Here is a 1011013-nt window from a genome sequence, read left to right as displayed (position 1 = left end):
CCACAGGCTATACATGTAGTTTTATGGTTTACGAGGGCAAAGATAGTCACGCAGAGCCGACAAACTGCCCTGACTACATAGGAAGTGCTGGCAAGATAGTTTGGGACTTGGTGTCACCCTTATTCGGAAAGGGGTACCACTTGTACGTGGACAATTATTACATGAGCATGCCACTTTTTAGTCACTTGTTTGATCAGCAGATTGGAGCATGTGGCACCGTGCGACCTAATCGCCGGGGCTTTCCCCAGCTTGTAGATTCCCATCTTAGGCTGGGGGAGAGAGCCTGCTTGAAGTGTAATAACTTGCTCGCTATGAAGTGGAGGGATAAGAAGAATGTTTTTGTTCTCACCTCCCTTCATGCAGACACGACGACCCAAATTACTACGGCGACTGGTGTTGTGGAGAAACCCCTCTGTGTCCACGAATATAACCAAAATATGGGAGGGGTGGACCTCAATGACTAGTTGTTGGCGTCGTACCTAGTTGCCCGTAAGGCCAGATGCTGGTACAAAAAGTGTCTTTTTATTTATTTCAATTGGCTTTGCTGAATGCTTATGTGCTATACAGAGCTTCAGGACAGACTGGATCCTTCCTTAAATTCCAGGAAGAGACCAACCAAATGCAGTAAGCCGGCTGCATGAGAGCCATTTTTCTTATGCCCTCCCAAGTACCCCTACCCAAAAAGCCCCCCAAAAAAGATGTCGTGTCTGCAGCAAGCACGGATTTAGGCGTGACACCCGGTGTTATTGTCCCTCCTGTCCTGGCAATCCTGGTCTTTGCATGGGTGAATGTTTTGAACGCTACCATTCACTAGTTGAGTATTAGCGTAGGGTACAGCACTGCACAGACTAGGACACACTTTCACAGGGTCTCCCAAGATGCCATTGCATTTTGAGAGACCCAAACCTGGTACCAGTTACAAAAGTTAAAAGTTACTAAAAAAAGTGTAAAAAAATAAATAAATAAATAAAAACACAAAAAAAATATAAAATAAAAAAACCAAAAATAGTTGTTGTTTTATTGTTCTCTCTCTCTCTATTCTTTCTCTATTGTTCTGCTCTTTTTTACTGTATTCTATTCTGCAATGTTTTATTGTTATTATGTTTTACCATGTTTGCTTTTCAGATATGCAATTTTTTTATACTTTACTGTTTACTGTGTTTTGTTGGTAACCATTTTATTGTTTTCAGGTACGCCATTCAGCTGCAGAGCGGATTTATTTATCTTGACAGCAACACGATACATAAAGCCGTGACTCCAGCGCTGTCGGAGGTGATTTCACCACCACAGTTACATACTTCAGCATATATGCCGAAGCGTGGGGGCAGCAGTGGGTGGAGGAGCGATTTGCTCCTGCCTTTTGTGGGAGGATGCCCCCATGCTTCAATATATATATATTTTAGGCACAGGTTGCGTTAAATGTTTTATTTTTTACTATGTTTTTTTTGTATTTGCTTTGCAGGTATGGTAAGTCTTACTGTTATACTGTAATGTTACTTTTTTTTATTGTTAACCATCATTTGCTTAGCAGGTAGCCATTCAGTTGCAGCGCGGATTTATTTATCTTGACAGCAACAGCGTTTGCTCCCACGATATATAAAGCCGTGACTCCAGCGCTGTCGGAGGTGATTTCACCACCACAGTTACATACTTCAGCATATATGCCGAAGCGCGGGGGCAGCAGTGGGTGGATGAGCGATTTGCTCCTGCCTTTTGCGGGAGGATGCCCCCATGCTTCGGCATATATAAATGGTGCATGTATGCCCATCATTAGAAGTGGGTGGATGAAGGGAGGTATTCTAATGGTGGGCATACCCACCGATCAATATCTTTTTTTCGTCCCCACAGGCTGCATGAAAAAAAAGTTTACAATATATGCCCAACAAGGACCAGCAACGTACTGGTATGTTGCTGGACTTTGAGTGGTTATACCAGAATGATGCCTGCAGGTTTAGGTATCATCTTGGTATAATTCTTTTCAGCCAGCGGTCGACTTTCATGTAAAAGCAATCCTAGCGGCTAATTAGCCTCTAGACTGCTTTTACAAGCAGTAGGAGGGAATGCCCCCCACCATCTTCCATGTTTTTCTCTGGCTCTCCTGTCCCAACAGGGAACCTGAAAATGCAGCCGGTGATTCAGCCAGCTGACCATAGAGCTGATCAGAGACCAGAATGGCTCCAAACATCTCTATGGCCTAAGAAACCGGAAGCTACGAGCATTTCATGACTTAGATTTCGCCGGATGTAAACAGCGCCATTGGGAAATTGGGAAAGCATTTTATCACACCGATCTTGGTGTGGTCAGATGCTTTGAGGGCAGAGGAGAGATCTAGGGTCTAATAGACCCCAATTTTTTTAAAAAAGAGTACCTATCACTACCTATTGCTATCATAGGGGATATTTACATTCCCTGAGATAAGAATAAAAATGATTAAAAAACATAAAAATGAAAGGAACAGTTTAAAAATAAGATAAAAAATAAAAAAAATAATAAAGAAAAAAAAAAGCACCCCTGTCCCCCCCCCTGCTCTCGCGCAAAGGCGAATGCAAGCGTCGGGCTGGCGTCAAATGTAAACAGCAATTGCACCATGCATGTGAGGTATCACCGCGAAGGTCAGATCGAGGGCAGTAATTTTAGCAGTAGACCTCCTCTGTAAATCTAAAAGTGGTAACCTGTAAAGGCTTTTAAAGGCTTTTAAAAATGTATTTAGTTTGTCGCCACTGCACGTTTGTGCGCAATTTTAAAGCATGTCATGTTTAGTATCCATGTACTCGGCCTAAGATCATCTTTTTTATTTCATCAAACATTTGGGCAATATAGTGTGTTTTAGTGCATTAAAATTTTAAAAAGTGTGTTTTTTCCCCAAAAAATGTGTTTGAAAAATCGCTGCGCAATTACTGTGTGAAAAAAAAAAATGAAACACCCACCATTTTAATCTGTAGGGCATTTGCTTTAAAAAATATATAATGTTCGGGGGTTCAAAGTAATTTTCTTGCAAAAAAAATAATTTTTTCATGTAAACAAAAAGTGTCAGAAAGGGCTTTGTCTTCAAGTGGTTAGAAGAGTGGGTGATGTGTGACATAAGCTTCTAAATGTTGTGCATAAAATGCCAGGACAGTTCAAAACCCCCCCAAATGACCCCATTTTGGAAAGTAGACACCCCAAGCTATTTGATGAGAGGCATGTCGAGTCCATGGAATATTTTATATTGTGACACAAGTTGCGGGAAAAAGACAATTTTTTTTTTTTTATGCACAAAGTTGTCACTAAATGATATATTGCTCAAAGATGCCATAGGGATATGTGAAATTACACCCCAAAATAAATTCTGTTGCTTCTCCTGAGTACGGGGATACCACATGTGTGAGACTTTTTGGGAGCCTAGCCGCGTACGGGACCCAGAAAACCAAGCACCGCCTTCCGGCTTTCTAAGGGTGTAAATTTTTGATTTCACTCTTCACTGCCTATCACAGTTTCGGAGGCCATGGAATGCCCAGATGGCACAACCCCCCCCCCCCAAATGACCCCATTTTGGAAAATAGACACCCCAAGCTATTTGCTGAGAGGTATAGTGAGTATTTTGCAGACCTCACTTTTTGTCACAAACTTTTGAAAATTGAAAAAAGAAAAAAAAATGTTTTCTTGTCTTTCTTCATTTTCAAAAACAAATGAGAGCTGCAAAATACTCACCATGCCTCTCAGCAAATAGCTTGGGGTGTCTACTTTCCAAAATGGTGTCATTTTGGGGGATTTTGTGCTATCTTGGCATTTTATGGCCTTCGAAACTGTGATAGGTAGTGAGGAGTGAAATAAAAAATTTACGCCCTTAGAAATCCTGAAGGCGGTGATTGGATTTCGGGGGCCCCGTATGAAGCTAGGCTCCCAAAAGGTCCCACACATGTGGTATCCCCGTACTCAGGAGAAGCAGCATAATATATTTTGGGGTGTAATTCCACATATGCCCATGGCATGCTTGAGCAATATATCATTTAGTGACAACTTTGTGCAAAAAAAAAAAATGTGTTACTTTCCCGCAACTTGTGTCAAAATATAAAATATTCCATGGACTCAACATGCCTCTCAGCAAATAGCTTGGGGCGTCTACTTTCCAAAATGGGGTAATTTGGGGGGGGTTTGTGCCATCTTGGCCTTTTATGGCCTTCAAAACTGTGATAGGTAGTGAGGAGTGAAATCAAAAATTTACTCCCTTAGAAATCATGAAGGAGGTGCTTGGTTTTCGGGGCCCCGTACGCAGCTAGGCTCCCAAAAAGTCCCACACATGTGGTATCCCCATACTCAGTAGAAGCAGCTAAATGTATTTTGGGGTGCAATTCCACATATGCCCATGGCCTGTGTGAGCAATATATCATTTAGTGACAACTTTGTGCAAAAAAAAAAAATTGTCACTTTCCCGCAACTTGTGTCAAAAAATAAAATATTCCATGGACTCAACATGCCTCTCAGCAAATATCTTGGGGTGTCTACTTGGGGTCATTTGGGGGGTTTTGTGCCATCTGGGCATTTTATGGCCTTCAAAACTGTGATAGGTAGTGAGGAGTGAAATCAAAAATTTATGCCCTTAGAAATCCTGAAGGCAGTGATTGGTTTTCGGGCCCCGTACGCAGCTCCCAAAAAGTCCCACACATGTGGTATCCCCGTACTCAGGAGAAGCAGCTGAATGTATTTTGGGGTGCAATTCCACATAGGCCCATGGCCTGTGTGAGCAATATATCATTTAGTGACAACTTTTTGTAAATATTTTTTTTTTTTGTCATTATTCAATCACTTAGGACAAAAAAAATAAATATTCAATGGGTTCAACATGCCTCTCGGCAATTTCCTTGGGGTGTCTACTTTCCGAAATGGGCTCATTTGGGGGGGGGGGGGTTGTACTGCCCTGCCATTTTAGCACCTCAAGAAATGACATAGGCAGTCATAAACTAAAAGCTGTGTAAATTCCAGAAAATGTACCCTAGTTTGTAGACGCTATAACTTTTGCGCAAACCAATAAATATACGCTTGTTGACATTTTTTTTACCAAAGACATGTGGCCGAATACATTTAGGCCTAAATGTATGACTAAAATTGAGTTTATTGTATTTTTTTTATAACAAAAAGTAGAAAATATCATTGTTTTTCAAAATTTTCTGTCTTTTTCCGTTTATAGCGCAAAAAATAAAAACGGCAGAGGTGATCAAATGCCATCAAAAGAATGCTCTATTTGTGGGAAGAAAAGGACGCAAATTTCGTTTGGGTACAGCATTGCATGACCGCGCAATTAGCAGTTAAAGCGACGCAGTGCCAAATTGGAAAAAGTCCTCTGGTCCTTAGGCAGCATAATGGTCCGGGGCTAAAGTGGTTAAAGGCTCCGATGTTGGTTTCCAGGTTGAGGAAGGGAGTAACGTGAGCCTAGATAGAGGGGGTGCCCAAGAAGGACAAGAAACTGTCAGTCATGTTCCCCCAGCTGCAGCATACTGCCAGCTTTGCTCCAGTGATGAGGAGGGGGGATGATGAGGTCACTGACTCTACTTGGGTGCCTGATAGAAGAGAGGAGGAGGCACAACTCCAACAAGGCAGGATGTCCTCTAGGGGGCAGCTTAAGGGCAGCCACCCTATTGTATCACACTGAAGAGCTTCAAAAGTGCAGAGCGCTGCTGACTCCCCACTGACTTTGAAAAGTTCCTTGGCGTGGACCTTTTTCGACACGTGTGCAGTAGATTGCACCATTGCTGTTTGCAACCTATGTCTGAAGTGAATCAAGCATGGCCAGAACAGCAGCTGCTTGGGCACCACATGCTTGACCAGACATATGACGACCTCCCATGCAGTCCGTTGGCAACAACACTTGAAAGATCCACATCAAAGAAAAAGGCGGACTTCTCCTTGCTCCTCATCTGGGATCTCCAACCCCACTATACCTCCAGTCCTCTCAAAAACTTGCACTGAGAGGAATGAAGGTATAGCAATAGGTGTCCCAAGTACTTGCAGCCAATCTGCCACCAGTTGTGAGGTACCTGGTAGTGAGCCTGACTGGTAGAAGGAGACCTCTCTTAAGCGCTGGTTCAGGAGCCGCTGGAAGTGGGAACAGTGGTCTCCTGAGCACAGTGGGTAGGAGGGCCTGATGCAGGTTCCAGCAGAAGCAGACACCGGAATTGGGAGGATGTCCCGCAGGGATGGCTGAGCTGTGGATGCAGGTAACTGGTGCAGGCTGGTAGGTAGGCTGGCAGCCGGATGCGAAGACAGTAGCTGGAAGCAAACAGGCAGGCTGGAAGCAGCGTTATAGGGCACAGGCAAGCAAGGTCAGACAGTCCGTATTTGGCAGGAGATCAGGCAGGGTATAAGCAGGAGGGATGATCCAAGGGTAGTCAGACAGGCAGGAATTCGGCAACAGGTAGCAGAGTAAACAAGGTCAGACAAGCCGGGTCGGATGGGAGACCGGAGAGTGGTCAAGCGTAGCCGGGTCAATAGCAAATAACAAGCAGGCAGATACTGGAACTTTCAGGTGCAGAGCTGCAGACGAACAGCAGCTAACATGAGCACCTGTCACCTTTTTAAAGGCCCCTTGGCGCCAAACGGCGCTAGCGCGCACGGGCGCGCGCGCGCACCCGCGAACGCGCGTACAGGCATCCGCGGGAGCGCGCCGGCGCCCCCTGGTGGGGATTTTGGCTGAATTCGCTGGGAAACACTCCTTGTGGACCTACGTGCATGCAGATTTACCCGACGACTGCTGACATGCCCCTGACATTGCCCCCCCCAACGGGCAGCCTCCGGATGCCCAGATACGCCTTTTTTTCAGGATGGGTAGAAAAGTATGCATGAATTAAACGTTTGGCATGAATATTACAGTCAGGTTCCCATGAGTTGTTTTCCGGACCATACCCTTTCCACTTAATTAAAAACTGTACTTGCCCAGACCTCTTTCTGCAGTCAAGGATGGATTCCACTTCATACTCTTCATTGCCGTCCACCAGAACTGGTTCAGGGACCCTGGTGCCCCTATCAGGAAAAGGATCATCTACAGCAGGCTTTAAGAGTGATACGTGAAATACAGGGTGTATCTTAAGTGAATCAGGTAAGCATAATTCATACGATACTTCGTTAATTTTCCTTTTCACATTGAAAGGTCCAATAAATTTTGGGGCAAGCTTCTTGGAAGGACATGACAATCTGATATTATTAGTAGACAGCCATACCTTGTCGCCAAGCTGAAGGTTTAAATCTCCCCTTCTTTTCTCATCAAAGAACCGCTTATTATCCGCTTGCGCTTTGGATATCGCCTCCTGCAAGATCCGGTTATTATGACTGAAGAACTGTACAGTGTCCTGGACTGCTGGAACTGAAGATTCTGAAAGAAAATCTGGTAAAAAAGATGCATGAAACCCATAATTAGCAAAGAAAGGAGATTGACCTGTGGCAGAGTGACTGGCATTATTGTACGCGAACTCTGCAAGTGGCAGCAAGGATACCCAATCATCTTGTACAAAAGATGTAAAACATCTAATGTATTGCTCCAGAGTTTGATTTGTCCGTTCAGTTTGCCCATTAGTTTGGGGATGATATGCTGAGGACAGGGCTAGTTCAATCTTCAAATTTTCACAAAGGGCTCTCCAGAAGCGTGAGGTAAACTGCACCCCCCTATCAGACACTATATTTGCGGGAATCCCATGTAACCTAACGATTTCCTTAATGAACACACGAGCCGTCTCTACAGCAGAGGGTGTTCCTTTTAGGGGCACAAAGTGGGCCATTTTGGATAGCCGGTCGACGACCACAAAGATCGCCGAACACCCCTCAGAATATGGCAGTTCGACTATAAAGTCCATAGCTATCATCCTCCAGGGCCTATCTGGTATAGGCAATGGTCTTAGTAGTCCCCACGCTCTGTTCCTGGGGGTTTTGTTCTGGATGCAGACAGAGCAGGAGTTGACATATTTCTTGCAAAATTCCTTTAAGTTAGGCCACCAAAACGTGCGCTGCACCAGCTCAAGGGTCTTACGGACCCCGAAATGTCCTGCAAGTGGGTGGTCATGCAAAAGTGTCAGCACCTTGACTCTGACGTTTTCTGGTACGAAGATTTGACTTCCCCTCCATAATAGTCCATCTCGAGGTGTTAAGGAAGACTCCTGAAGACTTGAAGGTTCTGGGGATGCTTCTCTGATCATGGATAGCAAATCTGTCTGAAGGAGAAGAAAACTGTTTGCCGGCAAAATAGTGTCAGGGACAGAAGAGTCCTTAGGATTATCAAACATGCGTGACAGTGCGTCTGGTTTTATATTCTTGGAACCCGGCCGGTAGGTGATGTGGAAGCAAAACCGTGTAAAGAATAGAGCCCAACGGGCTTGTCTGGGTTTCAGTCTTTTAGCAGATCTTAGATACTCCAGATTTTTGTGGTCTGTATAAATCAGTACTGGATGGACTGCACCTTCAAGCAAGTATCTCCATTCCTCCAAGGCAGTCTTGATGGCAAGTAACTCCCGATCCCCCACATCGTAGTTCCGCTCAGCCGGCGAAAGTTTCCTAGAGAAGAACCCAACAGGATGCATCAGGTCTTTGTTGCCCTGACGTTGGGAAATAATAGCACCCACAGCTACTTCGGAGGCATCAACCTCTAGAATAAAGGGCAAAGATGGGTCTGGATGGCTGAGAATCGGAGCTGACGTGAAACGCCTTTTTAATTCCTCAAAGGCCTCCTGGGCTTCCTGGTTCCAGTGGAAACGAATATTCTGCTTGGTTAGCTGTGTAATGGGGGAGATGATGGCAGAGAACCCCCTGATAAACTTTCTGTAAAAGTTCGCAAATCCAACGAAGCGTTGTATGCCTTTCTTGTCCATGGGTGCTGGCCATTCTAACACAGCAGACACTTTCTGAGGATCCATTTTAATACCGGTCGGGGAGATGACTAGCCCCAGAAACTGAATCTCTTCTTGTTCAAATTCGCACTTTTCTGCTTTGGCGTACAATCTGTGCAAGCGGAGTCGAGCTAGGACTTTACGGACATGTTCCCTGTGTTGTTCAAGGGAACTGGAGAAGATAAGGATATCGTCCAAGTAGACAATTAAAAAGATGTCCAGGAAATCTTTAAACACATCATTGACCAGATGCTGAAATGTGGCAGGAGCATTGCAAAGGCCGAAGGGCATGACCAAATATTCGTAGTGTCCGAAACGGGTCCGGAAAGCCGTCTTCCATTCATCCCCGGCCCGAATGCGGACCAGATTGTAGGCCCCTCTCAGATCCAATTTGGTAAAGATAATGGCGGTCCGTAATTTTTGAAACAGTTCTGGTATTAGGGGCAACGGATAACGGTTCTTGACCGTAACCTTGTTTAATTCCCGATAGTCCACACAAGGGCGGAGCGTAAGATCTTTCTTAGAGACAAAAAATATTCCCGCCCCAGCTGGTGAAGTGGACTGTCGAATGAAGCCTTTTTCTAGATTTTCATTGATGTAAACCTTAAGCGCCTCTTGTTCCTTCTCGGATAGCGGAAAGATGCGCCCAAAAGGAATCTCAGCTCCAGGAAGCAATTCAATTGGACAGTCATAGGGGCGATGGGGTGGCAGAGAATCTGCTCCCTTCTTGCTGAATACATCTGCAAAGTCTTGATAGACCTCTGGTACGTTTTGAAGCAGATCTGGGTCAGAGTCCATACATAGTAGGGTGGTAGCAGGATTAACAGGTTCAGGTAGGCAATGTCTTTGACAATAGGGTGACTGGAACTTGATCTCGCCCGTGGCCCAATTGACAAGAGGATTGTGGGCTTGAAGCCAGGGCATACCCAAAATGATTGGGAAAAGAGGTGATGAGATAACGTCCAGGATTAAGATCTCTTGATGCTGGGATGAACAGATAGCAGACAGAGGAAGGGTTTCTTGAGAGACTTGCCCGGATTTTATATGGGACCCATCGGCCAGAAAAATTGAAAGTCTATGTGTTTTATCTTTTAAAGGAAGATCTTGCTGGGTAGCAAAAGTGGAGTCAACGAAACAGCTACATGCCCCGGAATCAACAATGGCGTTGACTTGAATTGTTCTTCCCTGGAGCTGTAATGAGAGAGGGAGAACAAGTTGAGTGGCATTGGCTGTTAAAGCAGACAAACTGGTTGGAGCTGAAGAAAAACACTTACGGATCTTCACTGGGCAGTTGTTCACGTAGTGGCCCGTTCCGCCACAATAGAGACAAAGGTTCAGTTGGCGCCTGCGTGCCCGTTCTTCAGGGGTCAGAGTAGTACGCATAAGTCCAAGTTGCATGGGTTCAGAGGCATCAGTTGCTTGATTGACTGGACTTGGCCCGGCAGAAGGTAGATACCGGGAGGCAGGCAGCGGGGCTCTGGCAGTCATCCACATAGGCCGATTTTGTTGGGCAGATCGTTCAGACCGGCGCTCACGAAGGCGTCGGTCAATTTGGATAGTGATGGCAATGAGCTCTTCTAAGGTGTCAGGCATTCCTACTCGGGCAAGCTCGTCCTTAAGACCCTCAGATAACCCCATGCGGAACTGGTGGCGTAGGGCTGCGTTATTCCACTGAGTATCCGCGCTCCAGCGTCGAAAGTCCATGACATAGTCCTCGGCCGGTCTACGGCCTTGCTGGAGCGCGATCAAAGCTGCCTCAGCGGTGGCAGCCCGCTGAGGGTCCTCATAAAGCTGGGCCATGGCTTCAAAAAAGGCAGGTAGGGTCTGGACCTGTATGGCGTTGGATTCAAGTAAGCGATGGGCCCAGGTCTGGGGTTCCCCCTGCAGGAGGGATACAACAAACCCCACTTTGGTGGCTTCCAAAGAAAAAGTCCGTGGCTGTAATCCAAAGTAAAGCTGACAAGCGCTGCGGAAGGCCACAAACTTAGTTCGGTCACCGGAAAACTTGTCAGGAACAGGTACTCTTGGTTCTGGTGGAAGCATGACCACTGAGGGTGGTGCCGCGGCCTGTACTGGAACAGCTGCGGGTGCAGAGGCCACACCACCGGAACCACTGAGGTTTAACACTTGCCCTTCCAGTCTGTTATAACTGTCTTGTAGAGTTTTTACTGCTTGGGTGAGGGCCGCCAAGTGTGTACAGATCTCCTGAATAGGAGAGGTCTCTCCTGCAGGCTCAGTCATGGCTGTTCGTACTGTGAGGTACCTGGTAGTGAGCCTGACTGGTAGAAGGAGACCTCTCTTAAGCGCTGGTTCAGGAGCCGCTGGAAGTGGGAACAGTGGTCTCCTGAGCACAGTGGGTAGGAGGACCTGATGCAGGTTCCAGCAGAAGCAGACACCAGAATTGGGAGGATGTCCCGCAGGGATGGCTGAGCTGTGGATGCAGGTAACTGGTGCAGGCTGGTAGGTAGGCTGGCAGCCGGATGCGAAGACAGTAGCTGGAAGCAAACAGGCAGGCTGGAAGCAGCGTTATAGGGCACAGGCAAGCAAGGTCAGACAGTCCGTATTTGGCAGGAGATCAGGCAGGGTATAAGCAGGAGGGATGATCCAAGGGTAGTCAGACAGGCAGGAATTCGGCAACAGGTAGCAGAGTAAACAAGGTCAGACAAGCCGGGTCGGATGGGAGACTGGAGAGTGGTCAAGCGTAGCCGGGTCAATAGCAAATAACAAGCAGGCAGATACTGGAACTTTCAGGTGCAGAGCTGCAGACGAACAGCAGCTAACATGAGCACCTGTCACCTTTTTAAAGGCCCCTTGGCACCAAACGGCGCTAGCGCGAACGGGCGCGCGCACGGGCGCGCGCGCGCACCCGCGAACGCGCGAACGCGCGTACAGGCATCCGCGGGAGCGCGCCGGCGCCCCCTGGTGGGGATTTTGGCTGAATTCGCTGGGAAACACTCCTTGTGGACCTACGTGCATGCAGATTTACCCGACGACTGCTGACATGCCCCTGACACCAGTACACCAACATCTGATTTTAGCAGGCAAATTTCCCTACTCCAGTTGCTGAACTGTAAAAAGAAATTTGGTCCCAGCCATTCACATGCTTAGCGTCTGAATGCTAGCTTGGCCAAATTGCTAGCACTGCAACTGCTGCCTTTTCAGCTGGTAGACTCTGCCCCCTTTTGTGAATTTGTGAAATGTGCTGTACCTCAGTGGCAGGTTCCAAAATGCCATTTCTTTTCACGGAAGGCCATTCCGGCTCTCTACCGGCATGTGGAAGGCAATGTTTTGGCCTTGTTGGACAGGGCGGTCAGCATATTACCACTGACTCATGGTCCAGCAGGCATGGGCAGGGACATTACATCACAATGCACTGGGTAACTTTGCTGCCAGCTGGGAAGGATGCAGGACAGGGTTCAGTGTTGTTGGTGCTTGTTCCGCCACCACGCCTACAAAATGCTAGTGGTGATTCTGCCACAGCTCTCTCCTCCACCCTCTCTTCTTCTTCTTCCTCTATGGCTTCTTCTGCAGATTTGTCCTCTGAACCAGCGGTGCTACGCTGCAGTCAGGCAAGCAGTCAGGCAAAAAGATGCCATGCGGTGCTTGAGTTGGTCTGCTTAGGGGACAGGAGCCACACTGGGGCAGAGATTCTGTCAGCTCTGCAGGGGCAGGCTCAGAGGTGGTTGACGCCATGCCAGTTTCAGCCAGCAATGGTTGTATGCAACAATGGCACCAACCTTCTCTCCGCCCTCTGACAGGGATACTTGACCCATGATCCATGTTTGACACACGTCCTGAATTTGGTGGTGCAGCAGTTCTTGAGCAGGTACCCAGGCTTACAGGACCTCCTGAGGCAGGCCAGAAAAGTCTGTGGTCATTTCTGCTGATCATACAATGCCAGTGCTCAGCTGGCTGACATTCAAAGGGAATGCAACCTGCCCACCAACTGCCTCATTTGTGACATGCCCACCAGGTGGAACTCAATGTTGGCAATACTGCAGCGGCTGCACATGCAGCAGAGGGCCATCGATAAGTACCTGTGTGGGTATGGCACCAGGACAGGGTCAGGGTGGCTTGGCTTCTAAATGCCACGCCAGTGGATACTGATCAAGGATGCATGCACTGTCCTGTCACCATTTGAGGAGGCCATGAGAATGGCGAGCAGTGACAATGCATGCATTAGTGACACTGTCCCTCTCGTCTTCCAGTTGGAGCAAACGCTTTGTGAAATAATGGACAGGGCACTTGAGGCAAAACAGCAGGAGGAAGAGGAGGACTTCCTTACCTCTCAAGGTCCCCTTTATCCAGATATTATTCCTGCGGGCCCACCAAATACACAGGAAAAAGAGGAGGAGGAGGATTGTGTCAGCATGGACATGGATGATAACACTCAGCAGCAGTCTTCAAGGGATGGTTTTCAGTCCTCAGAAACCCAAGGAGTTGTATGTGGCTGGGAGGATGTTGTTACGGATCATGTGACCCAGAGGACTCAGAATTGAATGCCTCTGCAAACTTACACTGCATGGCCTCCCTAAATTCTGCAAAGCCTGCGAAAGGACCCTAGGATTTGTGGTATCAAAGAGAGGGATCATTACTGGCTGGCGACCCTTCTTGATCCACATTACAAGGGTAAGGTTGCAGAACTCATCCTGCCTTTGCAGAGGGAGCAGAGGATGAAACATCTTCAGGAGGACTTGAAAAAAAGGTTTATGCAATGCATCTCCAGACCCTGGGAGGTTACAATTTCCTGGTGCGGGACAACGTCTTGCTGAGGAGAAGGTGGCCGGCTGACCGCTGCGTTTAGACAATTTTTCAGTCCTCAGCGCCAAGGTCTGATCGGTTCAAGCAACCATCGCCAGAGTCTGCATTACATGGTGCAGGAATAGAAGTAGAGAGAGAATATCACCGCTCCAGGTGGGTCAGATCAAACTAAGAGTGCTTAGTCATAGCTATGACTAAGCACTCCTTGAAGTGCGAAATGCGTAAGCTTTGTTCCACTTTGCTGTGACCTGTATTTTGGATGACACCTTATTGAATAAAGGCAAATATCTTTGGAGTGCGGCTGTCCAGAATTTCTTTGAGATCTATGGTGCAGGAATATCTAGGGGCAAGAGCAGACTTGGAGACCTTTCCAACAGAGCATCCACTGGGTTACTGGGTCTTGAGGATTGGCCGCTGGCCAGAACTTGCTCAATTAGCAATTGAGCTACTGGCCTATCCTCCATCCTGCGTTCTTTCTGAACACACATTTAGTGCTGCTGGAGAGTTTGTAACGGATCATAGGAGTGTGCCTGTCCACAGACTCAGTTGATAGTCTCACATTCATAAAAATGAATCAGTAGCTATCAAGCACCTGATGCTGATGTAACTGATTTAATTTTCTATGGATGTGGGATCCCTTGAAGACTGCCTATGCTGAGTGACTATAATATTCCTCCTCAATCTTAATGATGCTAGCTTCCAACAATATTTTTGGTTCAGGGCACCACCACCACCGCCTAAGGCCGAATTTTTCTGCCCCTGTTTAACAGGGTCATGTAATTACAATTCTTGATATAAAATTTCACAGCAGGGTCCGTTCCTGTGCCCAACAAGATTAACTGTGAGGGCTTACAGTGTTCTGATACCACCAACACCTAAGGCCCAATTTTCTGCAGAGTATATAAGGCAAGCCATATAGTATATATACTGCTGTTCAGAGTATATAGTGCCTGGGGCACCCCAAACCATTTTTGGGTGTGAGGTTCCCCTTAATATCCATACCAGACCCAAACAGCCTGGTAATATGGACTGGGGGGGGGACCTATGCCATTTTTTTTCAATGATTTTCATCTATATTGCCGGGACCTGACAATACATTATAGCTAGGGTTGTCCCGATACCGATACTAGTATCGGTATCGGCACCGATACCGAGCATTTGCCCAAGTACTTGTACTCGGGCAAATGCTCCCGATGCTTCCCCGATACCTGGAGGACAGCTGTGATCGGCGCGTGGGGGAGTTACAAGATTCTCCCCCAGCGGCTTTCACCAGCTTTAGTGACATACAGCGGTGATCGGTCACAGCTGACTGTCACTGCATCCTCCTCCGTGCCCCCTCCGTTCCTCTGTGCCTCTCCGCTGTCCCCTGCATTCCTCTCTCCTTATCTGTCCCCCTCCGTTCTCCCCCTCCGTTCCTCTCTCCTTATCTCTCCCCCTCCGTTCCTCTATCCTTATCTGTCCCCTGCATTCCTCTCTCATCTGTTCCCTCCGTTCTCCCCCTCAGTTCCTCCGTCCTCCCCCTCCTTCCTTTGTGTATGGAGAGAGTCAGCTGACTCTGTCCATTCACATAACTGAAACATTGTAATCTTCTGTGATTACGATGTGTCAGTTTATGAATGGAGAGAAGCCGCTGTCATCTCTCCATTCATTCTCAGTGCAGCTGAGGCTGCAGAGAAAGGGACTGGGGAATCTCTATCCTCTGTCTCTTTCTCTGTCTCAAGGGGGAGATATCAGAGGTCTGTTAAGACCCCTGATATCTCACCAAAGCCCCCCAACAGGGCTGATTTAAAAAAAAAAAAAAACAATAAATAATAAAAAAATATTATTGTAAAAAATAAAAATTGTAAAAGAAAACAAAAAAAAACCACACACACATACAACGTTCACCCCCCCCCCCCCCCCCAAAAAAAATAGCAAAAAAAAAAATGTCACGTGACATTAAAAAAAAAGTATCGGTAATCGGCATCGGCGAGTACTTGAAAAAAAGTATCGGTACTTGTACTCGGTCCTAAAAAAGTGGTATCGGGACAACCCTAATTATAGCCACAAGCAATTTTAAATTACGTTTTTTCCTTTAGAAATGTCATTTTGTTGTGGTATTGTCCTAAACATGGGAAAAATGTGCCACTTCACAGACATACTATAGACACCCCCCAGGGACGATATTTAAAGGAATATTTCATGTTTATTGTTTCACTTTAGGCATTATTAAAATCACTGCTCCTGAAAAAACTGCCGTTTTTAAAACTTTTTTTTGCATTGATACATGTCCCCTGGGGCAGGACCTGGGTCCCCAAATACTTTTTATGGCAATAACTTGCATATAAGCCTTTAAAATTAGTTCTTTCCATTTTTCACGTTCGTGTTCCATAGACTTTAACGGTGTTCGCATGTTCAAACAAATTTTTTGCCTGTTCGCATGTTCTGCTGCGAACTGAACCGGGGGGGTGTTCGGCTCATCCCTAGTCAAAATATGCCAATGTTTGACTAGGGTGGACCTAACTTCTTTTCATTGAGATCCATAGCGGGTAATAATATGGACTGGATTGGACGAATGCTTGAAAGCCTGGGTTGTTTTTTAAATTATTTCCTGACAACGTTGTCATGAATATTTTACTAATGGTATGGTGAAGGTTTTTATTCTGCTTTTTTGGTAACTATTTGAATTGCTGAATTAAATATTTTGATTGTATATCTGCTGCAGTAAGCTTCTATATTTTTTTGACTGAAGATTTTTTGACTGGAGTTCCTTTCTAAGCTCCAGTTATACATTTTTGCATATTGATCTTTATACTAGCACCTTAGGGGAAATTCTACAAACAAGGTCATTTGCTATACATATAAATAGAGGGAATTGGGGTGAAGTTACCCCTGGGACTTTTAAGGTGCTTATAGTATCAAATCAAATGAACAATGTATGCAACTATATAAAAAAATATATATAAATCTTTTATTCAAAATTTTTATTACAAAATATCACCACAGAATGAAGAAACCAGCAATCTTTCAATCTGAATCAATCAATTATTACATGAGATTGACAAAACCACTTCATGAATACCACTCAACATGTTTCGCTCAATTCATGAGCTTCATCAGGAGTTTTGGTACATATGTGGCATACTATGAATAAAAGAGAAAGAATACATGAGTCAAACAACTCAAAAACAACGCATACAATACATATGCTTCTTAAACTAAAACAGAAAATTTGCATACATAAGAAAAGAATATTATTATATAATTCATATATATAATTCAGGAAATTTAAATCATCATAGATGGAACTCGCTTACCCAAGCACATCAGCAATTGAAGAGAAGTAGCAAGCAGATTGTAGATGTGAAAAAAACAAGACGTGGTTCACATTCATAGGTGACTGGATGCGTCTCACCCTTTAAGGATCTCCCAACCCATTATGGTCGACAGAGGGGCTGATATGTAAAATACATTAGCCAAAGGCTAAATGGAAATAGGAAAAAATAAAAAAATAAAAAAACAATAATGAATAAAATTTTTTTTTTATATCCATAAATGATTCATAGCACACTCAAGGGGCAGATATCAGAAGAGGGTTAGGGATATAGTTTACCTTAAATTGAATCAGAGTATATTGTTGAGGGCTAATAAAGCCTTATAAACAAAACTAGAAGGAGAGCATCGCTGCTTCAAAGTCTCCACAAGGTGGTACTCCAAATGGCAGCCTTAGAATATCAGTACGGGAGGTCCATATTTAAGCAGCCTTAGTGTACTATGGATAAAGATTAAAAATATATATAGAAAATAACTAAAAGTCAAGCAACACTCACCATCAGTAAATACAACTGAAATGGTGAATAAATTTCATTACCTGGATAGTAGAGTGGATGTACATAGGAGGGGAGAACGGCATCTACCTCCCCCTAGAGCCTCAGAGCCACTGTCAGAAGGATAGGGGCTGACAAGCCGCACTATATAAGTCCCTCCATCCCGGCGGCGTCTGACGTCACCGCTTGGATGCGGACGTGCAGTGAGGCCCTCCCATGGGTGCATGCGGCCAATGGCGAAAGAAGGGACGGCGTCTCACCACGCTCACGCCCCGCTCACCGCGCACGCGCGCATCAAGTCCCAGCGCACATAATGTGAACAAAGTCGCCGCGCATGCGCCAATCGACATCACACGCAGACAGGTCGAGCGTCGCCTTAGTAAACGAGGCCCTCGCAGCCATCTTAAATGGGGGAAACAAGAGGGGAGAAAGGGCGCAGATATCCCTAAATCTTGGATGTAGTGAAGAGTTGGTCTTGTCCAAAAGTAGACAATTCAATTAGATGTCTTTCAACTATAAAAACAACTAATGAGCGGGGCGTGAGCGTTGTGAGACGCCGTCCCTTCTTTCGCCATTGGCCGCATGCACCCATGGGAGGGCCTCACTGCACGTCCACATCCCGGCGGTGACGTCAGACGCCGCCGGGATGGAGGGACTTATATAGTGCGGCTTGTCAGCCCCTATCCTTCTGACAGTGGCTCTGAGGCTCTAGGGGGAGGTAGATGCCGTTCTCCCCTCCTATGTACATCCACTCTACTATCCAGGTAATGAAATGTATTCACCATTTCAGTTGTATTTACTGATGGTGACTTATTTTCTATATATATTTTTAATCTTTATCCATAGTACACTAAGGCTGCTTAAATATGGACCCTCCCGTACTGATATTCTAAGGCTGCCATTTGGAGTACCACCTTGTGGAGACTTTGAAGCAGCGATGCTCTCCTTCTAGTTTTGTTTATAAGGCTTTATTAGCCCTCAACAATATACTCTGATTCAATTTAAGGTAAACTATATCCCTAACCCTCTTCTGATATCTGCCCCTTGAGTGTGCTATGAATCATTTATGGATATAAAAAAAAATTTATTTTTTATTCATTATTATTTTTTTATTTTTTCCTTTTTACATTTAGCCTTTGGCTAATGTATTTTACATATCAGCCCCTCTGTCGACCATAATGGGTTGGGAGATCCTAAACGGGTGAGACGTATCCAGTTACCTATGAATGTGAACCACGTGTTGTTTTTTTCACATCTACAATCTGCTTGCTACTTCTCTTCAATTGCTGATGTGCTTGGGTAAGCGAGTTCCATCTATGATGATTTAAATTTCCTATAATAAATTGTTCACTATCATGGACAAACAACACAACATATAATATTTATAAGATGATTATCATAATCATTTTTTGAATCTTTTGATTATTGAGATTCTATTGGAGATATATTTTTTTGAATTATATGATAAGATTCTTTTCTTATGTATGCAAATGTTCTGTTTTAGTTTAAGAAGCATATGTATTGTATGCGTTGTTTTTGAGTTGTTTGACTTATGTATTCTTTCTCTTTTATTCATACTATGTCACATATGTACCAAAACTCCTGATGAAGCTCATGAATTGAGCGAAACATGTTGAGTGGTATTCATGAAGTGGTTTTGTCAATCTCATGTAATAATTGATTGATTCAGATTGAAAGATTGCTGGTTTTTTAATTCTGTGGTGATATTTTGTAATAAAAATTTTGAATAAAAGATTTATATATATTTTTTTATATAGTTGCATACATTGTTTTTTTGATTTGATTTGATACTATAAGCACCTTAAAAGTCCCAGGGGTAACTTTATCCCAATTCCCTCTATTTATATGTATATCCACTAGGGATGTGGTGCTAAGGGTTTACTGTCCCTGCCCTCTCAAAATAGGAATTGTTTATTTTAGGGTGTTACAAACCCATCATCGCTAGAGGCCAGTGACAGTCCCTAACCAACATTTTTTCATACCAAACATTAGTTGAATAGAAATTGTTGCCTTTATGGCACCATAGACATTCCTCTTTACTTGTGAGTTGGGAAAACCATTTATTACTGCTGTCATCATTGTTTATTAACATTGTATATTGCTAATTGTTATCTTATTATTTGTTAGATACATTGTCTGTATTCATATAGGTTTGTATCATTATTTTTCATTTCTTTTTTTCTGTTATTTACAAACTTTGGGAACAATGACCAATTACTGTGGCAGTGCATTCAATGGCCTCATGAATCATATTCAGAGGTCTCAGAATGCATTCATGGGTGGGCTAACCATGGATCGTTTTTTCTCGAGACTCCAGCAGATGCTCGAGAAAAAATCCAGGATTTTTTGGAATAAGTGGTACTTTTCCAAGTACATTGAGGACCATATAGTCCCATGGGGCCTTAGAATTCAGATCTTCCCCTCTAGTGCCCACTTAGACATTGACTTTCGACAAGAATGGGAGGAAAACTTACAGACCTGCTCTTTCAAGATGATGGAGTTTCTCTGTAAAGAATACTCTAATGAACTTATTTCGGTGGACAGAGAGATTGAAAGACTATATGGGGATAATCAAGCAAATACCACAGATGGTCTTTTCTCTACGCGAGAGGGGACTTTAAAGACAGACTTAGAGGGATATGTTACCGAAATCCTTAAAACAAAAGAGAAAAAATTTGTAAGGGACAAATTGGCCTATGACAACAAACAAGCTTACCATTGGGGTCAAAGAAATAATAAAATGAAGAAACGTAATTACCAAACACGAAACCCTAAACAACGTAATAGTGAACCCAATGATTCAGATTCATCTATTTCTTCTGCTTCCTCCTCTCAGGCACAAGACACCAGAAGCACCAGCAATCAGGAGGCAGCTAAATGCACCAAGGATCACACCACTACGGGCACTGTAAGACGCACTTTGCACACAAAAGCTCCTATGGTCACACGAGCCAGTACGGCTAAAAATTCATCTGTTCATGCACCGGGCCACTCGGAGGCACACACGAGCACTTCTTTTGTCAACACACCTTCTCTATCTTTGTCTCCCAATACACAGGTATGCAATACTAATTCTGTATCCATGCACTCGGATTTTCGTCCAGCACCCATATTCTCCCAACCAGTGATAGATTCAAAAAAGACAGTGAATTCGGACGCACCAAATCCGAAAGGGCCGAGAATAACTTCGAAGTGATAAATTTATCCTCCTACCCCCTCTCAGCTGAACAAATGTCAATTTTAAAACTTGGTTTGACCTTTTGTCCAACACAAAGGATTGACCAATTTGAATTAATCAAAGACATAAATCTTTTTTCTAGAAGGTTAATGTTTAAAATTCTATATGATAAACCTGATGCTTCTAACAATGGCCAAGCCTTGGATGATTCTGCTTGGCGGGACATGACCATTGCAGATATAAAAGCTATGGAGGAGTTGATGGAGCTATGGGAGGAGGGGGGCCTGGAGGAGGAGGATCTGCTTGAGGCAGATTCTCTTCTACTTGATGCAGACTCCCCTTCTCCCCTATCCCCATCCTCCGTCCCCACTCCTCTTCCTCGCCTTCTATCCAAACATAGGGAATACAAGCCCAAATCTCGTACTTTTCCAACCCTCCAAGGGAACCCCAATGTTTGGGTGTTCACCAATCAGGTTACCAGAGAAATTGCTTAAACAAAATGGAAGGATGTATCCAGGTCAAACCTAACCACTTCACAACTAGAGGCCCTTAAACTTTTACAAAGTAACTAAGACATTGTGATCAAGCCCTCCGACAAGGGGGGCAACTTGGTCATTATGGACAAAAATCACTATGAAGCCATGGTATTGGCCATAGTTCAAAACTGTCATTGGTATCGAAAAGACTCCCCCAGTTACCTTGCTCTACCAGCTACCAGATACAAACATCTTATAGGTACTGCATATCACAAAGGTTTAATAACTAAAAACACTTGGGAGTTCCTCAGTGTGAGTGCACCCCGTACCCCTACCTTGTACGCACTTCCCAAAATAGATAAAGACACAAAAAAACCCCGGGCAGACCTATAGTATCAGGGAACGGATCCCTGACTGAAAAGGCAAGCAAACTGGTGGATGACTTCCTAAGGCCTCATGTGGAAGGCCTAACCTCTTACCTTCAGGACACGGGGGATCTCCTCCGTGTGCTAGATGGTATCTCCATACCCATTGATTCGTGGCTGGTGGCCCTGGATGTGGAGGCCCTCTACAACTCCATTCTTCATGCATTGGGGGTGGAGGTTGTGGGGGCTTCCTATCCGAGGATCCTGATACCTCGGTGGAATACAATCGATTTATCCTTGATCTCCTCCTCTTCATTTTGTCCAACAATATCTTTTTGTTTGGGGGCTCCCACTACCTCCAGATACAGGGAGTGGCTATGGGGCCCAAATGTGCCCCAGCGTATGCCAACCTGTATCTGGGGGGGTGGGAGCGCGATTTATTTGATAGAGATGACATGCAGGCATTTTTTGAGCATATCCTAGTGTGGAGACGTTTTATCGACGACATTTTTTTTATTTGGCATGGTAGCAAACATATTCTCCTTTCTTTTTTGGACAGCCTAAAGATCAATAAATACAATCTGAATTTTACTTTTGAAATGAGCCAACACCATTTGACTTTTCTGGATGTCCAAATTTTGGTCGATCAGGAAGGAAATATTGGAAATACCCTATACCAAAAACCATCGGCGGGCAATTCATTGCTACATGCCACTAGCTCACATCCCGCCCCCCTTATCAATAATTTACCATTTGGACAATACCTCAGGATCAGACGGAATTGTAGTTCAGAATCAGACTTTGAACGTGAAGCAAAATTGCTTCAGGCTCGTTTACGTCAACGAGGCTATAACAATAAATGCCTGAAGAAGGCTTATTTAAAAGCTAAGAATCAGAGGAGATCCTCACTTATACATCGAGTAAGGTCCAAAGAAGTAGATTCAGGTGTCAGAATTATTACTAGATTTTCGGGCCAACAAAAACAGGTTTGAAATATTGTTCAGAAGTACTGGTATCTCCTGATGGGGGATGAAAAAGTATCCAAACACTTAAAATCTTACCCAGAAATTAGGCGTTCCAGATCCTTGAGGGATACTTTGGTGCATAGCCATCATGACACACCTACACAACCAGTGGCAGAATCTAGAAAGGGCAGTAGACCCTGTCATAAATGTCAGTTCTGCAGATTTATTTATTCTGCCCGGAGCATCATGCTCCCCAATGGCCACTTTTTTAAACCAAAGTTCTCTGTTACATGCCAATCCATTGGGATTGTATACATTATGATTTGTGAGTGCCAGATGTTTTATGTTGGCAAAACCAAACGCCCCTTTTTCTGTAGGATCAGGGACCATGTATCCCTGATTCTGAAGAAGAAAATGGAGACACCAATTAGCAGGCACATTGGCCTATACCATAATTTCGATAGTAGCAAAATGCATTTTTATGCTTTGGAACACGTCCCCCCAGGGGACCGTGGGGGTGATTATGACAAGATACTCCTGCAGCGGGAGGCCCGCTGGATACACACCTTATCAGCTTTGAAACACCCAGGCCTCAATGATGCTTTCAGTTTTAAACCATTTTTATAGATCTGCGATGTAGAAGTAACCCCCTAAATGAGATGGTTGCTCTGATTCTCATTTCAGTTTGTATAATTGTATGATACACTACTGTACTATTCGTTTATCTTTGTTTATTCTTATTTTGTAATTGTTTTTGTGTATTTATTTTTGGTGGTTTTCCCTCTCATCATCTACAGCGGATTCTTTTCCCAAGCACATACTATGTATTAATTTTAAAATCTATTGACCTAATTTAATTATGACTAGGTTATTGGATAAGTGTCTCCCCCGCTGGTGGTTTTTCCCCTTCCCCCTTTTTTTTTGGTCTACACGGACACCAGGGGCACCTACGGGCGGAGTGAGTAATCAATCGCCCGCCCCTAGGGGCCCTAGAGGCATTGATTCCTAATGGTTTGCATAGCGCGCATTGGCGAACTGGCGGTTTGAATCATTCATTAGCTTTCCCTATATTTTTTTATCAATATATAAATTTTTTCATTTGTTTATTATTTTCTTCTTTTTCTCATTAGTTATTTTTATAGTTGAAAGACATCTAATTGAATTGTCTACTTTTGGACAAGACCAACTCTTCACTACATCCAAGATTTAGGGATATCCGCCTCCTTTCTCCCCTCTTGTTTCCCCCATTTAAGATGGCTGCGAGGGCCTTGTTTACTAAGGCGACGCTCGATCTGTCTGCGTGTGACGTCGATTGGCGCATGCGCGGCGACTTTGTTCACGTTATGTGCGCCGGGACTTGATGCGCACGTGCGCGGTGAGCGGGGCGTGAGCGTGGTGAGACTCCATCCCTTCTTTCGCCATTGGCCGCATGCACCCCTTACTGCACGTCCGCATCCCGGCGGTGACGTCAGACGCCGCTGGGATGGAGGGACTTATATAGTGCGGCTTGTCAGCCCCTATCCTTCTGACAGTGGCTCTGAGGCTCTAGGGGGAGGTAGATGCCGTTCTCCCCTCCTATGTACATCCACTCTACTATCCAGGTAATGAAATTTATTCACCATTTCAGTTGTATTTACTGATGGTGAGTGTTGCTTGACTTTCAGTTAATTTCTATATATATTTTTCATCTTTATCCATAGTACACTAAGGCTGCTTAAATATGGACCTCCCGTACTGATATTCTAAGGCTGCCATTTGGAGTACCACCTTGTGGAGACTTTGAAGCAGCGATGTTCTCCTTCTAGTTTTGTTTATAAGGCTTTATTAGCCCTCAACAATATACTCTGATTCAATTTAAGGTAAACTATATCCCTAACCCTCTTCTGATATCTGCCCCTTGAGTGTGCTATGAATCATTTATGGATATAAAAAAAAATTTTTATTCATTATTATTTTTTTATTTTTTCCTATTTCCATTTAGCCTTTGGCTAATGTATTTTACATATCAGCCCCTCTGTCGACCATAATGGGTTGGGAGATCCTAAACGGGTGAGACGTATCCAGTCACCTATGAATGTGAACCACGTGTTGTTTTTTTCACATCTACAATCTGCTTGCTACTTCTCTTCAATTGCTGATGTGCTTGGGTAAGCGAGTTCCATCTATGATGATTTAAATTTCCTATAATAAATTGTTCACTATCATGGACAAACAACACAACATATAATATTTATAAGATGATTATCATAATCATTTTTTGAATCTTTTGATTATTGAGATTCTATTGGAGATATATTTTTTTGAATTATATGATAAGATTCTTTTCTTATGTATGCAAATGTTCTGTTTTAGTTTAAGAAGCATATGTATTGTATGCGTTGTTTTTGAGTTGTTTGACTTATGTATTCTTTCTCTTTTATTCATACTATGTCACATATGTACCAAAACTCCTGATGAAGCTCATGAATTGAGCGAAACATGTTGAGTGGTATTCATGAAGTGGTTTTGTCAATCTCATGTAATAATTGATTGATTCAGATTGAAAGATTGCTGGTTTTTTAATTCTGTGGTGATATTTTGTAATCAAAATTTTGAATAAAAGATTTATATATATTTTTTTATATAGTTGCATACATTGTTTTTTTGATTTGATTTGATACTATAAGCACCTTAAAAGTCCCAGGGGTAACTTTACCCCAATTCCCTCTATTTATATGTATATCCACTAGGGATGTGATGCTAAGGGTTTACTGTCCCTGCCCTCTCAAAATAGAAAAGGTCATTTGCTAGAGCAAAGTCTTGGTACACTGCAGCCTGAGAGACCCAAGCCTCAATACACATTGTTTAAGTGTTAAAAAAAGTCAGTGCATTTAATGTTACAGTTAGGTGTGACATACATAATTATGCATCTTACATATAAGAGGTGTAGTAGCTTATGTTTCTTACCCTTTAACTAATTAGTACATAGTTTTGCTACTATAGTCTGGCAATACACATACATGTACCTACAGCTTGTAAAGCAAAACTTAAAGAAGAGTTCCAGGCTCCTTCAGAAAAAATTAAAAGTCAGCAGCTACAAATACTGTAGCTGCTGACTTTTATTAGGGCACATATCTGTCCAGGAATCCAGCGGTGTCCTCACCCAAGATGACTTTTCAATCAGCATCTGCACTAAGGCTACTTTCACACTGGGGCTGCCCGAGCTTTAGCACTAAAATGCCGCTCGTTTTAGCGCTGTTTAAGTGGGGCGCTCCCAAACCGCCCTGAAGATGCTGCTTGTGGGACTTTTTCTGATCTCCTGCAAGAGTACTGCCCTAGTGTGAAAGCACTTGGGCTTCCACAATCCGGTAGCATAGGAGGTAGTTTGCAGGCGCTTTACAGGTGTTATTTCTAGCGCTAAAACACCTGAAAGCTGCCTCAGCGTGAAAGGGGTCTAAGTGATCCTGGTAGTGAAGCCTTGCAAACGCAAAGTGTGCTGCCCTTTCTGAATGGGCCGGCTGCGGAGGAAGGAGGGGGGCTGAACTAAGCCGGAGGTTGGAGTGGGTACCTGTGAAAACCAGGTACCCGCTGCCCACCCAAAAAGGTGCCAAACGTGGCATCGGAGGGGGGGGCGAGGCAGATAAGCGGAACCTCCCCTTTTGGGTGGAGCTCCACTTTAAAGCAGATCTTCAGCCTCAAGCACAACGTGCCTCCTCTCCACCCGTCCTCCCTTCCCTGTTCATGCAGAGTGCACTTTTTTTCTTCTCATGTGTTTATTTTTTTCCCTAGGAGAAAACTTCGGGCCTGCCTCCACATTATTGCCCTACCTCTCCACCTTGTCCAGTCAGAAAACCATTTGCATTCATTAAGAGAAATGATAGGCGTTCTCTGAATGGCGCCTTTGCCGAGTGGGCAATGGGATCCTGAAGACAGCAAGGATCACTGCAGTAATAGTGGCTACCACAGTGATTCTGCACTTCCACAGGGTATGTCCAGGTATGGAATATGTATACTTGTATTGGTCCAAGCTGGACTAATGTAACTATGCAAAAATAAATAAATAAATCATTAAAATTCAGCTTTAAAAATTGCTTAGTACCACCCATATCACTGAAGCCACTGAAGCACATAAATCAATCCTGAGGAATAGTCCTTTATTTTGCATTTCACATTTCCAGCCCAAATTACATAAGTCTAATAAAGTGCTTGGTAGTCTTACTAGGTCAAAGACCTAGTGGAATTTGAACCAGACCTGGATGTAAGGAATTCCCTTTTCACTCATAATGATTACTCTACTAGTCACAGTATATGTTTGCACTATTAGGTCCTGGTAAGAGGAATACCAGAGCTCAGCTTTCTTCAGGAACTTGAATTGAATTCCCTGTGATTCTGATAGTCCTTTGATCCAAATTTGAACACCTATTGCAGGCTGCAATTCTAAAAAAAAAAAAAAAAGAGAAAAATTATATTTAATATATAACTAGCAAATACATCTACAATTCCCTACAAAGTCAAAATGTAGACTATTTTGTTTGATTCAAAATGTAATACTCCGACATGAAAATTCAATAAAATACAGGCCCAGATGTGTGGAAGGGTCCCTTGACCTCCAGCACTACTGTAGAAACAAAAGTGAGGATTGGGCTCTTGTTCCTCCCAGATGATCATCTTTATATAGCTGTAGTGGTAACACAATTCAAGACTGAATGTAGCTTGGAGGATAACATGCAAGCATATTTGTTAAGCAGTGAATGTGACTTTCACCAAACATTCACTGGTTGTGAATCAATCACTAATTTAAAAGCATTATAAACCTTCGTATCTGCATTTGCATTGTTCATGTAGTTTCATGGTGTCATTTGTTGCCCTGTATGCACAGCCTATAGTAGGAATGTGGCACTGCACAAGTTAATGTATGACCTTTGTCTGTAGTTTAAGAACTGACAATTTCTGTGAAGAATTGACATATCAAATAATCCCTGGGTCTCACAGTTTAGTGCTCATCAAGTGACAACTAATTAATTAGATCTGAAAAAGACACAAGCAGGCTGAGCAAATAACAGAGCTCACTATGCAGTTTTTTTTTTCATTTAATTTTTTTTAAACATTAGCGCTCCCATATTTGTGATGCAACATAGAAGAAATGTTGAGGCATGTATTGTGACCTGGAACAACAAGATGCCTATCCCTTTAGTTAACAGGGACAAGCTAGGTGAATGATAACAAGGACATATGAGGATTGATCAGCCATGACACTACAAAACTGCAGCCTCAACATGTGAGCCGATCATTACAAGGTACGGCAAGTTGTTCAGGGATTGGAACTACACTAATATCTAGTTAAAAACTACAAAAAAACATTTGAAAGGGTACAATACCTCTTGTGACGGGAGTCACTTTGAGCAGGGGGCTTGTGGAACCCAGCTTACCTTTATTTGTGTTCCTAGCATGTAAACCGGGGGGCAGGGCAGAGAGGGGAGGGGGAAATTCCTCCAACAGCCCTCCCTGCCGATAAGGTGGTCTATTGTTCAAATGTTTGAATACCTGTTGCTGATTGGACAGTTTACCCCAACCCTGAATCCAAGGGAGGGGGCATTGTCCCTGAGTGGATATTTGTTGTTACATGTGTTTCAATAAATGGTTCATGTCCCAGTTTCTAAACAAGCTAGTTTCAACTGGTTCTTGGTTACATTATTCAGCTGTAAAATCTGATATCTGAAGGTCCAGATTGGAGGCAGTGTACTGACAGAAGCACTCAAGCGCACTGCGACGGGGATCCGTTACACGTTTAAGAGAAATGAACCTAGAAGATTCCCTGCAGTGAATGTTTGGTGATAGTCAAATTCACTTTTTTATAAATATGCCCCATGAGATTTGCACTTTGCATTTTTACACTGCTTACTGTGGTATTCATACAGGTAATAAACCCAAAAACAAAAATATATAGCAACTTAGCAGCTCTTAGATGTGGTGGCCAAATCGTTTTTTATTTAAACTTTTTTCTATCCGGTGATCTGACCAGTAAGTCTGTTATATTCAACTTCCTCAAACAGAACAAGCTGTCCAGCAAAAATGGCAGTTAGAGGGTTGAGACAAACCACTGACAGGGCTTCTTACAATAATCAAATTTTATATAATAGTTGTAATGTATTACATTTTTGTTTTTGGGTTTAACACCATTTTAACGGTAAAGATTTCAGTTCACATGTTACATTTAGTCTCCCACAATCACCACCTTACTTGCATGAATAAATTTGCATATCATTCACTAAACAATATTAAGATTTTTGACAGCAAAGCTTACTTCTCCATGCAAGTACTACCTGAGTTAATCTGTGGATATAGATTGCAGTAGCCCCTGCACAAAGAAAGAGAATGGATTCCCTTTTTAAGAATTCTTATTGCGCATTGTATGTGCATGTCGTCATCTTGTTACATAGTCAGTATGGTGGATTAAGGACACTGGTTCACCCAGTTCAACGTGTGTGCGTGTCTACCATTTTCAATATCCCTGTACATTGATTTTGCTCAGAAACACATCTAAAAGGGTTTTTGTTTTACACCAACTGTGGAAGGGAGTTCCACAACCTTACTGCTCTTACAGAAAAGAACCCCTAATGCAGTTTAAGATTGAACCGCTTCTCATCCAACTCCATTCTGTGGCCACGTGTCTTCTTGGAAGACCTTGGATTACAATATTTTCTCCAAATGATAAAATCACCATTTAAAAAATGTTATATTCTGATCGTTTACTCTGTCAGGACCTGGACTTGAACCTGGGACCTCGGCTGTGAGTCTTCTCACTGAGCTATCTGAGATGCTGGACAGTGCCTTTTCAGATCCTTTGGACAACCCTGCCTTGATTTCTGCTAAACCTTGAACTCTTTGCTCCTCCCACGAACTTCCTGATATAAGCCATGTCTCTGCACTACCTCTTTGCCAGAATATTGTGCTATCGCCAGCCAGTATCTCGCTCCTGTCTTCCCTGCTGTCGTCCATATTTGCTACCGCTCGCTATCGACCCTTGGCTTGTTCCACGACTACGCTTCTGCCTGATCCCAACCTGCAACTACTCGTTACCGACCTTTTGGCTTGTTTACTGATCACGCTTCTTTTTGATCCTTACCTGCTTATCCGCTACAGGACCCCGGCTTGCTCACCTCCTGGTGAGGAGATCCTGAGGACTGCGACCTGGTACTAACACGCAGCAAATTCCATCTCCACCATCAGGAGCTCTGGTGAACACCCGTTAGTGCTTAGACTCTGCACCTCAGGTGAGCCTACATCATCTGTTAGGGTGACTGCCTGTAATAACTATCCTGTTGGTCAGTGGTAGTCCTGCAACTGCTATAGCAACTGGTCTTCGAGCCTGGTGTAAGCCATCTGGTCCCAATGAGGAATTCACACTAAGTTTTTCTAGTCTATATTTAACATGGGTTTCTGTCAGCCAGAAAGGATACATTCAATATATTGTAATTATCATTACTGTCTTATTTAGTATACCCCTTCTTTTTGTTGTTGTGAAAGGTCCTACCAAAATGTGTGGTCAAGAAGCCACCAGATGTCTGCAACAAGTTGTACCTGCAATTATAGTTGCCCATTTTGCCTCTGCCTTTTGCTTACCTCTTACATTTGCTGCTCAATACTTTTTAACAACACCCCACCCCTGGCAGCCCCAGAAACCTTTTCTGGAAGATTATCAGTACCAAGAGATAAAGTCGTGTCAAAGTAATGAAGTTGTTAAACATGAGAAAAGAGAATGTAGAGAATTGACTAGTGTGAGATTACTGCCAACATCCTAAATAGCATCACAAAGAGAAGATGCAGCAAGTGCATTGGGAGACGCCCCCTTGGACTTTGATGGCAGAAGTAACGTGTAAGGAATCAAGATAGATAAAAATGGCACAAAGGTGCCAACTTTATTGAATACAAAAAAATAGTAGAAAAAGTATATATATGTTGTATCACGTACAAACAAAATAGCTTAAAATGTATCGCAATAGTACATCAATGAATATATGGAAACAAGAAATAATTGGTACATATTAACCCAAGCTGATAGTCAAAAGATCACTAGTCAGACCAAAAAAAGGGATTTAGCCAACTGGACTCTTTAGACATATATACCCGACATGTTTTGGAAATTGCTTGTGCAATGGTGTGCATATTCCTTCTTCAGGGGTAATTAATCACCTGCCGGCTGCTGACCTGGTGTCTCCATCACTCACGCCATCACTCCTTGAAGTGCACATTCTGCTGCCGTGGCGACTGTCAGGCGCCTTTTGTGAACACGTTCCGACTATTGGGCTGTGGGTGCACGCTTCAATCATTCTTATCGTGCATGTGTGTGGATGTGTACAGCCAGCATGTAAAGTCTCCCTGTATTGTCCAGCATCTTTGCTAAACTTGCAGTGAATCTGTGATATACAAGAACATAATTACCCACCCAGCAATTACACCTGAAGAAGGAATATGCACACCATTGCACAAACAATTTCCGAAACATGTCGGATATATATGTCTAAAGAGTCCAGTTGGCTAAATCCCTTTTTTTTGGTCTGACTAGTGATCTTTTGACTATCAGCTTGGGTTAACAATTATTTCCCGTAAGGTAACCCCCCGGGAGAGTGCTTCTCCTAGGGGGTTTACCGATGCAGGGAAGAGCCGCGAGCGCCGCCGGGGATCCCAGAAGATGAGGTTCGGGGCCACATTGTGCAAAACGAACTGCACAGTGGAGGTAAATATGATACAGTGGGTACGGAAAGTATTCAGACCCCCTTAAATTTTTCACTCTTTGTTATATTGCAGCCATTTGCTAAAATCATTTAAGTTAATTTTTTTTCCTCGTTAATGTATACACAGCACCCCATATTGACAGAAAAACACAGAATTGTTGACATTTTTGTAGATTTATTAAAAAAGAAAGACAGAAATATCACATTGTCCTAAGTATTCAGACCCTTTGCTCAGTATTTAGTATAAGCACCCTTTTGATCTAATACAGCCATGAGTCTTTTTGGGAAAGATGCAACAAGTTTTTCACACCTGGATTTGGGGATCCTCTGCCATTTCTCCTTGCAGATCCTCTCCAGTTCTGTCAGTTTGGATGGTAAACGTTGGTGGACAGCCATTTTTAGGTCTCTCCAGAGATGCTCAATTGGGTTTAAGTCAGGGCTCTGGCTGGGCCATTCAAGAACAGTCATGGAGTTGTTGTGAAGCCACTCCTTCGTTATTTTAGCTGTGTGCTTAGGGTCATTGTCTTGTTGGAAGGCAAACCTTCGGCCCAGTCTGAGGTCCTGAGCACTCTGGAGAAGTTTTTCGTCCAGGATATCCCTGTACTTGGCTGTATTAATCTTTCCCTCGATTGCAACCAGTCATCCTGTCCCTGCAGCTGAAAAACATCCCCACAGCATGACGCTACCACCACCATGCTTCACTGTTTGGACTGTATTGGACAGGTGATGAGCAGTGCCTGGTTTTATCCACACATACCGCTTAGAATTAAGGCCAAAAAGTTCTGGCTTGGTCTCAACAGACCAGAGAATCTTATTTCTCATCGTCTTGGAGTCCTTCATGTGTTTTTTAGCAAACTCCATGCGGGCTTTCATGTGTCTTGCACTGAGGAGAGGCTTCCGTCGGGCCACTCTGCCATAAAGCCCCGACTGGTGGAGGGCTGCAGTGATGGTTGACTCTCTACAACTTTCTCCCATCTCCCGACTGCATCTCTGGAGCTCAACCACAGTGATCTTTGGGTTCTTCTTTACCTCTCTCACCAAGACCCTTCTCCCCCTATAGCTCAGTTTGGTTGGACGGCCAGCTCTAGGAAGGGTTCTGGTCGTCCCAAACGTCTTCCATTTAAGGATTATGGAGGCCACTGTGCTCTTAGGAACCTTAAGTGCAGCAGAAATTTTTTTGTAACCTTGGCCAGATCTGTGCCTTGTCACAATTTTGTCTCTGAGCTCTTCAGGCAGTTCCTTTGACCTCATGATTCTCATTTGCTCTGACATGCACTGTGAGCTGTAAGGTCTTATATAGACAGGTGTGTGGCTTTCCTAATCAAGTCTAATCAGTATAATCAAACACACCTGGACTCAAATGAAGGTGTAGAACCATCTCAAGGATGATCAGAAGAAATGAACAGCACCTGAGTTAAATATATGAGTACCACAGCAAAGGGTCTGAATACTTAGGACCATGTGATATTTCAGTTTTTCTTTTTTAATAAATCTGCAAAAATGTCAACAATTCTGTATTTTTCTGTCAATATTGGGTGCTGTGTGTACATTAATGAGGAAAAAAAATTAACTTAAATGATTTTAGCAAATGGCTGCAATATAACAAAGAATGAAAAATTTAAGGGGGTCTGAATACTTTCCGTCCCTACTGTATGTTTGTTATTTTTTTTAAAAAACAAAGGTTTACAATCGCTTTAAGTATATTTTTCAAATGGTGTTTGCATTATTTTGTTTACCAGGTGTAAAAAGTGTAAATATAAAAGATAAGAAATATGTGTAAACCCAAGAACAATCATTTTATATATTGCAGCTTAACACTCTTGGATGTGATGGCTGCATTCGTTTTCATTTCTCAGGTCCTATTTTCAGCAGGTACAGAAAATAAATGATTTGGTCAGAAGTGCAGTGTCCTAGTCACTCCCTGGATGATGAGATGGAAGCATAAAACAGTTATCTTCCTTCTGTAAACCACTAATCCCAGAACCCCATGAAGATGGAGAGGAAAGCATGCCTAAAGTCCAGCCTGGGTGACACACATGGCTCCCTCCATAGATACTGTGCAGAAACCAGCATAGCCACTTGGAGACATGAAGTGTGTTATTCACAAGATTACCAGGTGAAAATAAAAGGAAAAAGCCTAAATAACACAGGCACCACATCCAAGGATTGGTAAACTGCAATATATTACATTTTTGTTTTTGGATTTAGACAAGCTTACGGACTCCTTGCACACATATACCAATATCTTTTGTGTTTGTTTGTAAATTTCATTTTATTACACAGGATTAACCACTTAACCTCTAGAAGATTTTACCCCCTTCATGACCAGGGCATTTTTTGCTATTCAGCACTATACCAATTTACCTGCTAATTGCTTGGTCATGCAACACTGTATGCAAATTAAATTTATATCAATATTTTCACACAAACTGAGCTTTCTTTTGGTGGTATTTGATCTCCTCCCTTTTATTTTTTGCTATACAAATGACAAAACGTTGAAAAAAATATATATATATTTACATTCTACTTTCAGTTATAAAACATATCCAATTTCCTCATAAATGTAAGCCAAAATGTATCCTGCTACAGGTCTTCGGGTAAAAAAAAAAAAAATCCCCAATAAGTGTATATTAATTGGTTTGTGTGAAAGTTAGTGTCGTCTACAAACTATGGTATACCTGTATCTGAAAATTGATCAACCTTGATGTACTGATGGCCTCTCATTTCTTGGGTTCATTAAAATGCCAGGACCATACATATACCCACCAAATGACCCCCTTTTGGAAGGTAGAAAGTCCAAAGTATTTAGTAAGGGGCATGGTGAAGTTTTTTTGAAGTTGTAATTTTTTTGTACAATAAAGAAATTAATTATTATTTTTTTTAACCACTTGACCACTGGGCACTTAAACCCCCTTCCTAACCAGACCAATTTTCAGCTTTCGGTCATGCAACACTGTACCTATATGACATTTTTGTCCTTTTTTTCACACAAATAAAGCTTCGTTTTGGTAGTATTTAATCACCTCTGGGTTTTTTATTTTTTGCGTTTTAAAAGAAAAAACACAGAAAATTCTTAGTTTCTGTTATAAAATTTTGCTAATTAGTAATTTTTCTTCATAAATTTTGGCTAAAATTTATACTGCTACATTTCTTTGGTAAAAATAACCCAAATCGATGTATATTATTTGGTCTTTGTGAAAGTTATAGAGTCCACAATCTATGGTGCCAATCTCTGAAAATTGATCACACCTGATGTACTGATGGTCTTATTTCTTGAGACTCTAACAAGCCAGGAAAGTACAAATACCCCCCAAATGACCCCTTTTTGGAAAGTAGACATTCAAAGGTATTTAGTAAGAGGCATGGTGAGTTTTTGAAGTTGTATTTTTTTCCCACAATTCTTTGCAAAATCAAGATTTTTTTTTTTATTTTTTTTTTCACAAAATTGTTATATTAGCAGGTTATTTCTCACACACAGCATATACATAGCACAAATTACACCCCAAAACACATTCTACTATTCCTCCTGAATACCACGTGTGAGACTTTTACACATCGTGGCCACATACAGAGGCCCAACATGCAGGGAGCACCATCAGGCGTTCTTGGAGCATAAATTACACACATAATTTCTTGACTACCTCTTACACATTTGAAGGCCCTGGAGCACCAGGACAATGGAAACGCCCCCAAAATTACCCCATTTTGGAAAGAAAACAACCCAACATATAATCTATGAGGCATAGTGAGTCTTTTGAACGTGTCATTTTTTTCTACAAGTTTCTGGAAAATGGGTAAAGAAAATGAAAACACATTTTTTTTTTTACACAAAGTTGTTCATTTATACAATATTTCTTCACGGTTAAAATCTCCATTTATTGATAAATTTATACAATATTTTTAACACATAGCATGTACATACCAAAAATGACACCCCAAAATAGATTCTTCTACTCCTCCCGAGTACGGCAATACCACGTGTGTGAGACTTTTACACAGCCTGGCCACATAGAGAGGCCCAACATGCAGGGAGTGCCATCAGGCGTTCTAGGGGCATAAATGTCAAATCTAATTTGACTACCTATTACACTTTTGAGAGGCACTCTAGCAGCATGGATGTGGCATGGATGAGCATGAATGGGGATGGATGAGCCGTGGATGGGGGTGGCTGAGTATGGATGGGATGACTGAGCATGAATGAGTATGGCTGAGTAAGGACGGGTACAGCAGGGTACGGCTGGGCACGGCCAGGTATGGCAGGGTACGGCTGGGTACGACTGAGTACGCATGGGATGGCTGGGTATGGCTAAGTACGGATGGGATGGCTGGGTATGGCTGAGTACGGATGGGATGGCTGAGTATGGATGGGGGTGGATAGGATGGCTGAGCATGGATGGATGGATGAGTATGGATGGATGGATGAGCATATATGAGTATTGCAGAGTATGGATGGCTGGCTGAGTATGGATGGATGGATGAGTATTGCAGAGTATGGATGGATGGCTGAGCATGGATGGATGGATGAGTATTGCTGAGTATGGATGGATGACTGAGCATGAATGAGTATTGCTGAGTACGGATGGATGAGCATGAATGAGTATGGATGGATGGATGAGCATGGATGAGCAGGGATGAGTATTGCTGAGTATGCATGGATGGATGAGTATTGTGGAGTATGGATGGATGGCTGAGTATGGATGGATGAGTATTGCTGAGGATGGATGGATGAGTATTGCTGAGTATGGATGGCTAGCTGAGCATGGATGGCTGGCTGGCTGAGCATGGATGGCTGGCTGAGCATGGATGGCTGGCTGGCTGAGGATGGATGGCTGGCTGGCTGAGGATGGATGGCTGGCTGATTATGGATGGATGGATGGCTGAGTATGGATGGATGGATGGCTGGCTCAGTATGGATGGATGGATGGCTGGCTGAATGGCTGGAGTGGGCACTAATCAGCGCTGTGGGCATTACACATCCAGCCCACAGTGCTGCAGCAGCATCTGGTCTCTCCCCTTGCCCCTCCCTGTACCGACCTGTACAGAGAGGGAGAGAGGAACCGGATGTGCCGGAGCGATCACGTGGTAAACGGCCGCTGTCAGCTGTCACGGTCATGGATGTTCCCAGGCGCCCGGCCCAGGGGGCGCGCGGGAGCAAGATTCTGGGAGGACGTCAATGTACGCCCTCCCAGAGTTATCGAGCTGAGCTATAGCCATAATTCGGCTATAGCGCAGTCGTTAAGTAATTAATACCTGTACAGTACAGCATTATCAGTGTCTGGTGTGGCTGTGACCAGGGATACTGTCTGGTGCAGTATGTAAAATTTACATACTTTTTTTTAAGCAATAGTAATAGCTGTCATGAATTGGTTAACATTCATGAACAGCTTGTTTATGGTTGTGATCTTGTGATTGGCTACATCTAATCACATGGTACAGGTAGCCGGGTACCATGTGACTGCTGTGGGCCAATCACAACGGTAAGCAAGCTGTTCACCAATCACAGATCACAACCATAAGCAAGCTGTTCATGAATGGAAATTCATTCCTGACAGTTTGTTCACTATGATTGGTCATAGCGACCACATGATATCCCGGCCGCCAGGGCCGGTACAAGGGGTGGGCGGAAGGGGCGGGTGCCCTGGGCGGAGCAATTTATTGTAGGAAGGGGGCGCAGCGCTGGCAGGCAGTGTGCTGTTAAACTTTCTGGGCAAGTGACTATCACCAGCCACCCCTACAACATTGCAGAGCTGCGCCTGCTTGCAAAGCTGAGCAGAGGCGGGCCGCCCCAAGTACCACACACTGGGGGGGTGTCAGGCTGGTCCCCCCTCTGCGATTGAAGTGGTGGCAGCGCCGCTGGTTTAGGCAGTGGCGCAGTGACAGGCACAGGGAGAGGCGATCTATATTGTGATGCGAGTGGGAGGGGTGTGCTGGGGTGCAGGGTGACACTGCTGCACCTACCATCCTCTCCTCTCGCGGCCGCGGGCTGTCTGTCTGTGCGATCCGGGATGTCACACAGGAACAGCCAAGCAGAGTGAAGCTGCTGCCCCCTCCTCTCTGTTTATGTGTAAACAGGGGGAGGGGATCTGCTGAGCATGTAAGGTACTGAATGGGGGGGTCTGCACACTGCACTGAAGGGGGGCTACACTGAAGGGGGGGCATCTGCACTAAATGGGGGGCTACACTGAAGGGGGCATCTGCACTGAATGGAGGGGCATCTGCACTGAATGGGGGGGCTACACTGAAGGGGGTGTCTGCACTGAACGGGGGGGGCTACACAAAAAGGGGGCATCTGCACTGAATGGGGGGGCATCTGCACTGAACAGGGGGCTACACTGAACAGGGGGCTACACTGAATGGGGGTGTCTGCACTGAACGGGGGGCTACACTAAATGGGGGGGCTACACTGAATGGGGGTGTCTGCACTGAACGGGGGGGGGCTACACTGAATGGGGGGGCTACACTGAAGGGGGGTCTGCACTGAACGGGGGACTATACTGAAGGGGGCGTCTGCACTGAAGGGGGGTCTGTGTAACATGCAGGGGGTCCAGAGCTGTAGGGTGCTGTGTAATGTAAAGGGGCCCAGAGGTGCAGGGTGCTGTGTAATGTAAAGGGGTCCAGAGATGCAGGGTGATATGTAATGTAAAGGGGTCCAGAGATGCAGGGTGATATGCAATGTAAAGGGGTCCAGAGATGCTGGGTGATGTGTTATGTAAAGGGGCCCAGAGATGCAGGGTGATGTGTAATGTAAAGGGGCCCACATATGCAGGGTGATGTGTAATGTAAAGGGGCCCAGAGATGCAGGGTGATGTGTAATGTAAAGGGTCCAGAGATGCAGGGTGATATGTAATGTAAAGGGGCCCAGAGGTGCAGGGTGCTGTGCAATGTAAAGGAGTCCAGAGATGCAGGGTGATATGTAATGTAAAGGGGTCCAGAGATGCAGGGTGATGTGTAATGTAAAGGGGCCCAGACATGCAGGGTGATGTGTAATGTAAAGGGGTCCAGAGATGCAGGGTGATATGTAATGTAAAGGGGTCCAGAGATGCAGGGTGATGTGTAATGTAAAGGGGCCCAGATATGCAGGGTGATGTGTATTGTAAAGGGGCCCAGAGATGCAGGGTGATATGTAATGTAAAGGGTCCAGAGATGCAGGGTGCTGTGTAATGTAAAGGGGTCCAGAGATGCAGGGTGATGTGTAATGTAAAGGAATCCAGAGATGCAGGGTAATGTGTAATGTAAAGGGGCCCAGAGGTGCAGGGTGATGTGTAATGTAAAGGGGTCCAGAGATGCAGGGTGATGTGTAATGTAAAGGGGTCCAGAGATGCAGGGTGATGTGTAATGTAAAGGGGCCCAGAGGTGCAGGGTGCTGTGTAATGTAAAGGGGCCCAGAGATGCAGGGTGATGTGTAATGTAAAGGGGTCCAGAGATGCAGGGTGATGTGTAATGTAAAGGGGCCCAGAGGTGCAGGGTGCTGTGTAATGTAAAGGGGTACAGAGATGCAGGGTGATGTGTAATGTAAAGGGGCCCAGAGGTGCAGGGTGCTGTGTAATTTAAAGGGGTCCAGAGATACAGGGTGATGTGTAATGTAAAGGGGCCCAGAGATGCAGGGTGATGTGTAATGTAAAGGGGCCCAGAGGTGCAGGGTGCTGTGTAATGTAAAGGGGTCCAGAGATGCAGGGTGATGTGTAATGTAAAGGGGCCCAGAGATGCAGGATGATATGTAATGTAAAGGGGTCCAGATATACAGGGTGATGTGTAATGTAAAGGGGCCCAGATATGCAGGGTGATGTGTAATGTAAAGGGGCCCAGATATGCAGGGTGATGTGTAATGTAAAGGGGCCCAGAGATGCAGGGTGATATGTAATGTAAAGGGGTCCAGAGATGCAGGGTGCTGTGTAATGTAAAGGGGTCCAGAGATGCAGGGTGATGTGTAATGTAAAGGAATCCAGAGATGCAGGGTGATGTGTAATGTAAAGGGGCCCAGAGGTGCAGGGTGATGTGTAATGTAAAGGGGTCCAGAGATGCAGGATGATGTGTAATGTAAAGGGATCCAGAGATGCAGGGTGATGTGTGATGTAAAGGGGTCCAGAGATGCAGGGTGATGTGTAATGTAAAGGGGCCCAGAGGTGCAGGGTGCTGTGTAATGTAAAGGGGTCCAGAGATGCAGGGTGATGTGTAATGTAAAGGGGCCCAGAGGTGCAGGGTGCTGTGTAATGTAAAGGGGTCCAGAGATGCAGGGTGATGTGTAATGTAAAGGGGCCCAGAGATGCAGGGGGCTGTGTAATGTAAAGGGGTCAGTGCGGGGGATCGCTGGACTCCAGGTTAGCAGGACTGGGAGGGATGGGAAGGGGGTCCAATGTAAGTTTACCTTACAGATTTTCTGTAAAGTGAACTTACAATTTAACCATTTGCCGACCCGCCGCAGTAGATATACTGCGACGGGGCTGCAGCTACAGTATTGTATTGTTGTATTGTTTTTAGTGTTTTCTGGTTTTGAAAGGACACTGACTCTTTCTTTATACCAGGGGGGATGGGGGGGGGGGGGGCGCAGTTTGCCATCTTCGCCCTGGGCACCAGATGGCCTTGTCCCAGCACTGCCGGCCGCTCATAGCTCTGATGGACACAGCGGTCACAGGAGTGCGGGGCTGCACACCCTGGGGGAATGCTAATGCACCCGTGCAGCTCCTGACCTACAGGTACATGATTGTGCCTGTATATGCTGCATGGTCGGCAAGTGGTAAAATAAAACTTTAAACGCTTTTAAAATGGTTCTCAAAAATATCTAAATGACTCACCCAATTGGAATAATGCTGAGAAATCCCAGGGTGCCAAATACAATAAAACAGAATCCACTGTACCAATCTAGTGTAGCTTGATAAAGCTTGTTGAATCCAGCTGAAGTGCTCACCGCCACAATTTCTATTGTGAGCTGAAGTGCCACAAACACTTTGCCTAAAATAAATGTCAAGACAAGTTCCAGTTATCAGTATTAACTGTCAAAGTGAAGTCAGTTTTATACAGTGAAGATTCTGAAAATAGCATGGGGTAAATTTGTACAAATCATACATTTTATTATTAATCAAGAATGTGGTGACAGTAAACAATATCCTTTTTCTCCAAAAACAAAAAACAAAAAAAAAGACTATATACATCCACTACTTAATGGCCCAGAAATCTGTTTTTCACTAAAACAATTCTTACTGTGTTTTTACACCTTCTGGTAATGTCCTCTGTGAGCCCCCAAGCCTCTCCTTTTTCCCCTCACTTCTATTTGTTTGGAATGAGCAGAGCATGTTAGCTGCAGTCATGTGCACTGTTCTATGTATACTACAAATTCCATAGTCAATAGACCATCTCAGGAACAAGCAAGAGAGAGTGGCTATGTTCCAACATACAGTGTGAACGTGGAGAACAAATGTAGCCACCCTCTAACCAAAATCTGGATTAGAGCAGCAGAGCTGATGAGGCTGGGAGCACTAGAAGGTACTTTGAGTTAAAAGTGAATTTAAAGCTTTCCATTTTTTTTGTAAACATGTCTTACTTACCTGCTCTGTGTAATGGTTCTGCCTCGCTTAGTGTCCACCTCTGGCGCTCTTGGTTCTACCTCCCCGCCAAGTTCCCCCATAGCAAGCCACTTCCTATGTGGGCACTCGTGCATGCTCGATGCCAAACGGGGCTGTTTGCGTCTATTTGTCTATTTAGACACAGACTGTTTCGGCCATGCCTACCATTCTCTGCTCGTGGGGGTTTTTACTGACAGCAGCAGGAGTCAATGGCCAAGCCTGAGAGACAGGGGAGAGGGGAGAAGAGCTGCTATAGACATGCACAGTGATGGATTGAGATTGGGCTCAGGGGGAGCAGGGAGGGAAACTACTATTAAAAGTTGTTCTTTTTACCTACATGCCAAAAATGCAATAAGGAACAAAACGTTTTACCTTTACAACCACTTTAAGAATTCATACTTGAATAGATTTTTTTTTTTTTAACACCAGATGTTAGTGTGACTAAGAAACCCTGGGGGGGTGATTAACAGAGTGGTGCAAGCATAATGCATAAAACATATATGCATGCACCTAATTAACAAAAGCGGTGCAAGACCCATTGTTAATTATGGGTGATCAGTTCTCATTTCTGCTGCGTTAATTGCAGACACAGCACAGAGAACAGAAGAGCTGGAGCTGCATGCTCCGATCTTGCTTCCCACCACCCCCCCACCACTCAGGGAGGAGTATGGTTATTAACTTTGCAGGCTCTGCTCCTGTAGTGTGTTCACTGCGTGGGGCAGAGAGGAAGGAGAGTTGTCTCCCAACAGTTCACATCCCATATACGCTCGTTCTGAGCTAGGGGGATCTGCTGCAGTTTTCTATATAGAAAACTGCCACATTCCCTCTGTGAATTAGGTGCAGACTGTGCTAGTTGCTATTTCTATCTGAAAAAGGGCACGAGTGGCACAGATAGACCTGAAACAGGTCATTCTGCTTGGTTAACATGGCATACCCCACTCCTATTATATTGGCACAGGAAGTATAGTTAATTCCCCGGAGTGTGCCGTTTATCCATTTTAGGGCTTTGCTACATGGGTGTTTTTGCTATGCGCCATTATATAAAACTAACGCTACAGCACTCTGCATCCTATTACTTAACATTTTCTGTTTGCATTTCAAATTAAATATTACATCTCACCATATGATGATCCTTGAATTTGTTTAGATATCACTGATCTGATGGTTGGCATAGGTATTTGTGAGAACATCATTACACTTCGAGCTTAAAAAAACAAAATATATGATTATTCATACATGCAGGTTTGGAGAGAAAAGTTTATATTAAAATATATGTTAGTGCACTATGTATCTGTAGGGACAAACTGCAGGCAGCAGGTGAAATGTGTAGTCACAGCTTTTTGGCAACTTTCAAATGTAGTGAAGGCCACACTGTGTGCATAAACAGCTCAGCAGCAGGCTGAAATATTCAATCTAGTATACTTAGCTATCAGCATTCCTGGGAAGTTTGTAAAACAGTGGGCCTGAGTATGAGGGTGGATATGGGTGCAGAACCAATAGTGGCACCTGAAGCTTGCCTAGCCAAAACATATGTAATGGTTGTGGCTTTTTCTAAACTGGTTCCAATGGTTGTGGCACACCACAGTGAAATTTAGAGTTTAATAGTGGTGCACTCTTGTACTGCAGTAAATGAGGAGATTTAACAGTGGAGAAAGAAGAAATACCCCTGCTTCAGTGGTGTGACTGGAAGGAAAAAAATGTGGCTGCTCTGGCGTCAGTGGGAAAAAAACGTCACTGCATTGATGTATGTGGGAGGAAAAAGATGCACCTATGAAACTGATGTCAATCTGAGGAGAGCTACTTTAGCGTACCTGTCAGTGGGATGAAGGAGGAGGGCTGGAAGGCTGATTGAAGCTCTCTGGGGTGCACTGAACCAAGGGACCCTGGGTGGCTCTAGGGGAAGGAGTATGGCTGAAAGATACTGAAGGAAGTACGGTGGCCTTGAGGTTCTTATGGGCTTTAAGGGGAAGAGGGGAGCTATGGGGCTCAATTGCTCCCCTATGCTCTGTGTGCCCACGGTTCAGAGCACACAGGAGGCAGCAACTCAGGAAGGAAGAAAGATGAACCAGGAAAAACATAGTTACATAGTTAGTAAGGTTGAATAAAGACACCAGTCCATCCAGTTCAACCTGAGTGAGCGCCCACAATTGTCCCCATCCCCGCACACTGCGTCCCATCAAGATGCCCATCAACTATATATATATATTTTTTTATATATATATTTAAGGTACCCATGTAGCGCCATCAATCTACGCAGTGCTCCACACACACCCACACCGGTGCCCACCCCCAAGGGGCCCACAATCCAAGGTCCCCAACTCACACCCATACATCAGGGCCAATTTTGGACAGAAGCCAATTAACCTAACAGCATGTCTTTGGAGTGTTGGAGGAAACCGGAGTACCCGGAGGAAACCCACGCAGGCACAGGGAGAACATGCAAACTCCAGGCAGGTAGTGTCGTGGTTGGGATTCAAACCAGCGACCCTTTTTACTGCTAGGCGAGAGTGCTATCCACTACACCACTGCGCTGCCTAAATGTTTATATAGGCACATTTATCCTTTAAGTAGAATGTTTTAAAGTACTTAATTTAGCAAATATTTGAATATTACTGACTGTATCAAGAATGCATTCTACTTACCAATATAGTACATAAAGGTCCAGCGCACAAAGACCAATATTAGAAGTCCGGAGCTGAATGAGATTATTCCAATGACAATCATTGCCAGGTCTCCCATACATTGGCTCAAAATAAAAACTCCTAGAAAGCTGGTGATGTATGTCATGTAAGCTGCAGCATTGCCATAGCCAACATCAACAGGACCCCAACTCAGTGGTGCTTTTAGTACAAAAACATTGATCACATCATCAGCAGCAGTGAAAGAAATATTAAAGAGGACTGAACTAGTAAACATAGTTATAAATATAAGTTTGGATGGAGACAAATCTGTAGATTCCTCCGCTGAGTGCCCCTGTATCGTAGTATTATCAGTGTCGTCGATCAACGATGCTCTGCTCTCAGAGCAATGATCTTCCTCAGGTGTCCGCAGAATAAACATACTATATAGAAAACATAAGGCATAGCAGCCAGTGCTGCAACACACAAGGATAGTCCCTTCGCGGTTTGCAATATTTAAATGAACAAATATGTGTCCAGAAACCAAACTTCCCACAAATCCAGCCAAGCCATACACCATTTCAATGATGATGAGTCGTTGAGAACGTCTCCTCTCCGAAGAACATAGGGAGGCCCAGGCCATAACCCCAGCCCAGTAAGTTGTGAACCAGCCAGTTAAACCATTTAGAGCAGCAGAGCCAAACATGACTTCTATAGGCCATTCCCAAAGAATGATGAACAGCAAAAACATCCTTGATAGAAGATAGCCTAGCAATGGTACACATATAGTCACTTTCCTGCTGGTGTTGTCTCCAATTTTTGCCAACATATAAGCAGATAGTAAAGGAGTTAGTCCCATAATAACATTGTAAATGATGTAAAAGTTTGAGATGGCTTTCTGCAACACATCATCAGTACTAGAGTTGGTAGAAACCAGTTGGTTGTTGATGGTCTTGTTATAGTGATTTCTTACAACCATAAGAAGAGCAGTGTCATAAAAAGAGCTGCCAATCTGTGTCCCAGCAACCACAGGCTCAATCCAAGTCCTTGCTGTGTCCATTGTACCGGAAAAAAATAGTATATATCAAATAATCACTATGAAGTATTCTTGTGTGTCAGTATGAAGGTTGCCACTGAGCCCATCGAGCTGTAAAGAATATTTGTGTTATTTATGAAATTTTTAAAATTATCATTCTAACTAAAGATATTTTACAAAAATACATACTGGAGAATTCAATAAAGCTATAATAACCATTTTCTAGTTTCCTCAAGAATTACCTGCACCGTATTTAATCAAGCATTTGTGCTAGTTTTGCTAACATTTTCAACATGTGGCAAATTCAGACAGTTTTGAATACTGCAACTCTAAGAACCTATCACTATGGCAGCAACAGATTTCTGAGGTGGAAAGCAAGTCAAACCCAAACTAAGCTTAAGTCTACTCCAAACCTGATTCAAAGCCTATTCTAATTACTCTGTAAAGGAAAGACACCTATACCTATTCTGAAGTTACTTCGGTCAATGAGGGGGGATAACAACAGCCAACAAAGGGTGCCCCATGGTAAGCTTTTGTGTGATGATATCGTCCAGTGCAGACTCTGCAACAGTTGCCATGGACAATCTCAAGTTTCCAGGCAGAAAGAACAGTATATATATATATATATATATATATATATATATATATATATATATATATATATATATATATATATATATATACACATACTGTTATGTTTTTTGAATTTGCCACGGGCTCCGCCCCCATACGTTGCGACGCTCACAGGGAACGGAGCCCGGCACACAGAGGCATCAGGCGGAGGACACAGCCCACAGACACAGCAGGGGGACATGACAGGATCCTGGGGACAAGGTAAGTAACCTGGACCATGATCCTGAGATGCAATCCCAAGTGTGGCTCGGGGTTACGCTAATGGTACTGAAATGTAACCCCGAGCCACACTCGGGAATACCGCCAGGGAGGTTAAAGAATTGCCACCAGTTCTCAGATTAGGAAACTGGTGGTAATTAGGACCAACTCTGAACTGGCATGCGACATATCTATGCCGGGAAGCTGCTGTGTTTGACAGTTACCAACACAATGCTGTATGCCTGGCCTCATTAAGCTGTTGTCCAGGAGAATCCCTGGTGAAAAGATCAATGTAAACAAAGGGTTTGGGGACACAGGTGATGTTATTACCAAAATATGGCAAAGCCCATGACCCAAATATAACAAAGCCCACTGGGTAGGCCGAGCCTGATGGAGAACTGAGAGACTAGTTCCCCATCATGTCCACTTTTCATTTGACTTACAGCGCACACAGTATGCAGATTACAAAGCTGCTATTGCATTAATAGAGGCAAGGGATCTGTCCACTGCTTTTTCGCTGTGAAACATAAGTAAAATGGACCTGATGGGGAATAGTCCCCGAGTTCCCCAACAGGCTCAGCCCACCCCTAGTACAAAACTCCTCAGCCATGCACTTTTCAGTGTCATAAGCGCAGTGGCCTATGAAGGAGGAAGGAGTATACACATACGAGTGTGCAACCAGACAAATAAAAGTCCACAAACATCAAGTGAAAACATCAGTTATTGTATGTGCAAATCTTCCAAAAAAACAGTAAAGTCCAGGAACAAGCGAAAATATTCAACTATCCACAGAATGTATGAAGAGATGACCAATACACTTGTGCCCTTCACCACAAATAAAGTCGGCCTCTTAACAAATATGAAAAAAATCTACACCACAGAGAACAGCCAGGGATGCGATGAACAGACCTTCAGACATTCATCAATGGCAATAGGACACCAAGTTCCGGTTTCAGTGATTCCAAGGATCAGCATGTCAGATCAGGCTGCATCCATACTCATGGAAGCAAACCGAGGCCACACATAGTGTAAAACCACCAAACAATTTATTTAAGACAATAGACAGGTACTTAGAGGTGAGGCTGGGTTCAGGCAGGGGTCCAGTGTGTCCCTATTATCCATTTCAGGGACGAACCAGGCCCGAATTTTTGCCTGAATTTGGACTGAAACAGAGACAAAAATGCACAGGACCCCGGTACACCTCACTCCACAGCCACCCCAGAGCTGTGTGAACCGGCTCCAATGAGAGCGAAGAAACCGGCATCCAATTCGCACTAGTGTGAATTACACTAGAAAATAGAAAATACAGTATACAGAAAATACAGCATGTCACAGCATTTACTGATGCCTCGCCGCCGGCCACACAGTGAGCATGCTAACGTCACATGTTATGCCCCGCCCAACCTGTTTTGTCGTCAAACAGCGTCATCAGGAACTGAGGTGACATGCTGGTCCTTGAAATCACTGAAACCAGCAGTTGAATGTCTGGAGGTCTGTTAATCCAGTGTTTCTCAACTCCAGTCCTCAAGGCATCCCAACAGGTCATGTTTTCAGGATTTCCCTCAGATGAAACAGCTGTGACAATTACTAAGGCAGTGACACTGATCAAATCACCTATGCAAAATAATGGAAAGCCTGAAAACATGACCTGTTGGGGCGCCTTGAGAACTGGAATTAATAAAAACTGTGTTAATCACATGCCTGGCTGATCTCTGTTGTGGGGATCTTTCTAATTTGGTAAGAGGCCAACCTTATTTGTGGTGAAAAATAGGAGTGTCTTGGTCATCTCTTCATACATTCACAGAGTCTGTGGATAGTTGAATATTTTCACTTGTTCCTGGACTGTTTTTTAGAAGATTTGCACATCACTGATGTTTTCATTGATATTTGTGGCCTTTTATTTGTGTGGATGGGCATTCATTGTATATGTATATCTATATATATATAGAGTCTGACATCCAATATTTAGATGTTTAATGGGTGCTGCTCTGTGTAAACTTTTTCAGACTAAGCGCAAAATAGAATTTTTGTAATGAGGAATGGGTGTCTAGTATGGACACTGAGGGGGTTATTTACTAAAGGCAAATCCACTTTGCACTGACAGTGCACTTGGAAGTAAAGTCGCTGTAGATCCGAGGGGGGCATGCAAGAAAAATAAAAAACAGCATTTTAGCTTGCACATGATTGGATGATAAAATCAGCAGAGCTTCCCCTCATTTCAGATCTACCACTTAGATTTAGAGCAACTGCACTTCCAAGTGCACTTGCAGTGCAAAGAGGATTTGCCTTTCGTAAATAACCCCCTTCGACTCCAGTGTGGACACCAACAGATGTTGGTACTGGTGATGTTCATGTACTTGTCTCCGACAGATATACGAGTCAGGCACAAGCACTGATAATTTTGGCGCTATGACCCAACAGAATTCTAAAGGATGTCTACAAAAACCTTCATGAATTCCCCTAACCTCAGTGCAGGCAACAGATTCATGTACGGTACCTCCTTTCCAAGGGTGAAAACGCTGCTCCTCCATAGATACAGTCAGTCACTGTGTAAGCCTTCTCACCCCAGGACAGGAAGTATGTGGCAGTATCGCCAAATCAGTTACGCCTGGAAAAAAACAAAACAAACAAATGCAGTCACCACATCGCAGGACTAGTAAGCTGCAATAAGGAACTTTTTTTTGTTCTTGAGTATTGACACATATTAATCACTTGCCTAATGCCGTGTACACACGGGCGGACTTTTTCGACCGGACTGGTCAGACGGGACGAATCCATCGGACAATCCGACCATGTGTGGGCTTCATCGGACCTGCAACGGACTTTTTCATTCGAAAATCAGACGGACTTTAGATTTGGAACATGTTTCAAATCTTTCTGATGGACTCGAGTCCGGTCGAAAAATACGCTCGTCTGTATGCTAGTCCGACGGATGAAAACCGACGCTAGGGCAGCTATTGGCTACTGGATATCAACTTCATCAGGTACGAATCCATCGGACTTTGGTGTGATCGTGTGACACATTTTCCTATTGCGGTGAGCACAAGAGGGAATTCCCCTCTGGGGGCATGCCAGGCCCTTAGGTCTGGTATGGATTTTAAGGGGAACCCCCTACGCCGAAAAAACGACGTGGGGGTCCCCCCCAAGATCCATACCAGACCCTTATCCGAGCACGCAGCCTGGCCGGTCAGGAAAGGGGGTGGGGACGAGCGAGCACCCCCCCTCCTGAGCCGTACCAGGCTGCATACCCTCAACATGGGGGGTGGGTGCTTTGGGGGAGGGGACGCCCTGTGGCACCCCCACCCCAAAGCACCTTGTCCCCATGTGGATGAGGACAAGGGCCTCTTCCCGACAACCCTGGCCGTTGGTTGTCGGGGTCTGCAGGCGGGGGGCTTATCGGAATCCGGGAGCCCCCTTTAAAAAGAGGGCCCCCAGATCCTGGCCCCCCCACCCAATGTGAATGAGTATGGGGTACATGGTACCCCTACCCATTCACCTAGGGAAAAAAAGTGTCAATAAAAAAAAAAAGCACAGTACACAGGTTTTAAAAGTAATTTATTAGGCAGCTCCAGGGGTCTTCTTCCGACTTCGGGGGTCTCTCAGGCCTCTTCTCCCTTTCTCCAGTGTCGTCTTTGCGCTCTCTGGTTCTTCTCCGGTGCCTTCTTCCTTCTGCCGGGCTCCTCCGCTATCGATGTACCCCATACTCATTCACAAAGGGTGGGGGGCCGGGATCTGGGGGCCACCTTATTAAAGGGGGCTCCCGGATTCCGATAAGCCCCTCGCCTGCACACCCCGACAACCAACGGCCAGGGTTGTCGGGAAGAGGCCCTTGTCCTCATCAACATGGGGACAAGGTGCTTTGGGGTGGGGGGGCACCTCCTTTCCTGAGCGGCCGGGCTGCGTGCTCAGATAAGGGTCTGGTATGGATTTTGGGGGGACCCCCACGCCGTTTTTTCGGCGTAGGGGGTTCCCCTTAAAATCCATACCAGATCTAAGGGCCTAGTATGCCCCTGGAGGGGAACCCATGCCGGTTTTTTATTTAAAATTTGGTGTGGAGTTCCCCCTCAAGACTCATACCAAACACAGTGCCTGGCATTGGCGGGGATCCAAGTCGGATCCCCGCACCAGTGTGAACCCGGCTCGCAAGGTGTCAATCTCGCCAATAAAAGTGGCGAGATTGACACAATATCATACAACAATACAGAAGTTGACCAAAGGGTGGTGGTAAAGAGCTGAAAAACCATGTGATTTGGTGAAAGTTGGCTGGAAAAGTCCTGTCATTTGTATGCAAGACAAACTTCTGGCCAACGCCCTTTGTACAAAGTCCTATCGTGTGTATGGGGCTTAAGGGCTCAAGACAACAGGCGTTCTTGCAAAGAAAAGACTGAGTTTGAACTGCTTTGCCTGTAGTTTAACTGTACCTCAATAGGACATGCTGCATCCAAAGAAGTGCAAAGCAGGTCAAACACAACCTCTGAATGTGTACTACTGCTGACATTTGAGTCTCAGGTGCTCCAAATGCACATCAAACACTTGAAAACACTGCCTGTCAACATGAGCCCTCACAGGGGCAAATACCAAAGTACATTTTTAGCAGAACAGGAAAGGTCTAAAGGTCTTGCATTATGTTTATTGCTTTCTGCATTTTATTGTACCTGTGACAATTGATACCGCATTTTTTAATACAGGTTTACAAGGATGTTATTGTGGGGAAAATCTCTCCAATAGGGTCACAGATTTAGGAAAAAACTTGCAAAAATTCTGGACAGAAAAAAAAAAAAATTGCCTGGAGTTAGGCTTATATGCTTTATTATAAAAGTAGGGTTATAATGTGTCTGAGAAAGGAACCTAAAAAAGGTCCTGAAAGTTTGCATCTTTAATATGTTTAAATTTTAAAACGTAGCCAATAAAAATGATCAAGGGGACAGAACAACATTGTGGACCTGGCTGAGAATTTTCAACTTGGCTGATCAAAAACTGGTTTAACCACTTAAGGACCGAGCCTCTTTTTGAGATTTGCTGTTTACAAGTTAAACACATTTTTTTTTGCTAGAAAATTACTTAGAACCCACAAACATTATACATTTTTTTTCTAACACCCTAGAGAATAAAATGGCGGTCATTGCAATACTTTCAGTGTCACACCGTATTTGCGCAGCTGTCTTACAAGCGCACTTTTTTTAGAAAAAATACACTTTTTTGAATTAAAAAAAATAAGACAACAGTAAAGTTAGCCCATTTTTTTTTATAATGTGAAAGATAATGTTATGCCGAGTAAATTGATACCCAACATGTCACGCTTCAAAATTGCACCCGCTCGTGGAATGTCGACAAACTTTTACCCTTAAAAATCTCCATAGGCAACGTTTACAAAAACTCTACAGGCTGCAGCAGCGCTTTGCGGTGGTTTTAACCCTTTCGCGGCTGTTTTTTAACCCTTTCTCAGGCGCTACCGGGGGGTAAAAGCGCCCCGCTAGCGGCCGAATAGTGCCGCAAAATTGACAGTAAAGTGCCGCTAAAAATAGCAGCGCTTTACTGCCGACGCACCCACCGCCTCAGTGTGAAAGGGGCCTTATTGTCAAAGCTTAACTGAACAAGCTGGCGTTAGAAGGCAATTGACTACCATGCACAGCTGCACCAAATTCTGAGCACTCCAGTTTTAGTAAATCTCCCCTATAATGTCCTAAGAATGTGTCCTTAACAGAGCTATCAAGCAGAAACCCTTTCTACCAGCCTTACGAATGATACATCTACATAGGCTGTGATTTGTAGCTCCAAACATATCATAGGCTATCCTGCATGGAATAATCAGAAATCTAAAAGGAACATTTGAGTCTAGATGATCTTCTAACATTTTTGTAGGCTTGTTCACACACTATGCACTGCACCATATTCTTGTTCAATTCACATGCAATTATGGTTGCCACCTCATCCCTTTAAACCCGAACACATATTAATCTAATTAATAAGTTCTGTGGCTGATTAAGTTAATAATTTAACTCACTTGGCGCCTTATCTGCATTTAATTAGTCTCAGAACCTGTGTTATTCAAAGGTGTTCAGGTTTAAAGGGATGAGGTGGCAACTCTACATGCGATTCAGTGTGAAGCAATGTCAGCCCATTCATTTTGAGTGGGCCCAAATCACACCCAAGATGTGCATGCAGCAATTTTGGAACCAAACTGCAACCGGATCGCATGGTTTTTTTGTACCATGCTATCCAGTGCCAGCAAACGCACTGCAATTGCGACCTGCGTTTGGGGTGTTGTTAAGATTTCACTGACCCCAGCTGTAGATCGCAAGGGCAGTGTGATTTCAACATGGCGCAGGAAATGCGCATGGATCATGCACTGCATAGTGTCAACCTGGCCTTAAGGTAACCTTTTTGTAGTCATTCATACTGCATACACTACAAATTAACTTTCAAGCATGTTAAAGTCCTGTGCGTCATGTAATGATTATCTAGAGTAAATTTTAGTTAAAAACCTGATCTGTCGTTCGGTGTCATAGACAGTCATATCATCTAATAATGAAAAAACAAATACAGTCATGCCAAAACATTTCCTATAAACGTCATACAAATATTTAAAACCTGATTTAGACATCTAAATGCAGTACTGACCTTAAAGTGTTACTAAACCCACAACAGTAAAATCAGTCTGTATATGCAGTAAAGCATGCTTGTTATAACAACTGTGGAACCTAAGGGGTTAATACTCTACATTGTGTAAAAAGGCTGTTTAATCCTGTATGCACTGATCCTCCTCTTCTTCCACTGACTCCAAAATGTGTCTGGATAAGACAGTCACTCTGCACATGCTCAGTTTGGTGTGTAATGCTAGAGAGTTTTTTTTTGTTTTTTTCTTGGGCGAGTGAATGTGATCAGCACAGGGCCAATCAGCACTGTCCAGACAGAGGGTCAGGGGTCCTGCATCCTGATAGAACAGCTAGTGCAGTATGAAAACTCCTCCTACAAGCTTAAACCAGACACTGATCAAAGTCACTGCTATATACTGCTGATTAGAAAAGTTATTTAGCAGTATATATTTATGAAAATAATTGCACTTCCATGTTCTGTGTACTGTGGGAGACCAGCTATAGTGAATGCAGGGGCATGGGTTTAGTAACACTTTAGGAAATAAGCAAAGTTTAAGTGCCACATCTGATTTAGTCACTCAGCTGCAGGGAATACAAAGGTTTATACTCACTTTTTTTGTGCTCAGAAAACAGCCAGGCACACACTGGTCTGCACTAGTTCTGTAATGCCATTCTTTGGTATTTGAAAGTGCTGATTGCAACAGACTCTGCTTTGTTTTACTTCCCGACTTCTGGTTTAAAAAAAAAAATCAAGCTGGATTCAAGGGAAATCCCTCCTCCTGGTGTCATCTACGCAGAAGATTTTTTTTAAGGCATAGAAGGCGGGGAAACGTTACATTTTCTTGTTGCTTCACACTGCACTTCCCATCCATAAACCCTGATGTACTCCTTGTTGTATTTCATACCCTGGGATTAATTAGCAGCAGAGCTATTAGGTCTAGTACTTATTTTTTGTGCAAAATGCTGCAAAATTTTAGGCGGACACCAGTAATAAAGTAATAAAGATTCTGTAAAAGTTTTTCATGGCCATTTACTTTTTCAGAGATGGCCAGTTTATGAAGGTGAGATCTGAAGATCTTACTGGCCATCTCTGTACATTATATCTCCTTCCAAGTTTCTCCAGCCCAGAGGTGGAGAATCTGCGAGAGAAGCTGCTTTCTTTCTATATCAGCACCAGCAGAATTTAAAAGAGAGAGAAAGAGAGAGAGTGATATAGAGATCTAGATGGATGGATAGAAAATAGGCAGAGAGAAAATAGGCAGAGAGAAAATAGGCAGCGCGCTTATGGGTGCTATTCATGGTTTAAGTGCTAAAATGTGTGTTTAGAAAAGTGACAAAATGCACATTAAAGAACCTGCACCAAAATGAGCATTAAAAATAGATGGCAAAATACACATGCCCAACAGTGTGTTAGAAAGCGCGCCAAAATTCATGCTAAAAAGCGCTATAATGCATGTAAAAATGCACAATACAAAAAAGACAAAAATACACATTTAACCGCTTCAATAAAGGGCATTTTCACCCCCTTCCTGCCCAGACCAATTTTCAGCTTTCAACCCTGTAACATTTTGAATGACAATTGTGCGGTCATGCGACACTGTACCCATATGAAATTTTGATCATTTTTTTTTTTTCAGGTTTCTTTTGGTGGTATTTAATCACCTCTGCAGTCTTTATTTTTTGCACTATAAACAAAAAAAGAGCGACAATTTTGAAAAAAACACAGTATTTTTTACTTTTTGTTATAATTTATATCCCAACTTAAAAAAACAAAAACAAATTTCTTCCTCAGTTTAGGCCGATATGCATTCTTCTACATATATAAAAATCGCAGAAAGGGTATATTGATTGGTTTGTGCAAAAGTTATAGCGTCTACAAAATAGGGGATAGATTTATGGCATTTTTATAATTTTTCTTTTTTTACTAGTAATGGCGGCGATCTGCGATTTTTATCGGGGCTGCGATATTGCGGCGGACAAATTGGACAATTGACACTTTTTTGGGACCATTGACAATTATACAGCGATCAGTGCTATCAAAAAATGCACTGATTACTGTATAAATGTCACTGGCAGGGAAGGGGTTAACACTAGGGGATGATCAAGGGGTTAAATGTGTTACCTAGGGAGTGTTTTCTAACTGTGGGGGGAGGGTACTTACTGGGGGAGGAGAGACCGGTCTGTGTCCCTATATACAAGCGACACATGATCTGGCTGCTTTCCCCTGACAGGACGTGGATCTGTGTGTTTACACACACAGATCCATGTCTCATCGGCTCCCGTGTGATGTGATGCGCGCGTGTGCCCCCTAGACGGCCAGGAAGCCGAGGACCTCACATGATGGCCACCCAGGATGAGAGAGCCACCTTGCGGCTGTCATATGTCTATAGGGGGGATGGGAAGTGGTTAAAGAACTCACCAAAATGTGCTTTCAATTATTTATTTTTTTTAAATACTGTACGTTACAAAAAAGTGCCATTGCTCATTGCTTATTCTTTTTATATAATTTTTTTTTTAAATCAGAAAGGTGTTTATTGAGCAAATTCACATAGCTTCCATTGTACAAGCATCATGCAACAACATACATTTATGTAAATATTGCATAGTACATTCCACTCATCATTTGTTACTGAAAATCTTGTAACATTTCAATGCTCTACCACTTTACGGTCAGCAATCATTTACAGAACCTCATGGGCCCCCCCCGGGGCACTGCAACAGTCTGGACAATACCAGCTCCCTAGGACTCAGTCCAGGGGTATCTAACCATGGTGCCCAAATCTTCTCAAATCTATTGGAACTGCCTCTGTGTTGGTAAATATATTTTTCCATAATCAGGGTGTTACCCATATGCGTTATCCAAGATTTCACTGATGGCGGCGAGGCCGATTTCCAGCCAAGTAATATAAGTTTGCGTGCCTGGAACAGTGCCCTAGTAAGTGCTAGTCTAGTCATCTCTTCCGGCACAATATCTTCTAGGACTCCTAAAATACAGTGAATTGGATCAAGGGGAATAGTGGTCTGGAACACTTGATTAAGTGTTCCAATAACCTCACTCCAATACCTATGGAGTTTTGGGCATCTCCATAGTAGGTGAATGAGATCACCTTGATGTCGCTCACATCTGCTACATATAGGATCAGGCCTCCTACCCATATTGTAAAGTTTAAGTGGGGTGTAATGCACTCTAAGTACAATATATAGTTGGGATACCTTTTGGGCCACATTGAGAGAACATATATTAATGGATTGCAGAATTTCCTCCCATTGATCTCCCGTAATTGGGCCTATGTCCTGCTCCCATAGGGACGGTGCCTTAGTCGGGTGCGCTTTTAAAAGTTGCATCAATAGCATTTGATAGCAATATGAGATAAATCCTTTAGTTTCTGTGCTGGACTGTATCAAATGGAAAATAGGGGTGGTTGACAGTGTCCAGGGAGCAGCTTTTCCCTGTGTGTCCACCGCATGTTTGAGCTGGATATAAGAATAGTACATAGTATTTGGGAGGTTGTATTTATTTTGTAGCTCTGAAAACGTCAGCAACTTGCCGTTTCTAAATATGTGGGATAAAAGGATAATACCAAATGAGCGCCATTTGGGACCCTGTTGCAACTTTGCTAGCTCGACGTACGAAAGATTCCCCCATATTGGGCTGTATTCCGTGAAACCTGTCACTTCCTGTAGCTGCCTTCCCTTGTTCCAGATTTTCTGTATTAAAGTAAGAGTGGGTGTTAGTTTATTGGACTTGTGAAACAATTGAGCCTCCAGGCCTAGTGGGATTGTTTCCGCTCCTGTCCCAATCAGCATTAACTGCGCCGATGAGCCAGCAGGGTCTCGGTTCATAGATCCAACCAAGTGCTGCAGCTGAGCTGCTATATAGTACAGCCAAGGGTTGGGTACTGCCAGCCCTCCGCTGTCCTTAGGGTTTTGTAGCTGTTCCAGCTTGATTCTAGGTGTGCCTGAATTCCACAGCAACTTCCGGAAAAGAGTGTTAACCACCCTAAAGATCTTCAGGTGTATCACTACTGGGGAGTTGTGTAAAAAATAGAGTAGCTGCGGCATTAGAATCATTTTTATTAAATTTGCTTTGCCCGCCAGTGACATTTTGAGCCTGTTCCATGTGTTGATTTTGTCCCTAAATCTGGATAACAGGGGGTGTATGTTTAGTGGGCAATATTCCGCTAGTTTAGGTGAAATTTGTATGCCTAGATATTTAAATGATGACGTTACTGGAACCGAGCAGGAATCTGGTAAATTCACCTCTCCCCCCTCGTCCAGCAACATCAGAGCCGACTTAGACCAATTAATTGTCAGGCCAGAAAAATGGCCGAACCCAGTTATGATTTTTGTCACCTCCGCCAAAGACATTGTGGTGTCCCCCAGGAAAAGCATCATGTCGTCAGCATACAGCATAATCTTTTCGTGGAGGTTCCCATATTTAAAGCCCGTGATCCCCTGACTGGCCCTTACTGCAGCCGCCAATGGCTCAATGGCGATGGCAAAGAGCAGGGGAGACAGGGGGCATCCCTGCCTTGTGCCCCTGCCCAAAGCAAACGCATGAGACATCCTACCTGACATCCTGATAGTCGCCTTTGGGGAGTCATACAGCAGTTTGACCCATGCTATAAAGCGACTTCCAAACCCAAGCTTTGACAGTACCGCCCATAGATATCTCCAGCTCACACTGTCAAACGCCTTATTGGCGTCCAGGGAGAGCAGAGCCCTGCTCCCTTCATTATCTGACTGCAGCTGCATATTTAAAAATAGGCGTCTGAGGTTGGTGGCAGTGGATTTTTGCGGCATAAACCCAGCCTGATCGGGATGTATTATGGAGTCAATGATCCGGTTGACCCTAAGCGCCAGGGCCTTAGCCAGGATTTTAACATCACTTTGCAGTAGTGAAATAGGCCTGTATGAGCCCGGGTCAACCGGATCCTTCCCAGGTTTCAATAATAAAATTATATTAGCTCTAGTCATGGGGATTGGCAAACTGCCTTCTTTAAGCGAGTCATTGAACACTTCCAGAAGGTGTGGCATTATCCACTCGCCATACTGGGCAAAAACCTCCATGGGAATACCATCCTCTCCTGGAGCCTTGCAAGTAGGAAAGGAACATGCCGCATGTTGTAACTCTTCCAGTGTCAGGGGAGCTTCCAGTGATTGCCTAGCCTCCTCAGATAGAGAGGGCAGATCAATCCCTGAAAAGTATACCTCTAGCTCGTTATCTGTGTAATCATCCCTCGCACTATAAAGATCTTTGTAAAAGGATGCTAGCTCTGATAAAACTTGATCCAGGCCATTGACCACCTTTCCACCGGCTGTTCGAATCGCCCCAACCGCTGGAGACAGTTGCTGGGACTTGGCTATTTTTGCCAATAACCGTCCCGTTTTTTCCCCCTCTTCATAAAATGCCTGTTTGCTAAAGAATCTTTTGCGTTCTGCGGCGGAGGTTCTCAAGCGGTCCAGTGAATCCTGGGCCGAAATCCAAGCCTCCCTCGCAGACTCTGTAGGGTCAGTTACATATGCAAGCTCCAGCTGGCGCACCTGATCTCCAACCTGCTCCAATAGTGCTGAGGAATTTCTCTTGACCGTGGCTATTTCGGCAATAAATACTCCCCTAAGGTAGGCCTTAAAGGCTTCCCAGGTTTGAATTTTACCTGTTAAATGCTTATGAGAGTTAAAGAATGTTTCTATTTGATTAGGAATTCGCTCTGGGGAGTTAAACAGTTTCAGCCAAAAGGCGTTGAGCTTCCATGGCGCCCTAGGTAATGAGGTTGGGGGTTGAGCAGTCAGCCATATAGCCACAGGTGAATGGTCAGATATTCCACGAGGGAAGTACTCTATCTTAGAGATATATTCTAGCAAGTTGGGGGGTGCCTATACTAAGGTCTATACGGGACAGGGATCCGTGAGTTTTAGAGAAGCATGAAAACTACTTTACATTAGGGTTGCGTATGCGCCAAAAATCGGTCCAACCTAATTCCAGAATTAGGCGGCTGAGAGCTGTACCCCTACCACCCCTAGGAGAATGGACTGGGGGATGCCTATCCAATTTAGGGTCTAGGTAGCAGTTAAAGTCTCCCATGATCAGCAGTGGGACATCAGGTTTGCCCGCCAGGTACATCAGCAGCAACTGTAGCACCTCCCGTGAAAACGGGGGTGGAATATATATAAAGGCTATAATCAATGTTAAGGTATACAACTTGCAGTAAATGAATACATTTCTACCAGCACCATCCATCAGCGAGTCCAGCTCCTGGTATGTCAAAGTTTTGTGTATCAGTACACTCACCCCGCGGGAATAGGCGGTGTGAGTGGAATGATAGGACTTGCCCACCCAGGCATATTGCAGGCAGTTCACATTATCTCCCAGGAGGTGTGTCTCCTGAAGGGCAATAATGGCCGGATGGAATTTGCGCAAACCAGAGGAGATCATGGTCCTTTTTAAAGGGTCATTCACTCCGCGCACATTCCATGAAACTATGGGCGTGGATACCATTGCAAATATTTAAAAATACAATGAGAGGAGATTCTTCTGAGAGTCAGAGCTGATCTGGTTATATGGTTACCCATGAGCATTAGAATTTGTTGCATCAAAAAGCGTTTTTTCAATAAAAAGTTGTCCCAATGGAAGCTCAGTGTTCCGAAAGGATGGATACTCTCGCGCAACTGCGCGGCAAAACAGTGAAAAAAAAACAAAGCAAAAGTAGGAACAGATTGTGTTGAGGGCCCTGGATCCCGCCACACCGTGGCTCATACATCCAGAACTGTCCTGAAACTGTAGGGTATGTGATCTGTCCTGGATATTAATGCCAACAGGGCATTGAAACATTAGCCATGTATCCCATGACTTCAAGCATTTTCTACTTATTCTGCACGATATCGTCCCCTGTGCGGGTCTGTGCTTCAAGTGAACAAAACTGGTTGTGAAAGATATAACGGTATTTCAGTGGTAGTCACTCGCTGTGTAAACAACTGGTATAGTTCCTCTTCAGACTGGTATACATAAAAGGGAAAAAAAATGAACGCCTTGCTTTCTCTTGCATTTCTTCTGCCATCTCTGGTTTATCCGGCTCCGTCGTCCCGGCCCTGGCGGCGCAGCGCTTGCTCATTATGATCTAGCCATGTTGCAGCATCATGTGCATTTTCAAAAAAGTGGTTCTGTCCGTTGGCCGTTACTCTCAGCTTGGCTGGGAACATCATTGCATAGGATAGTTGCAGCCTCTGTAGCCTCTTTTTAACATCTGCAAATTTTGATCGCCTGCGTTGTACTTCGGCTGAAAAATCTGGGTAAAATGATACTTTAGTGCCGTTGTGTTTAATGCTGCCTTTTTCCCTGGCCATTCTCAGTATCACCTCCCGATCCTTGTAGTTCAGGAGCCTGGCCAGCACTGATCTTGGGGGGTTCCCAGGGGGAAGAGGGCGTGGGGGTACTCTATGGGCCCTTTCCACTGTGTAGATCGGAGAGAAAGCTTCTTTACCAAAGACTTCCTGTAGCCATTCTTCAATAAAGGCAGTGGGGTCACGTCCTTCCACTTTTTCAGGGAGTCCCACTATGCGCACATTATTGCGTCGCAGGCGGTTCTCGATTTCGTCGGTTTTACTAAGGGCTTGAAAGGCATTTTGAGTGGCCATCCTGACATCTCTGTGAAGGGGGGGCAACTGGTCCTCCACGTCGCTCACCCGGCCCTCCACTGCTGTGGTTCTTTTCCTGATCTTTTGTAGATCTTGGCGCATAAGGGACACTGCTTCTTTCAGGCCTCCAAATTTCTCCTTCAAATCATCAACTGAAGCAGTGCATTTGTGCACAGCATGCAGGATTTCACTCAGAGAAGGCTGTCCTCTGTGGGGGAGTCAGATGGATCAGACATGAGATCCTGCTGCAGATCTAATGGCACTGTGTCATCTAGCATGCTTGTATCCTCCCTGTTAGTCAGCTCAGAGGTGTATAAGGGCTGGGGGGAGTCATGCAGAGGGGAATTAGAGTGTCCGGCCAGCTTTTGAGCATAATAAAGTATGTCCCTGGATTGCTCCTTGCTTTTAGGAGGTTTGCTGGACTTACCCCCCTGTTCGGATTTCTTTTCCAGGCCGCGCTGTGCTTTAGGAGGCCGGGACCGGCCGGCGCCATCTTGGTCAGCTTGGGACTCCCAGGCCTTTTTATATAATTACATGGTCTTTTTAACTTTGGTTTCACAGGGGCCTCTTCCTGACAACCCTAGCCGTTGGTTGTCGGGGTCTGCGGGTGGGGGGGGTGGGGGGCTTATCGGAATCCGGGAGCCGGGAACCCCCACCCTATGTGAATGAGTATGGGGTACATGGTACCCCTACCCATTTACCTAGGGAAAAAGTGTCAATAATAAAACACAGTACACAGGTTTTTAAAATAATTTATTAGACAGCTCTGGGGGGGTCTTTCTCCGGCTTCAGGGGTCTTTCTCCGGCTTCAGGGGTCTTTCTCTGGCTTCGGGGGTCTTCTTCTGGCTTCGGGGGTCCCTCCGGTTCCTCTTCTCCCGGCGTCCGTTTGGTTCTTCTCAGCTCTCTCTGGCTTCTTCTCCCGGTGTTCCAGTTCTTCTGCCGGCTCCTCCGCTGTCTTCATGCCGCTCTTTTGCCCGCGGAGGCCCGGACTTCTGGGCTTCTTGTCTTCTTGGCTTCTTCCCTCTTCTCTTCTCCAGATGTTGACACGACGGTCTCTCCGGCTGGACTGCTCTCTGAGCGCTCCGCTGTGACTTATATAGGCGGAGACCCCGCCCCCTTATGCCGTCACAGTCCCTGGGCATGCTGGGACTGTGACGTTTTAGGGGGCGTGGTCAACATCACCTGGACTGGAACACCAAGAGAAGAGGCCAGAGAGAGCGGAGAAGAACCAACCGGACGCTGGGAGAAGAGGAACCGGAGGAACCCCCGAAGCCGGAAGAAGACCCCCGAAGCCGGAGGAAGACCCCCCCGGAGCTGTCTAATAAATTATTTTAAAAACCTGTGTACTGTGTTTTATTATTGACACTTTTTCCCTAGGTAAATGGGTAGGGGTACCATGTACCCCATACTCATTCACATAGGGTGGGGGGCCAGGATCTGGGGGCCCTCTTATTATAGGGGGCTCTCGGATTCCGATAAGCCCCCCGCCCGCAGACCCAACAACCAATGGCCAGGGTTGTCGGGAAGAGGCCCTTGTCCTCATCAACATGGGGACAAGGTGCTTTGGGGGAGTTGAGGGCATGCGGCCTGGTACGGTTCAGGAGGGGGGGAGCGCTCGCTCGTCCTCACCCTCTTTCCTGACCGGCCGGGCTGCGTGCTTGGATCGGGGTCTGGGATGGATTTTAGGGGGGATTTTTTTCGGCGTAGTGGGTTCCCTTTATAATCCATACCAGACTTAAGGGCCTGGTATGCCCCGCAAGGTGTCAATCTCGCTGATAAAAGCGGCGAGATTGACTTCCTTTTCTAGTCCCATCGTACCCGAGTCATGTTCAAAATGAACGGACTTGTCCGTGTGTGGGCAAGTCCGATCATTCTGAAAGTCCGCTGTAACTCTGGCGAAAGTCCGTCGGAAAGACGGGCGGACTTAGCCTGCCGGAAAGTCCGGTTGTGTGTAGGCAAGTCCGTCCGTTCATGTAGTCCACCGGAAAGTCTGGCGGAAAGATCATCGGACCAAGTCTGCTGGAAAGTCCGCTCATGTGTACGAGGCATTAGTCCCGCTGCGCGTAAGGGCCATTACAGTGATCCCCTACTTGGACGATGTTCTGTTTGTCGCCCAATCTTATCAGCAGCTGGAAGAGAACATACAGGAAGCACAGGATTTCCTACGCTCCCTTGGTTGGCTAATCAATCTGGACAAGTCCCAGCTGATCCCAACCCAGGAAGTACAGTTCCTTGGCTACAGGATATCTTTAAACAGAGAAGAAAGTCTTTCTCCCATTGGAGAAGATAGAGAAAGTGGGTCTAGCGGTGGCGCAGTTTCAGAGCAATCAGGAAGTCCATATCAGAGATGTCATGAGAGTGATGGGTTTAATGACATCCTGTTTCCCAGCAGTCCCCTGGGCAAGGTTTCACCAGCGCCCATTACAGGCTCTCCTACTACACTGCTGGGATGTCAGCCAGCAGAGTTTGCATCAGTCCATATCGGCCAAAGTCAAAAGGGCGATGTGGTAGTGGCGAACCAGTCACAATCTAGACAGGGGCCAGTTCTTTTGGTTGGGGAGCCCATCTGTAAAAGGAGTTGGCTCAAGGAACTTGGTCTCCAGTGGAAGCCAGGTGGACCTCGAATCAGAGGGAGCTACTGGCAGTTTAGAGGGCTTTAGAGTCCTTCCAGCAAAAGATAAGGGGGCAGCACCTGCAGGTAAGGATGGACAATGCGGCAGTGGTCGCATACATAAACAAGCAGGGGGGGACCGGGAGCCCTGCCTTACAGTTGATAGCAGGCAAAATTTTTGGTCGGGCCAAATTAAACCTGGCATCATTGATGGCAGGCCACTTTAAAGAGACTCAGAACTCTCTGGTGGACTTTCTCAGCCGCCAGCGAGTAAGAAAAGACGAATGGTCGCTCAACCAGGAAGTGTTCGAGCAGATTGTGAGGACTTGGGGCAGGCTGTAGGTGGATCTTTTAGCCTCAGAAAGCAACAAGAAGGTTTCCCAGTTGTTCTCCCTGCATCCGCTGGATCAAGCCAGGGAGATGGATGCCTTCGCCAATACATGGAACTTCAGCCTTTGCTATGCCTTTCCCCCAGTAAGACTAATTGCGGCGGTTCTCCAGAAGTTTTTGAGCGAGAAGATGGATCCCATTCTGATAGCTTCATTTTGGCCGAGGAGGGCCTGGTTCGCTGTCCATATATCCTCAGATTTTTCTCCCGGTGAGGGGGGGATCTGGTCACACAGGGACCTTTTCGGCACCCTCAGGTAGAGACCCTCATACTTACAGCGTGGTATCTGAGGAACAGCTGTTAAGGGCTCAGGGGTTCTTAGAGAGAGTTATCAAGACCCTTTTAGAATGCCGTAAGCCAGTAACCAGGGCCATTTACAACAAAATCTGGAGAAGGTTTAATTCCTGATTAGCAGAACAAGGGCAAGAAGAACAGGGAATTCTGGCAGTACTGGACTTTTTCCAGGCAGGAGTAGAATTAGGCCTTTCTATTAGCACCCTAAAGGTGCAGGCTACCACCTTGAGTGTGTTTCTTCAGGTCCCCCTAAAGCAAGATCAGTTTGTAAGGAACTTCTTTAAGGCCCTCTCAACGTCCAGACCAGTAAGGGTCCGGGCCTGTCCCGCTTGGGATCTATCCATAGTCCTCAGGGCACTTACAGGGAGTCCCTTTGAATTCCTGGAGTAATCTGAAATTAAGTGGGTGGTTCTAAAGGATGTTTTTTAGATTGCAATCACTTCAGCCAGAAGAGTGAGTGAGTTGCAGGCGCTCTCAATCAGAGAGCCATTGTTGTTAATTTTGAAGGATAGGGTTGTGCTCTAAACAGATCCTAGTTTCCTCCTCAAAGTATCCTCTAAGTTTCACGGAACGCAGGACATTATCCTGCCAACATTTTATTCCTCCTCAGAGGTTGATGAGGAAGGAAGGTTTAGTTTAGTAGATGTCAGGCGAAGCATTTTAGTTTATCTAGAGATCAGCAGAGACTTCAGGAAGTCATAATCTTTATTTGTGAACTTTGCAGGAGCACGCAAGGGATATACAGCGTCAAAAGCCACTATTGCCAGATGGATAAAAATTACAATTACAGAGGCATACAGGTTGGCAGGAAAGGTCCTCCAGGCAGTGGTCCCGCCCTAGCAGAGTACGTTTCTTGCTTATCATCTCAGAGACTTACCAGTAACTCTTTATCTAGGAGTCTTCCAGGACAGCCTGGTTTCCCACCCGGTGTTTTTTTGTAGCTGGTGCAAAAGGTATATACTGATGTTACGCCAGTGTTTCATGTCTTTCAGGGCCTTCCGAGGGTTCTTGTGGAAACTGAAGGGGAAGGCCTGGAGGGCCGCCTTTTAAGCAAATTGGGTGAAGGTGTTTCCTGTCGTGGAGAGAGGAGCCCTATGTCTCAGAGGCTGTCCTGGAAGATTCCTAGAAAGGGTTACCGGTTTTCCTATATACAGTCTATATACATGCCTCTGCTTCCTCCAGCACACTTGCTTGCAGAACTCTGCACTGATAAAAAGTATATGACACAGCAGTCAGTCACATTTTTGCACAAATGCCTGTTATAGGCAGGAACCTGAGGCCCCTTTAGGTGTGTAGCACAATTCAGTGTTTCAGTGTCCAGCTTACATCCATGTGGCTACTAATCCCAGCACCACCTCTTCAGGCACTGCCAGCCCACCTGGCTGCAGCTTCCCTATTCACTAGCCCTCCTGGCTACTTCTCCACAGTCCTCCCAGATTTACACTCTCTCTCCACAGTCTCTCTCCCAGACTGAACACCCGGCTGACTTGTCAGGAGAACTCCTGGATGTGCTGATCTGCTCCTGCTGTCCTCTCCTTGCTCCTGTGCCTCCAGGAATGATTCCTCCATGTGTTGTAGAGGGTCCCTTTACCACCTGAGCCCCAGGCCTGAGGTCACCCCCCCTCTCAGACTAGGGGGAACCCTCAAGGGCCATCAACAGCCTCCTCAGCACTCATTCTCCATCTTCCACCCGACTGCCCCTGCTGGCATGACTCATGAGTATTTTTGAGGTGGCCTGCCCCCTGCCAGCCCATTTTGCTGGGGATTGGCTGGGACCCTCATGAATACTCCAAGCAGCTCCTCCTAGACTCCACCCTTTATCTTTGGAAGCTTCTCCAAGGTTCCAGAAAGCAGGGGGTGTCACCAGAGATGCTGCTTGCTGAGTCATCCAGCCTTCCTGAGTCACTCAGCCCTGACCCAGATTCAACCCAGACCTGGCTTTCAGTCTCAATTAAACAGTTAACAATAATGCATAAAGTGCATACAGTGCTTAAACACATACTGTAATGAATACAACCAATAAATATATAAAAAAACAAAAACATTCATCCATTCATCCAATATGTCTCAGTGAAAATGAAATTCCTAAAGTCTGTGCTATCATGCAATAACTGAAAGTGCAGAATCCAAGGAGAAGAAGATTATTAAAAGTCCCAAATGTAATTATTTTGAAAGTAGTGCTCAACACGTGCACATTTACATTTCTTAATGCTGCAGGATCACCAGTTAGTGCTCCACTCCAAGATGAGTAAAATGAGCCTCTTACCAGATAATAAGATCTTTTAAGGGTCTAATTTCACTTTAGTGGGTGCACCCCTCATGGTGGGTATGTCTCCCTTCAGGAAGGCCCATAGGATATTAATGGTTTGAAAATGATCTACGTAACTCTCCACCATATATTACTCACACAGGATAGTATGGAGCATAGTAGTATAAAGAGAAAAAAATGCTCATTGCGCAACGTCCTCCATTAAAAATAGTTTATTAAAAGACATCTACTTACAAGTCAGATGAACAAACAGGCATTCAATACTGATACTCATCCAGCGCCCCGGTGGGTGTACTGATGTCAGCGCTATTTCCTCCACCCGACGTACGTTTCATCATATTAAACATCGTATGTAGGGAAATGGGGATACTCCTGACATCATCCTGGGATTCTGACAGCTGGTGGTTTAGTGTGCCTCTTCCCTGGACATGCTGCTGCTGATCGATGTGGTGGTGCTGTGCATAATGGAGTTTTCAGTCGCCTTTATAGACATAATGGATTGTAGGATTGACTTATGCCGCGTACACACGGTCGGACTTTCCGGCATACTTGGTCCGGCGGACCAGAGTGTGCCGGACAATCCGCCCGTGTGTGGGCGGCGGCGGACTTTTCCGGCGGACTTCTTCCCAAAAGCCCGCCGGACCTAGATTTGAAGAAAGTTTCAAATCTTTCCGTCGGACTCAGTTTCGGGCGGAAAGTCCGCTCGTGTGTGTGCTGGTCCGACAGAAAGCCCGCTCGTGTGTAGGCTGGTCCGACGGACCAAATACGACACGAGGGGATGGTATTGCATCTCGCGCTCGCTGCAATAGGAAAAACAAATCTTCCTATTGCGGCGAGCGCGGGGCATACCAGGCCCTTAGGTCTGGTATGGATTATAAAGGGGAACCCCGCTACGCCGAAAAAACGGCGTGGGGCCCCCCCTAAAATCCATACCAGACCCCGATCCGAGCACGCAGCCTGGCCGGTCAGGAAAGGGGGTGGGGACGAGCGAGCGCCCCCCCCCCCCCTCCTGAACCGTACCAGGCCGCATGCCCTCAACATGGGGGGTGGGTGCTTTGGGGGAGGGGGGCGCCCTGCGCCCCCCCCCCAAAGCACCTTGTCCCCATGTTGATGAGGACAAGGGCCTCTTCCCGACAACCCTGGCCGTTGGTTGTCGGGGTCTGCGGGCGGGGGCTTATCGGAATCTGGGAGCCCCCTTTAATAAGGGGGCCCCCAGATCCCGGCCCCCCACCCTATGTAAATGAGTATGGGGTACATGGTACCCCTACCCATTTACCTAGGAAAAAATTGTAAGTAATAAAACACACTACACAGGTTTTTAAAATATTTTATTAAACAGCTCCGGGGGGGGGATCTTCCTCCGGCTTCGGGGGTCTTCTTCCGGCTTCGGGGGTCCCTCCGCTTCATCTTCTCCCGGCGTCCGGTTGGTTCTTCTCCGCTCTCCGGCCTCTTCTCCCGGTGTCGCAGGTCTTCGGCCGGCCCCTCCGCTCTCTTCATGTAGCTCTATTGCGAGCGGAGGTCCGGACTTCTGGGCTTCTTGGCTTCTTGGCTTCTTGGCTTGGCTTGGCTTCTCTTCTCTTCCCCCAGATGTTGACACGACGCTCTCTCCGGCTGGACTGGTTTCTGAGGGCTGCGTTGTGACTTATATAGGCGGAGACCCCGCCCCCATATGATGTCACAGTCCCTGGGCATGCTGGGACTGTGACGTTTTAGGGGGCGTGGTCGCCCCCCTCCCCCAAAGCACCCACCCCCCATGTTGAGGGCATGCGGCCTGGTACGGTTCAGGGGGGGGGGGGGGCGCTCGCTCGTCCCCACCCCCTTTCCTGACCGGCCAGGCTGCGTGCTCGGATCGGGGTCTGGTATGGATTTTAGGGGGGGCCCCACGCCGTTTTTTCGGCGTAGCGGGGTTCCCCTTTATAATCCATACCAGACCTAAGGGCCTGGTATGCCCCGCGACGGGGCTCGCAAGGTGTCAATCTAGCCGATAAAAGCGGCAAGATTGACATCCTTTTCTAGTCCCGTCGCACCTGAGTCACGTTCAAAATGAACGGACTTGTCCGTGTGTGGGCAAGTCCGTTCATTCTGAAAGTCCGCCGGAACTCCGGCGAAAGTCCGTCGGAAAGACGGGCGGACTTAGCCCGCCGGAAAATCCCGGCGTGTGTGGGCAAGTCCGTTCGTTTTAAAGTCCGGCGCACCTGGCGGACAAAGTCCGTCGGAAAGTGTGCCGGACCAAGTAGGATAGAAAGTCCGCTCGTGTGTACGCGGCATTAGAAATCAGGTCTACCAGTCAGCAGGAGCAGCCTGTACTTACCTTAGTACTGAAGCTCTTAAAGCTTTTACCTTAGTACTGAATGCGATCAAGGTGTGCACCCAAAGCATTGAGGCTGCTATCAAGGAGGGGGTGGCATGAAAAAATATTTTATGGGTGTGGGGAGGTACAGCCTGGTGCAGCAGCAGTAAACATCAGAGTCCAGCTGCAGGAAACAGAACTTGTATTAAAATTTGGCAATTCCCAACAAGCCCAGCAGGAAATCACCCGACTGGGAACACTCACAAGTTGTAACAAAGATGTGCCAAAAGTGTCTTTCTCGAGGGACTGAATGAGACCTGGCCGGTCCATAATCAAATGGGAAGGTCTCCAGGAAGGATGGCATGTCCATAGCCTTTCCCTACTCATCTGGAACCCGCTCACTACCACTAATCACTGTACCTGAAAGACAGGTGACCTGTCCCTACACTACCCACATGCAAAATGCAAGTTAAGCCCAGGAGTCAGGGTCTTAAATAGACTCTAGGTAAGCTTCCTGATGACGCATATCCTGTGGGGACTATCTCTTCACTTCCGGGCATTGGAGTGCACGCCAGCTCTATAAGAGTGGCAGGCAGGGATTGATCCCAAGGCTGTTTATCTTGGTGCTAACTGTAGCACCAGGAAATGTAAATGTAAACTTTTACCCATTTTATAATAAAATGCTACACTAAACTATATTTTTTGGACTTACTGTTGCTTTCTGGCTCCATCATGTTACCATCTGGGGGCCACTTGAAAAATGATCGAAGGAATTCCATCGGCTTCATCTAAAATGCTTGAGGCTTGAGGCTCACAGTTGGTGAGTGTGCACTTTATTCACACTGTGGTGGAGCACTTATATATGGTTAAGAAGTCACCAGAGATCTGTGAGCACGGTGTTTGGAAGATTTTTGAACGGATTGTTTTCACATTGTTGGACATTTACATTTATTATTTAATTTTCTGATTTGTTAACATTTTGAATCATTTATATGATTGATTGTTATATAAGAGTAGCGCCTTATTTTTTCATTTTTTCCTTTTTGGCTCTTAAATAGACTCTGCCTGACCCAAGATGGCCACCAGAGTCACATGTGCTGGCAGCATCCAATCGGATAGCTTCCTCAGTGACCCAGGAACCCATAGAGGAACCATGCTGTCTCAACCACAGCAGCCGCTGTGGTTGCGACAGCAATTTCAAACGTGACAGGTAGAAAATCAGGTCTCTTTCCCCAAGACAGGAAGTTAACTCCTTCTGTAGTAGGTTTTAAACAACAAGGTCTAGTGATCCCAGGGTATCGTGCCAGGCTAGAGATACTAGAGAGAGCTTGAGAGGTACCCTGACAATCTTTCTAAAATCACAGAAGCAGGAGACCTTGACTGTTTTGCAAGATGCCTCAAAATCATTTTGATGGTAAGAGCATCCAGACGTTTGTCCCTTTTTTCAAGGATCTGGCCGAAGTATTGAAAAGTCAAGTTGATATTGTATGCAATCACACACAGCCACCTTGGATGTTTGTTTGTCGCCTGACTGCCAATTCTTCGTGCCCACAAAGCTCCTCAGCAGAAATATTCTGGATCAGTACATTTGTATGTTAATAGACCAGGGGGCCGTGGTACTGGATCCTACTTCGGAAAGACTCACCAGGTTTTATTCAATTATTTTTCTAGTCCAATGCAAGAATGGCAGTTGGCAATTAGTCGTAGATCTCAAGAAATGAAATCTGTGCATTTTCTTGAAAAAATCCAGGAGTCCTGGCAGGCAATAGGCAGTATAGCCAGGAGACTGGATGCTTTCATTTGGTCTGAAGGGCGTCTACCTGCACATTCCTATCTTGTCATCCTTTCAAGATGATCTCCGATTTGCAGTAGACTTTACTCCTACCTCTCTATCTGTTTCACATCTGCTAGACTCTCTACAGACCGAACTAGAACTGAGTCTGTGCCTGAACTCCCTGAAAGTACAGGTGGCTGCCATCTCAGCAATAACTAAGGTCAAGTGGGCAGAAGATCTGCTAGTAATCCAATTCCTCGTACTCAAAATCCATTTCCCCAGGAAGAGATCAGTTCCTCAATGGGATCTGTCTGTGACTTACATGAACTCATTGTTTCCAGAACATTGAAGAAATACCTCTTGGCCACAGCTTCATTTTGGGCATCAGAATTGCTGTTCATCATACAAAGCAGGAAGAACAGAGGGAATGAGTCTACCTCCAGAACCATAGGTGGATGGATTGTAGATTTATCCAAAGGGCATGCAGGGCTGTAGGAGTGGATCTGCCACTGGGGGTGATGGCACAATTGAAGGGGTATGTTGCAGTTTTCTGGACGTCTTATTCCAGGGTCTTCATGGAGACAATTTGCAGGGCTGCTTCTTAGTCATCGCATTATACCTTTCAGAGGCATTGCAAGTGGATCCAGGGATCTTGTCTATGGTGGATTTTGGTAGGAAAGCTATCAGAGCCACTGTTTCCTCCTTAAAATACATTTCCTGTTTTGGCATCTACCCACCCTGTCAGCTAGTTATTTATCACAGGTATGCTGCCATGTGGGCACCAAGAAAATGGAAAATTGTTTCAAATATTGTAATTTTCTTTTCCTGGTGCCAATCCATGGCGGCATTCAAACCCACCTTCGGTATGTAGCTTATTACAGAGAACACTGGGGACGTTAACTGTCTTTCTTTTATGCTATTTACTGGCCCTGAGGGAGTGGTTAGAGAGCTCTATCACAGGTATGCTGCCATGGATTGGTGCCAGGAAAGGAAAATTATGGTAAGTATAAGATACAATTTTTCAGTTTTTTTTTTACCACTTTTAATTTGTCAATATATAAGACATCTGAGACTTTCTGCCTGATGTAGTGTGACAGATAGGGAATCATCTGCCTGCCCCTATTCACACTGCTGAATCTCACATGTTCTCCTAAACTCTGTTATTGTGAATATGGCACATGGATGATGAAAAGTGATTAGCATCTGGGTCACATGTAGGTTTTTCTCAACATGCTAAAAACATTTTTACGTATGGTAGTCACTACCAAGTCACTAAAAACTCAGAGCTGTCAGACTGCTTTTAACTACAGAGCTGTGCCAGACTTCTTTAGCATACACTGACAAATGTTAGAGGACCTCTTCAAGCAAATTGCACTATTGAAGAGTATCTACCCATGTGAAAGAGAGATATATTTCTAATATATTTAGAAAAAAACAATAATTTATATATATATATATATATATATATATATATATATATATATATATATATATATATATATATATATATATATATATATATATACAGTATATATATATATATATATATATATATATATGGTAATTGTTTTTTCTATACATATTTGAAATATATTTCTCTTCCATGTGGCTAGCATTGTGGATATTTTGTAATGAGAGTTTTATCATTGCTATGCCAGGTCTCACAAAAGATTGTAATTTATCTAGGTCGATAAGTAGGTTTCAGTTGACTAGGGTTAGCATTTGCTTTTTGATTTGGCCAGCAGTATTTGGGATCACATTACCTACAAGGTGAAAGAAGAGAGTCTAGTTGTTAAACAAGGGGCCTAAGGGCCTGATATATTTTTTAGCAGCCACTTGAGTTGTTGCCTCCCATCTCATGATGCCTGCATAGTTCCAGGTCCAATGCCACTTGGCAGAGCCAGCAGCATGACTGCAAGGGTGTCATTCTGGCCACACTGCAAGTTAACTTAGCAGCACCATCATTTTCCCAATGACCCCCCACTAAACAGATCCTACCAGGGGTTTCCTGACAATCATTTCAAGGGGTTTCTCGGGGGGTAAAAAAAGTTGAAAAAAGGCTGTTTTATACCATTATAATCTAAGCTCAGTTACTCGCATATTTTATTTTTGGAGTTCTTTGCCCTGGTAGGTACATTCCCTATTTTGTGCCTATAGAACACTTGTAAACTGAGCTCTGTATGGCCTTCTTAAATGCTCTTGAGGAGATGCTGACGCTTAATAAGTGTCTAAAAATATAAGTCACCCGTAGACTCTGCCTGGATAATGATATTTGCTAACACTTCAAACTGAGCCTTGGGCAAACATAGAATGTCTCACTAGACAGTCCCTATTTGTCTCACTAATGAACTTCATGAACCAGGTCATTCCATATTTATTTATTTTTTTTTTTTACTTGCTTAAAGTAGAATTAAACACTCAGCATTTTTTAGCTGAACACATTGCGCACAATAAAATAAACATTCCCAGTAAACAATTAGTAAATTTCTCACCTCAGCTCTTGCAGTTTACAACTATGGCCCCTTACATATGGACAATCCGATCAGATCCACCTCTCGGTTCTTAAGGCCAATACATTCCTATGGACAGGCAGGTGTAAACAAACTCGTGTCTGTTTACACCTGCCTAATTTCAGGTCAGATCCAGTCTGCTAAAAAAAATAACAGAAGGGGATCTGTCTTCTTCCATTTAGGCGGATTAGATCAGAGGGTAGTCATATGTAAATGGACAGCAGAGTTTGTTCACTCCCAGCCGCCCATAGGGCAGAGTGGGTTCTGTCTGTGTCTGCTCTGCTGAAACTGAATGGACACAGATGTGTCATCCACCCACTCTGTCCAGATCAGCAGGGGATCTGTGACATTCACTGGATTTAATAGATAGGTTTTTTCAAGTTAATTATATATAAAAGTAGACATTTGTTGATTGCAGGTATTTTTCCCACAGTAAAAAAACTTAAAAGAGCCACTTTGGCTAAAATATAGAGTTTTTTGGGGCTGATGTCTACTATCTTTGCACATTTGGACCCTATGTTTACAATTCTTCTGATAAGTTTGCTCTCTATCTCTGTCAGGTTAAATGTGGGTAAAAAGAAACATAAAATCCTCAAGCGCTAAATCATGGATCATGTCATAAAAGTTTGATTGGAGAATAACTAGACCCAGTGCAGCTGACCAAAAAGCATATGGAAATGTGGTATACAAGGAAGATGTAGGTAGACAGCTCTCGATGGGTTGGATGTTTAAGGTAAGTACAAAGTCAATGGGACCAAAAGTGGTAAATTTAGAGACAATGTTTATTATCTTCAATATATGATAATAACTTTTTATAAAATTGCAAATAAAGGAATGTAAATGAAAGGCCTACGATACCACTGGAGGTCCCCCGGGCAAAGAGGAGTTAACATCATCCGTAGATGCAGGTTGTAGAACACAGGGGGGGTTGTCATAGGGACTATGACAAAGCACATGTGCGCAAAACGCGTTTTCACGGCAACAGACGAGCCTGCGTTCCACGCTGGTTCCTGGGTCTTCACATCCCCTGCACTTCCAGCTGACATCACCACGCCTGTTCCACCCAAGGCTCAGCTCCCCTGGCTTCTGGCTCCAGGTTTTGGTCAATTGGTCGACTGATCCCTTCCCCCATATGATCAGCGCTTACGAGGCAGCACCATCAGGCTTCCCCTGGGCTTCCGAGGTTCACTTACCATCCCGCGGTCTGCGGCAACACCAACCTTCATGCCAGCCCGCACTTTCACCTCCGGCCAGTGGGCCCTCTCTCCCCCCAGTTTCCACCCTGCATTGCATGGGCACTGGTGCCCACCTTGCTCTACAACCTGCATCTCCAGATGACGTTAACTCCTCATTGCCCAGGAGATCTCCAGTGGTATCGTAGACCTTTCATTTACATTCTTTTATTTGCAACTCTATTACAAGTTATTACCGTATATTAAAGATAATAAACTATGGGGGTTATTTACGAAAGGCAAATCTACTTTGCACTACAAGTGCACTGCAAGCGCACTTGGAAGTGCAATCACTGTAATTCCGAGGGGGACATGCAAGGAAAATAAAAAACAGAATTTTAGCTTGCACATGATTGGATGATAAAATCAGCAGAGCTTCCCCTCATTTCAGATCTACCCCTCAGATTTACAGCGACTGCACTTCCAAGTGCACTTGCAGTGCACTTGTAGTGCAAAGTGGATTTGCCTTTCATAAGTAACCCCCATTGTCTCTACATTTACCACTTTTGGTCCCATTGACTTGGTACTTACCTTAACATCCAACCCATCGAGCGCCGTTCACCCACATCTTCCAGGTAAAATGTGTGTGTGTGTGTGTGTGTGTGTGTGGGGGGGGGGGGGGCATTTTTCAAATCTTGACACAAATTCTCTACAGAATTTTGGTTTGGGCTTTAACAGGGCTTCTATATTATAAATCTCTCCAATTCAATTTTGACTTTTCTTTCAGGGTTATTGATCTGCTGAAAGGGACTTTCTATCCCCAGCATTGGGTCTCTTGCATACTAAAGCAGTTTATCCTTAAGAATTGCCCTGTATTTACCCCCACGATCATGTCCTCAAATACTGATCACTTTTCACTCTCTGTTGATCAAAAGAATCAACAGAACACAATGCTATCACCATCATGCTTCACTCATGGAATTCTCAGGGTGATGGCCAGCATTAACTTTCTTACCCACTCAGAGTTTTGTGATAAGACCAACAAATTAACTATGGTTTCATTACACCTAAGTTCACACAAGGGAACCAGTGAACCATAGTTCACAGGAGGCAGGTGGGATTTGACATTTTCAGATTTGTTTTACAGAAATGTGTTTCTTCTCATCAGTCTACCATGACCTAGACTTTTTTTCACAGTACGTTTACAAGTTACAGCTTTCATACAAAAAGTTCGTCTAATTTCAGCTGTAAATTCCTACAGGTTTTTGCCTTTGGCTTATTAACTGCATTTCTGAATAATGCCCTCCGGGTTTTGGTTCTTCTCCAGAGCTTATCTTAGACTTGGTTTAACTGAAACATTATTATTTATACTAACATCATATGACAATTTAATTGCACAAAGATAGACTCTCTTCAGGTAATTATGTGACTTCTGAGGGCAATTAATTGCACCACAGCTTTTTTAGGGGTTTCTCATCAAAGTGTTGATAAATAACTAACTAAATCTGTTAAAATAACTGAAAGCAGGACCTTCTAAGAGAATAATCATTTACAAATGTTTCCTATGGCTAATGTACATCCAGCCATTTACATGTAATGGCAGTCATAAAAGCTTTTTCCATAAACATACAAAAAGATACTGAGGTTGAATATTCATGTTACTACATCAGCTATAGCTTAGAAAAACAAACAAAAAAGTGCCCATTTACTCACCATTCCAATATGTAGGCTCAGGCCTCTCTAACACATTTTCTTACAACTCCCTGGTTTCCTGGACATGCCCAGGGAAGATAACTTTCTCAGTTTCTTAGCTTCTCTCCCCCAGAAGCTCAAAGAGACCACGTCTGATGGGGCAGAGATAGCTGGGTAAATGGTCTGCATCCAGGTGAAAGGCCCTCCACATCCCCCCTCCATGTGGCCAGCCAGGCCAGAGCCTAATAGAACACAGTTTTTCTCAATGACTCTGCTACTGTAGGGGCCACCCACCCCATTGCTACCAAAGTACTGCAGTTCCAGTGTGGGATGGGGGGGGGGGGGTATCCTGTGTCCTCAAGTCTAGGACCCCTTCAGCTGTTAAGTTGTGTTACCAGAGCTACCCCGGTCTTTGCTGAGAGCTTGCCTCCTAACTGTCCCAGTTTGCATGAAACTGATTGTATGACAGGCGGAAATGACCACAGACTTTTCTGGCCTGCCTCAGGAGATCTTGTAAGCCTGGGTACCTGCTCAAGAACCGCTGCACCACCAAATTCAGGACTTGTGCCAAACATGGAACATGGGTCAAGTGTCCCTGTCGGAGCGCGGAGAGAAGGTTGATGCCATTGTCGCATACAACCCTTCCTGGCTGAAGCTGGCATGGTGTCAGCCACCTCTGGGCCTGCCCCTGCAGAGCTGACAGAATCTCTGCCCCAGTGTGGCTCCTGTCCAGAGGAGGGGGGTTGAGGAGAGAGCTGTGGCAGAATCACCACTAGCATTTTGGAGGTGTGATGGCGGAACAAGCTCCAACAACACTGAACCCTGTCCTGCATTCTTTCCAGATGCTAACAGAGTTACCCAGTGCGCTATGAAGGAAAGGTAACATCCCTGCCCATGTCTGCTGGACCATGAGTCAGCGGTAATATGAACCTTACTGCTGACTGCCCTGTCCAACAAGGCCAAAACATTGTCTTCCACATGCCGGTAGAGAGCCAGAATGGCCTTCCATGAAAAGAAATGGCGTTTTGGAACCTGCCACTGAGGTACAGCACATTCCACAAATTCACGAAAGGGGCAGACTCTACTAGCTGAAAAGGCAGCAGTTGCAGTGCTAGCAATTTGACCAAGCAAGCATTTAGACGCTGAGCATGTGGATGGCTGGGACCGAATTTCTTTTTAGGGTTCAGCAACTGGGGTAGGGAAATTTGCCTGCTAAAATCAATTGGTGGTGTACTGCTAGCAGATTGGCTGCAAGTACTTGGGACACCTATTGCTATACCTTCATTCCTCTCCGTGCAGGTTTTTGAGAGTACATAATAATGCAATCTTATGCGATTAAAAGTTGCGATCATAAACAATTAAAAATTGTAATCCTATGGGATCCTCCCATTGACAACCTGTGTCGCATGCACACCTCTATATACACATGTTGCATTCATATGCAATAGAGAAATTTACAACCCTGTACGATAATTGCGATAAATGAGATAATTGCAGAGACAACCTGTAATTTACATCAATCTATATAAAAGTGCATCAATATATAATAATCAATATAGAAATAAAGTGACCCGTGTTTAAAGTGCTCTTGTGCCAAACTAATTCATGCATTAAATTAATCTGTCTCCACAGAATCGGAATATAAAGTCCATTCATAACTATTCCATTCTTCTGGTACTTATTGCAGATGATAAAACAGTAAAGTGCTCGTGTCCACTCTTGTGCTCCCCCTTTGGTGTATGCGCTCACCTTTAGAGCGTGTGACCTTGTACCTAAGCTCGGTCAAACCACGCTTTTAAACCCCCTCTGGGTTTATGGTCAGCATTCAGATCCTTGGATAGTTGCTTGCAACAATATTCATATGGAAAACAGAGGAAACTGGATAGTGTATTACCGTTTTAAAAGTTTTATTTAAAATGACAATATTCCCTATATTAGGGTACTCACATTTAATAGGTGCTATGAGCGCACCACTCTGTAACAAGCCAAACAAATCAAATAGAAGACGCTGTACTGATGTATCCTCTCCCACTCTGAGAAAACTGCACTGTCTCTCAAACAGTCTTGTCCCCTCTCCAACATGTGTCGATACCAGGAAATAACGTATCTTCCTCAGGGGGAATTCTCAGAAGTGTGTTAGAAACAGTACACCACCGAATGCACTGTAGATGTAGGCTACACTGGATGCAGAGTGAGTGTGTGTATATGTGTGTATATATATATATATATATATATATATAAAATAAGACATGTGACAACACTTTGGTACAATGTAAAATAGTAAAATAGTGAGTGTACAGCTTGTATAACAGTGTCAATTTGCTGTCTCCCTCAAAATAACTCAACACACAGCCATTAATGTCTAAACTGCTGGCGACAAAAGTGAGTACACCCCTAAGTGAAAATGTCCAGATTGAGCCCAATTAGCCATTTTCCCTGTGTCGGTGTGTCATGTGACTCATTAGTGTTACAAGGTCTCAGGTACAGTATGAATGGGGAGCAGGTGTGTTAAATTTTGTGTTATCGCTCTCATTCTCACATACTGGTCACCGGAAGTTCAACAAAGGACCTCATGGCAAAGAACTCTCTGAGGATCTGAAAAAAACAATTGTTGCTCTACATAAAGATGACCTAGGCTATAAGAAGATTGCCAAGACTCTGAAACTGAGCTGCAGCATGGTGGCCAAGACCATACAGCGGTTTAACAGGACAGGTTCCACTCAGAACAGGCCTTGCCATGGTCGACCAAATAAGTTAAATGCACGTGCTCAGTGTCATATCTAGAGGTTGTCTTTGGGAAATAGACCTATTCAGGGCTTTTTTCTCAGAAAATAGGTACAGGAACTCAACCACGACAACCCAACCCCCCTCACCTCTAAATCACATCAAGTAGAGGGTGTGGTCAAAGTTCACCACGAACATTGGGAGGGCCTTAAAGGGGCATTAAATACAAGGAGTGCACTACTTGCAGAGTTTGGGGGTGCTTTATGTACATAGTGCCGTGTTTAGGGGTTTACTGCATATAGAGTGACGAGTTCAGGGGTGCGCTGCATATAGAGTGCAGAGTTCAGCCTTCTTCGAGAACTGCTCACCGTTGCATCTCCCATCCACATCTCACTTTCACCCCTCTTCAGCTCTGACCTCTGCATGCAACCTCCCCTCCTTCTTAAAAGCTCCATTATCTTCCACATGTCTTATTTTTGTTGCTGTATTAAACTGAAGCACCCAGCTGGATCTAGTACCTCCCTGCACACTGTAGGTGGCGCCTCCTCCCTCACTTGGAGATCATCTAGTGGGAAAGACAGCATACACAAAGGACCCCGTGCACTTGCATCTCCCTTGATCCCATCCTGCACTCTGGAGATCTGTTGGAGAGAAGCTATCACTGGTCAACACAGAAGCCGGACTTTTGTGTTTACAAGTTATAGTGGTGAGCAAGGAGCAGGAGGCCAGAGGTAGTGAAACGGAGTTCCACCAAGTTCCAGCTGAAAAAAAGCCCTGGACATATGAGTGCTGCCAGTATTGCTGGAAAGATTGAAGGGTTCAGCCTGTCAGTGCTCCGACCATACGCCGCACACTGCATCAAATTGGTCTGCATTTCTGTCGTCCCAGAAGGAAGCCTCATCTAAAGATGATGCACAAGAAGGCCTGCAAACAGTTTCCTGAAGACAAGCAGACTAAGGTCATGGATTACTGGAACCATGTCTTGTGGTCTGATGAGACCAAGGTAAACTTATCTGGTTCAGATGGTATCAAGCGTGTGTGGCGGCAACCAGGTGAGGAGTACAAAGACAAGTGTGTCTTGCCTACAGTGAAGCATGGTGGTGGGAGTGTCATGGTCTGGGGCTGCATGAGTGCTGCCGGCACTGGGCAGCTACAGTTCATTGAGGGAACCATGAATGCCAACATGTACTGTGACATACTGAAGCCGATTATGATCCCCTCCCTTCTGAGACTGGGCCCCAGGGCAGTATTCCAACATTGTAGCATTTCCAACATTTCTTGAATGCTGTCACATGAAAAGATATAATAAAATATTTACACAAATGTGAGGGATGTACTCACTTTTGTCAGATACTGTGTGTGTGTGTATATATAATATATATTTATGGTTGAAGCCCTATGACCAATATGGATATGAGCAACATAGACTTACCATAGGACCTACAACATGAAATGGACCTGAAGTGTCCCCTGGTCTGATGGACGGTATGCCAAAATAAGGGGGCATACTCAAGATTAGAATTGAATATTTTGTGAAGAGAAATTGATTTGAGAAATGCCCTGAAAAGGGGATGGGAGGGTGGGTATCGCGCACAGGAAACTGACAAAGACCACAGACGAGCGGGCTGGTTAAATACCCCCGGGCTCCTCCCATAAATTCAGGCCACCATACTGGCCTTCTTACTTATGGTTGAAGCCCTATGGCCGATACGGATATGAGCAACATAGACTTACCATAAGACCTACAACATGAAATGGACCTGAAGTGTGCCCTGGTCTGATGGACGATATGCCAAAATAAGGGGACAAAAACATTCAGGTAGGGATGTAGTTTTATTAGTTTTAGCTTTATTTATTGAGCAAGTTTGGTGAATGCTTGTGCCATTTCCACCTGAGGATTGGGGATGTACCGGGTGAGGTAGGCAGAGTTCCACCTGCTTAGTCTCTTAATGACGTGATCTGGGACCCCATGCGGGGATGCTGCCGAGGCTGCTCCAAAACGAAAGAGTGACCGGAGTACTGACTGGGGTCGAGGTGTAGGCTGCGTAGAAGAACCCCCACGTGTTTGATGAACTGGCAGGCACTCAAGGGTTTGATCGGAAAAGGTAGTAGGGGACTAGAGTTTGAGTGTTCTGGTAGGAGTGACAGTAGACGGTTGAGTATGGTTACTGGACACCGGATGTTGTTTGTTTTATAGAGATGGATGTCTACCCGAAGCCTGATTGCTGGGTTTTAGACACTGCAAGGTGGAGGATGTAATGGTCTTGGTAGCGAGCCAAGTGACGCCTACGCAGAACTTGGCCTGCGGGGTTGCTGCAGGTGAACTCGCTAGGCAGCCAGAACCCATAGTAGGCTAAGTAAATGGCTGCTTGTATGAGCAGGCTGGGGAGAAGGCCAAATGGCGAACTAGCAAGGATAGTAGACATGTCCCAGAAGATGGCACTTGTTATAGGCAGACGTTTGGCATTGATCATGGATTGTCGTTTTTTGGATGCTGCGTAAGACGGCTCGGATCGAATGGATGCGAATAAAGATGGTTTTGGGGGATCTCGTAAGGCCAGAAAGAGCTGGACGCTGGCTAAGTATAGTCGGATAGTGTTATGGGATAGGGCCAACTGATTATGGCAATATGAGATAAAAGCCAGTATGTGCTTGGTGTCTGTAGTTGTTTCGGTGGAGCAGGACGTTAGGAATTTGCTGAACACGTTCCAAGCTGTGTGGTAGGCTCAGTGTGTTGTGGGCAGATACTGGTTGATGAGCTGGGTCGCTCCGTGCAGATGCTGTACTAGTCCAGAGTCAGCTGAGACCAAGGAGGGATAAGGGCTGGTACTAGGTCGGCTCCAGGTTTCTGCTGAAAAGGGAAGTGTAATTAAAGTGGGACAGTGCGTCTGCTGTGAGGTTGCACTAGCCCGGAATGAACGTACAGTGGACATTAAACTGATGCTGTAGAGATAATTGTACTAGCCTGCGTAGGAAGGACATAATAGAGAGCGACTTGGGCTTGCCTTTATTAACAAGATCGGCCGTGGCCTGGTTATCGGTGGTGAAAGCCACGGTTTGTCCTGTCCAGATATGACTCCAGAGTTGAGCGGCTGCCACGACCGGGTATGGCTCGAAGAGGGAGGAAGTCCGGGTAAACCCGGGGTTTAGGAGTATCTCTGGAGGCCATGGTCCTGTAAATTATGGTGGCCAAAAATTGCAGCGAAGCCTGTGGAGGCTGTGGCATCTGTCACTACTAGGGTGATAGGGGCAATATTGATGGTATAAGCATTGATATACCGTTCCACGTAGTACGGAATCCTCCCACATTGGAATGATCCGTATTGCAAAATTGAGCATTCACAAGAGAGACTGAAGCTGCTTCTTAGCACACCCCCGTGTATGGGTGAAGTCTTGAAGAACTGCCTGATGTGGGACAGCTTGTCAAGGGGGAGGCTGGCCTGCATGGAGTTGTTAGTTTGAAAGAAGTTAATGTAAACGTCGGGTCCAGATTGTTGAGTTTTGGAGACCGCAAGCTGAAGGACGTAATGGTTTTAAAAGCGAGTCAGGTGTCTATATAGTACCTGGCTGCCAGTGCCACTAAAGGTGAATTCGCTAGGCCATAGAAAACCGTAGAGGGCCAGGTAGATGGCCGCTTGGATGACTAGACTGGGGAACGTGCGAGGATTTTTGACATGTCCCTAAAGATGGCACTTGTGATGGGCAAGCGTTTGCCGTTGGCTATTGGCTAATGCTTCTGGATGTCACGTAGAAGGGATCTTACTGTATGGGCCGTAAATACAGACAGCTCTCCGGGATCCTGTAAGGACAGGAAATGCTGGATGCTGGCTAGGTATAACCAGTGTTACGAGAAAGAGCCAGCTGCGTGTGGCAATGCGATACCTGGTGCAGGATGGAACTTGCCACTGTGTGCTTGCAACGCTTGCAAGGGAGTTTATGTCACTGGAGATGGAGTAGTGACTGTGAGAAGTTTGTATTACTGCATGTGCTTGCAAACACTGCCAGAGTTGTGCTTGCAATGATTGCAAGGAGTTATGCTTGAATGCGTGCTTGCAACTATTGCAAGAAGTTGTGCTTGGATGTGTGCTTACAACGATTGCAAGGGAGTCCAAATCACTGGAGATGTGTTTGTAGTGACTGTGAGAAATTCGTGTTACTGCATGTGCTTGTAACGATTGCATGATGTTTGTGCTGCTGGAGGCGTGCTTGCAACGATTGCAAGAAAGTAACCTACTGATAGGCGAAAACAAGGATAGCAGAAAAATTGAATGTGTATGAATGAACTGTGACTCTTATGCCGTGTACACACGACTGGACTTTTTGTCGGACTGAACTCTGAAGGACTTTTTGACGGAGTTCCAACTAAATGAACTTGCCTACACACAATTACGTCAAAGTCTGATCGTTTCGAACGTGATGACGTACGACCAGACTAGAATAAGGAAGTTCATAGCCAGTAGCCAATAGCTGCCCTTGCGTCCTTTTTTGTCCGTCGGACTAGCATACAGACAAACGGATTTTTCGAACGGACTCGAGTCCGTCGGAAAGATTTGAAACATGTTCTATTTCTAAAGTCCACAAGATTTTTCGACAGAAAAGGTCCGATGAAGCCCACACCATCGAATTGTCTGACGGATTTGTTCCGTCGGACCAGTTCGGTTGAAAAGTCCGGTCGCGTGTACACGGCATAACTGGTTGTACCTGTGCTCAAGAGTGTAAGAAAATAAATCCGAAATGAATCGTTGTGCCGCCGGCGCGACTGGATTCGAATCGGACTGTGATGGGTATGAAATGGATCCGACACAAATTGTTGTAGAATGTATGAAATGAATCTGATACGAATCAGTTGTATAAAATGAATCTGATACGAACCGGTTGTAGAGAGTATGAAATTAATCTGATATAAATCGGACTGTGGAGAGTATGAAATGGATCCGATACGAATTGTGCCGCCGACGTGACCAGATCCGAATCCGACCGTAGCGTGTATGACAATGAAACCAATACGAATCACTCATAAATTGCATGCAATGAATCCTGACACGAATCGGTTGTAAAGTGCATGAAATGAAACCAACACGAATCGGACTGTGCGACTATAAGTGGAAGTAGCAGTGAGGCGAAGGTTTTAATGAATGAATTGAGACCCTGACTGAACTTCGAAGGAAGACGGGGTGTGTTTTTTTTTTTTTTTGTGCCGTAGAGGCGTCAGAGGTCGAACATCCGTGGAGCCGTGTTTAAGAAAATAGAGAATGCACGAAGAACTCGATATGAAGTGACTGCTGGACCTGGGGGGAATGATAGGCAACATGCGAATGATACCTGTAAGGCTGAAATGATGGGTGCAAATCGATGCGTTGTTGGTTTGAGTGGATTCGACTCAAAGCGACAGGTGTGTAAAATGAAATGAGTGAAATGTTTTGCCATGATATAGGCACAAATTGGTATGCCGCGACTGCAACAAACAATGGGTAGGACTGTGGAGCACAGAATGAAATGAGGCCAAGACAACTGGGGTGCGCCAGGATAAATCGGTGCATCTCGGATGCTACTGGATTCGAATCGGAGCGCGGTACGAGACAGTGAAATGAGTGAAATGATTTGCCATGACAGAGGCACGAGTCTGTTGTGCAGCAGCTGCAACTGACAACGAGCCAGGCTCTGGAGCATGTACTGAAATGAGGCAAAACAACTGGGCCACGCTGGAAGGAATAGGTGCATCAAGGATGCCACTGGAATTGAATCGGAGCGCAGTACGTAACAGTGAAATGAATGAAATGATTTGCCATGACAGAGGCACGAATTGGTGTGCTACGACTGCGACTGACAATGAACCGGACTCTAGAGCATGTACTGAAATGGGGCCAAAAAATACCTGGGGCGCACCGGAACGAATCAGTGCATCACGGATGCAACTGGATTCGAATTGGAACGTGATACGTGACAGTGAAATGATTTGCCATTAAAGAGGCACGAATCGGTGAGCCGCAAACTGCGACTGACAACGAACCAGACTCTGGAGCATGTACTGAAATGGGGCCAAAAAATACCTGGGGCATGCCGGAACGAATCGGTGCATCACAGATGCGACTGGATTCGAATCGGAACACGGTACGTGACAGTCAAATCAGTGAAATGATTTCCCATGACAGAGGCACGAATCGGTGCGCCACGACTGACGACCGGTCTCTGGAGCTTGTACTGAAATGAGACCAAAAAAAACTGGGGCACACCAGAAAAAATCGGTGCATCACGGATGCGACTAGATTTGAATCAGAGTGCGGTACGCGACAGTGAAATGAGTGAAATGATTGAAATGATTAGCCATGACAGAGGCACGAATTGGTGTGCTGCGATTGTGACTGACAACGAACCGTGGTATGGACATGAGGCAAAGGAAAGGAACGTAAAATGAATGAAATGTTTAGGCATAATAGAGGCACAAATCGGTGACTAAGTACTACAGCTACGTGCAGGCTTTCTTTAACGAATGACTCGCAAGTTCCGTATCAGGGTTTGGGCGACACCAGATGTCTAGCAAATGATGATGCATGAAATGAAATGTTTATACGAAACCCTACCTGCGACGGCCGAGCCAGACATGTCGTACGGAAAACTGCGAATGGGAACCAAAAGCCTCAGATAGTTTCGAACACGCAACTCACGAATGCCAACGAATTGGAAGAGTTGGCCTAGTGACGTAACATATCGCGCACAGGAAACTGACAAAGACCACAGACGAGCTGGCTGGTTAAATACTCCCCCGGGCCCCTTCCAAAAATTCAGGCCACCATACTGGCCTTCTTACATATATAGTGTATTGTAATATGGGAGAATGTAACTCAGTGGTAGTAACGTTTTCAGTGAGCCCACAATAGTCAGAACTGTAATAAATTTGTTTAATAAATTGTTTTAATTCCATGCTTAGGTAATGAAAGTAAGGATGCTGCCTCCCCCAGAAACTCTACCAAGTGAAGTAATGATATAAAATGTATAGATATGGAGGAGTAGATGGTGCTGCCAATAATCTAAAATGTGTAAGTGACTACAATAATGTCAAAGCAAAATCCTCATGATTACTTATAAACACGAACTTCATATAAATCATCAAGTGTAATCTAGAAAAAGGTGCATATCAAAGTGCAATGTGCTAGTATGTGCAAAAAGTATAAAATACAAAAGTGGCCATCAATTAATTCATAAGTAAAGCACATATATAAAGTGCTGGTGCAAAATAATAGCCCAAATGTTGGCAGCAAGAAATGACATGTGAAAATATATTATGATTTATCACGCTGCGGAGGAGGCTATTCCACTGAGCACCAAGATCAAAGGCTAGTCTGTTTATATGCGATTTAACTCTGCAGGGGTGCTGCTTTCTGGTGAGTGTGGAACTGAGAAGGGAGCATGTGTGAAAATTCACTTTTCTGCACAAAAGTTGTTTGATTTTCTGCACAATTTACTTTGGAAAATCACAATATTAGGGACATTATTAATAAATTTGTCATTTATTGCTGCCGACATTTGGACTATTATTTTGCACCAGCACTTATATATGTGCTTTACTTATGAATTAATTGATGGTCACTTTTGAATTTTATACTTTTACTAGCACATTGCACGTTGATTAGCACCTTTTTCTGGATTACACTTGATGATTTTATATGAGGCTGATGTTTATGAGTAACCATGAGGATTTTGCTTTGACATTATTGTAGTTGCTTACACATTGACTTGTCGGCCCAGTTTTGTTTAAAAATAAAAAAACAGGAAAAGGACAAAATAATACCAAGTCTCCTGGCTCAATCTCTTCGCAGCACGACTTCTGAGGCCTTTTGCCTTGGTCCTCCAGACTGATTAACAGCACACTAGTGCTCACTAGGGATGAGCTTCGTGTTCGAGTCGAACCCATGTTCGACTCGAACATCGGCTGTTCGATCGTTCGCCGAATTGCGAACGTTATGGGCCGTTCGCGCTAAATTCGTGTGGCGCGTCACGGCCCATAATTCACTGCGGCATCGCAGTGCATTGCTGGCTGATGATTGGCCAAGCATGCACTATGACCCGCATGCTTGGCCAATCACAGCGCCGTCAGTAGAGAGAGCTGTAATTGGCCAAAGCCAGGGTGGCTTTGGCCAATTATGGCTCAGGGGATTTAGTACACACCCCACACTATATAAGGCCGCCTGCACGGCGGCCCTGTGTAGTGTGTGTTCCGGTGTGCTGAGAGATAGAGAGAGAGAGAGACAGTGTCATTTGATTTGAGTTAGATAGATTAGGCAGAACAGTCAGTCAGTTAGCTGCACTTACAGTGTATTGTGTATATATATGCATCCCAGGTGTTGCATATATATATATACACTGTATTCAGTTTAGCTAGATCCGTTCCTGTTATCTTCTATCTAGACTATTTACATTTAATGCAGTGCGTCCTGCTCACAGTGTTCAGCTAGATCCGTTCCTGCTATTTACATTTAGTGCAGTGCGTCCTGCTCACAGTGTTCAGCTAGATCCGTTCCTGTTATCTTCTAGACTATTTACATTTAGTGCAGTGCGTCCTGCTCACAGTGTTCAGCTAGATCCGTTCCTGCAATTTACATTTAGTGCAGTGCGTCCTGCTCACAGTGTTCAGCTAGATCCGTTCCTGCTATTTACATTTAGTGCAGTGCGTCCTGCTCACAGTGTTCAGCTAGATCCGTTCCTGCTATTTACATTTAGTGCAGTGCGTCCTGCTCACAGTGTTCAGCTAGATCCGTTCCTGCTATTTACATTTAGTGCAGTGCGTCCTGCTCACAGTGTTCAGCTAGATCCGTTCCTGTTATCTTCTAGACTATTTACATTTAGTGCAGTGCGTCCTGCTCACAGTGTTCAGCTAGATCCGTTCCTGTTATCTTCTAGACTATTTACATTTAGTGCAGTGCGTCCTGCTCACAGTGTTCAGCTAGATCCGTTCCTGTTATCTTCTAGACTATTTACATTTAGTGCAGTGCGTCCTGCTCACAGTGTTCAGCTAGATCCGTTCCTGTTATCTTCTAGACTATTTACATTTAGTGCAGTGCGTCCTGCTCACAGTGTTCAGCTAGATCCGTTCCTGTTAAATTCCTACTGACAGGCAGGCTTGTCTGGTTACAGTATATAAAGCTACCTGAAGAAAATTACAGGTGTTCTATTTGATCCTATTAGTACCACGGTCAGGCAGCTAGACTATTTACATTTAGTACAGTGCGTCCTGCTCACAGTGTTCAGCTAGATCCGTTCCTGTTATCTTCCTACTGACAGGCAGGCTTGTCTGGTTACAGTATATAAAGCTACCTGAAGAAAATTACAGGTGTTCTATTTGATCCTATTAGTACCACGGTCAGGCAGCTAGACTATTTACATTTAGTACAGTGCGTCCTGCTCACAGTGTTCAGCTAGATCCGTTCCTGTTATCTTCCTACTGACAGGCAGGCTTGTCTGGTTACAGTATATAAAGCTACCTGAAGAAAATTACAGGTGTTCTATTTGATCCTATTAGTACCACGGTCAGGCAGCTAGACTATTTACATTTAGTACAGTGCGTCCTGCTCACAGTGTTCAGCTAGATCCGTTCCTGTTATCTTCCTACTGACAGGCAGGCTTGTCTGGTTACAGTATATAAAGCTACCTGAAGAAAATTACAGGTGTTCTATTTGATCCTATTAGTACCACGGTCAGGCAGCTAGACTATTTACATTTAGTACAGTGCGTCCTGCTCACAGTGTACAGCTAGATCCGTTCCTGTTATCTTCCTACTGACAGGCAGGCTTGTCTGGTTACAGTATATAAAGCTACCTGAAGAAAATTACAGGTGTTCTATTTGATCCTATTAGTACCACGGTCAGGCAGCTAGACTATTTACATTTAGTACAGTGCGTCCTGCTCACAGTGTTCAGCTAGATCCGTTCCTGTTATCTTCCTACTGACAGGCAGGCTTGTCTGGTTACAGTATATAAAGCTACTTGAAGAAAATTACAGGTGTTCTATCCCAGCTTAGTGCAGCTACAGGCCATTAGTATGTCTGGAAGGCCAAGAAGGAGAGGCAGACAGTCACAAGCCAATAAGAGAGGGCAAGCAGGCTCTGTGTCTAGTGCTGGTCGTGGAGACGGTGCATCCTCATCAGCACGTGGCCATGGGACACGCTTGGCCTTTTTTTCGGCAGCTGGCCGCGTTGAGCCGCAACATGCGGAAGACTTGGTCGAGTGGATGACCAAGCCGTCCTCATCCTCCTCATCCTCTCTCACCCATGCCCAGGGTGCTTTGTCTGGCAAAGCAGCGGCCTCTTCCCTCAGCTCAATGTCATCAGTGACTCCTTCCCTAGCTCCACCATGTCCTCATGAGGATTCCCTCGAACTGTTTGACCACAGTGTTGGGTACATGCTCCAGGAGGATGCCCAGCGTTTGGAAGGCTCTGATGACGATACTGAGCTCGATGAAGGCAGTAACATGAGCGCGGACAGAGGGGGTGCCCAAGAAGGACAGCAATCTGGCAGTCATGCTCCCCCTGCTGCAGCATACTGCCAGGTTTGCTCCAGTGATGAGGAGGGAGGGGATGATGAGGTCACTCACTCAACGTGGGTGCCTGATAGGAGAGAGGAGGAGGAGGAGGAGGAGGAGGAGGAGGCGGCAGCACATCACCAACGAGGCAGGATGCCCTCCAGGGGCCAGCCTAAGGGCAGCACATTGACTGCATCACACCCCAAAGCTCCACATGTGCAGGGCGCTGCAGTCTCTGCGCGTTATTCAAAAAGTTCTTTGGTGTGGGCCTTTTTTGAGACGAGTGCATCAGATCGCACCGCTGCTATATGCAACATATGTCTCAAGCGTATCTCGCGTGGCCAAAACATCTCCCGCTTGGGTACCACATGCTTGACCAGACATATGTTGACCTGCCATGCAGTTCGTTGGCAAGCGTATCTAAAAGACCCACACCAAAGAACAAAGAGGATCTCTCCTTGCTCCTCATCAGCTGAGATTTCCAACCCCACTAGACCTTCAGTCCTCTCTGAGACCTGCAGTGAGAGGAATGAAGGTGTAGAATTAGGTGTGTCACAGCCAAGTACTTGTGGGCAATCTGCTTTTGGTACACCGACGTCAGATTGTACCAGGCAAATTTCCCTGCCCCAGCTGCTGCACCGCCGAAAGAAGTTTGCTCCCAGCCATCCACATGCCCAGCGGTTGAATGCTAGCTTGGCAAAATTGCTAGCACTTCAACTGCTGCCTTTTCAGTTGGTAGACTCTGCCCCCTTCCGTGAGTTTGTGGAATGTGCGGTTCCTCAGTGGCAGGTACCCAAACGCCACTTTTTCTCACGGAAGGCGATTCCGGCTCTCTACCGGCATGTGGAAGGCAATGTCCATGCCTCGCTGGACAGGGCGGTCAGCGGTAAGGTGCATATTACCGCTGACTCATGGTCCAGCAGGCATGGACAGGGACGTTACCTAAGTTTCACGGCGCATTGGGTGACTCTGCTGGCAGCTGGGAAGGATGCAGGACAAGGTGCAGTAGTGTTGGAGGTTGTTCCGCCACCACGCCTCCAAAATGCTGATTGTGACACACCTCTCTCCTCCACCCCCTCCTCTTCTTCTTCCTCCATGGCCTCTTCCTCGGAACCAGCGGTGCTCCGTAGGCGTTCAAGGGGCTACGCAAGTACGCAGGCCAAAAGATGCCATGCGGTGCTTGAGCTGGTGTGCTTGGGGGACAGGAGCCACACTGGGGCAGAGGTTCTGTCAGCTCTGCAGGGGCAGGTTCAGAGGTGGTTGACGCCACGCCAACTTAAGGCAGGAATGGTGGTTTGCGACAATGGCACCAACCTCCTCTCTGCCCTCCGACAGGGACAAATGACCCATGTGCCCTGTTTGGCTCACGTCCTTAACTTGGTGGTGCAGCGGTTCTTGGGCAGGTACCCGGGCTTACAGGATGTCCTGAGGCAGGCCAGGAAAGTCTGTGTGCATTTCCGCCGGTCATATAATGCCAGTGCTCGGCTGACGGACCTCCAAAAGGAGTTTAACCTGCCCAAGAACCGCCTAATCTGTGACATGCCCACCAGGTGGAACTCAACGTTGGCCATGCTGCAGCGGCTGCACACGCAGCAGAGGGCCATCAATGAGTACCTGTGCGACTATGGCACCAGGACAGGGTCAGGGGAGCTTGGTTTTTTTTCCCCACGCCAGTGGGCCATGATCAGGGATGCATGCACTGTCCTGTCACCATTCGAGGAGGCCACAAGGATGGTGAGCAGTGACAGTGCATGCATCAGTGACACTGTCCCCCTTGTCCACCTGTTGGAGCACACGCTGCGTGGAATAATGGACAGGGCACTTGAGGCAGAACAGAGGCAGGAAGAGGAGGACTTCCTTAGCTCTCAAGGCCCCCTTTATCCAGACAGTGTTCCTGCGTGCCCGCCGATCACACAGGAAGAGGACGAGGAGGAAGAGGAGGAGGAGGAAGATTGTGTCAGTATGGAGGTGGAGCCTGGCACTCAGCATCAGCAGCAGTCTTTAAGGGATCAGTCCCAAGAAACACATGGACTTGTACGTGGCTGGGAGGAGGTGGCTGCGGACCATGTCGTTCTTAGTGACCCAGAGGACTCCGGACCAAATGCCTCAGCAAACCTACGCTGCATGGCCTCCCTGATCCTGCAAAGCCTGCGTAAGGATCCTCGTATTCGTGGTATCAAGGAGAAGGACCAATACTGGCTGGCAACCCTCCTTGATCCACGTTACAAGGGTAAGGTTGCGGACCTTATCTTGCCATCGCAGAGGGAGCAGAGGATGAAACATCTTCGGGAGGCCTTGCAGAAAGGTCTGTGCAACGCGTTCCCAGAGACTGGGAGGTTACAAACTCCTGTTTCTGGACAACGTGTTGCTGAGGCTTCGGTCAGTCAAAGAAGGAGCGGTGGAGAAGGTGGCCGTCTGACCGATGCGTTCAGACAATTTTTTGGTCCGCAGCCCCAAGGTATGATCGGTTCCAGCAACCATCGCCAGCGTCTGTTTTACATGGTGCAGGAATACCTAGGGGCAAGATCAGACTTGGACACCTTTCCCACCGAAAATCCTCTGGGTTACTGGGTCTTGAGGATGGATCACTGGCCAGAGCTTGCACAGTATGCAATTGAGCTACTGGCCTGTCCTGCATCCAGCGTTCTTTCGGAACGCACATTCAGTGCTGCTGGAGGCGTGGTAACCGATCACAGGGTGCGTCTGTCCACCGACTCGGTCGATCGGCTGACCTTCATAAAAATGAATGAGTCTTGGATCACCACCAGCTACCAAGCACCTGATGCTGATGTAACCGAATAATTTTTTTTGAAATCTCAGATCCCTTCAAAGACTGCCTATGCTGATGCTGAGTGACTATCCCTGAGTAATTATCCTCTTCCTCCTCAATCATCACGCTGATAGCTTGTAAGAACATTTTTGGTTCTGGGCGCCACCACCAGTGCCTAAGGCACAATTTTTCAGCCCCTGTTTAACAGGGGCGTGTAATTACAATTTTTGATGTAATACTTTGCAGCAGGGCTCGTTCCTGCATTCCAACTAGAGTGTCTGTGAGGGGTTGCAGTGTTGTGGCACCAGCACCAGTGCCTAGGGCCCAATTTTTCTGCCCCTGTCTAACAGGGGCGTGTAATTACAATTTTTGATGCAATACTTTGCAGCAGGGCTCGTTCCTGCGTTCCAACTAGAGTGTCTGTGAGGGGTTGCAGTGTTGTGGCACCAGCACCAGTGCCTAAGGCCCAATTTTTCTGCCCCTGTCTAACAGGGGCGTGTAATTACAATTTTTGATGCAATACTTTGCAGCAGGGCTCGTTCCTGCGTTCCAACTAGAGTGTCTGTGAGGGGTTGCAGTGTTGTGGCACCAGCACCAGTGCCTAAGGCCCAATTTTTCTGCCCCTGTCTAACAGGGGCGTGTAATTACAATTTTTGATGCAATACTTTGCAGCAGGGCTCGTTCCTGCGTTCCAACTAGAGTGTCTGTGAGGGGTTGCAGTGTTGTGGCACCAGCACCAGTGCCTAAGGCCCAATTTTTCTGCCCCTGTCTAACAGGGGCGTGTAATTACAATTTTTGATGCAATACTTTGCAGCAGGGCTCGTTCCTGCGTTCCAACTAGAGTGTCTGTGAGGGGTTGCAGTGTTGTGGCACCAGCACCAGTGCCTAAGGCCCAATTTTTCTGCCCCTGTCTAACAGGGGCGTGTAATTACAATTTTTGATGCAATACTTTGCAGCAGGGCTCGTTCCTGCGTTCCAACTAGAGTGTCTGTGAGGGGTTGCAGTGTTGTGGCACCAGCACCAGTGCCTAAGGCCCAATTTTTCTGCCCCTGTCTAACAGGGGCGTGTAATTACAATTTTTGAAGCAATAATTTGCAGCAGGGCTCGTTCCTGCGTTCCAACTAGAGTGTCTGTGAGGGGTTGCAGTGTTGTGGCACCAGCACCAGTGCCTAAGGCCTAATTTTTCAGCTCCTGTTCAACAGGGGCATGTAATTACAATTCTTGATCTAATATTTCACAGCAGGGCCCTGTGAGGGCTTACAGTGTTGTGGCCACAGCAACACCTAAGGCCCAAATTTCTGCTGAGTATATAGGGCAGGACCCTACTTTCAAACATCTAACTTACAAACGACTCCTACTTGCAAACGGAAGGAGACAACAGGAAGTGAGATGAAATCTACCCCTAGGAAGGGAAATTCTCTCCTGTAAGAGTTAATATGGGAAAACAATTTCTCCTTTCCACTGATGCTTTCCAATCCTTGTTCCACAAAAAAACCCAAATTTTCAAAAAACATTTTTCATTGGGACAAAAAAGTGAGGTGAAATCTTCTGAAGAGGAGGAAAGACAGCAAAACAAATGTCACAGGGGTGATAACCCTTCCCTATGTTTTCCAAAAAGCTTAGAAAAGATTTTTTGGCTGGAGCTAAACACGTTAAAAATGTTCAAAATTACAAACAGATTCTACTTAACAACAAACCTACAGTCCCTGTCTTGTTTGCACCGCCTGTATACTGCTGTTCAGAGTATATAGGGCCTGGTGGCCCCACACCTTTCCTTATTTTAATTTGGGTGCGGGGTTCCCCTTAATATCCATACAAGACCCAAAGGGCCTGGTAATGGACTGGGGGGTACCCATGCCGTTTGTCTCACTGATTTTCATCCATATTGCCATGACCCGACATGACATTAAACCCGCAAGCAGTTTTAAATGAGATTTTTTCCTTTAAAAATGACATTTGGTGCAGGGACTGTTCTAAACATGGGAAACATGCGTCACTTTACAGGCATACTATAGACACCCCCCAGGTACGATATTTAAAGGAATATTTCACTTTTTTTTTTTTACTTTAAGCATCATTAAAATCACTGCTCCCGAAAAAACGGCCGTTTTTAAAAGTTTTTTTTGCATTGATACATGTCCCCTGGGGTAGGACCCGGGTCCCCAAACCCTTTTTAGGACAATACCATGCAAATTAGCCTTTAAAATGAGCACTTTTGATTTCGAACGTTCGAGTCCCATAGACGTCAATGGGGTTCTAACGTTCGTGCGAACTTTCGGTCCGTTCGCGGGTTCTGGTGCGAACCGAACCGGGGGGTGTTCGGCTCATCCCTAGTGCTCACATACAACACTTGCAGCTTCCTCGGATAACTTTAGTTGCTGCTCCCTGCTGCATGAGCCCACACCCTAGCATCTCAATAGTGGAGTCTCCTGGCACCCAAATGAAGCCCTCCTGTCTCCTATCCTGAGACCTCTTGACTTTTGGGTGAAGCACATCTTTCCCCTCAACAGAGTACACCTGTCTCCTAATGGGAGCCCGAACTATGCACAAGTCTATGCTTATAAAGGATGTGCACACCTGCACACACAGCCAGCCGGTCCCCAGTAAGACCTGGGTCGAAGGTTTCTTCCCTCTCAAAGCATTTTGAAGCCTCTAAACCCTGACCCTTTGACCCAATTCGGGAATACCAAATCCCACCTTTCTCCGCTCAGTACGAACGTTCCAGACCCCCCCTTACTCTGATTCTGCATTCACGAGAATCCTGTGCACTTTCTACCACCATGTACATAGTAACAGGGCCCAGCCCTGTCACAAAATATATCTTGTGTTTAGGGTTCCCCCATAAGTCAAGGCCCAGGGGGTTTGGAATTTGTCCCTTTTGAGCTAGGTTTCAAGTACCCTATGAAATTAGGTTTGATAATATCTCTTTTGTAAATTGTTATTATTGCAAATGCTATTTGCTATTATTTGTGGTGATTGTCCTTGTTATTTAATCCACCAGGCGTCTTGCCCAAATAAACATCTTTTCTTTCAACCTTGGTATGTCAGAGGATATGGTATTGCCTGACAGGTCTTTATCACTGGAAACCAGGGAACCCAATCATCCAGCGGCTTAATCGGGGGTAGCGCTACACTCCTATTATAAAATAAGTGGTACAGAAGTCACCCAGCTTCTAAAACTTAAAGCAAAATCTGCTTTACCTACCTTTTGTCTAGCTCCCGTCCCCCTTAATCTAATTAGCTTACAACCACATAATGTCCCCATTGTGGAAAATGTTCTCTATTAAGACATCACTTTTATCCATCATGTTTCTAAAGTAAATAAAAAAGTTTTCAAATGAAAACATTACTTTCTAAAATTGGAAGTCATTTTTTTTCAATTGTCCAATTGCCATTGCTAGATGCCAACACTTTAGATTCCATTTTCAGTGCTCTGAGTCTCAGGCCTGGCATTGCCTCTTTTAATGTCATTTGGTTCAAAATTTATAGCTGTAGGCAAAGCCAGTTCACCCGCCATGTCAATCGTTGAACATTTTATATTATATAATATTTTTATATATATTAAATTCTCTGTCAGTTATCATATTACATGTAAAGTGCAGCACTAAATTAAAATAAGATGACACCATGCATAAGTAGCATGTGATAACTATAAAGTGCAAAAGTGCAATAATCACTGTAACTAATGTGCAATATGCAAAAAAAATATTATATATGACAATGCATAAACATACGTTAAACTGTAAAATGCAATATCAATAAAAAAGACAAATGTGATGGCAAAAACAGTGCACATATATAAAGTTAATTTGTGACTGAAATTCGATGAAAGGGATCCCCTGTGGAACATATAAGTGTGGATCAAATACTTGACCGCGTGATGCCCGTCACCACAGTAAGATAAAAGGCTTACCAGAAAGCCTGCGACCACCCTTATTCAGGGGGGTCATACAGCGATTATTGGATCAGAGATTCACAGAAGAGATGTCTGGGCGTCTCCCACCAGAAGTCTCCATACCTGCCGGGTGATGATCAAGTAGCCCCAGCAACAGGATATATGGATATGCAAGGAGAAAAAAAACTCTAGATAGTGTAGTATTGTCCCTTTAAGTATTTTTAATAGCACTGCTGCATAGCTGCATATATAATTTGAGACTCAAGATAGTTCTCCAGTGCAAACAAAACAAGAAGAGTTCCTTACAAGTGAACAGTCCGTAAAACGTCTGTAAAAACAAATGTGCATGCACAGAGCGTGTGTGCGTAGCGTCCCGACGATCGTTTTGTCAGATATGACATCATCAGGGGTACTCCCACACACCTGCGCCCACGCTGTGTATATACTCTCTATTGGCAAGACAAGGGAGCGTTGCCATTGGTCATACAAAATGACCCAAAAGCGCTCATTGGATAAGCGAACTAAGCCTATCATGACTGGAATAAAGAAATTGCTCTATACATCGTATTGGCAGAGTTGGTTAGTTTGTTATCCCAGGAGAGCACATACATAGCCAAAGCTACAAACCCATGGTGAAGGGCGCATACTGCCATCTTGTGGTGAATCAAAAGACTTATTTGTCCTTTATTTACAACATTTTACAAGATAACATTTTTGTTGTATACATTCTAAACAAATCATAGCAAACTCAAATTTTATTTAGATAAACCACGAGATCGGCAGACCTATATACATATATACATATGTACATATAAGTTCTTAAATGCTAATGGACCTTAATTTGTACATTACGTGTCTGTGGGAAACTGTATTGAATGCTTTAGCAAAGTCCAGATAAACAACATTTACTGGCCTCCTTCTATCTAAATTACTGCTTACTTTCTCATAGAATGTTAGTAGAATGGTCTGATAGGATGGATTCATAAATCCATTCTGGTTGTTAACATTTTTGCTGGCAAATTCTTGAATATTGTTCCTTACCATACCCTCCCATACCTTTAATGCATTGATGTAAGGCTAACTGGTCTATAGTTACCTGGTATACATCTTGAAACTTTTTTGAATATCAGTACAACTTTTGCTTTTCATCAATTGGTTGATACAATTCCTGTCTGTAAGGTCTTCTAAAAATTAGGAAACATGGCCTAGCAATAACTATAACTAATTTCCTTGAGGACTCTTGGATGTAAACCATCTTGACCTGGAGATTTGCTGATACTAAGGTTAGGTGTAGACCTGCGTCTAAGCCACTGCTTCTCTGAAAAGCGATCAGTGCTTGGATCATTTGTGACAGCTGTTTGACAGGCAGTAATAAGGAGATGTGACTCCTCTTCACCACCTGTTTTAACCCCAAAATTGCCGCACAAACGCCCTGCTGGGTGTTTGTGGTGCTTCCTCATTCACCTGAATGGGTTTCCTGCGGTGGACTTGCTGCCTGCTGAGCATGACATGTTGGTTAGTTTTTGTCATGGGTGTGAAGCGAAGTATCACAATCGGGGTGAGTCAACACCCCTGTCTGCTGCCATTACAGCTTAATCAGCTTAAGGAGGGAGTGGTGGCTGGGGGGGCTCTAAAAACACGGCTCAACCATGTGTTCTTAATGCCCCTCAACCAGTGGCATCGGCGGGGGGGGGCTGACAGTGGCTGAAGCCCCGAGTGGGTCCGCAAAAAGCCCCGGGTCTCGGGTGGACACTGTTCTATTATTATAACCGAGCGCCGTCACCGAGCGGGGACCGATCTCATTCTGAGTGCCGCCGAGTGTGGCCGAGTCACATAGCAGGTTCCGCCTTCTGAAGCCTACAGCGCCTATGATGGAGCTCTCACTGGTCCAATGGTGGGACAGTGGGATGTGTGACCTCCATCATAGGCTCTGCAGGCTCCAGAACGCGGGAATTACAATGCAGCCGCCGCACCACAGCGATCCCCGCTCAGGTGGGCAGCTCTCTTCCTCTCCTCAGGCTGCCTCGCACACCACGGCTGAGCTGAGCTGCTGCTGCAGGACACATGAAGTCTGTCCCCTGGTCAGGTAGATAGGTCAGTGTGTGTATGTCAGGTAGGTCAGTGTGTGTATGTCAGGTAGGTAGGGCAGTGTATGTCAGGTAGGGTAGGTCAGTGTATGTCAGGTAGGTCAGTGTGTGTATGTCAGGTAGGTAGGTCAGTGCAACAACCAGCAAGTGAGCTTACCCCCCGCCACACAACCCTACCACCCAGCCAAAAAACCCCGACACCGCTACTGCCATCGACCCCCCCCCCCCCCGTGCTGGCCTTGGACTTCAGGTTGAAGCTTCTGGTCTTTTTGCCACCTAGCAACTCCCTTGCCCCCAACCACAAGTCTAAACAAGCTTGAAAGTAGTTCTAAAGTCTAAACATCTTGCAACTTAATGCATTCTCTGAATTAAGGTAAAAGAACGCCTCGCTATCTGTCCTACCCCACCATCCCTACTAAACGCTGTGTCACCCTTCAGGGGCTGTCTCCAGCTGCAGCACAGCTCCTCTCACTTCCTACCTCCTCAGGAGAAACTGAGGGCAGTGGAGCCATAGGCCCCTTCTGCTGTCAGTCAAGTACTATTGATATTTGGGAATATTTAATATTTAATATTTATCCCCTATCCCCACAAGTAAAATAAAAGTTAGGCATACACCAGTTAGGCCTATTATCCTTGATGATAACTGTCTTGCTGCTGGACAATTTCATACTGATGTATCCTCTGTAGTATCTTATTTCTTGTAGTAAAGACCCAGCTTGTGCATTTGTCTATAGTAGAATTTGGGCCTATTCTTGCTATTTAAAATTGTCATATTGCTGGCCAATTTTACAATGCTGTGTCATTTGAGATCGTAGTTCTTGTTGTAAAACATCTGCATGCACTCTTTTTCTCTAGCACATTTTCAGCCAATTCTACCGCATTAAAATGTCCTGCAGCTGGCCTATTTTAGACTACCAAATCATCTACAGTCTTTAAATCCTTAAACAAAGCTTGATAGAAACTGGCCAGGGGCAGGACAGATTTTTTGCATCAGCAAAAAACAGGGACAACAACAGCAAACTAATGGCAATCTCCATTTATTACCATCTATTAAAAAAGCATGTGTCACTGCTAAAGCTACCTGCAAAAAGCCTTTTTTTTTTTAAAACTGAAATGAATCAGATTGCGGAATTCTAAGTTCGGGTCTGCAGTATTTCAAACACTTTTGCTGAACCCTTGGCGAAGTCAAACCTGGGCAGATGCATCATCATTCTGATTCACCAACCAAACACATGAAGCAATTCTATTCACTGTTAATTGTTAGAACACATGTGATACGACAGTCAGGAAAATGATTAAGTAAAGCATATTAAGTAAAGTTATCCTTCTGTGGGTCGTCCATTATCCCTGAGTTGCAGGTGATTCCTTTCTTGCATACGTTTGCCAGGCTATAAAGCTGTAAAATATGATTAGAGAACTATAAATTATTTAACAACATAAAGAAGCTAAATGTTGTTGCTGAGCACAGTATTTGTTTTAAAACAGACATACATAATATAATTAATTGCATAATAGTTGTTGATAGTATAGGATTGTGAGCATTATTACATGGAAATTAGTTAGTCTGTCTTAGCAAATGTTAGGTCGATTGTATTTATAAAGACAGCTATGAGTTAAAGTGTGTGTAAAATATTTTTTTCTTGTTTTGGATTAAAATTCCTGTGGGGCTTTTACTGTTATCCGGGGCTCTGAGATTTACCCTACTGAGGGAAAATCTGCAACAGGAACACAGACAATCAAAATCAGACAGGGGATCTAGTTATCCCATACTCTGTTAAAGAGAAGTTGCAGGGAATATTAGAACAGGGTGGGAAAATAGACATGTGACATACATTGGTCTGGCAAAACAAACTGAGAATATGAAAAATCCTGCTCAGATGTAGACTGCCTATAAAATACATCTGTACAATCAAGGGTCTAGCTAATGTATCCAATCAATATATACCCAATCAGGCAGGTTTTTTTTTTTTCGTTGCATACTTGTTGGTAAATCTAAAGAAGATTCTACAATCAGATTGTAACATGTGTGGTGAGCTTTAGTCTACTAACTCTGCCTCTCTAGCTTTCACAAGTGAAAAAAAATGATAACAGCTGGTAGTAGGTACAATTAGTGAATGTACTAACTGTGACTATGATGGGATGATGATGTTAATAGCAATAAGTGAAATCCCCAGCAAGCTGCAAATACCTGAAAAAAAATCTATATAGTATTTTGTTTGTTTGTAGATCAAACATTTAGATCAAGTGTTACAGGTGCCAATTATGACCTGCCAAAGAATTTTAACTACTATGCAATCAGTTTTGTGATCCGGAAGCACAGCCTCTCAGTGAAGAGAGCTCTGAGATCTGAGTGCAGGAAAAGCACACACCTCCTTCACACAGAAACTGAGGCTATCAATCACAGGCAGGGTGCTGGAGCTTCCCCGTCACCTTTTTTTTCTTGGTGTCAGGAAAACTTGTCAGAAGTTTTTCATGCGGATAGCAGAGGAACGAAGCAGCAGACAGAAATGTCACACAGTGCTCTGGATAGAGACAAGTACTGTACACACTATGGAGTGAGTTACTTTACTTTGATCATATTTCATGTCTGAGGTTTACAACCACTTTAACTGTCAGCATATTGGCATGCAGAAAATCTGATTGTCTCTCCCTCTCCCAATTTAAATGCTACTGCACAGAGTTATCAGTAAGTTTTAATAAATACAAAAGCAGGCACTTACACTGGTTGCAAGTATTAAACAGGCTTTTTTATCAAAATGAATATTTAACATTTATTGATGATTTTTATATCTGCCTGGAGTTAAACTATAGATACTGCACATGGCACAACGTTGAAGTTGTTGCTAGAGTATGTTGTATTAATCATTTACAATGTTGCAACTTAGTTCTGCATTTTCATTTAAAAGCGGGGCTGCCATCTTGTGGTGAGTTATCTGTACAGCTGTGGGGTTTATTTACTAAAGCTAGAAAGTGCAAAATCAGACTCACTTCTGCTTAGAAACCAATGAGCTTCTAACCCCAGCTTGTTCAATTAAGCTTTGGTAATAAATCCTGGAAGTTCATTGGTTTCTATGCAGAAGTAAGCCTGATTTTGCACTTTCCAGCTTTAGTAAATAAACCCATAAAAACCCCATTGCGTACTTAAAAGTGGGGTATGCCTATATATATATATATATATATATATATATATATATATATAGTCTATACATATATAGTCTATATATATATATATATATATATATATATATATATATATATTCTCTATGTACAGTGCCTTGCAAAAGTATTCACTCCCATTGGCATTTTTTATGTTTTGTTGCCTCACAACCTGGAATTAACATGGATTGTTTGAGGATTTGCATCGTTTAATTTACAGAACATGCCCACAACTTTGAAGATTTTATTTTTTAATTGTGAAGCAAACAACAAATAGGACAAAATAACAGAAAAAGTCAATGTGCATAGCTATTCACCCCCCTAAAGTCAATACTTTGTAGAGCTACCTTTTGTGGCTATCACAGCTCGAAGTCACTTTGGAGAAGTCTCTATGAGCTTGCCACTTCTTACCACTGGGATTTTTGCCCATTCCTCCTTGCAACACTGCTCCAGGTCCTCCAAGTTGGATGGCTTGCACTTGTGAATAGCAATCTTTAAGTCTGACCACAGATTTTCTATTGGATTGAGGTCTGGGCTTTTAGGCCATTACAACACATTTACACGTTTCCCCTTAAACCACTCAAGTGTTGCTTTAGCAGTGTGTTTGGGGTCATTGTCCTGCTGGAAGGTGAACCTCTGTCCTAGCCTTAAATCACACACAGAGTTGAGTTGCATCTTGATATAGCATGGTCCTTTACCCTGCAGGGTCCCGACATGCTTACAAACACATACACATATACACATACTAGGGCCAATTTGTAGACAGGATATGATTAACCTACCAGCATGTCTTTGGAGTGTGGGAGGAAACCTGAGTGCCTGGAGGAAACCCACGCAGGCACAGGGGGAACATGCAAACTCCAGGCAGATGGTGTCGTGGTCGGGATGTGAACCAGCGACCCTATTGCTGCTAGGTGAGAGCGCAATATCCGATCAGATCTATACTAGCGTCCCCAGCAGTTTAGGGTTCCCAAAAACGCAGTGTTAGCGGGATCAGCCCAGATACCTGCTAGCACCTGCGTTTTGCCCCTCCGCCCGGCCCAGCCCTCCCAAGTGCAGTATCGATCGATCACTGTCACTTACAAAACACTAAATGCATAACTGCAGCGTTCGCAGAGTCAGGCCTGATCCCTGCGATCGCTAACAGTTTTTTTGGTAGTATTTTGGTGAACTGGCAAGCACCAGCCCCAGGCAGCGTCAGGTTAGTGCCAGTAGCGCTAACACCCATGCACGCACTGTACACCCTTAGTGGTATAGTATCTGAACGGATCAATATCTGATCCGATCAGATCTATACTAGCGTCCCCAGCAGTTTAGGGTTCCCAAAAACGCAGTGTTAGCGGGATCAGCCCAGATACCTGCTAGCACCTGCCTTTTGCCCCTCCGCTCGGCCCAGCCCAGCCCACCCAAGTGCAGTATCGATCGATCACTGTCACTTACAAAAGACTAAACGCATAACTGCAGCGTTCGCAGAGTCAGGCCCGATCCCTGCGATCGCTAACAGTTTTTTTGGTAGCGTTTTGGTGAACTGGCAAGCACCAGTGGCCTAGTACACCCCGGCCGTAGTCAAACCAGCACTGCAGTAACACGTGGTGACGTGGCGAGTCCCATAAGTGCAGTTCAAGCTGGTGAGGTGGCAAGCACAAGTAGTGTCCCGCTGCCACCAAAAAGACAAACACAGGCCCGTCGTGCCCATAATGCCCTTCCTGCTGCATTCGCCAATCCTAATTGGGAACCCACCACTTCTGCAGCGCCGTACTTCCCCCATTCACATCCCCAACCAAATGCAGTCGGCTGCATGAGAGGCATTTTCTTTATGTCCTCCCGAGTACCCCTACCCAACGAACCCCCCCAAAAAAGATGTTGTGTCTGCAGCAAGCGCGGATATAGGCGTGACATCCGCTATTATTGTCCCTCCTGTCCTGACAATCCTGGTCTTTGCATTGGTGAATGTTGAACGCTACCATACACTAGTTGAGTATTAGCGTAGGGTACAGCATTGCACAGACTAGGCACACTTTCACAGGGTCTCCCAAGATGCCATCGCATTTTGAGAGACCCGAACCTGGAACCGGTTACCGTTATAAAAGTTAGTTACAAAAAAAGTGTAAAAAAAAAAAAAAATATATAAAATAAAAAAAAATAGTTGTCGTTTTATTGTTCTCTCTCTCTCTATTCTCTCTATTGTTCTGCTCTTTTTTACTCTATTCTATTCTGCAATGTTTTATTGTTATTATGTTTTATCATGTTTGCTTTTCAGGTATGCAATTTTTTATACTTTACCGTTTACTGTGCTTTATTGTTAACCTTTTTTTTGTCTTCAGGTACGCCATTCACAACTTTGAGTGGTTATACCAGAATGATGCCTGCAGGTTTAGGTATCATCTTGGTATCATTCTTTTCAGCCAGCGGTCGGCTTTCATGTAAAAGCAATCCTAGCGGCTAATTAGCCTCTAGACTGCTTTTACAAGCTGTGGGAGGGAATGCCCCCCCCCCCACCGTCTTCCGTGTTTTTCTCTGGCTCTCCTGTCTCAACAGGGAACCTGAAAATGCAGCCGGTGATTCAGCCAGCTGACCATAGAGCTGATCAGAGACCAGAGTGGCTCCAAACATCTCTATGGCCTAAGAAACCGGAAGCTACGAGCATTTTATGACTTAGATTTCGCTGGATGTAAATAGCGCCATTGGGAAATTGGGGAAGCATTTTATCACACCGATCTTGGTGTGGTCAGATGCTTTGAGGGCAGAGGAGAGATCTAGGGTCTAATAGACTCCAATTTTTTCAAAAAAGAGTACCTGTCACTACCTATTGCTATCATAGGGGATATTTACATTCCCCGAGATAACAATAAAAATGATAAAAAAAAAAAAAAATGAAAGGAACAGTTTAAAAATAAGATAAAAAAGCAAAAAAATAATAAAGAAAAAAAAAAGCACCCCTGTCGCCCCCTGCTCTCGCGCTAAGGCGAACGCAAGCGGCGGTCTGTCGTCAAACGTAAACAGCAATTGCACCATGCATGTGAGGTATCACCGCGTAGGTCAGATCGAGGGCAGTAATTTTTGCAGTAGACCTCCTCTGTAAATCTAAAGTGGTAACCTGTAAAGGCTTTTAAAGGCTTTTAAAAATGTATTTATTTTGTTGCCACTGCACGTTTGTGCGCAATTGTAAAGCATGTCATATTTGGTATCCATGTACTCGGCCTAAGATCATCTTTTTTATTTCATCAAACATTTGGGCAATATAGTGTGTTTTAGTGCATTAAAATTTAAAAAAGTGTGTTTTTTCCCCAAAAAATGCGTTTGAAAAATCGCTGTGCAAATACTGTGTGAAAAAAAAAAAATTAAACACCCACCATTTTAATCTGTAGGGCATTTGCTTTAAAAAAATATATAATGTTTGGGGGTTCAAAGTAATTTTCTTGCAAAAAAAAAAAAACATTTTCATGTAAACAATAAGTGTCAGAAAGGGCTTTGTCTTCAAGTGGTTAGAAGAGTGGGTGATGTGTGACATAAGCTTCTAAATGTTGTGCATAAAATGCCAGGACAGTTCAAAACCCCCCCAAATGACCCCATTTTGGAAAGTAGACACCCCAAGCTAATTGCTGAGAGGCATGTCGAGTCCATGGAATATTTTATATTGTGACACAAGTTGCGGGAAAGAGACAAATTTTTTTTTTTTTTTGCACAAAATTGTCACTAAATGATATATTACTCAAACATGCCATGGGAATATGTGAAATTACACCCCAAAATACATTCTGCTGCTTCTCCTGAGTACGGGGATACCACATGTGTGAGACTTTTTGGGAGCCTAGCCGCGCACGGGACCCCGAAAACCAAGCACCGCCTTCAGGCTTTCTAAGGGCGTGAATTTTTGATTTCACTCTTCACTGCCTATCACAGTTTCGGAGGCCATGGAATGCCCAGGTGGCACAAAACCCCCCCAAATGACCCAATTTTGGAAAGTAGACACCCCAAGCTATTTGCTGAGCGGTATAGTGAGTATTTTGCAGACCTCACTTTTTGTCACAAAGTTTTGAAAATTGAAAAAAGAAAAAAAAAATGTTTTTTCTTGTCTTTCTTCATTTTCAAAAAATACGGAAAAAAAAATGAGAGCTGCAAAATACTCACCATGCCTCTCAGCAAATAGCTTGGGGTGTCTACTTTCCAAAATGGGGTCATTTGGGGGGGGTTTGTGCCACCTGGGCATTCCATGGCCTCCGAAACTGTGATAGGCAGTGAAGAGTGAAATCAAAAATTTTCACCCTTAGAAATCCTGAAGGCGGTGATTGATTTTCGGGGCCCCGTACGCGGCTAGGCTCCCAAAAAGTCCCACACATGTGGTATCCCCATACTCAGGAGAAGCAGCTAAATGTATTTTGGAATTGTATTTGGGTGCAATTCCACATAGGCCCATGGCCTGTGTGAGCAATATATCATTTAGTGACAACTTTTTGTAAATATTTTTTTTTTTTTTTTGTCATTATTCAATCACTTGGGACAAAAAAAATAAATATTCAATGGGTTCAACATGCCTCTCAGCAATTTCCTTGGGGTGTCTACTTTCCAAAATGGGGTCATTTGGGGGGGGGGGGGGGTTGTACTGCCCTGCCATTTTAGCACCTCAAGAAATGACATAGGCAGTCATAAACTAAAAGCTGTGTAAATTACAGAAAATGTACCCTAGTTTGTAGACGCTATAACTTTTGCGCAAACCAATAAATATACGCTTATTGACATTTTTTTTACCAAAGACATGTGGCCGAATACGTTTTGGCCTAAATGTATGATTAAAATTGAGTTTATTGGATTTTTTTTATAACAAAAAGTAGAAAATATCATTTTTTTTCAAAATTTTCGGTCTTTTTCCGTTTATAGCGCAAAAAATAAAAACCGCAGAGGTGATCAAATACCATCAAAAGAAAGCTCTATTTGTGGGAAGAAAAGGACGCAAATTTCGTTTGGGTACAGCATTGCATGACCGCGCAATAAGCAGTTAAAGCGACGCAGTGCCAAATTGGAAAAAAACCTCTGGTCCTTAGGCAGCATAATGGTCCGGGGCTCAAGTGGTTAAAAAAACATTGAACTAAAGGCTGTAATGTAACAAAATAGGTAAAAAGCCAAGGGGGTGAATACTTTTGCAAGGCACTGTATAGATCTATATCTATAGATATAGATATAGATCTATACAGTGGGGACGGAAAGTATTCAGACCCCCTTAAATTTTTTACTCTTTGTTATATTGCAGCCATCTGCTAAAATAATTTAAGTTAATTTTTTCTACCTCATTAATGTACACACAGCACCCCATATTGACAGAAAAACACAGAATTGTTGACATTTTTCAGATTTATTAAAAAAGAAAAACTGAAATATCACATGGTCCTAAGTATTCAGACCCTTTGCTGTAACACTCATATATTTAACTAAGGTGCTGTCCATTTCTTCTGATCGTCCTTGAGATGGTTCTACATCTTCATTTGAGTCCAGCTGTGTTTGATTATACTGATTAGACTTGATTAGGAAAGCCACACACCTATCTATATAAGACCTTACAGCTCACAGTGCACGTCAGAGCAAATGAGAATCATGAGGTCAAAGGAACTGCCAGAAAAGCTCAGAGACAGAATTGTGGCAAGGCACAGATCTGGCCAAGGTTACAAAAAACATTCTGCTGCACCTAAGGTTCCTAAGAGCACAGTGGCCTCCATAATCCTTAAATGGAAGACATTTGGGACGACCAGAACCCTTCCTAGAGCTGGCCGTCCGCCCAAACTGAGCTATCGGGGGAGAAGAGCCTTGGTGAGAGAGGTAAAGAAGAACCCAAAGATCACTGTGGCTGAGCTCCAGAGATGCAGTCGGGAGATGGGAGAAAGTTGTAGAAAGTCAACCATCACTGTAGCCCTCCACCAGTCCGGGCTTTATGGCAGAGTGGCCCGACGGAAGCCTCTCCTCAGTGCAAGACACATGAAAGCCTGAATTCTAAGTGGTATGTGTGGAGAAAACCAGGCACTGCTCATCACCTGTTCAATACAGTCCCAACAGCTAAGCATGGTGGTGGCAGCATCATGCTGTGGAGGTGTTTTTCAGCTGCAGGGACAGGACGACTGGTTGCAATCGAGGGAAAGATGAATGCGGCCAAGTATAGGGATATCCTGGATGAAAACCTTCTCCAGAGTGCTCAGGACCTCAGACTGGGCCGAAGGTTTACCTTCCAACAAGACAATGACCCTAAGCACACAGCTAAAATAACGCAGGAGTGGCTTCACAACAACTCTGTGACTGTTCTTGAATGGCCCAGCCAGAGCCCTGACTTAAACCCAATTGAGCATCTCTGGAGAGACCTAAAAATGGCTGTCCACCAGCGTTTACCATCCAACCTGACAGAACTGGAGAGGATCTGCAAGGAGGAATGGCAGAGGATCCCCAAATCCAGGTGTGAAAAACTTGTTGCATCTTTCCCAAAAAGACTCATGGCTGTATTAGATCAAAAGGGTGCTTCTACTAAATACTGAGCAAAGGGTCTGAATACTTAGGACCATGTGATATTTCAGTTTTTCTTATTTAATAAATCTGCAAAAATGTCAACAATTCTGTGTTTTTCTGTCAATATGGGGTGCTGTGTGTACATTAATGAGGAAAAAAATGAACTTAAATGATTTTAGCAAATGGCTGCAAAATAACAAAGAGTGAAAAATTTAAGGGGGTCTGAATACTTTCCGTCCCCACTGTATATATATATATAAATATCTACAGTATTACATCCCTCACATTTTTGTAAGTATTTTATTCTATCTTTTCATGTGACAACACTGCAGAAATGACAATTTGCTACAATATAAAGTAGTGAGTGTACAGCTTGTATAGCAGTGTAAATTTGCTGTCCCCTCAAAATAACTCGACACACAGCCATTAATGTCTAAACCACTGGCAGCAAACTGCATCAAATTGGTCTGCATGGCTGTCATCCCAGAAGGAAGCCTCTTCTAAAGATGATGCACAAGAAAGCCTGCAAACAGTTCGCTGAAGACAAGCAGATGAAGGACATGGATTACTGGAACCATGTCCTGTGGTCTGATGAGACCAGGATAAATGTATTTGGTTCAGATGGTGTCAAGCGTGTGTGGCGGCAACTAGATGAGGAGTACAAAGACAAGTTTGTCTTGCCTACAGTCAAGCATGGTGGTGGGAGTGTCATGGTCTGGAGCTGCATGAGTGCTGCCGGCACTGGGGAGCTACAGTTCGTTGACGGATCCATAAATGCCAACATGTACTATGACATACTGAAGCAGAGCATGATCCCCTCCCTTTGGAGACTGGGCCACAGGGCTGTATTTCAACATGATAACGACCCCAAACACACCTCCAAGACGACCACTACCTTGGTAAAGAAGCTAAGGTGATGGACAGGCCAAGCATGTCTCCAGACCTAAACCCTATTGAGCATCTGTGGTAGGGTGACCAGATGTCCCCAGTTTCCGGGGACAGTCCCCGGATTGAGGACACTGTCCCCGGACCAAGTCTGTCCCCGGATTGGATTTCAATAGCTGGGGCAATTTCAAAGACAGTGCAGAATTGAAAAAAAAATCTGATTTAGACACCCCCGCTCTGCCGCTTCAACTAGCTTAGGGGGATTATTTTTTCCATTATCTGTGCCCCTTTCTGATGATCATGTGCTGGTCGGAGCGGAGGGACTATTTTTTCAGTTTCGGGCGCATGCCCATTCAGCTCCGCTCACATGTTCTTTTGCCTTGGCTCAAATCCCGGCCAGCCACCTGCCTGCTTATGCCTTCCCCGGCAGAGTGATCTTCCTCCGCTCCCCACCCAGTAGTAGCCGGTGCCCAGAGAGTGAGACTTGAGAGGCTGTGAGACAGGCGGAGGTGACGGGCAGAGAGAGGCAGCTGAGCTCAGCTGACAGTGTCCAGCAGCAGGATCAGAGGGAAAGCGGATCCGATCGTGGGGCTGCCAGTGCCTTCAGGGCTTCAACACAGGTGTACTTTGGGGGTGTCTGTGAATAGACTACATTGCACTTTGTCTGTCTCTCTGGCATAATGGATGGTATCAGAACTCACAGGCAGCAGGCACTTATTGGTCATAAGTTAACAAAATCAGCACCTAGCAGCCATGTTATATGACACACTGTGACAGAGCCAGCCAGAGCCATGATAGCGTGCCTGCTGCCTGTGAGTTATCATAATGTTGATGATCTTAACCAGTTGCCGACTGCCCCATAGCAGAATTACTGCTACAGGGCGGTTACGCTGCGCAGGGTCACTCATATACGTGATCCTGCATTTTTGGGTATTGGAGCCAATCAGCGGTTCTGGCGGACTCAATGATCAGTGGGTACCGGTGGTCATTATGTACACAGGCAGAACGGTGGTCTGCCTATGTAAACAAGGCAGTTCGCCGTTCTCTCAGTATGGAAGACATTGATCCTGTGTTCCTGCAAAGCAGGTACAGGGATCTATGCCTTCCCTTAGTAAAAGCACCTCCCCCACAGTGAGAAAACACTTGTTGGGCACACATTTAACCCTTTGATTGCCCTAGATGTTATCCCCTTCCCATTGTCATTATACAGTGACAGTGCATATTTTTAACACTGATCACTGTATTAGTGTCACTGGTTCCCACAAAGTGTCACTTAGTGTCCGATTTATCCACCGCAATATCGCAGTCCCGCTATGAGTCGCTGATTGCCGCCATTACTAGTAAAAAAAAATATGTCCCCGGATTTCATTTTAAAAATCTGGTCACCCTAATCTGTTGGGCATACTCAAACGGAAGGTGGAGGAGCGCAAGGTCTCTAACATCCACCAGCTTCGTGATGTCATCATGGAGGAGTGGAAGAGGACTCCAATGGCAACCTGTGAAGCTCTGGTGAACTCCATGCCCAAGAGGGTTAAGGCAGTGCTGGAAAATAATGGTGGCTACAAAAAATATTAACACTTTGGGCCCAATTTGGACATTTCCACTTAGGGGTGTACTCACTTTTGTTGCCAACGGTTTAGACATTAATGGCTGTGTGTTGAGTTATTTTGAGGGGACAGCAAATTTACACTGTTATACAAGCTGTACACTCACTACTTTACATTGTAGCAAAGTGTCATTTCTTCAGTGTTGTCACATAAAAAGATATAATAAATTATTTACAAAAATGTGAGGGGTGTACTCACTTTTATGAGATACTGTATATCCTAATGCCTGTATCCTTCATGATGCCTGTCACATGAAACATTTGACTTATAAAACAGTAGTTCTCAGTCACATATAATGGGGCGTCACACCGCTTTTTTCATTTACAGCATGGCATGGGCATACTGAAATTTGTATATGGCAACATGCATGCATTATCTATCAACCCTTTTGGGTGTATGATGAAATAGTACAAAAATAAAACAGCTACATTGTTACCTGATTGGAATAAAACTTATAAAGGCAACAATAGAGATCACGATGAAACTGAAGCCACTAAACCAGTCTAGAGTAACTTGATATATTGCAATATATGCTGTTGATGTTGCCACAGACACAACTCCTATGATGATCTGAAGTACTGCAAATACTTTTCCTGAAAAAGAATACCGTTGTCATTCAGTTATCTGCCAACAGGAGTATACAATAATGCTTATGTTTCCTAAAAGCTAACCTGTGCAAGGCCCTGCTCATCTTCATTCCCCAAGCTCCCCCACCACTCAATTTAGCACCGAGAGCCAATGAAAATACTAGACATGTGCACTGCCAAAAAAATTTGTTTGTTTTTGTTTCATTTGTTTTTTGTTTTTTTTCGGAAATTTGGAAATTTGGAAATTCGAGAATTCAAAAATTTGGAAATTTGGAAATTCTAAAATTTGAAAATTTGGAAATTCTAAAATTTGAAAATTTGGAAATTCAAAAATGTAAAAATCCGAAAATAACAATGGAAAATCCGAAAAATTCGAAAGAACGAAAATCCAAAAATTTGAAATAATACCTAACTAACTAATAATAACTAACTATTAAATTATAGGTATTGGAATTTTCTTTCAAATTTGGCTGTTAGGGAATGTAACGAATTCAAATTTATCTGACGTTACGAACTATCTGAAATAAATAATGACGCATCTAAACAAATTGAATGGAACAAAATAATAATAAATAATAATACATTTTTATTATTATTATTATTATTGTTATTTATTATTATTAATTTGTTACATTCCATTCGTTTAGCATTCGTTGTTACGGATAATTCATAACTTTGGATAAATTCGTATTCGTTACATTTACTAACTTTGAAAGGATACCTATAATTTAATAGTTAGTAATAGTTACGTTATTATCAGTTAGTTATTATTTCAGATTTTCAAATTTTCGGGTTTTTGAATTTTCGGATTTTCATTCTTATTTTTGAAATTCCGAATTTCCAGATTTCCGAATTTGCTATGGTATAGGAACATCCAGAAATGTTAAAGTGTAACTAAAGGCAAAACTCTGTTTTGTATAGAGTAATGGAGGGTTTAGGGCAGGGGTACACAACCTTTTGAGCATAGTGTGCCGAAAATGTTTTCAAAGAGATTGAGCGTGCTGATTTTATTACAAAAAAATGTCAACTTCACATTCTCAATCCAGTGTCCCCATTGGAAGATCTCCTCTCTATACTGTTCTATGTCAACCCAAAATTTTGGATATTCTTATACTTTCACTTTCAATGATAATGGTAAACAGTACAAATAGAGAGGGTGACTCTCCCTAGACAGCAGTAAAAACCTGACAGGTGATCTAATCCCTCTCCACTCTATCCAAAATGGAAAAAAAAGTCATACTATCTGCGTTTAAGCAATGAATTATCAGAGCACTAGGCGGAGCAGTAGGAGCTGGTCTGAAGTGAACCACAGGGACGCACATGCAGATATATGTATGAAGATTTTACATTGTCACAAGAACATTATATATTAATTTTCCAGCAAGATAGACATGTGTTTGATTTTTCACATAAATGGTGGAGGAGTTTTTTTGGGGGAAATTTGTGTGAGTTGCTCCTGAGCTGCCCTGTCTGCGTCTATAGTGCCCCCTACTCCATCTTCACAGAATTTGATTGAAAGCAGCAGGAGTCAATGACTCCCACTGCTATCAATCTGCCCTGTGAGAAGAGAGAGAGAGCAGAGAAAGCTGCTGCTTTTGGGCACAGCACTTGAGAATGAGCTCAGGTAAGTAGAAGGGGGTGCTAGGGAGGTCTTCTGGCACAGAAGTTTTTTTTAATTAATGCATAATGCATTAATGTAAAGAACGTTAAGGCTTTATAACCACTTTAATTTAGTCTTGGAGTGGGGAGGGATACAACTTCTGTTTGTTTTTTCTTTCTGCCTGTGACCCCATTGGTAAGACTTTTTGCCAATTCCTGTGTGGTCACTGGGAGAGGATTTGGGTAGAATCTCTCCAGCAGGGCTGTACAGGGCCTTGCAAAAGTATTCACCCCCCTTGGCTTTTTACCTATTTTGTTACATTACAACCTTTAGTTCAATGTTTTTTATCTGAGTTATATGTGATGGATCAGAACACAATAGTCTAAGTTGGTGAAGTAAAATTAGAAAAATATATACATAAAACTATTTTTCAGAAATAAAAAAAATGATAATTGGCATGTGCGTATGTATTCACCCCCTTTGTTATGAAGCCTATAAAAAGCTCTGGTCCAACCAATTACCTTCAGAAGTCACATAATTAGTGAAATGATGTCCACCTGTGTGCAATCTGAGTGTCACATGATCTGTCATTACATATACACACCTTTTTGAAAGGCCCCAGAGGCTGCAACACCTAAGCAAGAGGCACCACTAACCAAACACTGCCATGAAGACCAAGGAACTCTCCAAACAAGTAAGGGACAATGTTGTTGAGAAGTACAAGTCAGGGTTAGGTTATAAAAAAAAATATCCTAATCTTTGATGATCCCTAGGAGCACCATCAAATCTATCATAACCAAATGGAAATAACATGGCACAACAGCAAACCTGCCAAGAGACAACCATACACCAAAATTCACGGAGGGCATTAATCAGAGAGGCAGCACAGAGACCTAAGGTAATCGTGGAGGAGCTGCAGAGTTCCACAGCAGAGACTGGAGTATCTGTATATAGGACGACAATAAGCCGTACACTCCATAGAGTTGGGCTATATAGCAGCATCATGCTGTGGGGATGTTTTTCAACAGTCGGGACTGGGAAACTGGTCAGAGTTGAGGGAAAGATGGATGGTGCTAAACACAGGGATATTCTTGAGCAAAATCTGTACCACTCTGTGTGTAATTTGAGGCTAGGACGGAGGTTCACCTTCCAGCAGAACAATGACCCCAAACACACTGTTAATGCAACACTTGAGTGGTTTAAGGGGAAACATGTAAATGTGCTGGAATGGCCTAGTCAAAGCCCAGACCTCAATCCAATAGAAAATCTGTGGTTAAACTTAAAGATTGCTGTTCACAAGAGTAAACCATACAACTTGGAGGAGCTGGTGCAGTTTTGCAAGGAGGAATGGGCAAAAATCCCAGTGGTAAGATGTGTCAAGCTCATAGAGACTTATCCAAAGTGACTCGGAGCTGTGATAGCCGCAAAAGGTGGCTCTACAAAGTATTGACTTTAGGGGGGTGAAAAGTTATGCACATTGACTTTTTCTGTTATTTCGTCCTATTTGTTGTTTGCTTCACAATAAAAAAAAAACATCTTCAAAGTTGTGGGCATGTTCTGTAAATTAAATGATGCAAGTCCTCAAACAATCCATGTTGATTCCAGGTTGTGAGGCAACAAAACACGAAAAATGCCAAGGGGGGTGAATACTTTTGCAAGGCACTGTAGATGGCAGTAAATCCCCTTTTTCCTAGAAGAATTAGGAAGTTTTAAAGCCTCCACCATGCTTGTATTATTCTGCATTCCTATTAGTGGGACTTTTTTCTTGTGTCACTGGGACAGGATGTGAAAAGAATCTCTCCAACAGGGACACCGGCATCATCTGTCAGGTTTTTAGTCTTGTCTGTATCCCCTTTGAGGATATTTTCACTCAATTCCTGTGCAGTTTATGCTACTGTTCTAAAAACCCAACACAGGTTCCTGACCCGTCCCCTCTCTATTGAAAACCAAAACAAATTGTATTGACTGTAGCGTGAATCCACAGAAAGAATAAGTAAATAACTATTCACAAATAATATTGATGACAGACTATAGTGATTGCTCTGCATGACAAGCTTAGGTATGTAGTTGTCAATCATAAGAAGTATATTTGTATTCCCCTTACCATAAGATGACTCCTTTGTGAGTTTGGATAATATAGCCCTGATTGTTGGCATGGGGATCAGAGAAAACATCATGGCAAGTCTGGCTAAAATATAAGAACAATAGTAAAATAGTATCAGAAATAACAAAGTATTAATTTTAGAGTTAGAATTTTTCACTTGCTGACTTAGCAGTGTATTTAGTTCCCATCAATCTGATTTATGAACGTGGCATAAATCATTCTTTCCACAGTAAAATCTAACAAAAGGGGAACTAAATGTGATTTATATGCTCCTAAAGGGTTGATCTGAGAAACCTAAGAATATCATATGCACACATCATTCTTTTATAAAAAGCAGGATCCTCTGTCTCACCAAAAGTAAAAATGATTATACACGTTTTTGATGATGATATGATGTCATGATGGCTTATGTAAGGGTGTCATCTGTTGCAGTTCGTTTTCGGCTCAATTTAATATGCATCCATTATTTACATAGTTATTTAAAAAATAGAATGCTGTTTAAGAAAATATTATATATACAATTAGGAGATACAGGTTTATAAATGTACCCTGTGTAAAGGAATTGAGTGAACTAAATTGGGGGGGGGGGGGGGGTGTGAAGGTAAACCTTGGCTTACAGGCTTATAAGCTCATAAGCCTACCTATACTGATATAGTTTGAAGGTGAAAAAATGGGCTATAGCATAAAAAGGACCACAAGGTCTATGTAAATATATGTGCATATATAATAAAAGACCACACCCATATTTTTACCACAACCACAGTTCACCCATCTGGTGCACCAGGGTCTGTAAATACAAAACAACCCAAGTTTTTTTACTTACCAATGTAATATAGATAGGTCCAGCGTACAAAAGCCATTATAAGAATTCCAGCCAAAAATGAAAACATTCCAAAAATGACCAAGCTCAAATCTTGTAAACATCTAGAGAAAACAAAAACACCAAGAAAACTGGTAACAAAGATCATGTAGGCCGCAGCATTTCCATAGCCAACTTCTACTGGGCCCCAGCTCAGTGGTTTCTTTAGCATAAAAAAATTGATCACATCTTCAGCACCATTGACTGCAGAATTATATAAGGTAGCACTCAAAAACAGGAGAAAAATAGTAACTTTAGAGGAAAATACATATGTTTTCTTGAGCGATGCAATCTCTTTGGAAGAATTAATTAGTCTGCTGCGTTCTGTAGGAACTTCTTGAGGAACTGCTTGGTCTTCAGCTTGGTCTACAGCGCTTTCAGAGATAATCTCCTCTTTTTTAATAATCTCACAATGAGGAGTCTTCAAAATAAAAATGATATACAAGTGACAAAACGCATAACTTGCAAGGCTGCAGCACATCAAAATTATCCCTGGGTGATTATCAACTTGGTAAATAAATATATGGCCGGAAATTAGGCTTCCAATGAATCCAGCCAAGCCAAACGTGCACTCTGTGATAACAAGTCTGAGAGACCTTCTCATAGTGGAGGAATCCAGTGAAGCCCATGCCATAACCGATGACCAGTAAGCTATGAACCAACCACACAAGCCATTGAAAACAGCTGGGCCAAACATGACTTTTATGGGCAAGTCCCAGAGAGTTACAAAGAGAAGACATAAACTGGATATAAAAAACCCAACAAGTGGAACACAAAGTGTTATCTTTCGTTTCCCTGTATCTCCTATTTTTGCCAGAATGTAGGCAGAAGGCAGAGGGGTCAGTCTGATGATGAGGTTGTATATGATGTAGAAATTAGAGATGGACTTCTGTAGTACATCTTCGCTGGAACTGTTCGATAGTGTGTTTGTCTGGTTGTAGTAATTTTTTACCACCAAAAGTAAACCAGTATCATAAAAGCAGCCAGCTAACTGGGATCCAGCTACCACTGGCTCAATCCATGTCCTCATTTTTATGAACTTGAAATTGTTTACCTTTTGAAATAAGAGGTCTTCTTCAGATGATTGAACACCAGCTAGAATTCGGAGCTTCTTTTGTAGCCAAGTTTAACACGTAATCAACTAGCCTAGATTTTCCATAGTCTAAAGAAAACTAAAGCCTAAATTTCACTGTGAATGTATTCTAAATAGGTTGCAAAGAAATGTTGAATCTTTGTGTTTCTTTCTATCATCTTCTGACATCTTCTAAAGTATGAAACCATAAGTAATGGTTACAGAGAACTATGTCTGCAGTAAAGTGATGAATGTTTAAAATAATCTGAGGAGCTTTGTTTGTAGGTAGTCGTGACAAAACAAACTGGTTTTCAGATATGTAAAACTTCCTCCTTTGCCAGACTATTGTGATTCGCTGACTTAAATAGAGAAGTAGGTATTGCAGTCTGTGATGCAGCTTGGCATGAGGAACAAGGAAGAGATAAATGGTTGCCACGTCATTTTAGAAGCTGAAATGTTGTAGCAGAAATGTTCCTAAAACATTGTGGTAACCTTATTGTGGAAAATTCTGAGCTGAAATATGTTGAACTTTCTGCAGATAGTAAAAAAAACACTTAATGTAAAAACATGAAATGTCTTTCTAGATGCATAGATATTAAAGTGTTTGTAAAGATTAATTTTTTTAAAAAATAACAAACATGTTATACTTACCTACTTTGTGCAGTGGTTTTGCACAGAGCAGCCCAGATCCTCTTCTCGGTGTCCCCTGCAGGCGCTACTGGCACCTCCCCCCTGCTGAGTGCCCCCACAGTAAGCTGCTTGCTCTGGGGGCACTCATGTGTGCTCACTCCCGAGCCACTTGTGTGTGTGTGTGTCTATGAGACACACAGAGCGTGGTTTGGCCCCGCCCCTACTCACTGAGTGTAATTGACAGCGCTCCCTTTTTTGCGCTTTGCAAGCCGAGAAAAGTAAAGAAGAAAGATGACCTCGCAGTCTAGGGCAGGGTTCTGAAAAAGATGAACTAACTCTATTCGCCCTCCTCACCCCCTGCTGCACTTACGTCTGGAGATGCTGATACTTCTGTGACAGATGTGATTTACTGTGCAGGTGCTGACCAACTAAAATCGCTCTGGTCCATCCTGGAAGTGCTGTACAGAGAAGAGGGAGAAGAGCAGGGATTTCAAATCCCCAGACCTCTGGACCGGCTGTGTGGGTATTGACAGCTCAGCATCCCTACAGCTAAGTACAGCAGGGGCCGGGTGGTGGGTAGGGAGGGTGTACAGTGTTAGTTCATCCTAATTTTTTTGCAGAGAAAAGTGAACTAACACTAACACTTTAACTGCAGCAAAAAAAAAAAAATAGGTCAGCGGCCTGGCTGTGTTACCTTGTAGGGCTGTCTAAATATCAGGACTGGCTGGACAAATTACATATCCTCTGGCAGTAGTAGAGTATTATTCCATGTTAGCCATCAGTTAATGCAGAAAGTTTGGAGTTTAAGTTATACCTTTTTTTGCTGAACAACCACACTCAAATAATTTCACATGGACATTAAACAGTTTGCCCATAAAACAAATGAAAGCACTGCAGAAATTGCATTCTGTAAACACTTAAGCACATGCATGTTTCATCTGTAGGCACACAGCAGAAACTGTTTTTACTTTAACCGCTAGCAACCGCCTTAGGCAGATATACTGTGGCAGAATGACACGGCTGCGCAAAACCCCGTACGGGTACGGCGTCCCCTTTAAGAGCCGCCAGAGAGCCCTTTAAGAGCCGCCGGCCACGCGCGATCGCGTGCATGAGAGCCAGCACGGGGATTTGTGTGTGTAAACACACAAATCCCTGTTCCGTCAGGGGAGAGGAGACCTATCGTTTGTTCCTACAAAGTAGGAACAACAATAGGTCTCCTCCCCTAGTCAGTCCTATCCCCATACAGTTAGAACACACTGAAGGAACACACATTTAACCCCTTGATCGCCCCCTAGTGTTAACCCCTTCCCTACCAGTGACATTTACACAGTAATCAGTGCATATTTATAGTACTGATTGCTCTATAAAGGTCAATGGTCCTAAAAATGTGTCAAAAGTGTCCAATCTGTCCGTTGCAATGTTGCAGTACCACTAAAAATCGCAGATCACAACCATTACTAGTAAAAAAAAAATGCCATAAAGAAGCCAATATATATTGACACAAACTGATGAAGAGATTTGTTTTTTAAAACATTTTTTGGGGATATTTATTATAGCAAAAAGTAAAAAATATTGTCTTTTTTCAAAAAGTTTTTTTGTTTATAGCGCAATAAATGAAAAAAGTAGTGGTGATCAAATACCACCAAAAGAAAGCTCTATTTGTGGGAAAAAAGGACGCAAACTTTGTTTGGGTATAGCATTGCATGACCGCGCAATTGTCAGTTAAAGCAACGCAGTGCCAAATTGTAAAAAGTGCTCTGGTCAGGAAGGGGGTAAAATCTTCCGGAGCTGAAGTGGTTAAGTCACACTGTCATCTTCAGGAAATCAGCAACGTAAAATCATTTATTTATTCATTTATTTATTTCTCTGACAATTTTGCAGCAATCAATTTTACCAACCACATGTAATCTGCAATGCTTTCTGCACTTGTCTGTTCTCTGCTATGCTCTCTGCACTGCTCAGTGACTAGAAGCTGCATGGAGTAATTCAGAATGAGTATGCTCATTACATTTTTTCCTTTAACGTTATTCTGGACTCTATTACAGTAAAAAAAAAGAGGAAAAAAATACATACTGTATACTACTCTGTGTAATTTGTGTATTGCTGTATGAATTATCATTTTATAGATTTTAGATTTGAAGGAGCAAAGCTGTGATATATAGGAAAAAATTATATTTAGGTCAACCTCAGATTCACTTGTCAGTTTTTCCAGGCAAATCTGATCAGATGCCTAATGTAAAGCCTCGTACAGGCGCTTTGATTTTTGGACGACAGAACGTCTGATTTTTGTGGCATGCTAGTCTCGTATCGAAAGTGAAGAGGTTACAAACAATACGAGAATTTTTGTTTGACAGAATACGTCAGAAGTGACATAACTTGTTGAATAGTTTTGTATGTATTCTTTCGTTTCTGAGCATGCGTAGTCTTGCGCTTACGATTTTTTTCGTACGAAAACCGCACTGAGGAAACAAAAATCAGACGTTGAGTTCACATCCTCCAAAAATGTTATAGTCTGCACATCCAGCTTTTGTCTGACGAAAAAGTGAAATCGGCTGTCGAAAGCACCGTACTAACGGTAAGATTTGCGGACGATCGGTCGTCGTCACACAATTGACGTCCGAAAATCAAAGCGTGTGTACGGGCCTTAAGTCTATGGGCAGACGGATGTAAACGGACACATGCCCAATTACCTCCAAGGTTGTCTATGTCCAAAAGCTAAGAACAGGAAAGGTTTGCATTCATTTCTGCTTTTGCGGACCTAAATGTGACAGTAAAAGGATGTAAACAGATGCACATCCATTTACATCTTCCTGCCCAAAGACCTAACATGGGTCAGTTTGCCTCTGGTCACAGGCTGGTGGAAAAAAAAAACAAATGGTTCAGTTTTTCTTCTGCTGAACAGATCCTCTGTTGAAGGGTACAGAGGATGGCCACTAAAAAGGGCCCTAACACCTGAATGGACCAGAGAGAAAACTTAGGATAGTTATGCACAGCTCAAATTCTGGCTATTTCTTGCTGAATTGGCTGAAAATGGAGCAATACGTGGCCCTGTCAGCGTCATCAATGAACTTCAATTGAAAAACAGAATGAGTGAGGTGAAAAATTGTTGCCTGAATAGTAACTGCATCCAATTAGATGCAGTCACAATTCGGCTATTCCGACAGCTGCTTATGCTGCAGCTGTCTGAATACAAGGGTTGGCAGTGCAGATTCCTCCATCCAAGCTGCTTAGCATGGATGGGGTAATCAAGTGATTTCTCACGTTTAGCCCACAGCGATGAAAGAGTGAAATCTACAAGTGTATGACTAGCCTTATCTCCTTGCTCCCCTCTACCTGCCTGCTTGTTTTAGAGACAAAGCAAGCACATTTCTATTGTAATCTTTCTTTAGGAAACCCATAATGACACAGTTGACATCGGTGCAAAATATTTATTTGTAAAATAACACTGTCATTTCCCAATAAGATTCTGCAAATTTAAGTGTGACCGGTTAAAATGTCATTCATCATCTCAAAAATGTCACCAGACCCGTCCACATCTCCGGCTCTTCACAATAGCCATACCAGGTAGAGAAACCTAGAGGTAAGAGGTTATGCATGTGTGTAACTTAATTGTTATGGGAAAATACCTTTCAAAATGCTCTATACCATAACTAAATGAAACATTGGCAATACCTATCTTTCCTACTTGCTGCCACTACATATTAATGTTTATAATACTAATAACACATCATGAAGGTATCACTATGCTTACCTTCTTTCCATTCCCCAAGCATTTAAACATACCGGTATTTTTATAGATTGCTGCTTCAGCTATTTCAAATACATTCCTCCTCCTCCTCTCTGCCTAAGCAGACTAAACAATACTGTTACTAATATAGCCACTTTTTGTCTAAAGTCAGCAGTTAAACCTTTATTTTTTCTTTAACCACACCTGCTGACAAATGCAGAGCGTAGTGACACATAGCTTTCAGAGCGAGGACAGAGGTCTCTTATATTTGGGCAGTGAGTGCCAGTCCTGCTTCACCTTCATAATTCTGTGGGATAAGTAAATTGAGGGAATAACTGGATCTCTGAGAAAACAACAAGCAGCGTTTTGGTTCAAAGAATATGCACCAGTGGGCATGACCTTTCATGCTGCACCCCTGCCTCTTCTCAACATCCATATTGTGGACCCTCTAAAAAGCATTTCTGCTGCTGAAGGCATCGACTCTGTGAACCTCTGGCCGCACACTATTTACCCTTGGAGCCTTCGTGCTGCACAGCATCATCCCTTTGAGACTTAACTGAGCATATCCTCAGAGTTGACTCTACTCAGGGGGGAGACGCTCAATGGGACTCTGGGAGAAGCTTCCGGAGCTTAGGGAGGGAGATTCAAATAACCAGCCTAAATATTTATCATGCTCCAGCCAATCTGTGTAGAGGAGTATCCAGAAGGGGGGTGTGAAGGTGATAAATAGTCTGAAGCACTGGAGAGCTGGGTTCCCTCTCCACATGAGGGTTCCATAGCCTGGGGGGGGGGGCTGTTGCCTTCAGGCAGCCCATGGACTAAGCAGGTTTTTAGAGGCCTCAGCAGTGTCAGGGCCGAGGGCCTGGCTGGACCTTAGAAGCTGATTGCAGGACCTCACCACAAGAGATCTGGTGTGAAGATCTCACTCACATATCTGGAGGAAGCTGGAAGGTGGCAGCTGCTCTGGGGATTTGTGTGTAAACACCCTGTATTGATCCTTGTGACTGTGTAGTCTTCTGAACATTGTACTGGGTATCAGCAGTTGTGCACTGGCATAAGGTAACCAGATGTGAGGTCTTGGACTGTCCAATACCCACAAATGCTTAAGGAGAAGACTGTCCTCTAATTGCTAAGTACTGATTGCTTTGGAGTATCCCATGCCCTTACCTCTCTCCTGTTAAAGTTTCTTCAAGCAATAAATCTTAAAAAACATCTTCTGAACTGTGTTATTGAAGTTTGTGTCAATGGACTGGTGCTTGGGGGGACGGGCAGCCTCTGTAATTTTAGGGAAGAACCAGTTAATACTAGTGGCTCCTGTGTGGGGGTAGCCCTACATGTAAAAAAAAATGTTTTTGACTTTTTTCAGATTTTTTTTTTTAATTTGCCATTTTATCATATATTAAAAATGAATACTAAATACTCTTCTGAACATTTGCATGCAGATTTATTCAGTCTGCATAGAACCATCCAATCTACAAACCTGGTTTTCTGAACTGTATGATTCTCTGTGGACAAAACTACATAGAAATATTCAGGAGATGGATGCGTTTAGATGGACTGCTGTTTTTTTGGAGTCTATTTCTATGAAAATGAAACTGAAATTTTTTCCTTTTTCTAGGAAATAATAATTCTGATAGTTTCACTTAATGATACGGCAGATCTGGATAATTTGTTTCATATCTAAAGCCAAAATGTTAGATATGCACATCGGTTGATGATATTCTGCTGCTTCGTGATCAGTGTTGTTTTGAGGTATTTACATGAGATTTGTACAAATAAGTCACTTGCGCAGTTCTCCCCCACACTTTATATTAAAATATATCTTTAAAGTGTATCTAAAACCAAAAGGTTTTTTTGTTTTTGTTTGTCTAATATAGTGATCAGAGGTTACAACCCCTGCTGGGTCTTTTATGTCTGTCTGTTGGGGAGATTCGCTCATTTTATTTGTCCTGGTGACCCTTGTAGCAGTGCAAGGCTGACAACATTCTTACTTCAAATTAAAAGTCAGGCTTTAACTGATTCCCATCCCACATCCACAGCTGATGTTGTTTTTTTTTTTTTTTTTTTTGAACAAGGCGATTACACACACAAAAAAAATGTGTGTACTTGCCTCCAAAGCTCCTAGTGTGATTTCTGTCTGCTGTCTCCTTCCTGTGCTCTCTGCCTGAGTCACTTCTGACAGGTTTTGAGACTCCAAGCAATCACGGGTGATGGAGTGGGAGGGCTCCAGCACACAGCCTGTGATTGGTAGCCTCAGCTGTGCATGTTTCTCTATGAGACTGTGTAGAGGGGTATCTAATTCCTCCACTCAGGTCTCAGAATACACTCAGCTCTCCTGTGCTGTATAGTGTGTGATGTCAGATCCCCATTCCCACCTCTGGAAGCTCGGTACTGTTGTGTAAACTGTACACTTTCAGTGGCCCTGGAGAACAGAGGGCTGCAGATAAACAGGTACAACTTATGCAGGAGTACATAAATGTGTATCAACTGGGGTTTCACTTCACTGGGTATATGTAAGGGTGTATAACCACTTTAATTTCTGGTTTCAGCAAACTCCAGTGCAGTTCTCAACCTCCTGGCTGTGGGCTGTCCATTGGCATTGTCATGTCCAGTGCAGGGTATTTGGCCTGCATTATACCTCATGAGGCAAGTCTGTGATAGGTACCCAACGTGCCGTAGGTAGGACGCGGCGAGGGACCAGTCACATGGATTGAGGAAGTCTGCTAGAGCCAGGATTCAGGTAGATATTACACCTTTTCCCTGCACCCCTAGACTAAACAAGCATTTACCTCCCAAACGTCCCGGATTCCACGCAACTGTCCCAGGCTATCAAGTAAGTCCTGCGTCCCGCGGATCTGAGCTGAAGTCCCGGAGCACACTGCTGGAACGTGTTCCAGCAGGGAGCTCCACTCAGTGGGATATCCTCAATGAATGCAATGTGTACTTTCACTCATTGCACCCAATGAGGAATCCTGCATGCTGTGCTCTCGCTTCTCCCCTTAAGCTTCAATCTTCTTCTCAGTCACTGGTTTCTAGGACCGCTGGGATCCTAGAAACCGATGACGTGTTTTGTCTCCAACCACTCTGACGCGGGACTCTAGCTTCCGCTAACTGCCTCCAGCATCTCCCGACGCCTGCACCCATGGATAACAGATGCCAGGTGCTACAGCTGCAGCATAGTTTAGTGTCCCTGCATACAGTGAGCATCCCCTCTACTGCTCCCCGTCCCCTCCCGTGTCAGCTCCTTCTCTCCCTCTCAGCTCAGTGGGAGTCTCTTTCTGGCAACGTGCTTCCCTCCTTGGGGCTCCTCTGCAGATATCTGTCCCGGATGACTGCTCTGACCGGTGAGTACTGTGCCCTACAGTGAGCCAGACTCCGACTTCCCCCACCTCTGATAACTTTCCCTGGGTGGGTTCCAGACTGAGCTGCTGCAGTGCAGAGCTTCATGGAGGGTGAGGGTGGGGCTGCTGGGTTTTATAGTGCAGGGCAGTTATTGGCAACTGTGGGGTTCCCAAATACCCCCCTTGCCTTCCCCTGTCCTGCATTCCCCCTCCCTGCCTCTCCAGTGTCTCCACCCTAAACTATATCCCCCTCCCTGCCTCTCCACTGTAAACAATAACCCCCTCCCTGCCCCCCCACACTAATTAATAAACTCCTCCCTGCCTCTCCACCCTAAACAATAACTCCCCATCCCTGCCTCTCCACCCTTAAAACCCCCCATCCCTGCCTCTCCACCCTAAATAATAACCCCCCTCCCTGCCTCTCAACCCTAAACAATAACCCCCCTATCCCTGCCTCTCCACCCTTAATAATAACCCCCCATCCCTGCCTCTCCGCCCTTAATAATAACCACCCTATCCCTGCCTCTCCGCCCTTAATAATAACCCCCCATCCCTGCCTCTCCACCCTAAATAATAACCCCCCTGCCTGCCTCTCCACCCTAAATAATAACCCCTGCCTCTCCACCCTAAATAATAACCACCCTCCCTGCCTCTCCACCCTAAATAATAACCCCCCTCCCTGCCTCTCCACCCTAAATAATAACCCCCCTCTCTGCCTCTCCACCCTAAACAATAACCCCCCTATCCCTGCCTCTCCACCCTAAATAATAACCCCTGCCTCTCCACCCTAAATAATAACCCCCTCCCTGCCTCTCAACCCTAAACAATAACCCCCCTATCCCTGCCTCTCCACCCTTAATAATAACCCCCCATCCCTGCCTCTCCGCCCTTAATAATAACCCCCCTATCCCTGCCTCTCCGCCCTTAATAATAACCCCCCATCCCTGCCTCTCCACCCTAAATAATAACCCCCCATCCCTGCCTCTCCACTAAATAATAACCCCTGCCTCTCCACCCTAAACAATAACCCCCCTCTCTGCCTCTCCGCCCTAAACAATAACCCCCCTATCCCTGCCTCTCCACCCTAAATAATAACCCCTGCCTCTCCACCCTAAACAATAACCCCCCATCCCTGCCTCTCCACCCTAAACAATAACCCCCCCGTCCCTCTAAAGTTGGGAGGTATGATTTAACCTCTGCAATGTGGGGAGCTCAGCATGGCAAGAGAAGATTTTGTCCGCTCTCAGAGTTCAGTTTTAATGTACCACCCTAAATAATAACCCCTGCCTCTCCACCCTAAATAATAACCCCCCTCCCTGCCTCTCCACCCTAAATAATAACCCCTGCCTCTCCACCCTAAATAATAACCCCCCTCTCTGCCTCTCCACCCTAAACAATAACCCCCCTATCCCTGCCTCTCCACCCTAAATAATAACCCCCCATCCCTGCCTCTCCACCCTAAATAATAACCCCTGCCTCTCCACCCTAAATAATAACCCCCCTCCCTGCCTCTCCACCCTAAATAATAACCCCTGCCTCTCCACCCTAAATAATAACCCCCCTCTCTGCCTCTCCACCCTAAACAATAACCCCCCTATCCCTGCCTCTCCACCCTAAATAATAACCCCTGCCTCTCCACCCTAAACAATAACCCCCCCATCCCTGCCTCTCCGCCCTTAATAATAACCCCCCATCCCTGCCTCTCCACCCTAAACAATAACCCCCCCGTCCCTCTAAAGTTGGGAGGTATGATTTAACCTCTGCAATGTGGGGAGCTCAGCATGGCAAGAGAAGATTTTGTCCGCTCTCAGAGTTCAGTTTTAATGTAATGTAATGTAATGTATGAACACACACCCAGGCAGGTTAAGCTAAATAGACTAGTGATTTTTTCGACCTTGCCAACTATATGTAACAATGTCATTTACATACTACTCCCAACTCCCTGACCTTTTTAATGTGATTTTTTTTACAATTATATACTTTCTACCAGTGACTTTGCATTAAGAAACTGCTCAGACACACTCATATAAAGTAAATTGTGGCTTGCAGGTTTATATATTTATCTTGACTGCTCAAAGGCCTTGTTCAAACCTAGCTATCAAATAAAATAAGAGCTTTGCGAGGCACCCTTTAGGTGAGAGGCATTAAACTATTTCCTTTGTCAAAATAATTATACCAACAAACAATATATAAAATTTAATTCACTTATTAAAAAGAATATACAATATATATATAAACATTCAAGATAAAAGGTAAAGAAATGATTATAGTGTGATGAGTTCTGTTTATGCACCCCTGGCACGATGGAATATTGAAGAATATTTAAAGGCGGCAACACTGAAAAAACAAAAAACAAAAAAAAATATTTAGTTAAATACATGAAAATAAAGGTACAGTTTATATCACTGATTTTAAATCATTACATGAAATTAAAAGACTGATATATATATATATATATATATATAACAGCCAGCAATTTCATAGGTGCCCCACCCCCGCCCCCCCATATTTCACTATAATAGGCTTTCCTTTAAGAAAACCTGTGCCTAAAAGAATACAAAGGCTGGCATAGCTGGACCCTCTTGCTGAAATTGCTGTCATGCTGAGAGGAGGTCCTACACTTCTTAAAGTGGTTATGGGGAGAGAAGTATGGGGGCTGCTATTGTACACCTCCTTCTGAAAATGCTAGATGCCTGGCTATGTCTGACTTCTGTATGTTTCTGTAACATTCCAGGAACATGCATGCTTTAAATTAGTGGCAGGAAAGTGTTGGAACTACTTAGCCTTATACTTGTTCTGGGTTAGTGATTGAGGCTGGGTTCACGTATGGTGCGGACGCGGCTCACAGCAGGGGGTCCAGTGCGTCTCTGTTCACCGATTCAGGTGCATATCCGGTCCAAATTTTTGCCTGAATTTGCACCTCAATCGGAACCAAAGATGCACAGGACCCTTTCTAATTGCGGACCGCGGTCCTCCCAGAGCTGTCTGAACCGGTGCGACTTCTCATGCGAAATCATGCAAGTTGTGGGCGGGGTTACTCAGTCTGCACGTGGGGTACCTTTCGTCCTGAATGTGCTCACCAACGTCTGGGACCAGGTGGGGACTGCAGTCATGTGAAAATCAAAAATCTAGGAAATTCCCCAACTTAGAGATAAGCCATGTCACTGTGTGCAGTCATAAAAGTACAGAGCTATTCTGAAAGATACTGTCCCATGTAACTACTCACTGATGCATGTCGCATTTAGAAGGGACACTGCTGAGCCCGTGCCCTCTCCACTAGTCCAGCATACCTCTGTTACCTCACTCCCAGTAACAGAATGGGATCCTGCCGTGCACATAGCATGGACCTCATGTGTGCACTTGTTAACTTCTTCACTCCTGTGCAATGTGACCAGGTCATAGATCTGTTATGTGGGTTTGATTATGATTGCTACTGGAATCTGACTGCTAGGGAAGGAGCCAGAGCATTGACCCCCTCGATACCAGAGGACCTGGCACTTATACCAGGTACCACACTTCACGACTGGCTGCAATGTACCTTGCACTAGTCCTTGGTTACCCATAACAACTGCAATACCCCTCTTGCCTGCCTTGTTGAGCGACTAGACCTTTGGTAGCTTCACTTCATACCCCGTATGTGCTTTACTGACTCAAGTTCTTTTGATACTCCAGAACCAACATGCACCCCTTTGAATAACTTTAGACCAGGCTTAGAACAGTTGATGCAAATTTACTTAAAGTCTTTGACAATCCAGTTCAACATGAACAATATATATAAAATGGTGATACTCTCGCGCCTTCAGCTACCTAATGAAACAAAAAAACCTACTGCAGCAAGCACCTAGTCAGCTGATCCTAGCAGATAATAAGATGATTGGTAATAATGATGCTGCATTGTGGGCTTACTGATAATTACTGAGAATAAACATAAAGTGCAAAAATACAAATAAAGTATTAATAAGAAAAGCTAATAAAAAACACAGTATGGTCTATGATAAAGTGTGTGTGCAGGTGAATCTGAAATATCATCCCAAAAAACAGTGACACATAATAAGGCTAAAGTGCAGAGTGCAAAACAGTGCCAGTGCATCCATAAAAAAGTAACACTAGTGATGTGATCAATTAAAAAGGAAATTAAGAATAAACATTCGAGGAAGCACCCCAAACTTGGGTGATCAGTAATAAACTGTATTTATCAGTTCCAAATGAACTAGTATAACAGTGCAGGACATTTCATAAAACAGTGTCCAAAGTGAATAATAAGTGATGATTCCCTTCACTGTGGATGGTGCAATGAAAATGGCCGGTGTCTAGCCAATCCAAGCTGTGGTGGCACCTGAATATGCACTAGCCCCTCACCTTACTGCTGTAAGGTTACAGCATAACTTGAATCTGATGCTTGAAAAAAACCAAGGGGTCTTCAATCGGCCCCTCTAATGGTAAACACACCGGTGCCTCTTTATCCCATCTCCAGTACTCCAATATACCTCAGGTTGGGTACAGCCTCCTTTCAATTGTGGTACACTCGGGACAGTATGGATGAAAGAAAGATCCCAGATAGTATAATACCGTATTGACTAGCGTTTATTAAAATAACATAATACAAACACTCACATTAGAAAAAAATGATCGGATAACACTCCACGAGCCGCAAGCTCATCTACCTGTGTCACCTCTGGTCTGTGCCTATTGCTCCAATCCCGACACGTATCGTCACACCACGTGACTTCATCAGGGGATCTCCTACACGCACTTTATCATAGACCATACTGTGTTTTTTATTAGCTTTTTTTATTAATACTTTATTTGTATTTTTGCACTTAATATTTATTCTCAGTAATTATCAGTAAGCTCACAGCGCAGCATCATTATTACCCAATGAACAATATATAACCTAACCCTAGCTACTACTGGTCAGCTGATCAGGAATACCTTCACAGGTGGTCCACAGCTTGCATATTTCATGACTAGGCTGTCCACCAGATCACCGATGCAAGGCGCTGCAGTCCTACAGCATGTCTGCTCAGAATCCAAAATGCCACTGTGGAAGTTGCTCTTGGGCCCCAGCCTTCCCCCTATTTTTATCACAGGTGGGAAGGCTGTATTACAAAGCCCGGGAATAGCCGCACACAAATTAACTCTTTCCCCCAGCCTGGGCCAGCCACTAACTAATCTAACATACCTGTGGGCAACCTGCCTACAAACCTCTGAAACAATGTTGATCAGGGGCGGACTGACCATTGAGCCACTCGGGCACTGCCCGAGGGCCCTGGGCCACTAGGGGGCCCCATCAGGGTTGCCAGCCTCAGTAAAACAAGGGACAGTAGGTATAAATCTGTGTTTTTTTTACATCTGTCTGTGTATACTGTGTGTGCATGTATGTGTATATTGTGTGATTGTATACTGTGTGTGCGTATACTGTGTGGCCCCATAATCTCTGATTGCCTGGGGGCCCCATAATCTCCTATTGCCCGGGGGCCCCATGAGTTATTAGTCCGCCCCTGATGTTGATACATGTTTGATAAAAATTAATTGAAAGAGACAAAAAGCATCAAGCAGCTTTACTGTAGCCACTTAAACCCCTCAAATCTAGTCTATTTAAGGGCTGGATCACTTTAGGAATCGCGCAGGAATGCACTGCGCGTTCCTGTGCAATTCACATGCAGTTCAGTGCGGTGCAATTTCAGCCCATTCATTTTAAGGTATGGCAAATGCTTGTTATGTACAATTATGAGTGATGCCTGAATAAATCACCTCTAAAATATATTAAAATTTTAACTAGTTACCAGAAGTACAATAAAAGGCTATATAGTATGTGTGGTGCTCACCTGATAGGGATGAGGCTCAGAATGGAAAGAATGCCTGATATAATAAAGCAAGATCCACTGAATGAGGTTAAAGTGGCTTGGTAGATCTCATTGAATACAACTGATGTCAAAATTCCTGTAATTGCTAATGACAGTTGGAGTACAACAAAGACTTTTCCTGGAAAAAAAGTATCATGATCACTTGAAAAAAAAATACAAAACTATTGGTCTTATTCAATAAAATGTATTCAAATTAAATGCTAATTCTTCAATGCAGTTCCTCCTGGCAACCAATCAATCAAAGTACAATGAATTCTGATTACTGCATTTAAAATGAGCATTTAGGACTGTGATATTTATTTGAAACATTCAAAACAAAAAAATGTAATTCAGTATTTGTTTATTCTATATAATCATAATTCCAATATTTGTTCATTGTCAATATATATCTATCTATATATATATATATATATATATATATATATATATATATATATATATATATATATATATATATATATACACACAGTGGGGACGTAAAGTATTCAGACCCCCTTAAATTTTTCACGCTTTGTTATATTGCAGCCATTTGCTAAAATCATTTAAGTTCATATTTTTCCTCATTAATGTACACACAGCACCCCATATTGGCAGAAAAACACAGCATTGTTGACATTTTTGCAGATTTATTAAAAAAGAAAAACTGAAATATCACATGGTCCTAAGTAATCAGACCCTTTTCTGTGACAGCAAGTGATAGCTAGCTCTTCAATTGCCAACAGCCCATTCAAGAGATACCTTTTTTTCTCAGCACTTCATTGCATCTTTAACCACTTGCCAACTGCATGCCGATACACGTCGGCACAATGGCAGCGGTGGGCAAATGGGCCTACCTGTACTTCCCGTTTAATTGGCAGGGCTAGCAGGCGCGCGCCTGCCGCGTACAGCGTGACCGTGCCCGCGGGACCCGCGGACTCGATGTTCGCCGGTGTCCCGGCAATTGTGTCACAGAGCCGCAGAACGGGGAGATGCAAACAAGGCATTTCCCCGTTCTGCCTTGTGACATGGCAGTGATCGCTGTCATGTGAGTTAAAGGCTATCTCCCCCACTCCCTAGGACACACTTAATCCCTTGATCACCCCCTAGTGTTTAACCCCTTCCCTGCCAGTGTCATTTACACAGTAGTCAGTGCATTTTTTAAGCACTGTTCACTGTATAAATGACAATGGTCCCAAAATAGTGTCAAAAGAGTCCGATGTGTCTGCCATAATGTTGCAGTCACGATAAAATTTGCAGATTGCCGCCATTACTAATAAAAAAATAATAATAATAAGAATGCCATAAAACTATTCCCTATTTTGTAGATGCTATGACTTTTGCACAAACCAATCAATATACGCTTATTGCAATTTTTTTTTTGACCAAAAATATGTCGAAGAATACATATCGGCCTAAACTGAGGAAAAAAAAATTTTTTTTAATATATTTTTTGGGGATATTTATTATAGCAAAAAGTAAAAAATATTGCTTTGTTTTCAAAATTGTCGCACTTTTTTTGTTTATAGCGCAAAAAATAAAAATCGCAGAGGTGATCAAATACCACCAAAAGAAAGCTCTATTTGTGGGGCCAAAGAGACGTCAATTTTGTTTGCGACCGTAGTCGCAAGCGGCGTAGTGCTGAATTGCAAAAAGTGCTCTGGTCAGGAAGGGGGTAAAATCTTCCAGGGCTGAAGCGGTTAAAAAAAAAAAAGTGAAAACACTATACACCCAAAATATCACACACCTTCACTCCAGGTGCATTGCAACCCCTTGCTTTATCCCCATATATCATTTTTTTCAAAAAAAATCGGAGCTAAAGCTATTAGGCATTGTTGGGTCAAAATTGGCCAGCACCATGACAGTACCTAAACCTGACCAGGAAAATGTGCTAAAATGTGTAAACACAAACAAGGCGGGTGCTTTGACACAGTAAAAAAAAAATTAAAGTGTATCGTTTCAGAGACACTTGATAATATAATGACCAGCACCAGAATAGTTTTGTTGGCAGATTGAAGGAAGAAAAGACTTATGCCACGTACACACGTTCAGACTTTCCGGCAATAAAAGCATAGATTTTTGTTCGAAGGTTGTTGGCTCCAACTTGTCTTGCATACACACGGTCACACAAATGTTGGCCAACAATTACGAACGTAGTGACGTACTAGATGTACTATGTGGTTTTTCAGCTCTTTAGCGCCAACCTTTGGGCTCCTTCTGCTAATTTCGTGTTAGTAGAAGTTTGGTGAATGTTGATTCGCGCTTTTCTTTTTGCGTTTATTAGTGTGCGCTTCATTATTATCCCATTAAAGAAGAAGAGAATTGTGTGTTGAATTTGGAGATTTCCTAATTTGCCACGTCACGAAAGTTAATTCTTCATTACGAACGCTAGTTTACAAGACCGTCCGCTTCTGCTTCTGATTATGCGTGGACTTTTGTGCGACGGACTTGTTTACACACGATCGGAAAGTCCGACGACAAAAATTTGTTGGCGGAAAATTTGAGAACCTGCTAGCCAACATTTGTTGGTGGAAAGTCCGACAACAAATGTTTGATGGAGCATAGACACGGTCGGACTTTCCGCCAACAAGCTCACATCCAACATTTGTTGTCGGAAAATCTGATCGTGTGTACGCGGCATAAGACACAAGGCAGGTGTTTTGTTACACTAAAAATGAAACTGTCAAAGACACAATACAAGGCAGTGTTTTTTTTTTTTTTATGTCAGCAATTTAATTTTTTTTTTTAATGCCAAGAAAAGATGCCTGTCTGAGTGTACCCAAGAGCTGCAACCTGGGAGTTGGTCAGCGGAAAAATCTATCACTCATGGTGTGGTTGGCTGTGAATGCGAGGAGCTCTATAGACTTGTGACTTGTTTCTTGGGCAAACTGGACAACTGTATCATGTTTTCAAGACAACAAGCACATGCCTAAATTTTGCTTGGTGATAATATACTTTTTTTTTTTTTTACTTCTACTTATTTCCTATCGCCTATTAAAATACAGCTATTGGTAGGGATGGAGCTCCATCCCTAAGCCACATGCCATGCCATGTTTTCAAAATTCCTTGGCTCTTTTAAATATGAGGATACTAAAATACAAATCATACATACTGTATACAATAGTATTTAAATAGTAACAACTTTGCCAGAAAATTTACCACATCCAGTTTTGAAAAAAAAGTGACATTCCAATAGTGTTGGACCCAGTGTGCTTAGTAATCTGCATTCAGTGACAGACCTGGTCAGACAATTTCAGGTTTTCCTACTCTTCCAACATAGTGAGCTAGAAATTTGTCCAAAATTAGTAAGTAACATAAAGGCACACGTCTACTCACCATATGATGATCCTTGTATATGTTTGGATAAAACAGACCTTATTGTTGGCATTGGTATCAAAGCAAACATCATCACAGCTCGAGCTACAAAATAATTAAACGCAACGTTTAATAATAATGTTTGCTACAAACATTTCTGCCTTACAAAATATTATTTATGCCTTCTTTAAATCGGTGCAATGTATCGCAAAGTCTCCTTAAATAGGTAATAAAGCCTCTTTTTTTTTTTTTATTAAACTAAAAAAGAGGTTATACTTGCCTTCCGGCTCTATCCACTGCTGTCCCTTTCCTCTTCTTCTGGAGTAACCTGCCGGCTCTATCCACTACTTCATCTTGTGGGTGCCCCATAGCAAGCTGTGTGCTGTGTGCTTTGGGGGCACTTATGTGGGTGAGCGCCGATACGGGCTGTGTGCATCCATAGACAAAAACAGCATGGCTTGGCAACGCCACCAAACCCCTCCTCTCCTAAGATTTGAGTGACAGCAGCAGGAGTCAATGGTTCCCACTGCTTCCAGAGTCTCCTGTGAGAGCAGGAATTGAAGGCAGAAGACCTGCAGCTGGGACAGCGCTGGATCACCAGCAGGACTCGGGTAAGTATTTCGGGGGAGGGGAAAAGTTAGTGGGGAGTTTTTTACCCTAATGCTGCGAATCCATTAAGGTAAAAAACTGCCTCGTACACACGATTGGACTTTCCGCCAACAAAACCGTGGAATTTTGTCCGAAGGGTGTTGGTTCAAACTTGTCTTGCATACACACGGCCACACAAATGTTGGCCAACAATTCAGAATGTAGTGACGTACTATGTGGTTGTTCAGCTCTTTAGCACCACCCTTTGGGCTCCTTCTGCTAATTTCGTGTTAGTAGAAATTTGGTGAGTGTTGATTCGCGCTTCTCTTTTTACGTTTTTCAATTTGCGCTTTTCAGTTCACGCTTTTCATTTTGTGCTTTTCAGTTAGTTTCTGAACGGCCGTTCGTCAACCAGACATGTTGCGGAATCGGAGTAGATAACATGTTATTTATTATTGGCCTTGGAGTTATTGCTTTGACATTTTTTTTTGGTTGAATAATGATTTGATTTGGTATATTTTTCTATATTTTTGGATGCATAGAATGCACCTTTTGGTTAAGTTCTATTGGCAGATAGCATGTCTAATTTATTTTTTTTAATGCACAATAAAAAAATTGTGTAGAATAATACTTTGCTATGTGTTTTACTTCAAATGACAGTTTGGGAGTAGGCAGTTACATTTTAAAAAATACAATGTAAAATTAACAAGGGACACCAACATAGTTGTATCTTTGATCTTAAAAACTATGGGATAATGGTGTTGTGGTAACTTGCCCAAATAAAAAAATAAACAAAAAAAACTCATAATATTATTCTTGATATCACTAGAAAAAAAAAGCCTTTAAAAATGTATTTGCAATAACTCCATCAGTATCAAAAGCAAAGCAGCTTCATTATTACCCCATTAAAGAAGAAGAGAATTGTGCGCTGCATTTGGAGATTTCATAATTTGCCATGTCACGAATGTTAATTCTCCATTACGAGCGCAAGTTTACCGACCGATTCTGCTTCCGAGCATGCGTGTTTGTACTTTGGTCTTTTGTCCGATGGACTTGTGTACACACGATTGTAAAATCCGACAACACACATTTGTTGACGGAAAATTTGAAGACATGCTATCCAACATTTGTTGGCGTAAAGTCCGACAACAATTGTCCAATGGAGCATACACACGGTCGGATTTTCCGCCATTAGCCTGACATCCAACATTTCCCGTAGGAAAATCCGATCGTGTGTATGGGGCTTTAGACTTAATAACACCTTTAGTATTTTCAGAAGTTTAGCAAGAACTCAATATTGTTTTTCACAACAGAAACCACTGTGTGCCAATATCAAATGTTCTGGTGCAGGCATGTCACATGACCAAGGAACAGCATAATCGCTGACACTTCCTGATTGGTCACGTACAAATGTAAGTTTCAAATAAGCACAATAGAAATACTATATATAAGCACATTGAGGAAAAAAAGTGTGAGCTAAAATGTTTTTTTCATCCCCAAAGGTGTCATTGTCTAGTTTGGCTTACAATGTCAAATATTTTACATATAATTACATAGTTAGTAAGTTGAAAAATGACATTAGTCCATTTAATTCAACCAACAATATTTGTATTATTATTCTGATCTGTAAGCAGGGCTTCCTATATAATTGGAAGTCCATGATGCCTAGATTTTCTTGTAGATTATCCATGTCTGTAACATGATCTGTGAAATATGAGGAAGGAAAAAAGTGGAAGTGATATATATGAGAGCAAATAGAGCAAAACTGAAAATTCTTTGGTCATATTTTAAAATGAATGCAAACTTTATCAAACACCGTATGTAAGGTTTTTTAAGAATATTACACTCGTATGTCTTGTCAATGTATGTAAATTTATAAATACTAGTGCTGTAAAATTAACCAAATACAGTATATTACTGTAGATTAAATCATCTCATTTTGTCTAAAAAATGCTCTGATGATTTCTGTTAACCACCACAGAAAAAAAACAATAGATCTATGGTTTCGTATTTGAAAAGGAAATTAGACAATGTTTTATTTCCATAATGCATTGGAGACATTACAAATGTGATATGGAACTAAACTTAAAGTGTAAGTAAACCCTCCTGTTGTTTTCAGCCAAGGAAGCTGCCATCTTTGCCTCTGTTTAATCCACAACTGCCATGATGCTGCACATGTGATCAATTATGACACCAGCCATTGGATGGTTTGACAGTTTGGTTGAGAGCATAACCAATGGGAGTGCTGCATTTCCGGCACATGCCGGAAATTAAACTGTTTTATGGCTGGGTTTACTACCGCTTTAAGTTCCTAAGTTTTTGTTTCAGTCTGTGTCTTGACATAGACATGAAGGACACAGACTGCAAAAAACACACTTTTTTTGTCTGTAAAAAGTCTGCAAATAAAAATCTGACAGTTTTCATTCCTTTCCACTTTGTCCAAAGATAAAAACCTAATTGATTAGAATTCGACAACAATCAGACGCTGGGGGAAAAAAAAAAAAAAAATGATGCAGCCATGATCAGGTGCCTAAAGAAAAAGTACCGGATTGAGTTTAACTGTTGAACTTACCAATAAAATACAAGAAAGTCCATCGTACAGTTGCCATAATGAATATACCAGCGCAGAAGGACAATATTCCCATTATAATTAAAGTTACATCCTTTAGACATCTGGAAAAAATGCAAACTCCCAAGAAACTGGTGACGAATATCAAATAACCAGCAGCGTTGGCATAACCAATGTATGTAGGACTAAACTTTAGAGGTTCCTTAATTAAAAATAAAGAAAGTACATCCATGGCTCCATCCACAGAGATATTGTACACTATAGCAGTAGCAAAAAGAAGAGCAATGAAAAATTTGGATGGAGTCTGAGCAGGGAGGCCCCCCAAAGGTCCATTAGTTTCACCCAGCAGGTTAGATCGCTCATTTGGTTCAGGTAAGTTTCCGTTACTGACTTCTTGTTCATCCATTCCATCAATTGAATTCTTACGCAGTGCTGTTTCATTATAAGGCTCTTTTAAAATAAATATACTATATAACAGGCATATAAAATAAAGTGAAACACTGCATATAACTAGGACTGCACCTGTATTATGTGTTATTGTATATGATACAAAGATGTGTCCAGAAGCAAGGCTGCCAACACAACCAGATAGTCCATAAACTAATTCAATGACAATGAATTTGAAAGATCGTCTTTTTTCAGTTGAATCCACGGCTGCCCATGCCATAACCCCAGCCCAGTAGGTTGTGAACCAGCCTGTTAAACCATTTAGAGCAGCAGAGCCAAACATCACTTCAATAGGCCAGTCTAAAAAGATGACAAGCAATAGAAAACACCTAGATAAAAAATACCCAAGCAATGGAACACATATTGTGACCTTTCTTCTCTTATTGTCACCAATCTTTGCTAGGATATATGCTGACAACAATGGGGTAAGTCCCAAAATTAGGTTGTGAATAATATAGAAGTTTGATATAGCTTTCTGTAGTGTGCCTGAATGAGATGTGTTTAAGGATGTAGCAGTCCGGTTATAATAATCCTTGACCACAAAAAGTAATGCTGTATCATAAAAAGAGCTAGCAACCTGTGCCCCAGCAACCACTGGCTCAATCAAAGTCCTCATCATTATCATGACTGAACACTATACTTACTACAGTTAAAAGTATCAATCCTTCAGACAAAGAGAAAGTTGATGATTAATATAAGCTCAAACAGTAGAGAACCTTTCAATGCGAAGAGAAAAAAAAAGAAAAAAAATCCAGTCCAAGATATTAGATCTGCTTCCTGCCAATGTTTTCTTCTGAGTCGTCTTAGCTGGGAACTTTAAGCATGGAAATGATAAACAAAAGTGCATTTGTGAATTATGTGCATATATAATGACTAAATTAGCCAATACAGGAAAAAAGTCTGACTGCACTTACTTCCTGATATGAAATACATTGCATATGTGGGTGGGACAAGGGTTTGTATGCTAGAGTTCAGATGAAGTTTAGACAGGAATGTGGATTGGTCACATAATTGACATTTAAAGACATTTTTTGCAAAATGGATATAAAGATTACCTGGACTTACACTGCACTGGACTTACAAGGCAGTAGGGTATGCAGGAAAAAGCCAGTGAACACAGTAATTGTCAAGACTCTATCCGCAGCAGATGCTCAAGAAGACCTGGCATTCCTGCCAGTATCTTACATGGCCGCATGAATGCACATTGTCGCACACAAATGGGCACACAGATGCACACTGGCACACAGGTGTATGCACGAATGCACGAATGCGCGCTGACACATGTCCGGCCTGGACTGACGCCAAACAGGCTTTATAGGGGGGCCAGTCCCTCTCTGTGGTTGCTGGTTGATTTTGGATCTCCCAGGAGTTTGTTCCTGTGTTACCTTGCATCTGTGGATATCTGTTATTGACTCGGCTTGCCCCTGGACCTGTCTTCTGCCTGCTTCTTGTTCTGACCCCAGCTTGTTTAACAGATTCTCTTCTGCCTGCCACTTGATCTGTCCCCAGCTTGTTTTATGGACTGTCTCTTCCTGCTCACCTGTGCATGACCCTGGCTATCCTCCTGACCACGCTTGCTCTTGTCCACAGCCAGGACCTGACCTTGGCTTGAACTAGCTTCTCTCCTGATTTCTGCTCTTCCTGAGCCCTGCTACCCTGGTGTTTTACCTGAGTATCCAGACATCTCATCTGACAACACTCCAGTCAGAGCATCTCTGCAAGCAATTCCAACAGGTGCCCTGTGCTTCTTTGAGCCTGACTCCTCCTGTTCCACCTTCAGGGGAGTCAGGAGCTTAGCCGCAAGGGAAGCCCTCTCTCCATTGGCCTCCAGCATCAGGTATGTGATAGTAATACACAAAGAGACAAACAACACAGGCTCTGTGTGCACAGGTGCAGTTAATGAGGCTGGCTGAAACTGACAGGGGAAACAGACTGGTGCAGAGAAAAAAACTGAAGAGCAGAGTGAGACATGGAGGTGAAGGAAGACGGGCTGCAGGTAGAAGTGCATGTAGTGACAAAAGCAGGATACAGACAAATGGACACATGGCTTGGCTGCATGGGAGCAATAGGAACACTAGGGATCACAAGAGGAACAGGGAAACACTTGATAAGAACACAGAGGGGAATCCCCTGCAGACAACTGCACTACTGGAACCACAGGAACTCTTTTGTCCTTTCTTCAGTCTCTTGTGATTCCTGGCTTATAGGAAGCTATTTGTGACTCTTCACTAAGCTATATTTCCAGATCACTCGTATAGTGGTGACCATTACAGTAAATTGTTTTGTATACAGTGTTGGTTGATACACAAGATGCAATGTAGCAGAATATGTTTTGGGGTATAATTCTAAGTATGCCTATGGTGTGTGTGAAAAATATTTTATTCATTGACAACTTTGTGTAAAAAAATACATTTTTACGCTAATGAATTTTCCAAAAACTTGTGGCAAAAATTGCATTTTTAAAAGACTCCTTTTACCTCTTAGAAATGACTCTGGGGTGTTTGCTTTACAAATTGGGGTAATTTTGTGGGTGTTTCTACTGCCCTGGTGCTCCAGCACCTCTAAAATTGTGATAGGTAGTCAGGAAATTAGACATGTAATTTATACTCCTTGAAAGTCCAAAGGTGCTTTTGGGTCCCTCTATGCATCTAGGCTGTGAAAAAGTCTCACACATGTGATATCCCCAGACTCAGGAGGCATAGCAGAATGTGTTTTGGGGTGTAATTGTACGTATGCCATTGCTGTGTGTGCGAAAATTAACTTGTTAAAATGAAAACTTTGTGAAAAAACACATTTTATTAAATTTTTTCATTTACTAAAAAATTGTGACAAAAATGACATCTTCAAAAAACTCATTATACCTCTCACTAAATACATTGGACTATCTACTTTCCAAAAGGGGGTTATTTGGGGGATATTTTTACTGTCCTAGCATTTATTGCCTCAAGAAATTAGATATATCAAATATATACTGTATAACAGTTTGTGGACTCTAAAACTGTCACACTTACTAAATAATATAGACTGATTTAGGTTACTTTTACCAAAGACCTGAAACTGAATACATTTTACAAATCTACATTTTGGCATGATGTAGATTTTATTTGCAAAATTTTATAACAAAAATGTTTTGTTTTTTTTAAATATGGTCTTTTTCCCCTTTTATATAACAAAAAAAAAAAAAAAAAAAACAGTGCTGATTCAATATCACCAAAAGAAAGCTCTATCTGTCTCAAAAAGTATTCTAAAATTTATTTGGGTACAGTGTTGCCTAACAGTAATTGTCATTCATAGTGTGACAGAGCTGAAAACTAAAAAAAGGGCTGAGCAGGAATTGGTTGAAACTGTGGTTTTCAAGTAGTTGAAACGACCTTGTCTTTGTGTAGCACAAGTAAATGTTCCCAGCAGGTTAAGGTCAACAACTCAGCAACTTTTTAAATCCAGACAAGACTGGAGAAAAGACAGGTAACAGGTATGAGCTTCAGATGTTGATGGACAGAAGACTTTGGATTAAACAGTTAAGGTCTGGCAGATGAGCTTAGAAAACATTTTATACCCCTGGTCTTTAAAGAAGAACTGCAGTCTGCTCATATAATTTGTAATAAAAACATCTTTGCCATTCTGAAGCTTCCCTCCAACCACTTTGTATATTATTTTATATATACTGTGATTCTGTACTTGCCAAATATGCTGCAGAAATCTCCCTCCACTGAGTCTGGCTGCAACCATTTTAACTGTGGGCAGTTGAAGGTGCTGCCTGTTCACTTCCTGGATTTACACAGAGGCACACCTCCAGCTCTGCAGCCCTGCAGCTCTCATTGGCCCTCTTATGACTCCCCCCCCCTTTCCTGTCATAAGCCTAGGCTTTTTACAAGAAACAGGAAGTGGGCTGTATAAGGTATTTACTGACAGAAAAAAATGTTTTACTATCCAAAGTTAAAACAACAAGGGCACAACAAGATGTAAAGATGAAAAAAGGTCTGAAGGTTTGCTTTAAACGTGGGGATATTATCAACAAGGACAGTCAGAGCCATGTTAAGACAAGAACTTGCTGGGTCCATGACGGGGACAGACCACTTTTTAGAAATCTCTCTTCTATAGGGCATTGCTGAGCGCTTGGGAGGAACACATACTGTACTTTTTCCAGTTTCAGCCAGTAATTACACAGGACCAAACACAAAAGGAAATGCACTGGAAAAGGCTAAACAGTTTAAGGGCTCTTAAGAGACCATAGGCTTGTCTCCTTAGAAGTAGCCGATGCAGACAGCTTCAGAGTTCGGCATGGGCATGACTGTGCCAAAAATAATTGAGATGATATCCTTGAGTTTTGGAGTAATGAGTAATCTGTACAGCCTGAGGCTCCTTGTGCATTAATCTAAATCTACAATCATATCTCAGGCACTGGCTCAGCTTGTCTCCACCAAAGCAATCAATTGTACCAGCAACAGGAATGCCACACACTGAGATGCAAAATAATATTCTTCCTTTATAAAAATGGCCAGCAGGAACAAGCTCTATTCTGACATGTTTCACAGCGCTTTCACATATAAATGTACGTGTGTGTATATATAAAAATTAAAAACATTTTTACATAAATAGTTAGCACATTTGCATCAGGATGTGAAATTGGGTGTAACAAATGCAATTTACTCAATTTTACAGCACGCCAAGGGCTTAAAAACATGGAATGCATTTTGTAAAAATTTACATTTTTCGATGCGTTTTTGGTGCATTTCCTACAGAAATCAATGGGAGGTGCACAATGCAGGACTTTTTAAAACACAGCAAAAACACAGTGCAGAAATGTAAACAGTTACATAGGAATTAGGGCACATTCTAACCAGAATGTGGTGCAGGAAACCCACATTCTGTGCACGTTTCCCTCAAACACATTCAGAATGCACTGTAGTTGCAATCGGCAGCAAGTGTAAGGTTAATGACACCCCAAACGCAGGTTGCAAATGCAATGAGTTTGCCCGCACCAATTTGCTTGGTACAGAATTCCTATGAAATCCAGTTGCTATTCCTTTTTTAAAGTAGTGCATGCACTACTTTTGTGCTGTGCCTGTGCGATTCAGGCAATTCAAAATACCACACTCAGACATACAGACACTTTGAAATGGTTAAGCCCCCAAAAGTTAATGGGTATTCTGAAGAGAGCTGTGACAAAGACACTGATCTGGACAATCTTTGCCAAGATCTTTAGGGGTATGCTACAAGCTGGTCAGGTCCAGTGGTTTCCTGTTCTTGAGCCTGTGACCTACCATTTGTGTTTGTGTGGGAATACCACTAGGGGTAATTGTGGATCAGTCTGCTTGGGCAGAAAGAGTTAAATACTGAATGAAATAACCATTGGAGGCAGCAAAGAGCTCAAGTCAGGATGGTGGCAGTGGGGTGGAGTGAAAGCAGGGAGAAAGCAACCCTGTCCTTATCATGGTTCAGAAAGGTGTGCGTGCAGTTGCCTCATCTACATGGAGACTACATGAGCTCAGTGTGGCGTACGGGCGAGAACTGGCAAAGGGCATCAAATTCAAAAAATGGTTGTGTTTGTCTTTGTCCCCTCCAGTAATGTGACAACGGCAACACAGAACAACATAACCGCTAAACATCACAACCCTCTTGATACTCCATGTTCATGGGACCACACCCCGCACCCTCATCCCCCCCCTTTTCCCCCCCGCTTCCCCCTAGCTTCTGTTCTCTCCCTCCTTCTTTCTTACCTTTCTCTCAATTTCAACTCTACCATCCTTTACAACTTTCTATTACTCCAGGTAAAGGAGCTTTCCCTGATTAAAAAAAAAAAGAAAATGTAGGGACCGGACAAACATGGTCCATCGACACCACACTTTACTATGAAACCGAGACACAAGCAACCTCCCTTATACTTCTGCATACTTAAATAGCAGAAGAGAAACCAGGGAATTTTCCGGGGACACATGAAACACTTCTCAAACACATTATATTGCTTGTGTCTACCACGCTACATCATGAGGTTACAAATGTTGTTCAGTTTGTGATGTTAATAACATTAATACTCTATGTATCTTTGAATGGATAGTATATTGTTCAAAGTATTAACCTGTAACATGTCGACCTGTGGGGGTCTCTTCCCTGTCAAAAATAAATAATTTTGAAAAAAAAAAATGGTTGTAGCCCTCAGTTCCTGCCACAGAATAGTGAGGCAAATGGTCCAGCAATGCAGAGTTAACCCAGTAGGAGATTCAGAAGGTGAACATCCAGGTTCCCATAAGGGTGCAAGGCCCTGTCTTATCACTGATTTCTTCTCCTGTACCTTCCCACCAAGCAGAAGGATTGGGAGAATGGGACATGCCCCCTCAGGATCTTTGTCCTCCTGGTGGGCACACCACCTAACCTGTCTTCAGGAAAACAGTTTCACCAGATGGGTGTACCAGGGCCCTGGAGCTGTAAAGCAATTTGCAACTACCTATGTGATTGTCCGTAGCAAAGTCCAGTGCTAGAAGACACATTACAGGCTGGCCCTGCATCTTCCTCGTGGCGGGGTCTGGGTAGAGCATCCAAGGCTATTCTGATCTGGAGAACTGTAAACTGGAGCTCAGGGCTCTGCAGCTACTGAATAAACTTAATACAAGGAAAATGCTATTAATAAAAAGAAAAGTGTGTAGCTTCTTGCAGAGATGACAGAAGACATACTCTCTCCTAGGGCACTAGCAAAAAAAACATGCATGCTGGAAGTGGAAATATATTTTAACACACAAACATTAGATCTTTATTCAAACAGTGCCTATAGCTAAAGGTGGTATACTTCAGTGGTTCTCAACCCTGTCCTCAAGTACCCCCAAAAGGCCATGTTTTGGGAATTTTTCTTAGAAACTTACCCTGTTTCCCCGAAAATAAGACCTAGCGTGATTGTCAGTGATGGCTGCAATATAAGCTCTACCCCGCAAATAAGCCCTACCCTGTTTCCCTGAAAATAAGCCCTACCCTGAAAATAAGACCTACAAGGACTTTAACTAGGGCTTATTTGGGGGGTAGGGCTTATATTGCAGCCATCACCGACAATCACGCTAGGTCTTATTTTCGGAGAAACAGGGTAGATGACCTCCAAACATAAAGTTCATTTCCACCTACTACTCAAATTTGATATCCCAGAAATCTAGTAAATGTGAAACATTATATAATACATGGAAAATAGATGTCCCTGACATTCAGAAGTAGGACTGGGATAATGTTTTGTCTCAAGCTACCTCTTTAGTTATTTCATTTAGAGATAAGTTGGTTCAGCTTCGATCTTCATACTTTACACTTAAACAACTTTATTATATGAGAAAGATCTCATCATTCTCTTGCTTTAGGTGCTCTAGTAAGGGGGTATGATTTCTCTATACGGTGTGATGTCACTGCCCTGGTATTAGACTGTGTTGGACATGTTACTAACTATATAAGTGAAACATTTGGCACTTCCAATATTTGCAATCCCCTTTAGAGTATTCTGGGACAAAGGTGGTTATTCCATCTACCACAACACTGAAAATTCTTGTAAAATTCCTTTTGTTTTATGCTAAAAAATGTACAGCTTTAACCTAGTAAGGGGGTGAGTCCACCCACGATTGGTAAATGGAAAAGGCTGGTTAACCGTAACCATATGCTTCAATTTTGCAAGCTTACATATGAATCTGTTCCCAACAATTTGAGGCTATATGGTCTAGATGGGTGAATATACCAGACAATATTGAACCCTTTTACTGTCAGGAGGGATGGTTTCTGGGCATTAGCTGAACTGACAATTTGCGCAAGCTGCCTTTGTCTTCTTATCCCTGTAATGCTCCTTTTATTCAACAAAAATATCAATAGATGTCATGGTTTCTTGTGGAAAAATAGGTACACCCTTTGCATCAATAGCTGCTAACACCCCCTGTAGCAGATATTACTTCCTGTAGGCATTTTGTGTAACTGTCCACCAATCTCTGATATTTTTGACTATTCCGTGCAAACTTTCTTCAGTTGCAAGATGTTTGTAAATTTTCCTTGCATGAATGGCCTGCTTCAAAATCTTTCTACAAAATGGGCATCTATTGTGGGCTTTGATTAGGGCATTCCATTACCCTATTTTTCTTGTTTAGGACATTGGGGGATTTGTTGGTTTGCTTTGGATCTGTACCAGGTTAAAACATTTTGTGTTAGCTTCATCTTTTGGATAAATAGCCTCAGATCCTCATCAAGAACACTTTGCTATGATGCAGAATGTCTAGCGGATTCAATGACTTAGCTAAGCCCTATGTACACTGCTGCTGGTAAACGGACGTTCAGAGGCAGTTGGATGCTTTTTTCAACTGCCCCTGAACTCATCCAATGTTATCTCATGTGTACATGTACACAGGTTTGTTTAATGTCATTTTTAGGCACTTGCGTTTAATAGGCTTTTTTTTTAAGGCAAAAAAATTAGTTCAGACGCCGAACTTTCCGACGTTTCAGACGCCAAACGCGGCTAAACGCGGTAACTCGCATTTAGCCACATTTCGTTTACAGGTGTTTTTCATTTTTGGCTATTTTGAAAAAAAAAATTTTTTTTTTCAAACGCTTCTAAACGCAAACGCGGCTAAACGCAGCTAAACGCAGCATGTAAACACGGCAAAATGGTTTAAAAGTGGGTTACGATCTGTCAAGTTAAATCGTTCAGGAGAGGTTGTAAAAACGTCCCGTGTATATTAAGCCTTAAGTTTCAATTTTATATGTAATGTATTTTTTATAATAATGAAAACTGTTAATGCAACATAAAAACAAAATGGATCCGAATCAATTCGGATCATTCGTTATGTTACACTTTTCTCATGCTTCAAACATTAACATAAGGTCCAAATGAAACCAATGAATACAAATACATTTTGTTGTTTTTGTTATCATTTATTTCAGATTCGTTGATATTCATTATTTTTCTGATTCTGAGGTTTGGATACATACGAATCTCCAGATAACAAACTTTGGTTCGTAACAAGACGAATCGCACATGTCTATTCCATGATCCCCAGAGGCTAAATCTGCTGCAGACTTTTGTTTCCCTTCTGTTGAATTAGATTCCCCCATGAGCTCGGGATAATGAGACTCAACAGACACAGCAGTGCAATGTATCAACTCAATTATCAAATATTTATTCCGTGAGTCAGATATTTCTATAAAGCAGTGGCGGAACTACCAGGGTCGCAGGGCCCTGGAGTTCCCCCACAGTGGGGGGACCCGAAGCCCAGAATGTTGCTCCAGGGTTGCTGGCTGCAGCTATGAGAAGAGAGTGTCTATTACACTCTCTTTTACACTGCCCAGACCCCGCACTGACAGCCTGCCCCCCCTCTCCTTACAAGGACAGGAGAGGAAAGAGAGAAAGAGAGAGCAGAATCTTCTCCTTCTCTTTCTGCCCCCCTCCTCCTGCGTGTGCCCGCGTCCCCGCCCATATTCCAATCCCCGGCAGCTCTGTGCCTCTCAAAGGGAAAGTCCTACAGCCTGCAGGTGGACAGTGGAGGAAAGGCCAGTGTTCTGCCGAAAACTCCAACTCACCAAAATCTCCAACCACGTCACTTCCGGTGACTCTCCAGCAGCAATAATTGTCTGTTTTCACAGAACACTGGCAGTGTATACACTACGGTACACGACGAGTTGGGTAAGGAGGAAAAAAGTTGGTAAGGCGGCCATGTTTTTGGTTAGTAGCGGGCGGACTAACAATGTCCACTCATTATAATGTGTACTGTTGTGTATACCTAAACCCTATTGAGCATCTGTGGGGCATCCTCAAATGGAAGGGGGGAGGAGCGCAAGGTCTCTAACATCCACCAGCTCCGTGATGTCATCATGGAGGAGTGGAAGAGGACTCCAGTGGCAACCTGTGAAGCTCTGGTGAACTCCATGCCCAAGAGGGTTAAGGCAGTGCTGGAAAATAATGGTGGCCACACAAAATATTGACACTTTGGGCCCAATTAGGGGTGTACTTTTCTTGCCAGCGGTTTAGACATTAATGGCTGTGCGTTGAGTTATTTTAAGGGGACAGCAAATTTACACTGTTATACAAGCTGTACACTCACTACTTTACATTGTAGCAAAGTGTCATTTCTTCAGTGTTGTCACATGAAAAGATATAATAAAATATTTACAAAAATGTAAGAGGTGTACTCACTTTTGTGAGATACTGTATACAGTGCGTATATATATATATATATATATATATATATATATATATATATATATATATATTAGCAGAGGCCCTAGGGAATACAGTGCCTTGAAAAAATATTCACACCCCTTGAAATTTTCCACATTTTGTCATTTTTTTTTTTTTTTATTATCAAAATGTTTTATTTTTCTTTTAAAAATACAACTTATCTATTCATTATTATACATCTTTGAATTCCAATGTATCATAGACAAAAACTGTACAATTACAATACATTTCATTCCACAGTCTAACATGTATAACCCTCCACCCTAACAAACAAAAAAAAAAGAAAAAAAACTCCTTGACTATCTCCCTCCTTATGCCGTGTACACACGACCGGACTTTTTGTTGGACGGAACTCCAAAGGACTTTTCAACAGAGTTCCGACTGAGTTCCGACGAATCGGACTTGCCTACACACGATCACACCAAAGTCCGATCATTTCGAACGTGATGACGTACGACCGGACTAAAATAGGGAAGTTCATAGCCAGTAGCCAATAGCTGCCCTAGCGTCGTTTTTTCGACCGTACTCGAGTCCGTCAGAAAGATTTGAAACATGTTTCAAATCTAAAGTCCGTCTGATTTTTCAACAGCAAAGGTCCGATGAAGCCCACACACAATCGTATTGTCCGGCGGATTCGTTCCGTCGGACATTTGCTGTCGAAAAGTCCGGTCGTGTGTACACGGCATTACACTCGGTTGTTTAAAAGAAAATCGATCAATTACGCCCTACTCTTCCTAGAGATTATCCTTCATTCTACCATACACCCTAACCTATTTTATACCAGTACATATAATCAAATGTTATGCCCTGTACACACGACCGGTTGCTGTCGGAATAAACTCGGACAGTGGCAACCTGTGAAGCTCTGGTGAACTCCATGCCCAAGAGGGTTAAGGCAGTGCTGGAAAATAATGTGGCCACACAAAATATTGACACTTTGGGCCCAATTTGGACATTTTCACTTGGGGTGTACTCACTTTTGTTGCAAGTGGTTTAGACATTTATGGCTGAGTGTTGAGTTATTTTGAGGGGACAGCAACTTTACACTGTTATACAAGCTGTACACTCACTACTTTACATTGTAGCAAAGTGTCATTTCTTCAGTGTTGTCACATGAAAAGATATAATAAAATATTTACAAAAATGTTAGGGGTGTACTCACTTTTGTGAGATACTGTGAGACCCCTGTGTACTACAGTAGCAGAACAACAGATCAGTTTTTTATGGAGGTTCCGCAGGCCAGGGTTTTAGCGAGGTATCGTTGTTTGAAAAGGGACAAGTTGGTGTAGAAGTTATCCAGGTATATGTGGTAACCTTTGTTCAGCAGTGGGTATGCCAGGTCCCATACAATTTTTCCAGTTGTGCCCATGTAGGCCGGGCACTCATGGGGCTGGAGCTGGGAATCTCTTCCTTCGTATATGCGGAACGCGTAACAGATATCCCGTGACTCTCTCGCAAAGTTTATAAAATTTGACTCGGTATCTGGCCCTTTTGCTAGGAATATATTGTTTTATTCCTAGCCGGCCTGAAAAGGGTGCCAGGGACTCTACACATATATGTTGATCGGAGACATAGAGTTATGCAAATCGTTGGGAAAATAAATTTATGAGTGGGCAAATTTTATATAATTTATCCTAATTTGGATGATTTTGGGGAAGGCACTGGGTATTGTTGCTGAAATATAGAAAGCACATAATCATTTCATATGGTGACCTGGACATTACGGCAGAATAAATGGGCATGTGGTGGATGGGGTTAGTGGACCAGTAGGCATGTCTTTCATTTTTTTTTTTTTTTTGTAAGCCCCATGTTTATGGTGAGGCCCATAAACAATTTGAACTCCTCCAAAGTTAAACCTCTCCACTCAAACAGACAGGCATATGATGATTGGGGGTTGTTGGCAATATACTGCTGGGCATATAGATTGGTCTGGTCCACGATAAATTGCAGCAAAGTGTCTGGCAATAACAGATAAAAGCAATTAATTTCTGTGAAGTTTTCGGTATTGGCCTGCACACCTGGCTGTGCGGTGAAATTGGGAATTCTTGCAGATCCCGAGTTGGGAGGCAGCCATGTTGGGTTGGCAAGACCAGCTGGGAGGTATGTATCGGCCCTGGCTCTATGGGGACATGATGCTCCAGTGCTGGTAGTTGAAGGATTTGCAGGTCCTGTGCTGGGACTTGGGTGCGATACGGCACCGCTGGTACTGGGCATTTGTTCCTGGGGCCTATCGCTGGTGGCAGCGCTGGTACTGGGCCTGGGCATTTGTTCCTGGGGCCTAGCGCTGGCAGCAGTGCTGGTACTGGGCCTGAGAATTTCTTCTTGGGGCCTAAAGCTAACGGCAGTGCTGGTACTGGGACTGGAAATTGGATCCTGATTGCTGACAGCTGCCTGGTTTCCTTTTAGGAGGGACCCATTCTTCATCCAAATCATTTGCCGATCCACTACTCTCGATTGGTTCAAATGCCGAATTTGATTCAGAATCAGAATTGGCATTGGAATCTGATGAGAACTCCCCGCTGCTCTCATCAATCATGGAGAGGATCTAGAACGTCTCCTCACTGTTGTATACTCTTTTGGACATGACGCTGATGGCTGTGTGACCGGTGGCAGGTGACAGTCACTGATGGGCTGTGCGACGGGTGACAGATAGGTGGCAGGTGACAGTCACTGATGGGCTGTGCGACGGGTGACAGATGGGTGGCAGGTGATGGTCACTGATGGGGTGTGCAACGGGTGACAGATGGGTGGCAGGTGACGTTCACCGATAGGTGATGATAGTGTGATGGGTGATGGTCACTGACGGGTGACAGGTGATGGTCACTGATGGGTGATGGTCACTGACAGGTGACGGGTAATGGTCACTGATGGATGATGGTCACCGACGGGTGATGATCACTGATGGGTGACGGTCACTGACAGGTGACGGGTGATGGTCACCGACAGGTGATGGGTGATGGTCCCCGACGGGTAACAGGCCATGGTCACTGATGGGTGAAGGGTGATGGGTGACAGGCCATGGTCACTGATGGGTGACGAGTGCACTGCTGACGGTCATGATGGTCACTTTATAGGGTGACAATGGGGGGGCATGTGACAAGTGTTGTGCTTGGTGCAGACACTACAGAACACAGATCTGTAACCCACTACTCCTGGCTCTTCTCTCCTCACACTGGAAACAGTGGGAGGAGGTAAGAGCCGGTAATAGCTAGTTACCGGTCTGTGTTTACATTTCGTGATTGGCTGTGAATGGATCACAGCCGATCATGTGGTAAAAGCCGCCAGCCAATGGTTCTTTACCACTGTCGTTGATGAGCAGTGTTCCTGGGAACACGCCGCCACCAACATGCGCACAGTGTGCAGTGGGACAGTACCATCCATGACTTGATCATGGCCGATCACGTGGTAAACAGCCATGCCCAATGGCTGTTCGCCCCTGTCGGTGACGAGGTGTGTCTCCGTGACACGCCGCCACCGACAGTGCAGGGATGCGCGCAATCCCTGTTTGAATGGTAGGACGTCATATGATGTTGTCCCAGAATGAGAGCCGTTTGACGGTGGGTGGGGCAGCAACTGGTTAAAGATGGCAGTGCGGGAATGGGCCCCCCGGCAGCACAGAGGTGGGACAGAAATAGGTAAGTATGAAAAAAAAGTCACATGATATTTAATAGGGTCTGCACACCCAGGGGAGGGGAAGGATCGACCGATCACATGACCACGGTGAATGGCCAGCACAGTGGTCACATGATTGGGAGCCTGTCCCACTGACTCTCAATCATTAGCATTGAATGAGAGGTGTCTCTGACAACTTAGTTACTGTGCTGGGAGCGTGATTTCAGCACAAAAAGCTCTGCCATTCATGGATACATACATGCATGCAGCATGTGAGCAATAAAGCACACCCTCTTTGCCGCCAAACATACAGTATGTGGTGCATATGTGGTTAATCACGTCATGGCTCCTTGGGGCCCATTTTTAATTTTTTTTTTTTTTTTTTGCAGAGGTTTAAAGTGATAATAAAGGCTTTTCTTTAAAATAACAAACATGTTATGGGTAAAAAAACTTTGACCCATCCTCTGTCTGTATGCTCGATGATATATAAAGAATTTGCAAAAAAACCTTGAGCTTTTAGAACCTCTTTAATTCTGCTTTAAAGAGATAGTAGGAAAAACAATAGGCCCAAAGGGATTTATGGGGATATTGCCCAAAGATGTGCACGGACAAGGGTGTAAAAAGTAATAAACAGTTTTATTCAATATGATGGGTGACAGGTTAACGAGCAGGTGATTGGTTGCTAGGATGGTTCTAGCAACCAATCAGCAGCTTGCAGCTCCCACTCTCTGCCGCTGTACCCTGCACCCTCTGCCCTGTCTGTGTAAGGGTACAGGGGACTGAAGACAGTAATGGGGGGATGAGGAGGACAATAACGTGACGAGGGCGACTGAGGATTCTGATGCAAGAACTAGATTGTGATATGAGGCTCTGTTCAGATTTGCACGTGTAGGCAGGGCTGCTGTTAGAAATCACGGGGGCCCTGTACAGCCTACCTACTTGGGCCTGGGGCCTTAGCCCAACCACTGCTCCCCCTAGCCCAAAGACAGCAGAGAAAAAGGAGACAGCGTGGACTGTGTGCCTTGGAGTAAATAAGCATGTGGCAAAACTGCACTAACAGTGGGGGGCAGGTATCAGGTGTAGGTATGTAATTTACAAAATTCAGGTGTCAAGAATATGTAGTGTACAGAGTGCAGGGGTCAGGACTATGTAACTTACACCGTGTAGTTTCAGGAGTATGTACTGTACGCAGGAGTCAGGGGTATGTACATAGTGCAGGGGTCAGGAGTGTTTAATAAACAGAGTGCACGGGGCAGAAGTGGTAATGCATGGAATGCAGGGATCTGGGATATGTAATGTACAGAATGCAGTGGTTAGGAGGGGATAATAGCAAAGGCAGCCAATGGGGGTATACAAAAATATCCCCCCATCATGTTCAGTGGCCAAATGCATCCTACTCCACTGAATGGGGATGCCTCACAACCATGTACAACCAACACAGTTGCAGCGAGGTGGTGCAGGTTTTTAGGGATAAAATCAGATGGTGAGCAATATAATGCTTCTTTGCCGCCTGTCAAACACCTTCTGAAAAGTGATCCAACGTGGTTCACTCTTCAGAGGGCAACACTAGCGTACCCTAATCTACAGTAATGTCCCTCAGACGTGTCACTCCAAACGTGTTTGATATTACCCAACAGTGTTCAAATGCAGCACTTTTAGTCCCCCCCCCTCAATACCTGCTCTGGGCAGCAGGTGCAGTGCTTCTCCTGCAGGTGGTTCCTCCTGGAGCTGGGGGCCCGGGACCAGCTGAGCACTGCTAGTACAGTGCCTTGCAAAAGTATTCACCCCCTTGGCATTTTTCGTGTTTTGTTGCCTCACAACCTGGAATTAACATGGATTGTTTGAGGATTTGCATCATTTAATTTACAGAACATGCCCACAACTTTGAAGATGTTTTTTTTATTGTGAAGCAAACAACAAATAGGACAAAATAACAGAAAAAGTCAATGTGCATAACTATTCACCCCCCTAAAGTCAATACTTTGTAGAGACACCTTTTGCAGCTATCAAAACCACTGGGATTTTTGCCCATTCCTCCTTGCAAAACTGCTCCAGCTCTTTCAAGTTGGATGTTTTGCGCTTGTGAACAGCAATTTTTAAGTCTGACCACAGATTTTCTATTGGATTGAGGTCTGGTCATTGTCCCGCTGGAAGGTGAACCTCCGTCTTAGCCTCAAATCACACACAGAGTGGTACAGGTTTTGCTCAAGAATATCCCTGTATTTAGCACCATCCATCTTTCCCTCAACTCTGACCAGTTTCCCAGTCCCGACTGCTGCAAAACATCCCCACAGCATGATGCTGCCACCGCCATGTTTCACTGTGGGGATGGTGTTCTTTGGGTGATGTGATGTGTTGGGTTTGCGCCAGACATAGCGTTTTCTTTGATGGCCAAAAAGTTCAATGTTAGTCTCATCAGACCAGAGCACCTTCCTCCATACATTTTGGGAGTCTCCCACATGCCTTTTCACAAACTCAAAACGTGCCATTTTGTTTTTTGCTGAAAGTAATGGCTATCTTCTGGCCACTCTGCCATAAAGCCCAACTCTATGGAGCGTACAGCTTATTGTCGTCCTATGTACAGATACTCCAGTCTCTGCTGTGGAACTCTGCAGCTCCTCCAGGGTTACTTTAGGTCTCTGTACTACCTTTCTGATTAATGCCCTCCTTGCACGATCCCTGAGTTTTGGTGTGTGGCCGTCTCTTGGCAGGTTTGCTGTTGTGCCATGTTCTTTCCATTTGGTTATGATAGATTTGATGGTGCTCCTAGGGATCATCAAAGATTTGGATATTTTTTTATAACCTAACCCTGACTTGTACTTCTCAACTACATTGTCCCTTACTTGTTTGGAGAGTTCCTTTGTCTTCATGGCAGTGTTTGGTTAGTGGTGCCTCTTGCTTAGGTGTTGCAGCCTCTGGGGCCTTTCAAAAAGGTGTATATGTAATGACAGATCATGTGACACTTAGATTGCACACAAGAGGACATCATTTCACAAAGTATGTGATTTCTGAAGGTAATTGGTTGCACCAGAGCTTTTTATGGACTTCATAACAATTGGCATGTGCATATGTATTCCCCCCCCCTCTATCAGTTTTTTATTTCTGAAAAATAGTTTTATGTATACATTTTTCTAATTTTACTTCATCAACTTAGACTATTGTGTTTTGATCCATCACATATAATTCAGATTAAAAAAAAAATGAACTAAAGGCTGTAATGTAACAAAATAGGTAAAAATCCAAGGCGGGTGAATACTTTTGCAAGGCACTGTACATCTGGTCCTCACTTCCTCCTGGGCACTACCGAGCTGGGCAACTAGGGCTGGAGGGAACGGGGAGAGGTAGAGCAGGCAGGGACTCCCAAATCCTGTCCATCAATGAGTTAATCCCCCGCTGTGCAGTTATGTAGAAAACAAACATCTCCGGGCCCCCTGTATTCAGTGGGAACCTCTACCACAGCATATGAGCCTTGGTCCATTAATTAAGAATAAGCTGCCCTACACGCAGGACCGCTGATAAGGGGGACCACCAGCCCTCCCGTACTGGGCCCAGATTTGCCAGGGGGGCCCCAGATGTAGAGCAGACAGGGACTCCCAAACCCTGTCCACCAATAGGCTCATCCCTCGCTGTGCAGCTATTTAGAAAACAAACGTCTCTGGGCCCCCTGTGTTCAGTGGGAGCCGGGGGACAGAGAGCAAACTATTGCTTCATTTTCGGTTTAGGCGGATTAATCCGTTGCAGTGCTTCCGGCCGTGGTGTATTCCTATTGAAGAGGCCGGGCTTCAACTGTGTAGTGCGCTGCAGCAGATTAATCCGCCTAAAACTGAAAATGAAGAATCAGTCCGCTTACTGTCCCGCAGCTCCCACTGAACACAGGCAGCCCGGAGACATTTGTTTTCAAAATAGCTGCACAGCAGGGGATGAGCCTATTGGTGGACAGGATTTCTGAGTTCCCGCCCGCTCTACCTCTGGGCCCCCCTGTTGAGATAGCAAATCTGGGCCCGGTATGGGAGGGCTGGTTGTCCCCCCTTATCAGCGGCCCTGCGTGTAGGGGAGCTCATTCTTATTTAAGGGTCATATATTATAGTTTTTTCTCCTAGGTGAGGAAGCGTCTTCCATGCTCAGCTCTGCTATCCCTATTCTGTCTGGGGAGAGGAGACAGATCGTTTGTTCCTAGTAAGTAGGAACAGCAATATGTCTCCTCCCCCAGTCAGTCCCATCCCCATACAGTAAGAAACACTAACTAGGGAACACATTTAACCCTTTGATCACCCCCTAGTGTTAACCCCTTCCCCGCCAGTGACATTTACACAAGTGTCCGATCTGTCCGCCGCAATGTCGCAGTCCCGATAAAAATCGCAGATCACCACCATTAGTAGTAAAATAAATAAAAATGCCATAAGTCTTTCCCATAGTTTGTAGACGCTATAACTTTTGCACAAACCAATCAATATACGTTTATTGTGATTTTTTTTTTTTTTTTTTACCAAAAATATGTAGAAGAATATATTGGCCTAAAATGATGAAGAAATTTGTTTTTTAAAAACATTTTTGGGGATATTTATTATAGCAAAAAGTAAAAAATATATATATTTTTTTTTCAAAATTGCTGCTCTTTTTTTGTTTATAGCGCAAGAAATAAAAACCGCAGAGGTGATCACATATCACCAAAATAAAGCTCAATTTGTGGGAAAAAAGGATACAGCATGGCATGACTGCGCAATTACCAGTTAAAGCGATGCAGTGCCAAACTGTAAAAAGTGCTCTGGTCAGGGGGTAAAATCTTCTGGGACTAAAGTGGTTAAAACTTGGACATGGCGGACGGACCGTCCGGCGGACACGCTGAGCACGGGAACAGCAAGCACCAGCATTTTCTCAAAAAGAGAACATTTTTTGGAAAAAAGTTTCCTGAAGCAGAAGCGGTTCCCCCAAAGGACCCCCCAACAAGAAAAAGGAGCAGCCAGCAAATTCCTGGGCCCACAGCAAACACAATGCACAGCACCGGACTGACAGATCACATAGCAACCGTGCCCCATGCCAGTCCGGGACTCCGACGCTAAATATTCTTGCATTACAACATTTACGCCATTCAAGGGCCACAGTATACAGGACAGAAAGGAGCAGAATACAGAGGGAACACTTAGTCAACGCTTTTCCATTCTTTGCCGCACAAAAAAGAGGTGAGAAGCCGCCGGTTACTGATAGTCAGCCAGGAACCCTGTTTATGTTTTTCGGCTAAAAAAAAAAGTTACCGGTGCTTGAAGTGTGATATTAAGGGTTCAGTTTCTTTTTTAAACTAACATGGTATACTTACCTGTTCTGGGCAGTAGTTTTGCACAGAGCATCCTCTTCTTGGGCCCCCATCCCCCCCCCCAACCAGCGCCCCCCCCCCCCCCGACCAGCGCCCCCAATAAAGTTGAGGCTCCTGTGCACACCGCCGGATTGAGAGGGGGCTCAGGTAACTATAAGGGGGCTGTGGGGGGGGGGGGGGGGCACAGAAGGTTCTTTTACCTCCATGCATAAATGCAAACCTTCAGCCTTTACAACCACTTTGAGTGCAGCCAGGGAGGATATTTTCACTGTTTGGGGGATATTTGCACTGTTTGGGGGATATTTGCACTGTTTTGCCGCGTACACATGATCGGAAATTCGGCCAGCAAAAGACTGATGTGAGCTTTTGGTTGGAAAATGTGACCGTGTGTATGCTCCATCGGACTTTTGCTTTTCCTCAGCGTTTTGCAAAGTCCACTTTGGGACCTGGAGCTCGGGGATTTCTGAGAGATCCAGGTGGGATGAAATTCCTAGTCCTGGGTCCTGATTTTGAGAACAGCCAGCATACTGATTGGTCAGGTGTGTGCTGGGCTTTTAGTAGTAACTTGACCATGATTCTGGGCTCCACCCCGGCAGTCAGGAAGTCTGAGTACCAGGAGTCAGGAGGGCTCCACGTGGGAGCCAGTGCAGCAAGAGGCTGCTAGCTATATGCACCAAGGTGGTCGGTGAAACAGTCTGTACAAGACAGACAAGGGCCTGAGCGGCAGTGCGGCAAGTGAGAGCCAACTAGGCTGAATGTCATTTTGTTGATAGAAAAAGGAATGCTGAAAACCCCTGCGAGGGAAACCTATGTTTGTTTGCTGAACTTGCTTTTAATAAAAATGAGCAAACAAAGCCCTTAAAAAGAAGAACCAGCGAGTGGCGGTGTCCTTAAAGCTCTACATTTGACGCTAGTCCTTTACAATATATACACATTATATATTACATCAATTCATATACATACAGAAAATAAAGTGCAAAGTTTAAAGTGCTCCCAGTGTCAGTGCAATATTCATAGGCGTGCACAGCCTATTGCATTAGGGTGTGCACCTCAAACCAAAGCTCAAACACACGTGCGTCTATATATATATATATATATATATATATATATATATTTAGTGACAGTATGCGAGGTGAGATACACATTAATAGGTACATTTCACCTTGCATTCGTTCTATTGTAAGGGACTGAACTGGAATCCGGCCCGGTTTTTCCAGCCTCTGGTGGCAGGCTAGGTTCCGGTCTAGATGTTCTGGTCCACTGGAGTCCAGACTCAGCTGGACTTTAAATATGCAGGAAGAGAGCACAGCAGAGGCTCTGGTTTTGGAGACTCAGGAAGGAACCTGAGTGAGAGGAGCTCTGGCTATTGGACTGTAAGGTTTGCTTTATCGCATGTTTTGTGGGTGACGGGGACCAGCCCCGCACTGTCTAGAGAGGAGACTGTTTGTTTAGTTAGCACCGGATGGCAAGGATTTACTTTACTGTTTTATTTTTATTTTGCAAACCTCCTTGTAAATAAACCTGGCAACCACCAGACTTTTAAGAAAGTGTGGTTTGCTGACTGTCCTTCAGAAAAGGTGATCCCCACAAACTAATCTTCCCACACGTGGTGAATTCAGCGGGCACTTTTCTGAAAATGGAGGAAATGTTAAAAGCCCTGCTACAGGCCAATGCAGCTCAGCGGGAAACCAACCGCCAAGTAGCAGAGGCTGCTGCAGCACAACAGGCAGCCCAGCAGGAGGTGAACCGCCAAGTTGCAGAGGCCGCTGCAGCACAACAAGCGGCCCAGCAGGAAATTAATCGGCAGTTCGCAGAGGCTCTGCTGGAACGGAAAAAGGGGTCCACACCTCCTATGTCAGCGGAACCAAAGATGGTACGTGCCTCCTACCACCTGCAAAAGATGACACCTGCGGATGATGTTGAGGCATACATTGCAACTTTCGAGAGAGTCGCTGTCCGTGAGAGATGGCCAAAAGAGCAGTGGGCGGGTCTGCTGGCCCCATTTCTAACAGGAGAACCCCAAAAGGCCTATTCTGATTTAGAACCAGATAAGGCCCAGGACTATGAGACTCTAAAGACAGAGATACTCGCACGCTTGGGTGTCACCAAGGCAGTCCGGGCCCAGCGTGTTCATCAGTGGTCCTACTCCAGCAACAAGCCACTCCGTTCACAAATGTTTGACCTGGTCCACCTCACCAGGAAGTGGTTGCAGCCCGAGACCTTGACAAACCCTCAGATCGTGGAGCGTGTGGTAATGGACTGGTACCTGCGTGCGTGCCCTGCTGCCCTGAGGAAGTGGGTCGGACAGGGGGACCCCAAAACTGCAACCCAGTTGGTGGACCTAGTGGAGAGGTACACTGCCACTGAGGACTTGGTGAATCCATCTACGCCCCACTTTGGTGTCTCTAGAGGTGCAAGATCACCCAGCAGTTCTGGTAAGACTGTTCCGGGGTTCAAGAGCATGGGGAAGGTGGATAAGACTGTTATTACAGCTGATGAGACTGTGGGTCCTAGACCTGGAGACTGGCCAAAGAAGCCAGGAAGGTCTTTGGGGCCGTTAAGAGGACTGGGGGTAGGCCACATACGGTGTTTTCGTTGCCATGCGTTAGGGCATATTGCTGCAAACTGTCCTATAGATGATGAACCTATGCAATGTGATTATGCTTTTATGAAAAGACGCATTTCCTGTTTGCACAGGTCGCATGTACTGCTTCATGTCAGAGTCGCATTGAAAAACAGATGTGTGTTTATTTCAGTGGATGGAAAGCCACTCACAGCCTTGCTAGACTCTGGTAGTGTGGTGACCCTAGTCAGGAGTGATTGTGTGAACCCCACAAAACTACACCCCAATACTATTGGGGTAATTTGCATCCATGGGGACACTTGGGACTACCAGACAGCGGTAGTTGAGGTTGATACCCCCTGGGGCAGTATAACACATTCAGTGGGGGTGGTACCTTCACTGCTTCATGACGCTTTAGTGGGGAGAGATTTTCCCCATTTTTGGACTTTATAGGATGGCAAGGGGAGGCTGGTAGATAGAGCTCCCCCTACTGGGGAAGCACGGGAACTCACACCAGACCCCTTTTGCCAAAGGGAAGGGGATCCTGTTGGTGGGATCGAGGAAGTCGGAGATCCTCTTCCTTTCCCTGTCATGGCTGGGGAGCCGGAGGACCTAAAAGCTATCTCTTTGCCTGAGGGTAACGAATAGGAGATCCCCCTCTGACCCTAACATTTAAAGTAGCCAAAATGTCGTACCTGACTTAGAGGTCAGGAGAGAGGATTTCTGTACCGAGCAACTGCAAGAGACCACCCTCATGACAGCCAGGGAAAACATTAACATGTTGGATGGGGAACCGGTGGATCCTGATTGGGTGGTGTCTTTCCCCTACATGGCCGTTAAAAACAATTTATTGTATTGAGTGATAAAACATGGAGAAGACGAGGTAGAACAGCAACTGGTTCCCAAACCCTTCCTTAGGGTGGTGCTAGACTTGGCCCATGGTCATGTAATGGGGGGACATCTCAGGGTCGAAAAAACCAGGGAGAGAATCACCGAGAGGTTTTTCTGGCCCGGGTTGCATGCGGATGTCAAGGAGTACTGCGAAACGTGCCTCGAGTGCCAAATGTCGGCACCGTCACCCCATTTTCACAGCCCTCTTGTCCCTGTACCTATAATCGAGGTCCCCTTTGAGGGGATTGGCATGGACCTCGTGGGGCCGGTTGTGAAATCTGCCCAGGGTCACCAGCATATTCTGGTGATCCTAGACTATGCAACGCGCTATCCTGAGGCCATACCCTTGTGCAACACCTCCGCTAAGGCTATCGCCAAGGAATTGGTTCAGGTGTTTAGTCGAGTGGGGATTCCAAAAGAAGTCTTAACCGATCAGGGCACCCCATTTATGTCTAGGGTCACCAAGGAACTGTGTAGACTATACAAAATCTCCCATCTCTGTACCTCTGTCTACCACCCCCAAACGGATGGTCTGGTTGAAAGATTTAATAAAACTTTGAAAGGTATACGGAAAAAGGTGGTCGACAAAGATGGGAGAAATTGGGATTTTTTGCTACCATATCTCATGTTTGCCATACATGAGGTTCCACAGGCATCCACAGGCTATTCCCCCTTTAAACTTTTGTATGGTAGACATCCCAGGGGAAGTGGGAAGGGGAGGCCACCCCATATAGAAGCATCATAGAGCATGTCTCCTTGATGCAGGATCGAATCGCAGTTGTCCTTTCCCTGGTGTGAGAACATATGAAGCGAGCCCAGGAGGCCCAGAGGAGGGTCTATGACCGGGGTGCCAAGGTTCGTACCTTCAGTCCCGGGGACAGAGGGTTAGTACTGGTTCCCACGGTGGAAAGTAAGTTCCTAGCCAAGTGGCAGGGTCCCTTTGAGGTTGTCGAAAGGGTGGGGGAGGTAAACTACAAAGTCTACAAGCCAGGGAAAAGGAAACCACACCAAATTTACCACATGAATCTCTTAAAGCCCTGGAAGGACCGAGAGACTTTACTGGCCATGTCCACGCCTCTAACAGACTGGGTACTGGTGACACCTGACGTCCCCATAACAGATACCCTGTCCGTGGCACAACAAAGTGACGTTGGGGCGTTTGTGCATAAAAATAGAGACTTTTTCTCCCCCTTACCCGGACTGACCAACATGATCCAACATGACAGTGACGGAACCAGGGGTTCTCGTAAATGTAAAACCGTATAGAATCCCAGAGGCCAGACGAGAGGCAGTCGCAAAGGAAATAAAAAGTATGTTAGAGTTGGACATGTTAGAAGAGTCCTACAGTGAGTGGTCGAGCCCCATAGTGCCCCGGGTCAACAAACTCATGGACAAGTTAGGACAGGCTCGCTACGTAACGACCCTAGACTTAACGAAAGGCTATTGGCAAATACAGCTAAGTGAATTGGGCCAAGGAGAAAACGTCCTTTTCCACTCCTGAGGGCTCGTTTCAGTATAAGTGGATGCCTTTTGGTCTGCACAGAGCCCCTACTTCATTCCAGCAAATGATGGACAAAGCCTTGAGACCACATAGCCCGTATGCGGCTGCATATTTGGAGGATGTGGTCATCCACAGCCCAGATTGGGAATCGCACCTGCTCCGTGTACAAGCGGTGATAGGAAAGCAGGTCTTACAGCTAACCCAAAAAAATGTGTCATAGGCCTGGAGGAGGCCAAATACCTTGGGTACATTACATCTTCCCACAATATATATACAGTGGGGCAAAAAAGTATTTAGTCAGCCACCAATTGTGCAAGTTCTCCCACTTAAAAAGATGAGACAGGCCCGTAATTGTCATCATAGGTATACCTCAACTATGAGAGACCAAATGTGGGAACATATCCAGACAATCACATTGTCTGATTTTTGAAAGAATTTATTTGCAAATTATGGTGGAAAATAAGTATTTGGTCACCTACAAACAAGCAAGATTTCTGGCTCTCACAGACCTGTATCTTCTTCTTTAAGAGGCTCCTCTGTCCTCCACTCATTACCTGTATTAATGGCACCTGTTTGAACTTGTTATCAGTATAAAAGACACCTGTCCACAACCAAACTCCACTATGGTGAAGACCAAAGAGCTGTCGAAGGACACCAGAAACAAAATTGTAGAACTGCACTAGGCTGGGAAGACTGAATCTGCAATAGGCAAGCAGCTTGGTGTGCAGAAATCAACTGTGGGAGCAATAATTAGAAAATGGAAGACATACAAGACCACTGATAATCTCCCTCGATCTGGGGCTCCACGCAAGATCTCACCCCGTGGGGTCAAAATGAGATTTTATGTGCAAACCTCCTCCCATCAGCAAGGGCATTGAAGATGAAACGTGGCTGGGTCTTTCAGCATGACAATGATCCCAAACACACCGCCCGGGCAATGAAGGAATGGCTTCGTAAGAGGCATTTCAAGGTCCTGGAGTGGCCTAGCCAGTCTCCAGATCTCAACCCCATAGAAAACCTTTGGAGGGAGTTGAAAATCCGTGTTGCCCAGCGACAGCCCCAAAACATCACTGCTCTAGAGGAGATCTGCATGGAGGAATGGGCCAACATACCAGCAACAGTGTGTGAGAACCTTGTGAAGACTTACAGAAAACGTTTGACCTCTGTCATTGCCAACAAAGGATATATAACAAGGTATTGAGATGAACTTTTGATATTGACCAAATACTTATTTTCCACCGTAATTTGCAAATAAATTCTTTCAAAAATCAGACAATGTGATTGTCTGGATTTATTTCCACATTTTCTCTCTCATAGTTGAGGTATACCTATGATGACAATTACAGGCCTCTCATCTTTTTAAGTGGGAGAACTTGCACAATTGGTGGCTGACTAAATACTTTTTTGCCCCACTGTATACACACACACATACACACACACACACACACACACACACACACACACACACACACACACACACACACACACACACACACACACACACACACACACACACTCTTATAAATAAATGTTAACAAACATTTTAAAATGTATTAAAACATTTTTAATAAAAAAAACATTTATCAATGTAAACAAACACAATTTTTTAACTTATTAATTAAATAATCTTTTAACATAAACAAAGCTTTTAAATAATTCTCTGAATCAAATAAGCAATTTTAAAAACTGCACTGCAAGTAGGATTTTTTTTATAAGTGCCATGTTTTAATATCCTGAATTGTATTTACTGCATTAAATACATTTGTTAGATTCCCTCAGCAACAATAGATCCCCAAGAACAAGACATCTCCCCAGCAACAATAGATCCCTCCTAGCAACAATAGATCCCTCCTAGCAACAATAGACACCTCCCCCGCAACAATAGACACCCCCCAGCAACAATAGATCCCTCCCATTAACAATAGATCCCTCCCATTAACAATAGATCTCCCCAGCAACAACAGATCTCCCATCATCCAGTATCAATATACTCTCCAGCAACATAAGCCCCTTCCAGCAACAGTAGTATTTTCCCATCAATTGACCCCCCAGAAACAATAGAAAGGGCAACTGTGTTTTCAGTTTTGGATACCTATGGTGTCGAACTGATATGCCTGCAGGAAACCCACCTCACCAACGCTACTAAATTATTAATTTGGAGTAATAAATTCCAGGCACAGTATCATTCAGTCTACTCCTCCTATTCTAGGGGGGTGAGTGTGTTGGTGGGGAGAGGGGTATTATTTTCCTGCAGGCATGTCAGGATAGATCCATTGGGGTGTTATGTTTTTCTTTGAGTTGTTTGATAGAAAACAGACCCTTTGTGATAGCAAATATCTATACCCCCCGTTCAAAATTGAGATTTTGCTTGATTTACTAAAGTTTGTGGAGGATAAGGCAGATATCCCGATTATAGCAGTAGGGGATTTCAATGCAGTTCTTGATAGCAGCTTAGATAGGTTTCCGCCAGGGTCCCGACCAGAAAGGGTATCAGAGGGGCGTTTTTTTTCTCTGTGGAGATGGCATAACCCAAATACCCAGCAGTATTCCTGTTACTCAGGGTCACATTCTACTCTTTCGCGTATACATATGGCAATGGGTAATAGTGAAGCTCTGCAATTAACAAAAAAAATTGAGTACTTACCAAGAGGAATATTAGACCACTCTCCCCTAACATTAACTATACAATTGGGAGATAGACATTATCAAAAAATGTGGACAATAAACCCATTGTGGTTGGACCTGATGGGGAGCCCAGCAGAAATAGCCCTCAGATTAAAAGAATTTGTAGCACTCAACTCTGGCACCGCATCAGTGGGGGTAGTGTGGGACACCTTTAAAAGCCTTTCTTAGGGGGTTACTACACCAGCAGGTGGTAAAAATGAAGAATAAGTCAAGAGAACTGGAGGTTAGGGCTAGAAAAGAAGTGATGGAATCGGAAGCACAGTATGTGACAGACCCAACCCCAGAGAAATGTGAAGAATGGCTCAAGAGGCAGCAAGAGTATAAAGAAGTAATTAATAGAAAAACCGAGAACAAGAGACTCTTTCAGAGACACAATTACTTTGGAGAAGGGGAAAAGACGGGTCGTATGCTTGCACTCTTAGTTAAGTCCAATACATCTCCTTCAGCTATCTCCTCAATTAGGACCTCATTTGGAGAGATTACGTCTGATCCCGCGGCAGTTTTGGAGGCTTCTTTTTACAGTTTATAGGGACCTGTACAGGTCACGCCGGCGTTCGGACAGGCATTACATGGATAGGTTCCTGGAGGGAGTTGACTTACCTGTGCTTTCGGAGGTAGAAAGGAGAGAGATGGAGTCCCCTCTCACCCTAGAGGAGCTCAAAGAGCAGTTGCGGAGCTGTCTGGTAAGAAATCTCCGGGCCCGGACGGGTTGCCATTGGAGATTTATAAGCAATATGGAGAGGTCCTGCTCCCGGAGCTCCTAGAGGTGCTGGAGTGGGCGGCAAAGGAGGGTAGGCTGCCCTTCTCAATGACAGAGGCTAATATAGTAGTAATTATGAAGGAGGGTAAGGATCAATCGGAAGTTTCCTCCTATAGGCCAATATCACTATTGTGCTCCGATGTTAAAATCATTGCAAGAGCGCTGGCATCTAGATTAAATAAATATATTGCAAAACTTGTGCATTCGGACCAGTCGGGGTTTATCCCCGGTCGGTCCACTAGCACAAATATTAGGAGGGCGTATTTGAACCTCCAGGTGCCAACAGAGAACACGGGCTCCAGAGCTATCTTGTCCCTGGACACGGCCAAGGCCTTTGATAGCCTTGAGTGGGAGTACCTCTGGTGGTCACTTGAGAGGTTCGGATTTGGTCCAGTATTTATCGGATGGTTGAAATTGCTATACAATTGCCCAAGCGCTAGGCTCAAAATAAACAATGGTTACTCAGAACGTTTCTGGATTGAGAGGGGGACAAGACAGGGGTGCCCTCTGTCCCCCCTCTTATTTGCACTAGCTATGGAGCCTTTAGCGGAAGCGGTGAGGGCATCGGCTGAGTTGCGGGGTTTTCAGAGGAAACGGATAGCGTTAGTGAAGAAAGGATTGCATTATATGCAGACGACGTTTTATTTTTCCTGGGAGATATTGGACCCTCCTTGGAAAAAGTGATGCACATAGTCGAGGAATTTGGCACCTTCTCTGGCTTATCTATTAACTGGGAGAAATCGTCCCTTTTGCCAGTTGACCCATCGGACAATCCTATCTCGGTGGGAATCCCCCAGTTGAAGATTACAGAGAAGATGAGATATCTCGGCATAGTGCTGTCTAAAGACCCAAACTTGTTTATCGAGGATAATCTAGCCCCTTTACTACTGAAATTCAAGAAAAAACGTGATATTTGGAGCAGACTACCCCTGTCTGTGGCGGGACGGGCTAGTCTGGCCAAAATGATATGGTTGCCGCAGCTGCTGTATTTATTCCACAACTCCCTGACTTGGAGAAGTGGTTTCAAAAAATCCAAGCTCTCTTCAGAGAGCTAATATGGAAAAAAGGACAGGCTAGGATCGCTCTGCAAACGCTGCAGCGCCCTGATACGGAGGGGGGTTTGGGCGTTCCTTACCCGTTTGGTTATTATTTGGCAGCTCAGCTACAACAGTTGGGGGGAGGTGCCAGTGGGGGAGGAGGAAACAACATGCCAAAAACATGCTACAGGGGAACCCGCATAATTCATTAGTTGAAGCACTAGAGGCAGGTTCAAGACCAGAGCAGATCCCGACACTTAAGATGATTATTAAAGTTTGGCAGACAGTTAGAAAAATCATGGGGTATAAAGGAATCTCAGAATATTCACCAATCTGGAATAACAAATATCTACATGAATTACTAACCATAGATAAAAACAAGCTATGGGAAAGATGCGGGGTGAGCCGTTTGATCCAACTGTATGAAGAGTATGGGATACCAAATCAAATATTTTATAGCTACCTACAGATTAGACACGCTCTGGGTAAGCAGTTTAGTGCTCAGCCGCTTGCCTAGACCAAGATCTCATTATTACAAAAAATAATTAAATCAGACACCACCAAGGGACTTATAGCTGAGATATATGCTCAATTAATGAACAGAATCATCACCCAGGCGAGGCCCCTTGGGAGCAGGGACAGATGGGAGGCAGATGTGGGGCAAATAACAGATGCTCAGTGGAAGAGAATATTAGAACTAGGCCCAGAGACATCGATTTCTCCTTCACAAAAAGCCTTGCACCTGTTACTACTGCATAGAGCTTATTACACCCCCAAGAAATTATACGTTTGGATGTAGGCCTGATAAGTGCCCTAGATGTTGCGATACAGGGGACTTAACACATATGACGTGGAGATGTCCAAAATTGGTTAGATACTGGCATGAGATCTTAGAAATAATTAACACCACGTTTAGAGTCAAATTAGAGCTTGAACCTAAAATATGTATCCTGGGTTGCATAAGCCAAGAACTAGGCGATAGGAGTACGGTAATAGCTATTGCAAGGTGCTTGTATCAAGCAAGAAAACTAATTGCTCAATTTTGGCAATCAAGAACACCTCCGACCCTGGAAGATTGGGTCAGCACCATCAATTCTTTAGTGTGGAAAGAAAAAACATTCTTCACCAGGTCGGGTAACTATAACAAATTCACAAAGTTATGGAACCCATGGGTACTAGCGATGGCGGGCTCTTCGTCAGTGCTACACTAGTGCTTATGAGTAACTGTTGTCCTAACTAGGAGAGGCGACACAGAATAAATAGTCCCTAGTAGAAACATTTAGAGAGTGTAACAAGAAGGGTTGTATGTTAGGAACTAGGTATGTAATGGAATAGTTTTTTTTTACTGCGGCCAAGGCTTCTGCTCTGCATGCCCATCTTGTAGTAGATAGTGACTTTAAAGATTTCAGCTGAGTTTCTACTTCTTTTGAAATCTTCTCCATTACAGCATGCCAAACATGACTTGCCTCTATGAAGGCATACAGAGTCCGAATAATGCCAAAAAATTCAAACACAGTTCTGTTTTGCTTACTTGAAGTGCAAGCATCTACTAGGACAAGGTTCAAACAATGGGCATAGCAGTGTGCATAGATTATTTCACAATTTTTTTCTTTACGCCTGCAGTGCATCCAGACATGGTAGCTGCTCCATCAAAAGCATACAGAGATCACTGATGACCAGTCGGTTTTAAGAATTCCAAGAACTTTGGTTATCTGGTCAAAGATTGACTGAGCGTCAACTGTTAAGAGCCTCTGAATCGACACAAAATGTTCAACTGGACTATGAAGTTTACTATTAAAATACCGTACTATGACAGACATCTGTTCATGGTGTCCACAGTCAGCAGTATTATCTGCAATTATTGAAATCGTTTCTCCATTTATTGATGACACAATTTTTTGTTGCACAACATTGTGTAAGGATGTAATTAAATCATTTTGGATGCGATTACTCAGATACGTAGCATTTGAAGGAGATTCTTGCAAATGTCTTTCCATGACTGGATCATATTTTTTTAGTAGATGGACCATATCTAGAAACAAACCTTTTTCATGGCTGTCAGTTTTTTTATTGTGACCTCTGAATGGTCTGCCACCTATTGACAAACACCGAACAATGTCAATTAGTCTCTCCATAACAATTTGGTTTTGGCACCTTTGTTCTTCTTTTTTGGATAGGTAAGCCTGCTTACTTTTATCCAATAACATGTCAATAGGTTGTCCTTCATTAAAGCTTGACCATGCAGAAGTGCTTAGCATGTGGGATTTTGAAAGTTGGTGAGTTTTAAAACATTCATTAGCCCTTTGCCAGTTTCTGAATCCCTTTTCAGTGAATGCTGGATCCACATGACCTTTCTGCCTTGCATCACTACAAGAGAAGAAACGGCAATAGAAACAAAATGCTGCATCCTTTGCTGGACTGTATTCAATCCACCTATATTTTTCATACCAGTCACTCTGAAAATTTCTTTGTTTAATCCCTATTTTAGTTCTCAGAAACATGCTCAATTTTGGCTGAAAAGGGCCTCTAGCAAGTCGACTCTGGCGTTCCAATCTATTTGTGGGAATACTACAGACAGGATCATCAGCTGCTATGGTTGATGGCTTTGTTGAACATGAAGTGCTTGGCTGTGAACTAACAGAAGTAATATAATCCTTTTCGTCATGACTTATTGCTTGTAACACGCTGGAACCACACATCAATTGGTATATCTGATGCCTGGGAGTGTACACCACACTGATCAGTAATATAAATAGTATCTTCTGGGTTGTTACTTGATTCATTACATGCATTCAAACTGTTGTCATCCTGCACAGTTTTAGCCATTGACGAGTCTGAGCTATTCGATTTTTTGGGCTTCTTGAACACAAACCGATCCATATTTTGGAATTCTGTATGATACCATTTTTTTTTTGCTAGAAAGCAGTGTATTTCAAACTGGACATACGCAATTAACTTAGTATATCAAGAGTATATAACCTATAAAGAAAAAGTACACACTCTGAATGCAAAAATATAACAGAGTAACCAGCAGGACAGGCTAGAGGAGAAACATGATGGTGCCTAAGCTACTACAGTATTTCAGTTTGCATTTGACTTTAACTAGATGTACGAAAGACCTGTGACTCGCAGGCACTGACACATGCCTAGTTGTTTACACTGCACAGCTGTAAGCACCTATGTGCATGAGCCCTGAAGGCCAATACACATGATCGGACTTTTTGAGAACAAACATGCAAATTAGCTGTTTTAAGGCAACATCCGACCGTGTGTACGCTCCATCAGACAAACGTTTTCAGTTTTCATCGGGCAAATGTTGGCTGTGCGAACAGACAAACTTGGTGGCAACAAAAGTCTGACATCGGCAAGTCCGATCGTGTCTACACAAAACCATCAGACTTAAGTACAAAGTACAAACATGCATGCTCAGAACCAATGCAAAAGATCAGACAACAATACAGAAGTTGACCAAAGGGTGGCGCCGGAGAATTGAACGTCCTCTTTTGAAGTGTCGTCAGTACGTTGAAACGTCACTACGTTCGTGTTTGTTGCCTAAAAAGTCCTGCCGTGTGTATGCTTAACAAGTTCACGGCCAACGCCCTTTGTACAGAAATCCACGGAAAAGTTTGTATAAAGTCCGATCATGTGTACGAGACTTTACAGCGCTTTATTTTAGCAGCAGCACTAATAATCCCACTGGCCCCAGCAAAAAATAGCCCCCCAGCAATAAAAGATCCCCCTACAGTAACAAAAGCTTCCTTCAGCAGCAACAATAGATCCACATTATCGACTGCAACATAAACAATAAATCATTAGGACCCCGTTTATATTTGAGTGTTTTGTAGTATGTAGCTCGAAGCTCAAAAACACTCAAAAAGTAAAAAAGAGATGTGAAAAATAAATAAATAATTTATTTAAAGGATAAATTCACCTTTCGGAAATTGTTACATGTTCCACCCATTTTTAGTGCTGCAGCAGCAGCTGCCCGCTGTCCACCTCCCTGTGGCAGCAGTATAGGTAGAAGTTCCCCGGACTAGCTGTCACTGTTTGAAAACCAGCACAGCTGTGTGGCGATCTGCCCCCACGGCCGCATCATTCAGACACACCTCTCTGTGTGTCTGAGTGAATTATAAGCCTTTGGCTTTGCATCCTTAGCAGCTGTCAGCTTGTAGTTCTCAATGAACAACCACGGAGCTGTGGAGTGCTGTGGTAGATCATTAAGTGTTCCTGTCTGGGAGTATCGGCTTACCCGTATGGGTAAGCCGATACACCGACAGTGTACATGAGACCTGCATGGCATCAGTGATCTGCTGATCGCTAGTGCAATGCTTTCCAGGCATCTGCAACAAAAAATAATAAATGCAATTTTTTTTTATCGATGGGCACACTGGCAGAAATTGATGGGTACTGTAGCTGCGTTTGGCACAGTGGTGGCAATTTATGGGTACAGTAGCTGCGTTTGATGGGGACAGTGGCTGCAATTGATGTTTTTTTTTCAGTTTGCGCCCCCCCCAAAAAAATTTTGAGCACCAGCCGTAACTGCTCCAATGTGGGCTGACGTACAGGCACGTTATCCCACATTGGCACATACCAAAGACATGTAGCAGAATACATTTTGCCCCAAAATTTTTGAAGAAAATTGATTTTATTGGACAGGTTTTATAACAGTAGTAGTAGTAGTAACAATCTTTTGTTGTTTACCAAAAAATAAAAAACCTAGTGGGGATCAAATACGACCAAAAGAAATCTCTATTTGCATGAAAAAATTATATAAAATTCATTTGGGTAAAGTATTGCATGGCTGCGCAATTGTCAGTAGTGCAGTTAAATAGCAAAAAATGGCCTGGTCCTGAAGGGGGAAAATCTTCCAAAGGTCGTGGTTAAGTTGATTTTTAAATGTCATTTGTTTTAAAAATAACATTATCGAAGCGCTATTTTAACACATGTGAGAACAATTAAAAAAAAATTAAAAATGACATTTAAAAATCGACTTTATGTATGGGCAAATTTATATTTATAAATTTTTTTTTATGTACGTTACATATACTATACTATATATATATATATATATATATATATATATATATATATATATATATATATATATATATATATATATATATATATACATATACACACACACACACACACACACCTGCGCTGCCGGAACTATACAAGACCCATCGGAAAATGCGGCTGGATCACTCTGCCGTTCCTGTGGTCCCAGCAATTCCCTAGTCCCTGCAGTGCAGGCTGTGCAGCAAACAGATGCTTTTACTTGCAGGACCAACCCAGGCCAGTGGTGACATGAGCAGTAGTCACAACTACTAACACCAGTCACAACTAGCAATGAGAGCACAAGGATGATTAGGGTGTGCCTGGGCACACCCGGCACACCCCGTGACCCACGCCTATGACAAGACCCATCGGAAAATGCGGCTGGATCACTCCGCCGCGCCTGTGGTCCCAGTGACTCCCTAGTCCCTGCAGTGCAGGCTGTGCAGCAAACAGATGCTTTTTCTTGCAGGACCAACCCAGGCCAGTGGTGACATGAGAAGTAGTCACAACTACTCACAGCAGTCACAACTAGCAATGAGAGCACAAGGATAATTAAGGTGTGCCTGGGCACACCCGGCACACCCCGTGGTCATGCCTGCGGTGGTGGTGGTGGTGGTGATGCTGGTGCCACAACACTGTAAGCCCTCACAGTTACTCTTGGTGGGCGCAGGAATGGGCCCTGCTGTGAAATATTAGATCAAGAATTGTAATTACATGTCCCTGTTGAACAGGGGCAAAAAAATTGGGCCTTAGGCACTGGTGCCACAACACTGCAACCCCTCACAGATGCTATAGTAGGAGCACAGGAATGAGCCATGCTGCAAAGTATTGCATCAAAAATTGTAATTACACGCCCCTGTTAAACAGGGGCCGAAAAATTGGGCTTGGCCACTGGTGGCGGTGCCCAGAACCAAAAATGTTCTTACAAGCTACCAGCATGAACATTGAGGAAGAAGAGGATTGTCACTCAGTGAAGGCATCTCACATTAAAAAAAAAAATCAATCAGTTACATCAGCATCAGGTGCTTGGTAGCTGGTGATCCAAGACGGATTCATTTTTATGAAGGTCAGCCGATCGACCGATTCGGTGGACAGGCGTACCCTGTGATCGGTTCGCTGCCTCCAGCAGCACTGAATGTGCGTTCCGAAAGAACGCTGGATGCAGGACAGGCCAGTAGCTCAATTGCATACTGTGCAAGCTCTGGCCAGTGATCCATCCTCAAGACTCAGTAACCCAGAGGATTTTCAGTGGGAAAGGTGTCCAAGTCTGATCTTGCCCCTAGGTAATCCTGCACCATGTGAATCAGACGCTGGTGACGGTTGCTGGAACCGATCAGACCTTGGGGCTGCGGACTAAAAAATTGTCTGAACACATCGGTCAGACGGCCACCTTCTCCACCGCTCCTTCTGTAACTGACTGAAGCCTCAGCAACACGTTGTCCAGGAGAACCAGGAAATTGTAACCTCCCAGGCTCTGGAAACACATTGCACAAACCTTTCTGCAAGGCCTCCTGAAGATGTTTCATCCTCTGCTCCCTCTGCGATGGCAAGATAAGGTCCACAACCTTACTCTTGTAACGTGGATCAAGGAGGGTTGCCAGCCAGTAATCAACCCTCCCCTTGATACCATGAATACGAGGATCCTTCCCCAGGCTTTGCAGGATCAGGTAGGCCATGCAGCGTAGGTTTGCTGAGGCATTCGGTCCAGAGTCCTCTGGGTCACTAAGGATGACATGATCCGCAGCCACCTCCTCTCAACCACGTACAAGTCCATGGGTTTCTTTGGACTGTAAATGATCCCTTGAAGACTGCTGCTGATGCTGAGTGCCAGGCTCCACCTCCATGCTGACACAATCCTCCTCCTCGTCCTCCTCCTCCTCATCCTCCTCGTCCTCCTCCTTGTCCTCTTCCTGTGTGATCGGCAGGCTCGCAGGAACACTGTCTGGATAAAGGGGGCCTTGAGAGGTAAGGAAGTCCTCCTCTTCCTCCCTCTGTTCTGCCTAAAGTGCCCTGTCCATTATTCCATGCAGTGTGTGCTCCAACTGGTGGACAAAAGGGACAGTGTCACTGATGCGTGCACTGTCACTGATCACCATCCTCGTAGCCTCCTCAAATGGTGACAGGACAGTGCATGCATCCTTGATCATAGCCCACTGGCATGGGGAAAAAAAAAACAAGGTCCCCTGACCCTGTCCTGGTGCCATAGCTGCACAGGTACTCATTGATGGCCCTCTGCTGTGTGTGCAGCAGCTGCAGCATGGCCAATGTTGAGTTCCACCTGGTGGGCATGTCACAGATTAGGCGGTTCTTGGGCAGGTTAAATTCCTTTTGGAGGTCAGCCAGCCGAGCACTGGCATTATATGACCTGCGTAATGCACACAGACTTTCCTGGCCTGCCTCAGGACATCCTGTAAGCCTGGGTACCTACCCAAGCACCGCTGCACCACCAAGTTAAGGACGTGAGCCAAACAGGGCACATGGGTCAGTTGTCCCTGTCGGAGGGCGGAGAGGAGGTTGGTGCCATTATTGCAAACCACCATACCTGGCTTAAGTTGGCATGGCATCAACCACCTCTGAACCTGCCCCTGCAGAGCTGATAGAATCTCTGCCCCAGTGTGGCCCCTGTCCCCCAAGCACACCAGATCAAGCACCGCATGGCATCTTTTTGCCTGCGTGCTTGCGTATCCCCTTGAACGCCTACGGAGCACCGCTGGTTCCAAGGACAAATCAGCACAGGAAGAGGCCATGGAAGAAGAAGAAGAGGAGGGGGTGGAGGAGAGAGGTGTGGCAGAATCACCACTAGTAGAATTTTGGAGGCGTGATGGCAGAACAACCTCCAATACTACTGCACCCTGTTCTGCATCCTTCCCAGCTGCCAGAAGAGTCATCCAGTGCACGGTGAAAGATAGGTAACGTCCCTGTCCATGCCTGTTGAACCATGAGTCAGCGGTAATATGCACCTGACCGCCCTGTCCAGCGAGGCCAAAACATTGCCTTCCACATGCCGATAGAGACCTGGAATCGCCTTCCTTGAGAAAAAGTGGTGTTTGGGAACCTGCCACTGAGGAACCGCACATTCCACAAACTCATGGAAGGGGGCAGAGTCTACCAACTGAAAAGGCAGCAGTTGAAGTGCTAGCAATTTAGCCAAGCTAGCATTCAACCGCTGGGCATGTGGATGGCTGGGAGCGAACTTCTTTTGGCAGTGTAGCAGCTGGGGCAGGGAGATTTGCCTGCTACAATCTGACGTCGGTGTAACGATAGCAGATTGCCCGCAAGTACTTGGCTGTGACACACCTAATTCTACACCTTCATTCCTCTCAGTGCAGGTTTCAGAGAGGACTGAAGGTATAGTGGGGTTGGAGATCCCAACTGATGAGGAGCAAGGAGAGGTCCGCTTTGTTCTTTGCTCTGGGTCTTTTAGGTACGCTTGCCAACGAACTGCATGGCAGGTCGACATATGTCTGGTCAAGCATGTGGTGCCTAAGCGGGTGATGTTTTGGCCCTGCAAGATACGCTTGAGACATATGTTGCAAATAGCAGCGGTGGGATCTGATGCACTCGTCTCAAAAAAGGCCCACACCAAAGTTCTTTTGGAATAACGCGCAGAGACAGCAGCACCCTGCACACGCGGAGCTTTGCTGTGTGATGCAGTTGGTGTGCTGCCCTTAAGCTGGCCCCTGGAGGGCATCCTGCCTCGTTGGAGATGTGCCTCCTCCTCCTCCTCTGTCCTATCAGGCACCCACGTGGAGTCAGTGACCTCATCACCCCCTCCCTCCTCATCACTGGAGCAAACCTGGCCATATGCTGCAGCTGAGGGAACATGACTGCCAGATTGCTGTCCTTCTTGGGCACCCCCTCTCTCTGGGCTCACGTTACTGCCTATATACTGATACTGCAGCTAACAGAATCAACTGCCTGCCTGTAGTATTAATAGGATCAGAACAACAGCAATTGTCTTCAGGTAGCTTTAGGTGCACACTGTGCAGCGGACGCAGTACACTAACTGTAAATACTGCAGCTGCCTGCCTGTGGTACTAATAGGATCAGAAGAACACCACCAATTTTCTCCAGGTAGCTTTAGGTGCACACTGTGCAGAGGACACAGCACACTAACTGTAAATACTGTAGCTGCCTGCCTGTGGTATTAATAGGATCAGAACAACAGCAATTGTCTTCAGGTAGCTTTAGGTGCACACTTTGCAGAGGACGCAGTACACTAACTGTAAATACTGCAGCTGCCTGCCTGTGGTACTAATAGGATCAGGAGAACACCAATTTTCTTCAGGTAGCTTTAGGTGCACACTGTGCAGAGGACACAGAACACTAACTGTAAATACTGTAGCTGCCTGCCTGTGGTACTAATAGGATCAGAAGAACACTACCAATTTTCTTCAGGTAGCTTTAGGTGCACACTGTGCAGAGGACACAGTACACTAACTGTAAATACTGCAGCTGCTTGCCTGTGGTATTATTAGGATCAGAACAACAGCAATTGTCTTCGGGTAGCTTTAGGTGCACACTGTGCAGAGGATACAGTACACTAACTGTAAATACTGTAGCTGCCTGCCTGTGGTATTAATAGGATCAGAACAACAGCAATTGTCTTCAGGTAGCTTTAGGTGCACACTGTGCAGCGGACGCAGTACACTAACTGTAAATACTGCAGCTGCCTGCCTGTGGTACTAATAGGATCAGAAGAACACCACCAATTTTCTCCAGGTAGCTTTAGGTGCACACTGTGCAGAGGACACAGCACACTAACTGTAAATACTGTAGCTGCCTGCCTGTGGTATTAATAGGATCAGAACAACAGCAATTGTCTTCAGGTAGCTTTAGGTACACACTGTGCAGAGGACGCACTACACTAACTGTAAATGCTGCAGCTGCCTGCAGTACTAATAGGATTAGAAGAACACCACCAATTTTCTTCAGGTAGCTTTAGGTGCACGCTGTGCAGAGGACGCACTACTCTAACTGTAAATACTGCAGCTGCCTGCCTGTGGTATTAATAGGATCAGAACAACAGCAATTGTCTTCAGGTAGCTTTAGGTGCACACTGTGCAGAGGACGCACTACACTAACTGTAAATACTGCAGCTGCCTGCGGTACTAATAGGATCAGAAGAACACCACCAATTTTCTTCAGGTAGCTTTAGGTGCACACTGTGCAGAGGACACACTACACTAACTGTAAATACTGCAGCTGCCTGTGGTATTAATAGGATCAGAACAACAGCAATTGTCTTCAGGTAGTTTTAGGTGCACACTTTGCAGAGGACGCAGTACACTAACTGTAAATACTGCAGCTGCCTGCCTGTGGTACTAATAGGATCAGGAGAACACCAATTTTCTTCAGGTAGCTTTAGGTGCACACTGTGCAGAGGACACAGAACACTAACTGTAAATACTGTAGCTGCCTGCCTGTGGTACTAATAGGATCAGAAGAACACTACCAATTTTCTTCAGTATCTTTAGGTGCACACTGTGCAGAGGACACAGTACACTAACTGTAAATACTGCAGCTGCTTGCCTGTGGTATTATTAGGATCAGAACAACAGCAATTGTCTTCGGGTAGCTTTAGGTGCACACTGTGCAGAGGATACAGTACACTAACTGTAAATACTGTAGCTGCCTGCCTGTGGTATTAATAGGATCAGAACAACAGCAATTGTCTTCAGGTAGCTTTAGGTGCACACTGTGCAGCGGACGCAGTACACTAACTGTAAATACTGCAGCTGCCTGCCTGTGGTACTAATAGGATCAGAAGAACACCACCAATTTTCTCCAGGTAGCTTTAGGTGCACAATGTGCAGAGGACACAGCACACTAACTGTAAATACTGTAGCTGCCTGCCTGTGGTATTAATAGGATCAGAACAACAGCAATTGTCTTCAGGTAGCTTTAGGTACACACTGTGCAGAGGACGCACTACACTAACTGTAAATGCTGCAGCTGCCTGCAGTACTAATAGGATTAGAAGAACACCACCAATTTTCTTCAGGTAGCTTTAGGTGCACGCTGTGCAGAGGACGCACTACTCTAACTGTAAATACTGCAGCTGCCTGCCTGTGGTATTAATAGGATCAGAACAACAGCAATTGTCTTCAGGTAGCTTTAGGTGCACACTGTGCAGAGGACGCACTACACTAACTGTAAATACTGCAGCTGCCTGCGGTACTAATAGGATCAGAAGAACACCACCAATTTTCTTCAGGTAGCTTTAGGTGCACAATGTGCAGAGGACACACTACACTAACTGTAAATACTGCAGCTGCCTGCGGTACTAATAGGATCAGAAGAACACCACCAATTTTCTGCAGGTAGTTTTAGGTGCAAACTGTGCAGAGGATGAACTACACTAACTGTAAATACTGTAGCTGCCTGTCTGTGGTACTAATAGGATCAGAAGAACAACAGCAATTTTATTCAGGTAGCTGTAAATACTGTAAAAACACCCACCTGCCTGCCTGTCAGTAGGAAGAGAATAACAGGAACGGATCTAGCTAAACTGAATACAATGTGTGTATTATACACACACACACACACACACAACACCTAGGATGCATATATATATATATATATATATATATATATACATACACACAATACACTGTAAGTGCAGCTAACTGACTCACCTGCCTACTCTATCTAACTTAAATAAAATGACACTGTCTCTCTGTTTATCTCTTTCCGCCCCCGCAACACACTACACAAGGCCACCACGCAGGCGGCCTTATATAGTGTGGGGTGTGTACTAACCCCCAAGTCATAATTGGCCAAAGCCATCCTGGCTTTGGCCAATTACGGCTCTCTGTGCAGACGGCGCTCTGATTGGCCAAGCATGCGGGTCATAGTGCATGCTTGGCCAATCATTAGCCAGCAATGCACTGTGATTCCGCAGTGAATTATGGGCCTTACGCACCCCTCGAATTTGGCGTGAATGGCCCATAACGTTCGCAATTCGACGAACGGTGGAACATGCAATGTTCGAGTCGAAGCTCATCCCTAATAGAAGCTTTATTGATCATGGCAAGTTGACACCAAACATGTCAATAGCAAAGAGAACACCAAACCCTAGGTCATATTCCTGAGTTGTGCCTGTTGTACCACGTACTTGTGTTAAATAGTATCCTGTTGTCATTGTATTGCTTCTTTTGTGTAAAATACCTGGTGTTCCTGTCAATCTCCCTGCACTCCTATTTAATGTGTGTAAGTCTGCACCTGCTAAACTGCATATTACCGCAGTAGCATGGGTTTGGGTATGGCACAATTTAAAAAATTATGTCAGAACATTTTTTGCATGTTTCACACGCATAAAGCAGCCCATTAAAAAAGTGATAGGCGGAAAAGTGTAAAAAAAAGTGACGAGCCCTGAAACTGGTGTGCCCTGAGTGTGCACATTTCTAAAGGTTGCCTTAACTGAAAAAAAGGTTGATAAGCACTGAATTAGCTACTCATTCAGGAATTTAACCTAGAACCAGTTGTGTCTATATATTCATCTCTAGGACACCCAAAACTTTTTGTCTGAACTAAGTTTCTAACATTCTCTTTCGGAGTTCTAAACTGTATATCTAGGCCAAATCTTTTTCTTTTTTTTTTAAGGAAAGGATTGGAACCATTGCCAGGTTTCCTTTGTCCAACTAGGTAGGAGTTCTCTATACCCTCTGTCCAGGAGACACAGCAGAAAGTGTGAGAAAATCTCCGCAATGTGAGGTGAAATCCCCTCTCTATTCAAAAAAAAAAATTTACACTTTAAATATACACTTTTACAGGACTCATTAACATCAGGACAGTTCTCCCAATATCTTTCAACTACAGACACAAATATATTTTCAATAATTTAGGGGAATTCTGGGGAAGTTCCAGAATGAAGTGTTACACTACACATTGGAATGCAACATGTCAAGCTACATTCCTTACCAAACTGAAAGTAGATTGCTATTTTTTTTTTTTTTGCTCTTAACTAAATATTGAGTTACTCAAAAGGGTTATCATTTTGCATTGAAAAAAAAATATTTGACCTCAAAGGCAAAAATGAAGCCACAAAACATGAACGGTAGGACAGCTGGAGTGTCTAAACTAATAATCTATAGGGGGGGGGGGGGGGTTGGGGGGCTGGAGAGACAAAAAGAATAAGGCTTGATTTACACTTTTGCACTGTGTTGCATTGCATTTATGAACACTTGTTGCATTATTCATTTTAATTGGGCTGCTAATGTACATGACCTTTTTTTACAATGCAGTGCACCACAACGCATGCCATTTGTGTTGTGATATGCTGCAGTCAGGTGCATCGATCATTAATGTATTAGTGTGTTGGGTGCGTTATCGGAAAGCACAAGTCTGAATGAACCCGAATAAGAAAAAAAAAAAAGCAGAAGATGATCTGCAGTGTTGCAACTGACCCAAAATTGGAAGAAAACACATGCATGCACATCATGCATCAAATACTCTGTGAGTAAAGCGCACATAGGTTGCTTATATCTATGTTGCTTCATGCTCAGTGTTGTTCTGACTAGATTAGCTAAATACATCCCAGATGCATCAAAAGAAAGGTGTGTAAATTATCAGTTATTTTTTTTTGTTAGAAGCTGTCTGAAGGCTTAAAGTGTTACTAAAACCACAACAGTAAAATCACTCACTGAGGACCCTAAGGGGTTAATCCTCTGCATTGTTTAAAAAAGGCAGTGTGATCCTGTCTCTCTGATCCTCCTCTTATTCCATTGACTCCTGTCCATTTCATGAGAGAACAGAGCCTTGGGGACAAGCTGCACATGCTCAGTTTGATTTTATAAACACAAGAGATATCATTTACAATTAGCATCTTTTAAAAAAGTAATTACCTTTTGCAGGATCTGCCCCAAATTGCCCCCATCAAAACTTGCCCCCTGCATACTGCCATCATCAAAACTTGCCCCCTGCATGCTGCCCCATCAAAATTGCCCCCATCATACCTGCCCCCATCATAGTACTCTTTTATAAATGATAAGTAGAGCCTGTGCTGTCCCCCAGGCTCTGTATGTAATCAGAGATAAGATGTTCCAGCTGCCTCTCCCACCGCCCATCATTGTGTATAAGAAGCTATGGTAACAAAAGCCTGTACATCCCTCCCTCCCCGTGGGCGGGGGGCGCAATTGTGCCCCCCCCTCGTGCCCACAGCGGTCGTGTTCGTTAGAGGAGCAATTAGTCTCCAGGGCGAGACCAATGATTTATGGTCTGGACCTGGTGATTGCTCCCAATGAATGAAAACCTTCCCCTGCCTGTGTAAGTGTAAACACAGGCAGGAGGAAGTGATGTCATCTCTCCTCGTGGAGTCTTTTTCGATTTCAATGAGAGAGAGGAGACATCTAAACGTGAGTTGCACCAACAGTACACTGACATTAGCCTCTAAACACCCCTAATAAAGGTTTAACCCCTTGATCGCCCCCCAGTTAACCCTTTCACCCCCCGTCGCCAGTGTCACTAATCGATTGCCGTATTTGTGTCACTGGTGACGCTAGTTAGTCAGTTAGGTAATTAGTTTCACCATCAGGTTTTCATAGCCTCAGGTACCCCCATATATTACCCAATAAAGGTTTTAACCCCCTGATTGCCCCCTAGTTAACCCTTTCACCCCCCTGTCACCAGTGATCACCGTATTAGTGTTACAGGTGATACTGGTTAGTTAGTTTGCTTTTTATAGCATTAGGGCATTCGCCGTATATTACCCAATAAAGGTTTAACCCCCTGATCACCCGGCGGGTGATATAAGTTAGGTTTTAGCACCAGTCAGGGTCTGCATCACCCCAGGCAGCGTCAGATTAGTGCCAGTAGCGCTAACACCCATGCACACACCATACACCTCCCTTAATAGTATAGTTTCTGAATGGATCGATAGCTGATCTGATCAGATCTATACTAGCGTCCCCAGCAGTTTAGGGTTTCCAAAAATGCAGTGTTAGCGGGATCAGCCCAGATACCTGGGAGCACCTGCGTTTAGCACCTCCACCCAGCCCAGCCCAGCCCACCCCAGTGCAGTATCAATCGATCACTGTCACTTACAAAGCACAACACACATAACTGCAACATTTACAGAGTCAGGCCTGATCCCTGTGAACGCTAACAGTTTTTTTGGTAGCGTTTGAATCAGTTGCTGACAGTCAGGAGCTTTTTTACCTGTGAGTCTCACTAGTGTATCAGTAAATTTAGAGACCAAAATGTCAAATCGAATGTACACTAGTGAAGAGGCCTACACGTTTCTGAGCATGACAGATAGTGAAGAGGAAGTCACTCATCTGTCAGATTCAGGTTCATCTGTCAGATTCAGCCCTGATGTGCCCCGTGCCCTGTGCCCTGATGTGCCATGTGCCCCGATGTGCTATGTGCCCCGATGTGCCCTGATGTGCCCCATACCCTGATGTGCTATGTGCCCTCGTGCCCTGATGTGCCCCGATGTGCAGTGATGTGCTATGTGCCCTGATGTGCTATGTGCCCTGATGTGCCCAAATGTGCTGTGCCCTGATGTCCTATGCCCTGATGTGCCCCGTGACCTGATGTGCCTTGTGGACTGGCCGTGCACCGCAGATGCTCCTGAAACTGGCCCACTGGGAAACTCCCGGTAGTCCCGATGGACTGGCCATCGGGACTACCGGGAGTTTCCCAGTGGGCCGGTTTCAGGAGCATCTGCGGTGCACGGCGATCTACCCTTCAACTGCCAGCAGCTGGCGCCTGACGGGTAGATCGAGATTTAGCCAGTATGCAGAGTAGCGCAGGAAGCGTCTGTACTAGTAAGGTTTCTCTCTCGTGTCATCACGCTGCTCCCCGGTGGCCCCTCCTCACTTCTCGTCTATCCCAGATGATCTTACAAGCTAATGGGGATAGACGAGAAGAGAGGAGGGGCCGCTGGGGAGCAGCGTGATGACACGAGAGAGAGAACTTACTAGCACAGATGCTTCCTGCGCTACTCTGCATGCTAGCTAGTAAGATCCCATAATGTGCCATGTGCCCCATAATGTGCCCTGATGATGTGCCCCATAATGTGCCCTGATGTGCCATAATGTGCCCCATGCCCTGATGTGCCATGTGCCCTGATGTGCCATGTGCCTTGATGTGCCCCATGCCCTAATGTGCATGTGGCCTGATGTGCCCCATGCCCTGATGTGCTATGTGCCCTGATGTGCTATGTGCCCTGATGTGCCCCATCATGAGCCCTGATGTGCCATGTGCCCCATGTGCCATAATATGCCTTGATGTGCCCCGTGCCCTGATGTGTCCCAATGTGCCATGTGCCCTGATGTGCTATGTGCCCCGTGCCCTGATGTGCTATGTGCCCTGATGTGCTATGTGCCCCGTGCCCTGATGTGCTATGTGCCCTGATGTGCCCTGTGCCCCATAATGTGCCATGTGCCCCATCATGTGCCCTGATGTGCCATAATGTGCCCTGATGTGCCATAATGTGCCCTGATGTGCCCCGAGCCCTGATGTGCCCAGTGCCCTGTGCCCTGATGTGCCATGTGCCCCGATGTGCCATATGCCCTGATGTGCTATGTGCCCTGATGTGCCCTCGTGCCCTGATGTGCCCTGATGTGCAGTGATGTGCTATGTGCCCTGATGTGCTATGTGCCCTGATGTGCCCAAATGTGCTGTGCCCTGATGTCCTATGCCCTGATGTGCCCCGTGACCTGATGTGCCTTGTGCCCCGATGTGCTGTGCCTTGATGTCCTGTGCCCCGGTGTGCTGTGCCTCAATGTTTTGTGCCCTGATGTACTGTGACCTGTGCCCTGATGTCCTGTACCCTGATGTGCTGTGTCCTGATGTGCTATACCCTGATCTGCTGTGCCCTGTACCCTGATTTGATGTACCCTGATGTACTGTGCCCTGACGTGTCCTGATGTGTTGTGCCCTGTACCCTGATGTGTTGTGCCCTGTACGCTGATGTGCTGGGCTCTGTACCCTGATGTGCTGTGCCCTGATGTACTGTGACCTGTACCCTGATGTCCTGTACCCTGATGTGCTGTACCCTGATGTGCTGTGCCCTGTACCCTAATGTGCTGTGCACTGTACCCTGGTGTGTTGTGCCCTGATGTGCCCTGTACGCTGATGTGCTGGGCCCTGTACCCTGATGTGGCCTGATGTGCTGTACCCTGATGTGCTGTGCCCTGATGTGCTGGGCTCTGTACCCTGATGTGCTGTGCCCTGATGTGCTGTGCCCTGTACCCTGATGTGGCCTGATGTGCTGTGCCTTGATGTACCATGCCCTGATGTGTTGTGCCCTGGGCTGGTCTGGATGAACTCCAGGGCCACATACAGACTACAATCCTGTAGACAGCAATGGCACCCTGACAGATAGCTCTGACAAAGGAGTTGTGGTCCCTGCCAAGGTCAGGCGTACCAGACCCTGATCTTCTTCTGCTGTTGTTGAGGTGCAAGAACCGGTAGGGTTTTTGTATGGAGCAGAGAGCCAGTACTAGCACCGCTCATCCTTCTGGAGAACTGACAAGCAGGGATGGACTGACCATCGGGACTACCGGGAGTTTCCCAGTGGGCCGGTTTCAGGAGCATCTGCGGTGGCGCCTGACGGGTAGATCGAGATTTAGCCAGCATGCAGAGTAGCGCATGAAGCATCTGTACTAGTAAGTTTTCACTCTCGTGTCATCATGCTGCTCCCCGGTGGCCCCTCCTCACTTCTCGTCTATCCCAGATGATCTTACAAGCTAATGGGGATAGACGAGAAGAGAGGATGGGCCGCTGGGGAGCAGCATGATGACACGAGAGAGAGAACTTACTAGTACAGATGCTTCCTGCGCTACTCTGCATGCTAGCTAGTAAGATCCCATAATGTGCCATGTCCCCCATAATGTGCCCTGATGATGTGCCCCATCATGTGCCCCATCATCTGCCCTGATGTGCCATAATGTGCCCCGAGCCCTGATGTGCCCCGTGCTCTGATGTGCCATGTGCCTTGATGTGCCCCGTGCCCTAATGTGCATGTGGCCTGATGTGCTATGTGCCCTGATGTGCTATGTGCCCTGATGTGCCCCATCATGAGCCCTGATGCCCTGATGTGCCATGTGCCCCATGTGCCATAATATGCCTTGATGTGCCCCGTGCCCTGATGTGTCCCAATGTGCCATGTGCCCTGATGTGCTATGTGCCCCGTGTCCTGATGTGCTATGTGCCCTGATGTGCCCTGTGCCCCATCATGTGCCCTGATGTGCCATAATGTGCCCTGATGTCCCCTGAGCCCTGATGTGCCCCGTGCCCTGATGTGCCATGTGCCCCGATGTGCCCCGTGCCCTGATGTGCCCCGATGTGCAGTGATGTGCTATGTGCCCTGATGTGCTATGTGCCCTGATGTGCCCAAATGTGCTGTGCCCTGATGTGCCCCATGACCTGATGTGCCGTGTGCCCCGATGTGCTGTGCCATGATGTCCTGTGCCTCAATGTTTTGTGCCCTGATGTACTGTGACCTGTGCCCTGATGTCCTGTACCCTGATGTGCTGTGTCCTGATGTGCTATACCCTGATCTGCTGTGCCCTGTACCCTGATTTGATGTACCCTGATGTACTGTGCCCTGACGTGTCCTGATGTGTTGTGCCCTGTACCCTGATGTGTTGTGCCCTGTACGCTGATGTACTGGGCTCTGTACCCTGATGTGCTGTGCCCTGATGTACTGTGACCTGTACCCTGATGTCCTGTACCCTGATGTGCTGTACCCTGATGTCCTGTGTCCTGATGTGCTGTGCACTGTACCCTGGTGTGTTGTGCCCTGATGTGCCCTGTACGCTGATGTGCTGGGCCCTGTACCCTGATGTGGCCTGATGTGCTGTACCCTGATGTGCTGTGCCCTGATGTGCTGGGCTCTGTACCCTGATGTGCTGTTCCCTGTACCCTGATGTGGCCTGATGTGCTGTGCCTTGATGTACCATGCCCTGATGTGTTGTGCCCTGGGCCGGTCTGGATGAAGTCCAGGGCCACATTTTTGTCCCAGTCCAGCCCTGCTGACAAGCACCAGTGGCCTAGTACACCCTGGTCGTACATCCAGCACTGCAGTATCACGTGGTGACGTGGCGAGTCCTATAAGTGCAGTTCAAGCTGGCGAGGTGACTAGCATGAGTAGAATCCCGCAGCCACCAATAAGAAGACAAAGACAGGCCCATCGAGCCCATAGTGCCCTTCCTGCTGCATTCGCCAATCCTAATTGGGAACCCACCACTTATGCAGCACCCGTACTTCCCGCATTCACTGGCCAACCCGGAATTCAGGTGGAAACAGTTGATTTTACATCACTTGATTTTTATTCGCTGTTTTTCACCGAAGATCTCTATAGATCTATTGTGGACCAAAGCAATTTGTATGCTGGTCAATTCATCATCCCTAATCCCCATTTGGACCCTTGCCAGAGACTGGAAACCGAATACGGTTTCCAAATTTAAGACCTTCCTGGGCCTATCCCTCCTCATGGGCGTAACTAAAAAGGAGTAAGTTGCGGTCATATTGGTCCACTGACCCAATTCACCATACGCCCGTGTTCTCTGCTTCCATGACCAGGGCACGATACGAGCAGATCTTGCGGTTCATGCACTTCAATGACAATGAACTCTGTCGTCCTCGGGGTGACCCTGAATTTGATCAGCTCTACAAAATTCGGCCCCTCGTAAACCACTTCAGCCAACGTTTTGCAGCCTTGTTTACTCCCCATCAAGTTGTCTGCATTGATGAGTCCCTGATTACGTTTTTTGGCCTGTCTTTCAAACAGTATCTTTCCAGCAAGCGTGCCAGATATGCGGTCAAGATGTATAAGCTCTGTGACAGGGCCACAGACTATACATATAGTTTTATAGTTTACGAGGGAAGAGATAGTTACATAGAGCATGGAGAACTGCCCAGATTACATAGGGAGCGCTGGTAAGATTGTGTGGGACTTGGTGTCACCCTTATTTGGAAAGGGGAACCACATGTATGTGGACACCAACATTATTGCCACTTTTTAGTCACTTATTTGATCAACAAATTAGAGCATGTGGCACTGTGCAATTTAATCAATGGGGCTTACCCCAGCAGCTTGTAGATTCCCGTCTTAGGCTGGGGGAGAGAGCCTGCTTGAAGTGTAATAACTTGCTCGCTGTGAAGTGGAGGGATAATCGTAATGTTTTCGTTCTGTCCTCCCTTCATGCAAACACGACAGTCCAAATTCCTACGACGACTGGTGTTGTGGAGAAACCTTTCTGTGTCCACGGATATAACCTTAATATGGGAGGGGTTGGACCCTAACGACCAGTTGTTGGTGCCGTACCTAATTGCCTGTAAGGGCAGACACTGGTACAAAAAAGTGTCTGTATACTTATTTCATTTGGCTTTGCTGAATGCTTTTGTGCTATACAAAGCTTCAGGACGAACTGGATCCTTCCTTAAATTCCAGGAAGAGATCATCACAGCCCTTCTGTTTCTAGACGGTGCTGTGGCCCAACTTCCCAACGCAAATGCAGTAAGCCAGCTGCACGGGAGGCATTTTCCTTAAGTCCCATCTGGTACCCCTACCCAATGAGCACCCCAAAGAAAATGTTGTGTCTGTAGAAAGTGCGGATATAGGCGTGACACCCACTATTTTTGTCCCTCCTGTCCTGACCATAGGCGTGCCCATGGGGTGTGCCCAGGCACACCCTAATCATCCTTGTGCTCTCATTGCTAGTTGTGCCTGCTGTGAATAGTTGTGACTATTGCTCATGTCACCACTGGCCTGGGTTGGTCCCGCAAGAAAAAGCATCTGTTTGCTGCACAGCCTGCACTGCAGGGACTAGGGAGTCGCCGAGACCACAGGCGCAGTGCAGTGATCCAGCCGCATTTTCCAATGGGTCTTGACCATCCTGGTTTTTGCATTGGTGAATGTTTTGAATGCTATCACTCACTAGTGGAGTTTTAGCATACGGTACAGCACTGCACAGACTAGGACAAACTTACACAGGGTCTCCAAAGATGCCATCGCATTTTGGGAGATCCGAACCCGGAACCGAACCATTACAGTTACAAAAAAAAAAGAAAAAAAAGTTAATAAACTGTTCTGCTCTTTTTTACTGTATTCTACAATGCAGTGTTTTATTGTTACTATGTTTTATCATGTTTGCTTTTCAGGCTTTTATACTTTACTGTTTACTGTGCTTTATTGCTAACCATTTTTTTGTTTCCAGGTACGCCATTCAGCTGCAGCACGGGTTTATTTATCCTGACAGCAACAGCATTTGCTCCCATGATATGTAAAGCCGTGACTCTAGCACTGTCGGAGGTGATTTCACCACCACAGTTAAAAAAAAGAGCATATATGCCGAAGCATGGGGGCAGGGGTGGAGAAGGGATTTACTCCTAACATTAGGGGCGGATGCCCCCATGCTTCGGCATATATTTTTTAGGCACAGATTGCGTTAAAAAATGTTTTGTTTTTACTATGTTTTATTGTATTTGCTTTGCAGGTATGGTAAGTCTTACTGTTATACTGTAATGTTACTTTTTTTATTGTTAACCATCATTTGCTTAGCAGGTACGCCATTTAGCTGCAGCACTGATTTAATTATCTTGACAGCAACAGCGTTTGCTCCCACGATACGTAAATCAGCGACTCCAGCGCTGTAGGAGGTGATGTCACCACCACAGTTAAAAATAAAATGGTGCATGTATGCCCATCATTAGAAGTGGGTGGATGAAGGGCGGTATTCTAATGGTGGGCATACCCACCGATCAATCTTTTTTTGTTCAGCCCACAGGCTGCATGTAAAAAAAGAACATTACAATGTATGCCCAACAAGGACCAGCAACGTACTGGTATGTTGCTGGACTTTGAGTGGTTATACCAGAATGATACCTGTAGGTTTATGTATCATCTTGGTATCATTCTTTTCAGCCAGCGGTTGGCTTTCATGTAAGAGCAATCCCAGCGGCTAATTAGCCTCTAGACTGCTTTTATAAGCAGTGGGAGGGAACGTTCCCCCCTCCATCTTCCATGGTTTTCTCTGGCTCTCCTGTCCCAACAGGGAACCTGAGAATGCAGCCGGTGGTTCCACCGGCTGATCAGAGACCAGAACAGCTCCAATCATGTCTATGGCCTAAGAAACCAGAAGCTACAAGTATTTCATGACTTAGGTTTCACCAGATATAAACAGCAGCATTGGGAAATTGGCAAAGCTTTTTATCCCACCGATCTTGGTGTGGTCAGATGCTTTGAGGGCAGAGGAGAGATCTAGGGTCTAATAGACCGCAGTTTTTTTTAAAAAAAAAAGAGTACCTGTCACTACCTATTGCTATCATAGGGGATATTTACATTCCCTGAGATAACAGTAAAAAGGATTTATTAAAAAAAAAAAAAAAAAAAAAAAAAAAAAAAGCACCCCTGTCCCTCCGTGCTCATGCACAAAGGCGACCGCAAGCGTCGGTCTGGTGTCATATGTAAACAGCAATTGCACCATGCATGTGAGGTATCACTGCGAAGGTCAGATCAAGGGCAGTCATTTTAGCAGTAGACTTCCTCTGTAAATCTAAAATAGTAACCTATAAAGGCTTTTAAAAATGTATGTAGTCTGTCGCAGCTGCACATTTGTGCGCAATTTTAAAGCATGTCGTGTTTGGTATCCATGTACTCGGCCTAAGACCATCTTTTTTATTTCATCAAACATTTGGGCAATATAGTGTGTTTTAGTGCATTAAAATGTTAAAAAAAAGGGTTTTTTCCCAAAAAATTGCATTTGAAAAATCGCTGCGCAAATACTGTGTGAAAAAAAAAAAATTACAACACCCACTATTTTAATCTGTAGGGCCTTTGCTTTAAATAAATATATAATGTTTGGGGGTTCAAAGTAATTTTCTTGCAAAAAAAAAAATATTTTTGCATGTAAACAAAAAGTGTAAGAAAGGGCTTTGTCTTCAAGTGGCTAGAAGAGTGGGTGATGTGTGACATGAGCTTCTAAATGTTGTGCATAAAATGCCAGGACGGTTCAACCTCCCCCCCCCCCCCCCAAGTGACCCCTTTTTGGAAAGTAGACACCCCAAGCTATTTGCTGATAGGCATGTTGAGTCCATGGAATATTTTATATTTTGCCACAAGTTTTGGGAAAATTACACTTTTTTTTTGGCACAAAGTTGTCACTAAATATATTGTTCAAACATGCCATGGTTATATGTGGAATTACACCCCAAAATGCATTCTACTTTGGGAGCCTAGCTGCGTACAGGACCCCGAAAACCAATCACCGCCTTCAGGATTTATAAGAGTGTAAATTTTTGATTTCACTCCTCACTACCCATCACAGATTTGAAGGCCATACATTTCCAAGATTGCACAACCCCACCCCAAAATAACCCCATTTTAAAAATTAGACCCCCCAAGCTAGTTGATGAGAGGCATGTTGAGTCCATGGAATATTTTATATTTTCCCTCTTAGATTGTAAGCTCTAAGGAGCAGGGCCCTCTGATTCCTAGGGTGAAAAAAAACAATGTAGCGCTACTGTTTTTGCACCCTTTGTATCGATGTTTGTCACATTTAGTGTAGCAGCTATTATTATTGGTTTCTGAGCAGTATTATTTCACCTTCTTGTTACCCTCTGATTCCTACTTTATTAAAGTGTATTGTATTTGTACTGTCTACCCTCCAGTTGTAAAGCGCTACGTAAACTATTGGCGCTATATAAATCATGTATAATAATAATAATTTTGCCACAAGTTGCAGGAATTTTTTTTTTTTTGCACAAAGTTGTCACTAAATGATATATTGTTCAAACATGGCATGGTTATATGTGGAATTACACCCCAAAATACATTCTGCTGCTTCTCCTGTGTACGGGAATACCCCATGTGTGGGACTTTTTGGGAGCCTGGCTGCGTACAGGACCCCAAAAACCAATCACCGCCTTCAGGCTTTCTAAAAGGCGCAAAATTGTGATTTTACTCCTCACTACCTATCACAGTTACGGAGGCCCTGAAAATGTCCAGATAGCACAACCCCCCCCCCCCCCCCCCCCAAATGACCCAATTTTGGAAAGTAGACACCCCAAGGTATTTGCGAAGAGGCATGGTGAATATTTTGCAGATCTCATTTATTTTTGAAAATGAAGAAAGATGAAAAATTCATTTTTTCTTTTTTCGCTTTTCAAAACGGTATCAAAAAGCAAGATCTCCAAAATGGGGTCATTGGGGGGGGGGGGGGGGGGGTTGTGCTATCTTGGCATTTTATGGCCTTCTAAACTGTGATAGGTAGTGAAGATGAAATCAAAAATTTACACCCTTAGAAATCCTGAAGGTGGTGATTGGTTTTCGGAGTCCTGTACACGGCTAGGCTCCCAAAAAGTCTCACACATGAGGTATCCCGGTACTCAGGAGAAGCAGCAGAATGTATTTTGGGGTGTAATTCCACATATAACCATGCCATGTGTGAGCAATATATCATATCATTTAGTGACAACTTTGTGCAATTTTTTTTTGACGTCATCACTTGTGACAAAAAAAAAAAAAAATATTCAATGGGCTCAACATGCCTCTCAGCAATTTCCTTGAGGTGTCTACTTTCCAAAATGGGGTCATGGGGGGGGGGGGGGGGGGGTTGTACTGCCCTGCCATTTTAGCACCTCAAGAATTAAGATAGGTAGTCAAACTAAAAGCTGCATAAATTCCAGAAAATGTACCCTAGTTTGTAGACGCTATAACTTTTGCGCAAACCAATAAATATATGCTTATTGACATTTTTTTACCAAAGACACGTGGCTGAATACATTTTGGCCTAAATGTATGACTAAAATTGAGTTTATTAAATGTTTTTTTTTTATAACAAAAAGTAGAAAATATAATTTCTCTTTCCAAATTTTCGGTCTTTTTCGATTTATATCGCAAAAAATAAAAATCGCAGAGGCAATCAACCACCCATGAAAGCTCTATTTGTGGGAAAAAAGGACGCAAATTTCGTTTGGGTACAACATTGCATGACCGCGCAGTTACCAGTTAAAGCAGCGCAGTGCCAAATTGTAAAAAGTCCTCCGGTCATTGAGCAGCCAAATCCTCCGGGGCTGAAGTGGTTAAAATGGTGCTGGCCGCCGCCTTGCATTGTGTCATTTGCAGTTTTGAAATAACGAGATGCTACGGCCCAGTGATGCCTATTGGGATTGAGGGCAAACATCTCCCAGGAGGCATTGCAATCAGGAAATGAAGTGCCCGGCCGCGGCCAAGAGGAGGAAATGAAGATTTCAATCTTCATTATAACAGTAATAACAGGGATATGCCAAATTGTTTTCAGCACACACAGTGGCTTGGGATGCAGGGAACTTTAAAATGTGTGTGGAACTCCGCTTTAAGCAGTTTATATTTACTAAACATATTGCATTTCCATGTTCTGTGTACTGTGGGAGACCAGATATAGTGAATGCAGGCTATTGGCTTTAGTAACTAACTATTGGATTAGTATTCTAACTAATAGAAAAGACTGTTCCTTGCCAGCTTGCTTCAGAGAGGGACTGTGGAAGCAGTGGTCTCTGCAGAGATCTGACACACCCCCTGCTGAGTCAAAGCCAGAGCTCTACAATCAGCCAAGCTCACGTTCCCTGATGACTGGACAGCTAAAAGCTGACTCACAGGGGGATGTCTGATCTCTGTAGATATACCACTGCTTTCACACAAAGTGCAAGGGTCCTTTTTTTGCAGCATTCTGGCAGTGGACAGACTTTAAGAATGTGACTGCTTTATAAAGACTTTGAACAAAATGACCCTGACCCACTAAACAAGCAGTAGAGTATTGTATCAGCCATCAATTATTGCAGAAAAGGAAAACTTTTGATCTTTTGAAATAATTTAGATCCCTTTGTCAGGCTTTGTGCATTTCTGGGAAAAAAAAGGGAAGCAATTAAATATAACTATTAAAAAAAAAAAAAAAATATGTTTATATTTTACTGATCATCCTTGTAACAGTGGGGTTGACTTACTAAAACTGGAAAGTGCAAAATCTGGTGCAGCTCTGCAAAGAAACCAATCAGCTTCCAGGTTTTTTTTTGTGTCAAAGCTTAAAAGGGTTGTAAAGGTTTGTGTTTTTTCACCTTAATGCATCCTATGCATTAAAGGTGAAAAAACACCTGTCAGTGACTGGCCCCCCAGCCCCCCCATTTTATTTACCTTAACCCTCAAACTTGTCCCACAGGGACTTGCCGTCTCTCTGGTAAGGGGTTCTCGGCTGTTGATTGGATAGATTGATAGCAGCGCAGCCATTGGCTCCCGCTGCTGTCAATCAAATCCAATGATGTGGCCATCAGGGGGGGGGGATGCATTCGGCATCTATGGACGTCGAATGCTGGACGCGGGAGCGCACCTGCTAGGTAACCCCCCGGGAGAGCGCTTCTCCCAGGCAGTTATCTGATGCGGGGAGGAGCCGAGAGAGCCGCCGAGGGACCCCAGAAGACCATCATCGGGGTCACTTTGTGCAAAGTGAGCTGCACAGTGAAGGTAAATATGATAGGTTTGTGATAAAAAAAAAAAAAAACGAACCTTTAGTGTCATTTTAATTAAACAAGGTGAAGTTAGAAACTGATTGGCTACCATGCACAGCTGCACCAAATTTTGCACTCTCCAGTTTAAGACCCCTTTCACACTGAGGCGCTTTGCAGGCGCTATAGCGTTAAAAATAGCGCCTGCAAAGCGCCCTGAAACAGCGGCTTCATTCACACAGGAGCGGTGCGCTGGCAGGATGTCAGAAAAAGTCCTGTCAGCAGCTCCCTTGGAGCGCATTAGGAGCGGTGAACTCACCGCTCCTAATGCGGCCCTACCCATTGAAATCAATGGGCAGCGCCGCCGGACCGCCAGCAAAGCGCCGCTGTAGCAGCGCTTTGCAGCTGGTTTTAACCCTTTTGCGGCCGCTAGCGGGGTTAAAAGCACCCCGCTAGCGGTCGAATAGCGCCGCTAAAGACGGTAAAGCGCCACTTAAAATAGCAGCGTTTTACAGCCGATGCGGCTCAGTGTGAAAGGGATCTCACACTGCCAGCGCCCGGGTGTCGGCGGTAAAGCGCTGCTATTTTTAGCGGCGCTTTACTGCCGTTTTAGTGGCTCTTCGGGTGCTAGCGGGGCGATTTTAACCCCTGCTAGTGGCCGAAAAAGGGTTAAAACCGCCCGCAAAATGCCGCATTCAGAAATGTAAAAAGCCTGACAAAGTTAGCCAAAAGTTTAATAACTTAAGTAAGCCAATAAAGGGTATGAAACGTACTGTTGATTTAAACTGAAACTTCAATTGGACTTTAGGAACCTTGTAGTAAGTAAACTCTGGGGGCAGCTTTTGCTGACCTCCTTCTGAAAATGCTGGTTGCACGATTTCCTCTGGCTTTATTACTTTTTGGAGTTGATTGAGTAAAGGAGTAGATAATGTTTGAATTAGTAATTAGATAAAAGCTGTATATATGCAAAAAAAAAAAAAAAAAAAAAGTATTTTTCCTGCACATGGTTGAATGATTAATGTAAGCACAGCTTCTCCTTTTTCACCAAGCTAGGTGAACATTCACTTTGCCAGATGAATATTCTCTGCTCCTTCAGTAAATTAACCCCTCGGAGTCAGTGAACTAGAACAAGCATGCAAAAGTAAAGTCCTAGACTCACAATCTTGATACTTGTTCTATTCAGTGACTCTGAAGCCAGCCTCGAAGTCTCAGATCAGCATCACAGACAAGTAACTGGCATTTTTAAAAGAAGAGGTCAGCAATGGAAGCTTCCATAATTTTTCTCAGCTCCTTTTAGGTGTCAAAGGGCTGGCGAAGAAATGAAACCGTGGAATTAAAAAACACCAGAACTCCAGTTTGTGTTTTAATGAGAAAATAATTATATACTTGCATTGTATGCTTCACAATCACTATAAAACAAAAAGCTGAATAACATGTAAGTGGTTAACATATATATTTATATATAAAGCCAAGTACAATATGATTGTTTTGCCTGCCATTAAAACACAGCCATCATTTCATTGAGCTATTAAAAAAAAACCCTTTCCTCGCAAAGTATTTTGGTATCACATAAAAGCCTGCCTTTCAGCAAAGAAATATAACACAGCCAGAAAGCAATTATCCTGAAGATGCGATTCATATTCTTTTTTTAAAATACACATTTAGCTTTTCTATACATATGATATAAAAACATTTTCCTGTTCTTATATTTATGCACCCCATTTTGAAATCAACTGGAGCTTTCCAAACTTTTAAGTTCTAAGGAAAAATCAGCAGTAAAATGAATTGCATTACCAGAATCCATCTATGGATAAACAATATTTTGAAAACTGCTGATAACTACATGTACTATGCGTAAGATACTTAAAATTTTGATTTTGCAGTAGTTAAAAGGCATAATGGCAGTTATTGGTTATGCATTTCTGTAGTGTGCATCAAATATGTGATGTATCCCTTTCTAATGCTGCGTACACACGACCGGACTTTACGGCAGACTTGGTCCGGAGGACTGGAGTCCGTCGGATAATTCGATCGTGTGTGGGCTCCAGCGGACTTTTTTTCCCAAAAGTTCGACGGACCTAGAAATGAAACATGTTTCAAATCTTTCCGACGGACTTAAGTCCGGTCGAAAAGTCTGCTCGTCTCTATGCTAGTCCGACGGACAAAAAACAACGCTAGTGCAGCTATTGGCCACTGGCTATGAACTTCCTTGTTTTAGTCCGGTCGTACGTCATCACGTACGAATCCGTCGGACTTTGGTTGATCGTGTGAAGGCAAGTCTGTTCATTCGGAAAGTCAGTCGAAAAGTCCGCCCGTGTGTACGTGGCATAAGTAACACTAAGCTGCACCTTTGATGAAGTTGTCTTTTAAGCTCCCCTACCTCCTAAATGCAGCTTGTCCAGCAATGTACTTACCTTGGCCTTGATCAAATAATATTTGTTGTGTGGCCCTACCCAGTGCAGCATAGCCTTCAAAGACCAGCTCTTCTTCCAACTGAACAGGCAAACCCAGGCCCCACTCATTCCTATAAGAGAGCTGCACTCTGCAGGACTGCAGAAGATGTCATGAGTCTGGTGTAAATGCAATGTGAATGGAATGTGCAGCCAATGATTATACAAAGAAAAGCAGCCTCTTTTTCTATCATACCTATAGGCAAACAGTGCTCAATGGGAAATCCAGCCCTGACTAGGGGACAGTAATGTAAAATGTGTACAAGTGCAAATCTGCAGCAACCCCATACCAACCAGTCAAAGGCAATTGCTGACTGGTTGCAATAAACTTTAAAAAGGTATGGATAAGAAATATGAAGGAAGAGAACCTAAATCCAAACTACATTTTATATTATCAGCTGGTGCTGCAACACAGTCAACTTGGCTAAAACAAAATGAGAAAATCATCCACAGACATCAATGAACTTTGCAAACAGCATACTTTTTTCAGTTGAGGAAAAGTAACCTTGTTTTGTTCAGCAGTCAGAACACTCCAACATAAGCTTTTTTTTTGAGAATACACTAACTGTTAAATTGTGGGCGCTTTTATTTTACATAAAATAAATATAGGCAATACATTCTTGTTGCATAAAAATAGTTTTTAGTCCAGAAATTTCTTTGAAAAGTTCCCATTGTTATAAGTGATATGTAAAAACAAACAACTGCTATACTTAGGTGATTATAAAAACACACAAATAAATATGATTGTTTTCTAAAAATTGTCTTCTATCTTTGCATCTGTGGCTCGTGCGAATACCATTGTCTAGAAATACTGATTTACATGAGTGCATTAAAAGTGAGTACACGGCTTACACACAGAATAGCCAGGCTTTGTGTTCATACAGGCCATGACAAAATAAATCAGAGGCCCACTAGTGGCAATGTTTAGGAAATACTGGATATGCCTTGTAAAGTAATATTATAAGCTTCAACTCAAATAGGTTAATTTTTGTAATATTTGTTTTTTTTTTTAAGTAATCGTCTTTTCTCACAAATATTTTTAGTATGCTTAAATGTCACATGCATTAAATCATTCTCACAAGTGTCACCTGCTTTTTTCCATTTTCTACCCATAGCAAAAAAAGAAAAAAAAAAACAAAAAACGACAGTAATCCTAGAGCTATATTTGTACGATCACCATCACACCACCCAGACACACCCCACTAAAATCCCAGAGCAAGAATACAAACACTTATATTATCACTCGCTTGGTTGCTAACCCTGTCAAACCATCTACTTATGAGAAGGTAACCTTGGACGTTTTTGTGAGTAACAGTCATATTCGATAAAGGAATGCATAGTACAATGAAAATATACAAGTGCAGTAAATTAAAAAAAAAAAAAAAAAAAAAAAAAGGGAAGGATCTCAAGTGAACACAACCAGATCAGTAAAAAATAATAATTCTGACAGATTGAAGTGTGTTACTGCACTGCTTACATCCTCATTGTTCTTTGCGCTGCTTTATTGAACTCTAACAATACAAGTTGCAAGCTGCTCCATATACAGTTAATAATAAAATTATTGGTTCTAAGTATTTGCAATGCAAAGGTTCAGACTGTCAGGCAATCAAAACAGATTTGGCCACAAAGATAAAATGCATTGGAGTTGATTTACTAAAGGCAAATAGATTGTGCACTTCCAAAGTGCAGTTGCACTCGCCAAGTGCATTTGCTTAAGAGCTTAGTAACTGAGGTAAAGCTTCTTTTTACAATGAATACCCAAGGACATGCAAGGAAAATAAAAATTAAAAAAACTAGTTTTTGCTTACACATGATTGAATGATTGAAATCCACAGAGCTTTACCATATTTTACTAAGCTCTGGAGCAACTGCACTTGCAAAATGCAGTGAATCAACCTCATCTTGTTGCTAAAGGGTGTATCCCATGGCTATCTTTGGGAAGCAATGCATCGCCTCAGAAAAGCACAAAAGGACTGTTTCAGCAGTGGATTCATGGTATGTGTAAAAAAAGTTATTTTCATCTTTAAAATTAAAAGAGAAGTATGGGAATGTTATCTTTTTTCCAGAATCATACTTACTTGGGTGGATGCAGCATCGGTCCAATGCTGTATCTGTCTTCCGGTGCCTCTAAAACTGAGAACCGAGCGATCAAACCCCTCCAAATTGCTCAGTTCTCAGAGCTCCATGAGCAGAGAGCTGGTGACTGTCAGTCATCGGCTCTCTGCTCCCCCACTGCGCTCACTGGAGCACTGGGCTGTGGAGGCAGTGGGAGCGGTTGGCTCAGCCTCTCAGCAGAGAGCTGAGAGGCTGAGCCAGCTGCAGGTCCAGGCATGTGGGCAGATCCCAACCATATGGCCGTGATCTTTCCTGAGCCTGGACCGCTGTCTGCTGAAAACAGGTCACAGGAGTGCAGAACGAACTGCACTCCTGTGATCCACAGGAGAAGTGCAGCCAAATCTTCTCCTTTAAGTTATGGCAGCCCGACACAAATAAGCAGTGTTAATTTCAAAAAGCTGAAAGTTCACTAACCGTGTAACTTGCATCATTCAGGTCATCAAGACAAAAGGATGGGTAAGATGCTTATGCTTTAACTGGATATCATATACACAGTGGAAAACTGCTTTCCAACCCAATGGCACTTCTGTGTTTAGAATTTAGAGGATTTTATTACTAAGAACTGAAATTTATTTTGTAGCCAACAATTTTGACCAGTACTTTTACAACTGTCCTTATACTAAAACAATACAGTCTGCTATACAATTAAGACACTTTTAAATAAGAATGTCGCTATAACTGTATTAGGAAACCTTACTCTCTTCCAATTGTCTATATACTGGTAAGAATTTCAAATTTGTATTGCTTTGTCATATGTCAATGTATTACTAAAATATTTACAGTAAATAACATTTATACTTCCACTAGACTTGCAATGCTTCAAAAATGGCACATCATTTCAAAAATAATTTTGGAAATAATTATCGCATTGGGATGATTATCTAAAGGAGTACATTTTTTAATTAAAGCTAAACTCCAGGCATTAACCCCTTCACACACATTTTGCCTCCCTACAATTGCAATGTTTAAAAAATCCTAAACTAAAAGTCCCCTTACTTACTCAAATTTGTGGTTATGTGAGGTGCTGGGCCCAGAGTCTTCTGACATCCTAAATGCAGAGGAAGTGGGTCCTGTGCAGTGACATGGACACTTCCTACTGGCTGTTAAATGGCAGGGTAATTTAAGACTACACAGTCTGATGACCCCATGATGAGGTTACCGATTGGTGTAGATAGAGACTGCAGCACTGGATTACTGGTTACTGATTACTGTACAGAAGCAATGCCCTTAAGGGGCACAGAAGCCAGGTGTAGGTGAGTAAAATACAGCTTTTTTGTTATAGCTGGTGAAAGAGTGGGAGTAATGGGAGGGAGGAAGAGGGCTTTAACCACATGAACCTTTACTCACTTCAAACAACTAGTCATATACAGGAAGAATAGAAATATACTTCTATCACATAAATGAATGCCTGGTGTAGATACAGCTTCACTGAGTGAAGTGAAAAAAAAAAAAGTCTTCCGTATATTCATCCCCTTAGTGTCATTTAAATTGGACTGTGCTTCTGGATTTAATACTGAAGTTTGTCTTGTGTACAAACATATCAGAAAGGTTTGAAATTAAAAAATATATATATATTTATATATCACTTAGCATATATATCTCCCTACATTTTACAACTAGGCCACATTTAATCCATGATTTCCATCCCTTCAACTTATGCCTGTATTTAGTGAAAACACATCCAATATGGGGAACCCTCAGCCCTTTCGAGGTTTCAGAACATGCTACCTCTGAACAACGGTGATAACTGAGAGGCGTCATTGATTGCATCTGAATGTGCTTATCCAAGCTGAATAAAATGTAACCAGAAGAATGAGGAAACATGGGTTACGTTTGTTTGCACTTTTCTGTGCCATAATTATGGTTATATTAACAAAAAAACAAAAAAAACACAAAAAAAAAAAATGCAAAAATCTGGTTAACCCTTTAGTCCCTGAGAGCCACAAAGTGTGAACACGCATACAGTTCTTGATTATGGTGTTGTGCTTTAAATATGGAACCTTCAAAGTTGCCACTGTAGTATATATGTCTGCAATATTGATGTAGGCCTCTGAAATAAATATAGGCATATCTGGCATAAAATACCACAGAAGCAATTTATGTCAAACTATTTACAGACAAAAATCTAAGCAATAAAGGGCCAAATGGTCTTTCAGAAAAATAGAGGAACTGTTTTTTTTTTTTTCTAATTTCCTCAAACCTCCTTCAATAACCCTGTATTGTTAAAAGCAACATGTCCAATACTGCATTGTTAGATATATTGTAAATTGTTTTGTAGCACCCTGCATGTAAATGAACCTGCAAATGCATGTAAAGGGCCAATCTTTTGTCAAACGGGTGCTGCTTCCAACATGCATGTAAATACGGCAGGGCAAGACAAGGGTAAAGAATTTGAAAAGCGATCCAAAGCTGCATTTTCAAAAAAAAAAGAAAAAGAAATTGCACTGCATGTTTGGCTTTGTTCATTGTCCATGCCGAGTCCTGTTTTTAGGATCAGCCTGTGTGAGTGATCCATCTCCATTTCCTGAGAGTCCAAAGCTTAGCTGGGCCTGGCACTGCCTCCAGTGCCAGTCACTTCAAGCATGTCTTCTTTCTTATAATGTTCTGAGTAATCTCTATATGGATTGCAGAGGCTGCTTATCGTTCAATAAATATGCAATTAATGGATTCATTTTTTTTGGTTTTCTATATCTTAAATGCAAAAAGGTTATTCATCTTCTTCACGGTTGGCGTATATCCCTGCTTCCCACCGCAATGCCTGGGCACTTTTTCTACGGCTCACTCTTACTGCCTCAAGAACCTACAACAAAATAAAATAAGCCATCAATGTTCACCTGTGTAATATGTCAGTTCTGTGAAGACTGTACATGTGCACTAAACAGTCATACTTGGCAAAATTACTTGACACAAATGTTTCACTTACTAGTATTAATAGTAGGGTATATGAGTAGCTGCAACAGAAATCAAGTTATCGTATAGACTTTGATTTAATGCTGTATAAAAAAAGAAAAATCAATCCTATAATCATTGATAGCTTTGCCCAATCAAATGGAATTAAGCCCAAGTAAATTTTATGTACTTGGATAAATTTAGGAGACAGAACACTGTCTTATACAGGTGAAATACTGTCTTACAGGCCCATTGCTGGGGTAGGCACAGGTTCCTTTGACTGGTGCCAGTTTATAACAACAAGGCTATAAGTCTGTGGTTTCAGGCCAATAGAGCTGCTTACAACTAAAACATTAAAACATCCAAAATGGTTACTTTTAGCACTTAATGGCTGCGTGCTTGTTCCAACTCAGTGACTGAGTAGATCGCAGAGCCTTTAAAATTAGTTAGAAATGGCAGCTTCCATATTTCTTTAATCACAGGTTTACTTCAAATACACTACAGAAAGAAAGGGCAGCAGGGGGAGTCAGGCAATGATTGGCAGGATCAAGCAGAAGAGACTATTTCTCCAAGGGAATAGATAGTATTGTGTAACCAATATGCCACACACACACACACACACACACACACACACACAGTAACCAATAAAACTGATTATGCCAATGTAGTACTTGAAATTACTAATAATGTTTATGCTAGTCATAAAAAGTGTTGCAACAGACTAGACATAATATAAATACTAGTCTCTGTTATGGGGTCTACTCCCAAAAGACAGACAATGGGACACAAAAATCCCTACAAAAATTCCACACATTGAATTTAAGACATGCAACAAAACATGTAACTGAAAATACAACTATCTTTATAAAACACTAATAAAAAGTAATGCATATTTACAATATAGAAAAATGCAATTCTGGCCATTTGGCAGCTGGTCACTCTTCTTTGTAAGGAGGCTTTGCTGAGCCCGTGGAGTATGGATTATGCATCTATACGGATTCCAACCCAGTTCATTTTTGGATGCCAAGAATATGTACTGGTCGTTGAGGCAGGGGTGGAAGAGAGAAAAGATCCCTGGTGCCACACAAACGGAGTCCTAAGGTGGTATGAGAGAGACAACCTCAGCCTAGGCTCCCACCAGGCCACACCCAAACGTGTTTCACTCTGCTCTCCGGTGATTAGTCATGGGGAGGTGCAGCACCAGGGATCTTTCCTCTCTTCCTTCCAGTGACTACAGGAGCTGTGACGAGTGCCATCCCTTGCTGGCACTCCTGCAGCAGTTGCAGCATCGCCCACACTACTCCCTATAGTGATCAAGCCTGAGCAGCACACTAAACAAACCCTGGGTCTCATTGTGGCAGGGGTGCCAGGCTAATATGCCCTGACACTTTCTAACATCTTTTGGCAAATGCCAAAATTACAGTCCTTCTCTTATATAGAATAGGTTTGCTATGAAAAATACATCACTTTGCATAACAGTGTGTACTGCTGGATAACCTTGCATGTCAAAATCTGACAGCAACTCTGTCTACTAACTACCTTAGAATCCACTGTTCAGTTTATAGATGCACAGTGCATTATTCATTAACAAATTGTTCACTTCTTCAGTGCATAGTTTCCTAGAAACACTAATTAGACATCCATGATAAAGTCCTCACACCCCCAGTAATTCTTTGAAAAGCCAAACCCTTTTAGAAAATCCTGCTTAAACAACTTTGATATTTACATTAGTTGGGGTCTGATGCAATGATCTATATGCTTGAAAATCAATTTGGATCACATTATGCTCTCACTTTATGTCGAACAGGCTTTCCTGCTTCATGACCAGCTTGGTTTTCACGTTTTGGAGATGTTAACGTTTGTAGAAGACCAAATGTGGTATTTATAACATAATAAATGCCACAGCTAGCTTTTATTTCATGGTCCCAAATTAAATTAGGCATTAGAGAGTGGGGTTTTGTACAGAGACAAATCATTTACAAAAGAATGAATTCACAGTATCTGAGCTTGTAAAATTGATTTATTTCCAACTTACTGTCGCAGCTACACTAACTGGCTCTTCCTGGCCATATCTCTAAGAAGCATATACATTAGTTCGCTAATCGGGTTGATGTCATGGCTATGCTGAATGTTGGGCACCAGGAGCTATAAACTTTTCTTTGATATTACCATATTGCTTACAGCTGAGTCCTTCTCCCCCTGAACCCTTGTAAATATTTACCCCCCTTGAGTATTATGAGGTCTCCTTAGAACCTGTTTGATGGGATCCCTCACGGATTTACAGTGCCACCTTACATTGAGACAGGCCCCTAGACCCCTATTGCCCATACTTACGGTATTCATATCATATCATGTGAAACCTAGCCCAATCTAGGCCTGGCCCCACACTGAATCTTACATTGTTCATGTGACCTCAACAGCAAACAAAGTTGCTCAGGTTACCTTTGTAGTTCGCACTTAGACGTTCACTGTCATACATAGGAGTGTTTGCATTCGTCCTATTTTTTTTTTTAATTTTTATTTATTTTTTTAATATATCCTTCCTTTGATTTTTGTACTGCAAAATGTGAAAAATAATAAATCCCCCCCCCCCCCCCAAAAAAAAAAAAGCATATACAGTACGTCCTGTGATAGATATGGATGCTTTTTTTAAGACAAAGATCTACTATGGGCCCTTATGAGCTGATCAGTTTTACAACTGTGTCCATTCTGTATATTATATCTATATCTATACACACACACACAGCAATGCATGCACAAAAATTAAGCTAACAGTCAGATTACAGCCAGCAATTTTCCAGCCAGTTGCCAGTTTAAAAAAATACCTAAATAAGTTGTAAAAGGGGTTCGGTCTATGAAAAAATACTTTAAAAAAGCAGCTAACAAAAGAAGATCCTTAATGCAGAATCTTCTGCTTCGAGGTGTATCTGAAGCCTGGTCTCCAACTGTTTGCTGTGGTTTCTTCTGCCACCTCCTATGTCAATACTGTGTCAAGGGGCAACAGATGCAACGGGGTTGCAGGTATGTGTCACAGTCAAAATGTCAGATGCTGAAGATTCTCCTTGAGGATGTAACGCTTGAAGAAAGTGATGACTCACTTCCCACTGGAAAGGTAAGAGTTAAGCCTCTCCTTTTGCTATATATATATATATATATATATATATATATATATATATATATATATATATATATATATATATATATATATATATATACATATATACATATATATACACACACACAGCACAGTGGTGTAGTGGGTAGCACTCTCACCTAACAGTAAGAAGGGTCGCTGGTTCGAATCCCAGCCACGGCACTACCTGCCTGGAGTTTGCATGTTCTCCCTGTGCCTGCGTGGGTTTCCTCCCACATTCCAAAGACATGCTGGTAGGTTACTTGGATCCTGTCTACATTCTCCCTAGTATGTATGAATGTGAGTTAGGGACCTTAGATTGTAAGCTCCTTGAGGGTAGGGACTGATGTGAATGTACAATGTATATGTAAAGCGCTGCGTAAATTGACGGCGCTATACAAGTACCTGAAATATATATATATATATATATATATATATATATATATATATATATATATATATATATATATATATATATATATATATATATATAAACACACACATATATACACACATACAGTATCTCACAGAAGTGATTACACCTCTCACATTTTTGTGAATATTTTATTATATGTCTTCCTGTGACAACACTGAAGAAATGACACTTTGCTACAATGTAAAGTAGTGAGTGTACAGCTTGTATAACAGTGTAAATTTGCTGTCCCCTCAAAATAAATCACACAGCCATTAAAGTCTAAACCTCTGGCAACAAAAAAGCGAGTACACCCCTAAGTGAAAATGTCCAAATTGGGCCCAATTAGCCATTTTCCCTCCCCGGTGTCATGTGACTCGTTAGTGTTACAAGGTCTCAGGTGTGAATGGGGAGTAGGTGTGTTAAATTTGGTTTTATCGCTCTCACTCTCTCATACTGGTCACCGGAATTTGGCACCTCATGGCAAAGAACTCAGAGGATCTGAAAAAAAGAAATTGTTGCTCTACATAAAGATGGCCTAGGTTATAAGAAGATTGCCAAGACCCTGAAACTGAGCTGCAGCATGGTGGCCAAGACCATACAGCAGTTTAACAGGACAGATTTCACTCAGAACAGGCCTCGCCATGGTCGACCAAAGAAGTTGAGTGCACGTGCTCAGCGTCATATCCAGAGGTTGTCTTTGGGAAATAGATGTATGAGTGCTACCAGCATTGCTGCAAAGGTTGAAGGGTTGGGGGTGGGGGTCAGCCTGTCAGTGCTCAGACCATATGCCGCACACTGCATCAAATTGTTCTGCGTGGCTGTCGTCCCAGAAGGAAGCCGCTTCTTAAGATGGTGCACAAGAAAGCCTGCAAACAGTTTGCTGAAGACAAGCAGACTAAGGACTTGGATTACTGGAAGTCCTGTGGCCTGATTAGACCAAGATAAACTTATTTGGTTCAGATGGTGTCAAGTGTGTGTATGGCGGCAACCAGGTAAGGAGTACAAAGACAAGTGTGTCTTGCCTAGTCAAGCATGGTGGTGGAAGTGTCATGGTCTGGGGCTGCGTGAGTGCTACCGGCACTGGGGAGCTACAGTTCATTGAGGGAGCCATTAATGGTAACATGTACTGTGACATACTGAAGCAGAGCATGATCCCCTCCCTTTGAAGACTGGGCCGCAGGGCAGTATTCCAACATAACGACCCCAAAACACCTCCAAGACGACCACTGCCTTGCTAAAGAAGCTGAGGGTAAAGGTGATGGACTGGTCAAGCAAGTCTTCACACCTAAACCCTATTAAGCATTTGTGGGGCATCCTCAAATGGAAGGTTGAGGAGCACAAGGTCTCTAACATCCACCAGCTCCGTGATGTCATCATAGAGGAGTGGAAGAGGACTCCAGTGACAACCTGTAAAAGCTCTGATGAACTCCATGCCCAAGTGGGTTAAGGTAGTGCTGGAAAATAATGGTGGCCACACAAAATATTGACACTTTGGGCCCAATTTGGATATTTTTACTTAGGGGTGTACTCACTTTTGTTGCCAGCGGTTTAAACATTAATGGCTGTGTGTTATTTTGAGGGGACAGCAAATTTTCAATGTTATACAAGCTGTATACTCATTACTTTACATTGTAGCAAAGTGTAATTTCTTCAGTGTTGTCACATGAAAAGATATAATAAAATATTTACAAAAATATGAGGGGTGTACTCACTTTTGTGAGATAGATATATCTATCTATCTCTCTCACACACATACACACAAGGTTTGTCGTCATCTGTTCACACCAAAGTTTATATCCTTTCATACTAAAAATATACATATTAAGAACAAATATGTTATAAATGCCTACATTTACAATACCTACATATACAAGACCAGTTTCACAAAGTGAGGTATAAGCCTAAAAGCCTTCAAACCTGTCCAGACTGGGTAAGGCTCTCAGAAGATGAGAGTTTTTGGTCTAAGGCAACTCACATGGCTTCGCCTATAAAACTGGTCCTGAATACGTATATAATCTTGGAGGAAGGGAAGATTATAATGGGATCCCCAAATATCTATAGGACTTAACAAAAGTAATGACACAAAGATGGAACAAGAAATGAGGGGTGGAGGAAACCATGCATTGGAGGATATGCATGCTGCAGTGGAGATAGGCAATTCACAGGTACCTCAGTAGTAACTCTGTAAGACAGTAATTTACTGGTGTACTGGTGAGAGAGAGAGGAAAAGAAGAAAGTTAGTGCACTAAACAGATACTGACAGGTGACAGATAACAGTAAACCTAGCACATTAGATGTAAGACAATCTTTTAGCAGGGAGGCCAAGCCCTTTCATCCTATTCAAGGTGTTTGGTAATAACATGCTTTCGTAAATTCTTCAAGATAATTTCTAAATAATTAGAAAGAAGAACATGTTGATGGTTAATTTTTCCACAACACAGAATTACACTGCATTAGACATTATTGAAATATTTTATACTGATTAAAATGTTAATGTATTATTGAAGTGTTAAAGACACTGTACAAGAAACATGTTTAAACACTCATTTATTTTAAAATGCAAGTGAAAAGCACATCTGAATTTTGTATTGTAATACATCTGATCAAAATTTACAAAACAAGTTGCAATTTGTGAACTAATGGACAATCTGATCTGGTTAATTCTTTTTCTGCGTCTCTTTGACATGCCTGATAAATTAGCTTCTTCCTAATATTAAGTGGAGTTTTAAATCACAAACAAAAAATGTTAGAGGCGTTAAAAAATCATGAACTCAAAAAATTCTTAATAATGGAAACTCAAGTAGATTAGACTGTGCAAATGTTTTAGGGAAGGTGTGAAGAAATGATGTAAAGTCAGAACCTAGAAGAACTGATGCGGTTTTGAAGGCAAAGGGCGGTCACACCAAATGTTGATTTGATTTCTCTTCTGTTCATTTTACTTTCCATTTTGAGAATTGGTTAAAAAAACTATACAAACTTTTTTTTTTTTACTTTTTAAGTATTCTTAATTGAAGGCATTTTTTCACGCCTGCCTAAAATGGTTTACATAGTGCTGTACATCATCTAGAACCCGATGTCAAAAGGGTTTCTGACTGCTGCCTGTGAAGCCTCTTTAACCTGGGCCTGTGTATGTGTGGGACAGCATCTACACATTATCAGTGAAAGCAGCAAGCTCTGATGGCTGGCACAAGCAGAGACAATGTGCTGCTTCAGAACACCGGAGGGCTCACAGGCAACAGCCAGGCTTCCTGGTATCATCAATGCTGGGAGGGAGGTAGCAGTGTAGGCTATCTGGTACAAAAACTCTCAACACTTCAGAAAATGTCAGAGTGACACAAACTACAGAGCCGTTACAAAAAATGCATAACAAATTACTTTTACAAGGGCAGCATCAGTAAGTGCGAATTCTAAATATTTTATTTATGTGCCTGAAGGTTTGGCAGTTAAGTTATACCCTTTACTGGCTTCTGTAAACCACATCTGAACCCTTTCGGAAACCTTCCTGACCAGGCCATTTTTTGTGATATGGCACTGCGTTATTTTAACTGACAATTGCGTGGTCGTGCGATGCTGTACCCAAATAAAATGTATGTGTTTTTCCCACAAATGGCTTTCTTTTGGTGGTATTTGATCACCTCTGTGGTTTTAATTTTTTGCGCTATAAACAAAAAAAAAAAAAAAAAAAAAAAAAAAAGCGACAACTTTGAAAAAAACCTAATATTTTTTACTTTCTGCTATAAAACATAGCCAATACAAAATTTTAAAAATTAAATATTTTTTTTTATAATATTTAGGCCAATAAAGTAGTAAAAAAAAAAAAATAAATCCCAATAAGTGTATATTGATTGGTTTGCGCAAAAGTTGTAGCGTCTACATACAATGCAATATTTTTATGGAATTTTTGTTTATTTTATTTTTTTTACTAGTAATGGCGGCGATCAGCGATTTTCAGCGGGACTGCGACATTGCGGCGGACAAACTGGATATCTAACTGACACTTTTGAAACTTTTTGGGGACCAGTGATACCAATACAGTGATCAGTGCTAAAAAAAAAAAAAAAAAGCACTGTCACTGCACTAATGATACTGGCAGGGAAGAGGTTAACATTAGGGGCGATCAAAGGGTTAAGTGTGCTTACTCTGATTGGGGAAAGACAGAGATCCAGGTTCCTGCTTAGCAGGAACACAAGATCTCCATCTTGTCTCCTTGCAGAAAGGTGATCTGCCTCGTTTACATAGGCAGATCGTCATTCTCCCTCTCCCAGGAATGATTGTGGGTGGCTAGTGGACATTGGGTCCGCTGGACCAGTTGATTGACAGCCCCACTAGCCAATCACGGTGTGATCGCGCCCCCCCCCCCAGTGGAGCCACCTAGTGGCTATTGAACAAAACAGTGTACTGGTTCATCGTTTCATGCAATGGTGCCACATTGCTGCAGTAAATACATGGAGGCTGGTCGGCAAGTAGTTAAGGAGAACCTCTGCTTCTTCATTTATTTCTCTTTTTTAATGTTTTTCTATGCAATCACTTGACTGCAAAGCTCCAGCTCAATACCCTTTTTCTTTGTGGTTGTGGGCTTAAACTCTCTTCCAGCCAACAACCCCTTATGCCCTGTACACACGGTCGGACATTGATCGGACATTCCGACAACAAAATCCATGGATTTTTTCAGACGGATGTTGGCTCAAACTTGTCTTGCATACACACGGTCACACAAAGTTGTCGGAAAATCCGATCGTTCTGAACGCTGTGACATAAAACACGTACGTCGGGACTATAAACGGGGCAGTAGCCAATAGCTTTCATCTCTTAATTTATTCTGAGCATGCGCGGCACTTTGTGCGTCGGATTTGTGTACACACGATCGGAATTTCCGACAACGGATTTTGTTGTCGGAAAATTTTATAGCAAGCTCTCAAACTTTGTGTGTCGGAAATTCCGATGGAAAATGTGTGATGGAGCCCACACATGGTCGGAATTTCCAACAAGGTCCTATCGGAGTTATGGATGCCGTGGGAGGGATGGATGCTGGTGGACCTCCACAGGACACACAGATTGCCTGAAGCTTTGCGGTCATGCATAGATCTTTAAAAAAAAAAAGCTATTCAGATGGGAATGTATTAGAAAATGTATGCAGGAAGTTTGAGAGCAATGAGGAAGCAACATTTAACAGGTGTATATTATGTAGCCTTTCCTTCTACTGTAAATGATTAAAGATGCAAGCTTTTGTGATCTCTTAGTTTCCATCCTCAGGCTTCATGCAATTCCGTTTTGCATTTGAATTGAAAGGAAAGAAGAGGCCTAAGGGGTTCTGAAAGCTTGGGTAAAGGGTATCACTAAAACTCAATTTCTGCATTAATCAATGGCTAATGTGATACAAGACGCCACTGTGAGCAGCCCGAACACGGTTACTTGATGACAGTGTCTCATTAAGGACAAATGTTTATTTGAAAAGCATAAAGAAGCTGTATCAACAGAAGTTTAATAGTCTTGGGGACCCTGTACACATAGCACTTGATCCTATTCAAATCTGTTCAGTGGTTTAAAATTAAAATGCCAAAGCTCAAACTATGGGCAGTCCATTTTGCCTGCATTTATGAGGAGAGTACACATGTAACTGTCAGCTTGTGTTGTTCTTGAGGTTAACTTTTACACAGCAAATAATGTGTTTTCCACTGCCATAAAATGTTTTCAGTGAATGCAGCAAAATGAAAAAAAAAAATACTGAACTGAAATCATTTGCAAATGTTACACAATAATGAAAATAAGACATTGCTGTAAAAATTTATATGAACATTTATATTAAAGTTTATATTACACTTTGTGTAAAAAGTCAGCTATCATATGATCAAGATTTTGATTTAAACAATGTTCTCCAAACAAATGCCTTATGTCACTTTTACTGACATTATGCATTTGTTTATACATTGTACGGTTATTAGGTGTTTTTTGCTTACTTGGATTTATAGCTTTTCTTACTGTACATTCGGTGTCTGTATGTTTTTTCAGGTATTAATTGCTCTAAGATTGAAAATGTCTGTCAGTGAACTTACAGTAGAGTCATCCACTCGCTCACGCCTCTTGCTTTTATGTGTCTCAAAATCATCCATAAGCGTTTGCATGAGGTTTCTTGGACGCTGGGAGGCAGTGGCATCTTCTAGTAGAACATCGGGTGGTGTTGGGGAACATTCTGCTTTTGATGTAGATGAAGTCCTTACTTTCTCGATTTTGCCTAGATAGATCAAAACATATTAGCTAACTGAACAATTGGTCATATTTAGTATCATATGTTCTCGAACTCACCATTCTGAGTTCCTAAATCACTGTACTGCCTCCAGAAACTAAAATTAGAATGGTCACTATGGGCCCTACACTAACTAGTAGAATTTCATTCAAATTTTTTGGATTTTAAAAAAGGACAATCAGTCAATTTTCTAATTGTTAGTGGGGTCAAATTGATGTTCGTTTTCAACCGCAGGGACAAGAAAATTCAAAGCAACAGAATGGACAATATTTCCAAAACAATTGGATTTCTAACAGCGTAGATGTGCTTTGTTCAGGAAAGTCCATTCATTCCAAATGTTAGAACAAAACAAGAGTTTGAAGTACTTTCAAAAGGTTAGTCGTCAAATAATCGGACTTGATTTACTGGAGGCAGATAGACTGTGCACTTTGCGAGTGCAGTTTCACTCAGCAAGGGAATTTGCGCCAGAGCTTAGTAAATGAGTGGAATCTCTGCTGACTTTCATCGTCCCACCATGTGCAAGCTATTTGGACTCCGTTGAATAATTTAATACACCAAATTCCACACAAAATCCCAAACTGCAGGAACAGGATAACAGTTCTCCCCAACCATTCCCCCTTTCCCATTTGTTCCGGGTTAGAACCATAAAAAGTTGACTTAAGAGGGAAAGGTATAAATCTGGCCTGCAAAAGTATGGCTGGTGACCATGCAAGATTTCCAAAGCCATGTGGTACATCCATGTTTTAGGAAGCCATGTGGCACATCCTGCACCCTCTAGCTGACTGACTGGGTAACTTAATATTTCTAAAGAGATGTTATAGCTCTCCCGATGATAGAAGCGATTTCTCACTCTATAAACATATAGCCAGTCGAAACGAGTGTGTCACAATCCATTTGCAGAATGATTAAGTATTGGATTGTGATGTTCTAACTGCATTACTGGTGTACATGGGTAGACTAATTCAGTCCATATCCATAATAAGCTATCAATGGCTCATAGATTCATGCTCTACAAATTATTGTTTGCTTGGAAATATATTTAGTATAAAAAAAAAATTATATATAAATTTGTGTTTAATCTTATTGTATTTTCTTGTGGAATCAATTCCCTTTAAAATAAATATATGGTTTTGTAGTCCCAGCTGGAATGAATAAACTGGGCATTATGGATATACAGTATAGAGAGAGGGGCAAATGAGGGAATAGTCCCTTTAGACTTTATACAGTAGGTTTGCATTTGTCCCATTGTGCGGTTTTAGGAGATATATATATATCCCCCATTCACTTCCTGGGGTCATTTTTCCTACGCACTTGCACCAGGGACATTTTTAGCAACTATGCCTCTCGGAGTTTGCAAATGTTTCAGAAAGAGAGAGTATATATATATTTATTTTACATGCACAATGTGATGTGCATTGGTATATCATTTGAAATGATACAGCACACCACAATGCACACATGCATATACCCATGAATCAATGTTCACTGTTAACATGCAGTAAAATGTGCATTTTACCATACATCATTGTAAGGTACATATGAGAAAGTGGCCTAACAGTATTATTGGTGCTTAAATTCTTAGAATTATAACCGTAAATGAAGACAAAAAGATAAATTGGGTGACTTAATCTGTCAGTAGTGTTAGCCCTCTAAATAGGTAACGAACAGAGAAAGCAACACAGAATTAGGTCAGACTCTGTTATGTCCAATGTCTTTTTTAGTATTCTGCACCAATTTCTATCAAAATTATTCTCATTAATAATTATAATCTCATTAAAATACTTAGTAATTGCATTAACCAATGTTTTAAGTTCCATTCTTCATACGAGGATTGGCTTACTGCTACTTATATATGGATGTGGGTCATCACCATTTGACAAAAGAATGCAATCTTTCTGTCCTGAATACTTTAAAGAAACCATGTTGGGTCTAAACAAATCAAAATTCCCCTGCAATAGAATAGGTAGTAATATCTTTCCTCTGTTCCAGCACTATAGCCCCAGTATCTCTCTCATCGCACATTTACTTTTTACAGTAACACTTTTTTTCTACATAATATACTGTATGACCACTAGGTGTCACACTGTTAAAGTGAAAAAAGATTTCTCTTCAAAGAGCCATAACATCCTGACTTCATTATAAAAGTGTACACAGGCAGAAAACACATTTTTTTCTAATGCTTCTTAATGTAGCTCTATTTCAGCCAATATGGCCATGCACATTGTGGAATTTAGATTTGTATTATAGAGCAGCATTCAGGAACATAAAAAAATGTCCCAAATCTGTATTTAGAGGAAATTACTAGCATAATTTACACAAAAAAAACAAAAAACAAGAAAAAAAAAAAAAAGCGTGGTTAAAATAAATGAATATCCTAGCCAATAAAAATGATGCGCTTAAGCATACACTTCTAACTGCCATATACCCATACACACATATAATTACACATCAGTTATACTAAAGGAGCCAAGAATGTGTGTAATGCTGACAATTGATTAGGTGGCTGTACAGCTCCCGGATCGCTTCTAAGGACCCCCCTGAACAAGGGGGCCTGGAAACCACATGTTGGGAGTCACTAAGTAGAGAGGGAGAAGACCAGGGAATGTCCGTCCGCTGATCCTCCCTAACAAATAGGAACCTGGAAGTGGTTTATTACGTCGCTTCAGTTCCGACAAAGTGTCAGACTGCCTGCCATACAATCGCAGTCCCATTATAAGTCGCTGATCGCCGCCATTACTAGTATAAGAAAAAAAAAAAAAAAAGAAAAAAAAAGAAAAAAATTCCAGTATATTTTTTAGCAAAAATAATGTAGCAGAATACATATTAGCCTTAATTTATGAAGAAATTTGATTTTTTTTTTTTATTGGATAGGTTTTGGTTTAGCAAAAAATGTAAAAAATATTTTTTTTAATTTTTGATCTTTTTTTTGTTTATAGGGCAAAAAATAAAAAACCCAATGGTGATCAAATACCACCAAAAGCAAAACTATTTGTGTGGGAAAAAAAAAAAAAAAAAAAAAAAAAAAAAAATCACATATTGTTTGTGTACAACGTTGCATGAGCGTGCAATTTTTCAGTTAAAGTAACCCAGTGCCGTATACCAAAAAAATGGCCTGGTCATGAAGGAGGATAAATCTTCCAAAGGTCAAGTGGATAAACAATCTAAAATGGCTTTAAATTCATGGTATTAAATGGTGTTTGCCTCTGTCCCAACTCTCTTTACCAGCTTCTAGGGGCAATGTACACATTTTACAATAGGAAGGAATTGATTTCTATTGTGAGTGTAGATTTAAGTAACCACTGCCGCATACCTCCCAACTGTCCCTGATTTCGAGGGACTGTCCCTCATTGGGAACAAAGTCCCTCTTGTCCCTCTTTCCTCCTCATTTGTCCCTCATTTTGGTCTGATCTATATAGTTGTATATAAAATGCACTTTTTATCTTTCAAAAAGTGTTTCCCAGGTGCTAAACCTTTCATCCAATTTCTAAATTGCTACATTTGTAAATTTCAAAAGCCAATATAAAAGGAATAGTAGTGGCATAAAAAAAAAAAAAAAAAAAAAAAAAAAAAAACACAACACTTGTGGGTTTAGCTATTTATTTTTGTATAATTCACCTTTAAAGGGGTGTGGTAGGGGGCGTGTCCTATGCCTACATACTTTTGCTAATAGGTGTCCCTCATTCCCATCTGAAAATGTTGGGAGGTGGAGTGTACAAGGTGTGTTCATTAGTCAAAGTGTCAATGAGTAGAGAGACTACCCTAGAGATGAATTGTATATGTTAAAAGGAATAAAGAAGATATCCAGTTAGAATGGGACTATTATTGTCGCTTTCCTTGTTATAGCCTATACTCAGGCCCTTGCCAACAATAGTGGGATCACATTGCACTTCCTGTTTAGTTTTTGGAGGGCAGAAGTGAGAATTCCTATTGGAGGCAAGGTTCACACCTGTGCGGGTGATTGACGCTGCGGGACTGCACCCATTTCCGCAACCACCCGCACAGAAAAATGCGCTGCCGTTCGGAAGATGTGTGGGGGTGCCATTAATCCTAATGGTACCCCCCACACACTAGAAACCGCAGTGCAGCTTCCTGCACTTGGAACCACATTGTTCTTGTTGTTTCTGTGCAGCAAGCATTTTCAAAAATGGAACAGGAACCTTTTTAAATGAATGGGCTGCTGTGCCCATGCAAAACGCGGCTTCCAGAGCCGCACAAGTGTGAACCTAGCCTAAGGGGTCCATTTATCAATAGTCTCAAGGAATATTTACACAACTTTACCCAAGACTTACCAAAATTGAATCTTATGTTAAAAATGGGTGAAAATTGTTTAAAGTTTAAGTGAAAACATTAATAAAACTTAGATATTCTAATGGAAAACAAACAAACACACACTTGTTGGAGGTTTCATACGATTTTTGCCAGCGGCTATAGCTGCTAGCTATAATCACTATGTTCTCCCGGTCGGGACAGCTCTCCACTGGGAGAACACAACAGCTCCGCAAGGGATTCCCCATAAACACTGTTGATGGGGGAATCTAGCAATTTTCTTTCCTGCAACCCGTGGTTGCAGAAAAAAAAAAAAAAAAAAATCAAAATCACACCATTTTAACAGAATAGGTTAGGGTTTTGTAGTCATAAATTATATGATTGAAGACTGGCTGAGCTAGCTTATTCAGTAGGTAGTGTGTGGCACAATCATAATGTACAGCACAGAACCCTTAGGCAAAAAAAGTGATTTTTCTTTTTTTTTTTTAAATAAACATGTTACACTCATGTGCTCTGCGCAATGATTTTGCACAGTGCAGCCCCAAATCTCCTCCTCTGAGGTCCCCTGGTGGCGCTCCTATTCCCCCCCCCCCCCCCCCCATGTTTGTGCATGCTTGATCTCGAGTTGCGCTGTTTGCATCTATTCAGACATGTAGCCGCTCTCAGCCAAGCCTGTGACAGTAGGGAGAGGGGAGAAGAGCTGCTGCAGACGTGCACATTGCTGGGATCAAGATCACACTCAGGTAAGTATATAGGGAAGGCTGCAGGGGGAGCTACTATTTTTTTTAACGCTGATGTAAACCCTTACAAACCATTTTTCACTACAAGTAAGCCTATAATAAGGTCTACCTGTAGCTACCCAGGATATCTCCTAAACCTGCACGGTGTAGGCGATATACCCTGTATCAACATTCGTGCTGTTGCTTCAGCTAAAGTACCATTAGCAGCTACTCCCGTGCACATGCACGGGAGTGACATCATCGCGGCTCTGGCAATCACAGCGCTGGAGCCCCCCCCCCCGATACCTGGAAATAACTCCGGGAGACATGTCACCAGGCAGAGCAGTGTGCCGGGACCACTGCAGCGGCTTCGATCTAAGGTGAGTATTTCATATTGAACTAGTATCCTATGCATACTAGCTTAATATGCCTTTGTCTTGCAGGGTTTTTTTTTTTATTTTTCTGTGGGTTTACAACCACTTTAATGCAGATAATGCATTAAGCTAAAAAAACTTTTTACCTTTACAACTACTTTAATTCATTCCCAATGAGCAGACATCATGGGTGGCTAACTTAACCATTTAACATTGCCCACTGCAATATACTGTGGCAGGGTGGTGGCTCTGCGCCAGATCACGTACCTAATATGTGATCTGACACTTCTGGGTCTGGGGCGCACGCTGGCGGTGACCCGCTCCCGCTGTGATTATACACAGTGGGAGCCCAGCGGCGGGTACCGAAGACCGGATGTCCGCAGGCACCCGCCAATTACACAGGACACAGGCAGATTGTCGTTCTGTCAGAAGGGAAGGCATTGAACCTGTGTTTCTGAAAAGCAGGAACACGGATCTTTGCCTTCCCTTAGTCAAAGCACCTCCCACACCATGAGTGAGCACAACCTAGGCACAGTTAACCCTTTGATTGCCCCTGATGTTAATACCTTACCAGCCAGTCTCATTGGTACAGTGACATTACATAATTTTAGCACCGATCACTTTATTAGTATCACTGGTCCCAAAAAAAGTGTCAGTTAGGTGTCCGATGTGTCCGCCGCAATATCGCAGTCCCGCTAAAAGTCACTGATCGACATTACTAGTAAAAATGAATTAAAAAAAAAAAAAAAATTATCCCATATTTTGTAGACACTAACTTTTGTGCAAACCAATCAATACATGCTTGGTGCGATTTTTTTTTGGTGCGATCGTTTGCCACTACCCCCAAAAATATACCACCAGCTCTGAAAATACTCCTCTCTCCGCTGGGTAGAAAATTCTACCTCAGCTGTCCTCAAGAGTTACAGCCTCTGGCAAGGTCTTTAGCATTGACACTTCCACCCATTGTGGTTCTTCCCACTATCTCCTTATTCTCCATAGGACACAGTAATGATGTAGAGGCCATCATGACATGTTAGAGGTCCCAGAAGACTGCAGGACCATTCACAATGGGAAGCTTGCAGCTTCACAGCCGAGTGCTCACAGTTAAGATGCCGCCACCGGGGACCAAAGACCGGTGGAACAAAGGGCTCAGGTGAGCACAGTGCTGGATCCTAGGACAGGCGAGTATCTGTTTATTACAGTTTTGTATCTGCTGACTTAATTTTTCAAAATGCTACTGGAGCTCCTCTAAGACTGGGTACACAAGGGCCGAATATCACAAGGACACAAGCAACAATTGAACCACATTTTCTAATAGAATAAGAATAGTTTAGAGCCCCTCCACCAGGATTGTATTGCTTTCTGTGCACTCATGAGGCATGCCAAGTTGCACCCAAGACTAATAATGAATAATTGCTAGATTTACCACTCTCTTTAGAAATATACTTGGCATTAGAAGGCTGGCTTCACATTTTGTTGATGGTTGTTTTTCTTGTCACATCAGTTCAATGTGGGCTTATCCACTAGTGCTTTGTAGAAAAACCTCTATTGAAAAGAGATTTAGCAGACAATACTTATGTACATAACACACATTTGTTTGGTGAACTCTTTCCCAGTGAGCTAATTGGCTTGTAATTTCCAACAGATGGCATGAAGCCAGACAGAGGAGAAAATGCAATGCAGCAGACTATTCGTGGAAGACTACTGCATATATTAAAGAGGTTGTAACCCTAAAAGAAAAAAAAAAAAAATTCTGTTCCTTTAAAATCAGGTTAAAAATGGCATAGTGCTTGTGCTGTCTAATCTATCCCTTTCTATGCTGTTAATAAAAATCTGGTTGACCCTGCCTGTTCGTGTGTCCCCCTAGGTCAGTGTTGGCGAACCTTGGCACCCCAGATATTTTGGAACTATGTTTCCCATGATGCTCAACTACATTGCAGAGTGCATGAGCATCATGGGAAATGTAGTTCCAAAACATCTGGCGTGCCAAGGTTCGCCATCACTGCCCTAGGTGAACTGACCACGGTAATCATGGCTTCTGATCCATTATACCATGGTCAGTTTACGTGCCTCTGTCACCCCGCAGTGTTAGAGTCTCTCCTCCCTCTCCCTCCTTGCCTGTCAGCTCCTAGTGTGTGAGCGATCTCCTCTCCGCCCCTCCCGTCCTCTCCTGTCGCTAGTAGTAACTGGCAGTGGAGTCAGGATTACTGTCAGCCCCTCTGCTCTAATAAAGTATGCTACACCGTGCAAATTTTTTTCAATGATGCCGCTATATACCTTATTTTAGATTGCCGACCGCCACTCTCCTCCCAGATCTAAAGACTACAGCGGGGGGGCTGAGCAGACAGCACAGTGGTCACGTGATCTCATGGCTGATGTCAGAGGGGAATCTCATCTCATTTCCAAAGGCTCCTGCTGCCATCAACCTGTCCAATGAGGAGAGACAGCGGCTGTGCTTGTGCTGGATCAAATCGGGCTCAGGTAACTAAAAAGGGGGGTCTGGGGAGAGCTGCAGCATAGAAGGTTTTTCACCTTAATGCATAGAATGCATTAAGGTGAAAAACCTTGAGGCTTTACAACTACTTTAAGCCAAGCACACACGATCAGAAAATAATGTGAAAAATACCGCTGTAGGAAGCAATCGTACAATAATCTGATTGTTAGTACACAGCTTTTGAGAACCGATCAGGACAGGTCGTGCAAAATGATCTGATGGGAAAAGGGCAGCACCCTCTACCAGAAGGTAGGTGCTAGTAAGGGTTATTTTACTAGGTTGTTCAACACAGGCAAATTTAGGCAGGCTTATGCTGCAAGCTAGGCCTGTCTGTTTTGATCTGAGGGCTGGGAGTGGTCAGAGTAGCAGTGGGTGTGATCACCTGGGCTCCAGTTCTGAGGCGCCTCCCCTGCTTCGAGGGAGAATGTTCTGGAAGAGGAGGCTGGGCCTAGAGGTAGAGTGGCAGGCAACTCTGTGGGAGCCCTTAGCAATCCCTAACTGGTGTTGGCAGGGGGCGGGCCTCCTATATAAGCTGAGGACACATGCTGCTGGGGAGGTGTAGTCGGCTGGGTGACGTGAGGAATGGAGTGCTAGAAAGCCGCAGGAGTACACCCCCATCTGGGGGGGTGTAGCGATTGCAGGAGGAGGCCTGAGGGAAGATTGCCTCTACACGGTCATTGGCAAGGTCTGTCACCACACGGTCAGTGGCAGGGAACTCCTGGAGCAGAGGGGCAGGAGAAGCTGTCGGAACGCATGGTCCAGACAAGTTCCTCAACAAGGACTCAGGGCTGGAAGGTCGCTTAGTGTTACCACAGTGGATGGCTGGAGGTGCCAGGGAATCTGTGAGCGAACTCTGCTTCTACACGGTCACTAGCAGAGTCCTTATCATGCACACGGTGGATGGTAAAGAGTCCTGTATCAGAGAAGAGACTGTGGAGATGTGTGTCAAAATAGTGTGGCCGGCTGGCACATGGTTTTCAAGTTGGACTGGCTGGGAGCAGTAGTCCATTTCCTAGAAGATAGACTTTAACCTACTAGGCCTCCGGGGAGAGGTTCTGCAGGCCTCAGGCTTAGTAGCAGTGAGTCATCAGAGCCAGTAGAGGGGCTTATTCAGAGTTCATACTACCCAATAGAAGAGGATGTATCATACTTTAATTAGCAACTACAAGATTGTGCAGGAGGAATCAAGTTGGTACAAGAGGAAACAAGTTTGGGCAGGAGTTGAAGAGATCTAAGACCATTGCTTTTACACGGTCAAAAGTGATGTTTCTGTCCCTCACATGGTGACGGATGGAGAACTCTTAGGAACTGTAGTCTGCACGGAGATGCAGGGAGCAACAGTCTGCATGGAGATGCAAAGGGAGTAACAGTCTGCAGGGCGCTGCAGGAGAAGAGTGCTTTGGATTCAGGTTAGTACACACTATAGTGGGATGTGCTTTGTTAATTTTTCATGTTTGAGGTTTACAACCAGTTTAATTCTTAATTTCTTAATACATGATGAAATCAAACTACCGTATTTATCGGCGTATAATACGCACTTTTTTACCCTGAAAATAGAGGATAAACCCTGGGTTTTTTTACCAACAGGGGGCGGAGATCGGTCGGTCCGCCCCCGGGTGCCATCCATTGGGAGGGTGTCAGGCCGGCCGCTCTGCCTCTCCTGGCCCTGGGACAGCACTGCCAGTAAACTTTAAAAGGTCAGAAAACATTGCTGCCAGCCCTTTGGTGTCCTTTTATGAAACTGAGATCAGCAGCGATCCCGAGTCTCACCGCTGATCTCAGCTCATTACCAGTTTATGAAACTGAGATAATCAGCGGAGAACATGCTCTCCGCTGATTATCTCAGCACAGTGAGAATTTGTAACTGACTTCACAGAAACAGCCAGTTTATGAAGGTGCGATCTTAGCACCTCACTGGCGATCTGTGACAGAATTCTCACTTTCTGATTCACCATTTCAGAAGTGGAGAATCAGAGTGAGAAGCCTGAAACTGGCTGATATTCTGGAGAAAGCAAGAAGTCTTTTGACTTCTTTCTTTCACCAAACAGTCAGAGCACACCTTCCCCACCATTACACACCCCAAAACCAGCAGGATAGGAATTTATAGTGTATATATACATATATAGATATAATCTATAGCTATATATATATATAGATATATCTATATCTATATATTTTTTTTAGATGTTCACGTCTCTGGCTGGGTTCACACTTGTGCGATGCGTGAACCGGCGTGATTCCTGTGCGGGTTTTCACATCGCACCTACATTGACATCTGCGCACCACTGCGGGTGTCAATGTAACGTTAATGACACCCCCAGATCATTTCACAGATCGCAGTGCGAACTATGTAATGGTGCAGGAATCGGATGGCATGGATGTTCACACCCATGCCATCCGATTCCAGTGCGGACCAAATAAAGGGTCCTGTACCATTTTGGTGCAAATGCAATATGATTTAGGGCCAGTTCCCACTGCTGCGGTGTCCAAGATCGGATGTGATTCGCACCGCACTGCAGTGCAAAATCACATCCGATCTCTGTGCGATGCGATTTCAGCCATACAGATAGTATTGCTAAATTTGCATTGCCCTCGGACCAAACTCTTACAGGACCCTTTTTTTGGTCCACAGCAGAATCGGATCGCATGGGTGTTCACACCCATGCGATTCGATTAATGTCCGAGTTTGCAGATCGCACTGCGATATGCGAACTGATTTGGGGGTGTTGTTAACTTTTAGGCCCAGTTCACACTTGTGCGATGCCGAACATCGCACAGGCATCGCATGTTATTCGCAGCACACTGCCATTCACATTACATGCGATGTCTGTGCGGTGCGATATCAGCTGTACAGATAGTATGGCTGATATCGCACCGCATTCGGTGCAAACACGCACAGGACCCTTTTTTCTGTTTGGACCAGAATCGGATCGCATGTGTGTTCACACATATGCGATCCGATTCATGTCCGAACTGTCAGTTCACAGTGCGATATGCAAGCTGATCTGGGGGTTACAATGTATTGACACTCCCCAGCGATTCGCATATGGCAGTGTGAACAGACATGGATTTGCAGTGTTCTCGCATCGCACCAGTTAAACATAAAAATTGATAATCTATAATGAAATATATTTTATTTTAATTTATTGATATTTATAGGTATACTTTATTAAAATTATTTTTTTAATGATTATAAATGTGTTTTGCATTTATATGAATGGTGTATAGCTGCATTACATATGTGCATTACATTCATTTACTATACACCATTCACATTTAAATAGGGACATGTATGATCTTTAAATATTGATAAAAACAATGTTTTTTTTTTATAATTAGGTTAATGTATATTGTGTAGGGGGAATTTAACTTTATTATTTTATTAATATGTTGGGGAATAATGTGTGCTGAATGTGTTAAACATTTGTATTTTATGGTTACTCATACTGTAATCCCGCTACATCACACGAGATTATAGTGAGAGGAGCCATTCTCAGGAGTTCCTGGCGTTTGTAGATCGCTCCTCAACTCAACATGAGAAGCGATCTACACACTTTCATAAACAGGCACTCAGAGGAGAGCGATCTCCTCTGAGAATGCCTGAGAACTGAAAAGCGGTATTTTACGGCACTTTCATAAAAGGACACCTTTGTCATATACCGCTTCTCCTGTGTCACCGTCAATGTAAATCTAAGCCTCTGAATCCCTCAATTAATGCCGCTCGTAGTGGCCATTCTCCTCCTCGTGTAGTAGCTTTTGATTGGAGGAGAAGAGCAGTAATGTGACCATCAATGAAAGAGGAGAGCAGTCACATGACCGGGCCCGGCATTAATGGAGGTATTTAGAAGCTTTGATTTACAAATGAGAGCGACACAGGAGGAGCGGTGTATGAGAAGGGGCTGACAGGTTGACAGTGTGAAGTTTTCTCAACCTTAGAGTATGCTGGCAGCACTGTCCCAGGAGACTGGGAGTGCAGGGGTGGACTTTATAATGAAAGGGGTCTGTGTACTATGAAGGGGGGCTGTATGTTGTGCAGGTGGTCTGTGTACTATGTGCAGGGAATATGCATAACTATGCATATTCCATGCTTGGCTGATCCCCCTGGAAGCTGGAAATCACTGAAGTAGACACCGCTACTCCAGTGATCTCCATTTTCTTCTGCACCCTATGCTGAGCAGTTGCCCTGCTGCATTCCGAACACAAGAGGTCAGCTGCTTGGCACGAGAGCCATTTAGAAAATGCTTTGCATTTTCTGAATATATGTAAAGTGATTGGACGAGGTGGAAAAACGGGGCGGCACAAATTCACTCAAATGTGATGCAAGATCTTTTAAAAAAAATAATTAATTTATGAACATTTAAGATAATGGTAAGCCTTCCTTTATTCTAGTAAAGCAAACATTTTTTTAGCTCCAAAAACTCATGAAGGAGGTTTTCCTTTTTTCATCGATATAAAAGGATATGTATGTATAGCTCAAATCGTTTTTTTCATTTTTGGACGTTGGACCCTTTGTCCAGATTTTTTTTTTAGCTGTCTCCAATGGGTAGATTACACCTGTCTATTTGTCCTGTTGGCCATTATCACTAAAATACAAACTGATGGGAAATCTAAACAATTTTACAGTTCCCTAAATAGGAATGGAGGGGAAACATTTTAATAGGGATACTTATTCTGGGCACTTTCTAAGAGGATAATGGAGCACACTTTGTAAAGATTTTCTTTCCCTTTCAGTTCCAATTTCACGATTGAAAGTAAAGGGAAATCTCCCAAATTGGACAACATACAATAAACTGAAAAAGGGTTTAACCCCTCCCTAAAATTGAAAAAAAGTTTGTTTTTCATTTAAGGATTTGAGAAGCATAACTTACCTGGTGCTGTTTTGTAGGAGGCTGTTCGTGTTGGCATCACAGGTACATTCTTACTTAACGGACTTGTTGGACTTTGCAAGCTTTGCCTTTGTCTCTGCTTCTTCAACTCTTGCTCCCTCTCCTGTGCAGCTCTGATCTCCTCTTCAATCATTGAGAGTGTTCTCTGCTTCCTTGATCTAAGTTTAAAAGGGCCAACTGTTACCTCGGATTCTTGTGTTGCCAGAATAGAAGCAGTGCTTCTGAGTTCAGCAGCTTGGGAATACTTGCTAAAGTAGCTCTCCTGCCTAGTTTCTTCAATGGGATCTTCTTCAGTTACTGGAGGTATAGACAAAGGTTCAGGGATTTTGTGTTGCCTAGTTGGAGGCTCCTGCTCTGAAGCCTCTGATGTTACTGTTGTACCTCTTGTTTCTTGCACTGGTGAAGAAACTTGAGGTGGCTCAAATATGGTTTCATCTTGACCCTCTGGAGTATATGGCCTTGGATCATCTTTTACTATGTCCTTCTGTTCATTGAAGTCCTCCCTCCTTTCATGGTTGGGCACTGCTGGATGCTCTTGTATACTGTAGTCTCTTATCCCAGCTTTTTCAGCAAGAGCCTGTTGAATTACATTTTGTACCAACACACCAGCCTGATATTCTATCGGATCCTCAGAAACAATAGAGTCATGCAGCATAGAAGATGGTGAATAAAAGCCTTGATCACTAAATGATTTTGACACTCCCTCTACGGAGTAATCATTCTCATGTAAAGGTGTTTGTGGCTGTGAAAAGTCACCAAGTGAATGTTCATGTAAGGTATTAATAGTTTCATTTGATGCACCACTGTCACTAATATTGTCCATACTGAAATCATTTGAAAGTGTCTCCATAACTGTGGTGTCCTGAGATTTTACAGATAAGTCATCTAAACCAGAGTCCAGCTCCTCAGGTATAGAAGACACAGTAACAGATTTAATAAAACCATCTGAAATGTCAGTATCATCATCCTTCACAACAGTAGGTTTTGCTGAAGCACTGACAAATTCATGGTCTTCTGTCAAGACCTTACTAGAGTGTTCACTTGATGACTTTGGTAAAAGTGTCTGATAGGTCCTTTGCTGTTCTTCAGAGGAACAGAGAACTTTTTCTGCTTTGACTAGTGACACGTCATCAGGTTTGACTGTTTCACACTCATTAAATGGATTCGTAGGTGTGACAGATGAATGAGCTTTATTATCATGGCTTACTTTATAGAAAGGTTTCACAGAAAAAAGGTTGGGAGCAACTGATCTCTTTGGTGGAGCTCTGAAGCTGGTCTGGCTTGTATTTTCCATGTTTAAAAACTGTTTTCTTGCCGCTGAGAAATCTATTTGTTCAGTAACAATGTCTTCCTTATTCACAGTAGGAGATGTTTCTGAAGGTACAGGTGAAACAGAAGCACTTTTAATTGGTGGTGAAGGTATGGCCTGCTGTTTTTGTTTGCGCTCTTTATATTTCAGGTGGGACTCCAAGTGGTCAGAATCTAGCTGCTCCTCTATTGTTTTTTCTTGAGGTGGATTCCACCACTTGGTTGCAATACCTGGGTTCTTTTTCACAGCTTGGCTTTTAATAAGCTCAATTCTCTCCTTTTCTAGTTCTACAACTTCCTCTGATGGTCTGACTTTTCTTACTCTTATATGTTCCTTCTCATTGAAATCTTCAAAAAGTTTTGATGGCTTTTTTTCCTCATGGAATGCACGAAGTTCAAACTTTGCTTCTTTTTTAATGACTTTTGGAATATTCTCTCCATCTTTTGATGACCTCCGTGAACTATTTGAGGAATTTGGGCTGGCAGGGTATGTAAATACATCAGTGTGATCATCTTTCAACTCCTCTCTAGAATGTCCATTAATTTTAATTGGTTCCATGCTTTCTGTGGATTTATCAATTTCTACAACTGGGAGAGGTTTACGATCCACTGCTATAATATCCATTTCTGAAGTGCAACGGTCATTGCTAATGCTAACAAAAGGACCTGAGCCATCAACAGTTATAGTAGCAGCTGGTTCTGGAGAAGTCGATCCATTGAAGGGGTTGTCTGCAGCAGTGTCACAACAGTTTGCTTCTAACACCTCATCTAAGTATTGTATCTCTTTAGCAACATCGCTGTCTAGCGATTCATGTCTGTCCTTAAGTCCATTATGGCTTGCAGCAGTAGAGAGTAGGTTACTCTGATTGTCAGCTACAAGATCTGAACTGACTACAGTCACTCCTCTAAGCTCTGACACCTCAAAATCCATAGTTTCGTTGCTTGTCAAGACAATATCTATAGGTTTTGAATGGTTGGCACTAATTTGTTCCTGGTCCCTCTTCAATTTAATATCATCCTCTGGAATTGGTTGTCTCTAAAAAAAACAAAAAAAAAACAAAAAAAACCAAAATGTTATCAAATGAACTTCAGAGGACACATTATACATAGTTGTTGGTGGACTGTTGTGAAAGAGGTGTGTTCTACATTATTATGAATATTTTAATGTACTTAATGTATAAATGCCTTTTTTTTAAAAGACTAAAGTGGTCAGCTTGGCCGACCAACGTGGTCACATCCCTCAGCTGCCCAACAGCCATAAGATTGCATTGAGTAAATTAGGTGAGACACTAACATGTGTATGATGGTTACAAAGCTCCTAACTGCTTTATATTGACTTTGACATTTAATTCCGCTTTAAGTGTTACTAAACCCAGGACCCTGCATTCCCTATATCTGGTCTCCCACAGTATGCAGAACACGGAGATGCAAGCATTATAGTAAATCTAAACTGCTAAATCCTTTTTTCACCAGCAGTTAGAGCATTCTTGTGACTTCTATCATTGTCTGTGTAAAGCCTGTAAGAGGAGTTTTCATTCTACTGTGACTGTCCTATGGAGGTTGCAGGACCCCTGACCCTCTGTCTGGACAGTGCTGAAGGGAGAGTGCATGTGATCCGCACAGGGCCAAAGAAAAAAAAAAAAAAAAAAAAAAACTCTAGCAACACACCAAACTGAGCATGTGCAGCTTGTTCCCTAATGCTCTATTCTATCAGGAAATGGACTGGAGTCTGTTGAAGAAGAGGGGGGTCAAAGAAGGCTGGATCAAACAGCCTTTATACACAATGCAGAGAATTAACCCCTTAGGTTCCACAGTATGAACAAGCATGCTTTACTGCGTATACAGACTGATTTTACGGTTGTGGATATAGCAATACTTTAAACCCAAAACAAAAAGAAATGTAATATATTACAGCTTACTAATTATTAGATACAGTATCTCACAAAAGTGAGTATACCCCTCACATTTTTGTAAATATTCTATTATATCTTTTTATAATGACAGCACTGAAGAAATTATATTTTGCTACAATGTAAAGTAGTGAGTGTACAGCTTGTATAAAACAGTGTAAATTTGCTGTTCCCTCAAAATAACTCAAACACACAGCCCTTAATGTCTAAACCGCTGGCAACAAAAGTGAGTACACCCCTAAGTGAAAATGTCCAAATTGGGCCCAATTAGCAATTATCCCTCCCTGGTGTTATGTGACTCATTAGTGTTACAAGGTCTCAGGTGTGAATGGGGAGCAGGCGTATTAAATTTGGTGTTATCGCTTTCACTCTCTCATACTGCTCACTGGAAGTTCAACATGGCACCTCATGGCAAAGAACTCTGAGGATCTGAAAAAAAGAACTGTTGCTCTACATAAAGATGGCCTAGGTTATAAGAAAATTGCCAAGACCCTGAAACTGAGCTGGAGCAAGGTGGCTAAGACCATACATCAGTTTAACAGGACAGGTTCCACTCAGAACAGGCCTCACCATGGTCGACCAAAGAAGTTGAGTGCACAGCGTCATATCCAGAGGTTGTCTTTGGGAAACAGCCTTATGAGTGCTGTCAGCATTGCTGCAGAGGTTGAAGGGGTGGGGGGGGGGGGATCAGCCTGTTAGTGCTCAGACCATACGCCGCACACTGCATCAAATTGGTCTGCATTGCTGGCATCCCAGAAGGAAGCCTGTTCTAAAGATGATGCACAAGAAATCCTGCAAACAGTTTGCTGAAGACAAGCAGACTAAGGACATGGATTACTGGAACCATGTCCTGTGGTCTGATGAGACCAAGATAAACTTGTTTCAGATGGTGTCAAGCATGCATTGCAGCAAAACGAGTGAGGAGTACAAAGACAAGTGTGTCTTGCCTACAGTCAAGCATCGTGGTGGGAGTGTCCTAGTCTGGGTCTGCATGAGTGCTGCCGGCACTGGGGAGCTACAATTCATTGGGGGAGCCATGAATGCCAACATGTACTGTGACATACTGAAGCAGAGCATGATCTCCTCCCTTCGACTGGGACTGAGACTGGGCCGCAGGGCAGTATTCCAACAAGATAACAACCCCAAACACACCTCCAAGGACGACCACTGCCTTGCTAAAGAAGCTAAGGGTAAAGGTGATGGACTGGCCAAGCATGTCTCCAGACCTAAACCCTATTGAGCATCTGTGGGGCATCCTCAAACGGAAGGTGGAGGAGCGCAAGGTCTCTAATATCCACCAGCTCAGTGACGTCATCATGGAGGAGTGGAAGAGGACTCCAGGGGCAACCTGTGAAGCTCTGGTGAACTCCATGCCCAAGAGGGTTAAGGCAGTGCTGGAAAATAATGGTGGTCAAAATATTGGCACTTTGGACATTTTCACTTAGGGGTGTACTCACTTTTGTTGCCAGCAGTTTAGACATTAATGGCTGTGTGTTGAGTTATTTTGGGGGAACAGCAAATTTACACTGTTATACAAGCTGTACACTCACAATTTTACATTGTAGAAAAGTGTAATTTCTTCAGTGTTGTCACATGAAAAGCTATAATAAAATATTTACAAAAATGTGAGGGGTGTACTCACTTTTGTGAGATACTGTATGGTAGCTGCATTGTCTTTTTCCCCCCTTTTATTTTCACCTGGAAATGTGCTCAGTAACACACCTCCTGTATACCTTTTGGATATCAGCATTTTTAATATGGGGAGAAGGGAGCGTTAGATGGACTAAACAGACTTCGACAAGCCATAGATGATTCTATTTGAGTGAAAAATTACTTAAATCCCCCATCAATATGAAAAAAGAAGAAAAGGCTCAAAAACAATCTTATGTAGCTAAGCTACATCAAAAACATGGCAATCTGTAATATAATAAAAAGTTTGCTTTTGGGGTTGATACTTCTTTAAAAAAGAATTGTTAAAAACATAAGGCCATTTTACTTTCATAGTAACTTTATCAGCAAGATACTTGAGTTATGTATGCAATATGGGATACTATGTTTAATACCTATATTTTATCCTTTATATTATCGGCAGCAGCTATGTATACAATTATCTATCACTGGACAAATCATTTAAGCAGAGGTTTAATATTTCTGGGACATGTTCCCAATCTCTGCACCTGTGAAAGCAGAATTCATAAACTGCTCACTCATAAAACATTCTCTCCTTGATAAATATGACTTCTAGCCTTTGACAAGAAAAACATATGCAGGCTCCAGAAAATGTCTATTGTAACAGTTTGGGACCGATGAGTGTCATGTAAACATTGTTAAAGCAGGATGTTGGTAAATTCTTCGCATGCTTTGCTTGTCCCTAGGCAGTAACATATGACCTACCATACGATTGTGGTATTGGAAGTCACTTCAAGAAAACCTTATTTTTGTTTTGTCTGGGAGCTCATTCACACAAGACTAATACAGACTAAGACTTTGCTTATATATGGTTACTGCTTTTTAAGCTCTAAAAAGTAGAATTCCACACTAATGTTTTACGTGGATGGGCTTTAGGATAGATAAATATGAAATATCAACACCTCTGACAATTGTAAAATTGTTAAGCACTAGAACCTCCTTTTACTTCTCCCATTAGGATCAGTCATTTTTAATACAAATTGCACTGGTGGAACTTTCTCAGTGCGGAAGGATTCTAGTGCAAGTTGCTGATGGCCAACCTAGTGACATTTCCCCACACATTGCCTGTGCTTAACTATGTGAAATTACAGATCAGATTCATGATTATTTTTACAGCACTCATCTGCTTGGTGTGCAGGAAAAAAAAAAAAAAAAGTGAATTTTCCTGAGGGACAGTAAAGGGCACAGCAGCCACACTTCGGTCTCTTGGAAAGAGGCCCAGTCACAGCTACAACTGTCAAGACCCAAGATACTATGCTCCACATATGAATATATATTAAAGACCTAAAATCTGTGCTTTGTGGCTTCCCCCCCAGCAAGGGATGGAGGTCCTAAGTCAGGCACCATCTTATTCTGGGCTTGGGAACCAAAAGCTATATACCAAATTCACACAGGAATTTTTATTTCCAATTGGTTTTACTGTATGAAGCGGTGGACAAGTCTATTTGATGAAGCAAAGGGGCAACAGATTGTCCTCCTCTACTCCAGCACCTTCCTATTTGCCCAGATCCTCCATTATACCAAAAGAGGCCAGTGCAAGAGCCGTTAGGGGATGAGCCGTACTATGGTGCTGCAGGAAAGTGACGCTATTTTCATACTAGAATGCTCCAAGATTTGGGGCATTTATAGAATTGACAAGTTACTTATGCTCACATCTAACTTTTAGAGAACCTTGCCCCACTGACTTTGTCAAGTGTCATTATATTCGCTGTTTTATAGTCCAAATCACATCCTCCTAGAAATTTATAATAGGATGTTTATGTGAAAATTATGCCTATTATATAGTAACACCTTTCATCCCAAAGACATAGATAGATTGAGGAGTTCTGGCTCTGTATTTAATCTTTTATTACTACTTTTGTTATTTTCTACCCTACGCTATTGTGAAGGGTTTGTCAAGCCACAGACGAATCTTTCCTATTTCCTGAATAGAAAGAAGATGGTATTAGCTGACACAGTGGGTGATGAGGGATTCTTTAGTTGTGGTGTATGCAAACAGAAGAGCTAATAACTGGCATTTACGAGAGATTCTTGACTACAGTGATGCATTAAAAAGAGAACTTTGTCTGATGTGTAGGTTAAAGTTATTTATGAAAGCTGTAACTAATGGACTTATTTTTGGTAATGCTAAAATTAGTCGGATTTAGTCTTCATGTTTTATCCATTTAAAACAAACAATGTCCTGTTGAAAGAACTGAAAGCTTTTTGCATGTGAAAGTCTGTTTATTGTGGAGATAGATACATACTATATTACCAAAAGTATTGGGATGCCTGACTTTACACGCACATAAACTTTAATGGCATCCCAGCCTTCATTCGTAGGGTTCAATATTGAGTTGGCCCATTCTTTGCAGCTATAACAGCTTCAACTCTTCTGGGAAGGCCGTCCACAAGGTTTAGGAGTGTGTCTGGAAATGTTTGACTATTCTTCCAGAAACGCATTTGTGAGGTCAGGCACTGATGTGGACGAGAAGGCCTGGCTGGCAGTCTCCTCTTTAATTCATCCCAAAGGTGTTTTATTGGGTTGAGGTCAGGACTCTGTGCAGGCCAGACCAAGTTCCTCCACCCCAAACTCACTCATCCAGGTCTTTATGGACCTTGCTTTGTGCATTGGTCCAAATCATTTGATGGAGGGGGGATTATGGTGTGGAGTTCTTTTTCAGGGCTTGGGCCTGGCCCCTTAGTTCCAGTAAAGGGAACTCCTAAGGCGTCAGCATACCAATACATTTTGCACAATTTCATGCTCCCAACTTTGTGGGAACAGTTTGAGGTCGACCCTTCCGGTTCCAACATGACTGCGCACCAGTGCACAAAGCAAGGCAACTGCCGGTTGCGGTTTTGCTCTATGTTACAGATTGTTAGCTCTTTGCATGACACTGCCTCCTTTTCATCAATCAAGAGCTGCATGCTGCATAAAATCTATCATCCATGTGTGAGATACAAGTAGCTTTCTGTTATTCTCCTTATGGATTTGTTGGCAAGATGGCCAAAAAAAAAGAAAGTATTTTTTTTCCTAACAAACCTTTTGTTTTGGATAGAACTGGAGATGGGTTAAAACCAATGTCAGGTTTTATCATTGGTGAGATCACACAGCACACAGGGACAGATTTGTCCAATGAGGCGGAGACATCAACAAAAATCTCAAAGTTTCTACCCATTCTACCTCTGATTAAAAAATATTCAGTTTGGTCTTGCATTGTAATTAACATAAAATTGTGTTGACCCTCCCTACACATTTTCATTACATACTGTAAATATTGCTTGATTTAAATTATAGTGGCATATTGTGAGGCCAGGTCTATTTCTAGAGTATTGACATGATGCCCAAATAAAGCAATATCCAGATGTTATCATACCACTGGGAAAAGAGAAAAATAAAAAAAGCTTAAATAAAATGCATCACAAGAACTCATTAAAAAGAAAAAATAAGCCTATTTCTGCACCCAGGAGTCATAAGCGTTTCCTGTAAAAACTTATGACAGGGTGCGGCTGTACGTGTCGCTGGTAACTGCACATCTGAGCGTCTACATGCATACAGGGACTGATGTGTGCTGCCCCCCCCCGGATGCAGGCAGTTTTCGTCCAGGGCCACTCATTGATCCCTGTAAGCCAGCAAATACTTTGACGTGCAGTTACCAGCAAATTGTTGCAACCTGTCATTCATTTGTGCAGGTTGCTGCCCATGGCTATATACATAGTCCTGTACTCCAGGATGCAGAAATATACGCTTCTATTGATAGTGTATGGCCCACTGCACCCATGTGAATGAGCCCTAAGAAGCAAGTAACAGACTAGCAGTATTCCCTGCCAGCGGTCATCACAGAGTATAAAATCCTAGCAAAATGGTTAATTCCTGTATCCCAAGCAGACTGCAGCTTCTGACAGCTCGTTTCCAATAGGATATTAGTAATAAATAGGCCATATCACTGAATTTTCCAGTGTAAAAAAAGTCATACATAAGGCTAAAAACACAGCCCTGCAGGAAAAGCTGACAGGTTTCATCTCAAAACAGCCTTAGTCATCACACAAGGCGTGAGTATGTTTGGCTGTGAACAAATGGTCTTGGCCACCTAGGTAAATGTGAATAGGTACACCTGGAAACGTTGAAACCCAAGCACAGCCCGCATATAAGCCTTGACTAAAGCCTAGAACACACTAGTAGTTTTTTTTTTTTCGTTCAACCCAGCAGAGCTGAACAAAAAAAACCTGCCAGGTCAGGAGGAGCTACTGTACTACCTGACATTCGTACAGCAATCTTCCTTGCTGTTCTTGTGTCCTGAAAAACGGAACAAATCAGTGCAAATATATATACTAATAGATGAAAAAGCAGCTGAACACCAGGGTCAATATATCAAATCCCTAAAAGTAATAGTATAGCAGGAGGTGCAGCGCTGAGAAAATAATGAAAAATAAAAAATAAAATCAACATAATAGTCCATAAACTTCAAGATCCCAAAAGTGTTGTGACATCATGCTGAAAAACTTTGTGGATATAAAAGTGATCCCTCCACCAGCATATGAAGTGGCCTCTCACCTCAACAACCGGACCCTTTCGTTATAGAGGGTCAGATAGGCTTTCCCTTGCGGGTCAAATAAAGCAGATATGCAGAGGATCCGACTTGATCAGCAGCAGTACAGGATACACAATATGCAGAATCAATTCCCAAACGTGTATATCATGAAAATATAAAGGGGATAGACCATAGTGCTCTCCGTATAAAAGATTTTTAATAAGATAAATGCAAAGATAAAAAACTTACAAATAAGGCACTCATCCGGTGCCAGATGTACGAGCATGGATAGATAAGCTATGAGACGGTTGCGGGTGACTTCACGGCGCTTCCTTCCTTTCAAACTCGTTGCGTCCCAGTGGGCGGGGACTTCGTCAGCAGATCCGGAAGGGGCGTGATCATCCGCGCTATATACACAACGGTCGCCATAGCAACCCAAAGCTGCGTAAAGCAACGTAACAAAGGCGAACGGAGGATAACTATACAGGGACGTAATCCCGGAAGTGTCCCCAATGATTAAAAAAGGCCAACGAACGGAGAAGAAACCCTGCAGGTGGATATATGCTAGCAGTCAGCATATAATAAAACATTTTAAATGGTTAAGGGGACATGCTCAAAAACCTCAATATTCAGAGTATGGTAGATGAAATATATAGAAATAAAATTTGAATAAAAAAGAAAAAAATTAGATAAAATATTAAAATATGTCACCCGCGACCATCTCATGCTCCAGCCTATAACTATAAAAAATTAACGATCAGTGATAAAGCAATTAATGTCGAATTCAACATTTAATCCCTAAGGACAGAGAACTCGGGTTTCGTGTATACAATAAGATTCTCTTTTGCTTAGCTGTCGTATAAAATTGCCCCCTCTCCAGTGTTTTGTAACCCTCTCAATACCCCAAAACTTTAAACTTTTGGGGTTCTGCTGGTGAAACAATTTAAAATGCTTGGACACAGTGTGGGTCTTAAGACCCTTCTTAATGTTGTTAACATGTTCTGCTAACCTAACATGTAAGGGTCTGGAAGTGCATCCAATATATTGGAGCTCACAATCGCACTCCAACATATAGACAACTCCCACTGTGTCACAGGTGATAAGTTGCTTGATGTCGTATTCTCTGTTGGTAGCAGATGCCAAAAACTTTTTTCGTTTTTTGATGTTTACTTTAGAATGTCTGCACGGAACACATCGTCCGCAGGCATAAAACCCACCCAAAAACGAGTGGCCAGCTTGGGAAGGGGGGGGGGGGTTTAGTTATTCTCAGTAAAGAATACTATCAGTCTGAAATGCATCGTCTTTTGGACGACCGTGATACTTATAGTATTCTTTCCAGAGACCCTATGTTGAAGTTCAAGGATGAGCTACATGCCATCATTGAGGATGGCAAAGACCAAAAAATTCTGACTAAAAAGGAATCTATGTATTTGGACCCCTTATTTTGCATAACTCCCATTATTTATTTTTTTACCTAAAATTCGTAAGGACACTACCTGTCCTCCTGGGAGACCCATTGTGAATGGGATTGATTCTGTATCTGCTAGGTTGGGACAATACATTGATTTTTTTCTACAGCCATTAGTCATGAAATGCCCGGCCTTTTAAAAGACACCAAGCACATCATACAAATCCTAGAATCTCTAGTGTTTTCACCTTCCATAATATTGGTCACTGCGGACGCGAGTTCACTCTATACTATTATAGGACATAAGGATGCCATGGCCTCGGTGGAATGGGCCCTCTCCTCCTCCCTCTCTGGCAAACACCAGGAATTCCTTCTAAATTGTTTAGATTTTTGTTTAACAAGAAATTTCTGGTATGATAAAGAATTTTATTTGCAAACCTGTCCCCCTGAACTCCTATGTTACCGTAGGTTCATAGACGATCTTATAATGATCTGGAATGGTGAAAGATATAAGCTTGATGCTTTCATCGAATCCTTGAACGATAAAAACATTAGTTTGACATGGACCATCGATGTTGAGAAAGTCGTCTACCTCGATTTGGTTATTAGTGTTGATACTGATCGTTTCAGATTGACCAATTTTTTCAAACCCACCAATCGTAATTCATACATTCCCCTGGGGAGTTGCCACCACCATTCCTGGTTGTATAACATCCCCAGGGGATAGTTTATAAGATTGCGTCGGAATTGCACAAATGAGAATGATTTCATCTCTCAATCTCAGGTTTTGTTATCTCGGTTTGAACAAAAGGGTTATGATAGATCAACTCTTGAAGAGTTCATGAATATCAAAACCATGGACAGATGATCGTTGGTCTCTGATCATATTAGGAAGCCCAACGCTGATAATCACAATTTCAAAATGATTCTAGATTACAACGTGCAATTTGAGAAAATTATCCAAAAAAAAACTGGTACATTTTAAAACCAGACAAAGTTTTAGGCCCAGTTCTACCGAACGCCCCCAGTTCATTTAAAAAAAAGGCACCCTCCCTCAGAGATCGCCTTGCCCCTGGTGTTCTCAACCCTCCCAAGCTGGCCACTGACTGTTCTCGTTTTTGGGTGGGTTTTATGCCTGCGGACGATGTGTTCCGTGCAGACATTCTAAAGTAAACATCAAAAAACGAAAAAAGTTTTTGGCATCTGCTACCAACAGAGAATACGACATCAAGCAACTTATCACCTGTGACACAGTGGGAGTTGTCTATATGTTGGAGTGCGATTGCGGGCTCCAATATATTGGACGCACTTCCAGACCCTTACATGTTAGGTTAGCAGAACATGTTAACAACATTAAGAAGGGTCTTAAGACCCACACTGTGTCCAAGCATTTTAAATTGTTTCACCAGCAGAACCCCAAAAGTTTAAAGTTTTGGGGTATTGAGAGGGTTACAAAACACTGGAGAGGGGGCAATTTTATACGACAGCTAAGCAAAAGAGAATCTTATTGGATACACGAAACCCAAGTTCTCTGTCCTTAGGGATTAAATGTTGAATTCGACATTAATTGCTTTATCACTGATGTTAATTTTTATAATTATAGGCTGGAGCACGAGATGGTCGCGGATGACATATTTTAATATTTTATCTAACTTTTTCTTTTTTATTCAAATTTATTTCTATATATTTCATCTACCATACTCTGAATATTGAGGTTTTTGAGCATGTCCACTTATCCATTTATCCACCTGCGGGGTTTCTTCTCCGTTCGTTGGCCTTTTTTAATCATTGGGGACACTTCTGGGATTACGTCCCTGTATAGTTATCCTCCGTTCGCCTTTGTTACGTTGCTTTACGCAGCGTTGGCTTGCTATGGCGACCGTTGTGTATATAGCGCGGGTGATCACGCCCCTTCTGGATCTGCTGACGAAGTCCCCGCCCACTGGGACGCAACGCGTTTGAAAGGAAGGGAGCGCCGTGAAGTCACCCGCAACCGTCTCATAGCTTATCTATCCATGCTCGTACATCTGGCACTGGATGAGTGCCTTATTTGTAAGTTTTTTATCTTTGCATTTATCTTATTAAAAATCTTTTATACGGAGAGCACTATGGTCTATCCCCTTTATATTTTCATGATATACACGTTTGGGAATTGATTCTGCATATTGTGTATCCTGTACCGCTGCTGATCAAGTCGGATCCTCTGCATATCTGCTTTATTTGACCCGCAAGGGAAAGCCTATCTGACCCTCTATAACGAAAGGGTCCGGTTGTTGAGGTGAGAGGCCACTTCATATGCTGGTGGAGGGATCACTTTATATCCACAAAGTTTTTCAGCATGATGTCACAACACTTTTGGGATCTTGAAGTTTATGGACTATTATGTTGATTTTATTTTTTATTTTTCATTATTTTCTCAGCGCTGCACCTCCTGCTATACTGTTCTTGTGTCCTGGCAGGGAAACGCCATCGGCTGAGAACGCTGATCAGGAGTCGATCGGCAGACCTTTTTCCTGTCATGCCCCTTCGAACCGCCAGTTTGTCAGACTGAGTGCAGTACACATTGGCCGAATATCAGTCAGTTTCTATTGAACTGGCTGATGCTACCCGACATTCTGCCAGTGTGTACTAGGCTTTAGATTTGGAGCTCTAGCATGTTCTCTTCACCTCTGAATTCCACAAGCTATTGGAGTGGCTTAGGGTACCTCTCTACTGGCAACAATAGGCCCAAGGTAAACGTTTTCCTGAGAAAAATATGGAGCCTGCCAATGCTGACCACCTTTTGAAAATTCTATTTTCTCTGCTATATTTGAATGCGTTTGTCTTTAATACTTTTCACTGACTGAACAAGTACAGTATGTGGATCAGGAAAGTGAATGCAAAGTCAGATGTCCTAATCTGCATTCTTGTTCTGGGTTATCGATATACTGTATAGAATTCAGAAGGGTCAACATGATAGCCAGTCAACTAGCATTTGTAGAATGAGAAGCCAGCATCAACAGCCTTCAGATTTCCCTCGAGATAGGTTTGCCCATCTCTCCAGGTCATAAATCTTCTGCTGGTGGAACTTAAGGGGTTAATGTGACTTCCTGAGTTTGTGGGACATCTGTGCATGTAATCAGCAGGGTGGGCCCTCAGTCAGTCACAGGACATTCATTAAAAAGTCTCTATTATTAGTAAGTGATATAAAGCTTATAAATTGCTCTCTGTAGCTACAGAGAAAAGCTTGTTTCCCATAGCAAAGAATTTGGGGTTTGCCTTGATCTTCAAACTCACAACCCCTCAAAGTGCATGACAGAGCAAGTCCTGAACTTTGAAGGATTGCATGGTTTTGGATCAAGTGAATGCAGATGAATCCAGCTATAAGTGTATTGCTGATTTCCATGTAAAGCACCATATATTATAAATTCCTACACAATCTGGTTGTTAAAGGCCCATTAACATCTTTGGGCTGGGGAATACATACCAGTTCAGTGTACTCTTAATTGGTTTTTAATGAGCTATGAAAGCCAGACTACGTGCAGAACAGGGACTCTAGACTGGTAGAAATTAAGGGAAATGTTAACCTCCTTTGGGAGTTGATACTTGCAGTTTTGGCGTCTATAGAATTCTGTTTTAAACAAAAAAAAAAAAGACGATGTCTAGATTAGAGGCTTTTCCAGAAATAAGGGTAGAGGTAGATGACATTGATTAGAAGTGCTTGGACATTATTCTAATCAGTCACCACTATAGATACCTTTGCATACGTGCAGTTTTGTTTTTGTACACCTACATACCCAATACAAAAACCTACTAAAAAAAGACAAAGCGCTCACAATACTACCACTGGATAGTAGATCATAACTATTTAAGTATCTGAGCCTCCAAAACTGAATACATACTTACCAACATTAAAGTAAAATTAAAAAAAAAAAAACAAACAAACACTGTCAGGACACATCCACAAAAGTAAAAATGGCAGTGTGATTCCAAAGCCTCCTGCCATGGCACATTGTGTCCACCACCCTGGCAGTTTTTTTTTGTTTAATACATTTTTATTAGAGAAAAATATAGCAAATGTACAAATCACAGCAAAAAATAGATAACAGTTCTATTTTTATAATAACACAGAATACAGTACTCATAGAATCCACCAATTAGGAAATTATATTATGTACATCCAGGAAAATGCATTAAGTCAGTATAACAACTAGTTGGACACAGGATATTAACTAGGTAAGTACTATAATCTAAACATAGTTGAGCAGAAAATATTGTTTTGGTTTAATAAAGATATAAGAAAGAAGAAATAAAGAGGGGGAAATGAAAGAGGGTATGTTGAAGAGGGGAGGGGAAGGGGATAGGTAGTTGCCGGCATACAAGACCAAGTATTGAGAAGAGGGGAGAATTAGTGTAATTAGGTGCTGGATGGCTAAGCTAGAGTGTTGAGTTTAAGCCTTAAACTTTAAGGGGTTAGATCAATAGATTTGTATATGTGGCGGTAGACTGGAATTTTTTCCATGGGTCCCAAATTAGGGAATGTTTCTGGGAGGTCCCTCTAAGATTGTGGGCGATGCTCTCCATGAGGTGTACATGGTCAACCATTTGTAGCCAAGCTTTTATAGAAGGAATTACTGGTTGGCCCCACAAAGTGGGAATTAAGGCCTTGGCAGTATTCAGTAGGTGAGGAATGATTGAGCGTTTGTACGACCTTATGGGAGTTTTTGTGACATGAAAAAGAATAGCCCACGGGTCATTTGGTATATGAACATCAGCAATCTGAACAATCAGATTACGAATATCATCCCAGTATGGACGAATAAGAGGGCAGAACCACCATATATGTGCGTGAGTACCGCCCTGGCAGTTAGATGTTCTGTGGGGCATGGAGGGAATATGACCGTTTGCAAAATGAGGGGAATATCCTGCAGAATGCGGGACACCTGGCAATGAACAAGCCATGGTCCTTATTACTGTCGTGTTGTCCTTTGGGAATCCACAAACCACCCTTGTGTTTTTAGAGGTCTCTGGTGAACCTACAAAATGCCAGGAACACAAAGTTTTACCAGGTCCATGAAAGAGTTGTAGTAGTACTCAGTAAACACGATATATGATGATAAAGGAGCCAAGGTTATTGTCCTAAAGCAGTACTATTAGTGATGTCATTTTTGTCTCTATTGGGAGCATTATCCCTCACTTCCCGTCAGGACAGGAAGTAATGGGAAAGCTCTCCAATAGAAACCCCCCCAAAAAAAAAAAAAAAAAAACACATTTTTAGTAGAGTGAGTAAGGATAAGGCCGTTTTTATGGCTGTCCATGTGCCAACAAAAAATACCCCCATTTCTTGTATGGGCTTCACAGGGACAGGTAACAAGGGGTCACAGATAGAAATAAACATCTGACAGTTATTTTAACTCATTCCCCACTTCAAATCCAAAATTTCCATCAAAATGATTGTATTGAGCTAAAGCGTTACTAAAACCATACATTTAACAGTTTCAAAAAACAGTTACATTCCTGGCATGCTGGGAATGCCAACTGTCACATTTGCTTGTGATCTCAACCAAACTGTCAAATCATTACATGGCTGGTGTCATAACTGAACTCACATGTGCAGCACCACGGCAGCTGCAGATCAAACAAAGGCTAAAGCCTCGTAAACATGGTACGATTGTTGGCCAACCGAGCGTCTGATTTTTGTCAAAAGGGCGTGTACCGGGATCTTGTCCTGCATACTAACAGTACACAATTGTCATGCAAACACAAACATAGTGACGTACTACGAGGAATTTCAGCACTTGAGCGCCACCCTATGGGCCCCTTCTGGCAATTTCGTGTTTGGTGAGCATCGATTCTGAGCATGCGTGTTTGTACTTTCGACTTGTGTGACGGATTTGTGTACTGACCATACGAAAATCTGACGTCAAACCGTTGTCAGCCGAAAATTTACTAGCCTGTCATCCAACATTTGTTGGCCGAAAGTTGGACAACAATTGTCAAAAGGAGCGTACTAACGGTAAGATTTTAGGACAACAGTCTGTCAACAATCGTACCGTGTGTATGAGGCTTTAGATAGAAGCTTTCTTGGCTGAAAAGGATAGGAGGGTTTAGGGTTTAAACTGCCCATACACTCATAAATTTCTAATTACCAGCTTCCTTCATCCCTGCTAAACAGCCTGATTTGAGGAATTTCTCCTGATAACTCCTCCTCCTCCTTCTCCTGATATTATGACAGCTGTTACCCACTGTGACTGCATCTGATTGGATGCAGATGCTATTCAGCCAACAATTTTCCACCAGGTTCCTCTGACAAAAGTCAATTGAACACTCAGCGTTTGTCAAGCTGGGATGGTGCCAATACAGGCACCAACGACTCGAGTTTGTTGACTGAGCAGGAGTCGAGTTGTATAAGGGAGCCTTTAGGCTTTAAGTGTCCATGACTTTACTTACTAGTTCTCACAAGATCAGGTTGTGATGTGCGGTAACCCATAGCAACCAGTCACAAATTATCACTGCTCTAGTATGTGGAAATCGATTATCTATGGTTGCAATGGGTATGCACTCTATGCAAGCCCTTTAGATTAAGTTACTAAAACTGGAGAGTGCAAAATCTGCTGCAGTTCTGAATAGAAACCAATCAGCTTCCAGTTTTTTTTTTTTTTTTTTGTCAAAGCTTAATTGCACAAGCTGAAGTTAGAAGCTGATTGGCTACTGTGCAATGCTGCACCAGATTTTGAACTCTCCAGTTTTAGCAAATCATCCTCCCAATAAAGAAAAGGGGGATTGTCCCAACCAGGGACAAATCCAAACTGAATCCTGATTTTTTTTTTTTTTAAACAAATAAAACCGAACGCTACCAGAAAACTATTACAATTTTCCACAATTCTCAGTTACTAGTATTTGAAGCAGTTTCTAAAGTTTAGAGTGTTGTGCCAGGTCTTCATTAAGGGTCCTCCAGAGATACTGGACAGCTGCTGCTCTCTATGAAATGATGTACGGAGCACTTGGGCTACTGACTGCCGCTTGTTCTGAGTAACTGGATATAACTGTACTACCCCAACGCACTCATTTTCACTTTCGTATGTAAAATCTGATCAGACTATTGCTGAGAAACAGAAACTGCTTGTGGTCAGTCCTAAACAGACAATTGTTATTTCCAGCACATCGAAAACATACAGATGCTAAATCCTTTACTTTGAAAGTACTTTGTCTTGGTTGAAGCTGGCACTGCGAGGAAAACAAAATCGCAAGCCAATAAAATAACCAAAAATGGCAAGTCAAAACACTACATCAGCTTAGGGGGCTCTTCCGCTAGTATTGTTACCAATTAGACAGACTATTTGGAGAAAGACCTCCAAATACTGTGTGTAATACAGAAAAGCCTGCTTAGATTCACAATGAGTGGTCTCTAAAAGATAATAGACAAAGACCCCCCCATCCTTGATTGCTCTTCACATGCTGAGTAAAGGCAATGAGCCTATAAAACAAGTTTACGAGCAGCCTTTCTAAACAGGATGCAGGTTGTCACAAAAAGGGAAAGCGGTGCTAATGACACAAAAGTAAAGCTTACCCCCTCGGATTGTCCCAAATCCAGTATCCGAGCTGTCCCAATCCTTCCTTCTCTCTATCCAACTCAAAATTCCATCCCTGCTTTCTTGCAAGGAATGATGTCACAGGAATGGGGGCTGGGATTTACACAGAGGGCAGCTCTGACTTCAAGTCAGTTTGTACAATGAGACCCTTCTAACACTAGTCAAAAAAAAAAAAAAGAAGTGTGTGTGAGGGCGGGGAAGGGAAAGGAAATCCAGGCCTCTTCTTTACATACACAGGCTTGTGACAGCGTCTGCCTGCCTTAGACCTTACTTCATTAGTCAGTAAAGGGGGATTTCTGGGCAGCTTGAACAGACAGATGTTGGAGTGTCAGTCAGGACAGCCTGAAATATACATCATGGAGGAAAAAGGGGGTGGAGGGGAGGAAGCACAGCAAACATTTCTATTGTGATTAAGTAGCTAGGAAGGATATATGCTTGGCCTGCTTGGCTGCTTTCTTGCGGCTATTGTATAAAACAGGTGATCATTTGAGAAAAGAAAAATAAAAGTTTTATCAATATATTACAAAGATTACATGTACCTAAATGGGTTTCTAATTTTGATGGAGTTATTCTGTCCCTGATAGAAAAGTGCAATTTACTGACGATCTGATGACTATTTATTATAGTTAGGGCTCTTTCACACGGGCGATCCACCCGACGGACTCCGCTTTGCTCAGCGGGGAAATCGATCAGTTGATCCCCGCTGAGAAGACGGATGACAGATCTGTCTCCGCTCACTGTGCAGAGACCGACCTGTCAGAGCCCCGCTCTCCTCTAAGGGAAGATCGGATGAAAAATGGACCACCTGTTCGTTTTCATCCAATCCGATCGACGGATGGAAAATAGGGTCACCATTTATCTGGATTTCACAAACCGGATCGGAGTGTTGCGGGTGTCAGCGGTGTTACCGCTGACATCTCCCACACCATAGGAGTGAATAGAGCGTCCGATCAGGTCCGCCTGAAAGACTGACAGGCAGACCTGATCGGAAAGCCTGTGTGAAAGGGGCCTTACTTATATAGTACCGTCAATTTATGCAGCGTTTTTACTAGGGATGCACTGATACCAGTTTTTTTTGAGCGATTACGAGTACCAACACTTTTCCTCAAGTACTCACCGATACCAATTACAGATCCCCATTTTTTTCCATGTGGTGCGGTGCGTTTTGGGCCCATACAAAATGGACTCAAATCACACTGCAAAGAATCACATGTGATTGAACAGGCATGCTGTGCGATTTCGGTCTGAATCACATGTGGGGCTTCCCACACCTCTCCTGTGTGAAACCAGGTTGAAGTCACTATGACAAGCCTGGGTTCACACAGGAGCGGTGCGGAAAACCGCGCGTGGTCCAGACAGGAATTGCACCGCTTTCCTATTTAAATCACATGCGATTCTTTGCAGTGCGATTTGAACCCATTTTGTATGAGCACAAAACAAAAAAAGGTATCAGTTTTAGGTATCGGAGCATTTGCACAAGTACTCGTGCAAATGCTTCGTTTTCGGCACCAATACCGGTATCAGTGTAACAGTCATTTTTATATACACACACACACACACACACACACACACACACACACACACACACACACACACACACACACCCACCTGCTGGCTTTAAGACCGTTCAATAGAAGCTGGTTGTGAGAGACTTCTGTACACACTGTCCAAAAGTCAGCCAGTTCCTGCTGAACCAGCTGATGTTTGGATTCACCTACCAGCATGAAGTTTGAGAGGAAATCAGAGTACCTGGGAGAAGACCAATACAGGCACAGGGAGAACAGGCAAACTCCACGCAGGTACTGCCATGCTTTGTATTCAAACCGACGACCCTAGAACTGCTGGCGGAAGTGCACACCACTTTGCCACTGTACTCCTAGGTTATACTCAAGCATTCTGTAAATGCTTGAAATCACGTATTAGATTGAGAATTTTTTTTTTTAAATCACGGAATTTGATATTTAAACTAAGTACTGCTTTAGAAAACTGCCCACATTGATTCAGTGGTCAAGCTGCCCATACACAAATTGAATTTCGGCTGATTCCTCCTGAAATCGGCCAAAATTTCTTCCATCAGCACGACCCATCTCAACAAAATGAAATTTTTCAATTGACTTTTCTTGAAGGAGCTGGGTAGAAATTTCTAAGCAGAACAGCGCCTGTACCCAATCAGATGCAGTCACAGTCGATGCGGAAGATTCTTCCAACCGCGTTTATTGTGGATGGCGAATCTGTTAGATTACAAATGTATGAGTGTATGGGCAGGTTAACTCTGGACAGAGTTCTAACAGCTGTGGGTGCTGTCTGTCAGAATACAATGGGCAGCACCAGCACTGCAGATTCTACGCTTTATAGCATGGATATGGGAATCAAGTTATTTCTCTCATTTAGTCCATGGGGTCAGGGCCGTCTTTAATTTTGATTGGGCCCTGGGCAAACATTTTCTTGGGGCCCCCCCTCCATTCTAAGACATACAAAAAATAGCAGGTAGACTCAAAATCAGTTTACTGCAGCAGATCACGCAGCGATTGCAATTGTTTGCCAGAGGTTACAGCCTATCATTACTGCTCAATGGCTGGTTTCTAGAGGTTACAACACATAATTTCTGCTTGCCGATTGGTTGCTAGAGGTTGATGTACATTATTAGCGCTCACTAATTGGTTGCTAGGGGTTACAGCACATCATTAGCACTTACTGATTGGTTGCTAGAGATTAAAGCAGATCACTACTGTTTGCTGATTGGTTGCTAGAGGTTAATGCACATTATTACCTCTCACTGAGCAGGGGAGCAATCCCAAATGATTGAGCAAGTAAAGGGGCACATTAATACACATACTACAGGAGAGGTTCAGAGACTGCGACATACTGCAGGAGACAATCAGAGACTGCGGACATACTGCAGGAGACAATCAGAGACTGCGGACATACTGCAGGAGACAATCAGAGACTGCGGACATACTGCAGGAGACAATCAGAGACTGCGGACATACTGCAGGAGACAATCAGAGACTGCGGACATACTGCAGGAGACAATCAGAGACTGTGGACATACTGCAGGAGATTACCAGAGACTGCGGACATACGGCAGGAGACACTCAGAGGCTGCGGACATACTGCAGGAGACACTCAGAGGCTGCGGACATACTGCAGGAGACACTCAGAGGCTGCGGACATACTGCAGGAGACACTCAGAGGCTGCGGACATACTGCAGGAGACACTCAGAGGCTGCGGACATACTGCAGGAGACACTCAGAGGCTGTGTACATACTGCAGGAGACAATCAGAGACGGCGGAAATACTGCAGGAGACACTCAGAGACTGTGTACATACTGCAGGAGACAATCAGAGACTGCGGACATACTGCAGGAGATTACCAGAGACTGCAGACATACTGCAGGAGATTACCAGAGACTGCAGACATACTGCAGGAGACAATCAGAGACTGCGGACATACTGCAGGAGACAGAGACTGTGTACATACTGCACGAGACAATCAGAGACTGTGGACATACTGCAGGAGACAATCAGAGACTGCGGACATACTGCAGGAGACAATCAGAGACTGCGGAAATACTGCAGGAGACAATCAGAGACTGCGGAAATACTGCAGGAGACACTCAGAGACTGCGGACATACTGCAGGAGATTACCAGAGACTGCGGACATACTGCAGGAGATTACCAGAGATTGCGGACATACCGCAGGAGACAATCAGAGACTGCGGACATACCGCAGGAGACAATCAGAGACTGCGGACATACTGCAGGAGATTACCAGAGACTGCAGACCTACTGCAGGAGACAATCAGAGACTGCAGACATACTGCAGGAGACAATCAGAGACTACAGACATTATACAGGTGATGGTCAGAGAACTTTCAGCAATGCACAGCTTTACAGTTAACCACTTCAATACCAGGCACTTAGACACCTTCCCGCCCAGACCAATTTTCAGCTTTCAGCGCTGTCGCAATTTGAATGACAATTGCGCGGTCATGCTACACTGTACCCAAACAAATTTTTTATCATTTTGTTCCCACAAATAGAGCTTTCTTTTGGTGGTATTTGATCACCTCTGCGGTTTTTATTTTTTGCGCAACAAATATAAAAAGACCGAAAATTTTGAAAAAAAACAAGTTTTTCTTTGTTTCTGTTAAAATTTTTTTGTAAATAAGTATGTTTTCTTCTTCAATGACGGGCACTGATATGGCTGCACTGACGGGCACTGATATGGCTGCACTGACGGGCACTGATATGGCTGCACTGACGGGCACTGATATGGCTGCACTGACGGGCACTGATACGGCGGCACTGATGGGCACCGATGAGGTGGCACCAATGAGGTGGCACTGATGAGGTGGCACTGACGGGCACGGATGATGGGCACTGATAGGTGGCACAGATGGGCACTCATAGGCGGCACTGATGGGCACTCATAGGCGGCATTGATGGGCACTCATAGGCGGCATTGATGGGCACTCATAGGCGGCATTGATGGGCACTCATAGGCGGCATTGATGGGCACTCATAGGTGGCACTGATAGTTGGCACAGATGGGCATGGATGGGCACTGATAGATGGGCACTGATGGGCACGGATGGGCACTGACAGGTGGCATGAATGGACACTGATGGGTGGCACTGACGGCACTGGTTGTTTGCAGTGATGCCCCTAAGGGTGGCATTGTTGGGCATCACTGCAACATAATTGTGCCAATCAGTGCCCATTTGTGGGCACTGATTGGCACTGACTGGGCACACTGGGCACATGTGGATGGCCATGGGGTACATACCTGGCCATCCACATGTTGCCCCTTCCCTGGTGGTCCTAGTGGCGATCCCTGGTGGTCCAGTGTGGTGATCTGAGGGGGGGCTGCGCTGATAAACAATCAGCACAGACCCCCCCTGCCAGGAGAGCCGCCGATCGGCTCTCCTCTAATCGCGTCTGTCAGACGCGAGTGAGGAAGAGCCGATCAACGGCTCTTCCTATTGACAGCGTGATCAGCCGTGATTGGACACGGCTGATCACGTGGTAAAGAGCCTCCGCCGGAGGCTTTTTACCAAGATCAGTGTAGCGGTGTGTCAGACTGACACACCGCTCCACCGATCGCCGCGATGCGCGCCCCCGGGGGTGCGCTGCGGCATGTTATCCTGCTGGACGTCATATGACGTCCAGTCAGGATAACAGAACCACTTCCCGGACGTCAATCCGCTATAGGGCGGGCGGGAAGTGGTTAAATAACACAGCTCAGGGTTTAAACAGTCAGGCATTCTATGGTTGTAAGGACATACCTGGCCAGCCAAACTCACTACATACATTCAGGTGTGTGGGCGGGGCTTCCACTCTCTGCTCTCACTAAAGCAGCTGGGAGCTCCACTGATGCTTTGTTGGGTGGGCCCACATCACCCGTGAATGGTCGCCCCGATGACAGCTTTGCAGAGCGCACAGAGGACATGGGAGGATGTATTCCGCGCTAGCCAGCTGAGAGGGGCGGGGCCGGGAGCTCCACTGACCCACATGCAGCCTGTGTACTGGGAATAGAGCTCCTGTAGTGAGAGCCAGTGATCGGAGTGGGAGTGTCATTGGAGCTCCCGGACCCGCCCCCGGACCTCTGTATTCACCAGCCAGTATAGAGGGGGCGGGGCCGGAAGCTCCACTGACACTCCCAGTCCGATCACTGGCTCTCACTACAGAAGCTCTTTTCCGAGTACACAGGCTGCACGTGGGCGGGGTCAGAGCGTCAGTGGAGCTCCCGGCCCCTCCCCCTCTCAGCTGGCTAGAGAGGAATACATCCTCTCGTGTCCTCTGTGCGCTCTGCAAAGCTGTGATCGGGGCCCCAATTCACGGCTAGCGCGGGCCCCCCAACAAAGATTGGGCCCAGGGCAAGTGCCCCGTTTGCCCTGCGCTAAAGACGGCCCTGCATGGGGTTAAACGAGAGAAATGTGTCTAGTTCAGCTGGATCAGTGTGTGGCAGTACCTGCTCAACAGAAGTTAATTGTTTCATCAACGTCTGTCAAAAGGACATATTGAAAAATGTATCGATCATCAGGTGCAGAGTCTGACTGGTGTATTTTGACAGCTGCAGGTGCTGCCATCAGAATACAATGTCCTGGTGGGGAGGATTCTTCCATTCACCTGGTTTGCGTGCATGGAGATATCTGTTCTTTGCTTTTAAGCTGAGCCCACTGACTGAATGAAAAAAAACGTAAGGTCTCTTTCACACAGGAATTCTGATATTACAGGGGTAATATACATTTGTCAGCCTCGACTCTCTGCTTTGTAACCGTGACAAATATAACACGGGCTACAGAGTTTGAGAGGCGGCACCGCCTCTCAAACTTGCCCTCCGAGATCAATGGTGCTGCATTCACAACCGTGTGCCAAGCTTGGCTCACATTTGTGGCACGATCCCACAATGTAAAATTGCTGCCCAGGCAAGTACAAAAAAAAAAACAAAAAAAAACCACTTTGTCAGGAGGTGGCAATAGCCCCTCCTGAATGCCTGCCAGCCACCATGGACTGCTTTTTCTAGGAGCAAGAAACCAGTATGAAAGAACCCTAATGCCCCGTACACACGGTCGGACTTTGTTCGGACATTCCGACAACAAAATCCTAGGATTTTTTCCGACGGATGTTGGCTCAAACTTGTCTTGCATACACACGGTCACACAAAGTTGTCGGAAAATCAGAATGTTCTGAACGCAGTGACGTAAGACACGTACGTCAGGACTATAAACGGGGCAGTGGCCAATAGCTTTCATCTCTTTATTTATTCTGAGCATGCATGGCACTTTGTCCGTCGGATTTGTGTACACGCGATCGGAATTTCCGACAACGGATTTTGTTGTCGGAAAATTTTATATCCTGTTCTCAAAATCCGATGGAAAATGTGTGATGGAGCCCACACACGGTCGGAATTTCCGACAACAAAGGTCCTATCACACATTTTCCGTCGGAAAATCCGACCGTGTGTACGGGGCATTACAGTATATGGCCATTTTCGCACATAGCTCCCAACTATCCCGTCGTTCTTTGGAACTAAATCATTCTGTCCCAATTTCTTCCATAGTTGTAACTCTTTTTAGTCTGATATATAGACCTTTAAAAAAAAATAAACAATTGTAGTATTTAACTATAAAAGTTTTCATCCTTCAAACCTTTCATCCAACCTCTAAATTATTGGATTTTCTATTTTGAAAAGTCATTATTATAGGAAAACTCATGGTGAAAAAAATGACAAGTACTATTTTACTAAGTAGCAGGGGTGTAAAGTTCATGCTTTATGCTAGAACGCGTCTTCCTTTACTATCTCAGAAAGTTGGAAAGTATGGCTTAGGTTCCCTTTAGCAGCAAAGTAATGATTTAAATATGTTCTCAAGGTTGGTCAATATGCTCTAAAATATCTAGATCCTCACACAGAGCAAAACACACAATGTAAACTCTAATCAGCAATGTGTGTATGCACAGTATTATTTATTATTATTAAAAAGGTACTTATATAGCCCTGTCAATTTACACAGCCATTTACATATACATTGTACATTCACATCGGTCCCTACCCTACAATCTAAGGTCCCTAAATCACATTCATATACTAGGGGCCAATTTAGACAGAAGCCAATTAACCTACCAGCATGTCTTTGTAGTGTGGAAGGAAACTGGAGTACCCGGAGGAAACCCACGCAGACACAAGAAGAACATGCAAACTCCAGGCAGTTAGTGTCATGGTTGGAATTCGAACCAGTGACCCTTTTTACTGCTACATGAGAGTGCTACCCACTACACCACTGTGCATGGTATATATACATACACTAACACCAATGATGGTAAATGCAAGTATATTATTATTTCATGTCATTTAAGATGACATCATGGTAGATGACAGTACCACAATTCCCTGTAGGCCTTATATTACTGTAGCGCTGGTAGATTTTTCAATCTACCGCTTCTAGGTAAATTTAGTGGATCATCTGTTCTGTATATAGTTCAGATTTCATTTACAGTTAGATTAGCCTCTGTTCTAGTTTGGCTGTGTTGCGTGCAGTTCCGCATTCTGCCTGTGGGAGTCGTTGTCACCATGGGTCGGTGTTGGAAAGCAACAAGCTGAAGTATATGAGTGCTCTTCTGTCCCGTAGACAACTCGGCGGAGGTGGTCCTCCGGGTTGCATTCTGGGAGAGAGTATTTATGGGACAGACTCCATGTTTCAGTGAGCTTTACCTCAAGGGCCTCCTGGCCTAGAGGCATGTGTTAGCGAGTTCTACCTCGAGGCCCTCCATCCTGGAGGGTTGCGTTGCGGCAGCCGAGCGGGTAGACCCAGAAGCCTGTCTGGGGCCTGCTCTTGCTGGGATGGTCCTGGTCCTGTGCTGTCTGTCCTGCGGGAAGAAGCCGGACAATCAAGAAGATCCAGGGGAGGACCCATCTTGAAGGGACCATGCAAGGCTGGTCTTAAGAAGGGCCTGGTGACTCGATTGGAGGACGCATCTTAAACTAATCTACCGCACAAGTACTGCCGGGTCGGCTTAAAGGTTCTGGTACTGTGTTTGCTGTTCATCAAAAAATTCTACATCCTGTGGCAGAGGATCGTACATTTTTGTTTCACCCAAGTCTGTGGCAGAGACTTTTTGTTTGTGCTGCGTTCCGGCTGCTAGGTTAGTGAGAGAAACCTATCCGGGCGGGCAAAGATTTAATCCTGAACAGAGGATACATTCATCCTTGAGATTTAAATTCCTTAATGCTATGCCAAGAAAAGGTATTTGAACTTCCATGCAACTCTTCTTCTACCTCTTTCCTGCTACTTCTTCCAGTTATCTCCCATTAAAGCATTGGAAAAGTACTCAAGTGACTGGTGCCTACATTGTCTGACAATAAGCTCAACGGGACCCTAGACCCGGTACTGGTGACATTACAGGTAAAAAGGTGACTGTAACAGCCCGCTAAAAATCAGCAGCTCCACTGTTAGTGCTACATTACACATTGCTAACGTTTTTCAAAAAGGGATGCTTGCTGCAAGCATCACCTTGACCTTCTGCGCGCTCTTTAAAAATATTGTGTACTGAATCTACCCAATAAGATGCAACTGGCTTTGCTTTGTGATAAGGCATGTTAAACATATCTTGGAATACTGAGTCTGTAGGTGCTAAAGTTGTGTATTTCTTTCTTAACTGATCCCATGGCTACAGATAATCAGTATGCAGCATACCGTGCCTGTAAGTGGCTCTGCAGGACCAAGGACCACAGGTCTCATGTCACCCATACAGCAGACTAAAGAATACATAACATTATAAGCTTTAGATATGCTGAAGCACTTCAGGCCATGCACCGTATTTAGCAGTAGAAAGGCCCCTATCACATGGGCAGAAGCAATTAGTTTATTAGGGGAACCTGATTGGAAGAATCATGTTGGTCTATGGGAAACTGGACTTATATGGCCTTCCATCCATTTACAAGGGTCCATCCAGTTCCAAAACAAATTTTTCAGACCTACACATTACGAATTGGAAGTAAGCAGATGTTATTGGATGTAAGTCCAGATCTAATACGGGTCTGGAAAGCTCTGGTATTTACGTGCAGCAAAAAAAATAAAATAAATCCATGAACACGGACGTCACAAAAGTGATATCCATATCATTCTGCTCCAATTCAGCAGGGGATCTGTTCATGGATCTAAAAGGCCCATGTGAAAGAGGCCTTTAGAAAACTCTGCTCCTTCTGTATTTTCTTTTCTCCATACAACTTGTGAGTATTGCTCACACTTTATCTTTCTGACAAAAACTCCAACAAAGCCACACAATGTAGCCTTTTTCAAGCAAACACACCTTTGTTTATTTGGAGGCTGGCATTCCAGAACACAATATGATATATCAGGACTGCCTAATGTTTATTTACATAAGGCAGTCCAGCACATCTAGTCAATTTCGGCTATTAACATTTACAAACAATATCCCCATTGGATAGTTTTATTGTAATGTTAAAAGTATTTCCTTCTGCTTTTGTGTGTTAAACATCCTTATAAAGCAATGCCAAGATCTCTCCAGCAAGCAGAGAAAAAAAAAAAACTGCTGGTATTTGGAAACACAGACGTGTTTTATTAGTACTCTGCATGAAAGACACTTTGAAATAGGTTAAGGATTGGATATGAGGTATGTGTACAGTATATGTGCCTCTAAATGAATACAGTGTTTGTGGGGTTACCGGCCAAAATCAAAAGGCGTGTAAATCTTGTTTTTGACAACATCTAAGAAGTGTCTTTTAAAATGATATTAGGTGTTTTAAGCATTTCCAGCAGCTGACTTAAAAGAGAAGTTCAGGATTTGACAAAAAAAAACCCCAACAACATTACTCACCTAGGTGGATGCAGCATTGGCTCTGTAGTGAGAGCTGAGCAATCAAACCCCACTGATTGCTCACTTCTCCCCTCCGCTCTGAGCAGAGACACGGGACTGTCAGTCACTAGCTCCTTACTCTACCCTCCAGCGCTCACCGGAGTGCTGGGCTGTGAAAGAGGATAGAGGGGCTGGCTCAGGCTCTTGGTGAATCGCTGTGAGGCTGAGCCAGGTGCCGATCCAAGCATCTGAGTGGATACCGACCATATACCGCCCATATGGTCTTTTTCTTTCAGCCTGCTGTCAGCTGAAAATGGATTACAGGAGTGCAGAAAGAACTGCACTCCTGTGATCCATAGGAGTAGTATGACAAAAATAGCTTTGGCCATACTTCTTTAAACACTGAGTATGCAGATTCTTTACATTTTAAGCCTTGCCTATGTCCCAGTTTAAGCTAGTGCCATGACCCTTGCCCCAGGTATCCTATTTCAGGGTGGCTCCTTTTTCTTGCAGCATCCTTTGGAGCCACCCTTACACGGAGGGACTAGATTATTTTAACTCTACACAATGTGCATCAATAGAAATTGATAGCCCCATAGCATAGGGTGGCAAAGCACTCTTCTGCTCCTCCCTCCTGCTGCTTCCCCTCCCTTTTCTAAGCTAACAGACTGACTCCAGACTGCATTGTCTACTTTTAAAGGCCTCTGGCATACTGCAGTTTGAAAAAGCTCAGTACGGCATTTTTTTTACTGATCTAGAATTGTTTACAATGTGCCTGTACACACATGCACATAAACATGCGCTGCGCACTCTTGGGTAAAAAAAATAATGGAAGAAATCTGTGTTTGTCAGTATTTTGTGCAAGTACGCGCAAATAGCATAAATTAGCATAAATATTAACCACTTCCCGCCCAACGACATCGACTGAGTGGGGATATCTGAAAGATGCCTGCAGCTACAGGCATCATTCAGATATCTTCTTTTAGAGTCGGCAATTTCCTGCACCGTAAGAACAATCATAGCGGCTGTTCAGCTGCTTGATCGTTCTTACAGGCAGCGGGAGGGGACGTCCCCCCCCCCTCCAGCCGCCCTCCTGTGCTTCTCCCGGCTCGCCTGTTCGATCGGTGAGAGAGAGAAGGAATTGGTCCATGCCGGAAGTTTACCATAGAGAATCAGGCGGGCCAGATGGCCCCCGGACGTCTCGATCTTTCGGTGGCCCTGCGCGCAATGTTATGACGTCACGCCCGGCCTCTGCATTTGAAAAAATGCCACCGCCTCGGCTAGGAAGCCAGGATCGTTTTAGTTTTTTTCAGGCTTCCTAGCCTAGAGGCGAGATGTGGGGACAAGTTATTGACCCCAGATCTCGCTGTAAAGAGGATCTGTCATGCACTATTCCTATTACAAGGGATGCTTACATTCCTTGTAATAGGAATAAAAGTGATAAAAAAAAAAAAAACAAAACAAAAAACACACAACAGTAAAAAGAAAGTGCCAAAATAGAGGTAAAACAAACAAAAAAAAGGAAAAAATGTAAGGCACCCACATCCCCGTGTGCGCGTGCACAGAAGCGAACGCATACGTGGGTAACACCCACATATGTAAATGACATTCAAACCACACGTGAGGTTTCACAGCGAATGTTAGAGTGAGATCAATAATTCTAGTGCTAGACCTCCTCCGTAACTCTAAACAGGTAACCTGTAAAAAATTTGAAAGCGTCACCTAAGGGGATTTTTAAGTACCAAAGTCTGGCACCATTCCACCAGTGTGTGCAATTTCAAAAGCATGACATGTTAGGTATCCATTTACTCGGAGCAACATCATCTTTCACATTATGTAAAAAAAAAAAAAATGGGCTAACTTTACGTTTTTTTGTTTTTTTTAATGCATGAAATCGTTTGTTTTCCAAAAAAACAAACACATTTGAAAAATTAGTGCGCAAATACCATGCGAGATAAAAAGTTGCAATGACCACCATTTTATTCCCTAGGGTCTCTGTTAAAAAAACATATATAATGTTTGGGGGTTTTGAGAAAATTTTCTAGCGTAAAGATCATAATTTTTTTTATGTAGGAGCGACGTGTCTGAATTGGACTGGGTAGCAAGTGGTTAAATTTTCCCTAGGGGCATATTGTGCGCATATACGCACATAAATAAGCATGAATACGCACAAACCAAATGCCTAAATCACGTCCAAAAAAAGCAGATGCTCCAGGTGGGTGCTTGGGTGTGCTGAAGCACCCCAAAATTCACAAGCGGCTTCTTGCACACTTTTTTTTCTTTTTTTTTTTTTTTTTTTAATAGCATTGTACCTGAAAGTTCCCTTATTGATGCCAGAAGTTTGGGAACTCTTTTTTCCCTGTGGAGAGATACAGCAGCTCTGGCTGCAAAAGCCGCTGATCCTTAGTCCCGGCAGGGGTGGACTAATAGGCACTCCAGTGTCAGTAAACATGCAGAGCCTGCAGCTGCTCCACTCCTCTGCTGCCTCCTCAGCCAATGGGAAAGGCACTGTACCTGCCCCCTTCCCCAGCTCACCTTATTTGACTTGCAAGCCGTACAGGAAGAGGTGCTGGCAGCTGGATCAGGCTGGAGAGGAGAACACAGCCTGGGGGAGAAGCTTCAACAGGCAGAGAGATAACCAAGCACCTATGAGTTTTCTCCCTACAAATGGTCCTAAGGAGGGGCACAAGCATTTTCTGTCAGCATGCAGAGAGCAGGCTATAACAGTGTGGGATACCGAAGGTTGAAAAAACAGCATCAGAGGACAAGTCCATTTTCTCAATCTATCCATGCTCCATTGTGACACCAGCAAGGCTTTTGGTTAAGATCCTCAGTGTGTTCTTTCTATATTATTGCACTACCTAATATCTCATACAAATAACTTGCAAACCAAAGTCAGTTGCCAGCCATTACCTTTTGAATGCAATGGCTTCATATACTTGAAAAATAACAACATCAACCAGTTGTCGATGAATGTAAAGTGCTTGTGCTACAAATAATGTGCAAATCCAGTCCACAGTTATTAGCCCTAGTATATTTTTATCTGAGACACGGAGGTTCACCTCATGCATGCACTCTGTACGTAGCCCGCGCCACACTCTGTACGTAGCCCGCGCCACACTCTGTACGTAGCCCGCGCCACACTCTGTACGTAGCCCGCGCCACACTCTGTACGTAGCCCGCGCCACACTCTGTACGTAGCCCGCGCCACACTCTGTACGTAGCCCGCGCCACACTCTGTACGTAGCCCGCGCCACACTCTGTACGTAGCCCGCGCCACACTCTGTACGTAGCCCGCGCCACACTCTGTACGTAGTGCAAAATATACAAGTAGGCACTTGGTATTCACTTTTAGTGTAGAGAGAGGAAGAGGTGGAGCCTAAAGAGGAAGGGGTGTGGTTTACAAATGACAGAGCGAGTCATAAACAGGAAGGGTGTGGCCTTGACAGGAAAGGGTGGGTCATATTTAAAATTAGGGGGTGCACGAGTTTAGTCAGGCCTAGGGCAGCACAAAACCTAAATACATCACTGGAAATACATAACACACTATTCCTTTTATATTGTGTATGCAGAGCAGCAACTTTCAGAGGAACTCCAGCGCAAAAAAAAAAAAAAATAATAATTATGAACCTTGCAGTGGCCCCCTCCCCACTAAGGTGATCTAATAACTTTATTCCTCGCTCCTGAAGGCCTCCTCCTATTCGTGCATCAGGTCCTTTAAAGCCTCTTCCCTTTGCTGCCTGACCAGTCACAGCCCTCTGACATCATCCCATACAATGTAAGACCAGAAGTCCTGTATTGTATGAGAGGATGCTGAGGGTCCACATGCAGAACTAGAAGTCCCATGAGGCATAGCAAGACTCTGACAGCCACAAGCATGACACCCAGAGGCAGAGGCATGATGGGACTTGTAGTTTTGTAACAGCTGGAGGTCCGCTAATTGCATATCCCTGCCCTAGGCAAAACAAGCAATTAAATTGGACGAAACGCCTAACTCTTAATCATTCTTAAAAACATTCCCTCCTCCCCTTATCTATCCTGCATACCGAGTATTAAAAAGGTCTGTGCACTAGGGATGAGCTTCGTGTTCGAGTCGAACCCATGTTCGACTCGAACATCGGCTGTTCGATCGTTCGCCGAATTGCGAACGTTATGGGCCGTTCGCGCTAAATTCGTGTGGCGCGTCACGGCCCATAATTCACTGCGGCATCGCAGTGCATTGCTGGCTGATGATTGGCCAAGCATGCACTATGACCCGCATGCTTGGCCAATCACAGCGCCGTCAGTAGAGAGAGCTGTAATTGGCCAAAGCCAGGGTGGCTTTGGCCAATTATGGCTCAGGGGATTTAGTACACACCCCACACTATATAAGGCCGCCTGCACGGCGGCCCTGTGTAGTGTGTGTTCCGGTGTGCTGAGAGATAGAGAGAGAGAGAGACAGTGTCATTTGATTTGAGTTAGATAGATTAGGCAGAACAGTCAGTCAGTTAGCTGCACTTACAGTGTATTGTGTATATATATGCATCCCAGGTGTTGCATATATATATATACACTGTATTCAGTTTAGCTAGATCCGTTCCTGTTATCTTCTATCTAGACTATTTACATTTAATGCAGTGCGTCCTGCTCACAGTGTTCAGCTAGATCCGTTCCTGCTATTTACATTTAGTGCAGTGCGTCCTGCTCACAGTGTTCAGCTAGATCCGTTCCTGTTATCTTCTAGACTATTTACATTTAGTGCAGTGCGTCCTGCTCACAGTGTTCAGCTAGATCCGTTCCTGCAATTTACATTTAGTGCAGTGCGTCCTGCTCACAGTGTTCAGCTAGATCCGTTCCTGCTATTTACATTTAGTGCAGTGCGTCCTGCTCACAGTGTTCAGCTAGATCCGTTCCTGCTATTTACATTTAGTGCAGTGCGTCCTGCTCACAGTGTTCAGCTAGATCCGTTCCTGCTATTTACATTTAGTGCAGTGCGTCCTGCTCACAGTGTTCAGCTAGATCCGTTCCTGTTATCTTCTAGACTATTTACATTTAGTGCAGTGCGTCCTGCTCACAGTGTTCAGCTAGATCCGTTCCTGCAATTTACATTTAGTGCAGTGCGTCCTGCTCACAGTGTTCAGCTAGATCCGTTCCTGCTATTTACATTTAGTGCAGTGCGTCCTGCTCACAGTGTTCAGCTAGATCCGTTCCTGCTATTTACATTTAGTGCAGTGCGTCCTGCTCACAGTGTTCAGCTAGATCCGTTCCTGCTATTTACATTTAGTGCAGTGCGTCCTGCTCACAGTGTTCAGCTAGATCCGTTCCTGCTATTTACATTTAGTGCAGTGCGTCCTGCTCACAGTGTTCAGCTAGATCCGTTCCTGTTATCTTCCTACTGACAGGCAGGCTTGTCTGGTTACAGTATATAAAGCTACCTGAAGAAAATTACAGGTGTTCTATTTGATCCTATTAGTACCACGGTCAGGCAGCTAGACTATTTACATTTAGTACAGTGCGTCCTGCTCACAGTGTTCAGCTAGATCCGTTCCTGTTATCTTCCTACTGACAGGCAGGCTTGTCTGGTTACAGTATATAAAGCTACTTGAAGAAAATTACAGGTGTTCTATCCCAGCTTAGTGCAGCTACAGGCCATTAGTATGTCTGGAAGGCCAAGAAGGAGAGGCAGACAGTCACAAGCCAATAAGAGAGGGCAAGCAGGCTCTGTGTCTAGTGCTGGTCGTGGAGACGGTGCATCCTCATCAGCACGTGGCCATGGGACACGCTTGGCCTTTTTTTCGGCAGCTGGCCATGTTGAGCCGCAACATGCGGAAGACTTGGTCGAGTGGATGACCAAGCCGTCCTCATCCTCCTCATCCTCTCTCACCCATGCCCAGGGTGCTTTGTCTGGCAAAGCAGCGGCCTCTTCCCTCAGCTCAATGTCATCAGTGACTCCTTCCCTAGCTCCACCATGTCCTCATGAGGATTCCCTCGAACTGTTTGACCACAGTGTTGGGTACATGCTCCAGGAGGATGCCCAGCGTTTGGAAGGCTCTGATGACGATACTGAGCTCGATGAAGGCAGTAACATGAGCGCGGACAGAGGGGGTGCCCAAGAAGGACAGCAATCTGGCAGTCATGCTCCCCCTGCTGCAGCATACTGCCAGGTTTGCTCCAGTGATGAGGAGGGAGGGGATGATGAGGTCACTGACTCAACGTGGGTGCCTGATAGGAGAGAGGAGGAGGAGGAGGAGGAGGAGGAGGAGGAGGAGGAGGAGGAGGAGGAGGAGGAGGCGGCAGCACATCACCAACGAGGCAGGATGCCCTCCAGGGGCCAGCCTAAGGGCAGCACATTGACTGCATCACACCCCAAAGCTCCACATGTGCAGGGCGCTGCAGTCTCTGCGCGTTATTCAAAAAGTTCTTTGGTGTGGGCCTTTTTTGAGACGAGTGCATCAGATCGCACCGCTGCTATTTGCAACATATGTCTCAAGCGTATCTCGCGTGGCCAAAATATCTCCCGCTTGGGTACCACATGCTTGACCAGACATATGTTGACCTGCCATGCAGTTCGTTGGCAAGCGTATCTAAAAGACCCACACCAAAGAACAAAGAGGATCTCTCCTTGCTCCTCATCAGCTGAGATTTCCAACCCCACTAGACCTTCAGTCCTCTCTGAGACCTGCAGTGAGAGGAATGAAGGTGTAGAATTAGGTGTGTCACAGCCAAGTACTTGTGGGCAATCTGCTTTTGGTACACCGACGTCAGATTGTACCAGGCAAATTTCCCTGCCCCAGCTGCTGCACCGCCGAAAGAAGTTTGCTCCCAGCCATCCACATGCCCAGCGGTTGAATGCTAGCTTGGCAAAATTGCTAGCACTTCAACTGCTGCCTTTTCAGTTGGTAGACTCTGCCCCCTTCCGTGAGTTTGTGGAATGTGCGGTTCCTCAGTGGCAGGTACCCAAACGCCACTTTTTCTCACGGAAGGCGATTCCGGCTCTCTACCGGCATGTGGAAGGCAATGTCCATGCCTCGCTGGACAGGGCGGTCAGCGGTAAGGTGCATATTACCGCTGACTCATGGTCCAGCAGGCATGGACAGGGACGTTACCTAAGTTTCACGGCGCATTGGGTGACTCTGCTGGCAGCTGGGAAGGATGCAGGACAAGGTGCAGTAGTGTTGGAGGTTGTTCCGCCACCACGCCTCCAAAATGCTGATTGTGACACACCTCTCTCCTCCACCCCCTCCTCTTCTTCTTCCTCCATGGCCTCTTCCTCGGAACCAGCGGTGCTCCGTAGGCGTTCAAGGGGCTACGCAAGTACGCAGGCCAAAAGATGCCATGCGGTGCTTGAGCTGGTGTGCTTGGGGGACAGGAGCCACACTGGGGCAGAGGTTCTGTCAGCTCTGCAGGGGCAGGTTCAGAGGTGGTTGACGCCACGCCAACTTAAGGCAGGAATGGTGGTTTGCGACAATGGCACCAACCTCCTCTCTGCCCTCCGACAGGGACAAATGACCCATGTGCCCTGTTTGGCTCACGTCCTTAACTTGGTGGTGCAGCGGTTCTTGGGCAGGTACCCGGGCTTACAGGATGTCCTGAGGCAGGCCAGGAAAGTCTGTGTGCATTTCCGCCGGTCATATAATGCCAGTGCTCGGCTGACGGACCTCCAAAAGGAGTTTAACCTGCCCAAGAACCGCCTAATCTGTGACATGCCCACCAGGTGGAACTCAACGTTGGCCATGCTGCAGCGGCTGCACACGCAGCAGAGGGCCATCAATGAGTACCTGTGCGACTATGGCACCAGGACAGGGTCAGGGGAGCTTGGTTTTTTTTCCCCACGCCAGTGGGCCATGATCAGGGATGCATGCACTGTCCTGTCACCATTCGAGGAGGCCACGAGGATGGTGAGCAGTGACAGTGCATGCATCAGTGACACTGTCCCCCTTGTCCACCTGTTGGAGCACACGCTGCGTGGAATAATGGACAGGGCACTTGAGGCAGAACAGAGGCAGGAAGAGGAGGACTTCCTTAGCTCTCAAGGCCCCCTTTATCCAGACAGTGTTCCTGCGTGCCCGCCGATCACACAGGAAGAGGACGAGGAGGAAGAGGAGGAGGAGGAAGATTGTGTCAGTATGGAGGTGGAGCCTGGCACTCAGCATCAGCAGCAGTCTTTAAGGGATCAGTCCCAAGAAACACATGGACTTGTACGTGGCTGGGAGGAGGTGGCTGCGGACCATGTCGTTCTTAGTGACCCAGAGGACTCCGGACCGAATGCCTCAGCAAACCTACGCTGCATGGCCTCCCTGATCCTGCAAAGCCTGCGTAAGGATCCTCGTATTCGTGGTATCAAGGAGAAGGACCAATACTGGCTGGCAACCCTCCTTGATCCACGTTACAAGGGTAAGGTTGCGGACCTTATCTTGCCATCGCAGAGGGAGCAGAGGATGAAACATCTTCGGGAGGCCTTGCAGAAAGGTCTGTGCAACGCGTTCCCAGAGACTGGGAGGTTACAAACTCCTGTTTCTGGACAACGTGTTGCTGAGGCTTCGGTCAGTCAAAGAAGGAGCGGTGGAGAAGGTGGCCGTCTGACCGATGCGTTCAGACAATTTTTTGGTCCGCAGCCCCAAGGTATGATCGGTTCCAGCAACCATCGCCAGCGTCTGTTTTACATGGTGCAGGAATACCTAGGGGCAAGATCAGACTTGGACACCTTTCCCACCGAAAATCCTCTGGGTTACTGGGTCTTGAGGATGGATCACTGGCCAGAGCTTGCACAGTATGCAATTGAGCTACTGGCCTGTCCTGCATCCAGCGTTCTTTCGGAACGCACATTCAGTGCTGCTGGAGGCGTGGTAACCGATCACAGGGTGCGTCTGTCCACCGACTCGGTCGATCGGCTGACCTTCATAAAAATGAATGAGTCTTGGATCACCACCAGCTACCAAGCACCTGATGCTGATGTAACCGAATAATTTTTTTTGAAATCTCAGATCCCTTCAAAGACTGCCTATGCTGATGCTGAGTGACTATCCCTGAGTAATTATCCTCTTCCTCCTCAATCATCACGCTGATAGCTTGTAAGAACATTTTTGGTTCTGGGCGCCACCACCAGTGCCTAAGGCACAATTTTTCAGCCCCTGTTTAACAGGGGCGTGTAATTACAATTTTTGATGTAATACTTTGCAGCAGGGCTCGTTCCTGCATTCCAACTAGAGTGTCTGTGAGGGGTTGCAGTGTTGTGGCACCAGCACCAGTGCCTAGGGCCCAATTTTTCTGCCCCTGTCTAACAGGGGCGTGTAATTACAATTTTTGATGCAATACTTTGCAGCAGGGCTCGTTCCTGCGTTCCAACTAGAGTGTCTGTGAGGGGTTGCAGTGTTGTGGCACCAGCACCAGTGCCTAAGGCCCAATTTTTCTGCCCCTGTCTAACAGGGGCGTGTAATTACAATTTTTGATGCAATACTTTGCAGCAGGGCTCGTTCCTGCGTTCCAACTAGAGTGTCTGTGAGGGGTTGCAGTGTTGTGGCACCAGCACCAGTGCCTAAGGCCTAATTTTTCAGCTCCTGTTCAACAGGGGCATGTAATTACAATTCTTGATCTAATATTTCACAGCAGGGCCCTGTGAGGGCTTACAGTGTTGTGGCCACAGCAACACCTAAGGCCCAAATTTCTGCTGAGTATATAGGGCAGGACCCTACTTTCAAACATCTAACTTACAAACGACTCCTACTTGCAAACGGAAGGAGACAACAGGAAGTGAGATGAAATCTACCCCTAGGAAGGGAAATTCTCTCCTGTAAGAGTTAATATGGGAAAACAATTTCTCCTTTCCACTGATGCTTTCCAATCCTTGTTCCACAAAAAAACCCAAATTTTCAAAAAACATTTTTCATTGGGACAAAAAAGTGAGGTGAAATCTTCTGAAGAGGAGGAAAGACAGCAAAACAAATGTCACAGGGGTGATAACCCTTCCCTATGTTTTCCAAAAAGCTTAGAAAAGATTTTTTGGCTGGAGCTAAACACGTTAAAAATGTTCAAAATTACAAACAGATTCTACTTAACAACAAACCTACAGTCCCTGTCTTGTTTGCACCGCCTGTATACTGCTGTTCAGAGTATATAGGGCCTGGTGGCCCCACACCTTTCCTTATTTTAATTTGGGTGCGGGGTTCCCCTTAATATCCATACAAGACCCAAAGGGCCTGGTAATGGACTGGGGGGTACCCATGCCGTTTGTCTCACTGATTTTCATCCATATTGCCATGACCCGACATGACATTAAACCCGCAAGCAGTTTTAAATGAGATTTTTTCCTTTAAAAATGACATTTGGTGCAGGGACTGTTCTAAACATGGGAAACACGCGTCACTTTACAGGCATACTATAGACACCCCCCAGGTACGATATTTAAAGGAATATTTCACTTTTTTTTTTTTTACTTTAAGCATCATTAAAATCACTGCTCCCGAAAAAACGGCCGTTTTTAAAAGTTTTTTTTGCATTGATACATGTCCCCTGGGGTAGGACCCGGGTCCCCAAACCCTTTTTAGGACAATACCATGCAAATTAGCCTTTAAAATGAGCACTTTTGATTTCGAACGTTCGAGTCCCATAGACGTCAATGGGGTTCTAACGTTCGTGCGAACTTTCGGTCCGTTCGCGGGTTCTGGTGCGAACCGAACCGGGGGGTGTTCGGCTCATCCCTACTGTGCACTTACCCATTTTTAATCTGCCCTAGTCCGGTCACATAATCCATCAGCTCTGGCTCCCCTGTGTCAGGGAGTGGCTGTAGTAGGAGAGGTAAAGGAGTGCCAAAAACACAGTGCTTCCTTACACAGGGAAGCTGCGGAATCACATCACCAGACCGGACCAGATTACAAAAAGTTAAGTACACAATCTTTTTTTATACAGGATAGGTAGGAAGAGGCAGGAGGGAACATTTTTTTTTTTAAATGGTTTAAAGGTAGGCTTTAATACCAGGTTACCCTTGCAGCAAGGGTAAAGGTTTTTGGTCCCCAGAGTTCATCTTTAAGAACAGTATTTATAACCAAAATGGCCACAGAGCAGAACAGTGATTGTTTTAGAGTTATAATCCTCTAAATAAACAAAAAACAAAATTTTACGTTGTTCTCGTATCTCCGCTAGTCAATACATTATGTAAGGGAGTCTTTTTTATCCCAGTATGTGACCCCTTTCTCCTCCTTAGTATGTCAATGAAACAAAAACAAAAAAACCTACTCCTAGAGAAATTTCTATAAAATATTATATTTAGTGATTTTAGCAAATGGATTCCAAGAAATGTTTCACATTACCTTTTGTGCCTCTTTTAGACTGCAAGCTCTCATGAGACGGGCTCCCCTACCCTTCTTGTATTGTATCTGTACTGTCTCTCTTTTTTAAAGTGCTGCACAAACTGAGCACTCTAAAAATTCTGTATAATTTCTAGCACCCTTTATTATGAAATTACTCCTAGCCTTATGCCCCGTACACATGGTCGGATTTTCAGACGGAAAATGTGTGATAGGACCTTGTTGTGGGAAATTCCGACCGTGTGTGGGCTCCATCACACATTTTCCATCGGATTTTCCGACACACAAAGTTTGAGAGCAGGCTATAAAATTTTCCGACAACAAAATCCGTTGTCGGAATTTCCGATCGTGTGTACACAAATCCGACGCACAAAGTGCCACGCATGCTCAGAATAAATAAAGAGATGAAAGCTATTGGCTACTGCCCCGTTTATAGTCCCGACGTACGTGTTTTACGTCACCGCGTTCAGAATGATCGGATTTTCCGACAACTTTGTGTGACCGTGTGTATGCAAGGCAAGTTTGAGCCAACATCCGTCGGAAAAAAATCCTAGGATTTTGTTGTCGGAATGTCCGATCAATGTCCGACCGTGTGTACGGGGCATTACAATTTTAAACTGGTAAAAGGCATGAAAAAAAAATTATTATACAAACACTATTGGGTTGCCTGCCTTTACACGCACATGAACTTTAGACCCCTTTCACACTGGGTCGTTTTTCAGGCGTTTTTGGGCGAAAAATAGCACCTGAAAAACGCCTCCCCTGCTGCCCCAGTGTGAGAGCCCGAGTGCTTTCACATTGGGGCGGTGCGCTTGCAGGATGTTCGAAAAAGTCCTGCAAGCAGCATCTTTGGGCGGTGGAGGAGCGGTGTATAAACCGCCCCTGCCCATTGAAATGAATGGGCAGCGCTGCTGAAGCGTCTGTAAAGTGCTTTGGCGCTCTTCAGGAGCTATTAACCCTTTCTTTGGCCGCTAGCGGGGTGCTTTTAACCCCCGCTAGCGACCAATGGGTTAATAGTGCCCGAAAAGCGTCGCTAAGACGATAAAGCGCCGCTAAAACTAGCGGCGCTTTACTGCCAACGTGGCCTGTTGTGAGTGTGAAAGGGGTCTCAATGGCATCCCAGTCTTAGTCTGTAAGACTAATTGAATATATTGAGTTGGCCCATCCTTTGCAGCTATAACAGCGTCAACTCTTCTGGGAAGTCTTTCCACAAGGTTTAGGAGTGTGTCTATGGAAAAGGTTGACCATTCTTCCAGAAGCGCATTTGTGAGATCAGGTACTAATATGGACGAGAAGGCCTGGTTTGCAGTCCCTGCTCTAATTGATCCCAAATGTGTTTCTAATTGGGTTGAGGTCAGGACTCCGCGCAGGCCAATCAACTTCCTCCACCCAAAACTCTATCATCCATGTCTTTATGGACCTTGGTTTGTGCACTGGTCCAAATAATTTGGTGGAGGGGGTATAATTGTGTGGGGTTGTTTTTCAGGGGTTGGACTTGGCCCCTTGGTTTCAGTGAAGGGAACTCTTAAGGCATCAACATACCAAGACATTTTGGACAATTTAATGCTCCCAACTTTGTGGAAACAGTTTGGGGATGGCCCCTTCCAGTTCCAACATGACTGCGCACCAGTGCACAAAAACAAGGTTCATAAAGACATGGAGTTTGGGGAGGAGGAATTTTACCGGCCTGCACAGAGTCCTTACTTCAGCCGATAGAACATCTTTTCGATGAATTTGAGCAGAGACTGCGAGCCAGGCCTTCTTGTCCAACATCAGTGCCTGATCTTACAAATGCACTTCTGGAAGAATGATCAAACATTCCCATAGACACACTCCTAAACCTTGTGGACAGCCTTCCCAGAATAGTTAAAGCTGTTATTGCTACAAAGGGTGGGCCAGCTCAATATTGAACCCTACAGACTAAGACTGGGATGGCAATAAAGGTCATGTGTGAATAAAGGCAGGCGTCCCAATACTTTTGATAATATAGTGTATATATCTCAGATAAATGGTATGTGACCAGGAAATCATAGGAAACAATTGATGAACAGCACAATCTGTTCAATCACAAAACCAACAATGGAGCAACAGCTTCAAGTGTTCCCACTCTCTCATGCTTTGATTGTGCTGTACATCATTTGTTTTCATCTTTAGAAGAATTAAAGTTTAAATTGCAGTGGATTTCTGGTCCCACTGCCATAAATTTGATCTAATACCGGAGCAGTGAGTACAGAGCCTGCTTGATATGGAGATCATACATCAGATATGACATTACTATAACGTGCAGTAGACCCAAGTTTATCACCTAGGTAGCACAAATACATTTTTCACATAATATAAAACAAAGCTTACTTTAGACTGCCTCAAATCCACTAACTAAAACTCAGCCCACATGCCTCCAGCTCCAAAGGTGCTCTTTTAATTACATGCTGGTATTGTACATTTGTTTTTCATTTTGGATAGAGTTGAGAGAGAGTAGACACCCGTGGGGTTATTATTAATGTCTGTGCCTCCATTAGGGAGATTTGCCCTCTCTATTTCTTCTGTCATCACCAAAAGTGAAAGTGGAAAAAAAAAATCCAGAGCAGTAATAGAGGGGAAATCTTTCAATGGAGGTCACTAGTTCTAGTGAGCCTGGTGACAACCAGGGATTTTCCTCACTTCCCGTTTAGCTATGGGATAGGAAGTGAAGGGCAATCTCCCCAATGGAACACACCCGAATGGCAAGAAAAAAAAAAAAAACTGATAGGGGTTATAACCCTCCCTCACTCTATTCACAATGAGAAAAAAAAAAAAAGAAGTTTGCCTTTAGTTCTTCTTAAACCCAGTTTTCAGAGTTTCTTTGGCTATCCTTATTCAGTTTTATTCCATATGATTCCAAAGCACAGAGGTCATACATAGATGTGGTAGCCAGCTTACTGGGAAATAATGCTAATGGTATATGATGGGGTCTTGGGATGGTTCCTGGAGTAAAGGGGGGGGGGGGGGGACAAGGATTTTAGCACAGCAACCAGTCAGAAATTAGTATTGGCAGTCTACTTTCAGTGGGCAAATGATTGAAGCTGATTGATTACTAAGGATAAACACACAATCTTTCTGGCTTCAATCATGGAAATTCTTACAAAGCACACAGTATTGCTGGTCCTTACTGATAGAGTGATTCTGTCATTAATTGTACATTACTTAGCAAATTAGTTTAAGCACTATTGTTGCAAATGGCTACGGATAAATTAAATGCCTTTTTTTTGGGACTGTAAAGTAAATTTTTAAAGTTCTGTATATAACTGTATTCTATTTTATATGTATTGCACACTGCCCTCACTGTGCGCACGGCACTAATAATGTTTTCAGTACAGTACATGTTTACATTCTTTCGAGTCCTGATTAGAATTAGCCTGCCTATGTTACGCCCCTTGTTACCTTAAAAGTACAATTGTAATATTAATGCGATACCTACGTAATCATGTGTATAAAAACCTTCAATTCCATCATAATAAAAAGCAGTTATTTGGAAAGATGCGGAGTGTATCTTTTGTGTCTGTTCCCTACTGCAATAGTTATTAATTTGAAACCACTAATCAATATGAGGATAGGAATTGCCCATCTATAAATTTCCATGTCAGGGCTTTAGCATTCTTTCTAATTCACACGGTACGAAAATCAGAAGGGGATTGACGTTTGACAGGCTGTTGTCCGAAGTTCTCACCGTTAGTACGCTCCTTTCAGCAATTGTTTGCCAATTTTTGGCCAACAAATGTTGGATGACAGGCTAGTAAATTTTTGTCAAACGACAGCTCCACGTCAGATTTTCGGATGGTCAGTACACAAATCCATCACACAAAAGTCAAAAGTGCAAACATGCATGCTCAGAATCAACGCTCACCAAACACGAAATTAGCAGAAGGTGCCCAAAGGGTAGAGCTCAAGAGCTGAAATTCCTCATAGTACGTCACTACGTTCGTCTTTGTGGCACGACAATTTGTGTAATGTTAGTATGCAAGACAAGATCCTGGCACACGCCCTTTTGACAAAAATCAGACGCTCGGTTGGCCAACAATCGTACCGTGTTTACGAGGCTTTAGACATGGTCCACAGTGAATATTAATGTCACAAAAAACAAATCCCATTATGTGCCTTACAGACATGAAGCAATACAAAGGAATGTGAAGACAACTACTGATGAATGAGATCCATTTATTTCATCAATGAGATATGCATTTTAAATGTACAATGTATATTTTAGTAGACTAAGAATAATATAATGTGTTTACCTTGCTTCTGTCAGGACAGTTTAACATCACTGAATTGTCCATGCTATTTATAATCAGTGCTTAGTCTCAAGGACACCTTAGCAGATGCCCGCGTCTCATAATTACCTAATGCTGACACTCTGGACAGGATGAGCTTTTGTCACCGTCATTTGCATTTTACAAATGAAAATGGTGACTACAGATTCTTGCAGTACACTACATCACTGCTACTTTTAAGCATGTTTATTTTCAGTGCCAAATCTTGTTCCTTGCAGTTATGTAATTCATAGTTAGGATCACGTGTGTGAATACCACAGAGCATACATGTCTAAGGCCTCATATACATGGGCACATAAGGCATAGGGCACATACAATGTAAATCACAGGCATATTTCCACATCCAGGTAACACATCTGCAGTGTACAGCCACCCAAAATAATAAAAGGTTGAAGATAGCTGTACATGGGTAACTATTTTCATGTTACTGGGTTTAGTAAACCCACAACAGTAAAATTAGTCTGTATATGCAGTAAAGCATACTTGTAACACTCATTGTGGAACCTAAGGGCTTAATCCTCTGCATTGCGTAAAAAGGCTGTTTGAACCTGTCTTCTCTGTTCCTCCCCTTCTTTCACTGTCCCCAATTTATCTCTTGATAGAACAGAAGCTAGGGGACAAGCTGCACATGCTCAGTTTGGTATTGATTGCTAGAGAGTTTAGTTTGTTTTTATCTTGGAAGAATGCATGTGATCAGCAGAGGGCCAATCAGCACTGTCCAGGCATAGGGTCAGGAGTCGAGCAGACTTATAAGACAGTCGGAGAAGAATGAAAACTCCTCCTACAAGCTTTAACCAGACACTGATAGAGGTCTCAAGACTGCAATATACTGCTGATGAGAAAAGGTATTTAGCAGTTTATATTTAATAAATCTATTGCTTTTCCATGTACTGTGGGAAACCAGATATAGTGATCACAGGGTTCTGGTTTTAGTAACACTTTAATAACAATTGGGTTTTCTAAATAAAAGGAAAGAGACCAACATTTAAAAAAACAGCTTCCCTTGCGTTCTACGATAAACACAGATCATATAAAAAAATGGCAGAAGAGTACAAACACAATTTTTGGAAATGAAGAAACGTGCTGGTATTGTGATGGTTAAAACATGGAGCGTTGTAATGTTGCACTAGATACAACACATCATTAATGTACAGGCCATACACAGAAGGAGGTGGAGGTGAAGGGGTTAATATACAAGTCCCATACAGAGAGAGGTGTGGGGAAGGGGAGTGTTAAAGCCGTTCTCCAGAATAAGCAAATTTGCTCTATATTCAAAAGTCATGTGTATTCTTCCTTGAATTTTGTTTTGTGTATTTCTTCCAGATCTGTGCAGTAATCCAGTGTGAAATGTTACCGCTGTGCAGGAACTTCCTGTAATAAAGACCAGTCACTGCTGCTCTCTCTGCAGTGCAGGATGACTGGTCTTGTCTCCTCCCCATCCTATAGTTTTCTGTAGGCAGTCTGTAGTGGGTGGAGTCTGCTTGGCCCTTCCCACATCTCTGCTCTCTGCATTAACTATGTACAGCAGTGATGTCGTCACTGCTACTTTTACAAGGTAATGTCCGTGTTTGCAAAGGCATTATGGTGTAAAATAAAATATGTAGCACTAACTCTCGGTGGAGCTGCTGGTTTGAAGCGGGCTTGTTACCTTCACTCTCGATACCTCTGTTTCACCGGCACCGGGTCTAGGGTTCCGTTGAGTTTACCTCTGGACGATATAAGCACCAAACACTTGGGTAGATTTTCCAATGCTTTAATGAACAAATAAAGGAAGTAGCAGGAAAGAGGCAGAAGGAAAGCTGCAGGGAAGCTCAAATACCTTTCCTTAGTATTCTTCAGAACATTCTTAGCAGTCGAACACTTGCAGTTGAATGCGCTCCCCTTGTGGGATTTAATCTTTGCCTGCCTGGATAGACCTCTCTCACTTGTCTAGCAGCCAGTACGTAGCACGAACAAAAGTCTCTGCCACAAACTTGTTTGAAATAAAACCTGTACGATCCTCTGCCACAGGATGTATTGGTTTGTGATGAATGTCAGACACAGTACTTGAACCTTTAAGCCAACCCGGCAGTACTATGCAGTAAGACTACTTCAGGATACGTCCTCAAACTTAGTCACCAGGCCCCTCTCCAGACCAGCACTCTGCATGATCCTTCCATGATGGGTCCTCCCCTGGGATCTTCTCGGTTGTCCAGCTTCTTCCCTCTGGATAGACAGCTCAGGACCGTTCCTCTGCTGCTGTGGTAGGCCCCAGACAGACCTCTGGGCCCACCCACACGCCGCAGCGACGTGGGCCTCTGGACCGGAGGACCACGAGGTGGTACTCTTAACACATACCTGTTGGGCAGGAGGGCCAGCAGGTGGCTGAAACCGAACCCCTAAACATGGCGTCTGTCCCATAAATACCCTCTCCCAGAATGCAACTCGGAGGACCACCTCCACCGAGTTGTCTCCTGGACAGAGGAGCACTCATACGCTTCAACACGTTGCTTTTCCAACACCAGCCAATGGTGACGACACCCACCGGCACAGTGTGGAACTACACGCAACTCAGCCAAGCTGGAACAGAGGCAAATCCAACTTCCTATAATAAGTGACCCACTAGATTTACCTATCAGCGGTAGATAAAAATCTACCAGCGCTACATATATTATTTGTGGCTGTTGAAGAATGTATTTAAAATGCAGTTTTTTTTGTATCCAGAGATCAGCTAAAAATTAAGATGTTATAAATTGTTTTTATGCAATCAGTATGCCTGCATGCTGGCTCTATAAAAGGGAAATACCAGTTATGAATTTAGGAAGTAATGACAGACTTGTAGAAACTGCTGACCAATGTGTTTGGCAAAAAATGCGCTTCCCATGTACACGATATATTGAAACTTTGTACTGCTTACGACAACGCCAATTCCTCATTTGATGAACATCTTGTTTCTACCACTTTCCTGTAAAGCTGGTCATACATGGTTTAGTTTCTTTTTTTTCGTTCCAGCCTGCCAGCCGGCTGAGCGAAAACATAACTGAACCAGTTCCTCATTCACCCATTTGATGTAGATGGGGGAATCCTTCCCGCTGTATCATTGTGTTCTGACAGTGGGACTTCCCCAGCCATCAGCATTCACTGATCAGCGCTGCAGCCAATTTGCATGATCAGCAAATCTAGCCAAACAAGCTGGTTCACGAAAAGTCGATCGATAGATTGACTTCTCATAAAGGGAACAGCCATAAAAGGATCAAAACTTGGCCAGTTCCTGCTGATGATGCCAAATTTGAATCAATGTTTGGTCAGTTTAAAGACTGATAGAAGACAGATAATGTCAATGCCTAAAGGATATAAAACCCCAAACCTCAAAACCATCCTACCCTAAATCTGCTGCTGTCTGTAATCTGGAACTATAAATTGTTCAGTCATTAGGCTCTCCTTCCTCCCCTTCCTTCATTGTGAGATAAAGGGGAGGGCTCTCCAATGTAAATACTAGCATGTTTACATTCATCATTGCTGTGATTGGTCATCAAGCTGTCACAAACAAGCGCACTGGCTGAAGATTGTGTTTCCCTAAGTGACAATGTTAAATGGTACTCCAGAAACACACGTCCACCTCCCCCTTGTTTTTTCACAGTATGGCTGATGGAGTTGGTTAAAGAGAACTGAACTCTTATGCCACGTACACACGGCTACAAAAAGCTACAAAAGTCAGACAACCTGTCCGACAGACTTTCGACAGACTTTTGGCGGACTTTCTAAGGACCGGACTTGCCTACACATGATCACACCAAAGTCCGACGGATTCGTACGTGATGACGTACACCGGACTAAAATAAGGAAGTTGATAGCCAGTAGCCAATAGCTGCCCTAGCGTCGGTTTTTGTCCGTCGGACTAGCATACAGACGAGCGGATTTCTGGGTCCGGCGGAGTTACGACGTAAAGATTTGAAGCATGTTCCAAATCTAAAGTCTGTCAGATTTGCGACTGGAAAAGTCAGCTGAAGGTCCGGTGAAGCCCACACACGATCGGATTGTCTGCCGGATTTGGTCCGTCGCACCAGTCCGGTCGAAAAGTCTGACCGTGTGTACGCGGCATAAGCAGTGCCCTAAAAACAAAAAACAAAACAAAGCACCTGTGACCAGTGATCTCCCTGCAGCTGATCTTTCCCCATTACTGACCAACCATGCTTTTTTCTACACCAAGTCTCTAAATAGAGGCAGGATTTTATTTTCTCATGTCAGAGCATTCAGCAATAATATCAGTGAGCAGTATAGCAGATAAATGACCAAATCTCCCTTTAAATCTCCGTAGATTAGAAGTAACATGCAGCGGTGCCTTAGATCTTACAGATATACAACTATGAGATTGTAGGCACAGGAGTGCCTAGGCACCCTCACCTACCAGGAAGTGCACTGTCATTTTTCAGGAGGAATTCCAGACGATTCTAAAATTTTCCCTGCGACATAGCAAGTCTTCACTTTTTGAATTCTATCCCATTATAAGGAACTTATAAGGTTTAAATTACTGAAAGGATTATGCAGCTGGCCTCATTCTGAAAATGTTAGTTGCCTGGCTGTTAAGCTGATAAACTTTAAGCTATTGTAAGTTAACCTTTACAGAAAAAAAATGTAAAAGGTGAACTACCACTGTACACCCCCCTTCCTCCCCACTGTACTTACCTCCAGGGGTACTGAGCTGTCAGCACTCTCTTAGCCAGTCAAGTTGTCCAGGGATTTGAGATCCCCGCTTCTGCGTACATTGCTTTGGGGATCGACCAGATTGATGCACTGTGATGGCACGGACCAACCACAAACATTCTGGTCTGTTCCAAAAGTGCTGCACAGAGAAAAAGGGAAAAGAGCAGGGATTTCAAACCCCAGAATCGCTGGAGTGGCTGTGGGGCTTCGGACAGCTTAGCAACCTTGGAGGTAAAGACAGGGGTGACCGGGGTGATGGGGAGGGTGTACAGTGTTTGTTCACCTTTTAGACATGTGCAATTCACTTCAGGCCTAATATATATTTGGACAAATTTTTGGTTATTCGGAGATTCTGATTTATCCAAATCTCTGAATGAAATAGTAATGAATTTTGTTGAAATTCATTTAATACATTTGTTTTCCAAAGAATTCCAAATTTTCGGATCTAATTGGTCGAGAATTGTTCGACCGGTTCCAATTCTGTATTAAGAATAGCTGGTTGTTAAGGAGCCATGCCGGGAAGCTGGCCGCCTCATCCTTAACCACCAATGACTCATCAGCTGTCAGTGGGCTTCCCCATTGACAGCTGAAAAATAAACAAGAGAATGCCTGCAATGAAAAAGGCAGGAAAAAAAAAAAAAACAGCATGCCCCCCACCCAATCCATACCAGGCTACTTCATAGGACATTTTTTTTAAATAAAGGAATTGTCAAAAACTCGTGTTGTGTCTTCATTCACTTTTTTGGCGAATGGGTAGGCCATACTCATTCACATGGGGGGGCTGGGATCTGCCCCCCCCCTTGTTAAATGGAGCTTCCAGATTCTGATAAGCCCCCTGCCCGCAGACCCCCACAACCTCTGGCCAGGGTTGTGGGGGAAGAGGCCCTTGTCTCCATCAACATGGTGACAAGGTGCTTTGGGGTTGGCTCCCATGTTGAGGGCATGAGGCCTAGTATGGTTCAGGAGGGAAGGGGGGCACTTGCGCTTCCCCCTCCCCCCTCTTTCCTGGCCTGCCAGGCTGCATGCTCAGATAAGGGCCTGGTGTGGATTGGGGGGGGCTCAATGCCATTTTTTTCTTTTAAATTTTGCCATGTGGTTCCCCTTAAAATCCATACCAGACCTGAAGGGCCTGGCATGGATTGAGTAGGGCCCCACTCTTTTTTCCTGACTTTCATTGCCGGCATTCTTTTGTTTACATTTCAGCTGTCAGTGGGGAAACCCGCTGACAGCTAATGATTCATCGGTTGTTAAGGATGCGGCAGCCGGCTTCCCGACCCTCTTCTGAACAACCAGCTATTCTTCACACAGAATTTGAATCGGTCGATCAAATGAATTCAGAAACAAATCAACAAAACTAAATTTATAACATAACGAATCTATCCAAAACTAAACAAATTTTTCCATTCTGCACATGTCTATCACCTTTACATTTGTTCTCTAAAGTCAATATTCTGAAACAAGAATTGTTTATATAGTTATACAGTGAGCAATCCAGAGAGTGTTGAACCCAGGAACAGCCAGCATTTTTTCCCAAGCAGGTCAGCGGGGACCAGGGGGGCGGGGAGGGTGTACAGCAGGGGTTAGGCAACCTTAAAGAGGTGAAGAAGATCTACCTGAACAACATGGGAGAAGTCAAAGATCACCGGGCACAGTGTCGCTTCCTCACACAAGTTTTAAACCTGTAATTGCTGTGTCGCAATCGTGTGCATTGCACAGCAATCATGGGTTTAAATCAAGTGATGAGGAGGCAACATATCTCCTCCTCACCACCTGTCAAACACACTCAGATCACTTTTTAGAGGTGCAGCAACAGCACTTGTAAATGAGCCTTTAGTTGCATTCGGTAGTGGCACTCTTAGAGCTCGTTCACACGTAAAACCCTGCGATTGAGTTGCAGTTTTATTGCCCCAATCCCTACCCCCTTTAGCTGCTGAAGCAGCAGCCAAACGGTGTACACATGCTGCAGCAGGAATTAAGCCCCCTGTTGCCTTTGGTACATGCCACCACCTGCCAATTACAACCCATTCAAGTAAATAGGGCCACTCCACATGCAACAGGAGCCAGCATTACAGAGGAGGCATTGGCTTATGCGGCTCTTGCTCTCTACTACAGCTGCAACTTTACAAGTAGTCCTTCTGCATTGCACTCTGTTTTATGCTCTAGGATGGCGGGTAAGCAAGCCCAGACTGCGATCTACCAGTCAACTGTCTGATCTACTGGTAGATCACTGTCTACAGGTTGCTGACCCCAGGTGTATGGCATTAGTTCACCTTTACATTTCTTCTGTGAAGTCAATCATATGAAACAAGAATGCTTTATAGTTATTCTCAGTTAGTAATCCAGAGAGTGTTGAAGCCAGTAACAGTCAAGCAGCCAGTATTTTATTTATTTTTTTTACAGACAATCCCCAAATGTCTCTCTGCAAGAGCCCATTCACACCTTGGCATCTTGGTGTGTTGTATATCCCGCCCCCCCCCAAAAAAAGCAAAAAAAACACACACCACACATGCGCCATTTTATTGCAGTGCTACAAGAATGGTTCACAGAATCAAAAGGGTTCTGTGGACAAGGAAAGAGGAGGGCCAGATGAATATCATTATGGCTTCTGTGTATGACAGTCACAGTGCCAAAGTATAGCAAGAGCTAGACTATCTGGCATAAATGAAATTGTAAGTGGCATACACCGTGTAAACTTTTTTTTTTTTTTAACGCAGCAAAGTTTGATTGCTTGAATTTCTGCTTTAAGGTTATCATTTTTGCGATTAATTTGCAGTTGGTGACCGGTTAACTCTGCCTGTAAGTTGCAAATGGAGTAAACTGAATCCCCAGGTTCCCTTTTTTTATAATTGGAAGGGGCAGGCTGACTTTTGTTCTACCTTAACAATTTTTAGTCTAATGTAAGCATGCAATCATATAACACATTAGATTGTCCTTGTACACTACTTTCAGTGTGGCCACATAATAAAGTTTCATGTTCCTCTAGAACTCTCTAGGGCTCATAGAGAAGTGTGGCAGAACAAAGGTACAGCAGGCCTTGGCATAGCATTCATGAGAACGATTCCAAATACTCTTTTAGCCTGAGGTCAGAGAGTGCTCAGTGGGAGTGCAGAATGTGCTCTGGACATTCCCTTTCAACTTGTGTGTAAGGGGACTTTTTTTTCAGCTTCCTCGCTGCATTGGCAATCCCCTCCTTGCCCATGATAAATCTTGCGACTATGAGTGAATAATAGACTCAATTCCTGTGGCTGCTGTGCCTTGCTTTTAAAGGAAGAATAACTAAAATTAACTTGATGCTCTATGGCTTTTTGGCACAAGATGCAAAATCTTTCTGAAGCTTGACCCCCTCAGGCTCTATTTTCCCAACCAAGCAAAACAAGGAATAGCAAAAACAGGCCAAAATCTATCCAAAAGCACATGATTATCAAAAGGTTTTCTATGAGTTGTCTCTTAATACACTAAATCAATTTTCTTTAACAGAAATCCAGGCCATCAGGAAATGTGCACACAAATGCAATTATTGCAGGCTTGAAAAGCTAAATGCTAATGTGTCTGCCACTGTCCTCAGCCTGGAAGCATTAAGATGGAATGACATATGCCCATTAACCTATTGTTAGTAAACCTCCTGACACAAGAGTAGTAAAGTGAAAAAGCTGAAATACAACAAAGAAAACAGTGGCCTGCAAATAGATAGGGTGCTCAGTAAGCCACCACATTCATCTGGCTTTACTAAAATGTGTTGTAGGGTGGTCAAATGCATGGTCATAAAAGTGCGGATGAAGATTCAAAGTTGTCCCACTATAAGACCAATTGTAATCAAATGAACAATAGCAACATTTACTTTGCCATCATTTTAAAGTCTTAAGGCTGGGTTCACACGGAGCGGATCCGCTAGCTCAGTGGGGGATTGCTCCATTGATCCCCACTGAGCAGGCGGATGACAGGTCTGTCTCCGCTCACTGTGCAGGGACGGACCTGTCAGAGCCCCGCTGTCCTTTATGGGGAGATCGGATGAAAATGGACAGCCTGTCAGTTTTCATTCGATCCGCTGGATGGATGGCGAATGTATCGCCCTCCGTCTGTTTTGAGCGGATCTTGTCAGATCGGATGACAGGGGGGTGTCAGTAGACACAGCTCCGCTGACATCTGCTTGCCCATAGAAGTCAATGAGTGGCCCGCTCAGATCCGCCTGAAAAACGAACGGACGGGTCAGAGTGGGCCGATCGTGTGAAAGGGGCCTTAAAGGGTGACACAGTTTATGATAGCCTGTGTTTTGTCAGAAACAAAGGTCTTTAGAGAATGATGATTATCATTGCCTCTGATATAAAAGAATACATCTATCTTTAGATATATTTAGTAGATACCGTTTTTTTTTTTTTTTTTTTTGCACCTATATTGTTACAGCTGTCATTCCTGTTTTCTAAAATCTGTGTCTTATTGTAGAAACATGGTTCTGTGCTTGGCCTTAATAATTAACAGCCCCTTTCACATGGACGTCCCAATCAGACCTGCCTTTCAGTTTTTCAGGCAGATCTGAAGGAAGCTTAAAGAGGAGCCCCATGCGCCCCCCCCCCCCCCCCAAATAATGAAAAGTCAGCAGCTACAAATACTGTAGCTGCTGACTTTTAATATTAGGACACTGACCCATCCAGGGATCCAGCTGTGTCCTCACCTTGCAGCTTCACAGAAGGTTTCCTACTGTGCATGTGCGAAGTACACTGCGCTTTGTCAATGGGCTGGCTGCGGGGGGAGGGGATGGGAGAGACGAACTTCCGGTTCAGTTCGCCACGGCAAAGTGGAAGCGGGTACTTGTCAAAATCAAGTATCCACTCCCCCCTCAAAAAGGTGCCAAATGTGGCAGTGGTGGTGGTGGTGGTGGTGGGGGGGGGGGTAGACAAGCAGAGCTTCCCCCTTTTGGGTGGAGCTCCACTGTCTATGAGCAGGTGAATGTAAACAAACTTGCATCTTTACATCCAGGTCAGCCCAAGTCTGAAAAAAAAAGGTTTGAAAAAGTAAAGGATTGCATCTATTTACATCCCATTACCTCCTATATCGTCTAGGTATGAAAACAAACGGAATGGGTCCTTTTTCTGTTTTTTTCAGACCTGAAGTATGTAAAACAGATACATATCCATTTCTATCCTCCTGCCCATAAACCTACCACGAGTCCATTAAGATTTGTTTTTTCCTCCACTACAATATTAAAGAAAAACGGAACTGAGAACAATGTCACAAAAGTGGCATCAGGTTTTGTTCAGTTCTGATTCAGCAGGGGATTTATTCAGGGGTCCCCTGCTGATTGGAACAGACAGTGCCAGTGTGAAAGGACCCTTAAGCTGGCCATAGATGGTTTGAAATTTGACAAGTTCAGCAGGGACCGGTCAAATTTCAATCCATCTATGACCGTACCCATTCCGGCTTATTGGAAACTTTTCTTACGATCAGCACTGCACCCAATTGGCTGCAATGCTGATCAGTGTATTCTGAAAATGGAGGAGTCCCTGCTGTCAGAATACAACAACACAGTGGAGAGGATTCCTTCATCCACCTCAATTGTGTGGATGGGGAATGTGTTCAGTTTTTTTTCAATCAGCCTTCTGACTTATCGAAAAAAACTGATCCATGTATGGCCAGCCTAACACACACATACAGTATCTAGGTTTTAAAAAGAAGGCCCTAGGAACCAAGCCTAAATTACCAAGTCTTCTGATGTTGACTATTTTATTAACGTGGCTTATTGGTTTTGTGAAAGCCTAACTCAACATTTAATGTCATTTTTAAATAGCTAGTTTTAGGCCACCTTGGCCCAAATAAACTATTTAATGTCACATTAAATGTGGTTAGGCAAGCCATACATGGGTTAAATTTCGTGCGAAAAAGAAATGCGCATGTGCAAGAAAAGAAGATTTTTTTGTAGCAACAGGAGGTGAAATAGAAGGCTTGGTTGGTCGAATTTCGAAATCAAAAGGTGGCACCATCGGATCACAAAACACACTAAATTTCTGGCTTTCAAAAGAAAATTCTTTCAAAATTCGACCAATGTATGGCCAGCTTTAGGCTTTTAAAAATCCCCATAATCCTTGGAATAAAAAAGGTTTCACCCAGCTCACTATGTGTCATGATGCTTCTTGGATGGGCTTTCAATTCACCACACAGTCATAGATCTGTCACATAGTGGTTTAGACAAATGCACAGTGCAGTTGGAAATCTTGACTGGCAGGAGAAGTTAAACAACATGTTTTACGCTGATATATTATGTTAATCTCAGTTCTGTAACGTGATGCATTTCCAAACCTGGGCATGTTCTAACTTTGCTAGATTCTACGTAGCTGTGTTTCTGACATCTGACCAGCATATTCTGGGACTGGCGATAACCACATTAATGCCTTGTTACTGAGGAATTTAATCTGTCTTCAAGACAGAGGTTGCTGGCTTGTTTTCATTTCTTCCTCTCCATATCTGGAAACAGTGCTGTCTCTGTATCTTTGCCAATCAATGAGCCAGCAGTAAAAGAGCTGAATATAAACACATACATACAGGCCGCAGGCAGAGCGAATAATGCTGCTTCAGTACAGCTTATTTTTCACTTATGATTACCAAGCAGTCCCTACCTTATTGCTGATGACACACAACTCTTTTGTAATGTTTCAGTTTGATACAATGTAAGGTCCTGTACACATATCGCATTGCAGGTACAAGGGTTCCCGTTCGCAATTTCTGCTGCTTGATTTTTACGCAGTTTCCCATGTCATGGATAGGGCAGTCTATTCACTTCCCTGTAGCGTTTTTGTCGCCCCAAAGAAGCTCCTGTTCATTCTGTTGTGCAACAATTGCACTGCGTTTGGAGTGCCATTAATAATAACTATTATTTAAAAGTACTTCTATAGCGCCGTCAATTTACGCAGTGCTTTACATATACATTGTACATTCACATCAGTCCCTACCCTCAAGGAGCTTACAATCTAAGGTCCCTAACTCACATTCGTACTGGGGCCAATTTAAACAGAAGCCAAATAACCTATCAGCATGTCTTTGGAGTGTGGGAGAAAACCGGAGTACCCAGAGGAAATCCACGCAGGCACAGGGAGAACATGCAAACTCCAGGCAGGTAGTGTCATGGTTGGGATTATGGCATCCAAACACTAATTGCACATTGCGATTCTGCCCGAGATTCCAAATCACGTAATGTGAACGAGGCCTAAGATCCATCCTTTGAAAGTTCTTAATATTATTGCAAAACACCATATAGAAGATATCAAATATACAGATTGCACATCTTATGATGAAATTACCTACAACTATCGCTGCTGCACAAACAATATCCGTGAGATCACCATACATGCACAGAGTAGTAGATATGAACAGCAGGTAGAAACCAAACCAAAAGTCCTCCATTGCAGTGGGTCTGCATCCACAGTGCAAGGATTAACGATTAGTCTAGGTCTAGGGTAGTGATGGTGAACCTTGGCACCCAGATGTTTTGGAACTACATTTCCCATGATGCTCATGTACTCCAGTGTAGTTGAGCATCATGGGAAATGTAATTCCAAAACATCTGGGGTGCCAAAGTTCGCCATCACTGGTCTAGGGAGATCAGGAAAAGCAGTTTTAGTTACCTCATCTTCTGCTCCTGCATGCTCCTCCATGTTGCTGCTAGAACAGTCCTAGCAGCCTCTTCTCCCCTGAACTTTGGTGGTCTAAGATACACTGACATGAAGACCGATGCAGAGACCATAGCTATGCATTGTACATGAGGATGCAGAAGGACGGTCCATTGCTAGAGTGGATAAGGTTGCCATTTGTCACAGGAGTAAAGGATCTGATAACTAAAAGGAGCTCCTACCATCCTCTAGACCACATGTGTCAAACCCAGGGGCCAAATCCAGCCCTCTAGACCATTTCATGTAGCCCTTGTATCTCTCCCGCAGCTGCGATACCCCCTTCATCTCCACCCCCACCTTGTCTTGGCAACAGAGGAGGACAGAACTCCTCTGCCAGATCTTGCGCTTCTCCCTGTAGGCATGGAGAGCCCTGTGTCGGCCCCCTCCCATCCTCAGCAGTCAGCAGCAAAGAGGAGGCCAACTCCTCATACACATCAGGCGTCTCTCGGTGCAGCTGTAGCACTCCGTCGTCTTCACCTCCCCTAATCTTAGCATTCAGTAGACACCAGCAGCTGACTCCAGCTCTCCTCTGGTCCTTCTCCAGATTCTGCACTTTCTGCTTCCCAGCTTTGCAGTAGCACAAGTTAAGGGGGGTGAACTGTGATGTAAGGGATGGTGGGGGGGCTTGACATCTGATGTAAGGGGGGTGGAGTGCTCTGGAAGTCTAGTCCTACTGCTACAACAGGCCCTTTCAGGGCAACCAAAACGCTGATACGGCCCAAAAATGAGTTTGACACCCCTGCTCTAAGCTAAACAAGCAGTTAACCCTTGCAATGTGGGGGCAGCCCAAGTGCAAGTAGTGCTTTTTGTTTTCCTGGAGTTGGCCTTTAAGGCTCCATGCACACTGAAGCTCATAAAACAGCTGTTTTTGGGAGGTTTTTTTTTTTTTTTTTTTTTAAACAGCCCATAAACTCCCCTCAATGTTATCCTATGTGTCCATGCACACATGGACGTTTATTAGCAGTGGAGTTTAAGGGCTATTAACGCCCTAAAATCATGTTCAGGAGCTGTTTTTCTGATCACAAAAATGCTTAAAAATGTTAAACGCGCATAAACGCTGAAACGCTGAAAAACGTGGCTCACCAGCGTTTAATGTTTTTGAGCTATGAAAAAAAAAAAAAAAAAACCCACAGCTAAAAAACAAAAAAGAAAAAAAAAAAAAAAAAAAAAACACACGACTAAAAAAACGCTATTGCAAAAACGTTAAAAACTCACTGCAAAGCTACTGGCGTTTTTATAGCGTTATTTTAACGTTGAGTGTGCATGGGGCCTAAAGCTGTATTAACCCCACAAGCAAACCTTTATTATATTGCAGCTTAACAATTTTTAGATGTGATAGTTGCATTAGTTTTCTTTTTTAGGCTTGCTTTCTTTTATTTTCATCTGGTGATCCAACCAGTAAGTCTGTTTTTCAAAAGAACAAGCTCTCTTGCAGATATATCAGTTTACAGAGATGAAACAAACCATTTACCACTGACAGGTGTGCTTAAAACATTTTATCCCAAAAGAAAAAAAAAATTGCTTGCTGTACCTGCTTATAAAGTATTAGCCGGAGTTTGGCTTCAATTTGTTAGTGTATCTAAACCTGCTAGTACATCTAACACTTCCCTCCCTCCAGACTGACAATGCTGCTGTCTGTTGTGCCCCTGTGCTCTTTTATCCAGAGTGGGGGCACTGTAATACAGGAGGTGTGTTACTGGCCAGATCACCAGGTGAAAAAAGCCATAAACAGAAATGCAGCCAACAAGGCTAAGCTGCAATATAACATTATATGCAATATAAGCTGCAATATGTAACATTTTTGGTTTTGAGTTTAATACCGTTATAAAACCAACCTCTACTTTTTAACCGTTTGCCGACCAGCCGCCGTCATAATACGGTGGCAGTTCGGTTCTCCTGCGCAAATCGCCGTAGCTGTACAGTGGCGCGGGCGGGCTCCTCCGCACGCTACGGGAGCGTGCCCGTGGGTCGGGCGGATCGCCTATTATAGAGGCAGAACAGGGAACTGCCTTTGTAAACAAGGTGGTTCCCTGTTCTGACAGGCGAAATGACAGGGGTCTACTGTTCCCAGTGATCGGGAACAGTGATCTCTGTCATTTCCCTGGCAGCCCATCCCCCCTACCGTTAGAACACACATAGGGAACACATTTAACCCCTTTGATCACCCCCTAGTGTTAACCCCTTCCCTGCCAGTGACATTTACATAGTAATCAGTGGGCATTTATACCACTGATCACTGTATAAAATGTCAATGTCATTTTTTGGGGGATATGTATTCTAGCAAAAAAGTTTTTTTTTTTTCGAAATTGTCGCTCTTTGTTTATAGCGCAAAAGATAAAAACACGCAGAGGTGATCAAATACAACCAAAAGAAAGCTCTAATTGTGGGGGGGGGGGGGGGGACGCCAATTTTGTTTGGGTACAATGTCTCATAACCGCGTAATTGTCAGTTAAAGCGACGCAGTACAGTATTGCAAAAAAATGGCCTGGTCATTAAGGGGGCAAATCCTTCCGGGGCTGAAGTGGTTTTTGCACCAATTTTTTATTTATTTTTTTTAATTTCCGGTTATACATACCCTAAATACAGCAGGCTTCTGGCTTCTCATTGAACAACTTTTCTGGTTGGCATTGGTGGTGGATGTTCATCAATGAAGCAAAAAGCAGCGATGACTTTATGACATTAGCACTGCTGTCTGCAGTATTGTACTGTGAGCCCAGGCCAAAGTGGTGGCAAACTCCCAAAAAGTCTGTCCATGGCCATCAGGGCTCATGAGAAGTACACAGAAGGCAAAGTGAATTTTATGCAGAGACAGCACCAGCAATAAGGTGAACATTCTACTATTTATAATTGATTCAGTGGTGAAGATTGATAGCTCAGGTATTAAAAAAACAAAACAATAAATCGGTAGATACAGCATAGTAAAATCTGGTCTTGTTTGTGCCACATTAAAGCGTTACTAAACACACAACAGTAAAATCAGTCTGTATATGAAGTAAAGCATGCTGGTTATACTCACTGTGGAACCACAATACTCTGCATTGTGTAAAAACACTGTTTGATCCTGTCTTCTGATCATCCCCTTCTTCCACAGTCCCCAAACCATCTCCTGATAACACAGCCTATGGAGTCAGGCTGCACATGCTCAGTTTGGTGTGTGCATGTGATCAGCACAGGGCCAATCAGCACTGTCCAGACAGAGGGTTAGGGGTTCTGCAGCCTTATAGGACAATCAGGGGAGAATGAAAACTCCTCCTACAAGCTTTAACCAGACACTGATAGAAGTCACAAGACTGCTCTAACTGCTGATGAGAAAAGGTATTTAGCAGTTTATATTTACTAAAACTATTGCATTTCCATCTTCTGTGTACCGTGGGAGACTAGATATAGTGAATGCAGGGTCTGTAAGGGTTTATGACCACTTTAAGTGAAGAGTGCAAACAGGCTAAGAAAAACTTGCCTTGCTTAACATCACCCGATCTAAAAAAAAGGAATATAAATTTATGAAGTCCGTGAAATAATGAGCCGCAGCAATTGAACTTCTTTTTATCTGACTGTACACTGAAAGCTTTTACTTTTAAAGTGATACTGCTCCTTTAAAGAAGTAAACGTGACTTATTGACTTTCAGCTAATTAAAACACTCAATTGGCTTGTTGAATTACAAAAGTGTCATGTATTCAAGTGGTACTAGCTTAATGTAGCTTTGTACAATCTGCCTGAAACTCATCTCATTACAAAGGTGGCTCTCTACATAACAAGGCTTGAGATGTTGATGTGAATTGGTAACACTGCATTCTGGGGACTCAGCAGGGTGCAGTAAAACAGGATCCATTCACTGGTACACAAGAGCTTTTGCTGCACATATGGGACTGGGGTCAACTGAGCACCATCCCAGAGGACTGGATAAACAAAACAAAAAAAACAAAAAACTGAATGAAAAACACAGTACCAATTTGTTAATGGAAACTGCATACTTCAGTTATATTAGGATATAAATCCATTGGTGGACCTTTGCATATAGTATGTAGCTGTGTTACTAGACGATAAAATTAAAATATACACAGACAGAATCAGAAACAAAATTTAAAGTTCTGCTATATTTTGTTGGTTTCTGATTCTAATGCCGCGTACACGATTGTTTTTCTCGTCGGAAAAAGATATGACGGCTTTTCCGACGGGATTCCGCTCAAGCTTACCTTGCATACACACGGTCACACAAAAGTTGGCTGAAATTACGACCGTCAAGAACGCGGTGACGTACAACACTACGATGAGCCGAGAAGACGACGTTCAAATGTTTCTGAGCATGCATAGGAATTTTGCGCGTCGGAATTGCCACAGACAATGGCATTTTCGGATAGGAACTTTTCCCGACCGAAAAATTGAGAGCATGCTCTCAATCTTTTGCTGGCTGGAATTCCGCCAGCAAAAGTCTGATGGAGCATACAAACTGTCGCATTTTCCGACGAAAAACTCTCATCGGTCTTTTGCGGGCCGAAATTCCGATCGTGTGTACGCAGCATAAGTCTATTTTTGTGATCAGTATTGGTATTATTTATAGGAACATTTGGCTCTCTCCGCGGTGTCCCTTGAAGCTTTCCCATAGCCTGGGATGGCATAGACAACGTATCCTGCTCTGTGTGGATGCTGGCGAAATTTTGGTTTGTGTGTATTCATGTTTAATAATTTTTTTATTTGTCTTTCTTTTTAAGTGCCATTTACTGTTGAAATGTATCATTGATGGTATCTTAATATTTAACTATTTGGGTTAGTGTGTTTTTGTAATTGAACATTCTGCTCTTATTGTAGATTATCTGCTCCATTATGCTCATGTCCTGAACATACCTATAGTCTTGAAGAAGCTGCTTTCCAGTGAAACATGTAGACAAATGCTTGGATTAGGTCATGCCTGTTTAAAAATTGTGCTTCCAGCGATTTTAATTTTTTATTGTATTTTTAAAAGTTTGTAATAAAGTATTATGGTTGATTTTATTGAATATCGTTAAAATTGAGCCTCCTATTTGCAGCCTCTTATTTATTATTTCTGGTTGTCATCCATCCCCTTATTTTATTCTTTGCTTATATTTGGTTTGGGTTTCCTGCAAACAGCTGTGGGAGGGAAACCAGTCCCCCTCTCTCCCCCTCGACATGGTTAAGGGATAGCAGGTGAGGAAGAAAGCAGAGACTAGCTGAAAACGCACTATAATCGTACTAAATTAGGACAGCTCAGCGTTTTGAATGCAGTTTCCATTCAACTCTATGGAGCTTCGAATCCCAACCACGGCACTACCTGCCTGGAGTTTGCATGTTCTCCCTGTGTCTGCGTGGGTTTCTCCGGGTATTCCGGTTTCCTCCCACACTCCAAAGACATGCTGGTGGGTTAATTGGCTCCTGTTTAAATTGGCCCCTAGTATGTATGAATAAATGTGAGTTAGGAACCTTAGATTGTAAGCTCCTTGAGCGCAGGTTTTGATGTAAATGTACAATATATATGTAAAGCACTGTTTAAATTGTCAGCACTATATGCGTACCTGTAATAAATAAAAATTGATCGCAATGTAGCAGTGGAATAAAGCGCTCTTAAAGTGCAATGCATATATGCACTTTGAGCTTTACCAAAATGTGATATTTTTATTAAAATACGGGGTGACTCGCTCCCCTAGGTTTGAAAGGCAGTGCCACATCCAACGTACAAATACATATAAAGAAAAATTCTGCTAAGTGGACTTTAACGGCACTTGTAAGAGATTATAGATAGTAATATATATATATATATATATATATATATATATATATATATATATATATATATATATATATATATATATATATATATATATATACACACACACATATATACACACACACACACACACACACATATACACACACACACATATATGTAGCTTCATTTTGAAGCCCTTTTATACCAACATCAATTAAAGATTCTCTATCCCCCGAGATTCACTTGAACTCCCCTTTCTTACTCACAGGGATCTCTCTTTTTGCCTCAGTATACCGCTCTGGCCTCTACGCATCCGTGGAAGACGGGGGTAGGTGAAACAATATACCCCTTAATGAGATTACTGTCTAGTGACACTATTGTGCAACAACTATGATGTTAAAGGGACAGCAACCCCACCAGCACTAATGTCCAATGCCACTCTATCTTCAAGTTCTTTTAAAGCAAATCAACGAAACATACCTTGTAAGGGATTTGTTGATTAATCTAACTTCAAGTGGATTAATATACACATATCCACGTGCTGTGGTAACTCACTCATGATTTCATATTCTAATTACCCTAGATGAATTTCTCTTTTCTTCTACACCCCTGAAGAAGGACTGAAATACTGTATATCCCGAAACGCGTTGGATGTGAAAAGAGCGTCTGTAAAAATCCACCATTTGGTGATAGTACTGAATCTATTATGTAAATGTTTCGTTGAACTTTATGTATACAATGTTTTAATATATGTTGTTTTCAAATAAATAAACTTTTTTACTTTTTATATATTACTAGATCTTTTTACTATCTATAATCTCTTACAAGTGCCGTTAAAGTCCACTTAGGGGAATTTTTCTTTATATGTATTATTTTAATCAACAGACTTTATTAAAAACATCTTGGGATAAATATAATGGGGTGTCCAAATTAAGTAAATGTTGCATTAGGAAAAATGCATGGAATGCCCTTTGTCCTCTTTTTTTTTTTTTTTTTTTTTAACTATTTGTTCCCAATACAGACCTAGGAAATAAAATGTACTGTATATGTATCCAAACTTGCAACCAAATTAAAGACCAATCTGACCTGAAAAAAAAAAAAAAAAAAAAAAAAAAAAAAAAAAAGGGACTCCTCATTAGTGCTCACGGTGACTGGATGTGAAAATTAACACCCAGCTAGGGATTATACTGGCTGATGCACTGTGATTAATGCTGTCTAGTGATGCTAGCAGGAGTCATTCTCCATTGCTTTTCATGTGTATTCGAATGACCTCAGGGACATGTCATTTGACATATTAAACCCAAATATTACTTAATGAATGGTAATTAAAACTGGACGCCATGCTTGGTATCAGCTTCTTGCAATCCCTGTACAGAGAGCTCGGACTAGGAGATGTAGAAGCAGCATTAAAGCGGGGGTCCACCTATCTATCGTTTTTTTTTTTTTTTTTTAGTTCATTCACAAACTTTTCTTCTAAGCATTACATACTCACATATTGTGTGTAATATGTCTGCCTGTGTCAGATTTCATCGGAAAGAATAACTTATATTATTCACTGCAGGCGGTTTCCATCTTCATTGTGGGCATTTGAAGCCCACAAGCATTTATTTCCTGGATGTGGTGAATGCTGTGCTCCCAGCATTCACTGCTCATTCCCGCACATGCTCAGTGGCATCCTGGGAAGCCTGAGACTAGCTCCCAGGAGTCTGGGAGAGGCTAGAAACACGCCTACTCCCACGGGAGGAGAACCAGGAAGTGCAAAGAAGAATAGAAAAATAAAAGGTAATTACGGCGATTTAAATTTTTTTAAACGGCATGTCAGCATCTAGGCAAGGAAGAGAATACATACAGATATTGTTCAAAATTTGGGTGGAACTCCGCTTTAAGGAGCTAATCAGTTGTGAGGGAGTAGAAGACAGAAATAAGCTCATCAGTCTGCTGCTTCTCCTTTCACGATCCAATCACAGACTGGAGGGAGGAACATTCCCTCCAAGGGTTACTTAACAGCAGTAAATAAAAATGAGATCGTCTCACCTGCAAGAGGGCGGTGCTGTGTAAGAGGCAGTTCACACTATGCAGTGCGTTCCCATTCAAATCACATGCGATTCTTCAGCAGTGCGATTTGAGCCATTATTCTGTATGGCTCAAAACCATCCGAATCTGCACTAAAATCGTGCAGGACCCTTTTTGTTTACACCCATGCAATCTGATTCTGCAAATCGCACTGTGTTTTGCAAACTAATTTCAGGGTGTTAACACACGTACCCGAAGCGGTTCGCATGAACAGGGTGCGATTTGGATGCGGTGCGGAATCGGCACATATTTTGCTGCAAATTCACAGCGCACAAGTGTGAACCGGCACTTAATCTCAGGGCCAGGCGGACATACGTTATGTACATTTGATCTATGTATTAGGCCTTATTCACATGGGGCATTTCAATGCTTACCCTGTGCAAGGGTTGCGTTTACCCACATGAGGATCTACAAGTCTTCTGTGTATCCCCATGCAGGCTGTCCTGTTCATTTCAATCAGTGTGGGTACTCGGCCCTAAATGCAGACAGTGAGTTCGGGAACATGTACCTGCTCCCACACAGATGTCATATTAGGGACTACCTACACAAGAATGCATGGAAATCCTGTGCATCCCTGTGCAGGTAAAGACGCATGGCCCTTGCACTGGCCAAGCATTGATACACCCTGTGTTAAATGAGTTGTTTGGCCAGAGTTAAACTTAGAAGAAACTATGCAACATATCAAGACCAATGAAAAGCAAAAAATGATAACCTACCTTATGATTTCACAGTTAAATGCAGTTACTGCTAAATTTTGCCACTTTATTATAAAATTAGGTTTGGAGTATTGCAAGTTGTAAAAATTGAATGTAAAGTAGCACTATTTAGGAATTAATACTTGCAGATATACATTGTTACATGATTGTTTATCAGTCAATAGATACAATAGAGTGCTTGGTTAGGCTAACAGGTTTAATTCTTAAATGTATTATTTTAATCGTCATGCCAGCTGCAGATATTTCTGATTCCAGCTGAGGCTTGGTTTACACTGGAACTGGCTGCAGATCGCACAGGAGCGCTGTGCGTCCCTGTTCCCCATTTCAGGGCCAAATCTATGCCTGAACTTGGCCCTAAAACAGAGCCAAAGACGCACTGTGCAGTGCGCTCCGCAGCCACAACAGAGATATGTGAACTGGCTACATAGGGAGCCAGTCACATTCTCCTGCTATGCAGAGAAAACTGCATCCAATTTGCATAGGTGTGAACCCAGCCTAACTGCTTGTAGAGAAAAGTACCCATCTACCACTGATACCCAGGGCTTTTTTTCAGGGGGAACTTGGTGGAACTCAGTTCCACCACCTCTGGCTCAGACCCTTTGGTGCCTGCTCACCACAATCACTTGTAATCACAGAAGTCTGGTTTCTGTGTTTACAAGTGACAGCTCTGCACTCTGTATGTAATGCAATCTTGGTATTTAATGCCCCTTTAAGACCCTCCTTCTGTTTTTGTGAAATTTGACTGAACACACCCAATATTTGATGTGATTTGGAGGGTGTGTTTAGGGGGAGGGGTTTTGTGGGGCCGTGGTTAAATTCCAGCACCTATTGTTTGAGAAAAAAAGCCCTGCTTATACCCATGTCCAAGCTGTACCCAACAGCTCATCTTTTCTTACTAATTTGTAATTGACTGTCAGCTATGAAGCATAATGGCTTCTATTAGGCAGCAGACTACAAAATAGAAAAGTATATCTGTCAAACAATCCTAACTAAAACTGGTCACACGCTATGCAATCTGATTGTACAATCTCTGTACAATTTCCTTTAAAATTTACCAAAACTATGGAATAGGAAGACACCTGAATAATCTATTCAATGTCTATCAAACCTGGCAAGCCCTTGGTGGTAGATCTAAATGAGATTTTACAATTAGATTCTCCAGTGTACGGCCACCTTAAGACACGTTCAACTGTTTCAGGAGACAAATTGGCTGAAATAAATCAATCTCTAGTTTATCATTCTTTCCCTTCATTAGCCCAGGTTCACACTGAGCTGCGGGAATGAAGCCGTGCAAATTCACTCCCGCATGTCAGTCCCGATTTCGGCCACGATTTCAGAGACATCTGTGCAGGTTTCTGCACAGATGTCAATGTAAATCGCAAACCGAAATCACAAAAAGTAGTACAGAGACTACAGAGACACTGAAAACGGTGCAGCGCCGCAGATGTGGCATTGCACCAATTAAGATGGTGCCATTGACGGCAATTGCCACCAATTTGACATGTCAAATCGCATGTCAAAATGTTCCAGTGTGAACCAGGGCTTACACCTTACACCTAAGTGAGAATAAGATATTGAAATAGACATTTATAGGTAAACCAGATAAAATATTAGGAAAACGTACATCATATTTAAAACGTTGAAGATATCATTTTATTTTTTAAATAGTAAATATGTTATACAGAGCGCCACCGAACCTCTTCTTTTGGGGTCCCCTGCCTGGGCTCCAGGCTCCTCTTCTCTGGTGGCACAGCTGTAGGCCTGCTTCTGAGCTGGGCTGTGTGCATCTATAGACACATAAAGCATAGCTCAGCCCCGCCCCCCACTCCTTCCTCACAGGATTTTATTGACAGCATCAGGAGGCAATGGACCCCACTGCCGCTTCCAAGTCCTGTGGAGGAGGGAGCTGCTGCAGATGGGTGCAGCGCTGGATTGAGACTCAGGTAAATATACAGGGGGGTGAAGGAGTGACAACTGCTAGGACATTTTTTACCTTAATGCAGGGAAAGCATTAAAGTGTTACTAAAACCCAGGACCCGCCATTATATCTGGTCTCCCACAGTACACAGAGCATGGAAATGCAATTATTTTAATAAACTGCTAAATACCTATTCTCATCAACAGTTAAAGAAAGTCTTGTGACTTATATCATTGTCCAGCCAAGCACTAGTTTAAGATTGCAGGAGGAATTTTCTGACTGACCTACGAGACTGCAAAACCCCTGACCCTCCGACTGGACAGTGCGGATTGGCCCGGTTAACATGTACTCTGATCAAAAAATATAAAAATTGTCCTGCCTTTACAACAAGTTAAATCTGTTTATTCTAAAGAATCTAGATTTTGATCTTCTGAACTTGTATTTCCAGACTGCTTTAAACTGATTTTAAACAGTAAACAATGTATCGAAACTATTTTACAATAAAAGCAGTATTAAACTCAAAAGCAAACATTTATTATATTGCAGCTTACCAATTCTCAGATGTGATGGCTGCATACATTTTCTTTTTTAGGCTTTCATCTGGTGATCCAGCCAGTAAGTCTGTTGTTTTTCAACCATTTACCACTGAGAAGGGTGCTTACAATGATCAGCTAACTCAGGTATGATCAGGTAACTGATTATAAAGCGTTCGGTGGAGTTCAGCTTCAATTTGTTAGTATATTTAAATCTGCTAGTACGTTTAACACTCCCTGCCTCCTAGACTGACAATGCTGCTGTCTGCTGTGCCCTGTGTGCTCCTTCATCCAGAGTGGTTTCTCACTAATACCGGGAGGAGTGGTACTGGCCAGATCACCAGGTGAAAACAGAAGTAAAAAAGCCTAAAGAAAAAAAACAAAAGAAAAAAAAAAAAACGGATGCAGCCATCACATCTAATGGTTGGTAAACTGCAATATATTCAGCTTTTGGGTTTGATAGCGCTTTAACTTTGTCTGCACATACATGCTATATTGAAGCTAATGCAAAAATTACTTAAATGGACATTAGTAAAAACAGATTTGGATTGGTAGAGCTTAAATGTTCTTCTTGAGCTGGCTCTGGGCAGTCTGATGACATTGACAATTAGAGGGATCATCACCTTTCACTGAGTCATGTGAACAGCGGTGATTAGTAGGCGTTTCACACCCACCAGAACATAATATAGTTTTACTTATACTCCGACTAAGCCCTCGTTCACATTGACTTTGGCTTTGAAATCGAGTGACTTCATCTGAAATTGCACGATTTCAAAGCCGCATGTCAGTGCGACTTCATAGAAATCTGTCCGGCTTCACGTACAGATGTGTATGTAAGTCGCGCCCGAAATCGTCAAAAGTAGCGCAGGAACTACAAAACCGGCTTCGCACCAATTGCCAGCAGTAGAGTGTAACTTTGCGATTTGACCGGTCAATGTGAACGAGGGCTAAACACGTATTCAAAATGAGTAATACGACCTGATGGTCAGTCATCACTCTACCTAACAAGCACAATTTAGCGCTTGCCATGCATTTCTCCATTAAAATATATTAGACAGCAATGAGAAACATCAGGATATCTTGATCTGGCTGAATTTTAGCAGGAATAAGCATTGGGGGAGACATTTGCACAATTGCTTAACAAAACATTGCATTATGCTGCTAACTCTGCGTGTGTATGACCACCCTAGGGTACAGCTAGGGTTGCCACCTCATCCCTTTAAAACCGAACACATATTAAATTACACAGGTAATGTGGCTGATTCAAGTGGTAATTAAACTCACTTGGCATTTTATCTGCATTAAAATTAGCCTCAAAACCTGTGTAATTCATATGTGTTTGGGTTTAAAGGGATGAGGGGGCAGCCCTACACAGGACCTGTGTAATTTAATATGTGTTCGGTTTTAAAAGGGATGAGGGGGCAACCCTAGTTCTGTGGCTGATTAAGGTGGTAATTAAACTCACTTGGTGCCTTATCTGAATTAAATTAGCCTCAGAACATATGTAATTCATATGTGTCCGGGTTTAAAGGGATGAGGTGGCAACCCTGGGTACAGCGGTCAGGATAGAATCCTGTAGGCTGCCATTGTTGACCTCCATCTGAAAATAATACCCGTCTGGTTTCCATAGCTACAAGTCCCAGACCTGGAACAAGCAGGCCACAAATCAAAAAAGTCAGAAGAATTCCTTATCTCTATTACTTTATCTAGTCTGGGACCAAGACAATATTGAAGCCAAAGCATCAGCCTGGAAGCCAGCCAATTAGAATTTTTAGAAGAGGTCAGAAGTACAGGTTAAAATATTTCTCTCATGACAAGGTACCCCAAGCTGAAAAAGCTGTACATCTATACAGTAGATAAAATCGAAGTATCATTCATCTTACCCGAACACCTTGATCCATAGAGAGACAAAGCACCTGCCATGGTGCTGTGTACCTGAACATTTTTGGGAGTACTTAGGACTATAAAGAAGCTGAAGATACAAGAAGGTTCTCAAGGCTGCTTGTTACAGGCACTCATTTCCTTGGATGCAGGGTCCTCGTAATACCGTGAGCTGCTCTTGGGATATTTTACAGCCTAGAGGGACAAAACTCCATCTGCATTTGAAGCTAGGGAGTCAAACTGTGAAAGTAAAGCAGGATAAGTAGCTTTCTCTCTCAGGAGGAGCTTAGATCAAACTCAATTATCACAGCAGCTTGAACCTACCCACCCCTTTTCAGGCTCTGTTTCTGACAACTGCAGGTAATGCTAAGAGCCAAGCTTTTCCTCCCTGCTGTTCTTCTACTCACCCAATTCATTAGTACTGAAAATATTCTAAAGCCTACTACACACGATGAGATTATCAGACGAATGATTGTCTGATTTTTTTTTGCATGCTAGTCTCATAGCTCCCAACTGTCCCTGATTTTGAGGCACTGTCCCTGATTTGGAGCAATGTCCCTCATTTTGGTCTGATCTATATAGGTGTATATAAAATGCACTTTTTATCTATCTAAAAGTGTTTTCCAGCGCTAAACCTTTCATCTGATTTCTAAATTGCTTCATTTGTAAATTCCAAAAGCCAATATAAAGGAATAGTAGTGATAAAAAAAAGCACTTGTGGGCTTAAGCAATGTTTTTTTTTGTAAAATTCTCCTTTTAAGGGGGCGTGGCAAGGGGTGTGTCCTATGCCTGCATGCTTTTGCCGATAGGTGTCCCTCATTTCCATCTCAAAAAGTTGGGAGGTATGTAGTCTCCAAATAGGAAACGAATAGGTTACTAAAGTACAAAAATTCTTGTACAACAGAATAAAAATTTGAAAGTAATGTAATGTATTTGTATTGTATTTTTAGATGAAAACTGTACTGATTAAATGAAAATCGTAAGAACTGGTATCGTACGAAAAAAACGTTGTCTCTTCGAATAATTTCGGACGAAAGCTGTGTACTAATGATCAGATTATCGTAGGATCGATTCGAAAGCAGTATTTTTTTGTACAATATTCTGATCGTTTGTACTAGGTACTAGGTTTTACTGTAGACATCCAATTTATTTTTACATTTTAAAATTAGGTTGAAACAAGACACAATTCCATCTGGTTCAACCAATGGAAAAAATAATAAATATACATTTCCAAAATCTCCATATAAAGAACACAATACTCACAGTTGAAGTATTACCTTCCAACATCAAAATAGATGTTATTGGTACATAACAAAACTGATTTATTATTATGTATTTAGAATTAGTACAGAGAGTAGTGAGTAAGCATGCAAAGTTTAGTTGTTAATCTGTTTCTCCTTTAGCCACGTACACACGGTACAATTGTTGGCCAACCACGCGTCTGATTTTTGTCAAAAGAGCGTGTGCCAGGAACTTGTCTTGCATACTAACGGTACACAATTGTCGTGCCACAAATACAAACGTAGTGACGTAGTACGAGGAATTTCAGCTCTTGAGCGCCACCCTTTGGGTCCCTTCTGATAATTTTGTGTTTGGTGAACATTGATTCCGAGCATGCGTGTTTGTATTTTTGTGTGACGGATTTGTGTACTGACCATACGAAAATCTGACGTCAAACCGTTGTCCGCCGAAAATTTACTAGCCTGTCATCCAACATTTGTTGGCCGAAAATTGGACAACAATTGTCAAAAGGAGCGTACTAACGGTAATATTTTAGGAGAACAGTCTGTCAACAGACAATCCCCTGCCAACAATCGTACCGTGTGTACGAGGCTTTACTATAAGGGTGGTCATAACTTTCAAATTATGTTAATGATCTGACGCCCTATGTAATGCTTCAATGAGGGTTGGGCCATTTATGATTGCGTCTTGGAAATCAAAAAAGATTGCTTGTGTTATTGGAAATGAATATGCTGCAGTTGCACTCTGCAAGGGCATTCGCTTTGGAGCTTAGTAAACAAGGGGAAGCTCTGCTGACTTCTATCATCCAATCGTGTGTAAGCAAAAATGCTGTTTTTGTACATTTTCCTTGCATGTGATTGGATATTCTTTGCTCCGCTTCCACCCGACTTAACATGTGTATGTGGTCCCACTGCAATAGGGTTTTTCCCATGGGGCCGCATGGGAAAAAAAAACAAAGAAAAAATACCTGGATCAAGGTTTGATCTGGGTTAGTGCCAGGGCTAGTGTTTGGGTCAAGTAAGGGTCAAAGATCAAGGTCAGTATATTTTGGGCAGGATTTTTATTTTATTTTCTTAAATTAGCATCAGTGTCAGTTAGTGTCAGTGTGCTTTAGGTAGGACAAAAAAAAAAAAAGCAAAATGCTTCTGGGCTGTACTAGGGGTGCAAACAACAAATAACATACACATATGTGGTATCGCTGTGATCATCAGGAGCCGGAGAATTTATTTCGGGTTGTTCTTTAGTGGAAGGTTATGGTAGTAACAAGAAATATACAGCTAGATTTAAAAAGATATTTTTTCTTTCTATTTTCGACCGGACTCGGTCCGTCGGACCAGTCTGGTCGAAAAGTCCGCTCGTGTGTACGCGGCATAAGCCTAGTACATGTGGGCTGAATGTTGGGCAATATCAGCTGGTTCAATAAAAACCGGCTGATATTCGGCCCGTGTGTATTGCAGCCGGTCTTACAGAAGCCGGCCGTTTGTTTTTTATTGAACAGCCGATGTTGCCCGACATTCAGTCCGTGTGTGCTAGGCTTTAGGTGTGAAGGGGCTAAGCTCTGGAGCAAATGTCCTTACAGAGTGCAACTGCACTTGCAAAATGCACAGTCTATTTGCCTTTAGTAAATCTACCCCATTAGATTTTCTAAAATAATCATGACGCAATTATTTAGGTGTGCTTAGAGTGGCATTTTGTCCGAATAAACCCTGCTCTCCACCCAGTATTCTTGGGAAGATATATGGTATGTCCCTTCTTTGACCAGTCTTAAAGTGGTTGTAAAGGCAGACTTTTTTTACCTTTATGCATGAAGGTAACAAACCTTCTGGGTGCAGCTTCCCCCCCAGCCCCCCTAATACTCACCTGAGCCTGATCTTGATCTAGAAATGTGCATGACAGTCAAGGCTCTCTTAGCTCTCCCATTGCTCACTGGTTTAGAGACAGCAGTGGGAGCCATTAGCTGGGCCCCCACTGCTGTCAATCACAGCCAGTGAGGAGGGAGCTGTGAGTTGGGGCTGAACTGCATTCTGTGTGTCTTATGAACATTTTGGACACAGAGACCCAGCTCGGGAGCGAGCACGCACGAGTAATCCCATAGCATGTGGCTTGCTATAGTGGGCACTCGGCAGGGGGGAGGGGCCAGGACTGTCGGCGGGGGACCCAAGAAATAGAGGATCGGGGCAGTTCTGTACAAAACCATTACACAGAGCAGCGAAGGTATAACATTTTTTTTTATATAAAAATAAAAATCAAAAAAGTCTAGAATTACTTTAACCTTGATCACAGTAAGAAGTACCGTATTTAGGATAATCATGACAAGTATTTTACCATTTTGAAGAATACAAGTATATTTGCATCTTAGATTGTACCAAAACCTAAAGGATGTTCCTGTCTAAACTTGCACCAACATTAAAGAAAATTTTATTTCCCTAAAAACATTTGCTAAATATTTTGAGTGCCAAATCAAGCTTTTTACCACATTCACAGTCTATATGTGAATTGTATAACATTCAGTGGAGTATACATGATGTGTTGGAACAATAAAAGATCGTTCCATGACTAATTGGTTGGCCAATCTCCAATGTACTGTATATAGAAAGCTTAATGCCCCGTACACACGATCGGACTTTCTGCCATCAAAACTGTGGATTTTTGTTCAAAGGTTGTTGGCTCAAACTTGTCTTGCATACACACGGTCACACAAATGTTGGCCAACAATCCCGAACATGGGAACGTGGTGACGTACAAGATGTACGACGAGCCGAGAAAAAGGAAGTTCAATAGCCAGTGCGGCTCTATTTGCTTGATTCTGAGCATGCGTGAACTTTTGTGCGACCAACTTGTGTACACATGATCGGACTTTCCGACAACAAAGTTTTGTTGACGGAAAATTTGAGAACCTGCTAGCAAACATTTGTTGACGGAAAGTCCGACAGCAAATATTCGATGGAGCATACACACAGTCGGACTTTCCGACAACAAGCTCACATCCAACATTTCTCGTCGGAAAATCTGACCGTGTGTACGGGGCATTAGGCTCCATGCACACTGAAGCTCATAAATGGCCGTTTTTGAGAGTTTGGGCGTTTTTTTTAGCAGTCCATAACTCCCCTCTATGTTATTCTATGTGTTCATACATGCACGTTTTTGGACGTTTATCAGCAGTGGAGTTTATGGGCTGTTTTCTGAACACCATAAAATCACATTCAGGAGTCATTTTTCTGACCACAAAAAACGCCAACTGCTCATAAACTCTGATAAACACTGATGAATGCTCAAAAACGTGGCTCACCAGCATTTTTTAACGTTTTTTATCCATTGAAAAAAAAAAAAAAGAAAAAAAAAAAAACAAACAAAAGAAAAAAAAATGCTAACGTGGAAAAACGCTAAAAAACGCGAATAAAGGCTATTGCAAAAAATGTTGAAAGACTCACTACAAAGCTACTGCCATTTTTATAACGTTATTTTAACCTTCAGTGTGCATAGAGCCTTACACATCTGCTCAGCTTGCTCAGTGCTGTGAGACTCTCAGTAGCTGGGTAAATCTAACTCAAGGGTAGTAGCTAAAACCCATATAAGCTACAGTACAAAGAATATCATAAAAACGGGCACAAGAAGCATCAGAAAAGCAAAATTCGACTGTGCAGATCTCTACAGAGGTGCTTTTATAGAAGGCTACTGAAAAAAGGAAACATATTGTCATTGTCATTTTTAATGTTTGTAATGATATATCAGTGTAATACCTAGAAAAACCTAGTAGTGTCAATGACAATACATTTTTCTACAGAAAAATACAGAAAAATCCTTCCATATAGAATAGTATAAAATTCACGTAGAGACACTTCAAGCTGCATTCCATAGAGAGGCCTATAATACAGGAATTCCAGCACCATGGCAATGTAAAACACTCAAGTATTGTCTGCGTTTCAGGTCCCACATATTAGTTCCTCTGGGCAAACACCTCTCAATATTAGGATTTCTGCCCTAAACAGTGCAGTACAAGGTAAAAAAAATCTGCTTTTACCAATTATTGACTTTTTAAATGAAAAAAATATTTAAGCTAAAATCCCAGACAGCTTAGCAATATAAACACGTCTGGTAAAAAGAATGTGTCAAAAAAACAAACATGACATCACAAGCCTGAAGATTTTTATTTTTGTATCGATAGTGGCTGCATAGCTGTGTGAATCCTATATACAGTATTTACAGATATGGGAAACTAATCCTCATCTTATCACTACCTTTCCAATTTCAACCATTAGACAGATTTTTCATTTAGGCATATTCACAAATAAATTACTGCATTGAAGACCATTATTAATAAAAATGCAAATAATTGAAATGTGTTGGTTTATATATCGAACATTGTTATTTCTATTATAGTACTATACATATTAATATTAATATAATACATAGTGTTTGGAGTTTAGGTGATACTCTTTAGGGGAAAGGTTAATTTATTCAAGATGCAAGCTTTCAAGATATTCCTTATGTCCCTTTTTCGGGCATTGTGCCATTGCTATAATAATAAAAATATAATGCTAATTTCAATGTTACAAAGTATGGGAATCTTCACACATTTTGTTGTTCAACGGTGCTTGCAACGTAACCTATGACCTAACATCCATATACATTCTTGGGCCATTTCAGATAGAAAAAGAATGAACTTACCAGCATGTTTTCAGATTCTGGTCCGATTCCAAAGCAGTCAAAGGAAACACAAGGAGAACATAGAAGCGCCATGCAAATTATGATCTAATTAAGACCTAGCACTGGAAAGGCAAAAATACTAACCACGTTAGCACTGTATGTGGAATATGTTTCCACCTCTATCATCAAGTGGTGAAATATCAAATATACTAGGAGCACCACCAACTGAAGAAGTTGTCCAAGGTCAATTATAAAGTCTATACTTTAGTCTGGTACGAGAATACCAGTGTGACAAGCACAGCCCTACTGAAACTGGGATCAAAAAGCAGTGGAACAGAATACTTATCCTGCTATTCGATTAAAATTCCAGGAGACGCCTATTTCACCATTGTTTTCATTGTTTACCTAAAGGTTTCTGTTGACAGTGCTAACACATGCTATTAAGTTCTAGGTGTCTCATAGGCACATCCCTATCTGTAGCAGACATGTTAATAAAGCATTTAATTGTACGTGGATTTCAATTACCCTTAGAAAATTTTCACATTTCTGGCTCAACATAGTAAATCATAAAAATAATTGTGCCTGCGCTGAAAAATAAACTAAAATAACGTGCAAAATCGGTAAATTAATCCACTATAAATAAGTTGTAAAACCATATATGTGTAATATAATAATTGTATATAAAAGTGCAATATATAGCCTCAAAGTGCATATAACATTGTGCAAAAAGCAATATAACCCATTGAAAGTGCACCATACATAAGTGAAAAACAACAACAAGTGCACAGGTATCCTGTGTATTGCAAGTGTCCAGCTCAATCCACGGGTTAAAACCTAAAAAAATGTGTACAAACAGTGTCCATAAAATAGAAGTTCCTCAGAAATCTTCTGAAAGGTGCTCAAATCACAGCAAACAATACGTGCTCTCCCGTGACACCCCACATGTGCTTGCGCTCACCTCTGCTTGTGTGACCCAGTAACTAAACTGTGTCAAACACGCAATGGGGCCACTCCTGGGCTCCCTCAGGATGGAATGATATGAATACAATCCTCACAGGTGCAGTCAGAATCCACATGTATAGGAGAGAAGTAAGAACTCCATAGTGTAATAATGCAGGGATATTTTATTTATTTAAAAGAAAATCCTCCAGGAGGGTACTCACATTGAGTGGGTGCTCCAGTGCACCAAACTTTAACAAGCGTAAAAAACTGCAATTCAAATGGCGTGCGGTGTGGTGTGTAATGTCTCCTCCACTGCTGACAGCGTATTCGGCACAGGGATCACGTGCCTTCCTCTGGGGGATATCCCCCAGAGGAAGGCACGTGATCCCTGTGCCGAATACACGTCGGGGAGGGGTAGGACGGAGCTGTCAGCAGTGGAGGAGACATTACACACCACACCGCACGCCATTTGAATTGCAGTTTTTTACGCTTGTTAAAGTTTGGTGCACTGGAGCACCCACTCAATGTGAGTACCCTCCTGGAGGATTTTCTTTTAAATAAATAAAATATCCCTGCGTTATTACACTATGGAGTTCTTACTTCTCTCCTATACATGTGGATTCTGACTGCACCTGTGAGGATTGTATTCATATCATTCCATCCTGAGGGAGCCCAGGAGTGGCCCCATTGCGTGTTTGACACAGTTTAGTTACTGGGTCACACAAGCAGAGGTGAGCGCAAGCACATGTGGGGTGTCACGGGAGAGCACGTATTGTTTGCTGTGATTTGAGCACTTTTCAGAAGATTTCTGAGGAACTTCTATTTTATGGACACTGTTTGTACACATTTTTTTAGGTTTTAACCCGTGGATTGAGCTGGACACTTGCAATACACAGGATACCTGTGCACTTGTTGTTGTTTTTCACTTATGTATGGTGCACTTTCAATGGGTTATATTGCTTTTTGCACAATGTTATATGCACTTTGAGGCTATATATTGCACTTTTATATACAATTATTATATTACACATATATGGTTTTACAACTTATTTATAGTGGATTAATTTACCGATTTTGCACGTTATTTTAGTTTATTTTTCAGCGCAGGCACAATTATTTTTATGCTTTATATTACACGGTATGAAACGTGGTTGAGTGTTTGCTGCTAATTAATTAATGATTGTCACCCCTTAGAGGCATTGATCCATTTGTGGCTCGCAGGAAATTTCTATTTTTTGTCAACATAGTAAATGGCAACTTTCTGATGCCACCGAGAAATTACTGTATATTTTAAATGTAGGCTTGGGAACACATATTAATTAGGAGTCTTAAATGCCAAATTAAAGAGTACATCCATGTATCCATTATAATGCTTGTGGATTTTTAACTGTCAAACATCATGTCAGCTATTACAAATATTGACATAACTGGGATGAGGCCATTTTACTCTGTTTTTTTTAGAATTCCAATATGGGCAGCACAGTGGTTAGCACTTCTGCCTAGAAATACTATGGTTGTCGGTTCGAATCCCAACCACAGCTCCACCTGCCTGGAGTTTGCATGTTTTTTCTGTGCCTGTGTGGGTTTCCTCAGGGTACTTGGGTTTCCTCCCACACTCCGAAGACATGCTGGTAGGTGTTCTGTCCTAGTATGAGAGTTAGTGACCTTAGATTGTAAGCTCCTTAAGGGCTGGGACTGATGTGAATGTACAATATATGTAGAGCACTGTGTAAATTGACAGCACTATATAGATACCTGTAATAAATAAAATACTAGATACAAGCTGCGTTTGGTGAAATGCCTGTATCAGTGGAATGCTGAATGCTCCATGATGCCTGGTTGGTGCTACTGTGCCCTGAGGCTGAATGGCTTAGCTAATTGTGGGCTATGCTTTATGTCATGTTAAGATGAACATAGTCTATGGTGTCTGGAAAGATGGCCAGAGAAGCTCAACTTTAACAACCATAGTTTCCTGTAATCACCTCTGAGACGTCTAAGTACCATTACCAGCATTTTAAGGGGGAGAATTTTCCTTATGAAATTTGAGATTGTAACTGTGTGTGTGTGGAGGGGGTAACAAAGTGGCAAAAAATCAATAATCAGTAATTACTGGATGATGTAATGTCTGGGACCGCAAACACAGGGTGACTGCACACAGAAAAGAGCTTTGTCAGAGCAGAATGGGGCATAATGAATTTGTTTTCTTATGTGTAAGCCTTTCTTCATATTCAGAAACTGTTATTGTTTTAGTGATACATATATACAATATATACCTACTGTAGATGTTACACACCAAAATTGTTAGCATCATGGGACAATCTCATCCCTTAAACCTGAATTATATATGAAATATACATATAAAAGGTATACTGTATATTATATTATTTCAGTTTTTTATTTTTATTTACTAGTAGATCACTAAATGTATTTTTGTACATTTGTACAAATACTATTGTATTTGTCTCTGTACAGCACAGCTGGAGCGTGAGACTAAGAAGCAGCACACTGAACCAATCAGGATCAAGATCCATGTGAATAGGAAGAGAAAGCAGAGTGATAGAGAGACATAAGCTCATCTCTGTGCACCTCCTTATTTCACTGCCAAGTCCCAAGCTGTGGTGGGTCCAAGATGACTTGGGCTTAGAGGAAGTGGGTCGATTGATGCTGGCCAAGGACATCCAGTGGCAAAAAAAATTGCTGCAGAGGAAATCTATGGACTGAAACTGAATATTACAGAAATAGCTGATTTTGTTATTATTGCTTTTAACCTGTTGTTACACATGTAACACATATATGCATCAATAAGTAATGGGGTTGATTAACTAAAACCGGAGAGTGCAAAATCTGATGCAGCTGTTCATAAAAACCAGCTTCCAAGTTTTTTTGTCAAACCTTAAAGTAATATTAAAGTCTCTGGTTTTTTTTAGTTAAATATTGCACAAAGCAGCCCGAATCCTCCTCTTCTCAGGTCCCTCTTGGCTCTCCTGGCCCCTCCCTCCTGTTGAGTTCCCCCACAGCAAGCAGCTCCCTGTGTCCATTCAGACATGGAGCTGCGGCCTGGCCCTGCCCCCTTTCTCTCCTCATTGGCTGACTGATTTTGATTGACAGCAGTGGGAGCCAATAGCGCCACACTGCTGTCTCAGCTAATAAAGAGCGGAGTCCTGGGCAGCCGAGACACTCCTGCAACATAGTTGGATCTAGATGGACCTCAAGTAAGTATTAGGGGGCTGAGGGGGGCTGCTGCACAGAGAAGGCTTTTTATCTTAATGCATAGAATGCATTAAGATAAAAAAACCTTCTACCTTTACAATCACTCTAATTGAACAAGCTGCAGTTAGAAGGTGATTGGCTACCATGTACAGCTGTACCAGATTTTGCATTCTCCAGTTTTATTAAATCAACCCCCCATGTTTTTGTGTTGAGAACATGCTCACTGTGTGCTCACAGCACAGAGACCGAGCTGCCAAAGACAGCTCTCAATCCCTATTAGCAATTGTTAGCAGGCAGGACTGGCTTCCAATCTTGTGACCACTGTGAAAACCAATGAAAGTGGTCACGTGACTGTCGATCTTTCCCACCCCAGGGCATTCAGAACTTTAGCGCCTGAGTAAGTGGAAAACGATTAATGTCTTGTTGTTTTCGGCAGGAGTTCTGCTTTAAAGCCAACAGCTTGCACACATTAATATTTCTACCTAAAACAACCTGTCAGATGAACATGCCTATAGAATATTTCAGATTAACAATAAACATTACCAATAAGCATTAAAGACAAGTCAAAATGTTTTTGCATGTGCTGACCTATAAAAAATAGGTAATTATATTTAGAAATATGAACACAAAAAAAGGTAATTAACAATTTATAAGCTAGGGGCAAAATGGGCAGCTGCCCAAGGCTCAGTCATTGTTGGGGGACCCAAAGCAGCTGCCCTTGAGACTGCCAGAGTTTGGCTGCTAGATGCTCACTACTGTCACATGTAAATACAGAAGCTCTGCTTCTGTACATACATGTGACAACGCTCCTCTCCCGGCTGCTGCTCTGATTCCTCAGGTACACACCGATCTATGAGAGCAGAGGAGGAAGGGGATGGGGAATCTGCATAGGGGAAACTGCTTCTGAAACCGGCAGGCTGCACAGACATTGGACATGCTATGAGTAGGATTTGGGACAGAGCAGAACTCTGTACTGGAATCTGGGGGGTGAGCTCTGAACTGGAATTGTTGGTTGGAGGAGGGGGGGTGGGAGGAGAGACTTGTACTTGGAGGAGTGGAACTCTGTACTGGAATCTGGGGGAGGAGGAAAGCCATGTTCCCTGAACCCTGCACTCTGTACATAGCGCACCCCTCAACCCTGCACTTAGCGCACCCCTCAACCCTGGACTCTGCATGTAGCGCACCCCTCAACTCTGCACTCTGCATATAGTGCACCCCTCAACCTTGCACTCTGCACGTAGTGCATCCTCCATCCCTTCACTCTGTACATAGTGCACCTCTGCACTCTGTACCTAGGGGGGGCGTGTTCCCTAAACCCTGCACTCTGTATGTAGCGCACCCCTGAACCCTGCACTTAGTGCACCCCTCAACCCTGCACTCTGCATGTAGCGCACCCCTCAACCCTGCTCTCTGCAGATAGAGCACCCCTCAACCTTGCACTCTGCACGTAGCGCACCCCTCAACCCTGCACTCTTTACATAGCCTAACCCTCAATGTTAGGGCAATTTTGCCACACCTGCAATTTGATGCAGAAGTTATGATGTGTAGTAACCTCTAGCAACCAATCAGTGAGCAATAATGATTTGCAGTAACCTCTAGAAAACAATTAGTGAGCAGTAATGATGTTCCGTAACCTCTAGCAACCAATCAGTAAGTGGTAATAATTTGCAGTAACCTCTAGCAACCAATCAGCAAGCAGAAATGGTGTGCTGTGACCTCTAGCAGCTAGTCAGTGAGCAGTAATTGTGTGCTGTAACCTCTGGCAACCAATTACAATCACTGCCTGATCTGCTGCAGTAAACTCTTTTTGAGTCAGCAGCCCTTGCTAAGACTGTACCTTTTTTCCTGCAGTATGGTGGATGCTTAATATCAATTGCACAGAAAAGCTACTATGGGCAGTTAGCATCTATGTCATAGCCTTGCCTTTAAAGAAAAATGGTTTTATTGTTTATGAAAAAATCAATAAGCACATTTCTAAACAGAGTGACTCCAAGATGATGCCCTCCAATGAAAATCCTTTTAGCATATCTTCTTCCAGCTCTCAGCCCAGGACCTGCTGAGGCCCTATTAGCAACTCCAGTACAAAGGCTGCATCCCAGGGTCAGCAGCCCTAGGACAAGAAAGGCCTGAGCAGACCCCCCAAACATTTATCACTTCTCCAGCCACCTTCTGGGCACCCCCTTCCAAGGGATTGGCTGGGGTCTGATAAATATCCATAAATCAGTGGTCAAACCTCCTATTCTGTTTACTGAAAGCTTCCTCCAAAAGCAGGAAGGCATAATTAACCCTGACCTTAGGGAATCCCTGACCTTCATTAGGCTCATTGTTTGGGTTTTCATACATTGAGTGTCCTGGGTTTTGCTGGTCAAAGGATGTAGGGCTTCACTGCCGGGCAGGTCTTCCTAGTTGGTTTGACATGTAGCAGGAAGTTCTAGCAGGAAGAAAATTTTCTAGGTGTGAGTAGAAAGGATATTATGTCTTTAATAGGTTTATACTGATCAGTATAAAAGGTACACTTAAAGCTGAATACAGTTACATATCTGATAACATTTCCTCAGATTTTTTTTATTTGCACCACTTCACTACCGAAACCTGTGTTTTTGGCTGTTTGGGCACCCGTTGACCCCAGAACCCTCCAAGGCTAGCTGATCTAATGGGAAAAGTGGGTGATGTTGGCGCTTTAATTTTATGTTATATAAATATGTTTAGCCTTGTAAAATATTAAAATGCACATCTATGTGCTGTAGTCCAAACAAAATGCTATCTAGCATACTGCTAGCTTATATCCAGCCATAGATACCAGATGGTCTTACAAAAGTTCTTTCTATAATCATGCATGGTTGTGTTGGCCAAACATACAATACATGTTAAGCTGGTTATATACAGCTTGAATTACCTTGCCCTATTGATACCACCCAGCTCAATAAACTCAACAAATCATTGGCTGAACTGCAATTGTCAGTGTCTGTCAGAATACAATAGTGTGGATGGAGGAACCTTTTAGATTTCAGCCCACTGGCTAAATGAGAGAAATCTATGTGTTTATGACTAGCATGAATGTACTGAGCAGAAATGTTTGTAATGAGTCCATTGATATGAGCCTTCTTCCCAAAACAATAGTCATTGATGGATTGGCAAATAATCATCTCATGTCTAAGTAAAGCTGGGTTCACACTAATGCCCTGTACATGCGATCTGAAAATCGGACGAAAAATACCGCTTTCGATGCGATCGTACGATAATCGGATCATTAGTACAGAGCTTTCGAGAGCCGATCACGACAGTTCATCCGATATTTTTTTATCGGACATGCACGAAAATTTTTCTCGTACAATACCAGATCGTACGATTTTTGTTTAATCAGTACAGTTGTCGTCCAAAAATACAATACAGATACACTACAACACATGACATCACTTCCAATTTTTTTATTCTGTCGTATGAGAATTTTCGTAACTTTAGTAAACTCTTCTGGTTCGATATACGACTAGTATGCAAAAAAAACAGACGATCTGTTGTCCGATTTTTGGATCGTGTGTACAGGGCATAACAGTTGGTCCAGCGATCCCCTGCGAGGTTAGTCCAGTGATCTCCCCGCTGAGCTGTTGTCTTCTGACGGGAGAACGGCCCCCACCAGAACACTCCGATCAGCACTCTCTGTCATTGGCTGAGAGAGCTGATCAGGAGTCGGTCAGCTGCTGGTTTTCCAGCTTCTGTTGGACAGACCGACATACACACGGCAGAATGTCGGCCATTTGGTTTTTTAATTGGAAAATGTCTACCGACATTCTGCCCATGTGTACGGGGCTTAAGAAACATAGGCCAACCATAGACGGTTTGCCAGGAACTGGCCGAGATTCAAACCATGTATAAGCAGGCTGAATGTACCTAAGTCGATCAATCGACTTGAGTACAACCAGCCTGCCAGATTTTACATGTGATTTTTTACTAGTGGCTGGTATAGCTGTTCTCCCAGAAGGGATGGCTTCCCCTGCCCCCCCCCCCCCGGGAGAATACAATGGCTCAGTGGGAGGGATTTCACTGTGTTGATGGGGGAATAAAGATGTGGTTGCGGAAAGAAATTTGCCCCTTGTATGGCTTGCATAACTTGCAGACTTGAAGGACATATCCTCTGCCTGAGACTTTTCAGGTGTAGTCAATTGTATGGGTTGTATTCTTACTGACTGATTTCCGTAAGATAACCTGGCCTAGGGATTGCCTTTAAAGTGATCCAATGTGGATATGCATGTTTGTACTATGTGCTTTGTTAGTACAATTGCTCAACATCCACATTCATGATATGGCTGCTGGATTATAGATGTTTGTAGATAGGTTTATGCTATTTCAAGCAATTTTGAACACAATTAACAAGCTTTCAAACAGAAACCAACCTACTACCAACAATTATAATTTCATGGTGGTGTAAGAAACTATTAGCACCGAGGTGAATTATTCTGTGCATTCATTTTTGTGTTCACGAGCTTCTGGAAGTGGTCAAAATTGCCAAACGTACATTTCCATGTTGAGATGACCATCATTATGTCTTAGTGCACCATAGCATGAAGCAAACATAGATAGCACTAAAACCAACCTACTACCAGCATTTCAGATAATTTCATGGTGTTGTAAAAAACGATTAGTGGTGGGATGAATTATTCTGTGCATTAATTTTTGTGATCACAAGCTTTTGGAAGTGGTCAAAATTGCCAAACGTACATTTCTATGTTGAGATGACCATCATTATGTCTTAGTGCACCATAGCATGAAGTGAACACAAATAGCACCAAAAAAAAAAAATAACATCTATTTACATCTACCTAGGATGCTGACTGATTTGAAATTAAATTATGTGAATCTATTTTTACCCGTCTTCCGATTTCTAATCTTTGAAACAAAATGTCACTGATTGATTGGTAGATTGAAAATGCTCCCTGTAGGTATGTTGTTGGTGAGTGTTTTATTTGGCGTTTTGTATACCTTGAACTCTAAAACAAGAAATTATTAGTTATCCCTTGAGATATTTGCTGAGTTATTTGTAGGCACTAGATCCTTTCTCAGCAACAAGTGTGGGAGTTAAACTACAGAATATGTTTTACTAGCAGCTGTGTACAAGTGGCAGTCTTAAAACCAACATTCCTTGAAAGGAATGTATGAGGTCATTAAGGGCATATTCATATGATGAAAGGAGTCAAGATTCTCAATTCCCCTCTCCCACTGAAAGCATTAATAACATTTTCATAAAATAATGCAGACCTTGTTAGTTTTGTGTGGCATGAGGTTTCATGTATTAATAACTGCTCCTTAAAGAGCTTGGTGGTAGGCAATATGATAGCATTTAAAGTGCCCAATATGTAATTCTTGTTCACTCAAAGTAGGATTGCAGGAAGTGAGCATTTAATAAATAAAGCTGCAAAGCTGTTAATGCTAAAATCTCAAAATATTATTAAAAATGAATTAGTGTATGTATGTATTAATTGTTCCAGTGAGTAATGATTGTAATGCCGCGTACACGCGATTGGAATTTCCGTCAGAAAAAACTTGGATGGTTTTTCCATCTGAATTCCGCTCAAGCTTGCCTTGCATATACACAGTCACACAAAAGTTCTCTGAACTTTCGACCGTCAAGAACGCGGTGACGTACAACACTACGACGAGCCGAGAAAATGAAGTTCAGTCCATCCGAGCATGTGTCAAATTGTTTCCGAGCATGTGTGATTTTTTGCGCGTCCAAATTGCATACAGACGAACGCATTTTCGAATAGGAACTTTTCCCGACCGAAAAATGTTGCTCTCAGTCTTTTGCTGGCTGGAATTCCGCCAGCAAAAGACCGATGGAGCATACACACGGTCACATTTTCCGACAAAAAGCTCTCATCGGAGTTTTGCTGGTGGCATTTCCAATCGTGTGCACGCGGCATAACTGCTACTGGCAGAGAGAGGAGGCATTGTTGACCCTTTTCAGAAGGATTCCTACAATTAGTGTTACTTGAGGCAGCACTTAAGCTGCAGAAGCTGGCCCCAACTTTATGTGATAAGTCCCACCTGCACAATAAGCCCTTCAATTTCCCTTCACTTCCTTGCCCACAGCCAAAACAGGAAGTGAGTGGAAATCCCTTCGAAGTGAAGGAATCCCAGTGTGTCATCAGGGTCAGCAGAACTAGTCTCGCTATTGAACTAGTCTCCCTCTGTTCCTGTTTTGGTGGCAACCCAAATTTTGGGATTTCCTTTCACTTTCAATGATAACAGTAAACAGGACAGATAGAGAGGGTAGATCTCCCTAATGGGGGCACAAACAGTAGTAAAAAATGGACAGGTGTTCTAATCCTACTTACTCTATCCAAAACGTTAAAAACATTTTGCCTTTAGTTATACTCTAAAATAGCATCCTCCACCTCTATTTGAGTATTAGCTGTACTAGTCAGATAAAAAAAGCACCATAAGACAAGTTTGCGTCTATAACGAACCGGCTGGTACAAATTGATGATGATGCCTTGAGCTTACATCAGGGTGGAAAAAAGAACATGTCCATTTTGTACCACTTCTGGGCCCATATTAATCAAAACTCAATCAAAGAATGAAAGTGATTCACTACCAATGAATGTTTGGTGAAAGTCTCATTCACTACCTTATAACTATGCCCCAAGTGTATTTTTGCTAAATGGACACAGCTAGTAACTCAAAAAAACTGGATGACAATCAGAAAAATTATCTGGACGGAAGGACAATCTTGAAGACTTAGGGATTGATTTACAAAAGGCAAATAGACTGTGCACTTTGCAAGTGCATTTGAACTCTGCAAGGGAATTTGATCATTAGTAAATAAGGGGATGCTCTCCTGACTTCCATCATCCAATCATGACTTCTATCATCCAATCATGTGCAAACAAAAATGCTTTTTTTTTACCTTACACGTGTAGCACTACCCCCGTAGGGGTTGTAGATGACAGAGTTCCCCACTTCTGCACAGCCTGGCCACGAGTAACTTTCATGCTTTCTCCAGAGGCAAGGAACAGTCTTTGAGCCTTGTTTTGATGTTTTATTAGGGGGTAATAACTTGGATGTGAATAGGAATTGTGGGATGCCCAGCTTGATAGCAACAAAACCTGGTACAACTCCCTCCCTATGTACAACTCCAATTGATTCTTCTCCTTTACTCTGTATAACTCTGATTGATTCCTCTTCCTTAGTTGGTATAGCTCTGATTGATTCCACTTTTGATAGCCAACAGTCTCTGTTAGAAAAGCAACAGCCCCTTATGGACTAGGAATGCTCAGTCCCTTTAGAAAGTAGCATGTGATGTGAACTGCATCCTAGGAGCAACCTCCAATTCCCTTGCAGACACTGGTCACTGCAGGAAATACTAGCTCACCTGGCTGCTTCTTCACCAGTCTACCCGACTGACTCTCTTCATCAGTCTACCCAACTGATCTCCCAGGGCATGGCTAGGGTAGATTTAAGCACACCGCTGTCTTCCAGAGAGACCCGCTACATGTGGCGTTGTAGTACTCTCACTGTCCTCCTTGCTCCCGCTGCCTCTCTGGGAAGACTCCTTCCATGCTTCTCCTGTTGTCAGAATCCTCCTAGGCCAGCACCTGAGCCCATGGCCCGAGGCAGAGCACCCCCCCAGACTAGGTGGTTCGCCTTAAGGACGAACGACAGTCCCCTCAGCACTCCATCTTCATCTTCCACCGACTCTCCTGCTGGCATGACTCCTTTTTTTATATTAAAGGGTTGGCTTAGCCAAATGCCAGGCCCACTGCCCAGGGATTGACCAAACTCCCCCAAGTATGCAGAACAACCCTCCTAGCCTCCGCTCTAGAGCTTACAGAACGTTCTGCAACTTTCCAGAACCAGGGGAAGGCACCAGGGGGTTGACTGTATGAGTCACCCAGCCCTGACCTAAAGTGAACCCAGGACCAAGTTAAAGACTCACAGGTTTATGCATGACCCAGACATAAATTTCCCTGTACTTACACTAGTAGCACGCTAGAGGGTGCTACACATGTGATTGGGTATTCTTTACAAAGTGAAGCTTCATCTCATTTACTAATCTCTGGAGTAAATGCCCTTGCAGAATACAACTGCACTTGCAAAGTGCACAGCCTATTTAGTAAATCAACCCCTATGGACCAAGGCAGATTAATTTGTGCTTCTATAATTGGAGGAGGGGGATAAAAAGTATGGACATGGCAGTTTTGACAGGTCAGGTGGCTTTTATCAACCCTCGCAGCACCGGAAGATTAGCACTGTGGGGATATGTGGAGGGGCAGAGGACAAGAGATTTAAATGAAGAGAGCAGCCACCAGCATGTGGAACACTTCTCATTCAATGTAAGTACTGTTCCTTGTGCTGATAGAAAAAAAAAAGGTTAAGGGCTCGGATGCTTTGGGGCCCCCTTGCAGTACCCTAGTTAGCCTGTCATGTTTTTACAATAAAAGTTATTCATGAATTCTAAAATGCTAGATAATAATTTTATCTTATATATTTGACTTCATTTAAACAAATGTCTTTATGGCCAGTTCTGGCAAAAGATAAAACATTTCATGTGTCAACTGACTTAAAAGAATTAGTAAGGATTTAGTTTCTTGAACTAATGACTTAACATTCCAGAGCATTCTATCCAACTATGTAGGTTGAGATGCTAAAAAATGAGACTTGGAAAACATTTTAATGTATACTCCATTGCTCATAGAAAATTGAAGGACAACATAACAGGCACAAAAGCAGACTTACAATTTCCATCCTGGAAGACACCTGAGTATGTGTGCACCATACATTGATTCTAATAAATAAGTTACTGGGCTACATGTGGCATTTTTAAAATTAATTATTTTTTCATGCTCAGCATATGAATACAAAGATACTACATACGTTACAGCAGACCTGGGAAAATTGCGACCACGGGGCCACATTCGGCCCTCTGGCTGTCCCTATTGGGCCCTCAATGCCCCCACTGTCAGCATACTTCTCTGAGCCTGTCAGCTTCCTCATTACGGAAGATGACAGGCTCCGAGAGGCATGCTGACAGATGTCCATGTGAAGAGATGCAAGAACCCGAAGGAGAGAACCTGAGGAGCTGATTGCTACAGCGGGAAAGCTCAATACTGGTGAGAAGGCATTGTTTAGGAGAGTCCTAACACTCTCCAGCCACTCTGCTACCTTCCTGCATCAGTGCCTGCATGCTGCATACTCCAGGAGCAATGCACCTGTTCTTTTGTCCAGGTCAGGACCTGCAGAAATCCCTGCTGTACTGATCTGAGGCTCTCCCCTTCCAGCCACAATGCTTTTCAGAGGACATTAAATAGGGGGTGAGGAGGTGGCCTTTGCACCGCCTGATTTAACCTTATAATGCCACACTACTGCACAGCCTGATTTAACCATATAATACCACACTACTGCGCTGTAATTGCGTGCATTACATGCAGTTGCAGAGAGGCCCTATTGCACTCAATGGGCGAGCTTGACAATGTTTCCTAAATAGCAATAGCAGGTCGCTGATTTTGCTAATTGCCTGAAGGCTTATAATAGCTATACAATTAAAGTAGCAAATTGTTTTGTGTTTTTTAATGGTAGCAATTTGTTTTTAGTATATATATATATATATATATATACACTACCGTTCAAAAGTTTGGGGTCACCCAAACAATTTTGTGTTTTCCATGAAAAGTCACACTTATTCACCACCATACGTTGTGAAATGAATAGAAAATAGAGTCAAGACATTGACAAGGTTAGAAATAATGATTTGTATTTGAAATAACATTGTTTTTACATCAAACTTTGCTTTCATCAAAGAATCCTCCTTTTGCAGCAATTACAGCATTGCACACCTTTGGCATTCTAGCTGTTAATTTATTGAGGTAAGCTGGAGAAATTGCACCCCACGCTTCTAGAAGCAGCTCCCACAAGTTGGATTGGTTGGATGGGCACTTCTGGCGTACCATACGGTCAAGCTGCTCCCACAACAGCTCAATGGGGTTCAGATCTGGTGACTGTGCTGGCCACTCCATTACCGATAGAATACCAGCTGCCTGCTTCTGCTGTAAATAGTTCTTGCACAATTTGGAGGTGTGTTTAGGGTCATTGTCCTGTTGTAGGATGAAATTGGCTCGAATCAAGCGCTGTCCACTGGGTATGGCATGGCGTTGCAAAATGGAGTGATGGCCTTCCTTATTCAGAATCCCTTTTACCCTGTACAAAGCTCCCACCTTACCAGCACCAAAGCAACCCCAGACCATCACATTACCTCCACCATGCTTAACAGATGGCGTCAGGCATTCTTCCAGCATCTTTTCATTTGTTCTGCGTCTCACAAACGTTCTTCTTTGTGATCCAAACACCTCAAACTTGGATTCATCCGTCCACAACACTTTTTTCCAGTCTTCCTCTGTCCAATGTCTGTGTTCTTTTGCCCATCTTAATCTTTTTCTTTTATTGGCCAGTCTCAGATATGGCTTTTTCTTTGCCACTCTGCCCTGAAGCCCAAAATCCCGCAGCCGCCTCTTCACTGTAGATGTTGACACTGGTGTTTTGCGGGTACTATTTAATGAAGATGCCAGTTGGGGACCTGTGAGGCGTCTGTTTCTCAAACTAGAGACTCTAATGTGCTTATCTTCTTGCTTAGTTGTGCAACGCGGCCTCCCACTTCTTTTTCTACTCTGGTTAGAGCCTGTTTGTGCTGTCCTCTGAAGGGAGTAGTACACACCGTTGTAGGAAATCTTCAATTTCTTTGCAATTTCTCGCATGGAATAGCCTTCATTTCTAAGAACAAGAATAGACTGTCGAGTTTCAGATGAAAGTTCTCTTTTTCTGGCCATTTTGAGCGTTTAATTGACCCCACAAATGTGATGCTCCAGAAACTCAATCTGCTCACAGGAAGGTCAGTTTTGTAGCTTCTGGAAGGAGCTAGACTGTTTTTAGATGTGTGAACATGATTGCACAAGGGTTTGCTAATCATCAATTAGCCTTCTGAGCCAATGAGCAAACACATTGTACCATTAGAACACTGGAGTGATAGTTGCTGGAAATGGGCCTCTATACACCTATGTAGATATTGCACCAAAAACTAGACATTTGCAGTTAGAATAGTCATTTACCACATTAGCAATGTATAGAGTATATTTGTTTAAAGTTAGGACTAGTTTAAAGTTAGCTTCATTTAAAAGTACAGTGCTTTTCCTTCAAAAATAAGGACATTTCAATGTGACCCCAAACTTTTGAACGGTAGTGTATATATATATATATATATATATATATATATATACCCTGTTTCCCCGAAAATAAGACCTAGCGTGATTGTCGGGGATGGCTGCAATATAAGCCCTACCCCCCAAATAAGGCCTACCCTGTTTCCCCGGAAATAAGCCCTACCCTGAAAAGAAGACCTACAAGGACTTTAACTAGGGCTTATTTGGGGGGTAGGGCTTATATTGCAGCCATCACCGACAATCATGCTAGGTCTTATTTTCGGGGAAACAGGGTATATATATATATATATATATACATATATATATATACCAATCATAAATTAACTTTGTATGTTTAAAACATGCTTGTTATCAAGAATTATTTTGGCAGTAATTTTATCTAGGGTATAGGCGTATAGTTTGAATTTGACATCTGTTTACATCTGAATTTATCCATGAAAACAGGTCATGCATCACAGTTTCTGTAAAGTTCCATAATAGAGTGATAAAAGTTAAACTGCTAGTATATTAGGCTTTGAAGGCTAATTATGTGCTTAATGCCGCTTGATCTTAAGTTCCTAAAAAAATTTGTAGCAGCTAGAAATGCTCAAAGTGATAATATAGAAAACATTGCACATCTTCGGCTAGAAATCAACCCTTGTTTGTTGTAGATTTGTATAACTCTAGCATAGTGTCCCTCTTATATACAGCAGACAGAAGAATGTAAAAGGCATCTAAATCAAGTTACTTGTGTTAACGTAATAAATTATACATTGGTACTTGATAACATTTCTGCTTTCATGAATAATGCCCTTGTTAGTCACGTCCTGGATATATTCACCTAGGAAATACTGACACACTTTTATGTCATTTAGTGAATCTCTCGCGTGACAAGCAACAGAAAGTAGATCATTTCTTAAATAAACTTGGAATAAAGCTAGGATCTCAGAAACGTTCCGAGGAAAATGAGCACAGAAAGTCTAATGCCCTGTACACACGGTCGGACATTGATCGGACATACCGACAACAAAATCCATGGATTTTTTCCAACGGATGTTGGCTCAAACTTGTCTTGCATACACACGGTCACACAAAGTTGTCGGAAAATACGATCGTTCTGAACGCAGTGACGTAAAACACGTACGTCGGGACTATAAACGGGGCAGTAGCCAATAGCTTTTATCTCATTATTTATTCTGAGCATGTGTGGCACTTTGTGCATCGGATTTGTGTACACACGATTGGAATTTCTGACAACGGATTTTGTTGTCGGAAAATTTTATAGCAAGCTCTCAAACTTTGTGTGTCGGAAATTCCGATGGAAAATGTGTGATGGAGCCCACACACGGTCCACAACAAGGTCCTATCACACATTTTCCGTCTGAAAATCCGACCGTGTGTCCAGGGCATAAGGCTACATTCACGTGGAAGTTTAGCAGTGCCGGGGGCACTGCTGGCAAGGACAAGTAGATTCTAGCTGGTGGTTGAAAATGCTGCCTGAACACACTGTGACTTCTGTCTTTGTGTGCAATGATCTCTGCACATGAAAACCTGACCCTACTCAACTGGTGTATAGGAGCCCCAGTCCAACTGCTGGGGGCTATGGCTCGTGTGTTACCACGCATTGTTGTGCGGTGCAACGTACGTGCTTTTCTTTAGCACACTGGGGTGCCATTTAATATGGATGGCAGCACAAAACAATAAACCATAAGCACATAGGTGTGAAGTTGACCTTAGTTTATTGATTTATTTATTTATCGATTTGTTCTTTTGTTAGCTCACTTCAGACCAAAGGAGAAGCCTTCTTTCAATTTGTACTGTCAGAAATCCAGGGACCTGCATTTTTAACCTTCTTCTAAAAATACTAGCTACCTGGCTGTCAGGTTGATCCACTGGCTTTAATATTTTAATATTTTGAGTCCCTGCCCTGACCTTGCATTTTTATAGGCAGAGATCAACTATGGCAGCCACCATAATACTTCGGTACAGAACTCAACAGCTATTATCCAAACTGATAAGAGGCATGGAGGAGCTCAGCTATGAGGAAAGATTAGAGGAACTGAATCTATTCCCTCTTGAGAAGAGGAGATTAAGGGGGGATATGATCAACATGTACAAATACATAAGTGGTCCATATACTGAACTTGAGTTGGGTCATTCACTTTAAGGTCATCACAGAGGACAAGGGGCCCTCTTTACGTCTGGAGGAAAAAAGATTTAATCTCCAAATTCAGAAAGGTTTCTTCACGGTAAGAGCTGTGAAAATGTGGAATAGACTCCCTCCAGAGGTGGTTCTGGACAGCTCAGTAGATTTCTTTAAAAAAGCCCTGGATTCTTTCCTTAATGTACATAATATAACTGGCTACTAACATTTATAGGTAAAGTTGATCCAGGGAAAATCCGATTGCTTCTCGGGGATCAGGAAGGAATTGTTTCCCCTGCTGTAGCAAATTGGATCATGCTTTTCTGGGTTTTTTTCGCCTTCCTCTGCATCAACTGTGGGTAATGGATTGTGTATATGGAATTGTATGTTTTTTTTTTTCTTTATTGGTTGAACTAGATGGACTTATGTCTTTTTTCAACCTGACTAACTATGTAACTTTGTAACTATATATTCACACTAAAGAAATGAGAATCGTGAATTGTGCGGGTAATTTAGTCGTTATATGTTTAACCTTTCATTAGGGCTTACACAAAGTACAATGTATCCAATTTTGGCAGTAATACTTGTACATACCATATGTTCACCAATACCATGAAAGGCAAGGATTTTCACTTTGTTTCTAGTGGCCCTTTCACTTTATCCTGCATTGGCATAGCAATGGGTCGCATTATGGTGTGGACAGGCATCTAAGAGTGTCTTCTTTTGACATCTGGGCAGGTTAACTAGTTGTATGTTGTAACGGGTGTATATTAAAGCAGAGAGATGCTTATTTGGGGCTCCCACTGTTACTGCCATTTAGTGCAAGGATGCACAGCAGACTCACTCAATTAACTGACTTAAAGGGTAACTCCACTTTTATGGGAAAAAAAATGTGCAAAAAAATAAAAATAACATAGCATATACAATCGTGATACAAGTCATATTGTAATTGAACGTTATTAGAAATTACTTTTCCTCTTTAATCTGCAGCACTGTAATTTTCAGTAAAATGCAATGCAATAAGGCAACCTGGAGGTATTCTGTAAACAGATGGTGTACAGAACGCCCCCCAGAAATGTAATTTCCTGCTTGTGTGATTGGCTTACTGGTTTTCCCAGAAGTCTATACCAAGATACAAATCAGATTTTGAGCATCGCCTACAACAAAAATTTCTTTTTTGGGTGAGATACTCTATATCTGCAACAAAGCTTGTCAAAATTCTTGCAATGTACACCAATTACCTAGAAGAAAAATGTTTATTTCTCAACAGTTACTCTTCAATTATATAGTTTGCTAATCTCCTTCAGCAACATTGCTCCTTTTGCTGTCATCATTTAGAGCCCATTCACACCTGAGCATTTTGTAGCTTGAAGCCTGAAGCTACAAAACGCTTGAGGGGAAAAAATCCATTATTCTCTATGGAGATGGTTCACATCTCCACTCCAAGTCGCCTGAAGCCCTATGCCTGAAGCTCTGGACCCTTTTTTGTCACGCGAATCGGGCAGATTTGGGCGTTTTTGGAGCAGGAAGCAGATGACAAAATCTAAAAACATAGCAACAAATGATGAAACAGATGATCATTTTTCCTATTGGCTAATAAAAAAAACGCCAAAGCTCAAAAACGCCGGACAATGCTGCATGGAAACGTGCAAATATGCCAGAAAAAACGCGCTACAAAACGCCGGAAGAAACGCTCAAAAACGCTACGCTCAGGTGTGAATGCTGCCTTAATAGTCTTCTTCTGGGGCTAGAGTGTTCTATCTGTTTTATTCGTTCATTTCCAGCACCTGGCTCTTACTCCTGGCATCTATAAGATCCACATGTGTGGCATTCAGTGTAAAGTTACAAAGACATTTTTAGCAGACAGGGAAACAAAATTATGCCAGTAAAGATGGGAGAAAAGACATAAGGGTTGATTTACTGAAACCAGAGAGAGCAAAAACTGGTGCAGCACTGCATGGTAGCCAATCAGCTTCTAACTTCAGCTTGTTCAATTAAGCTTTGATAATAAAACCTGGAATCTGATTGGTTACTATGCAGAGTTGCACCAGATTTTGCATTCTCCAGTTAGAGTAAATCAACCCAAAGAGTCTTTTCTCACTATAAAATCTGACCTGCTAGCAATTTTTTCATATGTAACTTTAGTTCTGCTTTACAACGGTATCTTAGCAATAAATAAATACTGTTGCTGTTTACACTAAGAAAACATTTGTAAATGTTTGAAAACAAAATTCAATAAATACAGCAATTACTGTATATATTTATATAAAAGCAGTCCCATGTGCCACCATCAGATGTGTTTGCATACAAAAAACAATCATTGATTGCTGAAGGCTTAGTAAAGGTAAGATAAACAAAAGTAGTATTAGTAGCGTAATAGTAGTAGGAGTACTAATCACAAGATTGGAAAAATTGCAGAAATAAACATTTTATGAAGTCAGCATCATAGCAGTTAACAGATCTGGAGTATAACCACAAACAAAAACTAATTATATTTAGGAGTAGAACAATGTTTCGGGGGGGGGGGGGTAAAAATAAAAATACAAAGCAAGAGAAAAAGTAACAGAGAGCAAGATCATCCATAGGTAGGTGCTATCTCCTTGAGAACAAAGTGGGGGAATACTCATGAATACTCATACCTCAATGAATGACTGGAGCAGCAGGATATACTAGGTTTGATTGACTAAAACTGCAAAATCTTTTGCAGCTCTGAATAGAAACCAATCAGCTTCCAGGTTTTTTTTTGCCAAAGTTTAATTGAACAAGATGAAGATGAAAGAAGCTGATTGGCTACCACGCACAGCTGCACCTGATTTTGTACTCTTCAATTTTGGTAAATCAACCCCAATGTTCTCCTCACCTGATAATGACAATGACAGTTACAGGCTTTTGATAGTTTATGCTTCTCCATAAGGAAGATGATCAAGCCCCACTCAAGTAATAATAGGGTTTATTTTTTTAACAGTCAGCCACTGTACTTATTCATCTTAATTCATTTTTTTTAAAGTTGGCCATAATAACACATTTAAATTCTGATTTTACAAATTGCAGGCCATCATTAGTTGCTTTTATAGCCTACAAAAGTAAAAAATACGATCTGATAATTGCCATTTTTTCACTAATTAGCTTGCAGAGGATGTCACAGGACAAGCAGAGAGTGCACCCTACATTCTGATTTAACTGACGCATTTTGTGCCCTCTGTCAGGCTTTCATGATATAATCAATGATTCTATGACTAAGTCCTGGGAGGAGGGACAAAATGCATTAGTGAATCTAGGAGGTGGAGTGCCCTCTCTGCTTGCCCTAAGCAACAACGTTTGTTGAGGTAACAGACTATACAGTGTACCGCTTGATTGAAGCCCTTCGACAAATAGGAGGGGTAAAAGCTGGAGGGAGACCTGAACATATGGCTGGAGACATGGGGCTCTGGAGGGACTTGGAATTCTGTTCGGAGGATAGTGTCACTCACATAAGATTTCTTTTGTCTACTTTTGACATGGGGCTCAAAATATATGTCTCTTCATTAATACAGTGCTGATAAAAGGAAAACTATTCTGATTTGTGATTAGGTTTATTTTTTTGTTATTTAATTTAATTTTTTTCATATTATTTAATTTATATAAGCTCTCTGTTTTACAAATAAACATTTGATACATGGCATATCGATGACACTGATTTCAAAGGGGATTGTGGCTTTTCTAAATAAAGAATTCAGTAGAAGCTGTTTGCCTTCATACTCTCTGTATCCAGCTGACAGTCTGTAGGGCACTCATCTTTAGTCATTTAGTTGTATGTGTGGAAATATGTGCTTGTGTGCTTGAGCTTTTCTCAACAGGACCTTTTAAAATCCAAATCAAAAGGGGCAAAGCAGAAAATTGTCATCACAACAACTTTTGCATCCTATCAGATGCAGCCACCGTTTAGGTACTTTGACAATTTATGGGGCGTACACACGGTCGGACTTTTCGGCTACAAAAGTCCGACGGACTAAGTCCGGCAGACAATCCGATCGTGTGTGGGCTTCCCCGGACTTTCAGCTGACTTTTCCAGCCACAAATCTGATGGACTTTAGATTTGGAACATGCTTCAAATCTTTACGTCGTAACTCCGCCGGACCCAGAAATCCGCTCGTCTGTTTGCTAGTCCGACAGACAAAAACCCACGCTAGGGCAGCTATTGGCTACTGGCTATCAACTTCCTTATTTAGTCCGGTGTACGTCATCACGTACGAATCCATCGAAAGTCTGTCAGACAGGCTGTCGGACTTTTGTAGCCGAAAAGTCCGACGTGTGTACGCCCCATTAGGCTGGCGGTCAAAAGACAATAGCCACAGTGGGAGATTCATCCATCCATGCTCTATATCATAGATCAGGGGTCTCCAAACTTTCTAAACAAAGAGCCAGTTTACTGTCCTTCAGACTTTAGGGGGGGCGGTCATTGGGAGTAGAAAATGTCCCAGCATCAGTGGGAGTAAACAATGCCCCATTTTTGGTGTCCCATCATTTGTGTTATAGGGAGGAATTGTGCCCCATGGTTGGTGTCTTTGGTAACAGTTGTGCCCTATCATTGGTGTCATTGAGCCCCATTGTTGGTGTCATTGGGAGGAACTGTGCCCCATCATTGGTAGGAATTGTCCCTCATCATTTGCGCTATTGCCAGGAATTATGCCCCATTGTTGGGTGTCATTGGGAGGAATTGTGCCCCATCATTTGTGTCAGTGGGAGGAATGCCCCCCCTCCCCATCTTTGGTGTCATTGGGGCCCATCTTTGGTGTCATTGGGAGGAATTGTGCCCCTTCATTGGTGCCATTGAATGAAATAGAGCCCAGAGGGCTCGATAAAAGCAAGCAAAGGCTCGCATCTGGCCCCCGGGCCACAGTTTTGAGACTACTGCATAGATAAAGGAATCTGTTTGTACGGTGTCTAAAGCTTAAACACTGAGGCAGATTTATTTAAAAGTGGTGCACACAGAATCTGGTGCAGCTGTGCATAATAACCAATAAGCTTATAGGTTTTATTGTAAAAGCTTACTTGAATGAGCTGAAGTTAGAAGCTGATTGGGTACTATGTAGAGCTGCACCAAATTCTGTGTGCACCAGTTTTAGTCAATCTCCCCCATTGTGTTCAGATTATCAGTGGTCATACAGACGGATTAATAACCAACTTTAGATCTTATGCACAGACAAGTTAACTGCAGTGATAGGTTCTCTGGAAAGTCATCTGACCTGCTCTCTTTAAAGGAAATTGTCTCTGTGATCACAATGTTTTGTTTTGGCAAACTGCAAGTGAGGCAGAGAGGAAAAGATTCTTACTGTATCCAAGGCGGATCAGCAAACAAATAGTGCAGTCAATGGTCTAGTACCTGCAAAGCAAACTTGATTCCAGGCACGTAATTCGCAGAATTTCTCTAGCCTGTTTCTAGTAAATATCAGATGATTGCTTGCCTTACTGGCTTCACTACAGAGCACTTTATGTTCTAGTTCCTTCCCTAAAAATATTTTATTACAGAAAAGCTCAAGTATAAATATACCAGTGGTTTCTAAGGACAGGGCTCTTTAGAGCTCTGTAACTTATTATTGTGTTGTCTCTGTGAAGGTATGGAAATGAGCTCACCTCCTGATCCAGTCACCAGAATAATGTGTAGTCTGTGCCCACGGTTTCATACCATTGGGACTTAGTGTCCACCCTCACCACTGCATCACTATACCTGACACGTAGATACGGTTACTGTTTCAAGGAAGAACTGGGTTCTTGATTCAGACCTGTTCAGTCATTTCATAATGAGTACAAAGAATGAGCACATACACATCCTATTTTTTTTTATATCTTTCCCATGTGTATGTCTACTTGAATCATGGGGACACAATAAGAATGAAGTGTTTTTTTTTTTTAATGCATAAGGGTTATGTGGCCAGTTTGGATGCAAATACTACTCAGTAAAGTTCTTTGTAAAATAGGAATTAAAGCGAAGTTTCACCCAAAAAAGGAACTTCCGCTTTAAGTGCAGGTGACTCCCTGACGTGCCACATTTGGCATGTCATTTTTTTGGGGGAGGAGCAGGTACCCTGTTTTTATGGGCTTCCACTTCCTCCCCTGGCTCCGTGGTACCAGAAGGAAGTTCACCTCCCTCCCTGCAATCTTCTGGGACATGTCACTGGTCCTAGAAGACTGCCCGGCCATTCACAGCACGCAGTGAGGTTCATGCATGCGCAGTGCGTGCCCGGTTGTGAAGCCACAGCCGGGCGCCCACAGTTAGAATGCCGGTGCCTCAGAGAGGAAGGGGAGAGGAGCGAGGCTTCCTGCACCCTGCACAAAAGAGCTGTTTGTGTGATACAATAAATGAAAGAATAGGATGTGGGTGCAGATTATAGACCTAATAATAGCAAGTAATGCCGTTCAGAGGCTTCTAGGCCGAGCAAGATATTTTCTTGTATTAAAAAAGACATAGACACGAGAGTAAGAAACATCTGGGTTGATTTACTAAATGCAAATATAGATGCGAAAGGAAAGTTTCCCGTTAGAGAAAATTGAACTATACTTTATATGGTTTTTCACCTGCCTCTGGATCAGCTGAGGGGTTAGAATTCCAAGGAGCAATCAGTGATCAGATGTAAATAAATGTGAACAGGAAAAATGGGGGTGTGACCTGGTACAGCCGAATGGCAGGCCTCCATCCCTACTAGAAATAGTTTGGGAAAGAGAGAAAACGGGAATTTAAATGAGGCCCGCCATAACAATTATAATAGAAATGGTGTACACGCATGTATGTACAATGAGTTATGAAATTAATTCATAACTGTTGAAGATCCCGTCTCAGCTCCGGGGGAGACACCGTGCTTGAGATCCCCACAAGTCCCCATGTAGAGGCTGAGCTTATCCTCGGGGACAGAGTTGTAAGTTTTTGACCTGTCACCATTTTTGTAAACTTTTTCGTTCCCTTTAAAAAGGCACCATTATTAATAATTGATATCTCTTACAGTATATCATTATATCACACTCCTGATGAGTGGTTGAAACACTATGAAACGCGTTGAGTGCTATTTGATACCAAGTTTTATCTGACTCCATTGTGCGTACATGCATTTCTAGTGTATCCCATTGTTGTTCATGTCTATTATGTCAATTCATTAACTGTATATGCTATGAGCAAGATCATTTTAGTGTAAGTCATGTGACTACCAATTATTTGTTTTAATATATCTTCAACAGTTATGAATGAATTTCCAGACTGTGATTAATAAACCAATTCATTGTACATACATGCGTGTACCCATTTCTATTATAATTGTTATGGCGGGCCTCATTTAAAGTCCCATTTTCTCTCTTTCCCAAACTGTAAATAAATGTGGTTTTACAATAGCATTGTCAGAAAATGAAGTCCTGCTAGATCACTTCAGTCTGGCCTATTTTGCAGGTATAGCTATGTAAAACGTTAAAAATAGGTGTTTATACTATTTAAAATCTAGTAATACACTGTCTCACCCTGCTCTGTACATGCTCAGTTTCTCTCCATTTTTAGGCATTTTTAGGCACTGCAGAGTTTGTAGAGGCCGATCTGCTGACAGCCTTAAAGAGGAATTAACCCCCCCTATCCTTTACAGCCAAGGAAGCTGCTTCTGTTTGATCTGCAACTGCCATGGATCCTGCACATGTGATCAGTTAGGACACCAGCCATTTGATGGTTTGACAGTTTGGTTGAGGACACAAGCAAATGTGACAGTTATGCCCTGTACACGTCGGATTTTCCGACAACAAATGTTGGATGTGCGCTTGTTGGCGAAAAATCCGCCCGTATGTATGCTCCATTGAACATTTGTTGTCCGACTTTCCACTAACAAATGTTGGCTAGCATGCTCTCAAATTTTCCGCCAACAAATGTTTGTTGTCGGATTTTCCGATCTTGTGTACACAAGTCCGTCGGACAAAAGTCCAAAGTACAAACAAGCATGCTCAGAATCACGCATCACTATTGAGCTTCCTTTTTATCGCCTCGCCGTACGTCTTGTACTCACTACATTCGTAATTGATGGCCAACATTTGTGTGACCGTGTGTATGCAAGACAAGTTGGAGCCAACAACCTTCGAACAAAAATCCACGGTTTTGTTGTCAGAAAGTCCGATCGTGTGTATGGGGCATTAGCAATCCTGGCATTCCAGAGAAAGGGTTAAAACCGCCCACAATGCGCCGCAATAGACAATGGAGCAGCTGTTTGAGGGCAGATGTGGATTTTTAACACTATAGCACCTGCAAAACGCCCTCGGTGTGAAAGGGGTCTCAGTGTTGTGGGAGGTGAGCAAATATTCTGTTTTTGCTTTCTTAAATTAATTATTTAAAACAGAAAAAAATGTGTTTACCGTGCTACCTGATAAGGAAATGTAAAAAGCTGCAGCTCAAAAATGTGAGATATACACAAATAGAATAATAATGTAAAAACGTGAGCAGCGCTACAAAAAGTGATTACAATATATGAAAATTATATAAATACATATAAACCAAAAGTGATGGACCCAAAGAATGAACAATATAAGTGCCAAAAACATAAAAAGGGTGGTAAAAATTAGTCCCAACAGTGAAAAATATGAAAATAATAAAGAATCCGTGGGTGGAATCATCCAAAAAGTGTTCAAAACGAATGAAGGTGAGGTAAATTGATCACATAAACAGCAACTTGTGAGAAGATCCACCACCGTATGTGATAAACGCTTACCACACGGCAAGCTTTGGTAAGCCTGATACTCAATGGTAAGTAACGTCACACCACGGCTTCTCAGTGAAGAGCCAGAAAAACACAGGGTAGCTCCCTCCAATAAGGCGATCAGTAGGCAGGACCCAAAAAGATAACAAAACAACGGCTCTCCATAGTGTAAATTGGTAAAATCCAAGTTTAATAGAGATTAAAAGTTACACTTACATGAGGAATGTAGGTAAAAGCATGAAAACAAACAACAGCAGTAGCCGGCCGGCTTACAGACACACGTTCGGGACGAGGTAGTCAGCGATGACGTCAGTGCGTCAACCTTCCAACGTACGTTTCGTCTCACGAAGACATCGTCATGGGAACGTTCACCTTCACCCATTCTACCAATGCGGCTAAACAACCAGACATGCCCTACAAGAGGCTGGCGAGTTTGCAATTGTTTCTCTGCCATAAGCAGGAAGAATAATGTGCCAGAATGCACAATGCACTGTTGCTGTTGCTTTCTGAAAGTCAGGATGTGCATAATCATAGCCACACCCAAACTATACCTCTTATGTTTCAAGATTTTCAATGGGCAATGCATTGTGTAAAGCTGGATATACACTATACAACTTTTTTTTTTAGTTTAGATTTACCAAAACCATATAACATGAGGTCAAACCTAAACAATTTCAATTTGTGTACAATCAAGCAGGCCCTTGCACTATACAGTTGAAGGTAAATCTAAATCTGACGTTGGAGATGATACCTCTTATGTGTAGTGCAATCAGTGTTACCAACCAATTCGATTGAAATTTACTGACAAGACACCCGAAATTTACTGGCACAGCCACGTTTTTACTGGCTTTTCCAAAAGTTAAAAAATTACAGTTTTAAGTGACAATTTCAGTATTTAGGCTACAAAATCATCTGGGACCTGTCACGTGTCCCAGATGATTGCCTAGAGGAAGGGGGGAGAGCTGATCTCCCTTCCTGCACCGAGGGAAGTGACGTCAGGAGCCCAGGCGCCAAAGAATGCAGATTAAGAGGGACCCCCTATCAACAGGCATTAAAGAGGTGAGTAAAAAAAAAAATATTCTCCAAATGTTTTGTTTTTTTTTTTTTCATGCACATTAATGATTTTTTTTTGGGTGGAACTCCACCTTAAGGTAGATATTACAGCAAAGAACATAGTTCTTGTTTTATTTTCAATATGATAAGTAAGTAGCTCAGGGACAGGGGGAAAGAATTTAGAATGGGAGGGTGCACATGAAATTGACTCTCGCATTGAAGCTGACACCAGTGTGCAGCAGCACAGATCACCGACCCGACATGTCCCCTCCTAAGTCACAGTGACAGTCTCTCTCCACGCAAGGTGGTCCCTTCAACCCACTCTAGTCCAAACAGCACTGACAGTCCCTTTCCCGGCTTGCCTTGCTTCTGTCCTGCAGACCCGCATACGGGGTTCCGGCCGCTTGCCTCGGCTCCCTTGTACCATGACCTCACACTACGCACTAAAGCATCCCTTTGCCAGTTCCACCCTCCCACCAGTGGCACAGACATATTTTTTACTGGCAACCTTTTCCTGTCAATGGCATTTACTTGCAGGTGAAAAGTGCCCGTTTTTTACTGGCTGCTAGTAAAATTACTAGTAAAACACTAAGTGCAATCACTGTTTACATATGACGCAGGACTGACGGACTGACTAAAGGAAATTGAACACCAAAAGTTGTATAGTGTGTATCCAGCTTTAGGGGGGAGGTGGTGTGTTTCTTTTCTTACATCCCAGAAGATGAAATAGTTTGGGGGCTCCGGAAGAGCTGTAAAGATATTTATTGTATCAAATTAGAAAGAAATGAGTACCTTATGTTCTTAAAGTCTAGCAGAGATGTTTGTTTAAAAGATTTTCTCCACTTCAGGTTTATGTTACAAAAAACCTTCGACCTCTTAGGTATTTGCCACCTTTGATGTTGGATTAGCTATTAGGTATGTTAATAAACTTCAAACCAGTTCTTTGGCAAGCTGATCTTGTGTTATGCACCTCAATAGAAATGTATTTAAAAGATCGTGCTGCATGTATTGATTATGATGTCCATCTACAGTCAAAAAGAAAGTCAGCATTCACTTTTGAGGGCACATTGTCTTCTTTCCATGCAGAGAAAAGCATACAACATGACCCTGAGGCAGTTTTCAAGTGTTTTAGCGCTACAAATATCGCTTGTAAAGGGCCTGGAAACTGCCTCCCATGCCGCCCGAAATGTGAAAGCCAGAGTGCTTTCACACTGGGGCGGTGTACTTGCGGGACGTTAGAAAAAGTCCTGTAAGTAGCATCTTTGGGGTGGTTTGGGAGCGATGTAATGTATACAGAGCTCCCAAAACGCAATGAATGGGCAGAGCTTCCGAAGCGCCTGAGAAGCTGCAACAGGGTTTTTTTTTAACCCTTTCTTTGGCCGCTAGCGGGGGTTAAAAGCACCCCGTTAGCAGGCGAAGAGCACCACTTAACCACTTGCGACTGCCCGCCGTCGATTGCCGGCAGCAGAATGGCACTCCTGCGCAAATCGCCGTAGCTGTACGGTGGGCGCTTTAAGGAGTATAGGGGGCGCACACGCACCCACCGCATCCCTAAGGAGCCGATGCATGTGCCTGGTGGCCGCTATGTCCACTGGGCACCCGCGATCGCTCCTGACAGAGCGAGAACGAGTATTTGTGTGTGTAATCACACAAATCCATGTCCTGACCATGGAGAGGAGACAGATCGTGTGTTCGTAATATATAGAAACAATGACCGCGTCTTCCCCAAGTCAGTCCCATCCTCCCGCAGTTAGAACACACAGTGAGGGAACACATTTAACCCCTTGATCGCCCCCTAGTGTTAACACCTTCCCTGCCAGTGATATTTATACAGTAATCAGTGCATTTTTATAGCAGTGATCGCTGTATAAATGTCAAAGGTCCCAAAAATGTGTCAAAAGTGTCCGATTTGTCCACCGCAGTGTCGCAGTCCTGATAAAAATCGCAGATCACCGCCATTACTAAAAAAAAAAATAGTAATAATAAAAATGCCATAGATCTATCCCCTATTTTGTAGACGCTATAGCTTTTGCGCAAACCAATCAATATGCACTTATTGCAAATTTTTTACCAAAAATATGTAGAAGAATATATATCGGCCTAAACTTAAGAAGAAATGATATATATATATTTTAAATTGGGATATTTATTATAGCAAAAAGTAAAAATTATTGTGTTCTTTTCAAAATTGTCGTTCTTCTTTTGTTTATATCGCAAAAAATAAAAACCGCAGAGGTGATCAAATACCACCAAAAGAAAGCTCTAAAAAAGGACAAAAATTTTGTTTGGGTACAACGTCACATAACCGCGCAGTTGTCAGTTAAAACGCCGCAGTGCCATATCGCAAAAAATGGCTTGGTCAGGAAGGGGGCTGAAGTGATTAAACAGCGCTAAAGCGCCGCTAAAATGAGTGCTAACGCACAGGCCGCCCCAGTGTGAAAGGGGTCTATGGGTTGATATACTATAAGCAAATTTTGCAAGTGCAGTTACACTTTGCAAGGGCGTTTGCTCCAGAGCTTAGTAAATGAGGTAAAGCTTCACTTTACAAAGAATAAAGTGTATATCTGTTGAGTGCTGTAGAGGAGAATCTGCAGGTAGGTCACATTAGGTTCATACAAGGAGATGATATAAGGAAAGAGTCAGTACATAATAGTGGTTATACACATGTAATAAAATGCACATGAATGAGAGTTCAGGATAAAATGTCCATGAGCACTGGTGTAGATCACAATTAGGAGCACTGTGATGGAGAGACAGCCAGCTGTCAGAGTTAGAAGCAGCTCTGTGGATTGAGGCCTGGTTAACACCTATGCATTTTTTGGTGAGTTTTCCGTTTTGCAGAAACACACTACAGTCCATTTAACATTTTCTATTCCTATGGATGTAGTTCACATCTGTGCATTTTATGGAAAGGACCAGGGACTTTTGTCAGGTTTTTGGTTCCTTAGACTTCAATGGATCAAAAACGTGTATTGAAAAATGCAAAATGCACCTGGAATAGGCAAACTGCAAAGGGCAGACAGCATAGCTAAAGTCTACACCATGCAGTACACTGCTCTCTCCCTGAAACATGCAAGTCTAAAAGGTCCCTGGGCATGCAGTCTTTCACTTTTGTAATCAGCAGGAAGATGATGTATCACTCCCCCCTTCTAGCTGTTATGAAGAGCCAAAAAACAGCAGCTGCAGCTAAAAGAATGGACTGAAGATTTGCACATATTTTTATAGTAAGAAAAAAATATTGAAACAATACTAATATAATATTTTCTGTAACTGAGTAATGCTCTTTATTAATACTTAAAGTAGAACTATACTGAAAACTTTTTTTTCCAATTTGGATAGAGCCAGGCAGGTTTATAACCCCTGTCAGATTCTTTTTTTTCGCTATCTGTGTCCCATTGCAGAGATTTACCTTCACTTCCTGTCCCATAGCCAAACAGGAAGTGAGAGGAAAACCCTACAAATTAAGGGCATTCCTTGGAGACCACCAGGTCCAGAACTAGTGTACCTATTGGAAGATTTGCCCTCTATTACTTTTTTGGAGACAACCCAAAATGTGGGATTTTCTTTTACATTCACTTTCAATGATATTTGTAAATAGGACAAATAGAGAGGGTGAATCTCCCTAATGGGGGGCATAGACAGTAATAAAAACCTGACAGGTGTTCTAATACCTCTCCACCCTATCCAAAACAAAAAAAAAAGTTTTGCCTTTAGTTATACTTTATTGTAATGAATGTGACTTTAGTACTCCTTTAACCTGAAGCAAGCATACAGAATAGGAAAGTCAAAATGACGTCAGCACCTCTAATCTGCATATTTGTTCCATGTCAGCAATTCAGAAAGTACTTAAGCCATTGGATAAACAGGACAACAAGCAGCTAGCATTTTCATGCATAAGGAGCTCAGAGAGCTGGGGGGAGAAGAATCAGCAGAACACTGGTCTTCACAGTGAAAGGTTGTGCAGAAGGGGTGTGTCTGATCATTAGAGAAGGATAGACAGAGTTCTCAGCAAAGCCAGAAAACTAACCACACTGGGATGGATGTGCCCTCATGCCTAGTGTGGTCGGTTTTTAATAGGAAAGCGGGGGTGGGGGTGGGGGCTGGCAGGAACACCAGGCATTTCATACAATGGGATTGAAACAAAGAGAACAGATTACTTATTCATATATGCACATGGTATAGCGGGCACATATAAGAAATATGAAATGTTGGGGTAAGGTATTCTTTAACCACTTCCCGCCCAGCCTATAACAGATTGACGTCCAGGAAGTGGTTCTGTACAGTGTTGTATGACCGCGCAATTGGGGCGAAAGGGGCGAAAGTGTCTAGTATTGAAGTGGTTAAAGGAGTTGTAAAGACAGAAGTTTTTTTATCTTAATGCATTCTATGGATTAAGATTAAAAAAAAGCCTTCTGTGTGCAGCAGCCGCCCCAGCACCCTATATTACTTACCCGTGCCCCATCCCTGTCCAGCGATGTCTCTCCACAGGAGGGAGGGGCCAGGAGTGCCAGCTTCCTCTGGCTTTATGCAGGCTTTGTCCACATAGTGTGTTTACCACATAGACAGAGAGAGACCTGTGAGCTATCTGCCACGTTATTGGCAGCTAGTTCATATTCCATACAAAGGAATTTAAACAAAGAGTTTTTATTCATATATGCACATGGTACAGCGGGCACATATAAGAAATATGAAATGTTTGGGTAAGGTATTCTTTAAAGGAGTTGTAAAGACAGAAGGTTTTTTTTATCTTAATGCATTCTATGCATTGAGATAATAAGAAAGCCTTCTGTGTGCAGCAGCCGCCCCAGCAACCACTAATACTTACCTGAGCCCCCTCTGTGTCCAGCAATGTCCACAAATCCCTCGGCCGTTCGGGGCTCACCACCTGATTGGCTGAGACACAGCAGCGGTGCCATTGGCTCCCACAGCTGTCAATCAAAGTCAGTTATCCAATCAGGAGAGAGGGGCGGGACTGAATGGCAGCTCTGTGTCTGAATGGACACACGGAGCTGTGGCTTGGCTCGTGTGCCCCCCATAGCAAGCTGCTTGCTGTTGGGGCACTCAACAGGAGGGAGGGGCCAGGAGTGCCAACAAGGGACCTGAGATGAGGAGGATCTGGGCTGCCCTGTGCAAAACCACTACACAGAGCAGGTAAGTATAACATGTTTATTTTATTTTTTTTAAACAAGACTTTCCAATCACTTTAAGTGCTGGCCATATAGACAGGAAATGAGCTTTCTCTGGCTTTATGCAGGCTTTGTCCACAGTCATAGTGTATTTACCACATAGACAGAGCGATACCTGTGAGCTATCTGCCATGTTATATTGAAAACTGCTGCGATACATTTGTTAATTAGGCGCAGATCTGTTCCAGTTTATATTTTGCAACCTGAAATGGGTCTTTCCAATTTGTTCACATGGCACGCTCCACTGCAACCAGCTTCCTGCATCATTATAATGGTGCAAAAAAAGCTTTGTTACTTCCCCAGCTTATCACAGAAAATCAGAAAAATTACCAAAACGCTGTAACAGCATAGCAGCTAATGTGCAATGGACAATACAGCATTTGATGATTTCAGTCTGCAGATATAACACCTGCCATTACTTTAATAGTATTATATAAATCCAGCTGGAACAAGTCATTTAAGAATTTTAGACAGAACCCAGAGATGACAAGTTTAAGCTGTAGATCAAGGAGTGGTAAATACAGGACAATACAACCTACCTTGAACAGACACCAAAACATCCACAAAGCAATCATGTTTATGTTCTTCCTCACGGAACGCTGCTTTCCATAAACATACAGCAGAAAGGTAAGGTATGATTCCTAATTTATAGTGCTTGCAGGGACATTTCTAGAAACGACTGTTATCAGATAGCTGGCACAAAACAAAAGTCTCTGGATAACACGATATACAACCCAAACAACTATAAGCTACCAGCTACGACTAGGTTTAACGAGGAAGTAGTTTAAAGTGGATAAAACACGTTCATACCTCAAGGACACATCCTATTAAAGGAAACTATGCCACACCTATATTACTAATAAAACAAAGCAACAAATGAAAGAATGACATTTAAATAACATTAAACATAATATCTCTCAATGGCGTATATAATTTACTGCTCAGACTTCAAGACTATATGCTTCAGGGACTGGGATACAATATTCCCAAAACACCCAGACATCCCCAAACATGTGGAGAGCAACCTGTATACGAACATCTATATTGAAGCAGGTGCACACGGATTAAATAATACAATGTATAATAAGGCATAATAAGGCACCCAGCGTTGTCTAACATGTTCAACCTTTACACTGAAATCCCCAGCTATTCTCCAGACAAGTCACTTAGACAGCTGATGCTTATGGTTGCTGGTTGCTGATGCGTCCAATTCACTCCTAGGAACAATTCTCACACTTGAATGTTCTAGCCAGGAAGGAAGTATCACTTGTAATGTTTAGAGGTAACACCAAACTAAACAAAAGAGAACATCACACACACATGCAACATGGAGTTCCTCTCATTTTGTAACTTCAAGTGCTGGAAAAAACAAAATACTGTTTCCATGTGAAAATAGTAATGCTTGTTTTGCATCCAGACTTAACAGCTGAACTTTTTTAATGATGTTCATTAAAAAAATTAATTCAAATGAATGTCATACGACATTCATTCAAAATGGGCACAGTTCTACAAGAGGCATATTGGTACCCTATTAAACAATGTAATTTGAAAATACTGTGTAGCGTCTGCTCCGGGTGCCAAGGTATCAGATTATTACTTTAATCTCTTCACCCCAAAGCAACTGCTAATTATTTTCTTTTGGGCTTACCGTTACCTTCTTTTCAGTGTCCCTCCTAGGGGTACTCATCACTCGTTTAATTGAAACACTGGCTCCAACACTTAGTCCTTTTTTTCTTTCCAACTTTTATTTAGTAACATCATACACAATAGAAAGACAGAGGGTGAAAAGGGATTCAGGTACCTTGGACGTTGCGGTTGGAGATAATTTCTACATCCAGCGAATAACACTTCCACAGCTGGATTCAGAAATCACCGGATAGACCCCTCTCACTGACCTAGCAGCCGATGCAATGCTCAAACACAGTCTCTGCCACAGACCTTACCATTCTGGGTGAACAAATTGTGGATGATCTAAACGGTCTCTGCCACAGACCGTACAGTCTTGAAAGAACTGACTGTGGTACTAATCAAAGATGCGTCTCCGACTGAATTCTGAGGCTCTTCTCAAGATACCAGCCTTATGCTCAGTCATCTCCCGAAGAGTCCTCCCCTGGTCACTGCAGTCCCTTGCTTCTTCCCGCAGGCCTGACAGCAAAGAGAACATCATGCCGACCCATAGGCCACCAAGACTCTGATCCTTCCTTTAGTAGATAGGCCTTTAAGGATTCGTAGTCTCCCAGGCCAGGAGGGCCACGAGGTGGGGAACGCCAGCCCGCCCCCCGAGCTCAGGGGGTCAGGAAGCGCGGACCAACCGATCGCAAAAACCAACCCGATGGCTTCTGTGCCTTAAATACCCCTACCCAGAAATGTCCGGTGTGTGAACCACTCCCACCGAAAAGCCTCTGAGCAACGAGTAGTCAATGTGTTTGACCAGACTGTATTTACCGATCCACCAATGATGGCAGCACCAACCATGGGTAGATGGAAATCTGCACAGTCCAGCCAATCTGACACAGAAACCATTAAATTTAGGCAATAATAAGTTGAGCCTAAACTATAGCTTTAACTAATTTAAATTAAAAAAAAAAATAGCGTCTGCTCATTAGGAGCAGGGCGCTACAACTGTATATACAATATCATAATAAAGGCAGAATCATAGCTAAGAAGGCAAAAATAAATAAATAAATAATTAAACAATGCAACTTATGTTATTGTACACCTACATACCCATTACAAAAAGCTACTAAAAAGACAAAGCGCTCACAATACTACCAATGGATAGTAGATCATAACTATCGAGAATTATCTGGGCCTCTAAAACTGAATACTTACCAACGTTCCTTAAAATTAAAAATGTCAGGACACATCCACAAAAGGAAAAAATAGCAGTGTGATTCCAAAGCCTCCTGCCATGCTAAAATGTGTCCACCACCCTGGCGGTTAGATGTTCTGTGGGGCATGGGGGAATATCCTGCAGAATGTGGGACACCTGGTAATGAACAAGCCATGGTCCTTATTGCTGGGATATTTTCCTTTGGGATCCCATATAAACCACCCTTGTGTTTTTAGAGGTCTCTGGTGAACCTACAAAATGCCAGGAACACTGCCAGTCTTACCAGGTCCATGAAGGAGCTGTAGAAGTTCTCAGTTAACACGATATATGATGATAAAGGAGCCAATGTTTTTAGATGCTCTATTCTGGACCCTCCAACAAGCAAAAATTCCTAAGTAGTTACTTGTTTATGAGAAGGCTAGGTGGATGTGTTTGCCATAATTAACCCTCTCTGTACTGTGCAGGCAGATCTTCATTATCAATTGTAACTAGATTTGAACACTGCTACTTGCATTGTATGTTAATGAGGACAGACTTGGGACAAGCTCGCTCTAACATTGTTCAAAAAAACCTTGCAGTCAGCCATGACAGCTACTCCTGAGAATCTAAATTTTAAACAATCCTAAAATAAAAAAAAAGGCATGCTGTGTGAATGAGAACATATAGCAAACATTAGAGATTTCTCAAATTCGACTGCAAAAGTGGAAATACCCTTTAAGAAATACTTTAACGGTAAAACCGTTCCAATGTATGTATTTCAAATGTGTCTGTATCTGCTTGCTTGGAGTCCAGCAATCATTGGTATTGACCAAAGAATACTAAGCATATTCTATAAAATAGTACAGCCAACTAAGCAAGGTACTCATGTGCAAAATCATCCCTTAATCCAGTGGTTCTCAACCTGGGGGTTGGGACCCCCTCGGGGGTCATATGATGATTTGCCAGGGGTCACTGATCCCTGGGCTGTTCCTCTCCCAGCCTTCTTGCGGCCGCCAAGCTGGGCTGTTCCTGGAGCTTTGCAGCCACCCATTCCGTTCACGGCATGGCTGGGGGGCAGAGACTAGAGGTCAGCTGACTGGTGAGCAATGTGAAGTGGGAGGGGCTGGAGGAGACCCTATCTCCTGCATAGGTGTCACTGCTACGAGACACCATAAAGTCGGAGACACAGTGAATAACACTACCTGTGTTTAGAGTTGTCATTAACCACTTGAGCCCCGGACCATTATGCTGCCTAAGGACCAGAGGTCTTTTTCCAATTTGGCACTGCGTCGCTTTAACTGCTAATTGCGCGGTCATGCAATGCTGTACCCAAACGAAATTTGCGTCCTTTTCTTCCCACAAATAGAGCTTTCTTTTGATGGTATTTGATCACCTCTGCGGTTTTTATTTTTTGCGCTATAAACGGAAAAAGACCGAAAATTTTGAAAAAAAATGATATTTTCTACTTTTTGTTATAAAAAAAATCCAATAAACTAAATTTTAGTCATACATTTAGGCCAAAATGTATTCGGCCACATGTCTTTGGTAAAAAAAATGTCAATAAGCGTATATTTATTGGTTTACGCAAAAGTTATAGCGTCTACAAACTAGGGTACATTTTCTGTAATTTACACAGCTTTTAGTTTATGACTGCCTATGTCATTTCTTGAGGTGCTAAAATGGCAGGGCAGTACAAAACCCCCCCAAGTGACCCCATTTTGGAAAGTAGACACCCCAAGGAAATTGCTGAGAGGCATGTTGAACCCATTGAATATTTATTTTTTTTGTCCCAAGTGATTGAATAATGACAAAAAAAAAAAAAAAAAAAAATATTTACAAAAAGTTGTCACTAAATGATATATTGCTCACACAGGCCATGGGCCTATGTGGAATTGCACCCCAAAATACATTCAGCTGCTTCTCCTGAGTATGGGGATACCACATGTGTGGGACTTTTTGGGAGCCTAGCCGCGTACGGGGCCCCGAAAACCAATCACCACCTTCAGGATTTCTAAGGGTGTAAATTTTTGATTTTACTCCTCACTACCTATCACAGTTTCGGAGGCCATGGAATGCCCAGGTGGCACAAAACCCCCCAAAATGACCCCATTTTGGAAAGTAGACACCCCAAGCTATTTGCTGAGAGGCATATTGAGTCCATGGAATATTTTATATTTTGACACAAGTTGTGGGAAAGTGACACTTTTTTTTTTTTTTTTTTTTTTTTTTTGCATAAAGTTGTCACTAAATGATATATTGCTCACACAGGCCATGGGCATATGTGGAATTGCACCCCAAAATACATTTAGCTGCTTCTCCTGAGTATGGGGATACCACATGTGTGGGACTTTTTGGGAGCCTAGCCGCGTACGGGGCCCCAAAATCCAATCACCGCCTTCAGGATTTCTAAGGGTGAAAATTTTTGATTTCACTCTTCACTGCCTATCACAGTTTCGGAGGCCATGGAATGCCCAGGTGGCACAAAACCCCCCCAAATGACCCCATTTTGGAAAGTAGACACCCCAAGCTATTTGCTGAGAGGCATGGTGAGTATTTTGCAGCTCTCATTTGTTTTTGAAAATGAAGAAAGACAAGAAAAAACATTTTTTTTTTCTTTTTTCAATTTTCAAAACTTTGTGACAAAAAGTGAGGTCTGCAAAATACTCACTATACCTCTCAGCAAATAGCTTGGGGTGTCTACTTTCCAAAATGGGGTCATTTGGGGGGGGGGTTTGTGCCACCTGGGCTTTCCATGGCCTCCGAAACTGTGATAGGCAGTGAAGAGTGAAATCAAAAATTCACGCCCTTAGAAAGCCTGAAGGCGGTGCTTGGTTTTCGGGGTCCCGTACGTGGCTAGGCTCCCAAAAAGTCTCACACATGTGGTATCCCCGTACTCAGGAGAAGCAGCAGAATGTATTTTGGGGTGTAATTTCACATATTCCCATGGCATGTTTGAGCAATATATCATTTAGTGACAACTTTGTGCAAAAAAAAAAAAAAAAAAAAAAAATGTGTCTCTTTCCCGCAACTTGTGTCGCAATATAAAATATTCCATGGACTCGACATGCCTCTCAGCAAATAGCTTGGGGTGTCTACTTTCCAAAATGGGGTCATTTGGGGGGGTTTTGAACTGTCCTGGCATTTTATGCACAACATTTAGAAGCTTATGTCACACATCACCCACTCTTCTAACCACTTGAAGACAAAGCCCTTTCTGACACTTGTTGTTTACATGAAAAAGTTTTTTTTTTTTGCAAAAAAATTACTTTGAACCCCCAAACATTATATATTTTTTTAAAGCAAATGCCCTACAGATTAAAATGGTGGGTGTTTCATTTTTTTTTTTCACACAGTATTTGCGCAGCGATTTTTCAAACGCATTTTTTGGGGAAAAAACACACTTTTTTAAATTTTAATGCACTAAAACACACTATATTGCCCAAATGTTTGATGAAATAAAAAAGATGATCTTAGGCCGAGTACATGGATACCAAACATGACATGCTTTAAAATTGCGCACAAACGTGCAGTGGCAACAAAATAAATACATTTTTAAAAGCCTTTAAAAGCCTTTACAGGTTACCACTTTAGATCTACAGAGGAGGTCTACTGCAAAAATTACTGCCCTCGATCTGACCTTCGCGGTGATACCTCACATGCATGGTGCAATTGCTGTTTACGTTTGACGACAGACCGCCGATTGCGTTCGCCTTAGCGCGAGAGCAGGGGGCGACAGGGGTGCTTTTTTTTTTTTTTTTTTTTTTCTTTATTATTTTTCTGCTTTTTTTATCTTATTTTTAAACTGTTCCTTTCATATTTTTTTTTTTAATCATTTTTATTGTTATCTCGGGGAATGTAAATATCCCCTATGATAGCAATAGGTAGTGACAGGTACTCTTTTTTGAAAAAATTGGGGTCTATTAGACCCTAGATCTCTCCTCTGCCCTCAAAGCATCTGACCACACCAAGATCGGTGTGATAAAATGCTTCCCCAATTTCCCAATGGCGCTATTTACATCCGGCGAAATCTAAGTCATAAAATGCTCGTAGCTTCCGGTTTCTTAGGCCATAGAGATGTTTGGAGCCACTCTGGTCTCTGATCAGCTCTATGGTCAGCTGGCTGAATCACCGGCTGCATTCTCAGGTTCCCTGTTGAGACAGGAGAGCCAGAGAAAAACACGGAAGACGGTGGGGGGGGGCATTCCCTCCCACGGCTTGTAAAAGCAGTCTAGAGGCTAATTAGCCGCTAGGATTGCTTTTACATGAAAGCCGACCGCTGGCTGAAAAGAATGATACCAAGATGATACCTAAATCTGCAGGCATCATTCTGGTATAACCACTCAAAGTCGTGAATGGCGTACCTGAAGACAAAAAAATGGTTAACAATAAAGCACAGTAAACGGTAAAGTATAAAAAATTGCATACCTGAAAAAGCAAACATGATAAAACATAATAACAATAAAACATTGCAGAATAGAATACAGTAAAAAAGAGCAGAACAATAGAGAGAGAATAGAGAGAGAGAGAACAATAAAACGACAACTATTTTTTTTTTATTTTATATATATATATTTTTTTTTGACACTTTTTTTGTAACTAACTTTTGTAACTGTAACCGGTTCCAGGTTCGGGTCTCACAAAATGCGATGGCATCTTGGGAGACCCTGTGAAAGTGTGCCTAGTCTGTGCAATGCTGTACCCTACGCTAATACTCAACTAGTGCATGGTAGCGTTCAAAACATTCACCAATGCAAAGACCAGGATTGTCAGGACAGGAGGGACAATAATAGCGGGTGTCACGCCTATATCCGCGCTTCCTGCAGACACAACATCTTTTTTGGGGGTTCGTTGGGTAGGGGTACTCGGGAGGACATAAAGAAAATGCCTCTCATGCAGCCGACTGCATTTGATTGGGGATGTGAATGGGGGAAGTACGGGCGCTGCAGAAGTGGTGGGTTCCCAATTAGGATTGGCGAATGCAGCAGGAAGGGCACTATGGGCACGACGGGCCTGTGTTTGTCTTTTTGGTGGCAGCGGGACACTACTTGTGCTTGTCACCTCACCAGCTTGAACTGCACTTATGGGACTCGCCACGTCACCAAGTGTTGCTGCAGTGCTGGTTTGACTACGAGCGGGGTGTACTAGGCCGCTGGTGCTTGCCAGTTCACCAAAACGCTACCAAAAAAACTGTTAGCGATCGCAGGGATCAAGGCCTGACTCTGCAAACGCTGCAGTTATGCGTTTAGTGTTTTGTAAGTGTCAGTGATCGATCGATACTGCACTTGGGTGGGCTGGGCTGGGCCGGGCGGAGGGGCAAAACGCAGGTGCTAGCAGGTATCTGGGCTGATCCCGCTAACACTGCGTTTTTGGGAACCCTAAACTGCTGGGGACGCTAGTATAGATCTGATCGGATCAGATATTGATCCGTTCAGATACTATACCACTAAGGGAGGTGTATGCTGCATGCGTGGGTGTTAGCGGTACTGGCGCTAATCTGACGCTGCTTGGGGCTGGTGCTTGCCAGTTCACCAAAACGCTACCAAAAAAACTGTTAGCGATCGCAGGGATCAGGCCTGACTCTGCGAACGCTGCAGTTATGCGTTTAGTGTTTTGTAAGGGACAGTGATCGATCGATACTGCACTTGGGTGGGCCGGGCCGGGCGGAGGGGCAAAACGCAGGTGCTAGCAGGTATCTGGGCTGATCCCGCTAACACTGCGTTTTTGGGAACCCTAAACTGCTGGGGACGCTAGTATAGATCTGATCGGATCAGATATTGATCCGATCAGATACTATACCACTAAGGGAGGTGTACGGTGCGTGCGTGGGTGTTAGCGCTACTGGCTCTAAACTGACGCTGCCTGGTGCTTGCTTGCCAGTTCACCAAAATGCTACCAAAAAAACTGTTAGCGATCGCAGGGATCAGGCCTGACTCTGCGAACGCTGCAGTTATGCGTTTAGTGTTTTGTAAGTGACAGCGATCGATCGATACTGCACTTGGGTGGGCCGGGCGGAGGGGCAAAACGCAGGTGCTAGCGGGTATCTGGGCTGATCCCGCTAACACTGCGTTTTTGGGAACCCTAAACTGCTGGGGACGCTAGTATAGATCTGATCGGATCAGATATTGATCCGTACAGATACTATACCACTAAGGGAGGTGTATGCTGCGTGCGTGGGTGTTAGCGGTACTGGCGCTAATCTGACGCTGCCTGGGGCGGCGCATATCACCGCCCGGGCGATCAGGGGGCTAAACCTTTATTCGGTAATAAACGGCGGGTGCCCTGACACTATAAAAAATAAACGAACTAACCAGCGTCAACCGTAACGTTTATACGGTGATCAGTGGTGAAAGGGTTAACTAGGGGGCAATCAAGGGGTTAAAACATTTATTAGATAGTATATGGGGGTCCCTGACACTATAAAACGCTGACGGCGAACCTAAATATTTACCTCACTAACTAGCGTCACCAGTGACACTAATACAGCGATCAGAAAAATGATCGCTTAGCAACACTGGTGACAGGGGGTGATCAAGGGGTTAAAACTTTATTAGGGGGGGTTAGGGGGGTACCCTAGACCTACAGGAGGGTAATACTAACTGTCCCAACACTGTAACTGTCACAAACTGACACTATGCAGTAATCAGAAAAAAAAAAAAAAAAAAACCTGCTGGTGTCAGTTTGTGACGGGGGGGGGGTGATTGGGGGGGGATCGGGGGGCGATCGGGGGGGGGGGATCGGGGTGTTTTGTGTGCCTGGCATGTTCTACTGTGTGTGTAGTGTGTTGTGCACTTACATTGATGTCTTCTCCCCTCGGCGCTGGAACGGAATACCGAGCCGAGGGGAGATGACATAATTTCCTTTGCTGCTGTTTAGCATACAGCAGCAAAGGAATGTTCCCATTGGCCGGCGGCGATCGCAAGGGGGGGGCCACGAACGGATGGCCTCCCCCTCATCTCGGATCGCCGGGGAACAGAACGGGACCGCCTCGGGCACCGGGGGGGGTTCCGATCGGACCCCCCACCCGCGGAAGGCAAATCACGTACCTGTACGTGATTTTGCCTGCCCGTGCCGCTTTGCCGACGTAAATCGGCGTTAGGCGGTCCTTAAGTGGTTAAAAGTCTCCACTACAGTTCTCAGATCAGCAGATGACCTTGATCAAGAGTACCTAAGTTGGCTGATCAGAACTCCCCCCAGCACTGCCACTGATGCCAACTTCCCGCCAGCACTGCCACTGATCCCAACTCTCCGCCACCATTGCCACTCATCCCACCACCAAGGAGTAAGAGAAGGAATAAAAATAGAGAATACATGGAAGGGAGAGAAAAAGAAGGGGAGGAACAAGGAAAAAGGGAGAGAAAGAACAAGAAAGACAGCTAGAGAGAGGGATGGGGATAAAAAACAAGAAATTAGGATAGAGAGAGAGAGAAAAGGGAAAGAAAAAAGAACAAAGAGAAAGAGTGGTACATCCGAAAATGTACCATAAGGGGTTTTAATACTGTACGAATGGAAGGGACTCAGGGAGCGCTAAATGTCCAGGGGTTAGGGGTGCAAATTACTTGTCTTGCCTTGGGTGCTGACAACCCACGCTAATTTTATCAAAGGATCACGACACTAAGAGCCCATTCACACAGGGGCAACTTTGGATCCGACTTCAAGTCGCCCCAAGTCGCCCCTAGTCGCCTCAAGTCGCGCTACACGAAAAAATCAATGTAAGTGAATGGATCTGTCTTAATGCACACTACTGCAGTCGCTCCGACTTCAGAAAAGGTTCCTGTACTACTTCAATCCGACTTGAAGGCAACTTGTACCCATTGATTTCAATGGAAGTTGCCTCCAAGTCTGATCACTGTTCATACTGAGGCAACTTTACAGGAAGCAGAAAAGAAACAGAAAGTAATTTCCTCCACTAAACAGCCAGCCCCCTCCTTCTCACACACAGCTGATAAGCTCTGATTGGCCACTTGTAAAGTTCCCTGTCCTGGAGGTGACCAAGTTGTGTTGTAAGTTGCCCCAAGTCGTGCTGTGATTCATACTCAAGTCGTGTCCAAGTTGCCTCCCAAAGTCGTGCTGGAAGTCGTGTTGCCCCTGTGTGAGTGGGCTCTTAAAGGTTGAGAACCACTGCCTTAATCAAATAAAGCCTGACACAAAGTCTGCAGAAAAGAATAAATGAGAATCTATTTCTTGCAGGTTTTAATGAACTATCACCTAAGTGGATACTTTGCTATTTTCCTAAATACATGTGATAGAAAGCATAAATCCTGTAGGACCTCATTTTAACAAGTGTCCGTTTAAAACAAATTGCAAATTGCTTTGAAAATCTCTGCAGCCTGAACACACACATTCAAACACTGTCAAGGTCAGAGCTACCTCTCACTTAAGTTTTCTATTATCATCATCTGTCTTATCTTTCAAATTCTCTGTCTAAAATTTTCTATATTATACTGGGGGTTATTTCCGGAAAATATAAGGTTACATTTAGGAAAAATTAGCTTCTGAAAGATTTGAGAATGTCTAAAAACATTAAAATTTTCATAAATATTTGAAAAGCTATCTTTTCTTTCTTAAAAATTAGAGATATTTCACAGGATCATTTATATGACATGAATGAAAGCAATACACAAATGACATGACAAATTGTGAAACACGTTGTACTGCATTGTTTTTGTAAAGGCTAAAGTTTTTTTTTTTTTTTACCTTAATGCATTCTCTGCATTAAGGTAAAAAAAAGTCCAAGATTAGCTCCCACCCAGACCCCCCTAAACACTTACTTGAGCCTGAACTTGATCCAGCGCTGTGCATGAGAGAAACATTGCTGCTCTCTCTCTTCGCACAGGATATGAAGGCAGAAGTTGGCTTCTGTTGTTGTCAATCAAATCCAGTGAGGAGGGAGGATTTGTCTATAGACACACACAGCCGGACTCAGGAGCAAGTCCACATATATGCCCCCATAGCAAGTGCCTCCATAGCAAGTGGCTTGCTATGGGGACAGACACCGAAGAGGTAAGTATAACATGTTTGTTATTTTAATTAAAAAAATAGCCTTTAGTAACACTTATTATTATTATTATTATTCAGGATTTATATAGTGCCAACAGTTTACGCAGCGCTTTACAACATTAGGGCAGACAGTACAATTACAATACAATTCAATACAGGGGGAATCAGAGAGCCCTGCTCGTTAGAGCTTACAATATAGGAGGGAGGGTGAAGTTATACAAAAGGGTAATAGCTGTGGGGGGTGAGCTAATGGAGAAAACAGTGCAGTTGTTAGATGGAGGAAGGATAGGCTTCTCTGAAGAGGAAAGTTTTCAGGGATCGCCTAAAAGTGGATAAATTTGGAGACAGTCTGACAGATTGGGGTAGGGAATTCCAGAGGATGGGCGAGGCTCGGGAGAAGTCCTGGAGGCGGATATGGGAGGAGGTGATGAGGGAGCTAGAGAGCAGGAGGTCTTGGGAGGAACGAAGAGGGCGATTAGTTTGGTATTTTGAGACTAGGCTAGTGATGTACCTGGGGGCAGAGTTGTGGATGGCTTTGTAACTTATTGTTAGTATTTTGAATTTAATTTGTTGAGAGAGTGGCAGCCAATGGAGGGATTGGCAGAGAGGGGTAGCAGACATTGAGCGGTTTGTAAGGTGGATGAGTCTGGAAGCAGCATTCATGATGGACTGAAGGGGGATAGTCTATTTAAAGGTAAGCCAATGAGGAGGGAGTTGCAGTAGTCAAGGCGAGAGATAACCAGGGAGTGAATCAGGAGCTTTGTGGTATTATGTGCCATTTGATTAATAAAGTAAAGTACAAATAAAGCAAAGTAGAAATGCAATGAAAACTCTGTATAGTATGTTGGTATAATTTTTTCTTCCATTAGCAACTCAAACGAAAAGCATGTTTTAAGAACAGAACTTGCAAATCAATATTTATTTGTGAAGTCATCATTTGTAAATATATTCTGGAAAGATTCCAAAATCAATTACATTTACTGTATGGTGGCAGGCTTTGTAAGCATATGGTGAATTCACCATTGCTTAGTTTCTAACTTTTACAGAAAAATAATCAGTAAGCCCAACTTCTAGTCTAGGGGTAGGCAACCTTTTGAGCACAGAGTGCTGAAAAATGTTTTCAAAGAAATTGTGAGTCTCAATCACAAAAAGGATTTTTTATAAAGTAAATGCTTTAAACTAGTAGAATAGTAGTGAGAACTTAACATCCTGCACTCTCACGCCTGAGATCATCCCCAATTCCTGCAACTTCACACCTCAGATCAGTCCCAACTCCTGCACCTTCACACCTCTGATCAACCCCAATTCATGCACTTTCACACCCCAGATCAGCCCCAGTTCATACGCCTTCACACCTCAGATCAGCCCCGATTCATACACCTTCACACCTCAGATCAGCCCCAATTCATACACCTTCACACCTCAGATCAGCCCCAATTCATGCACCTTCACACCTCTGATCAGCCCCAATTCATGCACCTTCACACCACAGATCAGCCCCAATTCATCAATTCATGCACCTTCACACCTCAGATCAGCCCCAATTCATCAATTCATGCACCTTCATACCTCAGATCAGCCCCAATTCATGCACCTTCACACCACAGATCAGCTCCAATTCATCTATTCATGCACCTTCACACCTCAGATCAGCCCCAATTCATGCACCTTCACACCTCAGATCAACCCCAATTCATGCACCTTCACACCTCAGATCAGCCCCAATTCATCAATTCATGCACCTTCACACCTCAGATCAGCCCCAATTCATGCACCTTCACACCACAGATCAGCCCCAATTCATGCACCTTCACACCTCTGATCAACCCCACTTCCTGCACCTTCACACCTCAGATCAGCCCCAATTCATGCACCTTCACACCTCAGATCAACCCCAATTCATGCACCTTCACACCTCCGATCAGCCCCAATTCATGCACCTTCACACCTCTGATCAACCCCAATTCATGCACCTTCACACCCCAGATCAGCCCCAATTCATACGCCTTCACACCTCAGATCAGCCCCGATTCATACACCTTCACACCTCAGATCAGCCCCAATTCATACACCTTCACACCTCAGATCAGCCCCAATTCATGCAACTTCACACCTCAGATCAGCCCCAATTCATGCACCTTCACACCTCTGATCAGCCCCAATTCATGCACCTTCACACCTCAGATCAGCCCCAATTCATCAATTCATGCACCTTCACACCTCAGATCAGCCCCAATTCATGCACCTTCACACCACAGATCAGCCCCAATTCATCAATTGATGCACCTTCACACCTCAGATCAGCCCCAATTCATGCACCTTCACACCTCAGATCAGCCCCAATTCCTGCACCTTCACACCTCAGATCAGCCCCAATTCATGCACCTTCGCACCTCAGATCAGCCCCAATTCATACATCTTCACACCTCAAATCAGCCCCAATTCCTGCAACTTCACAGCTCAGATCAGCTCCAATTCATGCACCTTCACACCTCAGATCAGCCCAAATTCACCTGCTCATCTGTCCCACCACTGTACCCCCCTGCGCATCTGCCCCACCACTGTACTACCCTGCATATCTGCTCCACCTCTGTGCCCCCCTGCTCATCTGCCCCACACTGTAATCCCCTGTACATCTTCCCCACCACTGTACTACCCTGCTCTTCTGTCCCACCACTGTAACCCCCTGCTCATCTGCCCCACCACTGTAACCCCCTTCACATCTGCCCCACCACTGTACCGCCCTGCACTTCTGCCCCGCCACTGTATCCCCCTGCTCATCTGCCCCACCACTGTACCTCCCTGCACATCTGCTCCACCGCCATACCCCCATGCTCTTCTGTCTCACTGCTGAACCATCTTCTCAACTGTCCTAACACTGAACTTATCTGCTCATCTGCCCCACCACTGTAACCCCCTTTCTCATTCGGCCCACCACTGTAACCCCCTTTCTCATCTGCCCCACTACTGTACCTCCTGCACATCTGTCCCACCTCTGTTCCCCCTGCTCTTCTGCCCCACCACTGTAACCCCCTGCTCATGCGTTCCACCGATGTACCCCCTTTCTCCTCTGCACCCCTCTGCACATCTGCCCCACTTCTGTACCCTCTGATCCTCTGCCCAACCACTGTAGCCCCCTACTCATCTTTCCCACCAATGTACCTCCTTTCTCATCTGCCCTACTGCTCTACCACCTTGCTCTTCTGTCCCACTGCTGAACCCCCTTCTCATCTGCCCCAACAGTGAACCCCGCTACTCATCTTTGCCACCACTGTAACCCCCTGCTCATCTGCCCCATCACTGTACCCCCCTGCTTTTCTGTCCCACCGCTGAACCCCCTTCTCAATCCTCTCACCACTGTACCTCCTGCACATCTGCCCCACCAATGTAACCCCCGTGCTCATCTGCCCCATCAATGTACCCCTTTTCTCATCTGCCCCACTACTGTACCTCCTACACATCTGCTCCACCACCGTATCCCCATGCTCTTCTGTCTCACTACTGAATCACCTTCTCATCTGTCCTAACACTGAACCCATCTGCTCATCTGCCCCACCACTGTAACCCACTTTCTCATCTGCCCTACCAATGTACCTCCTGCACATCCGTCTCACCTCTGTTCCACCTGTTCTGCCCCACCACTGTTACCCCCTGCTCATCTGTCTGACCAATACACCTCCTTTCACATCTGCCCCACTGCTCTACCCAATGCTTTTCTGTCCCACCACTAAACCCCCTTCTCATTTGGCCCAACACTGAACCCCCCCTTCTCATCTGGCCCAACACTGAAGCCCCCCTTCTTATCTGCCCCATCACTGTACCCCCCTCCTCTTCTGTCCCACCTCTGAACCCCTCCTGCTCGTTTTCCCCACTGCTTTATCCTCCTGCTCATCTGCTCCACCGCTGTACCCTCTTCTCATCTATGATATGTGTGATATGCAGAGCGGTGAAAGGAAGCAGAGATAAGACACATTTACCTGTCCTGACACACTCATTCTGCTGATCCACCTCTTGCATGCAGCCCACATACTTGTATGTGATGTAAGTGATGTATGTGATGTCACATACAAGCAGCTGGAATGGATGCGCAATGATGAGCTCAGGTCAGGGGCATTTTCTGAAAGCAGTGGGCCTGTGTGCAGGATCATAAGTTGGGCCCCCGCAGCTGAGGAAAAGTGTAATGTGAAGCACTGCAGCAAAAGTTGGGTGTGATTTTCATTGCGCTGAATACTGGCTGTGGCTTAAAGGGACACAGAGTGCAGGGGTTCAGTAGTAAGTGATGCAAAGGTTCAGGTATAATTTCAACAAAATTCCCAGAAGCTCAACAGTAATTCCACAAACTGTCACCTGATTGTGGTTTTCTCAATCACAGTGAAGTCCCTTCTTTCTGAGATTGGTAGTGGCAACCAAGCGAGTCATCTTCCTCCAGATGGTGGATGGGGCTAGCAGAACTGTGATTGGTTTAGCAGTGGCAAATGACAATCCTCCTCCTCCTGGAAACAGGGACTGCCACCCCCCCACCAGAACTACACCCAATCTGTTCCCCATCACAAAAGCTGACGATTGCAGCTACAGCAAAATTAAGAGGACCAAACAATGTTTCCCATCTTTTACAATGTGTGGGGGCACAGTGCCTTCCCCTCAGTGGAGGTGTGGCGAGGGGAATTCTGAAATTGGAATGCATTAGTCTTTCACTGACACTTCCCTGCGCTGCTCAGCTGATGGGGAGGGAGTCCAGTGTCAGCAAAAGATGCTTGGAGTCCCACTGGCGGCACCAGTGTCGGGGATTGCCCACCCCTGGTCTAGTCTATACTGACCTGCATATATCATAAATGTAATGTTGATAATATAAGTTGACAATAGTAATGGCAGCTGGCCATTAGTCATTTATAAAAAAAAGAAGAATAATGTTGTTTCCCAAGGCAGAATTCCAGGCATATATAAAGATACAAACACAAAATGCAGCTGCTCTGTATTCATTCCGAATGGCACCTCAAAGCAATTTACTAATGAATGTGCATTGCAGCGAGATGTGCATTGTGGTGTACTTTTGAAAATGCTACATGCACCTTTTTTGGTGCATTTTGGTGTGATAGGCAGCTGTTCAAATGAATCATATGCATTACCACAATGCAAGTTAACATGTAAGTTAACATGCAGAATACCACAGAGCAAGAGTGTAATTGGGCCCTATGTGTTACTGAATTACAGCAGAGAAAATCATATTTCCTGCTGTGAAAGAGCTATGTAGGCATTACATCTTATTATGCTGAGTGGACAAGTGAGGCAGCAGAAGAAGCTGACAGACCAGACTGTAAAATAACCAAGGTGTTCACCACTAATAAAAAGAAAAATTGACAAGACAGAAAGTGATTAAATAAAGAAAAAGGCAATTGGGAACCATGATAAAGTTGATGAGAAGGAAACACAAAGAGCATGCACTAAAGCAGTCACTAAAAGCCAGCATGGACTCAAGGCAATAAACCTTCAAATCTCCTCTGCATTGTTTAAATATATAAATATAAATATATAAATATATTGGACCTGGTTGCTGCAGGCTAAACACTTAAAATCTCAGCAACTGAGTTATTGACAGACTAGCAGCAAGCCAATCTATCAACCTTTCTTCATACTAGTGAACTGTATCTACAGGTTGGAGGAACAAATTTCCTTCCTACTGGCCCGATGAAGACTATACTGCCTATGCATGCTCAGTGATAATACCGGTGGTGTTGCCAAGGAGGATGACAATGGTAGACGAGATCCCAAGTGCTGACCATACTCCTAACAGTTTGGACTCGTCTTAAAGGAGTTGTAAAGGCAGAAGGTTTTTTTATCTTAATGCATTATATGCATTAAGATAAACAGCCTTCTGTGTGTAGCAGCCTCCCCAGCACGCCCCCAATTATCTACCTGAGCTCCTTCTCTCCCCAGCAATGTCCTTGATCCCCTCAGCCATCCAGTACACTCGTCCTGATTGGCTGAGACAGAGCAGCAGCGCTATTGCCACAAATCAAAGTCAGTCAGCCAATCAGGGGAGAGAGGGGCGGGGCCAGGTCAGGGCTCTGTGTCTGAATGGATACACAGAGCTCTGACTCGGCTTGGGTGACAACAAGCTGCTGGCTGAGGGGCACTTAAAGGAGGGAGGGGCCAGGAGCAGCAAAGAGGAGGATCCGGGCTGCTCTGTGCAAAACCAACTACACAGAGGAGGTAAGTATAATATGTTATTTAAAAAAAAAAAAGCGAGCCTTTACAATCACTTTAATGCTGGGTCCTACAAAGGCCTGGAAAGTGCTTTTTATTGTATTGTTTTTGTCATTGTGGTGAAGGATTGGAAAGTTTACAGAGAATGCCACAATATGCCTAATGAGCCACAATGGACACATACAAATATTTCTTTAAATATTTTGGCCTATATGGTTGCAACTCACCTCCCTGGATCCAAGGCCTGGATATGTATTGAAAAAAGCTATAGAAGAGGAAAATGCGGGAAAGGGGCAAGTAGGGGTGCAGACAGAGGATCACCTGGTCAAGGTGTGGAAAGGATTTAAGGAGCACAAACCAATAAGAGGAAGTGGTTTAGACTATAGTGGAATATTAGTAGTACTATTCTTAGCTTGTAATCTCTAACGATCAGGGCCCTCTGATTCCTACTGTATTAAATTGTATTGTAATTGTACTGTCTGCCCCTTTGTTGTAAAGCGCTATATAAACTGTTAGCACTATATATATATATATATATATATATATATATATATATATATATATATCCTGTATAATAACAATACTATTAATAGTAATATTTATTATAGACTACAAAGACTAGTGGGATAGGTCGTAAGAGCAGTACAGTTAAAATATATATAGGGGGCATTGGATGGGAAAGTATGATCTTTTACAATGTTGCAAGTAAGGAAACATGTAATGGGCAATAATGGCACAGGATGAAATGAGTCAGTGACCACCAGTAAAGTGGGTATCAGTAGAGTGTGTTGGAAGCATTAGTAGGAAGTTTATAGACTAGCTGTGATTTAAGTAGGTAAATAACTGTGTATAATTCTCTAGAAACTACAGAAAGTCGTCACTTTTAAAATCATTTGTAATGTTACTTGCTTTCTTTTCCTCCATTTTATTTTGTTTTAAATGTAGATATTTTCAGATTAACCCCTTGAGGTAGGGAAGATTAGTTACTACAATGGCTTTTAACACCTGTTGATTCAAAGTATCAGCCACACACAAAATGCACTAGTTGCAATGAGTCAGCCAATAAAAAAAAAACAGGCCGGGAGGCGTCCAAGATGGCCGCTGGCTGCTGAAGCTCCGCTCCACCACGGCCCTTCTCTAGCCTCAGGAGCTGACAGAGCGCTCCGTTCAGCGGCATACCGACCCCATCCTGCGGGGGACACACCAGGGACCCCTCCGATGTCAGTGGGACACGCCAGAAGGAACCTGACGAGCCAAATGACGGCCGCGGTGGGACCGGTCAGCTATGCCAAGATGGCGGCCACTCCACGAGGCCCTCACACAGCTGAGACAGAGGAAGATTCCATTGCCGACCAGGACCTGACCCCAACCCCTTCTCCAGGTACTGTACACCATCTACAGCCCCAGATCGCATCGCCATCCTCCACGGAATCCCTGCTATCTAGAATGAACTCAGAGCTCCCATCTACCCCCATGATGGATCCTCACACAGGATTGCTGATTTCTGTCAGTGAAGCACAGGAGGCAGCACCCACTCCCACAGACTTTCCCTCTATGATGAAAGCCTTTGCACACATGTTGTCTAAAAGTTTGGCACAAAATGCAGCGCAGATAAAGTCATCCATCCATGCTGACCTGCAACAGATTGGGATGAGAATTGATGTTATTGAGAAAAAGGCCGACCAGGCGGGGGCTCGGATTAACCAAAACTCTGCAAGGCTTCAAGAGGTTCAGGTTCAGCTTGAGACCGCCTGGGTGAAAATAGACAACCTTGAAAATAGGTCCAGACGCTACAACTTCAGGGTCCGAGGGCTCCCAGAATCTGTGAAAGAAGTGCATACGGCTATCAAAACTCTCATAAAAGACCTCATCCCTGGGATCGCAGAACACCGCCTTGAATTGGACAGGGCTCGCAGAGCTCTACAACCTCCCCGCTCTGATGGCCTACCACGAGACATAATAGTGAAACACCACTTTTTCACTGTGAAGGAAGAGGTAATGAAGAAAGCCAGGTATGCAGACAACTTAACGCTGCTTGGACATAAAATCCAGATCTTTGCGGATTTATCCCCCTATACCAGTGGTTCTCAACTCCAGTCCTCAGGACCCACCAACAGGCCAGGTTTGCAAGATAGCTGAAATACATCACAGGTGATATCACTTGCTGCTCAGTGATTGCAGTATTCTAGTCTGCAACTCCCCAAGGTAATACTTAAAAGCTGGCCTGTTGGTGGGTCCCGAGGACTGGAGTTGAGAACCACTGCCCTATACGGTGCAGAAAAGAAGAGCCCTAAAACCTCTACTTCAACTGTTTCTGGACAGGGACATTGCTTATAGGTGGTCCTTCCCACTGAGACTGAACTTCTCTTTCAAAAATAGAAATTACAGTTTCGCCACTTTTGCAGAAGGGGAACGTCTCCTACAGCAGCTAGGCCTGATCCCACAGGAGCCATCTTCCACGCAAGCAAGCAGAGGGACATCATCATCTTCCACGAAAAGACCTCCACCAGCTAGCCCGCTGCAACCCTCCTGGCTGAAACAGAACACCAAACGATCTAAAGAGAACCTTCCTCCATGACCTTCATCCTCCCACCTACTGATTGGGTGTCCCGATCGGTGCTGTTCACTCTTAGTTCTACGGAGCGGGGAATAGTCCCCTATTTTACACACGTTTCAAACCCAGTCGGGTTTGATACCTTTTTTCCTTTTTCTTATTTTTGCTCACATGTTACATTTTGTCACCGGTTATGTTTATGACTTCATGACTGTGTCTTCCTTCTTGGACAGGGGGGTCGGTCCCAGAGTAGCGTTAATGCCCGGGACAGTACTCCATGGGATACACGGGGCTGAGTTACCTCCTTTATCACACAGTCATCCGGCTATTAGGGCCGGGAGTCACGGAGGGATCTCTGGTTCTAGAAAAAGTCTCCTGTTAGGCTTTGTTTCTTGTAATACTTATAAGGTTTTAGTCTTACGTTTGTTCCTTTTTGCATTTTGATTTTCTTACTTTCTTGGCTTTAGGACGCTCGGTCATATGTCCATCATAGACTAGAGGGTAGTCTTCAGTTAGCGAATTACGAGGTGCTGGGGCTGTGGTGGACTCAGTGCGCTTCCCTTAGGGCCCAGGCTTTCTTAGGAGATCCTGGTCTCTCTTCGGTGTCCCTTATTCAGGGTTCACCAGTCCACTTTTTGGTTGTTGTTGAAATGTCTCACCATTTCTTCCTCCGGGGATTGGCGGGGTCAGGGGACCCCAATGTTTTTTATTTTCAGCAAATGTTCATATATAGTAAAGGTATGGCACACATGCTTCATGGTTTAACCCGCTTCTCTCTCTTCATTTCTCTCTTCATCAACTTCTCCCCCCCCGTCTCTTCTCACATCTTACTACAGGCTTTCTTGGGCATCAGGAGGTATCCGGATCCCAAATCCCGGGCTCGATCGGGTTGACATCACACCGAATTGGGTCTCTGGGTGGACCTGCCCAGCGACTCAAAGGTAAGAAGCGGAGATTGGGGTTGCCCATCCCCCCTCTGGACCATGGCTGATACAAACAACTTTCCCTCACCCCTCAAAATTATCTCACACAACACACAGGGGATGAACTCTCCTATCAAATGCAGAAAACTTTTCCAATCCTACCACTCAATGCACTCGGACATCTTACTATTACAAGAGACACATTTTCTAGCCACCTATAATCCCAAATTTCTACACCAGCACTACCCCCAATTCTTTTTGGCATCAGCTCAAAATAAAACCAAGGGAGTAGCCGTCTGTTTTGCTAAACACATCAATATGTCACAGCCGGATGTTTTAGTTGACCCGCTAGGCCGTTTCTTGGTAGTGTCAGGACATGTAGATGGCAAACTTTTTACTTTTGTATCTTACTATGCACCTAACAAGGGACAAAAAAAAAATTTTCTTTAATTCTATGTTAAGTACAATACGTCCACACCTGAAGGGGACGGTGATTATGGGAGGAGACTCAAATACCGCCTTTGACTGAAACTGAAACCAAAAAGACCCTCTAAGCAAAGCACCAAAATTGCTAATCTTCTCCATGAGGAAGGGTTGATTGAAGTATGGAGGGAAACCAATCCACACAATAAGGACTATACCCATTTCTCAGCCCCCCATAACTCATTCGCCAGGATAGACCACATCTTCACCAGGTCACATACCATCCCACTTATCTTAAGCTCTAAAATTATAGACTCATCGCTGTCTGACCACTCGATGGACTCTATGACGATCCGGAGACCGGGAGGACCAAGAGGACCTCCCCGTTGGTGCCTACAGGAATCCCTTCTAAGTGATACGATTCAGTGCTCAGTTCTGGAAGCAGCCATTAAAGAATATTTCCGATTAAATCAAACGAGCGTTGTATCCCCCTTAACGGTATGGGCAGCCCACAAAACAGTTATCAGGGGACATATCATTCAGATAACCTCAAAACTCAAAGCTGAACACAAAGCTGACATAAGGAAACTAACGGCGGAATATCGTACGTTGGCTCAGACACACAAGACACACCCCACTCACGAGATGCTGAGAGACTTTGACAGATCTAGAGCTCTCCTTAACCTTGCCCTGACGACAGCAGCTGAAAAATATTTAAGGTGGACTGGGGCTAAATTTTATTCCCAAACTGACAGGATGGGATCCAGACTGGCTGCAAAGCTCAGTCCTAAACAACGTTCCTTTGCATTTCCTAAAATTAAGACCTCTTCCGGGGACTTAACCCAGAACCCAACAAAGATAATGGAAGAATTCTCCCTTTTCTATTCAATCCTAAACCCCCCCCCCCAATCAGATAACTGACCAGTTCCTTGATAATATCTCGTTATCCTCCCTAACAAAAGACCATAGGGAGCTACTGGAGAACCCTTTCTCTACCACAGAGATACTAGACACCATTAATTCCCTTAAAATTGGCTCGGCCCCTGGCCCGGATGGCTTTTCTACAGGCTATTACAAGAAATTCGGTCCATGCTTGGCCCCTCATATGGCCAAGTTTTTCAACTCCCTCAGGGATTGAGCCCTCCTGGGATCTGATCTCAATTCTGCTTAAATCTCAGTTATTCCAAAACCGGATAAAGACCCCAGCGAGTTAAGTAATTATAGACCTATTTTGCTTATAAACAATGATATTAAAATAATGACAAAGATTATGGCCAATAGAGTAGCAAGCTTCAGTGCAGACTATATTCATGGAGATCAGGAGGGCTTCATCCCTGGGAGACAGGTTCCGGACCAGATTCGCAGAAAAATAGACGTTGTTTCTATACTCAAATCAAGGTGGGACGGGACTTCGGCCCGTACTTCCTGAATCTGATTAAAGCCCTTTACTCGTCCCCTTCAGCCCAGGTTCATCTCATGGGCAGATACTCAGAACCATTCAAGATTGGGAGGGGTACCAGACAGGGATGCCCTCTCTCCTCTCTCCTCATTGTGACTGCGATTGAAACATTGGCAATAGCAATTAGAACTAACCCAGACGTTAAGGGAATACGGTGCGGAGAACAGGAGCATAAATGTGCACTCTATGCAGATGATCTCCTCTTATATGTCACTTCCCCCCCTAACGTCTACTCCTACTATATAAAAACTCTTACGGAATTTTAGTGTAGTGTCAGGCCTACAGGTAAACATGTCCAAATCAATAGCGTTAAATATAACAGTCCCTCCAGACCTACTAACTCAAACCTCTAACAACTTTGAATTTACTTGGGCCAGATCGAAATCCCCTATGTAGGCATTAAAATCACCCCAGAGATAGATAGTCTCTTCAAAGCCAACTTCCCACCTATATTTCAAAGATGTAGGAGCGACCTGGAGAGGTTGTCACGATGTGGTCTGTCCTGGCTGGGTAGGATTCACGCTGTGAAAATGACCCTGCTCTGCCGGGTATTGTATTTATTCCGTTCCCTCCCAATCCTGATAAGGAAACAAGTCCTTAGCAAATTTCAATCGGAGATCACCCGATTTGTGTGGGGGCGTAAGGGTTACAGATGTCCTTCTAAGACTCTTTATCGGCTGAAATCTCAAGGGGGATTAGGATTGCCCGACCTGTGGGAATATTACCGGGCGGCACAATTGTCCCAAATCTCGGTGGTCTTTTCAAAAAGACAGAAGCCTGAATGGCTTTCGATGGAGAGATGCGCCATTCCGAGGAACACCATTGACTATCTCCTCTTGTGTAGTCTGAAACTCAGGCCTGCCATTATGTCTCCTATCCTCTCCCATTCTATGGCCCTGTGCTCTAGACTCCTTTCTCACCATAACCTGACCTCACCAATGAAACCATTAGCCTATTTATTCCACAATGCGGACTTTTCACCTGGGTTAGCCATCAAAGATTTCCAATGGTGGACAGACAAAGGCTTATATAGAATTGGTCACTTCCTCTCCCCTAATGGTCCGATTAAGTTATCTTACTGCAGAAAAAAACTAGATATGCCAGAGTCCGAGGTATTCCGATTCTCCCAAATCTCCCACTTCCTTAATTCGATTTGGTCCCACAAAAAGGATCTTCCTTCGATTACCCCCTATGAAAACTGGTGTGTAAACACAGAGGTCCAGAGGGGGGATCTCCCTGATTTATTCTGTTCTAATGTCACACACAGACAAACCAGCCTACGCTCGAGCCTGGGAGAAAGAATTGGACATCTCTTGGTCCACACAGGCATGGTATAACTCATTTAATAGAGCCTAAAAGGGAATCCTTAACGTCTCTCTTATTGAGGCCAGTGTGAAGGTAATGACGCGATGGTACTATGTCCCCGCTAGATTAGCGATTATCTTCCCAGGGTCCTCCCCCCTATGTTTTAGGGGATGCGAGTTGGAAGGCACGATGTTGCACACTTGGTGGTCCTGTCCACGCATTCGATCATTCTGGCGGAAAGTCTTTAGTACAATCAGCAAAATCATGAAAGTCTCGATAACCCCAACCCACAGGTAGCTCTTCTAAATAGCAATATCGTAGTTCTTACCAGACACTCACAGGCACTAGTCTATTTCATCCTCTTAGGAGCCAAAGTAACAGTCGCCAAAGCCTGGAAAAAATCTGGTGTATCCTTTCTGGGGTTCAAGAGAAAAGTCTCTTGGATCATGGCCCTAGAACAAATTGTGGCAAAACTCAATGATAAATTAGGTAAATTTTACGGTATATGGGAACCTTGGGCTATCCACTGCAACATTCCCCTAACTCCGGAGTAGCGCAGTACACTGAGGGATCTTCACCTCCTCATTGAATCCATCCCTTCCCTGTCTTTCCCCCTTTCTCACCTTTTCCTTTCTTTCACGGGGCATCCTAGTCCCTCTCATCATTGTTGTGAGCCAGTAGCTCAGTAGATATGACAGAGGCCTTGAGAACAATTCCCATTTAATCTCTAGGGTATGGGATGCCCTGAGCACTCCACAGGCTAGATCTTCAAACACATCTCGCTGTATCGGGGGGTTCTGAGGTTTCCCCAGGACCACCGGTCGGCGGGCACTTGCTTCAATAGAATGGCGGGTCGGGGATCTCCTGGAAATGCTACGCACTACCACAGTAAGTTCCCAGAGGGGTGGGGTGCGTGGGGTCCCGGGGGGTAGACTATTGTTGCCAGCGTTGACATTATTTTTTTTCTAAAGGCTATGTCGTTTCTCAGGCTCTTCTCTCTACCCTACTCTACTGGTACACAGATGTTTTTCAGGAGCTTAATTCATAAGTAAAACCATTACTAATTATTCTTAAAAAAAAAACAGGCCATACATGTTACAATTTTAAATCAGTTTAAACCACTTTCCATCCAACAGTAATCCCAAATATGACCAACCAAGTAATTGTCATAAAAGTATCAATCTACCACCCATGAGTTCAATCCACCAAGAGAATATGGTTGCTTGTGAAGTGTGAGATTAAAACCAGCATATAAGCTGACAGCTGCAATACAGTTTATTAAAAAAGTGAATCGAAAACAGAAAAAAAAATATTGCACGGCCTTTGAAAGTGATTGTTTTTTTTTTGTTTTTTCACAAGGTTTGTTTGAAACAAATGCAATCCCATCTCCATGCAGTTGATTGAAACTGCCATTGTAAGTCTTCTATTGCTTTGCAATTTTGACAAAAAACAAAAACAAAAGTTTGATCACATTACTGATTTGCCACATGTATGGTCAACTATTGCTTTGCACTAAGAGAAGAAGCAGAAAAACACAACCACTGTGTATCACTGACTGGCAAAATATGGCTACCTCCATGTAGTTTATAATTACAAACATATAATATACATAGAAACATTGTTAAGATTTTTGGATCAGTGGATCACTTTTACATGCTTATTCAAAAATAATTATGGATTCCTTTTAATAAGCTGCTGCTGCTAATATGCCCATTGTTATATGTGCCCCAATGTTTTGTTTTTTTTCCATAACTTTTATTGTTTTCTGGATAATTTGTACAAACAAGAGGTTATAGTGGTAATATTATAACAACATAATAATAATAATAATAATAATAATAATAATAATAATAATAATATTATCATACAGTCTTCTCAAAGTGGTACACCATAAAACAAGTGCATGTTTTCATGGTATAGTTATGTAGATGTAAGGCTGAATCTTCTAAAGTTACATGAACGCTGATAATCTTTCAAATGAAAGGTCCATGAAATACACAGTTCACAGTAAAAGAAAAACTGTACAGTAAACCATCCAAATGGTATTATTGTCTGTGTATTAGCGAGGCAATCCATTTACATGTAGGTTCATGCTGAAATAGATGCGTTCTCCCTGAACTGGCCAAACAATGTAACAGATGGTAAATTTTGCTATACAGTAAAAAAAACTTTGTAAAGCATGGGTGGTTTTTCTGTTGATTGTCTGATGGGATTGCATCAAAAAGAACAATCACCTCAATTAACATTGTTTAATTTTTGGAGAAGAAAGAGAGCCATAAGAAAATCTAAAACTAAAAAGCTTTGAAGTCCCAACGCAACTTTTCTACTTTTGACATAAGAGAGGTTGACAAAATAATGGAAAATTACCAATATAGTAATATCAAAGACTATGCCTTTAAAACAGCGTCTGTTCGCCTTGGAATGCTGCCTAACAGGTTCTAACTGAGTACATTTGGATGTTTGTGAAAATAACAGTCATGTAAGATGTTAATCAGCAAGCGTATAGGGGCATTATTATACTGGAATATAGAAACATCACTAGATAACAGTGCTTTCGTCATAGCTTGCTATACCTACCCCTCCCTCCTGCATCTTTAGTCTGCACCTGAACCCCACATCTGGGCCAGAATGTTTAATAAGACCTTACAACAGTGCACTCAAGGGGGCTCTTTGCTAGATTTTAACAGGTACAAATACCCACTCTGATTACCAAACTGAATGTTTTCCAGATTTCTTCAACTGAGACTTGCAATTTATGCCACATTTCTGATACCAATAACTCTGGCCTCTGATAGAAGTGAGAAATTTTTAATTATTAAACTGACTGGTAAAACGCTTCCCTCTCTCTGGGACAGATATTTACAGCTATACGTCCCCAATGAGATCTGCCATGGATAGAAATCTATACAACCCAAGTTTCTGCACAGGGTGTTGAGGCAGATGATAGATACCAGTCTGAGATAGGCTCTTCATAAATGTGGTGTGGATTTTTTTTTTTGCTACCTTCTTCAGCCTTATGGTAAAATGCTGCATTTCACTTTACCATTATCATTACTTGATTTTAATTTCCTTATGTACCTCAGCTTTGTTTTTGCTGTGTTTCTGTGTCAAAATTCCTAATAAAATCTTTGCAAAACAGACTCTGACCTCAGATAAATGTAATTTCCAAAATGAAAACACTGCAATACATTGCAGCTTTGGAAAGTTCACATAGTACTAAGGGTCTCTGTTGGAAGAGGGGAAGAATAAAGAGCCACAAGGCCCTAATTCGGACTTTACAGGCAAGATAGACAATGATATAGCACAAAAATATATTTTTATTCACAATGAAACATATTAAACAGGTCAAGTGGAAAATAATTAAAAACATATGATAAACATTTGATAATTGGTAAATATCTAGTGTAAACAGGAGAGTTGACACCAAATAAATGGCAGTGAGCCGCTGTGCATCAACGTGTTTCACTATTTCGCTTCGTCAGGACACACTTGGGGGTAGTTGAACGGAACAGGTCTCCCTTGTCAGCATAATGTTGTCTCCACATGGAGAACTCCCGATGATCACTAGAGAATCACCATGTAAAGCAGGAAATAGTTTCTTACTAATGCCAGCGACCATATATGGGGCTGATGGCTTAAAGATATATAAATATACACTCGTATGGTTCACCGGGGGAGGAAGGAGACAAATGTAAGGATCCAGTTCATGAAAAGGAGAGTGAAAGAAAAGGTAAGGGTAGAACAAACAACACCTTTCCACCTGTTTCCAGTCCACAATAACAGGGGCTTCAATGTCACTCAACACAACAACACAAGCAGGAGTGGTCTGCTTGTTCCTGGGGGAGATACTGAACCTCATGCCATTGTGGCGTGTTTAAATATACCTATGGAGTTTGTATGGTCATACTGACTGCAGGCAGATGTAGAACAGTTTGATATATCCAGCCTTAAAGGAACATATATTTGTCCATATGGAGTGTTGTTGAAGCCCCTGTTATTGTGGACTGGAAACAGGTGGAAACGTGTTGTTTGTTCTACCCTTCCCTTTTCTATCACTCTCCTTTTCATGATCTGGATCCTTACATTTGTCTCCTTCCTCCCCAGTGAACCATACCAGTGTATATCTATATTTATATATCTTTAAGCCATCAGCCTCATATACAGTCGCTGGCATTAGTAATAAACTATATCGTGCTTTACATGGTGATTCTCTAGAGATCATCTGGGAGTTCTCTATGTGGGGACAACTTTATGCTAACAAGTGAGACCTGTTCCTTTCAACTACCCCCAAGTGTGTCCTGACTAAGCGAAATAGCGAAATGCGTTTGAAGCACAGGGGCTCACTGTCGTTTATATGGTGTCAACTCTCTTGTTTACACTATATATTTACCAATTATCATATGTTTATCATATGTTTCTTTTCCACTTGACCTGTTTGATATGTTTAATTGTGAATAAAAATATATTTTTGTACTATACCATTGTCCATCTTGCCTGTAAAGTCCAAATTAGGGCCTTGTGGCTCTTTATCCTTCCCCTCTTCCAATTCAATTATATACGCATGTGGCTTTAGGAGTGTTATTCCAATTTTTGTAAGTGTCTCTGTCGACAAACTTATAACCTCTTTTCTTTATGGAAGCGGGACATGCAAGTCCATGTTTGTCTAATGCTGTTGTTTTGAGACTGTTCCGTTTGCCACAATACAGCATTTTGCTAATTTATTTTAGCTCATAATTACTGCTAATTGGCAATCGACCTACTATGACTCACCCTTACAACTAGGTTTGTAATTGGGCTTTAGATATTTTAAACTTAAAATCTTGTTTCATGTTTTGCCTTTGTTATTTGTCCACCCCTGTATACCTAATTTTTATGCGTTCTATGTGAGGAGGACAAATAGCTGCTGCAATTATGTTAACCAGCCTCTAAGTGCCAATACCTGCCAGGCAGCCCACATTGGCTACAAAATGAAATCCGTGCACAGAATTTTTTTTTAAGTAAAGCTAGTAGCTACACCCACATAATTACAAAACCTGAGAAAACTGCCGATAGATTTGTATAATTAATCAAAATGTTAAATTCTGAAGTCTGTTAAAGTCTGAAGGAATAACAATAAAGTATGAGCATATGGGAACAATTTTATTTTACATTTTTGTTGTTGGAAGGTGTGGAGTTTCCCTTTACAGTTTGAACACTGAAATACAGGCTTACCAGCTGTTCAGCAACTAATGCAAGATATATCTTTCATTACACTACAATTTGATTTGATTGTAGCCGTGTTACAATTTGTAAATGTATTATGTTTCATTCAGTGTATATTAAATGTACAATTGAAACAAATATTGCCTATTAAAGTTTATAATAAATTCACAAAGATTTCTTTCCTATATTTTGTTTTATAGGTGCAGTTCTGCCCTATTGATAAGGGATGTAAAATATCTATGGGGATGTAAAACACCCTGTTTTAGGGAATTTACAATGAGTATTGTTTAAGACATGGGCTTCCAATGTAGCATAGTGCTAATCACTGGAAAAATGAAAGCTACAAGTTTTCCTTCATGTTCCGTGAGATCAGAAGTTGGCCTATTTAACAAGACTTACCAGGAGACAACACGATTATGGGACAGATCTGGCTAAATTGTATCCTCAAATCAAGAGTTATTGTGTTTTCGGACACTGTCATCGTTCATGGCAAAGCATGCATTATTTCCTACATCTGTAGAAGTAAAATGGTGAGAATGGTGAGGCACTTGGGGTAAATTTTTCTTACATAATTAGGGGTCATATACCAACTAAATGGTACTATGTAAATTTTCTTGAGCTAAAAGTGTTTGCAGTGCATTTTATCCCAATCAGCTATATCCATGTGCCCCAGGTCATTCTCCAATTTACACATACATGAAAATTTAGAGCTGGGGATGCAAGGGCCATTTTAATAAAGATATTAGACCCACCACTGAGATGAAATAGCATTTCTGAAATATTTGATTAAGTTACTTGGTTTTGGGAATTGTTGCAAAGTAGAAAGTAACAAAGTAGATATTTGCCAGCACACCATGGATCGACAAAAAGTAGCATCCAAACAGATAGTTTATCATAACACAAGGAGAGTGCAACGTTTCGGAGTCACGCAGGACCCCTTTATCAGGCATGTGATAAACGTCGGGTTAGGCCTCATGTACACTGCTGCTGCTAAACGGATGTTTAGGAGCAGTTGGGCATTTTTTTCAACTGCTTCTGAACTTTCCTCTATTTTATCTTATCAGTACATGTACACAGGGTCGTTTACAGTCGTTTCTAGGCAGTTGAGTTTGGAGGCCTTTTTTGGAAAGCAAAAAAATTAGTTCAGATGCTAAGTTTAGAGGCATTTCAAGCGCCAAACGCTTCAAAAAGTGGTTTTGTTTACAGGCGTTTTTCATTTTTGGCTATTTTGAAAAAAAAAAAGTGTTTTTTTTCAAATGCTTCTAAACACAAATGCGGCAAAACGCAGCTAAACGCGGCGTGTAAACGCGGCAAAACGGACGTTTTAAACGTGGGTTACTATCTGTCAAGTTAAATCATTCAGGAGAGGTTGTAAGAACGTCCCGTGTACATTAAGCCTAACAGTGAAAAAAGAATTTAAATAACCATCAACCAATCAGAAAAGTAAGAAAACCAAAATTCCTCCCACCCCCAGACAGGTATGACGTCACAAATCCTGTCAAAAGACTCAAAAAAATTAGCACGGTATCACAGATTTCAGAAGAAACGTATGAAAAGAGGGGGTTACCAAATAATATACTATCACTACCTGTGTATTGTCATAATGGACTTGATGATGTGGATCCTTAGTCACTGTAAGAACAGACCTGTTGCTAGGGAGCATCTGTATACAGCGTACAATATGGATCTAGATCAACACCAGTGCAGGGATCAATAGTTGCAGGACAGATCACAGCAGTGATCAGCGGCCGCGTATGCGTGATGCGGCAGCAGTAACCAAGCAACGGGGGATGCTGCAGTGCTGGGGCCATTGATGCCATTCCCCTTTTCATCGCCCCATCCCCCCTCCCATTTCTCTTCTTCCTCCTCCACCCCTAATTTTCTTCCTCCTCCTCTTCTTCTTCTTCCCCTTTTTTATCTTCTTATTTTTTCCTCTTTTCACTTTTTTTTTATTTATTTTTTCTTCTTTCCTTCTTTTCTTTTTCTTTTTCTTTTTTTCTCTTTTCCTTTTCTTTTTCTTTTTCTCTTTTCTCTTTTCTTTCTTTTTTCTCCTTTTCTTTGTTTTCCTTATTGTATTTATTTATTTATTTATTTATTTATTTATTTATTTATTTAATTTCTCTGTATTTTTATTTTTACTTCCATTGTTTATTGGTTAATATTTTTTATTTTTTTATTTTTATTTATTTTTCATTTATATTTATTTCTATTTTTATTTATTTCTTTTCACCATTATGAATATCTCTTTTCTTTTCTTCTCCTCTCTACACCCCTCCTCCTTTTCTTGACCTGGTTTACTAACCCATATTTATTTATATCTCTTTTTGTTTTCTGTTACTCATTGGACCCAGTCTTTTTCTTCCTTTCTGTTTCTCTCTCTTTCTTTTGTCTGTTTTCATTTCCTGTTCTCCTCTCCTTGTTCTAACGCTGCTTTGACGGCTGTGTTTCTCTCCACTCACTCACGTTCCTCACATTCACTTCTCTTCCCCACTTCTTTTGATTGGACGCAATCAACCTTGATGGGCGGGAACCTTGAAATAATAAAGCAATTTTGGGAGGTAAGACATCCAGATTGTACTTATTCTTTCAAACCACAATATGGTAAGGAGTTCTAGGTGGTTAGGACACTTGAGAGTTCATTGTAGAGGGATGGGTAATTCACTTTCTATAGTGAGTCGAAGTAGAGGGATATATAAATACACAGAGAAGTTTTGTAGGCCAAGTAAAATAAAAGTTTGTTTGAATTTGATGGAGAAAGGATTTTGTTAAAATCTTTTTTTTGTTTAATTGACCTTGAGTCCAAGATTGCTTTGAAATCCAAGAGTGCTAAATAAGTTGAGTAAGGTGATGTGGGGAGAAGTACTATTCAACAGAATATTGTTGGTGTACAACATGATTTTATAGTAAGTATTTGAAATTTCAGGGGTCCAGGTTGATGGATCTGTCTGAATTATCACTGCAACAGGCTTCAGGGCTAAAATAAAAAGGATCAGGGTTAAAGGGCATCCCTCCCAGTTACTCTGGATTACAGGGAAACATTTGTAACTTATCTTATTGAAGCAGATAGGCAAGAACAGAATTGCTATAAAATCATCACCAAAACCCCATTTGCAGAGGGCAAAATGCATATTTTGCCAGGACAATGTAGTGAAAGCTTTACACACATTGAGGAGAAGCAGCAGTGTTTTCAAAGGTCTAAAACAGGCTAGATGGATGAGCTGTATTACATGATGCACATTGTCCTTGTCTGTCTGCAGGGCACACTTGGTCCTTTTGTATAAGTCGGCCCAGCATCTGTGAGGTTTTTATAGCCTTCTGTGTTCTAACTAGGTCATATCCTATGTAGAGTGTACAGTAAACCCTTAGTGCCCTTAGTGGATGGAGCCTTGAGAGTGGGCATGAAATCTGCATCATCCTCAGCCCGGCCTATAGATGCAGAAAGAAGGTGCCAGCTGCAGGTAAAGTTTCCTGGATAATAGCTCTGGTTGAGAGTAGTAGAGTAGTGAGATAGGGAGCACAGAACTGCACAGGGGGAAAAGTATGTTGGGCATACCTGCTTCAAGGTTATTGTTCCAGGTCTTCTTTACTATAATGATAACTGAGCTACAGAACTGTATCCTTGTTTTATCAATTCACAGTAGATTTACATGGTTGAGGCTGTTTTTAATACACTGGACACTGGATGAACAGACTGTCAGGGAAAATCCTCAGAATATGCATCTTTACTGACATGAGCATCCGTTTCTGACAACACAAGGCAGACGTTGATTTTTAGATCACAACATTTTTTTTCATGCCCTGCTCTTCTCAGAATTTAGATGAGCTGCTCTGAAGTGAGATATTACAGCAAACATTGAAACTTAAAAATATCAAATAGAGACAATTTGACTGAAGTTGGGGGATTTCCACCAGGGACTTAATATGCACAGTTTTGCTTGAGGTAGCAGGTGAAGGACATTTTTCTTTAAAACTTATGTCTGAATAACAAACTTTCATTTTCAGAACTTTTTTTACATTATTAATGAGGATTTCCAGTTGTGCTGGAAGTCGCTTATGTTTTTTTGTTCCCCACAGATCTAATATGATTGTGTCCAGGAACTGTACTTGCATGTTTTATCTGAAGTGTCTCCTGCTGGTGAAAATTGGTAATGACTAAAAAAAATACTAGAAATAGTTTTTCAACTTTGCAGTCCAATAAGCACCAGACTTAAGCTCGCCATATATGGGTAATTTTTTTTTTGCATTCAACCAGTAGGCTGAATGATAAAAAACAACAACAAAGAAAAAAACTGATTCCTTCATTCACACAAACAAGGACACAGGACAATGTCCACAGGACATTGAGTTCTGACAGCGGCAACCGCTACCTGCATCCTAGCAACCGAGAATGTTAGGAGGCAGGGGCTGCTTATGTCTGAGCAACCAAGGATGCTATCTTACAAACAAGATTTAATATTTCTGCCAGCAAGTTCCTATGTAAAATCATGTGCCCCATGTACATGGGGCCCTAATCAAATGAGTGTTATGTATAACATTTCTAACAGGCATATTCAGAATCTAGTTAGTTATGCATTAAATGAAGCACTGGTAAATGAGAAAAGAATGTAAAAAAGGAAAGCTTCTCTAATCTGTACTGACTGCAGTTAATTAGTTCTCTTCCTCGCTTGTGCTGCTTTGTGCTTCAGAAGACTCAGAACAAAGTGTCCTGTATCATGCAAGGATCTCTTCACATGCTGTGTCATTATTTCTTACTGCTCTCTAGTCATCACATACTTTCTTGAAGTCATATACTTCTATAAGAGCCATACCAGAAGCCATACAGTGTTATTAGGCAAAAAGATTAAATCTGGGTAACAATCATTGTTATTGCATAGTCATAACATTCTATAATTACTGTATTTTATAGTTTAAAGTGATTAACACATTTAGGGCTGAAACAACTAATCAATTAATCGACAACTAATCGATTATGAAATGAATCGATTACTATTTTCATAATCGATTAATCGTCCAGTAACATAATGGGGTTAAAAAAACTAAAATGAGCCCTTTATAGTACAAAAAGAAGAGCAAATAATCGCTACTGTAAATATTACTTTCACAGTTCTACAGTAAAAAAAAAATGAACCCCTTACAGTAGTGATTATTTGCTTTTTTGTACTATAAAGGGCTAATTTTAGTTTTTTTTAACCCCATTGTGTTACTAAATGTCTTAGACCTGGTTCACATCTATGTGTTTTTTAGTGCTTTTTGCAGAAACGCACTACAGTTCATTTACATGGTTTCCTATGGGACACATTCACATCTGTGCTTTTTTCAGCCCCTGCGTATTTGGAAAGGGTCACTTTTTTTTAACGCAAAAAGGTGCTTTTTTGGTTCAATATACTTCAATGGAGAAGCTGCAGAAAAGCATGTAATGCGTTTTTGCAGCAATTTGTGTTTTTTTTAATCTGCCCAACAACAAATTGGCCAAAAAAAAAAAAATTCAAAACCGCAAATCGCGTGCGCAAAAATGTAAAACGCACAGCAAAAAGCACTGCAGAAACAGATCAAAAGCTCAAGATCAAAAACTGCATAGGTGTGTACCAAGCCTTATGTTGGCCACACGGATCAATTTTCAGACAAGAATATTCTGATGAAAAATCTTTGTACATTCGCTGATTGAAGGAATGTTGTTTGAAATTTTCACATGTTTTTAACATTCTGTTTTTAAAACGAATGTAATTTCAGAACGAAAACCACATACACTGTCTGAAAATTCCTGTAACCAAGAAGTTTTCTATTTTTTCCAAATGTTCCCATCACTGTGGTTGAAAAGGAATGTCGATTTGACCCCACTAACGACTAGAAAATCGAACAAACGTTCTTAAAATGAAATTTTTTTGAAGGAAGACATTGTTTGTTTGTTAAATAAAAAAATTTGATCTGAGTCTGATGATATTTACCAGATTCACCCTTTAATAGTATATACAGTATATATCCTCTAATAGTATATACAGTATATCTCCTCTAATAGTATATACAGTATATCTCCTCTAATAGTATATACAGTATATCTCTTTTCTAATAGTATATAGTATATCTCCTCTAATAGTATATACAGTATATCTCTCCTCTAATAGTATATACAGTATATCTCTTCTGTCTGTTATTCGCAGAGTGGATTAGAGATTTTGCTCCCTAACCATATAGTTGGTTATTTATATTTACCACTGCATAGAGAAATTTAAGAATAAATTGCCTTTTTTAAAAACTTTACCTATTAACCTAATTATACACCACCATTTTTTTTAAGGTTATTAACCGATTAATCGATTAATTGAAACAACAAGCAGCCAATGAATCGATTATGAAAATAATCATTAGTTGCAGCCCTAAACACATTAAAACATTGATAAGGTTAATGACATAGATCTTAATTGATAAGGTTAAAGCGGAGCGCCCCCAAAAAGGGGAAGCTCCGCTTGTTCGTACCCCCCCTCCACTGCCACATGTGGCACTTTTTGGGGGAAAGCGGGTACCTGGTTTTGACAGGTACCCGCTCCCACTTCCTGGTAGAATTGCCACACAGTGATCTACATAATTTCCGGCCTCTCCTCTCCCCCCCCCCCACTGCCTTCTGGGACACACAGAGGTCCCAGAAGATGGCGGGACCATTCAGAAAGCACAGCGCAACTCGAGCATGCGCAGTAGGAAACAGGCTGTGAAACCTCAAGGCTTTAATTCCTGTTTCCCTTACTACAGATGCCGGCACCTGCACCCAAAGCCGACTGATGAATCGGCTAGGGGTGCTGACACTGTGGGGTCCCTGGACAGTCCTTATATTAAAAAGTCAGCAGCTACAGTATTTGTAGCTGCTGACTTTTAATTTTTTTTTACAGACTGGAACTCCTCTTTAATGACATGGAAACATAGTTTCTCTTTAATAACTTTTTATTTATTTTTTATTTTTAAAAAGGTATCTCCCATGGGACTGTTGTAGCAATAGAAATCACACAAAAATAGAAATTCTTTATTATACAATGGGTTAAAATTGCTGGTCTATACATTCTATGTCCTGGTGAATTAGAATCATCACATGCTAACCTCACAGGGGTCAGGGACTATCAAAACACTGCATATTATAAAATTGAGAAATTGCATAACCTCCAAGATCTCCCAACGCGTTTCAACTATGCGTAGCCTTCTTCAGGGTGTAATAAAGTGGAAGCAATCAAACATGGACATGACCCAGTGTTCAAACCAGAAAAAAAGCAGCTAAAAGCACAACCCGTCCGAGTCGCAGTTTGAGATGGACCTATACACCCACAGGAGATCAGTGATCTTCAGGATGGGGCAACCAAAACAAGCTCCACCATAGGGGCTGTATCTGGTTCAAGATTAATGACTATGTGAGAGTGAACTAAAAAGTCCAAAAAAGAATCCAAAAAAGGAGAGAACCCCCTTGTAGGCCATGTGGCACAAGCTATCAGCCTGGGACTCCATCATATCTTTAATAACTTTGTCTAAGAACATATCTATAGCCAAACATGAATTTTCAAAAAAATGCACGATCATGCATACTGACACTATTCTTATAATTCTATAGTCAATAAAAGCAGCATTCTGTTTCCCATATGTTTAATTATTAACCTGGAATTACTACTGCTGATCCTATTGGCTCATATTTGGTTTATTAAAGCTGGCCATAGTTGGATCAAAATTTGCCAGTCTTGCTGAACCTGGTCAAATTGTGATCTAGCTATAGGCAGGCTGATTGTACAGAAGTCAAACTCTTAATAGACTTCTGTACAACCAGCCTTTTGTTTTTTTTTCTCGATCAGTGACGCTAGCTATAGCCGGATACACTGGACCCAAGGTCTGCTCAGTTTCATTCTTTACTATCTACTACAACTTGTTCCTTCCTTTCCAAGCTGTGGGTCAGAAAGTATTTCATAAAATAAACCTGACTTTTACCTTATTAACGTTTTCAACCAATGTACAAAAACAAAGCTATTTCTAACTGTATCACACACACATACTAATCACTTCTTTATGTCAATGGAACATACACGCTTATAGGTAACAAAATTATTTACAATATATCCAAAGTCAAAACTTTGTAGGCCTTTTTCTGACATTTGTTGCTTACAAGTTAAAATCCGTATTTTTTTCTAGGAAATTACTTAGAACCCCCAAACATTATATAAATATTTTTTAGCAGAGACCCTAGAGAATAAAACGGAGGTCGTTGCAATATTTTATGTCACATAGTATTTGCGCAGCGATCTTTCAAAGGCAATTTGTTTGGTAAAAATACACTTTCATTAATTTAAAAAAAAAAACAGTAAAACTAGCCCAATTTTTTTATATAATGTGAAAGGTGATGTTACGCCGAGTTACAAGATACCTAACATGTCATGCTTTAAAACTGCGTACACTCGTGGAATGGCGAAAAACTACAGTACTTAAAGATCTCCATAGGCGACGCTTTAAAAATTTCTACAGTTTACCAGTTTAAATTTACAGATCACTTTTATTGCTGTCAGAAGGAATGTAATCATCCCTTGTGACAGTAATAGGCAGTGACAGGTACTCTTTATGGAGAGATCTGGGGTCTATATGACCCCAAATCCCTCCTTTGCACATAAAAATATTTAAAACGCCAAGTTTGGCTGTTTTGAATACTGTCATTTCTTTTAAATTTGGCAAATTTAAGTCTTCTGTAAACCGGAAGTGATGTCATGAAATCGCGTCCGGGTTACTAGATCCGAGACCCGATCATAAGCCGATTCCAGCTTCATTTGGGTCTCTGGCCAGCCGATGAACATTTTGGCTGGTCGCTCAGGCCTCCCGGTGGGATGGGAGAGCCCGGGAGAGCCGCAGAAGGCGGCGCGGGGGGGGGGGGGGGGGAGACGTTTTTATTGTTTTCTTTATTTTTCCTTTTTTAACTTTTTTTTTTCTCTGAGCATACAGTAGATTTATGTTTGTCTAAATTCAGTACATGTTAACTGACTTACTACCTCTACTGGAAGTCTGTTCCAAGCACTTTCTACCTTAAGATAGTTCAGATGTTTTCAGAAGAACTGTTTCCTTCCTGTGAAAATTGATTAGAAGAAATATTTTATGATCTAAACATGGCTAGTTTAGTTATAGTGATAGTGGCCCTTAAGGGTTCTGCTACTTATGAGACTTTAAATAATAGCATATGATCAACTCCTGATGTCAATTTGCCTTCAAAAAACTGCTGAACATTGATTAAAATCTGACACATAGCAGTCTGTAGTATAAGGCTCCTTTTACACTTGTGTTGTTGTCTACCACCCCTTGAAAATCTGTGATCAGTGGTGGATCACTTTTCATAAATGAAGAGAGGTTTGCAGGCATTCAGCTAACTCCTAATGCCTGTTTTTTTTTTTGCTTCTTCTGTTTTTTTAATTGCCAAGTGGTAGGTAATTGCGGGGCAGCCCCATTGACTTATTTTGTAAAGTTTAACAGGTAGCACAATGCAGTGTATAGAAATTGTCTCAATGTGTACCCATCTGAGCAGCACCATGTGTGCTTGCAGGTGGGCAGTAGAAACATGGATCAACTGCCTGTATTAACTTTTCCCAGGCTACAAGTAGTCAAAAGAATCGGTTCTTTGCTGTTAGCTCTTGGGGAAGAGACTTTCAGTGCTTACAACAGCTCTCTGGACAGAAATAAAAGACACAATTTAATACAGCTCTGTGGTCATTAATTTATCATTCAATTTATTTATTTAAAAGTAGAGTAAATATTTGAATTTGACCTGGTATCTGCCTCCTGCAGTTCCTGTACAGCAGAGCCCAGATTGGGGGAGAAGCAGCACAAGGAGCCAATCAGTTGTTTTGAGTGCAAGTAGCATGCTGATAAGACTAGGGAGCTCGCTCATAGAAAGATGAGCTCATCAGTCTGCTCCTTCTCCATTCACTGTCCAGTCACAGATTAGGAGGGAAACCTGTAATGCCGCGTACACACGACCGGTTTTGCTGTCGGAATAAACTCCGAAAGTTTCTCCGACGGAACTCTGATGGAATTCCGCTCAAGCGGTCCTGCATACACACGGTCACAACAAAGTCCGACTGTCCAAATCGCGGTGATGTACAACATGTACGACGGTACTAGAAAAAGGAAGGGATAGGAATTGGTTCAGTCGGAAATATTTAGAACATGTTCCATTTCTAGGTCCGTCAGAGTTTTCGAAAAAAAAAGTCCGATGAGGCATACAAACGATCGGAATATACGATGAAAAGATTCCGTCGGACTTTTTCTGTTGGACATTCCGCTCGTGTGTACGCGGCTTAAGGGAAAGTGAATTTGCAACAGTTAAAAATCAGTTCCCCTGCTAGGCAGGACTGTGCTGTGGGCATAACTGTTTGCCTGGAGTTCCAATTTAAATAAAAGAGTTTGAAACTATGCTCTGACCTATCTTTAAACATTTACCAGACTCCAATGATTTAACTATTGTAAACTGGCATGTTGTAAATGATAACTGTCACATTTGCTTTTGCTCTCAACCAAACTGTCAAGCTATTTATTCTTGAAACATGAGTTACCACAATAATTCCTAATTTTACCCTTAGCAATGAACCCTGGCCATAATATTAACATTTAAGATGAACCCTTAGGCCCCATTAACACTTTGCGTCATGGCAATGCACGTTTCTGCTTGCTTTTTTCTTTTCGTTTTTCTCGTGCATTTCTGTGTGTTGTGTTTAGGGCAGCCATTCACTAAATCTCCAGGAGCTTTTTAGGCATGGAGCATTGCACATTTTTCAGCGTGCATTTTTGCCACGCTTGTAGGGACAAAACGCGCACCTGCTAACCATGTTTAGGGTGCCAATTAGGAATTAATGTGAAGAATTAATAACACGTGTTGCATGTTTTACCACAATTTTAGCCTCATTTGGAATCATGTGCATAATCACGCAGTTCTGCCAGCGATTCCAAGTTGCTTAGGTGTGACTGGGACTTTAGTCCTTGCTAAAATAATAAATTGAAAATTGAAATACCCTTATCATCAACTGTTCTTTATTGCAAACTGCAATATTTAATTAACTAGCAAATTGACATACTTGCTTTAAAAGCTGTCAAAATATAAGCACCCAAAACTGGACAGTCCCATTGCATGATGTTAAGGTGGCAAAGGGAAATGATTCTCCCAAATATTCTAAAATATTTACCAATATCAATTATATTGCTATGACCAGGATATGTACACAAGAGTTTCTAAATTAAGGAAATGTTCTTGCTTTTCATAGACAGTTTCCATGTCTTCCAGTATTTTGTCCAAACACAAGCTAAAACACCATCCACACCACCTTCAACGATAGATCTGCAATCAGTCTCACTGCATGCTTCCTACAGACTGTTCAATACCTTTTATAGAACAGATTATACTGATCAAACAAACAACTGCTGTTGTTTACTTGTGATTTTCACATATATTTATAGCTTCAATATAATAGGTGCTAGCATTTTGAGCCATCGGCATGTTTAACTAATTCAACTCTCAAATTTGTGTATGCCGTACAGAACAATCGTCACATTTTAGCTAGGGGCCTAGTGATTAATTTTCTCATTGCATAGGATTCTAAAGTGATACAGAGAAATATTTAAAGACTAATAAGGGTTTCTTTGCCGTTATTGTCCTTTATAACAAAAAAAAAATTCCCATTAATTTTATGTGTAAAATACAGATACAGTCAGTTAAAATAAAAAAATAAAAAAGAACATATGCAGCACATGCCTGCAATACTTGTACTTTGTAAGTTTTATCAGAATGCTACAGGTGCAGAAAAATAATAATGATAATCCTGACTGAAATCCAGTGATCGCCTAACCTTACCATTGGGGGTTGCTGCACAGAAATCTCAAGCAGCGTTGTAAGTGTTGCCTTATGGACTACTTAACATTAACACATTGGGGTTAGATTCAAGAAGCGCTAAGGAGCCCACATGGGAGCTCTACAGTCCGGACAAAGGGAGCACCAGACAGGACCAGGAGGGACAAGCTGTCCCTTGAGGACCATGACCACTGATCCATTACTTGCGCTGATATGGCACAACCACCAGTTGTTATGTTCTGTTAGAGACCAAGTTCCTTCCTCTTCCTTGTCGGTGTGATTAGTCAAAGCCATCAGGTGCCATGGGAGGAGACATTTCAAGCACGGGCCTTGGAGGTACAGACTCTAGCTTGCCAGTTGCCATTGATTATGCAATGGGGGTCCAAGGATTGACTCTGGGGTGTGTGTGTGTGTGTGTGGGGGGGGGGGGGTGGTTAATTGTTAACACTGCCTCCAATGAAGCTGGAGAAAAAGATGGTTCTGCAGTTTAATTACAATTCCCCTTTCCCAGCTTTATTAGTGGCAGTATGATTGACTTTTCTTGAGGAAGGGAGCCCAATGTATGATCTTGCACAAAGGCCTGCTGCATTCAGAAAACATCCCTGCCACAACTGTTTTATTTCCATTCTGTTTATATTAATGATACGTATTTTCCATATTTTTTACTTTTTACCTCACAAGACAATCAGAGTTTGGCTGTATCAGATTCTGAATGTTTATTTTGAAAGTGGCTGCTTTCCAGTGTACTTTTCTACAGTTATACAGGAAGCTGGCCTGTCATTACAAATTAACATTGCTGTTTCCTATCTAAAGTTCCTAAAGGTCACCTTTCATAGTTACTTGCAAGAACAAAAAAAAAACTCTTAAATTGTATATGGGGTCACCTCACTATTTGAAAGTTTCAATCCTAGCACAGGTTGAGGTGGTTTGGGATTTTAATTTCATGACAGATTTTCTTTGAATGCTTTAATGCTTTGTTTTTTTTACAATAAACTAATCTTCCTCCCTGTGTCACAACTAGTTCAGCCAACTTAAAGTAAAGGTATCACCTAATATCATACAGTACAGGTACCTGCAGAAAGCATGCTTATAAGCCTGAAAATGTTCATCTCTGTTCCCATCTGAACTAGTTTTACTTTGTTACTTGGTTGATTCCTTTGACTTCAGGATAAATCCTGAAAACTGCCATTCCCTGTCTAGTAAAAGAACCTCAATGTCATATGAGGGCATTTTCATTTGACAGAGAATGAAGCCAGGAAAGTAAGGCATGGGATGAAACAATTTTCAGAGGTGCACACAAAGGAGATTTTATTGACTAATATATGAAATAGCAGGTATATTGTAGTGTCTGTTTTCTTCTTTTAAAAATTTTAAATGTTTAAAATGTGCCTTAAGGGTTTCAGTGCACATTCATATAGCTAAAATTGCATTTGTATGGTTTAAATCAAATGTTCTTAAACGTGTTAATCCAATGACCCAAATATGAAAATGAATACTGTACTGGGACCCAAGCAGAATGATTACCAAAATTTCAGCAGTGCCAACTAATAACAATTGCTGATGATTAAAAAAAATACATGAACAGTAAACGTAGTTATTTCCATTCCAGTATAGTTCTCAGTGTTTTCACTGATAATAGAATAATAATTATAATTCAAAACTGAGAAGAGAATATATATATATATATATATATATATATATATATATATATATATATATATATATATATATATTATATACATAACATATACATAACAAAACATACTTATGGTAATATGGGGAGCCAAGGATCACCAGCCAGCCGCTTGTAAAACCAGACAGCTTTCTTCAATTCTAATGGATCACTGCCAGTTTACCAGTCCCACATTAGAGTTTAGAGTTCCCATCTGCTTCGGGTGCTCGAAAGGCTGCAGGAGTTCAGCAAACAATGTCCCAGTCTCCAGACAGTCCATACTTTGTCATAGCTCTGAACTACTCCACTTCACCTCACAGACAGGTGATAACTCCTTCCTGCTCCTTTTTAAGCCTCCCCTGCAGGCAGGTTAACCCCTTTCAGGACCAATGTCCATGCATTTAGGATTGGAGGCTTATTCCCACCCAAAGTCTCTCTGAGCCTCATAAATTGTGGGTCACAAATGCGGACTTACCAATCCCGAGAGAAGTACAAATCAATCCTCTCCTCTCCAACCGGTCTACCCTGCAACCCCTCACCCTGCATGTGTGAGAACCCCTAGGCACTCAAAAATGTCTTTTATCGCCCCCCTTAAAGGAGCCACATCCTAAATAATGGGGAAATATACCTGCTTTCCAGGACGCATCCCTGGTGTCTAACATACAAAAACTATTTTGAGGGCAACTTCAGGCAGATATAAAAGACAAAAATGTATGCAACTCTGTATTTGTAATACATCAGGTATTTATTTAAAATATGAATCAGCTTTTTGCAGAAGAAACCAGATGTTGATTGTGTACTCCCCCCAACAACTCACATGCGCTCTAGTTCCGTATACCAGTCTGTGCTGTCAAACATAGTCAACATGCTACTGTGTGTATCATTCACCACTGATCCACTGATATAGTGATTGGGCAAACTAGGCTACACAGTGACCCCTCACAAACATGTTTAGGTTATACAATTTGGGTCTTGACCCTTAGTTTAAGAAACACTGGTTTAAATAATGCTTTTAGTTGATTACATGTCATCCAGTTGGGTTTGTTTTCATTTAGTCATTTAGCAAAAAGATTTCACCAATTGGAAGAGGGCAGCATTGGTTAAGCATTACCAAATTACTGTGATTATTTTGTTTTTTCCCCTTACACTGAGGCAGTTTTTGTTCTCTACGACAGTGGTTCTCAAGCATGTCCTCAAGTACCCCAACAAACCATGTTTTGGGAAGTTCTCTTAGAAAAAAAAACTGTCCAAAATACCAAGCCATTGACTCTGATTTAAAGCACCTGTGCAAGATAAAGGAAAACCTGCAAACATGGCCTGTTGGGGGTACTTGAGAATAGGGTTGAGAATCACTGCTCTACAATACCATAGCACTGGTGTCAGCATCTTGACTTTAACACAGGTCCTAGACTTCATGGATTATGTCATAAGAATGGGGTGGTTTCATAAACGTTTACAGCTCCCATACTGTTTTTGGACAATTAAAATCTGCCTTAACACTTCCTTAGTAATTGTATTATGGTGAATAAGTTACCTCCGTGACTTTAAGGCTGACCATACATGTTCAATTTTCTTGTACAATTTCTCTTTAGATTTACCCTAAACTATGTAGTGTGAGGACCCGCCTAATTAGATACAATTGAAAGTTGTTTAGTTTTGACCTCATATTATATGGTTTTTGGTAAATCTAAGCGTAAATTGTACAAGAAAATTGTGTGTTCCTGACACTCATTAGATCTGAACAAGCCACTTGGATGAGGAGGGAAACGTCCTTGAGAGAATAAGTTCAGTTGACTGTGACTAACTTCTTCAAACTATATCTTCAAACTATGTCAACTTTGACATGATTTTGTTTCTACACCATTTCCAGTATCACCAGAGATATTAGTTAACAAGAACCTACATAAAATATTTGGGAAGAATATGAGTAGTTTGTCAATGCTTATTTTAGCAGCATGCCACAATGTCTTGTAACTCCAACCATTCCATTGTGACTCCTATAGCTGACACAGAGGCTGGAGAGGTCTGAATAGTTATGGGAGCACCGAGAATTCCTGAATGATGTTGCAGATGATTGCTAGTGTTTTGGAGGGAAGTGGGAGGGTGGAATTTCCTTCTAAAATTGGACATTTGACAGATCGCCTGCCATGCACTCCAGCAAATACTTTGTGCAACATCTCCAGCTTCTCAGGAATGTGTTAGTTTAAAGTCTTATTGTAACAAATACTATATTATGTACATCCACTGCAGGATATGATTTTATCTGCTGGGAATGAATTATTTCTTAGATGGGAACAGTCTCAGTATGCTACTCAGAAACAGGATATGTGATAAATTGTTTTCATATGGGCAGAAAGTACCAGAGTAGTTATACATCAAAAGCCCCAAGGAGCAAAAAAAAAAGTCTATTTTTTCTACAGCTGCTCGAGAATTTCACATATTGAAACAAGGTTGTACAATAGCTGAACTTTCCTGGACTAGAAAAGAATTGCAAATAACAGTGCTTAATAGATATTTTATTTATTTATAACTTATAATATATGGTTTTCTCAGAAAGAAATGACTAAGCAATAAAAGCTTATCCTGTCCTAAGATCCCTATATAACAGCATCTGCCAATTTAAAGAACTGTTACTGAAAATTATTAATAAGTTGCTATGAGCTTTGTGGTCTAGCAAATAATGAGTTCTCCCTGCTACAAGCCACTAGCTCAAAATTAGAAACAAAAATTGAACGTATTTCAATTTAACAGTCCTTTGATTCTGTGGCTAAATTCGTATTCTTTTTTTTTTTTTTTTTACAGGATTGTTTTCTTTTATTCTTATATGGTAATCAAAATAATGCACTTTCTGTTCTTGGGTGACTACACTCACTCATATCATTGTATATATGTGCCACCCAAGCTGGGCTTCAAACATGTCTTCCATGCTTCATCTCCATAACACCTCATACACATTTATGTCAAAAATTGATTGTTCAGGTTCGCAAAACAAAGATTCATGATTGGATTTGATTGCATCCTATGGCCTTCTATTTACATTTGTACACTTAATGTTCAGAAATGTTTACAAGTTCAACCTTTTGCAAAGTTGAACATAGCTGAATGGATGTGAACGCATCTAAAAACGTTTAAACGTGTCTAAACATGTTTAAAATCTTTCTGTCGTGTGAAAGTGCTGGTGCTCGGCAATTGGTGTGACACTGTTGCAAAGGGTCAGTCATAAAGTGGTTGTAAAGGCAGAAGGTTTTTTTTAATCTTAATGCATGCTATGCATTAAGATAAAAAGCCTTCTGTGTGCAGCAGCCGCCCCAGCACTCCCTAATAATTACCTGAGCCCCATCTCTATCTAGCGATGTCCACGAGTGCTTGGGCCGTCTGTGATTCTCCCTCCTGATTGACTGAGATAATCAAAGTCAGTAAGCCAATCAGGAGAGAGAGAGGGCAGGGCCAAACTGGGGCTCCATCTCTGAATGGACACACCGAGCTGCAGCTCGGCTCAGTGCCGAGTGCTTTCATCCATCTGCCTTTAAAGCATCAAGCACAAGCAGTTAGAAAGTGTTCAATACCTTTACATAACAAAAGATTATTGACACAACGATTTTGATCAATGTCATGTCAGGGATTGGATATTAAAAATGTAACAAATTAACCCTGAAAAACCAACATTACAAAAAAAAAAAAGGATCTGTTTACATGAAAATTTTTATCTAAAGTATCATTATATTTTTCTGTCCAATGAAACCACATACTCTAACAGTCATGTGTACTGGGCTAACGCATAGCTGTGTGTGCGTAGCAGCCATTTTGTCATGTCTCAGCTCACCTCAGCCATGTTGTCTTGTGAAGGGCACACCACAGTGACCTTGCCCCCACCTTTTTCTTTCAGTTATCCAATACATAAACTGGTGACTGAGGCCAGGACCTTATCAGTTCAGTGATCAGACACCCAGACTTTTCCATTACCCAATCCACAATTTAAGGCTGGAAACCCTAAAAAAACTGTCACACTCTCACTCCAGAGAACCAACAGATCCCTGTCGTAAATAACACAATCTACAGAGAGGGCAGACAGTTTAGTATAGTTCTGAAACTTCAGCATGTTTTATAACTTCCAAAAGAATAATAGCCATAATATGGACATATTTAGTTTCCTCAGATAATTTGTAACGTTTCAAGTTTAGACACCTCTATGTCAGATCATATGGGGAACTGCTGGCACCACTTATTTCTCCTAGGTAAACTAGACATTGGAAACCTGCCCTGTTTATATTTGTTTTGAAGCAAATGTCATGCTGCACTATAACATGGATGTTAGCAGTCTGTAAACTGTAGAGATGCAGAGATATGAATATTTATCACAAACTGTACCTGGGACATGGTCATGAATGTAGAGACCTCCCAGCAACCAACCCCTAGACAAGATGACCAGACGATTGGTCGGGGGCATCTGTCAACACCCCTTTGATCTCAAAGAAAAGAGATGCCAGGACAGTTTGAGAGTTTTCCTTTACCATAAAATCAGGAACATCTGTCAAGTTTGAGAACCGATCTCACCTGGCTCATTGACTGAACTCTGATCAACCCAAGGACATTGATTGCAAGCATCCTTCCTCCTCAATTCTACTTTTTTCTCTGTTGCTGTATTATGTCTTTATTTCTTTGAAACACCTTTTTTCTGTAAATATTTTATTTGCACCAATTTTGACCTTTTCATTATTAAAACCTTATTTTGAAAAGTGTTTCTTGAAGAGTGCTACTGTATAGGATAAATCCTCTTAACATGCCTGTCTGTGGTGGTAGTGTGTGTTGCAGACAATTATTCTAAAATCATAATTGTAATGCTAAATTGGTGGAAGTTCTGACTCTTCAGTAAACAAAAGTCAGTGGTGGCAGTTAAAGGGTTAATTTCTTGATTAGCCCAGTGACAATCGCTCTCAGGCTGCTGGCACCTAGATTGTGGTCCCGTAAGCTGGAAAATCTTTGTGTCGGGTGCAGTTGAGAGTGTCATTGTCACGTAAGTGACAGCGCGATGTGAGAGGTCCTTTGTCATGAGTTAGTGAGGAGGGCAGGGATTCGCTATCCGCGTTCGTCACACATACTACAAGCATAAAAACATGGAATAGGCATGTCAGATGAAGGTCTGTTCCTGCTTCATATTGCTTTCCAAAGAATGGAGTCGTTTTTTTCAAGTTATTGATCGGAGACTTTTGTATCAGTGCTACATTATTGTTATATCATTGACAAATGCATCAAACTTTTGACGACTATTAGTTATATTATCATTACATTATAATTTATATTACTAAACTAATACGTTTTACTAGCACTTGTTTGTTCTTTTTCCTGCTTCGTGCCTTGCCTTGGGCTGTGTTCTCTAGGTGGAGTAGCAGTTGCGAGTGATGATGTGGGGCGTTACCTGGCTCACCCATCTGGCCTGAAGGCTTACCCTGTAGGCTCATATTGTTCAGTGCAACATGCGAGAAGGACTAATGATTAGCTGTCTGCTTTCAAACTTTGTCTAAGTGAACGTCGGTAGTTTTCTTGTGAACAGAACTGGAGCTTTGCCATGCATGCATGTGCGGGTAAACGTCAATGCACAGAAGAATGAGCGTTTACACAACTACGGCCACATAGAGGCCCAGTGCTGGGAATTTTAGCCCACATTCACTTTTGGCTCATTTCCATACGCCTGATTATGCTCAACATGCAACATCTTATTATTCGTCCAATTGTCTCAGTTCACAGTTGTACACCTAGGGGTGGATTTACTAAAGTCAAATAATGAGTAAAATATTCAATTTGCAAAAAATACCCAATCACATGCAAAGAAAATTAAAAAAAAAACAGCTCTTTTGCTTGCACATGATTGGATAATGGAAGTCAGCAGAGCTTCTGCTCATTTACTAAGCTCTGAAGCAACTGCACTTTGCAAAGTGCACAGTCTCTTTGCCTTTAGTAAATCAACCCCTGAGTCTCCCGACACTCTAGATCCTATGCTCGAAAATGTACATGAGCTTTTTTTGGGACATATTCAGGTGTTTTTGGCCCCATGGATCAAATGGAGTGCCTGTAAACACAGAATAAGCATTTTTTGTGCCAGAAGCATCCTTCTCCCCCTCAAGGACTGCCCTCCTCCCCTTGCCTTGCCCAGGAAACAAATGTCTGAAGCCAGATAAACATTGCAAAAAATGCCTGTAAAATGCTTGTAGAACAATTGTAAAACCCCTGAGAATGCCTGAAAAAATGCTAAAAAAAACCCCAACAGGAATATACTCTGCTCAGGTGTGAATTCAGGTTTACACTAGGCAGGTTTACACTAGGCATAAAAAATGTCTGTATGCATGAGACCTATATGTCTATATGTGTAATTTGAGCATAAACTAATGAGGTCTGTAAGCAACTGGCTTTTTTTTGCAAAGCGGGTAAACTTAGCCTGGTAAATGTGTAAATAATCACCTGCTGACTGGAAAGGGGTGCGTATTAAATTTAAATAGGCAGTGGGGTAGACCTACTAAAGTAGTAGAGACGGTTCACTTCTAAAAGTTGATGTTTACTGAATTTAGTATATTAATCATTTCAGTAAATCAACCACTCATATGCTAGCAAAATCCTGTTTTTTTATTTAAATTTCCCTTAAAAAAAAGATTAGGTAATTCATAGCAAATACTGTATATTTATTAACATTCTCTTAGCAAAGTAAACATACAAGTGAATGCAGCCTTTATTCCCATTGTAAATAAACTCAATATTTTTACTATTTACCAGACACAAATAATAATATTAATAATCAGGTAAAGATATATTAAATAAGTCAGTTCATCGCAGTAAAATATCAAATTTGCACTATTTATCTAAAAGTGTCACCAAGGAAAGGGAAAGCAATATTGCACACAAAAATAAAGGTCACTTTGACATTATAACCTCATAAAAGTAACACCAAGTGAAGAGAACTTCCTCTACTTTACCTATCATCCAAGTTGAAAAACTGGAGAAAATAAGTAGAACTGTTGCCTACACAAGCTAGTTATATTTCTTGTCATCTCTTTAATTTCATAATGCTGGCTACAGAATGAAAGCATTTACCAGATTGTTGCTTCTTTTCCTTGTAGTTCAGTTTTTCCAGTTTTTCATTAATCATGCTTTAAATGCTTTGATTAAATGACCTTGGTAGCCTTTCCAAACTAAGGAAAAAGTTATACACAACAATTATTTACAAAGTATATAGTGGGTGTGTATATATATATATATATATATATATATATATATATATATATATATATATATATTCAGTATATATATCCATTAGGAGCCTTCCCCAGGTATGACAAGAATGCTTTGACCTGAAGGATTGTATTTCTTGCTAGGTGAGTGTTGAAGGATTAGAACCTTTGTCAGCATTTACTGTAGCTGTCATCTGTGTCCCAGTTGGGTAAGTTCACCCTATCTGTATGTCTTGGTACCCTCTGTCACTGAGACAAGTGAGATCCAATGATGGTAAATGAGGACATCTGTTTAGGCAGCAACTGTCTCTTTCACATAGGCAGTCTGTCCATTTTTTAGACGAACCTGACCAAACCCTCCATTTTCCTCAACCTCCCTAGCGGTATTCCCGAGTGTGGTTCGGGGTTAACTTTCAGTACCAAAAGCGGTAACCCCGAGCCACACTCTGGATTACACCGCAGTATCCAGGTACAGTTACTTACCTTGTCCCTAGGATACTGCAATGTCCTCCCGCTGTATCCTCTGGCAGATCCTCCACCCTATGTACCACTGTTCTGGGCTATGTTCCCTGCGAGTGTTGCAACGCATAGGGGGCGGAGCCCGGCACCAAATTAAAAAAAGTACAAAAAACATAACACACCCAATACATTGTAATCTGTTAGGATTACATTACTATATCAAATCATGTCACCTCAGTTTTGGTCCTAGTGCTTTGTCCAGTGCCCTGCCTGCACCCTTACCATTCTTTCTGCCTGGAAACATGCACATGTATGGCATCCAAAAAGTGTCCCTCTACATCAAAAGTGGTTTTAGACCAGCTAGAAAACAGCGATAGTAAATTAGAATCACTTGCAGAATTGAGCGATAGTGATTTGTGGGGAAATTTGTCATCAGACACTGAAAGTGACAACAGCGACAATTCTGCGACTGAGCTCAGCGATGCGCGAACTTGGTGCCTTATTGACTGTGGTACGGATCACGCAGCACTGAGCTCAGTTGCAGAATCATCGATGCCGTCACTTTCAGTGTCTGATGGCAAATTTCCCCAAGAATCACTATTGCTCAATTCTGCAAGTGATTCTAATTCACTATCGCTGTTTTGTAGCTGGTCTAAAAGCACTTTTGATGTAGAGGGATGCTTTCCATTGTCCTGATTGTGACGTCGGAGTTTGTGCAGTCCCATGTTTCAAAATGTTTCATACCCGTGATGTTTATTAAACCCATATGCAGTGTCTAGTATTACAGTGACTAGTAATATTGCACCCTTGTTTGGACAAATTTCAGTGTTTTTGATTTGATTACATTATTGAATAAAATGTATTATTATTATATTATTATTTTTTATAATTATTTATAGTTATTTATTATATTATAATTTATGATTTCGTGTTTCAAACTTTATCATACCCGGGATGTCTACTAGACTCTTGTTGGGACAGATTTAAGTGAAGGGGGATCCGTTCTCCTCCCTATGGCCGAATTCGATCGGATGGTAGTTGGGTGTAAATGGACAGCTGGTTCATGCACATCCAACTGCCCATAGAGGACAGCGACCTGTCATCATGGCAGCTCTTGGCAGCTTAGCAGGGCATCAGTGGACTAATCCCCTGCTGAGCAAAAACGGATCTAACCCCTGTGAAAGGGGCCTCAGAGGGGAATTCCTCTCCTTTTGAAGCTGCTTCTCCTCTTACATTGAACTTTCTGTTGTGTCACCAGGACAGAAAGTGAGGGGAAATCTCCCCAAAGGGACACAGATGCCAAAAAATAAACTGATAGGAGTTTTAAATATCCCCTGCTGTGTCCAAAACTAAAAAAAAAAATGTGGCTATACATTTGGCTATACATTTCAATGTTGCAATTACAGATACCCACTCAATTTATCCTACTGACCATTGCCACTAAGACAAAAGCGATGGGAAGTCCAAAATGTATAGCTGCCATCAGAACAGAAAATGGATAGAAATAAGGATACCTTTAGTGACAACGATCTAAGAAGGGAATTCCCTTTACCCAGTAGAGATTTCTACTCTGTTGAGTCTCTGGGACAGGAAATGAAAGAGAAATGAAGATGAAATGAAGAGAAATCCCCCAAACAGGAAAGCAAAAGATAAACTGACAGGGGTTTTTAAATATTCATTTAAATCTAAAATATGACTGAAGCTAAAAGAACAATGTTGGGCTATATATTGCAAACCAACATGGATACAAAAAGCTCACCTGAAAAAAGCTAATAAGGGAATTTAATACAATTTATTCGGAGACTGTGATGAAACACAATTTTAGTTTAAGATTTTCTCATTTGATGAACAGATGTTTTTGAATGTTAATTATGAAGCTATCAGTATTCTTAGTTCCCAAAGAATAAACAGGAACGTGGGAATACATTTCAAGCAGGCGGACTATTTCCTCTCATTTGTAAGCTACAATAAGTAGATATCCTATAATCCTGAGTAGGCTGGAAGGTATTACAATTATTTTACTTATATAACTTTATACATACCCTAAGATGACTTTATGGATTGCAAAGGGTCACACCTAAATAATATAACTGAACAATAATTTGAGAATTGTCTGATTGAAACAGCAACCATTGCTATATACTGTGGATATATAAAGTGAACTTGTCATTCATTTTTACATTTTGGAGTCAAATTCCTGCAGGCAACACAAGATTACTGTTGTTTCATCATTCACTTCTCTGTTTGAAACTTGTTTCATTTGCACTTCTTCCGTATTTCTCCTTGAATGATAGTAATAAAAATTATTGGAAACAAAACTAGTTTCATTTAATTACTGGGATCTGGCATCCATACAGGGCTGCCATTGGCCATGGTCTTAATTGATGAGAATGCATTAAAGTGGTTGTAGACTCTCTAACATGAAGTATATCCCTCTGTAGCGTGTACTTGTTTCAGTCCAGAACACAAATGTCATTTCTGTCTGCTGTTTCATTTCTCTGCTATCAGCATGAGTCACTTCAGTTCAGTTTCAAGTTTTTCTGACACCAAGAGATGAAAAGTTGTCAGGGGAGGGGGCGCCAGCACACAGCCTCTGACTGACAGCCTCAGCTTTGTTCCTGTGTGCTGTGTGAAGTGGGGGGGGTCCCCCTCCCTTCAATCAGCTCTCCTTACTGTGCTCTGCAGAGTGTAACTTCAGCTCCCTGCCTCCTGCTTCCTGAAAGCTCAGGCAAGCTGTAAAAATTCTGGACTTTGAAAGGTTGTAGAGAAGACTGCAGAAAAACAGGTACAACTCATGTGGCGGATTTGTTGCATCTCTGTGTATTACCTGAGTATAGTCACTTCACTGGGTATATGTAAGGGTTTACAACCACTTTAAAACTATACTGTACTCACCTACCCTCTAGTCTAGCATTATTAGGTCCGCAAGCTCCCTCACTGGCCCCCGCATCTTTGTTCAGTCTTCCTCCAGGTTTAGGATCTTGGGCCATCTTGATTGGCTCTGCTGGGATGACATATCTCCTGTGCATGTCTCTTCTGCAATAAAAAGCATGCCTGCGTGCACTTTTTAATATTTTTTGTAAAGTTCTACTTCAAAGGACAGTAAGACCTCTCCCTCTCTTGGACAAGGGGAAGACAACTGGTGGGGCATCTTGTGTTGTCTTTACTTGTGGCTTTAAACAAGGGGTCTCCAAACTTTCTAAACAAAGGGCTAGTTTACAGCTTTTCAGGCTTTGAGGGGTAGAAAATGCCATGGTGTCAATAGGGACATTACTGGTGTCAGTGAGAGGAATAGTGCCCCATTGTTCGTGTCAGTGGGAGAAATAGTGCCCCATCATTTGTGCCAGCGGGAGGAATAGTGCCCCCCTTACTGGTGTCAGTGGGAGGAATAGTTCCTCCTTCATTGGTATCTGGGGAAGGAATAGTGCCCCATCATTGGTGTCAATGGGAGGAATGGTGTCCCATTGTTGGTATCAGTGGGAGGAATGGTGCCCCATTGTTGGTATCAGTGTGAGGAATAGTGCTCCAATTTTCTTCAATAACAATGCAACCTTTAGGAAACATGTTAGACTATTGCTTACTGAAACTATCTCTAGGTTCAAACGAAATTCTAAAGCTGATTATGTTCATGCCTCAGTTGAAGATGTCGGAGGACCGTTATGCCTCCTCGCCGTCATCTGACTCCTTGGACCAACTGAAACTGCAGACCAGGGTGGTGGACCATCTGTGTCGGGAATGGGCTAAACATAAATTGTTTTTTAGCAAACAAAAGATCTTTAAGCAGGGTGAGCCCTCGGGTAAATTACTGGCCTATCTGGCGCATCTGCACTCCAGACCCCCAGTGGTAAATTGCCTTAAGTGCATTATCCCCCACAAGATCTCCTGAACCTTCTTGAGACACTGGATCTCCCCAAACTATCTGCTGAACAGGTGGATTTGTTGGAGCCCACGATCTCAGAGGATGACATTACCCTTGCTCTAGCTCAGTTTGCAAAGGCTAAAGCTCCTGGCTCCGATGGCCTGCCCATTGAATTCTATGTCCATTTTTCTGATGTCCTGGTCCCTAGACTTCTGGCCCTCTATCGGGCTATATTCGAAGCTGCAACCCTTCCTGAATCTATGAGGGAAGCAATCATAGTCCTTATCCCTCAACCGGGTAAGGACCCTCATCACACAGAATCTTATAGACCTATTTCCCTACTACAAACAGACATCAAAATTTTGGCCAAAATCTTGGCTCTACGCTTAAACAAAGTAATTCTCTCATTGATACATTCAGATCAAACTGGCTTCATGCCGGCAAAAAACACAGCATTCAATACCAGACGTCTCTTCATGAACCTTCAAGCCTCCCATGACCAAATCCGCTCTAGAGTGGTAGACTCCCTTAATGTGGCCAAAGCAATTGATTCGGTTGAATAGCAGTACTTGTGACAGTGTCTTCGCTGCTTTGGATTTGGCCCCCAACTTCGTCAAATGGCTCACCATACTCTATGATACATCACAGGCTAGGGTGGTAGCAAATGGCTTAACGTCTGACGCTTTCCCGCTTTCAAGGGGTACACTGCGGAGTGCCCCATTTCGCCCCTTATATACGCACTGGCTGTAGAACCCTTAGTGGTGGCCCTTAGGGAACACCCTGATATTAGAGGGTTAACATCTGGATCTGTGGGGGAAAAGGTGGGGCTATATGCAGATCCCATGATCCTTTACCTGGCTGACTCTGGCCCCTCCCTTTCAAATGCATTACAGATCATAGACAATTTCAGTAGATTTTCAGGCCTTAAAATGAAGGCCTGAGAAGTCCCAGATTCTCCCCATATATGTTTTCCCCATCCAAAGACCAGGCTAATGTGCCCTTACTAAGAGTTAGCACTTTTAAACACTTGGGAGTCCAGGTTTCTAGAGATGTAGCTGACTATATCTCACTGAATGTAGAGCCTCTTCTCCCGCTGATTAAAGCCAAAACACAGACGTGGGCCAAATTGCCATTGGGATGTTATGGGCCGCGTGGGACTAGTCAAAATTATACTTTTGCCTAAAATTCTCTATGTACTATGGCACTCTCCGGTCTACATTCCACTTAGAAACTTTAAAACTATGGACACTTTGCTACAATCTTTCATATGGGGTCCTAGCAGACACAAACTGTCCTGGAATCTCCTGCAGGTCCCAACTTTCCTAGAGGGCCTTGCAGTTCCGGAATTCGGATCATATTACTTGGCGGCACAGCTCTCGCATTTTTATCATATTGCTAAGACTGACAAATGTAGATACCTGGCCTTGGCATGTCACTCAGCGGACTCACAAATTCCACATCCATTCTGTGATCTGCTGCGTGGCCTACATGGCTCATTTGTGCTCCTAAACCGCTCGGGCCTTATATTTCAGCACAAGCGAATCTGGCATCTGGCAATGTCCAAGATGGGAACAACTTCTCCCAGAACTCCTTCAGATACCCGATCCCACTATATGGCTATCTAGGGGAGTTTACTTACTGTCCCACATTCTCATAAATGGAGCACTTAAAACCTTTGATCAATTAAAGGCAGAATTTAACCGCCCCAACTATATGTTCTTCTGTTTTCTCCAGGTACGCCATGCCCTATATACCCAGTTCACGGGCTTCTACCCCAACCTACCATCCCTGGATGCACTTGACATAATCTGTAGTAATGAACCACGTCAACCCATATCTATTTTTTACAACATGCTCATTACTTCAGCTGCCACTAAACTTACCTACACTATTAAGAATAAATGGGTTGATGATGTTGGGGAGTTGGATGATGAGGACTAGGGCGAGGCTCTGGAGACCTGCACTCTTGTGTCAACCAAAATGTTGGATAGGCTTACACAAGTCTACATAACACATAGGGCATACTTGACTCCACATGAGCCAAATTCTGTCCTTCGAATAGTTCCACGTGTCCCAGATGTTTGATATCAGTTGGCACCTTTGGCCAGCTCCTCTGGCATTGCCCCCATATTCAAGGATACTGGTCACAGATTGTCCAATTCCTACATGATCAGATGGGCTCCCCCGGTATCCCTTGATCCTAAGCAATGCCCGTTGGGAATCTTTCCTGACTCTGATATAGATAATCACACTCTCAGATTCCTACATGAAACCTTGTTTGTAGCTAGAAAGATTATAGCTCGGAATTGGATCCAGGCTGTGGCTCCTACGGTGGCTGCCTGGATTGCTTAAAATAATAATACCCTACCATACAAAAAGATTATTTACATCAATAGAGGGTGTCCGGGCAAATATAATAAAATCCGGGACAGATGGCTCCAGTCCTCGTCAACCTGTGTCTCCTGAATCCACAATATGTATTACTAGCTGATTGCAACTGGCCTTGTGTAGCTCGTGTGAAATATATACATCATATGGTCTATACTGTAAATGGAAAACAATCATCACCAGTATTGTTACCTTTTATTGGTTTATTTATTTATGTATGCATATATTTGTTTTTCTTTATTGGGTTATGGCTCCTAATGCTTGAATACCCTGTATACTTTTGCATAAAACTCAATAAAGTTTGTTTCCAAATAAAAAAAAAATTAAACATGCTTATTTTCCTACTACGAGTCACATATCCCAGAGGAGCCCCTCACCATGTGTAAGAACGCTTGGTGACATCAATATCTTTCATGACCCATGAGATACACTCCCACCTCTGGTTGCACCTGCCATCAACTGTTTTTTTACACTGTAACATCTTGCTAGCCTGTACCAATACATACACATTTCCACAAAAAAAAAAAAATTTTGAAGTACTAAAATTATTTTTTAACCAGCCCTAAACTCAATATGTACAGAGTGTACTTTCAATAGTAAGGGAGGCATTAGGAAGGACATGTCGTTGTAATAAAATCAGTATAAACATACCTTGTTACAGCCATAACAAGTCATTTGTTTCCACGACAGTTGACTTAATGCCATGAAGCCTGTGAGCAAAGGTCTTAATATCAGCAGAGGCTACAGTAAAGGGCTCAATCTCCTTGCACTGTCACCCAAGCAAAAAACAGGTGTAGCTGGCAATGAGGAAAACTGTATACCCTCAATGGGCTCAATATGATGACTGCAGAAAAAAGCATAGGAGACAAAAACCATGCTTACCTTGCTAATATTTATTGTAGTGACAGAGTGAACATTTTTACTGGGTATTTTCACAAGAAACTTTTTATATGGTATCTGAGGTGGGCGTTGTAATGAGGACAACCTTAAAGTCCTCGTATAGGCATTGAATAAGAGCTTGGCTGAAAATATGGAAATAAAGGAATAGGAATAAAGTGAACCGAAGTGCAAATGCCAACTAATAGGAAAGGAGGGAAAAATAGTTGTCGGCTCTATGGTGTGCCCCCACACCCCACCCCACACACACACATACATACACAACTTCCCTTACAGTGACGGAACAATCACGGTCGCAGAAGTCGCACTTGTGACTGGGCCCTGCCGTTCCACCACTGTGGGGGGGGCCGAGCAGTGTTGCCAGCCTCCCATTATCTACGTGACAGTTCGAGAAAACAGTTATGTCCGTAGGGACATAACTATCTAACTGTGCAACTATGTCCACAAGCTGTCAGAAAAGCGTTTTCCTTTTTTGTACACCTGGCATCTATCACACTGCCTGAAAAAGCAAATTGTCTCTAATACTTTCTCTGGAAGAATAAACTTGATGTACTCCTTCATCACCAATCAAAGTATAACTAAACGAAAAAATTTATTTTATATTAGATGTGGGTAGAGTGGCAAGCATTTTATGCTGTTTGTGGTCCTGCTAGGAAAATTCAGTTGTTCTAATTGTTCTGATCACCAATGTTGCCGGGAATGAAAGTGAGGGCTAATTCAAAATTCAGATCTACCACCAGAACAGTTGCCACCAGAAATCTCTATCTCCCAATGGGAACTCCTGTTGCAGTGACAACTGTCTAAGAGGACAAAGGATATAACCCTACCAAGCCCCCCAGTGACATAAATCATAAAGAATTCAATTTAAAAGTATTTTCTACCTTTATTTTTCAAAATATCAAAATAAAAAACAAAGTATAGGTTAGATTAAAGTTTGAGTGTAGTATAGTATAATAATTTTGGTAGGTAAATACTACGATTATTTATAGAGGTCTATGCATATCACATCAAAAATTGGCCAACTGAGAAAGAGAGACAGAGGGATTTGGTTCCAGAAGATGGACTGCATTTGCAAGATATGAAAAATTATCAAATTAAGACTGAAATAATGAAATTACTCACATTATAAACACATGGAAAATAATTTGCGTTGCAAAGTAATGTCTATATTACTTACCTGAAATTACTTTTATAGTAATAATTTAGATGCAGCAATGCAGATATGATCAAGAATAGTAAAATTTTTAGTCAATACGATGTTTCTGTCATATTGATGGATAATGGGATAACATAGCATACAGTTGACATCCCGTGGCAGCTTAATGTCTACTCCATGCATTTTTCATCTTTCATAATCCATCAGCCCAGCCATCAAACTATTCACATAGACTGCCTGCCACACAGCTGTCTTTGGATACAAACATCCCTAATTATTCAAAGTGAATTTTCTGGAATCCTCAGGGAATAAAATATTACATGATTGTGACCTAATTATATCTAGGTCTTCTGTGATGTTTCCCTACTATATAATATGAATGGTAATGTCCCAAGGTTATTTGCTAGGACAGAACTCTTCCTAGCTGACGATGAAGAATTTAATTGTTCATTTTATACAGGCTTTTATTCAAGTTACATTTGAAAACAGGGTTGTGGTATCTGATCTGTGAAAAATGATTTTGTTCATAGAATTAAAAAACAAAGATTCCCTGCAAACTTAAGTTGACTCTGTAACGAGAAGCATGGGGGCAGCCATTGCTAGACTTCTTTATATAATGCTAGTTGCCTGGCTGTGTTTGACTGAAAGTGGACCTTCACCCTAAAATATAAGTCATGTTTCCATGCCTCCTCCCCACTCCCTCTTTTAAAGTTGGACGTGAGGCAAAGACGCCTATTAGGGGAAGTCAGGAGACTTTGTCATCTTTGCCCATGCGCAAGAATTCACCTGCACATGTGCAGATGTGCCGAAGGGTTCTGCCAGGACCCAAAGGCTGGGAAGAGCCTTTTGACACATTTGCACATGCATTATGATTGCATTAAAGAAGGGGTGGGGGTGAAGCTGGTACAGAGCAGGAATTTCACTAAGCACTTTTGGAGTCAGAGATGGAACAAATATGCTGTAAATGGGTGTTGGGAAAATAGTCTGATTTACTTTTCTCTATAATCACAAAATAAACAGGGGGTGCACAGGCCTAGTGCATTATCCTCAATAATATATTTAATGAATAAAAGAGGTGAGTATTATACTCACAAATACACACATGTCACAGCTTTAAAAAAAAAAAAAAAGCTATAGGTCCACAATGCAGCTTATCACATAACAGATCAAATATCCAGCAGTACAGGCTAACGCATTTTGAGGCCTTTCCTTTCCTCAGAGCCAACCCTATCACTATACCTATTCCAGGTTAGCAGCTTAGACAGAATTATAGCCAAAGCATAAGCATTAAAGCCAGAGAACTAACATTCCCAAAAAGAGAGTTTGCAGCCTCCATTGTTCTCTCATGGTGAGTCCCTAAGTTGAGCCAAAAAAAAAAAAAAAATCAGCACAAGGGAAGTTACTTACAGTCAATGGGATGTGTTCCTTGTGTTGCTGGCTGTGAGATTAATTGAAATCTCCCACCCTCTGATTCCTCCTCTACCCTTGCTGACAAATTCCTCCAGTGCAGAGGGGGTTAATAAAGCCAAAGGACCTGTCATATGCAAACAATGATCTATGAATTGAGGACAGGTGGATAAATGATAGCTCATTTCTCATTCATTGAAGCTATAGTGCAGTTTCTGTGAATAGAGGAGGGGGGCAGAAAGGGCGGGCATAGTCAGCACTTTTGTTTTTGTATTCTTTTGCTTTTGGCTAAACTTAGGCTTTAAAGGAGAAACATAGCAAAGGCTATACTTCCCCTATGCATCACAGGAATGCAGTTTGTTCTAAAACCGGCTGTTGGCTGGCATCACTCAACCGGTCCAGGCTTGGGAAAGATCACAATTTAAAGTCGGGATCCACCCAGATGCCTCGTTCGGCAGCTGCCATTGTTTTTTTTTTAGACATTCCCAGGTCAATAACCCCATAAAAGAATAGATTGGGCCTTCTGTCTTTCCTGGCTTCAAGATCATTTGGGGTTATTAAATTACAAAGTAATGAAAGTATATATTGAGCATAACAGCCAGGGAACTAGTCACTCCTCACAAAAGTCAACAACAGGCTCCCTCATCTCTCTCATTCAAGGTTCACTATAGAGTTTTACACCAGAAAGTCCACGATGATGTGAACTTCATTGACATGCATTTCAGATGCATTGAATTTTTGGAGGACTCAAATTGAATGGACTTGTTTGGACCTGAACATTCAGGTCAACCCACCAGACTGGGGCATGCAAGGTTTTTTTCCCAACTAATTGATCAAGAACCTTTAAAGTCACATTAGACACAGACTGGGAAAAACATAATTGATTTAAGTTCATTATATATTCATTACCAATCATCAAATTGATTTTACATACAAGCAATAAACCCAAATCCTTTTTGATTATCAGTCTCCTTTATAATTTGTAGCATTTGCACTGGCAGAGGGAGGGTCAGAAATCTAAACCAATCAGCACTATTTTGCTTTTTGATTGGCCTTCTTGGTCCAATCAGAGTTGGTGTTGGTGATGCTAGACCTTTACTAATCAACTGCAGTGTTGTCTACAGAGGTCTCAAGGAATGGTAGACCTGGCTGTGCTCGTTGGAAGGGGTTCATTAGTTTTTAAACTGACTGAATTGAAGTAAAAAAACTTTGGCAGGTAAATCATTATACGTAACTATGCACGTGGATGAATCTAGCTTTAAAGATAATTTGCCGAAAAGCTAACATTCACAGATTTTTTTAGGCTATAAACTGATACCAGGGTAGTAAAGCTATGAACCTATTTGACTTTACTGCAAGTAATGTCTCTGTTCCAAATTTACGCTGAAGAGGAGGGAATAACAGTTTCCATCCAAATCTTCTCCTGCAGATATTTTGATACATTACCGATACATATAAGTGATAGATCGGATATCGTTCTTCTGATGACTTATAAATGGCCCTTGGCCACAAAAAGGCCTCATATCATCCTCTAAGAATGGCACCAAATTGAATTATGAGATCAGATTAATACCTATTATGAAGCTGTTTTAGATGATAAAATCTGCATACAAAAAGAAAGGTCACCTCCAGTTTGATGACATCCCAAATGTATGTGACCTCTACAAGGCCTACATGTGCTTAGAGTGTTATATATTAGTATAGTAAGGTTCAAAGGTATATCATGACTTTACTAGCCTATCACCAAAGGCAATTACCTTTTACGGCACATAAAGTGTCACATAATTTCCTGCATCTGATGATATTGATAGGACATAAGAGCTTTTCACTTTTTTAAATGCGTATGTGAAACCTGGGCCCGACACAGCATAACTTCAGCATTGTGATTAGGAATAAAGAGCAGATCATTCCCAATTACTGAAGTCTCACAAGAGTCACTAATACATGAGGCATGCTTCTATCATTGTGTCTGTCAAAAATGAAGTGGCTGTAACTGCAGTTTCTAAAAATATGTCCTTCAAGTACCCTCCGTGGACTTGGAATGTGAGCATTAAAGCTTCCATCACTAAACCTCACGTTTGGGACATGGATGACCCTGCTGCTATTGATGTCGCCTTACTTTACATAGCATGAATTAAATGATGTACAGATCATGTAAGTCACCTGCATAATGTTACTACACAAAAGCAGTACTTCTCAGCTTCTTCTGCTGCTGCAGACTTATTAGTCCTAGCCCATGCTATCATTGGCTGTCAGATAGGATATACTGAAACTTGTAGTACTTCATTAGTTAACCTTGCCAGTACTTAACCTAGTGATCTATCTATATTATAATCTCCAAATATGTAAAACTAAATATAAGGAATGGGTAATTAGGTAACGACTTAAATTCTACAAAATTCATCCTATACATACATCCTATAAATCAACAATCAAAGATTTAAGTTTATAGCACTAAGTTCTCAAAATGACAGTATAATTTTAAGCACATTACCACAAGTAGAAATGTATTTTCTATTTATTCTTGCCATGATTTTATTTTAGAAATGATGCCTTGTCCTTAGATGTCATTGCATCCCAAAAGCCATCCTGAGTCAGTAGTCTAGTTTTGGTAGAAGCTGCAGAGTCTGCAGGATGACTGCTGCATTCTGTTAAAAGTACCGTACCTTAGTCCTCAATGTGTCCGCTAGATCCAGTTGGATGCTTTATCTCCCCCCGGTATCTTTTATAACATCTCAAGGATTTCCTATTAGAGGGATCAGACAGCAGCCGACGAACAAGAGCAGCAGTAGCAGGCAGCTTTCACTTAATGTTGTATAAACTCCTCCAGTCAGAGAGTTATTTGGTTGCAGCCCATCATCAGTGGGTGTGGATGTTGTTGAGGACAGTATGTGTGGGCATAGACAGCAGCAGTGTCACTGCGATGACATTGAGCTCCCCTGTCTCTTGCCTACCTCCCTGCCGCTCTCACTGACTAATAAATAAATGAATGGGCTGGCTAGAGCTTTCTCACTCATTCCAGAGCAATCAAGCTGTGTGTTCCGAACTAGAAAGGGTGTATGTATGGCTGTGGGATAAGATCCAAGGCTGCTCACATTACTAGCAGCTTTCCAGTCGAAGCATTGCTGCATTGTACAGCTATTAGAACCAGAAAGCAATCAGATAGTGCAAAGCAAGAGATATTAACATTCAGCAAGCTTCCTAGCTGCATGATTTTAACATTTTGCACAGTGCAGAATATGTAGGTCTTTATTCTCTTCTAATTTCCCTTGTGGTAACTTTATATTTGCTTGCTCCACATGAAGAAGACCGTTGTTTAGTAATCACAGGAGGGAGGCTGTTACAAACACTTTAAAGGAGATCTATGGTCACAGAATACACTTTCATTTTTATAACATCAGCATTGTAATAAGAATACAAACAATAGTTATATTTGACAATCCAATATAAGCTTACTTGAAAAATTCTCCTTTCATGTTGTGAGTTCTGCCTGTCTGCTGATCATCTCTTTCCACAACTTCCTGGATTCCCAGCATGCTTTATTTCCTCTGCTAATTCCCACACTTTCAATTTCTAAGAACTACATATCCCATGGTACCTTGCTGCATACAACCTGTGATTCCTGTACTGTTTCCACCTCCTCAAACTCCTCCTCTCATCACCTCTGTAGTTCAGAAGGCAGGCTCTGTGAAATGTGTGACTCAGCAGTGTCTGCTCACCGGGCATTGTGAATTTACAAGGAAGTAAATGTGTGGGGATCTTCACAAAGTTTACAGACTTCAAGGCCATTCACATTAATAGGAGTAGACTAGAAGTAATTGAATTACAATGTGGAAATAAATATATAACATTTACATTTCCGTGAGTGTCGGGCGATCTCCCGGGCGCAGGGCCTATCCTGGACGGCAGTGGGGTATCATACCCAAAAAAAAGAAATAAAAGAAAAAAAGGCGCCTCTAAGTGCAGAATTAAAACTTTTAATAACAAGATTAAAAACACTTACAGAATCAAGGATAAGAAGAGGCATAACATGGATGTATGAAGCAGGTGATCCGGCATCAGGAGGTCCCCGTGTATCACAGCTCTCCAGTTGTCCCCTCCCGCTGAAATCATTTCCGGGATTCATGCTCCATGCTGACTCAGACAACGCGATTGCTTCACCAGTGTTTCCAGAGCCTGGGGTGTTCACCTGCTGGTTATCCTGGGACCTTCTGCTGCTGCATATCGTTATCCCTGGAGAGCTGTGATACACTGGGACCTCCTGATGCCGGATCACTTGCTTCATACATCCAAGTTATGCCTCTTCTTATCCTTGATTCTGTAAGTGTTTTTAATCTTGTTTGGGGATATTAAAAGTTTTAATTCTGCACTTAGAAGAGGCTTTTTTTCTTCTATTTGTTTTCTATTAGAGATTGCTTCCCTCTTTGAGTGCAGCCCTAAGTGTTTGAAGACCACTTCATCCATCCAACAAAGACACTAACTGCCTGGCCCTGACATTCTGAGCGCCCTTGACGTTTTATCTGGGTATCATCCCCAACCTGCACACATGGAATGCTCCCCAGCTTCACAGCCGGGGTGATCGATGTGGCAGAGGTCAGCTGTGAGCACCGATGTCCCTGTATAGCTTTTCAGCTGACAGCATCAACGTCTCCCCTCCCTCCCGCGGCTACACAGGGAGATCGGTGCTCACAGCTGTCCCTCCCAATCATTCCCAGCTGTTTCCTGTCCTTCCCCCGTCCCCCGTGTCCTACTCTTCTGCTCCATGTCCTCCTCCTCCGGCTCCATTCCCTCCACCCCCGTTTCCTCCTCCTCCGGCTCCATGTCCTGCACCCCCCCTCCTCCCCTGCAGCCGGCTCCCTCCTCTCCTCTCTCGCCGGCTGCTGTGGGGGATGTCAGGACGGAGAGCGGAGGAAGAGACTAGTAGATCTGTCATTTACTGGTCCCTTCCTTTTCTGAATGGGACACAGTGAGCGAGATCCTGTGTTTACTCTGCTCAGTTTATGAATGGAGAGGAGACTATGTCTCCTCTCCATTCATCTTCAGTGCTGAAAGGGACTGGGGAATATGTGTCCTCGGTCCCTTTCTCTGTCTCAAATGGGAGATGTCAGGGGTCTGTTTAGACCCCTGATTTCTCACCAAATAGCCCCCCAACAGATACAAAAATGCAATAAATATTAAATAATTAAACTGTAAAAAAATTATAAAAAATAAAATTGTAAAAAAATATATAAAATTAAAAATTACTGACACCACTTCACCCTGCCCTACCTACACTGCCCCAACCCCCCACCCAACCATAAAGCATTGTGAAAAAAAATTAAAAATTTAAAACAAATTAAATTGTAAAAAAATAAGACACTACTGATACCATCCACAGCTGTACTAGACACTACTAATACCATCCACTGCTGTACTGACACCATCTGCTACCCCCCAACCCCAAAAATAAAATTGTAAAAAATAATTTAAAAAATAAAATTGTAAAAAAAATAATAAAAATAAAATAAATTCTGACACTGTACACTGCCCCACTGACACCATCCACTGGTCCCTAAAAAGCATTTTGAAAAAATGAAAAAAAAAATACAAAAAAATAAAATTGTAAAAAAATAATAATAAAAAATAAAGAACTACTGACACTTTCCACTACCCTACTGACACCATCCTGCACATACTACCCACCGCTGCACACTCCACACTCCCCACCTGCACATTATACTCACTTACATACACTCTGCACTCATCTCCTGCACATACTACCCACCTCCATACACGCCACACACCTCCCCTACACATACTACTTACTGCCATACACTCCGCACCTTACATTCCCTATTTAACATTACTGCATTCTGCACTATGTAAGTCATCTCAGACTATTAAACCACACCCCCTTTAAGCCACGCCCAGTATGTAGCGCAATTTAAGCCATGCCCACATTTTGCCACGGTGGGTTGCCACCTCCCTGAAATGAGCTTACCACCTCCCTGAAATTCGTTTTTGCAGGTTGGGATATCTGGAAATGTAACAAGCCACCTAGCTATTCAGTCCACCGAGCTGTATATAAAACTAAAGTATCTCTTTTAAGTAGACTAACCCTCCTAATAGACAACATCAAGTTGCAAGTGAAAAGATAATGAGAGGAATTTATTAAAACTGGAGCATCCAGAATTTAGAGTAAGTATATTTACCTAGGGAAAACTCTCATACCCAATCTTTCTGACATTTTCACTGCCAATTATCCTCCAATTTTGCATCAAATATCTAATCTTCTGACACAATGTTCCTCTCTACCATTATCTTGGATAGGTAAAATTAACGTAATAAGATGGCTATACTGCCCAAAATTCTTTATCTTTTTCGAGTTTTACCTATCCCTGTTCCAGCATACTTTCTCAGAATACTACAACGTAAAGTATTAACTTTAGTTTGGGGCTCCTTGAAACCCCGTCTATCCAAACACACTCTTTACCTTCCAAAGCCCAAAGGGGGACTAGGGTTTCCTAATTTTACAACCTATTACCATGCAGCTCAATTAGCCCATATCCCTAAATATCACGTGAATAAAACGAAATTCCGCCTTGGGTTGCGCTGGAATCAATAGATTGCGACCCACTTTCAATAACCAAGCTTGTATGGTCTAATTCCTCTGACCGTAAAAAACGAATCCTATAACTAAACATACACTAGCCATTTGGGATACATTTAAATTAGTAAATGGACTATAATCTCCCCATATACCTGTTTTATCATTTCTTAAAAATCCACTTTTCTATCCTGCTTGGTCTTGCCCCAAATCTTTTAAAGCACGGACCTCCACTAATTTAACTCAACTCTGTGAACTAGCATCCTCTACTTCATTCAAAACTTTCCCTGACTTATGCGAAAGTCACAAAATTCCTAATTCAGAGCTCTTTCGATATCTACAGATTAAATTTTTTTTTTTTATGCCCTACATACAAGAAAGAATTAATTTAGATAAATTAACGTGCTTTGAAAATATATGTAAACGTGACCCACACACCAAGGGACTTAATTCAACTCTTTACACTCATCTTATTACTAAACCCAACTCAGACCCACCATCATATGTGGCTAAGTGGGAGATGGATCTTGGGTTTTCGTTGGAAGCATTCATCCTCACAAAACATAGCTGCCTTAGAGACAAATTACAAAGTACTCACACTGTGGTATTTGGTCCCTGTCAGAATTGCGAAATATGCTCCAAATTATTCCCCATCTTGTTTTCGTGGCTGTGGTGATCTTGGATCACATCTTCATACTTGGTGGGATTGCCCGGTAGCAAAAAATTTCTGGAAAGATGTATGTCTTATGATTTCAACACTGTTTGAAATCCCTATCAATCCTGATTCTACAATAGCACTTTTAAACTTAAAACCGGCCACTCTCTCCTACCGCCAATTCAAACTCCTATTACAGATCACTACAGCCGCGAAACAAACAATTGCGAAAGCTTGGAAATCCCCGTCCTTAATTGCTGAAACTAAAAATAGAGTCAATCAAGCAATGATCCATGCCAAACAGAGGCTAAAACTCAAGATAAAATATCCAACTTTGAGAATATATGGAATCCCTGGGTGACTCTCTTTTTGCCTTCCAATTTTGATACTTCCCTACTAAGACCTTGGTAATCTCGATTTATACTTCCATTCTCTGCATTCATGGTATGTGTTTATTACCATGTACTACCCTGGGGACCCCTACTACCTCTCATTTCTTTCTTCATTTCTTTCTCCCCTATCCTACCTAAGATTACTTTTATCTTCTTTCTCTTTTCTACTTTTTCCCCCTATTCTCTCTCTCCTCTTATAATTTACTCTTTATATAGTCCTGGTAGCAGAACTTTTATTTCCTTGGTTATCATTATACCAATTGTACATTCCAATATGTACTATAATGGGGCGTACACGCGGTTGGACTTTTCGACTGGACTGGTCTGACGGACGCCGACGGACCAAATCCGGCGGACAATCCGATCGTGTGTGGGCTTCACCGGACCTTCATTTGACTTTTCCAGTCGCAAATCTGACAGACTTTAGATTTGGAACAGGCGTCAAATCTTTACGTCTTAACTATGCCGGACCCAGAAATCCGCTTGTCTGTATGCTAGTCCGACGGACAAAAACTGACGCTAGGGCAGCTATTGGCTACTGGCTATCAACTTCCTTATTTTAGTCCGGTGTATGTCATCACGTACGAATCCATCGGACTTTGGTGTGATTGTGTGTAGGCAAGTCCGTTCGTTAGAAAGTCCGTCGGAAGTCCGTCAAAAGTCAGTCGAAAGTCCGCTGGAAAGTTTGTCAGAGCAATCCGGTCGAAAAGTCCACCCGTGTGTACGCGGCATAAGTTTTTAGATTCTATAATAAATTATTTTTTTATTTTTTTATTTCAAAACTATACTCTTGATAATAATTAAGACCTTTTTTTTATCTGAGATCATCTTATATTAACCTGGTCTAAGTTGGTTTTATCCTCTCTTATACTATGTATGACGCAATCTTTTGAGTAGTTAGATCTATGCTAAAATTCTTTTAGTTAAACTATTTTTAGTTTATGTTGGAACTACAACTCAATATTATTACCATATATGTGATCTTTTCTTTTGCTGCCACCATATGTACTTATGTATACTAATTGTTAAAATTTAATAAACAAATTTGACAAGAAAACTTACCTCCTGCTAGTTTGAGGTCATGTCCCCGTGTTCTTGATCTTGGCTTCATAATGAAAATACTGGCCTCCTAAACCTTATTTACACCCTTAATGTATTGAAAGGTTTTAATCGCGTTTCCTCTTTCCTTTCTTTCCACCAGACTTTACATAATAAGTTCCTGATGTTTCTCCTGATGTGTTTTATCCTCCCAGACCTTTCACTAATTTTGTTGCCCATCTCTGGTTCCGTTCTAGTTTATCAATCTCTCCTCGGAACTCCTCTAGTGATGCACCATAGAATTCTGTTTGCTTTTCCCACTGCCTGGCCACACTGTTTGTTCATTTTTCAGTCATTTGGAATAAGGACTCCCATGACTTTTTCCTCTATAGTGCTGGCCAACACTGTACCCCCAATAGTGTAGTCTATCAAGATATTCTTTTTTCCTAGGTGCATTTATTTTACATTTAGAAACATTGAACTCCAGTTTGCACTGCTTTGACTAATCTTCCAGCAATTCCAAATCATATTCCATGTTACAGACACCTCCAGGGATTACACACCTTTATATAATCATCTAAAAGACAAACCTTACCCACAAAACTTTTATTTATATCACTTACACATAGATTAAATAGAACAGGACCTAGTACAGAGCCTTGTGGTACACTACTAGTGACTGCTCTCTGTTCTGAGTGAACCCCATTTACAGCCACGCTCTGGTATCTAACCTTTAGCCAACTGCATATCCACTGAACCACCTAAAGATTAAACAACTATGTGGAATTGTATCGAATTCTTTACTGGAATCAAACATTAGCGATAAACTAAAAAATCCAATCAGAGTAGTCTGACATGATCTTCCCTCAATAAAGCCATGCTGCTTTGGGTCTAGTCTTGTGTGCTTTTAGGTGATACATTTTCCTTCTTTTTACTTGTGATTCCATTAACTTGACTACTTGATTTATAGATTTAGCCATTTTCTCCTTTTTTTGTGTTTTGGTAGCACTGATCTTGTATTTGGCCTCGTTTTTTTTTTGTTTTTTGTTTTTTTTTTTATTCTTCTCTGTCAGCTACACTTCATGTTTCCTTGAATCTCCTATATGCTGATTTTTCTCCTTTACTATCCTACTTACCTCTTAAGTAAACCATATTGTTTTTTTTTTCAATTACTCAATTAATAATTTTTCTGACATACAGTAGAAGAAAAAGAAGTCCTCACCGGGGATACCATTGCACAAAACATGATAGATATACAAACTTTCACATCTTACATTATGTTATTGGACAATCAACATCTGCCTTGACGCATTCCCTGGTGACTGAGTACCTGTGTGCCTCTAAATGCTTGGGTATGTTACTAACACTCAATACAGTTGTGGAGACTGTAGGAAAATGTGTTCAACATTATAGAACAAGTCCAGTTGAATGTGACAAACTAGTAGTAATTATACTATTACTACTAGTTAAATTAAAATATTTGGTGATTGCTTTTTCCTTTTTAAAAGGAAAACATTCAATGATTCCCAAGAATGATTTTAGCATCAATGAAATCTCTTAGAAGACCCACAGGTAAGGATTCATATCTCATATAACAATCAGCTGTGTAAGCATTGCTTAAATTGGTTTAATTGTTTCCAGGTATTGCATACTCTATGGGCAGGGCTATAGCACATCTTACTGAAGAAAGGGTGAGCCTACTGAATATCATTAGATTAAAGGAGGACTGAAAAGGGGGGGTTGCAAAAACTATATTGCCCCGTACACACGGTCGGATTTTCCGACGGAAAATGTGTGATAGGACCTTGTTGTCGGAAATTCCGACCGTGTGTAGGCTCCATCACACATTTTCCATCGGATTTTCCGACACACAAAGTTTGAGAGCAGGATATAAAATTTTCCGACAACAAAATCCGTTGTCCGAAATTCCGATCGTGTGTACACAAATCCGACGGACAAAGTGCCACGCATGCTCAGAATAAATAAAGAGATGAAAGCTATTGGCCACTGCCCCGTTTATAGTCCCGACGTACGTGTTTTACATCACCGCGTTCAGAACGATCGGATTTTCCGACAACTTTGTGTGACCGTGTGTATGCAAGACAAGTTTGAGCCAACATCCGTCAGAAAAAATCTTAAGATTTTGTTGTCGGAATGTCCGAACAAAGTCCGACCGTGTGTACGGGGCATAAAAAACATAGAACTGAAAATGGCACACTTGTCTATCTACTAACAATCTGTCTTTCATGTTATGTTTGAACAGGCCATCCCAAGATGAATGTAAACTGTACACTTACTGTTAATTGCACAACACTTGTCTCTTGTTCTTCAGGTTTTTCAACATCCCTAAATTGCACAATCTTTTTCTTTGAGCCTAGAAGTAAAAATAATTGTCTTTATAAATTGTTGAGCCTACTGAAAATCCTCTGTAAAATTAAAACATATACACAACCAATCTGATCAAATAACGCCTGTATACCACCAGGCCAAATAGTTTACATGAATTTTGGATATAGATGAGATTCAGAAGCCCACAAATGACTAGGCTTGAAGGAGATTTTGCAGTCTCCTTGTTAGATGAACTGCTTTGTATGTGTGTTGCAGTAAAAAATGCTAGCATTAAACAAGTTAATGGAAAAGGTATTCTCCTTAAAAATACACTAGGGACACAGTGGGGTTGATTTACTAAAACTGTAGAGTGCAAAATCTGGTGCAGCTGTGCATGGTAGCCAATCAGCTTCTAACTTCAGCTAGTTCAATTAAGCTTCAACAATAAAACCGTTAGGCTTCTATGCACAGCTGTACCAGATTTTGCACACTCTAGTTTTAGTAAATCATCCCTCTTTGTGTGCATAGTACCTCTATTGTTCGTTATTGATTTTATAAAGCAAGCTGCTCATTTTACATAACATTGGTTGGCCTCAACTTAGCCACCAGGACTACCTCTTTACCTATGAATAGGCCAGCCAGTGAGCTCCACCCATAGGGAAAAATATAGAGCTGGAAAATATAAAGCAATCCAAGTGTGCATTCCCCGAAATAACATGTAATAAATAAAGCTTACAAAACAATTACATATGTTTTAAATAAATAAAATACTCATCATCTGTAAATTTTTTTTGAACAGCGGCAGTACTGTATACCTTGAAGCTGCCCCCTAGGGACTAACCATATCAAGAAACTTTGTTAGAGACTATGGAATTGACTTACTAAAAGCGAAGAGTGCAAAATCCGATGCAGCTCTGCATGGAATCAATCAACTTCCAGTTTTCTTTTTTGTCAAAGCTTAATCGAACAATCTGAAGTTAGAAGCCGATTGCAGAGCTGCAGCAGATTTTGCACTCTCAAGTTTTAGTAAATCAACCCCAATATGTGTACCTTACACTCAGAATCTCAGAAACTCCCACAAAATAAAACCCCTGGTCCAATATGGTTAAATTTTGTTTCTCAGGCAGAAATGTTTCTTTCTGTCCCAAGCAAGGCAATTTTAATATTTTTCTGGACCAAAAAAATGGCCACAGTATAAAATTACTTGTTATAATTACTTAGTTGTCATAGCTTTACATTCCACTTGTTCTAAGAAAATCATCCAAACCTTTTTAAATTTGCATTATATTGACTTCTAATAAATGTATACATATTATAATATAACCTTTAAAGCGGTATTAAAACCAAAAATATATTAGATTGCATCCTACCAATCATTAGGTGTGGCTGGTGTATTACTGTTCTTTTTTTATGTCTTTTTTCCCTATGTTTTCACCTGGTGATCTGTAACATACCACCTGTTGTAGAGAGAAATAACTTTGGAAGAATGTGCACAAGAGGCCCAGCAGCAATGTCGGTCTGGGGGGGGGTTTAGGTGGTAAACGTATTAGCAGATGTAATTACACTAACAAATCAAAGCCAAACTCCAGCTCACACGTTCTAATCAGGTACAGCAAACTATTTTTTTCTTTTTGGGATAAGGGTTTTACATAAATAGATAACAGTTAATTGTTCTATTCACACTTGTGGCTTGTCTCATCCATGTAAATGGATGCATTATGCTTGAGAGCTTGTGAAAAACAATGGATTTGCTGCCTGGATCACAAGATGAAACTAAAAGAAAAGAAGCCTAAAAAAGGAAACAAATGCAGCTGTCACATCTAAACATTGATATACCATATTTATCGGCGTATAACACGCACCCCAAGTTTAGGAGGGAATTTTAAGGAAAAAAACTTTTAGGAGGAAAGTTTATGGAAAAAAACTTACATTTAAATGCCCATCAATGCAGTCTCATCAGTGTCCATCTGCAGCCTTGTCAGTGTCCATCTGTAGTGTTGTCCCTGATTGCAGCCTTGTCCCCCATTGCAGCATTGTCCCCCATTGCAGCCTTGTCCCCCATTGCAGCATTGTCCCCATTGCAGCATTGTCCCCCATTGCAGCCTTGTCCCCCATTGCAGCCTTGTCCCCATTGCAGCCTTGTCCCCCATTGCAGCCTTGTCCCCATTGCAGCCTTGTTAGTGTCCATCTGTAGTCTGTGCATCTTTGAAAATGGCGCCGCCGTTCTCGGCCGCTTTCGGCCATTCTCGGCGGCTCTCGGCCGCTTTCAGCCATTCTCGGCGGCTCTTGGCCGCTCTCGGACGCACTCGGCCGCTCTCGGACGCACTCGGCTTTCGGCAGCTCCCGCGGGACTGCGAGAGGCACTGAGAATGGCCGAAAGCGGCCGAAAGCCGTCGAGAATGGCCGAGAGCCGCCGAGAATTGCCGAAAGCGGCCAAGAGCCGCCGAGAATGGCCGAAGGCGGGCGAGAGCCGCCGAGAATGGCCGAAAGCGGCCGAGAACGGCGGCGCCACTTTCAAAGCCGCCGAGAAAAGCTAAAAGCCGCTGAGAGCGGCCGAAAAGCGTACAATCGGCGGGGGATCGGCGTATAACACACACCCACAATTTTCCCCTGATTTTCAGGGGAAAAAATGCGTGGCCGATAAATACGGTATATATATATATATATATATATATATATATATATATATATATATAAAATATAATATAATAAATGTTTGCTTTTGGGTGTAATACTGCTTGAAGTCATCTTTTTTAAACTAAATAAACCCAGTCTGTCCACCTTTGCACCCTCCTCATATCGCCTACAGCATTTATATAGTATGGTGCATTAAACTGTCCTCCATATTAAGGCTGGCTTGCATCACACGTTTTTATTTCCTTTTTCATACATCTCAAGAATTTGTTGGCTTCTGCAGCTGCTATTTGCTTTGAGTGAGGCAACATTGCTTACTGTTAAACAAGATTCCCAAGTCTTCCAGCAGCCTGTTTTATCACTTACTGTAAATTCCATTTATTGCAGGGGTAGGCAACCTTAAAGAGGCGGAGATCTACCTGAACAACATGGGAAAAGTCAAAGATCACTGGGCACAGTGTCGCCTCCTCAATTCCATACTACCTCTAAAAGTCTAATTGCCATACTACCGTGTTGCAATTGCGTGCATTACACGGCACTTATGGGTTTAAATCAGGTGGTGAAGAGGCAACATATCGCCTCCTCACCACCTGTCAAATAGACTTGGGTCGCTTTTCGGAGGAGCAGCAGTGCAGTGCCTGCTGCACTTGTGAATGGGCCCCTAGTTGCTTTCAACAGTGGCACCCTTAGGGGCTGTTTACACAAAACTTTGGGGGGGGGGGTGTTAAAACCCCTGAGGTTGAGTCACGGTTTTACCACCCCCAATCTCTACCCCCCTTAGCTGCTGAGGCAGCATTCAAAGGTGTACACATACTGCAGCAGGAATTAAGCCCCCTGTTGCTTTTGGTGGGTGCTACTGCCTGCCCATCGCAACCCTTTCAAGTAAATGGGGCCACCCTGCAAGTGCCTATTAAAGCAGGTGGTGAGAAAGCAACACAATGTTGCCTGCTTTAAAGGTTGCAGGGCACTTACAGAGTGGCCTCATTCAATTGAATGGGTCATGCTTGGCAGGTGCTACACCCACCAACCATGACAGCCTGTGCGATAATGTCCAGTGTATTGCTTCACACTGACCTGAAGATCTCTTCTTTCCTGCTTCTGGTACCACTCTGGAGACCGGTAGCAGGAATATAAGGTAGAGAGCAGATGGGATCACTCCGCATGCGACAGGATCCAGCACTACAGAGGAGGCATCGACTTATGTGGCTCTTGCTCCCTACTACAGCTTCAACTTTACAAGTAGTCCTTCTGCATTGCACTGTGATGCTCTGGGACAGTGGATCAGCAAGCCCTATTGCATAGGGTTGCTTTCATTAGTACACCCACGGTGCAATGCATTGGTTACATTTTTGCTTTTTTTCCCCTTTTTAAAAATTATAGTTATACACTTAATTTATCCCTATGCACAGCAGCTTGTTGCATTGTGTTATAATGCGTGGAAGGCTCTGCATGGTGATAAAACATGACCTATTTGTCCTAACACACTCCAAGCAATAGCACATAAGGCATATTGACTTTTCAATACAGTTACGCTTGCTTTTGTCTGGTGTGAATCAGCCCTTATGGACCAGAGCAATTTTTATATTTTTGTTATGGGGCTAGTGATTCAGCAATTCTTTTGTCTACATTTTGTAGAACAAGTGAGACTTTTTTCAGGTTAAGTAAGGCTTTCTTTTGGTGATTGCCTAGCAAAAATAGCAAAAAATATTTTCTTTTCTTTGTAATCTATAGACAAAAAAAATAACGCATCTTAAAAAAATTCTAGTTGATCTACGTTGTGTTTGTTTTGAAACAACTAGTGTCACTGTAAATAAAAAGTATACATTTTATTTAATAAATTGTCGTTATTATAATGACATATTTTACACATTTTTAAAGTGGCACCAAAAATTCATAATCCACAGTTTAAATAATAATGGTTAAAAATATATAATTAAGAAACAGAAAGTCAAATGCAATATAATAGCTAAGAGGAGAACGGGAAGAACGTGTTAGTTATTAGTCTAGGACTAATTTAAATTAAAGTGATACTAAAGTCTTCTTTAAAAATAAACATGTTATACTTACCTGCTCTGTAAAATGGTTTTGCACAGAGAAGCATGGATCCTCCTCTTCTCGGGTCCCTCTTCGGTGCTCCTGGCCCCTCCCTCCTGTTGCGTGCCCCCACAGCAAGCAGCTTGCTATGGGGGCATTCAGACATGGAGCTGCGGTTCGACCCCGCCCCCTTTCTCTACTGATTGTCCAACTGACTTTGATTGACAGCAGTGGGAGCCAATGGCGCCACTGCTGTGCCTCAGCCAATCAGGAAGGAGAGTCCCAGACAGTCGAGGCACTCATGCACATCGCTGGATAGAGAAGGGGCTCAGGTAAGTATTAGGGGGGCTGAGGAGGGCTGCTGCACGCAGAAGGTTTTTTATCTTAATGCATTATAATGCATTAAGATAAAAAAAAAACCTTCTGCCTTTTTCAACCACTTTAACCACTTGCCGACCACCTAACACAGATATACTGCGGCAGCATGGCACGGGCAGGCAAAATCACGTACCTGGTACGCGTTCTGCTTCTCACGGGCGGGTTCGTTAGGGGGGCGATCCAGGCTGAGGGGGAGACCACTCATTCGTGGCCACCCCCTTGCAATCGCTCCCAACGAATGACAATCTTCCTCTGCTGCTGTAATGTAAACAGCGGCAGAGGAAGTGATGTCATCTCTCCTCAGGTCAGTATTTTCCGTTCCGGCGCCGAGGAGAGAAGACATCTGAGTAAGTGCACAACACAACACATACAGTAAAACACACTAGGCACACATTTTACCCCCCATCACCCCCCGATCACCCCCTGATCACCACCCCCCGTCACAGTGACACCAATAGCAGTTTTTTTTTTTCTGATTACTGCATTGGTGTCAGTTTGTGACATTTATAAGTGGTATGGCAGTTAGTGTTAGCCCCTTTTAGGTCTAGGGTACCCCCCTAACCCCCCTAATAAAGTTTTAACCCTAAAACACACATGCGCAATGTGAATAAATATAAATAAAAAATCTCTGTGCATGTGAAAATAGTGTCCCAAGGTGACGTATTGTCAAAGTAAAAATAGTCCACAGTGAATGTGAATAATCCGTGTGTCAGTTCTATCTGTTTTCTCAACTGTCAGCTCAGATGTCATCAAACTTGGCGAATAGATGAGATACGCTTACCCGAAATGTTGGATTCTACTGCCATGAGCATAGAATCAATTGAGCTTTGTGCCACCCAGGGCAAAGATGTCGGAGGCAGGGTAGAGCCTCTGCAGGACCGAGATGTCACCTCTTGATCCACGAAAACAAGGCAAGATGGGTTCCAAAGTAAAAGTGGTTTCTCAGTTCCCCGAAATATGTGGAAAGAAAGAGGAATGCTTCCACATAGTGTAACTCAGGGTATATTCGTGATCACTTTTTATATGTATTACGTTTTTTTTAGTAATAAAATACCCTGAGTTACACTATGTGGAAGCATTCCTCTTTCTTTCCACATATTTCGGGGAACTGAGAAACCACTTTTACTTTGGAACCCATCTTGCCTTGTTTTCGTGGATCAAGAGGTGACATCTCGGTCCTGCAGAGGCTCTACCCTGCCTCCAACATCTTTGCCCTGGGTGGCACAAAGCTCAATTGATTCTATGCTCATGGCAGTAGAATCCAACATTTCCGGTAAGCGTATCTCATCTATTCGCCAAGTTTGATGACATCTGAGCTGACAGTTGAGAAAACAGATAGAACTGACACAGGGATTATTCACATTCACTGTGGACTATTTTTACTTTGACAATACGTCACTTTGGGACACTATGTTCACATGCACAGAGATTTTTTATTTATATTTATTCACATTGCGCATGTGTGTTTTAGCGCTACAATTTATTTAATATTTGTTCACATTTTTGTCACATGGTTTGTAGCAGCTTGTTTAGTTTTCTTGGGAAGCGCATTAATCATCCCTTCTTCTAAAGTTTTAATCCCTTGATCACCCCCTGTCGCCAGTGTCACTAAGCGATCGTTTTTCTGATCGCTGTATTAGTGTCACTGGTGACACTAGTTAGGAAGGTAAATATATAGGTTCGCCATCAGTGTTTTATAGCGTCAGGGACCCCCATATACTACCTAATAAAGGTTTTAACCCCTTGATTGCCCCCTAGTTAATCCTTTCACCAGTGATCACCTTATAACTGTTATGGGTGACGCTGGTTAGTTAGTTTATTTTTTATAGTGTCAGGGCACCCGCCGTTAATTACCTAATTAAGGTTTAACCACCTGATCGCCCGGCGATGATATGAGGTAAGTTTTAGGTTCAGATAGGGTCTGCGTCGCCGCAGGCAGCGTCAGGTTAGTGCTAGTATCGCTAACACCCACGCACGCACCGTACACCTCCCTTAGTGGTATAGTATCTGAACGGATCAATATCTGATCCGATCAGATCTATACTAACGTCCCCAGCAGTTTAGGTTCCCAAAAACACAGTGTTAGTGGGATCAGCCCAGATACCTGCTAGCACCTGCGTTTTGCCCCTCCGCCCAGCCCAGCCCACCCAAGTGCAGTATTGATCGATCACTGTCACTTACAAAACACTAAACACATAACTGCAGCATTCGCAGAGTCAGGCCTGATCCCTGCGATCGCTAACAGTTGTTTGGTAGCGTTTTGGTGAACTGGCAAGCACCAGCGGCCTAGTACACCCCGGTCGTAGTCAAACCAGCACTGCAGTAACACTTGGTGACGTGGCGAGTCCCATAAGTGCAGTTCAAGCTGGTGAGGTGGCAAGCACAAGTAGTGTCCCGCTGCCACCCGTCGTGCCCATAATGCCCTTTCTGCTGCATTTGCCAATCTTAATTGGGAACCCACCACTTCTGCAGTGCCCGTACTTCCCCCATTCACATCCCCAACCAAATGCAGTCGGCTGCATGAGAGGCATTTCTTTATGTCCTCCCGAGTACCCCTATGAAACGAACCCCCCCAAAAAGATGTCGTGTCTGCAGCAAGCGCGGATATAGGTGTGACACCCTCTATTATTGTCCCTCCTGTCCTGACAATCCCGGTCTTTGCATTGGTGAATGTTTTGAACGCTACCATACACTAGTTGAGTATTAGCGTAGGGTACAGCATTGCACAGACTAGGCACACTTTCACAGGGTCTCCCAAGATGTCATTGCATTTTGAGAGACCCGAACCTGGAACCAGTTACAGTTATAAAAGTTACAGTTACAAAAAAAAGTGTAAAAAAGAAAAAACACAAAAAAAAAGATATAAGATAAAAAAAACAAAAATAGTTGTTGTTTTATAGTTCTCTCTCTCTCTCTATTCTCTCTCTATTGTTCTGCTCTTTTTTTACTGTATTCTATTCTGCAATGTTTTATTGTTATTATGTTTTATCATGTTTGCTTTTCAGGTATGCAATTTTTTATACTTTACTGTTTACTGTGTTTTATTGTTAACCATTTTTTTGTTTTCAGGTATGCCATTCAGCTGCAGCATGGATTTATTTATCTTGACAGCAACAGCATTTGCTCCCACAATACATAAAGCCGTGACTCGGAGGTGATATATGCCGAAGCATGGGGGCAGAGGAGTGATTTGCTCCTAACTTTTGGGGCGGATGCCCCCATGCTTCGGCATATATAAATGGTGCATGTATGCCATTCATTAGAAGTGGGTGGATGAAGGGAGGTATTCTAATGGTGGGTATACCCACCAATCAATCTCTTTTTTTTGTTCAGCCTACAGCCTGTAAAGGCTTTTAAGGGCTTTTAAAAATGTATGTAGTTTGTCGCCACTGCACGTTTGTGCGCAATTTTAAAGCATGTCATGTTTGGTATCGGCCTAAGATCATCTTTTTAATTTCATCAAACATTTGGGCAATATAGTGTGTTTTAGTGCATTAAAATGAAAAAAAGTGTGTTTTTTCCACAAAAAATGCGTTTGAAAAATCGCTGCGCAAATACTGTGTGAAAAAAAAAATTAAACACCCACCATTTTAATCTGTAGGGCCTTTGCTTTAAAAAAATATATAATGTTTGGGGGTTCAAAGTAATTTTCTTGCAAAAAAATAATTATTTTTTCATGTAAACAAATAGTATCAGAAAGGGCTTTGTCTTCAAGTGGTTAGAAGAGTGGGTGATGTGTGACATAAGCTTCTAAATGTTGTGCATAAAATGCCAGGACAGTTCAAAACCCCCCCAAATGACCCCATTTTGGAAAGTAGACACCCCAAGCTATTTGCTGAGAGGCATGTCGAGTCCATGGAATATTTTATATTATGACACAAGTTGCGGGAAAATTACAAACTTTAAAAAATTTTTTTTTTTTTTTGCACAAAGTTGTCACTAAATGATATATTGCTCAAACATGCCATGGGAATATGTGAAATTACACCCCAAAATACATTCTGTTGCTTCTCCTGAGTACGGGGATAACACATGTGTGAGACTTTTTGGGAGCCTAGCCGCATACAGGACCCCGAAAACCAAGCACTGCCTTCAGGGTTTCTAAGGGTGTAAATTTTTGATTTCACTCCTCACTGCCTATCACAGTTTCGGAGGCCATGGAATGCCCAGATGGCACAAACCCCCCCAAATGACCCCATTTTGGAAAGTAGACACCCCAAGTTATTTGCTGAGAGGTATGGTGAGTATTCTGCAGACCTCGCTTTCTGTCACAAAGTTTTAAAAATTGAAAAAAGAAAAAAAAAAAAAAAGCATTTTTCTTTTCTTTCTTCATTTTCAAAAACAAATGAGAGCTGCAAAATACTCACCATGCCTCTCAGCAAATAGCTTGGGGTGTCTACTTTCCAAAATGGGGTCATTTGGGCGGGTTTTTGTGCCATCTAGGTAGTGAGGAGTGAAATAAAAAATGTACGCCCTTAGAAATCCTGAAGGCGGTGATTGGATGTCTACTATCCTAAATGGGGTCATTTGGGGGGGGGGGGGGGTTTGAACTGTCCTGGCATTTTATGGCCTTCAAAACTGTGGCGGTGCTTGGTTTTCGGGCCCCGTACGCGGCTAGGCTCCCAAAAAGTCCCACACATGTGGTATCCCCATACTCAGGAGAAGCAGCTAAATGTATTTTGGAGTGCAATTCCACATATGCCCATGGCCTGTGTGAGCAATATATCATTTAGTGACAACTTTTTGTACATTTTTTTTTTTTTTTTTGTCATTATTCAATCACTTGGGACAAAAAAAATTAATAATCAATGGGCTCAACATGCCTCTCAGCAATTTCCTTGGGGTGTCTACTTTCCAAAATGGGGTCATTTGGGGGGGGGGTTGTACTGCCCTGCCATTTTAGCACCTCAAGAAATGAGATAGGCAGTCATAAACTAAAAGCTGTGTAAATTCCAGAAAATGTACCCTAGTTCGTAGACGCTATAACTTTTGCGCAAACCAATAAATATACGCTTATTACATTTTTTTTACCAAAGACATGTGGCTGAATACATTTTGGACTAAATGTATGACTAAAATTGAGTTCATTGGATTTTTTTTATAATAAAAAGTAGAAAATATTGTTTTTTTTCAAATTTTTCGGTCTTTTTCCGTTTATAGCGCAAAAAATAAAAAACGCAGAGGTGATCAAATACCATCAAAAGAAAGCTCTATTTGTGGGAACAAAAGGACGCAAATTTCGTTTGGGTACAGCATTGCATGAGTGCGCAATTAGCAGTTAAAGCGACGCAGTGCCAAATTGTAAAAAGTGCTCTGGTCAGGAAGGGGGTAAATCCTTACGAGGCTGAAGTGGTTAACTAAAGGTTAATAAAGGGCTATTAGGAAAAAAATTTATTTAAGAAAAAATAAAAATACATTATTGTTACGTTTGCTTCAAATTATATCATACTCAAATGAAAGGTCACATATTTGATCTGCAAATAAATAAAACAGAGATAATGCAATGTAACAAAATGCTGTAATTTTGTATTTCTGAATGAATCTTCTGAACAATCTTCTGGACATCGTTGTGACTGCTGGGATTTGCCAGTAAAAGCGTCAGGGAATGTGATAGCAGGGGGAGATAGACAGGGTGTATGACATACATCTTGTGTACTTTGTTAAAGTAAAAAACACATGCTGTATGTTGCATCCCTTAATCCACCACTTTTTTAATGTAAGCTATATTTTAACTGTAGCACCCTTGAGGTAGGTAGGTGCTAGAGATAGATTTTTGTAGGATGGGTACATTTAGGCAGGCCTGGCTGGCAGCCAGGCCTGTTTGTTTTGATCTGATCTGGGCTGGGAGTAGCTTAGGGTAGCAGCTGGTGACTCACAGGCAGAATCACTCTTTCTAGAAAGTTTTGTAAAATGGGGAGGAGAGGAGAGGTGGAGCTGCCTGGGGTGCCTGCTGCCTAAGGTGAATGTCGGGCTGGGCAGGGTGACAGACAGACCACAGTTTTTAGCAGCCCCTACAGGGGTTCCACTTCATTTGGGGGCTCATTCCAGGGTAACCTGCCAGCCATTGCTCCTAGCAACCGAAGTTGATCGGGCCGGGGAACTGTGCTTTGTTCCACCACCAGTTGAGGAATTGAACCTAGGGGAAGGACTTATGTGCTCTGCCTGCTATTCAGTAGTACAGTAACAAGTGCTGTTGCCCATAGCAACTAGCGGGAGCCGTTTGCCAACTATTGCTACCTGCTTACCCAGTTGCTCCAACTGGTGCTGGAAGGGACACTTGTGCCAATCCTGCAACTTAGGAACTGTTTACTATGTGCTGTCACCCGTGGCAACCACGCTGGGTAACCGCACCCATGGATTACAAATACATCCAGCGTTCTGCTATTACTGGACGTCCCTACATGGATTACAAATATGTCCAGTGTTCTGCTAATGCTGGAAATTCTGAACTTTTTCTCCAAACTCCTGCTTTAAACAGTAAAGTGTGCCTGGAAGTGTCTACTGTTGCCTGGGTGATTGGGGTCAGCCTGCGGGTGCCTGGGGGGCAGGACTGTGCTACAAATGTTCCCTTCAGTGAGGCATGGGCTACAAACTTTATTGCTGCTACCGGCAACCACCGGAAAAGTCAACAGTCATCTACTCCCAGTTGCTCGGGCACAGTTGGTTGCGGAGCGACATGCCTGGACAAGTCCTGCTAGTCTTAGCATGCCTGCAAACTTCAGTTAATCTAACAAGGGGTTACAACAGCATGCCAGGGGAGGTGCCTGCCTATCAGTTTCACAGACGCCAGCCTGTCTGGAAGCGAGGGGGCGGTGCCACATCCTAGAGGAGACCCAGCGTTCCTTGTTAGCAGACAACACGAGGCGGAAGAGCAAGATGGCGGAGGGTGCTCATGTATACCCAGCGCTGACTTGGTTGCCTGATCTGCAGGAGCGGACACTGGTGGACACTGGTGCCGGATTCACCCTCGGGATGATTGATGGGATGGAGCGACTGTGCCTGCTGTGTCCAGAATGCCGGATACCAACCGTGGTGGTCAGTGCCTGGATCTGGTGCGGTCATTGTGGTGAATTGCTCACCCGGCTTGCATCCAGCCAGCAGGAGCCACAATACTACAATGATGACCTGCACTCAGGATCGTGTCACATGCAGGCCGGAAGGCTGGAGTGGGCCTGGAGTCATAGCTGAAAGGCCGGGTAGAGTCTGAGCCTGGTAAATCCCCTGCAAAGGCAAGTGACATAGGAGAAGAGGAGTCTGTCTTGGCCTGCAGCCTGGTCGGGGACCTGGTAACTGTAAGTACTGCCATGCAGGAGCCAGATAATGTCGCTGAAATGCCGGCTGTTTCTATGTCCCTTGCTATCCCTATCTGGAAGGAGCCAGTGCTGGAGGGAAGTGCGCCCTCAGGTGAGCTGGAAGGGGAAGGCAAGGGCAGGGCCATAGATTGGGGTTCCCCCAGATTGCAAGCGGAGTTCGGGTCCCTGGAAGAGATAGCAGATTGGTCGTCCCAAACCAGCTCGGAGGAATGGGAGATAGGAGGCTCCCAGGTCCAGGATATCCAGTCCGGGGGGGTAGATGTTCCAGATCTGGCTATGGGAGCAGAAGAAGTTGCAGGAACCCCCATCAGTACAGACAACTTTTCCTGAACAGACCCTCCACCACCCAGACCAGAGCAGCTGAATACAGGCAGTGGGTCAAGAGGTCCCCGGATGCTTGTGTCCTCCCTAGAAAAGGAAAGCCCAGAGAACTGCCCAGGTTTTCCCAGTACCAGAGGGAGGTTCAACGCAGAGTTGCTCTGGAGTGGGGTCTGGACTATCCCTATGTCCCTCCTGAGATCATGGATGTCATCGAGAGCTCCAGTGGAGAGTGGGAGGATGATTTGGTCTGGTGCCAGAGTGTGAGGAGACCTGGGCTCGCTTTGAGGACATTCGGGTGAATGGCGGCTGGGGAGAACAATCCATAAAGACCGGGTGCTTATCGTGAAGGCAGGACGGGAGGTAGGAAGAGACTGCCTGACCCACATTTCTATGCGTAAGAGGACTGTTGCAGAGAACAGCCTACCATGGAAATTTGCCACATGAACTGCTGGAGGGTGGCAGAATGTGTCCTTTCTCCCTGACTTTTTGCAGGATCAGACCGGCCTGCCACCCTACATTGTACCCGATGGATGTACCCTTTCCTGTTGCAAGGACACCGAGGGTAAGGTCTGATCCTTGAAACTAACTCTTTAAGGAACCTGTTTGTCCGAGGAGGGACCCCTCCCATCAGGAATTCCAAGAACTGTTGCCTTTTAATACTGTGTTTTTCCCTTAAGGCCTACGGGCATTTTAAAAAACAATCTGTAAAGCTAGTAATGACGCCAAGAAAAAAGCGGCGTTAAAAACACAATTTTATCCGCGCTTTGTATTGGTGTCAATGTGCGTTTAGCTGTGCTAGCTTTAGCTGCGTTTCTCTGTCTCTATTCGAAATCAATGGTTCCCTATGGGAGCCCATTGATTTGAATAGAAGTCGCACCAGAAGTCAGATCAAGATGATCCGACTTGCCGTGCAACTTGTGTGCTGGGAACCCCACCAAAATGTAAAAAAAAATTTCACGTGAGGTTCCCCCCAAGATCCATACCAGACCCTTATCTGAGCACACAGCCCAGAAGGTCAGGAAAGGGGGGGAACGAGTGAGCTCCCCCCTCCTGCACCATACCAGGCCACATGCCCTTAACGGGGGGGGTTAGTGCTTTGGGGCAGGGGGGGCCCTGCGCTTCCCACCCCAAAGCACCTTGCCCCCATGTTAATGAGGACAAGGGCCTCTTCCTGACAACCCTTGCCCGGTGGTTGTCAGAATCTGCGGGCGGGGGCTTATCAGAATCTGGAAGCCCCCTTTAACAAGGGGGCCCCCAGATCCCGGCCCCCACCCTAGGTGAATGAGTATGGGGTACATCTTGCCCCATACTCATTCACCGGGAGATCGCGTCAAGTCAACATCGGAAGAAGAACAGAGGGAGAAGACCCAGGAAAAGAGCGAGAAGACCCTGCAAAAGAGCAAGAAGATAGCAGAGAGAGAGGACAGCGCAGAGAGGAGAAGAACCGGAGAGGGGAGAAGGACCGGCAGAGGGAGAAGAAGTCACCAAAAGATGGAGAAGAGCCGGAGCTGCCTTAATAAAATGCTTTAAAAACCTGTGTAGTGTGTTTATTTTTGACACTTTTTTTTAGGTAAATGGATAGGAGTACCATGTACCCCATACTCATTCCCCTAGGGTGGAGGGCCGGGATCTGGGGGCTCCTAGATTCCGATAAGCCCCTGCCCGCAGATCCTGACAACCACCTGGGAAGGGTTGTCGGGAAGAGGCCCTTGTCCTCATCAACATCAAAAAACAACATCAAAAAACTTTTTTTGCATGGGGGGTTCCCCTTAAGATAAATACCAGACCAAAGGGTCTGGTTTCGCTTTGGGGGGAACCTCAAGCAAATTTTTTTTTTACATTTTGGCGGGGTTCCCTTTCAAGATTCTCAGCACACAGGTGGCACCGCAAGTTGGATCATCTTGATCCAACTTCTGGTGCGACTTCTATTCAAATCAATGGGGTACCATTGATTTTGAATAGAGACAGAGAAACGTCGGATGAGGCTTAACGCTGTGTATACAGAGTTAAGCCTCGTTAAATTGAGTTTGACACCTTTTACCAGTGTCTGGCGTTTTTACAGCTCTAGCGCTGGAGCCCTCGAACACGCTGGTCCTGGGTTTTTTTGGAGCTTAAAAATGTCTATGCCACTTACAGCTCCTAAATGCCTTGGTGGGCATGAGGCCATAGGCTAACATGGAAAGGCGTTTTTAAGCGGTGAAAAACGCTCCTAAAAGCGGATGTAAAAACGTCCTCAGGCATGAGGCCTTAATGTTCTGATATAACCCCCTCCTGACAGAACCACAGGTGGAAATGTATTTTGAAGTGACCCATGTTCTATTGTTGTTGTTATTTCTGTCAGTAGGTTAATAACCCCCTCCTGACAGAAATTTTGTAAAGTGTACAGGTAACTGGTAGAATAGGATGTTGCTGTGTTTGTTTTACAGGACTCCTTTGGGTGGGACTGCTGTCTACCTACCTCTGGCTGGAGCTGCGGATCCTGTGGACAGAGGATTTCCGTTGAGGGGGGGATGCTCTGGTCCAATGTATATTGTGTAATTGTTTTAGTGGTAGGGAAGTTGTAGTTAGGTGTGTAATGTATTGTACATGCTGTAAATACTGAAAAGAAATACGATTTTCTACGTATTTATTTGTACATATTCCCCGTCCAAGTTTGTTCCATCTTCCCCCCCAATTTATCTTATGGGATGCCCTTGCTCCTGGGCCCAGGAACCATTTTTCCAGATTTTACCAGCCAAGGGACTGGCTGGATTTTGGTGAGGGGTGAGTGTAGCACCCTATAGGTAGGTAGATGCTAGAGATAGATTTTTGTAGGATAGGTAAATTTAGGCAGGCCTGGCTGCAGGGCCAGGCTCCCTTCTTGAGTTCCTGAATCACCCCCCCCCCCCCCCCCCCCCCCAGATCGGAGCTGGTACAGTCTCAGCGACAATACATGTGGGCAGGGCAGAAAGAACCTCACACTACAGCATCGATCATTAGGTCCCACCCAGCACACAGCAGAGACCTCCTCCAGGGCAGAGTGAAGATGTGTACAGCACTAATGGGAGGCTGGATCCTCCGCTATTGTAAGTCTCCACTGCCCTGCATACTGTGATGTGAACCTCCTCTGTACTTTTCAGTGCAGGTTTATTGAAAGTGACAGTACAATTCTTGAAAAGGTTAGGAATTATTGTGACATTTCAGGTGCTACATAGATGTAATCCACATACACATTATATCTTCTAAAAATAATGATTTTTTAAAGAAGATATAATGTGTATGTGGATTACATCTATGTAGCATCTGATGTCACACTAATTCCTAACCTATTCAAGAAAATAGGAATACACATCCACTCTTGCAGTGTGTGTGTGTGTGTGTGTGTGTGTGTGTGTGTGTGTGTGGGGGGGGGGGGGGTATAGCCTTTTTTTACTTACCTGATTCTATGCTCCAGCCAGCTCCAGTGTTCTCCTCCTCCCTAGACCTCCCTAGACATCATCACATATAAAGGAAGATTAACCCGTATGGTATAAGGTGGAGGCTGGAGTGTGACCAATGTCAGTCCTAACATACACAAGAGCTGCAGGGGACCAGTAACAGAACTGCAGAGAGCCCGCTGAAGCAAAGGATAAGGTAAAGCTGGGTACACACAGATCAGAATTCATCGGGTTCAGCAGGGGCTGAAATTTGATTGGTGTGTAACCCTCTCTGTTAGGCAGAAACCCATTGTTATATCATCTTCTGCTGGAAATCCTTGCTCAATTACCTGCTTTCAGCCAAACAGCACCAGTGTTGACCAGTGTATTCTGACAGGGGACCGTCCCTACTGTCAGGATACAATGTCCCAGTGAGGGGGGATTCCCACATCCACCCACTTGTGTGGAGGGAGGAATATGTCAGCCACTTGCTTGAGCCCCGTCTTCATCCAGCAATGTGCACAAGAGCACTTGCTCTCTGGTGGATTGTTTGTTTTAGGTGTATTGCTTTGCACTGTACATTTGATTTGCAGCACTGGAAGTTTGGTAGTAACTCCAATGAGCTGTGGGTCCTGCTGGGAGCTGGCCATGGCCTGTGGGTCCTGCTGGCCATGGCCTATGGGTCCTGCTGGCCGTGGCTGGCCTGTAGGTCCTGCTGGGAGATGACCATGGCATGTAGGTCCTGCTGGGAGCAAGCCATTGGCCTGTGGGTCCTGCTGGCCATTGGCCTGTGGGTCCTGCTGGCCACTGACCTGTGGGTCCTGCTGGCCTGTGGGTCAGTGGACCACTTTCCTGGACTTGCCTCCCAGGCTTAAGGCTGCCAGCCCACCCCTGCCTGGCTGCCAGCCAGGCCTGTTTGTTTTAAACTGATCTGGGCTGGGAGTGGTTCAGGGTAGCAGCTGGTGACTCACAGGCAGCATCACTGAGACCTCCCTCTTCTTTCTAGAAAGTTCTGGAAAGAGAGGACGAGAAGAGAGATGGAGCTGCCTGGGGTGTTTTAGGGAGCCCTGACCAATCCCCAACCTGGATTGGCAGGGAGCAGGCCTCTTTAAATACCTAGGGTCAGCCCAGCTGGGGAGGAGTAGTTTAGGTGGAAGAGCTGGAGATGGAGTGCTCGGCTGTTGGGGCCTTTGAGGGAGCTCCCCAGTCTGGGAGGGTAACCTTGGGCTTGTGTGCGGACAGGACCCTTGTACAAACCACAGGGGTGTCCTGGATAGGAGGCACAGGAGAGAGCACTGCCAGGCAAGACTCCAGGGAGAGGAACAACTGGTCACAGCCAGGAGGGCTGGTGATTGACATGCACAAGCCTGAGTGGACTGGAGAGGCACTCCTGAGAGGACTGGGAGGATGCTGTCTGGGATGGGTGCAGAACCAGCGGTGTGGACTGTGGTGTCATGGGTAGTGGAGAATGGCAGCTGCAGCCAGGAGGGCTGGCAGGGCCTGAAGATGGGTTACTGGGCTCAGTAGCCGCATGTAGAACAGCTAGCACCAGGAACTTTCTACTATCTGCTACACTATAGGGGCCAGCGGTCCCTGCCTGCCTGCAAAAGGCAATTGCTAAGGCCTGGCTGAGTCAGTGTCAGGCCTAATCACTTTGTGCTAGCTGTGCAGCTGTGAAGATTAGAGAGGAAGTGATGTGCAGGAGGAGAAAAACATGAAGATCAGAGCGGAAGCGATGTGCAGGAGGAGAAGTGGAGTGTATATACAGGGCTGTATATAGTTGTCTCAAGCAAGTTCTACCAATTCTAATGGGCATCCCATACTTTCCTTACACCATCCAAGTTCAGTCCCCTCAATAAAACAAAAAAAAACCAAAGTGCATGGACTGTTCTATGTCTCTGACTGTCTGAGAGGTGAATGCCGGGCTGGGCAGGGTGACAGGTGGACTACAATATTCAGCAGCTCCTACGGGGGTACCGCTACATAACCACAGAGGATTCCATTCTGTCAATATCATTCTGTAATGCAAAATGTTGCTATCCTTTGTTACCATTCTTTTTAATAATACTAATTAGGTTTGTGTCATTAACAAACATGGCGACCTTAAGCTGGCCATACAAGTATAGAATTTCAGCCGTTTGCAGTGCAGTAGTGCACTGATAGAATAAAATAGTTTTTTTTGTTTCTAATATAACATATACAGTTTGGTTGAAACAGTAAAAGTTTTCGCTTTGGATCCATTGAAATTAGCCAGGCCTACTGTCAAAATTGACAGTAAAGTCGAGTTCACTAACGGCACAAATGTCAAACGATCTTTCCGAAAATGACCAGATTCGGCCGAAGTTCTATACGTGCATGGCAAGCTTTACTCTCATCAACTACATCACAAACAAAAAAGCCTGAACAGAACTGGGCCAGGGGCTATTCCTTGTGGAACATCACTGCAAGCTTTGACTTTTTAAAATATATTGAGGTCAAAACCATGTCTTTTGTCTTTTTCAATATCAGTGGCGGCTGGTGTTAAACCTTTTGGGGGTGGGTGGCAAACAAAACCCTTCAGGTCCGCACTCACCGCTCCACAGTTCCCCCGCACTCACCCCTCCACAGTACGGTCCCCCCGCACTCACCCCACCACAGTCCCCCCCGCACTCAGCTCCTCCGCGGCTTCCTCGGCTGCTCCTCCCGGCCAGCCCAATCTGCCTCCTGTCCTGATTGGCCGGGAGGAGAAGCCGAAAGACAGTAGCAAATATTGATCGCTATTGTCACTAGTGGGTGGGTTGGGGATGTGGTGCTCTGCGCCCCGAGCCCAACCTTTTTTAAGCCAATTAGAGCCTCGGGCTCTAATCATGTGGCTTGAAAACAAAAAAACTCAAACAAACGTGTGAGTCCGATGCCCTGCATGCATCCCCGCATGCAAATTAGGTGGGCGGCACTCCTGCATCCCTAATGGACCAGCTGCTCCTGTTCAATATCCAAATTTGATCTTTCCTATTCCTATAAACTGATCGTGTTAGGCATCACCAATCTTTCATGAGCCCTTGCTAAATCTTTGTACAGTTCTCCTTCAATATACAGTATATTTGTTGATGATCTGTCAAAATGCCCTCAAATAATTTGCACAGCAAAGTTATCTGGTTTACTTATCTATAGTTTCCCAGATCTAGTGTTTTAGCTTTTTTTACGTAATGGTGCCGTATAAGCTTTATGTTTTATTGAACTGACCAGTTAAAATATAGTCCAAAACAACAGCAGCTTATCAACAACTGTCTTAAATTCCTTCAGCACTTCAGGAATGAAAGTAATTTCGCCAGGATCCTTAAATAATAGTTTATGAACAATTAAAACAGGTATAAAAATAACTCTTCCTTTACTAGGTAAGTATGATTCAAAGTATCTAGAGAGATGCTTTATTGAGCTACTGAAGACTGCTTTCTCACAGATACTCATACCCTATTTTTGAACCATTTAACCTTTTCAGGTTTGACATTACTCTAGTGCAGTTTTTAACCAGTATATTGAGTACTAATGAAGAGGATCCCTTAGAACATCCAAAATGCTTCTTCATATATACTATGATACAATACAAACATTAATGCCGCGTACACACGGTCGGACTCATACTACAATGATGACCTGCACTCAGGATCGTGTCACATGCAGGCCGGAAGGCTGGAGTGGGCCTGGAGTCATAGCTGAAAGGCCGGGTAGAGTCTGAGCCTGGTAAATCCCCTGCAAAGGCAAGTGACATAGGAGAAGAGGAGTCTGTCTTGGCCTGCAGCCTGGTCGGGGACCTGGTAACTGTAAGTACTGCCATGCAGGAGCCAGATAATGTCGCTGAAATGCCGGCTGTTTCTATGTCCCTTGCTATCCCTATCTGGAAGGAGCCAGTGCTGGAGGGAAGTGCGCCCTCAGGTGAGCTGGAAGGGGAAGGCAAGGGCAGGGCCATAGATTGGGGTTCCCCCAGATTGCAAGCGGAGTTCGGGTCCCTGGAAGAGATAGCAGATTGGTCGTCCCAAACCAGCTCGGAGGAATGGGAGATAGGAGGCTCCCAGGTCCAGGATATCCAGTCCGGGGGGGTAGATGTTCCAGATCTGGCTATGGGAGCAGAAGAAGTTGCAGGAACCCCCATCAGTACAGACAACTTTTCCTGAACAGACCCTCCACCACCCAGACCAGAGCAGCTGAATACAGGCAGTGGGTCAAGAGGTCCCCGGATGCTTGTGTCCTCCCTAGAAAAGGAAAGCCCAGAGAACTGCCCAGGTTTTCCCAGTACCAGAGGGAGGTTCAACGCAGAGTTGCTCTGGAGTGGGGTCTGGACTATCCCTATGTCCCTCCTGAGATCATGGATGTCATCGAGAGCTCCAGTGGAGAGTGGGAGGATGATTTGGTCTGGTGCCAGAGTGTGAGGAGACCTGGGCTCGCTTTGAGGACATTCGGGTGAATGGCGGCTGGGGAGAACAATCCATAAAGACCGGGTGCTTATCGTGAAGGCAGGACGGGAGGTAGGAAGAGACTGCCTGACCCACATTTCTATGCGTAAGAGGACTGTTGCAGAGAACAGCCTACCATGGAAATTTGCCACATGAACTGCTGGAGGGTGGCAGAATGTGTCCTTTCTCCCTGACTTTTTGCAGGATCAGACCGGCCTGCCACCCTACATTGTACCCGATGGATGTACCCTTTCCTGTTGCAAGGACACCGAGGGTAAGGTCTGATCCTTGAAACTAACTCTTTAAGGAACCTGTTTGTCCGAGGAGGGACCCCTCCCATCAGGAATTCCAAGAACTGTTGCCTTTTAATACTGTGTTTTTCCCTTAAGGCCTACGGGCATTTTAAAAAACAATCTGTAAAGCTAGTAATGACGCCAAGAAAAAAGCGGCGTTAAAAACACAATTTTATCCGCGCTTTGTATTGGTGTCAATGTGCGTTTAGCTGTGCTAGCTTTAGCTGCGTTTCTCTGTCTCTATTCGAAATCAATGGTTCCCTATGGGAGCCCATTGATTTGAATAGAAGTCGCACCAGAAGTCAGATCAAGATGATCCGACTTGCCGTGCAACTTGTGTGCTGGGAACCCCACCAAAATGTAAAAAAAAATTTCACGTGAGGTTCCCCCCAAGATCCATACCAGACCCTTATCTGAGCACACAGCCCAGAAGGTCAGGAAAGGGGGGGAACGAGTGAGCTCCCCCCTCCTGCACCATACCAGGCCACATGCCCTTAACGGGGGGGGTTAGTGCTTTGGGGCAGGGGGGGCCCTGCGCTTCCCACCCCAAAGCACCTTGCCCCCATGTTAATGAGGACAAGGGCCTCTTCCTGACAACCCTTGCCCGGTGGTTGTCAGAATCTGCGGGCGGGGGCTTATCAGAATCTGGAAGCCCCCTTTAACAAGGGGGCCCCCAGATCCCGGCCCCCACCCTAGGTGAATGAGTATGGGGTACATCTTGCCCCATACTCATTCACCGGGAGATCGCGTCAAGTCAACATCGGAAGAAGAACAGAGGGAGAAGACCCAGGAAAAGAGCGAGAAGACCCTGCAAAAGAGCAAGAAGATAGCAGAGAGAGAGGACAGCGCAGAGAGGAGAAGAACCGGAGAGGGGAGAAGGACCGGCAGAGGGAGAAGAAGTCACCAAAAGATGGAGAAGAGCCGGAGCTGCCTTAATAAAATGCTTTAAAAACCTGTGTAGTGTGTTTATTTTTGACACTTTTTTTTAGGTAAATGGATAGGAGTACCATGTACCCCATACTCATTCCCCTAGGGTGGAGGGCCGGGATCTGGGGGCTCCTAGATTCCGATAAGCCCCTGCCCGCAGATCCTGACAACCACCTGGGAAGGGTTGTCGGGAAGAGGCCCTTGTCCTCATCAACATCAAAAAACAACATCAAAAAACTTTTTTTGCATGGGGGGTTCCCCTTAAGATAAATACCAGACCAAAGGGTCTGGTTTCGCTTTGGGGGGAACCTCAAGCAAATTTTTTTTTTACATTTTGGCGGGGTTCCCTTTCAAGATTCTCAGCACACAGGTGGCACCGCAAGTTGGATCATCTTGATCCAACTTCTGGTGCGACTTCTATTCAAATCAATGGGGTACCATTGATTTTGAATAGAGACAGAGAAACGTCGGATGAGGCTTAACGCTGTGTATACAGAGTTAAGCCTCGTTAAATTGAGTTTGACACCTTTTACCAGTGTCTGGCGTTTTTACAGCTCTAGCGCTGGAGCCCTCGAACACGCTGGTCCTGGGTTTTTTTGGAGCTTAAAAATGTCTATGCCACTTACAGCTCCTAAATGCCTTGGTGGGCATGAGGCCATAGGCTAACATGGAAAGGCGTTTTTAAGCGGTGAAAAACGCTCCTAAAAGCGGATGTAAAAACGTCCTCAGGCATGAGGCCTTAATGTTCTGATATAACCCCCTCCTGACAGAACCACAGGTGGAAATGTATTTTGAAGTGACCCATGTTCTATTGTTGTTGTTATTTCTGTCAGTAGGTTAATAACCCCCTCCTGACAGAAATTTTGTAAAGTGTACAGGTAACTGGTAGAATAGGATGTTGCTGTGTTTGTTTTACAGGACTCCTTTGGGTGGGACTGCTGTCTACCTACCTCTGGCTGGAGCTGCGGATCCTGTGGACAGAGGATTTCCGTTGAGGGGGGGATGCTCTGGTCCAATGTATATTGTGTAATTGTTTTAGTGGTAGGGAAGTTGTAGTTAGGTGTGTAATGTATTGTACATGCTGTAAATACTGAAAAGAAATACGATTTTCTACGTATTTATTTGTACATATTCCCCGTCCAAGTTTGTTCCATCTTCCCCCCCAATTTATCTTATGGGATGCCCTTGCTCCTGGGCCCAGGAACCATTTTTCCAGATTTTACCAGCCAAGGGACTGGCTGGATTTTGGTGAGGGGTGAGTGTAGCACCCTATAGGTAGGTAGATGCTAGAGATAGATTTTTGTAGGATAGGTAAATTTAGGCAGGCCTGGCTGCAGGGCCAGGCTCCCTTCTTGAGTTCCTGAATCACCCCCCCCCCCCCCCCCCCCCCCAGATCGGAGCTGGTACAGTCTCAGCGACAATACATGTGGGCAGGGCAGAAAGAACCTCACACTACAGCATCGATCATTAGGTCCCACCCAGCACACAGCAGAGACCTCCTCCAGGGCAGAGTGAAGATGTGTACAGCACTAATGGGAGGCTGGATCCTCCGCTATTGTAAGTCTCCACTGCCCTGCATACTGTGATGTGAACCTCCTCTGTACTTTTCAGTGCAGGTTTATTGAAAGTGACAGTACAATTCTTGAAAAGGTTAGGAATTATTGTGACATTTCAGGTGCTACATAGATGTAATCCACATACACATTATATCTTCTAAAAATAATGATTTTTTAAAGAAGATATAATGTGTATGTGGATTACATCTATGTAGCATCTGATGTCACACTAATTCCTAACCTATTCAAGAAAATAGGAATACACATCCACTCTTGCAGTGTGTGTGTGTGTGTGTGTGTGTGTGTGTGTGTGTGTGTGTGTGGGGGGGGGGGGGTATAGCCTTTTTTTACTTACCTGATTCTATGCTCCAGCCAGCTCCAGTGTTCTCCTCCTCCCTAGACCTCCCTAGACATCATCACATATAAAGGAAGATTAACCCGTATGGTATAAGGTGGAGGCTGGAGTGTGACCAATGTCAGTCCTAACATACACAAGAGCTGCAGGGGACCAGTAACAGAACTGCAGAGAGCCCGCTGAAGCAAAGGATAAGGTAAAGCTGGGTACACACAGATCAGAATTCATCGGGTTCAGCAGGGGCTGAAATTTGATTGGTGTGTAACCCTCTCTGTTAGGCAGAAACCCATTGTTATATCATCTTCTGCTGGAAATCCTTGCTCAATTACCTGCTTTCAGCCAAACAGCACCAGTGTTGACCAGTGTATTCTGACAGGGGACCGTCCCTACTGTCAGGATACAATGTCCCAGTGAGGGGGGATTCCCACATCCACCCACTTGTGTGGAGGGAGGAATATGTCAGCCACTTGCTTGAGCCCCGTCTTCATCCAGCAATGTGCACAAGAGCACTTGCTCTCTGGTGGATTGTTTGTTTTAGGTGTATTGCTTTGCACTGTACATTTGATTTGCAGCACTGGAAGTTTGGTAGTAACTCCAATGAGCTGTGGGTCCTGCTGGGAGCTGGCCATGGCCTGTGGGTCCTGCTGGCCATGGCCTATGGGTCCTGCTGGCCGTGGCTGGCCTGTAGGTCCTGCTGGGAGATGACCATGGCATGTAGGTCCTGCTGGGAGCAAGCCATTGGCCTGTGGGTCCTGCTGGCCATTGGCCTGTGGGTCCTGCTGGCCACTGACCTGTGGGTCCTGCTGGCCTGTGGGTCAGTGGACCACTTTCCTGGACTTGCCTCCCAGGCTTAAGGCTGCCAGCCCACCCCTGCCTGGCTGCCAGCCAGGCCTGTTTGTTTTAAACTGATCTGGGCTGGGAGTGGTTCAGGGTAGCAGCTGGTGACTCACAGGCAGCATCACTGAGACCTCCCTCTTCTTTCTAGAAAGTTCTGGAAAGAGAGGACGAGAAGAGAGATGGAGCTGCCTGGGGTGTTTTAGGGAGCCCTGACCAATCCCCAACCTGGATTGGCAGGGAGCAGGCCTCTTTAAATACCTAGGGTCAGCCCAGCTGGGGAGGAGTAGTTTAGGTGGAAGAGCTGGAGATGGAGTGCTCGGCTGTTGGGGCCTTTGAGGGAGCTCCCCAGTCTGGGAGGGTAACCTTGGGCTTGTGTGCGGACAGGACCCTTGTACAAACCACAGGGGTGTCCTGGATAGGAGGCACAGGAGAGAGCACTGCCAGGCAAGACTCCAGGGAGAGGAACAACTGGTCACAGCCAGGAGGGCTGGTGATTGACATGCACAAGCCTGAGTGGACTGGAGAGGCACTCCTGAGAGGACTGGGAGGATGCTGTCTGGGATGGGTGCAGAACCAGCGGTGTGGACTGTGGTGTCATGGGTAGTGGAGAATGGCAGCTGCAGCCAGGAGGGCTGGCAGGGCCTGAAGATGGGTTACTGGGCTCAGTAGCCGCATGTAGAACAGCTAGCACCAGGAACTTTCTACTATCTGCTACACTATAGGGGCCAGCGGTCCCTGCCTGCCTGCAAAAGGCAATTGCTAAGGCCTGGCTGAGTCAGTGTCAGGCCTAATCACTTTGTGCTAGCTGTGCAGCTGTGAAGATTAGAGAGGAAGTGATGTGCAGGAGGAGAAAAACATGAAGATCAGAGCGGAAGCGATGTGCAGGAGGAGAAGTGGAGTGTATATACAGGGCTGTATATAGTTGTCTCAAGCAAGTTCTACCAATTCTAATGGGCATCCCATACTTTCCTTACACCATCCAAGTTCAGTCCCCTCAATAAAACAAAAAAAAACCAAAGTGCATGGACTGTTCTATGTCTCTGACTGTCTGAGAGGTGAATGCCGGGCTGGGCAGGGTGACAGGTGGACTACAATATTCAGCAGCTCCTACGGGGGTACCGCTACATAACCACAGAGGATTCCATTCTGTCAATATCATTCTGTAATGCAAAATGTTGCTATCCTTTGTTACCATTCTTTTTAATAATACTAATTAGGTTTGTGTCATTAACAAACATGGCGACCTTAAGCTGGCCATACAAGTATAGAATTTCAGCCGTTTGCAGTGCAGTAGTGCACTGATAGAATAAAATAGTTTTTTTTGTTTCTAATATAACATATACAGTTTGGTTGAAACAGTAAAAGTTTTCGCTTTGGATCCATTGAAATTAGCCAGGCCTACTGTCAAAATTGACAGTAAAGTCGAGTTCACTAACGGCACAAATGTCAAACGATCTTTCCGAAAATGACCAGATTCGGCCGAAGTTCTATACGTGCATGGCAAGCTTTACTCTCATCAACTACATCACAAACAAAAAAGCCTGAACAGAACTGGGCCAGGGGCTATTCCTTGTGGAACATCACTGCAAGCTTTGACTTTTTAAAATATATTGAGGTCAAAACCATGTCTTTTGTCTTTTTCAATATCAGTGGCGGCTGGTGTTAAACCTTTTGGGGGTGGGTGGCAAACAAAACCCTTCAGGTCCGCACTCACCGCTCCACAGTTCCCCCGCACTCACCCCTCCACAGTACGGTCCCCCCGCACTCACCCCACCACAGTCCCCCCCGCACTCAGCTCCTCTGCGGCTTCCTCGGCTGCTCCTCCCGGCCAGCCCAATCTGCCTCCTGTCCTGATTGGCCGGGAGGAGAAGCCGAAAGACAGTAGCAAATATTGATCGCTATTGTCACTAGTGGGTGGGTTGGGGATGTGGTGCTCTGCGCCCCGAGCCCAACCTTTTTTAAGCCAATTAGAGCCTCGGGCTCTAATCATGTGGCTTGAAAACAAAAAAACTCAAACAAACGTGTGAGTCCGATGCCCTGCATGCATCCCCGCATGCAAATTAGGTGGGCGGCACTCCTGCATCCCTAATGGACCAGCTGCTCCTGTTCAATATCCAAATTTGATCTTTCCTATTCCTATAAACTGATCGTGTTAGGCATCACCAATCTTTCATGAGCCCTTGCTAAATCTTTGTACAGTTCTCCTTCAATATACAGTATATTTGTTGATGATCTGTCAAAATGCCCTCAAATAATTTGCACAGCAAAGTTATCTGGTTTACTTATCTATAGTTTCCCAGATCTAGTGTTTTAGCTTTTTTTACGTAATGGTGCCGTATAAGCTTTATGTTTTATTGAACTGACCAGTTAAAATATAGTCCAAAACAACAGCAGCTTATCAACAACTGTCTTAAATTCCTTCAGCACTTCAGGAATGAAAGTAATTTCGCCAGGATCCTTAAATAATAGTTTATGAACAATTAAAACAGGTATAAAAATAACTCTTCCTTTACTAGGTAAGTATGATTCAAAGTATCTAGAGAGATGCTTTATTGAGCTACTGAAGACTGCTTTCTCACAGATACTCATACCCTATTTTTGAACCATTTAACCTTTTCAGGTTTGACATTACTCTAGTGCAGTTTTTAACCAGTATATTGAGTACTAATGAAGAGGATCCCTTAGAACATCCAAAATGCTTCTTCATATATACTATGATACAATACAAACATTAATGCCGCGTACACACGGTCGGACTTTTCGTCTACAAAAGTCCGACAGCCTGTCCGACAGACTTTCGACGGACTTTTGTCGGACTTTTGGCGGACTTGCGGCAGACTTTCTTACGAACGGACTTGCCTACATACGTTCACACATAAGTCCGACGGATTCGTACGTGTTGACGAACACCGGACTAAAATAAGGAAGTTGATAGCCAGTAGCCAATAGCTGCCCTAGCGTGGGTTTTTGTCCGTCGGACTAGCACACAGACGAGCGGATTTCTGGGTCCGGCGTAGTTACGACGTAAAGATTTGAAGCATGTTTCAAATCTAAAGTCCGTCAGATTTGAGGCTGGAAAAGTCCGCTGAAAGTCCGGGGAAGCCCACACAGGATCGGATTGTCAGCCAGCTTTAGTCTGTCGGCGTCCGTCTGACTTTTGTAGACGAAAAGTCCGACCGTGTGTACGCGGCATTAGAGTCAGCCATTGGTGTCATGGTCTTTTCTTTCCTACATTTCTAAGAACCTCCCTAAGTACCTTACATACCTACATTTCAAAGTACCTCTCAGAGGCTTCTCCATGCAAGAAAGACATCTAGAAATCTAACAAATCTAGTTAATGCATTCTGCTTCAAATATTTTACTCCACAATATAAGAGTGAGTTCACTTTTGACCCAGCACTTCCAAACCTTTTCTTCTTAAATTTTTATTGTTGTCTGTGTCGCCACTGGAGAGATTTACACCTACTCCTCGTACTGCTAATCACACAGGGAGTTAGGATTATCTTGCTACAAATCCCTCATACAGTACATATAAAATGTGTGTCTTTTTCCCAGCACTATTCAGGGTCTTTGTGTGGATAAGAGAGGGCAAATTGGGAGATCGAACCCTTGTGGCAGGCTCAGGGATATACTGTTATGGACTATTGACAGGTCCCTGACCAGCGTGCATTAGGGACTCATAAGGGATGATTGGCTGAATCTTGTAGGTAGTGTTAATTACCAAACAGCAAACACTTTATAGGTGGTGTCCCTCAGGTTCAAATAAACCTTTTTGCAAACAATCTAGTGGGTGTAGCTAACAATGGATAAGTCACTGTGGATTAGAGCATCTTCTTTCATCCCTCCTTCCCCCCTCCCAAGGGAAGGCCTTTTAGCCCTGACATTAAAACATGTCACATATATGCAAAAACAACATTTTAATACCTCTATGTTCCTCAAGCTAATTGTGAAATGCTTAGAACTGCGCCACTCCCACTTTGTGGCTTCAACTCATCATTGATTTGGATATTTGGATGGTACCTCAATTAACCTTATGGTCAAATTGTACCAGCTTTGAAAGATTTGGCTAAGAGTGTATTGACAGGGGGTCGTTGTTTGGAATTGATGTACATGTGCATACAAATGAATATATATAGATATATATCTATATATATAGATATATATCTATATATATATAGATAGATAGATATATCTATCTATATATATACATCCAATTTTATATATGAAACATGGATTTTTTTAAAGTATTGTACAGAATAAACAAATTAACTTGAATTTTAGGGTGGCACCTTTAAAGTCCCATTGATTATTTATTTTTATTTCGGATGCACAGTGGTTTCTTCATTAGTGTCAGCCACCATCTCACAGTGAAGACATGTAAAAAGCAGCAGAAGATGGCAATCAAAGCTTTCTGCTCTTAGCTGAAGGTGGTGTCAGCCTGCTACACAGCCCTGGTCAGATGGACAGGAGGTGATCATAGGGCCCTGCAAACTGTCAGTCCCACCCTAATTCTGAAATAGAAGCGCTAGCGTGCGTTCCTCACGGCAGTGGAACACACGCAGACCTTCGAGCGTGAGCCTGGCGGTATGTGGTTCCTTCCAGCGTTACATGCGGGCTATCCTCAATGCTGGAAAAAGGCACCTACACATGGAAGCAGGCACTCTGTTTTTGCTTTTAATAAATTTAACAAAACAATATTACACTATTGGTTCCCTCCCTCTTTTTTTTCAATGGGTCACCATGGTGGAGAGGAGGACACATAAATACTAATCTCCTGATATATCCCTAAGAACATCCAAGCAAGCCCCAAGATTACATCAATTAAGCACCATTTGACCTTCTTTTTAAAGCGGGGGTCCACCTATCTATCGTTTTTTTTTTTTTTAGTTCATTCACAAACTTTTCTTCTCAGCATTACATACTCACATATTGTGTATAATATGTCCGCCTGTGTCAGATTTAGTCGTAAAGAATAACTTATATTATTCACTGCAGGCGGTTTCCATCTTCATCGTGGGCATTTGAAGCCCACAAGCATTTATTTCCTGGATGTGGTGAATGCTGTGCTCCCAGCATTCACCGCTCATTCCCGCACATGCTCAGTGGCATCCTGGGAAGCCTGAGACTAGCTCCCAGGAGTCTAGGAGAGGCTAGAAACACGCCTACTCCCACGGGAGGAGAACCAGGAAGTGCAAAGAAGAATAGTAAATTAAAAGGTAATTACGGCGATTTAAATTTTTTTAAACGGCATGTCAGCATCTAGGCAAGGAAGAGAATACATACAGATATTGTTCAAAATTTGTGTGGAACCCCGCTTTAAGTAAAGAGGTCATGGCTGTCTGGTCAGTAGGACATTCTAATTGAGCACATTGGGTGTGTGGTTTGGATACACTGCCAAGTGGTGATGTTTTTTTTCACAACACGTTCTATTGAAGATACATCACTGAACATTATATGGACTGTTTAAAGGACTTTTACTTTCTTTTTACTTACTTTTATTATTGGTTTACAATTCTAATTTTTTTAGCACTTTTTTTTTTCGTTTTTTTATGATATTACTGGTACTTTAATATAGTTGGTAACACATTTGTATCACCTAGTGCCCCCTTTCAGGGGAGAGGCTATCCAATTTTATTCATTTATATTAGAATTAATTTTTGGCGCAAGGTTTTTTGTTTTCACTGTTAGTGAACTGCTTAAATAAAATAAATAAAAAACAAGACTTTCCATTACAATTATTTCGATTTAATGGTTGAAATGCCAAATTGCTTTGTGCAATATGGGCCAAGTCACACCATTGTATTGGCTCATGTTATGCCTTGTGTTTGGGCATTTAAAATGAATGGGCTGCTAATGTGCCATAGGGTGCATTGCTGAGCGGTAGACTCACAAAGCATGTACCACATCAAGACAGCGAAGAGAAATTTTCCTGGAATGTTTGGGAGCAGGATAAAGACAAAGAAAATCAATGTTCTGTTAAAGCTGGAAGTAAGAAACCACCAAGGGAAAAAAGGATATCTTAGGCCTTAATACAATCTAATACCTGTGTAACACTAAGAAGGGCTCTTTATAGGATAAAGCCGCCAACCCAGAAACTCGCCTTGCAGAGGTGATAGAAACGAGTAAGGCAACCATATGAGCGAGGGAATACATGGTGATATCTCCTATAGACTTGAATGGTAGTGTCTGAAGAACTGTTAAAACCAGGTTGTGATCCTATTGTGTCACTAAGGAGTGTGCGAGGGAAGTAGTGGTGAGCCAAACTTCTCTGGGTTCAAGCGGAGTTTGGCGAACTTCAAAGATGTTTGGATGCTGAATCCAAAACCAGTTGAAATCAATGGGAGCCAAATCTGTCAAAATGGGAATTTTCTGGGCTAATAGACAAGGGAGTGTCAAAAAATAGCTTGTTGGGTGGGCAATGACCTGGGGTATATGTACCACAGCAAAAAACAAAAAACAAAAACAAAATTCCATTCAGCTGGAAGCAGTGATTTTTAAAAAGACAATAAAAAATCCCAAATCCTTTAAATGACATGTCTGAGGTGTGCCCTAGTCCTGCATGTGAAGGGGTGCATCTCTGTAATGCACAAAAAATGGCACTGCACTGATATTTACAAAGTGAAAAAGTGTTTAAAATTGCTGCTGAAAGACATTACTTTGACAACTTCTTTTTTTTTTTAAACAGTACACAGACCCCTCCAAGGGTCTGCTATGTATTTTGGGGAACCTGTGGAGCTCTGGACCTTTGGACTTTCGACCTTTTGGCCCCTGGGACAGAAGATCTGGATGATCTGGGAAAGCCCACAGAGCGTCCACAAGGACTGAGAACCATGTCCATCAGAACAATCTCCATCTCTATCCTGCAAAACAGACACGGAGATGAAAAAAGAGGAGATTAGGCTAAACTGATCCTAAAGAGTCGCCAGGGCAAAATCCTGAAGATTCCTGGTCCTGGCAACAAACTTTTCCAGCCTACCTGAAAACCTCCCTCCAGCCTAGGTGGGTGTGTGGTTGCAGGTATATCCCCCCCAAACATGGCTCCAGCTGCATGAACAAACCACTCATTTATGTGGCCAGAGTGCCTCTGTAAATGAGTGCCTAATTATGTTATTTTTTTGTTATTTTTTAAAAAAATTTAATAGCCTTGGGAATATTTGGTGAAATATCAGGGGTCTAAAGACATTTGAGACACATAAAAAAACTGAGGATACAGATCGGCAATCCTTTCTCTGCAGCAACAGTTGCACTGCAGAATGAATGCACAAGAAACGCGCAGTACAGAGGCTCCCTGTTCATTCACAAACTGAACCATAGTAAACACAGTTTACTATGTTTCAGTTATAAATGTACACAGGAGTGATTGGTACCAATCACTCACTGTGTTAATTCAGGGAAGGTAGGAGCTTGTAAACATGACATGTTTACTGACACCCTGCTTCCCATCCTAAAATGGATCCCCTTGTATGCTTGCAGCTGACAGCCAGCAGGAGGGAGAGGAGGAGAAGCCGGGAATGCAGCAAGGACACACACAAAGGCTTCAGTGCTGCAGAGGAAGGGGTTTGTGGAAAGGAGAGGAAGTGATTGGAGTGGCAGGGAAGGGGGGGGGGGGGCTGCCTGCACCATAAAGCTACCCGGGCCCAGGCCCTGTACAGGAGGGCCTGTGCTACCCACCTATCAGTGGCCCTACCTGTAGTGTACAACTACGAAAAATAGGATTTTTATAACAGCTTACCTATAAAATCCTTTTCTTGGAGTATATCACGGGACACAGAGCCACAGTAATTACTGTATGGGTTATATGGCACCTTCTGATGATGGACACCCTAGACAGGAAGTTTAACTCCCCATATAACCCCTCCCCTTACCGGGAGTACCTCAGTTTTGTAGCAAAGCAATACACGTGTAACCAGAAAGGGAGTGACCTCTGTGTCCCGTGATGTACTCCAAGAAAAGGATTTTACAGGTAAGCTGTTATAAAAATCCCATTTTCTTTATCGTACATCATGGGCAGGGCCAGGACAAGGTCATTTGGTGCCCAGGGTGAAGATGGCAAACTGCGCCCCCCCCCCCCCCCCCAAACACACACACACACACACAATATTTTCGAGCCAGCAGCACAGCATTGGAGCTCATTGTGGCAGTCAGTAATTGCTTAACCTGCTATCCTCTAGCCTGCAGAGGCAGTATTAGGGCTAGAGGATAGAAGGTTAGGCAGTTCCTAATGGCTCAGTCCCTAGGATCAGGAAAGGATAATGGCCGACAGGCCCTCTTACCAGACCCAGGGAAACTGCTGCAGTGATCCCTCCAGCTAGATGTTTGCTCACTCTGTGTTGCCCAGGGCGACTCTGGTCAGTAGTGTAGCATGTCTGTACCCTGGTAGTGGCTCAGCGTGGCTCTCTCTGGTGGTTCTGGTTAGCAGCGTGGCTCTCTCTGGTGGTTCTGGTTAGCAGCACAGCTCTCTCTGGTGGCTCTGGTTGGCAGCGTGGCTCTCTCTCGTGGCTCTGGTTAGCAGCGTGGCTCTCTCTGGTTGCGCTGGTTGGCAGCGTGGCTCTCTCTGGTGGCGCTGGTTGGCAGCGTGGCTCTCTCTGGTGGCGCTGGTTAGCAGCGTGGCTCTCTCTGGTGGCGCTGGTTAGCAGCGTGGCTCTCTCTGGTGGTGCTGGTTAGCAGCGTGGCTCTCTCTGGTGGCGTTGGTTAGCAGCGTGGCTCTCTCTGGTGGCGCTGGTTAGCAGTGTGACTCTCTCTGGTGGTGCTGGTTTGCAACGTGGCTCTCTCTGGTGGTGCTGGTTAGCAGCGTGGCTCTCTCTGGCGGTGCTGGTTAGCAGTGTGGCTCACTCTGGTGGCGCTGGTTGGCAGCATGGCTCTCTCTGGTGGCGCTGGTTAGCAGCGTGGCTCTCTCTGGTGGCGCTGGTTAGCAGCATGGTTCTCTCTGGTTAGCAGCATGGCTCTCTGTTTGGCTTCCCCAGGTACACTCCTCTCTCTCTGTTTCTGTCTTTTGGAGCAGTTAAAATATAGCAATCATTCCCCCAGCTTGTTTCTGGGTTCCGGGCTCTCTCTCTCTTTTTCCTCCCAGCAGAGTGCATGCTGGGAGCTGTAGTCTCTTCCCTGTGGAGAGCAATGGGTCGCTGTGATTGGCCCTGCGTTGTGGCCAATGGGGAGGGGAAAAGAGTGGGCAGGAAGCTGGGCTGCAAACCTAATGAGAGAGCCGCTATCTCTCCTCCCGCACTGCTGACAGGAGAAAGGGGGGGCGAGTGGGGGAAACATTCTGACATCCCGCAGCTCGCCTCTCCCCTGTCACAGCTTCACTGATGGGGGAGGGAGGGAGGCTTGATAGCACCCACTACACCTGCCAGCTTTCTTTATGGCGTCACCCAGGTGCGGTCGCCCCCCCCATCCCTATAGCAACGCCACGCCACTGCTCCCATCCCGCCTCCGGCCAGCCTCTCAGTGTGTGACGCTGGGCAGGGAATACCAAGTGCCTGTCAGGGGGAGTATCTCCACTGACAGGGGAGTGAATAGGTGAAGCGCTGATCTGTTCTAGGCTTGTGCTGGGTGCAGGAGCGCACTCAGCACATCTTTGCAAGTGTAGGTATTAGCAGCTGGTGTGTCCAGACAGTTTTAGAAGCACAGAGCCAGCACTTCACATGCGCCCCCTTTCCTCCAGTAAATAGTTCCGCCCAGGGCATCCGCCCCTTCCGCCCCCCCCCCCTTGTACCGGCCCTGATCATGGGACACAGAGCCACAGTAATTACTGTATGGGATGTCCCAGAGCAATGCTATCTGAGGGGAGGGAGACACAAACAAAAGTAAGGTGCAATCAGACCTGAGGACCTATACTGCTGCCTGCAGCACACTGCGCCCAAAGGTGATATTCTCATGTCTTCTTACATCCACCTGAATCTGATGAATGTATGGACTGAAGACCAAGTTGCGTCCTTGCAGATTTGAGCCATGGAGGCCTGATGATGCACTGCCCACGAAGCACTAACAGCTCTGGTGGAGTGCGCTTTGATTTGAAAAGGTGGAGCTTTCCTCTTCAAACCATAAGCTTGAATAATTACCTGCGGAATCCATTTAGCAATAGTAGATTTCGACGCTGCCTATCCTTTTCTAGGACCTTCAGGCAATACAAACAAAATATCTGTTTTCCGAATCTAAGCAGTCGCCTTCAAATAGATTTTGACTGCTCTCACTACATCCAAAAAATGTAGTTGACTTTTCTTCTGTAGAACAGGGTTATGGAAAAAATGAAGTAGAACAATATCCTGGTTTAGATGAAAACCTGAAACCACCTTTGGCAGAAAGCTAGGATGAGGACGCAACACTACTCTATCCTTGTGAATGAGTAAATATGGCTCTTTACAAGAAAGAGCAGCCAATTCTGATACCCGTCTTGCAGAAGATATGGCTACCAGAAAAACTAGCTTCCTTGTCAACAGGACCAAGGGAATATGTCGTATCGGCTCAAAAGGCTTTTTCTGTAATGCCACACAGAACTAAATTCAGGTCCTAAGGGTCCAGGGGTGCTCTAACCGGTGGGTTACCCCCTGTATAAAGCTTTGGACCAAAGAATGCTAAGCAAGCGGTTGTTGAAACATAATCGATATGGCCGAGACCTGGCCTTTGATGGTACTCAAGGCCAGCTTCATCTCTAACCCCATTTGCAGAAAGGCAAGGATTCTACCTACAACATACTTTCTAGGAGGCCAACCCCTGGATTCACACAAACATACCTTCCAGACTCTATAATAAATGACTCTGCAAGCTGGCTTCCTTGCATTAGTCAAAGTAGATAACACTGAGCCTATAAGCCCACGATTCTTCAGAATGTGGATTGCATTAGCCAAACCATTACATTTAGCGTTTGTAAGGTAGGATGGAATACTGGTCCCTGCGATAGCAGGTCTGGACATGGTGGTAGGGTCCATGGGGCCCCTACTGCCATCTTTATTATTTATTCATACCAAGATCTTCTGGGCCACGCTGGGGCCACAAGAACTACCAACTTACTTTCCTCCTTGATCCTGCAAAGAAGTTGAGGTAGCAGCAGAATAAGAGGGAATGCATAAATCAATGAGAACTGATCCCATGGAGTCACCAAAGCATCTGTTCCGCATGCGAGTGGATCCCTTGTTCTTGACACAAAGTTGTTGACTTTGTTGTTGAACCAGGACACAAACAGATCTACGTCTGGGATCCCCCATCTTTGGCATATGGCCAGGAAGATGTCGGGTTGAAGGGACCATTCCCCCGGGAACAACTGCTGGCGACTTAAGTAGTCCGCCTGCCAGTTCTCTACCCCTGGAATGAAGATTGCCACTATGCACGGCACATGCATTTCTGCCCAGGTTAGGATATGGTTTACCTCTCCCTGGGCTGCATGACTTCTGGTGCCTCCTTGGTGATTGATATAAGCCACTGCTGTGGCATTAGAAGGTGGAATAATACTGCGCAAAAATATGAACCAAGTGAGACAGCTGCTACACTAAATGTGACAAAATTCAACAGGAGGTATGGGAAAAAAATGTAGCGCTAACACAATGATAAGTGCAATAAAAGAAAACATCGCGTAAAGTCCAAAATATGAATGGGTGCAAGGAGTGTGTAACATCCACAATGGTGAATCCGGAAAGTAAAACAAATGGGTACTCTTACCAGTGGACCCGGATGTCAGCGACACCGAATCGTAAAGGCTTACTGCTCCCCACATTGCTTTTTATGTACTGTGATCACTTTTATTTGTTATTGTGGTTTTAATAAACCTACCTTTTTGATCCGCACTATTGGAGCCCTCCCTCTCTTCTTTTTTATACACTGATTTTTTGATGAGATTTGTTGTGGAGGTTCCTTTCGTGATGGCAATTTCCTGGTCGAGTCGAGGTCATTGAGATCCTTTGGAGCCACCCTTAGGAGATTCCAAACCCCTACCTCCATTTGAGAGAGCCATGGATTCCATCCTTAAGCCTTTACGATTCGGTGTCGCTGACCCGCTCTGGTAAGAGTACCCATTTGTGTTACTTTCCGGATTCACCATTGTGGATGTTACACACTCCTTGCACCCCAAGAGGATTTACACTTCATTGTTTGAAGATTTCCACCCTTTTGTTTTCCCATTTCTTAGCCAGGATTTGGGGCCAAAGACTTACAGTCACATCATTGTTTGTGTTTGACTTCACACATATTTTTGTATTTATTGCACTCATTTGTTTGCACATATCCATATTCATATTTTGGACTTTACGCAATGTTTTCTTTTACTGCACTTATCATTGGGTTAGCGCTAAATTTTTTTCCCATACCCACTGCTGTGGCATTGTCAGATTGAATCCTGACAGGAGAATTCCACAACCTGAATGTCCAGGCCTTTAGGGCTAGGTGCGCTTCCCGAATCTCTAGAAGGTTGATGGGCAAGGTCCTTTCGGTTCAGGCCCATTTCCCTTGGACAGACGCTTCTTCCAGGACTGCTCCCCAACCCGTAAGGCTGGCATCTGTTGTTACCACCTTCCAGGTAACTGGTAAGAAGGATTTCCCCTTCTGCAGATTCTCGGATAAACTCCACCAACTGAGGCTCTGGCGCACTTTCGGCGACAAACGCATCAGAAAATCTAGTGCTTGGACTGCCTTGTTCCAGGCAGACAGGATACTGTTTTGCAGCAGTCTCGAATGAAACTGAGCGTAGGGAAACGCTTCGAAAGAAGCCACCATCTTCCCCAACAACCTCATACAAAGGCGAATAGAAGGACCCTTCTTCGCCCTGACCACCTGAACCAGCTCCTTTTATGGTGCTGATCTTTGCCTGGGGTAAAAACACTCTCTTCTGGGCTGTATCTATAACCAGACCCAAGTACTTTAATCTTCTTACTGACTTTAAAGAAGATTTCTGTAGGTTGAGGACCCAACCTAGGTATTCCAGGTAGTTGACTGTGGTGAGCATACTTTGAACTAAGCGGGCTACCGACCGGTCTATCAAGAGCAGGTTGTCTAGGTATGCTATAATTGTTATACCTCGAGTCCTTAATCTGGCTAGAGGAAGGGCCAGAAGTTTTGTAAACACCCGAGGTGCAGTAGCTAGACCGAAAGGCAAGGCTACCAACTGAAAGTGAAGTTTTTCTACTTCAAAATGCAGATATTTTTGATGAGCGGGGAAAATAGGCACATGCAGGTATGCATCCTTGATGTCGATTGACGCCAGAAGCTCTCCTCCTTGTAGGATAGAGACTACTAATCAGATTGATTCCATGCGAAAAGAGCAACAAAAGTTGGTCTAACTCTTGAAAGAGAGATTTCTTTTTCTCTGGATCTTTGGGAACATTTGACCTGAGGAAACACAGAGATGGGAATTCTCTGAACTCTAGTTTGTAACCTAGAGCTATAGTAGAAACCACCCATCTGTCTCGAAATTCCTCCTGCCAGACCCTTCATAAAGAGACTTTAGCGTTCTGTCTTGCAGGTTTCCTCCCCCAGGACTTCTTTTGTCCCTGAATGAATGAGCCCGTTTAAATGAGGGATGTTTACTCCTTTTTTTAACTGGCAAAAGGGTACTTTTCCCACTTGATATCTTTTGGATATATTTATCCAAATCATCCCCAAACAGCTTTTCACCGCAAAAATGAAAACCAGCCAGGAGCTTTTTGCATGGCGCTTCGGCTGACCAACTTTTCAACCATAAGATTCTACGCATATGCACCAACCCAAGCGTAAGGCGAGAGGTTTGAATGATAGAATCTCTGATTGTGGCGATTGCAAAACACAAAGCCTCTGGCAGCTCGGCTAAATCCTGGCCTGCTGTTCAGGGAAAGCCTTGAGCACCTGTTTCAAATGGTCTCTCAAGGACTGACATACCCCAATTGCCGCCACTGCAGGTTGAGCCACTGAACCTGCTAAGGAGAAATTTTTTTCTTAACAGGAATTCCAATTTTTTATCAGTTGGATCCCTAAACATTTGTGCATTGTCAACCGGACAAGTCAAGCTTTTATTCACAGAGGATATAGCAGCGTCAATTGCTGGTATACTCCACATCTTAGTAATTTTTTCCTCCATAGGATAAAGTGTTGAAAACTTTTTAAGGGGGGAAAATGCTTATCTGGGTGATCCCACTCAGAATACATAAGCATTTCCAGCAATGAATGGACAGGAAAGGCACACAAAGCCTGAGGAGGTTTTAGTGAACCCAAACAAGAAGTTGGCTTTTCAACCGACTCAGTTAAGGGTAGCTTAAATGTGGAGCAGACAATTTTAGTAAGAGAATGCACCAGCAATTTCTCAGCTTGTCAAGCTGAAGAAGGTCCTTCCCCACTTGATCCCTCGGAAGAGGAGACATCAGTCTCTTCACGGTCCCCTGAGGGGGATTCATCTTCCCTCTCCCATTGTTCCTCTGTTTGAGGATCCTGGGTGGTAGAAGGGGACCTAATGCGTTTTTTCCACTATGTGAAAATGCGATTAAAGCCGCTAATCTTTCCTCCAATCCAATCATGGCTGAGGAAAAAACCTCCTCAGTAATATAGACAAGGGCTGAACTGTCGGAAGCAATTGCAACCCCTGACAACCCTGAGGACTCACTCTGACCAACCTCCCTAGGCCTTTCAGGGGGGGTGGTGTTGCAGAGGGACTATTCTTAGAGCCTGAGGGCGACCCCTTTGTGCCCTTGTTTTTTGAAGTATTTGTACCTCCCCCTCTGGTCATAGTGCCAAACACAAATGCAGAGGTACTACCAAAATGCACCCACTGCAGAGAAAATAGTCCAGCAACTGCCGCTATTAATGCTCAGCCTGATGCTAAGTAAATGTGCCCTGGGAATGCCTGTGTCTCCAACACTCACATGCCCCCATCTGCTCTGTGTCCCTCCGACAGCTGAATGCACCTGAAAAAAGATGCACATCATAGCTTACACAGCCCCGCGTTTGTGAACGTCTGAGGCACATCAACGCTGCGCTAAGCCCCGCCCCCCTTTCTCCATCTTCCCACCATCCCCCCCTACACTTTTCAAAAAAATACTGTTTTCCCGCGCGAGAAGGCCCCTGATTCGACCGGATCACATGTGGAGGGGGGGCTGGGGTGGAGGAGAGGAGGAAAGCTGATGGACGAAAAAAAAACCCTTCCCACGTCTTACCTGGGCTTGGGCTGGAGGAAGCGTGCAGCTTGTATTGACACAGAGCGAGACTGACAAGCATGGAATCAGGTACTTGCTCTTGACAGCCCCTGGTGGCGACTTTAGGCATGACAACATTTACTTTAAAGGGGAAAACCCACAAGAATTAGAAAAATTCCTTAGGAATCTTCACTTACCTCATCCAGCTGCAGGGTTCTGTGGTAAACCAGACAGACCCATTCTTCACCACTCACGGTGGGCTCCATTTAAAAAAACCTTCAGGGACCGGGGCTCCTTTTTACGGGGGGTTCCACACCACTGGACCTGTAAAGCACCCAGGAAATATGGCTGAAAAAACCAAAGCACTGGATCCCGGGGTCCAGCTCTCTAAAAAGAGAAGCGTTACAGGCAAAACCTTGTTTCTTCCGCCACAAAGACCAAGTACCATTCAATTCGGCCTGAAAAGACACTTTGAATGGATCCGGTTGCATGGCTTGCCCCAGCAAGGATTTTTACAGCGGAGCCCAGCACAGCACATCTTTACTCGTGACCAACACCTAAGACACTGGCGAAAAAACAGGTACTCCCGGTAAGGGGAGGGATTATATGGGGAGTTGAACTTCCTGTTTAGGGTGTGCCAGCGTCCATCACCTGAAGGTGCCATATAACCCATACAGTAATTACTGTGGCTCTGTGCCCCGTGATGTACGATAAAGAAATGTATTTGCCATAAAATTACCATATTACAGCATATTACAAGGGTATCCCTGTTGCATAAATGTTACATAATGTTACGAGTCATTCGACTGTAGTCTTATGAATAAACATAATATCTAAGCAAAAAATTGTTTTTTTCTATATTTTTTATGTGTCTGATAAACTGTATAATTTGAATACTGATATATTAATCTTCTCTTCCAAATGCAGCAGAAGTAAAGATGAAAAGCAAAATCTGTAATCTGTCACTTTGTAAGTGACCTAAAATTGCAGCCACAGCTAAAAGAGAAAAGGAGGGATGCCATGCAATTGAGTACAGGTTTTCTAAAATGCCATACCCTGCCTGGAAACTTAAGAAGAATATGCTGCAATAATTTCAGCTACAGTATGTGCAAAGCACTCACTAAAGCTTTTAAACAATCAGCTGCCTAGAAAATCACATCAGCAGTTGTGGACAGAGCTTTTGATGTGCTCCAGCTTCCAGCTTTTGTCAACATTGTGCTGATTTTTGGTTTTCATTTGAGTTGCTTTTTAATTATGCCACTGGAATAGCAGACCAGGACAAACAATATGTGTGCAAACAGGAAAAGCCAAAACATCATACCTGCAATACACATTTATTTTAGAAGAACACATATAGTAAAAGAATATCAGTATGCTTTGAAATACATATGTTACATATGTCATTTGCATATAGGGTTGCCACCTGCTCGGGATTCACCCGGACAGTCCTGGTTTGGAACCATGCGTCCAGGTTTCAGACTGTCTGAGACCCGGACACATTATTCAGACCGGACTAAGTCTCTCCTCTCCCCCCTTTTCTCTCCTGCCTCTAAGTGAGTACGCTAAGGTAAATCAGGGTTCTCAGAGAACTCATTACATCAGAGTTCCCCTTTACACCAGAGGCCACAGTGTTCCTCCTTACATCAGAGTCCTCTCCGTTCACCAGAGCATCCTTATGTTAGAGTCCCCAGAGTTCTCCCTTACATCAGAGTCTGCAGAGTCCCCCCTAATGCCCCGTACACACGGTCGGATTTTCTGACAGAAAATGTTCGATGGAGCTTGTTGTCGGATATTCCGACCGTGTGTAGGCTCCATCGGACATTTTCCATCGGAATTTCCGTCACACAAAATTTGAGATCTGGATCTCAAATTTTCCGACAACAAAATCCGTTGTCGTAAATTCCGATCGTGTATACACAATTCCGATGCACAAAGTTCCATGCATGCTCGGAATCAAGCATAAGAGCCTCACTGGCTATTGAACTTTTCCTTGGCTCGTTGTACGTGTTGTACGTCACCGCGTTCTTGACGTTCGGAATTTCCAACAAGATTTGTGTGACCGTGTAAATGCAAGACAAGTTTGAGCTAACATTCGTCGGAAAAAAAATCCATGGATTTTGTTGTCGGAATGTCCGATCGTGTGTACGGGGCATTACAGTGAAAGGGAACTCTGCGAGTTCAGATGTAAAAGAGGAACTCTGCAGGTTCAGTTGTAAAAGGGGAACTCTGTGGACTCTGATGAAAAGGGGGAACTCGGTGGACTCTGATGTAAAGGGGGAACTCTGTGGACTCTGATGTAAAGGGGGAACTCTGTGGACTCTGATGTAAAGGGGGAACTCCGTGGACTCTAATGTAAAGGGGGAACTCTGTGGACTCTGATGTAAAGGGGGAACTCCGTGGACTCTGATGTAAAGGGGGAACTCTGTGGACTCTGATGTAAAGGGGGAACTCTGTGGACTCTGATGTAAAGGGGGAACTCTGTGGACTCTGATGTAAAGGGGGAACTCTGTGGACTCTGAGGTAAAGGGGGACTCTTGCGATTAACTTCATATGTTATTTAATAGCAACATCTATGCATAGTTTATCTATGCATACTATGAAAAAAAATTGCTGTGTGACGCTGAAGTGTTCGGGTTTGACTTGAAGAAAAGGTGGCAACCCTATTTGCATATCTATACAGACACAACTTAATATATACTAATATTTTGTCAAAATCTATATATTAAAACATACCTTTAATTACCTTGCAAACAGTTTTAAATATGTGTTCTTGTCATTTATATTAAGGACCATTTTACAAAAGACCTTCCATCCTGTTTATACTCAGAGGACCCATGCACATGGAAGTTTTTAGGTCCTGTGTCCTCAAGCATGAAATCTCCAGTGCCCAGGGAGCTGCAGCTGCCGATGTGGTGCATTTGGGGAAATATGCTATATGCACATGCATAACACTAATGCAGACATGATTTGGACAAGTGCGGCCGCTTACAACCACTTACTTGTAATGTCGGCTATACACACCTCTTCTGTGGCTCTCTGGGCTCAGAAAAGCATTGGGGATTCTACATTTGAAGACACAGGAGCTAATAAAAATCCATGTGCACACAGCTTTACATATTCCTAACCACCAGTACATGAGCTTCAAATCCAGCCCCCGCTGACTTTTGTAGCTGAAGGATCTGTGGAGCAACTACTTCTCAGATTTCACAGTAGAAGCACTAAAGTCGTTTTTTCAGCAGCTCAGCTCCCTTCTCCAAGTGCACCTGCTCTAAGTTTACATCTTACCACTTGAAGACCAGGCTTATTTTGACACATTTTGTTTACATGTGTAGCACTGTCCCTGTAGGGCTTGCTTAATGTTGACTTCTTAGGCCTCTCTCTGGTTACCAGCAGCTGGGTGCTAAGAGTTCCCACTTAGTTGCTAGGGGTTCCCGATTGGTTGCTGAGGGTTCCCACTTGGTTGCTAGGGGTTCCCGCTTGTCCCACTCTTACACCTGCTTGCTTGTTACTCAATGACCTGTCCAGGGTATTTGTGTTTTTGTATTTTATTTTGGAACTTGGATGAGAGACTGGATTAATGGGATATTCCAACTGGAACTATTCACAATGGATAAGGACAACTCTCACTGGACCTCACCAGATTACTTGCGGAAGCAGTCACACTGCTTTAACCATACAGCCACATGTATGGAGGAATTAAGACTTCTTGCTCTCACAAGCAGCAGACTTGATGCACTACATTATCTTCAGGATACTCTATAGCAGTGATGGCGAACCTTGGCACCCCAGATGTTTTGGAACTACATTTCCCATGATGCTCATCTACACTGCAGAGTGCATGAGCATCATGGGAAATGTAGTTCCAAAACATCTGGGGTGCCAAGGTTCGCCATCACAGCTCTGTAGCATCACCTTTACTGACATCCGTCCACTGACTCTTCTAGCTGAAGGGGGTGGCCTTCACTCGACAGGCCCCCAAAAGACACATATCGGTACTCACAGTAGGCAGAATCAGATCCTTCCTGGTGCCTCCCTTCCAGTCAGCTCTGCAGGACCTCTGGGTTCAGCCTCTCTCTCTCTCTAGGTCCCTGGGTCAACCACCCAGGACCGCATGACCACCTCTGCGGAGGAGAGGGTAGCAGCCCCCTCCCTCCTGGATTCTGTTCCCTGGCTCAACTCTGTGCCCAGGCTTTAAATACAATTTTCCAGCATGAAATGCAGCACTCTTCCTATGCCAATGGCCAGGACTGTAACAAAGCCTGTGCACTTACTTGTCAGGTCCTCTCCCACTGTCCAATATGCCTCCCTATTGGACCAGTGAGGGACAGTCAAACAAGCTGAGCTGCACTTGAGCACAATGAGCAGACCTAACCAATAGGTCCTGTTCCCTGGTAGGCAGAGAGCACTCTAAGTTTTACCTGACCATCTTCCTGGTAAGCAGAAAGATCAAAAATTATATTCTCTTCTAGCACCTACCTAGGAGGGTGCTACACATGTAAAAATCTGTATTTTTTGCTAGAAAGTTACTTAGAACCCTTAAACATTATATGTTTTGTTATTAACAGAGGCCCCAGAGAATAAAATGGTGGTCAATTTTTTATGATGCATTGTATTTTCGTATCGGTTTTCTAAATGCAATTTTGTTTGAAAAAAAATAATTTTATTGCAAAAAACACAATATATAACTCATTTGATGATGTTACGTCAAGTAAATAGATACCTAACATGTCATGCTTTAAAATTGTCCATGCTCGTGGAATGGCGACAAACTACAATACTTCAAAATCTCCACAGGCGACAATTTAAAGATTTTTACTGGTTACCAATTTAGAGTTACAAAGGAGGTCTAGCAGTAGAATTATTGCTCTTGCAATACCTCACATGTGTAATGCAAATACCATTTACATATACATGTGCGACCTACGTATGAGTTTGCCTCCGCACGCAAGCATGTGAGGCGGGGGCGTTTAAAATTTATTTTTATTATTTATTTTATTTATTTATGTTTTACGCTGATTCTTTAAAAAAAAAAAAAAAAAAATTGTAATCACTTTTATTGCTGTCACCAGGAATGCAAACATACCTTGTGAAAGAAATAGGCAGTGACAGGTACTATTAGACCCTAGATGTCTCCTCTGCCCTTAAAAACATCTGATCACACCAAGATCAGGTGTGATCAGATGCTTTCATTATTTAAACGTTGTGCTGTTTACACCTTAGGAAACCAGTAAGTTACAAAAATGCTTGTCGCTTCTGGTCTCCTAGACCAGGGGTCTCCAAAGTACGGCCCGCGGGCCACATCCGGCCCCCTAGGACGTTTTTTCCAACCCGCAGCTTGAGTCTTCAGACTCACTGCAGTAAATAGTCTCTGCTCAGGCTTTTTGGAGTTGCGGGTCTTCCGCTGCATACTCATCCAACAAAGCTCGCCCCTCCCGGCGCCACTATTGATTGCTAGGACAGCTGCACCTTTCGGCTCCTGCCTGTTGTTAATATAAGCGTCTTTTACAGTGCCTGTTCAACAGGAGGATCAGAGCAGGAAGGTGCAGCATTTCTGCACTAAAGACGTTGGTTGGATGCTGTGTTTTTTTGATAGGGAGGCAAATGTACATTGGCGGAGCTCTGAGGGGGACACAATAAATAAGCAGGGGGAGGCTTAGACGGGGACATAAATGTGCATGAGGGGGCTCTAAGGTGGAACACAAAAAAGTGGGTGGGGGCTCTGAGGGGACATAAATATATGTGGGGGACCCTGAGGGGACATAAATGTGTGTAAGGAGGGCTTTGATGGGGACACAAATGTGCAGAAGGGGGCTCTGAGGGGAGGGGGCACAAATGTGCATAGGGGCTCTGAGGGGGGGCACAAATGTGTATCAGGGGCTCTGAGGGGTACACAAATGTGCATGTCAGGCTCTGAGGGGTGCACAAATGTGCATAGGGGCTCTGAGGGGGGGCACAAATGTGTATCAGGGGCTCTGAGGGGTACACAAATGTGCATGTCAGGCTCTGAGGGGGGCACAAATGTGTATCAGGGGGCTCTGAGGGGTTCACAAATGTGCATGTCGGGGCTCTGAAGGGGGGCACAAATGTGTATCAGGGGGCTCTGAGGGATATACAAATGTGGTTTTAGGGGCTCTGAGGGGTACACAAATGTGCATGGAGGAATCTGAGGGGTAGACAGATGTGCATCAGGGGTCTCTATGGGGGACACAAATGTGCGGGGGGAATCTAAGGAGGACACAAATGTGCATAGGGGAATCTAAGGAGGATACAAATGTATGTGTGTGTGTGTGTGTGGGGGGGGGGGGCTCTGTAAGGACACAAATGTCCGTGGGGTGGGGGCTCTGAGGGGGACATAAATGTGCATGGGGCTGTGATTGGGACACATATATGTATGAGGAAGTCTATGAAGGGGACAAAAAGAAGTGGGGGGCTCCGAGAAAGACACAGATGTGCAGGGGGGCTCCAAAGCAGACACAAATAAGCGGGGAGGCTCCAATAGGGACACAAATGTGCACTGCACTGGAAGTTTAGTCCCAGTACATGAGGCTCTGGCATTTAGGTGCGGGCGGAGGATAAAGGAGCACCATCCAGCACCACTGCCAGCTGCCTGTCAAAATCTATCATATTCTGCTGCTGCGGATCATTTATAATTAACAATTAACAATTTTTTACCCCGCAAATTTGTGTAAAATATACAATGTGGCCCTCAGAGTGAAAAGTTTTGAGACCCCTGTCCTAGACTATAGACTCGATCTGATCTCCAGTCACCTATATTGTAAGCCGTCTTAACCATTGGATTGGATGCACCCCCTTCCGTCGCCTGTAAAAGCAATACTGTGTCTCTAAAAACAATGCCGGGGTTATGGCTGCAGCTGTCACTATAACCACTTGAAGTCAATCACATACATGTATGTGATTTGCCTGTGTTCCGTCAGAATCTGTGACCCATCAGATTAGGTAACGGAAGTGATGTTCTGCCAGCTGCGCATGCATCCACCACTACCAGGTTTGCGAAACTGACAGAACACCTGCAGTCAGAAGAAGGCGGCAGCGAACATTTTACTACACCCAGCTACATATTGAATTTTTTAGTAATTTTAGCAATAAAGTGAGTGTATATAAATAAATATAGTATGCTGACATCTGTGATGCTGCTTGGATGTTACATTTCAAAATAAGCTGGACGCTAGCTGTAGGTAGGTGGCGGACTCCATGTTGGTACACCCCGCACTGCTAGCGATAAACCTTAATGCCGTGTACACACAACAAATGTTCGATGTGAGCTTGTTGTTGGAAATTCCGATCATGTGTAGGCTCCATCGGACATTTGAGCTGGATCTCAAATTTTCCGACAACAAAATCCGTTCTCGGAAATTCCGATCGTATGTACACAATTCCGACTCACAAAGTTCCACGCATGCTCGGAACCAAGCAGAAGCGCCACACTGGCTATTGAACTTCATTTTTCTCGGCTCGTCATACGTGTTGTATGTCACCACGTTCTTGACGTTCGGAATTTACGACAACATTTGTGTGACCGTGTGTATGCAAGACAAGTTTGAGCCAACATCCGTCGGAAATAAATCCACGGTTTTGTTGTCGGAATATCCAATCATGTGTACAGGACATTAGACTTTCAAAATTAAACATGCAAACAGCATCACAGATATCAATATACTATATTTATTTATATATGCTCACTTTATTGCTAAAATTACTGTGAAATTCAAGATGTAGCTGGGTGTACTAAGATGTCCGCTGCCTTCTTCTGACTGCAGATGTTCTGTCAGATGAGCAAACCTGGTAGCGGTGGATCGCATGTTCAGCTGACAGAGCGTCACTTGACTTCCTGGTGGCCACAGGCCGTGCTACAGACCTCTCTCTACCCCAGCAGCCGTGGATGCATTTTGGAAGAAGCCAGGAGAGACCAAAGTGACACTTTACATCAGATGAGCACCTTTTAACTTCAATCCTAGGGTCCACTCCTCCACAATTATCCACTGTGGACCAGATTCCGGTGGCACCTGCAGGACACAGGATCTTCAGCTGACATCCTCACCCTCAAAGATGTGAAAGACGATCTACCCTGTTTTTATCCTGTGAGTGCTTTTATTCTTTTATATTAAAATCCCTCTGTGACACTGCACTTGGCGCTTCCCTTCCTTGTCCCTTCTTTGGATGGGCCAGACTGTGGTCAGTGGAAAAACGCAATGCCCCGTCATAGGTTGTAATGGGAGGAATAGTGCCCCTTTTTGGCATCAGTGGGAGGAATAGTGCCCCATTGATGCTGTCAGTGAGAGGAATGGTGTGCCAACATTGGAATTAGTTGGAGGAGTAGTGCACCAAGGACTTGATAAAGGCAAGCAAAGGGCCACATCTGGCCCCAGGGCTGCAGTTTGGAGTCCACTGTTATAAAGGGATATCTAGAAATGGTAATTGTGCCTAAGCAGTACCCTTAAAAATGTACCTTTTTCTAGAATTCCTCTTCCTGTGCCTAGGCTCTTGAACCTATACTGTATATATGTAGTGTGAGACAATTACTACACCACTTACTGTTCTCTTCACTGGAAAGAAAGCTGCAATACAAGGATCCCCTTGCTTCTGCTTCATTCATTCTGTTGCTTTGTGCTTTCTACATGTCAGGGAGTAGCTCTGACATGAGAAAACAATGCTCTGCCTCTATCAACATGGCCACCTGCACACAGAGACCAAAGAGACCACAGGCAATACCAATGACTAGTAGGCAGAGTGCCCTCTGCTTGCCTTTTTCGGGAACATATTCACAGTTCAGGTCATATTTATTGTTACAAACATAGGTGTGCACAGCCTATTGCAATAGTGTGTGCACCATATATTACAGACAAAATAAGTGTAACCAAACATTTTAACCACTTATAGACCGAGCCTCTTTCTGAGATTTGTTGTTTAGAAGTTAAAAACTTTTTTTTTGCTAGAAAATTACTTAGAACCCCCAAACATTACACATTTTTTTCTTACACCCTAGAGAATAAAATGGCGGCCATTGCAATGCTTTCTGTTACACCGTATTTGCGCAGCGGTCTTACAAGCGCACTTTTTTTTGGAAGAAATACACTTTTTTTAATTAAAAAATAAGACAACAGTAAAGTTAGCCCAAGATAATGTTACGCCGATTAAATTGATACCCAACATGTCACGCTTCAAAATTGCGATTGCTCATGGAATGGTGACAAACTTTTACCCTTAAAAATCTCCATAGGCGACGTTTAAAAAATTCTAAAGGTTGCAGGTCTAAGTTACAGAGGGAGTCTAGAGCTAGAGTTATCGCTCTCACTCTACTGATCGTGACAATACCTCACATGTGTGGTTTGAACACTGGTTTCATGTGCGGGTGCTACTCACGTATGGGTTCGCTTCTGCGCGCAAGCTCAGCAGTACAGGGCGCGTTTACATTTTTTTTTTTCTTATTTGTTTTACCTTTTATTTTTTATTTTTACACTGGTTTTTTTTTTTTTAAATGTCACCCTTTATTCCTATTACAAGGAATGTAAACATCCCTTGTATTAGAAAAAAAGCATGACAGGACCTCTTAACCACTTCCCTACCCAGCTATAGACATATGACGTACACAGATGGGATCTCCCATCCTGGGTGGACGTCATATGACGGCCTGGGATTCCCGGCCATCTAGGGGGCGCGCGCACGCTGCCGCGTTGCTCGGGACCCGGTGCGTGTGCCCGGCGGCCGCGATGGCTGCCGGGCACCCGTGATTGCCTGTTAACCGGGCCGGACCGTGGATCTGTGTGTGTAAACACACAGATCCACGTCCTGTCAGTTGTGAGGAGAGCGATCTGTGTTCCTAGTACAGCGGAACACTGATCGGTCTCCTCCCCTTGTACGTCCCCGCCCCCTACAGTTAGAAACATTCCCTTAGGAAACATATTAACCCCTTGTGTCCCCCTAGTGGTTAACCCCTTCACTGCCTGTCACATTTACACAGTATTCAATGCAATTTTATAGCATTGATCGCTGTATAAATGTGAATGGTCCCAAAAATGTGTCAAAAGTGTCCGATGTGTCCGCCATAATGTCGCAGTCACGAAAAAAAATCGCGATTGCTGCTAAAATAAATAAATAAATAAATAAATATTTTTTTTTTAAAAATGCCATAAATCTATCCCGTATTTTGTAGACGCTATAACTTTTGCGCAAACCAATCAATATACGCTTATTGCAATTTTTTTTACCAAAAATATGTAGAAGAATACGTATCAGCCAAAACTGAGGAAAAAATGTGTTTTTTTAAAAAAAAATTGGGATATTTATTATAGCAAAATTAAAAAATATTGTGTTTTTTTCAAAATTGTCGCTCTTCTTTTGTTTATAGCGCAAAAAATAAAAACCGCAGAGGTGATCAAATACCACCAAAAGAAAGCTCTATTTGTGGGGAAAAAAGGACGTCAATTTTTTTTGGGTACAACGTCGCACGACCGCGCAATTGTCGTTTAAAGTGCGACAGCACTGAAAACTAAAAATTGGCCTGGGAAAGAAGGGGGTGAAAATGCCCTGTATTGAACCGGATAAATATGAGATCTGGGGTAAAAAAAACCTCAGATCTCATATTTACACTGTGATGCAATAAAAAAAAAATGGCCCTTTAAGAGCTATGGGCGGAAGTGACATTTTGACTGACGTGAGAGGATCTGATCGCCTCCGCAGCTGCAGAGGGCACCGGAGCATGGCGGGAAGCAGTGTGCCCTCTCCCACCGCCGACAAAAGCGATCTTGCGTCGAATCCGCCGCAGAGACCACTATTATCGGAAACCAGACCGCTGGCCGAAGAAGAGGATACCAGGGTTATGGCAGCTAGCTGCTGCCATACCAAAGATATCCCTCTTCAAAGTTAGGACGTATATCGGCGTGGGGCGGTCTGGAAGTGGTTAAAATGTATTAAAACATGGACAGTGTCAGTAGGGCAGTGGACGTCTCAGAAGTTTATTTTATTTTTTTTTATTTTACATTTTTTTTAGCAGCCCTGTTGGGGGTTGGTGGAATATCAGGCTCACTTTTGAAATGGAGAGAGTGACTGTGGACAGAGTTCTCCCAGTCCTGCTCAGTGAATGAATGGGAAGTGCTCTGTGCTGAGCAGCTTTCTGGGCAGCAGGGCAAGTCTGCGCCACACGGGGTGATAAGGGTATGGCCAGGCACACCCGGCATGCCCCCTGGGTAAGCCTATGGTCACAAAGTACATGTGGTGCAAGAGTAGATAGATGGTAGGAACACCAATGTTTTCCCATGTATTTTCTTCCATAAAGAAATGGGTAACTGTTTTAAATTAAACCTTGGCTTAGTGAGAGCACTGTATATAAATGGTGGACATTGATGGAATTTCAATTCACCCAAATTAAACAAAGATTTTCACAAGCCACTTCTCTCTGAACTTTAATATAAATGAAGATAGCAATAGGAAAACAGGGCTTTCAGGAAAGCATGCAGATCAAAAATGTCATATAGGATGATATTAAGATTGCAAATGAATTTTTCCAGTATTTAATTAAACGTTGACAGTGAATAGTACCAGTATATAGACTTTACATTTTCTTATGTTCTCCAACAATGTGTGGCTGGAAGACAGTTTATTTTATCTTACTTTGCTTTATCTCCAGCTATAAACAACACATTATAAATCCCCATGGAAAAAAGGTCAAGGCATCTGTTCCTGTTTAAATGTCCTTTCATTTGTGTTGTGTACAGATACTGCAAATGTTTTATGAAGGAAATGGCATTTAAATGATATTTCGGAATTACAAACTGACAAACTATTTGTTAAGACTTTGAGAAGTGCTGGCATTTCCAGGGGTTTATTTTGGCTAAATTATCTGCTCTATCCTTTGTACATATATTTGTTATCTCCTACAGTTTCTGTTTACTTGCATGATGCATTTGTTCATTGCTTGGTTATTAAAGACTGCATTCAAGCTTATTAAAGTGTTTGTAAACCTCAGACATGAAATATGAACAAAGCATGTCCCTCTATAGAGTGTCTCAATCCAGAGCACTAAGTGCCATTTCTGTCTGCTGCCCCTTTCCTTTGCTATAAGCATGAGTCACTTCTGACAAGTTTTCCTGACACCAAGAGAAAAAAGGTGACAGGGGAGGGAGCTCCAACACACAAACTAGCGTATCAAAAATGTAACCTTCTGCGCTCAGGTGTGGTGCCTAAACACAAAAGTACTCTCTTCTTGGCTACTCGTATAGGTGTATTGCACAGCCATCTTGCTGCCCTCTCAGAATTGCAGGTATTCTTATACCGCGTACACACGAGCGGAATGTTCATCAGAAAAAGTCCAATGGGAGCTTTTCATCGTATATTCCGACCGTGTGTATGCCTCATCGGACTTTTTCCATCAAAAATTCAGACAGACTTAGCTAGAGAACATGTTCTAAATTTTTACGGCAGAACTAATTACTATCGGGAAACCCGCTCCTCTGTATGCTGTTCCGACGTACCAAAAACGACACATGCTCTGAAGCAAGTACTATACGAGACAGAAGCTATTGGCTACTGGCTATTGAACTTCCTCTTTCTAGTCCTGTCGTACGTGTTGTACGTCACCGCGTTCTGGACGGTCGGCCTTTGGTGTGACCATGTGTATGCAAGACCGCTTGAGCGGAATTCCGTCAGAACTCCGTCGGAAAAACCTTCAGAGTTTATTCCGACGGCAAAACCAGTCGTGTGTACAGGGCATAAGGCAAACTACAAAACAACAAAAGAGAGGGCGCACTGACCTAGTGCATTACCATAACTCAAATTATATTAACGCAATAAATAACAACCAAATACTCACAAACGCATGTCATGCACAAGCATATCCAGTGATGAGACCGCCTCCAATGGGAAGACCTCATAGCGTCCAAGAACGGCTGATACGTTTCGAGGGTTAAACCCTTTTATTCAGACCATTTTTTGGCTCTGAAGAAGAGGGTTTGACCCTTGAAAGATGTCAGCTGTTCTTTGACGCTATGAGGTCTTTCCATGCCATCAACTGAATGCAAGGGAATTGGAGGCAGTCTCATCAGTTTGCCTAGATATGCTTGTGCATGACATGCGTTTGTGAGTTTTTACTTATTCATTGCTTTAATAACATTTGAGTTATGGTAATGCTGTAAGGTAAACCAGACCTCCACCACTAAAAGGCCAGTGCGGATACTTGCTCATGCTCGTACACATTGCACTCATGCTAATATTCATAAGCAAAGGACCAACATAATTCCCGCAATGCCAGTTCATTGCGCACGGATATGTGCGCGTGCACACACCAGTTAGCACTTGGCGCCCAGTGGCCTATTTAAACAGCTCTGTCACTCTAAACAGTGCTGGATGATCTTCAGCTTCTTCCTGACCTACCAAGACCTGATCTGCTGCTCCTGTTTGTTCGTGTATGACCCGGCTCGCCTTTGGACTTCGCCTCTGCTTGTTCCTTTACTCTGTTACCTGCTATCCTGACTCTGGCTTGTTTACTGGACTTGATCTGCCTACTGATTTGGTACCACATTGCCTGGCTGTTCCCGACCTTGGCCTGCCTTCTAGACTTGCTTTGCCTGCTGATTCGGTACCCTGCTGCCTGGTTGTTGCTGACTGCCGCTCTTCTCCTGGTTCCGCTCCTGTCCATGCTCTGGTGCCTAGCTGCTTCTACTTCCTGCTCCAAGGACCATGACTGCCAGCTCTACCCACCTACAGAGGGGATATTACCAGCCAGCTACCCAGCACTCGTGCCACTCCTTGCCTTTACACTTTCTGTTCCCACCTTCCGGAGTGTAGGCGGGAGGAGCAAGGGAAGCCTCCATCACATTCCAGTCTCCACCAGGTACGTGATAAATGCACTAGGTCAGTGCACCCTCTCTTTTGTTGTTTTGTAGCTCCAGCACAAAGCCTGTGATTGACAACCTCAGCTCTGTTCCTGTGGGCTGCATAAAGGGGGGTGTATCCCTTCCCTCCATTTAGCTCTCACTGAGCTCTGCAGCATGTAACTTGAACTCCCCGCTGCAGAGTGTAACTTGAGCTCCCCGCCCCCTGCTTTCTGGAAGCTCAGAAAAGCTTTATCATTTCTGGACTTTGAAGGGATGTAGAGAAGAAAAGACTGCAAATAAACATGTACAACTTATATAAGAGGATTTGTTTTTATATCTGTGTAGCACCTGAGACTAGTCACTGCACTGGGTATATGTAGGGGTTTACAATCACTTTAAAAGGCCTAGGCTGAGATAATATCCTCATTCTGCTGCAGGCAGGAAAAAGCATTTCCTAATTCTCCTCTCCCCCCAGTGGCTGGACACCAACATCACAATGGGTCAGAGGTTGCAGCAAGGGGTTGATCAGGCATATGTAAAGATAAAGAAGAACTTCGCAGGCATTAGAGTTTAGATGAACATGTCATCTCGAAGATTGAGCCAACTGTAGAGAAAAAGCAACGGCATTGTGAGGGGTGCACTGTGATCATTATATTATATCAAATATATAAAATCACCTCAACCTTCGGATATTCTCATTACTTCTAGCTAACAAATTCCTTTGCATTTGGTACTATAGATGAAACATATTCACACTTGTACAACTCCAAAGTTGCGCCGACTTTGGAGTGCAACTTTGATACAACTTTGCCGCAACCTTGGGTGGGTGCAACTTAGATACGACTTTGGCTTTGACCAGTGATAATGGACAACTGTTGCACACAAGTTGCATTGTATAACATTCAGATATGACTTTCATGCAACTGTTGAGGGTTAACTTTGAAGTCTATGGCCCTCAAGTTGCATGAAAGTCAGACCAAAGTAGTGCATGAACTACTTTAAAGTTGCTGCAACTTTAAGTCACACACATATGAACGGTTATCATTGGAAAACATGGGGAATGATTCATCATGTGACTTTGATGTCCAAAGTTTCATGACAAGTTGCGCAAATGTGAATGGAACCTAGGGCCAATTTACTGAAAACAGTTGCTTTGTTTTTGGTAAATGCGGGAGAGATAAACCACATGACAGTTTTTCATATCTCTGGGACTGTTTTGCCCGTGGGTCTACACCCCTGTAGCTATGATGAGGGAATTCCCACTCTGCCTGCTGAGTTTTTAATATACATTATTTAATATTGAGGCTGTAAATGTTTTGAATGGCGTGGTCCTTACCGTAGAGGACAAAGGCAAACCGATGTAACGAAAGCTAATTCTAATATTAAATACAAATGCAAACATATTTGCCAACTTTTTTTATTTTCTTTTTTTTTTCTTATATCATTTACTCATGACTACAAGTCACTGCCTCTCACTTCCCTGTATGTCATGGCCTTTCTCTTCTATAGACACCATTCATGCCCACAGCCATCCACACAGTTTTTGCTTGGATATTTTCCCTTACACATCTGCTCTTCTGTCTCATTCATAGATTCTTGAGGGAGCACTGATTACACTTGGCTGCTGTCTGGATTACATCACATTTTGTTTTGCCCTTTGTCAGACATTTACTACTGTACACTTAAACAATATTGAGAGTGGCCCTGTCACAACTGCTATGTCGGATGTTATGCACATAGCTAGTTTCTTCTACAATTAGTGTAGAGACGTGACATCTGGCATTGCTATGCATCATCATTTGAGTTGCATTAGCATTCCAGAAAAGCATAAAAATGCATATGCTACCATTGCTGACATCTCCCTTTAAAAATGCTAGGTTATTATCTATCATTCTGGTCCTAAGGCTGCAATACTTTATAATTCTGACCTAACAGGTATGCATACTCATAAATCTGCAGAACCAACATAGAATGTAGCCTAGGGCAGAAAGCTGCGAATGCCTGCACCCAGCCAGCTACTGATAATGTTGCTGATTGAGCTGGATACTGTCTGGATCCTCTTTCTGGGGCATAGAGACAGAAAGTAAATAAGGGAGTCCAAACCTCTTCAGATGGTCAGGACCAAGACTGGTGAGATGTTCATTGACTGCTAGGGCTTCTACCCAGGAAACACTTTGACCTTGTAGCGGTTCAATAGAAAACACTGATTACTACCATATTCTCCTCAGAACTCCACTCCTGGTCTGGAATGTCCCCACCCTTATTTTACAGTGTGCAGCAATATCAATCGCTGTATGCTATGCTCCTAGCATGCAAAACAGGCATCCTCTGTGCACATGGGTTTCTCTTCTTCTTTAACATAGTGCTCCCTAATGTTTTTGTGGAAGAATGCTCACACCAGTGTGTAATAATTGGGGACTGTGGATGGAGAGATGCTTTACACTGGGAAATGCGCTCTCTTCTTCCTTGTGTCACAATTGGAGATTCCTAAAAGGAGATTCACATTTGTTCGGTGTCCATTCATTAAAGTGATACTAAAGTCTCATTTTTTTTTTTGCACAGAGCAGCCCAGATCCTCCTCTTCTCGGGTCCCTTTCCGGTGCTCCTTGCCCCTCCCTCCTGTGGGGGGCCCCGCCCCCTTTCTCTCCTCATTGGCTCAGGTAGCTGAGACACTCCTGCAACATCGCTGGATCGAGATAGGGCTCAGGTAAGTATTAGGAGGGCTGCTGCACACAGAAGGTTTTTTTTTTATTTTAATGCATGCAGTAGGATAAACAAACCTTCTGACTTTACAATCACTTTAACGATGGGCTGCCAATGGGTTACAGTAGATTAAAAAAGCACATGCCCTTTTTTACAAAGCATAGTGCTCCACAACATGGTATACGCCATGCGATTGCATTGAATATTGCTGGATAGTGCACTGGGGTGGTATTCACTATGAATGGTACCACCATTCATAGTGAATGCCACCCCAATGAACCACAGCATGGCACGAATGTTATAGTAACATACAGTAAGGGCCCATTAACGCCAGTGTACTGAGGTAATGTGTGTGCACTGATGCACTATGGTACCATTGTGATTGGAACCCCAATACACCTTCCTGATGCACTTATGCTGTAGCGCACACCAGGTTCACAGTAATACACTATTTTGTGATGAGCTGTTCTGACCAAATCAGGCGCATGTCCAGTTTTTTGTTCTGCTGAGGTGTGTTGGCAGCCTATTTATTTGAACTGGCTGCCTCCAGTAGATATTAATGCACAACATATGGTAATGCAATTTAACACACCACAATGGACCACCTTGGTGCGAAAGGGGCTCTAAAATGAACCTTACATTTTTTCATCTAGTGGCTACAAAGAAGGGAAGCATTCTACAGTACTTCACACTGGCCACCAATATAAGGAGACATTCCTCGTACCCAGGGCTTTTTTTTCTCAGAGAATAGGTGCTGCCTTTCGGAGTTAGCCCTTGTCTCTGCTCCTACCCACCTCCGAGCACCATTACTTGGTTCTACCCCCTATCCACCTCCCAATAATGCCCCTTTTAGAAAATACAGAGCCAAGTAACATTTGTGATACTAAGTAATTTGTGTGAAATTTGTTAATGATAACAAGAAAAACAGTATAAAAAAGATCCCTGCAGCCACCAATAGATCACTTCTCCCACCCACCCCTAGCAACAATGGACCACCTGCAAAAAATAACCCCTCCAGCAAAAAAAGACCCCCCCGGCAGCAACAACAGATCCCCCCCACAGACAGCATCAATAGACCCTCCAGCAGCCAGCTACAATAGACTGCTCCCTCAACAGTAAATCCCATCAACAACAACTGACCCCCCCCAGCAACAATAGATCCCCTGTTAGCAACAACAGACCTCCCCCCCCTGCAAAAATAGATTGCTTCCAGACACAATAGGCCCCCCAGCAGCAACAATAGACCTCCCCAGCAACAATAAACCCCTGCAAAAAATAGCACCTCCAGTAACAATAGATACCCCAGCAGCCAGCATCAATAGACACTGTAACACAATCCAGCACCCCTTGCCATTACATACATTCAGTGCTGAAGGTGTCGGACCTGCGTTCCCCCGCGTTCCTGCTGAAAAAAAGCCCTGCTCGTACCAATGACTACCAGTGTAAGGACGCATTCTTCATCACAACCACAAACATGGAATGTGGGAGTACATTGCTCCAAAGTAATCACTTCTCCTGAGAACAGCTGTCTCCGCAATTAGACAGGGTGCTGGCTCTGTTTGCAACAGAGATAATGGTAAAATAGAGCGCTGGATAGCCGCAATCCAAAAAAAATGCACCTTTATTTATAAGAATTGAATATCAAAGCATCACAGATCGATACAGACTAACTGATAGTTTGTATCGATCTGTGATGCTTTGATATTCAGTTGTTATAAATAAAGGTGCATTTTTTTGGAGTGCGGCTATCCAGCGTTCTATTCTTCCAATCACAAACATAGGGTATAAAGTTTGCTGCCAACTGGGATTGGAAACTGGAGGTTCAAGATAGCTGGTTTAGGGGGACAAGAAGTATATTTAAGTTTTAAGCTCTAATGAGCAGGGCCCTCTGATTCCTCTTGTATTGAATTGTATTGTAACTGTACTGTTTGCCCTAACGTTGTAAAGCGCTGCGCAAACTGTTGGCACTATATAAATTCTGTATAATAATAATAATAATAAATCCAGCCCTGGGTAACTATGCAGATCAGAAATTCTGACTTCCCACTGACTTTACTAACTGCATGCTTGTACGTAGTTAGTGAGCTTTTTCAGATGGAGGCCAGAAGTGGCATTTTTCTCCATACAGGTTACTTTTCCAAACTGTTGTTACACAGAGACCCTTTGTCCACCACTGCGGAGAAGTCTTTTATTGCAGGATGTAGAGGAAAATCCTGGATGACTGCTGAAAAAAAAAGATGGTCTGGGCCTACAGAAAACATGAAGATGTCAGAAGAAGTACTGTGGTGAAACGTAGAAATATATGCAAGTGTTACACTTACACATTATTCCTGCATAAACTTAACATGAAAAAAAGAAATGTGAGGTTCCTCATAACTGCTTTATTAGCAAACTATAGTGCAAAACATTGCAAGTATTCATAAACCTCTTTGCCAGATGAAAGATCAAGGGACTTTTTGGCTTGAAAACTCTTAATGACTTCAAGTATACAGTATATAGCTATTAAAGATTTCATCTAGATTACTTTTGTTAAAGTGCACTAGAAAGAGCAAATGTGTGTAATATGAATGAGTTATATTAAAGTATTTTTCCAAGCAGCACTCCCATGCTCCTACATTTAACCTCAACCTACAGATTCTCAGTTTGGTTGCAAAAGAATTTTGATTGTGTAGGAAGCAGTTCATTAAAAATTCTTAATAAATTATATTGTGAAATCATTTCCTGCCTCAAGAAACGGGAAAACTAAGACAGAAAGGTTGATGTCACCGAATAAAAAATAAACTAATATAGTAACCACATGTTTTGTTACTTGGCTGCTCTTAAGTAAATGTATAAAAAGTGGATTCTGTTACAGTGCCTTGAAAAAGTATTCATATCTCTTGAAATTTTCCACATTTTGTAATGTTACAACCAAAAACATAAATGTATTTTATTGGGATTTTATGTGATAGACCAACACAAAGTGGCACATAATTGGGAAGCGGAAGGAAAATGATAAATGGTTTTTCCAAATCCTTACAAATAAATATGTGAAATGTGTGACCTGCATTTGTATTCAGCCCCGCTGAGTCAATACTTTGTAGATTCACCTTTCGCTGGAATTACAGCTGCAAGTCTTTTTGGGGATGTTTCTACCAGCTTTGCACACCTAAAGAGAGACATTTTTGCCCAGTCTACTTTGGAAAATAGCTCAAGCTCTGTCAGATTGGTGGGAGAGCGTCTGTGAACAGCAATTTTCAAGTCTTGCCACAGATTCTCAATTGGATTTAGGTCTGGTCTTTGACTGGGCCATTCTAACACATGAATTTGCTTTGATCTAAACCATTCCATTGTAGCTCTGGCTGTATGTTTAGGGTCATTTTCCTGCTGGAAAGTGAACCTCCACCCCAATCTCAAATCTTTGCAGACTCTTACAGGTTTTCGTCTAAGATTGCCCTGTATTTGGCTCCATCCATCTTCCCATCAACTCGGACCAGCTTCCCTGTCCCTGCTGAAGAAATGCATTCCCACAACATGATGCTGCCACCACCATATTTCACGGTGGAGATGGGGTGTTTAGGATGATGTGAAGTGTTAGTTTTCTGCCACACCTAGCTTTTTGCTATTTGGGCCAAAAAGTTTGATTTTGGTCTCATCTGACCAGAGCACCTTCTTCCACATGTTTGCTGTGTCCCCCACATGGATTCACGCAAACTGCAAACAGGATTTCTTAAGGCTTTCTTTCAACAATGGCTTTATTCTTCTTTCCACTCTTCCATAAAGGCCAGATTTGTGAAGTGCATGACTAATAGTTGTCCTGTGGACAGATTCTCCCACCTGAGCTGTGGATCTCTGCAGCTCCTCCAGAGTTACCATGGGCCTCTTGGCTGCTTCTCTGATTAATGTTCTCTTTACCCAGCCTGTCAGTTTAGGTGGACGGCTATGTCTTGGTATGTTTGCAGTTGTGCCATACTCTTTCAATTTTCGGATGAGGGATTGAACAGTGCTCTGGGAGATATTCAAAGCTTGGTATATTTTTTATAACCTAACCCTGCTTTAAACTTCCCCACAACTTTATCCCTGACCTGTCTGGTGTGTTCTTTGGCCTTCATGATGCTGTTTGTTCACTAAGGTTCTCTAACAAACCTCCTTAGGGCTTCACAGAACAGCTGTATTTATACAGAGATTACATTACACACAGGTGGACTTTATTTACTAATAAGGTGACTTCTGAAGGCAATTGGTTCCACTAGATTTTAGTTAGGGGTATCAGAGTAAAGGGGGCTGAATACAAATGCCCGCCACACTTTTCACATATTTATTTGTAACAAATGTTGAAAACCATTTATCATTTTCCTTCCACTTAACAATTATGTGCCACTTTGTGTTGGTCTATCACATAAAATCCCAATAAAATACATTTACGATTTTGGTTGTAACATGACAAAATGTGGAAAATTTCAAGGGGTATGAATACTTTATCAAGGCACTGTAAGTGTAGATTCCCTTGGATCTGGCATTAATGTTATACTGTATTTTGTAAATAAAAATAAATAGAAATTGTTATATCATTTATTTAGGGTTCAGTATTTATGTGACATAATATCAATATATTACAAACAAGATTAGCTAGTCATGGATTGTATGTAGACATATAGACAAATCAACAATACTGGCATAAAATTAAGAAATTTATATCAACAAGTATTACAATTACATAAGCAGAAAATACTTCACAACAGAAATTATGACTATCTTTGTTTCACTTTAAATGAAAAGATTTTATGAAACTCCCAATGCAAACTCAATGCGTTTCGAACATTCTTCTTCAGGCGTTTAAGTGAATAAGATCATAATGATGAAACCCCCAGCACCTGTTCTTAAAAATACACCAACAGATAATATGCCGAAGTCATCACCCAATAGAATACCTTTATCCCATAGGGAGAACCCCATAAGGTGGAGCAGGGTAGAATATTTAATCAATTATATGGTCTCCAACAGAGTGATCGTACAACTACTTAGTGGTGTGTGCAAGATCTCATAGTACAGGAGATCAGTAATCCACCCAAAAATCTTCAAACAGCAATTATACTGCTGGATCTAAAACAATGCTTGTGATGTCCCAATGATCTTGTTACTAACATTCCAGAAAATGCTGTGATAAACAGGAGATAAATGGTAGACCTCTTCTGTTTTTTTATGTCTGGAAGAACCCTTGGGGATGCACTCTTTGATACTTATAGTTGCTGTTTGAATACTTTTGGGGGGATTATTGCTAAGTGATTTGTGTTGTACAATCACTCTGTTGGAGACCATATATTTGATGAAATATTCTACCCTGCTCCTCCTTGTGGGTTTCTACCTATGGGATAAAGGTGTTCTATTGGATGATGATTTCAACGTATTATCTGTTGGTGTATTTTTAAGAACAAGCGTTGGGGGTTTGACCATTCTGAACTTATTCATGTTTACTCCTGAAGAAGAATGTTCGAAATGCGTCGACTTTGTATGTGGAGTTTCAGAAAATCTTTTCATCTAATGTGAACCAAAGATAGACATATTTCATGCTGTGCAGTATTTCTGCTTTTTTAATTTCAATAAATGTTAACCACTTCAGCCCGGAAGGTTTAACACTCTTAATGACCAGGCCATTTTTTGTGATACAGCACTGCGGTATTTTAACTGACAATTGCGTGGTCGTGTGACGTTGTAGCCAAATAAAATTGATGTCTATTTTTTTCCCCCACAAATAGAGCTTTCTTTTGGTGGTATTTTATCACCTCTGCGGTTTTATTTTTTGCGCTATAAACAAAAAAAGACTAACAATTTTGAAAAAGAAACAATATTTTTTACTTTTTACTATAAAAACATATCCAATAAAAAAATAAAAAAAACAAATGTCTTCATAAATTTAGACCAGTATGTATTCTGCTACATATTTTTGGTAAAGAAAATATATTGATTGGTTTGCGCAAAAGTTATCACGTCTACAAACTATGTAAGTACAAACTATATGAGGACAGCCTCCTTGTTTACATCGGCAGACCGCCATCCTGTCTCTCTGGGGAGTGATCGCGAATGGCCGGCGCACACTTTGTCAGTCTGGTAACAACATCTGATATTAGTTTGAAATATAACGCAGCGATTCTGTTACATCCTAATTTGATTTGATTTTTTTTGTTTGTTTTTAATATTTGCTATTTAATTAGTCAATTTGTTAGCCGCAGGGTTTTCCCTTCCCTTTTTTTATTATCCCCCCCCCCCCTCTCCTTTTTTCTTTTTTTTTGGCCACAGAGGGTAGGAGCCACAAAAAGGTGGTGTCTTAAAGATGAAGAGGACCCTGATGGGTTTTACTTCCTCTATTTTCCCCTGCTTTCCCCTGCATAGTAAAAGCATAATGGGCTGTGTTGTCTCCGCTGGTGGCCACATCCATCTTCGCCCCTCTTCCTTCCGGGGCCACGGACTCCGGCTCTGTGATTGGCCGGAGTCGCATGACGTCACGCCCGCGCATGCACGCGGAAGCTGTCAGTCAAGGCACTTTCTAGTGAAGAAACGGCATGGAGGGCCGTTTCTTCACAGTGCATGCGCCAATGACGTCAGCACAAGTGCATATGGTAAATATCTCTTAAACTGTGCAGGTTTAGGAGATATTTACATTACCTACAGGTAAACCTTATTATAGGCTTACCTGTAGTTACAAGTGGTATAACTAGGTTTACAACCACTGTAGCCTCCCTGACAGTATTCCCGAGTGTGGCTCAGGGTTAAATTTCAGCACCATTAGCGGTAACCCTGAGCCACACTCGGGATTGCATTGCAGGATTCTGGTGCGCTGTACTTACCTTGTCCCCAGGATCCTGCAATGTCCCCCCGCGATGTCTGCGGGCTCTGTCTCCTCCGAAGCCTCTCTGTGGTGGGCTCCGTTCCCTGCGAGCGTCGCAACACTCGGGGGCGGTGCCTGGCGGCAAATTAAAAAAAATTTAGAAAACATAACACATACAGTACTGTAATCTTACAGATTACAGTACTGTATGAAATTATTTCACATCCCCTTTGTCCCCAGTGCTTTGTCCAATGCCCTGCATGCAGTTTTATATTATATATACTGTTCTTTCTGGCTGGAAACTGGAGATTGTCCATAGCAACCAAAAAGTGTCCCTTTACATCAAAAGTGGCTTTAGACCAGCTGGAAAACAGCGATAGTAAAATAGAACACTTGCAGAATTGTGCGATAGTAAATCGTGAGGAAATTTATTTTATTATTATTATATTATTATTTTTTTAAATTATTTATATTTATTTATTATATTATAATTTATGATTTTGTGTTTCAAACTTCACCATACCCGGGATATCTACTAGACTCTTGGTGGACAGATTTAAGTGTGTTATTGTGAAGAATTACAGGCCTACAATATAAAACGCAAAATTTCCATGCAAAATAATTGTACCGCTTTCAGCACCTAAAATTCGAAATAATCATACCGCCAGGGAGGTTAAAGAGAAGATAACACATGTAGGTTAGATATATATTTGAAATATGCAGATATTTAAACAAGATGTTATCTGGTGAGCTGTATGGCTAAGAGAAATAGGATTTACTAGTTGCTATGGCAGTATTAATGCATTTTTTGAATATTATACATTGTACTGTATTCTTATTTGAATTTGCAATAAAATATTATTAAACCAATTTGATGCTTATGTAAGACTATCACACTATAGTGCAATAATTATATAAGATATAGGATTTAAAGCTTCTGGTAAAAAAAACTGCTTTACTCTCTATCAGTGGTTGTCAGCTTACTAGGTGTTCTCAAATGAGGCCCTTGACACCACCAGGGGCCAAATAAAAATTCAGCTTATGAAAAGCTGTAGAAGACTCTAAAATGTAGACATATTACAGAAGATGGCCAGAGATTGCAGATATAGTGCAGGTGTGATTGGAGACTGCGGATATGCTGTAGGAGACATAAACTGGAGACTGTTTCATGAGACTGCTAGAGATTACTGAAATTACAGGCCCTTTACAAATCAATGCTACTACACGTGTGCTTCCTAAAGCTAAAAAAACTACTGTCACAGTATTTGATTTTTCTCCTTAGAAAGATCCATTGTAAACACTAATGCCGCGTACACACGGTCGGACTTTTCGTCTACAAAAGTCCAACGGACGCTGACGGACTAAAGCTGGCTGGTAATCCGATCGTGTGTGGGCTTCTCCGGACTTTCAACGGACTTTTTTAGCCTCAAATCCGACGGACTTTAGATTTGAAACATGCTTCAAATCTTTACGTCGTAAGTACGACGGACCCCGAAATCCGCTCGTCTGTGTGCTAGTCCGACGGACAAAAACCCATGCTAGGGCAGCTATTGGCTACTGGCTATGAACTTCCTTATTTTAGTCCGGTGTACGTCATCACGTACGAATCCGTCGGACTTTTGTGTGGTCGTGTGTAGGCAAGTCCGTTCGTAAGAAAGTCTGCCGCAAGTCCGCCGAAGGTACGTCGGAAGTCTGTCGGACAGGCTGTCGGACTTTTGTAGACGAAAAGTCCGACCGTGTGTACGCGGCATTAGAGAAACGTATAAAATAAAAAAAATAAAAAAGAGGAAAGGGCAGCGCATAAAAGAAAAAGAAACCAAAACATTTATAATGATTTTAAAAAATGTTAGGCTTAGGTTTGTGTGTGTTTTTGTATTACTATAGATACAAGGATTGCTTTACAAATAAGCATTTAATTCAGGGGTCTCCAAACAGATGGCCCGTTTACTGTCCTTCAGATGACAGGAGGGCCATAAGATGAGGAATAATGCCCCATTTTTGTTATCAGTGGAAGGGATAGATCCCAATTTATGGTGTCAATGAAAGAAATAACACCCCATCCTCGGTATCAGTAGAAGGAATAGTGCCCTATCATTGGAATCAGTTGAAAGAATAGTGCCTCATCATTGGTATTGGTAGGAGAAATAGTTCCTCATTGTTGGTATCAGTGAGAGGAATAGTGCTCCATTGTTGCTGTCAGTAGCAGGAATTATGACCTACTGTTTGTGTCTAAGGGGAGAAATAGTGTCTTATCATTGGTGTCAGTTGGAGGAATAGTGCCCCAATGTTGATGTCATTGGGAGGGAGAATGACCCATAATTAGTGCCAGAAGGAGGAATAGTCCCCCATCGTTGGTGTCAGTTGGAGGAATAGTGCCCCAATGTTGATGTCATTGGGAGGGAGAATGACCCATAATTAGTGCCAGAAGGAGGAATAGTCCCCCATCATTGGTGTCAGTTGGAGGAATAGTGCCCCAATGTTGATGTCATTGGGAGGGAGAATGATCCATAATTAGTGCCAGAAGGAGTAATAGTCCCCCATCGTTGGTGTCAGTTGGAGGAATAGTGCCCCAACGTTGATGTCATTGGGAGGGAGAATGACCCATAATTAGTGCCAGAAGGAGGAATAGTCCCCCATCATTGGTGTCAGTTGGAGGAATAGTGCCCCAATGTGGTTGTCATTGGGAGGGAGAATGACCCATAATTAGTGTCAGTAGGAGGAATAGTCCCCCATCTTTGGTGTCAGCTGGGGGAAAGGTGTCCCACTGTTGTTGTCATCAGGGGGAATAGGTTTGGATAAAGACAAGCAAAGGGCCGCATTTGGCCCCCAGGCCTCAGTTTGGAGACCACTGATTTAAATAACGTTCCCAGTTATGGGTTAGCTAAATAGGCAGTACTGCAAAAGATGCCTGAATTACTATTGCCACATCTCTAGACGGACCCATCAAAAAGGGAAGAGTCACTTTTCTGCTGATTTATTTAGCTAGAGGAATTGTAATCAACATGCTTTTTACAACTCTATGGCTATATAGAACTGTATAGCAGTGAAAAGGAGTATAGATCTCCACCATCTGGCTGTATTTACTTGACTAAAACTGATTTTTTTTTTGTTTACCTGACAATAATAAATAATACGTACAAAACCAATATAAATTCTTTATACTAGCAACCAGCCAAAAAAAATATTGTCTCAATTATGATTTTGGCAGTGTATGTACTGCAGTATTCTGTGGCAATGCTTAGATTGTAGTACAATGTGGCAGTACTTGTAGCACTGATCTCCTCATTAGCATGAAACCACGAACATAGTGACCTAGTTGCCCAAGCTTTCTCACTGTAACAGTTCTCTTGCTGCAGAGTCACATCTCTTCTTAGCAAAGCAGGTCACATGTTGACCTATGAAGATAAGACACTGACTACTGGCTGCTGAGGCCTGAGGACTGAAGAAAAGTTACCTGATTACTACACAGCTGCATACAGACAACAAGGCAAAAGAATATACAAAAGAAGAGACATAAAAGAAAATAAAGGCGACTCAGGTATGCCTATTGCCTACAAATAAAATGGACAGACTGATAAATGGGCAATAAACAAATGTGGGGTCAAATATTATTTCACATGGCTCCTATACCAGTACCCACTGAAAAGAAATAGGACTGGGAATTAAAAACAGGGCTGGAGCTATTCTCGATGAAGTCTATTTTTTCAGTCCAACAGAAACAACATTTTTGAAACAAGAATCAATCCTCCACTCAATAATGTTAGAAGACTGTAATGCCGCGTACACACGGTTGGACTTTTCGACCGGACTGGTCCGACGGACGCCCACAGACCAAATCCGACGGACAATCCGATCGTGTGTGGAGTCCACCGGACCTTTAGCGGACTTTTCCAGTCGCAAATCTGACAGACTTTAGATTTGGAACTTGCTTCAAATCTTTATGTCGTAACTCCGCCGGACCCAGAAATCCGCTCATCTGTATGCTAGTTTGGCAGACAAAAAAACGACGCATGCTCAGAAGCAAATACTAAACGGAAGAGCTCAGTCTGGTAAAACTAGTGTTCATATTGTAAATAGCACATTCCTCACGTTGCAAATTCTGTGATCGTTGAATGCAGCGCATTAATTGTGTGAAAATCAGCAACGAGCGGACAATAAAACAAAGATTGCTCAATGCCAACTGACCAAATGCACTGAAAAGCAGATACAAACCTCACAAGCACAGACTGAACAACAGTTAAAACGAACTGAAAAATATGAGTCTCACAAGCGCGAATTGTCTCTCACCAAACTTCTACTAACATGAGATAAACACGAGATTAGCAGAAGGAGGCCAAAGGTTGTCGTACGGGCTATTGAACTTCCGTTTTATAGTCTTGTCGGACTTGGTGTACGTCACCGCGTACTAGGCTGTCGGACTTTTGTGTGATCGTATGTAGTTAAATCCGTTCGTTAGAAAGTCCGCCGCAAGTCCACCAAAAGTCCATTGAAAGTTTGTCGGACGGGCTGTCGGACTTTTGTAGCCGAAAAGTCCGACCGTGTGTACGCGGCATTAGAAGTTTGATGCAGGATGAATAGTTGTTTTAGCCTGTTATGCCGCGTACACACGAGCGGACTTTTCGACCGGACTGGTCCAACGGACCGAGTCCGGCGGACAGTTCGACCATGTATGGGCTTCATCGGACCTGCAGCTGACTTTTTCGGTCGAAGATCTGACGGACTTAGATTTGGAACATGTTTCAAATCTTTACGTCGGAACTCCACCGGACCCAGTTCCTATTGAAAAGTACGCTTGTCTGTATGCTAGTCCGATGGACGAAAACCGACGCTAGGGCAGCTATTGGCTACTGGCTATCAACTTCCTTATTTTAGTCCGGTCGTATGTCATCACGTACGAATCCATCGGACTTTGGTGTGATCGTGTGTAGGCAAGTCTGTTTGTTGGGAAAGTCCATTGGAAGTCCGCCGAAAGTCCATCGGATAGTCCGTCAGACCAGTCCAGTCGAAAAGTCTGCTCGTGTGTACGCAGCATTAGATTGTGATAGAGAGACTCTCAGGAGAAATTGAAGGATCTCCTCCCAACAAACCTCTGATTTGACACCCAGGTCTTGTTCCCATCTATATTTACTCCATTGCAGTAAAACTTGGATTGATGCTTAAGTGGTAGATAAGTATACAGATAAGAGGTCAGACATCTAGCAACACTTGCCTGAGCTACAGTGTCAACAACAGAGGTAGCAGCAATGTGATTTTTTTTTAAAGTGATGCTGAGCCTGCAAGCTGTAAGCATTGATCGACTGGCATAATTACTAAGACCTGAGCTGTTGAAGGACTTCAGGACTCCTTCCTTATACAGCATTGATAAAGTATTAATCTAAACCCGTAGGAATCATTAATCAGGTGGGGGGGGGGGGTAGTACAGCCCTTAAGGTTAACGGAGGGTTAGTGTTTTGTTGAGAATAGGTAGTTATGAAGTAAAAGGGAGAGGATATATTGCTCATCTACCAACCTGTAAAATGCCAAGAGCCAAGGAAATAGATCGATAGGCTTAGAGCAGTGAGACCCAACCCCCATTTCCTTTGGGTATTGAAGAGTTGTAAGACTAATTCTAGATTTTTTTCTTTGCTACGTATAGGTTTTCTAAACCCTATTATTTTTTTCAAAAGGTGCTCAAAACACCGCTGAGGGATCAATGGGATCCACGGGGTTACAGGGTGTTTTGGAGTACATAAAGGAGTTAGGGTATCCATACCATGTTTAGTAGGTTGACTCTACCAACCAAAGACAGAGATAGTTTGCGCCAAACTAAGCATTTAGTTCTAAATTTTTGAACAAGTGATGTAAGATTCAGAGAAAGATGCTCAGTGATGTACTTGGATGTCTATACCTTTAGGTACTTAAATTCAAACACTACCTGGGCATGGCACAGTGAACTGGTTGTGGGAAGTGGTCTATTGGGAGAAGTATGAAACATTAAAATTCCTTAAACAGCCAGAAGCAAAAATGTGTCACACAAAGAGATGTTTTGTCTTCCATGTCTCCTGCAATTGGCTCTAAATTGTTTATTGCTTGGTCAGCATAATAAAACTTTGAAAGGTTTAATTCAAACTACAGTTGGTTTTTGGCTGAATTAAAGTAGTTGTCTATTGCTACCATTTACAGGGGTCTATTTCTGCTAATTAATGAATCATTTGAAATATAACTAAAAGCAAAACTTTTTTTTCATTTTGAATAGAGTGGAGAGGGAGGACAACACCTGTTTTATTGCTCTTTGCCCCTGTTAGGGAAATTCACCCTCTCTGCTAGTTTACCAGAAAAATCAAATACAATGAAAGTGAAAGTAAAAGAAAATCACAAATTTTGGGTTGTTCACAGAACAGGAACATTGGGGATAACTCTCTTGCTGGGGACACTAGTTCTGGTGACCCTGGTGACAACAAGAAATTTCCTCTTTATAAGTATTTTCTCTCACTTCCTGTTTTAGCTATGGGACAGGAAATTAAGAGAAATCCCAATGGGACACAGATGGCAAAAATAAACCTTACAAGGCTTATAACCCTCCCCAACTCTAAATCTAAAACGAAAAAAAAAACACAAAAAAAAAAAACATTTTGCCTTTAGTTCTACTTTAACACTTGATGCAGCCTGATACTTTAGGCATCGGCCAATATGCAAATACAACATGCATTTATTTATACGTATGGCAGCACTCAGAAATGACAAATATTCCTGCACAGTAATTAGAGACTGGGTTTGGTCTCCCTATTTTACTTGCACCTAAATCATTTCAGTCAGATTCTGGTTTGTTGAGGTCCCCTTACTGCCAGTCAAGTGAAGAAAAAAGTATGTGAAAGGTCCTGACTAGGGATGGGCTTTATGTTCAGGTCGAACATGAGTTCCATTCGAACATTGGCTGTTCGCCAGTTCGCCGAACAGCAAACAATTTGGGGTGTTCGTGGCAAATTCGAAAGCCGCGGACACCCTTTAAAAGTCTATGGGAGAAATCAAAAGTGCTAATTTTAAAGGCTTATATGCATGGTATTGTCATAAAAAGTGTTTGGGGACCTGGGTCCTGCCCCAGGGGACATGTATCAGTGCAAAAAGAAGTTTTAAAAACGTCTGTTTTTTCGGGAGCAGTGATTTTAATAATGCTTAAAGTGAAACAATAAAAGTGTAATATCCCTTTAAATTACGTACCTGGGGGGTGTCTATAGTATGCCTGTAAAGGGGCGCATGTTTCCCGTGTTTAGAACAGTCTGACAGCAAAATGACATTTCAAAGGAAAAAAAGTTATTTAAAACTACTTGCGGTTACCCTTTCATGACTAAGCCTATTTTTGAAATTTGGTGTTTACAAGTTAAAATCCACATTTTTTGCTAGAAAATTACTTAGAACCCCCAAACATTATATATATATTTTTTAGCAGAGAATCTAGAGAATAAAATGGAGATTGTTGCAATATTTTATATCACACGGTATTTGTGCAGCGGTGTTTTAAACGCAAATTTTTGGAAAAGGGACACTTCCATGAATTTTAAAAAATCCAAACAGTAAAGTTACCCCAATTTTTTTGTATAATGTGAAAGATGATGTTACGCCGAGTAAATAGATACCAAACATGTCACGCTTTATAATTGCACGCACTCCTGGAATGGCGACAAACTATGGTAGCTATGAATTTCCATAGGCGACGCTTTAAATTTTTTTTACGGTTACCAGGTTAGAGTTACAGAGGAGGTCTTGGGCTAAAATTATTGCTCTCGCTCTGACGATTGCGGCGATACCTCACATGTGTGATTTAAACACCGTTTACATATGCGGGCGCGACTTCCGTATGCGTTTTCTTCGCTGCGCGAGCTCGCGCGGTCGGGGGCACTTTAAAAAAAAATTTTTTTTTTTCATTTATTTTATTTATTTTTAAACTTATAAATTGTGTTTTTAAAAATTTTTTTTTTTTTACTTTTATTGCTGTCACAAGGAATGTAAACATCCCTTGTGACAGTAATAGGTGGTGACAGGTACTCTTTATGGAGGGATCGGGGGTCTAAAAGACCCCCGATCCCTCCTCTGCACTTCAAAGTATTCAGATCGCCGAAAACGGCGATTCTGAATACTGTGTATTTCTTTAAATTCGGCGCCATTGGCAGCCGAGTAAACGGAAAGTGACGTCATGACGTCGCTTCCACTTTCACATTGAGAAGGCTGGAACGAAGCCGCCCACGGCTTCGTTCCAGCCTGCCCACAGCCGCTGGAGGCAGCCGATTGGACACCGGGCCTCCCGATCGCACGGGAGGCCCGGTAAGAGCGGCGGGAGGCGGCGGGAGTGGGGGGATGTCCCCTCTCGCTCCTCCGGTATAACAGCCGAGCGGCTTTTAGCCACATCAGTTGTTATATACGGGTAGCCGATCGCCCACTCAAAACAACGGTACCGGGATGATGCCTGCAGCTGCGGGCATCATCCCGGTATAACCCCGGAAAGCCGAGTATGCACATATGCGTACGGTCGGCGGGAAGGGGTTAATGAATTGTCGGTCCGACAATACACATAAAAGTTTATTGATAAACACGGCATGGGATTTCCCCACAGGGGAACCCCGAACCAAAATAAAGAAAAAAATGCGTGCGGGTCCCCCTAAAGTCCATACCAGGTCCTTCAGGTCTGGTATGGATATTAAGGGGAACCCCGCTCCAATTTTTTTTTAAAAATGGCGTGGGGGTCCCCCTAAATTCCATACCAGGCCCTTCAGGTCTGGTATGGATATTAAGGGGAACCCCGTGCCAAAATTTTTAAAAAATGGCGTGGGGATCCCCCTCAAAATCCCCCGTGTTGTCAGAGGGGGCGGGGTCATCCGTTTACGTAAACGGGTGACCCCGCCCTCCTCTGACAACACGGGGAAGGTCACAGGGAAGTCCTTATGCGTCAGAGGAGGGCGGGGTCACCGGGTGGCCCCGCCCTCCGTTATATAAGATATGTCAGAAGAACTGAAGCGTCACATGGTGGAAGACTCCCACTGAGGCGGATCGTGCGGACGGAGCGGAGAAGATGCCTGGAGGAAGATGCGGGATGAGAAGAGTGGAGAAAGAAGAAGATGGAGAAGAAAAAGATGGAGAAGAAGATGGAGGAAGAAGAAGAACACCGAAGGAAGACCAGAAGAAGGAAGATGAAAGAAGAAGAAATTAATAAAGGACTTGTCAAAAACTGTCTCTTGTGTTTTTTAACCTTTTTGACACTTTTTTTGTGAAATGGTAGGGGTACATTTGTACCCCATTACCAATTCACACGGGGGGGGGCGGGATCTGGGGGTCCGCTTGTTAAAGGGGGCTTCCAGATTCCGATAAGCCCCTCGCCCGCAGACTCCCACAATCACCGGCCAAGGGTTGTGGGGATGAGGCTACCTCAAAGCTCCCTCCCAATGTTGAGGGCATGTGGCCTGGTACGGTTCAGGAGGAGGGGCGCACTCTCATCCCCCCCTTCTTTTTCTGGGGCATGCCAGGTTGCGTGCTCGGATAAGCATCTGGTATGGATTTTTGGGGAGACCCCACGCCATTTTTTTTTTATTTTGGTGCAGGGTTCCCCTTAAAATCCATACCAGACCTGAAAGGTCTGGTATGGATTTTGAGGGGGACCCCCACAACATTTTTTTTTAAATTTTGACACGGGGTTCCCCTTAATATCCATACCAGACCTGAAGGGCCTGGTATGGAATTTAGGGGGACCCCCACGCATTTTTTTTAAATTTTGGTTCGAGGTTCCCCTGTGGGGAAATGCCATGCCGTTTTTATCAATGAACTTTTATGTGTATTGTCGGACTGACAATTCATTAATAGCCACAAGTAGTTTTAAATGACTTTTTTTCCTTTGTAATGTCATTTTGCTGTCAGACTGTTCTAAACATGGGAAACATGTGCCCCTTTACAGGCATACTATAGACACCCCCCAGGTACGAAATTTAAAAGAATATTACACTTTTATTGTTTCACTTTAAGCATTATTAAAATCACTGCTCCCGAAAAAACTTCAGTTTCTAAAACTTATTTTTGCATTGATATGACAATAACTTGCATATAAGCCTTTAAAATGAGCACTTTTGATTATTCATGTTCGTGTGCCATAGACTTTAACGGTGTTCATGTGTTCGAACAAATTTTTTGCCTGTTCACAAGTTCTGCTGCGAACCAAACCAGGGGGGTGTTCGGCTCATCCTAGTCCTGACTTTAGCCCAAAACACTGCAAGGAGACATTCGTTAGCAACACTTTTCTTTTTCTCACTCTCTTTTTTCCACAATCTTTTGTGTTTCCAAAGTTAATGAGCTTCAGCAACAGCAGAAGAAATTGCCACACCAATAGTTCTTCTAATGACAAAGCCCCTTTTTTGAAACCCAGTAGTGTTCCTTTCTTTACCCATTATGTCACCTTCCATCTAAATTAGAAGCTCCCCCAGGATGGCCTCTCTCAACCTAGGGTTCCTCCAAAGGTTGCTAGGTGTTCCTTAAGTAATAAACAATTTCTGTATCTCAGTAACCATTAACTTCGATGATCTTTAGGCTGTTTTAAAAGGGGAAAGAGGGGGCAGCCCTCCTACTGATCAACAATGTTGTAAGGGGGTTCTTTTACTACTCATTTAGGGACCACTAAACTGACCAACCAATGTATGGGAGGACTCTTCCACTCAACACCAATGTAAGGGAGCACTACATTTTTAAGTGTCTGTTTATTTTTTAGCCATTATTGTTACTCTTTTCATTTCATGATTATTACTGTAAATAATTTAGTCTTATAGAGCAGGGGAGTTACAAATGATCTGCACTATCCACATTCTGTACTCTTTTATTTATCTTTACATTTACAACTTACTGATCATGCTTATGTGCTATGAGCTACAGATGTGATTATTTAGCAGGGGTTGCTCTGACATGCACTGTGAGCTGTAAGGTCTTATATAGACAGATGTGTGGCTTTCCTGATCAAGTCCAATCTGTATAATCAAACACAGCTGGACTCAAATGAAGGTGTAGAACCATCTCAAGGATGATCAGAAGAAATGGACAGCACCTGAGTTAAATATATGAGTGTCACAGCAAAGGGTCTGAATACTTAGGACCATGTGATATTTCAGTTTTTCTTTTTTAACCTCCCTGACGGTAATCCCGAGTGTGGCTCGGGGTTAAATTTCAGTCCCATTAGCGGTAACCCCGAGCCACACTCGGGATTACATTGCAGGATCCTGGTGCGGGGTTACTTACATTGTCCACAGGATCCTGCGATGTCCCCCGCTGTGTCTGCGGGCTCTGTCTCCTCCGAAGCCTCTCTGTGCCAGGCTCCTTTCCCTGCTGTAAGATACAAATTACAGTACAGATTACAGTACTGTGTGAAATTATTTCACATCCCTTTTGTCCCCAGTGCTTTGGCCCATGCCCTGCATGCAGTTTTATATGATATATACTGTTCTTTCTACCTGGAAACTGGAGATTGTCCATAGCAACCAAAAAGTGTCCCTTTACGTCAAAAGTGGCTTTAGATCAGCTAGAAAACAGCGATAGTAAATTAGAACACTTGCAGAATTGAGCGATAGTGAATCGTGGGGAAATGTATTTTATAATTATTATATTATTATTTTTTTTTAATTATTTATATTTATTTATTATATTATAATTTATGTTTTTGTGTTTCAAACTTCATCATACCTGGGATATCTACTAGACTCTTGTTTGGACAGTGTTATTGTTAAGAATTACAGAACTACAATATAAAATGCCAAATTTCCATGCAAAATAATTGTACCGCTTTCAGCACCTAAAATCCGAAATAATCATACCGCCAGGGAGGTTAATAAATCTGCAAAAATGTCAACAATTCTGTGTTTTTCTGTCAATATGAGGTGCTGTGTGTACATTAATGAGGAAAAAAATGAACGTAAATGATTTTAGCAAATGGCTGCAATATAACAAAGAGTGAAAAATTTAAGGGGGTCTGAATACTTTCCGTCCCCACTGTATGTCTGCTGGGACAATAAAACACCTAACCCTTTTGTGTCAGGCTGCAATTTCAAATAATGCCTCAGTACATTCTCAAAAATTTTCCCTGGCACTATTACAAAATGTTATCTGACGATGGCTGGCTCATTCTGCCATGAGAGCAGTGATTAGTTTACTTTCTTCAACACATGTATTATTGTAGGTTGGATTATCAATAGGGCTAGGTTTGCTTTAGAGCCCTTTCACACTGGGGCTGGGGCGTTGTCGGCGGTAAATCGCTGCTATTGTAAGCGGCGCTTTACTGTCGGTGTGCGGCCGCTAGCGGCCGAGAAAGGGTTAAAACCACCGCAAAGCGCCTCTGCAGAGGCGCTTTGCCGGCGGTATAGCCGCGCCGTCCCATTGATTTCAATGGGCAGGATCGGTAAAGGAGCGGTATACACTCCGCTCCTTCACTGCTCCGAAGATGCTGCTGGCAGGACTTTTTTTACTGCCCTGCCAGCGCATCGCTCCAATGTGAAAGCCCTCGGGGCTTTCACACTGGAATTAAAGCAGCGGCTGTTTCAGGTCGGTTTGCAGGCGCTATTATTAGCGCAATAGCGCCTGCAAACCGCCCCAGTGTGAAAGGACCCTAAGGATTCAAGTTTTGCTAAATGTTGGTGAGGGTTGGGGCTAGAATTAAATGTAGAGTTAAGGCTAGCTTTAGTGCAAGAGTAACTAAAGTAAGACTGGTGCTAAGGCTAGGTTTTAAATTAGGTGATGACTAGTGTTAGAAGTAGTGTTAGAGCTCCTTTGTTATATTACCCACAGGTGCCCAGAGATGATAAGTCTTTGAAAATGTTAATAACACTAGTACAGTGTTTCCATTTTGGTTACTTTTTTGGATCTGGCAACAAGACCCTAACTGTACCTGTAGTGAGACAGCACTGATTTTGGTTTAACCAATATTGTAATGCAAAGACAGGTTATAGTGTTCATATTATTGCTATGGGGTTCATTTTCTAAATGTAAATAGGCTGTTTACTTTGAACGGGAAGTTGCACTTTGCAGGGGAATCTGTGCCAGAGCTTAGTGAAGGAGGTGAAGTTCTACTGACTTCCATCATACAATCATGTGAAAGCAAACATACTTTTTTTATTTTCCTTGTGCAAGATTGGATATTATTTGCAAACTGAAACTTCATCACATTCACTAAGCTCTGGGGCAAATTCCCTTGTAATATGCAACTTTTCCTTGCAAAGTAAACAGTAATTTTGCCGTTAGTAAATCAACCCCTATGTGTTTTCATTATGCCATTTTACTCTTAAATAGGATTTAAAGTGGAAATTTACTCATAACAACTCGATAAAAAAGAATGTTCTTTAGCAAGGAACATATATTTCACATTATTAATTATGCTACCAAAATTAGTGGGCAGAGCTGGGTGAGATAGTGTATTACTGGATTTTAAACAGTACAGGCACTTATTTTTAATGTTTTACATAGCTATACCTGCAAAAGGGGCCAGCCTGAAGTCATTTAGCAGGACTTAATTTTCTGAATAAAGTTTCACTTTAAGTTCTCATTGACCATGCTTGGCAAAATTCATTATTTTCCTTGTGTCTCCACTTTTCAGCAATAATTAAGAAATGGTTTGAACTGTGGTTGAGTGATAGTTAAGATTAAGGTTATCACAAAAAGTGTAAAAATCTTTTTGTAGTAACTTATACCTTTAATCATAAATCATATTACATTATTATTACTGGAAGGGTAAAAACCAGAAAGTCCTGTTACATGCAGCTTTATTTTTCCCAACATTAGTTCCTAGGGTCCAACATAAATAACCAGCAGAGAAGCAAAAGACTGCCACAAGATATTAGTGCTACAGTCTTGTATAATATTTTAGGAGATTCAATACCCACTTCCTCCTTTGTTATATTACTGAATTTACCCACAGGTACCCAGAGATGATAAACTGTAAATATAATTCACCTTCATATTTGTTATACTTGAAATGCCATTTCAATTTTGTTCCTTTCTATCCTGCAGGCAAATGATCTAATCCCCATGGGTTATTTATACCATCAACTTAGTAGTATTTATATAGCATGTAAGAGGCAGAAAGGTTTGATGACAGCCTTGTCTGCCCTGTGTAAAGTATAAAATAAAGTTTCATGCCAACTATATTGGGAATGCCTGTGTGAAGTATACGCCTGTCTATGCATAGTAGCACTAATTAATACTCTTCATAAATGTAAATAATTGTTTTATTCATAAGGATACCTGAACAGTATGAAGTTGATGTACTGTGCATTCAATATGCCAGTGGCATTACAAATAAAGATAGATAATAGGTAATATGTCAGCTTTGTTCATAGCATCCAGGAAGCTCTGAATCCCAAGACACTCTGTTATACAAATGTTATACAATATTGATTGATATATAACTCATATAATTGCAGTAAAGGGACTTTTTATAGTACTGCAATAGAATAAACCCAAATGCAGTAGTAAAAATTGTAGTATTTATTACCGGTATACATCCTGTTAAAAATTGTACAATAAAAAAATACTGCATGATTGTGTAGTATTACATAAATATTGAGGTACGAATACCCATTTGCCTCCAACAAGACCCTGCTCCTCAAGCATCTATGCATATATATCATCACTGAAAAAAATTGTTTGCATTAAAAGCATCAATCAAATACATTCATAGTCGCTCTTAGAAGGAATACGGAATCCTCACTACATCAAGCTGCCTGATTGTCCTCCCACAATGCAGCCAGCCGATGCCATAGCCCAGGAAGCTCATCTACACTCTATGCAATACATGCCGCTGGGAAGAAAGCGGCCACACTTTGATGATGTCACAAAAGTTCAACAGTTTTATTAATAGCACACATCATATCTTTCCACCCTAGGTCCACTCCTCTATTGTGTCTCACTGATCACGGCTTAATCATAGAGATCGTTAAAATGTTGGCCCTACGGGGTGGCCCTACGGAATGATGTAGTGTGTGCTGCCTATCAATAACACTGTCAAATGTTTGTGAAAACATGGAAGTGTGGTCAATTTCTTTGTAATGGCTAATAGGAATAGTTGCCTTTTATACAGTATGTAAACTTATTGAGGTAGGATTTGTGTGTTCTGGACAATTCCCCTGAGACATTTCTTCAGGAAATAGACATTTCTTCAGAAAATAAATGCAGATGATATTAGATAATGTATGCATAACACTCCTTTACATATCAACTGAAACCTTGACTTTGTCCAACAAAAGCGAAGGAATTGGAACTTTTAAGGTGCAAGACACACAAAAAAATATCAAAAATAATTTTATTTTATAAAAGTTAAAATCAACAAAATACAATCCATCAAAATAGGAAACAGTTACAGAATGTGCACAGTGACAAAATGCTCTACATGTTTCACCACTGATTAGTAGCTTCCTCAGGAGATTTACATTTGTCAAGCACTGTCTACTGAAAAAAAAAACAACACAGGTAATTACAATGATTGATATACAATGTGCACAGATTCATAAAATTATACACAAACACATCTATGCAATCCCAAAATTGGCTGGGGTCATAAGGACTAAACAAACGCAGGGAGCAAATATTTACCTATATGAGAGTGGATTGGTAGCAAAATGTACAATATGTATGCCAGGATGAGGCCAAGAGGTAAAAAGTTAGGAGGAAACCCAGAGGAAAGGATCATTTGTTGTCCCATAGAGGGTGGTGTATACGTCAGAGCATACACAGGAACTGAAGGATAATAGGGAATCCAGACCTATATGCAGAGGAAAGTGGGGAGAGCTTAATAAATATGAGATCAAGGCGCTCAATGATTTAATGGAATTGTCAGAGAAGAGCAATCCTTTCGATGATCCCATGGAGGAACCCTCCCCAAGTCCACCTCCAAGCTCTCAGACTAACAGACTCTTTCCTCCTCCAAACCTCTATAAACCAAAATCTAGAACCTTTCCCACCTTACACTGCAACCCCAATATTTGGTCCTTTATACAGCAGGTGACAAAAGAAATACGGGCCACCAAATGGAAGCAGTTTAGCGGAAATTCCAATCTAAAACTAATACAACGTCAAGCTCTATCTTCTCTTAAACAAAATAATAACAACGTTATAAAACCCTCTGATAAAGGGGGAAATATAGTGGTAATGGATCTTGACCATTACAAAAATATGGTGATGGATCTTCTGCTAAATAGAAATTGGTATCGCCCTATACCCTTAGCCCAAGTCAAATATGCACAAACCAAGTACCGTATTCTTGTTACTCAGGCTTTCCATGATAGCCTAATTGACAAAAATCTTGTGAATTCTTGACCGTCGACAGACCTAGACTTCCTACATTGTATGCCTTGCCGAAGATACATAAGAACATGTGTCTTCCTCCAGGTCGCCCTATAGTTTCTGGCAATGGCTGTCTCATAGAGCCAGCCAACAAACTTGTGGAAGACCATTTAAGGCCCCATGTCAAGTCCTTGAGCTCCTACATCCAAGACACCGCAGATCTTCTCAGATCCCTAGATGGTGTCTGTGTACTGCAGGGGTCCTGGTTGGTAGCTATTGATGTTGAGGCCCTCTACAACTCCATTCCCCATGATTGGGGAGTTCGAGTTGTGGAGGGCTTCATTTCCGAACGAGGTCCCAGGGCCTCAGTATACAACAGATTTATCCTGGATCTGCTTTTGTTTATTTTGACAAATAACTTTTTTATTTTCGACCGCTCCCACTACCTCCTGGTGCAGGGTGTTGCGATGGGGACCAAGTGTGCCCCTTCGTACTCCAATCTGTACCTGGGGGGAGGGAGCACAAGATTTTTTCTTCTGATGACTTTCAAGAATTTTTTGACCAAGTCCTCATCTGCTGTCGTTTCATTTATGATATTTTTGTCGTCTGGACCGGCTCCAGAGAGGACCTGTTGTCTTTCCTAGCTAAATTGGAAAACAATAGCTACAACCTAAAGTTCACCATGACTTGTGACCAACAAACCATTAATTTTTTGGACATCTCTCTATATCTAAATCCTGATGGCACGATTGGTTCCTCCTTATTCCGAAAAGCATCAGCTTGCAAAACCATTTTGCATGCCACTAGTTCTCATCCTAAACCCTTGGTACAAAGTATACCATATAGTCAGTACTTAAGAATAAGGAGAAATTGTAGTTGTGACCAGGACTTTGAACATGAGGCCCAAGCACTGCAGTCTTGACTATTGGAACGGGGCTACAGTCGCTCAGTTTAAAGCCTATATTAGAGCTAAAAATAGAAACAGAGCTGATTTAATCCACTCAAAGAAAACTGTCAAATCAGCGCAGCAGGTACGTTTGATAACCAGATACTCGGGTAAACACAGGAAAGTTTCTCAAATTATTCAAAAATATTGGCCTTTGTTGTCCACTGACGAGGTCATTTCTAAATATGTTCAACCTTTTCCCCAGATCCCCTACAGGAAGTCTAGGTCATTAGGGGATCAACTAGTTCACAGTCACCTCATCACAAAAAAAGGCGGTCAGGTTCATAGAGGTATTGCCCCTTGTGGCCAATGTGAGTTTTGCAGATTTGTACCAAACTCCATTGATTTTATTCTCCCTAATAGGAATCTCTATAAACCGAATTTCTATGTAAACTGTCAATCTATTGGGGTTTCTATGTGGGTAAGACAAAGAGGCCATTTTTTCATAGGATAAGGGATCATGTGTCCCTTATTCAAAAGAAAAAGATGGAAACCCCTATAAGCCGACATAGTGGCTTATATCATTCCTTTGATCTATCCAAAATGAAATTCTTTGTATTAGAATACTTACCTTTCAATGAAAGAGGAGGGGATGTTGATAAGAGTTTGTTGCAAAGAGAAACGAGATGGATCCACTCCCTGGCAGCTATACCCTATGCAGAGTTTAATGAGTCCATCAGTTTCAAATCGTTTCTGTAGAGGACTAAATTGGCCATTTGTACAGTTATTTTGGTTTTGACCACTTTTTATTGGTCTCTCTTTAGGCATGTGTATGTACTGATTTGTGACCCTTATTTGGCTGGGCTCAATATGTTCCAACACAGGGAGTTTTTGATAGAGTTTCACATATCAACAATTACCTTCCATATGTTTACCATTATATTTTTTTGAGGGTTTTTATTAATGGAGGAACCCCTTTAAGGATCAGGTGACCATACGGACGCCCAGGGTGTCCATTCCAAGTGCTGTCTTTCCTTGACTCCACTGGGTGGCGCCGTATGTCTGGATTACATTTTGGTCTTCCCTCCATTTTGGGTTCTTTTTCCCCACTTTGGATTTGGAATATCTTTACCATCTGACCTGGTTGACACCGTTCCTGTCAATGGGTTGTAAAATGGCGATGGCTTTTCCACCTACCATTTCCGCATGTGTTAGCTGACTGTGCTTCCGGTCTGCATAAAACTGACGATTGTGTCACTTCCGGTGAGCCGGTTCACTTATCAGCATCACTTCTGTTTTTTTCTGATGCGACTGATGTCACTTCCGGTGCGACCGGATGTTTTCCAAGACATCTCTGAAGCGTCAGCTCCCCCCTATGCTTTGGCGCCAAAGCCAGGCCAATGGGAAGGAGGAGGGGGGTATTTATAAAGGCCAATGGAGGATTTCAGAGTAGGGCCACCACGAGAGAGGGAGGATTATGTCGGTAATCTGCCGTTCCAGGTATCTTGCTTATTCAACTTATGGGGGCTTCTTTAAAATAGCTGCTCATTTATCTGACTTGATACTGACTCCTTATAGGTCCCGTGAGTCCATACGGGGGCTTTTGGATGGTCAGTCGTTTCTTTAAAGGAAGTGGTGGATGGTGATGTTGCCAACTAAACTAACTACTCAGCTGACTAGTGGTAGATTTGCCATTTACATATTTATATATTTATTTTTATTTTTCTTGCTTGGGCCACTTAATACAAATTACCTGGGCTTATTTATTAAGCTCTCCCCACTTTCCACTGCATATAGGTCAGGATTCCCTATTATCTTTCAGTGCTTGACTATGCTCTGACGTATACTCCACCCTCTATGGGACACCAAATGATCTTTTCCTCTGGGTTTCCTCCTGACTTTTTACCTCTCTGCCTCATCCTGGCATATATATCGTACATTTTGCTACCAATCCACTCTCATATAGGTAAATATTTGCTCCCTGCGTTTGTTTGGTCCCCATGACCCCAGCCAATTTTGGGATTGCATAGGTGCATTTGTGTATAATTTTATGAATCTGTGCACATTGTATATCAATCATTGTAATTACCTGTGTTGTTTTTTTTTTCAGTAGACAGTGCTTGACAAATGTAAATCTCCTGAGGAAGCTACTAATCAGTGGTGAAACATGTAGAGCATTTTGTCACTATGTGCATTCTGTAACTGTTTCCTATTCTGATGGATTATATTTTGTTGATTTTAACTTTTATAAAATAAAATTATTTTTGATATTTTTTTTGTGTGTCTTGCACCTTAAAAGTCCCAATTCCTTCCCTTTTGTTGTTACCAAAATAAAGGGATGTGGTGCAAATAACTTTCAGATGGTAAGCAATCAAAATGTTTCTCCTTGACTTTGTCCAACCAGCAGAGGCCAACCCAGCACCAATATACTCAGCCCAGGAGCTCAATACAATACTGTCTTTATACTTCTAGGTCGGCGCTGTCCAGGATCAACCTCCACCAATCAAACACTGTGCATAGATGCTTGAGGGACAGGATGTTATTGGAGGCAATTAGATATTTGTACCTCAATATTATAAATATAAAAAATTTTAACTAGTACCTTTCGCTTTATACTATTGTAGTACCATAAAAAAAATCCCTTTACAACAACTTGTTGAGTTTCTAAACATACTTATAAACATTAATGGTTGCATACAGTATTTTTCTATGAAGGTAAATTAAGCTATCAGCTCAATTCATGGGTGGGGAATAAAGTGTATTGGCCATAATTAATTATGTACCAATGACCCATTTGTTATCTGTATCTTCATCTGTAGAACACACAGCTCTAGGCCACATTATCTTATGATCTCTCTTCTAGTGGCATGAGATATTCAAGAGCTACTATCATCCATTCATTACTAGTTTATGAGTTTTCACAGCTTATTGAAATATATTACTGTGTATAGTTTTGCTATTTATTAGCTTTTCAAGCTCTTGGGAAGCAGTGAATGGCAGGTCTATCCACCCAAAATTGGAACCTGGAATGGAGGTAAATGTGTTCACAAAGTGCTGACATGAAAACCTGACCACTGTAAGAAAAAGTATCTTTTTGGTTAACTATCTAGCGGTATTAAAAAAAGATTGGATGTATAGATAAATCAGAAATAGTTTTAAACATTTTGTGAGTGTTATTACTAATACCTGAAGTTGTATGCAGAATATATGAAATATAATATAATAAAGACAAACATGAAAAGAATATACAGGAATAACAGAATGGTGGATGGACAGAATTGTATTCATTCATTGAGATGATGTGAAATATTGGCAGAGATGCTTGGTTAGTTTAAGTGTGTAAGTGCCAAGTCTGTGTAGGCAAAAAGTTTCGAAGCAACAACAGGCTGTATAATAAAGGCAAGAGAAGCAGAAAAGAGACACAAAGCAAAGAAAAGCAAGTTTATTTCCTATAGTAATGCTATACAGAGAAAATAGATAAGCCACAATTGCAGCACCAGGTGCTCTCGGCAGTGTCATTGTTTTATATTTTTTATAGAAGTGAATGTAACAAAAAATCCCAAAATATTTACTTAATAGTAATAGTAATCTTTACGTAAGAGTACAAATGACATCACATGTAATCATACATAAGTTAAATGCTTACATTCACAATTCTCACCCGTGACCATACATTCACTACACAGCAGTGATAACACACAACATTGTCTTTGGCCTCTAATTGAAAATGCATGTTGAATATCAATTTCATGTAGGTTTCCAAAATAGAAATAATAAAAGAAGTAATCCATGTGTGCAGAAAACAAGGTCTAGCCCCCCTGATATTTAGAGTATTTTGTTGGAACTGTCGCAATTAATGATCAATATGACTTAGTTTGTTATGCTTAAAGAGATATAGTAACCAATTTGGATAAAAGTATGCGTGGACACGCATTTTCACTTACCAAATATTTGGTATACCATGTCACCCAAAGCCATATGATTTTCTCAACTTTTTTAATTTGGGTGTCAAATATATACCTTAGACTAGATTTCTTTTTTTTTTTTTTTCTTACTGGGAATATTAGAGTATAGTCTATTCCAAAGAGAATTACATACAGCTCAGAAATGTAAATGCAATTACTGGCATTTCTAAAACATGCTTAATAGGTAAAATGTGTTAGCTTCACCTTTGGCTGAGTGAATATAAAAGTGTTTCCCAATGAGCCGTGTTGTTGGCTGCTTTTATTATGCCTGCCCCTCACATCCTATCATGTCACCTTGAGCTCTAAATACATTTTAATATGTCCCCATGTTTGGATACAGAGCTGTAACTGTATGTGATGGGGCCCCATAATGAAGGCAATTAGGGATTACTTTATCTTCCAACTCAACGATAGTTCATTTTCCTGGACTATACATTCATTTATCCAAAGTGTGTTTGCCAAATGCTTTTATTACTGGCAAAAAATATCACTGTTTAGCCATACAACTCTGGTCCCCCTGTGCTTCTGGAACCCCATAGCTGTTGCATGGTTAGCTCTGGATTAGGTACACCCTTGTTTGGGTATTTAAGGCTTCCTGGTATAAAATACCATTACAAATATACAATAATGATTTATGATGACTGATCAACAGTCCTACATGTCACCAGCTAATACATTTAAGGATTAATTGCATAGATACTTGCATCCACTATTGATAAACCTGTGCTTCTTGTTTTTTTTGTCATATAGGATGCAAAGGCACATGCAAAATAATAAAGAGTAAGCAGCATAGTATAGCTAATAACAACTGTACGTAATGAAAAGAAGAGAGCAGAGTGGGCCCAAGGTTTTATTTAACAATATTCTAAATACAAGAGGCATGTGTATTCTTATTGAATCTTGATGTTTCGTGTATTTACTCCAGATCCGTGCAGTAATCTAGCATAAAAATTTGCCTTTGTAAAGGAGCATCATAGAATAAAGACCAGTCAATGTTACTCTCTATCCTTGTGCAGGTGATGGGTCTTGTGTCTGCCCCTCCTCTAGTTTTCTGCAGGCACCCTGTAGTGGATGAGGCCTGCTGGGTCCCCCTTATATCTGTGCTCTCTGCTCAAGCTACATGTGGCACAGTGATAATGTTACTGCTATAGGTTAAATACTTTGCAAAGGCATTTGGTAAGCACAAAGTGGATTTATATCCCTTGTGGTTATTGAAGAATATATTTCAATTAAATGTTATTTGTACCTAGTGTTTAACTTTCACTGATAAGCATCTAAATAATAATGTGGTGTGGTACCTGAACACTATTTAAAGTAAAGTGCAATAAAATATTAAGGATAAAATGTATACATGTTCCAAAGTGCCATAGTAATTATGTTTAGAGAGTAAAATAGAAGGCACAATGTTAATCAGATGGGAGCTATTTACATGAAAAGGGATTGTTAGTTCTCACTGTAATGCGACTTTCTTCTTAAAGTGAACCTGCGTTTTTCTCATTTGGGACAAAGCAGCAGGTTCAGTTTTATGGCATCCCAACAGCAGCACATGCTCAGCTTACCTCTTGCAATGCTTTGGGTGTGGGGAACATCTGGCTCACTCCCTTTCCTTTCATGGGCCATCACTGGTGTTTGGCAATTGGCAGAAAGAGAGTCCTCCATTTTTGGAACCTACCTCTCTTTACTCCTATGTGCTGAAAGGAGCAGTGGGGGAGTGAAAGAAAGTTGAACATGTGCAGCTGGTGGGGGGTGATGCCTAAATGAACCCCTCCTTGGCCAAAGCGTGTATTCTCTTCAAAATGCATCTAGTACTAAACTTCATGCTGTTTCTTTTCTACACATTTTTACAATCACACTACATAGTGACATATCAATCACATTACCTTCTCTACCATGCATCATCTCTAATTTTCTCTTATATTTTACATTCCATAATCCCTTTGTGCTGAGGACCTTTCACTAATGCTGAGAATAATGGGAGTGGGGGTCTCTATGTACCCCAAAACAGAAAATGTTCCCACAAAATAAAGATATTGATGAAGAAAGCTTTCGTTTACTTAAAAACAGTTTGGGAATAAAAGAAGATATACTCTAGGCTTCAGCTGTTAGTAAGCTTTACATGTGTCACATGGGGCTTTCATCTTGCCATTTTGTTTTTTACTGAGAAGAAAGTGAAGCAAATTCAGTGACTTCACAGAACATTCTCATTTCCACAGGGAATAGAAAGTAACACATGAAACCAGCACGGCTTGTTTGTGTTTTCCTGTGATGAAATAAAAAACTTAATAGAGACAGACTAAACAGTCCTAGAGGCAGGGAGGATACACAGCCCTGGAACATGGGGGACATCACCATTGCTAATCACCTGTAGCTGATTACATATTACTAGGCCAAATTCATAACAATGCATAGTGTAACTATATGCAATAATCCTGGGAAAACCATGGTTAATCAGCTTTCAGCGACTTAAAAAGGGGAGAAATTAAATGTTAATTTCTGATTGGCTGACACAGCTCCAGTACGCAAGGGCAGCTGCTAATTAGGTATATATACATTCATTTTCATATACAACTACTGCTTAGGGAAAATAAGTTTTAAAAATGTCTGTTTGCGTTCATTTCAGTGGTAGCAGTGACAATACGGGCTTCAAAGAGAATGTTGTGTTTGTACAGAGTTTGGAAAAGGGAATACAAGAAGGGAGAGAAGGAAACAGGAAAACAGCATTTAAAAATATTTCAGAACAGTACATCATAAGAATAGCTGCTTATTTATACACATTAAAAATGTAAATCAGAACCTACCAAAACACATTCCAAAAATCATTCACACATATATGTTAATTATATGCCATTGAGATAGAAAGATATTTCTGTTCTGGAAACCCTACAATCTTCTAGATCCATCACGTTTTAGAATAGAGCAGGGTTACAGAATCTTAAAAGTATGTAAAAATATTGTGCACTGAGTAAACAAAAGTACACACAATGCAAACCAAGTGTAAACAGTTCATATCACAAAATATATAAAAAAATCAAAAACTCACTGAGAGTGTATCAAAATATTTTCTCAAACTTTAAAAAGAAAAGCTTATGTCACTGCCACTATAAAGTCATAGGTATTAAAATTCCTATAGGGTTGTACGTGTGTACGTTTGGTTGTGGTTTCCTTCTATGTTTCTAGTATTTCTCAAACAGAAGACCATAACTCTGTGATGTATTAAAATAACCAAATGTAGAATGTTTAGCAAGCAATTTAGATATTTTAAAAGTTGTAGAAGTAGCAGTTACACTTATATCCCAGATAACAAGCAATTGAGCTGCAAGTTTGAAAATGACTTGCTAAGCTATTGCTAGACTTGCCAGGCTTCACAAGTTTGTTGTACAATTGCAGCAAGTCCGCATTGCATGACTCCAGATTAACTTTCTTTACAAACATTCTGCAAGTCTGCTGCAAGTTCTGGTTCAGTTGTGCAATAGTCATCCTACCACAAGGGTCACTGTGCCTTGCAGAGCTCTTGCTGTAGACTCACCAATGCAACTTTGCTCTTGCTAGAGACTTGCCCCCCAAATTTGCTACAAATTGTAAAAATGTCAACTAGAACTTGTGCTTCAAGTGCAAGTGTACAACTTGCCAGTGAAAATGTGCAGCAAGTTAACAGACTTACAATTCAACACTGCCACAAATTTGTGGCAAGTTATCCTTGCTATCTGGGATTGTAGTTTTCCTCAATCCCATGCCGGTGTTATATCCACCAAGATATCACAGGTAAAGCCACAGAGCTGCTTGCCAAAATTTTCTGCGCATGCACTTTGCACTACTATTCATTACCATGGAGAGTTCACAGAAAACCCACACTCCAGACTAATGTTCAATAGAAGGGAATGGTGATGAGAGCATGTGCAGGCCTCGATCAGAAAATTTTGACAAGTGGCTTTGCGGCCTTATCTGATATTTTCGTGATTCAGGGAACGGTTAACATAAGCCTGGCTGGGAAAGCTGGGGGCTAGGGGGACTATAATATAAGTATAACTACAAGGTGCAGTCAAACTTTGAACAATATTTCCTGAATGACATATATGAATATGTTGATCGATCATTTGCTTTCTAAAAGAATAGCTAACAAGTTAGACAGGCAGAAGCTGCAATTGGACCAGGATTCTTTGGGAGGATGAGATCTGTGCTCTATCTTTAATGTTAAAAAAGGAATAATACTAATTGAACTATTGATATTTATTTTCAAATAGAGGCCACTAAATACTCTTTTCTGTGCCCTTTATTGTATTATACAGTAATGTGTGTCTTTAGCTATAAACGTCAATGGTAATTTAAAATGTTTATGCTGGCGCTATATAATTTCTGTATTATAATAATAAATATATATATATATATATATATATATATATATATATATATATATATATATATATATATATATATATATATATATATATATATATATATATATATAATATATATATACATATATACAATATCTCACAAAAGTGAGTACACCCCTCACATTTTTGTAAATATTTCATTATATCTTTTCATGTGACAACACTGTAGTGAGTGTACATCTTGTATAACAGTGTACATTTGCTGTCCCCTCAAAACAACTTAAAACACAGCCATTAGGGTCTAAACCACTGTCAACAAAAGTGAGTACACCCCTAAGTGAAAATGTCCAAATTGGGCCCAATTAGCCATTTTCCCTCCCCGGTGTCATGTGAATCGTTAGTGTTTCAAGGTCTCAGGTGTGAATGGGGAGCAGGTGTGTTAAATTTGGTGTTATCACTCTCACTCTCTCATACTGGTCACTGGAAGTTCATCATGGCACCTCATGGTAAATAACTCTCTGAGGGTCTAAAAAAAAGCTGGACTCAAATGAAGGTGTAGAACCATCTCAAGGATGATCAGAAGAAATGGACAGCACCTGAGTTAAATATATGAGTGTCACAGCAAAGGGTCTGAATACTTAGGACCATGTGATATTTCAGTTTTTCTTTTTTAATACATCTGCAAAAATGTCAACAATTCTGTGTTTTTCTGTCAATATGGGGTGCTGTGTGTACATTAATGAGGAAATAAATGAACTTAAATGATTTTAGCAAATGGCTGCAATATAACAAAGAGTGAAAAATGTAAGGGGGTCTGAATACTTTCCATCCCCACTGTATATATACATACAGGCATACCCCACTTTTAAGTACACAATGGGACCAGAGCATGTATGTAAAACAAAAATGTACTTAAAGTGAAGCAATACCTTTTTTCACTTTTGGGGTATCAGGGGCTGCAGTGGGGGTGTCAGGGACTGTAGTGGGGGGGGGAGGTCCAGGAGTGTGTTTCCAAGTAGCGGGGAATCTGAATTATCCGTGCATGGATTACTCGCAAGTGTACGTGAGTGTACTTAAAGCGGGGTATGCCTGTACACAAACATGCACACATACATATATATATAAATATATATATATATCTCCAATCAGAATATTTGTTTAATTTTTAAAATTAGCATGGCAGAAATTAAAGTTGAATGCTGATTGTTTGCTATGAGCTTTAATAAATGTACCTGTAAGTACAGGTTTAACTAGCAGGGGAATAAAAGGAAATCTGTATATAAAATACTACCCTCAAAACAAGGAACATCAATTATGTAAAATTGTGATATGAATTTTACAATGATAACTCTAAATGTGTACACAAAAAGTGTTGTGGGCACACATGCTAGCCATTGTTTTGCACTGCAGCTTGGATGCGTTTCCCAGTACTATATTATTATATTGGGGTGCCATCCAAAATGAAGGGCACAGCAACAAACCATTAAATCTGCATTACCATGTGTTGCAGTAAAATGCACGTTTTACTGATACCACAGTACGTATAACTGTGAATTGGCACCGAGGCATACACTAAGATTACCCATTAAGCCATATTGCTGCAGTAGCTAATAATCCTGGATCATTACGTCAGGGTTTGCTGATATTGCATTAATATGCTAATTCCAAATCAACAATACCTTAAAGAAAAAATGCATCTTGCAGTGGAGCTGCTACCACACTGCATGGGTTATATGCCTGTTTAGGTCTAGGGGACTGCAAAACGCACTTAAATGGGCATTTTTGAAGCACTGAATCGTGCAAAAGATGGCATGGAGGTAAGTGTAACTTGTGCTTTAGACTTACCCTACCCAAACATTTAGCATTAACCTTCCTGTAGTTCTTCAATAATAATAAAAAAAGAGTGTGAAGAGAGATGAAATTAGGCCAATGTACATTTATCCTTAGTGAATCAGGTCCAAGCTTTTCTATAAAAACATGGTGCAGACATTGGTCCAGATTTAGTACAAATTAAAGTGAGCTAAAGTGAATCTATTGCTAGGCCTGTATTTAGTTTCTATGAATGATAACACTTTTTTGTATATGTTCCACCACTTGTGTTATGTGATTATTCTAGGAAAAGCTACTGCTGCAATAATGTAGGCAACATGTGGTCTGATTATCTGCAGAGCTACTTTTTGGCTATACAGACCACCAAACCAGAAAAAGGAGAGATAGTTTCATGTTTCCTCAATTGTAGAGAGCCTTCTAACTACGCTCAACATCCCAATGCACCCTAGAGGTCTCTTGCTTAGCCACAAATATTAAGTGGATAGGGGAGGGAAATAATAATAAAAAAAAAAAAAAAAAACCTAATTTAATGTGCTGACCTTATCTTGTTATCCTAGGTACTTACCCACTTATGCCCAATGGTAAATACAGCCCTGCCCATGTGCACCCCAAATAGCAATTTACATCACACCTAAGTCTGCTTTATCGAGGAACATTTAAGGACACTCAAAGCAAAACTGCAACAAAATTCGAAGATTGCTTCTCATTAAGTCTAATAGACTTTTTTCTGTGTGTTAGCAAAATGATACAGAGTTACAAGGTTTGATATAGATTTACACACATAACTCTTCTCAAATGCACAGCGAATTTACACTGCCACTGCCCCACATACAGTATATGTCAACCGGCTCCATAGAAAGCCGGTTTGGATCACTTGTCATCTCAAATTGTCAAATTTGACTTGTCAAATCAGATGCAGTTCAAAATGTATTCGATTCGCATATATGTGAACGGAGCTTTATGCCGCGTACACACGGGCGGACTTTTCGACCGGACTGGTCCGACAGGCTTTTTCAGTGGACTTTCGACGGACTTTTGACGGACTTCCACAGACTTTTTAACGAACGGACTTGCCTACACACGATCACACCAAAGTCCAATGGATTTGTACGTGATGACGTACACCGGACTAAAATAAGGAAGTTGATAGCCAGTAGCCAATAGCTGCCCTAGCGTGGGTTTTTGTCCGTCGGACTAGCATACAGACAAGCGGATTTCTGGGTCCGGCGGAGTTACGACGTAAAGATTTGAAGCATGTTCCAAATCTAAAGTTCGTCAGATTTGCGACTGAAAAAGTCCACTGAAGGTTCGGTGAAGCCCACACACGATCAGATTGTCCACCGGATTTGGTCTGTCGGCGTCTGTCAGACCAGTCCGGTCGAAAAGTTTGACTGTGTGTACGCCCCATTACACTAATGATGACACATATTTTAATTCCAAATAGATGCACACTTCAGAAGTGGTCAGGGGCAGGTTTTATTCTGTTGTACTGCTACTTTAAAGGTAAAGAATTTTAAAAAGCTCCATTCTTGTGTAAAGAATTTTATAAAGCTGAATTCAGCCTGGGTCCCATTCAGGCTATGCATTACACTGCATTAGCAACGGGCTGGCAACGGACCTGCACTAATTTTTTAACAGTGCACGTCTTGCCTTGTGTTGTGGTAGAATGTGTATTTATGATGTGACTACCTTTATCTTCTGTTGGTCTGTCTGACCATGAGACCAACTAAGACTTTAAGAGCCTTGAAAATTTAGTAGAAGTCAGTTTGCTATCGCATGCACTAAATCCAGTTTCCTAACTTTGCTACCGTGTGTATTGTGTTATACACAAGAAATATTTAGTAAGGAAGAAAAAAAAATTATAATGGTTACAAAAAAACTGTTAATTATGTTACAGGCATAGCTTTCTAAAAATGAATAAGTGCTGTTTAACATTGAGGCAAAGGGAAATTCTCGTGAAGCTCTTAATAGCAACAGAGCTAATTGCCTTTCAGGGAAACATGATAAGGAAGTGAATCTGTCAGAAAAAAATCCATTGGGTAGTATGGGCAGTTACTATTCTGAGTGGCCCAGTAGTTGCTGAAGTTGTTATTCCAAAGGGCACATTTTTTCACTTGGAACAAATAACACTGGGTTTTGCAGACAAGCAGGGGTGGTGTAGCTGTGCATGACTATTTCACATTTACTGAGGATTCCTAGCTAAATGCCAGTTGCTAATGTGACAGCATGGGACTGGAATGCTTAGTACTGAATATCAAAGCCTTATTGTTTCTTGTATGATCATCACATGAAGAAATTAAATTAGTAAGGTCTTCTTCACATGATTCAGTTTTAATCTGCTATGTGTAGCAAACCTCAAAATCCTTATCACTCCAACCCCATGGACTGGAAGGGAAATAGTATATATTCAGTTCTGAGACCCTGCCATAAAGATTTTGCTGTAAACTGTATCCTGCCATACATTTTCAGGTATCATCCTTGGTCTATTAGTGCTGACCCTGGAAATGTCCTTAGTTTTCAGCTTCCTTCACACATGTAATTATTAAAGTATATCTGAACCTAAAATTTAATATATTGCAGCTTATCAGTCCTTAGTGACAGTGGATGTATTAGTATACTTTTTTCTTTTTGTTGTGTTAATTTAAGTGATATCATCTTTAAAATACTAAGGGGTCTACAAGAAGATGAGAGTCACACTCATAGTCAGCCCACCTTTATCTTTTTTTACAATATCGGGGTGAAACGCATTTAGGAAGTGTGGTTTCCTGGGTGGAGATCACATGTATACAGCCAATTACTGCTATTAAAATAAAGTATTAGGCTTCATGTACACTTGAACTACTTTGACCGCCGGCTGCAGCAAGAAGCAAAACATGGCAAATTTGAGCTGCGATTTTACCGCGTTTTTGCGGCCAGCTGTCAAAACGTTCTATCCCGAATGTGATTCTTCTGCGTTCAGGAGAGGGAGGTTAGGGGAGATTGAACTCCCCCTAAACACTCCTAAAAGCCTATGTGTACATGGACACATAGGCTTTTATGGAGTTGAGTTTAGGAGCGTTGGCAAAAAAACGCCAAAAGCTCATAAACTCAAGTTTAGGAGCTGCTAGTGTACATGGAGCCTTAAGATGAAATGACTATGGTGTGCAACTCTCATTTTCTTGTATTCTTATGTTGGATTGGAGACAAACTACAAGAGCTAGCACCCATGTGGTCTGTGACTGTTAAGAGGTGGAGGTTTGGAGTGACGCAGTGGATTGTGATATGTTGACACAGAGAGGTCTAGTAATTAAAAAAAATTGCTGTGGGAATGTTTTAAAATTCACATGAAAACCACAAATAATCTGCATTATGTTTGTAATACTGTATGTTTGAAATGTCAGTTTCTATTTGTTGTCTTTCACAGGACAAATGTAACATTCCCTAACATTCACAAAGATAGCCTTAAGAACTTTTGACCAGAACAGGCTCAGAACATTCAATCAGAAGAGGAAATAATATGAGGAAGATCTCTGTAAGTGTTTGGAGCAGGGTTTCTCAACCAGGGTTCCATGGAACCCTAGGGTTCCTCCAGAGGTTACCAGGTGTTCCTTGAGCAATGAGCAATTTTTTCCTCTCAGATAAGTTCCAACTAACACAGTTGATCTTTTTAGCTATCTATAAGGGGGAATTCTTCCCAATGATCATAAGTGTAAGGAGCATTCTTATCCCAATGGCCATCATACTAATGTACAGTATATGGAGGTGTATATATATTATTATTTAGCAGGGGTTTCCTGAGATTGGAATGTTATTTCAAGGGTTCCTCTGTGTTGAAAAGGTTCAGAAAGGCTGGTATGGAGGTTCCATGCTCACCATTGTCAGTGTAGTGTAATGCAGCCATTCTCAGCCAGGGTTCCTTCAGAGGTAGCTACAGTAGGGGTTCCTTGAGCTGTGGCTACTTGACCTACCATCTGATCTTCCTACATAATTCCCAGTCCAACACCACTTGGTAGAACCAGCAGCATGACACCAAAAATCTTTTTAGCTATCTGTAAGGGTGGTGTTCTAATCAACACTGTAAGGGTAGTGTTTTCACCTAAGGTAAATAATGGAATTACATCTCTGCAACATTGTTTAAATATTTTATAGCAGTTCACTCTTCTGCGGCAGCTGGGTAATTACCCTGAAACACAAATTTAATATGATCATCAGCTACATCTAGCATCCATCTAGTGGTATTTTCCTGATTTACTCAATGCTTATTAATGAAAGTCATTTAGTTTACAGTGTACCTCATATTATTTCCTCTTCTGGTCAAATATTCTTAGCTTATAGTGTTAGGTTATTCTCTCTTGGTTGAATGCTCTGTAACTTTTCTGGTCAAACTTTCTTAGAGTTATTTTTTCTTAGAATTCCCATTGCAATTTTTTTATAAATAGATTTCTTACTGTCCTGGGGGGGGGGGGAGCTCTGTCTCACTGTAGCCTTCTGTTTCATCTCTAGTTGCCATGGGGCTGCATATGTGATCAGTTATGACAGCAGCCATTTGATGGTGTGACAGTTCACTTGAGATTACAAGCAAATGTAACATTTATCATTCATGTCTTGATTGTAACTGTAAAAGAGCTTTAATACAAGCCATCCATGACCTCTTTAATTGTAAATGTATGCCTTCTGAAAGATCCCCAAAGATCACAACAAAGACTCTAGAGTCGGGTTTAGGTAGTTTCCAATAGCTTAGAAACACCTGCTGTCTGTTTACACTAGAGGACTGGCAGACTGCCACATTCTGTTCTCATATAAAAACACAATGCCTTTGTTGTGAACTTTGTAAATCAATTTCCCCACAGGGCTTATTGATACAGAGATAAATGAAGGCTTGTTTTAAAGTGATTTTGCTTCTTGTTCAGAATATTTAAATACTTTAGTGTGCATGAATTAGGCACAGGTTCACATTAAATAAGCTTGAATCTGCACCACTATGGCAAACTTTTAATTATTTGCTCACAGCTGAAAGTATCTACCACTTTGCCAACTTTTACATAATTATTTGTTGAGGATAGTGTGATTAACCACCCAAAAGAATCATCTAGCATGTCATAGGCCATTAAACATCCTAAATACAACCCTTTTTAGCCACATACATTCATGAAAAAAAAATACAAAAAAATATCAAAAATATATCGAAGAAGAAAATATAATTATAAATTATCCTAAGCTGCATCTTATGTTAAATAATAACATTTGAGTTTCTATTTTTTTAATTGTGTAAGACAGAGGCTGAAACAGCAGCAAGAAAAATCATTTGGCATAACTGATGTTATATATGCAGACAGTAAGGATATTAAAAGCATGCTCAAACATTCATTAATATTTATACTGAGGATGAGATTTAAAAAGCTGTTTTCTATGCAAATGAGACAGGTCTTAGATGCGTTTGATCAAATGGTGATAGGTAAAACAGAAAGGAGATAACAGGAAACTGCTTTTCCCAACTTTCAAGGTTGTGTTTAAATACATCTGGAAAGTGAGGGCTAGAACATTTTAATGAGCATACCATGGTACTAAAATTAAATTAATAATATGAGTTCCCTAAGGCAGGTCATACCTTGGCATACCTGGTACACTGACATTAAATTTCAGTTTGATTCATCACTCAGATGGTTTTGTATGTACGGTTGTATTGTTTTTTCCTATGTTCCTAATGGCACAGAGCTAGTCAAATATACTACAACTATGTATGCGCCTTGGGACCCTATACAGTAAAAATATTAGAAGTCTATAAGAAGGCTTTTGTGTAATTTTAAACAATCTCCATTTTTTTTACTTCTTCATGCAGATGTTCAAAACCACGCAGACACTGTACGACACAGCGCTGCCACAGTACCATTCATCATAAGGCTTAGTTTATAAGGCAAAGAGCAAAGTGCAGTGATCCACAGCAACCAGTTAGGTTTATCTTGCACTAACATGACTTTGGTTACCCTAAAAACTGACTTGTTTCCATTGCATACTACTGAAAAATTATACTGCTCTTTGTCCCATTAAAAGAATAAACCCAAGTAAATCACCCTATTGTGTACTGCAGACAGACAGTAAATTAACACATTAAAGTGACCTAAAAAAACTGTGCATGTGAACTAACTGCCCCAAGGCTTAGTGTTTGAAAAATGGAATTTAATACATGCATTACTATACTCATGAAATATCTGTGCATTTTAAAACACATTTAACTATGTTCAAAAATATATTAAAAATAACAATAAAAACACTCACTTTTTTCACAGCCATAAAAGTTCCGTCAAATTTCATACATACGTACTGTTAGCCATATATTATACCTCGGCTACAAAAAAATGTTAGATTGGCACTATGTAGATTGCCAGTCTATCAAAGCACAAGTAATTTTTCTATAGGTGAGATGTAAAGTGTTAGATGACCTTAATTAAGTACTTTGCACTATTTTACAACCATAAAACTCTTGCAAATATGCTTGCATTGAGCAAATTTGTGGAGTTTCACAAAATAAGCAAGATACTTCTCTGACTATTACTCTATTGCTACTTATTTTTGAAATACTCACATTTTAGATTCTTAGAAAGATGATACTGTTTGTATCTACTGCTTAAAATCCAGTGTTTTCCTGTTGTCATGATTTATATAATGTATTAGCCTGTGCTGTACAACCAGCTAATTTTAACCACTCCTTTGCATGTATGTCCTAAATGGCTGCCCATTCATACATATAAATATATCATTATCCCAGAATATAAGGCAATCAAGTAAAATCCACATGTATTGTGTGGAAAAAATTGGTTTGATTTTTTTTTTTAAAGAAATGTACATCCTGAAAAAATATATTTTGCCATAAACTAATTCCTCACCTCCCAGTAACCTTTATCAATATGTTATTTTCAAGTATGGTATTAAAGGTGGTAAGATAATAAATGTAAATAGCTCTGTAGCCTCTAAACCGTGGCTATTCAGAAAATCTGGTTCCTTCTACAGTGCATGTAGCAAGCCTGAAAATGCAGTCAAAGCTTATATGCCTATTGTTTGAGCAGATCCAGCAAGCCCAGTTTTATAGTCACATTTGTACATGTCATGGCATTTTTATTTCAGAGATACTGAAAACATTACAATAAAGGGCAATATTTAAGGCAAGCAGCTACTTCATACCCTTCTAAATATTTTTTAAAAATTTCAGGAAAAGGTCACAAACACCTCAACTGAAATACTGTCCTTTATTTTTTTTAATTAATTTCAGAAATTTGCAAAGTGCAGTGGAGTAAGTCGCCCAACCCAACTCAGGTTAAATCTTTAGTAGTCCAATTTGCTGGCTGGCCAGAGAACGTGTGCAGAGAGGAGAGTAAATGCCATACAACAATGCCATAGATAGGTTGATGACATTAGTGCAGATCAATATTGGAGCAGGTAAAGATCAAAAATTATTGTTGGGGCTGCAACACAAAGGTTTACAATAGGCACATTAGGCCTAATAGGACCTTATTTTGCCCTGAACTGGATGTGACTTGCTTCACTTCCAACCAATCAAAATCAGAATACCATTTCTTGATAGCTTCTCAAAAAATATGTAAAATCCAAGATTGGTGCTCATAGGTAACTGCGCAACATTGATATGTGGACTATTGTTCCAAACCCAAACCCTGTTTCATGCACCCTGTTATCATTTAAGCATTACCTTTAATTAGGAAAAGTGTAAAAGCTCAAATATAATGATTTACATCTGATAACCCTCTATTGGTGTTTTTTATTCTCTGCTATGTTTAATATGAGTGAAAACAATTGTATGAGATCATTATTTGCACTGCATCTACTGTGTGATTTAACATGGCCAATCATGTGCCATAATTAAAACAGCTGAATGTATTGTTTTAGAACGAATCCATTGTTATCTCAATGTTAGATATGTATGTATATAATTCTATGACAAGGGAGGCTTGGTGTTGTGTTCGTCCTGACATCTGTTGCTTAGAGTCACAGATATACAACTTTGTGATCCTAAACAATGAAGTAGACAGCACATATGGTATACATAGTTAAAATAATATATGTATAAAAAAAAAAAAACTAAACCAAATTTCAAGGCAATGTAGATATCCACTTCTAGGTCACAGTATTGTACAGCTCATATCATTCTATGTGATACAAAGTTGGCAGTGTCTGTGCTGTTTGGGCTTAAAGGAGAAGGGCAATCACATTACAACACAGCATTTACAGCGAGGTTTCTTTTCTGTACCTGTAATGGGTTCTGTGGCTAGACTCTCCTCCTTGCCATCAGGAGAGGAGGGTTCTGTGGTCTCAGTGAGAAGCTTCCCAGAGACCAGTTCTGCAGCATTTCCATCCATAGTGGACACATCAGTTACTGTCTTCTCCCGCAATGACTTCTCATCATCTTCATCAATGAGAATAAGCTCAGCTTTTATGGTGTCATCATAGCCCAACACTTTTTTAGTCTCATCCTCGTCATCTATATTCTGATAGCCCATGAAGATCATTGTCACTGGTTGCTCCAGCGTAGCTTCGTTCATATCACTTCCACTATGTATATGTTGTTGTCCAGGTTTTAATGGAAACCCTTTGCTTGGTTTATGCACCATTTCTAGTTTAGCTTCCTTAAAATGCAATTGCTCCTTCATTTGGCTAGAAATTCCTTCATTGGTAAGAGTTCTTTTGGGTAAAATGTCTTGCCCTGCTAATTGTGTGGATTTTTGTATAAGATCATCTACATCCCTTGTACTTAACTTATGGACACCATTTTCTACCACAGCACCTGCATGGTGTAGCTCATAAACTACTTTTTTACCATCATCATAGACTTTTACGCCTCTCTGGTGGAACCCCTCTGAGTCAATGGCAGTTGTAGAGAGAATCTTGGTCTCTCCTGTCTTTCTGTCTTTCTCCACATTAATTTCCATGGCGTACAATGCTTAAACAGAAACAAGAGAGGAGGTGCATGTTACAACACATAAAGCAAGTGAATGGTTAATTGGCAAACATACAGCGTCATGTGTACTAATATCTTACATAAAAAGCACAATGTGTTAACAGTTTGATTGACGGAAAAAATTGTTAAACTATATACTATATGTGAGCAAACATCAGACAGACGTAGGTTGAGACGAATCAGCTGTGAATTGTTACGGTAAAAAAGTCCAGATGAAAAGCAGTGTGATATTGCCACATAAGACATATAACATTGTGTAGATCAGTGTGACATGCACTAATGTGAACATAGACACTGAAATCCTACCTGTCACATCTCCAAGTATTGTCTTATTCCAGAGTTGTATACTATTATACTCTATATATTCTAAATAAATTACTGAATACATTTTGTACCTAGTACTATAACATTTAACAGTCCATTATAATTTCAAAAGAAGTTTACCAAATGGTTATGTCTTTGAAGGCTAGCGAGCCAGTAGGGCCAGTTAAAATCAGTTTTAGTCATGTAATGTAAATGCCACCCTCCCCAGAAACACATTCTTTACATTCACCCTACCACCACCACAGACCTTTTCAGGTGCCAGGAGTAAAGAAATTACTTCTGGGCATTGAGGTACATGTTGTCCACTACCCTTCCTGTCGTGTGACTGTGCTGTTGTTGGTGTTTGGCCCAGCAATGTAACTTGGAGGCAGTGAGAGAATCATCAGCGCTGTGTAAGCACCAGGGTTTTCTTTCCTCACTTCTGGTGTTTGTTGTGGAAAGGCAGGGTAATAAAAGGAATTGAGTATGTGTAGCTTGTAAAGGGGGCATTAAAGTGAACCTGTTGCTTTCACTATAGCCAAACACACTGGCGAAGTATTCAGCAATAAAATGTAGAAAACTGTAAATGGAATGATCACCATTTACTAAAAGTGCATGGTATCTTCATTACTTGCAAGTTGTCCCTGTTAAATACATGACCTGCAGTATTGAAATTTGTGGATGTATCAAAAGCGAATACTTTACAATTGTGACATGAAGCTATGTTTAAACACATATGCCTAATCCAATTAAGCCAGTGAAATAAGGCACTTTACGATATGTATCTTCTGACTTATTAATGTCTTAGTTCTGTTTTGCCTAAGATTGACAGTGTAGACATATCTATTACAAGACCTATACCAGCAACATAATAAAAGTTGCAGTATTGTTATAGGCCAAACTTCACATTTTTCACAATTACCATTAATTCATACTGAAAAGCTTAAGTACAGTACACTTACACAATATTTCCTGTGGTGCTTGGGAGCATAGTCAAGACATAAATGTACTACAGGGAGGGCAGAAAATGATGATGAATGTATCTGACATCTTTTGTCTGGAGCAAAGGCAAAAACCATGTAGAATTTATACAGATTAGGGAAAGTCAGACCGTGTGTTTCAGGTCAACAACTGAAATATGCTTGGGAGGGTAGAACAAATAAAAATAGAACAAATTGCATTAAAAGACTGAGTGGTGGTAGAAATTAGTTTTATTCTGATGTGCATTAAGGCTAAATATAAGCTAATGTACTTTATAAAATTAAAGCACTTATGCTCTGAAATATTCAGCAGAATTTAGCAATATACTTATTTTTAAAACAGAGCTACACTTTGTTAATGAATGAATCAGGACCCCATTCAAAAAATAGTTGACTCCATTACTAAGGAGCTTTTCAGTGGAAAATAATGACTCCAAAAGTAGGCCTATTTAGAAGTGTTACCTCTAAGAGCAAGGTAATGTGACATTTGTGATAGGAACATATTTACAAGCCCCACCTGAAAACTGCGGATTGTTCTTACCAAACACTCTCCTGTAGCTAAGTATGGGAAAGAATACAGAAAAAGTCATACTTGTATTCTTCGCCCTTACTGCTGCATTTGACACAGTCCACAACCCAATACAACTCGATAAACCTTGGCCTCTGTGACTCTGCTCTTTCCTGGTTCTCCTCCTATCTCTTTGTGCCAACTACTGTCTCTTTGTGTCAACTACAATTCTATCTCCTCTGCTCCTCTTCCTCTTTCTGTTTGGGCACCCCAAGGTTCTGTCCTTGAGCCCCTTATATTGTCCCTTTACACCTCTTCCTTGGCCCAACTGATAACCTCCTTATTGCTTCCAATACCACCTCTATGCCAATGACACCCAGATCTATTTCTCTACTCCTAGCTCACCCCCTCGATCCCCTCATTTCGTTTCACAAATTTACTTTGTGACGTGTCATTATGGATATCACAACACTTAGTCAGACTCAGCCTGTCTAAAACTGAGCTTGTAATATTTCCTTCTCCACAATCCTACATCCCCTACCTCCAATCACGGGCTAAATCTTGCCGCCTTAACCCCCAGAACATTTCACCACTTTATAACTAATCACCTTAAAACAACTTATTCACTCTCTGGTTATCGCCCCCCTTGACTACTTTAACTCCCCTCTCACTGACCTGTCCCCCCTTCAGTCTATCATGAATGCTTCTGCTAGACTCATACACCTTATTAACCGACCCGTGGCTGCTGACCCTCTCTGCCAATTTCCCCACTGGCTTCCACTAGTCCAACGTATAAAATTCTAAATACGACCACAACATGCAAAGCCATCCATAACAGTGCCCCCAGCTACATCGCCAAACTCATCTCTACATAACGTCCAAATTGTCCACTTCTCCTAGGACCTCTTGCCAATAGCCACCCCCCATGCTCTCCCTTCTCTAAAACATATCCCATCCTCTGGAGCTCTCTACCCCAGTGTGTCTGGTAATCCTCTACTCTGTTGCTCCAGGGATGCCCACCCAACCTAAAAACTGTACTTGGGCCACCTCTATCAGATCATCTCCAACAGCTATTACCTTTTGCACCACCTCCCCCTCCCTTTAAATTTTAAGCTTTATCAGCAAGGACATCCTAATGCTTTTGTGCTTGATTTAATCCTGGGGGCTACTCGTATGGGAAATGTGATTTGTGATCATAAGCGTTATGCCGCGTACACAGGACCAGACTTTCCGGCAGAAAAGGTCAGACAGAATCATTCCATCGGATATTCCGATCCTGTGTGGGCTTCATCGGACTTTTCCTTTCGAAAATTCTGACGGACCTAGAAATAGAACATGTTTTAAATCTTTCCAATGGATTCAATTCCTATCAGGAAAACCGTTCGTCTGTATGCTATTCCTACAGACCAAAAACGAAGCAAGGGCAGCTATTGGCTACTGGCTTTTGAACTTCCTTTTTCTAATTCCGTTGTACGTCATCGTGTTCTAAACAATCGGACTTTGGTGTGATCGTGTGTAGGCAAGTCCATTTCAGCGGAACTCCGTCTGAACTCCGTCGTAAAAACCGTCAGAGTTTATTCTAATGGAAAAAACAGTCATGTGTGCACGGCATAAGTGTTTGTGGATAAATATGGCTTTTCAGGCCTGGAATCTTACGCTTGTTTAGTGATCCCTTGGCAGCCATGCTTGTTCACAAATTGTCAGGCTTGGACAGTTGTTGCCAAGTTTTCCCAGTTGCCAGTTTTGGGCCTGCCTTTTGCAGCTATAATATTTACAACTCTTCTGGGCAGGCTGTCCACAAAGTTTAGGAGTGTGTCAATGGGAATGTATGACCATTATTCCAGAAGTGCATTTGTCAGGTCAGGCATTGATGTGGACGAGAAGGCCTGGCTCTCAGTCTCTGCTCTAATTCATCACAAAGGTGTTCTATCAGGTTGAGGTCAGGACTGTGTGCAGGCCAGTCAAATTCCTCCACCCCAAGCTCTCTCTTCTATGTCTTTATGGACCTTGATTGTGCGCTGGTCTGCAGTCATGTTGGAACAGGAAGGGGCCATCCCCAAACTGTTCCCACAAAGTTGGGAGCATACAATTCTCCAAAATGTCTTGGTATGCTGACACCTTAAGAGTTCCCTTCACTGGAACTAAGGAGCCAAACCCAACCCCTGGAAAACAACCCCACACCATAACCCCCCCCTCCAGCAAATGATTTGGACCAGTGCACAAAGCAACTGACTGATTTATTATAATGATTGCCTATTTGCTGCCTGCATATTGTAACTGTTAGCTGTTTGTTGTCTACGTATACAGTTGCCCATTTGGGGCACATGTATTGTAAAGATAGCCCTTTGTTATCCTAATATTTGAAGTCACAACTGTTTAGGGGATCGTATTACTGTAATCTAGTCCTCTGTATGCCTGTCACTCTCAAAGCATGACACAAATATCCTTATGTTTCACCATGGTGCACCATGTATGTCTCAATGTCACAACTGCCCATTTGTTGCCCAAATATTGTCCTGTTGGTATATTTGTTACCTGAATTTAAAGAAAAAAAACCTTAAAACCCTTTTTACTCACCTAAGTTTGCTCTCACATGTCCCTTGCCAGTGCTTTTTCCATGAATGGAGAGCAGCAATCCAGCGCTGCAGTCTGTGCCTATGCTGACTAGTCCCCTTGTCATCATGTCATCAATACTGCTGCAGTATTTAGGACCTGGGAGGCCCCCATGGCTGTTCAACTATTGGTTTATTACATAACTATATATTTTGGTAAGTAAAAGAGGCTTTTTAGGTTAGGATTTTTTAAGACATGGCAGTTAGTTACAGTGGTAAAGTTTGAAAGAGTGGATACCCAGAGATCATCTTTAAACGGAAGATGTGGTAGTAGACAGTGATATGTAGATACAAAGAAAAGCAGTTCACAATGCCTAGAATTATAGAGATTATTATTTGTTTGTGCTTTATCAATCTTTCTTGTATTGATTTATCATACATGATATACAGCATTTATGTGTCGGCAACGACTATGTATTTCCATGAATAATATTTATAAAGTGTGCAAAATAAGTGTTATAATACTCATACTCCCCTGATTCTCATGCCCCGTACACACGAGCGGAATTTCCGTTGGAAAAATCTTGGATGGTTTTGGCTTGCATACAAACGGTCACACAAAAGTTCTCTGAACTTTCGACCGTCAAGAACGCGGTGACATACAACACTACGATGAGCCGAGAAAATGAAGTTCAATGCTTCAGAGCATGCGTTGAATTGTTTCCGAGCATGCGTAGGAATTTTGCTCGTCGGAATTGGTACAGATGATCAGAAATTTTTCCTACCGAAAAATAGAGAACCTGCTCTCAATCTTTTGCTGGCAGGAATTTCGCCAGCAAAAGTTTGATGGAGCATACACACGGTCGGAATTTCTGACCAAAAGCTTGATTAGATTGTAGCCGTATTAGTGCAAGTGTGACAGAGAAAATTGAGTACTGTCCATGATACTTTTTTTATTTGCACCTGAAAAATTGTATGTTAGCGCAAATAAAAAAAGTATCACGGACAGTACTCAATTTTCTCTGACCAAAAGCTCACATCGGACTTTTGCTGGCGGAATTTCCGATCATGTGTACGGGGCATAAATCTTACATCAAAATCCTCCTCTTGCAAAGTATCAAAGTTCATGGCACATATTTCTTTTGGCCAGAAAATCATAAGACACATACAAAATGTCTATTAAGCATTAGCAGCAGATATTTTCACAAAAATGAGAACTGAAATATTTGAACAGAGTAACTAACTGTCCAATAAAATTATGATGCAATAGAAAAAAGAAACCAAGCCTTTTTGAAGAGTTATTCTGAAGTAATGCTTTGTTTTCATTAAAACATTTCCACATCTCTATTTTTGACACAATAATGCTATCGCCATATATTCTGCTATTACTACTATACATTTTTGGAAGTATACTGAAATAAACCATAAAGGCTCATAACAAATATCACGGATTTAGAAAGATCCCCGGAATGTGACTAGATGTATAAAATGAACAAAAGTTCATTAGGCCAACATTAAAATGACTCCTTTGATACACTGGGGTTGATTTACTAACTCTGGAGAATGCATAATCTGGGGCAACACTGCATAGAAAGCAAATCAGTTTCCAGGTTTTATTGTCAAAGCTTAATTGAACAAGCTGAAGTTAGAAGCTGCCATGCACAGCTGCACCAGATTTTACACTCTCCAGTTTTAGTAAATCAACCCTATTGCCTACTAACTATTCTACAAGTTCTGCAAGCCTAGGCTCACATCTAACTCCCAAACCTGTCTATGTAAGCACAATCACTAAAATCTCATAAAAGCGTTAATATGTTAATGTAATTTCAAAATTGATTTTCAATGATCCTACATCTGCAGCATTGATTATTATAATGCCAGTGATCCTGTCATGACGGTCCCTGTTCAAGTACTTCTTGTTATAGGGTGACAACTTTCTGTCCCTGTCTCCCAGCTGTGCTGCTGTGTTGCCTACCTGACATATGGGCTGCCAATGGAGACTACGGGTGACTGTTCCAACACAAACTTTACAGACATGGTCTACTGTTGTCCCCATCAGAAAATCCACCATGCAAAAAAACATGCAGGAAAGGCACTTCCTGGTATAGGGTGACGACTTTCTGTCCTTGTCTCCCAGCTGTGCTCCTACGTTGTACATTCTCCTAACATATAGGCTGTCAATAGAAACTACAAGTGACCGTTTGAACACAAACTTTACAGACATGGTCTACTGTTGTCACCATCAGAAAATCCACCATGCAAAAAAACATGCAGGAAAGGCACTTCCTGGTATAGGGTGATGACTTTCTGTCCCTGTCTCCCAGCTGTGCTCCTATGTTGTACATTCTCCTAACATATAGGCTGTCAATAGAAACTACAAGTGACCGTTTGAACACAAACTTTACAGACATGGTCTACTGTTGTCGCCATCAGAAAATCCACCATGCAAAAAAACATGCAGGAAAGGCACTTCCTGGTATAGGGTGATGACTTTCTGTCCCTGTCTCCCAGCTGTGCTCCTACGTTGTACATTCTCCTATCATATAAGCTGTCAATAGAAACTACAAGTGACCGTTTGAACACAAATTTTACAGACATGGTCTACTGTTGTCGCCATCAGAAAATCCACCATGCAAAAAAACATGCAGGAAAGGCACTTCCTGGTATAGGGCGACGACTTTCTGTCCCTGTCTCCCAGCTGTGCTCCTATGTTGTACATTCTCCTAACATATAGGCTGTCAATAGAAACTACAAGTGACCGTTTGAACACAAACTTTACAGACATGGTCTACTGTTGTCGCCATCATAAAATCCAACATGCTAAATGCAATGCAGTCAAAGCTGCAGTGCATTCATGTAGAAAGGAAGTGGCTGCAAAAAAAACTGCATGAAATCAGAAGCACTAAGAACAAAGAATGTAAAAAGTGAAAACAAGTATTTTATGTAAAACAGAAACAACAGTTATTTCTAATACACCTGGCTTTAGCCATCTAAATGTCATTCAGTTGAGGTTTACATCTACTTTTAGAGCAAATCACTTTTTACATACCCTTAAGCCAGCCATAGATGGTTCGAATCTCGGTTGGTTCAGCAGAACCATGTTGAACCATGTATGGGCAGGCTGAATGTACCCAAGTTGATCGATCGATCAACTTGGGTACAACCAGCCTGTTGGATGTTACAAACTTGGGTACAACCAGCCTGTTGGATGTTACATGCAATTTCTGCTAGCAGCTGTGATAGCCACTAGCAATAATCACTTTGTTCTTCCAGCGGGGGTGGCTCACACCCCCTCGGGGGAATACAATGGCTCAGCTGGAGGGATTCCCCCATCAATACTGACTGTGGTTGCAGGAAGTAAAATTGCTCCACCTATGACTGGCCTTAATCTGAACAGGCATAAAAGTAAAACACAGCATAGCAGCAATTGAGTAAAGTCTAGAAAAACACCTTATCAATGTACCAGTGTTTAGTTCACATAAAAAGGGGTTGTTGAAATTGTTTCTCTTGTCTCTCCCATCACAGATTTTGAAAAGGTAGGTCAGAAGTAGAACAGTGATGACAAGCAAAGTAGGACTAAATATTGTTCACTTGTCTTTACTACATAAACCCATTTCCTATACATACAGGCTTGAATGAAGCAGACCATTTTTTTTAATCCTGTGGGTCCAAGAAAAAGATCTATATACATAAAGAAACGAACTGTTCTTTCTGTCTTCCTCTGGTCTTAGGATTTTCTCCTGCAGTTTTTATGCAGAGAACCAACATTTGATTGGCTGGTATAATGAAAATCAGTTTGTTTGGTGGTAATCATTTAATAAATAATTAAAAATATGCACACAGATCATACCAGAGGCCACAGCCTTTTTCTTCCAAAACACTACAGATTACAGACTGTTGTTATCACACACTAGATACCACAATTACTTTGGGACTGCTGGCAGAATCAGCTATATTGAGCTCTTATAATTCTGCCAAGGGTGCTTACCCTGCAGGATTTTCCATCATTTAGAAGGAATAAATGGACAGCCCAACAGAAAGAACATGAAATCTTTCATGTAATCTCTATGCGAAGGGCGGAGACAAGAACCACAGTGAGTATTTTATCATCACAGTAACCAAACAATATGCATAGAAAGTTTCCACGAGAATGACTTCTGTCCACTGAAAACTTGAGGAAACCTTTCCCGTGAGGTTGTCATTTTTGGCTTTTCATTCTGCAAATGCTAGTTGCTTGGCTCACCCTCTTCCTTCAATACAATGACTCACTGACTTGGAACAAGTGTACAATTAAAGACTTCTGGCTTCTTTTGGAATTTCCTGATCTGTATACTTGTTTCAGGTTTGTGAATGAACTACTAGCAATCATTTTCAGGAGGAAGTCAGCAATTTAGTTCTTTCAGGAAAATTTCTTTGAACTATTAGATTGGGGTTGAACAACTCTTTAAACGCAGTAAAAATTTATTTTCTACTTCATTTGACTTGAAAGATATACTGCATATAAAGCTTATTAAGACCGATAATCTCTCACAGTGCTACTAGCATCATATCATTAGAATAGTTATTAAACAATGAGGTTTAAAACACAGCAGTCAGACGTATAATTTTGGCTAACTGAGCATAGATGATTTAATTGCACAGGTTATTATTTAGAGAATAATAGACTTTTTTTACATAACGCACACTACAGTCTTCACTGTGTATCAATATGACCTGTTACCTATTTAGTACAAGGTGAAATATACTTACCAGGTACCTTTGTGGTCCCGTCACAAATTAGTGAAGATTCTTGATGAGAGTAAATGTTGGTGAGGTCAGGGATCTGGGAGTAGATATAGTTCACTGCATCTGGTAGAGGAGAAAGCAAACAAGATTAAGTTAGAAGCATTGTGGAGCTATGCAGCCAGAGCTGTGCTTAGACAGCAGTAGAGTGTTAACTTATCAGAGGGCACAATGGGCATGAGAGCGTTCTACTAAACAGCTGGATCAGAGGACAAAAAGTGGACATTCATTGCCTTGTGACTGGACTTCAATAGACTAGCTGAGGTAGGAGGGAACGGGTCCAGATCCCTGAATCTTTGTAATTGGTTCATGTGGTTTTGTGGAAGTTCTGGATTTAATATGGCTGGTAAAATAATATTTAACTGTTTTATATTGATTCTAATTAAACTATAATTACCTACATTTTTCTCTGCTACAGAAGAGTAAAATCTGTACAAAAGCACTGGTAAACCTAAATTACCACTTAGCTTATACTGAAGCTAAATATCTAAGCTGAATGTATTACAACTTTCTAAGCTAAACGTATTACAACTACAGCATAGATTTTTTTTTTTAATTGCTCATTCTTTGGCAAATATTTTTTTGCACATAGTTGCCCTTCTGCTCTACGCTGTATAGTAATGCAGACAGCTTCATTTAAAACCTAAAATCATGTAACCTATTATTTAGTGAAGAAATCTGTGGATTGTTTATGTAGATAAGTAAAGTACTACCTTACGCTGACTCCTACAATGTATCAGAAGTATTCTGTCAACACAATGGAGTGGATTTAATTAAGGTGTGTACAAAGTGAACAGGCAAAGGGCACATGTAGATCATGTGCCCTTTGCCTGTTCACTTTGCAGTTGTAGATGACACCCCACTATTACAGTTGTAGTGCAATGCCTGTTTACTATCCATGCTCAGCTGTAGGTGCAGGCAGGCCCCTTTAGCCACTTGACCTCCTGAAGATATAACCCCCCCCCCCTTCATTACCAGGCATTTTTTTTTGCAATACAGCACTGTGTTACTTTAACTGACAATTGCGTGGTCATGCGACGCTGTACCCAAACAAAATTTTGGCCATTTTTCCCACAAATACAGCTTTCTGGTATTTGATCACCACTGCATTTTTTATTTTTTGCGCCATAAACAAAAAAAAAGATGGACAATTTTGAAAAAAAATTACAATATTTTTTACTTTCTGCTATAAAACATATCCAATAAAAAAAGTAAAAAATTAGAATTTCTTGATTTTGGCCAATATGTATTCTGCCAAATGTTTTTGGTAAAAAAAAAAAATCTCATTAAGCGTATATTGATTGGTTTGCGCAAAAGTTATAACATCTACAAACTATGGGATATATACTGGAATTTGTATTCATTTATGTATTTATTTTTTTACTACTAATGGCGGAGATCAGCGACTTATAGTGGGACTGGGGATATTGCAGGAGACATTTGGACACTAACTGACACTTTTGACACTTTTTGGGAACCAGTGACACTAATACAATGATCAGTGCTAAAAATATGCATTGTCACTGTTCATTCCACAGCAAACTCCCTCCCTCCAACACACTGACTAGACAACAATCAAGTGTCTGATTTGGGTAGCATGCTGGGCATGGAATCCCCAGTGGATATTGATGCTCAGCTGATACTCCTGTATCCTGTACATCCTCAAAGTTATATGGGGTCAGTATTCTGCACTGGAACAGTTTGTAGATGAATATGTAGGCAGGTGTACAGAGTTCATGTAATGCCAGGTTAAAGGAATTGGTCATACATGACCCCATAAGTTATAGGGCCATTGCAGCACAGCGACCCCATATTACTTACATGTAGATGCAGATCTCTGTACTGTATACCCCCCTCTAGAGGAATCAGGTAACAGTTTTTAGACAAGGATAAGGGCAGTGCTAGTACCATGGATCAAGGCATGACCCCTGGATCACTTGATCATTGTCCCAGGGGAGAACTTGTACAACAACTATTAGTTTGCTGTGGCCCAAAGTGTGAAGCCTGCAAGACAGAGGAGGAGCTGGGTTTCATTTCTCCAAGGGCTGGGGATTCCCCACCTCATGTCCAGTAATTAGATTCAGATGCTGGTCATACTACTAATTAGGTCAGGTGCCAATCAGGGAATCCCTGGCCCCTGGGAAGGATTGATGTTCACCCTAAGCTCACCTGCTGCTGAGTCTTGCAGGCTGCACATGTTGGGCCAATGGTGAAATAATATTATTTAATATGTATTTTGACCCAGCAATTCCTAGCACTCTCCAAGTGGCAGTACCCAAAGTTCAGCCAAATAGAGGATTGCTTAATTGAATAAGAGTTTGGGTAATTTTGGCCACATTTAGATACAAGGAAATATGTTGTATATGGCTACATTCATCTAAATAGCCAATAAAAAAACCTGCTACATATTAATAAAAGCCCACCTCTTTGCATCATTATAACTGGCCTGAGTTTGGAATGTGTTTATTAAGACAATAAACAATCATAGACTAGTATACAGAGCATTGCTCTTCATTAATATTTATAGTCTCATGGAGAGAGCAGATTTGGTATTGTTTATGTCAGTTCATTATAATAACATTATTTAATAATATGCAGTTTGGTCATCCAGGTACAAAGCTGGTCATAGATGGATCGAAATTCAACAAGTTCAGCAGAGATCGGTTGAATTTCTATCCATGCATGGCCGTCCCTGTTCAGAAGAAGTTGATAGTTAGAATTGACTTCTGTCGAGCGAACTTCTGTCGAACAGGAATGTTGGAAAGCTTTTCTTGATCAGCAGCTGCAGTCAATTGGCTGCAGCCATTGATCCATGCATGTCTGACAGTGGCGGATTCCCACTGTCAGAATGCAATATCTCAGCATAGATTTTATTTTATGCACTGCACGTGTGTGGATGAAAGAATCCATTCATCTTTTTTCAAATAGGCTTTCTGGCTGATCAAAAAAGACAAAAACAAGTAATTGATGGCCACCGTCAGGTAGGCTTGAATTGTGTGAATGCTTTTTGTAGTTAGCAGGTTTTTATGCCAAAGCCTTGAAGCTGAACAATACACCTATTTATACTTATAATTCCAACTATCCAAAAAATGTAAAAACACAATAGAATAGGAAATGTCTTACCTTTATCCTGATTCTTTAAGCTCTGTGAAAATAAGAAACTTCGTTCAGGTCTTTTATACTGATGAACGACTTATATTTACAATTTTACTCTAATACATACACCCTCTCTCTCCCCCAATAGCTTAATATCTTTGTTTGGAACTTTTGTCCAATCCCAACAGCTCCACGCATATTTAGGTAAATCCACACTCATTTCTACTAAGCCCGCACCTTCAGAGGTCTGAAAAATGTAACCATTTCAATAAAATAGGAAGGAGCACTGAAGTCATTAAAACTGAAACCCAGCTCTACCTTTAGTCTTGTGCATTTGTACAGGCTCCTCTCTTGTACGAAAATTGCTCACTGTGGGGTTGATTTACTAAAACTGGAGCACTCAGAATCTGATGCAGCTGTGCATGGTAGCCCATCAGCTTATAATTTCATCTTGTTCAATTAAGCTGTGACAAAAAATCTGGAAGCTGATTAGTTTCTATGCAGAGATGCAACAGATTTTGCACGCTCCAGTTATAGGCCTGGTTCATGCTTATGCATTTTTTAGTGCGTTTTCAGTTTTGCAGAAACACACTACAGTAAATATAACATGGTTTCCTATGGGTCACATTCACATCTGTGCATTTTATGGAAAGAGCCTGGGACTGTTTTATGGTTTTTGGTTTCATAGACTTCAATGGATCAAAAACGTGTATTGAAAAACGCAAAATGCACCTGAAATATGCAAACTACAACCTGCATAGGTGTGAACCAGGCCTTAGTAAATAACCCCCTCTGATTTCAACACCTGTGGGCTTTTTTTACAGTGTGCATTAGAAGCTGCAGCACATCAGATAGCACACACCTTGTTTCTTTTCTGGAGAACATTCAGCATCATCAAGTCCATTCCTCACAACTTTATTGTTGCTAGCTCACCATTTCATTCATTGGATTTTAGTTCTGCAATGATTGAGCATTCAGAATCTCATTTGGGCATTACCTATAGCAGGCGGAATGCAAATGCCTGTCAAGGAATAGGCACGCCTCTGGACTGACACCAGCCCATTAAGTAATTTTAATATTTCTATAACTCCTCCCGAGAGCCAGCCTATTGTGGAGTATGTTGCGGACGCACTTTCTCGAGGTTTTATCCGCAAATCCTCGTCTCCTGCTGGCGCTGGTTTCTTCTTTGTGAAGAAGAAGAGTGGTGAACTGAGACCTTGTATTGATTATAGGGGTCTCAATTGTTTCACGATAAAGAATGCCTATTCAATTCCCTTGATTACGGAGTTATTTGAAGCCAGATGGCTTCATCCACCTTCCCAGATTCCATTCTGAGGTTCCTGCAGCTGTGTTGGATCTGAAAGCCCTGAGGAGTGTCCCTGGATTTCGCCTGGAGGTTCCATCCACTTGGACATCTATACACTTGCCATATGTGGCACACTGCCTTAACGACTCTATGTTTCTGACACTAGAGTCCACCCGATCTGGTGAGAGTACACACCTAACACCCAGCTGTTGATGTTTATTGACTTTTTACGTTTTTCGTTATGGACGGATCAGCATATCCATTCCCACCATTTCAAGATTTACATCATTTAGTTGTTGTGTAGTTTGCTTAGACACAGTGTGACTTTCAACTGTCCACGTTCAGATACGGACACTTTGATTGGTTCATGTTCATCTGGTGCATTGTTTTTCACTTATTTATTCATTTGTGTTCCTTATTATTATCACGATTTCATCACGCGCTACATTTCTGTCACCATTTTTGTTTTATGTACTTGTCGTACTTTATGTAGCTGCTCCCCACAATATTTTTCAATCTTAGTTAGCGCAGTGTTTCCTTCACCTCCATTTCTGCTTCAGAAACTAAGAGAGAACAATCTCTATTGTAAACTGGAGAATTGCGAGTTCCATCGTGAACAGGTTAAATTCCTGGGTTATGTCATTTCCACTGCTGGTTATTTGATGGACCCAGAGAAACTGCCATGGATTTACGTCCACTGCAGCCTTTCCTGGGCTTGCCAACTATTTTGATTCGTAACTTCTCGTCTCTGGTCAAGCCCCTGACTGATATGACCAGAAAGGATAGTAACCCACAGAATTGGTCTCCAGAGTCCGTTAAGGCCTTTGTAAGTCTCAAGGCTGCCTTTGTTTCTGCTCCTGGGTTGGCACATCCTGATCCTACGTTCCCTTTTATCCTTGAGGTTGATGCTTCTGAGACTGGTGTTGGCTCCCTTCTGTCTCCACGTCGTACCTCTGAGAGCTCTATGCATCCTTGTGGCTACTTTACCAAGAAATTGTCACCTGTGGAGTGCAATTACGAAATTGGTGACAGAGAGCTGTTGGCGATCATTTTAGCCCTGAAAGAATGGAGACATCTCTTCGAAGGTACCACTATGTCGGTTCTCATTCTTACCAACCATAAGAATCTCACATTCTTGTCTGAGGCTAAATGTCTCTCTCCCAGAAGGGCGTGATGGGCTCTTTTCTTGTCAAGTTTCAATTACATTGTCTCATTCTTACCCAGTACTAAGAATGTAAGGCCTGACGCTTTGTCACGACAATTTTCCTCCACTTCCAAGATAGAGTCAGTTCTGGTTCCTGTGATTCCTCCTGATCGTATTCTGGCTATGGTCCGCACCAGTCTCACTTCTCCTTTGGATGACAAAATTCTTGCTGCTCAGGTCCATGCCCCTCCTGAGAAACCTTGTGACCGCTGCTTTGTCCCAGAGCGTCTCCGTACTGCCGTGCTCCAGACTTACCATTCTCCCAAGGCTGCTGGCCACCCTGGGAAGAATCAACTCTTTTGGGCTATTTCCCAACAATTCTGGAGGCCTAGTCTACGTGCTGATGTAACCGCCTTCGTAGCTGCCTGTTCCGTGTGTGCTCAGAGTAAGACTCCACGACATCTTCCAGTGGGCCTCCTACAACCCATACCCAATGGAGAGAGGCCCTGGACCCACCTGTCTATGCATTTCATTGTGGAGTTACCCAACTCCCAGGGCAACACAGCTATCCTTATGGTGGTTGACCGGTTCTGAAAAATGTCTCATTGTATTCCACTTAAGAAGTTGTCCACTTCTAAGGAACTGGCTTCCATTTTTGTTCGGGAAATCTTTTGCTTACATTGGCTACCCAAAGTGATTGTCTCGGACAGGGCTAGTCAGTTTGTGTCCCGGTTCTGGCAAACCTTTTGTGCACAGTTGAGAATTCAGCTTGCTTTTTCCTCTGCGTATCACCAGCAGTCTAATGGGGCTGCAGAACGAGCCAATCAGTCCTTGGAGCAATTCCTACGTTGCTTTATTTCTGACCATCATAACAACTGGTCAGACCTATTAATGTGGGCAGAGTTTGCTCACAATAGTGCCTTGAATTCTGCTTCCCAATTGTGCCCGTTTATTGCAAAGTATGGTTTCCAACCTTCCATGTTGCCTGACTCATTTGTTACGCAGAGTATTCCTGCGTTAGAGGAGCATCTCCGTGGTCTTCGTTTTCCACCTGGGCACAAGTCCAGGAGGCTTTGCGACATCCTAATGATAGGTACAGACTCCATGCTGACCGCAGACGCCTGCCTGCGCCTTCCTACTAGGTTGCGGACAGGGTCTGGCTGTCATCTCGCAACCTCCGACTTTGTGTTCCCTCACTGAAGTTCGCACCTCGGTTTATTGGGCCTTTTTTCTGTATTGTTCGCAGGATTAACCCAGTGGCTTACGCATTAGATCTTCCTTCTACTATGCATAATTCAAATGTATTTTATGTCTCCTTATTAAAACCTTTGGTCTGCAACTGCTTTACCACCTCAGTGCCACGTTCTCACCCTGTACAGGTTGAGAACCATGAGGAGTATGAAGTACAGTCCATTGTTGACTCCCGTAGGTTCCGTGGTGTACCTGGTGCATTGGAAGGGGCACGGTCCGGAGGAACACTCTTGGGTCTCATCCTCGGACGTACATGCCCCTGTCCTCCTCCGTGATTTCCATAGACGTTTTCCCCGCAAGCCTGGTGGTCCTTCGAGGGGGAGGGGTCGTTGAGGAGGGGGTACTGTCAGGGCTGGGCTCAGCCCTTCCTCCTCAGAGCTGGCAGCTTAGCTGTCGGCTAATTGCCAGCTCCTATCTCTCCACAGTTACTCAGCAGGTAATGATATGCTGCTGGTCCAGCCCAGAAGATCTCTGCCTTCACCTTAGTCAACATCATATATAATAGTGTAGCGCTATGTGTATATAAAAATGATAAATCTTAATAATTGGACAGTGAGAAAAATCAAACCAACCTTTACAGGGCAAAATAATATAAAGACAACTCTGAGTGATTCACAACAGCTCTTGAGATACAGTGAATGTTATAACCCTTTAGATAAGTGATTGTAATAAATCTATAATACAGAAATAATCATACATTTGTAATAAATCAACTAATATAGTCAATAAAATAAATTAAATAAATTTATAGTGACTAGTAAAAATAGAAGACCACCACCAAAAGTCTATGGGGGTTAGATGTTGGAAAAATAAAGGAAATGGACTCCCAAACTTCCTCGTAAACAAAGTTGGTCACTTCTGGCAGATGAATAAATAGGTGAGAAACCACGGATGGATGGAGGGTCTAAATAAGTGGCGGGGCCATCACCGGAGCATCAGAAGAGGCTTACCAGAATCAGGTGACTTGAAAAGACCTACGTCTTACAAGTCTAAGAAAGCTTATTGACCACCAGGTCTGGCAGGATGAATCGTCAGAAATCCACCGCTTCCAATGGGAGGAGGGGTCTCACCACAACTTCAAACGTCCCCGAAACGGTCCAACAAGCCAAACGGATGTATCAAATACCATGCGAGAAATAAAACTCACACGGCATGATAACGTTTAAAAACATCAATTTTATTAAAATAATAAAAGAAAAACACTCACATGGTAGGAGATCACAAATAGCTGAAAAAAGATCAATCACGGTAATCATGAGGAGTCCACCCGACATGTTTCGGCTACAAAGCCATCATCTGGGGTGTGGAACCCCCCCACCTTACAGCTATTTAAACAAGAAATGACCCCCACTGGGAGTGTCACTAAACCGGAAGTAGCACAACTGATGTCACTTCTGGTTATTGAAAATGTTAATGTTTGCTATTAAACAACCATATAAATGTGTGTGATTTAAAGAGAGCAATGGGCGGTATGATACCGCCAACATTAGAGTTTAAAATCTAAATCATATAGCAAATAATACAATAACAACTCGGCCGGCTAATCTGGAAATGACCCGGGCGCGCACCAAGCCTCTCTTTCAGGGAAGCCACCCAGGTGATCTCATTATGGCAACTGCGGATGTTGCATCCCTCTACACCTGCATCCCACATTGTGAGGGATAGATGCAGTTAAGTGTTTTTTGAACAGGGATGCCTCCCTTGCTTCACCCCAGATAGACTATATTATCGAATTAGTTGAGTTTGCAACGCAGCACAATTACTTCTGGTTCGATGGCAGATTCTATCGTCAACATAAGGGGGTTGCAATGGGAGCAAAGTTTGTTCCCAGTCTGGCCAATTTATTTATGGCTAAGTGGGAGGAGGATGTCGTCTATGCCATGAATAACCCACATCTCTTGTTGTGGGCTGGGTACATAGACGACATCCTCCTCCTATGGACTGGCAGTTCAGATGGTTTAATCGAGTTTATCGCAACCCTTAACAATAGCAATAGGAATATTGTTTTGTCTTTTGAAGCAAGTGCAACCTCAGTCCATTTTTTGGACTTGGTTATTGAAAGAAAGGAAAGCCAATTTGTATTCAGTACATATTTTAAATCTACCGATCGGAACGGGTACATACCCACCGATAGTTGCCATCAAGCACCTTGGATCAGGTCAGTTCCAAAAAGCCAGTTCCTGCGATTACGGAGGAACTGCACTGACCTTAATACCTTTAAGATCCAAGCAGCGTCTCTCAAAGACAAGTTTTTGGAGAAGGGTTATAACTCCTCTGATTTGGACAAGGAGATCGATAATGCCTGCTCTATTGATCGTCAAGTATTACTAGAGGATAAACCTAGACAAGTAAACGAGGACTTTAAATGGTCCTTTATGACGTCCTTCTCCACCCAACATAAGCATGTCAAAAGAATTTTTGAACACCATTGGGATGTCCTCAAAACGGACAGGGTTTTGGGACCTATGCTGCCCGGAACCTCTAAGGTGGTTTTCAGAGGGGTTCCATCCCTTCGAAACAAGTTGGCACCCAATGTTATCAACCCCCCGAATAAACCTTCCTTTTTCCACGATTGGATTGGTTTCTACCCCTGTAAAAAATGCCTAGTTTGCCAGTTTAACATCAGCGGCAGGAGGGCTAGCCACAGCTTCTCTTCTACTGTGACTGGTCGTTCTTATAAGATTAAACAATTTTGTACTTGTGCCACTACAGGGGTGGTCTACCTCCTGACTTGCCCATGCGGTAAGCAGTATGTAGGGCGGACTATTAGATCATTTACAACACGTGTTTCTGAACACATTAACCTTATTAAAGCAGGTAGTACTAAACATACCGTGCCTCGTCACTACAGGGAATTCCACGATCGAAACCCTGAAGGCACACAGTTCTTCATCATTGATAAATACGTTGCTCCCTGGCGGGGTGGTTTGACCCTTAGGGGTGTCTCCCGTTTGGAGACTTATTGGATTTACGAATTGGGGTCCCACTTTCCGCAAGGTATCAACGTTGAGTGGGACATCAATTCTTTTATTAATCAGGCGTAACTATTTATGGTCTCCTCTCCATGTCCTATTTTATTTAGATTTATGGTCTCCTTTTTAAATTCTTTTATTAATTTTTTTATATATCCAATTTTTTAGTGTCCAATTTATTCTGATATTGTCATTGGTGTCAATGTGTTTTTTGGACGCATTTATCAGTAATTTATTTTAAAATATATTGATATACCATACAATTTGTGTAATCTTGATGGTTGCTATTTTTCCATTTTTTCTTGTTTTTGTTTACTGTATAAGTTTTATGAGATGCCCCTCATTGGCAGTGTCATTTTACTTTTATCTATTATTCCTTATCAATATATGATCACGGCTGATGCCCTTCCATTGTCCCAATTAGATTTGTTATATGTTTCATGGTGCTTCGACATCATGACACATTTAAACACAGTTTTGGCTTTAGGTTTACCTCTGCTGACACTTCACATTCTTTTGTCAGATCACCCAGGACCGTTTCCGGTCCTCTCTAACCTATCGGCGCCTCGATCCCTATACGATTGGATGGGGCTGGCGATATGAAGGAGAGGCTTGGTTCTTGGTGTGGTGCGCACGCGCGCCGCGCTTGCTAAGCAGAGGATGTTATTAGCACGCACACTCGTACAAGGCCATGTCCGGTGGGCGGAGCGTGACGGCGCTCCAACCTATGTGATCTGGATGCACTGAGAGTGAGGCTTGGTGCGGGTCCAGATCATTTCTGGAGGATGTGGTCAACACATACACTCGTACTATGGGGGCCGGTTCCGGTGGGAGGAGTGTGAGGGCACTTCGGCCTATGGGATCTGGCTTCCCTGAAAGAGAGGCTTGGTGCGCGCCCGGATCATTTCCGGATTAGCCGGCCGAGTTGTTATTGTATTATTTGCTATATGATTTAGATTTTAAACTCTAATGTTGGCGGTATCATACCGCCCATTGCTCTCTTTAAATCACACACATTTATATGGTTGTTTAATAGCAAACATTAACATTTTCAATAACCGGAAGTGACATCAGCTGTGCTACTTCCGGTTTAGTGACACTCCCAGTGGGGGTCATTTCTTGTTTAAATAGCGGTAAGGTGGGGGGGTTCCACACCCCAGATGATGGCTTTGTAGCCGAAACATGTCGGGTGGACTCCTCATGATTACCGCGATTGATCTTTTTTGAGCTATTTGTGATCTCCTACCATGTGAGTGTTTTTCTTTTATTATTTTAATAAAATTGATGTTTTTAAACGTTATCATGCCATGTGAGTTTTATTTCTCGCATGGTATTTGATACATCCGTTTGGCCTGTTGGACCGTTTCGGGGACGTTTGAAGTTGTGGTGAGACCCCTCCTCCCATTGGAAGCGGTGGATTTCTGACGATTCATCCTGCCAGACCTGGTGGTCAATAAGCTTTCTTAGACTTGTAAGACGTAGGTCTTTTCAAGTCACCTGATTCTGGTAAGCCTCTTCTGATGCTCCGGTGATGGCCCCGCCACTTATTTAGACCCTCCATCCATCCGTGGTTTCTCACCTATTTATTCATCTGCCAGAAGTGACCAACTTTGTTTACGAGGAAGTTTGGGAGTCCATTTCCTTTATTTTTCCAACATCTAACCCCCATAGACTTTTGGTGGTGGTCTTCTATTTTTACTAGTCACTATTAATTTATTTAATTTATTTTATGGACTATATTAGTTGATTTATTACACATGTATGATTATTTCTGTATTATAGATTTATTACATTCACTGTATCTCAAGAGTTGTTGTGAATCACTCAGAGTTGTCTTTATATTATTTTGCCCTGTAAAGGTTGGTTTGATTTTTCTCACTGTCCAATTATTAAGATTTATCATTTTTATATACACATAGCGCTACACTATTATATATTATTCTTTATTCCAACCTGTGTCTAGAGGTGTGTTAACTGCTAACTGTATAACAACAATTTTGTAGTACTTCTTGGCGTAGCGCTGTACTTATTTCCCCATTGAGCCTTAGTCAACATCACAGAAACTATCCTGCGTTCCTGTTTAAAGACTTGCTTGGCTAACATCCCTTCCGGCTTCAGATCCTGCTTGCTGTTCCACTACATTGACACCTGACTTTCTGGCTTGGCTAAATTTATAAGTTATGCGCTGCGCTTGGGTGACCCCAAAAACAAAATTAATAATAACCAACTCTGTGCTTACTAGTGCGATAATATTAAATACAAATAATATGAATGTTGAATAAATAAACAAGGTGTGAAAAAACAAGTGCTTGTTACACCATAAATTAGTGCTTAATAGTGCTTGTTACACCATACATAGTGTCTTAATCAACATAAAAAGTGCTTAGTGCTCAATATAAAGTATCCTGCTTGTTTAAATGAAAAAATTAATAAATAATGAAAAAAAGTTCTCTTTGGCACTCTAAATAGTGCGTGCAAATAATGTCCAGCAGTGATAATAAAACAATGCGTGCAGGTGGTGTTCAGCTGTGACAACAATCCAACATCATGCCGAAGATATCCTGAGTGCTGCAAAACATGCTCCGGTGCTCCTTCGTGACCCCCTTAAGCTAATGTGTTCACCTCAGAGCGTGTGACTCAGCTTCTACCCTGAGTCCAAATACGCTTTAGAGCCACCCCTGGGCTCAGTCTCAGTGTCTGCTGCACTCCTCCAGCTGGAAACAATGTGGCTCCATACATATAAATGAAAAGGAAACTATATAGTGTAATATAGTCAAAATACTTTTATTAAAAGAAAACGCTCCCCACACCGGGGTACTCACATGGCACTGGTGCGTCAGTGCACCATACGATAACGGCTTTCTATGCAAAATCACTGGATGTTTGGTGCGGTATGCTGTGCTGGGACAGCGCTGGTGTAAAGTCCGTGTCAGTCTCTCCGTCCTGGCCCCTCCCCTATGCGTCTTCGACACAGGGATCACGTGTCATCATCAGGGGGATATCCATCCAGTGATTTTGCATAGAAAGCCGTTATAGTATGGTACACTGACGCACCAGTGCCATGTGAGTACCCCGGTGTGGGGAGCGTTTTCTTTTAATAAAAGTATTTTGACTATATTACACTATATAGTTTCCTTTTCATTTATATGTATGGAGCCACATTGTTTCCAGCTGGAGGAGTGCAGCAGACACTGAGACTGAGCCCAGGGGTGGCTCCAAAGCGTATTTGGACTCAGGGTAGAAGCTGAGTCACACGCTCTGAGGTGAGCACATTAGCTTAAGGGGGTCATGAAGGACCACCGGAGCATGTTTTGCAGCACTCAGGATATCTTCGGCATGATGTTGGATTGTTGTCACAGCTGAATACCACCTGCACGCATTGTTTTATTATCACTGCTGGACATTATTTGCACGCACTATTTAGAGTGCCAATGAGAACTTTTTTTCATTATTTATTATTTATTATTTTTTTCATTTAAACAAGCAAGATACTTTATATTGAGCACTAAGCACTTTTTATTTTGATTAAGACACTATGTATGGTGTAACAAGCACTATTAAGCACTAATTTATGGTGTAACAAGCACTTGTTTTTTCACACCTTGTTTATTTATTCAACATTCATATTATTTGTATTTAATATTATCGCACTAGTAAGCACAGAGTTGGTTATTATTAATTTTGTTTTTGGGGTCACCTAAGCGCAGCGCATAACTTGTAAATTTATCCTATGCACGTTATATGAAGCGTGATTAGTGCATGCAGCTGGAGGTAGCACAAGCAAGGCATAAGATCATTGCGGCTCACAGAATTTTTCCAATTTGATTTCTGGCTTGACTGACTATCCGTTCCGGTTACCGAACTTTGGCTATGTTTTGACTACGTTTGTTTTATTTACTTTTCTTATTAAACAAGTTTGATTCAACTGTACTTCTGTCTCGGTCTGATTTCATGGTTTCTGACAGTTAGCCATGAGGGTGCTTCCTGTGATGTGTCATGAGGACAAACACTGCAGTCTTGGTTACTGAAGCCCCCCGATTCCCTTGTGAAGACTGAGGAGAAGAATAAACTCAATACCTTCACCATCTCCCCATCCTTTGTAACCAGATGTCCTTTCTCATTCTTTATGGGGCCAATATGGTCTGTCCTCCCTTTTTTACTGTTTATATACTTAAAGAATTTCTTGGAATTTTTTTTGCTCTCCTCTGCTATGTGTCTTTTGGGTTCCATTTTTGCCGCCCTAATTGCACCCTTACATATCTTGTTGCATTCTTTGTAAAGTCTGAATGCTGATGATGATCTCTCAGCTTTTTTGAAGGCCTTCTCCTTTGCTTTTATATGCCAATAGACCTGTGATTGCTGTTTCCTAAATTGCCTCCTGTATTTCCACATCCGTGATCAGGTCTGTATTGTTGGTAATCAGTAGATCTAGTAACGCCTTGTTTCTAGTTGGTGCGTCTACCATCTGATCCATGAAATTGTCATGACCCATGAAAACATGGCACCTTGTGGCAAATAACTCTCTGAGGATCTGAAAAAAAGAATTGTTGCTCTACATAAAGATGGCCTAGGCCAGTGATGGCGAACCTTGGCACTCCAAATGTTCTGGAACAGTACTTTACATTGTAGCAAAGTGTCATTTGTTTAGTGTTGTCAAATGAAAAGATATAAATTAAATTAAATTAAAATATTTACAAAAATGTGAGGGGTATACTCACTTTTGTGAGGTACTGTATAAGCATATTAAATTTCAACTTTAAGGTATGCTGTCAGCAGCTCAGCTCACCCCGCTCCCCAGTTCAAGCAGTGATTGGCATACTTCCCAGCCGTCCTATCTCTAATGCGGCCTTTCTCAACCAGGGTTCTGTGGAACCCTAGGGTTATTTTGGGCTTGCCATGGGTTCCTTGAGCAGTGAGAAATGTCTGCCTCTCAGATGAGTAACCACCATGAACAATGAACGTTTTAGCTATCTGTAAGGTGGGAGAGTCTTTCCAATGACCACAAATGTAAAAAGCATTCATCTAAGCAACCATTACACTAATGTACTGTGAACTCTTGATATAGTAATTACTCGTATTAGTAGTTCCCTGAGCCTGGAAAGTTATTTCAAGAGTTTCTCTGTGTTAAAAAGGTTGAGAAAGGCTGCTATAATGTAAGCACAGAACAGATGCTTTGGGAGTGGGAGAAGAGTGAGCGGAGTTGCTGAGAGCAACTTGGATGACTTTGGTCAACATTCTCTGTGACATCACCAAGGATTTGTGGGGCTAGGAGCTCTGCTGCAATTATTAACTTACCTTTTATTTTTATTTTAAATGGTCCATTCTGTTATCAGTGGTATGGACAGCACAGGGCATACCACTGTTTCCTGTTCAATTAATATAGATATTTGGTTGAGTCCCAGATACCCTTTTAAAGCTACACCCAGACTTAGCAGTCCTGGCAGCTTCGGCTGATGAAACCGACAGTTGTCAGTGACAGCCAGGGTCCGGCTCTAAGCTTAGGATCTGAAACAATCAGCTTTTAGGCCTCTCATCTAGCTACACAGCACTCCAAAGGAGCGCATTGTGTTTATACTAGGGATGAACCAAAATTTCGCCTGCTGAAAGTCATTGGCCAAAAATAGGATTTTCAGCATTGTGCCAAAAGAAAAGTGCGGATAATGGTTGCTGAAAATGACAGTGATTTTGCCGTGATTTTACCATATTTTGATGCGTTTTAACAGCGATTTGGACGAGATTTTACCTTGCTTATGGTGTGTTTTTCATAGGTCATATGACTCAGAAAAGTCATCACAAACACAACACGGGTGCATTTTTGATGCGTTCTTGCTGCGTTTTCAATGCATTTCAATGGGGAGGTACGTTTGGTGCGGTTTGCCAAATATGCGCCAAAAATGCACTAAGCACCGCTTCAAAAGCTGCCGATAATAGCCGACAATAAATTCATATTAATTTAAATTAATGATATTAATTACAAAGTCAAATATAATACAATACTTTATAAATATATATATATTTTAAAAACTGTCAAATTTTGTTTTCGGCCAAGTGCATCCTGAATTTTTCGATTTTGGTTTCGGCACCCAAATGGTCATTTAGGTGCACCACTAGTTTAGACTGGAAGGGATGTGACATTACAGCACTTCTATGATTAAGCCCTACATTGGTGAAAAATGTTAAAGTCACTTTCCTGATGGGTGGAGAGCCAGCTGAATCCATTTTGTGATCATTTATTTTGTGATTTACTTGATGTGCAGGACTGGGAAACACTTATGACTCAGGCAGTGCTGTTGCGGCTATGTCCATCGTCACCCTGCAGCAACACATCACTGCTATAGTGATCTATTATTGGCTGATTGCAGCCAGCAATAGATCACTATTGAAAATGATCTATTGCTGCACAGCTGCATAAGGGACCTGGATAAGATCTTTACTGCCTAGATCCCCATTAAAACAAAAGTGTACAAAAAATAAATAAATAAATAAATATATATATATATATATATATATATATATATATATATATATATATATATATATATATATATATAGTGAGCATTTTTATTAAATAAAAATATTCTCTCCTATAATGAGCACCAACAATGATATTGAATGATCTGGATGATATTTACATTTATTACATCAGTATCAAATGCTCACACGTCAGTGAACGCAATATCATCAAAAGTTTAAGTAATTGCCGACTAATTGCTGACTGAGAAAGTCATCATTGTGCTAATATTAGCCCTCGTCAACCCAACTTATTCTAATCTTAAAACCATGCTAACAATTTATGCAAACCGTTTTTCTTTCCAATGCGTTCCAATGTACTGTCAAGAGTGAAATAAAACTCTCCTGCAGTAAAATGCATACATTCACTTTGAGCTTACCATTCCTCTGAATTATATAAAAGTTGAACTAAGGTGATATTTTATTCAGCAGGCTTTCTTGATTATATTTAGCAGTAAGTACATTAGGGTGTGCAATAAACATTAGGTTAGGCCATTAGGATAATGTGCAAGGAAATGCATTTTTTTGCTATTTTTTTTTTTTTTTTCCCAATAAAAACCAAGGAAATTGAAATATAAGAATCCAAATCCGCTACCAAAATAAATCCCTGTCTGTCCCCCCAAAAATTATCTACAATACATATGCATAAATAAGACATCACCAAATTAAAAAAAAAAAAAAAAAAACACTCTGAGACTAAAGAGGGTTTAGAAAGGAAAAAGCCCGGGGACTCATGTGGTTAAAATGAGGTATTTGTGGTTTTCACATTCATATAGAAACAAAAGTTTTGCTAGTGAATGTTAAATTGGGTTGGAAGTGAAAATGATGACATGCATTGATCGGTTTTAATTACAGAAACATAACGCACTAGAACCTTTGTCACCCATTTGTGCACAAATAAACACCTGAATCTTCAAAAATTGCAGGTTAGACCACTGTCCCAAAGTAACAAGAAATCTGAATTTTACAGTTGTCACCAGAACAGGAGGTGAGGGACATTTTCCAATGGGGCCAACTGTTCCAGTGACAACTGAGGGATTTTTTCTGCTTCTTGTATCTCCAGGGAAAGAAGTGAATGAAGATCTCTAAAACAGAACACATAGGGCATATAAAAGAAAAAAAAAAAAAAAACCTGGCGTGGATTTCAACTATTTACTAATGCAAAACCCCCAAAAAGAGTCTAGCTTTAGACTCTAAGGGGGAGATTTATAAAAATTGGAGAGTGCAAAATCTGGTGCAGCTCTGTAAAGAAACCAATCAGCATCCAGATTTTATTTTTAAAGCTTATTTGAACAAGCTGACTTTAGAAGCTGATTGGCTACCAAGCACACCTGCACCTGAGTCTGAGTGCTCTAGTTTTAGTAAATCCCCCCCTTACCATCCAAGACAAAAAGTTATTTTACCTTTTGTAAATCTAGAAATGATACTTCAGTCTCTTTTAACTTTTCTCTTAGGATTTGTTCTTTGGCAGATATTAATGACTCCTCACTTTCTAGTTGTTCGATATCCTGCTCCAATCTGTAAACACAGTAGAAAGAATATACATTAACAAGATTAGACTATTCACCCATTTAATAGACAGTCAAATATATATTTGTGCATCATTAACAGATATTTTAACACTCAGTGGTTGCATTACCATCACATAAATAAACCAAGCTTGGCAGTACTTTACACAGGCAATAAAATAAACTAAGATAAATCAATGGCAATCAATGCAATCATGTACACAATCCGAATGTAATGTAGTAAGTATTCATTACAAATTGACTCTAACTGTGGTTAAAGAGATACTGGTTTAAAAAAAAGAAAATTCTATTCAAGTATGGGTTCTTAACTCACAAATGTGCCTTTTATTACTCCAAGCTTCCTCCAACTCTCCGAATTCCTTTTATTTTGCTGCTGTGATCGAAATTCTTGTTAGAGGGTGTCTATGTTAATTTTCCATGGTCATACTGTATGTAGGAACGTAGCCACCAGTGGAGGCCCATTAAGCAGGACACAGGGGCGCCGCCCCCCTATCCATGCGTCCGGCCCCATATTTTACATGCGGGGCGCTGGACGCATGGATTTCCATTGGCTTTTTCTTTTTTTGAAGCATGTGATTAGAGCCAGAGGCTCTAATGAGCTGCAAAAAAGGGTGGGCTCGGGGGGCAGAGCAATGCGCCCCAAAACCACCCAGTTGTGTGACAATCGCGAATAAATATTCGCGATTGTCACTTTGATTCTCCTCCGCCAATCAGGAAGCGACCCGACCTGAGACCCGATTGGCCAAAAGGAGAAGCGATCCTATGGGCCGAGGAGGGGGAGGAGTAGGGAGGAGACGCACGGCCGCCGTGATGCCGAGGAGGAGACGCAGGGGAAGCCACCTCCCGTCGCCCAGAGGTAAGCGCTGCCCTCGCCATAGATGGGGTAAGTGCAGGGCTGGTAACCGACCGGGGGGGGTTGGGGTGGGGCTGTGGATGCATTCTTTGCCATTGTTTGCTATAGAGCAGTGAACATGACTACCACTAACTTGCAGGACCTGGTTTTCCAAATACAAGGAAGTGAGAAGGAAAAGAAAAGGTTCAGAAGCTCATAGAAAACTTTACATGGAGGCAGAAAAACACAGTAAGAAAAAAAAATCATGAAAAATAGATTACAGGGTCATTACAGGGTCAATTAGAACTATAGAACTAAAGGCTTTTTTTTCCATTTTTGATAGATTAAAGGAGGGTCATAACCCCTGTCAGTTTTATGTTGTCATCTGTGTTCTATTGGGGAGATTTACCTGCATTTCCTGTCCCATAGCCACAACAGGAAGTGAGAGGAAATCCCTCCAAAGTGAGGGAATCTCTGGTTGTCATCAGAACTAGTGTCCCCATTGGAAGATTTCCCCTTTATTACTGTTCTAGTGTAAACCCACATTTTGGGATTTATTTTACTTTCACTTTTAATGATAATGGTAAACAGGACAAATAGAGAGGGTCAATCTCCCTAATGGGGTCAGAGGTAGCAATAAAAACCTGCCAGGTGTTCTAATACCTCTCCACTGTGTGGACTTCACTTTTTTTTTATGTTACACTTTAGCCACTTCCCATCCGCCATAAAGCAATATGACATGCGTGAAGTGGTTCTGTTATCCTGACAGGACGTTATATGACGTAATCAGGATAACCCGCGATCCCGCGCCCTCGGGGGCGCGCAGCGCAGTGATTGGTGGTGCAACGTGTTAGTCTCACACACCGCAACTCTGACAGAGACTCTTTACCATGTGATCAGCTGTGTCCAATCACAGCTGATCAGGGTGTGAACAGGAAAAGCTGTGTATCAGCTTTTCCTCCATCGCATCTGACAGAGGCGAGTAGAGGAGAGTCGATCGCTGCTCTCCTGACAGGGGGGGTCTGTACTGATTGATTATCAGCACAGCCCCCCAAAGATACCCACCCAGGACCAACAGGGATGCCACCAGGGCCACCAGGGATACCCACCACTTGTGACCACCAGGTATGCCACCCATAGCCACCAGGGATGCCAATCAGTGCCCACAAATGATGCCAATCAGTGCCCATCACTAATGCCTGCCAGTGCCTCCTCATCAGTGAAGCCCATCAGTGCCATCTATCAGTGCCCATCAGTGCCACCTATCGGTGCCTATCAGTGCTGCCTTACAGTGCCCATCAATGCCACCTATGAGTGCCCATCAATGCCACCTATCAGTGCCGCATAGTGCCCATCATCAGTGCCTATCAGTGCCACCTATCAGTGCCTATCAGTGCTGCCTTACAGTGCCCATCAATGCCACCTATGAGTGCCCATCAGTGCCACCTATCAGTGCCGCATAGTGCCCATCATCAGTGCCTATCAGTGCCACCTCATCAGTGCCCATCAGTGTCGCCTCATCAGTGCCCATCAGTGAAGGAGAAAAGGTTCTTATTTACAGAATGTTATAACAGTAACGAAAATTTTCGGTATGTGATCACCCCAGTGGTGATCAAATACCACCAAAAGAAAACTCTATTTGTGAGAACAAAATGCTAAAAATTCTGTTTGGGTACAGTGTAGTATGACCGCACAATTTCTCATTTAAAAATTGGCAGCGCTAAAAGCTGAAAATTGGCTTGGGCAGGAAGGGGGGAATGTGCCTGGTATTGAAGTGGTTAAGTAGTGGATGTGTATGGATAATTTTTCGAGAAGAGGACCTCATTTAGTGAAACTTGAAAGACTAAAGCCCAAAACAGCTTATTAGTTTTGGATAGAATTAGAAAAAGGAAACCCTGTAATCAGTATTTTTGCAGCATTTTCCTTAATGAGAACAACATTTTTTTTAATCTGTTGAACCAAATTCGAAAAAAACGTGCTTATATTCTGCCTCCCCTGCCCCCCATGCTAATGGAACTTCAAAATAAGACCATTCTGTTTATATTACATGCTTTTTTTAAAACCGGTGATGGCAGATCATGGCAGGTGACAGGGGACAGCAGGACGCTGTACATAGCTTCTTGAAAACATCACAGACCCTCCCTCAGCACTCCTTTCAAGAGCCTTCAGTCCTGATGCAAGCTCCTGGGAGGGGGTATGCAAATAACAAAAGGCCTCAACGGATGGTGTCAGTCAGAGTAATGGGTGTTCCTAGACAGCAGGCCTGGGACAGTAAAGCCTAGTACACATGGGCCGAATGCTGGGCCACATCAGTTGGTTCAATAAAAATCGTCTGACATTCGGCCCGTGTGTATGGCAGCCAGTTTGAGAGAAGTCGGACATTCGGCCAGCTTCTGTCGGATGTGCATGCTGGAAAACAAGCAGCCAACCGTCTCCCGATCAGCGCTCTGTCAGAACACAATAGCTCAGCAGGGGAGATCGCTGTACTAATGTCGTATAGTTAGTACAGTGGCTCCGACCTGAGCTGCCAGCTTTTTTTTTTTGTTCAACCTGAACTAAATGTGTACTAGACTTTAGGCTGAGGGGTAAAAACCTAGATGATGCTGGACATTCTCCCATGGAAAAAACAGTTTTTGTATGTGCCTCCTTCACACCACAATGTTGTGTTTATATATGCTGCATTGTGCTGTGTTAAAATGCAACCTGTCTGTCTATTTTAACGCAGCTCAATGCACATGAACGCATGTAGATACAATGCAGCTGAAACTGAAAATAAAAATAATTAATTGCCGTTATTACTTTGACCCGTTTGAGGACCCATCACTTCACAACAGAGAAGAAAACGCTTCCCAACGCGCACAAAACATGCAACGTAACACAATGGGTGTCAAAATGCATGTTAAACGCACGCGCACATGCATTTTCAGTGCGTTATGGTGAATGCAGTATGTGCAGTATGGTGTTCAAGGACCCTATGGGGTGGATTTACTAAAGGCAAAGTGCAGTTGATACAGAGCTTAGTAAATAAGCATTGGCTTCGAGTTTATGTTTGTGGGAGTGCAGTAAATCTAGAATGTGTGAGCACTGGGGTATCATCCCAATATAGTTGCAAAAGGACAAAGAGTATTTTGGGACTGTAAATATATCCCAGTGTGCACACTTACCATGCAAAAAGAAAAATGATCCTATATCATACAGTTTGTATAAAAATCATTTTTTATTACATACAATATAAAAACACATATTGTTGTCTGTGAAATACCATGCAAAGGTAAGCGCATTAAATCCTCTGAGAAGGTCAACGCGTTTCGTGGATCATCTGCTTCATCAGGACCAACCGAATTGGGTGTATTGAAAACACAGACAGTTAAAAACAAATCTACAATAAAGCAAAAAGCAAGAAAAATGAGCAACAGCAAAAAATACAGCCTATTTATAAGTTGTTGCTACAAATCAAGTTATCACATTTATCTGGATATATAAATTATACTCAGATAAATGTGATAACCTGATCTGTACCAACAACTTATGAATAGGCTGTATTTTTTGCTGTTGCTCATTTTTCTTCTTTTATGCTTTATTGTAGATTTGTTTTCGACTGTCTGTGATTTACGTGTTTTCAATACACCCAATTCTGTTGGTCCTGAAGAAGCGGATGATCTGCGAAAGGCGTTGACCTTCACAGAAGATTTAATGCGCTTATCTTTGTAATGTATTTCACAGACAGCAATATGTGTTTTTATATTGTATGTAAAAAAAAAAAAAGATTTTTATACAAACTGTATGATATAGGATAATTTTTCTTTTGCGTGGTAAGTGTGCGCACTGGGGTATATTTAAAGTCCCAAAATACTCTTTGTCCTTTTTTTAGTATATAAGCAGAAGCTCTGCTTACTTCCATCATCCAATCATGCGCAAGTAAAAAATTTTTTTTTTTCATTTTCCTTGCACGTGATTGGGTATTCTTTGCAAAGTGAAGCTTTACCTCATTTACTAAGCTCTGGAGCAAATGCCCTGGAGCAAATGCACAGTCTATTTGCCTTTAAGCACTTGCCGACCGGCTCACACCAATATACGTCGGCAAAGTGGCACGGGGGTGCAAAACAACGTACCCGTACAGCACTGCATCATCCGCGGCTAGCGGGCGCGCACGGGCCCACCATGTGCCACGGGAGCAGGCCCGCGTGTCGTGGCACGGAGAGGCAGAACGGGGAGATGCAAACAAGCCATTTCCCTGTTCTGCCTAGCAATATGACAGCAATCTTCTGCTCCCAGTAATCGGGAGCAGTGATCTCTGTCATGTTCTAGTGAGCCCACCCCCCCTACAGTTAGAACTGAGGGAACACAGTTAACCCCTTGATCGCCCCCTAGTGTTTAACCCCGTCCCTGCCAGTGACATTTACACAGTAATCAGTGCATTTTTGTAGCACTGATCGCTGTATAAATGCCAGTGGTCCCAAAATAGTGTCAAAAGTGTCCGATCTGTCTGTCGCAATGTCTCAGTCACAATAAAAATTGCAGATCGCCGCCATTACTAATTATTAAAAATGCCATAAATCTATCCCCTATTTTGTAGACGCGATAACTTTTGCGCAAAGCAATCTATATACGCTTATTGCAATTTTTTTTAGTTTTTTTAATATAATATATAATATATTTTTTGGGCATATTTATTTTAGTAAAGCAAAAATATAGCTTTTTTTCAAAATTGCTGCTCTTTTTTTGTTTATATTGCAAAAAAAAAAACCTGTGTCTTATGAGGTTTTTATTTTTTTTATAAAAGAACAGTTACTAACAGTACAATAGAGTACCCAAGATACTGCAGATCAAGGTAAGACAATAACTGTTCCAGCTGTTAAGTATGATGTCATTTTTGCTAGATCATTATAAGAGGTTTTTAAATAAGAACAAAGCAGTGTTTTTACAGATAGCAGAAAACTGTTGAACATAGCCTGGAAATAACTTCCTTCCTGATATGTGCAATAACAAATGAAGATATTTTGTTTTCTTCCTTAGATTGAAAAGTATATTTTGACAAGGGTTTAGGAAACATTAAAAATTTCCTGACTGCGGTTTTTCAAGATGTTTTAATGGCAAAATACAAATATTGTTGGAAAGCAAAGCTTTTGAACAAGAACATTATTAGGCATGATCTTCTACAAGAGTCACACTAAAGCCTCGTACACACGATCGGATTTTCCGACGGGAAATGTGTGATAACAGGCTGTTGGTTAAAAATCCGACTGTTTGTACGCTCCATCGGACAATTGTTGTCAGATTTTCCGCGGACATATGTTAGATGGCAGGCGTTAAAATTTTCCGTGGACAAATGTCTGTTGTCCGATTTTCCGAGCGTGTGTACACAAGTCCGTCGGGCAAAAGTCCAAAGTACAAACACGCATGCTCAAGCAAGGACAAGCTGGAAGCGATCGGTCTTGTAAACTAACGTTCGTAATGGAGAATTAACATTTGTGACGTGGCAAATTATGAAATCTCGAAATGCAGCACACATTCTCTTCCTCTTTAATGGGATAATAATCAAGCTGCTTTTGCTGGTGATAGTGATGGAGTTACGGCAAATGTATTTTAAAAGGCTTTTATTTTCTAGTGATATCAAGAATAATATTATTATGCTTTTTTTTTTTAATTTTTTTTTTGGGGGGCAAGTTACCACAGCACCATTATCCTGTAGTTTTTATGATCAAAGATACTATGTTGGTGTTCCTTGTCAATTTTACTTTGTATTTTTTTTAAATGTAACTGCCTACTCCTAAACTGTAATTTGAAGTAAAACACATAGCCAAGTATTATTCTACACAATTTTTTTATTGTGCATTAAAAAAAGAAAACAAATAAAATTAGACATGCTATCTGTCAACAGAAATTAACCAAAAAGTGCATTCTATGCATCCAAAAATATAGAAAATATACCAAATCAAATTATTATTCAACCAAAAAAATAAAACAAAAGCCTCATGCATGTGTCCTGCTTCTTATAGGGTCAACAATGCCAAGAGCTGGTGAAAGCAGGGGTCGGTCATCCGGAGATAATTCTGAAAATCATCCGGATTATTCTCCTGGAGCTTCCACAGCAAAGGCATATGACATAATTGGTCACGATTAATAAAGCAACCTTTTTTTTTTTTTTTTGGTCCAAGAAATCCTCCTCCTCCTGTTCCTGGACTGGACTTGGGTCAAAGCAATAACTCCAAGGCCAATAATAAATAACACGTTATCTCCTCCGATTCTGCAACATGGCTGGTTGACGAACGGCCGTTCAGAAACAAACTGTCTGCGGAAAATCCGACCGCGTGTACGAGGCTTTAGGCTCCATGCACACTGCCATAAAAAACATTGCTTCTACAGGAGTTTTGTGTTCTGCCTGTAGAAGCAGCTCAATGTTATCCTATGTGTCCATGTACATAAGGACGATCAGAGGCATATTTTGAGCTCAACGTTTAGAGGCAGGAGAAAAAAACTTCTGCTTTCTGATTGGAGCTCACTGGCAGAAAACACGTAAAGCTCTCCTAAACTAGTCTAGACTTTGTACAAAAAATGCTCTATATGAGCGTTTTTTACTCCCAAGAGAACAGACGTTTTTTTAAGCCCAGTGTGCATGGAGCCTGAGGCTTTTTTATTATACCACACAATGGCCATGCTTTCAGTATTAACCATTTGCTTACAGGGCACTTAAACCCCCCTCCTATCCAGACTAATTTTCAGCTTTCAGCGCTGACGCACTTTGAATGACAATTGTGCGGTCATACAACACTGTACCCAAATGAAATTTTTATCATTTTTTCACCACAAATAGAAAATTGGTGGAAAAACCTGCGCTAATGAGCAAGACAAAGTAAATAAAAATGCTTAAATTCACAAAGTGCAGCTGCAACAAAATACTTCAAATATCCATAAAGTGAAAAACATATAAACTAAAATTGTGCACTAGCATGAATATAACATATAATGAGGTTTTACGATTGAAAAGCTCCTTGGGGTAATACCCGGAGCTGTAGTATGTTTAAATCCCAGTGCAGAGAAATAACAAAACAACAAATTAAAGTTGTAAATTATATCATATCTCCATAAAAAATTAGTAGAAAAAGAAGTGAAAGTTCTAAACGTGCGATTGGACCCCCAATCGTTTGAAAGACACCACATTCAGTCCATAAAAGACAAATTAGCAAAAACAAAGTATGTGAGGAGGAAAAGCCATTCCTTTGGTGTGTCACATCAGGGTAGAAAGGTGAAAGATGCAGAAACACTTCCAAGCCACCGATAGTTGCAGGGAGAGGAGTAATGGATGTACCCTTACCCCACTTGTTGGACCTCCTCTGTGGCGAGGTCATACGAGCTTGCAGATATAACCCTCTGCAGGGACAGATAGGATATCGATGTCCGGGTCTTGTTTACGAGCACCACCAACTCAAAGCTGATCTTACTGCTGCAGCGTCAGGAGGGAGACTCGTGATTCGGAGGATCCATGAATAAAAGAAAAAAAGGGGAAAACTCCAATGGTGTAGTAATAATAGTAGGGAATTTATTATTTAAATAGACTAAAGGTCTGAATACAAAAATACAAGTGTAAAAATCGTTAAATTTAAAAAGCCGGCATAAAAACAAAGGCTTAACGCCCGTGCAAACATGGAACACGTGATGGCAAGTACTGCGAGGCCACGCCCTACATGTTTCGTCATACGTGACGTCTTCTACGGGGCACGGGCGACGCAATGAACCATCACCTTTTATAAAAACAAAATACAGCCAAGCCTCGTTTCCGCGCAAGCCCGTCACACGACTGGGCATGCGCAGAGGCATACCAAGCCTCGATCTGGCTGTCATTGAAAGCCTCCTATAGAGGCGGAACATAACTGTGAACAGGAAATACTAAAAAAAACAAAGTACAACCAAGCCTCATTCCCACGCAAGCCCGTCACACGACTGGGCATGCGCAGAGGCATACCAAGCCTCGATCTGGCTGTCATTGGAAGCCTCCTATAGAGGCGGAACATAACTGTGAACAGGAAATGCTCAAACGTGTGACTCCAAGTCCGGATATAAAGTAACGAAGTCTAATAAGCAAGAACATCCGGTATCTTACAAATATAAAAAAATTGTACTTAAAAACATCTCAGCGCCAGCAAGAATCCACTCCACAGCATATATGATATGCGCAAATATAATCAAAATGATGTAATGCGCTGTACATTTAATGCAACAAGCAAAAAATGAAAAAATGAAAAAATGAAAAAAATGAAATTACATAATGAAAGTATAAATAAAATCATAAAAATGAAATAATAAAGTGAAAAAATGAAAAAATGAATAAAAAATGAATAAAAAATGGATAAAATTAATGAAAAAAAAAAAAAAAATAAAAAAAAAATTTTGAAAATGAAAAATAAAAAATGAAAATTGAAAAAAATGAAATGAAAAATTGGCCCGTAAACTGCCTGTAAACTGAAAATATCTAAATTTACCAGAAAAGTTATGTGAGATTTGGATAAATTATATTAAAGTTTGAGCTTATTATATTTTAAAATTCAAACATATTATATTTAAATTTAGACATGACAGCCAGGTCAAGCCCCAGCATCCCCCTTTACAATCACTGACATAAGGGATAGACACTAGAGTGTTAGACATAAGGAGCCCATAACATAAACCCAGAAATGAACACATATCCAAACTTTTGAGTAATCAATACTCCCTCTTAGACAAAGGTTGAATCACCCATGGATGATTGATTGATTGTAATCGCATTTTATTTAAAACCACATTAGTTACTATGTCTGAAATTTCCATCATGCGTTATCAATAAACGCATTGATTTCAATATCGACATTGAGCCCTCGTGGTTTGAGACATCTGATTTTGTATATCCATTCCATTTCTAGCTTGGATGCCTCTGCGCATGCCCAGTCGTGTGACGGGCTTGCGTGGGAATGAGGCTTGGTTGTACTTTGTTTTTTTTAGTATTTCCTGTTCACAGTTATGTTCCGCCTCTATAGGAGGCTTTCAATGACAGCCAGACCGAGGCTTGGTATGCCTCTGCGCATGCCCAGTCGTGTGACGGGCTTGCGCGGAAACGAGGCTTGGCTGTATTTTGTTTTTATAAAAGGTGATGGTTCATTGCGTCGCCCGTGCCCCGTAGAAGACGTCACGCATGACGAAACATGTAGGGCCTGGCCTCGCAGTGCTTGCCATCACGTGTGCCATGTTTGCACGGGCGTTCAGCCTTTGTTTTTATGCCGGCTTTTTAAATTTAACGATTTTTACACTTGTATTTTTGTATTCAGACCTTTGGTCTATTTAAATAATAAATTCCCTACTATTATTACTACACCATTGGAGTTTTCCCCTTTTTTTCTTTTATTCATGGATCCTCCGAATCACGAGTCTCCCTCCTGACGCTGCAGCAGTAAGATCAGCTTTGAGTTGGTGGTGCTCGTAAACAAGACCCGGACATCGATATCCTATCTGTCCCTGCAGAGGGTTATATCTGCAAGCTCGTATGACCTCGCCACAGAGGAGGTCCAACAAGTGGGGTAAGGGTACATCCATTACTCCTCTCCCTGCAACTATCGGTGGCTTGGGAGTGTTTCTGCATCTTTCACCTTTCTACCCTGATGTGACACACCAAAGGAACGGCTTTTCCTCCTCACATACTTTGTTTTTGCTAATTTGTCTTTTATGGACTGAATGTGGTGTCTTTCAAACGATTGGGGGTCCAATCGCACGTTTAGAACTTTCACTTCTTTTTCTACTAATTTTTATGGAGATATGGTATAATTTACAACTTTAATTTGTTGTTTTGTTATTTCTCTGCACTGGGATTTAAACATACTACAGCTCCGGGTATTACCCCAAGGAGCTTTTCAATCGTAAAACCTCATTATATGTTATATTCATGCTAGCGCACAATTTTATATGTTTTTCACCACAAATAGAGCTTTCTTTTGGTGGTATTTGATCACCTCTGCGGTTTTTACTTTTTGTTAAAAAAATGTAAAAAACTGAATTTTTAAAAAAAAAAATTTTTTTTTTATATTTTGTTATAAAAAATTTAAAACGGGCAATTTTTCTCCTTCATTGATGTACGCTGATGAGGCGGCAGTGATGGGCACTGATAGGCGGCAGTGATGGGCACTGATGGGTGGCAGTGATGGGCACTGATGTGTGGCAGTGATGGGCAGCACTGGCAGGTGGCACTGATTGGCACTACAGGTGGGCATTGATAGGTGGCACTTGTGGGCATTGATAGGTGGCACTTTTTGGCACTGTTAGGTGGCACTTTTTGGCACTGTTAGGTGGCACTGTTGGCACTGTTAGGTGGCACTGTGGGCAGTGTTAGGTGGCACTTTTAGGTGGCACTGATGAGGCAGATGTGCCTCTTCCACTTCGGGACCAATGTCCCTGACATCTGAGCCGGTGATCGGCTTTTTTTTCTACTCGCGCTGTCAGCGTAAAAAAAAAAAACAATTACCGATCTTTTGTTTACATCATGTGATCAGCTGTCATTGGCTGACAGCTGATCACATGGTAAGAGGTCGGGACCGGCCCCTTACTCGGATCGGTGATCAGCCGAGTCTCAGTGACTCGGTGATCACAGCGCGCCCGGCAGGGAGCGTGCACAGGGGAGGCCGTCATATGACGGCCTCCCGGGAATGCAGGTCTGCGCTGTGGCCGTCATTCGGCCATAGCGCAGATGTCTAGTGGTTAAAGTAAAAGTCATTTGCCCCTGTCCAGCCCCTGCAACCTCCTCAGTACAAACTTGTCCCATTACACAGACCAGATGTATGTTTAGCTGGAGCTTAGAGTTAATGTCTGCCAGGAGCCTGGTTTAGATCCTGTGCTCCAGGATTTTTTTCCCACTGCACATAAAAGAATAATAGGGATGTCTCAAAATATGGGACATGCTCTGATGGTAGACCCATTATTCCCCACAAGAGTTAAATGAACATGCACAGGACAGTTCAACAAAGATCTCCATACTGTAGTAGCGAGCTCCAGATACCAGCTTGTACTTTCTGATATCTTTACAGAACACCATTGGACCTGTGAATTGTTGGGTACTCTGAAGAAAAAGCAGCCAGTTTCCATGGTCACTAGTTTTGGTGCAATGCCTCCTACCCCTGATCCCTCTCTATTGGGCCACCCTGATGAAGTGTGGCCTCATTAACCAAGAGCAAGACATGGCAGAAGGGCAGTGGGGGGCTTATTCACTGTTCTGTCATCTGATGGAGAAATTGCAAATTCCATATTTAATATTAAAATTGCATATTGTCTCACCATATCTAAGGAAGCAAGCCTTCAAAGTCTAGTTACTTTAGATGACTTCATGCTATAGGAATGTCATTGTAAACTGACTATATGAACAAGCCAGCCCACTAATCTCCTTTCAGGAATTTTCCATGGAAGGTAATTTGCTCCAATGGAGGTGGGTTGGCCATTTCGTACACACAAGCCCTATATACTACAGTTATGACTTGGAACATTTAGTCTCATATCAGAGCTTTCTATCATGCATGTGTTTGTGATCATCTACTATGCCGTATAAGCAGGTGGGACTCATGGTGAAACAACATCTTTAGTTAAAGCGTAACTCCACTTTTGTTGAGAAAAAAATTCCCCTCTGGGTGATCTATGTACATTGCAAGGATTATTACAACATTTGCTGCAGATTCCTACATTTTTTTATTCTGAAGAAATCCCTGTTTGTTCCTCTGTGCCTCTGTGCTAAGTGAGTCTAATTGGAGTGTTTTCATAATTATTTATCAGCTGTGCACTTGCACAGCACTAATGAGGAAAGCTGCTGAACCTGCATCCCTTTAGACGTGTTCCTACTGGGAGTATCTCACCAAAAATTACATTTTTGTTGCAGGGGATGTGTACAGAACAACTACAGGTAGCCATATAGCACTGCATTTACAGTGTCACAATTGTATATGCTATATTATTTTTTCTTTATTTGCTATTTTTTTCTGACCACAAAAGTGGAGTTACCTTTTAAGTATTCTTGGTATGTTTTCTAATATTACTTATTTGTATCTGCCCAAGGGCTTTCACACTGTAGCGGTGCGCTTGCAGGACAGTGAAAAAAATCGTGCAAGCCGCATCTTTGTAGCGCTATAGGAGCAGTGTATACACCACTCCTAAAGCACCCCTTCCCATTAAAAACAAAGGGACAGCGCTGAAAACTGGCCGGCAAAGCTGCAGCGGCGCTTTGCGGGAGGTTTTAACCCTTTTTTGGTCGCTTGCGGGGGTTAAAATCGCCCCGCTAGCGGCCGAATAGCGCCGCTAAAACTATGGTAAATATAGCGCCACTTTACCACCAGCGCCCGCCCGCCCCAGTGTGAAAGTAGCCTAAAGGTAAAAAGACTGTGCACTTTCCAAGTGCAGTTGCACTCATTTTACCCAAAATTCGAGAATGTAGTGAAGCTTCACTTTGTAAAGAATCACCAATCCAATGCAAGGAAAATAAAATAACAGCATTCATGGAGAAATAAGTGCAATTGCGCTTGCAAACTGCACAGTCTACTTGCCTTTAGTAAATCAACTCCAATGATACAACTGACATTCATGAGTCCCACTGAAGTGACACACTGGCACTTAGGTTCCTTAAATGGAACTGCAGTGACACACTGACAATTGGACTTCCACAATAGCATGCAGTTACATATGGATTCTATTTATAATAACCAACATTCAAGCTATTTCTGAAACTCCTTTGCCTTGTTTGAGTAGGTCTAGCATATATTAACTGCAACTGGGCATGACGGAAAACAACAGTGTCAAAAATTCTTAGATGAAGTATAGACATGATACTATTCCCTATATAAAAAAGTGATTTTTTTTTTTAACGTCAACGCATCCTTATTCAAAATGGGGCAGTTTACATTGCATATGAGAACCACGTTAAGCATAACATTACAAACAGGAAGAACAACCAGCAGCAAGGAATGCAATATAAGGTAAGTATAAATACATCATACAACGGTATACAGTATAATAATAGAATTTATCAGCTCGAACTATGACAGCTACAGCTTACAACATTTTTCCTGTCCAATATTGCATCACTTATCAGCTAAAAAAAGGTCCAGGTAAGGATTTGTAACCTCTGGGATAACGTTAGTAGGTGAAACCATGCAGGAACACATATGGAATCATGAAAAGGAGTGGGATAGAAAGGAAGAAGGGAAAGCATCAATAAGACTATTGCAAAAGGCTTCAAAGACAACATTATTTATTACCCTTCAGGGAATTCAAGAATAGGGTTACTCAAACTATGCTCTTTGAAGAACTAACTGGATAAATTCAACCAAACTTGGTCCCATGGCTAGATAAAATACTACTGCCATTTTTTGTCAGTGAAATGTTCATTGAGGATTGTTGTCTGACAAGAGTTGTAAAGTAGAATACATAAGTTACAATACAGTAGAGCAACTTCCACTAAGGGTGATTTCCATCTTATCAAAATTTCTCTTCTAGCATAAAAGGCAGTATAAAAAAATGAACACTTTCATGTCCCGCGATTCTGCTAGGATATCAGTTATACCCAAGAGGAATATAAGGGGATCTTTAGGGATTACCACTCTTGCTGTTGTACATATTGTTGATATGATATCCCTCCTAATAATTCTGAATTTTGGGACAGGACTATAGCACATGGATAAGGGAGTCTTCTTTAATAAATGCACTTAGGGCAAAGTGCTAATACTTGTGGGTAGATGTGGCACAGTCTTATTGGAGTATAATACCCTGTGCAATAGTTTAATCTGAGTAAATCTGTCTTTGGCTGATATCATGTTCAACAGAAAATGATTTAGGGAAGCGGTAAAGTGTCTGCAGAAGGCAGGCTCTCCAAGGGATGAGAATATAGTGAAATACGTCTCGCTTATTATGTGTGAAACGCATGACAAAGTTAAAGGAAGCGCAAAAGCTTTTCATTAGGAAGATGAAAAATAACCTTCAACTGGTCAAAAGTAAGGAATAATGCCGTGTACACACGGGCGGACTTTCTGACCGGACTGGTCCGACGGACCGAATCCGGCGGACAATCCGACCGTGTGTGGGCTGCATCGGACTTCCGACGGACCGTTTCAGTCGGAAATCCGACTGACTTTAGATTTGAAACCTGCTTCAAATCTTTACGACGTAACTCCGCCGGACCTAACGGAAAGCCCGTTCGTGTGTATGCTGGTCCGACGGACCCAAGGGCAGGGTACTATATCTCGCACTCTCTGCAATAGGAAAAACAAATTTTTCTTTTGCGGCAAGTGCGAGGGGGAGGCGACAATGTCCCTTAGGTCTGGTGTGGATTTTAAGGGGAACCCCCTACGCTGAAAAAACGGGGTGGGGTCCCCCCAAAATCCATAAGAGACCCCTATCCGAGCACGCAGCCGGTCAGGCATGCTGGGACTGTGACGTTATAAGGGGGCGTGGTCAACATCACCCGGTGACCACACCCCCTTATGATGTCACAGTCCCAGCATGCCCCGGGACTGTGACGTTATAAGGGGGCGGGGTCACTACCTATATAAGTCAATGCGGAGCGCTCACATACCATTACAGCGGGAGACAGCGTTGTGTCAACATCAGAAGAAGAGAAGAGGGAAGAAGACGATGCAGAAGTCCGGGCCACCGCTAGCAAAAGAGCGGCAGAAGATAGCAGAGGAGCCGGCAGAAGAACCGGACACCGTGAGAAGAGGTCGAACACCAGGAGAAGAGGCCGGAGAGTGGGAGAAGAACTGGACACCGGGAGAAGAGGCCGGAGACAGCAGTGAAGTCGGAAGAAGACCCCCGAAGTCAGAAGAAGACCCCCGAAGTTGGAAGAAAACCCCCGGAGCTGTCTAATAAATTACTTAAAAAACCTGTGTACCCCATACTCATTCACATAGGGTGGGGGCCGGGATCTGGGGGCCCCCTTTATTAAAGGGGGCTCCCGGATTCTGATAAGCCCTCCGCCCGCAGACCCCGACAACCAATGGCCAGGGTTGTCAGAAAGAGGTCCTTGTCCTCATCAACATGGGGACAAGGTGCTTTGGGGTGGGGGTACGGTTCAGGAGGGGGGGGGCGCTCGCTCTTCCCCACCCCCTTTCCTGACCTGCTGGGCTGTGTGCTTGGATAGGGGTCTGGTATGGATTTGGGGGAACTCCCACAACGTTTTTTCGGCATAGGGGGTTCCCCTTAAAATCCACACCAGACCTAAGGGCCTGGTATGCCCCGCGACGGGGCCTGCAAGGTGTCAATCTCGCCGATAAAAGCGGCGAGATTGACTTCCTTTTCTAGTCCCGTCGTACCCGAGTCACGTTCAAAATGAACTGACTTGTTCGTGTGTGGGCAAGTCTGTTCATTTGGAAATTCCGCCGTTACTCCGTCGGGAACTAGGTTCACCAGAAAGTCCGGTCGTGTAGTAGGCAAGTCCGTCCATAGTCTGGTCGTGTGTAGGCAAGTCTGTTCGTAAAAAAAGTCAGTCGGTAAGTCCGTCGGACCAGTCCGGTCGGAAAGTCCGCCCGTGTGTACGCTGCTTTAGACCTTGAGAGATAATATGACCCAGCGTTTTAATAACACAGTTTGCCTATTAAATAAGGAAGGTTAGGGTTTCTCCACAGCAGGGTACGTGGGGAAAGAGTATTAATATTAAGATACCTCGAGGTACTGCCAGTTTTTAACTCCCAATTATTAATTTGAGGCCCACGAAGATACAGTATGTTTTCTCCAGTCTTTTCCCTTCTGGCTCATTCCTCTCTCCTTAGACCTCTCACACCTGACCCTTTACCCCCCCCCCCCCCATATATATACATCTTCCTCAATCACAAATCCCCCAACCCCTTTTCCATATATCCATCCCTTCTTCCCTTACTTCACTGTTTTGTAGTATTAGTGAGAATGACTTCCTACATTAAGAACTGCATTTGGAAAGCAGTTTTGAACACTGCCATGTTCCCAACCAATGCTGATTCTGTATACAATTACTTGTGATGTCAAAACTGCCTAAAGTAGCATTACCAGTGGGCATTAAGGAGACTGATCACCCAGTGGAGAGTGACCAGGCAAGGTGACTGATGTCCTCAACAGGAAATGTACCGCTACACTTTGAAGACAAATGACGTTTAACAAAAGATGAGCTAACTACTACATTTATTTAAAATTTTATGTGTGTTCATAGTTTAATTTTAAAACACATGCACAATAGGAAGTGATCATGGCCATGTTTTATGTTAACACAGTGGGGTTGATTTACTAAAACTGGAGAGTGCAAAATCTGGTGCAGCTCTGCATAGAAACCAATCAGCTTCCAGGTTTTTTTTGATCAAAGCTTAATTGAACAAACTGAAGTTAGAAGCAGATTGGCTACCATGCACAGCTGCACCAGATTTTGTACTCTTAAGTTTTAGTAAATCAACCCCAGTGCTAGTTTTGGGCACCAAGAATCAAGCTGTCATTGTAGTAAATCTGTCTCTAATGGTATTTCTACTTCTGTTTTGCATTGCCTTCCTGTGCAAAAAAACGTATACATTTTCTTCTGTAGTCTGTAGTTGTGCAATGGGGTTGTTTTACTAAAGGCAGATAGACTGTGCACTTTGCAAATGCAGTTGCACTCATTTCCCTTAGTAAATGTAATGTGGTAACACTTCATGTTGTAAAGAATATCCAATTAGGCACAAGAAAAATATATTTTAAACAAAATACATTTTTGCTTGCACATGATTAGATAAATGAAAATCAGCAGAGCTTTAACACATTTACTAAGCTCTGGGGAAAATGAGTGCACCGTCTATTTGACTTTAGTAAATCCATCCCATTGCTTGCAAGTGCCATGGAAAACTTTCCAAGAATGTATATATTTTACACGAAGGCGCATTGGAAATTCCATACAAGAAACATTTCATATGTGAATGATCAACTACATCTTCGTTTAGTATAGTATAACATAGATTTTTACAAGTCTGAGGAGCAGATGAATCACATCATGCATTGTTCTAAAGAGCAGGGTTACTGGTCAGTCTAGACTTTTACACTTTTTTTTTACCCTGTTTGTTAAGTTTTCCCTAAAGAATTTTCCCTTCACTGCTAGATAACATTAGTTTCCTTTCTAACCACTTTAGGGATTGGCATACTAGACTCAGTTTTGTGGTGATAAGTGGGTGAAGGTTGTTTCCCACAGGAAGTAATTAGTGATGTAATTAAAGATGTCATCTTTCTAATCTATTTGGGAGTTACCATATTTTTAAAGGGTGGACATTGAAACGGAAACTCAAAATACTAAATGGAAACAATTAGGCGTCAATTGCTCATTTGGCCTCCCTTTAAATTTATTCAGCAAATTAAGAATACAGAATATGCACAGATGTCATACGTTGTCATTTTGACTACAATTTAGTATAGGAAGCTTAAGGAGGTCAATCAGTAGTAATAACGACACACATTAAAGCGGAGTTCCACCCAAAAGTGGAATTTCCACTCATTGTACTCCTCCCCCCCTCCGGTGCCACATTTGGCACCTTTCGGGGGGCAGGGGGGACAGCATACCTGTCTTTCACAGCCACGCATATTGACGTTATTACTGGGGCTCCCTCCTCCTTCTCGCCCTGTCTCCGGGCCAGTAGGAGAGAGGAGATGAGCGGAGCTTCGCGCATGCGCAGTAGGGTTCCCGTCGTAAAGCCGAAAGGCTACACTGCTGGGTTCCCTTATTCGCAATGGAGGCATCATGCACCCAACAGCTGATGGAAACATCAGCTGCGGTGCCAACATCACTGGACTCCAGGACAGGTAAGTGTCCGATTATTAAAAGTCAGCAGCTGCAGTATGTGCAGCTGCTGGCTTTTAATTTTTGCAGCGGTGGGTGGACCTCCGCTTTAACTACTCTACAATAAATGAGATATGATCAGTTGTTGCCAAGCATGTAGTAAAAGGAGAAAATGGATCGAGAAAATATGAACAATTAATAAAATGTCGCCAAGCACTTACATTGTACTTAGACAACTCTGGTTATAACCATACCCAGATGATTGTGCAGTTAGTTATTATATGTTTATTAGAAGGTGTTAGCTGACTTTACCCTAACTTGTCAACAATGGATGGTACAATATAGTCTAAACTTTACACATACTGTATATGGACTGAGATGTTCTCAAGTAGGTTGTCTCAAAACAATCCAAGATGGTATAACTCATTACAGTTTAGAATATGATTACTAAATATTTATAACCATTTGGTTTTTCAAAATCTGTGACAACTCTACCAAAACCAGTATTGTTAGGATGTATGCTTGTTACATTTCAGCAGGCAGCAGTTCACCTTCCTCAAGTGACTTTTTCTTTGAGGTTGCCCCAGCTGTGTATCGATTCTGGCAACTACTGTTTTAAGCAAACCTGCATTTTGCCAATTCATCTTTCCATCAATCCCCGCTGTTCAGACACCAAAATTACCACCACAGATTTGGCTGCACATTTGCTGGGTCCAGTACGATTTACTAAAATGTACAAACATCTGCTCTTCAAAGGGAAAATGTACTTACTGTGCCATTTGCAATATTTAAAACCTGGTGTTTTGCACACATGCCAGGCTGAGGTGCTGTATTTGTGTTTTCAAGCCTTGAAATTGGAAGATTTAGCCATGCCACACTTTAGTGCTGTGACCTTATTTGGCAGCTGATTTCAACCAATGATTTTGGCTGAACAAATTAAATTTCTTGATTTTTTTTTTATTGGGTTTGTTTTAAATCAGAAAGTAGAAAACATCATTTTTATTTTAAATGTTTTGGTCTTTTTTTCATTTATATCACAAAAAACCCCAGTGGTGATCAAATATCACCAAAAGAAAGCTTTAATTGTGTGAAAAAAATGATAAAAATTTCATTTGTGTAGACTAGAGTGTTGCATGGCTACAAAATTGGCAGTTAAACTATCACAGTGCTGAATAGCAAAAAATGATCTGGTCATGAAAGGGGTAAAACCTTCTGGAGGTCAAGTGGTTAAAGAAAATCCCAAATTATGAGTTGTGCCCAGAACAGGAATAGAGGGAAAATCTTCCAATGGGGGCACTAGTTCTGGTGACCCAGGGGAAAACCAGGGATACCCTCACCTTGGAGGAATCTTCCTAAATTGGAATTGGCTATGGGACAGGAAGTTAAGGGAAATCCTCCCGATGGGACACAGATGACAAAAAAGTAACTGACAGAGGTTATAACTGTCTCTTACTCTATCCAAAATAATAAAAAAGTTTTACATTTAGTTCTATTTCAAGAATGGATTCAATAGATTTGAAGTAGGAAACAAGTCTATGAATAGAGATTGTTTGGACAGGGTAGAAGATGCATGACAGTATGTATTTTTGATGATGTTGCATCTACCCATCCAAGAAAAACTAGTAAAGTTGAGAATAAAAAGATTTGTAAGATCATTTGGCAGCATGAATTATCTGGGCAACAATAAGCCCAGGTAATTAATGTGGGAAGGCAATCAATTAAAAGCCAAATTTGTGGGCTGCTAAAGCAGTAGGGTATGCTGTTGGGTGTTGTTAAAGAGAGTTGAAAGTGGCTGGGGCGTGGCCTAGCAGGGCATGTGAACAGTCGTGTTCGACGGAGCTCCCGCTGTTGATCCTACAGAGAATCCTCTCCTCGCCATACACAGCGCCCGCAAACGCACAGAACTGACCCCTAACAGCCTCCAGACACCAGCGGAACCCCAAAACGGCAAATTGATCGGGTATGATGACCCGGGGGAACCAAGGAGACGCCGCAGCTTCGGCCTCCCAGGACTTCCAAGATGGCGCCGGGCATCCTCAGCCGCAGAGGACTCCACGAGGCCAGGACAAGAAACCGGAGCAAGGGGGTAAGATACCTCAACTCCCTAAAACAAAAGACCAGCCCAGAGACATGATATATTATGCCCAGAAACTGGCAGGAAATCTGGAAGCTACACAGGCTGATTCACAGCACACAACAGTGTCAGCGGTGCAGGCAGACAGAGATAGTGCAGACAGGCCGGAAGATACTGACTCCATGGAGTCTGTTCCTGATCCTATGCCTGCCCTGTTTGATATGCAGACAGAGGACAGTCCCCAACCATCATTGAGTGATATTCTGCAGGCAGTTCATAAATGCACAGCATCAGTGGATGATCTCAAAGAGAAATTTGGGGGGCTGAGGGAGACAGTCTCTTTACTACGCCATGATTTGCAAAAAATCAGAGAGATAACCACTGCAGTAGAAGGGAGAGTGAGTGATATGGAGGACCACATGCCTCATCTGAACAGAGAAGTGAGAGTGGCGGCTCAACAGGCCCACCAGGCGTTTGATAAAACAGACGACATCGAGAACCGCCTGAGACGCAACAATGTTCGTATTGTGGGGCTCCCCGAAAAGGTGGAGGGTAGGGACCCCACTAATTTTGTTGAAGGCTGGCTGCAGGAAATCTTTGGGAAAGAGGCGTTCTCACCCCTATACGCGGTGGAAAGGGCACATCGGGTGCCGCCGCGTCCTCTTCCGCCTGGCAGCCCCCCGAGGTCAGTGCTTGCCAGACTCCGGAACTACAGGGATCGTGAGGTGGTGCTCCGTTTGGCCAGGGAAAAGGGAGCAATCCACTTTAATGGAGCTAAAATATCCTTTTACCCGGACTTTTCCGCGGAAGTGCAGCGAAAAAGGTCTAAATTTATGGATGTCAAGAAAAGGTTACAACGTCTACAATTAAAGTACGCCATGCTTTTTCTGGCCAGGCTGCGCATTACAGCAGGAGATCAAAATCACTTCTTTGAAAACGCTCAAGACGCAGCTGATTGGCTGGACCGCAATGAGCAAGGCCTCCGAAGACCAGGAAGAGAAAATGGAAACGGATGACATAGTCGAGTCAACACTAAAAGGGCAGGAAGGGCGCCCCATCACCTGTGCAGTCTTACAGAGTTCAAAGAGGACTTATGATAAAATTCCACCATCAGCGAATGGCAGTTCAATTGCAATCTGTATTTGACCACTCATAAGTTTAACCGCCATTATGGCGAGAATGTAAGAGCAATGTGCGCTTTCAAAATTCTGTTCGGGTTGCTGTGGCACAGATATCTTTGCCCTGTTGGCAAAAAGTTGATTGTTGATGGTCCAGTCCTGTGGAAGTTGAGAATCTTTTACTATACCAAGTTAACGATTACAGGAACAATGACCGGAACCCACTTATTGATTCAACAGTATAACTGCAGGAATGCGCAGTGGCGCAGATGTTCGTTTCCAGTTTTCTAACACATCTTCGGTGTACGTGCTTCTTTCATATAGCCCAAAAGTTGCTTTGTCACGTGACGACCTCTTCTGGACTCAATACAGCTCTCATTAGGGACGATAAGGGAAATGTATATGAAGGTGCAGAAATGTTTTATATGCATAGATTAATTCACAACGGTTTGTTATGGCTAGTACACCTATAATATCTTGGAATGTGCGGGGGGTAAATGATCCTTTGAAGAGAACAATGATATCTGCGGTCATGCGAAAGATCCACCCCGCCATAATTGGCCTGCAGGAGACTCACCTGCAGGACAATATGGTTAGCTTTTTGCAATATGCATGGGTGGGGAAGGCATATCATTCCACATACTCTGCTTTTTCCCGCGGAGTGAGTGTACTGATACACAAGGCCATAGCATACCAAGAGATAGACTCTCTGATAGATATATCCGGTAGATTTATTTTTCTCCATTGCAAAATATATACAATTACCATGATTCTGGCATTTATATACATACCACCCCCGTTTTCGAGGGAAGTGTTGCAACTACTGGTTTCATATGTGACTAATAAACCTGATATTCCGATACCAATTATGGGGGACTTTAACTGTTGTCTGGACCCAAGAATAGACAGACACCCTCCTATGGTCCCACCAAAAGGAGGTAGGGGAACTGCCCTTAGCCGTCTCCTAACGGAAATAGGATGGACTGACTTATGACGTGCTCGTTACCCAAACCATAAGCAGTTTTCATGCTTTTCCAAGACACATGGTTCTTTGTCCCGTATAGACCTCTGTGTTGGAACCCAAGATATGGTGGGATACACCTCGAGGGTGGAGTACTACCCACGCGGGGTATCTGATCATTGCCCATTAGTTATATGGCTGAATGCACAACCCTCCAGTCTATTATCTAAGGCCCCATGGAAACTAAATGCCTTCTGGCTTAAATTATTTACTTCTCATGAACGGATAGAGGCCCATAATTTTCTTAGAATACATAGACAGTGCACAGATATTCTGTACAAATGGGAACAGCTTAAAGCATATTGTAGAGGTTTATTTATTCAGGAAATAAATGTGGTTAAACAAAATACCTCGGCTCTGCTAGAGCAAGCGGAGGACTTGGTGAGTCAACTAGAGTTGGCGTTTGTGACTGATCCCACTGATTCTGCAAGGGAGGCATGGATCGCGGCTCAGGACACCTTAGACCGCGTGCGATCCTCCGCTGTAGAACGTAAACAATTTTTTTCTAAATTGGCGTTTTATGAGGAGGGGAAAAGACAGGCCGCCTATTAGCAAAAATTGCGAAATCACAACAACAATCACCAGCTATAGGAGCCATACGAGCTGCCAATGGCAGGATAGTTAATGCTCCCGATGATATCATCTCTGAGTTGGCAAATTTCTATAGGGATCTTTACAAATCTAAAGAGACTTACTCTGATGAAGATCTCAATACTTTTATGGCTAACATAAATCTACCCACACTATCTGCGGAGGCGAGACGGCACCTGGACGATCCAATAACTATAGAGGAGCTCCAGGTGGCGGTGAGTTCTTTCCCTACTTGTAAGGCGCCAGGGGAGGATGGTCTCCCAATGGAGGTATACTCTCAGTACGGAGAAAAATTGTTGCCAGAACTACTAAAGGTTTTCAACACCAGCTTGGCTGAGGGTAGACTGCCAGACTCCATGACCAGAGCAAATGTGATTTTATTGCTTAAACCAGGGAAGGATCCTGTTGACCCGGGTTCGTATAGGCCCATATCCTTACTCCAAAGTGATGTAAAAATCCTTGCTAAGGTCCTGGCAATTCAGGTCAATGGGATAATATCCTCAATCATACACCCAGATCAGGCTGGCTTTATGCCGCAGAAATCCACAGCTACAAATCTTAGAAGGCTATATATGAATATGCAAATACAGGCTGACAATGAGGGACACAGAGCTCTTTTATCCCTGGATGCCAACAAGGCGTTTGACAGCGTCAGTTGGAGATACTTATGGGTGACACTGGACAAATTTGGCTTTGGACAGCGGTTTATAGCATGGACAAAACTGCTGTATGCAGCTCCTCAAGCCAACATTAGAGTAGCGAATAGGATGTCGGACGCTTTCGATCTGGGTAGGGGGACGAGGCAAGGTTGCCCGCTGTCCCCCCTGCTCTTTGCGATCGCTATAGAACCTCTGGCAGCTCAAATAAGGGACAGTCCACGGATAGTGGGATTTAAATATGGTGACTTGCATGAAAAGCTCATGTTATATGCAGATGACATGTTGCTCTTCCTGGGAGACACTAGTCAGTCACTGCTGGGGGCGATGGATATAATAGAACAATTTGGTCAATTTTCAGGCCTGACTATAAATTGGTCTAAATCGGCCCTGATGATGTTGGACGAGAGCCGAGAGGTGAGTCTGCCTGACTCTTGCCCCATTCCAACTACCACTAGATTTAAATACTTGGGCGTCCAGATATCCCCACACATTGGAGACTATTGCTCTTTAAATATATTCCCACTGCTATCCCGCTTTCGTGACAAAATAAATACATGGAACAACCTAAAGATGTCGTTAGCGGGTAAGGCAAATCTCATTAAAATGATTTTAATGCCCCAGTTGTTGTATTTCCTCCACAACTCACCAGTAGTGATACATCTAAAAGTTTTCAGAGTAGTCAATACCCTTTTTCGGTGACTGCTTTGGCACAACAAAGCACCCAGAGTTCGGCTGGAGCAATTGCAGTACCCCAAGGACAGCGGAGGGTTGGCAGTCCCCAACCCTTGGCTGTACTATATTGCGGCGCAGTTGCAGCACCTTGTGGGATCTATGACACATGAACCAATGAGCTCAGCAGCGCGATTGATGCTTTTTGCAACGGGTGCTGAGACCATTCCTATGGGTCTAGAGGCACAAATATTCGCGAAATCTAATTAAAAAACTCCGACGTTATCCTTGGCACAGAAAATATAGAACAAAAGTAGACAATTACAAGGGGTGCAGGGATTCACAGAATACAGCCCAATATGGGGAAATCGCACCTATGTGGAGCTAGCTAAGTTACAGCGTGAGCCCAGATGGAGGGCCCACGGGGTGACCATGCTCTTTCACATATTTAAAAACGGTAAACTGATGTCCTTTGCAGAACTACAGACCACATTTAATCTCCCAGACAATATGTACTATTCCTACTTACAGCTTCGGCACGCAATTGTGGCGCAGGGAGACGCAGGTGAGTGGGAACTTTGTCCCACGCCTGTGTTCCATGTGTTGCAGTCCTCCAATGCAACCAAAGGGATTATTTCCATGTGCTACCAAATGCTACTTACCAAGTACCTATATGGTTACCCATGTAAGGCAATTGATGCATGGAGAAGGGACCTGGGCCAGATAACAGAGGAACCAATGGGAAGAAGCGTTACAAGCCATACCTACATGTTCCCTCAACGTGGTGCAAAAAGTGTCCCAATTATACATAATACTTAGGGTGCACTACACTCCATCTAAGTTGCACAGGATGGGCAGAGTGGCGGACCCCCTGTGCTGCCGATGTTGGCAGCGCAGTGTGGATCTTATACACCTTCTGTGGCGTTGTCCGAAGCTCCATCGGTATTGGCATGAGGTGATCAATACACTCAATGGAGTGTTCCAAACAACGGTACCTGTAGATCCTATGTATTGTTTGCTAGGGGTACTGGATGAGGTAATCCCAGAGGGACAAACTAGAGTGGCCTTTTCTAGGGCTCTATTTCAAGCTAGAAAACTTATACTAATGGCATGGAAGTCAGCAGTACCGCCCTCTGTCAAAATGTAGATAACACATATGGGTAAAACTCTTACTATGGAAAAATACATATATCAACATAGGGGATGCCCACACAGGTTTGAACGCATTTGGTCAAGTTGGTTGGACACGCCAGGACTTAGTCCGAAAGAACTAGTCATGACAAGGCTTTTACAGGGTCCTTAGATAAATAATTTAATAAACATGGAAAGGCTGTGTAATGTATGCGGATTGGAAGGAAGTTGGGAGTCAATTATATTTAAAACTGTATAATGTTGATAAGAGGGCTATGTAGTTATACTATAAGAACATATGCTATGTATGAGTATGACACTGAAATGTAGAACATTGTGCACTGGAAGATGTATTTACTTAAAATGTTCAATAAAAACCTTTTTTATTTAAAAAAAAAAGAGAGTTGAAAGTAGTAATGAAATAGGGAGACAGTTAAGTCTGAAGTTAAAGTGGTTGTAAACCCCATTCATGAAAATTGACCTAGGCACATCTGTAGTGTTTACTTATCTCTGTCAGGGCTGTGTTCAGCCCTTCCTTCTCAAAACTGGCCGCTTAGCTGTCGGCTAATTGCCAGCTCCTTTCTCTCCACAGTGACTCACCTGTTGATGATATCCTGCTCGTCAGTCCTGCCTACTTAAGCCGTCCAGCCCAGATGATCTCTGCCTTCACCTTGGTCACATCTCTAGAGACGCTCTCCTGTGTTCCTGTTAAAGACTTGCTTGGCTGACATTCCTTCTGGCTCCAGATCCTGCTTAGTGTTCTACTACGCTCATCTCTGGCTCCCTGACATTTTGGCTTGTCTGACTATCCGTTCCAGTTCCTGAACTCTAGCTTTGTTTTGACTACGTTTACTCTGTTTACCTTTTTATTATTATTATTAAACAAGTGTGATTTAACTGTACTTCTGTCTCAGTCTGATTCATGGTTTCTGACAATCTCTCTCTAAAGCTCTAAGTGCTCTTATCTCTCTCTAAAGCTCTAAGTACCATGTCTTTCTGCTGCTCCGTTCCTGTTTTCAGCAGTCACTTCTGACAAGTTCTCTAACACATGACATAACAGCAGCTGAAAATTTATGTCGGGGAGGGAGCTTAGAGGTGGATAAGCAGAGAGCTGGTCTATTCAGACTGCAGCTCTGCAAGTTCCTTTGTTCCACTGCCTATGTGGAGGGGGAGGGGGTGTGCCTTTCCTCCAATCAGCTCTCGCCCAGATTTCACACCCACTGCTGAATGAGGAAACAAGACTTGTAACACGATCTGATCTTTCCAAAGAGTGTAGAAAGGGAAAGACAGCAGACATACTAGTAAAATGTATGTAGGAGGATTTGTTTAATCTCTGTGGATCATCTGAGGCTGTTCACTTCACTATGTATAGGAAAGGGTTTACAACCACTTTAAGGGTGAAGGCCTTGGAGCCCTACCATATTTTGTTTATTTAATTACTTGTGCCAGTTCCCATGGCTCAATTGGATCCTCCAAAATATCAGACACATGTCTAGGAATGGAATTCCTGTCTCTAAACGGTATGCCCTGATGTCATGCACTGGAGTTTGGGAGTCTGTGTGATTAAGGGTCAAATTATTTAGAGTAGCATAGTAGCAAAGTAGCCACAATTTCCACTGGGAGCAGGGATCATTGTTCACTCTTAATGATGTGACCAAAACATTTTATATTCAAAACACAATTTCTGCACAGCTTGGCAATGTTGCCTTAACATGAGGTCAATGAGTCAGAGCAGCAATGGCGCATTAGATATCTATATATTGTGTGCTTAGTGGGGTAGTGACACAGCAGTCTGAATTGAAATTCCCCTTTAGCAAAACAGGAATGCCTGGTAAAAGCATGATTCACTGTAGCTCTGAATATGATTCAACTCGGAAAAAAGCACCAAGCAACTTCATGCTGTAAATTCAATTTTGGTCGTTGAAACAACAATCCAAACTCCTTACTTTAAATGGCTTCTTAATGTCAGATTTACTTCAGCAAAATATGACTGGTTGCTGGGAGACACAAATTATGGCCTATTCCCACCTAAAGATTTCACACTTAAAGCGGAACTTCAGTAATTTTTTCATCTCTCCATCTATGAAATCTTCTGCCCTTGTTGTTTTAACTTTGGATAGTAAAACATTTTTTTTACCTTATACAGCCCACTTCCTGTTTCTTGTCTGGTAAAAAGCCTAGGCTTATGACATCATACACAGCTCTCAGTCTCACTCTTGTGAGAGTTTGCCAGGAAGGGAGGGAAGATGAGTCATAAGTGGGCAAATGAGAGCTGCAGGGCTGCAGAGCTGGCGCGTGCCTCTGTGTGTCTGTGTAAATCCAGGAAGTGAACAGGCTGCACCTTCAGCTGCCCACAGTTAAAATGGCTGTAGCCAGACTCAGTAGAGGGAGATTTCTGCAGCATATTTGGCAAGTACAGAATCACAGTATGTATAAAATAATATGCAAAGTGGTTGGAGGGAAGCTTCAGAATGGCAAAGATGTTTTTATTACAAATTATGTGCAGTTCCTCTTTAATGTTATCCACTCTGTCATCCTGAGCAAGGAATAAGAGAAAATGCAGAAAGGTTGGGCCAGTTATGTCAGAATAAAGCGTGAGGGATGCATCCCTCCTGTGGGATAGATTCAAGGTTAGCTTAAGTGTGTCTGGGAAATTGAGGCTGATCAGGAAACCTTTGCACTGTGTGATGTGTTGGATTTATAGTATCCACCCTCACTTGTTTCCTGTTATTGTTAAATGTAAAATTCACCAGTGTGTGGCTGCATTGTCAAATCATGGACACTCCATCTGTGGATTTTTCATCTGTTCTGATTTCTGCCAAGAAACTGTTAAGCAATTTAACTGTTCAGGATCTGAAAACAAGTGAAGTATCAGTTTTGACTGGACTCCAATGAAATATTGATACTCTCTATTAATACCGTGTTTAATGAATTACACACATACTGTAGAAGCATACATTACTTGAATAGGGAGCGGTTAGAAAGGCTAAATTTGTACTAAAGCCAGCCATAGATGGAGCGATTTTCTTTCCTGCAACCACTGTTAGACATATTTAGGCGCATCAAGTGTTTGGGCATTTATTGATTCCATTTGGCAGAATATAAATTTACTCTGGGCACTGGAATGAGAGCTCAAGTGCTAAATGCGCCTAGCGTTTAAAAGCTTTTTTTTCTGACCAAAAGTGCCTCCCCTTAACACGATGGTGGTGTGTGCTTTTTTTCAGCCTCTACATGCTCCTTTTCTAATACACCTGTAAATACCTATGTGTGCGGGTGCGCTTACAGGCTGAAAAGGGAAGTCAAACACCTGACTAAAAGTGTAAAAGTGTTTTTTTTATGTCCTGAGTTCAAGAGGCCTTAACCCTTTTGTTGTACGGACCTGATACCCCCCCCGTACCGGCGCCCGCCACGCCTCCTTCCCCTGCCATGTATTCCGGGCTCCGCTTTCCCATCTGCAGACCCGGGACCGACCTGGTGGGTGGCGGCGGGTGGGGTCCTCTCTCCTCCCCTTCTTGCTGTGACCCAGGAAGCGACATCTATGACTTCACTTCTGGGTCAGCCTCTCGGTGTCCCCGGCTAGCTTAGCCAGGTAGCCATATTTTGCAGTACGTTCTGCATTGTAAAGCATACAGTGGATCCCAAAGGAGACAGACTGCCTGTCTCATTAAAGAGAACCTGTCACCTAAAAATCATCTGTCCCTATGTGATGAATAAAAAAGTTGAAAAAAAAATAAAGTTACACCCAAGCACATTAAATCCCCCCCCCAAAAAAATGTTGAGGCCCCCCCCCCCAACCCCACGAATGTACGAACGTAAACACATGGGTCAGGGGTGCTTACATGTGAAAACATTGATTGCAATACATATGTTACAAATTGCCACACACGCCAAAGTGAGAGCAATAATTACTCCGTAAGATTAAACTGATACCTATAGGGGACTTTTGAAGTGTAGCCTATAGAAAATATAGGGTACTAAAGTTTGCCGCCATTTCATGGGATTAAAGAGAACCTGTCACCTAAAAATCATCTGTCCCCTATGTGATGAAAAAAAAAGTTGCAAAAAAATAAAGTTACACCCAAGTACAATAAATCCCCCCCCTCAAAAACATGTTGAGGCCCCCCAACCCCACATATACAAATGTACAAACATAAACACATGGGTTGGGGGGTGCTTACATGTGAAAACATTGATTGCGATACACATGTTACATATTGCCACACACGCCGGAGTGAGAGCAATAATTCCTACGTAAAATTAAACTGATACCTATAGGGGGCTTTTGAAGTGTAGCCTATAGAAAATATAGGGTACTAAAGTTTGTCGCCATTTCACGGGTGCACACAGATTAAAGGTTGGACATGTTGGGTATGTATTGACTCAGTGCAACCTTGTTTTTTATATTTTACCAAAAATGTGGGTAGTTTATTGTGTTTTTTTTCAAACATGTGCAATAAATGCAAAAAACGGCTCTGGCAGCGAAAGAGTTAAGGCCGGCTTCTGTCCTAGGAAGCTATCATGAATGTGATTCCTTTCTGCACAGGGCTCTATCCCCAGCCTCATTTAGGTTTTGGCCAAGAGATTACCTGTCTGAAAGCTAAATGTCAACAAATGGCTTGGGGATACAGATGATGTCATTACTCAAATATGGCAATGCCCGTATTTGGGAAATGAATTGTCACCAGGTGGGGGGAGTCTGACGCGGAACTGGGAGGCTAGTTCTGCATCAGATTTGCTTTACTTTTGATTGACAGTGCATAGCAGTGGGTAGATTAAAATGATCTGCCGAATTCTGAAAGCTGTCAACTTAAAAGTAAAGATGACCTGATGGGGAACTAGTCTCTCAATTCTTTCAGGCTCATCCCCACCTCTCGCACAAAACATCTTGGGTATGTGAATGTTAGTGTGATGGGCACAGCGGCCAGGGAAGGAGGGAGCAATGTAATGCACTGTAGAAGTGTCTAGTATAGACTGTTTTTGCCAGATACATGAATTGGCCGCAAGCACCTACACTTTCAGTGCTGTGCCCAAGTGTAATTGCGAAGAGTGTCTATGACACTCTTTATGAATTCCTCAGAGTGTGCCTGTAGTTCAGTAGTCAGCCTGGCTGATTCGCCCCTTTAACAAGCCCTGTTTAACTTGCAAAGTAGGAAGATAGGGAATGTATTTTCCCTCCTTCCTATTCATCAGTCAATGCAGCTTGGGATGTGTGGATGGGCAGTCAGGGGACTGCTGAATAACACTAAAAAATACAGGTAACAGCTACTTCGATAGGAAAATGCGCTATTATTTAAAAATGAAAACTGATATTTGTGTAGCACCCTCTAGTGTAGATGGCTAGATAGTGTACATAGGGTTTTTTTGTAGTGTACGTACATTTAGGTTGAATTTGGGTCAGGGTGAATGAGTCAGGGAGGCTGGATGACTCATCGCACATCGCTCTGGTACCTCCCCCTACTTGCTGGAACCTTGGAGAAGTTTCCAGAAGAATGGGAGAGAGGTTAGGAGAAGCTGCCTGCATTATTGAGGAGGGCCCCAACCAATCGCCAGCAAATGGGCTGACAGGTGGTAGGGCCCTCTTAAATACTTAGAACAGGCAGCTGGGGCAGTGTGGAGTTTGGGTGGAAACTGGAGTTGGAGTGCTGAGGAGGTTGTCTAAAGATCTTGAGGGTAGCCCACTAGTCTGAGGGGGGCTTACTTCGGGCCTGGGGCTCAGGTGCTGGAGGGATCCATCCTAAAACCTCCTAAAAAACATGGAAGAATCCTGTCCTGAGGCACAGAGCAAGAGTGAGGACAGCAGGAGCCTGCTAGCACCTCCGGGAGATCTGCAGCGAGGAGACAGCTGGGTGGCTGGTAAGTGTGACAGTCTTAGAGGACTGTGGGAAGTAGCCAAGAGGGCTAGTGAAAGAGGCAGCTGTGGCCAGGCTGACTGGCAGTGCCTGAAGAGGTGGTGCTGGGATAAGCAGCCACAGGAATGTAGCTGGACACTGTTTTTTTCTCTACACACCAAAAGAGCCTGCGGTCCCTGCCTGTAAAGGGCTTTTGCTTTCTCTGGCTGAGTACCTTGCCAGATCCACCAAACAGTGTTCCAGCTGGGTCTCTGCAGGCAAGTGATGTGCTGGAGGAAGAGGAGTGTATACAGAGAGTTTATATAGTTAAAGCTACCGTGGAGAAGTTTTCTTCCGGTCAAGTGGGCATGCCATAATCATCCCATCCCATCCAAGTTTATTAAACCCTAATAAAATACAAAAGTTGCTGGACTGAAAAATTTGGAGTGCCTGGCTGTGTAGGGTGGGGGATTCTTATTCACCAGTGCATCCTACGGGGGATGCTCTACATTTGAATGCCAAAGGGTAGTTTGCATTGCATGACTACACATATACTTAAATGACCTTTCCTCTACCCCACATAACAGTGTTTTGATCTGGAAATTGACCACACGGGCCCAAGCACTGCATCCTTTTGGTGGGGGAGCATAGCAAATGCAAGTAAGTGGGTGGTAGAGGAGTCCTGTCAAGACAAGCTGTCATTTTGCCCTGAATGGGTAAAGTGGCAAATTCTCTTTAATGCCGCGTACACACGAGCGGATTTCTCATCGGAAAAAGATATGACGGCTTTTCCGACGGGATTCCGCTCAAGTTTGCCTTGCATACACACGGTCACACAAAAGTTCGCTGAAATTACGACCGTCAAGAACGCGGTGACGTACAACACTATGACGAGCCGAGAAAATGAAGTTCAATGCTTCCGAGCATGTGTCAAATTGTTTCTGAGCATGCGTAGGGATTTTGCGCGTCGGAATTGCCCCAGACGATCGCATTTTCGGATAGGAACTTTTCCCGACCGAAAAATTGAGAGCATGCTCCCAATCTTTTGCTGGTTGGAATTCCGCCAGCAAAAGACCGATGGAGCATACACACGGTCTCATTTTCCGACGAAAAACTCTCATTGGTCTTTTGTGGGCCGAAATTCCGATCGTGTGTACGCGGCATAAGTCATAAAATTAGTAAAATGCTGTTTATGATTCCTAAGAAAAAAAAAAATCAGATGACGCTTTGAATATACAGTTGGGCTGTATATACTACACTATTTAATTGAGTGCATGAGTCTCAAATGCACTTTAATTACAAAGTCGTTAACCCAAAAACAGCTTTTAATGTACACATGGGTTAGAACAGGCCTGTGTTGGTGGTCTTGTTACATAGTATATTAGCAGCTACAAACATGTTGAAATAAAATCTGATTACAGCTGCTGTGACCACAAGGGCTCATTTGATATTCAGAGTCTGTGTAAAGAACAGACAATAAAGAACTGAGCATTTCAAACTGTTTATTAAGCAGCTGAAATGATTTTGTCTTCGTGTGCTTTAAATGCTGCCTGTATTTTTGGAGACAAATCCCTCTGCGTGTTTCCACCTTCTCTGAAGAGAGCAGGAATGATATTACAGCAGGTGGTGGGCTTTGTTGGAGAGACACGTCTGTTTGCACACTATAAAAGGACATGGTGACAAACCCTTGTTTGCTTCATGGAAAATTGGAATGCCATTGGATTTTATGTGGGAACGAGCTTCAGATCTTTCAGTTGTTTCTCAACAAGAGAAATTAATGTAGGAAGAGTCATTCTCATACTTCCTGTTTTACTTCACTTTTGCCAAAATAGAAATAAGTTATTACCCATTCAGTCTGCAACTCACATCTGTAGCAAGCTTTCAACACACACATAGACAACACAACCCTTAAAATTAAAGTAAACATTAAAAAAAAAAAAAAAAAGTAGGACCCTGCTGGTCTCTTATATCATAAACCATTCTTGTTTGTCAAGGTTTGTATACAATGGGCCATGCACGTGTAGCTCAGTGTACATTTACAGCATGGCTCTGTATTATGACAAAGTAACTGCTGTGCACATGCATGAGAGTGACGTCGATGTGACCCTGCCAACCAAGCAGGCAAAGTGTCAGAACCCAGAAAGAAGACCATGAGAAGATGGCAGTACCCATGGCAGTACCCATGACCAACAGGAGCACTGGAGGGAATCACTAGCCAGGTAAATCTGCCATAATGTGCTTATATTCTGTGCATACTATTATAGCTAAAGGCTCATTAACTGAAATTAAATTAAAGTCCCAGCCTGAGGCCAGAAGAGGCCAGGACTTTAATTTAATTGTCGGGAAATGTGATGTGGGATATTACTTTGCCTGCACCCAAAAGTGACTAAACAGTCACCTTTCTGCTGCTATGCCTCTAGTGAAGAAATGAGGCCAGGAGGCAGAAAGGGGACCATCATTCAATGTGTTTATAAGGCTTTTATTTATTTATTGCTTGGTTAGTTGTCAGACCCCATCCATCTATCCTGAACATAACAGAGGGATCATTTTTGCCACACCACTATGGAAAGCATCACAGCTGCAGCATGTGTAGACCCCCATCCACTGCCTCTGTAGCTTTTACCTCACCCACTGCCTTTGCAGCCATTTGCCTGTGTGTTACACCCTCCTAACCCTTGCACTCTGTATATTACATAACCCTGACCCCTGCACTCTATGCTCCTGATCCCAGAACTATATACATTACTCACTCATGACTTTTGCATTCTATACATTACTCACTCCGGATCCCTGAACTACATTATGTACATTATCCACTCCTGACCACTGAAATATGTACATTATCCACTCATGACCACTGAAATATGTACATTATCCACTCATGACCACTGAAATATGTACATTATCCACTCATGACCCTTGCACTCTGTACATGACCCATTTCTGATGCCTGAACTATGTACAATACACACTCATGACCCCTCAGTTATGTACGTTACTCACTTCTGACGGCTGTACTCTGTACATTACATACTCCTGATGCCTGCATTTAGTACATTATATACACCTGATACCTGCACTCTGTATGTTACATACTTTTGACACCTGTGTTCTGTACATGTTTTAAAACCCTCCCACAGTACAATTTTGCCACACCCAAATGTCTCCATGACGTACACTGCTTGCAGGCTTAGGGGAACAGATGATCAGGCTTAGCCCTTGGCTTTAAATGGAGGCCCCTGTCAGGTTGGCTGTATGGGGCCCCATGCTTTCTAATAGCAGCTCTGTCTAGGATTGTGTAAAAATATTATATTTTGATTAGGTTCTTTCCTAATTAGGACGGGTATACGACTGACCCTCCTCCATTCAAACTAGTGAAGTTTTATGGCTAATTGGAGTTCAGCTTTAATATTAAACTGCAGACACCTATTTTTTATTATACTTTAGCATCTTATTGAGTATTATAAAATATATCCCCCAAAAAATGTAATTTATTTTGCACTACCACTAGTGTAACAACCTGAATTTGTCTTCATATCTGACTTCCTGTGCAGTAGAGGGATGGGCAGCTTTAGGAACCAATCAGGATCTGCTTCATGCACATGTGCTGACCATGCGCATGCTGACAGGAGGAAAGAGCGGAATGAGCAGAGGAATGGCCTTATCAGGTGCCACTGCTTCATTGTCCAGAAATAGGCTGAGCAGTGGGCTTTAACAAAAATGTGTTGCTGCTGCTTCATTGGGATTCAAAAATCTGAATGTGCTAGCTGGCAGAGGTATTTGGCGGACTTCACAGAATTAAAATATTTGACAGGTAAAACAGCTCCCCTAAAGGTTGCTCAGCTGCTTGCCTGGAGTTCAGCTTTCAAAATGTAAACCTGGAATACATGATACAACCATACTAAACAATAATAAAGCATGTCTTCTGTATTGGATTGGATTGTAACTGTACTGTCTGTCCTCGTGTTGTAAAGCGATGCGCAAACTGTTGCCGCCATATAATCCTGAATAATAATAATAATAATAATGTCTATTTTTCCTCTTCACTAACAAAAACCTAGGAAACAAATCTTGCCAGCCAAGCGGCAACACAAGATTGCCATCTTTGTTACAATTTTCTTTATATGAAGTACAATAATTAAAAACATTGACATTTGTTAATGTCAGTTAATTTCCTGCTACAAAATTACAGAATGTAAAGAATATTTCATAGCCTAAAGTCAGTTAATCGAAAGAATGGGAAGGAATGTAATTTTAGCATTGAAGGACACCTAGTGGACAAGTGTAGAATTTTTGTTTAAAAGCACAATAATGATATATTGCGGTAACAATCCATTCTCACTTTATAATAATAGTGATTTTGTCACATTAATTTAGAGTACTGATTCATTTATAATTAATAATCTCCCCCTCAGGTACAGTTCAACAATATGTATTGGCATTTTATTATTTTAAATTAATTGAAATCATACTCACATTTATTAAGTGGATATCCCAGCACAGATAACACAGAATAATTATGGTAATTAGTCATGTGCATAAATTAATGCATTTTGGACAAATCTATGCACAACCCCTAGATCTACATAAGAATATAAAAATAAGATGTAGTGTGGTTCATTTGTTCATTCATTCATTTTTTATTTATTTTTTTGGACATGAACACACAGTCCCACACAGGTTGAACTGGATGGACCGGTGTTCAACCTAATGACTATGTAACTATGAAATTCATAAAGATTTTTGGTTGATATGGATTGCAGATGTTGTGATCCTTTTTGTCTGTATTTATTAGTTAGTTATATTGGTTTGGCAGTATTCCTTTGGTGGCGTATTATGACCAGGGGCAGTATGTTTTAGTGAAATGCCAGTTTCGCACTCCTGTATTCAGATGTGCCAAATCACGTTAGTTTTTGTATGTGTGATAAACAACTTTTTACTTGCACATTTTTTTGCCCCTTAAAGAGAATGGCATCGGAAATTGCTATGCCAATTCCACTGTGTTCAAAAAGAATGCAGTAGACAATAAGCTGGTCTATCTGTCAAACTTAGGAAAAGAACTTTTATGGCTTACTACTTCAGTGACATCAATTTATGGGTTATAGATACAATCAAAACCAGTGACAGTCAACCTATTCAAATAATTGTTTATCTTTGTAAGTAATAGGAAAGTGTATGTATACATAGGTAAAACATACTCCAACAAAATGTGAAAACCTTAACCAGTTTTGTAATAAATATATTGTAGAGAGTTACTGGGTAGCACAGTGTCTTCCTCATTAGCGCTCATGCCTTGCAGCAAGGGGGTTCTTGGTTTAAATCTCAGCATGGACACCATCACATGGATGTTGCATGTTCTCCCTGTACTTTTGTGGGTTTTCTCCAGGTACTCCAGGGGGCTCTGCACATGTTGATGGGGACAAGGGCCTCTTCCTGACAACCCTGGTTGGTGGTTGTTGGGATCTGCGGGCGGGGGGTTATCAGAATCCAGAAGCCCCCTTTGACAAGGGGGCACCCAAATCCAAGCCCCCCCCCCATGTGAATGAGTATGGGGTACATTTGTACAAAAGACAATAAATAGACAGTTTTTGACAAGTCCTTTATTAAAAAATGTCTTCTCCTCCTGCTTCTTCCTCCTCTGGGCTTTTCCTTCTCCTGCTTCTTCCTCCGATCTTCTCCTGCTTCTTCTTCTGATCTTCTTCTTTCTCTGGTCTTCTTTGTCCAGTGTTCTTCCTCCGCCGCCGCTCCTGTTGATGACCCTCCTCTGATGCTGCATCCCGCTGAACTGTGGGCGCCGATGCCAAGCATGTCTTAGATAACTATGGGGCGTGAAAGAGTGCATGGGAAACACTGCGCTAACAAGTGAAGGGCAGGGGAAGCAACTACATACAGTCTGACAAAAACAATGAGTATATGGAATAAAAAATGTAGCGCATAATGTATATAAATGTGATCAAAGACAAAATATTCCTAATTTGTACTTAAAAAATGTTGGTGAAACATCAGACAAATGGCATGTGATAAACATACAGTCAATGGATAAATGTTTATAAGTGAGATATAATGTTCTGCAGCACAGGAAGGTGAATATACTCCGAAGTCTGGTGGTGTTCAAATGGTTGTCCGAAATTGAACTTCACAGAAACCGTACCATAACAGCGAGAGGAAGCAATCATGAAGAAATGGTATGTAGAAAAACTCTTACCAGATCCCGTGGATTCCCGTGTCAGTGACAGGGAATCGCATGAGCAGTGTGCCACCCAGGGCGTGGAAAGGGACGTCCTGTCACTCGAATCCTCTAGGCTGGAATCTGCATGGACCTCCGGGGGCTGCCAGGCAGGTCCTCACAGTAAACAACCAGGATGTAAATCAGGAAAGCGAAGACGTCACTTGTAGAGCTGAAGTAAGCACTGGACCTCATTAGAAAGGTATGTGGAAAGAAAAGATATGCCTCCACATGGTGCAGATAAAAAAGGGGGTGTTTTTATTTCTAAAAAAACCTTTTACAATACAAAACGTGATCACAATGCATTAAAATAAGTGGGCAACGTAGAGGGCGGTATATGACCCCGACGCATTTCGACCTAGGGGTCTTCAACAGGGGCATAGGACATCCACTACAGGTTGCCTATATTTATAACTAAAACTATCTAAAAAGGACCAATTACAGTGAATACAAATCGAGCCATTTTCATTGGGTGGGTGTAGTCACCTGATCGCACTTGGAATGGCAAAACAGGAAGTAATAGCCCAATCCAATTGTGCCTGTGCAATCATCTGATATCACCCTGTATAATAGAGATAAATTGGAACCAATCACAAAAGAGCCCAGGGTTAACCGAAGGATCTCGTGGCCAATGATAGATTTGCCACACAATGAAACTTCATGCCAGAAGACCCCACTGCTGACAGTAGGAAATAACTACTGATAATAACAGTGCAAGGAGCCAATAAAGGCATGGGAGTTGTGTGACAGACTAATCGGATGGCCAATCAGGCGGCAGACTGAAGTTCCGCTCAGACATCCGCCGCTTAGCCCATCTGACTGGGGGTAATGACGTCACGCCAGGAGGTACGCCCAGCGTGCATCACCAGAATGATCAGGCGGCCAATCAGAGAGCGGGTTGGAGATCGCGCTCAGCCGGCCGCCAGTACACGTGTCAAACTAAGGGAAGTGACGTGGCGCCTGGAAGTGCGCCAGATGTCAAACCCTCGTCACGTGACCGGCAATGGGAACCTTGCAGGGCCAAGGAGATATGAAGTCGCAAATGCGGAATCCATTCTCCCTGGTTACACTGCGCATGTGGATACAAAAGTAAACAATAAGGTCACCTGACAAGAATGCCTTAATGGAGGGGATGACCAAATGGCACTGAAAAGGGCACCACAGTTCAAATCCTAAGGAAATGTGTATAAACAATGCATCCACAATAAATAAAGAAAGAAAGAAAAAAGGAACTGGAAGCAATCATTAAAGGAAGTTGGTAATACGTTCCCTGATTAATGGCCTCATGGTATAAGATTCATGGGCAATCAAAGACCTTTGTAGAAAATGTTCTAAATGACATGGATCTAACAACAGTAGCAGACCCTAAATTGGGGATTGATTCTATAGAAAAGGACAAAGGGAAAAGGGAGGGTGAAAAAATAAATATTAAATAATCAGGATTGGTTAATGAAAAAGTTGAGGTCCCACTCCACGTTCAACCCAAACGGGAAGTAGGACCTCAACTCATATATCCAGTAAGTCTCGAGGCGCGAAACGCCCCGAAGACGTGACTCTCCCCTCCAATGGGGGACGAACCTATCAATGACCTGAAATAAAGTCCCGGTAGGGTCTCTATTATGGCACTCTAGATAGTGCAGAGGTACTGTATGTTTACTTTTGCCCTTCTTAATGCCAGCCACATGCTCGTTGACTCGGGTAGAGAAAGTCCTGATAGTGCGACCAACATACTGTTTAAGGCAGGGGCAAGTCACTAGATATACAATATATTGTGAAGAGCAAGTGGTAAAGTGCTTCATATGATATATGCGGGAAGTAACAGTGGATTTAAAAGTGGTACTTTTGCGTCTCCCTCCAATATTATGGAAACACACTTTACATCTACGGCAAGGGTAATAACCCTTGCATTCCTGAAAAAAGGAAACTTTCCTGGGGGGATCTATTATATTCGGAGCAATTTGACTCTGAATAGACCGTGCCCCTCTGAAAACGACAGCCGCTTGCTCCGGTAGAATAGAGCTAAGGAGCATGTCGTTTAGGAGCACTCTCCAATGTTTCTTTAGAATGGCCTTAATCTGTTTAGACTGGGTAGAGTGGGTGGTAAAAAACGACCATTTGAACTTAGGTTCTGCTATACTTTTAGGGCGTTCTATTAGGGTGGAGCTTCTTTCGGTAGATAGGGCTCTATTCAGTTCACCGTCCAAGAGGTCTGGATCGTAACCCTTTTCAAGGAATCGATCTTTAAGGACCTGTGACTGCAGTAAAAAATCTGAGGTTCTAGTACAGTTACGCCGCAGTCTCAAAAATTGGCTGCGGGGAACCGACTTGAGCCACTGTTCCTGGTGACAACTGTCGACCGGAATGAATCCATTCCGGTCAGTAGCTTTAAAGTATGTGCGGAACTCTAAATGTTGTTCTACTACAAAAATTTCCAGATCCAAAAAGTGTACCTTAGTGGAACTAGCCTCGTAACTCAGAGATATCCCCCTGTCATTAGTGTTCAGTGTGGCCATAAAAATGTCCAATGATACACGGTCCCCATCCCATAGGAAGAGGATGTCGTCTATGTACCTGGCCCAGAGAATCAACTCGGGTCTCTGTGCCGCATAGACGACATCCTCTTCCCATTGGGCCATGAAGAGGTTGGCGAGGCTGGGGGCAAATTTGGCCCCCCATAGCCCCGCCCCTCTTCTGCAGAAAAAAATGGTTTTGAAACCAGAAATAGTTATGCCCAGTGGCAAATTTTAGCAGCTGCATAATGAAGTTGCGTTGCAAAAAGGGAAGCTTGTTATCTCTGGACAGATGTTTCTCAACCGCATCAAAGTGAAAAAAATTACTCAAAAACACCGCGCTTACTCTATTGTAGCAGCTCACACACAAAATAAGGAAATTTGTAAACAGTATGGGTATATATAGTGTAGCGCTAATTTTAGATCACAAAAAAAATGTTCAAAATAGCAAAAGACAAATGTATCCAACCGTTTGCTTGGACCACCATAGATTCAAAATAGTATCAAGAAGGATTTCAATAGATATCTGTTTGCATAAAAACTCTGAGGACCAATAAAGAATCACAATCAGGTGGTGGTGTCCATACACCACGTAAATGGATTAAGAGGGGCAATACAAAATAAAAGGGTCAGGAAAAATGAATACATCCAACCATTTTGTTCATAACACCATATGTTCAGAGTGATACTGGAAAGGATTTCAATAAGTATCTGTTGCATAAAAACTGAAGACAAAATAGAAAGTCCCAAATAGGTGGTGGTGTCTATACACCACGTAGATAGGTTGAAAAGAGGTAATACATAATGATAGAATCCCCCATATGGAAGCAATGCGGGCTTACCGGAACCGTTGGACTCACAGAGACATATATCCCCTGAGTCAGAAATGCTTGTGTTGCCACTGGGCAATGAAGTGGAATCTCCCGATGGAACAATATGGAATCCGGATGCTTTTTCCAAGGCTCCCGACAAAATTCTTTCATGTATAACCAGATTTTGTAGTGGCGAATATTACGCTTTACTCGCACCTGAGTAAACTGTCATCCGAGAGCAGTGATGGGAGCGTTTACTACTGCAAAATTTTGGGGACAACAGTCCTCCTCTCTCAAACAGTTCTTGTAGCCGCATCAAAGCCCAAAAGATGCGGTATGCACGTGTACAGTGCCGCCACATCGGCTGTAACATAAGCATCCCTTCTAGAAATTGTACTGGCTCTAATAGTTTTATAGTGTCCCTAGTGTCCTTTAGGTAAGAGGGGGTGGAACGGACTATAGGGCGTAGCCATCAGATGACGTCATCCACAGACCCCGTTCCCTCGTGATGCCCCGGGTGGTGAAGTCACAAGGGGGTGGGGCCTCATCGTTATCTAACACCCCATAGTTATCTAAGAAATGCTTGACATCGGTGTGGACAGATCAGCGGGACGCAGCATCGGAGGAGGGTTGTTGGCAAGAGCAGCGGCGGAGGAAGAATACCGGAAAAAGAAGACCAGAGAAAGAAGACCGGAAGAAGAAGTGGGAGAAGAAAAAGACCAAGAAGCGGGAGGAGAAGACATTTTTATTAAAGGGCTTGTAAAAAACCGTCTATTGTCTTTTGTCACACTGCACTACTTTTTTTGTGTGAATGGGTAGGGGTAAAATGTACCCCATACTCATTCACATGGGGGGAGGCCGGAATCTGGTGGACCCCTTGTTAAAGGGGGCTTCTGGATTCTGATAAGCCCCCCCGCCCGCAGACCCCAACAACCACCGGCCAGGGTTGTTGGGAAGAGGCCCTTGTCCCCATCAACATGAGGGCAAGGTGCTGTGGGGTGGTATGGTTCAGGGGGGGGGCGCTCGCTTGTCCCCTCCCTTTCCTGACCTGCCAGGCTGCATGCTCGGATAAGGGTCTGGTATGGATTTTGGGGGAACCCCACGCCATTTAAAAAAAAATAATTGGCATGGGGGGTCCCCTCTAAATCTATACTAGACCCAAGGGCCTGGTATGGACCTAGAGGGGGGGGACCCCACACTGTTTTTTTCACCATTTTTTTTTTTTTTTGTCGGCAATTCTTTCTTTTTTTTTTTTTTACATTCAGCTGTCAGCGGGGAAGCCCGCTGACAGCTGATGTCTCATCATTTGTTAAAGTGGGAGTCCGGCGACCAATCTTTTTTTTTTAGGTCATTGAGACACTTTGCTAACCCCAAAATAATACTCACAGTTTGGGTGTAATATTTCCGCCTCTGTTTTCGTACTGAAGAATAACTTAAAAAATGTGATGCTGGCTGTTTCCATCTTGCTTGTGGGCATGTGAGGCCCACAAGCATTGATTTCCTGGATGCGGTGAATGCTGTTCATTCACAGCTTGTTCACACGCATGATCATTGTTTCCGTGCTGAATCTTGGGAAGCCTGACACTAAGCTCCCAGGAGACAGTGCGGCGCCGGGGAAAGGCAATAAACACACCTACTCCCATGGGAGGAGAGACAGGAAGTGTCACAATAAAGTACAATATAAAGGTAATTACAGCGATAAAAAAAAAATTTGTGCGGCATTTGAACATCTATGCAATTAACTGAAGGGAGTAAGATTAAGTTAAAAATTTGAGTGGAACCCCGCTTTAAGGAGACAGCGGCCAGCTTCCTGACCCCCTCCTTAGCAACCAGCTATATACAGTGTAAAAAAAAAACACAAATCGCAGCTGTAAAAACGCAGTACTTGCGTTTTGGATGCAGGTCCATTGAAGTCTATTACATGCAAAATGCATCAAAAAACGCATTAGTGTGAAGTGAGCCTAACAGGGGTGCCTGGATCACTAGACTGGCTTAACATATTATATCAACCCCTTTTGGGAAGGGAAATAGTTCATGTACAGTGTACAGTATGTATCTTAGCTGTCTGTTTAGCTTTTTTTTACTGGAGTGTAGCTTTACCTAAGAGATACTGGTTTATACAAATGGTGTGATTCCTAGAGCTATCATATTAGAAACATGTATATGACAAATATTCTCATGACATCTTTTTTAATATGTAATATTTGTTAGGGGGATTCACATAATAAATACTTAAAGAGAAATTCATACAACTAGGATATACTCAGTGGAAAAAACACAATGCAGGTGGCTGTGCCTATCAATCACATTAAAGCTGATCAATGTCTTATGCTCAGCTGTGCATTCCAGACTCACTGGTGTATATTTACCAAAGGGAACTTTGTTTTTAAGACACAGAACTGTGAGGAAACAATTGAAGCTTAAGGCTTTGTCATAAGCAGCTGTGGCAATGTCATCTGCAATCTGCACTAGATGTACTATACACTACCAGAAATGAAGGAACTCTGACCTCAGAAAGCACAGCAGTTAAACAAAATATCCAGAAGACTTACCAGAACTAAACACTTGAGATTGCAGAATTTTTAATTCTCTTTAAATGACTCCCTTACTACCATATTGAGGTCATTTGGAAGCTATTTTACTGGGATGTAAACCCATAGAATTTGATTATGTGACATGAAACCTTTTTTTTTGCCCAGAAATGTTTATCCATTATTAGTAACCCTAGACCTTACACTAGATTTGGTAGCATATTTTGTTTCTATTTGTATGTAGCACTACCCCCCAGGTGACAGGGTTCCCCACTGCTGCACAGCCAGGCACATAACATTTCCAGCTTTCATCCAGACACAGTGAACAGTCCTTGAGCTTTGATTTGTGTTTTTATTTGGGGGTTATAACTTGGTTGGGAATAGGAATTATGGGATGCCCAACTTGATAGTGACAAAACCAGGGACAACATCCTCCCTATATACAACTCTGATTGACTCTTTTGTACAGCTCCAGTTGATTCCTCTGTATAACTCCAATTGATTCCACCATACAAGCTAACAGTCTGTTAGATCAGCAACAGCCCCTTACAGGCTAGGAACTCTCAGTCCCTTAGAAAGTAGCACAATGTGTTGTGAACTGCATCCTGGAGTACCTCCAACTCCCCTGTAGACACTGGTCCTAGCTCTATCACTGCAGGACAATGCTAGCTCAACTGGCTGCCTCTTCACCAGCCCACCTGAACTTAAGCACATCACTGTCTTCAAGAGAGACCTGCTACATGTGGCAGTCTCTCCCCTTGTAAATCCCTGCACCATGCTGTAGTACTCACACTGTCCTGCTTGCTCCCGCTGCCTTTTAGGAAGGACTCCCTGCAAGATTCTCCTGTTGTCAGGATCCTCCCAGGCCAGCACCTGAGCCCTGGTCCCAGGCAGAGCACCCCCCACCCCCCAACAGACTAGGGGGTTTTCCTCAAGGGCCCTACTGACAGCCTCCTGAGCACTGCATCTCCATCTTCCACCCGACTCCCCTGCCAGCATGACTCATCCATATTTAAGGGCTCACTTAGTCCTTACCCTCCTTTAAATATGCAGAACAACATTCCTAGTCTCCTCTATCCAGCTTCTAGAACATTCTCCAACATTCCAGAACCAGAGGGAGGCACCAGAGAGCTGTCTATATGAGTCATGCTGCCCTGAACTTTAAAAACCCTGACCCAGATTCAAAGACTCACAGGGTTTAAACATGAGTCAGAATATATTTGACCTACTCTGATACTAGTAGCACACTAGAGGGTGATATATAGCTATATATATATATATATATATATATATATATATATATATATATATATATACACACAGTATCTCACAAAAGTGAGTACATCCCTCACATTTAAAAAAAAATATTTTATTATATTTTTTCGTGTGACATCACTAAAGCAATGACACTTTGCTACAAGTAGTGAGTGTACAGCTTGTAGTGGAAGTTCAACATGGAAGTTGGAAGTTCAACATGGCACCTCATGGAAAAGATCCTCTCTGAGGATCTGAAAAAAAGAATTGTTGCACTACATAAAGATGGCCTAGGCTATAAAAAGACTGCCAAGACCCTGAAACTGAGCTGCAGGATGGTGGCCAAGACCATACAGCAGTTTAACAGGACAGGTTCAACTCAGAACAGGCCTCGCCATGGTCGACCAAAGAAGTTGAGTGAACGTGCTCAGCATCATATCCAGAGGTTGTCTTTGGGAAATAGACGTATGAGTGCTGTCAGCATTGCTGCAGAGGGGTGGGGGGTCAGCCTGTCAGCCCTCAGACCATACGCCGCACACTGCATCAAATTGGTCTGCATGGCTGTCATCCCAGAAGGAAGCCTCTTCTAAAGATGATGCACAAGAAAGCCTGCAAACAATTTGCTGAAGACAAGCAGACTAAGGACATTGATTACTGGAACCATGTTCTGTGATCTGATGAGACCAAGATAAACGTAATTGGTTCAGATGGTGTCAAGCGTGTGTGGCGGCAACCAGGTGAGCAGTACAAAGAAAAGTGTGTCTTGCCTACAGTCAAGCATGGTAGTGGGAGTGTCATAGTCTGGGGCTGCATGAGTGCTGCCAACACTGGGGAGCTACAGTTCATTGAGGGAACCATGAATGCCAACATGTACTGTGACATATTGAAGCAGAGCATGATCCCCTTCCTTCGGAGACTGGACCACAGGGCAGTATTCCAACATGATAATGACCCCAAACACATCTCCAAGACAACAACTGCCTTGCTAAAAGAGCTGAAGGTAAAGGTGATGGACTGGTCAATCATGTCTCCAGAGTCCAGACCTAAACCCTATTGAGCATCTGTGGGGCATCCTCAAATGGAAGGTGGAGGAGCGCAAGGTCTCTAACATCCACCATGTCCGTGATGTTGTCATAGAGGAGTGGAAGAGGACTCCAGTGGCAACCTGTGAAGCTCTGGTGAACCCCATGCCAAAAAGGGTTAAGGCAGTGCTGGAAAATAATGGTGGCCACACAAAATGTTGACACTTTGGACATTTTCACTTAGGGGTGTTTTCACTTTTGTTGTCAGCGGTTTAGACATTAGTGGGTGTGTGTTGAGTTATTTTGAGGGGACATCAAATTTACACTGTTATACAAGCTGTACATGCACTACTTTACATTGTAGCAAAGTGTAATTTCTTCAGTGTTGTCACATGAAAAGATAGAATAAAATATTTACAAAAATGTGAGGGGTGTACTCACTTTTGTGGGATACTGTATATATATATATATATATATATATATATATATATATATATATATATATATTTTTTTTTTTTTTTTTATTTTTTTTTATTTTTTTTTTTTTTTTTTTAGGTGGTAATTAAATCGAACTATTCAATGGGATTTAGGTCAGGGCTCTGGCTTGGCTACTCTGAAATACAGGTGCTCCCCAGGTTACAAACAAGATAGGGACTGTAGGTTTGTTCTTAAGTCGAATTTGTTTGTAAGTTGGAACAGTACATTTTTAAAGTGATTGTAAAGGTAATTTTTATTTTTTTTTAAAACAACAAACATCTATACTTAAACAAAAATACTATACTTAAACAAAAAGCAAGGGGCAGGGAAAACTGCCCAGCAGCGCATGACCCTGGAGGGATAGTAGTAAAGCCCACTGCAAAGCAAGTATTGTATAAAATGTGAAAATGTTAAAACTTAAAACAGGCCACACAACATCTCCTCAATCTCTGTCAATTGCCCTCTGAGGAGTGACCCCCTGCAGAGTGCTCTCCAGAGGGTAAAATCTGTATAAATGTGCCAAGTGTAGTGGCGAAGACCTTATTGGTGGGAATGAAAGGTTTTCAAGGAAATGTATGTGTGGCAATGTAACAATCCATTAAAGATGCTTGCAAAAGTTGCAAAGTAAAAACTGAGAGACAAACTATAAACAATGAGATGGGTAGCCCAATGGACTATACACATTTCCACTGATTACTAGCTAGAAGGCTCAGCTTGAAGCAGCCATGGGTGATTGTTGGGACACTGTGAAAACGAAAGGGAAAATGTCTATACTTACCTGCTCTGTGCAATGGAGTGTCGGTGCACCTGGCCTCTCCCCCCTGTCCAGTGCACCCATAGGAAGCTCCTTCCCATAGAGGCACTTGTGCGTGCTCGCACACGAGCCACGCTGCTGCATACCTTGACACAGACAGCAGGGCACAGCGACCTGTGTCCATTTACATTCACCTACATCTGAGTCGGTCCAGGTCCAAGGACTGCATCATATTCTGTCTTTCTGGACTTTATTGTGATGGATCAAAGGTAGCCTGATGTAAAAGGACAAAATCCATTCATCCATAGAGCTAAGGATGTCCACTGTCTAAATGCAGACAAAAACTGCACGTGCACTGTTCTACTCTGTTCACACATCCCCTGCTTAATGGAGTGGAGTGCCCTCTGTCAAAGGACCCAACCTGCTGTATTTTAAATCACAGTAATGTTGCATAAACAAAGTTTTAAAAATACCTGATTTATTCGTGTGTAAAGTAAGAAGAAGAGCTTTGGAGTCAAGAGAACATAAAAAGCCAATTGTGTACAGAGCTTGAAACACTTCTCTGCTTTTGGTGCTTAGAATAAAAACACAAGTAATGATGTAACATTCACTGGTTCTTCAATTATTGCAAGCTCTCTACCTACATCACAATAGTCCCGGGGCTACGAGGAGGAAATGTTATGTCAGAACTGCCAAATAGGTAGAAAATAGCAATCTAGGTTCTTCTGACAGAGAGAGCATTCAGCTCCTTTATTTTTGTAGTTGACTGTCATTTCCCTATTTTGTGATAAAGTCTGGGCAATTATCACCTAGCAACAACTATGCAAAACTTGGTTTGTGTCCACTAATCAAATGATGTGGAAAGGGAAGGACAAACAATATAAAATAAATAGAAGAATTTTTTTTTTTTCATTTTTACAATGTATAACAATAGTGTTATTATAATACTAATAATGAATATTATTATTGGTACAATTATTATTATTACAACACTGTTTCAATTGCTAGTGTTGTAAGGCCTTGTTTACACCCACCTTAAGCTCCAAAGGCAGTTGAACAGGGTTATACGCATGCTTTAGGCATGATGCTTTCTTTTGTGGCCGCGGGGAAAATTCTACCCCCTGTCAAGTGAAAGAGGTTGTCATGGTAGTCATGGTGCAGTGGTTCAGGTTTTTAGGACTTAAAACAGGTGCTGGGAAGGCAATATACTGCCTACCAGCTGCCTGTCAATCACCCTCTAAAAAGTAGACATGTGCACACTGAAATATTTCGTTTCGGAATTTCGTTTTCGTCCGAAAAATAAATTTATTTAGTTACTCCCGAAATTCGTTTTTATTTATTTCGTTTTTCGTTAAAAATTGCATTCGTCCGAAAATCCAAATTAAGGTCGAATCTGTCATTGAAGGCTTATGGTGTCTGTCGAATGTTCAAAGAAGATTCGACGGAGCAGCTAAACTGTACGACGCTGTATAGTTTACCTGCTCCGTTGAATCTTCTTAGAACTTTCAATAGACACCATAAGCCAAAGTATGTGTGTACTTAGTTCTAGCTATTTTACTGCTCCTCCTCTTTGGTTACAATCAGCCAATAACATTCATCATCATCATTATTTTTATTTATCTTTTCTCCCCTACGTCGAATATTTTCTCCCCTACGTCGAATCTTTTCTCTCTATGTCGAATCTTTTCTCTCTATGTAGAATAATCTTGGACTAATAGAGTTAAGGTTAGGCACATTCGACCACAGGTTTGATGGACACAGATTGTTATTGTCATCATCATGTTGAATCTCCTATCTATATCGAACTGTTGTAGCAACGAAAACGAAAATAAAGCATTTGTTTATGTTGTATCTTTCATTTTTCGGATTCTGCACTTTCGTTATCGTTTGTTAAAACGATAACGAAAATACCTAAAATTCGGACAAAAATGCATTCGGACGAAAACGAATGCACATGTCTACTAAAAAGCCATCCATCGCAGATTACTTCTCAGAGGGTCCTAAACTAATCCTAAAAATGCTATACAAAGGGAAACGCTCTTTCAAAAACCTTCACAGAATTAAGATGTATGTAAAGCCAAACGTTTTGCTTGTTTTGTATAGAGAAGAGACAGGTTAAAACCCCTGTTAGCTTTTTTTTTTCTGTCTGCCTCCTGTCAGATTACCCTTGCCCAGATTACCCAAAGATACAACAAGAGAAAGAGGAAATCTTTCCAAAGCTAAGCACAATCCCCTCTTGGACAGCTGCCCCCCATTGGATGATTCCTCCTCATCTTGTGTTCTCATGACAACTAAAATTTTGCATTTCCTATCACTTTCTATACCGGAAGCAGTACCAGGATAAATAGGGCTAATTTCTCTAGCAAGTATACAGCCAAAGATAAAAACCTAACTGATACATTTTGGTGTAAACACTGTTTCTAATCCCTGTAATAATGGCTGCATTAAACTGTTCACTTGCTTAATTTCTCTCAATAATTAATCAAAGCCCTAATAAAGGCTCTGAAATCACGTTGGCTTAGATTATATAAGGAAATAATGATTTTTAAATTGCTTGGCTTGATTCACACTTCTGCGTGTGGCTGCGGGTGCGGGAATTGCAACGATTCCCGCACCCGCAGCCACCCGCAGTGAAAAAGCACTGCTCTATGAAAACGTGAGGGGCTGGGGCGCCATTGCCATTCTGAATGGCATCCCCACGCATGTAAAATCACAGTGTGTGTGCTGGAACCGCAGGGTAATTGCATGGTAAAAAAGACCATGCGATTTCCATTTGGCCACGTTTTTTAACACAGCCCGCAAAAACGCATAGGTGTGAACCTAGAGTTAGTTCCCGTTCACACCACATGCAGTGCAGTACTTTTTTTCTGCATAAAAAGTGCATGGAAAGTAGGTTATATGGGTTCCAATGGTATAGTTCACACCAGTGTGTTTCAGTTACAGAAAAAAAAGTACAACATGCTGCAAACATTTTTTTTTCTGCCAGTAAATACCTTTTACAGCCCACTTCCTGTTTTTTGTCTGGTAAAAAGTCTAGTTTGCCAGGAAGAAAGGGGGGACGAGTCATAAGAGGGCCAATGAAGGCTGCAGGGCTGCAGAGCTGGAGGTGTGCCTCTGTGTGTCTATGTAAATCAAGGAAGTAAAGGAAGTAAGCGGGCAGCAGCTTCAGCTGCCCACAGTTAAAATGGCTGCAGCCAGACTTAATGGAGGGAGATTTCTGCAGCATATTTGGCGAGTACAGAATCACAGTATATATAAAATAATATGCAAAGTGATTGGATAGAAGCTTCAGATTGGCAAAGATGTTTTTATTGCAAATTATGTGAGCAGACTGCAGTTCCTCTTTAAGAAGAGAAACATCTGGTCAAATAAGAGATTATTGCACTGCATTTACAGCTGGGCATCTGATCTGCACAGGGAGAGAAATCACTTAGAAATAACTTGTGAAAAGCCATACAAATACACAAAGAATGCTGAAGAATTCCTACAAACACTGCTCATTGATTTTTAAGGCAGGGTTGGAGGCACAAGGCTTATAAAGGTATAAGAATTAGAAGAACAAAGAAAATGATTACCTATAAATTGGTGATCCATCAATAGATATGTACAGTACATTCTCCAACCCCAGCACCTTTGCATGTACCAAAAAGGCTTAGAAAGTAACATAAACCTCAATTCAATGCCACAGAAGACTCTTGACATTGCATACTTCTACTCTGAAAGATGTCATTTCTGAAGCAAGTGCCAAAAGCCACATCCCTTTCATCTTCCATTATACATTTTTTTTTGATAGAACTCCAGGCAGCAACCCTTTCTATGTATCAATTACAAAATCATAAGATGCAATGTAAAACACTGCTAGTAAAAAAGCATGACATCTATAGTTTTTTTTTTACATTTTCTACGCAGCAGATATCAGACTCCGAGTGGCTGGTTATTTAGGTTATTAGTCAGTCACATCTAATACATGCATTTCAACTATCCAACTATGGCAGGGGGATTTTTTTATTTTTTTTTTACAAGATACTGTGGCCAGACCATTTATATTAAGAGCAATCTTTCCAAAAGTTTATGCGTCCATGTAGCATATTTTATGTATGCTATTTACATGTAAAAACCTCTCTTGTGTTACCTGTAAAAGCCCTGAGATTGTTGCAGGGTGCTCCCATACTAGATGTGATCTCAGCAGCCCGGCAGACTTAAAACCATCACTCAGGGGGTCCCCAAAGGGATGATAATTGATCTACAGTTGTCACTAAATAGGTGTTCCCATTGGAAGATTTCTGCTTAGCTCCTGCCCCGGTGATGATTCTAAAATTGTGGATTCTCCATCATTTTCTGCCCCACTGACAATCTTCACTAAGGCAAATAGAAGGGACAAATCTACTCAACGGGGGCTCAGACATCAATAAAAGCTTGACAGGTGTTCTAAACCTCCATTCTATCCAAAACCATCTAAAATAGCTTTGCCTTTACATACACTTTAATGAAAACACATGCAACCTCCAGCTGTAACTATACAATAACACAGACTGGGGGCGCACCTACCTGGGCACCAGGAACCACTGGGTTAAAAAAACATACATTTTTTTTCAACTCAATTAAAATTTCAAAATAATTCCATATAGTAAGCTGTAAATGCCAAATTGAGCAAGAAACCGCATAACCTAAAGATACAACTAGAGGTGTCACGCCTTTGGCTCATATAGCTGGTCTTTCCATACTTTCACTGCATACTGCACCTCTGACAAAGCTCTTCTTAGAGTAAAACATGTTAGGTTCTTCTTGGCCATGGATACTTTAAGTTATTTTATCTCTAGATAAGTTTTCACTTTTCTTACATATGGTTATTTGAGTGAGATCTTGCCTGTCAAGGTAAGTTGGCTTTGAATCTGGTCTATACAATGTAGCAAATAGTGCATAAACTGGCAGAGGCTGGCACTGTTGGTAAACTGGGTTTTAGGATCACCCCCGTTCATATTATTTGTCGCTTTTTCACTTGCCGATAGCATACACCCTATGTTAGAGGGACAATGCTCACTTACTGTGTATCTTTGGGGCAGCAGCATTGTGACCCTGGGAGTGGACTACAGAACATTTCTTCTTCTACGTTTCTTCATAACATAGGGGAAAAGTATTCTTTAGTCTACAGAAATAGCTGGTAATAGTCAAGCCCCGTACACACAGCCAAATGTCCGAATTCAGATGGTACAATAAAAAATGGCCAACATTCAGCCCGTGTGTACGGGTCCTTGTCCAATATAAGCTGATATGGAACTTGTCCAATAGAAGCTGTCGAATAAGCATGCTGGCCAACCAGCAGCCAATCAGCATCCGATCAGCGCTGTCAGACACTGGCTGCGAGTGCTTACCAGTGTGTTCTGGCGTGGGGGCAGTCCCCCTGTCAGAACATAATAACACAGCGGGAAGTATAGTTAGTACAGCAAACTTTTTTGTTCAGACTGCTGGGTTGAATGAAAAAAAAAAATTTGCTGTATGTACCAGGCTTAAGTAGAGCGGCAAAGAGCACTGAAAGTTATTAGCTCACCAGCTCTAATGAGCAGGGCCCTCCGATTCCTCCTGTATTGAATCATAGAAACATAGAAAAGTGACGGCAGTAAGAAAAACCGTGTAGTCCATCGAGTCTGCCCATTTTTTGTTGTTGTTTTTTTTATTTTTTGAACTTTTTTGTCTGACTATAGATTTATGTTTGTCCCAAGCATGTTTGAAGCCATTTACTGTTGACTGTCTCACTACCTCTGTTGGTAGTTTATTCCAAGCATCAACTACCCTTTCAGTAAAATAATACTTTCTAAGATTGGTTTTGAACTTTCCTGCAGTTAGTTTGAGGTCATGTCCCCGTGTTCTTGATTTTGGTTTCATATTGAAAAAACTGCCCTCCTGAACCTTATTCACCCCCTTGATGTATTTAAAGGTTTCAATCATGTCTCCTCTTTCCCTTCTTTCCTCTAGACTGTACATATCAAGGTCCTGAAGGTTCTCTCGATATGTTTTATCCCCCAAACCTTTCACCTTTTTTGTCACCCGTCTAGACTCGTTCTGTCTTATCAATATCTTTTTGTAGGTGAGGTCTCCAGCATTGGACACAGTATTTTAAATGAGGATTCATTAAAGATCTACAGTATTTAGAGGAAATCAGAACCTCCTTCCTCCTGCTGGTGATCACTCTAGCAATGTATCCTAGTATTCTATTTGCTTTTCCCACTGCCTGGTCACACTTTGCTCATTTTGCAATCATCTGAAAAAAGTACCCCCAAATCTTTTTCTTCTGTAGTGAATCATATTGTAGCTGTACTGTTTGCATTCATATTGTAAAGTGTTGTGCAAACTGTTGGCGCTATATAAGGCCACTTTCACACTGAGGCGCTTTTCAGGCGTTTTAGCGCTAAAAATATCGACTGTAAAGTGCCTCTCAAGCGCCTCTCAAGCCACCCCAGTGTAAAAGCTCGAGTGCTTTCACACTGGGGTGGTGCACTTGCAGGGCGAGAAAAAAAGTCCTGCAAGCAGCATCTTTGGGGCGGTGCAGGAGCAGTGTACACACCGCTCCTCAAATCGGCAGTGGTGCTTTCAACCCCTTGTTAACCCCTTCTTTGGGGTTAAAAGTGCCCCGGTACCACCCACACAGCACCAGTAAAGCGCCGCTAAAACGAACGCTTTACTGCTGGCGCGGGGCGGTGTTCAGTGTGAAAGTGGCCTAAATCCTGTATAATATTAATAATAATACCTCTGGCAAGATCAACAAGCATTTATGTTGCACTAATTGAACAGATAAAACAAAAAATTGTTTATTTAACAGACCAAAATAGGACAAAATTTGTGAAGTTAATTGTTAGGGTTTACATACACTTTGATATCAGTCAAAATAAAACAGTTTTCATGCAAGATTTGCTGTTCCAGTCCACCTCACGCTCGATATCCAGGAAGTCAAAGCACGCAATGCTGTAACAGCTGTTTATGGGTCATTAATTTTAATATTTGTATAAAAGCGTGGTGGTGGCGGGATGGCATATACCCCAGCCGAAGTCTCTTCAGACGAAACGCGTCGGGTCTCCTTGCTGTACCCAGCCACCCATACCACGCTTACTTTTTTATCTGTTGGAATCGATTCTACTATTTTATACGTTTTTATGGAATTTCTGATGATCGTTATTGATCAAATAAACGCCAATTGATCTATTTGGATTTACACCATGTGGAGGCTTTTTGTCATTTATCCCCTATACATGGTTTATCAATGCTGACAAAGTTGATGATCGTCTGGACCATCTTGGCAAGATCCGGGTTCCCCATCTGAGGAGGAAGTCCAGCAGTGCACGATCCACCCCCATACTGTCGTTTACCCTAAGACAGTGCAAGCCTTTTTGACTCACCGCCGACGGCCTGTGAGTCCACCCAAGTCGGTAAGAGTGCTTTATCCCTTATGTTGATTCGGAGTACTGCAGAAGAGTTATCAAAGTATCATCCGCACTGTTTTGAATTCATTTTATCTATATGAAATAATTTTGGGACTAGACAAGTTTCAATGCTTCTTTTGGATGGCTACACCGTTTATTAGAATTGTGGACACTTTATTATTATTATTGCCTTGTATACTTACTGCATTTTTTCATTTATAAGGCGGTTAATTTAAAACTATCACTCAGCGGATTACAACTATTCATTTTGTCCCTCATACTTCCCTTTTGTCTCACTTCATTTTTTCTTAACAATCATTCACGTTCACCTATTATAGTTTTTTTAATGCCTCACGTCTCCTTCACTACCCATGAATGAGCGTTTGTCTATGCTATTAGACTATATATTTAAAACTAAACCTGCATACTGGTATAGTTTGGCAACTTGATATAGTTTTTTTTCACTTAAGTGTTGGAATTTTTTATTACTTTATAACTTTTTTCACATAGACGTTTTGCACTTTAGTGCTACACTTCTTACATTCAAGTACAGTCCACCTCACTGCCCATTGTCATTAATTGTCTGACAGCGCATGCAAGCTGTGGATTATGCCGACTTTTAAAATTAAACATGACTTGAAAATAAGCATGCAACAACAGCTTCTTATGCCGCGTACACACGACTGGTTTTGCCGTCGGAATAAACTCCGAAGGAATTCCATTCAAGCAGTCTTGTCTACCCAAAGTCCGACCATCAAGAACGCGGTGACGTACAACACTTACGACGGGACTAGAAAGGAAGTTCAATAGCCAGTAGCCAATAGCTTCCGTCTCGTACTTGCTTCAGAGCATGTGTCGTTTTTGGTCTGTTGGAACAGCATACAGACGAGTGGATTTCCCGATAGGAATTGGTTCCGTCGGAAATATTTAGAACATGTTCCATTTCTAGGTCCGTCAGAATTTTTGAAAAAAAAAGTCCAATGAGGCATACACACAATCGGAATAGACGATGAAAAGATTCCATCGGACTTTTTCTGTCGGAGATTCCGCTCGTGTGTACGTGGCTTTAAATTCTGAACAATTCAAATTGAACTTCAAGAATTATTGGTACTGTATACTTATATATGTCTAGCTACAGCTATGATGCATATTATATAGTACATTTTGTTCTTTTATTAATAAATCTTACATCACTTATCAGAGGTTTACTTTGTGTTACCCTGCCAGCTTGGATCTTATGTACAACAAGCTGAATAGATAATTTCTGGCTAGCAAAAAAATAAGCATTTCCAAGATTGTGTTCATTTCAACAGAAAATTTCTGAATATGGATGCTTCTATGTGCTTTTTTTGTAACACAAATTATATTAATTAAATCTGTGTGGATGGAGCAGTCTGTATTGATAATCTTTCCAGAATATGTAAGGTAGCTATTTTTTTTTCTTTCTAAGAGCCCTTGCACACTGGGGCGGGGGGCGGCGTCGGCGGTAAAACGCCGCTATTATTAGCGGCGTTTTACCGTCGGTATGCGGCCGCTAGCGGGGCGGTTTTACCCCCCGCTAGCGGCCGAGAAAGGGTTAAATACCACCGCAAAGTGCCTCTGCAGAGGCGCATTGCCGGCGGTATAGCAGCGCCGTCCCATTGATTTCAATGGGCAGGAGCGGTAAAGGAGCGGTATACACACCGCTCCTTCACCGCTCCGAAGATGCTGCTGGCAGGACTTTTTTTACCGTCCTGCCAGCGCATCGCTCCAGTGTGCAAGCCCTCGGGGCTTTCACACTGGGATGACAGCAGCGGCACTTTCGGGGCGGTTTGCAGGCGCTATTATTAGCGCAATAGCGCCTGCAAACCACCCAAGTGTGCAAGGGCTCTAAGCAAAAGATAAATAAAAGAAAGCCTACATTGAAAATCTCCAGAAATCATGCTAGACTGTTCTACTTTAAAGTGAACCTAACGAGTTTTACAAAACTGCAAATTATCATCACTGGTACCTGCACTTAGCTAGTATTGGAAAGTTTATATACTTCTAAAATCTGAGAGGTCTTCCTTAAATTTAACAAACAACCATCCGTGTCATGAAAACTCTAAAAATACACTAGTTATCCATGAATGCGGTCCAAAAACTCTTAATTAAAATTGATGTTATCATATTTCTCAATAGTAAAAACATACAGTGTATCATCCAGGAACAGAGTAGCCTAATGAGTTCATAATGGTTAATTAATGTGCTAGAGCACTTATATATGAAATGTAATAGCACTTTGAAGTTTGGCAATGCACCATCCAGTAATATGTCACAGTATAATGCCTCGTACACACGATCGGACATTCTGACAACAAAATCCATGTTTTTTTTTTCCGACGGATGTTGGCTCAAACTTGTCTTGCATACACACGGTCACACAAAGTTGGTCGGAAATTCCGAACACCAAGAACGCGGTGACGTACAACACGTACGACGAGCCGAGAAAAATGAAGTTCAATAGCCAGTGCTGCTCTTCTGCTTGATTCCGAGCATGCGTGGCACTTTGTGCGTGGGAATTGTGTACACACGATCGGAATTTACACAAACGGATTTTGTTGTCGGAAAATTTGAAAACCAGATCTCAAATTTTGTGCGACGGAAATTCCGATGAAAACTGTCCGATGGAGCCTACACATGGTCGGAATTTCCGACAAAAGGCTCCCATCGAACATTTTTCGTCGGAAAATCCGACCATGTGTACGGGGCATTAGTTAGTGGTGCTCAACCATTTACTTCAAAATGTAATGAATTTCATACATGCAGTACATACATATGGTTTTGCATACATGATGAAACATACACCCACACACATGCATACACCATTACCACCTCAATGCTTTACTGTAGGAATGGTGTTATTTGGATGGTGAGCTGTACTGAATTTCTGCCAAACATATCTTTTGGTGTTGAGGTCAAATAATGCAATTGTAGTCTCATCTCAGAGCTGAACAAGAACTGAGTGATCAGCAGTCATGTGATTCTCTTAGAGCCAATGTGGAATGGCTGCAGCATAGAGGTAAGTATGGATGTTTTTTTTTTTTCTTCTTTACAATTCCATATTTCTCGTTACATTTTTCAACTTAAAGCGGAGTTCCACCCAAAAGTGAAGTGGAACTCTTGCGTATACGGTTCCTCCCCCCCTCCGGTGCCACATTTTGCACCTTTCAGGGGGGAGGGGGGAACGGGAGACCTGTTTTTGACAGGCCCCCTTCCCCACTTCCAGAGACCAATAGACGGAATAGTTCGGCCTCCCTCCTCTTTCCCCCCACCGCCTGTCCAATTAGAAAGCGCAGCACGCTTCGCACATGCGCAGTGGGGAACCAGGAGTGAAGTCAAAAGGCTTCACTGCCTGGTTCCCTTACCAGGAATGGTGGAGCCAGCACCTGGGAGTCGATCCGAAGAATGGTGGTGCCAGCACCTGGGAGTCGATCCGAAGATCGGCAGGACATTGCGGGCTTCCTGCACAGGTAAGTGCCCTAATAATAAAAGTCAGCAGCTACAGTTTTTTTAGCTGCTGACTTTTAATTTTTTGCACCCAGGCTGGACCTCCTCTTTAAAAACTATTTAAAAAATCTCCCTATTGCTCACTGATGACACGATGAAATTTTTGTGTACATCCCATTACATCCCAGTTATTAAGTGGAACTAAAGTTCCGCTGTCACAAATTGTGAGCAGGCAGACTCTTTATTGAAGAAGAGACACACAATGGGGGTTATTTACTAAAGGAAAATCCACTTTGCACTGCAAGTGCACTTGAAAGTAAAGTCGCTGTAGATCCGAGGGGGACATGCAAGGAAAATAAAAAACAGCATTTTAGCTTGCACATGATTGGACGATAAAATCAGCAGAGCTTCCCCTCATTTCAGATCTACCCCTTAGATTTAGAGCAACTGAACTTTCAGGTGCACTTGCAGTGCAAAGTGGATTTGCCTTTTGTAAATAACCCCCAATGTCTCTTTTGCCACAAAATACACCTACCTGTCTGCTCGCTGTCTTCTCTGACACAATCCCTGTGTGCTGGGGTGTGGGATGACTAACTCCTGCACATGCATAGGAGTGACGTCATTCAATGCTGGCCAATGAAGATGGCTGAAGACTGGCACCCAGGAGAAGATGCCAGCACTGGTGAGCATACTTGCTTTTTTTAATTTATAAGATTTAAAATTATTGTTTTATATCTGGTTGTTTACTACATACACTATATACACATTCTTGTTTTACAAATAAACATTTAATACAAGACAACTGATTCCCAGAGAACTGTGAGTTAGCTAAAGAGATAGCACAGCAGACACGGACACGGACTATTAGCTTGATTAATGACTTATCACATTAGCCTCCATTACTTTAATGTATAATTTCGAGCTAGAGCTGATTTATATGGTACAGTATATGTAGAGAAACTGCCTTAAATGGCAACTCCACTTTAGCGGGGGGAGAAAAAAGTAAAACATTTAATAAAAGGCACTGTATATCATTGAGACACAAGTCATATTTTAAATGAAAACTTTTAAAATTAAACTTCCTTTCCAATTTGCAGTGCTGTAATTTTCTGTAAATTGTAATGCAATATGGCAACATGGAGCATTCTGTAGGTGTACAGAATGCCCCCCCGGAAATATAATTTCCTGTTTGTGTGATTGGCTTACTGATTTTCCACAACGCTCACCTCCTCTCCCTGGCTAGCTGTGCAGTATGCGAATGGGCTGAATAAAGACATGATCCTCAGCAGAGAGAAGCTCATCATACGATCGGGAAAACAGACAGCGCTGCGGGGGGGACCAGAGAAGCGTGGGGACAACAGGAGCACAGGGGGACCAGGGAGGCATGTGGGGGACCAGGGGAGCATGTTAGGGATCAGAAGAGCATGGGGGGACAAGAGGAGCATGGGGGGGTCAAGAGGAGCATGGGGGGACCAGAGGAGCATGGGGGGAATAGAGGATCTTGGGGGACCAGAGGAGCATGTGGGGGATTAGAGGAGCAAGGGGGTTACCAGAGGTGCATGTGGGGGCCCAGAGGAGCATGTGGGGGACCAGAGAAGCATGTGGGGGACCAGAGGAGCATAGGGGGGGACCAGAGGAGCATGGGGGAATAGAGGAGCTTAGGGTACCAGAGGAGCATGTGGGGGATCAGAGGAGCATGTGGAGGACCAGAGGAGCATGCGGGACACCAGAGGAGCATGTGGGGGACCAAAGGATCATGTGGGGGACCAGAGATGCATAGGGGAATAGAGGAGCAAGTTGGGGGACCAGAGGAGCATGTGGGGGGATGTACACTAAAATGTCATCATGTCATCAGTGAGCAATAGGGAGATTCTTGAAATCGTTTTTAAAGAGGAGGTCCAGCCTGGGTGCAAAAAATTAAAAGTCAGCAGCTAAAAAAAGCTGTAGCTGCTGACTTTTAATATTAGGACACTTACCTGTGCAGGGAGCCCGCGATGTCCAGCCAATCTTCGGATCGACTCCCAGGTGCTGGCACCACCATTCTTCAGATCGACTCCCAGGTGCTGGCGCCACCATTTCTGGTAAGGGAACCAGGCAGTGAAGCCTTTTGACTTCACTCCTGGTTCCCCACTGCGCATGTGCGAAGCGTGCTGCGCTTTCTAATTGGACCGGCGGTGGGGGGAAAGAGGAGGGGGGCCCAACTATTCCGTCTTCTGTCTCTGGAAGTGGGGAAGGGGGCCTGCACAGTGTTATAAAAGCTTGATGACAGAATTGGCTTAACAAAATTACTATTTTTGCTAGGTAAGATAGCTTACATATATGTATATTTCAGCTGCTGTGTTTTTAGCTGCTTGGCTGGTCATCCCTAAGGCCTTTTTCATGTGGGCAAATTCTGTTTCGATCAGCAGGGGATCTGTGAGCTCCTCTTCTGTTTTTTTTTAGCAGACCCTGGAAGTAGGCAGGTGTAAAAGAACACAAGTCCATTTACACCCACCTTTCCATAGGATTGCATGGACCTTTTAATCAGGTACTTCTGAAAAACTGACAGGTGGACCTGATAAGAACACCTATCTGAAAGGGGCCTAAGTCAGACTGTATGTTGCCTGAAGAGGTGAGTGGTCTTTTAACTTTCTAATTGTGGAAGTGATAAATGGTGTTTGTGACAGACTCACCCAGGACAGAGGCTTTTGGAGGGGACTGAATGTCAGCCTCTTGCCTACAGATTATGGGCCCTGGCATTTGGGGTACCCTTGAGGTGTTGGTACTTTGGCTTCGGGTCCTTGTCCCCCAGGACACACAGACTCTGGGGACCCTGTATTTGCCATATTAGCAATAGTGACTGAGTCATACTGTTCGGACTCATACTGTGAGGAGATGCTAATATCATCAACTCCACTCACCCGTCTGATGTCTGCTATAATGTGTTTAATGTAAATGAGTCTAGTCTGGTTTACCACAGCTTCTAAGGGTATTCAACTCATTGTTGTTTGTTCTAATTAAGCCTGTATTGATGTTTATGGTAATGTATATTGAATAGTCAATGAGCTAGGAGACGTAACGTCTTAAACCCAAAGGTCATGTCTCTGAGTCACCTAGTCTGGGTAGATGATTTAGTAAACTAGCTCATGTTAATTAGGTTACAGTTGTATTGTTAGAGTAATATGAGCAGGAGGGGGGAACCTCCTCTAATGGTATATAAAGACTTGTAATTTTGGTTCTAATAAAACAGTCCATGTTAGCAGCTAAGCAAGTCTCGCCTTGTTTTGTGCTTTGTGAGCGGTTGGAATATCTGATATCTATATCCAGACTGGGAGGAAGTGATATACTGACGGAAGCACTCAAGCGGAGTGTGGGACGTTCTGTTGCAGTGTTCAAGAGGAAATTGCAGAGAATAGAAAAGGGTCATAAGCAGTGGCGAAGCTAGACATTCTCTTACCCAGGGCAAAGAATCAGCTCAGCGCCCCCCCCATAACGGGACAAGATTAGGCAGTGAAGTGAGAAACTCCCAGGCCATAGCTGTTGAGTCAACTGTCTATCCCCTCCCCCCATGCTCCTCTGATCCCCCAGTGCTCCTCTGATCGCCCCAGTGCTCCTCTGGTCCTCCCTGCTCCTTTGGTACCCCCCTGCACCTCTGGTCCCACACATGTTCCTATGGTGCCCCGTGCTCCTCTGTTCCCCCTCTGCTCCTCTGTTCCCCCCTTCTCCTCTATTCCCCCCATGCTCCTCTGGTCCCTCTTTGCTCTTCTGGTCCCCCAAGCTCCTTTAGTTCCCCACATGCTCTTCTGGTCACCCGTGCTCCTCTAGTCCCCCACATGCTCCTCTGGTCCTCCCTGTGCTCCTCTGGTCCCCCATGCTCCCCCACATGCTCCTCTGGTCCCCCACATGCTCCTCTGCTTGCCCCCATGCGCCTCTGTTCGCCCCCATGCTCCTCTAGTCAGAGGAGCATGTGGGGGACTGATCGAAACAGAATTTGCCCGCATGAAAAAGGCCTTAGGGCTGACCAGCCAAGCAGCTAAAAACACAGCTGAAATATACATATATGTAAGCTATCTTACCTAGCAAAAAATAGTAATTTTGTTAAGCCAATTCTGTCATCAAGCTTTTATAACACTGTGCAGCACAATGCAATAGAGCTTCTCCCAGTCTTAGCCCTACTGTGCAAGGGACTATGATAAGTTAATACAAAGACAAATTTGGGAACATATGCTAATTATATTTTAAAATAAATTTAATTAATTTTAATGAATGCAACCAGGATTAAATAACTTTAAGCTTTCAGATCTTGGATTCAATTCATTAATCTATGATGAACATTATTTTCTCATAAGGATCATTTGTTTTAATAATGAGACCTTAAAATAATTTAATTGCTTCAAATAAGGATTTTTTTGGGCAAATAACAAATCATGGCTTAGCAAACTGGGTCAATTATCTTCAGTTATTGATCCAGCACTGCTTGCTTCTCCACTGCTTCTTACCCATTCTTTTACTTGTTATTGCAGAATGTATGTGTGCTTGAAAATTGTTTGTGTTGCCTATTGTTTAGTTTATGCAACATCGCTTGTACTGTAGGAGACGTGTTACACTTGATAAGGCTTTTTAGAAGCCTCTTCAAGCCAGTGGCAATTAATTACATAATTTATTTATTTAAGTACTCTATTTTAGAGATGCCAACAATTTACACAGCACTTTACATACCGTACTATTACATCAGTCCTTGCCCTCAAGAAGCTTTACAGTCTAGGGTACCTATCTCACATGCATACATACACATACCAGGGCCAAATTGTAAAGGAGCCAGTTAACATATGAACATCATCATATGGATCTCCAATAACTGGACACAAATTCTGTATGGAGCATAACAGTTTTTATGCTGCTTCTAATTATTTGCTGTTTCAGGGGAAAAAAGCAAGAATTAATCACTTGAACTTCTATCTCTATGTGTAATTTTGCACACAGGAAGTATAAGGTTAACTTATAGAATCCGTAATAGCACTTCAGCACTACCCCAATCTCCCTTCCACAGCAGTCCGCTGAAGATGAGAATCACTGTGCTCTGTGTGAGAGCTGGAGTCTATCTCCAGCAGTCCAACATGCCCCCTTCAATGTCACAGTTACAGCTCTTCAATAAGCAGGAAAAGTGAAGGTTGCTGTTTGAAAAAAATTGGTTTAGGCTGTTCAGGGGCATGTTGGACCACTAGAAGATGGCCCTCAACTTCAGCAGGATACTTTGAAAAAAGGGGATTGGTGTAGCACTGGAGTGATATTACTGCAACAATAAAAAAGGAAGAAATGCAAACCAGCACTAAAGTGGAAATTTTCCAAAAGTGAGTAGAAACTAAACCTTTGACCATTCTTTATGAAACAATATTCTCTATTGAAATTTATGAACCATAAAGATTTGGAATTCTATTTACTTCTATCCCAGTGACAGTGGTCACCAAATAGTGAGTGTCCTCTACACATAAACAAAGACAGCCGTAAATAATGGACTTCAATGAACCAAACCATACAATAGGAAAACCAGTAAGAAGAAACAATGCATGACAGACAAATATTTATCTGCCTCAGCCAATTACTGAAGGGCTTGTTCGGGTGATGTAAGCTGAGGTGAGAGGATAAATATCTGGAGCAATCTCCTCAAGGGGTTTGTGTCCTTCCTTCCTGGGCTTTACCTGGTGAGAATACCACAAGGAGGTCTGGACCAGGTTTGATGGATGGCCAAAGGAATGTATTTGGGGGTTACCTTTAGGGAGTATCTCTGAAAGAATCAGGAAGGTGGCTGCCCAGAGGGAGCTTATTCAGAAAAACTAGAGCAGAAACTTGGCTACAAGTAGGGAGCATCTTCAGAGGAGTCTGCTTTGTGAAAGAGCATCCAGGAAAACTTAGGAGAAAGTGCTGCCAGATAAACATTGCACGGAGACCCCATTAATCAATAGTTTAAAGTACAGTGACAGCTCTCATATATACAGTATATATTGTGGCAGTAGGACCCTGTGCTACCTGGAAGATTGCTGGTTTATGCCAGATTGTGGAGGGAAAGGCACGCTGATTTCACAGCTGTGCTGGGCTATTTAAGTGTGACCTGGCTATGGCTCAGGGTTCCACCGAACAGACAGGAAGTCTGTGTATGGAAGTCAGGTGGACTCCCATTCCTCTGAGAGGAGTAAGCGGCTGCAGGAGGCAGCCAGAGCATGCATGTCTGCAGGAGGCAGATGTACTTGGTGATAGAGCAGCAAGGCGCTGATCAGGAGTAAGCTAGAAGAGAGCTTAACTCTAGGAAACTCTTTTGGGTCTGAGGAGCAGACCTAAGGCCTAGGCTAAAGGCCTGAATCAGCCGTATGGCAAGAATGTAAGCCAGAATATAAGCCTGGCAACAAAAGTGAGTACACCCCTAAGTAAAAATGTCAAAATTTGGCCCAAAGTGTCAATATTTTGTGTGGCCACCATTATTTTCCAGCACTGCCTTAACCCTCTTGGGCATGGAGTTCACCAGAGCTTCACAGGTTGCCACTGGAGTCCTCTCATGGAGCTGGGGGATGTTAGAGACCTTGCACTGCTCCACCTTCAGTTTGAGGATGCCCCACAGATGTTCAATAGGGTTTAGGTCTGGAGACATGCTTGGCCAGTCATTCACCCTTTCCCTCGGCTTCATTAGCAAAGCAGTCATCGTCTTTGAGGTGTGTTTGGGGTCGTTATCATGTTGGAATACTGCCCTGCGGCCCAGTCTCCAAAGGGAAGGGATCATGCTCTGCTTCAGTATGTCACAGTACATGTTGGCATTCATGGTTCCCTCAATTAACTGTAGCTCCTCAGTGCCGGCAGCACTCATGTAGCCCCAGACCATGACACTCCCACCACCATGCTTGACTGTAGGCAAGACACACTTGTCTTTGTACTCCTCACCTGGTTGCCGCCACACATGCTTGACACCATCTGAACCAAATAAGTTTATCTTAGTCTCATCAGACCACAGGACATGGATGCAGTAATCCATGTCCTTAGTCTGCTTGTCTTCAGCAAACTGTTTGCGGGCTTTCTTGTGCATCATCTTTAGAAGAGGCTTCCTTCTGGGATGACAGCCATGCAGAGCAATTTGATGCAGTGTGCGGTGTATGGTCTGAGCACTGACAGGCTGACCCCCCACCCACTCATACGTCTATTTCCCAAAGACAACCTCTGGATATGATGCTGAGCATGTGAACTCAACTTCTTTGGTCGTTCATGGCGAGGCCTGTTCTGAGTGGAACCTGTCCTGTTATACCACTGTATGGTCTTGGACACTGTGCTGCAGCTCAGTTTCAGGGTCTTGGCAATCTTTTTATAGCCTAGGCCATCTTTATGTAGAACAATAATTCTTTTTTTCAGATCCTTAGAAAGTTCTTTTCCATGAGGTGCCATGTTGAACTTCCAGTGACCAGTATGAGAGAGTGAGAGCAAAAACACCAAATTTAACACACTTGCTCCCCATTCACACCTGAGACCTTGTAACACTAATGAATCACATGACACCGGGGAGGGAAAATGATTAATTGGGCCCAATTTGGACATTTTCACTTAGGGGTGTACTCACTTTTGTTGCCAACGGTTTAGATGTTAATGGCTGTGTGTTGAGTTATTTTGAGGGAACAGCAAATTTACACTGTTATACAAACTGTACACTCACTACTTTACATTGTAGCAAAGTGTAATTTCTTCAGTGTTGTCGCATGTAAAGATATAATAAAATATTTACAAAAATGTGAGGGGTGTACTCACTTTTGTGAGATACTGTATATGAACCCTGCTGTTTTCCATTAGTTAGGGTCTAGAGCAGGCACTTAATAAAAAATAGGGGGCCTTATTTATAGCTGACGCTGTTTTTGTATTTATTGTATTTATTAACAACATTAAATACATTGCACAGCCAAATTGTCAACAACTTTACTAGTTGGCTTTACATATACTTTTTAAACTAGGTGTCTACACATGTATTGGTTGCACAGCTTAGAACCAATATTGCACAGAAGAAAACTACACTGCATCTTACCTTTGAACATTTTCTTCAAGTATCTTTAATTTCTGCTCATCCTCTTCACATTGCCTCTTTCTTGCCTCTTCTTCTTCTACTGAACTAGCTGGTACTCCTTGCATAAGCCATTTTTCTCTGAGCAATTTTGACTGAAAGTAAAAAAGGTCACCATTATATTGCTTACAAACCTCTATCGATGTAAATAACTTAAATCAGCCCAAAGTAAAAAGCTAGAACCAAAAAAAAGTAATAGCCAAAAGCCATAATTAAAACTAATGTTCATTCTTTGCTAAAACCTCATTCACAACACAAAGGGGAAAGCAGTAATATCACTTTTCTGGTGGTATGGCCCCTCTAACATGGCTGCGAAAGGTTCTAAAATTACAATTTGTAATAGTGTTACTTGAGCCTATTCATGGTGCCAACATCCTCCAAAAAAAAATTTAAGAGTACAAAAAACACATTAGGTGGAAGGGATTTTATAGGCACCATATATTGAACAACCAATAGATGAAATTAACAAAGCTTTATTATTATAAAAATAAATACCATACAGTAGAAAAAATGTGTATTCATATAGTAATAAATAGATACAGTGTTTAGAACAACTGTATTGTATACCCGTGTGTGATGTCTATAACCGCATATTACTGTTATATATGACAAATATCTTGCCCATTACATCACAAAAATTATGCCCACGTGCCCAACACTTTTCGAGACTTGCTCTTCCTCAGGGCCAGCTCGATGGACCTTCATATTGAAAATGGGAAAATATATGAAACATGTATAGAACAAAACACATTATACCTGTCAATCCCAAAAAAGGGGATGGGAACCAAATACAGAAAAAAAAAGGGGAACTCAAGAAGAAGCATTTGGTAAAAAAAAAAGGTAGGTGAGCCTCCCTCTTCTCCCCTTCGGCTGGTATGGGAACACACAGAGTGGTGTGCGTCTAACTCATACTCGCAGTTTATTTTTTACATACTGGGGGGAATCAATAAAGCTCATGCACCAATTTTCTGACGTTAATCCCTCTTGTTAATGTATTGTGGTAAAATCATGAAGCATTTGCAACACTGTAGATTCTGATCGCAATTTGTGCACCAAATTCACGTAGTTCTAAAATGCCCCAATTATACATTGTGTCGCATTGAATGCATCACATTTACATTGTGTTGCATTTAATGCACCAAATATAAAAGAAGTGAAGCTAATTAAGACCAACTCTCTTTTGGCGTACAGGTGGTTGGGGAGTGTGTTAGTGCCGTGGGGGGGTAGTGCCACTTCACCGGCGGCCGGGGGGGGCTGTTTGCCGTCCACCCCCCCAAAAAAAAAACACCAGCTGCCACTTATGACAGATACATTAAGTAATAGGCATCACACACAGATATTTTAATACAATTGCTGTAAACGGAGTATCCTACCATGCTGACCCTCCCCCCCCCCCCCGCAGCCAGCAACAAAGACCTGCCAGAGTGGTGAATCGCTCCTGCAGGTCTTTGCCGCAGTGTGAATTCAGCCTTAACAGTACCTAGTAAACATTCCCTTATGCTCTTCTCTGACGTTAAAGAACAAGTTGCTTGTAGTGAATCTGTTCCTTTGCTATTCAGAAAATGTCATTTTCTTTATTATAACAACTTATCAATTAGCCCTCAATTGGCAAAGTGACAGGTTTTAAATTAAACCTATTTTATTGAAACATTTTGACATACTTTTGCCCTGTTTCCAATATTATCTTTACAATGAACTATTTTATTTAATTAATTTAGTGTTATGTGCTTTTTGATCTTGCCAGCAAATTCAGCATATACTACACACAGTTTTTGAAAAGTCCATAGGAACATATGAAGCAGGGAACATAGCATTTAAAAAAAAAATGTGTATTTGTTCTTTTCTACAAGCAAGTACTTTTATTATGTGGTTTTTAATAAATAGTTATGCATTTTCTTTTCTCTTTAATGCTTTAATCATAGTGGTTAACTTGAAAAAAAAAGCGTGCAAAGATGTTACCATGACAACATTACACATGAATTTGCTTTGAAATGTAGAGGTTTAAGAGGAAGAGTTCATAAGTTTACTGCACTTGACTCAAGCACATTTATTCCTTATTAAAATATTGATTCACTCACTTTCTATCAATAATTAAACAGAACTCCGGGTATGCAGGGTGTTAATACTAGGTGGTCTATAGAGGAATAAACAAATAAGAACAAAACAACAGAGCTTTATAACCATTTCCTGGCAGCTAGACAACAAACAGGACATACTTATACTTATTCCCTAAAGGTTCATATTCAACTTGAGTAATAACAAACGTTCTTTACATCCCATCATAACACCATGGATTTACCTTAGTAGTTGGATCAGTCTTGTTTTGTTATTGTGTTGGTTCTCATGATCTAGCGCCCTGGTGCCCAACCTGCAGCCCCGGGAACCACATGTGACCCTTTTGGCTCTGTGTTTCCCTATTCCCCTGTTATAGCTGTGATTTCTAGCAGTCTCATGTAAAATGTCTCCAGTCTATGACTGTCTCCTGAAGCATATCTGCAGTCTTTGACCATTTCCTGTATCCTGTCTGTAGTCTCTGACCATCTCTTGTAAAAAGTATCCACAGTCTCTAACCATCTCTTGTATTATATCCACAGTCTCTGACCATCTCTTGTATTATATCCACAGTCTCTGACCATCTCTTGTATTATGTCCACAGTCTCTGACCATCTCTTGTATTATCAAACGTTAAATGGGTGTGTGGACAAGGGATTATGGCGGTGCTAGGGTCAGGAAGATTAGAGAAGAAAAGATAAAACAAAAAATACTAAAATTACAAATTTTATTAATAGTCTATCATAAATACAATGTACATTATAAACAATTCATACAATAATTATACAAATTTTGTGGATACATGTACTGTAAGTGACCCTAAGAATGGTCAAGTGGGCCAGATGGCAAGTGGCCGTTGAAGGAGGGGGGGCTCATTTTCCTACATGTTTCGCCAAAACATTGGCTTCTTCAGGGAACAGGAGCTCATAGGGTGGATATATATAAAAAATTCTGTGTGGTGGACATAAAAACACATGTTAGAAATATTAATTTGACCAAACACTGCATAGTAAAAACAATAACACATTGTAACTGTGGCTGGACATTCATGCAACCCTAAGCTCCACACCACTAAACGGAACTGCGGACATACCTCTGGTACCATCTAGCCATCTTTACTTTTTTTGAGCAATACAAGCTTTAATGCTTATGTCCTTTTGGCTAGTCTTGGTCCCTGATATGTTGATTTGAATATCCCCATATATATTATATATACTTGTCCAATACAACTATATATCTTTCTATCTTCGTTTATTCCCAACAAATCCACTATCCTTCCTTAGTTATATGCCATCTTGACAAATTATATCTCTTCTTATCTTCATCTTACTGTGACTGTGATAATCATTGGAACACATATTAATCCGTGTATATCTTTTGTGTTATCATAGAACTGGTTTCTTTCTCTTTTCAGGACCCCGGGTGGAGCCTGGGAGGGTCTCATGACCCGCATCCAGGCATCCCAAAATGCTTCTACCATAACCGATGCTGAGCTGGATAGGGCATTTATCAGACTACAACGTCTCTTGGAAAAAAAAGTCAGAATTTACTGGCATAAAACCTACTTTGAAAAATATGCGGAACACAAAATAATACCTTGGGGATTAAGAATACAACTTTTCCCCAATATCAAAAAAATCAACGACACATTAAAAACCTCTTGGGAAAGCAATCTTATATCATGCTCTCTCAACATGCTCTCCATGTTGTGCCACGAATATACCACCGAGTTGGCACAACTTGATGTTGCAATCAATCGATGGTACACAGATCATGCTCTTGGTCTTTCCTCCCCCAGGTATAGCAAGCGGGATAAAACCCTGCGCGCACACCTGGAGGAATATACACTTACGACTATTAATGACAAAGAAAGCAAATTCTTAAGAGACTTAGCAGCCCATGAAAATGGATATGCCTACAATTGGGACAATGCCAAGGAAACCAAAGCTAGAAACAAACCCTTTTCCACTAATATACCTACTTCGAATAACCATGCCTCTAACAATTTATCTGCTTCTTTTTCATCCAGTACCTCCACTGTTTACCAAGATTTGACACAGGAACAATTAGCAAAAAGAAGAAAAGGCGATCTTTCGGCCATATCCTCGGAGTCACTCCACCGCACACTAGGACCCACTTCTCTACCACATCCACCTACAGGTCATTCAAAGACCGCTCACGTATCCACTCCCTTCACTAAAGCACAACCCAAGTCGTCAGCGATTCCCAAATCATCCTCTATCAAGACACCTGCAGGCATAATGGCACCACCGCACCCTCAAACGCACACCACCTCCCGAAGGGTAAGTGAACCCACTATCACCTCCATGTTTCCAGCCAGCTCTGCTACAGCAGACCCTAAACTTGCACCTATTTTTTTAGGGCAGGGCCAGGAGTCTCTCCCAAGCCCATCCCCCGATTTACACCCACAAATGCCAATGATCCAGCAAGACCAACCACCCCTGATGTAATCAATCTATCTTCTATTCCACTCAATGCGGATCAGATCTATGTACTCCAATTAGGCCTCACATTTTGTCCCTCTAACGACTTTGACAAATTCGCCTTTATTAAAGACGTGCATCTTTTTGCACGTAAACTTCTTTTCAAAGTGATCTATGACAAATCTCAATCTAATACTGCACTTGTTCAGAATGTGCATGTAAATCCTTCCCAACAGGTTCCCACCCTAGCGGAAATACAAGCCCTTGAAGAATTAATGTCACTTTGGGAGGAGGGGTGCACTGATGGTGACGACTCTCTCGATCCTACCAATCTTGAGGCCGCCGCCCTTGGTGCTCCCCCCTTCCCCCCCTCCTGTTTCTTTTAAACCCAAATCTGTGAATTTTCCAAATCTTTCTACAAATCCCAATATATGGGCCTTTGTACAACAGGTCACTAACACCATCGAAGGCTTAAATTTCAACTCCGCGTATCCCTCCAATCTAACTTTGGCTCAGATTAGGGCCATCAAATCCCTACAAAACCATCCTGAACTCACCATTAAGCCAGCCGACAAGGGTGGCAATGTGGTGGTGATGGATGTGTCCTTCTATGAACAAATGTGCCTGGATATTTTAAACAATCGCGAGTGGTATAGACCAATTTCTAAAACACTCATTGCTAACTATATATCCGAATACCAACAGCTGATATTTGCAGCTTATCAAAAAGGCATTATAGACTCCAACACATGGAAATTTCTTTATGTTAAAGAACCCACTACCCCTACCTTCTATTCCCTCCCGAAATTGCACAAATCTCTCGACCATCCACCTGGTCGCCCAATTGTGTCTGGTCGTCAATGCCTCACAGAATCTGCCAGTGCTCTGGTAGATAAATATCTGGCACCCCATGTTGTAGCTTTGCCTTCATATATAAAGGACACTATCCATCTCCTTCGTATATTAGATGGCCAATCCCTGCCCAGTGGCACATGGTTGGTAGCCCTAGATGTGGAAAGCTTATACAACGTAATCCCCCACAATAGAGGTATCTCAGTTATCAGCAAACTCATTCGTGCCAGAGGCCCCCAATATGATGAATACGGGGACTTTGTCCTCAAATTATTGAGGTTCATACTCACACGCAATTATTTCATGTTCGGCTCCTCCCACTTCCTCCAGGTGCAGGGTGTGGCTATGGGGACTAAGTGTGCCCCTGCCTATGCCAACCTGTACCTGGGGGGGTGGGAGAGGGAACTTTTTGACTCGATTCACTTCAACCCCTACCTGTCCAGGATTATATCCTGGTACAGGTATATCGATGATATACTTCTATTTTGGGCCGGTACTAAGGAAGAACTTTCCTCATTTGTACAAAGCCTTACTGACAACACATACAATCTAAGATTTACCATGGAGTGCAGCCAGTCTCAGATCCATTTCTTGGACCTCCAGATTGGTGTACAACCCAATGGCCAAGTCTATACTACTCTATATCGCAAACCCTCTTCGGGCAATACAATCCTACATGCCCAGAGTGCCCATCCTGAGCCCCTCCTTCGAAGTATACCATATAGTCAATATGTCAGGATTAAACGTAACTGTACCCGCGATGAAGATTTCTTCAGGGCGGCACACGACCTCTATAATAGACTCTTAGATAGAGGCTACAGCCACTCTCTCTTAAAGAAAGCATTCCATAAGGCAAAAAAACTCAACCGTAAAGACCTGGTTTTCTCCGACAAACCATTGGATTCTAAACAACCCACACGACTCATCACCCAATTCTCCAATCAGCATACCCAAATCAAAGACGTCCTCAAACAATTTTGGCCCTTACTCACATCTGATCCTACCATTGCCAAATACATTAACACTTATCCTGATATTACCTATCGACGCTCTCCCTCTCTCCGTGATCGTCTGATTCATAGTCATCATTCTACTGACACTGCACATAGGCCCACTGCCACCGGTACCTATCAATGTGGCAAATGTGACATATGTACATTCGTTGCCAACTCTCAGGTTGTTAATCTACCCGATGGAAACACACACACCATCAGACACTATGTCACCTGCGCCACTGTTGGGGTTGTATACCTGGCCCAATGCCAATGCGGCGCATTCTATGTTGGCAAAACCAAGCGCCCCTTTCAGACCCGTATCCGGGACCATATCAAACCACTATACAAGAACACCACCACTACGGCCATTAATAGGCATATCGCTGCCCAACATAACTCCGATCCCCATGTTATTTTATTTTCCGCACTTGAACATATCCCCTCACATGTAAGAGGCGGTAGTACTGATAATTCACTATTACGACTCGAAACCAAATGGATTCATATATTAAATGCTACCATCTTCCCAGGACTCAATGAATATATTAGTTTTAAGCCCTTCCTTTAAGTTTTTCTTTTCCATGCCCCTTCCCCAGACAACGTCGTTTGTGGTTTTTCCTCTCTACCCTATCCTCTTCCATCCCTTTTCCCCCCCCCCCCTTCTATTCCCTTCTTAGTTTCTCATTCTCCTGTATTCCCTGTCTTTCTTTCCCTTTGCAGCCATGGCTCCACCCGGTATTTCATCCATATAATGTTTTTTTTTTTTTTTTTTTTTTGACATGGACTAATACCTTGCCTTCTACATTGATTACAAATGCCTTTTTCCTTTTCTGAGACAAGCTGGCAAATTGACTCAATATATCTTATATCCCTGTATATTCTATAAGTGTATATTGCCTGTATTTATTTGCGACTTAACACTCTTTTTTGTCATTATTGAACAATATTTTTCGACACAACTGTTGCAATACATATACTGTGTGTTTCCTTTTTTATATATTCTTTTCTATATATTGTTTTTGCATTGTATTTTCAATTTTTGGTTGCAGGTTTTACTGTCGTACTGGGACCCAGTGGTTCTCTATGCACACTGCACACATTGTGGCTGGATGTCGTGTGCTGACACACAGTAATTCCCACCTTCCCCAGTGGCCCCTGTGGATCGTTGGGCAACTTTTGGGATATCCTCCCATCCTGTGTCTCGGCGCACTACACTTCGTGCCCCTTTGTTCCCCGCCACTGGACTGCGGTTGTCCCTGGTGCCTTGGCTAGCCCCACGACTGGGGGGATTATCTGTGGCGTGGGTGGTGGGCGGCGGCTCCGCGGGCTCTCCCGGTTTGGGGGTGACATGGCTAGCGCTGTCTTTGCCTGTACGGACGCCAAGGCGCAGACAACTGTCTGCCCCTGGGTGCCCACGTCTGTTCTCAGACCCTCTGGTCCTTTATTCCATCGGCAGATTGGGTGAGATGACACCTTGGTACTTCCCATTCCAGGGGTGTTCGCCTCTCCAATCGCCACACGGTCCGTGAGATCTGAGCATGTGCGCGCGTTGCATGATGGAACTCGTAGTTCCTAGGCACCGTGCAGTGCACAGCCGTGGCTACCCCTCGTTTAGCGTCCGCACACCTGATCATTATCTGATCAGGTGTGGGGGGTATATGAGTAACCGGCCAGTCCCTCAGTTCCCATGGACGAGGGACGTGCCTGCATTCGCTCTGCACACAGCTACAAGGTAAACTTCTGTCTTTCAAAACACCCTGACTTCATGTTGTTTACATGAATTATTTATTATTCCTTTACATACTTTTTAGAACTTACTTTGGACCGGCCTTTTACTCTGGTGGTTAACACTGATTTTCTCAAGCAACACGGTGTGCTTCATGATGAATTAGGTAATAGATTCCTTTTCACTAGCCTCACCTGTGCCCAAGTACATTTTAAAGCTTCCATTTCCCTACCTTTCTGATCCTCCTTTTTTCCTTTATATTTCATATAGGATCCACTGTTTTCTTCATCCCAGCACCGGTACTATATACCTGTGAATGTACCGCTATGAGAATCTTTTCTTACAGCAGATACCATCAAGTAAGTATAGGCATAAACTACCATATCTGGCCCCAGTTAACAACAGCAAGACCCCTAACACTATCCATTTTTCCAACTAGGCCTGCTTTAAGTGGTCTGCAGATATGGTTCAACCTTGATGTCCTTTCCTTGCTGTGTGCATACATATATCACAGGCACTTCCTGACCTTGCCTCTCTACAGCTTTTAGATATACATGTAAGTCCGCACCTTTTCCAGAGATATAGATACATTTATACCTATTTATATACATATATTTTTTGTTCTCTTTTTAATACAATGCACATATGCGCAACCCTCTATTCCTGGAATAACTACCACAGTGCATTATGACACATGACTATCTTTACATTCCTTTGCCAGGTCTACTGTATGCCCCCTGCAGGCATAATTTACGGCGCGGTCTGCCTGCTCCCCTGTGGGGATCCCCTTGGGTGGCTGTGTTCCCCCTCTCCCTCTCTTCCCTCCCGTCTTGGGCACTGACGCCCCAGGTATGTCCGCAGTTCCGTTTAGTGGTGTGGAGCTTAGGGTTGCATGAATGTCCAGCCACAGTTACAATGTGTTATTGTTTTTACTATGCAGTGTTTGGTCAAATTAATATTTCTAACATGTGTTTTTATGTCCACCACACAGAATTTTTTATATATATCCACCCTATGAGCTCCTGTTCCCTGAAGAAGCCAATGTTTTGGCGAAACATGTAGGAAAATGAGCCCCCCCTCCTTCAACGGCCACTTGCCATCTGGCCCACTTGACCATTCTTAGGGTCACTTACAGTACATGTATCCACAAAATTTGTATAATTATTGTATGAATTGTTTATAATGTACATTGTATTTATGATAGACTATTAATAAAATTTGTAATTTTAGTATTTTTTGTTTTATCTTTTCTTCTCTAATCTTCCTGACCCTAGCACCGCCATAATCCCTTGTCCACACACCCATTTAACGTTTGATTATTTAGGGGATGAGGTGCTGTATCCTCTGGTACCATCTAGCCATCTTTACATCTCTTGTATTATGTCCACAGTCTCTGACCATTTCTAATATTATGTCCACAGTCTCTGACAATCTCTTGTATTATGTCCACAGTCTCTGACCATTTCTAGTATTATGTTCACAGTCTCTGACAATCTCTTGTATTATGTCCACAGTCTCTGACCATTTCTAGTATTATGTCCACAGTCTCTGACCATCTCTTGTATTATATCCACAGTCTCTGACCCACTTTCGTATTTTATCACAGTCTCTGACCATCTTTTGTATTATATCCACAGTCTCTGACCATTTCCAGTATTATGTTCACAGTCTCTGACAATCTCTTGTATTATGTCCACAGTCTCTGACCATCTCTTGTATTATATCCATAGTCTCTGACCATCTCTAGTATTATATCCATAGTCTCTAACCATTTCTAGTATTATGTCCACAGTCCCTGACCATCTCTTGTATTATATCCACAGTCTCTGACCATCTCTTGTATTATATCCACAGTCTCTGACCATTTCTAGTATCATGTCCACAGTCTCTGACAGTCTCTTGTATTATATCCACAGTCTCTGACCATCTCTTGTATTATATCCACAGTCTCTGACTATTTCTAGTATCATGTCCACAGTCTCTGACAGTCTCTTGTATTATATCCACAGTCTCTGACTATTTCTAGTATCATGTCCACAGTCTCTGACAGTCTCTTGTATTATATCCACAGTCTCTGACTATTTCTAGTATCATGTCCACAGTCTCTGACAGTCTCTTGTATTATATCCACAGTCTCTGACCATCTATTGTATTATATCCACAGTCTCTGACCATTTCTAGTATTATGTCCACAGTCTCTGACCATCTCTTGTATTATATCCACAGTCTCTGACCATCTCTTGTATACCATCCGCATGCTATTATGTCTTTTCTACAATGTGCATTACATTTCCAGGTGAGAGTATTCTTGAAGAACAATCCCCAATCAGGTAACACAAAAAAAAGGTGTTGGCAACAATGAATAGGAGAGATCTATTTGCATTTTTTAGTAGAACTTCAACTTATACATTTTAGATTGTGGGGAGTGGAGAAGAGTTGAACTAAGTCAGGTTTTCTATTGTGATCTGTGTGGTTGATTTACTAAAGCGATGTTGCACTCTGCAAGGGAATTTTCCCTAGAGAGGTTAATGGATGTGGTGAATTTTGCAAAGAATATCTATTCACATGCAAAGAATTAAAAAAAAAAAAAAAACAGCATTTTTGCTTGCACATGATTAGATGATGGAAGTCAGCCTAGCTTCACCTCATTCACGAATTTTTGGAGATAATTCCCCTCCAGTACAACTGCACTTTTAAAGTGAACAGTCTATTTGCCTTTTGTAAATCAACCCTTATATGTCTGTTCAGGAGACCCGCTCTATCTGTCGTGGTGACCACAGTCAGAATGTGAAGAGAAATACAAATTTTATGTCAATCAACAGAATAGGAGTAGTAGGCATATCTTCTAATAGGGATACCTCTTTCAGTAGTAGTGATCAAAGGTAGGATATCTCTCAACTTCGGGAGATTTGCACTTACTTCCTGTCATGTTACTCGAACAAGAAGTAAACCAAAATGTGCCCAATGAGGACTGTAATAAAATCCTAAAAGAAAGATCTATCCAAATCTAACAAAATGTTTTTGGCCGAAATGGTACTGAAAGTGTTACTAAACCCAGGACCCTGCATTCTCTATATCTGGTATGCATCTCCCACAGTACACAGATCATGGAAATGCAATTATTTTAGTAAATATAAACTGCTAAATAACTTTTCTCATCAGCAGTGTATACAGTGGGGACGGAAAGTATTCAGACCCCCTTAAATTTTTCACTCTTTGTTATATTGCAGGCATTTGCTAAAATCATTTAAGTTCATTAAGTTCCTCATTAATGTACACACAGCACCCCATATTGACAGAAAAACACAGAATTGTTGACATTTTTGCAGATTTATTAAAAAAGAAAAACTGAAATATCACATGGTCCTAAGTATTCAGACCCTTTGCTTAGTATTTAGTTGAAGCACCCTTTTGATCTAATACAGCCATGAGTCTTTTGGGAAAGATGCAACAAGTTTTTCACACCTGGATTTGGGGATCCTCTGCCGTTCTGTCAGGTTGGATGGTAAACGTTGGTGGACAGCCATTTTTAGGTCTCTCCAGAGATGCTCAATTGGGTTTAAGTCAGGGCTCTGGCTGGGCCATTCAAGAAGAGTCACGGAGTTGTTGTGAAGCCACTCCTTGGTTATTTTAGCTGTGTGCTTAGGGTCATTGTCTTGTTGGAAGGTAAACCTTCGGTCCAGTCTGAGGTCCTGAGCACTCTGGAGAAGGTTTTCGTCCAGGATATTTCTGTACTTGGCCGCATTCATCTTTCCCTCGATTGCAACCAGTCGTCCTGTCCCTGTCGCTGAAAAACACCCCCACAGCATGATGCTACCACCACCATGCTTCATTGTTGGGATTGTATTGGACGGGTGATGAGCAGTGCCTGGTTTTCTCCACACATACCGCTTAGAATTAAGGCCAAAAAGTTCTATCTTGGTCTCATCAGACCAGAGAATCTTATTTCTCACCATCTTGGAGTCCTTCAGGTGTTTTTTCGCAAACTCCATGCAGGCTTTCATGTGTCTTGCACTGAGGAGAGGCTTCCGTCGGGCCACTCTGCCATAAAGCCCCGACTGATAGAGGGCTGCAGTGATGGTTGACTTTCTACAACTTTTTCTCATCTCCTGACTGCATCTCTGGAGCTCAGCCACAGTGATCTTTGGGTTTTAAGGTTCTTTACCTCTCTCACCAAGGCTCTTCTCCCCCGATAGCTCAGTTTGGCCGGACGGCCAGCTCTAGGAAGGGTTCTGGTCGTCCCAAACGTCTTCCATTTAAGGATTATCGAGGCCACTGTGCTCTTAGGAACCTTAAGTGCAGCAGAAATTTTTTTGTACCTTGGCCAGATCTGTGCCTTGCCACAATTCTGTCTCTGAGCTCTTCAGGCAGTTCCTTTGACCTCATGATTCTCATTTGCTCTGACATGCACTGTGAGCTGTAAGGTCTTATATAGACAGGTATGTGGCTTTCCTAACAAGTCCAATAAGTATAATCAAATATAGCTGGACTCAAATGAAGGTGTAGAACCATCTCAAGCATGATTAGAAGAAATGGACAGCACCTGAGTTAAATATATTGGTGTCACAGCAAAGAGTCTGAATACTTAGGACCATGTGATATTTCAGTTTTTCTTTTTTAATAAACCTGCAAAAAATGTCAACAATTCTGTGTTTTTCTGTCAATATGGGGTGCTGTGCGTACGTTAATGAGGAAAAAAATGAACTTAAATGATTTTAGCAAATGGCTGCAATATAACAAAGAGTGAAAAATTTAAGGGGGTCTGAATACTTTCCGTCTCCACTGTAGCAGTCTTGTGACTTCTATCAGTGTCCAGCAGTGCACTGGTTAAAGCTTGTAGGAGAAGTTTTCATTAGACATGTGAAGTTCGTTTTGGTTTCTGAATTCGTTTTTTCACGAATTTTGACAAATTCGTTATTTTGAAAATATCCAAATTAACGAAAACCTGTTTAACTAATTTTTCCGAATATTCGTAAATTAGAATATTAAAAAAATACATAAATTCAGAAATTAGAATATTCAAAAATTCGTAAATTTGAAAACTAATAAATTCGTAAATTAGAAAATACAGAAATTCAGAAATTCAAAAATTTGGAAAATCATAAATTCGAAATCTGAAAATCTGGAAATTCAGAAATTTGAAAATGAAAAAATCCGAAAATAAGAGCAAAAATTCAAAAGAACGAAAATCCGAAAATTCAAAAATCTGAAATAATAACTAAATAAAAATAACTTAACTATTACTAACTATTAAATTATAGGTATTGGAATTTCCTTTCAAATTTGGCTGTTAGTAAACATATTGAATATGAATTTATCCGAAGTTACGAATTATCCGAAATAACAAATGCTGTATCTAAACGAATGGAACGTAACAAATTAATATAAATAAATAACAATAATAATAAAGAAAAATTATTTTTATTATTATTATTATTTATTAATTAGTTCTGCTCCATTTGTTTAGATACGGCAATCGTTATTTCGGATAATTCGCAACTTCGGATAAGTTCATATTCGTTATGTTGACTAACAGCCAAATTTTAAATGAAATTCCAATACCTATAATTTAATAGTTAGTTATTATTAGTTAGTTAGCTATTATTTAGATTTTTGGATTTTCGTTCTTTTGAATTTTTGGATTTTCCTTCTTATTTCTGGATTTTTGAATTTTCGGACTTTCCAATTTCTGAATTTTCTAATTTCCGAATTTTCAAATTTCCGAATTTCTGGATTTTTGAATTTCCAAATTTACGAATTTTCGATTTGACTAATTTACGAATTTTTGAATTTTAAAATTTTACGAATTTTAAAATTTCTGGATTTTCGAATTCTCTAATTTACGAATTTTGACCATAATGAAAGACCCGAAAAACAAACAAAAAAAACAAAAAACGAATTACACGAAAACTATCTAATTTTTCGGCAGTGCACATGTCTAGTTTTAATTTTTCCCTGAATGTCCTATGAGGTTGCAGGACCCCTGACCCAGTCCTGACTGGCCCTGTGCTGATCAAATGCACTCTCCCAAGAAAAAAAAAAAAATCTCTAGCAATATACACCAAATTTAGCATCTGCAGCTTGCCCCCAAGGCTCTGTTCTATAAGGAGATGGGTTAGGGACAGTGGAAGAAGAGGAGGATCAGAGACGACAGGATCAAACAGCCTTTTTACACAATGCGGAGGATTAACCCCCTTAAGTTCCACAGTGAGTATAACAAGCATGCTTATACACACTGATTTTACTGTTGTGGGTTTAGTAACACTGTAAGCATTAAGCCCCGTACCCACGATCAGAAAATCATACGAAAAATACCGCTTTCGAAGTGATCATACGATAATCGGATCGTTAGTACAGAGCTTTTGTGAGCCGATCACAACAGTTCATCCGTTATTATTCTATTGGACATGAACTAAAATTTTTTTTCACACGATGCCAGATCGCACGATTTTCATTTAAACAGTACAGCTGTCATTCGAAAATGCAATACAAATGCATTACAACACATGACATCACTTCCGAATTTGTATTCTATCGTATGAGAATTTTCGTGACATTAGTAAACTCATCAGATTCGATCTGCGATTATCATGCAAAAAAAACCACGAACGATCATTCGTCAGATAATCTTATCGTGTGTACCGGCATTACTCACATGGGCATACTTAAACATACATCTGTGTGAGGGCTCTGTTTAATAGACAGGACACACAGGTGTTCCAGGCATCTGCATACAGACAGTCTGCATTTAGAGACACACACCTGCACCCACACAGATGTCTAATTGGGAGCAGCGGCTGAGTCCATGCAGCTACTCTATCCCTACTGACATGAATGGGACTGGCTGCACCTGGATGCACAGAATACCTGTGCATCCCATGCAGGCAAAACACGGCCCTCACACAGGTCTATGCTTACATTTGCCCGTGTGAACGAAGCCTTAAGAGTGAAGTGTGGGATTTAAAGAAAACAAACAAATATAATCTCCTAAATGCTGCAGCGATGTCCCACGTTGGCTCTATCACTGAGAACTGAATGATCACATGACCTCTGATCACCCAGTTCTTGGACTGCTCAGAGCAGAGAGTAGTGACTGTCAGGGACAGCACCTTGCTCTGCTCCTCCAGTTGTCACTGGAGCTGGACTATTAGTGGACACAACCACAGCATTATTTACCAAATTTCTGCTAAATCTAAAAGATAAAACTGTATTGAGCTAATAAATAAGTTGTGTGTGAATTCGTTTTTTTTGTGTGTGGCTGGAGCTGTGTGTAGGCAGACTGTGTTACATTATGGGGACACTGCAGCTGTACAAATGCAGCTACAAGTCCTAATTTGACAGGCGTGTGGATGCAAGATTTATGGTCCCGGTAACAGAAAGTGTTCATTTGGGGCCACTGCCCACACCTGCACACCTGTCACATTTGGACCTGCGGCTGTGTTCGTACAGCCATTGCATCCTCATAGAGTAACAGGTGGCTTCAGATGCACAAAAAACTGCTCATTAACAGTGTATGGGCAAGAGGACCCGTGTGAATGAGTCCTTTATTTTTGAAAATGTGTTAATTATTTTTTATTTCTTTATTTTTTCACAATGCTGTTGTAGGGGCCTTTGGTGAACTATCAGTAGTGTACACAGACCCCGATGTCTCACCTTTGAGACAGAGAAAGGGACTGAGGACATAGAGAAAGGGATATAGGACAATGAATGAACTGGAGATGTTCTGTACAGAGGCTCCTATTCACTCACAAAATGAAGCATAGTAAACACAATTTACTATGCTTCAGTTATGAATGAAAACAGTGAGCAATCGGTAACGATTCAGAAAAGGAAGGGGCTGGTAAATTTCACATAGTTACCAGACCCCTGTTCTCCATCCTGAACTGATCTCCCTGTGTTCCCACAGCAACTGGTGGGAGGGAAAGGAGGCAGTGCTGTGGGAAAATAGTCTCACAGCAGGCCCAGAAAGCAGGTGGAATCAGATGTGGGCAGGGAGGATTATCAGTGTGGTGAGTAGAGACACACAGGGGGGGGGGGGGGCCTGGGCAGCTGGGGGAATTGGACAATGGACAGGGAGGGTGATTGGTGAGGTGAAAGGGGGGAGGCAATAACAGGAACCGATCCCTTGTGTGGCTCTTTCTGCAGCAGCTGGAAAGCCGGAAGGAGGGAGAGGAGGAGAAGCTGGACTTTCAGCTGCTGCAGTGAGAGCTACTCAGGGGATCAGCTCCTGTAATTACCACCCTTGTACTAATCACCCTCCTTGCCCACATCTGATTCTCCCTGCTGGCCCGGGCCCTGTACAGGAGGACCGGTGGTACCCCCTTATTAGTAGGCATCCGCGTGGATCTTGGCAATATTGTTGGGATCCATCCAGAGCCTGGAGCGCATTCACTATGTCACCTGACAGCAGGCAACAGCCCACTCTCAGCTGACAAAAGTAAGTACGCCCCTGTGACCCACAAGAGAATATATGGCTGAAAAAAGCCGTGGCCTTACTAGATGAAAGTTTAAAAAAAAAATGGTCAAGTCAGTATTTTTCTTATGTGCATATACACATTTGGCCATTGTGATCATGTAATATATAGATATGTATGTTTTTCATGTTGGAAGGTGATGCATATATACATTTGGCCATAGTGATGTTGTAATACACACCTATGCATGTTTTCAATACTAGAAGATACTGTGATTTCCTTTACTTTGTTTCCTGTGACAAGAAAGGCTTCTGTTTAAAACCATATTAGAACAGGGCCCAGATACACTGGTACTGCCAACCCACACAGACATGGCCAGATTTCTCATCATTGAGCCAGCTTGCTCTAAATCTTTATTGCCCAATGCCACGCCTTATCCATGAGCTACACTACAACATAGCAGCAGCTATCACAGAACAAATACATGCTGTATTTTCTAACTTGAAGTGTTACCAGTACAAATGTAAATAATTCTATCATACAGAAAGAATATTAGCGCTTAACATGGTCTTGTCAATGATCCTGCTTCAAAGTGGCATTTTTTTTGTCTTCAACAGATTGTTCTGTATCTCTGAGTAGCATTCTTCCGCTTTGACAGCCGACTTATATTAACCTCCGAGGCCTCCCAGAAAATGACAACATTGTGTTTTAGAGCAGAATCGTACAGCTATTTCCTAACTCTTCTATAGTAAAACAGAATGTTTCTTTAACAAATATATCTTACATGATGGTAGGGGACCCCCCACAGTGAAAAGCTCAATTGAAATAAGCAGTGATATAATTGACAGTTACCATGTACAATCACGCAACTGTCACTTATGTATGAATAGCATGCAAAGGATGCAAACGCAAACAGCATATATCATTTTCTAGTATATATAGACCGTCATGTAACATACTCATTTAGAATTAGATATACTAAAGCTGTTAGAAAAAGCCGGACTTAGAATTTTCAGATGAAAGCAGTAGCTTCCTGCACTGTGTGATTCTGCTGCTGCATTGGAAACACACGTTACCTACATGTTTAATATGGATGATGTGACTCTGTGAGCAAATGCATCGTCTCTGCCAATACTTCTTACCTTTAGGTGCTGCAGTTGAAGAATTTGGTCTTCTAGCTCCTGTCTTTTGTCCTCAATTGCAGCCTGTCGTTTTCTTTTTTCCTTTGCAAGAAAAGGAAATAAAAGAGAGACAAAATGAGAAATGTGCACGGCTGAGGGTTTGCTATGAGCAGCTGTTAGCATGTGCCAGCACTGCTGTTTCTAGATGCTAAGGAAACATGTTATTATGAAGAAGAACTGCCGTACGCTGACATGAAAGGAAAGCCACCAGTTCTCTCGCTGATAGATGCTACACTCCCAGTTTAAAGGCACATCCATATTTTAAAGGTTCCTTACCAGCCTTGTTCACATCTAGCGACTTATAAAAATGGCAGATTTCACTAAAATATCACCAGGCTTATATGATTGTTAGACATATAAGGATCATATAATTACATGAGAATATCGGAATCTAGTCCAATAGCAAGGATAAGATCCAAACATGGAATTCATTGTGTACACATCAATAACACTAATATTAAAGCGATATTAAACCCAAAAGAAGACATTTATTATATTGCAATTTACCAATTCTTAGATGTGATGGCTGCATTAGTTTTCTTTTTTAAGCTTGCGTTATTTATTTACACCTGATGATCCTGTTAGGCCCCTTTCACATGGGTGCCTTCGTGTTGCTGAACCTGCTTGGGCAGGGGGAGGACTGTTCCGCTGATCCCCGCTGAGCAGGCAGATTACAGATCCTCTTCACTTCCGCTGTGCAGAGCAGACACGGACACAGTCCCACTCTTTTCTATGGGGAAATTGGGGGAAAACAGACTGCCTATCCGTTTTCATCTGATCTGATCTGCCAGACGAATGGAATATAGGACCTCCATCCGTCTGGATTTTGCAGGCAGGATCGGATAGGATGGCAGCAGGTGTCAGCTGACATCTGCTGCTCCATAGGGGAGCCTGTCAGGTCCGCCTGAAAAAACGACAGCGGACTTGATCAGAAAGCCCGTGTTAAAGGACCCTACGTCTGTTTTTTCAGCTGGACAAGTTGTCTAGCAGATGTAGCAATTAGATGGTTGAGACAACCCATTTACCAATGACCAGCTTTTATTTATTTATGTAAAACCTTTAATCTCAAATTGCTTGCTGTAACTGCTTATAAAGTGTTAGCTGGAGTTTGGCTTCAGTCTGCTAAGACATCTAACACTCCCCTGCTCCAAGACTGACAATGCTGCTGTGTTCTGTGTCCCCTGTGCTCTTCTGTACAGAGTGGGGTCACTGTAATAGAGGAGGTATGTTACTGGCCAGATCACCAGGTGAAAACAAAGGGGGAAAAAAACAAAAGAAAGAAAATGAATGCAGACACCACATCTAATGATTGGTAAGCTGCAATGTATTACAATTGCGGTTTTGAGTTTAATACAGCTTTCCTTAATGTGTGATAGAGGGCACGTTTCATACTAGGCCTTACTGCATAACATGAATAAAAAGCAGTATTTAGGATAAACTTAAGTGCTTTGTTAAAGAGAACTTGACAATATATATATATATATATATATATAGCTGCCATTATTATCTTTTTTCTGAAAATACAATTTTTTTGGCTTTAATTTTAACTAGATTAAACTCCCTATGAACGTCTGCCATTCAACCAGTAAGCCGATCAGATGTGATTTCCCTTGTTGCATGCTAGTTCCTGGTCAGTTACTCAGATACCTTTAACATCACAGTTAGCCGGGCAATTAGCATTTTCAGGAGTCCAGCACAGGCAATCCCTATATCCTTATCATGATATGCTCCTTAAACTTGTAATAGCTGTAATTAACCCCTTCCTCCACTTCTCTCCTTAAGTGAAATTTAAAGATTGCTCTGGTCTAAATGAGGTAAAAAACTGCTAGAGCCTATACCTGTTAAAAAGAACAAACAAACAAAAAAAACAACCGCTAGAGCCTATACCTATTTAAAAAAAAAAAAAAAAAAAAAACAACCGCTAGAGCCAAAGTCCTTAAATTTGTGATTAAATGCCAACCATTAGGCTAGGTTCACACTAATGCGGTGTGGAAAATGCCGCGATCCGTGCACGTTTCCCACATGGCATTCAAATCACGCAGCCCTTACGATCCGCAGCATCTGTCAGTGCAATCTTAACGACACCCCGCTTTCCAGCAACAGATCGCATGGTACAAAACACACCACACTGAATTGCATGTCAATTGAACAGGAATGCGGTGCAGTTCCTGTGCGACTCACATGCGGTTCATAGTGTGAACTAAACCTTAAAATATTGTAATTATTATCAGTTAGCCTCCTGTGAACCCCTTGAGCAGGGGTCTCCAACCTTTCTACAGAAAGGACCAGTTTACTGCCCTTCAGACTTTAGTAGGGCCGGATTGTGCCCAGTGGGAGTAAACAATGCCCGATTTTTGGTGTTAGTGGGAGAAATAGTTGGTGTCAGTGGAAGGAATAGTGCCCCGTTTTTGTTGTCAGTGGAAGGAATTATGTCCCATGGTTGGTGTCGGTGGAAGGAATAGTGCCACATTGTTGGTGTCAGTGGCTGGAATAATGCCTCAAGGACCGGATAAAGGCAAGCAAAGGGAGGCATCCGGCCCCAAGGCCACAGTTTGGAGACCACTGCCCTTGAGCATAGACTTTAGACTGGGAAAAGGAGGGGTGCAAAGGGGCGCAAAAATAAATTTTAATGCATTTACCTGATCAGGAGAAAATGTTTGTTTTCCTTAAAGAAATAGAGTTGCACTTTAATAGAAGACATTTTCACAATCTTGTGTGCACTGCAGGAATAAAGATGATGGTGTATTATGACTTCCCTGTGTTAACGCTTTGGATTTTGTTGGAAGGAGAGGTAGTAAAAAAGAGCAATTTTTTTAATGGATATCTATATCTTGTTATCTGTGCATTGCTGTTTTGTTCTGTTATGAGCTTATAACGTGCTGCCTTGTATTGCTCTTTCTTACCGACCATTTTATTGACTCCTATAATTTGTTTATTAGATTAACCTGCAATTTTTGCAAACATAGCTTTTGAAATTGTTAGGGGCAAAAGTCTAGTCTTGCCTAGACACATTATCTAATTTGCTGTGATGCTGAACATGCACTAATAATTGGATTTCTGGGATTTGGCCACTCTGCTAGAGTAAATACACAATTTAAGAAGATAATTGCTGGAAATATAATACTTGGGTAAAATCTCATAACACTTATCAAAGTTCCAAATGATATCAGCAAACTAGGCGCACAGCTGTGACAGATAGCCTAAAATAGCTCAGAGGTAAGAACAATGATATTTACTATTTTTTTGTGACCATTTTTTAAGCTTATATTTTATAGAATAAAATTAAAGCAACAAACACTGCAAAAGCAACCGATATCAAACTCAGCAACTCTTATCATTATTACAATGGCACAGAGACATACAAGTGATAGCAACAGTAGCCCCTCCCCCACCCATGTGAATTTTATTTTTTTTTATGATTTTTTTTATTTTTATGACTGTTAAGTGACTGGCCTGAGAACTTCTGGAAAAGGTCACTTAAAGTGGAAGTAAACCCATCCATTTATCAGTTTCATTTCCGACAACTGTCGGAAATGTAACACTCCCATTGGTTGTGCTCTCAACCAAACTGTCAGACCATCCAATGGCTGGTGTCATAACTGATCACATGTGCAGCATCATGGCAGTTGAAGAACAAACAGAGGCAAAGATGGCAGCTTCCTTGGCTGAAAATGATACGGGGGTTTACTTACACTTTAACACTGGTTTACTTTCTCTTCTCCAGCAATGCCTGGTCCTCAATGATTCAGAGAGAGTCACTGGTGTGATTATGTCAGCGCCGTCTCTTCATCATTACACTGTGAGTACAGGATGCCATGATGACATCCCCTCAGTGGTGGGTCAATAAAACCCTGCACTCATTGTATATCCTCAGTCTTCCGGGTTGAATGATGCTGGCCACCAGTCAAACCAAAAGATTGAGGATCTAGTGGCAGAAAGGAATTACCGCAGGGGACAGGACCAAAGAGGAGGTTAATGTACCATTTAGATTAGCTTTTTTTATTGCCACTGCTGTTGGGAGAGATATTCTTTATATAAATGATTACCCAGAGTTGGACTTAAACATATAAGTGACTACAAACGGGCTCAGATTTCACTTTTTGCCCCCACGGGCCAAAGATTTTGGAATTTATAACAAGATTGACTGAACCGCAGCTGATCAAATTTTTGGCACGTTTGCTCGTCACCATTTACAAGGCACACCAAGAGTGGGGATAGAGAGGCTCAAAGACAGTTTTCACAGTCTGTGCCAGAACCCCTAGAAGTCATGACTGGCAGTGAAAGCTGCCCCCCTAATTAGCAGTTTGATTCTAGTTGTAGAAGCGCAGATTGGCTTAAACTGTAAGTAGATGGTATACTTGTCAACCAGCAAAAATACAAAATTGTGTAGAGACAGCAATACTGAGGATCTAGCTGGATTGCACTGGCAGTTGGGGAGCTTTTGATATCCACAGTAGCGTGTTCCTAACGTGGTTAAATGATCGTCCAATTTTCCTCATTGTTTCACAGCAAGTCAGAACCAAGGAAGGAAATAATGCACGAAAATTCTTGTACGACAAAGGCCTTCTTTTTTATGCTTATTTTTTCTGATCATGCAGAGCCTTTCTTTTCTGATTTTTCTTGTATGAAAATCAAACGAAAACGGTTCACATTAACCACTTGCCGCCCAGCCGCAGTCATTATAAGACGGCAGGTTGGCACGTTCCCGCAAATCACTGTAGCTGTACAGTGGCTCCTTTAAGAGCCATAGCAGGTGCACAGGGGGGACCCGATGCACGTGGCCACCAGTCACCAGCGATCGCGGGCATGAGAGCCAGAATGGGGATTTGTGTGTGTAAACACACAAATCCCCGTTCTGACGGGAGAAAAGACAGATCGTCTGTTTCTAGTAATTAGGAACAGCGATCTGTCTCCTCCTCCAGTCAGTCCCATCCATCCACAGTTAGAAACACACCTGGTTAACACACTTAACCCCTTGATTGCCCCCTAGTGTTAACCCCTTCCCTGCCAGTGACACAGTAATCAGTGCATTTTTATAGCACTGATCGCTGTATAAATTTCAATGGTCCCAAAAAAGTGTCAAAAGTGTCCGATCTGTCCGCCGCAATGTCGCAGTCCCTCTAAAAATTGCATTACTAGTAACAAAATAAATAATAACAATGCCATAAATCTTTTCCCTATTTTGTAGACTCTATTATTTTTTGCACAAACCAATAAATATACGCTTATAACCAAAAATATGTAGAAGAATACATATTAGCCTAAACTGATGAAGAAATTTGTTTTTTTACTTTTTTTGTATATTTATTAATTATAGCAAAATGTAAAAAATATTGTTTTTTTTTTTTCAAAATTGTCGCTCTTTTTTTGTTTATAGGGCTAAAAATAAAAACCGCAGAAGAGATCAAATACCACCAAAAGAAAGCTCTATTTGTGGGAAAAAATGCTGTGTGGGTACAGCATCGCACGGCAAATCCTTCCGGTCCTTAAGTGGCTAAACGAAAATCGTTCATTCTGTTCCTATACGAAAAAAATTTGGGAGTTTGTCCCATCGGAAATTTTCGCTCGGAAGGCTGGAATCAGCTGTTGAACGTTGTGTACACACTATCAGAATATCGTATGATCGGTCCTCAGACGAAAATGTGCGCCAGATTTTCTTATAGTGTGTAAGAGCCTTTACAGTCAGCGACATGACATGTGACTACTATAATTTAACATGTTATGTTGCGGTGATATTTTCAACACTTTCTACCAACACAACAGGCATTAGCAGCCATTCAACCTCTGGGAAACTGGGATTGGATCGAATTCTAAATTAGGGCCTTAGGGTCACTATGTATGTACAGTTTCTGAAAAATAAAACATATATCTCAGATATTTTACAGATTATATTTTTATGGATAACGATTTCAACAAAAGACAAATACAGCAAAGTATTTCAGGCTAACCACACAAGTCATTAATTATGTCTGAATGCGACATTAGTGAACATATATGAAAGGTTTATTATTGCTCATTTACCCTTTCCTTCAGGGCTTTAATCCCCCAAACATGATTGCAACTCTTCTTTTCCTAAAATACTTGTGGTTGATGTTCTGCTTCATGTTCTATTACATTCTAATTTTGCAGTATATTTTGGAATAAAGTATAGACATTTCCAACGTCTGGGGGAAAAAAGAGTCTGTGGTTGTTTTATGAATTATGTCTAGTGGTATCTGGTTCTCACAAAGCACTTTTTAATGCATAGTCCAACGTCCATCCAAACATTTGTAAAAATTGTTAGTATTATTCACTTTAGTGGAGCAGTGCTATGATCCAGAGAATCCAGACTGCAAAAAATGGCAATTAAGAGATGACTTCAGATTGGTTACTGGGTAGGATAGGTTTTCACACTTTGCACCTCATTATTATTCACTATGCATAATATCAAATGTATTGCTCATATCTGTTTATCATTATTTTCACACAAGATTCACGCAGATTTCACAAAAGAGCCACACATTTTTCTAATTGAAGTGTATGTGGAAAATGTGTGACTTGGGTTAAAGTTGTATGAATCTTGGATAAAAACACTAATATGTAATTGATAAATTTAGTATTATGTATAAATAATAATAATAGACCATGGAAACCTATATCAACCAATCAGAAGTAATCTCTTAAAAGGTAGTTTATGGTCACAGAATACATATTTAATTTTTTAACATCAGCCTTGTAATTGTTTGCTGGCCATCTCTTTCCACAATTTTATGAATTCCTTGCATGCTTTGCGGTTTCTCACTTGCTGTTTACTTTAAATTCCTAAGGACTACATATACCCGTAAAAGTTTTTTCATGGTAATCTACATGTAGCCAAGTTCCAGGCCCCTTGAGGCCTAATGGTGACTTCTAGAGTTAGGGACAGCTGACATCCTTCTGTGTAGAGTGGGTTACAAGGCATGGTGGGTGTAATGCAAGATGTAATGTAATGCCAGAAGAAAGGTGGGCACCAGACACTTTTTGAATGCAAAGAGATTTATTGTCTCTTAAACAGAACTATGGGAGAGAGGGTTAGGGCCAGGACATTATGCAAAGATAATTGGCAGACTCAAGACTTCTACAGACAAACAGCTATACAGGTGAAGGCCTCCCACCGGACACCACTTCTGTATAGGTAGGACAGCTGTCTCCTATGGCAACAATCTTGTAACAGTTATTAACAGCAATTGAATTCAACTATTTCCAATACGAACGGTTCTCAGTTTATCCCACCATTACTCACTGTGGGTCGTCACTCAGTGAGCTCCCAGTCTCTTTCACTAGACTTCAGATCCAATAGCCACTGGATCACCTGAACTCTTCCACTGTTAGCAATCAATATCATCCTCAAGCGTCACCCCCGCTTCCCCCTGGCTTGGCATTTACAGATACTCTTCAATCGTCACCCCCGCTGACACGTTAGGTCCCTGGCTTGGCACTCAATGATGCTCCGCAAGCGTCACCTATGCTGTCCCGCTGGGTCCCTGACTTGGCACTTGCTGAAGTTTTCCCACTTCTTCACCATCCCTGGCTGGCGAGGTCTGCTCTGGTACTGGCCTCAGCTTACTCAATGTGGTCCCCGGTAACAAGGTGGATGGTCCCTTAGTGGCGACTAGGGATGAGCCGAACACCCCCCAGTTCGGTTTGCAGCAGAAAATGTGAACAGGCAAAATGTGTTCGAACACGAGAACACCGTTAAAGTCTATGGGATGCTAACGTGAAAAATCAAAAGTGCTAAGGCTTATATGCAAGTTATTGACATAAAAAGTGTTTGGGGACCTGGGTCCTGCCCCAGGGGACATGTATCAATGCAAAAAAAAGATTTAAAAACTGCTGTTTTTTCAGGAACAGTGATTTTAATAATGCTTAAAGTGAAACAATAAAAATCAAATATTTCTTTAAATATCATGCCTGGGGGGTGTCCTTAGTATGCCTGGAACGTAGTGCATCTTTCCCATGTTTATAACAGTGCCATAGCAAAATGAAATTTCTAAAGGAAAAAATTTAATTAAAAACTGCTCGCGGCTGTAATGTATTGTTGGATCCCGGCAATATAGATAAAACTCCCAAAAATACAAAAAAAAAATGTCGTGAATACCCCCCCCCCCCAAAATCCATACCAGGCCCTTCCCTTCAGGGAACCCTGCACCAAATTTTTTTTTAAAATGGCGTGGGGGTCCCACAGGCCCCCAGGCACTATATACTCTGAACAGCAGTATATATACTATACGGCCTGCCTTTTATACTCTGCAAAAAATTGGGCCTTAGGTGTTGGTGGTACCAGAACACTGTAAGCCCTCACAGTTACTCTTGTTGGGTTCAGGAACGGGCCCTGCTGTGAAATATTATATCAAGAATTGTAATTACATGCCCCTGTTAAACAGGGGCAGAAAAATTGGGCCTTGAGTGGTGGTGGTGCCACAACACTGTAACCCCTCACAGATACTCAGGCTGTGAAACATGACTGCCAGTTTCTTGTCCTTCTGTGGCACCCCCTCTCTCTAAACTCATGTTACTCCCTTCCTCAACCTGGGAACCAACATCGGAGCCTTCAAATCGCTGCACATCCTCCAGCAGCATATAACCGACACTGTGGTCGAATAATTCTGGGGACTCCTCCGTGCATGATTGGTCCTGCAAACCAATGATGGCCAAAAATTGCAGTGAAGCCTGTGGAGGCTGCGGCATCCTTTACTACCTGCAGTGATAGAGGCGATACTGACGATATGAACATGGATTTGCCATTCCAACTAGTAAAGAACTCATCCCACATAGACAAATCCACTACTGCTGCTGTGTCTAATCTTAAGATTTGATCAGGGTCCTGTGTCTGAGAGAGGAAGACCAAGAGGCGTGAAATAAAAGATCGTCCCTGGGGAATGATTCTCATTGCAAAGTTGAGCATCCCTAAGAGGGATTGAAGCTGTTTCTTAGTATACCCCTGTCCAGGTTGTGGACACTCGCTGTGTGCTGGGCCTTCCACTTTGTGTTCTGCAATGGGCACATTGAGATTTCCAAACACACTCTTAATCTATCTAGGTCTACTGGGGGCACGCTGGGCTGTTCGATTATCAGGAAGTAATCCAGGTAATGAATGACCCTCTGGCACTGGGCTTGGTGCAACAGGATCCAGGTGAGGAACTGTGCAAAGGTGTCAAAGAGCCACGGGCTACTTTTAGAGCCGAAGGACAGTTTGGTGGCAAAGTAATATGACTCTTTCCATTTAATGCCGTGCCAGTACCAGAGGGACGGTTGCATCTGATATGTCAGCTTTAGAGAGCCAGGCGCATGTGCCTACTTTGATAATGGCCTGAATCGCCATGTCAACTGAAGCATATTTCAGGGAGAATTCCCCTGAAGGAATTAAGGAATTCAAACTCGGGATGTGAGAAGTATGAGGCGCAGACAGGTCATACACCAAACTAATTATATTTGAAAACTTGCCCTTGACAAACCCAATAGGGCTAACTCTCCAGATGTTGAAACGGGGCTGAGCGAAGGAGCCGATGATAAAGCCTTGGTCAAGTTCGGCCTGTAACAGTTGGTCTATGGCCTGTTCGTCGGTGGCCACTGAGCGGAGGTTCCTGCACTCGTCAGTCATGTGGGGCAGTGTGATGAGGCCGGTATGGAATCCTGCTGTAAATCCTTGGATAAGGAAGGTGGCTAGTGAGGGAGTGGGGTGTGAGGTGAGGTAAAACCTCAGCCATAGGACATCTACTCGGCCTAGTCAGGACATTTTCTGCTGCTTGATCTGGCATAGGGCTTTAGGATGTGCTCTATGATATAGGTACAGATATAGAGCAGCCGGCATTGGCTGTATTTGCACGATCCAAAATTAAAGTTATTACAGATGGATGCTCCCCTACTGACAGAACGGGATGTCCGAACTTGTCCACCTAGGGCGTCTGAGCTGGGGCCGACAAGCCCTGAGCTGTACCAGAGGTGGAGGGAAGATCGAGAGGGTGTCTAACTGCTATGTTGGCGCACCAGGTAACGGTGTGGGTGGAAGACTGGCAGAAAGCGCAGAGTGGTGAGCGTAGACCGGCAAAGTGGCAGCAGAACAACTCTGTGTCCATGAGGCTCCGATCCGTGCCTGCTTGGAACTGTGTGAGCCTGGCTGCCGCTTTGGCCGAGAACGGTGGTAATCATAAAATGAGAACGCCCCATATCTATAGCCCAGGTCCACCATGGTGTGGAGATATAAGTCCAGCTCCTCCCTCCTGCTGGGGCTGGCTGAGCACAGGACATCCCTCACCATCCCTAAGGTCAACGCAAACTCTGCAATAGTTAATTTGCGGTTGAGCCTGGGGTCTTTGGCCTTGAGGACCACTGAAGATTTAGTCTCTGCCAGATCGTGAACCGAAATGAGGAGGGAAGCAAGGATGACGTTCTTGCTATCCAAAATGTCCTTCCTGATGCTGGCTGGGACCAGGTGGGCTGGAAAGATAGTAGAACTCTTCCCTGTCGTACCTTGCAGGAGGGGGTGTCGGGACCAGTCAGGGATGGCCACGGCCGGGTGTCCCTCCAAGACTGTCACTCTGGCTTGAACGTCAGTGACTGCAGTGGACAATGATGACACCATGGTGTGAAGCTGAGAAATGGCCGAGGATATGGACTGAAGAGACACCTGCTGGGTGCTGGGCCCAGCTGTTGCTGGCGGTGGGAAGAGGAGCCTGAAGAGCTCTGCCTTTTTGGCTGTAGCATGGAAGGGCACGCCCCTGCGCCTTAGCTCCGCTGTTAACTTGGGGATGGTCCATCCCCTGAGGGACTGCACACTGCCACACTCTGAAACCGGATAGGGTGACAGAGGGGCAGATGTGAGGTCTTCACTGCCGGCCTGTGACATGGCTCTGGCTGACTTGTGCCCTAGTTGCAAAGTCCTGGTTTTTGAGGTCGAAAGCTCAGTCGACCGGAACCTGTAGTGGGGGTGACATGAAAGTCCAGTTTCTTTTTTTGTTTTTTTTTGTGTCTTGTCTATGTAAATATATATATTTTTTAACCTGGGGGAATAATGTCCAACCTGGTGTAGGATGGAACTACCTGAACTCGACTGACCTAGAGGAGAAATGACAGACGGACAATGGTGGGTGGCTTATTTACATGCGATTAGGAGGTGAATGAGGGGCCGGGTCGTGTGACTTTGAGATGTGTTTATAGCGACTGCAAGGGGAACCTTATTGGGGGTGAACGATGGTTAAACGAACAAATTGAAACCATGAATGGACTTAGAAGAAAAACAGCTTTGAGAACAGCTGGTCTGGAGCTATGTGGGCCAATGTGCCTTGTTGCGACTGGATTTGAACTGGGCCGTAGGGTGAGCCATACTGAGGGGTGTCCTTCGATGACGTGACAAATCAAACCTTGATCTGAATTTAAAAGTGAACCGTTGCGTCGTTGAGGCGACCGACATCTAACAACAGTAGATCTATGACGGGATAAAAGAAACTAAAAATGCACGAATGACCCGACACAAAGTGACTGCCGAACCTAAGGAGAACATGACAGACAACATACTAAATAATACCACTGAACGATTGAATTAATGTTGACACAAATCGGGGTGCCGTAACTGTGACTGACAGTGAACCGAACTGTGGAATATGGGATGAAATGAGGGGAGGGGTAGCAGTGTTGTTGGACGGGGAAGAGGACCTGTCTGAACAAGCTGTTCAGAAACTAATGCCGCGTACACACGAGCAGAATTTCCGTCAGGAAAAAGTCCGATGGGAGCTTTTCATCGTATATTCTGACCGTGTGTATGCCCCATCTGACTTTTTTCAGTTGAAAATTCAGACGGACTTAGAGAACATGTTCTATATTTTTCCGATGGAACGAATTACTCGTCTGTTTGCTTTTCCAACGCACCAAAAATGACACATGCCCTGAAGCAAGTACGAGATGGAAGCTATTGGCTACTGGCTATTGAACTTCCTTTTTCTAGTCCCGTTGTACGTGTTGTATGTCACCGCGTTCTTGACGGTCGGACTTTGGTGTGACCATGTGTATGCAAGACAGCTTGAGCGGAATTCCGTCGTAATTTCGTCGGAGAAACCTTCAGAGTTTATTCCGACGGCAAAACCGCTCGTGTGTATGCGGCATAGCATAAGAGACAGATTTTAACAGGACCAAGTGCTATTCCCTATGGAGTTAAAAAAAATATTTTTTTTTTTACCATACTAATTAAAAACCTCTTTTAGGTACTACCCCTTCAACTTTGGCTACAAGGGGTGGAAAATCACTGTCTGCAATTACGTTAAAAAAAGACCATGAATTCCTTTGCACAGAACTTGTTACTTCTTTCCTACTTCCTGTCTGAAAAACTGCTATACATACGCAGTCATTAAAAGGTGTTTTGTGTGGACGTAATTCTTACTCACTCTATAATGTATACTAGTTCATTGCAAATAGTAAGACATTTTATCATAGCTGTTTTTCTAAATTATTGCTACTGCAATATACATTTGGCGAATTTTTATAGCTAGATTTTAGCTTCCTGCTAATATACTTTGCATAGGTTTAGCCAGAAAAAACATAATAAATGTGCTTATTTTCCTCTTGTCAGCAGGGTTGGTATGCTGCCTTTTACTCCCTAACTACCAAGCTGAAGCCAAAAAATGATGCTCTGGATTTTGTTAAAGTTTCCACATAAATGGCGTCTATCTAAATGATGAGTATTTTATTCTACATTTTTTTCATTTGTGACTGGAAGGAAGATACAAATAACAAAAGGTACTTGTCAAGATCACTATGGGTTATTACACAGTTTGGACATTATTATTAATATTTGCCAAATTCCCTCCATTATGTTCATGTTCTTTTCCCAATTAACACTTATATCTTGTAGCAGTTCTCCATGCACGTAAATGGCTGTCTGTGGGGAATGCTTGTTTTTTTTTTTTTAAAGCACAAAAAAATGATCTTACTTAGAAAAATTTCCAATAAAAATGAAAAGACAGTACCATTCAGGTGCAGTAAATATAGCAAGAAAAAGGTTTGAGGTTCGATAGGTTATAAACTATTATACCTTCTGCTACCACTGGAGCTTTCTGGGATCCTTTGTTTGTTTAAAAGACAGGAAGATATTGCTTGTTCCAGGGCTGGGACATGCTGTAGTATTCATCTGACTGTGGCAACAGTGAATCCTTCACCCTTCTATAAAGGAATTGAGACTCACTCAAAAAATGTTCCAAAATTTTTTCCTGTATGATAGCAAGCAACCCCTTAATGCATGAGCAATTGTTATCATTGTTTCAGGAGAGGGAAAACAATCCAACCTTTGTAAGTGATGCTTGAAATCTGTGTATTATTGCAGCTGGAATGACAGGAGTGCAAAGACCTGTGGCCACTTAACCTATACAATACAATGACAGGCTAACAGCGACCCCAGCTATTCATGACAGCTTGTTCAGCCAGCGATTATCTGTAGTTATGGACAGACGACCGTGGCTGGACGCAATCTGTATGTGTTCAGTCATAATCATTACAGGTAATTGCTGTCTGTGTGAACAGTCATGGATAGCTAGGACATTGACATACCAGTCAATCTAGCCACAGGATTGATAGATTGGCATTGTGTGATAAATACCTGTGTGAATGCACCCTAGGGGTGACAGAGCACCCTGCATCCATTTGACCCACATTTACAATAAATTGACTCCTAAACCACAAAGGGCCCACGTGCAGCTGTACAATCTGCACAAATATGTCCGCCCCCGAAACCGCTCATCTTGTCCTCGGCATTGTACAGATGTACATATACATTGGTTTCTCAAAAGATTTCAGAAAGCCATTCAGCGACATGGGAGTTTCAGAAATAAGTATCTACTAGCTTCTTTACAGGTACGTTTTATTCAATGATTTTGTTTAGCCACATTCACTTTAAAGTGTATGTCAACCAAACTACTTTTTTTTCTATGTATGTGTTCCCATATATGTATTTTTTTTTAAGTACCCGGTTGATCCTTCCGGTACCTTTTTTCCTTGGTCTAAACTGATCATACAAACCACAGAAGCTGATCTGTATGATCAGTTTGTTCATTCATAATTTAAAAAAGATTCCTCAGAGCTGCAGCTCTGTGGAAAGTATCTGCGGTGCCCTATGTGTGTAGAAGGACCCGCAGATACATTACACAGAGCTACAACTCTGACTGATCTTTTACTATTATGAATGAACAAGCTGATCATTCATTCATAATATTTACAGATCACTCAGTTCTCCAGCACTGTGTGTCTCTGAATGGCTGTTTCTTACACATACACAGCCCAGCTGATGGATCACACAGAGCTGCAGGGCTGTGTGAGCTTTCACTATTTATGAATGAGTGATCAATGATGTTGGGCCGGTACCCTGTATAACACAGCCCAACATTGCTGAATGCTCATTCATAAAACTGATAGCTCACACAGTGCTGTATCATCCATCTACAAGGCTTTAAAATAAAAGGGGAACAGTACAATTACAATACAGTTCAATACAGAAGTGTAGCAGGGAGCTCATTATCTTACCTGCAGGATCAGATGACATTCTGCAACATTGCTACAGTGAGATTGTTTTCCCTCTAGTGGCAGCAAAGACTGTATCATCATATCCTGCCACCCCCCCCTGGCACACACCCCCTCCCAATCCCAGCCTGCCTCTTGAACATGCGCCCTGCTCAAGCGCAGCCTGCATCTTACCTGGTGCTGAACAGACTATGGAATACAGGCACACTGTGTCTGCATAGCGTCCTGTAACCCCGCCTCCCATAATCAGGAAGAAAAGATGAATGGTCGTATGACAGAACTTTTAAACTAAGTAAGAAAGATCATTTCTGATACTAAGCAAAATCAGTTATAGTTCCCAAATAGTTTTAACTGTATTAGAAAGTGTCTATAACATTGTAGACTCACAACTACTTTGAGCAGTTACAGCAACATTTTTTTTTTTAAACATATGAAAAAAGCCAAACATTGGTGCAGACTGCACAACCCTGTGAATGTTATATGTTTTTTTTGGTTTGTTATTACCTCTTTAACTGTGACTTCTTCTGGAAAACTTGGTTTGTGTGTAAATGTGGCAATAAATATAAATAAAGGCCTATAAAATAAAAAAAGAATTCATATGATGTACACAGTTAGTACTAACCCCATACAGTTACCAGAATACAATATAGTGGTGCTTTAAAGGATAAGTTCACCTTGTAAAAAAATTATAAATGCAGGTAAAAAAAAGTTCGACCCAGAGAAGAGAATGAACGGAGGGTTGGCATGACTAAAGTGAGGAACAGGTCCGGGAAGGGTTAAACCTTGGTCATTTAGTGGTGAAGGGGCATAGTTCTTGACTTATTGGATGCTGAAGGTCAGATGGGTAGGGAGGAGCCGCAAGGGTGGTTCATGCAAGGGATGCTGGGGGTTCATTCGACGAAGAGAGAATCCTTGTCACAGCAGTTTAGCGGGTCTGGGGGGTTTTGGGGGGGTCAGTGTGTAACTATTTTATTACAAAATTGGGGGCCCAACTAGGCTATGGTGCTCTCACCTGGTTGGTTATTGGTTTTTATCCCAGGAACTATGTCCCCTGGGGGAAAATGTAAGAAGGTGTTAGGTTGTAACATCTTCAAGCTGGTCGGGGTGCAGCTGAGGACATCGGCGGTTGCAGTTATAAAGTGTGCCTTAAGGACACCCAAAGACCCCTTCCCGGTTGCATTGTTGAATCTTTTTAATTGATGTTTTTTATTTGTTTGTTAACCACTTCAGCCCCGGAAGAATTCACCCCCTTCCTGACCAGAGCATTTTTTGCGATTCGGCACTGTGTCGCTTTAACTGACAATTGCGAGGTGGTGCGACATGGCTCCCAAACAAAATTGACATCCTTTTTTCCCCACAAATAGAGCTTTCTTTTGGTGGTATTTGATCACCTCTGTGGTTTTTATTTTTTGCGCTATAAACAAAAAAAAGCGACAATTTTGAAAAAAACGCATTATTTTTTACATTTTGCTATAATAAATGTCCCCAAAAAATATATAAAAAAAATGTTTTTTTCCTCAGTTTAGGCCGATACATATTCTTCTACATATTTTTGGTAAAGAAAAACGCAATAAGCGTTTATTGATTGGTTTGCGCAAAAGTTATAGCATTTACAAAATAGTTTATGGCATTTTTATTAATAATTTTTTTTTTACTAGTAATGGCGGCGATCAGTGATTTTTATTGTGACTGCAACATTATGGCAGACACATCAGACAATTTTGACACATTTTTGGGACCACTGGCATTAATACAGCGATCAATGCTAAAAAATTGCATTGATTACTGTAAAAATGTCATTGGCAGTGAAGGGGTTAACCTCTAGGTGGCGCTGTAGGAGTTAAGTGTGTCCTAGGGAGTGTTTCTAACTGTGGGGGGAGGGGCTGTGTGTGACACGTCACTGATCATAGCTCCTGATCTCAGGGAGCAGAGATCAGTGACAGTGTCACTAGGCAGAACCGGGAGATGCTTGTTTTACATTAGCATCTCCCCGTTCCTCCTCACCGTGAGACGATTGCGGGTATCCCCGCGGACATCGGGTCCACGGGACTCACGGTCACGGTCAGCCTGTACGTGCCCTTCTGCCTCAGTATATCTGCGTGATGCGGTCGGAAAGCGGTTACTAAAAAAGTCTGCTGTGGCCATTTAAACCCACGTCATGCATTTTTTGTGTCTTCATTTAGATAGGTTACCGGACCAAGGTTGACAAATCTTTTAGTCATGTGCATTTATTAATTTTTTTTACTATCAGCCTGCAAAGCATTGCACCTGCGGTCAAGAGATCGCAGGTACAATGCAGGGTTCTTGCAGACTGTCTGTGTAAGCTGTCTGCTCGTACCTTGTACGGGCAGGCAGTTACACACTGACAGGAAGACTCAATGAACTACCTAGCACGCTCAACAGTACCCTGATAGTTCATAGAGAGCTTACTTACAAGTACTTGTCAGTACTTGTAGTTCTCACACTCACAGAACTCTGTGAATGAATGACATGGTCAGGTGGGCGGAGCCCCACATGTCCACATCTTTTTTAAGAAAATCCCCAGCTTGCTGTGAAAACAGGGAATCGGGGGGGGGGGGGGGGGTGCGGGGGCTGCTGCATCTGTAACATGTTACATGTTAGGAAAAATTCAAGATGCAGTGCTCTCAACAGAAGCAATCCAATCCTAGTGTGCAGTCTGCAACACAGGTGCCAAGGCTCAGTGTGTCTTCTTACACTAAATACAATATATAAGAGAGAAGATCTGGCACCTCAAAAGTCCTTGATGCAAAAATGTTTTGGCTACATATCAGCTTTAAAAAGCAAACAGCTGACGCGTTTCGCCATGAGCCTTAGTCATAGGTTATGACTAAGACTCACGCTGAAACGCGTCAGTGTTTGCTTTTTAATGCTCATATGTAGCCAATACATTTTTTGCATCAAGGACTTTTGAGTTGCCAGATCTTCTCTCTTGTATATGTTACATGTTATACCCTGAATATGGGTATAACATGTAACGTGTTACGAAAGGTGAACCTATCCTTTAAGTCAAAAAGTAAAATTTACCTTAATATGCTCCCTACATACACAGCATACCTTGGGTGTGTTGTCCTCAGTTTTTCTGTACAAAAAACCTGCAACCCTGAGCAGGTTGGATATGCTCCCTTTACACATTTCAGGGCTATAAGTGTACCTTATAGCACTGTAAAGAATACTACATTTTTAGAGCTCAGTATTACAACTAATAGCTTGAGCACGGAGTTAATTATGGGTATATTAGTGTTGGAACATCTTTATAATAACACCATCCATCTAATATCCCTATGGTCTGCTTCTGGGCTCCCACTCTACTCTCCATTTGCACATGAACTGAGTCTCCATGGAGTAATTAGACGCATACTGCTGCTTCTGGAAAAATCAGGTTAATGTTATCAGACCACTGAACTGAGGTTGCAGGGTATAGGGCAAAAACACTGACGTGTTTTCTGAGGTTATTATAGACTTTGCTTATATTCATGTGATAAACAATAGAACCTATAGGTTTTGTATATATTTTCTTTTTGGACTGTGGCCAGGACTAAAAAAATATGATTTTGCCTTTCAAATATGTGATATATTTGCAATATGAATAGTTCATAATTATGCTTCCTACCAGCAGGTGGCGCACCAGGCTCCACCTGAAGGAAACCAGCTACTGTTTTGCTTTTGCTTTAGACCTGTTATAATTCTATGTAATTCTAGGGTGATGAGTGTACCATTTATTAAATGTTTTGTAATTAGTAAAATAAAGAATAACTTTAGGTAAATGGTTTAAAAAATGTAAAACATCAATGAAAACATGTAAAATAAGATAAAGCCACTAGCATTATAATTTAACTTTGAAGTGACAGGTCACCCACCCGCTTACATGAACCCTAGCCCTGATATCCTGTTCACCAACCCTAAATATAATTCCAGTGTAGGTACAGGGGGAGATTTACTAAAACTGGAGAGTGCAAAATCTGGTGCAGCTCTGCATAGAAACCAATCAGCTTCCAGGTTTTATTGTCAAAGCTTAACTGAACAAGCTGAAGTTAGAAGCTGATTGGCTACCATGCACAGCTGTACCAGATTCTGAGTGCTCCAGTTTAGTAAATCTACTCCACAGTGTCAGCCACAGAGTTAATGACCATTTTTCTTCCCTGATGTTATAGTTTTCAGACCAATAGATTGGGTGCCAATTCTGCATTCTGGAATAAGGGGAGATGGTCACATGCTCCTCCATATTGGATATTTCTGATGGCTCCAACAGGCAAAGCTATGGGGCAGTACAGCAAAACTAACTAGTAGAAGAAGGGAGGTATAATTAAACCTCAACTCTAGGAAAAGCAAATATGATCTAAAATACATTCATCATGTGTATTCTTCCTTGAATTTTGGTTTGCTTTGTGTATTTCTTCCAGATCTGTGCAGTAATCCAGTGTGAAATGTTATCTCTGTGCAGGAACTTCCTGTAATAAAGACCAGTCACTGCTGATCTCTCTCTTTGTACAGGGTAACTGGTCTTGTCTCCACCCCCTCCTGTAGTTTACTGCAGGCAGCTTGTAAGGGGTGGAGCCAGTTGGCCCCTCCCACAGCTCTGCTCTTTGCAAGGGCTATGTACAACACAGTGATAATGTCACTGATAATTTTACATGGTAATATCTGGGCTTGCAAAGGCATTTAGTACTCAAAACGTGGCTTCATATAATCTGTGGCAAATGAGGAATATATTTAAATGAACGCTTTTGTATTAAGTTCAGCACTAGGAGTACCTATCACTTTGCTCTGAATGGGTGGCGAGCACAATTTCTTCAAATATACAAATATGCGAAATTTTATATCAGGTTTAGGAATTGCATGCACTAATTATACAGATCAGAATGCAGGTTGGATAAACAATGCGATTCTGGCAATCACACTGCGTTTTGCAATCTGTTTCGGGCTGTCGTTAAGATAACATTGACATCCGTAGCAGATTGCATGGACACCATGCGATTGCAATGAGGTGCAAGAAACGCACAGGATTCAGTGCATTTCCCACATCGCATAAGTGTGAACCAGGGCTAAAGCTCCTATAAAAGACCAGAAATTCTCATGTTTCAGCTATAAAGGAAGTTGTTGGAGCTATTTGGCCAGCAAAGTGTTTGTATTGTGTCAGAAAAAGGGGGTAGAGATCACCCAGAATTCCCCAGACACAGCAGCATCAATCTTAGGGTACCCTGACATGGCCACACGTAGGATTTACTAAAGGCAAATAGGCTGTTCACTTTGCAATGGAATTTGCCCTGGAGGTTAGTGAATGTGGTGAAATTTTACTTTGAAAAGAATACCCAAACTCGTGCAAGGAAAATAAACAAAACAGCATTTTTGCTTGCTCATAATTGGATGATGGAAGTCAGCAGAGCTTCACCACATTCACTAAGCTCTGGGGCAAATTCCCTTGCAAAGTGGAGCCTCCCTTGCAAATGAAACGGCCTATTGACCTTTGGGAAACCAACTCCAGTTGTTCTACAGAGATAATTGTACAGCTATAGAAATAATGGAGCTCCAAATAATCATACTAGATAAACGTTAATTAATCTTCATCAGTATCTATAACATGTGTATATAAGATTATTCATTGCTTGCATAGCATGTTTATTATTTCAAATGATAATTACATTTCTGTGATGGAAGGAAACCAAGACATGTATGAAAGTATTTTCTCAGTGAATATTTATTAATGATGGACTGTACTTTGTAAAAATGGAATGTCTGCTACCAATTTTTTAAAACCAAAAAGCGCTGCACTAAGATAAATGTATAACCACAAAGAAATAATACAGATAAAATAATTTATTACTGAGTTCATGCAATAAAGGGGTCAGGGAAAGGATCATTTTATATTAGAAAAGGTTCAGCTCATTAAGACACACCTGTCATGTAGCACAATACTGAACACATGTACAACCTTGATGAGATGTACAGTGCTATTCATCATAGAGGAAACTTGAGTAATCCTTCTTTGAATGAAGTGAAGCATGTAGTGTACAAGAAGAATGTGCTTACCCATTGGAGATAAAGAGACCAAAGAAATTATATATTTAAAAAGCTAAATAATCTAAAGCCTAGTATATATGATCAGAAAATTAGATGAAAAACACAGCTTTAGAAACGATCGTATGATAATCTGATCGTTAGTATACAGCTTTCGAGAGCCGATCACAACAGTTCATTCAAAATTATCTAAAGGGACAAACACGAACATTTTTCTTGTATGATACCAGACCGTACGATTTTCGTTTAATCAGTACAGTTTTCATTTGAAAAAAATCAAAAGAGCAAGACTACGCATACTCAGAAACAAAAATAATATATTACAATACAATACAACAAATTACACTTCCGAAGATGTATTCTGTCGTACGAGAATTTTCGTAAGTTGAGTAACCTCTTCATTTTCGATATGAGACTAGCATGCAAAAAAAAAAGACGATTATTTGCCCGATAGTCTTATCCTGTGTGCAAGGCTTTACTGTTCTGAAAATGTGAGCCTAAAACATTTAATCCAAATATTATTTCAATCTGCAGTTTCTTAGGGAAAAATGAAGACATTATTAGTAGTGTCTGAAAATTTCCCCTGCTAGAAAGATGTCATGATTTGTAAGTGCTGATAGACTTTTAGGTGTCAGAATTATGAATGATTGCATGATAAACCTGCTATAGGTATGGCATGGGAAGGGGGTGAGGCAGGGATTACTACTACCAGGAGGAAAAACATACAGAATATTGGTATAATATTCAGCACTAAACTGACTGATGAAAAAGATTAAAGTTTAAAGATTAAATGAAAAGGCATGCATCTGCATGCTGATACATGAAGGTGCAACCATGTGAATGGTGAGTGGATTGAAAGTTCTGGGGGATGAACCCCTAAAAATTAGTCTCTAAAAAAGTCTCTAAAAGTATTGCCTTTTTGGTCGGAAAGGGTATTTTGGTCATGGGTCACATGTGCACAAGTAAGGCATTTTCTTTTGTGAAACCTATTCATTCCAACAAGTGAGAACATTTTGGGAATGGAGTCCAGAAGGGGTTTCTTGCGCAATTTACTGGGGGCTATGATGTTTTTGACATTGTTAGCTCTTTTGAATACCAGTTTAGGTTTAGAGGCAATTTGTGTCTTTAGTTTCAGATCATTGCACAGGATCCCCCAATGTTTATCGAGGATCTTTTTGATGGCCCAGTGCTTATTATTATATTTGGTGATGAACATGGGACCATTGTGAGTAGGAGATGGGTCTACTTTGTGACTTTCCGCTATCATGTTATCCTCAGAGTGAGACTCGATTGAATATTTTTGGAGATATTTTTAAAAGGCTGAATTGATGTCTTCTGCTTGATGACCTTTCTCCAGGAACTTTTTGCAAAGGACTTGACTCTGAGCTTTGTAGTCTTCAATAGAGCTGCAGTTGCGTTTTAAATGGCAAAACTGACTTTATGGTATGTTGTTAATCCATTTTTTGTGGTGGCAACTTTTCTTGTGTAGATAGAAATTCCTGGCGGTGGGTTTTAAGTGAGTCCTTGAACGTATTTTACAATCTTTGTCATGAAAAAGTTCAAGGTCTAGGAAGACGAGCTCATTTGGGTCAGTCACAGATGTAAGTCGTATACCAAAGGGGTTGTTATTGCAATATAGGAGAAATTTTTGAATGAAGTCTATGTATCCTTGCCAGATGACGATGACGTCATCAATGTATCTTCCATAATAGACCACGTGAAGTAAAAAGGGATTCTCAGCCCAGATGTGGAGATCCTCCCAGTATGCCATGAAAAGATTGGGGTAGCTAGGGGCAAAGCTAGCCCCCATAGCTGTTCCTCTGATCTGCAAATAGTATTCCTGCTCAAACTCAAAGTAATAATGATGAAGAATGAACTTGATGGCTTGAAGAATAAACACTGCGTGGGATGTAGGGTTTCTTCTTTGCCTAGGAAGTAACTGACCACCTCTAAACCAATATCATGTGGAATGGATGTGTAGAGGGAGGCGACATCTAACGAGACCCAAAGGTAGCTGGTGTCCCAAGTATATTGATCCAAGGTGTCAAGTAGGTGGCTCGAATCCTGTATATAAGCTGGAAGTCGTTGAACTCCAATAGGTTGGAGGAAAAAATCTACATAGCCAGATAGGTGGCTGGTGAGGCCGTCTATAGCTGCTATGATGGGTCTCCCAGGGGGATGGAGTGGGTCCTTATGGACTTTAGGTAAGTAGTAGAAATATGGGGTGGCAAAAAAGTTGGGACATAGAAATGATCTTTCACTGGGATTCAGAACCCCATCATCACGGGCTATGTCTACTATGAGTTGAAGTTATCTTCTGAAAGCTTGGATGGGGTTTTTTCTCAACTTGGTATATGTCTCCAGAACAGATAGTAGTCTGTGTGCTTCTGTTATACAATCCTCCTTGTTTAGGATAACTATTCCAACTCCCTTGTTGCCTTGTCAGATGACAATGTTAGGGTTGGACTGTAATTTGCGGAGTGCTTGCTGTTCCAGTTTTGTCAAGTTGTTATGTTTATTCTTTTGAGCACAAATAATTTTTAGTTCATTGTAGACCAAGGAGTAGAAGGTTTCCACGTATGATCCTTTATCCTGATAAGGATAGAACTTGGATACAGGTCTGAAACCTGTCTCAATCATTTTCTTGGGGTCCTCTAGGTCTGGGTATTCCACGTTGGATAGATCTCCTTGATCTTTTTCTGTCCATAGCTCTTGTAGGATGTCCAGAGCAATGGCATCTTGGGATTCCAAGGGCTCCATGAGTTCTTGAGTAACTCTTTCTTCTTTAGGGATAAGAATGGATTTTTGTTGGTCTTTGCTCCCCTGATTGTAATAGAACCTGACGATGGAGAGTGAGTGTATGAACCTGTTCAGGTCCTTAAATAAGTTGAATAAGTTGGGGGGGGGGCTGATGGAGCAAAATTGAGTCCTTTGTGTAATAAGGAGAGTTCAGATTCTAATAAAGAGCTTGAAGACAGGTTCAAGATTTTCACAGTTGATCGGAGAGGGGGGAGGTGTTGTGTCTGGTTCTTTTTGTTGCCTCCTCTCCAACCTCATCTGGTTTTTCTAGCCGTCTTTTTATTGATAGTGAGAGGGGGGTGCTCCCTAAAAAACCTTTCTTAGATGTTTGGTCTCTTGGTCGGGCTTCTTTCATGATGTCGTTTTTTTATATCATCCGATCCTTTGGGAGAGGTATGGTCCTTAGTGGATTCTTGATGAGCTTTCTGTTGGTCTTGCTGGGATAAGTGGGTATGTTGCTGGTGGTTGGTAGTCGATCGTCCTGATTGTTGGGAAGCAACCTTTTCTCCCCGTTGACCTGTAGATGTTCTGGAGTTGGGGCGGGTGTGATCAGAAGGGGGGTGATGTGATCTGTTGTTGGTTTTCGGCTTCTTGGGATGATCATTTTTGGGGGGTGAGTGATCATCCTTTCTGTTCAATTTTTTTTTTCAAAATTACCCTCTTAGTAGTAATTTTTTTTTCAAAATGACTCTCTTCCTTTTTTTTGTATTTTCAATATATTTATATATATTTTATTTATATATATATATATATATATATATATATATATATATATATATATATATATATATATATATATATATATATATATATATATATATATAAATATATATATAAAAAAAAAAAATATATATATATATATATATATATATATATATATATATTATATTTTTTTATATATATGATTCTCACATATTTTTCACACATATATTACACATTTTAAATTATGTCTCTAAGTCGTACACTTGCTTTTTAACAATTACAACCTATAGCTTTTTAAATCATTATCTTCCCAGCTGACACCGCTCAGAATGGGTTAATTGTATTGTCTACATAAATGTGATGTGACTGTTAGAGGATTAGCTGATGAAGAAGGTGAGGCTGTGCCTTCGAAACGCGTTCTGATTGGCCAGACAGCGTGTGGGCGGCTCCCCAGTTTGACAGCCCTGGACCACTCCCACCAAGAGACACACAGCTCTCCATGAGGCTTATCGAGGCTCCAGCTGCGGCTAACACACGGAGCTCGTGGACCCCTCAATAGAGACTTTCCGGCGGTCCTCCTGTACTCCTGTGAAACTGCACGTGGAAGCTCCTACCCGCTCAAGCACTCTGCAAGTGCTCCAACATTTTTCATGCAAGTTTTTAGTGTTTTATACTTATATACTGAATAAATTCCTAAGCTGTATAAAGATTGGCTTGGCACTTCTCTCTCCTCCTTTTACTACTACCAGATCATTTTCACCCCTGAAACTCCGATTAATAAAAAAAAAAATATTAAAAAAAAATCTCCTCCTTTGCCGTCAAAAACAAACATGGAACATTCTAAGGAAGAGTGAGGCCCAGCACTCTGCTGAATGGAAGGACCAATGGCTTCACACATGTGGTCAGCACTGAAGGAAGTATGCAGCAACATTCTTGCAAGCAAAATTTTTATATACATTCTGTTTATCTTTATGCATTTAAATTGGAACTTCGCTCACTCAATCAACATTGACGATATTTAATCCTTATGCTGCCAGCATTGGTAAATACTGTAGATAGGAAAGTATATCATATTTACTTGTTTTAAACTTTTTTTTGCATTGCTTCAGTTACTTTCAGTTTTCTAGGCCTAGGCAAATTATGTCATACATCCCAGGAGTCTGCAGGAGAGGAAGAGAGGTTTTCTCAGCTAAGCACACCCTCCGGCCTGCATGCCTAAGCAAAGGGCAGTTGGATTTCAGGAAGTAAAACGCTACAAGAATCATCTGCCCTTATTCAAGATGGCCACGGTCACAAATGCTAGATGTTTTCAAAGTGATTTCTCAGCAAATTAAAGAGTGGAGACATGGATGGATGGGTGAGTTTACTTTAAATATTGAAAACAAATTAAATAGGCTGATGGGATTGTTGACAGGTGGGCACTCTGTTACATGTACTATGGGCATGCAAATGTTTGTTTAGTTTTTGGAGACAGATTACATGGTTTATCTCTGATGTAACGGGTGTCACATGATCCATAAATCCTGGACTAGCACTATTGAACCTGGGTATTGAAGCCTATCTTACTGCATTCCACCATATTGTCCCTCACATTCTGCTGGCAGACAGAATTGTAATAGTCATACATTGGAAATCTCCAGTGGTGCCAAACCCATCAGAGATCATTCCCTTGGAAAAACTAACTTTGCCCATGAGAAAGCTCTTTCCCTTAGTTCCAACTCCAATGCCATTTTCTTACAGCTTCGGCACCCCTGGGAAGAATGGTTTGATATTTAAGGATGTAAATTAACACCACTCCTCTGTATTGTAATTCTACGCTTTGCACAATTGTAGAGCTTTATTGGATGCTAAGAGACTTAGATTTGTAGTTCGCTATCTGTTTGTATTACCTTGTTTGTTCTCCTTCATGGCCCTGGTAAGGGCTATACTGTATTGTTTTATATCATTTCTCTTCTAAAGCTTCAATAAACATTTATTGAAACAAAAAAAAATGAATTAAATAGCATTTTTGGTTTGTGGTGCTTAGATGTAGTGTAGTTCTGCAAAGCAAAAGCAAGGTGTAAACAGGACGCTAGCTAACCATTTTATTTAGTGACAGGGGCTTTGACTGGCATTCAGAGAGCTTTAACAAAGCGTGTCCAAAGCCTTGCTTTGAAGCAAGTGCAAACTAGCCCTTAGTCCTTATCTATGATCAGTCTAAAAATCTAAAGATCTAAAAAGGACATTGGTGCCTCTTTGGTTCCATAAGAATTCATGGTAGCAATTCTCATAACAGCATGTAGCAAATGACAGTTACAGAGCATATCAAATTCATTTAAATATACGTGTGTGCGTGTGTATACTGTTGGGGTATATGTGTTTGTATTATAGAATATAACTAAGATTGAATCGTATGTTATCATGCTACTTGTCCCTGTATATTGTATATATAAGTACTGTACGCTCACTGGCCACTTTATAAGGTACACCTGTTCAATTGCTTGGTAACACAAATTGCTAATCAGCCAATCACATGCATACTTGCCAAGAGTCCCGATTTTCCTGGGACAATCCCGATTTCCTCCCGACAAGCTCCTCCTGAATAATATCCCGGGATTTTGCTTTTGTCCTGGGAAAATCGGGAATGTTTTAGGCAAAAAACGGCCGGCGTTCTACAAAAAGATGGCCGCCGCATTTCTCCTTTTGTTCAGTGGAGAGGGAAGGGGCAGCCAATCGGCTGCTCTCTTCAGTGTACAGTGGACAATTCTCTTGTACACTGAAGCCTATTGGCTGCACGGCCCTGCCCCCCTCCACTGAACACACGTGAAAGGAATTGTAGCTGCTACTGCTGGGGACATGATACACTGTAATGAAGGAGATCGCCGCTGCTTAGGGACACTGATGTGAGGAGGGCTCTGCTGCCTGGGGACACCACAGATGTGAGGAGGGCTCTGCTGCCTAGGGACACCAGATGTAAGGAGGGACTCCGCTGCCTGGGGACACCAGATGTAAGAAGGGGCCCAGCTGCCTGGGGACACCAGATGTAAGGAGGGCTCTGCTGCCTGGGGACACCAGATGTAAGGAGGGACTCCGCTGCCTGGGGACACCAGATGTAAGAAGGGGCTCAGCTGCCTGGGGACACCAGATGTAAGGAGGGACTCCGCTGCCTGGGGACACCAGATGTAAGAAGGGGCTCAGCTGCCTGGGGACACCAGATGTAAGGAGGGCTCTGCTGCCTGGGGACACCAGATGTAAGGAGGGCTCCGCTGCCTGGGGAAACCAGATGTAAGGAGGGACTCTGGTGCCTGGGGACACCTGATGTAAAGAGGGACTCCGCTGCCTGGGGACACCAGATGTAAGAAGGGGCTCAGCTGCCTGGGGACACCAGATGTAAGGAGGGCTCCGGTGCCTGGGGACACCAGATGTAAGGAGGGCTCCGCTGCCTGGGGAAACCAGATGTAAGGAGGGACTCTGGTGCCTGGGGACACCTGATGTAAAGAGGGACTCCGCTGCCTGGGGACACCAGATGTAAGAAGGGGCTCAGCTGCCTGGGGATACCAGATGTAAGGAGGGCTCTGGTGCCTGGGGACACCTGATGTAAGGAGGGACTCCGCTGCCTGGGGACACCAGATGTAAGAAGAGGCTCCGCTGCCTGGGGACACCACAGATGTGAGGAGGGCTCTGCTGCCTGGGGACACCACAGATGTAAGGAGGGACTCTGCTGCCTGGGGACACCACAGATGTGAGAAGGGCTCTGCTGCCTGGGGACACCAGATGTAAGGATGGCTTCGCTGCCTGGGGACACCAGATGTAAGAAGGGGCTCCACTGCTTGAGGACACCTGATGTAAGGAGGGACGCCACTGCCTGGGGACACCTGATGTAAGGAGGGACTCCGCTGCCTGGGGACACCAGATGTAAGGAGGCACTCCACTGCATGGGGACACTAGATGTAAGGAGGGGCTCCGCTGCCTGGGGACACCAGATGTAAGGAGGGACTCCGCTGCCTGGGGACACCAGATGTAAGGAGGGACTCCGCTGCCTGGGGACACCTCATGTGATGAGGGGCTCCGCTGCTGGGGACACCTGATGTGAGGAGGGACTCTGCTGCCTGGGGACACCAGATGTGATGAGAGGCTCCGCTGCTGGGGACAACTGATGTGAGGAGGGACTTCGCTGCTGGGGACACCTGATGTGATGAGGGGCTCCGCTGCTGGGGACACCAGATGTGGTAAGGGGCTCCGCTGCTGGGGACACCAGATGTGAGGAGGGACTCCGCTGGGGGCACCTGATGGCATTTGGTGGCAGGGGACGTGGCAAGTGACATGCTCAGGGCTAACACTGATTCTGCATTATGTTGAGTTGAACTATTTCATTTTATATTTCAATGTAATAATAGAAATAAGGCGCTTCAATCATCTTGACAGCATAACAACAATGGTGCAGGGATGATTGAAGTGCTAACACCAGGTGTTTGGAGTATCCTTAGCTGCTGATTTGTTAAACTCTGGAATACACATTTGTATTGTTGTGTCGGATCTGGGCCTGCTGTCCCTCCATCCCTCTTTCCTTCCTTCTCTCTCCTTCCCTCCTTCTTTCCTTCTTTCTCTCTCTCTCCCTCCCTCTTTTCCCCTTTCTTTCTCCATCTCTCATTCATGTCAGACTCTATCCACACCCCCATTTGAACCACGTTCATATAAGCCACGCCCACTAGTTAACCTAAACCGCGCCCATTCTTCAGCACATTTTTTTTGCTATGTCACACCTACAAACACATGCCCCGCCCCCTAATTATAATAAGACTCCACCTACAGCCAAAAAATTGTCCCTATAAATTTTTTTACAAAGTTGGCAACTATGCACATGGTTGCGACTCAATGCATTTAGGCATCTAGACGTGGTGAAGACGACTTGCTTAAGTTCAAACAGAGCATCAGAATGGGGAAGAAAAGGGATTTAAAGTGTAAGTAAGCCCCTCTATCATTTTCAGCCAAGAAAGCTGCCATCTTTGCCTCTGTTTAATCCACAACTGCCATGATGCTGCACATGTGATCAGTTATGACACCAGCCATTTGAGAGCAAAATCAATAGGATTGTTACATTTCCAGCACGTAAATCAAACTGTTTTATGGATGGGTTTACTACTTCTGCTTTAAGTGACTTTAAATGTGGAATTGTTGTTGGTTCCAGGCGGGCTGGTCTGGGAATTTTCAAAAACTGCTGATCTACTGGGATTTTCACACACAACCATCCCTGGGGTTTACAGGGAGTGGTCCAAAAAAGAAAAAAATATCCAGTGAGCGGAAGTTGTGTGGACGAAAATGCCTTGTTGAAGTCAGAGGTCAGAGGAGAATGGGCAGACTGGTTCAAGATGAGAGAAAGGCAACAGTAACTCAAATAACCACTTGTTACAACCAAGGTATGCAGATCTCTGAAAGCACAACAAATCGAACCTTGAAGCAGATGGGCTACAGCAGCAGGAGAACACAACCGGTGCCACTCCTGTCAGCTAAGAACAGAAATCCGAGGCTACAATTCACACATGCTCACCAAAATTGGAAAAACATTGCCTGGTCTGATGAGTCTCAATTTCAGCAGCGACATTCAGATGGTAGGATAAGAATTTGGTGTGAACAATATGAAAGCATGGATCTATCCTGCCCTGTATCAAAGGTTCAGGCTGGTGGTGTAATGGTGTGAGGGATATTTTTTCTTGACACACTTTGGGCTCCTTAATGCACCATGTCACAAAGCTCAAATCATCTCACCACTGGTTTCTAGAACATGACAATGAGGTCACTGTACTCCAATGGCCTCCACAGTCACCAGATCTCAATCCAATAGAGCACCTTTGGGATGTGGTGGAACAGGAGATTCACATCATGGATGTGCAGCCGATAAATCTGCAGCAACTGTGTGATGCCATCATGTCAATATGGATCAAAATCTGAGGAATGTTTCCAACACCTTGTTGAATCTATGGCAAGAAGAATTAAGGCAGTTCTGTAGGCAAAAGGGGGTCCAACCCGATACTAGCAAGGTGTACCTAATAAAGTGGCCAGTGAGTGTATATTGCACTACAGCCAGCATAAGAAGCCACCATTATATGGGAGTTCTAGTCATTTAGATACAGTGTAATGCCGCGTACACACGGTTGGACTTTTCGGCTACAAAAGTCAGACGGACGCCGACCGACCAAATCCGGCGGACAATCCGATCGTGTGTGGGCTTCCCCGGACTTTCAGCGGACTTTTCCAGTCGCAAATCTGACAGACTTTAGATTTGGAACATGCTTCAAATCTTTACGACGTAACTCCGCCGGACCCAGAAATCCGCTCGTCTGTATGCTAGTCCGACGGACAAAAAACGACACTAGGGCAGCTATTGGCTACTGGCTATCAACTTCCTTATTTTAGTCCGGTGTACCTCATCACGTACGAATCCGTCGGACTTTTGTGTGATCGTGTGTAGGCAAGTCCGTTCGTTAGAAAGTCCGCCGCAAGTCCGCCAAAAGTCCGTCGAAAGTTTGTTGGACGGGCTGTCGGACTTTTGTAGCCGAAAAGTCCGACCGTGTGTACGCCCCATTAGAGTATATAAGGTAGAGCTGCTAACATTTAAAAAAAAAATCACTTTTTACATATGGAGACATAAACACGATATCTCATTTCATAACATCTTTCTACTTCACTATGGAATGTCTTCTGTCTGTCTCCAGATCTTGAATTGGATCCGTGGTTAACCACTATCCAAAAACAGCAATGTGGTATATTCCCACAGCATGCATGTATCCATTGACTTCAACTAAAATCCACAGGATCTTGGCTCAGAACCTAAGCTGGGGTCTCTGGGCTGCTTGTTTTAAATAAAATGGTTTTCTATAAGTAAAATGAATATGCTTACTGCACGATGAAACAGCAGATTAGGAAGGGACATGAAGAAAACAGGGAAACTTTTCTTTTGCTCTGTACAGAATGTAAAATGAGCACAAAGGTGGTAAACAAGGTACTAGCGACTATGTATCATAACTTCCCCCCTGCATTTCCTGTAGTTATGCCCCGGGCTGGCTCATGGCTTGACAAACGTCTGCTATAAAAAAAAAAAAAATGTCTGTGCTACAGATGTGGAAAGGTGACCCTTCTAGAAAATCTGTCACTGGTGGAGGGCAAAATGATACAGCAAAGGCATTGACATTACTTTTTTCACATTTCCAAAGTTAACCATGCAATATAAGGTGGGGGAGACCAAGCAATTTGAACTACCACACCTTTGGGACTGTGACAGACCTGATAAACTAGCATTCATTAATATTAAATCTACATGATTTGCATATTGTACATATTTTTTTCTCTTGGAGAGAAAGGGGTTTTACTAGTAATATTGTTTTGTTGGAAATAATTCGGATTTTAATATCTTTCGAGCTCTGGGGTTCTCATTTCTGAATATTCTGCTGCATTCAGATAATATGAATGTAGATTTTGCAATAAACTGCCTGTCATCTAAATCCTTAACAGTGTTGGCTGTCCTATGTCAATTGGTTTTTAAATGTTTACAACATAATATTTGGCTCAAAGCTTGTAGGAGGAGTTTTCATTCTCCTCTGACAGTTCAGGTTTTGAATCATGTGTCCAGGTTTCAGTCCACCTAAAACCCGGACACATTATTCAGATAGGAATGTGGCTCGGAACAGGGCCTGACAGGAGGTGAGGGGGCACTATGTGTGCCGCATTACTATTCTCTTTGGAGCGCCCAAAGGTGTCCCAGGTCTATTATCCTTTAGAGCAGGGATATGCAATTAGCGGACCTCCAGCTGTTGCAAAACTACAAGTCCCATCATGCCTCTGCCTCTGGGTTTCACACTTGTGGCTGTCAGAATTTTGCTATGCCTCATGGGACTTGTAGTTCTGCAACAGCTGGAGGTCTGCTAATTGCATATCCCTGCTTTAGTGTATACTAAGGGGGAAAAAAAATTTGCTGTGCGCCGCAAAAGTGTTCAGTTTGGCTTGGCTATGCAGGACCCCTGATCCTCTGTCTGGACAGTGCTGATTAGCCCTGTGCTGATCACATGCACTATCCCAAGAAAACAAAAACTCTCTATCAATGCACACCAAACTGAGCATGTACAGCTTGCCCTCAAGGCTCTGTTCTAAAGGTGGTTTAAGATTGATTGTTTGATGAACCAGGATGATATAAAAGAACTGACGCACGGGCCCCTAATCAGATTCGCTGAGGAAGTCCTTACCCACGGACGATACGTGTGCGAGCGGCTTTGTGACGTCAGTACAGCCACCTACCTGGTTTTTATGTATATGCTGTGTACTCCAGCACTGGGACTCTCTTGTGAGTAACTTTTAATAGTCAATAAAGAAGTGACTTTTATTGTATGGAGAGCACTATGCTTTTTATTTTGTTTTAACATGACCTGTGTATGCCGATGAATATGCTATTTGGATATCGCATGACCGAGGGGAGGACATATATGAAGCCAGCCTACTCATCTTTATTATTACCCTTATGAAGGCACTGCATTAATGACCTATCTGTTAGCTCAGTGGGTCCATTTATGAAGGTGAGCAGCCTGCACTTCTGGTGGTGGAATACACTGATTTGGATGCATGATTGTTACCATCGTTCCATTACAGCACCCTATCCACCTTTAGGGAGTCTCCTCTCTGTCTGTTGATGTGACATCTACTTATTTCTATGGGAATTACATACTTTGGGACTTTATTCATACTGCTTCTGAGCGCTGCACCGCTTTGCTTTTATTGTTCATTTAAGGATTTTTTATATTGACCTTCGGTGTCCAGCTGCTGTGTGTTAGGACTGTTTTTTGCGCTGTCTGACCTTTTCTTTATACTATCAGGAGATGAATTGGAGACAGTGGAAGAAGGGGATGATCAGAAAAGACAGGATCAAACAGCCCTTTTACACAATATGCAGGATTAGCCCATTAGGTTCCACAGTGAGTATAACAGGCATGCTTTACTGCATATACAGACTGATTGATTGTACTGTTGTGGGTTTAGTAACACTTTAAGTTCAGAATTTCCCTCATTTGGTAACTTTTCACCATATTCCTGAACTTCAGTAAAATAATACTTTCTTTCACTAAATGCTATGTTAAATTTGTATTATAAGATGCCACGGCCATTTGGCTGATCTATATATATAACAGTAGCTAAGTGGTTAGCATTTCCACCTAGCAGCACTAGGGTCACCAGTTCAAATCACAACACTACCTGCCTGGAGTTTGCATGTTCTCCCTGTGCCTGTGTGGGTTTCCTCCGGGTACTCCGGTTTCCTCCCACACTCCAAAGACATGCTGGCAGTTTAATTGGCCCTAGTATGTGTATGTATGAATGCGATTTAGGGACCTTAGAATGTAAGCTCTTTGAGGGCAGGAACTGTGAATGTACAAAATGTATATGCAGTATGGGAAGCACTGCATAAATTGACAGTGCTATATAAGTATCTGTATTAAATAAAGAAGTACAAAAATATATATGATGTTCTGTCACTTATAACACAATTACCTTCCTTTCTCTCCCCAGATATTCCTGTCAGCAGCTAGAAGAGGGAATGGTATGAAATCTCCAAGCCTTTAAAGTGCCTTTTATTTAATAGAAACCACCTTCCTGGGTGTCATCCTAGGTACCAGTGGTGGCTGGTGCTGTATATTTTGGGGGGGTCGGCCCCACACTGACACCGCCAACCCACCCTCCCAGTCAGTCGGTCGGCCCCGCACTTACCCCATCTGGGTCGCGGGAAGCTTCGGTTCCCTCCTGCGTCTCCTCCTCCTCTGTGTCTTGGGCTTCACGGCGGCTCCTTCTCGGCAGCTTCCCTCGGCGCAACAGCCAATACGATCGCTTTTCCTCCTGGCCAATCAGGTCTCAGGACCCGCTTCCTGATTGGCGGGGAGGAGAATCAGGAAGACAATAGCAAATATTGATTTGCTATTGTCACACAACTGAATGGGCTCAGGGTGCAGTGCTCTGCTCCCCGAGCCCACCTTTTTTTGAGGCCAAAAAAAGGCTCTAATCACGTGCTTCTAAAAAAAAAAAAAAAAAAAAAAAACGAAAAACCCCCATTGAAATCCATGCGTCCAGCTCCCTGCATGTAGATTAGGGGCTGGGCACATGGATTAGGAGGACAGCCAATTTAGCTAATAATGGGGTATGTGAAGCAGGGGAAAGACCAGAGCCAGCAAATGCAAAACATGTGGTTTTAGCATACCATACCACCCTCCTGTTTATAGGGGTTCTTTGCCACTCTTTATTAGTCAAAGGTTCATGGAAATGCCTGGTATTTAAAGCGAGTAGCAAAATTACATATTTTACACAGACGGCTTCAGCTGACCTTTGAAGCACACAGATCCAGCCACATGTATACAAATGAGGCCAACCTCAGGAGAATTGGCCGCATACTACTTCCAGGGAGGTGACATCACTGGCAGAGTGGTTAAACGCTTTAGAATCTGGCTTTGGCACTGAGAACTCCACGTCTCTCCGTGGCAGTCCCATGAGATGTTTAACATCAGCAGAGGGCATGTGATATCTTGGCATTAATCACAAGATCAAATTCTATACTGCTATAGGATTTATACAAAAAAAAAAATTAATTCTCATTAACGTTAGACCAACTTCTATGCTGGAAGTCCACATATTTTGAGATTTGAAAATCATTTTTAGTGTGATATTTAAACCTTGCTGCAGGAAAGAGGTTGTCAGACTGGAAGAAATCCAATTGTTATGCAATCGGGATGAACAATGAAAGATCACTGTCTGACCACATATGCTGTAATAGTCGAATCAGGTTTCAAATCCTGGCTAATATTTACGCCTGTTTTTAACACATCACAATACTGATAATTTGCCAGCTGTGTTAGTATGCGATCAAGAAATGCCACTACTGCCTGCAACTGAGCTCTGGTAATGAAGGGCTACAATAATAAAACCTGAGGCCACATGGGACTCAGTTTTATATATATACAGTGCATTCGGAAAGTATTCACAGCGCTTCACTTTTTCCACATTTTGTTATGTTACAGCCTTATTCCAAAATGGATTAAATTCATTATTTTCCTCAAAATTCTACAAACAATACCCCTTAATGACAATGTTAAAGAAGTTTGTTTGTAATCTTTGCAAATTTATAAAAAATAAAAAACAAAAATAATCACATGTACAGTTGTGCTCATAAGTTTACATACCCTGGCAGAATTTATGATTTCTTGGCCATTTTTCAGAGAATATGAATGATAACACAAAAACTTTTCTTTCACTCATGATCAAAAGTTTACATACCCTGGTGAATTTGGCCTAATAACATTTACACAAGTTGACACAAAAGGGTTTAAATGGCAATTAAAGGCAATTAAATGTAACCATCCTCACCTGTGATCTGTTTTCTTGTAATTATTGTATGTGTATAAAAGGTTGACAAGGTTAACAATGAGTATCTGGACTCCTGACAGACCCTTGCATCTTTCATCCAGTGCTGCACTGATGTTTCTTGATTCTGAGTCATGGGGAAAGCAAAAGAATTGTCAAAGGCTCTGTGGGAAAAGGTAGTTGAACTGTAAAAAACAGGAAAGGGATATAAAAAGATATCCAAGGAATTGAGAATGCCAATTAGCAGTTTTCAAACTCTAATCAAGAAGTGGAAAATGAGGGGTTCTGTTCACAGCAAACCATGGTCAGGTAGACCAACTAAAATTTCAGCCACAACTGCCAGGAAAATTGTTCGGGATACAAAGAAAAACCCACAAATAACTTCAGGTGGAATACAGGAATCTCTGAAAACAAGTAGTGTGGCTGTTCCAAGATGCACAAAAGGGAGGCACTTGAAGAAAGATGGGCTGCATGGTCGAGTCGCCAGAAGAAAACCATTACTACGCAAATGCCACAAAGTATCCCGCCTACAATTCGCCAAACAGCACAGAGACAAGCCTCAAACCTTCTGGCACAAAATCATTTGGAGTGATTAGACCAAAATTGAGCTTTTTGGCCAAACCCATAAAAGCTACATTTGGAGAGGAGTCAACAAGGCCTATGTTGAAAGGTACACTAATCCTGCTGTGAAACACGGAGGTGGTTCGCTGATGTTTTGGGGATGTGTGAGCTACAAAGGCATAGGAAATTTGGTCAAAATTGATGTCAAGATGAATGCAGTATGTTATCAAAAAATACTGGAGGAACATTTGCATTCATCAGCCAGGTAGCTGCGCATGGGACGTACATGGACATTCCAACATGACAATCATCCAAAACACAAGGCCAAGTTGACCTGTTATTGGCTACAGCAGAATAAAGTAAAGGTTTTGGAGTGCCCATCTCAGTCTCCTGACCTTAATATCATTGAGCCACTCTGGGGAGATCTGAAACGTGCAGTTCATGCAAGACAGCCCAAGAATTTACAGGAACTGGAGGCTTTTTTGCCAAGAGGAACGGGCAGCTTTACCATCTGAGAAGATAAAGACCCTCATCCACAAATACCACAAAAGACTTCAAGCTGTCATTGATGTTAAAGGGGGCAATACACGGTATTAAGACCGAGACAGAAGTAAAGTTAAATCACACTTGTTTAAAAATAATAATAATAAGGTAAACAGAGTAAGCGTAGTCAAAACAAGCCAGAGTTCAGTAACCGGATCGGGTAGTCAGCCAAGCAAATGTCAGAGAGCCAGAGATAAATGTAGTAGTACAGCAAGCAGGATCAGGAGCCAGAAGGAACGTCAGCCGAGAAAGTCTTCAACAGGAATGCAGGAGAAAGTCTCTGTGATGTTGACAAAGGCGAAGGCAAAGATCAAGTGAGCTGGATGACTTTAAGTAGTCAGAACTGACAAGCAGAATCAACAACAGCTGGGTAACTGTGGAGAGAGATGGGAGCTGGCAATTAGCCAATAGCTGAGCGGCCAGCTCAGAGAAGGAAGGGCTGAGCCCAGCCCTGACAACAGATCTGGGGAAGGGTACAAAATAATTTTTGCAGCATTGAAGGTACCAGTGAGAACAGTGGCCTCCATCATCCATAAATGGAAGAAGTTTGGAACCACCAGAAGTTTGGAACCGCCTAGCCAAACTGAGCGATCGGGGGAGAAGGGCCTTTGTCAGGGAGGTGACCAAGAATCCGATGGTTATTCTGACAGAGCTCCAGCATTTCTCTGTGGAGAAAGGAAAACCTTACGGAAAAACAAGCATCTCTGCAGCACTCCACCAATCAGGCCTGTATGGTGGAGTGGCCAGGCGGAAGCCACTCCTCAGTAAAAGGCACATGACAGCCCGCCTGGCCACTCCACCAAAGGCACCTGAGGGACTCTCAGGCCATGAGAAACAAAATTCTCTGGTCTGCCAAGTGTGATGTCTGGAGGAAACTAGGCACCGCTCATTACCTGGCCAATACCATTCCTACAGTGAAGCATGGTGGTGGCACCATCATGCTGTGAGGGTGTTTTTCAGCAGCAGGAACTGGGAGACTAGTCAGGATTGAGGGAAAGATGAATGCAGCAATGTACAGAGACTCTCTTGATGAAAACCTGCTCCCGAGCACTCTGGACCTCAGACTGGGGTGAAGGTTTATCTTCCAACAGGACTATGACCCTAAGCACACAGTCAGGATAACAAAAGAGTGGCTATGGGACAATTCTGTGAATGTCCTTGAGTGGCCCAGCCAGAGCCCAGACTTGAACCCAATTGAACATCTCTGGAGAGATCTGAAAAGGGCTAGGCACCGACACCCCCCATCCTACCTGATGGAGCTTGAAAGGTCCTGCAAAGAAGAATGGGAGAAACTGCCCAAAAATAAATGTGCCAAGCTTGTAGCATCATACTCAAAAAGACTTGAGGCTGTAATCGGTGCCAAAGGTGCTTCAACAAAGGATTGCGCAAAGGCTGTGAATACTTATGTACATGTGTTTTTTGTTTTTTTTAATAAATTTGCAAAGATTTCAAACAAACTTCTTTCACACTGTCATTATAGGGTATTGTTTGTAGAATTTTTAGGAAAATAGTGACTTTAATCCATTTTGGAATAAGGGTGTAACATAACAAAATGTGGAAAAAGTGAAGCGCTGTGAATACTTTCCGGATGCACTGTATGGACTGGGGTTAAGAGATTTGATTGTAATATAAAATTAACAATTGCATTTTTTTATCAGTATGGCTCAATCTATCTGGTACCTAGCTGCTCTTGTTCTCTACGGGCAGTCCTTGTTGCTGGGCAGTATAGATTGAGAGCAGAAGTTACAAGGCAGAAAACAAAGTCTTACCTCCAGAGGACCAGTCTGTGAGTTTAGGTGGGTCACCTCTTCTCCAATTAAAATCTCCTATCACATCTGCATTGCAAAAAGGGAAAGGGTTGGGACTTTAAATGAGGGGTCCCAACCCTTTCCCTTTTTACAATTCTACAGGGATGGAGGCACATGTCTATGTGGGCCTCATTTAAAGTCCCAAACTTTTTCCATAATCTATCACATCTGCATTACACACTCTCTTGGATCGTCTACTGGACTGTCAAGTGTCCCTCTATATATGCTCTTTTAATTGTTCCTGGCTTAACCATATTGGAGGTTAATTTCCTTCCAAAGGGGAATGTACACTATTTGCTATTGTAGAATGTATTGCTGGTTTGTCATTGGTTCTAGTTTTATGACTGAGCCTCCTGCTATGGATCACTAAAGGCCCGTGTGTTTATTATTTATTTAAATTATAGGTGTTAATGTTATTAAAACCTCAAAGTGCTGCATACATTTTATTGGCCATATAATGTGTTTGGTATTTCTCTATAGTAAAATAAGAATTCAAACTTTATTAATATGATTAGTGTTAGTTTTCAGAGGGTGGCCTGCATAGACCCATGGGGGTTGATTTACTAAAACGGGAGAGCAATGCTGCAATTTGGTGCAGCTTGGCATGGTAGCCAATCAGCTTCTAACTTCAGTTTTGTTCAATTAAGCTTTGACAAAAAAAAAACCTGTAAGCTGTTTGGTTCCTATGCAGAGCTGCACCAGATTTTGCACTCTCCAGTTTTGGCAAATCAAGCCCATGTTGTGTACAAAGGTCAAACAAAGGTCCAGATTTATACTCCGGCCAACTCACACACACACAAACGGATGTCATAACCACCGCAAGACACCCAAAGCACAAATTATTCAAGGACAGCAGCAATGAGGACCTGATACTGATACATGATACTGTATGGTTGTCCCCCCTGTCTTTTTAGGCCAAAGGCTTTTGTTGGCTATGCAGAAATCTGTTCCTGGTCACAGAAGTGATTGTGGTAACTAGAAAATGCATTTCCTGGGGAAAATGCGTGGGAATGCTGAATAGCTGAATTGCTAAAATGGCCCCCATCATACTGCCATCAAAACTGCCCCATCAAAACTGCCCCATCATATTGCCACCATCAAAACTGCCCCATCAGAATTGCCCCATCAAAACTGCCCCATCATATTGCCACCATCAAACTGCCCCATCAAAACTGCCCCATCATATTGCCACCATCAAAACTACCCCATCATATTGCCACCATCAAAACTGCCTCCATCATATTGCCATCAAAACTGCCCCATCAGAATTGCCCCATCAAAATTGTCCCCATCAAAACTGCCCCATCAGAACTGCCCCATCAGAACTGCCCCATCATATTGCCACCATCAAAACTGCACCATCAGAATTGCCCCATCATATTACCACCATCAAAACTGCCCCATCAGAATTGCCCCATCAAAACTGCCCCATCATAATGCCACCATCAAAACTGCCCCATCAAAACTACCCCCATAAAAACTGCCCCCATCAAAACTGCCCCCATCATATTGCCACCTTTAAAACTGCTCCATTAAAATTGTCCCCATCAAAACTGCCCCATCATATTGCCACCATCAAAACTGCCCCATCAGAATTGCACCATCAAAACTGCCCCATCATAACTGCCCTATCAAAACTGCCCCATCATATTGCCACCATCAAAACTGCCCCATCATATTCCTCTATTATAAATCAGTACATGGTGTGTCTGTCCCCTCCCCCAGGCTCTGTAATCAGAGCTGAGATGCTCCAGCCACCTCCCCCCCCTGTATAACAGAAGCTTTGGTAACCATGGCAACAAAATCAGCACAGTACACTCTGTTTAATGGCTAAAATTTCCTGAAATGACCACTAAACTACCAGCTTTTTCACAAAAACTGTAAAAGATAACAAACTGAAAAGATAAAGCCAGATAGCTGAATATTTCTTGAACATTTTAAAGTTTGTTTGGCATCTGTAGGTGAAAGTATGAAGGAGCTGAAACTTTTGGGAGTGGAAGAAGATTTTAAGGATCTGAAGCATGCTCCCATTGACTTCAATGTTAAAAAAAGTGTTAAATAGCTTAATATTTTAAAAAGTATAAATAGTAGAAAAAAAAGTTGAAAAAGTTTCATCATCAGCTGAAAGAGACGAACATTTTAATAGTTGAATGGTTTTAATAGCTAAAAGTATGCAGAAGTTACGCAGAGCCAAAAACGTACGGAATAAAATTAAATGATAAACTAGAAAATGCATTTCCTGGGGAAAATGCGTGGGAATGCTGAATAGCTGAATTGCTAAAACGCCCCCATCATATTGCCATCAAAACTGCCCCATCAGAATTGCCCCATCAAAATTGTCCCCATCAAAACTGCCCCCATCAAAACTGCCCCATCATATTGCCACCATCAAAACTGCCCCATTATATTGCCACCATCAAAACTGCCCCATCAGAATTGCCTCATCAAAACTGCCCCATCATATTGCCACCATCAAAACTGCCCCCATCAAAACTGCCCCATCAGAATTGCCCCATCAAAACTGCCCCAGCCGAATTGCCCTATCAAAACTGCCCCATCATATTGCCACCATCAAAACTGCCCCATCATATTGCCACCATAAAAACTGCCCCATTAGAATTGTCCCATCAAAACTGCCCCATCATATTGCCACCATCAAAACTGCCCCATCATATTCCTCTATTATAAATCAGTAAATGGTGTGTCTGTCCCCTCCCCCGGGCTCTGTAATCAGAGCTGAGATGCTCCAGCCACCTCCCCCCCTGTGTATAACAGAAGCTTTGGTAACCATGGCAACAAAAGCAACACAGTACACTCTATTTAATGGCAAAAATTTCCTGAAATGACCACTAAACAAAAAGCTTTTTCACAAAAACTGTAAAAGATATCAAACTGAAAAGATATAGCCAGATAGCTGAATATTTTGTGAACATTTTAAAGTTTGTTTGGCATCTGTAGGTGAAAGTATGAAGGAGCTGAAACTTTTGGGAGCGGAAGAAGATTTTAAGGATCTGAAGCATGCTCCCATTGACTTCAATGTTAAAAAAAGTGTTAAAAAGCTTAATATTTTAAAAAGTATAAATAGCAGAAAAACAGTTGAAAAAGTCCCATCATCAGCTGAAAGAGACGAACATTTTAATAGTTGAATGGTTTTAATAGCTAAAAGTATGCAGAAGTTACGCAGAGCCAAAATACGTAAGGAATAAAATTAAAAATAAATAAAGCTAAAGCAGTCCCACTAATAAAATCGAATAACAATAGTGTGAATGCTAAAGCATTCCCACTAATAAATAAAATCGAATAACAATAGTGGGACTGCTAAAGCAGTCCCACTAATTTCAACTCCCTACAGCCCATCTGATTAATAATATTAACTGTCATCTCTTTTAAAACCCAACCAGTTGTAGGCCAGTAGTCACACACTTTTCAAACGTGGAAGAGCACAACCAAAAAACTGTCAGTTCAGATACCAGAGACCCAAGAAAAGGTTTTGTTTTGTAGAGCATCATAATCATAGTTATAGGAAAGTACAAAAAAAAAAAGCTGCAAACCAATTTTCTTGCTAAAGGATATCAGCCACCCACCACTAATTCTTGAAAAAACACAAGGACAGAGTTCTGCAATTTAAGTAATTGCTCAAATGCCTCCGTTTGTATTTTTAGTCTTTCTAGTAACAAGCATCTGTAAAATGACTGCAGACAAAAAAGATTAAGAAAGCAGTTTCCGTTTTTTTACAAGAAGAATGGATTGACTATAGCGAGGAAAAAAAGTCACTAAGGAAGGTATAATAATGCATTCAAGTGCTAGCCAATCTGCCACCCACTGTGTTATTCTAAGATATAACATTTCTTTCCATTTGTGATGCTGTATATTTCTTTTTGTGTACTTAGAACAAATAATAGCAACAAACAAATGTGATTAAAATTCAAAGCATATTCCAAAAAAAAAGGATTAATATGATACTCCATCTGTAAACTTTCCTCTCATGCACATACTGCCCGCTGTCATAGTCTCTGCACTCCTCTCCTGCACATACTGCCCCCAGTAACATCCTCTACACCCCACTTCTGTACAAACTTCCCCCGTCATACTCTCTGCACTCCCCTTCTGCATATACTTCCCTCTGTCATATCCTTTGCACTCTTCTCCTGCACGTACCTCACTTGTCATACTCTCGGCACTCCTCCCCTGCACATACTGACCACTGTCACATCCTCTTCACTCTTCTCCTGCACATACTTCCCCCTGCCATATCCTTTGCACCCTTCTCCTGTATGTACCTCAACTGTCATACTCCTTTTCTGCACTAATTGTCCACTGTCATATCCTCTGCACGCCTTTCCTGCACATAGCTCACCTGTTATACTCTCTGTACTTCTCCCCTGCACATACTAACTACTGTCATAGCCTCTGCACTCTTGTTCTGCCCATACCTCACCTGTCATACTCTCGGCACTCCTCTCCTACATATACTGACCACTCTCAGAATTCTGCACTCCTTTCCAGCCCATACCTCACCTGGCATACTCTCTGCACTCCTCTCCACCACACTTCTTTTCTACACATACATCTCCTTGTCCTACCCTCTCTGCACTTCTCTACTGTGCACACTGCTCACTATCATACCCTCTGAATTATTTTCCACACTGCCTGCTGGTATACCCTGTGTACTTATCTTCTGCACATACTGTACACTGTCATACCCTTCCTTCTCCTGTCTTGTACATACTGACTAATGTCATACCCTCTTTTGCACACTGACAAACCCTCTGTACTCTACTGCACATACTGTTCACTCTCATACCCTCCTTAACTCTCTCCTGCCCATACTGCCCACTGTCATACCCTCTGTATTCTGCTCCTGCACATACTGCACACCATCATACTTTCTGCACTCTTCTCCTCTTGCTAAAACACTTTGTAAGTATTGGTTGTTATATCCAATTCCTTAACCTTTCCTGTTCTGTAACAAGCATGTTTACTAGTTCATATTACAGTTCTGATCTGATACATTTTAGGCCAGTAATCCTCATAAAATGTAGGGCACAGGCAATGATTGTTACATTACCGCCAAACTCTAATTTCACAGAAGTCTAGTTCTATCACAAGACATTTTACTGTATGTGTCTACTTTCCAACCCATATAGAAAGTCTGAATGTTATGCCAAGTCCCATTAGACATGTTTCTTTCCAATATAAATTAAGTTATGTAGTCATTTTTTCCAAAATGAATAGTTTTTTTCTTTCCTTTTTCTTTAGACCAGTAGACTTGTGTGTTGTGGTTTTATTTGTTCAATTTAATTGAGTAACATATCCCCATTAATAAGCAACAACCTCCAGACAAGCTGTCCCTTTGTACAACCAGACTAAAATTTTACTAGAATGATGACTTGGTGCCATAGTGATGTAGACAAAGGGGCCCTGTTCCCTTTCTTAAAATTAAACACAGCTGGATTACAGCTGCGCTGTATTCACCTAAGTCAGTGCCTCAGACAGAGCGAAATTCAATAATGCTTTCAAATTCACTACTATGATGTGTAGGAATTTTGAGTGACCCTGTGGATTTTCGTATCTGATGGAAACTGCCAACAGTCTTTTCTTTATTATGAAAGGAATGCTGTACTGAGACTTAAGATGTAATCATTACAACATCAAAAATCCTGGTTTAAAGCATTCATCCACCTGAATTATCTTATAGAATGGTCATAGCCAACAGACTTTTATCGAAAAGGAAACTCCATCAAGCATTAGGTTATATTCATAAAGTGGCACAAACAGCAATGATTTGGTCCACCAATAATACAGTCCATCAATACAGTAGGTGCCAAATCAATTGAAACTTTACTAATTGGCAGCAGAATGTTTTCCCTATTTAAAGCTAAACTGTGGCCAGGGCGTAGGGATTCTACAATTAAACAGATTCTTAAGAAGCCGATAAATTTGTTTAAAATAAACTCTCACCGATCTGTGTAGCTGCAGGCACTTTGGTATAATTTATCTTCAAGTTCTGAGACTTTTACTAGTTTCCCCATGCCGGCAAAGTGTTGGCAACCTTCCAACTTTCTACTATGCAATGAAAACATAAACCTAGTGTACAGTAGGGCTTGCAGATTGGTGCAATTTGCCTGTGTAGTGTAAACAAGTTGCGTATTTCTGGGGCTTGGGATGTCCTATAAGCTGTTTACAGTCGCCTAAAGATATGAATAGGCAAAAGTGGCTGTACACTACTATTAGCATAAAGTACCGCATTAGCACACACGTAATGTCCTGAAAGCACACCTGTCAGAAAAGTAAGAGGAAGTTAACCTGTCAGAAGGTAGGTGAACACAATAAATGCTTCAGAAAGGTGCAATGAAAGATGGCATTATTGACGCATTCAGGACTGGTTTTTGAAGCATTACAATTGAATTCAATAGAGGCAGTAGCAAAACCTAGAGAATATGACATGCCCTAAAATTCTTAACGCAATACCAATACTAGGGTGTATACGAGCCTGTCCATCTGTTGTTGTTTTAATTACCTAGCGTGTTGGCAGGAGGTATGGGAGTATTAAAAACACAGCTAAAATGTTTGCTATTGCCACATCTCTAAGCTTGTGTGAAAAAGGTACTCAGTAGAGCAGAGTGCCCAGACCAACCTGAACTGCTTCACTTCATCTCAAGTGAGTCTGCAGCTACAAAGGTCAGGGGGGCTTGTTTTAAAGCCTTTTCACAGCTTGTTAAGAGTATGTAAAGATTTGAATGTCCATAGCCTATGGTCACTATTCTACTTTAAGGGGCACTCCTGCCACAAATAACATAGGGTGTATAGCCTACCTGCTAGTTCAGTTCACCCAAGCACTGCCAATCTGGTAATTGAAGACCACCTCTTTTTACATGCCTATTTGTAATGCAGAAGAGATTGTTGAAAACATACCTATTGTATGCTCCTGCTGTTCCAACATACAGTTCAGTGTTGCTGCTTTCTTACAACTACCAATCAGATTCAGCTCCTTGTCACACATGGTAATGAAATCTCCAGAGGTTTCCATCCGTTTTGCTTTCTTTTCGTCTGTCAGCTTGTGTGGCACAAACCGGGAACAGATCTTCCACTTACTCAGATCTTCACTTGCGATGGTGTGCAACGCGTCCTTGCCAATGCCCAATTCCTCCACCATCAATCATAGAGTCAGTCAGCATTTCTTGCTCTCGCTCGATCTGCTTGTCGATGGCTGACCTGAATGTGGCTCATTCTCAGGCGTTTCCTTCCTGTCGCAAAAGCGTTTGAACGAGTCATAATCAAATTTTCTGCTCGCGGCTTCTCTCCTGTACTCTTGTACCAATATTTCATGCATGCATCTCTGTTGCCAGTTTCCCCCATTTGTAGCAGAACTTGATGTTCACTCATCGCTCCATTGCACTGTGACCCTACCTCTCACCCGGACTACGTTTGACTGCCCGCAGTGGGTTTACCCTGATAGTCATGTGTACTTCACGCTAGATGGTGCTTCTCGACATGTCTCTGGATAGCCATATGTGTGCGCACCTGGCCCATGTTGCCGTTGAGATATCGGAACATTCACCAAACTTTTTAGACACACCTTGTATAAGAGCTCATAAGACACGATTAAACAATATTACAAGCTTAGGTCAGGAAAAGTACATCTATACAGCCAAAATCTATCACTCAAATGCCACATAAGAAAGGAAAGGTGGATTCCTGTGACATTTTAGAAGGTCAAAAGACAATACAGTAAAACCTTGGATTGCGAGCATAATTTGTTCCAGAAACATGCTTGTAATCCAAAGCACTTGTATATCAAAGCAAATTTCCCCAAAAGAAATGGAAAAATGGAAACTCAAATGATTCTTTCCACAGCCATTTATTCATAGGTCCTTCAGTTTATAGTCCATATAAAAAGATTATAGCAATGAGACCAGGTTGTTTAACCATAAAATGTCCATCCACAAATGGAAGCCTCCACAAGGGGATTAGAAGCAAAATCCATCAGGAGCTACAGAGTATAAAAGAGAAGAGAGGCACCTCTAAGTGTAGCAATATGGTTACATTTAATGAAGGTTCAACATTTAGCAACTCACGTGGTTGATGATTAAAAGAGGCACATCTAAGTATGCAGGCATCCGGGGTAAAGCTGTCCGCATAGACCATCCTCTGCACTGCTGGCTCTCACCGCTGTCAGTCTGCAACCGTGACCGGAAAGACTACCCTGCAGTAGAACGATCTGGAAGCGAGGCTTGAACCACTTGTGGAGTGCAGAGTGGAAGGGATGATGTAGATGGCGTTGAGGAGGATGGTTTATGTGGACAGCTTTACCCCAGGTGCATGCACACTTAGATGTGCCTGTTTTAATCATCAACCATGTGAGTTGCTAATTGTTACCTTCATTAAATGTAACCATATTGCTACACTGAGAGGCGCCTCTCTTCTCTTTTATACTCAGTTGTGATATGACGATACTTGTATATCAAGACATCGCTTGTATATATATTTATTTAAAAATTTTGCTTGTCTTGCAAAACGCTCTCAAACCAAGGTTTTACTGTATTCTTCTTTCCTGTGACAGTTTTCTACTTTAAAAGGAGTAGCAGAAAACACCCATATCCTGCAAAAACTGAACAGGATATAAATTAACAATGTTCTAATATAAAAATCATAGGAAGGGAAATACTGCCAGGAGATGAGCGTCTTATTTTTAATAATGTGTTTGTTTACATGTATTAGAGGAATTTTAGATGTAGAGAGAATAAAAAAACACCTCAGAAGAACTTTATTATAAGACTTATGACAGTGGAAAAACAGAACGCACACAAAAAATGACAAGCCTTAAAGCTTTGTCCCCCTATATCTGCCTATAGATATTTGTAACCCTCCAAATTAATGACAGATAGTAAGATGCCTATCCATATTTTCCCTACCTTGGCTGTATGGTATGTTAACAGTCCATTTCTGGGTATACATTATTACGTAAGTAAATAAGGCTTTTCACTTATTTATTTTGTTCTTTTTAAAGCGTATGTAATCCCTTATACTCCCTCTTGGCATACTGTATACTGATTGGCCATACCTTTTTGACCACTGACTAGTGGCGGCTGGTGCTCGATAATTCGAGGGGTGGGGCAAACCAATGCCACACACCCCCCTCAGCGGGAGATAAGGCCGCCTCCCCCCCCAGGAGATGGACATGAATGCAAGGAATCCTGAGGGGAACACCGGGAACACACACCAAGGCCCCCTCCCCACACCGCAGGAGACGGACGGCCCCCTTATCTTAGGAGGTGGATGTCCTGCCCGGGATGACTCTGATCTCCCCACCTCCTCCCTCCCCTGTCCGAGCCAGGGAGTGCTGGATGGCTGAGCCGGTTGCTGGATGGTAAGCCATCCCTGGAGTCTGACTGTGGCAGCTGGGGGAGGTCGAACGGTCTTCCCCTGCTTCTCCCCCGGCCGTGCGTCTCCTCCCTCCTCCTCCTTGGCCAAAAGTCTCACAACCCGCTTCCTGATTGGCTGGGAGGAGAATCAGTGTGAGAATAGTGAATATTCATTCTCTATTGTCACACAACTGGGTGGGATTGTAGCGCAGTGCTTTTTGAATCCCTTTAGAGCTGATAGCTCTAATCACGTGCCTAAACTCCCCCCCCCCCCATTGGAATCCATGAATCTGGCGCTCCGAATGTAGATTAGGGGGCCGGACGCATGGACGGGGGGGCGACACCCGTGTGCCCCTAATAGACGGTCTGCCACTGACAGGTTAAATGAATAACATTGATTATCCCATTTTTTTATTGGATGTGTTTTATAGCAGAAAGTAAAAAATATTGTTTTTTTTTCAAAATTGACGGTTTTGTTTATAGCGCAAAAAATAAAAACTGCAGAGGTGATCAAATACCACCAAAAGAAAGCTCTATTTGTGGGGAAAAAAGGACATCAATTTTATTTGGGTACAGTGTCACACAACTGCGCAATTGTCAGTTAAAGCAATGCAGTGCCGTAATGCAAAAATTGGCATGGTCAGGAAGGGGGTAATACCTTATGGAGCTGAAGTGGTTAAAGCTGTATTAAACCCAAAAGTAAACATTTACTATATTGCATCTTACCAATTCTTAGATGTAATGGTTGCATTCATTTTCTTTTTTAGGTTTTCTTTTTTTCTATTTACATCTGCTGATCTAGCCAGTAAATTTGGTTTTCAAAAGAACAAGCTCTCTTGCAGTTACATCTGACAGGGGTTCTTAATGATCAGTTTTCATTTATTTATGTAAAACCTTTATCCAAAATGGAAAAAAACAGTTTGCTTTAACTGCTTATAAAGGGTTGCAGTTTGGCTTCAGTTTGTTAGTGTATTTAAATTTGATAATCCATCCCCTGCCCCCAGATAAACAATGCTGCTGCCCAAAGGTGCCCCTTGTTCTCCTTCATCCAGAGTAGGGTTACTCTAATACAGGAGGTGTGGTACTGGCCAGATCTTTAGGAGAAACCAAAGGGGAAAAAACCCTTGGGATTTTCTTTCACTTTTAATAATAAGGGTAACAGGACAAATAGAGAGGCTGACTCTCCCTAATGGAACACAGACAGCAATAAAAATCTGATGGGTGTTCTAATATCTCTCCACTGTATCCAAAAGTGGAAAAAAAAAAGTTTTACCATTAGTTATACTTGAAAGCCCTGCCCTGCCAAATTATATTAGGTAATTGTCTAGATCTGGGTCGGCAACCCGTTGATCATGATCTACCTGTCAATCACTGGAAGCTGACAGATTGACTACGATCAGGGCTGTGAGAATTCTTCCCCCAGCCTCCGCCGCTCTCCTTTTAATAGCAAAGAGGAGTGAGAGGCAAAACAGTGCTGTATGGAGGGCGGAAGCACGACACCAGCTTTAGTTAACTTTGCAAGTTAACCAGGAGGTGGTTGGTTGCTAGGCGGTCCTAGCAACCAATCATCAGCTTGTTAACATGAAAGGTTAACTCTGGCAGCTCCCACCCTTCCATCCAGCATTGTGCTGCCTCTCACTCCACTGTTATGTACAGCCGGTGTAAGGTAGGAGAGAGAGCTACCTACACACGGCTGTGTGTTGTAAAGGGGGCAAATGTCACTACTTGTGGGGAACAGAGAACATTTCTTTGGGGGGGCAGAGGAAACAGCTATAGAGGGGCAGAAGACATCACTGTGTGTGTGTGTGTGGGGGGGGTGGGGTGGCGGGTATGCAGAGGACAGTGCCATGCAGGTGGGGTAGAGGACACTGTCATGGGGAGGGGGGTCAGATGACACTACTGTGGGGGGGGGGGCAGAGGACACTGTTATGGGGGGTGGCAGAGGACATTGATATGGGGCACAGGATACTACAGTGAGGGGAGAGGGCAGAGGAAACTGCTTTGGGGGGCACAGGACACTACTTTGGGGGGAGCAGAGGACATTACCATGTGTGTAGGAGGGGAAAAGGACATTGGCATGTGTAGGGGGGCACGGGACACTACTGTGTGTGGGGGAGGCAGAGGACACTACTGTGTGTGAGGGGGGCAGAAGACACTACCGTGTGGGGGAAGCAGAGGGGCAGAGCACACAACAGTGGGAGAGCAGAATACATTACTGGGGATAAGGGGGGAAGATGTGAAAGGGGGCATACTACTGTAGGGGGGGGGGGTATTTGAAGTGGGGCGGAAGACAATACTGTGACACACTATGTGTTCTTCATACAGTCTTTTTATTGGTGGCTTTATTTTTTTTAAAAGGGCAACAATTATGCACCCCCCTCTTGTTGTCCAGGTAGGTATTAACGGCTGAAAGGATGCCTACCACAGTCTAGATGGTCACATGGCTTGGATAGCTAAAATTTAAAGAATACCTGCACTTACTTTAATGTGTGTAAACTGGACAACACCTTCAGGTGATTGCACACAATTCTGATTTTTCTTGTAAAGAAAGGAAAGTCACAACATGATGACCCACCTCCCCCTGAGCTCCACACCTCTCAACTTATACCCTAGGTTTTGGGTATAAAAACCCACGTTTTTTTAAAGCAAATCCAAAACTCCATGCATTGATCTGGTGGCTATTAACTATTTATGGCAGTTTACAAATGTTGAGATTTGTTACCCATAGACATGACAGTTCTTTTAAATCAGGTCGGGTGAGAAGCTCATGTCTATAAATATACATGGCCATTGGTTAGATGTACTGAAGCAATCAAATACCTTAAGGTGGTCACATATGGTATATTTTTTGTACAATCTCCTACAGCTTTACCAACAACTATGTAGTGGGAGTACATGCCTAAACAATTAATGCAATTTGTATCCAATAAGATAAATTGGGCAAAGATTGTGCAAGTGATGCAGAGATTGTTGGAAATAGCACAATTAGAATGTAACATATTTGTCTTGCTTTAGAAAACCCATCCCAGTTGCTATTGTTCCTTCCTGTGATCCCATCTTAATCCTATATATCAAAAAAATATGATCCTGGTCAGAACTGACGCTGGGGCGTGGTGGATTGTGTCTGCACATGTGAATGGCCTTTTGGCTAAGTATACCCTTCAAAAGAAAGGCTTGAGGGTGAGGGGTTACAACAGCTGGTAGGTTCTTTGCTGGAGCTACTAGCTATCAAGGACAGCCAAGCTCCAGACCTGAGCGTAATGCCTGAATCAGTTTTCTGACTACAAATTTAAAATAGTTTTTCCAATCAAGAAACTTCCTCTCCCAATCTGCACTGTGTTATTGGCCTGCTGCTATGATCAAGACCTCAGTGATCAATGATGTGGAACTAATGGAGGAAGGAATAGGTACTTGGGCATGGAACCTAGAGAATATTTGCACCCAGAACAGTAAATAAGCTGACACGCAGGCACCATGAGGTATACTTACTGAGTCACTAACCTGGAACATTCTTGCAGATCAAGAAAGTATCTGAAAAGTCAGAACTCATTATTTGCATGCATGTTTCTGGTCCATGTTCCAAAGTATTGAAGCCAGAACAATAGTCAGGCAAATAGTATTTGAAGAATGAGAAAAACTGTAGTATTTTTCACAGGAAAAGTCCACTTCTCACCCTTCTGACAATATGGCCCACTTTCATTTTGTTCAGCAAATTCAAATTTTCTGTGCTGCATAATGAGGACCCTATTTGTCTTTGAACATACTTTAAGCCTAGTTTCATCAACTAGCCTTGTCCTTTGACAGAGATTTCAGTTCATTATAATACCCTCAGGAGAATTGATCTTAAATGTTAGGTTCTTTTTCCACTGTGAGATAATTGCTAGAACAATGCAACTGTGCTATCTGTAAAGACATTACCCAGTGTTAGAAATAGCATATTGTGAATGCAGATACAGAATGAACTAATAAAAGAAATGAAAGAGACAAGACAGGAAACAAGTCAATTAAAAAAGCACATAAATGACAGAATGGTTGACTTAATTAGCATTAGTAGCAAACAACGCGGTGACCTTTTCCTATAGCAGACAATTTAGAGTCATATTTACAGCCCATGTACTGAAAAGCTTGAACTATCTGCAATATGAAGAGGATGAAGAAAAGATTTTGACAGAATATAGAGATTGAACTTCAGGGAAATTCCAAAACTATCCCCTTGCAGTGGGACACCCAACTCCCCCACTCCTGCAAAGGTTAGATTCTATTTTTTTTACTAGGGCACCAATAACAAGCAGTTTTACTTACCTTATTCCTTGCTTCTATAGGCTTCTTCCTTTCCATTCACCCATTTTCCCTAAGGCAGTTTTCTACAGTGCTTTGCCGGTTGCAGGCACTCAGGCATCATCAATTACAATGTAGGACTGCTGGTCCTGCATGGTAAGTGAGGATACAGAGGGCCCACTCACAGTTCAGAGATTCAAGGGGAAGAGGAGAGTGATGGCAGCCTGGGAAACGAGGTAAAAAGTAAAGCAGCCCATAAAAGGATCATGTTTTTTTGTACAACCAGTGGATTGAATGAAAAAACAGACCCGATTCCCTGATCCACACGGCCCCCACTGAACTGGCCAACTTTGTTCCATGTATGGACAATTTAAATAGAGCTGCTTTTTAATAGTACAGTAGACAAAAACAAGCATTTAAATCTTGTTAGTGCGCAGTTGGGGGGGGGGCACTGTATGTGTAAATTTGAAAAATCTCTAGCATCCAGCTTTAAAGTGATTGTTAAGGTTTGGTTTTTATATTTTTTTAAATAACAAACATGTCATACTTACCTGCTCTGTGCAAGGGTTTTTCACAGAGCAGCCCCGACCCTCCTCTTCTGGGGGGGCCTCAGCGGCGCTCTTGGCTCCTCCTCTTCTTCGAGTGCCCCCACGGAGACCCGCATTCCCTGGGGGCACTCGTGCAGGCGTGCTCTTGAGTCCTGCTGCTGCATCCATTGACACAGACAGCAGGAGTCGGCCCCGCCCCCCAGCTCCCATGTCACTGGATTTGATTGAGAGCAGTGGGAGTCAGTGGCTGCTATCAATCTATCCAATGAGGCTTCGAGACAGTGGCTGGAGCTGCTGGGCTCGTGCTCATCACTAGAACAAACGGGTTCAGGTAAGAAAAAGGGGGGCTCTGGGGGGCAGCTGCAGCACAGAAGGATTTTCACCTTAATGCATAGAATGTAGACACGGGTGCCTTGTCAACAGTGGACTTTGGAGGAAGGACTTTTCAGTCTTCTATCCTATCCTAATTCAAGATTGATTTGGCAAGTAGAACCCACCCTGTCAGCTAGTTATTTATCACTAGTATGCTGCCATGGTGGCATCAGGAAAACAGTAAATTGTATCAATTACTTACTTAATTTTCCTTTCCAAACCATGGCAGCATGCAGTCCCACCCTTGTACGTTTCAGTATGTAGCTAATTACAAAGAATGGGGTGGGGCCTAACTAGGCCTTTAATTTATGCTATTAACTGGTCCTGAGGTAGTGGTCAAGAGGCGGAGCTCTATGACTAGTATGCTGCCATGGTTTGGCATCAGGAAAGGGAAATTACGGTAAGTGTTTGATACAACTGTTTTATTGCTGTCCATCTCTTCCTGTCCCTGCAAAGCCCAGACCTTTATTTCTTGTATGGACTACATGGGAACAGGATGTGAGAGAGAAACTTCCCAAGAGAACACTGACAAAATTCTTATTTCTTAGGCTTACATGCTTTATTTTTTATGCTTAAAAGCATTAAGGTTAGCTTGTGTGCGTGTTTTTTTGTTTTGTTTTGTTTTTTGTTTAATAGAGACATATTTGCGGAGAAGTGAGCCAGAGTTTTGGGGCAAAGTTTAGACCCATATTGGTCATAAACTTTGTAATACTGGGAGATTGTACTGTATGTTGTTAAAAGTGAGGCAGCTAGCTGCCGCCATAACAGCGATATCCCCCTTCAAAGTAAAGACGTATATCGGCATGCGGCGGTCTGGAAGTGGCTAATGTGTTGACTTTAGTGCAGACAAGGCTGTAAAAACATAGGAGACTGACAGCAGAGAAAAGACAAATGGTCCATGGAGTCTGCCCAGTTACTAGATAGTTTCAAATATGGAAGAAACCTATTTTTGATCAGAAAAAGACAGTAGTCAGTTTTCAAATAAAAAAAAAATAGCATTCAATTTAAGCCTGGCACTAGCCTGGAATGTATATATTATGATGTTTAGCCTATGAGCACAAGTTGTGGCCTAATTTGCTGTTACTTCAGTCATGTTCATATGTGTTTATGCTTCAAAAATAAGCAAGGTAGACGTACTTTGCTTAAATTTTTGGTTGCGGAAATTTTATATAACAATCTCCAGATATTCTTTTCCCAGATTTAATAAAATGCAGCTGATGCCTGGACATTGTCAGCAAAACACCTCACATTTTTTCTGTCTGTGACAGTGACAAAGCAAATATATGTTGCTATGGTAATGTGGAAGGTATTCAATAGAGGTGGTAAAGGAAAACCTGCCAAGATCAACTGAAAAACTCACATCTGTTTGTCTGCCATAAAACTATGTACAGGTACTGCATAAACAAAGAGTGAGGAGAATAAATCAGGATAACTGTATAGATCAAACACTAGAATGAATGTCCATGGTGTGATTTCTTAAAAGTTTACTGAATAAATGGGGCATTTAATTTGTTGTACCTATAGCTGTAAAGGAAAGTTTTGAAGAAAACAACATTTTGGCTATAGATACACCTAAAAGTTAAAATGTAACCATCCACAAAATGCAATGCAATTGGTGTTCTGAGGACTAATTTGTTTAATTCATTGTAGCTGCTGTCTACAGTGGCCATAGGCATTCCACTGCTGCCATGCATGGGATGTCAATAAGGCAAGCTGTGAATAATTTCAAATCCGAATGATAAATACAAATAAAGTAATAAATACATTTTACAACATAAATGGGCATTGTTACTGATTAAGCTACAGATCGGGCACTAGGCAGCTTAGGCAATAAAGAGCAGCTCTACCTAACTAGAAAACAACTCTACAAAGAAGGAAGGTAGAGTAGATAGAAGACTTACTAATCACTAGTTATGGTTGTAAACAAAAAAATGATTCTAAGCTCCCAAAATGCTAATCTAAATCAATATTCATGTGACATGCCAGGCCCCAAGTCTCTCTTTTGAGTGTCCTCCTCACACACTGGGTGACATGGACATTAGCTGTCCAGCAGCAAGGTCCTCTCAGTTTACAGAGGATTGCTCTGGCATCATGACGTTAGGAAGTGGCAACTGGTCTACAGCAGTGGTGGATCCACTGGTTGTGGCTCCCGGAAACAGAGGGGGTCATTTACTATAGCACGGTGGTGCTAATTAGCGCTAATTACTGCAAATTAGCACTAATTAGTGCTAAAATGGTATTCACTATAGCGCTGGTAAAAAAATACTCCCAAAATCAAATTTACTATAGTTCCCTGAAACCAACTAGCGCCCAAACCCTTACTTTGCTAAAACCTGGAGTAGTGCACATGGAAATAATGTTTAGAGCATGATATAATTGCCTAAATGGTACCGAAATATGCGGTATATTATTTAAAGATAATCTGCTTTTAAACTGTGTGAAAAAGTGATTTCTACACTGAAATATCTTTAAAAGTCTGAGAAGAGATAAATTCCCCGTCTCTGTACAACTAGGTGCCAACACAACGGAGCATGCTCAGGCCTGCAAATAGCTCTCATTTTAGCTCCAATGTCTTTTTTACAGGGCGGTATAGTAAATAGCAAAATGAGCACTGTGTTAAAGAGCATTTTTTGGGAGTGAAAATTGGCGCTATTATAGTCCAATGCAAGTTTTAGCCATTGATTAATGGAACAATTGTAACTTCCCCAAATAAATCCTTTTAATGTTCAGATGAAATGTATCTTTCTCTGAAATAAATTTTCCTTTGCAACATCGTTGCTTCTACTTCAAATATTTTGTTTTTAAGAATGCTAGAATGTGGAATGTTCTGATGTTTTGGTCAAATATATTTTTCTCTGTCACTTTCACTTGTTACTCTCCATCTCACAACAATCTTTACCCAAACTGACACAGGTGTCTTTACAAACCACAAACATTACCATTGCTGATGCAAATTTAAAATGGGTCACAATTTTGTGTGTTTTTTATTATTTCCAAATAATCATAATTTCAGCCCAAAAATGTGATATGTGTACCAACATCAGAAATCAAAATGTAATTCCCAAAAATTTGAGGGTAATATCACTATTCTACACTGACCCACAAAGAACCAGCAAATATCACAGGATAAATCAAGAAGAATAACTCTTGAGTGATGTAATTCCATCACCTGTATGTCCAAAGAAATGCAGTATTTATGTGCATTTATGTGTAGGAGGTTCTCACTAGGGATGAGCTTCGAGTTCGAGTCGAACTCATGTTCGACTCGAACATTGGCTGTTCGCAAGTTCGCCGAACAGCGAACAATTTGGGGTGTTCGCGGCAAATTCGAATGCCGCGGAACACCCTTTAAAAGTCTATGGGAGAAATCAAAAGTGCTAATTTTAAAGGCTTATATGCAAGTTATTGTCATAAAAAGTGTTTGGGGACCTGGGTCCTGCCCCAGGGGACATGGATCAATGCAAAAAAAAGTTTTAAAAACGGCCGTTTTTTCAGGAGCAGTGATTTTAATAATGCTTAAAGTCAAACAATAAAAGTGTAATATCACTTTAAATTTCGTAGCTGGGGGGTGTCTATAGTATGCCTGTAAAGGGGCGCATGTTTCCCGTGTTTAGAACAGTCTGACAGCAAAATGACATTTCGAAGAAAAAAAGCCATTTAAAACTACTCGCGACTATTGCATTGCCAGTCCGACAATACACATAGAAGTTCATTGATAAAAACGGCATGGGAATTCCCCACAGGGGAACCCAGAACCAAAATTTAAAAAAAAAATGAAGTGGGGGTCCCCCTAAATTCCATACCAGGCCCTTCAGGTCTGGTATGGATATTAAGGGGAACCCCGGCCAAAATTAAAAAAAAAAAATGACGTGGGGTCCCCCTAAATTCCATACCAGACCCTTCAGGTCTGGTATGGATTTTAAGGGGAACCCCGCGCCAAAAAAAAAAAAAAAACGTTGTGGGGCCCCCACAAGAATCCATACCAGACCCTTATCCGAGCACGCAACCTGGCAGGCCGCAGGAAAAGAGGGGGGACGAGAGAGCACCCCCCCTCCTGAACCAAACCAGGCCACATGCCCTCAACATTGGGAGGGTGCTTTGGGGTAGCCCCCCAAAACACCTTGTCCCCATGTTGATGAGGACAAGGGCCTCATCCCCACAACCCTGGCCGGTGGTTGTGGGGGTCTGCGGGCGGGGGGCTTATCGGAATCTGGAAGCCCCCTTTAACAAGGGGACCCCCAGATCCCGGCCCCCCCGTGTGAAATGGTAAGGGGGTACAAAGTACCATTAAAAAACTGTCAAAAATGTTAAAAATGACAAGAGACAGTTTTTGACAATTCCTTTGTTTAAATGCTTCTTCTTTCTTCTTTCTTCTATCTTCCTTCATCTTCTTCTTCTGGTTCTTCTGGCTCTTCTGGTTCTTCCTCCAGCATTCTCGTCCAGCATCTCCTCCGCGGCGTCTTCTATCTTCTTCTCCTCGGGCCGCTCCGCACCCATGGCATGGGGGGAGGCTCCCACTCTTCATCTTCTTCTCTTCTTCACAGGGAAGTCCCGTCAAGTCACCGTGCGTCAGAGGGGGGTGGGGTCACCAGGTGGCCCCGCCCCCCGTTATTTAAGAACCGTCAGACGAGGAGACGCCGTCACACAGCGGGAGCCTCCCTCCATGCCAGCATGGATGCGGAGCGGCCCGGAGAAGAAAATGAAGAAGAGAAGAAGAGAAGAAAAGAAGAAGATGAAGAAGAGAAGAAGATGAAGAGTGGGAGCCTCCCCCCATGCCATGGGTGCGGAGCGGCCCGAGGAGAAGAAGATAGAAGACGCCGCGGAGGAGATGCTGGACGAGAATGCTGGAGGAAGAACCAGAAGAGCCAGAAGAACCAGAAGAAGATGAAGGAAGATAGAAGAAAGAAGAAAGAAGAAGCATTTAAACAAAGGAATTGTCAAAAACTGTCTCTTGTCATTTTTAACATTTTTGACAGTTTTTTAATGGTACTTTGTACCCCCTTACCATTTCACACGGGGGGGCCGGGATCTGGGGGTCCCCTTGTTAAAGGGGGCTTCCAGATTCCGATAAGCCCCCCACCCGCAGACCCCCACAACCTGAAGGGCCTGGTATGGAATTTAAATTTTGGTTCGGGGTTCCCCTGTGGGGAATTCCCATGCCGTTTTTATCAATGAACTTCTATGTGTATTGTCGGACCGGCAATGCAATAGCCGCTAGTAGTTTTAAATGGCTTTTTTCCTTCGAAATGTCATTTTGCTGTCAGACTGTTCTAAACAACGGAAACATGCGCCCCTTTACAGGCATACTATAGACACCCCCCAGCTACGAAATTTAAAGGGATATTACACTTTTATTGTTTGACTTTAAGCATTATTAAAATCACTGCTCCTGAAAAAACGGCCGTTTTTAAAACTTTTTTTTGCATTGATCCATGTCCCCTGGGGCAGGACCCAGGTCCCCAAACACTTTTTATGACAATAACTTGCATATAAGCCTTTAAAATCAGCACTTTTAATTATTCATGTTCGTGTCCCATAGACTTTAACGGTGTTCGCGTGTTCGAACAAACTTTTTTCCTGTTCGCATGTTCTGGTGCGAACCGAACGGGGGGGTGTTTGGCTCATCCCTAGTTCTCACATGTGGCAGCTCTGTGGCTTAGAGGTTAGAACTTCTGCTGAGCGTCTGGGTTTGAATCCCAAATGTGCTGCTTCGTGTAGAGAAGTTGTCTCATCTCCCAGATCCTAAAATTATGTCTAAATGTAGTATTTATGTGTATCATTGTAAATCTTGCCAGATATACTATCTAGCCAAATGTATTGGGATGCCTCCCTTTACACACACATGAACTTTAACGGCAGCCCAGTCTAAAGCCTTGTACACACGATCGGATTTTCGGCAGGGAATTGTGTGATGACAGACTGTTTGCCTAAAATCTGACCGTTACCACCACACCTCAGTGTTATGGTAACTCTGTATACTCGACTACTTAGATACGTTACACATCTGAGAGATATTGATTGCAACCTCTACATTATGATACTTGCATTTTATAAATTGATTCTATGTACTGTAAATGTGGCGGTGGCTTTCAACCACCAATTTATATACCACCTGTTTTTCTTTATTCTGTACCCCTAACTACTTTTCTCAAAAAAATGGCTAATAAAAATATATTCAACCATAAAGGAATATTTCATTTTTATTGTTGAAAAAACAGCCGTTTTTAAAAAATTTTTTTGCATTGATACATGTCCCCTAGGGCAGGCCCTGGGTCCCCATACACTTTTTATGGCAATAACCTGCATATAAGCCTTTAAAATGAGCACTTTTGATTTTTCATGTTCGTGTCCCACAAATTTTTGGCTTGTTCGCAAGTTCTGGTGCGAACCAAGCCAGGGGTTTTCGGCTCATCCCTACCCAATAGCCAATGGCACATGAGCATGGTTGGTACCATAATATTAATGCCTCAAATGCAAAACATTATTGTATAGAAGGAAAAGAATCAAACATTAGTAATAGTATTTTCTATGGATGATTGTGCTCAGCTCCATAGTGCAGTGGTATGCCCTGTTACCTTCAAAGGTTCAATCCAAAGGTTTGAATTCCACCAATGGTATCACCTCCTAAAAACATACATTGTACTCAGCAGCATAATTAGCAAATGCATATCAGTTTGGTTTATTCCATCATTTTAACTCTTCTGGTCTGGTATGGATTATTTAGGGGAACCCTGCACCAAAATTTTTTAAAAAATGGCGTAGGGGTCCCCCCAAAATCCATACCAGACCCTTATCTGAGAACGCAATCTGGTGTTGATGGGGACAAGGGCCTCATCCCCACAACCCTTGCCCAGTGTTTGTTCGGGCCTGTGGGCGGGGGGCTTATCAGAATCTGGAAGCCCCCTTTAACAAGGGGGCCCCCAGATCCCGCCCCCCATGTGAATGGCTAGGGGGTATATTGTAACCCCTAACCATTCACCAAAAAAAGCTGTGAAATGTGACAAAAGATAATAGCCGGTTTTTGACAATTCCTTTATTAAAAATGTCTTCTTCTTTCCCCCGCTTCTTCCTCCATCTTCTTCCGGTCTTCCTTCGGTTTTATAATTCCTCCTCCAGCTTCTTCTTCCTCCGCTTCTTCCTCCATCTTCCTCCACTTCTTCCTCCAGTCTTCTCCATCTTCCTCCGGCTTCTTCTACTCCCGCTTCGTCCTCCGGTCTTTCTCTTATGCCGCTCCCGCCAGCGACCTGCTGAACATGAAAACAACAAACCTCCTCCGATGCTGCGGCCAACCGATCTGTCCACTTCCATAGCCCACATGTCATATATAACTATGGGGCATGGCCACCGAATGACGTCAGCAGAAGACTCCACCCCCTTGTCACATCACTGACCCATCATGCCCCAGGCGGTGAAGTCACAAGGGGCGGGGTCACGGAGTGACGTCATCCGCCCCATCGCAGCATCAGAGGAGCTTCATTCTTTGAATGTTCAGCGGCGGGAGCGGCGGAGGAGAAAGACGGAAGACCAAGCGGGGGAAGAAGAAGCCGGAGGAAGATGGAGAAGACCGGAGGAAGAAGCGGAGGAAGATGGAGAAAGAAGCGGGGGAAGAAGCAGCTGCAGGAAGAAGGAGAAAACCAAAGGAAGACCGGAGGAAGATGGAGGAAGAAGTGGGGGAAAGAAGAAGACATTTTTAATAAAGGAATTGTCCAAAAACCGGTTATTGTCTTTTGTCACATTTCACTGCTTTTTTTGGTGAATAAGTAGTGGTACAATGTACCTTATACCCATTCACATGGGGGGGGGCGGGATCTGGGTGCCCCCTTGTTAAAGGGAGCCTCCAGATTCTGATAAGCCCCCCGCCTGCAGACCCCCACAACCACCAGGGGTTGTGGGGATGAGGCCCTTGTCCCCAAGAACATGAGGACAAGTCGGACAACATGAGTCCCCCCAAAGCACCTTCCCCATGTTGAGGGCATGTGGCCTGGTATGGTTCAGGAGGGGGGGGCACTCGCTCATCCCCTCCCTTTCCTGACCTGCAAGGTTGCATGGGTCTGGTATGCTTCCTGGCCAACCTCCTACCCTATCGAAACCCTACCCCACCCTTCTCCCTCTTGTTTCTATTTCTCTCCCCCTTTCCCCATTGTCCCCCAATCCCTCTTTCTTAACCTCAGTCCTTTCCTTCTTCTTTCACCTACCTCTTCCCACTTTGGTTGCACTATAAACTATAATCATTACTTTATATGGACTCTATGTGCACATCTTTTAAGATATGATGTTGCAATCTTTGTATTTCTGAAGATTTTTTAATAAAAGAGATTGAACATAAAAAATACTTAAAAAAATAATAATTTTTTACCTATTGGATTTTTGTGTGAAACAGGCCTCTTGGCAGATTGTAAACTACTCTAAACAATGTAAAATTAAAGGAAACTCAATCTGTCCCCTCTGACAAAGAGGAACTCACAAAGTTTCCTCTCATTAGCACATACACATGCAATAAGTCCGTCTTCTAGATTTTTAACCTCCCTGGCGGTATTATTATGTCAGATTTTAGGTGCTGAAAGCGGTACAATTATTTTACATGAAAATTTGGCGTTTTTTATTGTAATTCTTAGCAATAACACACTTATATCTGTCCAAACCAGAGTCTAGTAGACATCTCGGGTGTGATAAAGTTTGAAACACAAAATCATAAATTATAATATAATAAATAACTATAAATAATTATACCAAATAATAATATAATAATAATAAAAAATATTCAATAATGTAATAAAATCAAAAACACTGAAATTTGCTCAGTTGCAGAATTGTCGCTGTCATTACTTTTCAGTGTTTGATGATGGATCTCCCCACAAATCACTATCGCTCAATTCTGCAAGTGATTCTAATTTATTATCGCTGTTTTCTAGCTGCTCTAAAACCACTTTTGATGTAAAGGGACAGTTTTGGTTGCTATGGACAATCTCCAGTTTCCAGGCAGGAAGAACAGTTTTTATAATATAAAACTGCATGCAGGGCACTGGAGAAACCACTGGGGACAAAAGGGATATGAAATAATTACATACAGTAATGTAATCTGTAAGATTACAGTGTACTGTATGTATTGTGTGTGTTTCACTTTTTGAATTTGGCGCCGTTCTCCATCCACGTGCGTCACAATGCTCGCAGGGAATGGAGCCCGGCTCCATGATAGATTGAGCGGAGAACGACCCGCTTACACTGCGGAGAGACATCGCAGGATCCAGGGAACAAGGTAAGTAACCTCTTCCTGGATGCTGCGACGCTATCCCGAGTCTGGCTCGGGGTTACCGCTCTTAGTACTGAAATTCCACCCCGAGCCAGACTCGGGATTACCGCCAGGGAGGTCAACCCTTTGTTAGGACTAACAGTGGTCAAATCTAGTTTACAGCTGATAAGATTTTCCAGAGCATTACAGCCAACCAGAGAGAAGGAAGCTAAGTATGATTTTTCAGTCCTGGTGTTTTCAGAAAAGAGCTTTTTAAGGGTAAACAGCATTTTGTTTTTTAAGATTTGCTATATGAATGAGAAAATATAACAAATATCAAGTAGGTGTCATCTCAATTTGGCTGCATACACCTTTAGGCCTACTTTTGTTCTTGGTGCCTCCATACTATCTTTATGTCATCAAGGAAGTACCAAGAGGATAAGTTAGGGTCCGTTCACATGGGGTGCTTTATTGCGTGCCCCGTGCAGGTCCGTGTTTTATGCATCCCTGTGCCAGCAGTCCATAGAAGTCTATTGGGATACGTGGCTACATGGACAGTGCCACCAGCAGTAATCGTATGGATCGATGGATCAACTTGGGTACAAACAGCCTGCCCATACATTGATCAATCCATGTATGGCTGGGTTAAGGGTCCATTTACACAGGGATGCACAGGTGTTGCATGCATTCCCATGCCAGAAGTCTATAGAAGTCTATTGCCTGGATGACATGGGTGCATGTGGGTGCAAATCCCCTAAGGCATATAGGGTGAGTTCGGGGACCCAAGTCCACATGCACCCACACCATCTGTGCAATAGTCTTCTATGGACTGCTGGCATGGGGATACATGTAACACCTGTGCAGCACTTTGAATGGACCCTTAAGCCAGCCATACATCGATGTATGGGCAGGCTGATTTACGCATGTTGATCTATCGATTGCCTTGGGTACAACCAGCCTCTTGGATTTTTTACATATGATTACTGCCAGCTGCTAATAATGATTGTGTTCTGCCAGCCGGGAAGGCGCCCCTTGGCCCCCCCACTGGCAGAACACAATAGTGTTGATGGGGGAAGGAAAGAAAATTGAATCATTTATGGGCTGCCTTACAGTAGATGTGACAAGCTTAACTGATGTTCTGGAAAGAGAGATAATACTTCAGAGAAAAAATGGCGCAAGACTTGGTAGCTAGTATACAACTTGTTACAAGATCACTGTCATTGGCTTCTCTCTCTAGTTTTTTTCCTCTGGAACTTCTCCTGGCTGTCCTTTAGCATCTAGGAATATTATTGTAAAGGGATATCTTCCATATACCTTTACCTTCTTCAGCTGCCATGGTAACATTCATCTAAGAAGGACGTAGAAATTACCAGGAAGGAAAGTTTGGTCTTTAGTCATGTCTCTCTTCCAAACTGCACTAAAGCCTTCATAGCAATTTCTTCTATTTATACGTACATTTTCACACAATATCATTTGCTCCAAAATGTGCATGCTTTAGCCTATACTTTATAGATATGATTTCCTGATTTACTAAGGAAGTTAAGAATCATCATTTTAAAAAGTGTAAATATTAACTAATTAACAATCACCCAGTCATATGAAAGCATCTACAGCAGTGGTTCTCAACCTGGGGGGTTGGGACCCCCTCGGGGGTCAAATGATGATTTGCCAGGGGTCAATGAATCCTGGGCTGTTTCTGAAGCCCGCACCGCTCTCCCAGCCTTTTTGTGGCCGCCCAGCAGGGCTGTCCCTGGAGCCCGCAGCTGCCCACTCAGCCTCTTCGCAGCCGCCCATTCAGTTCACGGCATGACTGGGGGACAGAGACTAGAGGTCAGCTGACTGGTGAGGAATGTGAAGTGGTAGGGGCTGGAGGAGACCCTATCTCCTGTTTTCGGCATAGGTGTCACTGCTACGAGACACCACAAAGTCGGAGACACAGTGAGTAACACTACCTGTGATTATAGTTCCCATTAAAAGTCCCCACTACAGTTCTCAGATCAGCAGATGACCTTGATCAAGAGCACCTAAGCTGGCTGATCAGAACTCCCCGCCAACATTGCCACTCATCCCATTCCCCCCACCAAGGAGTAAGAGAAGGAATAAAAATAGAGAGTACATGGAAGAGAGAGGAAAAGAGGGGGAGGAACAAAGAAAAAGGGAGAGAAAGAATAAGAGAAAGAACAAGAAAGATTGCTAGAAAGAGGGATGGGGGAAAAAAAACAAGAAATTAGGATAGAGATAGCTAAAAGGGAAAGAAAGGAGAACAAAGAGAAAGTGTGATACATCCCAAAATGTACCATAAGGGGTTTTAATACTGTACGAGTGGAAGGGACTCAGGGAGCACTAAATGTCCGTGGGTTAGGGGTGCAAATTACTTGTCTTGCCTTGGGTGCTCACAACCCATGCTATGAAAATAATTTTACGGTTGGGGGTCTCCACAACTTGGGAAATTTTATCAAGGTGTCACGGCACTAGAGGGGTTGAGAACCACTGATCTACAGTGAACGTAAATTTACTGTCAACTTTATTGTCTACCTTTTCCTATAATACTTTTGCAGCAAACGTTTTTAATAATTATGGTCAAGGCATTTATATGCTTGTTGCCTAATATTGTAAAAAAAAAAAATCTGTCTCAGAGATTTGATGAAACCATTTGCGGTATTCACTTGTGAATCTATGTCATTGAACCTTTTAAATATGCTAAATATGAGCAGGCATACTCAGTGCTAATGTAGAGGTTAGTTTGTTACCCATGTTGTTACGGCTATCAAGACCCTTTGCTAGGCCAGGATACCCACCAAACATAAACAGAGTAACTAATGGAATGTTGACCCTTGCTGGTCACATGCATTCAGATTTTCATCTGGCAGCTCAACAATGAACTATGTAGATTGAGAGCCTACCTGAACAAGGCCTTCCAATGATTTTAAACCAGGCAAACAGGCAACCAGGCAACTATACAGGGGTCAGTAAAATCTGTTTTGGACACCTTATAAGGTTTATTATTGTAGGTCTAAGCTTTGCATTATTTTATTGAATAACACTGACTCAATGCTGTAAAGCTGCATACTTCCTTGTGCCGGGAAAGAGGTTTTAAATTAGAGGAAAATTCTTCGGGGATCTGGAGGCGTACAATACTATCCAGAAGTGCCTTAAGCTAATGCAAGTTTATTTACTATGGTGAGAGAGGCTGCCGACATGAATTGCTCCTTTGTGCTGTAAAGTCACATCACTGCTATGCACACAGATGTGTGTCTTCATAATACAATCACAGACCATTTGTAATTAGACAATTCAGCCGCACAACAGTGACATCACAGCAATTTTTCTAAATAAAAAAAGTTTGAATTAGAATATGTTCTTCCCTTTGATTTATTTCAGACACAATTGTTTGTTTAGCGAAAAAGCAGATTGAAAAAACCATACCAAACAGCAATGAGTAAACAAATGGCAGAGGCTTTCCACTTTCAGGAATCCCAACACCCATAATATAACATACCTTCTAAAACTACCAAACAAAAAAATTAGCTTGAGCATCATAAACATGTATGTAAATTTCTAAATATCTGCCCAGAAAATATGATATTTATATGAATGAAAGAGGAGGTCCAGGCTCCTTTAGAGCCTGTCCACGAATCCAGCCGTGTCTTCACCCGAGCCGATTTTTCAATCAGATCTTGGGTGCTGCCGCCACCATTTCGGGTAAGGGAAACTAGCAGTGAAGCCACAGCTGGTTCCCTAATGCACATGAGCAAAGCGTGCTGCTCTTTGTGAATGGCTTGGCAGCGGGGGAAGGAAGAGGGGGCTGAACTATCGGATGACTTTGCCACAGCAAAGTCACTCAGAAGTGGGAATGGGTACATGTCAAAATTTGGTACCCGCTCCCCCTGAAAGATGCCAAATGTGGCAGCGGAGGAAGGGAGGAAGCAAATAAGCAAAGCTTCCCACAGTGAGAAAGGTATTCACTAAATGGCTCAATAAACAAATTTTTTTACCCTCAAAAATCTCCATAGGCGACGTTTAAAAAATTCTACAGGTTGCATGTTTTGCGTTACAGAGAAGGTCTAGGGCTAGAATTATTGCTCTCACTCTACCGACCGTGGCGATACCTTACATGTGTGGTTTGACCACTGTTATCATATGCGGGCGCTACTCATGTATGCGTTTGCTTCTGCGCGCGAGCGCGTCGGGGCGGGGCGCTTGAAAACATTTTTTTTTCTTATTTATTTTACTTGATTTTATTTATTTTTTCACTGTTTAAAAAAAAAAAAAAAAAAAAGGGGTCACTTTTATTCCTATTACATGGAATGTAAACATCCCACGTAACAGAAAAAAGCATGACAGGTCCTCTTAAATATGAGATCTGGGGTCAAAAAGTCCTCAGATCTCATATTTGGACTAAAATGCAAAAAAAAAAAAAAAATTGTCATTTGAAAAAATGACATTGGAAAAATGTGCCTTTAAGATGTATGGGCGGAAGTGATGTTTTGATGTCATTTCCGGCCTCCTATGGTATAGAGACGGGTGGGGGCCATCTTCCCTTCACTCATCTCCATACCACAGACGTGACAGGTCCCGATCACCTCCGCCGCTACCCATGGCTCCGGTAAGAGGTGGGTGGAACCTCTACCGCCGCCGATAACAGTGATCTCGCAGTGAATCCGCCGCCGAGACTACCATTATCATAAACAGAACCGCCGGCCCTAAAGATGGATACCTCGGTTGTGGCAGCAGCTGCTGCCGTTACCGAGATATCCCTCTTCAAAGTGATGACGTATATACAGTGGCCGGTAAGTGGTTATAGCACATATACAATCCAATAATATAAAAGCATTGCTTCCTAAATTTAGGAACAAAACCCTTATTTTTGGGATATGTAATAGAATGAGACAGATATCTCTACTAGTCTCCTCAAGAGCTTTTTGGTTTCTTTTTGCACACCTCACCATAACTTGTGACGTTTACATTAAATAGATTGGATTTTTTTCCTTGGGATGTCCCCTAACTCTGCCAGCCAAGATGCTATAGGGTTGACTTACTAAAACTGAAAAGTGCATAATCTGGTGCAGCTCTGCAGAGAAACCAATCAACTTCTATTTTTTTTGTAAAGCTTAATTGAACAAGCTGAAGTTAAAAGCTGATTGGCTACCATGAAGAGCTGCACCAGATTTGTAGTCTCTAGTTTTAGTAAATCAACCCCTATTTACACATGTTGAATGTGCTTCTCTCAGAAACATAGGACATTATAGTTCTGTGAAAATACAAAAAATGAAGGCATCTTACACTGTACAAAATGTATTTTACTGAAAAGGTTTTTCTTATCTGTACTTGCTTAACTGTCAATAATTTTACATATGCTAATCTAGTATGCTAAACAGTTCTTTAACTGCTTGCCGACTGCATCATTTAGATGTACGGCGGCAGAGAGGCTCTTCTGTGCCAGGTCACGTACCTGGTATGTAATCTGGCATTCCTGGGTAGGGAGCGTGCGCGCAACTGACTGTGCACAAGCCAATCAGCCAGCCAACGGATGTCCGTTGGCACCCACTGATCGGTGAGGAGAGCGTCAGGACATATGTAAACAAGGCAGAGCTCTGTCCTTTCAGTGAAGTGATGCATTTTGATTCCCTGCAAAGCATGTTTAGGCCTAAGAAACATTGGAGATCCCAGAAACTCCAACACTGGCCCAATGCCAGAGGAAATAATAGTAGTCGACTAAAAATATCATGGCTTATAGCTAGTTCTAGTGAAAAACAATGGGATAAGGGCGTCTGCAGGAAATCAAGGACAGTCTGTGATTACTGCCAACTGATTGGCACTTGTCATAGGATATATAGACCAACATGTTGAAAACAGTTCATTAACTTCTTTTTATTTTGTATTTTTAACACAGTAGATTATATGCTCATAAACCCTGGTTCACACTGACAGTGGGATTGAAATCGTACGAGTTCAGCTGAACTCGCACGATTTCATACCCGTATGTCAGTCTGACTTCAGGGTCGATTTCAGAGATATTTTTGCGGGTTCCTGCACAGATATCTATACAAATCGCACCCAGAAGTCGCCAAAAGTAGTACAGGAACTAGTTTTGGGAATCAGACGGTGTTATTGCCGGCAATAGCCGCTGATTTGGCTTGCGATTTGACATGTCAAATTGCATGCTAAATCGCATCAATGTGATCCTAGGCTTAGTGTGAGAAGTACAGTGGACTATAATGTGCTATTTTTGTATACTTTGTCATGCACTGGATCACCCTAGTGTGAAATAGAAGTATACAAAATCTGTATGTCTCAGATTTAAGACTTAAGTAAAGTAACAGTGTTGCTGCTTGCAAAAACTATAAACTATAATCTGCTTGATGACACAGTATATGCAGAGGTATTCTCTCTAATTTCTAAGTAGCGCATGTCATCTTAGTATTATAACCAGGGTTTAACCACTTGCCGACCGCTGACCACCGCACGCCGATATACGTTGGCACAATGGCAGCGGTGGGCAAATGGGCATACCTGTACGTCCCCTTTAATTTGCGGGGCTAGTGCCGTCCCGCGGACTCGATGTCCGCCGGTGTCCCACGATCGTGTCACGGAGAGGCAGAACAGGGAGATGCCTATGTAAACAAGGCATTTCCCTGTTCTGCCTAGTGACATGACAGGGATCTACTGCTCCCTGTCATCGGGAGCAGTGATCGCTGTTATGTCAGTGGTAGCCCATCCCCCCCACAGTTAGAATCACTCCCTAAGACACACTTAACCCCTTGACCCCTTAACCGCCCCCTAGTGTTTAACCCCTTTCCTGCCAGTGTCATTTACACAGTAATGCATTGTTATAGCACTGATTGCCTTATAAATGACAATGGTCCCAAAATAGTGTCAAAAGTGTCTGATGTGCCCGCCATGCCCCAGTCACGATAAAAATCGCAGATCGCCGCCATTGCTAATAAAAAAAAAAAAAATTAAAAATGAACAACCATAATTCTATCCCCTATTTTGTAGACGCTATAACTTTTGAGCAAACCAATCAATATACACTTATTGCGATTTTTTTTTTTTTTTACCAAAAATATGTAGAAGAATACATATCGGCCTAAAATGAGGAAAAAAAATGTTTTTTTATATATTTTTTGGGGATATTTATTATAGCAAAAAGTACAAAATACTGCTTTTTTTCAAAATTGTCACTCTTTTTCTTTATAGCACAAAATATAAAAACCACAGAGGGGATCAAATACCACCAAAAGAAAGCTATTTGTGGGAAAAAAAGGATGTCAATTTTGTTTTGGTGTAACGTCGCACAGCCACGCAATTGTCAGTTAAATCGACGCAATGCTGAATCGCGAAAAGTGCTCTGGTCAGGAAGGGGGTAAAATCTTTCGGGGCTGAAGCGGTTAAGGGCTGTAAACCTTATAGAAATATAAAATAAGCAGATTTTTTTTTTTTTAAATATTTATACAATGAAACTAAACCCAGACAAAAAAAATAGCTATTGGCCAAACTGTCATGCTCAAAAATGCATGCATTTATAAAAGTTTCATAAGGTGTAACAGGGTGTTTGAGATGCAATCTTTGCATGTTTCAACGTGGCTTAAAATATATCTGTCAAGAACACTGGCTGCAGGGACCTATTCTGTCCACATCCACCTGTTATTTGTTATATTTCCTGTTTTCCTACGTTATTGAAGGACTGTTGCCTTTGTGTTTGCACCACGATATCTTACCGGGGTTTAGTAACCACAGCTGTGGATACTCTCGCCCGGCTACAGTAGGGACTGCTCCCAGGTACATTTTACTAGCTGTCGCTCCGGCTCCTGACCTCAGGGGATGTCGCTTTTTAGACTGTATCATCTTGAGGCTTGGAGCTATTGAATGGCAACCTGGGAATGCTGCAGCTACCTCGGGATCACCCCTAAATGACTGATAGTATACTGTATGGTTGTCTCTGTTCCATGTACTCCTACATAGGCACTGGGCTGTCTAGGGCGGGCATTGTTTAACATAATATGATCAAGCTCTTATCTGATTTTGTGTGGTATAAATTCTGTGTGAATTTTCAATAAAGGTTGTTTCAGTTTGCACCTAAATTGGTCTCATCTAGTTCTTGGGTGCAATTCCCAGCTATAATCCATTGTCCCATAGTTGCCAACTGTCCCGGATTTCCCGGGACATTCCCGGGACTTAGAATCCATTCCCGAATTTGTGGTATCCCGGGAAATGTCCCGAGAAATCCGGTACTTCATGATTTTCACTGCCGCTAGAGGTCCGCGGCCGGCGGAGACATTGTCTCCGCTGGCCGCCATTTTAAAGAAGATCAGGAAGACGGCTGGGGGGGGCTAGACAGAGCTCCTGCGTTGCCGCCCACCCTCCACCCCGCTCCGCCTCGCCTACCCCCCACCCCGCTGCCAGTCTGTTATGGAAAGGGGCAGGGGTTCTTGCCATGCGGCCGGCGGACACTAGTACTACACTACGACACCTCTGAGGTAGGGGGGGGCGCACCGCTGTGGGAATCTGATGTAAGGGGGGCTCCACTGGGGACACCTGATGTAAGGGGGGCTCCGCCGGGGACACCTGATGTGAGGGAGGGCTCCGCCGGGGACACCTGATGTGAGGGGGAGCTCCGCTGGGGACACCTGATGTGAGGGGGGGCTCCGCCAGGGACTCCTGATGTGAGGGGGAGCTCCGCCGGGGACTCCTGGTGTGAGGGGGGCCCCGCCGGGGACTCCTGGTGTGAGGGGGGCTCTGCTGGGGACATCTGATGTGAGGAGGGCTCCGCTGGGGACATCTGATGTGAGGGGGGGCTCCGCTGGGGACTCCTGGTGTGAGGGGGGGCTCCGCCGGGGACTCCTGGTGTGAGGGGGGCTCCGCTGGGGACTCCTGGTGTGAGGGGGGCTCTGCTGGGGACTCCTGGTGTGAGGGGGGCTCCGCCTAGGACTCCTGGTGTGAGGGGGGGCTCCGCTGGGGACATCTGATGTGAGGGGGGCTCCGCTGGGGACATCTGATGTGAGGGGGGCTCTGCCGGGGACACCTGATGTGAGGGGGAGCTCCGCTGGGGACACCTGATGTGAGGGGGGGCTCCGCTGGGGACTCCTGATGTGAGGGGGAGCTCCGCTGGGGACACCGGATGTGAGGGGGGCTCCGCCAGGGACTCCTAATGTGAGGGGGAGCTCTGCCGGGGACTCCTGGTGTGAGGGGGGCTCCGCCGGGGACTCCTGGTGTGAGGGGGGCTCCACCGGGGACTCCTGGTGTGAGGGGCGCTCCGCCAGGGACTCCTGGTGTGAGAGGGGGCTCCGCCGGGGACTCCTGGTGTGAGGGGGGGCTCCGCTGGGGACATCTGATGTAAGGGGGGCTCCGCTGGGGGCACCTGATGCAAGGACGAACTCTGCTGGGACACCTGATGCAAGGACGGACTCTGCTGGGACACCTGATGCAAGGACGGACTCTGCTGGGACATCTGACGCAAGGACGGACGGCTGGTGGCAGGCGACGTGGCTAGTGACACGCTCAGGGATCCCACTGATTCTGCATTATGGTGAGTTGAATGATTTCATTTTATATTACAATGTAATAATAGAAATAATGCACTTCAACCATCCTGACACCATAACAGCCATGGTGCCGGGATGATTGAAGTGCTAACACCAGGTGCTTGGAGTATCTTTATCTGCTGATTGTTAAACTTTCTAGAATACACATATTTTTATTGTGTAGGATCTGGGGCTGCTGTCCCGTCATTTCCCTCTCTCCCTGTCCCCCTTTCCCCCTGTCCCCCTTTCCCTCTCCATCCCTCATTCATCTCAGACTGTAACCACACCCTCTTGAGCCACGCCCATTTAAGACACGCCCACTGTGTCACGTAAACCACGCCCATTTTTGCCGCTTCGCGCAACGCACTTGTTTATTTTTTCTAAACCACACCTACAAACGGATGCCCCGCCCCCTAATTATTGTATAGCTCCGCCTACAGCCATAAAAGTGTCCCACATTTTTTTTTACAATGTTGGCAACTATGTTGTCCCTGTGTTACAGAAGCGAGGAAGCAGCTCTCTGACGGAGATACCCAGTCATGGTGTCAGGAATCCGTCACATAACCTAGGGACAAAATATAAAATTTTACACCCTAATTCATAGGTGTGCGCAGCCTATTGCATTAGGGTGTGCACCATATATTACAGACACAGTGTCAGTAGGGCAGTGGATGTTGTCAGTAGAGCAGAAGATTCCCACACATTTACTTCCATGAGTTCGTGACACATATTCATGTGAGTAGGCACTACTGTGTCACACATATCACAGAGCCTGACTTCTGAACTACAGAGGTGCTGAGAGGAGGAGTTTCAGGAGGTGGAGTCAGTACAGGAATCACTGCTTGCAGGCAACAAGGTACTATGGGATATGTAGTCCTAAGAAACTGGAAGTAAGCAGCAGAGGAGAAGCTGCAAAGCATTCTTAGAATCCAGGAAGTTGTGGAAAGGAATGGCCAGCAGACAGGCAGCATAAGTAAGCTTATATTGGATTGTCATAAATAATTATTGTTAGTATTGTTATTACTGTGCTGGTGTTATACAATTTAATTGCATTTAAAACAGGAACGGTACTTACAATTAAGGTGCTACATTTAGGCCAGTGACAGCTGATCACAAAAGTAAACAGAAGCCGGTTATCGGCTTTTTTTCTCCTTACGTTGACAGTGTGAGAAGAAAAGAAGAAAGCGGGTGATCAGCTTCTGTTACAGGAAGATTGGTCCCAACATTTACCACCCGTGCTGCTAATCAGTTCCACCAGTGTTTCTAATCAGTGACCACTAGTGCCACCTATCATTGCCCATCAGTGCTGTCAATCAATGCCCATCAGTGTCACCTATTAGTGCTGCCTATCAGTACTACCTATCAGTGCCCATTAGTGCCCATCAGTGGCACCTATCAGTGCCCATCAGTGCCACCTATCAGTGCAGCCTCATCAGTGCCCACTAGTGCTGCCTTATCAGTGCCCATCAGTGCTGCCTCATCAGTGCCACCTCATCAGTGCCTATCAGTGCCCATCAGTGCAGCCTATTAGTGCCCATCAGTGCAGCCTCACCAGGGAACATCAGTGAAGGAGAAAAATTACCTGTTTGCAAAATTTTATAACAAACTATTAAAACATTTTTATTTCAAAATGTTCTGTCTTTTTTTGTTTCTATAGCAAAAAATAAAAAACACTGTGGTGATTAAATACTACCAAAAGAAATCTCTATTTGTGTGAAAAAAATTATAAAAATTTTGTTTGGGTGTTGCATGACCAAGCAATTGTAATTCAAAGTGCGATAGCACTGAAACCTGAAAATTGGCCTGGGCATGAAGAGGGTATACGTGCCCAGTAGGAAGTGGTTAAAAAAAAAATACCACATGAAATGCTATGGTAAAAAGAAATATACCATGGAAAACACTTTTCAGTAAAGCATGACATTTAAATTTGACCTAAAGCTAACATGCAAAATAGTGAATAAAGCAATTGTTAGATGTGGGTGAACTATTGTTCAATTTTGCAAGATTTAAAAAGTAACAACAGTTTCCTCCAAGGAAGCTTAAAAAACCTTTCACTAGTGTTAGAACTAAAAGGATGTAGAATGTACAATGAATGTAAAAGCATGTCTTGCGAGGTAAACATAAACTCTACATAACACATGTGTAACCTGAGCACTACTCCCAGCCATGAGCTCCTTGCAGATCCTCTGTTTACTCCTTGCCATTGTCTAAACACTTGCAGCTGCAGCTATATTTAGTCTTATTTGGTCCTGGGTGACGCCACCCACCCAACAGTTCTGTCCAGATGATGATGATAAATAAAGCTGGCACACAGTAGAGGGTCTCAAATGAAAGTCATCTGTGTAAACACATCAGATTGCTAGCTGCTTGATTGAATCCCTCTAGGGCGGCTTTGCATATTCTGGCTGTGCTGGAAAGACATCAGGGAGTTTTCTTCTTCTCATACTGCTACTTACCCGGGTCATCAGACACTGCTACTTTGGGGTAATCAAACATCAAACAAGCTCTCATTGACTATTTCCTGGGAGAAGTCTACTTAGTTTAAGTACTATATTAACTCACTTGGAAAACTGCCCTACCATTGGCATGCTTTGGTACTGTAGAGAAATTGCCACCTAGTACAATCTTTATCCATTATCACTGACACTGAACTAACAAAAAGCACTGCATATTATGAAGGCTTTGGGGCTGGGAAAGCCAAAGTGGAGATGGGGTTGATTTATTAAAGGCAAATAATTACACTGCAAGGGAAGTTGGACTTTGCAATGGAATATGCCCTAGAGCAACAATTGAACCCCAGGATTCCTTCAGTGGTTGCTGGGGGTTTCTTGAGCTGTGGCTATTTGACCTCCCATTTGATGGTGTCTGCATAGTTCCTGGGTTTAGTGCCACTTGCCAGCACCAGGACATCAATTATGTTTTTTGCTGTCTAAAAGGGAGGCATTCTGACCATCACTGTAAGGGGAACGTTATTCCCACTGGCAACCAATATTAGGGCCATTTTCCCTCAATTTAAGCAGGGTTACCCTGAGATCTGAAAATTATTTTAAGGGTTTTTCTTTGGGTGAAAAGGTTAAGAAAGCTTAACCTAGAGCCTAGTGTCTATGGTAAATTTTCACGTTTTAAAAAATAAATAATCATGTAAAAGGAAAATGTAAAAAAAACAGCATTTTTGCTTGTACATGATTAGATGATGAAAGTCAGCAGAGCTTCCCCCATGTACTAACTCTGGGAAAAATTCCCTTACAAAATGATACCTCTCTTGCTATGTGAACAGTCTTTTTGCCTTTAGTAAATCAACCTCATTGTTGTTTTTGCTTTTCCATATGGCGGACTAAGGAGTAAAGCCTCATACACACGATCAGACTTTCGGCAGACAAAGCGTCAGACTTTTCGTCTGAAGGGCGTGTGCCAGGTACTTGTCTTGCATACAAACAGTACACAATTGTCAGCCAACAAACAGGAACGTAGTGACATACTACGTAGAATTTCACCTCTTGAGCGCCACCCTTTGGGCACCTTCTGCTAATGTTGTGTTTGGTGAGCATTGATTCCGAGCATGCGTATTTGTACTCTGGACTTTTGTGTGACGGACTTGTGTACACACAATACAAAAATCTGACAGCAGACCACTGTCCGCCGAAAATGTACTAGCCTGCCATCCAACATTTGTTGGTAGAAAGTTGGCCAACAATTGTCTGATGGAGCGTACTAACGGTGGGATTTTAGGCAAACAGTCTGTCATCACACAATTTTCTGCCAAAAATCCAATCGTGAGTAAGAGGCTTAAGACATACATGCAGGCCAATTGATAGAAAAAAGGGCCAAAGATCACTACCCTATCAAAGGAACGTCAAGTGTGAATGGTTAGTGGGGGCAGTTAGGACTAAGTTATTTAAAAGTATAGTTTCCCTTTAATCTGATGTTTTAGGCCAGTGGTCATCAACGCTGTCCTCAGGGCCCACTAACAGGCCAGGTTTTATGTATTATCTTGGGGAGATGCAGACTAGAATACTGCAATCACTGAGCAGCACATGATATCACCTGTGATGTATTTCAGTTATCTTGCAAATCTGGCCTGTTAGTGGGCCCTGAGGACAGGGTTGATGACCACTGTTTTAGGCTAGTATTTAAAGCAGAACTTCACCTTAAAAATGAAGTTCCGCTGATCCTATTTCTGACAGGTACCGGCTGCCACTTCTGCTGGAATCACCTAGAAAATCCCAACGGAAGTTCTGCCCCCTCCCTTCCTGCTAGCAATCTCATAGGACATGTTGCAGTAGCTCCCAGGAGGCTGCGGGACCATTCACAGAGTGTAGTGCAGCTTGCCCATGCACATTGGGGTGCTGGCTATGAATCTGCATTGAGTCACAGCCGAATTCCCGCAGTCAACATGACAGCATCGGGGACCCGAAGGCTGGCGATATGCACCGTTTAGGAAATATTTACTTTAGTGGCAGCTGGTGACGTCACCGGTGAATGCGCACTGCGCTCTCAATGGCGTCACCGGCTGTGACTTTCATGCGCAGGAACAGGAGTGATGTTGTCGTGGCTCAGCAATTTTAACATCCGAAGCATGCGAACCCGGAAGGAAGACCGGGTGAAGATGGGAGCCCTGTCAGCGGTGACAGTGCACCACTGGAGAGATCTGTTTTAAGGTAAGTCTTTCATAATGCGCTAGCATGTGATGCATACTAGCACATTATGCTCCTAACTTGCAGGGGGAAGATTTTTTGTTGCGCTTTACTACCACTTTAATATATAAGCCAGAAAGTAGGTGTGTTTACAGAAAAGTTTTATTAAAGAATTTGAGCTAAAAATATTAAAAGTAGCCCATTAGATCTATCTTAAAATGACTTTGTCCATATATAAAAAAATCTACTAGTGTTATTATTATTATAGTGTATATTAATATTTATATAGCGCATACTCAGCACTTTACATATTGTACATTCACATGAGTCTCTTCCCCCCAAACAGCTTACAATCTAAGGTCCCTAACTCACACGATCGCACACATACTGGGGCCAGTTTGGAAGGGAGCCAATAAACCTACCAGCACATCTCACCGCTGCGAGAGGAAACCAGAGAACTTGGGGGAAACCCACACAAGCACAGGGAGAACATACAAACAATTTTCCTGGTCTTTTTCATATTTAATTCTACAAGCATAGTTTTGGCAAGCTAAATCCTGCCCATTCTTATTACTAAAGACACCCTATTAGATCATGTGTAAACACTGGCGTGATTATGTCATGTCATCTGTTCACTATTAGCAGATTTGAAGTGTGAATAGCTACTTGTGGTGTGGATTACAATGTGTTTACAACTGATGTGTGATAGTAAACAGTGAAAATTGCAATGTATACAATTTTTTGTACATGAATGGTAACAGTATCAAGGTCAACATGATAGTTTTTTGCTATAAAGCATCATGTTAGTATAAAACGTTATACACATTATATAAGGTCTTCTCTCTTTGTAGGCTGTCTACTTTGCACAGTGGTAACTATGATCAAACCTAATGTATACAGTCTATGGTCAGGGTGAATTCCACGTTGTATCTTTTATGCTGTCTATTACAAAGTCTAAAGTGGTTCTGCTCCTTCCCAACTCCAAAAAAAGCAGTTTAATACGACTACTGTATTCCTACCTTTCTACTACTTTCATGCTTTTCCTCTCTCTAGTATTTGGTGAAATATTTGGATTCTCTTTGTATAACAAGACTGCTGCATTCCTTCGGCCAATCAGAACTTTACTTACTTCTCTGAAGACTGTTCAGTTTCGTGATTTAAAAAGGGGGAATAGCAAGTTAGAGCTCTTTAGAAGTGTTATTTAATGTATAACCCCCTCAGATGTGAAGGGACATCTGGGAAGGAAAACTTAAATACATGCACCTCCAGCCTGCTGGTAACAAGCTCAATGAAAACTATAAACATTACCATCTTACTGTAAAGCCACAATGTCCATGCCACTTTCATCCTGCTGTGCTGTCAACGACTTATGAATTAAAAGGTCTGAACTTTGTTGCCCCCTTCTTTCCCTTGAGGGGTGCTACCCTAAGGACATTGTTTCCCTAATCTTATGTTAAAGTAGAAGTTCACCCTAATACTAAAATCTCTAAAACTACTGACATCCACAATCTAAGACTAACCTATCTAGCCCTGTAAAGAAGAAATCTCTATACATACCTTTTCCTAAGCCGCTCCGGTGGCAGAAGCTCTGCCAAAGAGACAGCCGACAATGGCTGGGAAATACCTGGGAAGTGAGGTCACCCATAGACTTACTATGGGGCTTCCGTTGTTGGCCTCCTCTACACCCGCCTCCACAGAGAAGCTGCCGCTGACAGCTTAGTGTGGGACCAGACTAGAGCGGTTTCAGAAAAGGTTTATTCTTTAAAGGGCTAGATAGGTTAGTCTTAGATTGTGGATGCCAGTAGATTTAGAGATTTTAGTATTAGGTTGAATTTCCACCTTAAGAATGCCATTGCTTATGGCACTGACAAAGTTTAATAATTACTATCCAATAGGTAATGGATAGTAATGGGTATTGGATATAAGACTTGCATCAATATATTTGGTATAACATCTCATTGTAAATACATTGTAAATACAAATACTGAATATATACTTAGCAAAATTAAAACAGATCTTCAGCCTCAGATCGAACTTCCCTCCTCTCACCCCTTCCCCCCTCCTCTCTTTAACACAAATAGTACTCTTTTTTTAAAATGTACCTTTTTTTTAAGAAAATAATTCAGGCCCGCCCATGCACATAACTCGACTAGGTGGACGATGTGTTCTGTGCTCCCTGTGCCTCCCGAGATATGTAAGTTACATATCCCAGGAGCCATAGTCTTTCATAATCTCAACATGGCAACACCGGACCCGATCAGTGGTAAAAGAAGATTCTGCAGGACAACACTGGATCCACTGGGTGGGTGACTTTCTGAACTTTGCAGAACATACCAACCGGTAAGCAGTGGTTGAAAAAAAACGGGAGGAGGGTAAAGATCCGCTTTAAACAATATCCTTATTCTTCAAAAATAATCCATATACATCCATTACTTAATGTCCTTGTAATCTAGTTTTATGAAATGACTTCTTACTGAGTTTTGACACAGGAAGGAGTTGCCCAGCTGATCTTATTAGCACACACCCTGCATCATCTACCCTCAGCTGGTCAACTCCTTCCTGTGTCATGACCTAAAGTCTGTCCAGGAAGTAAGGCGGAAGTAATCAAGCAGTGTTTTTAAACAGCTAGGAAGAGAGAGGTAGGATTGTGTAGAATAAGTGATAAGCTGTTTTAGTTTTGCAAAATAAGTACATTAATGCTATACTGGTACATAGGGGAGCTACAATTTAGAAAAAAAAAGTGAACTTAGCATTTAAGAATATTATTATAATATTATAAATTATATAATATTATTATATATTATATTTAAAAATATTTTTTAACCAGAGTTTAGTGTCACTTTACCTATATAAACCATTTTAGAAATGAATACATGTGGTGCTCATTTATCTACTGTACATACTGTATATACTTTAGAAACAGAAAAAAATGGGAAGTGTTAAAGCTTTGGGTTAATCTTCTAGGTCTGTTGTGCCTGTTTACAATAATGAACTTGTAGTAGGAGTCCAGGAATCAGATACGAGTCTTTGAAACACAGACATCCTTTGGAGTGTTAGAAGGCTTGGCAGTTACTGCTGCTAATCTGTCTAAAATCCTATGGCTCCACTTCTATGGCTAATACTATGTAACAAGTCTGGTTTAAAAATAATATAGCATGAGGTCATCAGATAAAATGGACTGTGAAATGAAGGCAATCATTTTTTTAACCCTAATGAGCACTTAAGGTAATTGTGATGTATAACTGTTTCCTGATTAAATGGTCTGCAAAAGTTTAGAAAACATCAGTTACATGGATCTGTTACTGTATGAAATATATAGGTCTTGCAATCAGGAACATTCATACTTGTAAACACAGAGCACTTAAAGTGACTCTAAACAATAGTCTTCAAAAATAATGAACACATATCCATTTATTAAAGTTAAAACTGAAGTTTAGGGACGGGAGTTTTCATGAATGAAGAGTGTCTATTGTGGTGGTGTCAGCTGGCCTAGTTGAAATCCAAAGCTGTCCACCCTCCATAACCCCGCAGTTGTAATTTTCCAGTACTGTGGGGCTAATATGAGCACAGGACCCGCCACAGGCACTGGTCAAAAATGTTGACTATGCCTGCACTTTGTGCCCCCCCCCCATTTATAGAAGCTGTACTATAGCTTCCATCAACAAAAAAGCGCTCTATGAATGGAAGAAGCAGAGCTTTAATTCATCCGCCCATCCTCCATTGTCTCACAGTGTTGTGACCTGTCACAGGCAACCGTGCAGCATCATAAGATTACAACCAGAGAGGTATGGGGGGGATCAAGGACTTTTTCAACTAGAACAGATGGCACAAGGGATATTTCTCAGGGGGGTACTGAGCCCGAGTGCTGTCATATACTCAGAGGAGGACTGAAACCAGGTGCTGTAATGTACTCAAAGGAGTACTGAGACCAGGTGCATGATGTACTCAAAGGAGTACTGAGGTTGGGTGCTGTGATGTAAGCAGAGGAGGACTGAGGCTGCGTGCTGTGATGTACTCAGAAGAGGACTGAGCCCGGGTGCTGTAATGTTGTCAGGACCCGGATCACCTACTGGTGGCACTGTGGTTCCCAGAGCTGAAGGGCAAAGTTCCGGTGGCCACCAGCAGGTGTATGCCAGCTGTCAGTAGATCCCAGTAATTAGGATCCACCTGGTGATGGCTGCTGGGAAGGTATATAACCCCTCCCTGCTTGCTGATTTTTCTTAATCCTGGTTCCTGCCCTGATCCTATACCCTGCGATCTCTTGTTTCAGATCCCAGGTGGGTTCCCCATTCCTGACTGTTCCCTGTCCCTCCTGGTCTACCCTGTAATTCCGTCCTTTTTTGTTTGTATATATTGTATGATAGGTTTGCTAGTTAGTTTTTCTGTCACTTTGTTCACATATACTGTTTGCCTTGTATATTGTAGCGCTAAACAGTATAAATAAATAAACTCAGTGACAGGTGATAGTGATCAACACTAATTCATAAATAAACAACTAATAATAACGTTTGTGCAAAAATAGTCCATAAATGAGACTGGATTGTCTCAAACAAGGAAAAGCTGAATAAAGCTGAATATATCCTGATATGGGAACTTCAAAACTTTCACCACACCGCGTGCACTCAGTTTTTCCACTCCCCTTTGGTTAAAAACTCACCAAATGACGATGCCTTGCACTTTCATGCTTGGCAAAACAGCATCAACCCTTACAGGTTACTTTTGGCACAGTGGTGGTACTTTTGGACAGGTTTTGTTGCCTTGTAAGTTGTATATTGTATGCTGTTGCTGGGTGAGGTTTTTTTTCACTATTATAAAATTTTACTGAAATAATATTTGGTCTGATTCCTGCTTCCTTGAGTGTAGCTCACTGATCTAGTCATCTCTGCTGCTGCTGGATACTGGCACTCAGTATCCCATACAGATGTGCTCGGAGGAGTACTGAGGCTGGGTGCTGTGATGCTTTCAGAAAGCTATGTACAGCCAGAGCCTCCCACCAACCATGATCTGCCTGCACTGCATACAGAAACACCGATATTCACATGTTTTACTTTATCCCATGTTTCTACATGCTTTGTAAGTCTAGCTATGAGGTTGGACAAACCACTCTTCCTCTGCGGCTCCAACAATGTAGCTACCAAGGAGATGGCTGCATTGATAACGGACGCTTATCTCCAGTGCCAAGTACTTGCCTGAGACAAGCCGTGGCAAGAAGTATGTAGAGGTTGATAACCCCCTACCCCCTGCATTTCTCTTGATGGCACTTGCCTCAAGCATGTGCTTGGAGCTGGAGATAGGCACCTGTTATCAGGGTAGCTGTCTCCTTGTTAGCTACATTGTTGCATGGCCACGGTAGAGGGGGTGCTCTCTCCAACCTTGTAGCTAGGCTTGCAAAACATGCAGGAATATGGGGCATGTGCTTTGTTCCTTGAAAAAATTGAAGACTTAAGCTTTAAGCTTCTACACAACTGTTTGCGCCTTAGTAAACCTAAAAATAGGCCAACCTCTCATTGTAACACTATACTGTTTATACCTGTGATTTGGCTTTCATTATTTCATACAATGGCAGCATATTGCAATATTCTAAAACTATATTTAGCAATTTCTGGTTTCTGAAGCTTTCTTTATAACCACCACCTAAAGGCACTAATACCATAAGCAGTGAGATCATGCTACTAGCTTCAACAGACACTATGCCAGACATAAAGTACACAGCTGGAAGCTAAAAGATTTTAAAATATACACCAAAGTTATAAAAGTCAGGATGTTTATTTAAAAAGACCTTTTCTATTTGTCCATTTGAAGTGCATTATTTCCAACAAACTGACAGCCTTCACAGACATTCTCGTGTTAGCATGAAAGCAAATGAATTATCCATTTACACTGTCCATTTATATTTGTGGCAATAAAAGCCTGCATGTATAATACATTCTCCATTTAAAAGCTTGCCACTGTTTACACTTCTGTGCACATTATTTGCCCAAAATAATTCCTATAAGCCTCGTAATTGTAATTGTGTCAAAGAAGATGTTGTTGCCCTATACCTAGTTGGTAATCCACATCTCCCACCCAAGCACTAGGAACATGTTATATGAGACCATGAGGTTGATTTACTAAAAGCAAATAAACTGTGCCATTTACAAAGTGCAGTTGCACTCTGCAAGAGCAGTTGCTCCAGACCTTAGTAAATGAGTGGAAGGTCTGACAATTTCCATAATCCAATAATGTGCAAGCAAAAATACTGTATTTTTATTTTCCTTGCACGTGATTTGGTATTCTTTGCAAAGTGAAGCTTTACCTCATTAAAGCGAAGTTCCACCCAAAAATGGAACTTCCGCTTTAAGTGATGGTGACCCTTGACATGCCACATTTGGCATGTCATTTTTGGGGAGGGGGGGGGAGCGGATACTCTCTTTTTAGAGGCATTCAGCTCCCACTTCCTCCCGGGGCTCCACGGCGCCGGAAGGAAGTTTACCTCTCCCCCTTCCCTCTCTGCAATCTTCTGGGAGACGTCACATGTCCCAGAAGATTGCCCAGCCATACACAGCGCGCAGCGCGGCTCGCGCATGCGCAGTGCACGCCCACGGTAAGAATTCCGGCGCCATGGAGAGGAGAGGAGCGGGGCTTCATATGCCCACATCGCTGGACTGTGGGACAGGTGAGTGTCTGATTATTAAAAGTCAGCAGCTACACTTTTTGTAGCTGCTGACTTTAAAAAAAAAATTTCGGCGGAACTCCGCTTTAAAGCGGGGGTCCACCTATCTATCGTGGTTTTTTTTTTTTAGTTCATTCACAAACTTTTCTTCTCAGCATTACATACTCACATATTGTGTGTAATATGTCCGCCTGTGTCAGATTTCGTTGGAAAGAATAACTTATATTATTCACTGCAAGCGGTTTCCATCTTCATTGTGGGCATTTGAAGCCCACAAGCATTTATTTCCTGGATGTGGTGAATGCTGTGCTCCCAGCATTCACTGCTCATTCCCGCACATGCTCAGTGGCATCCTGGGAAGCCTGAGACTAGCTCCCAGGAGTCTGGGAGAGGCTAGAAACACGCCTACTCCCACGGGAGGAGAACCAGGAAGTGCAAAAAAGAATAGAAAAATAAAAGGTAATTACGGCGATTTAAATTTTTTTAAACGGCATGTCAGCATCTAGGCAAGGAAGAGAATACATACAGATATTCTTCAAAATTTGGGTGGAACCCCGCTTTAACTAAGCTCTGGACCAGCTGCACTTACAGAGTGCAACTGCACTTTGAAAAGTGCACAGTCTATTTGCCTTTAGTAAATCAAACCCTAGAACTGCCATGGACAACACTGGCATTCCTACAGACACTTTCATTCATACCTAATATTTTTCTCCCCAAAGCTCTGACATCAGTAACAGTGAGTTGTTGGCATGATATGTTGCCCGAAGAAAAAAAGAGGGTGATGTACACAACTGGAGTGGTTAACCAAAAGCAAGCTATCAGAGTCCATGAGTGAAGGATGCTGTGCTTGTCTTACATTGAGGTCTCATCATGGGAATAGAGAAAATAATTCAGCAATACACTGTTGATTTGTTTAAGTATGCTGAAAGATGAAATAAAAATGGGAGGACTAGAACCTATTACTTCTGCTTGTGTGCTCTTTGAGAACATTTCTTATAATCTTCTGTCCCAATAACAACTATGACACCAAGAAAGGAAATAGGATGAAATCTCTCTAACGAGGAGATAACGGCATTGAAGAGTGGTGGAAGGCAAGAACCATTGTTGGAATTTTATTGATGTTTGTGCACCCACTGAATAGGTCCTATCACTTAAAGCAGAGTTCCACTTGTTTTTTTTTGTCTATTAAAAGTCAGCAGCTACAAAAAGTTTAGCTGCTGACTTTTAATAAACACACACTCACCTGTCAAGTGGTGCTGCCGCCCGAAGCCTCACTTGCAGCTTCACAGCCGGGTGCACACCGCACATGCATGAATCGTGCTGTGTGTCCTGAATGGCCGGGCAATCTTCTGGGACCTGTGACGTGTCCCAGAAGATTGCAGGGAGGGAGAGGAGGAGTCGCTTAGGTGGCCGAGTGGAAGTGGGAGCTGGGTACCTATCAAAACTAGGTACCTGTTCCCCCCCCCCCCCCCCAAAAAAAAAATTACATGCCAAATGTGGCATAGAAGGGGGTCAGGAGTTCTTAAAGCGGAAGTTCCACTTTTGGGTGGAACTCCCCTTTAATGTTGCAAAGACAACATGGCCTCCATAACAGGAATTGTGAAAAATTCTCAGGAACACAATACAAAACACTTCATATAGTGAAGTGAAGTAAGGCTAGAACCTCTGTTGGCTGTTTATTGCATACCTATTAAAGTTTATTTTTTCTTTTGTTCCCAAAGTCAGTCACAAAGTTGCCACCAGGACTGGAAGTCAGGGGAGATCTTCCCAAAAGGAATGCATTATTAAACTACAGAGATACCAACACATTCACAATCGGGAAAAAAGCTATATTCCAGGCAGATTTAAAATGCACAAATAAAAACAGCTCTATAATTATTAAGACTTTTCTTTTTACTACAAGCAGTGTAAGTACCTGAATATGGCTTGGTATAGGCCTATTGAATCTGCTGTACAGCACAGCTCAGAAAGTGGGAAGTAGAAGAAGCACAAATGTTCAGTCAGATGTGCTGCAGTGCAAGGAGCCATGCTGTTAAGTGAAGAGCTCATTAGTGTGCTGCTCCTTGTTAGTTACATGGAGAGGGTGGCAAGGGGACCTGTAAGTGAAAGTGCAACTGAGAACCCCTCCTTGCTAGAGAGAGTGCCCACTGCATGCTCCATGCACAGTGGCTGAGCTGTCACAGACAGTGTCCAGTCTGTGATTATGATTGGCAGATCACTGTGACAACCAATCACAGGAATCCTGTGATTGGGAAGTCCGTCCTGCCTCATAGCATAAAGACCCAGGTTGAGTTAAGCAAAGAAAATGGGTTAGCAGCAGTATTCTTTAGCCCTGATTTAACGTGGTATTAAATTCAAAAGCAAACCTTTATTATATTTCAGCTTACCAATTCCTAGATGTGATGGCTATATTTGTTTTCTTTCCTTTATTTTCGCCTGGTGGTCCTACCAGCAAGTCTGTTGTATTTCTAAAGAACAAGCTGTCCTGCAGATGTATCCCTTACAGCATTTACCATTTACCATTTACCACTGGCAGGGGTGCTTAGAATGATCATCCTTTATTTATTTATGTAAAACCTTTATACCAAAAAGGAAAAAAGCTGTTTCTGTAACCTAAAAAAAGGGAAAACAAATGCATCCACCACATCTAATTAATGGTAAGCTGCAATTATATTATATTTTTGGTTTTGGGTTTAATACCGCTTAACTTTCAAAGTAATAAACAGAAAGCGGCTATGTTTAGTAGAACCAACCACATAACACTGGTTTCTCTTGTGGTTGAATGGTACACCAGCAGACATTAAATTACTCTGATAATGCTGAGCATTGAATTCCTACATACAACCCAGTTATTATTACACACAATAAACCTCTGCTACTAAATTTAGCTCCAGAACTGAATTTTCCTTTGTTCTTTAGCATTTCTAGTAAAAAAAAGATATTATTCTGTTGCCTTTCCTTCCTGTGAGCTACAGATGAATTATACATATATGGAACTAGTCTGATGCTTTTATTCCAACTTTGTTGCCAGACACGCAACTTGGAGTAGTTGTGCTGCCTTCATTACCATTTTATGGTTCTGGCTTGCTACCATATTTCACCTAATGAAGGATTTTAAGTAAAACAGGATGCAATACCACTAGATCTCCAGCATCTGCAGGATGTGTAATTAAAGCTTGCATTCATTTAAAATAGTCAAGAACATACAAACTCTACAGTCTGCTAGCCCAAATGCATCATTTTGTGTGAAGTGTGCAAGCAGGTAATAAAGTTTTTATCCAAATTATAGCATTACTAACAGCACTAACTTCTTGCCAACCAGTAACCAAGCAAAGATATTCACACAAACAAAACCTGCTTTCTACAAAAAAAAAATATTTGGGAAAGTTTACAAAAAATATGCAGAAGGAAAGAAAGACTCATTGATAGACATCTGCCCCATAGAAATATTTCAGGTTTTGATGAGCAGTATGTTGAGCCACCCAGTTGCTTATAAGGTCCACTGCAGCGTTAGCAAGATTGTCCCATAGCAGGACTACATCTCTTGTCACTGACTCTGTTCTGTGCAACTTCCCTCTTATGCTCCACAGTATATTGGCAAGGTTGATTGAATCAGGTAATACACTAGACAGCATTTTCTCATCACGCATTCGGTGCATTTCAAAGATAAGGATACTGGAGTCCGTAGGAATTTAGCAAAGGCAGCTAGATATGAAAAAATATATGCCAAGATTTGAAAAAAGAAAACACAGATAGGCCTTTAATGCTTAACCACTTCAATACTGGACACTTTCCCCCCTTCCTGCCCAGGACAATTTTCAGCTTTCAGCGCAGTCACACTTTGAATGACAATTGCGCGGTCATGTACCCAAACGAAATATTTATAATTTTCTTCCCACAAATAGAGCTTTCTCTTGGTGGTATTTGATCACCACTGGGTTTTTATTTTTTTGCTAAAAAAACTAAAAAAGACCAAAATTTTTGAAAAAAAAAAAAGTTTTTCTTTGTTCTTCTCCTCGGCGAGCGGCCCCGTTGTCTTCTGGGAACTGTGTGTGTTCCCAGAACACCACGGGGCCATTCACAGATCGCAGCGCCGCTCGAGCGTGCGCAGTAGGAAACTGGCAGTGAAGCCGCAAGGCTCCGCTGCCTGTTTCCCTTACCTAGGATGGCGGTGCCGGGACCCGAGAGCCGAGGGACGGGTCGGCCTCGGGCGGCCGACATCACGGGCACCCAGGACAGGTAAGTCTACTTATTTAAAGTTAGCAGCTACAGTGTTTGTAGCCGCTGACTTTAACATTTTTTTTTAGGTGGCCAGAATCCCGCTTTAACTTACTGTCACCAGTGCAGTACAGCATCAATATATAACTGTATGTACAAAAACAAAAAGTTAAAGAGGAGTTCCACCCATTTGGCATGTCATTTTTTTGGGGGGGGGAGCAGATACCCTCTTTTTAGGGGCATCCAGCTCCCACTTCCTCCCGGGGCTCCGCGGAGCCGGAAGGAAGTTCGCCTCTCCCCCCTCCCTCCATGCAATCTTCTGGGACACGTCACAGGTCCCAGAAGATTGCCCAGCCATACACAGCGCTTGCACTGCTTGCGCTCGCACAGCCAGGCGCCCACATTCACAATGCTGGCACTGAGGAGAGGAAGGGGAGAGGAGCGGGGCTTTGTTCGCCCACATCGCTGGACCATGGGACAGGTGAGTGTCCGATTATTAAAAGTCAGAAGCTACACTTTTTGTAGCTGCTGATTTTTATATGGGTGGAATAAAAATGTAAAAAAACATGTACACTTTTTTTAATGATTTTTTTAACACACTGTCACCAGAGCAATACAGTATTACCATATTACTGAATTAAATGGATGTGTATTGTTGTGATAATCTCTGATTGGCCACAGCTAATCACATGGTATAGATGGGCTGTGAGTCGCCCTGTCTGTACCATGTGATCACTTTGACCAATCACACCTAGCGACACAATAAATGGCATGAACAGAAGCCATCCATTGTTTTCAATTGTCATGTAATCTGCTGTGATTGGTCACAGTGATCACATGGTACCAGCAGTGGGCTGGCACACTGATCAGTCATCAGTCATCAGCCGGTGACAGGTCATGCCACAGTGCGGACCGTGGGGAGTGCTCAAGGAGCATTTCGGGAGGACGTCATATGACGTCCACCCGGAACGGAAAGGTCCCGCCTGGCCGTCATTTGACTAGGCTGGGCGGCAACCGGTTAAAGTGGAGGGCAAGTCAAAACCTAACTAAGCTTAATCTACTCCGACCCCAATTTTTAACCTATGCTTAATACCTCTTAAAAGGAAAGACGCCTGTACTTACCTATTCTGAAGTTACTCCGGTCCGGTCACATGATCAGGTCCCAAAGCTGGCTTCAATGTAGAGGAGAGACAACAGATCTGCCATAGTAAGCCTATGGGTGACTTTATCGCCCAGGCACTACAGTCGTTATCAGCGATCTCTCCTCTACACTGAAGCCGATGCCGGCGAGATCATGTGACTGGACCAGAGCAACTTCAGAATAGGTAAGAATAGGCATATTTACTTTTACAGGGTAGATAGAATAGGCTTAGAATGGGGGTAAGAGTAGATTTAAGCTTAGCTAGGTTTCAATTTGCCTTCCACCTTAATGTTTCCCTTTTATTCCTGTTCTGGTGACAATTTAAAATTTGGATCTTCTCTCATTTTTAGTCCTACTCATAATGGTCACGAGAACACGAACAAAGAGAATTTCCCCAGCTGGAACACAGACAGCAATAAAAACCTGTTAGGGGTCCTAACCATATAAAAAAAAGGCTTTGCTTTTAGATACAGTTTATTATTAAGGTTAAAAGGAAAATGTTCATGTGTGGAAAGAGTATACTATTATATGTTCCAACATACTTTATACCAGCCTTCTCCATAACTTAACTGTGAAAGTTATAAGAATGGCTGTCTTGCAAGCTTTGACACAGGAATGAAGGTATGTGTGGCATGATCATGGAGCCACCTGCTAGGACATTCGTAAAATGTACTCAGCTACTGTATGAGATGTGACCTCTGAAACAGTAACAATGTCAAGAATTTTACCAACGCTTAACACATGCACTTAACAGTAGGTAAACTAATACACTGCAGCTTAAAAAGGTTATCATCCAGTGGAATTAACCTGAACAGAACATTCCTATGAATAGAACTTCTTACGCCAAATATTTAAATTTTTTTTATCATCCACTGTTGCCCGATCCAAATTATATACTGTATAGGCTAACTTGTACACTTGTATACTGTAATGTGTATAGCTGTGCTTATGTATGTTGTTGATAAAGCTATTGCATATGGAATGCCTAGAAAGAAAAAAAGAGCTGGAAAAAAAAAGAAATTCTAAGGAGTCAGTGAGACTTGTGTGCATGTTTCTGATAATGGCCATGCTCCAGCCCTGCCAGAAACGCCACATTAATGTTGTAAACAATGGACCATTCTATCAGCATTTTCTGACGTATCACATTTCTACAAGCCTGTAATTGTTTTGCTTTTTTTTTTTTTTTGTTCGTACTTATTTTTGTCTTGCATTATTGATGCTATTAATTGATTTGAGACACAACCGAAAAGTGATATGGATGGTCTTGGTAGGACCATAAATTTATATATTGTATACAATTGTATGAGAATCTTGTAGCACTCTGACAAAGAGGAAGCATGGTCAGAGTAAGTCTCAATCAATTGTAAAAAAGTAATATAGTACAATAGCCCACACATGTTTCTTTGTACATTCTACATGCTGGTTTCTGAGATGTTTTGAAGTTTCATTATGAAAATCACAGCTATAAGCTTGTCATACACAAAAGAAAAATTCTGTATAATACAATTTTTCATTTCTAACACACAATGCATGTGGGGACATGGGGTGGGGTGGATGGAATAATTAAAACCTAAATTGCCTGAGCACATTTGGACTGGTTGGAAATGTTATATACAGTCCCCGATGTCAGATGGGTGATTCTGGTGGCAACGGCAAATCGCCAGGGGAAGCATCGTTAAAGAGGCTGGCTGGCTGTCCACATGGAATCGTTCCCTCTGTAATTGAGACAGCGAGATGTTGTTCCATCACTGACCCAAACGCTGCTGAATCTTGATTGCTAGCGGTGGCCACAACATCTCACTGCTACAGAGGGAGCAATTCCATAGGGACAGATAGGCATCCTATTAGCCATCCTGCCACTGGCCCTAATGATCCTGCCACTGGCATTTTTTTTGCTAATGGCAGAATTGCCTGTTCTCAGAGAGTGTAGGGTGTTTCTATAATGGATGGGTGTTGAATAAAACTAAGGACGAATGGATGGATGAAACCGTGAGTTAGGATAATCTCTCAAATACCATAGGAATAGTTACCATCATTTTAAAGGGCCAGACCACCTAAAACTGATATTTTAATTATTGGCTGATCCCAAATAGTGAAACCACTTGACAGTTTTATATCTATTTGCTGGATTGTATGTACTTTATATCATGGAAATTGCAAAAGAAGGTGCTATGCACAAATGTGGGTGGTAACACCCAAACCCTGAGATGGATTGGAAATATGTCAGGGGGATCACACAAATAGGACATTTAAAACATTAGGGGCTGACCAATGCTTAACACAGTTACAAAGAATAGGTTATGACAGTCAAAAAAAAACTGGGATTATATTTCTTGAAATGAAAGCATATTGTCCAAATTGTTCTACAAAAGCTATGCAATCCACAGTTCAATCAAACCAAACAAACAAATCAAACCATGGATGGATGAACCTTGGTTTGCTAAAGCACTGTGTAGCATAAGCAATCACCATGTTTTCTTTTTCATGATATAAATATTGTTTTAATCTTTTTCCATCCTTTTTTTGAATATCGGTGTTGCTAAACTCCTCCGGCCCCTTTCAGCCACTTATTGTCTACTTACAGTTGCTCTAGTGGAGGCACATCATTGCCTTCTTATTACTGACAGTTGACCATGCCTGTGCATATCATAGCAGGATCACCAGGTATTATTGTGATGAAACCTGCCAATTTAAAGTAGCTCTCTTGCTAATAAAAATTTGGAAAAAAAGGGTCCCTGTAAATGAATAATTAATACTTAACAGACTCGACACCCAGGCTTTCAAACTTTGCTGAAGAACCTTCAGCCTCTGACACTGTGTCATATACCTGGACCCCCTCTGCTCTCTGTTCAATCCCCCAGCCCCTCATCAGTACAGGACAGTTGGCGGTACTCAGCAGGGGACCAGGCACCCAACACAGCTGAAAGCGAATTAGATGGTAAAGATTCTTCAACTACTGTAGCCCTTCAAGAGAGCAAAGCTCATTGGTGCAGGGATAGGTAAGTATAAACTCTTTTCTTTGCAAGCAACGCTGTATTGTAGTGTAGTATTGTATTCTTCTTTTAAAAATATTGAAAAGAACTTTTGAAATTACATTAACATGATAAAGTGGAACTAAATTAAAAAGTAAACAATTGTGAGTGCATAGGCACTTTATTGCAGAAGAAGCATGCTATGTCTCTTTGGCAATAAAACAAACATACCTGCCTGTTTGCATTCTTCTTTAGAATGCACAGCTCAGTGAATATTCTTAATGAACCTTGATGCTGGGATTAATGAACTTCTGTATGCATGCTCAACTTAGTGTACTTTCTTGGCACACCTTGGTCTTGGGTTAAATAAACTCCCGTACACATGTGCAACTCAATGTACATTCTTGGCGCACCTTCATCTTGGGTTGAATAAACTCCCGTGCACATGTGCAACTCAAGGTACATTCTTGGCGCACCTTCATCTTGGGTTGAATAAACTCCCGTGCACATGTGCAACTCAAGGTACATTCTTAGCGCACCTTGATCTTGGGTTGAATAAACACCTGTACACATGTGCAACTCTAAGTACATTCTTGGTGCACCTTGGTCTTGGGTTGAATAAACTCCCGTGCACATGTGCAACTCAAGGTACATTCTTGGCGCACCTTGATCTTGGGTTGAATAAACACCTGTACACATGTGCAACTCAATGTACATTCTTGGTGCACCTTGGTCTTGGGTTAAATAAACTCCTGTACACATGTGCAACTCAATGTATATTCTTGGCGCATCTTGGTCCTGGGTTGAATAAATTCCCATGCACATGCGCAACTCAATGTACATTCATGGCGCACCTTGGTCTTGGGTTGAATAAACTCCCATGCACATGCGCAACTCAATGTACATTCTTGGAACACCTTGGTGCTGTCATGAATGAACTCCCGTATGCACCAGCAGTGCAGTGTACATTCTGGGCACACCTCAGTGTCTGAACAAATGATTCCAGTGCACATGGGGAGCTCAGTGTACATTCTTGACACTTCAGTGCTGGGATGAATGAACTCCTGTGCGGGAGTTGCACCATTCTGTGCTGACTAATAAAGATGAGCAAAGATGGGGAAAAGATGTCGGCGACTTCGCAGACATCACATCTCTGGAACAGAGGCATTTGTAGAGTTTAGTAACACTTTAAATAAGGTGACATTTTAGTGCCTAGGTTTAAAGCTACCAGTAGAGAACAGTAGGTGTACGCAGCCGAATAAAGAAGCTGAAATCACAAGCACAGACAATATTCCAGTAAATGCAGAACCCCCAGTGGAGACTGCTATGAAGCGTGCTACCTCTATCCAGCAACGGTTACTATGTTGGAATGCTCAGCCTCCCCTGGGGGAACCTCAAACACATCACACACACCCGTTTTTCAAGACAAAAGAGACAAGTAGAAGACAATGAACTTACTGCTATGGCTTGCAGGCGTTCCCTGTGCAACTCAGCCTCCGCCATCCTAATTTAGTAGGAATAAAATCTTCTAAGATATAAGCAGGGGTTCCAAGCAGTCTGGGTTGTAAAATCTGCTTTCTTGAAAAGTCCCCAGCACTTGGGAGGCAGCTCAGTCAGAGGCAGACCATTGCTCACACTGGACCAGTGCCTGTCTGCTTCCCATCTGTGCCTCTAGCAGCATTTCTCTGCAGCTTCTGTTGCTGTCACACAAACCATGGATGCACTCCACAAGCAGCCCAGCCGAGTCATTGACTGCAGCACTTTTTCCTCTTCGACGTGCTAGTACATTGCTCCTCCTATGTGGTGTCAAGTCACCATAGGGCACTGCCATCATTAGCAGTACACTCATACAGATGGTTTAACATGTCTTCTTCCTAGAGATAAAGCAGATATCACCAGTGACTAGGCTGAATGCAGACAGGCACTGTCTTTTATCTTCATTTGTCATTGTCAGTTTTTTGACATGTCATTTAACAACACTGGCATTTTAGGATTGATTTGCAGGGAAATTAGGTTTTCAGATTTTCTCATCTCACTAAAATGTGCTTTTTTTGGCAATTTTAAGTAGTAAAATCGAGGATGAAAATGGAGTCGTGCCACCTGAATACACATGAGATTGGGAATTTTTGCTGTAATATGATGTAAATTGTGGCATGTATGGCAGCTGCAGACTGACTGTGTAAAATCTTAGCACGGTTTAAAGTTTGCTTTGGCAGTCATGCTGCATAAAGTATGATGGAGTAAGTGTCTACAGGGCACTCTGGTCTGATTGTCTGAAAGTGTTAGTCTGAAGTGAGAAAAATAAATATAGAATATGCAATCTGAAAAAAACAGGGGTGATTCAATAAAGCTTTTGCTTTCTTTTCTGGTGTTATAGCCATATTAGAAAGTCCTGAGCCAAATTCATGAAAGCCATGCAACAGTTTTGTTACTATTCCGGACGTGTTTAACAAGTTCTGGTACTTCTTATGTGCAACATTTTTACATTCTGCCACTATAGGTGCAAAAAATGTATCAAAGTGATATTAAAGGTTAAATAAAAAACAACAAAAAACAAACATGTCATAACCAGATCCTCCTCTTCTGGGGTCTCCTTTTCTTCTCCAAGTGCCCCATAGCAAGCCTCTTGTTATGGGAGCACTCATACATGCTCGCTCATAAGCCCTGCTCTGTGTGTCCATAAGACACACAGCACGGGCTCAGCTCCATCCCTGCAACCTCCTCACTGGCTGCGATTGACAGCAGCAGCAGCCAAAGGTGAGGCAGAGACCTGGGAAAGCAGCCACTCTTGTGCACATCGCTGGATCATGATCAGGTTTGGGTAAATATTGGGGGGGGGGGGGGGGGCTGCATACTGAAGGCTTTTTACCTTCATGCACAGAATGCATACATGTAAAAAATCTTCAACCTGTAGAACCACTTTAAGAAATATTCACCATGCTAACCGGACAGGGCCAAACTTATCTCCACCTACTATGTGGCAGACCAGACACCACCAATTTATTTACGTACCAGAGGGCCAAAGACAAATGGCAAATTCAGTTTTTAAACCTCTCTGTGATGAAGATTGGGTGAAGATAGAAGACACTTTTGGGTTCTGACACTTGTCAGCCACGTAATGCATTTGTTGCTGTGGCAAGTAGGGTGGACCTTTACACCCATGTGCTGTACATATGCATCTATGGTAGCCAAGGGTTGTCACAGACAGCTTCCAGTCTCCGGTTATTAACAGAACACTTGTCAACCATGTAACGCATACTATAGGTGTGGTGGCAAGTAAGACAGGCTTTAAAACCCATACGCCTTACATATGCATTCATAGCAGCCAAGGGTTGTCAAAGACAGCTCCCAGTCTCCGATTATGATCAGGAGCCAGTTATTTGTGGTGATCACATGATTGGGAAGTCCAGACTGGGAGGGAAGGGGTAAAGCTCTATAGGTTCAACCTTCACTCCTCTTCACTATTTTTGGGGCTGTGGCAAAATGGTGGATTTTTCTCATACCGTACGGTCCTTCTCTCCGGTACACTGTTACTTGAGAGAAGTGAATTACTTTGTTTCTACTGTTCTAGGGTTGCTCCTCTGTAAATATGCGTACATTGTACTTTTATGCAAATAAAGGTTATTTATATCAGACATGCAAGTGCTCTCACTTAGGAATGTGTTTAATATATTACCAAATTCAATGTGTATGCTGCCATTTTGAATACTCATCTGCAGTGTTCAAGTGACAGTGTCAAAATAAAAAATACGTTTAAAAAAAAATGGTAATATACGTACGTACCAAGACACAGTAATGAAATAGCAATTAGCGTTGAAACAATTGGGGGGAGCCCCCACACCATTTGACAGCTGATGAGTCATCCGTTGTTAAAGATGAGGTGGCCTGCTTCCCGGCCTGCTCCTTAACAATCAGCTAATGTTAAGGATGCCGGTGGCCGCCTGCTCCAAAAAGTTTGCATCTAAACTGCTGAACAGCTGCTTTAGAAATTCGCAGTGAAAATTCAGGGGAAATTTGCACTGGACATGTGTGAACCTAGCCTTACTAGCTCCAAGGCAGTGAAGTTAAACCTGCAAATGATATCACCACACAGCAAATAGTATGTGAGCTGTAATTCAAATTTTGACTAAAGTAGAAATAAAGGCATTTTGGATAGAGTAAGGGAGGGCTATAATCCCTGTCAGATTTTGTTTTGTTTTCCTGATGCCAACATGGCAGCATACATATGATATAGCTCTGCCCCAATATCCACCCACAGGACCTGTTTAGCTCTATAAAAGTCTGACTGAGAGCTACCTCCCCATTCTCCTTTTTGTCCTCAAAGATCAACACCTACAAACCGTTACACTCATGACAAACTCTTACCTGCTGACTATGTCGGAGTCCGTCTGGTTTCAAGCCTCTCCCAGCACGCAGTCCCACATCTTAGGCTGCTAAACGCACCAACAAGGTGGGGAACCCCTTCTAGTGGTCTTTTGGGGTCGAGGTGTTCTCTAATCAGAGACGGCAATCCTCTTGTGTCATGCCTGCTTTGGAGCCTGGATCCAGCAGCTGGGACTGCATGATGTCTTCCTTCCTATGGAACTCTTTCCAGGTCTGTCAATCTCTATAAAACGTTTTTTTCTTTTTCTTGCTATCACGTCTCTAAAGACCCCATACACACTGTGCAGCTTTTGTTGTCTGATTTCCTTTGGATTTGCCGGGACCATGTGGTGCAGGGGCCTGACGGATTGCATACAAATTGAGGCTCTTAATGTTTGACCTCGTATTATGTGGTTTTGGTAAATCTGAGGATTGCATGATGTGTAGCCAGCTTAAAAGTGTCCTTTTGTGTGGATGGGCATTGGCTTCCCTCCTAATTGTACTAGCCCTTTTTTGATTAGAACAGAGGCTGGGGAGGAATGAGTCTCTCTCAGGTGCTCTATTTAAAGGGCACAATTGGCCAGGTAATGGATGCCTTTGCGATTCAGGCATGCAGAGAGACAGCAAAGGGGGTATACAGTATATGTATTTTTTCCCTCTCTCGCTTCCCTTATTTCTCTCTGTTGCCATGAAGTCCCCCTTGTACCTTTTTGGTTCTTCCGCCAGCATGAGCCTAACACCACATAACAAAGACCACCGCAATACCAGGTAAGGGCCAACTTTGGGTAAGTAAGAAGATGCAGGAAAAAGAGTGCATTATGCCTGGATGAGCGTGCCTTCTTGTCTATTGCAGCCCAATCCGCTTACGCTCCCGCACTAGGAGGTCCAGAGACCCTCTGGATCATCAGGATTTTTCCAGGGCAGAAAGTGACTCCTCCAGTCCTGGCAGACTCCAGTACAAAGGGCGCAAATGTACGCTTAAGACAAGGTGCACAGCTTCTCCTCTGAGGGCTCAGCGCCCGAAAGGCAAATGTTGGTTATGTGGAGATGACCCTATGCCAGGAAAGCTACTTTGCAGCAACTGGTTCAGGCAGCTTGCTAGAGACCAGGAGTACGAGAGTCAGCAGGTGTCAGCCTTGCTCAGGAAAGTAGTCTATGACTCCCTGGCAGAATTTTCCGGTCATCTCGAACAATCAGGGACAGAAGTGGACGAACAGAGTGTGGGCCCTGCACCAGGTCTAAACAAAGCCATTCAACCCTCTCTAACTAGAGGGGTACCAGGCACTTCAGGGGGGACTCCAGCCCAGCGGATTAGGAGGGCTGATTCCCCAGACCCAGTATTACAGCCAACCTTCCAGGCAGAGGGAGAAGATACCGCCTCTTCCTCAGGAGAGGATTCTGAAGGTTCAGGCTTTGATTTTGTGAAGATACCACCATTCATTAAGGCAGTAAAATCTGCACTGGAATGGGAGAATCTGGAACCTCCTCCAAAGGAGAAAACTTATTATCACACACCATACAATCCTGATTTTAAATTGTGTGGCAATCGCTGCACAACAGGTGCCTTTATCCTTTCAGAGCACCACAAATGCAATGCGATTCTGCTGTGATTGTCACGTGGGAGAATGTGCCTTTAAAAACATTGTTTTGTCGCCCCTAAATAGGAGCAGGGCCTTCTTTTTGCAAGCGTAGGGCAGCCAAGTGAATGGGCCACCCCATGTGTTGGATAGCGACATGGTTTAATATCTTACTTCTGGTATTTCACTTCCTGTTTGACACAGCCAGGTAGGAATGAAACACATCAAAGCTTTGTGATCAGAAGAACAATGCTTTGGCTCAAGCCCACCTGCTGTGACATGTGTGATTGCAAGTTTCAAAGAGACCACTGCTGCCAAGATGTCTATTGAGATCTGACACAGGGCTAATAGAGACGCTGGCCCTGGTGGACAATATAGCATGCTTCCTGGAGAATGGGCAGACATTTTGAAGGGATACCTCTCAGCAATGTATATTGGATAAAAGGCAAATGGGGGTGGCTACGAGTGGGCGTGTATGTTTGAATAAATGGAACACACAGGCTTTTGCTCTTTCTCTTTGTTGCTGAGAAGCCTGCCATAAGGTCATCCCTCTGCTATCTTGGGACCTCGCTCTGACCGAGGGCTTGGGCCTATATTCCATGTGGCCCAGACCCCTTTTATCATCCAGAACCCGCAGAGGAAACCATGTGTGATAAGTATCTTTGATATTTCATTGTTGTTATATGTTGTAGAGATATGCTGTTAGTATAGTGTGTTCTAAATGTAAGCTATGTAACATTGTAATACCCTTTTAGTACTTTTATGATAGTTTCCTAACTCCTTGGGAAATAAAATAAGATATTGTTTTACTAGCAGCACCGTGTGTTTGGTTTCATAGCTAACCTGGTATTATTGTGGTATTAACAATAGCATGTGCTCAGAGTTTAATAGACCAACTAATTATAGGGACTAGACAAATTAATACACAGATATAATATTAATAATTATATCGTTTACTTCAGCATGGGAGTTGCAACATTGCGTGCAAATTGCTCTTCGAAAATCGCATAGCGGAAACACTTGTCTCCTCTACGTGATAATATCAAATGCTTCTGAAAAGTGACCTAAGCACAGATCGCTTTTCAGTGCAAAAGCAGAGCCTGCTGCAAGTGTGAACAAACCTTTGGGTTAGGAGGAACCTAAAGAAACAGGTAGCTACTTTTCCTCTTCTGACATATATAAGAGGCCTGTTTCAGGAGGAATGGGAGGAATGGGAGAAGGGAGAGAAGGGAGAGGGGAGAGAAAATCCTCTTCAACCAATAGGTTGCAGAAGTTGTATCCACTCAGGGAGGATGCTGCGGCTCCTTTATCTAACCCACCAACGGTGGATGCGGTAGTCACCAGACTGGCCAAGAATGTGACACTTCCGATGGAAGACTCTTCCTCCTTTCACAATATCCTTGATAGACGCATTGACATGAACTTAAGAAAGTTTTACCTTGCGGTAGATGGAGCTTGTAAGCCCGCCGTTGCTTAACATCCGTAGCAAGCGCTATGCGAGTGTGGGTGTAGAACTTGGAGTATGCAATCAAAAACCTGCTGCCAAAAGAAAAAAATCATTAAGACTCTTGATGAGATAAAACTCTCTGAGGACTTCACAGGTGAGGCAGCTATAGACATCATTCGATGGTCCTCCAGAGCCATGCTCAGCTCAGTCATAGCCAAAAGAGCATTGTGACTAAAACTCTAGGCGGCCGACTCATTCTCAAAGCAGAATTGCTGTAAACTGCCTTTTGATGGGAAGGCGCTGTTTGGCTAAAAAACTGGAGACTACCATCTCCAGGGTTACAGGAGGAAAATCAGATCTTCTGCTCCAAGATCAAAGGTCCAGACGCCAGAGGAAGCAACCATCCAGAGTGCCAAACAGGTACCCGGATTTTGGAGGCTTTTGCCCATCCAAGGACTCCAGAAGGGGTTGGAGGGGTACACAGTCAACCTTCGTAAGATCGCAGAGATCTAAGGCCCCTGCAGCTCCCTCAGATACCCAGAAGCCCTTTTAACGCCAGGCCCACCCAGGAGGCACTTGGAGCCAGGCTGCCCAAAGGGCCCATTTCTGGCAAGACCACTGCCAAAATTGGCAGGGTTAGTCCACAATGGGGCAAGGCAATTATTGGCTCTTCAAACGACCTCCTCCAGAACGTCCTCAAGAGGCTGAATCAATTTATCTGGAAAGAGAGACTCAAGATGGAGTCTCTCCATACGATAATCCAGATTATTCAACCAGGAGACTGGAGGATTTCAGTGTACTTGCAGGATGCCTACCATCAGATCCTTCAGTCATACCAGCAGTTCCTCAGATTTGCGTTAGGAGACAGGCATTACCAGAGCTAGCTGGAGTCTACACAGAATATGGTCTACCTAGGGGCCCAATTTAATACTTCAGAAACTCCCCAAAATCAGGAAGAAGTTCCAACGGGCATTTGCTGCACCAGTGATGTCAGCAACCCACTACATGACTCTTCTCAGGAAAATGGCTTCATGTATCCCGATAATCCCCTGGGCTCACTAGAAACTTAGAGTTTTCCAACAAGGCTTCCTGATGCAGTGGAAAAGAGTTTGTCTAGCCCAGCCAACCAGGATCACCAGCCGGATGCGCCAGAGTCTCTGGTGGTAGACAAAACAAGAAACACTAAACAGCATCGTCCATTAGGGCTGCAGCCATGGATCATTGTTAACACAGATGCCAGCGCAGCAGGGTGGTGAACCACCTGCGAACAACTCAAGATCCAGGGCAGAGGGAAATTTCCCACTCAGGGCCTAGTTTCCAATATTCTGGCACTTCGAGCAGCATTCATGGCGTTGGCCACCTTGCTGCCTCACATACAGGGTCTCCTAGTCCTGCTCCATCTGGACAACATGGCAGCAGTGTCCTATATACAGCAACAAGGCAGGACACACAGCCAATCCCTCTTGAGAGAGATGGAACCAACCATGACATTGGCACAACAATATCTCCCAGATTTGAGGGCCATATATCTTCCAGGCTGTCAGAACTTGGAAGCGGATCGCTTATCCAGACAATTCAAGGATTCCAACGAATGGTCCCTTCACCCCGAAGTGTTCAAACAGATCATCCACGAGTGGGGGTGTCCGCAACTTGATCTTTTTGCCTCATCAACCAACTGCAAGGTGAGCCGATTCTTCTCATGCCACCCTCATCCATTATCAGAGGGGACGGGCGCCTTGACCCACCCTTGGGTTGCGCAACTGGCCTATGCCTTCCCTCCAATTTCTTTAATCCTGAAATTCTTGAGGAGATTTTTTGACAAAGAATTTGACAGTCATTACAGTATTACCTTACTGGCCTCACAGACCATGGTTCTCTCTGGCAATGGATCTCAGCGTGTGCCCACCGAACACTCTGCTGGTGACTCCTCATCTTCAGTCGCAAGGAGATTTCCTACATCCGCAACCATCACGACTGACCTTAGCGGCCTGGAGATTGAAAGGCAGGGGTTACAAGAGTTAGGATGTTCTCCAGAGGTTATTAGAACTTTACAGAGTTCCAGAAAGGGGTCAACCAATGCCATCTACTCCAGAATATGGAAAAGGTTCACAATCTTTGCAGATGGACGTCTATTTGACCCTAGTGAGCCATATGTATCTCAAATCCTGTCTTTCCTGCAATCCGGATTGGATTGGATTGGGGCTCAGCCTAAATTCGCTTAAGGTGCAAGTTTCAACCATCTCGGCTTTTATCCAAAAGAAAGGGGCAGCAAACCTGCTGGTGGAGCACTTCATGAGAGCGATACTAATGCCCCGTACACGAGGTCGGACATTGATCGGACATTCTGACAACAAAATCCTAGGATTTTTTCCGATGGATGTTGGCTCAAACTTGTCTTGCATACACGTGGTCACACAAAGTTGTCGGAAAATCCGATCGTTCTGAACGCGGTGACGTAAAACACGTATGTCGGGACTCTAAACGGGGCAGTAGCCAATAGCTTTCATCTCTTTATTTATTCTGAGCATGCGTGGCACTTTGTGCATCGGATTTGTGTACACACGATCGGAAATTCCGACAACGGATTTTGTTGTCGGAAAATTTTATAGCCTGCTCTTAAACTTTGTGTGTCGGAAAATCCGATGGAAAATGTGTGATGGAGCCTACACACGGTCGGAATTTCCGACAACAAGGTCCTATCACACATTTTCCGTTGGAAAATCCAACCGTGTGTACGGGGCATTAGACTACGCCCTCCAAAGAGAAATAGGTTCCCTCAATGTGACCAGGCAGTAGTCCTCAATTTTCCAGTAAACCCTCCTTGTGCTCCGACAGAAGACTGTTCATTATGGGATATCACTATAAAAACGGCTTTCCTAATAGCCATAACTTCAGAGGGAAGGGTGTCGGAACTCCAAGAATTGGAGTCAGCCGAACCTTATTCCATTTTTTTCCCCAGACAGGGTTATGCTGAGACCATTGGATCACTTTGTCACAAAAGTGGCATCGATATTTCATCTCTCCAGTGAATGGGTGCTTCTAGCCTTCCCAGCGGAATCAGAAGCTGATCTGCACGAGATGGACGCTCCAAAAGTCCTCAAAGCCTGTTTCCAGGCTACTTCTACATTCATACGTTCTGAGAGACTTTTCATCATACCTACAGGAAAATTTAAAGGAAAAGAGGCCTCGGTCAGAACCATCTCGGCCTGGATAGTAAGAACTGTTCACTGGGCATATAGAGCGGCCGGGAAGGATCCTTCAGAGGTGGTTAGAGCTCACTCAATCAGGACGATGTCTTCTTCGTGGGCAGGAGTGTCTCTGGAGACAGTCTGCAAGTCTGCAAAGCGGCTAGCTGGTCATCACATCATACGTTCTTAAAACACTACAGGGTGCATCCAGTAGCTCTTACTACAATAGAGTTGTGTAGGGAAACTATCCAAGCTTCTATATCTATTGTTAAATAAAGACTATGTTTGCAGCATTAAACCCTCCCTTTCAAAAGCTTATTATTTATAATATGTATGTTGCCATGTTGGCGTCAGGAAAATGGAAAATTGTATCAAATACTTCCCGTAATTTTCCTTTCCTGATGCCAATACATGGCAGCATACAAACCCTCCCTCTAATCTTTGTGCTTTATACGGAGAATAGGAGAGGTAGCTCTCAGTCAGACTTTTATAGAGTTAAACAGGTCCTGTGGGTGGATATAGGGGCGGAGCTATATCATATGTATGCTGCCATGTATTGGTGTCAGGAAAGGGAAATTACGGGAAGTATTTGATACAATTTTCTGTGTTCCATTTGGGAGATTTCCATTCACATCCTGTCCCATAGTCCAAACAGGAAGTGAGAGAAAATCCCTCCAAAGTGAGGAATACCCTGTTTATCACCAGGGTCCCATTGGAGGATTTCCCCTCTATTCCTGTTCTGGTGGCAGCCCAAAAATTGGGATAGGGCAAATAGAGAGAGAAAATCACTCTAAATGGGGCACAGAGAGCAATAACATGACAGTGTTCCAATCCCTCCCCATTTTGTCCAAAACTAAATACAAAATGTTGTCTTTAGTTATACTTTAATAATTTATTTTATCACAGATTATTTTAAATAGAAAACACGACTGTGAACCCTAAAGCCTAGCCTACAAGGGTTAACTGTTCATTTATCTTAGACTGCAGGAGCATGGGGAGAAAATGCTGTGGGGACCAGTTAAAGTGGTTGTAAACCCTTACACATACCCAGTGAAATGACTGGCGTCAGGTGATACACAGAGATTAAACAAATCCTCCTACATAAGTTGTACTTGTTTATCTGCAGTGTTCTTTTCTCTACATCGGTTCAAAGTCCAGATTGTATAGCTTGCCTGAACTGTCAGAAAAACGGTGGCTGAAGTTACACACTGTAGAGTTTAGTGAATAGAGGTCTGAGAGCTAATTGGATGGAAGGGACACACCCCCTTCACACAGCACACAGGAAGAGAGTTGAGGCTGTCAATCAGCTGGAGCTCCCTCCCCATTACCTTTTTTCTCATGGTGTCAGGAAAACTTGTCAGAAGTGACTCATGCTATATAACAGCTGTCAATGCAGAAAGCCTGCAGTCAGCGGGACGCCTCCCATGGAGGTGGAGTTTTTTCATTTTTTTTTCGGTCCATCAGACGCTGTGATCGAAGATGGATGGACATCACGGGACACTTTAAAAAAAAAAAAATTAATAAAGGACTTGTTCCAAATTGTCTACTGTAATTTTTACCATTTTGACACTTTTTTTGGTGAATGTTTAGGGGTACAATGTACCTGATACCCATTCACACAGGGGGGCTGGGATCTGGGGGTCCCCTTGTTAAAGGGGGCTTCCAGATTTCGATAAGACCCCGCCCGCAGACCCCCACAACCACCAGGCAAGGGGTGTGGTGATGAGGTCCTTGTCCCCATCAACATGGGGACAGGGTGTTTTGGAGGGGGGACCCCAAAGCATCCTCCCCATGTTGAGGGCATGTGGCCTGGTATGGTTCAGGAGTACTTTTCCTGCGGCCTGCCAGGTTGCGTGCTCGGATATGGGTCTGGTATGGATTTTGGGGGGGGATCCCTTCGGGATCACCCTGCCTTTGGCCAATCATGGCTCTCACAGCAGAGCGTGCTGTGATTGGCCAAAGCATGCAGGTCAGGTGCATGCTTCGACCAAACAGCAGCCGTCAATGCACTGCGATCTTGCAGTGCATTGATGGCCTCGCTGTTCATTATGGTGCGTTTTGTCAGCGCTCAAATTTCCCGCGAACGCCCCATAATGTTCTGTATTTGGCAAACACCCGATGTTCGAGTCAAACTTACGTTCGAGTCAAACCTCGGGCTCATCCCTAGTGGACAGTGGTTGGTATGCTGTTATTTGGTTGGTATAAGATATTGCTGCTTGAGTCCTAGTGACTAAGCACATTGGTCTGTTATTGGTTAACAATTGTAGATATATAAAATAAACCGCGCTAATATCCCAATATAAATAAAAATCAGCCAGCACCACAAAAGCACAAATGTGTGTAAAAAATTTTAAATATATATGTGCAGCGCTAATGAAATAAATTAAGATATATGGGAGCCCTATCTAAGAGGGCACTTCCATTAATATTATTGTGAATATCACAAGTAAACAAAATTACCTAAAAGGAATGGACAGTGCTCAGTGTTAATACAGTGCACAGTGAAGTTTTAGGATGGGGGACACCAGACCCCGCCCTTCCTTTTTGACACCTCCCACTTGGTGAAATGGGCGTGGTTTCAGCGAAATAGTGGGCGTGGCTCTAAGGTGGTGTGATTAGCAGCTGAGATGAACGAGGGATGGAGGGAGAGAGGGATGGAGGGACAGCAGGCCCAGATCTTACACAACAATAGAAATATGTGTATTCTAGAAAGCTTAACAATCAGCAGATAAAGCGCATTATTTCTATCACTACATTGTAATAAAATGAAATCATTCAACTCATCATAATACAGAATCAGTGGGAGCCCTGAGCGTGTCACTAGCCACGTCGCCTGCCACCAGATGCCATCAGGTGTCCCCAGCGGAGTCCGTCCTTACATGCACCCTGTGTTCCATAAAATGCAGCCTGTGTCACACAAAATGCAGCCTGTGTCCCACCAAATGCAGCCTGTGTCCACCAAATGTAGCCTGTGTCCCACCAAATGCAGCCTGTGTCCACCAAATGCAGCCTGTGTCCCACCAAATGCAGCCTGTGTCCCGCCACATGCAGCCTGTGTCCCACCAAATGCAGACTGTGTCCACCAAATTCAGCCTTGCCTGTGTCACATCGAACCCCCCGTTCTCCGGTACTTACCTTGCTGTGTGTTGTCCTCTCCTGCGGTGTCTCCTTCCACAGCGGAGATAGAGGAGTCCGCTCCTCTCATACTTCCTGTTTTCTGTCTCCTGCGGCGCAATGGGAGAGAGAAAACATGAAGTGACATCAAGCTGAGATGTCAATCAAACCGCCCGGCCGTAGTAATAGATACTACGAGCGCCGGGCGGAAGCTACTCGGCGTTTCGGAAAGCACCACAAGGTGGGATAAACACCCGCAAATGAAGCGCTGTGTCTGCAATCTTGTCCGGCGTTCAAACACAGTGCACTTAAGGACCTTTTTTTGTATTTTTATTTTTTTTAAAGGGCCAGTATTACATTTTTTTTTTTTTTGTGACTACCTGGAGGGGTGGCGGCGCCCATGTGCCACCCCTATGGATGGGCCGCCAATGATAGAAATACATATAAAAATAAAAAAGTAACACTTAAACCGTGAAGTGATTAAACCATAATATCTATTGCATTAAATGTCCTCAGCACATATGGAAAATGACCCATATCAACAGTAAAGCAAATTTGCTTGAATATGTAATAAATAAAGAAAAATTTTAAAAAGTCCAAGATGATGTGATATGACAAATCACCAGGGTAATGATCGGAAAAGGGTGGTTGATTATTCCAAAAGTCACAAACAGGAATCACCACTGTGAGAACTAGAATTTAAATTAAAAAAAAGTAGAGGGAAATAAGTGAAAAAGGGAGGAGAAACAGTAAATGGGGGGCAGAATAATCAACCAAATGATATTTCACCTGTCTTGGTAGTAGCCAAGTGTATCATGTTCTCTGATTATTTTAACCGTGCAGGTTTAGGAGATATTCACTGTACCTACAGGTAATCCTTATTATGGGCTTACCTGTAGGTGCTAAATAAAAAAAAGGGTTTGCTTCAACTTTAAAGTGTTTTTAAAGGAAAGATTTAAAAAAGAAAGAAAAATAACAAACATGTTATACTTACCTGCTCTGTGCAATGGTTTTGCACAGAGCAGCTCCGATCCTCTTCTTTTTGGGTCCCATGCCAGTAGTCCTGGCTCCTACCCTCTGCCGAGTGCCCCCAACAGCAAGCCTCTCCTCATTGGCTCACTGGCTGTGATTGACAGTAGCAGGCAATGGCTCCGCTGCTGTATGAGCCATTGAAAATGTGCTCTCATGCATGAGATGGGGGCCCAGGTAAATATAATGGGGGGCTGGGGAGGAGCTGCACCCAGAAGGTTTTTTACCTGAATGCATAAAATGCATTTAGGTAAAAAACCTTGAGCCTTTAGAACCTCTTTAACCTCCTCCCGCCTATAGACAATTGACAGCGGGCGGGATCCCCTCTCGTTCTGGGCCGACGTTAAACATGATGTCACCCAGTCTCACTGCGATTGCTCGCCAGGGGGGGACACAGCAGTGCGGCGATCGCGGGTGCGCTGTGTCCCTGGGACACGGTGCAAACAAGATCTCAGTAAAGAGCCAGTGACGTGGCTCTTTATCCATGTGATCAATCCCGTGTCCAATCACAGCCGATCACATGTAAACACGAAAGTGCCTTTAGTCGGCTCTCCTCGCCTCACACTGACAGAGTGTGAGGAGAGGAGAGCCAATCAGCGGTATCTCCTCACAGGGGAGACGAGACCTGTACTGTTCATCAGGGCACTGATTATCAGTGCCCTGATGATCAGTGCAGCTCCTACAGTGCCCAGCAGTGATGCCAGTCTGTGCCCATTAGTGAGGCCATTCTGTACCCATTAGTGATACAAGCCAGTGCTGCCTTTCAGTGCCCATCAGCGCCACCTATCAGTGTCACCTATCAGTGCTCATCAGTGCTGCATATCAGTGCCACCTATCAGTGCTGCATATTAGTGCCTCCTCAACAGTGTCACCTCATCAGTGCCGCCTCATCAGTGTCCATCAGTGCCACCTCATCAGTGCAGTCTATCAGTGCCCATCAGTGTAGCCTCATCAGCGCACATCAATGAAGGAGAAAAATTACTTATTTACAAAAAAATTGACAGAAACTAAGATAAAACTTTAGTTTTTTCAAAATTTTCTGTCTTTTAAAATTTTTTTAGCAAAAAATAAAAAACCCAGTATTGACTAAATACCACCAAAATAAAGCTCTATTTGTGGGAAAAGTATGATAAAAATGAATTTGGGTACAGTGTTGCATGACCGCGCAATTGTCATTTAAAGTGTGACAGCGCTGAAAGCTGACAATTAGCCTGGGCAGGAAGGGGGTAAAAGTGCCCTGTAGGCAAGTGGTTAAAGTGATTCTCAACCTTTGGTTTTTTAGGCACTTTCAGCTGCTGATCTGATCACATACTCACACTGAGTATGCAGCTTCTTTATCTTCTAATCCTTTCTCATGTTCTAGTTTAAGCTGGTGCCATGATCACTGCACCAGGTTTCCTGTTTCAGGGTGGTTCTTTCTTTTACAGCATCCTGTGAAGTCACCATTGCATTCAGGGACTAAAGTTTTGTCTCCTTACATTGTATGCATCAGTAGAAACACACAGCCCCATAGCCTTGGATGGTAAGGGAATCCCCTACTCCTCCCTCTTCAATCTCCAAGCTAACAAACTGGATGGAGCAGTATTTCTCAAGCAAGGAGCTATGGCATCCTGAGGTGCCATCTGGGTTTCCCTAGGGTGCCACGAGCATGGGAACCATGCATCAGTAGAAACACACAGCCCCATAGCCTTGGATGGTAAGGGAATCCCCTACTCCTCCCTCTTCAATCTCCAAGCTAACAAACTTGACGGAGCAGTATTTCTCAAGCAAGGAGCTATGGCATCCTGGGGTGCCATCTGGGTTTCCCTAGGGTGCCACGAGCATGGGAACCAGTTTGCCCCAGATCAGCATCATGTGTTGCCATGGTGCCAGCAGGCTGGTCACCAGCGCCATAACCATCAATGACAATCTAGGGCCAGAATTCTTAATTTGTTTCCATGGTGAGGACAGCCAGCTAGCCCGCAAGATGCTAATGCATGACTGTGATCCAGGGAATGACTGAGGCATGCAGAGCAGCCTCCAACATTCTGGAGAAGGTGAAAATGTGCCTCCTGTTGAGATCAGTACAAAGAAGTTGCGCATTTAAGAGAGGACCCTAGAACTATATTGTTCTAGGGATAAGCCTCTTCAATTTTTAGTAATAAAGTGCAGTCAGGTTTACCTAAATTCTAAAAGTTTTAATCATTTTTTTATTATTTTGTATTTATTAATTTTTTTTTTTCCTCCCTTTTGTTGTTAATATCTGTATACCTGACCTGCAAAAATACTGTTAATGGGAGAGGAGTTTTTTTAAAGAAAAACATTTGTTTTTGCTTTTTTTGTCTTTTTTTTTTTTTATTTTCTTTTTTTCAACCGATGTATATACAGATTCAAGGCTCTTTAACAGTCTTGGTTGGAGCAGCATTCAATCTGTAGTTTTTTTTCGTTTTTTGTTCTTTTTTTCATTATTATTCCCACTATTTTTCCTGTTCATTTTCCTTACTCACCTCTCTTCCGTTCCTTTTTCTTCTTTAATATTATGCTCTCCAAGTTTGTCCTTTGGTTTCTATGATTTATCTTCTCAAGATAATGTAACTAAGACATCAGTCATATCATTTTTGTTTAAAAAAGACTTTGCCTGCCCGCAAGTACCATATTTTAACTAAAGTATCCCTGGACATCCAGTTTTTATGTCTTAATGTAGTTCTACCTCCCCTAGTCTACCTCTGAGCCCCCTGAGCAGGTGTGGTGAACCCAGGGACCTGGCAATAACAGGCAGTGTTGACTATCCCTACCATCAAGGGCCATGGATGATACTGGCTGTTGCTCAGACTCTGTACCCTGTGGTGATCCCACTCTACTCGTTCACATTACACCCTTTATGAGTATTTAGTCTTATTGCCCCGCACTCTGCTCCTGTCCAGCATTCCTCCAATATCTGTACACTAACGTTCTCCTCTCTCTTTTTGTATTCATGCACGACTGTCTGGAGGCTCGCCCGACCCCCTACCTGAAGAAGCAACGACAACCAAGTTATTTCTTGAGACAAATGTGCCACGAATAAGACTCTTCTGAACTTTCTTTTACCATGCTGAAAAGTGCTGTCTCGCGGTCCGATCCAGTCGTTACAATCATTACACCATATCCCCAAGTTACAGGACTAGATATGCCAGGATCCCGCCATCAATGTTGGAGTTCCGCTCTTCCAAGGCAGAGGGGCGATGAAACATTGCAGTACAGACACTCATGGTTTAGATGTGAAGTCTCAAAGGTACCAGGATTTCTTTGCTGTCTTAAGCCTACCTTGAGGAGTTCCGGCGTGTTCAAGAAAGGAAGAGGAGGCCGCAGTGGTGGTGGGGAAGGGGCTTTTGGGCTGTTGTGGGTGGGTGCAAGATCATTGAAGGAGGACATAGGTTCAAGAATGAACTTCAGGGGGGACTGTGGTGGAGATTTTGCAATCCATATTTATATCTTCAGGGGAACTCTCTAATAAAAGGACTATATTTTGTGATATCAGGTTGAGTCCAGCTTAGATTTTTCCTGGTTCTCAAAAGCTGTTGAATGTTTTAGGCGGGTGATAATTCACCACCTGGATGGGGGGGTCTTTTGACATGCTAATTTCGGAATTGGTTATATTGAGTTCAAACAGAGATAATTGGCTTAAGGCAGACTCAGAGGCACCAGAGAGTCTAATGTTTAAAGCAGAAGTTAAGCCAACTTAACCAATAAACTTTAGGCTTCAGGGGTAGCCAATCAGGATTCAATGCCACTTCTGAACCAATGAGGTGACCCTGAGTTCTGATTGGTGGGAGTGGGTTCTAACAACATAAAACCAAAAAACCTAGAGAGGCTAGGGCTCTTCGGCTGACGGTCTAGATGAAGGATGGTTACGTAAGACTTCTCCATACAATGTATCTCTATGTCTCTTTTCTTTCCTGTAACTTTTTCTGCTGTAGGATTTGGCCTTAATATATTATTAATCTCTTGATAGAATGGGTATGACCATTATAGCAATATTTATTATCATTGGTAACATTGTTGTTTTTAAGGTTGTATCATTTATGTTATAGTTGCTAATCTCATATTACCACAAGTTTCTTTTCTGTACAATAGTAAGTTTAAATAAATTAGATTGTTACCCTTTTCGAACAGGTATCATTCGTCCTTAATTTCATGGGTTGATTCATATATAGATAAAAGGTTTTAATCACTTATGTATCATTAAGTATATAAGTGAGGTATGTATAAAGGTATCCATGTCACTGTTAACCTTCCCCACCGCCTGCCCTTTGCTGCACTACCGGAGCCAAAAGGTAGGGCTCTGATGTGAAGGGGGGGCTCTGTGACTGGAAGGATCTGTGGTGTGGGAACCGTGTGACTGGGGGGGTTTGTGATGAGGGCACTCTGGTATGAAAAGAGGACCTGATGACCATGATGTGAAAGGAGATCCTTTTGTGGATGGGGCTCGCATTTCATCAAGATGGCTTGTATGCATTGTCATGCTTAGGTTTCCCATTGATAAGTAACATTTTATTTTTTTACATTTTAAACTGTGGTGCCTCAGTATTTTCCATATTGTTAAAGTGTGCCGCAACTGAAAAAAGTTTAAAAAATGCTGGACTTGAGACTACACTATCCACTGGTAAAGGAAGCAGCAATAAGAAAGTAGGAGCCTGAAAAAAATGTAAAGTTGTAAGCTGCAAGTGCTGGGGTAAGAATTTTACCAAATGGGGAATGTTTATTTTTGGTGCTCGATGTGTTAAAGCAGAACTATACTCATCTAGAATCCAGCGATGCGGCGTCCTCAGATTTCACTGACACCTTCGGGCGGCTGGCTTCCAGGTCTCGCCAGTTGTCATTGGTCGGCCGAGATGACGACACTCCCTGTCATGGGAGTTCCGCCAGATTCGGCATTGCCGAATTTGTGCAGTGAGCTGTGGTTGTGGAGTTTCTTCTGCATTAAAAATCCTGCCTGTCCGCCCATTTCCATTGTGGAGCCTAACGTTTCACTTTAAGCTAAAAAAAGGAGCTGGTTTATTACTTCTTTAAGGCATTGAACTTGTTTTATATTATTTTCCCTGTTGCCATGGGGGAACTGTGAATGCAGCAAAGTCTATAGAATGTTTCTATTTTATGCAGGCTATGTAGGCATTTTGTATACAGTATATAGCTGTATTCACATGTGTGACTTCTGTATAGATATCTGTGACAACCGTTTCCCTATGGCAACAAGCACAGCATGAATATTTCTTAGGTGGGCACAACTGACAGTGAAAGAGCCTGTGCAGGCACAAAAGAGCAAGATAAATATCACCGACCGTTGATACAAAGGTTATCTCTCTGTTCTCCTTTACAATCTGATATTGGTTGGAAATGGACAGCTACCCTTTATGAAGAATTTTAATTTAAGGCTTGTGTACACTTCCTTTGTGGTTTTTCCTCTGGCATACAGATGATTTGGAAGGAAGTTAAGCACAGTGTTTACATTTTGAATTGGATCTTATTGAGTTCTTATGGTGGTGTTTGGTATGCATCTCTTTGACTCACATTTTGAAAAGCCAACATGTCATATTCTGCTGCAGTTTGGCTGCTTTATTTCCATGTATAAAAGCCATAAAAACGCATCATGAAATTGCCTCAATTTTTTCCTAAAAGTTCTCCTATCTTTAAAGTGCTAAAATGTATGTGAACCCCATCAGATAAATGATCTTTTTGTTCCCTTTTATTCTGTTTAAAAAGACCCAGTCGCCAGGCCATTCATTACAAAAAAAAATCCTGATAAGATTATATGTGCATTTAACATATTTTAGGCATGTTATTTACCCGTGTAAGGATCTGCTGCCCTCTACTGTCTGTATTTGTAAGTTGCTGTGCTTGTTATTTACCACAAAGTTAGCTGGGTAAAGAGAGGTACTTCCTGTCCCTGCTAGCTGGGTCAGAAACCCCGATTGGAGGAATGTGATGTTTTATAAAGGGGAGTTTCCTGGAAATAAAAGCAGAACAAAGCCACGTGACCTTATACACATGGGAGCTGATGCTGCTATATTTCACTCAGACAAGGAGCAGAGATTCTTAGGCAAGTTTTCCTATGTTTCAATAGTTTAACTGCAGCTGCCCATAGCCTCTTCAAAGAGTGTGGAGAATAGGGCGCTCTGGATAACAAGGGGACTTTAACAAACAGTACATGACTAGCTCTTGAAATGTGATTAATGCACCACAGCAGTACTTCAGAAGAGGGAAGCACACTCTATAGGAAAAACAAAGCAGAGAAGAAGGCGCTTCTAACTGCAGTAATAAAACACTTTAATGACAAGGAAGGGTTACAAACCCTTATGCCCTATACACACGATAGGATTTTCCGATGAAAAATGTGTGATAGGACCTTGTTGTCGGAAATTTCGACCGTGTGTAGGCTCCATCACACATTTTCCATAGGAATTTCCGACACACAAAGTTTGAGAGCTTGCTATAAAATTTTCCGACAACAAAATCCGTTGTCGGAAATTCCGATCGTGTGTACACAAATCCGACGCACAAAGTGCCACGCATGCTCAGAATAAATTAAGAGACGAAAGCTATTGGCTACTGCCCTGTTTATAGTCCCGGCGTACGTGTTTTACATCACCGCGTTCAGAACAATCGGATTTTCCAAAAACTTTGTGTGACCGTGTGTATGCAAGACAAGTTTGAGCCAACATCCGTCGGAAAAAATCCATGGATTTTGTTGTCGGAATGTCCGATCAATGTCCGACCGTGTGTACAGGGCATTACAAGATGGAAGTGAAAAACAGGCATATTAATGAATCCATAATGGACGCCACCTGGGGGTAAAGACAGCTGCAGGTGGAAGTTCCAGCCGACCAGCGGTGGGAAACACTGTGTCTCTGATCCAAGATGGAGAGCCGTGCTGTCAGGGCCAGCATGGAATACAGGCAACTGGAAATGATAGCGCTCAGGGGAGGAGAAATGCTGACACTCACTGGTAGCTTTCTGCACCTCCTAGGGGAGACCTGTGGGGATGGATGAGCCACTGTCCACACTGGACTTGTCATGACATGGCAATGCTCTTTTAGCTTGATTTTAGCCACTTCAATACTGGGCACTTTCACCCCCTTCCTTCCCAGGTCAATTTTCAGCTTTCAGCACTGTCACACTTTGAATAAGAATTGCGCAGTCATGCAACATTGTACTGAAATGAGATTTTTATCATTTATCAAGTAGAGCTTTTTTTCACTATATCCACCCAAGATACCCCAAGCATTGCTACCCCCATACACCCCAGATCCCCCCTCAGCATTGTTTTCCCCCATACACCCTTGATATCACCCAGCACCATTATTCCATCCATGTAGTAGCCCCTTTTCCAGTGGTGACACAGTGCAGGTGAACTGGCTATGTGCCCACCTCCAGCACTGTGACAAGGACTCACCTATAGCAATCAAGTCATGCAGGCAGAAGGAGGGGTGGAAGAGGGAGCATCCCTCTGGGCATTCCAAGCCCTTCAGTGCAAACAACGCTGGAGAGCTGGGCTTACCATGACACCATCTACATTGCCACTTCCACTGGCGAGCTCTCAGTGCTGCCGACTCAGCAGCTCCCACTCCAGCTCCTACCCCACGGCCTCCAAATCCTGAGCATTCAAGCTGCATGGGGCGGGGTCAGAGCATCACTGGCGCTCCAGTGATGCCAGCCTGCCTCCCTGTGTATCCATCGATCTCAGTGCCATCATGGGGCCCCCAATTTCCAGGCAGCGTGGGCTCAAGGAGCAGCTTCTTTGGGGAAAGTGCAGGGGCCCCACCATGCAGCTGGGGCCCCTGGGCAGTGCTCAGGTGTGCCCTCTCATTAAGATGGCCCTGACGGGGGCCCTGCAGCAATTGAAGCCTGACAGGTGTTCTAATTCTTCTCCACTATCCAAAACTACTAAGGAGAAAAAAAGGTTTGCCTCTTTAAAAGACATCTTAAATGTTTTGGTAAGTTTTGATCAATGCAATTTCAGCTGTACTGGGATGCAGCACATGATGAAAAAAAGGTAAAACTTTTTTTTTCAATGTCAATTGTTTATGGCATGCAGTGATTCAGCAAACAAAATGCCATCCTGCTAGAATCTAGACCTCCTTTTTTTCATTGTTACCAGACTTAAAATAAACAACATACACAAAAAGACATCTTCCTAACTCAGTTCACCATTCAATTTAATTTTCCTTGATTTTGGTCCTAACACATACTTTAATTTTTGTATCTGTGGCATCTTCACAAACTTCCATATCTTAGGCTGGGTTCACACTGGTGCGAAACCTGCATATCCAGTGGGGGTTCGCATCACACCTAACTCGCAGGCAGTTCACACTGCCCTATGCGAACCGCTGGGAGTGTCAATACAAAATTAATGATACCCCAGATCATGTGAACATCCATGTGATCCGATTCTCGTTCGGACAAAAAAAAGGGTCCTGCACGAGTTTGGTTCGAATGCGATGCAAATTCAGCCATACAATCTGTATGAAGGTAAGGTCTGCTCGGGCCTGCAGCACACCACTCAGCGCCAAATAAATTAATTGATGTCAAAAGAGAGCACAACTAAAGACTGGGGAAGATGATAACACTCAGTATCTATACAGAGTGATCTAAAGGACAGCAGCCGTTTTAAAAAATCATAAGATTGAAAACAAATATTAATAATAATAGTATATATAAACCAGACAGGTAGACGTATACTACAAACAGCGCTAAATGTTGAGCAAAGATAAATATAAGTCATGCGGCCAACTACGCACAAAAGTATTCAAACAGAGAGGTAGAGAGTCTGTGAAGTGCTCAGAAAAAAGTCCATCAGTGACAATACAGTCGTAACTCAGTGTGCGCCTTCCACCGGTCAGCAGAATTTCACCCTGTGTTGACACTCTCCCCCTAGGGGATCGAACTCACCAGATCTGCTAATTTTACAAGCATCCAAGAACAAAAGCAAAGGATCTTCTCAGCACCACTCTCTCAATACCACTCCTGGGGGTTCAGGAGGGAGGTCACAACTCCAAACAGATGAATGCCAAAAAGAGAAAATTGAGTGCACATAGCGTAATTCTGTTTATTAAATTGTACCCCACAATCTTCATAAAAAACCCCTCATTCTATATACGTACACAATAAAAGCAGTTAAACAAGCAAAAACGTAAATGGGTAGCGTGTCACCGTTCTGGAAACCGGCCGGTTCGATATCCAGGGGAACAATACACTTCCTGGTTGTGGATCAGGCCGAGGTGGAACGCATACCTCACTTCCGGCGTCGTGTAAGCCACGCCCTGACGCGTTTCGTCATATCCTGACTTCGACAGAGGGCGTGGCTACACGGCGTCATTCAAGGCTTATATCACCCGCCCCAATCACAACTACCAATCGCGGAACAGCCGGCCCGACGTCAGGCGCACGACGTCAGACACGGAGCTCAGCGGTGGCTCAGCATAGGAAGCAAAGGGGGTGGGCATGTCAAACCTTGCTGCACATAGTCTGTGACTGTGGCGATGTGTCAGGATCAACGAGCGATCGCTCATCTCATAGGTCCACACAGCGCACATAACTGCACAGTCACTAGCCAGCACAGCAAACAAAAATCACTGCAATACAGACAGACATGATTATAAAAACTTGAAGATTACTCAGATATCAACATAATCTTAGTGATAGAGCAAACATTTACAAGCCATAATTTCATAAATATTTACAAGCATAAGAGAAATAAGTTAAATGAACATTATATATTAAAAAACATATCCCGATCAAGGGGCATGCAGATAATAAATAGATACATTAAAAATCATCAGTATCAAAAAAAAGGAACAGTATCTGAAAAAGGAATATAAATCTATATCCTTCAGAGGTGACAACATATCACACATATATATACTAGACGTCAAACTGGGGGTCATAAAAAGATGACAATATAAATAAATAATAAACATTGATTAAAAAGCTCTGCTTCAGAGATAATCTTTACTCAGATAATAAACACTGCAATCAATAAAATTGCCCAAAAAATATATAAATAAAAAATTGCTTTTAGGAATCACTGATAAAACAGTTGATGTCTAGGTCAACGTTTAACCCCTTTGGCGACAAGGTATCAGCCAGGAATATCCACTGGGTCTCTCTTTTGGAGAGATCACGAACCAGATTAGAACCCCTCCATTTCTGCTTGAGGTGGTCAATACCCCAAAACTTAAGACCCGACGGGTCCCGATTATGCTTAAGCTTGAAATGTAAAGAGACGTTATGGTCTTTAAAGCCCAGTTTGATATTGGCTATGTGCTCAGCAATTCTTACTCTTAAAAGCCTTTTTGTGCGCCCAATATAGATCAAATCGCATGGGCATTGAAGAGCATACACCACGTGGGACGTATTGCATGTGATGAATTCACCAATGGCAAATTCCCTGCCATTAGAGGTCGACCTAAAGTTTTCCACAGCCCTGAGGGGACTATTGACCTCTCTGCAAGCTCGACATCGTCTACAGCTAAAAAAACCTTTTCTGTCCCAGAAAGTGGGCAACCTGGACGGGGGGTCAAGTACTTTCTGCACTATTTTATCGGCAATACTCAGAGACTTCCTGTAAATAAACTTGGGTCTGTGTGGCAAGACCGAGTGTAGAACTCTATCCATCAGTAAAACATGCCAATGGGACATAATAATGTCCTCCACCTCCCTATACTGGGAGTGGAACTCTGATATAAAGCTCCATTCGTGGCTTTCTCTAGCCATTACGAGTGGAGCCTCATCCAGCAAGGCGGCTCTAGGTTGGAGAGCTAGTTCATGTATAATGGAGTCCAGCATCGTCTCTTGATACCCCTTCTCCATGAATTTCTTCTTTAAAACCTGGGCTTGCACTAGAAAATCAGTATCTTCCGAACAATTCCTTTTTATTCTCGTTAATTGGCCCTTGGGAATGTTCTTAAGCCACATCGGATGGTGGCCACTCGTGATAGGTAAGTAGCTGTTAGAGTCGGTGGGCTTGAAGTAAACTTTAGTTGCCAGACCATTCCCTTTCCTAAAAATAGTGACATCCAAGAAGTGTATGTCACTCTTACTGGCCTCACTGGTTAATACAATATTATTAGTGTTAGAATTAAGTTCTCTCAAAAATTCATGGAGGCTATCACTAGTACCATCCCAGATAAAGAATAAGTCGTCTATATACCTCCTGTATAGCAATAGCTGGTGGCGGGCAACCGAAAAAATAGTTTTGTCCTCCCACTCCCCCATAAACAAGTTTGCTATACTGGGGGCAAACTTGGCCCCCATAGCTACACCTCTACATTGAGAATAGAACTGGCCATCAAACCAAAAGAAATTATGGCCTAAACAAAAATCCAGAGCATTCCTAATAAAGACTTTATGTCTGTGTGGCAGGTCATCCCGCTGAGATAGAGCCCAATTAAGCGCTAAGAGGGCATCGTCATGTTGGATCACTGAGTAAAGTGATGCCACATCAGCAGTTACTAAATAAACTTCTTGTTTCCCAGTTAGATCAATCTGCTGCAAGATTTGTAGAAGACTTTTAGTGTCTCTAAGATACGCCTTGGTACACACAACACTGTCTTGTAGGAAATGGTCTAGGTATTGGCCCATACGAGATGTAATGGAACCAATCCCATTCACAATAGGCCTGCCGGGAGGGTTATTCAAATCTTTATGTATCTTTGGTAGAGTGTAGATCGTAGGGATCCTACTACTACTCGGCACAAGGTATTTCCTCTCACGATGAGAAAGGACACCTGAAGCATACCCACTCTCAACTAGAATTCTCAGATCTTTCTCATACTGTACGGTAGGATCTTTCGCCAATTTCACATAGGTATTGCTATCGTTCAGCATTTCAGTGAGTTGATCGTGATAAAACTGCTTATCTAGAATTACTACACCTCCTCCCTTATCGGCAGGCCTAATGACAATTTCCTTCCTTTTCTCAAGCATATTAATCCCATCTAATATGTACTGAGGGTTTACCTTCCTTTTCGGTACTATATGCTCTAGATCACGTGTCACTAGTCCTTTAAACACATCTATATTTTGATTCGCACTATTCAAGGGATTAAACAATGACTTATTCTTTAGTCCACTGTCAATTGGTACCGAGGCCAGATTTGTAACGTTGACAGGTTGGGAATTTTTATTCAGAAAGTATTTTTTAATATTTAACTTTCTAATGTACTTGTGTACATCAATAAACACATTGAACTTATTAATCGGCCTTTTAAGGCCGCATTTAAGACCCAGATGCAAGATATTTGTTTCCTTGTGTGATAAAACCACCCTACTAAGGTTAAAAATACCCCCTAATCCTGCTCTCTCCTTCTTTTTCTGGGCCCTTCGCCCTGCCCTGCAGCCCCTTGTTCTCCTCTCCAGGGATTGGGAATCTCGGCATAATTCCTCTCCCAACGGGGGTACTCCTTCCATTGCGGTTCTGCATAGGACTGTCTCGGCTGTGGGTGGGACGGGGGCCTCCCCCTGCGTTGAGGATAACCTCGACCCCGTTTCTGCCAGCCCCTCCCCCTCCCTAAAAAAGGACGAGGGGAATGGTAATTAGTTCTATCACCATTATCCCTCAGGGGTTCGTATCTGTTATAAACGGGGACTTGGTAATGGCTGTTAGAGGGTGTGGGGTAGTGGGGATCCGTGGGTAAATTTCTCCTATCAACCGATCTACCACGTCCTCTACCACTCCTAACTGGGGTGGAATAAGCCTGAGGGGGACGGCTAGATACATCCTCCCTTCCTCCATCCACCTCAGAAGGTACAGAGCCTTGTAAATTAATAGAGGGGTGTGCTGTTTGTGCAGACCCTCTCCTAGAATGGACATTCTCATTGTTCTTGATTTGTTGCCAAAGATATACAGAGCCAGATCTGAAATCAGCCAGATCCCTCTGGAATTTCTTGGCTTTCTTTTTCTGCGTATCTTTATCAACCTTTTCAAGTTTCTTTTTAATACGGACATTGAAGTCCACTACTTGTTGTGTATCTTTTATTGGATCTAGTTGCAAGCGAAACTCATTAATTTTACCCTCTAAAATAGACATCTTTTTTCGTTTGCGTGCAAGAACCAAATCCTGCAACTTGAATCCCATACCTGTAAAAAAATCAAACCATTCTTTCATGGATTCCGGATCATCCAGCCCATCTTGGGGAACTACGTCCCACCTAAGGCTCCTAACTATAATTTTTTCTTTAACATACTGTTCAAACGCACAGATGTCCCACCATGTGCGGACTTGTTTCTCTAATGCATTTCCCAAAGAGGTAAGCACACTATTGATATTGGTCTGTGCAGTGGTCTGCTCATTAACTGCAAAAACATTTCCAATATCTATAGTGAAATTGGCGAAAGATCCTACCGTACAGTATGAGAAAGATCTGAGAATTCTAGTTGAGAGTGGGTATGCTTCAGGTGTCCTTTCTCATCGTGAGAGGAAATACCTTGTGCCGAGTAGTAGTAGGATCCCTACGATCTACACTCTACCAAAGATACATAAAGATTTGAATAACCCTCCCGGCAGGCCTATTGTGAATGGGATTGGTTCCATTACATCTCGTATGGGCCAATACCTAGACCATTTCCTACAAGACAGTGTTGTGTGTACCAAGGCGTATCTTAGAGACACTAAAAGTCTTCTACAAATCTTGCAGCAGATTGATCTAACTGGGAAACAAGAAGTTTATTTAGTAACTGCTGATGTGGCATCACTTTACTCAGTGATCCAACATGACGATGCCCTCTTAGCGCTTAATTGGGCTCTATCTCAGCGGGATGACCTGCCACACAGACATAAAGTCTTTATTAGGAATGCTCTGGATTTTTGTTTAGGCCATAATTTCTTTTGGTTTGATGGCCAGTTCTATTCTCAATGTAGAGGTGTAGCTATGGGGGCCAAGTTTGCCCCCAGTATAGCAAACTTGTTTATGGGGGAGTGGGAGGACAAAACTATTTTTTCGGTTGCCCGCCACCAGCTATTGCTATACAGGAGGTATATAGACGACTTATTCTTTATCTGGGATGGTACTAGTGATAGCCTCCATGAATTTTTGAGAGAACTTAATTCTAACACTAATAATATTGTATTAACCAGTGAGGCCAGTAAGAGTGACATACACTTCTTGGATGTCACTATTTTTAGGAAAGGGAATGGTCTGGCAACTAAAGTTTACTTCAAGCCCACCGACTCTAACAGCTACTTACCTATCACGAGTGGCCACCATCCGATGTGGCTTAAGAACATTCCCAAGGGCCAATTAACGAGAATAAAAAGGAATTGTTCGGAAGATACTGATTTTCTAGTGCAAGCCCAGGTTTTAAAGAAGAAATTCATGGAGAAGGGGTATCAAGAGACGATGCTGGACTCCATTATACATGAACTAGCTCTCCAACCTAGAGCCGCCTTGCTGGATGAGGCTCCACTCGTAATGGCTAGAGAAAGCCACGAATGGAGCTTTATATCAGAGTTCCACTCCCAGTATAGGGAGGTGGAGGACATTATTATGTCCCATTGGCATGTTTTACTGATGGATAGAGTTCTACACTCGGTCTTGCCACACAGACCCAAGTTTATTTACAGGAAGTCTCTGAGTATTGCCGATAAAATAGTGCAGAAAGTACTTGACCCCCCGTCCAGGTTGCCCACTTTCTGGGACAGAAAAGGTTTTTTTAGCTGTAGACGATGTCGAGCTTGCAGAGAGGTCAATAGTCCCCTCAGGGCTGTGGAAAACTTTAGGTCGACCTCTAATGGCAGGGAATTTGCCATTGGTGAATTCATCACATGCAATACGTCCCACGTGGTGTATGCTCTTCAATGCCCATGCGATTTGATCTATATTGGGCGCACAAAAAGGCTTTTAAGAGTAAGAATTGCTGAGCACATAGCCAATATCAAACTGGGCTTTAAAGACCATAACGTCTCTTTACATTTCAAGCTTAAGCATAATCGGGACCCGTCGGGTCTTAAGTTTTGGGGTATTGACCACCTCAAGCAGAAATGGAGGGGTTCTAATCTGGTTCGTGATCTCTCCAAAAGAGAGACCCAGTGGATATTCCTGGCTGATACCTTGTCGCCAAAGGGGTTAAACGTTGACCTAGACATCAACTGTTTTATCAGTGATTCCTAAAAGCAATTTTTTATTTATATATTTTTTGGGCAATTTTATTGATTGCAGTGTTTATTATCTGAGTAAAGATTATCTCTGAAGCAGAGCTTTTTAATCAATGTTTATTATTTATTTATATTGTCATCTTTTTATGACCCCCAGTTTGACGTCTAGTATATATATGTGTGATATGTTGTCACCTCTGAAGGATATAGATTTATATTCCTTTTTCAGATACTGTTCCTTTTTTTTGATACTGATGATTTTTAATGTATCTATTTATTATCTGCATGCCCCTTGATCGGGATATGTTTTTTAATATATAATGTTCATTTAACTTATTTCTCTTATGCTTGTAAATATTTATGAAATTATGGCTTGTAAATGTTTGCTCTATCACTAAGATTATGTTGATATCTGAGTAATCTTCAAGTTTTTATAATCATGTCTGTCTGTATTGCAGTGATTTTTGTTTGCTGTGCTGGCTAGTGACTGTGCAGTTATGTGCGCTGTGTGGACCTATGAGATGAGCGATCGCTCGTTGATCCTGACACATCGCCACAGTCACAGACTATGTGCAGCAAGGTTTGACATGCCCACCCCCTTTGCTTCCTATGCTGAGCCACCGCTGAGCTCCGTGTCTGACGTCGTGCGCCTGACGTCGGGCCGGCTGTTCCGCGATTGGTAGTTGTGATTGGGGCGGGTGATATAAGCCTTGAATGACGCCGTGTAGCCACGCCCTCTGTCGAAGTCAGGATATGACGAAACGCGTCAGGGCGTGGCTTACACGACGCCGGAAGTGAGGTATGCGTTCCACCTCGGCCTGATCCACAACCAGGAAGTGTATTGTTCCCCTGGATATCGAACCGGCCGGTTTCCAGAACGGTGACACGCTACCCATTTACGTTTTTGCTTGTTTAACTGCTTTTATTGTGTACGTATATAGAATGAGGGGTTTTTTATGAAGATTGTGGGGTACAATTTAATAAACAGAATTACGCTATGTGCACTCAATTTTCTCTTTTTGGCATTCATCTGTTTGGAGTTGTGACCTCCCTCCTGAACCCCCAGGAGTGGTATTGAGAGAGTGGTGCTGAGAAGATCCTTTGCTTTTGTTCTTGGATGCTTGTAAAATTAGCAGATCTGGTGAGTTCGATCCCCTAGGGGGAGAGTGTCAACACAGGGTGAAATTCTGCTGACCGGTGGAAGGCGCACACTGAGTTACGACTGTATTGTCACTGATGGACTTTTTTCTGAGCACTTCACAGACTCTCTACCTCTCTGTTTGAATACTTTTGTGCGTAGTTGGCCGCATGACTTATATTTATCTTTGCTCAACATTTAGCGCTGTTTGTAGTATACGTCTACCTGTCTGGTTTATATATACTATTATTATTAATACAATCTGTATGGCTGAGTTTGCATCGCACAGACATAGCATGTGATCTGCACAGCAGTGCGGTGCGAATCACATGCAATGTCTGGCATCGCTGCAGTGTGAACTGGCCCTTAGTAGGCATTCCAATTTCCTGTACTGTTGTATATCATACTTTATTAACCACTAGCCGACCAGCTGCCACAGTTATACTGCGGCAGGTTGGCTCAGCTGGGCAAATCGCCATAGCTGTACGTCGCTCCTTTAAGACGACGCAGCAGGCCCGCCTCATGTCCTTGGAGCTGATGCGCGTGCCGACAGGCAGGCACGATGACCGCCAGGTACGCCAGGAATGTTTACACACACACATCCTGGTTCTCTCAGGGGAGAAGAGACAGATCATGTGTTAATACTAAGTATGAACACCGATCTCTCTCCTCCCCTAGTCAGTCCCATCTCCCCTACAGTTAGAACACACCCAGGGAACACAGTTAACCCCTTGATCGCCCCCTAGTGTTTACCCCTTCCCTGCCAGTGTCATTTATACAGTATTCAATGGCTCTAATCGCTGTATAAATGTCAGTGGCCCCACAATAGTGTCAAAAGTGTCCAATCTGTCCGCCGCAATGTTGCTGTCCTGATAAAAATCGCAGATCGCCACCATTACTAGTAAACAAAAAAAAATAAATAATAAAAATGACATAAATCTATCCCCTATTTTGTAGACACTATAAATTTTGCGCAAACCAATCAATATATGCTTACTGCGATTTTTTATACCAAAAATATGTAGAAGAATAAATATCAGCCTAAACTGAGGGAAAAAAAATGTTTTTGTTTTTTTTAAATTTCGGATATTTATTATAGTAAAAACTACAAAATATTGTGTATTTTGCAAAACTGACACTCTTTTTTTTTTTATAGCGCAAAAAATAAAAACAAAGAGGTGATCAAATACCACCAAAAGAAAGCGGTATTTGTGGGGAAAAGGGGACATAAATTTTGTTTAGTAACAACATCACACGACCGCGCAATTGTCAGTTAAAGTGACAGTGCCGTAACGCAAAAAATGCCCTGGTCAGGAAGGGGGCAAATCCTTCTGGGGCTAAAGTGATTAATAATACTCTCTTAAGCCTGTTTTTAATCAATAATCAGATGATGTAAGTTGATAATATATTCACATTTAGCATTATCACACATAACAAGAATCTGTTTTTGAGAAAGCTGCTCAATTATTCAATTATTGTATGCACTTACATAAAGTCAGATTTGCTGTTTTTTAAATATTATTCATTTAGATTTCCACAGTTTACATTGAAAAAACATCATCAAGTTACATTCAAGCAAAAACACGATATATAATGTAGTTATCAGCCTTGCGGTGGGTACAAGATTTGTTCTTATCGTGTAGAACAACTTTTTCAAATAAAGTCATATTTGTACATTGTACATGCTTTGGTTTGTTTATTTATTTTTATTTTTTAAAGCATGCATTTTTTTAAAGATACAGGTAAGGTGTTGTACAATGATATTGTGGTCTCACAGTAGTTGTCTATATCAAGAACATGGTTTTGCAATAAAGAAAGACCAAGACAGATATAAAATACAATTCTAGCTCAGTGTCGCCCATGCATTGTGCGCGCCACCTCCCTATCCATGCGCCCGGCCCCTTTCAGTACGCCAGGTGCATGGATTCCTATGGCGGGGGTGTTTTTTTTTAAGCACCTGATTAGAGCCAGAGGCTCTAATAGGCTTCAAAAAAGGGTGGGCTCGGGACACAGAGAGTGCACCCTAATCCCACTCAATTGTGTGACCATAGCGAATGAATTTTCGCTATTTTCAAACCACAGTGCCTAACCGCTAATCAGGAGGCAGGTCAGTGAGATCTGTTTCCCGATTGGGCAAAGTGCCAGGCGATCCTATTGGATGCCCAGCTCTTTGTCGGAAGTCAAAAGAAGAGACACAGAGGAAACATGAGGAGTGGACCACCGCTGCTGCTGCCTGCTGCCCACACTAGAGGAGACATGGGAGGAGAGGACACCACAGCCAGGTAGGTGCCGGACCTGGGGGGGGTTGCTGTCAGTGTGGCGCGAACCCCACGCTGGGGGGGTGCTGTCAGTGTGCCATGGGATGGTGCTGTCGGTGTCGCGAGCCCCGTGGGTGGGGGGGGTGGGCAGTGCTGTCAGTCGGTATATACCATATCTGTCTGTGATGCTGTGCTTATTTATATACCCCAACTGTGATGCTGATCTATATACCCTATCTGTGATGCTGACCTATGTAACCTATCTGTGATGCTGACCTATATACCCTATCTGTGATACTGATCTCTATACCCTATCTGTAATGCTGATCTATATACCATATCTGTAATGCTGAGCTATATACCCTATCTGTAATGCTGACCTATATACCCTGATCCATGAGGTTGAGCTATATACTCCGTCCTGTGAGGCTGAGCTGTATACTCTGTCCTGTGAGGCTGAGCTGTATACTCTGTCCTGTGATGCTGGGGCTGTATACTCCTGACACTATGGGTGGAAGCAAGTGGAACACAGGGGACGGGGTGGGTGGATTCTATAAGGAGTGGGGTTTATGGAAAGTGGGAGGGGTCAAAAAGGAAGGGCGGAGTCTGGCGCCCCCACATCCTAAAACTTCACCAGCTACCACTGTTCTATCTCATCTTTTAAATTGACATCTTTGTTTCACAGAACATATAACAAAGAATTCACAATTAAGGTGTAGGTCTTTGTTTATTGTTTTTTTAATATTGGTTGGGTTGAACCTTTATTTGCAAACTCACAATCGGGTGATATACAGTACATGCTGCTTCATGTTTACCTTTTTTAACTCAAAATATGTCATGCTATTGTCATACACTTCAGTCTGCTACTCTCCAGCCTCCACTGTCCAGTCTGCTATGGTTCATCTCCTCTGCTAAGTCTGCTACTTTCCTGTCTCCACTGTCCAGTATGCTAAGGTCCATCTCCACTGTTCAGTCTGCTGTTCTCGTCTGCTATGGTCCATCTCTACTGTTGAGTCTGCTACTCTCCAGTCTCCACTGTCCAGTCTGTATGGTCCATCTCCTCTGTTAAGTCTGCTACTTTCTGGTCTCCACTGTCCAGTCTGCTAAGGTCCATCTCCACTGTTCAGTCTGCTACTCTCCAGTCTCCACCGTCCAGTCTGCTATGGGCCATCGCCACTGTTCAGTCTACTGCTCTCCAGTCAGCTATGGCCCATCTCCACTGTTCAGTGAGCTGCTCTCCAGTCTGCTATGGCCCATCTCTACTGTTCAGTTCACTACTCTTCAGTCTCCACTGTCCAGTCTGCTAAGGTCCATCTCCAATGTCCAGTCTCCTAAGGTCCATCTCCACTGTTCAGTGTGCTGCTCTCCAGTCTTCTATGGCCCATCTCCACTGTTCAGTCTGCTACTCTCCAGTCTGCTATGGCCCATCTCTACTGTTCAGTCTGCTATTCTCCAGTATCCAGTTTGCTATGGTCCATCTCTGTTGTTCAGTCTGCGACTCTCCAGTCTTCACTGTCCAATCTGCTAAGATCCATCTGTACTGTTCAGTCTACTACTCTCCAGTCTCCACTGTCCAGTCTACTATGGACCATCTCCACTATTCAGTCTGCTACTCTTCAGTCTCCAGTGTCCAGTCTACTAAGGTCCATCTCTACTGTTTAGTCTGTTACTCTCAAATCTACACTGTCCAGTCTACTATGGTCCATCTCCTCTGTTAAGTCTGCTACTCTCCACTGTCCAGTCTGCTAAGGTCCATCTCCACTGTTCAGTCTGCTACTCTCCAGTTTCCACTGTCCAGTCTGCTAAGGTCCATCTCCACTGTTCAGTCTGCTACTCTGCAGTTTCCAATGTCCAATCTGCTAAGATCCATCTGTACTGTTCAGTCTACTACTCTCCAGTCTCCACTGTCCAGTCTGCTATGGTCCATCTCCACTATTCAGTCTGCTACTCTTCAGTCTCCAGTGTCCAGTCTGCTAAGGTCCATCTCTGCTGTTTAGTCTGTTACTCTCAAATCTACACTGTCCAGTCTACTATGGTCCATCTCCTCTGTTAAGTCTGCTACTCTCCACTGTCCAGTCTGCTAAGGTCCATCTCCACTGTTCAGTCTGCTACTCTCCAGTTTCCACTGTCCAGTCTGCTAAGGTCCATCTCCACTGTTCAGTCTGCTACTCTGCAGTTTCCAATGTCCAGTCTGCTAAGGTCCATCTCCACTGTTCAGTCTGCTACTCTCCAGTCTCCACTGTTCTCCAGTCTGCTATGGTCCATCTCCACTGTCCAGTCTGCTACTCTCCAGTTTCCAATGTCCAGTCTGCTAAGGTCCATCTCCACTGTTCAGTCTGCTACTCTCCAGTCTCCAGTTTGCTGGTCCATCTCCACTATTTAGTATGCTACTCTCCAGTCTGCTATGGCCCATCTCTACTGTTCCGTCTGCTACTCTCCAGTCTCCAACTCTCCAGTCTTCACTGTCCAGTCTGCTATGATCCATCTTTACTGTTCAGTCTACTACTCTCCAGTCTCTACTGTCCAGTCTGCTATGGTCCATCTCCTCTTTTAGATCTGCTACTTTCTGGTCTCCACAGTCCATTCTGCTAAGGTCCATCTCCACAGTTCAGTCTGCTGCTCTCCAGTCTGCTATGGCCTATCATACTGTTCAGTCTGCTACTCTCCAGTATTCATGTCCAGTCTGCTATGGGCCATCTCCTCTGTTAAATCTGCTGCTTTCCGGTCTCCACTGCCCAGTCTGCTAAGGTCCATCTCTACTGTTCAGTCTGCTACTCTCCTTCTGCCATGGCCCATCTCTACTGTTCAGTCTGCTACTCTCCAGTATCCAGTATCCAGTCTGCTATGGTCCATCTCTGTTGTTCAGTCTGCGACTCTCCAGTCTTCACTGTCCAATCTGCTATGATCCATCTGTACTGTTGAGTCTACTACTCTCCAGTCTCCACTGTCCAGTCTGCTATGGTCCATCTCCACTGTTCAGTCTGCTACTCTTCAGTCTCCAGTGTCCAGTCTGCTAAGGTCCATCTCTACTGTTTAGTCTGTTACTCTTAAATCTACACTGTCCTGTCTACTATAGTCCATCTCCTCTGTTAAGGCTGCTACTCTCCACTGTCCAGTCTGCTAAGGTCCATCTCCACGGTTCAGTCTGCTGCTCTCCAGTCTGCACTGTTCAGTCTGCTACTCTCCAGTCTCCAGTGTCCAGCTTGTTGGTCCATCTCCACTATTTAGTATACTACTTTCCAGTCTGCTATGGTCCATCTCCATGGTTCAGTTTGCTACTCTCCAGTGTCCAGGCTGCTTTGGTCCATCTCTACTGTTTAGTCTGCTACTCTGCAGTCTCCACTCTGCAGTCTGCTATGGTCCATCCTTTCTGTTAAGTCTGCTACTCTCCAATGTCCAGTCTGTTGGTCCACCTCAACTATTCAGTATGCTACTCTCCAGTCTCCACTGTCCAGTCTGCTATGGTCCATCGCTATCGTTCAGACTGCTACTCTCCAGTCTCCAGGCCGCTATGGCACATCTCTACTGTTCAGTTTGCTACTCTCCAGTTTTCAGTATCCAGTCTGCTATGGTCCATCTCTTTTATTTCAGTCTACTACTCTCCAATCTACACTGTCAAGTCTGCTATGGTCCATTCCCACAGTTCAGTCTGCTACTCTCCAGTGTCCAGTCTGCTATGGTCCATCTCCACTGTTCAGTCTGCTACTCTCCAGTGTCGAGTCTGCTATGGTCCATCTCTACTGTTCAGTTTGCCACTGTCCAGTCTGCTATGGTCCATCTCTACTAGACAGTCTGCTACTCTCTAGTCTCCATTGTCCAGTCTGCTATGGTCCATCTCCACTGTACAGTCTGCTACTCTCCAGTCTCCACTATCCAGTTTGCTATGGTCCATCTCCACTGTCCAGTCTGCTATGTTCCATCTCCACTGTTCAGTCTGCTATGGTCCATCTCCACTGTTCAGTCTGCTACTCTTCAGTTTACACTGTCCAGCCTGCTATGGTTCATCTCCATGCTACTGTTCAGTATTTAAGGCTTCATGCACACTAGCATTTTTTTTGCTAGAAAAAAATACTGGATACAAAATGCTGATAATAGCGTTTTTGTGCCAGCTTGTAAAACGTTTTAGTAGCATTTAAGCACTTGCCGCTCGCCCACCATCAAATGACGGCAGGGCAGTGCAGCTTTCATACTGGGTGGACATCATATGATGGCGCCCAAAATAGCCACTCTCATGCACCCCCCGGGGGCGCGCAGCGTGGCAATTGTGGGCATGCAGCGTGGCAATCGTGGCCACGCCACGTTGCTAGGACTCGGCGCAACCCCGATCTCTGTAAAGAGCTGCGGCCGCGGCTCTTTAACCATGTGATCGTCTGTGTCCAATCACAGCCGGTCACATGTAAACACGGAGATGCCGGTAATCGGCTCTCCTCGCCTCACACTCTGTCAGTGTGAGGTGAGGAGAGCCGATTACCGGCATTTCCTCACAGAGGACATCTAGGCATGTAATCAGTGCCCTGATTACAATAAAGCGCCCACAGTGCCAGAAGTGAGTGCCCACCAGTGCCAGCAGTGTGCCCACCAGTGCCAGCAGTGAGTGCTCACCAGTGCCAGCAAACAGTGCCCACAAGTGCCAGCAATCAGTACCCATTAGTGATGCCAGTCAGTGCTGACTATCCCTGCTGCCCATCAATGCCACCCATCAATGCCCATCAGTGCTGCCCATCTGTGCCCATCAGTGCCACCAATCCGTGTCGCCTATCTGTGCCCTCCAGTGCCACCTACCTGTGCCCATCAGTGCCACCCACCAGTGCCGCCTATCAGTGCTCATCAGTGCCACATATCAGTGCCACCTATCAGTGCCCATAAGTGTGGCATATTCGTGCCTCCTCATCATTGCCACCTAATCAGTGTCCATAAGTGCCGCCTCATCAGTGCCCATCAGTGCCGCCTCATCAGCGCCTATCAGTGAAGGAGAAAAATTACTTATTTACAAGATTTACTGACAGAAACTAAGAAAAACTTTTATTTTTTTCAAAATTTTCATTTTTTTAGGAAAAAATAAAAAACCCAGAAGTTATTAAATACCACCAAAAGAAAGCTCTATATGTGTGAAGTTTTAGGAGCATTAGCATTTTATTAGCGTTTTTACAGTACATGAAGGAAAAATAAAACCTCAAAAAAAGCTGTTAGGAGTGTTATAGTAGCGTTTAGGAGCATTTAGGAGCATTCCGTGTTTTTTTCTGCTGGAAAAAACATCCCATAAAACTCAACAAAAGCAATTTTTTCTGCTCCTAGATGCTGAAGTGCAAAAATAGCCTAAATGAGAATAGCCTAATGTAGTGGGCAAGGACACATAGGATAACATAGCTTCTAGGAGCAGAAAAAAATGGTAATAACAGCTCCTAGGAGCTTAAAAAAATGCTAGTGTGCATGGAGCCTTATGCCCTGTACACACGATCGGACATTGATCGGACATTTTGACAACAAAATCCTAGGATTTTTTCCGACGGATGTTGGCTGAAACTTGTCTTGCATACACACGGTCGGACAAAGTTGTCGGAAAATCCGATCGTTCTGAACACGGTGATGTAAAACACGTACGTTGGGACTATAAATGGGGCAGTAGCCAATAGCTTTCGTCTCTTAATTTATTCTGAGCATGCATGGCACTTGGTGCGTTGGATTTGTGTACACACGATCGTAATTTAACCGATCAGATTTTGTTGCCGGAAAATTTTATAGCATGCTCTCAAACTTTGTGTGTCGGAAGTTCCTACGGAAAAAGTCTGATGGAGCCCACACACGATTGGAATTTCCAACAACAGAATCCGATCGCACTTTTTCCGTCGGAAAATCCGACCGTGTGTACAGAGCATTACAGTGCAGTCAACTCTGTACAGTATGCCTTCAGTATAGTACTGCTGCTTGTCCTACCATGAGCACTACTAGTAATGTCCCATTCAGCCAGTTCTTCAGCTCTCCTGACAGTACTTGTGCGGTGACCCCCCAGACTCCACCTTCAGGGAAAATGGATGTGACATTAAGAAAGGAGCTACCTCCTCACCTTACATCAGCGCAAAGGTTAAGGCCTTATTTACAACTCTTGGCATACAAAATCTTTCATATTACTAACTTCCATCCTTTTTCTTGAAAAATGTATCACTTTTTGATTCCTTTAAAAAGAGCCCCAGCTCTGTGTAGGTTCAATATACTCCAGGTCACTATGTTTGTATCCTTATATATTTAACCCTTGGTCAAATTGGTTTACTTTCCAGTTTAGACAAATCTTCCTACTGGCTACTTAAAGCTGTATTAGACCCAAAAGCAAATGTTTATTGTACTGCAACTTACCGATTCTTAGAATGCGATGGCTGCATTTGTTTACTTTTTTAGGCTTTCTTTCTTTTATTTTCACTTGGTGATCCAGCCAATAAGTTTGTTATTTTTAAAAAGTTCAAGTTGCCCTGTAGATATAGCAGTTACAGCGTCTAAAAAAACATTTAACACTGACAGGGGTGTTTACAATGATCAGTTTTATTTATTTATGTAACACCTCTCCTGTTTTATCTGTACCAGTGTCACAGTGTCATGTTTTCATGCCCAGTGTCTGGATGGGCCAATTTTTCAGATAGCACACATAGATCAGCTAATACAGAACAAACAGAAGACGCATCTTGTGACATCTTTATTCAACATAGTAAAAACTGGTACCCTGGCACATACAAAAAGTCTTTTTATGCTAGGTTTTGTACTTAAGCATTTTCAATAAAAATCTATTGAAAGTGAAAACTGGTACCCACTTTCTTTCTTTGTTATATAAAATTAAACTCCAGAAGGAGCCTTGTGCATCAGTGCTGGCCCTTGTAAAGGGCAAACCCTTTTTTACCAGAGCTCTGATGAAATTCCTAAACCCTAAAGCAAAATCTGTGACTTTTGGGCTTGTGTCAACTGGCTTTGAACTTGTGTTCATGGCATCAGTTTGACATCAATTTCAGACTCTTCTGAAATCATTCAGAATAAATTGATAGGTGGATTTAGGCTCGGCTCACACTTGTGTGACTTGTCATGTGACTTTGGACACATGAAGCCACATGACAAGATGCAGCCCATTCATTTCAATGGAACTCATTCAAATCTATGCAACTTAAAGTCACAGCGATTTTTGAAAAGGTTCCTGCACTACTTTGATGCAACTTGGGTGTTGCACAAGTGTGAACAGAGCCTTTACTGCAGTTGATCTCCTTCAAACCTGCAATGAATCTGTTTTAAACAGTTTTACATTCCTATAACCACTCAATACAGGCCCTCTAATGCAACGTTTCTCAACCTATTTAGCATTGAGGAACCCTTGAAATAACATTTTGGCTTCAGGGAACCCCTGCTAATAATTATTATATTTACAGCTCACAGTAGATTAGTGTGATGGTCAGTGAGAAGAATGCTTCTTACATTTGTGGTCTTTGGGAAGAATTCCCCTTTATAGATAGCTAAAAAGAGCATTGGTGTCAGCGGTTATAAATCTGAGAGGCAGAAAATGCTCTTTGCTCAAGGAACAATTAACAACCTCTTGAGGAACCCTAGTGTACCATGGACCCCTGGTTGAGTACCCATGTTTTACGATATCTAAGCTTAATTTAATAAAGGAATTAGATTAAAAAAACAAGAACTGGCTAAATAGAAAAAAAAATGCATATAGTGGTAATTTTTATCTGCTTGAATGTTTTTTTGACTGGGGTGTCTTTTTTTCTCAATATTATACATGTCTTATCACTAACCTATTTTATTTTTATTAGGTACTTATATAGCGCTGTCAATTTATGCAGCGCTTTACATATACATTGTACATTCACGTCAGTCCCTACCCTCAAGGAGCTTACAATCTAAGTTCCCTAACTCACATTCATACATATTAGGGACAATTTAGACAGGAATCAATTAACCTACCAGCATGTCTTTGGAGTGTGGGAGGAAACCGGCATACCTGGAGGAAACCCACGTAGGGACAGGGAGAACATGCAAACTCCAGGCAGGTAGTGTGGCTGGGATTCAAACCAGCAACCCTTCTTACTGCTAGGCGAAAATGCTACCCACTACACCACTGTGCCGCCCTAACCTATATAAATCTTATTTATTTTGAATAATTGCTTAATACCAAAAACCCATCTGAGTAACTTTGCAAACTCAGCTTGGCATCTAATGTTAATAAATATTAAAGTCCAACTTTTGTACAGCTACAGATGAAAACAATTGTCCTTGTTTCTCCATTATCTCTAAATGGAAGCTGTTCATTGTTTCTCATACTTTATCAATTGTCACCAAGATCTACATTTAGTTTCAGTGGGACAGGAATGTTTCTTTGTCTCTCCTACATTCACCAAATTTGGGTTTACATGGGAACATAAAGCATAGCTATTACTAGTGTCTGAAATGGGATCAGGCCAAACCCCAGTTTATTTATAGCTGCTGTTTTCCTAAAGTCAAATGTTGAAAACATGCAGCTCTCATGTACTTAGGTTTCAAATACATGTTGTTATTCTAACCCATATCTATTTGTTTTACCAAGATAATCTGAAATGACAGCATCATTTAATAACTCTTGCTTCAGACCTTCTACCTCAACGTCACAAAAAAAAAGATAATTTTTTTATGATTAGCTTTTAAATAATGTACAAAAAATTATGTACATTTCAATGGTGTGCAACTAAAAAATATAACGAAAAGCCCAATTAAAAAATATTATGTTTTTATATATTTCATTGTCTTTAAAAAAAAAAAAAAAAAAGAATCAGCGGATTTACAATGTATAACATGATAAATATGCTGGAGTGCCTGATTTTCTCAGTGCATCTTTTTTGTGGAGATTTTTGATTGTTTCGTATTACTGTGCTACTGTAAACATCAGAAAATCAGCAATGGAAATAACATAACCTGAACACTACAATGGACGGACACTGCAGGTGAATCAATCACTATAATTTAAACCACATGCACCAGAAAGATACATCTATAGTGACCAGTGAATGTCACATTCACTGCTTTATAAATAGGCCTCCTAGACCTTACAGTAGAACTAAACCCACCTATCCTTTATAGCCATGGAAGCTGCCATATTGGCTTGTGTTTGATATGTAGTTGCCATGGTGCTGCGCATGTGATCAGTTATAACAATGCCATTTGACGGCTTGACAGTTCAGTTAAGAGCACAAGCAACTGTGCCAGTTATCATTCTCTGCCTGCCTTAAATGAAACTTAAAGCGGAGTTCCGCTTAAAAGATAAATAAATAAATAAAAATCAGCAGCTACAAATACTGCAGCTGCTGACTTTTAATAATCCGACAAACACCTGTCCCAGGGTCCAGCGATGCAGGGGAATGAAGCCCCGCTCGTCTCCCCCTCCTCTCTGCGGTGCTGGCATTATCACTGTGGGCGCCCGGCTGTGGCTTCACAGCCAGGCATGCACTGCGCATGCGTGAGCAGCGCGGCGTGGCGTGACTGGCCGTGCAATCATCTGGGACCTGTGACGTGTCCCAGATGATTGTCAAGAGGGAGGAGGGAGAGGTGATCTCCCTTCGGGTGCCGCAGTGCGCCAGGAGGAAGTGGGAGCTGGAACCCTCTAAAAAGAGGTATCCGCTCCCCCCCCATAAAAAAAATGGCATGCCAAATGTGGCATGTCAGGGGGTCACCTTCCCTTAAAGCGGAAGTTCCATTTTTGGGTGGAACTCCGCTTTAACTTAAATGTTTTGGGAAAAAGTTAAATCCATGGGATTAGTTCCATTTTAAGTGAAAAAGTGTTTTTGTAGTATCTTGCAATAAAGTTTGCCATAAGCTTTACAATATATGCAAGAAGCTTTACATGAATATATAATTTTGCTGCTTACCCTTTGGTGTCTGCTTTTATGAATGGATTGATTTTGATAGGTGGCTTTTATCCACATCAAGTTAGTGCAATTGAAATTGGAGCATAGCATGAACCTAACCTTTTGAAATCTAAAAAATTAACAAATCTTTTCTTTTACCTTATCATATTTAGCAAGAAAACAAAGCATATTTGGTGTTCCCAAAATCAGGATAAATAGGTTGGTATATTTTAGCAAAATTATTTGCAATGGTATTATTTATCCAGAAATTCATGCAATACACAAATATAACAATAACAAGCTTTATATAGCCTAAAAAAAATGTGTGAATCAAAAAATTGTGTATCATTGTAGCATGAAAAAAAGTAGAAAGGTATTGCTAAACAAACCAAGAACTAGCAAAACTCCAAAATTTGGTATAGTTAATAAGGCTTCAATTACCCCTGTTCATTAAGCTTGGACAATTTCTAATTCATAAGCAGACACCTTTCAGATGTAGAGGTGTATTCATAAAAAAAATTTCCATAGCAATTCGCCCAGTGAAAGTCCAATTATATTTGTCCTTGTGCGAATGTTATTAGGCAATTTCCTTTGACGGTCTAATGATTTTTAGTGATTTATAATAGAAAATATCACATTTGGCTACTAGATAGTGCTAAGTAGTCATCCAGCTGCCAAATACATAAAAGTAACTTTCCATTTTAAATCAAGAATAAATCAGCATAGGAAACAGTCTAATAACACTACTACATGCATTTTCCATTTTTTTAAAGATACAACCCATAATGTTTTCTTTTTTAACTGAGCCTATAATGAAAAAAGTGCAGATTTGCTTTTGTTTTTCAAAAAAATGTATTTTGCATTTTTCAGTGCAAAATTAAAATTAAACGGTCAAGAATACAAAAGAGGGTTAGAAGAAAAAAAAGAAAAGAAATATTAAAGAAACTCGTCATCTTTTCTCACCCCACCGTCTCCAGCACCTAAAAGTGACAGCAGAAAGCACCTTCCCCACTTTTTGTGACCATCAGGCCCTAGTTGATTGTAACCAATTGAAATGGTTGCTATTAAAATAATATATAGATATAATATATATAATATAATATATATAAAATAATATATAGATGCTTCAATTTTGCCTCAACAGCATCCTGAAAAATCCTGCTTTGAATTTATCCTAAAATATAGCAATGTTCTTGACATGTGATTGTGAAAAGGATGCACAATATCCCCCTGAGGGCCTGCTGGGGCAGAAGAAAACAAACTGTATCTGTGAACCTGAAGAAAACAATCTTCCTGAGTATTTGCTAACAAATACTATAACATCTTCTGGGATTAAACACTTCCCACCAATGTGTATTCAGCACTATGCCCTGGGCTAAGAATATGATAATAATTATAATCCCTTTGACAAATACTAGCCAACGTTTGGTATGGCTGCTAGCAGTCAAGCCCAGCTGGTACCAATAGCTTTGGCCCCACTAACGATCAGAAACCAGAATGGTTCTCAATCATGTGATCAGCATGTCAGCTATGACAAAGCTAACAAATGAAAGCTGAAGGCTTCATTCAGAAAAAACATGGTGGCTCTGTCTAATACTGTAAACTTCTGATATAATTAGTATTAAAAAAAATAAAATATATACATTAAATTGTTTCTAGGGATTGCCACCATTATAAAATAATTTGCATGCATAATGTATGCTCTCCGCAACGAGTCTGAAGAGTTTTTGACAATAGAGGGTTTTTGGTATACTGTTTTTCTCTTTTATAATCCCAGGTAAAAAAGAGCATACACAACCATTTTAACAACTGAATAAAGCTATAGATGTTCAGGAATTATAACAGAAGGGCTGTTTTTTTCCTCACCTAGTTCTCTTTCTCCCCTCTCTGTACTTTGTCAGTAGGCAGGACAGGTTCCTGCAATGTATTCACATAAGACATATTAATGTTAAGAGAATACAGAAGTATTGCATGTTGAAAAGCAAAGGCCAGGTTGCATACCTTTGTTCTGCTTTAAAACCAGAACACTGAATTGAGGGCCAGATGTACCTAAAATTGGTGGAATCCGGGCAAGGTAGACCACAACTGCTAAAACACAGTGAGAACTTCTAAATCAGCTAGGTTGTATTTTTTTTAAAGGAATTCTACAAAAAAGTATCTTCTTACAATTATAATATGATGGCCACAGCACAATTGTCAAATTTTCTTTTTCTTTTAATAACCAGTGAGGTACCCCATACAATACAGTTACATAGATAGTCAGGTTGAAAAAAGACACAAATCCATCTAGTTCAACCTATAAAAGGGAAATAAAAGAAAAGAAATTCATACAATCCCATACTCTCAGTTGCTTCAGAGGAAGGCAAAAAACCCCAGAAAAGCAGGATCCAATTTGCTTCAGCAGGGGAAAAAATGACTTCCTGATCCACACCCCCCCCCCCCCCCTTCGAGAGGCAATCACATATTTCCCGGATCAACTATACCTATAAATGTTAGTATCCAGTTATATTATGCACATTTAGGAAAGAATCCAGTCCTTTTTTTTTTTTTTTTTTTTTTTTTTTAAATAACGTTTTTTTATTAAACATATATGCAAGTGAATAAAGAGGACATCTACACTGCATTATACAAAGTTCAACAATCAAGCAGTAAAGCCGACAGATATCAAACATCAGTAAATAATAAACCGAATATAAAAGGTTCGTATCAGGCTCCATGTAACATTCAGTAGCCAATAAGTATGTTTCAACATGAAGCTTAGCACATTCTAGAAAGAGAAAAGAGAAAAGAGCACAGTAGAAAAAAGGAAGAGAAAATGAAATAGGAAGGGAGGAGGAGGGAGGGGGAGGTTCATCCACTGACTCAGAGCCTGTCCTCCCGTCTATGCTATTCTTCCCAGACCTTATCATGTGCTTCCAGTCTATCTTGCAATCTAGCTGTCATTTTTTCCATCAGCTCTATGTCTTTTATTCTGGTGTATAGGTCCGTTTGAGTAGGTGGGTCCTGTCGTTTCCAATGAAGGGCAATAAGGCATCTCGCGGCCGTCAGGACATGTCTAAGCAATTTTTTGGAATGGTTAGGTATCTGTAAGCCAGAAACTCCAAGGAGGAATGATTTCGGGGTTCTAGGAACCTGTACATCCAAGAGGCGAGTCAGTAACCACTGCGCCTCCATCCAAAAAGGAACTATCTTAGGGCAAGACCAGTAGATATGGTATAAGGTCTGTGACAGACCTAGCCGGGAGAGAGACTTTTGGAGGGGACTGTATGCTAGCCTCTTGCTGATCGATCGTGGGCCCTGGCATTTGGGGGAACGGTGCTCTTTGTGAGCTGTATGCCTGGGGACCCTTGAGGTGGTATTACTGTGGATTCGGGTCCTGGTCCCCCAGGACACACAGACTCTGGGGACCCTGGATTTGCCATATTGGAATAGTGACTGATTCATACCGTTGGGACTCCTACTGTTAAATGCTAATGTCATCAATTCCAGCTACCTGTCTGTTGTTTGCTAAAATGTGTATTGTAAATAAGTCTCTAGTATGGGATCTAAGAGTCATTAGATCCCCATTGTTGTTTGTGTTTAATTAACTCTGCTATTGTAATAATGTTGATTGGGGGTTCTAAGCTACAAGACGGCCAGTCTGGCCTAAAGGTCATGTCTGAGTCATCTAGGCTGTCTAAAGGGATTAGTTAATTAGCCCATGTTAATTAGGTTAATTAGGTTACAGGTGTATTGTTAGAGTAATATGCGCCGGAGGTATGCACCTCCACTGTTAGTGTATAAAAGAGCCTGTATTTTTGAATAAAAGAGATTCCTGGTTGAACTTACATACAGCCTGCCTGGTGTTTGTTCTGAGCTATCACAACTGGGTTAGAACGGCACATAGCTGTAGTTCTAATCCCGGAGCATTGGATGACCGAACAATCAGATGTTGCGATCTGCAATCTGATTCTATAGCTGCAGAGGAGTGTTGGGAGAGTGGAACCGAGCGAGCAAGGGGCTCGTTACAAGGTCCCTCTGTCTCCCTGACAGCGCCAGCACCTATCTGAACTGGACGGGTAAATGGCATGAAGAACATCAGGTGTCAGGTACCAAAAAAAAAGAATTTTGTAGGCGTTCTCTTTGTAGAGTGTACAAAAGGAACTCTTAGTTGCCTGAGACCAAATCGTCCGCCAAGTCGTTTCTGGGATTTCCTCTCCCAATACCCTCTCCCAGTGGAGCATATATGCGTGCTTACCCTGGGTAGTAAAGCAGTAGGAGTTTAGCACCCGGTATATGTCAGAAATTAGGCCTCGGCGTGCTGAACACTCTAACATCAAGCTCTCAAATGGAGTTGGTGCTGAAAATTGTAGGTTCGGGGCGAAAGATTGGGCATAATGTCTAATCTGCAGGTACCCATAGAATACCTGGCGGGGCAAGTCAAATTTCTTTTGGAGTTCTGGGAATGAGAGCATTCTACGTGTACATGGGTACACCAGATGACCAAAATGGAATAAGTTCCGCGTCGCCCATGGGAAAGACATCTGATGTGTAAGGCCTGCAGGCATTCTGGGGTTGTAGAGGAATGACGTGAGGAGCGATCTCTCCGAGCCCAACTTGTGTACTCGGGATAATCTTCGCCAGAGTGATCGAAGATGGAGCATGGGGCCCAGAAGTCGAGCCGAGTCCACCTCCACATCTGCATTCCAGAGCATACTGTTTGGGTGTGTGGGTGCCATCCATATTTTCTTAATCTCTGTCCATCTATTGTAAGACCGCTGGGGAAACCAGGAGGCCAGGGCTCGTAGTTGGGCAGCTTGGTAGTATTTATGCAGGTCAGGGAATGCCAGCCCACCCTCTGATCGCGCCGCCGTTAAGACTGAATGGGATATTCTATGCCTGCCATAATTCCAAACAAAGCACACTAAGTCTGCCTGAAGTTTCCTCAAGTCTGCTTGTGGAATTGGAATGGGGAGTGTTTGGAAAAGGTAAAGAAGTTTGGGTAGGATGGTCATTTTGACTGAGGCCACTCTTCCCAGGAGGGAGATATGGTGGACCTTCCATTTTTGTAGCAGATCCCTTATGGACCTGAACAAGGGGGGAAAGTTGGCTCGGTATAGGGTAGTGTAACAGGGGGTGATCTGAACTCCCAAATATTTCACAGCTGTTGTCTTCCAATGATATGGGAAGCATTGTTGTAGATGCTGAACCTCTGCTGCTGGGATATTGATAGGTAAAGCCTCTGATTTAGTCGCGTTTATTTTATAGCCAGAAAGAGATTGAAAAAGATCGAGTTCAGCGTGTAAGTTGGGAAGTGAGATCCTAGGCTGGGTCAGGGTAAGTATAATGTCGTCTGTGAACAGTGCTAGTTTAAATTCCCTTCCCCGCACTGGGACCCCATGTATATTGATTTTTTCAAATGGAAGCCGCCAGAGGCTCGACACATAGTGCAAACAATAGTAGCGAGAGTGGACACCCCTGGCGAGTCCCGTTCGCAATCGGAAAGACAGACGACAAGGCAAAGGGGGTCTTCACTTGAGATGTGGGATCTGTGTATAGATGTCGAATGGCCTGTAAAAAAGGGCCTCGGAATCCCATGCATTTCAACGTGGCGAACAGGAAGGGCCAGCCAAGGCGGTCGAAAGCCTTTTCGGCATCTATTCCAAGGACCAATGTCTCCAGCTTGTCCCTGTTCGCCATGTCAATGAGGTCAATAATCCGTCTTGTATTGTCCCCTGTCTGACGGATGGGGACAAAGCCCACCTGATCCTTGTGGATTAAGGAGGGAAGTATCAGGTTCAATCGCATCGAGAGGAGATTAGTAAAAATTTTTAGGTCAGAGTTTAGAAGTGCGATTAGCCTATAGCTGACACATAATGAAGGATCCTTGTCAGGCTTGGGGATTAACGTGAGGTATGACCTCTGCATGTCTGAAGGGATAGGGGTTTGTTGAAGAAAGCATTAAACAACTTACACAGATGTGGTAGGAGAATCGTGAGAAACGTCTTGTAATATTCATAAGGGAGGCCATCTGGGCCGGGAGATTTATGTGATGGCAATGTTTTAATGGTGGCTGTTAATTCTTCTACCGTGATAGGGGCGTTGAGGGAAAGCAGGTCCGACGCCTGAAGTTCCGGAACTCCACTCTCCTCCAAATATTTTTGCAAGTGGTCAGCCAGTTCAGGGGGGAGAGGGTCCTGTGGAATCTCAGGGTCATTATATAGGGCTGTATAGAATTCCCCAAAGGCCCGAGCTATGTCCTGAGGGTGTGATAGGAGTGCATCTCTTCTGTCTTTTATTTGGTGGAGGGTGGTCGTGTGGGAGCGTTCTGACAATTTGCGGGCTAATAGTGAGTGGGCTTTGTTGCCTTTATCATAGTAGGTTTGTTTTAATCTGAGGAGTGCCTTCTCTACATGGCCTATCGCTAGGTCACGGAGGGTAGTCCGTAAGCAAACAATTTTTTTAAGGAGAGGTATGGATGGCGAAGTTTGTAGTTGGAGTTCTAGGGCCCTAAGGTCTCTCTCAGCTTGGAGTTTAGAAGCTTTTGCATCTTTCTTCATGGCCGAGGAGATCGCTATACAACCTCCTCTGAGGACCACTTTGTGGGCTTCCCAAAGAGTAGAGTGAGAGACATCGGAGGTGTCATTTTCAAGAAAATAATTCTGCAATGTGGACTCTAGTTTTGATTTAGATGGGATGTGCTGGAGGAGGAAATTATTTAATTGCCAGTTACAGGGTTTACGGATAGGGGTGCCTATCTCTAAGGACATAGTTACAGGAGCGTGATCGGACCAAGAGATAGGTAGGATCTGGGCATCTTTGGTGGCGCGGAGGGTGGCATTGTTGACAAAAAAATAGTCTATACGGGAGTGCATGCGGTGAGGGGCAGAGAAGAATGTGTATTGTCTATCTCCCGGGTGCAGGGCCCGCCAAGTATCAAATAAGGCATAACGTCTGGTGATTTGGCGAAATAGTTTTGAGTCCCGAGTCGCGCAGGCTTGTGGTTCTGTGGGGTTCATTATGTGGCGATCTAGGCCTACCGAGTGGGATAAGTTAAAGTCCCCCCCAACGATCAGATATTCACTGGGGGATCTAAACAGTCGTGCAAATACTTTAGATAGGAAGTGGATTTGTCGGGTATTGGGGGCATACAGGGTGCAGATAGTGACAGCATGTGCGTGCCATTGACCTCGCAAGATAATGTAGTGTCCCCGTGAATCTACAAAAGACTCAGAACGTTGGAAGGGGGAACCACATTTAAATAGAATAGCCACTCCCGCTCGTTTGCGGGGGCTAAATGCCTGGTAAATCTGAGAATATTGTCTGGAAGCAAAAGTAAAGGCGTCTCCTTTGTTAAAGTGCGTTTCCTGTAGCAGGACCACGTCTGCCCCAGAATGTCTGAGCTCCCTCAGTGCAAGATGTCTTTTTCTATTTGAATTCAGTCCGTGGACATTAAGTGACAATATCTTAGCCATGGTCATGAGTGTGGGTGTACTCGAGATTACTTAGCTGATCCAGCCGTGAGAGTTCCTCAATATCCAGGAAGGGAAGGGACCCATGTGCAGGATACGTCCAGGTGACCATCCAGAACCAGTGGCGAACCAGGAAGGGGGGAGGGGTGGGTGAGGGAGAAATAAAGGGAGAGGAGGAAAAAAAGAGATGAGTTAGAAGCATAGTAATTAACAATGAACATTGCCATAAAGTCCCAAGCAATTCAAACCACTCGGGATCTACTAAGTTCCAATAAGTCCTCCCGGTCAGGGCCCACAAGGAGGACCCAAGCCGGGGGGACATAGAGAACCGCAAGTACAAAAACAACGGTGCTCGGATACCTCAATAAGGTAAAAAGGGGGAACTATGGTAAGGTGTTCCTATGGGGGGTCTAGCGATCAGAAAATCACCACTGTCAAGTCTCCATTAGGGGGTGCCCAATGAACTTAGCAAAATAACGGGCAGGAGGCCTAAGGAGAGTGCAAATAAGGCTGGTAGGTGCAACAGGAGAAGCTAATGTGGCAGTTCACCATTTCTAGGTTTAGTAGGCCCTCAGGGAGAGTCCCGTCCTCGGGGGCGTTTGGTTAAAGGGATCTTCTGCCAAACCGATGGGGGTTGTGTTGGTGTTTCCACTAAGTCCCATTCTTGAAGACGAGGAATAGGAATTTCCATGGTGTCGCAGAAATTGTCCAAGTCCTCAGGGAATCGCAACACTGCTGATTTTCCTTGCCGACGGGCTGTTAAGCTGAAAGGGAAACCCCAACGGTAGATTATGTTGTTTTCTTGTAGTGAAATGAGTAAAGGTTGGAGAAGTCTATGTTTCTGTAAAGTGATCCACGAAAGGTCTGGATATAGCTGAATTGGTGTGTTTTCATAGACCACCTGCTTGGCAATACAGGCTTTACGCATGATTTCTTCTTTTAGAGGGAAGGAGTGGACTCTGCATATTACATCGCGGGGTCTGGAAGTAGGTCCTTTAGGACGCAGGGCACGGTGTGCACGATCCATCTCTATGGGTTTATTCGGGGGGTCCCCCAGAAGGTTTTTAAATAAAGATTGCAAGGTCTCGTGTAGATCTTCTGGGCCCTCTGATTCAGGCAGGCCCCTAACTCTGATGTTGTTTCTGCGCCCCCTATTGTCTAAATCTTTAATATGGCGCTGCATGTTCCGGAGCATTAGATGGTGATCAGCTCCCTGAAGTTGGGTGCGATGCACAGCCAGTTTGGTCTCTTGAATTTCCTCCTCCGCCATCTCCACCCTCTCAGAGAGATGTTTAAGGTTGGCATGGATTACCTGGATTTCCGCCCGGCAGGCAGATTTGACTTCTTCAATAAAGAGTTTAAAGTCCTCTTTGGTGGGGATGGCTCGGAGACAGGCCTGCCATGATGGGGACTGCTGGAATCGGGGATCAACCTCCATTTGTTGTGGCGTATAGTGTGGTGGGGAAGATTCTCGCTGGCGGACAAGGGGGGTGCTGGTCGCGGTGACTCCCAGGTCTGCATTTGGGGGTCCTGCGAGTTACCCCACATAGGCAGCTGTGGAGGGAAGGGATGACCGTTTGCTGTTGCATCCATATGCGGCAGGTTCGGGGAGCAGGTTACCTGGGCATAGGTCATTGCCTGGTTTGTCCCCCACTCTGTGAGTTTGGGGTTGCTGTGGCGGGCTTGTCTCTGTGGCTGTGGAAAGTCTGGAGCAGGATAATGCTGCTGGGGGGGGTACTCCTGTTTGCCCTGCTGTTAGGATTCCCAGGCCCCGGTCATGCTCTGGAGCTGGTAGCGGGGGAAAGTCGCCCGACTGTAGTGAGGGGGTAGAGGACACAGTTCCTCCCAGGGTTAGGGTCATCAGTCCTTTTTTAAAGCAAGCTACTGAGCTGGACAGAACCAGCTCTGGAAGGAGACTATTCCACATTTTCACAGCTCTTACTGTGAAGAAACCTTCACGTATTTGAAGATTAAATCTTTTTTCCTCCAGATGTGCCCCCTTGTCCTCTAAAGTGAATAACTTAACAGGAAGTTCACTATATGGACCACTTATGTATTTATATATGTTGAACATATCCCCCTTAATCTCCTCTTCTCAAGAGAGAATAAATTCAGTTCCTCCAATCTTTCCTCTTGACTTTCTAATTCCGAAGTTTGAGAATTACTGTTAGGCTACAAGAATTTCTCTAAATTGATTTAAGGCTTAAGGTTTTTGGTTTAAATTAAGGGTTAATGGTTAACCTAATGTTAGGTTACGAGTTAAGGTTAGAGGGAGGGTTAAGTGTTAAGGTAAGGCTAAGTGTGAAGAGTGTAGTCTTAAGGATAAGTTAGAGATTAGCTGTTAAAGCATATCTAAACTCAAGAACAGTAATGTAATATGCAGTGCCTTGAAAAAGTATTCACACCCCTTGAATTTTTACACTTTTTTTCATGTTACAACCAAAAACATAAATTTATTTTTTGGGATTTTATGTGATAGACCAACGCAAAATGGCACATAATTATATGAGCCAGAAGGAAGTAGAAGGGAGTAGAAGGAAAATGATAAATGGTTTTCACATTTTTTTTTACAAATAAATATGCGAAAAGTGTGGGTGCATTTGTATTCTTCTAAGATTGCCCTGTATTTGGCTCCATCCATCTTCCCATCAACTCTGACTAGCTTCCCTGTCCCTGCTGAAGAAGAGTATCCCCACAACAGCATGCTGCCACCACCATGTTTCACGGTGGGGAAGGTGTGTTCAGGGTGATGTGCAGTATTAATTTTCTGCCACACATAACGTTTTGCTTTTAGGCCAAAAAGTTCAGTTTTGGTCTCATCTGACCAGAACACCTTCATCCACATGTTTTTTGTATCCCTACAGGGCTTCTCGCAAACTGCTAACGGGACTTCTTATGGCTTTCTTTCAACAATCACTTTCTTCTTGCCACTCTTTCAAAAAGGTCAGATTTGTGGAGTGTGTGAGTAATAGTTGTCCTGTGGACATATTCCCCTACCTGAGCTGTGGATCTCTGCAGCTCCTCTAGAGTTACCATGGGCCTCTTGGCTGCTTCTCTAAATAATGCTTTCCTTGTCTGGCCTGTCAGTTTAGGTGGACGGCCATATCTTGGAAGGTTTGCAGTTGTGCCATACTCTTTTCATTTTTGGATGATGGATTGAACAGTGCTCTGTGAGATGTTCAAAGCTGTCTGGTGTGTTCCTTGGCCTTCAGGATGCTGTTTGCTCACAAAGATTCTTTACCAAACCTCTTTACCAAGCTTCACAGAACAGCTGTATTTATACTGAGACCTAATTACACACAGGTGAACTCTATTTACTAATTAGGTGACTTCTGAAGGCAATTGGTTCCACTAGATTTTAGTAAAGGGTAAAGAGTAAAGGGGGTTGAATGCAAATGCACGCCACACTTTTCACATATTTATTTGTAAACAATTTGGAAAACCATTTATCATTTTCCTTCCACTTCGCAATTATGTGCCACTTTGTGTTGGTCTATCACATAAAATCCCAATAAAATACATTTACGTTTTGGATTGTAACATGACAAAATGTGGAAAATTTCAAGGAGTATGAATACTTTTTCAAGGCACTGTATGTTGCTCCTGCCAGAAATCAAGTAACCTTGTAACTTTTTGCACACCAAACTCATATCCTAGTTCTCTCCTGTGAAGTGCAGCACACCTCCCCTTATGTAACAGAGATGGGAAGACGCATCTGTAGATCTTGGAACCATTCCCTACTCTATGCAAAATGAATAAATCCTCCCAATTAGAAAAGACTGCGCAAGTACAGTATAATGTGGTCTGTTAGATAGGGACACAAGGGAGCAATTGCTGTGCCCATCATAGGCTCCTGGTCTCCCATAAATGTCAGGTCTGAAATGAAGTTATAAATAGCATAAGAAGGGTAAAGGAGGTAGTTAGGGTTAAAGTTTATGAATAGCCAAAACTTTAAAATTTTGTTTTGGATAAGGTAGGGTATTTTTAATTTTTTCTGTGTCCTGTTTGATAGATTTATTTTTAATTTCGGTTCTGAAACATAATGTATTTAGTGTTTTCACCCAGACAGGTGTCCTTATTTAATGATTTATCCTCACCCCTTGTACTGGTGACATCTCTAAAGTTTTGAGTTTCCCATCACGTTCTATCTGATAGAGGATGTAACTCTTCCCTATGCTCTGTAACGTTAAAGGTTTTGGCTTTACATACACATTAATGCATTTAAAAATATGGTTATCTTTCAAATCATTCAGATGAAGATATTAAAATACCAGTAAATTATAAAAGCATACAGTAACTACATGGGCGGCTTTTACAACAGAGTCTGTGGAGCTCAGGATACCATGAAGCAAATAGCAGAAGGAATACTTGAGAGGGTTTGCAGTGTTTGAGTGACCAGGGTAACCTTGCTTGGAATGCATATCAAAAATAAACCATTCTCACAATGCTCTATGCAACACACATACAAGCTCATAGCATAGCAGTAATCTGTGAGCACGTCAGTCAATCGTGTTTTACCAAAACAAATACTAGGAAGGACCTTTGCTGAAAAAATATTTGTCTAGATACAGGCCATAGGCCATGGGGCTTCATTTAAAAGCACTGTCCCTGACTTACCAAAACTAAGTTTAGAGGGTGAGGAAACAAAAGAGAAAGCAGGTTTCATTCTCCTGGGACCAAATGGAAGATTACTGCCATCTGTTTTCAACAGGCTGGGTACTTGAAATGGTTGTCATTCTTTGCTGCATAAATTCAACTACCTTTTAAGGAAAAGCAAGAGCAGACAGTTCAGAAGCTTTAAGTGCAGTCTAAACTCCGGGGAATGCCTGGTGAAGATCACAACTATAGTTAGCAAATTAATGTAGCGCACCCGTAAATGATGTCTGTGATAAGTATGTGGGTACAGCTCCTACCTGAATCTGAGGACACAGTGAAACAGACAATTACAACTTTATTCAGAAGTGGCTGTACACTAAAAATAAGAGAAGAGGTTAATGCAAACAGAGCAATACATTCAATAATTATAAGTGGAATTACAATTTTGACATTAGAACATCAACAAATGTAATATAACAATTCACTTCCCCTTATCTAGCTTTACTCAGATATAAGCTAAGATATTGCTAAGATACTGTATAAATGCCAAACTTGACTGTTGTTGAGCTCAAACGTTTGGGGCCCTAAACAACTGTGTAGTAATAGATTAACTTCAAGGCAACAATGTAGCAAATTATGTACTGTCTCTTTAGGATACTATACACTGAAGGTCCTTTTAATCACTTGAGCTCCAAAAGGTTTTACCCCCTTCATGGCCAGGCCATTTTTTCCCAATAAGTGTTTATTGATTGGTTTATTGATAACTTTGTGTGAAAGTTATAGTGTCTACACTATTTATTTATTACACTATTTTATTACACTATTTATTACACTATTTATTTATTTTATACTTGTAATGGCGGTGATCAGCAACTTATAGTGCGGTGAGCAATCCTGCTCTAAGGCCCCCCTTCACACATGTGGACCATTCATTACATCAGTTTAGTCACATCATTTCAAATAAAAAATGGGTGAAGTTTTCATCAGGTTTTCATCAGCTGCTCATCAGTTTTTCATCAGTTTCTCATCAGTTTTTTTTACATCCACTAATAAAGCAAAAACAGATGAAAAACAGACCATTTGTCCGCTTACACCCATTTTTCATCCGATCTGTTTTTTTTTTTAACGGAGAAAAATAGAGCTTTAAACCGTTTAAAAAGCAGATGTTGTTGGACAGATGTAAACTGATGTAAATGATTTACATCCGTTTTTCCATAGAGATGCATTGATGTCCATTTTTCATCCGTCAACGAATGGATGAAAAACAGACAAACGGACTGCATGTGTGAAAGGGGCCTAACTGACGCTGGGTGGGAACTAACTGACACCGAAATCACCAGTGACACTAATACAGTGATCTGTGATAATACTTTACACTGTCACTGTACTAATGACACTGGCTGAGAATTGGTTAACATCTCGGGGCAATCAAGGGCTTAAAGCAGAGCTCCATAAGGATTCACTGCCGGTTTCCCTTACTGGCTATGGCAGCGGCAGCACCCGAAAGCCAATGGAGACATCGGCTGGAGTGCCGACATCGCTGGATTCCAGGACAGGTAAGTGTCCTATTAATAAAAGTCAGCAGCTACATTACGTGTAGCTCCTGACTCTTAATTTTTTTGTGCAGGGGCCGAACTCCGCTTTAAGTGTGTACCTAACAAGTGTTAATGTGTGTATTATGTGCTGCGTTTTCCCTAAAATCTATTTGTTCCTGCTCTCTGCTTTGAAGGGAGAAAAAACAAAGAAATCATTCCCTCTGTACAGAGCCCTGTGTTGTTTGTCAACACAGGGCTCTGGGCTGTGATTGGACATAGCTGATCAGCAGGTCTCAGTCATGAATCATTGACCGGGACCTGCTGACAAAATCCCGTTGTGTCCAATCTAGCACTTTAGTAAATCTCTTCATGGTCTTCGAGGGTCTTCTCAAAGATTTTGATGTTAAAAAAAAAACCTCCAGTAGATGCGTGTCCCCTTCTATTAGCCTCTGGAAATTAGCTGGTGCCACCTTGTGACATTCAGTCAAATTCAAATAATCTTGAAAAACCAAAGCTGTCTTCTCACGATCTTCTGGATGCACTGGAATCTGAGAGTAGCCATTTCTTAAAGAGGTTATAAACTTTAAAAAAAAAAAAAAAATCCCCCCCCCCAAAAAAACCTGCAAGACAAAGGCATAATGAGCTAGTATCCGTCGCTTACTAGCTCATTATGAAATACTTACCTTACAACGATGCCCTGAATCGGCGTCTGCACATCGCTGACAGGGCCTTCATCTTTCCCAGACTTACTTTCGGGTTTGTGGGTTCTGGCACTGTGATGACGTCACGGCACGGGCCCTGAAGAAACATCATGAGCGGGCCGTTCCTTCAGTGAGCATGCGCCAATGACATCAGCGGCAGCGTATATAGTAAATATCTCCTAAACGGTGCAAGTTTAGGAGGTATTCACAGTACCTACAGGTAAGCCTTATTATATGCTTTACTGTAGGTAAAATTAAAGAGGAAGACTTTACTTCCTCTTTAAGTCCAGAATGACTTGGTGCCCAGGCAGTTCAAAGCATCTACTATCCTTGGGGTGGTGTACTGGTCTGGAACAGTTCTCTGGTTCAATATGTGGTAGTTAACAACAATTGGAGAAGCAAAAGGACTTCAAGACTCATAAAAATATTGGCACAGGAGCATCCGAACTACTACCTCCTGTGTAATGCCTGGTTAGCCTCAAGAACACAGCACTTAGCCTGGGAAGTCTCTGCAAACCTCCATGTGCAATCCATGCTAAAAAAAAAGGGAGAAAGGCTGAGGCCATGAAAGTTGGCTAAAACATTGGTTTATGAATGCAGGAAAACAACAGTCAAAAAAGCCAACGCATTTCCGCCATCAGGCCTTAATCATGGCTGCCATGATTAAGGCCTGATGGCCGAAATACTTGGCTTTTTAGACTGTTGTTCCCCTGCATTAATAAAACAATGTTTTAGCCGAATTCCATGGCACCACTCTTAAAAATATAATAAATTTTAGCAGCTTTCATCTCTTCCAAGGGTTTTCCTTAATCTTTTAAATCCTGCAATGCCAGTCTCCTGGAGCGCTCTCTGAACAGACAATCTTCTTTCAACCTGATATGATGCTGGACACTTTTTGCACAGTTTATAAAAATTTTACTTGTAGAAAAAAAACTCTTTTGCTCTGGCTATCCACTAAGGTGACAACAATTTACAGACAAATCCAAGTCTTCCAGCTATAACTCATTAGCTCTAGTCTTGTCACTTGTCTGGGCAGGAGTGGATAAAGGACTAACAGCATAAACATTACCTAGACATAGTAGGAGTTATTTACTAAAATTGGATAGTGCAAAATCTGGTGCAGCTCTGCATAGACACCAATCAGCTTCCAGGTTTTATTGCCAAAGCTTAACTGAGCAAGTTGAAATTAAAAGTTGATTGGCTACCATGCACAGCTGCACCAGATTTCGAGTGCTCCAATTATAATAAATCTCCCTCACAGTACTTTGAACTGGAGAATCTATGGAGGTGCTTCCTTTTTCTTCAGCCCCACAGGTAGTGTATCACAAGGTTACATCTTCTGCTAGCTGGGCAAACTTATTGGTACTAGCTCAAGTTATGGTGGCAACACCACTTCTGGGTCCATTTCCATCACAAAGTGAGAACTGGAGTATTCTCCTCGCATTTTAACCTTAGCTCTGAAGCAAGTGACACTGCTTGACAGAACCACATATTCTCACCCAGTGAGAAATCATACATTGACAGTCTCTTCTTTCTTGTCAGTCTTCCCTCGTTTTAGAACACAGAACACTGGTCTTAAAGGATAAGTTCACCTTTGGGAACACGTTACATGTTTCACCCGATTTTAGGCACAACATCTTACAGCCTACAATACCAATAGTACAGTGATCGCCTAAAGAGACTGTTATACAAGTCAATTGTGCATCACACATGTATTCAATAAAAGCTGCCTGCATTGCTACATGCCATTCTGATTTCATTGTCAGCACAATGTCACAGCAAAACATTACATTTTCTGGAGACGCTGAAACACAGCAAGGTCTAGGATTCTTTCCAGATCAGGAAGATCATCTCACTTAATGGCCTATTTCAGCAGTTTATTGAAGATACACACATAACAAGTAGTGCCAATGCATTTCAGGGGAATTGCACCCCCTTCTTCGGGGCTAGTATGAAAGGAAACAGATGTACAATCACTATATAAATAAATTGGGGACATGTAGAACTGAATTATGATGAAAAGTACAGCATATTTCTAAGGTATATGCAAATACAACAAAAGTAGGGTAATACATAAAATCTTAGACTGTGTTATAAATCCTAAATATAGAGGAATGCATGAACAACTTGGGGAGACATGTAAAATATTACAACTAAATATGTAAAGGACTATTAGTATTTTACAAAAAAAAGTTATATATGAAGAAATTATACAGTGTAAGAAATTATACAGTGTACATACTGTACAAGTAAACAAGCACGTCTTATTGTATATACATTTATATAATATATATGCATTGTCCATAGAAGCTATAAACATGCTATAAAAAAATAATGAACTACAAAAAATGTAATGTTGATACACATTTAAAATTCATAATAAAAAATGAATGCAAGCTGTATACACATGATATATATATATACATAAGACATATGTAGTGAGTAGAATTATAGGGGTCTGATAATGTTGAGTCATATATATATATATATATATATAGTATATAGAGACTGTCGCTTTAAGAATTTATATTGTGCTTGATTTGTTTCTTTCCTTTTTTAGATGGCTTGTGTCAGTTCCTCGGAATCGAAACTGTTGGATATGTGACGACACAAACACTGATAAGAAACACAGAAAGCTGCTTAAGATAGGCCTTCATACCAAAACCAGTATGAACTGACCAGATACTGTTGAAATCTCTTTCTTTGCCAGTCACATGATGTAACCACCCATTTAACTGTTCCCTTGCTACTAAAAAGATATGAATGCTGATTGGACTAAACTATACGATCACACCTATAACACGCCTAGTGCTTATGCATATTCATAAAGTATATATATTGTTAAACTTGATGTTTTTAAGTCAGAGACACTTCATGCTTCGTTCCACCTGGTAGAGATGGAAGTCTGTCTGTGTTTTGTCTCTCCACTGCAGTGATTATATACAGTAAAGCACCTAATAATCTTAACTTAAGATCTGGACTCACTATCTCATCATCTGTCTTGTTTTTAGACCCCTAAATCGGATTTAACAGTAGTATATATAACAGTAATACATATTTAATGATGTATGGTATATAATATGTGGATTTATCAATTGGGAAATAATATTTAAAAAAAACAACAAAAATCCCTACGTGGCAGACTGAAGCCAGAGGGTGAGACTGACCTGTTTATGATCAAGTTTTGAAAATCTACAACAGAGGGGGGAATGTATATCTCCATATACTGGGACTTTAAATGAAGCGCACAAGGAAAGGGGGGTAGTGCGCCTCCATCCCTAATTATAAATTCAAAAAATAATAAAAATTCGGAGTTCAGTGTTCCAATGGGATGTAAGTTTGTGGATTTGACCATCTCTATGCTCTATATATATCTTTTTACATATAATACTTTCCATATCATGGGCCCCATTTTTTGATTTTGAACATCTCCATTATTTACAGACATTCAATATCCGCTCCTGATGAGTCGGCTAACCGACGAAACGCGTCGAGCTGTTGAGGATGTAACCCCTCACATTTCCACCAAGATTTTTATGAATTTTACTGTATATTACAAGTTATACTCATGAAATATGTATTATTGTCCCCTTGTTATGGCAATTATGTTTTACACTCTGTTTATATGTATGCAATTTACTTCCCAAGATGTCTGCATATGCACTGAGCAATTTTTTGTTATATATAACGTTACGCAACTTGATACTCATGTACATTAAAAGTATTTATTTTTACTCTCAAATTTGTGTTTGAACCTGCCTCATTTAAAGTCCCATACTCTTTTATTATTTTTTGAATTTATAATTAGGGATGGAGGCGCACTACCCCCCTTTCCTTGTGCGCTTCATTTAAAGTCCCAGTATATGGAGATATACATTCCCCCCTCTGTTGTATGTTGAAACCGGGATGGAGGCAGAGTTCCTACACAATGGGTAGCATGTAGCTACCCCTTTTATACTCATATATCTACCCGAAGGTTTGATGGGACCTTATAATCCCCAACCTCTGGATGTTATGTACTATTTTTTATGCACTTGCGATACGTGGGGTTTTAGATATTTCCCCCCCTTTTTTGTACCGACTTATGCTCCACAGTTTTTTCATCCCTAGTGGATATTGTTCATCGTGCCTGCTTTGCTTTGGTTGCTTTTGTCTTCCATTTCCCGGGAGCTGCGATTCGCATCAGGCGCCGCCCCTTGCCGCCCTTGCTATTCACGGGTGTCATGGGGACGGCTAGCCTCGTGCGTATCGACGCCACGCATTCCGCACCAGTGACGTCCTTAGTTGGCGCCGTCTGGTTTTGCGGTTTCTCCATCTGGCTGATACATTGGCGGGATTAGGTCTGGCGCCATTGGCGGGCAGACGCTTCCCGCCCGTCATCACGCTTGCGTGACGTTGGTATTGTCTGCCCTATTTGACCGGCTCACCTGGGAGTCCCCATTTACAACTGACCAGATGACCGGCTTGCACTGCTTGATTTACTGCACACGTACAACCTATACCTGGTACTACAGGGTAATTCTATATGTCACGGCTTGTTTATATTCTACTTTTTCACTTTTTTTTCACTCTACACTTGTATCATTGTCTCATGAACATCACCTAATAGGTTTCTTCTCTGTAAGCACGCTTCCAGTGTTTGCTTACTTATTCTTTCAGAATTCTCACTGGTCCCTTTTACATCCCACCTTTATCTCTGCTTTGCACACTATCCAGCAGGTATATCACTACCTACACCCCATCCTGCACCTTTGTCACCCTATTTTTACCTTTTTTCCTCCATGTATCCCTATTTTCTCTGTGCTTGACAGTGCTGCCGGGTGTATCATATACAATATTTTTAATTATCTTACAGATTTACTGGCCACTATTGGCACAATACCCAATATACTACATTTGTTCCCTGGTTGGGGACGTTTTCAGTGTGGGCCTGTTACTTATGGGCGGACTTCTATACCTCAGCTCCCGGGGGGGCTTGATATGGTGACCACTGCACACCGGGATTATTCGGAGTTCAGTGTTCCAATGGGATGTAAGTTTGTGGATTTGACCATCTCTATGCTCTATATATATCTTTTTACATATAATACTTTCCATATCATGGGCCCCATTTTTTGATTTTGAACATCTCCATTATTTACAGACATTCAATATCCGCTCCTGATGAGTCGGCTAACCGACGAAACGCGTCGAGCTGTTGAGGATGTAACCCCTCACATTTCCACCAAGATTTTTATGAATTTTACTGTATATTACAAGTTATACTCATGAAATATGTATTATTGTCCCCTTGTTATGGCAATTATGTTTTACACTCTGTTTATATGTATGCAATTTACTTCCCAAGATGTCTGCATATGCACTGAGCAATTTTTTGTTATATATAACGTTACGCAACTTGATACTCATGTACATTAAAAGTATTTATTTTTACTCTCAAATTTGTGTTTGAACCTGCCTCATTTAAAGTCCCATACTCTTTTATTATTTTTTGAATTTATAATTAGGGATGGAGGCGCACTACCCCCCTTTCCTTGTGCGCTTCATTTAAAGTCCCAGTATATGGAGATATACATTCCCCCCTCTGTTGTATGTTGAAACCGGGATGGAGGCAGAGTTCCTACACAATGGGTAGCATGTAGCTACCCCTTTTATACTCATATATCTACCCGAAGGTTTGATGGGACCTTATAATCCCCAACCTCTGGATGTTATGTACTATTTTTTATGCACTTGCGATACGTGGGGTTTTAGATATTTCCCCCCCTTTTTTGTACCGACTTATGCTCCACAGTTTTTTCATCCCTAGTGGATATTGTTCATCGTGCCTGCTTTGCTTTGGTTGCTTTTGTCTTCCATTTCCCGGGAGCTGCGATTCGCATCAGGCGCCGCCCCTTGCCGCCCTTGCTATTCACGGGTGTCATGGGGACGGCTAGCCTCGTGCGTATCGACGCCACGCATTCCGCACCAGTGACGTCCTTAGTTGGCGCCGTCTGGTTTTGCGGTTTCTCCATCTGGCTGATACATTGGCGGGATTAGGTCTGGCGCCATTGGCGGGCAGACGCTTCCCGCCCGTCATCACGCTTGCGTGACGTTGGTATTGTCTGCCCTATTTGACCGGCTCACCTGGGAGTCCCCATTTACAACTGACCAGATGACCGGCTTGCACTGCTTGATTTACTGCACACGTACAACCTATACCTGGTACTACAGGGTAATTCTATATGTCACGGCTTGTTTATATTCTACTTTTTCACTTTTTTTTCACTCTACACTTGTATCATTGTCTCATGAACATCACCTAATAGGTTTCTTCTCTGTAAGCACGCTTCCAGTGTTTGCTTACTTATTCTTTCAGAATTCTCACTGGTCCCTTTTACATCCCACCTTTATCTCTGCTTTGCACACTATCCAGCAGGTATATCACTACCTACACCCCATCCTGCACCTTTGTCACCCTATTTTTACCTTTTTTCCTCAATGTATCCCTATTTTCTCTGTGCTTGACAGTGCTGCCGGGTGTATCATATACAATATTTTTAATTATCTTACAGATTTACTGGCCACTATTGGCACAATACCCAATATACTACATTTGTTCCCTGGTTGGGGACGTTTTCAGTGTGGGCCTGTTACTTATGGGCGGACTTCTATACCTCAGCTCCCGGGGGGGCTTGATATGGTGACCACTGCACACCGGGATTATTCGGAGTTCAGTGTTCCAATGGGATGTAAGTTTGTGGATTTGACCATCTCTATGCTCTATATATATATTTTTACATATAATACTTTCCATATCATGGGCCCCATTTTTTGATTTTGAACATCTCCATTATTTACAGACATTCAATATCCGCTCCTGATGAGTCGGCTAACCGACGAAACGCGTCGAGCTGTTGAGGATGTAACCCCTCACATTTCCACCAAGATTTTTATGAATTTTACTGTATATTACAAGTTATACTCATGAAATATGTATTATTGTCCCCTTGTTATGGCAATTATGTTTTACACTCTGTTTATATGTATGCAATTTACTTCCCAAGATGTCTGCATATGCACTGAGCAATTTTTTGTTATATATAACGTTACGCAACTTGATACTCATGTACATTAAAAGTATTTATTTTTACTCTCAAATTTGTGTTTGAACCTGCCTCATTTAAAGTCCCATACTCTTTTATTATTTTTTGAAGTTTTGAAAATCTGGTAATCTGGTAATCATTAGAAGTTTGTTTAGTGACGTGGGAGATGAATTAGAACTAAAAATTGAAAATTAAAAGTTGAAAGCTAGTATGCCCTATTATGTAGTGTTATGTTTCTGCTATATACTACATACAGTATCTCACAAAAGTACACCCCTCACATTTTTTGTAAAAACTGTATTATACCTTTTCATGTGACAACACTGAAGAAGTGACACTTTGCTACAATGTAAAGTAGTGAGTGTACAGCTTGTACAACAGTGTCAATTTGCTGTACCCTCAAAATAACTCAACACACAGCCATTAATGTCTAAACCGCTGGCAACAAAAGTGAGTACACCCCTAAATGAAAATGTCTAAATTGGGCCCAATTAGCCTTTTTCCCTCCCCGGTGTCATGTGACTTATTAGTGTTACAAGGTCTCAGGTATGAATGGGGAGCAGGTGTGTTAAATTTGGTGTTATCACTCTCACGCTCTCATACTGGTCACTGGATGTTCAACATGGCACTTCATGGCAAAGAACTCTCTGAGGATCTGAAAAAAAAATTGTTGCTATACATAAAGATGGCCTAGGCTATAAGAAGATTGCCAAGACCCTGAAACTGAGCTGCAGCATGGTGGCCAAGACCATACAGAGGTTTAACAAGACAGGTTCCACTCAGAACAGGCCTCGCCATGGTCGACCAAAGAAGTTGAGTGAACATGCTCAGCGTCATATCCAGAAGTTGTCTTTGGGAAATAGACGTATGAGTGTTGAAGGGGTGGGGGGTCAGCCTGTCAGTGCTCAGACCAAATGCCGCACACTGCATCAAATTGGTCTGCATGGCTGTCATCTCAGAAGAAAGCCTCTTCTAAAGATATTGCACAAGAAAGCCAGAAAACATTTTGCTGAGGACAAGCAGACTAAGGACATCGGTTACTGGAACCATGTCCTGTGGTTTGATGAGACCAAAACTTATTTGGTTCAAATGGTGTCAAGCGTGTGTGGTGGCATCCAGGTGAGGAGTACAAAGACAAGTGTTTCTTGCCTACATTCAAGCATGGTGATGGGAGTGTCATGGTCTGGGGCTGCATGAGTGCTGCTGGCACTGGGGAGCTATAGTTCACTGAGGGAACCATGAATGCCAACATGTACTGTGATATACTGAAGCAGAGCATGATCCCCTCCCTTCGGAGACTGGACCGCAGGGCCGTATTGCAACATGATAATGACCCCAAACACACCTCCAAGATGACCACTGCCTTGCTAAAGAAGCTGAGGGTAAAGGTGATGGACTGGCCAAGCATGTCTCCAGACCTAAACCCTATTGCGGGGCATCCTCAAATGGAAGGTGGAGGAGCGCAAGGTTTCTAATATCCACCGGTTCCGTGATGTTGTCATGGAGGAGTGGAAGAGGACTCCAGTGGCAACCTGTGACGCTCTGGTGAACACCATGCCCAAGAGGGTTAAGACAGTGCTGGAAAATAATGGTGGCCACACAAAATATTGACACTTTGAGCCCAATTTGAACATTTTCACTTAGGGGTGTACTCACTTTTGTTGCCAGCAGTGTAGACATTATTGGCTGTGCGTTGAGCTATTTTAAGGGGACAGCAAATTTATCTGTTATACAAGCTGTACACTCACTACTTTACATTGTAGCAAAGTGTAATTTCTTCAGTGTTGTCACATGAAAAGATATAATTAAATATTTACAAAAATGGGTGTACTCACTTTTGTGAGATACTGTATGTCTTATATATGATGTTTCTATCATTAATGTTCCTCCCACCATCAAGGAAAATTTACAAGCAGAAAGGTTCATCATTGTGTTCAACACATTTAGAACGGCAGCCCACTCTACAGATTGAACCCAAGGATTGCTCACAAGTTACTTAAACCCCCCCCGAAATAAAAACAACATAAAAAACAGCTTTAATGTATCTGACCAGCTTAAGAAAGGCATTTCCCTCACTTTGAAGAGATCTGTACAAAAATCTCCCCAGCAGGACACCAAAAAATATAACTTTGGGGTTTTAGTAATTTCCTACTTCATATACGAAAGGTTTTGGTTATACATGTAGCACGGTCCCCTTGAGGACTGCTTGGATTTAACTGCTCATCTAAATCAACATAACTCTGTGAACCTTCCAACCCACCTGACACTCTGGTTTCCGACATCTTTTCACAAGTACCTTTAAATAACACGTCACACAAGTCAATATATTTACGGTATCTCAGCTTTTACTAAAGTAGCAAAGTAGTATTAGTTTGTAACAGAGGGTAATAGATCAACCCAGTTCTGAATAACAGCACAGACTCAGTAGAGGAATTCCCCCAAAAACAACTTAAGAAAAAGTTGAACAATAGAAAGATACAATATACATATATCTACAATGGTATACCACCTGTAGCATGACCTGAAGGACAATGAATGGTTAAGTGTTTAATGTAAGTCGTTACACTCTAAGGGGAACCCCAGGCCGGCCTATTCAACCTTAAAATCCTAATGAGGGATTAGACAGAATGAGGATAGTGCAGGGCCCTTTAATTAGTGGTAACAGCAATGTCCGTGGTGCAGGCCTGATAGTCTTCACCAGCAGTTGGAGCTCATTAGATTATATCCAGTAAGGCACAGTGATGAATAAACAGACTGACTGGCTTAAACAGGCTAATGAAATTTCTTGAAGTGATTGTAAAGGTGTCTATGATAGAAGTGCAGTAAAGTGTTCCAAAGGTAAAGGTGTCTATACACAGTGTTCCATTAAAGTAACCAGGAAAATAATGCAGAAGGCAGCGGTTGCTCTCTCACCAACGACTGGTCCGAACAAGAGGCCTTGAAGTCAACGACCCAGGAAGAGACGTGCGTCGATGGAGCTGCCAGCAATGACACACGGATGCGGAATGTGCAAGAATGTGGTGTCGAGCTGCTGAGTTGGTGCCGTGAAGATGTTTGGTGAACAGCCACAGAGATGGGCCCTACGAGGCAAGGCTGGAGTTTCTTGACACCATGCGGTGGGCCGCAACCTCTCTCTCCCTGTCACGGAGAGGTGTCGAAAAGTTTGATCGTGTGTACACAAGTCCATCACACAAAAGTTCATGCATGCTCTGAATCAAGCAAAAGGAGAAAAGGAGCGCACTGGGTTATTGAACTTCCTTTTTCTCGGCTTGTCGTACATGTTGTACGTCACCGCGATCTCACGTTCGGAATTTTGGGCCAACATTTGTGTGACCGTGTGTATGCAAAACAAGTTTGAGCCAACATCCTTCGGAAAAAAATCCACGGTTTTGTTGTTGGAAAATCCGATCGTGTGTATGGGGCATTATAGTCCGCCACCGCTACATCCATACACTTTAATTAGATTGACAGCAAAGATTATTATAGGACATGTCTCTATGCTTTCCATCCGCAACTGAGGATATGGTTTAGGAAGTGGGCCTAAGGACAAAGTTGACAAGGCACATAAAAAAAATGTATGGTGGATGTCTACCAGCTGTGAATCAAACCAATCTGAGTCAGTTAACTAATTTCTGCTAATGCTTAAAGACCTGCTGAAGTCATAGTAGGAATAGCTGGCATCGGTTGCATGGGTGAGACACAAGTAGAGCCAAGTGCCACTCTGCCAAATAAAAATAGATTGCTATTAATACAGCTATACAGAAATAAAGTGTAATAAATACATCTATCACTGAAAATGAAGTACTAATTTAAGTAAAATAATTTTCTTTAGCTGCCATTGATGGGAGTTTTTCACATCCACCCTTAGGAAAGGGTTATTAGATAATTTAACAATCCTTGATATCACAGAGATCAGCGCATGCTGCATCCTTACACTGTAATTGCAGGGCACCATAATGATGCCTTCCATGATGCCCTGCACTGACGCGGAAGAATGAGAATCCGGAAGAATGAGAACATATTCAGAACAGAAAAGAAGTACTGCTGGAAACATTTATGGACTAAAGGCGAGTATTGAGAGAGTTGGCTTTTATGCTAAAACCAACAATGGAACCATAAAATAAATTAGTCCAGAGTTGAGATTTAAAACATCTCCAGGACAGAAGAATATCACAGATCGACTTAAAGTGGTTGTAAACCCTTTACAACCACTTTTCACTACAGAAAGCCTATAATGAGGGGTGTACTCACTTTTGTGAGATACTGTATGTATACACATCCCTCCCGGGTTGGCGTCATGAACATAATGCTAAAAAAAGATGTATACCTAGAATTTATTTAATGTATGATATTAACAGATATTAATTGCGCATGTGCCAGTTTCCCCGCTCCTGAATGTGGGACTCCGTAGGGCTGGGGAGAGGATTCAACTGTAAGTTCTTTCACTGCTGTCAGAAAACCCATTCAAACTGACCTTATATTCTTAAAAAGTGGCAAGCTGCATCTGCTGGTGGCTGTGGTGGCAGTCTACAGTTGGAAGCTGCATCTGGTGGCAGGCAATGGTGGCAAGGGACACACTACATCTGGTGGCAGGCAATAATGGCAATTGACAAGCTACATCTGGTGGCAGGCAGTGGTGGCATGTGTCACGCTGCATCTAGTGGCAGACCATGATTACAAGTGACACATTTTAACTAGTGGTAGGCCATGGTGGCAAGTGACAGGCTGCATCTAGTGGCAGGCAATGGCGGCAAGTGGCATGCTGCATCTAGTGGCAAGCAATGGTGGCAAGTGATAGGCTGCATCTAGTGACAGGCAATGGTGTCTAGTGACAGGCTGTATCTGGTGGCAGGCAATGGTGGCAAGTGACAGGCTGCATCTAGTGGAAGGCAATGGTGGCAAGTGACACGCTGTACCTGGTGGCAGGCAATGGTGGTAAGTGACACGCTGCATCTAGTGACAGGCTATGGTGGCAAGTGGCAAACTGCAACTGGTGGCAGGCAATAGTGGCAAGTGACAAGCTGCATCTGGTGGCAGCCAAAGGTGGCAAGTGACACATTGCATCTAATGACAGGCTGTGGTGGCAAGTGACAAGCTCAGGGCTCCGCCTGATTCTGCATTATGGTGAGTTTAACTATTTCATTATATATTAAAATGTCATAATATTAATAATGTGCTTCAAATAATCCTGACACCATACAATCATGGTGTCGGGATGACTGAAGTGCTAACACCACAACTGCCCTGCCAAAGCACCCCCCCATAAACACCCCCCCCCCTTCCCCCCGATCCTTGGCAATAGTTTTCTTACATGAAACCCGCTCCCTGGTCCTAAATAGGTTGGGGACTGCCGCCTTATACCACAGTTTTGATGTAAAATAAGTGAGTGACATCTTCCAGTCTTCCCCACGAAATGAATATATATTTCAAGCTTTCCCTCCTCTGTAGGCTGTGATTAACATGCAATAAAAGAAGGTTATGTTTGTCAACGTCATTAAAGCTAGAAGTGGGCAGCAGAATAAAAAAGTCTGCAAATGCTTAGCCTCTATGCCATGTATGAATGCCAGCAGTCTCCACAGACTATTGTCTTCTTCAGTATGTACTTTAGCCTGAAGAAGAGAGAGCAGGAGTTTATATAGCAACCATTCACTGTAATCTTTAAACGCATTATAAAACTTCCTACCTTCACCTTATGTCTTTCGCCTGCATTAATCTTGTAGTATCATGGTGTCATTTGTTGCTCTGTACACACAGCCTATAGTACAGTAAATCTTCACATTTCTGTGTCAGCAATTTCTGTTTGTGTTCAAACAAGAGGCATGCCACAGGGCACTGCACAGGTTAATGTATGACCTCTATCTGTAGTCTCAGCATAACTCCCAACTGTGCTTTATTTGGAGGAACTGTTTCTTTTTTGAGACCAAATCCCACTCTCCCACGTGCAGCCTCAGTTGTCCCTCATTTTGGCCCGATGTGTACAGTACATCTCCATATAATTTATATATATTTTACTGCCAAAAGTGTTATGCTACACTAAACCTTTTTCCCAACCTCTATATTACTGCATTATTTATTTGAAAAGCCTGCAAAAGGTCTTTTTCACGTGGGTGTCATTTTCTACCGACCATCTTTGGTGGCTCACTTTTCAGAGGGTGGCACAACAGCGGCTTCCAGGCATTCAGGAGATAATCTTGCCACCACCTGAAAGCTTGTTTTTTTTTGGCTGTTTTTATAGAACAAAACCTGTCACAACTGCTAGCCAAATGTTTGGCTTGCAGTTGGCAGCACGGCCCTACTGACTTCAATAAAGAAGTTTGATGGGCAGTGCCCCCCATCAAACTCGGCATGCCAAGTGTTTTTACCGCCCCCCTCCATGGTTGCCTGTGTGAAAGAGGCTTCTGGAAAACACAAAGGTAAAAAAAGACAACTGGGGATGTGGTAGGGGTATGTCCATTGCTTAAATATGGTGTGCTAAAATGTGTCCTTCTTTATCTTTTAGAAAGTTGGGAGGTATGGTCTGAGAACTAACATTTCTTGCGAATGGCAGGTAAAGTAATTAGTTATGACACGGATACAGGCAGCCAGAGAATCGAAAAAAATAGGTGTTTTCATCACATTAGCACTGCCACATTGATGCAACACAGAGGAAACGGTGAGGCATGAACTAGACGTTACCTGTGCCTGGTGAATAGGGACAAGCTAGGATAATGCATATATGGACATAGGGGATTTGTTCAGCCATGACACTAAACTGCAGCCACAACACGTAAGCCCATCATTACAGGTAAGGCAAACAGGTAGGGTAAACAAATGACACAGGGAATATAACTGCACTAATACCTAGTTAAAACAACAAAAACTTTTGAAAGGGCACAATGCCTTTAACCCAATAATGACACAGTAACACATTAATGCGGTGTCCAGGAGGTGGACTTTAAACCTGAATGCCGCATATATGCGTTCTTGTGTTTGTGCTGGGAACATGCTCCACAGTGCACTCCCAGCAGAGAGATTGGGATCTCACCAAGAGCCCCGGGTCCCGTACTAACAATCTGGACCTGGGACTCCCGCTTCCCAGTCCCCTGATCGCTGTGATAGAATCTGATTGGCTATCACAGTGATCAGTCACTGTGCAGCCTGCCCATGTGCTTTCTTTCTCTTCTTAATGGAAAGATACATTGAGGTTGACTTACTAAAACTAGAGAGTGCAAAGTCTGGTGCAAATGTGTATGGTAGCCTCCAGCTTCCAGTTTGTTTATTTTTTTTTTGTCAACGCTTAAATAAACAAGCTGCAGTTAGAAGCTGATTGGCTACCATGCACAGCTGCACCAGATTCTGCACTCTCTGGTTTTAGTAAGGGTCGGTTCACACTGGGGCGACTTGGGATCCGACTTGTACGCCCTCAAGTCGCCCCAAGTCGCCCCAGAAATAGATTCAATGGGAGTGAACGCTAGCGTCTTAATAGACACTACTGAAGTCGCTCCGACTTCAGAGCGTATTCCCTGTACTACTTTGATCCGACTTGGTAGGCGACCTGTACCATAGAAATCAATGGAAGTCGCCTCCAAGTCGGATCTCTCTGTAAAGTCAAGCGACTTTGCAGGGAAAACCCCTCCCTCCCCCCCTCCCTCCCAGAGAGCTGATTGCCCTGTGATTGGCCACAGCCAAAGTCGCCTGTCATGGAGGCGACTTCAAGTCGCCTTGTAATTTGCTGAAGTCGCGCTGAAGTCGCGCTGAAGTCGCGCTGAAGCCGCGGTACAAAGTCGCGCTGAAGTCGTGTTGCCCCTGTGTGAATCGAGCCTAAATCAACCCCATTGTATCTTTCTATCCTTGCAGGACAGAAAGATGTAAACATTCAAGTTTAAAAATAAATAAATAAATAATAATAATAGTAATAATTAAAAAAAATAAAGAAAAAAGATCTAGGTCACTGTCAGCGTTAGGGTCAAGGTAAGGGTCAAATGTCAAGGAGGGGGGAATGGGGGGAGAGCGGTCTGTTGCTGAACATGTTATATGTTACACCCTAAGTATGGGTGTAACATGTGACATGTTCAGAAAGGTGAACTTATGCCTAAATTGTTGTTGATAGGGCCTTGTGTTTAGAATAAACTCTTTTTGTTTCAGAGGTGGTATTTTGTTTTTTTTATTTATTTTGACTTTTTTTTATCTTCTGTTGATAGAGACCTTTTATGTTTTGGATGTTCAAAGCACAGCATTCACTTGTTACTGACCATCTGTTCTTTTGTTCGCAGCATAGCACAGCACAGCACAGCACAGCATTGTTTTTTGTTTTTTTTTTGTTTTTTTTTAAATACTTTATTTAATATTTTATCCATACAGAACCAAACCCCTCCAATGAGAATAACAAAAAGAAATTACACATTCCATTAACAAAATACAACATATTATTATCCATATCAGATTTAGTATTATCTATTTAGCTTAACTTGTGTGGAGTGGCATACCATCTTGCAAGGCATTTATAATGAATTTCAATTCTCCTGGTGTCGAGTGCTGCAAGTACCAACTTCAATATCTTCTCCAACGTGGATTCACTACATTGTGACCCCAACTCCCGCTCCCACTTTTTGATGTAAGGATGCTCCTTCAGCTCTGACCCCTCACCCAGAATCCTGTAGATTTGTGCTATAGCACCACTCGCTTGCTCCCTCACACAGAGCCGCTCGAATGGTCTATACTCCTCCTCGCTTCTGAGCGGTTTCGGTCAATTTTTAATGAAATGCGAAAGCTGGAGGTACCTCCACGCATCCATAGCCCACAACCCCGATTCTAACCTTAAGTCTGCAAACGTGCGTAATCTCCCCTTACTTAAAAAATTTTTTAGTTGAATTCCTTCCTCTTTTAACCAATTCCCTCCCACCTCCCTCATCCCTGGCTCAAAAAAAACAATTATCTTTCATATAAATCAAAGGTGAGTTATGTGTCCACTTATTCTGAATGTGTAACAAATCCCAATATTTAAGAGTGTTTCGTGTCAATTCCGCTGTGTTTGTGCCCAGTGCTCTGTACTTTGGGGGGTTCCAAATAATCCGTCCTAAGTTCATGTTACTCAAATAGTGTTCTATGTTAACCCATCTCTTCTCCGAATCCTTTTTTGACCATTCAATGACGCGTGATAGTGTAACTGCTAAATAATACTTATTAAAGTCGGGTAGGGCCAATCCCCCTTTTTTTTTCCCCCTACTCAAAACTGCATAGGAGATACGTGGTTTTTTGCCACCCCAGACAAATCTTGCTATCAAACTCTTTAGGGCTCTGAGATAATAATGAGGAAGTGGAATAGGCAACATCTGAAATTTAAACAGTATTTTGGGGGCCAGTATCATTTTAGCCGCATTCACACGCCCAAGCCATTAAAGAGGCCTCGATGATAATCTTCTAGCTTCCTGCCTAATCTCATCCAACAGCGGAATATAATTTTTTAGGTAGAGTTTTTTAAATGAATTGGATAACTTTATCCCTAAATACTTGATTTCCTTTTTCCAAGGGAAAGGGAACTCCTGAGCGAGGTGGGCTTCCTCTTGTTTTCCCACACTAATATTCAGGATCTCTGACTTCTTCAGATTTATTTTGAAGTTGGATGATTCCCCATATCTTCTAAGAATCCGTAGTACATTCGGGAGGGTGATTCTAGGATTTGTGATAAAAAACATTACATCATTGGCGAAAGCCGCGAGTTTGTGTTCCTCTGCTCCTATCTTCACCCCACTGCAATCTGGGTTGTTAGGAATAGTGGCTAATAAAGGCTCAAGAGACAGGACAAACAGGAGAGGGGACAGAGGACACCCCTGCCTAGTGCCATTTTCCATATTGAAAGGTTTTGAGAGAACCCCATTAACTGTAGCCGTGGGGTTGTTGTATAGGGCCTTGACCCACGAAATATACCTCGGGCCCACCCCCATTACTTCCAACTATTTCAGCATGAACCCTGTCAAATGCTTTTTCCGCGTCCACTGAAAGGAATAGAACTAGGGGTCCATCCTGTTTACTTGATTCCAACAGGAGCGCTGCTCGTACCCCATTATCCCTGCTCTGTCTCCCGGGCACAAAGCCGGCCTGATCAGCATGTACAAGAGAGGTCATTTTGTCCTTCAGTCTTCTCGCCAGCACTTTAGCATAGAGTTTAACGTCCGCATTCAGCAGCGAGATGGGTCTATAACTAGAACAAAGCTTATAATTTTTTCCTTCTTTTAATATTAGGGTGATCGAAGCTGTTAAAGCCTCTCTCCCCATTACACAGTTGGCACCCAACTCGTTCCAGAATTGGCAGAGTCTAGGAACTAGAATATGTTTCAGTTTTTCCAGATATAGCGTGGTAAAGCCATCAGGACCTGGACTCTTGCCCTTTGGGGAAGTTTTCAGGGCTGCCAAAATTTCTTCCTCTCCTATCGGTCTATCTAGGGTGGTTCTGTCTTCCTCTGTAAGCTCCGCCACTCCCGCCTCCCTCAAAAATTCCTCGGCCTTCCCTATATGTGTTGGGTTGCCTACTCTATTTTGCCCAATAGAATATAGCGCCTCATAAAACTTTTTGAACTCATTTGCTATACCTTTACTGGTCACTATTAACTCCCCTTTTTTATTTTGTATTTTTCCAATAAAATTCCTGTCCCTTTTCTTTCTTACTAATCTGGCCAGGTGTTTACTTGACTTGTTTGCACAAAGGTAGTTTTCCTTTGTTATCCTATTAAGAGCTTGCTTAGAATCCTGTTCCATAACGTCCCTTAACTCCTCTCTTTTAACAGCTAGTTGGTGGAAGACTTCCTGACTCCGCCCCTTCGACTTTTTATGGGTCTGTTCCAATAAAAAAATTTCCTCAATCATCCTTTCCCTTTCTTCCTTTCTCTTTTTTTTAATTCCAGCTCCTTTGAAATAAAAACCCCTCTAGTATACGCCTTGTGCGCTTCCCATAGAATGGAGGAGGAAACCTCTCCTGTGTCATTTGATTTGAAGTAAAAATCAACTTCTTCCTGTATCTTTTCCACTATTTTTGGATCCTTCAACATAAATTCATCCAACTTCCACGAGAAGAGCCGCTCCTCCCTATCTGGGAGCCTCATCCTCATCGTGACTGGTGAATGATCTGAGAGAGATATAATTTCTATTCTAGTTTCCTCCACCCATTCCAGGAGACTGTGGTCCACAAAGATGTAATCTAATCTCGAGTACGTCCCGTGCACAGGGGAGAAGAAGGTGAAATCTCTATCCTTGGCATGTTGCAACCTCCATGCGTCCATCATGCGGCAGTTAAACAGCCGCCGCCCGATTGCGCTAATTAAGGCCTTCCTTGTCCCCTGTGCCCGGGACGTACTATCGAGACTGGGGTCGAGGCAAAAGTTGAGGTCCCCCGCCAGCACCACCTCCCCCTCCCTGAACTTCGTCAGCTTCATCAACACCTGGCCCAAAAATACAGTTGGGTTTTTGTTAGGACAATATATATTCGCTAAGGTAAACATTTTATTCCCAATATTACCCTTCAAAAAACTGTACCGGCCATCCGGATCCATCATCCTATCTATCAGAGAAAAGTTGGAGGCCCTCGAAAGCCCTATAGCAACTCCCTTCGATCTCCTGATAGGAGAGTCGCTATAAAACCATTGCGGCAAACCTGGGGAGAAAAGCCTGATCCTGGGGTCTAAAGCTAGGTGAGTCTCCTGAAGGAAAACTATGTCGGCTCCATAATGTTGGAGTTCCTTCAGTATTTTGTGTCTTTTTGTAAGTGAGTTTACGCCTTTTACATTATATGATAAAAACTTAAGATCAGGCATTTCTCTGGTTGAGTCCCCTTTCACCTTCCAACTGCACCCCTAAAACCCACCCTGCAGGAATGCCCAGACCCCTCCCCCCCCTTCCTCTCAAGTCCAGAGTCACAGCATCAAATGAGCTCCTCGGGTCACCTAATTGGGAGGGAGGGAGACAAAAAAAAAAAAAACCACCACACTACCCCCTGATCCCCCACCCCCCCACCTCCCGGGTGATCACATTCCGCCAAACACTCGCATGCAGCTGATATTAGTGTTCATTGACTGTCCCTTCTTTAGACTTCAGGTATCGGAATGCCCAAGCTATTGCAAAAGTCCTGCATCTCTTCTAGGAATCTCATCCTGTAGGATCTCCCTTCCTTAACAACTATCAGGGATGTTGGGAACCCCCAGCTGTACTTCAGATTGGCCCTCCGAAGTTGTTCTAAGAGTGGTCTCATCTGTCTTCTCCGCGCCAAGGTTCCAGCTGAAATGTCCGCGAATATCTGTAGATTTTTATTTTCGAAACAAATTGGGGGGGCCCCCCTAAGATTCTTCCATATTTTTTCTTTATCCTCATAGGCATGGAACTTCACGATTACATCCCTAGGGATGTCATGTTTTATATTAGGGGGTTTCCTCACCCTATGTACCCGATCAATCCTTAGCACCTCCTCCTCCCTTCTGCCCAGGATAGGGTTGAATATTTTTCTCAACTTCTCCCCCAAGTCCTCATTTGGTTGTTCCGGAATGGATCTGATACGCAGATTTTGGCGCCTGCTCTGATTCTCCTGCTCTTCTATTTTATATACCATCATGCGATTTTCGTTTTGCATCTTCCTGACCTGCTCTTTTAGATCCAAAATCTCTTTTGCTTGTTTTCCTGATACCTCTTCTACTTCTTCCAATCTGTGCAGTAACTGACCTATGTCTGTGCGCACATTCATAATTTCAGCTTTTATAACGCTTTCAAGTTTGGCAAACATTTCCAACATTTCTGTTTTATTCAAACCGAGCTCCATGCTTCTTTGCTCTTCCATGATGCAGCTAGCTTCTGCTCCTTCTAGATCTAGTTCCTCCTTAGTCCTGTCCCCCCTTCTGTTTCTGCTGGTCTTTTTTCTTATCTTTTGTTCCTGACTGTTTCATGTCCATTCCAGGGCTCTTTAGGCTTGCTTCTTTAAGATATTTTTGTATGGAGCTAGAATTAATGCTCTCCCTTGGATTTTTAGGCTCTGTTGTTCTTTGGGACCGCCCTCTCATACTTCAGCTTACTGCCAGCTCTTTACGCAGACAAATTGGTTTTTCTATTCACGCTTGCGATTCCCAGGTCTCCTCCTACCGACTCCGACCCTGTTACCTAGCAATATTACTCGCACCCTCCCACCGGTGCGTCCACACTGCGTGTATTTATTATATCAGAAAAGTCCAAGGAAAGTCCCCTCCTTGCCTTCCTCACCTCCCCTCTTCCTGTCCTTTTACTCTCCTTTATTCCATTCCTCCTGTAAATGCTGGGACTTTCATGGGTTGCGTCTATACTGCCCAACTCCTGGGGTCTCGCTTATTTCGCTTGTAGGTCCCCCGCATACCACACCATTGGAGAGGGGCAGGATAAAGAAGCAGTCTAGGTAACAAGGCTCAAAGGGAGTTAATCAGCAATCAAGAAAAATACTCCCAACCGACCAGAGCTCATATGACCAAGGTTCGCTGCTCTCCTGAGCTTGATACAGAATCTATGCTCCGGACCACATTATTATTCCTTATAGTTCTTCCTAATTAACTGTAATAAGGAGGACTTTCATTAGTTAACTGTAGTAAGGAGGACTTTCATACCTTTGTCTTCTGAATCCTGTCCCCCACCGGCAGCGCTGCACCACTTCTGTTACCTTGGTATTTCTGAAACTTGCAGGAACAGGATTCTTGATGCTGGTGAATGGGGGTGAAGGGGGTTGAAGAGGGAAAGTGGAGCAAGGGAGGTCAACAGGGTGTCCAGGTAGGAACGTTGATAACTTCTGACCACTCTTATATCCACTGCTCAGCCCGCCGCATCCACTCCCTCTCTGGCTCCTCAATGCTTGTCCGCCCGGATCTGTTAGAGACCCTCACATCGGCGCCGCCATCAGGCCCCTCCCCCTACTTGGACGTCACACGTCACGTCCTCATCGAGCCTCCGCCTCAGCACAGCATCATTTGAAAGATAAAAAACTAAATGCAAAAATAGAGTGCGCTTAAACCACCTCACATTCTATCACTCACATTCGCCGCACCCCCTATATCTCAATAGATAAAATAAAAGTTGGGCATGCACAAGTTAGGCTTATTATTCTTGATTAAACCTGTGCAACTGCTGCCTAATTTTACACTGTATGGAAGCAAGTTCATTGTAAAAAAAATTCCCCAACCAAATATGCGCTGCCAGGTCAGGGTCAGTATATTTTAGGTAGGATTTTTAAAAAAAATGCCTTTTTTAAATTAGTATCAGTGTCAGTTAGTAAACATCGACACTGATGCTAACTGATGCTAACACATGTCAAAGTTGCAAAATTGGATCTGGGCATTAAGGTATGTTTTACCCCCAGTCATGAAGGGGTTAAACCTTAAAGCAGAGATCCAGTCTTTTTTTCCCCTAAAAAACACCCCCACGATGGTCGCAGCTTACATAATCCATTCCGGCATATGCAGTAAATGTGGTCTTTTTTGGTATATAATTATGACATTACTCACAGTATTCTCTTCAACAAGCACGCTCCCATCTTCAGTGTGGACATCTGAAGCCCATCGTAGCTTCTTCCGGGATACGGTGCTGCTGGCGACTCCACGTACAAAGTGCAGCACACTCATTGAAATACCGCAATGCTACAAGTAGAGGCTGCCTATTGACTCCTGGGATTGATGACACTTATATCCCAGGAGTCAACGGGCGCCCGGATATGACGTACCTTGCTGCGACAAGGTACAGAGGAAGTGGACCTGTTTAGAGGCCAAAAAAGGTAACATGCTTTGGAAAAAAAAAACATTACAATCATTAATGACACTGTGATAAGCAATGCGGAGGGACAAACTTCAAAAACTGGGTGGACCTCTGCTTTAACTTCATTAATATATACTGTACAGTATTTACACCTGTCAATGATACTGTTTATCTGGACTGTCATTTCATGCAATATATTAAAATATGCCACTTCTTGGAAACTAGTAGAACATTGAAAATATTGTAATTCAAAAAATAAAGTACTTGTTAGGTTGTCTAAAATAAAATTCCAGGTGAATTGCATAATATATTCTGCCTATATTTACATATACAAAAATAATGTACCTGTTAAAGTTGTTCATTGCGGAAACGAATGCAAAATCATGTGCGTTCTTGCAATGCACATAAAAACACGGATTGTTTTTGCAGGAGCATGTCAGTGCCATTACTTAACAGCACCCCAATGCACTTTTGTGAGCGACAAAACGCATGGTAACAAAGTACCATCCGTTTAGGGTACGATTTATAAAGTAGGGTCATGCACTTCTTTTATGTGATTTTTAAGCATAGTGCAGCCCATTTAAATGAATGAGCTGCCTTAAATATTGCACACAAAGTAACGGAAAATCACTTAAAATTGATTGCGCACCATCGCACCTGCATAGATATGAACAGAGCCTTAGTGGCACAGGTAAGGATGTATCCTAGAGACATATGTTTACATATATTGGATGCCGGTTATGTATGTGAATACTTTAGATACAATGGCATACACTAGTAATTGTCAAACATATGATGCTATAAAGAGGAATATACTGAAGTTAAGGAACACTGTGCATACCATGATAATTGATGGAGAGCTGCATCGAGATCAGATTTTTTTTTTTTTCTTATTAGATTTCAAAGTTGATGAATGAAGAGAGATGATTTTCGTTTAAAGCTGAAGTTTAGGTATGGCAAGTTTTTCATAGGTACACAAATCCAGCTTGGACCAATGTAATTATGTATGTGCCATACTTGTGGGATACCCATGGAACCTGGAAATCAGTGTACTGGCACTGTCTGCTACTATAGTAATTGCTTCCGGCTTCTAAGTCCTGTGCTGAGCAACCACTCTGCTCCTTACTGAACACAGCAGGTTACCCGCTCAACACAGAAGCCATTCAGAGAGCACTAATTTCAGATAAAAAATGCAAGGCATTCTCTCAATTGTGCATGTGCTGAGTGGCTAGTCTGTGCAGAATGCTGATGCTGTTCAGAATGCAGCAGGCCAGCCATTTAGCATGGGCCCTGGAAGCCACTGGAGATCCCTGAAATAGCGGTGTCCAGGGGCATCGACCTGTTATGGTATATACAGTACATACAGTAGTTACATTGGTCCTAGCTGGATAAATGTAACTATGTAAAAATATACCATGCCTGGAGTTCTTCATTAAAGTGCAGCCAAAGCTATTTTGGCTATACTCCTCCCGTTTTCAGCCGGAATAAAGCCAGCTGTTGGCTGACGTCACCTTAAAGTGGGGGAACCACCCAGAAGCCTGGACCAGCACCTGGCTCAGCCTCTCAGTGAGCATCTAAAAGACTAAGCCAGTTGTTCCCACCCCCTACACAGACCAGCACTCCAGTGCTCAGAGCAGAGGTGAGAACTGAGCAATCATTGGTGGTTGATTGCTCAGTTCTCAGTGTAGAGCCGGTGGGGGACAGATGCAGCATCGGATCAATGCTGTATCCATTTAGGTGGGTAAAAATCTTTATTTTTTCAGAAGGCATACTTCTCTTTTAAAGAAGAAGTCCAGCCTGAGCTTGTTTGGTGGGGCTTCACCTATGGGTCGCAGGAGTGCACCCGTTTTCAGCCTGAAGTCCACCCTCTGCTGACATCACCTCGTCGTCACGACAATAAAGTCTGGATCCGCCAGGTGCCTGGACTGATGCTCTTCTCAGCCTCTCAGCGAGCCGCTGAGAGACTGAGACAGCTGCTCCGCCCCCTCCACAGCTCAGTGCTCCAGTGAGCGTGGAGGAGCAGATAGAAGAGCTGCTGATTGACAGTCGGCAGCTCTCCTCTCGGGGATCTGTGAGAACCGAGCCATCGGCAGTGTTCGATGGCTCTGTTCTCAGGGCAAAGACGCCGGGGGACAGATGCAGCATTGGTCCCATGCTGCATCCCCCTAGGTATGTATAAAAGGGGGAAAAAATAAAAACCCATAAATCTCTTTTAAAGATCTGTTGGTGTCCATAGTCATACAATAATTGTTGCCTGATCCAGGTATTATGCTGAGATCAGGAAATAATCACATGTATACTGACATTCTGGAACTTCTGCAGACACCCTCTACCATACTATTCTCAGGGGAAGAACTGATTATACAGATTGGACTCTCACTGGGATTCGTTATAATTCTCCCAGTGATAATCTAGTGCCAGCAATATCCTCCTGCTCTATTTTATCTCTCCTTATACACATTTAAGCTGAACTTCATTCAGATATGAAAAGATAAATTAACACAGTTATGTATTCATTAACCCCTTGCCGCCGAGCGCACTCAGCTTTCGGGGGTTATACCGGGATGATGCCCGCAGCTGCAGGCATCATCCTGCTACTGTTTTTTAGAGCTGGCGATTGGCTTTCCAGCGATAACAACCGATGTGGCTAAAAGCCGCTCGGCTGTTATACCGGAGGAGCGGGAGGGGATGCCCCCCCTCCCTCCACCTCCCGCTGCTCTTACCGGGCCTCCAGCAGCTAGTGACAGTCTGGAATAAGCGGCTTCGTTCCAGCCTCCTAATTGTAAACACGGAAGCGATGTCATGACGTCACTTCCCGTTTACTCGGCTGCCAATGACGCCGGTTTTAAAAAAATATGCAGTATTCAGAATCACCGAAAATGGTGATCTGAATACTTTGAAGTGCAAAGGAGGGATCGGGGGTCTTTTAGACCCCCGATCCCTCCATAAAGAGTACCCGTCACCACCTATTACTGTCACAAGGGATGTTTACATTCCTTGTGACAGCAATAAAAATTATCAAATTTTTTTTTTTTTTAAACAATTTGTTAATATTAAAATAAATAAGAAAAAACATTTTTTAAAGCGCCCCCGTCACCGCAAGCTCGCGCAGCAAAGAAAACTAATATGGAAGTTGCGCCTGCATATGTAAACGGTGTTCAAAACACACATGTGACATATCGTGATTGTCAGAGCAAGAGCAATAATTCTAGCACTAGACTTCTGGGGCGTACACACGGTCGGACTTTGTTCGGACATTCCGACAACAAAATCCTAGGATTTTTTCCGACGGATGTTGGCTCAAACTTGTCTTGCATACACACGGTCACACAAAGTTGTCGGAAAATCCGATCGTTCTGAACGCGGTGACGTAAAACACATATGTCGGGACTATAAACGGGGCAGTGGCCAATAGCTTTCATCTCTTTATTTATTCTGAGCATGCATGGCACTTTGTCCGTCGGATTTGTGTACACACGATCGGAATTTCCGACAATGGATTTTGTTGTCGGAAAATTTTATCTCCTGCTCTCCAACTTTGTGTGTCGGAAAATCCGATGGAAAATGTCCGATGGAGCCCACACACGGTCGGAATTTCCGACAACACGCTCCGATCGGACATTTTCCATCGGAAAATCCGACCGTGTGTACGGGGCATTACTCTGTAACTCTAACCTGGTAACCGTAAAAAAAATTTAAAGCGTCGCCTAGATTTTTAGGTACCGTAGTTTGTCGCCATTCCACAAGTGCGTGCAATTATAAAGCATGACATGTTTGGTATCTATTTACTCGGTGTAACATCATCTTTCATATTACACAAGAAAATTGGGCTAACTTTACTGTTTCGTTTTTTAAAATTCATGAAAGTGTACCTTTTCCCAAAAAGTTGCGTTTAAAACACCGCTGCACAAATACCGTGTGACATAAAATATTGCAACTATCGCCATTTTATTCTTTAGATTCTCTGCTAAAATATATATATATATATATATATATATATATATATATATATATATATATATATATATAAAATGTTTGGGGGCTCTAAGTAATTTTCTAGCAAAAAATACGGATTTTAATTTGTAAACACCAAATGTCAAAAATAGGCTTAGTCATGAAAGGGTTAAAACAATTCTGTTAAAAAAAACAATGTATTTTTAACTGTAGTAGCTGATTTTTTCATTAAGGCCTCTTTCACACTAACGATCCGTATGTCCGTTTTTCATCCTTCCGTTTTCGGATGAAAAACGGACATACATGTATCTCTATGCAGCGTCGGATGTCAGCGGTGACATGTCCGCTGACATTCGACCCGCTCCGATCCGAAAAGTGTAACGAAGGAAAAACCTACTTTTCCATCCGTTTTCGGATCGGATCGGGTGACGACGGACACTATGGTCCGTCATCATCCGATCCCCCCATAGGGGAGAGCGGCGCTCTGACAGGTCCGTCGCTGCACAGTGTGACCTGTCATCTTCCTGCTCAGCGGGGATCGGTGGAGCGATCCCCGCTGAGCAAGCGGATATTCACGGGGCGGATCATCACTGATCCGCCCCGTGAGAAAGAGCCCTAAGTCTATGTCTGGACAAACTTCAAAAAAAACTATTTTTTGATACATGCACATTTCCCCATGTTTTGTCTCTTCAAAAATGCTGCCTGTACAGAAGAATACCTTTTGATCTTGCCAGAAATCAAAGGAGATTCTAACTGCTGATTCTCTGTCTCTCAATGTGTTAGGAGCACTGCCCAATTAACCTTTTAGATCTACAGGACTATACCACCTATGTTATAAAAATCATATAAAGTATTCATGTTCACATTGTATTTCAGTTATTTATAGTCTACTCCTATGAATCTGAATGATCTAGAAGTTTATAAACTTTGGTCTCATACACACAATACAAAAATCAGAAGGGAAAATTCGTAAGGCGAGCTGTCTGCAGATTTTCGGATGGTTAGTACGGTGCTTTTCGACCGACAATTTGACTTTTACATCAGACAAAAGCTGGATGTGCAGGCTATAAAATTTTTGTCAGATGTGAACTCAACGTCTGATTTTCGGATGTTCATTACAGAAATCGTCACACAAAAGTCAAAAGTACAAACACACATGATCAGAATCAAGGAACGACTGGGAAGAGTTCGGTCTTGTAAACTACCATTCGTAATCTAGAATTAACATTCGTGACGTGGCAATTGATGAAATGTCAAAATGCAGCACACATTCTCTTCTTCTTTAATGGGATAATAATGAAGCTGCTTTGCTGGTGATACTGATGTAGTTATCCCAAACATATTTTAAAAGGCATTTGTTTTGTATAATCTGAAAATCGCGAATCAACGCTCACCAAACTTCTACTAACTACTACTAACACGAAATTAGCAGAAGGGGCCCAAAGGGTGGAGCTTGAGAAATGAACTTCCTCTTTATACTTTCATAGCACGTCACTACGTTCGTGTTTGTCAAATGACAATTTCCAGATAGTATGCTAGACAAAATCCTGCACATGCGCTTTTGACAAAAATCAGTCGCTCAGTCGTGTGTGCGAGGCCTTACTTTCACAAGATCCTCACACATTTACTTCCTTTAATTCCTTGGCACATATTGTCTATGCCCTGTAAGAGCCCATTCACACAGGGGCAACACGACTTCCAGCGCGACTTTGGGAGGCAACTTGGACACGACTTGAGTATGAATCACAGCACGACTTGGGGCAACTTACAACACAACTTGAAGTCGCCTCCAGGACAGGGAACTTTACAAGTGGCCAATCAGAGCTTATCAGCTGTGTGTGAGAAGGAGGGGGCTGGCTGTTTAGTGGAGGAAATTACTTTCTGTTTCCTTTCTGCTTCCTGTAAAGTTGCCTCAGTATGAACAGTGATCAGACTTGGAGGCCACTTCCATTGAAATCAATGGGTACAAGTTGCCTTCAAGGCGGATTGAAGTAGTACAGGAACCTTTTCTGAAGTCGGAGCGACTGCAGTAGTGTGCATTGATTTTTTCATGTAGCGCGACTTGAGGCGACTAGGGGCGACTTGGGGCGACTTGAAGTCGGATCCAAAGTTGCCCCTGTGTGAATGGGCTCTTAGTTGGCACTGCTGTGTCACACATTTACTTCATTGACTTCCTTACTTCATATTGACCTGTGAGTAGGCACTGCTGTGTCACACAGCCTGCCTTCTGAACTACAGAGGTGCCGAGAGGAGGAGTTTCAGGAGGCTGAGTCAGTATAGGAATCACTGCTTGCAGGAAGCAAGGTACCATGGGATTTGTAGTCCTCGGAAATTAAAACAGCAGAGAAGACGTTGCATGCAGAGAGTCCAATACCATTCGCCCTTGTTCTCTGCTTCCATGGCCAGGGCACGATACGAGCAGATTTTGCGGTTCATGCACTTCAACGACAATGAACTCTGTCGTCCTCGTGGAGACCCTGGATACGATCGGCTCTACAAAATTCGGCCCCTCGTAAACCACTTCAACCAACGTTTTGCAGACTTGTTTACTCCCCATCAAGTTGTCTGTGTTGATGAGTCCCTGGTTAAGTTTTCTGGCCGCTTGTCATTCAAACAGTACCTTCCCAGCAAGCGTGCCAGATACAGGGTCAAGATGTATAAGCTCTGTGACAGGGCCACAGGCTATACATGTAGTTTTATGGTTTACGAGGGCAAAGATAGTCACGTAGAGCCGACAAACTGCCCTGACTACATAGGAAGCGCTGGCAAGATAGTGTGGGACTTGGTGTCACCCTTATTCGGAAAGGGGTACCACTTGTACGTGGACAATTATTACACGAGCGTGCCACTTTTTAGCCACCTTTTTGATCATCAGATTGGAGCATGTGGCACCGTGCGACCTAATCGCCGGGGCTTTCCCCAGCGGCTTGTAGATTCCCATCTTAGGCTGGGGGAGAGAGCCTGCTTGCAGTGTAATAACTTGCTCGCTATGAAGTGGAGGGACAATAAGAATGTTTTCGTTCTTACCTCCCTTCATGCAGACACGACGGTCCAAATTCCTACGGCGACTGGTGTTGTGGAGAAACCCCTCTGTGTCCACGAATATAACCTTAATATGGGAGGGGTGGACCTCAATGACCAGTTGTTGGCGCCGTACCTAATTGCCCGTAAAGCCAGACGCTGGTACAAAAAAGTGTCTGTTTATTTATTTCAATTGGCTTTGCTGAACGCTCATGTGCTATGCAGAGCTTCAGGACAGACTGGATCCTTCCTTAAATTCCAGGAAGAGATCGTCAGAGCCCTTCTGTTTCCAGACGGTGCTCCACCTCACCTTCCCCAACCAAATGCAGTAAGCCGGCTGCATGAGAGGCATTTTCTTTATGCCCTCCCGAGTACCCCTACCCAACGAACCCCCAAAAAAGATGTCGTGTCTGCAGCAAGCGCAGATTTAGGCGTGACACCCGGTATTATTGTCCCCTCTGTCCTGGCAATCCTGGTCTTTGCATTGGTGGATGTTTTGAACGCTACCATACATTAGTGGAGTATTAGCGTAGGGTACAGCACTGCACAGACCAGGACACACTTTCACAGGGTCTCCCAAGATGCTGTCGCATTTTGAGAGACCCAAACCTGGTACCAGTTAAAAAAGTTAAAGTTACAAAAAAAAGTGTAAAAAAAACAAATAAAAGTAAAAAAAAGAAAAAAACACACAAAAAAATATAAATAAAAAAAACAAAAATAGTTGTTGTTTTATTGTTCTCTCTCTATTCTCTCTCTATTGTTCTGCATTCTATACTGCAATGTTTTATTGTTATGTTTTTATCATGTTTGCTTTATAGGTATGCAATTTTTTTATACTTTGTTTTTTTATTGTTAACCACTTTTTTGTTTTCAGGTTTGCCATTCAGCTGCAGAGCGGATTTATTTATCTTGACAGCAACAGCTTCTGCTCCCACGATACATAAAGCCGTGACTCCAGCGCTGTCGGAGGTGATTTCACCACCACAGTTACATACTTCAGCATATATGCCGAAGCGTGGGGACAGCAGTGGGTGGAAGAGCGATTTGCTCCTGCCTTTTGCGGGAGGATGCCCCCATGCTTCGGCATATATATATTTTAGGTAGGCACAGGTTGCGTTAAATGTTTTATTTTTTACTATGTTTTTTTTTGTATTTTGCTTTGCAGGTATGGTAAGTATTACTGTTATACTGTAATGTTACTTTGTTTTTTTGTTAACCATCATTTGCTTAGCAGGTACGCCATTCAGTTGCAGCACGGATTTATTTATCTTGACAGCAACAGCGTTTGCTCCCACGATACATAAAGCCGTGACTCCAGCGCTGTCGGAGGTGATTTCACCACCACAGTTACATACTTCAGCATATATGCCGAAGCGTGGGGGCAGCAGTGGGTGGAGGAGCGATTTGCTCCTGCCTTTTGCGGGAGGATGCCCCCATGCTTCGGCATATATATACGGTGCATGTATGCCCATCATTAGAAGTGGGTGGATGAAGGGAGGTATTCTAATGGTGGGCATACCCACTGATCAATATCTTTTTTTCGTTCAGCCCACAGACTGCATGAAAAAAAAGTTTACAATGTATGCCCAACAAGGACCAGCAACGTACTGGTATGTTGCTGGACTTTGAGTGGTTATACCAGAATGATGCCTGCAGGTTTAGGTATCATCTTGGTATCATTCTTTTCAGCCAGCGGTCGGCTTTCATGTAAAAGCAATCCTAGCGGCTAATTAGCCTCTAGACTGCTTTTACAAGCCGTGAGAGGGCATGCCCCCCCCCCAACGTCTTCCATGTTTTTCTCTGGCTCTCCTGTCCCAACAGGGAACCTGAGAATGCAGTCGGTGATTCAGCCAGCTGACCATAGAGCTGATCAGAAACCAGAATGGCTCCAAACATCTCTATGGCCTAAGAAACTGGAAGCTACGAGCATTTCATGACTTAGATTTCGCCGGATGTAAACAGCGCCATTGGGAAATTGGGAAAGCATTTTATCACACCGATCTTGGTGTGGTCAGATGCTTTGAGGGCAGAGGAGAGATCTAGGGTCTAATAGACCCCGATTTTTTCTAAAAAGAGTACCTGTCACTACCTATTGCTATCATAGGGGATATTTACATTCCCTGAGATAACAATAAAAATGATTAAAAAAAAAATAAAAATGAAAGGAACAGTTTAAAAATAAGATAAAAAACAAAAAAAATAATAAAGAAAAACAAAAAGCACCCCTGTCCCCCCCTGCTCTCGCACAAAGGCGAAAGCAAGCGTCGGTCTGGCGTCAAATGTAAACAGCAATTGCACCATGCATGTGAGGTATCACCGCGAAGGTCAGATCGAGGGCAGTAATTTTAGCAGTAGACCTCCTCTGTAAATCTAAAGTGGTAACCTGTAAAGGCTTTTAAAAATGTATTAGGTTTGTCGCCACTGCACGTTTGTGCGCAATTTTAAAGCATGTCATGTTTGGTGTCCATGTACTCGGCCTAAGATCATCTTTTTTATTGCATCAAACATTTGGGCAATATAGTGTGTTTTAGTGTATTAAAATTTTAAAAAGTGTGTTTTTTCCCCAAAAAATGCGTTTGAAAAAACGCTGCGCAAATACTGTGTGAAAAAAAAAAATGAAACACCCACCATTTTAATCTGTAGGGCATTTGCTTTAAAAAAATATATAATGTTTGGGGGTTCAAAGTAATTATTTTGCAAAAAAAAAAAATTTTTTCATGTACACAAAAAGTGTCAGAAAGGGCTTTGTCTTCAAGTGGTTAGAAGAGTGGGTGATGTGTGACATAAGCTTCTAAATGTTGTGCATAAAATGCCAGGACAGTTCAAACCCCCCCCAAATGACCCCATTTTGGAAAGTAGACACCCCAAGCTATTTGCTGAGAGGCATGTCGAGTCCATGGAATATTTTATATTGTGACACAAGTTGCGGGAAAAAGACACATTTTTTTTTTTTTTTTTGCACAAAGTTGTCACTAAATGATATATTGCTCAAACATGCCATGGGAATATGTGAAATTACACCCCAAAATACATTCTGTTGCTTCTCCTGAGTACGGGGATACCACATGTGTGAGACTTTTTGGGAGCCTAGCCGCGTACGGGACACCGAAAACCAAGCACCGCCTTCAGGCTTTCTAAGGGCGTAAATTTTTGATTTCACTCTTTACTGCCTATCACAGTTTCGGAGGCCATGGAATGCCCAGATGGCACAACCCCCCCCCCCCCCAAATGACCCCATTTTGGAAAATAGCAGCATATGCAAAGTGCTCCATGCTGAAATCAATGCAAACCCATTAAACAATCCACATTCAGTGAAAATTCATGCACTGCAAAGTGCTCCATGCTATAATCAAAACATAATTAATATACACAAGTAAGCTGTGATATTTTGAAACTGACGAGGCTGCACTGATTGCCACTGATGAGGCGGTACTCCTAAGCTGCACTGATGAGCATGGGTAGGCTGTACTGATCAGCACGGGTAGGCTGCACTGATGGGCACTGGTAGGCTGCACTGATATGCAACACTGATGGGCACTGGTAGGCGGCACTGATGGGCACTGGTAGGCTGCACTGATGGGCACTGGTAGGCTGCACTGATGGGCACTGGTAGGCTGCACTGATGGGCACTGGTAGGTGACACTGATGGGCAATGGTAGGCGGCACTGATGAACACTGGTAAGCGGCACTGATGAGCATTGGTAAGCGGCACTGATGAGCAGTGGTAGGCTGCACTGATGAGCACATATAGGTGGCACTGATGAGCATTTATAGGTGGCACTGATGAGCACTGATAGGTGGCACTGATGAGCACTGATAGGTGGCACTGATGAGCACTGATAGGTGGCACTGATGAGCACTGATAGGCGGCACTGATGATAACTGATAGGCGGCACTGTTGGGCACTGGTAGGCAGCACTGATGGACACTGATGAAGGCAGCACTGATCAGGCTGCACTGATGGGACTGTACTAATGGGCACTAATAGGCTGTACTGATGGGCACTGATAAGGCTGCACTGCTGGGCACAGATGAGGTGGCACTCTTTTGCTGCACTGATAAGGCAGCACTGATTGGCTGCACTGGTGACCCCTGATGAGGACGCACTGGTTGCCACTGATAGGCTGCATTGGTGGCCCCTGACGAGGCCACACTGATGGCCCCTGATAGGCTATACTGATGGCCCCTGATGAGACTGCACTAATGGGCACTGATAAGGCTGCACTGTTAGGCACAGATGAGGCGGCAATCTTAAGCTGCACTGATAGGGCTGCACTCATATGCTGCACTGATGGCCACTGATAAAGCTGCACTGATGGCCACTGATAGGGCTGCACTGATGGCTACTGATGAGGCTGCACTGTTTGGCACAGATGAGGTGGCATTCTTAAGCTGCACTGATAGGGCTGCACTGATAAGGCAGCACTGATATGCTGCACTGATGGCCACTGATAGGCTGCATTGGTGGCCCCTGATGAGGCTGTACTGATGTGCACTGATGAGGCGGCACTTATGAGGCTGTACTGATGGGTACTGATATGCTTTATGTTGATATTGTTAATGTTGTAGTTAATATTTATATTTGAAACTTAATTCTACACAAAACATTTAACTGTAATTTTATGAGATATGCTTAGGTGTAAGGTGTGTTTAGGGGCGGGGCAGGGTAGGAGTTGGGTGGGCCAAGTGGTGGCAAGTAACTCTTAAGGCCTGGCTCGTGGCTCCTTGCCCTCAAAGAGCTTAAATCTAAGGTCCCTAACTCATACATACACATGGTAGGGGCAACAATTTAGACAGGAGCCAACTTCAACTGGATTGATTGATGTAAGTATGGAGTGAATGGTGCATGATTGTGTGTGCTAATGTACAGAGAGGAAAAGGTGGAGCCTAAAGAGGGAGGGGTGTGGTTTACAGATGATAGGGTGTGTCTTAAACAGGAAGGGGTGTGACTTCGACAGGAAGGGGTGGGTCATATTTAAATTAGGGGGTGCATGAGTTTAGTCAGGCCTAGGGCAGCACAAAACCTAAATACACCACTGGGTGAAGACTGAAAGCAATAACTTACTATAAATTAGGGATGGGCCAAACGACCCCCTGTTTGGTTCGCACCAGAACTTTCGAACAACGCAAAAGTTCAGAACAGAATAACAAACCTCTTTGAAGTTTATGGGACCCGAACGTAAAAAAAAATCAAAAGTGCCCATTTTGAAGGCTTATATGCAAGTAATTGGGCATACAATGGTTACTGCCCTGGGGGACATGTATCAGTGAAAAAAAAAGTTTGTAAAAAACATTATTTTTAAATGAGCAGTGATTTATTGATGCTTAAAGTGAAAGTATAAAAATGAAAAATTCCTTTCAATATAGTGCCTGGCGGGTCCCCTTAGTCCACCTGTAAAGTGGCACATCTGTACTGTGTATAGAAGCTGCTGCAGCAATAATTGCATTTATAAAGCCCAAAAAAATGACATTTTCCCTGCAAGCTTTCTTTATTTTGTAAGCAACAGCTTGGGGAGCCAATCTGTATGATGAGGCCACAATGTAGTACACTGGGAACAAGATTAGAGATTTTTTGGATAAATTCTGGTGCCTCTACCACAGACTTTGGATTTCTACTTTTGTAACGGGTGTGAAAAAAATTTCCTTTGGGTGTCGGTGGCGCCTTCACACCATAACCCTATAGAGGTACTCTTGATGAAAGCAAGAATTGGCTTTGTTGTCAAAAATTGCAATGATATGCACCTGTCATACAGGTGCGAAAAAATTGTTCTTTGGGTGTCGGTGGCGCCTAGATGGGGCAGAGAAATTTTCCGGCTATAGTCTACAGCTGGTGGTGTGCTGCTGGCAGATGTGCTGCAAGGACCTGGGAGACCCTGTGCTATACCATCATCCCTGTCAGTGGAGGCTGCTGAGAGGTCATGAGGTATAGCAGGGACAAACTGAGATGAGTAAGGAGGAGAGACAGATTTGTGCCCCTTTTGTGTGGCTTTTAGGTGCTCTTGCCAACGGGCTGAGTTATGGGAGGTTAAATGTCTTGTCAAGCATGTGGTACCCAAATGGTTGGTGTTTTTGCCAAGCAAAATAGCAACAGTGCTATCGGCTACACATGTACTAAAAATGGCCCAGACAGCTGAGCTGTGGAAAGTGGGCCAGGAAATAACAGCTCCACAATGTGATGGAATAGGGTGGCTGCTCTTTACTCTTTGATGATGGCTGCCTCGTTGGGGTTGTGCTTCACCCTCACTTTCCCCCTCTGCTCTATCCGGCACCCAAGTCGAGTCAGTGACCTCATCATCATCATCTCCTCCATCCTCATTACCACTGGAGGCAACTTGGCAATACACTGCGGCTGGGGGAATATGAATGCCAGTTTGTGCACCAGTGTTCTCCCCTCTCTGTATGCTCATGTTCCTGCCTTCCTCAACCTCAGAACCAACATCTGAATCGAGTAATGGCTGTACATCATCAAGGAATAAGTGGCTGATGCTGTGTTCAAATAACTCCACTGACTCCTCCATGCCTGATGTTGGGGCTATGGCAAGAATAGCTGTGGACAAGGAGGCAGGTTTTGCCACTCTGGCAGCTGCAGGGGACTGCGCACTAGTCTCTGCTTGGGTGGCGGAGGATGAGGAGGATGAGGACGTTTTAGTAAGTGAGTTCACTACCTCCTCTGCATGCTGTGGCTGGATAGCACAGGCAACATCACTAAACAGAGGAAAAGGTTTGTACACCTACACCGTAGTGCAGGTTTGGAGCAGCCCCCTTGGACTTTTTAGGCAGAAATGGCCATAAAGATAATTTGATCGTAAAAGGCAATATAATGCCACTTTTATTAATACAAAACATAAACACTTGTTTATATATAGACATAGCCAACAAGGCAAATAATGTAAAACACACAGTACAAAATTAGAAAAAATGGTGGTACATCAAAACATATCGGTCAAACCCAACAAAAGGCAAGTATGCCCTGTGCTGCCAGAGACAAGCTGTGGTCAGTCAATAGGGATTTCTTGCGTATAGCCCAACATGTTTCAGAATAAACAATGTGTATTCCTTCATCAGGGGGAATTATGTCTGGGTAACTTTAATTCTCATTTTCTGAAATGTAAACATAGTCGCATGATAATCACACTGTAAAGCACGATGTGAACATAGCAAGCAATATAAGAGTATAAATTTGGTATATAATATATGTGACCATTCTAATATTCACATGATGATCCACAGTACAATAAACAAAAAAGGAAACACAAGGAATAAAATCAATGGGGACTCCCAAAGTGACTGAAGCAGTCCGCAGAGCAGCAGATGGGTGGGCGTGCATCCCAGGATGAGCAAGCTGCAAACAACCACAAGAAAAGCCTTGTAGGCTACACCAGCCAAAAAGGTATCAATATCTAAAGCAAAAAAAGCAGGAAGAGTATATTAACACATACTTCCTAAACTTAAATATCAGCAGACAGGATGAATGTTACATAGAAATAAGATAGGGGAATCAGGCATCTCATCAGCCCACCATAGAGTACATTATCATTCAACACACCAATGCAGATAACCACAACGTGGCAGCAATGCTCAATCAGAGACATGCCTGTCAGGTGTGTCTGCTTATATAAGGAGTATTCCTCAGAGAGAGTCAATAAGCCATGGGGAGGGGGTGCTGGAAAACTGACATCAAAGATCAATCAGGGCGGATCAGGACAGGGACAAGGCTGTCCTCTGACGCAAGGGCGCTCGTCGCAGCCCCGCCCTTCAAGCGGGATAACGTCACGCGTCAGAGCGTTACTGGCTCAAAGAATTCCCCAGCAGCATCATATGACGTGGCGTGGGTGGGTAGGAGCTCCCCCCCCCCACAAAAAGGCCGTGTAGATAGCAGACATTGTAATCCCCCAGTGCCGTCCACCAGCCACAAGCGGGTGGAGCCCATCCGCCGCGTGGTGTAAGCAGAAGACTCCACAGGGGACAAGCACATCGCCATCTAGCGGATCCACGGGGCCACGACAGTCACAGTGGGCAATAAATGATTCAAAAACCACAATGGAGAAACATACAAGAACAAAAGACAGTGATCGATTAAACAAAAATTATAGACATAGGAAAAAGCACACAGGGAAAGGAAGAAAAAATATAAAATATAATGGGAAAGAACATAGCCAAGTTTATGGAATACCAGGGATGAGCAGATCTAAAATAAAAGATTAATTTTTAAAGAATTCTGTATATAGTATTATATTTAGCATGGGGGTCCCAGGATGTCATGGCATAGGGGCAAACTGCAATGTCGCAAAGCATTAATTCCTCTGGCGTTCAAGACTCTCAATACCGGAAATTAGAGGTTCAACTCGCATCCCCCTGACACAAAACCAGGGAGGAAGGGCTTGAAATTAAATGCCTCATTCAAGTCTGGTGGCAGGGTGGCCTTGAGGTTGAAAATCCATCTTAGTTCACATTGTAGTAGTTGCTTATTGAGGTCGCCACCTTGGTGGCTAGGATGTAGGCGATCCAAGGCCAGAAAATGTACCTTAGGGATAGACACAGCATGGACTGAGGTCATGTGTCAACCAATGGGTACGTCAGATTCACGTTTGCATATACCTAATATATGTTGATATATGCGTTTCCAGAATTAATTTATAGTTTTCCCGACATAGTAACATCCACAGTCGCAAGAGAGTAGATATACCACGGCGGGGGTTCTGGCGGATAGGCTCCACCCGCTTGTGGCCGCTGGACTGCACTGGGGGTTTACACTTCCTGCTATCCACACAGCCTTTTTGCGGAGGGGGGGAGCTCCTACTTGTTGTCCGGTTGAGCAGGATAAACAAAGGGGTACTTGAAAGTATCCTGGTAGGCAAAAATGAGATGTAGGATGCTAGCAGTATCCTGATAGGCAAAGTGGAATGTAGTGACTGTTCATCAGCAGGATGCAAGTGTTCCTATAAATGTGGGCACGGGTGAGGCAATGTTGCCCCACTACCGTGTCTTTAAAGATGGGCAAACGTCCGCTCACCCGTCCTGCTACCAAAGGATCAAGCGATCAGTTCCCCAAAAGGCCCGACTGGACACCTTGTAACCGGATTGGCCCATCCCTCTTAGGCTGGATGTCCGTCGCCGTCCGACTCCTGGAACCATGGCAGGATCAGCACACTGACTTCTGGAGCTGTGGCAGGATCAACACACTGACCTCTGGAACTGTGGCTGGATGGATCCCCTCTGTGGGTAACAACAGCCCCTCAGATCACATCTGTGTCTCTCTCACTCCCTCATCGACTGACTTTTACCTCAGGACACAAAATGGAGTCTTTTGCTTTCCTGTCAGCAAAGCCTGCTGGGATTTGTATTTCTCCCTGTATACCAGTCTATGGGGCCGTTTTGTGTGGGAACTGCATGTCCCTGAATCCACTGCAGCTCTCCCTGCAGTTCAGTACAGTCTCTCCCATTGGCTGTTGTAACTGTGCCTTTAATTGTTTTTCTTTTTCTGGCCAATAGGGGCACAAGAGAGGCTGCTGAATGCACAGCTCTGTGTGTGTCAGCTCATGTTGCATTACTCAGTCAGTGAAAACAGGATGAAGGGGGGGTTTGGTGAAAAAGCCCATGCAGACATGACAGCCAGCTCTCTCCCCTCTTTCAGGCTGGAAAGCCTGTGTACATGTAGTCATCTGTGTTAATGTACATGCAGCCCATCTGTGTTAATGTAAGTCTTTGGCTGCAATACCCGCTACACAACCATCCATACTGGAATGATTATTATGCCGGTATTATAATGAACGGGGAATAGAGCAATATCAATGTACATTGAATCACAGAGAAAACACTGTCCCATAAAACAACAATACGAATAATAATATAAGGTTGCCTGTCATCTTTTGCTTTAGACAGTCCCTGTTTAAGCGGCTGTCCCCAGTAAAAGAGTGCCCCTTGGAGAGTCCCCAGTGTACAGTAAGATGGTCCAACCTGCACTGCAGCCACCTCAATATGGTGCAGTTTGACTCTGTAGGCAACTGACCATGTGCAGCAATCATTGGACGGCTGGTCAGCTTTCCTTTTCTGCCAGTGTTCTTGATGAGAGCTTGCACTTTAGGGATGAGCTGGTTCGGTTCGCAGCAGAACATGCGAACAGGCAAAAAATTTGTGCCAACAGTGTTAAAGTCTATGGGACGCGAACGCGAAAAATCAAAAGTGCTCATTTTAAAGGCTTATATGCAAGTTATTGCCACAAAAAGTGTTTGGGGACCCAGGTCCTGCCCCAGGGGACATGTATCAATGCAAAAAAAGTTTTAAAAACAGCTGTTTTTTGGGGAGCAGTGATTTTAATAATGCTTAAAGTGAAACAATAAAAATTTAATTTTCCTTTATATATCATGCCTGGGGGGTGTCCTTAGTATGCCTGTAAAGCAGCGCATCTTTCCCATGTTTATAACAGTACCACAGCAAAGTGACATTTCTAAAGGAAATATATTGTCAGATCCCGGCAATATAGATAAAAATACCAAAAATACAAAAAAAGAATGGGGTGCATGTCCCCCCCAAAATCCATACCAGGCCCTTCAGGTCTGGTATGGATATTAAGGGGAACCCCGCACCAATTTTTTTTTTTTAAATGGCGTGGATTTCCCTCAGGCACTATATACTCTGAACAGCAGTATATATACTATACAGGCTTGCCCTATATACTCAGCAGGAAACCTGGGCCTTAGGTGTTGGTGGTACCAGAACACTGTAACCCCTCACAGTTACTCTTGGGGGCAGGAACGGGCCCTGCTGTGAAATATTATATCAAAAATTGTAATTACATGGCCCTGTTAAACAGGGGCAGAAAAATTGGGCCTTTGGTTTTGGTAGCGCCAGCACACTGTAACTCCTCACAGTTACTCTTGGGCGCAGGAATGAGCCCTGCTTAACTGTTATTTCAAAAATAGTAATTACATGCCCCTGTTAAACAGGGGCAGAAAAATTGGGCCTTTGGTTTTGGTGGCGCCAGAACACTGTAAGCCCTCATAGATACTCTTGTTGGGTGCAGGAACGGGCCCTGCTGTGAAATATTATATCAAAAATCATAATTACATGCCCCTGTTAAACAGGGGCAGAAAAATTGGGCCTTGGGTGGTGGTGGTGGTGGTGCCACAACACTGTAACCCCTCACAGATACTCTTGTTGGGTGCAGAAATGGGCCCTGCTGTGAAATATTATATAAAAAATTGTAATTACATGCCCCTGTTAAACAGGGGCATAAAAATTGGGCTTTGGGTGGTGGTGGTGGTGTCACAACACTGTCACTCCTCACAGATATTCTTGTTTAGCGCAGGAACGGGCCCTGCTGTGAAATATTATATCAAAAATTGTAATTACATGCCCCTGTCAAACAGGGGCAGAAAAATTGGGCCTTGGGTGGTGGTGGTGGTGCCACAACACTGTAACCCCTCACAGATACTCTTGTTGGGCGCAAGAACGGGTCCCGTTGTGAAATATTATATCAAAAATTGTAATTACATGCCCCTGTTAAACAGGGGCAGAAAAATTGGGCCTTGGGTGGTTGTGCCTTAAACCAAAAATATTGTTGGAAGCGAGCATCATCAAGATTGAGGAGGAAAAGGATAGTCAGCATAGGCAGTCTTCAAGGGATCCCAGATCCATAGCAAATTCAATCAGTTACATCAGCATCAGGTGCTTGATAGCTGCTGATCCAAGACTGATTCATTTTTATGAATGTGAACCTATCAACGAAGTCTGTGGACAGGCGCACTCTTTGATCCATTACAAACCCTCCAGCAGCACTGAATGTGCGTTCAAAAAGCACGCTGGATGCAGGACAGGCCAGTAGCTCAATTGCATATTGAGCAAGTTCTGGCCAGTGGTCCATCCTCAAGACCCAGTAACCCAGTGGATGCTCTGTTGGAAAGGTCTCCAAGTCTGCTCTTGCTCCTAGATATTCCTGCACCATATAATGCAGACACTGGCGATGGTTGCTTTAACCAATCAGACCTTGGCGCTGAGGACTGAAAAATTCTTTAAAGGCATCTGTCAGCCGGCCACCTTGTCCACCGCTCTTTCTCTGACTGAACGAAGCCTCAGCAACACGTTGTCCAGCACCAGAAAATGGTAACCTCCCAGGGTCTGGAAATGCGTTACACAAACCTTTCTTCAAGGCCTCTGAAGATGTTACATCCTCTGCTCCCTCTGCGAAGGCAGGATGAGTTTTGCAACTTTACCCTTGTAACATGGATCAAGTAGGGTTGCCAGACAGTAATGATCCCTCTCCTTGATACCACGAATCCTAGGGCCCTTTCGCAGGCTTTGCAGAATCAGGGAGGCCATGCAGCCTAACTTTGCAGAGGCATTCGATTCTGAGTCCTCTGGGTCACTAAGGATCACATTATCTGTAACTACCTCCTCCCAGCCACATACAACTCTTTGGGTTTCTGGGGGCTGAAAACCATCCCCTCAAGTGCCCTGTCCATGATTCCACAAAGCGCGTGCTCCAGCAGGAAGACTGTCATTGCTCACTATCCTTGTGGCCTCCTCAAATGGTGACAGGACAGTGCATGCATCCTTGATCAGTAGCCACCGGTGTGGTGAAAAGAAGCTCCCCTGACCCTGTCCTGGTGCCATACTCGCACAGGTACTCATTGATGGCCCTCTGCTGTGTGTGCAGCCCCTGCAGCATTGCCAGCATTGAGTTCTACTATGTCACAAATGAGGCGGTTGGTGGGCAGGTTGCATTCCCTTTGAATGTCAGCCAGCCGAGCACTGGCATTGTATGACCGGCGGAAATGACCACAGACTTTTCTGGCCTGCCTCAGGAGATCTTGTAAGCCTGTGTACCTGCTCAAGAACCGCTGCACCACCAAATTCAGGACGTGTGCCAAACATGGAACATGGGTCAAGTGTCCCTGTCGGAGGGCGGAGAGAAGGTTGGTGCCACATACAACCATTCCTGGATGAAGCTGGCATGGCGTCAACCACCTTTGAGCCTGCCCCTGCAGAGCTAAGAGAATCTCTGCCCCAGTGTGGCTCCTGTCCCCTAGGCAGACCAACTCAAACACCGCATGGCATCTTTTAGCCTGACTGCTTGCGTAGCCCCTTGAATGCTTACGAAGCACCGCTGGTTCAGAGGACAAATCTGCAGAAGAGGCCATAGAGGAAGAAGAAGAGGAGAGGGTGGAGAAGAGAGCTGTGGCAGAATCACCACTAGCATTTTGGAAGCATGGTGGCAGAACAAGCTCCAATAACACTGAACCTTGTCCTGCATCCTTCCCAGCTGCCAGCAGAGTTACCCAGTGCGCCGTGAAGGAAAAGTAACGTCCCTGTTCATGCCTGCTGGACCACGAGTCAGCAGTAATAATAACCTTACTGCTGACTGCCCTGTCCAACGAGGCCAAAACATTGCCTTCCACATGCCAGTAGAGAGCTGGACTGGCCTTCCGTGAAAAGAAATGGCGTTTTGGAACCTGCCACTGAGGTACAGCACATTCCACAAATTCAAGAAAGGGGGCAGAGTCTAACAGCTGAAAAGGCAGCAGTTGCAGCGGTAGAAATTTGGCCAAGCTAGCATTTAGACGCTGAGCATGTGGATGGCTGTGACTGAATTTCTTTTTACGGTTAAGCAACCGGGGTAAGGAAAATTTGCCTGCTAAAATCAGTTGGTGGTGTACTGCTAGCAGATTGGCTGCAAATACTTGGGACACCTATTGCTATACTTTTATTCCTCTCAGTGCAGGTTTTTGAGAGGACTGGAGGTATAGTAGGGTTGGAAAACTCAGTTGAGGAGCAAGGAGAAGTCTGCCTTTTTCTTTGATGTGGGTCTTTTAAGTGCTGTTGCCAACAAACTGCATGGCAGTTCGTCATATGTCTGGTGAAGCATGTGGTGCCCAAGCGGCTGCTGTTCTGGCCACGCTTGATCCGCTTCAGACATAGGTTGCAAACAGCAACGGTGCGATCTGCTGCACACGTGTCGAAAAAGGCTCACACCAAGGAACTTTTAAAAGTCAGCGGTGAGTCAGCAGCGCCCTGCACCTGCGGAGCTCTGGGGTGTGATGCAATAGGGTAGCTGCCCTTAAGCTGCCTCCTAGAGGACATCCTGCCTCCTTGGAGTTGTCAGTTGTCAGGTCAAGTGCATGCTTTGGCCAATCATCATGCGATCTTGCAGGGCATTATGGGGTGTTCCGCGGCACTCGAATTTTCCACGAACGCCCCATAATATTTGCTGTTCTGTGAACGGGCGAACAGCTGATGTTCGAGTCGAACTTATGTTCAACCTGAACATCGAGCTCATCCCTATTATATTTTAAATCTGTGATGACTAATGGAGTGGCACTTGCCAATGTGTTTGGCATTAAATACTGGGTGGCACTGTAGAAGATATGAGTGCTTGCACTACTGAGCAAGATGACAAAGAACATGAAGATTGGTGTGCTGGAGAAGAGACATCTAAATAAACACAGTCTCCTACTTCTCCAGGTTAGTGCAAACACAGATACTGTAAGATTATAACAGTGTGTTTTGTTTTCTCCTGATCCCTGCACTCTGTATAACTTACCCATCTTCTGCAACCTGTGCTTAACATACTCCTAACCCCTGCACTCTGTGCATTATTTACTCCTGATTCTGCACTCTATGCTATATGCACTTCTGATGTCTGCATTACTTACTCCTGACCTCTGCACTCTGTTATGCATTCCTGACCCCTGCACTCTGTGTGTTACTTACTCCTGACCCCTGTACCCTTAAGTGATATGCACTACTGACCCCCTGCACTACACATTTTTGACCCAGACCAGAGTAGGCATGGAATTTTGTTAACATACACCTTTAAGCCCCTCCCACTGTTATCGCAATCTGGGCACATATAATCTGCCACGGAAAGCCACATCAGTTCTCTACTCATAGTACCCAAAACATTTTGCCTTTATACTTTATATGTCTAAGACCAGTTGTTTCAGTGTGTGTTTTAAAAAAGGGTGTGATTTTGTGGTGTGGCTACAAAGTAGGAGTGATTTTCTGGGTGTGGTTATAAGTGGGTGTGGTTTCAAAATCTTGTAACCATACTGTAATGCCACCCTCAGCAGAACACACGCATACCTCCCAACATTTTGAGATGGGAATGAGGGACACCTATTAGCAAATGTATGTAGGCATAAGACACACCCCCTACCACATTTCCTTAAAGGAGAGTTAACCAAAAAAAGGTTAATTAAATCCACAAGGGCTTTTTTTTCCACTACTATTACTTTATATTGGCTTTTAAAATTTACAAATGCAGCAATTTAGAATTTGGATGAAAAGTTTAGCACTGGGAAACACTTTTTGAAAGATAAAAAGTTCCTTTTTTATATACAACTATATAGATCAGACCAAAATGAGGGACAAATGATGGGGAAAGAGGGACAGAGGGAAATCGCTCCAAATCAGGGACAGTTAGGTGCTATGACACATGTACAGCAAGAAACAATTGAAAGTTGCAAGTGCCGGCCAGCTGACCATGTTGGACTTTTGAGAGATAAGGTCACAGGGTTATAGTCATACCTGGGAACTTGGGAGAAAACACCTGAATTTTGCTGGGTCATTTCCGGAATTCTTATTCCAGGGATGTAAACAATGCGACGCAGGATGCGTGATGTTATTTTTCATGCATGTTGCACTCTGCATTTACTGAATGACTAGTGGGGGGGGGAGAGAGGTTGGGAAAGGAGGGTGAGCTGTGTGGGAACAAAGTGAACTGGGGCAGGGGGAGATCTGCCCAGAGAATAGCAGGAAGTGTGTATACTGCTTTCCTGCTAGCAGAAACAGGGACACAGGGAACTGTAGAGGCTAATGGGACAGCCAAGTATGTCACCAGATGGGTAAGTGTTTGTTTGTGTATGCAGTATGTATGTATGTGTATGCAGTACGTATGCATGTGTATGCAGTGTGTATGTATGTGTATGCAATGTGTATATATGTGTATTTATTATATATGTACTGTATATGCAGTGTGTATGTATGTTTTGTTTGAAGGTGTATGCAGTGTTTGTGTGCATACAAATTTTCAGACGGAAGGCCTTAGAAAGTTTTGCTGGGGTTTTTTGGGTATCCTGTACCCCTAACCCTCTTTCTATGAGGTACTGAGCAAATAAATGTTTTCAAACTAAAGAAACTAAAGCCTGATGGGCGGGTCAGTGTGCTTATTCTGACTCCGATTGTTGTGAAGCGATTTATCCCTTGTGAGACCTCTATGCCTGGCCTGTATAAGATATAATCACTGAGGACAATCCTCATCAGATAGCTTGAGCTCACCAAATACAGATTCCATCTACAAAGGTGCTTTTATTCTGAACATGAGGTTACAGCAGATGACAGGATACTACAGATGAATAGGTTGTGGTATTTATGCGGTCAGAAGATGATATTGTCTGTAGCTTACTATACAGAATACATGTGTGCTGCTAGATGTGGCTTGTTAGCTACATCCATGACACAGGAAGTACAATCTCAGGAAGAAGGGTGGAGCATTACATACAAAGTAAGTGTGTCATAACATCAGGGAAAAAGAACATGGGAAAACAAGTGCATTACCACAAAAGGTCACTAGATGGCAACATGTGAACTAAATATAAACGTCCATAGAAAATGGTTAGTGAAACAATCTATATAAATTATTTGGGGCAGCACAGTGTTCTTAAGTGCAGCTACATGGAATGTCAGCTTGAGAGCCTTTAAAATCCATCAGCTCCTTTGGGAGTGAGTGCTACATCTATTTCTCTTTTTTACAGTCAGTATTTTTTTACCAAGTTAAAAGCTTTTTTTGGCTATACACTACTTTTCACGTGGGTCACAGTGGAACACTCCTTTTGCTCTCCTGTGACCAATCAGTTCACAGTGGGCAATAGCCCGCTATAAGCTGACATCACAGAGCCACTCCAGGCTCTGGAATGATCCCAACCATATTGTCAATATCCACCCAGCTGCCTGATTGACAGCTGGCTTTGGCTTTCAGCTTGCGACTGAGAGCTAAATCCAGCTGCACCCACTCCTGCCTGGCACTCCAGTGAGTGCTGGAGGGGAGAGCAGTGACTGACAGTCATTAGTCTCTGCTCTGAGCTGTCTGAGAACTGAGTGATCGGTGGTCATGTGAATGCTCAGTTCTTGGTCTTAGAGCCATTATGGGACAGCTACAGCATCAGACTGATGCTGCAGCATGGAGATGAGTGTAGAGGTTTGCTTTTTATAGAGCCCAGACTTCTTCAAGCCTCTATTAACCCAGTGTACTTATATTTAAGGTTTAAAAATGATTTGCATGTTATCATCTAATATGAATAAAGTTATTATTTCTAATACTGTACAATTTCAGATCACTTTCGGCAAAGCATTATCAACAATTTCTACCTTAAACCCATTCTGGTTGGCTACTTTCTGGCTTCAAAACTGACCCAGAAAATACATGCATATCAGAAGTTCTAAATTCCTTTCTGCATGCTTTTCCACAGTCAGTGACTGGAAACACTGAAGGCAGAGGATCAGCATGACAACCAAGCAAAGCACAGTTTCAGAAGGAGGCCAGTATTGGCACCCAATACTTTCCTCTTAATAAAGAGTTTTTAAAAACTTAGTGTAACTAAAGGCAAAACGTACTTTTTAGTTTTGGATAGCGTGTAGAGGAATTAGAACATTTGTCGGTTTTTACTGCTGTCTGTGCCCCCATTAGGGAGATTCAATCCCCCTACAGGCAGTCCCCGAGTTACGAACACCCGAGCTACGTACGACTCCTACTTACGAACGGCCTCAAATGCCAGCCATTTGTGCTCCACGTGGGTCCTGGATACCTTTCGAGCACTTTCGAGCACTTCCGAACACATCTCACACTGCCGTACTACTCCCCAGATAACATAACAAGCGCCCGGAACATCCCACATCCATGCACAGGCGGCAATTACACGTATGAACGCAGTGTTCCGACCGGAAGTTACACTTACAAATGCAGTGTTGCGACTTACGAACAACTTCGACTTACGAACAAACCTATAGTCCCTATTGTGTTCGTAACTCGGGGCCTGCCTGTATTTGTCCCGTTTATCGTTATCATCGAAAGTAAAAATAAAAGAAAATCCCAAAAATTACTTTGGGTCTGGCAACCTTGCCCATGCCCAACCTTCTCGATTTGACAACACGCTCCTCTCAATTTAGTGAATGCGTTCTCCATGGGACTACTCTTTTCTCTTCTTCTCTCTTTTACTTCTTGTTCTTTCTCTCTCTCTCTACTTCTCTACCTTTTCTGTTTCATCATATTTGTCTATTTCATATGCCTATCTGGCCACCAGGCATTGTCATGTTTGGATGATTACGGTGCTAGCACCTCTCCCCTCTTTACATTTTATTTTTTCTTACCTGAATATGTATATACAACAATCCCTTGGTGCGACATATGAGGGTTTTTGCCTAATTGCATTCAACCATATGGCTAGATGCCCTTGTAATGTTATCTCCTACACTGTGGCAGGAACCCGGAGTTGTCTCCACTATTAACTCTATGACTCTAATGCCCCGTACACACGATCGGACATTGATCGGACATTCCGACAACAAAATCCATGGATTTTTTCCTACAGATGTTGGCTCAAACTTGTTTTGTGTACACACGGTTGCACAAAGTTGTTGGAATTTCCGATCGCCAAGAACGCAGTGACGTACACCACGTACGACAAGACTAGAAAAGGCCAGTTCAGAACCAAGCGCAGCACCCTTTGGGCTCCTTTTGCTAATCTCGGGTTAGTAAAAGTTTGGTGAGAGACGATTCGCGCTTTTTCAGACTCGTGGTTTTCAGATCGTTTTCTGCGGTTCAGTTTGTGCTTGTGGGTTTGTATCTGCTCTTCAGTGCGTGCAGTCAGTTCGTATTGTACTATTCAGTGCGATCATGTCCGCTCGTTACTGTTTTTCAGGTCGCTCTTCACAGGCCTTGCTGTTCTTCAGTGCGTTCTGTTACTCCATTCTGAGCAGCTGACCGTTTTCTAGCCATGTTGCGTATACGTACTCCTCATAGAGTTTGCGCTGTCCGGGAGCTTGGTGTTGGGGTCCTTACCTTGACACAAGTCCAGTCCACGAACAGGGTGGGGAGGAGTTCATGGACCAAGAATTGGTTGCCTCAGCGTGACCAGTTCTGTCATATGCCTTTACTCCGTGAGATCCGTGAGAATAATTCTGATGATTTCAGGAACTTTCTCCGGATGACAGACCCCGTATTTCACCATTTGTTGGCTTTGCTGATTACTTATATTAGCAGGCAGGATACCTGCATGAGGTAAGCCATCACTCCGGAGCAGAGGTTAGTCGCCACCCTGCGGTACTTGGCGACGGGGAGAAGTCTGCAGGACTTGAGGTTCTCGACAGGCACTTCCCCCCAGGCTCTGGGGACCATTATCCCAAAGACCTGTTCTGCCATCATCCAGGTCCTGCAGAAGGAGTATATGAAGGTAATATTTTTATCCTTTAATATCACATTTTATTGTATTTAATGTTTGCTAATATATTGTATTTCTTTCCTCATTCCCTAATGACCATGATTGTAATATGCTGTGAATGTCCCCTTTGTCCTCATGCATGCTGGATTTTTAGGTAATTATTTTTGTTGTCCTTCATACATATTTGCCTTCACTTACCTCCCCAGCATGGTCTCTTGGCCCTATATTCACCTCATGTAGTCACTTAACAATGTATTTTATCAGCTCCATAGTAGTGCTTTACCCCAAACCCCCTAAAATGTTTTTAAATGTGATTTGTGCTTTAAATTCAGGCAGAGTGCCAGAGGCTTTTTTTGGGGGGTCCCCAAATCATTTTTTAACCCTCCCTCCCCCCCAACTGCTAAGTCAGCTGATACCAATTCTCTATCTATCCTCAATCATCTATCTGCTGACTTTGCCAAACCCATACACACTATACCCATCTCTTTTGTGGTCAGATTTATGGATGAATTCCCCAAAGCATGTAGTGCAAGGGCCTGCCTGTATACTTTCAAATGGTACTGTTTCAAGTTTCTGTATACTATTATTATCTTGATATGTAATAGCAGAATGTCCAAATGTGCTCAAATGTGTACATTGTGTATTTATATCTTTGTATTATGACACTTCTTACCTGTCCAGTGGGCTGCCAATAGTGTAACTAAGGAGGGGCTGTTCAAAGTAATACCCATTATTTAGGCATTCATCTCTCAATGAAGTGGATAGGGTTACCTGTCCAAGCGCCCCCCCCCCCTATAATGTTAGAAATGGCCCATGAGGCGGGGGGGGATCTGATAGGTGTACCTTATACTTTGGTCTTTAAAAACTCCCTCAAATAAATGTTATCTTGATGTTGGCCAAGAATGTTTGTGTCTAATCAGCTTTCCCTGTTTATGTGCAAAATCACTAATTTTTTTGACTCCACAGTTTCCTTCCATGCCACAGGAATGGCAGACTGTGGCCTCCCACTTTGCCCAGCGGTGGGACTTTCCTAACTGCGGAGGGGCAATTGATGGGAAATACGTCCACATCGTCCCACCACCCAACTCGGGGTCGTACTATTATAATTATAAGGGGTTCAATAGTATTGTGATGTTGGCGGTGGTGTCGGCTACTTATGAGTTCCTGTATGTGGACGTGGGGAAGAATGGCCGAATGTCCGATGGTGGAGTCATCGCCCAGATGGAGTTCTACAGGCGTCTCTAGAATAGCAGCTTGGACTTGCCACCTCCAGAAGACAATGTGGAAGGACTCCCATTTGTCTTTGTTGCGGATGAAGCGTTTGCGCTGGGGGAACATCTTATGTGGCCATTCCCGATGAGGACCCTCACCCCGGACCAGAGGGTTTTTAATTACCGGCTGGCCAGAGCCAGAAAAGTGGTGGAGAACACGTTTGGAATCATGGCCAGCCGGTTCCGCCTATTTCTTACACTCATACATATGGCGGAGTATAAACTGAATCATATAAACCTGGCGTGCTGTGTTCTACACAACTTTTTACGGCAACATTCTGCCAACTATGCTGGCTCAGTTGGGCCTGAGGCTGGAATTCAAAATGAAACAACCCTGACGGCGCTTGAAAGTGGCCGTCCTGGCTTGCCCCCCCTGAGTACCCGTGATGTCTGGCTAAGATACCTTGAATTCTTTGCGGGTAGGGGGGCTATCAATATGCCAGACGATGTCTGAAACCTTTTTCAAATAAAAAAAACAAATAACTACTCAAATCTTTGGTGACATTTACTGCTTGTATTTGTTTTAGCTGACCCTGACAGAAATGTGGTGAGTCCTGAAAATGGCGTGATTGTGTAACCTTACAAAGCACTGTTGGGTGTTATTTACTAAAGGCAAAGACACTTTGCACTACAAGTGTACTTGAAACTGCACTTGTGGTGCAAAGTGGATTTGCCCTTAGGAAATAACACCCATTGTCACAGAAAACACCAGTTAGAGCACCACAAAAGTGTTGGAGCGTTGAAACAATAATCCTCACATTCTTGATTAACAATCTTTTTAATACCAGCACAATCACATGTGCATTTAGAAAAGGTTTTTAAAACAAACCAACATGTTTGTTGTATAACAATTTTTGGGGTCACATTAGAAAAAGTAGAAATGTCCATTTAAGAAAAAACAGGCATGTTTAAAACCAACAAGAAAGACACAAATCTTGAACTTACAAAGTTCACATTTGGTAGAACTTGAAGGCAATATCAGACATGAGTATTTACAAACTGTGTTTGATATTGCGTTCAGATGGGGTGAAGTCACCCCTAGAAAAGCCAAATTTTGAAGATGCACACCAATTGCCGAACGTCAACATGTGCTAGCTGCCATCATGGGGGATCAAGGGACGTGTTTTTGGGGTGCAACCCCTTCCTCACAGCTACTTTATTATTGAGAAAGGGGTTGCACCCCCAAAATGCGTCCATTGATCTCCCGTGATGGCAGATAGCACATGTTGACACACTGTGTGCCTCTTCAAAATTTGGCTTTTCGCAAATATGTCAAAAAATGCTAAAAATTTTTAGCTCACAAAATGTGCAAAAAAAGGGATTTTGAGGGGTTTTAAACTCTCCCTAAAACATCAATGATGTTCTTCATTTTTTGTTGAACATCATTGATGTTTTTAAGGATGTTTTTCAAGTCCCTATTACACCCCATGATCTCCCCGATCAGGATCTGTGCACTTTCTGAGGTGAAGATCCACAACATCACGATCACCTAAAAAGATAGAAACAAAAACACACCATGTATTATAAATATGCCGGCATCCATCTCTTACCTGAGCCTGTGGTCACAGACACTCACCTGTTGTGGTGCCAATTTCCACCACGTCTTCCTCCTCCTGCTCTGCTTGGCTTGGGTGGATTTCCCCTTCTTACAGAGGTGGGGGGTCTGTGGTCTCCTCGGATGAGGGGTGTCCTCCGAGTCTTTTATCTCCTATGTAAAAAAAAAATAAGTATACCTAGCACACAGATATTTGATGACAGAAATAGGAATATGAAACATTGCTTGGAAGTGGGGTACAATTGTCTATTTTGGCATAGTTCCAAGATGAAGAATTTTTAGTGTCCTTTGTCAAGCTTGAATACTTACCTGTTTTGTACAAGCTTCACAGATGGAGACACCCCTATAGTATACACTGGAGCACCTTTGTGGGCCCCCTAATAAAAAGGGTGTTCATGTGTCTCACACTAGTGCTCCAGCGTCCAGATGTGAAAACTGCTGCTGAGTGTCCTCTCCTTACACAGAATCTAGTTTGCATTTCATTCTAGTTACAAACCCATGTACCCAACCAAATTATTTGCTGACAAGTAGGCCATAAAAAATGTGGGCAAATGCATATGGCCAAAACAATGGTGTTTTCTAGGCCGAACGAACAATGTTTTATACGAACGAATAATGTGCCCATGAACATGAAAGTTGCCATTTTAAACTGGATAACAGTTAAGAAAAGCACATGGAGCAGCACGAACATAATAAACATAAAGAATAGGAACACAGCACAACTACTTACTTTTTTGTAGCACTCTCTGGATCTTTCTGTACTGCTCGTGCTCTCTTAATTTGAAGTCCGACCACCGCTTCCTGAGTTGATTTTTCGATCGTCGCACCCTGAAATTCTGGTGCAGACTTTTGACCACTTTCGCCATGATCTTGGCCTTTCGGACATTGGGGTTGAGGTAAGGTCCATACTTCCCATCATAGTCGGCCCTCTTCAGGATGTCCACCATCTCCCCAAAGGACACATTTGATGCCTTAAATCGTCTCCTTCTGGATCGGGACGTTTCTGGCTCCGGGCTTTCCTCCTCCTCCTCATTGCTGTAATTAGCACGCACCTGCTGTGTCTCCGCCATGTGCTCTTCCCCCACTGCGCCGAACGAGAAGGGGCAGGGAATAGAATAGAAAGAACGTCAGTTGCGGGTGGAGTTTCACGCATGCGCAGTGTGTATAAAGCGTAACACGCGTGCATAGTACGTACGATCTGTGGGCGGAGGAAGGAGTATCGGAGGTGCCGATCGTGATAACGAAGGTAAGAGCTAAACTTGGGCCTATACTGCTTCTAGATTGAGGCCTATATTGTAACAAGATTAGGAGAGTTTTGCCTTACATTAGGGTTTGTTTTGTGTTGTGTCTTGCAGATAAAATGGATGGCTTCAATGACCACAACTTCCTCCCCCTGTTCAAAGACAAGTACAGGGAGCTGCCCTGTCTGTGGCAGGTGAAACATACACATTACAATAATAAACAAAAGAGGCAGGCAGCGCTGGAGAAACTGCTGGAGTTGGTGAAGCCGGTGGTCCCCACGGCAAACATCCCCTATTTAAAAGCCAAAATTGGTGGCCTGAGGAGCACTTATCTTAGGGAGGGCAAGAAGGTGACGGATTCACAGAGATCAGGAGCTGCAGCAGATGACATTTATGTCCCCAGGCTGTGGTACTATGAGAGACTGCGATTTCTGTCAGACCAGACTGGAGTCAAGGAATCCCTCTCCACCCTTCCTTCCACCCCAGCTGAGGCTTCCGATGTCCAACCTGGGACTTCCAGCCAGGAAGAAGTGGAGGAGCCCAGATGGAGTCAGGTATAGCATTCTTCTACAGATTTCTGGTCACTAAATAAATGATCTTTACTAGATGTTATTATTGATCACTAATTGCTGATTTAATACAGTTTTTTACATATCAATAGACAGTAGTGGGCAAAAATAATTGGGACAAGAATGAAAAATGCTGGGCTCAGAAGGATAGTCTGTTATATTTGTTAACATTCAATTTGCAACAGTCATGAGATGAAAATTGTGTGTGATTAATGAATAAAAAACTAAAACTATGTCCCTTTTTCATACACAGCAAGACCTCAGCCAGGACGAGGCTCTGGAATGTGGCACACAGGAGGAGGCTGTGGAATGTGGCAGCCAGGAGGAGGCAGGGGTTAGTGGCAGCCAGGAGGAGGCGGGGCTAAGTTGCAGCCAGGAGAAGCCTGGGACCAGTAGGAGCCTGACCGAATCGCAGGTTCCTCCCCTCCGCCTTCCAAACAAAAGACCCAGGAAGGGGAGTCACTTGCAGGATTCAGCCCTCAGGCTCATTCAGGTGGCTTCTGCATCCCTCAGAGCCTTCCCCATTCCTGAAGAGGCCTCTGCCTGCATGGCTGCCACCAAACTGAAGGGCATGCAGGAGGGTCAATGACAGCTGTGTGAGAACCTTCTTTATAAAGTCCTAACTAAGGGGGTGAGTGGCAAAATCACACCCAATAACCACCTGTGTGAGTTGGACCATCCTCCTCCTCCTCCTCCTGCCACAACTACACCATCACAGCCACAGCGTGGAAGGAAGCGTGGAAGGAAGACCAGAGAGTGATGACCTGGGTTCAGTCTGGTCTGACAAAAGATGCAGCCTCTTGTATGACCACAGCCTGGGGACATACATTTCATCTGCTGCTGTTCATGATTCTCTTGGACTTCTGGACCAGACTGCACTCCCTTAAATATGGACTCCTCAGGCCACCAATTTTGCAGTAAAATAATTGATGTGTGCCCTGGGGGTCAAAGGCTTCGCCAATTTCCACTGTTTCTCCAGCATTGCCTCCCTCTTTGTTTGGTTCTGAGCCCTTAATAAAGGAATTTTTGGTTCAATTATACTCGTCTATGTGTGTTTACCTTCAAAATGGACAGTTTGTGAGGAGGCAGGTACATTAAAAAATACAATGTGAAATTAACAAGGCACATCAACACCAAACAATCTCCTTGAGATTAAATAATACAAGATAATAATGGTGTTGTGGTAACTTGACACACAAAACACACACAAAAATATTATGGAGTAAAACCCCAAAAAACTAAAAAAAAAATCAGACTGAAAAAAATACAAAACAAAAATAAAACAACAAAAAAGAAATTTGGTCAGATGTGACAAATCAAAATATATTGAGGGAATCACGATAAATAATAAAGAAAGAAGTTTGTGAGAAGTGTGTGTGAATATGAGCAGCAAAACTACTTCATTCTTCTCACGTTATAAAGAAGAAGAGAGTGCGCTGTATTAAACAATTTAAAACATTGCAGCTTGACGAAAGTGCTCTATCCATTCCGAATGCTAATTTTACCAGACCGAGCTGTTCCGTCTCGGAATTTCTTCTGAGCATGCGTGGCACTTTGTGCGTCGGAATTGGCCACACACGGTCGGAATTGATGCGATCGGATTTTGTTGTCGGAAAATTTTATAGCCTGTTCTCAAACTTTGTGTGTCGGAAAATCCAATGGAAAATGTCCAATGGAGCCCACACACGGTCGGAATTTCCGACAACACGCTCCGATCGCACATTTTCCGTGGGAAAATCTGACCGTGTGTACGGGGCATAACTGTTGAATATGCAAATCTCTTTGATTTGTATCTGATCACCATACAATTTAAACATTTAACTGTTGGCGCTATTTATTGGCTTGAACATGAATAAAATATTTGTAAAAGAAAATAAAAGAAAATCTCAAATTTTGGGTTCACATCAGACCCCTAACAGAGGGGAAATCTTCCAATGGGGATACTAGTTCCGGTGACACACAGGACAGGAAGTGAAAAGATATCTCCCCAATGTAAGAAAAAAAAAACTGACGGGGATTACAATCCTCCCTTACTCTATGCAAAATGAAAAAAATAAAAATTGCCTTTGGTTATACTTTAAAATTGCCATAAACAAAGCTGTGTTCTGTCTATTGTAATCCCCCAAAAATATCACTTTACATGCAACAACAGTGTTCTTCAACCAAATTAGACTTTGTATTTGAGCTAATTGGGCATATTTTAATTAGGAGTAGCTCATGTTGAAATGAAATCCTGTAATATCGTAAAGGCAGCTGCTCTAATACCAGCTGTGGAACTTGCTATCTATTTCTTGGCACCCATTCAGTTCTCTAATTATAATAATTAATTTGACAAAATCTTACTTCAGTGACTTTATAATGAGCTACTCTGAACAGGGAGTGCTCCAAGGTTCCCAATATTACTGCTTTCGATCCACAGATGGAGGGTTGTCTCAATAAATTTCCAAATGTGAAAAAGGAGTATAGTCAGGAAGAGGTAAAAGTTCTTTGAAGACACTTGTGTCCACACTAGTACACAAGTAAACACATGGTACTTTCCTAGGACAAGTCACATGGAAAGTGTCAATGTGCTGAAAACCATGCCTACGTTATTGTTTTCCAAAACCTAAACATAAAAAAATACATACAAAAAAATAAGCACCTTCAAAAACGATTTTCCAGGCAGACTCATACCATTTCTATCAGTTATCAGCAATCTATTTTGTACAGGTATGTCTTTTGGTAGAATTTTTTGGCTAATCTGAAAAAAATTAACACATATATGGCTAACCTTATAATTGTATGTATGGTCAATTCATAAAGCTGAATTCCAGGTGTGGTTTTTACTGCATAGTTACATTGTAGATTGTTCTGGCTTGAAGCAGTGTGATTATATGTATTCCATACTTAAGGGATCCCTGTAAAAGTGGAGAATCACTGTAGTAGTCAGAGCTACTAGAGTGATCGCCGCTGTCTTCCAGTCCTGTGCTAAGTGGATGTCCCACTACACACTAATGCCCCGTATACACGGTCGGACATTGATCGGACATTCCGACAACAAAATCCTAGGATTTTTTCCGACGGATGTTGGCTCAAACTTGTCTTGCATACACACGGTCACACAAAGTTGTCGGAAAATCCGATCGTTCTGAACGCGGTGACGTAAAACACGTATGTCAGGACTCTAAACGGGGCAGTAGCCAATAGCTTTCATCTCTTTATTTATTGTGAGCATGCGTGGCACTTTGTGCGTCGGATTTGTGTACACACGATCGGAAATTCCGACAACGGATTTTGTTGTCGGAAAATTTTATAGCCTGCTCTCAAACTTTGTGTGTCGGAAAATCCGATGGAAAATGTGTGATGGAGCCTACACACGGTCGGAATTTCCGACAACAAGGTCCTATCACACATTTTCCGTCGGAAAATCCGACCGTGTGTACGGGGCATTACTGTAGGAGACACTCACCTAGCTTTGCCACCATTCACAGAATGCCTTGTTCAATCAGAGAACACATTGTATTCATTGAAAAATGGTGACCAATCCAAGCGAGCAACCCATTGTGGTGTGCAGAAGGACAGCCAAGTGGCACAGTACCATAAAGACTGCATTGATGGCTGTAGTAGCACTGACTACTACAGTGACTCTCCACTTCCAAAGTGGTCCCAAAGGTTAAGAATATGTATACATAGATATGAAGCAATGTGACTATGCAATAAAAAAAACATAACTGGAGTTCAGCTGCGCTTACATACAATTAACCAAATCTGAACAGTCTTTGTAATTTATCTTACCCCCTGCTCCACCTGACTCTGGCACTCTCCTTTCTTCCCTTAAAGTGTTGCTAAACCCACAACAGTAAAATCAGTCTGTATATGCAGTAAAGCATGCTTGTTATACTCACTGTGGAACCTAATGGGTTAATCCTCCACATTGTGTAAAAAGGCTGTTTGACCTTGTCTTTTCTGATCTTCCCCTTCTTTAACTGTCTGTAAACCATTTCCTGATAGAACAGAGCCTTGGGGACAATCTGCACATGCTCAGTTTGGTGTGTATTAATACAGAGTTTTTTTTTTCTTGGGAGAGTGCATATGATCAGCACAGGGCCAATCAGCACTGTCCAGACAGGGTCAGGGGTCTTGCAGCCTCATAGGACAGTCAGAATAGAATAAAAACTCCTCCTACAAGCTTTAACCAGACACTGATAGAAGTCACAAGACTGCTATATACTGCTGATGAGAAAAGGTATTTAGCAGTTTATATTTACTAAAATAATTGTATTTCCATGTTCTGTGTACTGTGGGAGACCAGATATAGTGAATGCAGGGGCCTGGGTTTAGTAACACTTTAACCGCTAGCCGACCAGCCGCCACCGTTATACTGGTTTGCACGGCTGTGCAAATCGCCGTAGCTGTACGTCGCTTCTTTTAGATGTCACAGCATGTCCCCCCCGGAGCCAATGCGCGTGCCCGGCAGGCACGATGACCGCCGTGCACCCACGATCACTTGTGACAGAGCGAGAACCGGGATCTGGGTGTGTAAACACACAATTCCCAGGTTCTCTCAGGGGAGAGGAGAGAGATTGTGTGTTCATACCAAGTATGAATACCGATCTTTCTCCTCCCATAGTCAGTCCCATCCTCCCTAAAGTTAGAACACACATAGGGAACACAGTTAACCCCTTGATCGCCCCCTAGTGTTAACTCCTTCCCTGCCAGTGACATTTATACAGTAATCAGTGGCTATTTTTAGCTCTGATAGCTGTATAAATGTCAGTGGTCCCAAAATAGTGTCAAAAGTGTCCGATCTGTCCGCCGCAATGTTGCAGTCCTGATAAAAATCGCAGATCGCTGCCATTACTAGTAAAAAAATAATAATAATAATAAAAATTGTTTTATTATTATTATTATTATTATACAGGATTTATATAGCGCCGACAGTTTACGCAGCGCTTTACAACATGAGGGCAGGCAGTACAGTTACAATACAATTCAATACAGGAGGAATCAGAGAGCCCTGCTCATAGAGTTTATATAAATCTTTCCCCTATTTTGTAGACGCTATAATATTTCCATGCGCGTGACGCCATAGAGCGTCCAGCGATGATCACAGAACGCCGCCAACACGGTAACGCTCGCTCTTGTGGCGCTGATGGAAATTGCACCAACCGGGAGAAAAGAATGGGAGAAAGCACTACTGCTGCTCCCTTATCGTGTCGGGTAGTTGAAAGAGTGGCAAGATACCTACCAATGGATGCAGGGAGGACAGTGGATCAGGATGATATTAGAAATTGCAAAATACAATACATAATTTCAGAGTACATACAGATAGATATGTTACTTGATATTTTGTAATATCGAACAATGCATAATTACAAAGTACATACAGATAGATATGTTACTTAATATTTTGAAAATCGAACATATTTTTACATTCATTTAGTATGGCTTAAGGTATGCCTAAAGCCTGGCGGAATTTGTGATTCTCGTTCATCTTCCTAAATATAATTGAATTAAAAGTAATCAAAATAGTTCTGTTCAGGGGATGGGAGTATATTATCCAATTTATTTAGTTTTGCCAGACACAAATCTTTTTAGGAAAGGGGCAAATGTAATGGATTCACTTAGACCTGGAAAGGTGGTGGCCTGTAATTTATAGATCCAGCATTGCTCATGTTGAAGCAATACTTTATTCCAGTCTCCATCTCGATCAGAAATGTGTATTCTGTGGAGGGCAACAAAAGTGACTTTTGGCATTTGACAGTGATGGTGTAGAACTACATGTCTACCCACTGGTAGATGTCTATTTCCAATTTCCATGCTATATACATGTTGAGAGATTTGACGCCATAAATTTTGTTTAGTCTTGCCTACATACGGTAGTAGGACCCACATTCATAGGACATCATATAGATAACCCTGTGTGTTTGGCAGTTGGCAAAGTGCTTAGGATCAAACATTTCGCCATTGGGAAGTAGGAAAGATTTTTCTCTTCTAATAAGGTAACAATGTGAGCAATGTCCACAAGGAAAGGAGCCATATATAGGACAATGTTATTTTTAAAATGAACTTAGCCCTATATTCGCTCTGAACTAATTTATCTTTAATCAAAGAATCTTGTCTATAGGTGATCAATGGATTGATTGATATGAATTGGTAATCTGTAATAATAATTGGTAATAATATTGGTAATCGTCTAAGCTACAGTCTTCTCTCCACCACGCTCCTGGGATGAAAAACAAATGGAGAACCAATAGCCTAATATTGCTTTTATTAAAAATTGTAATATACAAAAAATTGCCTGCTTACATTTGTTTGTGCCTTAGCCCGGCACTGGGGAAAGTTTCAAGATAGCTGACGGGGGCCATACACTGCTGAGCTCACGTTGAGACCGGCGTGCGTTCCACTCCCCTCGAGAGACAAACCGGAAGCTCGGACCCGGATGTGACGTGACCGGAAGTGCGCCTTTTGAGGCGCACTTCCGGTCACATCCGGGTGCGAGCTTAGAAGATTACCAATATTACCTCAGCTATCCATCCTAGGATTTCCCAAAGCCTATATAGACCTTCTTTTTAAGTAAAGAGGTCATGGATATCTGGTGAGCAGGTTTTTCTATTTGAGCACATCGGGTGTAATGTGGATTTTTTTGCAAGTGGTGAAGGATTTTCAATGATTGCACAAGAATATCACTGCAGATTTATGGACTCACATTAATATTGCATTTTCATTTGCATATTCACTATATTTTATATATTTTTCTGTATATATAATTTCTTTGCATTGTATTATTGCATTGTTAATCACGGAGTATGGTTTATCAATTATGAGTACTTAATTGAGTGAGCAATCATGAGCGCCCCCTAACACCAAAACTTTATTGGACAGTAGTAATTCTACACTTCGAGGAGCAGTTCCATAGTTACACATTTTTATATTATATCATTTTTTTTTGGCATTAGGTAGCCTTATATTATACAGTGTTGCATGACTGAGTAATTGTCATTCAAAGTGTGAGAGCACTGAAAGCTGAAAATTGGTCTGGGCAGGAGGGGGGTTTAAGTGCCCAGTAAGCAAGTGGTTAAACAGTTCAATTTTGTTCCTCAAAGACAAGTTTTACAAGTAGCTGAATGGACCACTTGACCGCTGGAAGATTTATCCCCTTCATGACCAGGCCACTTTTTGCAATACGGCACAGCGCTATTTTAACTGACAATTGCGCAGTCATGCAACACTTTACCCAAATACAATTTATGTAATTGTTTTCCCACCAATAGAGCTTTCTTTTGGTGGTATTTGGTGGTATTTGATCACCACTGCATTTTTTTTTTTTGTGCTATAAACAAAACAATAACTATAAATTTTGAAAAAAAAAAATATATTTTTTGCTTTCTGCTACAAAAGATATCCAATAAAAATAAAATAAAAATAAAAATATATCTTTATAAATTTAGGCCAATATATATTCTGCTACATGTTTTTTTTTTTTAAACCCTAATAAGCATATATTGATTGGTTTATGCGAATGTTATAGCGTCTACAAACTATGGGATATATACTGGAATTTTTTTTTAATTTTTTTTTTATTCTAGTAATGGTGGTGATGAGAATCAGTGACACTAATATAGTGATCAGTACCAAAAATTTGAACTGACGCTGTACTAATGACACTGGCTGGGAAGGGGTTAAATATCTATGGCGATCAAAGGGTTAAATGTGTGCTTAGCCATGTGATGAACACTGTGTGCTGTTTTTACTAGGGGAAGAAATGTATTCTAGTCCCTGCTTTGCAGGAACACAGAATCCATCCTTTTCCCCTGTCAGAATGGTAATCTGCCTTGTTTACATGTGTTCTTTAATGACGATCAACAGGTGCCAGAGGACATCAAGTGCCCGGCACCCACAGATCAGCTTCTGCTGTGAATATTCACAGCAGGAGTAGCACACTGGCGGCGTGTGCATGCCCCCTGCAGGCGGAAGTGCCAAATCATGTATGTATACGTTGTGATCCAGCCCACAGCTGCCTCCCTGTAGCAGTAAAACTGCTATAGGGCGGTCAGCAAGTGGTTAAATATGGCTGAGAAATGCCAACTACAAGCTTTCTCTGCACTAAAATGTTATATAAAAGTAATTTTCTTTGATGGTACTACAGTTGAAACATACCTCTCAACCATCCCAGATTCCACAGAGCTATCTAAGGATGTCCCGTAGATCCAGGCTATATATGTCACTCTATGTGCAATATAGTGTATAAGGTGCAGGAGTCTGTAAGGCAGAGTGCAGGGGTCAGGGGTTCACACTGCACACAGTGCAGGGATCATGGGTGTGCATTGCACATTGCGCAAGGGTCAGAAGTACATAACACAAAGAGTGCTGCAGTTAGTGTCGGTTTTAGGAATACATAACATAGAGTGCAGGGGTCAGGGGTATGTAATGCACAGAGTGCATGGTTCAGGGTGTGTAATGCAAAGAATACAAGGGTCAGGAACATTTCACGCCGTCACGGTGCCAGGAGCAAGTGCTGCAGTCATTGCCAGGTTTAGAAAAACAAGACACACATACTGTGACTATGCGTTACATATTCCTAAACCTTGAACTTTGTGCATTGCACACTCTGAATCCTTGCATTACATGCCCCTGACCCCTGCATTCTGCGTTATGTGTTCCTAAACCCAATACTGACTGCAGCACTCTATGCATTATTTACTCCTGACCCTTGCAGTGTGTGCATTGTACACCCCTGACCCCTGCACTCTGTCTTAAATAATTCTGCACCATATACAAATTATTCTACATTTCATACTTCTCACCATATTTTGTTTTTTTTGTCTCAACAGTTGCTTGTTACTAAGCAGTCCCTGATTATTTTAATCATGTTCTTCTTTAAGGCAAACCAAGTGTTAGATCTTTGTCTATTTTCAGTATGCTGAGGTTTATGTGCGTTTGTGAGACTCTTGCTTGTGCCAAGGAAGCTGAGGGAGCCGAGGAAGCTGCAGGAACCCCCACCAGCCGTCGACAACTCTTTTATAACAGACTGTCCACCAACCAGACCAGAGTAGCTGGATACAGTAAAATGGGTTAAGAGGTCCCCTGAAGCTTGTGTCCTGCCCGGGAAAGGGAAGCCCAGAGAACTGCCCAGGTTTTCTCGATTCCAGCGGGAAGTTCATCGCAGAGTTGCTCTGTAGTGGGGTCTGGATTACCCTTATGTCCCTCCTGACACTATGGACATTTTAGAGAACTCTAGGGAAGAGTGGGAGGATGACCTAGTGTGGGAGTATCTACACATCCCCAAGCCTTTGCAGATGCCAGAATGTGAGGAGACCTGGGCCCGCTTTAAGGTTATTCGGAAGGTTATTCGGAAGAAATGGAGGCTGGGGAGAGCTATATACAGAGACAGAGTGATTGTTGTGAAGGCGGGACGGCCTACGAGGAGTCACTCTGTTTCCATCAGGGAGGAAGGGGGCGGCATGAGGTGACTGCCAAACCCGCAATCCTATGCATGAGGAGGACTGATGAGATGTACAGCCACCATAGAAGTAGGCACATAGACTGCCGGAGAGCTGCAGAATGTGCTTCTCCCTGACTTTAACAGGATCAGACCAGCCTGCCACCCCGGATTGTGCCTGAAGGAAGGACTTCCCTATCAATGAACGTTGGGTGAGGTCTGATTCTCTATCCTACTCATACAGGAGCCTGATTCGGGGAGAGGCCCCTCCCACCAGGCACTCCAAAAGAGAACTATTCACTTTTCCTTTGTTTGCTTTTCTTTCAGCAGGATTGTAAACCCCTGTTGACAGAACCTGATACAGCAAAAGTGATACAGATGTGCTTGATGTTTCTTTTTGCTAATTTCTTTCTGACAGTGGGATACTAACCCCCTACTGGCAGAAAGTGATATAGTGATATAGGAACACACTCGCGCCTTGGTACTGTATAACAATATGGTTGGGCTGCTGCTGTCCAATATTATCCCCACTAATGGGGCAAGGTAAACTTAAGTGGTAAATAGACAGCACCTGCTCCTCCTTTATACTAACTCCTCTACAGAGCCGGTTCACACGGGGGCGACTTGTCAGGCGACCTAGCCGCCTGACAAGTCGCCTCCCGTTCTTTACAATGGAACCGTTCTAATCGGAGCAACGCAAGTCGCTCCGATTTAGAAGAAAGGTTCCTGTACTACTTTGGAGGCGACCTGCATAGACTTCTATACAGAAGTCGTCTTGCAAGTCGCCGTGGCAGTCGTGTGCAGGTCGCCTCGGTGAGGCGACCTGCAAGTCGTGCCACTTCTAGTGTGAACCGGCTCTTAGGCTATACACGTATTAAACTCCTATATGTGTCTATAACCTTGGATGGATAAATGTCACAGTGAATTTACATTACTTGCATAAGTGCATACTTGTGTAAACCAAAATACAATTAATGATACATTGTTGTATATAAAATTACAATGAATAAAGTGCATGAATAAATAATATGTATTACATCAATGGATATAAAGTGACAGTAATTAAAGTGCATAAAGTGATATAAGTGCAATGAAGTCCTTATGGACTTATTAGTCCTTATTATTTGTGCAAAAAAAGGGAGCAAAAAAGGGTGCTGCAGTGCTCCGTGTGTTCAACGATGTCAATACATCCACCTGCTGGGGTGGTGTAAAAATCCAAACTCACCAGATGTGTTGGTCTCCTTTGCCTTATAGCAAAAGAGTCTTCTGTGCCTTTAGGTCATTTGCTGGGGACCAAACCCCATGCGGTGTCCTCTGATGTCCTCCACTAACTCCTGTGTGGTGGATATCCTTCAATTATGGCTCCAAAGCTCCCGGTATAAATGGTGTGAGGCATGTGATGTATAGGAAAGAAAGCTTCTCATAGAGTAATATCCTCAGGTTTATTGTAAAAAAGCAACTTACAATATATTTAAAAGTATTAAAACTGTCTATTGACAGAACCGACATCACTAAAAACCATCGGCCTTACTGGTATGGATACGTGGTATCCATGCAGCATATTGCATGCATTCCACTCTCCTGGCTGGAAATTATGTTTGAGAGTGTCAGCTTGATGCGTTTCGCCATAGAGATGCAACATTATCAAAAGCAGGTCGCAGCCAGGAGCGCTGGTGAGTGAAGCACAGTTGAGAGCACTGGGGAGACATGCCTGAGAGGACTGATAGAGAGCAGTCTGAGATGGGTGTAGAACCAGAAGAGAGGACTGGGGAGGCACGCCTGAAAGGACTGGGAGATTGCAGTCTGAGATGGGTGCAGAACCAGGTGAGAGAACTGTGGAAACATGGGCAGTGGAGAGAGGCAGCTGCAGCCAGGAGGGTTGGCAGTTCCTGAAGATGTGGTACTGGGCTCAGTAGCCACGTGGACAGCTAGCATTGAAGAACTACCTTATTTTTGTTGCTACACTAAAAAGGAGGCCGCGGCCCCTGCCTGCAAAGGACATCTACACTGGGTCTGGCTGAGCCAGTGTCAGGCCTACCAAATAAGTGCTAGCTAGTCTGGAGAGCAGAAGAGAGGAAGCGATGTACAGGAGGAGTATGGAGTGATACTCAGAAGAGAGGAAGTGATGTGCAGGAGGAGTATGGCATTATACTCAGAAGAGAGGAAGTGATGTACAGGAAGAGAAATGGAGTGATGTATATACTGGATGTATATATAGTCCCAAATTTCAATTTTTTGATCACTTGGGCATCCCATAAGTCCCCATCCCTATCCAAGTTTACTACCCCTCAATAAAATAAACAAACAAAAACAAAATGCAAGGACTGCTTTATTGTCTCTGAGGAGTATAAAAGTGTGTGCCTGGCTGGGCAGGGTGAGAGGTGAACTACTATACTCAGCAGCCCTCACAAGGGTACAGCTACAGTTGCATTTGGAACCCTTGGAACCCTTAACCAGTAAGTATGTGAAGGATGCTACACATCCTTTCACAACACTGTTGGTCAATCTTGTGGTGTCTGGGAAGGATTCAGGATGGAGCTCACAGCTGGAGTTGGTGGGGCCACTACGAGCCTTGCCCTATGGTGACAGCACAGTTACCTGTAGCCCCTCCTCCTAACTGGACTCATCCCCTTACTCCTTAAAACAAATAGACCCCCTGCAAAAGCACCCCAGAACATATGCAACATATCAGGCTAAATGCTGCCATGCTGTGTTGCAACTTGTATGCCTGAGTAACAGGAGCCACTCTGGGACAAAGTTAGCTGATCCCATGCCATCTTCAGCTAGGTAAGGTCATGTATGACAATGCCACTAACTTGCTGCCCTCCGTTCACCTTGGAAAAAAAACACAGTTAGCCTGTATCATGTCTTCAATCTCGTGGTATAGAGGTTCGTCATGAAGTACCCCAGCTTCCACAATTCGTTTGTCAGGTCAGAAGGGATTGTGGTCACTTTAGATGGTCATACCCAGCCAGTGTTCTCCTGTAAGAATTGCAGTGCTAACATCAGCTGCCTGAAAACCACCTCATCTGTGACACCCCCCACATGCTTGAAGTTAATGTTGGCAATGCTGTCAGGGCTGCACAAGGACAATAAAAGTGACAATAATGGTAGACTGTGATACAGCTGGTATTTGTGATATAATCCCTCTCATGTTCCTTCTGGAGGAAAAACTCCATGGTCTGTTTTAGACCAGACATTGAAGGTACAGCTCAGAAGGAAGAGGAGGACTTGCTTCTGCCTCAGGGCCAGTAGGATTCTTAGCCTAATGCCTTAATTCTTGTTATCCTTGGCTAAGGAGGAATACAACGAGGAGGAGGGTTGGGGTTTGGTGGTGAGGAGGAGTAAGAAAAAAGGCCAGCTTCAAGGGGACATTTCACCCACCTCAAACCCCAGCAGTTGGTATGGGTGAGGTGAGATTGTTGGGGACAATGGTTTCCTCAGTTGTGATGAATAGGGTTTTTTATGGTTAAATAACTGCTCAAAAATGGGATTCAGGTCATCAAAGACAAGGACTTCTATTAGGTGGTTAGCCTATTAAATCCCAGATACAAAGGTAAAATTGCCAGTCATTTACACCATTTCCAAAGGAGCAAAAAATGTGGCACTTTAAGGAGGTGCTGGGTAAGAGCCACTTTGATCAGCGCAGTGGTGGCTGTGGCTGCCTGAGTTTTTTTTAAACCACAGTGGTCAAGCTCAGCTGCAGGCAGTGCATGAACCTTACAATTGCTAAATACATCAGATCCAAGACTAATGCAGACACTCTCAGAAGGACCCCATGGACTATAGGGTGTCCAAGCTGGACCACTGGCAGGAGCTTGCAAAATATGTGCTGGAGCTTCTGACTTGCTGTCCAAGAGGACCAACAGCACTGAAAGAGCTTTTCTTATGGAGAGGAGAATCTGCCTATCACCTGACAGTGTGGACTAGTTAACTATCATTAAAATTAACCAGTCTTAGACTACCAATGACTACAGAACTGCTGCTGCTGATGCTACAGACTAAACCTTTAATTGAAATGGAATTGCCCAACTCCCCATGCTCTTTTTTGACAATAGCGTGTCTATTAGCCTTGGAAATGGCAGCATTTCGTATCAAGATTACCCCCCCCCCCATACCCCCACCTTGGACTTCAATGGGATTTGCTGCTAAGTTTGGGTTTCACTAGTTTAAAACAGGATTTCATACACCCCCCCCCCCCCCATAAATAATTTTTACCCAATGCAAACACATGAGGCTACCTGCATTGTTTTCACATGGTTAGCCATGAAAAGGTTGTTTTGAGAAAAAAAATCAGAATGCAAGATTCACATGTTAACATTATTTATTTTTTTTGGATCATGATTTTTTGAATCATATTTTTCATGAACATTAACATCCAACCTCCACACAAAATCCATGTTCACAGCACAAAAAACCATAAATACATTTGTACCGTTATATATCACATTAATGTATATAACTAGAAATGCAGTGCATTTAACGTCAAGACCTAGAGTGAGAACACAGACCATCCCATATCAAAGAATAGATAAAGTACAATGCCCTTTGTATCTGCCAGCAATTATTTCTAAATTCAAGACAGAGCTTTATTTATTGAATTCTATTAATATGATTTATTGGCATAAAAATTATCCTGACTAATCACTATAGCAACCATCTCTATAGAAAAGAGACCTCTCACTGTTAAATTAAAAATTACTAACAGGGCCCTTTAGATAAATGTACTGAACAATAGATTACTGTCTTTATGTGTATGCATGTTATTGCTCCAGAATTTGCCATGGAATTTTTCTGATTGTCTTCATGAAGATGATAAAAGGTAGCATAATATGACAAAAAAGGGAATCACTGGCCTCAAACAAGAGCCATTGAAATCACAATTAAAGTTATTGCAAACCCTCACATTTAAAACAACCCATTCAGTTTAAAATAGGAATGAAAGGCAAAACATTTATGTATACATATAAAAAGAAAACATTACAAATACCTTTTTCCTCTTTTCTTAAACGATTCACACCCACGCTATAGCCGAATGATGGCTACAGCACGGACCTTAATTACCGGGAGGCCGTCAATAGGCATCCTCCTGTGCATGAGCTGCCTGCACACCCCCTGCACATCCCCACGCGAGGCGCGCTCTCTGATCACCGAGTCAATGAGACTTGGCTGATCACAGATCGGACTAAGGGGCCAATCCCGGTCCCTTACCACGTGATCAGCTGTCAGACAATGACAGCTGATCACATGATGTAAACAAAAGTTTGGTAGTCGGCTTTTTTTTTCTGCTTGCGCTAACAGCGTGAGCAGAAAAAAAAGCCGATCACCGGCTTGTGTCAGAGGGACAGCGGTCCCGAAGAGGGTGAGACATCACCTGAGTATCTGTGCCCACCAGTGCCACCTGCCAGTGCATAGCAATGCGGCCAATCAGTGCCACCTACCAGTGCCCATCTGTGCTACCTATCAATGCCCACCCGTGCAACCTATCAATGCCCATCAGTGCTGTCAATCAGTGCCCATCAGTGCCTCATCATCAGTGCCACCTATCAGTGTCACCTAGTAGTGCCCATCAGTGCCACCTATTAGTGCCCTTCAGTGCCACCCATCAATGCTCTTCAGTGCCGCCCATCAGTGCCACCCATCAGTGTCACCCATCAGTGTCACCCATCAGTGCCACATATCAGTGACCACCAGTGCCACCTATCAGTGTCCATCAGTGTCCATCAGTGCCCATCAGTGCAGCCTATAAGTGCCCATCAGTGCAGCCTCATCAGCGCACATCAATAAAGGCGAAAAATTACCTGTTTGCAAAATTTTATGACAAACTATAAAACTGTTTTGTTTTTTCAAAATTTTTTCATTTCTTTAGCAAAAAATAAAAAACCCAGCAGTGATTAAATACCACCAAAAGAAAGCTCTATTTCTGTGAAAAAAATGATAAAAATTTAATTTGGGTACAGAGTTGCATGAACGCGCAGTTGTCATTCAAAGCGTGACAGCACTGAAAGCTGAAAATTGGCCTGGGCAGGAAGGGGGTTTAAGTGCCCAGTAAGCAAGTGGTTAAAGTAATTACATGCCGTCTGTTCTCGGCTGCATAAGAGCTGGGGGAGGAGAAACAGCAGTTCACTGAACTTCCCAGTGAAAAGCTGTGCAGGGCGGGGGCATGTCAGGAAAAGTCTGATCATTGGAGGAGAGCACACTGAGTTTCCTGCACAGCTAGAGAACTGACCATGATGTGTTCTTCTGCTTAGGGTGGTCAGTTTTTAATAGGAAAGCAGAAGGATTAGCAGGAAAACCAGGGATTTCAAGAAAAGGAAGCAATACAATGAGAACGGGATATTTTGCATACAAATATATGGTACAGCAGGTACATATCAGGATTAAAGCGGAGTTCCAATTAAAAAAAAAAAAAAATCAGCATTTACAAATACTGCAGCTGCTGACTTTTAATAATCGGACACTTACCTGTCCCAGGGTCCAGCGATGCGGGGGAATGAATCCCCGCTCGTTTCCCCCTCCTCTCTGCGGCGCCGGCATTGTCACTGTGGGTGGCCAGCTGTGGCTTCACAGTCGGGCACGCACTGCGCATGCGCAAGCCTCGCTGCATGCTGTGGCTGGCTGGGCAATCATCTGGGACCTGTGAAATGTTCCAGATGATTGCCGAGAGGGAGGGGGAGAGGTGATCTCCCTTCCAGCGCCACGGTGCCACGGGAGGAAGTGGGAGCTGGAACCCTCTCAAAAGAGGCTTTCTGCCCCCCCCCCCCAAAAAAAATGACATGCCAAGGGGTCACCTTCCCTTAAAGCAGAAGTTCCATTTTTGGGTGGAACTCCGCTTTAAGAAACATTGGGTTTACATATTCTTTACGGATGAACTTTGGCAACCTCTGAACTGATTTTTACCCAAACTCCAAACCACCACTCTTTTATTACTCCACTGAGCTGTGGGCTGGGTCATTTACACCCCATAGCTAAACAAAGTGGTGGACTGTAGAGCCAGAATGACCCAACCATTTGAGTAAAAAAAGATACACATGCAGCAGATAAGATCAGAGAGTGAAGTTAGAAGTCTGTATACTAGTCCATGTTAGGGACTTAGAAAATACTGATGCTGCTGGATCAGCATTACAGCCAGGCAACCAGCATTTTAAGAAGAACTCTTAATAAAGGCTAGGTTCACCTTTATATAAATTTGCCCATGCAGACAAGCAGCCCCAGTAGTTTAAAGCACGCTGTGTTGTTTGTAAAAATATTGTTTACTGCAAATGCCATACCTGTAGGTCATTTCTGTCATCCATGAAGCCTGGCTGAAATACTAACAATGTTTCCATTTCTACATCCTGGCTTTTTTGCAGGACATAAGCGACAACAAAATTATCACTCAGCCGTCTTCTTTGAGGACAACTAAAGTAATAATCTCTTTAGCTGTCCTCAAAGAAGGAGGCTTGGCGGTTGATTTACTAAAACTGAAGAGTGCAAACTCTGGTGCAGCTCTTAGTCAGCTTAATTGTCAAAGCTTAAGACCCCATTCACACAGGGGCAACACGACTTGCAGGTCGCCTCAGCGAGGCGACCTGCAAACGAATGCCCGGGCGACTTGCAAAACGACTTCTGCATAGAAGTCTATGCAAGTCGCCCCAAGTCGCCCCCGAAGTCGTACAGGAACCTTTTTCTAAGTCGGAGCGACTTGCGTCGCTCCCCTTAGAACGGCTCCATAGTACAGAACGGGAGGCGACTTGTTAGGCGACTAGGTCGCCTGACAAGTCGTCCCTGTGTGAATGGGGTCTTATTGAACAAGCTGAAGTTAGAAGCTGATTGGCTACCATGTGCAGCTGCACCAGATTTTGCACTCTTCAGTTTTAGTAAATCAACCCCTTGGTGTCCATTTTGCTGTAGCCCAGAGTATGCAATGGAAAGGGGTCACAGCAATGTGTTACAAGAGTATCTTTGGACGCATTTGTGTGGCGTGCGGGAGTTAAGGCCCACCCTCCTTGCTTGTGTTATGTGGTTGGCAAAAGGTTTTTACAGAAAATAAAAAAGCTAAACTAACTCCAACTATCCTGGGTGTTTCCCTGAACTCTGCTACACATTGCGGTCCTGATGTCCCATGCTGCCAGTGTTGCCCCGGAGTCAGTATCCATCATAATGCTCGCAATAGCCAGTGCCCATTGGTCAGCACAACCACGTGAACATTTAGAACATCCAAAGATTTTCTGACACTGGTCAGTGGTCAGTGTAGTGATGACAATGGACGTTTGCCATTGTTAGCAATTTGATGGGTACTCATTTTTGCAAACGCATTTAGGCACATCAAGCGCTTGAGTGTTTATTTCACTGGCCAGAATATTCATTTATTCTGACCACTAAAATTAAAGAACGCTCAAGCACTAAACGCTTTTAGGCACGTTTTGGCGATTGTTTCTGCCGAAAGCATAAAAAATTAACGTCATATGCCTGTAAAACAGGCGTTTTTGAGCTCAAGTGTGCATGAGGCCTTACAGTGTGACTGCTACACTTGCAGCAGGGGTCACTATAGCCTCTATGTGCAATTGGGTCTGTAGGGGTGGACAGAAAAATTGGTGTTAGTTCACCTTTTTCATTTGAAAAGGTGAACTTACCCTGTAAAGTGGGAGTAAACTCCCATGCAGTAGTGTATTGAGGTTTTGTGCTGCCCTAGGCCTGACTAAACTCATGCACCCCCTAATTTAAATACGACCCATCCCTTCCTGTCAAGGCCACACCCCTTGCTGTTTAAGACCTGCCCTGACATTTTCGAGTGGGGACACTAGTTCTGAGGGCCTGGGGGGGGGAGGCAATGCATTCCCTTAATTGGCATAGATTTCCTCTCACTTCCTATTTGGCTATGGAGCAGGAAGTGAAGGGAAATCTCTGCAATGGGACAGGGATGGTAAAAAATAAACTGAGAGGGGCTATCACCCTCCCTTATTCTATCCGAAATGAAAAAAAAAAAAGTGTTGCCTATAGTTCTACTTTAAGCACAAATTTCTGATAATTTCATGGAGAGGACTAAGAAGATATAACCATGCCAATGGTGCAGCAGAAAACATAGCACAGTGAGGAAGGTTTGTGGTCCAGGATGATAGGACAGTCAAAATTAGAAGCGGCAACCCCTCCCCCCCCCACAGTTGCGGAATGCCGGCCGCCCGCATACCGGAAGCAGTGAGGCCGCTTTATGGGGGAGCTAGACTAATTTGCCTTTCAGCCCAGTTCGCCCCATAAGACTGGTGCTACACTAACAGTGCAAGCCGGTGGGGACTCTTTCTGTGCTGCCCCCCTGCAAAGTGCTGCCCTAGGCCTGGGCCTTGTCGGCCTAGGCCAGGATACAGCGTTGCTCCCATGTATGATTTTTACCTATAGTTAAGCCTATAATAAGGCTTACCTATAGGTATGGTAAATATCTCCTAAACGTGCACCGTACGGTAAAAATCTCCTAAAGGTAAGGCATACCCGTGCTGTTCCTTCAGAGCTGTGCCGTAAACAGCGTCGCCGGCTCGCCCATTCATATCGCCGAAGCCCACAAACCCGGAAAGTACACCAGGTGAAGATGGAAGCACCTTCAGCAGTGACAGGGCTTCATTTTCAGGTAAGTCTGTCATATTGTGCTAGTATGCAATGCATACTAACACCGTGGGGGTAATTAACCACTTCCCGACCGCCGCACGACGATGTACGTCCTAAGTTTGAAGGGGTATATCGTTGTTATGGCAGCAGCTAGCTGCCATAACCCCGGTATCCCCGTTTTCGTGTGGCGGCCGGCTTTCAGATAAAAGTGGTCCCTGCGGCGGATTCGCCGCGAGATCACTTTTATCGGTGGCGGGAGAGGGGCCCCCCCCTCCCGCCGCAATCCGGTGCCCTCCGCCGCTTACCAGAGCCGTCGGTAGCGGCGGAGGCGATCGCGTCCTGTGCCGTTGTGTGTCTGGAGACGAGTGAGGCCAAGATGGCGCTCACTCGTCTCCATGACACTGCTGGGCGGAAGCGACGTCAAAACGTCACTTTCGTCCACGCCTCTTAAAGGCATATTTTTTCAAATGTCATTTTTCTAAATGACTTTTTTTTTTTTTTTTTTTTTTTTATTGCATTTTAGTGTAAATATGAGATCTGAGGTCTTTTTGACCCCAGATCTCATATTTAAGAGGTCCTGCCATGCTTTTTTCTATTACAAGGGATGTTTACATTCCTTGTAATAGAAATAAAAGTGACACAATTTTTTTTTTTTTTTTAAACAGTGCAAAAATAAATAAAATATTGTAAAATAAATAATAAAAATAAAAAAAAAAATTTTTAAAACCCCCCTGTCCCGACGAGCTCGCGCGCAGAAGCGAACGCATACGCGAGTAGCGCCCGCATATGAAAACGGTGGTCAAACCACACATGTGAGGTATTGCCGCGACCGGTAGAGTGAGAGCAATACTTCTAGCCCTAGACCTCCTCTGTAGCGCAAAATATGCCACCTGTAGAATTTTTTAAACGTCGCCTATGGAGATTTTTGAGGGTAAACGTTTGACGCTATTCCACGAGCGGGCGCAATTTTCAAGCATGACATGTTGGGTATCAATTTACTTGGCGTAACATTATATTTCACAATATAAAAAAAAATTGGGATAACTTTACTGTTGTTTTATTTTTTTATTCAAAAAAGTGAATTTTTTCCAAAAAAAGTGCGCTTATAAGACCGCTGCGCAAATACAGTGCAAAAAAAAGTATTGCAATGACCGCCATTGTATTCTCTAGGGTGTTAGAAGAAAAACCATATATAATGTTTGGGGGTTCTAAGTAATTTTCTAGCAGAAAAACCTGTTTTAAACATGTAAACACCTAAAATCCAAAACGAGGCTGGTCTTAAAGTGGTTAACAAAGGCAAATCCACTTTGCACTACAAGTGCACTGAAAGTGCACTTGGACGTGCAGTCGCTGTAGATCTGAGGGGAAGATCTGAAACGAGGGGAAGCTCTGCTCATTTTATCATCCAATCATATGCAAGCTAAAATGCTGTTTTTTATTTTCCTTGCATGTCCCCCTCAGATCTACAGCGACTACACTTGAAAGTGCACTTGTAGTGCAAAGTGGATTTGCCTTTCGTAGATAACCCCCAGTATGACTTAAACTGCCCGGGCCACGATTTATTTATTTTTTTTGGATGCGGTTAACTACCGCTTTAAGAAAATTAGTTCAAATAAAATTTCTTTCACTGATATGTAAAAAAACAAAAAAACAAACAAAAAACTGAATAGTCAAAAAGTATATACGCTTTACAGTGCTAAAATGTGGCAGTTTGAGAAAACAGTAGAAAAAGGAAATGATTTGTTACTCCCCAGATCAAAGTAATATGGAAATAAGGTACAGAAAAATGGACGTGTTTGCTGTTGCAAAGGGAATTGTAAGGCAGAACCAGTGAGAGAGCAGTTTGTGTGGGTGTGCGCAGCAGAGGGGAGGATATAGTGCATGCAATGGAGGAGGGATTCAGCTGCGTGACCCTGAACTAGGAAACACTATCTGACCAGGCAGGCTGGGAGAGGGGACTGGATCATATCACCATGAGAGTAACCACCAGTCTAATGAAGCTTGGCAGGCTCAGCCTCTCTGCTGTGAGTACACAGAACACCTAACATTTACTGCCTGCGATTAGCTGTGGCTGCAGTACACTATTTTAGCATTATAGTTCTGTCCTATTACTTTGTAAGATTTGTAGCACCCAGAAACGTCTGTCTTTAACAGTTATACTTCTCAGAAATGTGTATGTAAAAGTTCTTGTATCTGTACAAAACCAGCAGTATTTTTCACTGTGAATGTAAAGGTACACATGTAACCTGCTGATGAATCGCATATTTAAAAAAAAAAAAAATGCATCTGTATATGAGACACTATGGGGGTTATTTACAAAAGGCAAATCCACTTTGCACTACAAGTGCCGTCGCTGTAGATCTGAAATGAGGGGAAGCTCTGCTGATTTTATCATCCAATCATATGCAAGCTAAAATGCTGTTTTTTGTTTTCCTTGCATGTCCCCCTCAGATCTACAGTGACTGCACTTGTAGTGCAAAGTGGATTTGCCTTTCGTTAATAACCCCCTATGACCCCTGGCAAGAACCGTTCTTAATGATGGGTTACAGTATCGGTTGAGCTGCACCAATCTGCATAGATTAAAGCAAAAGTGCAAAGAATACCATTGTTTTCTAGATATCCTGTCCACACCATAATGCTGTGTTGAAGTGTGTCGCATAAAAATGCAGTAGGTCTGCACTTGTAGACAGTGCAACACACCTTACCGCATGTCATCACATCGTGGTACAGAGAGTTGAATGTATTATCATTTTGTAGCATTTCAATATAGTTTAAATGGAGGAAAAATCGCATCGCACCCCCTCTACAAATCACACACCAGCACATAGTTGCTTAACATGTATAACAAAAATGGACCTTTGCACTGCTATGACGTGAACAAAAGCTATCTAAAAAACAATAGTAGTTGCCCACACCATCACCCTTGTGTGAACGTAAAAGAAATGAAAAAACATAAATAGTGAAGCACTACTTAATATGCCTATAAAATCCACTTGTGTGGTGACTTTTTACTTATATACACAGACCAAAACTATGTATCACAATTTTAATACATTTTGTGAAATGTGCATTAAGAAACCATCCCACATGCAAAAAAATGGCAGGTATGTGGGTCATAAATAAAAGATGGAGGAAGATGGAAGTGTACACCGTTTATGATGGTAGGTGCAGAATTTGAGGAAGTTAAGAAGCTCGCAGAGAGACGTTCTTGCATATTACTTAATTGTGACACAGGGTTTTGGTCTGTGTGTAGAAGTAAAAAGTTACAACATAAGTGGATTTTATAGGTATGTGAAGTAACACTACACTATTTTTTTTTTTTTTTTTTTAAAGTGGAAGTAAAGGTAAAACCCTAGTGGAAGTAAAGGCGAAAACCCTAAACCTATTCCCACCCACATTCTAAAGCCTCGTACACACGGTACGATTGTTGGCAGGGGATTTGTTGACAGACTGTTGTCCTAAAATCTTACCGTTAGTACGCTCCTTTTGACAATTGTTGTCCAATTTTACGCCAACAAATGTTGGATGACAGGCTAGTAAATTTTCGGCGGACAACGGTTTGACATCAGATTTTTGGTATGGTCAGTACACAAATCCGTCACACAAAAGTCGAAAGTAAAAACACGCATGCTCGAAATCAATGCTCACCAAACACAAAATTGGCAGAAGGGGTCCAAAGGGTGGCGCTCAAGAGCTAAAATTCCTCGTAGAACATCACTACGTTTGTGTTTGTGGCACGACAATTGTGTACCGTTAGTATGCAAGCAAGACAAGATCCTGCCCTTTTGACAAAAATCCGATGCTCGGTTGGCCAACAATCGTACCGTGTGTACGAGGCTTAAGCCTAATCTATCTAACCCTTTAAAGAAATGATTGCTGTACTTACCTATTCTGAAGCCGGTCTTTTCCCCAGTGGTGCCCTCTGTGTGTAGGAGAAAGCCAATAACGGCTGGGAAGTGACAACACCCACAGACTTACTATGGGGCTTCCATTCTGGGCTGCTTCTCCTACACACTGAAGCAGCTGCTGACCGTTCAGCCTGGGACTGGACCAGAGTGACTGCAGAATAGGCAAGTATAGCAATCTTTTTTTCTTTACAGGGTTAAAGTGGCATTAAACCTTTATTTGTTTTGTGGTGTGTTTTTTCTTTTTAACTAAAATAACAAACATCTGGTTTTGCACAGAGCAGCCCTGATCCTCCTTTTCTGGGGTACCCCGCCGGCGCTCCATGCCCCCCCCTTTCTGGCAATGGATGCACCCATGCGTGCTCATTACAGGGCTGCCCAGTCTGCGAATATTGACACAGACTGAGTGACTCGGACTTGGCTCTGTCCCCTAGTCACAGCATTTGATTGACAGCGGCAGGAGCCAATTGCTGATGCTGTTAGTCTGCGCAATGAGGAGGGAGACAGCGGTGAGAGCCACTGCTCTTGTGAACATTGCTGGATCGGCTCAGGTAAGATTGAGGGGGGCTGGGGGGGCTCCTGCAGCACAGAAGGTTTTTCACCCTAATGCATAGCATGCATTAAAGTGGTTGTAAACTAGTTACACCACTTTTACCTACAGGCAGAGCTTTTTTTTTTCTGCCGGTACGCGGCGGAACAGCGTTCTGTCACCTCTGGCAGCCCTGTCCTCTCCATCCAGTAACTGAACACAGAAGGCGGTAGAGGAGGTTTTTGCACTACTCGCTTCTGTGTCCTATTGTCAGGACAGCGACCGCTGCATTTTGTTTTACTTTTCCTGAGCTTCGGGAGTTGTTGTTCCAGGCCCGCCCAGCGGCTCCCGTCCTGGCCAGCCCTACCTCCCTGTCAGACTTGTGCAGCTCATAGCCGAGTGAAGTGTTCGGCCGGAAATGCAGTGTGGGAAAAAACCTGGAGAGGAGGTGAGTGCACTGGAAACTATGGAGGGGAGGGAGGGGGGCGAGTGGCACCTGCAAGGTGAGGCGACAGCTGTGGACCGCAGTGGGGGTGAAGTTGTTAGAGCTGGAAAGAGGGAGAGTTTGTGCTGAGTAGTGGGGAGGGGGGGGGTGATACAGTGGCAAGAGATGGTAAAGGGGGGTTGGCAGGTTTTTTTGAAGGTGACAGTGGGTGAAGAGGTGAAAGTTGGAGAGCTGAAGAGATGAAAGCTGTGGATTGGGGTAATCTGTAGATTGGGTGCAGTAGTGAAATGTGGAAGGGGGGGGGTAGAGGCAAGCTGTAGTTGTGGGCTGGGAGTGTAAGCTGTAGATGTGGGGGCTGCAGAGGTCCGTTGTTGACAGGGGTACAAAGGTGAGTTGTGGGGCGTTCTAAGATGACATGTGGACAGGGGTGCATAATTGAGGAGGGACAGGGGAAAGAAGCGGCATGTTGCGGACGGAGGGAAGAAGTGGTGAGTAGCGAATGGGGGAAAGAAGTGGTGACCTGTGGACTGAGGGAAGAAGAGGTGAGCTACAAGGGGAAGAAGAGGTGAGCCGTGGACAGGAGGCAAAGAAGAGGTGAGCCGTGGACAGGAGGCAAAGAAGAGGTGAGCCGTGGACAGGAGGCAAAGAAGAGGTGAGCCGTGGACAAGAGGCAAAGAAGAGGTGAGCCGTGGACAGGAGGCAAAGAAGAGGTGAGCCGTGGACAGGAGGCAAAGAAGAGGTGAGCCGTGGACAGGAGGCAAAGAAGAGGTGAGCCGTGGACAGGAGGCAAAGAAGAGGTGAGCCGTGGACAGGAGGCAAAGAAGAGGTGAGCCGTGGACAGGAGGCAAAGAAGAGGTGAGCCGTGGACAGGAGGCAAAGAAGAGGTGAGCCGTGGACAGGAGGCAAAGAAGAGGTGAGCCGTGGACAGGAGGCAAAGAAGAGGTGAGCCGTGGACGGGGGGGAAGAAGAAGTTAGCTGCAGACAGGGGGAAGAAGAGGTGAGCTGTGGAAGGGGGCATAGGTCAGCTGTGGACAAGGTGAGGTTTGAATGGGGGGCACAGAGGTGAGCAATAGATGGTTACATTGGGGGAGATATGTAAGTGCTGTCCGCCGATTTTATTTATTTTTTATTTTTTTTCCCTCTCTGTGCCTTGTGTGAAACACACACCTCATCACTGCAGAGTACACTTTCCTGAGCCCTGTGTGTTATGCGCTCCTAAATGCCGTACGCTGTGCCTTTTGGGCCTACGCGGATTTGGCGCCACTTTACTTCTCTCCCTGTGGAACGTCAGAATTAGGGATGGAGAGTTGGCTGGGGAGGGTGAGTTCCTGCATCTATTTTCTGAGAAAAAAAGCCCTGCCTACAGGTAAGCCTATGATAAGGCTTGCCTGTAGTTACTGGAAATATCTCCTAAACCTGCACGGTTTAGGAGATATTTACCATATACGCTTGTGCCGACGTTGACGCATGCGCACTGAAGAAAGGGCACAATCGTGCCATTTCTAAAGGGCCTGTGCCTTGACCAGCGGCTCCCGCGCGCATTTGCGGGAGTGATGTCACACAACTACAGCCCGTCACAGAGCCAGAGTCCACAGCCCCAAAAAGAAGAGGGGTGAAGATGGATCGGCCACCAGCGGGGACATCGCGGGCTTCGTTTGCAGGTAAGTGCAACATAATGGGCTAGTATGCGATGTATACTAGCCCATTTATGCTTTTACTTTGCAGGGGAAAAAATAAGTAAAACCCATCAGGGTTCACCCTAACACTAAAATCTGTAAATCCACAGGTATCCACGATCTAAGACTAACCTATGTAGCCCTATAAAGAAAAAATTGCTATACATACCGTTCCTGGAGCCGCTCTGGTCCAGTCCCACGCTGAGCTGTCAGCGGCGACCTCTCTGTGGAGGCAGTGTGACATAAATAACAAAATATACCGCGCTGTCTACACAATAGCAGCCAGCACAAAAGTGTAAAATAAACAGAAATATATATGGAAAATGTGCAGCGCTAAGCAAATAATGATCAATATCAAAAATAAAATTGACATACGTGAGAATGAATGTCCAAGGTGTAAACAGAAAAAAAAAGGGGGGGGGGGACACAGACAAGTCTCAAATGTATTCCAAAAGGGTGAAGTTCAAAACATAAATGGGTGATAGTCACAGAACTCCTGAGTGAACATCCAAAATGTGACAGAGGTAACATAGATGATCCGCCACCAAAAGCACCAGTCACTTACCAGAAAGGATAGACTCATACAGGCGTACAAATGATGGGTCAAACAAGCTTTACAGGATGACCAGGGAATTCAGGCTCACTAAGTGGATACGGTCTTCAGGCAAACACTCCAAAACGATGGATAAAGCAGGTAAACCGAATGGGCAAATAAGCCCAACCATAAAGAGGAGAAGGACAGGGCACATAGCGTAATTCCGTAAGGAATATTTATTGTTGTAAACATAAGCGTTGCACTTACATTTTCCAGAGTAAAAACAAGTGCTTCAAAATAGACAGTAATCAGGGGATCAGTGTAACATTCCGACGCATTTTGCCTAAATAGGCATCATCTGGGGTGCTGTTCCATGGTAGTTAATAAATATATATTATATACACATACACATCCCCATAATGAACAGCAGCACTGACATTAATTGCTGACACTTCTCAGAGCTGTTGTGCAGAATGGTGGCCCATATTAATTTATAAACAGTACAGTCATATTTATTATGTCGTATAAAAATACTGTAAATATGAGCAAAACCTTAAAAATTGTTAATTATTTTACAAATACGTAATAAAAATAGGGGTAATAAAATCAACTGAATAAAACATGAGAAAAATAAAAAATAGGAAAATAAAGAAATGGAAAAATATCAACTGCACCTAGGTGTGCCAACCCAACAAAACGTGTGTTAGCCTTGATTAATAAAAGCATTAATATTCCACTCTATATTTAAACCAAGAAGGGAATGAGTCTGTAGCTGGTATATCCAGTAAGTTTCTAGACACGTGACACCCCTGGTCATAGCACCCTCTCTCCATGGGGGGATATATTTGTCAATAATGACAAATTGGGAACCACTGGGGTCTCGGTTGTGATGTTTTCGATAGTGCTTAGGCAAATTGTGTTTAATATCACCAGAATTAATCCTGGCAATATGTTCACCTACCCTTACGGAAAAGGAACGAATAGTACGTCCCACAATATGTTCACTAATTAAGATTGTTTTTTATTTTTGCTGTCACTCCACCTGGCTGCTTATGCGGTTATGTGTTAGTGTCAGCGCTTATATTTTCGTCTATGTGGTATATTCAGATCGGTTTTCTTTGTGATATTGGGCCACTTTCTGTTTCATCATTTCAGAATGAGGCTTGAAACACGCGGCGGCGCCATCTTGCCCAAAACAGGAAGTGACCTCAGAAGTGTCAGCAATTGGTGTCAGAGCTGCTGTTCATTAGGGGGGCTCATATATCTATATAAAGGCGGTAACTATCATGGAAGAGCACCCCAGATGATGCCTATTTAGGCAAAACACGTCGGGTTGTTACGCTGATCCCCCGGTTACTGTCTATGTTGAAGCACTTGTTTTTACTCTGGAAAATGTAAGTGCAACTTTTATGTTTACAACAATAAATATTCCTTACGGAATTACGCTATGTGCCCTGTTTTTCTTCTCTTTTCTCTTTATGGTTGGGCTTATTTGCCCATTCGGTTTACCTGCTTTATCCATCGTTTTGGAGTGTTTGCCTGAAGCCCGTATCCACTTAGTGAGCCTGAATTCCCTGGTCATCCTGTAAAGCCTGTTTGACCCATCAGGTGTACACCTGTATGAGTCTATCCTTTCTGGTAAGCGATTGGTGCTTTTGGTGGCGGATCATCTGTTACCTCTGTCACATTTTGGATGTTCACTCAGGAGTTCTGTGACTGTCACCCATTTATGTTTTGAACTTCACCCTTTTGGAATACATTTAGGACTTGTCTGTGTTTCCCCCCCCCCCCCCCCTTTTTTTTCTTGTGTGTGTGTTTTTTTTTTTTTTTTTTTTTCTGTTTACACCTTGGACATTAATTCTCACGTATGTCAATTTTATTTTTGATATTGATCGTTATTTGCTTAGCGCTGCACATTTTCCATCTATATCTCTGTGGAGGCAGTGCAGAGGAGGCAGCCAACAATGGAGGTCCCATAGTAACGCTATGGGTGACGTCGCTTCCTGGGCATTTCCCAGCCAATGTTGGCTGTCTCTTCTGCACACAGCATCCACTGCTGGAGCGGCTTTAAAAAAGGTATGTATAGCGATTTCTTCTTTACAGGGCTAGATAGGTTAGTCTTGGATCATGGATGCCAGGAAATTTACAGATTTTAGTGTTAGGGTGGACTTCTACTTTTAAGGTAAAAAACCTTGTGGGTTTAGAACCACTTTTAAATAGATTAGGTTTAGAATGTGGGTGGGAGTAGGTTTAGAGTTAGGTTTTGCCTTTACTTCCACGTTCTTAAAGTGTATGTCAAGCCAAAAACATTTTGCTGGTTTTGGATAGAGGGGGGTAGGAAACTGTTGGGTTTTACTGCTCTCCAGGGCTCTATTAGGGAGGTTTACCCTCACATTCTTTTCTGAGGACAATGGTTTCACCAGACAGGAGGGAAACCTTGCAACAGATGGAAACAAAAAACTTCCAGGGGTTCTAGCCCTCCACTGTTCAAATAAAAATGCTTTTTTTTTGTAGAGCAATCTTTTGGATGTGTCTTCTGCCAGGTTCCTTGCTGTGCTCTATGGTTCTACCCCACTGCAGGACACAATGGTGACCTAGGGGCCAGCAGAAGGAACCACAAAATGAAGCAACTAGAAAGGCATTTAACAACGTTGAATGCCAAAGCATCCTCAGCATGGTTAGATCTTCATGGTATCATGGTAAGTATCCTCTTTTACAAAAAAATAGCAGCAGGGTCCCCTTCACACAGGCTTTCCGAACAGGTCCAAAAGTTCCTTGAGCGCTAAAAACTGAGTCATATGTAAAGATGTAATAAATTAACAAGGTTAAATGAATTTGAGCCCAGTGCAGCCACCAACCACTGGAAAATGGATGAACAGAACAAAAAACTACAAAGCAGCGCTCTATGGGTTAGTCCAGGAAGTACATGTAAAAACATGAGTTGAATAAAAAAAAAACTAGTTTATTGTATTGTGAGCTGGATACACAAAAACTGCATGAGACTATAAAAGCTTCAAATGCTGCAATGCACAGTCATGCAGATGTGTGATCAAGATATTAATATTAAAAGCAAACAATACCACTGGTGACATCCGAGTGGAGAGGGGTTAATGTCATCCAAAGGCTTGCTGTTCAGACGTGGTAAGGGGTGCCTTGAGCCATGTTAAAATGGATGGAGACCTGGTGGGGAGGATAGCAGTCCATTCCCTGCAGACTCATGGTCACACTGTACCTGCGTCCAGCAGACTTAGACCGCGGGATGCAGGGAAACGCTGTGCCAACCGCTAAAGTGCCTAAAGGTGGTGGCCAGGGGAAACGAAACTGGGCTGGAGGCAATGAAGTGTAGCAGCTGCCATGAGATGGTGCAGACCGGTAGAGCCAAGGGAACCGGGCATGCTGGGTGACGTCAGCCCCGTGCCGGAGGCAAGGAACCAGGAAGCCCGTGATGCACAGTGGAACGCAAGCTGCTGGGTTGCCGTGACTACATGTTTTGCATGCTTTTATCAAAGTCCATGTACTTTCAGGACTAACCCATTGAGCGCTGCTTTGTAGTGTGTTTTTTTTTTTTTTTTTTTTTCCTAACAGGTCCACCTGTCCGTACTTCAGGAAGACTTTGTCGGAAGCTCCATGTGGCTCTATTGGCAGGCTGATGTAAACTGGCTTGTGTCTAGTTAGGGTGAATTCATACAAGAATGGACAGCTGCCGAAGCACTTACCCCTCTCCAACAGGTGTCTGTTCCCAACGCAATAGGGGGAAGTGCAGTGCGCGATCATGGTGTCACCCAGCTCTTTTTTTTTTTTTTTTTTTGTGCTACAGCATGCTGTGATATAATGCAGCATGCTGTAGCACAGCTCCGGACTGTGTTGCAGTGTGAAAATTACATTTCTACAATATATTAGTTGTCAAAGCTGCTCTCTCGCCACATATGAAATTTACCGTGTCTGTAGCGCATGGTGGCTGGAACTATATAGCACGCAAAAGAATAAATTATTGTTATGGACAATGAAATTCCCAAGCACTTGACACGTCTAAAGGTGTCTACAAAAATGCAGCTTTAAGCTCTGCACACAATGGCGGGCAACATCGGGCGGTTCAATAAAAAAACGTCTGACATTCGGCCCGTGTGTATGGCAGCCCATCTGGCTGGCTTCTGGCGGACGAGCATGCTGGAAAACCAGCAGCTGACCGGCTCCCCCAATCAGCGCTCTCTGCCGAAGGCAGAGCGCTGACCAGAGTTTTCTGGCGGAAACCCATAGTGTGTACCAGGCTTTAGGCTTGTTTTTGACATTTCTTTTCTCCTGCCAGGAGAATTGAGTTCAGAAGTACTGGGCAAACACCCAGTGTGCATGAGGCCTAAGTCTCAAGTAGCCAAGGGATTGCTAAAATATACATAGCCTATTTATAAAAGAACTGAAAATTTATTTTCTGGGATGATAATGGCATATTCGATTTTGAACACTGGACCTTCTTGAAGATTTTTGCCTAGGCCACTGTTATTTTATGTATTTTTTTTTTTTTTAACACTTTTTAAAAATTCTATATACAGTGGGGATGGAAAGTATTCAGAGCCCCTTAAATTTTTCACTCTTTGTTATATTGCAGCCATTTGCTAAAATCATTTAAGTTCATTTTTTTTTCCTCATTAATGTACACACAGCACCCCATATTGACAGAAAAACACAGAATTGTTGACGTTTTTGCAGATTTCTTAAAAAAGAAAAACTGAAATATCACATGGTCCTAAGTATTCAGACCCTTTGCTGTGACACTCATATATTTAACTCAGGTGCTGTCCATTTATTCTGATCATCCTTGAGATGGTTCTACACACTCATTTGAGTCCAGCTGTGTTTGATTATACTGATTGGACTTGATTAGGAAAGCCACACACCTGTCTATATAAGACCTTACAGCTCACAGTGCATGTCAGAGCAAATGAGAATCATGAGGTCAAAGGAACTGCCTGAAGAGCTCAGACAGAATTGTGGCAAGGCACAGATCTGGCCAAGGTTACAAAAAATTTCTGCTGCACTTAAGGTTCCTAAGAGCACAGTGGCCTCCATAATCCTTAAATGGAAGACGTTTGGGACGACCAGAACCCTTCCCAGAGCTGGCCATCTGGCCAAACTGGGCTATCGGGGGAGAAGAGTCTTGGTGAGAGAGGTAAAGAAGAACCCAAAGATCAATGTGGCTGAGCTCCAGAGATGCAGTTGGGAGATGGGAGAAAGTTGTAGAGTCAACCATCACTGCAGCCCTCCACCAGTCGGGGCTTTATGGCAGAGTGGCCCGACAGAAGCCTCTCCTCAGTGCAAGACACATGAAAGCCCGCATGGAGTTTGCTAAAAAAACACCTGAAGGACTCCAAGATGGTGAGAAATAAGATTCTCTGGTCTGATGAGACCAAGATAGAACTTTTTGGCCTTAATTCTAAGCGGTATGTGAGGAGAAAACCAGGCACTGCTCATCACCTGTCCAATACAGTCCCAACAGTGAAGCATGGTGGTTGCAGCATCATGCTGTGGGGGTGTTTTTCAGCTGCAGGGACAGGATGACTGGTTGCAATCGAGGGAAAGATAAATGCGGCCAAGTACAGGGATATCCTGGATGAAAACCTTCTCCAGAGCGCTCAGGACCTCAGACTGGGCCGAAGGTTTACCTTCCAACAAGACAATGACCTTAAAGTGGGGTTCCACACAAATTTTGAACAATATCTGTATGTATTCTCTTCCTTGCCTAGATGCTGACATGCCGTTTAAAAAAATTTAAATCGCCGTAATTACCTTTTTATTTTTCTATTCTTCTTTGCACTTCCTGGTTCTCCTCCCATGGGAGTAGGCGTGTTTCTAGCCTCTCCCAGACTCCTGGGAGCTAGTCTCAGGCTTCCCAGGATGCCACTGAGCATGTGCGGGAACGAGTGGTGAATGCTGGGAGCACAGCATTCACCACATCCAGGAAATAAATGCTTGTGGGCTTCAAATGCCCACAATGAAGATGGAAACCGCCTGCAGTGAATAATATATAAGTTATTCTTTCCGACGAAATCTGACACAGGCGGACGTATTACACACAATATGTGAGTATGTAATGCTGAGAAGAAAAGTTTGTGAATGAACTAAAAAAAAAAAACAAAAAAAAAAAAAAACGATAGGTGGACCCCCGCTTTAAGCACACAGCTAAAATAACGAAGGAGTGGCTTCACAACAACTCCCATGACTGTTCTTGAATGGCCCAGCCAGAGCCCTGACTTAAACCCAATTGAGCATCTCTGGAGAGACCTAAAAATGGCTGTCCACCAATGTCTACCATCCAACCTGACAGAACTGGAGAGGATCTGCAAGGAGGAATGGCAGAGGATCCCCAAATCCAGGTGTGAAAAACTTGTTGCATCTTTCCCAAAAAGACTCATGGCTGTATTAGATCAAAAGGGTGCTTCTACTAAATACTGAGCAAAGGGTCTGAATACTTGGGACCATGTGATATTTCAGTTTTTCTTTTTTAATAAATCTGCAAAAATGTCTACAATTCTGTGTTTTTCTGTCAATACGGGGTGCTGTGTGTACATTAATGAGGGAAAAAAAATTAACTTAAATGATTTTAGCAAATGGCTGCAATATAACAAAGAGTGAAAAATTTAAGGGGGTCTAAATACTTTCCGTCCCCACTGTATATTTTTGCATTATAAATACAATTGTTTTACAGATAAAGATTACAGGGTGCACACATGCCCAAGAGGGAATGCAGCAATAGTTATCTACTTCAGGCCTGGTTCACACCTATGCAGGTTGCGGTTGATGCTTTTTCTGCGTGTTGTGCATTTTTCACACGTGTTAATGCATTTTTTATGTGTTTTTGGGAGATGTCTGTTGTCTTGCAGGAGAAACCAGCAAAAACGGAGCAGAAACGCATCAAAAGTGCAAGCACTACGTGGTTTTTTTTTTTTTTTTTTTTATTCAGCTGTATTTACTGAGTGCAACTTATACCATCCAAGTGAAAGATATAACACCAACATGTCAGAAAAGAATGTAAGATTAATAAAAAACAAAATCACTCTTGAGTAAGAAAAAGGATCATCCTTCTCCTTCCTCTTCTCCTTCTCCTTCTCGCACCTTGGAGATTCTGATGTTCTGGTCAGATGGGACTAAAATTAAAGTATTTTGGCCTCAACAGAAAACGATATGTCTGGTGGAAATCCAACACAGTTCACCATCCAAATAACACCATTCCTACAGTAAAGCATGGAGGTGGTAATATCCTGTTATGGGGTTGTTTCTCTGCAGCAGGGACTGGAGCACTTGTCAGGATAGAAGAAAAATGGATGGGGCGAAACGCTGTTAAATTCTTGAGGAAAATCTGCTGCCCCCTGTCAGAAAGTAGTCAATGGGAAGAAGGTTTACCTTCCAACATGACAATGGCCCAAAGCACACAACAAAAAATGACCACACAGTGGTTGAAGGCGAAAAATATGAATGTCCTTGCATGGCCTACTCGGAGTCCAGGCTTAAACCCATTGAAAATCTGTGGCATGACTGGAAGACTGCAGTCGACAAAGGGGTCACCATCAAATTTAACTGAACTCGAGCAGTTCTGCAAAGTAGAATGGGAAAAGTCTAGATGTGCAAAGTTAGTGGAGACATCCCAACAAAGGCTGTAATTAAAGCAAAAGGTGATTCAACAAAATACTCACACAAGAGGGCGATCCTTTTTCCAACTCGGTGATTCTGGTGTTTTTGTTTTTCTTGTTGGTGTTATATCTTTCACTCAGATGTTATAAGTTGCACTGAGTAAATACAGCTGGATAAAACAATAACTGTGTCTTTCTTCATTTCAAGCTGGAAAACTTGTAAAAGTGATTATTTTACAGGGAGGTGATTCTTTTCTATACCAACTGTATGTAGTATAGCATGCTATGTTCAGATTGTAGTTCTTCTTTTAAAACCCACATATTTCCGTGTGATTTCACTTAATCACATAAACTAAAAATGTATGTTATCTAAATGTTTTTCAGAACTTTCTAGTAAATATTTCTCATGGGAACTGGAGATTGCCCAGAGCAGTCTTGGGAAGAAAAGGATATGGAACAGACTCAGACTCACCCAGGCCAATCAGCCGCTACCCTGTGCCTTACAAAAAAGACTTGCCATATGATATAGTAGAACTAATGGAAGAAGTTGAGAAAAAGGTTTGTTGTTTGTTTTTTGTTTTTTTACATATGTGTTTTACCAGAGTTGGCAGATCAAATTTATAAGCACACTTATTCAAATCCATTTCAGAAAATTCTTGATGTATTTGCAACCTTAAAAATTAAATCTTAATAAACTGTCTCATTAACCATTTCACCTTTTGGAAGATTTAACCCCCCCCCCCCCTTCATAACCAGGTAATTTTTTGCTATGCAGCACTGCACTACTTTATCTGACAATTGCGTGGTCATGCAACACTGTACCAAAACAAAATGTATATAATTTTTTTTTCACACAAATAGATTTCTTTTGGTGGTATTTGGTAACCTCCTGGGTTTTTATTTTTTTATATAAATGAAAAAGACGAAAATTTTGAGAAAACAATTTTTTTAAAATTTTCTGCTATAAAAAAAAAATGTATGTGATTCTGCGCAGTCGGCCCACACTGTAGCAGTAAAGCTACAGTGCGCGGTCTGCAAGTGGATAAGCAATACAGCACTGCGTTATTTTAACTGACAATTTTGCAGTCATGTGACACTGTACACAAATAACAAATTACATACCCTGGCAGAATTTATGATTTCTTGGCCATTTTTCAGAAAATATGAATAACACAAAAATATTTCTTTCACTCATGGTTAGTGTTTGGCTGAAGCCATTTATTATCAATCTGTGTTTACTCTTTTTTAAATCACAAGGAATAGGGGCGCCTCTGAAGTTATCATAAAACACTTTATTACAAACCTAATATCCACTCACACGAAGGTAGTAGAAGTCATGTACAGGAGCATGATGAGGGCTGAAGAGATGAAAAAAAAAGATGCAGGACTGTAGCCAGAAACTGTATCAGTATAGCTGAAGCACAATCAGGTCCAGGCAGGCAGGGGTGCGGATGGCTGAGCACATACACACACCGGTGTAGTTCAGTGTCCCTGGAAGATGGTGACAGCAGTCCAGTGGAGGAGAGAAAGATCAGTCCAATGATGACATAAATGTCAGTGGAGAGAGGGAGAAAGGACGCCCGGCCGGATGGCAGGGCTGCGCTGTATCTCCACAGCGATCGCACTGTCCCTGTGTGGTGAAGGGAGAGACACGGCCGTGTGTGTGGGATGAAAGCGAGGCTTGGAGAGCAGACACAGGCCGGCGCCGAGCTGTGACGTCATCAATATGCGACGCTTTTCCGAAATTGCTGGCTATAGATGGATGGAATAGCCGCATTCCTTTTTCAAGCATCATGATGCATCCCTGCCTGCCTGGACCTGATTGTGCTTCAGCTATACTGATACAGTTTCTGGCTACAGTCCTGCATTTTTCATCTCTTCAGCCCTCATCATGCTCCTGTACATGACTTCTCCTACCTTCATGTGAGTGGATATTATGTTTGTAATAAAGTGTTTTATGATAACTTCTCAGAGGCGCCCCTATTCCTTGTTTCTTCTCAGCTATTGGAACTCGCTTTTGGTTTCTTGGTGGCTGCCCTGACTGACATAGCGATTTTATACCATTAGTGTACATATCTGTACATACATCCATATTCCTGGACAATTGGGTACTACATTGTAAGGTATCTGCATATTGCGCCTTGTTACTTGTTTAGACTCTTTTTAAATCATAATCACAACATAAACTGCCCAAATGACCCTGATCAAAAGTTTATATACTCTGGTAATTTTGGCCTGATAACATGCGCACAAGTTGACACAAAGGGTTTGAATGGCTATTAAAAGGTAACTATCCTCACCGGTGATCTGTTTGCTTGTAATTTGTGTGTGTGTGTGTGTGTGTGTGTGTGTGTGTGTGTGTATATAAAAGGTCAATGAGTTTGTGGACTCCTGACAGACCCTTGTATCTTTCATCCAGTGCTGCACTGACGTTTCTGGATTCTTAGTCATGGGGAAAGCAAAAGAATTGTCAAAAGATCTGCGGGAAAAGGTAGTTGAACTGTATAAAACAGGAAAGGGATATAAAAAGATATCCAAGGAATTGAGAATGCCAATCAGCAGTGTTCAAACTCTAATCAAGAAGTGGAAAATGAGGGGTTCTGTTGAAACCAAACCACGGTCAGGTAGACCAACTACAATTTCATCCACAACTGCCAGGACAATTGTTTGGAATGCAAAGAAAAACCCACAAATAACTTCAGGTGAAATACAGGACTCTCTCTGAAAACATGTGGTCATCGGACTTTTGCTGGCGGAATTTCCGCTCGTGTGTACGGGGCATTAGACTTTTTGGGAACCAGTGACACTAATACAGCAATCGGTGCTAAAAATATGCACTGTAATAATGACACTAGCTGGGAAGGGGTTAACATCAGGGATGATCAAAGGGTTAACTGTGTGCCTAGGCAATGTTTTACTATACTGTGTGAGGTGCTTTTACTAGGGGAAGAGATGGAATTTAAACCATGCTTGTCACTGTGGAACCTAAGGGGTTAATCCTGTGCATTGTGTAAAAAGGCTGTTTGATCCAGTCTTTTCTGATCCTCCCCTTCTTCCACAGTCCCCAATCTATCTCCTGATAGTACAGAGCCATGGGGGCATGCTGCATATGCTTAGTGTGGTGTATATTGCTAGAGTTATTTTTATTTTTTTATGGGAGGGTGCATGTGATCAGCACAGGGCCAATCAGCACTGTCCAGACAGTGTGAGGGGTCCTGCAGTCTCTTAGGACAGTCAGGGGTGAATGAAAACTATATGGGTAATGCAGGGTCCTGGGTTTAGTAACACTTTTTAAGGCTATAAGCAATGTGCCTGTATTTTCCATGGTTAGTTTGTAATCCTGCTCCTCCCTCCTCTTGATTTGACAGCAGTTTCCTTAGCCAGAGGATCCCCAAAAGGGGGAAGGAGAAGTAAATCTCCTATTGTTCCCCTAGAGCAGTCTTTCTCAATCAGGGTTCAGATACCATTTGAAGCCAGTTCTCACAGAAGTTACTAGCCTTCAGAATCGCAGCATCCTTGTGTTTGTATGATTATATATAATATTTTTTTTTTCCCTATAACTTATGCATGGGCCAAAAATAAATAAATCACACTATGCTTTGGTATTTTTGATACCATTAAAAATATTTTCTTATTTCAGGGTGGATTTGTACCGAATGTTTTCAAAGCACTGGCTCACCGCCCAAGTGAATTCAGAGCGTTTTTTGCCTATTATGATGTCCTTATGAACAAGGAAACTGGTAAATACACATGCATTGGGTAAATGTATGGGGTCTTAGAATGTCATAGTAAGCCCCGGTTCACACTACAACACTGTGTGGGGAGACTTGCGATCGGTGCATGTTTCCCGCACCAAATTCTAATTGCACTACCCTTGCAATCTGCAGCAAGTGCCAGTGCAATGTTAACTACATCCCAAACACAGATCGCAAAGGCAGTGCATTTGCCTGCACCAGATCGCATGGTACAAAATGACCATGCAATCTGGTTGCAGTGCATTTCTAAAAGTGGTGCATATGCTACTTTTGGTGTCATGTGGTGCAACTTGTGGGTGTGGGCTGAAATAATACCACATATGAATCGCACAGGAACCCACAGCACATTTCGGTGTGAACCAGCCCTTAAGCCTGAGTTCACACTATTGCGAACACAGACAACACATGTGATCTGCACTGCACTGCTGTGAGGATCACATGCGATGTCTGTAATGCGAATTCAGCCATACAGTCTTATGGCTGAACTCGCATTGGATTTGAACAAAAAAGGAGCAGGGACTTTTTTTTTTTTTTTTTTCCTGTACTGGAATCGAATCGCATGGGTGTTCACACCCATGCAGTCCGATTCCTGTCCGAATCCACAGTTTGCACTCTGATCTGTGAACTAATCTGGTGGTGTCATTAACACTGTATTGACACCCGCAGAGAGCAGTGTGAACTGCCTGTGGGAGAGATGCGATGCGGGAACTGGCGCTATAGTTTGAACCCAGGCTAAAGGTAAAGTTCCTTTTTTGGAACATGTTACATCTATCTAATCTATCTTCCACAAATCTGCCCTTTATGGAAGAGTGGCAAAAAGAAAGCCATAAGAAGCACCATTTGCAGTTTGAGAAGCCATGTGGGGGACATGGCAAACATGTGGAAGAAGGTGCTCTGGTCAGATGAGACCAAAATTTAACTTTTTGGCCTCAAAGCAAAATACTATGTATGGCAGAAAACTAACACTGCACATCACCCTGAACACACCATCCCCACCGTGAAACATAGTGGTGGCAGCATCATGTTGTGGGGATGCTTTTCTTCAGCAGGGACAGGGAACCTGGTCAGAGTTGATAGGATGATGGATGGAACCAAATACAGGGCAATCTTAGAAGAAAACCTGTTATGCCCTGTACACACGGTCAGATTTTCCGACGGAAAATGTGTGATAGGACCTTGTTGTCGGAAATTCCGACAGTGTGTGGGCTCCATCACACATTTTCAATCGGAATTTCCGACACACAAAGTTTGAGAGCTTGCTATAAAATTTTCCGACTACAAAATCCATTGTCAGAAATTCCGATCGTGTGTACACAAATCCGACGGACAAAGTGCCACGCATGCTCAGAATAAATTAAGAGACGAAAGCTATTGGCTACTGCCCCGTTTATAGTCCCGACGTACGTGCTTTACGTCACTGCGTTCAGAACGATCGGATTTTCCGATCACTTTGTGTGAACGTGTGTATGCAAAACAAGTTTGAGCCAACACCCGTCGGAAAAAATCCATGGACTTTGTTGTCGGAATGTCTGATCAATGTCCGACCGTGTGTATGGGGCATTAGAGTCTGCAAAAGACTTGAGAGTGGGGCGGAGGTTCACCTTCCAGCAGGATCACGACCCTAAACCTACAGCCAGAGCTACATTGGAATGGTTTAGATCAAAGCATATTCATGTATTAGAATGGCCCAGACAAAGTCCAGACCTAAATCCAATTGAGAATTTGCGGCAAGTCTTGAAAATTGCTGTTTATAGACACTCCATCCAATCAGAGTTTGAGCTATATGGCAAAGAAGAATGGGCAAAAATTTAACTCTCCTAGATGTGCAAAGCTGGTAGAGACCTACCCAGAAAGACTTGCAGCTGTAATTGCAGTGAAAGGTGGTTCTACAAAGTATTGACTCAGGGGGACTGAATACAAATGCACGCCACACTTTTCACATATTTATTTGTAAAACATTTTGAAAACCATTTATCATTTTCCTTCCACTTCACAATTATGTGCCACTTTGTGTTGGTCTATTACCATAAAATCCCAATAAAATACAGTTTTATGTTTTTGGCTGTAACATGACAAAATTTGGAAAATTTTTCACGCTGGGTTCACACCATTGCAACTTGGATGTGGGGGTTCCCGCAGGAGATTTTGACCGGCTCTCTATGGACCCAGTTCACATATGTCCGCTGCGGCTCTGGTGCGAATGGCACAGGAGCCATGTTTGTCTTTTTGTCCGAATTCAGCCAAAAATTCAGGGTGAAATCGGACCTTAAAACGGTGAACCAGGACGCACCGTACCCCTGCTGGGAGCCGCATGCGGCAATGGTGTGAACCCAGCCTCAAGGGGTATGATTACTTTTTCAAGGCACTGTACACTGTTCAAAAAAATTAAAGGGACACTTTGAAAACACATCAGGTCTCAATGGGGAAAAATATCATGCTGGATATTTATACTGATATGGACTGAGTAATGTGTTAGGAACAAATGGATGCCGCATCATTTGATGGAAATGAAAATTATCAACCTACAGAGGGCTGAATTCAAAGACACCCCGAAAATCAAAGTGAAAGAATGATGCAGCAGGCTGGTCCATTTTGCTGAAATTTTATTGCAGTAACTTAAAATGGTACTCGGTAGTTTGTATGGCCCCCACGTGCTTGTATGCATGCCTGACAATGTCGGGGCATGCTCCTATTGAGACAGCAGATGGTGTCCTAGGATATTTCCTCCTAGATCTGGACCAGGGCATCACTGAGCTCTTGAACAGACTGAGTTGCAACCTGGCAGCGTCAGATGGACCGAAACATAATGTCCCAGAGGCGTTCTATTGGATATAGGTCAGGCAAATGCGGGGGCTAGTCAATGGTATCAATTCCTTCATCCTCCAGGAACTGGCTGCATACTCTCGCCACATGAGGCCGGGCATTGTCGTGCACAAGGAGGAACCCAGGACCCACTGCACCAGCGTAGGGTCTGACAATGGGTCCAAGGATTTTATCCCGATACATAATGGCAGTCAGGGTGCTATTGTCTAGCCTGTAGAGGTCTGTGCGTCCCTCCGTGGATATACCTACCCAGACCATCACTGACCCACTAGGGATGAGCTGAACACCTCCTGGTTGGGTTCGCACCAGAACATGCGAACAGACAAATTGGTTCGAACACCGTTAGTCTATGGAACACGAACATGAAAAATCAAGTGTTCATTTTAAAGGCTTATATGCAAGTTATTGCCATAAAGTGTATGGGGACTCGGGTACTGCCCCAGGGGACATGTATCAATGCAAAAAAAGTTTTTAAAAAGTAAATTTTTTCAGGAGCAGTGATTTTAATAATGCTTAAAGTGAAACACTAAAAATGAAATATTCCTTCAAATGTCGTGCCTGGGGGTCCCCTTAGTCTGCCTGTAAAGTAGTGCATCTTTCCCATTTTTCTAACGCAGAAAAATAACATTTCTAAAGGAAAAAAGTCCTTTAAAACTGCTTGCGGCTGTAATGTATTGGCAGATCCCGGCAATATGCATAAAAAATCATTGAAACAAACGGCATGGGTTCCCCCTTCCCAGTCCATACCAGGCCCTTTCGGGTCTGGTATGGATATTAAGGGGAACTCAATGCCAAAGTGTATTATATTATTTTATTTTTTTTTATGGCGTTGGGGGTCCCCCCCAATCAATACCAGACCCTTATCTGAGCATGCAACCTGGCAGGCCGCAGGAAAAGGGGGGGGGGGGGGCGCTCTCTCCCTCCTGAACCATACCAGGCCACATGCCCTCAACATGGGGAGGGTGCTTTGGAGGGAGAAGGGCCTCATCCCCACAACCCTGGCCATTTGTTGTGGGGGTCTGCGGGCGGGGGGCTTATCGGAATCTGGAAGCCCCCCTTTAACAAGGGGGGGCCCCCAGATCCTGCCCCCCCATGTGAATGGGTATTGCGCACATTGGGGGGGGGGGGTGTTGTGTGTGGGGTTTTTTTTTTTCTTTACTTAAAAAAAAAAAAGGAAAAAAAAGTGTCCGGCCATGTAAATCGATCGTCAATCACGATAGATTTAAGAAAAAAAAAGAATGGAAAGTCCTGCTAACTTTTCGCTTTGACTGCTGTTATATAGGCAAGGGCAGGGCCACCCGGTGACTTAAACAGGTGACCCACCCCCCAACATCACATGATGCCCTTGGCTTTATAAGCGCTGTCAGCGCGAAAAGACAGTCAGCGGGACGCCTCCCATCGAGGCGGAGCTTTTTTTTTTGTTTTCTTTTTTTTAATTAAGGAATTGTCAAACTGTCGTGTGGTGTTTTTTTTTTTTTACTTTTTGGACACTTTTTTTTTTTTTGGTGAATGGGGTACGGGTACCCATTCACATGGGAGGGGCAGGATCAGGGGGCTTCCAGATTTAGATAAGCCCACCCCAACAACCAATGGCCAGGGTTGTGGGGATGAGGCCCTTGTCCCCATCAACATGGAGCAAGGTGCTTTGGGGGGGATTCCAAAGCACCCTCCCCATATTGAGGGCATGTGGACTGGTACAGTTCAGGAGAGGGGTGCGCTATCTCATCCGCCCCCCCCCTTTTCCTGCGGCCTGCCAGGTTGCATGCACAGGTAAGGGTCTGGTATGGAGTTTGGGGGGGACCCCCACGCTTTTGTTTTACTATTATTATTATTATTATTATTATTATTATTATTATTATTATTATTTGGTGCAGGGTTCCCCTTAACCACTTCAAAACATTGTTATATAAACCACACTGCCTGCATTGGCTGAATATAGAGTCTACACTGAAAGAAATGAGCCGTCTATATTTTAAAGGTAGGTTTATTTTAAGTGAGAGACAGAATATAAAAAAAACACCTGTCCACAGAAGCAATTGAAGAGCTGTCCAAAGGTGTCGGACAAGATTGTATACCTACTCCAGGCTGGAATAGGCTACAAGACCATCGCCAAGCTGCTTAGTGAGTGGGTAACAACAGTTGGTGCGATTTTATTCGCAAATGGAAGAAACGCGAAATAACTGTCACTCTCCCTTGGTCTGGGGCTCCATGCAAGATCTCAACCTCATGGAGTTTCAATGATCATGAGAGGAATCTGCTTAGAACTACACTGGAAAATCTTGTCAATGATCTCAAGTTTATTATTATTATTATTATTATTATTATTATTAATGTTTACAATCGCTTTAAATAAAGCAAGGATATATAAATTACAATAATTATTTCTGTTGCAGGAAACCTAACCAAAGCTGACAGAGAGCTTATAGTTGTGGCTACAAGTGCAAGTAATAAGTGCCCTTATTGTGTAACTGCTCACAGCGCATTGCACAGAATATACTCCAAGAATAGAATGCTGGCTGACCAGGTAATTCTAAAAAATGTACTTTTACAAATTTTACACTTGCCTTAGTTAGATGAATCCTGAAGCTTTAAAGTGGCTCTAAAGCCTTAAGGTTTTTATTACCTTATGCTTTAAAAAACCTCCTGTGCTGCAGGATCCCCCCAGCCCCTCCATAGTTGCCTAAGCCTGATCCTGATCCTCACCGCTCTCATCCCTCCTTACTGGGCAGATTGATAGCATTGGAAGCCATTGGCTCCCGCTGCTGTCAATCAAATGCTGTGATGAGGGAGGTGGAGCAGAGCCACCCGGTCTGTGTCAATGGACCCAGACAGGTCGGCTCGAGAGAAAGCCTGCACGAGCGTCCCCATAGAAAGCAGCTTTCTTTGGGGGCACTCACTAAAGTGGCAGGGGACCTCAGAAGAGGAGGATCTGGGGTGCTCTGTTCAAAACCATTGCATACTTAAACATTAAACCTTCAGTTTTTTTTATTAAGTCCCAAGATATCAGCACCGGACTGTGTGCTTTCAGTGCTGACAGTTTCATTGCTTAATATGTATGGGTTTCCAGGCGTTAAGTAAGAAATCTTGTTAGGCAATTAAGGGGTTTATGTATAAGAAAAATTGCTGTGCATATATCTTAAAATATCAAACGTTATACTTGCCTGCTCTGTGCAATGATTTTGAGCAGCCCTGATCTTCTTCCTCATCTCAGCTCCTGGCCCCATCTCCCCACTCCTGCCCGCGCCACTTGCTATGGGGTCCTCATGAGTGCTTGATCTCGAGCCAGTTCTGAGTGTCCATGAGAGGCTCCCCCCCTCTGACAGCAGCAGGAGCCAATGACTCCTGCTGCTATATCTGAGCCAATCAGAAGCAAGCGATCCGAGAGAGCCTCAGCTCTCGTGCACATTTCTGGATTGAGATCGGGCTCAGGTAAGAATTTAGGGTAAATAAGAAGAAAACTGCGCTAATGGGAAAACAAAAACAAAACCAAAACAAACATTAAGCAGCAATTCTCCTGTATGACATGACATAATTACAGTATAGCAATATTATAAAAAATAGAATTGCGCTAAGATACAGTAAATAAAAAAAAAAAATCAAAAGTTTAAGAGTTCATTAAATTGGAAGTCCATAGTCCATATAAAAATCCACCAGTGATTAGGATGGTGAGTCTTGATTATCCCTAATGATAACTCCACCACCTCACGTGAATAATGCCACCACCAACAGTAGAATTAGCTGCTTACCAGCTCCAGTTGATTCCACCCCCCATTACAAGGGATCAAACAACGTCTATTGCTTATAACCCAGCCTGGGCCTTTCTCCTGGTAATGCCATTCTCCTGTACCCAGGACCTTACTCAGCGTAGTCTCCAGTTTGGGCCCACCATCATCTGCAACTACTGTCGGGGAGTAAAAGTCTCCTTTCTCTCGATCTACCAAACGTTTCACTGTTATTGAACCTGTGAAGAGAGCCAGAGCCTGGGCATTCTTCAAGATGACTGTACACTCACACTCTATAACTATATGTAATATAATTTTTTTTTTTTTTTTTTTTTTGTGGTATTTCAGAAAAATATGTATTATGGGCACTAGGTATAGCTAGGATGGGCCATATGTGATTTCATGTTTTGGGTTTTTTTTTTTTTTTTTCGTTCAACCAGCGGGTTGAACAAAAAAAAAAATAATTGAACCGATATTTTCCTCTATCCACACAATCAATGTGGATAGGGGAATCGCACCTGCTGAGCTATTGTTTTTTGACAGCAGGGAGACTTGTCCCCCACCCAACCAGTAGACTACAATGATCAGTGTTGCTGGCTATAGCCAGTGGCCATGACCGTTTAGGAAAAAACACAAATGCTGATTGTACGAAAATAAATTGATTGACTATCAACAAGCTAGCCCACACATGGATGAAAATCCAGCCGGTCCCTGCTGAACCAGCCAAATTTCGATCCATGTATGGCCAGCTCGAATGCGATAATCCTATTACAAAAAAAATATGGTATTTATTGGTGGCGGTTTGCAGATGCTCAAGACAAACGCCCAGCATCCTTAATGTCAAAGTTAAGACCTGGGGAGTTTCATAACAAAGTGATGTTTAGAGATTAACCACTTGAGGTACGGGCCATAGCCGATTGAAGGCTACAGCGCGGACCTCAATTTCCGGGAGGCCGTCATGGGACGTCCTCCCCTGTGCACGCGCACCCTGCAGGGCACGCGGTGTGCGCGCTGTGATCACCGAGTCACAGAGACTCGGATGATCACAGATCCGAGTAAGGGGCCAGTCCCGGCCCCTTACCATGTGATCAGCTGTCAGCCAATGACAGCTGATCACATGATGTAAACAAAACCTCGGTGATCGGTTTTGTTTTCTCCTCACGCTGACAGCGTGAGGAGGAAAAACAAGCCGATCACCGCCTTATGTCAAAGGGACATCGGTCCCGAAGAGGAGGGAGGCACATATGCCTCATCTGTGCCAACAAGTGCCATCTATCATTGCCACCCACAAGTGCCACCTATCAATGTCCACCAGTGGTGCCAATCAGTGCCACCTAGCAGTGCTGCCATCAATCAGTGCCCATCACTGCCACCTATCGGTGCTCATCAGTGCCGCCTCATCAGCGTACATCAACGAAGGAGAAAAATTACCTGTTTGCTAAATTTTATAACAAAATATAAAAAATATATAATTTAAAAAAAAAAAAATTCTGTCTTTCATTTTTTTTTTTTTAACAAAAACTAAAAACCGCAGAGGTGATCAAATATCATCAAAAGAAAGCTCTATTTGTAGGAAAAAAAATGATAAAAATTTCATTTGGGTATAGTGTTGTATGACCGCACAATTGTCATTCAAAGTGCAACAGCGCTAAAAGCTGAAAATTGGTCTGGACAGGAGGGGGGTTTAAGTGCCCAGTAAGCAAGTGGTTAATAAAGGTTATTTTGGGTTAAGGTTTAAGTGTAAAAAGTTTAATAACAAGGAAAGGGGCGCCTCTGAATATATATCACAAATAAATTTTATTAAAAACAACAATATCCACTCACATGAGGGCAGAGGAAGTTGCATTCAGGTCAGTTGGCTGAGCAGTAGAACTACATGTCGCAGCGGTTCTGGCAGGGGATATCAGGTCCAGAGATGGAAGATAAGCTGGTGCAACCGGATGCAGACTATAGTAATCAGTCCAACATATATCCTGTGTTTTATCCTGGCGATTTCCTGGATGTCAGGATAAGATGCTTGATAAAGGAATGCGGCCATTCTACCATCAATGGCAAGCTGATTTCAGAAACGCGTCGCACTATAGTGACGTCATCACCGGGTGCCACGCTTTGTTTGCTCTCCAAGCCTCGCTGTGATCCTCCACACGGCCGGCCGTGTTACAGCTCAGAGGCTCTCCATGCACAGCGGTGAGCGCCTGCAGTGACGTCCTCCCCCACCCGCCCTCTGTCCTTCTACTGGGAACTCTTTTCCTGACATCCAGGAAATCGCCAGGATAAAACACAGGATATATGTTGGACTGATTACTATAGTCTGCATCCGGTTGCACCAGCTTATCTTCCATCTCTGGACCTGATATCCCCTGCCAGAACCACTGCGACATGTAGTTCTACTGCTCAGCCAACTGACCTGAATGCAACTTCCTCTGCCCTCTTGTGAGTGGATATTGTTGTTTTTAATAAAATTTAATTGTGATATATATTCAGAGGTGCCCCTTTCCTTGTTATTGTTCTAGCTTGCTGGATCCCGCTTTTGGCTCCATTGGTGGCTGTCCTGACTGACCTTCATTTATACCTCCCAATATACATGCATGAAAATCTGCATGCATCTTTTTCATTCATTTATTTTAAGTTTCTGGACTAATCGGTCTTTTTGAAGGTAATTGTGCTCTGCGCCTTTTTTACTTGTTTTATTAAGTGTAAAAAGTTAAACCTTAAGGTCAGGTTTAGTGTTGCATTTCAGGAGTTAGATTAAAGGCTTAAAGCAGAGGCATAGCTTGAAGCTTGTGGGCCCCTAAGCAAAAGTTGACCGGGCCCCCTCCACCACTTTCACAGTGTGTGCAGATACACCCACCGCACGCCAAGATACTCAAAGTGGCTTAAGAGTTTAGAGTTCCCAGAGTTCCTCCTTACATCAGAGGACAGGGATCACCCCTGGAGAATCAGAGGACTGGGACCCCTGTCAGGTCATTTAGCAGAGCTCCTTTCCCATTCCAGCACTGTAAACAGCTCTTCTCCCCCCCCCCCCCCCCCCCACAATACACAGCGCTGAAATCGCATTCTTTTTAAACAGTCTATCAGCCTTTGCAGGGTGTATCTGGCTTTTATGTTTCCATTCTGACCTGTGAAATCCTCTGGTGGGAACGGCAGTGTAGTTGCAGTAGGCAGATACACCCTATGCAAATCATGGCTGACTGGCTGTGTTGTAAAGGAATGTGATTTCAGCCCTGCGGAGGAGGAGCAGTATAGGGTGCTGTACTGGGAAAGAAGCTCAGCAGCGGGCATAGCATCCAGGGTGGAGGGGGTGGTCAGGGGGCTTGGGGGGGGGGGGGGGGGGGGGTGAAACTTAGATCTGGGGGGGGCAAAGCCATGTGACATGAAATCTGGAGCCTACAGCCCCTCAGGAGGTGTTAGGGGATTTGTTTTACCAATTTCTGAAGGTTTCTCTGTCAGTGTTGGGGGAGGTGCGTGTCTTTTCCCCAGTTGTCAGGGAAGTGGGGTAAGCAGGTGGGGGGGGGGGGGTACAGAGAATCCCAGCTAGTGACTGGAAGACACTGAGCAGAGTTTTGCCTCACCAGTGACATTGGTCCCATCATGGCTACAGGACGGCACTCTCCTCCTCTTACCTCGCTGAGCTTGGTTACCATTCCATGTTGCCAGCACACAGCACAGACACTTCCCATCCTGGGCTTTTCTCACCCCATGCTCCTCTCCATTCAGGAAATGGCTCACAGCTTCTCCCCAGCCAATGAGAACAGAGGGGTGTGGACTGTGGAAGGCAAAGTGGAAGCCCAGTACTGGAGCATGGCTGTGGGGCCCTAGGGCAGATCGAAGCCGGACTTTGTGGAGGATATGATATTATGACAGGGAGGCTGCAGGGGCCCCCTGGAGCTAGGGGTAGGGTTGCGATTGTGACCCCTGCAACCCCTTATGCTATGCCTTAAAGTGATTGTAAAGTCTTGTGTTGTGTGTTTATTTTTATAGAAGGGGGGGGAGGAAACGGGTTCTACTTTTATACTTACCTGCCCTGTGTAGTGGTTTTGCACGGAGCAGCCCTGATCCTCCTCTTCTTCTTCGGTCCCTCTTTGGTGCTCTAGGCTCCTCCCTCCTGTTGAGTGCCCACACAGCAAGCAGCTGCTATTGGGTCGCCTGAGCCGAGCCACAGCTCCCGGTGTCCATTCAGACTCTGAGTTGTGGCCTGGCACCGCCCCTCTCTCTCCTGATTGGCTAACTGAGTTTGACAGCAGGAGGGAGCGTTCCGGACGGCCGAGGCAATAGTGGATTGAGAGGGGGCTCAGGTAAGTATTAGGGGGGCTGCTGCACACAGAAGGTATGTTTGTTTTTTTGTTTTTTATCTTATGCATAAAATGCTTTAAGATAAAAAAAAAAAAAAACATGGCTTTACAACCACTTTAATATAAAGTAGAACTATAGCTGTTGAACAATTGTCAGCAGGAAGGTTTTATTGCAGAAGGAACACCCTGTGGGGTTGATTTACTAATACTGGAGAGTGCAAAATCTGGCTCAGCTCTGCATAGAAACCAATCGACTTCCAGTTTTTTTTTTTTTTTTTGTCAAAGCTTAATTGAACAAGCTGAGGTTAGAAGCTGATTGGCTGCCATGCACAGCTGCACCAAGTTTTGCACTCTCCAGTTTTAGTAAATATACCCCTATGTCTCTTCTGCAATAAAGGCTTCTTACCTTCCTGTTATGTGTGTATGTGCTGGCATGCGCAGTCCATGTATATTCCTGAAATGTCCAGGGCCGTGCACATACTTGGGAGTTGCATCATCCTGCGCCACCCTATCAAGATAGCCAAAGCTACCAAACCTGAAAAAAGCCATGTAGAAGATATCAGCACTGGCAAAATGTCTCACAAACATTTTATCACTGATATGAAGGTGAGTACCGTTCCACTTTAAGTTTTAATTTTTCAGGGTTGGGTAAGCTTTAGGGTTTGGTTTAGGGGAGGTGAAGTGCTAGGTTCATTTTAAAGGTGAAGTTAAAATTAAAAAATTACCAAAATCGGTGTATATAATAAATAATACTGACCTCTCCCAAGTAATGCATTCCACAGATGCAGTGGGCCTTCTGTCAATTGGAGATCTGTGTCTTATCTTCCTCCCAGAACAGGTACACTTTTTCCAGTGTATGCAACTATTTTCTTTATAATCTATATATTTTATTTTTAGGTGATTGTTAATCCGGAGCTAGCAGATTTAGGTAACAGAGAGCGTGCCATGATAGAATTTGCGTTGGCAATTGCAAAGCCAGAAAACATAACTGAAACACACTTCCAGAAGCTAGAGGAACATGGATTTGACCGTGAAGATGCCTGGGATATTGCAATGGTTACAGCCTTTTTTGCTATGGCGAATCGTATTGCTCACTTAACGGACTTACGACCCAATGAGGAGTTTTATGCCTTGGGCAGAGTTCCAAAAGTCAAGAATGAAGAAAAATAGTTTGTTACAGATTTGTTTCAGATCATGCACACAGATAACAACAATCTACTCTAAGCCCCGGTTCACACAGGGGCGGCACGACTTGCAGGTCGCCTCACCGAGGCGACCTGCACACGATTGCCACGGCGACTTGCAAAACGACTTCTGTATAGAAGTCTATGCAAGTCGCCCCAAGTCGCCCCCAAAGTAGTACAGGAACCTTTTTCTAAGTCGGAGCGACTTGCGTCGCTCCTATTAGAACGGTTCCATTGTACAGAACGGGAGGCGACTTGTCAGGCGGCTAGGTCGCCTGACAAGTCGCCCCTGTGTGAACCGGCACTAAGCTGTCAGAAAAATAAAATCACACATATACTTTTGTATTACGGTGCTAAACACTAATTTTGTATTGATGATCTAATGCAACTATGCTTTTACTACCTTTCTCTTGTCAAGATTATTGGTATGGGATTATGTGCTCAGTCAAAATAACGTAGAACTACTCTTATAATCTTGGCTACAGCTGAAATTTTACAGATTCTTGTACCTTTACATTAGTAACTCTGGAAACTAGTGAGCTGATTTGTCATTTATATGTCGCAGCATGTTATCAGATGTGTAGTATGTGAAACCTGTATTGTTAAGTAATAAAATACGGTCACCTTCCCAATGCTGAATGAGCAATATGCGTTCATTTACATACAGCAGGCAGCTCTTCATAATATCTTTTTGTTAAAGTAAGCTTTGCCATTGCTGAACTCTTTCTGAAAATACTAGTTACTTTCCTGTTCTGCTTACCCATCGCTTTCAGGCATAGACCAGGAGGAAATATGCAGGTCAGGAAAGTGAGAAGTACTTATCAGCATATTTGTTCTGTTGAGTCAAAAAGTGTTGACAGCTGGGCAACTAGCATTTTTAGGAGAGGCCAGCAATAGCACACTCTTCCCAGGACAGGTTTACTTTAAACTGCTCACTTTGAAAAGTAACAATATTCCCAAATGCATACACTTATCTTTATACAATTCAGAAGACTTGTTAGTAAACCAAGCAAGAGTGAATACACATTCAGTGGGTTGAATAAAAGAATACAAAAAAAATGTACAGATCACTGCATTAACACAATGATGTGTGATACAGGGATCTCTCCCGCTGTTTTATTGTATTCTGACAGGGGGACTCCTGCCAGAATTTACTGATCAGCCATTGGCAGGGTGGTCAGGCAGACGTGGGGGAGATGGCAAGCTGTCTGCCCACATTGCTTGGCAGCCAGAACAGAATAGGATAAATACACTTCCTGTGCGGAAGGTCTCCGGGACCTGGCAGACACTAGTGGAACATTTGTGCATGAACAGGGGAATTCTGTGCATGCACAGACATTGCTATAAGAAAAAGGAGAACAGTTGGGACTTTATATGAGGCGGTGACCTGGTAAGGTCAATTGCCTCCATCCCTATCTATATGTCAAAAAAAAAGAGGAGAAGGGTTTGGGACTTTGAATGAAGCACGTAGATATAAAGAATTCAGTTTATTGTATAAATTAACATACAACCGCATAATCATGAGTAAGTGTATATCCAATACAATTATAATAACTGGTACAATTCATAAAAATCTATACATACAATGTAGATGGGTTGCCACACGATTATAAACTATTAATATCAAAAACTATACATGCTGACAGATATCAATTGAATTATAGGGCATATAATAGCTCTATGCATTTCGTGGATTGATCCACTCTTCAGGAGCATGCGCATGAGTTCAATAAAATATAATGGAAGGAGTTGCTGTATGGTCTGATCCTACCCAAGGAAAAAAGACAAATCATAAAGAATAAAATAAAATAAAACCAAGTATAAAAACCCACTCTACCATACTTACAAGGTTGACTATATAATAAGTGTGGCACTGTGGATCGGGGACCCCCAAAAGGGTGCATCTCCAACGGGAGCTGAGGTGGTGCGAGGCCTGCTGTCCAGCAAGAAAATCATCCAGGGGAGATCGATTTTTTTTTTTTAAGAAGTTGAAGTAGTCAGAGTGACAATAAGTGCTGAGACCATCAATGAAGGACTTCTGAAAAAATATATATGTATATATATTTTTTATGTAGTTATAGTATGACATGTGCAAGGTGTCCTGTGCTCAGTAAAGAACAGGGGGATTGAAGTACTAAAAAGTATTGGTGGTAGCCAAGGTGTAAGAAGTGAAAAGTGATGAAGATATAAATGCATCACCAGAAGAGGTTGAATAGAAAGGTGTAAGAAGTGAAGATGATACAAATGCATCACCAAGAAAGGTTGAATAAAAAGGTGCCCCTCCCCCTTGCTGAACGAAGTCCCATAGGACATAATGCGTATGGGGGGAGGAGCTATCTTGCGGACGTCATACCTTACATGCTGCAAATACTGCTAATATCGGACATCCACGCTGGATGTCATTGATTTAATTTTTAAACCTGTTATTTCTGTAAGGAGCCTGGCAATACCGCTTTTTTTTACAGAGAGAACTTAGATTGTGTTCCTTTCTTTTATACCATTTTCAGCTGATCTGGTCTATTTTAATGCTGGTTACCTTTATTCCGTTGTGGATACAAAGCTCGTTTGACCTTCTGTTAGCTCAGAGGTCCATCGGATCTGGTAAGCACCCAATTTTTATCAGCTGGTGGAGGTAGTGTCGCACAGAAATCTGATATTCATCACAAGGTTTCTTCATCTCCTTTTGCCTGGGACTTGTAGTTCCTTTGTGAACACTGTGTTTACAGGCTTTCTATTATTGCGCTGCACTTATTTCTATTTTGTGTATTCTATGAGGTGATGTGATTAACCTAAAGTGTTCAACTTGCAACATTTCTGATACAATATTGTTTGCGCTGATTGTTCCATATTGAATAGGACATAACAGACTATCAGTGGGTCTGGTGGAGTAATGATGCCAGCTGTTCGCTGCCCTGATGCTTTTCTTTGTAAGGAGAGTCTTAAGAAGATTAGCTGATCAAGTTGACGAATCACTGTGTGTATGTATGTGTGTGTGTGTGTGTGTGTGTGTGTGTGTGTATGTATGTATGTATGTATGTATGTATGTGTGTATATATATATATATATATATATAATATACTATACAAACACCACTACCGATGCCGCGTCCAAACCACGAGCCACAAATAAGTTAATATTACCTCATGAATGTACTCACTTTAATCTACATTAATATCCAAACTACTGAGAATCAAAAATGTGAATATAAAAAAAATGTACGAAATAGTCTCCATCTTGTGGCCCAATCAATAATTACTCCCTAATACATAATGTAAGATAATAATCTATTTGTAATCTGTAATAATCTATCACTATAACGAAATATACCATCAAATATCATAAGATCAAAAAATAAAATGTCATGTTACCCCCCTGTCACGTACCTGGTGGAGACTGAGCTGTAGAGAGGGCTTCTCTTGCACCTCCTGTCTAGCACCCCTGATAGAGATGACAGGGAGTGAAAGACACAGAGTGGCACGAGGGCCGATGTAGCAGGTGGCTCAGGACGGGTCTTGGCAGGAGCCCGATAGCTGCAGATTACCGGACGGGCACCGAGGACTGGAACTCCGTGTTGCTGGAACAGCAGGCTGAGTCGTGGTCGGTACAAAAGCCAGGAGGTCATCAACAGCAGAGCAGGTACTGGAACGTGAGACAGGATCACAGACAGGATACAGGCCAGGTTCGGTACACAGTCGGGCAGCACGGTACAGGGGCATGAAGTAGGGACAAGGTCAAAACACAAGCCGGGGTCACAGGAAGGCAGGCAGAAGTCCAAGAGGCGTCTCAGGTACAAGCCGAGTCAAACACAGGAACAGATCAGATTCAGGTAACTGGTACTAGCTGAAAGACCACTCAGCAAGGCTCATGTGTCAGTGTTCAGCTTAAATAAACTATTTGGCGCCCAGACGTGCACGTGTGCGCGCCAATACAAGTCCTTTTTACACACACTGGTGTGCCTGTGCTTGTGTGCAGGTGCTCATCTGTTAGCCAGACTTCTCTTACATTGCCCCCCCCCCAATGGGCAACCTCCGAATGCCCATCTGTAATTTCTTTTCAGGGTGAGCCTGGAAAAAAGCCTGTATCAATCTCTTGGCATGTAAATTGGACTCTGGTTCCCAAGAGTTGTCTTCAGGTCCTTTCCATTTAATCAAAAACTGAATTACATTTCTTCTACTTCTACAGTCCATAATGGCTTCAACCTCATACTCCTCATTACCGTTGACTAAAGTAGGTGCAGGTGGATCCGACTCACGACCAGGAAAAGGATCTAACCTTGTATTCTTCAGTAACGAGACATGGAAGACTGGATGGATCTTGTAATTCTCCGGGAGTGACAGTTCGTAGGCTGCAGGATTGACAGGGAAGGGACCAATAAATCTTGGTCCTTAGATGGACAGGATAATTTTAAGTTGGTGGTGGATAACCAGACCTTGTCTCTGATCTGGAGCTTTAGGTCCCCTCTTCTTTTCTTGTCAAAAATTTTTTTATTGTCCTGCTGTGCCTGTTCCTTTGTAAAACTTTATTGTTCAATTGAAGGAAGTTTATTCTTTCCTGGACTGCACGGACCAAGGAGTCGGATAAGATGTCAGGTAGGAAAGTTGGAAAGTATCCATAGTTTGCATAAAATGGGGCTTGTCCCGTAGCTGAGTGAACCGCATCGTTGTATGCAAACTCTGCCAGGGGTAACAGTGATGCCCAGTCATCCTGGGCAAAGGATGAGAAACACCGGAGATATTGTTCCAGAATCTGGTTTGTACGTTCAGTTTGGCCATTGGTCTGGGGATGGTATGCTGAGGAGAAATAATTTTTAATTTTCAACATCTTACAGAGCTCTTTCCAAAATCTGGAAGTAAATTGCACCCCCCGATCCGAGGTGATGCTGCTGGGTACCCCATGGAGTCTAACTACCTCCCTGATAAAGGTGCAGGCAATTTCTGTTGCTGAAGCATTACATAGCCCAAAGGGCATAACAAGGTACTCATAATGTCCAAATCTAGTGCGGAAGGCAGTTTTCCACTCATCCCCCTTGCGGATTCGTACAAGGTTGTACGCCCCTCGTAAGTCAAGTTTTGTGAAAACAACGGAAGTCTTGAAGAGTTAAAAAAGCTCCGGAACTAGAGGCAAAGGGTATCTGTTCCTGACAGTAATTTTATTCAATTCTCTGTAATCAACGCAAGGACGCACAGTGTGATCCTTTTTCTCTACGAAGAAGATTCCCGTGCCTGCGGGGGATGTGGAAGGCCCGATGAAGCCTTTTTCTATATTCTCATCAATGTATTGGCGTAGTACCTCAAGTTCCAGTTCAGAGAGGGGAAAAATGCGCCCAAACGGAATTTCGGATCCCAACAACAGTTCAATAGGGAAGTCGTATGGGCAATGAGGGGGCAGAGTGTCTGCTCCTTGTTTACCAAAAAAAATCCAAAAACTCGTGGTAAACTGCAGGTATGAGTTGTGACACAGGAGAGTCATTATGTACTGCCAGGAAAGGTGCAGATGTCATGGACATGGGATGAAGGCAGGACTGCTGGCAATAGGAAGAAGAAAAGGTAATTTTCCCAGTAACCCAGTCTATCAGCGGGTTGTGGGCCTGCAACCAGGGAATGCCCAAGATAACGGGGAACAAGGGTGATGGGATAATATCCAGGCATAGGTGTTCCTGATGACCCGTATCAGACGTAGCCAGTAGCGGGCAGGTCTTATGTGTTATCGGCCCGGACCTGAGATGGGATCCATCAGCCAGGTGGATGGACAGCTGGTAAGTCTTTGCACAGGAATTTGGTGGTGATAAGCAAAGTCCTTATCCATAAAACAGCTGCAGGCCCCGGAGTCAACTATAGCTGGTACCTGAATGTTTCTCCCAGGGAGCTGAAGTGACAAGGATAGGGTGACATGAGTAGATCCCTTTGATCCAGAACAATTGGCAAGGTAGGCAGAGGGGGTGATCCAAGTCCTTGTGGGTCTCACAGGGCAGTTTTGGAGAAAATGACCCGCTACCCCACAGTATATACACAGGCCCACTCTGCGTCTTCGCAGCTTCTCGGTACTGGAGAGTGGAGAACGAAAAAGTCCCGATTGCATAGGTCTGGTTATGGTGCCAATCCTCTCTGCTCTCCTTTCCCTGAATTGGCGATCAAGCTGGATAGCAAGATTAATGAGGCCTTCAAGGGAGCCTCTACTCGAGCAAGCTCATCTTTGACTCCTTCGGACAAGCCAAGGCGAAATTGATGCCATAAGGCTGCATCGTTCCATCTGGAATCTGAGGCCCATAAGCGGAATTGTGCAACATAGTCCTCAGCAGGTCGATGACCCTGTTGCAAAGTATGGACGTTGGATTCAGCGGTAGCAGTGCACTGGGGGTCATCATATAATTGGGCCATTGCATCCAAAAATGAAGAAAGAGAGTCCAGGACTGAGCTTTTTTGTTCAAGGAGTTGGTGGGCCCAAGATTGTGACTCTCCGAGAAGTAGAGAAATAACAAATCCCACCTTAGTGACTTCACGTGAGAAAGTTCTTGGCTGCAGGGAAAAGTAAAGTTCACAAGAGTTCTTGAACTCTTGTGCCGATTGCCTGAAAATCGCTCTGGTGCAGGAACTCGGGGGTTCAGGTGGTGATATGACATGTGAGGATGCGGAAGCAGTCTGCTCAGACATGGGATGGTCTGGTGTGATAACAGGTGCAGGAATCGCTGAGGCAAAAGCTTGGATGCGACTTTCCTGCTGTGCATGGCTCCTTTGCAGAGTGCTGACTGCCTGTGTTAGCGGGACAAGTTGCTGGCATAGCAGTTCCAAAGGTGAAGCCTCTCTCCCAGTCTCCGACATCTGGCTGAGTGGTACTGTCACGTACCTGGTGGAGACTGAGCTGTAGAGAGGGCTTCTCTTGCACCTCCTGTCTAGCACCCCTGATAGAGATGACAGGGAGTGAAAGACACAGAGTGGCACGAGGGCCGATGTAGCAGGTGGCTCAGGACGGGTCTTGGCAGGAGCCCGATAGCTTCAGATTACCGGACGGGCACCGAGGACTGGAACTCCGTGTTGCTGGAACAGCAGGCTGAGTCGTGGTCAGTACAAAAGCCAGGAGGTCATCAACAGCCGAGCAGAGCAGTTACTGGAACGTGAGACAGGATCACAGACAGGATACAGGCCAGGTTCGGTACACAGTCGGGCAGCGCGGTACAGGAGCATGAAGCAGGGACAAGGTCAAAACACAAGCCAGGGTCACAGGAAGGCAGGCAGAAGTCCAAGAGGCGTCTCAGGAACAAGCCGGGTCAAACACAGAAACACAGGAACAGATCAGATTCAGGTAACAGGTACTAGCTGAAAGACCACTCAGCAAGGCTCATGTGTCAGTGTTCAGCTTAAATAAACTATTTGGCGCCCAGACGTGCACGTGCATTGGCGTGCACCTGTGTGCGCATTGGCGCGCGTCTGTGTGCACGCATTGGCGCGTGCCTGTGCGCGCCAATACAAGTCCTTGGTACACACACTGGTGTGCCCGTGCTTGTGTGCAGGTGCGCATCTGTTAGCCAGACTTCTCCTACACCCCCATTCTCCATGTACACTCCCCCGTAGTCCAAATTATTATGATAGATGGGTTCATACCACACTGGCGGGGGAGTAACATGACACGTGAAGGAAGTATCAAAATTGGAGACAAGGTGGATTTTTGAATTGCAGTCATATACCCCATACGGTCTAAATATTGAGTGGGCCTTAAATTGCTTTATAAATTATAGTTAATAAATACTGTTTTTAGATTTTATTAAATTTTATGTTTTTAATGATATATTGAAGTTATGATATGTAATGGTATATTTCGTGATAGTGATAGATTATTATATGATTTCACATTTTAAAAGAAAGCTGCTTCCCATCATGAACTAATTTATGTATTAGAGAGTAATTATTAATTTGGCCACAAGATGGAGACATGGTGATGAAGTGCATTATTTAGTAAAATACATATTATTTATGTATTTAAATGTTTGATTCTTATTTTTAGTTTGAATATTTATTTGGGTTAAAGTTAGACATGTGCACTGCCAAAAATTGTGTTAGTTTTCGTTTCATTCATATTTTTGTTTTTCGTCTCTTAATTTTTCGGGTCATTCGTTATGATCGAAATTCGTTATTTCGAATAAATTCGGAAATCTGAAAACACGAAAATCCGAAATTTCTAAAGAACGAAAATCCGAAATAATAACTAACTGTCTAATAATAACTATTAAATTATAGGTATTGGAATTTCCTTTCAAATTTGTCTGTTAGTAAGCGTAATGAATACGAATTTATTTGAAATAACGAATGTTACGTCAAAACTAATGGAACGTAACAAATTAATAATAATAATAATAATAAAAGGTTGTTATTTTGGATAATTCGTAACTTTGGATAAATTCGTATTCGTTACGTTCGCTAACAGATACATTTGAAAGGAACTTCCAATACCTATAATTTAATAGTTATTATTAGTTAGTTATTATTTCAGATTTTCGGGTTTTCTAATTTTCATTCTTATTTTCGAATTTTTGGATTTTAAAATTTAGGAAATTTTCGAATTTCCAAATTTCTGATTTTCAAATTTCAGAATTTTCGAGAAAATTCGTTAAACAAGTTTTTGTTAATTCGAATATTTATGAATTAATGAATTTGTCGAATTTTGTCAGAAAACGAATTTGGAACTAAACCAATTGCACATGTCTAGTTAAAGTGAAACTTTAGGCTAGGAATTGAAAACTGGTGGGCAGGCAGGATTTTTAATGCAGAAGAGACGTGCTTTGTCTCTTCTGCATTAAAGCTTCTTATCTGCCTGTTCACACCTGCTCACTGCACAAATTCGGCAATGCCGAATCTGACGGAACTCCCGCGCAGGTATGGGAGTGACATCATCTTGAGCCAGCCAATGACAGCAGCCATATCAAGATCCTGAAGCCAGCGGCCGGAAGATGTCAGCGGATGGTGGGGAGTTCGGGGACGACGCATCACTGGATTCAAAGTGGGCATAGTTCCACTTTAAACTGAGTACATTCGTGAGGTAACATTAATTTATTTGTGGCTTATGGTTTGAAGGCAGGTGTGTGTGTGTGTGTGTGTGTGTGTGTATGTGTGTGTGTGTGTGTGTGTGTGTGTGTGTGTGTATGTATATATATATATATATATATATATATATATATATATGTATATATATATATATATACACACACACACATTTATATTACACACACACACACACACCCCGCTACCAAGGGTAGCTGCCTTCAAATATATATATATATAGATCCGTCGGCACTGTACAGTATATGGAGTCATGAAGATGTCCATGATTAACAGTGATGGACTTTATTCATTGATCAACCATTTGCTCGTTGTGGTGTTTACACATTAAAATCGCAGTACAAAACAATGCTTTTTTTTTAATCAACAGTAATGAATTATATGTATAATTTAATTATTTATCTGCATGTTTGCACATTGTTGTGTTCGTACAATTTTTTTTTTTAACCACTTCCATACCGGGCCATTGTAAAATGACACTGGCAGGAATATCTCCTCCCTCCGGGTGTACATCATATGAAGTCCTTCGGTTCTCACCGCTCCTGCGGCCCCCGGGGGCCCGCATCGCAGTGATCATGGATGAGGCGTGTCCCTCAGACACAGCCCATCCCCGATCAGGGTGAAGAACCAATGAAATTGGCTCTTTACCATGTGACCGGCTGTGTCCAATCACAGCCGGTCACATGTGTTGTGCCCGTAATCACTGCTTGCGCGCGCCCCCGGGGGCGTGCATTACAGCGCTTGGGGGATGAGACGTGTCCGTCAGACACAGCCTATCCCCGGTCAGCGACCGGCTGTGTCCAATCTCAGCCGTTCACATATGTCAACAAGCGGCTGTAGTGCCGTTTCCGAGTTCTGATCCTCAGTGTGTGAGGAGACCTAGAAGAAGAATGTGCTACAGTACAGGCATACCCCACTTTTAAGTACACAATGGGACCAGAGCATGTATGTAAAACGAAAATGTACTTAAAGTGAAGCAATACTTTTTTCACTTCTGGGGTGTCGGGCTGTAGAGGGGGAGGGGGGGTCAGGGACTGTAGTGGGGGGTTCAGGGAGTGTGTTTCCAAGTAACGGGGAATCTGAACTATCCGTGCATGGATTACTCAGCTACAGCTTTAGCTTGAGAGCCACTTTACATACACTCGCGGGAATGTCCGTACTTGTAAGTGTACAACAGAGGGGGGAATGTATATCTCCATATACTGGGACTTTAAATGAAGCGCACAAGGAAAGGGGGGTAGTGCGCCTCCATCCCTAATTATAAATTCAAAAAATAATAAAAGAGTATGGGACTTTAAATGAGGCAGGTTCAAACACAAATTTGAGAGTAAAAATAAATACTTTTAATGTACATGAGTATCAAGTTGCGTAACGTTATATATAACAAAAAATTGCTCAGTGCATATGCAGACATCTTGGGAAGTAAATTGCATACATATAAACAGAGTGTAAAACATAATTGCCATAACAAGGGGACAATAATACATATTTCATGAGTATAACTTGTAATATACAGTAAAATTCATAAAAATCTTGGTGGAAGTGTGAGGGGTTACATCCTCAACAGCTCGACGCGTTTCGTCGGTTAGCCGACTCATCAGGAGCGGATATTGAATATCTGTAAATAATGGAGATGTTCTAAATCAAAAAATGGGGCCCATGATATGGAAAGTATTATATGTAAAAAGATATATATAGAGCATAGAGATGGTCAAATCCACAAACTTACATCCCATTGGAACACTGAACTCCGAATAATCCCGGTGTGCAGGGGTCACCATATCAAGCCTCCCCGGGAGCTGAGGTATAGAAGTCCGCCCATAAGTAACAGGCCCACACTGAAAACGTCCCCAACCAGGAAACAAATGTAGTATATTGGGTATTGTGCCAATAGTGGCCAGTAAATCTGTAAGATAATTAAAAATATTGTATATGATACACCCGGCAGCACTGTCAAGCATAGAAAAAATAGGGATACATGGAGGAAAAAAGGTAAAAATAGGGTGACAAATGGTGCAGGATGGGGTGTAGGTAGTGATATACCTGCTGGATAGTGTGCAAAGCAGAGATAAAGGTGGGATGTAAAGAGGACCAGTGAGAATTCTGAAAGAATAAGTAAGCAAACACTGGGAGCGTGCTTACAGAGAAGAAACCTATTAGGTGATGTTCATGAGACAACGATACAAGTGTAGAGTGAAAAAAAGGTGAAAGAATAGAATATAAACAAGCCGTGACATATAGAATTACCCTGTAGTACCTGCAAGTGTACGTAAAGGGAGTGTACCTAAAGTGGGTTATGCCTGTACAGTGACCTGCCCCCCAATTGCCCCACAAATAACGTGGACCAGTCACAAGCCCCAGAGTACCTGTCAAAGCCCATCAGAGTACCCGAGTATCTGTCACCAGGCCATCAGAGTACCCTAGTACCTGTCACCAGCTCATCAGAGTACTCAAAAAACCTGTCACCAGCCCATCAGAGTACCTGTCACCAGCCCAGAGTACCCGAGTACCTGTCACCAGCCCATGCCTCATAGAATATTCGTTGGGGTGTTTACTTTTCAAAATGGGGTCATTTTGTGGGTGTTTCCATTGTCCTGGTGCTCCAGGACCTTCAAAAGTGTGATCGGTTCTCAGGAAATTAAATGTGTAATTTATGCTCCTAGAACACCTGACACTGCTCCCTGCATGTTGGGCCTTTCTTTGTGGCCAGGCTGTGTAAAAGTCTCACACGTGGTTTCGCCATACTCAGGACGAGTCGCAGAATGTATTTTGCAGGGTAATTTTTGCTATGTATATGCTATGTGTTACACAAAGTTGTCAATTTTCTTTCCACGTTTTCCAAAAACTTGTGGAAAAAAATGAAATGTTCAAAAGACCCATAATGCCTCATAGATTATACGTTGGGTGTTTGCTTTCCAAAATGGGGTAATTCTACTGTCCTGGTGCTCCAGGACCTTGAAAAGTGTGATAGGTAGGAAGGAAATTAGATGTGTAACTTATGCTCCTAGAACACCTGATGGTGTTCCCAGCATGTTGGGCCTCTGTATGTGGCCAGGCTGTGAAAAAGTCTCACACATGTGATATCATCATACTCAGGAGTAGCAGAATGTATTTTGGGATGTAACTGGAAGTATGCTTATGCTGTGTGTGAGAAATAACTTGTTATTATGACAATTTTGTGTAAAAAAAAATAAAAAATAAATATTTTTTAATTTTCCAAGAATTGTGGGAAAAAATTACAACTTCAAAAAACTCACCATGCCTCGTACTAAATACCTTGGACTGTCTACTTTCCAAAAAGGGGTCATTTGGGGGGTATTTGTACTGTCCTGAAATTTCAGGGCCTCAAGAAATGAGATAGGCTGTCAGTACGCCAGGTGTGATCAATTTTCAATGATTTGCACAATAGCTTGTAGACTCTAAAGCTGGCCATACACCATACAATTTTCTTATTCAATTTCCTTTGGATTTACCTTCAACTATGTAGTGCAAGGGCCTGCCTGATTGCATTCACATTGAAAGTTTTTAGGTTTGACCTCATTATATGGTTTTGGTAAATCTAAAGGAAAGTTGTACAAGAAAAATGTATAATGTATGGCCAGCTTTACTTTCACACAGACCAAATAATATACACTAATTTGGCCTATTTTTATAAAAGATATGTAGCAGTATAAATTTTAGCCCAAATTTATGAACCTAAATTACTTATTTGCAAAAGGTTATAATAGAAAATAAAAAAAGTGTTTTTTTTTTTTTTGCTTATATCACAAAAAATAAAAAACCCAGTGGTGATTAAATACCACCAAAAAAAAGCTCTATTTGTGTGAAAGAAACAATAAAAATTGTGTTTGGTACAGTGTTGCATGACTAATTGTCATTCAAAATGTGAGAACGCTGAAAGCTGAAAATTGGTCTGGGCAGGAAGGGCTATACGTGCCCTGTGTTGAAGTGGTTAAAGGCAGTCAGCAACCAGTTATTTTACACATGTATAGGTTACATTAGTTTTACATAAAGGAGTAATTCAACAGTGCTGTTACAGATCCATTCTGCATCACAGGAACCAGCCAACATGAATCAACTATCAATAAAACTTAGTGCCAAACAGCAATAATCGCATCATCTGGGAGAAGGTTTATATTCAGAGCATCATGGCTAGTGGAGAATGCAACATACCTTTGAGCAACAATTCACCCCTACGGGGATTCAGTATGAAAGAGTAGAAGCGGGGGGAAAGCCGCATATACCATAGGCCATGGGATATATTTCCGGCATCTAGAAGGCAAAAGGAGGATCTATCTATACCTGCAGATCCCTCAGCCAGTTACTTATTACCATATCTCAGAGTTGTTCATATCGTGAGGTGCCTAGCTTGGACCCAGATTGCCCAGATTTTGTCAAATTTCTGAGGGCAGTTGCGACACATATAAGTAAGTTTATATAGGGGTAGAACAGCGTTAATAAGTGCCCTCCACGCTGAGAGCTGGGGGGGGGGGGGGGGTCTGGGAGCTTCCATCTGGACAGAATTGTCCTCCTAGCATCGTAGGCCACGTAAAATATTAGTGTGTTTGGTGGTTACCAGATTGTCAGTGATGACCAGTAGAAAGACTAGTGGGTCCCTGTCCAGAGAGAGGCCTGTAACCCCATTCATGTCAGCGACCACTGCCTGCCAGAAGGTTTGAATATGGGGGCACTCCCACACCATATGAATGAAAGTTCCCACCGATTGTCTGCACTTGGGACAGGTGTCATCCACACCCGGGTAAAGCCTGAGGGGAGTGTAGTACACTCGATGCAAAAATTTTACTTGGAAAAAACGGTTCTTGGCTGAGATCGTAAGTGGGATTCATTGTTGCAGACCCTCAGTCCAATCCTCCTCCATCAAAGCAGGAATGTCCTGCCGCCACACTCCAATCAACCGGAGCGTGTTCGAGGAATCTTTACAGGTAAGTCTCAGGTATATGGAGGACAATGTATGGCTGATTTCAGTAGAAGTAAGGAGGGATTCAACTGAGTGTACAGCAAGAACAGCCCCATCAGGGAATTGGGCCCGTACAGCATGTCTGAGTTGCATATATCTAAAGTACATCCATGAAGGTAGTTTAAATTGCCGCCTGAGTTCCTCTAGGGCAGCGGTTCCCAACCTTTTTGGCCTCGGGGACCGGCTGCGTGGAAGAAGATTGTGCCAAGGCCCGGGGGGGGGGGGGGGGAGCGATCTTTCGCGGGCAAATTGTCAGGGCAATGGCTGGCGTTGGCGCTTCATTTATCCCGGCACCATGATTGTTATGGTGTCAGGGTGATTGAAGCGCATTATTAATATTGTTACATGGTAATATACTATGAAATTGTTCAACTCACCATAAGGCAGGCAGAATCAGTGGGAGCCCCAGGCGTGTCGCCTGCCACCAGATGCAGATTGTCACTTGCCATGTTGCCTGCTACCAGATGTGGATTGTCACTTGCCACGTCGCCTGCCAGTGCCACCAGATGTGGATTGTCACTCGCCACGTCGCCTGCCAGTGCCACCAGATGTGGATTGTTACTTGCCACTTCGCCTGCCAGTGCCACCAGATGTGGATTGTCACTCGCCACGTCGCCTGCCACTGCCACCAGGTTTCATGCCGCCTGCCTGGCTCCAACATGCCGCCCGCCCGCCTGGCTCTCATGCCGCACCTGTCCTGCGGCCCGGTGGTTGGGGACCCCTGCTCTAGGGGAATAGGTTCCCTCCTGACATGATATGACTCAGTTTTGTAATAGTATATCTAGCCCAGACCTGGGGATCCGGTAAAGATCTGAGATGAGGTAGAGAGGGATTACCCCATAGTGGGGTGTTTGGAGATATGGTGCCTGACTCGCTAAGATGCTGGGTATCCTGCTTCCAGGCCATAAGTGTTGTTTTCATAGGAGTGGTTACTTGGGAACTATATTTGGGCCCTCGATATACGAGATTGCTCAGAGTAGGACCCCAGAATGGCCGCCTTCAAATTCATCGCCGGGTTGGAAATGTCTTAAGAAAAATCACCACCTCACCGTGACCAATTGTGCAGCCCAATAGTATTTTCTGAAGTTTGGCAGGGACAAACCGCCCTCAGTCAGCGAAAGCTGCAGTGTGGTTTTGGCCACTCGGGGGTCGAGCCCGTCCAGATAAATGAGGTGATGGCTTGATCAAGTTTAGCGAAGAAAGCAGCCGGGATAGGGACCGGGGATTGACAAAAGATGTAGAGGAACTTAGGGAGGTAGGACATTTTTATCAGATTTACTCTCCCCACCAGAGTGAGTGGGAGGTTCTTCCATATATTACATCGGTGGATAAATTGTTGGAGCACAGGGTATAAGTTGTCATCTAAATATCGTAGGGCATCCCTCTGAATGTGAATGCCTAAATATTTAAAACGGGATACCTGCTGTAGAGGGATCTGTGGGTCGACCAGCTGATTCCCCTTTGACAATGGTAACGGGAGTGATTTGTCCTAATTCACAAAACTCCTGAAAAGAACCCAAACCGGTCAATAATAGCTAAGGCCGCCCTTAGTGACCGTGGGCGTCATGCAAGTACAGTAATGTATTGTCTGTGTACAGAGACACCGTTTGGACCGGGGGGGGGAAACGAGATGCCCTGTACCTCCCCGGAGGTCCGCAAGAGCTCCGCCAATGGCTCAATTGCCAATGCGAAGAGGGCCGTGGAGAGGGGACAACCTTGCCTGGTGCCTCGGTGCAGAGGGTCAAAACCGTACCATTCGTCCAAACTCTGGCTGAGGGGGCCAAATAAAGCATCCGCAGGCAGGAGATAAAGTTAGGCCCTAGACCAAACTTCTGAAGGACGAGCAGATATTCCCACTCCACCGAGTCAAAGGCTTTCTCGGCATCCAGCGAAGTCACCACCCTGGAGCCCCCCCAGCTGAAACACAGGCTATGACTGTGTGAAGCCTTCTCAAGTTGATGTCAGTACCCCGCCCTGGCATAAACCTGGTTTGGTCTCTGTGGACCAAGGATAGGATGACCTTGTTAAGGTGAGTCGCCAGCACCTTCGCAAGGATCTTCGCATCCACGTTATGCAGCGAGATGGGCTTATACGAGGAGCATAGCTCAGGGTCCTTGTCTGGTTTGGGTATCGCAACAATAATAGCTGTAGACATCGAGGAAGGGAGAGAGGAGGCCTCAAAGGAGGCTGACAGTACTTCCAACAGCCTACTAGCCAGTGCTTTCATAAGTGCTTTGTAAAATTCCGCCGGGAGACCATCGTCTCCCAGTGTTTTCCCTGCCTGCATGGCACCAATAGCCTGCTGAATTTCCTCTAGGGTGAGCGGAGCGTCAATTCTCCGGCAAGCCTCCTCAGGCAGAGTCGGGAGCTGGATGTCCTCAAGAAAAGCTCGGAGCTCAGTTCCAGTGTATCTTGCCCTGGAAGAGTAGAGGTCTCTGTAAAAGGAGGCAAAGCAGTCATTAATATCTCCAGGGTCAGATACCCGCTGTCCATTGGCATCTTTAACATTTGCAATACCTGTCATGATCGATTGCTTTTTGGATAGCCACGCCAAGAGATGACCAGTCCACTCACCCTGTTCGAAAATACGCTGTGACTGATGCAACAGTAGTTTGTTGGCCGATGCAACCCTCAACATCACCTCACGCAGAGCACTCTGTAGGTCTCTGCGCGTCACCTCATCCCTAGCAGTAGTATATTGTTGTTCTAGTGCAGGGGTCTCCAAACTTTCTAAACAAAGGGCCAGCTTACTGTCCTTCAGACTCTCTGGGGGCAGTGTGAGTAGGAAATGCTTTTAAATCAATGGAGGTATACAATGCTTCATCATTGTTGTTAGTGGCTTGAATAATGCCAATTGTTGGTGTCAGGGAAAGGATTCATGCTCCATCATTGGTGTCAGTGGATGACCTTGTGTGGCTGGGCTTCTCCTATGGGTCACAGGAGTGCAATTCGTTTTGCACTCCTGTGAACCGTTTTCAGCAGAGAGCGGTCTGAAGTCCGCTTTCTGCTGACGTCACAGGAATCAGTCCAGGCACTGCGTCATCATGACTCTGGGAGTCTGGATCCGCCAGATGCCTGGACTGATAGCCGCCTCAGCGAGCCGCTGAGAGACTGAGATTGCCGCTCCCCGCCCCTCCACAGCTCAGCCATTCAGTGCAGAGCAGAAGAGCTGTTGATTGACAGGCAGCAGCTCTCTGCTCAGGGATCTGTGAGAACCGAGCCATCGGGCGGTGTTCGATCGCTCGGTTCTCAGTGAAGAGGCGCCAGGGAACAGATGCAGCATTAGACCGATGCTGCATCCACCTAGGTAAGTATGAATCTGAAAAAAAATAAAAACTCATACTTCTCTTTTAAGTCAGAGCTGCTTAGTAGATTCTATAACTATCACACAGACCAAAATACATGTAGCAGAATACATTTTGGCCTAAATTTATTTAGAAATTTGATATTATTGGATATGTTTTCATAACAGAAAATATTTTTTTTCAAAATGTTCTGCCTTCTTATTTATTTATTACAGGTACTTATATAGTGCCGTCAATTTACGCAGCACTCAAGGAGCTTACAATCTAAGGTCCATAACTTGCATTCATACATACACATACTAGGGGACAATTTAGACAGGAACCAAATAGCCTACCAGCATGTCTTTGGAGTGTGGGAGGAAACCTGAGTACCCGGAGGAAACCCACTCAGGCACAGGGAGAACATGCAAACTCCAGGCAGGTAGTGTCGTGGTTGGGATTTTAACCAGTGACCCCAGTGCTGCTAGGCAAAAGTGCTAACCACTTAGCAAAAAACAATCCAGTGGTGATCATATACCACCAAAAGAAAGCTCTATTTGTGTGAAAAAAATGATATAAATTTAATTTGGGTACAGTGTTACGTGACCGCGCAATTGCCAGTTAAAGAAACAGTGCTGAACAGCAAAATATGGTCTTGTCACAAAGGGTGTAAAACCTTGCAGAGTTCAAGTGGTTAAAACAAAAAATATAACTTTCAATTACAGTGTATGATGCCTTTATCTACTTGCTAAACGCCAGCAGTACATTTACTGTTGGGAGCAGCTTAGGCACTGCGGCATACCCATACGTCACGATGCACATGCGTGCAGCAGGCGCTAACCACAACCGTCCACAAGACAGTGCGGTGCTTCGTACTGGGCTGCTATGATCAGTGTCACTATGATGACAATGATCTACTCTGATGAGAGTACTGTATGTAAAGAAAAAAAATAGTCAAAAAAAGAAAAAGAAATGCTTAACCGCTTGCCGACCGCCGCCTGTATATTTATGTCGACAGAATGGCACCGATGCGCAAATGAGCGTACTTGTATGTCCCTCTGAATTTGCTGCCATGCGCGCGCCTTCCGCAAGCTCCTTGAGTAGGATTGCGGGTCCCGCTGACTCGATGTCCGCGGGGATACCTGCGATCGTCTCACGGAGAGGAAGAACGGGGAGATGCTGATGTAAACAAGCATCTCCCTGTTCTGCCTAGTGACACTGTCACTGATCACAGCTCCCTGTGATCGGTGATCAGTGACGTGTCACTCGTAGCCACGCCCCCCACAGTTAGAATCACTCCCTAGGACACACTTAACCCCTTCCTAGCCAGCTAGTAGTTAACCCCTTCACTGCCAGTGTCATTTTTTACAGTAATCAGTGCAATTGTATAGCACTGATCACTGTAAAAATGACAATGGTCCCAAAAATGTGTAAAAATTGTCCGATGTGTCCGCCATAATGTCGCAGTCACGATAAAAATCGCAAATCGCCGCCATTACTAGTAAAAAAAAAATTAATAATAAAAATGGCATAAAACTATCCCCTATTTTGTAGACGCTATATCTTTTGCGCAAACCAATCAACGCTTATTGCTTTTTTTTTACCAAAAATATGTAGAATACGTATCGGCCTAAACAGAGGAAAAAAAATGTTTTTATATATTTTTGGGGGATATTTATTATAGAAAGTAAAAAAAATGCGTTTTTTTCAAAATTGTCTTTTTATTTTTGTTTATAGCGCAAAAAATAAAAACCGCAGAGGTGATCAAATACCACCAAAAGAAAGCTCTATTTGTGGGGAAAAAAGGACCTCGATTTTGTTTGGGAGCCACGTCGCACGACCACGCAATTGTCAGTTAAAGCGACGCAGTGCCGAATCGCAAAAAGTGCTCTGGTCTTTGGCCAGCCAAATGGTCCGGGGCTTAAGTGGTTAAAAATTCAATAACTTATTTTTTTGGTTTTTTTTTTACATAATGTCACCAGTCAGTATCCCTGATCACTGCCACACCAGTGATATGATGATGCTGTACTGCACTGTTAAAAAAATTTGGAGAAAAAAAAATGTATTTAATTTAATATTTTCAAAAAAAAAGTGACAAAAAATTACAACTTCAAAAAAACGTGTCATGCCTTTTACCAAATATATTGGACTGTCCACTTTCCAAAGAGGGGTCATTAGGGGGATATTTGTACTGTCCTGGCATTTTCGGGCCTCAAAAAATGAGATACAGTTGTGCTCATAAGTTTACATACCATGACGGAATTTATGATTTCTTGGCCATTTTTCAGAGAATATGAATGATAACACAAAAACATTTCTTTCACTCATGGTTAGTGTTTGACTGAAGCCATTTATTATCAATCAACAGTGTTTACTCTTTTTAAATCATAATCACAACAGAAATTACCCAAATGACCCTGATCAACAGTTTACATACTCCAGTTCTTAATACCGTGTATTGTCCCCTTTAATATCAATGACAGCTTGAAGTCTTTTGTGGTATTTGTGGATGAGGATCTTTATTTTCTCAGATGGTAAAGCTGCCCATTTCTCTTGGCAAAAAGCCTCCAGTTCCTGTAAATTCTTAGGCTATCTTGCATGAACTGCACGTTTTGAGATCTCCCCAGATTGGCTCAATGATATTGAGGTCAGGAGACTGAGATGGCCACTCCAGAACCTTCACTTTATTCTACTGTAGCCAATGACAGGTTGACTTGGCCTTGTGTTTTGGATCATAGTCATGTTGGAATGTCCAAGTACGTCCCATGTGCAGCTTCCTGGCTGATGAATACAAATGTTCCTCCAGTATTTTTTGATAACATACTGCATTTATCTTTCCATCAATTTTAACCAAATTTCCTGTGCCTTTGTAGCTCACACATCCCCAAAACATCAGCAATCCACCTCTGTGTTTCACAGTAGGAATGGTGTACCTTTCATCATAGGGCTTGTTGACTCCTCTCCAAATGTAGTGTTTATGGTTGTGGCCAAAAAGCTCAATTTTGATCTCATCACTCCAAATGACTTTGTGCCAGAAGGTTTGAGGCTTGTCTCTGTGCTGTTTGGCGTATTGTAAGTGGGATACTTTGTAGCATTTGCGTAGTAATGGCTTTCTTCTGGTGACTCCACCATGCAGCCCATCTTTCAAGTGCCTCCTTAGGCTCCATTCACACTAGCGCGTTTTTTGATGCATTTTGCAGAAATGCATGGGAATTTTTTAACATGGGTTCCTATGGAACATGTTCACATCAATGCATTTTTGTACCTCTGCGTTTTTGGAAAGGGTCAGGGACTTTTTTTCATGCAAAATGCAGCGTTTTGCATGTAATAGAATTAAATGGACCAGCATCAAAAACGCAAGTACAGTGTTTTTGGCTTTTTTTTTTTGACTGTAAAACCGTAAAAAAAAAAAAAAAAAAGCCGCAAAAACGCTGCTCAAAAACGTGGCAAGCATAACAAAAAACACTGCAGAAACGCTCAAAAGCAACATGCATAGATGTGAATCGAGCCTTATTGTACATCTTGAAACAGCCACATCACGTGTTTTCAGAGAATCCTGTATTTCACCTGAAGTTATTTGTGGGTTTTTCTTTGTATCCCGAACAATTTTCCTGGCAGTTGTGGCTGAAATTTTAGTTGGTCTACCTGACCGTGGTTTGGTTTCAACAGAACCCCTCATTTTCCACTTCTTGATTAGAGTTTGAACACTGCTGATTGGCATTCTCAATTCCTTGGATATCTTTTTATATACCTTTCCTGTTTTATACAGTTCAACTACCTTTTCCCGCAGATCCTTTGACAATTCTTTTACTTTCCCCCCATGACTCAGAATCCAGAAACCTCAGTGCAGCACTGGATGAAAGATGGAAGGGTCTGTCAGGAGTCCAGAAACTCATTGACCTTTTTATACACATATACTAATTACAAACAAACAGATCACTGGTGAGGATGGTTACCTTTAATAGCCATTCAAATCCCTTTGTGTTAACTTGTGTGCATGTTATCAGGCCAAAATCACCAGGGTATGTAAACTTTTGATCAGGGTCATTTGGGTAGTTTCTGTTGTGATTATGATTTAAAAAGAGTAAACACAGTTGATTGATAATAAATGGCTTCAGCCAAACACTGACCATGAGTGAAAGAAATGTTTTTGTGTCATCATTGATATTCTCTTAAAAATGGCCAAGAAATCATAAATTCTGCCAGGGTATGTAAACTTCTGAGCACAACTGTAGGCCGTCAATACATCAGGATTAATTAATTTTCAGTTTTATATACCATAGATTGTGGACTCTAAAACTTACCTACAGACTAAATAATATACACTATACTGTGGGTTATTTTCCCCCAAAGAAATACATTTTAGCCTAAATTTATGAAGAACAATACATTTATTTGCAAAGTTTTATAACAGAAACTAAGAAAAACATGTTTTTTTTTTTTTTGCAAAATATTTGGTATTTTTTCATTTTGAAAACAAAGACCCAGAGGTGATCAAATACCACCAAAAGAAAGCTCTATTTGTGTGGGGGGAAGATGATATGAATGTAATTTGTTTACAGTGTTGCATGACTGTGCAACTGCCAGTTGAAGTAGCACAGTGCAAAAAAAAAAATAGCCTGGTCGTGAAGGGGGTCAAATCTTCTGGAGGGCAAGTGGTTAACAATTGTAGACCAAAGCTATAGTGGACATTGGCAATCTGGCTCCAATACTGCCACCTGGTGGTTCAACCTATAAGTGCAGACTGGAGTCTTTTCCTTCATAGAAAAGCCACCCGCTTGTTGCTTCCCTGGTAAAGGAAATGAACTCGCACCTAGACATGACCACTTGTCACATAACAGACGGTGCGGTGTCGCCTCTGCATTTCACGTTCCAGGAATCCCGTGTGACAATGGTTCTCTATCGGAGCCCTCATTGGTGTACCTGCTCCCCCTAGCGACCAATCTAATCACTGTGCGGCGCGGACTTGTGACGTTCCGGCCAGAACGTTGTTATCTGAATGAAACGACTAGAGAATTCTACGACTGTCTCCAGCAATGAATAAAATATCACGCCGGGAACGGTGTGGGCGAAACAAGCAAAAAATGAGAGCACGCATGAGTAAAAAAAATTAAAAAAAATGGCACCTTGTCGCCTTGGAGTGACGTCAGCGCATCCCCTCCCCCAGGTAAGCGGTGCGGCGTACGATGTATGTTCGGTGACGTGCGTGTGTCTGCTAGCTCATCAGCCGGCGCCCGTCGTTTCCCATTCAGCCGCGATCGTACTATCGGTGGGGACGACACCCGGGTGTCATGTTCCAGTGCTCTGCTCCTCCACCCAGGCCTCGGCTAAGAGCGGTGAAAGGCTGCCTGGATTCCCCTTCCCCCAGTCTCCGGTGAGCGGAATGAGCGCCACATCAGACAACAGTCCGGAGGAGCGCAAGGAGGACGACGTTGAAGATGGCTCTGCGGAGGAGGAGGAGGAGCCCCCGGCTCAGGTCAGCCAGCTCCCTTCTGTTCCCGCCCCTGAAGAGCCGCACATGGTCTTCCCTGAGACTGAGGGCCAGCCAGTGGGCAATAGGAAGCTCTTCTACTGGCTGAAGGACAGGTGTTTGGGCCGGGGGCTGTGTGTGGATCCAGCACGGGACAATTACAGGACCATGACCAGCTTGTACAGCTCCATCCAGCCGGCGGACTCCATGAACCTCAGCACAAGGACCCATGGGGCTGTGTTCAATCTGGAGTACTCCCCTGATGGGTAAGGGGCAGCACTGCTGCTGATGGGGCTTCATCATGCATTGGGTGCATTCAGACCTTCAGATACCAGATCATACCATCACAGTACACACTTGGGGGTCTATGAAACACTGGCTGTGTGATTATGTCAGTCATTCCCACAGGCGTCACAATCCTGCCAGATCTGTGTGTTGTGTTTATCAGCTCACAGATCTCAGTGTTGTGGTTGGCCACAGCTGATTGGCAGGCATACAGCCAAAAGTATTGGCTGTAACCTGCTGCCAAACTTGTGCATCCAATCACAACACAGGTCAGCAGGGGGCACACGCGTGCATGCCCTAAACCGGTTAGTGTTCTGTGACATACAGGTACAAATACTGTAGCTGCTGACTTTTACTATTAGGGCACTTACCTGTCCAGGGATCCAGTGGTGTCCTCACCTGAGCCAATTTCTGAATCCGCTCTCAAGTGCTGGCGCCGCCATCTTGGCTAAGGGAAACTGGCTTGCGGCTTCACTGCCAGGTTCCTTCTGGGAGTGCGCGAATCACTGTGCGTTTTGTGAATGGGCTGGCTTCTGGGGAAAGGAGGGGGGCGAACTGAGCTAGAAGTAGAAGCGCATATCTGTCAAAACCAGGTACCCCCCCCAAAGAGGTGCCAAATGTGGCAGTGGAGGGGGGGGAGAGAAGTCAGACAAGTGGAGCTTCCTCTTTTATGGTGGAGCACCGCTTTAAGCAGACGTGGTCTATTTTATACAAAGGGGTCTATGTATCAAAATTGTACTGTGTGGTTATGACAATCATTCACACAGACGCCACAAATCTTTACCCTAATTTGTTTATTTCGAAAGATTGTCAGTGGCATATAGTTGTAATAATGTGGCATTTCTCCCGAATACCTCAATCATAAAAATACCACATTATTGCCACTAGAGGGCACTGACATTCACAGGATAGAGAGGTATTAGGGTAAAGATTTGTGGTGTCTGTGTGAATGATTGCCCCCTGCTGACTTGTGTTGTGATTGGATGCAGCACAAGTTTTTCAGCAGGTTACAACCTATGATTTTGGCTGTATACCTGCTGATCAGCAGTGGCCAATCACAGCACTGAGATCTGTGTGCTGGTAAACATGATTAAGGCCTAACCGCTGAAACGTGCTGGCTGTTTTTCACCAGTATCTGAAAGTTTTAATGCATTTTAAGCCAATTTTTGTGGCACTTGCCTTTTCTCTTTTTGAAACACAAGAGACAGATCTGGCAAGCTTTCGTCTTGCTTTGTTACCGTTCAGAAGTGAAAGCAAGGAGAGACGCAGCCAGATGATCAACGAGTAAAAGCAGCACACATACTCTGGTTAGGCACACAGTTAACCCATTGATTGCCCTCCTGATCACTCCTGTCACCCATCCAGTGTCATCAGTACAGTATTATTGCTGATCACTGTATTAGTGTCACTTGCGACATCAGTTAATGTCCCTCCCAGCCAGTGTCAGTTGGCACCAGAGTTCCCACCACACTATCACAGTCACACTTTAATTCGATGATCAGCGCCATTACTAGTATAATGTCTGTACGCATCAGTATCTTGATTATGATCAGAACTATACTAGTGTCCCCAAAAACGCAGTGTTAGCAGGATCAGCCCTGTAGGACAGGAAAGAAGTGAATGGAAATCTCCATAATAGGAAACCGCTACTTTCCTGAAAGTGGGGAAAAAAAAGAATTCTTCTGGAATAGTTTTTCTGATGCAATGCAATATAAAATACATTATACATGCTTTGTCTTTAAAAGGTTTGATTTATTGACGCCTGGGCTTAAAGCGGCCCTTCAGTTATTTTTTAATCTCTTAAATCTTTTGCCCTTGTCGTTTTAACTTTGGATAGTAAAACATTTTTTTTCTGCCAGTAAATACCTTATACAGCCCACTTCCTGTTTCTTGTCTGTTAAAAAGCCTAGGCTTATGACATCATGCACGACTCTCTCTCTTGATCTTGTGAAAGTTTTGCCAGGAAGGGAGTGGGGGGGGGGGGGAATGAGTCATTAGACCCCATTCACACAGGGGCAACACTACTTGCCAGTCGCCTCAGCGAGGCGACCTGCAAACGAATGGCCGGGCGACTTGCAAAACGACTTCTGCATAGAAGTCTATGCAAGTCGCCCCAAGTCGCCCCCGAAGTCGTACAGGAACCTTTTTCTAAGTCGGAGCGACTTGCGTCGCTCCCCTTAGAACGGCTCCATAGTACAGAACGGGAGGCGACTTGTCAGGCGACTAGGTCGCCTGACAAGTCGTCCCTGTGTGAATGGGGTCTAAGGGTCAATGAGAGATGCAGAGCTGGAGATGTGCCTTTGTGTAAATCCAGGAAGTGAACAGGCAGCAGCTTCAGCTGCCCACAGATAAAATGGATGCAGTCAGACTTAGTGGATGGAGATTTCTGCAGTACATATAAAATAATATGCAAAGTGGTTGGAGGGAAGCTTCAGAATGGCAAAGATGTTTTTATTACAAATTATGTTAGCAGACTGCAGTTCCTCTTTAACCACTTCAATACCAGGCACTTTCCCCCCTTCCTGCCCAAGCCAATTTTCCGCTTTTAGCGCTGCCTCTTGCAGTCATGCTACACAGACCCCCAAAAGATTTTTCATTTTGTTCCATGATTGATCACCTCTGGGGGGTTTTGTTTTTTGCTAAACAAATAAAAAAAGACCGAAAATCTTTGAAAAAAAAAAAGTTTTTCTTTGTTTTCGTTATAAAATTTTGTAAATAAGTAAGTTTTCTCCTGCACTGACGGGCATTGATGAGGCTGCATTGATGGACACTGATAGGTGGCACTGATAAGCAGGCACTGGCAGGCATTAGTGATGGGCACTGATTGACATACCTGGTGGGCATCACTGGTGGTCCTGGGGGGGCTGCCCTGATAATCAGAGCAGCCGATCGACTCTCCTCTACTCGCACCTGTCAGATGCGATAGAGGAAAAGCCGATACACAGTCTTTTCTGTTTACACCGTGATCAGCTGTGATTGGACACAGCTGATCAGGTGGTTAAGAGCCTCTGTTAGAGGCTCTTTACCTAGATTGGAGTTGCGGTGTGTCAGACTGACACACCACAACAGCGATCGGCACGCTGCACACCCCCCCCCCCCCCCCCCCCGCAGGCGCGCGCTGGCTGGGAAGTGGTTGTAAAAGCAAAAGGTTTTTTTACCTTCATGCATTCTATGCATGAAGGTAAAAATGCTTGTGTGTGCAGCAGCCCTCCTAAATTTTACTTGAGCCCCATCCCAATCCAGTGATGTGCATGAGAACAGGGACTTTCCTGGGTCTCTTCCTCCCTTATTGGCTGAGACAGCAGAGGAGTCATTGGCTCCCACTACTGTTGATCATAGCCAGTGAGCCAATGAAAATGCAGGGCCGCGCCATGCTCCGTGTGTGAATGGACACACAGAGCAGCGGCTCAGGAAACCCCATAGCAAGCTGCTTGCTCTGGGGGCACTCAGCAGGAGGGAGAAGCCAGGAGCGCCAGCGGAGGACTGAAGAAGTGGTGGATCTTGGCTGCTCTGCACAAAACCATTGCACAGAGCAGGTAAGTATAATGTGTTTGGTATTTAAAAAATAAAGCTGCCATTAACCACTTAAGACCCGGACCATTTGGCTGCCCAAAGACCAGAGCACTTTTTGCGATTCGGCACTGCGTCGCTTTAACTGACAATTGCGCGGTCATGCGACATGCCTCCCAAACAAAATTCACATCCTTTTTTCCCCCCACAAATAGAGCTTTCTTTTGGTAGTATTTGATCACCTCTGCGGTTTTTATTTTTTGCGCTATAAACAAAAAAATAGCGACAATTTTGAAAAAACGCATTATTTTGTATGTTTTGCTATAATAAATATCCCCCAAAAATATATTAAATTTTTTTTCCCTCAGTTTAGGCCGATGCGTATTCTTCTACATATTTTTGGTAAAAAAAAAATTGCAATAAGCGTTTATTTATTGGTTTGCGCAAAAGTAACGTCTACAAAATAGGGGATAGTTTATGGCATTTTCATTAATAATTTTTTTTTTTTTTACTAGTAATGGCGATGATCAGCGATTTTGTTTTTGTTTTTTTTTGTTTATCATGACTGCAACATTATGGCGGACAGATTGGACACTTTTGGCACGTTTTTTTGGACCAATCACATTTATACAGAGATCAGTGCAATTAAAAATGCATTGATTACTGTGTAAATGTGACTGGCAGCGAAGGGGTTACCCACTAGGGGGCAGTGTAGGGGTTAAGTGTGTCCTAGGGAGTGACTCTAACTGTGAGGGGCGTGGCTATGTGTGACACGACACTGATCACCGCTCCCGATTACAGGGATCGGTGATCAGTGTCCTGTCACTAGGCAGAATGGGGAAACGCTTGTTTACATCAGCATTTCCCTGTTCTTCCTCTCCGTGAGACGATCGTGTACATGCCCTTTTGCCGACGTATATCGGCGTGAGCCGGTCGGCAATCGGTTAATATCACTTTTAAGGAGAAAAAAGTTACAATGATGAATATAAGTAGATCTTACACATCTGGATTGCTTGGTTTATGAATTTGCAGCATGTAACCTTTTTAATCTCTCTGTTTAGGTCTGTACTCACAGTGGCTTGTGAACAAACTGAAGTCCTACTTTTTGACCCTGTGTCTTCAAAGCACATAAAAACACTATCAGAGGCACATGAAGACTGTGTAAATAATATCAGGTAAGTTAATTTATTTTTGGGGGATCTTTGTGAATTGGGACATCACCACAACATTAAAAAGATCCTGTCATCAGATAATTTCAACAAAAATTTCCCATAAGATTATACGTGCAAGGCTGTGCACCTGATGTGACCTTTGGGTGCTGAGATATCCAGCACCCCTAATTTTATTCTACTGAAATTAATGTCGCCTATGGTATTTCTCTTATGATGTTATTCTTTGATAACATAAGCAGGCCGTCTTGGTGACCAGAAACCGCGTCACAGCACCTGGGCTTCTGCTTGCCCACTTGCCACCGCCTTCACCAGGTGCAAGCAATTTCTATTGCCTGAAGCCCCAGACATGAAGCGCCGGGCAGCTGCTCCAGCATCCAAAAAAAACTCCAGCTCTGCTGCTTAACTGCAGCAGAGCCATAGTTTCTCTTCCTCTCCGCACACCGTTACACATGTGCACCCTCTGCCCCCTCCCCCATCAGATCCGCCGTGCAGAAAAGGCTCCCCCACATTCCCCTCTCCCTCGGCACAAGTCATTCTGTGTGCACCGTGGCCCACTCCTCCCCGCCAGTTCCTGCGCTCAAACAGGGAGGTGAGCAGAGTCCAGCCCACACAGCATGCCACATAAAAGAACACACACATCAAAAACCCTCAGCCCCAACAACCTCAAGTGTCAAATCCCCACACTCCGAGAGCCCCAAAGGGACACGCAGCCCCTGAAAGCACCCAGTGAGAAAGCCATTCCACCCAGCAGCATACAACAAAAGATTTGGAGGCACACCCTAAACATGCATTTCTAAAGCCGGTACTGCTATAAATTCCAAAATACATATAGAACCAAGGAGAATAGTGCACACATGCAAAAGAAATTACTTTTAAATCTTACAAGGCTACCTAAAAACACCTGGTCTTAATAAGTAAATATGGGGATTTAGTCACACCATATGGCCATACCGTGCTTAAGCCCCCCACTGCGTCAAAGTACCCCATTTTCAGTGGGCTCTACACTATTCATAGAATGAAAGATGATAAATCCCACCCAGCAGCATGCCTGGCTCCAGACCCCTCCATGTGCAAATTCAAGACCTAATATCGTCATTGTCCAAAATAAAGCCCTGTTAGTCAAAAAAAAGCTGGCTCCTAGATTCAAAGCAAATTTGTCAAGCCCAGACATAAGAAAACTAGACAGTCAAAAAAAAAAATGTATTATTTATATTAAAAAAAAAAAATTATAAGTGCATTTAATATATTTGATGTATGCTTTTTACCTTTAAGAGCCCATTGACATCCAAAAGCTCCGATACTGCTGCTGGGTGACATCATCTTGGATGGGATGTCAGAAGCCCCAGCAGACCCAGATCTATCACACAAGTGACACTCTATAGCACTGATGGCCAACCTTGGCACCCCAGATGTTTTTCAACTACATTTCCCGTGATGCTTAACTACACTGTAGAGTGCATGAGCATCATGGGAAATGTAGTTCCAAAACATCTGGGGTGCCAAGATTCACCATCACTGCTCTATAGTGTTCTCATTCAGCAGCTACATAAAAGGTTAAATAGTGAGGTGAAATGAGGGGTGGGGATGCTGGGCCAGCACAGACAGTAATTACACAGTCCCAGAAGAGGGGAGGTATATAACATGCAAGGATAGGGGGGGCTGGGACGTAGTCAGATTTTCTAGCAAGTTCAAAGGTACATTCCCTTTTAATCAGGATTTAATAAGATAAAGCGTTGGGGCGTAATCCTGCAGGTCTTGATTCCCATAAAGATTAAAGTGTTTGTATACCCTTACATATACGCAATGAAGTGACTGGCCTCATTGGATACAAAAAAAGAAACAAATTCTCCTACATATGTTGTACCTGTTTATCTGCAGCAATATAGCCTGTACAGCCTTCTACGACACAGAGATGAAAGGGTATTTCTCAGCAGCTAAAAGCAGGGGACGGGGATCTGACCTCACATACTGCAGCGCTAGAGCACAGGCCTCCCTGAAATCTGATTAAAGGGAAGGGGGACACTTCAAAGGCTCAGAGTAACCTAGAGCTGAGGGATGAGTCATGTAAAGTGTGCTGGAGAGAGGACAGGCCGTCTCCTGGAAAGCTGAAGTGTTGCCTTAATCTTTTAGGAGCGAGTAATGTAGATAGTAGAAGGAAGAGAGATCAGAAAATAACTGGACTTTGGATTTGGTGCTTTGGATTCAGATTAGTACTATAGAGAGAGAATGTTTTCCTTTGTGGAGCTACATCCCTTTCTATGTTTACCTTTGAAGGTATCCTTGACATATTGGTAAGAGATTGTGTCCTTAACTCCTTCGCACCGACAGTACGCAAATATGTGGCCTCTTGGAAGGTGGGCCTTGACGCTGAGCAGCCGCATGTTTGCATACCAGAATGTAAACTCCGTTGTGCTGAGAGCCAGCACAGTGTTCGGCTACTAACAGAAAGCTCCTGCTCGCGATCGGGAGCTTTCTGATCATGTGACCACTGTGAGAACCAATCATGGCAATTACATAATTCCCGCCTTGCGGTATCTCAAACCCCTTAAAGGGCCAGGAGATGCCGATACCGAAGGGGTTAAAGTGGCACTTTAGGACAAAATTGAAAATTCGTGAACAGACAATAATTTTAATACAGAAGAGCCATGCTTTGTCTCTTCTGCATTAAAGCTTCTTACCTGCCTGTCTGCTCATGTACAGTGAGACGCACATGCGCAGCTCACTGTACAAAATCGGCAGTACCGAATCCTACTGAACTCCCGCACATGCGCAGGGGTAAAGTCATCCCAGCCAATGAAAGCTGCTGGCGATCAAGACCTGGAAGCTGGCCGCCCGAAGATGTCAGTGGCCAGGCAGGGAACTTGGGGACTCCACATCGCTGGAGCCAAGGTGAGTAGTTCTGCTGTAAAATGTATCTATACCAAAAAACTAACAATAAAATATAATATTTCAGTTTACCAATCCTTTACTGTGTAGACTTAATTTGTTTTCTTTTTTAACCATGGTTTCCTTGATTTTCACCTGATAATCGAGTCAGTTACACTCTTCCTCTTTTAAGATGTCTCCACTCTATAAAGGAGAAACAGATCCACCCATACACAGCAGCGTTTTAAAGCTGTGGAGAGAGTGGTATTAGATAGACTAGTAGATTTAAAGGCAAATATCTTTTTTATTGATGTTTTAAAAAAGACAGAAGTATCAAACAGAAATTAGTAAGAAAACATAGCCACATAAACATGTATGAAAATGAGGCCTCGAGGGCAAAAGTACAATAGGTGGGTACACTTAGATAATACACATCAAGCATTATATAAAGTATGAGACAAAACAATATATAGTTGGACTAGTAGATTTAGAAAAACTTTACATAAGTGACTAACAAATTAAAAGCTGAACTCCAGCTAACACTTTTTAGCTGTTATAGAAGCCATTTTTCCTTTTGGGATAAGGGTTTTGCATAAATGCATAAGTTGATCATTGTAAGTACCCTTGTCAGTCTTAAAGTGGAGTTCCACCCATCAGATTCCTCCCCCCCCTCCGGTGACACAGTTGGCACCTTTCAGGGGGGAGGGGGGTACAGATACCTGTATATTACAGGTATCTGTACCCACTTCCGGCATAGATAGCCGCAGAATCTGCGGTTATTTACGCCACTTCCTGCTCCCTCCCTGCTGGGAAACACACGGGTCCCAGAGACAGCAGGGACCATCCGTATTGCGCTGCGCGACTCGCGCATGCGCAGTAGAGAACCAGGAAGTGAAGCCGCACGGCTTCACTTCCTGATTCCCTTACCGAAGATGGAGGCGGCAGCACCCGAGGACGGAGAGACAGTTCGGCCTCGGGTGCGGACATCGCGGGCGCCCTGGACAGGTAAGTGTTCATGTTTTAAAAGTCAGCAGCTGCAGTATTTGTAGCTGCTGACTTTAAAAAAAAAAATTTTCGGCGGAGCTCCGCTTTAAATGAATCGTCTCAACTGCCACTTTTGCTGGACAGCTTGGTCTGTTAAAAGAAGTTGAAAAATAAGACTTACGAATCACTGGGTGAAAAAAAAAAAAGTTAAAGAAAACTAATGCAAAAAAGAAAACAAATGCAGCCACCATATCGAAGAATTGGTAAGCTGCAATATAAAACATTTTTTGATAAACTTTAAGATTGACATTCTTCTAGCTTATACTTTGTTTAGTAAGTCCAGTGACCACACTAGAGTCTACACCTCAGATGTGCTCTCCTGGAACAATCTTTGGAAAGAATGATTTGGCAAGTGTAACTTTTTTTTTTTTTTTTTTTTTTTTCTTTTTCTTTTTCTTTTTCTTTTTTTTATTCAGATTTCTTGACAACAGGTTGTTTGCAACCTGCTCCGATGATACAACAATAGCATTGTGGGACCTAAGAAAGCTGAACAATAAGGTGTGCACACTACATGGACATACCAGCTGGGTGAAGAACATAGAATATGACACACATACAAGGCTTTTGGTGACTTCTGGGTTTGATGGCAATGTGATCATTTGGGACACTAATAGGTAAATGTTTTTTTTACTTTTATTATAGCCTTAAAGCAACCCTGTCAAGGAGTTAAAAAATGCCAACAGCATCTGTAGCAGACCTTCCAGCTCTGATCCTATCTCTTACATCTAGATGTGTAGAGGAGTGTGCTCCCTGCAAGCTGTTGTGGTTCCTCCCAAGGACCTCTACATCACTACTGTACCCAAGGGGTCAGCAGAAGGAGCCACAGCAGCCAGCAGGGAGATCCACTATTCAAAGCACCGAATAGGATAGGCATTGGGTGCTCAGTTACAGAGCAAAGTCTCAGCAAATGGGCCACCAGACAGGAAAGTATAAAATTGTTTTCTTCACAGGTAGTGCTGTTTCTATTTTTTTTTTTTTTTTTTTTATTTCATGACATGGTCACTTCAGATTTATGATTGGTATTTAAACCCGTGTAGCTGGCTTCTGCCAGCACCTGGAATTGTGAACAAAATGCAGAGGGTGACGAAACTTCAGATTTTACTTGCAAGACAATACTATGAGATAGATTGCCTATCAAAATTAATGAAAGGGAGTTAGTGAAGGGCACCCTTTTACCCTGCCAAACTGATTAACTTTGACCTTTCAGAAATTTTACAAGTCTGCATGAATACATTCTTGAAATGTTATAATATTAAGCAACAGTAGAATTTTTCAGAAAAGCTTCACCTTTTTATCACTAAAATCAGCACTTGAACTCCAGTTCAGTGACTTTGCCTCGGCTGAGATGATATTAACCTGCCTCAGGCAGAAGGGAGCCTTTGCTATGTCACCTCTCCCCTAGTTTGATGTAAAGAGGCTGAAGCATGGTGCTGACCCTGTCAGACATTTGTGACTACACCCAAGAATTGCACATGTACCAGAATTGACTGTGTGATCTCTGAGCCAGCATCTCAACTTGCAAAGTAGCAAGACATTATCAGGGGGAGTATTGTAATCTCTGTGGGAGGTAATAAATATCTGGAAGTGTTACACTTGCCCGTTACATAAAAGTATATAAGAGGCTAGGTCCAGTTTGTGTGAATTTAGAATGTGGCAACATGAGACCAGAATTCTGCCTGCCCTTTCCCAATTCCTTTAACTCCCTATTGCTAGGGAGTTGAGAATAGCAGACATTGCATCACTAGTGGAACCTGGAAGAAGACCAGAGTGAAGATGGTGGTGTCAGACAACTCTGATGTCATCACTTTAGGAGGACAAACAAGCAGGCGTGTCTGTCATATTGTGTGGTTTTGCTGTACATACTTGTATATTACAAAAACAGCCTTGGGGACAACAATATCGCTTTAGTGCAGTGGTTATCAACCCTGTCCTCTGGGCCCACTAACAGGCCAGGTTTTATGTATTACCTTGCAGACTAGAATACTGCAATCACTGAGCAGCAAATGATATCACCTGTGATGTTTTTCAGTTATCTTGCAAACCTGGCCTGTTAGTGGGCCCTGAGGACAGGGTTGATGACCACTGCTTTAGTGGATCTAGTTACAAAATATTGACTACAGTTAGTGACTCCAGACAACAAGTAAATTTCACCAGTGACCTGCTAAATATTATGCAAAAAAATATTACCACTGTGTCAAAGTCAGAATATCACATTTTAATTTGCAAGCAATTTGGGAGGGTGCTGAAAAGTGATGTAATGCCTTTCCAGGGACATTCACAAGAAGGCATTTTGACCAGATCAATGGCAACACGGCAGTTTCAAACAGCCATGTGGTCTGTTACACTACAGCTACGCCCAACTAATAAATCAGAACCTTGGACAGGTGGGCTGTCTTCCCTGTATACATTTTAAGGCTTAAAGAGTTATGGGGCGTACACACGGTTGTACTTTTCGACCGGACTGGTCTGACGGATGCCGACGGACCAAATCCGGCGGACAATCCGATCGTGTGTGAGCTTCACCGGACTTTTCCAGTCGCAAATCTGAAGGACTTTATATTTGGAACAGGCTTCAAATCTTTACGTCGTAACTCCGCCGGACCCAGAAATCCGCTCCTCTGTATGCTAGTCCGACGGACAAAAAATGACGCTAGGGCAGCTATTGGCTACTGGCTATCAACTTCCTTATTTTAGTCCGGTGTACGTCATCACGTATGAATCCGTCGGACTTTGGTGTGATTGTGTGTAGGCAAGTCCGTTCGTTAGAAAGTCCGTCGAAAGTCCGCTGGAAATTCTGTCGAACCAGTCCGGTCGAAAAGTCCACCCGTGTGTACGCAGCATTAGTTCACCTTTACCAAAAATATCTATGCAGCAAAGGGACACCTGTAAATAAAATAAATCCTGCAGCATTGACCAAAGCTAATAATGCCCTTGCTATAGGTGTAGGCCATTAACATGCCTCCCAAAGCCTGGCTAATAAACTTCCAGAAAAGGCATCATCCCATTCTGCCTTGTTGCTACGAGTTAGCCGATTTATACCCCCTTGCACTCACTCTCTATCACCTGTCGCAGTAGCATTGAGCTCAGAAATGCTGCAATGGAGAAGATAGTGGACCAAATCATAATGGGAGTGCTGATTGCCACTTTAAACAAGCTGCTAGTAGGCTTCAGCACTACTTGAAGCTTGTTTGAAGCCTTCTAGCAGTTTGTTTAAAGTGGCAATCGGCACTCCCATGAAGATCTGTGCATAACATTTCTAAACAGGAGCTGAAGGGTGCTTTTAAAGGCTTACAGAAAGATGCTCAAAGCTTGCCAAAGCTTTGTAAAAGCTTGCTGTTCATACTGCTCATATACAAGCTGAAGCCTGTGTAAAGCTGCCTAACAGCTGGGAGTGTTATAGCAATGTCCTACCAACAAGGCAAGATGGAATGAAACCATCTCTGGGAGATTTCCAGCCAGGCTTCAGGAGATGCATAAATGGCCTACATTTATAGCAGAGGAAACTTTATTCAAAGCTGCTCAGGTTTTTTTTTTTTTTTTTTTTTTTTTATCTACAGGCACCACACACCTGCATAGGCAGTAAAGGTGATACTTCAAATAGAGTTTAGCAGACTTAGCTGCACATCGGCTTATACAGTGGGGCAAAAAAGTATTTAGTCAGCCACCAATTGTGCAAGTTCTCCCACTTAAAAAGATGAGAGAGGCCTGTAATTGTCATCATAGGTATACCTCAACTATAGGAGACAAAATGTGGAAACAAATCCAGACAATCACATTGTCTGATTTTTGAAAGAATTTATTTGCAAATTATGGTGGAAAATAAGTATTTGGTCACCTACAAATTAAACAAGCTTTCTGGCTCTCACAGACCTGTATCTTCTTCTTTAAGAGGCTCCTCTGTCCTCCACTCATTACCTGTATTAATGGCACCTGTTTGAGCTTGTTATCAGTATAAAAGACACCTGTCCACAACCTCAAATGCCGCGTACACACGAGCGGACTTTCTATCCTACTTGGTCTGGCACACTTTCCGACGGACTTTGTCCGCCAGGTGCGCCGGACTTTAAAACGGACGGACTTGCCCACACACGCCGGGACTTTCCGGCGGGCTAAGTCCGCCCGTCTTTCCGACGGACTTTCGCCGGAGTTCCGGCGGACTTTCAGAATGAACGGACTTGCCCACACACGGACAAGTCCGTTCATTTTGAACGTGACTCAGGTGCGACGGGACTAGAAAAGGATGTCAATCTTGCCGCTTTTATCGGCGAGATTGACACCTTACTAGCCCCGTCGCGGGGCATACCAGGCCCTTAGGTCTGGTATGGATTATAAAGGGGAACCCCGCTACGCCGAAAAAACGGCGTGGGGTCCCCCTAAAATCCATACCAGACCCCGATCCGAGCACGCAGCCTGGCCGGTCAGGAAAGGGGGTGGGGACGAGCGAGCGCCCCCCCCCCCTCCTGAACCGTACCAGGCCGCATGCCCTCAACATGGGGGGTGGGTGCTTTGGGGGAGGGGGGCGCCCGCGGGGCCCCCCCCACCCCAAAGCACCTTGTCCCCATGTTGATGAGGACAAGGGCCTCTTCCCGACAACCCTGGCCGTTGGTTGTCGGGGTCTGCGGGCGGGGGCTTATCGGAATCTGGGAGCCCCCTTTAATAAGGGGGCCCCCAGATCCCGGCCCCCCACCCTATGTAAATGAGTATGGGGTACATGGTACCCCTACCCATTTACCTAGGAAAAAAGTGTAAGTAATAAAACACACTACACAGGTTTTTAAAATATTTTATTAAACAGCTCCGGGGGGGGGGGATCTTCCTCCGGCTTCGGGGGTCTTCTTCCGGCTTCGGGGGTCCCTCCGCTTCATCTTCTCCCGGCGTCCGGTTGGTTCTTCTCCCGGTGTTCCAGTTCTTCGGCCGGCTCCTCTGCTGTCTTCAGGTAGCTCTCTTGCCAGCAGAGGTCCGGACTTCTGGGCTTCTGGGCTTCTGGGCTTCTTCTCTTCTCTTCTCCAGATGTTGACACGACGCTCTCTCCGGCTGGACTGCTCTCCGAGGGCTGCGTTGTGACTTATATAGGCGGAGACCCCGCCCCCTTTTGATGTCACAGTCCCTGGGCATGCTGGGACTGTGACGTTTTAGGGGGCGTGGTCAACATCACCCAGTGACCACGCCCCCTAAAACGTCACAGTCCCAGCATGCCCAGGGACTGTGACATCAAAAGGGGGCGGGGTCTCCACCTATATAAGTCACAACGCAGCCCTCGGAGAGCAGTCCAGCAGGAGAGAGCGTCGTGTCAACATCTGGGGAAGAGAAGCCCAGAAGCCCAGAAGTCCGGACCTCTGCTGGCAAGAGAGCTACTTGAAGACAGCAGAGGAGCCGGCCGAAGAACAGGAACACCGGGAGAAGAGAGCGGAGAAGAACCAACCGGACGCCGGGAGAAGATGAAGCGGAGGGACCCCCGAAGCCGGAAGAAGACCCCCGAAGCCGGAGGAAGATCCCCCCCCCCGGAGCTGTTTAATAAAATATTTTAAAAACCTGTGTAGTGTGTTTTATTACTTACACTTTTTTCCTAGGTAAATGGGTAGGGGTACCATGTACCCCATACTCATTTACATAGGGTGGGGGGCCGGGATCTGGGGGCCCCCTTATTAAAGGGGGCTCCCAGATTCCGATAAGCCCCCGCCCGCAGACCCCGACAACCAACGGCCAGGGTTGTCGGGAAGAGGCCCTTGTCCTCATCAACATGGGGACAAGGTGCTTTGGGGGGGGGGGGGGGGCGCAGGGCGCCCCCCTCCCCCAAAGCACCCACCCCCCATGTTGAGGGCATGCGGCCTGGTACGGTTCAGGAGGGGGGGGGGGCGCTCGCTCGTCCCCACCCCCTTTCCTGACCGGCCAGGCTGCGTGCTCGGATCGGGGTCTGGTATGGATTTTAGGGGGACCCCACGCCGTTTTTTCGGCGTAGCGGGGTTCCCCTTTATAATCCATGCCAGACCTAAGGGCCTGGTATGCCCCGCGCTCGCCGCAATAGGAAGATTTGTTTTTCCTATTGCAGCGAGCGCGAAATGCAATACCATCCCCTCGTGTCGCATTTGGTCCGTCGGACCAGCCTACACACGAGCGGGCTTTCTGTCGGACCAGCACACACACGAGCGGACTTTCCGCCCGAAACTGAGTCCGACGGAAAGATTTGAAACTTTCTTCAAATCTAGGTCCGGCGGGCTTTTGGGAAGAAGTCCGCCGGAAAAGTCCGCCGCCGCCCACACACGGGCGGATTGTCCGGCACACTCTGGTCCGCCGGACCAAGTATGCCGGAAAGTCCGACCGTGTGTACGCGGCATAACAGTCACACTCCAAACTCTACTATGGTGAAGACCAAAGAGCTGTCGAAGGACACCAGAAACAAAATTGTAGACATGCACCAGGCTGGGAAGACTGAATCTGCAATAGGCAAGCAGCTTGGTGTGAAGAAATCAACTGTGGGAGCAATAATTAGAAAATGGAAGACATACAAGACCACTGATAATCTCCCTCAATCTGGGGCTCCACGCAAGATCTCACCCTGTGGGGTCAAAATGATCACAAGAACGGTGAGCAAAAATCCCAGAACCACACGGGGGGACCTAGTGAATGACCTGCAGAGAGCTGGGACCAATGTAACAAAGGCAACGATCAGTAACACACTACGCCGCCAGAGACTCAGATCCTGCAGTGTCAGACGTGTCCCCCTGCTTAAGCCAGTACATGTCCGGGCTCGTCTGAGGTTTGCTAGAGAGCATTTGGATGATCCAGAAGAAGATTGGGAGAATGTCATATGGTCAGATGAAACCAAAAAGTAGAACTGTTTGGTAGAAACACAACGTGTCGTGTTTGGAGGAGAGAGAATGCTGAGTTGCAACCAAAGAACAGCACTGTGAAGCATGGGGGTGGCAACATCATGCTTTGGGGCTGTTCCTCTGCAAAGGGAACAGGACGACCGATCCGTGTACATGAAAGAATGAATGGGGCCATGTATCGTGAGATTTTGAGTGCAAACCTCCTCCCATCAGCAAGGGCATTGAAGATGAAACGTGGCTGGGTCTTTCAGCATGACAATGATCCCAAACACACCGCCCGGGCAATGAAGGAGTGGCTTCGTAAGAAGCATTTCAAGGTCCTGGAGTGGCCTAGCCAGTCTCCAGATCTCAACCCCATAGAAAACCTTTGGAGGGAGTTGAAAGTCCCTGTTGCCCAGCGACAGCCCCAAAACATCACTGCTCTGGAGGAGATCTGCATGGAGGAATGGGCCAACATACCAGCAACAGTGTGTGACAACCTTGTGAAGACTTACAGAAAACGTTTGACCTCTGTCATTGCCAACAAAGGATATATAACAAGGTATTGAGATGAACTTTTGATATTGACCAAATACTTATTTTCCACCATAATTTGCAAATAAATTCTTTCAAAAATCAGACAATGTGCCTGGATTTGTTTCCACATTTTGTATCTCATAGTTGAGGTATACCTATGATGACAATTACAGGCCTCTCTCATCTTTTTAAGTGGGAGAACTTGCACAATTGGTGGCTGACTAAATACTTTTTTTCCCCACTGTATATCTTAAAGGTTTCCAGTGGCTAGATCTCCATGCCTTACCATAGGTTCACTCTATGCGTTTTCATGGGCACAGCAGCCCATTCATTTGAAAAATGTAAAACACAGGAAAAAGGTCCCTGCACCTTTTCCAAAAATGCAGCAACTCGAAAACTGCGCAGTGCTGTGCGGTTTCCAGTGTGTGGGGGCGCCATTAGGATGAATAGCCTTAGTGTCAGGCACTGTTCCTACCCAGCCTAGCATTTTGGGTATTCTTCCTTTTTAATATGAATATTTCCTATAATATAAAATGTACAAATCTAAGATTATGAAGGTTGGGGCTGCTTTGAAAAGCTGCAAATAGTGCAGGAATCTTGCTACTGTAGTATCCAAGTAGGATTAAAAAAAATAAAAACAGACTTAACTAAAAACTCAGCTGTCAATTTTTGTCTGTGAGACTTTTTTTATCTTCACTGGTGATTTACATCTCCCTTTTATTCTGAGGGAAAAATAATAATTATCTTCAGGTAAAAAAGGTTGCATTTGGTAGTTAGGAATGCCCCAAGATGGTATCTCATAATAGTTGCACTTTGACTCTAGAAAAGCTATCTTTTTTTTTTTTTTTTTTTTTTTTTTTTATGGCATCTTTTTATTTTGAGGATGAAATGTACTGACATTTTACATGGGCAGGGTGTGTGTGTGTGTGTGTGTGTGTGTGTGTGTGTTTTAGTTGTAATACTCTTTTAAACACTGTTGCTTGTATTCACAGGTGTACAGAAGATGGTTGTCCACACAAAAAATTCTTTCACACTCGGTTTTTAATGCGGATGAGATTAACTCCTGATTGTTCAAAAATGTTAATTTCCACTTCCTCTGGATATCTGGTAATTTTACATGATTTAGACCTGACAAAATCCTTAGAGGTTGGTAGTTATCCTATCTTAAGAGCCAGGAGAACAGCTTCCACGTCAGGTAAATGGAATATAAAATATTTTGTCTACTTAAAACCAAATTCCACCCATAAGATTTGGCCGGAAGGTTTAATGTGCTGCTCTGATACAGTGAAGGCTCTAATGATGGAAAGCCTTCATCTCATGGCACAGATGTGAGAAGGTTAAGTAGTGCCACTGACCTATGTTCATTCTCCATATATTCCTGTGGAGGATCTAATCGAGTCATCTGTCACTTTGTGGTTGATTTTTCTTAATGGATATATGGAAAATCATCATGGCCTGTGACAGGGCATAGTCCTAACTGTGCCATCGGGGACCTGTAAAGCTTTAACATATACCTAAAAGAATCCTATAAGAATGGGAGTATCAGAGCTGCATTGTTTTGTTTTTAAAGGTGTAAAGTCCATGACTGTCATCCTGATCATGCTTCCCTATCTAAAAAGTAATTGAGCCAAAACAAGTATACAAGAAAGTAAATTGATCTTCTCGGAGTAGGTAGTTTTAGGATGACAACCATACAGCTGTCCTTACAAATGCATTTTAAATTGTTAGTCATTTACCAGTCCACCAAACTATATAAATAAATGGTAAATGGTCAAACTTCCTTGCTTTTACTGAGAGAGCTGGCAGGCTCCCTTTGGTAGCTTCTGAATGTTTGTCACGTGGTCTCTACTGATGGGGAGGACTAATTTGCTGGCAGAACCACTGATTAGTCAGATTAGCTTGAACACCAGACCCTAGCAGGCACATCAGCCTTTTTTTTTTTTTTTTTTTTTTTTTTTCTTCTTAACCACTTCAATACCAGGCACTTAGACACCTTCCCGCCCAGACCAATTTTCAGCTTTCAGCGCTGTCGCAATTTGAATGACAATTGCGCGGTCATGCTACACTGTACCCAAACAAATTTTTTATCATTTTGTTCCCACAAATAGAGCTTTCTTTTGGTGGTATTTGATCACCTCTGCGGTTTTTATTTTTTGCGCAACAAATAAAAAAAGACCGAAAATTTTGAAAAAAAAACAAGTTTTTCTTTGTTTCTGTTAAAATTTTTTTGTAAATAAGTACGTTTTCTTCTTCAATGACGGGCACTGATATGGCTGCACTGACGGGCACTGATACGGCGGCACTGATGGGCACTGATGAGGTGGCACCAATGAGGTGGCACTGATAGGTGGCACTGATGGGCACTGATAGGTGGCACTGGTATGCGGCAGTGATGGGCACTTATAGGTGGCACTGATGGGCACTTATAGGCGGCACTGATGGGCACTCATAGGTGGCATTGATGGGCACTCATAGGTGGCACTGATAGTTGGCACAGATGGGCATGGATGGGCACTGATAGATGGGCACTGATGGGCACGGATGGGCACTGACAGGTGGCATGAATGGACACCGATGGGTGGCACTGATGGCACTGCTTGTTTGCAGTGATGCCCCTAAGGGTGGCATTGCTGGGCATCACTGCAACATAATGGTGCCAATCAGTGCCCATCTGTGGGCACTGATTGGCACAGATTTGGCACACTGGGCACATGTGGATGGCCATGGGGTACATACCTGGCCATCCACATGTTGCCCCTTCCCTGGTGGTCCTAGTGGCGATCCCTGGTGGTCCAGTGTGGTGATCTGCGGGGGGGCTGTGCTGATAAACAATCAGCGCAGACCCCCCCCTGCCAGGAGAGCCGCCGATCGGCTCTCCTCTAATCGCGTCTGTCAGACGCGAGTGAGGAAGAGCCGATCAACGGCTCTTCCTATTGACAGCGTGATCAGCCGTGATTGGACACGGCTGATCACGTGGTAAAGAGCCTCCGCTGGAGGCTTTTTACCAAGATCAGTGTAGCGGTGTGTCAGACTGACACACCGCTCCACCGATCGCCGCGATGCGCGCCCCTGGGGGCGCGCTGCGGCATGTTATCCTGCTGGACGTCATATGACGTCCAGTCAGGATAACAGAACCACTTCCCTAACGTCAATCCGCTATAGGGCGGGCGGGAAGTGGTTAAAGGACCATTGTCATGATGCAATGATCCTACTTGGTACAAGCCTTTTTTTTTTTTATTACACGTTTACCTGCAGACCAAGCTGTCCATTGAAAATGATGGGTTGGGAAAAACTATAAGATGGCCAGGGCTGCTTTAGCATTTGCAGCAGCAGTTTAAAAAAGCAAAAGCAAAATATGATTAAAGATTAACTGCTTTAAAGAATAACTAAAGGCAAAACTTTTATTTTTAGTTTTGGATATAATGGAGAGGGATTAGAACCCCTGTCCGATTTTATTGCTGTCTGTGCCCTCATTAACCACTTCAGCCCCGGAAGGTTTTACCCCCTTCCTGACCAGAGCACTTTTTACAATTCGGCACTGCGTCGCTTTAACTGCTAATTGCGCGGTCATGCAATGCTGTACCCAAACGAAATTTGCGTCCTTTTCTTCCCACAAATAGAGCTTTCTTTTGATAGTATTTGATCACCTCTGCCGTTTTTATTTTTTGCGCTATACACGGAAAAAGACCGAAAATTTTGAAAAAAAATGATATTTTCTACTTTTTGTTCTAAAAAAAATCCAATAAACTCAATTTTAGTCATACATTTAGGCCAAAATGTATTCGGCCACATGTCTTTGGTAAAAAAAATGTCAATAAGTGTATATTTATTGGTTTGCGCAAAAGTTATAGCGTCTACAAACTAGGGTACATTTTCTGGAATTTACACAGCCTTTAATTTATGACTGCCTATGTCGTTTCTTGAGGTGCTAAAATGGCAGGGCAGTACAAAACCCCCACAAATGACCCCATTTTGGAAAGTAGACACCCCAAGGAATTTGCTGAGAGGCATGTTGAGCCCATTGAATATTCATTTTTTTTGTCCCAAGTGATTGAACAATGACAAAAAAAAAAAAAAAAAAAAAAAATTACAAAAAGTTGTCACTAAATGATATATTGCTCACACGGGCCATGGGCATATGTGGAATTGCACCCCAAAATACATTTAGCTGCTTCTCCTGAGTATGGGGATACCACATGTGTGAGACTTTTTGGGAGCCTAGCCGCGTACGGGGCCCCGAAAACCAATCACTGCCTTCAGGATTTCTAAGGGCGTACATTTTTGATTTTACTCCTCACTGCCTATCACAGTTTCGGAGGCCATGGAATGCCCAGGTGGCACAAACCCCCCCCAAATGACCCCATTTTGGAAAGTAGACACCCCAAGCTATTTGCTTTGAGGCATGTTGAGTCCATGGAATGTTTTATATTTTGACACAAGTTGCGGGAAAGTGACAAATTTTTTTTTTTTTTTTTTTTTTTTTTTGCACAAAGTTGTCACTAAATGATATATTGCTCACACAGGCCATGGGCATATGTGGAATTGCACCCCAAAATACATTTAGCTGCTTCTCCTGAGTATGGGGATACCACATGTGTGGGACTTTTTGGGAGCCTAGCCGCGTACGGGACCCCGAAAACCAATCACTGCCTTCAGGATTTCTAAGGGCGTACATTTTTGATTTTACTCCTCACTGCCTATCACAGTTTCGGAGGCCATGGAATGCCCAGGTGGCACAAACCCCCCCCAAATGACCCCATTTTGGAAAGTAGACACCCCAAGCTATTTGCTGAGAGGCATGGTGAGTATTTTGCAGCTCTCATTTGTTTTTGAAAATAAAGAAAGACGAGAAAAAAAAATTTTTTTTTTTCTTTTTTCAATTTTCAAAACTTTGTGACAAAAAGTGAGGTCTGCAAAATACTCACTATACCTCTCATCAAATAGCTTGGGGTGTCTACTTTCCAAAATGGGGTCATTTGGGGGGTTTTTTTGCCACCTGGGCATTCCATGGCCTCCGAAACTGTGATAGGCAGTGAAGAGTGAAATCAAAAATTTACGGCCTTAGAAAGCCTGAAGGCGGTGCTTGGTTTTCGGGGTCCCGTACGCGGCTAGGCTCCCAAAAAGTCCCACACATGTGGTATCCCCGTACTCAGGAGAAGCAGCAGAATGTATTTTGGGGTGTAATTTCACATATTCCCATGACATGTTTGAGCAATATATCATTTAGTGACAACTTTGCGCAAAAAAAAATAAAAAAAATAAAAAATTGTCTCTTTCCCGCAACTTGTGTCACAATATAAATTATTCCATGGACTCAACATGACTCTCAGCAAATAGCTTGGGGTGTCTACTTTCCAAAATGGGGTCATTTGGGGGGGTTTTGAACTGTCCTGGCATTTTATGCACAACATCTAGAAGCTTATGTCACACATCACCCACACTTCTAACCACTTGAAGACAAAGCCCTTTCTGACACTTATTGTTTACATAAAAAAATAATTTTTTTTTGCAAGAAAATTACTTTGAACCCCCAAACATTATATATTTTTTTTAAAGCAAATGCCCTACAGATTAAAATGGTGGGTGTTTCATTTTTTTTTTTTCACACAGTATTTGCGCAGCGATTTTTCAAACGCATTTTTTGGGGAAAAAACACACTTTTTTACATTTTAATGCACTAAAACACACTATATTGCCCAAATGTTTGATGAAATAAAAAAGATGATCTTAGGCCGAGTACATGGATACCAAACATGACATGCTTTAAAATTGCGCACAAACGTGCAGTGGCGACAAACTAAATACATTTTTAAAAGCCTTTAAAAGCCTTTACAGGTTACCACTTTAGATTTACAGAGGAGGTCTACTGCTAAACTTACTGCCCTCGATCTGACCTTCGCGGCGATACGTCACATGCATGGTGCAATTGCTGTTTACATTTGACGCCAGACCGACGCTTGCGTTCGCCTTAGCGCGAGAGCAGGGGGGACAGGGGTGCTTTTTTTTTTTTTTTTTTTTTTTTTTTCTTTATTATTATTATTTTTTTATCTTATTTTTAAACTGTTCCTTTCATTTTTTTTTTTTTTTTTAATCATTTTTATTGTTATCTCAGGGAATGTAAATATCCCCTATCATAGCAATAGGTAGTGACAGGTACTCTTTTTTGCAAAAATTGGGGTCTATTAGACCCTAGATTTCTCCTCTGCCCTCAAAGCATCTGACCACACCAAGATCGGTGTGATAAAATGCTTTCCCAATTTCCCAATGGCGCTGTTTACATCCGGCGAAATCTAAGTCATAAAATGCTCGTAGCTTCCGGTTTCTTAGGCCATAGAGATGTTTGGAGCCACTCTGGTCTCTGATCAGCTCTATGGTCAGCTGGCTGAATCACCGGCTGCATTTTCAGGTTCCCTGTTGAGACAGGAGAGCCAGAGAAAAACACGGAAGACGTTGGGGGGGGAGGGGCATTCCCTCCCACTGCTTGTAAAAGCAGTCTAGAGGCTAATTAGCCGCTAGGATTGCTTTTACATGAAAGCCGACCGCTGGCTGAAAAGAATGATACCAAGATGATACCTAAACCTGCAGGCATCATTCTGGTATAACCACTCAAAGTCGTGAATGGCGTACCTGAAGACAAAAAAATGGTTAACAATAAAGCACAGTAAACGGTAAGGTATAAAAAATTGCATACCTGAAAAGCAAACATGATAAAACATAATAACAATAAAACATTGCAGAATAGAATACAGTAAAAAAGAACAGAACAATAGAGAGAGAGAATAGAGAGAGAAAGAACAATAAAACGACAACTATTTTTTTTTTTATTTTATATTTTTGTATGTGTTTTTTTTTTTTTTTTACACTTTTTTTTGTAACTAACTTTTATAACTGTAACCGGTTCCAGGTTCGGGTCTCTCAAAATGCGATGGCATCTTGGGAGACCCTGTGAAAGTGTGTCCTAGTCTGTGGAATGCTGTACCCTACGCTAATACTCAACTAGTGCATGGTAGCGTTCAAAATATTCACCAATGCAAAGACCAGGATTGTCAGGACAGGAGGGACAATAATAGCGGGTGTCACGTCTATATCCGCGCTTGCTGCAGACACGACATCTTTTTTGGGGGGGTTCGTTGGGTAGGGGTACTCGGGAGGACATAAAGAAAATGCCTCTCATGCAGCCGACTGCATTTGATTGGGGATGTGAATGGGGGAAGTACGGGCGCTGCAGAAGTGGTGGGTTCCCAATTAGGATTGGCGAATGCAGCAGGAAGGGCACTATGGGCACGACGGGCCTGTGTTTGTCTTCTTGGTGGCAGCGGGACACTACTTGTGCTTGCCACCTCACCAGCTTGAACTGCACTTATGGGACTCGCCACGTCACCAAGTGTTACTGCAGTGCTGGTTTGACTACGACCGGGGTGTACTAGGCCGCTGGTGCTTGCCAGTTCACCAAAACGCTACCAAAAAAACTGTTAGCGATCGCAAGGATCAGGCCTGACTCTGCGAACGCTGCAGTTATGTGTTTAGTGTTTTGTAAGTGACAGTGATCGATCGATACTGCACTTGGGTGGGCTGGGCTGGGCCGGGCGGAGGGGCAAAACGCAGGTGCTAGCAGGTATCTGGGCTGATCCCGCTAACACTGCGTTTGTGGGAACCCTAAACTGCTGGGGACGCTAGTATAGATCTGATCGGATCAGATATTGATCCGATCAGATACTATACCACTAAGGGAGGCGTATGCTGCGTGCGTGGGTGTTAGCGGTACTGGCGCTAACCTGACGCTGCCTGGGGCTGGTGCTTGCCAGTTCACCAAAACGCTACCAGAAAAACTGTTAGCGATCTCAGGGATCAGGCCTGACTCTGCGAACGCTGCAGTTATGCGTTTAGTGTTTTGTAAGTGACAGTGATCGATCGATACTGCACTTGGGTGGGCCGGGCAGAGGGGCAAAACGCAGGTGCTAGCGGGTATCTGGGCTGATCCCGCTAACACTGCGTTTTTGGGAACCCTAAACTGCTGGGGACGCTAGTATAGATCTGATCGGATCAGATATTGATGCGATCAGATACTATACCACTAAGGGAGGCGTATGCTGCGTGCGTGGGTGTTAGCGGTACTGGCGCTAATCTGACGCTGCCTGGGGCGACGCATATCACCGCCGGGCGATCAGGGGGCTAAACCTTTATTCGGTAATAAACGGCGGGTGCCCTGACACTATAAAAAATAAACAAACTAACCAGCGTCACCCGTAACGGTTATACGGTGATCAGTGGTGAAAGGGTTAACTAGGGGGCAATCAAGGGGTTAAAACCTTTATTAGATAGTATATGGGGGTCCCTGACACTATAAAACGCTGACGGCGAACCTAAATATTTACGTCTCTAACTAGCGTCACCAGCGACACTAATACAGCGATCAGAAAAATGATCGCTTAGTGACACTGGTGACAGGGGGTGATCAAGGGGTTAAAACTTTATTAGGGGGGGTTAGGGGGGTATCCTAGACCTACAGGGGGGTAATACTCACTGCCCTAACACTGTAACTGTCACAAACTGACACTATGCAGTAATCAGAAAAAAAAAAAAAAAAAAATACTGCTAATGTCAGTTTGTGACAGGGGGGGGGTGATTGGGGGGGGATCGGGGGGCGATCGGGGGGGGATCGGGGGTGTAAAGTATGCCTGGCATGTTCTACTGTGTGTGTTTGTGTTGTGTGCACTTACATGTCTTCTCTCCTCGGCGCTGGACGGAAACTGCCAGACCGAGGAGAGATGACATCACATCCTCTGCCTGTGTGAAACTACACACAGGCAGAGGAGGATTCCCATTGGCTGGGAGCGATCGCGAGGGGGGGGCCACGATCGGATGGTCTCCCCCTCGCCTCCCGACGCTCCCAGTCAGATGCCGCCCGCGGGAGGCAGATCACGTACAGGTACGTGATTCTGCCTGCCCGTGCCATTCTGCCGACGTATATATACGTTAGGCGGTCGGCAAGTGGTTAAGGAGATTCAACCTCTCTATTTGTCCTGTTTACCATTAAAAGTGACAGTAAAGGAGAAAATCCCAAATTTGGAGTTGTCCCCAGAAAAGTAATAGAGGTAAAATCTTCCAATGGGGACACTAGTTCTAGTGACCTGAGGGTCCCCAAGAAATTCCCTTCATTTGCAGGGATTTCCTCTCACTTTCTGTTTGGCTATGACACAGGAAGTGAAGGTAAATTTCCTCAATGAGACACAGATGGTGGAAAAAAATATGGCAGGGGTTGTAAGGGGGTTCCCTTACACTATCCAAAATTAAAAAAAAAAAAAAAAGTTTTGCCTATAGTTCTACTTTGAGCACCCTTAGCAGTGTTTTAGCGATCTGTAGTTTTTTATGATCAGTGGTCTGATCACCAAAAAAGTTTTCCTAGAAAGTTGAAAGTACTAAAATTGGTGGCTCCAGAAATTCCTACCAGGTTGAACTATAGACAGACATAAATACACAGTTGAAAATCATATGTGAGCTGTTATTACTAAAGACCTCTGCCACACTACACTGTCTAATCACTCTTCTGCTCCAGCTTTACTGAATTACAGATACTTATGCAGCATACAGTATATGTATTGCCGTTGTGTATTTAGCTGTTTACCTGGAGTGCTTCATTATTATGTAGGTAACACTGGTCACCTATGTCATTCTTTAACCACTTCCCGCCCGGCTTATAGCAGAATGATGGCCTGGGAAGTGGTTCAGTTATCCTGACTGGACGTCCTATAACGTCCAGCAGGATAACGTCCCAGCGCGCGCCGATCGTGGCGTATCAGTTTAACACGCCGCATCTCCGATTGTGGTAAGAAGCCTCTGACAGAGGCTTCTTACCATGTGATCAGCTGTGACCAATCGCAGTTGATCATCTCGTGAACCAGGAAGGGCTGGTAAACTGCATTCCTCGGTTCTTGCTGTAAGGGAGAGCCAATCGGCGTCTCTCCCTGTCAGAGGGGGGTCTGTGCTGATAATCAGCACAATGATTAACAGAACAGCCCCCTCAGATGTGCTACCATAGCTGCCAGTCAGTGCCCCATAAAAAAACAGATGACAGTGCCCATATCAGTGCCCATCACAGTGCCCAGCAGTAAAACCTGTCAGTACCTCATAATCAATGCCACCTGTTAGTTCCAATCAGTACTGCCCATCAGTCGCCAGTCAGTGCCTATTGGTTCCCATCAGTACTGCTTATTAGTGCCAACCCATCAGTGCCCTTCGGTGAAGGAGAAAAACAAATTTTATAATCGAAACAAAGAAACTTTTTTTTTTTTTTTTTTTAATTTTGGTCTTTTTTCGTTTGTTTAGCAAAAAATAAAAACCGCAGAGGTGATCAAATGCCACCAAAAGAAAGGTCTATTTGTGGGAACAAAATTTAAAAAATTTTGTTTGGGTACAGTGTAGCATGACCGCGCAATTGTCATTTAAAGTGTGACAGCGCTGAAAGCTGAAAATTGTCCTGGGCGGAAGGGGAGAAAGTGCCAGGTATTGAAGTGGTTAAAAATATTTTTATATATGCATAGGGTATATGCAGAGGCGGACTGACCACTCGGGCACTGCCCGAGGGCCCCATGCTACTAAGGGGCCCCATGAGGGTTGCCAGCCTCAATAAAACCAGGGACAGTATGTAAAAATCATTTTTTTTTTTTTTTTTTTTTTTTTAAATCCCAAGATTATGACTGCCCCACCTCTCCAGTACCTTTTCCGTGTGTATTCTGTGTGTGTGTATATTGTGTGTCTGTGTGTGTATACTGTGTGGCCCCATAATCTCTTCCTATTGCCCGGGGGCCCCATAATCTCTTCCTATTGCCCGGGGGCCCCATAATCTCTTCCTATTGCCCGGGGGCCCCATGAGTTGTCAGTCCGCCCCTGGGTATATGCCAAAACTGTCCCCGAGTTTAAGGTGTCTGGTGTGTTTGTTTTCACAATATATATTCAAATTACAACTGAACTTGGAATATTTGCTATCGTATATTAAAAAAAAAAATTAAAAAAAAAGGTAATTGATCCTAAGAAGTACCCTGGAAAGTGAACAGACACTCTTGTGCCTTCAGCCTCGTAACAATATATCTGTATTGTGAGATCTAAGGCCCTGCTGACCCTGACTACTAGTCTCAGGAGTGAGATTTTGTGATACCACTACTTTGCTGTTCACTGTTCTCATTGCTGGAGTCTCTGGCATGAGGAAGCAAAAGCCCTGCCTCTACACAAAGATATACACACAGTGTGAAACAAGGCGGTAATGTAGTACTTATTGCCTTCTGAAGCACTTGTTATCTTTTGTGTGCTTTCCAACCTACATATATGGTATCTGTTGATATATATTCCAGTGTTAAACAAGGGTATCCTATCTGCTCGATAATATTTATGTGATGTCATACTTAGCATTGTGTAAAGGGAAAGTATATTTATGTAAGAAGTGAGTTATTGCAGTGTTTTTCTGAAAGTAGATTTACAATAAGTTTCAATTACCTCAATGTATTCAATCTTGTATTTCCACATGATGGCCAGGCAACTAGCATTTTTATGAAGTAGACAGCCTTTACATTTTTTTCTTAGCACAGGTTTCCTTCAACACCGTTTCCTAGAAAGAAAGGAACTTTTATGCAAAGGGAAGGGTCATATACAGTATCTCACAAAAGTGAGTACACCTCTCACATTTTTGAAAATATTTTATTACGTCTTCATGTGACAACACTGACAAATGACACTTTGCTACAATGTAAAGTAGTGAGTGTACAGCTTGTATACCAGTGTAAATTTGCTGTCCCCTCCAAATAACTCAACACACAGCCATTAATGTCTAAACCGCTGACAACAAAAGTGAGTACACCCCTAAGTGAAAATTTCCAAATTGGGCCCAAAGTGTCAATATTTTGTGTGGCCACCATTATTTTTCTGCACGGCTTTAACCCTTTTGGGCATGGAGTTCACCAGAGCTTCACAGGTTGCCACTGGAGTCCTCTTCTCTTCTACTCCTCCATGACGACATCACGGAGCTGGTGGATATTAGAGACCTTACGCTCCTCCACCTTCCATTTGAGGATGCCCCACAGATGCTCAATAGGTTTTAGGTCTGAAGACATGCTTGGCCAGTCCATCGCCTTTACCCTCAGCTTCATTAGCAAGGCAGTGGTAGTCTTGGAGGTGTGTTTGAGGTCATTATCATGTTGGAATACTGCCCTGCGTCCCAGTCTCCGAAGAGAGGGGATCATGCTCTGTTTCAGTATGTCACAGTACATGTTGGCATTCATGGTTCCCTCAATGAACTGTAGCTCCCCAGTGTGGGCAGCACTCATGCAGCCCCAGACCATGACACTCCCACCACCATGCTTGACTGTAGGCAAGACACACTTGTCTTTGTACTCCTCACCTGGTTGCCGCCACACACGCTTGACACCATCTGAACCAAATAAGTTTATCTTGGTCTCATCCCATCACAGGACCTAGTTCCAATAATCCATGTCCTTAGTCTGCTTGTCTTCAGAAAACTGTTTGTGGGCTTTCTTGTGCATTATCTTTAGAAGAGGCTTCCCTCTGGGATGACAGCTATGCAGAACAATTTGATGCAGTGTGCGGCATATGGTCTGAGCACTGACAGGCTGACCCCCCCCCCCACCCCTTCAACCTCTGCAGCAATGCTGGCATCACTCATACGTCTATTTCCCAAAGACAACCTCTGGATATGACGTGCACTCAGCTTCTTTGGTTGACCATGGCGAGGCCTGTTCTGAGTGGAGCCTGTTCTGAGTGGAACCTGTCCTGTTAAACCACTGTATGGTCTTGGCCACCATGCTGCAGCTCAGTTTCAGGGTCTTGGCAATCTTCTTATAGCCTAGGCCATCTTTATGTAGAGCAACAATTCTTTTTTTTCAGATCCTCAGAGAGTTCTTTGCCATGAGGTGCCATGTTGAAATTCCAGTGACCAGTGTGAGAGCAATAACACCAAATTTAACACACTTGCTCCCCATTCACATCTGAGACCTTTGTAACACTAACGAGTCGCATGACACCAGGGAGGGAAAATGGCTAATTGGGCCCAATTTGGACATTTTCACTTAGGGGTGTACTCACTTTTGTTGCCAGCGGTTTAGACATTAATGGCTGCTGTGTTCAATTATTTTGAGGGGACAGCAAATTTACACTGTTATACAAGCTGTACACTCACTATTTTGTAGCAAAGTGTAATTTCTTCAGTGTTGTCACATGAAAAGATCTATAATATATTTACAAAAATGTGAGGGGTGTACTCACTTTTGTAAGATACTGTACAAATATAGCCTAAAGTACCTTTATCTGGGTAAAATAATGCATTCATAAAAAAATGGATTATAAAAATGATATTGCTTGCTCCTACTGAGAGAGAGGGTGGCCACAAATGGCCCCTATATCACTTTAATCTAAGAACCCCATAATGGGTGTAGTGCAATGGTCATTACATTACAATCCATTGTAACAAGATGGTTGCATACTGAGGTATTACAAGCTATTTTTAGAGCATTCTACCGGTGTTTGTGAGACCCAATGTATTCAACCTGAATTGTATTATTAGCCATGCACTGGATTGACTAGTAACTGTCAATGCTGATTTTGATTATCTATTATCCACAGACGTGACCACTTCACCCACATCTTCTGACACAAGGTCGCCTAATTCTCCAAGTCATCACAGTGAATTGGGCTGCCTATTTGAAAAACATAATTTGCGGGCTTTACAGAGAGAAGGTATGTGCTATTGTGACCCCGTTGAGTTGTACAATCTGCACATTCCCATTGGTCAGAATATACTGTCCTGTAGGAATAGATACTCTCTGCACTTGAGCAGACTTAGGGGTTCACTGTCAGAAAATGTGTGATCCTAGTTTGAAATGTTTTGGTGAATTAAATGTATTAACTTTTTACTATACAGTGAGGAGTGGTGTTGCAGTTTTCAGTTTTCAGCCTTCACATGGTGTAGGATACAGGAATGATCAGCTATATCCTTGCTTGGGCAGAGTGATTCTTGTAGCCCATCTATCATACTTAATCGGGGCTATGGTACACCCATCAAAAGCCATTAATATTCTGCCATTCTTACTCTGAATGGTCTAGGGTTGTTAGTGGTGTACCCCAAGGTTCAGGATTGGGACCCTTACTTTTGAATACCTTTTTTATAAATGATATAGGGTCTGGGACTAAAAGTACTATTTCAGTCTTTGCAGATGACACCAAGCTATGCAATGGAAAACTGCCCTTAAAGGGTGTCTCCAAATTACAAGCAGACCTCAATGCACTGTTTAATTGGGCAGCAACTATGTGGCAAAAGGTGTGATGTTTATAAATGTAAAGTTATGCACTTGGGGACTAAGAATATGCATGCATCATACATACTAGGGGGAGTACAACTGGGGGAATTCACAGTGGAGAAGGATCTGGGGGTTTTGGTAGATCATAAGCTTAATAATAGCATGCAATGTCAAGCTGTGGTTTCCAAAACAGTGTATTTGGGAATTAGAGGTACGCCTGCTATTGTTGTCGGAACAGCCTCTTGACAAACATCCACTTCTTCCATTCTGATTTTGAGTATATCCCTCCAACTTTTCCCAGGCGCTCCCCTTGACAACAAACTTGTTTTTAAATTGTCTCTTGTATGCCCCCTGCAGTCATAGATACGGTGCAGCCCGATCTGCCTCCAGCTGGGGTGTTCCTTGTTAGGCCTCGCCCCAGGTGTTTGGTTCTCAGATCTTTATTGTTGCTACAGGCTCACATCATTCCCTGAAGAAGCCAATGTCTTGGCGAAATATGTAGGAATTGAGCTTCTGTTTTTGAAGGCCTTCTCCATCAGGCCTACTCCATTGCATTGATTTTGCTTTAAATTGATGTGTGAACTGCACCTACGATTTTAATCAACCTGTGTCTTTTTGTATGCGTTAAATTTTGTTAATAAAGTATTTTTTCAATTTTATCTGAAATATCTTATGCCTATTTCCTTCTCTGGCACCGCTATAATCCCCCTTCTATTCCCCTAATCTTCAAAGTGTATTTGGGAATGTATGTTTGTTTTTTGTTTTTTTGTTTTTTATTGGATGGACTTGTGTATTTTTTTTCAACCTGGCTAACTATGTAATGGCAGTGGATATAAAAAGTCTACACACCCCTGTTAAAATGTCAGGTTTCTATGATGTTAAAAAATGATACAAAGATAAATCATTTGAGAACTTTTTCCACCTTTTTAATGTGACCTATAAACTGTACTGTTGAACAACAAACTAAAACCTTTTAGGTGGAGGGAAGTAAAAATAAACTAAAATAATATGGTTGCATAAGTGTGCACACCCTTAAACTAATAGTTTGTTGAAGCACTTTTTAATTTTATTACAGCACTCAGTCTTTTTGGGTATGATTCTATCAGCATGGCACATCTTGACAATATTTGCCCACTCTTTGCAAAAACACTCCAAATATGTTAGATTGTGAGGGCATCTTCTGTGCACAGCCCTCTTGGAGATCACCCCACAGATTTGCAATCGGATTCAGGTCTGGTTTCTGGCTGGGCCATTCCAAATCTTTAATCTTCTTCTGGTGAAGCCATTCCTTTGTTGATTTGGATGTATGGTTTGGGTTGTTGTCATGCTGAAAGATGAAGTTCCTCTTCATGTTCAGCTTTCTAGAAGAAGCCTGAAGGTTTTGTGTCAATATCGACTGGTATTTGGAACTGTTCATAATTCCCTCTACCTTGACTAAGGCCCCTGTTACAGCTGAAGAAAAACAGCCCCAAAGCATGATGCTGCCACCACCATGCTTCACTGTGGGTATGGTGTTCTTTTGGTGATGTGTAGTGTTGTTTTTGCGCCAAACATATCTTTTGGATTATGGCCAAAAAGTTCAACCTTGGTTTCATCGGACCATAACACGTTTTCCCACATGCTTTTGGGAGTCTTGCCACTCTACCCCATAGCCCAGACATGGGAAGAATACGAGAGATTGTTGTCACACAGCCAGTACTTCCCAGGTATTCCTGACTGATACCTTTTAACAATGAGATCCCTCTGATGCTTTGGAGGCTTTTGCTGTAGGATGCGACAAAGAAAATTTCAGGAAAGACCTACTAGAACAGCTGAACTTTTTATTTGGAGTTAATCAGAGGCACTTTAAATGATGGCAGGTGTGTGCTGACTCCTATTTAACATGAGCAAGGTATTGGATAGAAAGATCTGGATGCCGCACACTGGATAAAGTAGAAAACTTGTCTTTATTGTAGAGATAGGACCATCAAAAGTACAAGACAATCATACAGGATGTACAGGATCAGCTGACGCGTTTCACACTCGAAACTGAGTGCTTACTCATAGCTATGAGTAAGCAAAGTTTTCTACTTTATCCAGTGTGCGGCATCCAGATCTTTCTATCCAATACCTTGCTCTATTCAGCATTTAGCCAGCACCTGGGACTTTTCAACTCTGAAGGCTTCACATTAACTTTACACATGGGTCTGGATCCACCTGAGCGGTGAAACACTCTCCCTCCTATTTAACATGAGTTTAAATGTGATCGCTTAATTCTGAACACAGCTACATCCCCAGTTATAAGAGGGTGTGCACACTTGTGCAACCTCATCATTTTATTTTTACAGTACAGTTTATAGGTCACGTTACAGGTGGAAAACGTTCTGAAATGATTTACTTTTCTAATTTTTTTACATCACAGAAACCTGACATTTTAACAGGGGTGTGTAGACTTTTTATAACCACTGTAGCTTAGAATTCTGTCCTTGCTAATGCATATCAGCATTGTGAAAAAGAATGAGGCACATGCTATCCAGCATTATAATATGTGTATCACATGCTAAAATGTTGAAGGTCAACTGTACTTTTAAACCAAAATCATAGCAAGCTCTCCTGAACTAACCTACGTGGACTCCTTCTCACCACTTACCACCATTACAAACTTCTGTAGCAGAGCCTTGTCGTTTGCATGTCTTCCAGTACCAGGCATGTCTCTGGTGCCGGTGTCTTCTTTGGCACGAGGCATGTTTGTGTGCTAATACTTTAAAAAAGATCTATCACCAGAACAGACCGCTTGTTATACCAGGGTATCCTGTGCACATAGCACTTGCCCGACATCTAAATCCATGCAGGGGCTGCTGAGCTGTAGGTGACAGCTAGCTAGCCCCACCCATCTGCCTAGCTATCTGACAACACCGATCAACCAAGACTAAGCTTTTGGAGTGACAGCCAGTGCACACAGAGCCCGCACAGCCCCTGCCCCCCTCTTCCTAAGTTGCCAGACAGAACATCGCTGTGCTGTCTCCTAATCTCTCCTTGTTAGTTTACACTGAGTCTGGACCTGTAGCCTGCTATCCATGGCAACAGAGTGGAAAATGTTATTTTAACTAGCTTTTATTCTGAAAATGTCATCATCGTGTTAATTCTTCAGTGTGCCGACTTCAGTTTCTGTTCAAGAAATGGCACTAAATGTAATCGGAAATGCTCTACTCTGGTGTAGTACTGGTTAGGGATCGACCGATTATCGGTACAGCCGATTATTGCAGGCTGATATCAGCATTTTCACAAATATCTGTATCGGTTGCTAACTAGACCGATATTGGTCTCCGTGGGCAGCGACCATCTTTTTGGGGTCTAGAAGCCTGCAGACCCATTGTGCAGGGGCGCGCGGGACTCGCACACAACGTCATTACGCCTCCGCGCACTGGGCCTATCGAGTATGGTTAACAGAAGACAGAATTAAAATTAGACTTGAGAAACTTAACATTAATAAATCACCGGGACCAGATGGCTTGCATCCGAGGGTACTTAGGGAACTCAGTCAAGTGATTGCCAGACCGTTGTTCCTAATTTTTACAGACAGTCTATTGACTGGAATGGTACCAGCTGATTGGAGAAAAGCCAATGTAGCATCAATATTTAAAAAGGGCCCAAAATACATCCCTGGGAATTACAGACCAGTTAGCCTAACATCAATAGTATGTAAACTCTTGGAGGGGATGATAAGGGACTATATACAAGATTTTAGTAATAAGAACGATATCATTAGCAGTAATCAGCATGGATTCATGAAGAATCGTTCTTGCCAAACCAATCTATTAACCTTCTATGAGGAGGTGAGTTGCCATCTAGATAAAGGAAGGCCCGTAGACGTGGTGTATCTGGATTTTGCAAAAGCATTTGACACAGTTCCCCATAAACGTTTACTGTACAAAATAAGGTCCGTTGGCATGGACCATAGGGTGAGTACATGGATTGAAAACTGGCTACAAGGGCGAGTTCAGAGGGTGGTGATAAATGGGGAGTACTTAGAATGGTCAGGGGTGGGTAGTGGGGTTCCCCAGGGTTCTGTGCTGGGACCAATCCTATTTAATTTGTTCATAAACGACCTGGAGGATGGTATAAACAGTTCAATCTCTGTATTTGCAGACGATGCTAAGCTAAGCAGGGCAATAACTTCTCCGCAGGATGTGGAAACCTTACAAAAAGACCTGAACAAATTAATGGGGTGGGCGACTACATGGCAAATGAGGTTCAATGTAGAAAAATGTAAAATAATGCATTTGGGTGGCAAAAATATGAATGCAATCTATACACTGGGGGGAGAACCTCTGGGGGAATCTAGGATGGAAAAGGACCTAGGGGTCCTAGTAGATGATAGGCTCAGCAATGGCATGAAATGCCAAGCTGCTGCTAATAAAGCAAACAGAATATTGGCATGCATTAAAAGGGGGATCAATGCAAGAGATAAAACGATAATTCTCCCACTCTACAAGGTTTTGGTCCGTCCGCACCTGGTGTATGCTGTCCAGTTCTGGGCACCAGTCCTCAGGAAGGATGTACTGGAAATGGAGTGAGTACAAAGAAGGGCAACAAAGCTAATAAAGGGTCTGGAGGATCTTAGTTATGAGGAAAGGTTGCAAGCACTGAACTTATTCTCTCTGGAGAAGAGACGCTTGAGAGGGGATATGATTTCAATTTACAAATACTGTACTGGTGACCCCACAATAGGGATAAAACTTTTTCGCAGAAGAGAGTTTAATAAGACTCGTGGCCACTCATTACAATTAGAAGAAAAGAGGTTTAACCTTAAACTACGTAGAGGGTTCTTTACTGTAAGAGCGGCAAGGATGTGGAATTCCCTTCCACGGGCGGTGGTCTCAGCGGGGAGCATTGATAGCTTCAAGAAACTATTAGATACTCACCTGAATGACCGCAACATACAGGGATATATAATGTAATATTGACACATAATCACACACATAGGTTGGACTTGATGGACTTGTGTCTTTTTTCAACCTCACCTACTATGTAACTATGAGTCTGACAGCCTCCCTCGCCTCGCATCAACACTCGGACGGACGGACATGGCATCTAGCCAGTAGAAAGCCACCCAGCCACAGTAAGGTGCCAGGCCACTGAGGCCAGCCAGCAGCCACCCACCCACAGCAAGGTGCCAGGCCAGCCAGCAGCCACCCACCCCTATCCAGGTGCCAGCCAGCAGCCACCCACAGCAAGGTGCCAGCCAGGCCAGCCACCCAAAACAAGGTGCTAGCCATTCTAGCATTATACTTTTTTCTATGTTTTGGAAAACCATTTAAGAAGTTGTTTTTCAAGCACTTTATTTTTCCCAGTTGTTTACTTTTAGACCTTGTTTATCATCACACCATTTTGCACTGCAGACAGAGATGCCAGTTTTGAAATCTGTGTTTTTTTTCTCTCCCATCAGTTTTCATGCAGGTATGGTGTGAAGAACGAGCCCTTAATATTTAATAAACATTAACATGTTCAGTTAAGGCCCCTTTCACACGATCGGACCGTTCAGGTCCGCCTGTCAGTTTTGACGGCGGACCTGAACGGGCGATCCATGTTAGCCTATGGAGCGTCGGATGTCAGCGGAGACATGTCCGCTGACATCCGACCCCGTCCGATCCGCTAAAAGCAGACGTATGGCCCTACGTCCAGATCCGTCGCTGGCGGATCGGATCGGGTGAGATCTGACGAAAACGGACACGCTGTCCGCTTTCGTCCGATCCCTCCATAGGCGGCAGCGGCGCCTGACAAGCCCCTCCCCGCTCAGTGAGCAGAGAGGGACCTGTCATCCGCCGGCTCAGCGGAGATCAACGGACTGATCTCCCGCTGAGCCGGCGGACCGAGGCGGGCTCCGTAGAAACGGAGCCCGCCTCGTGTGAAAGAGGCCTTATACTTGATTTTTGAATACAATTGGTGTTATTTCTGAAAAGATTCAATGTACAAAATATCGGCCAATAATATCGGCAGGAGAGGTGGCCGAAATATCGGTTTTGTATCGGCAATGAAAAAACGATATCGGTTGATCCTTAGTACTGGTAGATACTAGGAGCTGCTGCACATAGTGGCCACAGACATTTCTCTTTCGTTCATTGACACACACAGTGCTTCCTTATTCAGAACCATAGGGTTATACCGCCCCCTACAGAAGTAGGACACTAGGCAGAAAAAAGACTTGGCTATGCCTATGGGCAGTCCTAGGTGGTATACATCCCCCTCTCTGCTATAGGCCTTCATTTTTTATTTTTTTTCTGCCTAGTCAGGAGTAAGGACCTAGTTCCCTGCTTGGATCTCTGGTCCTGCCAATTTTTCTTTTTTAAACAATTTTTTTTTTTTCCCCGCAAGATCTACAATCATGGATTCGATGGTGAGGAGGAACTGCCTAGTTCCTGGTATGGTGAGTACATGTCCCCCCTCTCCCCTTGGATGGGGTGGATGCAGGCCCCTCCCTGGGTCGGACCTGCGGATTCCCCTCCTTCCCTTAGACCCCCTCTCCCTGGGGTTGGTGGTCCTTGTGGGTCCTCCTGGTGACCCTATCCTCCCCACCCCCCTTCATATGGGGTAGTGTGCTGCGGTGGTCGGTGTTAGGGGCTGGTGTCACATGGTACTGGCCAGGGGGGGCAGGCGTGCCACCCATGGCTGTGCTTACCGGCTGGGGGGCACCGGATGCCTCTGGGGGTCTGTTGCCCGGATCCCCTCTCCTCATGTAGCTTTTGGCTGGGCTCCAGGGATCCTTCCTGGGTCCTTGAAAGCCTCATGAGCGCGTCCGGTGGCCATTTTGCCTTAGCCGGCGCCATTTTCTTGGTGTCTGCATGCTTTCCTATGGCCGGCGGCCATGATATGGTGGTCTGGTGTGCTCATGGAGTGGCGGCCATTACTGTGAAGCCCTGGACGGGGTTTTAGCTGTGGCAGCTCCTCCTTTTACCCCAGTGCTGACTCGTGGGTTGTTCTTCCTCAGACGCCACGTGTGAGCAGTGCTATACCTGAGGAAGCAGGTGCTACACTGGTAGGATGGTGAGTCGTGGGGTCGCTTCCTCTCTCTCTGCTGCAGGCTGTGGGGTTTCCTGGTGTTTTGGTTGTGTTACCGGCGCGGGGTGTGTCCCATAGCAGTGATTGCACTTGGTGCGATGGGTCCCCCTTCATCCCCTATGGGGTCTCAGGAGCAGGTTTCCCAACCGGACCCCCTCTCAGAGGCTGCAGGTCCCTCGGGGTCCCAGCTATCCTTTGACGCACTGACGGTCCTAGAGACTTCTCAGTGAGTATGATTCCTCCACACCTGTGGCTGCGCATGAGAAGGCACTGGTAGACGCACTGATTTGCATCTGTGCGGGAAACTTTAAAAATGGAGGATGCGGTGGAGGGGCCGGTCCCCTTTGGCACCCACAAGCTGTCTCGCACGGCCAAAGTGTTTTCTTACCCCTCCTATTTTGGCTATAAAGATTGTGAACGTCCAAAACTTCCCTTTGTGGTCCCTAAACGCTTAGCTGTGAGGTACCCCCTTGAGGAGAGTCTCCTCGAGAAGTGGACGACTCCCACAGTGGTGGATCCCCCTGTCTCTAGGTTGAACAAAGCAACCACGATTCTCTGTAGAGGAATCTTCGGCTTTTAAAGATCCGGCTGACAGAAAAGCGGAGTCTCTGGCCCGCACTATATTTACTATATCGGGTTCGGTGCTTAGGCCAGGCTTAGCCATTACCCTGGTGTCGCAAATGCTAATAGAGTGGGCAAAAAGCTGTTGCGCCGTGATCTGGAGGGTGAACAGATTCCCCCCTACCTTTGCTGAATTGGCGAATCAGTTGGTCCAGGGGCTGCAGTTTGTCTGCAATGCCTCCTTGGACGCAGCTCCCTTGATCTCTAAGCTGTCTGTTTCAGCAGTGGTGCTTAGGCGTGTATTGTGGCTTAAGTGTTGGTCTGCGGACCAGACTTTTTAAAAAAAAAAAAGCTCTTGCTGATTTACCCTTTCAAGGCGATCGTCTGTTTGGGGCTACCCTGGATGTCACAGGGGGGGGAAGAGTACCTTTCTTCCACAGCCTAAAAAGGGGAAGGAGCCTTGTTGCAGACGTGGCCCTTCCTTCTCAGCACACACCGTTTTTTCATCCCTCAGGGTCCAATGACAAGGGTTCAAAGTCCTTTAAGCCTTCCTCGGGAGGTTCCAAGTGACCCTGGTCTGGCAAGCCGAGAGCGGGTTTCTCTAGACCCGCTGACAAGGCCCCTTTGGTATGAAGGTGCGCCCTCACCCGTGTCTGGGGTGGAGGTACGCTGGTTTCCGGGCCCGTGGCTCTTTTGATAAATGACAAGTGGGCCCACAAAGTGATTCTGTCCGGTTACAAGATAGAGTTCCGGTCTTGTCCCCCGAAAAGACTTTTCCCTTCCAATGTGCATCTGTTCCCAGACCGCTTGCAAGCCCTCCGTGGTGCTGTGCAAGACCTGTTGCCTCAGGGGGTGGTTGTCCCAGTTTCAGTGTCGGAATGTTTTCAGGGGTTTTATTCAAATCTGTTCACGGTACCAAAGAAAGAGGACACAGTAGCCCAATTCTGGACCTCAAGGCCCTGAACTTCTTTGTGCGGGTTCAGAATGGAGTCCATTCGCACTGTGGTGGTGTCCCTTCATCAGGGGGACTTTTTTTGCTTCTATCGACATCAAAGATGCTTACCTGCACATTCCAATATGTGCCCAACACCAGCGATTTCCTCCATTTTGCTGTGGGAGAGGAGCACTATCAGTTTACCCTTTGGTCTCGCCTCCGCTCCTCAGGTCGTCACAAAAGTGTTGGCCCCGGTTCTGGTGTTGCTGCATCAGCGGGGGATTGCGATTCTGGGCTACCTGGACGACCTCCTCTGCTAGCCTAATGGGTGACGTGAAGCTCGCTATTCAGACTCTGACAGTTCGGTTGGCTTCTAAACTACCAGAAGTCTGCTCTGACTCCAGCCAGAAAATTGGATTATATGGGCCTGACTCTGGATTCCGCTCTGGCCAGAGTGTTCCTTCCCCTGGACAAACTCCAGAAGTTGCATGCTGCGATTCATCTACTGCTGTCCAGCAGGTGGGTCACCCTGCGGACTTGCATGCGGGTACTGGGCCTGATGGTCCCTACCTTCAAGGTGATTCCGTTTGCACAGTTCCATACGAGACTCCTGCAAAAGGAGATCCTGGTGAAATGGGACAAATGTCCGGGGTCTCTGGACAATCCGATTCGGCTCAGCCAGGACACCAAGGGGTCCTTGGTCTGGTGGCTTCACTCTCTGGCTCTTCAGCAGGACAAATCCTGTCTCCTCTTGTTTTGGATAGAGGTCACCACCGATACCAGCCTGTCCGGGTGGGGAGGTGTCCTGGGCCTGAGCTGAACTCCGCTCGGTCGCTGGATGCTGGGGAAATCCAGACTACCAATCAGCTTGGGAAATTCGGTCTGGATCATTGGACGGATCGACTTCAGGGGCTCCTGGTACGGATTCAGTCGGACAGTGCCACGGCGGTGGCCTATGTCAATCACCAGGGAGGAACAAAGTGTGTTGGCAGGCCCTGGAAGTAGCTGTGTTCCGGCCATCTCCACCATCCACATTCCAGGAGTGGAAAACTGGCAGGCGGACTACCTCAGTCAACAGGTGTTGGACCACGGGGAGTTGTCCCTTCACTGTGACGTGTTTCATCGGATATGTGTCCGATGGGGCACTCCCGAGGTAGTTCTTTTGGCGTCCCGACTCAACAGGAAGGTACCGAGGTTTGTGGTCAGGTCACAGGATCCTCTGGCGGACACCACAGAAGCTCTGGTAGCCTGGTGGGGCCAGTATCGTCTGATCTACGCCTTTCCTCCTCTCAAGCTTCTGCCGCGGCTTTTGCGCAGGATCGATACCGAAGGAATTCCAGTCATTCTAATGACCTTGTTGGTCTTGATACGCTGACCTGGTCGCCAATGCCCCTTGTGCGGGGCCTCAGTCTGTGCCCCCCGTGCGGGGCCTCGGTCAACATCCCCTGTGTGAGCCTCGGGCGACGCGTGTCTCAGTTGGTGGCCCCCTCCTGAGTTTTTTTTTTTTTGTGATGGCGCCTTTGATGACGCCCTGTGGGAGGGCGAAATGCATTGACGCGACGCAACTTCCGGCACGACTGACGTTACTTCCGGTCTTGTGGAAAGAACGCCAGAAACGGCGTCTGCTGTATTTTCCTATCAATTCCATGTCTGTTTTTATGCATCTCTTATGTACAATAAATACTTGTTCTTAGCATACTTCACTATCAGTCCCTCTTTTTTCTTTTGGGTACCTGTTTTTATGGCTGAGAAACCATTTTGAAGGATTATTTATCATCAAGTCCCATCATTGAATCTGCCATTCTGTGGACATCCTTTAGGTATCGTTATAAGCCTGTATTGACCTCCAGACTGAAAAGCTAGTAGAAATGTGTGGGAGGAATGGAGCAAGCTTCCGCATTCCCAGAAGCCATTGTAGATTTGCTCAATGAGAATGTCCCAGGATTCAGCTATTGCGGCAGGACTGAAGCCTGCACTTTTATGCTTTTTAGCAACTTTAATCCAAACGTGTGAAATTTAATTTTTTTATATGTCCTATTTGGCACAGGTGCTTCCCCTCGTAACAGTCTTGAGGTTCTAACACCAGAGGTTCCTGGAGAGAGAGACCGTGGCAACTGCATTACATCTCTGCAACTTCACCCTAAAGGATGGGCTACACTTCTTCGCTGTTCTAGCAATACTGATGACCAAGAGGTAAGAGCGCCCAGTTTCCATTTTGTTGGTGTGATATTTGTTCCTAAATATAGTACTGGGGTTGATTTTAATGACTTTTGAATCCCAGTTTTACTGCTTGTCTTCTATGTCCGAATGGATGGATTACATGATTTATAACAGGAGTGCTCACACTTTGTAACAAATGGATAGTTTGCAATCCTTCATACTGTTGGGTGTTCCGGATTGTGAGGGAAATAGAGTAAATGCTAATATGTCTTTGAAGATTGTGAGACGTAACACACCTGACTTAGACAGTTTGCCTATAAACATTGCAGTGTGCCTTGTTTCATATGTGTAGGTTGCTCCGTCAGATTTTCTGTGTGCTAATTACATTAGAAACATGGCATTTTCATTGGCACCAGCCCTTCAGTGACTGAGCAACTGTCGTGACATTTGCTGCATTGGACTGCTATAACCACCTTACATTAAATGAATGAGTAGCAGAACACCAGTAATTGCAAAAGGTTGTGGCAGCAGTCCACGACATACTGCTGTTGACGTCATCCGGAGGCCCCGCCCCTTGTGATGTCGCCCCCTCCTTTTCCTGACCTGCCAGGCTGCGTGCTCGGATAAGGGTCAGGTATGGATTTTGGGGGGGATTCCACGCCACTTTTTTGGGCGTGGGGGTTCCCCTTAAAATCCATACCAGACTGAACAGTCTGGTATGCTCGGGGGAGTAATCATTTTCTCATTTTGGCGAGGGTTCCCATTCCAAGATCCTCAGCACACAAGCCGCACCACAAGTCGGATCATCATGATCTGACTTGTGGTGCGACTTTTATTCAAATCAGTGTGCTCTCATAGGGAACCATTGATTTTGACATGTCAAAAAAAACAAACAAACCGCTTAACGCATCTGTATCCAGCGTTAAGCCGCTTTTACCAGCTGTAACGTCAGTTCTGTGTGCTCCCAAAAGCCTGTGTGTGCATGGACACATAGAATAACATGGAGAGGTGTTTTTAAGCTGCAAAAAAAAAAAAAGTGACGCTGCTAAGACCCCTTTCACACTGAAGGTGCTTTTCAGGAGTTTTAGCTCTAAAAATAGCACCTGTAAAGCGCCTGAAAAGAACCCCTCAAGCCTCCCCAATGTGAAAGCCTGAGTGGTTTCACACTGGGGCGGTGCACTTGTAGGACCGGAAAAAAAGTCCTGCAAGCAGTGTCTTTGGGGCGGTGCGGGAGCGGTGTATATACTGCTCCTACCATTGAAATCAGTGGGCAGCTCTGTCAAAGCGCTTCGGCAGTGGCGCTTTGCAGGTGTTTTTAACCCTTTCCTCAGCCGCTAGCAGGGTTAAAAGCACCCCACTAGCGGGTAAAAAGTGCCGCTAGAACAGTACTAGCAGCGCTTTACCGCTGACGGGGCTGCACTAGCAGTGTGAAAGGGGTCTAAAAGCAGCTGTAAAAATGCTCTGTGTGCAGGAGGCCTTACTGTCACTGCTGCTGTCCCACTAATCTAGTGTCATGTTCTGGCAGCTGTCCATGGCATACTCATGTTTTTTTCTGCTGAATGAATAAATAACAGGACCGTACCAGTGATGGTAAGGCTTACTGCAGCTGTCCCAGGACTCATTCAGCCAGCCACTGCCTGAAAAATGTAGAAGCTGGCCTTTAGTAAATCAACCCCAAAGTATTGTAGGCAGAGGAATAGCATGACAGCTCCCATATGTCTCTTAGTACAGTATGATTACTATGCAGGTCTAGGCCTAGCGCAAAAGCTAGGTTTGCGGTTAGGCAGGTGCAGGGATATACTGTAGATACCCGTGGAACTCTGAGTGTCCAATTATGTTATTTAACAGCAAATTCATCTCAACCCTTATGGAAACTTACCATAATAATGAATAAACCAGTGTTGTACAGCTACCCCTGGGGCTAAATATAATGGTTTGATGAGAATTTTGTATCCTTATTTGTTCCCTGTTTTTTTTTTCCTTGCAGTGGACTTGTGTCTACGAGTTTCAAGAAGGAGCCCCTGTACGTCCAATCTCTCCTCGATGCTCTTTGCGTCTGACCCACTATATTGAAGAGGCTAATGTGGGCCGTGGCTATATTAAGGAACTCTGTTTCAGCCCAGACGGACGCATGATTGCCTCTCCTCATGGCTATGGGATCCGATTGCTGGGGTTTGATACCCAGTGCAATGAGCTTGTAGACTGTTTACCTAAAGAAGCTGGGACTCTACAAGAAATTCGCTCCCTATATTCTCATAGGGACGTTGTCCTGACAACTAAGTTCTCTCCCACCCACTGTCAGATAGCATCAGGGTGCCTTAGTGGACGGGTCTCCCTGTACCAACCAAAATTTTAACTTCCACAATGCAATTTTTTCCAAAGCCAGACTGGGAATCCACTTGTTCTGATTTCTTTAAACATCAGCATTTTGACTTTTCCTGAAACTAGAGGAAAAAAACAAAACATTTGTTTACAATAGATTGTGAGCTTTGTGGTCATACCACTTCCAAATGAATAGAAGTTTATTTCTGCTGTTGATGTAACAGGGCTTGCAATAAAAAAAATAAAATAAAAATCACTCTCTAGAGGAATATATTCTTTTAAGTGTCAGCTCTATAGGATATATAAAGGGGGGGGGGTGCTTTACTAAAACTGGAGAGTGCAAAATTTGGTGCAGCTCTGCATAGAAACCAATCAGCTTTCAGTTTTATTTTTATTTTTTTGTCAAAGCCTAATTGATCAAGCTGAAGTTAGAAGCTGATTGGCTACCATGCACAGCTGCACCAGATTTTGCTCCAGTTCTAGTAAATCAACCCCAAGGTGTGCTTACAAGTTAATATTTAAGTTGCCCATAGCAAGCAACCAGTGTCCATGATTTTATTTTGGACACAGACTGGAATTACAGTTGGAAACTGATTGTGATGGGCAACAAGACCATTTTTACAGGACCTTTTCATACATTGGGCCTGAATTTTTTTTTTTTGTGTAATTTCCCAGCATGGTTGTTGGACATCTTGCTAGGGAAAACACTGATATAAATGTAAGCAAAACTGTTAAAATAATGTGCAGTGCTTCCCAATAAAACCGACACGGTACCAGCTGTTCCCTCCCAATGCACCAATAAAATGTAAATTATGTTATAAGTTTAGCATGAAAGGAACTTTAAAATGCCAGTTGCTTCACCAGTGGATTTGGCATGGAATAGTCCCTTCCCTGTACCTATAATCTGGTATTCCTGGCGTACATCAGCCGTCCTCACTACTTTGGCTGTATAGCCTTTCACCTGTTTTTTTTGTTTTTACTTTGTTTCCTTATTTTTGTTATGTTCTGTATCTGTTTGGGTTCATTAAAAGGAAAGCATATCCTATATTTAAACACACTTTTATCAAGCAGTCATGCGTTCCGCTTTCATTTTAACATGCTAAGAAAACCATGTTCTTATTCATTAAGACAGTATTAAAAGTCCATATGTAATATGCCAGTCATAATTTGAAACAGTTGTATCTGTATATTTGGAACTATTTATTTAACAAATTATACGATAAGGATAAGATGTGACTGTGAGCTGTGTGTGATGTTCATCTTCATAAAAAGCAGTCTAGTATAAAAAAAATAATTAAAAAAAATCATTATTGCTGAAATATTACAAAAATATTTTACTGTGTAAAATGGTTGAAAGATCATGCTTGCTGTTTCATGAGCTGATCACAAGGGGATGCTATAATTATTTTGCTGTTATACAATTTGGTTTATTATTCAGTAAGCTCTCTTACAATCCCTTGCAGGGTGCAAAAAAAGTGTTAGTTTTTTTGTTTTTTTCTCCTTATGGGAGCTGTTTAGATAGTGGAGGCCAAAAAGCAAGGCCCTTCTGTACTGGTCTCCTTGGCTACATAAATGACATGCATTTCCTAGTGAAATATTATGTATTTAAATGCATAAAAATCTCATTTACTGTAAACTTTCTGGCTGTTTTAAATATATCTATTTAAATAATAAAATACAAAGTAGTATCTGCAAATGTGTGTGTATATACTGTATTTGATTGGTGTGGAAATCCAAATACATCATAAACGGCACAGAAAAAAAACGTAGTATGGGCATGGTTTTACATTTTTTATCCATCCGCATTCTGAATGATTAGAAATAGAGGTTATCATGATTATTCTCTCTAGCAGTTCTGTTATGTACATAGCTGTTGGCAATAGGCTTAAAAAAAGAAACAAATTGACATCAAGATTCTGTCTAGCCTTAATGTAACACAGCGCATCATATAGGCTCTGGCTAGAAAGAATACGTTGAGGACAATCCTTTTTAGTAATAAAATATTGATCCATATACTAATGTTGTTAAAATGTGAAATATTGCGATGCTTTTTCAGACTTCAACTGTGCACAACTGGAGTATAGATACTAGACTAATAAGCACGCACACACACTAATAAACTGAAATGGTGTGATGCCACTATGAAAAGGACATGGCGGGTGGAGGACAATTTGACCATGTTTACGTGATTTTAGAGGAGGTGTTTTGTGCTTTAACTTTACTTCTGTTTTAAGAAGATTCTGCTGTACATCCCAGTGGAATAAGGGTACCCTTACACTGGAGCGGGGGTGCATTGGCGGTAAAGCGCCACTAGCGGATGAAAAAAAAGGGTTAAAAGCACCCATGTTGCGGTGCTGCCGAAAGCGCTTTGCAGGCACTTCGGTAGGGCTGCCCATTCATTTCAATGGGCAAAGTGTATACATCACTCCAAAGATGCTGCCTGCAGGACTTTTTTCCCATCCCTCAAGCGCACCGCCCCAGTGTGAAAGCACTCGGGCTTTCACACTGGGAAGGCGCTTTACAGTCGCTATTTTTAGCGATGAAAAGAGCCTCAGTGTGAAAGGGGTCTAAGATATTTTATTTTTTTTTTCTAAGTCACAGATCTCCCACTAATATTGTCCCACATTGTTTTTGTGTAAATGAGCAGTGGAGCAGCTGAAAGACAGGATTTCACTGTCTGTTCACAGAATATGATGCATTGTGGGACAATTAATATCAGAAGTTTTGTGAATGGCAGAAGGAGGTGACAAGCGGCTGTAGTTATCAGTGCCAGAAGCCGCTAATGGGCAGTATCCGGCAGCTGTGAGGTGGCACCACAGGGAGGATTTTTAGTAGAATGCAGCTTCTGGGGCATGCTGAAAAACTGGCATCCGTTCAGTGCTGGCAACCAATGGCTGCGAGTGCTGACTTATGTGTTCTAGCAGGGGGGCGGTCCCCCTGTCCGAACACAATAGCTCAGCTGGGAGATCGCTGTACTAACATCACATAGTTAGGACTCGTGAGCCCCTCAGTTTTTCCCTCCCCGTCTTTCAGGACAGCCACATCGAGAGACATTGGCTCCTCCGCTTCCTTGGAAACACTGCGCCAGCCCCCATAAATTTTCACCTCCCCCTGCCAGCCTCAGTTATTTGTGTTTCCCCCGGTGGGGAGACACTGCACTAGGAACCAGGCCTAAACAGTCAGGGAGACTGGGGATTGTAATTTTTACAGTCCCTACTTAAGGGACAGGGGTTCTCTAGGGCAGCGGCAGGGTACTTACCAGCCGCATCTTGTCTGCCTCCCTCGCTTCACCGAGTGCTGGTGGAAGTCCAGGGGGCCCTCTTTCACAGCCACAGGGCTGTTTGCAGGAGGCATCTCAGTCCCCCCTGTACAGCGTACAGGCTGCAGATGGAACCAGGCGGGCCAGACGGCAGGTGATGTCATTTCCGGCGGGGGGAGCGGATGTGTTTCCTTTGACCCGTGACTTCCGGTTCCGGGCCGGGCACAAGCTGGAGAGGAGCCGATAAACCGCACAGGCTGCTCCACCAGCATGTCGGAAGCCGATGCTCGGACAGCGCTCAGTGATGCCAGCTCCAGCCATCCTAAGGTAAGGGCACCCTGGGGAAGGGTCCTCCTATACCTAGGATTTCCCTCCCCCATCATGGTTCCTGTAGGGGGGGAAGGAACCCCTCTAGGTGGGCAGAGAGGGGGGGGGAGACCAAGTCCATTACTCTATAGGAGGGGCTAGGTACTCCCCATGGTTGTATCTCTATGTGATGTCTTGTGGGGATATTGATTGGTGTTTGTTTTTACATGTATTTTAGAAATCTTCTGAGAACCCCCCCCTCCCCCCACATAGCTCTAAAAGAAAGTGCACCTCCTATAGGGATACCCTAGGGGAGGCTTGGAAAAAGGTCTTATGTAAGGACTGTATTGACGCACTGGTTAACGAAAGAGCATCTGAGCAGGAGTCAGGGTTAGCGGCATCAGTTAAGGAGTTGTCCTCAACTTTTCAATCATTTTAAAACCCAGTTTGAGGCTTTACAGGTTCCCCTTAAACCCCCACCTGCATCAGAGTACAACCCCGCTTTTAGCACGGGGCTGTGCATCTTCCCGACCTGGGGCCACTACATCGGCAGAGGAAGTGGCGGGGGCTCCATTAATGATAACCCCCTATGACATGCAACTACATCCAATCAAATCAGTCAGTGCGATATAGAAAATAATGACTGGTCAAATCAGTGAATAATACTGTAAGTACCATAAAAAACCTATATATGGCAGAGTAATAAAAATCAGTGATGTATCAAATCATGGTAAAGTAATAGAAATCAGTTATGTATCAAAGTATAAATAATACTTATGTGATTGGTGCAATTTTGAACACACACTATCAAAAAATGTGCATCATAACAAGTCCAACAATATAATATCCCAAAAAATTGTCCAAAAAATGATGTTGAAAAAGAAAAATAGTGAAGCTCCAAAATGGCAAAAGTGTTCAAATAGTCTGGTGACTCTTGTGCACAGGCAGAACTGGTGACTCTTACCCCCTTAGCCAGGGAGCGCCAGTTACCCCATTTTATATGGGAACCAGACAGTGCTACCTCCGGTTCTCAGGGCGAGTCGGAGGGAGAGAATAGGGACAGGGAATCCAGATAACCCTCAAGGTACAAGCTGTCCCTTGATGAGGTGGAGGACCACTTGGGGGCTGTCTACACCACCCTGGGTATTCAGGAAGACAAAAAAAACCCTATCTCTCCACGACCAGATGTATAAGGGCTTGAAGGAACAGAAAAAGAAAGTCTTTCCTGTTCACGAGGTCCTAATAGAAACGGTCAAAACGGAATGGCAGGATCCTGAGCGGAAACCCTTCTTTTCCAGGTCCCTGAAAAGAAGATTCACATTTTTGGATGACCCTGCCTCTATCTGGAACAAGAACCCCAGACTGGATGCAGCATTCTCGCAAGTTCGCAGATCTGGCCTTCGAGGATCTGGGGGCTCTGACAGATACCATGGACAAGAGAATTGATTCCCTGCTAAAAAAAAGACCTGGGAATCAACTCTAGGTAATCTGAAACCAGAGATGGCGGTCACTGTGGTGGCCCGTAACCTCGAACACTGGCTTACACAAATTCATGCTCACATCGAGGCAGGTATGGCAAAAGAGACTATTTTGTCATCCTTTCTGACTATTCTGCGAGGGGTAGCATATATAGCGGATGCTTTGAGTCAGTTCGCATGTCAGCCAGGACCGCTGCACTAGCCAACTCAGCCAGAAGAGCCCTCTGGCTCAAAACATGACCAGGCAACAATGCCTCAAAGATCAAACTGTGTGGCATTCCGCTGACCGGTGATCTTCTTTTTGGCCCAGGTCTAGAGACAGTATTAGACCGTACCGCCGATTAAAAAGAAGACGTTCCCAGTGAAACGTAAACCCCCGACTCAGCCAAAGAGGGGGTTTTGTCCACAAAAAAAAGCTACCCAAGCCAGAAGGGGAAAAGAAGACTTGGAACCAAAGGGGTAAGGGCAAAGGAGGAGTGATTTTTCGCCCTCCTGAGCAGCCCCGTAAGACCCAGTGACTCACTGGTCACAGTGGAAGATTGGGGGATTGTAATTTCCCCCAACCAATTCATCCTGGGGATCATACGAAGGGGGTACTGTCTAGAATTTACAGAGTCCCCTCCACGTCTAAGCTTAGTCACGCTTCTCCCCAAATGTACGGCAAAAGCAGAAGCCCTCCTGGGGGCATTGAAGGAACTAGAGCAACAAAATGTGGTTTGCAGAGTTCCAAGAGAAGAAGGGACAGGCTTTTATACACACGTCTTCGTGGTGAGAAAGCCCTCAGGAAGTTACAGGTTAATTCTAAATCTGAAACCCCCGAACAGAGTGATCATCTACAAAAGGTTCCAGATGGAATCGATATTCACAGTCAGGGCTTTACTGCCCCAGAACTGTTACGTGGTGTCATTGGATTTGAAAGATGCTTATCTCCACGTCCCTATTGTGGAAACTTTTCAAAAGTTCCTGCGCCTGGTGGTAAAGGTAGAAGAGGAAACCATTCACCTGCAGTTTCAGGCACTGCAATTCGGCCTATCCTCGTCACCTGGAGTATTTACAAAGATCATGGCAGAAGCCATGGCTTTTCTGCGAATCGGGGGGTATCAATTATTGCATACCTAGACGATCTGCTCCTCTTCGCAGCATCCTCAGAGCAACTAATCAGGGATCTGGAACTAACAAAAACAACCCAGATAGGGCTAGAATGGCTACTGAATCTGGAAAAATCCAACCTAATTCCAGCTCAGCAAATTTCCTATCTAGGATACCTGCTGGACTCTACTCAGCTGAGTTTTCTCCCAGCAGAGAAGATTCCAAAGCTGGACCGAGCAGTAGCATCCCTTCAGAACAACCAGCAGGTATCAATATGGCCGGCCATGTCAACCCTTGGCTTACTAACCTCTGCCATCCCGGCAGTCCAGTGGGCAGGCCTACACTTCTGTCCCCTGCAGGCCCTGGTTCTAAAGATGTGGGACCACAGCCAGGAGTCTTTAGACACTCTGCTTTCAGTTCCTCTTCGGGTCAAAAGATCCCTCTGGTGGTGGAGGAAGCAGATAAATCTGTCACAAGGGCGCCTGTGGATCATTCCAGTGTCCAGAGTCATTACCACGTATGCAAGCGGCAGAGGCTGGGGGGCACACCTTAGATCTCAGTTGGCGCAGGGGACGTGGAAAAAAGAGGAACTCAAGAGGTCATCCAACTGGAAAGAACTAAAAGCAGTCGGACTGGCACTCAAAGCCTTCAGAGGGGACCTCTTGGAGCAACATATCCAGATGGGAAAACACTCTAGGTGTAGACGCCCTGACACAAAGCTGGCACTTCAAAGTTTGCTACGCCTTCCCACCTCCGGTTCTTCTGCCGGCAGTTCTAAGAAAATTTCAGGTAGAAAACACCACTCTGATTTTAGTGGCTCCATACTGGCCCAAAAGGGCTTGGTTCTCGATCCTCGGGCAGTTGGCAGAGGAACCTCCCTGGCTCCTTCCGACCCGAAAGGATCTCCTATCACAGGGCCCAGTTCTCTGTCCGCAGGTAGGCCGCTGGAACTTAGCGGCCTGGCTTCTGAAGAGGAAATGCTAAAAAGCAAAGGCTTTTCTGAGCAACTAGTAGCCACCCTCCTCAATAGTAAAAAGGAGGAGATGCGCCAAATCTACCAAAAGGTTTGGGGGCGCTTTAGAGAATGGTGCTTAGAGAACTCTTTTAAGGTGCAGAGCCCTATAGCAGCCCTAGAGTTTCTGCAATGTGGGGCAGATAAGGGGCTAGCCATCAGTACCCTTAGGAGCCAAGTCTCAGTGCTTAGCGCGTACCTAGACAAATCCCTGGCCAGTCAGATTTTTCAGAGCCCTTTCAAGACCAAGACCAGTGCAGGGTCCTTCCTTCCCTAAGTGGGACCTTTCCCTGGTCTTGCAGGTTCTGACTGAACCCCCCTTCGAGTCATTAGAAGATTGTGCTCTAAGGGACCTAACTTTATAAGGCTGTTTTTTTTGGTGGCAGTGATCACTGCCAGGAGGGTCAGTGAAAGAGAGGCACTTTCAGTTAGACCCCCCTTTTATGTTGTTTTTTCGTATTGAGTCGTTTTTAAGACTGATCCGGCTTTTTTACCGCAGGTGGCTTCGAAATACCATAGAAGCCAGGAGGTAATTTTGCCAACTTTTTGCCCTAATCCCTAAAACGAAAGGGAATTTAGGTTCCATACTTTGGACATTAGGAGATGTATCCTACGATATTTAGAGCTGACAAAGAGTTTTAGGAAGTCAGACTCTCTTTATTTCATTTTGTGGAGCTAGAAAGGGACAGAAGGTGTCTAGACGCACCATTGCCAGATGGTTCAGGGTAGCTATTAGCCAGGCCTACAACCTGGCGGGTAGAGAGGCTCCCATGGGAATTAAAGCACACTCTACCAGAGCTATGGCAGCTTCTCCAGGCGAAAAGAGCTGGAGCAACGCCAGAGCAAATTTGCAAGGCAGCAGTATGGTCCAGTTTCACCACATTTGTGAAACACTACAGAGTGGATCTGGTATCAGAAAGTGAGCAGGCCTTTGGGCAAAAGGTTTTGCAAGCCGTTGTCCCGCCCTAAGTGGTAAGTGCTCGTCTATCCTCTCAATGTGGCTGTCCTGAAAGACGGGGAGGGAAAATTAGTTACGCTTACCGGGAACGTCTTTTCCAGTAGTCTTTCAGGACAGTCCTAGTTACCCACCCAAATTTTTGGGGGTCTTGAAAACCTAAACGCAGGCACAATAGTAATATGTGAAAGTATGTTATTAATGTGTTCTTGTGTCTCCCCAGCTGACCGGAGGTGCTCTAGAAAAAACTGAGGCTGGCAGGGGGAGGTGAAAATTTATGGGGGCTGGCGCAGTGTTTCCAAGGAACAGGAGGAGCCAAGGTCTCCCAATGTGGTGGTCCTGGAAGACTACTAAAAGACGTTACCGGTAAGCGTAACTCTAATTTTTTTTTTCCTGTTCAGCCTGCTGGGTTGAATGGGGGGGGGGGAGGAAAGTGTGTACCAGGCTTTAGACTCAAGCCAAAGCATCAGATGAACGGAAATTTGTCATTCTTAAAAGCAGAGGGCAGCAATCGCAACCTCCATTTATTCTTTCATGGATGTTTACTAGGGCTGCACATCTTCACTGGTCTCACAATTTGATTACGATTATCCTGTCCATGATTCGATTCTGCGATGCATCACGATTACTGCTCAAGTGTGCATGGTTAAAAACTTTTTTATCCACAAATTCAAGCAGTCAGAAAAACTCAATTTTTTTCCAGTGGCAGAGGGATGGATGGGATCAGAGGCAGAGGGATAAATGGGATCAGGCAGAGGGGTGATGGTAGTGGAGGGATGGGATCAGTGACACCGGCACTCACCTGCTCTCAGTGTCAGTCGATTTGCCTCTCCTCCATGCTGCTCAGTGTGTTTTTTCTCCTTCCGGTGCCTCCAGTCAAGCCTCATCTGATGTCGGGTCTCCTGGAGCTCCTCCCCCTGCACTGTACCGGCTGTCAGCTCATCAGCTGCCTTTCTGCTTCAGTGAAGGGGAGGGGGCTTTATCCACCATGCAGGCTCTGCCTCTGTGTTTCTTCCAGAGAGACAAAACAACGGATCACGTTATCGACATCAGTGCAGCATCCTGAACATCTGAATCGCAATGCACCGATTATTTTCAACACCCCTGATGTTTACATTTTTGAGGGTCCCTTCACACTGGTGTGTGTGTTAATGAAACATATACCCCATATCCTTGGCTTAATGATCACATGTCTACTTTTTTAAGATGGTATTGATGTAATTATTGCTCTTTGGGGGGGATCCCCTCCGCTCCTTTCTGAGTTGCAGCCAGGGCCAAAATAGCGTGTGTACTACAGAGTACATATAAGAAAAAAAGAGAAACATTACTAATGCGGTCTATGTATTGAGTAGTTTAATATAGTCAATTGAATAAAGAAAAGAATAAACTCACAACAATACTAAAGGATTAGAATTTTTTTTTTTTATATAGTGCACGCTCTTAAAACAAATCTATAAGTAGCAGATCTACCAATACTGTGTGTATAAAATATACACAGAGTACAGAGTGAAAGGATGAGATGCTAGTGTATCTTTAGGAAACACAGGGGCAGTTGGCAAATGCTGACATACAAGTTTAAATCGTATGTACAATATGTTAAATAAAGTTGGATTCATATATATATATATATATATATATATATATATATATATATATATATATATATATATATATATATATATATATATTTTGCTTTGCTTACCCCAACAGAATAATAAAAAAAAGAAATATATCAAAATAGACTTAAATATAAAACCACAACTACACAAGAACAGCAACACCACTGTGAAAAACACACATTTTGTACATTTAAATACTTATCATATATGGCAGTTTTTGTTCAATATTAACATTTGTAAGACACAAGGCATCCAATATATTTCTGACGTAAAAGTAAATGAATTAAATAAATAATTGTTGGTGATTTTCATTTAGAGGTGTTCATTTCTCTGATTTACAACAGGTATAATGAATAAACTAGTATAAATGCAGGCAAAAATAATTTCCTATGCGATTTGAAAAGGCACCTATACATTCATCTATCCATTTTGGTCTTTAAATCTAGGTTTCCAAGTTCCAGTCCTCAGAGACCACAGGATGCTGAGCAATGTGACAATTTTTCTCAAGGATAAAGGACGGAAATAGACACATTACTGCTCTAATAGGTCCCCTATTTTGGCTACCAAAAATACTATACGCAAACATGTAATGTATGGTACAAGATGATACATGGGCAACCCAGTGTTTTATGCAGCAAATGTAAAGTACAAGAACATACATGTGAGCCAATGTTTTTAAAATTGATTGTTGGTTTGGATAGTTTGGATAAATAATGCAGCAAAGTAATATGCTATACAGTAGAAAAAAAATAAGATGTTTGTATTTACCATACAATCTTTTTCTTGAAGGCCATTGAGGGGCACAGGAATTCTGAAACATGTTATATAGTGCCCCCTACAGCAGGTTTGGACACTGGCAAACAGAAAAACCTTTGAAGGCCAGCCACATATGACACTGCCACTATCCGTCATACCTCAGATTTGAGATTATTTGGTAAATATATCTAGAAAAAAAAAAAAAACAACGTAATAGTACCTGTGAGCATCAAGTGACTTTTCTTTTTTGTTTGAGGGTTACAGGAATTAGAGAAATAGCACAACCAAATGCAGTCCAACTGAGTAGTAGAAGAGAAGTTCCCTACAGGACAGGTGAACTGCTAACAACACAGGGAAGAGCCACAGAGACCTACCCACAGCGGGACCTTCTGAAGCAGACACCAGCTGCCGACTAGACTCGATTCCCAGAAAAGAGGGCAGCCTGAGACAGGAGTCCTCCCACTATGGAGAAAAGGACCACCCCATAGACCCTAAGAAACAGAATTCATATCCAGAACCATTGAATCCATAGGGACTGCCTGATGTCCAGACTCCCATATACCAGGGGGGAACTAAAGAAGACTGGAGGTCAACAAAATGAGAGGTGACCTGTAAAGTCATCTGTGGCTAACAGAGACATGAAGGTCTGAATAGCGCCACAATGCAGAGCGCAGTGCCCAAAGGTTACATTCCAAATTAGCCTTGTCACTTTCAGAGGCCTACTCACAGAGCATGTCTTCAAAGACAGTCACATCTGAGGCTGTGCCATGGCTCTGGACCAATAAAGCATTGTCCAGCTAACTTAACCAGTGCACTCAGGTCTGGAATGCACCACAAAGCAGAGCTCAGTGCCTCCAAGTCACATTCCAGGCTAGCCCTGCAATCTTCCCATTCAACAGGATCTAGGTATGGCCTGATGCCAAGGGTCCGCCGACCTGGATAGCTGCTATGTAAAGACCAGCTCCATCAGCTGTGTGAAAGTCTTGAGTGTCCAAAACTGTAGGTGGCAGCAAACTGGATTCCTGTGCTTCTCAATGGATTATAAAGATTATACTTTTTTTTTTTTTTCTTTTTTAGGGTTTCTAAATCGGCATTATAAATATCTCAGTCCTTTTCTTTGTTAATGATAATGATACCATAATCCAGAGATAATACATGTTTAGAGTAGTATCTTTGAGGAGAATGGTTTAGTACAGGCCTGAGCAACACAAATGGTGTATTATTGATTTTAATTACATAGTAATGTGAGCCAAACCTCTTAATGACAGCCATCCTGATTCAACATTCTGATATTCAAGATACTGCAGAAGAGCATTTGTTGACGATTGGCTAGGCTCATGCTACTAAGCAATCGTTTAAAAAAAAAAAAAAGGGGGGGGAAACCTTGTGTAGTGTAGCTCTAATAAGAGGTTTTCTTCTTTTCAGCAGAGTTTCTCCACAGAGTGTGTTAACACACTTATGCTCCTACTGGAAAATCTGATCTGAAGGTCATTTTCTTTAATGTAGGTGAATCTAAACCCAAACGCATAAAGAAAATTTTTTTGCACATGTTCCTGTAATGTCAAAAACATTTATTTCCTGTTTTGTGTCTTACATTCAATTAAAGCTTACATTTCTTTCATTACGCCTTTTCTGTTACCTCCATTTCCCCCTCATCAACATGCTAATAAAAATGGATGCGTTGCTGTAAATAGATTTCCTTTAAACATTAGAGCACCCTACCTCGGTATTCCACTCAAGAGCCCTGAGCCAGGGGTCTTCAAACCAGTTGTTCGGGAACAATCCCCATAATGCATAGTCATGTCTGTGAATGTCAGAGTTTGACAATGCCTGATGGAAAGTGTAATTTCACAACAGCTGGAGAGCCAATGTTTGAAAATCCCTGTCCTAAGCTCTAATAAAAGCTGTGAGCTGACACTTGGGAGAACTTGTGCAAATCTGAAAATGCCTTGAAGGGCAAGTGTCAGTCTGAAGGGTTGGCTGTTTCTAGGCAGGCGGTATTTGCATGCAGACCACCATTGTGTATTGTTGCTGATCCTCTATTATTGAAAGAACTGAAATTCAATGAATGAGAATGGTGGGCTAGGGACAGGAAGGCTGGAGAGGACAGATAAATGATGATGGTGGTGATGGTCGTTGTCCACCCAGCAAATGAGGTCAGTTCTATCAGACTTGCTTTTAATGCATGCTGTGAGAAGCTCAGTGTGCAGTGAAATCAGAATAAGCAAGGAGAGGGTACTACTGCAATACTTGGTAATGCACCAGTGCCATGTGTGGATCCATTCATTGTGTATGACATCTCCATACATTGTGCAGTAGCGAGCAAGTGCTGTAAAAGGGTGGTGTACATTTTAGTAACTGTTGTGGTATGTTGACAGCTCATTCATTATGAAGGCTTTGCCTTAACACAATGCAGAAAATGTTGAAAGTCTGAATCCAGCCTTAAAGACCCAGGCTAGTATATTCCAATGAATACAGATCATGTCACTCACTAATGTGCATTGCTTTAAAGCAGCCTATTCATTTGAATTGGCTGCCTCATGCACTACAACAGACCTAAATTGGTACCTGATGCATTTTTCTGTATTGCAAAATTCAAGAATGGCACTGCAGCAGACCAACAAATGTAACCTAAAAATACTACAGCACAATGGTTTGAAAGGGGGCATTAGTGTTCTGTTGCACACTATGATAAAGCAGTCCATTCATTATAAATGGGCAAACCCTGCACATGACAATGTTTTATTTAACCACTTGCTGGCCACCCTATAGTACTTTTACTGCTACAGGACAGAAGCTGTGGGCAGAATCATATATATTATGCCGCAGTGCTGTTTGCCTCACCATGAAGCGCACTATATATTTCTGCATATCCGCCTGCAGGAGGTGCTTCTGCTGTGATTATTCATAGCACAAACTGATCTGCTGTTTTCCAAGGACTCGATGTCCACCGCCACCTGCTGATTGCTGGTAAAATACTGAGATATGCAAGGCATATCTCAGTTCTGACGGGGGAAGGAACGATCCTGTGTCTCTGCAATGCAGACACTAGGATCAGTCTCTTCCCTAAGTGAAAGCACCACACCGTGTACACAAAAATATTGGCTAGGGCCACAGTTACAGTAGAACTATAAGCAAAACCCCTTTTTTTTCTCATTTTGGATAGAGGCAAGGGAGGGTTATAACCCTGCTCAGATTATTATTTTTTTTTTTTTGCCATCTATGTCCGATTGGCTATGGTACAGAAAGCAAAATCTCCAAACAAGTGAGAGGAAATATCTGCAAATTAAAGCGGAGTTCCACCCAAAAGTGGAATTTCCGCTCATTTGTCTCCCCCTCCCTCCGGTGCCACATTTGGCACCTTTCGGGGGGGAGCGGATACGACAGGTATCATGTCCCCACTTCCAGGAGTCTGCGCCGTGGTAATTTCACCAGCAGCTCGGCTCCTACCTGCTATGCAAAGCACATGCAATGTCAGTGCGATGCATATTCAGCCATACAGATTGCATGGCTAAATTCGCATTGCATTCGGACCAAGTCAATTCCTGTCCGAATTGACAGTTCCCACTGCGATATGCGAACTGATCTGGCAGTGTCATTAACTTTGTACTGACACCCACAGCGGTTCGCACAGGGCAGTGTGAACTGCCTGCGAGTTGTATGCGATGCGGGAATCCGTACTGTATTTGCACTGGTTCTTGCCTTGCAGCAGTGTAAACCGAGCCTTAATGGGGTTTTATCTAGCTTCTTAAAAGCTTTCACACTGATAGCAGCACACTACAGGTGTGGCTTTCTCCATCATATATTTATATATATCCATGGATGACAGCCTTCTTAACTCAAACACCTCTTCCTCTGAACCAGTAGGTCGAGGACATACCCATTCTTTTCTCCACAGCACAAATTGAGAGGCTTTTTAGTTGCAGGTTTGCAATAGACCGTTTCTTCATTAGCAACTATAGAAGAAAGGCTAGCCATATACAATACATCTCAACCTGCTGGCTTAGAAGAGATGGAAGAGGTGTGAGTTGGAGAAGGCCATCATCCATGAATGAGACCACCTGTTCATCAGAGGTCTGTAGCTGGCTGTGTATATAGAATGGGGAAGGTGAAGAGATAGTTCGCTGCCATAATTATTTCTATCCTTGAAGGTGTCAACATTGTAGCCAAGCATATCATGAAATCCTGAATGGAACACATCATACTTAATATTATTAAAGTGATATTAAAAGGACAGATTTAAGAAAACAAACATGTGGTTTTGCACAGAGCAGCCCGGATCCTCCTTTTCTCTGATCCTCTACCAGCAATCCTGGCCCCTCTCTCCAGCTGAGTGCCCCCAGAGCAAGCAGCTTAATATAGGGGCACCCAAGCAGGCTCGCTCTGTGTGTCCATTCGCACACAGAGCGTGGCTTGGCCTTGCCCCCCGCTGTCTCCTCATTGGCTGTGATTGACAGTTACAGGAGCCAATAGTTCCTGCTGCTGTCTCAGGAAGAGGAAGAGACTCGAGAGCCTTGCTGCTCTTGTGCACATAGCTGGATCGAGCTGGGGCTCAGATAAGTATTAGGATGGGCTGGGGCGACTGCTGCACACAGAAAGTTTTTCCCTTTATGCATAGAATGCATGAAGGTTAAAAACCTTGTGCCTTTATAAACACACAATGTATCTTCCAATACCTTGACCATTACGGTCAGAGTAAAAGTTCACCACATAGCTCTTTCCATCCTTAAAGTAGAACTAAGGCCACACTTTTTGTTTTACTTTGGATAGAGTAAAGGAGGGTTTTAATTCCTCTCAGGTCACCCCCACCCCAAATCTGTGCCCCATTGGGCAGATTTCCCTTCACTTCCTGTCCCATGGTGACAACAGGAAATGAGGGGAAGTCACAGGAGTGGAAGATTTTCCTTCTATTCTTGTTCCAGTGGCCACCAGAGTAGAAAATCTGACATTCACCGTAGATGTATTTTCTAGGTGCATGTGTTTTAAATGTCAGTGACTGATTCACCACCAGTGCATGTTTGGTGAAAGTCACATTTACTGCTTCATAAATATGCTCTAAGGCTGGGTTTACACATGTGAGGTGCGAATTGAAGCTCCATTTTCACAGCTAATTGACAAAATAGGTCAGCGTTTCAGGTCAGTTTTTGATCAGTATCAGGTCAGGCTTTTATCCCATTCACAACTGCATGACATGTGCGATTCAGAAGTATTCCCATAGACGTCAATGGGCCTGAATTTGCACCTGAGCTGGACCGCACTGCTCAGAAAACTGACAGGACTCTTTTTTTGATTCACATTGAATCCGCACTCCGGCTTCACCACACATATGTGAACAGGCACAATAGAAAGCAATGTGCTTTCATGTCATGCAAATTGGATGCAGTTCAAAACGCATCCAGTTTGCATGTGTGTGAGCCTAGACTTAAAGTGATCGTAAAGCCTCTTTTTTCTTTAACTGCTTGCTGACCACTGCCTGTAGATTGTTGGGGTGCCTTGAGGACTGGAGTTGAGAAACACTGCTGTAGATATATGTCGGCAGCATGGCACGGCTGGGCTAAGTAACGTACCTGTACATTACTTTGAATTTCCCACCGTGCACGCGCGCCTGCCGCGAGTTCCATGGGACCCGCGGACTCTATGTCTGCCGGGAGATGCCAGTGTAAATACAGCATCTCCCCGTTCTGCCTAGTGACAGGACACTGATCGTCTACTCCTTCTCATCAAGGGCAGTGATCAGTGTCGTGTCACTGCTAGCTCATCCCCCAGACAGTTAGAATAACTCCCTAGGACACACTTAACCCCTTCCGCGCCCCCTAGTGGTTAACCCCTTCACTGCCAGTGACATTTTTACAGTAATCAATGCAATTTTATAGCATTGATCGCTGTATTAATGCCAATGGTCCCAAAAATGTGTCAAAATTGTCCGATGTGTCCACCATAATGTCGCAGTCACGATATAAAAAAAAAAACAAAAAAAAAAACGCAGACCGCCAATTACTAGTAAACAAAAAAATTATTAATAAAAATGCCATAAAATTAGCCCCTATTTTGTAGATGCTAGAACTTTTGCGCAAACCAATCAAATGCTTATTGCGATTTTTTTTTTTTTTTTACCAAAAATATGTAGAAGAATAAATATCGGCCTAAACTGAGGAAAGAAAATGTTTTTTTATATAATTTTTGGGGATATTATAGCAAAAAGTAAAAAATATTGTGTTTTTTTCAAAATTGTCGCTTTCTGTTTATAGCTCAAAAATAAAAACCGCAGAGGTGTTCAAATATTACCAAAAGAAACCTCTATTTGTGGGGAAAAAAAAAAGAACGTCAACTTTGGTTGGGAGCCACGCCGCACGACCGCACAATTGTCAGTTTAAGCGACGTAGTGCCAAATCACAAAAAGTGCTCTGGTCTTTTGCCAGCCAAATGGTCCGGGGAAAGTGGTTAAAAATAACAAACATGTTATACTTACATGCTCTGTGCAGTTGGTTTTGCACAGAGCAGCCTGGATCCTCCTCTTCTCAGGTCCCTCGCCGGGGCTCTGGGCCCTTCCCTCCTGTCAACTGCCCCCACAGTAAGCAGTTTGCTATGGGGGCACCTAAACCAAGCCGCTGCTCTGTGTCTCTATTCAGACACGGAGCCTTGGTCACCTGCACCCCTTCTCTCCTCATTGGCAAACTGACCTTGGCTGAGACACAGCAGCGGTGCCATTGGCCCCTGCTGCTATCAGTCAGGAGGGAGAGTCCCAGATGGCCAAGGCACTTGTGCACATCATGAGAAAAGATGGTCCACAACTCCTTGCATGCTCTCTAAAATCTTCAAAATTTATTGATATTCCATAAAAGACACAGACGGCAGATGTAAATGCGTTTCAGCCTTGTTCACATCGCTGGATCGAGATGAGGCTCAGGCAAGTATTAGGAGGGCTAAGGGGGGCTGCTGCACACTGAAGGTTTTTTATCTTAATGCATTAAGATAAAAAAAACCTACCTTTACAACCACTTTAAAGTGTATGTCCAGCCAAAACTTTTTTCATAGTTTTAGCTAGAACTGAAAGTTCTAACCCTAATCAGCTCTATCAGGTGGTCAGTTAGAAAGATTCACCCTCACTGTAAGGCCCCTTTCACATGAGGCGGACTCAGTTTCTATGGAGCCCGCCTCAGTCCGCTGGCTCAGTGGGAGATCTGTCCGTTGATCTCCGATGAGCCGGCGGATGACAGGTCCCTCTCTGCTCACTGAGCGGGGAGGGGCTTGTCAGGTGCCGCTGCCGCCTATGGAGGGATCGGACAAAAACGGACAGCGTGTCCGTTTTCGTCAGATCTCCCCCGATCCGATAGCGACGGACCTGGACGTAGGGCCATCCGTCTGCTCTTCAGCGGATCGGACCGGGTCGGATGTCAGCGGACATGTCTCCGCTGACATCCGACGCTCCATAGACTAACATGGAGCGCCCGTTCAGGTCCGCCGTCAAAACTGACAGGCGGACCTGAACGGTCCGATCGTGTGAAAGGGGCCTTAATGTTTAAACATTAAGTGAAGGGAATTGTCCAACAGCAACACAGACAGAAATAAAAAAAAAATTTTTAAAAACGTTCAAGTGCAAGAGGAAGGCAAGAACTGCAGTCAGATTTTTTTTTTTTTTTTTTGGTCTGTGTCCTTGTTGCAAAGACATTTGTCAGCAGGACAGGGAGTGAAAGAATAGGATCCCCAGATAGCAGTATAAATCAGACCAGAGTTCTAACCCCTCCACACTTAGTTGTTTGTTTCAAATAAAGATTCTTGGCCTGACATACACTATTTTCATTAACCAGTATCTCATAAGTCATCTTTTGTTATCTGCACCTGGGATGGCTCCCTAATAGACACCAAATACTTACCCTAATGTCACACAGAATGTAGGAACAACAACCTGTACAAGAATCTTTGCAAATGTACTTTTACATGAATAATAAAAGCAATAATAAAGTCTGCATGCAATAATTTCAGGAGGCCTGTGCAATGAAACCTTTAAAGCAGGACTAAAATGTCAATAAAGAAAGCCTGTCACCAGGGGAAGTTTTTGGTAGATCAGACTTATGAACAGTAGGTCTCTTCAGGCAAAAAGTTGCTTTACCTGTCTGTGAGCAAATTTTCTTTGTGTACACCATCTGAGGCGTATAGGCAGCACAGTCTACACTTCTACCAGACTAGAGTCTGGTGCTGGAGCAATAACAACTCCACGTGCAGGAGTTTTACCAACAGTGGCTGCCCAATGCTCAAAGAAAGTCTGCAATATCATGGTGTGCATACTTGCAGAATAAGGCTTGATTCCCACCTATGCATTTTTAGTGCTTTTTGCATTTTGCAGATTTGCATTGCAGTCCATTTAACATGGTTTCCTATGGAACACGTTCTGTAGTGCAAATCTGCAAAATGCAAAAAGCCCTGAACTGCATAGGTGTGAATCCAGCCTAAGGCTGCTTTTACTCTGGAGCGACAGGTCTGTTAGCAGCGTTTTTAACCCCTGCTAGCGGCTGAAGATAGGGTTAAAACCACCCTTGTTGTGGCTCTTCGGAAGTGCTGCCCATTCATTTCAATAGGCAGGAGCAGTGTAAGAGTGCTGTACACATCGCTCCTACACCGCCCCAAAGACGCTGCTTACAGGACTTTTCCCGTCCCACACGTGCACTGCTCTAGTATGAAAGCAATCGGGTTTTCACACTGGGGAGGCATGAGAGGCAGTTTCCAGGCACCTGAAAACTGCCTCAGTGTGAAAGGGGTCTAAAGCTGCCATGAAATTAGTTTGTTTCAAAAGAATGGTCCATATGCAATATTTGAATACCATGCTCTTACCTTTTTTCTGTCCAGAGGTACTAAAAGGCAAAGACTGCACAATGCAAGTGCAGTTGCATTCTGCAAGGGAGTTTTCTCCAGAGCTTAGTAAATTAAAAAAAAAAAAAAACCCACACACATTTTTGCTTGCACATGATTGGAAGACAGAAGTCAGAACAGCTAACCCTAATTTAGGCTGCTTTCACACTGGGGCGGTAGGGGGCGTCGGCGGTAAAACAGCGCTATTTTTAGCGCTGCTTTACCAGCGGTATTCGGCCGCTAGCGGTGTGGTTTTAACCCCTGCAGGCGGCCGAAAAAGGGTTAAAACCGCTCGTATAGCGCGGCTATATATATATATATATATATATATATATATATATATATATATATATATATATATATATATATATATATATATATATATAGCCGCGCTGCCCCATTAATTTCAATGGGCAGGAGCGGTTTAGGAGCGGTGAATACACCGCTCCAAAGATGTGGCTGCCAGAAGTTTTTTTTCTTCTCCTGTCAGCGCACCGCTTCAGGGCTTTCACACTGAAAAAACAGCAGCGGCTGTTTTGGGTCGGTTTGCAGGCGGTATTTTTAACGCAATAACGCCTGCAAACCGCCCCAGTGTGAAAGGGGTCTTAGTAAACGCTAGCATAAATTCTCTTGCAGAATGCAACTGCATTGCAAAGAGCACAGTCTATTTGTTTTTAGTAAATCAACCCCACTGCATGCATAGATGACCAGACCAACATTTAGCAGTGTCAGAAATGTCTAAATTTACCCAGGTGTTAGAGGTATTACTTGGAGTGGAATTAGATGTAATAATTACCAGAACTTTTTTCCCTCTTTTTTTTTCCCCTCACTATGACACAGCTTTTTTGAATAACAGAATGTTTTTTTTCTCTTTTTCAGTGGAAGGGTATTCGGGGATGACTCAGGTGTGGGGTGATTTTTGCATTTCCCTGTTATCTATCTCTGTCCTGCATCCCCCTTCCACCGCCCCCACCCCCCAGCGCTTGTCTATTTCTTTCTTCCTCTCTTTTCACTCCTTTTAAGACAAAGACTAGACAAGTTGATTAGTCGGTTGCAATAGACGACTAGGAGGTGGGTGGAGGGGCGACTAAGGATGGATGATGGGGGAGCTATACAGAATTTGGAAGTTGGGGGAATGTGATAATAGTCCATTAGCAAAGGTGTTATGGGTTTAGGAGGTCAGGCTAAGGCTAAGCTAGATGGTATAGATTACCCTTTGCAGGGGGGGGGGGGGCGTATTAAACAATGTTTAAATGGTTTATGTCTAGAAAAATACTAGGGGGGGGGGGCGTATTAAACAATGTTTAAATGGTTTATGTCTAGAAAAATACTAAGAAAAATGGTGCCAAAGAAGTCTTAGGAGGGAATTGTGGGGGATTTGGTTGTGGGGGGAGAGTTTCCAATTTGGGGTAATCAGTAAGATAATACAGTAGATGTGTGCCTATAGATTAATAGGTACGGTATGACCGTGTTTTCATAATACAATACAGGCAACAATAGAAGATGTAAATGGAATATAATGGCCTGAATACTCCGGGACAGGAAAGAGATGTTATCTGTGCTTATGATCCCCTCTTTGGTGTCGCGTTTCTACCTCCCCCTACATAGGTTTTTGCCTCCCAGTGCTCTCCCTTCCTAGACTATTCTGGGAGGGGACCGCAGGGGTGGGCAGGCTCAACAAGAGCCCCATTAGTTTAATTGCTGTGTATCCTTTTTTTTTCTTCTCTTTTCCCTCCCCCTGCCTGCCTGCTACCGCTGTGTTGGTGCGTAGGTAATAGATCCCAGGTTTCAGTATGACAAATATACGCTGTTTATCTTTAAATGTTAATGGCTTCAACATAGCGGAGAAGCGTACAATGGTTCTACATGAACTCTAGCATATGCGTGCACAAGTTGCATTTATACAGGAAACCCATTTTAAATCCAGGAAGATACCAAAATTAAAGGATGATCAGTATCCACAGGTGCTCCATAGTACAGCCCCAGAATCTAAGACGAGGGGGGTGAGTATTTTGCTTTCTGGGACCGGCCCTTGGTCATATGTTGATCAGATGAGCGATCGGGAAGGACGCTATCTTTTTCTTAAGGGTGACTTAGCTGGTCGTCGAGTTACCTTAGCGTCTATTTACGGACGAATCAAGCACAGTTGAACTGTGTGAACGCAATTCTTAATACTCTACAAGGCTTTATGGAGGGTGGAGTGATACTGGGTGGAGACCTGAACGTGGCTCTGGACCCATTACTAGCCGTTTCTAAATCTGCTTCACATCTATCATATCAATATCTTGGATACAAAAAAGCCCTCCAAACCGTGCGATTGGTAGATATTTGGAGAGTCCAACATCCAGCTGAGCGTGATTATACTTTCTATTCGGTGCCACATGATAGTTATTCTCAAATTGACTATGTACTGGTATCTCAATCTTTAATATCAGCGGTAGTGAATTATTCAATCGGAATAAAAGTGGTGTCAGACCATGCTCCAGCGTTTATAGACCTTCAGTTGGTTAAGTCGATCAACAGACCATGGTCATGGAAACTTAAAGCGGGATTCCATCCAAAAAAAGACAAAATTTTAAAGTCAGCAGCTACTAACACTGTAGCTGTTGACTTTAAATAAGTACTTACCTGTCTTGGGTGGCCGTGATGTCGGCTGCCCGAGGCCGACCCGTCCCTCGGGTCCCAGCACTGTCATCCTAAGTAAGGGAAACAAGCAGTGGAGCCTTGCGGCTTCACTGCCAGTTTCCTACTGCACACACGCGAGAGGCGCTCCGTTCTGTGAATGGCCCCGTGGTGTTCTGGGAACACACACAGTTCCCAGAAGACAACGGGGCTGCTCACCGAGGAGCAGAACACACCGCGGAAGAGATAGATTAGGAAGACTACCTAGCACCAAGGGTTTAGGTAAGTTTAAAAATTTTTTTTTTCAAATTTTTTTTTTTTTTTTTTAAGATTTTTGGTGATTTTTTTTTTTTTTTCAGGGTGGCCCTCCACTTTAATGAATTGTTGATACAGGAAGGCCAACTTCGAAATAACCTCTCTAGTTAATGGATTAGAATTTTCAATGAAATTAACAAAGCCGAAATTTCCCCTTTAACCATATGAGAAACGCATAAATGCGTTATGCGGGGCATACTTCTTAAAAAGACAACTGAAGTACAGAGAAATAGTCAGGCCGCGTTCCAAGTCCAACTGAATCTGGTAGCAGACTTAAAAACTAAGCATAAAAAAAAAAAAAATTGCTTTCACAGTCTGTAGTAGTAGACCTCAGGTTAGAGTGAGAAAAATGATCCTCTTGAGACTAAAATACAGATACTGAAGGCTAGGAATACATATTATGAGCAAGGGTATAAAATCAGGTAAATTGTTGGCACATTCACTCAGGGAAATTTCCGGGAGAAACTATGTTCCACATATCAAATCGGACAGTGGGAATTGTAGTTTTATATCTAGTGAAATCGTAGAGGTCTTTTGAGAATATTATTTGTCGCTTTACAGTCTGCAGACCAAGACCTCATCTGATCAGATATTACAAAAGCAACATTTATTCCGAGAGTATCATTCCTCTTCAGGATTACCGTCAATATCCGAAGACGCATCTGAACTACTAAACGTGCCGATATCAATTGGCGAATATATGAGGGCGATTAATGTGCTTAAGCCCCATAAAGCTCCCGACCCTGACATGTATACGGTAGCTTACTATAAGGCATTTGCTTGTATCTTAGGCCCGAGATTTATAAAAGCATTTAATTCCCTTTAGATGATTGGCCTATACCGAGAGATTCTCTAAGGCTCTATTTGCACTAATGCGTTTTTTGATGCATTTTGCAGAAATGCATGGGAATTTTTTAACATGGGTTCCTATGGAACATGTTCACATCAATGCATTTTTGTGTCTCTGCGTTTTTGGAAAGGGTCAGGGACTTGTTTTGCATGTAAAAAAATTCAATTGACCCGCATCCCAAAACACAAGTATCGTGTTTTGCTTTTTTTTTTCCTTACACTGTATACAGTATAAAAAAAAAAATGTAAAAAAAAAAAAACATTAAATGCAAAATGCAGCAAAAACGCATGTTCAAAAAACGCGGCAAGCACCGCAAAAAGCACTCTAGAAACGCTCAAAAGCAACATGCATAGGTGTGAATCGAGCCTTAGGGCACATATTACAGTTATTCCTAAGGAGGGTAAGGACCATGCTCAATGTAAAAATTATAGACCTATTTCATTATTAAAATGTTGATTTAAAAAGGTTTACATAGATATTAGCCTCAGGGCTACAAGCTCTCCTTCAAAATGTCATCCACCCTGACCAGGTAGGCTTCATGCCTACTAAAGGATAACACTACTAAAGCCTTAGATATTATCTACTTGGCCCATTCCTGTAAAATACCATTGTGTTTATTATCCTCTGATGCAGAAAAGGCTTTTGACGGGGTGGATTGGATATTTTTGAAAGAGACATTGACCCATATAGTGGCGCAGGGAAGGCGTTTAGTAAATGGATAGAGGCCATATACTCGGCTCCATCCGCGGTGGTAAGAATCAATAAGGTGACTTCCTCATATTTCAATATGAGTAATGGTACAAGACAAGGTTTTTCCTTGTCTCCACTGATTTTTATACTAACCCTTGAACCATTTCTGTGACATGTTCGACAAAGTACTGATATTCAAGGCTGTCTGGTTGATAAGTCGGAACACAAAATTGCAGCCTTTGCCGACGATATATTATTTTTTGATTACATCACCAGAAACTGTTACCAAATAAAAGCGAATTTAATCGTTATAGCTTACTTTCAAAATTTACATTCAAAAATCAGAAATACTGAATATCACGTTGTCAACTACACGAGTACAGGCTCTTCAATCATCGTTCCCTTTTCCATGGGCATCTTCTTCTCTGATATATCTAGGAGTCAAATTGACTTCCTCAGTAGATAAAGTCTTTCAGGAAAATTACCCACCGCTATTGCGGGAACTCTCTTCCGATTTGGAAAGATGGAATAAAAGGTCCCTATACATAGATGGGCAGGAATGCTATTCTTAAAATGAATATCCTTTTTGTATCTTTTCCAGACTCTGCCAACAGCTATTCCAGAGTCCTTTTTGAGATTATTACGTAATGCTTTTATTAGATTTACCTGGGCAAAAAAACATCCCCGTTTCTCCTTCTATTACTTGGCTATGCCAAAAAACCCAGGGAGGTATGGCTTTCCCAGACCCGATAAGACAGGGCTTGAGAAATTTGCTTGGAATCTAGGAGCCAGGTTTTTTTTAAACGACCGACAAAGCTTTATTTTCAATATAAAAAATAACTAAATCTTAAATTTATACAGAAAGAGTGTAAAAGAGCTCTAAGGGTCCGATCAGGTCCGCCTGAAAAACGGACAGGCGAACCTGATCAGACAGCCCATGTGAAAGGGGCCAAGCAGGGCAATAACAAATAAAGTCATTTTAATTATTTTTTTTCTTAAACAGTTTTTACTTTAAAAATATAAATAAAAAATAAAAGCTATTACGGGAGAAAAAAAAAAAAAAAAAAAAAAAAAAAAGGGGGCTATCCCCACATTCACTTTCTTCTCGTCTCCACTTTGGGAAGGAGATGGGCGGGCAGTGAAAACAGGCAGGTATTGCAGCGCTGCCTCCATTAGCATTGTTGGTTGTAATAACGGCCACCAGCAAAGCCCCGGCCTCAATTACCGGCCGGCGCAGCCCGACGCGATCGCACCGGGGGGTTGTCGGAGTCCGCACGAAGGACAGGATACCCCCAGCTGACCCAGGTGCCAGGTCGCTAATTCTAATCGCAAATGCGACCTGGCGCCCGGGGTTTGTCGAGCCCTGCAATAAGATACTATAAAAGCAGTACTCCTCGCTAGGGCACTAGCTCGGTGTAGAGACGAGGGACATAAAACCTGGGTAGCGATTGAACAATCATGTACAGAGATCCCACTCCGATGTCTGCCATAGCTATGGCTAAGAACCCTGGGAACTTTAACCTCCCTGGCGGTATGCTTTTTTCAGATTTTTGCGTCTCAAAGCAGTACAATTATTTTGCATAGAAATTTGGCATTTTATATTGTAGGTCTGTAATTCTTAGCAATAACACACTTAGATCTGTCCACCAAGAGTCTAGTAGATATCCCGGGTATGATGAAGTTTGAAACAAAAAATCATAAATTATAATATAATAAATATAAATTAAAAAAATAATAATAGAATAACAACATAAATTTCCCCACGATTCACTAGCGCTCAATTCTGCAAGTATTCTAATTTACTATCTCTGGTTTCTAGCTGGTCTAAAGCCACTTTTGACGTAAAGGGACACTTTTTGGTTGCTATGGACAATCTCAAGTTTCCAGGCAGAAAGAACAGTATTTATCATATAAAACTGCATGCAGGGCATGGGCCAAAGCACTGGGGACAAAAGGGAAGTGAATATACAGTACTGTAATCTGTAAGATTACAGTACTGTATGTGTTATGATTTTTAAATTTTTTTGAATTTGCCGCCAGGCTCCGCGACCCTCACAGGGAACGGAGCCTGGCACAGAGAGGCTTCGGGCAGAGGACGGAGCCCGCTGACAGCGCGATGGGACATCGCAGGATCCTGGGGACAAGGTAAGTAACCTGCACCAGGATCCTGAGATGTAATCCCGAGTGTGGCTCAGGGTTACCGCTAATGGTGCTAAAATTTAACCCCGAGCCACACTCGGGAATACCGTCAGGGAGGTTAAGATATCACCCCCTGATAGGGACAACTTTAAGAGTAATCCAACAAAGTCATCCGTTTTCAAAATTGGATGGAGAGATCACGCGGCTCCATCCAGTTTTGGGAAACCCGTCATTCCCCCCTGGCTATACAGATAGCCACTTTAAACAAGATCTGGGATGTGGTAAATTCAGATTAGGGGACTTTCTTGAAGCATCCAGGTTGAAAACCTCAGCGGAAATACAGTGGCTGTTTACTCCACCACTGGACCCATGGCGGATGCAACAGCTTACCCACTTTCTCAGTTCTTTTATCCGGGGGGGAGAGATCGGACCGATTAAACACACCATTGGAAAACTCATGTCTGATAGAAAAGCCCACCGCCCATGGGGTATCTGAGGTATATAAAATACTAATAGATCCTCCCGTGGACTCCTAGATTGCTTGAGAAATGGGAAAGAGATTTAGATACTACATTCTCTAAAGAGCAACTGAGCCATAGTCTATATTTTGCTCACTACTCTTCAACAGCTAGTAACTATTAAGAGCTATGCTATAAAATCCTTACAAGATGGTACAAAGTTCCACCACTACTTTAGAAAATCTATCCGGAAAAGACGAATACCTGTGGGCATTGTGGAGAGTCAGAGGGTAATATGCTTCATATTTTCTGGTCATGTCGGAACTTAGTGGATTTCTGGTCCAAAGTGCAAGACATTACAAGACCGTTAACAGATTATGATTTGGGAAGAGATCCAGCAAGATACCTTCTCCATCTTTCAGACCTTTCAAAATGTAAATACCGAAATTCGTTGATCGCTCATCTTTTGAATGCGGCAAAGGCCTGTATCCCCTATGGAAGCGGGAGGGCCCCCCCATCTTGATGTGGCTTAAAAAAAAAATAGCCGATATATATGCTATGAAAAAAAAAAAAGGAAAAAGGTATTGCAATTACCCAAGGTAAAGAGGAGAAATGTAATTTAAAATGGAAACCATGGTCCTTTTTGTATGTACCAGGGAGAATGGCTGTGCACTTGAGGAGGGGGAACTGGCAGGGAGGGGGGAGAGAATCTAATTCCTTTTTTATTTTTTTTTCTTCCTTCCCTTTTTTTCCTGCCCTGGTAAACTATACCCATGCATGGACGTGAAGGGGGAAAAGTAAAACGGTAGAATGGACAAATCAAGGAGGGAGGGGAACTACACCTCCCCCTTTTATTTTTTTTAATTAATGGATATAGATCTCTATATATATCTATATATCTATATATTTATTCATATTCTCAAAAATAGAATTGATTTATGTTAAGATATACTCTGTGATACGCATGCAAATAAAGTATGTTTGGTAATATGTATAAAAATTGTTGGAAAAAAAAATCAAATTAAATATAGGAATTAAAAAAAAAAAAAGCTGAGTTAGACTTACCGGTAACTCCTTTTCTGAGAGTCTTCCAGGACAGCCCATGAGACCTTGGGCTCCTCCTACCAGGACAGGAAACACGTCACCCCCACCAGATAAAAGGGCGGTCCTCCAGGCCCATGTCAGTATTCTCAAGAACCGTAGGACCCTGCAAAACATATGCATAATACACATAACTTCAGACAATACCGGGTGGGAATCCGGCTGTCCTGGAAGACTCTCAGAAAAGGAGTTACCGGTAAGTCTAACTCAGCTTTTCTCCAAGCGTCTTCCAGGACAGCCCATGAGCCAGAACTTACCAGTCTAGGGAGGGACAACTGCCTGAAGGACCTTACGACCAAACGCCTGCTCCTGAGCTGATAGGAGATCCAGGCGATAATGTTTAATGAAGGTCGAGTAACTGGACCAAGTGGCAGCCCTGCAAATTTGTTCCGGTGAGGCACCAGCCCTCTCAGCCCAAGACGTAGACAAGGCTCTAGTTGAGTGCGCAGTAACAAAAGGTGTAGGGACCTCCCTAATTTTGTAAGCTTCCAAGATGGCTTGCTTTATCCATCTAGCCAATGTGGCTTTAGATGCACTATTCCCCTTGTGAACTCCAGAAAAGAGGACAAACAAGGCATCAGTTTTCCTAAAGGTCTTCGTGACCTCAAGATAGACCAAGAGAATCCTTCTTACATCTAGAAAACTAAATTTTCTTTCTAAGTCGCCCTGTGGCGAACTACAAAAGGTTGGCAATACAATGTTTTGAGATCGGTGGAATGTACTTACCACCTTGGGCAAAAAACCTGGATCGGTTCGTAACACAACTCGATCCTCAAAAATCGTGAGGAAGGGCTCCCTAACTGATAGGGCCTGCAACTCACTTACCCTACGAGCTGAGGTAACAGCTATAAGGAACACAGTTTTTAATGTAAGTAATTTAACTGACATACTTTCCAGAGGTTCAAACGGAAATTCTACCAGAGTTTGAAGTACTAGGGACAGATCCCACGTTGGACAACTTCTCACTACTACTGGTCTGGCCCTAGAGATAGATTTGAAAAATCTGGCTATAGTGGGATTTTCCAGGAGAGAAAACTGGAGGAACACACTAATAGCTGCCGCCTGTACCTTTAGGATACTAACAGAAAGACCTTTGTCGACACCCTCTTGGAAAAATTCCAAAATAGACGGAATATCATGAGTTAATCTATCATTTTCAGATAACCATGAGTTAACCCTTTTCCAAACTTTGGAATATATGGCTCTAGTAACTGGCTTCCTGCAATTAACTAGAGTCCTGACTACTTTGTCAGAGAACCCTTGGGCGCTCAGTATCTTTTCTTCAGATACCAGGCCGTCAAGTTTAAGGAAACCACCTAAGGGTGTGATACTGGACCCTGCAATAATAGGTCTTCCCTTTTCGGAAGACTCCACGGAGGCTCTGAAACCAGAGACTGTAGCAGAGAAAACCATGGCCTCTTGGGCCAAAACGGGGCAATTAGAATCAGATCTGTCTCTTCCAGCCGAAACTTCCGGAGGACTTCTGGAATCAGCCTGATTGGCGGAAAGGCATAACATAGGCCTGGAGGCCACGGGTTTGCCAGAGCATCGATCCCCAAGGCTTGGTCTGCCGGGTTCATGGAAAAGAATATCTCCGTCTTGCGGTTGTTTCGGTTTGCGAACAAATCCGCTACCGGATAACCCCATCTCTTGGTGAGGTCTGCAAAGACTTCGGGATGAAGGGACCAGTTGTCTCGGTCTATCCTGTGACGGCTGAGATAATCTGCCAGGCAATTGTTTTTCCCCTTCAGGTGTACAGCAGAAATGGAGGCTAGATTCCCCTCTGCCCATGAAAGGATCTCCTGGGCAATGGACTGAAGCCTCCGGCTTCTCGTGCCTCCCTGCTTGTTGATATACGTGACTGTCGCTATATTGTCTGACAGGATTTGGAGGTTGTGACCCCTGATCTCCATCTGAAAAGACTGGAGGGCTCTCTGGACTGCAAGCAGCTCTCTTTGATTGGATGAGGCCCTTGCCTCCTCTGGGGACCACTCTCCTTGTGCTACTGCATTGCTGAGGTGGGCCCCCCATCCCCAGGAACTCGCATCCGTGGTAATCCTTCGGGAAATGGGAAAGGACCATGGGAGACCTGCTGCTAGGTGCTGACCAGCTCTCCACCACCACAGGCTTCTTTTTATCCTGTCGGGAAGCCAGATCCTTGACTCCAGGGACCTTACGTCCCTGTCCCAGTTTCTTAAAAGAAACCTTTGTAACGGATGCTGACGGAGTCTCGCCCATGGTACTGGGGGAAAACATGAGGTCATAAGACCCACTGTCCTCGAAACCTGTCTCAGAGAGACCGACTGGTTGGTCTGCAATGTAGACATAGTCTGGAACACTTTGGTAATCTTCTCCTGAGGAAGAAAAACTTTTTGGTTCACGGAGCAAAAATCTTAACCCAGATAAGTTACTTTCTGGGCCGGAATCAAGGACGATTTTTCTTTGTTTATTAGCCAGCCTAGGGACTGTAAGAAGTCCTGTACAGCCTGGAGATCTTCCAACAGCCTTTGGTATGATTTTGCCACTATCAGGAGGTCGTCTAAGTAAGGGATAACCGTTATTGCCTTTAATCTTAGAGGAGCCAGCACTTCCCCCAACAGCTTCGTAAAGATGCGTGGGGCTGAGGAAAGACCAAAGGGGAGGGCCTGAAATTGAAAATGTCGGGTCCCCATACCAGTCTTCACTGCCAATCTCAAAAACTTTTGGAAGGCTGGATGGATAGGGATGTGAAGATAAGCATCCCTTAAGTCCAACGTGGCCATAAAGCAGTTTGGGTATAGTAGGTTTTTGATTGTAAAAACAGTCTCCATACGGAAATGCTTGTATCTGATGGACTTGTTTAAGGTCCGGAGATTCAGGATAAGTCGAAACTTTCCTGCTGGCTTTCTGACCACAAATACATGGGAATAGAATCCCTTGCCCCGCTCAGATCGAGGAACAGGAATCAGGACTTTTTGATCTAATAAGTCTCCGATCTGGAGACCCAGAGCCCTTGCTTTCTCCCGATCTTGTGGAGGAAATGTGACCAACAAACGTTCTGGTGGTTGGTGAACAAACTCCAGCCTGTACCCGTTGGTCACTAGGTCCAGGACGAAGGGGCTCAGAGTGACTGCTGCCCACTGTGGGATGAAGGCCCTCAATCTCCCTCCCACCGGGGAACACAAGTCACTGCGGCTTGGCGGGCTGTTGAGGAGGGTTAAATAGCACTCCCCTTTGCCTCTGCCTTTGTGCCCAGTCCAATGCTTTTTCGGCCTGCTGTCCTTTTCTCTAGGACTCTGTTGCCTGTTTTGGCCACGAAAAAATTTTCTGGCTGTCTGAACTCTTTTTCTCTGGAAACGCCTTTTTCTTATCAGCCGTGCGTTCCAGTGCCTCCTGTAGACCTGGGCCAAATAAATGATCGCCAGTTAAAGGAAGGCCACAAAGGCGCAACTTGGAGGCCGAGTCCCCTGACCAGGTCTTAAGCCAAAGGCTTCTCCTGGCCGAGTTCACTAGAGCCGAAGTCCTGGCTGACATTCTTACCGACTCAGCGGAAGAATCTGCCAAAAAACCCACTGCCTGAAATAGGAGAGGAAAAGACTTTAAAATTTGCTCTCTGGAGGTACCTGCTGACAGATGTGACTGAATCTGAGTCAACCAAACCTCCAGATTTCTGGCCACACAAGTGGAAGCCAAAGCTGGTTTCAGGTTTCCAACTGCTGAGTCCCAGGCTCTGTGGAGAAGGATATCCCCCCTCTTGTCCATCGGATCCTTAAGCGTACCCATATCATCAAACGCCAGGTCCGAGTTTTTTGAAACTTTTGAAAGAGGTGCGTCTAACTTGGGATTCTTATTCCATGGCTGCGCAGTGTCCTCATCAAAAGGAAACCTCCTTTTTTAGGTTACTAGAGAAGAATGGTTTTCTCTCAGGATTATCCCATTCCAGTTTAATAGTATCAACCAAAGAACTATGAACTGGAAACACTCTTGATTTTCTCTTATGTAATCCTTTATACATAAGATCATGTTTGGATAACTGAACCTCTTCCTCTTTTAATTCAAGGGTAGTATAGATAGCCTTTAATAAGTCATCTACATCCTCCACAGATAACTTAAATCTTGAGCCTCGAGTGGATTCTCTATCTCTGGGCTCTGTATCTGACCCTGATTCTTCCAGAGAAGAACGGGTAGATCTGACCTCAGCCTCAGAGTCTTCACTCTCTGCCTGCTGCGGAGTGCTTACTGACGCCTTCAGTGAAGACGGACTCTCTGCTGGAGTCTGGAGCTTGTCAATAAGCGTTCTAAAGGAACTGAAGGTGGACGCAAGCTCATCCCTAACAGAAGTAAGCATCTTCTGGCAAGAGGCAACCGGGTCATCCTTTACTAGGCCTTCTATACAGGTGCGACAAACTGCTTTGCTCCATGAGGAGCTCAATTTGTTTGCGCAAACCGCACATTTCCTTTTAAGTGGCTGCGCTTGGGCCTTGTCCTGAGTCTTGGTCTGCAAGACAAAATAAATGCCCCACAATGTAATTAAAGCCACACAATCACTCCGTAACACCACGTGCAGGAGGGAGAAAATGTGTCCCCTTACACCCACTACTACAGAGGGGGGGAGGGGGAGGGAACACTCACAGGGATAGTAAGGTGGTGACAGAACACCCCAGGCTTACCTGTGAGGTGCTGGTGTTGGGAACTGCATCCGCTGCCTGTGCAGGTACTGCAGGAGGATCCATTCTGCCCCTCTTGGTCATCCACAGCCTGGCTGCTTAACACCAAGAAACACCAGCAGCCAGCGTTCTCTGTTCGCGCTGTTTATGAAGACTGGAACCTCGTCTCCGGCGCCCGATGATGATGTCATATGCCCCGGAAGTAACCCTCTCCAGGCACTTCCTGTGGGCCAGCTTGGAGCGCAATAGCTCCGCCCCCTCGAACGCTGCGGCTTCCTCCATTCCTTGCTCAGATCAGCCAGGCTGTCGGCAGGGAAGGACAACCGAAGCTCAGCTGAGCTAGAGTGCAATGCACTGCGCTAGGGGCACGACCTCACACCGGTCCTGGCCCTCTCCAGGCACTGAGGACAGAGAACAGCAACACAGCCAACCTCCCCAGCGGTGTGCTGCTTCTGGCAGAGGAAGAGGTAAGTGATATGCCCCAGAAAAAGGCCATACAAAGCCCCTGCTTATAAGGCCTATGAGAGCAGGTTCCATGAACATGTTACCCCCCGTCCGGAGGAAACACAAATAACTGACATGGGCCTGGAGGACCGCCCTTTTATCTGGTGGGGGTGACGTGTTTCCTGTCCTGGTAGGAGGAGCCCATTTTGCCCCACCTTTTTGTTATCAGCGGACACATGAACAAAATTGAAAAAAAAAAAAAGTTAAACATTTTAATATATAATAAAAATATATATTTATATGTGTAATATTTTAATTGTATCAGCATATTAATGTAGTGGGTACACTTGGGTCTGACAGCAAACAAGAGGCTAATGTGTAAATTGTATAGATATTGGAGAGCAAAAATTTAAATCCACAAATTCCCAGTTCCACAGCAGCCTTTTCTTAAAAATACTCTCTGCTCGGTCTTGCTCTTCCCAAGCATGTGCACCACAATCTCCAGTGGAAAGTCTGATAAAGATTGCAGCATATATGCATGGGAATCGGAAAACAGTGAGGATTTTCAAGAGGTCACACATAGAAGATGTAGGCGACAAGAAAGGATTTGGCTTTCCAAGCATGCTGGGGGAGGAGACCTGACCACAAAAATATCTACATCGATTTTCATTTCAGAGGCCCAGTATATAAAATAATTACTGCTTTCTTGTACAAAAAAAAAATCTTATTTGATTATGGGAACATCATAAGGCCATTATTGTACAAAACGTTTGACACCCTATTATACAGTTACAAGCTTAGTGAGATCAACAAAATGGCTCAATGGCTCCCAGAACACGAATCCAAACTATGACACATGAGCCTCACCTAGCACTACATGACTACTGTAAGCCTGCATGTGGTGTCATCTACTGACTGCTCCTTTTGCTTTAATGTGAAACGATGGCATTTGTCAAATCTGATCAACTTTGTAGAAAATAAAATACTAATGGTGCGGTTGGGCCAAGAGATTAGGTAGTCGTAAAATGCCTGGACTAGCTTTAGAATCTTATTTAAAAGTGGAACCCCCATGAAGGACTTCTGTCCTATCCACCCCTCCATCCGATTAGGGCTATGTTCATTTTACAGAAAAATGTGCGCTTCCCACCCCCACGACCAACGTTGTGCCCTGTTTTTCCTTCACCTATGCACGTCACATATCCTAGTAGGCAAAGCACTTCATCCACAAGAGGAGGGGAGCAGGCCTAGTGCTGCAACATCAGGAAGCATGCCGACTCTTCCTGTTTTTTTCCAGGAAGAGCAGGCAGGCTTCTTGATGAGTCATAATCAACATGGCAGCTCAGGACCGAGGAGTCGGCAGAGAACCAGAGGATCTCAGCTGGACAACGCTAAATCCTCTGGGCAAGTGAGTATCAGTAATGGAAGCAAAGGACCACCTCATAAGTGGGGGGAGGATCTTCTTTAAATATATGCAAAATGTGGCTTGATTGCCACATATCGTACATAAAAGCAGAAGCCACGTTTATATTTTTAAAATTACATATTTTTAGATGAAAGCATATTTACCCCTTCCTGCCATGTGTACACATACACTTCTTCCATGAGGTCACATATATGTTCCAGCACAGAAACCATGCAGAAAGCCTGAGTTACATACTAGCGATCAGGAACAGGGAAGCCTGGTTCCTGATCCCTTGATCGTTGTAATAGCCTCCGATTGGCTATCACAGTGATCAGTCACTGAGCAGCCCACCCCTTTGTTTGTCATTTCTCCTCCTGAGAAAGATGCAATGTATTTTTTCTCCGTGCTAGATAAGAAAAATTTAAACTAAAACAAAATGTGTAAAAAATAAATATAAAAAAATTAAAAGGAAAGAGGTAGATCAGATCAGTGTTTGATCTAAGCCATTGTCAAGGTCAGAGTCAAAAAGGTCAATACCAAGGTCAGTGTATCTTAGGTAGAGAATTAAAAAAAAACAAAAAAAAAAAAAAAAACAAAAAAAATTTCAAATTAGTATCGGTATGTTTTAGGAAAAAAAGAAAAAAAAGTGCAAACTATTTTTTCTGGGCCCTACTACAGGTACAAACATACACATGTGTTATCTCTATGATCATCAGGAGCAGGCGATTTTATTTTTGGTTGTTCTTTGGTCGTAGGTTTTGGTAATAGCAATAAGTATACAGCTAAATAAAAAAAAAAAATTAAAAAAAAGCCATTTATCAAAGGAAAGTTAGCACAAAATGAGTAAATAAAAAACAAAAAAAATAATCAGGAGATACCCATTACTTTTTACCACCAGATGAAAGCCCCTTTTTTTTGCAGGACAAAAAAAAGGGGGTACAATTCTGGATACACTAAGGTGCAATGATATGTACAGTTTTACTAACACATGTATGTCAAAGTTGCAAAACTGTGTTCCGGTGTTAGGATTTGTTTTACCCTCCATCAAGATGTTGTCACTGAAAACTTTTCCATTCTGAAAATGCTAAACTTGCCTGGCTGTCATCGCTGTGCTCTTAAATTCTTTGAGTGACCAACAAGAACAAAAATTGTACGTAAGGGCTTCTGACATTTGCTGTTTTAGGCCTATCCGGGTCTCGGAAAGGATAAAGCATACGTCTTCCGTCCATTACGATTAGTGGTCGGTTATCTATTAGAAAGAGGTGCTGTTTAAAATCCCATTACACATTGTACTACAAAAGATCTGCACTCCAAGGCTGCAATACTCAGGAGGTGCATCTTCAATTATTCAGGCCCAATGCAAGAGTTAAAGCCAGCCTAAACAAGTAATCACATGAAAACCTGAGAATGGTGGGACTTAATTACAGCAATGACTACACTTTATATTTAGATAAAAGGTCGTGAGGTTACCTACAGGGCCACAAGTCTGATCCCTGGTGTAAGCAATGCAAACCTTGTTCATACATTGGATGAACTCACCAAGCAACAGGAGTGCACAATTTATTTATATACTTCAGATGCCGACCATTCAAACAGAGGAGCAATTATACCAAGCCATGGAATACATTTTGGGCAGCAACACAAAAGGCTGCGATTTATAGGTAAACTGGCTACCTGAGACTTATCCAGCCCCAACATAGATCTCTTCTTAAGGTGGATTAAAAATAAATCTTTGTTTGGGACATCTTTGTTAGTGCAAAAAGTACATCTTTCATTTAAAAAGTTGAATATTCAGCTTTGAATGAATGTCTAAAATAATTAATTCACTTTTAAATATAATAAAAATATTGTTTATATTTGTTAAAAAGAACAAAAAAATTGGAAAAAAAAAATTACCTAACAGGAATTCTTTAAGTCCCTTTTTGTTATAATTAACAAAAATCTGTTTTATCAATGACCATTTACAAAAAAAATTGCAGAAAACCATAACACAGTATTCCCTAATTAGGAGAGGGAGGAGAAGGGAGGGGAAGGAGGAGGAGAAGGGAGGGGAAGGAGGAGGAGAAGGGAGGGGAAGGAGGAGAAGAAGAATACCCCCCCTTTTTTTTAAATCTGTGTCATAACAAAAAAAAAGAAGGAGGAAGGAAGGACGGCATTCTTTAAAACAAAAAAACAAGTCCAAAAAAACATACACCAAAAGCTGAGAAAGCACCTGTCAGTTTTTTTTTTTTTTTTTAAATCAGTGTAACACTGCCTACCAATAAGATGGCACAATGCACTTAACATATATAAGCACACACCTAATAAAGAAGTAAACCTAAGAACAAAACTATAATATATTACCTTTCATTTTCAGGGAAAAGGAGCAGCTGTTGAGGAGGAAGGGGAAATTTAATATGTAGCAAACTACCTCTCCTAAAAAGTGGTCGCTGTAGTCAGATTTATTTTTCAGATTAATGTAGGAATTAAACCCAAAAAAGTAAAATATTGCAGCTTACCAATTATTTGATGCGGTGGCTGTATTCGTTTTAATGTTTTAGGCTACCCCCCTCTGTGGTGATCTGGCCAGTAACACACCTTCTGTATTAGAGTGCCCCCACTCTGGATGAAGCTGCACAGGGGGCACCTTTGAGCAGCAGCATTGTCAGTCTGGGGGGTGGGGGGGTTAGATGTACTAGCAGATTTAGATACACTAATTAATTGGAGCAATTTCCGATTCACCCAAACCATTTTCTTAGATGATCAGGTACGCCCATTGAACAGCGCCTCTTTCCCTCCTTCACTATTCTTTCCAACCTGTCTCTTCCCATCCCCCAAATTATCCCTGAAAAAAAGTGTCAGGTTCAGAAAAATTACACCAGAGCTTTGCAGACATTTCCCTATTGTGGAGATACACATCTCTCATAGCTTACCTGGAGCCGTTGACGACAATGGACTTGACCCCTTTTTCTTACTTTTACCCAAATAAAGAGGCCTGCCAAGTGGATGCTCGAGCGTGAAGCCAGCGGATGTTCCTACCGTTCTCTTGTGCAATTTATCCTACGTTTTACATTATTGCCGTTTGAAGGAGTATTTCTTTAAGTGCCGGTTCACACAGGGGCGGCACGACTTGCAGGTCGCCTCAGCGAGGCGACCTGCAAACGACTTCCGAGGCGACTTGCAAAACGACTTCTGTATAGAAGTCTATGCAAGTCGCCCCCAAAGTAGTACAGGAACCTTTTTCTAAGTCGGCGCGACTTGCGTCGCTCCTATTAGAACGGTTCCGTAGCACAGAACGGGAGGCGACTTGTCAGGCGACTAGGTCGCCTGACAAGTCGCCCCTATGTGAACCGAGCCTTACTTAAATGCGAAGTTGTTACTGTAGTAAAATGCTTCATCATTTGCTCAGTTCACACTACCACGACCTGTGCGACTTTGCCAGGCAACTTCAGCGTGACTTTGAAGCAACTTCAGGGAAAGCTTCTAATCTTCCTGTAATGTTGGATCCAAATCACATCAATTAAAATGAGGATTTGACTTGGAGGCAACTTCCATTAAAATCTACGGGCACAAGTCGGATAGAAGTCGCCTCAAAGTAGTACAGGAACCTTTTCTAAAGTCGAAGTGACTTCAGTAGTGCCAATTAAGACAGCTCTCATTGACTAAAATGGAATTTCACGCGACTTGGGGGCTCACAAATCGGATCCCAAGTCGTGGCAGTATGAACTGAGTCTATCTTATAAGCAGTTACAGCAAACTTTTTTTACCCCCCTTTTGGGATAAAGAATTTACAATAATAAAAGGTGATCATTGTAAGCACCCCTGCTAGTGTTAAATGGGTTGTCTCATCCCAGTAACTGATCAAGCTCTCCAGCAGAATGTTTCTTTTGAAAAACAGACTTACTGCCTGGATCACCAGATGAAAATAGAAGAAAGAAAGAAAGCGGAAAAAAGAAAAAAAATGTATCCATCACATCAAAAAAAGGTAAGCTGCAATATAATTAAGGTTTTCTTTTGGGTTGAATACCAATTTAAGTACATTTTCCACAAGTAAAAAAACACAACAAAATACCAGATGCCAGAGTCATTCCTGTAATTTGGTGTACAGAACTGACATTTTAAACATTATCAGCTTTCCCAGATATCTTATGTTAGCTACAAAACCAAGTGTGTTAGTGCAAATCAGCAGTGGAGCCTAGGGTGACACCGCTGCTCCTCTATAGATACAGTATGGAGAGAATGAGGGTTATCAACCCAGGACAGCAATCAAGATCAGGAAGCAGCATCTAAGGACTGTTAAATATATTATAAATGTAACTGTATTATAAATTTTGTCTTTGCGTTTAGATACATTTTAAATATAGGGTGGTATAGAATAGGAGGTGGCTAATGGAAATTTTTTTTTTTTTTCTGACTACAAACAGAAAAGACAAAAATGCAGAGAAACAAAGCCTGCACAGAAAAAAGCAAAAAGCAGAAGCTGCTAACATGGTTTGAAAGCAGAAACTGCTTCCTTCTTTTGCCGTAAGATACTTTAAGTGGTTAATGTGAACATACATAAATCTATAACAAAGTGATTATGAATATAGAAATGTGGATCAACATGGGTGCCCCAAGAAAAATGAAACCTCTGGCGAAAGCTCACTTCCCAAACACTAGTCCTGTTGGCTAATATAATAAAAATGTGATTCACAAATGACTAATAGATAGAACCTGAATACAGATAAACACAACATTGAAAATTATGTATATTATGTGGCCTCCTGAGACCAAAGAACAGACTGCATACTTTAAAGCTTTTCCATCAGACATATAAAGCTCTCTGATGGCAATATTCAAGCACAGATACAGTCAGTTACTGTTCCTGTCAGCGAAAAAGGCTTTGTCACTTACACACATAGAACAGACAGGCACTTTATTAACCCAAAATGAAGACTTAATAGTATTTTGAAGCACCTGTCTGTTCGTACAAATCAAGATCAGCTGTAATATTTAGTGGTGTATACATACAATCTCTGTATTTGGTTTTGTGATAATTTGATCCCTACAGAAAAAGATACAACAGTGACTGATCTTACAGTCCACCTCAGAACAGTTTCAATAACAGCTCATACGTTGCATTGATGATACCCCAAGACAGAATAGATCTGTGATAGTTTAGATGGGCACCACGGAATAGGTGCGTCAGTTTTCCATCACGTTCTGTCCATATGGTCATGAGGATTTTTCCAAAGGAGACAAATTCTCCTCCAATCTGTGACTGCATGCGGGCCTTCACCACATTCAGTGGAAAAAACAGGAATCCCAACATGGCTCCAAGCAGTCCACCACAGATGAAATCATTGATCAGGTTAGCACTATAGCTTTTAGCTTCTGGCAAACACTGTTTGATTGGCTTGCGAAGACCAAAAAACAAAGCATTGCTTGGTCCATTGCGGACCAGTATGGGAATTAAACCACGATAATACTCCCTAAATCCATAGGGCCGAAGCACTTTGAAAGCCTGATAAGTATTAGTGAATCGATTGTGGTGTTTGTAATCCTGCAGCAAAGTCTGAATTCTCTCAAAAGGCGTAAGAATGGCTTCTGTAGTTCCTGCAAGGATTGCTGCTACACTCCTTGTAACAATCTCAGGAGAATCTGTATGCCTTAGCAAAAGGCTGGAGAAGTCCTCGTAAAGGCCAAACATCAGGGCAAGAGTTGTTGTTTTCTGCATAAGTGGGGGGAGTATTCCCCTGTACAAGTTACGGATCCCATCCCTCTCTAGTTGTCTTATAGCATCTCTGGTTCTCAAGCCATAAAGCTGTTGTCTGAAGAGCACTTTCTGGATGGGGAAGGTAATTGCAATGTTTGTGAAGGCAGCAAAGTAGCCACACACATAATGCTTACTAGTTCCAATAGCTAGTGTATGATGTGTAAAGTCTTGTTTTGATTTTGAGAGGACCAAATCACTTTTTCGTTTTTCATGCGCCTCTGAATCCATCACAAATAAAGGTGTACTTCCTGTCACACAGGAAACATCAGGTTACCTAAAAGGCAAGAAAAAAACAAAACAAAAATGTAAAACAATTATTTAAAGTGATACTAAACACACACACTGTTTAACCACTTTAAGATGGGGACTGTTTTTCAGACTTGTTTTTTACAAGTTAAAATAATTTTTTTTGCTAGGAAATTACTTAGAATTACCCATTATATATTTTTTTTCTAGCACCCTAGAGAATAAAATGGCGGTCTTTGCAGTACATTGTCACACCGTATTTGCGCAGCGGTCTTACAAGCGCACTTTTTTGAAAAAAAAAAAAAAAAAATACACTTTTTTTAATTAAAAAAATTAAGACAACAAGGTTAGCTCATTTTTTTTTTATATTGTGAAAGATTTTACGCTGATTAAAATGGTACTCAACATGTCACACTTCAAAATTGCACCTGCTTGTGGAATGGCGGCAAACGTTTATCCTTAAAAATCTCCATATGCAACGTTTAAAAAATTCGACAGGTTGCATGTTTTGGAGTTAGAGGAGGTCTAGGGCTAGAATTATTGCTCTAACGATCGCGACAATACCTCACGTGTGGTTTGAACACCGTTTTCAATATGTGGGCGCTACTTGCGTATGTGTTCACTTCTACACGTGAGCTTGGCGGAACGGGGCACGTATATATTTATATTTATTTTTTTTTTACTTTTACACTGTTTTTTAAGAAAAAAAAAAAAAAAAAAAAAAAAAGAAGAAGATTGTGTCAGTTTGTAAACATCCCTTGTAATGGGGGGGGGGGGACAGCATAACAGGACAGCTTAAATATGAGATCTGGGATCAAAAAGACCTCAGATCTCATATTTACACCAACATGCAATACAAAAAAATAAAAATGTCCCCTTAAGTGCTATGGGCGGAAGTGACGTTTTGACGTCGCTTCCGCCCTGCAATTGTATGGAGTTGAGCGGGGGCCATTTTCCCCTTTACTCAGCTCCATAGTTTACACTGAAGAGGACGTGATCGCCTCCGCCAGCGGCTTCAGAGGGCAGGCCTTCTTCCGCCACCGATAAAAGTGATCTTGTGGCGAATACGCCGCAGAGACCACTTTTATCAGAAAGCAGACCGCCCGCTAAAGAAGTGGATACCGGGGTTATGGCAGCTAGGCGCTGCCATAACGATATTCCACTTCAAAGTACCGCCGTACAGGCGGTCCGTATTTAGTGGTTAATTTACATTGTTTCTTCTATTTCTATATGGGGGGACGATGGCACTAATTTTAATAAAAGAAAAAAAAAAAACTCCAAGTACCTTTTTCCTAATTGATATACAGCTGTCACATGACATAGATCTTTCCCACCCTGTCTGTAGGGAAATATAAGCAGGAGGAGCTTCTAGTCCTCTGCTGCCACATGTTTTGAAAAAAAAATAATTAAAAAAAAAAAAAAAAAAAAAAAAATCAGCCTTTGAAATACAGAGAAAAAAAAAAATATCAATAAAATGTTTCAACTTGGCATATAAATATATCTGAAATTAACTATTATTTTTTGGCAATAACATGGTGTGGGCAGATTTGTGCCAGTCACAGGCTGTGTCACACCCCTCCAGCCTGTGTCTTAAAATAAGAGTTGAAGCCTCCATCAATCTACATGTAATATTCCACCCCCATTGTGTTTAGCTGGGAGGAGAGGAGGAAGAAGAGGGTGGGGGTGTGCTGTCATTCACCACTGTGTACACACCCACACATTTGACTCTATGGTCACAGGGGCTGCTCCGATATGATAGGTGGGAAATACTCAACATAAAAACCTCACTGAAAACTGAGCATGTGCACAGTTGCCACCACAGGTGCAAAAACCCTAGCAGAATTAAGGACATGGACAGAAGGTGGAGAGCAGCAGGTTCAACCACTTTTTTTTCAGAATACAGAAAATGTATCTCAGTGTCTGAGTGAGTATAAACAGCATGTAATACACCATTTATTGATAGTTTTTTTTTTTTATGATGTGGGTTTAGTGACACTTTGAGATCGCCAATAAAATTAAAACTGATCTTGTTTAGAAATTAGGAGCTACTGAAGTCACTGAATATACCTAACAATTTGTCCTCCCTTATCTGCAATGGAGAAGCAGCGATCTTGTACCAGACAACCTTAAACACTGTGCCCCTCTACTACATCTTGTGGACAAGATAATGCAATCCCCCCTCAAAACAAAGCAGGCTTGTCGCATATTGGGAGCTGAGCTCTACTTCCTGAATAATACCAGCTTTACTGTACCACAGAAGAATGGCAAAAGAGCGAACATTCTAATTTGTGCACTTATACAAGACAATAACAATTTCACTGATGGTCTAATGGTTTGGGTTATTGAGGCGATGCCTAGAGACCTCCCCCCAGCTTTTTGAAAGCTTTGCCATAGAGAGATGTATTGGATTTTCTCTTTGAATGTTTTGGCCCCTGGAGGGTTAAATGAGGATTTTGAAATCAGCGCCATTCTTTAGAATTTTATTCACCATCTCATCCTCGCTTTCATATGTTTGCTCATTATACAAGTGCCCATATTCCTCTTAGGTATGTCATCTACTGGATAATCAGATTCTGCTTTCCCTATAGGATGTGCACATATGCGTGGGTGTATGTGTGAGCGCATAACGATTCATCGGACGGTTGTGTATGCACTCTACTTTTTCTGTGCGTACGCATGTATAAGATGCAGTGCATATATTTATGCTCCCCCCCCCCTTTTTTTTTTTTCCCGTTTCTGCATCTATTGATGTCTCCTGTGCGGGCTTGCGTGTACACACGCACTTATTCTTATGAACTTTACTCTGTCACCTACAAATATTGATCTGTTGACCATCTCTCAAACGATTTATTTATTTATTTCCCCAAAATATATATATATAATTTATATATAATTTTTTCCATACACAATATGGATAGATAGGATAGATAGAGAGAGAGAGAGATCTAATATCTATCTATCTATATATCTATTTTATATGACATCTACATAAACCACATATTTTAAAATCTTAGCATTGTATGTGTAATCTGATTGGAATAATCCACCAACTCCCTCCTAATGGCATTTGCTACTGAGGATTTATGTATGGGTTGACAGTTTTGTTCCTTTTAAATGTTTCCTTGATTTTAAGCCCCCTTCCCAATATATATTTTGTAAGTGACCAGTTGCATTCATCTTGACTTTTTTACGTGCGGGCTGTATCCCGTGCTGTCTTTATGTCCTTATTACTTTATGTCCTTGGTTTTCATTTGGGTATGGATACAAAATAATCCTTCAAAATATTCAAACTGAAAACTATTGTTTTCCTTTGGAATCAAGAATCTATCTGGTAGACAGACCTCATTGCTGCTGTTGTTTTTAATTAGAGTCATATGGAATGCCAAGTCAGCAATACATTATAAGAACGTAAGAAATATGAAAATTACATTAGGAATTGTTACACTCATATGTGCTTGAATGCTTATACCTATTTTTCTCAATATATTTTTCTAGAATAGAAATGTCTCTAGCTCACACCCACCTTTGAGGAAGAAGGTATACACACTCCGAAACACGTCGGGTGCAAGAATACTTTTTAATATTGTATATACATTGATGTAAAAATGCTTGATATGCATTCCAAATAGTAGATGATACACCATTGTTATTTTTTTATTGTTTAAACTTAATTATATTTGTATTAAAAATACTTTTTTGTGTGCTTTAAAAGTCCACCATTAGGGGGTTTTCTTGTTGTTTAGCTTATGTCCTTATGTTTACTGTGTAGCTCTGTGCCCATGGATTACACCACTTCCTGGGTTACTGCAGCATTGCGTTTTTTTTTTCCCCCTTATCACCGCCCATAGCCCCACCCACAGCCCCGCCCATAAGAAGCTCAGCCTCTACTTACCTGTTGTCATTGCTTCCTTCAAGCCAATCAGTAGTTCCGAAACGCGTCCCATTTTGATGACATACTTCCTGTTTGCGGTCCATGCTGGCTGACGTCATTTCCGGGATCTATGCTCCACGCTGACTCAGACGGTGCAATTGCTTCACCGGTGTTCCCAGAGGCTGGGGTTTTCACCTGCTGGATTTCCTGGGACCTTCTGCTCCTGCCTATCGCTATCCCTGGATAATTGTGATACACTGGGACTTCCTGATGCCGGATCACCTGCTTCATATACCCACGATATGTCTCTTCCTATTCTTGATCCTGTGTTTTTAATCCTTCTTGGGGATATTAAAAGTTTTTATTTCTGCACTTAGGAGGCGCCTTTTTTCTTTTATCTAAAATTGCTTGCAGAGTGTGCTATTCCAGGCTCTAATAGAGGGGCTGGCATAAACTTATAAAAATGTCTTAACAAACACTTTAATAATCTATGTTTTAATAATAAGAACTATGTAATCCACTTTGTGTAACACTAAGCAATCTTAGTAGGGCACTTTAAAAGTGAAGAAGTCATGACTAAGTTTGCCGCTTTCAAACGTGTCATGAGGAAAGTTTATAAAGCGCAATAAAAGATAACACGTGAAAAAGCAAACAAATTAAATTGTAACAAGGTAAAGCATGCCAAATCTAAGTCTGGATATCTGCCATAGAAGACAGCAGTCATCACTGGATTCATCGGTTAATAAATGTTTAACCGAACGTTTTGAATCAGTTTAGGCAAAGGATGTCATTCAATTGCACATTTTACAGCCCATCTTCTACTAAAAAATACAAGAATCTTTGTGCAAATTATTTATGGTGGCGTAATGTTTTTTGGACAAGGAAAATGGATTTGCACATTAGCCACTGTACAAGTCAGAATTCACAATAAATGGAGTCTGCCCCTCCCAGTTTTTTTCTTACCCCTTTCATGCCTAAGCCTTTCTGACATTTGTTGCTTACAAGTTAAAATCAGTATTTTTTGCTAGAAAATTACTTAGAACCCTCAAAAACTTTTTTTTTTCTTTAGTAAAGATCCTAGACAATAAAATGGTGATCATCACACGGTATTTGCACAGCGATCTTTCAAATGCATTTTTTGGGGTAAAAAAAAAAAAAAAATTTTGTATAATGTGAAAGATGTTACGCCCAGTAAATAGATACCCAACATGTCACTCTTTGAAATTGCGCACACTCATGGAATGGCGACAAACTACGGTACCAAAAAATCTCCATAGGTGATGCTTTAAAAAATTTTTTACAGTTACCAGGTTAGAGGTCTTTTGCTAGAATTATTGCTCTCAGTTCGACGATCACAGCAATACCTCACATGTGTTATTTGAACAGTTCACATTTGCAGGCGCGACTTACGTATGCGTTTTCTTAGTTGCAAAATTTGCAAATTCTGAATACTGTATTTTTTTTTTAAATCACCGCCATTGGCAGCCAAGTAAGCCGGAAGGGATGTTGTGACGTTTGCTTCTAGGATTTTACACCGGAGACCTGATCAGATCCGAATCTGGCTTTGTTCGGGTCTCAGCCTAGCCGGCAGAAGCTCGGGTCTCCCAGTGGGACAGGAGGCCCAGAAAGAACGGCAAAGGGGGGAGGAGGATGCCCCCCCCGCTCCTTTAGGATAACAGCCGAGCGGCTTTAAGCCGCATTGGTTGTAATCACTAAAGAGCCAACCGCCTGCTCTAAAAAATTGGTACCGGGGTGAAAGCTACAGCTGCAGGCATCATCCCGGTATACCCCCTTCAGGCCATGAACACAAATTTGCGTACGGTCGGCGTGAAAGTGTTAATGACCTCTACCCGTCATCTTTGCAACAGAGGGAGGTGTTCGGTAGTCCAAGGGAAGAACTGGGAGGGCTGGTAAGAAAAAAAATAAATATAGCGTATACAATTGCGAATCAAGTCATATTGTAATTGAATATTACAAATGACCTTTCCTTTTCAATCTGTAGCACCGTAATTTTCTGTAATAAGCAATATGGCTACCTGGAGGTGTTCTGTACACAGATGGTGTACAGAACGCCCCCCGAAAATGTAATTTCCTGCTTGAGTGATTAGCTCACTGATTTTCCCAGAAATCCGGACGAAGTTACACATTCGATTTTGAGCTTCCCCTGCAATAAAAATTTCATTTTTGGGGAAATACTGCCAAAGGGAAATCACATCTAAAGGGATGCAGACCTTGCAATTTTCATAATTTGAGCCTTGCAGGTGCAGCAGCTGATTAAGAATTATAAAACCACTCCCATACAGATTCACTCTGCACATTAGACAAACAGCTATTTCTTCAGAATAATAAAAAGGTAAGATTCTGCAACAAAGTTTGTTAAAATCCCTGCAATGTACATAGAACATCCAGAAGGGAATGTTTTTTTTTTCCCCCTCAACAAAATTAGAGTTACTCTTTTAGGCTGAGTTACAAAAGGAGTTGAGAATCTACAGAAGGTACATTGAAATTGTGTGACTATACAGTCAGGTCCATAAATATTGGAACATCAACACAATTCTAATCTTTTTGGCTCTATACACCACCACAATGGATTTGAAATGAAACAGGGTGCGCTTTAACTGCAGACTTTCAGCTTTAATTTGAGGGTATTTACATCCAAATCAGGTGAACGGTGTAGGAATTACAACAGTTTGCATATGTGCCTCCCACTTTTTAAGGGACCAAAAGTAATGGGACAGATTAACACTCATCCATCAAACTTTCACTTTTTAATACTTGGTTGCAAATCCTTTACAGTCAATTACAGCCTGAAGTCTGGAACGCATAGACATCACCAGACGCTGGGTTTCATCCCTGGTGATGCTCTGCCAGGCCTCTACTGCAACTGTCTTCAGTTCCTGCTTGTTCTTGGGGCATTTTCCCTTCAGCAAGTGAAATGCATGCTCAATCGGATTCAGGTCAGGTGATTGACTTGGCCATTGCATAACATTCCACTTCTTTCCTTTAAACTCTTTGGTTGCTTTCGCAGTATGCTTCGGGTCATTGTCCATCTGCACTGTGAAGCGCCATCCAATGAGTTCTGAAGCATTTTGCTGAATATGAGCAGATAATATTGCCTGAAACACTTCAGAATTCATCCTGCTGCTTTTGTCAGCAGGCACATCATCAATAAATACAAGAGAACCAGTTCCATTGGCAGCCATACATGCCCACGCCATGACACTACCACCACCATGCTTCACTGATGAGGTGGTACACTTTGAATCATGAGCAGTTCCTTTCCTTCTCCATACTCTTCTCTTCCCATCACTCTGGTACAAGTTGATCCTGATCTCATCTGTCCATAGGATGTTGTTCAAGAACTGTGAAGGCTTTTTTAGATGTTGTTTGGCAAACTCTAATCTGGCCTTCCTGTTTTTGAGGCTCACCAATGGTTTACATCTTGTGGTGAACCCTCTGTATTCACTCTGGTGAAGTCTTCTCTTGATTGTTGACTTTGACACACATACACCTACCTCCTGGAGAGTGTTCTTGATCTGGCCAACTGTTGTGAAGGGTGTTTTCTTCACCAGGGAAAGAATGCTTTGGTCATCCACCACAGTTGTCTTCCGGTGTTGCAGAGCTCACCGGTGCGTTCTTTCTTTTTAAGGATGTTCCAAACAGTTGAATTGGCCACACCTAATGTTTTTGCCATCTCTCTGATGGGTTGGTTTTGTTTTTTCAGCCTAATGATTGCTTGCTTCACTGATAGTGACAGCTCTTTGGATCTCATATTGAGAGTTGACAGCAACAGATTCCAAATGCAAATAGCACACTTGAAATGAACTCTGGACCTTTTATCTGCTCCTTGTAAATGGGATAATGAGGGAAGAACACACACTTGGCCATGGAACAGCTGAGCAGCCAATTGTCCCATTACTTTTGGTCCCTTAAAAAGTGGGAGGCACAAATACAAACTGTTGTAATTCCTACACCGTTCACCTGATTTGGATGTAAATACCCTCAAAATAAAGCTGAAAGTCTGCAGTTAAAGCACATCTTGTTCGTTTCATTTCAAATCCACTGTGGTGGTGTATAGAGCCAAAAAGATTAGAATTGTGTCAATGTCCCAAAATTTATGGACCTGACTGTATTTACTTCAAAAGCTTTTTGTTTTTTTTTGGTTATATATTTCATCTGCACATGACTGGATACGCATAGTAAGGCCTCATGAACACTGGACATTTTTAATGCTGCGGTTAGGGGCAACTGCCATTTTTTTCCTGCCTCTAAAAACCTTGCATGTTAGCCTATGTGTCCATGCACACATTTGGCATTTGGAGGAGTTTAGAGACAGTGAAAAAAAATCCCCAGTGCATCCAGAAGCAGCAGCAGCAGCAATTTGACAGAAAAAGCAAAGACGCATAATTTACTGTGTGAAGATTCTCAACTCTTTTAAGTCAGTTTTTTTTCCCTTTAAAATCAAACCTGGAATTAGGTTTTAAAACTGAATTCCAGGGTAAAGAAAAATGCTCCCTTACAATAGGGTTCCCTGCAATGCATGCGCTAAATGCTCGTTTATGCTTGGGGTACCAGCAAAAATGACTTTTACTTACCTACTTAATCCCTTGCTCCCTTGACAGCTGGCGCTTTCCTCTTCTCCCCAACGCTCCTGCTTGCGGGCGTTCCCTCGGCATTCTCACGGGCCCTTAAGCATACTACTTGAAGCTTCCATGGCCAATCCCCTTCTGAACAAGCTAGCTGTTTGGCTAGTACACTGATCAACTGGGTAAGGATTGAGTCACTGACCTGGAAGAAGTGACAGAAAAGTCAGACAGACATTCTTATTTGCATGCTTGCAGGTAAAAGCCACAGAATATATTGAACCATCCGATGAAACATGACAGCCAGAAAGCTAGCATTTTCAGAATATTTAGTGATAGCAACCTCCTTTTCCCCCTTACAGAAAAGTCTTCATGTATAGAAGCAGAACGTTCATAATGTGTAGAAAGGATTAACCCAAAGCCATTTAGAAGAATTGTAAAGAATACTGCATTACAACAATCTGGATAAAGAAATCCTTACACAGTCAAAAGACCCTGCAAAACAGAATAATCCGGTTTGCTTCTAAATGATCTGGAGGACACAGGTCATCTCTTTGCCTGACAGAATTATATAATGCAGGCTGATGTAGTCAGGTCTGTTAGCAGTAAGTAAAATATTTTTATATTTGTATTTGTTCTATTCTAGATCCTGGAAAATGTAGCTTTTGGATAAAAGTCAAACATAAAGCATATAAAAAAGGTCAATGACAAACATTGAACAAAGCCACTAAATTCTTCTTTTTCTAAATATTTTTTTTTTTACATTATAGCCAACATCACCTAAAACATATTTTAAACAGAAAATGGAGCAGTTTAGTTTATATCACGTGCCAGTATTAGTATTATACTTATATTGTTTCTCATAGTGTGAAATGTAGATTTTAGATCTGTTACCAGGAATTTCTATATACAATTTTAGCTACAACCATGTGAAAAAGTTAGACCTCATGGAAAAACGTTGACTTTTCAAAATATAGTACTTGAACAGGCAAACATTAGATCTTCAGTCAAAAAGTGCCTACAGATATAGGTGATACATATAACGAAAACCCAAGAAAAATGTAATGATGTACTGTGGAGAAAGTTACATTTTTTTTGTATTTATCGTAAAATCTTTTTTTCTTTAAGTCCACGGAGGGCCATGGGAATATAGTAATTTATAGACAAATTGGTCATATAGCCACTATCAGGAGGTTGGGACACTGGCAAACAAAAACAGTAAGCCAGCCCCTGTATAACCCCACCTCCAACCGTCAAGCCTCAATACAAGCTGTACATAAGGCCAATAACACAGAGGAGCGGGACCCATGTCCCTCAAGCGTAAAATAAATGTTACAGTTAAGCACAAAAACCTTTTTAACATTATTGCCCATTGAGAGACACAGGAATTTCGTATTTTTTTAAAAAAAAAGTTTTTTTTTTTTGTTTTTTTTTTAGAGAACTGGGACATCCAAAAGCAGTCCAACTGAGGGATGGGCAATAGCCACTCAGGAATCCAAGAGGAAATCATATTACAAACCTAGAAAGCTGCAAGAAGCAATACCAACCAAATGTGTTAATTGACATGACCCTGGGGGAGGTCACCAGTAGGGATTAACTTTATGTTCGGGTGGAACAGAACACCCTTTAACCACCTCAATACAGGGCACTTTCACCCCCTTCCTGCCCAAGCCATTTTTCAGCGCTGTCGCACTTTGAATGACAATTGCACGGTCATGTTACACTGCACCCTAATTAAATTTTTATCATTTTTTCCCCACAAATAGAGCTTTCTTTTGGTGGTATTTGATCACATCTGTGGTTTTTATTTATTGCGCTATAAACAAAAGAGGGACAATTTTGAAAAAAAACACAATATTTTTTACTTTTTGCTATAATAAATATCCATTTTTTTTTTTAAACAAATTTTTTCCTCAGTTTAGGCCGATATGTATTCTTCTACATACTTTTGGTAAAAAAAAAGAAAAAAAAAAACGCGATAAGCGTATATTGATTGTTTGTGCAAAAGTTATAGCGTCTACAAAATAGGGGATAGATTTATAGCATTTTTATTTATTTTTTTACTAGTAATGGCGGCGATCTGCGATTTTTATTGTGACTGCGATATTGCAGCGAACATATCGGACATTTTTGACACATTTTTGGGACCATTCACATTTATACAGTGATCCGTGCTATAAAAATGCATTGATTACTGTGTAAATGTGACTGGCAGGGAAGGGCTTAACACTAGGGGGTGATCGAGGGGTTAATGTGTGTCCTAGGGAGGTGATTCTAACTGTGGGGGGAGAGGACCGATCGGTGTCCCTATGTACAAGGGACACACCATCAGTCTCCTCTCCTCTCTGACAGGACGTGGATCTGTGTTTACATACACAGATCCACGGTCCTGCTCTGTTACCCGGCAATCGCGGGTGCCCGGCGGACATCGCGGCCGCCGGGCACGCGCACCGGGTCCCGAGCGACGCAGCGCACCCCCTAGTGGCTCGGGAGGGCAATCACGTCATATGACGTCCGCCCAGAACAACAGCTGCCTCGTCCCACCTTCATATGACGGTGGGCGGTAGCTTAGTGGTTAAAAGTCTATGGGAGAAATCAAAAAAGTGCTAATTTTCAAGGTTAATATGCAAGTTATTGTCATAAAAAGTGTTTGGGGACCTGGGTCCTGCCCCAGGGGACATGTATTAATGCAAAAAAAAAGTTTTAAAAACGGACGTTTTTTCGGGAGCAGTGATTTTAATAATGCTTAGAGTGAAACAATAAAAGTGTAATATTCCTTTAAATTTCGTACCTGGGGGGTGTCTATAGTACGCCTGTAAAGTAGCGCATGTTTCCCCTGTTTAGAACAGTCCCTGCACAAAATGAGATTTCTAAAGTAAAAAAAGTCATATAAAACTACGGCTATAATGAATTGTTGGGTCTCGGCTTCCCCCACAGTTCATTACCAGGCCCTTTGGGTCTGGTATGAATATTAAGGGGAACCCAGAACCAAAATTAAAAAAAAAAAAAAAAAATTGCGTGGGGGTCCTCCCAAATTCCATACTGGGCCCTTCAGGTCTGGTATAGATATTAAGGGGAACCCCCGTACCAAAATTAAAAAAAAAAAAAATGGCGTGGGGGTCCCCCCCAAAAATCCATACCAGACCCTTTTCTGAGCACGCAACCTGGCAGGCTGCAGGAAAAGGGGGGGGGACGAGAAAGCGCCCACCCCCGAACCGTACCAGGCCACGTGCCCTCAACATGGGGTGGGTGCTTTGGGGTAGCCCCCCAAAGCACCTTGTCCCCATGTTGATGGGGAAAGGGGCCTCATCCCCACAGCCCTTGCCCGGTGGTTGTGAGGGTCTGCGGGCGGGGGGCTAATTGGAATCTGGAAGCCCCCTTTAACAACGGGACCCCCAGATCCCAGCCTCCCCCCTGTGTGAAATAGTAACGGCCAACTCAATAATGAACCCTACGGAATAGGGTGCCATTAAAGTGGTTGTTACCACAATCATATAATTCACTGGCAGTCCCTCTATTATAACCAGTCATAACACACAGTGTAAGTATTTTATAAAAACAAAGCTTGTAAATACCGTTTTAGAACGATCTTCAGGCCGGTTACGTGACTCCCGGCCGGACTCCTACTTCGATCCTTGCAGGAGGGGCCAAGATCTCCCTCTGACGTCAGCCTGGGAGGTCAGGTGGCCGCTCAGCCGCTCCCGCTGTAGCCCAGGGATCGGAGTAGGAGACCAGCTAGGAGCCACGTGACCGGCCTGAAGATCGTTCTAAAATGGTATGTGCAAGCTTCGTCTTTATAAAAAAAAAAAAAAAAAAACATTTACACTGTGTTATGACTAGTTATAATAGAGGGGGCTGGCAGTGACAATTTCTAATATATTATTTTTGCTAATCGCGGCGGGTGGGGGCACAGACACAGAGCCGACAGGCAGGGTGAGGGGGACAGAAGAGAGCTGCAGATGACGGAGGGAGGCAAGCTGGTCACGGTAGTCAAGGCACAGCAGCCATGATTATCTTGGTCAGGACACAGAGGGGGGCACAGGAAGTGGCAGGATCAGCCAGGTTTTTTACAGTTTCGAGGGACAGATAAGACAGCACAGGCACTGTGCTGTTCAATCTGCTATAAGGGAACAGGATCTCTCTTTTTTTTTTTTCTTCTTTCTTCAGGGTTACAAACACTTTAAAGTTCATGTGCGTGTAAAAGGCAGGTGTCCCAATACATTTGACAAGTAGGTCAAAAGGCTGGGCCAATGTAACAATGTAAAAATATACCACGCCTGGAGTTCATAAAGTAACTGGTAAAGTACACTCCAACATAAAGAAATAAAAGCACAGAATAAACAAAAAGCACTGTGAAGAGAAGCGTAATGTGTTAATTACAGTTACCTACTAGTATTCTTGTTTAACTATCCACTAGGATATCCATTTACTAATTATAGTTTAGATTCTAGACAAAAGAACACAGATAGTATCTGTGCACAGACAAAACAAAAAACTGTACACAGCAACTGATAATTCTACTGTTTATCATCAGCTAACTTGTTACAGATAACCAGCTGTGCAGGAATATTAGTGAATTTTGTAACTAGTTTTAAAGCAAGCCTTAAGTCATTTTTTCATCTTTCCATCTATTAAATCTTTTGCCCTTGTTTTAACTTTGGATAGCAAAACTTTTTTTTTCCTGCTAGTAAATACTTTATACAGCCCACGTCCTGTTTCTTGTCTGGTAATAAGCCTAGGGGGGGAGAGTCATAAGAGGACCAATGAGAGCTGCAGGCATGCCTGTGTGTCTGCGTAAATCCAGGAAGTGAACAGGCAGCAGCTTCAGCTGCCCATAGTTAAAATGGATGCAGCCAGACTTAGTGGAGGGAGATTTCTGCAGCATATTTGGCAAGTACAAATTGCGCGGTCATGCAACACTGTATCCAAATGAAATTGTTATTTTTTTTCCCCACAAACAGAGCTTTCTTTTGGTGGTATTTGATCACCTCTGCTTTTTTTATTTTTTGCGTTATAAACAAAAGAAGAGTGACAAGTTTGAAAAGAAAAACGAAAATAAGCGTTTATTGATTGGTTTGCGCAAAAGTTATAACGTCTACAAAATAGGGGATAGATTTAAAGCATTTTGATTATTTTTTTTATTTTTTTTTTTTACTAGTAATGGTGGCCATCTGCGATTTTTATCATGACTGCAATATTGCGGCGGACATATCGGACACTTTTGACACTATTTTGGGACCATTCACATTTATACAGCGATCCGTGCTATAAAAATGCACTGATTACTGTATAAATGTGACTGGCAGGGAAGAGGTTAACACTAGGGGGGGATCGAGGGGTTAATTATGTTTGCTAGGGAGTGATTCTAAACTATAGAGGGAGGGGACTCACAAGGGGAGAAGACCGATCAGTGTTCCTCTGTACTAAGAGCACACCATTGGTCTCCTCTCCCCTGACAGGACGTGGATCTGTGTGTTTACACACACAGATCCACGGTCCTGCTCTGTTACCGGGCAATCGCGGCTGCCATTGCGGCCGCTGGGCACGCGCATCGGGTTCCCAGTGACACGGCGGGCTCTCGCGCGCGCCCCCTGGTGGGCCGGCAAGGCGACGCCCTCCAAGAACGAGAACCGCGCCGCCTGGCCATCATATGACAGCTGGCAAGCGGTTAAACTGCTTGTGTGTTTTTTTTTTTTCATAATCTATACAGCTATCATCAAAACATGACTTTTTACTAAGAATGTCCGTAAACATCAAGCAACATGTAAAAAGATGCCAGATTATGATCCTAATAGGGAACTTTGCTCCCATTAAAGCAAACCTCAACTGGCCTAAAGATGCTTACGGAGTCCCAGTCATCAATTTAAAATGAAAGATGCAAATAAAAGCACCAAAAAATGTTTTGGGAGGGGGCGGAAAGAGAAGAAGTGCTCTGCCGTGGGGCCCTTGCTGCTTGCTCCCTCACACCTGGTGAACATAGTGTAATGCTCTGTTGTAGATAGGTGTACACCTCCTGCCCATCATGGGTAAGATACCCTTTTACTCCAGCAAGCCAAGCTAGGTACTGCACAGACCCAAGCTCCCTATATCATGTGTGCAGCCAAGGCCCGAAGGCCACTGGCCCCAGCGCCGTGATTGGGTCAAATTAATGCCCTGGCCATATAGATCTTATTTGTTTTATATATCTGTCCCCATAATAATGGTGCTGTGCTATTTTTAGCTTGCATGCTGCAAGAGATTACAACTACAGTTTAACCTACACACCAGATAAGGTCTTTACCAAATGAATGACAGTCACGTGGAGTAAGAAACCGCATTTAAATGTACACATGAAGACAAAGTATTTTAGACCAAATCCAAGTATTAAGTAGTTCACTTAAGTGTCCGTTTATGAAACTGAACGGCGGTGATCTCAAGGATCGCCACTGATCACAGTCCATAAACGGTTTATGAAACAAAGATAATTGGAGGAGAACATGTTTAAACTTGTTCTCCGCACACTGAGAATCCTCATTAACTTTTTTCTTCCTCCCCCCCAAAGAGATATATATATATATATATATATATATATATATATATATATATATATATATATATATACACACACATATACACAGTGATAATTTATCACTGCTTAATAAAACGGACATCTCTGTGTTTCAGTGAATTTCTGGTACTGTAATCTCGTTCTGTCTCACGAGATTCCAGTATCAGGGACGTTCTCCACGGTTTGAAGAGTTTGTAGATTGCTTCTCCTTTGGAGGAGTGAAGCAATCTACAAATCTTCATAAACTGGCACACAGAGGGGAACAATCTTCTCTGAGAATCACGGATAATGAAGCGGTGAAATATTTTCACCGCTTCATATAAACAGACACCTTAGTCTGTATTGTTGTAAAAACAGTAACTTCCACAATATGTTGAAAAGAAAACGTGCTCTATGTGTGTACAAAGTCTATATAAAGCCACAACAGTTCTGCATAGGAATGAAGTCTGTAAGATCAATGACAAAATAATGAGCAGTTTGATGAACTGTACCGTACACTATCACAAAGTATACTCAACATCCACAGGTTTAAAAAATAATGAGAAGTTTGATGACCTATACAGTACACTATATTACAGTATTATCAACATCCACAGGTTTAAAAAAAGAGACACAAAATGGATTGTGAAATGGGGGAAAAAAAAAAAAAGCTGACATGTCTAAATATACAGAGCTGTTAAAACTATAACAGTCTGCACTTTGACTCCAATAAAAACTGTACTCAGTACAGTAGGCAAAATAGCAAGACATTCTGGCTCATCATGCAGAGTTAACTTGTTAATTTGTTCATTTCAGATTTCCATCAGCACTTGGATTTTCTCACTCCACAGCAAACAAATGTGCTCAAAGTTAAAACAGGACCAACTTTATATTTTCACAATTTAGTGGGGGTAATGTAAAACAACTTACTAATAAACCACAAACCCAGAACTAGCAAGCCGTTAGCAAAGATGGGTAATGTATTTAAACTCAAAAAACAAAAAACGTATTGCATCTTTCCAGTCCTTAGAAGTGTAGATGCATTTGATTTTTTTTTTTTTTAATTCAGGCTTCATTATTTTCACCTGGTAAATTTGTAAACATCACAATTCCTGTCTGAGTGACTAGACTAAATCCGGCATAGATGGTTAGAATCTTGGCCGGTTCAGCAGGGACTGGTCGAGATCCGGTCTATGGGCAGGACAAAGTTGATCAACTTGGGTACAAGCAGCATGTCGATTACTCTATGGATCAAGCCATGGTTGTCACACAAGCTGGACTTAAAACGTGCCTGTCTTTGTTCATCTCCATTACATGAAAGGTGATTGGATTAGCAGTTTACAGAAGAACGACGTTTTATGCTCCCAGGTAAACTCACAGGAAGGGACATTGCATATCTGCCATTAATAACAGGTGATGTCCTTGGGGGGGGGGGGGAGAACAGGCCCAGGCCTGAAAAATCAAACCAATGCAGCCATCACATCTAACAATTGGTAAACTGCAATATATGAAAAGGCCTTTGAATTTAGTTATCCATTAAAGAACATGCAAGGATGTCAACAAGAAGCTTGTGGCATCAGAAGGAAATTAGCAGTGCTAGGTCCAGTGTTAGTCTGGACAGATTCCACACCAGGTCTCATGAAAATACATTCAGTCTCCAGCCTGGTCCTTTCTCAACTTCTGTACCAGATCATTATGATAAACTTTTCAGAATAAATAGTAAGTCCAAGGTCATAAAAACTGATCATGTTATTTATACTTGAACTATTCTTTTAGAACACAAGCATATTATATTTGATTAGCTAATTCTCTACCAATCCTGGCCTGTCATTTACAAAGTGTAATGTCTTTACATGAAACAGTTCTAAGATATCAGAGTTGATTTACTAAAGGCAAATAGACATTTGGGCAAGGCAAAAGTCAATAGCATTTTTATTTGCACATGTGTGGATGATGGAAGTCAGTAGCACTTCCCCTCATTTACAAGGCACTGGAACAACTGCACTTGAAAAATGCACAGTCTATTTGCCTTTAGTAAATCAACTCCATAGACCGGCTGCTGCTTTTTACCTGAAAATGAAAAAGTATCTAAAGCCACATTTTCATTTGGATAGAGTAGGGTAGGGTTAAAAGCCCTGCCTAGTTTTCATTGCCGATCCCCTGCAGGGAGCTTCACCCTCTGTTATGGTAACCAAGACTGTAAGGAGAGAAAATGCACAATTCTGACCTTGTCAGAGTTAGCCCGGGTTCACACCGCCCACGACTTTGAAGTCGGACCCCAGCGTGACTTTGGCATGACTTGCAGGCAACTTCTTTTGACAGAAGTCAATGAAAATCATACCAAAGTTGGACCAAAAGTAGTGCAGGAACCTTTTTCTAAGTTGGAGCCACTCAAGTTGCACAGAATGGGGTCCGACTTCTAATGCAATAAGTGCTCCAAAGTTGGAGTGATTGTTGCATCCGTGTGAACCGGGCCTAAAGCCTCATACACACGGTACGATTGTTGGCAGGGGATTGTCTGTTGACAGACTGTTGTCCTAAAATCTTACCATTAGTACGCTCCTTTTGACAACTGATGTCCAATTTTCGGCCAAGAAATGTTGGATGACAGGCTAGTAAATTTTCGGCGGACAACGGCTTGACATCAGATTTTTGTATGGTCAGTACACAAATCTATCACACAAAAGTCGAAATGCATGCTCGGAATCAACGCTCACCAAACACAAAATTAGCAGAAGGGGCCCAAAGGGTGGCGCTCAAGAGCTGAAATTTCTCATAGTACGTCACTACGTTTGTGTTTGTGGCACAACAATTGTGTACCATTAGTATGCAAGAAAAGATCCTGGCACACGCCCTTTTGACAAAAATCAGATGCTCAGTTGGCCAACAATTGTACCGTGTGTACAACTAGTGGAGAAACCTTTCAATCGAGACACCTGTTCCAGTGAAAACTACCTTAGTGGTGATTCCCCTTTTTCAAAGATAACCTTTGTAAAAAAATATAATAATAATAATAATAATAATAATAATAATAATAATAATAATAATACTACTACATTTTTTTCAGGAAAAAAAAAAAACATTTATATTTTTTTTTACTAGGAGCTTGGAAAGCACTGCACCAACGATCAGCAGATTGCAGATGCCATGCAGGACTCCTGCAGACTATCAGTGTATCTGTCAGCTCATACCTTGTATGGGCAGGCAGTTACTGAGGCTGGCAATACGCGGTTTGAATCTTAGCCAGTTCAGCAGGAACCAGCCAAGATTCAAACAATTAATGGGCAGGCTGAATGTACCAAGTTGATGGATCGATCAACTGGGGTACAACCAGCCTGCCAGATTTGCTTCCGATTATCACAAGCAGCTGCTATAGCTGCTAGCGAATCACGGTCTTCTCCCAGTGGGGACAGCTTCCCCCCCGCTCAGAGTAGACAATTGCTTGGCATGAGGGAGTCCCCCTGTCAACACTGTCTGTGTTGGTGGGGGATTCGTGCAAAATTCACACCATCTATGGGCTGCCTAAATGACAGGAAGAGACAATGAACTACCTAGACTGCTCAACAACCATAGTTTATTGAGAACTACAAGCCGCAGATCTCTGTAAATGAATGACGTGGCGGGGTGGGCAGAGCGCTGCATGCCCGCAGTTTTTTTCCGATTGTGACAGCGAGTTTCAAGAGAAGATCTCTGGCTTGCTGTCACTGTTAGCAAGGGAGCGGCTGCAGGAGCAGCGACTGCAACTGTTACACTCAAAAAACAAGTGGAACGTAGAACATGTAACATGTTCCCAAAGGTGGACTTATCCTTTAAGATAGATCTTCACTTACTACCTGTTGTGTCTCCAGACAGGAAGCGAAGGATAATCTCCCTGAAGGCACAGAGATGGCAAAAAATAAACAACAAGGTTTAAACTATTCCCTACTATAGATATACTTTAAAGGCCAGCTCCAGACATAAGGAAAAAAAAATACCACAGACTACAAGGGTTCAATGCTTGTTAAGTCTAGGGGTACAAGAATAAGGAGCAGGGATGAGCTTGGGATACAGGGATAAGGAGTAAGGATGAGCTCCGGCGTGTTCACACAGCCCACGTGCAGAGCCCGCCAGGAAGTCGGCACTGCGCTAATCACAGGCAGTGAGACATTGTCCCAATGCACGGATCAGGACAATGATTCACTGCTTGTGATTAGCACAGCGCAGTGCTGACTTCCTGGCGGGCTCTACACGTGGGCTGTGCAAACATACCGGAGCTCATCCTTAATAAGGAGCTGATCTAATGAGCTGCAGGAGATTCCCTGTCCTGCAGCTGCATGTATACAAAGAAGCAGGGATATGGCCAAGTAGCAATATTAGGTCAATGAACATCCCTACCCACAGCTCATTGGGCCAGGCAGGGATGCAATTATGTGACAACTTACCTACACCTATAGCAAGAGCATTATTCAACTTTGGTGAAAGGTGCGCAGGTTGTTTTTATCTACAGAAAAGGATTCTGTTCAGGTTAGTAGTGAATTCCCATCCAACCATTCCTACACTCACTAGCTTGCCCCCTCCAGTGTTCCTGCACATCTATGTACATTGATACTAGTGGAAAGGAGGGCACCCAACTGCAGCAGCTGTGACTGGAGGTGTCTGCTGCCTCCCCAATGTGGGTGATAAGTAAACAAAGAGCTGGTTTGGCTCACCATTAGCAGCCATACAAGCCCCCACTTCATGTCCTCGAGTGCCCTAGCAGGCCATATCCTCACACATGACTGACTGCTCCCCAAAGTCACGCACCGCTCTCCCACAATGGCTCCTAAGCTGTATAGTGGTCGGGTGTGGCGGCCCAGCCTCCTATGCACACTCACCGTCCATGACGGCACGCCATGCCTAGCTCTGCCCGCCCCGTGCACTGAGCAGCCTTCGCCCATTCACAGCTTCATTCTTCACCTCCACCGGTGACAGTTGTGGGTGGGGGAGGACCAGACTTACTTCCGGTTCCATGCAAAGCTCGCCACCAATCGCCAGCTTTCCTAGCGCCAATGCTATGCGCATGCGCTCCTTTACCCGCATCTGTCACCTTCATTCGCCACCTGGTCTCTGAGCTCACGTGGGATTAGTGTGACCAATCAGATAGCTAGACTGGTAGCCTAAAGGCCGCGCCCGGTAATGGGGTGTCACGTGCTTGTTATCCTGCAGTGTGGGATACTTACTTATATAGTAAGGAGTCATGAGACAGAGGCGGCTGATGGGTGTTCCTTCTCAAAATGTCATTGGTCTAGTCTTCAATGGTTTACATCGGTAACAGATAAGACTTCAGGCTAATGACCCCCAGTTCCACATCAGTCACAGGCAATACTGAATGCCATTGATTTAATATGCCAGCCAGGCAACAAGCATTTTCAGAAGGTCAGGAATGGTGCTCCCTTTATTTCTTTCAGACAGGGTACGTGCGGGGCCGAGGGGCTTCCCACAGAACTCTGCTGATGAGGGGCCGTGACCCAGAGCCAGGTCAAGTGACTTGGGATGGAGGTAAAAGGTCATGCCGGGAGTTGTAGTACAGGCTATGTGTCAGTACGGGTCATGTGACTGGGGATCTGGGTGATAGGGCATGCTGGGACTTGTAGATCTACAGGACATAAGCAGGTACAGGTCATGTGACTCAATGGGCTCCATTCACAGAACCAGATCACATGCAGTATTTAGGTGTTCTCTCAGATACCACATGCAATCCTGAAAATGTTAATTTACTATTGCTTTAGGCGGTATTTACTGCATAACGCAAAAACGCTTGGTAAATACAGCATAAAACAGGAGTGAAAGTCCGTTCACAAAAGGAAAAAAAATGTGGTAAACAAGCAGTGATCCGTCATGCGATATTAGGCTCCATTCTCATATGGTGCGGCCACAGGTCACAGCATGGGGTCCGGTGCTACCTTGTACACCGATTCAGGTCCAAATTTTTGCCTGAATTCACACCTGAATTGGACCAGAAGACACACTGGACCCTGCATGAGGACGCTGCTACTCCGTAGCTGTGTGAACCGGTTCCATTGAGAGCCAGTCCCCCTCTCCTGTCATGCGAGTTGGATGTGGATAAATTTGCATCCAATTCACATATGTGTGAACTCAGCCTAAAGGAACCAGCAGCTGCTTGCATCCTTAATCAGTAAACAACATGGTTGTCAACCACTTGCCTACTGGTCACTTTCACCGCCTTCCTGCCCAGGTCAATTTTCAGCTTTCAGTGCTGTCGCATTTTGAATGACAATCGCACGGCCATGCAACACTGTACCCAAGCAAAATTATTATACTTTTTTTGAGACTGATGGAGCTTTCTTTTGGTTAATCACAACTGGGTTTTAAATTTTTTGCTAAAAAAAAAATTAAAAAAAAACTGAAAATTTTGAGATAAAAAAGTTTTTCTTAGTTTCTGTTATAAAAGTTTGTAGATAGTAATTTTTCTCCTTCACTGATGTGCGCTGATGAGGCTGCAGTGATGGGCAGTTATAGGCTGCACTGATGGGCATTGATGAGACTGCACAGATAGGAAGCATGGATAGGTGGCACTGATTGGCCACACTAATGGGGCTGCACTGATAATCAGGACTAAAGATGAGCTTCGGCGTGTTCGCATGCTCCACGTGCCGAGCCCGCCAGGAAGTCGGCGCAGCGCTAATCACAAGCAGTGAGACATTTCCCGATGTGCAGCTGCAGAGATCGGGAAATGTCTCACTGCCTGTGATTAGCGCTGCGCCGTGCCGACTTCCTGGCGGGCTCTGCACATGCAGCATGCGAACACGCCGAAGCTCATCCTTAATCAGGACACTGATGAGCAGTGCCTTAAATATCAGTGTAGATGTCCTCTTACACTGGCCAGTTACCAGCTCTCTCCCCGTGTGCTGTCAGTGTGAGGAGAGGACTGCTGATAACCGGCAAATCCTGTTTACACTGTGATTGGACACAGCTGGCCACATGGTAAAGCGCCACTGTGATTGGCTCTTTACCCCGATCTATGATCAGCTGTGTCTGAAGGACACAGCAATCACAGAGTGCTCCAGATGCACGCTGTAGGGCAGGGATATGCAATTAGCGGACCTCCAGCTGTTGCAAAACTACAAGTCCCATCATGCCTCTGCCTCGGTGTCATGCCTATGGCTGTCAGTTTTGCTATGCCTCATGGGACTTGTTCTGCAACAGCTGGAGGTCCACTAATTGCATATCCCTGCTGTAGGGGGCGCATGGGAAGCGCGATCATGGGAGGATGTCAATAGATACCCTCCCGAAAATGTGCGATCTCACTGTAGCCATCATTTGGCTATAGCGTGGTCATGAAAAGGTTAAGGAGTGGGTGGCCGCCGCGTAGGTCCCTCAAATCCATACCAGATCCTTATCCAAGCATGTAGCCTGGCAGGTCAGGAAAGGGGGGGACGAGTGAGCAGCCCCCCTCCTGAACCATACCAGGCCACATGCCCTAAGCATGAAGGGGTACAGGGTCGGTGACCTCACAACGGTGCCCTCCAGTGAGGTCACAAGGGTGCCATCCAGTGACGTCACATGGTGGCACCGCCTCTTAGTTATTTAAGAACTGGCAGACAGCAGCAGCCTTAGTCAGGAGCGGAGCATTTTTTTTCTCTTTTGGGGCGGCGGGCACCATGATTAATGGATCTACACTGGGGGACATTTTTTTTTAAAAAAAAGAAAAAATTGTCAAAAACTGCCTACTGTCTTTCTTTCACTACACTTTGTTTTTTTGGTGAATGAGTGGGGGGGGGGGGGGGGTCTTGGGGCCCCTTTTTTTAAAGGGGGCTTCCAGATTCCGATGAGCCCCCTACCCACAACCGTCGGCCAGAATTGTGGGAAGCAGCTCTTGTCCCCATCAACACGGACAGGGTGCTTTGTGGGGGGCAGAGCTTCCCTGCTCCAAAGCACTCCCCCATGTTAAGGTATGGTTCAGGAGGGAGGGCACTTATCCCCCCTCCCCCTTTCCTGACGTGCTGTGCTGCATGCTTGGATAAGGGACTGTTATGGATTTTGGGGGGGATGGGGGGCACCCCACGCCATATTTTTATTTTGGCGTGGGTGTTCCCCCAAAATCCATACTAGATCTGAAGGGCCTGGTATGGATTGGGGGGGCCCAAACCGTTTCTTTTTGTTATTGTTTTCAGTTTTGGCATTTTTTTTTCTTTTGACATTCAGCTGTCAGTGGGGAACCCTGCTGACAGCTGATCAATCATCACTTGTTAAGGACGCAGCGGCCGCCCGCTTCTTAACAACCATGACAGTTACTGGTTGTTAAGGATGCGGGCGGCCACCCGCTCACGTACAACTAGCTATTTACAGCCTGTGTTAAGGACACTGGCGGTAAATTACCACATCTCTTATTACTTCATAAAATAACTCATGTAGTATTTTAGTAGGGTTTTTTTAGTGAATGCCAAAAAACTTTTTTAAAAAAGGCTGTGCGGTATCTTACAGCATGCTCGGATATGGTAAGATACCGCTTTGTGAATGGAGCCCGCTATCTGTGCAACAGGTCATGCTGGGACTTGTAGTTCTCCAGGGCGTAGGCTAATACAGGTCATGTGACTCAGGATGTGATTACAGGACATGCTGGGACATGTAGTTGGACAGAGTATAAGCAGATGCAGGTCATGTGACTCAAGATGTGGTGACAGGACATGCTGGGAATGTAGTTGTACAGGAAATGAGCTGATACAGGTCATGTGACTCAGGATGTGGGTGGCAGGGTATAAGCAAGTACAGGTCATGTGACACAATACATGGGAGATGGGTTCCAGAACTGGTATCTGTGGGCAGACAGGTCCAGGATGTGGGGGATGGGTGTGTGGTGGATCCATTCACAAGGGATACTTTTTCTGACCTGTCCAATCAATGTCACCCCAGAGAACAGTCCTCCTGGATGGCCTGAAACTTCCGCAGAGACATGACATCATCGCATGACCTGGCTGAAAATGGGCAGATTGTCCAGCCTGAGGGACCTCTTTTTCCCCCTCCCATCCCGTCTTTTTCTGGGCCTCTCGTCCGCCGCTCTCTGTTCTACTCATATACCTCTTCCTCCTTCCCCCTCTGTTGTTGTACATGTGTTCTTTTTCTCCCTGCTTTCCCTTTTTTTTTTCTTTTCTTCTCTCTTCTTTCCTCCCTTCTCATGCTTGTTTGTCTCCCCCTACCCTGTTTTGCGGACAACTCCGCTCACTTTTGTCCGCCTTAGCCCCTGGGCCTTACGGCTTGGGCATAGCGCACTGACCGCCGGCCCTGGCTGACGGATCAATGTCAGATTGATATAATGCACTTAAAAATGTTCATTATGTGCTTTCATGTAAACCTTTTTCTTATGTTTCTGTACATATCCCCTGCGTGGGAACTCATTATCTGGGGTTTTCCCCCCTTTTTTTTATATTTCAATAAAAACATTGTACCAGAAAATGGGCAGATTGTTAGATTGTTTCTGGGGCAGGAAGGAAGACTTCCCAATAAGCCCCCATTCACACCTATGCAAATTAGATGCGGCTTACACCGCATCCAATTCGCAGGACATTTTAAAATACATTAATTTGAATGTATCTGGTTCACATATGTGCGTTGCATTCGCACTGCGCATTGCACAAAAAACTTGTGCATTTTTTGGGTATTGCGGTGCAAACTAAAAGCCTATTAGCTCCTATGGGAACGCATCTGATTCTGGTTCTTAACAAGGATTTTCTCCTTCTCCTCACTACACCTCCCCCTCTCACCCCCCTCCCTCCCCCTCTCCCTGCTCACTGATCCGCAGCTACAACGCAGTGAAACCTTTGAACAACTGATTTTTATCTTTCCAGTGAAACCTGAGCTTCAGTTCACACCGCACATGTGTGAACCCAGGCTTACAGTGCTGTGAAAAAGTAATTGCCCCCTCCCATGCTGAATAATGAATGAACTGTGATTAACCAAAGTTTTTTGGAAAGCTAAGTTAAATTTCACTTGCCAGACCCAGGCCTGATTACTGCCAGACCCGTTGAATAAAAAAATCACTTAAATAGAAGCTGTCTGACAAAGTGAAGCACGCTAAAAGATCTCAAAAAGCAAGAACAGATGAGAAACAAAGTCATTGAAATGACAAAATGGCATCCATGGGAGAGTTCCAAGGCCAAAGCCACTGCTGACCAAAAAAGAACACAAAGGCTCATCTCACATTTACCAAAAAACATCTTGATTATCCCCAAGACTTTTAGGCAAATATTCTGTGGACTGATGAGACAAAAATTTTACTTTTTGGAAGGTGTGCCTCCTGTTACATCTGGCATAAAACTAATACAGCATATCATAACAAGAATATCATACCAACAGTCAGACATGGTGGTGGTAGCGTGATGGTCTGGAGTTGCTTTGCAGCTTCAGGACCTGGATGACTTACCATAATTGATGGAACCATGAATTCTGAGCTCTACCAGAAAATCCTAAAGGAGAATGTCCAGCCATCAGTTTGTGCCCTCAAGCTCAAGTGCACTTGGGTTATGCAGCAGGACAATGATCCAAAACGCAACAGCAAGTCCAAAATTTAGGTTTTGGAGTGGCCTAGTCAAAGCCTGGACTTGGGTATAGCTTCAGATAAGCAATGTCAGAAATTGCAGTAAAATAGTGCCATCATCCAATTTTTTTTATAGAAAATAGGGGAAGGAAAGAGACAGTTGCTGAGGCTGTCCTCTAACACGCTGAAACCAAGAAGGGGAACTTATGGACTATCCCAGTACTGATAGACAGACAATCAACCTCAGTAAAATTCTCATTTATTACATATAAAAAAACATACAGAAAAGCAAAATCAATAAAAATGGGAAGTTAACTACGTAGAGGGTTCTTTACTGTAAGAGCGGCAAGGATGTGGAATTCCCTTCCACATGCGGTGGTCTCAGCGGGGAACATTGATAGCTTTAAGAAACTATTACATAATCACCTGAATGACCGCAACATACAGGGATATACAATGTAATACTGACACATAATCACACACATAGGTTGGACTTGATGGACTTGTGTCTTTTTTCAACCTCAGCTACTATGTAACCTCACAGTATACAATTACTCGTAGGTTTACTCCCAAGGGGTGTGTCTGGTAATGGAATTATCCTCATAGATTAGAGATCCTCCACTATTTGCGTGGTCCTAATGCTGCTTCCTCAGGAGGAATAATCAATAAAAACAGGTAATTTATTTAGAACATGTGTACATACAGTTTGGCAAGCATATAATATTAGCAGAACAGCAATAACAATGGAAAATTGCTTACCTACAAGCCCAAAGCCAAAAAGGTCCCAAACCACCAAATCATTCCCCCCCCACGGCGGGCATGGGAGATTTGTTAGTGGAGAGAGTCTAAAATAGTTGTAATGGATAAGTAATATATAAGGCTCCATTGGGAAAAGAGACAGGAGGGAGGGGAGGGAAGAAGGGGGAGAAAAGGAAAGAGAGGAAAGGGGGAGGGGAGAAATAAGAGAAGGGGGGGAATGGGAGAGGAGAGGGGAAAAATAGGGTGTGTGGAGGGCAAAATAAATAATAGGTTAGTCATAAGGACAAGGAAGAAGCAAAATGGAGGGTAATTAGAAGATGTTGCTAATCCGGATAACCGGGGGCAACCTACCAGGTGCAAGTACTCCGGAAAAAATTCACAGGATATTTAACTTCAGAAGGAGGGGGCTGGGTGATATTCACGGGAAGAGGCCACAGCCAAAGGTAAGGTATAGCAAGGACTAATCATGCTAGCTTGGCAGGTTGCTCAATAGCGTCTTTGAAATACTAGCGTCAGGGGTTAAAGAGCCTCATATGGCGCTTCACTGAACAGGTCTACTGTTCAGAGTTAGCAGCTAATGCAAACGCAGTAGTCCAGTCTGCAAATGAACAAACAGACAAGATTGTTTAGTGGGCCTATAGCAGGTCAGTAAGTACGGATCAGACCTTGGTAAGGGGATCCAGACCCGGTGATGTCATTTAATGGGCTTCGGCTCATCGATAAGCTCTACCTCAACCTCTCCAGGAAGCTGAGACTGTGGCCACTCTTACCAAGGTGAGATCTGTACTTACTGACCTGCTATAGGCCCTAACCTCTACCCACTAAACAATCTTGTCTGTTTGTTCATTTGCAAACTGGACTATTGCGATTGCACTAGCTGCTAACAGTAGATAATGGACAATGAATGTATTCAGCCGGAAGTGGGAGCGGGTACCTGACAAAACCAGGTACCTGCTCCCCCCCGAAAGGTGCCAAATGTGGCAGCGGAGGGGGGGAGGGGTTAGATAAGCAGAGCTTCCTTTTTTTAAGGTCGCTTTGAACCCCCGTATATGATAAGCTTTTTGTTTGCTAAATATTCCTTTGGGTTCTGTGAGTACCCTTTGTGTGGACGCAGTCGTGCAAACCCTTCTGCAGTGACTGCTCTTCAGTGTAACATCCGCAGAGGTTGCGGGAATGTTCACGGACTGGTTTTGCTGCCACTAAATTATCTTGTCAATGCATTTAAGCAGTTCTGGCTGGCGTAAAGAATTGGGGGGTGCTCATTCACACCGTGACCATCCCATTTTAGCATGCAGGCTGGTGTCTGTTGTTGAGGGGCCTTACATTATTACAACATAAGACAATCTTTCCTTTTGTATTGTTTTTATTTTTTTATAGCTGAGTTTTAGTAAACATTTCTTGGGACACACAGCACCAGTGTAATAAGGGACATCTGATGCATCCCACATCCTGTTGGCCTCTGGTTACTGTATTAATCCACCTCTCAGTGATATCAGAGACTTCCCCCACCACGTCAGTGATCTTCGGCGTATAAGAGCAGTGGCTGCACGGCGGTCTCCCTCTCCTTTGTGCTTCCTCAACCATTCACAAAACTATTAGCATTTCTCTCCCAGAATGCAATGGGGAAGGATGACTGACATGATCTCCCCTATCTGTTCACAGAATACAATGTATTCTGGGAGAAGGGTATAAGGGGTGTATTTGCAAAAAAAAATTGCATAGGGATTCACTTAGTGCATTTAGCTATCATTCTGTGCACATGGGGCAAAAAAAAAAATCCAAATGTTATTAGGCTATTTTGTGTGATCGTTGTATGATTTTATTTTGAGTGATTTAAAACAGAAATACTTTATTAGGCTACCAAATGGCTCTAAATATCATAGGACATTCCTATGATGTCTGCATTTTCGCTCAATGCATCACAAACCACCCCAATGTAGTGTTGTGGTGTGGATAGGGCGCATAGAGAATATTTGTTTTCTATGTACGCTACATTGAGCCAGCATTGATTTATGCAGATTGACGCAGATCACTGCACGTGGTGTTAATGAGCCCTTGCACTTATTTAGAAAGAACTGTAACTATTTTGAAAGGCTATTAATTTATGACACGGTCCCAGCACACTAAATAACGCACATGCTTGCGGGTGCACCACAAAGCATGGCAATACACTATTGTGCCTAGCGAAATGATGTAATGGCAAGAATGGTTGGATTTTAGGATCCGTTGTGGTGCATCGCATCCGCATCGGACCATATAGATGTGAATTGGTCTCAGTGTTTAGCTCTTGGGTGTCATATGTATTATATTGTATCATTAGGGTCCTAATTGTATTCTTTACTTCATCCCAGAAATGTTTTAATTTTGGGCATTCCCAAAACATATTAACAAGGGTTTCATCAGATTCCCGACAGTGCCAGCCAGTAATAAGTACCTGGGGAAACATGCGGTGCAGTGTTGCTGGAGTTCTGTAGCACTCTGTGAGGAGTTTGTAGCCTCCCTCCTGGTATCTACCTGCTAGGGAGGCAATCAATAGGGAATAGAAGTGAGGTAGAGAGTGAGGAAGCATTCTCCCATCTTAAGTTTGTTCAAATGGGGTAGGCTGGCGTTGGTAGGGACCGAAGATATGCATTTAATTGATGCAAAAATTTTTAAAAATTTAATTGCGCCAGTGATAATAACCTAAGTGAAATAAAGCTGCTTGCAATATCACAACAAAACCAATTGTGCAAAAACATACGTAATTAAAATTGCAGCGCTGCAATTTTTTTTTACGTATGCATTTTATTGAGCACGTCAGAGAGTAGAAATGAGAGTCGATATATAGGCTCGACCTAAGTCTGCACTTAATGGAGAAATGGAGGAGTCTGAAGGAGGTCCATTGCAAGAGTTCGGCAAATTGAGGGTCATTTTCCATACCTGGTTAGAATGTCAGGGTTCCCCGTATCAGAATTAGGGGGCTCAAATACAGAGAGAGGAGAAATCTTTAAAAAGGATTTAATACAGAATGCAAAATTTTCGCGGCGTTTTTTAGCAGCCAAGAAAAGTATTGGACAATGAATGTATTCAAATTTTTAATTAAAAGAATTTTACTTTATTAAAAAGCAATTTACAAATTCGTGAAAGTTGTAAAAAATGAGCTCTGGCATTGACATGAAAATAACATTACCCATCATTCATGATAAACCACACATTTATATGGAACCCATTGTTGGCATTTTACTACAACGTGGTCATCCACATGATACTCCTACGCTTTTCGACCCTTCTAATTATGGTCTTCTTCAAGGGGGGTTTTTTGTTCTATGTGGGTGAAGAAAAATAAATTTTTCATACTCAAACATCATTTTATATTATACATTACATCTCACCATATATATGATGGTGTATATTTACTATTTATAATGATGGAGAAAAGGATAAACATGTCCTGCAGCCAGAGATTGCTTTAAAATTTGATCTTGGTGATCCTGAAGCCTCCATGTGCTGTCTATACATTCCTTAGGACAGGCCCCACCTCCAAAACTTACAAGAAACCACTTTTTTGGACTCCCAAGGGGATTGGGAGGAGAGGGAGTGAGCACCTGCGATTTACAGTGCCTTGCAAAAGTATTCACTCTTCTTGGCAGTTTTCGTGTTTTGTTGCCTCACAACCTGGATTGTTTGAGGATTTGCATCATTTAATTTACAGAACATGCCCACAACTTTGAAGATTTTTTTTTTATTTTATTGTGAAGCAAACAACAAATAGGACAAAATAACAGAAAAAGTCAATGTGCATAACTATTCACCCCCCTAAAGTCAATACTTTGTAGAGCCACCTTTTGCAGCTATCACAGCTCCAAGTCGCTTTGGATAAGTCTCTATGAGCTTGCCACATCTTACCACTGGGATTTTTGCCCATTCCTCCTTGCAAAACTGCTCCAGCTCCTTCAAGTTGGATGGTTTGCACTTGTGAACAGCAATCTTTAAGTCTGACCACAGATTTTCTATTGGATTGAGGTCTTGGCTTTGACTAGGCCATTCCAACACATTTACATGTTTCCCCTTAAACCACTCAAGTGTTGCTTTAGCAGTGTGTTTGGGGTCATTGTCCTGCTGGAAGGTGAACCTCCGTCCTATCCTTAAATCACGCACAGAGTGGTACAGGTTTTCCTCAAGAATATCCCTGTATTTAGCACCATCCATCTTTCCCTCAACTCTGACCAGTTTCCCAGTCCCGACTGCTGAAAAACATCCCCACATCATGATGCTGCCACCACCATGTTTCACTGTGGGGATGGTGTTCTTTGGGTGATGTGATGTGTTGGGTTTGCGCCAGATATAGCCTTTTCTTTGATGGCCAAAAAGTTCAGTTTTAGTCCCATCAGACCAGAGCACCTTCCTCCATACATTTTGGGTGTTTTATTATTATTTTTAACCCCTGCAGGTTAGTATATTAATGAATTATATATTTACATTGCTATAACATGAGAGGAAACAAAGATCATTGTGCATATATATAGATATATAGAATAGATTGGATAAGTGCTAATTAATTGTTTGTGATGGAATTCATCATAGGTGTATATGAAAAATAAAAAATAAAATTAAATATAATGTAAATTACTACAAACTAATTTTACAGAAATAAGTGAGTAAAATCTATATATGATATTTGATCGATGAGCGTGATACTCAAATAAAAATGATGTCTACTTGTGAAATATTAAGTGTAATCATTAATATAATATAGTGCACAGAGTGAAGTAAAGACTTATCCCTTTGTGCACTATATTATATTAATGATTACACTTAATCACTAAGTCTGGTAACCACCCAACACCCAAAAAACCCCTCTGAATTTTTACTGTAAAAATATTAATGCTGCTGAGATATATATCGCAGGTGCTCGCTTGCTCTCCTCCCTATCCCCTTGGGAATCCAAAAGAGTGGTCTCTTGTAAGTTCTTTGGAGGTGGGGCCCATCCTAAGGAATGTAGAGACAGCACACTGAGGCTTCAGGATCACCAAGATCAAATTTTAAAACAGTCTCTGGCTGCAGGACATGTTTATCCTTTTCTCTGTCATCATAAATAGTAAATATACACCATTATATATATGGTGAGGTGTAATGTATGATATAAAATGATGTTTGAGTATGAAAAATGTATTTTTCTTCTCCTGCATAGAACAAAACCCCCCCTTGAAGAAGACCATAATTAGAAGGGTTGAAACGCGTAGGGGTATCATGTGGATGACCATGTTGTAGTAAAATACCAACAACGGGTTCCATATAAATGTGTGGTTTTATCATGAATGATGGGTAATGTTATTTTCATGTTAATGCCAGAGCTAATTTTTTACAACTTTCACAAATTTGTAAATCATTTTTTTTTAAAATAAACAGATTTTAATAAAAAAATTGAATACATTCATTGTGCAATACCTTTCTTGGCTGCTAAAAAAACCCTACAAGGGAATTTTCCATTTTGTCTAACGTTTTGGGTGTGCAGCACTAGCAGCTCACATACATGTGTTATTCCATTTAAAAAAAGAATTTAATAACCCTCAAACTGGCCCCTGTCGTGGGGTGTTGTGTGATCATCATGGGAATGAGTGAGTGAGTGAGAGGTTGTTCAGGGGAGTCCCGCCAACAATGGGCCCACTGACACCTGCTCTAGGCCTACCCATGGTTTGCGTTCCTATATAACAAACCACTCCACAACCCTAGTAAGATGGGAGGCTTCGTATTTCACAGGGTCTGGCAATCCGATTCCCCTTTTCTCTTTAGGTAGGGATGATGTGGATCTGTGGAGTCATTCCAGGTTATCGGCTCATATCAAAAGGAGAAATCTCGCACCTAAATCCCTCAAGAAACCTTGTGGGAGGTTAATCGGTAACATTTGGAATAAATAAATGAGACGTGGCATAACATACATTTTTGTAGTATTTTTTTCAGAAAAAGTACCACATTATGACCACTAGATGGAGCTGATCATTAGGAAATCACTGTAGTAATCAAAATATGGTCAGAATTCAAAATAGATCCCTAAGTGTCAGGCTTCTTTCACATTGGGGCGGGGGTTAGCGGTAAAGCGTCGCTAATTTTAGCAGGGCTTTATCGCTGTTATAGCGGCGCTTTTCGGCTGCTAACGGGGCACTTTTAACCCCCCGTTGGCGGCTGAATAAAGGGTTAAAAGTGCCGCTGCCGAATCGCTTTGCAGGTGCTTTGGCAGCAGTGCCCATTAATTTCAATTGCAGGGGCGGTGGGAGAGCGATGTATACACTGTTCCTGCACCACTCGAAAGATGCTGCTTGCAGGACTTTTTCTATCGTCCTGTAAGCGCACCACCCCAGTGTGAAAGCACTCGGGCTCTCACATTGGGGCTGCAGGGGAGGCATTTTACAGGCGCTATTTTTAGCCCAAAAGCGCCTAAAAAACGCCCCAGTGTGAAAGGGGTCTTAGGAATTCATTTTCAGCTTAAGTGTTAAAGTGAATGTAAACCCTTAAAATGGACTTCTCCTAATTGCTCCTGTTAAGTATGTTAAATATACAATTATTATTATTATTATTATTATTATTATTATTATTATTATTATTCAGGATTTATATAGCGCCAACAGTTTACGCAGCGCTTTACAATATAAAAGATTGAAAGTCTTTTCTTATATCTGTTTTATAAGTGCAAAAATAATACCTGCTGATCCTTCCAGAGATCTGGTGAGCTTTTAAGTGCCTCTAGTGAGCTTACAACACTGTGTTTCTGCTGCACTGAAGTCTCAAGAAGGGTGCCATAGTGAACTACAATACAGTAAAACCTTGGTTTGAGAGCGTTTGGCAAGACAAGAACATTTTTAAAATAAATTGTGACTTGATATACAAGCGATGTCTTGATATACAAGTAGCGTCATGTCTGAGTATAAAAGAGAAGAGAGGCGCCTCGAAGTGTAGCAATATGGTTACATTTAATGAAGGTGCAACATTTAGCAACTCACATGGTTCATGATTTAAACAGGCACATTTAAGTATGCAGGCATCCGGGGTAAAGCTGTCCACATAAACTATCCTCCTCACCATCAAAGTTGTCCCTTCCATGCTGCGTTCCACGAGCGGTTCAAGCCTCGCTTTCAGGTCGCTCTACTGCAGGGTAGTCTTCCCGGTCACGATTGCAGAATGACAGCAGTGAGAGCCAGTAGTGCTGAGGACGGTCTATGTGGATAGCTTTACCCCGGATCCCTGCATACTTAGATGGGCCTCTTTTAATCATCAACCATGTGAGTTGCTAAATGTTGTACCTTCATTAAATGTAACCATATTGCTACACTTAGAGGCGCCTCTCTTCTCTTTTATACTCTGTAGCTCCTGCTGGATTTTGCTTCTAATCTCCTTGTGGAAGCTTCCATTTGTGGATGGACATTTTATGGTTACATAACCTGGTCACATTGCTATAATCTTTTTATACAGACTATAAACTGAAGGATTTATGAATAAATGTATGTGGAACTAATCATCTGAGTTTCCATTATTTCTTACGGGGAAATTCGTTTTGATATACAACTGCTTTGGATTACAATTATGTTTCCAGAACGAATTATGCTTGGAATCCAAGGTTTTACTGTATGTTATGGAGATGAAGAGAAGGGGAAGCTCTGTAGTCCAAACCAGGAGTGAGCAGCCTAGGGTGACAACGCTACTTCTTCACAGGCAATATACAGTACAGTGAGTTAGTTTTGTCACTGTAAGACAGGAAGTATATTGCTGGTAGGATCACCAGGTGAAAAAAAAAAACACTTAAAAAGAAGACTAATGCAACTATCAAATCTAAGAACTGGTAAGATGCAATATATAAAATGTATGTTTTGGGTTTACATACACTTTAAGTGTCAGGGTTAAGTGTTAGGGGATGGAGATGTGGTATTAAGGTTAGTGTTATGGTTCTGAAGATGAATGTTGGGGTGTTAAAGACCCAACGTTTCATATTCCTGATCTGTGCCTGCTGCACCATACCATGTACTTGTATGAAAAAGTATCCTATGCTCTTTTTATTGCTTCCTTTGTGTGAAGTCCTTGGTGTTCCTGCCAGTCCCTCTGCGTTCCTAATAATAACTGACCACACTAAGTAGGAGAAGACACTGTGGTCAGTGCCCAAGCTATTCTGGGAACGCAGCCTGCTCTCCTCCAATGATCAGATTTGTCCTGACCTGCCCCCTTCCCGCACAGCCATTCACTAGGAAGATCAGTTTGCTGATGTTTCCCCTCCCCTCCTCTTATGCAGCTGAAAACAGAGGCAATGTGATCACTTAAAAAATGGGAAAAAAGGTATTTATAATGTTTTTTGTTTTTTTTTTTTATATCTTTATACAAATGTTTTGCCTTTTATTTCTATTTTAAACTGAGTGCATTGTTTACAAGGTGATCATTTACAATCACTTTAAGTGTTGGGGTAAGGCTAAGGATTCTGTTGAATTTAGGTGGCACATATACATGTAAAGTTGTTTTCAGCACAGTGCAAATTAATGTCTTGACCTTTACTTGCTTTAGAATACAAAAAAATATATATTTTAAAGTGGCTGTAAAGGCAGAAGGTTTTTTGCCTTAATGCATTCTATGCATTAAGGTAAAAACCTTATGGGTGCAGCTCTCCCCCCAGCCCCCACTTATACCTACCTGAGCCCCATCTTGATCCAGTGATGTGCATGAGAGCAGCGGCTCACCCGGGTCTCTCTCTCCTCATTTACTCACACAGTAGTGGAAACCATTAGCTCCTGCTGCTGCCAATCACAGCCAGTGAGCCAACGAGAAGAGAGTGGAGGTGGGGCTGAGCCACGCTCTGTGTGTGAATGGACAATGTTGAGTGCCCCCATAGTGAGAGGCTTGCTATTGGGGGCACTCAACAGGTGCGGGGGACCCAAAAAGACGAGGTCAGGGCTGTTCTGTGCAAAACCATTACACAGAGCAGGTAAATATAACACGTTTGTTATAAAAAAATAATAATAATAACCTTTAGAATAATTTTAAATATTTTCTAGTTGAGTAGTAAAGGAACTTCCATAAGAGCCTCATCATGCATCACCACCGCAGGATTACATACATCAGGTGAAAAACTAAAGGATGACTCGCCTATTTAGAAAATTGCTTTCCAGTAAGTAAACAAGGAAATAAGGAAAATGGCTTTGCATATTACAGTGATTTCACTGATTAGCCATGTTGTCTGTATGATTTTGCTTCTATATCAAAAGTTTTTCTTTACATTGCGCCTAGTTCATGACCTCACGTGCAAGTTCAATCACCCAATGTATCAAAAAACAGTTGATGTGAGTGCTTGTTTGTCATGCTGACTCATATAGTATAGCTCCTCTGTTGAAATACCAAGTAAGGCTAACCTTCGGGAACGTAAGCACTTCCTGTATGTTAAACATTTAGTAACATTGACCTGACCTGCTTGTTTTACAGATTAGGCTTCTCCCCAGTAAACATCCTTCCACAAACCTTTACATTTATTCTTCCCAGATTCCTTCATCCTCCTCACCTGTACTTCGTGCCCGCTGTCATACTCTCCACACTCCTCTCCTGTACATACTGCCCTCTGTCATACCCTCCACACTTCATGCCTATACATAGTGCCCACTGTCATACCCTCCACATTCCTCTCCTGTGCATACTACCCACTGTCACATACTTCTCTCCTGTACATAGTGCCCACTTTCATACCCTCCACACTCCTCTCCTGTACATACTGCCCACTGTCATACCCTCCATCCTTCTCTCCTGTACATACTGCCCACTGTCATACCCTCCACACTCCTCACTTGTACATACTGCCCACTGTCATACCCTCCACACTCCTCTCCTGTACATACTGCCCACTGTCATACCCTCCACACTCCTCTCCTGTACATACTTTTCACTGTCATACACTTCTCTCCTGTACATAATGCCCACTGTCATACCCTCCACACTCCTCTCCCGTGCATACTACCCATTGTCATACACTTCTCTCCTGTACATACTGCCCACTGTTATACCCACTACACTCCTCTCCTGTACATATTGCCTGCTGTCATACCCTCCACAATCCTCTCCTGTACATATTGCCCACTGTCTTACCCTTCACACTCGTCTCCTGTACATACTGCTCACTGCCATACCCTCCAGACTCCTCTCCTGTACATACTTCTCACTGTCATACACTTCTCTCCTGTACATAATGCCCACTGTCATACCCTCCACACTCCTCTCCCGTGCATACTGCCCACTGTCATACACTTCTCTCCTGTACATTGTGCCCACTGTCATACCCTCCACATTCCTCTCCTGTACATACTGCCCACTGTTATACCCATTACACTCCTCTCCTGTACATATTGCCTGCTGTCATACCCTCCACAATCCTCTCCTTTACATACTGCCCACTGCCTTACCCTCCACATTCCTCTCCTGTACATACTGCTCAGTATCATACCCTCCACACTGCTCTGCTGTACATATTGCCCACTTTCATAAACTCCTCTACTCTACATAGTGCCGGCTGTCATACCCTCCACTCTCCTCTCCTGTGCACCCTGTCTACTCTTATAACATCCACACTCCTCTCTTGTACATAGTGCCCACTGTCATCCCCTCCACACTCCTCTCTTGTACATACTGTCCACTGTCATGCCCTCCACATTCCTCTCCTGTACATACTGCTCACTCTCATACCGTCCATACTCCTCTCCTGTACATACTGCCCCCATCATATCCTCCACACTCCTCTCCCGTACATACTGCCCACTGTCATACCCACCACACTCCTCTCCTGTACATACTACCCCTATCATACCCTCCACACTCCCCTCCTGTACATACTGCCAACTGTCTTTCTCTCCACACTCCTCTCCTGTACATACTGCCCCATAATACTTTCCAAACTCCTCTCCTGTACATACTGCCCCCATCATACCCTCCACATTCCTCTCATGTACATACTGCCCACTGTCAATCCCTCCACACTCCTCTCCTGTACATACTGCTCACTGTCATACCTACCACACTCCTCTCCTATACATACCGCCCACTGTCATACCCTTCACACTCCCCTCCTGAACATACTACCCCCATCATACCCTTCACACTCCTCTCCTGTACATGCTGCCAACTGTCTTTCTCTCCACACTCCTCACCTGTACATACTGCCCCCATAATACTTTCCACACTTCTTTCCTGTACATACTGCCCCCATCATACCCTCCACACTCCTCTCTTGTACATAGTGCCCACTGTCATCCCCTCCACACTCCTCTCTTGTACATACCTCCCACTGTGATACCCTCCACACTCCTCTCCTGTGCATACTGCTCACTCTCATACCGTCCACACTCCTCTCCTGTACATACTGCCCCATCATATCCTCCACACTCCTCTCCTGTACATACTGCCCACTGTCATACCCTCCACACTCCTCTCCTGTACATATTACGCACTGTCATACCCTCCCCACTCCTCTCCTGTAAATAGTGGCCACTGTCAACCCTCCACACTCATCTCCTGTACATAGTGCCCACTGCCATACCCTCCACACTCCTCTCCTTTACATACTGCCCACTGTTATACCCTCCACATTTTTCTCCCTCACCTGCACATACTTTCCACTTTTATACCATCCATACTCCTCCCCTATGCCTCTTACCCACAAAAACAGTTCTTTAAAATTATATTTATTATCCTTAATGTTACCAGCTCTAGAATGGGCACACTTTTATTAGTTCAACTAAAGGAAATCTTCTCAGTCCTCATATCTGTTCTGCCCATTATTAGTAATTTAATTTTGTGATTACTATTGTGACGTATAGCGGAACATAGGGGATGTCAGCTACTCTAAATATACCACTGGTAAAAAAAAAAGTGTCCCTGAAAATATTTTTGAAATGTTGGTAACTATGCACTTGGGCACTGCCCAAGGCCCACCGGGTCAGTAGGGGGCCCCATGAGACGCTCCTGGGATCCTGTGATATTAAAGCGGTAGTAAACTTTGCTAACATTACTACTTTTTAGAGGCCCTGAGGTAGGTTATGCCATAATGTACAAGTATGCACAGAATATTAGCACATTAGGGTACACTTACCTGTCGGACTGAGCCCTCCAGCGCTGCTCTGTGATCAATGTGGCGGGTCCCGGGCGCTTCCATCTTCACCCAGTCTTTCTTCCAGGTTCTGTGCTTTCGTTCACTTGCCTTGCTCGGACTGTGTTGATGTCACTCCCACGCATGTTCATGCGCATCTTCTCTCTCTCATCCCCCTTTCTCTCCCATCCTCCCTATCTCTATTTAATTTAATTTGTTATAACTTTTTTTTTTTTTTTTTTTTTAATAAAAAGCCCCACCAAAATCCTCAGCACCAGGCCCATGATGTTCATAATCCGACCCTGATGTTAATGGTCCTCCAGGAGGGTTTAAATATGCAGCTCTGGCTGCTATACTCTCCTCCTCTCTGGCACTGTACCCACAGTAATTCCTTTACACCACTAGATGTCCTCAATTTCTGGATTGAATAATGCTGGATGTTATTCAAACTGGAAAAAATGAAGACATACTGTGAGTGCAGGTCATCATCGGCAAGGCCCCATGAGCAGTATGTTAATCTGCACTCAATCTGGCTCTGGTAAAGCTAAGTACAAAATGAAAAGCATAAAATACAACCTTTAGGAGGGACTGGGAGGAACAGGGGGGGGGTGCTCTAGAGAAAAGTTTTGGCGTTCCTTAGATGCCATGACTTTTTGTGTAATACCACACTACAGTATATTCTTTCAATATTATGGTAAGCTAGCTTTATACCTAGATTCCTGTGTTATTTTAGCACTGTGATATATTTTTTTTAAACATTAATATTATATACAATTATATTAAAGTACTGTATCTTACTTTTTTGCAGTTTTTCAAGCCATCTTTTGCTAGTGTCCTGTTTGTCTTTTTGACTTGATTGTATGCTGTATTTATTTTTTGTATTTATTCTCCTTCTGTAGGCAGAGTCACCCCAGAAACACTAATTAGGTCTGGTTTGCGCTAGTGCAAGTGGTTTTAATCCGATTTCAGGTGCGCTTATATAGTGCGACTTCTTGGTAATTTTGACACGCTTTCGTGGCTTGAGGTTTTTTTGACGCAAATACTACTAAAAGTGCTACTACTTTTGAAGGGCCGTCGATTTGCCTGGAAGAAGAGTTGAGGATTAAAAAAAAAATGATATCTCTATCCAAATAGCATCAGGATCGCATTTACGTGCAATTCCCAATTGAAGTCTACAAAGTAGTACAGGAACCTTTGCCAAAATCACTCCGTGCTCAGTCACATTGGTGTGAACGACCACAACTGAAAACAATGCGATTTCCATTGTCATGTGATTCTGTGCCACTCAAGTAGCATTTAAAATCTCACTAGTCTGAACCAGGCCTGGAGCAGATTTTTCTGGCATTTACGTTTTTCATCGATTCATTTTATTGCCACTCTGTTCCTTCTACTATTTATCAGCCTGAGGGCTGTGAGCAGGTGATCTATCTTTGCAGAACACTGCAGAGTTTGTCAGGCCTGTCAGACAGAAATTACACTTAGTGCTCTTAACTGAGACAAGTACACACTATAGAGGTATGTGCTTTATTCATATTTCATGTCTGAGGTTTACAATCACTTCAAAGCAGCTCATTAATTTTAAATGGGTTGGTAGAGCCCCTTAAAACACTAAAAATTGCACATGACTTTTTGCATTGAAGTACTTTTCAGAATTAGTGGCAATACAACGCACACACAGAGTTGCTGCTTTACTGAGCAATAGAGTAATGTACGGGAAAACTAATTTTTTTTTTTTTTATATTCTTTATTTTATATTTTATAGAGAATATACAAAACACATAGTACAGGGGGTCCCCTAGTTACAAACATCCGACTTACAAACGACTCCTACTTACAAACGGAGGCAGACAACAGGAAGTGAGAGGAAATCTACCCCTAGGAAGGGAAATTCTCTCCTGTAAGAGCTATTTTGGGGAAAAGGTACCTCCACTGATGCTTTATCACCAAGGCTTGTTTCCACAACAACCCAAAATTTTCAAAATCCAATTGTCATTGGGACAGAAAGTGAGGTGAAATCTTCTGAACAGGGGCACAGACAGCAAAACAAATGTCACAGGGGTGTTAACCCTTCCCTATGCTATCCAAAAAGCTTAAAAATAGTTTTTTTGGCTGGAGTTACACTTAAAAAATGTACCTGTTCCGACTTACAAACAGATTCGACTTAAGAACAAACCTATAGTCCCTAACTTGTTTGTAACCCGGGGACCCCCTGTATACAATTGGTCTTTCCACATAGCGGTGCGTACTATACATTGTAGACCTAGGAGTTTAGACAAAAAAAATATAAAACAGAGGGGCAAGGGAAGGGGGGTGGGGGATTAGTTTATCTCTACATCATTCCACACCATTAAAAGAGTCATAATGAGTTATAAAGAGTGTCCCGCCCCCACGGCCTCAGCCCAGCCCTATGCCCTCCCAGCCCCCCATCTATGCACTTGGGGGCACGACTCGGCCTCGGGGCCGCCAAAGACCCATTGGGTGAGTCCCTCGGGAGGGGGGCTGCAAGCCTCCAACTGACCTCCAACAAGAGGGAGGCAACCCCCGGGCCTCCTACAAGGCCAATTCGGCCGCCAATTTCACTAGGGTGCCGAGGCCGCCAGGTGGAACCCCTATCCAATACATCCAGACGGGTAGCGACATGGTGATAACTAGAACATGCCTTAACTAGCAGTGCATAGCGCCTCAGATTAACCTTCAACTGTAGACCTTATAAGCCACGTAAAGGAAAAGGAAGAGTATATATCATTGCGCTACTAGTAGGACAGTGAGACATAGTAGTCAGGTACGCACATCACCATTCACAGGCCTCCTCAGTCCTCAGCTTCAGGGAAAGCTCTGCTAGCTCCAGCAACGCGACATCCAGGCTAGATGACACAGGGTTAGCGTCGGTGGTATACTTCCGCCACTGGGCCCACACACCATTGAAACGCTCACTCCTATCTTTGCACCTCGCCACCCACTCCTCCGCCTCTCTAATATCGCCCACCTTCTGTAGCCATTCTGTTAAAGTAGGGATCTGCGAACGCTTCCAATAGAGAGGTATAAGCCGTTTAGCGGCATTTAGTAAATGAGGAAGGGCGCTTTTTTTGTAATGGCTCAAAGGAAGGGCAGGGAGTTGCAAGAGGAAGTGCGTAGGGGAGAAGGAATTTCGATCTGCAAGGCATTTTTAATAGAAGTATGTATTTCCAGCCAAAAAGGCTTGATTGCTGAGCATTCCCACCAAATATGAAGGAGGGTGCCTTTCTGACCGCAGCCCCGCCAACAACGGTCCGAAACTGAGGGGTAAATACGTGATATGACAGCTGGAACAAGATACCAGCGAGTCAGAAGCTTGTAGTTAGTTTCTTGCATTCTAGACTCTATGGAGCTGGAGTGTGCTAGTCTGTATATGTATACGTATATGTATTCCGGTGTGAACTCTACCCCTGGGTCCCGCTCCCATTCTCGTATAAAAGCCGGCCTGCTGACGGCGGACACTGATCCCAAAAGCCTATATATCTCAGAAATCAGATGGGGAGTGGGCTCTTCCTCCATGAACAGTCTTTCTAGTGTGGTGATAGTGTCCAGCCCCCTCACCAAGGCGCCCTGGGTCGCAATGAAATGTTGAAGCTGTTGGTGTCTCCACCAATCCATGGGGAATCTGCCACGACTATTCCGTAAAGCGTCTAGGGGTATCAACTTGCCCTTATCCATAAATTTGCCGCAACTATAATTGCCGTCGTTAATCCAAGTACCAAAGAAGGTCCTCTGCTCCCCAGGAGGAAACCACCTGAATCCCGCCAGTGGGGAGCCTGGGGGCGCCAGAGCGTTTGTGCGGTCCCAGACCCGTAGGGTGTGGGCGGTCAGCGGGGACGACGTCTGTGAGAGCCCCCTGTATTCGCGGGGTAACCAGGGGGCATATGACAAGTTGCGGCCGGCTAAGCTCTTCTCTAAGGAGACCCACAGTTTTGAACCCCCATGGTGGCACCAGTTGAGGATGTGTTGGATCGCAATGGCTCTGTAATATCGCCGTATATCTGGGAGGCCCAAGCCTCCCATCTCTTTAGGTCTCTGCAATAGGGACACAGCCAGTCTTGGTTTTTTACCATGCCAAATGAAGTTAATCATTAGGCTTTGAAGCTGTGTGAAAAAGCTCTTGGGGAGGGGGATGGGCAACATCTGCAAGTAAAAGAGCACTCTAGGGAGAATGTTCATCTTAAGTATGCTAAGTTTACCTAGCCATGTGAAGGAGGTCTTGGCCCAGTTCTGTAAGTCTCTACACACCATGCTCAAAAGGGTAGGGAAATTAGCAGAGTATATAGTGTCAAACTGGTTTGTAAGTTGGATACCCAGATACTTAATAGAGGTTTTAGCCCAGCTAAATGGGAAAGCTTGCTGTAAGTCAGTGGCCAGCTTTGCGGGAATGGTGATGGGCAGAATTTCGGATTTCGAGAAGTTTATCTTAAAATTTGATACGTGTCCGAAAATTTTGAGTTCCCTCATAAGGTTTGGCAGCGACACCAGAGGTTGGGTCAAATGAAAGAGCACGTCGTCGGCATAGGCCGACAGTTTGTGTTCCGTAGACCCCACCGTCACCCCTCTAATATCAGCGTTCGCCCGTATTGTTCTAAGCAGGGGCTCCATAGCTAGAGCGAACAAAAGGGGGGAGAGGGGGCACCCCTGTCTCGTGCCATTCCGTATGAGGAACCCCAAGGACAAGTGGCCATTTACCTTGACCTTCGAACTGGGGGTCGTGTAAAGTGCCATGATCCATTGGAGCATATGAGGGCCCAGTCCCAAAGCCTCCAAGATCGCCTTAAGGTATGACCAATCTATTCTGTCAAAAGCCTTTTCGGCGTCCGTGGACAGAATGAGGTAGGGGGTGGAATCCCTATGGGTACGGGCCCACTGTATGAGCTGCATGGCCCGGATGGAATTATCCCTAGCTTCTCTACCCGAGATGAATCCCATTTGATCGGGGTGAATAAAGGAGGGTATGACATGTTTAAGTCGATTTGCCATAATTTTAGCAAGGATTTTTATATCGACATTAAGTAGCGATATTGGTCGATAGCTTTGTGGGAGAGTGGGATCTTTGCCTTCCTTAGGAAGTACAGTGATGTGGGCCAACAATGCCTCAGGGGGAATCTGGTGGTTTGTAGCTAAAGAGTTAAAATACCTACACATATGGTTTTGTAGCAGGGGGAGAAATTTTACGTAATACGCTTTGGAATATCCATCCGGGCCAGGGCTCTTCCCGTTAGGTAAGGCCTTCACTGTCGCTGTGATCTCCTGAGGGGAGACGGGAGAGTCAAGGTCTAGCTGCTGCTCGGGTGTCAGAGAGGGGAGTCCGGCCGAGGTGAGGTAGTCGCCAATGGCTTTCAGTTTAGCCGTCCGCCCAGTTTGGGAGATATCTTTATCTAAATGATATAAGTCTCCATAGTAATCTCTGAAGATGGAAGCAATCCCAGAGGAGTGTAAAGTTGCCGTACCATCGGGGGATCGAAGCGAGTGTATATGAGCTGTCAGTCGTCGCTTCCGAAGCACTCTAGCTAGTATTCTGCCACACTTATTTCCCTGTTCATAATATTTATGTGATAGGTAGCGTAGTTGTCTATTTGCACGACGATCAAGGAGGCGCGAGAACAGCTCCCTCAGCTCGTTCAACCGCTCGCGGGCC

General features: G+C 43.0%; 7 protein-coding genes across 19 annotated transcripts; 2 read left to right on the top strand and 5 right to left on the bottom strand.

Annotated features, from left to right (window-relative positions):
- Nucleotides 1-26537: 26537 nt before the first annotated feature.
- On the bottom strand, nt 26538-52572 carry LOC141102410 (solute carrier family 46 member 2-like). 2 transcript variants are annotated; one of them, XM_073591371.1, is made up of 6 exons: nt 52388-52572; nt 47678-47788; nt 43338-44460; nt 41816-41899; nt 39928-40084; nt 26538-26837 (listed from the first exon to the last, which is right to left on the bottom strand). In XM_073591371.1, the coding sequence occupies exons 3-6, from the start codon at nt 44371-44373 to the stop codon at nt 26750-26752; spliced, it is 1365 nt and encodes a 454-aa protein (XP_073447472.1). In that variant the 5' UTR covers nt 44374-44460; nt 47678-47788; nt 52388-52572; the 3' UTR covers nt 26538-26749. The 2 variants fall into 2 exon arrangements, with proteins under 2 accessions (XP_073447472.1, XP_073447475.1); XM_073591374.1 differs by lacking the exon at nt 47678-47788.
- Nucleotides 52573-94969: 42397 nt separating this feature from the next.
- Nucleotides 94970-115297, bottom strand: LOC141102387 (solute carrier family 46 member 2-like). Of its 3 annotated transcripts, XM_073591350.1 has the most exons (4): nt 113651-115290; nt 112828-112911; nt 108973-109129; nt 94970-97798 (listed from the first exon to the last, which is right to left on the bottom strand). In XM_073591350.1, exons 1-4 carry the CDS (start codon nt 114714-114716, stop codon nt 97744-97746), a joined length of 1362 nt encoding a protein of 453 aa, XP_073447451.1. In that variant the 5' UTR covers nt 114717-115290; the 3' UTR covers nt 94970-97743. The 3 variants fall into 3 exon arrangements, with proteins under 3 accessions (XP_073447451.1, XP_073447465.1, XP_073447459.1); XM_073591364.1 differs by lacking the exon at nt 108973-109129 and having other exon boundaries at nt 113651-115297; XM_073591358.1 differs by lacking the exon at nt 112828-112911.
- A 9340-nt stretch (nt 115298-124637) lies between these two features.
- LOC141102378 (solute carrier family 46 member 2-like) lies at nt 124638-137067 on the bottom strand. Of its 2 annotated transcripts, none has more exons than XM_073591339.1 (4): nt 136887-137067; nt 131636-131719; nt 128285-128441; nt 124638-124793 (listed from the first exon to the last, which is right to left on the bottom strand). In XM_073591339.1, the coding sequence occupies exons 1-4, from the start codon at nt 137050-137052 to the stop codon at nt 124742-124744; spliced, it is 459 nt and encodes a 152-aa protein (XP_073447440.1). In that variant the 5' UTR covers nt 137053-137067; the 3' UTR covers nt 124638-124741. The 2 variants fall into 2 exon arrangements, with proteins under 2 accessions (XP_073447440.1, XP_073447433.1); XM_073591332.1 differs by lacking the exon at nt 136887-137067 and adding an exon at nt 134775-136869.
- A 54534-nt stretch (nt 137068-191601) lies between these two features.
- PALM2AKAP2 (PALM2 and AKAP2 fusion) lies at nt 191602-702847 on the bottom strand. 4 transcript variants are annotated; one of them, XM_073591310.1, is made up of 12 exons: nt 702485-702847; nt 609719-609799; nt 592058-592188; nt 525753-525867; nt 511194-511215; nt 508038-508136; nt 498238-498927; nt 399785-399861; nt 220219-222580; nt 207307-207485; nt 203423-203461; nt 191602-197616 (listed from the first exon to the last, which is right to left on the bottom strand). In XM_073591310.1, exons 1-12 carry the CDS (start codon nt 702527-702529, stop codon nt 197524-197526), a joined length of 3933 nt encoding a protein of 1310 aa, XP_073447411.1. In that variant the 5' UTR covers nt 702530-702847; the 3' UTR covers nt 191602-197523. The 4 variants fall into 4 exon arrangements, with proteins under 4 accessions (XP_073447411.1, XP_073447405.1, XP_073447418.1 ...); XM_073591304.1 differs by lacking the exon at nt 702485-702847 and adding an exon at nt 609944-610034; XM_073591317.1 differs by lacking the exons at nt 203423-203461; nt 702485-702847 and adding an exon at nt 609944-610034.
- Nucleotides 702848-832109: 129262 nt separating this feature from the next.
- LOC141102331 (uncharacterized) lies at nt 832110-861362 on the top strand. Of its 2 annotated transcripts, XM_073591298.1 has the most exons (6): nt 832173-832266; nt 835009-835124; nt 845339-845512; nt 848595-848694; nt 853926-854056; nt 860444-861362. In XM_073591298.1, the coding sequence occupies exons 2-6, from the start codon at nt 835095-835097 to the stop codon at nt 860714-860716; spliced, it is 708 nt and encodes a 235-aa protein (XP_073447399.1). In that variant the 5' UTR covers nt 832173-832266; nt 835009-835094; the 3' UTR covers nt 860717-861362. The 2 variants fall into 2 exon arrangements, with proteins under 2 accessions (XP_073447392.1, XP_073447399.1); XM_073591291.1 differs by lacking the exon at nt 835009-835124 and having other exon boundaries at nt 832110-832266.
- A 21659-nt stretch (nt 861363-883021) lies between these two features.
- Nucleotides 883022-927283, top strand: DCAF10 (DDB1 and CUL4 associated factor 10). Its single transcript, XM_073591282.1, has 7 exons — nt 883022-883778; nt 888369-888482; nt 892805-893002; nt 900727-900929; nt 913364-913477; nt 924618-924763; nt 926718-927283. The coding sequence occupies exons 1-7, from the start codon at nt 883162-883164 to the stop codon at nt 927084-927086; spliced, it is 1761 nt and encodes a 586-aa protein (XP_073447383.1). The 5' UTR covers nt 883022-883161; the 3' UTR covers nt 927087-927283.
- A 37814-nt stretch (nt 927284-965097) lies between these two features.
- Nucleotides 965098-987122, bottom strand: LOC141102273 (mitochondrial nicotinamide adenine dinucleotide transporter SLC25A51-like). Of its 5 annotated transcripts, none has more exons than XM_073591259.1 (3): nt 986978-987122; nt 975487-975679; nt 965098-967048 (listed from the first exon to the last, which is right to left on the bottom strand). In XM_073591259.1, exon 3 carries the CDS (start codon nt 967000-967002, stop codon nt 966106-966108), a length of 897 nt encoding a protein of 298 aa, XP_073447360.1. In that variant the 5' UTR covers nt 967003-967048; nt 975487-975679; nt 986978-987122; the 3' UTR covers nt 965098-966105. The 5 variants fall into 5 exon arrangements, with proteins under 5 accessions (XP_073447360.1, XP_073447358.1, XP_073447359.1 ...); XM_073591257.1 differs by having other exon boundaries at nt 986854-986989; XM_073591258.1 differs by having other exon boundaries at nt 975491-975679; nt 986854-986989.
- Nucleotides 987123-1011013: the final 23891 nt, after the last annotated feature.

This window comes from Aquarana catesbeiana, linkage group LG01, assembly GCF_042186555.1.
Source record: "Aquarana catesbeiana isolate 2022-GZ linkage group LG01, ASM4218655v1, whole genome shotgun sequence".
In the NCBI taxonomy this organism is placed as follows: Eukaryota; Metazoa; Chordata; class Amphibia; order Anura; family Ranidae; genus Aquarana; species Aquarana catesbeiana.
This window is presented reverse-complemented; position numbering and strand designations above follow the sequence as displayed.

What these genes read in the sequence shown, in the direction of transcription:
- LOC141102410 (XM_073591371.1), bottom strand. Translation starts at nt 44,373, where the DNA reads ATGGACACAGCAAGGACTTGGATTGAGCCTGTGGTTGCTGGGACACAG. An exon ending in AATTCAAGGATCATCATATG is followed by an intron (nt 40,085 to 41,815) that starts GTGAGATGTAAT and finishes CATTTATTTTAG; the next exon opens with GCAAAGTGTTTGTGGCACTT. An exon ending in CTCAGCATTATTCCAATTGG is followed by an intron (nt 26,838 to 39,927) that starts GTGAGTCATTTA and finishes TTTTTTTTTTAG; the next exon opens with AATTGCAGCCTGCAATAGGT.
- LOC141102387 (XM_073591350.1), bottom strand. Translation starts at nt 114,716, where the DNA reads ATGAGGACATGGATTGAGCCAGTGGTAGCTGGATCCCAGTTAGCTGGC. An exon ending in GACCTATCTATATTACATTG is followed by an intron (nt 112,912 to 113,650) that starts GTAAGTAAAAAA and finishes CTTATATTTTAG; the next exon opens with CCAGACTTGCCATGATGTTT. An exon ending in ATAAGTTTTATTCCAATCAG is followed by an intron (nt 97,799 to 108,972) that starts GTAACAATGTAG and finishes CATATTTTACAG; the next exon opens with CTTTATAGCCTGGCAAACGT.
- LOC141102378 (XM_073591332.1), bottom strand. Translation starts at nt 135,843, where the DNA reads ATGATAATGATGAGGACTTTGATTGAGCCAGTGGTTGCTGGGGCACAG. An exon ending in GACTTTCTTGTATTTTATTG is followed by an intron (nt 131,720 to 134,774) that starts GTAAGTTCAACA and finishes ATTATTTTGTAG; the next exon opens with CTCGAGCTGTGATGATGTTT. An exon ending in CTGAGCCTCATCCCTATCAG is followed by an intron (nt 124,794 to 128,284) that starts GTGAGCACCACA and finishes TTGTTTTTTCAG; the next exon opens with TGTTGCCGCCTTTAAATATT.
- PALM2AKAP2 (XM_073591304.1), bottom strand. Translation starts at nt 610,015, where the DNA reads ATGGATGTGCCTTTAAACTGGGAGTGTAGCATCTATCAGCGAGAGAAC. An exon ending in CTTAAAGAATCAGGATAAAG is followed by an intron (nt 508,137 to 511,193) that starts GTAAGACATTTC and finishes CTCCTCTACCAG; the next exon opens with ATGCAGTGAACTATATCTAC. An exon ending in CTTACAGAGTTACTACTGAG is followed by an intron (nt 197,617 to 203,422) that starts GTACCTGTGAAT and finishes ATTTTGTTGTAG; the next exon opens with GTTCTTGAGGCAGTAAGAGT.
- LOC141102331 (XM_073591291.1), top strand. Translation starts at nt 832,216, where the DNA reads ATGAGAGTAACCACCAGTCTAATGAAGCTTGGCAGGCTCAGCCTCTCT. An exon ending in GCAGGCTCAGCCTCTCTGCT is followed by an intron (nt 832,267 to 845,338) that starts GTGAGTACACAG and finishes AATGTTTTTCAG; the next exon opens with AACTTTCTAGTAAATATTTC. An exon ending in TGGAAGAAGTTGAGAAAAAG is followed by an intron (nt 845,513 to 848,594) that starts GTTTGTTGTTTG and finishes TTCTTATTTCAG; the next exon opens with GGTGGATTTGTACCGAATGT.
- DCAF10 (XM_073591282.1), top strand. Translation starts at nt 883,162, where the DNA reads ATGGCACCTTGTCGCCTTGGAGTGACGTCAGCGCATCCCCTCCCCCAG. An exon ending in GACTGTGTAAATAATATCAG is followed by an intron (nt 888,483 to 892,804) that starts GTAAGTTAATTT and finishes TTTTTTATTCAG; the next exon opens with ATTTCTTGACAACAGGTTGT. An exon ending in GCGGGCTTTACAGAGAGAAG is followed by an intron (nt 913,478 to 924,617) that starts GTATGTGCTATT and finishes TATTTGGCACAG; the next exon opens with GTGCTTCCCCTCGTAACAGT.
- LOC141102273 (XM_073591259.1), bottom strand. Translation starts at nt 967,002, where the DNA reads ATGGATTCAGAGGCGCATGAAAAACGAAAAAGTGATTTGGTCCTCTCA.